The 876,302-nt window shown below is 40.1% G+C and overlaps 4 protein-coding genes and 2 long non-coding RNA genes across 25 annotated transcripts; 3 read left to right on the top strand and 3 right to left on the bottom strand.

The window, feature by feature from the left end:
- Nucleotides 1–28,536: 28,536 nt before the first annotated feature.
- RTKN2 (rhotekin 2) lies at nt 28,537–242,154 on the bottom strand. Of its 12 annotated transcripts, none has more exons than XR_013824351.1 (17): nt 191,792–192,065; nt 185,120–185,316; nt 169,064–169,122; nt 159,133–159,186; nt 157,763–157,880; nt 155,221–155,415; nt 144,612–144,706; nt 135,239–135,345; nt 134,141–134,272; nt 120,849–121,014; nt 116,617–116,724; nt 114,704–115,126; nt 112,980–113,135; nt 111,600–111,676; nt 77,923–78,004; nt 64,813–65,008; nt 28,537–28,589 (listed from the first exon to the last, which is right to left on the bottom strand). XR_013824351.1 is itself a non-coding variant. In XM_079900723.1 (17 exons), exons 6-17 carry the CDS (start codon nt 200,214–200,216, stop codon nt 114,591–114,593), a joined length of 1,770 nt encoding a protein of 589 aa, XP_079756849.1. In that variant the 5' UTR covers nt 200,217–200,295; nt 200,585–200,764; nt 230,424–230,560; nt 232,327–232,407; nt 235,128–235,160; nt 242,128–242,154; the 3' UTR covers nt 112,150–114,590. The 12 variants fall into 12 exon arrangements, 6 of the variants coding, with proteins under 6 accessions (XP_079756849.1, XP_079756847.1, XP_079756848.1 ...); XM_079900723.1 differs by lacking the exons at nt 28,537–28,589; nt 64,813–65,008; nt 77,923–78,004; nt 111,600–111,676; nt 191,792–192,065 and adding exons at nt 200,214–200,295; nt 200,585–200,764; nt 230,424–230,560; ... (1 more) ...; nt 235,128–235,160; nt 242,128–242,154 and having other exon boundaries at nt 112,150–115,126; XR_013824352.1 differs by lacking the exon at nt 77,923–78,004.
- On the top strand, nt 239,264–265,240 carry ZNF365 (zinc finger protein 365). Its single transcript, XM_079900725.1, has 5 exons — nt 239,264–239,874; nt 241,564–242,319; nt 255,112–255,292; nt 261,543–261,580; nt 262,310–265,240. Exons 2-5 carry the CDS (start codon nt 241,577–241,579, stop codon nt 262,572–262,574), a joined length of 1,227 nt encoding a protein of 408 aa, XP_079756851.1. The 5' UTR covers nt 239,264–239,874; nt 241,564–241,576; the 3' UTR covers nt 262,575–265,240.
- LOC307175547 lies at nt 242,199–650,015 on the bottom strand. Of its 9 annotated transcripts, none has more exons than XR_013824357.1 (15): nt 649,733–650,015; nt 647,424–647,563; nt 643,925–644,054; nt 637,921–638,093; nt 597,387–597,493; nt 493,782–493,904; nt 432,743–432,815; nt 398,120–398,220; nt 361,423–361,586; nt 359,852–360,006; nt 359,378–359,505; nt 304,339–304,479; nt 260,608–260,867; nt 252,769–252,880; nt 242,199–242,302 (listed from the first exon to the last, which is right to left on the bottom strand). It is a non-coding gene; the product is annotated as an uncharacterized lncRNA (long non-coding RNA). The 9 variants fall into 9 exon arrangements; XR_013824358.1 differs by lacking the exon at nt 637,921–638,093 and adding an exon at nt 599,787–599,877; XR_013824359.1 differs by lacking the exons at nt 493,782–493,904; nt 637,921–638,093 and adding an exon at nt 599,787–599,877.
- Nucleotides 650,016–650,268: 253 nt separating this feature from the next.
- On the top strand, nt 650,269–654,771 carry ADO (2-aminoethanethiol dioxygenase). The gene has a single exon (XM_079900727.1). The coding sequence runs from the start codon at nt 650,564–650,566 to the stop codon at nt 651,374–651,376; it is 813 nt and encodes a 270-aa protein (XP_079756853.1). The 5' UTR covers nt 650,269–650,563; the 3' UTR covers nt 651,377–654,771.
- Nucleotides 654,772–656,965: 2,194 nt separating this feature from the next.
- Nucleotides 656,966–663,734, bottom strand: EGR2 (early growth response 2; the record flags this gene model as incomplete). Its single annotated transcript, XM_079900147.1, has 3 exons — nt 656,966–659,632; nt 660,978–661,086; nt 663,636–663,734. 3 exons carry the CDS (start codon nt 663,732–663,734, stop codon nt 658,383–658,385), a joined length of 1,458 nt encoding a protein of 485 aa, XP_079756273.1. The 3' UTR covers nt 656,966–658,382.
- A 75,937-nt stretch (nt 663,735–739,671) lies between these two features.
- LOC307175542 lies at nt 739,672–836,247 on the top strand. Its single transcript, XR_013824350.1, has 4 exons — nt 739,672–739,830; nt 822,727–822,869; nt 832,961–833,052; nt 835,901–836,247. It is a non-coding gene; the product is annotated as an uncharacterized lncRNA (long non-coding RNA).
- The last annotated feature ends 40,055 nt before the right edge of the window (nt 836,248–876,302 follow it).

Here is an 876,302-nt window from a genome sequence, read left to right as displayed (position 1 = left end):
CTGCTGAATAACAGCAGAGTCTAGAGGACATATCTGTGGGCTGCACACATATTTTAGGAATTTCAGAAATTAGAATAGAAGCCAAAATGATTTACATTCGTGTTGGCACTGATCCCTTTAAACAGTCTGGGAAGGGGGGCTGGGAAGAAGATAGAGCTTGACTATCCAGGAGAAAGTGCACAGCGGGAGGCCCAGGCACCAGATACCTGCCCAGGGCCGTGGTCTTTCGAGTGTAGTCACATTGCCTTCATCGAGTTGGTTTCTCGCTGTTCCCAGGAAGAACCTCACAGGCCACATCTTTGGAGGTGGCCGGCAAACTGATTACCCAGTTCAAAAGAAAGCCATCCTCTTTGGGTTTATGGGGCATGACTTCTGTGTGTATGCACACACATAGGGTGATTTGTGTCATGTTTTTAACCACCTGGCAATACGGCCCACTTAACAATTTCTTTCACTGTTGGGAAGAAATGGTCAAGCTGTTCAAGCAGTCGAAAGATGCAGAGAATGTATACTGTCATTCTTGCCACTTCATTCGTTTGCTGCCGAGATGTAACATCAAGGTGGATGCATTTTCTAAGTGTGTTAAAAGTCGATCGACACAGAGAGTGGATTTTCCTTCCAGGTCCCATCCCTGCTGATAAGACTGCTTTGATGAACTCCCCAGTCAACCCTCCCCTGCCCCCACCACTACCGGTAGACATTAGGACCATAGTTAACCAAGTCTTTTACCTGTGAGATATTTAATTCTATGAAAATGGATAACCATTTTCAACTTCTAAATAGGTAACCTGACTGCAAAATGATCAAAACTGGTAAACAATGAAACCGTGGCTCTTAAACCAAGCCATGCATGCCATGCATTTGTACTGAAATGTCTCTATGATACGAAGCCAAATATTCAGTGTAGCATACTTAATATCCAAAGGTGGAAACAAGAGAATGTAGAGATCTAGTGTTAAGAGTTCCATTTGCTTCAATTAATTATTTACCTTCCTGTGGAATAATATATATATATATATATATTTAATAGAACCATAGATAGACTAGTAGAATTTAGATTATAAATGTGTGAATGCAGATTATCCTGCTATTGCACAAGATAGAGGGCGGAAACAAATCTCAATTCCAGCTGGCAGAATGCTGGCCAGGACACACAGAAGGAAGCTGCACTAGACTGAATAAGTCACAGAATCAGAGGACATGGAAGAAGGAGGAAACGCCGGTGTTTCTGCAGCTGACATGGGCTAGATCCTACATGGTTTCTCTGAGCTTGTTTCTCAAAGAAAATGGGGGCATCTGTCCCTGGTGGAGCTCACCTATCCATTTTGAATATGGGGCGTTTGTTTTCCCCACTGCAATGATTTCAGTCTGGTTTCATCATGTTGGAATTCGATCACACCATTTTCAAACAATGTTAACATAGTCCAGCTTTTGTTTTTCTCATCTCTTCCGAGGAGGAGATTCACTGTTTCTGTCTGAGGAAGCTCATACCCTTGGCAAAACAGCAGGACAAATAAAGAGAAATGGGGGTATACATTCCCAACAGAAGCAGTGTGTTGTTTTAAAACTCCGAACAGAGATCTTGGAAATCCTTCAAAAAGACCATTGAATTCTTCATTGGCTGAGAACTACATTTTAAAAAGTCTTAAATAGGGCTTTGTTTGCATTGTTTGAGTTCAAGGGGCCTTATTATTGAATGGAATTGCACAAGCCTTTCTTTGTGCAATCAAACCATTGTTATTGGTAGTTCTGTAAAGGAAACTGTGGAATCTAATTGGCAGTGGAGTCATAAATCTATTTACGAAGTGTGGCTTCCAAGAAATGTTGCAATTCAAAATGCACTAAGTCCGTGATTTACTGGAGATTTGGAGATTCTAAATAATATTTCTGAAAAACTTCTGGCTTAACTTTTGGCAACTCAACATTAAAGGAAAAAAAAAAACCCCACAAAACCCAGCCCAACCAAGTTTCAGAATTAAGTATTCTAGTAAGTGATTGGAACTTGTAATCTTTGCCACAGGACTGACTTATTTATTTACTAGCTAGAAGCTCTTAAGTTCACTTGTTTATCAGGGCATATACAGAAGGGTTTGTTAAAACTCAGCATTGACTTTACAACTTTCTGACCTGGTGCATGAATTCTCAAGTACTGTATTTCACTGTGTTGGTGTGTCTGATGGAAATTTCGAGGTGATCCCACAAAAATATTTTATGTAGTGTGCCTTCAAAGAGAACCATTTATTTCTCTTCACTTGTTGTCCCACAAGTCACATTTGGTCGTGGTCAGCCAAGTCCCATCTGGTCTAGTTTTACTCTTGTCCCAATTTTAAAGAAAAATGGGAACAAGTCTGCCCTGGTGAGACCCACACCATTGCAATGAGTATCTTGAGCACTTAAATTCCAGTGTTGGCTGTTGATGTATTTGATATTCTGCTTGTCTCCTCATGGTTGAAATATGTCTGAAGAATAGCAGCATAATCTCTTGGCTGTTTATACTTTTTTAAACCTTCCTGTGTTGTAAATATTGTATACTTTTGGTGACTCCAGCTCTGTAACCTCTATGCTCTTCTGTAAGGTGATTATTTGTATATAGCAACATGGCCCAGTGATACTATATAGTTTCCCAATGGAGAGGTTATTGAGTAACCTTTGCATTAGTTTAAACACTACCAGAAGAATGCTGAGCCAACTATAAACACTCAATTTTGTATGTTTTCCAAATTGTACTTATTACTGCTTTTGATACTGTATTACGTGCCAATAGTTTCCCAATCACATAGCAGGCAAGAGATATTTTGTACTTTTTGATCCACTGTAATATTTAATAAAAAATGTTACTATCTGTTTCCTTTTGGGTGTCATCTGTCACTTCCTCCTGAGGAGCCCTGTGACCTCACCAGAGTACTTTCTACCCCACTGTCCCCAAATAGGATACTAACGATAACAGTGATGATGATGATGTGTATGTTTGTTGAGAACCTACTGGGTGCCCATTGGGCATTACTCTTCACAGCCCCATGTAAATGTGGTTATGCCCATTTTACTGATGAGAAGACTGAAGCTTAGGTAAATCAACTTGCCCAAGATCACCTGGCTAACAAGTTGGCAGAGTTAGGATTTGAACCCAGGGCTCTTAAGTCTACAACTTCCTTTGTATACCATGCTCCTCTCCTGGCAGGTAACAGAAGTCACCATTTACCTATTTGCTTATTTGGTCCACAAAGATTTTTTCATGTCTCAACTGCCAGGCATAGTGTTAGGAGCTGGGATTACAATGGTGAGTAAAAGATAAAAAATACTGTCTCTGGAGTTTATAAATCTTATGGGAAAGAGAGTTAATCAAATAGTCACCCACATAAATAACAAAAGTTCAACCTGACCTAGTTCCAGGGGAGAAAAAGTGATACATGAAGAGGAGGTGGTGACTAAACCTATAACGTGAAGGATGAGTGTGAGTTGACCAGGTGAGAAGGAATTGGGAGAAGAGTTATCCAAGCACAAGCTAACACATATGCAAAGGCCGGGAGGCAGGAACAAGCTTAACTTATTACAGGAATCGAATAAGCCTATGTGACAGAAGCATAATTAATAAGGTCCAGGGAATGAGGTTGAGTTGAGGTTCAGAGTATAGCAGGGGTCAGCCAGATAGGTCCTAAGAGACCAGGTTGAGCATTTGGTCTTTATCCTAAGCAAGAAGAGGTTTAAGTGGGGAGGTGATATGTTCAGATTTGTCTTTTTCAGTATCACCCTCTGGCTGCTGTGTGAAGGCATATTGAGAGCAATCTAATGCAAAGATGGTGGTCATTTCAGTTGCGGTGGTGGAATGGAGGAGAGGATACATTTCAGAAGTACTTGGAAGGAAGGATGAACAGACTTAGTGATGGGTTAAATGGAACAACTGATGTATATTCAGGATTGAAAAGCTAGGAAAACAGCACATTCTGATGTCTGGTGATCATGGACAAAGATTTCTGGTCTTTCATCCCCTTGGTCCACTGCCTCCAAGCTTCCTCCTGGTTTTGCTCAGCTTAATATTAGTTGAAGTGAGGCATTCACAAAGTAGCACCCTGTGTGCTCCCTTCTTAATGGGTCCCAGAGACTGGGGCAGGGGAGAGGGTGGACAGACTCTGCTGAGTGTCTTAGTTTATCTGGTCAGGGTGGACTTTGAATAGACAGGTGAGAGTAAACTGCTAACCAGCATGTCACCACAACTCTGGGGGAAGAAAGCCACAAATATCAGTATGTTTTGATAAAAGACCTAAGACCCTTTTTCTTATCATGGTTGACTCCCTGAAGGACCTGCCCACCCCTCTCAGGCCAGCAGGAGTTACAGCAACATGTTAGAGCTCTCCCCCTCTCCCCCCTCCGACTCTCATCCCTTTGTTAATCCAAACACACCAAACACAGAAAGAACACCTAGCCCCGTGGTCTCCTTGCCCTCATGCTGATTCATGTGTATTTCACCATATCACGTGAATTGTTATGAGTACATCAAAAGAATGTTCTTCCATCTACGACACATTCAGCATTTATAGATCTGATACTTGAATCATACACAACAGGAAGCATCACGATAAGTTATCTATTTTTACCAGGCCTGGCTGGCTAATACTTTTGGGAAGGAGGGTGCTTTTGCTAAAGATGTCACTCATGGTGCAAAAGCAATAAAACTGCCCAATGATTTATTCTAGGAAAGTGGCCAAAGTTGACAAATGTTTGAGGGCTGATAGTGACCAGGAAATGGGTGATCATTTACATCAACAAGTAGGTAAGTGGAGGAGGTGGGCGTGGGGTAGGGGGTGGGGTGACCTCTGGCCAGGAATAATGTAAAAGAAAAAGCATAGCCTTCAGGGTTGACCTTGACAGTAGAGTAAATGACACTAATTTGGGTCCACTGATAGAGAATTCCTAATTTTGGAATCTCCAGGATACCTCCTGGGATAAACAACATTGCAAAGCATTTGTTCAACCTGCTTAAAAGAACAAACTGTTTTAATCATGCTAGCTCTAACCACAGGCGTTCAGCCAACCTAGTAAGGACAAGGTGATCTGCTCCCTGAGGCATCCATACAAGAACTACTACTGCTTTAATATTGTTGAAACTCTCTCTAGAACAGACCCGTCCAATGGTACTTCCTAGAACGGTGGAAATGTCTTACAATTCAGAGTTTTCCAATACCGTAGCTACTAGTCAAAGTGGCTACTTAGCTCTTGAAACACGCCTAGTATGATGGAGGAACTGATTCTGTAATTCTGTTTAATTTTTATTCACTTAAATTTAAATAGCCACATGTGGCTAATGGGTACTATATTCAACAGCACAGCCCTAGAATGTGAAATTGGCCAGTGAGCACATACGTACAGACACAAGTACAGATGGGACAAAATCTGCAAATGAATTTTAACATAGACACTAAAGCAGGCAACACTGTATCTCTTCTGGGCAAAACTTCATTAATCCATTGGGGGTAACTACAGATTTAACGCTATTTTTCACTCAGGATTTACACATCATAAACATCTAAATACTTACTAATGAACAAACCATTGGGAGGCCATATGCCAATAAAATGAACAACCTAGAAGAAATGGACATATTCTTAGAAAGGTACAACTTTCCAGGATTGAACCAGGAAGAAAGAGAAAATATAAACAGACCAATCACAAGTAATGAAACTGTGATTACAGAGGGGATCAAGATGGCGGAGGAGTAGGACATGGAGGTCGCCTTCTCCCACAGAAACATTAAAAATATATCTACAGGGCTTCCCTGGTGGCGCAGTGGTTGAGAGTCCGCCTGCCGATGCAGGGGACACGGGTTCGTGCACCAGTCCGGGAGGATCCCACATGCCACGGAGCGGCTGGGCCCGTGAGCCATGGCCACTGAGCCTGCGCGTCCGGAGCCTGTGCTCCGCAACGGGAGAGGCCACAACAGTAAAAGGCCCGCGTACCGCAAAACAAAACAAAACAAAACAAAAAACAAACATCTACAACTGGAACGATTCACACAGAACACCTACTAAACGCTGGCAGGTAGGAGAAGGACTTCAGACTTCCGAAAGGACAAGAAAACCTCCACCGTAACCGGGCAGAACAAAAGGGAAAAGAGAAAGAAGGAATCGGGACAGGACCTGTGCCCCAGCGAGGGAGCTGTGAAAGAGGAAAGGTTCCCTCATGCTGGGAAGTCCCCTCTCCGGCAGGGAGATCAGCCTGGACGGAGGGGTTGCTTCAGAGCCTCAGAGGAGAACGCAGCAACTGGTTTGCAGAAGTCAAAACAGCACCGCCGCCCTGTGCTCCCCAGCCTGAGACACTAGTCGGTCGGTGCAGGTGGGGGCTGGGTGCTGAAGCTCAGGCTTCAGAGGTCAGACCCAGGGAGAAGACGGGGGTTGGGTGCACAGACACAGCCTGAGGAGGCTGGACTGTGGCAACTGAGGGTGTACCCGGAAGAAGCCTGGGCTCACCGGAGAGGCAAGGTGCCACTGTTCAGGGGCTTGCACCAGGAGAGTGGCACAACCACCAGAAGATCTTCTTTTCCTGTGTGTGCTCCCAGGCAACAGGACACCACCTACAGGAGATCCAGGGGCGGTACAAGTCACCACCACCATAGTGGGCTCCAGAGGCAGGCACGGGCTGCTGCTATGAGACCCGAGAGCAGGCACCAGGCCCTGCCCCAACTGTCCCGGGAGGGCGTGGAAAGAGAAACCCACACGAAACCTGTGAGCAAGCGCCAGGCCCTGCCCCGGCTGTCCAGGGAGGGCACTGCGAGCAGTCACCCATACAAGACCCACCACCAGGTGCCGAGCACTACCTCTGCTGACCCGGGAGCACACAAGGGCCACTGTACCTGCACAACCCATAGCAAGGGAATAATAGCCCGTACACACTGAGGAAAGGCGCAGCAAGCGTCCAAATTAAAAGCAGTCCCTTGACTGCAAAAAAGGGACAGAGTGGAAGGACTTCAGCTTACCAGCTCTCGCACAAGCACCAAAACCACAACTAACTGCTGAACAACCATTGATGAAAAAGACTGGAAACTATGAAAAAGGATATTTTACATTCAAAGACAAAGAAGCCACAAAAAGACAGCAGGAGGGGTGCTTTCGTGACATAATCAAATCCCATACCTGTTGGGTGGGTGACCCACAGACTGGAAAATAATCATATTGCAGAGGTTTTCCCACAAGAGTGAGAGTCCTGAGCCCCATGTCAGGATCCCCAGCCTGAGGGTCTGGCATCCGGAGGAGGAATCCCCAAAGCATTTGGCTTTGAAGGCTAGCAGGGCTTGAATGCAGGACCTCCGCACGACTGGAGGCAACAGAGACTCTACTCTTGGACGGCACACACAAGGTTTCATGTACACTGAGACCCAGCACAAAGCAGTAACTCCACAGGAGCCTAGGATAGGCGTACCTACAAATCTCGGAGAGCCTCCTAGGGAGTCGGGGGTTGGCTGTGGCTCACTGGGTGGGGGGATGCGGGGGTGGGCAAGGACACTGGTGGAAGAGGCCCCAGAGTACACTGATTGGCATGAGCTCTCCCAGAGGTTACCATTTTGGCATCAAGACTTGGCCCTACCAAACAGCATACAGACTCCAGTGCTGGAACACCTCAGGCCAAGAAAACAGCAGGATAGGAACACAGCTCCACACATCAACAAACAGGGTGCCTAAAGCTATGTTAAGCTCACAGCCACCTAAAAACACAACCCTTGACATGGCCCTGCCCACCAGAGGGACAAGACCAGCTCCATCCACCAGTGGGCAGGCACCAATGTCACTTACCAGGAAGTCTACACAAGCCTTAGGACCAACCTGACCCAGCAGAGGGCAGATACCAGAAGCAAGAGGAGTTACGATCCTCCAGCCAGCAGAAAGGAGACCACAAACACAAAAAGTCAGGCAAAATTAGACGGCAGAGAAATATGTTCCAGGTGAAGGAATAAGACAAAAACCCACAAGAAAAACTAAATGAAGTGGATATAGGCAATCTACCTGAAAAATAATTTAGAGTAATGATAGTAAAGATGACCCAAGATCGCAGAAAAAGAATGGAGGTACAGACTAAGAAGATAAAAGAGATGTTTAACAAAGAGCTAGAAGACTTAAAGAACAGAGATGAAAAATACCATAACTGGAATGAAAAAATACACTAGAAGGAATCAATAGCAGAATAACTGAGGCAGAAGAACGGATAAGTGAGCTGAAAGAATGGTAGAAATCACTGCTGTGGAACAAAATAAAGAAAAAAAGAATAAAAAGAAACGAGGACAGTCTCAGAGACCTCTGGGATGACGTTAAATGCACCAACATTCGAATTATAGGGTTCCCAGAAGGAGAAGAGAGAGAGAAAGGGCCTGAGAGAATATTTGAAGATATTATAGCTGAAAACTTCCCTAACATGAGAAAGGAAACAATCACTCAAGTCCAAGATGTACAGCGAGTCCCATACAAGATAAATCCAAGGAGGAACATACCGAGACACATGTTAATCAAACTGGCAAAAATTAAATACAAAGAAAACATATTAAAAGCAACAAGGGAAAACAAATAACATAAAAAGGAATCCCCTTAAGGTTATCAGCTGATTTTTCAGCAGAAACTACAGGCCAGAAGGGAGTGGCACAATATATTTAAAGTAATGAAAGGCACAAACCTATACTCAAGAATACTCTACCCAGCAAGGCTCTCATTCAGATTCGATGGAGAAATCAAAAGTTTTACAGACAAGCAAAAACTAAGAGAATTCAGCATCACCAAAACAGCATTACAACAAGTCTTAAAGGAACTTCCCTAGGTAAAAAAGAAAAGGCCACAACTAGAATCAAGAAAATTACGAATGGGGAAGCTCACTGGTAAAGGCAAACATACAGTAAAGGTAGAAAATCATCCACACACAAATATGATATCAAAACGAGCAATCGTGAGAAGAGGAGAGTACAAATGCAGGATAGTGCAATGAAACTGAAATTAAGAGATCAGCAACTTAAAACAATCTTGTACATATATAGACTGCTATATCAAAACCTCATGGGAGGGCTTCCCTGATGGCACAGTGGTTAAGAATCTGCCTGCCAATGCAGGGGACATGGGTTCGAGCCCTGGTCTAGGAAGATCCCACATGGCACAGAACAACTAAGCCCATGTGCCACAACTACTGAGCCCATGTGTTGCAACTACTGAAGCCCATGCGCCTAGAGCCCATGCTCCACAACAAGAGAAGCCACTGCAGTGAGAAGCCCATGCAACGCAACGAAGAGTAGCCCCCGCTCGCTGCAACTAAAAGAAAAGCCCACGCACAGCAATGAGGACCCAATGCAACCAAAAATAAAATAAATAAATTTATAGCAAAACAAAACAGAACAAAGCAAAACCTCATGGGAATCACAAACGAAAAATCTACAATAGATACACACACAGAAAAGAAAAAGCAATCCAAACACATCACTGAAGACAGACATCAAATGGCAAGAGAAGAAAACAAAAAAGGAAGGGAAGAAAAAATACCTTCAAATACAAACCCAAAGCAATTAACAAAATGGCAATGAGAACATTCATATCAATAATTACCTTAAATGTAAATGGATTACATGCTCCAACCAAAAGATATACACTGGCTGAATGGATACAAAAACAAGACCCATATATATGCTGTCCACAAGAAGCCCACTTCAGATCTGTGGACACATACAGACTGAAAGTGAGGGGATGGAAAAAGTTATTCCATGTTAATAGAAAAAAAAAAAAAGCTGGAGTAGCAATACTTATATCAGATAAAATAGACTTTAAAATAAAGTCTGTTTAAAAGACAAAGAAGGACACTACATAATGATCGAAGGATCAATCCAAAAAGAAGATATAACAATTGTAAGAATATATGCATCCAACATAGGAGCACTGCAATATATAAGGCAAATGCTAACAGCCATAAAAAAAAGAAATCGACAGTAACACAATAAAAGTGGGGGAATTTAACGTCCCACTTTCATCAATGGACAGATCATCCAGACAGAAAATCAATAAAGGAAACACAGGCCTTAAATGACACATTAGACCAGATGGATTTAATTGATATTAATAGAACATTCCATTTGAAAGCAGTAGAATACACTTTCTTCTCAAGTGCACATGGAATATTCTCCAGGATCAATCACATCTCGGGTCACAGATAAAGTCTTGGTAAATTTAAGAAAACTGAATCATATCAAGCATCTTTTCCAACCACAATGCTATGAGATTAGAAATCAATTACAGAAAAAAAAAAAACTGTAAAAAACACATACACCTGGAGGCCATATAATATGTTACCCAACAACCAATGGATCACTGAAGAATCAAAGAAGAAATTTAAAAATACCTAGAGACAAATGACAATGAAAACACAATGGTCCAAAAACTATGGGGGACTTCCCTGGCAGTCCAGTGGTTAACACTTTGCCTTCCAGTGCAGGGGGTGTGGGTTTGACCACTGGACGGGGAGCTAAGATCCCACTTGCCTCACAGCCAAAAAACCAAAACATAAAACAGAAGCAATATTGTAACTAATTCAATAAAGACTTTAAAAATGGTCCACATAAAAAAAAATCGAGAAAAAAAGCTATGGGACACAGTAAAAGCTGTTCTAAGAGGGAATTTAATAGTAATACAATCTTACCTCAGGAAATAAGAAAAATCTCAAATAAACAACCTAATCTTACACCTGAAGCAACTAGAGAAAGAGGCACAAACAAAACCCAAAGTTAGTGGAAGGAAAGTAATCATAAATATCAGAGCAGAAGTAGATGAAATAGAGATGAAGAAAACAATACCAAAGATCAAAGAAACTAAAAGCTGGTTCTCTGAGAAGATAAACAAAACTGATAAAAGTTTACCCAGATTTATCAAGAGAAAAAGGGAGAGGACTCAACTCAATAATATTAGAAATGAAAAAGGAGAAGTTACAATGGACACCACAGAAATACAAAGGATAATAAGAGACTACTACAAGCAATTATACGCCAATAAAATGAACAAGCTAGAAGAAATGAATAAATTCTTAGAAACATACAACCTTCCAACACTGAACCAGGAAGAAATAGGAAATATGAACAGACCAATCACAAGTACATAAATTGACACTGTGATTAAAAAACTTCCAACAAACAAAAGCCCAGGACCAGATGGCTTCACAGGCAAGTTCTATTGACCATTTAGAGAAGAGCTAACACCTATCCTTCTGAAACTCTTCCAAAAAAGTTCCAAGGAAGGAACACTCCCAAGCCCATTCTATGAGGTCACCATCACCCTGATATCACAAAAAAAGAAAACTGCAGGCCAATAACACCAATGAACATAGATGCAAAAATCCTCAACAAAATACTAGCAAACCAAATCCAACAATACATTAAAAGAATCATACACCATGATCAAGTGGGATTAATCCCAGAGATGCAAGGATTCTTCAATACCTGCAAATCAATCAGTGTGATACACCACATCAACAAATTCAATAATAAAAACCATATGATCATCTCAACAGATAGAGAAAGAGCTTTTGACAAAATTAAACACCCATTTATGATAAAAACTCTCCAGGTAGTGGCACAGAGGGAACCTACCTCAACACAATAAAGACCATATATGACAGCCCCACAGCTAACATCATTCTCAATGGTGAAAAGCTGAAAGCATTCCCACTAAGATCAGGAACAAGACAAGGATGTACACTCTCCCCATTTTTATTCAACATAGTTTTGGGAGTCCTGGCCAGGGCAATAAGAGAAGAAAAAGAAATAAAAGCAATCCAAATTGGAAAAGAAGAATTAAAACTGTCACTGTGTGCAGATGACACTCTACATAGAGAATCCTCAAGATGCTACCAGAAAACTACTAGAGCTCATCGATGAATTCAGTAAAGTTGCAGGATACAAAGTTAATACACAGAAATCTGTTGCATTTCTATACACTAACAATAAAAGATCAGAAAGAGAAATTAAGGAAACAATCCCATTTACCATTGCATCAAAAAGAATAAAATACCTAGGAATAAACCTACCTAAGGAGGCAAAAGACCTGTACTCTGAAAAGTATGTGATGCTGATGAAGGAAACCAAAGATGACACAGACAGATGGAAAGATATACCATGTTCTTGGATTGGAAGAATCAATATTGTCAAAATGACTATACTACCCAAGGCAATCTAGAGATTTAATGCAACCCCTATCAAATTACCAATGGCATTTTTCATAAATCTAGAACAAAAAATTTCACAACTTGTATGGAAACGCAAAAGATCCTGAATAGCCAAAGCTATCCTGAGAAAGAAAAACGGAGATGGAGGAATCAGGCTCCCTGACTTTAGACTATACTACAAAGCTACTGTAATCAAAACAGTATGGTATAGCGCAAAAACAAATATAGATCAATGGAACAGGATAGAAAGCCCAGAGATAAACCCACGCACATATGGTCACCTTATCTTTGATTAAGGAGGCAAGAATAGATAATGGAGAAAGGACAGTCTCTTCAATAAGTGGTGCTGGGAAAACTGGACAGCTACATGTAAAAGAATGAAATTAGAACACTTCCTAACACCATACACAAAAATAAACTCAAAATGGATTAAAGACCTAAATGGAAGGCCAGACACTATGAAACTGTTAGAGGAAAACACAGGCAGAACACTCATTGACATAAATCACAGCAACATGTTTTTTTCATCCACCTCCTAGAGTAATGAAAATAAAACCAAAAATAAACAAATGGGACCTAATTAAACTTAAAAGCTTTTGCACAGCAAAGGAAACCATAAACAAAATGAAAAGACAACCCACAGAATGGGAGAAAATATTTGCAAATGAAGCGACTGACAAGCAATTAATCTCCAAAGTATAAAAACAATTTATGAAAAAAAATTTATGCAACTCTCTATAAAACAAACAACCCAATCAAAAAATGGGCAGAAGATCTAAACAAACATTTCTCCAAAGACATACAGATGGCTAAAAACCACATGAAAAGATGCTCAATATCACTAATTATTAGAGAAGTGCAAATCAAAAGTACAATGAGGTATCACCTCACACTGGTCAGAATGGCCATGATCATAAAGTCTACAGAGGATCAGATCAAGATGGCAGAGGAATAGGACATGGAGCTCACCTTCTCCCACAAGTACATCAAAAATACATCTATATGTGGAATGATTCTCACAGAACATCTACTGAACACTGGCAGAAGACCTCAGACTTCCAAAAGGTCATGAAAATCTCCACATAACTGGGAAGGACAAAAGAAAAAAAGAAAAAAAGAGAGAAAGGAATCAGAATGTGACCTGTGCCGCTGGGAGGGAGCTGTGAAAGAGGACAGGTTTCTGCACACTGGGAAATCCCCTCACTGGCGGGGAGATCAGCTGGGACAAAGGGGGAGCTCTGGAGCCTTGGAGGAGGGTGCAGCAACTGGTTTGCAGAGGGCAAAGCTGAGAGAGACCTGCACAGAAGGTCGGTGCTGCCCAGCACTCCCCAGCCTGAGATGATTGTCCGCTGGGGCAGGTGGGGGCTGGGTGCTGAGGCTCAGGCTTGAGGACAGACCCTGGGGAGAAGACTGTGGTTGGCTGCATGGAGACTGTCTTCAGGGGCTAGGGTGTGGTGGACCATGACCAAGGGAGTACAGAAAGAAGCCAGGGCCTGCCAGAGAGGCAAGCCTCCATTGTTGGGGGGCACACAAGGCAAGGGGCAGTCCCACTATAGGAGTTTCTTTCTCTGCACATGCTCTTAGGTGGCAGGGCACCACCTACATGAGCTCCGGGGATGAGCACAAGCCACCACTGCCATCTTGGACTCCAGAGGTGGGCATGGACTGCTACCACTGCCAAGCATCCTGTGAGCGAGCACTAGTCACTGCCCCCACCTTCCTGGGAACTGTGTGGCCAGCCACCAAGGGTGCTGCAACCAGGCACCAACAACTGCCCCCACCTCCCCGGGAGTGTGCATGGGCCAGGCACCTGCACACCCCCTATCAAGGGGATGACAGCCAGCACACGCTGAGGAAAGAGACAGCAAGTATCCAAACCAAAACCAGCTCTCACGCCAAAACAATATTAAACTCACACAAGCTATGCAGGGACACTCCTGCATATAAATAGCACTCCAAGACTACAGTAGATAATTGTTTCTCCTAAACTCAGAGCAAGAGAAATACAAGCAAAATGAAGCAGAGGAACCATTCCCAGTTAAAAGACCAAGAGAATTACCCTGAAGGAACAAACAGTGAAATAGTCCTCTTCAGTCTAATGGATACCAAGTTCAAAAAGGAGGTAATAACACTGCTGAAGGAATTAAGAAAGGCTATTGACAGAAATGCAGAATACTGTGAAAAGGAACTAGAAACTATAAGGAGGAGCCAAGAAAAATTAGCAAATTCATTTGCTGAGACAAAAGCTGAGCTCAAGGCAATGTATAGCAGAATGAATAATGCAGAAGAAAGAATAAGTGATCTGGAAGACAGAATAATGGAAATTACCCAATTAAAACAGGAGACGGAAAGCCAAATGAAAAAAAAATGAAAGCAACATAAGAGACCTATGGGATAATATAAAGTGTGCCAATCTATGCATAATAGGAATTATGCATAGATTGTAGAAGAAAGAGAAAAGGGGATTGAAAATGTTTTTGAAGAAATTATGGTTGAAAACTTCCCAAAGCTAAAGAAGGAAACAGATATCCAGATACAGGAAGCACAGAGAGTCCCAAACAAGATGAACCCAAACAGACCTACATCAAGACATATTATTGGGTTGGCCAAAAACTGCCTTCAATTTTTAAGTAAAAATAAAAGACACATTTTTCATTTTCACCAAGAACTTTATTGAACAATGTATTCACCCTTTTGTTCCACTACCTTCTGCCACTTTTCAGGCAACTTCATAACTCCATCTTCTCAAAACTTTTTATCTTTTTGAGTAAAGAACTGTTCCAAGTGCTTTTAACAGTCTTCCAGGGAATTAAAATTTTTCTATTAAGAGAATTTTGTAAGGACCAAAATAAATGGAAACCCAAAGGTGCAATGTCTGATGAATATGGCAGATGAATCAGAACTTCCCAGCCAAGCTGTAACAGTTTTTCCCTCGTCATCAAAGAAACATGCAGTCTTGCGTTATCCTGATGGAAGATTATGCATTTTCTGTTGACTAATTCTGGACACTTTTAGTTGAGTGCTGCTTTCAGTTGGTCTAACTGGGAGCAGTACTTGTTGGAATTAATTGTTTGGTTTTCTGGAAGGAGCTCATAATAGAGGACTCCCTTCCAATCCCACCATATACACAACATCACCTTCTTTAGATGATAACTGGCCTTTGGTGTGGTTGGTGGTGGTTCATTCCACTTGCCCCATCATCTCTTCTGTTCCACATTGTTGTACAGTATCCACTTTTCATCACCTGTCACAATTTTTTAAAAAAATGGAACGTTTTCATTACGTTTAAGTAGAGAATCACATGCGGAAATACGGCCAACAAGGTTTTTTTCGCTTAACTTATGTAGAACCCAAACATCAAATTGAGGAACATAACCAAGCTGGTGCAAATGATTTTCAGCACTTGACTTGGATATTTTGATTATGTCGGCTATCTCCCATGTGGTATAACGTGGATTGTTGTCAATTAATGTCTTGGTTTGATCGCTATCAACTTCAACTGGACTACCTGACCCTGGAACATCGTCCAGTGAGAAATCTCCAGCATGAAACTTCACAAACCACTTTTGATAAGTTTGATCAGTCGCGGCACCTTTTCCATACACTGCACAAATCAATTTTTTGTATTTCAGTTGCGTTTCTACCTTTCTTGAAATAATAAAGCAAAATATGCCAAAAATGTTGCTTTTTTTCTTCCATCATCAATATTAAAATGGCTACACAAAAATTCACCAATTTTGATGTCTTTTTTTAAATGCACATTGATATGACAGCTGTCACATACAATCTAACAAAATTGTTTTGACTGAAGTTAAGGACAACTAAGTGCTACTAGAACCATCTTACAGAGAAAAAGAATGAACTTTTTGACCGACCCAATATAATAAAAATGGCAAAAGTTAAAGATAAAGAGAGGATTCTAAAGGCAGCAAGAGAAAAACAAAGACTTCATTACAAGGGACCCACCATAAGGCTATCAGCTGATTTCCCTACAGAAATACTGCAGGCCAGAAAGGAATGGCAAAATATATTCTAGGGCTTGAAAAGAAAAAATATGCAACCTACACTACTCTACCCAGCAAGATTATCATTTAGAATAGGAGAATTAAAGGATTTCTCAGACAAGCAAAAACTAAAAGAATACAACAACCCTAAACCTATCCTAAAAGAAATACTGAAAGTCTTCTCTAAATAGAAAAGAAGCAAAAAGATATAGGAAGAAGGAAATCACAAACTGGAAAGTAAATCACTTAAATTAGCCCATATACAGATTAAAAACAAACAAACAAACAAACCCTATCTGTGAAAGTGATGATAAACACAAGGAACAGCAAAAGGATAAACATGAAGATGTAAAAAAAAGTACATCAAAATCGTAAAACGTGGGGAAGGAGAGTAATAAAATGCACATTCTCCTTCTTCCTTTTTTTTCTTTTAAGAACGTGTTTGAGCCTATATGACTACCAGTCTAAAGCAGGCAGATATAGGAGGAGGTTAACATACTTGAAAAACAGGGCAACCACAATTCAAAACATATTTACAATAGATTCACAAAAACCATAAAGAAGAGAACACAAGCATAAAATAAAAGGAAATCATCAAACCAAAAAGAAAAACAAAAAGAAAAAGGAAGAAACAAAGAATCAACTGGAAAACAAGGTTTAAAATGGCAATAAATACACATGTATCAATGTTACCTTCAATGTCAATGGACTGAATGCTCCAATCAAAAGACACAGAGTGGCAGACTGGATAAAAAAAGAAGAACCTACAATATGCTGCCTACAAGAGACCCATCTTAGGGCAAAGTACATACACAGATTCAAAGTGAGGGGATGGGAAAAGATATTTCATGCTGATGGAAATGACAAGAAAGTGGGAGCTGCAATACTCATAACAGACAAAATAGATTTTAAAGAAAAGGCTATAAAAAAGATAAAAAGGAACACTATACAATGATAAAAGGATCAATACAAGAAGAGGATTTTGCATTCATCAACATATATGCACCTAATACAGGAGCACCTAGATACATAAAACAAATACTAACAGACATAAAGGGAGAAATTGATGGGAATACAATAATAGTAGGAGACTTTAACACCACATTCACATCAATGGGCAGATCTTCTAGGCAGAAAATAAGGCAAAAGAGATCCTAAATGATACAACAGAACAGTTAGACTTAATTCATATTTTCAGGACATTACAGCCAAAAAAAAAAAAAAAAAAACAGAATACACATTCTTTTCAAGTGCACATGGAACATTCTCTATGATTGACTGTGCACATACTAGGGCACAAAATTAACCTCAAAAAATTTAAGAGTATAGAAATTATTTCAAGCATCTTCTCTGACCACAATGGTATGAAACCAGAAATCAACCACAGGAAAAGAAATGAGGGAAAAAATGATTACATGGAGACTAAATAACATACTACTAAAAAACCAATGGGTCAATGAGGAAATTAAAAAATACTTTGAGACAAATGAAAATGAAAACACAAATACAAAATATATGGGAGGACTTCCCTGGTGGTCCAGTGGTTAAGACTCCATGCTCCCAATGCAGGGAGCCCAGGTTCAATCCCTGGTCAGGAAACTAGATCCCACATGCTGCAGCTGAAGATCCTGCATGTCACAACGAAGTTCCTGCATTCCTCAACTAAGACCCAGTGCAGCCAAATAAATCAATAAATAAATATTAAAAAAAAACAAAAACAAAAAACCCATATATATGGGATACAGCAAAAGCAGTTCCTAGAGGGAAGTTCATAGTGATACAGGCCTTCCTCAAAAAAACAAGAAAAATCTCAAATAAACAACCTAACCTACCACCTAAAAGAATTAGAAAAAGAGGGCTTCCCTGGTGGCACAGTGGTTGAGAGTCCGCCTGCCGATGCAGGGGACACGGGTTCATGCCCTGGTCTGGGAAGATCCCACATGCCGCAGAGCGGCTGGGCCCATGAGCCATGGCCGCTGAGCCTGCGTGTCCAGAGCCTGTGCTGCGCAACGGGAGAGGCCACAACAGTGAGAGGCCCGCGAACCACAAAAAAAAAAAAAAAAAAAATTAGAAAAAGAACAAACAAAACCTAAAGTCAGCAGAAGGAAGGAAATAATAAAGATCAGGGAGGAAATAAATAAGATAGAGATTTAACAAACAATAGAAAAAATCAATAAAACCCAGAGCTGGTTTTTGAAACTGTAAACAAAATTTTCGAAACTTTGGCCAAGCTCACCAAGAAGAAAAGAGAGAAAACCCAAATAAACAAAATATTGATAAGAAATGAAAAAGGAGAAATCTCAACTGATACTGCAGAAATACAAAAAAAAAAAAAAGAATACTATGAACAAGTATATGCCAACAAATGTAACAACACAGAAGAAATGGACAACTTTCTAGAAACATACAGCCCACCAAAACTGGATCAAGAAGAAATAGATAATTTGAACAGACCAATCACTAGAAGTGAAATAGAATCTGTAATAAAAACTCCCTACAAACAATAGTCCAGGACCAGATGGCTTCACAGGCGAATTCAACCAAACATACAAAGAAGAACTTACACAGATTCTTCTCAAACTCTTTCAAAAGATTGCAGAGGCGGGAACACTCCCTAAGACATCCTACAAAGCCAACATCACCCTGATACAAAATCCAGACAAAGATAACACCAAAAAAGAAAAGTACAGGCCAGTGTCTTTGATGAATATATATGCAAAAATTCTCAACAAAATATTAGCAAACCAAATCCAACAACACATAAAAACGATCATACACCATGACCAAGTGGGATTCATCCCAAGTTCACAAAGATGATTCAACATATGCAAATCAATCAATGTAATACACCACATTAACAAAAGAAAAGACAAAAACCACATGATCATCTCAATAGATGCAGAAAAAGCATTTGACAAAACTCATCCATACATGATAAAACATCCATCCATCCATCCAAACATCTGTACATGATAAAAATTCTTACCAAAGTGGGTATAGAGGGAACATCTCAACATAATAAAAGACATTTATGACAAACCCACAGCCAATATAATACTCAAAGGTGAAAAGCTGAAAGCCTTCCCAATAAAATCTGGAACAAGACAAGGATGTCCACTCTCACCAGTTCTATTCAACATAGTATTGGAAGCCCTAGCCACAGCAATCAGACAAGAAAAGGAAATATCAATAAAAGGTATCCAAATTGGAAGAGCAGAAGTAAAATTGCCATTATATGCAGATGATATGATACTATATATAGAAAACTCCAAGGACTACACACAAAAACTACTAGATCTAATAAATGAATTCAGCAAAGTAGCAGGATACAAGATTAACATTCAGAAATTGGTTGCATTTTGTTATATTAACAATGAAATATCAGAAAGGGAATGTAAAAAAAAAACAGTACCTTTTAAAATCGCACCAAAAAAAAAACCCCTAGAAATAAACCCCACCAAGGAGGTGAAAAAGTTGTACGCAGAGAACTATAAAACATAATAAAGGAAGTTAAATAGGATTCAAAGAAATGGAAAGATATGCCATGTTCTTGGATTGGAAGAATTAATATTGTTAAAATGGCAATACTGGGCTTCCCTGGTGGCGCAGTGGTTGAGAGTCGGCCTGCCGATGCAGGGGATGCGGGTTCATGCCCCGGTCCGGGAAGATCCCACATGCCGCGGAGCGGCTGGGCCCGTGAGCCATGGCCGCTGAGCCTGTGCTCCGCAGCGGGAGAGGCCACAACAGTGAGAGGCCCACGTACCACAAAATTAAATTAAATTTAAAAAAAATGGCAATAGTGATTTTTCCCTGGCAAAGGTGCTCAAGATGGCGGCAGAGGAGGAGGACGTGGAGCTCCTCTCCCCCCACAAACGCATGAAGAATAAATCTATAAATGGTACAATTCTCATCGAGCACCTGCTGAGCACTAGCAGAGGACCTCGGACACCTAAAAGGACAAGAAAGGTCCCCACGTAACTGGTTAGGACAAAAGAAACAAGAAGGGAAAAGGAAGAGGAGAGGAAGCAGGACGGGACCTGCACCCCTGGTGGGGAGCTGAAGGTGAAGAGATGTTCCCGCATGTGGCGATGCCCTCACTGGTGCGGAGATCAGCTGGGACAGAAGGGGAGCTTCAAGGGCTCGGAGGAAAGAGCAGCAACTGGTCTGTGGCAGGCAGGACAGTGTGAGATGTACACAGATAGTCCGTGCCACAGCCCTGCACACCCCAGCCTGAGACGGGTGTCCACCGGTGTGCACGGAGTCTGGGTGCTGGAATGTGGGGTTTGAAGAGTAGACCTGGGGAGGGAACCACTGCTGGCTGTGGGGACTCCCCACGGAGTGAGGAGCTCCGCAACCGGGAATTCTTGTGGAGGAAACCTGGATCGCCACAGAAGTGAAGCACCACTGTTGAGTGATGCACAAAGGGCAGGGCCGCCATTGCAGCCTCTCTCATCACATGTCAGCCCCTGCCTCCACAGGCACTAACTAGGGAGGGCTCCTCCTGGGGCCGGCTCACGCGGCCCTGCCGTCGCCTCCTTCTCCCCCACCTCCCCTCCCTGGCCTGGGCGGCCTGCTTACCCCAACCACTGCCTGATGGGCTCATGCATTCAAACTGCTACCCCAGCGCCCTCCCACCTGGGTGGCCCACTTGCCCCAGTCGCCACCTTGGCTCCTCCCTGCCTGATGGGCTCATGTGCTCCGGCAACCTCTGGAGAAGACTCCAGTGGGAGGACCATATATAGAGGTGGGGCTGAAACCACAGCTGAGCCCCAGTGGCTGTGTGACTACGGAAGGAGAGCTGAAATCTCTCCTCACGGCTGCATGAACTGCGGAGTTACACCTCCATTGACGGCTTCCTAAATTCAGTGCCTGGGAAACATCTGGAAGGACAACAACTGCTCCTGCAGCTGGGACAGGACTAGCTTTAGCAGCCGTGGGCTTTGTGGGCAAGTACACGTGGGGGTTGGGCCAGGCCAGAGTCTGAGCTGCCTCCACAGCTCCCACAGTGGGTCCAGGTGCACAACTACTGCAGTCCTGGGAACTGACCTCAGTGGATCTGCACTGGTGGTCTGGTGAAAACAATGCCTGAGAGTCACCAGGGCCAACTGCTGGTATACCCACAGTTCAGGTGGGACTGAGAGCAGTGCCAACAACAGTATACATTGTGAGCCTGCACAATGGGTGAAAGGGGACAACAGAGCACATTCACAGGTGAACAGCTACAAAGCAGGAATACTCAGTGGCTTCTCTCCCAGTGGGAGTGCTCCAATCCCACCTACCTTGCAATGCAGATCTGAAACACAGCGAAGAAATAGATCTGGGAACCTCTACTCCAACAACCAGGGAGCAGGCCCCATCCCTGACAGGGCAGTGACAACCACAGAGCAAAGGGAAGGCCCTGCTCAATATCCGGGGCAAGCTCTTGTGACCACACCACCAGTCAAACCCCCTATCAAGGGGATAACGGCATAAGCCTCTGGACCAACCTCACCCACCAGGGGGCAGACACCAGAAGACATACTATGATCCTGCAGCCTGCAGAAAGGAGACCACAAACACATTAAGTTAGACAAAATGAGACAACAAAGAAATACATTGCAGGTGAAGGAGCAAGATAAAAACCTACCAGAACAACTAAATGAAGGGAAGACAGGCAATCTACCCGAAAAAGAATTCAAAGTAATGCTAGTAAAGATGATCCAGGATCTCGGAAAAAGAATGAAGGCATGGATCAAGAAGATACAAGACATGCTTAACAAAGACCTAGAAGAACTAAAGAACAAATAAACAGAGATGAACAATACAATAACTGAAATGAAAAATATACTAGAAGGAATCAGCAGCAGAATCAACTGAGGCAGAAGAAAAGATAAGTGACCTGGAAGACAGAATGGTGGAAATCACTGCTGCAGAACAATAAAGAAAAAAGAATGAAAAGAAATGAGGACAGTCTCAGTGACCTCTGAGTGACAACATTAAATACACCAACATTCGAATTACAGGGATCCCAGAAGAAGAAGAAAAAGAGAAAGGGCCTGAGAAAATATTTGAAGAGATTATAGTTGAACACTTCCCTAACATGGGAAAGGAAATAGTCACCTAAGTCTGGGAAGTACAGAGAGTCCCATACAGGATAAATCCAAGGAGGAACATACCAAAACACACATTAGTCAAACTAACAAAAATTAAATGCAAAGAAAAAATATTAAAAACAACAAGGGAAAAGCAACAAATAACATAAAAGGGAATCCCCTTAAGGTTATCAGCTGATTTTTCAGCAGAAACTCTACAGGTCAGAATGGAGTGGCATGATGTATTTAAAGTAATGAAAGGGAAAAAATGAACACACAAAAATATTCTACCCAGCAAGGCTCTCATTCAGATTCGAGGAAGAAATCAAAAGTTTTACAGACAAGCAGAAGCTAAGAGAATTCAGCACCACCAAACCAACAAATGCTAAAGGAACTTCTCTAGGCAGAGGGAAAAAAAAAAGAGGCCATTACTAGAAACAAGAAAATCATAAATGGGAAAGCTCACTGGTAAAAGCAAACATACAGTAAAAGCAAGAAATCATCCATACACAAATATGATATCAAAACCAACAACCATGAGAAGAGGAGAGTACAAATTCAGGAAAAGGGAATTTCATTTGAAATTAAGAGACCACGACTTAAAACAACCTTGTATATATATATATAGACTGCTTTATCAAAACCTCATGAGAAATGCAAACCAAATCTATCTACAACAGATACACACACAAAAAGGAAAAAACAATCCAAACATATACACATCACTAAAGACAGACATCAAATAGCAAGACAAGACAACAAAAAAGGAAGGGAAGAAAAAAGACCTACAAAAACAAACACAAAACAATTAAGAACACGGTAATAGGAATATACATATTGATGATTACCTTAAATGTAAATGGATTAAATGCTCCAACCAAAAGACACAGACTGGTTGAATGGATACAAAAACAAGACCCATATATACGCTGTCTACAAGAGACTCACTTCAGACCTAGGGACACATACAGACAGAAGGTGAGGGGATGGAAAAAGATATTTCATGCAAATAGAAGTCAAAAGAAAACTGGAATAGCAATACTCATATCAGACAAAATAGACTTTAAAATAAAGAATGTTTCAAGAGACAAGGAAGGACACTACTTAATGATCCAGGGATGAATCCAAGTAGAAGATATAACAATTGTAAATATGCATGCACCCAACATAGGAGCACCTCAATATATAAGGCAAATGTTAACAGACATAAAAGTGGAAATCCACAGTAACACAGTAATAGTGGGGGACCTTAACACTCCACTTACACCAAGTGACAGACCATCCAGACAGAAGATTAATAAGGAAACACAAGCTTTAAATGACACATTAGACTAGATAGACTTAGTTGATATTTATAGGACATTCCATCCAAAAACAGCAGAATACATTTTCTTCTCAAGTGCACATGGAATATCCTCCAGGTCAGATCACATCTTGGGCCACAAATCAAGCCTCGGTAAATTTAAGAAAATTGAAATCATATCAAGCATCTTTTCTGACCACAATGTTATGAGATTAGAAATCAATTACAGGAAAGAAATTGGTAAAAAACACAAACACATCGAGGCTAAACAATATGTTACTAAACAATGGATCAGAAATAAATCAAACAGGAAATAAAAAAATATCTAGAGATGAATGACAATGAAAACACAATGATCCAAAACTTATGGGACATAGCAAAAGCAGTTTTAAGAGGGAAGTTTATAGCAATACAATCTTACCTCAAGAAACAAGAAAAATCTCAAATAAACCTCACACCAGTTAGAATGGGCATCATCAGAAAATCTACAAACAAATGCTGGAGTGGGTGTGGAGGAAAGGGAACCCTCTTGCACTGTTGGTGGGAATGTAAATTGATACAGCCACTATGGAGAACAGTATGGAGGTTCCTTAAAAAACTAAAATAGAATTACCATATGATCCAGCAATCCCACTACTGGGCATATACCCAGAGAAAACTATAATTCAAAAAGACACATGGGGCTTCCCTGGTGGCGCAGTGGTTGAGAGTCCTCCTGCCAATGCAGGGGACACAGGTTTGTGCCCTGGTCCGGGAGGATCCCACATGCTGTGGAGCGGCTGGGCCCGTGAGCCGTGGCCGCTGAGCCTGCATGTCCGGAGCCTGTGCTCCGCAACGGGAGAGGCCACAACAGTGAGAGGCTTGCATACTGCAAAAAAAAAAAAAAAAAAAGACACATGCACCCCAATGTTCATTGCAGCACTACTTACAATAGCCAGGTCATGGAAGCAACCTAAATGCCCGTCGACAGATGAATGGATAAAGAAGATGTGGTACATATATACAATGGAATACTACTCAGCCATAAAAAGGAACGAAATTGGGTCATTTGTTGAGACGTGGATGGATCTAGAGACTGTCATACAGAGTTAAGTAAGTCAGAAAGAGAAAACAAATATCGTATATTAATGCATATATGTGGAACCTAGAAAAATGGTACAGATGAACCGGTTTGCAGGGCAGAAATTGAGACACAGATGTAGAGAACAAATGTATGGACACCAAGGGGGGAAAGTGGCGGGGTGGTGGGGGTGGTGGTGTGATGAATTGGGCAATTGGGATTGACATGTATACACTGATGTGTATAAAATGGATGACTAATAAGAACCTGCTGTATAAAAAAATAAAATAAAATTCAAAAATTAAAAAAAAAAACAAGAAAAATCTCAAATAAACAACCTAATCTTACACCTAAAGCAACTAGAGAAAGAAGGACAAACGAAACCCAAAGTTAGTAGAAGGAAAGAAATCGTAAAGATCAGAACAGAAATAGATGAAATAGAGATGAAGAAAACAATAGCAAAGATCAATGAAACTAAAAGATGTTTCTCTGAGAAGGTAAACAAAATTGATAAACCTTGAGCTGACTCAACAAGAAAAAAGGGAGAGGACTCAAATTAATAAAATTAGAAATGGAAAAGGAGAAGTTACAATGGACACCACAGAAATACAAAGGATCATAAGAGACTACTACAAGCAACTATATGCCAATCAAATGGAGAATTTAGAAGAAATGGACAAATTATTAGAAAGATGCAAGCTCCAGCACTGAATCAGGAAGAAAAAAAAATATGAACAGACCAATCAAAAATACTGAAATGGAAACTGTGATTAAAAATCTTCCAACAAACAAAAGTCCAGGACCAGTTGGCTTCAAAGGCGAATTCTATCAAACATTTAGAGAAGAGTTAACACCTCTTTCGGAAACTCTTCCAAAAAACTGCAGAGGAAAGAACACTCTGAAGCTTATTCTACAAGGCCACCCTGACCACGAAAACCAGACAAAGATATCAGAAAAAAAGAAAATTATAGGGACTTCCCTGGTGGTGTAGTGGTTAAGAATCCACCTGCCAGTGCAGGGGACACAGGTTCGATCCCTGGCCTGGGAAGATCCCAAATGCCACGGAGCAACGAAGCCCCTGTGCCACAACTACTGAGCCTGCGTTCTAGAGCCTGCAAGCCACAACTACTGAGCCTGCATGCCACAATTGCTGAAGCCCATGCACCTAGAGCCCATGCTCAACAAGAGAAGCCACCACAATGAGAAGCCTGCGCACTGCAATGAAGAGTAGCCTCCACCCACCGCAACTAGAGAAAGCCCACATGCATCAATGAAGACCCAATGTAGCCAAAAATAAATAAATAAATAAATAAATTTTAAAAATAAAAGAAAAGTACAGGCCAATATCATTGATGAACATAGACATGAAAATCCTCAACAAAATACTAGCAAACTGGAGCTTCCCTGGTGGCACAGTGGTTAAGAATCTGCCTGCCAATGCAGGGGACACAGGTTTGAGCCCAGGTCTGGGAAGATCCCACATGCTGCGGAGCAACTAAGCCCATGCACCACAACTACCGAGCCTTCACTCTAGAGCCTGTGAGCGACAACTACTGAGCCCACATGCTGCAACTACTGAAGCCCACGTGCCTAGAGCCCATGCTCTGCAACAAGAGAAGCCATCGCAAGGAGAAGCCCACACACTGAAATGAAGAATAGTCCCCGCTTGCCACAACTAGAGAAAGCCCATGCACAGCAACGAAGACCCAATGCAGCCAAAAACAAAAACAAATTGAAGAATAAAAACCATATGATCATCTCAATAGATGTGGAAAAAGCTTTTGACAAAATTCAACACCCATTCATGATAAAAACTCTTCAGAAAGTTGGCACAGAGGGAAACTACCTCAACATAATAAAGACCATATGTGACCCACTCACAGCAAACATCATTCGGAATGGTGAAAAAGTGAAAGCATTTCCTCTAAGATCAGGAACAACACAAGGATATCCACTCTCGTCACTATTATTCAACATAGTTTTGGAAATCCTAGCCTTGGCAATCAGAAAAGAAAAAGAAATAAAAGGAATCCAAATTGGAAAAGAAGAGTAAAAACTTTCACTGTTTGCAGATGACAAGGTACTCTACATAGAAAATCCTAAAGATGCTATCAGAAAACTAATAGAGCTCATCAAAGAATCTGGTAAAGTTGCAGGATGCGAAATTAAAACAGCAATCTCTTGCATTCACATACACTAACAACAAAAGATCAGAAAGGGAAATCAAGGAAACAATCCCATTTACCAATGCATCAAAAAGAATAAAATACATAGGAATAAACCTACCTGCGGAGGCAAAAGACCTGTACTCCGAAAACTATAAAACGCTGAAGAAATAAAAGAGGACACAAACAGATGGAGAGATGTACCATGTTCTTGGATTACAAGAATCAATATTGTGAAAATGGCTATACTACCCAAAGGAGCCTACAGATTCAATGCAATCCCCGTCAAATTACCAATGGTGTTTTTCAAAGAATTAGAACAAAAAAATTTACAATAGGTATGGAAACACAGAAGACCACGAATAGCCAAAGCAATTCTGAGAAAGAAAAATGGAGCTGGAGGAATCATGCTCCCTGACTTCAGACTGTACTACAAAGCTACAGTCATCAAAACAGTATGGTACTGGCACAAAAACATAGATCAATGGAACAGGATAGAAAGCCCAGAGATAAACCCACGTACCTATGGTCACCTTATCTTTGAATATTTGACAAAGGAAGCAAGAATATACAATGGAGAAAAGATAGGCTCTTCAATAAGTGGTGCTGGGAAAACTGGACAGCTACATGTAGAAGAATGAAATTAGAACACTCCCTAACACCATATACAAAAATAAACATAAAATGGTTTAAAGACCTAAATGTAAGGCCGGATACTATAAAACTCTTGGAGGAAAACATAGGAAGAACACTCTTTGATGTAAATTGCAGCAAGATCATTTCGATCCACCTCCTAGAGTAATGAAAATAAAAACAAAAATAAACAAATGGGACTTATTTAAACTTAAAAGCTTTTGCACAGCAAAGGAAAACATAAACAAAATGAAAAGACAACCCTCAGAATGGGAGAAAATATTTGCAAATGAAGCAACCACCAAGGGATTAATATCCAAAATATACAAATCTCTCATGCAACTCTATATCAAAAAAACAAACAACTCAATCAAAAAGTGGGCAGAAGATATAAATAGACATTTCTCCAAAGAAGACATACAGATAGCCAAAAGCATATGAAAAGATGCTCAAACTTACTGATTATTAGAGAAATGCAAATCAAAACTACAATGAGGTATCCCCTCACACCAGTGTGAATGGCCATCATCAAAAAATCTACAAACAATAAATGCTGGAGAGGGTGTGGAGAAAAGGGGACCCTCCTACACTGTTGGTTGGAATGTAAATTGGTACAGCCATTATGAAGAACAGTATGGAGGTTCCTTAAAAAACTAAAAAAAGAACTACCATATGATCCAGCAATCACATTCCTGGGCATATAACCAGCGAAGACCATAATTCGAAAAGATACATGTACCCCAATGTTCATTGCAGCACTATTGACTATTTAATAGCCAGGACATGGAAGCAACCTAATGTCTATCAACAGAGAAATGGATGAAGAAGATGTCGTACATATATACAATGGAATATTACTCAGCCTTAAGAAAGAGTGAAATAATGCCATTTGCAGCAAAATGAATGGACCTAGAGATTATCATACGGAGTGAAGTAAATCAGAGAAAGAGAAAAATATATGATATCACTTACTTGTGGAATCAAAAAAAGGGTACAGAGGCTTCCCTGGTGGTGCAGTGGTTGAGAGTCCGCCTGCTGATGCAGGGGACACGGGTTCGTGCCCCGGTCCGGGAAGATCCCACATGCCACGGAGCGGCTAGGCCTGTAAGCCATGGCCGCTGAGCCTGCGTGTCCGGAGCCTGTGCTCCACAACGGGAGAGGCCACAACAGTGAGAGGCCCATGTACTGCAAAAAAAAAAAGGGGGTACAAATGAACTTATCTACAAAACAGAAACAGACTCATGGACTTAGAGAACTAAATTATGGCTACCAGGGGGTAAGTGGGTGGAGGGATAAATTGGGAGATTGGGATTGACATATACACGCTACTATATATAAAACAGATAACTAATAAGGACCTACTGTATAGCATAGGGAACTGTACTCAATACTCTGTAATGACCTGGGAAAAGAATCTTAAAAAAGAGCAGATATATGTATATGTATAACTGATTCACTTTGCTGTACCCCTGAAACTAACACAACATTGTAAATCAACTATACTCCAATAAAAAAATTTTTTTAAATGGCAATACTACCCAAGGCAATCTACAGATTTAATGTGATCCCTAAAGATATGCAAAGATATCCCATGCTCTTGGAGTAGAAGAATTAATATTGTTAAAATGGCCATACTAACCAAAGCAATCTACAGATTTAATGTGATCCTTATCAAAACACCAGTGAAATTTTTCAAAGAACTAGAACAAATAATCAAAAAATGTATATGGAACCATAAACGATCCAGAATTGCCAAAGCAGTACTGAGGAAAAGAAACAAAGCAGGAGGCATAACTCTCCCAGACTTCAGACAATACTACAAAGCTACAGCAATCAAAACAATGTGGCATTGGTACAAAAACAGACATACAGATCAATGGAACAGAATAGAGAGCCCAAAAATAAAACCACACACCTACAGTCAATTACCTCCTTCTTACAGGAAGTAAGAATATAAAACGGGAAACAGACAGTCTCTTTAGCAAGCGGTGCTGGGAAAATTGGACAGCTGCATGTAAATCAATACAGTTAGAACACACCCTCACACCATGCACAAAAATAAACTCAAAATGGCTTAAACACTTAACCGTAAGACATGACACCATAAACCTCCTAGAAGAGAGCATAGGCAAAAACTTTCTGACATAAATTGTACCAATGTTCTCTTAGGTCAGTCTCCCAAGGCAATATAGAAATGAAACCAAAAGTAAACAAATGGGGGTTTCCCTGGCAGCCCAGTGGTTGAGAATCTGCCTGCCAATGCAGGGGACACAGGTTCGAGCCCTGGTCTGGGAAGATCCCACATGCCGCAGAGCAACTGGGCCCGTGAGCCACAACTACTGAGCCTGCGCATCTGGAGCCTGTGCTCCGCAACAAGAGAGGCCACGACAGTGAGAGGCCCACGCACCGCGATGAAGAGTAGCCCCCCCTTGCCACAACTAGAGAAAGCCCTCGCACAGAAATGAAGACCCAACACAGCCAAAAATAAATAAATAAATTTATTTAAAAAAAAAACAAATGGGACCTAATCAAGCTTTGCACAGCAAAGGAAACCATAAAAAAAAATGAAAAGACAACCTACAGACTGGGAGAAAATATTTGCAAATGATGCAACAGATAAGGGCTTAATCTCCAAAATATACAAACAGCTCATACATCTCAACAACAAAAAAACAAACAACCCAATGGAAAAATGGGCAGAAGACCTTAATAGACATTTCTCCAAAGAAGACATACAGATGGCCAACAGGCACATGAAAAGATGCTCAACATCAGTAATTATCAGAGAAATGCAAATCAAAACTACAATGAAGTACCACCTCACACCAGTCAGAATGGCCATCATTAAAAAGTCTATAAATAACAAATGCTGGAGAGGGTGTGGAGAAAAGGGAACCCTCCTGCACTGTTGGTGGGAATATAAGTTGGTGCAGCCACTATGGAAAACAGTATGGAGTCTCCTCAGAAAACTAAAAATAGCACTACTGTATGATCCAGCAATCCCACTCCTGGGCATACACCCAGACAAAACTATAATTCAAAAAGATACCTGCACCCCAATGTTCATAGCAGCACTATTCACAATAGCTAAAACATGAAAACAACCTAAATGTCCATTGACAGAAGAATGGATAAAGAAGATGTAGTACATATATACAATGGAATACTACTCAGCCATAAAAAGAATTAAATACTGCCATTTGCAGCAACTAGAGATAATCATACTAAGTGAAATAAGTCAGAAAGAGAAAGACACATACCATATGATATCACTTATATCTGAACTCTAAAATATAGCACAAATGAACCTATCTACCAAACAGAAACAGATTCACAGACACAGAGATCACACTTGTGATTGCCAAGGGGGAGGGGTTGAGGGAGAGGAATGGACTGGGGAATTTGGGGTTGGTATATGCAAACCATTACATTTAGAATGGATAAAGAACAAGGTCCTGCTGTATAGCACAGGGAACCATATCCAATCTCCTGGGATAAACCATAATGGAAAAGAATATAAAAAATAAAAGAATGTATATATCTGTACAACTGAGTCACTTTGCTGTACAGCAGAGACTGGCACAACATTGTAAGTCAACTATAATTCAAATTTCAAAAAATCTATAAACAATAAATGCTGGAGAGAGTGTGGAGAAAACGGAACCCTCCTACTCTGTTGGTGGCAATGTAAATTGGTTCAACCTCTATGGAGAACAGTATGGTGGTTCCTTAAAAAACTAAAAATAGAACTACCGAATGATCCAGCGATCCCACTCCTAAGCATATATCTAGAGAAAATCATAACTCAAAAAGATACACGCACCCAGTGTTCACTGCAGCACTATTTACAATAGCCAAAACATGTATACTCCAATATACAGTGGAATATTACTCAGCCATAAAAAAGAATGAAATAATGCCATTTGCGGCAACATGGATGGACCTAGAGATTATCATACTAAGTGAAGTAAGTCAGAGAAAGACAAATATCATAGAATATCACTCATATGTGGAATCTAATTTTTTAAAAATGATACAAATGAACTTATTTACAGAACAGAAACAGACTCACAGATTTTGAAAACAAATTTATGGTTACCAGGGGGGAATTGTGGGGGAGAGATTAATTAGGAGTTTGGGATGAACACCACACACTACTATCTATAAAATAGATAACCAACAAGGATCCACTGTATAGCACAGGGAACTCTACTCAGTAGTCTATAGTAACCCATATGGGAATAGAATCTGCAAAAGAATGAATATATGTATGTGTATAACTGAATCTGTAACTAACACAACATTGTACATCTGTAACATCTGTAACTAACACAACATTGTAAATCAACTATACTCCAATTAAAAAAAAAGGAGTCTACAGACAATTGCGGCATTTTGCAATCCAGTCCTGCCTTTCATGTTAAATCTGACTGTGTGAGGCTTGAATGCAACTTCCAGAAAGTTTATGCAATGCTAATGTGGCCATGTTCAAGCCACATTGTTTTATTTCATGGTAATTCAGTATTTATCTCTGGAGACTAGGAAAGTATTTAGCAGGAAGGAGATGACCAGGTAGGGAAAGGACCCAGTCACCAAGTGTGGAAGAATCCATAACAAACGTATTTTCAGCGGTCCTTATACTTCAAACCTGGGTATGTCACTTTATTTCTCCTTTACACAACAACAACAAACACTAAGGATACAGACTGACAACTCCACATATGCCAGACACTGCTTCAAATGGTTTTTTGGTATTAATTCATTTGATCCTCACAGTATCCCATAATGTAGATACTCTATTTATTCCTACCTTACAGTTGAAGGAAAAAAGGCATAATTGAGCTTATGATGACCAAACAAAAGGAGCAGTGCCTGCGCTGTAGTATCAGAAGATTCTTTCCTTAAATTTTTTTTTTTTTTTTTTGCGGTACGCGGGCCTCTCACTGCTGTGGCCTCCCGTTGCAGAGCACAGGCTCCGGACGCGCAGGCTCAGCGGCCATGGCTCACGGGCCCACCCGCTCCGCGGCATGTGGGATCTTCCCGGACCGGAGCACAAACCCGCGTCCCCTGCATCGGCAGGCGGACTCTCAACCACTGCGCCACCAGGGAAGCCCAAATTTGTTTTCATTGTGTTCCTCTTCTCTCCTTTATTCTGCCAACCTGACCCAGAAATTCAAGTGATCAGCCAAAAATGTCGGCAGAGCACCCTAAGATTGTCTGTACATCAATGAAGCAAAAAAAAAAGTAAAGACACGAAGAGTATTAGGAAAGAAAAACAGATGCAGTAGAGACTTTTTAAATGATTAGAGAATAGCATTAACTTTAAGCCTGTAAATTGGAAAACTTAGATAAAAGAAAGTATTTTCTACAAAATAATACTTAACAAAATTTTCCCAAGAAGAAATATAAAACAAATAAAAATTTAAAATTTGACCAGGAGTCAAATCTCCACCAAAGAGCGTCAGGCCCAGATGGTTTTAAGAACTGTGTCAGAGAAATGAAAAAGAGGAAAAGCTACTGAATTCATTTTATGAGTTTATTTTGACCTCATTACCAAAACTCAAAAAGCACTGTGAAAGAAAGAAAAAAAATATATAGCCCAATTTCACTTACAAACCAGATGCAGAAGTCTGTGGTAAAATATCAGAAAATTATTAAGTTTATGTTTATATAAACTTGTTTATAAACTTATGTGTGTACATTCATATACACACATAAATGTGTATGTGTACATATACATGCATAGATAAAATACTAAAGTGACATAGCACAGGGAACCATATCCAATCTCCTGGGACAAACCATTTAATACAGGAAATGTATTAAAAATATTATAGCATAACCAAGAATAATTTATCCTAGAAATATAAAGATGGTGAAACATTAGAAATTCTATTAATGTAATAACGTGTGAAAGCCATTTGAAAAAAATTAAGTTGGATCCACACCTCAAACAAAACAGATATGAATTCCAACGAAGAAAACATTGGAGAATGGTAGGGAAAGCCTTTCTAACTACGATTCAAAATTTAGAAACTGTAAAAACTTATTTACTTACATAAAAATTTAATGCCTATGCAAACAATAAGTAAATTCAAAAGGCAAATTTTACTTTGGTAACAAATATTGCATTTCAAGTCACCAAGGGCTAATCTCTTTAGAGAGCTCCTAGAAATCAAGAAGAAAATGGGCAAATGACAGTAAAATGCACAAACCTTAAGCGTACAGTTCAAGGAACTTTGACCAATGTGTACAGCCATGTGACCATGACCGAGGACAAAATATAGTCCACCTCCATTTTGCCATGTTTCCTCACGCCACTTTCTTATCGATTCACCTACTCTGACCATGTAGGCAATCGCTATCCTGATTTCTATGATCAGACTTGTTTACCTTGTTTTTAGCACTCTTTTAAAAATTGGGAGCACAAAGATATTTACCATCATGTCACTGCTTCTATTTAACATAGCACTGTAGGTCCTTTGCAGTGTAATATGACAGGGAAAGGAAATTAAAGGCAAAAAGTTTGGAAAGGAAGAAATGAAACTGAAAATTTTCATAAACAATATGATTATCCAAAAAATCCAAGAGAATTTATAATTATTATAACGAATGAGAGAGCTCAACACATTTGTTGGACATAAGATGAAAATACCCAAGCCCATAACATTTTATCTACCAGCAACAACTGAAATGGTACTGTAAAAATTTTTCCATTCACAGTAGCAATAAAACCAAAAGGTACCTAAGAATAAATCTAAGAAAATAATTTGAAAAGCAATTTGGCATACTCCAGTAAAGTTGTAGATGTGCTTACTATAAACTCGGAAAGAACACTTCTAGATATATCCTGAGAACCCTGACGCTTGTGTTAGAAGGAGTAGGTAGGGGGTAGAAGGAGTAGGTAGGGGGTAGAAGGAGTAGGTAGGGGAATTCTTTTTGCAGCCATGATTCTCATCACACTGAGAAACAAACAGAGAAACAAAACAACAGAAAAGTCCATCAATAAAGAAAGGACACATAAATGGAATAATATGAAGTAGTTAAAAATGAATATTTAAAATCTCTATGTATCAAGGTAAAGAAGCAATCAAATACTTAATGTTGAGTGGAAAAGAAAAACATTGCAAAAAGTTTCAGACAGTATGATAAGAATTAAACACAAGTATGGACCTAGAGATTATTATAATAAGTGAAGTAAGTCAGAAAGAGAAAGACAAATATCATATGATATCACTTATATGTGGAATCTAAACTATGATACAAATGAACTTATTTATAAAACAGAAACAGACTCACAGACATAGAAAACAAACTTATGGTTACCAAAGGGGAAACGGGGGTGGTGGGGATAAATTAGGAGTTTGGGGTTAGCAGATACAAACTACTATATATAAAATAAATAAGCAACAAGATCCTGCTGTGTAGCACAGGGAACTATATTCGATATCATGTAACAAACTATAATGGGAAAGAATATGAAAAAGAATATATAGAGACATACACACACACACACACACACACACACACACATAACTGAATCACTTCCCTGTACTCCAGAAACTAACACAGCACTGTAAATCAACTATACTGCAATAAAATATTTAAATAAATAAATGGACACTGGTACAGACGCAAAAAAAAAAAAAAAAAAGAATTAAAAACACACACTGGGGCTTCCCTGGTGGCGCAGTGGTTGAGAGTCCTCCTGCCAATGCAGGGGACACGGGCTCGTGCCTCGGTCCGGGAAGATCCCACATGCCGCGGAGCGGCTGGGCCCGTGAGCCATGGCCGCTGAGCCTGCGCGTCCGGAGCCTGTGCTCCGCAACGGGAGAGGCCACAACAGTAAAAGGCCCGCGTACCGCAAAAAAACCCCACACACCGGGCTTCCCTGGTGGCGCAGTGGTTGAGAGCCCGCCTGCCAATGCAGGGGACACGGGTTTGTGCCCCGGTCCGGGAGGATCCCACATGCCGCGGAGCGGCTGGTCCCCGTGAGCCATGGCCGCTGAGCCTGCGCGTCCGGAGCCTGTGCTCCGCAACGGGAGAGGCCACAACAGTGAGAGGCCCGCGTACCGCAAAAACAAACAAACAATAAAAACACACACTAACAAGGTAATACTGTTTATGAATATATTGCATTTAACGAATAGGAGATAGGTAAGGACATAGACAGCAACACATCAACATTAGGTTATTTACAGGAGAGGGAAAAGGAGAATCAGATGAGGGAGGAAACCCTTTAACTGCCTGTAAAATTTGTTTCTTTTGAAATCTGGAGCAAGATGGCAAATGTTAATATTTACTGAATTTGAGTGGAAAGAATGTGGTGATATACTATGACATATTGTTGTATATATGAAATTCTACTTTATAAACTAACTGACATATAACGCCGCATACTGAGTAAAGACACACGGGTTTGCAGCCTCCAAGACTCAGTTAACTCACCTGTAAACTGGAGATGAATAGCACCTGCTTGGGCTCCTCTCGGCGTTGTTGTCAGGATACGAAGACGTTTAATAAGCAGTGAAGTTCCACGCAGCTAAAATTATTATTACTGTTGATGTTTACGACTGCATCGCACACTCTGCTCTTGATAACTGGACGTCTATTTCCCAGCCCAGACTTGTCAGCGTTCACGCAAAGACACCTCGCAACACTCGCCTCTGCTACCGAGACTCCCACCCACCTCCGAGTGGCCGACCCACGCCTCATCAACTCCCATCTACCCCCGCGCTTCCACCCACCCCCCACCAAGCTTCCCCCGCCCATCTTCAGGACAGGTGGGTCTTATTCCCGGTTGCTCTAATGCAGAGAAACACGAAAGCCTGGGATCTCATTAGAAGGGCTCAAATCCCCCACAGAGCACATCAATCTGTTTCTTAGCTCAGCCCCTCATTCCTTCCCAACGCAGGGCCTCAACAGCCTGGCCCTTTGCCTCAAAACCAAGTGGGGCTGGGAAGCAGTCATTACAGTGGTGCCCGTGGATTAAAGAAGAGGACCTTTCTGCTTTTCTGAACGGTTTGTTTTTGATTTTTTTTTGGATGCACCGTGTGGCTTGCAGGATCCTAGTTCCTGACCAGGGATTGAACCCCGGGACACAGCAGTGAAAGCACCAAGTCCTAACCACTGGACCACCAGGGAACTATCTTCTGCTTTTCTTTTGGAGCAAATTTTCCACCTTTCAAGAACATGATGAGAATGCTCTCCAGTCTAGGCTTCTACTCCATGTGGGAGGAGGCTGGGGATAGTGGTACATCTCTGTGCATGGAGCAGCAAACAGACCTGCCCAGGGGGGGGAAGATTAGGACAGGAGAGGTGTGGATCTCCAAACTTTCTCCTGAGAAACTGAGGGTGCAAAATAATGGGACTAGTTTCCATGAGCCAGGAAGATTCACTTACAATTCCTCCTCTGTGAGTGTCGAGTGTCTGTGTGTGTGTGTGTGTGTGTGTGTGTGTGTGTGTGTGTGTGTATAACACAGATACTGTGCTTAGTGCTTCCACATATATACTCTCCTTATAACAATCCTCTGAGGTTAGGTCATTCATAATTCAAGGCCAGACCTTCCTACTCTAAGAGGATGTCTTAATCCATCATCTCTTCTATTTCATGGAGGCCCTAATAGGGACGAGGTTTTGCTGTGTACTAGAAAGATGTGCTGTTGACTCATTTAATCCTTGAGCACGGGGGTCCTGCCCATGTTCCCTCACTTTTAGTATCACGTCTGATTCCTGAAAGGTGCTCCATCCATGTATGCAAACCAAGTCATATTCAGACAGTAAGTCAAGCTTCCTTTAATTTGGGAAATTCTGCAAAAGAACCAAAGAGCAATGGTCTTCACCAGAGCTGGTGCTTCTTAAATTAGTAAGCAGCTCAGATCTGGGGATATGTTGGTGGGAAAAAATGGACTTTTTTGCAAGCTTAAATTTTGTGACCTCATAATGTAGTGTTTGGTGATTCTTTGTTACAATACAAGCTAAGGCACATTCTTTCATGTTTTTCCATTAAAACCTTATAGATGAGGAAACTGGGGGTTATAAAGAGTAAATAACTTGCCCATATTCACCCAGCTGGTAAGTGTCAGTGCTGTGACTGTGAACATGTGATGGCCTCTGGCGCCAGCGTCCCAGAGCCCAGCCTCTACCCTGAACTGAAGCAGCAGGAATTCACCCCTTAGGGTTTGCATCTTTGCTGCCAGGCTCTTGGCGTGGGTGAGTGTGAGGCTGGCACACAGCTACCTTCGGCCCTCTCCATCTGGCCTCTTGGTGACTGCTCTTTTTCAGCTGCTCTGGGTCTACCACCCAAACTTTGGGAGGTGCAGCTCTGGGAAAATTCATTTTTTATTCATCATATATTCTTGCCCTATCATTACACATGTGCCATTTCTTCTGCCTCACTCTTCATCAGAACCTGAGCCCCTGTATCCTGCCTCATGTGGCTGGCATGGAGGAGCTCACAGAAAAGTGTAAACGATAAGTTTCCTCCACCCATCTCAAACTAACATGTGATGATCCCCCAAGCAAATATTTTGGAAAAAAATATCCTCATTCAGAAAATAACTTCAGTGGAAAGCTAAATCATCATTACTATTTTAAGCTGAAGATGGAGAGTTTAAATGTCTTGCAGTTTACAAAGGCATGGAAAAACCAAGGCCACCTCCTGTTGTGCTAATTTACTGTGTCATTAAAAAACAACATTATTTTTATATTGAAAATAACACAGACATATTATGTAATTGAAGGCAAAATTCTTCTGAGTTTTAAGATAAAACCAAAGACATCAAAAAAATGTCAAATATGCAGCAGGCTGCTTTAGGCTGCAATCCAGCAAATGCTCATTGGGAGCCTCCTATGTGCCAGGCACAGTGCAGAGCTCCCAATTCGAGCACTGAGTAGGGCAGTGCCTTTCTGTTTCTTCCAGAACCTGAAGTCTAGTGAGAAAAACAGTTATGAAAGCAGTATGTCTAAGTGTGTTGAGTATTATAAAAGAGAGCAAAGAGCTGTGGGAGCATAGAGCTAGGAGAGTGGTAACTTCAACTAGGATTTGGGGAAGACTCTTTGGAGGAAGTGACTGTTAAGCAGTGATCTGGGAAGTGATGAATGGGGAAATAAGATACATAAAATTTCAAAAAACAAGACAGAGCATGGGTGTCCTAGGAACTGAGAAAGCAGTGGGGTCAGTGGCTGGGGTGGCGGGGGAAGTACCTAAATAAGAAAGTAGGAAAAGCACTGACTTATTGCATACAACTGTGGCACAACTTCCCATAAAACTTGAAGAGTCAAATATTAGGCAAATAAATGATTTAACAAAATTACCCCTAATGGAATAATTTACATTCTAAAAGAAAATTCCAGGCCCATAAAACCTGAGAGAACCAACTGAAAAACAACATGAAACAGTAAGAGAATTCAGAGATGAGTTGCAAAGTAAATATATAAAACCAATGGATTTTCCTAAGCCATAACTTGTTAGAAATTGTGGTAAAAGAAAAGATCTCATTAAAAATATCAACCACAAAGAATCCTAGGGATAGATGTAACAAATAATTTGCAAGATCTTTATTAAAAACACTTTAATAATCTATTGACAGACCTAAAGATGACTTAAGAAATTGAAAGACAAACTATGGTCTTTGATGGAAAGATATCAATTTTTCCTAAATTAATTTATACAGGTAATTAAATCTCAGTTAAAATACCACTTTTTAAACTTAAAATAATATTAAAGTTTGTAAAACAACTTAAGAAGATTAATTAATTTCTTGAAAATGAAAAACAATAAGAAGAACTAGCCAAGTCTGATACCAAAAGTATTTTAAAGCTATAATAATTTTAAAAGTTTGTTATTAGGGAAAAGATATATTACTGAATAAGAATAAAGACAATACATTAAAAGGATCATACACCACAATCAAGTAGGATTTATTCCAGAGATGCAGGGATGGTTCAACATCCACAAATCAATGTGACACACGACATTAACAAAATTAAGGATAAAAATAATATGAGCATTTCAGTAGATGCAGAAAAAGTGTTTGACAAAATTCCATATCCCTTTATGATAAAAACTCTCAACAAAGAAGGTGTAGAGGGAATGTACTTTAACATTAAAGGCCATATATGTCAAGTCCACAGCTAACATCATACTCAATCGTGAAAAGCTGAAAGCTTTTCCTCTAAGATCAGGAATGAGACAAGGACATCCACTTTTGCTACTTTTATTCAACATAGTATTTTAAGTCTTGGCCAGAGAAATTAGGCAAGAAAAAGAAATAAAAGGCATCCAAATCAGAAAGGAAAAAGTAAAACTGTCACTATGTGCAGATGGCATGATATTATATATAGGAAACCATAAAGACTCCATCAACAAACTGTTAGAACTAAGAAATGAATCCAGGAGACAAAGTTGCCAGATACAAAATCAATACACGAAAAATTGTTGCATTTCTCTACACTAATAGTAAACTATCAGAAAGAGGAATTAAGAAAACAATCTCATTTATAATTACATCAAAAAGAATAAAATTCCTAGGAATAAATTTAATCAAGGCAATGAAAGACCTCTATATTGAAAACTATAAGCTGTTAATGAAAGAAATTGAAGAAGACACAAATAAATGGAAAGATATTCCGTAACCATGGACTGGAAGAATTAATATTGTTAAAATGTCCATATTGCCCAAAGCAATCTACAGATTCATTGAAATCTCTACCAAAATTTCAATGGTATCTTTCACAGAAAGAGAACAGACAATATTAAAACTTGGATGGAACCACAAAAGGCTCCAAATAGCCAAAGCAGTGTTGAGAAAGAAAAACAAAGCTGGAGGCATCATGCTCTCTGATTTCAAACTATATTACAAAGTTATTGTGATTAAAACAGTACGGCAGGACTTCCCTGGTGGCACGCAGTGGTTAAGAATCCGCCTGCCAATGCAGGGGACACGGGTTCAATCCCTGGTCTGGGAAGATCCCACAGGCCACGGAACAACTAAGCCCATGCTCCACAACCACTGAGCGTGTTCTCTAGAGCCCACAAGCCACAACTACTGAGCCCATGTGCCATAACTACTGAAGCCTGTTCACTAGAGCCTGTGCTCCGCAATGAGAAGCCACCACAATGAGAAGCCCAGGCACCACAACGAGAGTAGCCCCCACTCGCCACAACTGGAGAAAGCCCGCACACAGCAATGAAGACCCAATGCAGCCAAAAATAAATAAATAAATAAATTAAAAAACCAGTATGGCACTGGCATAAAAACAGACACAGAGATCAATGAAACAATATTGAGAGACCAGAAATAAATCCACACTACAAGGAGCCAAGAATATACAGTGGGGAAAGGACAGTTCCTTCAGTAAATGGTGTTGGGGAAATTAGACAGACACATGCAAAAGAATGAAACTGGACCATTATCTTACATAATACACAAAAATTAACTCAAAATGGATTAAAGACTTACTTACTTGAAAGTAAGCCCTGAATCCATAAAACTCCTAGAAGAAAACATAGGCAGTAAGCTCCCTGACACAGGTCTTGGTGATGACTTTTTGAATCTGACACCAAAAGCAAAAGCAACGAAAGCAAAAATAAACAAGTGGGACAATATCAAACTTAAAAGCTTCTACACATCAAAGGAAACCACCAACAAAATGAAAATGCAACCTACTAAATGGGAGAAAATATGTGCAAATAATATATCTGATAAGGGGCTAATACTCAAAATATATAAAGAGCTCATATGACTCAATGGCAAAAAAAAAAGTCCAATTAAAAACTAGAAGATATGAATAGACATTTTTCAAAAGGAGACAGACAGCCAACAGGTACATGAAAAGATGCTCAACATCATTAATTATTAGGGAGATGCAAATCAGAACCACAATGAGATATCACCTCACACCTGTTAGAATGGCTATTAACAAAAAACAAGAAATAAGAAGTTTTGGCAAGGATGTAGACTTTGTCCGTTATTGATGGGAATGTGAATTGGTACAGTCACTATGGACAATAGTATGGAGGTTCCTCAAAAAATTAAAAAAGAGAACTTGAACCATATGGTCCAGCAATTCTACTTCTGGGTATTTATCTGAAGAAAACAAAAACACTAATTAGAAAAGATATATGCAACCCTATGTTCATTGCAAACAACATGTATGAAACTTGAGGACATTATGATAAGTGAAATAAGTCAGACAAAGAAAGACAAGTACCATGTAATCTCTCTTACATATGGAATATTAAAGAAAAACAACAAGCAAACCAAAAAACAAGCTCACAGATACAGAGAACAGATTGGTGGTCGCAAGAGTCGGAGGGTAGAGGGATGGAAGGAATAGGCAAACTGTGTTGTGTGTGTGTGTATATACATATTAGTTTAAATAAATTAAATTTTAAAAGAATCCATAAACAGAACCAAATTCATAAAGGAACTTAATATATGAAATAGTAACACTTCAAAACAGTAGGGAAAAGGTGATTTGCGAATAAATGGTGTTGCAGCTGATTGGAGAAAAAAAATAAAGGTAGATCTCTACCTCACTTATTACACCAGCATCAGTTCCAGATGGATCAAGAATTTAAATGTAAAAAAGAAACTATAAAACTTCTGGAAGAATAAATGACTATATTAAAAATTATGATTATTTAAAATAAAAATACACTATAAGTCAAGAGAAATGACAAGTTGGGAAAATTTTAACTTATGTGACAGGAAAGGGGCTAATTTCTTTCATTCTTAAAAAGCTCATGCAAATAAAATAGAGAAATGATGAACAATGCAGATCAGTGGTCAATTACTAAAAAGTGAAATAAAAAAGTAGTCAGTAGATATGAAAATATGCTCAACATTACTCATAAGTAAAGACATGCAAATTACACAGCAACAAGAGACTAGTTTTAACTCAGATCGTGGGAAGCTAACGTGAGGAGGTCCTATTCTGAGAAGGCTATGGAGAGGCAAACAGGCAAGAGCTAAAGCAAGGGCTGGTGAACTGGTTCATTTCCGGGAAAAAAAAACTTGGCAAAATCCATCCAATTTTAAAGGGACTGTTATAGACTGAATATTTGCATCCTTCCAAAATTCATATGCTAAATCCTAACCCCCCTAGTGTGATAGTATTAGGAGGTGATTAGGAGGTATTTAAGAGGGAGGTGATTAGACCACGCAGGTGGAACCCTCATGAATGGTATTAGTACCCTTATAAAAAGAGACCCCAGAGAGTTCCCTCACCCCTTCCACCATGTGAGGACACAGGAAAATGAAGGCCATCTATGAACCAGGAAGGGTCCTCACCAGACACTGTTATTTCCTGACACCTTGATCTTGGACTTTCCAGCCTCTGGAACTGTGAGAAATAAATTTCTAAGCCACCCAGCCTATGGTGTTCTGTTACAGCAGCCTGAGTGGACTAAAACAGATATCATTTAACTTAACAATTACTTTGCCAGGAATTTACCTATATGTAAATGTACCTAAATATGTTGGTCAAGAAACGCATAAAAGTGTGTTCGTTGTGGCATTATTTGATTACAAAAAAGAGGAAAGAAACCCACCAATTAGGGGTTATATAAAGTACAGGGCTACCGTATGATGATTCTTACGCAGATATGAAAAAGAATGAAGTAGTTTTGTGCGTACAGGGATAGGGGAAAAAAGAGGTGCAGAACTGTGTATAATATCATCCTTTTTCTGTCAAAAAGGAAACATAATAGATAAATGATGACGATAGGTAGACAGAGGGAGAGAGGGCAGAAAGGAGCAAGGGAGATGCACACTGGTATAGGCGTAAACACGTTTTCTGAAAGCAATCAAAAGTATTTTATCTGTGGCTACCTTTGGGTAGAGGCATGGCACTGAGGGGTGCAGACTTTTACATTTCATTTTACAGTTTTAAAATATACAGATTATCCACTTTCATTTATTAAAATATGAACATGGGTTACCTGAGTAGTGGGATAATGAGCTTTTTTCTTTTCTTGAAATGACTGTAGTTAAAAAAAAAAAACAGTTTGGTGGAGGAATAAAGAAAAAGATAACAGGTAAAGTCTTGACCCAAAGGAATAAATCTCAGTGGTGACCTGTCTGATACTGTTAGAGCCCCAGGAGGAGGTCTTTCTAGAGGGGACTTTCCAGCATCTCATAGATTTCCCCACTTGCCTGGCATAACGATGGTCTTCCCATACATGCCCATCAGTGAACTTGGCTTCAGCATCGCCAGGGTTAAAGTAAACCAAAGGAAATTAGGCTTAGGAAACACTGTCATTATGATCTGCGCAAGCATTTCCTCTCTATCGATAAACCTCAGTGAGATGACAAGAACAGATACAGGCTCACCTCATACCTCTTCCCCCTCACCCCCGTAGTTGGGCAGACTAACTGCCTAACTGTGGGCCCGGCACGCCCCAGTGGTCTAACCTTGCAGGGCTTCAGCTGGATACCTCAGGAACATGTGCTGTGATCCTGGTGGGTCTCCCCTGCATCACCAGTTTCTGAGGCTCTTCCTTGCCCATGCCCTTCTTGGAAGACAATTCTGCCCAATCGATCTGTACTGAAGCAGCTCTCTGAGGCCAGCTGTGTGCGTGGCATCCCATGGGTGCAAGAGATGGTAAACTCAGAGCCTACACTCAAAGAACTACTGGATGCTTCCGAGGTGCCTCGGAAAACAATTAGGCAGCCATGTGAAAATAGGGATCTAAAGAAAGAATTTCAGCAGGAGTTTGAGACGCAGCAAACCTTGTGGGTTGACTGACCCAACCAGCTAACCTCCTCTTCATCTATACAGCAAGGGGTGGCCCTGTAACACCGTTTGGGCAAAGAGGTAAAAACAGAAATCTTTGCGCTAAAAGAAAAAAAACATTTGCAAAAAGGACAGACCCAGTCACCGTGTTCCTTTGGCCTTTGCCCCTGCCCGCTTTTTCTTAATTTGGGGACGTGGCCCTGAGGCTGAAGGGGAAGTAGCCACCTTACAACCAGTGGCGACATGCATGCGCGTAAAGCCAAAATGCTTCGAAGGGCAGAGTGCAAGATATAAAGAACCTGAGTCTCCACAGACACTGTTGGGCCACTGCACCAGCTCCGATTACCCACATCCAGATTTTTTGTTACGTGAGGAACAATAAGCTTCCCGTTTGTTTAAGCTGCTGCTAATCAGATGTTCTATTATTTGCAGCCAAATCCATTGTTAACTGATACACCTGGTCTTAAGAGGCAGGAGCTCCCATACAGTGGAAAGTGCCTGGAATTGAAAGATTTGGCTTCAGATTCCAGTACTGTGGTTTACCAGGATAAATTATTACTTACCTTTTTTGGGTCTCTGTCTCCCTTGGTATAAAATGGGGCTAATAAAGCTATGCCGATGATGGGGCCTTGTTTTTCAACCTTCTAACCTATTGAACCCACAGAGAAGACTTCTGCATTCTTCCATTTCCTCCCAGTGGGACAAAGTACGATGGTGTGGCCACTGTGTGTCAAATAAAGAATGGGTTGTTGTCAAACAAATAAAGTCCTGCCCTGTGTGTGTTCATGGATGTTCTCCTAACCTCTTCAATTTCCTCATCTGTAAAATGGAAGTGTGTGGAAAGGGGTGAGGGATGGAGTTGCTTAGTCAAGCTCTGGAGTTCATTCTCCTATTTATTGATGCCTTACAGTCCTTGGGACATAGAAAGGAAAATCTGATCGCTCATTTATCCCATAAATGTCTACTGAGCACCTCCTCTGTACCAGGCACTGGCTTAACCAGCAGAAATACCGCTGTGAATAAAACAGACAACGTCTTATATCCTGATGAGGAAGACAGGCAGTAAATGAGCAAAAATATAAAGAAACGGGATAATTTCAGAAAGTGATAGGAGCTGTGAAGAAGCAAATGGGACTAGGTAATGGAAGAGAGTATACGTGGGGTGAGGGAGCTACTTGCAAAGAGATGGGTCAGGATAAGCCCCTCTGAGGTGTAACCTTAGCCGAAATGAGGGGCCAGCCCACATCCCAGCTCTGTGACTGGGTATGCAGACTGGTCCTCACTGCAAATATGTTTCCACGATGGTGAGCTCCAAGTCCATGATGGCATCCTAATGGGCCCAGGCTGTGGGCCTTCATGGCCCATTGGAATCATCAAGGTGGGTACATGTAAGCCTAGTGGTATCCAAAGGAGAGGATGAGGGAGCTGATGCCTGTGCAAGCCAACCCACGGCAGGCAAAAGATACTGCACTTCTCTTTTATCTTCTAGCTGATCTCATTGTTCTTCATTTTTTAGGGGGGGTGTTCTTTATAATAAATATAATACATTACTGGGATAACAGTAATAGCAAACACCTAATAGTGCTTGCTATGTACTTTGACATTGTTCAAAGTACTCACATATACTGACTCTAATCTTCACAACTCCAAGAGGTACATACTAATATTCTCTCCATCTTACAGAGGAAGAAACAGAGGCACAGAAAGTTAAGTGACTTTCCCAGCTCAGGAGTGTCAGAGTGGGACTTGGAGCCGGGCAGTCTAGTATCATAGTCAGTTCTCTTAACTATTGCACTGTGTAACCTTCATGTAAAACATTTGTTTTTAAGCATATTACGGTTTTATTGGAGGTTCAGCTTCAAATTTTTTAGAAATCTTCTGTCAAGGAGGTTGGAGACTGTAGCATTTGCTATAAAGTCAGAGACAGCTGGGTTTAAATACTTGTCAAAGAAAAATAGTATTCGTGACCCTTGTTAAAAACGGTAAGGCAGACTATTCAAGGTGGGCTACTGCAATGGAGTTTAGCTGTAGGGGAGGAAGATGAGGTTCAACTCTGAACACAGGAAGGCAAGTAGAAATTTATAGTCAAGGAGCAGAGTACGGGTTACTGGATGGGAAACTACTAAGAAGAAACATGGGGGTAAGGGAAATTCTGGCTAAACCAATTTTGATAGGATTTTTGCTAAAAGCAGGCCAGGGTGTGGGATGAGAAATTTGATCAGATATCAAGGGCAGGGGATATTCACTAAAATGACCCAGCAGGATTTGAGCTAAAACTGGACTAAGTGGGCCAAGGACAGAGCCTAAGAGTGAAGCCTAGTCACAAAGAGGCCTCAGAGGAACCTGACTCAAGTTTGGTAAAGGAAAGTCTTTGTCATTCCCAGCAGTGTTACTTCCTGGTTGGGTTAACCTGGGTAAGTTAACTAACCTCTCTTAGCTTCTGATTTTTCATCTGGAAAAAGATAATAATATCTTCCTTAAACATTATATGAATCAAATGAAATAATGCTCAATAAATACTTGCACACTGCCATGTCTAGTAAGTGCTATTAAGATCATTGTTATTAGAAAGCTCTTGCTGGAGAACTAAGCCATTCCTGATGAAACCAGGCTCTCAGGAATCTTAAATGCCACTGGTAAGAGTGTTACTTGGCAAGCCATTATTGCAAGGCAGGTTTGCCATATCTATCAAAATATAAAATATGGGGGCTTCCCTGGTGGCGCAGTGGTTGGGAGTCCGCCTGCCGATGCAGGGGACGCGGGTTCGTGCCCCGGTCCGGGAAGATCCCACATGCCGCAGAGCGGCTGGGCCCGTGAGCCATGGCCGCTGAGCCTGCGTGTCCGGAGCCTGTGCTCCGCAATGGGAGAGGCCACAACAGTGAGAGGCCCGTGTAATGCAAAAAAATATATGTATATTTATATAAATATATATATATTTTATAATATATATATAATTTATATATTTTTTATAAAAAATATATATTTTATATATATTATATATATATTTGTTTTATATACATATATATATAAAACATGGCATATCTTTGGAGACTAATTTCATTTCTGGAAATATATTCTAAGGAAATAATAGTATAAGAGTACAAAGACATTTCTGTGGATGTCCATTGCAGCATTATTTAACATAGTAAAACTTGCACAATAACCTAGATGTCCAACAGTAGGAGACTGGTTACATACATAATGGTCTTCATGTAGTAGAATGCTAGGCAGCCATTAGATGTGTTCAGTGATAAGTAAAAACAACCGTAATCCGTTAAGTGCCAAAAGCAGGTTGCAAGATAATACATACAACATGATTCCATTTTTGTAAAAACAAAACAAACAAAAAAATCAATACAAAATATCTGTTTTTATGTGTGGATGACTAGCTAGGCCTATGTGCATTTAAAAAAAAAACAAAACTCTGGAGGATAAACACCAAAATGTTAGCGCTATAGCTCTACTTGGTCCTGGTATAATAGTCATTTGTGCTCCTGACCTAACATTTCTGGCTCCCAACCATGAAGACACACAGCAGGAGCGTACTCCCTTGCTCCATTGTAGTGGGGCGGGACCATGCGAGCGTCCTAGCCATTGAGTTGTAAACCGAAGTACATGTGTCATTGCTGGGTCAAGTGTGTGACTGGTGGAGTGAGACTTTCCATTGCTCCCTTCTTTCCCCTCAGCCACAGCAACTGGCAATGTTCCAAATGTTAAGCGGCAGCTCTACCTATCTGGGGCCCAGAAGGAGGAAGATGACACTGGAGTAGATGCCCCAGGCAACCTTCTGACACGATGATCATGTAGCTTGCAGAGAAAAAAGACCAATGGTTTTAAACCACTGACACTGCTAATTATTTGTTACCTTAACAAAACCCAACCTGTACTCCTGATGATAGGGAGTATGGCTGATTTTTATTTTCATCTTTGGTTATTATAGCTTCTGACTTTCCCCCTCTGGCTAAAGCCAAAACACGGGCAGGATTTGTGGGTCGGTCCAAAAGCCTTATTACAGGAGCATCTAGACTAGAAAGGCCAATTTCCCTCCTCTTCCAGGCTGGCCATGGAGCGGACCCTGCCTTGGTGAGGGGTCTGCTGGCGCAGGAAAGGAGGAGAAACCAGAGTGAAGAGAAAGCAGGGCAGGCCGCACACGGCTGCGCTGGCTCATCAGGGGACAGGCCTGGGCTGGCTGGATGCTGGAGGCCTAAGGGCACCAGGTATTGGGACAGAAAGTAAATAAAGCGTTGTGTTTATGGGAATCCCTTAGTGTTACTTACTGCCAGCCTCGTCTGAAGTTCAGAGCCTCCCGTCACAGAATACAAGGGCCCTCCTATCCGCTCTCTCCACTTTCTATCTGATCCACAACCTGTTACTAGAACAATCCTTGTAAGCAGCAGTTCGATGGTATCACTCCTCCGCTCAGAAACCTCCCCCTTGGAGAAAAGCTAACGTCGAAGATCCTCTTAGTGACTTTTCGGCACCCTAAAATGAGGCTATGGATGTCTCGGATGTATTTTCTCCTCCCTTTCCTCAGCCTCTTCCTCCTCCCAGGAGTGTCCCTCACTCCCTCTCACGCCACATCCCCTGAGACCTATCCAGCCCCGAGGTGTCCCATCACCTGCCGGTAGCCATCCTAGATGACCACAGCCCCGAGGAGAGCCTTCAGAGCCCCGAAGTGTTTACTTTCTCTCCAGCAACTGGGACTACACCGTCCACCTATGACTTCTGATCCAATCCAACAGGCAGCTGTCCATCAGGGCAGAGACCACGTCTTATGCATCTTTGTCCAAAAGCCAGTACTTTGGACAAGGAGCTGCTCCATGAACACTTGGGTCATGATCAAACCAGGGTCCCTGCTCTGGCGGAGAGGGAGGTCAATACCCACTGCCTATGAACCACCACCCACAGTTCTGCCTTCAGAAAACCACCCCAAAGGCACCCATTTCCTCCAGGGCTTTGAAGGGAGACACATGCAATTATTTCAAAGTCATTCTTTATGTCTGTTCTCAAAAGCTGGTAGAATTGTCTGATCAGACAGCACTAATAAGAAAAAGAATTTTTCAGGACATATTTTTTTAAATGTGGTCTACTCCACCTAGTGTTTTACCTAAAGAATGATGATACCTTGAAAATTAAGGGGAAGGAAAATCCTCTACAAAGAGATTCTTTCTACTGCATTGAACTTGCCACATCCTTTGGGACCAGCTAGCATAATCTTTAAAACCCAAAAAGACCCATTAGGATGGCTATTGTTTTTAAAAATAGAAAATAACAAGTATTGGTGAGAAATTGGAAACTTGAGCACTGCTGGTGGGAACGTAAAACGGTACAGTCACTGGGGACAACAACAGTATGGTAGTTCCTCAAAAAAATTACAACAGAATTACCAAATGATCCAGCAATTCTACTTCTGGGTGTATACCCAGAAGGGCTGAAAGCAAGAATTTGAATAGATGTTTGTACACCCATTATTCATAACAGCTAAAAAGTGGAAGCAATCCAAATGCCCATCGACAGATAATGAACAAGCAAAATGTGGTACGTATGTACAGTGGACTTATTCAGCCTTAAAAAGGAAGGACGTTCTGACACGTGCTACAACATGGATGAACCCTAAAGACATGCTGAATGAAATAAGTCAGTCACGAAAGGCCAAATTCCATTTCTATGAGGTACCTAGAGTAGCCAAGTTCATAGAAACAGAAAGTAAAACAGAGGTCGCCGGTGGCTGGTCGGAGAGGAAACAGGCGGTTACCATTTAATGCGTATGGATTTCAGTTGAGTAAGACGGAAAACGTTCTGGAGATAGAGGGTGATGATGGTTCACAACGCTGTGAATGTACTGAATACCACCGAACTGTACACTGAAAAATGGTTAAAATGGTAAATTTTACGTTATGTATATTTTATCACAATAAAAAAAAAAAGAAGGTGATAGACTTTTCAAAATTCAAAAAATTACAGAGAAACAACTTGTATTTTCACTAAACATGTTTAGAAATGAAATAGAAGATGAGAGGGATGTTCTTCCAGGTCAGAGAGAACATGGCCCTGTGACCTCTCGCCCCAAAGTCCTTCTCCCAGGAATTGGTTGGGTTCACTCTGAGCACCTGTTGCTTGGAACCCGAGGATTAAATGAGTCTAAAGCTTTGTGTCTCTCCTCTTCTAAATGGCACAAAAGGCATGTACATTTATTGATTCTGTAAGCATTCTTCTTGCAGTCCAAGGCTGGCCAACCATGACCTAAATTTGTAACTCCTTACTACTATGCCTAAAGCCAATATTGCAAATCAATCACAGATTGTTCCCGCTGAGACCCGATGCAGATTCAGAATCCTTCTCAACACATCTCTGTAACTGCAATACTGGTAAATGGGTGTCAGCATGAGGCAAATGTAATTTGCCATCACTAGGTACAGGGGACCTCCCTCAGGGCTTGCAGGCACTCGCATCAAATCCAAGGCGGGGTTTGGTATTAAGAGCTGTGGCCTGCTAGAGCAGGAGGGGGGAGTACTACTATGTTCCGTGAGTACACGGTGGTATGCGGCCTCGCAGGAATCCAGAGCCAGGCTCAGCCATGAGCCAGCTCCTTCAGCAAGCCTCCAGCGCCAGGCAAGTGCCTGCGGATAAATGAAGATATAAGTCAAAATCAACATTAACTTGGTTTTCCCCCTGCAGTGTGCATAAAATTATGTAATGTAGGAATTAAGGAAGAAAAACAGAGAGCCTGCTGTGTGTTGATGTGGGCCTTCTTTGCTAATATTTTTCTTGGTTTAGAAGAACTCAGAAGGCGGAAGACTCCTTACGGAACTTCCATCTTCAGAAGAGCTACTAGCTTCTCTTTTTCCTCCCATCTGGTTCTGAAGGCCACAGCACCTTTGCCCTTCTCTGCATTCCTCTTGACTGTTTCGAAAGAAGCTCTCCTCCTTTTCTTTTGCCCACCTCTGCCTCCGGCTCTGCCTACAGTTTCCCTGGCTCTAGACAGGCCCTGGGGTGGGTGGGCTCCTAGTACACTCCTGGGTCCCACCAGGAGCCTGAAGATCTGCGACAGGGGAGTAGGTCTAAAAAAGACAATTCAAGGTCTCCCTTCTCCTACTCTGCTGAGCGTTTTAAATATGGGATCCTATTCATCATCTTAATAATTCTGTGAAGGAGGTATTATTATTATCTCCATTTTACAGACGAAGAAACTGAACTTCAAAGAAGTTAAGTATCTAACCCAAAGTCACACAACGGCATGGGACAGAACTGGGACTCAGGCTCAGCTGTGTCCTCAGCTGAAGGCTGTGCCTATAATGAGGCTGCCTCCTAACCGTTCAGCAGGGTTCTTGCCTGGACTCCCTCCGTGCCCCGGCCTGACGTGCTCCTGCCGTCTTTTAGGAGTCTCTGATTTAAACAAATAAAACTCTAACAATGGAGTTTTCGGCAGTGGAGCCACCTAATTACAAGGCCTGCTCCTAGAAGATGTGCAGACTCGGGCTTTCCTGGATAGGACGGTATATGCCGCAGAGTCCTGCAGGAGAAACTGAGGCACTCCAGCTGTACCCTGGCCCTGTCTCTGACTCACAGGTGGGAAAGCCTCGGAGTCACTCTGACTTCAGTATGCTGGATAACGTGAGGGTATTAAAGTTAGGAGAAGCTTTCAAGGATTTCTAATCCACATTCTGAAAATCCTAAATACCATCTGAAGTTTGTTAATTCGTTCGTTCACAAATGTTTACTGAATGCTTACTAGGTATCAATATTTCCACCGGAGTCACAGGAAACTTAAATCCCTGAAGCATTGCTTTGGTAATCTTTCTCACTCTTTAAATGAACTAGATATAGTCACTGAGTGAAAAACTGAAGTCCAGGCAAGTGAAACAGCTATGATGTCCATGTTAGCTTAGAAATAGCCAACTCACTTCCTGCTGAAGTCTGCTGGAAGAGCAGAGAGGCCATAACATGTTTCCCTGGGCCTTCTGGACATGAAAATCCTAAGAAATGTGTCTTCTAGCCAATGTTTTTACCTTGATAGTCATTTTCCCCTATTTAGAAAAGTAGAGATCGTTTTTCCCCCCAAAAGGTCATTTGTTAGAAGTAGAAGGGAACTGCCTCAACGTGATATGGGGATATCTACAGAAACCCACGGCTTATATCACATTTAATGGTAAGAGACTAAAAGTTTCCTTCTTAAGATCAGGAAAGACACAAGGAGGCCTGCTCTTACAACTTCTATTCAACATTGTACTGGAAGTTCTAGCAAGTGAAATTAGGCAAGAGAAAGAAGTAAGAGGCATCCAGTTGGAAAAAAGGAATAAAACTACCTCTATTTGCATATGACATGATACTACATAGCAAAAGCTTAAAGAATCCAGACAAAAAAAATATTAGAGCTAATAAATGAGTTCAGCAAGGTTGCAGGATAAAAGATCAATATAAAAAATCTATTGTATTTCTGTGCACAAGCAATGAAAAAATCTTAAAATGGGATTCAGAAAACAATTCCATTTATGATAGCAAAAAATAAAACAGTAGTAATAAATTTAATCAAAGAAGTGCAAGATGTACACTGAGAACTATAAAACATTACTGAAAGAAATTAAAGAAGACCTAAATACGTAGGAAGACACCTTGTACTTACGTACTGGAAGACTTAATATTGTTAAGACGGCAATATTCCCCAAATTGATTTATAGGTACAATGCAATCCCTGTCAAAATTCCAACTATCTTTTTGCAGAAATGAACAAATTGATCCTAAAATTCAAATGGAAATGCAAGTGACTTGGTCAAAACAATCCTGAAAAAGAACAAAGTTGGAGGATTCACACTTGTTGACTTTAAAACTTCCTACAAAGCTACAGTAATTAAGAGGTTATGGTATTGGCATGAAGACAGACATATAGATGAAGGGAATAGAATTGAAAGTTCAGAAATAAACCCATATATCTATGTGGTCAATTGATTTTTGACAGGGTACCAAAACTATTTAACAGGGAAAAAGTAGTTTTTTCAACTAATAATAGTAGGACAACTGAACATCCACATGCAGAAGAATGAACTTGGACTCCTACCTCATACTATATACAAAAATTAATTCAAAATGGATCACAGATCTAAATGTAAGAATAAAACGATAAAACTCATAACACTATCAAAAAAGTGAATGGACAGGACTTCCCTGGTGGCTCAGTGGTTGAGAATCTGCCTGCCAATGCAGGGGACACGGGTTCAATCCCTGGGCTGGGAAGATCCCACATGCCGCATAGCAACTAAACCCCTGCGCCACAACTACTGAGCCTGCGCTCTAGAGTCCATGAGCCACAACTACTGAGCCCGCGAGCCACAACTACTGAGCCCACAAGCCACAACTACTGAAGCTCACATGCCCTAGAGCCCGTGCACCACAACTACTGTGCCCACACGCCGCAGCTACTGAAGCCCGCGCGCTCTAGGGCCCACATGTTGCAACCACTGAGCCCGCGTGCTGCAACTACTGAAGCCCACGCACCTAGAGCCTGTGCTCTGCAACAAGAGAAGCCACCGCAATGAGAAGCCTGTGCACTGCAACGAAGAGTAGCCCCTGCTTGCCATAACTAGAGAAGGCCCGTGCGCAACAATGAAGACCCAAAGCAGCCAAAAATAATAAAATAAATTAATTAATTAAATAAAATAAAAAAATTTTTAAAAGTGAAAGGACAACTCATATGATGGAAGAAAATATTTGCAAATCAAAATATCTGATAAGGGTCTAGTATCCAGAATACATAAAGAACTCTTATAACTCAGCAATAAAGAGATAAATAACCCAATTAAAAAATGACAAAGAGGGCTTCCCTGGTGGCACAGTGGTTAAGAATCCGCCTGCCAATGCAGGGGACACGGGTTCAATCCCTGGTCCGGGAAGATCCCACAGGCCACAGAGCAACTAAGCCTGGGCACTACAACTACTGAGCCTGTGCTCTACAGCCCACGAGCCACAACTACTGAGCCCGAGTCCCACAACTACTGAAGCCCGCATGCCTAGAGCCCATGCTCTGCAACAAGAGAAGCCACCGCAATGAGAAGCCTGCGCACTGCAACAAAGAGGAGCCCCCGCTCACCGCAACTAGAGAAAGCCCGCGTGCAGCAATGAAGACCCAACGCAGCCAAAAATAAATAAGTAAAATAAATAAATATTTTTAAAAATGACAAAGAAATTGAATAAACATTTCTTCAAAGAAGATATACAAATGGACAATAAGCACTTGAAAAAAATGCTTAACATCATTAATTATTCGGGAAAATGTAAATCAAAACCACAATGAGATACCTTTTTTAAAAAGAAAAAAGGAAAATAAGTATTGGCAAGGATGTGAAAAAATTGGAATCCTCATACACTACTGGTGACAATGTCTACTGGTGTAGCCAGTTTGGAAAACAGCCTGACAAGTCCTCAAAATGTTAAACAGAGTTTTACCATATAACCCAGCAATTCCATGCCTAGATATATACCCAAGGAAATTGAAAACAAATTTTCAAACAAAAACTTGTACATGACTGTTCACAGCAGCACTATTCACAATTGCCAAGAAATGGAAACAACCCAAATGTGCATTGACTGATAAACAGATAAATGTGTGGTACGTATATACAATAGAATATTATTCAGCCATGAAAGGAGTGAAGTACTGATTTGTGCTACAATATTCAAGAACCTTGAAAACAGTATGCTAAGTGAAAGAAGCCTGATACAAAAGGTCACATATTGGATGATTTCATTTATATGAAATGTCAGGGGCAGGAAAATCCATTGAGACAAAAATTAGGTCAGTGGTTGCTAAGGGTCAGGGGAAATGGGGAGTGATTGCTAACAGCTATGGTTTTTCTTTATTGTGTGAAAATGCTCTGGGATTACATAGTGGTGATGGTTACATAACTCTCTGAATATACTAAAGGTCACTGAATCATACGTTTTATATTGGTGAATTTTACAGCTATCTGAATCATATCTCAATAAAAAAGGTCAGTTGTAAAAATAATTCCTATGCAACATTAATAAAAACTAAAAGAGCAAAAAATTGTCTATTTTTTAAAAAATTTATGTTTTTGTCAGGGAAAGGGATTTTGTTCTCATTTCTACCACGGATCAGGAAGACCACTATTAAGATCATGCCCAATGACTAAACCAGCCGTGGTAATGAGGGCCAGGAAATTTTTAAAATATTGTTTCTGAGAAACTCAATTGTCTAAGTTTGAGTTTCCCCAGAAACGGATCCTAAAACAAAGATTTATGTGCAAATAGTCTATTTGGGAGGTGAAGGAAATACCAGCAGGGGAGCAGGAAAGTGAGTCAGGAAAGGGAAGGCAGCCAGTGAAGTGCGCATTATCAAACAAATCACCAGGGGTGGCTGGAGCTTGATCCTACTGGGGAACCCTGTGAGTCAGTGTAAACTGTGTTTCAGTTACCCTCACCCCCAGAGGCAAGGAGTTGGGATATTTATACAACCCATCATTGGTTGAGGGTTAGCTCCTCCAGCAGCAAGTGAAAGCCCTCAAGCAAAGAGAGGCAGATGCTGGTAGCTGGAAGCTGGGCAGACTTGCACTGAAGTGGGAAGCCCTGACAGTTTATGGTATATCTGTTAATCAGAACTCTCAACAGATGATCATGGGTTCTGAAATAAAAACCTGGATTAGAGTTTTAGCTTCAGCACTTAGGGCAAGCTACCCAGCTTACTGAGACTCATTTTCTCATATGCAAAACGTGGGAGGGAGGGAGTAAGAACATACATCTCACAGGAGTGTTGTGAGGATGAGACAAGATGATATATATGAATGTTCCTTCAGTTTAGTTAGGGGGGTCTTTTAATTTTTACATTTTTATTAAAAAAATCTGTGGATGACAATAATACATCAAGGATTTCCCTGGTGGCACAGTGGTTGAGAATCCACCTGCCAAGGAAGGGGACACGGGTTCAATCTCTGGGCCAGGAAGATCCCACAGGCCGCGGAACAACTAAGCCCATGAGCCACGACTACTGAGCCTGCGCGCCCTAGAGCCTGTGTGCCACAACTACTGAGCCCACGTACCACAACTACTGAGGCCCATGCGCTCTAGGGCCCACATGCTGCAACTACTGAGCCCACATGCTGCAACTACTGAAGCCCGCACACCTAGAGCCCGTGCTCTGCAACAAGAGAAGCCACCGTAATGACAAGCTCGCGCACCACAATGAAGTGTAGCCCCTGCTTGCCCCAACTAGAGAGAAGCCCACACGCGGCACCGAAGACCCAACGCAGCCAAAATAAATAAATAAAATAAAATACATCGAATAAAGATATAACTTGTGGGGGCTTCCCTGGTGGCGCAGTGGTTGAGAGTCCGCCTGCCGATGCAGGGGACACGGGTTCGTGCCCCGGTCCGGGAAGATCCCACATGCCGTGGAGCGGCTGGGCCTGTGAGCCATGGCCGCTGAGCCTGCGCGTCCGGAGCCTGTGCTCCGCAACGGGAAGAGGCCACAACAGTGAGGGGCCCGCATACCGCAAAAAAAAAAAAAAAAAAAAAAAAAAAAAGATATAACTTGTAAAATTGGAATGACATCTTGCTCATCTTTGTTCACTTAGCTCTTGAAATGATGGGCATAACCGAGGAGCCCTGCCAGACTTTCTTTTTTCTTTTTTTAAAAATAAATAAATTTATTTATTTATTTATTTTTGGCTGCGTTGGGTCTTAGTTGCTGTGCGTGGCCTTTCTCTACTTGGCGGCGAGCAGGAGCTACTCTTCGTTGCAGTGCACGGGCTTCTCATCGTAGTGGCTTCTCTTGTTGCAGAGCACGGGCTCTAGGCACGCGCACTTCAGTAGTTGTGACTTGCAGGTTCTAGAGCACAGGCTCAGTAGTTGTGGCGCACGGGCTTAGTTGCTCCACAGCATGTGGGATCTTCCCGGACCAGAGCTCGAACCCGTGTCCCCCTGCACTGGCAGGCGGATTCTTAACCATTGCGCCACCAGGGAAGCCCCTGACATGTGACTTTATAACTGGCGTGAACAGCTTCACTAGCCTGAGTTACAAATACTCAGGTCTAACTTTTTTCTTCTTCGTAAAAACTGAAGTATAACTTACATATAGCACAGTGAACAAATTTTACGTGTACAGATTGATGAATTTTTGCATGTGTCTATATACTCGAAACACAGCACAAATATAGATATAGAACATTGTTATCACCTGGAATTTCTCTTGAAGTCCTGTCCAAGTCTCCTTCCCTCACCCAGAGGTAATTACTATTCTGACTTCTATCTTCATTGAGTAGTTTCGCCTGTTGTTGAATTTCATATAAGAAATCAAAGCATATGTATTACTTTGTGTCTTTCTTCTTTCATTCACATAATTCTTTGATATTCATCCATGTTGTTGCATGTATCCATAGTTTGTTCTTTTCTTATTGCTGAGATATTCCATTGAGTGAATATACCATGATAGATTTATTCATCAGCACAGCTGAGGGACATTTGGTGCTTTTCATGTTTGAGCTATGATGGATAAAGGTGCTACAAACATTCTTGTATATGACTATTTGTGGACCTATTTACTTGGTCCTTTTGGAACCGAATTCCACCTAGAAATGGAATTTCTGGGTCACAGAGTAGGTGTATATGTACCTTTAGTGGTTACTACTCAACTGTTTTACAAAGTATTTAAATTAATTTACATTCCCATAAGCAATGTATAAAAGTTCCAGTTGCTCCATATCCTCAAAAATACTTGGTATTTCCAGTTTTTACAATTTTAGTCATTCTAATGAGTATAGACTACTATTTTACTGTTGTTTTCATTTCTCTGATGAATAATACTGCTTAGTCCTATTTCCACATGCTTATTAATCATTCGGATATGCTCCTTTATGAATTGCTTGTTGAAGTCTTTTGCTAGTTTTTAACTGTAAATTTTTTGTCTTTTTAAAATTTATTTGTAGGAGTTCCTTATATATTCTAGATTCAAATCCTTGCCTATTTGCTTTCTTTTTTTTTTTTTTTTGCGCTACGTGGGCCTCTCACCGCTGTGGCCCCTCCCGTTGCGGAGCACAGGCTCCGGACGCGCAGGCTCAGTGGCCATGGCTCACGGGCCCAGCCGCTCCACGGCATGTGGGATCTTCCCAGACTGGGGCACGAATCCGTGTCCCCTGCATTGGCAGGTGGACTCTCAACCACTGCACCACCAGGGAAGCCCGCCTATTTGCTTTCTTAATGAAGTCTTTTGATGAACAGAAGTTGTTAATCTTGATCAATTCCAATTTATTAACTTATGATTAGTGCTTTTTGCATCCTGTTTAAAAAATCTTTACCTATCCCAAGATCATTAGCATGGACAAACATTTTTTCTTCTAGAAAATTTCAGCTTTAAGTCTATATCCATTTTGCATTAATTTTTGTAGCTGGTGTGAATAATGATTAAGGTTCTTTTTTAAAAGATACAGATATGTATTCCAGTATTTATTGAAAGAGCTAACTGTTCTCCACTGAAGTAAAGAAGGGCCTTTTCCATGAATCAAATGACTGTATATGCATAGGTCTACTTATGGCCCCAATCAGTTACATCAATTCATTTGTCTATGCTTGTGCCACCAACACATTGTCTTAATTACTGTAACTTTATATAATATTCCAGGAAGTGAGGGGGGCTAGAGACTGAATTCAGCCTTGTGACTAATGATTCAATCATTCATGCCTACATAATGAAACCCTGATAAAGACTCTGGACACCGAGGCTTGGGTGAACCTCCTTGGCTGGCAATCATACTTCCCTATTTTGTGTGATGTGCCCTAAGGATAAGAAAGCTTCACGTTTGGGACCCTCCTAGACCTCACCATAGGTCTCTTCATTTGGCTGGTCCTTATTTGTATCCTTCACAATAAAACTGTAATAAAAAGTAAAGCACTTTCCTGAGTGATGTTTGTCATTCTATCAAATTATGAAACCTAGGAGGATAGTGGGAACCCCTAAATTTGTATCCAGTTGATAAGCAGTGTGGGTGGCCTGGAAACCCTGGAGCTTGCAGCTGGTGTCTGAAGTGAGGGGAGTTTTGTGGAGAATGGAGCCCTTAATCTGTGAAGTCTGCACTAACTCTGGGTAGTCAACGTCAGAACTGCATTGCAGGCACATGCACGTTAAGGATCGTTTTGTCTTTTTAGAGAATCGAGCCCTTTATCATTACACAGTACCTCTTTATCACTGATAATTTCCCTTGTTATGAAGTCAGCTTTGTCTGAAATCAATATGGCCACTCCAGATTTCTTTTGATTAGTGTTAGCATGCTCTGTCTTTCTCGATTCCTTTACTTCTAATCTTTGTCTGGGTTTCTTGTTGACAGCATATAGTTGGGTGTTGTTTTTCTGTTAAATCCTCTCTGAAATCTCTGTCTCTTAATTGGTATATTTAGACCATTGACAGTTAGAATGATTACTTACAGGTAGTGTAAGTACCCTGAAACAGCATATTCCCAGTTCTTCCCTCCTGTTCCTTTTAATATTGGTGTCATTCATTCCACTTATCCCTAAGATATAATCACCCAATACATTGTTGCTATTATTATTATTTTGAACAAACTGTTATCTGTTAGATGAATTAAGGATAAGAAAGATTAAAGATTTTATTTTACCTTCATTTATTCCTCTTCTAATGCTCTTTTCTTTTTTAAAGTAGATCTGAGTTTCTGACCTATGTCATTTTCCTTCTCTCTGAAGAACTTTTAATAGTTCTTTCAGGACAGGACTACTGGCAATAAACGCCCTTAACTTTTGTTTGTCTGAGAAAGTTTTTATTCCTCCTTCACTTTTGAAGGATGATTTCACTGGATACAGAATTCTAGGTTTGTAGGCTTCCCCCCACCCCCAAGTTTAAAACATTTCACTCCACTATAATCTTGCTTGTATGGTTTCTGAAAAGAAGTCTGATGTAATTTTTATCTTTATTCCTCTGTTTTTGCTTCTCACTTCTTTCAAGATTTTCTCTTTGTCTTTGATTTTCTATAGTTTGAATATGATATGCTTAGGTACATTTTTTTTGGTATTTATCATGCTTGGCGTTCTCTGATCTTCCTGGATCTGTGGCTTTGTGTCTGCCATTAATTTGGAAAATTCCCAGTCATCACTACTTCAAATGTTTCTTCTGTCCTTTTCTCTTGTGTTTCTCCATCTGGTATTCCCATTGAATTGTACGTTATTATACCTTTTGCAAACGTTCCATAGTCCTTAGATTCTGTTCCATCTTTTTTCTTTTTTCTCCTTGCATTTCAGTTTTTAAAGTTTTATTGACAGTTTTATTGATAAGCTCACTGATATTTTCCATGACCATGTCTAGTCTGCTAATAAGCCCAACAAAGGCATTCTCCATTTATTTTAGAGTCTTTGACTACCTGTATTCCCTTTTGATTCTTAGGGTGTCAATACCTCTGCTTATATAACCCACCTGTTCTTGTGCAATGTCCACTTTTCTACTAAAGCCCTTCACATATTAATCATAGTTATTTTAATTCCAAAATCTCTGCCATGTCTGTGTCTGGTTCTGATATTTGCTTTATCTCTTCAGACTGTCAGGTTTTGTTTTTTGGGTTTTTTTTTTCCCTTAGCTTTCCTTCTAACTTTTTAAAATTGAAAGCAGAGATGATGTACTGGGTAAAAGAAACTGATTTAGATAGGCCCTTAGTGTGAAGTTTTATGTCTATCTGACTAGGAGTTAGGTGGTGTTTACAGTTGGCTGTAACTGTGGTGTCAGAGACTAAAATTTTTGCTAGTATCCTTATTTTTGTCTCCCCCATTGTTTGGGGTTTTCCTAGAGACTTCTTAAACAGGGTCTGAGGGCTGCAGTTCTTTTAGCTGTAATCATCTACTATTACACAGAAGGTGGATTGACGTGGTAGTATGGTGTGTATGTGGGGGAAAGTTGTCTATAGTCCTGTAATCAGATTTCAGCCTTTTAGTGAACATGAGTTGGGTATTTCCCTTTCCCCAGGGTGGTTAGGCTTTGGTAAAGCCTCAGTAGATTAGACATTTGTAAATTAGTTTGCCTTAAGGGTAGGCCTTGCTGAGAATAGACAGCTCTGGATATATTTCAAAATGGTTACTTTTCCCCTCTCCCTGTTGGAAGCGTGAGGGCATTTTTCTCCAGTCTTCACAGTGACAAACTTATAGAACTCCTGGGGATAAAACTTACAAATGTGTGGAGGCCTCCCTAAAACTGGGCTTCCTCAGAGTTTTTAACTGTCACGCTTGTCTGTACTGAGCCTGGAGCAATTCATCAATTACAGTTTAAAATATTCCTACCAATATTGGCTGCAGTGAAGGATTTCGGCTCTATGAGCTGTGGCTCTCTGTATCCACTTGTCTGTTGCTCCAGCTTTCAGGACAGCAATTTCTCCTGTGACCGCAATTCTCTGATGGATCTAGAAAGAGTTGTTGATTTTCACTTGGTTCAGCTTTTATATTGTCATAAGGACAGGAGTGACAACTTCCAGAAGTTTTAGACCAGAAAACAGAAGAAGTCCACCAGGTCTGCTTTTGAAACTTAAATTAAGATATTGAGCCACTGGGCTTCCCTGGAGGTGCAGTGGTTAAGAATCTGCCTACCAGTGCAGGGGACACGGGTTCGAGCCCTGGTCTGGGAAGATCCCACATGCTGCAGAGCACCTAAGCCCGTGCGCCACGACTACTGAGCCTGCGCTCTAGAGCCCGCGAGCCACAACTACTGAAGCCTGTGCGCCTAGAGCCCGTGCTCCGCAATGAGAAGCCACTGCAGTGAGAAGCCCGCGCGCTGCAATGAAGAGTAGCCCCGCTCGCAGCAACCAGAGAAAGCCTGCACACAGCAACAAAGACCCAATGCAGCCAAAAATAAATAAATAAATTTATTATTATTATTTTTTAAAAAGGTATTGAGCCACTATATGTCCATATTAGCAGGAAGTAGTATGTCTTTATCTTGGAACCCCTGGCTGTAATATCCTAGAATCTCAGCATATAGTCTAGCTAGTTGAGCTTTCAAATATCCCACAAGGAGGAACTATAAAATCTAATCAATCCACTAACAGATTTCCCTTTTTATTCCTTGTTTCTAAGATTACTACAATGACTATTGTAGACTGTGTCACCACTGAAAAGACCTGGCTCTCCGAGGCCAACGTATCACTGCCTTCTACTACCGTAACACTGTGATGGTCCTATTACCTCACTGGCACGTTTGTCTATGTGTGCTCCACCCTTGGGTCCCTGAGGTTATAACTGCCCTTCCCATACATTCAGCCAAAGCCCCAAAATGAAACAGCCATGCTAGCATAGATCATTTTATAGGGGCATCTACAAACCCACATCCCCCTGTCTTCATGGTGAATTCCCTCTCACTTGAGCTTCCTTTCCTATAAGTAAGCTCACTCAGGACCACTTCAGTTCATCACATCTTCAAAAGGGAAGGGATCAGGTCTGGATCCATTTGATTTGCTCACTTGCTGTCCAGAGACTAGTTCTGCATTCCAAGAAGTATAAAGAGAGGCGGCATCCTTAAGGCACCTGTGCCTCTTCAGAGGCCTGCCCTGATGCTGGCTTGCATTTGCACAGAGCTAGAAGTGTCCGGGGATTTGCACACAGCACGCCCCACAAAAAGTGGCCGTTTACCAACAGAGAAAACCCAGTTCTCTTGCCTCCGACTGGACAACTGTGACGTGTAATTAACGCTCCCAGGTTCCCCTGTGGGATCAGGGTGGAGCTACCTCATATCCTTGCTTGGTTTCCTTCCTTTCCTTGTGCTGCTTCCTCCACGTCCTCACCTGTCTACCCTGGAGGCACTTCCCTCATCAACCATTTCCTCGTGGCTTTCATCTCAGAGTCTGCGCCTGGGGAACTCAACTGAAGACACCAACCAAAAGTTTCAAGGTGCTGAATGCCTTCTGGTCTTACATTTTCCCCTTAATCGACTCCAAAGCGATTTGCTTCCTCCAAGTGAAGTGGCTGACATTTAAATGCCAGCTGCTCATACAAATAAACAAATTTTTCTGTTCCCGCCCACCCACATTCTTTGCTATTGGTGATTTCCAATCTTTTTACTTAACATGTCTTCTTGTGCCCTTAGAGGTCTGAAAAGGTCAGGGCCCACAGTAGCCAAATAATTCATTGGATCAACCACCACTGTATTCACGGAAGCTTGCTTGAATATTTACTCTAAAATCAGTTAAGACTTCCTCTTTTAAGGATGTTCAACAGCTTCATTGAGGCATAACTGACATACAATAAGCTGCACATATTTAAAGTATACAATTTGATAAGTTTTGACGTATGCATAAACCCGTGAATCCACTACTACAGTCAAGACTGTGAACATATGCTTCACCTCCAAAAGTTTCCCCACATCCCTTTACGGTGTCTCCCTTCCACTCCTTTCGCCCCTCTCCCAAGCAGCCATTAACCTGCTTTCTGTCCTGATAGATTAGTTTGCATTTTCTAAAACTTTATATAAATAGAATTGTATACTATGTATTCTTTTTTTGTAGCTGTTGGAGTTTTACACTCAGCGTAATTATTTTGGGTTTCATCCGTGTTGGTGCATGGATTGAAGTTCATTCCATTTAATTGTTAAGCAGCATTCCATTGCATGGATATACCGCAATGTTGATAGGTTCACCTGTCAGGATACTTGGGTTGTTTCCAGTCTGGGGCTATTACAGATAAAGTTGCTATGAACATTCATTCACACGTCTTTGTATGAACACGTACTTTCTTTGTTCTCTTGCGTGAATGATTACACATGAAATACTTGGATCATATTGTTGGTATATGTCTAATTTCTTAAGAAACTGCAAAAACGCTTTCCAAAGTGGTTATATCGTTTTATACTCTCAGCAGCAACATATGAAAGTTTCAGTTCCTCTGCATTTTCACCAAATCTTGGTACGGTCAGTCTTTATGATTTCAATTTAATTGTAATTTAATTTAATAGTTGTGTAATGGTATCTCATCATGGTTTTAATGTGCATTTTTTAATTTAAGTTTAGTTGATTTACAACATCATATTAGTTTCGGGTGTACAGCGTAATGATTCAATCTTTTTTGCGGATTATACTCCGTTTAAAGTTATTATAAAATAATGGCTATATTTCCCTGTGCTGTACAATACACCCTTGTTGCGGACTTAGTTTATACATAGTAGTTTGTATCTCTTAATCCCCCACCCCAATCTCGGTCCCCCACTGCCCTCTCCCCACTGGTGACCACTACAGTTAAGACTTTGACTCCTTTCCTGTCCTCTCTTTTTCTCTCCCAGTGCCCTCATTCAGGCAAAAACGCCCCTATATCTTTTCCAACTTGCCCAGTCAAAATCTGTTCATGAGAAATGATTAAACCAGTCAGTGGCTGAAATGCAGTTTCTACTTTTCTTCTCTCAGTGATGGATGGGGTGGAGAGCGTTCGGGTATTTAAAATATACCCTTTTCCTACATAATAAAAAGCTCTGGATGTTGTTCAAGGTATTTCAGAGATCAGACAATTGATATGAGGAGAATTTTGGAGCACAGGGGCCCTTAAAGATAGCCCCTGGCATCTGTCCCTGGTAAGCAAAAGTCAGTTGTAGGCAATTCCTTATTTACAGAGTTGATAGATTAATCACAGTTGAAAGGGGAGTAGCTCTCTCTAGATGGACCTCCCTCTGCCCCCCATCTCTGTACCTCACCTGGTGCTGCTGAGAGCTCAGGAACAGGTAACTTCAGCTTCAGCTCAGCAACAGAGGTGGCCAGGGGAAGTCTACATGGTGTGGTGGCCGAGGCATCGAGTTCCGCAGAAAACAGCCCTGGTTAAAAATCCTGGCTTTGCACGTGCCCCTGTGTGACCTCAAAAAAGTCACTTAATCTCTCTGTGGCTCCAATTCCCTGGATATAAAATGAAGACAATGATACTACACTCCAAGAACTGTTATAAAGCATAGAAATGAGATCAAACATGTACCAAAATGGCTAGTACCAAATATACACCTGAAGAATATGAATCCCTCTTCCCCATCACCCCCCATACGGCAGTGTTCAGTAAATGATGCTGTGTTTATGAGTCATCATTCTGCTTCCGTGGTTCAGAAACTGACCCCCAGTTAACTCCCAAAATTAACCTTTCAGAACATCAAAATTAGAAGGTACTTTTCTATCATCTTGTTCAAACCATCCATTTTACGGATGATGAAATTGAGGCCTAGAGGGTTCAGGGGCCTTGTTCAAAGCCTACTGTTTCTCCTCTATTGCTCTTTGCCCTGTACCTTGTTAATTATCACCTTTTTGAAGTCTGTGTTTACAAGTCCTGGCTAATGTTTAGCTCTTTGCATCTCCAGTACTATTTTGTGAGGTGCTGCCCCACAGAGTTATTTCAGGTCTTCTGCACAGGTCTCCCAAAAGGACAATGCTGTGAATTCTTCACAGCTCTCCAGAGGTGCCAAGCTGGTGCATGGTCACTGGCCCTGGGTCCCAGATACTTCCTTCCTGAGAGAGGGCTGTTCTCTGGACATATTTGTCTTCTGGCAGAAAAGCATTTTTCCATGCCCACGGTGGTGAAGCTGGAGGAGAGAGTCTCACAGAGGCTGGAACAGTTCTGTTGGCTTCCTGGCCTTTAGTGGGTGACTTGCCAGACACTCGTGCTCTGGGGAGACAGCTCTCGCTCTGTCTCAGTCCCTGGGTCTGCGGGGGACCCAGTGATCCAGAGGAGAATCTTCAAGGTCAGAGACCTCAAGTAACCTCGAGAGCTCCCTCTTTCCTGCAAAGCAGCTCCACCACTGTCCAGGGCCCACTCGTTCCTCCTTGAGGACTAGAATTATGTAAACAGCCCAATCACAACACAGTCGGGAGGGTCCAGACACTGTGAAGAGTCGTCCTCACAGTGTGGAATTCAGTGAGTTCCACCAGGGAGAACAGGAGAGACGTGACTGAAACCCCCTTGCAGGCTTGTCAAACCACAGCACCCCACTGCAACGCTGCCCTCACCGCCTCACTGCAGGGGTAACCTTGGGAGATTTCAAACTCTGAATGTTGGCGGGTAAGGTTAGGTAGGCACATCAGAATCTGGTTGGGGGTGGGAGCCAGAGGACAGGTTTGAAAAAGCTCCCCACATGGTTCTGATGAGTTGCCCTCACCCGCTAGGGTTGCTAGAGTTAGCAAATAAAAACCAGGACACCCAGTTTCATGGGACTTTCAGATAAACAGTGAATACTTTCTACTATAAGTATGTCCTATGTGATACTAAAGACACACTTATACTAAAAAAAATTGTTGTTTGTCTGAGAGTCAAATCCGACTGGGCATTATGTATTTTATCTGGCAACTCTCCCACCCTCTCCACCCTCAAACAGGAAAGTGACATTTTCAAATACCATTCTAAAAAAAAACATACATTCACTGTCAAAAGTGCAGAAAAATATGAAACATTAAATTAAAACCAGTAATAATTTTACCACCCAGAGTTGTTATTATTTTGGTCTATTCCTTGTCTACACACACACACACACACACACACCTGTGTGTGTGTGATTTATTGTCACGTATATATTTATAAAATTTGGATTACACCAAACATCCAAATATTCAGTTTTATATTATGTTTTTCCCTATAACATTATATGTATGTATAACGTGCTTTATTTCATATATCATTGTATATATTTACTGCTATATATTTTCCTATGTCTTCAAATATCTTTCATCACCAGGTCTTTTAATGGCTGACAAATGCTGACTCTAATTCCCAGCTCGGGCATGTAGGGGAATGCCCTCCATTTTGGCAGACAGCAGTTAGCCATCAGATGCTTAATGTGGCAAACACCCTGCACCATGCCGGACCCACAGGAGGGATCCCAGAAATGCTTTTGATTAAATGAGTAAGTAAGTGAATGAACGCCTGTAGACCCTGGGAGCACACTAGCCCAAACACAATACCCACATTTCCATTGTACGGGTCCTTCAGCAGGGAGTTGGTAATTTAGAGCACAGCCTTGTGGCCCCTGGTGTTGAACATACGTAAAGTCCTGATTTGGCTTTAAATTTCACAAATAGTATCAGTGCCAGGCCCCGTAGTAAGTGCTATGGACACAGAAACAAACAGGCTAGAGCAATCACATTCGTGTGAAATTGTGTGTGTGTGTGTGTGTGTGTGTGTGTGTGTGTGTGTGGTGGGGAGACAGATAATAAGAGAGTAAATAAATATAATTTCATACATTAGTAATAAATGAGGCCCGAAACCACTGCAGCCACAAGGCTTACTGTCCATGCTAACATGATTCAACTATTTGACACTCAGCGTTAACATGACAGCAACATTCTAGAAAATTCTAGTCCAAAAAGATGGAGTTGCAAACAGTGGTACTGTTTGTTTTAGGAACTTCCTGAAAACCCATTTATCTGAACAACAAACTCTTCAACTAATGGGGATCAGGGTGGTTGCCCCTTTCTCAGAACAACCCAACTTGTCTATGTACTCTTCAAGGTCCCCTGCAAAGCCCTCACCTTGCTGTGTTCATCCGTCCTAAACTATTATATCACAAACTGCACAATTCCAACCAGGACTCCACAGCGAAAGACCCACGTTAAACTAGAACCTCAAAATCTTAATATTCCACCCTGACCTCCCCCTTCTAAAAAGCTTCTATGATTCCATCAAAGTAATGATATCCCTTACTGCACTAAGCAATACATTTGGCTTTGTGCAATCAGCAGGCCATTTCAGGAGTCTGTGTAGGAATCAGCAGTCAACATGAGTGGTGTGAAGTACAAGAAGCAGGGCCACTCAATCCATAGTGCTGGAGATGGGGCTGGCAGTGGGGGTTGAGATGAAAGCCTCTCAAAAGTGGTAACATTTGAGCTGAGACCTGAATGAGGAGAAGGATCTGGCCTTGCCGTATCCTGGGGCAAAACCTTCCAGGCACCAGCAATAATGAAAGGAAGGTTGACAGTAGAGCAAAGGAGTTCAGAGAGGTGGAAGGTATCAATAGATGGATGCCAGATGATGTAGCTCATTGCAGGCCAATGTAAGGAGTTTTAATTTTACGCTAAGTGTGACTCAAAAAAAAAAAAAAAACCTGGAAGATTTAAGCAGAAAAACGACATTCTTTCAACCATCCTTCCGGTCAATGAACGTTACTTGAGACGCTTCTCTTGCCTGGTGTTCGTGGGCATGAACTGCGCTGGAGATTCAGCTTTCTAGAGAAAAGACAGACACAAGTAGCCAGCGTGCGGAAGACCAACGTCTGTACGTTGCAGGAGGTGTGAGAAGGAGACGGTGACCAGAAAGCGAGTGGCCCTTCCTTGTCATGGCTCTGCCTCCCATCCCTCCAGGGTCCGATGTAAGTGCAGTTTGCTTGATGGTAACTAACTTCCAGGCTCTAAGGTCCACAGGAGGTTACAGCAAACTCGGGCTGTGGACTCCCCAGGAGCAGCCAGCTCGTTATTTTTACCTACATGCCTCAGGAGCAAGCTTAGTACCTGGGAGAGAGTAGGAGCTCAATAAAGTTGCTCAACAAATGTTGGAATAGATGGTCTGCTTTTTGGGTATTTATCCTCCATCCAGTTACAAAAAGTTATGAAATTGTATGCAGAGCTACATATATTATTAAAACACAAAATAAATGAGAAAATTAGAGGAAGGAAATGTGAAGGTAGGGAAATACATTACGGTTGAAAATCCTTAGCAAGTAGCTTTGAACAGAGGTGAATTATAAAGTCTTGTTAGCAGCCAGAGAAAAGAGACCAAGGTCAGTTGCTAGATTCACAGATACAAAATTAAGAACAAGAACAAGAAGGCAGTGGCTCAGGAAAAGTCCAGTTCTTTTCTTGTACTGAGTCAAAGAAAAATTTTTATGGGTCTTCATAAAGTGATTTTCTGTGAAGTAGTATATAACAACATCCCTAAAACAATACAGTTGTGAGTTTCAAATGGCCGTTTCTGGAAAATCCCGGGAGCATTATCCAGGCATAGCTGGGCCCAATTCGATCAAGGTGACTGGGAAGAGGCAGAGCAGGCACCTTTCTGGTGACCAAGGTTGGGTACCAGAGGGACAGATGCGGGCTGGGAAGCCGAGGATCGAGGTGGCTGGGACCCAAGCACGCTGGAGCTTGATGGAGCCAGGCACATGCATACATCTTGCACGCCTCTGGAACGGAGTAACTCAGAATACAGGAGATACCTCCCCACTTACACCCTGCGTGGAGTAGCTTTCTGCCCTCCTGGAACAAAGTGAAGGAGAGGGAGGCCTACGCAGAGGGAGAGACTTGCGGAGGGGGGAATCACTTCATGAAGTGCTACAGTAAACACCTCATATTTCAACTCTGTGAAGAAAACATCTCCTGGCAGACAAGCTCACAGAACGTGCGCAGTTAGTGGACGGGTCGTCCAAGGCCTGCATGCAGCTCCATCAGGGTCCCCCACTTCCTGGGCCGTAAAAACGTGGTCCTGACTGATGGCTGACATATGAGGTGACAGGCAAGGAAATGGTTTCCTTTGGCTGCGTGTGTGTGCCGCACTTTACAGCTCCCCTGGAATCAGTAAGGGCAGATACTGCTATTGCATAAGCATAGACTCTCAGTGGCTTCTTCGTGGAAGAGAACATTTGGTTTCGAAAAGAAAATCATGGTGAATTCAAAATAGAAAAACGTCTCCTTGAAAAATATTGTTCTTTTTGAATGACTGTAAGCATGGTTTAAACTCACTGGATTTTCCACCAGATCTGTGTGTGCAGACATAACCTATGTTATGCTCTGATGATGTCGGGCACTTGAAAGGAAAGCTTTACCTCTTGCAAAGTTCTTTGTCACCGCTTGTAGATGGGAAAGTGGGGCCTCCACAAAGGTTAAGTGCCATTTCCAAGGCCACACAGGTGGCTCCTAAATTCCCAGCTTCTAAACTCAGCTGAGAGCTCTTTACATGAGAGGACGTCGATGGGGCAACAGGAGCCCAGCAATTCTTCATTTCCCCACCCCTTACCTTTTTCTCCACTTTTCTACTAAAGGGATACTCTTAGGTTGAGGGCTATGAGTGCAGCTGCTTCCATGGTCTTATCTGCTAGTCCCACTTTGCACAGATATCTGCTTTTCCATGAGTCCCAAGTGGAAATGCTCTAAACATAAAGACCTCAGAAACCAACAAAGGCTGTGGAAGTTCGCCGAGCCTCAGATCACAAGGTTGGCATTAGAATCCCCTCCTAGCCTTCTGACCCAGGCTTGTCTGGAACCCTAGTCCTGTCATCGTGTCTCTCTTTTCCACACAACATGACCAATACCAAGAGGTTTTCTGAGTGCTCACATCTGAACCAAGGGACCAGGGAGATTTCAGTGCCACGGGCTGTACATTCTGGTGAGGAATATGAAGCAGGAAAGACATTCATAAATTCTCAGACAATAAGGTCAGGAAAATAAATTCTTTGCACGACAATAAGGGGAATTCACTGGCATGACTGCAGTGCTGGATTTGTACTGTTTGCAGCTTAGGATGGAGAGTCAACAACCACACACTGTTTAGGGTACTCGCTATGTGATCAGGCTCCTCCCATCAGGCATATAATTCAATAATTATTTCAGGTTTAGGAATACATTCTGACTTCATATTACGTGAAGATTTGTTTTAGGTGCTATTGCGAGGGAAGGGGAGGAGGGGATAGAGGGTGGGGGGAGGGCAAAGATAGTGTCAACCGATGCTGACCCTAAAGAGATTATTCCCTAAGCAAATATCAACTGAAGGTCCACCTGCTGAATGAACATACCTTACTCAGGGGGGGCTGCCTGGTGCTACACAGGGCTACCGAAAAAATATATTTATAGCCATTTTTTAATGGGAGATCTGTAGGAGACTCAAGAAGAATAAGAAGGACATAAACGCAAATCGATCAGTGCCCAAAGTATAGGAAAAGAGATGAAGGTCCTTTCAAAGGATTTCAGCATCAAGGGTTGGAACAAAGAAGGTTTCGCCTTTTAGTAACCAGAACACTCTGTTAACCAGATGGGGCCATTCCCTGGCATTTGCCTATTGTAGCTTCTGATCCCTAAATCTCCAGCCAGCCAGCAAATTCCCCAGCTATGATTTCCTCCAATATATGAGCTCATTTCTCTGCACTAACTCCCAAATGGTTGACATCGATTTGCAATGTTAATGAAGTAAGTACCCAACTATCCTTGTTCATGAGCTATTACCTCGGTATTGATTGTAGCCTTAATTGACAATTACTTGAATGGGCTGGGCTACACTGAACCTTTATTAATTTTCCATTGTGATGCCCATTACTAAACTTCACTGCAGTTGTATAATAATATAAACTCCCCACTGTGGCTAACTGAACTGGAAAATTCCACTGGCCATTTCTCAAACCTGTTTATCCTGGAAAACAAAGAATTTGATACTGTTAAATTTGATAACAGGATTCTAGACCTTGGCTCTCTGGGAAGAGAATTGTGACTTTGGCTGTGAAAATAAATAGAATTTGCTGAATTATTTTTCTTTCACTGTTATTTCAGAGGACATGTGGTATCCAGAGACGTGATTCTTCCCCTCGCTGCCTAGAGAAACAGTGAAATCCACGCTACTGTAAAATTATATTCATTCTTCCATCTTCCTTTCTTTTTTTTAATGGGGAAGAGACAGCGAGGTAGAAGAGATTATGTAGTTTTAGGAATTTTCATTTTCCTCAGCTAAGCCTTGGAAATAGATTTTTTTTCTTGCCCCTCTCTCAAACACACAAGCAAAATCTCTGATTTCAGACCTTCTTAAAATAATAAACGAAATATATTAGAAATATCAAGACCCTGTTGGAAACGAAAGTCAGAGCTTTATCATGGAGGAGGTAAGAAGAGGAAGAGCTTGCTCACCAGCACCCATTTAGATATCACTTCCCTCTCTCAGCTAGACCTCAGAAATCAGAAATGACTCTGGCTTTGGCCTCTTAGAAAGCCTCACACTGGCCTCCCTTTATCACCTAAGGTGCCCTTGACCAGCTCTAACCATGTTGGGATTACAAATGTGCACGTTAGGGTGAATGATAACCGTACTTGGAAAATGGGAAAACATCATCATAGAGGCCATTCTTCCTCATCCTATGGCTGGGACCAGCTGAAGTGGGGTCATTTAATGGAGAAGATGTAGGGGAGGAAAAACACCTTTCCTTCATCCTCTTACGTTCAGTCACAGGGGCCTGTGAATTAAACTAACAAAAAATCAGATTAACAAGAGAAAATTTTACATGCGTGGAATCTTCACAGAAAAGAAGTGAATTCCTGAAGAAGTGATTAGACTTGGGAGCTTATGTACTATTTTAACAAAGGGCAATAGATAGTGGAGAAGTGACTAAACAAAGGAAAGAGGGGTTTGGGCTTCTAAGGGCAAGTACATTTTTGGGAAGGTAAACATATGAGGGAAACTAATGGTAGATAAGGGTTACTTAGTAAGGTTTACTTATGCAGACTCATGACAGTGTCATCTCTGTTTCCAGTGACAAGGCCTGTTCTCCCCTTCCTGGTATGGGATATGGGAGGGGTACACCTTCACAAAGGAAAATTTATGCCCCACTCTTAGGCAGACTTGGGGAGGGCAGAGAGCTCTTAATGTGTCTGCCATTTTCCTCAATGCCTTCAGCTCAAAATAACCTTTATACCAAATTGGTGTATTTTTGTGGGGTGGAATTCTTATCCCCCTCAAAGGTGATTCAGAAATATAACTTATGATCTAAGCCAGAGAAATGACTGTAATGCGATATAAAATTGATTAGAGTTAAATTTATTTTGTTATGAGCTAATAAAACGGAGCCAGTCCTATGGGGTTTTGGGAGAATAACTGGTACAAGCAGAAAAGGTGGGGGTTATTATCCGTAAAAGATTATCCATAAGGGAACTGCTGAATTCTTGGTCTTGCAGTTCTACAAATATAGTCAATATCCACAAAAATTTCAGGAAAAATATTGACTGGCATCCAACCAATACAACTTTTAAATTAATCAGACTGGTACCGTCTTTGTTTTGTTTTGTTGACCATTACACACTCACGGGAAGTCAATGACAAGCAAACTAGCTTCTATTAGAGAGGATGTTTTGAAAGAAAAACTTAACAGAGACGAGTTTAAGTACAATCATCTCCGCCTAGTGTGAAAGGCTATGCAGTGTGGTATAAAATGCCTTTCACTAGGAATCAAAATCCTCATTTTGTACTGAGGCTATAAGCATAATGTCTATAGACCTCATTATAAAATGAGAGGTGTGTACCATATAACCTCTGAGGGACTTTCTGTCCATCTGAAATGCCATGATTTTGGCCTTGCGACATTGAGGCACATAAAGGTAAAACAGTGGTAAGAGCACTGTGCTCAGAGGTCAGAGCGTTGCTTTGAGTTTGCATTCCCAGGCCAGCTGTGTGATCCTGGACAAGTCGCTTCATCTTCCGGCGCCTCATTTTCCTCCTCTGTACTATGAGGTGCCACTGAACCAGGTGACCTGTATGATCCCTTCTACATCTCGGGTTCAATTCAACACAGTAAGTAATGGCTCTTATAATTTACTTCTATGAGTAGACTTGGCAAAGCTATAGTACCCACTTATTTAATTAAACATTAACCCAGGTGTTGCTGTGACGGTGATTTTCCAGATACGGCTAACATCTAAAATCAGTTGACTTTATCTTCTCTTGACTGCCCTGGCAGGACTTCCAAAACTATGTTGAATAAAAATGGCGAGAGTGGACATCCTGTCTTGGTCCTCATCTTAGAGGAAATGCTTTCAGCTTTTCACTGTTGAGTATGATATGAGCTGTAGGTTTGTCATATATGGCCTTTATTATATTGAGGTATGTTCCCTCTATGCCCACTTTCTGGAGAGTTTTTTTTTTTTTTTAATCATAGATCGGTACTGAATTTTGTCAAAAGCTTTTTCTGCATCTGTTGAGAAGATCCTATGATTTTTATTATTCAATTGGTTCATGTGGTGTATCAGAGTGATTAATTTGTGGATATTGAAAAATCCTTGCATCCCTAGGATAAATCCCACTTGTTCAAGGTGTATGATCCTTTTAATGTACTGCTGGATTCAGTTTGCTAGTATTTTGTTGAGGATTTTTGCATCTACAAACAATAAATGCTGGAGAGGGTGTGGAGAAAAGGGAACCCTCCTACACTGTTGGTGGGAATGTACACTGGTATAGCCACTATAGAGAACAGCATGGAGGTTCCTTAAGAAACTAAAAATAAAGCTACCATATGATCCAGCAATCCCCCTCCTGGGCATATATCCAGAGAAAAACATGGTTCAAAAGGATATATGCAACCCAATGTTCATTGCAGTGCTGTTTACAATAGCCAAGACATGAAAGCAACCTAAATGTCCATTGACAGATGAATGGATAAAGACGATGTGGTACATATATACAGTGGAATATTACTCAGCCATAAAAAAGAATGAAATAATGCCATTTGCAGCAACATGGATGGACCTGGAGATTATCATACTACTAAGTGAAGTAAGTCAGAGAGAGGAAGAAAAATACCATATGATATCATTTATATGTGGAATCTTAAAAAAAAAAAGGATACAAATGAACTTATTTACAAAACAGAAACAGACTCGTAGACTTAGAGAATGAATTTATGGTTACCAGGAGGGAAGGGTTGGGGGGAGGGATAGATTAGGAGTTTGGGATTGACTCGTACACACTGCTATATTTAAAATAGACAACCAACAAGGACCTACTGTATAGCACAGGGAACTCTGCTCAATACTCTGTAATAAGTTAAATGGGAAAAGAATTTGAAAAAGAATAGATTCATGTATAACTGATTTGCTTTGCTGTACACCTGAAACTAACACAGCATTGTTAATCAACTATACTCTAATATAAAATAAAAATTAAAAAAATAAATAAAATAAAATAAAACCAGTGGACTTTAAGTGAATGAGATTACCCTCAGTAATGTGAGCGGGCCTCATCCAATTAACCAGAAGTTCTTAACAGCAAAAACTGAGCTTTCCTGGAGAAGAAAACAATTCTGTCTCAAGACTGCAGCACTAATTCCTGCCTGAGTTTCCAGCTTGCCAAACTGCCCTATGGATTCCAGGCTTGCCAGCCCCCGCAATCGTATGAGCCAATTTCTTAAAATAAATAAATAAATAAATACATACATACATACATACATACACACGCACACATACATACACACATATTTGATTGGTTCTCTTTCTCTGGAGAACCCTGACTGACACAGCTCTCCAGGTGAGACGGTAAATTGGTGGCCATCAAAGAAGATGCACTGATATTTCTTTTACTTACTATGGGAGGAGTAGGGATAGAAACATAGAGCACAGGTTATCTCAGTGGCTATGTATTCAGCTCACAACATTTTTTTCCTTGGGTCTCTACAGGTTTTATTTGCTTGTTTGTTTTGAATTAGTTGACAACATTTAAAAATAAGGAGATACCACTTAAAGTGTGAATTTCTCATTCTCTTAAATAACTGGAGACCTAGGAACCTGAGGCCTGTATTCCTGCAAGGAAACAGTCAGCTGGAACTAAATCCTCAAATTGGGTTACTTGTCACCCTGGGGTACACAAAGGCTTTCCAAGGAGTATCAATTTCTAGACACTCAGCTTCCATATGCTCTCATTTCTAAGGCCGATCTGATTGGCAAACTGCTTGCCTTCTGAGCCTCAGAGTTGCCCTCTTTTTCTCAGTTCCCCTTTACAATCACCTTTTTCTCACGTTGCAAAATGTGGGAGATACCAAGATACACTGCTCAACTCCCCCTTCAACAAAGCACTAGCTGCCTGTAGTGGGTCAAATGGTGACCTCCAAAAGATACAGCCATCTGGAGCCTCAGATTGTTGCCTTACACGGAATAAAGGTCTTTGTAGATATAATTAAGGTAAGGGTCTTGAGATCATCCTACATTATGGGGGGAGGGCCCTAAATCCAATGAGGAGTGTTGTTTTAGAAGGAACTGAAAAGTAGGGAACCACAGAAACACAGAGGGGAAGGCCACGTGAAGACAGAGGCAGAGATCTGAGCCAGGGAATGCCCAGGAGCGCCAGGAGCCTGCAGAAGCTGGGAGAGAAGCACGGAGCAGCCTCCTTCAAAGCCTCCAGAAGGAACTGCCCATCAACACCTTGCCTTTGGACTTCTGGCCTCCAGAACTGAGAGGATAAAGTTGTCACTTTTAAGCCACCCAGTTTGTGGCAACTGGTTATGGCAACCCCAGGAAATGACTACACTGGCCCCCTGGGCAAGCTCCTTCAGGGTTGGCCTCATCCACTAAAGGCCCACCCTACCTGGGCCCGCCACCTCAGCCTGTCACCAGCACAACTTTAATGGGCAATAATTGCTTCAGAGCTGCCTCCTGGGTTGGCCACGTGCTCACCAAGTTCTCTCCAGTCCAGAACGCTTGCCCTCACCTTCTGTCTCAGCATCTGCCTCCGGAGAACCCAACCCGTCAGGCAGAACAAACGCACACATTCTACCCATCTCAAACCCTACCGTGGTGCATTGCCTCGGGGTGTTACAACTCCCTGGGTGACAATAAGACAATTCAAAATATTGATCTTGACGTTGCTGTAACAAAATGGTTCCTGTTCCCGTTTACTTGTTTTTATAAACGAGGTTTCTCAGCCCCTTACATCTATAAACACCAAACACAGGAACAGATTTGGTGCTGAACCCAATCTCATTCTAGCATTAAGTAATGTTCACCTACGCATATATGAACTAATTGGAAAAAATAAAACCCACCTATCTCATACAGGTATGCATTTCAAATAAAATTTTATGTTTAACAGTTATTCATAACAACTTTATAAGTATATTCAGGCTGTTTTAATCAATTTTTCCAGAAGAAAAGATTTTAACACATATGCTCTTACGGTCACAGGAAATAAACTCTCAATTTGTATTTTAATTTATGTGGCAGAGAAGTCTGAAAGTGTGATGAATAAAACACTTTAAATCAAACATTATATTCAAATAAAATTTTGTGGGAGAAGAGAAATTAAAAAATAAGTTCAAGGAGAAAAAGGAAGTAAAATTTGTTTGTCAAATAAAATTTGTTGGTATACCTTTTTATGGTTGGTGGTGGTTATCAAATTGCAATGGGGTTTAACTTCTATCAGAGTGATATAAGGCTTTTATTTTAAAATGTCACCGTTTACAGTGCACCACTAATTACCTTGTAAAACTAACTATTAAGCTCACTATTAAGAATTTTAGATGTTAACCTAAAATCTGATAAGGGTACATGGTTTTCCGAAAATTTTTCAGGAGGTTCATGAGAGAATAGTTTGACTACCTTTGATTTGCATTGGCTGCTGGCACCTGTAGGCATTTCAGTATGATTTCTGCTTTAGCTAAACAACTGAGTATCTCTCTGCTAAAGCCTATGTTAATCCCCAAGTGCAGTTTCTGGGAGTTTTTATCTCCCCCGGATCTCTGAGGATCCAACATGCTTGCTGGGGAGGAAGGGGATGAAATACAGCCCTTTCTGATTTCCACAAAAGTTCTTTAAAGGCAAGGGCCACAGAAGAATGCTGAGGGGGCAAGAAAGAGACCTACTTACAAATTCCTGCAAAGGAATTTAAGAGAAGCTGCTCCTTTGGCACCCTCCCTCCATCCCCCACTCCCCAGCTTTCTCTCCCTTCTCTACATAGATTCTGTTACAAGCAGGTGGAGGAAAATGACACATCTGAGGAAAATGTATTCACTTTCGCACTATTGCTGTTCCTTCCAAAATAATAACTTTAACAATGAAGTTATTGCCACTTATTACGTGCTTATTATGTGCCAAGGGGAAAATGAAATTACCTTAACAGGTGGCATCAGAGTTCCTCGTAAGAAGGGAATGGTCTTTTGAGAATCTCTTGATAAGCCCTCTTAGGGATTGATTCTAAAAATCATCCAGAAGATGCAGAATACAAGCAAGAAAATTCTGGTGAAAAATTATGACAAATAATAACAGTCAACACCTTTACAAATACTTACTACATGCCAGGCACTGTTTTAAGTACTTTATATATAGAAACTCATAAAATCCTCATGACCACCCTATTATCCTTGTTTCAAAGATAGGGAACTGAGGAACAGAGAGACTGAGCAACTTGTCTCAGTGCCAGAGTCTGTGCTCTTCTCTACTAGGCTCCTAACCACTGTGCTATACTGTAACAGGACATTTTAATAAAATGATAGTAATTAAACCAATATGGTGTCATTTCATCATAGAGTAAGGAAATAGAACAGAAATCTGAAACAGACCCATGTATAGAAAATTAACATATGATAATTAGACATTTCAAATCAGTAGCAAAAATGAAAATAAATTTCTACTTCACACCTAAACCAAATTATATTCCAGATGGATCAAATGTATCAAATGTGTAGAAATGTAAATGTATCAAAAAATTTAAGTTCTAGGAGAAAATACTGGAATATTTTTTATAATGTTGGCATTTCCTTCTAGGCATATGAAGCCTAGTATCTGTATTTAAAAGATTTTTACCTTTAGCTACATAAATAGTAATGTATATGGAAAAAATATACTATAATCCAAGTTGGAAGAAAAACAATACCCTGAGACAATACTGAACATATATGATAAACAAAGAGACAGAAAACATAATATATAAAGAGTTTCCACAAATCAACAAGAAAAAAACCTACCCACTAGGATAAGAAAAGAAATACAAACATGAATTCACAGAAAAATAAATGTAAATGGCCAGTTACTGTAAATTAACTTTATATATAAATAGGTGCACAATCACATCAAAAGCCAAAGATGTGCAAAACAAAAAATATGGGATATCACTTTTAAAGAAAAAATTAGCAAATATTAAAGTGTTTGAAAATATGGCAGATGGAAAACTCTAAAATCCTGTTGGCATATCGGTGGTAGAGTAATTGGCAAGCCTTTCAGAGAGAACATTGGCAGTAGCTACTTCAACAGAAAATCCATACAGGTTCCCCCCACTATCTGAAAGTAGAGTGCTCCTGTGAAACCTTTCATAAGCAGAAATGGTGTAGAGTGGAGAAGCAATTACCTTAGGACACATTCTGCTAACAAATGCACAAAATAAATCAAGATAAAGCACAGATGCTCATGGACTCAGTTCAAGTTATGCCAGCTTCATGCTGAGATGCTGAGTGTAGTCCCCGGGAAGGAGCTTGGCGGTGCTGTTCTCACTGCTATTCTGCTTGGGGTGCACTGTGAGCTGCCTCTATAATGGCTCACTGCAAAACACATACTGAATGCTATCTGCACTTTCCCCCTTTTTTTTGTAAAAGTGAAAATACTCTTTGGATTTCTTTTGGCTTTCAGAAACAGGTGTTAGTGTAGGTGTTTTGCTAAAGCAAAGTGGTGTAAAGTGAACTTTTGAGAAGCGGGGCATAACTGTATTCCCTTTATCCTAGTAATTACAGGGGGGAATGATCATGTCTCCAATGTTTAAGAACATGGAACGAGTCCACATGTCTCTCCTGGGTCAAATGTCTGCATTAGAGTCTGGTTTGCAAGGCCCTCCGTAATTGGGGCCACCGACCCATTCAGTGCCACCTCTCACACCAACCTGTCACCCCAAGCCTGACAGATGCCAAATAGCACCCCCTCCCCCACGCTGTTTCATCCTCTCAAAGGACCTGGCTTCTATCTTTGCCCACCCGTTTTGAGGCCAAGCCCAAGCTCCATCTCCTTAATGATGTCAGGTCTTTAGCACAGTCCCTGACACCAAGTAAGGCTCAATAAAAGCAAGCTTTTGTTACTTTAATATTATTAATCCTTAAACAACTACTCTCTTAGGCGAGTCCCTAAATCTTTTGGGTGTGTTTTCTTTACAATGAGCTTGAAAGTTTCTGGAAGACAAGAGATACTTTGGGCTTCCCATGTAAAGGCAGTACAGTTTACAAGGTTTTAATATCAGACAGACCTGGGTTGGACCTTGATCAGCCATTCTCTACCTATTTTTTAAGTTATTTCACCTGTATGCACTGGCCCATAATACATGCTAAATCAATTGTTACTATAATGATTATGGTTGCATAGCTGCATCATATCTGCCCCATCGCAGCAATGTCAAAATAGAATCAAATCCATAGAAAGTAATCAGTAAACTCTTCTTGCAAGTTGATTAGCTTAGCAATCCAACTTCTCATGTGTTCTATCAAATATACTCCAAGTGACACTTTGTGTGTGTTTTCAATCATTCATTCATCTAAGAATAACCTCTCTTAGTTTGCTTTTAAGCCAGCTAGTAACTATTCTCAGCTTAGAACTATTCAAAGAATCAGTCTTCACCCTGTTGCTAGGAAACTCTGTCTTTGGTGCAGAAGTTAAGAATCAATTTCCCCATGCCTTAAAGAACATATAGTTAAGTAAATGACTTCCTCAGAAATACTGATTCATTCTAATAGCATTCAAATAATATGGAAAATAAGAGGTTTTTATGTGGAAGCTGCATCTTTACAGTGAAGTAGACACGCACTTAAGAAAAACATATTTACGCATATAATCTACATCTTGTTCAGAGAGAAAATAGCCTTTAATGTAGTAATGGGACTATTTATGTAATGAAACTCTCATGGGCTCTTGCATAAATAATGATTCCTGAACTGTATGAGTTTTTATGTGAAATCTGCCTTTGTGAACTTTCATAAGAATTTGGTTTTGTGATTACATCAAAGGCTGAATTTATATCAGCAAATGTAGCTTTGTGAAGACATGAAGAAATTTTCTAATAGAAACATCATAATTAGAAGCACATTTTCTCATAAGATTTGTTTTGAAAATGCTTGTGCCTCTTCATGGCCTAAATGTCTTGCAAAGGATTCTCTTGGTCAGCAACCAGCTTCACAAGCATTCTCGGACATCAGCAAGCCCTGCTCCAGGGAGGGATGCCAGCCAGCCTGTGAAATGTTTCTGTAAGAACTTTTGGCTGCCTCAACTGCCTAAAGCAAATGTTTGTTTGCTGCAGTACGTGAATCAAATGCTTTTGTGTGAAAACACTCGCTAGAGAAACAAATGTTTGTTTTGGTAATCGACATTTGGACTGTTGGAACATTACCACTTAAGATATTGGTTTGAGAAATATACATTTAATTTGGAAAGCACCAGTTAGGATCAAGCATGTGACACAAATCTAGGCTGTAAGGAAATGAGGTTGAAATTGGACCCAAATTTTTCACTTTCCCTTGTCAAATCTGACTAGGAAAATGGTGCCTTGTTTTACATGTTGCTGTATAATGTTACTGAGTAACAGCATAAAAGAAAAAAGTGACCTACTTCCTTCTAGAAGTGTATGACTTATAAATTATCAAAGATAGCAGCAAGAATGTATTTATCTAGTATTAATATTTAAATGCCATTTTCCTGTTGAATGTACCACATGCTCCATATTAATCTTTTAGATTAGACTTAGTACAAATTGATGTGTTCTAAATGGAAGATTTCTCCTTACCGTTCGCTTCTGATTATCCATGCTAACTGGCAGGAAGGAGGAAAGGTACAGATACTCCAAAACAGCAGGTGATATAGAAATAAGCTTTGGCTTCAGAAAGCGTTAAATTTTTTAGCAGCAGAAAGAAACTAATTACATTTTAAGGGAGAGAGGTGTTCAGAGGGAGCTTGGATGGCAAGAGGGTCATTTATATATTAAATATTGTATTTGGTCATAGATAATCCATAAATAGAAAATCAAACTCTAGTATACTATGGCCAAGGCTGCACACTACAGCAAAAGTTTTTAAAATTAAAACACTTTATTTCCTGTACATCTTAAAGCATATTTTTAGCCCTGGTGAAAGCCAGAAGTATATGTAGATGCATTTGATTTTTCACCATTACGTTTGAGTTTTCCTTTTTCATGAAAATAAACTGCAGGATTCAGGTTCATCAGAAAATTTATGAGCCGATACCCATAATCAAATCACTATGTACTTAACAATAAAATAAAATTATAGCCCAAACTCTTTGCTGCTGGCCTTAGTCCTATTTGATCATTAGCTGAAAAAAATCATATTTTGAAGTGGAAAAAGAAGCCAGTATCCATTCAGAATAGCCCAAGAGAAGAAATACTCATTTGAACATTGAGAAACATGACTTTGTAGCCTGAATCCACCCATTGCTGTTTCCATTTGTAAATTTCATTCTACTGTTGAGAAAGATAAATGATATAATTCATGTGAATTTGAAGTACTTTGAGCTCCTCAGAACTTAATAATTCAAAGTATTGCAGTAAATTCCCATTTATTCTGAATCCAAACTACCAGAAAGCTGAAATAATGAGAATTTTTTGTGCAATTTATAAAATGGTAATGTCCCTGGAGCATTAAAAGATTCTAAATTCTTTTGAATCACAGAAAGACTAAATTTTGTTCAGCGTAATTTTGTGGTAAGAATGTTTGATAGAGTCCTAATTCTTTGAAGGTAGGAATTAATCCATATGTAGCCTATGCTAATTATTCCTTTTAATTCCAATATAAAAATAGTACATTTGCATTTCCAGGAAACTGGCTTTGTGTTTCTAGCCTAATATACTCTGAAATGTATACCAGATCATAAACTTTATAAAGTTTGATAACGGATCACGAGTCCTACTTTATTAGCTATAAATGATTCATGTGGTTTCAAGTAAGAGAAACCCACTCAAGCCGGCTAAAGGAAAAGATATTATTTATTACTATGATACTGGGCTCTTTCATAGAACCCAAGCCAGTACTCAGCCATAAACTGGAACCAAGCTGGAGGTCTGTGGGAAACCCTAGGAATTTATGTTTTTGCTCTGCCTCTCATCTCGACTTCTCTTTGTCTATCTGCTTCATTCACTTCTCGGTCTGCAAACCAATTTCTGCTCTTATTTCCTCCACTAGGTGGAAAGTTGGGCCCTGTGTGGTAACTGACATCATGTATTATGGAATCAGGCACTGGAGAGACACCAGCACTCTTTTAGCCCCACCTGAACTGTAAGAGAACAAGACAGGTCTTGCTGGAGTCAGGTATCCATTCAGTCTCCCCATTTCCTCCTGGCCCCCAGTACACTAGAGAGGAGGGGGGAGGAGGGGAAGAATTGTAGCTTAGGTAAATAAACAACTGCTGTGGATAGAGGGAGGGTCAGTTGTCAGAGAGGCAGGCTCAGTGTGAGCTGGAAGATCTATACTGTCAGTTCTCAAATGCTTTGGTCTCAGAATCCCTTTAGAGTCGTAAAAATTATTCCAAGACCCCAACAGTGTTTATGTGCACTGTAGCTATAAATATTTACTATTAGAAATTAAAACTGAGAAATATAAAAATATTTAATTTCTAATTCATTTAAAAAACCCATTATATGTTAACATCATTAAAATTTTTATGAAAAATAACTATATTTAAAAAAATAAAAAATTAGTGAGGAAAGTAGCATTATTTTACATTTTTACAAGTCTCTTTAATGTCTGGCTTGATAAGAAACAGCCTGATTCTCATACCTGCTTTTGCATTTAATCTATGTTATTTCGGCTAAAGTGTATGTAGAAAACTGGCCTCACATAGATATGTACATAGTTAAAAAAAAAAAAAAGGAGTATTTTAGCCTTTTAATATAATCGTAGATCTTTTTTGATACTATGCTAAAATCTGACAAGAGACAGATGCAATCTAGAATCTGAAATTATATCAATGGAAATTTTGTACTCTATTACAATAGTATCCATTGGTTTATCTTGCAATTTTACCTGTGCAGGATTTTGTAACATCATGCATGGGTCATTTGGAAAATATTGGCTGACAGAGTTATGTAGATATTCCAAATGTTGATGAATTTCATTATACAATATACAAAAATCACAGCTTCTAATATCACTACCAATCTCTTCAGAAAAGTTTTTAAGTATTGGGAAACTGTCACATTCATGGTAACAGATACTAGTTTTCCAAAATTCTAATTTTCACTTGAAAGCTTAAATTTCAGCATTGGAAAAAAATACTGTCAATTGCATGTCCTGTAGAAACAGACTGACTTCATCCGTTTTTGAGAAAATGTCTGCCAAATAACCAAGTCTAAATAACCATAATTTGCCTGTCACTTGTTCTTTTAAGTAAAAACGTTCCATGAAAAAAGTCTAGTTGAGCTCACAACCCAAGCAACCATGTAAGTGCTTTTCCTCGAGACAACTGTCATACTTTGGTACAGAGAAGTGCTTTATTCATATTCCTAATTATGAAATATAGGAATATTCATAATTCCTATTTCATCAGACAGAACACTAAAAACACATGTAACCAAGCATCAGTGTTTAATAAAATTAATAATTTTTAACTGATCCATCAAGGACATTTAACAAAACTGTCTTTTTTCTCCCACATGGTGGTGAAGAAAACAGGACTACTAAGTATAGTCTGTTATTCCCTCTAAGGTGCCAGCAGTTTTATCCATTAGTGCTTTTTTCTTTTTTTTTTTTACCATCAGTGTAAATGTCAACAAAGTCAACAAGGCAAATTATCTTTTTAGTGTTATTATGAAAATTGTTTTGTTTTCTCATATTGCTGAAGGGGTCTCAGAGATACCCCTATTACCACTACTGCCAAGGATTTGTGGACCTTGGCACATACTTAGAAAATCAGTTATATACCAACCTGCTAAACATACATTCATATTGGCTGAAATCATTCAGTAATGGAATCTTATTCTTTTGGTACAACATCTTCTTGGCAACAAGAAAATGTACATCCATATTAAATGGGAAAACACCAAATTTAAAAAATTATAAACAAGTTATGATTTTTAAGTAATTAGTTCTTGGGAGAATTTTTAAATGCAGACTGGTAAAGTTGGTAAACAACCTCAGAAATTATGGAGTTCAGTATAACCTCCAGTGGAAGAATACTTACAACAATAAATGCTCTGGTTTCTGTTTGATGGATTACTTTGCAGGAACTGAGAAGGCCATGGCTGGAGCCACGTGGTATGGCAATTTCCCAAATCACAAAAAATTAAAAATGCAAGGAAACCCTTAATTGTTAAGCTACCACAAATAGATTTGTGAGTTAAAATAATAAAAAATAAAAATAATCATATAAAACTAAATTTTCAAAGGAAGCAGTGGTGATCTCAAATCAGACAGTATTGATTTGAGATCACCACTGTGAATTTACTAAGACTCAGAGATACAGGGCTAAGGAGAGGGTAGGTTAATCCAGACTCAACAATTTACTCGCTGTGTAACCTTGAGCAAGTGAACCTCTCAGGCCTGTTTTGTAAAATGAAAGCAACAGTCCATACCTCACAGTCTTCTTGTATTACATGAGCTAATTACAAGATATTACAAGTGCTGAACAGTACCTGGCACATAGTAGATACTCAAAAATGTTATTTCTGTTTTAAAAGTTAGGCAGTAATATAACAGAGAAATTCAACTGCTAATCTAACAAGTCGGTCTTTATTATAGTATAAAAGAACCATTAAAACGGCAAGAGTTACTAAGAGTTAGTAAGCCAACACAGGTGACAAAAATGTAATAAAAATAAGCCAACAAAGGTGATAAAATGTAATAATAATAATAATACTCTGTTAATCTAAAAGAAGGCAAAAAAAAAAAAAAGAAGAAGAGAAGAACAATGAACTGATGTATGGCTTAAACAGAAAACAATAGCAGGGACTTCCTGATGGTCCAGTGGTTAAGAACCCACCTCCCAATGCAGGGGACATGGGTTTGATCCCTGGTCGGGGAACTAAGATCCCACATGCCGCAGGACAACTGTGCCTGCATGCTGCAACTACCGAGCCCGCGTGCCGCAACAACTGAGCCCGTGCACCACAACTCCTGCATGCCACACTGAAAGATCCTGCGTGCTGCAACGAAGATCCCACATGCCGCAATGAAAACCCAACGCAGCCAAGTAAATATTTAAAAAAAGAAAACAATAGCAAAATGAAAAATTTATACTTTATCATATAAATAATCACCTTAAATGTAAATGATCTAAATAAACATCCTAATTAAAAAGCAGAGATTGTCAGATTGGATTAAAAAGCAAGCGCTTAACTGTCTAATCCTATAAGAAACTCACTTAAAACATAAAGAACAAATGGGGTTAAATGTAAAATGATGTAAAAGGCTGAAATGAGAGGTACCAAGCTAACATTAATCAAAAGGAAGTAAGAGTGGTTATGTTAAGATCAGATGAAGTAATTACAGAGCAAAGATAGTAATAAGAAGAAAAAAGGTCATTTCTCAAAGATAAAGGGATCAGTTAGTTCATCAGGAGGACATGAAAATCCTAAACTTTTATGAAACCAATAACAGATTTTTAAAATACATGAGTAAAAACTGATAAAACTGCAAGGAGAAATAAATACATCCACAATTATAGTTAGGGATTTCAATATCCCTCTCTCAATAACTGACTAAACAGGTAGACAAAAGGTGGATAACAGGTACATAGAAGAGTTAAACAACACAACTGGACTTAACTGACATTTATAGAACACTCCACCCAAGGACGGTAGAATATACATTCTTTTTAAGTGTATGTACATGGAACACTCATCCAGAGACACCACATTCTGGGCCATAAAACAAAACTCAACATGTTTAAAAGAATTCAGGCTATACAAAGCATGTTCTCTGACACAGTGCTATTAAACTAGAAATCAATACCAGAAAGATCTGCAGAAAATCTTAAAATGTTTAGAAACTAAATAATACTCTTCTAAATAACCTATGATCAAAAAAGAAATAAAAAAGGAAAATTAAAAGTATTTTGAACTGAATGAAATGAAAACACAGCATTATCAACATTTGTAAGATGCTGGTAAAGCTGTACTTAGAGGGGAATTCATGCACTAAGTGCCTGTAGTAAAAAAAAAAAGAAAAAAAAGAAAAGTAGTCTCAAATTAGTGACCTTAGCTTCCACCTTAAGAAAGTAGAAAATGAAGAGCAAATGAAATCCAAAGGAGAAGAAGAAAAATAATACAGAATTAAGTGGAAATTGATGACCTTGAAAACAAAGAAGCAATTAAAAAAATCAATAAAGGCTGATTTTAAATTTTTTTATAAATTTATTTATTTTTGGCTGCATTGGGTCTTTGTTGCTGTGTGCAGGCTTCCTCTGGTTGCTGCGTGCGGGGCTATTCTTCGTTGCGGTGCGCGGGCTTCTCACTGCGGTGGCTTCTCTTGTTGTGGAGCATGGGCTCTAGGTGCACAGGCTTCAGTAGTTGTGGCACACAGGCTCTAGAGCGCAGGTTCAGTAGCTGTGGCACATGGGCTTAGTTGCTCCACAGCATGTGGGATCTTCCTGGACCAGGGCTTAAACCCATGTCCCCTGCACTGGCAGGCGGATTCCTAACCACTGTGCCACCAGGGAAGCCTGGAGCTGATTTTTTTAGATCAATAAAATTAATAGGGCTTCCCTGGTGGTGCAGTGGTTGAGAATCTGCCTGCTAATGCAGGGGACACCAGTTTGAGCCCTGGTCTGGGAGGATCCCACATGCCGCGGAGCAACTAGGCCCGTGAGCCACAACTACTGAGCCTGTGCATCTGGAGCCTGTGCTCCACAACAAGAGAAGCCATGATAGTGAGAGCCCCACGCACTGCGATGAAGAGTGGTCCCCGCTTGCCACAACTAGAGAAAGTCGTCGCACAGAAATGAAGACCCAACACAGGAAAAATAAATAAATTAATTAATAAACTCCTACCCCCAATATTTTCTTAAAAAAAATTAATAAATCTCTAGCCATACTGATCAGAAAAAATAAGAAATTATCAGTGTTATGGCAATAAATTTGACCACTTAGATGAAATGCACAAATTCTTTGAAAAACACATACATATGTTAGTATATACACATACATTTTCTTATTCTGTCAGCAGAGAGAGCTAGAAGCAAGGATACGTCAGTAACAATGAGCACAGTGAGCAATCAGATCTTGGTTTCTAAAACCATTCCCCAGTAAAAGGAACCAGGGCTCCTTGGAGAAATCGGTGATTCTAGGATTGGGGCTGGAAATACACAGATGAGCCTGGAGAATTCTGTAGTACCAGAAAACGAGGAAGTACTCAAACAAAAATGCAATGTATGAGGTATGTCAAAGGAATACTGGGCCAAGTGAAAGAGCTCACCTAGATGAGGTAGTGTTTATCACATCTCACCACACTTTTCTTCCTTCTTTCCATACTGTGCTCTTTGGAAGGAGGTCACTATGTGTAGCCCCAGTTCATGGAGTGGGGAGTTATGCCCCACTTCCTTGAGAAAGGGGTATCTATGTAAATTATAAATGTATAAATATAACATATATAAAGGTATATTGGAATTCTTCTCCCTTGTTATTTACTCATTCTTTTATTTTTGTCAGTATGAATTCATGAATAGTTATTTTATACTGTGTGTTATAATCCAAGACTACTTTATTTGGTTGCTCAAATGGTTCCAGCTTGACTACTGGGAGCACTTTCTTACTTTCTGGTGCGTTAAAATGTTCCAGACTTATCTTGTGCTGTCCCTGTGCCAGCAACAGACTCATTCATTTCTCCAAGGAACTCTGGTTCCTTTTAGTGGAGAATAGTATTTAGAAGCAAGATCTGAGCACATTCATTGCTACTGGTATGTCTTTATATCTAGGCCTTCTCAGTGGACAGAGCTAAGATATAGATATGTAATAAAAATGAGTTCATAGTGATACTTCCAATTCCAAACTAACATGAAGGGGTATATTCTACTCTTTCCCTTTCCATACTTATAACTCCCTTCCCCAATAGTGGGAAACCTGGCTCCCGTTACCTTCAATCTATTTAGTCATTTGCTCGAGCCTAAAATGCCCAAAAGATTGTGTCAATGGAATATAACAATGCAGAACTCGATGAGTTCCATCTCTGCAACACGGGCGGTAGAGGAAGGAAGTTAAGCGTAGCTCTGGAGTTAGACCTTGAATCTATCATTTCCAAAGTGTTTAACTTTGGACAAGTTATGTCACTTATTCAAGCCTCAATTCCTCCATCTATAAAATGATATTATCTACCTTACTGGGTTGTTGTGAGGATTAAATGGGCCATTGGATGGTGGCTATAGTAGGTATTCGGTAAATGGGGGCTAAATGCCATTTAGGGAACCTTCTTTAATATACTGTGTAGAGTGAAAAAAGCAAGGAACAGAATGGGATAATCTTTAGGCCTCACTTGTGCCTAGACATTTTCTAGACTATTACCAAAGGAAATGTTAACACGGGGAGAAAAATGAAACTCACTTTTCATGGCACAAACTTCCTGTGATGTTTAAAATTTTTGCCATGTATCTGTGTTCCTTTTATATTTAGAAAGACAAACTTCATCTTAAAAGTTTATTTGGTTAATTAAAAGTTTGATTTAATATCTCAAATAAAAAGTTTGAAGACAATGTCTGTGAACCTGGTTTTCCTGAGATGCAGTGCTGAGCACCCTCTGTGTCCTGGCCAGCCTGGGAAGTTGGCCCTGTGGGCAGCATCATGGCCATAGTTAGGACCCATATCCTACTGTTTTATGGCATTAGAAAGAAATACTGATCTGCTAGTAATGTTCCCTTCATGATGTTCTCTCTCTCTTTGATTTACTTATTCGTTCACTCAACAGATGTTTACTGAGCACCTAACTTGTTCCAAGTACTACTGGATACACTGGGGATACAGCAGTCAACAAAACCAGTAAATATCCTTGTCCTCATGGAGCTTACATTCTAGTATGGGAATGTTTCACATATCTATTGTTGCTTAATAAACTACCCCAAAACATAGTGTCTTCAAGCAAACTTTTTATTTCCTCACAATTCTATGATTTAGGAATTTAGGGCCTGGCTTGACAGTTCTGTTCATATCGTGTCGGATGATGGGTCATTCACTTGACTCCGTTCAGCTGATGGCTATGATGGGCTAGAAAGTTCAAGAAGCCTTTGCTCAGTCTGGAGTAAGACTTTACCCACGTCTGGAGCCTTGGGGTACTCATCCATAGGTGGCTTCTCTCCACTAGCTTGGTCTTCCTTAAAGCTGGGTGGTCTCAGGGTAGTTGGTTTTCTTATGTGGCCACTGGCCTCCAATGGAAGCATTCCAAACATGGAAGACGGAAGCCCAGAATCAAGTGGAGGGGAAACAGACTCCATTTCTTGAAGGTGGGGGGGAGCAGCAATGTCACATCAGAAAAGAGTATGTGGGATGGAAGTTAATGTGGTTACATTTGGAAGCCATCTATCTCAGAGGGATTGATAACTAGTAAGACAAATAAGTAAAGATGAATTCTAAGGAGAAAACTGAAGCAAGGAAGGGTGTAGAAAGTATGAGCTTGGGAATAGAGTAACAATTATAATAGGATGGCTAGGGAAGGACTCATTAAGAAAGTTACATTTAAATTAAGACTTGAAGGAAGGGAGGATAAGTCGGGCAAGAACATTCCAGGCAAAAGAAACAGCAAGTGCAAAAGGCTCTGAGGCAGGAACATGCTTGGACTGTTCAAGACAGCAAAAAGGCCAGTATGTCTAAAGCAAAGAGAGTGAGGCGTCTCAAGAAGAGCAGGAGATAAAGTAAGAGAGGTAAGGGGTCAAGATACCATGTAGAGTCTTACAGGTCATTTGGCTTTTACTCTGAATTGAATGGGGAGCCTTTGGATGTTTTTTTTTTTTTAATAAACTTATTTATTTATTTATATTTATTTTTGGCTGCGCTGGGTCTTTGTTGCTGCAGGAGGGCTTTCTCTAGTTGCGACAAGCAAGGGCTACTCTTCGTTGCGGTGCATGGGCTTCTCATTGCGGTGGCTTCTCTTGCTACAGAGCAGGGGTTCTAGGCACGCGGGCTTCAGTAGTTGTGGCACATGGGATCTTCCCGGACCAGGGCTCAAACCCATGTCCCCTGCATTGGCAGGCGGATTCTTAACCACTGCGCCACCAGGGAAAGTCCATGGATGGTTTTTGAATATGGAAGAGATATAACTGAATTGTGTTTTCACAGGATGCCCGCCTGCTATACTGAGTATAGACAACAGGAAGCTAAAGAGAAGTGGGGAGAACAGTTAGAAGACTATTGCAACAACTCAGGCAACAGATGATGGTGGTTTGAACTAGGGTGGAAGCAACAGGGATGGCGATAACTGGTTGGATTCTGGATATATTTTTCAAATATGCTCAATAAGATTTGTTGATGGACTGGACATAGAGTAGGGAGGAAAGAGAGAAGCTGAAGATGATTTCATGATTTTTGACCTGGGCAACTGGAAAGATGAAGTTGATATTCACCAGATGGAGAAAACTGGGAACATCAGGTTGGGAGAGAACAGCAGAAGGTCATGTTAAGTTTGGAATGACTATTACATTTCCAAGGATAGCTATTTAATAGAAAGTGGAACATACAGTTGCACGTGTGTGTGTGTACATGTATACACGCACATACTTTAAAATGCTTAGAAAAATTTTTTGAAATATATATTAAAAACTGTTAATAGCTACATCTGGGTAATGAGAATCTTCAAAAGTGGCACTGAGATGTGAGAGTAATACATATCTTTTGTTTGTTTTTAAAATTTAATACCCTTCTATACCATGTATTTATATACATATATACACACACACACACATAAAACTATGTTCTATATTATTTTTATGATTTAAAAATTACACAAAATTTGTGTGGTTGGTGAAATGAATCAAGTCACCACAAGTAAGTATCATCAGGAAAGCCCATGTTGGGCCAGGTTATCAACAATGTCCTTTCAAGCTCTGATATTGATTTCTACGACTGGGAATTAACTGCTAATTCTTACCCTCACTTCCTCCTTAAGTTTCTGTGAAATTTGGAGTGTGTAAACAGTCTCTCTAATTCACTTGCCTCATCTTGAAAACAGTACCAAGAGCCCTCAGTGCTTACCTACCTCACAGGAAATTTGAGGTTGGATTAGATAAGGTGTTCAAATACTCTGAATTACCACAAAGACAGGTGCTCATGCAGGCAGGATATTATGAGTCCTGGAATATTAAGAGACATAGTAAAAAGAAGCTGTTTCTGCCTTTTGATCACATAGGCATTTTGATACTCTTGAACTATTACTCTTCATTTAGTCTGCTGTAGAATGAGGATTTCTTCCTAAACAGTATTCATTTTAGCATTTTTGTTCATGACTTCTGTCAAACAAGATTTCCTCAGCCTTTGATTTTTATCAAGATTTACTTGAGTTTATTCTTCAAAGTATTTAATTCAGTTCACTCTATCAGTGGGTGGATTAGTTGAGTAACTGAAATACCAGTATTGAATGCCGTAATAATTTGTTATAATATTTCTCTTCACAGGAGATACGCTTACCAGAGTCATGTACTAATGAACAATGAAGTGGCTATGTAAATAGCAGACGTCTTTAAAAGAAAGGTACCTGTAAATGCTGAATGGAAAATAATAAACAGCGACAGCTCTACAAAACGTTCATTCAATGCCTCTTAAGAATTGTTCTAAAGCCATTATTATGTGTCAGGTACTGTATTAGGTGCTACGAATACAAGAAGAAAACACATGTCCTTTCCCTTATGAAGCTTATATTCTGCCAGAGAAATGCCATGTTGTATTTTAAATTTTGTGCAGCTGTTTGAATATAGTATTTGAGATACTATGTGAAGAGGAATTTGAAGACTGCTGGCAGTATCTGTTTCTGGAGATTATGTAGTTGATTATTAATATTTTGAAAAAAATCACCTTTACTCCCATAAAGGTGAGAAGAAAACTAGAAAGTCACTGCCAGCCAGAATCACAAAGGGGAGTCAGAGGAAAGCTGCAAGTTTCAAGAAAAATGAGCCATCAAAATATGTAAGACCACCTTTCTTAGAACTGGAACTTACAAGAAATCAGTCTGAATATTCTAAACACAAACAATCTAAAAAGTAAAAAACAAAAAAAATCATGTCAACTAGAAGCTGGCACACATGGATATTATGGGTTAGGGGAGTGCTTCTGCCTTGGGAAGGAAGTTGGAGTAGATTGCCTTTGAGGTTCCTTTCCAGCCTAAAGAACTTAAAATAAGTACAGCGATTGTGAAGTTATATATTCTCTAGAGAAAGATTTCTCAAAAACCAAAGACACCCAAGATGCTAGCACTCTGTTTATATTTTATAATTATTTAATGATGATCTCAAACCAGAGATGAGTAAAGAAAACAAACAGGCCTTGTTAATTACTGAAGAGAGAATAAAAGTGTAGGTTTTACCAGATATTCTCTTGCCTCATAATGAATATTACCATTCACTGGCCAAACGCCTGTCAGATTTAATAGGTAAACCACTGGTCAATGGTCAGTCCAGGCTCCCTCACCATCACCATCCCCAACTCCCCAGAAATCTTGCTAAAATCTTTCCCATTGCTTTTGCCCCCATGTTCTAATTAATTTTGCCACCGACATATCTGATTTAAGTGTCAACTTCAGATGACTCTTGTTTTGTCTTATGATAATTTAACTTGCCATTTCTTGCTTCTAGAAGTTATCATAAATATGACCTCCACAGTAAAAATAAAAACTCACATTTTTGAGTGGCAGCCTCTCCAAGTTGACTTAGGCACTGAGTCCTAAGCTAATAAGCATTTGATTCCATCAGTTCCTCCACCTCTGATTCCAACACTGCTTTTGGAGCAAAAATAAACTAATGGGACCTAATCAAACTTACAAGCTTTTGTACAGCAAAGGAAACATAACATAAACAAAACAAAAAGACAACCTACGGACTGGGAGAAAATATTTGCAAATGATGCGACCAACGAGGGCTTAATTTCCAAAATATACAAACAGCTTATACAACTCAACAATAACAAAAGACAACCCAATCAAAAAATGGGCAGAAGACATAAACAGACATTTCTCCAAAGAAGACATACAGATGGCCAACAGGCACATGAAAAGATGCTTCAAATTGCTGTTAGAGAAATGCAAATCAAAACAACAATGAGGTATCACCTCACATTCATCAGAATGGCCATTATTAAAAAGTGTACAAATAACAAATGCTGGAGAGGGTGTGGAGAAAAGGGAACCCTCCTACACTGTTGGTGGAAATGTAAATTGGTGCAGCCACTATGGAAAACAGTATGGCAGGTCCCCAAAAACCTAAAAATAGAGTTGCCATGTGACCCAGCAATCCCACTCCTGGGCATATATCCAAACAAAACTGTAACTCAATAAGATACATGCACCCCTACGTTCATAGAAGCACTATTCACAACAGCCAAGACATGGAAACAACCTAAATGTCCATCAATGGATGAATGGATAAAGAAGAGGTGGTACATATATACAATGGAATACTACTCAGCCATAAAAAATAATGAAATACTGCCATTTGCAGCAACATGGATGGACCCAGAGGTGATCATACTAAGTGAAATAAGTCAGAAAGAGAAAGACAAATGCCATATGATATCACTTATATGTGGAATCTAAAACATGACACAAATGAAACTATCTACGAAACAGGAACAGACTCACAGACACAGAGAACAGACTTGTGGTTGCCATGGGGGAGAGAGGGTGGAGGAGGGATGAATTGGGAGTTTGGGATTAGCAGATACAAACTATTATATATAGAATAGATAAACAACAAGGTCTTACAGTAGAGCACAGGGAACTATATTCAATATCCCAGGATAAACCATAATGGAAAAGAAAATAACAACGAATTTATATGTTTATAAATGAATCACTTTGCTATATAGCAGAAATTAATACAACATTGTAAATCAACTATACTTCAATTAAAAAAAATGCTTTTGGTAAAGACTTGCCTCACTTTCAAACTGTAGTGAGACTTCAAAGGACGAGCTCTTGGGCTGGTTTTCAAGGAGGAGTCCAGGTGAACCTAACAAGAGAAGCCATGGTACCTGACCAGTGGCTCCTCACCTTGCAGCCACCCCAAGCTGTGTTGTTTCCTAAACAGTGTATCAGGTATTGTTCGCGCTCAGCACCACCTCAGTGGCTGCCATACTAATAGCCTTAGTAGCTAACATTTATTGGACACTTACTATTTTCCTGGAACTTTACAGATAGCTTTACAATTTCTCATTGAATGCTTGCAACGACACTCTGAGGAAGGTTCTATTATTACCATTTTACACGGTCTGAGGCTTAGCAGAGTTAGGTATTGACCTAAAGCGGGTCGGTGAAGGCAGCACCTTTGGGACTGGAACCCAGGGTGGTGCGCTTTTAGCACTGCAATGGAAGGAGAATGTAAAACGTGACTAACCACAGGAGGGAGCTGGACCATCACACCTTTGCTTTTCTCCCCTCCATGCCTGACTGCCCTGCCTAGGGGATCTCACTCTCACCTATTCTTAACATATAAACTTTTATTTTGTGCTTGTTTTATTTTACATTGGGGAAATATTTTATAATTCAGTGAAAGTTTCTACTTAATGCATCTAAATATTGAGAAGTTCCCCAAAAGGTTCCTCTCTACAAATCCATGTAAAGTTTTGCTTAAAGGACAAGTTAAGTGAGTGATTTACGAGAAACAGAATTGATGAGGGAAACTGTTCTTGACTTGAAGGGGACAAATATGGAGACTTTGCAACCATGGAGGCAGACAGGGCACAGTGAACATCTTTGCATTCCTCTGTCTGCTAACTGGAATGGGCATTGGTACAACAGGGAATGTGGCTACCAGCCCCGACAGAGAAGGACCTGTGTGGTTTAAGGAGCTATGTTCTCTCCTTGATTCATGGCCCCAGGAATCAGTTGACGGCTACTGAGTGGGGAAGGAAGCCTTTGGAAGACTTCAAGCACTGAAAATTTTGGTGCCCTCTTCCCTCCACCCTATATAATTAAAAAACAATACTATACCAACCCATAAAATATAAATATTATACTTGTGATGGAATTAATATAGTTTCTTTTTTTCTTATTAAAAAGTCTGGTCTCTTTCTTCTGTGTGTGTGTGTGTGTGTGTGTGTGTGTGTGTGTTTTGTTGGATTGAGCATTGCTTATTTTTGCCTACTGAGTAATCCAGTACTGAGCAGTCAAAATGTAAGGTTCTAAAAGGCCAATTAACTGCAAAAAGAAAGAAGAGTTAATCTATAGCTCATCAGCTTCTAAACTGAATGTCCAGCAATACTTCACCAAGACTCAAGCAATGCACTAGATCAGCAGTTTTCAAACTGTTCTGGGAAACCCCAAGGTCCTACAGAGAAGATTCTGGGACTGCTAGGAGGTGAAATGGGTGACGAGGTAGGATAGGAAGCCAAGGGCTCCTCACTCCCTTCCCACTCCAGACTAGTTCCACTTTGACCTGTTTTACGTATTAAAAGGCCTACATAAAATTTTATTTGGAAACAGGGCTCTGCTGCTGAAACAAAAGTAAACCATTGTACTGTTGTCATTTCAATGCTGGTTACTGATCAGAAGAATACTTGTTTTTTTTCTGACACTGGAACTAAACCGCATGAATCAATCCAACTAATCAATACACTCTGTGAGGACAGACTAGCCTTCATCCTCGTCTTCACACGCCCAGGCAATGAGCAGAGGTCTACCTATGACGGCGATTAGCAAAGTGTTGGCTGAATACATGTTGTTTTCGTCCCCAAAATAATATATAAACAGAACAAGTTATCAACTGCTTCCCAGGAAGTTCACGGCAGAAAATTAAACAGACTATTTACACTGGAGTTGATAAGACTTGTGGTACATTTAGTCCTATACTTTCTGAGTTCTCCAGTCTCAGTTTTTTATTTTAGCAATTGATTTGGGTTGAAATCCATCTCAAGTGTAATCATATCTCCAAATTTTTACTGAATTTAATTTCTTGGGATGTTTGCTACATGACATAGTAAAGGTGTTGAAGTATACCGGGCATGGTATTCTAATTTCCCTGAGAAACCCTGAGTGATTGATTTTGGGATGATAACAGCTCGGCTCTCATAATTGACTATTTAAAAAACACTTTTGGTATTACAAATGATAAAAACAAGCCAACAAAACCCCACCCAAACCAAACCAAATACACAGTTGAATTTCCCCCAGCAGGGAGGAGGAATCATGGAATCCACTCAAACCCCTTGGTGTGGATGCATGCCAATGAGGTTTGCTCTGGGCCCCTGAATGTTTCCTCCCTTCAATCTGTTCACCCCTCTGTGTCACTCTTCACAGCCCTTCAGGCCTCTCCTTCCTTCTTGCCTACTGAAAAGAGAACTTGATAAACCCAGTCATGCTAAGATGCTGCAGGTGGAAGCAATTTAATGTGTCACCCTACCCTTGCAAAAAGGCTGGCAGGTAAGAAAAATCAACTCAATGGTGTCACATTAGTGACCTGGACACCTGTGAGAGGTTTCTCTCTTCTTCAAAAAATTTTTTATAAAGTCAGGGGAGACTTGATCTTCTCAGTACCTTTATACTGACAAAGCATGACAGATAAAATGGACATGTAGTGCTGACATTTATAGGTTGTTTTTCTTCTAGAGACAATTTAATGATGTGCATGAACCCCAATACTAACTGTAGTTACTTCTTCCCTTGCTACTCTAACAGAGAATAAGCCAGATGTGATCTGGATATACCACGCCCATATGGCAGACTTCTTCAGCTACCAAACAAAAGGTAAATTCTTCAGCCTGACATTCAAGGCCTTCCATGACCTGAGTTCACCTGCCTAGTCAACCTTATTTCTCACTAATTCCCAACCATACACAATTAAACCATTTCAAGCCCTTGGCATACCCTATATTTTTATGCTTTTTAAAAATATATACTGCCATGGAAACCAGTAGCCCAAAATCTACTGGTTAAAATAATAAACATTTGAGAGACTTTAAAGATGGCGGAAGAGTAACACACGGAGATCACCTTCCTCCCCACAAATACATCAGAAATACATCTACACGTGGAACAACTCCTACAGAACACCTACTGAAGGCTGTCAGAAGACCTCAGACTTCCCAAAAGGCAAGAAACTTCCCCACGTACCTGGGTAGGGCAAAAGAAAACAGAATAAACAGAGACAAAAGAATAGGGACGGGACCTGCACCAGTGGGAGGGAGCTGTGAAGGAGGAAAGGTTTCCACACACTAGGAAGCCCCTTCACTGGCGGAGACGGGGAGAGGGGGTGGTGGTGGGAGTGGGGGTAAGCTTCGGAGCTGCGGAGGAGAGCGCAGCAACAGAGGTGCGGAGGGAACAGCGGAGAGATTGCCGCAAAGAGGATTGGCGCTTACCAGCACTCACCAGCCCGAGAGGGTTGTCTGCTCACCCACCGGGGCAGGCGGGGCTGGGAGCTGAGGCTCGGGCTTCGGTCGGAGCGCAGGGAGAGGACTGGGGTTGGCGGCGTGAACACAGCCTGCAGGGGTTAGTGCGCCACGCCTAGCCGGGAGGGAGTCCGGGAAAACGTCTGGATCTGCCGAAGAGGCAAGAGACTTTTTCTTCCCTCTTTGTTTCCTGGTGCGCGAGGAGAGGGGATTAAGAGCGCTGCTTAAAGGAGCTCCAGAGACGGGCACGAGCCGTGGCTGTGAGCGCGGACACCAGACACTGGCATGAAACGCTAAGGTGGCTGCTGCTACAGCCACCAGGAAGCCTGTGTGCGAGCACAGGTCACTATCCATACCCCGCTTCCGGGGAGCCTGTGCAGCCCACCACTGCCAGGGTCCCGGGATCTAGGGACAACTTCCCCAGGAGAACACATGGCGCGCCACAGGCTGTTGCAACATCATGCTGGCCTCTGCTGCCGCAGGCTCACCCCACATTCTTCTGTACCCCTCCCTCCCCCCGGCCTGAGTGAGCCAGAGCTCCCGAATCAGCTGCTCCTTTAACCCCGTCCTGTCTGAGCGGGAACAGATGCCCTCAGGCGACCTACACGCAGAGGCGGGGCCAATCCAAAGCCGAACCCCTGGAGCTGTGCAAACAAAGAAGAGAAACAGAAATCTCTCCCAGTGGCCTCAAGAGCAGTGGATTAAATCTCCACAATCAACTTGATGTACCCTGCATCTGTGGAATACATGAATAGACAATGAATCATCCCAAATTGAGGCGATGGACTTTCTTGTGATTTTGTCTGTATAGCTTTGCTTTTACCATTTCTCCTAGGGTTCCGCCTGTTTTTTTGGTATAGTTTTTTAGCGCTTGTTATCACTGGTGGATTTGTTTCTTTGGTTTGGTTGATCTCTTCTTTCTTTTCTTTAAATTACTTTTCAATTTTTTTTAATTTTTAATAATTTATTTTATTTTTTTTTAATTTTTTTTTTTTTTTTTTTTTGTGGTACGTGGTCCTCTCACTGTTGTGGCCTCTCCCATTGCGGAGCACAGGCTCCGGACGCGCAGGCTCAGCGGCCATGGCTCACGGGCCCAGCCGCTCCGTGGCATGTGGGATCCTCCCGGACCGGGGCACGAACCCGTGTCCCCTGCATCGGCAGGCGGACTCTCAACCACTGTGCCACCAGGGAAGCCCTTTTTTATTTTATTAATTTTTCCTTCCTTCCTTCCTTGCTTCCTTCCTCCCTCCTTCCTCCCTTTTCTGCTGAGCCGTGTGGCTGACAGGGTCTTGGTGCCCCACTTCGGTGTCAGGCCTGTGCCTCTGAGGTGGGAGAGCTGAGTTCAGGACACTGGTCCACCAGAGACCTCCCGGCTCCACGTAATATCAAACGGCGAAAGCTCTCTCAGAGATCTCCATCTCAACGCTAAACCCAGCTCAACTCAACAACCAGCAAGCTACAATGCTGGACACCCTATGCCAAACAATGAGCAAGACAGGAACACAACCCCACCCACTAGCAGAGAGGCTGCCTCAATTCATAATAAGGTCACAGACACCCCCAAAACACCAAGGGACATGGTCCTGCTCACGAGAAAGACAAGATCCAGCCTCATCCACCAGAACACAGGCACCAGTGCCCTCCACCAGGAAGCTGACACAACCCACTGAACCCACCTTACCCACTGGGGGCAGACACCAAAAACAACGGGAACTATGAACTTAGAGCCTGTGAAAAGGAGACCCCAAACACAGTAAGTTAAGAAAGTGAGAAGACAGAGAAACACACAGCAGATGAAGAAGCAAGGTAATAACCCACCAGACCTAACAAATGAAGAGGAAATAGGCAGTCTACCTGAAAACGAATTCAGAGTAATGATAGTAAATGTAATCCAAAATCTTGGAAATAGAATGGAGAAAATACAAGAAACGTTTAACAAGGACCTAGAAGAACTAAAGAGCAAACAAACAATGATGAACAACACAATAAATGAAATTAAAAATTCTCTAGAAGGAATCAATAGCAGAATAACTGAGGCAGAAGAACAGATGAGTGACCTGGAAGATTAAATAGTGGAAATAACTACCACAGAGCAGAATAAAGAAAAAAGAATGAAAAGAATTGAGGACAGTCTCAGAGACCTCTGGGACAACATTAAATGCACCAACATTAGAATTGTAGGGGTCCCAGAAGAGAAAAAGAAAGAGTCTGAGAAAATATTTGAAGAGATTATAGTAGAAAACTTCCCTAACACAGGAAAGGAAACAGTCAATCAAGTCCAGGAAGTGCACAGAGTCCCATACAGGATAAATCCAAGGAGAAACATGCCAAGACACATATTAATCAAACTATCAAAAATTAAATACAAAGGAAAAACATTAAAAGCAGCAAGGGAAAAGCAGCAAATATCATACAAGGGAATCCCCATAAGGTTAACAGCTGATCTCTCAGCAGAAACTCTGCAAGCCAGAAGGGAGTGGCAGGACATACTTAAAGTGATGAAAGGGAAAAACCTACAACCAAGATTACTCTACCCAGAAAGGATCTCAGTCAGATTCGACAGAGAAATCAAAACCTTTACAGACAAGCAAAAGCTAAGAGAATTCAGCACCACCAAACCAGCTTTACAACAAATGCTAAAGGAACTTCTCTAGGCAGGAAACACAAGAGAAGGAAAAGGCCTATAATAACAAACCCAAAACAATTAAGAAAATGGTAATAGAAACATACATATCAATAACTACCTTAAATGTAAATGGATTAAATGCTCCAACCAAAAGACATAGACTGGCTGAATGGATACAAAAACAAGACCCATATATATGCTGTCCACAGGAGACCCACTTCAGACATAGGGACGCATACAGATTGAAAGTGAGGGGATGGAAAAAGATATTCCATGCAACTGGAAATCAAAAGAAAGCTGGAGTAGTAATTCTCATAGCAGACGAAATAGACTTTAAAATAAAGACTATTACAAGAGACAAAGAAGGACACCACATAATGATCAAGGGATCAATCCAAGAAGAAGATATAACAATTGTAAATATTTATGCACCCAACATAGGAGCACCTCAATACATAAGGCAAATGCTAACAGTCATAAAAGGGGAAATCAATAGTAACACAATCATAGTAGGGGACTTTAACACCCCACTTTCACCAATGGACAGATCATCCAAAATGAAAATAAATAAGGAAACACAAGCTTTAAATGATACATTAAACAAGATGGACTTAATTGATATTTATAGGACATTACATCCAAAAATAACAGAATACACTTCTCAAGTGCTCATGGAACATTCTCCAGAATAGATCATATCTTGGGTCACAAATAAAGCCTTGGTAAATTTAAGAAAATTGAAATCATATCAAGTATCTGTTCTGACCACAATGCTATGAGACTAGATATCAATTACAGGAAAAAATCTGTAAAACATACAAACATATGGAGGCTAAACAATATGCTACTAAATAACCAAGAGATCACTGAAAAAATCAAAGAGGAAATCAAAAAATGCCTAGAAACAAATGACAATGAAAACACGATGACCCAAAACCTATGGGACTCACCAAAAGCAGTTCTCAGAGGGAAGTTTATAGCAATACAATCCTACCTCAAGAAACAAGAAACATCTCAAATAAACAACCTAACCTTACACCTAAAGCAATTAGAGAAAGAAGAACAAAAGAACCCCAAAGTTAGCAGAAGGAAAGAAATCATAAAGATCAAATCAGAAATAAATGAAAAAGAAATGAAGAAAACAATAGCAAAGATCAATAAAACTAAAAGCTGGTTCTTTGAGAAGATAAACAAAATTGATAAACCATTAGCCAGATCATGAGAGATTACTACAAGCAACTATATGCCAATAAAATGGACAACCTGGAAGAAATGAACAAATTCTTAGAAAAGCACAACCTTCCACAACTGAACCAGGAAGAAATAGAAAATATAAACAGACCAATCACAAGCACTGAAATTACAACTGTGATTCAAAATCTTACAACAAACAAAAGCTCAGGACCAGATGGCTTCACAGGCGAATTCTATCAAACATTTAGAGAAGAGCTAACACCATCCTTCTCAAACTCTTCCAAAATATAGCAGAGGGAGGAACACTCCCAAACTCATTCTACGAGGCCACCATCACCCTGATACCAAAACCAAACAAAGACGTCACAAAGAAAGAAAACTACAGGCCAGTATCACTGATGAACATAGATGCAAAAATCCTCAACAAAATACTAGCAAACAGAATCCAACAGCACCAGGATCAAGTGGGGTTTATCCCAGGAATGCAAGGATTCTTCAATATATGCAAATCAATCACTGTGATACAACATATTAACCAACTGAAGGAGAAAAAACATATGATCATCTCAGTAGATGAAGAAAACGCTTTTCACAAAGTTCAACACCCATTTATGATTAAAAACCCTCCAGAAAGTAGGCATAGAGGGAACTTACCACAGCATAATAAAGGCCATATATGACAAACCCACAGCCCACATCGTTCTCAATTGTGAAAAACTGAAACCATTTCCTCTAAGATCAGGAACAAGACAAGGTTGCCAACTCTCACAACTATTATTCAACATAGTTTTGGAAGTTTTAGCAACAGCAATCAGAGAAGAAAAAGAAATAAAAGGAATCCTAATCAGAAAAGAAGAAGTAAAGCTGTCTCTGTCTGCAAATGACATGATACTATACGTAGAGAATCCTAAAGATGCTACCAGAAAACTACTAGAGCTGATCAATGAATTTGGTAAAGTAGCAGGATACAAAATTAATGCACAGAAATCTCTTGCATTCCTATATACTAATGATGGAAAATCTAAGAGAAATTAAGGAAACACTCTCATTTACCATTGCAACAAAAAGAATCAAATACCTAGGAATAAACCTACCTAAGGAGACAAAAGACCTGTATGTAGAAAACTGTAAGAAAGTGATGAAAGAAATTACAGATGATACAAACAGATGGAGAGATATACCATGTTCTTGGATTGGAAGAATCAACATTGTGAAAATGACTATACTACCCAAAGAAATCTACAGATTCAATGCAATCCCTATCAAACAATGGCATTTTTCACAGAACTAGAACAAAAAATTTCACAATTTCTATGGAAACACAAAAGACCCCAAATAGCCAAAGCAATCTTGAGAAAGAAAAACGGAGATGGAGGAATCAGGCTCCCAGACTTCAGACTATACTACAAAGCTACAGTAAACCAGACTGCATGGTACTGGCACAAAAACAGAAATAGAGATCAATGGAACAGGATAGAAAGCCCAGAGATAAACCCACGCACCTATGGTCATGTTATTTTTGATAAAGAAGGCGAGAATTCACAATGGAGAAAAGACACCCTCTTCAATAAGTGGTGCTGGGAAAACTGGACAGCTACATGTAAAAGAATGAAATTAGAACACTCCCTAACACCATACACAAAAATAAACTCAAAATGGATGAAAGACCTAAATGTAAAGCCAGACACTATAAAACTCTTAGAGGAAAACATAGGCAGAACACATAAATCACAGCAAGATCCTTTTTGATCCACCTCCTAGAGAAATGGAAATAAAAGCAAAAATAAACAAATGGGACCTAATGAAACTTCAAAGCTTTTGCACAGCAAAGGAAAACATAAACAAGACGAAAAGACAACCCTCAGAATGGGAGAACATATTTGCAAATGAAGCACCTGACAAAGGATTAATCTCCTAAATTTACAAGCAGCTCATGAAGCTCAGTATCAAAAAAACAAACCCAATCCGAAAATGGGCAGAAGACCTAAATAGACATTTCTCCAAAGAAGATATACAGATTGCCAACAAACACATGAAAGGATGCTCAACATCACTAATCATTAGAGAAATGCAAATCAAAACTACAATTAGGTATCACCTCACACCCGTCAGAATGGCCATCATCAAAAATCTACAAACAATAAATGCTGGAGAGGGTGTGGAGAAAAGGGAACCCTCTTGCACTGTTGGTGGGAATGTAAATTGATACAGCCACTATGGAGGTTCCTTAAAAATTTAAAAATAGAACTACCATACGACCCAGCAATCCCACTACCGGGCTTATACCCTGAGAAAACCATAATTCAAAAAGAGTCATGTACCACAGTGTTCATTGCAGTTCTATTTACAATAGCCAAGACACGGAAGCAACCTAAGTATCCATCATCGGATGAATGGATAAAGAAAATGTGGCACATATATACAATGGACTATTTTTACTCAGCCATAAAAAGAAACGAAATTGAGTTATTTGTAGTGAGGTGGATGGACCTAGAGTCTGTTATACAGAGTGAAGTAAGTCAGAAAGAGAAAAACAAATACCATATGCTAACACATATATATATGGAATCTAAAAAAAAAAAAAAAGGTTCCAGAGAACGTAAGGGCAGGACAGGAATAAAGACGCAGATGTAGAGAATGGACTTGAGGACACGGGGAAGGGGAAGGGGAAGCTGGGATGAAGTGAGAGAGTGGCTTGGACATATACACACTACCAAATGTAAAACAGATAGCTAGTGGGAAGCAGCCGCATAGCACAGGGAGATCAGCTCGCTGCTTTGTGACCACCTAGAGGGGTGGGATAGGGAGGGTGGGAGGGAGATGCAAGAGGGAGGAGACATTGGGATGTATGCATATGTATAGCTGATTCACTTTGTTATAAAGCAGAAACTAACACACCATTGTAAAGCAATTATACTCCAATAAAGATGTTAAAAAATAATAATAATAAATATTTATTATCTTATTATCAATTTCTGCAGGTCAAGAATTTAGGAGGTGTTTAGCTTGGTGGTTCTGGCTTGGAATTTCTCCAGAGGCTGCCATCATGCCTAGGTTTGTGGATCCGCTTCTGAGTGCTCATTCGAAAGTTGGTGCTGGTTGTGGGGCAGAGGTCTCAGTTTCTCTCCACATGGGTCTCTTCCAGGACTGATGGGAGTGTAGTTGCTGGCTTCCCTCAAAGTCAGTGATCCAAGACAGAGTGCTTAGGTATAAACTCTCCTTCATATCTTAGCCTCACAAGTCACACGGCATCATTTCCACCATACTCTATTCATTAGAAGTGAATCCCTAAGTCCCAATTCAACGGGAGGAGAATTACGTTCTACGTTTGAAGAAGTGTGAAAGAATCTGTGGACATATTTTAAACCACGGTGATCCTCCTGCTCCACTGTTCTTTCTGTTCCCTGTTCGGAATGCCCTTTCCCATATCTGCAGAGCCCAATCCTACAAGACTTAGCAGCATCCCTGGTCTCTTCCTACCAGATTCGAGCAGCACTCTGAACCTCCGTCGGGGCAATCAAAAATGTCTCCAGACACTGCCAAATAGTCCATGGTGAACACAAATTACTCCTGATTTAGAACCACAGTTCTAGATGTTAAGTTCTGTGATTCATGTTTTCACCCCAATATTAAAAAGTTTTAATATGTTGATGTAGTCACTACTCTAGGAGAATAAAACTTTATTCTTTCAATCTTTATGTTGCTGAGGACCCTGACTTGTCCTGTCCAACCTTCCTTAGGCCCCCTTCATTCCTCTGGATGATTCTAATAGCCTTTCAATAAAGTCCCCCACCAGTTTTGCTATTGTTGCTTTTGCTTAAGTTATCACCTGTTGCTTTTTTACCAAAAAGAAATGTAATTAATAAAAACCAACTCATACTTCAAGCCTGGCTCAAATACCCATCCTCCCAGATGTTCCTGGATGGAATTTATCTTTTCCTCCCTTTCATATTTCTATTATAATGCTCTCCACGGCCTGCTAGTAGAGTCAGGTTTACATATACCCAAACCTCCCCTCCCAAATACCTTCCAGGGCCAGACATGATGCCCAGAATAGTACAGGCTGGATGTAACTGTGAATGAAACCGATTTTCATGGGGGGCTTTAATACAAAGGGATACTCCAAGTGATCACATCACTAGGGAAAAACAGTTTTCAGGCTAGGCTGGCAAAACTTGCTTTCAATGTTTTTTTGTTATTTCACGTTTATTAGAGGTTGTAGTACAATGAGGAGGTTGATCACTCACTTTGGATGATGACTGATTACTTTCAAATCCTGTCTCATTCGCCATGAGACCTTGGGCAAGTTACTTAACTGTTCTGTGCCTCAAACTGCTCATCTGTAAAACGGTGGCTATTATAATACTACCTCATGGGGTTTAAAATTAAACAGATCAACTTGGAGCTGCTCTAGCTGATTCAGGAGGTTTAGGAGAGGGAGCCCCAGAGACTCACTCACTTGGCATCACCCCCACTGGTTGCAGACTCTAAGGTCATCAACTCAGGAACCTAGGGCTCTCTAGATGAGCTCAAGACAAACACCAACAGCCATTTCAGTGGCTCTACTGATAATGAAGTTGAACTGGTAAATAATAGCTTACCCAAGGCAAGATGGCTAGTTAATTGTAAACCAGGGACTAGAATCCAATTCTCCCAATTCATAAGCTGCGTGCTCTTTCCACTAACTCTGCCAACTCTAGTCCTGTTGTCCTACTTAGTTTAACTTATTTTTTTGAACTGGCATTAAGGTCCTGCATGTGGTCCAATATACCCTACCTTTCCCCTACTGCCACTTTTACTTCAGCCATGCTAATCTTCTTGTTGATTCTTAACAATAGGCTAACTGCCTATCCAATCCATTCCTTTCCACAGACTTCCATGACAACTAATCTCCCTTAAATTTGAATGGTATAAAATTAAACTCCTCCAGGAGCCTGTTGGATAAATTGACTTCTATTTCACTTATTTCCCCTAGATTTGAAAAATCTTCCTATTATGACTTGTTCTCACAGCAAAGATATTCATAGTATATAATTTTGCACTGCTTAATTCATCATTTTAGTAGTAAAAAAATACAAGGCCTTTTGCTCTTGTCGAAAAATTGCTGTGTAAAAGTTCTCATACCCCTCACAGATCTCTCACAGCACTTAAAATCAGATGCTTAATTGTGTTACACTGACTGTTTTTTTCATATTGCCCACTGTTATTTTATGTATTATTTAACCTTTTCAACTAATTTTTTAAGTTCACTGATGGTAGGTAGGGATTGTTTTAAATGTCTGTATACAGATATATCTATGTTATATATACAGGAGTCAAGTTTAAGCAGTAATCCATATCAATATTCTCTAATACAGTTGATCCCAACAACTACAATGTGAACTTCTCCGGAATAAGTATTCTTCTTCTTCTTCTTTTTTTTTTTTTTTTTGCGGTACGCGGGCCTCTCACTGTTGTGGCCTCTCCCGCTGCGGAGCACAGGCTCCGGACGCGCAGGCTCAGCGGCCTTGGCTCACGGGCCCAGCCGCTCCGCGGCACGTGGGATCCTCCCGGACCGGGGCACGAACCTGTGTCCCCTGCATCGTCAGGCGGACTCTCAACCAGTGCGCCACCAGGGAAGCCCAAGTATTCTTCTTAATCTTATAAACCCCAGGAGTGCATAACATAGGGTTCTTATATTAGGACAGTGAGTATATGGACATATCTTAAGTATCTCTTAAATTCTTATGTACTGTAATTCCAGTATGTTCTCATCAAGCAAAAAATAAAAATGGGACAAGGGTTATAATTTCTTTTAAGGATATATATGTATGTATATACACATACCACACATTTGTTTCATGCTACATGTCAGGTCATAAAAACAATTGAAGGCCCTGGGCTATGTGTTACATGCGTTATCTTTTTGAGTAATCACAACTATCCTGTGAGGTAAGTACTATTTCTAGCTTAAAGATGTAAAAAAAAAAAACACCAAAAAAACCCCCAAACTTAGATGAGGTTAAAAAAAAACCCAGCACCATCGCACAGCTAGGTCATGGCAGAGCTAGAATTTAATCAAGGTCTAATTCCAGAAATCACACTCTTAACTACCACGCAGTGTGACCCAGGGCAAGTCTCCTACATTACATCTGTTTAGTGGGGTTACTAGGAGGACTATTTTAAGGATTAAATGAGTTAATTCATGTGTTTAGCACAATACCTTACACATAATAAATACACAATAATCCTCCCTCATTACTATTATGACAGGGTTAAAAGTCAAATAACACACGCTCCCTGCCCTTGAAAAATCTAACTTGCGGTAGGTGGCAGAATTTTTAAATGGCCCCCAAGATCTCCTGTCCTATGAATATGATATCATGCCTATGACTATGTTACATTATAGTCAAAAGAGATTTTTCCAGATGTAATTAAGGTTACTAATCAGTGGACCTTGAATTAATCAAAAGGGAGATTATCCTTGTGGGCTACATCTAATCACATGAGCCCTTAAAAGGCAGTTTTCTCCAGTTGATTGTGGATAGAAAAGTCAGACAGATTCAAATCCTCCTTAAGGAGAATTTGGATGTGTCAGGTTTAATGAGCTATTACTGGCTTTGAAGATTGAGGGGGCCACATACAAGGACTGGAGGGTGGTCTCTAGGAGAGTGACCCTTGGCCAATCAACAAGCATGAGAAACTGAATTTTGCTGACAACCTAAAAAAGACTGGAAGCGGATTTTCCCAGAGCCTCCAGATTAGAGCCTAGCCTGGCTGACACGGTGATATAAGCCTTGTGGGATCCTAAGCAGAGAACCCATTGAAGCCCATCCAGACTTCTATTCCAAAGAAATGTGAGATAATGAAAGGGTGTTGTTCTAAGTTGATGGTAATTTGTTACGCAGGAGCAACAAATTCATAAAATTAATACATAGGGGAATACAAAAATACAAACAAGGACTTCAGGCTATAAATAGAGGTACATATAAAGCACGAGGAAGGAGTATAACTTCACCTCGATGGAGAGGTTGAGGAGGGTACAAAGTCTTTGTGAATTTAGTGGTGCTACCATTTTGAAGAATGAATAAAATTTGTTGACTGTGGGTTGAGAGGAGAATGCATGAAGAAGAGGAGCAGAAAAGATATTCTAGGCAAAGAGAGGACAGCATAAGAAATGAAGAGCAAGTAGAAACAGCACAGATTGTTGAGGCAACGTCCAAAAGATGAGAGCCATAAGAGGAAAGCGCCTAGAAGGGTATGGCAGTTGAAGCTGGGTTGTGATGTTTCCTGCGAACTGTGGAAAGAGGTTTGGACTTTGACTCTGCTAGCACTGGCAGCACATTTTAAAGGAATCTTTTAAAATTAATTGAAAATATCTGGATTGAAGATTTGACAGGGTACATGTATGTATATGTATGTATACACTTCTACTTTTATATGTAATAAATATAAAACATATGTTTTAATACTTAAGGTGAATAGATGGATAACTCTTGATACTTTTTCTCCCCTTTAAGGTAAAATTAAAATTGCTGCAACTAATTAAGTTGAAAATATGTTTCTCAGTTGGCTAAATTCAACAAAAATATATCCATTCACACACACAAAAAATTGTCTTCTTTTGAGTAAACAAAAATAAAATATATCTTGATACAACACTCAGAAAAGTATTCATTTTCAGCAAAATGATCTATTTGGATATCTTGCAACATGTTTATGATACAGCATAATTATGTATATATAAGATCTTTTCAATCTATCTCTCCTTTAGTAGTTACATTAAGAGATTACCACATCTCTCAAAGCAAATTGCTGCAATTTAAAACACAATTTTACCAAGATTTGGAATGACTTTGCCTATCAAACATGCCAGGATTGGTATTTTTTCCTATCTTGAGATAAATAAAAATGTTAATATTTCTTTAATAGTTAAATTTATGTTATTGGAAACTTAAGGTATTTTGCTTCTGTGAGCACATTGATTAGCAGTCCTCTCTCCTTAGAGAAAGGGATGTTTCTTCTAAAAAGGAATGTTAAATATTTCTGGTCACATTACAGATTTAGAAGTAAAATGCTGAAATAATATATTTGAGCCAGGATTGCTCATTTCTCTCCCTCTTCCCTGAGGTGCTCCATGGGAATAAATTAAGTACTGAGGGAGGTGCATTAAAATGAGTCTCCTTGTGGCTAACAGCAACTGAGTATCCTAGGTCCCTAATTTATTATCAGAGTAACTTAAGCTCTGGGGAAATTATGCACCACTAACCTAAAAACTAAGGATACTTCAATGGATTTTCAGAAGAATACAGTGTAAGAGGATTATGTACAACATTGTAATAAATGTAAGTTATACCAAGGCCTGTGAATATTAGTTTTACAATAATTAGCACCAGCTGCTGGGTAGTATGTCTTTCTCTGTTTAACCTGATTTCACAACACTGTTTACTTCTACCAGTCTATAGCCCAGAGGGGGTACCTAAAGGAAAAATCTAGAAAATGCTTTCATGAATCACTTCTTCTAAAATATAGAAGTTTTCATCACATGACCTTGGCTTCCTTATCAATCTCTAATACTTAAACAAATATATATATGTATCCATGATATAATACTTTCTAATCCAGAAGCTTGACCCGCATTTAATTAAAAATAAAAATTATAAACAATGCCAATGATATAAGTATGTCATAGAAAATAACATATCTGACCATATTTTCAACTGAAGTCTCGTCTCTTAAAAATTCAAAGGGGCTTCCCTGGTGGCGCAGTGGTTGAGAGTCCGCCTGCCGATGCAGGGGACACGGGTTTGTGCCCCGGTCTGGGAAGATCCCACATGCCGCGGAGCGGCTGGGCCCGTGAGCCATGGCCGCTGAGCCTGTGCGTCCGGAGCCTGTGCTCCGCAACGGGAAAGGCCACAGCAGTGAGGGGCCCGCGTATCGCAAAAAAAAAAAAAAAAAAAAAAAAAAAAAAAAAATCAAAGGTAACACTTTTCTAGTATTAACTTAGAATATGCATGATACAGAATAAACCATTTTAATTATAACTATTATTAGCAATGAAGCAGTTACACATAAACATGTAAACATTTACAAATAGTAATGTCTTTGAAATGTAAATGCAAAAAGTCAACTCTATCTACATTATAGTTTACGACTAATAGAACACCAAAGACAACTATGAGAATATAAATGGTCATCAGTTAAAGTTTAATTACTGCTCAATAATTCACTCTTTAAAAAGACAATGAGTTTTGATAAATTCTAACCACAGGGCCCGATATTTTTCCTGCCAAAGCACTTCTCTTGCTCATGGTGCAGCATTCTATCTCTATCTAGTATGGTTGTTCCTCGTTCAAGGTAACACAGGTGATTACATTCAAATGGCATTTAACATAAACTGCACCAAACTGCCCTATAATTTCATTTTGTACTGAATTAATTAACTTCTCAGTAGGTGGCTGAGGAGCTGAACATAAGCCTAAAGAAATACTTGACTGCTTACCTACCTTACATGAACTGTCTCTAAATCAAGGAAGCTTCCATTTTAATAAACAGTACCCGGTAAAATACATTTAGTAGGAACCTAAAGGGTAAAGATAAGGCATTTATAATAAATGGATTTAGTTTTCCACATACATGCACGTCCATTTAAAAGAAGTCAGGGGGGCACTGCAGACAATTAGGGAGGATTTAACAAAACTAACCACGAGTTGGCATGTCTGATATTTTTAAAGACTGTTTACCTTAGGAGGTGTGCATTTATAGTAACAAAATGCTTTCTTTGTCCTTGCAAGATGTTTAAATAAAAAGCTCATTACTTTGTAGCAATTAAAATACTATCTTAATGATGTTTTAAGTAATTTATATCCCAGAGCTTGAAATGTAATTTTCTAAGCTATTATTATCAGATCATCTGAATTATAATAAAATACCTATTCTTTCTATTATGTATCTCCAATTATAACATTATTATCAAGATCTGACAGCTAACTCCTTGTTTCAAGTTTATTAGTCTTCATATATCAAGAAACAAATGAAAAGGACAAACAAGGAATGTAAAAAGCCAGCTCATAAAAAGCTGAAATGTTTTTATTACATGGTATATTTTTCTCTGTCATAAACTTCCGGTTTAGGAAATGAGAAAACAAATAGTTCTTTTGACAAACTCCTTGACAAAGTGTTTAACTCAGTATTTTTAGATTTTTGTTTAACTGTGGAAGGAAGGGAGAGGGAGGGAAGGAAGGAGGGAAGGATCCTTAACTTTTTATTATACCTTTCGAGGGGAGTGGAGAGTGGGGAGAACTAACATCTAGTGAGTACCATGTCAAAAGAAGTACAGCTGAAGACTACAGTCGGATTTTAAAGGCTTTGTAACATACAGTTAAGATGGGACCCCAGAAACAGCCTAAATAATTCTGGGGGGAGGTGGTCCTTGGTCAGGCTTCGCCTAAATGTTTCTAGGAAGATGGGCTTCAGGCTTGTTTCAAAGTGCCCCCTAAGGGCACAACTGCTAGGTAATTTCTCTAAGAACAAATTCTGTTTCCTGTACAACTTAAATCCTTCTTGATATAATATGCATAAGGAGAAATGACAAGCATATAATTTAGAAGTTTTAACACTGGTTTGTTCTAAGGAAGGCTTTAACTAAAAAAAACCAAAAATACAAGAATGCTTAGATGCCAGTTTCAGAAACAATTTTTCCTGCAGCATCTTCTAGCTCAATAATTTAGTGGCAACGACGGTTAAAATGCTGTCAAAAACATTAGTGAGGTTTAAAAAATAAACAAAAATAATATCCATTAGATTTTTAATGTCATTTACTGAATCGGCAATCACAACTGAGATTTACGAGAGCCTTCTAGTTAGAAAAAACAAATTAATCCTACCTTTTTAGGTTTTCATACACTTGATTGTCTCTAAATTCTATCAGGCAAGCATATAGGATTTCCTTCTCATCAAATGCTATGTCTATCCTGGTGTCGCCAGTCACAAGAGACCTTTTGTATCATTACTCCCTTGAGTCCCAATTCTTACTAGGAGTCCTGGGTAAACACAAAAGTAACCTGGCAGTTACATCATTCTACATAAATGAAAAAAGACTCTGCTATCTAAAAATAATGAAAGGCTCCATTTAAATTAATGTTATTTTTTGTCAAGTGTTCATTTTACTTTAAAATAATGTAGTTCTGATCCAAATAGAGTTCTTACAAGCTTTAAAAAGATCTCTAGAGATTATACACAGGGCAGTAATTTAATTCTTATATTTTCATTTGTTGCAATGACATTTAGGGTTCAGTGTGAATTGAGATTTTTAGTGCTGTTGCTGACACCTTAAGGAAACTGTTTTATTTTACTTGGAAATTCTGATTAGATTTTTTAAGATTGTCTAGCTGTTGTTTATAAGAAGCATAATTATTAAGAAAATGGATTTTTTTGTTCCTTTGAGGTATTCATTCTGTTGCTATTTATTCATCACTTGATTTCATAATCTTGTTTGTGTCACTATGATTAGTTGCTATGGAAATTACCTCCTATGGAAATGATTCCAATGTCATTATTGAAAGAGTATGACTTTTAATGACAAATATCAGTAGCAGACATGAACCCTTACTAGAAAAAGGAAATCTAATTAAAATTTTTTAGATGGATTAATTCTGAAAATTATTATCATGGCCAACTTTTCTGATATTTTGAATCGGCCATCTGCTTTTTAAATAAGTACTGAATGAATCTTAAGGTGTTAATCAGCTACTCACTTCCCCAAATGCCAATGTCACAATAGAAATTAGTACCATGCATAGAAAAGTGGAAGTAAAGTATATTTCATCTACCTGTTTCTTAAACTAAAAAATGTTTTGCTTTACTTATGAGAGTTAATGTCAACAGGATTTCAGGGCTCATCAAGGAAACAACTTTGAACAGCACATTACATATTCCCTTTAAAAATGAAGAATTTAATATTCAAAAATGTATCTCAGGAATCTGAAAGGTCACTGAGTTAAGTAGTGAGTTAAACAATAGATGAGAGCCAGTGGACCATTAGATGAGAATTCCAGAATGCTAAGAAGAAATTTTCTTGGGTGGATTCTATAATTTGTGGTTTGAATAAAACTTTTGAAACATTCCATTAGTATTAAAATCCTCACAGTGAGAATATGGCTCTTATTTAACACATTTTAAATTACTAGACAATCCCTCCCCGAAGAAATTTTAATGCTTTCTTCTGCCTAGTGCTTGTTCACTGCCTGGTACTAACTTAGGAATAAATTAACCCTTCCAATAATTGGGATATTGTCTAGAAACTGCCTCCTGCACTCTGCTAGAGAAATCCATTTCTTCATTATAAAACATTTTTTTACAACTAATAGCTTATTAATTATTGATGTAAATCACTGTCATATTTACCTACATAATTACATATTACTACATCTATAGTGCTTCTGAATTAAGCCTCACAGTTACAGATTTTGTTAAATGTCTTAGACATCAAGGGTTTTCTACACGTGTGCCTGCAACCATGATCTAGGGTCCAAAATGTCTTTGATAGATTTCTGCCGTGGAGCTGGCACTGGCTTGGCTTCAAAATTGGTTTTAGTGTCTGTGTGCTCACCATCAGTTAAACTAGTTTTCCTGGCAGGAAGAAGTTTTCGAGGAGCAGCCATTGGTTTCTGTAAGTGATGCATTAGGGTCGATAATTTGGTATCCAAAGGTGAGGTCTGAGATACACTTGTCTTTTCCCAGTTGTCCTTAACCAATTGATCTGTGTTGCTCTGTGTTTTTAAGCTGAATGCAGCTTTACCAGAAGGAGGAAGGGGAGCTCGTCTCTTTTTCCCTTTCCCATCATGTAACTGCTTGCTTGCAGGAGATAATACCTTTTTCTTGATGACAACTTGGTGATTACCATCAAAGAGTGTGGCCCAAGGAGGTGGTGAGGATTCTTCATGCTGACCAATAAGGAACTCTCCATTTGTCTGTTCAATTTTTTTTTGTATTATATCAGTTAAACTTTCAAGTTTTATAGGTGAATCAATGCCTGTAATAATTTTAAGAAAAAATACATGGAAAAAAATTCAAAAGCAGTATATGCTTTGCCCAAGAAAGTTATTACAATGTTATCTAAAAATAGTTATCAAAAACAGACTAGGATAAGCAAGTGTTTTTTTTTTTTTTTTTTAATGTGTTTACTTGTAAAAATAACCAAACTAATGGAACCAAAAAATAAGGAGATCGGGCTTCCCTGGTGGCACAGTGGTTGAGAGTCCGCCTGCCGATGCAGGGGATGCGGGTTTGTGCCCTGGTCCGGGAAGATCCCACATGCCGCGGAGCGGCTGGGTCCGTGAGCCATGGCCGCTGAGCCTGCGCGTCCGGAGCCTGTGCTCCGCAATGGGAGAGGCCACAACAGTGAGAGGCCCGCGTACCGCAAAAAAATAAATAAATAAAAAAATAAAAAATAAGGAGATCATGTACTGTGCACTGCACACGCACACACACACACACACACACACACACACACACACACTTAAAGATATTCCTAAACAAATGTGTAAAATCCAGCTTTCAAAGGAGTGGAGCTACATCAGAATTTTTTTGAATTCTACAGGTTAAGTATCTATAAAATATCTTTTCTTGGATTTAAAATCTATTCTGACTTCTAGGTAAGAGTGGATTCCCTTTTATAAAACCCTGATATGTAAACTGGGAAAATGTAACTGGATTAGTATTCTTTCCTGTAGACCAGCGGTCTCTGTAATAGGGGAAAAATCCAAAACAAAAAACCCATGGAAACAGAGTGAAGCCTTAATACCACTTTGGTTATGATCCTTGGGAAAAATAGAACACAGATAAACGTCTATTACATGATATATTCAAATGTGTAAACTCAAATGTTTCATTTTAAATCCAACATTTTAAGGTATATGTAAGTGCAGGGACACTGGTGGAAAAATACACCAGAATTTAGCTCTGACTTGTGCTTATTCACAACACTATTCACTGAGGCAATCCCACAAAGACAAATAACCTTCAAAGTGTGGGAAAATGGAATATTAATGAGTCTAGAAATTTTAAATTTTCCAAAGTATTAAACTTAACCAATTTTTTGGCCTGAGATGAAAGGGTCCATTTATTAATATTCATTTATCAATGCTACTTTAAAACAAATTTAATAAAATATGGAAAAAAATTACTGAACATAATTATATTTTAGAATCTCAAGTTTACATTTCAGAATTTTCATCAGCTACTTAGCTAATATTTATTTTCAGTGCACCCTTATTCATTTTGAAGCCTTAACATTTTTGTTTGATCTTAAGCATTCAAACTATGAAAAATGTGTATTCATTAATTTTGTATTAATTCATCTATTAAACATGAGTTCCTTAGACTATAATCATAGTCTTTTTTCATTCATTTTGACTGTGCCCTGAAAATTTTAGCATTTTAATGTCAACAGAATAAGCTGCTTGAGTAAGGACAATGTTGTTTTTGTTACCCTGCAGCTTAGAAAAGACAAACCCCACTTACTCATATCATGGTAGACTGAGGTTGCCTCTTTTGTCAAGAACAAAGGTGGTTTCCGTGGTGACATACTCTCAATTTTCATAAGTTCTTCACAACAATGCTTCCATTGGCCTAAGAAAGACGGAAAAAGGCACGCTAGTTTAAAACATAAATGTGAAGATGTATATTTAATTTTCAACAGATATTAACACATTTTTTGATTTGAAAAGTAAGTGAATTTATAAAGCATTATCTTAAAGAAGCTATAAAATCCTAGAACTTCCCATGATTTCAAAGTCTAAGTCTAGGCATAAAAGTACTCTATTTTAAATATAAATCTCTATGAACAGATATTAAGCTAAGATCTATAGGCTATTAAATACTATACTACTTCACTAGATGGTCAATAACTGAAATCTCTATTTACAGCAAAGGTTTGTATAAATTCTCTCATTTTAAATATTAAATAAAAACATCCAGTATTTAATACAGTTGAAAGGTAAAAATTAACTGAAATATAATTACCTAGCAGGAAGTAGAAAAAAACATAAGGAGTAGTGGTTCTCAAAAATGATTTTAACTTTGAAAATTTTAATTAAGAAATAAGAGTTGCTTATATAAAAATGATCTCTTAAGATGATTATCATGCCCTTTCAAAAATCAGGAAACTAGAAAAATGCTGTATTTTCATTTTAGTTAGGATATATAAAAACCTGTTAGCATAAAGACAGATCACTCAAAATTCTAACTGGATCTAATCTGTTTTAGGAAGGACAGGTTAAATAAAGCCATTAGGCATTCAGAATAATAATAAAAATACTCTTGAATAAGTTGTTTCAATTAAGTTAAGATTCAAAAGTGTGGACAACATTAATTTTTCTTGTAATTATGTTTTACTATGTTCATCTCAAAATAAAATTCTCAGATTTATTTCTCCTGAGTGGGTGTAAAAGAAATGTAACCTTTCCGTCTTTATTGTGGACCTGCACGCTGGGTAACAGCTGTGCTAGAAACTATGTGTCTATATATTCATTATAAAAGTAAGTTATGGAGGTTTACCATTCTTATATTCTACCTTACATTAGCAGAAAAGTAAATGTAATATACATGTGCCTTTTTATAATGATTTATGATCTATATTTCTCTCTTATTAATTCTCAACCTCCATATTCAATATCCAACGTATTTTCCATGGCTTAAAAATTAAAGACACTTCATGTTTAGTCAAATTATCTATTTTTGTTGATTTAAGTCTAATTTACTGTCATGTTAATAAGGTAATATATGCATAAACTTAAAATCCACCACCTAATAGTTAAGAAACATAAAAAAACCTTTCAGTATGCTTAGAAACATAAAAAATAGTTAAGAAGCATGAAAAAAACCTTTCAGTATGTTTTATTACAATGCTAAGTATAGAATATGGTAAAAATTTCAAAATAACTCACACAGCAATTTATAAAGGGAATAAAATCTTGAGTTTGAGGCTTCAGAGGTTGCCCTGTAGAATTTAAATCTAGTAGGATCTGAGATCCGATAACTTATTCCACCTTTCTACTTTTTTAGATGAATATGTAAAAGCCAGCCTTTCCTTCTTGGGGGCAGGAAAAAAAGGCCTTATCTACTGGGAAGGTAATGAAACACTTTAAACCAGCAAACAATTCTCTGTCAAACCTTAGACAAGTTATGTAGTGCAGTATTTTTTTCTATATTGATAGATGAAAGCTCTTCATTGTTAAACTGATAGCAGAATACTAATCATGTTGAAAACTGGAATATAAAGCCACATTATCCCATGTATTACAGAGTCATAGGTATAAATGTGGTATGTTCACTGGTCAAGATGTTACAATTAAACATTTACTTTACCACTAAATAAATTTTACCATGCACAGTTAAATGTAATACTAATATGCTAACATAAAAATAACGGCCCAATATGAAATATTAAATGGATACATTTTGTTCACATAAAATCTGTATATTGAAGATGTTTCCCACCATATTTATTGTTACAATGTTCCCAGTCAAGTTAAGCTGCTTATTTAACTCAGTATTTATATTATTAAATATTTGAAAAAATTTATCTTTGACTCACCATTCCTACCTCTACCCTATTTGATCATCCAAAGCAAGTGTCATTCCTCTTTTACATGTTTGTTAGCTCTCCAATGTTAAAAATTAGCTATTACCTCCCCCTTGCCTCCTAACCTTCACTCCTTAGGCTGTTCTTCCACAGGCTAAACACACCGAGTTCCATTAGTGTTTTCTCATGATTTACAGTTATCTCACCCTCACGATTTTATACTCTTAAGCTAAGTCAAGTAATTGAAATTTGTTCTAAGTACTAAATTACTGTTACTTTATTCTGCCCTGGATATCTATCCTCTACTTTGTTCTACACATCATATTTCACCTAAGATCACAAGAGGCTACACTTATCACTAGGAGGGTAAAAATTTTAAAGTACAAGTCAATCTTCAGGATAGTATAAACCCTTCCATCTTTGCTTCATACCTTCATATCTTACACAATGAATTCTAAACAGCAAATGTAATAGAATTTATACTTTAAAAATTAGACAGATTGGCAGATTTTATCCCCAAAGCATTAAATACTAAAAAAGTAGCCAGACCTGAGAACCTAGTCGTCATCACTTTCTTATTACTTTGACACTATAAAAATGTCATGAGATTCTTATCCCTCTAAGTCCCTCTTTTAGCATGATAAATTATTTTACATAATTTGGGGAATGAAAACATGAGATCATCTAATAGTAGTTGATATCCAGACTATAATATTCTGGCATTTTTACTTTCCTTTACTCCTCCTTCCTGTTTTTGTCTACATAAAAATTATAAAATGCCAGAATCATTTCTAAAAGTAACACAGTCTTTTTTATAAGACAGACTCTCTAAATCAGAGCATTTAGGAAAGCGGTTAAAATTTTAGCTGTGATCAGCAAATGAAAGGAAGTTGCTGTCTTTTAAGTTACACACCTAAGATCAGCTGAAATTTTAAAATAAAGAAATGTAGCGCATGCTAATAAGCCTGGAAGAAATATTTAAATATCTACTGAGTGTCAAAGGACAGTATTTAAGGAAAACAAATTATAAAGAATCCAAGAAAGCCATGCAGAGAGTCCTCTGGTTCCCTGCAATAAACCTGTAACCTTTTCAGGCCTCAATTTTCTCATCTTTAGAGCAGTGGGAAAAAATTTCTACCTCACTGGGTTGTTATGAAAAATAAATGAAGCCATATGGTATGTGGAAGGTAATCAATAAATTTAGATCCCTTTTCTTCCCCCTCCTCAACCATCAGTGTAATAACTGACCAGGCCATGGATCAGAGAAGGCTTATAAAAATTAATCTGAGGACTGCAGATATTAACTGTTTTTAGAGTTCTCGGTAACAGCTCCTAAAATGTCCTAAAATATCTCCAGGATTATTTCTAGGAGTTGCAGAAATAACTTTCTATTGTTTGGAAATGGCTCTACTTTTCAGTTCTGTAGAAAAGTATTCTAAAGACATAAAATTCTGATTGAATCTACAGTAGGCTTAGTTTGCTTAGAAACAGCCATTATCAATAGTCTACATCTTCAATATACAATTTTAGTATTTTCCTGTTGATAAAATTCCTCCTTAAATTGAGAATATTAGAACTTCACATATTTTACATACTAGGACTCTATTACATTACTATCACATTGTTTTTATAATCCATGCCATTGAACTGTATTATTGAAACTGAAAAACCATATGTGCAGTTAAAAAAAAAAAATCTCTTTGGATGATGTCCAAAATGATATAATAATGAATTGAGAGTTAACAGAAGCCTACATAAAAATGAATCTCCTTTTGAACATTTCAATATTTTATGATCATCACTACCCTAGAGAAGTTTTTTACTCCTCATGTAGTTTATTATTCCTTTGATCAAACACACTGCCTTAAGTAGTTTGACCGAATATTTTGAAAAAATGTGGCCTAGTTGTTTTAGAGACCAGAACTTAAAAGTAACAGGTAAGTATACTAGGAATTCAAAGGTATACTATACTATAATCAGTCAGGCACTGGGGAAAGATGGAGAGAAAAAAGCATCAATGCACTGATGATATACTACCATTTTATTCAAGAGCATAACAAATTCTTGATACAAGCTATACAATTATAATATAATCTTAATATTTAGATTGCTATGTACAGCCCTTCATGCGACATGAATATACTACTAGAAAATCCAAATGTCAACTTACTAAGATCAAAGAGATGCTGCCAGAAGGCTTCCATCCACTTCTGAAGATCTTCTCTGTTGTCAGCTGCAAAAATATGAGTTGTAGCCTGTCCAGCAACAGGGTTGATGACAGAGAAATTATGGATTCTTTTCTTTTTATCCTTATCCATTGCCCGAATTCTGGTTTCCTAAATATTAAGACAAAACTGTTGTTTTACAAGAGACTATTTCTGTAATGATCGAATAAATGTTTTATTGCTTAGCTACCATATTTATACCAGATGCAATTACAATCTTATTGCTGATCGTCTGAAATTTAAAATATGTAATTTTGAGAATTTTCAATATTCAAGCTCATATCTAGAAGGTTATTTTAAAAATGCTTGATATTAAAAATACTGAGTAATATTTCAAAGTATACTACATATAGCACTTATGTTAAATTACATGAGATTAAAACATAATCTCTGTGTCTATCTCTTAGTTTAAGTAGGAGTTTGCTGTCTTTTATATACGTCTTAAAATTTGCAATAAAACAAGTACAGTATGTTATAACTCTGAGTTATGTTAACTGTGTTTTCAACAGTAATAAAATAGAAGAATCAGTAAAGTATGTTTCTTATTCTAATACTCATGCATAGTATACAGTGTTATCAGTTAAAGCAGTAAAACCGTAACTTAATGTTTACTACAGTAAACAATCAGGCTTTCATCATTAACACTTATTTCATATGTAACATTCATTTACAAAGCTCATAGGTAAAGATCCATGAAGTAATATAACCTTTATAATGGTAAAAATTATTTTTTTAAATGATGGATGCAACATTTTACAACAAAGGCAATGGTTTCATACACGTTGATAGTCTAAACCTTTTTTCTGATTGGTACTAGGTATGACATTGTGTGATCCTTCTTGTGTCTATGTGTAGAAGAGACTATTCCCAAGTCACACACAGGCACTGCTAAGTCACATGATAAGCGAGCAACTACATGTAGTTTCCAAGGAATCGTGGAAAAGAAAGTCTGGAATAGACCTATCTATTAAGCAAAGATAGTGATAATGATTGACATGACATTTTCTACAGCAATGCTGTTCGTTAGAAATATAATGTGAGCCATGTAAGTAACTTAAGATTTTCTAGTAACCACATTAAAAAGGGTAAAATGAAACTGGTGAAAATAATTATGTAATAATTAATTAATATATTATTTTAAAATAATGTATTTTTTGTAACCCATATATTCAAAGTATTATTTTAACATGTAATTGATAAGAAAAATTTGAGATACTTTACATTCTTTTTTCACACTACGCCGCCAAAATCCAGTCTGTATTTTATACTTACAACATATCTCAACTTGGACTGGCCACATCCTAAGTGCCTAACAGCCACTGGTGGCTAGCGGCTACTGTATCGGCTAGAGCAGCTCTACAGCAGTATGGTTAAGCTTACTGTAATGCGTGTAGAAGAATACTTGGCTAGCAGTTACAAAAGCTGATTCAGAGTGGGAAGAAATTCTTCACTTCATTGAGTTTAGAGTGAAGAAAGTCTGGGTGCAGAGTCACACACCAAAATACACATTTCATGATGTCTATGCGGACATTACAGAAGTTGGAAAGAGTTTGGAAGAAAAGCTGTTCACTCCCTGAAAAACAGGTAAATATGGGCAGGTGAACACCATACAGGCTACATAAGAAGTTCTTTTCTGAAGGAAGGAACTCCTATTCAAAAATCACTTGAGAAAAAGTATGCTATATAAAGTAGCAACATAACTTTGAAATTTTCAAGTATCCCCAAATATAAGGATTGATAACTTAGAGACAGTCTATCCTGTCATTTTTTAAAAAGCAGGAATGCGAGTGTCTTCAGAGGATTGTTAACACTTATGGCCGACACTGTAATTTTATCATAATAGGGTCTTTTTATACTCCTTTATACTTTATACTCCTTGGTAATAAACTTTGTGAATTAACTTTTTAAAGTAATTACTTACACAGTATTTAAAAATGCTGCCTAAATGGCATCTTTGGAGCCTGATAACATGTAATCAGCCTCTTTAAATATAAAGTTTATTATCACTACAGAGAATGACTTAAGCTCTCAGAAGAATCTTTGATATGCTTCTTTCAGACTAAATGAAAGCTGACTCAGATGGAGGGCTGGGGGGACAACCCTCTATTGCTGTATTAAAAAAAAAAACCTGAATGATAAAATATGAAGTATTCTTGTTGCTGAAATTGTGATTCCCTCCACCCAAATCCATTTTAATACAAATTTCTGACTACCTTTTGTATATAGAATTAAAATGGATTCAACTTTTAAATAAGTTGAAATTTTTACAGATGAATAGGTACAATTATTAATAATACCAGGATACCATTTCAAACAAAAATAGCTATGTAGAAAATCTGACAAGCTGGGTCATTTATATCCTTCTAATAGAAAATAATACAATAGTATATAAATACTGTACACTCCGTTAACACTGGTAACCATAAATACCGCTAAATTTTTACAACACGAGAGGTTTTTAAAAGGTGCAAATGAAACACAGATCATCTGAATTAACCTCTATATTTTATCATCCAAAATAATTTAACTAATGGGAAATTTTTTCAACCAAAAAAACTGTATGTCAAAGAAAAAGTGAGTAAACAAAGTTTCTGATAATGTCAGAAAGTTCGTGCAATTTTTTTTTTTCACTATGGCTAAAGTATCAATAATAGTGCTCAGGACTTCACTTCCCAAACAAGGAATGGATTAGAAAACACAAGATGAATTTTAGGACTGTTATCATTATGGGCTCACACAATGTATAGATAAGTATCTCCTCTCAGCAGGGTATGAAAGCAAGCAACTTGGTATTCTTGCCCCCATTATTTACATCAACTAAAATACTGCCTGGTACCCACTAAGTGATTGAAAAATATTTGATGAATAAATGAATAACAAAAGAATAACTCAGATAATGCTAAAAAGTTGTACATTGATAGACTCAGATCCTAGAGATAATCTGCTCTTTAATTTATAGATGAGGAAACATGTTCTGAGATAAGCGTTCTCTGCAAGGTCAGTTTCTTGTTTTGTTTTTGCTAATTCCAAACCTTTTTATTTGATTTGGGAGGCTTTAAAACCAACTCCTATTGATACGTAGATAGATTTGAGATTATTCACGATGAAATTTTCATCCTTGGCTGGCTCTACTTTTGTCAATCGGCACATATTGAACTACAACTTTCCACTGCATGAGACGATGGTTACCCCGAGGAAGGCCAAGTGAAGTCAAGAAAGGTACAATCTGAGAAGTCAATTTTGTAACCAAATATAATTAACTCTGAAGTCAAAGGAAAGTTTCTTTTAGGTTTTTCATTATTTTTGAATTAAAACTGTACTTCAACCTCTCCATTTCTGTAGTAATGGAAAATTACCAGATCAGAACTAGATTTATAAATTGTTTCCTACTTTACTTTTGACTATATGACTTTAAAAATGTCTACTACATACCCAGATTATAGTGTCTAAATACTCTTTCCTAATAAAAGGAATCAGAACTCTTTAGAGAAATGGCTTATCCCCAGCCTGGGCCAGGAAATATATAGGATGGGCCTGGAACATCTTGTCCTACCAGAAATCAAAGATTACTAGGGTTGTACCAAAAGGACTCAAAAGTAAACTTGAAGAGGCTTCCAGTAGCCAAGGATGGGACAATGTGAGCATCAATTAGAATTACAATGGTAATGGACTGATGCATGAAAAGTCTTTAAATCCACAAATTCATAATGATATTTAAAAACTAACTCATTGGTCACCTCTGAAGGATGCTAGGGAACCGCCTCATAGATTCGGTAACTAGTATATAAACGCAAAAAATCAAACCTTTATCTTGGGTATCTTGTAAAAACTGTCCTTCAACCTAACAGCTGATGAAGTAGAGGTGTCCCAGCTAATAAATGAAGAAAGAATGTTAAAATAGCAGCAGTTTGCAATCCCTAATGAAATAAAGAATCTAAGCAACGTTCATCAGTGGATGTTAACGTGAGTGGAAGACCCAGACGTTATTATATGCCTCCTGATAAAAGTACTAAGACATATCCTTACTAATCAACCAACAAACCAACCTAAATCTGATTCAGAAATAGAAGAAAAAAGACAACTTGAAGATGCAATCAGCAAATTCTAGACTCTGAAAAACTCTGTAGGATAAATGACCAAATTTCTTCAACAAACAAATTGTGTGTGTATATGTGTAGGGGAAAGAGAGAGCGAGATAAAGAGGGGGGTAGAATAGAAGCCAACAGACTAAGAGATTTAAGAGAACTAATCAATCAATGCAATGTATGGTCCTTATTTGGATCCTGATTCAAAAAGTTGTTTAAAAAATTACAAGACTGAGACATTTGAACACTGTCTGGATTTTTGATGATATATTGACTTCATGTACGGCTATAAATTTTCAGTACGGCAGTTGTAATATTTACAAGTAAAATGATATGATTGCTAGGATCTGCTTCAAAATAATCCAACGGTGGAGGAAATGTGTGAGGGTACAGACGGGTTCATTTATACTATTCTTTCTATAGATTATCTTGAAATTTTTCAAAAAAACAATTAAAAAATAAAATACAAGTACAAAAAACTAAGAGCCTGCTTTCTTATCTATAATGCAGAGATAATATTTCACTCACACCTTCCTCACAAACATGTTGTAAAGATAAATGAGTTCTTTGAAAGGTGTCTGGTCTAAAGTCTTGTTAACCAGGGATGAAGACAAAATTGTTGATGGCTAAAAACAAGCTTTAGACCTTATATGTATTCTAATGACAAAGAAAGCATACCTTCTACCATATATGACAAGGAATGTTTGAAGTATATAAAGCATAACCATAAATTAAACCAAGCATTAGGTCTGATTAGTATTAGTGATATAGTTATTTTCAATTTATGTCAATGAAATCAGATGTAAACTCTTAAAGGAAAAGACTGCTTAAAAAATTCTTCTTGCTGTATTTAATAAGGGACAATCTGAATAGGTGATACATGCATTAAGAGGACTAACATAATATGAAGAAAATCCCATGTGCTTCATGGTAATTTTACTTGCTAGGGTCCATGATAAATGTAATGGTTAAAAACAATTTCAAGACAATTTAACAAAGGACTATCACACCAACTAGTGTTATTGACTTGTTTGGTACAGATTTTATGATTCATTAAAATGAAGTGATGCATACTATTTAGATCAAGAAAAGACTATTGATCTCAAAGACTCACATTTCTTTTCCATTCCAATCCCCACCCCACTGGCAATGGATAAAACTTTGGCTAATAAAATGCTTTCTACAACGTACAGGACATTCAGTGGCTCCAGTTAAGTACCCCTTATTGAGAATGTCTAGCTCAACAACATTCATAGGGAAGTTTTTTGAAGTTGAAGCAATCACTTTGAAGTAAATCATCCTTTCAAATTTGGATTGAAAAGAGGAGGGGGACAGCTTTTAGGCTTTTCTTTCCTTAATGTGACTATTTCCACAGATGGCTCCCTCTGAAAATTAATGAACTGACTTAGCCTTACAGGAAATGCCATTTAGAAGGACAAGAATTATAGTCAGAGAACAGATCCTGTGATCAAAATAGCAGAACTATTATTTATATACCTTAGCAACTGTAAAATTCATGTTTTCACATAATTTTTAAAGCAGCATTAAGCAAAATTATTATTTTCTAAATCATGAGAGGAGAAAGACAACCAAAAGAAAGAAACTTTGTATTTAATATTTAACATTATTAAGCATAAAAAGATCTTAGAGACCCAGCACTGGAAATACACTAAAAACTGAAACAAAAACACTATCCAACCAAGTTGGCATTTATCAATGATCCCCTTTATTTAAGAATACTGTAATAGTACATGTCCCTTAGAAATTTACAAAGTAAGCAAAATAATTAAAACATCTACCTTATATTTAAAACCCAAGTAATTTAAAACACTGAATAGACTGAATAGTTTAAAATCTATGAGTTTATCATAATATTGGAGGTGGTGTGGGACAACAGAAACGACACTCATGTGCTACTTCTGCAGGGGGTAACTCCACTCCAATACATATTGCCAATAACAATACAATGTCAACATGTAATAACACAACTCCTTACTCTGAAAATTGGTCATTAACATTAAACATTTACCCAGCCTTTTCAGGAAAGACTGTAATTCATTCCTAGTTGATAAGAAAAAGTCCTTTACAAAAGAATGCCAGCTAACACATACAGAAGGAAGGACAGTAGTAGAAGAACGTGTGCAATCTCCAATGTAATGACCGATTCAGGTAAGGGCAATCAGTTCACTAAAACCATTATGTGAAAGATTGCTGAACAATAAAGACAGTCACACTGTGTCTAAGCATCACTTCATTGACTACTTGCTAATTGTAAAGACAAAAATTTACCTTTATAGTGGAGAGAGCTAGTGGTAACCACCTTAACCAAGTCATTAAACCTGGCATTGCCAATAGTAAGACACTTGACATCATATGCCTCTGAACAGAATTCTTCATAAAGTATTTGTTATTATCCATGAAATATTCTCATAATAATGTTTAAAATGAATTTAATCAAGCCCCTAGACCTAATTTACAGTTTAGAAGAAGTACAAAGGATGCACAAGCTTCGAATAGTCCTAGATTGAAAACAAGAGCTAAAAGGACATTTTGGAGACAACGGGGAAACTTGACTATGGACTGGATATTAGATGATATAAGAGAATTACTGTTAATTTGCTTAGCTGTGATAATGGTATTGTAATTATATATATATACGCATATACATAATTTTATATATATATATAAATTTATATAATTTGAGAGGCTCCTATTTCTAAAAGGAAGATGTTGAAGTATTCAGGGATGAATTATCAATGTTGGAGACTTATGTTCAAATGGCTCAGCAAGAAATATAGATAAGAGACTTTATAAACTTGCAGCTAAACAAAACAAAACTTTCAGCTATAAGATAAATAAGGTCCAAAGATCTAACGTAAAACATGGTGACTATAGTTGATAACACTATTGAATAAGTGACATTTTCTAAGAGAGTAGACTTAATGTTCTCATAAAAAAGATTTAGGGCTTCCCTGGTGGTGCAGTGGTTGAGAGTCCGCCTGCCGATGCAGGCGACACGGGTTTGTGCCCCGGTCCGGGAAGATCCCACATGCCGCGGAGCGGCTGGGCCCGTGAGCCATGGCCGCTGAGCCTGCGCGTCCGGAGCCTGTGCTCCACAACGGGAGAGGCCACAAGAGTGAGAGGCCTGCGTACCGCAAAAAAACAAAACAAAACAAAACAAAAAAAAGATTTAAAAAACTATAATCCAATAATGATTATAGTAATGATTACACAACTGTATATTATTTGTCAAAGTTATCAAACTGTACCCTTAAAACTGGTGAATTTTATTTTATGTAAACCATACCACCATAACAGCTGATTAAAAAATTAAATAAAATATAAAGTGCTTAAACTCCTCCCAAAAAAAAGAAAAATAGATAAAGCAAATATGACAAAATGTTAACGGTTAAATCTGGGTGGTATACAAGTGTTCACTGTAGTATTTTTTTCAACTTTTCTATAAATTTGAATAATCTTATAAGCTGAGAAAAATAAGTAAAAATTACTTTAATATAAGATATAATTAGATAACAGTCATGTTTTTAGAAGTAACAAATAGATTTCTTGACTGAGATGGTGTTTGACATAGTTAAATAACGAGACCAGTGGCATTTACTATTAAGAGTGAAGTTTTCAGGTGAATGGAAGGGCTCAAAGGAAACCTGAGATAAAAGTAGGAAATGCTCCAACAACACATTAAAAGGATCATACACTATGATTAAGTGGGATTTATCTGAGGGATGCAAGGATTCTTCAATATACACAAATCAATCAATGTGATACACCACATTAACAAATTGAAGAATACCATATGATCATCTCAGTAGATGTGGAAAAAGATTTTGACAAAATTCAGCACCCATTTATGATTAAAAAAAGCTCTCCAGAAAGTGGGCATAGAGGGAACCTACCTCAACATAATAAGGGCCATATATGACAAACCCACAGCAAACATCACCCTCAACAGTGAAAAACTGAAAGCATTTCCTCTAAGATCACGAACAAGACAAGGATGTCCACGCTCGCCACTTTTATCCAACACAGTTTTGGAAGTTCTAACCATGGCAATAAGAGAAGAAAAGAAATAAAAGGAATCCAAGTTGGAAAAGAAGAGTTAAAACTGTCACAGTTTGCAGACGACATGATACTCTACATAGAAAATCCTAAAGATGCTACCAGAAAACTACTAGAGCTCGTCAATGAATGTGGTAAAGTTGCAGGATAAAAAATCAACACACAGAAATCTCTTGCATTCCTATACACTAACAACAAAAGATCAGAAAGAGAAATAAGGCAACAATCCCAATGACCACTGCATCAAAAAGAATAAAATACCGGAATAAACCTACCTAAGGAGGCAAAAGACCCGTACTCAGAAAACTATAAGATACTGATGAAAGAAATCAAAGATGACACACAAACAGATGGATGATATACCATGTTCTTGGATTGGAAGAATCAACATTATCAAAATGACTACACTACCCAAAGCAATCTACAGATTCAGTGTAATCCCTACCAAATTACCAATGGCATTTTTCACAGAATTAGAACAAAAAAATTGTACAATTTGTATGGAAACACAAAAGGCCTGACTAGCCAAAGAAATCTTGAGAAATAAAAATGGAGCTGGAGGAATCAGGTTCCCTGACTTCAGACTATACTACAAAGCTACAGTCATCAAAAGAGCACGGTACTGGCCCCAAACCAGAAATATACAGCAATGGAACAGGATAGAAAGTCCAGAGATAAACCCACACACCTATGGTCAACTAATCTATGACAAAACAGGCAAGGATATACAATGGTGAAAGGAAAGTCTCTTCAATAAGTGGTGCTGGGAAAACTGGACAGCTACATGTAAAAGAATGAAATTAGAACACTCCCTAAACCATATACAAAACCAAACTCAAAACGGATTAAAGACCTAAATGTAAGGCTAGATACTATAAAACTGTTAGAGGAAAACATAGAACACTCTCTGACATGAATCAAAGCAAGATCTTTTTTGAACAACCTCCTAGAGTAATGAAAATAAAAATAAACGAATGGGACCTAATGAAACTTAAAAGCTTTTGCATAGCAAAGGAAACCGTAAACAAAAAGACAACCTACAGAATGGGAGAAAATATTTGCAAACAACATGACTGACCAAGTATTAAACTCCAAAATATACAAATAGCTCATGCGGCTCAATAACAACAACAACAAAAAATCCAATCAAAAAATGGGCAGAAGATCTAAATAGACATTTCTCCAAAGACAAAGTTGGCCAAAAAAGATGAAAAGATGCTCAACATCACTATTAGAGAAATGTACATCAAAACTACAATGAGGTATCATCTCACAATGGTCAGAATGGCCAACATCAAAAACATTTACTAACAGTAAATGCTGGAGAGGGTGTGGAGAAAAGGGAACCCTTCTACACTGTTGGTGGGAATATAAATTGGTACAACCACTATGCAGAATGGTATGGAGGTTCCCTAAAAAAACTAAAAACAGAGCTACCATATGATCCAGCAATCCCACTCCTGGGCATATACCCAGAGAAAACCATAATTCAAAAAGATACAAGCACCCCAATGTTCACTGCAGCACTATTTACAATAACCAGGACACAGAAGCAACATAAATGTCTATTGACATTTGAATGGATAAAGAAGATGTGGTACATATATACAATGGAATATTACTCAGCCATAAAAAAGAATGAAATAATGCTATTTGCAGCAACATGGATGGACCCAGAGGTTATCATACTAAGTGAAGTAAGTCAGACAGAGAAAGACAAATATCATGATACTGCTTATATGTGGAATCTTAAAAAATGGTACAAATGAACTTATTTACAAAACAGAAATAGAGTCACAGAGGTAGAAAACAATCTTATGGTTACCAGGGACGAAAGAGGGGGAGGAATAAATTGAGAGATTGGGATTGACATATACACACTACTATATATAAAACAGATAACTAATAAGGACGTACTGTATAGCACAGGTGACTCTACTCAATACTCTGTAATGACCTATATGGGAAAAGAATCTAAAAAGAGTAGATATATGTATATGTATAACTGACTCACTTTGCTGTACAGCAGAAACTAACACAACATTGTGAATCAACTATACTCCAATAAAAATTAAAAAAAAAAAAAAAGAAGTAGGAAATGCAAAGGGAAAAGTTTCTAAAGAGAAAGGGCAGGAATCAGTGCTGGAACCGGCACTGGAGAAAATTAAGACGGAAATATCGCAAAGCTACAGAATGTAACACTTTGTCATCAGTTTAATCTTTGAGATAAGCAACTAAATTATATTATTCTTCCCAACCTTAACCTTACCTCATGGTTTAATATTAAAATTCTTTTTGGTAGTTTAGACAAAAGTCATATTTGATGGAAGAGATATTTATGTCATCAGTCCTCAGGGTCAAATACAGCCCACGCTGTCCCGCCAAGTCTAAGGTCGAGTCTATACAAATTACTAGACAAACCATTTTCCTGTGAATTTGTAAAGCTCAATAGTGGAGCCACCACTGGGATTTCTAGGTACGCTGATTTCAGTCATCTTAATAATGGAGTCGATTGACTACAGAATCCCATCGTTTGCGAGGCCATCACCTTTATTACCACAAGGAAAAATGAGTCAATTGAAAAAGGTCAATTTAGTCAGGCCATGTAGATCCTGTTAACTACTTTTCTGGAATTAGACTCTTGTCATCAAATAAGAAAATACAGATGCACTGACTACAATAACAGAGGAGTTCTATTATAATTGTCCTCTTAAATTTAAATGGTAAAGATTCAATACATGCCTAAGTCATTGCCTACAGGTAACTTGGCTTTGGACTCAGAACTTCATTTCAGAGTTACTTTTTACTTTCAAAACTGATACAAAGTGGATATGGAGATAGGGAAAAGTCTAATTTTGCCTTCCAAATCTTGTCTTGCAGTATGTCTATGAAGAAACAGATAAACAATCCATGAATTTTTATCTATTTTTTTCTACCCATTAGGAAAGAGTAAGCCATATAATTCTACTTACTAGCTAAACAAGTTCTATCTGATCTCTGAGTATGTTTTGTCACTTGTAAAACAGAAATAAGATACCTGTAAATCAGGGCTGACCTACATGCTCTGCCTCCCTTAAAGGGCTGAGATAGGTAAAATGAATACTTTGAAGACTATTTTCAGATCAAACTTTTAAAATCTCATTTGCTTAGATTACATTTTAATTTGGTTTATAGCTATCCATATTCCGTTGTGCATCATGTAAGAAAAAAATTGGTAGGATTCCATTTTTACTACCTAGTGAAAATAAGGTTAGACAAAATCATCTATGTAGAACTCCAGCCAAAAATACTTAACATGAATCTAGCGAAACAATTAGTCAAAAACAGATTTGGGGACTTGCCTGGACTTTTCAAAAATGTTAGTGTCATAAAAACCAAAAAAAAAAAAAGGCAAGAGAAGGGCACAATTTAGGTAAAAGGGAAACAAAAGACATAGTGATCAGATGCAATCTGTGACCCTTGATGAGGTCTTGGATAAAACAAAAAATAAAAATAAGAAAGAATATTTTGGGAATAACTGGGGCAATTTGCTCTGTATCTTAGATAATATTATTTTATCAACAATAAATTTATTGAGTGTGATAATAATATTATGGTTATGAAAGAAATGTCCTTGTTTTCAGGAGAAATATGCTGACATATTCTAGGAAAGAAATGTTATGCTGTATGCTGCTTACTTTCAAGTGGTTCGGAAAAAAATTTTTTTTAACTATCTAGAGAGAAAGCAAATGTGGCAAAATGTTAATAGCTGAAGAATCTAGGTGATGGGTATCAGGTTTTACTTTTCTCTTCTTTCAACTTTTCTGTACATTTGAAATTTTCAAAAGACTATGAGGGGGAATGAACACTGCATAAACAAAACAAAACAATGAAAAAATTGTATCAATTTTCCAATAATAAAATTATACTTTCATTAACCTAATTTTCTAAATGAAAATAAATTCACTATGTTATAATACTGAGGTATATTATTTAAGAGCAACATTAATCTTTCTTATACACAAAACTGACAAATTAACTGGACTTAATTACATAGTAAAAAGGTCTCACTGAAGGATTTCCTTTGAGCAAAAGGTAGTGTCATTTCTAAAAGCAGGATAGAAACAGATCAAATGTTACTATTGCAAAGATCACAGAAATTAACTAAATCCTTATACACTAGCAGACCAGTATCTACATGTTTTTTCAGGACATATAACTTTACATTTTTCCTCAAAAGATAACTTAAAGGCAAGTAGAACATGTATCTTACAGTTAACAGATGTGATGGCTCATATTTTATCATATACTTCACTTTAACCACTCTGCAGGTAAACAAAGTAAAAAAACTAAGACAATTAATTGCAGTCCATAGGCAGAAAACATGACATTCTACTCTAGAAATGCCATTTTAACTCTAGAGTAGGAATGCTATAAAAAAACCTCTAATAAACACTAGACTTGGATGATAGATGAAAACAAATTAAGATTGTGAGATAAAGAAAATAAGCCTGCCTTAGACTGAAAACTTTTCCTACAGATTTTTGAGTGAAAACTTTCTAACTAAAATTTTATAATTTCCTTTGTATCAAACCAGTATATTTATGTGTATGTGGTATTCTCAACAGAATGTGAGGCTTTCTTGTCCTGGCAGAAGGTTGAACAACTGCCCATTAGCCCCATAAGAAATCAGAAAGTATACTCAGGAATTTCTTTTTAATGGGTTCATTTAAGTATTAACTAGAAAGAGCATCATCATTAACATGAGCTAACAATTTATGTTTTTATAATCTCTTAATTAAATAAATTCCTAAAAAATTTAAATACCCTGTTAATGTGGAGTTACATTCTCTGCTTTAAAATCTATTTGCTAGTATAGATTCCAATTACTATGTTTTCGTAGGAAATATATAGTATTTCCTTTACCAGATAAGCTCTATAAATGGAAAGAAAAATAAGAATATCTTTACGAACTAACCTAGTTTTAGCAGTCCTTCCCTTTTTGTAAATAAGATGACAACAGTGTGAATTGTAATAGAAAAGAACAAACTTCATAAAATGTTATACCTTTATTTTCAAAATAGCATTTTATTTACCTTGTTAATGGACACTACCAAAGCTGGTTCCACTTTACCTTCGATTTCTTCTGGAGTGTAAAAACAATAGAGTTTACCCCCTCTTAAAACACAATACAACGTTCTCCAACTAATCAGACCTTCTACCATTTGCTGAAAAAGAAAAATCAAGAAACTCTCAACTTTAAATCATTATTTATCATCTTACCTCTAAATTCAACAAAATACTTGAATTAGCAAAGTTAGTTTTTTGAAATGTTTTAATGTGATAGAGTTACCCATTAATTTACGATACAATAAGTCAATAGCCCAAAGTAAAAAAGTAAGTTTGTATCAGAGAAGAAAGGTGTGGAATTCTCAAAAGCATTAAGCAAAATAGAGGTAATAATTATCACATAACTTTTATATACATAAAATCATAAATCAATGCAGTTTTAGAGAAGCTAGTCTATTAAAAATTAGTGATTGGAATTCCACAGCAATTCACGTACTGACTCAGGAAAAGTATAAAAATAACTGAATATTCAAAATAATTGAATATTCAAAATATTCCCTTACTGTTCTAAGAACACTGGAAAATGTTGACTTCCCTGTAAGAATGCAAATTTTCTTTCCTCTTAATGGAATCTTTTTTAAAAAGCTATTGATTCATTGAGGCCCATAATTAATTATTTACTGAATACAAATAACTATGGTTATAAATAAATTAGGAGTAGGTGGCACAGAGGCAGCTTTGGAAGCCCAGAGGCCTAAACTGTGCCAAGAGCTGTCTGCCAGAAAGGCCTTCATGTGAAAGGTGTTGAGCAGTCCTCATCAGTTTCCACAAGGAGTCCTCTGGTACTGATTATCCTGTTACTGCTATTAATGAAGCAGAGGAACCTGGAAGAGGTAGCCCCTTAGCCATCAAAACTGCATCAGACCCCTCCCCTTCCCTACCTTCTCACTCCCAGCTGCACCCTCCCCCCACATTTGATGTCTAACAAGGAGAAAACTGTCATTTAAGAGAAGACTTTATTAAAAAAAAAAATACTTCACAATATCAGAATGCCAAACAACTGCCAGGATATTAAGATCAAAATTAGAGCTATAATTGTTGCAGGATATTTAAAGTTCTCTAACCTGCTGATTAAGAAATCCTGCAAATGCATCCTCAGCCATACAAGCTGGTTGGGCGACTAATCGGCAGCACATGTTACCATATAAGGGAAGCCAAAACGAGGACTCTTCTATTTAAATGAGAAAAAAATCAAGTTATAAATATATGTTTATTTCAGGTCATTATTATACATTTTGATTATTTTTACAATTTTTTTTTGCTTTATATAAGAACATATGTAAAGGTTCATCCTGCTCAAATGACTGTATTCAATGACAAAATCAAATAAAAGAAAGCAGTCAGGACAGGATGGTATTAAACTGATAGTTTACAGCATGCTATCACCTGGAGTAGACATGGAATGTTTAGTCTCTTGATCTCTTGTTTGATCTTAAAGTAATTAATCAATGGAGGTAGTTCAGGGCATATAAGTAAACTCATGTATTTTAAAAAACATCCTAATAAAGTGATTTTTGTTTGTCAAATTCTACTTTTTGCTCTGATTTTCATTATAATAATTAGCAAAGTGATGCTCTGAATAAAACACTTCAGGGCACAACTTTATGATAAGAATTTAATAATAACCCTTTTGACCTTTCCCCTTGTCCCTTCCCTTACTGAACAACTCAGGTGTAAGCCATTATGTGGAGTCCACCACAATGGGTATCTGTGCCAGGAGTTGGGCAGGGGGCGGGCGGGAAGCAGTAGTGTGCCAGAGCTGGGTGCTGGGGCCAGTCAGGGTAAGGAAGGTGAGTGGGAGAGCTGCCTGGCATGAGGAATCAGAGCCTGAAGGGGCTGAGGAGGACGGATCACATGGGGAATATAGAACCCAAAAGGGGTCTCTGCTCAGTGGCTGGCCTGGCGTGGGGAGGAGGGGCCCAGGTAGAGTAAGGAGGGTATCTGTGTGCGGTGCTGCCCAAGTGAGGTGTCCGAATCCAGGGAAATTAAGAAGAGTGCGGGGGGCGGTCCAGCCACGGGAGTCAGTTTGAGAGTAACGAGGGGACCATTCACACATTTGGTGACCCAGACCAGTGTGTCAGAGCCTGGGGAGATGGAAATGCAAGCAGAGAGACAGCCGGGTATGGGGTGTCAGAGCACAGCAGGCTGAGGACGGTGTTCACATGGGCTGAGGAGGGCAGCCCTGGTGGGGCTGTGTGAGCCTGAGCAAGGTAAGGAGTATCCCTGTGGGGCCAGGGGCAGCCCAGAAGGGGAATCAGAGCCCCGGCAGGAGAGAGAAGCAGTTATGTGAGAAAGATGGAAAATGGTTGCTTTTAAGGAGACTGACCAAAGAATAAAAAGCATTAAAGATAATAGAAGACAGGTTTCTCACTGTCAGAGGAAGGAATTACAAATGTGCAGAATGAACTCTTTGGTATTGGATTAGAACTAGACATACTGGTGTGAACTCATGGTTTTCAACATACAGAGATTAAGAAATGCATGACATACAGAGTGAAGTGAGTCAGAAAGAGAAAAACAAATACCGTATGCTAACATACATATATGGAATCTGAAAAAAAAAAAGATGGTTCTGAAGAACCTAGGGTCAGGACAGGAATAAAGATGCAGACATAGAGAATGGACTTGAGGACACGGGGAGGGGGAAGGGTAAGCTGGGACGAAGTGAGAGAGTGGCATGGACTTATATACACTACCAAATGTAAACTAGATAGCTAGTGGGAAGCAGACACATAGCACAGGGAGATCAGCTCGGTGCTTTGTGACCACCTAGAGGGGTGGGATAGGGAGGGTGGGAGGGAGACGCAAGAAGGAGGGGATATGGGGATATATGTGTATGTATAGCTGATTCACTTTGTTATAAAGCAGAAACTAACACACCACTGTAAAGCAATTATACTCCAATAAAGATGTTAAAAAAAAAAAACAAATGCATGACAGGACTTCCCTGGTGGTGCAGTGGTTAAGAATCCGCCTGCCGATGCAGGGGACATGGATTCGAGCCCTGGTCCGGGAAGATCCCACATGCTGTGGAGCAACTAAGCCCGTGCACCACAACTACTGAGCCTGAGCTCTGGAGCCTATAAGCCACAACTACTGAGCCTACATGCCACAGCTACTGAAGCCCGTGCACCTAGAGCCCGTGCTCTGCAACAAGAGAAGCCACCACAATGAAAAACCTGCGCACTGCAATGAAGACCCAACACAGCCAAAAATAAATAAATAAATTTTAAAAAAGAAATGCATGACAAAATATATATACATGTACGTCCACTGAGAGGGCCTAGGAAAAGTGACACCTAATAGTGACAGTCTAATAGCAATGAATATACCTATAGCTCAGATCATGTCTTCTAAATATTATTTCTATTAAAAAGAACCAGTCTTCCTTGGAGAAACGGATGACTCCAGGACTGAGGCAGGGAAAGTACATGATGAGCCTGAAATATCTTGTTATGCCTTACGTAAGGAAGTACTCAATGAATGAGGAGGACATGTAAAAAGACACAGAAGCCATCTTGAATGTGCTCCCATTGGCCAAAATGGAGACAATCTGAATCTTAAACAAGATATTAGCAGATTATAAGGCACTGAATAAAACTGTAAAACATGAGTCCATGTTGATATAAATAAATCAATGAATAAGTTGAAAGTCTAATAAATATACTTAGTTTCAAAGTATCCCCCTCCCACACATAAAATATGTATTAATTACAAAGAGGAAAACAAAAAGAGTAACTTAACAGTAGAGAAGCTTAACAGACACCACCCTAATCAAGTGAACATCATCAGTAATGGGATGAATCAAAAGATGCCACCTGACAGAATGCAATGAGAACGCAGCATCACCTCTGCGATATTTCTGCCAAAGACACATATCCTGAGTCTCAGTCCAAGAAAACATCAGACGAACCCAAACTGAGGGAACTTCTACAAAATAACTATGATGTTTAAAAATGTCAAGGTTATGAAAGCCAAGGAATGACTGGAGAACTGATCTAAATTGAAAGAAACTAAAGAAGCATGATGATTAAATGCAATGCGTGAATCTGCACTGGATCCTTTTGTCATAAGGGACATTATTGGAGTAACATTTGAATGGTGTCTGTATTAGTAGAAATAATAGTAATGTATTAATGCTGACTTGAATAGCTGTAGTGATGTAGCCAGATGTCTTTTAGTAGGAACAGGTATTAACATATTTGGGAGTAATGAAGCATCAGGTAAGCAACTTGTTCTCATATATTTTGGGGGGAAAAAATCTTGATATTCAACTTTTAACTGTTCTGTAAGTCTGCAATTGTTTAAAAAAGTTCTTTCAAAAAACATTAAGATAGTCCTTTAATGTAGTGTGCAGGCAGGTATACAACCTTTATAACTGTATGGAAGGAAAGCACTGCATAATTTATTCTGTGTATTGGGGTATAAATAAAAATGCAACATACGGTCCTATGTTCACACTGGACCACATAAAAAATATCTGTAAAGTTTTCACTGCACCCATGTTGGTAACTGCCTATTAAATGACTAACCATTGGCTGTTACTATCATTGACCAAAAGGTCTTAGTAAGTCCGGAAAATAAAACATTTTTTGTAAAAATACAATTATTTAATATATAGAGGCAGTGTAGCCAAGGCTTGACACATCAGTTAAATGAAAAAGACCAGCATAAATGAAGAGCACAAAGTTAACACAAAAACAGTTTTTTAACAATTTACCTGCTCAACATTCTACTAAAGAATAGCATACCACAAATTGTCTGGGACTATTCAACTCTTTGTTAAAGCTGCTGTCTTTTAGAAACAAAGGGTTTGATCTGAGAGAAATAAGTGTATAAATACAATAAAGTCAATGATTTAAAAATGCAGACATAAATACATAAATTAGAATCTCCTTTTGTAAAATAGGCAGGAAATGAAATAAAAATTCTATAAAAGCATGCATCTACGTAATACAATTGAAATCACCCTTGTGATTTATGAGTTTAAAGTTTGAAAGGGAATTTATTTATTTATTTATTTATTTATTTTTGCGGTACGCAGGCCTCTCACTGTTGTGGCCTCTCCCGTTGTGGAGCACAGGCTCCAGACACACAGGCTCAGCAGCCATGGCTCACGGGCCCAGCCGCTCCACGGGATGTGGGATCCTCCTGGACCGGGGCACAAACCCACGTCCCCCGCATCGGCAGGCAGACTCTCAACCACTGCGCCACGAGGGAAGCCCCAAAAGCGAATTTCTTTACATAGCAAACCCAGATTTATGAATGGCTTGTTTTTAAGTTAGGATCCACCTCCTAAAGAAACAGAATCATAAATGATTAGTTTTTCAGACCAGTCACAATCAATAATGTATCTGGAACCTAAATACCACATGTAACAGTGTGCTTCTCTAGTAAAATAAGTTCAGATTTCATGGCACACCAAGAAAAATAATTCCTTCCTCACTGCAGACCTTGAAAAGATATACTGGATGTAAAATTCTTTGCTCTACAGATCACGTGCCACATACACTGCAATCACCTCTTACTTCCTACATAGGTTTCTCTACAGCTCATGACCACTGTGGAATAAAGCACAGTCACAGCTTTTTCTCCCTACTTCTGACAAGAAATACAGCATCTAGGCTATTCACTTAACTTGCCCGAGTATCAATTTCTCATTCTTAAAATACTACCTATTAAGTACTAGGGTTGCTGTGAAATCACATAAGATAATGTGTGCATGACATTTATCACTGTGTCTGGCATGTAAAAGATGCTTCTCATAATTTCATATCCAGGGCACTCTCACTCCCCAAACCATATCCTTTCCATTTCTCAATGCTGTCTTTCTGCCCTTGTGCAACACATTAATCAAAATACTTAATTCTTCTTTTCTAACCAAAGGTGGTATTAGGACAAGATGAAATGAAACAGGAAGTGAAAGAGCAGTTTGACTTTTCATTACTTAAAGATTTTATCTAATTCATCTGTAGTTTCAGATGGGGAGCAAAATGGAGTTTAAAAACAACAGCAACAACAAAAACAAAACACAGGCAAGAGAAAGAATCGATAACATCTCAGTTCCATGTGAGTCAATCTTTACAATGTGGTTTCATTGTTTTGTAAAAAGTATAAAAATTTCTTGATGACAAATATAAGCCTTAGGATATCATTTTGGCTTTTTCCTTAAACTAGCACAAGTAATAAAGTTGAGTTATAAATTTCAAAAATCTTGTATTTCCTCTTTATTTTATAGTATTTGGTAGACACTGACATAAATTTATTTAGGAAACCCTATTAAACATAGATTTATTAATGAATAAATCCGAGGGTGGCTTTTTTCTGTATAAAATTTTGTTTCTTTTTAATTACAAGCTTTCTTTTTTTTTCAAAATATAATTGATTTACAAGATTTTAATTTACACACATTTCTAGAGATATACCTATCACATCAAAAGGGTTAGGCATATAGGTTAGTGTTCTTGAAATTTTTTTCTGTGGAATCTACAAGTTCCAATGTCAACAGGGGTTGGGTATTATTGCTGTAAGCACAGGTCTTTTCACAGTCTTTAACGCTAGTCTTTATTGTGTTTCTCAAAGAAAGAAGTATACCACATAGTTCCCATGCTTATTTGCTCAGGAGCATTTTTTTAAAGGAGAATCTAGTAATATCTTATAGAACACTGAAGACGTGACACTGCTAAAATCGATGATTTCTTTGTGAATTTTATTCCCTTCCACAACCTTTCAGGTGACTTGGTTGAAAGAATGGGACCTTTCATCACCAATTCCATTATTCACACATCAATAGTATTTTGAGTCTTTAGGTGCTTTATCAGTAATCATGCCTAACCGGAATGCATAGCAGAAAGAGCACAGCCTTTCCTAGATTACTTGAAGTCTGGCTCGACCACTGGCTAGCTACATAATCTGGCATGTTACATTCTCTAAGCTGTATTTTACTCATTTGTAAAATATAAATGATAACAAAATGAGGAACTTGTGAAAGCACACAGCTAGCCAGTGCTAGAACTAGAATACGAATCTAAGGCTGATGGCTCCAGTCTCCACTATTAATCACTTCACTGTGATGCTCCCTTATAACTACGTCTCACAGAGACTAAGAATAAAAACTGTTTTAACAGTGTTCATTTATTTATTTATATTTTATTGTGGTATGAACATGTAATAGGAGATGTACTCTCTTAACAGATTTTTAGTGTACAATACAGTAGAGTTAACAAATGTTATAATGTTGTACAGCAGATCTCTAGAACTTATGCATCTTGTATAACTGAAGCTTTAGATCTGTTTATTAGCAGCTCCTCCTTTCTCCTTCTCCTAGCCCCTAGGAACTGCCATTCGACTCTCTGCTTCTAATAGTTTGTCTATTTTAGATACCTCATATAAGTGGAATCAGGTAGTATTTGTCCTTCTGTGACTGGTTGTTTCAGTTAGCATAGTGTCCTCAAGGATCATTCATGTTGTCACATATTGCAGAATTTCCTTTTTCAAGGCTGAATAATATTTCAATGAACAATGTCTGGCACATAATAGGCACTCAACATATGGTGATAATATTGGTAATTCTAGAGAACTAACACAAATGGAATTAAACAAACTTAATTTGCCAAGTTTTCTGATAAAATTGACAATGCTAATACTATTGCAAACTTCAAGTTTTGGGTGATAGAAGGCTTGATTAGATTGTTCAGACCAATCTTCCCACTGAAAACTACTAAAAATGCTGAACCAAATATATTTTAAAACTTTTCTCCAGAGCAAGAAAGAGGTAACAGAACTATAATAAACTTCCAGTACAAATCTGATAAATGAGAACCAGTGAGTTAAATGAGCACAGAAGCTGTGTTTGTCCTGAGAGCATTTGCCAATCCCAGAAAATCCAATTTATGACTTAATGATCCTGCAAGACGAGGGAAGCAGAACAGAAATCACAGTCTAGGACCTGAACAATGTAGGCAGATTAATGGGACGATTCTCCTCATATTAAACTGATATCCCACAGGAATCACCAACAGGGTAGTGGTGAACCATGAGTAAACCAACCTAACTGCCCAGGATTCCCACTGCCCGGAGGTAGGGATGAAGGGATGCAGAGAAACTCAGACATGGTCTTTGGATAAAGTGAGGCCAGAATGATAGTCTCACCAGGTGCCTGTGAGATGCAAAAAGAGACACCAAGCATTAATTTATTCCTCTATGTAGACTTTCAATTACAATGACAAGCACATGAAGATAACTAGACGTGCAAGGAATTGAGACATCATGACTGAGAACCAGTTAAAAAAAAAAAAAAGAGAGAAACTGATCAAGAAAGACTTTATATATCTGAATCATTAGCCATAGACTATAAAACAGCTATGCCTACTCTTTTAATAAAAACCTAAAAGATAATATTAACAATATATGCAGAGAATAAAAAGTGAAAAGTGGCATAGCAGATTTGAAAAAGTCAAACAGAACTTCTAGAAATAAGAAGTACAATAAGTGAAATGAAGAACTTGGTATACAGATTTATCAGCAGATCAGACAGAGCTGCAAAGAGAATAAAGGAAACAGAAGATAGTGCATTAAAAATCCAGAAAAGCAGCAAAGACAGACAAAAAGATGAGGAATACATCATAAAGGGTACTAAACATAGAGGATACAGTCAGAAAGACTAACATAGGTTTACTAGGAATGCTACATGGAGAAAGGCAATAGAATGGATCAGAGGCTGCCTGAATAGACAAGTAAGATTTTGTCCAGAAATAATGAAAGACATCCATCAATTTAAAGAAGTTCAAGGATGTCCAAAAGCAGAATAAATAAAATTAAATTCTACACCTATAGCACGGTGAAGCTTCAGAAAACCAAAGACAAAGAGAAAATTAAAAGTTAACTTCACAGAAGCAACACACTGACAAATGATTTTCGACAGCCAGTATGAGATGCCAGAAGGTACTGGAATTATATCTTTAATATTCACAAAGTAAAATATTAAAGTTTCTACATCATGTAAAAAATATCTTTCAAGAATGAAGCTAAACAAAGTCATCTTCAGACATACACAAAGAACTAAGAAGTATGGTATTAGCAGAACAAACTAAAATAAATTCTAAGGATTACACTTCAGGCAGCAGGAAAATAATACCAGATGTAAGGTATAAGACACAAGCAGTACATGGAAACATGCAGGCAAATCTAACTAAATATTAAGTGTATAAAACATCTTGTGAAATTTAAAAACCAAACAGAATTATAATGTATAACAACAGCACATAGGTCAAAGAAATGGAGTTTATTCTAAAGTCCTTGCAGGATCTGAGAAAAAGGTAAAATTATCTTTTAATTTTAGACTTAAGTATGATTAATAAAATTTCTAGAGGTAATGTCTAAAAGATGAGAAAAAGAATTATAACTTTAATTAGAACAAGGAAAAACTGAAATGATAAAACTATCAATCCTTAAAGACGCAAGAAAGAGAAAACCACCATGGAATAAGTAAGACAAACAGAAAACACAGAATATGATGGTAGATTTAAACTCAAATACTTAATATCATATAATATGGGTTATAAACCATTTGATACTGAATGTAAAATACTGGTTTGATTTATCTCGGTTTTTAATATACAACCATCATAGACCAGAGATCTCTCTCACTAGCCAATGCTTTTGTCAGTGTTTACACATATATTGACATAACATATACTGACATAATGAGTGATCCGCAGAACCACTCATGCCTACCTTCTGTTGGTAGCAAGCAGAGGATATATGGGAAGGTAGGGCTAAATTAATCTTAAACCTTTTTCTCTAGATGATAATTTGTAGTTATAGTTTATTAAAAAGAAATATATAGCAAGGTGAAGAAGGGAGGTAAGTGATTAGAAGATTTGTAAAACAGCAGGAGCACTGTCCACGCTCCAAGATTATTTTTACCTGTGATGAAAAATATAGAGTAGTGTTGGTAAAGTAGTTTGGAAATATGATTTGGGTTACTTATTCTTTTTCATTTTTTGAAGTATAATATATAAAATTATATACTACCTTCCTTATACCTTTTGTTGTAAAGATAGATGGCTCTTCATGCTTTTACTGGCTTCCTCAATTTCAAATTTAAAAATAAGATACATCTTTGACAACTAGAAGAGTGGTAAAGTCACCAATTTCAAGTCAAAGACAAGGATTCAGAATATGCAAAACCTTTCTGTTCTCACCAAGCAAGCCTCACAAACAAATCTCTAGCAAACAGTAGAAAGAGAAAAATAAACTTTCTGCTTTTGGGGAAAAGGGACAGACATATTTTCAAGAATCCACAGAGTTACTCGTGACTACATTATTTAAGCCAATAATCACTTCAGGGGAACATATTAAAATTAAAAATTATTACTGTCACCACACATATATTGACATAACGTGTATAATAAGTAAAATATAGACTGTACTTACCATCCCCATTAATAGACAGATTATGGGTCTTGAAGCTATTCTCAGCACTTTCCAAGCTCAGGGTAGTATGAGCTAGCAAACTGTACTTTGCACCACTAATAGTGAGAAAAAAGACATGTTATAAGTATTTTAGTATATTTTCCACTACATAAAATATTTAGATGTTCAACAACAACAAAATAAACAACCCGATTAAAAAACGGGCAAAGGTCTTAAACAGACATTTCTCCAAAGAAAATATACAAATGGCCAATAAAAACATGACGAGATACTCAAGATCATTAATCCTTAGGAAAACACAAATCAAAACCATAATGAGAAACCACTTCACACCCATTAGAATGGCCATTATTAAAATAAATAAATAAATAAAAAGAAACAAAGCAACGAGTGTTGGCCAGGATGTGGTCAAACTGGAACCATTGTGCACTGCTGATGGAAACATAAACTGGTACAACCACTATGGAAAACAGTGTGGTCATTCTTCAAAAAATTAAAAATAGAATTACCATATAAAGTCTGATGAGAATTTTTATTAATTGGGCCAGGTGATATGTTTCATAAACCTTCTTTGTCTCTTACTAAATATGTAATAAAATCTCTATCACAAAAATATATATATACATGTAGCAAGAATGCAATGCATGCACGCACTTCTTTAATAAACAATGGCATACCGCACGGAATGTTGTTCCCTGGGAGAATGCCTCTTGGTTTTGGGTATTTTTTTCAGTTTTATTGAGAAATAATTGCCATACTTTACTGTATAAGTTTAAGGCTTAAAGCATTTGATTTATTCGTTTGATATATCTTGGTTTTTAATATACAACCAATATAGACCAGAGGTATCTCTCACCAGCCAATGTTTTTTGTCAGTGTTTACACAGGAAAATTTATGTTTCTTTCTCCAAAACTCAACAAAAAAATTTTAACAAAACAATGCACGAGTAGAATTTTAAGTTACATTCTGAATACGATTGGTATAATTCAGACTCCTGTGTAGATTACTGGGAAAGTCCACTAAGTATCAACAAATCTCCACTGTTTCTAGAGCTAAGAGGCACTAGCCTCATTCTCAGTGTGGGCCATTCTCTGCTATTTTCACTTATCCTGAACACGTTTCTGTAGTGCCTTCCATAATTAGCTCTTATTTTTCCCTACTGTTACATAAAAAGTGCCCCCCCAAAGTGGAGGAAGTATTTTAAAAAACTGTGGAGAAAGAATAGGAGCAATTGAGAACAGCAATTAGAATGAAGAGTAAATATTACTACACACAAAACTGCCTATTAACAATCATATGAGTTGTTTGGTGATCAGGGCACAATGTGTTAAACATGATCTCAACATGATAATCTGTCAACTGATAACATAGGTTTTATGCAACTACATTACAATTGTTCCTACTTAAAATAACGGTAAATAGACTCCCTATCAGCATTTTAGTGCAAAACATGTTATTTTCAGGAACAGATTACTGACAGTAAGTGGATAAGTGATGCTGCGTGTATCTGACAAACAACAAGACGGCCGTGTGGCTGGAGTACAGTGAGGGAGAGTGAGACAAGATGTCTAAAAGGTAAGAAGGGGCAGACACTCTGCACTGCAGTAGGGCATGCCCTGTAGAGCATGATAAGGACCCTGGATTTTATTCTGAGTGAGATGGGAAGCAAGTGGTAGATTTGGAGCAGAGGCATATGCTATGATATGACTTGTATTTTTAAATGATCTCTCTGGCTGCCATGTTGAGAACAGACCACAGAGGCCAAGATTGAAAATGGTAATGCCAACTAGAAAGTTACTGCACCTCACCACCAGTCCAGAGCTGATGCAGGCCTGGAACAGGGTGGTAGTTGATGGGGTAGTGAGAAGTGCTAAGATTCCTGATATAGTCTTAAAGTTGACCCAATGTGGTCATGGGATGTAAAAGAAAGGACAGAGTCAAGGACAACTCCAAGGCTTTTGGCCTGAGCAACCAGAAAAAGCGAATTGTCATTAACTGCAAGGAGGCTGACTGAGAGAATGGATATGGGAAGTAAGAATTTAGTTTTGAACAGATTAAGTTTGAGAATGGGTTGTAGGGTAGGCAGGTGGATATATGAATCTGCAGTTAGGAGAGGAAAAACTATTCAAGAAATTAAATTTGGGAGTTAACAGTATATAGATGAAATTCAATGAAAGTTAATTAAATAAAATGTGCAAACTGAATATTGGGACACAAGTACTCCATCATTTCAGATTAAGTTGAAGAGCAATGAACAAAGGAGACAGGCAAGGGACTGTCACTGAGGCAGAAGAGACACCCCGAAAGTGGTATCCTGGAAGCCAAGTTCAAAAAGTGTTTCAGGACAGTGATCAGTTGTGTTGAATAGTGCTGAAAGGTCCAGGAGAAGGAATAATGATAAATGACCATGGTATTTGGCAACATGTAGATCACTGCTGACCTTGACAAGAGCAGTTTCTGAACGATGGATGAAACTTGACTGAAATGGTTCAAGAGAGAATGGGAGGACAAAAAGTGGAGATAGAGAATATAAAAAACTTTTCTGTAAAGGATAGCTGTTAAATGGGGCAGAGGAAATGTGAGGTATTTCAGCATGTTTGTATGTTTTTGGAAATGATGCAGGAAAAGAAACACTGAAGATGTAGTAGAAGTGGGGGACATGTGCAGGAGCCTACTTCTGTGTACTTGAGAAGATGGGATCTAGTGTACAGGTAGGTGGCCTCAGATGGAGCAAAGGCAGTTACAAGGAAGGAAAGCAGCAAATAAATATACAGATGCAGGTAGGCTGATAGATTTGGTTGATGGAGGATATGCAAGTTCTCTTCTGATTACTTCAGCAGCATCAATGATATAGGAAATGAAGTCATCAGCTTTGAATAAGGAGTGGAGAGGAGTGGGTATTGGAGGTTTCATAAGAGAGAGTGACACAATGTGAAATACTCTGACGAGAGGTAAAGTGGAGGGCTACGGACACTTAGTAGGACTGCACATACTGGAACTCACTTAAGGTTAGTGATCCTTCTAAAGTGAGACCAGTCAGTATGACTGTTTTCTCCAGGTTCCTCATCTATTCCTCACGAGTGCAGGTGCAGAAGAGCTAAAGGCAGGATTTAACCAAGGTTGAATTTTTTCCAAGGTAAGTATGACAAAAGGAGAGAAATGCTAGGAAAGAACAAAATGGTAAATCATAGAACTTGAGCTAAGTTGGAGTCAGAGTACTGAAAGGAGAAAGCTGGAAACGTGGCAGGTGGTAGATAGTGTGGGACACTACTACAGAGACCAGATAAGACCTAGGGTACAATTGTGGGGTGGATGGCTAAAATAGGCATGAGAACAAGATCACTGGAGGCAAAGAGGTCATCAAACTTAGAGGTCGAAGTATTAGATGGACAGTCTATATGTATTTTTAAATCCAACAAGAAAAATACCTGAAATAGTGAGAGGCAGAGACTGGGAGAGAAAGAGAATGAAGATACTTTGTGTTTTACTTTTAGGAGTGATGTAATTTATTCTCGCTGACCACTAAAAACATTAGAGTATGCGTCACTTCAGGAATAGCATCATTTCCATACACAGTGCAGTACGAAATACTGCTTTTAGTGCGCACAGGAAGTAGCTAATATAACTTTTAATAAAGCTCATTTGCACTGAGTGCGCTGGAGAGGTGACAACCTGTGTGACAAAAGAGGCTAAAATTATGTGATGACCCAAGTATATGTTTAATTTTTTTCTCAGGCCTTAAAAAGTAATTGTAACTAAGACACCTTTTCCTCAACTACTTTAAGGTAAACATGTAATACATTTGCCTCTATTTCCAATGAATTACACATCTTAAAATAACAATACAAAAAACATTATTGATAACCTCCCCTAAGAATAAGCTATGAGAGAGACAGTTGATAGTGGTCATTAAAATGATCATGTGAAGAGTCTGTAATAACTCAAGGAGAAAATGTGTGTGTGTATATACATGCATGTATATGAATGTGTAGTATAATTATGAATATCTATCCCCAAGGCTAGGAATTTTAAAACCTGGAGGAAAAATATCAGTTCAAAATTATAAAAAGTATTTGATTTAGGGTGAACTATGAATACATTTTTTTCTCTTCTAGATTCTATTTCTCAAGTTTATATTACTTTTGTAATGAAATAATAAATGCCATAGGATTTGTGAAGTGGTGGTAGGATGAAAACCTCCCCCAAAAATCAGAGACATGCAAAGCTTTGTAATACTACATCTACCTATGTGCAGGTTAAGGCACTTTAACATGCAATATCTTTAAGAGTTCACAATAGCTACTTAAGGTAGGCAGGGCAGATATTTCGGTCCATATTTTCAAATGATGAAACTGAAGTTCAGAGAATGTAATTGACTTGCCTATAACTAGCAAGTGGTACACTGGAAACAGAATCCCACTATACTTTACTTACTACCTTCATACTTCCTTAAGAATTTTGAGTGCAGGAAACATGACTTACTAACGTTTAGATCCAAAGTACCATGTGACATAACTGCTGAATTATAATTTCTAAGATGATTAAATTAATGAATAAACAAAATTATACCCAACAGGTGAGTAATTCCTCAGTTATTTTTGAACACTGCATTATCTTTCACACTACCAAACCATTAACACCACTGTTCCTCAAAACATAAATAATCCACTTATTCTGCCCAAGGATATTTGTTTTGTAACTTCAATCCAATTTAAAATGTAGTATTGGGGCTTATTTTTTTTAATACACATTTTTGTCCAGTAAATAATCACTCTCAATTTTACTAGTTTTCACAATTCTTTAAAATTACAATTTATACAATGAAGAATAATGTACTAAATGGTTCTCAAGGAGCATAAAATAGTTAATTCAGCTATTAGAAACACTGGGAAAATCTAGCTACAGGAATTTCAGTAAGCTAAATTCCACAAATAAAATGAGTAAATGAATCACACCAGGGAGCATGCTAAAAATTACCAAAAATGTTCACTGTCTTCTTTCAGATCAAACAATACTTTATGATGATATTTCAAGTTACTTCATTTTTAAACCATGACTAATTACAATGCCAATGCTTCCAAAATCAACAATGATCTCAGTTTTAAAACATTCTTGTCAGGATAACGTTTTCTTACTAAAACATTACTCTCATTCTTTTTAGCCAACCCTAATATTGAGTTCCCAAAAGTTTAATCAGCTACATTTTTTTAAAAAAGCAAATAGGCCAATTGTTGTAACATTTGATGGAGCGGGGTTTCCAAAAATGTTGTGAAAAAATAAATGACTACCTTAAACGGTAGTCTGAAAAAAATGCACTCTTTTGTTAGGAAGAACAGCTATATTTGGGCACATGCCATATAATTAGAGAAGATATAGTTTGCCCATTTTGGTTAAAAATTAAAAGCTATATTAGGAATCTTCTCATTGAACTAGATCACTATTAAAGAAATAAAAATTGATCCTCTTATGCATTCTGATTACTAATGCTATTCTCAAACTCCTATCAGGGTGCTGAAGTGGTCACTTAAGGAAGTATCAGGTAAGAGTAGTTCTGGGCTATGAGTTTAACCTAGTATACTTGGCATTCACACCAGAAGCTCAAAAGAATGCTGGTATTAGAAGAATATAATTTGGTGAAATGTTATAAAAGGCTTTACCCTATCTTTTGATCAGCTTTAATGGTATAAATAAGCAAATGGCATGCAAGTTTCATGGGAAATGTTGATAAGGAAAATTGGTGTTTGGATTCACGAAATAAACCAAATAGAATGACAAATCTGAAGAGGAGAATGAACACTTCAAGACAAATATGGCAGTCCCTATTACAAAGAGCTTAATAGCAATAATGTTACTCTCAAATACACCTCTAGGCTTTGAAGAGGAGTATAGGTTAAACACAAGTTCCAACATCACTTAGAGTATCTTCTATGAAATGATAAACATTGGTTTTTCAATTTTAAAATATCTGTCTACATTTTATAATCCTATGAAGGTTTCTAAACTGAAGTGCTTCAGCATGAATTTGAAAAAAAATTTCAGAAAAAGCACTGGTCTCAGAACAGTAAAAATAGTAACAATAATAGTAACAGCTACATTTATTAAATGCTTACTACATACCAAGCTCATGAATTACCTTTTTGAGTCTCATAATAATCCAATGGCGTTCGATATTATTACATTTTTATTATTCCCATTTTACAGAGGGAAAAATAAAAACCCAGAGTAAATTAATCCGTCTTGGGTCACACAAATAATAAATGACAGGATAGAAAAATCAAGTATTCCCTGCCAAACAATGAAATTTTAAACTGTTTGAGAAGCCCAGTCATTGTTTTTACATGCTTGAAAGGTATATGAAGCCCTAAAATGTCTCTAAGGAGCCTTCTAAAAATAGATGATTATGTCTAAGCATCCTTACCTTTCATGAGAAAACTGAGGCCCAGGAAATAATGTAACTTGTTCAGGACACTACTGGTCCTGTTTTTTTTTTTTTTAACATCTTTATTGGTGTATAATTGCTTTACAATGGTGTGTTAGTTTCTGCTTTATAACAAAGTGAATCAGCTATACATATACATATATCCCCATATCACCTCCCTCTTGTGTCTCCCTCCCACCCTCCCTATCCCACCCCTCTAGGTGGTCACAAAGCACCGAGCTGATCTCCCTGTGCTATGTGGCTGCTTCCCACTAGCTATTTTACATTTGGTAGTGTATAAATGTCGATGCCACTCTCTCACTTCGTCCCAGCTTACCCTTCCCCCTCCCCGTGTCCTCAAGTCCATTCTCTACATCTGCATCTTTATTCCTGTTCTGCCCCTAGGTTCTTCAGAACCATTTTTTTTTTTTTTTTTAGATTCCATATATATGTGTTAGCATACGGTATTTGTTTTTCTCTTTCTGACTTACTTCACTCTGTATGACAGACTGTAGGTCCATCCACCTCACTACAAATAACTCAATTTCATTTCTTTTTATGGCTGAGCAATATTCCCTTGTATATATGTGCCACATCTTCTTCATCCATTCACCTGTCGATGGACACTTAGGTTGCTTCCACGTACTGGCTATTGTAAATAGAGCTGCAATGAACATTGTGGTACATGACTCTTTCTTAGGGTATATGCCCAATAGTGGGATTGCTGGGTCGTATGGTAGTTCTATTTTTAGTTTTTTAAGGAACCTCCATACTGTTCTCCATAGTGGCTGTTATCAATTTACATTCCCACCAACAGTGCAAGAGGGTTCCCTCTTCTCCACACCCTCTCCAGCATTTATTGTTTGCAGATATTTCGATGATCAGTGTGAAGTGATACCTCATTGTAGTTTTGACTTGTATTTCTCTAATGATTAGTGATGTTGAGCATCCTTTCATGTGTTTGTTGGCAGTCTGTATATCTTCTTTGGAGAAATGTCTATTTAGGTCTTCTGCCCATTTTTGGATTGGGTTGTTTGTTTTTTGATATTGAGCTGCATGAGCTGCTTGTAAATTCTGGAGATTAATCCTTTGTCAGTTGCTTCATTTGCAAATATTTTCTCCCATTCTGAGGGTTATCTTTTCATCTTGTTTATGTTTTCCTTTGCTGTGCAAAAGCTTTGAAGTTTCATTAGGTCCCATTTGTTTATTGTTGTTTTTGTTTCCATTTCTCTAGGAGGTGGGTCAAAAAGGATCTTGCTGTGATTTATGTCATAGAGTGTTCTGCCTATGTTGGTCCTGTTTTTTTTTTTTTAAATAAAGAATTTTGCTGCTTAAAAACGTTTTAAAACTACTAACTTGGTGATTATCTCTTTCAGTTCTAAAATCTATGCTTCAAACTAGAAATACAATTGTTCATTCAATCATCAAAAAGACAGAGTTCCATTACCTTATAGTTGAATTAAAGCATTTTCCAGCAAATACTTGATTATCACCTTAATCTACAAAAGTTTTAAGACGGCCTTAATTCTAAAGGAAGAAAATGAAAGGGTATCCCTCCCTCCTTTTTAATGACATTTATATTAGCAAAGATTTACATCTTCTATGCCTTCTTTTTTTCAGTGGATGGGACCCATTCAACAATCATGAAATCAATTTAATGATTCATAAACGGAATTAAAAGAAACTGAAAATAACTAGAATAAAAAAAGTCAAGTGACTATACTATAAATAGCAAGGGCTAAGTATTGCTTCACGAAATCTGTCTGCTTATGTTACTGTGCATTCAGTAATAATGTAAAATGTATTTCTTACTGTGGCTCTCAATCAAAATAAACTGAAAGCCACAATGCTAGGGTCCCAAGTCACTTTCACATGTAATATATCTGATATGAAAAGAGTTATTTAGTTACATTTTGATGATTGATATTTCCAGGATCTACACCTAAAATATTTTGCTTTTTGTAATTACAGTAAAATTACTTACATGCTGAAGAGCCAATCCTACCAAGACATGCAAAGAAATTCTAGGAATGCAGCCTGTACAACAGTTTTCCCAAGAAACATAAAAGATAAAAATACTTGTAAAGAAGCAAACACAATGTTTAAAGAAAGTATCTGAAAGAAACCAGGGCTTCTTGAAGAGATGGTGATTCCAACTGTGGGCAGAAAAACAGAAGATGAACATGGAACGTGTTCCCTGGCCAGAGAGCAAAGAAGCTAATCAGAGATTAGGTTGTGTCAAAAGGACGCAGAGTCAGCTTAAAGGTTCCCCACTGATCAAAGATGGGACAAATTGGCTTCAAAGAGAATAACTGTAATAGACTGAAACACAAATATATAAAAATACAAGAGTTCAAATAAAACAAAACATTGATCACCTCCATGGTAGAACATCAACTTATTATTCTAAAATGAAGGAACCGAGTATTTTTTTCCTCCTTCTCCTCTACCAATTTTTTTGCATTTATATCCAGAGAGTTAACAAAAGAAAGTTCTTCTTTGAGAGAATTCTAGGTTTAAAAATAAATGCAGAACTTCCCTGGTGGCGCAGTGGTTAAGAATCCGCCTGCCAATGCAGGAGACATGGGTTAGAGCCCTGGTCCGGGAAGATTCCACATGCCATGGAGCAACTAAGCCCACGCGCCACAACTACTGAGTCTGTGCTCTAGAGCCCACAAGCCACAACTACTGAAGCGCGTGCGCGCACCTAGAACCCGTGCTCTGCAACAAGAGAAGCCACCGCAATGAGAAGCCTGTGCACCGCAACGAAGAGTAGCCCCTGCTCTCTGCAACTAGAGAAAGCCCGCATGCAGCAACAAAGACGCAGCGCAGCCAATAATAAATAAATAATTTTTTTAAAAAAGAGAGAAAAGAATCAAGATAAAATATAAATAAATAAAGGACAAATTTAGAAAGTCACCAAATTATAACCCCTAATGAAATAATGAATGACCTGCAATAGCTGCTAACACCATTAGATAAAAGATTGATAGGGAACTTTATAATGGATGGATCAGGCTGACAACACCTGAACCCACTGGTCAGGTTTAACGTGAGTAAAAGTGAGACAAGACCTCCAAATGGGATACAGTAGAAAGTACATTGTCCTAAAAGAGAACCTGAAACTAATCAGTCCTCTAGATCTGACTACAAGTTGTAGGAAACACAGGGGATAGAAAAAGATGTTTAAAAAGACCACAAAGATGGAATCAGATAAATTCAAAATATGGGAAATCTATAAGATCTGGCTTCTTCGATAAATAATGGCAAGGAAAAAAGTAGATGGGAAATTGTTAAAGATTAAAAGACTCACCTAAATGCAATGTTGTAGACCTTGTTTGCATCTTGACTTGCACAGATCAGAAGAGAACTTCCTCAGAATTGGGGCAATTTGAACACAGACTGGACATCAGATGATATTCAGAACTTATTTTTTATTTTGTTAGATGTGATAATGGTAATGTGGTTTTGTTATAAAGAAATAAAATATTTTTTAAAATCTTTAAGACTAATGCATGACATATGCAGAAATCCAATTAGTAGACTGATATGTAGCAAACAACTTAACATGTAGATAGTCCCTTTTCAAGAAAAATAATTCATCTTTCTGCTAGATACTGGAATTCAAAATCACTGAAAGCACACTGTCACCCAACTTTCTACTTTCTTTTTTTAATTAATTAATTTATTTATTTTTGGCTGCGTTGGGTCTTCGTTGCTGCACGCGGGCTTTCTCTAGTTGCGGCGAGCAGGGGCTACTCTTTGTTGCGGTGCGCGGGCTTCTCATTGCGGTGGCTTCTCTTGCTTCAGAGCACAGGTTCTAGGTGCGCGGGCTTCAGAAGTTTTGGCTTGTGGGCTCTAAAGCGCAGGCTCAGTAGTTATGGCACACGGGCTTAGTTGCTCCGCGGCATGTGGGATCTTCCCGGGACCAGAGCTCGAACCCGTGTCTCCTGCATTGGCAGGCAGATTCTTAACCACTGTGCCACCAGGGAAGCCCCAACTTTCTACTTTCAAAGGAAGGTATTAAGGATAACTCAGCTGGGTAAATGTCAGACAACCAAGTTATATTCCTGCCTCAGGATGTTTTTTCCCATTTAAAATGTAAAGATATTCTCCATTTACAATACTTTAAAATGTCACAAATACATAATTATACTGTATCGCTGTAAATATTGTATTAGAAAACTTACTAAATAGCAGAACTGAAGGACAAGCACATTTCATGATCTTCTTGAAGCACTGAACTTATTTTCTTCCCTGTAGCTTTGCTTATAGATGTCTTCAGTTTCTTAGCTAATTTTTTTGGTGTGTTGGTTATAGAAGAGTCTTCTGTACAGCAACTATATACTTCCACCTTTATCTGAAAGTCTGGCCCTGCTTCATTACTAAAAACAAGGACAATCATAATGTTAGAAATTTAACTCAGTAGAAAATAAAATAACATCCTGTGATGTTTTCATAACATTTAAAAGCAGCATTTGGAACAGGTTTATGTTAATATATGTTAATGAGATAGAATATCCCAGTGTTTATTTAGTATCTAAATGACCTGAGAGAGTCACTACAACTTCGAGAGCTACCAGCTTCTAAAGTAGGGCAATCTTAACTCAATTTAACCAATATTTACAGGCAAATTATTTAAAGGAAAAGAATAAAATGCCCTGGTCATTTCGTTGCCAATGCTATTTCTCCTTTTCATTCCTATAATATAGCTGTTTTTAAGGTATTTACATTATATGTATGATTTCCTGAAATCACGATTCCTCCAAAGGAAAAAGATTTGAAAACAAAGAACACAAAGAAAATTAAAAGAAACAAAAGCTTTCTTCTGCTGAAACCTTTAGTTTTCACGCCTTTTTCATAAAGAGTCATACAGTCCACTCAACACCGCGCCCCTCCTCCCCGCTCCACCTTTGTACCTAATAACTCTGAAATAACATTTCACTATTTAGTTGTACAGGAGAAAACAAACAAAAAAATGAATATAAAGAGATATATTTCAAGGCATGAACTCCTTGAGGGGGAGTGATGTCTTGGTAATCTTTGTATTCTTAATCTAGCATAAAAGATATTCAGTATGTATTTATTAAACCAATATGCAGAAAATCTGCAATGCCAAGATTGGCTTTGCTCTTTCTCAGACACAGTGAACTATCTTTACTATAAACGATTGTGGTGATGTTAGTAACAGTAAAATATACTTCAAATCGCAAAGGAGGTCCATCAGCAGTAGATGTTGTCTGTAGAGGACAATCCATCAGCCTCAGAGATTTTAAAAACACAGCATAGACTTTTTAAGATTTAAATAGCCAAACTATAGTTTGAATAAATCCAAGGAATAACTTCCAAATATTTTTATAGTTTATTATTTGGCAACTCTGAAACATACAGTATTCCTGGTAATGACTAACAAATGTCAATATTTAGAGAAAAACCAGAGATTCATAAATATTGAATATTTATTAAAACAATCATAACAAAAAGCACATTTTAAAATAACATTTAGAACATCTGTGAGCAGTTATTTTTAGAACAATTTAAAATATTTACAGAATTAAAAAAAAATTATAAATCATGAGTTGTCTTCCCAAGTAACTTGCATTGTTCTTTCTGTGAAAAAAATTATGATTTTTGTCTTTGTGGTAAAAACAAACAATAGCAAAGTGATGTGAAGAAAAGAGTCCATTAACAGGATGATTTTGGCAGGAAAAGATGCACTAGTAATAGTTGATAATGGAAATTAGTATATTTAGGTAAATAATAAATATTTATTTTTAAGTCTTAGTTATGTAAACATTTGGCAATATTTGGGGCATCCTAAGTAAATTTCTTTGGTTCAACAGAGCTTATAAGATGGCCTGCACTACTGCTGATAACTCAGAAAAATGTATTATATTTTTCTGTGCTGTACAATTCCTTATGGGACACTGAACCAAAGCCACAAAACATGGTTTGCAATCATTTTTTTAATGCTACATGAGTGGCAAAACTAGTACTTTCAATCTCAACTGTATATAGCTCCATAGCTAAAGATGGAAAAAACATGTATATTGATTTTAATAGTTAAGTAGTTATTAATATTTGGATGCAAAGATACTGTCTTTGAAACCCTGTAAGAAATAAAAATCATACTGATTTAGGCCAATAGAAAAAAAGGCCAGGAAAAACTTATGTTAGTTAAAAATGATTTCTATGGCTACCTGAGGAGTTCTTTCTGGTTCTATATTATGACCACAATAAAATGAGCCTGTAAAAGAGCAGGGGCAATAAAAACAGCCCTGAGGATCACCCAACTTTTTATTGTTTTGGAGTGAAAACATGAAAGTGCACCATAAGAAAAAAAATATCTCAAAATTTTACCAAAGTACTTTGCCTATGGTACATATTTCAGAACTATCTCATAAAGTTGTTATACTATTTTGGTATTTCTGTAACCAAATCTCCTATATGAGATGTAAGAACCTCTTTTATGCCCAAATTCACTCTACATAAAATAATGTTATAATGAGATTCCATTGCATTCATAGTGTTACTACTAATATTACATGATTTCCACTTTATTTTACACTGGAAAAATCTCAAATGCAGAGATGGGCTTATTTTGAATAATGCAAGGTTCAAAATCAATTTAAAGATTTTAATGCTTCAAAAATAATCCAATAAATTTGCCTTCCTTTGAAAAAGGTAGAATTTTAGATTCTTTTCATTCAATGAAGATTAAAAAATACTTACAATATGGTCACATTTTCAAAACATATATCTGTGATTGTTTTATCCACAATCACCATGTCAGTATCAAAAACTTCAGCTCCCATTTTGAATAAACAAAAAATGGCATAGCGCTGTGATCCTGGAGAAGAAAAACAACATAACACAATGATTCATGTGATGAATCATGCCTATATTATGTTAAAATCTGCTTGAAAATGAAAATAATTAGCCTAAATATTTGCTAATAGATTCTTATTTTCATACATTGTACACTGTAATCCTTTAACTTTTTATAGAGACTGTTTTGCCAATATATATTAATAGCTTGCCCAACTAAGGCACAACAATGAAAGTAGGGAGTATCAAAAAATAAAGTTAAAAATAGAGGCCTCTCAGCAGCCTAAAAGTACCCACCAAACTCACAAATTTTATTCCTAGAAAACTCTTTAAGCTTTAATTAATAGCAAATTTATTATTTTATATACATACTATTACCCCTGTCATTTGGTTTCCAAGTATATTTTAAGAAAAATAAGTTTTCTATTATGAGAGGTTAGGAGCAAGCACATTAACAGCAAAACATTTTCCACCAAACTGAAAGGGAGGAAACCACAAAAACAATAAAAAGTAGACATGTGAATACAAAAACCATAGCTGCTGGGCCTTCTAATTTGATGATGTTTTTAAGCAGTATTAGGTGATTAAAGGACTGAAACCTCATTACTGAGAAAATGTACCTCTTCAGAAAAACTTAACTCTCTACTGCAATCAGAAAGATGTACTTAATACCTGCATGTATTCCTTTGTAAAGTAATTTATATTTCCTAATTGAATAACAAATGTACTAATCTGATTTTGGATTTTTCATATAAAACTAATTGTGCTCAATGTGATTCAGATTTTAAAGTATGAGGAACAAAGCTATCACAATAGACAAGAAAGATAAAGGATTATCATATCTTTTCTGCTTTGCCTCTAACAGCTAAAAATCATTTGAGGTTCATTTCCATGACCCACAATGCATGGATTTGTTAAGACTATATGAAGCCATAAAATGCTGAAGGGGAAAACAATCAGATCAAGCTAAAAATCTTTTCCTCTTACATCCTGTTAAATAATCTGAAGTAAGAAAACAAGGCAGAAAGATCTCCAAGATCTTGGTCAAATAATGTTGCCTTTACCATGACTCAAACATTTCCTTCCATTGCACAATTCCCTTCTCTATTACCTGTTACTCACCATCCTTGCACAGGTTCCTATCAACAAGATTCTGCTTATTCTGTCAAATGATATCCATTTATTTCACTGGAGAAGCAGTTTTTTCTCCTAATAATCTCAAATTTACTACATATTACAGAAGATATTTCAATTACAATTAAAATCATACATACGTTCTTTACTGCTGAAGTGATCAGAGTCTTTCCACATTAGTGGTATACGAATATCTATAGAGGAGGGGGAAAAGAAATGACAAGTAATAATTTTGGTAAATTTCATTTCTTAGAGTGAAATAAACCTCTGAATTCCACAATGGATTCTGACCATTAAAGCCAATATTTATTTATTACTTAAATATTCAAACACAATAATGTTTTCTCTTAAAAACAGCTTAGACTAGGAATATAAAATCTGTTATATTTATTTTACTAAAAAAACCCACCAACTACTACTCAAGAAATTAATTGATTAAGAAAGGTCTGTAATAAGCTTATGCCATAAAATTTTCTTTTCATGATTTATGTTTTTGAAATAGGTGAAATTTGGGTAACCTAGTGTTCAATTTCTATTTTGGGTAAGCAGTAGCAGCAAATGTAGTTAAATATATTTCAAAATCATAGAATAGTAAGAGGTAGAAATGACTTTAGAACTTTTGTCCACTATGCAAACTTTAAAGATGAAGAAAATTAAGTTGTCTAAGATTGACTTGTCTAAGATCATCGGTTTCTGGGAGAGACCCAGCTCTTAACAAACAAATCCAAGATCTCTCCATTAAGAAGATTTAACTTGTCTACAAAAGAATTTGCAGATCTTTGTATATTCATGTTACAAACTGTAGCATTTTCCTTAAGAAAACTAAAAAGAGGAATGTATTACTTCTTTCAGGCCAAGAAAAGGGCGTACGTTCTAAAAGTGAGCTAAACATATTTCTCTCATTCACACGTTCTTCAAACTCCAAAGTGACTGTGTTAACAATCTTTATTCCGGAAATTAATCTAGAGCTTTGACACAGTCAAAATTTTGCCTTCCTAGTTTTCTCCATTCTTCCCTTTACTTTTAATACTAGGTTAACATTATGTAGTAACAATTTTCCTCTGACATTCTTATGCTATCTGCATAGTTTCAAAGTTAGAGAATTAAGGTATTACCAAATAGATTAAGATGTGTGATTACAGCAATACACAGCACAGTAGAAATCTCAATGATAAAGTGAAGTTAGTTTTAATTTTTAATTTTGTACTCAGTACAAAAACGATATCGAACCTTTCTGGAAAATTTCTGTTTAAGACATTTCCTTATTACACTTAGGAAGTTTATTTGCATATTTTTCATACCTATTAATTATGCCACTTTCAAATAATTATAAATCTTTCTGAACATAAGCTATTTGGCTACCTTTATGATGTGCTTCACTTTTAGATCCCATGATCTTTTGTCTACATTTTTATTTGTTTAGAATTCTAAGGTTCTTAGTGCCTATTTCCAATTTCCTTTCTAGAACATCTTTGTATTACTCCATCCCTATTCTGCCAACCAGGTAGAAAGCTTGGCTAAACACTTTACATACATTTCATCCAACAATAATTTTTAAAATATATTTACTAATTTATGGTTGTGTTTTCATTGTCATTTGTCTCAAAGTATTTTTTAATTCCCTCTTCGATTTCAACACTGACCCACTGGTTTTTTAGTACCATGTTGTTTAGTCTCCATGTAATTGTTTTTTCTTGTTTCTCTTTGTGTGGTTTATTTTCAGTTTCATGCCGTTGTACATGGAAAAGATGCTTGAAAAACTTTCTATCCTCTTAAATTTGCTGAGGCTTGTTTTGTGTCCTAGTATGTGGGTCTATCCTAGAGAGTGTTCCACGTGCACTTGAAAAGAATGTATATTCTGGATTTTTTTGGATATAATGTCCTGAAAATATCAATTAAGTTTAAATGACTGTAAAAACACAACCATTCAAAATCTGTGGCATGCAGCAAAGGCAGTCCTGAGACGGAAGTTCATAGCAATACAGGCCTTCCTCAAAAAACAAGAAAAATCTCAAATAAATAACCTAACCTACCACCTGAAAGAATTAGAAAAAAAAGAACAAACTAAACCTAAAGTCAGCAGAAGGAAGAAAACAATAAAGATCAAAGAGGAAATAAATAAAATAGAGATTTAAAAACTATAAAAAAAAAACAATAAAAACAAGAGCTGTTTTTTTGAAAGGGTAAACAAAATGGACAAACCTCTAGTCAGGCTCACCAAGAAGAGAGAGGAGCCAAATAAACAAATAAGAAATGAAAGAGGAGAAGTAAGAATGGATATTTCAGAAATACAAAAAACCATAAGAGAACACTATGAACAATTATATGCCAACAAACTGAACAACCTAGAAGAAATGGACAAGTTTCTAAAAACATAGAGCCCACCAAAATTGAATCAAGAATCAAGAAGAAACGGATAATTTGAACAGACCAATCACTAGAAGTGAAATAGAATCTCCAAAAAAAACCAAAACCAAAAACTCCAGGGGCTTCCCTCGTGGTGCAGTGGTTGAGAATCCGCCTGCCAACGCAGGGGACATGGGTTCAAGTCCTGGTCCGGGAAGATCCAACATGCTGCGGAGCAACTAAGCCCATGCGCCACAACTACTGAACCTGTGCTCTAGAGCCCACAAGCCACAACTACTGAGCCCATGTGCCACAACTACTGAAGCCCACACACCTAGAGCCCATGTTCTGTGACAAGAGAAGCCACCACAATGAGAAGCCCGTGCACCGCAATGAAGAATAGCTCCTGCTCGCCTCAACTAGAGAAAGCCCACGCCCAGCAACGAAGACCCAACACAGCCAAAAATTTAACAAAAAAATAATTAATTAAACAAACAAAAAACAAAAACAAAAACTCCCTGCAAAACAAAGTCCAGGACTGGATGGCTTCACTGTGGAATTCTACCAAACATACAAAGAACTCAGACCAATCCTTCTCAAACTATACCAAAACACTGAAGAGGAGGGAACACTCCCAAAGTCATTCTATGAAGCCACCGTCACCCTAATACCAAAATCAGACAAAAGCACTATCAAAAAAGAAAATTATAGGCCAATATCTTTGATGAATACAGATGCAGAAATTCTCAACAAAATATTAGCAAATCAAATCCAACAACACATAAAAAAGACCATATGCCATGATCAAGTTGGATTTATCCCAGGGTCACAAGGATGGTTCAACATATGCAAATCAATCAATGTGATACACCACATCAACAAAAGAAAGGACAAAAACCACATGATTATCTCAATAGATGCAAAAACAGCACTTGATAAAATTCAACATCCATTCATGATAAAAACTCTTACCAAAGTGAGTATAGAGGAAACATATCTCAACATAATAAAAGCTATTTATGGCAAACCTACAGCTGACATAATACTCAATGGTGAGAAGTTGAAAGCCTTCTCACTAAATTCTGGAACAAGACAAGGATGCCCAATCTAACCACTTTTTTTTTTTTTTCTTTTTTTTGGTCCCACCTCATAGTTTGTGGGATCTTAGTTCCCAACCAGGGACTGAACCCGGGCCCACAGCAGTGAAAGCACAAAGTCTTAACCACTGGACCACCAGGGAATTCCTTCACCACTTCTATTCAACATAGCATTGGAAGTCTAGCCACAGCAATCAGACAAGAAAAAAATAAATAAAATATATCCAAATTGGAAGGCAATAGGTTACATTGTCATTATATGCAGATGACATGATAGTACATAGAAAGAACCCTAAAGACTCCATACAAAAACTATTAGAACTGACAAACAAATTCAGCAAGGTAGCAGGATACAAGATTAACATACAGAAATCTGTTGCATTTATTTACGATAACAATGAAATACCAGAAAGGGAAAGTTAAAAAAAAAAATCACTTTTAAAATCACATCAAAAAAATAAAATATTTAGGAATAAACCTGACCAAGGAGGTGACATATGCTGAGAACTATAAAAACACTGATAAGGGAAATTAAAGATGATTTAAAGAAATGGAAAGATATACCATGCTCTTGGATTGGAAGAATTAATATTGTTAAAATGGCCATACTACCCAAAGCAATCTACAGAATTAATGCAATCCCTGTCACATTAACCCCTGTCACTTTATACCAAACTTGAATAATCGTAAAATTTATACAGAACAATAAAAGACCCAGAATTGTCAAAGCAATCTTGAGGAAAAAGAACAAAGCTAGAGGCATAATTCTCCCAGACTTCAGACAATACCTCAAAGCTACAGTAATCAAAACAGCATGGACTGGCACAAAAACAGACATATGGATCAACAGAACAGAAAAGAGAGTCCAGAAATAAACCCACACACCAATAGTCAATTAATTTTCAAGAAAGGAGGCAAGAATATACAATGGAAAAAAGACAATCTCTTTGGCAAGTGATGTTGGGAAAGCTGGACAGCTACATGTAAATCAATGAAGTTAGAACACTCCCTCAACACCATACACAAAAACTCAAAATGGCTTAAAGACTTAAATATAAAACAGGATACCATAAAACTCCTAGAAGAGACCATAAGCAAAACATTCTCTGACATAAATCATACCAATGTTTTCTTAGGTCAGTCTCCCAAGGCAATAGAAATAAAAGCAAAAACAAAATGGGACCTAATCAAACTTAAAAGCTTTTGCACAGCAAAAGAAATCATAAACGAAGCGAAAAGACAATCTACGGACTGGGAGAAAGTATTGATATTTGTAAATGATGCAATCCATGAGGCCTTAATTTCCAAAACATATAAACAACTCATACAACTCAGTAACAAAAAAAAACAAACAAGTCAATCAAAAAATGGGCAGAAATCCTAAATAGACATTTCTCCAAAGAAGACCTACAGATGGCCAACAGGCACATAAAGATGCTCAACATCACTATTTTTTAGAGAAATGCAAATCAAAACTACAAAAATTACCTGACCAGTGAGGTACCATCTCATGCTGGTCAGGATGGCCATCATGAAAAAGTCTACAAGTAACAAATGCTGGAGCGGGTATGGAAAAAAGGGAACCCTCCTACACTGTTCGTGGGAATGTAAATTGGTGCAGCCACGATGGAGAACAGAATGGAAGTTCCTCAAAAAACTAAAAATAGAGTTGCCATGTGATCCAGCAATCCCAGTCCGGGCATATATCCAGACAAAACTATAATTTGAAAAAATACATGCACACCAATGTTCATAGCAGCACTATTTACAACAGCCAAGACATGGAAGCAACTCAAATGTCCATTGAGAGATGAATGAATAAAAAAGATGTGGTACATAAATACAATGGAATACTACTCAGCCATAAAAAAGAATGAAATAATGCCATTTGTAGCAATATGAATGGACCTAGATATTATCATACTGTGAGGCAAGTCAAAAAGAGAAAGACAAACACCATATGGTATCATTTATATTTTGGATCTAAAATACAACACGAACTTATTTACAAAACAGAAATAGACTCACAGACACAGAGAACAAACTTACAGTTACCAAAGGGGAAAGGGGGTGGGCGAGGGATAAATTAGGAGTTTGGGATTAGCAGATACAAACTACTATATATAAAATAAACAACAGGTCCTACTGTTTAGCACAGGGAACTATATTCATATCTTGTAATAACCTATAATAGAGAAGAATATGAAATAGAATATATATATATACACACACATATATGTATAACGGAATCACTTTGCTGTATGCCAGAAAGTAACACAACATTGTAAACTCACTGTACTTCAATTAAATATACATATATTTACTAATTTAATAGTCAAGTGACAGGATTTAATTGTTTACGTTTTCTTTTCTTTTTAAAAATATTTATTTATTTATTTGGTTGCACCGGATCTTAGTTGCAGCACGCGGGATCTTCATTGCTGCATGTGGGACCTCTAGTTGTGGCATATGGGATCTAGTTCCTTGACAAGGGATCGAAGGCAGGTATTGGGAACATGGAGTCTTAGCCACTGGACATTTGCATTTTCTTGACTAAGAAAAATGTTAATAAACTTACTGGCCAGTTCAGTGAATATGTTTGTATCCATGGCCCATTTTTCTTTTTCTTTTTAAAAATATATTTATGGTTTGTACTTTTAAAAATTAATTATTTAGGGACTTCCCTGGTGGTGCAGTGATTCAGAATCTGCCTGCCGAGGCAGGGGACACGGGTTCGAGCCCTGGTCTAGGAAGATCCCACATGCCGCAGAGCAACTAAGCCCAGGCGCCACAACTACTGAGCCTGCGCTCTAGAGCCTGCAAGCCACAACTACTGAGCCCATGCTCTAGAGCCTGTGAGCCACAACTACTGAGCCTGTGTGCCACAACTACTGAAGCCCGTGAGCCTAGAGCCCGTGCTCCACAACAAGAGAAGCCATCACAATGAGAAGCCCATGCACGGCAACAACAAATAACCCCCCCTCGCCGCAACTAAAGAAAGCCCACGTGGCAATGAAGACCCAATTCAAATGAATGAATGAATAAATGAATGAATGAATGAATGAATGAATCTTAATAAATAAATGAATGAATGAATCTTAAAAAATTATTTAATATTTGTAAGATTTTTGAGTATGTGAGGTAAACATATAAATATTCTTCTTATAAAAACAGTTCTAGCTCCATTTATATATTTAATAGGCCTTCTCTTCTTCACTGATTGAATGATGCCATCTTTATCATATATGCCATTCTGAGTAAGTGTTCTTTCCTTGGCTATATGCTTTATAGATCTAATTGAATCGTTATCTATCCTGATACCAATACCATACCATCATAACCATTGAAACATTATAATATACTTTACCATCTGTCAGAAATATGTCCTTCCAAAAACATTTTATTCTCTCTTGCTAATTTCTTTAAGTAAATCTTAGAAATAATGTGTCAAAATTCCCCCTCCAATGTTTTATTAGAATTCTAGTATCCAAAGTAACTTGGGAACTGTTAACTTTACAATATGCTATTTACATAGAGTAGCATAATACAGTTACCCTCATATTTTTATTACGGTTATTCATGCGGTATTTAATGTTTTTGTTTTTTGCTGCTTTTACTGTAACTCGTTCTTGCTGGTGTTGAGAGCAGCTACAACTTTTTATGTATATATCTTGAATCTAGCCACTTTTACTGAATTCTTTATTAATTCAAACAATGTTTCAGTAAATTTCCTTATATTTTCTAGGTCTGCAATCTATTATCTTCAAATAGTACTCAATTTATCTATTTATTTTCAGTAGTTTCATCTTTCATTCTTACTATTTTAGCTAAAATTTCTAAAACTCTTTTGTAATATTAATATAATAGACATTGCTATTTTGTTCTTGATTTTAATGGGCTCACCTTTACTGTTTTATAATTATGACTTGGCTGATGTCCTGTCAAAGGGCCTGCTTCTTTCTTGACCAGAATTGCTGCCTCGCTGCAGTTCACAACTGTTCTTTTTCACAGCTATTCTTTTTCTAGTAGGGTGGTATTAACTATTTACACTATCTTGGAAGGAACATGGACCCTTACTTACTTTGCTGTACAACCATGGCCTATTGGTCAGTCTTGCCCTTTCCCATGCCTAGCTATGTCAGATCCTCAAGAGGAGAAGGTGGACATTTCTTATCTATTTCCCAGGTGGTCACGTACCGTTCAGATGGCAAAAGATGTGTAACTCATTAGCTACATTTTAAAATTCAGTCTCGACGAGCAGAAATTCCTTCCAGCTTCTTGCAAATGGTTGACTCAGTTTTAATTTACAGTACTCTTACTTTTGTCTTTTTTTTAATGTCTTAATTGACACTTTAATGGTAAAGTAAAGAGCCATAATAGGATCGCTAACTTGATGCTATCAGGTCCTAGAAGTCTATCGTTTTCAAAAGTGAAAACCGAGGTACTTTGTGAACTGACTTGGCTTTAGTCATCGAATTAGTAGTTAGTGAATAGGCTGAGACAATTACCATATGCAATTATTTGGTGTTGAGCAGAAACAATCGGGATAAACCTCAATTATTCTTTTTACTTTTATAAAGATCTGGCCAGTGAGTGGTGAAGCTAGAAATAGAAATCCCAGGTATCTCCTGGAAATCAATGTAATCTCAGAAACATTATGAAAACTTTGTTGCAAATATTCATTTTGATCAAAACAAAAGTCACATTTTCATTCCCATGTCAAAAGAAAATGGATTTATAAAGGTGAATTAGTTTTTAATGTTCTTTGTTTTTATCTTTCACAAATATACAGACAAGATATAATTAAGCCTAAGGAAAGATGTAAACAAATTACATATGTATCCCATTTTCTGAGACTTTTGGCTCCTTAATTTAATTTAAAATGATCTTTTAAAAAGAAGAAACACATGCAGAAATAAGTTTAATTTCTATACTCGAGTATTCATGGTCAAGAAAATAGTTTTTTCTCTACTTTAAATGTTTTTATTTAAACACTCTTCTAAATGGAGAGTTAATGCTAATTTCATGATTGCTACAGTCAATAAACTATTATGAAATGACAGTAGAGGCTAACTTTATCATGGCATTCAGTCTTCAACAGCAATTTAACACATCTCATTTGTGTACTGAGTGGCACTACATCAGAAGCAAGGAATGGAGGATTATGTTTAAGTATTTTTAGAAAACCTCCTTTAAAGATCTATAATATTTTGTTTTTTCACATTAAAATGTATTGAACATAGTGAACAACTAATATGTAAAAGTGCTATGCTTGGCATCAAAAGGATAAATAAGATATAAAACATGTTTTATTCCATTCATAATTGGAAAGATGAAAACATAAATATAAATAACTATAAAACAAGCAATGGATTTTTATATATAGCTCAGATATTCTTCTGAAGAATTTTTGCTGAGGGTAATTCCTCTGATTTAGGACAGTTATTTCATATGTAAAATTCAGGTATATCCTTCCTGTAGGAGAATTTTTAACATGAAGACATTTTTAAAAACAGTTCCTTGGGAAAAAAAAAAAACAACCACCAAACAATTCCTTGGGTAAGAGGGCCTGAAATACAGCAGCAGCCTCCCTGAGGCTTTTAGCCAATGAAACAAACTAGTTATTATTTAAGGACCGCTGGAGGTCTGTTGTTTCCAAAACGTACCAATGAGATAATATTTATAAAAGGTACATTATCTAACTAGTATACACATGAGTCAGCCATGTATTTATTCACTTCAATCTGTGGCATCTCCAAGCCATTGTCTTTAGCTTCCTTAACACTTTGGAGAAACTGAGACAACACAGCATAAGTGCCATCTAGTGGTAAAGTGTCTCCTAACTGCATTAAGAATTACAGAAGGGAAAAACATTTCTAGCAGGGAACAGGGAAGGCTTTATAGATGAGCAAATAGATCCTGAAGATAATATAGTTATTTCAAGAGCTAACTGGGTATTAGGAACATGGGGTGTGTTGACAGAACAGGGAGAGAAATGTCTTGCTAAAGCAGACAGCTTATGTATAGGAGTAGTGGAAGATAGGACTAGAAAAATATTTGGGAATAGAAAACTCTAGGGGGAAGTCTAGTCTCTATCCTATGGGCAATGGAGTGTAGTCATCCATCCAATCAATATTCACTGAGTGATAACTACGTACAAGCACTGTGTTAGCTCCTGGGTATATAGTGATGAACAAAACAAACAAGGTTCCAACCCTCATGGAAATTCTGGAGTAGACAAACGTTAAACACAGTATTGAAACTTCTGAGCAAAAACAGAATGGGGAGTCAAAAGACTTGAGTTTGCAGCCCAGCTCAACCAAAGTCATTTAACCTCTGAGTCTACAGAAAAAGGGAACTACCCTACCTATTACACAGTGTTGCAGTGAGGAGAAAACTTCATAATATATGTAATATACATGAAACAGTTTTCTCAAATTGTAAAAATTCTACACAAATGTAGAGCATAATGATGAAAACAGTGTTTTAGAACAAATATTCTGATAGAGGTATGCAAAATAAAATGAAAAAAGAAAAGGGACATAGGGAATTAAAAAGCCCCACTAACTCTAGGAAGTTACTTTATAGAATTTATTCAGCAATAGAAAAATGATCCAATATAGCATACCTGATATGGCAATCCTTCCCTTACATGCTGTTCGTGCTTTACTTTCAAAATTCACATCACTGTCAAAAGAAAAAAAACCCTAATGAAAAAAAGGATCTTCTCTAATAAGCAATTGTTTTAACGAACTTTCACAAATGCCTAAATATTAAAAAAAACCACATCCTTGAATAATAATGACTTCCAGTTAACAAACTATTTGATTTAAACTTTATGATGTTTAGTCAACAGTAGCTGGCTTTAAAAGAAATATATAGAACCATTATCTTTGATTTTTTTCATACAAGCTTTACATTCCCTGATGATTATATAATGGCTTACTCTACAATGAAAGGCTTTTGTGACCTCTTACATTTAAAAACAAGATGTGCAATATTTGTACAGGTCCTAGGAAGTATAATACATTGCATCACCATTTCATAAATTATATTTCTAGCTTACCAGATTATAGTTGCCTGAAAAAGTTAATGAACTTCCCAACCATGAACATGCTGCCCAAGAGTATCTTATCCTTATAAAATCTAACAAATATTTAAAAAATTACTCTCTGCTACATATTCATGTGTGGTAATATCATATTTCATTTCCTTGAAGTTCTAAAAAGCTAAGCATACACTGAAACAATAAATGAACTAAGTTGGCAAAGGAAGGGAGTAGCCCTCTAGAGAGAATAAAATGTGGAGAGGAAAACATTATCATGACAATAGAAAAGGTCTCAAAGGAAATTCTTGGGATATAAGACACTTCCAGTTCTGACTGTAGACTATACTATTATCATAAAAATTTTTTTCAGGGACTTCCCTGGTGGTGCAGTGGTTAACACTCCATGCTCCCAATGCAGGGGGCCTGGGTTCAATCCCTGGTATGGGAACTGGATCCCACGTGCATGCCACAACTAAGAGTTTGCATGCCACAACTAAGGAGCCCACGTACCACAACTAAGAAGCTGGTGAGCCGCAACAAAGGAGCCCATGAACTGCAACTAAGGAGCCCACGAGCTGCAACTAAGACCCGACACAACCAAATAAATAAATACTTAAATATTAAAAAAAATTTTTTTTCAAAATAGTTATCTTCTATTAGACCAAATCAATCCCATCTCTGAATAGTTATCCAATATCCTATTTCCTAATAACCTGCATTTAGAGATTAGCATTCCATTTCTAGAGCAATGTATCCAGGAGTATTCTTCTTTGCACTCTTTTTTGGCCTCTATTTAATTTGGTTAGCCAATTAACTGCCAGTTAATTTAACTAGGTACTTCAAATACGTGGTAAGATAGAAACTTTTCATTTGAATACTGTTTTGATTCTAAAAGGGCTTTTGGAGAAAGATTGGGTGGGAGTTTGAAGTGTATCTAACTAAGTTTCAGGAGAGTGACACACCTTAACACATTTCAGTAGCCTTGTTAAAAAGATTGCATATATATTCATTATCATGCATCCAAATTTGAAAACAAAATACATCATCCCACCTTTTTTTACTCTCTTAGTGGATTAAGCACATAAGTATTACAGGTGAAATATATTCCAAAGGAGCAAAAAGAATTTACTGATGTATTGAAGTCGATAAGCTTATATGGGACATTTATACGGTATTTACAGAATCAAGCACTAGGTGTAACTAAAGTAATGTTGTAGACTTACAGCCATAAATTTTCAGGATCCTATCTAATTACCTTATGGTCACACTGGTATTTAAGTTAAAAGGAAATTCACTCAGTGAAAAATAAAAGTACTCATTATTTCAAAATAATGTTTTGTTGAATCATAAATTTTAAAAAGAGTCAAGTTCGGTATTTTATACTCAAGTTCAGTTTGTCACGTTGGAGAATTTTAGCTGGCTTATTAATTCATCAGAGTGAAAAATTCAATTGAATAGTCTACTATGTTGTGGTGAAAATAATATACTGAAAGGCCCACTAGAAACCAAACACAAATCTCAATTTCCTCAAATTGGTACAAGAAATACAATATAAATACAGTTGGTTGGCATTTGTAATACTTCTAAAAACACGTTCTATATGAGCAATGCATAATATAAATTCTTAAAATATTTATTTCAGTGAAAAAATACAAGGAAGCTCTAATACAGTGAGTAACTTGAGTATTATGGAATAGGTCATAAATTATGTTAAAATTGAAATCCATTAGGCATTATTAAATTGGATTAAACTTGAGGCTTTGGCAGACAAGTGAAATTCTAAAATACTAGAATCACCAAAAGCAAACTTGCTGAACATTTACCAAAAAAATTTTTCCCCTCCAAACTATTCAACCACCTGGCAGAGTATAGCTTTCTCCCCTATAAGTATAAAATTACTTGCATAGGCATTTTCAGGACCTGTCAACAAACTTATTATATACAAATATTATCAAATTATAATATAAATCCAATTAACCATATAATCTTACAGAATGATTCTTTCTTTAAAAAATTGAGAGATGAACTAAAGTAATCCAGACTCATGTTTCAGAAGCTTGAATTATTTTCATTTCAAATAACTCAACTGCTATTTAGGGTGCTAAAATGTGATGTTTTTCTAATTAATCCAAATTGACAATAAATTGTTAAACATTATCTGTTTAATAATGTGCTACTGTAGCTAACAGTTTGCTACAGTTAAATCAATAGTTGTTTTAAAATCTGCAATGTTAATGTCAATTCTAAATGCTACAGTTAGAGAGCCAGTCTGAGGAAAAAGCAAATAACCACAAAATCATTCAAACAAAAGCACAGCTAAACAATAGTGTACCTTATTCTTTTTTTTTTGTACCTTATTCTTATGAACCCAGTTTAGAGCATTATTTTGGTAAGACTTGTAATTTAAAAGATAGAGATAAAAATATATAAGACAAACTTTTAACTTTGTTTTATTAACTTATATTTCTGCCTGTAGGTAAATAAAATGACCAACAGAGGGTGCCAATCAGCCACTTTGTTGCTCAAAAATCTGTATTAAAATTGGCCAAGTAAATACATATTATCCTATTTTATATTGTTCCATATGGGAATTTAAAATAGCATTTCTTTTCCAGAATTAACAAGATACAATGAGAAATAACACAATGATGAAAGAATTTTATATTAACAAAGCATTTAGAAGAATTCTAAATACTATTCTATTATTTCAAAGCAGGTTATAAAATTCTTCACCTCTTGTGCAAATAAGTGAAAACTAAAACACACAGAAATGCTTAATGTGGACTTTTAAACCATCCTAAAACTATGTGGTATAAAATTAATACCTTCATAACTATGTTAAGCTGGGAAGATGAGTTTTCTACTTCAAACCTTGAGACAACAACCTCTTTTCAACAGATACCAAACAATATAAAGTTTTAAAAAATAAAATAATTAATGTCTTAACTATACCATGTTTTATTGTAGAAATACCAGGAGTACATAATTTTCACTGGCAACCCACATTTTTATTTTTGTTTATATTGTAGTATATAAGCAATTAAACTAGGCAATTGGAGTATGAGAAACTAGTTTTTGTGGCATTATTAAAATCAGAATTATGGTGAATGATACCTAAAATTAGGTACTATAAATGTCTTTGACTAGTATTATTTTCACAAAGCCAAATACAGTTTTAAGAAGTTAAGGCAAGAGACAGACTAGTGGGTTGGGGCAGAGGAGAATATTATTGCTAAAATGTAAGCTCTGCAAGAATAGGGATTTTTTTGTCTATTCTGTTCACTGCTCAATCACCAGTGCCTGGTATACAGCTCAGTACATTCTAAGGCATTCAGTAAAGACTTAGTGAATACTAAATGAAGTAAAATAGGATATGTCTTTTTGGTAGAGCAAGCAGTAGATTTAGACTAAAGTCTTAGGTGTGACTCTTATCCATCAATAACTGGTTAATGAGTTGCTGTTAATCTCTTAGCCTCAGCAACCTCATCTGTAAAATGCAGGAAGTATCTACTTACCTCACAGCTACTGAATGCAATATTTTTAATGTATTCTGAATCATTCTTAGAAATGCTACACAAATACTAGGATTACTTTGTGAGTGTTTGTATTTTTGGCTTCAGTATTAACTTGGAGCTTATGTGGAAGAGGCACTAAATCATTTGTTAAAGTGATCAGAGTATGACTTTCCAGTTTGTGTAAAATAATGGTAGCCACCTAAACTGGAATCTCTCCAGGAAATCCTACAAAAGGTTTCACGTCAACAAGGAAAGCAAAATCATCTACAGCCCACACCGACAGCATAACTAGAAAAGAGACTATCACAAACTTCAATTTACATGTAAGAGAGGAAACTGACAACTGAAAACATCAAAACCAGTTCCTGGAGGCCTTACACAAGTAGAGTCTGGTATTGCAAAACGCAAATAAGATCAACTTATGATCTCCTCTAGAAGATTATAAGAAAAGAGAATGGATATAAAACCAGTGCTACCACAGCACTGGTAGGGGCTCCAAAATAATTCTGGTTCAGAAGTTGTTAGTCTTGTGGAGAAGACAGATATGCAATAGGGGAGGTATCCTTTGAAGACTGGGCCATGAAAAAAAAAAGGGAGGAGGAGGAGGGGAGAGGGACAGGGAGGGGGAGGAGGAAGAGGAGAAGAAGGAGAAAGCAGCTTAAGTTAAAAACCCTAAGAAACAAACCAGTATCAAAGTATCAGAAAACCAACCAACCAACATCCCAAAAGGAACCATTTATTAAAGAAACTACTTTTCATAGTTCCAATAATAGAAAACACTCTTGAACTAAGAAACCAAGTAAGCCTTTTTACCCAACCCCCTCCCCACCACCATCACTTGGCCCAGGAAAATGCTATATCCTACGTATTTCATTTTGTTTCATTAGGAACAACAACAAAAAAGGATCCAAACACCCATAGAAAGCTATTATAAAGTGAAAGTAGAAAGAATCAGAATGCTTCAGCTGATAAAAATACCCCACCAAAAACTTTCCAAAAAATATAGAATAACAAACAAGGTAACACGATACTCCAAAATAAATTAAGTGTAGCTAAGTAAGCTATTGCAAATATGAGAGAAACCATGAATCTGAAATCTAACACCTCACATTAGTAAAGGATAAAGAGCAGGTAAATAATGCAAAAAGAAGAAAAAAAATAAGAGAACAAGGAAAGAAGCTGGAAAAAATTAAATCATCTCTAAAATGAAGAGTAAATACAAGGTGCCCAAGGACAAAAATATAAAACTGAAAGTACACTAAGGGACACAGTGGATGAGAACCCAAAGAACCAAAAGAACAAAAATAAAATAAAGAGTTTAAAAACATCAAAGAAAAAGTGAAAGACATAGAAGACAGGCAAAGAAGATCCAACTTGTGTGCAACTGGAGTCCTTACATAAGAAAAATAAAATAATGAGATAGGACAGAATTAATGTTTTCTGGAGGCTTTAATTCCAGGAAAACCTGAAAATAAAAGAACTGAATCTACATATTTAAAAGGCACTAAATGAGCTAAAATGCTCAGCCGTAGTCACATTCCAGTAAAATTACCAGCCTTTAAGATAAAGAAAACATCTTTCAGCTTCCAGATAAAAAGACCAAGTCATTTACAGGGAAAAAAATCAGTCCACAAAGGAAAAAAAAATTAGACATTAGATTTGTTGATAACACGACAACAATGGAGCAAGGTATTCAAGAAGCTCAAGGAAAGAAAGTGTTGGCCAAGGATTTTGTATCCAGCCAAGCTGCACTTTAGGTACCAACACTAAAGAAAAGCACTTTAAACATGCAAGAATGTGAAGAAAACTGCACTCAGGTTGTGGAATCTACTAGCTCATGAGTTTCCTCTAAACAAGAGATAATTTTGGAAAGTACAACAAAAGGACAGGTAGTGAACATTATATATATTTAATTGCAGATCAAAGACTAAAACAAAGGTGAAGTTACAAGTACAAGATTAGTATGTAAACACTATCCACCTACCAAAGGAGAAATACAACCCTAAAAAAAAAAAGGTAGAGAAGAAAGACATGGGAAAATAGAGTAAGTTCATTGATTTCTACACAGAAAATATTAAGTGGAAACAAAATGATATCGTTTAAAGCAGAAAAACAAAATAGGAAAAGCCTAAGAAAAAAAGAACTAAGGTCATTATAAAGTTATCAGTATATAGTTTATAAATATAAAGTTCTAGTAACTTCTATGACCAATAAAACTCTTCTTAAATTAAATAAAGAAAACAGACCAGGCTTCCCTGGTTGCACAGTGGTTAAGAATCCGTCTGCCAATGCAGGGGACACAGGTTCAAGCCCTGGTCCGCGAAGACCCCACATGCCGCGGAGCAACTAAGCCCATGTATCACAGCTACTGAGCCTGTGCCCTAGAGCCTGCGAGCCACACGTACTGAAGCCCACGTGCCTAGATAGGGCCCATGCTCCGCAACAAGAGAAGCCACTGCAATGAGGAGCCCATGCACCGCAACAAAGAGTACCCCCGCTTGCCGCAACTACAGAAAGCCCACGCACAGCAACGAAGACCCAACGCAGCCAAAAATAAATAAATTAATATTTAAAAAAAGAAAACAGACCACAGGGTAAAAGACAAGCTATAATTATAATACACGTAAGTTAACATAACATAAAAGAACATATGACAAAGCTGAAACCAAATATATCAGTAATATATATGTAAGTATGCTTAACTCCTCTAGTAAAAGGATTTTCAGATAGGCTCATAATGTAAAACCAAACTCTGGGATGAATACAAGAAACACACCTTCAACCAAACAATTCATAAAGGCTAATAAACTAAAGAGATGGGCAAAGATACACCAAACAAATGCAAACAATAAGAAATCAGGGTATATGATCTTGTTATCAGGAAACTGTAGAACTCAGATCCAAAAGCATTATAGGACAACAACAACAAAAGGACACTTTTATAATGCTAAAGGCTGCAATTGGCAATAAATATATAACAAGTACTAAAGTACCAAATGTTTCATAAAACATCAAGTACAGGATATACAAGGGTAAGACAGCAAAACCTTAATAACAAAAATCTTAACCTATCTCTTTCAGTCCAAGATAGTTCAAGTGGTCAAAAGATAAAAACATAATCAATAACATAAATCTTTTGCATATATATAAATATATATATACATATCGAACTTCGTACTCTGAAAAATGAAATATAACTTCAAAAGCCCATGACAGTCATGAAAGCTGACCATATTAAGTCAGAAAGAAAATTTCAAAATATTTCATAAAGTAGAAAAAACTAAAAATTTATTTGCTCAAGATGCAACAAAATGAATTTATCTTCTGGTAATGTTGGAATAGCTCATATCAGAGAAATTCTCCCATAGAAAACAATATAAAATATGGAAAAACTATTAAAAAACAACTACCTGAAGGGACTGGCAAGCAACCAAAACCAGGAAGAAATTAGAGAAAAGTCAACCCCAGAGGAAAGAAGTGGCACCATGGTATATTCATACAGTGAAATATTACTTACCAATAAAGAGGAACAAATCACTGATACATGCTAGCTACCTGAAGAATCTCAAAAGTATCATGCTGATGAAAAGGATAGGGCACGCACTGGACAATTCCATTTGTATTAAGTTCTAGAACAGGCAAAACATATGGTGGGGAAAAAAAAAGCAGAACAGTGGCTGCCTCTTGAAGTGGGGACAGAGGCAGGTACGACTAATCCAGCTTTGGGGAAAAAGAAATACAACATATCCAGAAAGCATGATTTATTCAAAGAGGGAAAAAAAGGCAACCCCAAACTGACACAAGTAACAAATGACTGTTTATGAAACTGATAACATAACCATACAGAGAGAAAAAGATCATTTTAAGTAACTTTTACACATAGTCTCCTAACCCTTTATCCACGAGAATGTATGTATATTTGTATGTATACACACATACACACTCACAAAAAGGAACTTTCTTTGAACCGCATCATAAAAAATAAGATGAATTGACAGATAAATAAAAGGATATAGGATAAAGTAAATATAGTAAAATATTAACTGCAGACTCTAGGTGATGGATATATCAGTCTTCACTGTACAATTCTTTCAACTTTTCTGTATATTGGAAAGTTTCCATAATTTCTGTACGTTGGAAAAGAACTATAAGGACATCTTGAACTTGCCCAGGTGGGTTTATGTCAGCAATCATATTGGTACTATAATTATGAAACTATTTTATATAATCATAGTATAAAACAAATAAGAAACATATAAAACAAATAAGGAAATATATTACTGTTGGTTAGCAATTAAGATTTTCAGCATAAGAAAAAGAGATACAAATATAAAGTAATTCAAGAAAACAAAGCCTATAAATATCAATATAAACTCATGATTTTTAAAAAAGTCTTTCCCATAGCTATGTCCTTTTCAAGGCCTAAAAGAAGTGATCCCCAATAACAATGAGCACACCTAGTGCCCACATCTTGGTTTCAAAGTACTCTTCACCATTAAAGGGAATCAGGAGTCATTAGAGAAATGGCCGACTCTAGGTCTAAGGCACAGAAAATACAAGGCAAGCCTGGGTCACCTTTTGGGCCAGAAAGTAAGAAAGTTCTTAAAGACTTATATAGAAGCAGGTCAAAAAAAAAAAGAAGCCAGGGACTTCCCTGGTGGCGCAGTGGTTGAGAGTCTGCCTGCCGATGCAGGGGACGCGGGTTCGTGTCCCGGTCCGGGAGGATCCCGCATGCCGCGGAGCAGCTGGGCCTGTGAGCCATGGCCGCTGGGCCTGCGCGTCCAGAGCCTGTGCTCCGCAACGGGAGAGGCCACAACAGTGAGAGGCCCGCGTACCGCAAAAAAAAAAAAAAAAAAAAAAAGAAAAAGAAAAAAGAAGCCAGTTTGACGGAACTTCCATTGAACAAAATTAGGAAAATTTAATCTATCAAAATGATTAATGACTATAAATGATAAAACATTGAATAAATAAAAATCCACAAATCTATGGAGAGAGAAAGAAGAGGAATGGCCTTCCTTACAGAAGAATATTAGCTAAAAAGTATAGAAAAAATAATAGAATTAGATAATCACTGTCTTGTAAAGCCCTAATAATTTAGGCAAGGATCATAAATGGATACAGTCATTAAGTGAAAGCTTGTTGGATAACAGAATATTCTCCCAGCCCCAATATAAGAGCCCAAAGGTTACTTATGAATTGCAAAGGGAAAACCATTATATCACAGAGGAGAAATGTGGCAACTGCCATCTAAACCAAGGGATCAAACTCAGCATCATTTAGAGCGGTAAAAACAAACATCACATCGTACCACACTGGCAGCATATACAGTACCCAACCTAACCAAGAAAAATTCTTACAAAAAAAATGTTTAACCTGAGTCTGATTAAGTCTGGTCCAACTTCCAGTTACAGCAAAAACAGGGAATGTGAGAAAAGGTTCAATAATACCAAAAGAAACAATTAGATGATGGGGTTTGTGGGAGGCCACCCCAAAATATGCCAAAGTGGAATGTTGACTATTTTGAATTAAAGTCACTTGAGAGGACTTTCCTGGTGGTGCAGTGGTAAAGAATCCTCCTGCCAATGTAGGGGACACGGGCTCGAGCCCTGGTCCGGGAAGATCCCACATGCCGCGGTGCAACTAAGCCTGTGAGCCACAACTACTGAGCCCGCGTGCCACAACTACTGAAGCCCACGTGCCTGCAGCCTGTGCTCCGCAACAAGAGAAGCCACCGCAGTGAGAAGCCTGTGCACCACAATGAAGAACAGCCCCTGCTTGCCGCAACTAGAGAAAGCCCGCGTGCAGCAACAAAGACCCAATGCAGCCAAAAATAAATAAATAAATAAATTTATTAAAAATAAAATGAAATCAAGTCACTTGAGAAACAGCCCATGCAAGAAGAACACCCTAACCCTCCTTTGTTCCCCTGAAAGCAGGAAACAAAGCTCCCATGGGAAGATATCCTCCCTATGCTGGAGGATGGAGGGCATCCTTATTACCAGAGATACAGAGTTTGGGGCAGAGGAAGCTGTATAAACAAACTTTATTACTTCTTCATTAATATGCTACTCCAAGCCCAAACCCTTTTGTTTTGTCAAATCTTCACAAATAATTTACTCTTTGTCTAAAAAGGTGTATAAACAACATGCTTTGGTCACCTCTTGAGTCTTATACCTATGGGACCACCATATGTACGAAATTAAATTTGTTTTTCTCCTATTAATCTGTCTTGTACCTATTTAATTATTAGACCAGTCAAAAGAACCAAGAGGGGTAGAGCAGAAATTCTTCCCTCCCCTAAATAGACAAATATACAGTGCAGAATATTTTTAAAGGATATTTTTTAAAGTCTAGACTCTTCAAAGCATCAATGGCAAGGAGTTTTTAGATAAAGGTAAAATGATTAAAGAAACATAACCAAATGAATCTTGACTGAATTCTGGTTTTGGAAAAGGAACTATAAAGAATTTTCTTTTGACAACTAGGTAAAATTGAATATGGACTGAATATTAGTGGATGATTATGCAATTACTGTCAATATTTTATATATGATAATCATATTTTGGTTATATAGGAGAATGTTGTTTTTAGAAGATATACGCTGAACTACTGAGATATACATGCCATGTTGTCTGCAACTTATTTTCAAATGGTTCAACACAGAAAAAGAAAAATGTGTATGTGTGTACATGCATGCATGCACATGTGTGTGAGTATGTGTCTGTGTGTATGAGTACCAAGATAGAGAAGGAGAGTGGATGAACATATGTGGCAAACTATTAACTGGTCCTTCCAGGTGGAGAATATACATGACGTCTATACTATTCTTAAACTTTTTACATATGAAATTTCATAATAAAAAGTTGGTTTTAAAAAAGTGAACGAAGTAGAAAATAGTAAATGATAATCTGGAACATGTCAAGCACAGAGACCAACAAAAACAGGAAGAACCTAAGAACATGGAAGAAAGTAAAAAGAAGAAAAATGAGTAACTGCCATATAATTAACTGTTATTAAATTATAAGCCCTATTTGCTCATCATACACATGGAAGGGAGGAGGAGGCAAAACGTTATGAAGCACAAATTAAATTGTTCTTAAATAGTTACATAGCACTGTTAGGTGTTCTGGGGATACAAAGAAGAAAGAGAAAAGAATCAACATTAGTTGAGTTGCCTCCAAGCTCCAGCCACTAAATCCTCAAAAATGACCATATGAAATGAGTGGTGATATCATCTCTACTTCTTCATCTAATAAGTAAGAACCAACATTGTCCCTGCCCCTAAAAGTTTATAATTTAATTGATAATACATGCTCATAAATGGAATATAGAATATTAGAATATAGTATACTACAGTGAGATATTCATGGTTCAGATGCTACTAGAACTAAAAGGAGGAAAATAATCATTTTTTGAGTCCTTACTATGAGCATAAAGGAAGAAATGATCTTTTTCTGAATACAATTTCAAAGGAAACTTTGATGATGCAAGTAGGGTACTGCAGAGCAAAAGAGGTCTTATGAAATGGGAATGGAAGATAGGGCACTTCGGTATAAGCAAAAGCACTGGAGACAGAAAAATCAAGAACTGTTTTGGGGATACAGATCAAGCATTTGGCTGAAATAAATCTGTTAAGTAGAAAGTTAAGAACTAATTTGTAAACTACTATGAAAGTAGTTTGAGATCAGACCACGAAGATCCTGGAATGCGATGCCTACCTAAGGAATTTTAGTAAATGGAAACCATTAGCTGTTTTTTAAGAAGTGGACCAATATAAGCAAGTCTTTTAAGTAGGTATATATGGCTATAACATGCAGGCAAAAGGCAGGGAGATAGTCTCATTTACCACTTAAAAGACTAGCATACTGACAGACTGCTGTAACCAAGTAATCCTACCCTTTGAACTAATAAGGCAGTCAGCTGTCCGTGCTCCACTCCATACCCTCACTAGCTACTGTCTACTCAACCTAGAACACTTTCCATATTCTACTTTTTTTTTGAGTCACCCTGACTCTATTATGAATTTTACACAAACCTGGGTATCTTTCGCATATTTAGATGTAAAAAATAGTATACCAGAAGGTGTTTCATAATTATGAATTTTACACAACTCTATTATGAATTTTACACAAACCTGGGTATCGTTCGCATATTTAGATGTAAAAAATAGATAGTATACCAGAAGGTGTTTCATAATTACATACATTTAAGGAGAACAAAGCTTCTGTTACATTATTAGAACATTTAACCAATTACCAATATTCTCAGATAGGTGGTTAAAAAAAGAATAAATGATATGACTATATCACTGATTTCCCAAGTGGGGTTCCTCAACTAAACCAGAGAATGACTATTTTCTCAATTCTCCCAAGAATGGTACCAAACTAGTAGTATTCTAAATACACGGAAGTTAAGTCATTGTATACAATGCATGTCTTGGGGCATTAGGGCTTAACTCTTTCCTGGAACCCCAGTTTAAACAGGCTGTAAAATGAAGTAAGACTATTTGCTTACTTTAATAAACTCATAATAAATTGAGAAATAAGTGAAACTGTTTGCAGAATGGTTGTTACTGTATCAAGAGGACCTTGAGTAAATATCTATTAAAATAACCCAAAACTCATGCACTAGTTTTTATCTCATTTATCTCATCAAAGGTTACTTATTTGATCACTTCTCTATCTGCCTGTTCTTAAATATTTTCCCTAAAAATTTATTATTTCAATTATTTTGTCTCACCATCCTTTTCAATACTCTACTGCCAGATAACCTTCTTAAACACCCATTTTATCATGCCTCTCTCTTACTGAAAATAAAATGGTAAAAGATAAACAATGAAATAAATGTAAAGTCCTATAACAACTGAACAGGGCAACTTGGGGTAGTACAAAATACATGGGCTTCTCTGGGGAAGGTTAAGCGAGGCTCAGGCTTTTAAGTCATTTGGGTTCACATCCTAGTCACAGAGTCACTGTGTGCCCTTTGAAACAGTTATCTAATATTTTCCAAGTTCCTGTTCCCAAATCTTTAATAAAGAGGTTTATACCTCTCTCAGTTTGTGATGTGGTATTTGTGAAACCCTAGCACAGTATCTGGCACCTGGAAAGGCTGTCAGTTAATACCAGTTAACCTGATGTCATTGTAAACTTTCTTGAATTTTGCTACCCACCTCCTTTTCAACTTTGGCTTGATCTTCCGCCTCAACCAAACACATCTCTTCAATGTTCTTGAATTCATGCTCATTTTTCACCCTAAGCTTTTGTTTTGCTATTTTTCTTACTTTTAATCTGCTTTCTTTCTACTCAACAAACCAAACTCTACCCATCCTTTATGATCTGGAAGATTCAGACCCAATTCTTCCATTAGACCTTCCTCGATTCTACCATTTCATACTGATGTGATTCTTCTTTGAAAGAGTCTAGATGTATTGTCTGTATTAATTTTTTTTACATTTTATCATAAAATTTTAGAGAAGGTAGACTAGTGGTAGGCAGGAGGCTCGTTAAAATGCTATTTTAATTCTGGTAGCAAAGTAAAAGTGGAGCACTTTTCTATCTTAAAGACCCTCAAAACCAAGCTAAGGAACAGACCACTGAGTCTCTAAAGATAAGGTATTTGACTGCTGAATATACAAACATACTCACATTTCGACAAATTCTGTTCTTTGAATTTGGATACAGTGGCACAATACTAAATAAGTGTTCTACAAGTAGTAGATATTCAATAAATATTGGATTGACTAATCAAATGGCATAATTTACATAACTTTCTTCAAGGAACTAAAAAAACTATCACGGGATTCTCTTTTATCTTTAGATCATTTTTATGTAGTAAGAAGGAAAGTACTATAATTTCCAGTTACGTTTGATCAGTAACCTCAGGTTATATCTGCACATAACAAAATGAAGTTGTAAACAAAATAATTCATATAGAATATTCAGATTTTTTAAAGAAATAATTCAATAATTAACGGAGGCAAGGAGTGATGAACAAATATAAATGTTCAAATATAAAACAAATATAGCATCAAAGCTATTTTCATCTATCAAAGATAATCAGTAAAGAAACTGAAAATTGTACACATCTTCAGTTGAGAGTCCCAGGTATTTTTTCTTATCTTTGTTATATAAATCCAACAGGAATTAAGCTTATTTAACATTTTTCCAAATCAGCAACTTCAGGAAAGTTGCAGGAAAGTTGTTAAAGAAAATGGCCAGTTCACAATTCGTTATACTTGAAGAACATGAATATGAAGGGTAGACATGATTCCCGGAGGAACATTCCATATAACTGTGAGAAATGATATAATATTGAGTGTTTAGTCCCACACTGTACTTAAACCAGTGCTTCTAAAATTCTTCCACTTAAACAGTCCCGCCCCTTGACAACACATTGTTATAAAGGCTGGGGAGAAGGAACATGTATCCCGATGAGCAGCATAATCCAAAACCATGCCACAATCCTAAATTCCTAATGCTTTATCTTAAAAATTCATGCTATAAAAAGATACGCCATATTTATTCGTTGGCTTTGCATATCTTGTGATACAAAATCATCTACTCTAAGTAATATATTTGACACAGCTGGTGAAGCACTGCCTTAGTCCAGTGTATGTGTATCTGAAAAGTATTTTCCTGGATTATGATACTGGAATAATTTCATTTTATAATGCCAGGGATAAATAATAGTGAAAATTGTTTGACATACGTTGAGTACTAATTACATAAAAGGTATTATTAGGTTTTTAATATATATCATCTTAATTTTCAAAATGTAAATATTATTATGTCAACTGTAATGAAGGAAATAAGGCACAAAGAGATTAAACAGCTATCCCAAGGGAATAAAGCTAATAAATATTAGCCACTTCGTACATAAGTGTTTATTATACGATTTCATCAATATTCTATTTTTACAAAAATCTCTTTCTCTGACCTGTGTTTTTACCTTACTTTTCAAGAATTTCATGGAGGTGTACCATGAACAGCCCAATCAATGGCCACTAATGTCTAAAAAGAAACTTTTAATTAGTGTTACAGCTTTAAGACTCATCAACAATGAATAATGTGAAACCATTTATATTAAAAAGGAAACCAATATCTAGCCACTAAATCGAGTCAATCCTAAGGTCCAAATAAGACTTGGCATTGTAAGTAGGATAGGATGTAAATTTCATACACAAAATCTAGACCTGATCCAAAAAGGCAGCATGTAGTGACAGAGAGAACAAGGACCAGAAGTTACTTAGCAAATGGTAAGTAACCTCTCATTAGCTTCTGTCACTAGTTAGAACACTCACTAGTGTTCTAGCGTCACTAGTGTCACTCAAGTGTCCTTGAGTAAGTCACTTGCCTCTCTGGAACTTACACTCAACATATGAAAGGAATGTGTTACCAGATTTTTAAGTTCCCTTCCATTCATATCTTTAAGTCTATTCATAGCTTTAATCCCATTCATAGCTTTAATTCCATTTATATCTTTAATTTTGCTGCCCACTCATTTCAATTTCTAAGTTTCCATTACTCTCAGCTAGTATCTTTTTATCAGTTTATTTTTAAGCAATTAGTTTTTTTTTTTTAATTTACATTTCTATACACTCAGATATCAGTCTTAGTCCTTCTTCTTAAAATATTTCCTCACTCCTTGCTTCTTAACCACTTCATTTTACAATCTGGAAGTACTGAACACAACAAAACTGGCCAGTAAAAACTGCTGCCTTAATAGTAAGTTTACTCTGAGCCCTACTTAAAAATGTTTATGATATCAGAGGCTACTTCAGCGTAATTTTTAAAAGCTTTGATGATTTGACATTTCAGGTTAAATTATATGGTGGTGTTTTTTTCGTTTTCTGGGGGGGTTTTTTTGCGATATGCGGGCCTCTCACTATTGTGGCCTCTCCCCTTGCGGAACACAGGCTCCGGACGCGCAGGCTCAGCAGCCATGGCTCATGGGCCCAGCTGCTCCGCGGCATGTGGGATCTTCCCGGACCGGGGCACGAACCCATGTCCCCTGCATCGGCAGGCGGACTCTCTACCACTGCGCCACCAGGCAAGCCCTATATGATGTTTTTAATGTAAATATTTAAGTACATTAAAAGCCATAGGTAAACAATGTCACTAACCATCTTCCAATTGGATTTGCAATCTGCTCTTCTAATTTCTGCAGCTCCAATGTGTAAGCCATTATTCGAGCATTGCACACCATGAGATTCTTAACTGCATGCAAAATCTGGTCTTTCTGAGTGCTCAGAGAAAGGAGTTTCCATACCCCTTCTCGTATTCGCATCTCTAAATGTATTTTTTCTTGAATGCTGCAGTCCTTAAAAAAAGAGAGAGAAAAAGCATTTTTAAAAGGTAGCAAAACCCAAAATTATAACATTTCTTTTTACCCCTAATAGATGGAAAATGTACTATCTAGTATTATAATTTTATACTACATTGGGAAAGTAACAAAGTTTTAGTGTATGATAGTACAAAATCTTTTAAAGGCTCTGTGCAAAATCTTAACTTCTTGCTTTATTAGGAAGTCTTTACAATCTACTGGATAAACAGAACAGAAACAAAGGTGAGAAATAATATATATTCTTACTGTAACTGTACAAGGTTGAATAGTGTCCCCCACATATTCCTGTCCTCCCAGAACCTTAGAATGTAACCTTATTTGGACATACTTTTGCAGATGTAATTAGTTAAGATGAGGTCATACTGGATTAGTGTGGGCCCTAAATCCAATGACTGTTGGCCTCATAGGAAAGCCAAGTGAAGACACAGAGGGATACATACAGAACTCCATGTGAAGATGAAGGCAGAGACTGGAGTAATGAGTCTACAAGCCACGGAACACCAAGTATTGCCAGCAACCACCAGAAGCTGGAAAAGGCAAGGACAGATTCTTCTCTAGTCCCTTCAGCAGGAACATGGCCCTGCAGGTACCCTGATTTCAGACTTCTGGACTCCAAAACTCTGAGAGAACAAATTTCTGTTGTTTTAAGCCACTCAGTTTTGGTAATTTGTTATGGCAGCCTCAGGAAACTAATACAAGAATATGATAACCAATGTGAACAATACAGCACATGCATGTATTATGTAAGTTGCACTGTGAGATGGCAAGATGTAACTGATGACACTAAATTAACCAAGGAAACACTTTCTAAAAGAACAGATGCTGAATAAAGAAACTAAGGTTAAACAGCAGAGAGGTGACAGGCTATTTGTTAGGGTAAGCAATGTAAATAAAATCTCAGAAGCAAGAGAGTGAAAGAATTGTGCTAAGAAAATGTCAGAAGCTTTAGCTACCTGGAACAGAGATTTAGAACACAGTTTTTGGATATATTTATTTTAGCTTTAAGAGTCACCATGAAACTACTAAATCATTTTAGTTCTGAAAGTCTTTCATTCTGTACAATGATCTTAAAATGGCCTGGCTCTATAAACAAGTTTCATATGTAACATCAAAATTCTATAAACTGAAATGTATTGTTCTGATTTAAATTCAGTGACTTTTTAAAAACTATAAATCACTAGATACTCTTTAATATACTACAAACATGTAATAATGCTTCAGTATGTCTATTTCTAAAAATGAAGAGATCATCCTAGCTTCTGCAGTTAAAAAAAACAAAAAATGAACGCCATAGTTTACCTTTTAACTGGAATAAAATTTATATCAAAAATCTGAATGAATCTAATAACAAAATTTCCAGATATTGAAAGGACAATCTTTTCAAAAAGAAAAGCTGAAAGTTAGAGCAATAGTCTATGATTACCCAAAAAGAAAAACTGCAGATGATTTAACTTGATTATCCAAATCAATCAAATGTGCTATTCACACGCAGAAAACAGATCTGTTTAATTACCTCCTGTAATTACATGATGTAATCGCCACATAAAAACCTTCTTTTGTAGTATAACTCAAAACTGATGTACTATATAAATGTAGTCATTTGCTGCTTTTCCTTCTTTACACATGACTGAATTTCAACAACTCCATCTCATCTTTTTATGACTTGTCAGTCCCAAAGTAAATTCTTCTTTAATGTAATTAGTAATCAATTATAAGAATTATCTATGTGACCCATATGTCTATAGAAATAAACTCTGGCAGGCGGGTTAGCATTAGAGAGTCTACTTAGGGAGAAACTTGAAAGTGGGATGAATAACTTTACCCCACAACTCAAATATAAACGAATACCATCTGGTGCCATTAAATTCAAGTTTGCTTTTTAAATACTACAGTCAGGCAGCCAGTTTAAATACTACAGTCAGGCAGCCAGTTTAAATACTACAGTCAGGCAGCCAGTTGAAGGACTAGCACAGTCCTTCTTAAAGCTGGCTGCACATTAGAATCACCTCAGGCAGAGAGGAAGGGCCTTACAAAAGTACCTAAGCTTATGACCTACCCCCAAACAATTAGGATCTCTGGAGGTGGAACCTGCTCTTTTATTTAAAGCTCCTCTGGTGATTCAGTGCACAGCCACGGCAGAGAACCAGGGCTGCACTACTTGAAATTCCCCAGCCATCTGGAAAGTTGCAACAACCTTTAGAAACCAGTAGGTGGCCGGAGACAACACTAAGGAATCAGTTCGGACTTCTAAAGGTTTCCATCTGGTAAATGAAGATTGTCTTTCTTCACTTATTGATAAAGACTTCATAAAAGTAGAGAGGCATGGGATATAGTGGAGAAAGGAAATGTAAAGTCAGGGTTTAAAAAAAATTACAGTATTTTTAAGATTAAATATTCAGTAAGGAAATGAGATATAGCTAGCAGATATTATATTAGAATTCTGTCCTTTAGAGCAGTGGGCAGCAAACTATAGCCTGGCCAGTACCTGTTTTTGTAAATAAAGTTGTACTGGAGCACAGTCATGCCCGTTTGTGTTGTCTATGGCTACTTTCAAGCTACAAAGGCAGAGCTGAATAATTTCAAAAGAGACTGTGTGGCCCACAAAGCTGAAAATATTTACTATTTGTCCTTTTACAGAAGTGGTTTGCTGATCCCTAACCCAGCCAAATGAACATACTTAGTAAACTATGACCTTACCTCCCCTGCTCTACAGTGAGTGGATGTGGATCTGGGAGGGCTGACAGAGACGGATAAATTAAGTGTATGCATTTTTTTTATTGGAGCATAGTTGATTTAAAATGTTGTGCTAGTTTCTTTTTTTAACACATTCAGGGTGAAAAAAAGGACCATTGTATTAGCCAGTTTTGTGTTCTCCATACAAGTTCTTTTAGCATAATATATACTATAATACATAGTACACATCTATACTTTACATGCAGAGAAAAAACATCTCTGGTCAAGCAAACTACTCTAGCCAAGAAAAACATAATGGAGTCAAAGGATTTGTTTTAAGTTAAAAAGGGGTACAAAGTGCTCCTAGGCTAGGAGTGATGTCTAGTGCGAACCACAGAGAGAACAATGATCAGGTAATGAGGGTGGCATTCAATGATGATGCTTACTGACCTCAAAGAGGAAGAGTAGGGAGCGAAAATCATCACTGCCTCAACCATAATGGCAGAGTCAAGACTGACTAGGGCCCATGACAAAAGCATGTTTCCCTGTATGCATCCCTCTTAGAAGTGTGTGAATTCAAGCCTCCAAGAAGAGCGGAGAATGGGGAGAGAGCCTTCCTTTTGTTATTTCTTCTTCAATTTTCTAAATAAGCGCTTGCTGTCAGGTCAAAGAGAAGCCTTATCTCGTAGGTATTTAAAGTCAGGCAGGTAAAAATAAATGGATAGGGCAAGGCTAAGAATGAAACAGATGATTTAAATGTGCAAACTTAGATAATGTAGAAAATGGAAATACACTAGATTTTAAGAGCTAGAAGGGCACAAAGGAAGTACAAAGAAAATGACTTTAGTGTTGGAATTAGGCACTGACTAAAAAAAAGTAAAAAAACAAACGAAGTTGGGCTGCTGGTAAGAAAACTGTAGTAATCCAGATAGAAACTATCACCCACCTAATGGGTATAGTTAAACCATGTTAGCTAAGAGAGCAAGATGAAAAAGATTGCAGAAGAGTATATACAGTATACATTCTTTCCAAAAGAAATTTTGTGTATTTTAAGAGTTGTTTACATACAGAGAAAAGTCTAGAAGTTGTTAACAGTGCTCATTCTGGGGAATGGAATTGGAGAAAGAATTCTTAAATTCACGTTTCTGTCTATGTTTACTTTTCTGCAATGAGAAAATATTATTTCTCAAATTTTATTTTTATAAAAATTTCAAAAGCTTAAACATTTGTAAGAAAAGGTAGGTGGCTATGCCAACTATTCAGGTGAATGGGACAAAAGATAATAACAAAAATAAGTCATCTCTCAAGCATGTATGAGTGCTAGGTACTGTGGCAAGTACTTTAAAGAGGTTCTCAAATTCCAACAAATTTCTGTGATAAGCAGTTTACCATCCTACAACTGCAGAAACTGCAACTTAGAAAAGACAGGTAACTTATTCAAGGCTGCACAACAAACAGAGTTGGATTTTACCTTAATCTGACTCCAAAGCCAATATTCTATGCTGTGAGTAGTCACAGATGACTCCAAGGTTTGAGTAGAGGTGTTACACTAGTGAGTGACCATCTCAAAATCTTTGGTGCTATCCCTATCTGACGGCAGGTTCATTAGGATCAAAGGAAACACAGAGACAGTGTTAGTCAAGTATAAAATTCTCTTACTGACCCTCAATATTCCTGTTAGGTTAAAACCTATTACTATTTTGCAATTTTTCTCCAAGATCCAAACAGAAGGAATTCCACAACTCAATTATTTTAATTTGTTGCTGCCTAAGAATCTTTAAGTAATGTACTTTCCTACATGTAAATAATCCAGCCGTTACGTATATTTAAATATTTCTTTTCATTCCATGTAGCTAAACTTCTTTTATGACCTTATCCTCTTATCTCTTTTGTACCATACAAAAACATTTACTGGTGCACACAGCTCAAGAAATATACTTGATCGGCCTCACCAACACCTACATGGTAAGTGCAAGAACCTCAAGATCACCGATTCACTAGAAATCAAATTTAAAAAAATAATTAGTACAATCAAAGGGAAACGGAGCAGGACCCCGTGGTCCTTGCCCCCCATGTCCTCAGCCTGCCTTTTTGCCCGTGGAAAAACTTGAGTCAAACGATAAGTTTAATCAGAGAAGTGAGAATATGCAGAAGCAAAGAAAAGCAGTCAAATGGGACAAAACAATAATAATTTAGTCAGTAAGCCACGTCGAGGGCCTTCAGTTCCTTCTCAAGGGCTATAGGTAATATTCTGAGCCACATCCTGGGAGCTGTCTGATAGGTATTGAAACCCCCAGCAGGTGGACGTTAACTACATGGCGACCAGACTGCGCCGAGACATAAGCTGCCAAAATCCGAGAACTAGCCTCAAAGAAATGGGAACAAACCAACCCTGGAACTGAAGGTTAACTGTGCTTAAAATAATCACGACGACGCTGGTCAGACCACTGCAAGACCAATTTCAAGACGGCTGTCAGAGCTGGCTGTGCCGTTTCCACATGTGGCCCCTCCCTCTGTCTACAGAAGCTCATGTCCAGAGGTTGTCAGCGGGGCAGAGTCAGCCTTTGGACAGGCGTCCAACACTGCACCCCACCACCCGACCCCGGCCTTTGCCGGCATCCAAAACAAAGCAAACTCCTTTCCACCAATCTTGCCTCTTTATTGGCTTTTGAGCAGCCAGCAGCCGGGCCCCAATTTCGGTAACAAAAGTACATAACAGGATAGAACAGAAAAGAAACACTCTGCATCGAAATGTTTGAAATTTTTGGAAATGCTGGCATAACACAGCATAAATTACTGATAAAGTTACTGCCCTCTTTGCATAACGACTCAAGGTCTTGCTTTCCTTTTCACAGCATTATGGAGACTTCCTAACAATTTTCTATCTGCTGAGGGTTCTAAGGTTTACAGAAAAGAAAATGCGTTGCTAAGCAAAGGTAATAGGTGGGACCATACAAAATTGTTAATATTCTACCAATTTTGACCTACAAAACTCGGAATTTCATATGGTTTAATCTACTTTAAAAATAGGGAAAACACGGTGGAGAGTAAACTGGAAGTGGAGATCCAGCTCAAAGACATCAGAGTTCTAAGTCCCATCTTTTAAGTTCTCTTTAAAGGTTAAGAGTGGAAAGTATAAACTTTTAATAACTGCCAAGAAATAATGTTGGACTATATTAAGTAGAAAGGTTCCTAACACACATTTTACATGGATAAATACCGAACACCAAACTTCTCTCCTATCCAATTCAAAAAGAATCCACTATCAGACCAACTTTTTCTCGAGTTCAGCGGTTGCAGTTTACTTCTCCACCCTCTCCACCAAGTTTATACTGTGTGTAGACAAAGCTCCTGCAGTGATTGTGCTTTGCGTCAAATCTAGTAATAAGCCAAGTGTCCTCCACGGGCCTCGGGTGGGCTTCCGGGATATCCCGGGGCTCCCATTCCCCCTGCGTCACCCACCCTTGCAAAAAGACAAGCGTCCCAATCCTGGGAGGAGGGGCGGCGGACAGGTGCGCCCCAAAACGCGCTTCAAGACTCCGGCGTCGCTTCCCCATTCCGGGCCTGTTTCCTCCCTAAGAAAATTGGGGGAGAGGGTGGGGAGACGGGAACGGGGAGATTTCCAAGCTCCATTAAGGCCTCAAAAGTGCAGTCGCCTAGTTCTTTGTTCCTGGCCACGGCGGAATACGAGACGCGAAGGGGCGGGGGGGGGGGATTTCCCGTCGTCCAGGCAAAACGACCGCTTGAGGACCTGAAGCCGGCTCCCTTCCTCACTCACCTGCTGAGGGGGAAGCCCCGCCGGGCGGAGCTCGGGTCCCCTCAGGATCTGCCCCTCCATCACCAGCGCCACAGCCTGGGCCGCCGCCACTCTTCCAAAGGTAAGATTTGAAAAGCCCGCCCCTGACTGGAGCAGCGGAGGACGCCAACCGCCGGGACGTCCCGGCCGTACCAAGTCCCGGCGTAGAGGGGGCGAGGGGGCCTGCGAGCCGGCGCGCGCACGCGCAGTGGGCGCGCCCCGCGCCGCCCACGCCTGAACGTTGCGGAGACCCGAGTTCTCAGTGCCCGCTGGACAATAGGGAGCGGTGGGCCGACTTAAGGCAATGCTTGGCGTGTGGGCGGGCCTGAGACAGGAGTAGGCGGGATCGTGGGGAAAGCACTGGTCACTGAGAGCACCTGCCCTGGTGCACGATTTCGGCTGCTGGTTTTCAAGGCCAGCCTTTTGCGCAGGGAGCTTTCGACCTGCATAGGCCCTCCAAAGCGCTCGGGGTGGGCTGACCCAAGGCTGCAGTCCCTGGACTCCCACAGACAACCCGTGGTCTCACTCCCAGAGAACCAAATGACACGGCCCTCAGCGATCACTCACACACAGCGCAGATTGTCACCCGGGGTCACTTAGAGATCATGGCCTTATTAATCAGGCTGGTGAGACACCGTGTCAGGCATTTAACAAGCCCTTTTCTTGTGTCCACAGTGTTTCTTTGTAATTCCAGATGCCCCTCCCCCCCAGCCGAGTAGTCTGTTATTTCTTGCAAAAAACCTCTTTCATTACTCTTTCCCCATCAACATCCAAAGTGACAGCTGAATGAGGTATCATTTCCCCAGAGTCCCATTTCTTGCTGTCACTAAAGACCAATATAAAGACCCTTTTAATCATATTGGGAAACTAATTATTGGGAATTAAATATAATGGCAAAGCATGGAATCTTTAAAAATCAAAATTGAAGTGCCAAAGATTTCAGGCCTTTGTAAACTCTTTAAAAATCCACAGTCCTGGACTTCCTTGGTGGCGCAGTGGTTAAGAATCTGCCTGCCAATGCAGGGGACATGGGCTCGAGCCCTGGTTGGGGAAGATCCCACATGCTGCAGAGGAACTACACCCGTGCGCCACAACTGCTGAGCCTGTGTTCTAGAGCCCATGAGCCACAACTACTGAGCCCATGTGCCACAACTACTGAAGCCCACACGCCTGGAGCCTGTGCTCCGCAAGACAAGCCACTGCAATGAGAAGACTGCGCACCACACCAAATAGTAGCCCCCACTCGCCACAACTAGAAAAAGCCTGTGCACAGCAACAAAGACCCACACAGCCAAAAATAAATAAATAAACAAATTTATTAAAAACAACAACAAAAAATATCCACAGTCCTTCCCTTGAAAAGGCAACAGAAGTCTCTGGCTTCTGACAATTTTTTCTCCTGAGGGTAGAATCTATCAAATCAACCATCCCAGCTCACCTCCTAAAGGCCTAGGTCACTTTTCATTCCATATATAAAGTGACTGTTTATTTGCCTGAGACAGTCCTTGTTTGGGTCTGTCGTCCCAATGTCCCACAAATCTTGTCTTGTCCTAGGCAAAGTGGATATTAAGTTATGTGGTCACATTATCCACAAGACTTTTTTAAACCAGTTAGTTTGGAGATGAATTTGTGAAAATGTAAAGAATGCCCTTTCTCTCAAAAGGGTAGTTTGCCTCTTCAAGGCCCTGGACCAAGTGACACTAGAAGCTGCCCATCTAAGAATGGCTCTCCCCTTACATTAGCAATGTATGGGTCATTAGGGATGACCCAGATCCTTACACACAACTATGAAATATGTAGAGTTCAAAACTACCAATACAGAGTTCAACTCATTCTCTCCAAACACAGATCTGAATTCTAGAGTCATTAGGTACCCTTCTCCCCTTATGCACACCTCTCTCTCATGCTTACCACTTTGTGGTATAATTATCCCCTATTCAAAGTGAGCCTTATGAGCCTAGTATAGTACCTGACTCAGAAATACACACAGGGTACTCGTTATCAGCCATATATTATTTCTCATATACACAGCTCTCAGACTCAGAACAAAATACTGAGAGAAACCATCACTTCATGGAAACAGGACCAAGCCAACCATTTTTTTGTTTGTTTGTTTTTAAAGAATTGTTTATATACTGAACCTGGAGCAGATTAGATACACAACCAATTTTAAATTTACATCTTTTAACTCAGTTTTAACTGTTTAAACACACACACACACACACACGCGTGTGCGCAGGCGCAAATTGGCATGCAACAGTTGTCCTAAGGTAAAACACAGTCACCTTAAACTGATGCAAGTTTTTTCACCCAAGGTTGAAAAATCGTTTATCCTGAACATGAAAATCTGTAACAAATTTAATTATATAAAACTCATTACTTGTAGTTTTCCCCTTGTGAAATTCCAAAAAAAAAAAAAAAAAGAATGTACAAGTAACTAATATAGATCAGTCACAACGTAATCGTGGATCATCCCCACACCAAAACCAGATGCTCCTTTAATTTTAAAGGAGACCATCATCAGAGACCACGAGAAAGTCATTTTGTTTTATACGAAACAAAATTCCACGTGCCAAAAAAGCAAGACCCAAGAAAAACAAAAACAAAAACCTTAGTACTGACAGTGATGTTCAGTACCCTAATTAAAGTAGCAAAATGCCACTAATCAAAAATAAAATAGCAAGCCAACAAATTTTAAATTGGACACTGATGTAGGAATATTTGATGAGTAAATACTAGGTATATAATTGGAGATGCATTTATACTAGAAAAAAGAGACCTAGGAAAGGTCATATTTAGTAATTATCTGTAGAACAGACAGTTGCTATTAAAACTTTTCTCTTTGGAGAAGAAGATACAATGAGGTTCTATCTCTTTATTACTCATCAAGGGATGTACCCAGGAAGTGCTTAAGACACAACTATTATGGTGATTAAAATACCTCAGAGTAGGAATGCTATTTCTTTATTTATACTCAGGTCCTTTCTTATTACTGCTAATTTCATCAAACATAGTTTTCTCTGGTGTATGTGATGTACATAAAAATTGAATAATCTATGAAAACTATCAAATGATTAAAGGTTTCACATGCAGTGGTTTGATCAGCTTGAGGGTGAATGAATGAGCGAATTTAACAACTCCCAGAAAGTAAGAAGTACTACATTTCACCGTCTCAAATACTTGACAGGTGACACTTGGGCATCTCTCATTTGAGAGCTAACAGCCCACCCACTTGGGCTCGCACAGTAGGTGGTTTCTCACTCAACTGCCCAGGTGTAGGAGCTTCAGCCAGAGGTTGAGTGATGGAATTACTGTCCTATCAATATCACTTCCCATTATAAGTTCAACATTTAATACTAATTATAAGTATTAATTATAGCTAATACAACAAATAAATAATATTTAGTAATTAATAAATAAATAGAAAATCAGTATTTGACATAAATAGAACAGCCAATTTAGATAATACTAATAAATATTAAAGTAAATTTTTCTTCTCTTTATTCACCGTATTCCTCTTTTTAACTCTCTAAAAGGCCAAAAGAAAGAAAAATACTGAATTTGAAATCAGCTTTCTTACATAATAGACCCATTACTTTCAAAAATGTGATTTGCCCCAGAACAGGTAACTGTTGTGGTTTCTGGTATCCTCCTGGACATTCTTTTTTTTTCTCTTTTTTTTTTTTTTTTGCGGTACGCGGGCCTCTCACTGTTGTGGCCTCTCCCGTTTGCGGAGCACAGGCTCCGGACGCGCAGGCTCAGTGGCCATGGCTCACAGGCCCAGCCGCTCTGCGGCATGTGGGATCTTCCCGGACTGGGGCACGAACCCGTGTCCGCTGTATCGGCAGGTGGACTCTCAACCACTGCGCCACCAGGGAAGCCCTGGACATTCTTTTTTTAAAAACCCTATTAAATAATCATATTGGAGCTTCCTTTACTCATCTGGATACTTACATTATCTTGTAGGTAATGAATTTAGAATGAACTTCATAGACTAGAGCTGTATCTTGAATTATAAACATAAAAAAGAAGGAACTGAAGTAAAGATGCTAAGCAGAAGTGCAGCATTTGCTTAAATGAATAAGCCATCATCTATAAACAGCCGAAGCGTCATATAATCATAAGGGGGATATGGAATACGGAGTCTGAGGACTTATTAGCCCTGTGGCCTTGGGCAAGCCACTCAGTGTCCTTATCTATAAAACAATTATAATAATACCCAACTTCTCTTTTAGAAGTTGTTGAGAGACTCAAATGAGATAAGATTTGTGAGAGTGCTTTGTAAACTGGCTATCCCACATAAACATGAGGCATTGCTACTGCAGGAAGAAAACACCAGCGCCTATGAGCTAACGTACAGGACCTGAGGAACACTGAGAACTGAATGAGAAAAGCTTATGTGAATAGGGTTGGATATATTCAAGATATATTACCCACCACTGAAAAATAATACCTAGATTATATAGGGAGAATTCCTACAAATCAAAAAAAGTCCCAGTTGAAAATGATCAAAAGTTATGGTAGGCACATATTACAGGACAGTAAATCCAAATGGCAAATAAAATGTGAAAAGTTGCTCAAATTTATCATTAGCTTTAACCTGTAAAATTGAGATAATATTTTATAGTCACTAGATTGGTAACAATAAGTTTGATAATACTAAGGATTGGTGAAAGTGAAAATCAAGAAAATATTATACACTGGTAGAGGGGATGTAACTTTGTTCAATCACTTTGGAAAAAAAATCAGAACTATCTTAACAGAGTTGAAAATGGGAATACCCAGCAATTCCACTCTTAGATCTATATATCCTTAGATAAACTCTTGCAAATGTGCACCAGCAACACTGCTTGTAATAACAAAAATATTAAGACAATCCGAATGTTCATTTCAGGAGAATGGGCAAAAAAATTGTGGTGATTTACCCAATGGAATATTATATATCAACAAAAATGAATGAACCATAGATACATGTAACATCATGCCTGAGTCTTAGAAATACTGAATGAAGAAAGCAAGTTGAAGAAGAGTACATAAAATATATAATTTTTATAAAGATGAATAAGAGAATCTAAACAATACATTGCTTAGGAATACATACATATACTTATATATGTATTTACAAGTTTATATTTAAAAAGGAAGAGAGTGCTAAAAACAAAACTCAGGATAGTGACTCTCTGGGAGAAAAGCAGTGGGATGGGATGGAAACGGCATGCTTTAGTAATGGTAATGCTTTAATTCTTATGTTGGGTGATGGGTTCACATGTATTCATTTTAATGTTTACCTGGTAACTTACCTAAATATTACATATATTCTTTTGTGTGTCTTAAACATTTCATAATAAGAAATATTTCTAAAACATTTAAAATATTCTTGTACAAGTTAAACAATGGTAATAATGTATGGTATTTTAACAGATACTTACCTGACAAAATAATAATACATTTTTTGGCTTACAAAATTTAATTTACATTTAATTCATTTCCAGTACATTTTATACTATGTGAAAGTTAAATGCATTGGTGCCCATGCCCAGTGAGAGACAAGAACTGGCCATGTGGATTTATCTGTGAACACTTAAGAGCCGCTGTTTAGGAGCTTGGGTGGGGGGTTGGGTGGGTGGAATTTGCAAAGGATGAGCGGTTCTGTCAGCAGGTGGGGACGAAATTAAGTTCAATTTGAGTTATTACTGTTAACGTGAGGTGCATATTACACACAGGCCTAAGGACATTCGAATGGCGTTAAAATCAGAGGGCTCCATACTGAGCAAGCAAATCAGCCAGAGGAATTGGTTTTAGGACTTGAATCAATGAGCCACAAACTATAGCACACAAAGACCTTGTCAGGGTTTATATAGGCTTGGGCAGTTTTAAAGGAATCATCATCATGATCTTCAACTTATATTCCCCATCCTATGACCTGCCTGCTCTCTAGGCTTCACATAAGGCCCCTTTTCACAGCCACCTGTTCCCACTTGACAAAAGAAAGGCATCACTTTTACCCATTCCTACTGCATGCCCCAGGGTATAGAAGCCATGGGAGCCAAAGGGACAATTAAATTTATTGGTATTGATGTTGCTATAAGCAATGAACCACAAGCTTAGGGCTTACATTTATAAAAATGAAAACCAGATGTGGACTTGATGTTGAAAGCTGGCTCATTCTAGCATTATTTAATATTCACCCATGGATACATAAACTAATTGGAGGGAAGAAGGGGCTCATCCATCTCATTATGAGGTTCATTGCCAGGAAAATTTCACTTTTGATGTTTAATATTGATCCATTATAATTTGTAATATACTTATTTTGTTTTTATCAATTGTGTACTACTAATGATTTTAATAATGCAACCCAAAAGAAAACTCTTGACAGTTAAATATAAAATTCCAATTAACATGCATCTGTTTGCTGCAGAGAAACATGATAGGATGAGCAATAAAGACCTCTCAAGCATAAAAATATTTTATATGAGCATAAAATTCTGTGGAGGAAGTGGAATAAAAATACAAGTTCAAGTAGGAAAAGGAACACTAAAATTTCCAACTTATAGATTAAGTTGTTCATATATTTAAATGGTGGCTGGGTCTTTGACATTTTGGATTCCATTGGATACACTAAATAAATATGTTTTAAATTTTAAATTATATTTTTTTAATACATCAGCAATTACATCCTTTGTAACTATTTAGATGTATGCTAAAACATAACAGATGCCGCCTTAAAAATATGTAAGGGGTAAAAAGTTTTAAAAAATTCTTTTAGGTGTTTTGCACGAAAATGTTTGAAAACCGCTGACTTACATATCTAATAGCATCACGCTACAATACTCAGACCCATCTATGTTTAACAGAGGGCATACCTGCAGACTCACCTCCTCAAATTTTTCTAATTCTGCTTCTTCCACTCCCCATCTTCCCTCACAGCCTCTCATATGCGCCCCTCGTTTCCAAGATAAACCCAGCTCCTTCTCTAGGTAACTTTTTTCTTTAGGCGCATTAATGCCATCAGTTAGGCTAAAGACAAACCCTTCTCTTCCTGCTTTGGTTCTTTTAAGGTTCTCTTTATGGATATGCACCATTGTTTTCTCCGTCTCAAGAGTACCCAGCCAACATACTAGGCCTGTGCACTCTCACATAACATTTTGAATCAGCTTTTCAAGTTCCAAAGAAATAAAAAAGAAGCCTACTGGAATTTTTATTAGAATTGCACTGAATTTAGAAGGAAATGATATATTTAGGTTATTGGCCGTTCCTATCCGTGAACATCACATATGTTGCAAATTTAGATTCTTTAATGTCTTTAAAGTTTTACAGTTTTTTCCACATAGGCCTCGCATATCTTTTGTTCCATTTTTGGATTCCATGTATCTCTTCTTGCTATTGGAAATAATGCTTTAAAAATATGTCTTCGATTTGTGGTTAGTATATAGAAATAAAACCGATTTTCATCTGCTGGTTTTATATCCAGATGCCTTGCTAAATTCTCTTCTTATTTCCAATAAATTGTCTGTAGGTTTTGGGGGGGAGTATTCTATGTAAATGACTCAGTGTGAATAATAACAATTTTGTTTCTTTCTTTTCTAATTTTCCTTATTCTTTTTATCTCACTTAGTGCAGTGGCTGAGACAGGCAGCCATTATAGTGTTAAATGATGTGGTGATAGTGGGTATATTTGTTTTCTTCATGATTTTAAAGGAAATGTTCCTAATGTTTAACTCTTTATCTCACTAAGTATACATTGTTCACCTTGTAACTTTGGATTTATTTTCTCCATTCTTAAGCATTAACTCTTCAAAAATTGCCTTTCCTCTGTTCTCTCTATTCTGTTATTCAGGGACTACAATTAGACAGAGGTTAAACCTTATTCTATCGTCTTATTTATTGTGTTCAAATTCAGCTAATCTCGACTTTTTTCCAGAGAGGATTTGCCTATGCTTCTGCTTGGAGCCAAAAGGCTCTAGGTACCTAAGACCAGTCAGGCCAGATTCTTAAGTTTAATATAAGGTTCTCAGGTACAGATCCTTCTACTTGCCAGTGACAAAGCAAAATGCTTTGTGTGTGAGTGCATATGCATGTGTGCACATATAGCTTACAGCTCTGGTTTCAACTCAAGGTTTTTTTGTTTGGTTGGTTATTTTTGTTGTTATTCTAATTTTAGTCCCTTAGAGATTTTTCTTCTTTCTGGAGATCTCAGCAATGCTACAAAAGTTATATTTTATGCAAAATTTATGCTTCATGCAAAATTACTCAATAGTGAGAGGAACCATTATTCATGAAGTCCACCATGCTGCTGATATAAAAGTCCACAAGAAAGGGTATTTGAACACCACAAATATAAGAATAATTACAGAATAAAAAGCAGTCAAATTGCACATATTTGATTTTAAGGAAAACTCACCATATTATCTTTGCTTTTCTCCTTCTGCACATGTAGCCACTGAAGAAGCTGCTCTGTGTCCTAACAAGGTCATATTCTGATGCTCACTTTGAATGTGTCCAAAAAGGAAAATGGAAAAGACAGCATTTTTCAAAGGTTAGAACAGAGACCCATGGAGAATAACTGGACTGGGAAGCCCCTTCCGGGTCTAATCAAGGAACATTTCTCTCGTCTCGGGATAAAGGATCCTTACAATATCTGCCTACTGGGATTTCACACCTGCTACACACCAGCAACTGCTGTGTCTCCTATTTTTCTCCAGGGAATAGTTATTGAGGTTACCCTGAACACAAGTTTACCAGTGTATACTGGATGTTTAGGGAACTGATGACTTGCCTTTTTAGTTCAGAAGTTTTTTGGATCAAGCAGAGCCACACTCAGACATGAAGCATGTTTCTTCCTGATGTAGGGACTACACTGTATCACCCATAGATTCTGCTCTTTGAACTTGATGTTCTCATTGAAAGACACTTCTCGGTTTTCTCCTTCAGGGACAGGTGAGTACATATTGCCTATAGGAAGAAGAGTGAATTGAATGTTTAGTGCCTAATAGGACTGACTGTTGTAATCAGTGACATTCACAAAATAGTTTTGGTTTGGTTCCCTTGCTCCTAAGTTTGCCTGTTTGCAGTTGACTGTGCCTATGAGCCATGCGTTGGCTGATGAACCGTGAGCAGAAGTGTCTGTGCAGCAGCTTTAAGAGCAAGTATGTGATTTGCTATAATTTTCTTTCCCCCTGTCCCAGTGACAGGCAACCTTACAGATAGTGGATGGTGCAAAATCCTGGGTTTCAGAGTGAGAGAACTGGAGAACCCACAGACATCTATTGATGGACATATATTAGGAGCAAGAAATATATCTTTGTTGTTTTGAGCCTCTGGATCTGGGGATTGTTTGTCACTACAGCATTACCTAGCCCATCCTGATTGATACAAGTACCAAACTAAGAGATGGTATTTAAACTATAGTCTTAGCCCTGCCACCAAATATCTATGCACCAAGTCACTTGACATCTGTAAATGTAAGTTTCATCACTTGTGATATAGGATTAATCATTCTTCCCTTGTCACTGGATTTTTTTTTTTTTTGGTATCCAGTATTTGTGAAAGTGTTTGAAAAATGTAAAGCATGTGCAAATATATGCCAGTAGTATCATTAACAACACTGAATTGGTTTATTCGCCCCTATATAATCCTAATCCCAAGAAGAAAACATTAGGGAAGTTATGAAAACTCTAGATTTAAATCAGATAACAGTGGAATGAATGACTTGATAATTTCAGCATGAAGTAGTAATATTTCCATCTAAAGTAGCTAAATAACTATGCACACCTTCTTTTACAACCATAAACTTCTTTAAAGAGTCTTTAATGCTTTTGAAATTTTATTGTAAGTTAAAAAGTTGTGACTAACAAAAGTAAAACCAAAGGTAATTTTAGAAGAAAAAAGTTTATTTTGACCTTAGAAAATATTACATTTTTGTTTTGTGTGATGTCAAGGTGAGCACTGAGTTGGCTTGTTTACCACAAATTGCAGAGTCAAGCTTATTAAACTGTTTTGTTTTCAAACTCCATCTGCCTTTCCTTCACCCCCGCATTCTGAGTTCCAAGGGCTTGACCCCTGCCTTCCATTGAGATCCTCACATTGGAAAGAATGAATCACAGAGTCTTGAAAAAATGCTGTTTCTATTATTTTCTGAAAACCTAAAGGCAGGAGAATCCTTTGACCACTTTGCAAAGTGTGTGAGCCTGTTGAGCTCTTCTTCACTGGTTAACAACGACCGTAAACTGTTCACTAGAGCTGTCCGTGAGAGAGAATTCTGGGTCTTATGGGAATGTTATTTTTGGCTTGCCATTTGCTGTGTTATGAATGGCCAGGCAGGTAGGGTGGGGCTCCATGCTAATTCTATAAAGTGCTTGGTTGTCTGGTGCTATCACAGTAATGATGATGATGTGTGATGAATAATTATACATGAAATGCTGAGTTACTTCTTCAAATCATTTCTCTGCTACTTACAGAAAAATATTCATTTTGTAAAACATGCACTAAACTCTTTAGTTGAAATAAGTAAAATATAGAATAGTATATAGTATAGCATCAACAAGAAACTTGTCACTTGTAACTCAAATAATGTGGCTCTGAGTTCTTGAAAGGACATTTGTGCATGCCAAAGTATATAGTCATTAGATGTACATCTGTATTTTTTATGTCCTAACAATATCTTCATCTTTTGGAGTTTCATTTTGTTGCTTTGTAGATGTTAGTATAACAATGTCACTCTTTCTCCCTAGCATAGTATTAATAAAACCCGAGATTTTACATGCAGGTTTAATGTGTAGCTCTAAATACTTTGAAGAATTCTATGTACTAATCATACACTTGATTTTTACTTGAAAAGTATCTAACCAAAATATTCTTTTAAATGTTGCTGTACTGAGAAAGGCTATTTATACTAAATAGAAAAGATGAGGTAGTTTCCCTGTTGAAAGAATTTTCTTCCCAATGCCTAATACCTTATTTTTCTGCATAGTTTTTATTTAATTGAGTTCTACTTCGCATCTTTGCTTAATAGTTTCTTATGTTCAAGCTAATTATAGAAATTACATACAAAATGATATGTATTTTATTACCTAATGTGAAATTAGTTTCCCCTTTTGAACATTATATTTATTTACTGAAACTAAATTTGCCTCTGTTAACTGTGTTTCAAATTCATAAAATTAAAAAAATTAAAATAATGGTTAACAAAATCGGGATTACTATAAGTTACTTTTTAACATACTGCAGTTTTAACAAATATAAGTTTTATAAGTTGAAGATGTCTAGAATTTTCAAAATTCTTGGTGCTTCCCTGGTGGCGCAGTGGTTGAGAGTCCGCCTGCCGATGCAGGGGACACAGTTTCGTGCCCCGGTCCGGGAAGATCCCACATGCCGCGGAGCGGCTGGGCCTGTGAGCCATGGCCGCTGAGCCTGCGCGTCCGGAGCCTGTGCTCCGCAACAGGAGTGGCCACAACAGTGAGAGGCCCCGCGTACCGCAAAAAAAAAAAAAAAAAAGAATTCTTAAAAGCCCTTAGTGTATCTTTTTTTTCTATGCCTTAATTCATTAATAGGGGAAACAAACTAATTGTTGACTAAGCATGTTAATCACCTTTTTAATTCAAACTGATAATGTCAATCACCTTTTATTATTCAAACAAAATATTTCCCCCTGAAAAAATGTAGGTTGTCCCAGAAAATTCATCTTAATAGAATAACAGATTAAATTTATTAAATAAATAGAAGATCTTACAATACATATTTTGAATATGAGAATGGGTTATTAATTATCACCAGATGAACAAGATAGGTGCTATACTATGTTTTTCTAAGGTATAGAATAAAATGTATTGTGTGACAATGTTAGCAAAAAAAGATCTGGGTTGATGTCAATTCTTTATGGCTTATCAGGTCAGAATTTTTGTGACTATTACTAAAATGTACTATAGGACTTTCAGAGCAAAAAAGATTCAATCACAGAATTTTAGAAATTAGAACAAGCCTTAGAGATTATCTATCTAGTTCTATTCCACAATTTTATAAAAGAGGATAGAAACAATGTAATGATTGTAAAATGTTATAAAAATAACAAAGAATTTACTTCTTATTAAATACCTTTAATATGCTACTGAGGCATACTGGCAATCTCTTCCTAAAGATCTTTAGTAATATGATAAATTGCTAGCTTTCATTTATTATGTATTTGTATAAACACTGATATATACTATAAGGCATCTTAAGGTGCAGTTCCTATATCTGACAAAAGAACATTTCATAAAGTGGTTTTCTGATGTGGCCTTTTTGATGATAACATTTACTGAAGGACATGAATTGGTTGTTAATGGTTGGCTACCACAATATTTTTCCATCACTTTAAAATGACTGCTTACAGTATTGGTAAAGGTTTCACCCAGGTAGCAATTTATGATTTCCCCAATGGCCATCTCCTCATGTTCATCAACATCAACAGAAATATATGAAAGGCTCCTGCTATGGTTTCTCTTTCAGGCTGTGAGCCTAAAAGTTTACATGTCCTATTGGACATGTAAACAGTTAAATGGAAAGAAAAGAGTGAGAAGGAAAAGATGCCTAGTATTGAAGATCCTGCTGTGCCACTTGTTTTCCAGTCTTCCATATCCAATTGTCATAGTTTATGTAAGATTCATTAATCACCAGGAGCTCAGGGGTCGTGACAGCTGTAATGTCTTTTAAATAAAACGCTTCCTTGACTGCACTATGGTACAGCTGCACTAACCAAAAAACAAATATATTCATTTGTCCACTGAGAAAGTAATTTTTTTCTTCCTAGCAGTAGCAGCAATTTTTCTTTTGAAAAATAAAGCATAATCTAGCTTTTAAGATAGAGCTCTTGATCAGTAGTCACATCTCTCTCTCTCTAAAGTCAAGAGTCAGCCTTAGTGTTGTTGAATTCATTTTCAGGTTTTATTAGAGAAAGGTTTCTGTTGGAAGTATAACCAACATAGGATTTTACCTGCTTAATTTTATGTTGATTTTTCAGATGAAAAGTATAAGAAAAAGCCTTGCCACCTACACCCTCAGTCTCAATTCTCCCATATACTTTATAAAATTCTGTATGTGGAATTAAATAATTCCTCGGGATCATTATTATTTATTTCTGTGGCTATAAACCCCAAATTAACAAGGTTCATATCAAAAGCTTATACAAAACTAGATAAAATGTCGGTCTGATGCCATGGTAATCAATTTAAAAAATGAGACTACAAATCTGAATCTATTATTATGATCATCATATTTATGATTGTATGAATAACATTATTCACTCCAGAATGTTAACAAGATGTCTTTCATGTATCATTAAAATAACTTGTGTCAAATACTTGGCTAAATTATTGAAGTACTTTCAATGTTAATAATTTCATACAAATGTCTAGCAAGAACAACCAGTCAAAATTAATTAATGATCAATTAGGATAGATTATTTCTCTTGGCTCTCATTTGCTTTCCTAATAATCAACTTGCTTTTTTTCTAAAATAGGTCAACATGAAATGAGTGCTAGTCATTTCACACTTTTAGTTTTTAATAAACCAAAGCTGTTTAAAGAAATGAGTGATTCTCTTGTAAGTTATTAATCCTTATGGATATTATAAATCATGTTTTGATCCTTTAAATTTGATATGCTCATTTTCTCTTTAATTATCATATACTAATATGATAATACCACAGTAATTTTATTAGTTCTACTTCTAATAAATTTTGTAAAATTGATTTACTCTAAAATTAATCATATTTGACTTCAGAGTACAAACATCATTCTCATTATTACACTATTGATTAGGGGAAACTTATTTTCAAGATGTTTAGCTAAAAGTATAAAAGGGGACATTAACATCCTTAATTTTTAAATTATTTTGTACTCTGGTTTGGATTTTTATGACTTCATGTTTGGTACACAAATCTGTCATTAATTTAGGCTAGAGTCCAAGAGATTAAGGATCAAACTCTTTGAATTTTCTTTTAGCAGAGGATATAATACTAGCAAGAGTCATATTATCTAACAAGCTATAGTAAATAATATAGACCTGAAATGTTGAATAAGAATTAAACCTGTGAATCTTAGGCATGTTGAAGAGATGCTGGGTTTTTGACAGAGGCTTAAGCTCTTCCATAGTTTCTATATTTGAGAAAGTTCATTCCCTTTATGTACTTATAGAATTTACCACTTCATTTAGCAATTGCTAAGTTACAGATGAATAATAAAATGGAAAAAATTGTGAAAATAATTGCAGGATAAAGATAAGCAGAATCATTAACCTGAAAACACAATTCTTTTTTGAAAATTCTACTAACCAATTATTCTTTTTTTTTTAAATTAATTAATTTATTTTTGGCTGCATTGGGTCTTCATTGCCGGCATGGGGTTTCTCTAGCTGCGGCAAGCGGGGGCTACTCTTGGTTGTAGTGCACGGGCTTCTCACTGCAGTGGCTTCTCTTGTTGCGGAGCACAGGCTCTAGAGCACAGGCTCAGTAGTTGTGGAGCTCGGGCTTAGTTGCTCCGAGGCATGTGGGATATTCCAGGACCAGGGCTTGAATGGAGTTCCCTGCATTGGCAGGCAGATTCTTAACCACTGTGCCACCAGGAAAGTCCCCCAACCAATTATTCTTAATGTTAAGTTTATCATTTAAGTTAATTGGGGCCAATTCCTTTCTCACCTACATTACCTAAAAGTAGCACATATTTTCCTAATGGCTTTGATTTCATGGCTTATTTTTCTACTCTTAAATTGTATCTATGGACCTTAGTATGCTGAATAAATGGTATGCTTAGGAAAGCATGCCATTTTTCTAAGTGTTTTCTACATTTTCTAAATATTTACCACATTTAAAAATGGAATTGGAGTCTGTTTGCTTAGATAATAACTTAATCATTTCGAGAAACTTATATAAACTATGAATTAGAGACTTTGCAAATAATTAATTTGGAATTTAGCGTGTCTTGGTGGGAACTAATGGAGATTCAGGTGGGAAATAAAGCTCTCACAAGCCATTTGTTGGTAATGGCTTGGGCATACAGTTGTGAATAACCCAGCTGTGATTCCTGACCTTATGGGGCTTCTAACTGGAATGAAATTTCTAACATGTAAGGCCTCATTTCTTGAAATGTGGTTCTGCCTCAGATGCATCTGGTATGTTTGCTCAAACCTGATGTCCAGGCCTCACTAGGTCTCCTGATTTTCTTTCCACATGGACATTGATATTCAAACTTCTTGCTCTAGCATTATTTTTTCAAATGTATAAAGTAAATGATACAGCATTTGATTGGCACACAATGATTTTAGTATAATTGAAAACATTTCTATAGTATTATACAATGATCAAGGATAACAAAAAATTAATATTTGGATATTAGTATTGCAAGTTGCAGTCATAAGGTACTTTAAATATTTGTATTTGGGGAGGGTTACAAAACGCTGAGAAATTTTGAATTCACACAGACTAGTCATGGAAATTGTACTACTTTTCAACCACTCACCTTGCAATTGCAGTATGTTCTTTACTCAATTAAACAGTGATGGCAGACGTAACTTCACTCTTCAGTGTCAGGAAAATCAAGTTAACTTTACTTACATGCTAACAGATAGGTAAATCTCCAAGTTGGATTATTTTAAATGACAGTTTAAAAAAAATAATTGGAAAAAGTGTTTAAAAAGTGAAATTTGAATCAAATATTTCTGAAAGTACTTCTGTGGGGCCCCAGGGTTGAGGGGGGCATTACCTGAAAACTACTATACTGAGCATTGTGTCAGATTTTGTTCTGTCTACCTAATATAAGACAGTGATTTACCAATAATTTTAAGTTGATCAATAGAGCCAACCAATATAGATTAAAGCAAATGCACTGTGTTTTTCTGTGGCCAATTAACTTATTAATTAATAACTCAGTACAAAAATTAAGCTGTTACTATAGGGACAGTGTATGAGGCTAAAACTATTCGAAAACACATGTCTAAATATTTTTAAATTATTTATTATAGCAAATATTAAACATAATCCGAAGTAAAAGAAACTAATTAAGTGAATTCTCATGAACCCATCACCTGACTTCAACACTATCAACTCATAATCAGTCTTGTTTTATTTAAGTTGCTCCCTCCTCCCAACCCCAGCCCTCCTGGATCAACCTTGAAGCAAATCCCAAATTCCATATCATGTCTTCTGAAAGTATTTCAGTAGGCTCTCTAAAAGATAAAATCTTTTTTTAGGGACATAGCCACAATCTCACAATTACAGTAATTCCGTACTATTATCAAATATCCATTCAGTGTGTTCCTACTTCTCTTATTGTTGCACAATATTTTTATACTTTGTAGGAATCAGGGTAAAAATACGTTCCATACATTGCAATTGGCTGATGCCTCTTAAGTCTCTTTTAACCTCTTTTTCTTTCTTTCTTGCAATTTATTTGTAGAAAAAACAAGGTCATTTGATCTGCAGAATTTCCCACAGAGTAAATTTTGTTGATTCCATCTCCTGTTCCTCTGTCCTCTGAACTTCTTGTAAATTGGTAGTTGGATCCACAGTAGTGGTTCTCAGTCGGGGGTAGGGGGGACAATTTTGCCCCCAGGGGACATTTGTCAATGCCTGGAGACATTTTTGTTGTCACACTGGAAGTGAGTGCTATTGGCACCTAGTGGGAAGAGACCTGGGATACTACTAACTATCCTACAATACATGGGAAAGGCCCCCTGCCCCAATAAGAATTATCTAGCTCAAAGTGCCAATAGTGCCAAGGTTGCGAAACTCTAGAGGCCCAGTCAAGTTCAAGCTTGATTTTTTTCCCCCAACTTTTTCCAGTTTGTCTAAATATTTTTATCGTCTTCACATTTTAGGCAGTAATTGTTGGCATTAATTACATCAATTTTAATGATTTTTTTTTTTTTTTTTTTTTTTTTTTTTTTTGCTGTACGCGGGCCTCTCACTGTTGTGGCCTCTCCCGTTGCGGAGCACAGGCTCTGGACGCGCAGGCTCTGTGGCCATGGCTCACGGGCCCAGCCGCTCCGCGGCATGTGGGATCCTCCCAGACCGGGGCACGAACCCGTGTCCCCTGCATCGGCAGGCGGACTCTCAACCACTGCGCCACCAGGGAAGCCCAATTTTAATGATTTTTAACATGATTTGAGATATACCATAGATTTTTAAAAATTCTGAATGACTTTAAAGAGAGTTCAAAACTGCAATTATTTGCATGCCATGGTCTCCTGAAGGTTCATGGAAGCTGGTAAAAAAAGCTCAGATTTTTCCCATGAAGTGTCATTCTGCTTCAAGTTATATTAAGTCTATGTGTATAGACTTTTAGATGTCTCTTTTTCTTCCATTTCTCAGAGCTCCTCGGTAAAAATGATCACCCACTCTTTTTGTTGTCAGGGTGTGCCTCAAACCAAATGAACATGTTTTGAAGCTAAACAAATAGGCCATCCATTAAATTAAGTTTCTTGGAAAAAAAAAACTGCAATTAGGATTAGCATTCACCTTGCTTCCCTGATCAGATTATATTTTTATTCACTAAAATATAATTATACTCATAAGAGTTCGATATCTCAATATAATTGTGATTGGGGTACAAGGCACATTTTTTAATACTACTCATTCCAAATTTGTCCAGCTGTCCTGCTGATATCTATTTTCTGAACCCATTATGAAACCTGAGAAAATTTAGTATGTATAAAATTGTCTGCAAAATTTTGAGAAAATTCATGCAAAAGGCAGTGACAAGTTTGCTTCTCATATGTACAGCTATAATTAAATTTGAAAATAAAAAAGCCATCTGTCCTGGCTTTTGAAAAAAATAAAGCAACATCATTAACAAAAAATTGGAAAGAATATCTAATTTACAAATGGTTCAAGTCTTTAAAAGTTAGTCACTGAAAAATACACTAAAGAAATATATTTTTTACTGGAAGTAGCCAAGTTTTTTTTTTTTTCTTGTGAAGTACAGAAAACTTCTGAGTCCCAATTCTGCCAGTCAACTGAGTACAGCTTTTATGTCTTTACACTCTATGTTCTTCTTCTGTGAATTTAAACAGTGAGCAATGGAATGACATGCATTTGCAGAATGTGTGGTGGATAAAAGAGCACACTAATCTTAAATTCTAATCTCAGAGATCGAAAACAAGATAACAGTGAGTAATCCTATAAAATATTAACTGATTTTATGTTGAAATTGTACCAAAACCCTATTTGTGAGATAATAGCTCAGTTATCTTCTCAGTAAGTGCATGAATGCTCTACTTAACATACATGAATGTTTGGGTCTCCTGAAAATATGGACAGCAAAAAAAAAATAGCCTTTATAATCTTCATAATTTTTTATTTCTTTGGAAATGGTATATAATTTATAAGAAATTTATCTTAAATATTAAGAAATTTATACTAAAAAGATAAATGTGTAAAATGAAATATTTTGTTATACATGATTTGTTGTAAGGGACAGAAACTGACTCAAAGAGTCTTAAATAAATTAAATATTTTTCCTCATGTACCTGAAAAACCCGTGGAGAATCAGTGTTGTAGACTCTGCTAGTGGTCTACCTCCCCCTACTACCATTTTTTTTGCTTGCTGGAAGAGCCTGTCTCTCACTGTGGAGGTGAAAAATGACAGATCTGCCCTTACCCAGCCTCCCTTGACCTAGATATGAGCATGTGACCCAATCCTGGCCAGTGAGACATAAGGAGAAGCCAACTTAGGGCCCTTAAAAAACTTTCCTTCTTTATAAAAAAGAGAAAGTCCTTAAGGAGAATCCACTTTTCCTTCTTGTCTTTGGACATGGTTGTGTGAAGATGTGATGCTGCAGTGATTGGACAAGATGTGTGGGCCAAGAGCCCTAGTTTGATCTATTGAGTCACTGCTAGAACAAACTACACCTGAACTCTTTGTTATATGAGGAAAAGAAATGCTCATTGTAATGGAATGCTTTATTTATAGCCAAAAGCATCCTAGTTGATACTGCTGATTTCAAGCATCGCAGTGTTCAGAAGCTTGAGGGATATTAACAAATATTTATCTGTTCTTTTCACGACTCTTGTTTTCCTCAGTGTTGGCTTCATTATCAGGCTCCAGGTAGTGGCCCCAGGCAGGTTCAGACTAACATCATATTTGCTGCTATGGTTTCAGCCTAAGGATAACTTCCTTCAAAAGAGTTCTGAAAGCAGTCCTAGGATTTAGTCAGATGAATCTGACTTGAGTTCTATATCCTTTCCTAGAACAATCCAGGATATTACATAGGTGCTGAGGATACAGAATTTCAGAACACAATACCTGTCATCCCAGTCTAGTGAGGGAGATGGATAAAGGGAAATCCGTGATTACAACATAGAAGATAAATGCCATGTGCACTGCGTGTCATGGTTTTACAAGAGAACGGCAAAGGAGAGGCATCAGTTTCTGCCAAAAAACTTTCCAAGAGTGGGTGAGATGAAAACCAAGTTTTAAAAAATTGAGATGATGAGAACACCATGAGCTAAGTCAGAGGGGCAGTTAAACTCTTGATGCATTTGGCTAATTCTAGGCTACTTCCAACTCTGCCAGTGGCCTTGGACAAGTGTTCTAGCCTCTCTGTATTCACATCAGGAAATTAACAGGGGGTGGGCTGCGAAGTAGGGAAAGGGTGGATAGGACTTTTCCAAGGTTCTTTACAGATTCAGAATCTGATTATTCTATTATAACTTCTTGTTACAAATATCTCCAATTGATACAATAAAGACCTAAAAACAAAGAATTACTGATTTTGATCAATCATGAAATGAAATGACAACTTACCCAGTTTTCTAATTATTGCTAGAAAAAAAGACTTAAACACTGAATAACATAATTAAAATGATCACATTTGGAAAATGTTCCCCTAAAATTAACTGCCTGATAGTTAACAACTAATTTCCCAGGGATACATTTTACTGTTTTTCTCTCAAGTGAGTTCTCCAAGAAGCTATGTTGTTAAAGTCAAAAGTTCATTTGGTGCTTTCCTGAGTTGTTTTATTTTGATAGTACATATTCTGAAAGCTAAAATTCTCTTGGCCTTCCTTTGAGGCTTCAAGGATCCATTCACACTCATTTACCTACATGCTGGAACCTGTTTACTATACTTACTGTGAAAAGCTGAATTACTAAGCCCCTATTGTACCATCACTGCGCAGTACAGTAAAGTTCAGAAAGTGAAGAGGAGAAAGTAAGGAAGCAGAAATAACGTAAGGAGGTTAAAGTTGAGGAAAGAAAAGTTCTTCTGGGACAGATCCTATGGTGACAGGTTAAGAATACCTCAGTCAGATTACTGATCATCCTGAATTTATCACCTATTTATTCTTTAAAAAGAAAGAGAGAAAAAAGAGAGAGAGCATTTCATCTCTTAATACCTTTTGTTTAATAAATATGGATTTAGGAACTTCCCTGGTGGCGCAGTGGTTAGGAATTCTCCTGCCAATAGAGGGGACACGGGTTCAATCCCTAGTCCGGAAGATCCCACATGCCGCGGAGCAACTAAGCCCGTGCGCCACAACTACTGAGCCTGGGCTCTAGAGCCCGTGAGCCACAACTACTGAAGCCCGTGCGCCTGGAGCCCGTGCTCTGCGACAAGAGAAGCCACCGCAATGAGAAGCCCGCGCACTGCCAACGAAGAGTAGCCCCCGCTCACCACAACTAGAGAAAGCCCGCGTGCAGCAACGAAGACCCAATGCAATCAAAAAATAAATTAAAATTTTTTTTAAATCATTAAAAAATAAATACGGATTTATTCTTCATCTTGACTATTGACTTTGACCATGTTATCAAAGAAGGACTTTTGCAAAATAACCCCCCCCCGCCCCGTTTTTTTTTTTGGCTACACCACACAGCATGAGGGATCTTTGAACCTGTGCCCCCTGCAGTGGAAGCGCAGAGTCTTAACCACTGGAACTCCAGGGAAGTCCCAAGCCCCCCTTTTAAACTTACGTTATTCTAAAATGTGTCTTAATGTTAATATTAACTTGGAATAGACCTATATTTATATACAATCTAAATTCATCATAGAAAACATCTTCCTCTATAGAAATAAAGAAGATTCTCATCTCTTTCCCACCTTCTTTTCACTACTCTAAAACATCAACAGCAATGGAAAATCCCACTGTCTATTACATGGGACAAAAGCTAATGTTTGTTGGACAAATATTGAAAGATTTCAGTTTTGAGCCTTAACATTTTTAGTGTCCTATATTTCTCATTAGCTTCGAAAAATTATGTTCAAGAAAGGAGGAATTTATTATGCTTCTGTTATTCTTTCAGAAATTAGAATGGTAGGAATAGAAATAAGCTTTGAAACTATTCGAAACTGTATAGATCTATTCTGCTGCCATGGGCCTGTTTATTCCAAAGTTTGATAGCAAATTTATAAGAAAACAATAATTCCATACTTATTAACTGTGTGATACATTAATTTGAAAATATTCATTATGACAAATCATGAGAGGAATGGAATGCTCTATTTGTTTAAGTGATCAAAAAACTCATCTGGAGGAATAATGGACTTTCTCTGGGAATCTGACAGGAAACTACGAGAGGGCACACACAGCTTGTTTAAAGCACATCTTTGTGTTTACTTTTATTGGAAAGTTTCAGCCTTTTGTAGATGAACCCAAGGTAATTATTTTGGAAGACAGAGTGTTCTTCGGTTGTGCTAAGCTAATGGGATAGTCAACTTGCTGCAGCTGGTGAAGTGGAACACCCAGGACAGGAAAAGGAGAAATTACTACCATTTAATATGTGTTGGGATCAAAGAACTCATTTTAATTTACCACTCTGCACAAAAGGGACCTCCCCCTCCTCTGAATTCCATTAAGGGAAGTCTGTTAAGATGTCACTCAGTAAACCCCAGACAGTATTGTTCTAATCTGTTCTTCTCTCACCACCTTGGCTGCTACTACCTGCTATTCACATGCTTGGGCTGCACCTGGAGGGCAAGACCGTGATGGTGACCACTTAAGGTCACACAGGCCTTCCTTTTCTGACCCCTACAACCACCATCACAGACACCCCGGGCACCACATCGCCCTGAGGCCATCAAGGAATTTTTACCACAACTATTGCTTCAGTCATCTTTGGCGCACCACCAGCATAAAAGTTCTCTCTCAAATTAAAAACTTTTGCTCTGTGAAGGATACAGTTAAGAGGATGAAAAGACAAGTTACAGATGAGCGTGACATACTTTCAAATCACATATCCTACAAAAAAGACTTGTATCCAATATATAGGGAGAATTTCTTAAACTCAACAATAAGAAAATAAACTCTGTGAATCAAAAAAAAAATAAAGCAGAAGACTTGAATAGACACTTCACCAAAGAGAAGAAGGTAAATATATACAGAAAAAGATGTTCAACATCATTAGTCACTTGGAAATGCCAATTAAAACCACAATGACACATCACTTCAAACTATTAGAGTGGCTTAAAAGAAAAGACAATGTCAAGTGTTCTGCCACTGGAACCACCAAGCATTGCTAATGGGAATACCAAATGGTAGGAGCACCCTGGCAAACAGTTTCGTAGTTTCTTACAAAGGTTAACATAGAGTTCTTATCCCTCAGTCGCACTCCTACATATTTACCCTAATGAAATGAACATCTATGTTCACACAAAAACCCATACACAAATGTTTATAGCAGCTTTCTTCATAATCAGTAAAAATTGGAAACAACCAAAATGTCCTCCAAAGGGCGAATATTTAAACAAACTTTGGCACATCCAAACAATGGAATACTGCTCAGCAATAAAAAGGAACATGCAACAACTTGGATAAATATCAAAGACATTGTCCTGAGTGAAAGAAGGCAGTTTCAAAAGGTTACATACTGTATGATTCCATTTAGACGAATTTCTCGAAAAAGAAAAACGCTACCAATAGAGAAGAGGTCGGTGATCGCCAGGGGCTGGGGTGGGAAAGAAGGTGGCTGCCAAGGAACAGCATTAGAGAGTTCTGGGGTCATGAAGCCATCTATATCCAGACTTGGGTGGTAATAAAATGAATCTATAGTTGTGTTAACATTCATAAAACTGTATCCCTCAAAAAATTCAATGTTATTTTATGTTCATTTAAAAAATAAAATTAAAAACAAAACAGGAAATCCTTCAGCACCTCTCCTCTTCCTAAAAATAAAAGAATAGCCAAAAAAAAAAAAAAAAAGAATAGCCAAGACAATTTAGAAGAAGAAGAGGTACAAGGACTTACTGTACTAGATATCAAGACTTATTATGAAGTCATGTTAATTCAAACAATATAGTATTATTGACACAAGAATAAATAAACCAATGGAACAGACTAAAGCCTAGAAATAAACCTATGTATATATGGACATATAACTTATGAAAACGGTGCCCCTGCAGATCCAAGGGAGAAAGGATGGTCACTCAAATCAATGGTGTTGGGACAGCTTGGGTGTCCTGAAAGAAAATTCCACTATAGTTATATTGTAGATTTAAATATGAGGCAAAACAATAAAGCTTTAGATGATAATATAGGAGAATATTTTAATAACCTCAGAGTAGGGAAAGAGCTTTTTATTTTTTTTTAATTAATTAATTAATTAATTTTTGGCTGCGTTGGGTCTTCATTGCTGCATGCAGGCTTTCTCTAGTTGTGGTGAGCGGGGGCTACTCTTTGTTGCGGTGCACGGGCTTCTTACTGTGGTGGCTTCTCTTGTTGTGGAGCACAGGCTCTAGGCATGCGGGCTTTAGTAGTTGTGGCATGTGGGCTCAGTAGTTGTGGCTCGTGGGCTCTAGAGCGCAGGCTCAGTAGTTGTGGTGCACGGGCTTAGTTGCTCTGAGGCATGTGGGATCTTCCTGGACCCATGTTCCCTGCATTGGCAGGCGGATTCTTAACCACGGCACCATCAGGGAAGCCCAGGAAAGAGCTTTTTAATCAGAAAGGTAGGAATACTGATATTTTTCATCATATCATGATAGCAAGAAATTGGAAATAATTTAAGTGTTCAATAATTACTGAATGATTAAATCACAAATGGAAAAATATTACTATGCAAGTAATATTTTCAAATAACAGTTAATAATATGGGAAAATATTAAGAGACAGGAGAATGATCCAAACTATGCGTTAGTTATTGGAAATATATTGGAATAAATACAGAAAATATTATCTCTGGTCTATCAGTCAGGTTCCTGACAGTTACGATTGGCACACTCAGAGCAGGTATTTTGAGGAGAATTTAATAAAGGGACTATTTACAAAGATGTAGAAAGGATTTAAAGAGAATAGTTGTTAGAACCCAGAAAGTGGCTATGTGGAGAGGGCCGTCTAACAGAAGCTGAGGCCTTTTATAGAAAGATACACCCAATCCATGGAGATCTAGCAGGAAGTGAACAAGGAGAATAAATGCCTCCATTTCTCTGTTTTCCATCCTTCCATTCTCTGGCTGGTGCTTCCCATTAGCCAAGTCTAATAGGAGTCCAGAAGCCGAAGGGGGCTGGTTAATGCAGCCTATGCAGATCAGGCTTCCAGAGCTCAAAGTAGGGTGGAAAATGGATTTTCAGAGACAAAGGGAGGGTATCTAGGACATCAGGTGATAGGATACTAGAAATGATGATTTTCTTTTTTTGTTTCTTCCTCCACATTTCCTTTCATAGTTATGTTATTTCATATATTACTTTTAAAATGTAAAAACGTGCTATTAAGTCCTAGATATACTTTCTTATTATCTAAACAAAGAGTGTGTTAGGTGTTAGCAGGGTACGGGTTTCCAAAGGAGATAGGAAGGTGTAGATATACCCTTTCATTATAAAATCCTTTATCATAGCATCAGAAACACCTCAATGCCTATGAACAATCAAATGGATAAATAAAATGAATCCTGTATGGCAAGGAGTAGAATAAAGCCTAGATACCTTACCTCAGCTTACAAGGTCCTGGCCCTGCCCACCTCACCAACTTCATCCCCCTCTTGCTTTTTGCTTTAGCCATTGACCTTCCTGTTCTTCAAGTGTGTCACTTATTCTCCCTTAGAGCCTTTGGCCTAGGTGTTCTCTCTTCCTGGAATGAAGATCTCCTGACCTTTCTGTGGCTGGCTGCTTCTTAGATTTCATCTTAAATGACACCTCTTTAGAGATGGCTTCTTACCACCCAATCTAAAGTAGCTCTCAAATCTGCTTTAATTAGATATATAATATATATATTTTAATATGTATATAGTTTTCATTTCATCCATCATGCTTTCATATATAATACAGTACACAGCATTCATATATAGGTATATACCTATATATACATATATAGCTTATTCATTTATTGTATGATGGTTATTTATAGTCACATCCCACCAGAATGTAACCTCCCTGAAAGCAGGCATTTTGTTGGTCTTGAACACTATCATCTCTACCTACAGTGTCCAGCCCATAATAGATGGTCAATTTCTATCTGTTTAATGAATGTATGTACACCACACATGTCCCTACGTGCAGGGAGGTGGAGAGGAGAGGACCACCAATCTGTTTATCATTGTAAGACCAAATGAAATAAGACAGAACACTTTTAGGTTTGTTTTGAAATCCACTGTTGAAATGGTGATAAGAGATTATTTAATGTTATACAAAATTTCAATAGTAATTTCCCACTTGCCAAGAGAAAATTGTTTGTTTTTACAGAGCCTACTATTTCTTTTGAATGTTAACTACCCAATTATGCCTCAGAAGTTGGTTTATAGAGCTGTGGTGAGTCTGATTCTCCATTTAATATACAGGAACAGATGTTCCATGCACGCCAGGGACAGGGGAATCTGTCCTGCTTTCTCTCGTCTCCCTCCTACAGCCCCACTGACTGCTCCCCACACTGTGGCCACATCCACTCTCCAAACTGCGCAACACAGAATCAGGCAGCACGCTACCAATTTCCTGACATTTGATCGTCATTTTGCTAAAAAACAAGTTTAGGCTAATAATAGAGGTGAAATCCTGATACAAGTCTGGAACAATCCAGGGAGAAGTAGAGGCTGAGGGGTAAAGCTGAGGGGCAGAAAACAATTTGCGAGAGTTAAGAGACCAATTTAGAATGTGTTATTTTGAATCTAATTACATGTGCAGTGGTGACTGCTGACCAAGGACTGAAATCTTGATTAATGTCAGTAGAGTCAGAATTTATCTTTCAGGAATTCTACTTAAATAATTCTGAAATTATTTCACTATTAAATTGTGCCTTCTAATATACTTTGTTTCAATTGATCTAATATATTTTGTTTCAGTTTTGACTGATATAGTCATTAGGACTTACTGATGATTTTTTTCTTAGGAATTCACATTTAAGACACATAGAAGAGTGTTTAATTTGTTTAGGTCCTATTTTCCACAGTAGGGGGGCCTGGAGTGTGAAAAAGGAGCTGCCCATAGGGCGGCCCTGAGAATTGGAAGCTGTCAGGGGTCAATGCAGAGAAGATGGACAGCTAAGAATTGATGGTGCACCCAGAAGGGCTGTCCAACTCAGAAGGGGAGAGGACTGAAGGCATTAGCCCTGTGGAAGGGATGGGACAAAGATGAAAAGGTAGGAACGTAATAATACCGGTGGCCAGGAAGGGTTCTAGATACTTTTTTTTTTTTTTTAACTGGGTGGAAGCAACAGAAGGCTTTCAATTTCCTATGTAAGAACATTGTGGCAGATACTCCCTGTTACCTACTCAGCAGCCTTTTCCACCTTGCTAGGGGACAGACTTGCTCAGTTAAAGAGGGGAGATCCCTGGTCTTAGGAAGGATAGGTTTCTACTTCGGGCCTAAGGGTGAATCATGAGACTCTAGACCAGTGTGTCATTCAGGATTTGGTCAGAAAAATCCAGTCCTGGGCCCACTACATAATAATACTATAGCTGTAATAGTGACAAATATTCTAAGCCTCATTTTTGTAGTCAACCTTTTTCAGTCATAAGATTGTTGTAAAACAAAACAAAACAAAATTAATCGATGTAAGTGAAATGTGATAAAATATTATTTATTTTCTGTTCTCTTAACAAACATTCATTGAGTACCATCTTTGGGTTGTGCTTCTGTGCTAGGAGCTAGATATATAAAGCTTCAAGATACAGGCTGTAATCACAGGTTTCATCTCTAATGTGGGGAGATAGATAAACATATGTAACTATATGTGTGTATTTGTGTGTGTGTGTGAAGTTCATTTTTTTTCTTTTTAAGAATGCTTTCTAGACAAATGGAAGTAAAAGCTCATATAAAAGTTTCATTTTAAAAGACTTCAAAGTTTTGTTCTCATATTAGTGGAGGCCCAGCCCAATATTTGTCGTCATTTATACTATTATTGTAGTCAGTGGGACTAAATGTTTAAGATGTGATGCTGAGGCTCAGTCTTTGTTGTGCCATTTGAACCACCAAAAGTTAAATCATCAGTACACAGTTGGGTGTGATATTCTGGTTTGTTTTTATAGATGTGAAAATTAGTCATTCATATGTAGTAAAAATGGTCACTCTCTGGAATTTTAGCTTGCCATAACACACTACTACTTCATGATGACAGTGCCAGATAAATGAGCTCTGTCTATTAACAAAGAAAAAGGTTTTTGGCTTGAAATTACGGACTGTGCAAAGTAAAGGATTTGTGGATGAATTGAAAATGATTGTGCCAAAACTGAAGTCTTTTAAAGAAGAGAATGAGTTCGAAAGATTGTTCCTACAGCTAACCTTTCTCAACAGTTCAAGCAGAGCCTTATCTATCTAATTTTAAATTAAAATAGAAAGTGTAAACTATTCCTTTTGAATCTTCAAAAATAAAGAGTCCGGGGTGTTAACTCAGTCATTAAGAGTTATTTGGTTCGCAGGTTCTACAACTGGTTGACCTGAAGAGATTGAATTTTAAGACTGGACTGATGAGGTACTTTATTTGTTAGCTCTACACCCACGTCCTCAGAAGGAGGCTCAGAAATCGCCCACGTCCACATTCTCTCCTAAGTAGCCTACTTCTTTTTGAAAACCATCTCACATTCCTACCTGTGTTTAGTTTAATCTTTATAAAATATGCTATATAAATGCTACCTGAAACATGGAGCACTTAAAACCTTCCTGGAATAATTGAGATGTTCTCAACAAAACTGAATAAACAACACAAAGAAGTGGATAAGACTTCTTGAAAATTCATTCTGGCAACTTTATAGGAATTTAAAAACTCTAGATTGCCTTGTTTTTTATATAATGGCCCTACTCTGCTTAATTGGAACCTAATTATTCCTGTTTTAGATCATTATAGTTCCCTGCTTCCTTCCTTTTCCCCTTTTGTCCTCAGCAAGAAACTAAATGATACGACTTTTAACGTTTTCTTTATAGATAGTTCTCGTTATGAATAAGATGGAGACAGAAGACAAAGCCATTTATGGAAACGAAGCTCACGGATGACTGGTTGATAATGGTTTCCTGTTGAGTGGTAACCCTGATAAGAGCGATGACCTTGCCCATCATGTTCAACACCACATCTCCAGGACCTGGTATGGGAGCTGGTACCTGATAGATGTTCAGTAGATACTAATTGGATAAATAAACTAATTGGATAAATAAACTCAGCTCTGTCTTGGGTGTTGCTAATATGCATGACACAGGCTAATTGCATAATCATGATAAAATCACTGTAATAGGAATCAGGGAACTTGATTGACCAATAACTAGATATAACTCTGGGCAAGAAACAATGCTTTGTTTGTCAGGACATGGATTTTTAATTTTAAAATGAGGATTTTGGACGACATCACTCCTCTGAAAACTTTTTTGTTAGTTTTGTTTTAGTAATGAAACATATTTTTAAAAACATATTGTAAGTGGAATATCAACACACTTTATACAGCTACTAAAGGCAGAACAAATTTGGTTTGAAACAGGGCCAGAACCTCCCCTGCTTGGCCATTCTACCCCTATTGCTTCCTCTCCCAGGATGAGCCTTGGGTCATCTTTTTTGGAACCCTAAGGCTCCAGAGAATACAGTTTGATCAATGAATTTCAATAACCAATAGCCAATGACTTAGTTATTTTTAATATTCTAGTTTGAAAATGTTACGACCAGCATGAAAAGATGTCATAGTGAACAAAGAACACACAGTTCTCAATAATAGCTGAAATCAAGCTCTAGCCCTGCATTACTGTGTAACTTTGTGGTTCATTTTCGTATCTATCAAGCAGACTGTGCTGCTCAATAGTGGTGTGCTGATCAATGACCCGTTAACCTAGGAGGTAATTGTTCTGGTTACCTATTGCTACAAAACAAACTTCCCCAAATTTTGTTTGTTTGATGGTATTCCGCTGGAAAATTTGGGCTGGTCCGGAGGGTCCAAGTCAGTTTCATTCACATTTCTATTTCCTTGACAGGAATGGATTGCTGGGAGCCTGGACTCAGCTGGGACTGTCAAGGAGAGTGCCTACTCCAGGCCTTTCCAGCATGGCAGATTCAAGGCAGGCAGACTTTTACATGCTCAAGGCTCTAAGACGAATGTGCCAGCAAACAAGGCATAAGCTAGGTGGCCTTCTATGACCCAGCTTTGGAGATCACAGAGCATCCCTGCGCCAGTACTGTACGTCTGAAAGCTGTCACAAGCTTGTCAGATTCTAGGGGAGGGGCTAAGACCCCACCTCTCAGTGGGAGGAGTGTCAAAGAGTTTGCAGCCGTGTTTTAAAACTACCAGTGTTATTCTACTCTTCAGTCTCTGTCTTATTACTGCAGAAGTAAAGGAAAATTGGTAGGTGTGAGTCATATATTTCTCTCCACAGTCTTAGGAGAAGAATATTACAAGGGATTCCACACTTTCTCGAAAATTCCATGTTGGAATTAAAATGTACCATGCCAAGCCAAATGACTACTGGGTTTCTTGAGTTCCATGCTTCAGACAAGCCTCAGACCTGTGCAACAGAATGTTTTGGCAGAATTCTTTGCCATTGGTATCATTCACTATAAACAAGGCTTCTCTAGTTAGGACATACTAAACCACTCAACCATTGTTTGGATAATGGAAACAGCACATGCACATTTGGAGGGCTGCTTCTAGAATTGCGATTCTAAGAGTTCCTGGCATGTAGGTTTTGTTATGCAACTAGAACCATTTGGATATTTTTTTCCTGCCTCCCAGTAATATTAGAAACAAATAAGTTGAAGCCATAGAATGTATGTTGTCTGGGGAAACATACTGAATGCACTTTTGGACACAATTCTTTTCTTAAAAATGTCTCATAGAGTGGAAAGGGAATGTGAAAGTGTTTAGGAGGCTAAATTTCTTATTTTCCTTTGTACTGATAAAAGGACTTGGCTGGACTTTTTCTACACAAATGAAAGGTAACAGGGAGTACTGTTTCACTATCAAAAATGATCTTTTTTTTTTAACCTCTGTTAACTCTACACGTTGCCTGGAGAATTCTTCTCCTAACGTGGAATATATAACTCAAAATTTTTAAAGACACATAATGGAAAATAATTTCAGGAATCAAATTACATTGGTGGAAAATTGCCACAGAATTGTTTCACAAAACTAATGTGAGAGTTAGTTTTAAGAACCAAGAAATATGAGAGATTTTCTTAGTGTCTTGCACAAGACCGCTTTATACCAAGTGGATCTGCAGTCGATAAGGACATAAATACCAAAATGTCTCTCCTAATCATCACAGTTGTCTCTAAAATTAACAGTACAGGTCAAGCCCTTTGTTTAAATGAAGGTAATGGGTCAACTAGAGTTCTTGCTATCCCTCAGAAAGGTAATAATAATCATTGACAGGTGCTGCAGTATTATTATTTAGATAACTTGCCATTACTGAAGGGAAGGGAGGGCAGTGTTCTGAAAGCTTGAGGCACAGAGAAAGTAACTGTGGCTAGAGCCAGGAGAACTGCTGGGATGGCTGACCAGAAAGAGGCATCAGGAAGGGAACCCCACACCTCAGGAGGCAGCACTGAGATGCTGTGAGCCAGACGCACAGAAAGGAAAGCTGGGGTGGGAAGCAAGGTGGAGGGGTACACCCATGAAAAATGCTGATCGTGCTGTTTTGTATAAGGGTGTGCCTATCTCTGTAAGTTTCCTGGTTAGGAATATAAAATAACCCAGTTAACAACTTGGTTATGGTTAACTTAATCTCTATTCTTCAGCCTTACTGGGTAAAGTGTTAACAAGATTGTAAAGATTCAATGAAATGACACACCTGGCAACGTCTTAACACAAAAGGAGTTCTTGATAAAATGATAGTTGTGTCATTAGAAACAAATAACCCATCCAGCTGACTAACTTGAGGAGGATTTTGTAAAGGAACTCTTTATAAAGGCCTGGGAAGGATGTGGTGAAACCCCAAGCTTAGTACAACTGTACTATTCACCCGAGGCCTTAATAAATAAGAAAAGGGGGTATTTACCAGAACCTGGAGACAGAGAATAGTTGGAAAGGGATGCCCAAGAGGAGCTGGGACTTTCAGTAGACGGATGAAGCCAGTGTGTAGCAATCCCACAGGAGGGAGCCGGGGGAATAAATAATCCAACTGGAGCCAAAGAGTAAGGGAGCTCACTGATGACATCCATAAGGGTCAGCCTCCCAGGGGTACAAAGCAGGGTGCATGGAGAGTGGACTTGGAGGGGCAAATGGAAAAGGGACTCAGCATAACCATAATTATAACTATTTTTTTCCCATTATTCCAATATCTAGTACCAGAATCCTCAACACTTAGCACAGTGCCTGGGACCTGGATTTTCAATAATAATCTGTTGAATGAATGAATAAATTCGCCACCCATGATTACATCAGTTAGGAATTAAGTCAGGTTGATATTAAAAGAAACCCAACTACAGTAGCTTAAAAACACAAGAGTTATTTTTTACATAAGAGATTTCCAAAGAGGTAGTATTTTTCTGAGTACATTTTTACCTTGAATAAAATCTGCTATAACTAAGGAAGAAGGTCAGCATTCTCTTGATCAAATAGGATGGACATCAAAGACCAAATTTTCTCACTTGAGAAAAGAGAGTTATGGGAGAACCATATAAGTTATCTCCCTTTACCTGTTTCTTAGTCTGAGTCTGAACTAGCCAAATAAACTAGTCATCTGCAACAACTATCTGGATAGTGGAAGAGAAATAAACATTGACTGGGGTATTGTGTGTTTGTATATGTGTGTGGAGGGGTATCTTCCATTTTTAATTTTCTAAACCCCTCCCCACCTCACTTTTTGTGCAGCTCACAAACCAATCATGATACTGAATCAAATCCCAGCTTGTTCCCCCAAAATAGTTCTAAAAATGGCCCTATCAAAAATGGCTTGATTGAATTTTTGTCTTTAAATTAAAAAAAATAATAATTGAGAAAAAAATCAGAAAAGTACAAAGGAGAATACATCAAACTCTCATGTCCTCACCAGTTACAACAGAAAATTAACATTTAAAAAATATTTGCTCCTTTTAAAAGTAAAACTTATAAAACAAAATCCCCCTCTAGACCAAAGCCAAGCGTGTAAGAAAAGTGGACAGGATGCTAAGGGCAGGGGCCTTTGCCCAGGATCTCTTCCTAGGTCTCTTGGGAAGATAGCCTTGTAAGTTTCCCACATACCAACATGGAAGTTGGCCATATCAGTGTGAACTGGGAAGTTCTCTCTCTGGGAGATATATGCAGGAAGAAGGTTTAGCTTTCCAGTGCTCTTCTAATTTGTGTATGCCACTGATTGGGTCCAGGGTTTCCTGATAGAGGAGGTGGGGAATGGGGTGGGGGGCTGGGGGTCAAATCAGAAGATTACCCTGTGGAAGTCAGCAGGCCTGGGAAGGATGATCTTATAGTAGAGGCTGTGGGATCAGACTCAAAGCAGAGCCAGCTGGGGGCTACGGGAGAGACCCGGGAGGTCCTGAGCACCATCAAGTGCTAAGATAAGACCAAGTCAGCCTGGTAGCACCACTGGGCCAGACCACATTAAGATCAGACGGTAAAGGACACCAGTTGCCAACTTCAGCTGCAGTGCCAGAGGGAAGGCATGACCAGGCAAAAAAGAGAGATGGCCAGCAAGGGTCCCAGTCCCTCCTACCGCATTCTACCACCATTAGATGGCTTAATCTACCCTAATCAGATGCTATTCGTAGAGCATTAGGGTAAGTCTGAGGGATGGATCACTTTACTCAGTCACACAAAAGATACTATTTGAAACTATGGATTGAATGTTATTGCTTTAAAAATATGCTTCATTTTTATAGTAAAATATTGACATGGTCCATAGATTTATACAATGTACAGAAGAAACTCTTGCTTTCCCATCCACCCCATTCCTAATCCCCCAATAGCATTCCTCTCAAAGAACACAATTTTAATTGGCTTCTTGTGTATCTTTCCAGAGTTTCTTTATGCTATTACTAGAAATGTTAATACATATTTCTAATCTTATTTTTTCATTTTCTTAAAGAAAAGGTAGCATAACTATTTTTGGCCCTTTTTCCCATTTAAAATGTATCACTGGGATTTCTGTATCAGGACAGTATATAGTGTACCCATTCTTTTGTTTGCTTTTTGGAGAGTAGTGTAAGGATACTTCATAATTTATTCAACTCTTTCCTTATTGATGAACATAGATAAAATTTTGCTATTATAAGCAATGCTGCAATGAATAGCCTTACAAATATGTTATTTTGTCTACATGCAGGTATATCTTTAACAAAAACCGAGCGAGTTGAAATTTAAATAAATGTGTTAAGTGGATGGAAACATTTATGCCACAGAAGATTGGAACATTGCCAAGTCTGATTGTCCCAGGCACCCAGTGAGAAGTATCTTTTAGGGGATCAGATCAGTTAATGGAGAAATAAAGAAGCAACGTAATCTCGGTACATTTAAGCATTTTGTTAGCAAGTTGGCGACTCTACCTCATATCCATAGATACATGTAAGCGAACATTAAAAATAAAATTGGGCTGTCTACACACCCTTGTAACAGTTGCAAGACAGAGATCCACTGAGACCAGTCCTGAAAGGATTTACAAAGAATGACAAGGAAATTGTCTTGGAAATCTAAGAACAGGGGCCAGGTTAGGGCAGGTTCCTGTGCAAAGGGCTGGAGTCTGGATCTGGAGCCCAGGCATCTGCCAAGAACCCCACAGCAGGAGCTGGAGTCCCTGCTGCAGAGCTGCGTTGACAGCATGGTTGGCTGCCCTCCATCTGCCTGTTTGCCCTGCCTTCAATTGCTCTGTCTACTATTCTTAATTTTTGTTCCCTCATAGTTTCAGTTTACTACTTCTTACAGCAGTTTCTCAATCTTTAATCTACCTTATTGCCTTTTAACTGAGCTCTCACTCTTATTGTCTCATGATTTCTGGGTTTTTAGTACAAATTTCAAACTTTGCCCTGCTGTGTTTCATCCAGCACATACAGACAATAGGTTGCTGGCAAGTCAACTAATTGGCTACCCTTGGATCTGTTACTCTCCTGAGCCAATCAACAATAGTGGAAGGAGGAAACATGGTAAAGCAAGGCCCCCCTGCCTGGCTACAAGAGGAATGGGTGGGGCTGTTTCCCTCACAATGGGGTGTGGTCAGGGCAGGTGTGTTAACATTTCCAATATACAGAATCATGGTAACATTTTTCCATGTTGTTTAATATTCCCACATGATTATAAATAACTTCATAGTTGTCTATCATATGGAAATTCTGTAATTTATATTATGAATTCCTATTACTGGACATTTAGATTGCCTTAAGCTATTTTGATAATTCTTTTAAAATAAAATGAAATGAAGCCAGGTTTAAAAATCCCTCAAGCTGACAAAAACCATTTAAGCCACTTAGGCAAAACTAAGTGGTTCATTTCAGGAAGGTAAGTGAAATGTAATTTAGGTTATTTCTTGTCAATGTCTTTGATAATCATAAAACTTAAGTCATCTTCCCCAAATGGTATAAGATAATCACTTTTCACCAACCTCCTGCAGTCTGGAAACCCCCAATGTAATAACTAATCATTGTAAAGGCTAAACAACATCCTCCTTTTCACTTTAGAAGCTATCCTGTAATGCCATGCCTCTGAACTTTACACCAGTTTTGGGTTTGAAATCTCCCTGTTCTTGTTTCTCATTCAATAAATTATTCATATCAAGTAAAGTTCTCTGACTTTTCTTTCGACAATACAAACAACACTCCACTAAAAATCAAAGAAAGAGGTGCTTTGAGGGTTAGAAACAGGGCTGGCTTCATGGGTGTGACCCAGGCCATTGAGTTCAAAAGGGCCCTGTGCTTGGTTTAATGTTCTGCTATAGCTGTCTTGAAATTAGCGGTAATTTCTGAACAAGGGGCCTTGCATTTTTATTTTGTGCTGGGCTCCTCAAATTATGTAGATGGTTCTGGTTAGAGAATATATATAACAAGGAGAAAGGGATGAAACAGTGATGAGCATTGAAGAGATGTCAAGAAATTGATCAGAACCTGATCGGTATTTCCCCTTATGCTTGTGTAGAAAGATATGATACTGATGTATTAACTGATGCATTTTCCCCCCTGTCCATCTTTGTCTCTTATCAATTTCCTTACCTCCACTGGGGTGGCTTCTGGGAAGATAAATAGGCAATTCTCTGAGTATTAAAATAGGCCTTTGGAATGATAGCAGAAACAACTGTCTTGAGATAAAAGGTGTTCTGAGTTGCAAGAGCCTGGATTCTGAAGGCTTTAGAACAGAATAATGGTTTTTGAAGAAAATATTCTCAGTTCAAGACAGTTTCCCCATCCTCTCAACTATGATATCCATAAGAGAGAAGAATCAGAGCACACTCAGATACTGTTTTCTGGAGAGGGTCCTCTGCCTTGGTGCCCATTGCTGGGGCATGCCCTTGAAAAGTTTTGGGGCTCCAGTGACAAAGAAGAGCTGTGCCTCACTTCCTGAGTGGAACTGGGAGAGACAGCAAGCTTTTTGGGCCTCCCCTCAGCAGCATGGTGGGGAAGCAATAGATATGGTGGAGGACTGTCTGCCCAGGGGAGCCTGAGACACCCTCACATGGTCCCCCAAACCCAGGTGGGCTGGAAGCAGCTGAATGCTTTCCTGAGAGACCAAGCGATGGGCGCAAGCCTCCAATAGAGAGGACTTAAGAGACTTTGTGGTCAGGAGTAAACAGGATCCATATGTACCCATGACCTGAGGCCAGGTGGGAAAGAGGGTATTTCAGAGGATGCCACTGAGGGCAGACAGGATTAGGGAGCAGAGACCCACCCTGATGCCTTGCAATAACCTACATACCCTGAGTCAAAGTACATCAGATATCAGGGTAATAGAACATAAAAATAGAAATTAAGTCAGTTGAAGAAAAATGAAATACATTTTAAAAGCTTGCACTTGTGGCCTGAGATTCTTACTTGCTACACATACTTTTCATAGGTGCAAATATTTGAGCTTAGATAGTCCCTTGGAGCTCATCAAACACCTGGAAAAAAAACATGTGATTTAAGAATAAACACTCCTCTGTTCTTTTAAATGTTTTTACATTTCATGAATAGTTGAACCAGTGTCTGGCTCCTGAGATACTTTGATAAACATCTCAGAAATCGACTCGTGATGTTCACCTTGTTATTCTTCAGACTTGGCATACTTTTAGCAGTGGAACCCTCTCTTCAAATGAAATATGAAGTACCTCGAAATACAAATAGCTAGGTGGGGTGTTCTGATGGGAGATTAGCGTCTCTCCCTTCCTCACTGTCCCCTTTCACCCTGAGGTGGTCCTAGAGACACCCCCCTCCACACACACACACACACACACACACACACACACACACACACACACAGTTGTAATCCTAGTGACTGTGTACGAGCTGGAAAACCACCACTTGTTCAGACTGTTCTAGTTTTGATGGCCTCATAAATAAGAAGGAAAATGGTGACGCACTTAGCCGGCTGATCCTCAGTCTACACGTCTGTAAAGTGAGCAGGATGGACTGGCTCAAAGGCGTAACTGGCATTAGAGTCTCCAAAGTGGCTTTAAGGATGTCTGTGCCTGCTTCCCGTTCCCCTGCTGAGATAGTCTGGAGTGGGGCCCAGGGACCTGCATTATTAAAAGCACCCCCACCTCATCCTAATATGCAGCCAACACGAGAAGGTGGAGGAAGATGACCTTTGAGGATTGCTATCAACCATAAAATTCCATGAAGAGGAATTTGGGGAGAAGAGATATTTTCTCACATTTTAACCAGATCTTTAAGCGACTGGAATAATTTGCTTGTTTACCTTAATTTGACAAACCGGTTGGAACAAACTCTGCAGGGTAGGAGAGTCTTTTGAGGACTCACAGGCAGTAGGAATAATATATTTTCAATTTCACTGGGGTTAAATCCAACAATGAAGCAGAACGAATTACATTCTCCTAAGAAAGTAAGAATGTCTTTCCAGCAAAAAAAGAGTCCTTGGAATAATTATTTGTCCTTGGCTCTTTGGAAAATGATGGTTTACTGCCAGATGGGTATAGAAGAGGAATGATTTTATTCATGTGAATGTCAATATTGCCTTTAGGAGGTAGGAATGTTAAAAATAGTGTTTGAAAATTTTGGAGTCTAGTTACCATATAATGAAATCTCAGCTATAATCTTGCCCTCTCTGAGAAAAGTATTATTCTGTTTTTGTTAAATATTTAAAAATTAACCCATAAGGAAATGAAAATCATCATTTTAATCTTGCCTCATGTTTGTTTAATAATCTCAAATGATTAATTTTCTAATTAAGGAAATGGAATTGATTTTGGAAAGTTACCATGTAGTATTCATGGTTGAAGTGTTCAATATTTCATTATGACATTTAACCCAGTTTAATAAAAATTCTGCAGTTTTGTAGGAGAGCATTCCCCAAATGTGTCCTATTGCTGCTGTAAGAGATCAATAGAGGTCACACACAAAATATTTCTATATTGAAGGAAGTTTGGGAAACACCACATACCTATATATGTTTGGGTTTGCATTCAATACCCTAATTAAAGCTCTTAACAATTTCCTTTATAACAAGTGCTTTTACTTCAAGACTATTTATAGACATAGAATAAAAGGTAAAGACAGATTTTTTTAAAAAAAGTTATTCTCAGCCCCTATTTATTCTCTATTTACTCAGAGACCATAACAAGGGGGAGCTCACTTCTAACTCTTGGTTCTCCAAATGCAGAAGTTGACAGATGATATGGTTATTCTCAGCTGAGACTCTAAAGCAGATGAAGGTCTGAGTATAATGAAGTTCCTCTCAGAATTCTAAGGAGGAGTACAGGTGAAAAGACACAATTTGGGGTTGAGTTGTTGATTTTTATCCCTTCATCAGGATGAAGTGTGACATGTGATATAGTGGCTACACTGTCCAATATGGTGGTCACTAGCCACATGGAGCTATTTAAATTTAAATGTAATTGATTAAAATTCAATAAAAATTAAAACTCAGCTCCACACATGCACTAGTCACATTTCAAGTTCTCAATAGTCACAGGTGAATATTTCCATCATCAAAAAAAGTTATACTGGAAACACAGGTCTAGAATACTTGTCCCAGCCATTGAACCCTAACTCAAGATAAGAATTTTGTACTCTCCTGTTTGTCTGGGGCCTTCTCTATCCATCTACACTGATCTCCTTTGTCTTGACAACTGGTTTTTATTCTATATTTCACAAGATTTTCTCCCTAGGTACTATTTTAGTACCTACCTTAGTGTTTCAGTTATTTACTTTCATGATTCTGAGAGTTAGCCAGGCTCAGTTGGTGGTTCTTCCTCTTCACATGGTTCTTCCTCTTCACTAGAATCTCTTGCGTGACTGCAGTCAGCTGGACACTTCACATGAACCTGGAATGTCAAAGATGATTTCATCTACATGCCGGGCATCTCTGCAAGGGTGATGGAATGGCTGGGAGCTGGCTGGTCTCTCATTCTCTCTCTTACAATCATGGTTCAACTCTTGTTTTACTCTATAAACAGGTGAAAGCAGAAGCTGCCAGACCTCTGAAGGGCAGGGCCTAAAACTTGCCCAACAATGCTTCTATCACATTCTATAGGTCATAGCAAGACACAAGACCAACTGGAGTCAAGGGGAGGGAAAACAGTTTTCACTGCTTGATGGGAGGCACAGTTATCATTGCAGACGATCTATTATACTATCTAACCCCTTTTTTGATCGTTACATAAGACATTCTTGAAAATAAGTATATGACAGAACTGAATAATGAATAACAACAAATAAACTTTTACTTTACAGTTTTTACATGCAGAAATATATACTCGTACATAAAATTTCCACAGCATTTAGGAGCCAGAGGTGGCGTCATCAGAACTGCTGTGGCAAGAAAGGCTGGGGGTGGGGAGGAGTGTGCAATGATTCTCCTTCAAACCCCTCTTCCACCCTTTCTCTTAGAGAATCACAGTGGCCATGACTGTACTAAAGAATCTCAGCAAGCCTGCAGAAGACAAGCAGTTTTCCCAAGGGAATCTGGACGTGTCTCCCTTCATATTTACCCATCATGAGATGATTTCCCCACTTTTCTTTGAGATGCTTAAAATAAATTCTAGCTGGGCAGTTCAGTCATAAGTAAAAGAAATATGTGATGCTAAAATGCATTCATAATTTAAAGATGCAATTGAAAAACAAGATAACATGTTTTACAAATAATATTTTCCATGATTAGAACATTAGCAATTTCCAAGATGAAAATGTGTGTGTGGAGATGGGTAGGGGTTCAGAGTACTGTAAGCTTGTGAGAATATACATTTAAACAATTTTGAATGGCATTTTAACAATATTTATCAAAATTTAAAAACCATGCCATTTAAGTCAGTATTTCTACTTATAGGAATTTATCCTCATTCCAATAAATCCTTAGTCAAATCCCTCTCTTAACACATTCCATATATTTAATGACCTTTTTGTCTTTTGAAGAAAAAGAAATATCAAATTGAGAGATAACAATTGTTCACAAGTAAGATGTATCAGGATGGGAATGCTCTTTTCTTAGTAAAACCAGCTTCACATTATTGCCACAAATTGGATGTGTAAAGATTGCAGAGTTTATGGAAAATGTCTGTTCAATAAACTGATCCAGAATGCTGTGTAATATTACTTTAACAATTAGGAAGAGAGGCTTGGCACGTCCCAGTGGATTTCTACCTCAAGGAAGGTAACTGAAAGAATCAAAACTTATTTGCCCTTTGAAGATGTCATTCACCTGTAGGCAGAACCTTCCATGATCATCCTGGTAAAACACAGAGAGTGCAGACAGCTCAGATATTTGAAAGAATTCTGCTCACCAGCAGCAGAAGGAAGCCAATGTGGCAATATCTGAATATTGAATAAAGTTGCTTTGAGTAGAGAATAAAGGTGCTATATAATAACTCTTTTTAGCTGGCTTCTGGGTCTCTTGGGTCCCTTGAAATTTATGCCCCATTACTTATTAGAACCAAAATTAGAACTTGCTTAGAAGGTAATCCTTGGTTTTCAAGCACCTAATTCAATCTGACAGATACTCACATAAGTATGCAAAGATATCCATATAGGACTGATCATTGCAGTACGGTTTGCAATTAAAAAAAGGGAAGTAATCCTAATAGGAACTGCTTACCTGGATGATGTACATCCATACAATGGAATGCCAGTATACATAGCCATTAAAATGAAAATGTAGAGCTCTCTCTATATATTTCTGTGGAAAGATGTGCAAGATATGTTAAGTGAAAAAAGAAAGGTACAGAACAATATGCAAAATAAAATATACATTCATCTAAGTAAAAAAATGTGTGTGTATGTGTTTGAATAGACAGAAAATTTCTGAAAAGGACTATGTAAGAAATTTAACAGTGGTCATCTATAGGAAGGGCATGGGATGTAAACAGGGGAATTAACTATACCTTCTCATTATTTGATCTTTAAAAAAAAACACAAGCGAGCATACTTTCATAACTTTTAAAAACGAATTAAATGGTGAAGAAATAAAATAACTGGCAAGGAAAAGGAAAAAGAAAAATTTTAAGTAATGTGTTCTAAAACAATCCCATATAATGTAGTTAAATGATCATTTTAATCTGAAGCACATGGCGGTCAATAGTTTTATGATACACAAGAAAGAATACAGGGTTTGGAGCCAGACAAATCCAGGATTAAATTCCAGCTACCCAGTACTTAGAGTAGAGCTTTGGGAAGGTCACTTTCACTTTTAGAAACTCAGTTTTCACATTCATCAAATGAATATAATCATACCTTCCTGACAAGGGAAATTATGTTGGTAAAATACATGGCATACTGCCTGTGCCACAGTATTTGCTCGGTAAGCGTTGCTGCTGTTGTTACACTATATGCAAGCTGTCTGGAACTAAGTCTCAACTTTAGTTTCTACATCTGAAAACAAGAAAAATTAGTACCCATTATATGGGCTACAGAGAGATGAGCTCAGGCAATCAGCAAATTGTATTTTTAATATCTGCACAAATTTCCTAAGAGCTACTTACAGGTGATTTCCAACTCATAAAGGAAAAAAATACTAGTTTCCATTAAATCCACTTCATAATCAGCCTACAAAAGACCATTCTAGTTGAATACCTTCCCAATGGTATTCCCTTATTTTGTTGCTCACAGCCTTGTGAGTCGATTCCTGTGTTGAAGACTACTGGCTCACATATCTGGGTACTAATGACAGTGTACATCTTAGCGAACTTATCTTAGTTCAAAATCTCCCCTTAGACCATGTTTAAGAAATATTTTTTTAAATACAATTTTTTCTTATGGGTTTTATTAGTCAGGATCCTCTAGAGAAACAGCCAATAGGATACATATGCACATATATGAGGAAATTTGTAATAGGAATTGGCATATGCAGTTATGGAGGCCAAGACATCCCACAATCTGCCACCTGCAAGCTGGAGAACCAGAAAAGTTGCAGGTATAATTCAGTCCAGGTCAGAAAACCTGAGAACAAGGGGAGCCCATGGTGTAACTCCCAGTCCAAAGCTGAAGGCCTGAAAACCAGAGGGCCACTGGTGTAAGTCCCAGACTCCAAAGGCCAGAGAACCAGGAGCTCTGATGTCCAAGAGCAGGATATATGGATGTCCAAGCTCAAGAAGAGAAAGAGGGAATTCACTTATCCTCCTCCATTTTGTTCTAGTCATGCCCTCAATGGATTGGATGATGGTCATCCACAATTGGTGAGGGTAGATCTTCTGTACTCAGTCTACTGAATCGAATGCTAATCTCTTCCAGAAACACCTTCACAGACACACTCAGGGATAATGTTTTACCAGCTATGTGGGCATCTCAACCCAGTCAGGTTGACACATAAAATTAACAATCACATGAGTTTTCTGATTTCACTCTGAAAGTATTCCCAGCCATCCACAACTGCATATACTATATTATTTTTTTCCCAAAATATTTTTTGCTCACATTTAGAAAAAGAAAGGAGAATCATCTATTAGTGGTTTAAAAAAATGGAGTATTTGTCTATGTTTGACCAAGGCCTCTCACAAAATTCCAAGCCAGCTTTCCATGGGAAATGAGGCAGCTTTATTTATTTAGCATGTGATAAATCATATCTTTATCAATCATTTCTCTATAATATCTCTGTGTGTAGGAAGAGGCATTTGGTATAAAAATATTAAAGGAAATATATTTCTTAATCTTTTCAATTTACTCTGTGAGCAAGTTCTATAAAATGTTGTGAAATTTAACCCATAAACCTTTTAGTCTCTATCTCTAGTAGATATCACCACATCTAACAAATTTAGCAATGATTCCTAAATATCATCCAATGTACAGCCTATGTTCAAATGTCCCTGGTGTCTTAAAATACATTTTTCAATCACATTACAAACAAGTTCTGCATATTATATTTGGCTATAAGTCTCTTAAATATATAAAGCAAAACTTAAGACCTAAAAATAGGAATATCCAAGTCTACAAGAATAGTGGGAGAATTTACATACTTTTTCACTAGGTGATAAAACAAGCAGTCAAAAATTCATCCTTGATAATGTTGGTGGGAATATAAATTGCTACAGCCATGATGGAAAATAGTTCCTCAAAGAATTAATAATAGAACTACCAAATGATCCAGCAATTCCACTCTTGAGTATATATTCAAAAGAAATGAAATCACAAGAGATACCTGCACTTCCATGTTCACTGCAGCATTACTCACAATAGCCAAGATATGAAAACAACCTAAGTGTCCATCAATGAATGAATGGATAAAGAAGATGTATATATATACAACAGAATATTATTCATCCATGAGAAAGGAGGAAATCCTACCATTTGTGATAACCTGGATGAGTCTGGACAGCATTTTGCTAAGTGAAATAAGCCAGACAGAGGAAGACAAATAATATATGGTATCACTTTATATGTGGAATCTAAAAAAATCAAACTTACAGAGACAGAGAGTAGAATGGTGGTCGCCAGGAGCTGGGGGTGGGGGAAATGAGGAGATGTTAATCAAAGGGTACAAATGTTCAGTTATAAGATAAATTCTGAGGATCTAATACACAGCATAGTGACTATAGTTAACAACACTGTATTATATACTTGAAATTTGCTAAGATCTTCAGCAGTAGATCTTCAGCATTCTCACCAAAAAAAAAATTTTTTCTTAAGGTGAAAATATCATTAAAGGTAAAGAAGATTTGAATAAGAGGATTAACAGACTTGACATAAATGACATATGCAGAACACTCTACCCAACAGTGAAAGAATTCACACTCTTCCAGGTGTACATGGAACAAACCTTAATTAATCACATGCTGGGCAATAAAGCAAGCCTCTACGAATTTGACAAGACTCAAAACATACAGAATATGCTCTTTGATCATGTTGGGATTAAACTAGAAGTCAATAATAAAAAGAAAAGTAGAAAATAACCCCAACGGCTGGAGATCAATCACATACAGTTGCATAACTTCTGAGCCAAAGATGTCACAGTGGAAGCATCTGGAGTATAACAAGGGAGAATACTTTAATAAACTTAGGAAGGAGATTTCTTAAACTGGAAACAAAAAGCACTAATTATAAGGGAAACATTGTAAAACTGAACTACATTAAAATGACAAATTAAATGAGTAGTTTCTTTTGGGAAGAGGGTAGAGGTAGTGACGTAGAAGGAATACAAAGGAAATTTCTTAAGGGATGGGCCTGGTAATGTTCTATTCTTGATTTGGTTAGTATTTACATGAGTATATTCACTTTGTGTAAATTCATCAAGCCACAAATTTATGACATACCCTTTCTGTACATGTATGAAAATTTACCAAAAAAGTTATTCTAAAATATAAGGTTCCTAGGCATAAAACTACCCCCCCCCAAAAGCAACTCCTTTAAGGAGAAAAAACTAAAACTAAATAAAAGGTGTAAAGACAAATTAGAGATTTACACTATATTAAAAGATTGGAAGATCCAATAATGTGGAGATGTCAAAGATATTGATAGGATATTCTCCATTTAAAACTTTATATGAAGAAACCATGACCTAAAATGGACCCAGACACTATTTTTTGTTTTTGTTTTGTTTTGCGGTACGCGGGCCTCTCACTGTTGTGGCCTCTCCCGTTGCGGAGCAAGGCTCTGGACGCGCAGGCTCAGCAACCGTGGCTCACGGGCCCAGCCGCTCCGCGGCGTATGGGATCCTCCCGGACCGGAGCGCGAACCCGTGTCCCCTGCACCGGCAGGCGGACTCTCAACCACTGTGCCACCAGGGAAGCCCTAATAGGATTTCATTGACATGAAGCATAGACAGGCAGGCGTGTGCCGTGCTGTTAGAGGTCGGGATGATGGTTGCCCTCGTGGAGGAGGGCACAGGTGCTTGCTAGGAACACCAAGGAGTATTCTGAGGCAGGGAACTGCTGTCTCTTGATCTAGATGCTGCTCACACGAATGCTTCCAGTTGTGAAAATTCATTAGGGCTTTTCCTTACGATATGAAAAACTAGTATAGGTATATTCGTCTCCAATAAAAAGTTTAAAGTACACTAACAACTCATTTTTAGCGAGACGTTAGACTAGAAGGTAGAGACTGAAGAACACTACTAATTTTCACCTTATAATACTACTGTTCCAAAGAAGTTATCTTTTCAACTCATCTTATGGTCTTAGCAGAACCTAGGACCTGCTGTGGGAGGCTGAGACAGGGGAGGTGGTGGGAATCCTTCTTCCCAATCAGATTTATTTCTATAGCCTATATGTTATTCGCAAGTTCAGTTCTCGCTTGCCCATAGTCCTAAGTGCCCTCTTTTTCCTCTCTGCTTCTAAAAACAAATATAACTTTTGCCTAAAATAGTAGGAGAAAATTGCCTATGTATTCTAGGTCCTAGAAAACAGGCCCTATTTTGACAGAGCATCAGTTCCACAATTCATTTTTCACATAATTACATAATTCAGACTCATTACCTACCAATACTCATATTTTAACTGTATCTTTTTCTGTATATTTTATTCCAGAGTAACGAGTTTTCTACCTCCCCTACAACCATTTAGCTTAGGGCGGATGTCTCAAAGGTTTCTCTTCACGTTATAAACTACTAAGAAAGGAAAGGCTTTGAAGCTTTGTGAATAATATGCACTGAGAACCTTCTAGCATAGTGGTCATTCACTGCACATTCAACAATTAGTTTTTGAGGGCCCTTAGGGGAGCAGACAATGATCTGGGCACTGGAGATACAATGGAATAATGGTCAAGCATACAGGTTCTGAATTTAGGTAGCCTGGGTTCAAATTTCAGCTATATAATTTACTACCTATGTAAAAACGATCTATTAATTCTACTATTTTTATGACTCAGTTTACTCATTTATGAAATAGGGATACTAGTAATCTCTCTCTCGGCCTTGTTAGGAAAGTTAAATGGCATATTATGTGAAAATCACTTAGCACCGTCCTTGGCATGTGATAAGCACTCTGTACGTCAGCTATAATTACCAGCGATCACACCTAATGATTTTTGCCAAATCACGTGTTGACAAACGACAAACTTCACCAGCACCACGCCTGCCTGCCATGTCCTCTCTGCGAGCCACCCCATCCACACTAGCAGGGACATGACAAACACATTAACTGAACTAGCAGCTAGGACTGTGGCACTGGAAAATCCTTAGTCCATTCCAGCTCCTGCCGTTTACAAATGATGGCACTGAAGCCCAGAGATGTTGCCCCTCTTGCATTGAATCTCACACAGCTAATTAGGGAGTGAAGCTGGTATTAGACCTTGGGTCTCCACATTCCTAGTCCAGGCACTGGGGTGGAGAAATCTGTAAACTGGAAGATTAGCCCCTTCTCTCAACTGGCTCATGTTTGACCCCACCAAAGGGAGCAAGTAAGTCACACTCCTCCTAGTGGGGGAGGGGAAACCGCGCTGTAAAAGTGTCTATTTTTAGCCTCTGTATACGGCCTGCTCTCTGCAGACTCACTCTGGCTAACAGACTGCTGTGGGATTTAAGGCATGGTGTTGCGTGGTGGTTGCCATGCCAACGAAATTTAACAGAAATAGAGTTTTCTAGTAGATTATTCTGGTGGAGCTTGAAAGCCAGATTACAGCTCTGACTCTGAAGCTTAAATGATGCAAGTGATTAGTACTGGTAGATGGTAGGTACACAATTACACTGGTTGAAAAACAGAAAACATGAACGCAATTAGTTGCATTAGGGAGATGAAGATGTAGCAGCAGATGCTACTTAATCCTTACAGTCAGTCTGGAGCAAGTTCATTCATAACCTCTTTGGATTTTCATAATTACCTGACACTCGGTGTGTGAAATGATTTGTCTGATTCCAAAGGACTGCCTCTGATCTTCAGGCCACTTATGGGCTCTGCAACGCAGGGGACTCTGCACACACATGAGTGTTGCAGACATGGAGAAGGTATAGGAACTGATCTGGGTTCCCTTCTCAGGAGCGTATTCACATCTGAGAAGGTTCCTGTTCAGTTCTTCTAAGGTCAATTTTTGGTTAATGTAATTACCATATTTAATATATTGTAAAATACATTTCAATTCTAGAACTAGGATTTGAATCAAGCCTAACTCCAGAGTTTGGACTCTTAATTACACTGATGTGATGATTCATTTGCAAAACAAAAAAACCCAAAAAACAAACAAACAAAGTAAGACAATTACTGAGATATTTACAGTTAAAATAAAATCAAGGTTGAAATGAGTAAGTTCTGAGAAGAGAGACACCCTATGGAGTTAAGAAGATTCATTAGAGCAAGTGTCCGCAGATGAACAAAACCTCTCCTTTTGACAAGAAAACCCAATGGTAACTGTTATTCTGGTTTCATATTTCAACAGTTAGACTAGGAATATTCCAAGAGGTTTAAAAAAAAAAAAAGCTGAGTCATCAGTGTCCTTTAGAAGGAAAGAAACCTCCCTTTGGGGTGATAAATCTTCACTTTTGCTGGGGGGGAGGGTGCCCCTCAGAGATGGGGGTGCGAATGGTGCGGGTCTCGTTTCTTTATTCACAACCCTGTACTTTTCTAGATTTAGTTCTGCCAGTTAACTTAGCAGGAGGACACTCGCCAGGAAGGTTAGGGTAGACTCTCTAGGTTAGTTATTTGGGGATGTTAGGATGAAGAGGTCCTAACATATACACCCGGATCTTCCTGCTGGCAGATTTTCAAAGAAGATGCCCAGCCGTGCTTCATCCTGATGCACACTCTTCCGCTCCCCAATAACTGTAAAGTGCGAAAAAACCCTGCCAGGGCCTGCGGAAAGCGCAGCGCTTCCGAGGCTGGCACGCTTTCCTCCTTCCTCTCCAGGGGAGCGATCCCAGCACCGCTCCCGGTGATGTCAGTGGAATCCTGAGCCGGATCCCGCTCCACGGCTGGGGGAGGGCGGACGGTGCTCTCGGCAGCTGAGCACAGCAGGGGTGTCCCCTGCGAGACCACGGCAGTCCGGGACCCCCAGGGCATAAGCTCTCTCAGCGCGCGGGTCCCCGGCGACCGCGCACGCCGCCCCCGCTGGCCCGCGCCACGCTCCGCCCTGGACGCCGCTCGTCCCGGAGCGGGGGTGCGCGGGGGGTGGGAGCGGACCAGCTCAGCCTGATTTACGGCTCTGCTGAAAACCGCTTCGCACCCGCAGCAGTAGAAGCGTCGCGGCGGCAGCGGCAGCAGCAGCTGCAGGGGCAGCAACAAGTCGGGTAAGTGGGCATCTGCGCCCGCGGCCCGGCCCAGGGGGCGCGGCAGAGGGGGCCGTCCGGGCTAGGCAGTAGGTCCCGTCCCCGTACCACGGCGGGGAGTTGGGCTTCTCGGCCCCCGCCTGCGGGAACTCGTGTGCGCATGTATCCACTCTGGCACCGACGGGCTGGCACGCTGCGGGGCAGGGGCGGGGAGAGCCGGGACCCCCGAGGCACAGTCATTTCCAGCTTGCCCTGCGTAGGCAGAGGAAATTAGGGCTTGTCCGCCCACCCTGTGAACTGGAGCTTCCTCTGGGTCATTGAAACCTTGCGTACTCCCGGAGTGCGTGATTACCCATTTCCCCATGCAGGGATTCCACCCCTTCCCCTTGCTCCCTAGAATCCCGAGTTCCCCTTCTTCACCTCTGGCCTGAGTTTCCGGCCAGCGTTGGCATCCTATCTCCAGAAAACCCGTGGTCCAACAGCCCGGTGTAGCACAGGAAGAGGGTCCCCTCTTTGGGGGCCAGAGGCTTATTAACCTGGAAGCTTTGCCTAGCTGTGTGGGGACCGTTGGCGCCTCTACTTCTGAAGAGGCTGAGGGGCCTAGGAACAACACTTCTCAGTCTAGACCTCTGTTTGGGGCCCAGCGCTTGTTACATTTAAGAAGAAACCCTTCCTGGAGGGAATAGATAGGCGCTGCTTGTGGAATCGGGTTGCTAGCAGTCATCTGTTGCTAGGGCTAAGATAATAAATGTCTGCAAGGAAATAAGAACTTCCCGTTATTAAAAGAGTTATGCTGATACCCACCTGGTTCAAACTTTTGCCATCCTAGAGGTTTTCGTGTTAAAACAGACAGGACAAATCCAACCAGGACACTCTGTTTTAATAAAATCTTGTCTGTGGCCCCACTTAACGTCCAACAGTATTTGACATATCGGGTTTCCAGATTTCAGTAAATCTGGAGTATTGGGGGGGCATCATTATTATGATAACACTTTGAGTTAAATCATCATGGCAATAATTTAAAAACAAAATTAAGGGCAAAAATCTCAGGTTGAAAAGTTTGCAGCTGATTGTGTGCTTAATGCCGCTGCACCTAGTTTGAGTGATAACCTTTCCTATACTTGAGGAAAGACTGCTGAGCTTGCTGTCTTAGGACCTGTTTTGGCAATTCATGTGAGTTTTTCTCATTTTTTTTTTGTATTCATGCTTATCAGTGTCATCAGTAAAATAGGACACTTTTTTGCAGTTACTGTACTAAATTCAGGAGGGCAGGAAACTTGAATTCCACGGCGGAATCTGACACTGTCCATTTGACCTTGGATTAATTACTTTACCTCCTTGCTCCAGTCTTCTCATCTGTGGAAAGGGAATGTTACCCACCTTTTTTATCCTAAGCAGAGTTTGGCAAAATTTGTCTATAAAGGCCAAGTAGTAAGTAGTTTTGACTTAGCCTGCTGTAGAGCCTCTGTCTCAACTACTCACCTCTATCGTTTAGTGGAAAAGCAGCAGTAGACAATATGCAAATGAGTGGAATGTGGCTGGATTTGGCCCATGGATTGTAGGTTTTTAATTTTAGTAATAAGATATTAAATGCAAAAGTAATTTGGAATTTAAAAGCCTCTGTCCTCATGGAGATGATCAGCAACAATCATTTCAGTAGCATTTTTTAAACAGACGTGCCAATTACCTGTTTTATTCTCCCCTGCCCAGGACCTTGAGAGTAATGCAACAGAAGGCTTTTGAGGAAAGCAGATACCCCTGGCAGGAGTCCTTTGAGAATGTCGCTGTGTGCCTGCCATTCCGCTGCCCGAGGTGTGGGGACCATACCAGATTTAGAAGCCTGTCCTCATTGAGGGCCCATCTGGAATTCAGTCACAGCTACCAGGAAAGAACCCTCTTGACAAAATGCAGCCTCTTTCCGTCCCTCAAAGACACAGACCTAGTCAGTTCCTCAGAACCCCTGAAACAGGGAAAATTGCAGAGCTGTGGCAACATAGTGAAGCAGAAACCGAGCTATGTTAACTTGTGTAGCATTTCGCATGAACACGGCAAGGACAGGAAGCCATTTGAGGTGGTGGCAGAGAGGCCTGTGTCCTATGTGCAGACCTACACTACGGTAGACCTACGTGCAGACTCGCTGGATGGCCCGAGGTCGAGTCCTGGCCTTCCCACCTCAGACACCAAAGCAGCTTTCGAGGCACATGTCAGAGAAAAATTCAATCGGATGGTCGAGGCTGTGGACAGGACCATTGAGAAGAGAATCGATAAACTCACCAAAGAGCTGGCCCAGAAAACGGCTGAACTGTTGGAAGTTCGGGCAGCTTTTGTGCAGCTGACTCAGAAAAAGCAGGAAGTGCAGAGACGAGAGCGGGCCCTGAATAGACAGGTGGATGTGGCCGTGGAGATGATCGCAGCGCTGAGGCAACGCCTGATGGAATCCGAAGAGGAGCTTCTCAGGAAAGAAGAGTAAGTGGCGTTGAAACAGGATGCTAACCCCGTTGCTTTAGGCCCTTCCCACCCCCTCACAAGTTACACTCGAATGTTAAGCAAGGTTTGGTTTTAATCACTTGCAGGTACCTTGGCTACATCTCCCATTGATATAGTTGAATGTAGGAGGCATAAGGCTTTTAATACTATTTACCTTCTCCACTGTGGTCTCCAGCTCAGCAACATGAAAGTCGAAATATCGAATTCCTTCTCACTTTGGAAACTGTAAACCACTACAAATAATTTTTTTAGAGAGAGGAGTAGTGCAGTCTGTTCATGGGACCCTTTCCTGGCCGTGGTCGTGGGTGGGGTGGGGAGGGGGGGTGGGAGGGAGCTGAGAGGGAAGGCAGAAAGGGAGTACTAGGGGACCCTTTCCGTCTCACTGACCGTCTCCAGGCAATAAAATCAAGAACATGAGAGGCTGTCTTGTTCAAGTATACTCTAAATATAAATAATTTTGGCTTCTTTGCCATGTTGGATTACCTGTCCATATTAATTACATGTCAATAGCAGAGAATCTGTTAATTATAATTTTTATTTTGAAGAAGCAGACATTAGGATACCCAGAGGAAGCTTCTGAGATTTCCATACTCTTCTGATTTAAGTTTGAGAATTTTCTTTTTGTAAAATACTAGACTAAGTCATGCCTGCTTGCAAAGAGTTCACACGGGTTTTTACAAGTTATAGGTGATCAGAGAAGCTATTACTTTAAAAATTATCACACTTGGAAAAGCATTTCCTTATCAGAGTATGGATTCAACCCAAACTAGAAAAGTATATGTAACAATGCAGTGTTATTTCCCAAATGCTTAATGTTGGATTTAATTTTCTTTTTTCTTTTTTTTTTTTTTTGGCGGTACGCGGGCCTCTCACTGTTGTAGCCCCTCCCGTTGGGAGCACAGGCTCCGGACGCGCAGGCTCAGCGGCCATGGCTCACGGGCCCAGCCGCTCCGCGGCATGTGGGATCTTCCCCGGGCCGGGGCACGAACCCGTGTCCCCTGCATCGGCAGGCGGACTCTCAACCACTGCGCCACCAGGGAAGCCCTGGATTTAATTTTAAATGGAGGCTCAGAATTCACAGAACCAAAGGATGTAAAAATTGATTGACTGAAACAGCCTAAAAGGCAGGTTTTCAAATAAGTTGAGTTCTATTATACAGATTGTCTTAATTTCATGCTTTCTTTGCCCTGTGGCACTCTTCTATTTTGTGTTCTCTCTTAAAATGTAGTAAATTAAAGCTTCTCTACTTGGTAAGAGGCTGAGAAACTCTATATATTAAAGAGATCATCACTTGCTATTACTAAATGCTTACTGCCTACCTAGAGGGAAAGCCTGCTCTGCTCAACTAGATGATTTTAAAATCATGTAGTGAGGACGGATTTGAATCAGCCATTGATTTATTGATACTCTGCTCCTAGGGAGATGATCTCCATTGAAAAATGTTTCTCTCTTGGTTCTTGATGTTCCCTGGTGGGAAGCTAGTGCCTTGACCTGCTGTAGCACCCAGGGTGACTAACACTGCACCACTGAAAAAATGGCACATGGGGTTGCTCTATGTGCAGAGAAAAGCCTAGAATTAAATTAGTGATATTTCTGTGTGATTGACGAGCACTGAATTTAAAAGGCAACCAAATTAATTGTGTGCATTTACTTGTTTGTCATGTTTTATTTATTAAGTACACAGGTAATAATGGACATGGGATTTGGGGTGGTGGCGGCTGCCTGGAGTATGGGAGAACAATGTGACGGTAGGGAGGAGCATATGGTTAGATGTAGGTTATTGTCAAGGATCTACCTTTTATTTTGGGTGGTGTGTTCAAGGGTGCTTTGTTATTATTATTATTTTTTTTTTTTTGCGGTACGCGGGCCTCTCACTGTTGTGGCCTCTCCCGTTGCGGAGCACAGGCTCCGGATGCGCAGGCCCAGCGGCCATGGCTCATGGGCCCAGCCGCTCCATGGCGTGTGGGATCTTCCCGGACCGGGGCACGAACCCGTGTCCCCTGCTTTGGCAGGCGGACTCTCAACCACTGCACCACGAGGTAAGCCCAAAGGGTGCTTTATTATTAAAAATAACTGGTTAACTAACTTTAGTAAAAGTGGGCCATGCATGAATCCATAGTGATAATATGTTATATATGGTTAATCCAGTGCTGTTACCTGAGGACCAGTTAAAAAATTAAATATACTTGTAAAAAAAAAAAATTTAATGGGGTAAAATTGTATGTGTTACAAGTCCTCCCTCCTCACCAAACATCCCGCACCCCATCCTCTGGAGACAGCCACTGTTTAGTTCAGTGACTGTCCTTCTAGACCTTTCCTGTGTCCATACAATCATACGTACTTTTTATGCACATACAGAGTTACTGTGTTTTCCCAAGTGGAATCATGACACATACTATTCTAATCAGTTTGTTACTGATGAATACATGGTTTTGTTCCATTTTTCCTGATGTTAAAAATAATGTCTCAGTTAACGTCCTTGTACATATATCTTCATTCATGTTTTTAGGTGTATACCTGAGGGTACATTATGAGTTGATTTTTAGTATGACATTTTTGAACTACCAGGGGAAAAAAAGCAATGACATTTAAAAAAACACCTTAAATGAAAATTCAGTGAAACTGCCTTAAACTTTTAAACATAAAATAAACAAAGTCTTCATTTTGTTAAGACTTCATTTGGCCTGTGCCATTAATTTCTGTATTCAAGCCTCAAATAATCACTCTTTCTGTACATAAAATAGAACTGAAAGAGTCTTCTTTCCAGGAAGGACAGTGGAGCTCTTGGTCTGAGAGAGCAACTGTGGCCAACAGCCTCAGTGGCTACAGTGTCTAAATCCCCCACCCCAAAATGGGGAGCAGAGCAAGCCAGCTGCCCATCTGTCACACTACTGAAACCAGGGTGATTTGACTACATCTGCCTGGCTGGGCCACGCTCCTTCCTTCCACCACTCCCTCACAGTGCTAAGCCTTCCACCAAAGAGATGGCCTTTCATATACAGAAGACCTGCTTGGCCAACGAACATACCAGGAGTTGTGCTCTCCTGTTAAACCCCTCCAAACGAGCTCTCAAGGCCCATTTGTGAGAAGAAGTAGGTTGTTACAGTCCCATTTGAAATTGACTTAAACTCTGGGGACCCTTTAAGACACAGATAGTAGCTTTGGTTTAAAAAAAAGCAAACACCTAGTATTTGACATTCACATGAGGCTCTCTTGCTTATGGATTTCCCCCATAACTTTAAAATTCTTTCTTTCATACTGAAAAAAAAAAAAAAGACTTGAGGGCTGATTCTGCCTTGAGGCCATCTATAGGCTGAATCAACTCGGATTACAGAAGTCATATATATGCTCTGTAACAGAGGAGGCTGTTTGAACTGGCAGTGTTTTGTACTTTTGTCCTGAGTCTCATTGTACCTCCACAGAGAGGTATCTGTATGTTTTTGGAGTGCAAATCCAAGAAAGAAACTGCTCATTGTCTTCACAAAGTTTGTGCAACTTTAAAAGTCCTATGGAAACAGGTACTTGTATTTACTTGTTCAGGAGTATTCAGAGCTTGCAGGGTAGCACTGCCCATGATCAGGTAAATCAGTCCTAGCCAACCTTGCAGTAAGGTGTCCCTTAACAAGAAAGGACAGATTGTAGCTGATTCCTGGCTGAGCTGGTGACCTGGGCTTTGGAGAACATCAGTGTAATAGCAGTAATCCTAAATTTACTTGCACACTCATCTGTTGGTAAGGTTGGAAGGCCCTGACTGAGCACCTGTGATGTGCCCAGCACTGTGCTAGGTGTGTTTGGGGGACATGAAATTCTTGGTCTTTTTCCCTAAGGAACTTACATGCTACATAGGAAGAATAAAACATACCCATGTTCAAACTCAGGGTAGTTTGAAAAAGTGCTTACATACAAGCCACAGTTTCAAGTTGGTGAACATTAGAGAACGCATTTTCCCCACGTGGTGAGGCCAAACTGAAGGAGTGAGGAGGAAAGGTGGGATTTGCATTGGTAGCTGGAGGACAGTGACATTGAAGGACATCAGAGAGGTGACTGTTGTAAACGAACCCTGAGGGGACGTGTAATTTTAGTTCTGGAAGGTACCCACCTTCATTTTACAGATTTGGAAAATAAAGCCCAGAACAGTAGAATGACAAGGACAAAAATTTAGTAGCAAAGCTGAAACAGGAACCCAAGTTCCCTATCTCTCTGCTGAGTGCTTTTTCCATTAATTCACTGTGCTTCAGCCAGACTTTTGAAAATACGCCATCTGCCCAGAGCATCAAGACTTAGGTAATACCAAATCTGGCCCATTTTGGAATGGCTTGCTTCTCTGCTGTGTTGAGAGGGCTGCCATGGTGACATCATTTATTTTTCTGATGAGATTAAAGAAAATGTCAGGTGGCATCAAAGGTGTTGGGAAATGGGGAAATGGTGGCGTCATCAGTATAGTTGATATTAAGCTTCTGGAACACCAACCCAGGACTTATAACTTCCAACAACGGCTTTTAACTTGATCCTCTGGATGTCTGTTCCCTGTCAGGGTAGAGTACGTGCCACTACCAGCCTTTGATGGCAGTGAGGGACCTCTTTGTAATTCCATCTCTAATTTCCATCCTGCTCCCTTGCGAGCTATGACAGATAGAATCTCTCCCTTCTTCCTTCATCATTTGACTTGTTCCCAGCCTGGTGTCAGCCAGAAGACAAATCTTTACTGAGTGCTTGCTGAGTGCCAGGTACTATTCTAGGTTCTGGTCATACAGTGATAACCAAATGAGTCCAGTTCCTGCTTTCATGACAGGAGTAGACAAGCAGATAAATTAGACATTAAACATCATTAGGGGTATGTTAAAAGAGACATCGAGGGGTGGCTTGAACCAGGAATGTCCATTTAGGTTTCTATCCAAAGCTGGCCGTAGAATGCTGTCCTTTGAAGGACAAGTTTGACTTGGTAACTTGCTTTGCACAACTAAACCCTCTTGCCACTTAATTACGTCTTTCCCAGTTTTGATCAGCTAAAGCAGTGCGTGGACAGCGTGGTCTCCAGACAGTCAATCCATAGCTAGGAAGCAGGCCGAGAAAAATCATGTCAGATGTAGAGTTCAGTGGGACAGGGAGGTATCTGTTTGCTCCACATTTTACTGCATTTATGTAAATGGGGCCTCTCTATCCAGGCTGTGTTCCATGCAGACTTACGAACCAATGTAGGAAAAACTGGATGTCAAATATTCCCTCTTAGAGATGGCATCTGGTAAAATTTGGAGACCCCCCCCCAAAAAATTTCTATTTGTCTCTCTCATGTCTGTCCCTCCCTCCCCAAACTACCCTTTCTGTCTGGACTGAGGGGCTTAGAATGTGGTTTTGATCTATTTATAAGAATAATTTGACTTTCATCCTTAGAGTTATTTTTTAAGTTCTTAATTAGAACCATATATTACACTTTTTGGTGTGTTCCAGGAACTTAAAAAGGAGAGATGAGGCAAAGGGCTGACAAGAGTAGAAATGTGACATGGCTCCCGATGTGGGGCAGGTGTGGGTTCCACCCTGTGGGCCCCGCCAGGGATACAGGAGCTGACCCCGAGCTCTGAGTGTGCAGCCTGGCTTCCAGTGCTCGGAGGTGATTGGCTCCAGCTTTATGATTTGCCTTGTGGCTGACATTACAGTCGGTCTGAGGTGTTCTGTGATCAGTAGCTAGGCTATTTTTAGCCAGGGGTATTTTTACTGTTTCATATACCTCTGAAGAGGTTCATAAATCAGTAATGCAAAATGAAATTTAAATAACTTGGTAGAACTTTGCCCTTGGGATAAGAAGCTGTTAAAGGTGTTGTTTAAGAACAGGAGAGAGAGGGCTTCCCTGGTGGCGCAGTGGTTGAGAATCTGCCTGCCTAATGCAGGGGACATGGGTTCGAGCCCTGGTCTGGGAAGATCCCATATGCCGCGGAGCAACTAGACCCGTGAGCCACAACTACTGAGCGTGCGCGCCTGGAGCTTGTGCTCTGCAACAAGAGAGGCTGCGATAGTGAGAGGCCCGTGTGCCGCGATGAAGAGTGGCCCCTGCTTGCCACAACTAGAGAAAGCCCTCGCACTGAAACGAAGACCCAACACAGCAAAAATAAATAAATTACTAAGACTCCTACTCCCAACATCTAAAAAAAAAAAAAAAAAGCGCTGGATGTTTAAAAAAAAAAAAAGAACAGAAGAGAGGCATCAATTTTAGATCCCACCTTCATTTCTGAAGCAGGTACCTGTGTTGTAGGTTACTTACTGGTTTTATGCCCCAATACTTGTCTGGAAAAAGAGACAAGGAAACCTAAGTATCTTTTAGTCAGCTAAAGATTTTTGTCTAGAGATGTAGTTAGACATCTCATGCATTCAGCAGAAATTTGTGGAGTCTCTGTTGTGTGCTGGGCTCAACATTAGGTGCTGTGGGAATCACAGTGTAGGAGCAGGCCAGGGCCCTGAACTCGCTGATTTTGTGATTGACGGCGTCAGTGGCACGACGAGTCCCTGCAGTGTGTGCTGTGATAGGCTGCATGGTCTGCGGGAGAATACAGCAGGTCACCCAGCCCACATTTAGGCGAGTGGAGCCCTCAGGTTAGAGGGATCATTAGAGTGGGGGCTTGGGAAGGGACCCTGGGGGAGGGAACAGCATCTGCAGAAGAAAGCATCTGGCTTGTAGGCTGAGTGGAGTTCACTGATGCTGGAGCAGAAAGGAGGTGATGTGCAGTGATGAGACCCAAGGGGATTGTAAGGCTAAAGGATGTCCATGAAAGGTGGAAACGTAGGGAGATAGACATGATAAATGGTTTGTGGATAGTAGATTACAGTGAGTGATATGATCAGTGTGTCGTCCCTCATTAACAATGCATAGTTTGGGACTTCCCTGGTGTAGTGGTCCAGTGGGTAGGACTCCGTGCTGCCAATGCAGGGGGCCCGGGTTCCATCCCTGGTCGGGGAACTAGATCCTACATGCCGCAACTGGGAGTCTGCATGCCACAACTAAGAAGTCCACATGACGCAACTAAAGATCCCACATGCTGCAACGAAGATCCAGCATGCCGCAAATAAAACCCTTCGCAGCCAAAATAAATAAGTAAATATTTAAAACAAACAAATAAACAAAAGCAATGCATAGTTCAATGCCAATGTAAAATCGCAATGAACACCACGGTGCGTTAACGTGCATTTCCCTCTATCTCTACACCTGCTTCTAGAGTGTGTTGTTCACATGATAGTATATCTTCGATTTTTTTTTGAAATTAACCCATCTTTAACCCACTTCAGAAGAAGGAATTGAAGGGGTTCAATCTGTAAAAAATAAAATATTATCTATGTTTTAGACCTTTATAACCATCCTGTAAATAAATGAGTGCATGAGTGAACAAATATTTTTTTCTCAATAAAACTTTGATTGTACTGAAGGGGCTTTTTCACTCAGTGCTTCCTTCTACTGTGTTTGTTTCTGAATGCCTGTGAATCTCAGGATACTGAAAGATTTCTAGGTCTGCAAATCATTCAGCATGATAACGAACTTCAGGCCAGTTTCTTATACTATAGTGGTATTCTGGTATCTTTTTCTTTAGTATCAGATATTGCTTTAAATAAGCATATTTTCCATCGAAGCTTAAAACCTGAATTTCAGTCATTTTTAACCTTTTTAAAAAAAATAAATAAGAAGTCAAAGATAGGGCTGGAAGCAGCCTAGAATCAGTTAATTTCCCCAGAGCTGGTCTGCACCCATACCTGGACTGAATTTCACGTTTGCCCTTATCTTCTCATCTGGCCTTCCAGCTTTACACTGTATTCTGAGTTAGGGTTGAGAACTTAAAATAAAACCACACAGGTCTTTTACTCTGCTGTCTGATAGCATGTGTTATTCTTTTTCTTAGTCACATTCAGCCCAGCTTTGTAATTTTGTATTTATTTCAGTATTTGTTTCTTTTAATGTCTGCTTCCCCCACTATGTGAGGGGTCTGTGCAAGACAGCCGGATCCAGCCTGCCACCTGTTTTTGTGGAGCCCCGCGCTAAGAATAGTTTTTATATTTCTAAATGCTTGAAAAAAATTCAAAAGAGAAATAATAATTCATGATATATGAAAATTATATGAAATTCAAATTTCAGTGTCCATAAGTTAAGTTTTATTGTTACACAGCCTCTGTGGCTCTTTTGTGCTAGGCAGACTTGAGTAGTTGCAACAGAGACCGTATGGACTGCAGAGCCTAAACTATTTACTCTCTGGCCCTTTACAGAAAAAGTTGGCTGACCCCTGGTTAGACAGTAAGCTTCATGAGGACAGCCACCGGTTCGTGAATGCCCTCGCACTAAGCCCAGTACCTTGTAGCATTCAGTAGATGTTTGTTGAGTTCCTGAATAATGGAGTAAATAAATGTATGGATTGTGGCTGCATCGTACTAGAGTTCTAGCCCACGTCGTCCACCCTTACCAGAGCTCTGAGGTTTAGGATCACCCTGTACACGGCATGGCAGCAGTTCTCAAACTTTTTGGCCTCGCTTCCCCTTACGCTCTTAAAAAAATCTGAGGACCCCAAGAAGCTTTTCTCTGTGTGGGTTTTATCTATCAATATTTACTGTATTAAAAATTAAAATTTAGAAAGTAAAAACACTAATGCATATAAAAATAATGATATTCAATCCATTACTTGTTAACATATTTTTGTGAAAAAGAATAATTTTCCCAAAAACAATTTAGTGAAAAGAGTGGTATTGTTTTCAAAGTTTTGCGAATACTTTTAATGCCTGGCTTATTTAATAGGAGGCAGCTGAAACTTAGTTCTGCCTTCAATGTGTTGCAAATTTGTTGTTTTGGTTGAAGTAGATGAAGGAAATCCAGTCTCACACAGATATGTAGTAGGAAAATGGAGAGGTATGTTAACAGCCTTTTGAGAGAATAGTGGATATTCTGCTTTGATATTATGCCAGAGCTTGACAGTTGGTAGCTTCTCAAAGGTTAACTGCAATGTGGAATCTGAAACCACATCAGTGAACGAACACTCCCTTCTCCCCTCCATTGAAATCCATTGGTCTGTCTTGCACTTTGAATGGATATTTTACTGTTTGGAGTATAATGATTAAAGAAAGTACAAATATAAAGTAGTTAAATCTCTGTCTTTTTCATTCAGGAAATTCACAAGATTCCTTGGGAAAATAAGACGTGTTTCTGGATATTGTTAATCCAGACTGAACAGGATGTGAGAGGGGGATTTGAAGTTGTGTACATGTGCTATTCCACAATTAATCACTAGTTTCTGTTCCTGTTTTTACCTAATACGGATACCCAAACACAATCTCAGTATGAACTTCTCCAGCCCTTGTCTCGTGTAACTTCTCTTTTAAAATGAAATCATCACTGTTTTAAATGTCTTTTTTTTTTTTTTTTTCTTAGTTGATGTGAAACATCCATAAGCTGAACCTAGGTTAGCATTGGTGCCAGGTTGTTTGGAAAAAAGGGTATTAACTTCTTAGCTTTAGGGGACAAGATAATTGAATGAGGGAGGTTAGAAAAAGATGCTTCATTTTTACAACATAACACTCCACAATCAACTAGTGGCATTAATGTTTTAAAAATTTTTATATGGAACCGGTAATAAAACATCCCATGATTTAAAAATGTAGCCACAATCATAAGCTGTATTGCATTCAGATTTTGTTTTCTTGCTTTTGAGATGTTAATTCTGTGGGATTAAGCTGTCAAATATTGCTGTCTTATATTCTAAACTGTAACAGCCTGAGAGCTCAAGAAGAGTAAATATGCACAGAGAAAAAAAAAGACTGGAAAAAATACACCAGAATGTTCACAGTAGTTACCTCTGGGTGGTAGGATTATGGGTCATTTTTTGTTTCTTCCTTGTCCTTTTTAAACATTGACTACAACAAATATTTATTGAATATTATGTGTCATGTATTGTACTGAGTGATGGTCTTACAGCAAAGAACAAAAAGCTGATTCAGTCCCTGCTCAGTTAGATCTTCCATAGGTCACTTTTTGTATTTCCTATAATAAACATGAAATATTTCTGTAATGAGATAAATATAGTAAATATTATAAACCAAAATGAATTGAAAAAATATAGTGGCTCTTTTTGCTATGTTTTTGGTTTTGGTGGGCGAGAGGGTTGTGGGTTTTTGGTTGTTTCCCCTGTAAGTACCAATTTGGAGACTGGTTTATGAGTCAGTTATCCTAAACGTCACCAAACATCACCAGTAAACATCACTTGACTCCAAATGAACTGAAGCCTTGATATTGGAAAGAGGAAGGAGCAGCCATTTCCTGGGCTTTGTTTTCGGTGGTGCTTTTGAGCTGTGTGAAGATATCCCATCCAAGCGTTCTCAGTTGTAACTAAGAACCATGACAGGGCTGGATGTGGCACCTGGATGGACCCTCCACTGTTTTGCTGCTGGTTGGGGTTTGTGACTTACCTAGGAGGCAGGTCAGAGCCAAATGACGGCAGAGCTTGAAAACTGGCTTGTGTCCGTGGCTTGAACAGCTTGGAAAGTGCACATCTTCTATGCAGGGCTCATACGGAAACATCTGGAAATAAACTTGAAACTTAATGATGAAAGATAACTTTCCAAAAGGACTCTTATTTGCTATATGTGACTACTTCTTAGCTCCTGAAAGATAATGGAATTATTATGGGCTCTGGGTTTATGTTTGATCTGGATAGGAAACTAGAAAAAAGGGGACTGGTATGATGAGCAATTTTTGGAGTGAATCATTGTTAGAACCAGTCTCTTTTCTGTTTTTATAAACATAGAATTTTATAAATATATAATATAACATTTTACAGAGACGTTTGACTCTGTAGGAAGTGTCAGAAAAGTTTCAGTATGGCCAAGTGTGAGGTAATATATTTATGAGAGAAAAGTCATGACTAATTGTAAAAGTGGCTCCTTGACCAGTTGTACAGAATAAAGGATCTGGAAGCCACCACCAACTGTTTTGCAAAGACCTTCTTTGAAACTATGACTTCCTGAGCTGAACATCCCTGAAGTTCTACTCTCAAGAAATTATGGAGCTTAGCAGAAAATAAAAATCAAGTGGAGGTTGAGAAGATTCAGAGAAGGCAGTGAATTTAATGAACTCTCTAGAACAACTGCATGAGGTTAGATTTAAGAAAGCATTTAGATTTTTTAATCTAAAATGAATGAAGTTTAGGGGAACAATGATCAGAGTCCTTAGAATCTTGGTTCTGCGTGAGTAGAACATGGCCAGAAACATGAGGGACCGCTCTCTGACGGTTGCGAGTTCAAAGACACATAAAGGAAATACTATATCCAACAGGCAGTGAAATTATGGAAATCAGTAGCTCCAGTGAGTGTGACAAAACAGACAAAGGGGATGGCCAAAAAGATCTTCATGATTTCTTATTAAGTGAGGCAAAGCAAATGAGAGAATTGTGATACTGTATACCTGGTAGTACTGATGTGTGTGTGTGTGTGTGTGTGTGTATTTGTAGAGATGTTTGTGAGGATGGTTACCAAAATGTAAACAGTGGTGGTCTTAGGATAATGGGGTTTCAGGTGATATTTTCTTCATTATATTTTAATGTGTTTGAATTTTTTATAAAGAACTTATTTAGTTATAATTCAGTAAAGTATTATTTTCATACTTGCATTAGAAATAAAAAGATATAAAATAGTAATATAGTTATTAAAATTTTTCTGGATCTCTGAATCGCAATGAATTATGTAGGTAAAGGTATTTTGCTCAACTTTTTAGGGAAGGGCAACCTGAACATTGCTTCTCCTATGTCAGCTAAAGTAGCTTCCCCAACAGACCTTGGATCTACCTCAAGATGGCAGTTCTTGGACTGTTTCATTCTTAGCTCAGAAATATACTATTGGGGCTTCCCTGGTGGCGCAGTGGTTGAGAGTCCGCCTGCCAATGCAGGGGACGCAGGTTTGTGCCCCGGTCCAGGAAGATCCCACATGCCGCGGAGCGGCTGGGCCCGTGAGCCATGGCTGCTGAGCCTGCGCGTCCGGAGCCTGTGCTCTGCAACGGGAGAGGCCACAACAGTGAGAGGCCCGCATAATGCAAAAAAAAAAAAAAAATATATATATATATATATACTATTGGACATGGTGACTCCTTTTATATGCTTTGGTGCTCAGTGTGGCCTCTTGCTTCCATACTTCCTTCCCTGTAGTCTTTTCTTCCCCAATAGCCAGACTTTTCAAATGTAAGTCAGAACTTTTCTCGAAAGTGGCCAGTGGTTTCCCATCTCATAATAACATCTGGCACACTGACCTGTGAGGCCCCGCCTGGCTCCCTGCTCTGGCTGTCCTCCCCTCCCCACTCTGCTTTGTCCTTGCAGGCCTCCTTGCTGTACCTCAGGCCATTCTGCACATTCCCACCAAGCACCTGGCTTGCTCTTCCCAGCTATCTGCATGGCTGTTCCTTGCTTCCTGGTGTCTGTTCAAATGCTGCCCCATCCAAAAGGTTGTCCTGACTTTGCTTTCTATAGTTTCACTTACTCCTTCCCTTCCTCCATCATTTGCTGTCCCCGTGCCCTGTTTCTCCTTAGCCCTTATCACCATATGACATATATGTTTATTTGTATATTTTATAGTGACTGTCTTCTACTAAAATGTAGTGTCTAAATGTGTCAATTAAAATGTAATTTTATCTCTTTTATCATGCTGTGGCCATACTGCCTAGGGCAGTACCTGACACATAGTAGGCACTCAGTAAATATGTATTGAATGAATGAATTCCTGTCTCGCTTCTGCATTTTGTGTTCTGATGTTTTTGCCTTGCAGAGAAGTGGTTACATTCAACCATTTCCTGGAAGCAGCCGCTGAGAAGGAGGTTCAAGGGAAAGCTCGGCTCCAGGACTTTATTGAGAACCTGCTGCACCGGGTAGAACTGGCGGAAAAGCAGTTGGAGTACTATCACAGCCAGCAGGCCGCTGGCCTCTGCCGGGACACCAGTGAGCACGTGGTGAGTCACGCAGGCCCCACACCAGGTGTGAGGGCTGTGATATATCAGGTGGGGTCAAGGACGCAAGAAACGGGAACTGGAGAATGATTTGCAGGAGTTTTCTAGACATCATTTGAAAGCACTGCCCTGGCCATGCCTGTGTCAGGGAAGTGATACAGGTGAGTTCAAGACACTTGGAAGTAAACAACATCCTGGATGCACGGTCTCCATTTCTTCACTCTCCAGCTCCACACCAAGCTGAGTTGGTAGAAATATTTTTATATTGTAGAATGACAGTTTGAAGTATACAAAGAAATCATCTGTCCCTACCTTGGTGTCAAGTATATTGGAAGTTATTATCCTGTTTTGGAGCTCTTCAAGGAATCTTCTGAAAACTTCCATGCTTCTTAGTTAGCAAAATTTAACCACATTTTTTCTTTAATAGGAAGGAAAACACTATTTGGTAGTCTCTATTGGTGAAACATTCTTTAAGTAGATTTTCAAAAAGGCTAAGAAAAATTCACAGGTGATATGCTATGATACATTTTTGCATACAATTTTACATATGGTTTCAGGGACTTAAAAAACGCCTAGAGCCCAAATGAGAACCCTGAATATGGATGAAGGTCCAGACTCTCATAAGTGGCTTTTTTTTTTGGCTGCATTGGGTCTTCGGTGCTGCGCGAGGGCTTTCTCTAGCTGTGGCGAGCGGGGGCTACTCTTTGTTGTGGTGCACGGGCTTATCGTTGCGGTGGCTTCTCTTGTTGCAGAGCATGGGCTCTAGGTGCGCGGGCTTCACTAGTTGTAGCACGTGGGCTCAGCAGTTGTGGCACACACAGGCTTAGTTGCTCCACGGCACGTGGGATCTTCCTGGACGTGGATTGAACCCATGTCCCCTGCATTGGCAGGTGGATTCTTAACCATTGCGCCACCAGGGAAGGCCCTCATAAGTGGCTTTATCAAGATTACCTGGTCTCTTCAGAGGGTGGGGTGTTTACAAATAACCATGCTGTAGGTGTCAGAGGTGGACGGCCATATTTGCCCTCTATACAATCTCCTTGGTGGTATAAACAACAAAGCCAAAGAATGGATTTTTGAAAACCTAAAGTGGTTTATTTATAACATTTTCATTATCCATTGAATTTTATTTATGCTTACCACCTTCCCAGAAGATTTAAAGATGATTCTTTTACTAACCCCCAAATGGACTATATATATGAGGAAAAGAAAAATAGGGAACATTTATGCTAACCAAAAGGTTAGGAAGGTTGCTACTGGTTGATTGAAAAGTTTAGGTTGAGCAGTCTGGAAGCCAAGATTAACAGAATACATGATTAAATAATCGAAGAAGGAATGAAATGAAAGGCATGTGGATAAAGAAGGAAGACGGGAGGGAGAGAGACAGCAGGAAAGAACAGAGACATGGAGGAAGGAAAGAAATGAAGAATCTTACACAGTGCCTACTGTAGTAACGTTCCCTCAGCCTTCGAGCCGTACAGCTGGGCAAGCGCCAGAACTTCCCAGTCAGGAACAAAGTAGACTGGAAGGAAGTAAATGTGTCATGCTTGTGAGGTTTCAGTAACTGTCATCAAAGCAGTTTCAGCTACGTGACGTATTTATTATTTTCCAGGTGGGTGTCTGTGGTCTCCTGAGAAGGAACGTTTATTCCCCTCCTCGATTCCCCTGTCACCTCCTTGGGAAATGCAAGAGTGCAGTCTCGGCTGGAGGGACACTCTGAGCCCTTTCCTGCCTCCTTCTTCCACCTTGCCATCTCTCAGGGGAGGGTTGTGGCATGAGGTCACCGAGCCCAGATGTGAGGTGAGAGGGCCTGGCTTCTAGATCATTCCCACCCTGCTTCTGACTGGATGAGACAGTTTGTCTTCCTGGGCCTATCATTCTTCTATAAAATGAAGCAGTTGGACTAGATGCTGTATAAGGGCTTTTGGCCTCTTAAATTCTGTGATCATCACCTGACTTTGGTGATTAGGAATTCTAAAATTAAAATGTAGCCATGATATTTTCAGTATTTAGTCTTATTAGTAACCCAGAACTAAGAAATGTATAAATTATTAGTAACCCAGAGCTAAGAAGGTCTCAGAAAATAATGGAAGGCAATGAGAAAGAAAGGAAGCCCATTAGTTCTCGCCTTTATTTATATTTCTGTGCTCACTTCTTCTGCTGACTTTACTTTTCCAGCTTGGAAACTGAACACCTTTTAAAAGACATGGCCAGTCCTTACTTCTCATCCTGCTGTATCATGTAATCAAAAGTTGAACAGCATCTCAGCTCTTCTAGTCAGATGTATAGATATAAAATTATGTGTGTGTATGTGTACACGTAACATATATATACACACACGCACACATAAGTATGTGTATACACACACACACACACACACACACACACACACACATACATGTACATACAAATACGGTAGGACATTTAATTAATAAATATTTGTTTCTGTTCTCTATGTCCCAAAACCTGACATCATCTGCCTTCTTCAGATTTGATCTACATAAGGAAGAGTTGACTAATTCAGATCAAATAAAGTGCAGTTAAGATTGTAGCAGGGAATTTAGAAGTGAGAGCTGTCTGTGAGTAGGGCATGATCAGGCTGTAGTGAGGTCAGCTGACTTTTGGAGGGAGAACACATTGCCCTGAGAAGACCAAGAATGAGATGTTTGATTTCTGAAAGTATGGGCAGATGTGGTTTCCCCTGTTTCCATGTATAGTCCTCTAAACTCTACTTTGGACCATAGCGTACCACGTTATGAGACAGTCTACAAACCCTAAGACCATTTTACCTTTTTACTTAGTCTGTTTCATCATAATAAAATACATTCACCACGTCTTTGATGTAATTAAACTACTCAGTCTGGCCTCTCTGGTATCTGTGGCTATGGATACATGGAAGAACTTGGATTCTTTTAGCAGGAAAACCTTTGAATCGTATCTTTAGTAACCAGTTTGGCCCAGCTGAATGAAGGTGCAGGGCACCAAGAAGCCTAGGCTTCTGGAGCCTCAGCCCCGCCCAGGAGAGCTCCTTGCCACAGTGCACCCCAGGATGGAGTAGAACTTTCTGACTGACTCCCCCCACCTCCGCTCCCTCCTCCAGAACAGTGGGGAATGCTGTCAGGAGCCTGGCTGGCTCTTGCCATCTCCAACAAGGCTGCTGTACAGAAACAGTGCGGCCTTGTCATCTCCCTTCTTTTCCAGCCCCCAGTTCCCTCCCTCTCTCCTCTTCCCTCTTTTTCTCATTACCACCTCCAGAGAGTAGTGACATTTCTAGATTGACGTGTTAAATTGCTTCTTTCTAAGATGTCTTCTAGCTTTAAGATTCTTTTGTGCTCTAGAAGAATTTCCTTCCCCCTCATGTTTAGTGCCTTTTCTGAAATAATGTTTCGGCATATGTATCTTTCCCTTAATCCTCTTGAGCATTTATGTTCTTTTTCACCTGGCTGATTTCTAAAAATGTAATATGCTTACTCAGGTAATTTGTCTGTATGCTCAGAAACATGCTGTCGAATTAGACACAAAGTGACCTAATATCTCATCTGCCAAAATCACTCACAGAACTGCTCAAATGGAAGGTCATGAAATAGCTTGGATAATCTTATTTTAAGCATTGCATTTATTTCCTGCAGGTTGCTAAATTAGGACTAGCAGTAATTCATTTAACATATTTACTGGGGATGCAGTGCTTACTGGGTGCTGAGGAAACTGCTGTGAACGAGATCGATGAGGTCCCTGGTCTCAGGGAGGAGGGGCACACAATAAGCAAACAGATAATGAAGATAATTTCGTATAGTGAAGATCCTACTATAAAGAAAAAAGTAAGATGATATGTTTGAGATGGCCACTTTAGCTTTAGCAAAAAGCTTTCAAAAAAAGCCTTGCTGAAGAGGCAACATTTGCACTGTGACCTGAATAACAAGGACGCAGCTCTGTGAGAATTTGGAAGTGGAATATTCTAGGCGAAGGAATAGGAAATGCAGCTGCTTCAGGAGGGAACAAGCTTGGCATGTTTGAGTGGTGGGTGATAAGTCAGAGAGGTAGGAGGGATCCAGATCAGGCAGCGGCTTCTTGGTCATATAAGGAGTTTGCATATGTTCCACTGCACACGGGGAAGCCATTGGAAGGTTTTAAGTAGGAGGTGATCTGTGTTTTAGCAAAATCACTCTGCTGCTCTGTGGGGAATTGACTGGAGGGGTGCAAAAATGAGCGACAAGTTAGAAAGCTCTTCTCTTGTGGCAGATGAGGGGGGATGGCAGCTTGGGTAGAACCGAGTTGAGAGAGGTGAAGGGTATCGGATATGTTCTTGGAGGAAAATTGACAAGACCAGCTGGCCTTGCTGAAGGATTAGATTTAGCTGGCGAGGGAAAGTGAGCAGTCAAAAATGAGTCCAAGGTTTTGGCCTCAAAAATTAAGTATATACAGAGGGGAAGTTGGAGGAGGGCTAGGTGTCCAGTTTCCCAAAACCTGTCATAACCTGAGACACCATATTTGTCTTTTAAGTACTTAAATTGGCTCTCAGTGCAAGGTTATTTATATTTTTTCAACCTGAAACCTTGACCAAGGACTCTCTTGATCCCCATCTTCATACCCTCCTCTCCCTAAATAAAAAGAAGACAAAGTAGCTGGACCAGGAGAAAAGGGAGGTAGGTAGTTGGGCTAAGTGGGAAGAGCATCTCCATCTGCCTGAGGCTGTGGAGGCCTCTTGTGTTCACAGGGAGGAGAGCACATGAAATTCTTTGGTGCCTGTGATATCGGCCCCACCTCCACCCCAAGACTCATAATCTAGCAGATCACTGTTGGCCTTTTCCCTGTGAGAGAAGCACACACACACACACAACTTCTGCATAAAATTCCAAAGGGAATTATGTACCCATATGCAATACATCATCACACTATATGCTTGCATACATACATAAAGTTGAACATATTTTGTCATGCCTGAATAATAATAATTTTTTTTTAAGTGGGAAAGTATTTAAAAGGAAGGAAAACCCTGTAAGTTTTTAGAGTTTATATACACACTAAAACCCATTCAAGGAGCCCAGCTGATGGGGAGCGGGGGCAGGCGGACTGGGAGAAAGAGGGTAGAAATGCTGATGCCTTTGGGGTTCCCGGAAACTACCAGTCTGGTGTTTGCTGGAGCCATCTGTTCCCCCTTCTTTGTATATTGCAAGACCTCATGACCCTCACGCAGGGAATGTGCCTTTTTCTGTTCACGTTTACTACTCTCATGCCAAACCCAGCCAGCGTGGACAGGGTCAGCAATAACGCGGACTTTCAGTTGTGTCCCAAGGCAGAAGGCAGGAGTCTCATCTTACCTTCCTAGGCACGTGACCCTCAGAAGTCTGCTGAAGAAAGCTGCTTTCTGATTTGCTCCTGACTAAAGTTCAAGCTTCACACAGAAGACCTGGAGGAAGATCCTGTTATGCTGAGCTTGGTTTCTCCGGTGATTTGAGTATAGCAGGGATGCATGTCTTGGCCACGCTGCGCCAGGATGGCCCTTTCTCCACATTCTCTTTGTTGTCCTCTTCTTCCGTCAGTCTGCTTGCGGATGTGACACCACTTCTTTCAGTAAAGGCTGCATGAGGGAGGTTGGGAATATGCTATAAATACACTTGCCTATAAAGTGTCTGGTGACACGTGGAACACAAAATGATAATTATCATTTATTCTGCAAATGATATTCTGAGCCCAGCCACAAAAGTGCATGCAGATATTTTATTGAGAGTGGAAAATAACCTCAAAGATAGATGGCCTCAGGACATTTGTGGAGTTGGTCTTCGTATGCTCTCATTTTAGAAATGATGTATTTTAGGCAATAAACATTTGATGCCAATTTTCCCCGTAGTTGATACACTGTGACCAGACATAGCTGTAGTAAATTAGCTGCAAATACAGCCTGAATCAATCAAGAAATAATGGCACATCATTCCAGTTTTTAAAAACATGTTTCTTCAAGTGTTGTTCTCTTGAGGGGCTGTTTAACTTTTTGAAATTTTTGAGATCTGCTGATACTGGCTTCTTGGAAATCTCAGAGCAGGGAGCCACAGAGGCTTCCTGAGTAAGCAGAGCTGAGCATGAAACGTTCTTGTTCTCCGCGGTGATGGATGGTGCCATGGGCAGTGATCCCGATACCAGTTACCGGCTTCTTTAATGGGAATACAGTTTCTTAAAAATATAAGCAACGAGGATTTTAAAAGCCGAATCCAGCCTTTAAGTGAAGTAATGTTTTGTCTTATTTGTTTTCCTTCAGCTTACAGATATCTCCTCAAATAGGAAATCCAAATGCCTGTATGTATATCTTTTTATACTTAGGCTATTTGATATTGTTTGCATAATATGTGTTCCTGTTGCACTTTATATGATATCTATAATATAAGTGGCTTTGAGAGTTTCAGGAGAAAATTTACCTCCTTGTGTACCTAACTTTCTAAAATGTGGATGTGACTTTTAACTCTGCTAATAGTCTGTGAGTATACGGCAGTATGATAGTAATGCAGGAGTCTTTTTAAAATATTGTATAATATAACTTTCTCTTATTGTGCTATAGTGTAGTCGTAATATCTCTATAGCACTATTAATGTAGTGTGCACACTAATTTATATATATATACATTTATACTGTGAATCATATACTTTATGATAGCTGTACTACAGATGTTTGAATCCCCGAGAAGTCACTTAAAGAGTCAAGAGATAAGGGTTCTCGTCCCATCTTCTCCATAGACCACTGTATGTATTACCCTGGATAGTCATTTAAGTTTTCTCTACCTCAGTTTTTATCACTGGTAAATAAGACTAGTAATATCTCCCTGGGAATTTAGTATCATGAGATCACTTCATGAAGGCCATAGAAATTTTTGGAAGAAAAATATCAATATATATTATTTGTTTTACTGGCAGCATTATTGCCACCTTAGCATGCAGGAGTGATTGTTCCATGAGTAGTTTTTATTCTTTTAAGGATTTAAAGAAATCTTTCTTTCTGCTCATCTCCCTCCCCGCCCCCAACCATTTGTAGAAGCCGAGGGCACCCACATTCTGTGTGTAACCACCCTGATCTCAAGACCCATTTCCATCCAAAGGGAAGGAGCTACCTGAAAAAAGCCAAGGATGACAGAGCCAGCATGCAGCCTGCTAATAAGTCCATGCACGAACAGGCCGAGTCCGCAAGAGAACTCTGCAGACCAGCAAAGAAAGGGGAGCCTCTAGGATTTACCCGGAAAGGCAACATAAGGCCCAAAATGGCCAAAAAAAAGCCAACAGCGATTGTGAACATCATCTGAAAGGGTGGATGGCTCTGGACAACCACCACTGGGCTTTGGGAATGTTGTTCTAGGGGTCAGTAATGTTCTTTTAGACACAAGCCATCATAAAACACATTTCATGTCCATACAGGCACCTGGATTAACCAGAATTTAACAAACGGAAATCTCGGTGAACCAGAATTTTTTACAAGTCCCTTTTGGAAGCAAGAGGCAAATTACAGAAAGAATTTTTTAAAAATGCAAGCAGTCTTATTCCAAACTTTTAGTAAAATGAAGCTCCAACTTCTAAGATGGTTAGCCCGTCTCCAGCCGTTTCCACATCTGGAGTTCTGTGCAGTGGTTAATTCTCAGGCCCAAGGCCAAAAAAGATGTCAGGCACTGGAAAAAAACTCAACCTGTGCCCCCTGCTCTGTGAGTTGTGAGGCAAGGAATGGGAATGTAAAGTCCTGTTAATAGTAGTGAAATAAACATATTTTTGTTTGTTTTTAACCTTACCCTCAATTACTTTGGGAGCTTCCAAAATAAGGCTGTTTCCCTGAGTATTCTGATTAATCAAGATTTCAGTGTTTGGGCTGCTTCAAGGACTCGTTCTGTCAGACTTCAGTTGTCATTTCGACAGACTGTTTTCTAGTTTGTTTCATTCAGGTTTTTGTTTCCCTGGATGCATGTTTATTCTTACTTTGATGCACCTCTGTTCTCTTCTTTGGCTGAGTATTCTGCACCCTAAGACCAAGCTGCCAGCCTCTATCTTAATAGCTGCTTCTACTGCTATGGTTGGGGAGGATAGTAAAACACTTTTGATCGGCACCCATCACCAGTTCAGGGTCTGAATGGTTGGATGCCAGTGGATTGCACATTTAGTGCATTGTGAGCCATCCCGGAGACACCACAGATGTTACTCAGCCCTTTCCTAAGACCTGCTTCCCGGGGGGTGTCAGCATCCTCTCTGTTAGCTGTAGGCATGACTTTCTCCTTGCTGGCCTAACTTTTTCCACCTCCTGCTGCTTCTGTGCCCTTTTATGACTAAAATACATGTTCTTACCTTTCAACCAAGTATCTGATGTATTTGCTGTATACGGCCTTCTAAAGTAATTTCTGAAATAAACATTGCATGTGGGATCCAGGATCTGAGATTGTCCTCCCTGCCCTGCCTCCCTAAAATGGCCTTGGTTTCCATAAAGAACCATCTGTTACGAACCTCCTGCTTTACAATTTTCTTCAAGAATGAATTTCCGTGTTACTTTTTTTTTTTTTAATTAGCAATATCATCAGGTCTCCTGCAGAGTTTACAAGTGCTGACATTCTTCTGGAAATAAGAACAATTATGTCCACAAATATATACATTTATTTGTATAAATGTACAGCACATAACACATACAAAATATATATGTCAAGTATATTAATAATTTATTTTTAAATACTCATGAAAAAGGTGTGTGTTTGTGGTGGGTGGTTTTTAAACTATGTATTTTCATGTAAATTGAATTCTCTTATTTTAAAAATTAAAGCTGTAACCTAATTAACATTAGTAGAATTATGATTGTTATTGCAATAAACATCAGATTAGCAATGCATTAAAAATAGGTAACAAAGCAATTACTTAAAATGCCAGTAAATTGAAAAGTGTAACTTATACAAATGCTTTGAACCTATCGTAGTGAAAATGTTAATTTTTGAATCTTCACCTTGACTTTTGGCTCACGGGGGTGGGCTTTTCACGTGGCGTATAGGCAACTATTAAGTGGGAAAATACATTGCTGTGAATATCACTGTTTAGGCTAACACTAAAAACTGTAACGTTATAATAATTATTTATTTGGAGAATTAATCTCCTTCAAGGTTATTTATTATTGATGTTTATACCATGATTGCACTTTAGCCTTTTACATACTAAAAACTTGACTTGTTTGTTGTATTGCATGCTCTTTGTCCCATAATGTGTATGTGCAATGACAACAGTTTGCTTTTAAAGGTGATAGAAGCCAGATTTTTTCCCCATTTTATTTAATGTAACTTACATTTTCACTTTTCATTTAATATGCCTAGAGGGCATGACAGCTCTCTTTGACAGTGGTACCCAGTGACCTTAAGAAAGCACCATAATGTCATATCTACTCTATGTACATTACACAAGAGAAATGATTTTAAGGTTTATTATATTAAAAAAATTTTTTAAGTTCTAACTAAATTCTGACTCTTACATAAGGTGATGCATTATGTATACTGTGCTTCCTTAGAGGCATAAATTTGCTTTTGAGACATGGGAGCCACCTCATGCTAAGGGATATCCCATTTACATGCCTTGGCCTGAGTCTTGTGCCATGTCCAACTTGGGTCTTATTTTTAAATATTTTCTGTGTCTTAATAGGCAGTCAACCTTAGAATTGCTTTTTTGAAGAAATCACCAAAGTTTCTGGGAAAACATGTTCAAGTTTAAACTGAAGAATGGATCTAATTTTATCATTTGCTTTGTAAGGAAGAAATCTTTATTTCAAACCTTCTTTCATTCTCTTTTCCCAAACTAGGTTACAGATTCTTAAATGCAAAGTTCAGATAACTTAGACACTGTTTTCCGGTATTCTTCAGGGTCATTTTGTTGTATGGAAGTAGGAATATTCTGTTCCCAGATTTAAAAAGAAAGTTTTTAGATTATGAAATAATAATAAAGCTATATTTATGACTAACATGTTGGTATGTTTTGTCTAGTTGAAGTGTTTCCAGGGAACCAAGTGTGCTTGTCTATTAACAGTGAACAAAATAGTTCTTCATGAATAAGTTGTTCATTGTACATATAAACACTATGATCTTGTACCTATAAATTTTCTTGAGATCTTTTTTGTTTATCATAATACTTCTATCTAAAGGTTCTTTTTACATATGTTCACACTCAGAAGTCCTCATTAAAAGCTCATTTGGCACTTTTCTCCCATCTTCCTCCACAACCATAAGTAATTTTCCTACACTGTATTTTTAAACTTATCAACTTTTAGCAGAAACCATGAACAGATTTCACAGTGTATATCCCAGACTATATGTGCTATACATTCTAGTCATTACAAGGCTCAGGAAGTGATCAGGATAGTTAACAGAATTATATCATTGGTACAATTACTCAGCCATTGGTCTTCTAAGAACCACGGAATTAGGAAAATTTATGGGATTCCATTTGTTCAGAAGCTGTTAGAGTTGTTAGGGAGGTGACCTCAGTCTGTTCTTATGCCTACTCTTGTTAAAGTTAATGGGGTGCTCGCTTCGGCAGCACATATACTAAAATTGGAACGATACAGAGAAGATTAGCATGGCCCCTGTGCAAGGATGACACGCAAATTTGTGAAGCGTTCCATATTTAAAAAAAAAAAAAAAAAGGTTAATGGGTTCACCAGGTCATATTGTTCTTGAGAAATAACTGTGGCATTCTTGATTATCTCTGGGCATTAGAAAACATAAATAAATCCCCATATCTCAATTCTGTTCAACCTGGGTCCTTGAAAAATGAATTCCAGAGATGGCATGCATGCATGACCTAAACACAATCCCTGGAAACATTTCAAATATTTAAAAGATGGCGGACTTCAGAAATTGGATTCCTTTTGGTGAATTAAGGTGGTGAATTTTTTTCTTTTTTTCTTCTTTTTCTTTTTTTGTCCATGTTTGGTATCAGTAAAATGCACAAATCTGAAATTTTCATTTAAGAAAGGGATCTTCAACCTGCCCTATGATACATTTACTCTGGGTTTGCAGCCATTATTCCAAACCAGAAATGAGTTTTTTCCACTCAAGGAACCTCACACATAGGCAGGCCCGGCTCTCCTGTCTGCCCTGTAATAGGGACGTTGGTAAATAAATTTTGTATATATCTGGGATGGTGAATGAAAGCTTTGGTACTCATGTCCTGTGAGAAGAGGAGACACAGCTGCTTTCCTTGAAAATCTGAAGTGCTGTCACAGGCAAGAATACTTATTTTTTATGGCTGCAAAAGACATTACTAAGACAGTGAGTGAAATTTCTAAAGCAGCAGATGGTAAGTTATTAAAGGAAAAATGTCTAAGTGCAACACAGAGTAGGTCACCTTGTTGAAAAGTGAGGATCCTTCGAAGAACACTTGTAGCCCTGGGATTCTGTCATGTGTGATACTGCATTATTGTAAATGTTGGCTGCATAAAACAGCGCTGACGTGACAAACTGATTTTGGAGATTTTTCCCATTGACTTGGACTTTATACACGTATCCACAGTTATCCTCATAAAATGCATTTGAGGTAGGTAGGGACAAGGAGGTATCACTTTCTTCTCTTAACAGATGCAGAAACAGCAGCTGGGGAGATGAGAGAGATACATGTGGGCAGTGTTACCTCAGTCAGAACCAGGTGCTTCCCAGGAAGCATCACACCTCACTGAAATGTAGCTTTAGTGTTTAAAGAGAAGGTACATTTTTTGTTACAACATGGCTCCTCAATGCAAGCCAACCACTTCATCTGGTGTTCAGTTGAGTCAACAGCAATTGTTTCCAACACTGGGGGAGAAATAGGCAATGCTGGACTTACTAAGAGGTGGTGGGGTGTGTCAGGTTGCAGGATTGCGCCTTCCTCAGGCACTTTCTTCCTCACACATTTTTCAGATAATTTTGATGATACTTAACGTTTGCCATTCTTGTAACAATACTTATGACTTCACCGTATTTTACAATGAAGGTGGGGCTTATGGTGGTTTGAAAGAGTTGTCCAGGGGCCACGAGCTCCTTCATGACAGAGCCAGAGCAAGAATCAGAATATTGTCTTCATGAATCTTGGCCAGGGCTCTTTCAAAACATTGTGCCTCTTCCTTGACAAGAGTCCCAGATAATGGTCCTAAATGCATGCATTTGTTGATTATACAGTGGCTCTCAATGTCCTAAAATTCAGCTTAGTGTTTATTATCAATTATTGCACCTACTTAATGCAAGCCACCGTGGAGGATATAAATATCACCACTCCGTAATTTCTACACAGCCCCTGCTTTATAACAGAGCCACCCCAAATTGCCAAAGAATTCCAGAGTTTCAGATCTAAGTGTGTTAGAGTTTAGTGCACACATTTTTGGATACTTCAAATTGGTAGTCTGCTGACTGATGAGAGGGGCACTGCATTTACCTTGGTCAGATATATCATAGAGAAAGAGCTGATTATATGTCTCAATCCCTCCTCTTTGTTCAAGGGGGAGCATCCACTTCCCTTATTCTCAAGAATGTACCACTTTATTTTTATCCCTACTTAAGTCCGCCTGTAACTTGACACCACAGCTGAAATTTCTTATACTAATATAATCCTAAACACAGGGCTGGTAGAAGGAACTGGGTTTCTTATTAGGTGAGGGACACCCTAGCATAAACACAAAGGAGCTTACAGGGGGGTAAAGGCAAATGAGTGGACACACAGTTAGTTACTGGGACTCAGAACAAAGTCCTGAGCTTGCCTGCAGGCTCTGGCTCTGGCCTACCTCTCCCACCTCCTCTAGCCCCACACCTCTCCTCACCCCTCTCCAGACCAGCTTCCTTCCGGAGCCTCACCAGTATCCTGCTCTCCCGCTGCACCACAGTTATGCTGGGTTATGCTTTCTGCCTGAAAAGCCTTTTTCTTTCTTCTCCTCCTGGTTAATTTCTACTCAGCCTTCAGATTTCAAGTCGTCACTTCCCCAAGGCAGCCTCATAACTCTTAGAACACCACATATGTTCAGGGTCAGGTATAGCATATCTCACCATTGCCTTATCATTTAGAAGGGAGCTGTTCAAAGTGAATGCCCAGTTTGGCCCAATAGCTTCAGCAAGTCCTGCTTTAAGTTCTCACCAAAGAGATCTTGTCAAAATCACTGGAACTAACTACACATCCAACAATCCACTTATCCATCCATCCATCCATCCAGCCAGCCAGCCATTCACCAGTATTCACTGGGGGCCCTTTATGAGCCAGTCACTGTAGTAGGTACAAGGGATATAGGCTGCCTCCTAACCAGATATATTTGGGGTAGCTGGTGAAGTTTTCTGAACCATTAAGGCCAATCCCAGTCACTGTTGGCCTTTCTGGAATGGGATCTACATTACCCGGACTGGCCCTAGGACTTTTGCAGTCTTACAGGACTACAGTATCTAAATGGAATCCCTGACTCAGTCATTCTCCGTCCCATGATATGTGGCTGAACCACACTGGCACCATCTTGTCAGCTCCATCTTAGGCCCACAGTCCTACCCCATCTCTTTTTCTGAGTGACTGAGCTTTAGCCTAACTCACAAGGAATGCACCAAACCAGAGGAGTTCCCTATCAACTTTTACCCTTACCTTCAACTGATATGAAAACTTGAAGACTGCTTTTTGCTGACGCAGATGGTTAATGGTCAAGAGACACCTGCCCCCGCCCAGGGGGAAGGAAAAGCCCCCAGTTCCAGTTGGTGTGGACATGCTTCTTACTTGGTAGTCAGATTCTATTTTTATCCTTAGCCCCTTTATATCCCCCTGTGCCCCTTGGCAGTGCGGAGTGCAGCTGCGAGTGCCTCTGAATCATCTCTCTGCCTGATCCTGCCTGCCTGAATGTTAAGTTACCCACAATAAACTTCATAATTGCACTTCATGGAGTTGCCTGCTTCATTTTTCAGTCACAGAGTTCCATCTTAGTTCAGATGATATTATTCAATATCTCCGCTTCCCAACATGTGACATTATTTTCTTCACAGCATTGATTACTATCTGAAATTATTCATTTACTTGTTTATTGTCTGTTCCCTACGCTGCCTCGTGGGAGTGCCTGTCCATCTTATTCATTGAATACTGCCAAAATTCTGACTGATGAAAATTTGTTCAGTGAATCAGTGAATTGGTTCTAGAGAGAAAGTCCTTCTCCTGAGCTCTGATTTGGAGCAAGGCTAATGGATAGCCACTGATGACTGGGAGGTTACAGTGAAAAGACTTGGAGGAACCCCTGCAGTATGTACAACAGAACATAGAGAGGAATCTTTGGGGTGCCCCACCTGGTCTAAATGTTCTTCTTCCTTAGATGAAGGCAGTTTGCAGCCAATGCTGGTCCTCCCAGGGATAACATAGGCTCCTGCAAAAGGGAAGCTGGGCTAACAGGCAACCCTACCTCTCCAGCTGGTAACAGAAACTCCTCTGAGATGACTATAGCAGTCATTCTAAAACTTTAGTGGGACTAATAATCACTTGGGGAATTTGGTGAAAATACAAAGGTCTAGGATGTATCCAACTTCACCAAGCAATGAAATTGAGCAGGACCCTGTGGGGCCTGTGTCCCCCATTTCTTGTTTGTAGAAAAAGGCTTTGTTTCCTAGGCCTTCCCTGAGTTCCAAAGAGCCAGACACAAGCAGTTACTAATTAGGGAAGTGAGGGAATGCAGAAACAAAGGAAAAGCAATTAAGCAAGATAAGTAATGATAATAGTTCAATGATAAGACAGAATCCTAGTTCCTCCTCAAGGAATATACATAACAATCTAATATATATCTTTGAGTTGTTCGGCAGAAACTAAGACCCCCGCCCTGGTAGAGGAGGGTGACTGCAAGCACTCAGACCCCAGACTGGTTGGAACCAGAAGGCTGATGATTAAGACTCTTAAAACACCACCCCGTTACCTCACTACCAACCAATCAGAAGACAGTCATGCACCCTGCAGCCCTCACCCCAAATGTTGCCTTTAAAAACCCTTCCCTGAAGGCCATCAGGGAGTTTGGGTCTTTTGAACATGAGCTGCCTGTTCTCCTTGCTTCGTGCCTGCAATAAATACTGTACTTTACCACAACCCAGTGTCAGTAAATTGGCTTTGCTGCTTGATGGGTGAGTGGACCCAAGTTTGGTTCAGTAACAGCATCTGTGTTCTCTATTAGCTCTCTAGCTAATTCCGATACACACCAAAGTTTGACAGCTACTGCTCTGTATGGCTGCATATCCCAAAATTTATTCCATGGAACACTAGTTCTCAGAGTGTTAATGGTTAATTAAATAAATTATCAGATTAAATGTTTCCCTACTGCAGATGGTTCAGAATCATTAAAATGCAAATATGCATCGTGAATCTCTCAGAGGGGGAAAAGTGTACTATGCTTCCTAAACTTATTTGGCCATGGAACTATTTCCTCTCAGGAACATGTATTAACATCTTCTGCAACTACTGTAGTTAGTGTTCAGAATATACTTTGGTAAACATTTCAAAATTGCAATCACTGACTGCTGGCCTCCCCGCTGCCACCCCCAGCCACCTTCTTGGGAGAACTTCAGATCTATCTTAAGGCAGTACACATTTAACAGCCAGAGTGGCCAATTTTAGATGATTTGGGGGTCACCTAAAACCTTGCTTTTCAAAGTAGTCTGTGAAGCAATCTCCTGCATCACTTGGGAGCTTGTTAGAAATGCAGAATCCCAGATCCCCTCCCCCCACACCAGAGCTACTGAGTTGGAATCTGCATTTTAATAGGATCTCTGGGGGATTCATTGGAACCAATATAGAGAAGTGGTTCTTAATGAGGGCAAGGGTGGGGAGGAGGCAGACAGAAATACATGGGGAGCCATTCAATATGCAATTACTGGCCCTTTCCTCATCATCCCCTATTAGAATTTCTGATTCACTCTTGGAAAAGGAGAGAAGGGGGAAAAGTCCCCCTTGGTACTGATATACTCTCTTGGGTCTTCCTTTCTTTGGCTCCGTTTTTCCAAGCCTGGGCTCCTGACTGAGAGAGTCGGGGACAGCAGTCCTCACAGATTCAGGAAACCCAGCAAGAAGCAAACCCTTCCTGAAATTTAAAGTGTTTAGAAAACAATAAATTATATAAATGAACTTATTTGGATATAATAGAGAGAGAAAAAACTTGGTTGTGACTCAAATTAATTAGTGTAAAAACTGCGTGGGATTTCATTATTGTTCTTAGGCTTCTTAGCACAAGTGAACTAAAAGTAAAACTCAAAGTTAGTCTGTCTCTTTATTCTTGAGAGCTTTCACCTCTATCTCTGAAATACTTTGTCAACTGTACCACTCTGTGGATCATCCAAGTAATTCAGCTTCTTTTTTTCTGTTTCTCTGGCCTTTCTCCAATTTCTGGCCTTTTGCTGTAAACCTAGATTCTCTCCTTTGCCTTGCCTTTTGATTTGCAGCCAGTATTATCATGACGTGCCTCAGTGTGGTTTTCTTTGTATCTATTTTGCTGATGGTTGCTTCTTGAATCTGTGGCAGAGTTTCATAAATTTTTGTGTTGCTGTCGTTCTTCATTTGGAAAATTCTTGGCCATTATATCTTCAAATATTCCTTTTGCATCATCCTCTCCTGTCCTTCTGGGGCTCATGTGTATTACACATTTTCAGTGTGTCCTACATATCTTTTGTGCTTTATCCTATGTTTTCCATTCCTATTTTCTTTGTGCTTCAATTTAGGCATTTTCTATTGATCATTTTTGCTGTTCATTAATCCTGTCTTCTGTTTCTTTTTTTTTTTCCATATTTATTTATTTGACTGTGTCGGATCTTAGTTGAGGCATGTGGGATCTTTTAGTTGTGGCATGTGAACTCTTAGTTACGGCATGGGGGATCTAGTTCCCTGACAGGGATCGAACCTGGGCCCCTGTATTGGGAGCGCAGAGTCTTCGCCACTGGACCACCAGGGAAGTCCCCTGTCTTCCGTTCCTAAGCTCTATTAAACCCATAATATCATATATTATATTTTTAAATTCTAAAATCTCCATTTGATTCTATTTAGAGATTATAATTCTCTGAAAAATTCTCCATTTTAAAATTGATTTTCTCAATTTTCTTGAACATATTAGACATAGACATTTTAAAGTTCTATTTTCTTGAACATATTAATCATAGTTAAAGTCCTTATCTGCTAACTCCAATGTGTATGTCACCTGTGGTTCTATTCCTATTGAATGTTTTTTCTTGTGGTTTTTAGTAATATGGTCCTGAATCACAGTATGTCTAGAATTTTTTTTATTGAATGCTGGTCATTGTGTGTAAAAATTATATAGTTCCAAATGACTTTTTATTTCTTCATGGTGGGTTTATCCTTTCCTCTGCTAGGCAGATGAAATTGAAATTGATCATCTTAAACCAATCAGGGAATGAACTGCATTGAGGCTGACTTTTAGTTTTGGTAAGGTTCAGTCTGCCTCTGACTTGTTTGTGTTACTAAGATGTTGTCCTTCAGGATTTTCTCAACTATCAGTAAATGTCTGGTGTGTTCACTGGTCTCCCTTCTCCTGGCAGGTCTAGTTTGTGTCTCTTTAGCATTATGAAACAGCAGAAAATTTCTTTCTGATTTTCAGAAGTTTTTGACATAGCTTGCAAGTCCTGAAGTCTAATCTTTGTTTCTCCAGTACCATAAGTCTATGAAAAACATGTTAGTGTTTCAGAAGTTTTCTGCTTAGCTTTTTAATCACCTGCCCTCACAACTTCAGAAATTTGCAAATGTCAGGTGTATTGAGGGTTTTGTGTTTGAGGTCCCTTAAGCCTTTAATTATACCTCTGTAGCTCCAAAAGACCATTCAAATCTCTGCTGGTTTTTCTTCCTCACAGCAGTCTGGAAAAATCTCAGATTGACAATCTCTTATAATGCCAGAGAACTGAAGTTCTCTCCTCTTGAGAAATTTAGCCATTTAAAAAAAAATGAAATTTATTTATTTTATTTTTGGCTGTGTTGGGTCTTCACTTCTGTGCGCTGGCTTTCTCTAGTTGTGGCGAGCGGGAGCTATGCTTCGTTGCGGTGTGCGGGCTTCTCATTGCGGTGGCTTCTCTTGTTGTGGAGCACGGGCTCTAGGCACACAGGCTTCAGTAGTTGTGGCGTGGGCTCAGTAGTTGTGGCTCGCAGGCTCTAGAGCGCAGGCTCAGTAGTTGTGGCTTGCGGGCTCTAGAGCGCAGGCTCAGTAGTTGTGGTATATGGGCTTAGATGCTCCGTGGCATGTGGGATCTTCCCGGACCAGGGATTGAACCCATGTCCCCTACATTGTCAGGTGGATTCTTAACTGCTGTGCCACCAGGAAAGTCCCTCAGAACTGAATATTCTTATCTTGCCTTTTGGGTTGACACTTTGATCACATAATTTCTCTGGCTTTTCATTTTGGTTTCACTCTGGATGCTATTTCTTGGATCACCCTCAGCTCTGAGCCATGCTTATCTCTCAATCCCTCCCCCAGCAGAGGTTCCCAACACAGATCAAGTGTTTTAGGCTACCACCTGATCAGATGGAAGATTACCAGGAAAACACTATTATGAAATTAAAACAGTATAAGCTGAACACAGAGTGAGCCAAATGTAAGAAATCATTTTTGGTAGAAGAATGATTTTTGTATCCATAAGTAATGTTCACCTAACAAAAGAAAAGGAAGTATTTCCTCTAGATATTCATTATTTAAAGAATGCTTTTCATCTGAAATATTACCATGTTTTCCTAATACTGAATCCAAAAAGCAAACGTCTGATATCTTGAAAATAGAGCCTATTACTTCCAATCCTTTGATGACAGAAAATAGGAAATATAATGGATTAAAGATTTTTGCGAGGCCTCGGATCCTGAAATATTAGATGGCAACTTACAGCTCAAAATAAACTTTTCCTATTCACATTGAAATCTTATAAGAGAGAGAAGGGGAGAGAGAGAAAAGGAAGTTGAACAGACATGTGCAGTAATCACACAGTATGAGGTTATCACTGGTCTGATGTGCTTCTTCAAACCAGTTATATGAACCCTTGAAGGCAAGGTCCCTCTGTAGCTCAGTAATCCAGAGAATTTCAGATGATCTGAGATCTAATAGACCTATTTTATTAGCACAATAGTTATTAGAAATAATACTAAAATGTGTATTTCTTTTTTATTTTTTTTTCTGGCTGAGTTGGGTCTTCATTGCTGCACGCAGGCTTTCTCTAGTTGCGGCCAGAGGGGGCTACTCTTCGTTGTGGTGCGCAGGCTTCTCATTGTGGTAGCTTCTCTTGTTGCGGAGCACGGGCTCTAGGCGCGGGCTTCAGTAGTTGTGGCTCAGTGGGCTCTAGAGTGCAGGCTCAGTAGTTGTGGTGCACAGGCTTAGTTGCTCCATGGCATGAGGGATCTTCCTGGACCAGGGCTTGAACCTGTGTCCCCTGCATTGGCAGGCAGATTCTTAACAACTGCGCCACCAGGGAAGCCCTAAAATATGTATTTCTACTCAAGAGAATCAACCTCAATAAATGTACTTACTTTGTTTACCAAATGACCACTTAAATTGTTCCTCAAAATTTCCAACATTGGGGGGCTTCCCTGGTGGCGCAGTGGTTGAGGGTCCGCCTGCCGATGCAGGGGACACGAGTTCGTGCCCCGGTCCGGGAGGATCCCGCATGCCGTGGAGCGGCTGGGCCCATGAGCCATGGCCACTGAGCCTGCGCGTCCGGAGCCTGTGCTCCGCAGCGGGAGAGGCCGCGGCGGTGAGAGGCCCGCGTACCGCAAAAAAAAAAAAAAAAAAATTTCCAACATTGGTCATCAACTCCTTGAATCTACTTGAGGTAAACATACTATTCTTTCTCCTCATTTTGCGTCATTATAATGTTTATTCATACATCAGCCTAATGCTGATTATTACTGTGCATCCTGTCTGAAGAGCTTGGAGTAGATTGTTTTAGTACTTTGTGCCATAGCAGTCATTTAAAAATTACTAGTAATGATTCCAGTGGATAAAACATTCATTAGTCTTTCATAAATAGAAACTGCTCTAAACATGAACAAAATGTCCATCTCATTTCTTTGCTAATGCCATGTTTCATTCAACTAAAGATATTTCCTGCAGCCTTTACCTTAAAGGGTTGGCATAGAAAGTGAGAGAAAATTAAAATCATCTCATATCAATCAAAACCTTGGGACATTTGCTAATATGCTTCAGAGCTATTGCAGGGGAGGAAAATAATTTTCCCTCTACCCTTCTAGGTTCTTGGCTGAGACTCCCCTGTAATAAAAGACAGATTAACAAGAGAAAAACAATTTTAAATACATATACAGCTACGTATAGATATGAGAGCCCACAAAGATAGTGACCAAAGCACACAAAGAAACAATAAATTTGTGGAGAATGACAAGACAATGGGTTTTGGGCTAGGGGTAGTAAAATGATGAAGAAGTAACAAGGTTTGTTTAATACAGCCTTGTTGGCCGTTAATTCCCTGACTCTGGTGACAATGATGCCTCTTACCCTCCTGGTACAGGGAGTGTAACTTACTTTCTTTTTTTTTTGCGGTACGCGGGCCTCTCACTGTTGTGGCCTCTCCCGCTTTGGAGCACAGGCTCCGGATGCGCAGGCTCAGCAGCCATGGCTCACGGGCCCAGCCGCTCCGCGGCATGTGGGATCTTCCTGGACCAGGGCGTGAACCCGTGTCCCCTGCATCGGACTCTCAACCACTGCGCCACCAGGGAAGCCCAGGGAGTGTAACTTTGATGTGGAAGATTTATCTTTAAGGGGGACAAAAGGGTAGGAGAATCCTTTTTGCACCAGCTGTTTCTCAAGTACTTTTACTCAAAATAATCAATATGTCAAAGTGGCATATAGATTGGGGTGACATATTCTGAACCCCTACACTATTTACCTAACTTAAGCTAGATGTGCTTCATCATCCACAACTCAGACATTGTTGCGGCATTTTTGCCTTAAAGATGGACAGGACTTTAGAGATCTTTAGTCTCCTTCCTATTTTATACTTGGGGAAACTGAGATATGGATTGATATCATGACTTTCTGAGAATCACCTAGAGAGTAGCAGGGAAAGAAGGACAATCTGAGTCTCTTAATTTTCTTAAACTTGAAGCTCCTTGAGAGCAAGTAAAAAATTTACTTTTCTTCAGAAACTTACTTTTCTCTTACACTGCATCTCTCTATAAAAAAATACCTAAATCAGATTCAGGATTTATATTGTGTGTTGTATGCTACCTTTGTGCAAATAGAAAAAGGACATAATAGGAAATACATATTTGTAAAAGGAAACAATGGAAAGATAAACTAAAAACTAAAAAATTAGTTCCCTTTCTTAGGGGAGGGAGAGAACAGGAAGGAGGGGAGAGGGATACAATGAAGACTTCTCTGAATTACTTTGTTTTATGATTTTGATTTTGGAATCATGTAAATGTTTTGCATAATAAAAAACCAATTTAAACGTGTAAAACTGAAAGTAATGACAAAAATTCACAAATAACTAAAGGAATGAAAAGTAGAAACCAACATAATTACAGTTAGGAATGATTTTTAGTGGTCTACTTTCCAGTGGTGATATTCAAACATAACGATGAAAGACTCAACGCTGATGAATATTTCTAATGAAAGGAAAGCCAGCAGCAAATGTATGTATTCTGCTTTGATGCAGTCTATTTATCCTCAAAAATTGTGTAATATATGTTTCATGGCCAATCTCAGACTGTGTCATTCTTAAAGATGGTATGTACTAGTTCTGATTTGGGCTGTATAGGCAGATTAAATTCAGATCCACTATCTACTACTCATGTCACCTTGGGCAAATTAGTTAATTTCTCTATGCTTTCATTTGCATATATATAAAGTGCAAATAGTGATGGTTCCTACCTTAAGGACTTGCTGTGAAGATTAATGTAGATAATCCACGTAAAGAATTTAGCACAATCTCAGGTATATGGTGAGAGCTCAATAAATTTTAGCAATTATTTAAAGAAACACTGCTTCAACAAGTAAAAATAACTAAAAAATAAATAACTAAAAAATAAATAGATTTTATATTAAAAATGTTAACTACATTATACATACAAAAGAGTATATATAATATATGGGAATAATTTTTTTAAATAATAAAATGAACACTCAGGTACTCCTACCCAGCTCAAGATACAGAACATTTATAAGGGATTTTCAAGTCCCTGCAAATAATACTTTCTTTAGTTTTGTTTTAGAAATTTTTAAAAAATGAGGTTTTACTGTATCTTTTGTGATCAATCTTTTCTCAACATTTCTTTATTTAGGATTCATACGTGCTGCATTTCACTCAGTTTCATGGTTGTAAGATGCTCTATTACATGAATGCACCACAACTATTTTAAAAATTCACTCTACTATTGATGAGCATTTGGACTGATTTCAGTTTTTTGCTATTACTAGTGTCAAATGACAAAAATAATACAATTTAGTAATGAGTGTGATGACTTAACTTCCAGAGACAAAGTATATGTGGTTACTGTAATCAGAATGGTTTTACCCACAGACACCTTTGGTAGCACCTTATTGATGTCCCTTGGACTGAAATAGATGGGCAGCCATTTTGTTTGGTACCAGAGATCTAAGTCATTGACAATCATGTTCTCATCCCAATTTCCAACCTGAGCCAGCTCACAGGGCCCTGTGAATGGAGGGGAATCTAGTCAACTTGATCAAGGATCCTGCAACACTGGCACAATTATGTACTGTAAATCTGTTATTAGCCTTTCCCACAGGAATCTGTGGCTGTTTACCAAAGTTAATCCACAGTAGGCAAAGTAAAATACCCAGATTCTTCAGGACTGACTTCTCTGAATAAGTCTCTTTTACTTCTCAGAGCTCTGAGCTGATACACAACCCCAAGGACCCAAAAGGCCCTTGAGTTTTGTCAGTAAAAGTAGGGGCTTTGGAGTTGAGGTGAAAAATGGAATTTTAACCTAAATCCACATGGCAGTTGGCCTAGGAGGTCTGCAAAGCCATACTGTGCTAATCTTTGAAAATATGATTGAAATAGATTTAATCAGCTACTGGAAACATCCCCACGTTGGCATCCTCACCTTTGCAGTAAAGCTTTTGTGATAGGAGAGGCCCAGTAGAAGTCCATAGATTTGCTTCCCCCAAATAGTATACAATAATTAATACTACATCCCTGAGGTAATTGCAAAGATCACTGCCACTATCAAATCTCGAAAGCTGTAGGGCCATTGATTCATTTCACATCAACATTAACTCATCTGTTTGGTCCATGCAGAATACAGATGAATCTGGAATAATGACAGTGGATTATTGCAATTACTACTGCAGATGTTACAGGTGTGGAGTCCTTGCTGGAACAATAGCTGGTATTAGCTATTGATCTGGATAATGATTTTCCCCCTCTATTCTGAATAGCAAAAAACACCAGAAGCAGTTTGCTTTCATCTGTCAGTGGTAGCACTACACTTCCATCATCTTCATTTGGAGCTATGTCAACATTCTGGGTTTTTGCAATAAACTAGTCCACAGAAACCAAAGGTGTCTCACCATTCTATAGTACAGTGTGTTAGTTCATTACATGGATGACTTATGCTGATTGGGCCAGGTAAGTAGGAAGTAACAGGTACTTTAGGTGCCTTGGTAAAATACTTGCAAGCTAGAGGTGGGAGAAACACCCCATGAAAATTCAAGGTATGCCATCTTGGTGAAACTTCTAGTTGAGTGGCTTGGGAAATGTGGTTATCTCCTAAAAAAAGGAAGACAAATTGCTATACCTTATACTCTTATCACTAGGAAGGCTTGATGGGTTTCTTTGGATTTTAAAGGCAACATACACCACATTTGAATGTGCTGTTCTGACACCACATTTGAATGTGCTGTTCTGACACAGTACAGGTGATGACCTGTAAGTTTGCCCGCTTTGAACGCGCTTAGAATAAAAGAAGCTCTGCAGCTGATCTAGACTGCTGTGCAAGCTGCTGTGCGCTTCGAGTGTTATGACCCAGCAGAGCCAGCAGCTGGACATGCTGTAGGGAGCTTGGAGATATGCTCTAGGAGAATCAGAGTGCATATCCTTAGGATTTGAGAGCCAAGCCATGCCCTCTTCTGAATATAATCATTCTGCATTTATGAAATAATTCTTAGCTTTCTACTGGGACCTAGAAGAGGCTGAATGCTGAAACAAATCACCATATGAACATGCAACTTAAGTAGTCCATCATGACTTAGGTACTACCTCATCCATCGAACCATAAAACCAGATGTTCGTAGAGCACTCCGTGATCACAGGGAAGAGAAAGAGCTATCTCTGAGACTGACGGTCAGCAGATGTTGAAGACTAAACTAAGTTGTGTGAGCAGCAGGCTCAAGCTCCCAGGGCACCTGTTCCTGTCGTTGCCATCTCTGGCTCAACTCATACCTCTGGTCTTTTAAAGAGTTCCCTATGACTGACTGAAGAAGGAGTTCCCTATGACTAGTTATCTGGGCCTTGCTCATGGATGGTCTCACACAACATGTTAGCTAGGAAGAGACTTATGACAATGTTAAATGAACTTGTGAGAACTAACATATATAGTAGATGTTCCATAAATGTTAGTCTAGCTCAGCAATTTCCAAGCTATATTCTGTAGGACGTCACTAAATAAGATACTCAAAAAGAATTTCTGGTCTAATAATTTTGAAGATTTTTGAATAGAAACTTAAAAAAAAAACTGCAGGAATTCTCAAGGAGATAAGATACCGAGATACATTTTGAATTTCAGCATTTCCTAAACTTATTTGACCTTAAGAACCCTTCTTTGCAGAGCATTTCACAGGAATAGTGCTTTACAAAATCTACTGTGGGGCTTGTGATTTTTAATAATTTAGACTTTGACAGAATGTTAGTTTTGCTAGCCAGGAATGAAAGTGTTAAATTTTTATACTAATCACTAGAATGTAAGATATGCTCTTCCTGCTTATTCTAAAGGACTAGACTTCGTAGTTCAGAAAGAAATTTTAATAGAAAACCCTTGCCATGAGGGTAATGTAGGTGACATTACCTAAAAGGAGGTAAATCAAGTTTAGTGATGATTTTTCCATTTTGTAATAGGGATTAGGGTTATAAGGAGATCACAGCTCTGTGAATCCAATTAGGATATAATGAAATGCAGTCTTTGAGCTTCCAAACTATTGATTTAGAAAGAGAAAAAATATGATAATAAGCATGATATTTGCACTATGATTACACATTAGGCTATTCAGATTATTAAAATCATTCTTACTGTCAAAACTGAATGTACCTAATTTTGCATTGAAGTTCAGGGAGTCGGCAGTATATTACACTTTCTTTTGAGACACTGGTGGAAGGCATTATAAACAAGATAAGGACATGTTAGGATAAAGAAAAAAATGAGATCTATTTACAAATGACTTTTTGTTATTAATGAGCTTTCATAATAGACCATATCAACATTATTATGTGTAGAAAGAACAACAAAAAAAATGATCGATCAAGCCAAATTTCTGAGAACTCTATTAATTTGAGAAGCCCAGGAGTGAGTCTGCCTATATCCAAGTTTAATTTTGATCCCATCCTTACTATCAAATTCAACATTTAATGTTCTGTTTGTAAGGGAAACGAGATGAAGAGGTAGTAAAGTATAAGGGGGTAGGGTTTGTTTGTTTGTTTTGCAAGCACCATATCTAGCTCTATTGCACCTATTACATAATATTGTAGACCAGCTCCTCTCAACCTGGATTTTGGGAGAGAATTAAACTGTGATGCCCTCAGAAATCCATTGTGCACAATGAATTAACTTCCCTCCTATGCATCAAGAGCATCAAGAACACAGCTAGCTATGTCCCATCCTTGGAATCACTGAGGAAATTGTCATTCAAATAATACTCTTTAGGGCTAATTCTCTAGTGGAACCTAGTTTGATAGGGGCTGCTCTGGACTACTGATTCTAAAATACCAGTCAATGAAAGCTTAAAAAATTCCTACATATTCTGATTCAGTTGATCAGGAATAGATTCAATAGCAGGTTATAAATATTCCTGTAGGTATTTCTGATGTAACCAAGTCTAGGAACCACTGCTGCAGATATAAACATTGGTTACCAAGATGCCTTATGAAACAAGGGTTCTGTGGCCCAAAGTGCTCCTGTTCATAGTTAAAAAATAATTATCCCAAGTTTATAAAACTTATTTTAACATGGAAAACTTTTTTGCTGGATACCTGTAGTCATCTTGTGGTACTAGAGTGCCACAGAAGCACTTTGGGAAGTGAGATGCTAGAGAATAGCTGGTGGCGTCTGTGAAGGTTGACTTTAGTAGAATCTTTTCCAACTAATTTCAACCCAACCTTCTTGCTATATTACATTTAGAAATCCATGCTTTTGGGTCTTGGAAGTTTCTCAATTTCAAGAGTCCTTTGTTTTTTAAACTTACCCTACCTCACTTATTACAAAATAAATTTCAGATGGATCAAAGTTCTAAATGTTTATTTTTTAATCCTTAAAATTAAATGAAGAAAAAAAAGAATAATTAAAAAAATTTTTGGAGTGGAGATGGCCTTCCTACATAAGACAAAAAACCTATAAGCAATAAAGAAAGGGTTGATAAATTTATTACATAAAATTTAATACTTCTGTGCAGCAATTGTGTCTAAATATGACACACGCTCATACAGGTACATATGGCTATATACTCACCATATAAAAGAGGAAAATATTTGTAATATGTATGTTAGGCAAGGGATAATTTCTTTAACAGGCAAAAAACTCTTAGAATTCAGTAAGAAAATGACAGGCAACCTAAGAGAAACTATACATATGAACAGACAGTTCAGAGTACTAACTACAAATTCTCAATTTATATTTTAAAAGAGGGAGCTAAATATGGTCCCGCCAAAGGTCTTTATGCTTACTGTTTCATCTGCCTAAATCACTCTTTCCCCAGATATCTATCCTTTACATTCACACCTTCACCTATGAAGCTTTTGCTTATATGTCACTTTCTTATGAGGCATCCCCTATTCAAAATTGCTCCCCTGACTGCCAGCATTTCCTATTCCCCTTCCCCACTTTACTTTTCTTCTGGTACTTACAACTATTGGCTATACTATTTTTTTTCTTATTTATTTGGTTATTGTTCATTTCTCCCCATTAGAAGGCAACGTTCATAAGCTCAGGGAACTTTGTCTCTTGTGCTTACTGCTATATCCCTCACACCAGACTGGTACCTGGAACAAAGTAGGAGTTAATTATTTGTTGAATTAATGAATGAATAAAGATATGCTCAAGTCTGTTACAATAAAAGAAGTGCAGGTCAAAACAACCAGGTTTTCATTTTGACTCTGTAATGGTAACCTGTCAAAATCAAAATATATGAATCCCTCCCTTGATGCTAAAGCCTATACAGGGGTTTTATTCTTGTAATTCAAGAACCAGACTCTTCATCTTTGTCTCCAATCCTGATTATGTAGTTCACTTCCTTTATTAATGATGTCACTGATGTCTAGTTCTTGACCCCGCCTTCTCTCTCTCAGTGTCTCCATGCATGCTTATCTGGATGACTCCAGCTGTTTTTGGTTTCCCATCTCCAGCCTTGTCCAGTGCCCCACTAACCAGAAATATAGCTCTGCACCTGCCTCTTCCACGTTCAGATGCCTCTGTGGTCTGTTCGTCGCCATAGCAGTCCAGGTCCTCCATGATCTAGTCAACTGCCCTTCAGTCTCCCCTCCTAAACATGCACAGGCCAAGTTCCAGTCTCCTGAACATACCCAGAACTTTCTTCCTTTATAGTAGTTCGTTGTTCTTTTATGAGGTGGTCAGTCAGGTATGGCCACAAGAGGGGCACAGGAGAAGCTCAGGAAAAGCAAGTGTGTTATAATGACTGATCCTAGAGACAGAGGCACGCCACACCAGGCAGGGCCATGGGAGGAACACCAGGTTTTGATCAGCTGGCAGATGACAGGAGCCAGAGGAAAGCCAGAACTAGAGCCTTTAAGGGGTTTCCCTGGGAAAGGCCAGGCCGGCCAGGGGAGATAGTTTAGGATTGGCTAGTTTGAATAACTTTGGCAGGCTCTATGCCTTCGTGGTGGTCCCTGGTTGCCTGGCACTTGGCCCTGAGATGATTAAAGCAGAAGAATGTTGCCTCCACGGGTGTAGGGGCCAGAAGAGGAGGTAGGGCTCTGGAATGGTAAATTTGCATGTCAAAGGCCTGCTCGCAGCTGGGTCTTTTGCTATCTCTACTGGTTAGCCCCAGGAGAGGCAGTCTCTACTCAGCCAGAAAGGTTTGTAAGATGTCCAAACATCATAGTATATAGAAAATGAACAATATAAACAATATAGTAGTACTCTGTCTATGCTGTTTTCACAACCTACAATACATTTTGCCAAACATTCCCTTTTTTCCATATCTATTATTGAAATTGTATTTAGCCTTTAAGTCCCAGTTCAAATATTAGTTCCCCCTGGGAAGTTTTCTGATTTCTCCCAGCAGGAAACACTATTTCCCCACTGTGCTCCCATAACACTTTGTAATTTTCCTTTTACATCCTGCCTTGGTAATTTGTGTACTGCGCTATTTCACTTCACAGTGTTACCCCAGAGGAATGCTGACCCCCACTAATCACCCTGCATTTGCTCCTGTTCAGTCTATGAAACGAGGAGGGAAATGGCTCCCGTCCCTCTCTGCTAACACTCTACAGATGCTAGGAGGCAGCTCCTTGGCTCTGTTGCTGTGGTAGGTACCAGTGCTATAGATCAGAGCCTCCCTCTTGCGGAACAGTCTTCAGAGTTGCTGAAAAATCAGCCATGGAAGACCTAAACTTATGAAAAATTTCTGCATTCACTTTATTTGAACATCACAGAGGTCAGTGTGATGGAAAATCAAGGGTGGTACAGGAACTCTGTAGCTTCCACCACAGGTTAAGGCAGAGAACCAGTTTTTACACTATCCCTCACCAGGCTTGCTCTGTGATTGATCCTATGTGATTAATTCCCTTGGTCTTTCCAGAGACAGGACCTAGCAGGAAACATGCTGAGACATGGATACTATGATATTCACCTTATGTGGCCTCTTCTACCCCAGCTCTTTAGTGAGAACACTGATAGTACTATTGACAGACTGGAAATATTAGATTTTTAGAAGACCCATGGGATGTAGACATGTACTCAAAGATGCTGGGTCTCATGCCCTTTCCTTCCAACCCAACATTAGAGGGGCCCATAGAGGGGCCCTCCCAGAGCACACAGTGGTCTCCAGGATTGGTGGGGCTGAAACTCATTCGAGTAATGCTGAATGTGGCTTGTCACTCCAGAATCTCCTTCCCTAGATGTGCTCTCTTTCAGAGGCTCTCCCAGTGGTGTGCTAGTAGATGTTTTATAACTGGCTTGGGGGGTAGGGGTGAGGAAGGCCCCAATTTATAGCACTTGCCATTTTCCTTGGTGTAAATGCTCACACCATGGCCAATTTCATGACTACCAACGCACAGTCACCGAATGGGGAGCTGGGAAGAGAGGCCCACACTGGGCTCTCTTTAACTGATAGGAACTGGCTCTAGCACGTTTCTGCATTCTCTGTCTCTCTGTGCAATTGGTTCTGTCTCCAACCAGAAATGCCTCTGTGTGTCAGCTCTAGTTATGGACACTGAGTTCTCCCAGGAATCTCCCCAGCCTCCATGTAAACCTGTGGATGCACAGAGTGAGAAGTGGGAGTGCTTGTCATCATGTTGCCTATTGTGCATGTCCAATAGTGTATGCCCCAATCTCAGCCTTGGCCCACTTGAGAAATACTGTTTCACACATTGCTAGTGTTGACTAAATAAATACTGATTGCTATTAAATACTGATCCTCAAGCACCTAGCCTTGAGGATCTCAAAGTGGCTTGTGTTAAAAACCAAATTATTGGGTTGGGCAAAAAATTTGTTCGGGTCTTTCCGTAACACCTTATAAGCATATCTGCCATTTAAATAAATTGTTTAAGATAAACTTCCTTAGGGATTTCTGAGTCCTTCTGATGTCCTTTTACAAAATGCTTAAATGAGGATCTACTCTAAACAACAAATAGAACTAGCTTTTGACCTTTTTAATAAACTAGAAGATGAACAAATTTATCTAACTGTTGGTTAGATAAATGACAAGTTGGGAGTCAATTTATTACTCTTCAACTGTGTGTGTGTGTGTGTGTGTGTGTGTGTGTGTGTGTTTATGTGTGTGTGACTCCCTGGTTATCCATATCTTAGCTTTCCACAGTTCAATTTATTGGGGACATTGTAACATCAAATGTGCCATTCTTCTAACCTTTCTGAAAGTTTCAATACCTGGCTTATAACGTCGGGGGAGAAATGAACTTCTTCTCTATCGATGGGTTTGGGGCTGTTGTCTCTCTTTTGCCTATCAGAAACTAAGAGAGTTTGAAGCTGGATGTTTTGCCTACTACTAGGAGTCATAATTGGAACTGGGGAAAAGGTAAAGTGCTGGTGTTTTTGCACTAGCACTGCTTACCACTGAGGCTTACTCAGGTTCCAGCTCAGTTCTGCCGGCATGCTTAGAATGAGGTGATGCTAAGGTTATGGTGAGTGTGGGCCAAATCCTAGGTGAGGGCTGACTGGAGCCAATCACCAGTTCTCAAAGGGCAGGTGGTAAAAACTGAGCAAACTCTTATGAGGATCAGTGACATTTTTACATTTGTTTTTCTGGTAATGAAAGAAATAGTCATTGAAGGAAACTTACAAAGTACAGGAAAGCATAAAATCATGCCAAATCTCAGAAAGAGCAACAGTTAACATTATAAATAAAAAAATTAGACTGATATTGTGTGTGCATAGTTTATATGAATCTTGTCATTAATATTCTTAATGACACTATATTATTCTATCCTATGAATTACTGTAGCTGATTTAACTCTTACTATTCAACAAAAGAATGATTTCACTGTGATAATAAAAAGTTAAAGAACATCCTTGTACCTAAATCTTGTCTATCTCTTGGATGATTTGATAGAGATGGAATTATAGACGTAAAACTGTTAGATAAAAAAGTAAAGACAGTTTTAAGGTTCTTGTTTTACAGACCTGAAATTGCTTTTGAAAAAGGGTTTCAAAGATTGTATTTCCATGAGCTTCTCCCAAGAAAACAAGGGTGAAAGCCCTTCTTATTTTAAGATATATAATATAGTATAACTAATATAATAGAAATAGAATGGAATGGACCCTTGCGAAGTTCCTATCTTTTAAGCTTTATGTGCCATAAAGCTAATGCTCTGGAGAGAACAGGAAGTGTTCTTGCATCACAATCCTGCATCACTCACCACCGAAGTGCAAGCTGCCAAATGGGAAGGAAGAAGAGGCGCCAGCAAAGTTTCTGGGGCTATGCAGATACTCAGCTCAGCTGGAGAGCTTGCTGGGTGGAATTTCTCTGGTTATGTTCCTTTGCGCTGGAACACCAAGCATAAGGTATCTGACAAACAAGATGTAATATGACAAATAAGGTGTGGCCTCAGGTGTATTCCCGAATGAGTGGCTGTCGCACCCGTCTTCTAAGTAGGTGGTAATAAGGATTAAGAGTCTAATCCTATCATTTTGCTGCTGTTTTTATTTATCATGTAGGGTGTAATTATAGTGTTTCCTTTTTAAATGGCTCTTAATGTGTTTGGCCAAGGGGGAAAACCAAAGCTGTTGGTAAAAGTCAGGTGTTTCACTGTCTGTCTCTATTATGTTCCCTGGTTGCAGTTTCAGCAGCCCTGCCCGGGAGGACTAACTTTTTACAAATAGGTCAACAAATCTATTGATTTTGACCAACATCCCCAGATTTTGAAAAACACAATGGCCTTCCCCCTGCCTGCTCTTTCTTATTACTTGTGAAATTATTATCAAGTAATGATGCTAATAGCATTACTAATAGAAAACACTACTGCTCTTAGGTATCCTTCCTGAATATTCTACGCAGAAACAAAGATATATGTATATGAACACTTAAAAACAAACCCACATGGACCCAGACTACATACATGCATACTGTTCTTAGTTCACTTTACAATATGTCCTGAACCTCTCTTTTCTTTCCTTTCCTTTCCTTTTTTAACAGCAACATAGTCTATGTATATCTCTAATGTAATTTTAAAAATTGGTCCCCTACTGATGGATATATCCTGTTTTTGATGGTTTCAATCATTGCCCCACTGTAGATCCCAGGATACTTTCTGGAGTGTATGTTTACGATGAATTTATAGGTCTAAGCGTATGTGTCACAAAATAATCTTTCAATGATAAGGACAAAGCATAACAGAGAAAGAGCTTCTGGATATAAGAATAAAGAATGGGTAATATTTTAAAGAGGGTTTCACAAAAAGAACCATCTGATAAATTTTCCATTCTGCCATTTTAACTGGAGAGGCTTAAGTGCATTTGTTATTTTTTTGTTGTTGCTTCTTTTTTTTCTTAGTACCCTGTGCAAACAGAGACTCCAATAATGATATTGAGATCCAAAAATGACACTTAAAAAAAAGAAGATTTGATGTAGAGGAAAGAACAGGAGACCCAAGGTCATGTTACAGTTGGTCACAAACGACATTGTGATCTTGGACAAATCACCTTTTGAGATCTCAGCTTTCCTGTCTGTAAAGTGTTGGAAGATCTTTTAGAAAACTATCTTTTAGAATGGTTATATGTGATTTGCTGTCAATTAGGCTTCTAGTAGTATTGTTCATGAGCAGATGCTGGTCAAGTCTGGAAGTCATGGCCCTTTGAACATGGGCTCTGTTGACGAGGAGGTAAGCCTTTGCCCAGATTAGCATTGCTGGATGCTGAGAGGCAAATAGAAGATATTTTAGGAGAACAGTTTTCATGTTTTCCACATTGCCTTTGTGATTTGGCCCAAGACATATGTTCATCAGCTCCAGGAGGAATTTGAGCCAATACTCTCCTTGACTTAGCCCTCAGAATCTTCCATAGTAAAAAACAATCTTAGGGATGATAGAATGTCAGTGTTGCTCCTATATTTTGAACAACTTTGGTCTTTTTCACCTTGGAGTCTGATACTCAGAAAGTATTTCACTGAATGGGTGCCTTGGTATTTACAAACCTAGCATAGAAAGACTGACCATTGACATTTTCTGGATTCTCTTTCTAAATCCCTCACTTACACAAATAATTAATATTTTAAAATTCCTTAAAGACCACTGTCTTTTTAGACCACTGTGAGTAAATTAGTCCTTCCATATTTTCAACTTAGTGCAATGCTAGGTAAAAAGTGAATGCTCAAGAAACAATAGTAACTATTACTATTATAGTGACAGAAGCTGAGCAACTTTGCAATAGTGAATCAATATAAGGTTCAAGGCCTGAAGGACTTTCCAATATATCAGTAAGAGTGAAGAGAATCTAATTAGAAAACATAACTTCTTTATCTCAAATAGTATTAAAAAAAATCAGTTCCCAGAAGATTTTATTATTAGCTCTAAAGTTTACATCGAGCCCTCTCGCAGTACCCCTAAACTAGGCATTTATTTCTACTTACTTTTCATTCATCATGAGGTTTAGCAAATCTAAGGATCTGTCCCCAGCAAAACCATTCCACACTTTGGGCTTCCCCTGAAAGCCCAGGTCACCAGGGAAATTAAACCAGAAGAAAGTACAAGTTCACCCTAGATGTGGGATGTTCCTTGTAGGACCTACTGTTTGATATTGCTAAGTTCAGCTTGGATTTCTCGGAGGAGGGATAAAAACAGGGTGAAGGAAAAGGCTACGATAGTTCAAACAGAACCAATGAGTTACTAATGAGCTTAATGAGCTTTTGGAGTTTGCTGGAATTCGGATTCCTAAAATGAATTCCCTCAGACAGTAGACAGATGACTCACCAACTTTGGCTATCAAGGCGGGCTGAGTCATCTAAAGTCAGCTGAATCATCTGCTTTCAACTCTGTTTTTTAAGAATTGGGTCTGGTTGGATATTTCTGTCTCTTTGATTGCGAATATTAAGCATTTAAATATATGGAGAATATGATGTCCTTATTAGGAAAAACCACATAAATTTCTCATGCACAGATGGACTGCATTAGTAAAAGCAGATTAGTAATTGTTTTTAAGTTCCTGATGATAAAAAAAAAAAGAATAAAAAACCCCAAAAAACCTGCTCTGAACACCTACCTTGCTACATTCTTTACTCACCAGATAAACCAAGTGATAGGTGATGAGAAACCAGATAAGGATTTAAGAGACTGATGGCTGACTCCAAAGAGCCATAAAACTGGTTCAGAGAACATCTTGAGATGTCATTTGCAGGGTTTGCTTTTAAAGTCTGAATGTTAATGTGGACCACACACACATTATAAGTAGAGAGCTTTTGGAAAAAAAGATGTTTCACAATGAGGGAATGTTTAAAGAAGTCAGCTAACATTTTCATCGGAAACACTGAGGACATTTTTGGGTGCTCAGTTCTCCTGTTGCATGTGTTTTAAGAGTTTTTTGTTTGCTTGTTTTGTGTTTTTTTAGGAGGATGTGATTTAGTGGAGGCAGCTTGGCATAAGACAAAGAATCCAGGTCAAGGAACATGAAGATTCTTGAGCCATGTGACCCAAATGAACAGCCAGGCCTTTCTAAGCCTCAGTTTCTTCATCTGATAAGTGCAAGGGTATGTTAGATTTGTGTTTCCCAAACTTGCTTGAACATGAGGATCACCTGGGGCACTTTTTAAAACTACGGATATTCCCTTGCCTCACCCAAGCCTATTGAATCTGAATCAGCAGGGTGAGGCCTGAGAATTAACATTTTAACCAGCTCCTTGGTGATACTTAGTTCGGACAAGTTTGGCAAACACTGTATTAGTTGATCAGTAAGATATCTTTCAGCTCCAAGATTGCTCAAAGGATCTTTCAAAACACCAAACTTTTTTTTTCCTCCCTCAAAACTGGGGAAGTAAGAATCAAATGTAAAACAAATCAAGGTACGTTGTAGGTAGAGAGGTATTGGTGAGGCTGGTCTGCCACTAAACTATAACGCATAGGAAGATGTTTTGGGTACAGTCAGCATTAGATACTCATCAACTGCATGTTGTTCCTCTCTAAATTAATGCCTCCTCTCAGGAAGAGCCTGATCGATTCATTCACCCTGGAGTTTAAATAGCTCAAGAGCCTCCTTGAATTTTCTGTCTGATATATTAATAAGATCTGAAGCCAATGGAATGGAAGCATCAAGAATCTCAGCAAGCAGGGCAAGCACTGAAATCAGGCACTGACCTTACCTACTCAGAAAACTGTACTGAACTGTTTCCACACGAAGCAGGAGAGTCTGCATCAGTTCAAGCATGGTGGAATAAGACATTACTCACCCACAAGGAAGTATAACTAGAAATCAGAACAAAATTTGTGTCTCCATTGCAGAACACAAACTCTGGACAGCCTCCTTGAGCAACTTTAATCTCTTCAGGAACCCATCAGCTAACAAGAGACGCTGGAACAAACTTGTTTAGAAGAGCAAAAGTTCATAAGTCATACATTCATTCCTTCATGTACTCAACGTTATTTATTGAGAAAATTCATTTATTCATGTATTCCACATTACTTATTGAGTTCTCCCATGCACCAGGCACTGTTCTATGTCCTCCCAATACAGCAGCGAACAAGATGGGTTCCTGAGTGTATTCTAGATGTTCCAGAGCTTGTATTCTAGAAGGTGAAGGGGATCAGAATACGCTACCCCAAAATATGCCACTTTGGCATAAAGATTATTTTGTGCTGAATTAAGAAACAGCAGATGCTGGTAAAAGCTCTCTATCCCTCCCCATCTGTCTAAAGGCAGAGTATAAAATTCCCTTTGTGAAGATGTCCCCTCCCCCCTCTCCCATACCAGGAGGAGAAAAACAGCCTTAATCACCTGAGATGGAGACAGCGCCAAGACGAACCTGCACAAACGAACCTTTCTGAAATAATTCTTATCTTCCATTAGTTTCCCCCATATATCTCACAATTTACTGCTCCTAAACACCTAACCCCCTTTTCCTTTGTTTTGTCATTTTCCCACAAATTTATTGTTTTGTTAAAATGGTATATAAGCCCCTGGATCTAACTGCTTCTTTGGGATTTTTACTTCATTTCTTGAGGCCCCCCATATACATATGAAATAAACCTCCTTCTCTTGTTAATCTGTCTTTTGTCAGTTTAATTTCCAGGGCCCCAGGGACAATCTAAGAGGGTAGAGGAAGAGTTTCTTTTCCCCCTCTTACAAAGAGGACATAGACAATAAATAAGTGAACAAATAAATAAGACCATTTTACAGGATGATAAGTGTTACGATGGAAACACAACAGATAAGTGGTCTTAAAGAGTGATTGTAGGGGTGAAGTATGGAGCCTGCTCTGTAGGCCTTGCTAAGGAGATTTGGGAAGGACTATTAGACATGACTTTTACCCACCCCCAGACGAGTATATGTCTCTGTTTCTGGTGGGTGAAATAACAGAGGTCCAGAGAGAACAAAGGACTAAGGGAATGGTGAGACTAGAGCCCAGGTTCCTAGTGTTTGGAGGTAACTTTCTTCTAATAAACTTGTTTTTCTCAATGATACCCCCAATGAAGAGGTTTTATTTTTGCCTCACAGATACCTTAGATATATTTCTCTGAGTCCTTTTATATTTATTGCTTGCTGGGGTTTAAGTGCTGAAATAGGTTTAGAGATCTGGAGCAGTGTGAAGATCTCCATCCTAAGTGCTGAGGAATCTTAGCCCATTTTCAAAAGATTAAGGGACAACAGGAAGCCAATAATACTGAGGTATAGAATTTTAACCTCCCTCACCTGACAAAGACTCTGAGAAAATGGTTTGTTTCCAATCAAGGAAGATCTGGAATAGTTTAATCACCAGAAATGAAAGCAGTCCCAATTCTCATCCATTTGGTTAACTAGTATGGAAGTTATTTTTTTTACCATGGACCTTTACAGTCACATTTCCATCCAGACGCCTGGCAATGCTTGAATCCTTCCACAACAAGAAAACGAAGAAACTCATTTCTTTTCAAACATAGTGACTCAGTCTACTCTGTCCTGTTTCCCATAAACCAAGTGGATGAATGCTATGCTCAAATATGATGCTGTTTTTGAAATATTTAGCAAAAAGATTAGTTGTATCAAAAGTGATTTTTCAGCATTAGACAAGACAAGCTACCCATTCTAACAGTCCTATATCATCTTGTACTTCTTTTTCCTTGATACTTAGAATGTAAGATTTTATATCTGAGGCTCATGGAAATTATTACTTCTTTTTTTATTTTTATTTTTTTGCGGTACACGGGCCTCTCACTGTTGTGGCCTCTCCCGTTGTGGAGCACAGGCTCCGGACGCGCAGGCTCACGGGCCCAGCCGCTCCACGGCATGTGGTATCTTCCCGGACCGGGGCACGTTCCCATGTCCCCTGCATCGGCAGGCGGACTCTCAACCACTGCGCCACCAGGGAAGCCCAATTATTACTTCTTTGGTGGTTGAGTTCGTATAGTGTAATACTTTAAGACTGTAACTTTTCTTTCTTTACCAGCCTAATTGACACACTAGTCTGAACATCTTTGAGGTTCACTTGTATACATATAAAGGAGCCATCGCCATCTGGTGTATCACAGAAGATACTACAATTAGCATGTTCTTGTCAATTCTACCAGGCCAGCAGCCAATTTTCCAGATCTTGGGAATTTTCTTCTAGATAGATGGGAAAGTTCCAATGGCCATACAAATTTAGTAGAACAAAATCTTAGTTAACTGATACTAAAGTAACTAAAATCCTTAATTAAATTATTATTATTTTGGTGATTCGAAAAGAAACCACAGGGTGGTTTGTATTTAGGGGGAAAAAAGTAACTGGCAACAAAATAACTAATAATTGAGATTTGGTTAAATGAGAAAATTCTAGAATATGTTCAGGTTATCAATAATGGCACTTAAAATGTAACATTAAGAAGAATAATTTTGATGCCCTACAAGACTTTAGCCATTAATTAGTTTCACTGCTTCTTAAGACAGAATGATTTTCATCAATCAGTTTTTAGTCATTAGGAGATAAATATTTCCTGAAGCCTTTTGAATTCTGCCTAGCACCCTTGATGACCAACACCATTGTACTTACTCAGTTCCCACCTGCTAAGTAGTACCAATCATTGCTGAAAAAATAGCTAATTGGAATCCAGTAAGATCTAATCCCACAGTTGGTCATCTTCTGCCAGGAATTTAGTATATCTGAGTAGGCTGATTTGTGAAATGGTGATAATAGTAGTGTCTATTTCATAGGTTAGTTAGGAAGGTTACGTGCTGAGTTCAATGAATGCTATATAATGGATGCTCAAAAAAAATGTTGCTAGTACACACACACACACACACACACACGTCCCAAGCATTTCAAACAAGACCTACAAGCAGATGATCTTCTCACTTCAAACTCTCTTATAAACTCTCTCTAGCTAAGTGAGAGAATCAAATGCCAAACTGAATTGTACGGATGAAAAGCGTGTTCTCTGCTCTCTTAGTGCTTTCAGAATTAGAGATCATTTTGGATGCTTTATTTTGTAAAAGCCTTCCTCAAGTCTATACCCATGGATACAAATATAGGTGTCTGTGGGTGTTTTGGGGGCTAGGATTGAATGGAGGCAGGGAAATGCTGAATTCACTTAAGCAACTTGCTGTTTTGCAACTAATGATTTGTAAGTACCGGTTTGGCTTGAATTTAACCGTTTTTTAAAAAAAAATGTAGTTTGCTGAAATTCATCCAAAAAAGTTGATCTATATCAAGCTTTAGGGTAACTCTGTCATGGTTTTCTTGCTTTCTGGAAGACCTATTAATGTCATAGAGTAAATGTCAAATTTTAAACAGGAAAACAAGATTTCACTTGAAGAGGCTTTGTGAATAAATAGCTATTTTAAGTCTTTCTTGGGAACGGGTTCCATAAGCAAGTGAAATTATAGAAGCAGACAAGGTTCAAAGGGAATTTTAAGCAAGTTATTTTCATCTCTAGCTATGTTTCCCAATAAGTTAACGAACAGCCAGATTATTAAGGCAAGGTGTAACTCATAAACCTTTTTCATTCTAAATTTACATATATGTATGTGTGTGTACGTATTATATATATTTCATAGGTTGTGAGATTGATAGCAAAAGCCCTGTTCTGCAAAAGGCCTCTGGCTTCTTTCCTTTCTTTTGAAATTAACCAGAAATGTGGAGCCCTGACAAGTACATTCTTTACCACTAGGGGGTGACAGCTGATAATGAATCAGCTTTTCTTAATGTGAGACAAGCTATTGGCTTTGTTCTATAGGTGTTCCAATAATGTTTCTTCTTTACTGATTGCCTGGTGATGTTTGGTTTGATGCATTCTTTGCTGAACATGCTCCACACCCAGTATCACACCTTTTGTCGTACACATCATGGGTCTGATGGAAGGACAGCTAGTGCTGGACAGCTTTGTAGATTTCAAATAAATGTCTGCAAAATTAGTTAACAAATAGGAATATTTATTTATTCATGCATTCATATGATAAATATTGAGAGTTCACAAGCCCTGTGACAGGCACTGGGGATACGATGGTGAACGAGAATATAACATCTGTCCTCATGGAGGTTTTATTGTAGGGGGAAAGATGACAAAAACCAGGTAAACAAACACATCCATAAGATAACTGTGAGCCTTAACAAGACCTATAAAGGAAAGCAACGTGAGGGTGAGATACAGACTAACTGGAGTTAGAGAAGAGATACCACATTAGATCAAGTATTACTTTATCTAAGGCTTTGCTATTCTCACACAACCAGCAGATTTCAGAGACACATCATGCCCTACTTTGGTTGTTTTCCACTTGCATATATTCTGGCAAAATTCTCATAACTCAGCATTTTGGTGCCTTGGAAGCTTGAAGTATCACTGATGGTTGATCTCTAGCACTATCAGTACATCTTTCCCAGATACTTAGAAAGCTTCCTTAGGAGAGTCATCAAATGGAAACAATATGCCTGTCTCCTTTCTATTCTGCATTACAGAATGGAAACTTCTGTAACTGACTAGCTTGCATCCATTCTGTCTAAATAGTTGGAACACTTCTTAAGAACTATCACACACACACACACACACACACACACACAGATATACACGCTTCACACAAAAGATATTGTTAATGTAAAGTTAAAGTCATGTAGCATGGAAAGTGAGAAAATTGTCCTAATGTTGATATAAATATTGGTTAAGAATATCACCTTACTGCTATTGATATTTTTGCACATGTTTTCTAGTCATTACAGACCATCTAGTGTCACTTCCTATTTTGAAATTTCTTTTCTTACTTGAAAGGCCTTCCCCCTTTATTCTCTATCAATTTAAGTCTACCTCATCTTCCACCTTCTAATGAGTCTGTATCTGTCTCTCTCTTTAAATATCCCTGCATACCACGTGTATTCCTTCCTTTTGTTTATTCCAGAAGCACTAATGTAATTGAGCAATTGATTAAATAATGTATTCTTAGGATTATTATAATGATTATAATAATAATTATTATATTATTATAATAATTATTATAATGATTATTATAATCATTATTTTCAATCATTCTATGTTGAAAAAAAAATGTTGATCCCTTCCTTTGCCAGCCTCCTTTGCAGCTAGGAATGAGACATGTGACCCAGCTCTAGCCAATGAGATGTAAGGGGAAATATACTGGTACCCTACGAGAAAGATATATTCTCCATGTCAAAAGGGAAAAGATATATGTGGAGGCTCTCTTGTGGCCTTGGCTCTTCTATTGCCCTTCCTTTGGATGAGGTTATGAAGGATGTAATATCTGGATTTGCAGAACCATCTTGTGAACAAAGTGGGAAGCCCAAGAGACTCTTGGAGTTGCCAACCCAGTGCTCTTAACAATGTGGAGCTGCTGAACTAGGTCTGGAATGACCATCCTCCAGCTTCTTATTATATAATTTAATTTAATGCCTTTATTATTTACATCATTATTAATTTGGTATACTGTTCCTGGGAGCCAAAGGGACTCTAAACACAGTATGAATATTAAAATCCCTCAGAAACATCATCTCACTTTTAATTTTGATACTCCTGAGAACTTGGTCCAGTGCGTAATACAAAGAAGTAGCTAAATAAATACATGCAATCTACATGTTTTTTTCTTTGTTTTCTCACCACTTCCTCCCCCACCAAAGAACTTCTTGAAAATTAATTGCAGATTCTTATTTAAAAGACTGCTGAATTGGAATAAGGAACTTTCCCTACATGGGTCTGTTACAGAAGATGCATATATGTCATGATGTAGCTTATGTTCACTTTGCCATGGCAAATTTCAATGATTGTGAACTTCATAAATGCATGCTTTTAGAGGGCAGAGGTCTTTCTTTTTCATCTTTATATATACCAATGCCAGCCCTGTGCCTTGCAGAGAGTATATGGACAATGGGTGAGTAAGTTGGGGAAGAGAGGAGGGAAGAAAATTAGAAGCAGGAAAATGCATTTGGCTACTTGAAGAGTATGAGATAGATAACTGTAAATTCATTGAACCAGAAATATTGCCTTATTCATCTTTGCATCTTCTACACTAGTATCTCTGAAAGTATAGTCTGATTATTCAGAACCGACTGGAGCTTTGCTAGAATTCACATTCCTGGGCCCCACTCCAGAACTCGAGAGAGAAAAATCTCTGAAGGTAGATCCAGGAATCCGTGATTTTGCTCACTTGCAAATCATTGCTCTAGTGCCTAGAAAGGTATTTTGTATATGCTAGACATTCAGTAAATAACAGAATGAATAAATGAATAATGTAAAGATAGAACAATCTCTCAAACTCAGATATAGTCTCTAAAGTCATTCTTTTAAAACCTAATATTTATTTGATGAGACAGAATATTTCATTTAAAAAGTAGAAAAGTCCCTTTTGCAAGTGGGCAAAATATTTTTACAACCAACATGACAAACTATTAAATGATACACTTGGTCTCAAATATAAATAACTTCAAAGCAAGAATAAGATTTCTTTTAAAATACTTGGGGAACTTCCCTGGTGGTGCAGTGGTTAAGAATCTGCCTGCCAGTGCAGGGGACACGGGTTCAAGCCCTGGTCCAGGAAGATCCCACATGCCACGGAGCAACTAAGCCCGTGCACCACAACTACTGAGCCTGCACTCTAGAGCCCGCAAGCCACCACTACTGAGCCTGCGAGCCACAACTACTGAGCCCATGCGCCACAGCTACTGAAGCCCGCATGCCTAGAGCCCGTGCTCCGCAGCAAGAGAAGCCACCTCAGTGAGAAGCCTGCGCACTGCAGCGATGAGTAACCCCCATTCACCACAACTAGATAAAGCCCACACGCAGCAATGAAGACCCAATGCAGACAAAAATAAATAAAATTTAAAAAATAAAATACTTGGGCACTTAGAAATGAAGTCAAAACATTCTAGGTCCCCAACCCCTTAAATATTCCTGTCTACTTCTCTGACACTTTCCCCAATGTACTCCTCCTCAGAACCTGGGCGTAACTTGATTTGGCACTGGTTCGTTGAAGAATGAGCTCATTTTCTAGACAGGGGTAGAATATGTCTATAGAGAACAAAATGGTAAGCACAGATTCCTCTTCGAAGTGTAATCTGGCTGTTCCCTCCTCTTCAACCCAAGTGGGAAGCTGAATCATCTCCATGACAGACACAGCCCCAATTCTTTCAAAGCTATGGTTACAGGGATTTGTGCTTTCCTGCTTTGCTGAGATAGAGAAATAGGGTTATGCTACATACGATCTATCCTGGGATAACCAGATCAACTGTATAAAGAGGCACCATCTGGATTCTTTCTATGCAGGAAGTGAGAAAGCTCTTGCTTGAATAGCTGATGTTGGGGAATCTGTTTTAACAGTGTGTGGTTTCAAAGAAGTGAGGAAGCATCTGTTTGGAGGGAGTGAAGAGATCTTCTTTAGCCAAGTAGTTTGCACAACAAATTGGATGATCTAACCCCACCCTAGCTATCCAAACTTATCTCTCTCCTCTTAACAGAGTCAAGCCAGTTTTTTCTTCTTGGCGCAACATCCCATGTTCCTTACAATCTCCATGGTCTTGCCCAAGATCTTTTGCCCCAGCTGGAATACCTTACTTTCTTACACTCGTCTTCCCAATAATAAGGAGGCTAAAGCTCCTAATAATCTAGTGGTAACTATATGGTAACTATGTGGTAACTACATACATTGTTTCCTTTAATCCTCACAACAACTCCAAGAAATAGGTCGTATAATTATCTTCATTTTATAGGTAAGTAATGGATAATCAAAGAGATTAAATTACTTGGCTAAGGTCATCCAGACAGTATGTTTGCAGAACTGAGATTCATATCCAAGGATGTCTGATTCTAAAGTCCATGCTTGGAGCCATTATGCACTCATTGGAATTGTTTTTGCACCTCCAAGTCCACGGTCCATGAAGCCCTCTATCTATCTATTTATTTATTTATTTGCCACACTGTGTGGCATGTGGGAACTTAGTTCCCCAAGCAGGGATTGAACCTGCGCCCCCTGCAGTGGAAGCGTGGAGTCTTAACCACTGGACCACCAGGGAAGTCCTGAAGCCCTCTTTTTAAAACTGATTATTATTTAAACCATACATATTGGTACTTTAAATAACAAAATCATAGAGTGTCAGAGAAATGACTTCACAGGCCATCTTTATCACCTCTCTTCTTTTATAGACAAGAAAATTGAGGCTCAGAAAGAGGCTGTTCCTGTCAGAGGTCTCACAGAACTCAGTCATGCACATAGGGCAGAACTTTGATGATTCTGGGGCCCCTTCCTAGAGTTTCTGATTCAGTAGGTCAAGTGCAAGGGCCTGGGAATATGTGTTTTAAAAATAGCTCCATGGGGCTTCCCTGGTGGCGCAGTGGTTAAGAATCCGCCTGCCAGTGCAGGGGACACGGGTTCGAGCCTTGGTGCGGGAAGATCCCACATGCCATGAAGCAACTAAGCCCGTGCGCCACAACTACTGAGCCTGTGCTCTAGAACCCGCAAGCCACAACTACTGAGCCTGCGTGCCACAACTACTGAAGCCCGCGTGCCTAGAGCCCGTGCTCCGCAACAAGAGATGCCACGGCAATGAGAAGCCTGTGCACCACAACAAAGAGTAGCCCCTGCTCGCCGCAACTAGAGAAAGCCCGCATGCAGCAACGAAAACCCAATGCAACCAAAAATAAACAAACAAATAAATAAATTTATTAAAAAAATAGCTCCATGATTGGGTCCAATCATCAGGCAAAGTTGGGAATCACGAATATTCTATATCACTTGGTGTTTCATCTGTGTTTAATGTTTCATCTATTTCATCTGTTTGTCTTATCTCTCAAATATTACTCTTTGGAGACCTTGTTATATACTTCAGTATTCCTTACAGTGTCTAGCTAGGAAGGAGCTAGACATATTTTAAGTGCCTAGCAAATGCTTGTGAAGCAAAATGAAGAAAGTTTTAGATACTGAATATTTGATTAGGAGGTGGCAGGGAAATGAATTATGGCAATTAGGTTCAAGGCCATGTAGAGCAAACATTCCAGGTGGGAGGCAAAATAGGTGATAATTATAAAATGTGGCTTGTTTCATTTGCTTCAGCTCATAATGACTTGGAAGCCTAGTTGCCCAAAGATTTCGGATAGCAGAGTCCTGACTTTCTTTTGTCTTCCTAAGCTGGGTAGACATGCTGAGTAAATGTGATCCCCGGATGCTCAGGACATGTCTTGTTCTGCTCTGAACACATGGAACCAAGCCCTGGTGACACTCTTGCCTTGGAGTGGCAGAGCCTTATATGGAAGCAGAGTGCACTTTTCACTTTACTGGGGGATCTTTAAATAGCAGGGAACAGCAACTCAAAGCTTTTCAAAGAGCTACTTAAAGTTATTTTTCTCCATGACAACAGCCTGCCAATAAGGATAGAATTTAAAGAGCTAGTACCCCAAGAAGAAAGAGAAAAGGAAAATTTCCCTGCCAAAATGAATGCTCAGAGATGAACCACAGCCGGAGTGTAAATTCTATACATTGACTCACAACTATAGAACAGATGAGATGAGCAATCAAATTGCATTCTTTAATTATCTGTGTGCAAAATCAGAAGGATATTTAAAGGTGTTCACTTGGTGGTAGATGGGGTGGAGGGAGATACTGGCGTATGCTATGATTTCTGGTGATGAAATGATGGATTCTTTCTTTTATTTATTTATTTTTTATTACCCTTAAAGATTCAGAGGATTGATTTTGTTTTGGGCTCCTAAAGATCAACTTCTAAATAATCCTCCTAGCCTTCTTGTGCCTTAACCTTGCAAAAACACCTTTTTCTCTGCCTCACGTAATATGACTCCCAGGACAGGCTGTAGTGGACTCAACTCCTGATTCCCTATTTTCTATCAAATGAAAATATTCAGATGCTTTCTCAGGGAACGCCCACAGTGTTGTTGTTGTTGTTGTTTATAATTAAGATTTTACATTTTTAGAGCAGATTTAAGTTCACAAAGTGAGGAAAAGGTACAAAAATTTCCCATATACCCCCTGCCCCTACACATGCCTCCTCATTATTAAAATCTTCCACCAGTGTGGTATATTTATTATAATTGATGAGCCTTCACTGACACATCACAATCACCCAAGGTCCATAGTTTACGCTATGGTTCACTCTTGGTGTTGTTCATGCTATGGGGTTGGACAAATGTATAATGACATGTATCCATCATTACGGTATCATACACAGTATTTTCACTGCTCCAAAAATCCTCTGTGATCCACCTATTCATCCCTTCCCCAATCTCTCAACCCCTGGAAACCAGTGATCTTTTTACTGTCTCCATGGTTTTGCCTTTTCCAGAAAGTCACATAGTTGAAAATCACACAGCATGTGATTGGTTCCTATCACTTAGTAATATGCAGTTAAGGTGCCTCCATGTCTTTTCATGGCTTGATAGCTTTTATTTCCTTTTTGGTGTTGAATAATATTCCATTGTCTAGATGTACCAGTTTATTTATCCATTCACCTACTGAAGGACATCTTGATTGCTTCCAGGTTTTGGCAACTATAAATAAAGCTGCTATAAACATTCATGTGTGGACATAAGTTTTCAACTCCTTTGGGTAAATACCAAGGAGCATGATTGCTGGATCTGCTGGATCATATGGAAAGGTATGTTCAGTTTGGTAAGAAACTTTCCAAATGTCTCTCAAAGTGACTGCATTATCCTGCACTGCCATCAGCAATGAATGAGGGCTCCTGTTGTCCACATCCTCACCAGCATTTGGCGTGGTCAGTGTTTTGGATTTCCGGCCATTGTAATAGGTGTGTAGTGGTATCTCATCGTTGTTTTAATTTTCATTTTCCTGATGACATACGATGTGGAGCATCTTTTCATATGCTTATTTGCATCTGTATAGCTTTTTTGGTGAGGTGTCTGTTAAGGTCTTTGGTCCATTTTTTAATTGGGTTATTAGTTTTCTTACTGTTGAGTCACATTGAGTTTTTATTTCTCTGTTCTCAATCCCCCAGGTTGGGGGGATTTATAAGATTTATCTTCTACTCCTAACTGTCCCCGAGAATAGGGTACACTTTCCCCGATAACCTTCTTAGCCTCCACCCTCAACCAAGTCCTAGACCAACTCAATGCATTAGCCTTAGAAATGATCAGTCCCAGAGTAGTACAGACTCATTTTCTATCTGATATAGGGATACCCTCTCCAGTGTTCCCTACAAGTGCTCATCTGGACCTTAATCAGTTATAGGACTCCCTCTAGCTTGACAGTGGCAAGTTTCACCACTGACCAGTGCCAGGGATTACCATTCGTTTAACAGATATTATTGGATGCACTTTATGTGTCAAGCTCTGAGCTGGGCACTGGAACAGTGAATCAATCAGACAATTATCAACTTCTTCCTTAAGGGTTAAAAGTGGTTCTCCTATAATGACCAGCTCTAATTCTGCCCACTGAAACTATATAATCAGCTATTGTATTCCTTTGGAAACTTAAAGACAATCAGATCCCTCAAAGCACATTGGCATTCTGGTCACCCCTTCCTTTTTATGTGCTCCCATTGGTCAATGACCCATTCAAAGGAGACTGCTCACATTTCACCTTACTTCCTGGGCTCTTCTGCCTGTGTTGGATGGTCAGGGCTTCTTACAGTTGCCTACATCTGTGGAGTTACATTGCTTGACATGTTTCTAGACTCTGGAGGTGCAGACTTGCATATGTATATGTCCCTTGGGGAGAAGGAGCTAAAAACATTAGCTTCAACCTGGGGAGTTGTTTTTCTTCTCCTGCTTTTTAACCAGAAAAATAAATGCGATTGTTGCTTTGAAAACTGAAATGCTAGCTTTTAAACAACTTGCAAATAACAGAGTTCAAGATTTCAAGGGGAAAACAGGCTCCATAAAAATTCTGTGACAGGAACCCCTACATTGTCCTTTTAGTTGGTAAACTGAGAATAAATGGTAACCAGAAAGTAATCGCCTCTAACTGCATTTCACTGAGAACTAATGTCCTTCTGACCAGTAAATGTGAACTTAGCCCCCAGGTACAGCTTGACTTTGAGGGAAGGGGCACATGAACTTGGGGCCAGGCTGTTACCCCAAAGCACACTCACTGCCAGCCCTGACAAGGGCTTGCAGCTGGTATCACCAAGGATCAGGCAATTCTTCTGCTCTTAGACTTGGCTTCTTTTAGGGCTGAAAGCATCAGACTAACTCCAGGAAGAGCTGACCATTTCTCTTACTTCAGATTCAGAAGGATTCAGAAGGAATGATTTGTTCTCCTGACTGATTGTTCTCTGCTCCCACTTTCCACCTTGTTCTGCTCCCAGGATGTGCTCCCTGACTTCATCTGCCCTGCTCCCGGTCCAGGAGGCTGGCCTCTGCAGGTGCATCTCCTGGCTTGCCAGCTGGCTTCCAGTTCCATTTAGCCAATGAGAGGCCCAGGTGAGAGGGTGGGAAGGGAGAGAGGTCAGTGTATATCTTCCAAGCCCTGTGCTTCTGCAGCATGTCTCTAGAACCCAATTAATTCAAGCTCCTGCCAAGCAGCCCCTAATCTAGGGTTCCAGTTCTTGTTTGGCTCTAGGAACTCTACCTTCTGCCCTGGGCCTTGTTGGTAATGGCCTCCTATCATTAAACCTCTGGGTGCCTCAACCAAACTAACTTTTCCTTAATACTGCCTTCATCTCTGTCCTATCATTATACCCTCTTCATTAAAATCATCTGGAATAAATTCTTTCCTGCCTGGGCCCTGACAGATAAACCTCTGGATGTTCAGTTCTCCTCTGTAGGGCATGGAGCATCATGCCATCAGCACCAGGGAAGCCTTCTTATCTCCTTTAGGCAGGTACAGTCTCCAGTCCCAGGACCAGAGGTTAGGCAATCTCAACCTGGCAGCTCAGGAGATTTCTGAACCCCACCTATTAAATGAAACTCTTCTGGGGGTGAGGCCCTATAATTTCTCCTTTTAAAAAAGACCCATGGAACAAGAATGGCAAAATAGTGATAATTGTTCAAGTTGGGTGACAGGGACCTGGGGTTCATTATGCCATTTTCTCTACTTCTGTGCAAAATAGTGGTAATTGTTCAAGTTGGGTGATGGGCACCTGGGGTTCATTATGCCATTTTCTCTACTTCTGTGTATTTTCATAAAAAAGAATTAGGTATGTAAGGTTCTATGTTGAGAACCAGTGATTCAAAGTAGAGATCTGAAATTTGTTTTGCTAATCTCATTATTCCATCTGTGTAAACAACTGAGATGAGACAAAGAGATCCAGCATCTTCCATTTACTGTAGTCCTAGGTACCAGAGACCCAGGACCTCCAGTCCCTACCACACAGATTCCTTTATAGATTGGGGTTGACCAGATCTGGCCAAATTCCTTGGTGATTCCCAAACAGTTCCCACTCACACAGACATAGTTTGTGACCTTTAGCCAAATTCTGTAAGTATGGAATTAGAGAGTCCAAGTCACTACACTCTGGTGTGGCTCTCTCCTCGGTCCCTTCTTCTGAGAAATTCCTCAGAAGCCCCACAGTTCTATTTGACCCGTACCAGAAAAGGACCCAGACTTTTGAGGAAAAAATTCAGGTTTTTAGACTCTGTTCCTGTGTATCTTGGGCAAGACACCTACCTTTTCAATTTCTTTGATTTCTCTGATTTTATAGCATAGTAGTTAAAAGCACATCTCTGGGTTTGAATCATAGTTCTGCCACTTCCTGGCCATGTTACTCAGGGCAAGTTGCTTTACTTCTGTATGCCTCAAGTTTTTCACCTGTAGAATGGAAATATCAATGGAAACCACATCATTGGGTTGTTGGGGAGATAAAATGAGCTATCTGACTATCACATATAAAGGGAGTAAGTAGCACGGTGCCTGGTGTACAGTAAGTTCTAACTAAGTGCTAGCTGATGCTGTATCATTAGTGCTAATTACATTTATATTTGTAACTTTGGAGGACTAGGCAGAAGGAAACATAGCAACAGTTTCAGAGAGAGTTTCCAGGGGTTTTAAAAAATCACAATAAAATTTGAGAGCTACTGTTGTAGATCTTGTAAATATTAATGGCTATAAAATCTGGAGTTAAAAAAGATCCATTCAAACAAGCCAGTGTGGCTGACTCCCTAGTTCCTAGTCATTTTGTATAGTTCTGGGCTTCAGCACCTGCCTGGGTAGAAGGCCTGGCTGGATCTGGAACTGAGCTTCCCCTGCTCTGGACTGGACTGACACAACAGCCCAAGTTACAGGGTTTGATGGGTGGGAGGTGGTAGTGAAGGGAAGAGCAGAGAAGCATTGAGAATACTCCTAAATCAAACAGAAAAGCCCAAATGCCTAGATGGCCTTGGCTCCTGTATGTCCATTCGCAGCCAACTTGAGGACACACAGCTTCATTTAGTAAATCTGACCTCATGTTCATGTCAATTAAAAACTATGCAAATGTGTTTTGAATTTTCTAGGCAAGCGTGTATTACCTCCTAATGCTGACCATTAAAATTCCTGATAAAATCCAATCTCCAAAAGTTGGACAGCAAGAGAGAGAGAGAGAAAAAAATCTAGCCCTTTTAATAATTAAGCACAAAAAATATAGTAGTGCATAATTATACCCTAAAGAACAACTCCTTAAGTCCTCCCTTAACTGGGAGGAAAAGGCTAGCCAGCCCCTTTTCCTCACCGAATCCTCACCTTTTCCTAATCTAACCTAACCTAACCCAGACAACACCTGTAGTCTCCAGCTTAAGGACGCTTGTTTCAATGTTTGTTTGTTTGTTTGTTTTTCCAGTGTAGATCTGGGCTTTATAGAAGCCAGATATTGAATGACATAAACTGATTCATTCTGAAATCAATGTCTAACAAAAGGTTGAAAGCTAGCCTTTCCTTAGACAAGTATGTCTTTACTGTGAAATACCAGTCACATACACTCTCTGGCATATTCTGCTAATTTTTCCCACTTCTTGTGGCATGTGTTTAAAAGTCACCAGCTAAGAAAAGCCAGATATTCTACGGCTAGTTTTGATTTGTGAATAGCAAGGAAACATACAGTTATAGTGCAAGGACTCAATTATAACACATCACCACCTCCGTTGTCCTGACTGGGGAGTTCCATCGGGGTGACTGCCTGCCTTTTGATACGTTCTGATAGCCATGTCTGTGCCATCCCCTTTCTTTGGGGGGAATGACTTTTCTTTCCAAGTTCTCATCTTTCCACTCCCTGCTCTATCATGTATCCTGGACAGAAGCTGTGTAACAAAGCCTTGCTGGCCACAGTGGATGGTTTAATGGTAGGCAGCTGCGCTAAACTAAGTAGCCAGTGCCTCACACCTCACTTTGGGTCAGGGACCCAAGCTGGTCTCACCAGAGTCCTTCCTCAGGATTTATTCCCCCTGCTCCTAACACATTATTATGAAAATTCTCAAACATACAACAAAGCTAAAAGAATTTTACAGTGAATACCCACCACCTAAACTCTACCATTAACATTTTACTACATCTGAATTATCACCTATCTATCCACCTATCCAGCTATTAATTCAAATTATTTTTGGTGCATTTCAAAGTAGGTTGTAGCTCTTAGCATACTTCTAAGTATTTCAGAAAGTATTAAGTAGGGTTCAATATTGATTTATGGGTTTTTTTTGATATAACAATCATATACAATAAAATGTTCATATGTTGTACATTTGCAGCGCTTTGACAAATGTATACACTCAGGATTTATTTTCATCAGAAGTGGAGAGAAAGCTTCTTTCCTCTTTGGAAAGTGAGGCTCAAAGATGTGAGCCTAGAGTGGGGCAGTTATTACTCCGGCTTCAGATTCCTAAAGCCAGCTAGGGGAAGCTGACATACCAATATGGAGGCAGAGCTAAGAGATAAAAACAACTGTGAAAGTATTGTAGTCATTTCTGCCTTTTTTTTTTTTTTGCAGTTTGGTTACATGAGCTGATAAATTCTTGTATTTGCCTAAACTATTTTGAGTTGTTTTTCTTTTACTTGCATCTAGTCCTGACAATATATGTAAACTGTCCCCTTTAATTTTAAACAAGGTTTTATGTGTCTACTGCAGGTATCAGGACCAAGTTGGGAGAGATTAAGAAAGTATAAGGTTTCTAAAAAAATCTAAGAGACTGTGGTTCTAGTAAATTGAAAGTGTTGGCCTTAGCTAGGTTCTAGTTGTTGATCCCTTGTTTGTGGTATCAAGGGATAGTTTTGCACAGGCGCTAGCAACTTTATTCAAAGCAGAATCATTAACAAATGAAAAAAAGCAAAAGCATGACATGATAACCTTGATATCAAAAATATAGTTATCGATATTAGAAGCAGGGCCCTAGTGAACTAGCTAATTATTCTTTCTAACTTTGAACATTACCCAGTTTTTGTGGATTTAGCTAAATAATCACAGAAACAGAAACTGTGTGTTTTCACTGTTAGAGGTGGAATAGGTTGCAAAATGCCAAAATGGGTCCAATCTGGAAAATGTTGAGTCCATGTGCGAGAGAAGGGAAAAGAGAGGAAGACTCTCAATCATCCGAGGGGGAGTAAAGGAAGTATTTTATTGCCCAAGAGAAATTTCTTTTTTGGGTGTTTTGTTGTTGTTGTTCTAACATATGATACTATTTATCAGTTGTGTTATTTTGGTATTTTATGGCCAGAATTGATTTCTTTTTCTCTATTTGTCTCAAACTAAGTACAAAGTTTTTCCTTGGTGATTTCTATAAAAGTTAGAAGAGTGGTTACTTTTGGGGAAGGGAAGGGCTTGTGAAAAGAAAGGGACTCATGGAGGGTTTTCAGACTATGTATCCAAGTTCTGTTCTCTTGACCTGAATGATGGTTACAAGTGTGCTCACCCTACATTAAGCTATGCATTTGTTCTGTGGGGTTTCTGGTTTTGTGTTTCATATTTTACAATAAATGTCTTAAAATCTGAAGTGAATACGTGAAGATGTGATAAAGCTCTAAGGTGGGTATACTATTAGTGCTTATTTCATTATATTCATTGTTATTCTGTATCATCAGAATATTTCATAATTTAAAAAATTTACTCCTTAACCTCCAACACCACTTTGAAAGGACACAATTCTTACATTTCTGAGGCCTGTTGAAAGTGACAGTGACAGTCATCCCCAAACTGTCACTAGCACCTTCTTCCTTTGCACTGTCCCCTCAAATTAGCTCTTCAAGTTCCTCAGCTCTTTTGTGTGAATCTTAGCCTGATTCATTTTATGTAGAACATCTGACCTTTCCTATATATTTTTACAAGTGCATATTAGATTTTATCTGACCAGATCTACACATTGCCAAAGTGAATGAGAACAGTTAAAGCAATTATTTGGGAAATTTATGTTAAAGCTTTCTTATTCAGATAATTCAAAGAGAAGCAGAGAAAATAGCGTAGTGGTGATTGTCCTGCTTCATGTAATTATTTCCGCAGTTCCTCATTTTGTTCGGTTATTGAGGTTCTTTTCTCTTTTTAAAGACAATTTTTTTTTTAGAGCAGTTTTAGGCTCATAGCAATATTGAGGGGAAGGAAGAGAGATTTCCTGTATATTTCTTGTTCCCACACATGCATAGCCTTCCCCATTACCAACATCACTCACTAGCGTAGTACATTTGTTGCCACGGATGAACCTACATTGACACATGAGAATCACCCCAAATCCATAGTTTACATTATGGTTCACTTCTGGTGAGGTACATGCTGTGGGGTTGGACAGATGTATAATGACATGTGTCCATCATTATGGTATCATACACGGTACTTTCACTGCCCCCCAAATCCTCTGTGCTCCATCTATTCATCCCTCCCTCCACCTCCCTCAACCCCTGGCAATCACTGATCTTTTTACTGTCTCCATAGCTTTGCCTTTTCCAGAATGTCACATAGTTGGAATCACACCGTAGGCAGCCTTTGCAGATTGGTTTCTATCACTTAGTAATATGCATTTAAGGTTCCTCCATGTCTTTTCACAGCTTTATAGCTTATTTCTTTTTTAGTGTTGAATAATGTTCTATTGTCTGGGTGTACCACAGTTTATTTATCATTCACCTACTGAAGGACATCCTGGTTGCTTCCAAGTTTTGGCAGCTATGAATAAAGCTGCTATAAACATCTGTGTGCAAATTTTTGTGCAGCTTTCAGGGTGAAGACAAGATGATGATGATGATGATTCAACTCCTTTGGGTAGGGAGTTGCAGTTGCTGAATCTGCTGGATCATATAGTAAGAGTATGTTCAGTTTTGTAAGAAACTGCCAAACTGTCTTCCAAAGTGACTGTACTATTCTGCACTGCCATGAACAATGAATAAGAGTTCCTGTTGCTCCACATCTTTTCAACATTTGGTGTTGTCGGTGTTCTGGATTTTGGCCATTATAGTAGGTGTATAGTGGTATCGTATTTTGTTTTTTTTCTTTTCTATTGCGGTTTATTACAGGATATTGAATATAGTTCCCTGTGCTATACTTTGGACTTTGTTGTTTATCTTTATTGTTGTTTTAATTGAGGTTCATAAGAGCATTCTGATATAAGCAGGTAATTGGTGATAGCAACAGTTAATAATGTTTAAGCACTTGATATGTGCCAGACATGTGCAAAGCACTTTACAGTATCAGCTGATTTAATAATTCCACAACTCTGTGAAATAAGTACTATTATTGTTTCTAATTAAAGAAAAAGGAAGACGGAGGCTTGTGACGGCTCAGTTAGTATGAAACAGCAGGGCCGACTTCATGGACACGAGACCTGGGCAGTCAGTCGCACAGGGCCCTGTGATCAGCTTTGTATTTGGTTTAATGCTCTGAGGTCACTGTCTTGAAATTCTTAATAATTTTACACAAGGGGACCTGCATTTTCATTTTATACTGGGCCTGGCAAATTATGCCCTGTGGGGTAGAGTTGGACATTTGACCCCAGAGGCTGTGCTGTTAAGCACTATTCTATTCTGCTGCTTATCCCCCTCTAAATGAAGCTAGGAGAAGGAAAAACAAAGAAACAAAACAAACAAACAAAAAACCAAAAACACCCCAAATGAAGAAAGAAATGAACAAATAAAAAAACTAGTAACTGACATGGCATATGCATATAACTAAAGATAGTAAGAAACTAATCTGGGAAGAATAATTTTAAAATGTGTGACTTGTACTTAAATTAACATTTCCTGGATATTATTCTTGGTAAATGAAATTAATATTTGAGACTTGTTCTACCTTAGGAAATGCATACACTCCCATGACGTTAAGTTCATTTTTCTATGTTCATCATATGTCTAAAGGCAAGAAATTTTTTCTGAAACAAACCGTTAATTTGGGGGAATAAGAGGGGTGAACTCAGCAAATCTGAGAAAAATCTGTGAATTTGCTCACTGTTTTTCCCAACTGAGGACAGCTTCTCATTGCCCAGCTTTCAGGCTTATAATCTTAAGCCTGTGCCAAATGAAGCTTAGGTACAGAAAGCACCTGGAAAATAAGGGCTACACATTGGGGAAAGCTACACTGTGAGTGTCTTCCATCCATGTAAGATAATGGGGAGGGGTTTGGTCACTTCTTTTTCCTGTGATCACTTTATTTCCTGCTTGTTCTGATTTGGGTCTTGAAACTCCCTTTTCCCTCTGATTGCTGTGACGGCTGTGTTTGCCATCTTATTGTGATTTTTGTCCTTGTTTTGCTTGTGATCTCCGTCTGTGCTTGTCTCTTCACTGGAGTTGCTCAATTTGAGTTGCTAGTTAATAGCTTGTCTAATTTAGCCTCAAGGGTCCTCATCGCTTGGCAGTGAGATGAAGCTTGGCTCCTACTTCTCCCTGGTACGACTTGTTCAGTGGAGGACAAGGGTGAGGACTGGTGGCAGCAAAGAGGTGGAAGCTGGTCCAGAGGCTCCAGTCTTCATTCTCTGTGACCTGCTGAGGCATTTACTGCCTGTCCCTGGAGAGCTTTGAGGCTTAGATGCCTCAGGAGTTCTAAATCTTACAGCTTAGTGTTACTTCTTAATCAGAAAATGGAATCACAGGAGAAAGAGCTTTTCTCACTGCACAGGGGCCTGGCTAGGGTTCATGTATTGTTACTGACATTCCCCTTCTTGCCCCATCCAGTTCAACAATGCGCATCATTGTTTCCAAAAGGGTTTCCTCCTGTGTCAGGTGAGCACTTGTACAGGCAGGTCTGAAACAATATCCAGCTAAGGGTTCAGCCTTCTCACAGCTGGAATACAGTTCCCAACAACCAACATTCCAAACTGAAGGACTGTCATGATAACTAATGTTTTGTTCATTCTGGATTAAGGATGGATTCCTAAATAATAAAAATAATACCTACTCCCAGCCCCAAGGTTTGCTTATATGTTCCTCACCATACACCTGTTAGGTAGGGAGGGTAAGAACCACTATTATTCCTATTTTGCTAGTGCAGAAACTGAGTTTCAGGAAAGCTGTGATTTGCCCAAGATCTAATAAATCAGCTTAGATCTTTCTATGCCAAGAACAGAATTTCTCCATTACTGCATCACATCACTTCTATCATTAAACAAATTCAGAGTAGACAGAAGGAAGCTGCATGTAGCTTTCAGGGTGAAGGTAGGATGATGATGATGATGATCTGTGATTTTAGCATGTGGACCTAAATTGTCATCCTATTTGGTGATGGTCAGGTATAGTCTGGGCTGACTGGAGGGTCATCTCTGCATCAGGGACCAAAGAACTTGACGGGAAGGAAAAATGCTGACCCTCCTGCCTACACCCCCAGGAAAATTAATCACCCTCAGAATAATGACCTCAAATTTTATGGTTAACTAAAGAGCAAATCGTGTTCTCTAGACTCTTACACTGACCAAGATTGAAAAAATCTTGGAAAGAATTTCTTGTTTCTCAAAGTGGAATACATGGCAGTGTGTCAGGGTCCCTGAAGATACATATTAAATTATGGTACATCTTCCCAGAGCACCAACTCTATTTGAGAAAAAACAGCAAACAAAAAGAGCAAACAAAACATGTTTATCGATTAAAAATACCAGCATTTTAAGGGAAAGAAGGCAGTTTTGGCCTGAATTTTAACAAAGAGAAAAGCTGCACACCTGCAATGGGTCTCTTTGGGTTAATACATCCCAGGTACTAACCTTAGGAATAAATTTTCATTCTCTTGTATCTTTGGATGGTTTCTGTGAAAAGTCTGAGAAGCACTGGCCATTTTGGTAGACAAGTTGAAACTAAGAGAATTTAAATGATTCTCCTATGGTCACAGCAGGCCTGCACTCAAAGTCGCCTGAATCCTTGTCTACCATTTTCTCCATTATTCCACAAATCCATTCTTTGTAATGAAAGTGTTTCTAAAACGAGAGTATATTTTCCTGCCTTAGGAAAACTAGGAGGCAGAAATGATGGCATACTGAGAATGGAGACTGTGTTATAATGAGCATCATTCTCATCGCCAAAGCAACATGGGACACGGGCTGTTGAGTAGCTTGAGTTGAGTGTGAATGCAACCTAGGAAGGTCCAGCAAGGGGCTCTTCCAATCATGTTTCAGCTGTCATCTTGCTTCTAAGGCTTTGCCTCTTTCTTCTAAAGTAAAAAATAAATTCTGGTTATTAAGATAACTATGCTCAACCTTATCAAATATCAAGCAGTGCAAATTAACAGGGCAATAAGCTACAATCTTTATTCCTTAATTTATTGGTAATGATTTTTTTAACTAATGAAAATATTCAGTATTAGTGAGGATGAGAAAAAACAGTGAGATAGAAATTTACCCAACTTATCTGGTAGAATAACTTGAAAATATGTCCCAAAACCCTTAGATTTTGCACGTATTACCCTTTGACAAAATAATTCTACCTCTACAAAATTTTCCCCAAGGAAATATACAGGAAAGCATGCAGGGATTGATTTAGTTACAAAGATGTTCAATTCGAGGTTCTTGAGAACAGTGAAAAATTGGAAACAATTTAAATGTCTAATATTTGGGATTTGGTGAAATAAATTATATCTTTACAATAGAATACCACTGTATCTTGACTCCCCCATAGAAATAATGCTGTGAATGTTAAAAGGCATTAGAGTGAAGTAGTTAAAAGTAGGGATTCTAGAATCTGATTTCCAGGGTTTACAATCAGGTTGTGCCATTAACTAGCTGTGGGACTTTGAACAAGTTTGTTAAATTCTCAGTGCCTCAGTTTCATGAGAATAATGATATAGTATTATACTTTCCTTACAAGGAACATATTAAGTACTCATCAAATATTAGGTATTGTTAGATAAGCAGTTACCAAGAAGGGAAGTTGTTTTTTTTTACTTATTATTAACTAGAAATTACAGGTTAACAAAATAGTTCGTATAATATAATGGTATACTTTTTTTTTTTTTTTTTTGCAGTACGCGGGCCTCTCACTGTTGTGGCCTCTCCCGTTGCGGAGAACAGGCTCCGGACGCGCAGGCTCAGTGGCCATGGCTCACGGACCCAGCCGCTCCGTGGCATGTGGGATCTTCCTGGACCGGGGCACGAACCCGTGTCCCCTGCATCGGCAGGCGCACTCTCAACCACTGCGCCATCAGGGAAGCCCATATTTTCTTTTAAAAGGCTCTTTTAGAGACTTTGGGATTGACAGAAAAAATTGTAAATCACTATATTATACACCTGTAACATATAATATTGTACATCAACTATACATCAATAAAAAAGAAAGTGAAAAAAAAAAAAAGGTTCTTTTAGATAGTTTAGACTAGTGGTTCCCAAACTGTGTGCCAAGGCATCCTGGGGCACTGCAGTGAACTCACAGGAGGCCCCCCGGATATTTTAAAATTTCAAGAGAAACACAGCAACACCCCTGGACACTGTGTGAACTACTACTATTAAGTGGTTTGGACCTAACTACATAATAAACGTAATTTATATTGGTTTAAAGTACCAGAAAAAATTACTGAAACATTGAGGGTTCCATGAATGAAGAAAGTGTGAAACTTTTAAAGTAGCCTATGGAATTTACCCAGATGTTAAATGTTACTGAGAAGTGGGATTTGTGTGCTTTACATTTTCTGCTTTTGATTTATCTGAACTTTTTAATTCTACTGTGAACCTTATTGTTTTAGTAAGACAATAAAAGTTATTTTAAAAATAATTTCTTCCTGAATTTGTGCAATAACCATTTATTGAACATTACATGGGGTCAATTTCTGGGCTTGATACAGGAAGGCAAAGATGCCACACCCTCAAGGAGCACATAGTTGAGGGTGAGTGGAGAATGTAAACAAATGATTGCTGTGTGGTAGAAAAGGCTCTGAGTCAGAGGCTGGATTGGGAGCTCTGAACTCTGCTTTGGAGATAAGAAACCCTTCACAGAAGGCAGATGTTAGGTGAGTCTTGCAGAATAAACGGGACTTCCCTAGATGGAAAAGGTGTAGAAGAATGTTCCTCCTTTCAGCCTGTGTGTAGAGGCTTGGATGGCTATGGGGGTTGCGGGGAGGGCAGTGGTAGGAGACTGGAAAGGTAGGCCAGATTAGAATGGGAAGGCTTTGATGGGTCATGCCCTCGACTGGACACTCAACTTGTAAAGGATGGGAAAACATTGACAGGTTTTAAGTAGGGGAGTGTTGTAAGTGTTGTGCTGTGGAAAGATCACTCTGGCAGCACTGTGGAGACTAGACTTGGAGGCTGGAGCAGAGCTGCACAGGGCAGGGGACAAGCCAGGAGGATTTTGTAATAGTGTAAGAAGAGGTCACGAAGCCCCAAATAACTAATGACAAAGATTATATAATGGGCCTCTGTGGACCAAATCAGCAAAAGCAAAAGATCCAGATGTAGCACATCATTCATTTCAAATATGTTGGTGTCTTTAAAAATAAAAACTTTGTTTTTTCTGATCATAAAGACAATATACAATTGGTATAGAAATTTAGAAGATGTAGAAATGTATAAAGAAGAAAATGAAGTATTTATATCCTATGAACTGGAGCTGAGGTACATGTGTGTTTATATATCACATATAAAATATTAAATATGACATATTATATATAAATACTGATATATGTCTCAAATATATACATATAATTTAAAACATGTGTACATGGTAAAGTCTGACTTACAGAAGGATAGAAAATTAAAATAATAATAATTACTGAGTGTTTACCAAATGCTAGACATTCTTAGAAGCACAAAATATATAACAACATATATATTAGCTTATTCAATCCTCAAAACAACCCTGTGAGATAGGTCTGTGTGTATTTTGCCATTTCTAGGTAAGAGAGTTGAAGGACAGAAAGATCAGTAAATTGCTCAATGTTCTATAATGTGTAAGTGTCAGAGCTGCGATTTGAACCCAAGCAGTTTATCTCCAGGGCCTGTACCCTTAAACCCCTAAAGTACAATTTTGAGTGGTATATTTAACTTCTGTTTTTAATTAATTGACTTTACACAGTGACTCTTTGACATTCTGCTACTACAGTGTTGTCCAACTGAACTTCCTGCAGTGATGGACATATTCTGTATCTGCACTATCCAGTATGGTAGCTACTAGCTATAGAGCACTAGAAATGCTGCTACTGTGAGTGAGGAACTGCATTTGAAATTTTATTTAATTTTAACTAATTTAAATTTGAATAGCCACCTGTGGCTAATGGCTGTGCATTGGACAGCACAGACCTACAGAAGATTAAAAAAAACGAGTACCTCATTGCTTTGTCATACTCCCTCTCCAGTAATCATATGTAACCATGTTTGTTTATTTCTGACTTCAATCCTTTCCCATATTTATCTCTATTAGGTCCAGAAAATATGCCTATAATTTAATCTCTTGATTTACCTACTTTAAACACTGGATTGACTCTGCCATACAAAAGCGGTCCCCAACCTTTCCGACACCAGGGACCAGTTTCATGGAAGATAAGTTTTCCATGGATGGGGGTGGGGCGGGGGATGGTTCAGGTGGTGATGCGAGCAATGGGGAGCCCCAGATGAAGCTTTGCTCCCTCGCCCGCCCTTCACCTCCTGCTGTGCGGCCTGGTTCCTAACAGGCCACAGACCCATAGTGGTCTGTGGCCTGGGGCTTGGGGACCCCTGCCATACAAGATGAGGAATTAATTTTTGTATCACTTAAGATTCTTCTGATTGCAAGTGGAAGAAAAGCCAAATCAATCTGATTTGAGCAATAAAAAGGGAATTTATTGGCTCATATAAACAAGAACATCAGAGGCATTAGGAAGGCTGAATTCAGAGTTCAAACAATGTGAGCAGAACTCGATTTCAGCTCAGCTCTCTGCAGTCTGTAAGCTTCATCCTTAAATTCTATGTGGTGGGCAAAGCTGCAGGAGCCATAGGGTCATACTGTCTTAGATTCCAGACTAGCATGTGTCTTTATTGTGTGCTATTTAACTGTGGCCACAATAATGTTGAGTTAAAACATACACACACAATCTCAGTGGTGTACAATGGTAAGTATTTAACTCATATATGTGTGGGTTGGTTGAAGTCAGCTGATCTATGTTGGACATGGCTGGGTAGCTTTGCTGATCTTGGTTGGGACTGCTTACAACTCTGGGCTAGGATAGCTCAATGGTGTTCCTTGTGTCTCTCATCTTCCTCCTGGGACAAATGACCTACCCCAAGCATGTTCTCATGGTGATGATGAAGGTGCAAGAGCACAAGACCAGATGCACAAGCATATACCATTAGCCAAAGAAAGTCAAATGACTGTACCCCAAATCAATAAAATGTAGACGTATGCTCCTCCCATGGAATTGAGAAGGAGGAAAGGAGTATTTCCAAGCAGATGAGCTTGGCTTGCTCAATTCAAAACCAGTGATTGTGGCCAAGGGCATGGATCTCACACTCTGGCCTTGGCCTAGGTCCTATATTCCATCCTGGGAACAGAGGTTACATTCAGATTCACCCAAACCATGGAGACTAAGAGTGGAAGAGGAACAGTTACCCCAAACTAAGATAAGAGTTCTGTTGGCCACATGAAGAGGAAATGGATATGAGATGGCAAACCACAATGACAATTATAACTTTAAACAATATACAAGGTTCCCCCACTATTTGAAAGCAGAGCATTCCTAAGAAATCTTTTGCAAGCTGAAATGGTGTAAAGTGGAGAAAGGTTAGGATGCATCTTGCTAACGGATACACAAAATAAACTGAGATAAAGCACAGACACAGTTCAAAGCTCTGGTGGCTTGACGCTGAGATGCTGAGTGTAGTTCCAGGAAAGGAGTTTGACAATGCCACTCTCACTGCTCAGGGTGCACTGCCTCTACCACGGCTCACTGCAAAACAAACACTGAATGCTATTCTACTTTCGCTTTTCACCTTTTTTTGTACAAGCAAAAATTCTCTTCAGATTTCTTTCGGTTAGTGAAAACAGGTATTAATGTAGGTGTTTCGTAAAAGTGAAGGGGTGTAAAGCAAACTTCTGAAAAGCAGGGGATACCTGTACTTAAATTTCTGTTTCTTGAGACTTTGGTTTCAGATAGTATCCTCTGACATCATATTCATGAATTCCCTTTCACCCCCACATTTCCCACTTCTGTCAGCTTGATCATTCAAGCTGTTTGTTTATATTTATGAAGGAAGGACTGGGTACTTAACAAAGGTGGCTGGGTGTGTCTGGTGCAGTCTCTTCTCTGCCACTGGAGAGGTAGGTTTCCTTGGTAGGAATTTCCCTCTGAAGATGGGTACTGGCTGCATATATGGGTGGGACATGTCAACTGACAAACTTCCCTTTAGGGTGCAAGCATATGGGATCATGCAAATGGTATTCTTTTCCCCACAAAACACCCAGAACGGAGGGCTTCACTGTGGAATGCCAAATCCCATACAAGGAGCCTTAGTTCTGTCCAGGCAGCAATCTTATCTTCTTAAAAGAGCAGATCTGGGGAGGAGGTGAGGGTTTCCAAATCTGCACTTCATCTGCATGTATGAGAAAGGTGCGGAAGGATGAGAAAGACCACATGATACAGCCCTTCTCTGGATAACCTTGCTTTTGGCTCCTCTTCCAGTCCTGAGTTCTGAGCATGCTAATGCCCAATGTGGAGATTCTCCAAGGCTTCTTTGGAAAGAACATTTCCACCCTTTCCACAGCCTTCTCCTGAGAAAATCTGGGATGCTGCTTCCTTTGCTCTGTTTTATCCACCAGTACTGTTCACTTCCTTTCTATCTTCCAGAAAATTGTCAAAACCTCTGCTGATAGTTCTTTTTTTAATCTTCAGCATGGTTATCAATTTATTCCCTTTACTGACTCTTCAGCAGAATTTTGAATGGGAGCATACGTAAAGTCATGTGTTCAGTCCTGAACAGATATATTTATATTTAAACAAGTTTAGATGTTGCCAATTACATTTTTTTTAACCACTGGCTTAACTGAATACCATTCTTGAAGAGTTTTAAAAGTTATTTCTCAAAGTTACTCTGGGAATGACCCATGAAGGAAATGACTATCTTATGTTGGATCTAAAACCTAACAAATATTTATTTGTTATTGCTAGTACTACGTATATATTTACTGTATGCCAATAGCATTCAGAATATATCAGTCTACTGAGGACGGCTAAAACACACATAGATTGAGGGAGGGTTTCTCTCTACTGGGCTTCAAATTGAAGAGAGGCACAGCATTGAGATAGACACTTTCCAGGAGAAAATGATGACTCACACAGGGATGACTTCAAGGCATCTGGTTTCCATCTTCTTTGTTTCTTCTCTTGGACTCCATTCAGAGGCACTTCCTTCCAGCTGGAGCTTTTAATGGCATAATGTGAAGGCAAGATCCACAGAAGTGGGTTTAGAGGCGGGACTTGAAGGAGAAAATGCAGATCATCAGGGGAGACTATGGAAAATTACACCCAGATGGGAGGTAACAGAGAATGTACACACATCCAGACTAAAATGTACCAATTAAAATACTTAGGGAAATGCAGAGAAGTATATGATTTTTAATATGGGGTAACAAAAATTTGAACTGAATAAAAAGTCAAAGTGATATAGTCCTGCTTGCAATTAACAGCACATTAATGCAATTTCTGTTTCTTGCCTGGGAAAGTATGGTGGCTCTCTTTATTTAAATGAATGTAGCATAGCACTGCTTGTGGTTTTGTTTTGATCTATTCATTCTCCTAGCTCCATTCATGACAGTGATACACTTATTCCTATTTCATAGCTGAAAAGGCACTAATGAACCTTGCCTAGTGTTCCAAAGTGATCTGGGATGGTGAGAGAGCCATCACCTGGTTGGGTGGCTTGAGCTTTGTTGTTAAAATAACCGGCAACCAATCAGAACCCTAAGAGACTGAAAGGAATGGAACAAGCAATTGGTTTTTGTATGTAAACACTCATTGCTCACGGTCCCCTACTCCCAATCCATCAGCAGCAAGGAGGAAGCCTATTTCCCTTTTAAAAATAAGAGTCCATTACATTCTATACTTTTCTTTTCTCACATGATGTTTCACTTAATCAAATATCACTTGATCTGAGTGATCTGACCCTGGTCTTGTTCTCCCCAGGCGGGGAGGGGGCTGGTTTATATAAATGGAGGTAGGCAGTAGTGGTGTTGGAAGCTGTGACAATGGTTATGTTCTTCTGGACACCACAGGGGGCAGAGCCAATCCAAGCTGAGAACAAGTCAAAGAATAATTATTTGGCACTTCATGAAGACATGGCATTGTCCAAGTCTCTGCAGAGATATGGTTTAACAAGTAATAGGTATATATATATACAAAATGGTAATATGAGGCAGACCGTATTATGCTGTAAGAGAGGTACAAATACTGCTGACAGGGATAATAGAGATTAATTCTGAAGCTGGGGGTGGCAGAAAGGAGTACAAATCAGAGAAGACTGAATGGTCAAAGGAGAAGACGGAATGTGTGGGGAGGATTCTCTGCCTCATTGATTTGGATAAATCCAGAGACAGTGCTGGCTTTACATGTAGGCCAAGGGTCCGTGAACTCAAATGCTAAGGAGGCCAGGCAGTCATCATAAATGCGTGAATCCAGCCAAGTACAAAGTAATCGGGAGTGGTGGAACTTGTCACAAACTGAGGGCCATGCCCCACTGAAAGGCTTTCAATTTCATATTAAAAAATTCAAAGTCAGGTAATTCAAGTCATTGTCTACACATCTTTTCTGTCATCCAAAGGCCCCCCTATGCCTCTAAGTTCAGACTCAACTATCTTCTTCACACCAGAGAGAGACCCACACTTTCCTTCACAGACACAATCATGTCTGCATAACTAACAGAATCTTTTAGAGCTGACTCTCCCAGAACTGTGACATAGAGTAGGCTTCAAAAGCAAATACACTTTTCTACTGGGATGATGGGATTCTTTAAAAGTCAGTTTAATTAGCTTCTGCAGGGCATTCTAACACCTGTGGGCCACAAACCCAGCAGTGGAAGAACTGGTAGAGCTGGCTGAGTCTCTCAGCGTTCCTGGGTGCTCCTGGAATTCCAGGGCTATCCCCAGACAGAGGGAAAAGAGGAGCACTGCTTCAGCCAGGCAGCTGTTTCAAAGATCCTGAGTAAGATCTTTTCTGAAGAGAGAGTGACTTCTGAACATTGTTATGATGGCAGGTGAGGAAACTCCATTGTACTTCTTTAAAGAAGGACTTGGGTGTGATGCCCTGCCTCTGCTTTCCTTACAATCATCCTTCTAGGAAAAACTCTTCTGTTTCTCCTTTATTCACTACACTCACACTCAGAACACTTCATTTCTGGTCACCAAATATGTGGGTGTTTTTCCCACACTAAACAGTTCTACAATTCTTAGCAGAGACTGACTGCGTGTCCACAAGTTTAACTCAACTCTGACACTATCTTCCTGGAGAGAGCGTCAGATCCCACAGGTTAACAGCTCAGTCCCACAAGACTGCCCCTACTTTACATGCCAACCGCAAGTACAGGTTGTCACCTGTACTTCTGACCGAACGGTTATAAGTCAGGGCTCCTATGACCCCCTCCTCTGGTTTGATCACTTGCTAGAATGGGTCACAGAACTCAGGGGAACATTTACTGATTTAAGAACACAAGTCAGGAACAACAGGATAGGAGACATGCATGGGACAAGGTATGGGAAAAGGAGCGTGGAGCTTCTATGCTCTCTCCAGGTGTGCAACCCCTTCCAGCACCTCCACATATTCACCAACCTGGAAGCTCATCAAATCTCCTTGTTCAAGAGTTTTTATAAAGTTCAATCTCCAGCCCTCTAATCCCTTGGTCTTTCTGTGACCAGCTCCATCCCGAGGCTGTCAAGGGGCCCCACCCTAAGTCACCTCATTTGCATAAACTCAGGTGTGCTGAAAGGGCTTGTATGAATAACCAAAGACACTCCCATCACTTAGGAAATTCCGAGGGTCTTAGGAACTCTGCACCAGGAACCAGAGACAAAAACCAGATATATTTCTTATCATGCCACAGTTCTACTCCGAGCTTTTCCCCTTGGCATGCTAGGATTTAGTCACCCCCACCCCACTCCATTCCATTCCAGTAAATACACTGCCTCACATGTAACTGCTCCTTAAGAATAACTTATTGAAACACAGTAAAATCACATTAGTTCTGATTAAATTAGCAGCTGAATTTTCCAGAAATGAAGAAAGACAATCCTAGGATTGAATGTGCTCTACAAGTACCAAATAGGATTAAAGAGAAAATAATAAATCCATACATAGCAAAACTATAGAACAGAAAAGGGGAAAAAAAACTTAACAAAAAAATTAAATTAGAATCTAATCCCTGTGAAAAATAGCTAAATTCTCTCCTTTAATCCTTTCAATAATAAGCAAACCCATCAATGTATTTCATAAATTTATTTATTTATTTAGGGCTGCATTGTGTCTTCTTTGCTGTGCACAGTCTTTCTTTAGTTGCAGTAAGTGGGGGCTACTTGTCGTTATGGTGCACGGGCTTCTCATTGTGGTGGCTTCTCCCATTGAGGAGCGCAAGCTCTAGGTGCGCGGGCCTCAGTAGTTGTAGCTCGCGGGCTCTAGAGCGCAGGCTCAGTAGTTGTGGCGCACAGGCTTAGTTGCTCCGCGGCATGTGGGATAATTCAGGACTTCCCTGGTGGCGCAGTGGTTAAGAAACCGCCTGCCAAGGCAGGGGACGCGGGTTCCACCCCTGGTCCGGGAAGATCCCACATGCCACAGAGCAACTAAGCCCGTGCGCCACAACTACTGAGCCTGCGCTCTAAAGCCCGCGAGCCACTACTACTGAGGCCGCGTGCCACAACTACTGAGGCCCGTGTGCCCTAGAGCCCATGTACTGCAACTACTGAAGCCTGCGCGCCTAGAGCCTGTGCTCTGCAACAAGAGAAGCTACCGCAATGAGAAGCCCACATGCCGCAACGAAGAGTAGCCCCCGCTTACCTCAACTAGAGAAAGCCCGAGTGCAGCAACGAAGACCCAACGAGGCCAAAATGCAGGCAAACAGGAGTACTGGACTATTTTCGTATTCTCCACCCATTTTCTTTTTACTAGTAAGGATTTTAGACATTTGTAAATAGACTTTCTTCTTGTTCCTTCCTTTGATTTAACTCAGTGATTCTCAAACTCCAGTGTGCAGGGGAATATTTTGTACAGGGTTGGATCCAACCACCAACCAATATACAAAGGGGATTGAGTAAATGAGATCCTCAACTGATAGCCAGTTAGATATAGCCCCCACTTCCCCTCCTGTGTGTGCACGTGTGCACACACACACACACACACACACACACACACACGGCTAGAAGCTTACTCTGGGGAACTCAATTGTATTTGCTTTCTATATGTTTTACACTTTTCATTTCACACAGGTAGTTAGGCTTGTTATTTCTTGCTTAAGGCAAGGAAGGAGACAGCCTGCTTTTGAAAGGATGAGGAAAGAAAAAAGCTGCTATCCTTGGCTGAGACAGGAACACAGCTTGTGGCTCCTGCGAGTAGGGTGTTTCTCCCTGTAACTGTGCCCTGTGGAGGAGAAAGCTATGTGTGCACCAAGGTAGGCTAGACCCCAGCTGCAGGTCTGCTCACTTTGCCAGAGATTCGCACCCCATACTTGGCCTGGGAGCAGCAGAGGTGGAACCTGAGTGGGCCACAGAGAGAGTGCTAACCAGTGTAGACAGATGACAAAATACTGGAGGAGTCTTCCCAATACCTCTACACCATACAAAACCCTGCACTCTGTTAGACCCACACTTCTGTAGAAACCTTGTGTGTGAAGCCTGGGAGCAGCCCAAGCATGGCTGCATTAAAATTCCTGCTAGCCTGGTGGGCTGGTTACTCAGAATGTAAGGAAATCATGTTTCTTGAACACATGAATTTATAGATGGAGATTTACACCTATTTTGAATATCTGTTGAATACCTTGCTGATGGGAAGGATTCCCTGACAGCTGCTAGGGATCCATCTCTGCCAGCTTGGGATGGCTATGCACCATGGGCTGAGCTATGGAGGGAGGAAAGGTGCAGGAAAGTCAGCAGGAGGAGATGAACTACACCAGTTTCTCAGTCTTTCTGAGGCCTTGTTGTGGATCAATTAGCCAGTGCCCTAATCAAACTCTGGCAATATTTTGGGAGGAAAAAATAAAAATGCACATATTCAAAAACAAACCAACAAACAACTTCACTCTAGCAAATCATTTTACTAGGCTCAAGATAAGTTCCTGCCTGCAAAGCTCTCAAATGCCAGAAACTGTGGGCTGGGCTGCCGCCTACTTCCCATCCCAATCATGCTGCTTGGGGTTCAACTTGAATGGCTAATAACTGGTCACCTCACCTTCTTGTCAAAGCCAAAAGATTATACTTAATGCACAACTTAAGCCGTCCCCTGGACTTCACTTGTTTGGACTGGCAATCATGTTTTCTGTTCCCTTCCCCACTTACCTTAAGTTTTAGTAATTACCCTCTGGGCTCAAAAGAGCGTCCCACTAGGCCATTGAAATGTTGAAAAGACTCCTGACAAGAGGAAATGTTTATCTGCGCTTAGAGAGAAAGAACTGGGACAAATATGTGCGGCTTTGGTATATGACAGGATGCTGGTTTCTTGTGAGCAATTTCTTAACTTTCAGTTTAATAATAACTATAATCAACTTGGTACGTTAACAGTTGGTTAGAAGTGTTGTTAGTCAGTAACTAGAAACTTTAAATATGGTAGATAAGTCATAATGGTGATCTTTTGCTCAATGTAAACATAATGCCCAGTGTTCCTTTAGGTTTTGCAAAATGCAAGAAGACTTTCTCAGTCTATCTTTGGGGAACAAGGAAGATAAAGGCCTTTCACTACCTCTTCACCAATCCTCCCTGCTGTGGATTCTCAGCAGATGAACTTGCTCAGCTCTGCACAAACCTTTCAAGGATGCGTCTGGATGATCTACTACCAACAGGTCTTCTTCCAGCAGATGGGAGGCTCAACTGTGTGCATTTGGGGGCCAACTCAAAACCCTGATTCCAATAAGATGTAGATGGAGTCATCAAGTCATCAAAGAGGAACCAGAAATGCTTTATCAGGAAAAATAAAAGTCTCTGAACTCAAATAGACCGAATATTAAACCTCACCCTCCAGCTGCTAAATACCAAAGAGATAATCAGGTGACTTAAAAGACAAATATACATCTAAGCCCAGTCTGTAGGGTAAAGATTACAATACCTTTGGGACCTATCAAGTTCTTTTCTGCTTTGGGTCTAATGTCCCTGTCTAGCCAATTTTTATTAATGCATAATATCTCATTGTAAATATGATTTTCTTTTTCAAAAAAGCTTTCCTGACATGATCTCCATATTATTTAAGGCCCCAGTTACATGGTCACCAACTTTAAGCACCCTGTCCTACTTCTTCACAACACATAAGACGAACAAAATGAAATCACTTTCTGTATAATCTGTCTCCACTGCTGGAATATAAGCTCCATGGAGGTTAAGGGATGTTGATCCTGTTTACTGTGGCATTCCAAACTCCTGGTACATAGCCTAACTCATAGCAGATGTTCAGTGAATAGCTGTTGAGTGAATGGATGGTTGATCTGTCTCCCGAGGTTGGTGGGAGGACTGAGGTAATGCTTTTAACCAAGTCTGCACACAGAACCAGTCAAATAATTGATTGTAGCTTTATTCCTCCCTTCTTCTCTATTTCACTGGCATTTGACAGATGTATTCATTTTCCTGCTTTCTTATACAAACTCTGGATTGTTCATGTCCTAGTGAAATGTCATGATTTTAGAGCTGGGGTGTAGGAGGATCATGATGTCAGAGATAACATAGCTGCAATCAGAAGAGCAGTCATTAATTGTCAGGGTCACATAATTAATTTGGTGGCACGTTCAGCACATGGTCTAGATCTTCTGCTTCTTGGTTGTAGCCCAGCCTGCTCATTGCACTCAGTGTATCCTGTATTTTTACTTTCTTTCTTAATCTTCAACCTTTTCTCAAAGGTTACTTGAGTGGCTAACCTGACAGGGGTCTGGCCTGGCTGAGACTTTTCACGAGAAAAAAGATCTTCCTACCATTGAGCATACAATTTACTGCAAGTAAAATAATCTAAAAACTTTGCTCTAAACCTGAAAAAAAAAAGTGGAATTAATTTGCCATATATAGGGCACTTGTAGTGAAAAAAGAAATATGTTTTTATGGGATTTTTCCTAAATCCAAAGAGGAGTTTGGTGTTTTCTTCTTTTGTTGTATGATTCATCAGAATTCAAACCATAACACTTTCAAATTAATTCACTGCGTGATTCAATGCTGTAAGTGATCAAAATTGTGGATTTTCTTTGTTCTAATGCCCTTAACATTTGGCAATTTATGGGTTATTATGAAGATGCAGAAGTTGACTGTGAAGATTAGATTATTTTAACCAGTTAGATGACTGAGTAGCAGAAAGTTGTTGAGGGTATTTACCAAATTTAGATCAAGGACTTCTAGGAATTAATGAGTATCCTGAAGAAACCAGTCTTTAGTCCCCAAAGAGAAGCTGGGCTTATTTTCCACTGTGACCTGGCCTGAATTTAATGGAATCAGTAATTCTAAAGCAGTACAGAACTGAGAAAAGGAAATCACACTTTCAGAAGCAATTCATTCATTTTGATGCTATGAATCACGCTTTAAGCTTCTTTGCTTGCTTTTGATGCTTAAACATGGAAGGCTTCTGAATAATCAAGTATCTGTCATATCAGTGTCTCTCAGTTTCTAAAGCTACTTATGCTCAACTTTTGGGCTATGTTTGCATTTGCATGGCTCTGTGACAATACATTCTACTTCACTGACACTGAGACCCATCACCAACAATATAAACCTAGTGTCAGAATTGCAATGGTCAATGACTGAATGTACCCACAGTTCTCAAGAAGATTGAACTGGCTGAAAAATAGTATTTTACCAATCAAGGATTGACTAGCCCTAGGCCAAAAACTGTATGTTTTTATGTGAAGACATTTGGCTAAGTATTCTTTTTGAGTCACTTTAAAATTATTCATAAAATTCACTAAAAGTAACTTTTATCATATGAATATAAAATAATCATAAAAATTAGGAAAATATAGAAAAGCACATGGAAAAATATACACCATCTTAGCACACAGACAGGTACAGTTAATTTTTTTGCAAATATTCCCTATTTTTCCTATGCTTCTATAAATATATATGTGAGAATTTTTTATATTCTTATAAACTGTATTTTTTTTTTTTTTTTTTTTTTTGCGGTACGCGGGCCTCTCACTGCTGTGGCCTCTCCCTTTGCGGAGCACAGGCTCCGGATGCACAGGCTCAGCGGCCGTGGCTCACGGGCCCAGCCGCTCCGCGGCATGCGGGATCCCCCCGGATGGGGGCACGAACCTGCGTCCCCTGCATCGGCAGGCGGACTCTCAACCACTGCGCCACCAGGGAAGCCCTAAACTTGTATTTTAAACTTCATATTTTAACACTAACAATGATAGTGATGATTGTTGTTACTATGTGCCAGGCACCAGGCTAATCACTTCATGGGAACTATCTCATTTAATCTTCACAGTAACCCTCTCATTTACATGTGAGGAAACAGACACTTAATGAGGTTTGGTAACTGCCTAAAGTCACAGAGCTAGTAATTGGTGGAGCTAGAACTTGAAATGATGTTTCATTCCAGAACCTGTTATCTTACATTACACTATACTGCTTTCCTTCTCAAGACATTAAATATTCTTCTATCATATTTTTTTAGGACTATTTTTTAGAGCAGTTTAAGGTTCAGAGAAGAACTGAGGGAAAAGTACAGATATTTCCCATACACCTCCTGCAGCCACACATGCATAGCCTCCCCAGTTATCATCATCCCCCACCAAGACTGTTACACTTGATGAACCTACACTGACACATCACAATCACTCATAGCCCATAGTTTACCTTAGAGTTCACTCTTATACATTCTATAGGTTTGGACAAGTGTATAATGACATATCCATCATTATGATATGCAGAGAATTTTCACTGCCCTCTGTCCTCTGCCTATTTATCCCTCCCCACTCTCCTTTCTATCACATTTCAATGGGTAATACTGTATCATATTATGATGAACCTATTATCATCATTAATTTATGATATTTCCAGTTTTCCAGTAGTATAAATGACACTGTGGTAAGGATCTTTTTTGATAAATGTTTGATAAATCTTTGGTTAGGCTCCCCAAGATGCTGATCTGGAAATAAGGAACTGAGCATCAGTAGCTTATTTGGGAGTGATCCAGGAAACATCAGTAAGGGAAGTGAGAAAGGGAAGGGAAGAAAGTCAATAGAGAGTGTGTTAATGAGCAACTATTCATGGGCAACCGAGCGCTCAATTCCACTGTGACCTTTGGGAGTCTGTATTGAACTCATCTCATAGTTGTCCCCACTGAAGTGAGGAATCCTTAACTTCTGTCCGTCATTGGCTGAGGACTGCTCCCAGAGGTGTTAACTCCTTGGAACTTCCAGACAGTCTCATGTGTGACCTGGCATGCTTCCTTACCCAGAAAAGATCCCAGGCAGAGAGTTGCCAGTGTTGGTGGTTGGAAACCAGGTTGCACGCACAGAGGGATATGGATGGGCACTGGCAACATTTGCTAGCATATATCCATGATGATTTCCTTCTGGATAAACATAGGATAAATAAAATTCTATGATATGATAAATTTTGATTGCCAGATTGGCCTACAGAAGTGTTGTACCAATTTATACACACCTTCTGTGCTGCAACCAACATTGCAGTCAAGTTGTTAGTATAGAAGTTACCCTATTTGCACGTTCTTGATCAGTGTTGCAGTTAAAGTTTTTTTTTTCATTTATTTATTGGTATAATTAGTATTTCTTTTCGTGTGTGTGCATCGCCCTTCATTTACTTTGACCATCCTTCTGTTGCAGTGCTCAAGTTTTAAAATTCACTATTTTCTTATGTGTTGCTGATTTTATCTGGTTTCTTCTTTGCCTTTTAAGTTTTATAATTCATTAATATAGAAAAGTTTTAAATTTTTATATACTTTTATCTGTAGGTTGATTTTCTTAATGGACTCAGATTTTTCATGCAGAAATACATGTTTTACTTTAAAAACTTTTCTATTTATATCTGGTATTGATTTTGACTTATAGTTTGAGGTAGGGATCAGATAGATAATGTATTTTTCCCATGATGATTTGAAATGCCAGATTTAGTCAATTTTCATGTAACATCAATTTACTAAAAACAAAGATTAATGGATTTCTAGATTGATTGATTTGTATTTTCTAATTTTGACTGGTGTCCATGTTTATAAAACTTATTAAATTAACATATACATAAATTTAAATAATTAAGTTTAATTTACTTATTAATGGTAATGATAATCACAATACTAATTTTACAAATTCAGATTGCCTATATTCATATTAATTTCTGATCACAGGCTTACTTTTGCAGTATCTTGCCTACCCACTGTATACTCCCATTGTCTATGGACATACAGTAATGCTCATGATTCGTCTCTAGCTTCTTGCATTCTTTGGCATTCCAACCTACAAGTCACACTCTTAACATCAACCAGAGAGAAACATTACTTTATCTTGAATTTTTATTGTAAACATAACTTGAACATGATTTTTAAATTACCTTGTCTCTGCACGAAGCAACACTCTCTTCAGCGGGATACATTATTTGGTTATAAAGTAAAATTCTAGAAATTGGTACATGTTGAATCAGCCTCCAGGGACTCCTTATGTTTCCACAAATGCAATATCAGTAGCATAAGAACAGAAATTGCCTGTAAGTGTTCAAGCTTCAACAATATGTCTTTTCTGATTTTATAGTTACATGGGGGAAGTGAGCCAGAGCTGGGGCGCACAGCATTACAAATGGCCTGTTACTTAAATACTAGGTTTCCTGATTCAACTTGTGCCTGTCATATATTACATTTACCATTTTCCAAGTTGTGCCCCTCCAAACTGAGTCCATACGGCCTTATCTCACTGTATTAAAATGTTAAGGGGTTGTTTTATTATGAGAACTTGAGAAAAGTTATTAGTCTAAGAGAAGAAACTTCAAAATGTCTCCTGTCATTTCTACGTGAAAAGAACAGACCTTCTCCAGAAAGCATTCCTATACCTTTCTGTTGTATGTTGAATTGTGCCCCCAACCCCCAAATTTATATGCTGAAATCCTAACACCCAGTACCTCAGAATGTGACCTTATTTGGAGATAGGGTAAATAAGGTAATTATATTATAGGGTAATTATAATATATTTAATATAATTAAATATATTATATTATAGAGGTAATCATGTTAAAATGAAGTCATAAGAATGGGTCCTAATCCAATATGACGGGTATCCTTATAAAGAGGGGAAATTCAGACACAGAGACAGACATGCATAGACTAGGAAGATGATATGAAGAGACACAGAGAGAAGATGGCCATCTATAAGGCCAAAGAATGCCTGAGGCCACCACAGTCTAGGAGAGATGCCTGAAATGGATCCTACCCTAGCGTTTTCAGAGAGAACATGCCCCTGCTAACTCCTTGATCTTAGACCTTTGACCTCTAGAACTGTGAGACAATAAATTTCTGTTGTTTAAGCCACCAAGTTTGTGGTACTTTGTTACAGCAGCCCTAGGAAACTAATGCATTTTCCCTTCCTTTTTCACTTCTTTGTACTCTTAAAGTATTCTTCCTATACTCTTCTCTAGAAGAGATTTATCACATTTTATGGGGTTTTAAACTTTTCTGATTGGTTTTGAATAGGTAGTACATGCATATGGGAAAAGAATTCTTAGCGTATAGAACAGCATAAAACAGACTTAGAATGGACACTGCATGCTCCTCAGCTGGTTCCCTACAGCGCCCCACCTCCCATTCCCTCCAAGTGCCCTTCCAAGAGGCATCTACCATTATGTGTAGTTTATATTCTAAGTTTCATGATCATCCCTCGTTCAGTTCCCCATTTCCTCTCATTGACCACAGGCCCCTTGGGGGAAGGAATATTGCTTCCTTCTGTGTAATCTCAGCTCTAAATAAATCTGAGTTTAATGAACTAGTTCACTGGTTAAGTTCAGGCAGGCTGATGCATGAAATTCAAGTTGGTTCAAGGCTCTGATTGCTGTTAATATCCAAACAGTCCTGTTATTTAGCCATTTACACTTTTAGGGTGAAGCAGGATCTGAGTGAAGATTTTGCTTGGGAGGCAGAGTTGGGAGATAGTAAGAAACCTGGGTGATGCTGGGGAGAGTGAAAATAGAAAGAATTTCACTAAAGAAGAAGTGAAAAGTCTGTTGGTCTGACTTCTCTTTTACTATTCTTAATGGTTCCCAGTAATTGACTTTGAATAGGAGTAACCTAGCTCCTATTTGTTAATCTGAGAGGTAGTCTAACATCCTGGTTAAGAGCTTGAATTTGGGGGCTAGACTGCCTATCTGTAGTACTAGTTCTGCCACTTGTTAATCGTGTGACACTGAACAAGTGATTTAATCTCTCTGTAACCAAGTTCCTCATTCAGAAAATGAAGAAAACAATAGTATCTCTTTTTTATAGTTGTTACAAAGATTAAACGGGCTAAAGCTCTTAGAACCATGCCAGGCAAATAGTAAGGGCTGTGTTAATTTATTAAGTCACCCATAAGTTGTCCCACTGTGGCTTTGTTAGTGTTTCAGTTAGGATGCTTTCAAAATGCAATAGCAGAGGGCTTCCCTGGTGGCACAGTGGTTAAGAAACCGCCTGCCAATGCAGGAGACACGGGTTCGAGTCCTGGTCCAGGAAGATCCCACACGCTGCGGAGCAACTAAGCCTGTGCGCCACAACTACTGAGCCTGTGCTCTAGAGCCTGCAAGCCACAACTACTGAAGCCCGTGTGCCTAGAGCCCGTGCTCCACAACAAGAGAAGCCACTGCAATGAGAAGCCTGCACACAACAACGAATAGTAGCCCCCGCTCGCCGCAACTAGAGAAAGCCCTCGCACAGCAACGAAGACCCAATGCAGCCAAAAATAAATAAATAAAAATTTAAAAATTCAATAGCAGAAACCAAACAAAAAGGAACTTAAACAATACAGACATTTATCATCTCCCGTAACAGGAAGTTCTGAAGGAGGTTTTTAAGGTTGGTAGTTCAACGGCTTGTTGATAGCACCAAGAGTCAAGTTTCTTCCTATCTTTGGAACGCCAGTGCTTAAGGGATAGGCATCCTTAGCATGTTGGCTTTTGTCCTCAGCCTTGTATCCTCAGGCTCTATCACTGTTCCAGGAATCACACACTGACATGACAATATTGAGAGACAGAGTCAGAAAAGGGAGCTCCCCTCCCCCACTACATGTCCCTTTTCAAGAACAAGCAAAGAGCTTTCCCAGAAGTTGCCAGAAGTCTTCTCATGTCTCATTGGCCAGAATTATGTCACATGTCCATGCTTAACCAATCATTAGGGTGTGGAATGAGAATCCCATGATCATGGGCTGGAGGCTACTTTCCTTGAAGGATATGACTACTCGGACACAAAAATCAGGGTATTCTTGCCTGGAAAAAAGGCATTCGGTTGACAACAAATGTCTCCATCACAGTTAGTTTGCCTTTCAATATCTGGATGGAATTGCTCAAATGTCAGTTTGTTTATTTATTTATTCCCCTAAACTATTTTGTTTTGCCTTAATGTGTTTCTACAGCCTTAGTTAATTTGGCATGAAAAGTCATGCTATTTGCCATTTTCTCTCTCTCTCTCTCTGTGTGTGTGTGTGTGTGTGTGTGTGTGTGTGTGTGTGTGTGTGTGTGTGTGTGTGTGTGTGTGTGTGTCTGTGTCTGTGTGGTGTAACAGAGAGGGATTTTGAGGGAGAGAGGGAGGGAGGGAGGGAGAGACAGAGACAGGGAGAGAGGGAGAGAGAATTCAACTTCTTGATGGCAGCCTTTTTTTGAGAAAAATATTTATTTATTCATTTTGGCTGCGCTGGGTCTTAGTTGTGGCAAGCGGGATCTTTAGCTGCGGCATGTGGATTTCTTAGTTGCAGCATGCATGCAGGATCTATTTCCCCAACTAGGGATAGAACCCCGGGCCCCCTGCATTGGGAGCACAGAGTCTTAGCCACTGGACCACCAGGGAAGTCCCGTTGGTGGCAGTCTTTATTTGGCTATCCTACAGGAATCTCAGACAATTTCAAAACTGAACATATTTCCCCTAAATTGACATAACCATCAAGGAAGAGGAGGAATCAGCCCTGCCCCATGGAGATCACAGTGCAATAGCACCAGTTTACCCATTAACTATTTCCATTCCAACCCTCCTTATCTGCTTTCTCAACCTCAAGTAATCAGTGTCCCTTTGGACAATGCATGTCAGTCTACATCCTGGTAAGAACACACTTCAGCATAGTCAGAGCTCCACGGCTGGCCCTCTGCCCTTCATAGAGCCCTCACGGCCCCTCTGGCAAGATGTGGCCTTGCTCTGGACCATGATCAGCTCCATTCTCCTCTCTCAGCCATGAAGGCAAAAAGTTTGTCACATCTCTTAACTCTTCAAAATGGACAAGTGGTCAATCAAAGGGGCCAGAGGCTTTGCTATTGGGATGACTCAAATCCAATAAAAAGAAATTTTAAAATGCCTATAATTGTCATTTTTCACTAATTCAGACTGCCCTACAATGAACTGATAATAAAGAAAACCACCCCTACCTCATACAACCTTAAAAAGCAAATTATACAAAACTAGAGAGAGATGAGAAGACTCAGAGTAGAAGGGAGGGAACTTGCACTCTCCTCTCAAGCCCACCAAGCTTAGGCCAGATTCCTGGCATGGGGCCCCATCTAGGAAATGCCCCAAGTTGTTCACTTGCACACGTGGGAGTCACATTTCCTCCCAGTGAGTTCACTGGCCCCGAGGGCACCATGGCAGGATGAAACCTTGCATCTAGAAGGAGCTGGCCTTCCTGTGACAGGCCCAGTTAAGCCACCAGCTGTGATCAATTATCCAAAAGGCCAGTCAGGTGCAGGCAGCTAGGTAGTGTGGGGGCTGGACTGGAATCTTCCAGAAAGCTAGCAGACTCTTAGCTGCCTAAAACTTCAATTCAATTTGTATTTATGGAGCCTCTCTTAAAACTCAGATGGGTCTTATAGAAGCTTCTGCGTCTGAGGGATATTAGCACAGTATAAGGAGGTAGCCAAGATCAGGGACTGCCCTCTGAGAAGTTGTGCAGAGGCACATTGAAGAACCTTTAGTTTACCTGTCCCACACCTATTTTCTGTGGGGTAGGGGGTAGAAAGAGTCTCTATGCCCTACAGATCAGTGTCTATTGTGTGTTTTCACTCAGGAGAAAAATCTTCTCTTAGGAAAGAACTTCAAATTCCTCTGCCTTGACGAGTCACTGACTGGTAACATATTTTAATTATTTTTATACAAATATCTCTAGGGAGGTATAACCTTGAGTTATTCAGTGGTTTTCAAACTCTGTTCCTCAGAACCATCTAAGTTCCATAGAGTTTCCACAAAGCCTGATTTAAGAGGAGGGTATGCCACAACTGGCTTCTGTATAGTATTACCTTCAATGTATTACAAAAAAGTTTGTTTTTTAAAATTCTAAGCTAAAGAATTGAAAGCTTAATTTGGGGTATGGCCAAAAATTGGAGAGATATTTTGGAGTGATGAGAAACTTTCTCAAAGCTCTGCAAGTTTCTTTGAGAAACTTTCTTGAAGCTCTCAAAGCACTGGTCGCTCAGTGCATAAGGCCCCAACTAAGGTCATAGTTCTGGTTAGATCTAGAGAAACATATTGTTCTGACACCTGAGGTCAAAGAAGCCATTAAGATCAACTAAGATCTTGTGCTAGGGAGCCTAAATACACACTTCTCTAGTTCCTCCTCCACCTAAGCTCTGGAGAAAAGCTAGAATGCAGAAGTCAGATAGTCAAGGAAGTAAAATTAGATGTCAAACTGTGCTAAGAGCTTGATGGGAATTATTCCTATAATTGAATCACCCTTGTTTTAGGTCATGAATGCTGTCTCTTAGCCCAGTCTGGATTTCAGGAAGCAGAGAAATACCATGCACTTCTTCCTTCTGTTAGGGCATCTGTACATTGGAACACATTCACCTTTCCTGTCCTGCCTTGAAGATATTAGTGGACAATGTCCATCATTCATTACTGAAAAGTGAAGATAGTTGTCTATTAAAATCCAATTTAACATATTATGATTACTTTTGTCACCAGGAAGCATATAGGCAGTGAAAAATTCACCATCTTGCTATTAAGTTTATTCGCTGCCCTGGTTACCACGCTCCATGAGGGGCAGAAAGAGGAGCAAGACTCAGTCCTTGTACCCAAGTGGCTCACAGTCTAGTGGAAGAGAAAACACCTAATGTAATTCTAAGAAAACTGCAACTGGGTACATAGGCGGTAAGAGCTAAATAATAAATGAAAGCCTGAGATAGGTTTTTAAGATGAGGCAGTAGAGAAAAGGGGACTGTATTAAGAAAAAAGAACATTAAGCAAAATAAATGAAAAGAGACTCACGTCTTATAAATATTCTGGTGAAATTTCAGAGTTCCAAGGCTAAAACAAAGATCCCCAAATTTTCCAGAGCAAAAATAGAAAGGCAACTAGAAAGTCCAGGAAAAAAATAAATGCTATAAGAAAGTAAGAGTAGCAAGATTTTGTGCCACTCTATGATGGAAGCTTTCTCCTTTAGGTATGTGAAATTTTATCTTTTTTCTGTATAGGCCCAGTCACATTCTTGGGACTATGGTGAATAATTTTTATACAATCATGATATTGTTAGGATATTTTATTGCTGCAGCAGTCAGAATGAGCTAGGTTATACTGCAAATGACCTCAAGTCTCAGATGCTTCCAACAATAAAATAAAGAAAGAAAATTACTTCTTGCTAACATTAAATGTCTGTCATAGATCAGCTGAGGCTCAGATGTATGTTATCTTCATTTTGGAACCCGGACTTTGTTTGGAACATTATCAATTTCATGGCAGACAAAAAAGAGACATGTGATCCATGTCTCTTAACACTATGCTTAGGAATGACATTCATCACTTTCACCCACATTTAACTGGCCAAAGCCACTCTTGAGTTCAACACAAGGGGTGTGTATAATCTTCCCACAGGGAGAAGCACCACAGGATGGAAACCAAAATACTTGGTAACCACAAACTCTCACAGGCCACATTACTGGTATTCCACTATTAAGTACAGTATCCTCCTTTTCCCATATGCTGAACACACTCACCCCTTCTCTAAGAGAGACAACTAGAAGTCCCAAACAGTAACTCAGTCTTCACCTTTACTTCTAAGGTAAAGGCCAGTATCTCCTGATACAGACAGTCTCTGTATCAGGTCTGGATATAGCTCCTTTTGATCCAAGGCTGTAGGAACAAAGGAGAACCTATCTGCCCCTCACATACCCAATATGCAGTGATGGAACAGGGAAAGGGAAACCATAATAAACACTCTTATTTGGAAAAGTGAAAAATGGGAGACATACAGATGTCACCAGTTTCTACGTATTCTAAAATCCCCTTGGACGGCTGTTGTCTGGGAGAAGGATGTATTTCTTGATTAGTCCTTGAATCGACTCCCTGGGAATAGCTCCTAGACATTTTCCTCCCTAATCCTTGTACCTATTTTGGGGGAAGACTTTCTTTTCCACTATTCTCTTTGACTGCATTTCAAGAAAGAACTGCAGAACATGATCTTCTGGAGGCTGAAAACTTTCTCCCCCTTCTTCCAGCTCAAGCAGGAAGGATGAGGGAAAGGCAAGGGTTGTTTTAAGTCTTGAAGAATATCTTTCAATGTAGGCTAGTGGTTCTCTTGGTGGTACAATGCTTTCAACTTTTAGCTTCTTATCTATTTCCTATCCTGTTTTGAAATACGCCTCTATAGACATATTTAATTGCTAGTACCTTGTATCTATCAGATTTCCCTAGGAGACCCAGGCCTTAATCTCTTCCCCTTGAGCCTTTTGGTCTGTTTCAAAGGATTTACTGGATGCCATCTTAATAGGTTAAAAAGTTTCAGTAAATGACATGCAACAACCCCTTGATTTGGTCCTTGACACAAAGCTAAGTTTTAGTAGGACTTTGTTGTTCAAAGATATTCTTTGTCAGTGTTTTACTTAGTGGAAATGAGAATCAGTTGTGTTTTCCAAACCATAAAAATTCCCCAAGTTTCTGGATGCTATCTTTTTTCTCTGTTTCCAAAATGACCAATTATTTTTATTTTTATTTATTTATTTATTTTTGCGGTACGCGGGCCTCTCACTGCTGTGGCCTCTCCCATTGCGGAGCACAGGCTCTGGACGTGCAGGCTCAGCGGCCATGGCTCACGGGCCCAGCCGCTCCATGGCATGTGGGATCTTCCCGGACCGGGGCACGAACCCGTGTCCCCTGCATCGGCAGGCGGACTCTCAACCACTGCGCCACCAGGGAAGCCCGACCAATTCTTTTTGAGCTCATTTCTTTCCTGTCAGATGCATACAAAAGCAGCCAACTGAAGCTGCTAACATGCTGGTTGCCCATGTCTTCTCCTAAAACTACAAATTTATTAAGGAGATGGACCATTATCGTTCCACCTCCAATAACAATATCCTTGCTTTCCACTAATGAGCCCTGGAGTCAGTGAAACTTACTTTTGCTGTTGTTACAACAGCACCTAGTGTCCATTAAGAATAGTCAGGATGGGCTAACTTATGCCAAGGTAACAAATGGCTCCAAAATTCACGGCTTCCAACAACAAAAGTCTATTTCTTACTTTCATTACATGTCTATTGTGGGGGTGACCACAGCTCTACTTTATGTCACTTTCATTCTAGGCCCAATGTTGATGGGGCAGCTGCTAGTTGAACATTTATGATTTCATGGGAGAGGGAAAAGAGGCAGTGATCCATGTGTTAGCACTTAAAACTTTTGTCTGGAAATGGCACATATCATTTCTACCCACACTGGTCAAAGCAAGTAATATGACTGCTTTTGACTTCAACAGGCAGGGATATATATTCATCTCACAGGAAGGAAAATCAGAATATTTAATAATCAGTAATATAACTTACCACAATTACTCTTAATTTTAGAGTCAACAAGTAGACAAAGCTCAGAAGATAAATAAAGTTAAACGCTATAAAATGGAAGCGCCAAGATGAATGGATAAAGAGGATGTGTATATATATACAATGGAATATTACTCAGCCATTAAAAAGAATGACATAATGCCATTTGCAGCAACATGGATGGACCTAGAGATTATCATACTAAGCGAAGTAAGTCAGAGAGAGAAAGAAATACCATATGATATCACTTATATGTGGAATCTAAAGTACAACACAAATGAACATACCTACAAAACAAAAACAGACTCACAAATATAGAGAACAGACTTGTGGTTGCCAAGGGGTAAGAGGCGTGGGGGAGGGAAGGATTGGGAGTTTGGGATTAGCAGATGCAAACTAGTATATATAGGGTAGATAAACAACAAGGTCTTATTGTACAGCACAGGGAACTAATATATTCAATATCCTGTGATAACCCATAATGGAAAAGAATATACACATGTATAACTGTCGCTTTGCTGTACAGCTGAAATTAAACACAACACTGTAAATCAACTATACTCTAATAAAATTTCTAAAAAATGGAAGTGCTGAAAACCTTAACCACATGAAAAGAACACAGTTGGCAAAAGTGAGGTCAAAGTGTGTGTAATCTACCTCTTAACCAGAAGTCCTGCCGCATATCCCTGGCTCAGCAGACTTTATTTATCCTGCACTCATGGTGATTATATAATTTATCATCTGAATTGGCACACCCTTGAGAGTGAAAGTTGGTACTATTAATAATCACATCAAAAAAACAGGTTAAAAACAGACACTGTCCTGTGCAAACCAGGATGTGATTCCCTACCTGAGCCACCTGCTCAGCTTAAGGTCCCAATTACAGACTTTGCTGGAACAGTATGAATTCTCAGTTGTAGAAAAACAAGCTCTATGTGTCAGTTGTAGGTTTGCAGCACACAAGTGAGGAGTTGCCAGTACAATGTTTTGCCAAGATACAGGGTTGAATATGCTTTTTTGACTATTGTTGCTGGCACCTAGATACCATTGCCAGCTATTCTACTTTTCTTTTGGTTTTTATGACTAGGAATTAGCAACTGTGGAAGAATAAACTTCAAATGGTGTGCTTTTGGATGAGGACTTGTATCAAGAGAATCACATGTCTATTTTGTTATAGAAGCTTTCACTTGCTCAACAAATATTTATTAAGAATGTTTTACATGACACTTGGGCTATGATGGGGACCTTACTTATAAGCAGTGTGTTCAGACCCCGGATGCATGAGCTCCAGGTAAATTTTACGTGTCAGTGACTTTTCTCCCTGACTATATTTTAGACTTGGGGGCACAGCCCATCCCTCATTCTTTATATTTCTCACAGAACCTGGCACAGTGAGTGGAAGAAACTTAAGAATATTTGTTCCTATGAGGTAGGATCATATTCGATTTCGTTTGGGACTTTGCAGGTACTTGATCATTGTTAAATGAGTGGATATTTATTGTGTAATTGATTTCTTCAGTTCTTTTTTCTTGGTAAAACAATATCCAGTTCCCCACCCAAAGAGAAATACTCAAATGCTTGAGGAAGTCCAGTTTAGTTTGTTTCAGAAGTACTTTTATCTGAAAAGTTGGAGCTAAACTGAATTCCTCTCATGGAGCAACACTATCTTGCTCTTCTCAAAATCAGTGACCTTATAATGGAGGCCAAGGGGAAAGTGTTTTTTTCTCTATGACATATTTAGTACAGCCTTATTAGAAATGAAGTACATTATGGAATTTTCTTTCAGTCTTCTGAGATGCTGGTCAGGAACCCATCATGACTGAGTTGTGCAGTATTTATGAAATTGTCAACTCAAGGATCACATCTGCTCATTTTTTTTTTTCACTCTGAAATTACTTCACTTAACAGAGGGGGTGAATTTGGCTGTTCTGTCATGGATTCAAATGGGCTGCACCTCATTAGTGTTGCCAGCATTTATTTAATAAAATCAAATCAGAATAGCATTTAATTTAGTTTTAATAGGATAGTTAATGTATGTTAACTAAATATCAATTGATTATTAAAGTGAAGACTGCTGAGGTGTAACAAATATGTGAGCTATAAATCTTGTTGCTATGCCATTAACTCAGAATTACATAAGCAATAAGTGTCTAATTACAGTCAGTAGTGATGAGTTTTAAGTATTTATCGAGATTCAGTAAGATCAATGTTATAGACTTGTGGTAAAGGCCACAGCTGAATTAACTCCTTCATTCCTATTTTCATCAGTCTCTGCCATCTTTTATTTTATCGAGTGCTGAACTGGAGGAGTGGTGGTGAAGGGAGGGAGGTGATCCAAGCACAGAACATTAGATCATTCCAGACTGGTCAATAACAAGAATACAAGGATGACCATTTTCTGATGGGCTGGGATTCCAGAACTTTGAGTAATGGAATCATTGATTTCTAAGGTTCTTTTTTTTTTAAATTAATTAATTTTTAGCTGTGTTGGGTCTTCGTTGCTGCATGCGGGCTTTCTCTAGTTGCGGCGAGCGGGGGCTACTCTTTGTTGCAGTGTGCGGGCTTCTCATTGTGGTGGCTTCTCTTGTTGCGGAGCACGGGCTCTAGGCATGCATGCTTCAGTAGTTGTGGCTCGCAGGCTCTAGAGCACAGGCTCAGTAGCTGTGGCACACAGCTTAGTTGCTCCGTGGCATGTGGGATCCTCCCAGACCAGGGCTCTAACCCGTGTCCCCTGCATTGGCAGGCGGATTCTTAACCACTGTGTCACCAGAGAAGTCCTAAGGTTCTCTTCTTGAAGATAAGTTTGGAGATTCAGCACGATATGGCAATATAGTCAGACCACTGGAGTAACATAAGGTGAAAAATGAGCCCAGAATCAATCCCATCTTAGGGGAAGAACAGAAGATCACTCACACATTGTGAGTCTAGGAGTCATTACTATTGCAAAAATATCTATCCTACTTCTCCTTCACATTGAAAATCATTATGCAGTTATTCCTTTGGGTTCAAGGTAGTATTACTTATTTGACTCCTAGATTATACAGGATGGCCAAAAAGTCTGGAAATATAGGTAATGACACAAGATAAATGATAAATGGATAATTGTTATAAAAAGACAGAATATGTTCAATGACATTACATAATGTGCTCACTGTGTTGTCCCTTGTTAAAGAGCCGTATCTCAATGCATTGTGCAAAACTGCAAGAAACACAATTTATTAATTCAGCATTTCTATCTCTGTACATGCATATGTGTGATATATTGCCTTATTTGTGTCTCTGATTTGCACTGAAAAAACCTGTTTCCTTATTGTGCCCCAGAAGAAGTAACCAACTGGGTTCAATCTGTAAAAAAGTACTTTATCTGTGTCACTAGATTTTATGGTCACTCTGCATTTTAAGCTAGTAATATACAGCTTTCCAACACTGTGTGGAAAACTAATCAAATGATTTACTTGGCCATAATGTCATGGAGAGACATTGGCTTTAGAATGAGACACACCTGAATTTAAGGTCTGTGTTATGTTCCTAGTCATATAAGCTTCTGCAAATTACTTAACCTCTCTGGTATAATAATATTGACCCCCTAGTGTTATTGGCGGGACTGAATGCAATGTATAAAAAGTGCTCAGCATAAAGTTTCCTACATTGTCTAAGATAGATGTTACTCTCCTTTATTCTTCTTTTCTCTCTCCTACCCCTTTCCCTACTTCCCATCCTATTTCACTGCTTTTAATGCACTAACATTATCTCCACTTCTTTCTTTTAGAGGGGAGTACAGAATGTTAATTTTCACATGGGTGTAGGCCTTAGTGCTATAGAAGCCAGAGGCGGGAAGTGGAGGAAAGGCACAGAATCATAGAATGAAGGGGACAGAATACTGGGAACATAATTGCTGCTTACATTTCTACCCTGGGCCAATCTTGGCCTAGCTCAGCCTCCCAAGGGACTCCAGCTTTGGAGGTTGCAGGCAACAGGTTGCTCTGTTGACAGAGGTTAAGTATATCTCAGAGCAGCTGCTTTCTCTACTGGACTCCCCGGGGGGCAAAGCCACTGCCTGCAATTGTGCATTCCTGGGCTAGGCAGCATTGAGAAGGAGACATCAGAACCTGCAATGGGGGGTAAGCATTGGTCTCTGGGCTTATAGAGTTGTTCGTGCATCATTAATTTATTCATTCATTCAGTTATCAATCTGCAACATTCCCTTGAAGCTTCCCTTGTTTCGGGACCTCTGCTAATCTCTGTGGGTAGAGAGGTGATACAGAGAGGCTCTCTTTGTACTTAGGAAACCTGTGCCTGTAACAATATTTTCCAAAGGAAAGAAATCATTCAAATTCTCACCTGCAAAGTCGAACTTGGTGAATAAGAAATTTGACTTTCTCCTAGAAAATTTAGTATCAGAAACTATGGGCATATATTTGACCCCCTCCCCTTTTGTTTATTTCTCTCCTTGTTAGTGAGACTTGGGTATAGGAATCCAATGATGGAAGAAGGTCTAATTATCCAGGCTCTTTTCTTTTGCCTAGTTTCGTGGTCTCCTCTGCTAGTTATAATCTCCACCAAAAGTTGAGCAAGAGAAGAATAATTAATTAGGTAAATTTCAATTTATTCCTTCTGTCAACAAGCAACTATTTTCTAAGTCTGCTACTATGGACTCAGTGTTCTTCTAAGTTCTATAGGGAATATAAAGAGACAGGAAATATTCCCTGCCTTCATGCGGTTTTCTCAGTCTAGAATGAATTTCTCAGAAAGAAACAAAATTCACTTGTATGAAAAGATAGAAACCAATTGTGTACTAAGCTTTGTGGTTCTAACTAATATGAGACCAGAGATTTTTTTTTTTCAGAGTTCAAGGCAAATGTTTAATGAATCATGTTCAAACACAAGCTAGTAAAGAAGCACAGTGCACTAGGTTCTTCAGGTAAAATACTGAAGGAAGGAAAAGAAGGAAGAAATAACTAAGTTCAAGGACTATCACGTTCTTTTTTTTTTCCAAATTAACCATCGAAACAAATCTCTGAGACAGGCATTATCCCCATTTAATCTATGTAAAAACAAAGACACAGAAAGGAGGTAGTCATATTTCTCAATCGCTCTGTAATCACATAACAACTGAATACTGAAGCGTGAATCTGACTCTGAGACCAATTGGTTTCAGAGCTTTCTCCCATACAGCATAAAGGGACACCAAATGGGGCCTGTACCAGGTCTTGACAGATGGTAGTGTCTGCCTCAGTGTGCAGGAGGAGGGCAAACATTTCAAGAAGCACTAGCCATTTGGAAGACAGTGAGGAGGCTGATGAGACCAACATGGACTGGGGATAACGGAAGAAAATATTTTATTTAAAATTAGCTGTATTCCCTGGCACTTTTTCAGGAGAATCATTGATCTTCTTTATATAGTATACTTTTGTATGGGATACATAAATACATTTCTTTTTTTAAAAAAATTTTTTAATTTAATTTTATTTTTTATACAGCAGGTTCTTATTAGTCATCCATTTTATACACATCAGTGTATACATGTCAATCCCAATCACCCAATTCATCACACCCCCACCCCCACCCCCCACCGCTTTCCCCCCTTGGTGTCCATACGTTTGTTCTTTACATCTGTGTCTCAATTTCTGCCCTGCAAACAGGTTCATCTGTACCATTTTTCTAGGTTCCACATATATGCGTTAATATACGACATCTGTTTTTCTCTTTCTAACTTACTTCATTCTGTATGATGGTCTCTAGAGCCATCCACATCTCAACAAATGACTCAATTTCGTTCCTTTTCATGGCTGAGTAATATTGCATTGTATATATGTACCACATCTTCTTTATCCATTCGTCTGTCTATGTGCATTTAGGTTGCTTCCATGTCCTGGCTATTGTAAATAGTGCTGCAATGAACATTGGGGTGCATGTGTCTTTTTGAATTATGGTTTTCTCTGGGTATATGCCCAGTAGTGGGATTGCTGGGTTGTACGGTAGTTCTAGTTTTAGTTTTTTAAGGAACCTCTATACTGTTCTCCATAGTGGCTGTATCAATTTACATTGCCACCAACAGTACAAGAGGGTTCCCTTTTCTCCACACCCTCTCCAGCATTTGTAGTTTGTAGATTTTCTGATGATGCCCATTCTAACTGGTGTGAGGTGATACCTCATTGTAGTTTTGATTTGCATTTCTCTAATAATTAGTGATGTTGAGCACCTTTTCATGTGCTTCTTGGCCATCTGTATGGCTTCTTTGGAGAAATGTCTATTTAGGTCTTCTGCCCATTTTTGGATTGGGTTGTTTTTTTTTTTGATTTGTTTTTTGCGGTATGCGGGCCTCTCACTGTTGTGGCCTCTCCCATTGCGGAGCACAGGCTCCGGACGTGCAGGCTCAGCGGCCATGGCTCATGGGCCCAGCCGCTCCGTGGCATGTGGGATCTTCCCAGACCAGGGCACGAACCCGTGTCCCCTGCATCAGCAGGCGGACTCCCAACCACTGCGCCACCAGGAAAGCCCAGGTTGTTTGTTTTTTTAATATTGAACTGCATGAGCTGTTTATATATTTTGGAGATTAATCCTTTGTCTGTTGATTCGTTTGCAAATATTTTCTCCCATTCTGAGGGTTGTCTTTTCGTCTTGTTTATGGTTTCCTTTGCCGTGCAAAAGCTTTTCAGTTTCATTAGGTCCCATTTGTTTATTTTTGTTTTTACTTCCATTACTCTAGGAGGTGGATCAAAAGAGATCTTGCTGTGATTTATGTCAAAGAGTGTTCTTCCTATGTTTTCCTCTAAGAGTTTTGTAGTGTCCAGTCTTACATTTAGGTCTCTAATCCATTTTGAGTTTATTTTTGTGTATGGTGTTACAGAGTGTTCTAATTTCATTCTCTTACATGTAGCTGTCCAGTTTTCCCAGCACCACTTACTGAAGAGACTGTCTTTTCTCCATTGTATATCCTTGCCTCCTTTGTCATAGATTAGTTGCTCATAGGTGCGTGGGTTTATCTCTGGGCTTTCTATCTTGTTCCATTGATCTATATTTCTGTTTTTGTGCCAGTACCATGTCTTGATTACTGTAGTATATACTGTAGTATATAGTGTAGTATATACTGTAGTATAGTCTGAAGTCAGGAAGTCTGATTCCTCCAGCTCCGCTTTTTTCCCTCAAGACTGCTTTGGCTATTCGGGGTCTTTTGTGTCTCCATGCAAAGTTTAAGATTTTCTGTTCTAGTTCTGTAAAAATGCCATTGGTATTTTGGTACGGATTGCATTGAATCTGTACATTGATTTGGGTAGTATAGTCATTTTCACAATATTGATTCTTCCAATCCAAAAACATGGTATATCTCTCCATCTGTTGGTGTCATCTTTAATTTCTTTCATCGGTGTCTTATACTTTTCTGCATACAGGTCTTTTGTCTCCCTAGGTAGGTTTATTCCTAGGTATTTTATTCTTTTTGTTGCAATGGTAAATGGGAGTGTTTCCTTAATTTCTCTTTCAGATTTTTCATCATTAGTATATAGGAATGCAAGAAATTTCTGTGCATTAATTTTGTATCCTGCAACTTTACCAAATTCATTGATTAGCTCTAGTAGTTTTCTGGTGAAATCTTTAGGATTTTCTATATATAATATCATGTCATCCGCAAACAGTGACAGTTCTACTTCTTCTTTTCCAATTTGTATTCCTTTTATTTCTTGTTCTTCTCTGATTACCACGGTAGGACTTCCAAAACTATGTTGAATAATAGTGGTGAGAGTGGACATCCTTGTCTTGTTCCTGATCTTAGAGGAAATGCTTTCAGTTTTTCACCACTGAGAATGATGTTTGCTGTGGGTATGTCATATATGGTCTTTATTATGTTGAGATAGGTTCCCTCTATGCCCACTTTCTGGAGAGTTTTATCATAAATGGGTGTGGAATTTTGTCAAAAGCTTTTTCTGCATCTATTGAGATGATCATGTGGTTTTTCTTCTTCAATTTGTTAATATGGTATATCACATTGATTGATTTGCATATATTGAAGAATCTTTGCACCCCTGGGATAAATCTCACTTGATCATGGTGTATGATCCTTTTAATGTGTTGTTGGATTCTGTTAGGTAGTATTTTGTTGAGGATTTTTGCATCTATATTCATAGGTAATATTGGTCTGTAATTATCTTTTTTTGTAGTATCTTTGTCTGGTTTTGGTATCAGGGTGATGGTGGCCTCATATAATGAGTTTGGGAGTGTTCCTTCCTCTGCAATTTTTTGGAAGAGTTTGAGAAGGATGGGTGTTAGCTCTTCTCTAAATGTTTGATAGTATTCACCTGTGAAGCCATGTGGTCCTGGACTTGTGTTTGTTGGAAGATTTTTAATCACAGTTTCGATTTCTTTCCTTGTGATCGGTCTGTTCATATTTTCTATTTCTTCCTGGTTCAGTCTTGGAAGGTTATACCTTTCTAAGAATTTGTCCATTTCTTCCAGGTTGGCCATTTTATTGGCATACAGTTGCTCGCAGTAGCCTCTTAGGATGCTTTGCATTTCTGTGGTGTCTGTTGTAACTTCTCCGTTTTCATTTCTAATTTTATTGATTTGAGCCCTCTCCCTCTTTTTCTTGATGAGTCTGGCTAATGGTTTATCAATTTTGTTTATCTTCTCAAAGAACCAGTTTTTAGTTTTATTGATCTTTGCTATTGTTTTTTTTGTTTGCTTCTATTTCATTTATTTCTGCTCTGATCTTTATGATTTCTTTCCTTCTGCTAACTTTGGGTTTTGTTCATTCTTATTTCTCTAGTTCCTTTAGGTGTAAGGTTAGATTGTTTATTTGATATTTTTCTTGTTTCTTGAGGTAGGCTTGTATAGCTATAAACTTCCCGCTTAGAATTGCTTTTGCTGCATCCCATAGGTTTTGGATCATCGTATTTTCATTGTTATTTGTTTCTAGGTATTTCTTGATTTCCTCTTTGATTTCTTCAGTGAACTCTTGGTTATTTAGTAACGTATTGTTTAGCCTCCAGGAGTTTGTGTTTTTTACGTTTTTTTTCCCTGTAATTGATTTGTAATCTCATAGCGTTGTGGTCAGAAAAGATGCTTGATATGATTTCAATTTTCTTAAATGTACTGAGTCTTGATTTGTGACCCAAGATGTGATCTATCCTGGAGAATGTTCCATGCACACTTGAGAAGTGTAATCTGCTGTTTTTGGATGGAATATCAAATATTCAGTTAAATCTATCTGGCCTGTTGTGTCATTTAAAGCTCGTGTTTCCTTATTAATTTTGTTTGGATGATCTGTCCATTGGTGTAAGTGAGGTGTTCAAGTCCCCCACTATTATTGTGTTACTGTCGATTTCCTCTTTTATAGCTGTTAGCCATTGCCTTACATATTGAGGTGCTCCTATGTTGGGTGCATATATATTTATAATTGTTATATCTTCTTCTTGGATTGATCCCTTGATCATTATGTAGTATCCTTCCTTGTCTCTTGTAACATTCCTTATTTTAAAGTCTATTTTATCTGATATGAGGATTGCTACTCCAGCTTCCTTTTGATTTCCATTTGCATGGAATATCTTTTTCCATCCCCTCACTTTCAGTCTGTATGTGTCCCTAGGTCTGAAGTGGGTCTCTTGTAGACAGCATATATATGGGTCTTGTTTTTGTATCCATTCAGCAAGTCTGTGTCTTTTGGTTGGAGCATTTAATCCATTCACGTTTAAGGTAATTATCGATATGTATGTTCCTATTACCATTTTCTTAATCGCTTTGGGTTTGTTTTTGTAGGTCCTTTTCTTGTCTTGTGTTTCCCACTTAGAGAAGTTCCTTTAGCATTTGTTGTAGAGCTGATTTGGTGGTGCTGAATTCTCTTAGCTTTTGCTTGTCTGTAAAGCTTTTGATTTCTCCATCGAATCTGAATGAGATCCTTGCTCGGTAGAGTAATCTTGGTTGTAGGTTCTTCCCTTTCATCACTTTAAATATATCATGCCACTCCCTTCTGGCTTGTAGAGTTTCTGCTGAGAAATCAGCTGTTAACCTTATGGGAGTTCCCTTGTATGTTATTTGCCATTTTTCCCTTGCTGCTTTCAATAATTTTTCTTTGTCTTTAATTTTTGCCAGTTTGATTACTATGTGTCTCAGCATGTTTCTCCTTGGGTTTATCCTGTATGGGACTCTCTGCGCTTCCTGCACTTGGGTGGCTATTTCCTTTCCCATGTTCGGGAAGTTTTCGACTATAATCTCTTCATATATTTTCTCGGGTCCTTTCTCTCTCTCTTCTCCTTCTGGGGCCCCTATAATGCAAATGTTGTTGTGTTTAATGTTGTCCCAGAGGTCTCTTAGGCTGTCTTCATTTCTTTTCATTCTTTTTTCTTTATTCTGTTCCACAGCAGTGAATTCCACCATTGTGTCTTCCAGGTCACTTATCCGTTCTTCTGCCTCAGTTATTCTCCTATTGATTCCTTCTAGTGTAGTTTCTATTTCAGTTATTGTATTGTTCATCTCTGTTTGTTTGTTCTTTAATTCTTCTAGGTCTTTGTTAATCATTTCTTGCATGTTCTCGATCTTTGCCTCCATTGTTTTTGTGAGGTCCTATATCATCTTCACTATCATTATTCTGAATTCTTTTTCTGGAAGGTTGCCTATCTCCACTTCATTTAGTTGTTTTTCTGGGGTTTTATCTTGTTCCTTCATCTGGTACACAGCCCTCTGCCTTTTAATCTTGTTTATCTCTCTATGAATGTGGTTTCTGTTCCACAGCCTGCAGAAATGTAGTTCTTCTTGCTTCTGCTGTCTGCCCTCTGGTGGATGAGGCTAGTGCAAGTTTCCTGATGGGAGGGACTGGTGGTGGGTAGAGCTGGCTGTTGCTCTGGTGGGCAGAGCTCAATAAAACTTTAATCTGCTTGACTGCTGATGGGTGGGGCTGGGTTCCCTCCCTATTGGTTGTTTGGCCTGAGGTGACCCAACACTGGAGCCTACCCAGGCTCTTTGGTGGGGCTAACGGTGGACTCTGGGAGGGCTCACGCCAAGGAGTACTTCCCAGAACTTCTGCTGCCAGTGTCCTTGTCCTCACGTGAGACGGAGCCACCACCCGCCTCTGCAGGAGACCCTCCAACACTAGCAGGTAGGTCTGGTTCAGTCTCCCCTGGGGTCACTGCTCCTTCCCCTGGGTCCCGAAGCGCATACTACTTTGTGTGTGTCCTCCAAGAGTGGAGTCTCTGTTTCCCCCAGTCCTTTCGAAGTCCTGCAATCACATCCCGCTAGGCTTCAAAGTCTGATTCTCTAGGAATTCCTCCTCCCCTTGCCGGACCCCCAGGTTTGGAAGCCTGATGTGGGGCTCAGAACCTTCACTTCAGTGGGTGGACTTCTGTGGTATAAGTGTGCTCCAGTTTGTGAGTCACCCACCCAGCAGTTATGGGATTTGATTTTATTGTGATTGCACCCCTCCTACCATCTCATTGTGGCTTCTCCTTTGTCTTTGGATGTGGGGTATCTTTTTTGGTGAGTTCCAGTGTCTTCCTGTCGATGACTGTTCAGCAGTTAGTTGTGATTCCGGTGTTCTCACAGGAGGGAGTGAGAGCACGTCCTTCTACTCTGCCATCTTGAACCAATACACAAATACATTTCTATTGCTACTCCACTTGGTGATTGCTACACAGAGTGACCCAAGTGAGAAGTAGCTCAATGGTATACTGACACCTTCAGTTTGGAATATTTTGTGATGTATGTGACTCAGGAACAAATAAATGCTGTCTGGGAACTGTGGACCTTTGAAAGTGAAGGGGTAGGGATTTTCCTGGTGGTCCAGTGGCTAAGACTCCACACTCCCAATGCAGGGGGCCCAGGTCTGATCCCTGGTCAGGGAACTAGATTCCACATGCCACAACTAAGAGTTCGCCTGCTGCAACTAAAGATCCTGCATGCTACAACTAAAGATCCTGCATGCTGCAACTGAAAGATCCCGCATGCCATAAGTGAAAGATCCTGCATATCACAACTAAAGATCCTGCACGCCACAACGAAGATCCCGCGTGCCGCAACTAAGACCCGGTGCAGTCAAATAAATAAATATTTTTTTTTAAAAAGTGAAGGGGTAGTTTAACAATCGACCAAGAAGTTATATAAATCATGAGCCTACTACTCCTAATGACCCTAGCCTCAAAATAGATAAAACAAACTTTGAGAGAATTACAAAGAGAGACTAATCCAAAATCATAGTGGGAGATTCTAATATATTTCTCTCATAAACTGATATATCAAGAAGATAAAAGAAAATTAGTAAAAATGTAGAAGATTTGCAAGACATAACTTAAAATCTTGATCTAATGGTAGATATGGAATCTTGTTCCCAACAGACCAAGAATGCACTGTTTTAAATCACACATTTAACATTTATAAAAATTGATAACATGCTAGGTCATGAGAAGAATCTCAACAAGTTCCAGAGAATCTATTCATATGGTCCATATTATCTTATCACAGCTAAATAATTAAATTAGAAAACAACAATAAAAAGACACTTGAAAACAACAACAGCTGTCATACCTTTAGGGGAGAAATATACTTCTGAAAAACTCAAGTGTGAAGGAGGACAAATATAAAAATTAAAATCTATTTAATACTGAATTAAAAAAATAGAACTGCATTTCAAAATGTAGCTAAAAGCAGTACACTGTAGAAAATTTGTTATCTGTAAATTCACTTCTGTGTCAATAAAAAGTGAATTGGATTTTTCATGAAACTTGAAAAATTCTATTTTTCATGAGAAAGTCAGAAAATAATCAAGAATAGTCAATAGCTAAAACTGTTCTCACATAAGAACAAAGAGTACAGACTTATGCTACCTAATATCCAGGTTAGTTATAAAGTGATAGTAATTAATGTAAGGTATGGTGGTATTTGTGCATGGGCAAATAGATCATCAGAACAGAACAGAGAGCTGAGGAATGAAACAAGCATATATGGGCCCTAGGTATATAATGGAGGAGGAAAAAATCAGATAAATCAGAGAGATGGGATAATAAATAACTGTTGCATTGGAAAAACTGGTTTCATATAAAAAAAGTAAAATTAGATCACTACCTCACGTCGTACATAAAAACAATCTCTCAATGGATTAATAACTATAATCTGAAAAAAACTTTAAAAAATTAGAAGAAAATGTTAGGGAATATTTTATGATCTCAGGGTAGGGAATGATTTCTCAAACAAGATAGAAAAAACTTAAGTTGAAACAAAAAGAGTATTAAACTTGACTACACAAATTTTTAGAAAGTCACAGTAAAATTAAAACATGAGTGACAAAGTAGAAGGAACAAATGTACTGTATTTTAACACATATGACAGATAAAAGATTATCATCCAGAATTACCTATATTACCTATAAATACAAAACAATTTAAAAGAAAATCATCAAAGGATATAAGCAGTCAATTTTCTGAGAGGAAATCTGAATTACCAAAATAAAAAAGAAAATGGCACACACACAAATAAGTACAAGTAAATCTGGGAAAATCTGATTATGACGGATGTATGTATCAATGTCAGTATCCTGGATGTGACATTATACTATTGTTTTGCAGACTATGACCACAGGGAAAACTGGGCAAAATGTACAAGGGATCCCTTCATAATATTTCTTACAACTGCAAATTAATCTACAATTTTCTCAATAAAAATTTTCAATTAAAAATATGAAAAGATACTTATTCTCACTGGTAATCAAAGAAATTCAATTTTTAAGCAAGATGCTGTTTTACACACAGAAAATTGGTAAAAATTAAGAATAGTGACCACAACCAGTATTGGCAAGGAAGTGATTATTTAGAGAAAAGGGAATTCTAGTATTTTGTTTGTGGGAGTGTATTTGGAGAGCAATTTTGCAATAGCTCTTAAAATTGAAAGTGTGCATACTCAACAAATTCACTGTAGGTGTATATCCTGGATGTATTATTTTATATGTGCCCAAGGGAACATGTACAAGGATGTTATTGCAGGTGGTAATAATAAAAAATTGAAAACAACTCAAATGTCCATGAATAGAAGAATAGACAAACAAACTGTGGTATACAGTGGAATACTAGACAACAACTAAAATGAATGAACTAGATCTTTATGTATCAACATGGATAGCTCTTCAAGGCATAATGCTGACTGAGAAAATCAAACTGCAGAGTGTTACATACACTATGAAACCATTCACTGTAAGTTTAAAACACACAAAACAATATTCTATATTTTTATCAAATCATATGTAACAAGATATTAAAGTAAGACTCTGTTTCCCAGTTTAGACTGGGACCCCATGTGCTCTCACATTTTAAAGAGGCACTGGGCTTCCCTGATGGCACAGTGGTTAAGAATCTGTCTGCCAATGCAGGGAACACGGGTTCGAGCCCTGGTCCAGGAAGATCCCACAAGCTGTGAAGCAACTAAGCCCATAAGTCACAACTACTCAGCCTGCCCTCAAGAGCCCACGAGCTACAACTACTGAGCCACAACTACTGAGCCCGCGTGCCACAACTACTGAAGCTCACGCGCCTAGAACCCATGCCCTGCAACAAGAGAAGCCACCGCAATGAAAAGCCCAGGCACCGCAATGAAGAGTGACCCCCACTCGCCACAACTAGAGAAAGCCCACTTGCAGCAATAAAGACCCAACGCAGCCCAAAATAAAGAAATAAAAAATAAATAAATTAAAAAATAATAATAAACTTATGAAATGATTCTCAACCCAGTCTAAAATTTTTTTTAATTGTAAAACTATAATGTGATACAATTTTTCATTTATCATATAGGCAAAGATCAAAAAAGTTTGGTAACATGCTATTGGGCAAAGTCTAGGAAAAAGACATGCTTATACACTGCTAATGGAAGTGTAAACTGTTACTACCTCTTTGAAGAGTTATTTGAAAATGTCTAGTGACAATTAAAGTGCCTCTAATGTCCTCTGATCTAGAAATCCAACTTCAGGACTTATTCTTCATTAGATTGAAGTAAGAGGTACAAGAGTACTCATTGCAGTATTGTTTTGAATATCGAGAAATTAAAGACTGGTTATATAATGTACACTATAGTATGCAAGAGAACATTATATACCAAAAAAATGTAAAACAAATCAGTGTGTAAAACACACTAAAGTTTGTTAAAGGTATACAGGTGTGCTGTACGCTTCTGGAACAAGGTAAATAGCAGTTACCTCTCAGAACAGGAACTGGGCATCTGGAGAAGAGAGACTTATTGTACTTTCACCATGTGCACCTTTTGAATTTTCTACCATGTGCCTGATTTACTGATCCAAAAATATGTGATTTTTAAATAGTCAAAGTAGATACGAGAAAAGCACAGGCAAACTGATTAGAAAAGATCAAGAAAATTAAGGCTTTAGAGGTGTCATCATGATTCTCTGAGGTGAACTCGAAAACTAAACAAGTCAACACTTACGTGGAACTGTTTTGAACTCTTGTGTAAAATCACTTGAAATCCACCAGATGGCATAAGAAAATACAGTGTGAACAAGACTGGAGAGGTTGGTGAAGGTAATAAACTGGGGGTGGTGAGAAACGGACTAACCAGAACAGAGGTTTGCTCCAGATTGAGTCTTGATGCATTAAATTCCAGCCTAGCCATGGTCCTTGGGGGCATGATATTGTCACTTGCCAGATAGGTGATGCTAGGGAATCACCAAGCAGTGTTGTCGATTAGAAACATGGAATCATCTATTTATCATAGTCTCTGCATGAATGGCTTATTAAACATTCACTTCTTCAGTGTAGAATTCTTTTCTTTCTTTTTTTCTTCCTCCTTATTCCATACTTAATGCCTTATGAAAAGAGGTATTTGTTTCTTGGTAAGCCATGTTTCTTTAATTAAAGGAGGAGGGTTGGGAGAGGTCTGTTGGAAAAGGAGAAACCTCTGGTTTCACAATATGCACTATTTATGAGGGTGCTTTGCTATTGAAACCTATTAGAGGCCAGCCCGGCCCGATTTGCCTCTTGCCCTCCCAGGAGACAATTACTGTCCTGCATAACAATTTGAAGCAAATATCGGATGTGGTCGAAAGAACAGTTGTGGCCCTCTCTCCGGCAACCGTTTCTGCTTAGATTTCTTAATTGTTTCCACCACTTCCTTTCCTCGCCTTGTGGCCTTCTGGGTTCTGCAGGATCCTAAGTTTTAACAAAAGCCTCCCATCCCCTCTGGAATTCACATGTGCTAGCAGACACTTCCGGGACCCTGGAGACACATGTGGCACCTTAGAGCGCTGCTTTCAGCCGCCACGTTCTTCCACTGTGCACGCACCTGGAAGTCTTTGCCATGCCACGTCTTCTTCTTGACCAGTGCGAAGAAGGTACAGCTGGTCCAGGCCGGCCTTGCCTCCCCGTCAGCACAGCTTTCCCTCCTTCCATGCCCGGAGACAGGATGATATTTTAAGGTGCAGTTTTCACATTGAAGTACCCAGGTAGGGAGATGTTTGGGGGACACCTAGGGTTACCACACTGGATAATCCACTATTTTATTTCCACTAAAGTGAGAGACCAGCCCTGCTAGCCATACTGCTTCTGACCTGCCAGCAAGATGCTGGAATTGAAGGTGGTGGGGCAGCCTGGACCAGGTATTAGTGTGCAGGTCTAGGAATCACAGGAGTCTAACCTCAGCACTGTGACCTCCGTTTAGGAATAGATTTACTACCCTGGGCCTTAGTGTCCTCACCACTGCAATGATAGTGTCAGTCAAGCCCACCTCAAAGAACTTGTGAAGAGGAATAAAATTAAGTAATTTATTTAAAGAATCTCAAGGTTTTAAATGTTATGCATATATGAGATATCAAAACAGCAACTACAACCACAGTGGACTAAATAGGTTATGTTTGAGAGATATGTTGGTAAAAAGTTATGGCTGTGATGGGAGCTATGAAATATTTAGATGGTGAATTTGGCTGGATGTGAGGCCAACAGAGCCTGAATAGCTTGACACAGTTAAGGCCATCTGCTGGACAATAGGAAGTCACTATTGTTCCCTCCGAACTGGGCTCAATGCATGGAAAGCTCCTTCTGCCAGAGGTAAAGAACTGGTTGCCTTTTAGGCCATTGAGACCTTTTAGTTAAAATATCATGCCAAATGTTGATAGAGGCATTGCATCAGTGTTCCTTGCCAAAGAATGACAAACCAAAATCAAATACTTGTATCTCTCTAATTGTGTCTTAAACAATTCTGAGCATCTGCCAGTTCTGTATCCTGATTCTTTTTCTTCCAATGGATTTACAAAGGTAGTTATTAACAAGTCTGGAATTGCACACACAGTTCTCTCCAAACCGCTTCTTCTGCCAGAATCACCATCTATGCAAACCACCTCCCTATGCTCTTCCACAGTCTGTGGCAGAATTTTATTTGTTCTTTTCAAGAGCACCCTCACCTTTAGTGCTATAGTCATATGCCACCTTATATATTTAAGCAATGGCCTGTAGAGTATAAAGAACTTTCGTAGAGAGTTTCCACTAACCCATACAAAGCACTCTGCAATATACATATTACCTCTCTTTTACAGATGAAAAAACAAGCTCAAAGGGATTTGCTGATTTGCCCAAAATTGTAGGTTGTAAATTCAAACCAAAGTTAGGACTTAGCCCTACATTCCATTCCTCCTTTAGCAACACCACAGAGTAAGTCCCAACAGTCCCAGAAACATAGGCATTTCATCATGTTGAATGGGAGAGATGACACTTTGCATCTGTCATTTAGCATTTAGTCATGATGCATTTGCTGCTCTATATAAGCTCTTCCAAAAATGTATTGGAATGGGTAGCCCCAAAGACTCTGCAAAACAAAAGTCTTCCCTGTCCAAATATGTTTGAAAAATGCTGCATATTATATCCACTGTTATCCCACTATGTGCACATTAGTGTTGTAAAGGCCTTGGGAAGTCTCTTTTACCTTGTTTGACCCCATATTTCTTAAAGCTATTATTTACGTGTAGACTTCTTTATATAATGTCTATTAAAATCCTGCAGAATTATTGTGCTATGCATGGAATACACTTTTGGAGATGTATAAAAATGATTTGAGGGAAGTTGAGAGAGGCAGAGAAGGTAGTAAGATGGGATATAAGTAGTCAAGAAAAACTATGAGAGAAAAGGGATAGCCTGGTTGAAGGATTCAAGTAGGAGACTGTGGGCTTGGTGCTGCATGCCTGTGTGCCCTGCCTCTTATAGCTGCTCATACAGGTAGTTACCCTGTACCTCTCGGCCTCAATTTCCCCATCTTTGAATTGAAGGGTTTGCCTGGGAGATCTCTAAAGTTGTTTCTTGCCGTAATGATTAGCTGCTTTTTTCCCCAAGAGATACTGAAACTAACTCCATGAACATTTTTATTTCTAACTTTTTACTTTGAGGTTCCTTGAAACCTACAGAAAAGTTGTAAAAATGGTACACAAGGAATTTCCATATAATCTTTCCCCAGATTCATCCATTTTCCCCCATTTGCTTTATTGTTCTTTCTCTCTCACTCTTTCTCTCATATTCTTCTTTCTGAACCATTTGAGAGTAAGTTGGAGACATCATGCCCTTTTACCCTTAAATACTCCAGGTTACATTCTTTTATATATGTACAATACAGTTATCAAAATCAGGTATTTAACATTGATAAATACAATTATCTACTTCAGAGCCAATAATCAAATTTTGTCAATTCTCCCAATGTCTTTATACCTATTCTTTTGTCCCTGGACTCTACTACCTTATTATAGTGGGCAAGGTTAAGTTTACATTGAAATCATTTATCCACCTAAAATGAAATAAATGGATTGTCTTATTTCCCCTTTTCTCTTGTTCCAGAACTAGATAAAGGGTGGAAGAGCCAGAGAGAAGAGTGGAAACTGAAAAGTGTGAAGAAATAAACTTTGCAAGGCAAAAAAAAAAAAAACAACAAACAAAAAACCCCACAAAAATAGACATATGGTACCTAATCAAACTTAAAAGCTTTTGCAGAGCAAAGAATACCATCAACAAAATGAAATGACAACCTACAGAAATGGGAGAAAATATCTGCAAATGATGGAACCAACAAGGGGTTAATATCCAAAATATACAAACAGCTCGTACAATTTAATATTGAAAAAACAACCCAATTAAAAAATGGGCAGAAAACCTAATGGGCATTTTTCCAAAGAAGACATACAGATGGCCAACAGGCAAACAAAAAGATGCTCAACATCGCTGATTATTAGAGAAATGTAAATCAAAACCACAATGATCGTCTCACACTGTCAGAATGGCCATCATCAAAAAGTCTACAGATAATAAATGCTGGAGAGGGTGTGGAGAAAAGGGAACCTCCTACACTGTTGGTGGGAATCTAAATTGGTGTAGCCACTATGGAGAACAGTATGGAGGTTTCTTAAAAAACTAAGAATAGAGCTATCATATGATCCTGCAATCCCACTCCTGGGTATATATCCAGAAAAAAAGAAAACTCTAATTCAAAAAGGTACATGCACTTCAATGTTCACAGCAGCATTATTTACAAGAGCCAAGACACGGAAACAACCCAAATGCCCATCAACAGACGATTGGCTTAAGAAGACGTCACACACACACACACACACACACACACACACACACACACACACACACAGGAATATTACTTAGCTATAAAAAAGAATGAAATACTGCCATTTGCAGCAACATAGATGGACCTAGAGAATATTATACTAAGTGAAGTAAGTCAAACAGAGAAAGACAAATACTATATGAAATCACTTATATGTGGAATCTAAAAAACAATACAAATGAATCTATATACAAAACAGAAAAAGACTTGCAGACAAACTTACGGTTACAAAAGGTGAGAGGGAGGGGGAAGGGACATATTAGGAGTATGGGATAAACAGATACAAACTACTATACATAAAATAGATAAGCACCAAGGATTTACTGTACAGCACAGGGAATTATTTGATATCTTATAATAACCTATAATGGAATATAATCAGAAAAAAAATGACTGAATCACTATGCTGTACACCTGAAAGTAACACGATATTCTAAATCAACTGTACTTCAATTAAAAAAAAACAAAAACAAAAAAAACACCAAGAACAACTGACTCCATGCTGATTCTGTCTTAGAAGACTGAAAGACTGACATTTACAGTGATAAAAAAAACTGTTTGGTTCACGGTGAAAATCAGCACTTTCTGAAAAAATTTTAGTCATGCATTCCTTTATTCATTTTCCTTAACTAGATTGTAAATTCTTTTGAATTACATCTAGCAGTTTCAAGGCATGCTGAGAGACCTGATTGGCTAGAGAAGGTTTATGCAAGAAAAGAGCGAGAGTTATGCTGAGAAAGGCAGGTTTGGTGTATGCTTTGAATACTTAAATATTTTACTTAGCATTTTATTTTTCCCTAGAGAGAAAGATTACATCATAATCTTGCAGCACTGTAGGGTAGCTGAAAGAGCACAGACTTTGAAGTCCTAGGGATCAAATTGCAGTTCAACTACTTATTAGCTGAATATGTCCTTTAACCCCTCTGGACCCGATTTACAAAATGCAGATGTTAATAATGCAGACTCAGAGGTGGGATTCAATGAGCTGACATATACAGTGTTGGTCCTCTCTCTCACCACCTCTGCATCTTTCATATCCTCAATTCCTCTCTATAATGAATGCTAAAAGTCTAATATCAGCTCACAATGGTTTACTGGTCACCTGAGACCTGCAACTTGGGGAGAAGAAGTTATAGGAACAGGAATATCATGATGCTATAGAACACCTCAATAATGGCAGTTTTGATACTTCAGCCTGGAGTTTTCTTGGGATTTATTTCCTTCTTATGTGTATTTGGTTGCCACTCTCTTTACTCTTTTTCCAGATTTCTTCAGTCTGATTGGAAACCTTAAACACAATAATCTGAGTTTCACAATAAAGGGTTTGACTGCAGGTGCCAAGAGTCTCTGGAGAGAAAGGGTGGGTTAGCTGCTAGGAGGAAGTTGGTTGGAAAACCCATCTGTGTGCGCACACGCAGTTTGGAAACCTTCCTTTTCTTGGAGAAAAATTTACTCTCCTCAGAGGCCAACTGAGGAATTTTGGCTAAGTCAGGTGTCTGTGGGAGACCATTCTTATCGGGAGTCAGAGCTGAGACTGGAGGCCAAAGGGGAGCACCATTTCAGGAATCATCAAATGTACTGTGCCTTTGACTTTGGAAAATTAATTCTAAAAGGCCTGAGTAGCCACCATTCTCAACCCTCTTTTATTTTATTTTTTTAATTAAAAAATTTTTTTTGGCCGTGCAGCTTGCAGGATCTTACTTCCCCTACCAGGGATCGAACCCGTGCCCCCTGCAATGGAAGCGAGGAGTCCTAACCACTGGACTGCCAGGGAATTCCCCTCATCCTTCTTTTAAAAAGTAGACTGTGGACACATAGTCAGCAATAGCCAACAAATGCCAACTAGGCACAAGTTAGTTGATGAGAGAAGCCAGCAGCCCTTGAACCATTCTCTTGGCTACGGTGGGTGGCAAAATAGTAAGGGGATGAGGGTAGGAACAAGATGAAACAAAAATGATGAATGGGAACCATTTTCTTCTAAGGGGAGTTCAAAGGAAGCAGTGGTTCCCCCACACCACTCCCCTCCGCTGACCAGTATAGACTTGCTTGACACAATGACCGGCATTTCCGTTCTCAGGTAGGAATACTCCAAGTAAGAAACTTGCTTGTGCAACTGTGTTCTTATGGACTTGTGTGATATGTCCAATGAATTAATTCATTCTTTAACTTAACTGGCAAGATTTAATAGTTCACATTGAAAGCATGAATAACCATTTTGTTCCTTGAATGACTCCAGTTTAATGCTCCTGATGTCAGTGTATTTTGCCCAGGGTAAAAGTTGCTATATGAATTATTCACTGCTTGATGTAATGAATGGGGCCATGTTTGCCTACAGAATGTTAGCTGTGGTTATCTGACATGATGGGGCACAGCGAATGCCTACAAAGAACAATGGATACTTTAGAATGTGGTTCCAGGGCTCAGCCATTGCAGTTAAGATCTTTACAGAAAGCAGAGCACCTTTTGTTGTCTTGTGCCACACATCATGAGGGCCTCAGTGAGCCAAGGAACTCTTGGCCTTTAAAAAAAAGAGAGAGCTAAGTATGGTAAGGGACAGAAATGCATTTAAGAAGAATTTTAAATAAGTAAATTGGTAATTTTCATTATAGTGATTTCATCAGCGTGAAATAAAATATTTTTGGTGAAGGAGAAACAATGCATGACTGATAATAAGGAATCTTACCTTTGATTTTAGGGTGAAGGTGATCCAGACCCCTCTGCCTTAAGAGCATTTAGGGTGAGTTATCTCCCTGGCTAGAGTGCCCAACTTTCCACTGAAATGCCTCTGGTTTAATAAGAATGATTTATAATCTGGAAAGACAGTTAATGCAACTTAGTGGGAGCTGATAAATGAACCACTGAGTTTACTTATACATATAAGTGGGGCATTAATCTTGACTTTGAATTTCCCCACTGGGTTCTCTTTATAACCATTTGTGACATTGTGAGTGAAGGAAAGAAATGACTGACAAGTTTTAATGGTTGGCAAAATTTTCTAAATGTCTTTAAAGTTTATAAACAAGATAAATAAGGTTTGAGATTGAAATGCAGATTAAATTGGTTTCCATCCTTTCACTGTTTGCAGCTTAATAGTAGGCAACTTGTTAAATTAGCACATGCATTCAAAAGTCACCCTGAGACAAAGCTAAAATCCCACCTGGGCTTCGGGTCTCTCTGCAGCTGAGTTGGGTAACTCCAGCAGGGTCTTGCTGGCCTCTGTCTCCTAATTATAAATCCACTGGAGAGAGTGTTCATTCATAGTTCAAATAGCTCTGGCCAAGAGGTATAGTACACGGCTGCAGGGTTCCATCCCTGTTGTGGATGAAGAGGTAATTCTCAGAGGAGGGAAATCTGGGACTGGAAATACACCCATGGTAGGATGAATAATGGCCCCACAAAGCCACCTGCAACTAATTCTCAGAACCTGTGTATACTGTGTGGTGAAAGAGACTTACAAATATGACTGGGTTAAGGACCTTGAGATGAGGAGATTATCTTGCATGATCTGGATGGGCCCTAAATGTGATCACAAGGGTCCTTGTATGCGGGAGCCAAGAAGGTCAAAGGAGGAAGTAGGAGAAGTAATAATGAAAGCAAGAGACTGTAGTGACGAGGGGAAGAAGTCATGAGCCGAGGCGTGCAGGCATCCTCCAGAAGCTGGAAAAGGCAAGGAAGTAGATTTTCCCCCAGAGCCTCCAGAAGGAGCCATCCCTGCCCACACTCTGAGTTTAGCTCAGTGAAATGATTTTGGACTCGTAGTCTCCAGAACTGTGAGAGAATAAATTCGTGTCCTTTCATGACGAGAAGTTTGTGGTAATTTGTAGTGACAGGAAACGAATCCAACACCCGAAGGGGCCTCACGGTTATCCTGCTGCTCCTCAGCCCCCACATGGGTTTAAAGCCCAATTTCATGGTGTCATCCCACAAAGTCTTGTTAGTTCACTGTAAAAGAACTGTTGAAATATAGACCATCGTGTCACTTCCTCTGAATCAGAAGACTCTTTGTGTTTTTGGAAATACTGTACTCAATACGGAGGTCTGTTTCCAAAGGGAAGTGAAGCCTTTCACTTTACATATGGTAAGGCTCAAGTAATTGTTGATGCAAGGATAAATAAATGAACACAGAAAAAAAAGCCATTGAAAATTGACAAGTAACTCAACTGTTTCTGTTCAGCGTTAAATGACTTTCTGTGCTAAATCCCATTGTAAGAAATAACAAATGGTAAAATCAACCCCTGGATTCTAAATTAGTCTTTGTTTTCATTGGAGCCTAAAAAAAATTCTCAAGGTAAACCTAATTTTGTCCTCCAAAAATAACTCTTTGAGCTTTTGGGGGATATGTCTGCAAAAGATACACTCTCTTTTTTATTTATTTCCCCTGCATTAGTATCAGCTAGAACACACATCACTACAAAAACTCACTTTGTAGGGGGAAGCATGTCAGGTTCATTATGATTTGATCCTCTTGGTCCTGTAGTGAGATGTAGTGTTGGGTTTTTGATTCTCAGCGATTCTACCCATTTCTTAATGTGGGGAGGGAGAGTTAGACAATTATTTAAAAATTTAAAGTCTCTTGAACTTATATTGACAAATTCCAGGCCTTTTCTGATCTTCATTCCCCTTCAATAATATCGCTAGCATCTGACACAACTGATCACTGTGCCCATCTTGAAACTGTCTCCTCTTTTTCATTCCTGTACCTTTGCTCTTCCCTGATTTCCCTCCTACCTGTCCAATTGTTCACACAGCGGCTCCTCTTCCCAGCTTTCTCTGTAGTTGTGGGCATTTCTCCAGTCGCAGTTCTTACTTCCTGCTCTCTTTCTTCTCAGTGGTTACTTCTGTTTTGATGACATCTCAAGATTCTTCTTTAATCCTGATCTCTAATCCAGTATCTAAAACCAACCACCAGACAATGCTATTTGGTTAGTTCCTTACCTGTAATATATCCACAACTTTCAACATGTACCAGGATCTCTTCTGTTCCAGGATCCAATCACATGCTTTTCTCTCTGATGGACATTTTTTCCTTCTTTTTTCTCTGCCTATCAAACTCCTACAGATCACAATTTAAATTTCACTTCCTTATGGAAGCATTCCATGACCACCCAGACTAGATCAGATCCCCACTTAGGCTCTTAGACCTGGCAGAAAAAAGAAATTTAAATATCTCTTTGAGAAAGAAAAATATGAAAAAAAAAAACCAAAACTGGTTTCCCTTTGAGAAGGAAATCAGTTTCAGTTAAAGGAAAGTTATGAAGCACGACAATTGGGACTAAAAATTTTTGTTTTTCAGAAACCGTGTTGTAAAATGGTTATAGGGAATCTGAATTTACAGCTTAGCTAAATTAAGAAGTTTGGTTAGATAACTCAATGACTAAGCAAATGTCCTAAGTATGACCAAATGTGATATGCTCTGTTCTCTAGCATCCAAAGTTGTTATATAGTTTTAGGTCAGAGCTTGTCTTTGCCCATCTGACATTTAAACCTCAATATTTAGATAATTGTAGAAAATCATAAATCATGGCTAGTGTAGAAAAATGACTGTTCCTGAACTGTACCTATTTTTAACCACTTTACATATAACTGAACTCAAAATGAACTCCTGGGTTTTTAATAAACATTTTCTCTCCTATTGCTGACCTCTTTATTCTACCATACAAGGTGATTAAAAAAACAGTTCTATTGTGATATAACCTATATACCATACAATTCATCCATTTGAAGTATAAAATTAAATGGTTTTGAGTCTATTCAGAGTTGTGCAGCCATCTCCATAATCAATTTTAGTACAGTTTCATCACCCTGACAAGAAATCCTATATCTTCTGGCTGTCACTCCTCAATCTTCCCAAGCCCCAGCCCTAGGCAACCAAAAATCGGCTTTCGTCTTGATGGATTTGCCTATTCTGGACATTTCATATAAATGGAATTATACACTCTGTGATGCTTTGTGACTGACTTCTTTCACTTAGCATAATTTTTCAAAGTTCATCCATGTTATAACATGACTAAGAACCTCATACCTCTTTATAATTGAATAATATTCCATTGTATGGATGTTCTACGTTTTATTTACGTACTCATTAGTTGATAGACACCTGTGTTGCTCCCACTTTTCGGCTATTGTGAATAATGCTGCTATGAATACAGGCTGATTTCTGAGCGCTGACTGCTGCCTGCTCCTTTTTCTCCTCTCTGTAGTCATTCAAAAATAAAAAGTGTCTTGAACATTTCTAAATCTGAAACTACCACACAAAATGTAGGTTATTCTTTCTACAGAATTTATTACCCCTATTATGTTACATATAAACTATATTAATCATTTATGTAATGTTGGTCTTTCCCCATCTGTGAGCTCTGTGAGTTCAAAGATCATGTCAGCTCTGCTTGCTCCTGTGTCCCTGGCACCTTGCCCAGTGATTGGCATGTAGTAAATATTTCTTGACTGACTAATTTTGACTAATCCCAACCTCAGATTGGCCTCTCATCTCAAGTTCCCCATTTCTATAAATGCCATTACTGTTACCTCAGTAACGTGAGATCCAAATCAGAGTTGTATTTGACTCTTCCCTTTTTCACTTCTTCCTCTAATTCTGATCAGTCAGCAATTTTTAGGAAACGTTTTCAAAGCAATTCTCAGCATTTGTGTATCCATTCCTTTCTCTCACACTACCTATCTAGACCCTCATACTTGGCCTCCCTGCCTTCTTTCTCTGCTACTTCTAAGCTAGAGAGAGAGTTTGTAGAGAGTTTTCAAAGTAGTCTTCACAAAAACCAGTTATATCACTTCACTTCCCTCTTCATGAACTAACAGTGGTTTCCCATTGGCCACAGACTAGAAGCCCTCAACCCAAAGTAGGAAGACTTCCATAACATGATTCCTTATATTACAAGGCAAGTAGCTGCTCCAGTTTTCTTTTTTAGGCCTTCCTGCTCCTATTCATCAGAACATAGACTCTGCCTACCTAGCCTATTGGTTATTGGACCTAGGTTGTTGGATCAACTGCTTAACATTGTCTAGGAATGCAAATACTAGTAATTTGGGACATTTTTATGGCCAGGTCTCATTGACCAACACAAAAATCTATTTGATTCACTAATGTCAAATCAGTACATTCCAAACCAAAACATATTTACCTTGATTTTTCCATATTCCTTCCCAAAGCTGAGTAACTTACAACAACATTTTGTAGGAAATTCCCTATATACAGGAACTCCCTGCTTTCCTGTCACAGAGAGGATCATAAATGGATCATTAGTAAATCTCCCACATACTATGTCTTATACAAGTTTATATGTTCCACGGCACTTGCTATGGTGACTTGCATATTGTAAAAGCAAAGACATGGAGAAAATTCTTTTTTTTTTTCCTTAGCAGAGAATTTCTCTCCCCATCCCCTAAGCCAGCAATGTTTGTTTCTGTTAGGTGAATAATTAGATAAGCCATGTGTGTTGGGGATGACATCCTCACCCCAAGGGGCACGTTGGGATATAGTTGCTTAGCTGACTTCCACCGAGCTTTGGCCTGGTTAATTTTACCAGCTTTTGCTTTGTCTTGGAGTGCACACCACTTTAGGATTAGAGCTGAATTGTTTAGGACAATAATGGAGATTTGGGGAATGGGTTCTGATGGGAAATGGAGGCTCAGTAACTGGTACCTAAAAAAATCTATGGGAGAAAATTTTAAAAAGGTTCAAAAAGGAGCTCCTTGAGGTTGTTTTCTATGTGGTATACAGTTAAAACCCTGTTTCCTGTGTGCTCACAAAAGTTTCAGTAAATCTACATTGTTTGCTAATGCTTAGTGAGGTGGATTTACTATTTGGGGCTAAGCCTATGCTGAGTTAGACCTCAAAAGTTTGTATATGACAATAACAGCGTCTTCCCATGGGAGGACAGCCATGTAGGGTTTGCATATATATTAAGAAAATATGTATTAAATTAATATGTTTGTCTTGTCTTCCCATGTAGATAATACTCCCCATTACCTCTAGATGATTCATAGAGAAGGTATTGAATGATAACTTGCTGATTAAATAGGAATATGCTATCATTCTAATTTGTTTTTAAAGGAGGAAGGATGTCCTTAGTGACATCCAGTCCAGTAAAAATGCCATTTTCAAAAGCCAGTTACCACCAAAGCAGTGGTAGATTTTGTGGTTGGTTTATTCGGAAATTGTTCTTGGGTATCTTGAGAAAAGAATCTAAATTCTTCAGTAATTAGTGTATTACTACTGATTTAAGCCAGATTTAGTTTTCTTTTGAATGTACAGTGTACTGGAATATGTATGAATACCTGTGTTGGCTGAAAGAAAAATTACCTCCCAGCATAAATCGGTTAGGAAAAGCATGCCAAGTCACTATGTGCAGATCTGATTTGTCTCAGTGAAGATCCTTGTTTTACTGATTTTGACTGCCCCATTCTTGCTTAGTTACTGTTTAACTGTTCCTGTGTGGGCCTACACGTGAGCACATACTCATCTCTAGAATTGTGCCAAACTCCCTTAGCTTTGCTCAACTGGTTTTTGAATTTTATTTAATAGGTACCTATGATATGGTGAGCACTGCTTGGGTAAAATTTGAATGCACTATAGTTTTAGGAATGTAAGGTTCAGAGAGACTTTCTTCGTAGCTGAGAATGAAAGGCCTTCTCTTTTCAGCCACACCCACGTGCAGACTTCTGAATCAGTCTTTAAGTGGGCAGGGGTTCTCATTAGATCTCTGCATTCCAGAAGTCAGCTAGAGCCCCTCCAACCACAGGCCTCTCCAGATTTATGCGCCTTCCCCAGGGCTCCAATTCTATCCTCATTTCTGGCTTCAGGTTCCTCTTTCAGTGCATCTCTGAACCCCACTCTAGTCTCTTCCATATTTCCGTTCTCTCAGCTAAGCCAGGCTCTAAACCGTCCAGAAGTAAAATGTAGCCTCCTCTTTCCTTGATTTCCTCAAAAAAACAACCCACTTACTCAAGGCATATGAGCATTAACTATTCACTACAGTTACTAGATAAGTTGTAATTGATTGCCTGAGATACGGAGAATAAAAGTAGCACATTCTAATAAGTAATTCCAAGCTATGTAAAGATCTTTGAACTTCATCTTATATTTTAAGTAGTTTGTGACAAAGAGCTTCCATAATTCTGTAGTGACTTCATTAGCCAGACTATAAATTTCATACAGAGTTTAACTACATGGTATGTCATAGAGGCACTCACATTTTTCTCAGTTGACAAATGAAATCTTAATGGGGGAATTGTATGGCAAAGTAAAAAATTTCTCAGTATAAGTTTGACTTCTAGATCATGTATGATCAAGGCTATTGACACACTATTCTAATAAATAGTATGTAATGGAAAAATACAACTAATGAAGTTGTGGGTACCTTTTCATCCACTTTAAAAAGAATTTTATACCTTTCTGTTTTTTGTACATTCCAAAAAGAGCCATTTTGATCTAATTGAAAGCAACTGTGAAAATCAAGTCAATTTAATATCAGTTATAAACTTGACCTTGACTGGGTGATTTAAGGAATATGCAGTTTATTTCCTTTTTAAAAAAAATTTAGATCGCTAAAACAAAGTCATTGAAATCTGCATAGATTAAATTATAACTGAAGATTTAGCAGTGAATTGAGATAACTAGTGGTCAAAGGACTTTTTTCCAGAACTGTTTAGCTGAAATGTTGTATACATAAAGGCCTAATGCATTTTGGCAACTCTAACCCTGAGATTTACATTTTTTGCTATTTTACTTTAAAATTAAAATAATCAAAAATGCCTTTTATCTGTCTTTTCAGCCATTTAGTTCCATTCTCTACAATATGGTGAACTTGATTGCTTGCAGAATGAATTAATGAAACTTTTATGTCAATGGGAGTATATTAACAACATTCGTGACATTTTCAAATCAATCCTTCTATGTTCTCCAATTACGGCCTCACTGTGGTTAGGCACCATCCCAGGAGAAAAACAAAGGGAGAGAGGGGAATCAACATATTTACAACTGACTTCAGAAAAGCAAATTAATAGGGGGAAGTGTGTCTAAATTATGTTTTCTCTTGTTGTTTGTTACATTAAATGCAGAATGAAAATGCATGTTCTTTAAGTGTTTTGGCTGTTGTTCAAAAATGTGAATTATTCTACCAGAAGGCAAAAGCACTTTCCTTCAAGCCCTATGTCCATAGTTAATTTAGTTTTTTTTTTTTTTCAACATAGGGGCATTTCTAAACTCTAAAGCAAATACTATTTACACAGAAAACATAATAACAATGAATAGTCTTAAAACATCTTGGTGATGAAAATATAAAACAGTTTCGGATGAAGGTTATTTAAATCACCCTGCACTCTGCCTTCATACTTTTAAAATAAGCCTAAAATGTGTATAATTATACACACATCACATATATTATACATTTATATAGTTTCCTGGTCCTTTAACTCTCCTGATCTAAATTAAACCCTCAATGTTCTATTAGACATTAAGTCCTGGCACTAGCTTCTTGCTGACCTTGAACCAGACACTAACTTTTCTGGGTCTCTATTTCTATTAAATGAAGGAGGCTGAACCAGATGCCCCAAAGTGCTTTAGGTTGACAATTTATTATTGAAGACATCAAAGAGACATTCTGATAATTTGAGGTTGAATCTTTTTTTAGAAACATTTTGTTTCCTCCTCAACCCCTCCTTCTCTCACTATACCAGTGGTTCCTAATAGGTATGTCAGGACACACTGACATACTATGACTGTTTAATAGGAGTGCCACGAAATTTTCATTGTTCTGTAAAATTTATTTTTGCTTCACCTGAAGATATGTATGATGTTCTGTGATAGGTTAGATGAAACACTGTCAGCAGTTCTTGCAATAAGGTTAAGGTACAGTTTTCAAAAAATAATAGGTTAAAGGAAAATCATTATGTCAAACTGGTGACAGTTTAGATCTGTGCTAGACAGTTTAGATGTGGCAGTCACTAGTCACATGTGGCTACTGAGCTCTTGACATGTGGCTAGTCCAAACTGAGATGTGCTGTAAGTGAATAATACTCACCAAATTTTGAAGGCTTAGTGCAAAAAAAAGAGTAAATATTTAATTTTTTTATGTTGATTACATGTTGAAATGTTAATATTTTGGATATATCATGTTAAATACAATACATTGCCTTTTTTTTTTACCTTTTGAAAAATGTGGCTACTAGAAAAGTTTAAATTCCATATGTGACTCCCATTATATCTCTCTTGGACAGTGCTAGTCTGGAGTCACATGTTTATTGGAACATGAAAGATCTGCCTTAGTAACTATATAAGAAAACATGGTCAGGTCAATTAAGTTTTCCCACAGCTGCATGGTGCTAAAGGATGCTTGAATAGAAATATTGTTATACTGTAGCCATGACTGTCTTAAAATCATTCACAACCCATACTGTGTTCATGGATTGGAATAATTACTATTGCCAAAATGAGCATATGATGCAAGGCTATCTACAGATTCAGTGCAATCCCTATCAAAATACCAATGGCATTTTTCACAGAACTAGAACAAATAATTCTAAAATTTGTATGGAAAAACAAAAGACCCTGAATAGTTAAAACAATCTTGGGAAAGAAGAACAAAGCTGGAAGTATCATGCTCCCTGATTTCAAACTGTACTACAAAGCTGCAGTAATCAAAACAGCATGGTACTGGTACAAAGACACATAGATCAATGGAACAGAATAGAGACCCCAGAAATGAACCCACACTTACATGGGCAATTAATCTATCATAAAGGAAGCAAGAATATGCAATGGGGGAAAAACAGCCTCTTCAATAAAGGGTGTTGGGAAAACTGGAAAACTACATGCAAAAGAATTAAACTGGATTACTCTCTCACACCATGCACAAAAATAAATTCAAAATGGATTAAACACTTAAATGAAGACCTGAAACCATAAAACTTCTAGAAGAAAACATAGCCAGTAAGCTCTTTGACATCCGTCTTAGTGACATTTTTTTGGATATGTCTCCTCAGGCAAGGGAAACAAAAGCAAAGAAAAAAACAAATGGGCCTGCCTCAAACTAAAAAGCTTTTGCACAGTGAGAGATGCTATCAACAAAACTAAAAGGCTACCTACTGGATGGGAGAAGATATTTGCAAATCATATATCAATAATGGGTTAATATCCAAAATATACAAAGAACTCATATAACGCAACATACAAAAACTCATACAACCCAATTTTTAAAAAATGGGCAGAGGATCTGAATGGCCATTTTTCCAAAGAAGACATACAGATGGCTGACAGGCACATGAAAAGATACTCAACATCACTAATCATCAAGGAAATGCAAATCATAATCACAATGAGGTATCACCTCACACCTGTCAGAATGGCTATTATTAAAAAGGCAACAAGTAAGTGTTGGCAAGGAGGTGGAGAAAAGGGAACCCTAATACACTTTTGATGGGAATGTAAATTAGTGTAGCCACTATGGAAAACAGTATGGAGATTCTTCAAGAAATTTAAAATAGAAACTACCATATTATCCAGCAATACCACTCCTGGGCATTTATCCAAAGAAAACAAAGACACTAATTCAAAAATATATATGCACCCATATGTTCACTGCAGCATTATTTACAATAGCCAAGATATGGAAGCAACCTAAATGTCATATATACACAATGGAATATTACTCAGCCATAAAAAAATAATGAAATCTTGCCATTTGCAACAACATGGATGGACCTAGAGGGTATTATGCCTAGTGAAATAAGTCAAACAGAGAAAGATAAATATTGTATGATTTCACTTACGTGTGGAATCTAAAAAACAAAACAAACGAACAAACATAACAAAACAGAAACAGAGATATAGATACAGAGAATAAACAGGTGCTTGCCAGAGGGGATGGGGATGGGGGTGGAGGAGGAAAGAAATAGGTGAGGGAGATTAAGAGGTACAAAATTCTGGTTGCAAAATAAATGTCACAGGTATGAAATGTACAATGTGGGGAATATAGTCAGTAACTATGTAAAAACTTTGTATGGTGATATATTGTAACTAGACTTATAATGGTAATCATTTTAAAATGTATAGAAGTATTAAACCACTATGTTGTATAACAGGAACTAACATAGTGTTGAAGGTCAATTATACTTTGAAAACAAACAAGCAAACAAACTCACAGAGAAAGAGATCAGATTTGTGGTTACCACGGGCAGAGGAGTGGGGGGAGAGGGAATTGGATGAAGGCACTCAAAAGGTACAAATTCCCAGTTATAAGATAAATAAGTACTAGAGATGTAATGTACGACATAATAAATATAATTAATTCTGCTGTACGTTATATATTAAAGTTGTTAAGAGAGTATATCCTAAGAGTTCTTACAAGGAAAAACTTTTTTCTATTTCTTTAATTTTGTATCTATCAATATACGAGATGATGGATGTTCACTAAACTTACTGTGATAATCATTTCATGATGTAAGTCAAATCATTATTGCTGTACATTTTAAACATGTATACAGTGCTGTATGTTAATTATATTTCAATAAAACTGGAAGGAAAAAGATCATTTATGACTTGTTTAGTCCTGTTCTGAGCTTTCAAAACCCTTCACTGTGAATACTCCTATACAGCACACAGTGCCTCCTTTGGCTGTAGGTTAACGTTGCAGCTCTGCATGTTGTTCCTTATCTTATCTTCAGTGACACTTTGGTCTGTGACTTTCACAACTTTTACTCCAGTGCACATGCTTAACTCCCAGGTTAGATAATAGAAAGGAGCAGGGAACTTCAACCACTTTTCCTGCTTTTGGATGTCCAACTTGGTTCCTGAGTTGGGTTTGTAACTTGGTTATTCCAGGGGGCGCCACCAGTTCTATTTAGCTCTTCCCTCCTTCCCCAATCCGGAATCATTTTCTTATCAAAGGAGACTTGCCTTTGGCTTGTTGTTTTCCATAGGTGTGCCTTTTTTTTTCTGGAGTTGGCTACTAAGCACACCTCTCCCTGCACCTGGGGATGTGGCATGGACAAATAAGGGAGTTTTGAAGGGATAGAATTTGGAAGTGAAAAATGAAGGACCTGTGCATGTTCAAAATGCACATTAACTCTTGGAGGGCCAGTGTCTGTGCGCCAGTTCTTGGTCTTGCTTCTCCTCTCTCATTTATTCCATTCTGGAAAATTTCAAGCAAAACATCTGTTTTGAAGTGCTATGCTCCTTTCTAGACAACAGTTTTTTTTTTTAAAAATTCCTGAGTTAGCTTATCATCCCCAGATGTTTTGTCCCCCCCACCCGCCCTTTGTTTTTTCATCTTAATAACTGTGCAAGCCCTGGAAAACTGCTGGCAGATTTTTTTTTTTCACCTTTTGGATCACCCTGCACAACTCCCACCAAGAATTCCACCTTTACTCTTTGCCCATTCTTCAATGGACTCAGGCCAAAGTCCATGAAGGATTTTGGGTGGGGAGAAAGTAGGTAGTACTTTCTATTTTTAAACAGATATGAGTCTCCTTGGAACCATAATGTCTACACACTGGTGGAGCTATGGAGGGAGGAAACAGCCTTCAAAACCCGAGAGGAAAGTTTTTTGTTGTTATTTTGTCTGATACCAAAAAATGATTAAATTTTGTCATTTCTATTTTTAAGGAAGATAAGAGCATATAAATCAGCCATACTATTATAGGACAAGAACTCTCAACAATCTTTCTATGGATTATAAATAATAATAACAATAATAGTAATATATCAAACCCAGCACATTATCATTTCCCCAGTGTTTTCACCTACAGCATGGAGCTGTGGAAGCAGCTGGGAGTCTGGGGCCCTCAGCTCAGTTGAAGCTGGGAGTTTAGGTTGGGTGGGACTCTGAAAAAAGCTGTAGAAGTTTGTACAAATCGTTTTCCTTTTATAACCTCTGTTGCTTCATTTAAACCAGGCTCTGATTTTGTGTCATTTTGGTTTTCACAGTAATTCTATGTCTTAGTGGGAAAATTATATTTGTGCTCATTTCACAGAAGAAGAAACAGACCCAGGGTCTGTTTATCCAGGATCACACTGCTGGTTGGTGATAGATCAGGGGTCAGACTTCGGGTTCTCTGCTGAGGTCTAGTAGGAGCCTTGACCAGAGGTCAGACATGGGGGCTGCTGACCCCCAAGGATGACCCCCAGGAAGTGTCTGTTCTTTACTCTGCAACTTCATGCCAGTAGGTCTTGGGAAACTCTGTCTAGAATTGTTAACTATTCCTCTTGCCTATTTCTTGTGACCTTCTGCTGTGCTCCAGGCTGTGATATATTGAGGAAAACAGGCCATGTATCTGTGAATAAGCCAGTAGAGTCAGGCTTCTGGAGGTGAGAACTCAGACTACCAAATTGACTTGACCTCCTCTTAGAAAGACAGACATACCCCGGGCTTCCAGAGGATGGGCACAGCTGTTTCCTGGAAGCAATTCTGGAAGACAGAGTCTAGGAAAGGGCCTGTCATCTTCCAGTATGAGTTTCCTGAATGCTGAATTTGGTCAGCTCAGGGGCTGGGGGAGGGAGAAATGAAAAAGCAGAAAATCTCTATTATGTTTACAGAGATTTAGAACCCAAGCCCTCCCTGTGAAAAGTTGGCCAACCATGGGATTGATCTGACGCTTGCTGAGAAAGTAAGCAGCAAGAGTATAGACATAACTGATGGTATGATTAGGGTAGTCATTCTTTCTTTCATTCATGAAATGTTTGTTAAACGCCCACTATGGGCAAGGCATTTGTAGAGTGGGCAATCTTGCTTAGAGGATAATCTATAGGAAGTGAGAAGAGACTACCGTTAACGAGGAGAAAAACAGAGTTAAATGCATATAAAGAGAAAGAGGGAGAAAAAGGTGAGATAACAGGCAAACCTATATGACGATTTGCACTTTTAACCACAGAAGTGAGGGTGCCCAAGAACTTAGTCGAACACTGACCAAATGAGATAAAGATCCCAGTCAAGATGCTGTGCAAACTCCGTTACTGGTTTCCCTGGCAAAGATTCCATCTTATGGCAAGAGCAGTATAATCAGAAAAGCCAGATGCAAATTAGGTAAAAGCAGTAATGAGAGGCAGGGCTCCACATGGTCTAGTTTTCTCCACTGTGGAGGAAGGCCTGGGGACAGGGTTGTGAGGGTTTGTGTCACAAACAGTGATGCCGTGAAGGGAAATATTAAAAGGTTAATTAGAGCCTGCCCACTTGAGAGAGTCTTCATTTACTGACCAGGTTCCCCATCCACTTGTTTGTTAACCTCTTCAGTGTCCCTATCATCCCAGTGCCCCTCAGGATAATGTTTGATAATCTGAATTATTCCTGAGCCGCTTCCTTTGGCCCTTCCTGCCCGGCTCCTCTTGTATTGTGCTTGCTCTCTCACTCAGAGTTAATGGACTCACTGCGTGCCAGGACTTATGATTCATCCTGCCCTCAGGATGGTTTGTTCCCTGGTCTATGTTGCAGGGGTCAACAGAACATGCAGAGCTTCCTCAGAACATGCCCACAAAAACATCATCAATCTTTGCTTAATCAGGGAGCGGATAAGCGGGCCAGCTTGGCTCAATTTTCTGAAACAGATCCCTTGGACAGGAGACCAAAACACATTTAAATATTTCTGCAGGCAATTTATGCCTCTTACTCTTAGTTCTGAGAGTCTGTAACAATTGTCTAATTGCAGGGATGAGTTACCAAGGAAGGACATGTGTCCATTCTTGGAAATCTTAACAAAGAGGTTAATCTACTGTCTGTTTTGGATGAGTTTCGTTTGCCTTAAGATCTTTTTCCAATTGTATTCTATGGCTTTCTGTTGTGCCAAAAGAGATGATTCTTTTTTTTTTTTTTTTAATAAACTTATTTCTCTTTGGCTGCGTTGGGTCTTCATTGCTGCGTGCGGGCTTTCTCCAGTTGCGGTGAGCAGGGGCTACTCTTCATTGTGGTGTGTGGGCTTCTCATTGCGGTGGCTTCTCTTGTTGCGGAGCACAGGCTCTAGGTGTGCAGGTTTCAGTAGTTGTGGCACGTGGGCTCAGTAGTTGTGGCTCACGGGCTCAAGAGCGCAGGCTCAGTAGTTGTGGCGCATGGGCTTAGTTGCTCCGCGGCATGTGGGATCTTCCCACACCAGGGCTCGAACCCGTGTCCCCTGCATTGACAGGCGGATTCTTAACCACTGTGCCACCAGGGAAACCCCAAAAGAGATGATTCTTAACAGTTTCCAGTTTCTTCTAGTTTGATGCTAAGCTGTAGTGTTGCTGGAGTCAAGGTTCTGATCCATCATACATGATCTTAATCAAAGGAGAGAAAACAGTCTCAAATGTGCTGTTTGAAAGGGAGGAGCCCCTAAACTTTCCTCTGAAGAATCCTGGGGACAATCTAAGAATCTGTGGAATTTACAGAATAGGGTAAAATATGATGGCTCTTTTGAAACCATGGACAGGGAAAGGAATGAATACATCAACAGTACATGAAAGTGTGTCCTGGTTAGTCAGAATACGGCCGATATAAAATATGAACTGTTCTTTCTTTCTCCATCTGATTCATATTTATACTTCATGTTCCCTATTAATTTTATTTTACATTAATAGGGAGCTATTAGCAATGAGTCACCATTTTAACTGATAGTTCTTATAGGCAGAATTAAAACTGCATTGATCCTAGAGGTATTCAATTGATAGTGAGGCCCTACCAGGTGGAAGGAGAGTTCTGGGGGATACTTTGCAACATATTGAGCCTCCAGATGGAGTTGGAAATGCAGATGTAGATGTCAGAGGGAGCTGGAACTAGAAATAGAGATGCAAAGGGAGGTAATCATTTAAGTTGTGGATGTGGACAAGATCATCAAGGGAAGAAGAGGCAGCAAACAGGAGGGGAGAGCAGAGGAAGGCTCCTGGAGAACACCCACTCGTGGGCAAGCGGGCCAGGAGTGCTAGGTAAGCACAGGAGGCGAGAGAGAATTGGGAGGAGAGAGCATCAGCAAGAGGTCACAGTGTCGTAACCCTCAAGGGAGCAGGGGATTTGCAAGAAGAGCATGGACCACAGAGTCAAACCAGCAGAGATGTTTGGCAAAAGAGCTGCAAAGAAGCCACCAGATGGTGGCAATTATGGGGCCTTAGGTGGCTTCTGAGAAAATGTTTGCAGTAGAGCCTCAAAATAGAAACCTGACTGCAAGGTGTTCAGGTGTCTATGAGGAATAATTCAGACGAATGGTCCAAGAAGTTTGGCGGTGAAGAAAGGGAAGAGAGAGCGCCTTAGTAATTTTGCTTTCTAAGAATGGAGGTCAACTGAGCATATATGTGGGGAAGGAGCCTCTGAGAAGAGGGACTGAAGCAGCTGGAAAGAACTGGATTAATATCAAATGAGGAGAGTCTAGCCTCGAAAGGATATGGCTATGGGTGAAGATAAGGAGATCCCCAAATACATACACATTCTCATTGTATAAAATTCAAGCTGTAGGACAGCATGGTGGCCAGGGCCATGGTCCTTGGAATTGAACCACCAACATTTGAATGACGACTTCGACCCTAACTAGTCTGTGTTACCTTGGACATGTTACTTGATCCTCTGTGCCTCAGTTTCCCAATTTTAAAATGTGGAAATAATAGTACATACCCTGTATGATTATACATGTAGACAAAATGCTTACAACAGTGTCTGGCACAGAGTGAATACTACAATAATTAACATAAAATGAAGACAGAGAATGGGAAGAAATCTGGAGTTGTAGAAGTCCCTGAAGTTTGAGGGAAGTATCAAGTACTTATTTGAGCCAGTCTCTAACAGGGCACACCTCATTTAAGTTATCTTCTTGGGGCCAGTCTACATTGTGCTTTTTGTGTTTTGGTTTTTTTCCCTATCAACCCTTTGTCCAGTGTAGGAATCTAAACCACAGTATCTGGTGCCCTTGCAGTGGCACTAAATGTCTCTCATCCCATTCAGTGGTGAACCCCAGCTGAGATCCTGTCAGACATCATCTGGTGCTTGCATTTGGGCCAGGAAAAAATGTGCTTGACAAGCTTGGGTGTAAAAAGCTCTCCAACCCCTAAGAAAATTTAGTTTTAATACAGAAAACTCAGAGATTTCAAATATGAGTAATATGAACTCTTTGAGACAGTAAGAATACAGTTTTATTTATAGAAGTAATAAAAGGAATATATCACGCAAGTATTTTACACACGAAACACCTCAGACACAAAGATACGGAAGTGAATTTCTACAGTTTATTCACATTGAGTCTAGAATACTAGGTGACCCATTGTCACCTTTAAAAAACAGAATCTTGTCACATCTCCTGAATACAAATTAAACAGCTCAGACTGAGTTGATCGAGGTCACATAGAATCTGGAACTCACTCTGGTCTGTGCCTTTACCCTAACTCTTGAAGCTGCTACACTCATGACAGAATAATTCAGTGGGTGGTGAACCAGACAAAACAAACACCAGACTCTCCTTCACAGCATGGCAGGTGTGAGGGAAAGATAAACTTTAAACAAAGCTGTATTTATCTCACAACAATGCCCCAACTGGAGCACTTTTTTCTTTTTCTATAGACAGATACTCCTAACACACGATTTTTCTGCTGCTCAAGAACCTTCAATGGCTCCCCAGTGCCTATAAACTCACAATGGCAGCATGTTAAGGCTGGACTTTTCTTGCTTGTGACTAGCCCCAATGGCTTAGCTGAAATTGTCTAAGATTTGATTGGAATTCAGTATTAATTATGAAGTGGGAGAGAGAGACTGAAGGCTTCATAATGGTTCTGGAATGTGCTTAATTTGGGCACTGAAAATCCAAATATTTTAGCATTCAACTCCCCTCCATTACTTGGCATCAATTTAGTACTCCAAGCTTCTCTCCCACTCTGCCTTTACTCAAATGGTCTGTCTTCATGGTCTCCTAAACTCATTTGGGCAGTCCCAGCCCTTGGCCATTGCTCCTTCTGTGATCCCAGCCAGTAATTCCCGTGGCACTGGCTAAAGGGACTTCTCTTTTCTTTATGTTGCTACATTTACTACTAGTTATTGTTTCTTTTTCCTGGCTCTCTCATTCTATTTAATTTTTAATCCATTCTCATTCTGTAAAATTTAGACAGTACAATAAACTCTCCTAATCCCAAAATCCACTCCTAAATAATTACTATTACCAGTTTGATGTGTCTTTCCATGCATTGTTTTATGCATTCATGTATTTCCAAATATATAAATATTGTTTTGTTTATTATTTTTTAAAGTTCTATATCTTATATCTTAATAGATTTTAAATTCCTTGAGGGCAGGAATGGGGGTTCCTGCATCTTTTATCCCTCACAGTTCATAATACAGTCACTGAAAAGTCGCAGTTTCTTAAAAACTGCATTAGGGCAGCAGAGGTCTAATAAATGCAGAAATGGCAGTAAGAAGGTAGGCTCCTTGGACTCAAATGTTGGCACTAAAGATGATTTTATTTGAGTTCAGACATTACTGGTAATAGCTCCAAATACTGAGCACTCATTTTGTACAACAACCATGAGAAGCAGATTTCCTCATTTTACAGATGGGAATATTGAGACTTAAAGTGATTAATTAATTTTTCCAAGGCCATACAGCTAATATGTAGCCTAACCAAAATTTGAACCCAGATCTTGCTGGCTCTAGAGTCCTTATTCTTCCCGTTAGATGATGCTACGTGGGAGACTGAAAAGCATGAGCATAATCAAAGTGAGAAGGACACTGAAGATGCTGAATTCATTTATTCATCCAACTCTGTGACGGCTAGAAAAAAATGGGGATCCTTTTCAACCTCCCAGTTCCTGAACAGGACCCAGATTAAAAGACCTTATCTTTAGGCTTACAAACCATGAATCTTGCCACCTGTCTCATATATATTTTTTAAGATTTATTTATTTATTTATTTATTTTATTTATTTCTGGCTGCATCGGGTCTTAGTTGCGGCACATGGGATCTTTGTTGTGGCATGTGGGATCTTTAGTTGCAGCACGTGGGCTTCTTTCTAGCTGTGGTGTGCAGGCTCCAGGGCATGTGGGCTCCGTAGTTGTGGTGTGTGGGGTCCACAGCGCGTGGGGCTCTGTAGTTTACGGCACACAGGTTCTCTGGTTGAGGCATGCGAGCTCAGTAGTTGTGGCTCACGGGCTTCGTTGCCCCACTGCATGTGGGATCTTAGTTCCCCGAACAGGGATCGAACCTGTGTCCCCTGCATTGTAAGGTGATTCTTTACCACTGGACCACCAGGGAAGTCCCCATTTAGCCTGCTCTTGACCTCTGAATTTTACTGCCCATGTGACCCTCTTACATTGCCATTAAGGCTTCCTTTTGTTTTTCCATTTTCCTCTGTTTTTTAACCCTATCCTATTCCTAAAGCTGTAGAACAGAGTCAGTAATTTATGAACTAGAAGACCGAAAGCAAGATCAAGCTGATAAAAGTAAAGAGGGGTCTTCCCTGGTGGCGCAGTGGTTAAGAATCTGCCTGCCAATGCAGGGGACACGGGTTCGAGCCCTGGTCTGGGAAGATCCCACATGCCACGGAGCAACTAGGCCCGTGCGCCACAACTACTGAGCCTGCGCGTCTGGAGCCTGTGCTCCGCAACAAGAGAGGCCGCGACAGTGAGAGGCCCACGCACCGCGATGAAGAGTGGCCCCCTCTCGCTTCAACTAGAGAAAGCCCTCGCACGGAAATGAAGACCCAACACAGCCAAAAAAAAAAAAAAAAAGTAAACAGGGAGATGTCTGGGGTCATTTCCCAGAAATGGTGTTGTTTACAGATTTTATAGATTTTTATGCAAAATACAGCATTGGGAGGGGAATGGGTAAACTACCTTCTATCTGCTTCTTTAGTGTTGGATTTTGCCTACTTTCATCATCAGCCCTTCCTTCTTTCATTCAATGCATCCAATTCTCTTCTTGGACAAGCTCAACCATGCCCATGGCTGCTGCTAAAATTCATAGTGTATTCAGTGACCCTCAAAACTGTAGCATCTGTATTGATTTTCTTCTAATTTCACGCCCACATTCTAACGCCAACTTTGTATCTCCATCTGTGTATTTTACACAGGCACCACAACTCCAATATGCTTCCTCTTCTTCTTCTTGGACACATTCCTCATTTTCTATGGCCCATCTTGATGACCAATACCTCCATCCTTCAAGCTCCCCAGATCAGAAACCCAGGAGTCATCCTAAATACCTTACTCCCATGCTCTCCATTCAGTATGTCACAGATCTTTATTGATTTGACCTTCAGAATAGCTTTTAAACTTATCTTCTCTCTTTATTGCCATTGCTGCATCTTCAGATCAGGCCACTTAATTCTTGTCAGGACAGTATATGTCATTAGCCTTCTAAATGTCCTTCTGCCTCAGGAGTGGTCTGATGCACAGATACTTAAAACCCTTCAAAGGAACCCCAGCTCCTAGAGGACAAAGAGCAAAGTCCTTCTAGATATGAGCCCTGCTGCGTTTCTGATCTCCTCCTCTTTACCATGCCTCTATGTGCTCAAGCTAAAAATGAACAACTGTACTTCACCAAATGTAACGCACCATTGGTTGTAAGCTACACCATTATTGTATGTTCCACTAAGAAAGGGGAGTAAAAATACCGTCAACTAAACTATGACTTGTCATCAATTGTAAGATAATCCCAACTTCTGAGATATTAAAATGTGAAAAACTATGTGGTCTAGAAGCCATGAAATCCAGTGCTTGCCGTTTCCCTCCAGCCCCGTTGCTCGCTTGCACAGGTTGTTCCCTTTGCCTGAATGCTCTTACTTCACTCGAACCTCTTGAGCACCAGGCAGACTCCTGCCCATCCTTAAGGATCCTACTTAATTATCTCTTTTTTTCAGGAAGGCTTCCCTGGTCTATTTTGGCAGTTCTGAGCTCCCCCACTGAGTTCCCTCTATTATGGTAGTGAGCACAGGGCCATCATTATTTGTTCCCAGCCTCCCCAGCTTTGGAAAGCAGAGACTGTATTGTATTCGTCTTTGTTCCCCTCATGCTTAGCATGGTGTTGGGAGATAGTAGGTACTTAATTAATGTCTTAGCTTGGACTGCCATGACATAATGTCATAGACTGAATGGTTTAAACAACAGAAATGTATTTCTCACGGTTCTGCAAGCTGGAAAGTTCAATATCAAGATGGGTTTCATTCTGAGGCCTCTTTTCTTGGCTTGCAAGCGGCCGCCATCTCACTATGGGCTCACAGGACTCTTCCTTGTGTGGTCACAGACACAGAGAAACAGCAAGCTCTCTGATCTCTTTTTAAATCGCATTGTGAAGGCCCCGTTCTCATGACCTCATTTAAATCTAATTGCCTCTCAAAGGATCCATCTCCAGATAGCATCACATCAGAGTTCAGGCCTTCAACATATGGATTTGGGGTGGGACACAATTCAGTACAGAAATGAGTGTTTGGTAAATAAAGTAATGAATGTTACTCTGACTCATACTCCCAGTTTACCCTGACCTTGCTTCCTGGATGACCCTTGGCTTAGATTGACCTGTTGGTTGACCCTTGACCTATATTTGGTCCATGATTTTATTTTGTCCCTGTACTCACCTATGAGTGGGTACAGATGAGATATGAAGGTTCATCACTGATCCAGCCAACTAGATCTTCCTAACCTCCTGAATTATAAATTTCTTGGATTCCCTACAGCATTTAGCACAGGGCCCCTCACATATTGGAGGCTCAATTACTCCTTTTTGACTGTTCTCCCAGCCCTTTAGAATTGGGGCAGAATGTGCAAGATGCTGAGAAGCAACCTCAGTCTTAGATTTAGGATTTTAGTTGTCATGGGATCTATTTCGCACAGAAATGCTGTTGGCATCATTGGAGCATTATTTGTTCAAATTATAGAACTGATTACTCTTAAATCTCTGTCTCTAGTGATTAATATTTATTCTTTGTCCTGGTATAAACTCAGTGATTAGAACATCCAGCTTAGCGAGCAAGAGCATCACGTGAAGCAAACTGTCAGGTTCATTTTAATAATGGTTAACTTTTTTAGCCAAAAATCTTGAAAATCTTTCACTCTCAGGCCTCAGATGACTTTTTCCTACCACAAGTAAACCCTATTAACCCTATTTCAGTCAAATTTAGTCTGTTCATTTTATTTCATTGTGGATGTTCTTATGGAGGTAATTTATGATATTCTTAGATTAGTGGATTGTTGTAAGAATAATGGGTATTTTAAAAATAATTTTCATCATGGCTGTTGATTTAGCTAATCACAAATTATTACTACCGTCTGTAAAAAGGATGAGGAATAAAAATGAACAAAAAGGTGGTTAGGTATTTTTCTCTTCACCTGATTTGAAGGAAGGGAAAGTTTGATCAAGAATGATCTATAGGTGCTAGTCATTTTATGATTACCTATTAACTTCTTTTTTTTTTTTTCCTATTAACTTCTTGATGTAAGCTCATTAGTTAGAATCTGAGGTCCTTCAATGGATATGATTGTGTAGTATTCATAATCAAAAGTAAACCCAACTTATGACTTTATCTAAAAGATCTGATTCACTGGACATTGTCAAGTGGTCATATTAAATGTGGTAGAAGCCAGTATTTCATGATTAATAATATCTATTAGGAAGATTAAAGAATATTTGAGATGGTCAGGTACTGTCTCAAGTATGATTAGAGTATGACTGGAGTCAATGACTATGTTCAAGTGCATATTGAGTTCTAGTGGGAAAATGGAAGAATTCTTGGTTATCAAAAGAAGAGGTGGCCAGACCAATCAGACCAATATGTTACAGGTGGTTCAAGCTGTGACCCAAGTTTTTTAAAATTGATTTTAGACAAGTGAAAATCTATGAAAACAGAGGTTCCCATTGCAAGGTTCAATCTCTCCTCTTTATTGCCAGCAACAGTTTTGTTGCTTTGATACCTCCAGTTGAAATGCTCATATTGGCTAAAGTCATATGCCAAGGACAAAACTGTGAAGCAAGTGAAATTTGTCTTTGAATCCTTACCACTTAACTCATTCTGTATCTTCTTGACCATCTGGATCTTCTTCTTTACTAATCCTTCCTGATCCAAATCACGACTGCCTTCCTCTTGCCTTCAAGTCCCAAGTCCCCTAAGTCCCCTCTACTATAGTCTGTACAGTCCTATTCTGTTATTCAATAGCCTCTATTCTACTCACTTCATTATAACTAGTCTTATTCTAACTGGGTATTAGGAAAGCAAAAGACAATCAAGTTATTTCACACTGAGGTCTGGACTCAGTTTTCTGTATCACAACTTGAGGTATATTGTCAAACTGGAGCAAATTTAAAGGAAAGGAGGGTGCAGTACTTGACACAATTTTGTGTCATGGTCATTTGAAGGCATTGGGATTTAGGAAGGGGAATTTATCTTGGTGATTAAAAGACTCTGTAAAAGATGAGAGAGCTGTCTTCAGATTTGTGAAACTGTGTCATAGTTGTTGTCATCATGTTCATCACTATCATCATCCCCATTTATGAAGCTCCTTGGAACGCTGAATATTTTATGGACATTATCTCCAGTCCTCACAGCAAACCTACAAGACTGGTATTAATGTCTTGGGTAGGAGCCAGACTTGAATCTTAAGAGTTAAAAAGGATTTTAGAGGTCATGCAGTTTAATGACATTCCTCCCAGTTCAGAATCAATGAAAACTAATTCCATGTGCCTTCAAATAACAGGACTATAACAGTAATGGCAGTTACAAGGAAGACAATTTTTGGTCAACCTAAAGTAGAAATTCCTAACAATTAGAGTTGCTTTAAAATGGCATGACTTTCTATAGGAGATGTCCAATTCCAGTCACTGGAGGTGTGCAAATAGGGCTGGATGACCACTTGACAAGAATACTGTGGAGGGAATTCAAGCCTCAGAAATACAGATGAGATGAAATACCTCTGGTAATCCCACTAAACTTCTAACTCTGAATCTAAGAGATGAATGCCCCCCTCCTCCTGCTCATAGCCTCCATGATTATGAAATTTCCAGAAAAAAATGCCATGTGTAATAAGTAGGCAATGAACTGGCTCAGATCTGTTTGTGTGTACAGAACACCAAAATCCAAGTCAGCATAAAAGCAAAAGCCTTGTGATGCATAAACTCTGGAGCTCAAATCTTCAACTTAGTTCAAATCCTGGTTCTACCCTTCTTAGTTATATTAGTTTCCTATTGCTGTTGTTACAAATTACCACATTGTAGTGGCCTTAAACAACATAAATTTAGTATCTTACAGTTCTGGAGGTGGAAAGTCCAAAATGGGTCTTAATGGGCTGCAATTAGGTGTTGGCAGGGTTGCATTCCTTCTGGACATTTAAGAAAGTATCTATTTTCTTGCCTTTTCCAACTTCTAGAGACCTGTTTATTACTTGGACCACAGCCTCTTCTTTCATCTTCAAAGCTAGCAATACAGCATCTTTAAATCTCTCTCTGACTCTGCTTCTGCAATTACATCTTCTTCTCTGGCTCTGACCTTCCTGTCTTCGTGTTACAAGGGCCCAGGTGATTACATTGGACCTATCTGGATAATCTAGGGTAATACTTCCATCTCAAGATCTTTAACTTAATTACACCTGCAAAGTCCCTTTGCTGTGTAAGGTAACATATTCACAGCTTGCAGAGATCAGAACATGGACAAGTTTGAGGGACCATTATTCTGCCTACTATACTAGTTATGTAAACTCATGCAAGTTAGTATATCTTCAAGCCTTGTTTTCTTGTTTGCAAAATGATAATAGGTTTCTCAAAAGACTGTTGTGAAAATTTAATGAGATAATGCATCTAGAGTACTTAGCCCAGGGCCTCATACTTTTGTAAGTACTTAACAAATTATACTTTAAGAAACTTCAGGATGGAAGGACAGAGTAGAATCAATTCTCAGGCAAAATGGCTGTCACTGACTTAGGCTGCTTCCACAAATCTGTTTGAACAAACAAAAAATGAAGAAGACAAACCTAGTATAAAGGGGTAGAAATACCAAAATTTATCTATTACCAAAAGCATCGGGCTTCCCTGGTGGCACAGTGGTTGAGAGTCCACCTGCCGATGTAGGGGACACGGGTTTGTGCCCCGGTCCGGGAAGATCCCACATGCCGCGGAGCGGCTCGGCCCGTGAGCCATGGCCGCTGAGCCTGCGGGTCCGGAGCCTGTGCTCCGCAACGGGAGAGGCCACAACAGTGAGAGGCCCGCGTACCGGAAAAAAAAAAAAAAAAGCATAATCTTTCACAAGTTTCTTGTCTTTGTTCCCCCTAACACTGAACCTTGAGCATAATAAGTACCCATACCCATTAAATGGAGAGCTGATGACAATTCTTAAGCCTGGAAGAAATGTGAAAAGTCATCTGATTAGACATCTCCAGCAACTAACACTCTGCCATGCTTGAAACTGCCCATTCCATGTTTAGACAGCTTTAATAATTATAAAGTTCCATCCTGGTATTAAGCTAAACTGACTCCTCCTAATGGGTCTCCTTTAGTTCTATTTGTGCTTGCTGTTTGCTTATCATGCATTTAGTGTTTCTTCTCTGAGACAGCGTTTCTCTAGCTATTTGAAGACAACTCTACTGTCCCTAGCCCCCTTCTGCCCCACCCTTAAGCTTTTTCTTCTCTAGAGTAAACAAACCCAGCTCCTCATACTAAAATTTAACATAGAGCAAGGTTGGTTTCGAGGCAGCAGGAAAAAAAAAAACTGAAAGAGTAGTTCTTTTTTTTTGTTTGTTTTGACCACATCTTCTTGTTCATCTTGAACATCAAGATGGATAGATTATAAGTATGGGATGGAGGAAAGCCAAAGAGGCTTTTCATATTAACATTACTACTACTCTGGTCTGAGCCACCATTACTTCTTTCCAGGACTACTACAATAGCTTTCTAACTAATTATTACTTGCTACCTCTGACCTAACTTACAGATAAGAGCACTGATACAGAGAGCCTAAATAAGTAACTTACCCAAGGTCATACCATAAGTGGAAGAACCGATACCAAGACTATTTTCATTCACAGCCTATGAGAAAATGAAGGCCAGCCACTGAAATCAACAATTGGGTCATGAAATCACTCCAGATGAAATAAGAATAACAGCACATTTGAAAACTAATTTAAAGACTTAGGGGGCTTCCCTGGTGGCGCAGTGGTTGAGAGCCCGCCTGCTGATGCAGGGGACACGGGTTCGTGCCCCGGTCCAGGAGGATCCCACATGCTGCGGAGCAGCTGGGCCCGTGAGCCATGGCCGCTGAGCCTGCGCGTCCAGAGCCTGTGCTCCGCGGCGGAAGAGGCCACAGCGGTGAGAGGCCCGTGTGCCGCAAAAAAAAAAAAAAAAAAAAAAAAGACTTAGGGTTCTGGTTCTAAGAAAAATGGAATAAGCACACTCTACCCCATCTCTTCTAATGAATGCAACTGTAAATTCTGCACTGATTGCATGAAACAGCTATGTGAAGTCTCTAAAAAATAAATGGCAGCATGCAGATTGAAGTATAAGACCTTGAATTTGAAGTTGAACCAAAATGGTGATTAATTTACCAGTTTTTTCCTCCAGTATCACCCAGCCTGGACTCAAAAGGCAGCCCCAAATCTGAAATGTGTACTGTCTGCTGTCTTAAAGAGATCCAAAAGAAGCTCTAGATTTCTGCTTCAAGAGGCAGGGAAAGGGAGACACTATGGGTCAGAGACAGTGGGGGAACACTCTGGTTTCTGCTCCCACTTTCTCCTACCCCAAACCTCAGGCAATAAAGGAGCAGCAGTGTTTTTTTCCTCGCTGTCCCTCTACTGCTTGGCGCTAGTCACAAGAAGTGTCCTGCAGAGTGGAAAACATAAAGATTCAAGTTTCTGGCTGGAATCCCCAGGGAGTTGAAACATGTGGGTGGGATCATGGAGAAGTGGGAAATCAAATGAGTAATCCCATAACACAGTTTGTGAATGCTGGGCCTACCTTTGATGTGCACATACATAGATCTGAGCATACATAGGATTAGAGAGTTGGGCGACAGGATAGAATGCCTCCCAGATCCCAGATTGACCACTGAGTAGTACATCTGTGGGGCTAATCTGAATAACACTGAAAACACCTTGAAACTGAACTGATATTGGAGAAGCTGATACTGAACTTGTCCATAGAAGGCTAGTCAGAACCTGTGGCTTGAATGTAATTACCTGCTAGAACAAAAAAGAAAGTCATTTTCCTCAGAATTTAAACAAGACTCAGGATCTCACAACATAATATTCTAAATGTCTAGGATTCAATCCAGGGTAAATTTAGTATACAAACAAAAAACAAAAACAAAGGGACAATCACAAAACCCAGGGAAATTTTAACTATCAAGGAAGACACAATAAACAGAAGCCAAAACTGAGATGACACAGATATTGGAATAATCTGCAAGAAGGGTAAAAAAAAAAAAGGGCTTCCCTGGTGGCGCAGTGGTTGAGAGTCTGCCTGCCGATGCAGGGGACGTGGGTTCGTGCCCCGGTCCGGGAAGATCCCACATGCCGCAGAGCAGCTGGGCCTGTGAGCCATGGCCGCTGAGCCTGCGCGTCCGGAGCCTGTGCTCCGCAACGGGAGAGGCCACAACAGTGAAAGGCCCGCGTACCGCAAAAAAAAAAAAAAAAATGGTAAATGCTCTTGAAACAAATGGAAAGGTAGAATATCTCAGCAAAGCAATGGAAAATATAAAAAGAGAACCAAATGGGTATTTTATTTATTCTGGTATAACTGACATATTATATTAGTTTCAGGTGTACAGCATAATGCGATGACAAATTTTCTCTCCTGGCAATTATCAAATATGCACTACCATATTATTGAATATAGTCAGCATGCTGTACATTGCATCACCATGACTTATTTATTTTATAACTGGAAGTTTGCACCTTTTAGCCCCCTTCATCCATTTTGCTCATCCCTCTACCCGCTTCCCTCTGGCAACAACCATTCTGTTCTCTGTATCTATGAGTTTTGTTTTGCTTGTTCTTTTGTTTTTGTTTTTAGACTCCACATATAAATGAAATAATATTGTATTTGTCTTTCTCTGTCTGACTTATTTCACTTAGTATACAAGCCTCTGAGTCCATCCATGTTGTCACAAATGGCTAGATTTCATTCTTTTTATGACTGAGTAGTATTCCATTGTGCATGTATGTGTGTGTGTGTGTGTGTGTGTATATACACACACACACACACACACACACACATATATACACATACATATATTCTTCTTTATTCATTCATCCATCAATGGATACTTAGGTTATTTGAAAAATAAAATGTCCAAACTAAAAAACTGACTAAGTGGGCTCAATAGCAGAACAGAAGTGACAGAGGAAAAATAGATCAATGTAAATTATGCAGTATCAACAACAGATAGGAAAAAGACTTTAAAAAAACGAACAGAACTTCAATGAACTGTGGGAAATACCAAAACCTCTAATATCAATGTTGTATCATCAGAGTCTGAGAAATAGAGAAAAAAGAGCATGGAGCAGAAAAATTATTTGAAGGAATAAAACATTCATTATTAGAAGGCCGAAAACATTCTAAATCTGGTAAAAGTCATACTTACAAAGAATTCAGTAAGGTTGCAAGATAGAAAGTCAACATATAAAAAATCAGTTGTATTTCTATATACTAACTGAAATATCTGAAAAAGAAATTAAGAAATCAACCTCATTTATAATAGCATCAAAAACAATAGACTACTTAGGAATAAATTTATCCAAGGACATGAAGGATCTGTACACTTAACACTGTAAGACACTGATGAAAGAAACTGAAGAATGCACAAATAAATGGAAGGATACCTTGTGTTCATGGATTGGAAAAATTAATATTGTTAAAATGTCCATATTACCCAAAGCATTCTACAGATTCAAAGCAATCCCTATCAAAATTCCAACGGCATTTTTCACAAAAATGGAAAAAACAATCCTAAAATTCATATGGAATCACAAAAGACCCAAAATAGCCAGAGAAATCTTAGTACGAAGAACAGAGCTAAAAGAATCACACTCCCTGATTTTAAACTGCATTACAAAGCTATAGTAAGCAAGGCAGTGTGGTACTGGCATAAAAACAGAAACATGGGCCAATGGAACAGAACTGAGATCCCAGAAATGTACTCACACAAAAATGGTTAACAAATACTTGATAAGGGAGCCAAGAATACTCAGTGGAAAAAGGATAGTCTCTTCCACAAACAGTGTTTGGAAATTGGATATTCAATTTCCTGCAAAAGAATGAAATTGGACTCTGATCTTACATCACTCACAAAAATTAACTCAAACTAGATTAAAGACTTAAATATAAGACCTGAAACCAAAAAACTCTCAGAAGAGAACACAGGGGAAAATATTCTTGACATAGGTTTTGGCAATGATTTTCTGGGTATGACACCAAAAATACAAGCATCGAAAGCAAAAATAAGTAAGTGGGACTACATCAAACTAAAAAACTTCTGAAAAGCAAAAGAAAAGTATCAACAAAATGAAAAGGCAACCTACAGAATGGGAGAAAATATTTGCAAACCATATATCTGATAAGTGATTAGTATCCAAAATATATAACTCATACAACTCAAAAGCATGCACACATACACACACAATTATAATAATTTGATCTGAAAATGGGTAAGTGACCTGAATACACATGAAAAAATGCTCAACATCATTAATCATTAGAGAAGTGCTAATTAAAACCACAATGATATCACCTCACATCTGTTAGAATGGTTAACGTCAAAAAACAAAAATAAAAACCAAGAGATAACAAATGGTAGTGAGGATGTGGAGAAAAGGGAAGCCTTGCACACTGTTGCTGGGAATGTAAATTGGTACAGACACTATGGAAAACAGTTTGGAAGTTCCTCAAAAAAAATTTTTTAAACACCTACCATATGATCTTAGCAATCTCATTACTGCGTATTTATACAAAGGAAACAAAATCAGTATCTCATAAGAGATATCTGTACATCCATGTTCATTGCACTATTCACAAAGGACAAGATATGGAAACAACCTAAGTGTCCACTGATGGATTAATGCATAAAGAAATTGTGGCATACATATATACTACAGACTATTATTCAGCTGTAAAAAAAAAGAAGGAAATCCTGCCATCTGTGACAACATGGATGAACCTGGAGGGCTTTATGACAAGTGAAATAAGTCAGACAGAGAAAGACAAATACTGTATGGTATCATTTACATGTGGAACCTAAAAATGTTGAACTCATAGAAACAGAGAGTAGAATGGTGGTTGCCAGGGGCAGTGGGGAGCAGGGGTGGTGTGGGGAAAATGAGGATATGTTGGTTACAGAGCACAGACTTTCACCTAGGAGCATTCTGGGGATTTAACGTATAACATGGTGACTATAGTTAACAATGCTGTATTGTATACTTGAAATTTGCTAAGAGAGTAGATTCACATACACAAAAATGCCAACTATGTGAGGTGATGGATGTAGTAAATTGATTGTAGCAATCATTTCACAAAGTATACATATATCAAATCATTACATTGTACATCTTACCACTTTTCTTTGTTACATCTTACCAATTTTCTTTGTTACACCTCAGTAAAGCTGGGAAAAAAAAGTTCTCTCCTACACCGATTCTGGCCATTTGGCTTGCTTTGGTTAATGGGATATTAGAAATGTGAAACAAATAGAGGCTTGAAAAGCATTTAAGCATTGGGGCTTGACCTCTCAGTACTCTTAGGATCCTGCCATCATCAATATATGAATAAGCTTTGAGTATCCTACTGGTAGAATGAAAATCACTAGACCCAATCACTCTTGTCATATCTGCCATCTACCTAGCCTACTGCTAGACATGTGAATGAGGCCATCAAAGACCAGCCAAACCCCAATAAACTGATCAATTGACTGCAAACTCAGGACCGAGCCTAGCTTATATCATCTGAGTCCAGATCTAGACCAGAAGAATCACCTACCAGAATTGTGAGCTCAAAAAATGGCTTGTTACATAGCAATAGATAATTGATACAAAGTGGGTGATGGAGGATGAGAAAGGGTAAAGGGATTGAAGCTCTGGGAGACAGGAAGCGTTGGTAAAGTGGGAGTATAAAACTAAATGTGTTGCAAAGATGAAAAAAATTCTTGAGGTTGATGGTGGTGTTGGTTGCACAACAATGTGACTATACCTAATGACACTGAACGGCACACTTAAAAATGGTTAAGATGTTAAGTTTTGTGTTATGTATATTTTACCACAATGAAAAAACTAAATTTAAATAAAATAAATCACTGTAATAGATCAAAGAAGATAAAAGACACATAATCATATCAGTTGATGAAGAAAAAAACACTTCGCAAAACGTAACATCAGTTTATGATAAAAACATTCAGCAAGCTACAAACAGAAGGAAACTTCCTTGGCATCATTAAGGGCATCTACAAAACTCCTAAGACAACATACTCAATGGTGAGAAAATAAATCCTATCCCTCCAAACTGGAAACAAAGCAAGGATTTTACTCTCACCAATCTTATTCATCATTATACTGGAAGATCCAGATAATGCAAAACAAAAAAGAAAAATAAATACAGGACATATGGTTTGAACAGGAAGAAGTAAAACAACCTTCCCTAAAACATCCCTATTCACAGATGACATTGTCTATATAGAAAATTACCTATATAGAAAATCCCATAGAATCTATATGAAAGTTTCTACAGCTGAGTTTATCAAGATTGCAAGATAGAAAGTCAACATCAATAATATTTATATATGCCAACAATGAACAAATTGAAACAGAAATAAACAAAACAATAGCAATTTATATAGCTCAAAAAACAGAAATACTTAGGTATAAATCTAAAAATCATGTGCAGGGGAATTCTCTGGCTGTCCAGCAGTTAGGACTAGACACTTTCACTGCCAGGGCCCCGGCTTTGATCCCTGGTCAGGGAACTAAGATCCCAAAAGCCACATGGTGCAGCCAAATAAGTAAATAAAATTAAACAATAAAAATAAAAATCATGTGCAGGCTTAAATCAACAAAATGCTGATGAAAGAAATCAAAGAAGACCTAAATAAAGGAGACATACTGTGTTCTCTTGAATCTCCTGGATTGTTCTCAATGGATTGGAAGACTCCAGTAGAGTTAAGATGTTAATTCTTCCCAAATTGATCTATAGATTTAATGCAATCCCAGCTGGATTTTTTTTTTCTTGGTAAATTCAGAAAAGATGATTCTAATATTTATATGGAAAAGGAAAGGAACTAAATTAGCCCAAACAATTTTGAAAAAGAAGAACAAAGTTGGAGGACTGATACTTCCTGTTTTTAAGACTTACTATGAAGCTACAGTAATTAAAATGAGTGGTATTGGTGAAAGGATATACACATAAATCAGTGGAACAGAACAGAGAGTTCAGAAAAAGATGCACAGAATGACAGTCAATTGATATTTGACCAAAGTGAAAATGCAACAGACAGTTTTCTCAACAAACGATGATGGAACAATTGGATACCCATAAGCAAAAACAAAAACAAAAAACAAACAAAAAAATGAACCCTGACATAAACCTCATGGCACAATACAAATAAAAATATCCAAAATGGATGATAGATAAGCTTAAGTGTAAAATATAAAACTATAAAACTTTTAAAAGAAAACATAGAAGATCTTAATGATCTGGAGTTAGGCAAAACATTCTTAGATATGACACAAAAAGCATGACCCATAAAAAGAAAAAAAAAAGGATAAGACAAACTTCATCAACATTAAAAACTTCTGCTCTGTAAAACACACTGTTAAGAGAAGGAAAAGCCAAGCTATATGCTGGGAGAAATATTTGCAAGTCACATACATGACAAAGGACTTGTATACCCAGAATATATAAACAACTCTCAAAACTCAACAGTAATACCCAATTAAAAAATATGTGAAGGACTTGAACTATATTTCACCAAAGATGATATACAGATGGCATATAAAACAGGAAAAGATGCCCAACACCACTAACTGTTATGGACATGGAAGTGAAAACCATGATGAGATACCACCACACCTGTTAGATTAACTAAAATTAAAAAAAAAATTGACAATACCAAGTGCTGATAAGATTGCAGAACAACCAGAACTGTCGTATATTGCAGGTCGGAGTGAAAAAAAATGGTACAACTGCTATGAAAAACAGCTTGGTCGTTTTTTATAATGTTAAACATATACTTAACTTATGACCCAGCAGTTGCACTCCTAGAGAAATGAAAATTATGTTCAAATAAAAATTTGTACATGAACATTTATAGCAGCTCTATTCATTATTGCCAAAAACTGGAAACAACCCAAATGTCCTTTAACATGTCAATGGATAAACAAATTGTGGTATAATGAAATACTGCCCAGTAATAAAAAGGAATGAATTAGTGATACATGCAACAACATGGGTGAATATTAAAGACATTATGCTAAGTGAAAGAAACTAGTCTCAAACTAGTCATACTTACTGTATGACTCCTATTATATGACATTCTAGAAAAGAAAAAACAAAGATGATGGAGAAAAGATCGATGCTGGCCAGCGGATAGGGTTAGGAGGAGGCTGTGACTAAAAGGAGGCTGTGACTAAAAAGGTGGCAGCATAGGGAATTTTGATGGTGATGGACCTATTCTGTAACTGTTTGTCATGAAGGTTACAGGAATCAATATGTGTGTTAAAATGCATAGAATACATACATCAAAAAAGTCAATTTTACTGGATGCTAACGTAAAAAATAAAGAAAACAGAACAAAAATGTACACTTGGCATTTCAGATATAAATGAAGAAACACTACTCATAAAAAGAAAAATTATGAAACACAAGGCAGACAGAACTGAAACAATATCACACGAGTGTAAAAAATTTTTTTGGAAGAGAGTGATTAAGTAACTTGACAAAAGGTCACACATTTAATAAAAGACAACAATGGGGTTTGAAGATAGGTCAGTTGGCTTGAACTGCAGAAGAGCTTTATAACTGCCCTACAAAGTACCTAGGTTTAGTGGGTAAGAGCATTTGGATGTGGACTCAACATTGCATGCATTTGAATCCTGGCTCCACCCTTCTAGTTTGGAACCTGTTTCCTCACCTATAAAATGAGATTAATAGCAGGACTTACTCATACATCACCTGGCACCTAGTAGGTGCTGAAGAAACGACAGCTATTAACCACTTAAGACTTGATTTCTCCACTGGTAATAGAAATAACATTGGCACTGTGAAGAGTTTAAATCAGTACACAACAAGTATGTTCTCTGGCCAGTATGTTAGTTTTTCCACAAAACACAAATCCTTAGGGTTCATATTTGGTTCATTCATTAGAAATGTAGAAAATTGAATTTAGGTCTGTTTGATACAAAACACAGTCTTCCTTCTACTCGAAACCCCACTGTCCTCTTCTCATTTGTGCTGCATACTGATCACTTCCTGAATAAATGTACATGAATATTTTAAATTTCGATTGAGATGATCTTTATCAATATTTTATATATATAATCAAAGACAAGAAATAGTAGTCAAGGGACTCCCCTGGTGGTCCAATGGTTAAGAATCTGCCTTCCAATGCAGGGGATGTGGGTTCGATCCCTGGTCAGGGAACTAAGATCCCACACGCCGCGGGGCAACTAAGTCCGTGCGCCACAACTACTGAGCCCGTGCACCACAACTACTGAGCCCCTGTGCCACAACTAAGACCTGACGCAGCCAAAGAAAAAGAACACAATTAAAAAATTAAAAAAAAAGAAATAGTAGCCAAGATTAGAAACAACATTAGAGAGGGAGAGGAGCAGAGAAAAATTCTCCTGTAATAATTTTTCTGAGCATAGCAACTCTGGTTAGCTCACTGCATTCATGCACTTGTGAAGCAGGAACAGAAATTACAAGCACTCTGGCTATTATTATACATATAGATCACCTCAATTACTTTAAGTGATGTTGCTTAATACAATGGACAGCAGCTTTCTAAAACAGGCAGAGCTCTTTTCCAAGTATTGACGTCAGCAGGTCCTTGTAATTGTTCCTCTCAATGGCTCAACTGCCACTAGTCACAGATGTCCCCTGCATGACGGGACTGCTGCTTTCCACACTGCAGCATAGACACACGGAAGCCGCCCTCTACTTGGGGTTGGCGGGAGTTTGGCAGTAACCTTTGCCTCTAGCTTTTTAGCTGTGTGCATCATTTCCAGTTGGAGGTGTAGGATGGTTGGGGGATGTGGTTCAGGGTGTGCTTAGGTAGGGAATCTTTTATCTCTTTCTTCATTTGTGTTTAAGAAATTCAGTGCTAGAAAGGGACAGCTTGGAAGACCTCAATGAACCTCAATTCAGCATTGGTACTGTCCCTATTCATAGTCAGAGGGCTGTCTGCCTAAATAATTTAGTTTTCAGGTGAGAATCAGAAAGCCCTTTCCCCCTACTCCAATTCATTTCCCCACAAGCCCTAACATGTTGCTAGAAATATCAAGGTTATTAAATCTGGATCAATATTTTGGCTAGACTTAATTTATTGGTCCTTTAGAAAAGTGTAAGACCTAAAGGGAAGGGACCCAGGGAAGATAAATTTTGATGAGAACTTTAATGGAGAGATAGAAAAAGAGATTAGAGGCAGCAAAGAATCCATGGGCTGGGGGTTGGGGGGTTGGGCAGCAGTGCAGGACAGAGGTGGGGGAACACAGAGAAAGGAATAGAGCACAAATAAAAACAGAAGTTACTAAAAACAATTTTGCCCACTCCATCGGAAGAAATTTACCTGGTCCTTCTAAAATTCAGTAATAAGAGAATGATTCAATAATTAGATATTCTCCGCGAATTATCTCATTATCACACTTTGAGTAATCTTTGTTGAACAGAGGGAAATCCTAAAGATGTTGGGTTTTAGTGATAAAGTGAGATCTATCACTTTCAAGTTGGTTGTCTTAATTTTGCCTTTATTTGCCACAGCAAGACTTGGAAAACTGTAAAACTCTGTGTTATTTTCCCTCTACTGGCTGTGTTCCCATATCCATAAGGATGCTTCCGGAAAGACCAAACTTGAGTCGTGTCCCGGATGTGACCAAGTCTGGACTATTATCTAGCATCTGTATAAAATTCTCATTTTCTAAGAGAACACTTCCTAAAATAGGTCTTGCAACTCCAGGAAGTCTGATTGGTTTACCCGCTGTGTTTGAAGACTCTTTTGCCCTGACTGAGATCTGTACATGCTCCGCCTTTGTGATAACTGGCCATGCCCTGGGGTCGGGTAGGGTGGAGGATGACTGTACATGCAGAACAGAGAAAACAGAGAAATGACATCTTAATTTCCTGTAAAAATCTTTTTGTATAAACTGTGTGAACTTTGTTGAGTTTAAATAAATACTTTGAAGTCTGAGATGACTGGATTTCTCTCTGCACTGTCTAGAGTAACAATAAACTTCCAGCAAACATCAACTTCTCAGGATGGAGCCAGAGCCACCAGCTTCCTTAAGAAAAGGAGGGGGAGAATTCCTTCTCTACTTCACAGAAGGCTCTAATATGGATGCAGATAATAAACCATGTTATAAAGTCCCCAGTTGTACCTCAGGTTCTGTTCATGATGTGGTTAACAATATGGGCCCTGCAGTCAAAGACAAGCCGGTTTAAATCCCATGAGTCTCCACAAGTTATTCACTTACTCTGTCTCAGTTCTCTCCTCTGTAAGATGGAGCTAATAATACTATGTAAAGCATTGCAACCAGTTCCTGGAGCATAGTAACGGCTAAGTAAATGGTAGACGTTAGTATTACCATTATTGTTGCACTTGATATTTGTTATCACTGACATAATTATTATTCCTTAAATGGACATCTCTTTTTTTGTTGTTTTTTTGTTTTTTTTCTTGCGGTACACGGGCCTCTCACTGTTGTGGCCTCTCCCATTGCGGAGCACAGGCTCCGGATGCGCAGGCTCAGCGGCCATGGCTCATGGGCCTAGCCGCTCCGCGGCATGTGGGATCCTCCCGGACCGGGGCACGAACCCGTGTCCCCTGCATCGGCAGGCGGACTCTCAACCACTGCGCCACCAAGGAAGCCCTGGACATCTCTTTTTGATGTGCTCCACAGAGTTGGAGCCACTCCACCAACAGGCTGGGTGGAGAACTAAAATATCACTCTAAACCACCTAGGGCCAAGACAGCAGTTGGGTTTTCAGCTCAGTGTACTGACTAGTTGATAGTGGCTTCCTGGAAGGCTGTGTGGACAAGAATTCTAAGGCTGCTGATGAGATCAGCAGAGTGCCATGATTGATTATCAGTGACTTCCATGAGCATGAGAGGGAGAAAGGCAATACTTTGTTTATTTGCCACCTCTGGCCTAGGCACTGTGGGTCATGGCTCAGATTCTTTCAGTTCCTCTGAAATACTGCAGAAAAATACAAATATTCTCCTTCCTGGTTACTACAGTTCTAGCACTCTTGATGTTGAAAAGAGATTCTTTTTTTAAAATTAATTATTTATTTATTTTGGGCTGTGTTGGGTCTTCGTTGCTGCGTGTGGGCTTTCTCTAGTTGTGGCAAGTGGGGGCTACTCTTCGTTGTGGTGTGTGGGCTTCTCACTGTGGTGGCTTCCCTTGTTGCAGAGCATGGGCTCTAGGTGCGCAGCCTTCAGTAGTTGCAGCACGTGGGCTCAGTAGTTGTGGCTCATGGGCTGTAGAACGCAGGCTCAGTAGTTGTGGCACACAGGCTTAGTTGCTCTGCAGTATGTGGGATCTTCCCGGACCAGGGCTCGAACCTGTGTTCCCTGCATTGGCAGGCGGATTCTTAACCACTGCACCACCAGGGAAGCCCGTGAAAAGAGATTCTTATTGGTAACAAGCTATAACCCAGTTCAAGACCAAACAGTGAAAAAAATTTTTTTTAAATTTTGTTTAGAGTTTCATTGCTTCCTTCTGGGAAAACTATCTGGCTATTAGACATCATAATCCGAGTAACATGGTGGTCTCCTCTTCCCCAATAATGACGTTAATGGCTTATATTTTCAGAGCATTTAATTTGTAAAATGCTCTTACATCCATTAGGACACTTTATATTCAACAATTTGGCATGTGGTAAACACAAAAGGAAGTGAAGGCAAACTGGTGTGGGTATTTCTTAAGACTCATTTTAAGTTCATTGATGATTCCAGCACATATGTTTTGTTTCCAAAGTGCTGGTGTTTCACTTCCAGGGTAATGGTATCTGCCTCTTGCTGTAAGCCTCCTTCTGGTTTCTTGACTCCTTAATTTATTTTCCTTTCATTTATGATTTTTCCCCATGTAATACATGTTTGTGTATTGTTAAAATATTGCCCTCATGTTGTGCGGCATGCCCAAGTATTTCCTCAATGAGTCACTTATGGATCGCAGGACCAATTCTGTTCTCAAGACAAAGTGCCAAGGCTAAGATTAGTTCCAGTTTTATATTAATGACTGTTGATTCTTAAGGCTCAGAAACCTCTAATTGCTGCACAGATACCAAAATGGTCAAATGGTGGCCTGTGTGGAAGGCAGGCTCTCACTCATTTCCTGTACTAAAGGGTTGTTTTCCTGTCCTAGATAGCTTCTACTTCAGAAGCATAATCCATTCTCTCCCACTCATCCAGTCTCAAGAGATTTGAAACTATTCTGCAATAAAAGATGTGTAAGGTTGACCCTCCCTGCCCACGCTGCTCTCTTCTCAAATGGGTTGAGTCAGTATTTCCTTTTTCTCTAATTCAGCAATGGGCCAGCTGGTTTTGTCTGATAGATTAATACCCAATTAAATGACCTTCTCCGAACTTCATCTAACCAAGAAAAAGACAGAGTTAAGCAATGATTTAATTAATGGAATCGAAGAAGACTGGTAAAGTAGATAAATTCAGACCCTAAAACCTCTTTCCGTCAGAAATATTTTGGGAAGTTTCCATAGTACAGTGATTTGTTTCTATTATGAAACTTTAAATTATATAATAGGGGAACTATGTTTTGTCCTCCATTAATTGTATGGCAAACTAGATGGGTCAAAATTCCTTAGAAGAAGAAATAAAAAATATTATTTATTGTTTATATGACTTCAAAGCTCAACAACAACAACAAAAAACTATTAAGACCCCATGGCCCTATATCTGTTATATAATTGTTTTCACTGAATTAGGGTTTGGTATTATATCCTAGGTATACATTAATAGGTGCTACAAGAAACAACCATATGAAATCTAATTTTGCATTTAATGTGGGGATATAATTTGAATATATTTTTCACCATAACTCAGTGTGTGTCTTAGGAAGCTCTCAGAAAGATGCGTGTATCAACTTCAGTATGAAACAGTAATACATAGTCCAAGTTAAAAAATGGCCTAAACAATACAGACGTGTAATATCTCATTAACAAGAAGACTGGAGAGAGGTGACTGCTGGTACTGATGTAGCTGTTCACTGATGTCATCAAAGACAGTATTTTTCTTTCTATTTTTCTGCCCTACCATTTTTGGCTGTTGTCTTTCCAATCTAATGTTTTGTACCTCATGTCACATGGTGGCAGCCACAGGACCAGGCCATATATCCACATCAGGTCAGGAAGAAGGAGAGGGATGGGTCAGCAAGTTCTTTTCTCCCTATCCATCTGAAGAGAGAACAAAAGCTTTTTCAGAACTAATCTACTTATATCTCATTGGCATTTCTGGATCACATGACCCCCCAACAAAATCAGAGTCATGTTAACCAATTATCATAGCTATAACAATATATTTTCCCTGGCCCATTTTTTAGAACAATCCTTATGGGCAACCTTAAGTCTAAGGAATTGAGAAAAGTTTAAGTCATGGCCCCTGCTTTCTTTCTATAAGTTTAGCCTCTAGTTGAGAGGCAATTCATATATGAAAAATTAAATAATTGTGAGACAATAATAATAATAATAGGTACACAGGCATTCATCATGAAATACAAGTGAATGGCCTAGATAGTAAATGTTGAAGGATCCCACTATGGTTTGGGATGAACAGGATAGGTTTCATTTTTATTTTATTTACTTATTTATTTATTATTTTATTATTTTATTATTTTTTTTTGCAGTACACGGGCCTCTCACTGTTGTGGCCTCTCCTGTTGCAGAGCACAGGCTCCGACGCGCAGGCTCAGCGGCCATGGCTCACGAGCCCAGCTGCTCCGTGGCATGCGGGATCTTCCCGGACCGGAGCACAAACCTGTGTCCCCTGCATCAGCAGGCGGACTCTCAACCACTGCGCCACCAGGGAAGCCCTATTTATTTATTTTTTAAAAATGTTTATTTATTTGGCTATGCTGGGTCTTAGTTGCGGCATGCGGGATCTTCGTTGCAGCATGAGGAATCTTTAGTTGCAGTATGCGGGATCTTTAGTTGCGGCATGTGGGATCTTCAGTTGCGGCATGCAAACTCTTCGTTGCGGCGTGCAAACTCTTCGTTGCGGCGTGCAAACTCTTCGTTGCGGCATGTGGGATCTAGTTCCCTGACCAGGGATCGAACGTGGACCCCCTGCATTGGGAGCATGGATTCTTATCCACTGGACCACCAGGGAAGTCCACCAAGATAGGTTTTAAAGAGTAGGAAGGGTTTAATGTAAACCTTACAAAGGAGTTTAAGATATAATTAAATGTCTTCTTTTGCTATTAAGCCCCAGAACTACATGTATTCTGACTTAATTTTTATTTCTACAAATCTTCTTCCCATCTTCTTCAAAAGAGTCAATTTTGGACTTTAGTAATTTTTTGAGGACCCACGGCCCATCAGCTACTTGAAAATCAGGAGTCTAGTAATAAGGTAAAATAGCATGAACAGAAAAAGTAGGTAGCTGATGTAATGAACTAATGAATAAGTATATCTATAGGGCAAAGGAATTGGAAGACCTTAGTGGAGGGAGGAGAGCAGGGAATTTGAATCCTGAGGACAGGGAGTCCAGTTCCAGCTGACATTTCCTAGCTGTGTATTCTTGAGCAAACTGCTTAACCTCTTAAGCTTTGTACTTTCTCATTTATAATATAATGATGGTAATTTACTCCCCATTGACTTGCAGAGATTATATAAGCTAATATCCTAGAAAGTGCTGTGTAAACTTTAAAAATGAGGTACAAAGTATTTAAAAGTGATACTCATTTCAGTGATAGACTTCTTCATATAGATTTTATTACTATCACTCTATCAAAATGCCCATCTGATAACTAGGTTCAGCGTTCCCACTGACTTCACACTTGGTTTTGGCAGATCAAAGCTGACAAGTCCACTTGGTTGGGGCCAGTAAGCATAAAAGGGCCTCTGAAATAGGAAGCAAATATCAGGCATTCTGGTTGGCTGACTCCTTTCTAAAGCTTGTCAGCTTAGAGAAAATTCTCAGATGTCAGGATCAGTGGGATTCATTCCACATATGTACATAATACTAGCTCAAGTAGAGTTCACCCCCATGTTAAAAGTGGGGTTATAATGGGGCAAGATCTTACCTTTCCATTTTGAGAAAGCCTGACATCACATCTGTGAAAATACTATGAACCTCTGGAGAAAGGTTTTAGGATATGGATAACATGGTGATGATGTTCAACAGTGGTTCAATCTTGATTTGCTAGATTGTTCATGGAAAACTTGAAATAATTTTGGAAAAAGTAAGGAGCACCCTGTAGCTCTCACACCCCTAGCCTCCTGAAATAACTAACAGAAATTAGAAAATAGTCCAGTCATATATAATAAAGAAACCACAACATGGAGCACTAAATACTAGATAGGATACAGGAATTTTCTTCTAATCCTAATGCTATAAATGTGCAATAAAGGGAAGAATAACACACAGTGAGTTCAAAATAGAACTGAGAAGGTCCCATTCATTCTACTTTAGTAAAATTCAATGAAGCACACACTGGGTTTCCAAAATTGTTGTAATGAATGTTACATGGAAACTCATGGGTATCCATCTCATTGGACCCACCCCATTGGACAGGGCAAATGTTAATACTGCAGACCATGACAGGCTGTACCCAAGTGCATGCCTAGCATGCTTGACTGGCTGTTACAGTCTTAGGGCTCAATGTCAAATTCCAGACATGGTACTCATTCTCATTACTGTCTGTTGACCTGATATTTGGCTGGAATAAAAGACTTTAACCAAGTAGTCCAGATGGGAGATTGACACCGATAATGTTGTAGAATAATCATTTCAATAAATCTTAAGTGCATTTAAACCACTGGTTTCTTGGACATCCTAAAATGTACAATGCTGTTTCTGGGAAATAAAATAAAATTCTACGTTTATTGCATTGCTCTGTGACGCCCTTCATGGAATAATAATTGTCTAGGGACCTTGCGGGAATAAGATTAACATATTCTTAGGGACTTCCTAGGTGCCCAGATCTTACATATAGCAACTGATTGAATCCTCATAGCCAGTCCAAAGAGTAGTCATTATTATCATTTTTCCATAGATAAAGTGAAACCTGGGTAGGTTAACCAATTGGCTCAAAACCACTAAGAGATGGAGCTGGGATTCTAAGTAGAACTCACCAATCACACAGTCCCATCTCTTCTATGATTCTGAAAATTGTTCTTTTTCCACCATAGCATATGTCTCTGGAGAGATTACTAATAATGCTTAAATGTATATATTGTTGCCATCCATATGACTGCAATGCCTAGGAAACAGGGTTAGGAGGAATTCTGGCCAACTGGATTTTCTAATTAACTGAAAGTTTAATGTTTTCTTTAAAAATGTTGTTGACACAATTCCTGAAATGGCCCATCCCTCTTCCTTGGCTTAGCAAAATACAGTGTTTAAAAGTAACCTTTTCTCTGATCATGTCATAGTCTTGACCAGATCTCTGCTCAAATGTCACCTAATCAGACAGCCTGCCTATGACCACCCTTGATTAAAAAAAAATCACTCCACATTCTCCCCTCACTCTATCACCTTTGTACTGCTTTACTTTTTTCCTCATAGCACTTATCACTAATTGGTATGTTACATATTTGTTTGCTTTTAGAATGTATTTTTTACTTTTACTTTTACAAATGTATTGTTTACTTTTTAAATGTACAATGTTTACCTTAGAATGTAAGCTTCATGAAAAAGCTTCCATTTATTATAGCCAGAGTTGTTTCTCCGTGGCCTAGAACAGTGCCTGAAATGTAGCAGGTACTCAATGTTTACTGAATAAATGAATGAGTGAATAAATTAACTCAATTATATATCAGTTCTAACCATTCAGTCTTGTTGCCACAAGTAGATTGGGCTGAATTTGTGTGTGTGTGAGACACTCTGTCACCCTTTATATGGCACCAAGGAATGGGGTTATTTATGATAAAGCTGTTGCCACATTATCTGACTCTTCCTCATACAAATAGACACAGGGCAGCAATTTAAGTAATTTAAGGCTCTGGTCACTTGGAACTGATCCATTAAAGTTGTCCTATAATTTGAAGAAAAGGATTCGTATCTTATGTGCTCTGTGTTTTACACTCTGCAATCTTTTATGCTGAGTGTGCACCATGTAAACACATTCAGTTCTTAGCAAAGGACATAAATGTTGAAAACTACTCAATTTTAAAGAAACCAGGTTCCAACTTTCTTAATGTTCTCTACAGAGAAGATCGCTGAAAGTGGAGTATCCTTAGAGAAGGCAACCATTTGCAGATTATTTTCTCGTATCCTTTCTGAAATGCTGTTGCCAGCACAATCACTACCTTGCTACACATGACCCTGGTCAAGTGTCTTTTTACTCCCTCTTGCTTAAAAAAGGTAATCTGCATGCTGTTTGTGGAAGACAGTGAAGATGACTGAATAGTAGGGGATGGAGAAAGACTTATTCTGAATAGTACTACAGATATTTGGCAGCTGAAACAAGGATATTCCTTTCAGTAGTGAATTAAGTGAATGGAGTTGTCATAGCAAACATGTATGTGTCTTTTGGGTATAAAAAAGGCCCCAACTGCTATGTTTTCTATCCCTGTCTTCAGGGTGTAAGTCCAATGTATTTGGAAGCATTGATGAACCTTCAGGCTGTCTGAAAACTTTCGTGAAAACCTTACTATGAGAGCCAACATCATGAGAGGGAGTCAAGTGGTGGTTAAGAGCTTGGGATCTGGAGCCAGATTGCCTTGTGCTTCAATCCTCGGTCTGTCACTTACTGACTGGGTGACATTGGCCAACCATCACTGTACATAGAACTTGGGTCATGGCACTCTCTCACTCAAACCACTTTAATGGCTCTCCGAGTCTATATGGCTGTGCCCTGCTTCTCTCTCAGACCTCTTTGTGAGCTACTTTGGGGGCCACTCCTCCTCTTGTTTGTTGTGCTTCAGCCTCAGGGATCTTCTTACTGGGCCCATCTCAGGGCATCTGTACTTGCTGGTCCTTAACTTAGAATGCTCTTCCCCCACATATTCTGAAGGCCTGCTCTCTCACTTCCTTAGGGCCTCTGCTCAACTCTTACCTCTTCAGAGATGCTTTGTTAGAACAGCTTTCAAAACACCACTTGCCTTTCATTCTCTACTTCCTACCCATATTTGTTCTTCTTCATAACACTTATCATCCCTGAGCTTCTATCTTAAAATTCACTCTTCATTGTCTGTGCTGCACTCCACCTCATCCCAACCCTAAATGTAAGCACATGAGGTTATGAATGTTGTCTTGTCCACTGTGGAACTCCAAGGTCTTGAATAGTGCCTAGCACACACTAGGTGCTCAATAAATATTTGCTGAATGCAAGAATCTATACCTGATGTAAATTGTGTCCATGAGAGTCTCTTTCTCATTGATTTGGAATTGGGCCCAAAGAGACTATGTCAGCAGCAGGTGCTACAACTATAAAGTCTTATAGTATCAAAAGCTGAGACTCAAATATCAGGAAAACAATTACAGGTCACTCTGTAAAGAAAAAAGTAGGCTCAGGAAGAGAGAGAGATGTTGATCCTCCCATTTCCAAGACTCTAATCCTACTAATTCTCTTTGCTTAGGAGACGAGTGCATTTCTGTTTCTTGCAACCAAATGATCCCTGACTAATTCAAGAGTGAAATAAGTTGACTTTTCTTAAGAGCTTCTGGGGTCCTAGAGGGCAGAGGAAGTGCTGGTGTGCCTTTTTATACCTGAATCTCTAGAACCTATTACAATTATTTCTAGTACATATATGATAAATAATTAACAAATAAAAAATTTTCAATTTGGAACTTAATTCCAATAACGCAGAAGCCAATGATCCCTAGTTTACCCTCCTAAGACTGTATTTCTCTTTTCTCCTTCCTTTGGATGCCTTTCCATTACCCAGCTCCTCTCAGGCCCTCACTGAACATTCTGCTCAGCATCCTTGTATGGGACACATAAAAAGTTATTCAAAAACAAAATCCTCTCCACACCAGGCACATAGTAAATTCTGGTGAAGTTTCTGGATGTTCTATGTCAAAACATCAATGTCTGTTGCCTCCAAGGGGCCAGTTCCATCATCTTTAATAGTGTGGTAGGTTTTGTGAATTTACATCTTCAAAGAGTTGACTTTATTTTGTGGTTGCTGATCTTTTTATCTTGAACCAGAAATATGGTTTTAGCACCAACCAGTGAATTGAAAATTCTGCTCTAAAGTAGCAGAAAACAGTTATTTTACAGGAGAAAATTGGGGCTTGCAGTGGAACGTTTAATTGTAACCATCACAAGTATTGTCCTATTCAGTAGTCTAATCCATACTTGAATCCATGATTCCACCCCTTCATCTTATCTACCTTTATCAGAGTCCTTCCCAAGACTGAGTTTTATTTTGATGAGTTTTTGGTTTCATCAGGCATCCTGTGATGCAACCTGTCCTGTTTCCCATCTAAGACCCCTTCTGCTGATAATCCTCCTGGTTTTCCTTTAGTTATTTTCATCATCCTATTGGCTTAATGGTATTATCTTTTCTACCAAAGATGGAATCTCTTTAATCTTTGCATTAGTACTTTTTCAATTCTTGCATAAGCTGCCATTTAAATATCATAGTTTATTATTTTTTTGATAAAGTAACTATTCACAATGATTGTGAAGTTAGTTACCCATATTTTGGTCTTTTATGTATCATTCCTTAATTGATGCCCTCTCCTCTCATCATCACCCCTTCTTCTGGGTTCACTGCAATTACTGACTGAGAAATCTTTCTCTGAGTAGGATAAAAAGGAGAAAATTGATATTACTCTAGAGTTTTTTATACCCTGACAAATCATAGTCACAATTTAGAATGCTATCTTATATTAAATTGATTTTCAGGGCCAGTTACCCACACTAGATGAAAACTAGGACAAGAACACACTAATTCAACCATTTGAAGATTGAATCCATTGTTTCTACTTGTCACTTTCAAGAGCTATTTGACCCAAGTTGGACTTAATTCAATTACAAAAGTGACAAGACTTACAGTGTGAGGGGAAAGGGGTTTCTACTTCCCAGGCAATGGGAACAAAAGCTCAAATTAGAGTTGTGCTATGTGTAGGCTATGATTTTGAAACCCTGAGACATGACTAAGGGATGCAGCGCCACTTTCCTTGGTGCTCCCCTGGTGGAAGAAGCCCAGGTTGAAACACTTCTGCCTTCTCAGCCCAATGGATCAACATTCTTATGTTTAGAATTATCTTGCTATCCCATATGAATATGGGTGTGGACCTTCAGCAGCCGACCTGTAGGCATAGAGGCAATTTTGTTTTCCCCTGGTAAGGTGACCCATCCCTGTTGAATTCGAGGAGGTTAGGAATCTGTAGGACGTTTAGAAGAGAATCCCAAAATGAAGTAGGATTCCCGGTTTGAGGAATTGGCTGCTGTGAGGTCTCACGGGAGTTGAAGTGGTGATTCAAAAATGTCATAATTTATAGGGGCATCTGAAGCATTATCAGCACAGCACCTATAGTCATGTGACTTCAGCAAGGCCAGTCAGTCTGTCTGCGAAATTTTAAAAAAGCAGAGCTGAGGAAAGGAGGCCAGTCTCTCTCAGGTGGCAGAAGCTATAAGCAAGGAGATTTGGATGATTATCAATAGTCATGCTTCCCACTACAAAGGAAAAGCTGGTTCACTGTCAGAAAAATCTAAACTGACCCAGAGAGAGACCAGAGATAAGGATGATGCATTCCAGCCCCTGGTTCCACTGTCCCTGAGGTCCAGGGGCACCTCTCCTACTTCCAGTTTGTTGTTCAACTATTTCTTTGATTATATATAATATCCCCAGAAACCTTCCAATAAACTCCTTTCTGGACTAAGTTAGTTCCAGTTGGGGTTTTGCTCATTTGCACTCGAGTCCTAATTATACATATACGCTTGGGAATTCAAAATCAGGCCATTCTAATGGCATCTGCAAAAAGGGGTGGTTTGCAGTTAGTCCAGTTATAAATTTTTCTCAATTTACTAACCATAATTAAGGGTGCTATAGGCAGGAATCAAAGTTTTTCTGGTTCTGTGTTAAGGGCTGGAGTGCAGTTTTCAACAGGAAGTTTCCAGATTAGCTCCTGTATACTTTGATCACCTGTTCATCAAGAGATTCTCATGGCCTCCCTTCTACTGACTGAATACAAATGGCCACTGGAGGGAGGAGAATGGGTAGAGCCAAACCTTCAGTGGTCCTCTAAATGCTTCAACCTTTTCTCCCTTCTTCCCCATGAGACTACATTTTAAATATGGCTTTAACTTTCAAATGTAAGAAATACTCTCCTTGGACCCTTTAGAATATATGCCTCCTAATTTTATAAATTTAAATCCCATTGATGGCTAGTGATGTTAAACCATTTCAGTTCCCACTACACATATTTCTGGAGCATTCCATAGGCCAGAATGTTTTCAGCTCTTGGCATACCCATTTCTATTCCTTCTAACTTTCCAACTTGTCCCGCACAGTGCTTGATGCAGTCAGCTCTTACAAGTGGATTGCTGAGTGAATAAGCAACCCTGCAAGCGTGTTGAAGAAAAATTGTGAGTTGATTAATCCTTCTCTTCCACTAGGTGGTGCTGGTTAATATGTCGTATGCCTTGAAATGTTTTTTTGTTTTGTTTTTTTTCACATCTTTATTGGAGTATAATTGCTTTACAATGGTGCGTTAGTTTCTGCTTTATAACAAAGTGAATCAGTTATACATATACATATGTTCCCATATCTCTTCCCTCTTGCGTCTCCCTCCCACCCTCCCTATCCCACCCCTCTAGGTGGTCACAAAGCAGCAAGCTGATCTCCCTGTGCTATGCGGCTGCTTCCCACTAGCTAGCTATTTTACATTTGGTAGTGTATATATGTCCATGCCACTCTCTCACTTTGTCACAGCTTATCCTTTCCCCTCCCCATATCCTCAAGTCCATGCTCTAGTAGGTCTGTGTCTTTATTCCCGTCTTACCCTTAGGTTCTTCATTACCTTTTTTTTTTTTTCCTTAGATTCCACATATATGTGTTAGCATACGGTATTTGTTTTTCTCTTTCTGACTTACTTCCCTCTGTATGATAGACTCTAGGTCCATCCACCTCACTACAAATAACTCAATTTCGTTTCTTTTTATGGCTGAGTAATATTCCACTGTATATATGTGCCACATCTTCGTCATACATTCATTTGTTGATGGACACTTAGGTTGCTTCCATGTCCTGGCTATTGTAAATAGAGCTGCAATGAACATTTTGGTACATGACTCTTTTTGAATTACAAAAAAACAAACAACCCAATCCAAAAATGGGCAGAAGACCTAAATAGACATTTCTCCAAAGAAGATATACAGATTGCCAACAAACACATGAAAGAATGCTCAACATCATTAATCATTAGAGAAATGCAAATCAAAACTACAATGAGATATCATCTCACACCGGTCAGAATGGCCATCATCAAAAAATCTAGAAACAATAAATGCTGGACAGGGTGTGGAGAAAAGGGAACCCTCTTGCACTGTTGGTGGGAATGTTAATTGTTACAGCCACTATGGAGAACAGTATGGAGGTTCCTTAAAAAACTACAAATAGAACTACCATATGACCCAGCAATCCCACTACTGGGCATATACCCTGAGAAAACCTTGAAATGTTTTAAAGGCCTCAATCTGTCACCATTTGGTTGGCAGTAGGGCTTAAAGGGAGGCAGCGAGTTTATTTGTCCAAGCCAGGAATTTCTGAGTCTTCACTGGGCCTTTTCCTCTAACTAGATGTGTGGGCTTCTTAATTTCCTATTCTTAAATAGGGTGAATGGCCCTTTAACTAGCTGTGTCAGAGGATGTGGTGAGATGTTCTGCTCTCTCTTGACACTTCTCAGAGGCCCATTTTCCTGGAGTCTGGGGACAGCTTTAGAAGACCTAAATGGGAAAGGGGTTGTTTGGCTAAGAGAGTAAAGACATAGGCTTTTAGTGACTAGTACTGGACAACTCACTATTACCTTGACCACTGGCCATTAGCATTTGGTCGAAGCACTATTGGTGACCCCAAGGATCTCCGTTTTTGCCCATGATATTGCAATTTAGATGTGATTTTTACTTTCAAAATGTAAAAAATACTCTCCTAGTATTGTTTAGAATATACTTACAAAGGGAGCTTTTAAAGAACTCATGTTCGGGCAGGACAACATCTAATGTAGTAGTGTTCTGCTTATCAGGCATCATCAGGAAAAGAGGTGTTGCATATAAGCAAATTTTCCAGATATCCAAACCTTATTCCTCTCCATGCTAGATCTTTTGAAAATTTTGCAGCGTTGCAATAGATAAAAATAGTCCTAAAATATATTGTGCATGCTGTGCTTTCTTAAGCATAATATGCTAAATTTAATTTATTTAATAACTCAAGCATCTCATTGAGTTATGTATATATTTTCTAAGAGCTCTTTTATAGTCTAGTATTTCTGCCCTGAAGAATTAGCTAAATGCTTCTATCATTCTTCCTTCCTTCCTAAGCATACTCTACTCTTCCATTTTTCAAATTTTCAATCAATGGCATATCCTAAGCTGGATATCAGATTGGCAGGCTGCTCAGTGTGGGTTAACACCAGTGATATCCTCCTCAACTGAAGTTCTGCATACTATTATGTTTAGACAGAGGACCCCACTCCCTTCCTGCCTTCCATGGGGTCCTCTGGACTCCTGAACATCTCAAACTCCAGGAACAGTTTCCTAGCCAATTCTCTAATAGGAGACCTCACTCTGGGCACAGTCACTCTCTGAATACCTCCTTCCTATCCATAATCCGTAACGGAAAACAGTTTTGTTAAAGACACCAAGGATATAACACTAACATAATAAAATAGGGAAGGGAGGGTGGAAATCTACAGAAGTCAGAGCCACAGTGGTAGGCTCTTACCAAAAAATGAGACTCAAGATAAGAGAAATAGCACACAGGACATCTTTATTCAGAAGAACAGAAATCCAGTTCAAACTCTCTTAAGCTCAAATGTTCACCAACAGAAAAGGGTCTGGAAAACTTCAGGAGAAGATGGCTACAAGGGTTCAAACAGCTTCTAAGACATGATTGCTCACATCTCTGCCGTGCTTGCCTTTGCCTTGGCTCCATGCCCAAACCTGTCTTCTCCATTCATGGTCCCCAGCAGATCCAGGCTTATACCCACCTGGCTTCCAGGCAAATGGAAAGAGAGTTTTCTCTTTCCAATAATTCCTACAAGCATCCCAGAATTGACTCTCACTGGCTGGGCTTAGGTCGCATGGCTCCTGAAAGTCAATTATTATGACTGAAAGCCTGCAATATACTGATTGGCCAGATCTATCTCCAGAGATTAGAGGAACGTGTCAGACAACCATAACCACATGGACCTAGAATTTAGAGTTTGAGTGTAGTTATTCCCCAAAGGAAAAACCATTGTATTGCTACCAGTATAGGTGTGAGTGGATGCTGGGAAGATAAAACCAACAGATTTGTGCTAAAGAAGCTAATGGAGATGAACAAGTAAAGCCGGGAGGCCAATTACCAACTCCTATTATGATTCAAAGAAATCCTGCCACATACCAGCCATGTCCTCCCACTGGGTGCCTACCTACTATACAACCTTCATCTTTAAGGTTCTCATCTCACCCCCATCTGCTTCCAGGCAGAATTAGGAAAGGGAGAAGGTTACTGCTGAAATCTCCTTTAGCCAAACATCGCTGAATTCTCCAAGATCTTTTATCCTGTCAGGTCTTCAATTACTTCAACTAATTTTTCTTTCTTTTGACAAGTCTTAAACAGGCTCAAAATCACAACTATTTTTCCAAGGACATGAATATTGTAGAAAACAATCAAATATAGATCAATGGCTAGCCCCATGTTACTCTGATGGTTGACCATACTATCACACAAGAGGACCACCTGTGATGTAAATCTAGATCATCCTTCTTATCTAGTTTCCCACTATTTAATTGGAAATTTTGAAAAGTTCTAGAAGACCCCATGGATATCTTCCTCATCTTCTCCTTCCTTCCTTCACTACACAAAAACGAACTGAGATCCTACTATGTACCAATCACTGAGGATACAACCATGAAGACACCAGTCAAAGTCTGCCCCTGCCCTCACTAAGCGTGGCATAGACAAGGAAATGGACGACTATAATACAGAGTGGTCAGCACTAGCATAGAAGTAGACATACGGTGGCATGAACATAAAGTTAAGGGCCCTTAATTCCTACTGGCAGGGTCAGAGAATTGATTGGATGTATTCCCATTATTGTAATGCCCTCAGGACGCACTTGCCTTCTTCTGATCTCCACAAAGTACCCGAGATGATATATGGGGCAGGAAGGAAAACACCCCAACATATACCTTAGACATTAAAGAGCAGAGATTCCTAACTTGGGTCCATGAGCACTGGTTTTAGGGGGTTAGGTTGTATACAAAATTCCCCATGCTTGTGCATTCTTCATGGGAGAGGATTTATAACTTTCACCAGAGCCTCAAAGAGACCACGATCAAAAGGGTTTAAAAGTCACTGCCCCAGAGAGAAAGAGAGAGAGAAACAGAAAGACAGAGAGACAGAGATGCAATCCTTGATGAAAGATTTCTATTGTTTGATGGGGAGCCAAGGAATGAGGGTGATTCCAGCTGAGCTGGACTTGCATCATCTCACTTCCCTTGAAACAATTTCCACTAAGATTGAGATTCTTGAAAGTATACTAATGGATGTTTTTTCTTCTTCTTTCTTTTTCCTTTCATGGTGAAGGAGCCTATTGCAAGTTGATTAGATTAAATTAGCCCCTGCCTGTGCCCCACCCCCATCCCTTCCGCAGGGGACATTGAGCAATATCCTGATCAGGCCATGTGTGGATCTGGGCTGTGTCTGGCCTTCCTGTGAAGTAGGCGAGGCTTGGCTCCAGTGCCCCCCTCTTCAGTAGTCCCTCCTGAACCCCCATCCTTTAAATATGTGTCTTTCCCCTCAGGGCCTATCCTGTACCCCATTCTTCTTGTTCATCTTCATTGTTACCAAAGGTAAGGTGCTGGTTGATAAAGGAAGGAATTCATGATTGCATTTCAAGAGAAGATTATCCAATAGATTTGGAAAGCTCTTCAGGATTCAAAGGGATGAAGCTTTGATGGCTGAATGACTGTCAGAGGAATTGATATTTCAAGCCACTGGAGATTCCCAAATCACACTACAAAGGTGGCTGCTGAATCAGAAGGCAGCTGTGTACTCAGAGGCTAGGTCACAACAATGGGCCATACTTTATGAGAGTCACTGGGCCTCCCTGCTTATTAACTTCTTTTTTGTCAAGTAAGAGGATTGGACTAGATTTTCTCCAATGTGCCTCTAGCTTCAAAATATCAGAAAACTGAACAAGAATTAAAAAGATACTGAGCATCAGACTGGGGCTCAATGTACAAACAAACTCCCAATAAGCAGAAATGTCTAAACATAGAATGGTAGGTAGTAAACTCCCTCTCATGGAGATGTTGATGCAGAGGCTGGGCAACCCCTTGCAAAAGATATTATAGAAAGGAGTTTTTGTTGTTGCTGTGTCTCTCTCTCTCTCTGTGTGTGTGTGTGTGTGTGTGTGTGTGTACTCATTCGTTCATTCAACAAATACTGAGAAAGCCCCATCTATCTGCTAGGCACAGATGAGTCAGCATTGAAACATAACACTGACAACCTCTGCCTTAGTAAGTCGGCATTCTAGACTCAAGACCAGGTAGGTAACACACATCTACAGTGGTTAGGTATGATATAATAGGGAGGAGTGGGGCCTGAGGCAAACTAGAGAGAATATGCCCTAACTAAAGGCATTCGGGTGTTAAAATTATACTCATTTTGTAGGCCAGATAAAATAGGTCTGCAAGCTGAATTTTGACATTGATCACGAAGTGGTGATCTGTGGTCCAGATAATAATAAATGCTTACTGAGTGCTTACCACGCACCAACACTGTACTAGGTGCTTTATACATATTAAGTTACTTATTCCTACAATTATGGCACTCTTATCAGGGACAATTATTACCTCCATCTTACAGATGAGAAAGCCAAGGCCCAGAATAATTAAGATGGGAGCCCAAGTCACCTGGCAAGCCAGGAAGTCCGACTTCAGACCCATTTTTGAAACTCTATGCTGCCTCCAGATGATTTCTCTGATTCTGAACTTTTTGATTATGTGGAATTGGTCTTATCTGATCAAACTAAAGAAAGTGATTTAGTGAGTTTTACTTACTTGTCTTTCACATAACCTGCTTCATACAGGTTACAGTGAAGAGAGTCAGAATCCATTTTTGACTTCAACCAGAATAACTTCTGACATTTCATCTCATTTTAAAAATTGTCTTCTCAGAAATAGGTAAACGCCAGAAGATGCTATTGTCAGACTGTATCCTTCCCTGCTAAACAACCAAAGGCTGGGGTGGATCAGTGAACAAATAAGTTTCTATTTTACATGTCAAAGGAGCAAAGCAAATTATTCATTCTTTTAACTAACAAACTTGTCTCTTGACCACAAAGTGCAGAATTTAAGTAGAAGAGATCTGATCAGCTAGTGTAACAGTTAGTCCTACGGATGCTAATAAGATTTACAAGAAAACAGTAGCTTCATGGTCAAATAACTGGGAATATCTGAGTTGAAAAGAGTTAATCTAGGTTTGTTATTTCAAGACTTGTCAGATCCTTTACTGTGCTATGCCCTGGGAATCCTTTTTGCATGGAGCATCTCTTGAGCTAGGAATATTCTGCAGAACAGATTTGGAAACCCTGGCTTAACCTTCCTAATTTTCACACATGTGGAACTGAGAAGCTTGGAAAAGATAAATGAGCTACCCAAGGTCTCACAGTTGATAAATAATAGCCTGATATAATAATAGTACTTAAAAAAAGGCCATTTGATTTTTATAATCATGATAGCCTAGAACTGAAAGTAATCTTAAAGAGTATCTAATTTAAGCTATTCATTTTGCTTGAAGAGGAAATACCGTTCCAAAGAGGATAAGTTACTTGCCCAAAGCTGTACAGGCAGAGTCTGGACCACAATCCAGGCTTTCTGCCTTCTCCTTATAAGGGAACAAAGTGAAAATGATTTTAATTATACTAACCAGAAATGACTGTTAACCAAGATTTTCCATGTACTGTGTAAGAGCTTCTGCTAAATGTTATAGGACCTTTACAAGACAGACAACGAGATGCTGCTGTAGCCTCAGGAACAAAGCAATTGAGAGGTGGTTGGTGAATTCACATTAGAATCACATGAAGAGCTTTAAAAATAATTCTGATGACCCTTGTGTGGCTATACTCTAGAAGCTTTAGATGATCTAAATCTAGAATTTGGAGGTGGGATGGGGTCTTGGTATACATACTTTATGAAGCATCCCAGATGATTTTACTGCAGCCTGGGTGGAGAACCACTAACCTAGAGAAAAATGAAATCTGGATTGGGGAGAAGAAAGAGGGGAGATTGTAAGAGAGCCCTCAGGCCAGAGGGTGTCCAGGTCATCAGCAGAGAGGAAATTGTGGTGCTTTTCTTATTATACAAACACACACACATATACACACAATCCTTAATTGTCTAGAAGAGGAGAAACAGCTTAGTGGGAATAAGACAGCAACAGGAAGAGATAAATAAAAGGATCACTACCCAGCCTTGGGCCCACCTGGGTCTTGATGGCATGGATTTGTAGGAGATCCTATCAGCATGGCCCTATGTCTTTCTTCTGAAACACTCCATACTCTGTGCACAGAAGCAGAAAGAGCAGGCCTAGGGGCTACTTAGACCTCTGGGTAGACAAGATGGACAAAGAGGCTTCTCACTAGCCACAGAGCTAAGGGGTGACAGCAGGCAGTTGACAGATTCCATGAAGCTTGTCCTGTGTCACAAATACAATGAACCAGTGATGACTCCAATGAGTAGACCTCACTGCAAGTGGGTACACGTCATCCTACTGCCCAGGAAATGCCACTTGGAGTGAGCTCCCTGCCCAGAATAGTGGTGGCCCACTATGCTCATATCTATGTTCTTTAGATTCCTTTCAAGACTTTCTTGCCATCTTTTGGAGATTATTTTTTAATTTCAGACAAATTTTAGACCTATAACCGTCACTCCAATTATTTCTGTAATAATGACCTTCTTGCACCTTGTGGGACTGCCAAACACAATCACTTCATAGCTGATTATGAACTTGTGACTCAGTGGCCGACATTTTAAGACAACATTTAGCCAGTTCCAATAAGGAGTCAGCAGCCAGCATCTTTCATCAATTACTGTAATTTATGTATTAAGAAACAAAATAGCAATGCTCAGATTTCCTTAATAGATTCTTCACTAACCAACCACATGAGGATGGAGTCTGATTTGTAGGGGAACTGGCTTCTTGTCCTTCACCTCTGATCACAGCAAGTCTCAGAATGAAGTGCGATCTGAGATTACACTGTGGCTTTCTTTTCTTATCCTTCCTTCCCTTTTATTTAACTACCCTCTGCTCCAGCCAGAACCCAAGAGGAGCATGTACAGTGTGTCTTCCAAATGAACTGCCTAATCGTTTATGACTCAGCTGTCCAGAGAGCCACAGCTGGCTTGGTGTTGATTTTAAAAGACTTTCTCTCTCTCTCTCTCTCTCTCTCTCCCCGGTTACACACTGTGAATTGATAGCCAGTTCCTTCCATTTGGCCATGAGTCCTGAGGAGTACAGAGGGAAACTCCTAGTTCTCTGGCTTCCCGAGGCTTGGGCTCGAGAAGCAGCTTATAAGGTCAGTGTCCCAAACCAAAGCAGACAGCAGTACAAATAAACAGCCATGTGGAGACAGACACGGAGTCAGGAAAATCCCCTACATGACTAGACTATCAGTTTCAGTATGGCTGTGGCTGGGAATGTCAGGTTCAAGCCCATGACACTGAGGCCAAAGAGTCTGCCTTGGAATAAGTGGCGTTCTCAAGACCATTTCTCCTTAGTCAGTGACCATATTTTGACCATATTTTGTTAAAGAAAAAAAAAATCATGTGTGGGAAGGGTGGGAGTCAGTTCAGATAATTATAAAAATGATGCATTTCCAGGATTTTCCAGGATTTGAATTAACTGAGGTGGAAGGACAATCTAAATGAATAAAAAGCCTGAACTACAGAAGTTCTCAAAAGACAAGTGCCAGTGGGAAGGGGTCCTCCTGGGTGGTGTTCTAGAAAAACAATGGTTGTTTGACACACTAGATGTCCATTTAAATCCTGGTTACAACTGCAGTTTGCTGTGATAAATGTTATCAAAGGTGGTTTTGCCATGAAGCTAATAAGACTTATATTTCAGAATCCCTCTCTCAGAGGGACACAACTAGGAGGCACTAACAATGTGTTTACATGGTCATATGTTGTAAAATTTGCAAAAGTAAATGGTTTTGGTATTCTTTTTCTTAAAGAGGGATTCTCAACTTTTATATAAACTTCAGACCCCTTAACACCTGAATTTACCCCTGCTGGGAAAGGTGTTTGGGTACAGGGGTGGTGGAGAAGGTGATTGCCTTTGGAGTTCACTCTCGTTCCTGTTGATTCAGGATGAGAGGAGGAGGTACCCTGCTGGGGGCGGGGGCCCAGCTTTTCATTTTCATTGGTGACATAAGGCTCCCCTTTCTTCTTCCAGGCCAGGCTCCCTTGTGTCCCTCAGAACAATTCAGTGTGTCCCTACAGACACCTCCTGTAATCATGATCCTTATCTTAAAGGTAAATGAGAAAGTTCATGTGCCTGGCACAAAGAAGGCATTCAATAAATGCTAGCAGTGGTGGACAGATTCTGTGTGCTCAGAAAGGTACCTCCTTTCTTAGTAGCCTCACATCCCTGGGAGGCATGTGGCTCAAGTCAGGCCTTTCAGAGTCCTTCTCTGGGTTATTTCAATGGGAGCAGAGTGAAGAGGACCTCTTTTCTCCCTTCCCAAGGCTGTAAAGGATATGAACCCATGGCTGGTGGCAGACAGGACTCCTGCCTTATGGAAAAGCTGGTCTGACAATGAATGGGGAGAGGAAGCCAGTAGTCCTCCAGCAAGTCCCATCCCATCTTCCTGTGGATTTATGAGCCAATACATTTCCCCTTTCTTCTCCAGTAGGTTGCTATCTCTTGCAACCCAAATCACCTTGACTAGCACATCTTTTATCTAGAATCACACTATCATGGAAGAAAGTTCATTCAGCTCTCTATTTCTCTTTTCTTAGATCAAGGCTTCCTCTTGGGCATATTCTCTGCAGAATCATACCCTAAAATGAAAGTTTAATCACTTTTATCAACACACCTAACATGAGTGAATTACTACACATCTTTGACATTTTCAATTCAACTATCATGTAATGAACACCTATTAGGTCCATGGCAACTGGATCCCATCTGGACTAGGTGAACTACCTGGAACTAACTGTGCTTATACTGCAAAATAAACAAGCCATAACCTTCCAATGCTCTACTGCTGCAAAGGAAGAGGAATCACTGATGGCTGACTAAGGAGCCATGGCTGCTACTTCTGGAATAACTTGAGTACCATGTTCATGCTGGATTTAAGATTATCTGAGAGGCTGAAGGACATTTTGACCATCACAAAAGTTAAAACACAGAACTAGATGTGTTGGGTGTAATGGCTTTGGTCTTACTGAAATTATTCAGCAGGAGACAACTGTTCCTATTAAGGACATCTTGGGGTGGTGATTCCCTGTATTGTAGGGCTGTGTGACTAGATGGCCTCAGTTTTTACTAAGTATACGTAAGTGTATACCACAATTCAAATTGATTTAGTCAATACTCAAATTAGTGTTGCCAAGAATGGGACTTTTCAATTAAACAGTTAAGAATGTCTTATAATGAGTTTATGAATAATGCTTATGGTTGATTTTTTAAATTGATACTATCGAAGAGCTTGAAAATAGTCCTTTTCATAAGTAGGTTATATATATTCAACTTGAAACCCAATTTTCACAGCAAGTGGGAAAAAAAAATATTTCAGCCCAGTTCACTATCCAAGTTTTCACAAATTATATACTAGAAAGATCCAAATTATAAAGTGAGTAATGTATAGTAACTCACCCTGAATAGAGTGTTGGATTAGAATTCAGAAATTCTAAGTTCTTGTCTTAGCTCTGTCCCTAAATTACTGCAATTACTCTGAGTCTCAGTTTCTTCATCTGTAAAATGACACGGTTGGACTACATACCAACTGCCATTTATGGAGCTATTACTATCTGCTAGACATTATACTAGGAGCTTCATGTACATTATTAGACCACCATTTATTTCTCCCACTAATTCTTTCAATAGGTAATACTTTTTAATCTCTTATCCTGTAAAGATGAGGAAACTGAGGCTCAAAGAGATGAAGAAAATTTCCCAAGATCACACAGACAGTAAGTGGCAGAGTAAAGATTCAAAGTGGATTAGACAAGGTCCAGAGCCTACACAATAACCACTATTTGATACTGTTAGTCTTGAAGGATCTCAAAGATTCTTCCATCTTTAAAGTGCTTTTCTTTTATTTCTATGTAATAATCTATTTCAGTATTAACAGGGTTGTCTTATCTTAATACATTTGGACAAGATTGTGGCAGTTAATTTCCAGTTAATTCAACTGTAATCAAAATGTGGTCTCAGACCTATCTATTCAATTATAACTGGATTAGAACTAATTTTCAGCAAAATCAAGATATACTAGTCAAGAAAACACCGATGGCCATTTGATTCCATAACTTATTCACCAGCTCATCCTGACCACATGACATTTTTTAGACATAAACGCCATTTAGAAGATGAATTTTGTCCTGAAAGGAGAAATTAAGCACTCTTGGCTCTTTCTCAGTCAGTAAAATCCTAAAGCAAACACTAGTTTTTTTCCTGGTCTCCAATTGCTTTACTCCACCCCAGCCACCACAAACACTGTCTGACCATGTGGTCTGCCTGGTTGTTGGTGGTGGTGGCAATTTTAATTCTGCTCCGCCACCTCCAAAAGGGAGTTTGGGATTCCAAGTGAATCTATTAACAAGTTCATGTTTAGCTCATAGAGTGTTTCTAACTCTGTTTGAGGAACTGAGGGATGGAGTTGCAAAGAAACATAACACACAGCCTATAGCCTTGTAGGTGCTCCAAATAGTGACGACACAAATGAAGCAGATAGAAATATAGAACAGTGTAAAATAAAGGGTAAATGATGTTAGGAACTCATAACTGTCATGGTAGAAATGAAGGGGGAAAATGGTAATCAAGGGCTGGGGTGGGGAAGAGAAAGACACTGGGCCAAGGTATATGCAACTGATTCGATCCACTGGAGAGAAGGGGCTTTCCACATAAGACAACTTTGATTAAGGTGACAAATGTTAACGAAACTTACTGTGGTAATCATTTTGCAATATACATGCATGCCAAGTCATTATGCTATACACCTTTAACATATACAGTGTTGTATGTCAATTATATCTCATTAAAACTGGAAGGAAAAACAAATAAAATTAAGAAAAGAACCATGATGAGGCACAAGAAGGGGAATGAACATGACAGGCTATAGCACTGTGAAGAGACTTTCTGTGCTGAGAAGACTTCTAATCAAAACCTCTAGTTAAAAACTGGAAAATTCCATCAGAAAGGGTCATCGAGGGCAGAAACCACATTTTTTTTCACTCATTACCATGTCCTTGTGCCTATAACAATGCTCGACAGTATAAGTATTCAAGTAAGTATTCAACAGTACTTATTAAATGAATAAATAAATTATTAATCTGCTTTCATTACCTGAATGTTGTATTTCACATAGACCTGCTGCTCTCGAAGTGTGGTCCCTGGACCAGCATAACTGACATCTTTGTATTTTAAAGAATCCAACTGTCTAAATCCAAATAAAGAAAACTTAGATTTATCCATTTATTCTGACTGCTACTTTACTGTATGGGAGTGTCTCTGACAAGAAGAGGAAGTAGGACCTTAGACCTTGGTAAGGCAATGCTACTCAAAAATCAAATGATGAGGTACCAGCTTAAGATGGCTGCCTGAGCCAAACATTTTCCCTGCCTTAAAAAAGCCCAATAAAATGATGGCAAAAGGGTAACTGATAAGAGCTAAGAGAATGGGAGGAACACCAAGACAATACCAAAGATTTCAAGTAGTGTCTAAAAAACTGAACAGGACAGAAAACTATGGGACCTTCTCAAACCATCTCGAGGGTACTTGTGCTGAGGCAGATTCCTGAGGAGCTGGGCCCAAAAGATTAGCAAGGCTTCTTCTCTTCCAGAAGTAAATCAGCATCATTCACAATATTTCACAGAATTTGAGAAATGGAAGAGACCTTAGAAAATGCAATCCTATGGCTATTATCAAAAAACCAACAAATTACAAGTATTGGTGAGGGTGTGGAGAGAAGGGAACCCTCTTGCACTGTTGGTGGGAATGTAAATTGATACAGCCACTGTGCAGAACGGTATGGAGGTTCCTCAAAAAACTAAAAATAGAACTACCATACAATCCAGCAATTCCATTTCTGGATATTTTTCCAAAGAAAACAAAAACACTAATTCGAAAAGATCTATGCACCTTTATGTTCATTGAAGCATTATTTATAATAGGCAGGATATGGAAGCAACCTAAGTATCCATCAGTAGACGAATGGATAGAGAAGATGTGAGATATATATATATATATATATATATATATATATATATATATTCACACACACACACACACACACACACACACACACACACTGGAATATTACTCAGCCATAAAAAAGAATGAAATCTTGCCACTTGTGACAACATGGATGGACCTAGAGTGTATTATGCTAAGTGAAATAAGTCACACAAAGAAATACAAATGCCATGTGATTTCACTTATATGTGGAATCTAAAAACCAAAACAAAACAGAAACAGACTCATAGATATAGAGAACAAACAGGTGGTTGCCAGAGGGGAGTGGGTTGAGGGGGGTGGGCAAAATAGGTGAAGGGGATTAATAGGTACAAACTTCCAGTTACACAATAAATGAGTCATGGGGATGAAATGTACAGTATAGGGAATATAGTCAATAATACTGTAATAAATTTGTATGGTGACAGATGGTAACTAGACTCATTGTGGTGACTGTTTGGTAATGTACAGAAATATCAAATCACCATGTTGTGCACCTAAAACAAACATAGTGTTGTAGGTCAATCATACGTCAAATAAATAAAAATAAACATAAATAAAAAGCAAATGCAATTCTAACCTCTGCATTGAACAGGTGAAGAAACTGAGGCATAAGGAAGTTAAGAGATTGCCCCCAGACACACATGAGTAACTAGCAGACCTAAGACAATAAACCACATCTATTTCCCACTATGCTTTCCACCATATCCCACTGCCTAGGTCAGATAATCAGGATTGTCAAGGCCTTCCATGACTAAATCCACTTCACCTTTCCAGTCACAGGCATCTCTCTAGAAAGTTCCCAGGTGATTGCTAACGCAAATACTTCTAAACATTTGGTTAAAACCACAATTCTACCATAATAAATTATCTTTAGCATTTAAACACTTAAGAAGAAGACAGTTATACTATCAATAAGGTAAAAAGCTGATCTGTAACCTGAAACAAAAACTAGTTTCCCAAATGTTAATACCTTAGACTTAAATAACATTATGTTATTTGCATTTCTTCCCAGGTTTGCCTTCCTAAAGTTTCAGTAATTTTAGTTTGGTTTTTGGTTTTTTTTTTGCGGTACGCGGGCCTCTCAATTTTAGTATTTTTATATCTCATCTTACCAAAGCATAAGGACCAGCCTCAGAACCAGTCCTGATTATGGTACTGGGTAATCAAAGAATTGATATTTGACCTGTTGCAGTATCTAAGGTAGCTCTCATTCTCTGATTATTCAACCAAATTCCTTTTTATAACCACATTTTACTTGTTACATCATTGGAGTTTTAATTTTCTGTCTTTCATCCAGATTTAAGATTTTCAAACCTAGTGCCTTTCTGAAAATGATTTATTCTTTAATTGGGCATGGCTGGTAGTACCTAACACATTGTCTTTGGACTATTAGAATTACTGAAAACTAATATAAACCCTATTGGTATTTGATTTAATATAAGCCTAAGTGGTATTTTCTTATACATGTGAGAGCCATCTAGAGCAGAAGTTTGCAACCAGTACACTGTGCCATTCCCTATTGCTACACATGAATCCCAGAGGTGCTGAGACAGAGACCACCTGTCGCTCAAGCCACTGGGAGCCTGCATGTTCAGGAGCCCCAGGGGGAGGGGAGGGGAGGGGAGGGGAGGGCAAGAAAGGGACACCAAACACAGCTTTTAGTGTGCTATGAGTTAATGTGTCATTAGGTAAATGTTATCACTTTCTACATGTGCCATGAAATGAAACGTTTGGGAAGCACTGGTCCAGACAATTCATCTCCATGGAGGGGAGGGGTTGAGTCTGTGGTCAACACTCTTTTCTAGGACAGGAAGCTAATTTATCCTTTTGTAACACACTGTGACACGCCTTTTCCACTTGGTTATTTTGTGTGACCACCGGTGCTGATGAACCGTGGGACCCTGTTTTGCTAGTCCTGATTGGTCTTATTCTGTTTACAGCACCTGTTTTCCTTGGAATTACCCTCAGTTCCCATTGTCTATTCTTTCCTGCTAATACAGAAAATAAAGGGTACTTAACTATAAAGTATAGAGTGATTTTTTTCAGAGAAGAAACAAAATGTTCATTTATAATTATACTCCCTTAATTTACAAAATCAATAGGAAAGGAAATATGGCTTATTATATTAATCCTCTTTGTATTATAATTATGTTTTCATACTTTATATCAACTTTCCTTTTTTTGAATCATTAGGAAGAGTAATTTTTCCTCGACAGTTGCAACCTATTTTGATCAAACACTGTTATTTATTTTATCTATTTTGTGGTGGTCAGCTTGGCTAAGGGAAGCCCCTTTAGGTGGTTCTTTTGTCCTTTGAACATTGCCTCTGGCATTTTATAAAAGTATGCATGCTGTCTGGCAGCACAGGCTGTCCCAGACCCATCCTGACTTTCCCTTGACTCCAAGACCTGGAATCAGCTATCTCCCAAAGGATCTTGGTGTCCTTTAGTAGAGAAAAGTAAGACAGCCCCAAATCTGAGCGTTAGTAATGCACAATGAGAACAGCTGGTGGGAGTACTGACTAACAGAACTGGAAAATACATGTGCATTTTTAAAGGCGGCCATGAGTTTACACAGAATTTTGCACTTTGGTGTAGTATGTTTCCATATGCTTCTTTTCGTACAGTACGTGGTTTTATCAGCCACTAATACTCCCTATAATAGCGGCAACAATAGTGGCAACAACATTCTATGATCCCATTATCATTCCCCCCCACCAAAAATTAATATCTTGTTGTAGGTCCTGTGGGCTTTTTTTTTTTTAACAAGTCATTTAGTATTTTCATCTTTAAAATAGGATTGATTCTCTTATTCTCCTACTAGTTGAAACGATTAAGCGAAATGTTGCAAAAGGCCATGAAAATGAAAACTATTTGTCCTACCTACTCCTACGTATTCTAGTACACATACACGATCTTCCCTGGGCTCCTAGAACACACCTATGTTTTCCCATTTCCTTATCTTTGCTCACAATGTGCCCTCTTGCTAAAATGCCCTTTCTCCACTTCTCTGGGCTCAGTTTAAATGGTGCCTCATCTGGGAGCATTCCAAGGCTTCGAGGCAGGATGAATTCTTGCTCTTCTGTGCTTCAGGAGTACCTCAATAATTCTGTTTTTGAAAAGCATTGGATTTTGTGATTTGTGTACACATTCATCTCCTCTAAAAAGATGAGTTTGTGGAGGGCAGAGATCATATTTTATATACCCAGAGCCTGTGTGAAGTAAAGAGATGTTTGCTGAATTGAATATTGGTTGGGTTAAATCACTCACTGATTCTTCTATTCTTGTGCAATTAAACAAACCCAAAGGGCTTCCCTGGTGGCACAGTGGTTGAGAGTCCGCCTGCCGATGCAGGGGACGCGGGTTCGTGCCCCGGTCCGGGAAGATCCCACATGCCGCGGAGCAGCTGGGCCCGTGAGCCATGGCCACTGAGCCTGCATGTCCAGAGCCTGTGCTCTGCAACGGAAGAGGCCACAAGAGTGAGAGGCCCACGTACTGCAAAAAAACCACAAAAAAACAAACAAACAAAAAAAACCCCAAAGAGTTACTGATGAGGAGAACGAATAATTATTTAAAACACTACTTACTCTGATAACATTACAGGCTCTTAGGATTGAAGTGTGGGCCTCTTAAACTGTGGAACAGAACCACCTAAGAGACCTGTTAAAAATGCAGATACTCAGGCTCTACCCAAGATCTAGCGAATGAATCTGATGATGGAGCCAGGCAATCTGCATTTCTGGCATATGCTCAGATGGTTATTATCCACATCAATGTTTGAGAACCACTGTCTTGAAGAAATTCAGGTCCTCATTTCATCCAAGGCAAGAATCCTACCCAGAGACTCTTGACAACTATCTTGTCCTCATTCACATATCTTTTAGTAGCTGTTTGCAAGGGCCTTGAAACAAGGTCCTTCTGATGCTACAAAAGATTCATCTCCCAGGAAGGGAATCAAGGTGTGTGTGATAAAGCGAGGAAGAAGATCCTTCTGAATCTGTAATATTATCTCATATCGACTAGTGAGATTTTAGAATAAGCCCCCAGTGGAGCAGCAGTTCTCTCCATGTGACTGAGGTGTACTGAAATGTATGTGGGATTCTGCACCAGAATAGGTAGATATAAAAAAAAGTTTTTATTGGAGTATAGTTGATTTACAATGTTGTGTTAGTTTCTGCTGTACAGCAAAGTGAGTCAGTTACACATATACATATATCCACTCTTTTTTAGATTCTTTTCCCATATAGATCATTACAGAGTATTGAGAAGAGTTCCCTGTGCTATACAGTAGATCCTTATTAGTTATCTCTTTTATACAGAATAGGCAGATTTGATTCCTAGCATTATTGCTTGCTGGCTGTGTGAGCAACGGCAGGTTAGTAAGTCTCTCTGAGTTTTTATTTTGTTTTCCATAAAATGGAGATGTGATAGCCTCCTTCGCTCTCAAGATTGTAAAGAGGACTTTGTGAGAGGCAATGACATATGTAAAACTGCTTTATTAAATCTCAAAGTGGTCTTTGTTTATTGTTATGTTCAATGCATATGTCAATTTTAAAAGCATTCAGAGCATTTCTTTGACTTCTCCCAAGCTCTCCGGGCTGGTAAAGTGGACCCTGGGTGCAGCCTCACTGAAGACACAAATGTAATCCATGGTGCACATGGTGACCTACCCCAATACTACTCACAGTGCACATTAGGAGTAACGGCTTGGACCCTCTGGTTTTCAGCCATAAACGGGAGTTAAGTTACCCATTTACACACATGAAAATGCTTTATACAAACCATGCCATGGATTGTGTTCCTGTTGTTTGCTAACATTGCCCTGCTTTGAAGGGTGTTGAGCTCTGCTTTTTTCAAATGTCTGACCTAATGCTCAGTTTGATTTAGAAGTGAAATGGGGCTGGGCCATACAGCTCAAAACAAACACTTTAGAAATTAGAGTAAAGGAGGCCATGTCATCTGTGGAATTAGAACCAGCCCTTTGTGATGGCTTAGCTCCTCTCTCTCCTGCAGGAGGCAGTTTTATCCCACTTAGTCACCTTAGTTACTGCCTTCTGTAAGCCCAGAGCCCCCAAGTGCCTTGCACAGATAGTCACTCAATATTTCTTGAATTGTATATATACTTTTTTTTTTTTTTGCGGTACGCGGGCCTCTCACTGTTGTGGCCTCTCCCATTGCAGAGCACAGGCTCCGGACGCGCAGGCTCAGCGGCCATGGCTCACGGGCCCAGCCGCTCCGTGGCACGTGGGATCTTCCCGGACCGGGGCACGAACCCGTGTCCCCTGAACCGGCAGGCGGACTCCCAACCACTGCGCCACCAGGGAAGCCCCTATATATACTTTTTATTCAAGGCAGATCTTGTTGTAAGACATGTTGCATTGGTGAATATGGTGGTGATCACTTAATACTTCTCTGTAGAGCTCAAAGTTCCATATACAGCTTAGATAGTATCTCTTATTTGGAAGGGTCCTTGACAATCCAGCCTTTTCCAAAATGTGCTCCATGGAGCACTAATTCTGTGAGACACTCCTTGAAGAAGTTGGAGCGGGATTCCATTGTTAACTAACTTTAGGAAACACTGCCCATCCCCTCTTGGGAGGTCTGACTGCACACGGCATACTGAACGCTGAGAAGTCCTGCAGCAGTCTCCCCTTTTGTTTTGTTCTTTGATAATATGTAACACGATTTGGGAAATTTTGCCCTCTTCTTACCTCAGCTTCCTACACCCTTAGTGGTGTGACATAGGCTGTATATACAGTAAGGGGAACCATCTCTTTTTAGGCTTTTAACTGCCACTCACTGCCTGTGAAAATTTGTCTCTAGACTAACCCAACTCCTAACTGAATGATCTTGTGATGATGCTGCAGCATCTGATTACCTTCGAGGTAAAAGTTAAGAGCATTTGTTTTCTTCAACATTATTTTTAAGTAGTCAGCAAGTTCTCATATTTCAAACACCAGAAAGGAAGAAAAGGTGCTGAGAGAGAGTCCTCCTTCCCACCTCAACCCCCATCTGCTCAGCTCCCATTCTCCATCACCACCACCACCAGAAGTAACTGCTGCTTTTAACTTCTGATTTAACCTTCCGGACAATCAATGCTTAAGCATATCAGTGCCAATTCATATATATATATATATATATATGAATATCATATATTATATCATATATCATATCATATCATATATCAGTGCCAATTCATATATATATATATATATATATATATATATATATGAACCTCTTTTTTAGAAATACTAGCTTATTTTACACATTTTTCAAAGAGCAAAAATTGTTCACCATCATCCTAAGGGCATAAAAATCACAAAACTGGATTCTGCTTTGAAGCCTTAACTTGCTCACATGAAGAAGAGATAAGAAATATGCTTGCGGAGGGCCTAGAAATCTTACAGTTGGCAAACCAGAGATTTCTACATGGCAGGAGGCCCCATTAGGATTTGCAGTGTGTGTCAAGTTCACAAGCAAACCAAAATGCAAAGGCTCCCCCAACTTTGCCATGCAGAGATCTCTCCTGGATATTTCATTGCTGATATGAAATATGCATTATTCAAATCAAAGAAAAAGAGGTAAAATACAAAAGGAAGATTTGGGAAATGAAAAATTTAAGTACCATTTGAAGACTAGCAATTAGAAGGCCAGAAGGAGGAAAAGGGTAGCCACAGATGACACCCTGAGTGAAATATTCAGTAGTAACTGCTACTTTTTTTTCAGTTTAAAAAAAAAAATTATTTATTTATTTTTATTTTTGGCTGCGTTGGGTCTCCGTTGCTGCGTGTGGGCTTTCTCTAGTTGCGGTGAGCGGGGGCTACTCTTCATTGCAGTGTGCGGGCTTCAGTAGTTGTGGCACGCAGGCTCAGTAGTTGTGGCTCATGGGCTCTAGAGTGCAGGCTCAGTAGCTGTGGCACACGGGCTTAGTTGCTCTGCAACAGGGATCTTCCCAGACCAGGGCTTGAACCCGTGTCCCATGCATTGGCAGGCAGATTTTTTTTTTTTTTTTAAAATATGGAACGCTTCATGAAGTTGCATGTCATCCTTGCGCAGGGGCCATGCTAATCTTCTCTGTATCGTTCCAATTTTAGTATATGTGCTGCCGAAGCGAGCGGCAGGCAGATTCTTAACCACTGCGCCACTAGAGAAGTCCCTCTTTTTCAGTTTTAAACCACTGAGACAGGGTGTTTGTCCAATCATCAAGGCAGTGTAACAGAATGGCTAAGAGGATTTAAAGTCAATCAGGACTCTTTTCATGTCCAGCTCTGACACTTACTTTCTGTGTGATGGTGGGCAAGTTACCTAACTTCTCTGTGCCTTCATCTCATCATCTGTAAAATGGGCCAGTAAGAGTATCTACCTATCAGGACTATTGTGAAGGTTATCGGAGATGGTGCCTATAAAGAACTTAAGCAAGAGCTTGACTCAGCTGTATTAGTATTTGCTGAACAGAGGTGATTTTTAAGGGAACTTTATTAGTAGATGAACTATTCAGGTTGTATCCTTCCCCATCCAAGTAGTGATCCATTCACTAAAAAGTTCAGACCAAGAGCAGGTCGTTGCTACATAGACTGGTTAGTTTGTACTTGAGTACTCTGATTTTTTGTCATTAGTGATGCTTGTGATTTCCTTTTGCTATTGCCTTAGAAAGTTCTAATTTATCCAAGAGATTTGGAGCTAACTGAGTGTATTAACCACTGAAAGACAATTTCAGTTCCAATGAATGACAGAGTCAGATTCTTAGACTTTATCTTAGTCCCTGGAAATGGGTTAGTGGACCAGAGACATTTCACTAATTTGTAGGAATGGCCGAAAGATTCATTTCAAATCTTATCCATTAACTCAACAGAAACTGCGTTAAATCCACGTTCTTTATATAGAGTAGAGATGATACTTGAAAAGGATCACAGTCTGAAACCCAGCTGTATAATAAGAACCACATTGCTGATGTCAGCAGCTAGGAAGCTGTAGCTTGTTGAAACTCTTTGGGACTCTAGCATCCACTCATATTTATAACATTTTTGCTTTTTTACCCTTGAAATGACACATCATCTTAGAGTTTCAAAGAGAGTTCCAAGTCAGAGAGGGCTGAGCCTATTTTAGAGCTGATAGGAGAGTCATGACATGAAAGTAGCTGTCAACGCAACAAATGAGGAATAGAGCTACTTCAGAAACTACAAATTCACAAATTTCTTTAGAACTAAGATTTCCAGACAGCTCTCAGACACTGGAGGAAGACTAAGTCTTTGGAACCCACCACAATATAAGTGAAGCAGGGTAATTAACATATGGCCAGTGAAATAATGGCTAGCTGCACTTGACAAAATATCCAAGCATTTCCAGGGAATATGCAAGTTATGGATCACGGGTTATTAAATGTAGGTGCACATGTCTCATTGGGGCCCTCAAGATAAATAGTAAGAAAAATAGTACTTAATATCGCTTGGTGATTCTGCTCTAGAATCAGCTAAATGACAGGAAAATTGTCATCTGTTATGGATGAGAATAATAAACTCACAAAGTAATTTTTATCCTGAACTCAGATAACTGTCTGTTTCTCCCTCCCCTCCCTTTCCACATGCTGTATTGGGATAAATGATGTTTTCAATCAGGGAGGGATGGGAGAAATTAAGAGGCTTTAGGAAAAGTATATCCTAAATTTCCAAAAAGCTGTCTAGGTCAGTCCAGAGTCTAGTCAGAAAGTGTATTCATCCTGCCTGGATATTTCCATTGACAGTGGAAGCAAGGCAGGGACAGCTGAAAAGGATTACATTTGTGACCCTTCCCAGGGAGATCCTAAAGTTGAAGATACTTAGAGGCTCACAACTTGTTACCATTTTCCCTTAATTTCTCTGGGTAAGCAGTCAGGCTGAATGAATTTGTGATTCACTTAATAAACGCTTGGGGGAATGATTTCTTGCTTCCCTGAGCCATGTTTTTTAATCTGGTCTACACCACCCTTCAAAATATGAAAGGAAAAAAAAAGCCTTAGAAAACCAAATGACTGGCTTTTCTCAACATGGGTGAAGAATGTTTCCATTCTGTTTGTGTTATTATGGAAAGGAGTGGGATGGGCACTAAATTAGGTGTCAGCCCTACCGGCCAGTGGGGTGGCTGAGAGAATTACTACCAGTGGCTTGGAAAGTACAATCACGTCTAGAACTATAAAGTCATATTATTCTTTTCTGTTTGGTGAGTCTATCAGACTTCAAAGTGCTACTTGACTAGCTTCCCCAGAACATTACTGTATAGTTAAGAAAATACTCAACAAGCCTATCTAAAGTGTTCACCTTAGATATGTGGTTTTCTTCTCATTCAAAAATTATTACACAAAACCATGTGGTCTAACCATTGCACAGTCTCTTTAAAAACCAAAACAAACAGAAAACATATATTCCACTTACACTGAACTGAAGGATTTGCTTGGCCCAATCAGCTGACTTCTTATACTCAGATGGACCTCAGCCTACTTGGTCTGGCTGCTCTTCAGGTGAAACATCCAAATGGCCCAAATAACCAGCTTCTCCTGAAGTTGTTCAACTGTTCTGCATGGACAGGCTTAGCTTTAAGCAAATCCTATAGCATATTAGTTTTAACATTTTATTAATGTTCAACAGGAAAATGAATTTCTGAGAACATAGTTTTAGTTTACAAAGAGGGGCAATGTGCAAAGTCTTTCCAATGCTTTGTGGAGCACAACTTTAAATAGAGATCATTCTGTTGACAGAGCATACGTTGGTATGTAAAACATAGGTTCAAGTTCAAGTGCAGGGTTGCCATTTCCTGGGTCTCATTCTCTGTATATTTATATACTGGTATACATCACTAATCCTGGAGTAAACCGGTTGTTCAAGGATACTATAGCATTGCCAAATAGCCAAACAATGTTTCATTTTAAGTTATAGCCCCTGAACTTTCTGCCAGAAATTCCTTATACATATCTCATACCTATTTCACTTAAGACAGTAGGAAAGAAAAATTAGAATGTTCCCATGTCACAAGGTTCCTATGTGAAAAATGTATCTCTGTATCTGCAATAAGGTGTTGTGGACATGGCATTCCTGTACAGGGAATGTTGTTGGCCTGCTTCATAGATACCTGTGTCAGTTCTGCAACTACAGACGTATGGTGCTGAGAGCATACAACATGCTTTGTACAGCCATTAAAGCATTACTAAAACAACCACAGTGAGGTAGTTTCAGTTTGGCAACTACAAAATGTATTACACATTGCTACTTAGATCACTTTAAAAATTTTTTTTTAATTAATTTATTTTTTAAACATCTTTATTGGAGTATAATTGCTTTACAGTGGCTGTGTTAGTTTCTGCTGTATAACAAAGTGAAACAGCTATACATACACATATATCCCCATTATCTCCTCCCTCTTGCGTCTCCCTCCCACCCTCCCTATCCCACCCTTCTAGGTGGTCACAAAGCACTGAGCTGATCTCCCTGTGACATGCGGCTGCTTCCCACTAGCTATTTTACATTTGGTAGTGTGTGTATGTCCATGCCACTCTCTCACTTCGTCCCAGCTTCCCCTTCCCACTCCCCGTGTCCTCAAGTCCATTCTCTACATCTGTGTCTTTATTCCTGTCCTGCCCTTAGGTTCTTCAGAACCTTTTTTTTTTAGATTCCATATAAATGTGTTAGCATACGGTATTTGTTTTTCTCTTTCTGACTTACTTCACTCTGTATGACAGACTATAGGTCCATCCAGCTCACTACAAATAACTCAATTTCATTTCTTTTTATGGCTGAGTAATATTCCACTGTATATATGTGCCACATCTTCTTTATCCATTCATCGATTGATGGACACTTAGGTTGCTTCCATGTCCTGACTATTGTAAATAGAGCTGCAATGAACATTGTGGTACGTGACTCTTTTTGAATTATGGTTTTCTCAGGGTATATGCCCAGTAGTGGGATTGCTGGGTCGTATGGTAGTTCTATTTTTAGTTTTTTAAGGAACCTCCATACTGTTCTCCATAGTGGCTGTATCAATTTACATTCCCACCAACAGTGCAAGAGGGTTCCTCTTCTCCACACCCTCTCCAGCATTTATTGTTTCTAGGTTTTTTGATGATGGCCATTCTGACCAGTGTGAGGTGATACCTCACGGTAGTTTGCATTTCTCTAATGATTAGTGATGTTGAGCATCCTTTCATGTGTTTGTTGGCAATCTGTGTATCTTCTTTGGAGAAATGTCTATTTAGGTCTTCCGCCCTGTTTTTTGATTGGGTTGTTTGTTTTTTTGATGTTGAGCTGCATGAGCTGCTTGTAAATTTTGGAGATTAATCCTTTGTCAGTTGCTTCATTTGCAAATATTTTCTCCCATTCTGAGGGTTGTCTTTTCATCTTGTTTATGGTTTCCTTTGCTGTGCAAAAGCTTTGAAGTTTCATTAGGTCCCATTTGTTTATTTTTGTTTTTATTTCCATTTCTCTAGGAGGTGGGTCAAAAAGGATCTTGCTGTGATTTATGTCATAGAGTGTTCTGCCTACGTTTTCCTCTAAGTGTTTTAGAGTGTCTGGCCTTACATTTAGGTCTTTAATCCATTTTGAGTTTATTTTTGTGTATGGTGTTAGGGAGTGTTCTCATTTCATTCTTTTACCTGTAGCTGTCCAGTTTTCCCAGCACCACTTATTGAAGAGGCTGTCTTCTCTCCATTGGATATTCTTGCCTCCTTTATCAAAAATAAGGTGACCGGGCTTCCCTGGTGGCGCAGTGGTTGAGAGTCCGCCTGCCGATGCGGGGGACATGGGTTCGTGCCCTGGTCCAGGAAGATCCCACATGCCGCGGAGCGGCTGGGCCCGTGAGCCATGGCCGCTGAGCCTGCGCGTCCGGAGCCTGTGCTCCGTAACGGGAGAGGCCACAACAGTGAGAGGCCCACGTACCGCAAAAAAAAAAAAAGAAAAAGAGGTGACCATATGTGCGTGGGTTTATCTCTGGGCTTTCTATCCTGTTCCATTGATCTATATTTCTGTTTTTGTAGATCACTTTTGTTTTTGAAAGATGCTTACACGATCCCCTAGAACTCACCATTTCAGGCTTTGCTTTAACTTCACCTTTCATCTACTGATAAAAGCTCTTTCATTTTGTTTCCTTCTATTCAGGACACTTTTTCTCCCATAATAGCTTTCTATGATTTTCCCTTTTCCCTGGCTGTTAACCAAGTTGTTCACTGAATATTCCTCCAAGTTTTTTTAGTAGCTGTACAGTGTAGTAGTAGTGGGGATAGTGGAAGTGCTAGTAGTAAATAATAAATAGTAAATTGTAATAATAATAGAACAATAGCTGCTGTAGTGGAAATAGTTTGTTTTTGCCTTCTTAACATCCATTCCTCCTGAAAACAGCTCTGCCGTTTCCTTTTGGAGAACTGACTTCTCTTACTCTCAGCCTACATGGGCACATGACCTAGGCTTGGCCGACTGGAGCTGTCTATCCACCCTTTGGCCCCAGTGACTAACTCACTGCTGGACATCCAAACAGGCCAATGAAACCCCATTCCAGGGACTTCAGGAGACTCTTGGAATCCCTTTTTCCTGTGGTTGCTCAGGAAGGAGGATGTCTCAGCATCCACCCTGCCATCTCACGGGGGACTGTCTGCCTGAGGGTGAAATCAATCAGAGGAATATAGAGAAAACCCAGAGTGAGGACCTTGGATAAACTCCTAGATCCAGACTGGGCTTCTATCACTTAACCTAGAAGAACCCTGACCAATACAGGATATAGTATTTATTGAGCACTGCTTGTGTATCAGGCACAGAGATAAATGCTTTTACTAGCTGTTCTCTCATTTAAGCCACACAACAGGCCTGTGTTTGCTCTTATTGTACAGATGAGGAAACAGAGATTTAAACAGGCTAAGTAACTTGTCTGAAGTCATACAGCTGGTTAGGAACACCAAAACCTCTGAACTGATAATATTGATAAAGCTGATTTTAGCAAGATAGGCCTGTGATATCAACTCAGAGAAACACCCAGATTGGAGGGCTGCTGTTACCTAGGCACTGAGGCACTAAATTGAAAGCATCAATTTAGGCACATTGGGGCTTAGAGTCTTTATCAAGCTGATCTTGTCAGAACTGACCACAGATGAAATGAAAGCCAGACAAAATTCTACTCACTTGACCATGGGGCTGGTCAGATCCTGGGATTCTCCACAGGGAACAGGAGTGAGGACAGTCAGTTCCAAGGCCTCTGTGAAGAGACAGTATGTATGTCAGGCTGTGTGTGTTATAGTTACTTATAGTTACTTAAGAATTAAGGAGCCTCCTGAAAAGGGTCTTGGGATAGCCCCAAATGGGGTTAAGTAGCTGGTGAGAGGATGAGGTAGTGGTTGACCCCAGAGCCCATTCCAGCCAGCACTTGTGTTTGCAACTGATTTGTCATGGTCTGGCCCAGGACGAGGTGAAGTCATTGTGGTTGAAGGTACAAAATGATCCAAGCATGCTCCAGGCGGAGGCTTGTTTGCCCCCCAGTCCATTCCTTGCCCTTCCCCTGCCCTTCTATGCTTCTCAGGGGGACTGACCCCTGCAGGTTATCTTTCCCAGGCCCGTATGTTAGTTGGCTCCTGCCTGGGTTCAGTCAATGGTAGGCACTGGTGAGGTATTGGCAGGGGGAACAAGGGTAAGTTAGGGTGTTTCTCTCCCTCATTCTCTGCCTCAGACTCATTCTCTGGCAACAGCTGCGTCTCCTCCACAGCTCCAGCCCCAAGACAGACCCACCTTGGTTCCACTTGTGCCTCCTAACCCTTGCCCATGGACCTCTGCAAAGGCTGCCTTACTCCCTCCAGCCTGGGGGCTGGTAGAGGCTTCCTGCTAGCACTATCCTCTGCTAGTGTCTCAGCTCCTCCATCACCTGTAACCAATTCCCTGTTGTAAATGCCTGTAGTGTTTCCTGTTTTCCTGGTTAGCCAAATGTCCAAAATACAACTACTTCCTGAGGACAGTGACCCTGCATTTGTGTACCCTCATGTAAATAGTATGTGCTTAAAAATAAGTTGGTTGCTTAGTTGGTTGGTTTGGACTCTCTTGCCAGCCTAACCCACCATTTGTACCTTCTGCTTTCACAGGACTGCTGTGCAGAATCAAAGATCCCATTTCTAGGCCTCATTTTAACGGGCTGGCTGGTCCCTTCGACTTCCTACTTACTCCTTTACAGGCTGCTAGGAGCTGAGCAACAGGAGTCTTTCCTGAAAACCTTTTCCATCTTCTCAGTAATCATATTAAATATCTGATTTTGTGTGGGCTGGTCAGAGAAAACATACTTCCCTTTTCACTAAAGACAAGGCATCTCAGCACGACTCGCTGCAATTTGTTCTTTTTTTTTAATTTAAGAGACAAGTCTGATTTCCTTTGAAAACAGTGGTTAATGGACTTAGCATACTAATTCCCATCTAACGCAGCAAACTTCAAGAGTAGGCTTTCATCTGAGCGCAGGTAAATCACAGAATTCTTATACCATGGTATTGAAAAACTCCCATAATTAAATTAAAACCATTTCTTTTAAGCCATTCTACAAAGTAAAGTCAACCTGAATTCCTAGCTTGTACCTGAAAGAGTCTGGAAATTTATCTTCAGCTGCAGCTGATAAATGCCTACCCTTGCTTCCAGAATGCCACATTTCTGATACAAATCTTTCTTGTTGGTTTGTTTGACCATCCCCTGCCTCAGGAAGAAACCTGGAAGGTCCTGCATGGGCAAGTACGGTCAATGGTGCAGCTGACTGGAGCCAACTGAGCCAATAGTGCCGTTTTGGTACAGTGTTTTGTTGGCTATATCATCTGCAATGCGGTTGGCCAGAGTGGGAGGACTTGGGAGTATCCACAGGAAGTGGATATTTCCTGACCAGCTCATCCCTTGCTGACTCTCCAGCATTTTCTTGTCTACAACTAAAACGTTTTGCCTTGTATGTTCCTAAGGCCTCTTGAGACAGTGGGCACTTTTTTCCTTCATTTTTCAACTTGTGCCAAATGTGTCAGGAGTTAAGTCCATAATGCATAGATCTTGGCCCCAGATGTTTTAAGGATGTGGCCTCTTTGTCTCTGGCTTCATAGTAATCAAATGTATCTGCAAATCTGACCCTTTAAGAAATTTTGGCTTGGTGCCTTCTGTAGAAATGAGAACGCTATTAAGAGGAGACTGAGAAGATAGGCCTGACAAACTCTCCCCTTCCAATGACCCCAAAAAGAATAAAAGAGAGTGCAAGCCATCTGGATTGGCTGTCCAAGAAGAGGACTAAGATGAAGCACCCTCAGTCTCTTCCTTAGTACCCAGCACCAGCTTTCACTTCACCTCAGGCTAGGTCCTAGACTAAGCAGGGCCACCACATCTGGCCAAAGAGGTCAACTCCTCATAAACTCTGAAGTTATGCAGTATGCAATCTGCCCAACTGTTCATGGTGGCCCTATTGTGGGAGTGAGGCTTCCCTGGTTTCTCTTGCTACACCTAGACCTAGACCTAGAAGGTCTGCTTTTAGCCCCAACTCTCTCTCTGTATAAACTATTCCTGTGAGGCCTCAGTTTCTTTGCCTTAAAAAAGACGGGAGATCCCTACCTCAGAAAGCTTTTATGAGACTGAATGAGCTGGCAATAAGAGACTTAACATTACTTGGGAAAAGTCTTTCCCAAAGACAGTATAGCATTATTTTCAAGTTGGCACTAACAAAATAACTCTTTGGGAATGAAAAATTTACCCATATGAGCTAAACTAACTTATTCCATGTGCTGGGACAACCACGGATATTAGCAAGTGCTAATGTGCTCAGGGTCCCCAAGAAGTGAGGTTGACTTCAGATCAACCATGCTTTTGGAAAATTATGGATCATAGGTGGCCTTGAATTATTATTACCCCTTTGTACTGATAGGATTCTTGAGTTGACTGAAACTTTCATTATTGTTAGAGTCAGCCTCATTAGGAAACGCTGTAGGCTATAAGAGAAGGTTGTCTTCAAGTACCAGATGGGTTCAGAGAGCAGGGATGGAGAAGCAATGCAAAGAAAAGGAAGTTCACAGGACCAATGATAGTTTCTTGGGGAGGAGTAACTGGATTGGCTTTGAAGGGAAGATTCTGAGAGCTCAGAAGCAGATAAGACAAACATGAGAGATTGCACGGCAGAATAAAAGTTTGGTCTGTTAGTGGAATAAACAGTTGATTGGAATGGAGACCATGCATTTGGGGAGTGAGAGATTCTGGTTAGTGGGGTGGAGTCATCACAGACCACAGAGGGCTAGGAAAGAACGATGGGGCCTGCTTGGCGCTCAGACACCACTGAATGTGTACTTTCCACAGTCATCAAACCAAGTATGCAGGGGAGAGCCTGTTCCTTCACCTAGAGAATCTTAAAACTTTCTTTTTCTGCATGGTCTGGTGCTTCTCTCTCTCTCTAATTTCCCATGTGGGGACACACACTGCTTTGTCAAATAAACAGTCCCTTCCTCAAGGGGTGTTCAGACTGGAACTTGTTTTCAAAAATGTGTCTGTCTCCCAGCAAAAAAAAAAAAAAAAAAAAAAAATTGACCATCCTAAAACTGCCATCCTTCAAATTAGAAACCAAAGCAAGTTGCTGCAAAGTATCTGTCATTGATAATTCACACTGACACCAAAGTTTGGTTTCTTTAAAAGTTCAAGTTCTTAAACTCTCTTTTCGAGTGGCGTTGAACATTTAGTTAGAACACAGACCTCCCTGGGGGGGTGTGTTTTTGTGATGCAGCACCTGTGTCAGGAACACACCAGCGCAACCTCAGCAGCATGGACTTCATAGCGGCCGTGGACCAGCCCTCAAAGGGCGAGACCACTACATCTTTCCACAGTTGCCTCCTCAGGATAGGTAATGTATGGAGTATGAGTTTCAGCCAAAACTTTGTTGGTTGCAAGGAGAGGAAACTCAACCAAGCTTATATAAAAGTTGTAAAGATACTGAGATGCCACTGAATAAATTTCAGCCAGTCCTCAATGGAACTGAGCTTGAAACTGGGAGCCACCAGGGAGCAGGTAGCTTCTCTGTCTCTCTGGAGCAGCACAATCCCTCACCTGCTTTCCTCTGTGTTTGCTTCATTCTTTACCCCTCAACATACTCGACTCTCATTGCTCACAGCAGTTACGTTCTCTAAAATTGACACAAACATCGAATTAGCAAATAGAGAACCATTACTCCTAGGGGAAATACAGGATTAGGTTCCTGCAAGCCTCTGGTCACAACACTTGCCAACCGATCAATCCATAACCTGGCTTTATGTGTATTTCTGTTTTCAGGCACCTTACTGTTGATTCATTAACACTGAACTCACAACCAACAGCACTACAACCTGAAGGAAGCTTATCTAATACATGTATTTTCTCTGGAAGGAGCGTCACAGCCTTCTTGAGCTTAGAAACGCTAGACAGCTCTTTAGGACTACACTACACTTGGGGGTCATTTTAAACAGTGAAGTCACCAACAAAAAGTATAAAAATGTGAAAAACGTGGTACTAAAGAAACCGTGGAAAGGACACTTGTTTATAGCACGAGAGCTGAAACAAGAAGGCAGAGTACCTCCTTGTTCGACCTCAGCTGGGAATGCGGCGCTGGATGACCCAAATTTTTCACCATTTTGCTCATGTCTGCAAATGACTGCAAAAGCACCGCAAGTACTGATTTGGGGGTTACAAATAAATTTTAGCAAGTAAACAAATGCACAAATAGAGAACAAGCAGATGATAAGGATCGATGGACTGCAGCCTCTTCTCTTGGCTCAGGGTTTCTGCTTCCCCATACCTTCAGCTTTCTCTGTGGCTTTCATGCCCCAACCTCCAGCTTCAACCCTGACCTACATGGTCTTTCCACTGTTCCCACGGCTAAATGTCTCAGTCGCTTCACGTCTCCTTGCCAAATCCCCTCAGAAAGAATCTGTGTGCCCTAGCCTTGCTTTTGAATTAGTTTCATTTGGCTTCATTAGTTTCATCTGTGGTCCAATCATCTAGTGTACCGGCAGGGGTAGTGGATGTGTTTTCAGGAACTCAAGTGGTACACAGACTCCTTCAGGCCCGCGCGTGGGGCATATTAACCTGTCACTGGCAAAGCCCACTGGGGTGCCCGGAGCGGGGTGAGGGCGTGAGGGGTGGAAGGGTGCGGAGTGGGGAATAAGATGGAATCTAGGTGGTAAGAGAAGGTCTAACCTCTTTTGTGCCTTGTCTGGTTTCACTTGCCTGTAGGGTGCTGCGTTGCCGAAGCCTTGCCCCTGGCGCTTCAGACCGGAGTTCCTAGCACGGCCAGAAAAAGGCTGTGCTGACACCTCAGCTCCGTGGCCAGGCGTGTGGAGAAGCGCTGCGCCAGGGACTCAATTCAAGATGGCGGCGGCGGTGGGCCGTGTGCAGAGACCGCTGTGCCCCGCGCTTAAGGCTGCAGGGCCGTGAGCAGCTCGCCTGTGCCCACTGCAAGAACTCCGCCCCCTCCCTGCTGACGAGACCCCTATAAAGCAGCCCCGCCCACAGCCTGTGGGGAGGGCGTGGACTCTAGAACACCTGCTCGCGTCTCTCCATCTTTGCTCAAAGAACAAAACTTTCCTTTGCTTCTGAACAGAACTTGGTCTCCTTCTATTGGCATGAGTGACACGGGGCAGGAGGACCCTTGCTGGGGCCTGACTCGAAAGGGTAAGTGACAAAACCAAAAAGAGAAGGTGGCGATAAAGTGACTACTTTCCCCGGATATTTAAACCTCAAGAGTACCAGGAAACATCCCTTTTCCCTTTCTTTCTGAATTTTCCCCAAATTCTTACTGATGTCTAAAATTTCCTTCATAAGGACAAGGACTGTCCTTTCGTGGTTGGAGAGATAGGTCTTAAACTGCAAAAATACAGTGGAAGTGTTAAGGGAAGATAACGTTGATTCTCACAAAGGTGTAAATGGCTAATAAGTCATCTTTCTGAAATCAGGAATTGCAGAAGATAGGAGAGGAAGATGCACTTTGGAGCAGAAAGCAGCACAGAAAGGGTAAGCAGAGAGCTCTCAGGGGAAATGGCATCCGGATCCCAGTTTTACCTGGGCCAGAATTTGCTTGCTTGTTTGTCTTGTTTTTGTCTTCTTGCCCCAACCCCCCAAGAGTGTCTCAGTGAGGGGGAAACCCCTGCAGCATCTAGTGGTCCATTACTATGCCTGTAGGAAGCTTTGAATGAAACCCCAGAGCAGTCAGGTCTGAACTTTTCCAAACTTTACCAACTATCTCAGCAAAAACTTCAAACTCACATGGAGCTAGACAGAAATTCAGTTAACAGGACTCTGCCTCTTTAAATGCAGTTTAGCAACTATCTTTCTCCTTTCATTTGAGCTTTCTCTTATAATCTTATTCCAACTCCAGTGTATCAAAGTACTTCTTCTAAACAAACACAAATAAACCTAATAACAGATCTCTTTCAAAGATGCCAAAAGACTAAAAATTTTCTATATCTCATGACTCCAGAAAAGGAGGAAGGGAGAACAGCAACATAGAGAAATCACCCTCATGGAGGCAAGGAGATAGTAAGTTAAAGCTACACAAGTGAAAATGGCACATGGATGGTCCTTCCTGGCTGGAAGAGAGGGCAAGCCATGGGGAGGTGAGGTGACTGGAGTTCAGGGAGGTGGGTCGGAGTCAAAGGGATGGAGGCAGGGGAGTCTGGTGAACGATTCCTATTCTACCGGGTAGTTGTTTAACTGTAGCCTTTGATAAGAAGAATGATATAGGAGAACCAATGTCGAAGAAAATTTATTCCTAGAGAAGTGGGGAAGTTCAGGCTATGACTTCAAGAACTGGAGAGATTTGGAAGCCACTACAACTGGGAATTAACCGAGGTTTAAAATCCAGTGCCTGACAACAGGCCAGGCTGAGAAGGGCTCATAACATTATAAAAAGGTCTCATAGACTTTAGGGCTAGAACGATAATGGAAAAATCTGTTTCCCGGTATCAGTCCGTATTTGGGATTGCTTTACCCAATGTAAGTGACGGGACATTAATGTCAGAAAAGCATATGCCTTCTTCCTGCAACACATCATGTGTCCCCACCAAAAACTTTTCTTCCCTATTGTCCTGGTGTCATATCCTGGCATCCTAAAAGGGTGGGAGGGGGTGAGATTATATAACTGTCTGAAGTATTACAGAACATAAAACAATAAATAAGCTATGTAAATTGTGAAACATGAGTCCGGACTCTCTTTGTTCTGCATCTTTATAACTGCATTTAAAAAAATTACATTTTTTCCTTTCATGATAAAAATCTAAAACAAAACAAAATTTTAAAAAAACCTCTAAGTGCCCTCTCACAGGGAAACCTATTTTATCACATCAGATTATGCCTTGGCAACTGCTTTGAAATAATAGGCAACATTTTTGAGAGTCTGTTGTGTGTCAGGCACTCAAAACCACCTACTTCTACACCTACTTTAAAGATGAGGAAAACGAAAATAGAGAGGTTAAGTGACTTATCCATGGTCACCCAATTACTAATTGTCAGAGCCAAGACTCAAACTTAGGGCTACTTCTGTCCAAAGTCCATGCTCTTACCTATTACTTGATACCATCTCCCCAGTCTTCCCTAAGAGCAGGATTCTCAAGAGACCAACAAAAGCAAGGCTGAGGTTGGCTACGTGCCCTACAACCAGCTGCCACTCATGTTACAAATGGAAACTTCCTGCTACAAATCTCCAGGCATTACCAGTATCTTTCTTCTGCTCACATCCTGATGACTGAAGAACAGACTTTGAAGCTCCTAGGCGCAACCTACAACCTACTCTTGATAAGGAAAGAGAGATATTAAAATATAAAACAGCAGCAGGTCTTAGGGGAGAGTATTTGTACTCACATTGACTATTAAAAAATCTATCTCTAAGAATAGGTTTGGAGCAAAAAGAATGAAGCCAAAACTTTGATAGAGATACAGATGACTAAACAGGCTAAAACTAATCTTGAAACTAAGGATTTAAAAATATTAGGGGAGGGCTTCCCTGGTGGCACAGTGGTTGAGAGTCCGCCTGCCGATCAGGGGACGTGGGTTCGTGCCCCGGTCCGGCAGGATCCCACATGACGCAGAGCGACTGGGCCCGTGGGCCATGGCCACTGAGCCTGCGCATCCGGAGCCTGTGCTCCGCAGCGGGAGAGGCCACAGCAGTGAGAGGCCGGCGTACCGCAAAAAAAAAATTAGGGGAGAAGAGATCTTTCGAGCCTTCAGATAAGAGTTAAGTTTTAGGGATAAATATTTTGTTTAAATCAGACCTGGGATAAGTGATGGAGATACAGTGACAAAAAGACAAAGTCTGTGCCCCTTAGGAGATTACAGATTGATTAGAGAAGGAACACAAGAATATAAAAGGTCAGCTCTGAAGTTTGATTGAAAATAAATATTTTTGGTTAAAAGATAAAATGATATAATGATTTCAATAGATTCAGAAAAAACCATTCAGCCAAAAAAAAAAATCTGCTATTCATTATTAACAAAAAAGAAATAACTCTTGGGAAATAGGAATAAAAAGAAACTTCCTTTAGGACTTCCCTGGTGGTGCAGTGGTTAAGAATCCACCTGCCAATGCAGGGGACACAGGTTTGAGCCCTGGTCCGGGAAGATCCCACATACCGCGGAGCAACGAAGCCTGTGCGCCACAACTACTGAGCCTGCGCTCTAGAACCTGCGAGCCACAACTACTGAGCCCATGTGCTACAACTACTGAAGCCTGTGCGTCTAGAGCCCGTGCTCCACAACAAGAGAAGCCAACGCAATGAGAAGCTCACACACTGCAACGAAGAGTAGCCCCTGCTCTAGAAAAAGCCCGCGTGCAGGAACAAAGACCCAACGCAGCCATAAATAAATAAATAAATGTGACATTAAGCCTGCTACTTAAAAAAAAAATAAGAAACTTCCTTCATTTGAGAAAGGATAGCTACTAAATCCATCCAAAATCATATTTAATTCTGAAATTTTATATACATCCTTATTTAGTTTAGGAATAAAACAAGAATGTCTACTACCACAATATAAGAAAATAAGAAAAGAAGCTATGAAATAAGATATAAGACTGCAAAGGAAGAGATTGTCATTATTTATATTGATAGTTTATTGCAAAAAGCTGAAAGAATCAATGTACAAACTTTCATAAATAACAAAAGAGTTTAGCAGGGTAGCTGAATACAAAAGCAAAACAGAAAAATCTAGTAATAATATTTGGCAACTGTATAGCACTTCATGCATTTCAAAGCACTCAGACATGTTCTCATTTACAAAAGATTTCCAAAACCCTGTGTTTGATGTATCATCATCATTATCAGCAGAAGAAGCTGCATCATTCCATTTGACAAATGTGTAACTGAGGCAGAGAGATTGCATTTTTCCCTTTTTTAAAACTGAGAAGTAATTTATATATGATAATATTCACACATTTTGATGTTATAGTTCTATGAGTTTTGATGAACATATAGTTACATAAGAACTACCACAGTCAAGTTACAGACTAGATCCATTACCCAATTCTGATGCTCATTTGTAGTCAAGCCCTCTCCTCATGCCTGGCCCCTGATACTCATTGATCTCTTTTCAATCCCATAGTCTTTCCTCCCTTCCTTCCTCCCTTCCTTCCTCCCTTCCTTCCTCCCTTCCTCCTTCCCTCCCTCCCTCCCTCCCTCCCTCCCTTCCTTCCTTTCCTTCCTTCCTTCCTTTTTAACTTTAACCTTTATATAAATGAAATCATACAATATGTAGCCTTTTACATCTGATTTCTATCACTTAGCATAGTACATTTGAGATTCACCTTTGTGGTTGCATGTAACAATAGTTCCCTTTTATTACTGAGTAGTAAGTATTTCACTGAGTAGGTAACCCCAGAGCTTGTTTATCTGTTCACCCACTGAAGGATATTTGATTGTTTCCAATTTGGGGTGATTATGAACAAAGTCACTTAAACATTTGTATCCAGGTTTTTATGTGAACATAACTTTCCATTTCTCTTAAGTAAATGCCTAGGAGGGGGATAATTGGGTCAAATAGTAAGAGTATGTTTATCTTTATAAAAAACTGCCAAACTGTTTTCCAAATTGGCTGTATCATTCTGCATTTCCACCAACAATGTGTGAGAGTTCCAGTTGCTCTGCATCTTTGTCAACACTTGGTATTGTCAGATATTTTTAACTTTAGCCATTCTAATAGGTGTGTAGTATTATCTCATTATGGTTTTAATTTCCACTTTTCTAATGGCTAAGGATGTTGAGCACCTTTTCGTGTGCTTACTTGCCATATGTATATCTTGTTTAGTAAAGAAACGAGATGGTGGGAAAATATCTGTTCAATTTTTTTGCCCATTTTTAAAAAGTGGGTTGTTTTCTTAATGAGTCATAAGAGTTCTTTCTATATTCTGTATACAAGGCCTTTATCAGATATGTGCTTTACAAATATTTCTCCCAGTCTGTGGCTTGTGTTTTCATTTGGTTAAGTGTCTTTTGTAGAGCAGAAGCTTTTGATTTTGACGAAGTTCAATTTGTGATTTTTTTCTTTTATGAACTGTGCCTTTGATGCTGCATTTAAGAACTCAGTGTCTAATGTCACGAAGATTTTCTCCTAAGAACTTATAGCTGGTTCCTGATGAAACCAGTCCTAAAAATTAGATTCTCAGTGCCTTCACTCATTATTCTATTTTACCACATCATGATCATATAAGGAAAGTTTCGTAGATTAAGAAATAAAAGAATAATTACAATGTGGCTTTTGAACATATAGACAGGGCTATGTCATTTAGCAATTAATTTTTCTCTAAATTTCTCATATATGTTGCTTTGCCTCAACTACTCAAGTGAATGTCTTGAGAGTAAGGACCAGGGTCTGTAATGACTACCATGCCCAGCACTTTGGGCCCAACGGGAGACACACAAACATATTATGTACCCAGTGATGCAGCAGACTTCATTCACTGACTGAAGGTAACATTCTGGACTCTTCTCACTCTGCTAACCCAGAGGTCAAATCAGTCCTTCAGCTGGATCAGGCACTAGACCAGAGTCACCCTATTCCCTGGATGGGGCCACCCTCTGAGTGACTGCATAGAGGAGTTAGCACCCCTTAGATGACACTAAGCACACAGTAGTCACAGGCCCTCAAATTAACTTATTCGTTGTAGCAAAAGACAAACAAAAACTAATCTAATAACTTGAAGAATTTGAGACACTGGAAAGGAAAACAACAAAAATTGTGAGGAATCTGATAAATAGGCCAAGCCTGCTAGAAACAAAAGTAGGTAAACAGGAGTTTCCATGTAAGTATTATGGGAATAAATGGCCGAATTGAAAGTTCAATAAATTGTCCTAAAAGTATTCCTGGAGTCACTGTCATAACTTGGATTAGAACTCAAAACTCCACATTCTGAGCCTGATGACAAATCACCAGAGCCAGGAACATCTGCTCTGGGGCTAACAAATCCTTCCATGATGTAATTTCTCAGAAAGTGAGCTCCAACATTACACTCCTTTGGTGCTGTTGGATTGTTATCTCACTCAGCAAAGAAAAGGTGAGTTAATGTTATCTTCATTTTCAGTTTGAGAGTGGAAACAAAAGGCAAATAGAGTCATAATGGTATGTGTGACTAGGGAGAGGGAGTGGGTGGAATGAAGGCCCATATTCCTCTTGAGAAGCATAATATATCACAAAAATCAACTAGATAAAACAGAATAAAGCAAACTCCTCCATTAAAAAAATTAAATCCTGGGAGAAGGCAGAATTGAGAAGCTTATTAAAAATGGCTTTTTCTATTTAAAACGGCCTTGTATTTCATCAATGAGAAAGTATGGTTTCAAAAATGTTTTGAAGAGCAGGGTTTACTGAGACAGGATTTCTAAATAAACATACACTTGTAAGAGTACAGACTTTCTAAAAAGATAGACACCTTGTAAGGTAAAATCGAAGGTACTTCGTAATTGACATTCTATTATTACTAAAATTGTTACGGTTTGCCGTGTGAAAATAAAATTTCAAACCAAGTGGAATTAGAACCATCGTGTTGACACATCCAGGAAGGAAATGAGAACTCGGCAGTCAACCTTCTGGGTGTTACTATTAGGATGAAATTGTTTTGTAGTTTAAAAATGACTAAAGATCATCAATTTTATGTGGTTCAACCTAATTCTGAACCACAGTTCAACTCCAATGATCCGTTTTCTAGCTATGGTATATTTCTAGTTGATATTCATTTTCCTGGTTGAAGCCTTTTCTGATGGGCCCAATCATAGACCATGATTCATGGATAACTTGAGGGTTCCTTCCTTCCAGTCCAGCTGAGGGACGACACTGACACCTTCCCCTGTCAACCACCATCATCATCTATTTAAAATAATGACAGCAAAAATATAGCCATGATGGCATATGGCGTCAGCACCTCATTTAAGCTGAGATTTTTGGAAATGTTCAATTATATTACTTCCTTTACTCTGAAGAGACCAAGGTGTCATGTTTGAGCTGCCGAATGTTTTCAGTTTGTTAAGTAAGATATCTCCTATGGGGGCAGCCAAAGAATAGAAACCTCAAAATGCATATGTCACCTTTTGTAGGTCACATATGCAGAGGTCTATCCATTGCCTTTAATTGACTCATTTAATAGAGACTTGAGTAACTATGGCATGCCCAGCACTGTCAGGTGCACCCTGGGGATTCCAAAGCTGCTGAATTCCCATGTAGGTAAACAGACAAGATATATATCTACATGGGCTAAATCACATGAGTTGAAAGTTTTTTTTTTTTGGCTACACTGTGCAGCTTGCAGGATCTTAGTTCCCCAACCAGGGATAGAACCCGCGCCCTCGGCAGTGAAAGTGCAAAGTCCTAACCACTGGACCACCAGGGAATTCCTTTTTTTTTTTTTTTTTTTTTTAACATGAGTTGAAACTTAAGTAGCAAAGCAATGCTTTGGGAAGTCATGGTGTAATAAACACACACATGCCAAGAGATTTGTGTAGATAGTGTTTTGAATTTAGGAGAAGGAGGATAGCTCTGTGGCTAGAGAAGTCTAGAGGTAGAATTTTAGCAGAGTTTGAAGAAAGGGTAGCATTGAGAGAGGAGGAGACCAGAAAAAAGACAGTCTACATCGAAGCTACAAGATTAAAAAAAAAAAAAAAAAAAAAAAAAAGCATGGTACCAGGATAGTTTATGGGGATGATGAATAACTGTATCCATTATTTATTATGTGGGCAGCCAGGTGTCATCCACCATGGAGCAGTCAGGTATAAATGATGGGCACCCTTATCATTTATTAGTGGAAAAATCCACAATTTCAGAAAAAAAGCAAAGCTTCCTTTGTTCTTTTTCCACCACCCCTGCTCACATCTCCTGACTCTCCCTTGGAGCCTGAGTCTGGGTAATTAGTACTGATCCAAGTTGGGAACTCCTCAATATTTCTGGCAGTGATTCCAGGTTGAAAAGCAGAAGCCACAACTAACTTTGCTGCCTTTATTATCTTTTTAAAGTACTAGATTTTAAGCATTAAAAATGTTGCATTCATGATTGATAACTTCTTTGGTGAATTAAACTGTTAAAATAAATGCAAGCTATTAAATAGTTTCAGAGATGGTCATCGCTTCCCTGTTCAACTCAGAAGCCGTACCCACAGGTGGTTAGCGACCTCACAGGGGACTCCTACCCACCCCTCCAGGGTATTTTTATTTTAAGAGAGTCATAGAGGAGAGGACAATGCTTACTCAAACGAATGAATTTCTCATGGCAGAATTTTAGACACTGGGGCACCTAACTGGGAGAGACAGTTTAGGACAGGAAATCTTTCAAATACCACCATATTCCAAATAACTACTTGAACGGAGGTTAGCCTTCTTCTGCCTTCTCACATGTAAAGGACTAGTGCCAGAACCTCCATTTGACCCTGGACAAGTTTGGGGGCCTATTAAGATATAATTCTGAGACCCAGATTCCTCCAAGAGAAAAAATAATTTTGGCAGGTAAGCAAATGATAGTCACAGTGTAAGCACGGCTTCACAATGGCCAGTATCCATGAGAAGATGCTGCGACCCTTGGAGACGCAAGGTGGCCCAAGCCTGACTTCAGTGAGCTGCTGCCCCAGCCTCCCTCACACCAATGCAGATTCACCGGGACCTGGAACATGGTTATTTGTGCCAGGCCAGGAGTGGCTGGGCTGCCATCATCAGACAACAGGACACTGAACAGGACTTTTCCTGTTGTCCCAGAATTGTTCCAAACAGCAGGCATTCAATACCCTTCCTTCTAGAGACAGTGGACAAAAATGGGAGTTAGACATTCCCCCACCAACTTACTAAGCGTCTGTAGAACCAGCCCTATCATCATCAATGCCAGTCATTCCCCCCACCCCCCACCCCCACCCTGCAGTCCACTCCTCACAGGCAGAGTCCTTGCAAGGGTGAGGGAATCAACAAGGGCCTCCATCAGCCTTGGGAGAATCCGAGGGGCTTGCTACACAGCCTTGCAGGGACAGCACCCGTGTGAGAGGCTATTCCCGGCACCCCTTGGGATTCACCTAAGGTATTATTAAAGGTCAGGAAATGGAATTGAAGGGAGTGCAGTTAATTGCAGCGATTGGGGAAAATATATACTATTGTTCCATGTTAATACATTGTTAAGATTTAGATGGTTCAATAAACTGGTTATAGTCATAAATCCATCACTGCACACTTTATTACATCCATATCACATTCCATCTAAATAACATGCCTGAAACAACTCAAATGCAATGTCTGCTCAGGGCACTATGCAGAAACCTCTTTAACAATAATCATTTAGGGTTCTCCTGATCTCTTTACCCTTAACAAACCTACCTTGGGTTCCTTCATTTATGCTAAAGTATAAAAGACTTTAAAAGTTAATATTAATGCTTTAAGCAATCAGGGGAGGATTACTAGAGCCTTCTAGTTGTCTGTGAATCCCTAATTATAGGCTCTCACTGACAACCCTGTGGTCATTCCCAACCTTGAGGGCTCTCAGCAAGTCTGAGTAATGTCTGTCAGAGCCACTGGGTGGCACTGGCAGGCCTGAGATGTGGGCAAGAGAAAGGACGAAAGAAAGGAAAACAGGCAAGGAGAGAGTCAAGGTGAAAGGGTGGGGATAGAGGGGGGAACAAGAGAGGGAGAGAGATGAAAGAGAGAAAAGAGAAGGACAGTGAGAAATGAAACACTAGGCCACAGGCAGCAACTGCCTTGTGTAGCTTCTCCCTGACACAGAACAATGAGTTGAGCACCTTCTATTCATCTTTATGTTCCCAGGACCTAGCTTGGTGCCTGGCACTCAGCTGATGCTCTGGGTCTGTCGACTGGTGGAATGAATGGTTCTGCACCCCGAGGAAGAGGTCCTCAAATGGGGAGGTTGAGGCAGTGTGTGTCTGAACGCTCCACTTATCGTTCCAGGATACTCAGTTGAAAATTCAAGGAGTAGTACCTCAGTGGGTTCTCAACCAATGGTAAATCTTTGCCTTGTAAAGAGACAAAGCAGGGATATTGGCACACACAGAGGTAAGATTATCTAGGAGTTGACAAACTTACTCTGTAAAGGGCTGGAAGTAAATATTTCAGTCCTTGCAAGCCATGCAGTCTCTGTCATAGCTACTCAACTCTGTCACTGTAGCATAAAAGCAGCCACTCACAAAATATAAATGAATGGGTGTGGCTGTGTGCCAATAAAACTTTATTCATAAATACAGGCAGCAGGTCAGATTTGGCCCATGTTTTCCCAACCCTTCAGTGCTTTGGGTTCTAAGATAATCTTTCTGATTTCTCCAACCTTGCTCTTACATCCTATTTGATCCAATACAACTCTTGGTACGTGACTGTTCACTGGTTTCTCTCTGAATCTCTGTTTTGCTGTGTGATTTTAGATGATAAACACCTTGGGGAAAACTAAGACCCCATACTTTGATGCACCATAAGTATTCCTGTCTTCCTGTCTGATCACACTCAAGGGCTGTCTCAGGGGGTATTCATAGAGAAGACTGTTAGCTTTGAAATTCTCATGGCATGTAGCTTCTGAAGATTCCGCAGAGGCCTAGGTGAATCAATGTGATTAAAAGTTGCAGAACATGAAGTCTTGAGGAATTATACTGCTTGGGCTACAGTGAATCAGACTCAAACCAGTCTGAGAAAGGTCAGTCCCAGCTCAAACTGTGAAGTAACTAGAGTTTGTCTTTAGAAACTTCTAGCCACATATTCTCTACCCCTCCTTTACCAGTATGCAGTGCCCTCATTCATTCCCTTCCCCTCACTCCCATCAAGAACTTGATTCTTCACTTTACTAAAGCGAAAATAACTAATGACAGATTAACTTGCTTCCCATTGAGGGATATTCACATTTTCATGAGGTTGAGAGCACTACAATTAAGGGATGCAGTACTAATCCTGGGACGTCTTACCCCCTGGTGGTGATGTTTTATTTGAACGTGGATTCTACTTTGACCATGGTCAGTGGGAAAATCCAGGAGAAATATTAAGGCCACTGCATATAGCCTTGTGGCTCTGAAGAATTCCATGGAATAGGATGTGAGTGGCATCTTTTGAAATTGTGCAACAGAGTGATGGCCCAGATGATGGGTTATTTGGTGTGTGTGGTGGGGCGGGGCAGTTCCTAAGAGAGAGACCAAGTTCCCTAAGGAACAGATAGCTGAAGTATGGCTTGTACTTTTGAGTTTTCTTCCTGAAGAAATGAAGGAAATTGATACAGGTGAGAGTTTTTGCATGCCAAATGGAATTAAACACTCTGGATCAGATAAAAACGTACTTTCCCAAGAGACAGATCGCTCATACAGTCGATCGTGACTAGATGTGTTGGAGGTCTCTCATGTATTTCAGAATCTCTGTGGCCCCACCTCTTACTCCAGGCACTAAAGCAGAAACCAGTTCCCTGAAGGCTTGGGCCAGCACCCTGCAGGTGCAAGCAAAGAGCACTGTGGTTATACTTCTCACCGCCCCTCTGACCTGCAGGTAGAAGCAGCTCTGCACTCACGCATGGGTTACATGAAACTGTGGAGCCCCCTTGACCAATAGGGGATGAGATCCAGTGGATAAATGCTCCTCCTTCACTCCCCTCATGCAGATGGTTCTGAGACCACATTCTACAAGGTTCCTCAAAAGACCCTGGAGAGATCAAGCACCAGTCACTCCTAGCAGGGGCCAACTTCCGAAAGAATCTTGGTATTGACTCTCTTCTTTCCATGTTCACTCTCCTCGTCCCTCACCTGGTCCTTAGGATGTGACAAATAAATCACTTGCATCAAAGCCTTTGTCTGAGGCTCTGCTTTGGGGGAAACCCAGGCTAAGACACTGTGTTTGTTCATTTGTCATAAGAAAGACTATTGTCTGACACAAGCTGCTATGGGTTATCCAGAGGCAAAATTGCATACTAGTAAAAACACCTTACTCTTGAACTGTAGTCTTCGGAGCACTGTGATGCAAAGCCCTTTTATATACAGGTCTCAAAGACGGGGTTTATCTGTGCTGCCCTTCCCTGTCCTTCCCAACTGCTTACTCTCCCTGGGTGTCAGCATCTTCTCCTGTCTACCTGATCTCTCCAGTGCCAGTTCTGGACACAGGGCCCACCTGCTCAATATCTACTTCCAGCTACAACTGGCCCACTGGCAGCCCCTACAAGGGAAGCAGCTCTGGGCCAGAAGTGGCCACGGGCTGGCTACTGATCAGTCCAAAGCAACATCTGGCCCAAGAACAGCCCATGTGTGGGTTGGTTATGGCCCATCATGTGGCCCATTTTGTGGCCAGGTAAGAAAGGCTCTAACCAACTAGACTGATGTAATTAGCTAGGAAAGGCACTCTGGCTCATTCAGAATTTGGACTTGAAAATATATTAAAGATTAGCTAGTCTACCTTGAGAGTGGAATGGAGCAGATGTGCAGAGAAAAGCAGACTCAACATGGGAAGGAGGCCACACAGGCAAGGAGAGTGGTCCTGAGGTGTTCACAGAGCAATATTAGGCTCTGAACAGCTTTGAAATTCCTGGTTAAGTTCAGATATCCTTAGAATAACTGCCCCTCAGTAGCCTCTCTTTCTTTTTAAGTTGGTCTAAGCCTGTTTCAGCTTTCCTTTTTTTTTTTTTTTAATAAATTTATTTATTTATTTATTCATTTTTGGCTGCATTGGGTCTTCGTTGCTCTGCACAGGGCTTTCTCTAGTTGTGGTGAGCGGGGGCTACTCTGCGTTGTGGTGCATGGGCTTATCATTGTGGGGGCTTCTCTTGTTGTGGAGCACAGGCTCGAGGCACGTGGGCTTCAGTAGTTGTGGCACGCAGGCTCAGTAGTTGTGGCTCGCAAGCTCTAGAGCACAGGCTCAATAGTTGTGGCACAGGGGCTTAGGTGCTCTGCGGCATGTGGGATCTTCCCAGACCATGGCTTGAACTGCCGTGCAATGGCAGGCGGATTCTTAACCACTGCGCCACCAGGGAAGTCCTGTCTCAGCTTTCTTATAAGCAGAAAAACTTAGAGGACCTGGTGCCCCAAACCCTTACCTTTTCCCCTCAAGATCCTGTTTCCTCCCAGGCCAGTAATAAATAATATGTAATAGGTATCATCCCTCCATAGACACAGACTCTCTGCAGGTAGGGCCTCACCTCAAAGCGATGACACTAAGGCACTGGGGGCAGGCTAGCAAGTGAAAGATTAGGGGGGCGTGAGGACAGTTTCGATGCCCCTTGGCTGACCCTGCGGAAGCAGCTGCTCAGATTGCCTCTGTGCAGCTCAAGCCCCATGGTAGGAATTCAGTCCTGGAGAAAATGACAGGGATCTATGCACATCTGGCAATTCTTCCACTTTGGAATGTACATTCCATAGAGGGCTGAGCTTGCGGCTTCTCAGCAGTCTCACCAGTGACTAATGTCCATGGTATAGGGAGTCTACATCCTGAATTTTCTGGGATTGTCCAGATTCAAATATGCCATCCTAGGGTTGCTGTAAATCACTGATCTATCCCAGAAGTTCCAATGTTTGGTAAATAGTTTCAAAATAATTCAAATCAGTGGGCATTCCAATAAGTATGTACATGGATTCAAAAGATGAGATTCACACTGGCTGAAGAAATGTTAATTATTCATGGATACACAGATACACTATGTGTCTAAAGCTATCTAATGCAAACTCCCACTTCAATATCATTTGAAATACATTCAAAATCACTGAAATCATTATAGAATTTTATTTTACTGTCAAAGTGTATACAAAGAAAAGGAGGGAAAATATACTTTTAAAGCGATCCTGCTATAGGAATATCCCTTTTGGAAAAAATGTGACAATTCAAAAGTAACATTTTGTCCCAATACACTGTATTTCATCAGTTTTAAGATGCACGTTTATTTAGAATTTTACATCTGTGTAACTAGTGTGCATCTTTTTCAGTTGTTGCTATTGTATATTTTAACTGAAAGCATGTTTTTCTTTCTTAGTGTACATAAAATGGTGCATTTTATAATTAATGGCATCTTAGATTCAATAATATACAGTGTTGGTGGTGTAAATGTCATTCAAAGTGGAAAATTTGATAATACTTTTTTTTTTTTTTTTGCGGTACGCGGGCCTCTCACTGCTGTGGCCTCTCCCGTCGCGGAGCACAGGCTCCGGACGCGCAGGCTCAGCGGCCATGGCTCACGGGCCCAGTCGCTCCGCGGCATGTGGGATCCTCCCGGACCGGGGCACGAACCCGTGTCCCCTGCATCGGCAGGCGGAGTCTCAACCACTGCGCCACCAGGGAAGCCCCGATAATACTATTTAAAAAAATTTTTTATTGGGGTATAATTGCTTTACAATGGTGTGTTAGTTTCTGCTGTATAACAGAGTGAATCAGCTATTCACATATATCCCCATATCCCCATATATTCACATATATCCCCATATATTCACATATATCCCCATATCCCCATATATTCACATATATCCCCATATCTCCTCCCTCTTGCGTCTCCCTCCCACCCTCCATATCCCACCCTTCTAAGGTAGTCACAAAACACCGAGCTGATCTCCCTGTGATATGCGGCTGCTTCCCACTAGCTATCTGTTTTACATTTGATAGTGTGTATATGTCCATGCCACTCTCTGATTTCGTCCCAGTTTACCCCTCCCCCTCCCCATGTCCTCAAGTAGATAATACTTCTTATATTAGATAAACACAAGCTAGCTATCAGCCCTATAGCTTTCAGTGTTATACTGAAGACATTTATTATAAACATATCTTTAAAAATGCAGTTTGTTGCAAATCACATGTCATTCTGTAAGACACAGTTATGGCTCCAGATATTTAGACTGCACCTCTTAAGTTCCACCTTGCTGAAACCTAATTTTTTATCATATTAATGATAAAAAAAGACACTATGGTTCCAGGAGCTTGAGATATTGAGCAAAACATTGTGCCTCACAATTATGATAGATATAGCTTACCCTTAGCATTAAAAAGTTGCCTTTATCATAGTAAGTTACATCTTAGAAGTTAATACTAGAATACTGGCAGAAGGATAGGCATATAGATCAATGGAACAGAACTGAGAGTTCAGAAACAGTTCCTTATATTTATGTTGAATTGATTTTAAACAAAGGTACTAAGGCAATTAAATGAGGAAAGAACAGTCTTTTCAACAAATGGTGCTGGGACAACTGAATATCCTCATCTACAAAGATGAATTTGAGCCCTAATTTAATGCCATATAAAAAAAATAACTCAAAATGGATACTATACCTAAATGATAAGTTTTAGGAGAAAATATAGGAGAAAATCTTTGTAATCTTGAGTTAGGCAGAGTTTTTAGATACGAACCGAAAGCATGATCCACAAAAGAAAAAACTGGTAAACTGGACTTCATCAAAATTAATTTTTTGTGTGCTTTAAAAGGCACCATTAAGAAAATGGAAGAGACAGTCCACAGACTGGGAAAAAAAAAGTCTGCAAATTATATGTCTGATAAGGAAATTGTACCCAGAATATATAAATATCTCTTACAACTCAATAAGAAGAAGACAAACAACCCAAATAAAAAATAGACAGAAGATTTGAGTAGACATTTCACCGAAGAAAATACACATATAATAAACAAGTAAATGAAAAGATGCTCACATATTTAGTTATTAGGGAAATGAAAATTTAAACCACAATGAGATACTATCACACACCTATTAAGCTAGTTTTTTAAAAAGCCCTGAAAATATGAAGTGCTGATAAGGATGCAAAACAACTGGAACTTATACATTTCTGGTACAGCCAATTTGGAAAACATCTTGGCCGTTTTTATATAAAGTTAAACATACGCTTATCATTTGACCCAACAATCCTACTCCTAAGTGTTTACCCAAAAGAAATGAAAACTTATGTTCACACAAAACCTGTACACAAATGTTTATAGTGGCTTTGTTCATAATAACCCAAAACAGGAAAAACCAAAAGCTCTTCAACTCATGAGTGAATAAACAAACTCATCACACAATGGAATACTACTCAGTAATAAAAAGGAACTAACTACTATTACATACTACAAAATGGATGAATCCCCCAAACATTATGCTAACAAATTTATGAATACAGAAAGTCGATTGGTGGCTGCCTGGGGCTGGGGGAAAGAATGGAGGTTGATGGCAAACAAAAATTAAGAATCATTTTTGGGTGATAGAAATGATCTAAAACTGGATAATGGAGATGGTTGAACAACTCTGCAAATTTACTAAAAATCATTTAACTGTACACTTATAATGGATGAATTTGTGGATATTTCATATAAGTGGAATTATACAATTATATTAAATGAAGCTTTTTTTTTTAAAAGTTAACACTGGAGTTAACATGAAAGTTTTTGACCTTGACATCCTGACTAGTTAGACAAGTAACTAATGTTTTGTTTTTGTTTTTGTCTTCTATTATGAGTCGTACTACACTTCTTGATAAGATTATTGCTACTGTCATATACCAGTACTAATACTCATTTTGGAGGTGCAAAACCATATAAGTCTTACCTAAGGGTATTTTTTGGAAATTATCAAACAACTGTAGCATAACATTGGTGAGAATAGATGCCAATGGCACAAGCTTGAAACAATTATATGTATAACACATCTGAAGTTCTTCCAGTTGATGTGGAAGTTGATATTATAAAATATTGAAATGTCTTCATATTTATACACTACAATTAGATACACTGAAACATTTTTTATTTTATGTAACTGCTTTGCAGACCAATTTGATTATGTTTGAATATAAGATCTTCAAGATTTATGGGTATCCTTGAAGGATAGCAATAATATTTCAACTTCTTTAAGGTTAACTTTATCAGTTAAAAATGATGCATGGCTATTAAGAAAATTTTCAGAGATTCTGAGTCATAATTTTCAGACTTGTTGTATTGATTAGGTCAAGATAAGTGTTGTAACAAACAACTTCCAAATCTCGGTGGCTAAAGACAATAAAAGTTTATTTCTCATTCATGTCATGGTTCAGTGGAAGCCACTTTTTTGAGATAAAATTAACATACCATGAAATTCATCCTTTTAGAGTGTACTATTCAGTGTTTTTTTAGTATACTCACAAAGCTGTACAATCATCATCACTATCAAATTTCAAACCCCAAAAAGAAATCCCATATCCATTAACAGTCACTCTCTATTACTCCCTACCCCCAGCCCCAGGCAAGCACTAATATACTCTCTGTTTCTATGGATTTGACTCTTCTCAATGTTTCATATAAATGGAATTGTACAATATATGGTTTTTTATAACTGACTTCTTTCACTTATTACAATGTTTTTGAGGTTCATCCATGTTGTGCCTATAATAGGTAGTTGTAATGTATCATTTCTTTATTATTTTTATTGCCAAATAATATTCTATTATATGGATATACCACATTTTGTTTATCCATTCCTCAGTTTATGGACATTTAGATTGTTTCTACTTTTCGGCCATCATTAATTACACCGCTATGGAAGTTCTTGTACGGGCTTTTGCGTGGACATTTGTTTTCAAGTCTCTTGGGTATATACCAAGGGGTGGAATTGCTGGGTCATATGGTAACTCTATTTTCACAGTTGGAGAAGAAACTGCAAACTGTTTTCCAAAGTGGTTGTACCATTTTACATCCCACCAGCAATGTATGAGGATTCTAAAATTTCCATATCCATACCAACATCCATTATCTGTCTTTTTTATTTTAGCTATCCTAGTGAGTGTGAGTGATGCCTCATTGTGGCACTGATTTGCATTTCACTGATGCTAATGATGTCAAGCATCCTTTCATGTACTAACTGTTCATTTGTTTATCTTCTTTGGAAAAACTTCTCTTCAAATCTTTTGCTCACTTTTGAATTGGGTTATTTTTCTTTTTATTGTTGAGTTGTAAGACTTTTTTACATATTCCTGAAATAAGTTACTTATCAACTTCCTTGATTTGTAGATATTTTCTTCCATTCTGTGATGGTCTTTTCACTTTCTTGATGGTGTCTTTGAAGGACAAAAGTTTTAATTTTAATGCAGTGTAATTTATTTATTTTTGTCCTTTTAGAAACCATTACCTAAATCCAAGGTCACAAAGATTTACTCTTATGTTTTCTTCTAGGAATTTCATAGTTTTAGCTCTTACACTTAGATGTATGACCCATTTTGAGTTAATTTTTATATAAGTGTGAGGTATGAGTCCAACTTCATTATTTTGCATGTCGTTATCCCAGCGTCATTTGCTGAAAAGACTATTCTTTCTCCATTGACTTTTCATGGCATTCTTGTCAAAAATCATGTGACCATAACTGTAAGGGTTTTTTTCTGGACTCCCAATTGCACTCCATTGATCTCTGTGTCTATACCTATGCCAGTACCACACTGTCTTGATTACTATAGTTTTATAGTAGGTTTTGAAATTGGGGAATGTGAGTCCTCCAAGTCTGTACTTTTTCAACATTGTTTTGACTATTCTACATCTTTACCATTTGTTTTTACAATCCAATTTACAAAATTAGAGAGGGAAAAGGGCAGGGTGGGGCAATGTTCAGATGGAAAACAGAAATTGTTGGCATTAGAAGCCAAATATGAGTATGTATGCTGGTATAAGAATTTTAAAGAGAAGCCTATTTTTGCTTTACAAAGTAAAAATTCTCTAAGAAAATTGTTATGGATAATAATTACCATGATCTGGAATTTTACAGCTCTTTTCAAGGAAATTATATATGAAGTTTTAATTATGAAGACCTTGAGGACAGAAAACTTACTAGTCTTCATCAATTATCCTTGGTTTATTTGGATGCAAAAAGCCCTAAAAGGAAAAAAAAATTCTTTTTGCAAACCTTTAACTGCTTCGTTATAAAAATCCTACGGTTAAAGGATGTTGTGTCCTTGATATAAAGGCAAACTTGGTAGCCAATTCACACAACGTGAAATTATCTACAAATCAGAAGATATTGGTGCCTAGACTATTGGCATTCCAATATTCCTGAATGCTAAATCAGGAAATGTACACACTTGTCGCTTCACTTCTGAATAGAGGGGTAGACAACTCATTGGTGACCTTTGAAATGGTAAAATATAACTTTAGTTTTCCTAATGATTACTCAGAGATGTACCCAAAGGTGACTATAAAGAACTGTAAACAAATAATATTGAGCAAGTGGAGAGGCTGCACCAAGTGGTAGGAAAAATACAGATGGGCTTTAGGATTAGACAGCTGTGTATTTCAAATGTGGACTTCTTACTGGCTTTGTGAACTTCGGAACGATATTAAGCTTCAGTTTTGTTATCTTTAAAAACTGGTAAATAGCTCTTGCAGGATTGCTCTGAAGATTAAGTGATTAAGTGAGGCAAGAGATGAATATGAACGTGCCCAGAAAAATACCTGTCACAGAGCAGGCCCTCGATCTTAGTTTCTTTTTTTCAAATACATACAAGTAGATGAATGATGAAAAATGCCATACAAATAATACGTTAACTGAATGATTACGATAAATTTTTAATTTCTTCCCATGAAGTATTATTCTTTTAAATTAAAATAAAGAATCTGTCAAGTAAGATTCACAAAACATGATACTATTTTTATATCTTTCAGAATTTTCCTATAAATAAATCATTTTTAAAAAGCTTCTTTTGTCAGCTCAATTGCCCTAACTCTTGGTTAGGAAAATTATGTTCCTTTAAAACTTTGGGAGTCTGTGGACACCATATATTCAACAATCAAGCTTCAAGTTCTCTCGAGGAAGTGAGACTACCAGAAAACAGGAAGTTAAATGTGTGTAAAAGTATACATCCTGGTTGCTCATCTGAAGATGAGGATGAGGTCTCTGTGTCTGAGATCAAGTCTATGGTAGAAGGCCAAATGCCCCTGATTTTAAACGATAGCTTATATTGCACAAGGAAATCTGTTTTTGTTTGTTTGTTTTTGTTTTGTTTTGTTTTTCGGCTGTGCCATGTGGCTTGTGGGATCTTAGTTCCCTGATCAGGGATGGAACCCAGGGCACGGCAGTGAGAGCACCAAGTCGTAACAACTGGACCGCCAGGGAATTCCCAGGAAATCTGTTTTGTTTTTTTCTGGTGCACCATTGTTTCCTTGACAACAGTACCTGGCACACATCAAGCGGTCAATAAATATTGTTGAATGAGTGAAATACTGTTGATGATACAGCCGGTATCATCTGGTCCAGTAGTTTTCAAACATGTTTTTAGCTGTGGGCTCTTTATTCAAACAAAATATTTAGTGGACATCCAATATGATAACACAGATGTAAGAGAAGCCTCTCTGTCCATGAGACAGACTGAGGGGACCTCACCCCAATATCCTCTAGATTCTGCAGGGCATTCCTGGGAACCCCCAATCTTGTCAAACTCCTCATTTCAGAAATGGAAAGAGTAAGGCTAGAGAGGAGCAAGATTTTTCCAGAGCTACACAGTGGAGCCTAAAAATTCACTCTCGAAAATTCACTTTGGGAATCCCTGTGCCTGTGGGGAAAAGGGCTCATTGCACTGAGTGTTAGACTTACGGGAAGGGCATGTGGACACCCTAGGGCCATCCAGGTGGCCTCAAGAGAGGAGCTGGTATCGGTTGCTTATCCAATTTTTGGAAGTACAACTCCTTGTATGGTACAATCAAGGGCTTCAAGCTGTCTCTCTGAGGGCTCTCTGACAGTAAGACTCTGTTTTTCGGCCATAACTGTGTGACCTCCCAGCTCTTCACACAGGAAGGAAAGTGGTCCCCAATACATACATCCTAAAGTTATCCCTAAAAGAAAGAGAATATGAATTATTTGGGGACTGCTTGTGTCAGATAAGTGGATGAGAATTTAGCAGCTGAATTAGGAGCTGGATTTGGTAACTCTAGACTCCCTCCAAATAAGAGATTTTATGAGCATCCAGCCAATGATATTAATTAGTTAAGTGTGGAAGAGACATCTCAACCTTCTTCCTTGGGTCTTGTATTTCCTCAGGTCATGCCATATCTGCTCCTTCACCCTCTCACCTTTCCTATTCCTTTCCTATTCCTATTCTGCTCCTTAGATGCAGCATAGGGTCTGCACCATGAGGGCCCACACCCAGCCACTTCTTTTCCTTCTCCATCTTGTCAGCAATGGGTCAACCCACCCAGGGGACGCAGCTAAGGATCTGCCCCTTCCCTTTACCCTGGCACTGACTGCCTCCCTCTGCAGTCTCTGCTGCCACCTCTGGCTCCTTCTCCTCCATTATGATGGAGAAAGAGAAAAAGAGAGGCAATCGGATTCCCTCACAGGTGGGCACTACAAAGTCACAGGGCTGAGATTCACGTGTGATTCAATCCTAGTCACCAAAGCCATTTTTCAATTGCACAGTCCTGAATAATATACGGCCTCTTAACGGACACACAACAACACCCTAAGTATAGCTGTTTGAAGATATCCACGAGATACCTGGGAGAGTTCTACCACCCTGGCAGGTTCTCAGTGTAGTTTGGGGGCAGTGTGCCTGGAGTCCCTGATGTTTCTCCAGTTGGCCTAAAGAGGGAGCTGTTTCCTTAGAATGCCTGAGGGAGAGGGCCTCCCAGCCAGCCTGGGGGTTTGCAGGACCAAAGCAGCTGGGGCTATTCTTAACCTTCCTATGTCACCAAACAAACTCCATCTGCAGTTTTCTCATCTTTTAAAAAAAATTAGTGTCCACTAATTTGATAAGAGTTCTAGTAGATCTAGTAGATTGCTAAGTGTCAGGAGAGCTGGATTAGGAGATTTGGAATCCTGTCCCAATGGTACTAACCAGGTGTCTTTGGGCAAGTTATGTTACCACTCAGGTCACTGTCCGCACCTGTAAAGTGGGAACAGGGGCACAAGCCCAGCCTATTTCACTGGGCGATTAAGAGGACTGATTGTGCTTAGAAAGGGTGTCATGTCATAACTAAGAGGGTGAGCACTAGAGGCTGAAAGATCAGTTTTGAAGCAATCACTAGCCACATGGCTTTGGCCAGGTTTCTAACCTCTTCACCTCTTAGGTTTTACATTTATAAATTTGTAAATCTCATTCGCACTAAACTCTTAGGATTGCTGTAAGAAATAGATGAAAAAAATGCATGTGACAGGTTAATAGGGCTGGTACATGGTAAGCTCTTAATAAATGGTAACTTTAAGAAAATACAACTATTGAAGCAAAAATGTTTTCAAACCCTGTCATATTATGCACAGGTGAGGTGCATTATCTACTCCCTGATTTGCTTTTCCCACAAAAATAAAACAATATCTCAGAAGGAAAGAGGTATTTCCTATCCAAATGGAAACATACTACTTGGACATATCTCTTCAGGGTGTTTCACTGAAGGGGCAACACCTGGGCTACGTGTGTGTGAAAGCGGGAAGCTGATATTCTAGTCTCTACATCTTGAAGAGAGTCACTATCAACGTGTTTTCTCTACCAGCGCTGATCCTTCCTCCAATCCATAACCAAGTATTCATTTATTCATTCAATAAACATCCATGGAGCAATGACCAAACATGCACTATTAGAGTCTGTAGAAATAGAAAGTTGAATAAGGCTCAATCTCTGCCCTCAGAAATGTAGTCTACCTGAGGAAGATGAAAAAACAAATGAAACAATAGTCACAATACAGAGAGATAACAAGCACGGGGTGCTGTGAGGATGCACAGAAGAAGCCCCTAGCCTGGGCTTTAGAGAGGGGGTGTCCCAAGCCTTGCTAGAAGAGATGATGAGCTGACTTTTTTTTTTTTTGAATTGAATTGAATTTTTTTATACAGCAGGTTCTTATTAGTTGCCTATTTTATACACACTAGTGTATATATGTCAATCCCAATCTCCCAATTCATCCCACCACCACCCCCTCCCCCGCTTTCCCCTCTTGGTGTCCATACGTTTGTTCTCTACAGATGACGAGCTGACTTTTCACAGGGAATGTAAATTTGCTATTTGAAGTGGGAAGGGAAGGTGTTTAAGGTGTGAGTTCTCCAATTTCCTCATCTATAAAATGAAGGAGTCCAACTAGGTGGTTTCTAAGATGGTTCTCTGGAGAAAGGGGAGTGGGAAATAGTGAACAAGGAGCCTCCTTGTAATAAATCCTGCTTATGGAATCCTCATTGTGCGTGAGGACATGAGGCAACATAGCACTTTAGGGAGCTGCTGGCTTATAAGAACAGGTTTAAAAACAAGGATGAAGCTGGACTGTGGTGTGGCATAGGTATTTAGAAAAATCAATCTGAGGCTGTGTGGAGAATGGGTTGAGGGGTAGAAGCAAAGAAATGGGTGGCAAAGCGGTCAATTGAGGGAAATGATGAGGACATGACTAAGACAGGGTCAGAGGCAGATGAAAAGGTGATTTAGAAGAGGAGGCTGAATGCAAAGGTGTTTAGAAGGTCAAACTGACAGGACTCGGTGACCTGATGGAGAACAGTAGAGAGACGTCAAGAAAAATCCCCAGGATCCTAGCTAGGACCACAGAACCATCTCAGAGCTCCCCCATCAAGCACTTAATGAATGCTTCCTTTATGCACACAGAATCTGTGTTTCTTGTTCTTTCCAGAGTGACACTTATAATCAAGTAGGGGAACTGAGACACATTAACATCAGGTGGCCTCCATCTTTGTTTCCAGTTGGGAGTTGTTCTGGATGGGAGGACAGAACAGACCCTTGGAATGACTGCCTCACAACTGAAACCTTCAGGAGGAGAGAGCAACCACCACTGGAAAGATGGGAGGCTTTTCCATTTGTGACTGATGGAAGCATAGAGCAACAAGCCTTTCTGGCAGTTAGACAACACTCATTGGAAACCTTAAGAATGAGCATAGCCTTTCACCCAGCATTTCTACTTTTCGGAATTTAGACTAAGGAAATAATAATTAAGATGCACAAGGATGAACCCAAAGATTTATTTCAAGGATGGTCATTGCAGAGTTGTTCATAATTGTGAAAAGCGTGACAGCACGAGCATGACATACAGAAATAGTGCCTGGCCTTAGAGGAAGGAAGACTGAGTCTAGCTCTGTAGCTGAGGACTTCTCAACTGCAAAAACTGGAAAATGGGATGGAGATGTCCCATGAACCTGGTGACGCTTTTGAAGTCATGTAGTGACTAACATGTTTTTTTGAATTGCGAACGGGGGTCCCATGGACAACATGGCAGCCATACATCCCAAGAAGGACCTTTCTTTCCCTTTCTCCTAGCTCCCAGGCATTGCTAAGCTGAGTGTTCCCAGCTGAGCACTAAGCATCTGTCTGAGACTCCCTCCAGTCATCTCTCCCTTCATGGTCTCCCCACGCCCAGAAAGCTTTGCTTCATGTCTGAAAGCTCAAAGGTGTGCTAAGTCATACTGGGAAAATAGCATTGGTCTAGGGGTCAGAAAACTTCCTTTCTTTCTTGGACTTTTATTTATTGACTGCCTACTATGTGCCATACCCTACGCTAAGCCCCAGAGAGAATAAGTGAAACATAATCCCTGCATATGGTAGACACTAATACTTGCCTACCCAATCTTAATTCTTCCCCTTCTGCCTTACTAACCAAACCCCGATTGTATTATGCATTTCAATATGCCCAATTAAACAAATATATCTCCCACCCTTTTTGCCATTACGGGGTGTCTATAAAATACCATTCTGACCAAGGAGATACAAGAAAGAGTCACTAAGTGGGGCTTCTAGAAATGCTCTGTAAAAGGAGCAGACTTGATTAGTGAATACGTCATTATCCACTACCCCTACTTTTTTTTCCAGTCTGGAATGTAGATATAGTAAAGTAGCAGCCATTTTGTGACCACTGGGTGACAAGCATGAGGGAAAAAGCCACAATAAAGGGCTTCCCTGGTGGCGCAGTGAATCTGCCTGCCAATATAGGGAACATGGGTTTGAGCCCTAGTCCGGGAAGATCCCATGCTGCAGAGCAACTAAGCCCATGCGCCACAACTACTGAGCCTGCGCTCTAGAGCCTGCGAGCCACAACTACTGAGTCTGCGTGCCTAGAGTCCATGCTCTACAACAAGAGAAGGCACCACAATGAGAAGCCTGTGCACCACAACAAAGAGTAGCCCCCGCTCGCCACCACTAGAGAAAGCCTGTGCGCAGCAACGAAGACCCAACGCAGCCAAAAATAAATAAATGAAATAAATAAATTTATTTTTTTAAAAAAAAAACCACAATAAAGATAGGAAACTGGGTCCCTAATGGTATCATGGAGTAATCACGGCAACTTTAGCTACCTAAAAAAAAAATAACTCCCTAATTTGTCTAAACTATGAGTTAACTGGGCTTTTTGTAACTTGCAACTGAACACAATCCTTACTGACACTTGACTCCATGGCCTAGGAAAGCAAGTAGATTTCTAATAAATGATGTAATCCAGGGCACTGGCAGTGATGTGAACATAGCACAGGTAGCACAGAGAACAAAGCAAAGAGCTCTGCTTTGACGAGGAATGAGGAGTGCTGAGGAGTGGTCAAGAAGGCTTTCTGAAAGGACAGAATGCTTGAGTTGGGCCTTGGAGAATGAGTTGTTCACTACCCTGGAGGAGCAGAAATAGCATTCCATGGCAAGGGGACACACATGCAAAGACAAGAGAAGTGAAATAATGCGGCACACTCAAGGAGCTAACATGACTTTGACTGGGGAACAGGATATATGTGGGATGAGGTGGGGATAACGTGGGAGAGGGTAGGAGCTAGGTCATGAAAAGACTTGTGAGACCTTGGGCAAGTCACTGAACCAGTTCACCCTCGATTTCCTCGGCTTTGAAGAGAGAGGTTTACATAGGAGAGGGGGTAGCTGTGACTAGGAGGCTGCCTGTTAGCCATCATTTGCAGAACCCCGGCTGGAGGCTCTGGCTTCCTTGCAGGACATGGAAGTTTCCACGGGAAGTGCCGTCCCACCCAGCCCCACCTCCTTTGGTTTCACACTCCATGGTGTATTCCAAGGACTGCGCTGGCATTTCAGTTTGAACACTAAGTGGTGACTCAGAATGAACAGAAGTGTGGACAACAGTTTACTAAGAAGGCAGCCTTCGGTGTGACAAATCAGAGTGGGCTGCTGGATTGTGCAGTTCTCACGAGCTAGGCGGCTTAGAAATAGCACATACCATTGCACTGGGCAATTGATTCATTTCTTGTCCTGTCTTGCTAGGCAGGGTGTCACATGCCAAGCCAGTCAGACCCACAGTCCATCCAGGCCAGGGAAAGTGTTTGTCCCAAATACCCTGGGAAGTACCCCCAGCATCCCTTGAATCTTATTACTCTATCATGCAGGAATACAACACTTCCTTGAGATTATTCATACTTTTAGTTTACTTAACCTCTCACAGCCAAGAGACTGCAGTCTGTAGAGAGTTTAGAGTCAGCAAATGAGCTTCCAGATCATCAATCCCAATACTGTTTTTTAACAGAATGTTAAAAACCAACAAATATATTGATATCTGTTGGGTACGAAGAAGCAAGGGGTTAGATACTGTTGGAGACATAATTAAGACGTCATTCCTATCTAAGATAATCGAATTCATGGAAACAGAGAGTAGAATGGTGGTTGCCAGGGGCTGGGGGGAGGGGGAAATGTTAATCAAGGGTACAAAGTTTCAGTTATGCAAGATGAATAAGTTCTGGAGATCTAACGGCATGGTGACTACAGATAACAATACTGTATTGTATACTTGAAATTTGCTTAGAGGGTAGATCTTAAGTGTTCTTACCACAAAAAAAAAGAAAGAAAAAAGGAAACGGTAACTATGTGAAGTGATGGATATATTAACTAGCTTGATTGTGGTGACCATTTCCCCATGTACACATATACCAAACCATCAAGTTGCATACCTTAAATATATACAATTTCTATTTGTCAATACACCCCCAGTAAAGGTGAAAATAAAACAAATAAAACATAGCAAAACCTTCAAAAAAAAAAAAGGTGTCTCTCCTGGACTTAGGTTGAGCATAACCTTCAGTAAGAGTACAGCCTAAGCTTATGCCAGAGGCTAGGAGGCCAGCAAAGCTGCTTGGCAGACAAATTAGGATTCAGTTTGTCTTTGACAAAAGAGACGTCAAATGGCAGGGCGAGATAATTGCTGTATTCGTGATTTAAAGTAGGGACTTCCATGCCTACCTGCTGTTCCTGTGGTCCTCAATACAAATAGGACCACAGGAAAAGCATGTAGGCTTGTGAGAAACATCCCCATCTGCAGATGAGAAAACTGAGAGTGGAAAGAATTTGAGTGGCTTGGAAACACTTGATAAAAGGCAGAGCCAGGATTTCATTCTGTGTGCTTTCCACACTGCAAAAGCTTCCTGCCAGGTGACTGAGGGCTTCAGTTCAGAGGAGGGAGAAATCGTGAAGCTGAGCTGGGCTGGAAGGCTCAAAGGGGCAAGCCCATCATTTGGTCCACCAATAATTATTAAGCACCTACTCTTTGAGAAGCATTATTCTGAGCAAGACAGAGAAGATCCCTGTCTAGGTGGGGCCTGTGGAGGAGGACTTAAAGAGATAGGGGGAGAGAGGAACAGGGGAAAGGACACTGCAGGTGTACGACTCATTCTCTTAAGTGATCCTGGCTCACCCTCACATACTTGCCTAAAACGCCACCACCTCTCTGTCTCCAGTATGGTCTGGGACCACTTCCCATTTGCTGTTCCACCAACCCTTGCTTTGCTGTCCTGATTTCTGGACTCCCACTTTGCACCTTGCCCCCATGGCACTCTCTTCCCCTCAACCCCTCAGATGGTCAACTCACCTGGGTCTGCTGTGCGCCTCCAGATCATATTCTACGTACCGCATCTGCAAGTAAGAGGCCCTGGGACAGCACACTCCCTAAAACCCCTGTGGGAATCACCCTAGCTGAGCTGGCCCCACTCACTCACCATCTCACAGGGGAAGAGCAGCTAGACACAGAAAATGCCACAAGAATTTTTTGAGAATGACTGAACCCACATGCTGGAGTGAGAATGACAGATTTGCCCATTAACTTACACACACACACATACACACACGCAAATCAATTGCCAAATATGTGTCTGCGTGTGTGTGTATCAGATAAAACTTTATTTTCCCTTATTAGAATGGAAGCTCTAAGAGCAGAGATTTTTAACTGTTTTTTTCTCCAGAAGAGGGTCCTAGCCCCCATGAGCACATTCTGAATGAAGGAATCTGTGCAGCGTGAGGAAGCCTTTCACAGGGAGACATGTCTGCGCTGAGATGTGCTTGGATGAACCTGCTCTGGGGCAGAAGTGAGCCTCCTGGCCTGGGTGCCAGGCTGATGCCCCAGCTCCATGAAGTAGTGGGAAACCACTCTTCAAAATAAGGGGATGGGAGGATTTGGATGTTACAGGAGATAAAAAAACATCCAGGAGAGAACGGAGAAGGTGGGAGTTGGGCTCAGAACTGCTCTGGGGAAGAATCATGGGAAAAGAAGGCCCCATTGAGGGCCCTGCAGGAAAGGGGTGAGGAGGAGAAGAAATTTGTCTAACAAATTTTATGAACCATATTTTGAGCCATATTTTGAGTATTTTGAACCATATTTTGAGTATTATGTGGTGTAAACCTCCTCATGTGACTCCCCTGGACTCCTTCTCTTGTGGAGTTGTAATCAGTGGAGAACGTAGAAGAGCTCAGAGCAGAAGGCAGTGACAGCTGACAGCAGGCTTCCATCTATAGCTTGTGGGCTCTGATATAAACTCACAGGTGCCCCCCCAGGGCCTGGCAGGGACCACAAGTCAGCGTTTACAGAGCAGACGCTGCCATGGCCCAGCTTGACCCTCTTCTTCCACACTCTTCTCTGTGTTCCACACTGTTCTTGTCCAGTGCTGTTGGACTGGGATGGGCATTGTTCTTGTTTTAGGACCCTTATTAATATTTAAATCCATTAATTCGGTCTCTGCTAATGTGGTTACTCTCAGGTACCAAGTGTTCACCAACTGGGTTTGAAGTTTAGATGGTTCTCCAAATGTATTCTGAAAGATCTCTAAGATGACTACATGTGTCTTTCTGCCATCTGTATTACCTGCTACCTTGCAATGGTTAGAGACTTCTACCTTCTTTTTTGACAGAAAGAGCCCCTTCCTGATCGGAGTCCAATGGGAACCTGCATCTCCATAATATAGCACCATAACTCTTCCCGCTTAAGCTTGGAAATGTATGTTCCCACAGCAGAAGCCTTGGGGAGTTATCATAACCATTCCAGGCCCAATAAGGAGTACAGCCTTCAGAACTCGCTTCAAAGAATACTTGAAGATTCACCACTTTACTCTGGTGCATTTCTGGGACTGAACACCAAATGATTACTGGATAGATCAGCTCAAGTTATAAACTTAAGTTTGATTAAAAGAGGAGTAAATGTTGAATTAACAGGTAACTTGGACTAGAAGTTCTGCTGTTCTTGCATGGGCTTTCATTTTTCCTGTGAGCGTGGGGTGTCATGGTCCGAGATGCTGTTGAAGAGGTGTCCCAGACCACGAGTCTCTGGATCTAGACCCGAGCCAGCATGCCTAACTGCCATGCAGAGCCTTCTGAGAACCCATGTTCCAGACTTCAACATGATAAAACCCTGCAGTTAAGAAGAATGAAACCCCAGTGGCAGCCACTCAGCCATCCAAGTGTGGCTAAGCAAGTTCCGTGCTGGAAAAAAATGGAGTGTCTTCCACAGAAAGACAACAGATGAGATATCTGCATTTATCCTTCCTGTGTTCAAACTTGTAGAAATTCTTTTTTTTCTTCCTTCTAGGATTTACTTAAATGGACTTCATTTTCCAAGTAGGTAGAGTCCGCCGCCTCTTTTATTGGGCCAGATTACTGCATTGCCAGGACTCAATAGCTAGCGCAAAAGGTTAGCTTTCGCCGTCAAAGTCTGAGTAACGTGTTGGCAGCTGGTAGAGACGCTTCCCAGGCGTGGGGATCTCAGAGCGTCATCTTGCAATGAATTCAGGCAGTGGGTTAGTCTTCATTCCCGAGCTGCTGGAGCCTCCTTGCCTTGCAGCCAGCACAAAGCTTGAGGTGCATTGTCCATTACAGCTAGTGGCCATCAGCTGACGTTCATCTAATCCCCAGGGAGTCTGTGTGTGTGAGGAGCATCTACAAAACCCCCTCTAAGCTCTCTTAACTGCTATGGAAACCTGGACACTCATTAAACTGGCTTCTGACAATTCTGCCTGAAGAAATCAATCAGACCAACTCTTCTCTGCTATTGGGAAACAGCTCCTGGTTTTGGGTTCCCTAGGTCCATCCTTTTCCACCCTCCCTTAAGTTAGGCAACATTTTCCATTTCTGAGGACTTGAGAACCACAGTTTACTATGACAATACCGAATCATTACAAGACAACCACTATCTTGGGTAGACAGCCCTTACAAAGAACGCAGGGAACTCTTTCACAATAATAATCAGTAACATGCATTGATCACTTACTATATGTCAGGTATAAATGTTCTATTTGAGTTATCTCACTTAATTCTCACAATTTAAGTCTCACAAGCCATATAAGTTGAGTTGTTGCCTGAGACTAAGAAAGGTTGAGTAGCTTTCCCACAGTCACATGGGTAGTAACTGGGGCTCCAACACCTGATTTCTCTTATTCTAGCTCCTGCGCTCTTGCTCTCGTTTCTGGGAGGTGGGCTGCTGCCACTATGAAATCCCTTTTACTGGTAGGGCAACTCAAGGTAAATGACCTGCCCAATAGATAAGGTCAACCAGGTGGTAGTTCCCAACCCTGATTGCTCGTTAGGATCAATTGGAGAGTTAAAAACACAACAACAAAATGCCCAGGCTGCATCCTTAACAAATCTGATTTAATTGATCTGGGAAGGGGCCCCAACATTAGTATTTTTAGAAAGCTTCCCAGGGGGTTCTAAAAAATGCAGTCAGGTTTGAGAATCTCTGACAAATCTACCAACTCCCAGTGCAGAGTTTAACCAACCAAAAAGCTTCACTGATCTCATATCCCCACCGGTCCAGCTGGAGAGTGCCTAGCGGGTACAGTTAGGTCACCCTGACATACCTGAGAGAGCTGAGAACGCTTGCTCAGTTTGCTCATCTGTAAAATAAGGAGAATGAAAGCTTGCAGAACTACTGATTACATCTGAGCTTGTAAAATGCTCATCCTAACACAGGGTAAGTGCTCAGTGAATGGCAGTGGGGTGGAGACAGTTGTCACCATCTTAAGGGCAGTTGTTTCTGAACCTAGTCCAGATCTCACAGCCCAAGGGCAGAACCTCATCAGCCATAGGCACTTGGAACAAGTGCCATCACTTTTGTCAAACTCTAACTCCTTCGAGTCAGTCCTGGACACACACACACACACGCACACACGCACACACACACTCACACCCCAGCATCTTCACACCTACGTATGTGTCCAGGAAGTGGCCCCTTCAGCAACGTTCTGTGTGGATAAGCCATGATGACAGATAAGTGAGGCATCCTGGGGTTATCAGTGGAATCATTGCAGTTTGCACTGTAGCTCTGAGTATGCAGAGGTCCACGGCAGGACCTCCCAACATGGAGGAAACACAGAGAGGAATCTCTTATTACTCACTTGCCTAATCATTTCCACTTAACACACAGTGAAAGCAGAACTTTGTGACACGCTCTGTCTGGGCAAAAAAGTTCTGCTTTTTCTGGGAGATCTTGGAAAAAGAAAAAGTCCCAAAAACTTGGCCATGAGGGAGGGAGAGCTTCTCAACATTTCATCCACTCAACTAGTGTCCGTGGTCAGTTTCCTCACCTGAGAGCCATTCGTCTGTGTGCCTGGCACTGTCCTTGGGACCAAGACCTGAGCACAAGTTAGAGATGTCACTGCCCTGGAGTTGGCAATGGTCCTGGGGAGAAAACAGTTAAAGAGGCACCACCAGGGCTACCAATTAGGGCCCCTTTTCTGGGATACCTAAAAACCTTTCTATTCTGTCAGTGAGCACCCTGTTTCAGAAATCTCATGGCAATGTTGATATTCAGCCAGTATGCACCAGTATAGCCAGAATGGATACTGAACTGTATTTGAAACACTTCTGAATCAGTTGGCAAACTGCTGTTGCCCTGACCATCCCCGCTGCCTGCCCCCCACCACCACCTCGAAAATGCAGCACTGAAAGGGTTAACGCCTGACACACAAGAGGTCCCCAGAACAATGCTCTAGCACCACCCCAGCCTTCTGATTGGTTAGTGCCTGTGGTGAACATGTTGTCCAATGTTCAGAACTTGACCTCTGCCTCTTGGTAAGTGGCAGCTCTAGAGTTCTTAGAGAGAGGTCTTAGGGTAATCTACTTGCAAGTTAGAGATTAGGGACCTATCTTGAAGCTGCACATGTACAGCAAGTTCAAGGATGTTACTTAGATTGTATGTCTATTTCGGATAGCTTAGGGTTGCTGATGGCTATTTTAAGGGCCTAAAGTCCTTACCTATACAAACCACTTCTGAGGAATGCTCCTACTCTAAATTTAAAATTAGGATGCCTACATTTCCAGGAAGACCCCACACACACAAAGAAAAAGAAAACTAACTCAATATATGGAATTCCAAATGAATACATTAAGAAAATAGTTGCCATTTAGAAAGATTAATAATAGGTTTCTATTATATGTGAGCCGTCCCCTGACCGGGAAACGTATCAGGAATTAGCAAAATATGACACAGCCCCCACAGTTTGCACATGAGAGCCAGCTCTGATGGCTGCCTCCAAAAGTTACTATGTCCTACTAGGACAGTAGCATTGCCCAGGGAGTGCCCAAGAAATGATGATTTAATGATGGACAATGTGGTCCCCATGCCTGAACCCTCAGACTCACTCCTTGCTCTTTCCCTGCTCTGCTCTGTGTCACGTCCCCTAACCCCACATTGTCTCTTGGCTTCCTAATGGGCCTAACCAATGGAAGCCAATTGAAAGGTAACTGGAGAGCAGAGTAAGGGGGAAGCCAGAGTATTTCTCCTCCTTCCTCTCTGCCTCAGGCAATACCCAGGGCTACAATCTATAACTGCGAAGGTACCAGCTCCCATAGGACAAAGCTGCCAGCTTCTACCAGGAAAATGGTCCCAAGGCTCTTGCAATTCTATGTCTTCTGGCTTTTTCTCTCTGGCTTTCAGCTCTTGGTGGTAATCTTGGGTTGCCTCACTGGCTGGCTCCTGTTGGCTTGTCTGCATACCCATCATTTGGCCAATTCCCTGAATAAAATTCCCTCTGTTCCATTCTGCATGGTTTCTCTTTTCCCAGTTGGACTCTGACTGATACACTGACTAACTGGGCTCTTCAGAGCATTCCTTCCCCTCTCCAGTCCTCAGTTTCCTTGTTTGTAACTGAGACTGGAGGAGGCACTTAGCAAGCTCCCTGGTATCTAGCAATGTGGGGCCCTGAACACTGGGGGACCTCCAAGGATTGAAATGCCTTTTGCACTTCAGGATGGTCTAGAAACAAGTACCTCATTTTGTTTTTCCTGAAGTCATTTTCATTTTGAACTGCAGCTTCAAATTCTTTCTTTGGAAACAGGCAGGGTAAAAATATTAAAGAATGTATTTTGAACTATGCCATTTTAAAAGCAATAGGTTCACTGTCTCTTTCTTATGCATTTCACAGTTTGGCATTTCCTTATGTTTTCTTTAACTATGTGCTGGAGGTTTAAATGGTTTTTCTCTCATCTTAATACTCTGTCATTTGGTGATATGACGTGTTGTGGTTGTATTCCCAATTTTTCTTTTTGCTTTAAAAAATTTTTTTTTTAATTTTAGATTTTGGCCATATAAATCATCATCTTTATGGATTGAGAGATTCTCATCATTTAGTTTTTCCTCAAGCCCCCATCTGTGCCCTGGATCATTTTAACTGCCTTTCTCTACATCCTTGGAAATACTTAGATGTTTCCTATGGCTGCTATAGGTGAACACTCAGAAGATATGCATGGCCTTGAGATTTAGGTGGAAAATGCTTCTGTTGGTTTCCCATTTTCCTTCTCTAAACACTATGTTGTATGCAGCCCCTCACCTCTACATTGACCCCATTCCCCAGGCAAGGTCCCACTAAGCCTGGCATGGAACAGCCCCTGTGGTCCTTGCTGGGCCCTCTGGAGCAATTTTGGCGGCAAGGCCTGTGGACTTCCTCAGCTGCCTCCCAAGCTTCTGGAGAGGCAAGACTCAGGCAACCAGAGAGCTAGAAGCATGTGTCATTCATAGCCAGATCCTTGGCAGGAGTGATTCAGCAGGCAGTGACGCATCAGCTTCTTAGAACTGGATTCTGAGAGGAAGGAAGGATGGCTGCACATGTGGCCTCATAGAAGCCACCCAAAGGGTTTGGAATCAGATATGGTTCCATTGAATACTCAATGTGAAAACTTCTGTAATAATAATGATCAACAATATTTGTTAAGCTCTAACTATGTGACATGCACTGTGCAGAGTTTTCCTGCATGCATTATCTTATTTAATTCAAATAGTCATATGGTATAGATTTTACAGATGAGGAAACAGGCTGAGAGCAATTAAGCAACTTGACCAATATCATATAACTAGAAAGTGACAGAGCCAGGAAATCCCCCAGGTCTATCTGCTTTTGCAGTCTCTCTGCCACACTGCAAGTGATTTAAATTTTCTAAGCATCAGTTACCTTGTCTTTCTCATTAAGATATTAATATGACTATCTTACAGTATTATTTCACATTTTCTCCCTCTGTCTCTCTTTCTCATCTAACATTTGCTGAGTTTAACATTTGTTGAGTTTCTATTTTATCTATGCACCGAGTTACATCTGGGTAACAACAGGATTTGCTAGCTAAAAAACAAACAAAAAATCAAGTAGTTTCAAATAATTCAATAAGTGTGCAAAATTTACTGGCTGAGTGGAAAGTATTTTGGAAGTCTCTCTTAGGTGGTACATGGGCCTGGACTCAAATGGGTCCTCAAAACACACGTAAAGAATTCAAAACACTGTAAAACAATGGAGGCATGTTCTCCCCTGCCCCTCACACACCCTGTTCGCAAGTGTGGAGTACTGGAGTAGCAGAGCAGCTGCAGGAAAGGGCCCCAGTCTGAGCAGAGAGCAACTCAAAGGGCACAAGTGAAGGCATCAGATCTTGCCTGTGTGTTATTCGATCCAAGGCTCTGATGGAGAACTGCAGGTCCTGAGGCAGTGGGCTGGCACCAGAAAGTTATTTGGAGGTGGCTGGAACCAGACCAGCAGTAGCAAGACAGCAATCCCTTTCCATTTGAGAATTTAACACTCAAGATCTCAAGAGTTGAGGAGTATACTGAGGGGTCTTGAGGGAGAGAGGGATGGGAGGTTGGGTAGAGTACGTGAGCAATATTTTACAGGGCCACCATTTTACTCGCTCTCTCCTGAAAATAAGTGCATCTCCTGGTTGCCTATGCGGAGGAACACTTTAGATGCATGAAACCAAACTTGTTTATTAGTGGGGGGACAAGCCGTCAAGGAAAGAGATACCTGAATGAGGGAACTTGAAGCAGAAGTTGGTAACAGCTCTTACTTTAATGGAGAGATGAGCCTGACAATGACTGGGGCTAGAGCAGGAGCCAATAAAACATTTCTGTACTCAACTCTCTAGGCTTTGCTGCCTTATCTGATTATCTGGGTGATACTCCCAGTGTTCTGCAGGAGGGTGAGGGGACACCTGGTTGCCTTCACGATAGATGTGTCTCAGCAGGAGGTCACAGGTATGGACCATAGATTGTACATTCCTCTAGAGTCCAAATCAGAGAAAAGCATATTAAAAGTTTGTCTTCTCTGATCTCTGGAGGTGGAAGCCTTCAAAGGGAAAGAGCAATCAATTCAGAGCTTTGGAAGCACAATCAATTATATACTAATCTGTGATAAATTTATGTTCCTCTGAAGTAGACGGTATCACCACCTGGCTTTCTTAAGCATTTTGTCAACATTATCTGTGTCTTTGCCTTACTTACAGCTCACAGCAGACAGAAACTGGAAGGAGAAGGCTTTCAAAAACAACCACCATCACCCACAGCAAGAACTTAATGGGCCTCTAGAAAGAGTAGAAGCCAGGGAAAGCAGCATTTTAGGCAGGCCTTCACAATGTTTAGACTATTTTCCACTAGTCTTCGAAGTAAAGCCATCTTTCCCCAACAGAGAATAGGGAGTCTTGGGAAAACGGGTGGGGAGGAGAGACAAATGGGGAATGATAGAGGAGAGAGAGAACAGGAAGAGAAGCATTATTTAGGGAAATATTCCTAGCATAGCAAACACGCCCATGTTCAAACTAGCTCGCCTGAACGCCCCCTTCTCTGAGGAGACTTCCTGGAGTCTCTGGGGTCACTACTGCCTTCTTTAGAGGGCCGTAGCCCTCTCCTTGCCCTCTATTCTTTACTGAATTGAAACAATTAATTTCAACATCTGTCCTCACCTTTAGATTCTGAACTTCCCAAGAACAGGGAAACATGCCTTCCATGTGTTGATACTGCCTGTGCCCATCACTGTGCCTGCACAAAGCAGGGCTCCTGCCTTGACTGCTGACTGTGCTCTTGCCGCGTGTGAATGACCCCCTGGCGGGTCTGTAATCTGTCCGACGGTAGGACCACCGTCTAGGTAAGTGAACTCTCTCACCAAGTTAGATCTTTTATTTTCCCTGAAGTTCTTATCTTTGTGGCTTTAACTTCTACATTAACACAAGCTACAAGTATCCCACATCATTGTTACATTTTAAGGATCAGTAAAAAGGTATTAGAAAGTGTGCTCAAAGCATGAGGGTTGTTTTCATCCTAATACTTAGTGAAACACAAAGGCAGACACCCACTTTGTATCTACAGAAGCATGGTGTGTACACACTCACACCTGCTGAAAACTCCCAAAATCAAACTGGTTGATGAGTTAGGATGGTAAGATTGCAGCTGTAGTTTTTCTCTTTAGGAAAAATTGCCTTTATGATGTTTATTTTGTTTGTACAAAGATAAATGAATAAATATACAAAGAAATACAAAATAGATCAGGAGAGAGGGGTAAACAAAAATCTCACTTAAATGTCCAAACTTCTGTTACTGAAAGAGCAAGCAATGTTTTCCTAGTTGCACAGAAAAGAGCAGATTGTTTAGAATAGCACAGTGCTTGGGTGTGAGAGGTCTTAAGAGATAGCATCTGAAATTCACTTTACCCCTCCCTCTGGGGTTATGAACTAGGGTTTGTTCTTGCCCTTCTAGTGGTCTGACTACACTGGTCAACTCAGTATCAAGAAAAGGGCAAGAATTTTCTGTCCATTTCTGGTTGATGACATGCCCATTAGTCATCTCCTCTCTCTATCTACTCAGAAACAGCAAATATGCTGGGTGGCACAGGGTCCCTGGGAACCTCGGCAGGGCAACAGTTTACTGTTAGCTGGCCTGGTTCAGGGTGTGAATCCTGAACAAATTCCATGAAACTCCATGGTTGCTAAGAGACATAGTATCTTTAAATGTCAATTATAATTTCCCTCAAAATAGCTCAAAAATCATCTATTGTTTGAGCTTTAAAAGTTGCATTATCTGCTAGATTTAACATGATGTGGATGAAAATCTTGACTTCATCATTTACTAGCTGGGTAACAATGCTAAGTTACTTCTCTGAGCTTCATTTTTCCTTCTCCGTTAACAAAGAGTGGTGATAGGGAACAATTTCATGAACTGCAAAACACTCCGCCCGTGTTAGTTTGAACTACTTAATTCACACCATATGTGAGAATGTATGTGAAAAAGACCGAAAACAAAAAAGACATCAGAATATAAATGATTATCACAGGAGTTCCTGTGCCTCTTTGCTTGTATATTATTTTTGCTATGTTTGAAGTAGATACTAAAATCTGTGTGAAGTGAACATGAGGTGATCTGAAAATCAAAATTAATATTTAGCTCTTAAAAAGGAATTTGGGGATGACTTCTCAGTAATTATTTACTTTACAAAATAATTAACAATGGTTTATTATTATTATGTAATAGTATATATTATTATAAGTAATATTATTAAGGACCCAGATATCCGAGATCATTTTAAGTGTGATTTAATTCACAAAATGTTGTTTTGAGCCCAATTTGTAAAGGTATTGCAGCACACCAGGCATATGCTAAACTTTCTGGAGGACACTGGCAATTGAGACTTTAAGTACCAGATAAGAAGGAATTGCAATTGACCCCTCCATGGTCTGTAAATGGATACCTCCAGTGTGCATATGCTGACATTAACAGCGGGGCCCAGCCATGGGTGTATGTGACTCTGTGCTCTGAACACACAGAAAAACCCCTTCCTTTAGGATCCCTTCCTCACTGACCCCTCTCTGGATTCATCCTCTGGGCTGTGCCCCTTACACCTGTGTCGGGGATCCTCCGGTGGTCCCAGACTCTGGCCCTGGGTACCTTTCTCTTAGTTCCAGCTGGGCATGGTAATGACACACTCTTTGAATCCATGGTTTAATGAATCCTTGTAGTATTCCTGCTCTTCCTGTCTGTGCCATTCTAACTTTAAATAACCAAACAGCAGCTGCTTGGAATCCAGTTGCCTGGACTTAGGGATTAGACAATCATGGCTCAGATCCTGACACTGACAGTGGCCAATTACTCACCCTGGGACCCTGGGCAAGATTACTTCAACATTCGAAGACCTGATCTTCCTCATCTGTAAATGGGGATAATAACATCTAACATGTAATTTTTTTTGTATTAAAAAGATAGGGTTTTTAGCATGGTGCCTAAGAAGTAGCAAACTCTCAGAAAGTTATGTCATTGCTGCTGTTATTATTATTATTATCATCATATCTAGAATCATCTTAGAAGTAAAAAGTGAATATCAATTTGGTCCTGGTGCAATGATTGTAGTATAGGACTTCGTGGCTATAGGTTTTATACATGTTCACATACAAATGTATATGATGCTCTCAAGAGCACATGGATAATCATCTGTATTCACTTAGAAAACCCTAAGCTGGATAATTAAAAGTTAATTTCTTTTTGACTTTGGAACGCCCTACATGATTTTTTTCCTGGAGATTTACCTCCAAACCACTTTTAGCTTGGATTAATATGAAAGCAAAATGAGATCTATATTCCGTAACATGCAAGAACAAACTTAGGGAAATGGAGTGGTTCAAAGTAGTTGAGGAACAGAGAGGAAAACGCAGTTGCATGTAGTTTATACACTTGCATCAGTTCACATATAGAGAATCAAAAGCAGCTTGAAAGAGAAGGAAAGGAGTGACTATAATGCTCAAAAAATAAAAAAATAAATAAACCCACCAAAAAGGAATTTAACTGAGCAAGAGATCAGGAGTTTTCCTGTGGCTATGTGAGAGAGCCAAGAATGTTTGCCTGGAGAGGAAAAGACTTGGAGAGCCCTGGTCTCATTCGTCTGAAGTTTTTTTTTTTTTTTTTTTTTAGCGGTACGTGGGCCTCTCACCACTGTGGCCTCTCCCGTTGCGGAGCACAGGCTCCAGATGCACAGGCCCAGCGGCCATGGCTCACAGGCCCAGCAGCTCTGCGGCATGTGGGATCCTCCCGGACCGGGGCACGAACCCACGTCCCCTGCATCGGCAGGCGGACTCCCAACCACTGCGCCACCAGGGAAGCCCCATTCGTCTGAAGTTTGATGGGCCATCATGTAGAGGAAAGAGTTTGTTCTGTTTTGTTCCCAAGGGATAAACTGGACCAATAAATGAGAATAACAGAGAGATCTAGTTGGGTTCAACAGAAGGAAGAAATTCTTAACCATTCCAGTGGTTGTGGAAGTGGGGGGCAGGCAGCAGGAGCTGAGTGCCCACATCTTAGGGATGTTGTAGATAATATTTTGGTGGTGGGTTGGTGGTGGGGGGAGATTGGTTGCAGTGAGCTCTCTGATTCTCTGTAGATTTAATAAAATTTTACCAAGATATAGAATTTCTATGTTTTGTTTTCCTGAATATTAAAAGACATAATATCATTTACTAATCTCATCAAATGGATTGCTCCTTATTAAAGTGTGCAAAGAGATGGAATTTGCAACTATGCTATATAAATAAATATTATCTTTGAATGTTGAATATACATAAATATAGAGCAAACATTATTTTCAACATTCTGAAATAGCTTTGTAGGAGTTATGTAGGAGAAGAACTTCTAAAAATATCCTTCAGTTCTTTAAAGTTTCTTTTTTTTTTTAATAATATGGACCATCTCAAAAACATGAGAGAATTACCAACTGTGAGTTATATGGGACAAATCTTTAAGAAATCCCGATTTATAATAATGCATTATGAATAATTATGTTCATAAAAAACTCCAATTTTGAGGATCTATATGCCATATGTGATGCTAACAGCCCCCTATGAGGTAGATATTTTTAGTAGTCCCATTTTATAGAGGAGAAAACTGAGGTTCAGAGAAATCTAGAAATTTGTTCAAGGCCACCCAGCTAAATGTGGAACTGACTCCCAGCCCCTGCTTTTTCCACTGTGTCACACTTCTTCTTGACCACTTCCTATCTTGCCTGAACAAACACAATTCAGGTCAAATGTCCAAACAACGATGACGTGCCCTGTCACGCCTTCCAATTAAACCCTGTAATTTCCAAGTCTGAGATGGAAATCCTTTGGCTGTATGTTCTTGTCTGGCCTGCCCAGGAAAATGTTTATTTTGAGATATGCCTCTCTCAGAATTGTTGGATGTTTTTGACAGTCATTCATACATGGACCATGTTGAACTGGAGGTACAGAGTTACTACTTCATCTCACAACAGAGACCTCCCCTTTGCCCCCTGCTCCCAATTTGGGTTCTGTTTCAAGGATGGTATTAAGGCTATTAGCAGGTCTGAAGAGACTATAAATAGAGTCCTGGGCTTTAGCCAATTCATCATGTTTATGTTTTTGGGTTGCATTGCAACCGTTGTTGGTAATTATAGACGCGTGGGTGAGGATGGGTACTGATGAACAGTTCCTCCTCCCAGTTTCCTCTTTGCACAAGCCCAACACTGGGGGTGTCTGAACTCACAATCTCATCATAAGGTCCCTCATGTCTAGTCACTGCTGTGTTTCCTGGCTAACTGATATAACCAGGGAGGATGAAATATCTGAAGGTATTCCACATCACCATCCAGGCTACAACCTGTGTAGTCAATGCCTTCTTTAAAAGAAATAATGTGACATCAAAGGAAAATTGTTCCTCATCCTACCTGCAGATAGTAAACGCAAGAAAGATTTCCTCCTCTTTGTGATAACAAAGCATTTTCCACAGTCCCTGCAGATAAATATGTAAAGAGGATTCATGGATCTAATTGAAATGATGATCCCCAAGGGAACTCAGTGAAATAAGAGGTGCACTGTTTTCAGTAAATTGTTGTAATCTGTAAAATAATCTCTTTCGGTGCTCCAAAGGTAAAAGAAGGGAGGCGAAGGGAGGTGGGGAGGGGTCACCTTTTCCAGCTTTTCTCTTAATTCTCTGGTGTGCCAAGGGAAAGGGTTGGTCACAGACCAAGGATGCTCCCTGAGCTGCCCATGCAGCTACCAGAACAGTCAGGCACATCTGATTATAACCAGTCAACTGAACTTGGACTGTGAGAAAGAATGGAGTAGAAATAGCTGAGAGAAATAAAAGAAAAAATGCTGTCACCTTCAAGGTACACATTTTGGAGGACATTCTTCCCCACTCACCATTCTCACTGCATGCCTTCAGGCAACAGCAGCAGAAAGTCAACTAGAGGGAAAGAGAAATTGGGGCCAACTTGTGTGTGTGGGGAACTTGTCCAATGCCCTGTTACATGCCCCTGCCATGTCCTATCTTTGCCCCAACTTGTCTAGTTCATATACTCTGATGACAGGCTAAGCAGGTAGCTGTTCAAGCTGCTCAGAGCATCTAGCCAGGGTTGGGATAATATGGTGCATGAAGCCAAGAGGAAAATACCCATTTAGTATCCAGGGACAAGATTTTGAGGTCAAATAAGTACGTGACAGTTAATTTAAGCAATGAAAGAAGCCATTCACAGAGGACCACATATTGTGTAATTCCATTTATACGAAATTTCTAAAATAGGAAAATCCATAGAGACAGAAAGTAAATTAGCAAGTGGTACCTAGGGCTGAGGGGCACGGGAGGTTGGACAGTGATAGCTAAAGAGTACGGGATTTCTTTTTCAGGTGGTGAAAATGTTCTAAAATTGATTGTGGTGATAGATGTACAACTCTATAAATACATCAGAGGAATGTTGGGTAAATTGTATGATATGAGAATTATATCTCAATGAACCTGTTAAAAAATACATTTGGGGAGCTGAGCTGTGGAATACCACAAATACTGAGTAAGGAACAGTGAGATGGAGAATGCTAACAAGAGGTGGTCTGCTGGGCAGTCCTAGGAGGGAGGTCAGAGGTGTTATACAGTTCCAGCTACAGCTCAAGTATTTTGAAAAGGGCTGAGATAGATACTCCCCTCATGTAAAAGACCACTGGAGATCATGATTACTCTAATCATGGATATGATTACCATAATCTACTTCTCCCATTGCAGTGGGATGAATCTGTCTAAAGTTGACCCCGGTGAATCTTGGTCTAATGATAGGATTATAGCTATGGAAAAATTGACTTCTTTTCATTTCTTGAAGCCTCATTAGAAACTTAGTTTGTGTGTTATGATCCTTGGAGAATAACTGCTCTTCCAGGTGGCAGTATTTTTCTATGTTTGCATTTTTTTTCAGGGTTCACTCAAAGAGTTCCAAACTTAGCTAATCATGGAAGTAGGAAGGTGGTTTTAGTTATATTTGAGGAAAAACCAAAAATTACTCCAGTATGTCTATAACAAATAATGAACGAGGAGCCATTTGTATTATACATAATCCACTCCTCAATGCAGTGACATGAGACATTTCATCTAGTATTTAGCATGACCTGGTCCTTCTACAATTCTCCAACCTCATCTCCTACTCTCTGTCTCATAGAGATTCAGAACTGTGACCCTAAATGCATGTCTGCATTTTTGTTCATGCTATTCCTTCTATCTACAACATCCTTTCTCCTTCCCCACACTTGGCTAGTTCCTACCTGGTCTTCAGGACTCTTCCAGGAAGACTTCCTTAAATTCTCAGGATGATCTGGGAGTCCTTCCTATGGTCCCATAGCACCCTGTTTATACTCGATCAACACATTTACTACATTGTAATGGGCTTATCTATTTATCTGTTTCCCTACTGGTCTGAAGGCTCCTTAGGGATCATCACCATATCTCTGTCCTCAGCTGGGCTAGTTCCCAGCACCTAGTACATTCTTAATAAATGTGTGTTGAACCCCTTTATTTCAAAAAGACTATGCAGCAGTCACCTAGAAAGTTTGGCTAAAGAAATTTGGTACCATTCCTCTTAACCCCAAATATCACCCTAATAATCAGGTCCATTAAAAAGGATCATGGAGTGGCAGGCCATTCTTAGTGTTCCCAAAGCCTTGCACATGGCCAAGCACACATACTAAGCCCTCCTTAAACCGATCTATCTACAGTCCTTCGACTGTCGTATGTTAACTATCTTACAGACAACACTTTTAATACCATAGAGAGTCCTACCCCTAAATTATTTTTCACACACTGAGTTCATATGTTCATTCATTATTTGACAAAAGAACACTAGGGATTTCCCCAAAACAGAGATGAACAACTGTTCAGTTTTGACAACAGCACCATCTTGGTAATGGAAGATTCGTGCAATTGTCTGCATATTCAAATATTAATTTACAAAAATGAGGGGGAAACAGAAAAAGAAAGTGCTGGTGTTAGTGAAAATAAGCAGAGAGATCTCATTAATTTAATAAAATTAAGACAAAAATAGAAATCATTAGGTGTGCTAAAAGTGGCCAGTCTTTAGCTGTGATTGGATACTCAAGGGAGGAGAGGTTGATTGTATGTTCAATTATGAATAAAAAGAACAAATTAAAGAGCATGGGTGGGACTTCTCTGGTGGCGCAGTGGTTAAGAATCTGCCTGTCAATGCAGGGGACACGGGTTTGAGCCCTGGTCCGGGAAGATCCTACATGCCGCTGAGCAACTAAGCCCGTGTGCCGCAACTACTGAGCCTGCGCTCTACAGCCCACGAGCCACAACTACTGAGCCCTCGTGCCACAACTACCGAAGCCTGCGTGCCTAGAGCCCATGTTCTCAACAAGAGAAGCCACCACAATGAGAAGCCCACTCACTGCAAGGAAGAGTAGCCTCCGCTCGCTGCAACTAGAGAAAGCCCACGTGCAGCAATGCAGACCCAACACAGCCATAAATAAATAAGTAAGTAAGTAAATAAATAAATAAATAAAATAAAGAGCATGGGTAAAATTCTGGGACTGTAGTGCCAAATATAGTGTCCAGAAGGCAAAGCATAGTTAGCATTCTTATAATTATATTAAAAATAATTAAAAGTCCTCCTCTGGAAGTCCTCCTCCATCTTAGCCAAACCAGATAGCATCTATGTCTCTTGCTTGATATCTACACCCTTGATTTTCACTTTTTCATGAATGCATTATATATCAAAGCAGGAAGTGACTTGTGTCACATTAGAGATTCTTAAAGCCTTTTCCAGTCCCAAGAAACTTTGCAAGGAGTAACACTTTAAAAGGAAATAATAGCCAACTGAGGGCAAAACTCAAAGATTATATCTTGGCTGTAGCTTTACTGCTAAGTGATTAAAAACACAGACATAAGAGTCAGACACATCTAAATCACCTAGCAATGTGTCTTGATCAAGTTACTTAATCCTCCAAACCTCAGCTTCTTTATCTGTAGAATGAGGATAATAATAGTATCCATCCTGTAGGGTAGCTGCAAGATGCAAATGAATGAATATGTTCAGTGCCTGGTACTTACTCTGAGCTTGTAATATAAAAGTCATTGTCTAGGAGGGAAGAAGGATGCTAGAAGAGATGGGAAGGGCTCAACTTGGACTACTTCACAAACTGTCAGGGGCCCCACTGAATCCTGAGTCCTACTGAAACCTCAATGCAGAAACATTACAACTTCTATTACGACTCCTGATCTACCCACTGGGTCATTCTGGCTTCTGCTGGAGTGAGTGGCAGTGTGCTATTTATTTACCTAATGACTCCTTCCAAATCAGAGAAGTTGGAAACCCTGACAGTTGTTCCACCCATTACTTTTTTTGTTTCACCACCTCTGCACTCGGGAAGGTGTGTCTCTGGTATTGTTGTCACATCTGCACTTTGATTTTTCAGTTGTCTGAGGCTCCCAGCTCTTTGAAATAGGTGATTACAACTCTACAATTATAAAATTAGAAGCGGCTGGGTTTAGGATATGCTGTTAAAAACAACACAGGGGCAGGCTAACACTGTGTGATGGATGCCAGGCACCACAACCTCCTAAAACACACATTTGCCACCCTGGGCTTCTGTGTTTGCTCCCCTGACATGGTCGGGACTGTACCCCGACTTCCATTCTGACAGCTTTCTTACCTACATTCTTTTTTAACAGTTTACTAGGGTTTAATGACATTATTTATTGCTGTTTAACATTTATTATTTATTACTTTTAGCCTTGCTTATTCAAATATTTTGAGAAAGTCTTGTACTTCTAATATTGCACCAAGACCTGAAACACCCTCAAGGAGCAAGCCCAGTTACAACAGAGCGAGAATCAGGAAGAGGGGTGGGGGGACAGCAACAAACATGGAGGAAAAGGAAAGAATGAGATAAAAGAAAAATACTCAAGACTATGATACAAAAGTACCCAGCCCAGGGCCTTGAACACAGTGGGAAGTGCTCCGTAGTTGAAAAGTCTGCAACCTTTCCTGTCTCATCAGGCTGCCCTAGCATTTCTGCTTGTAAAATAAGTTCCAGACAAAATCAGTAGTCATATCAAAATTAGTAGTCCTAAATATTTTGCTGATGTTCTCTCCTTTCATAGGCAAACCTTCTGAATGTACTGTCAACACTCACAGTCTCCATTTCCTTACACCTGAATGCTCCCCACCTACTCTAATCTGACCTCACACCTACTGCCCCTCTGTAGCCCCACTGTAGCTGCTCTCCTTCAAGATCACTGGATGCCTTACCCAGTGGGTGAGTCTCCACCTCCCTGGCCTCCCTGAAGGATATGACACTGTCAACCAGTCTCTTCATCTCAAAACCCTCTTCCCTACCTTCCTTGCCACAGTTTTCCCTTCTTCAGTTTCCCTTTCTGGCCCCTCTTTCTTTGCTCACTGCTTTCAGTTGATGAGTTGAAGGATCTATCTTTGATTTTCTGTCCTTCTCACAGGATATAGCCATCCTCTGCCATGATTTTAACTACCACCAACATCCAAACAACTTTCATATTTTTCTGGTCCTCTCTGACCTACTTTTTGAAACTCAAACCCACATAACCAACTGCATGCTGTGCCTCTCCTCTTGGATATCCCACAGGCATCTCAAATGCAACATGCACAAAACTGAATTAATTCTCTCTTACACCCTCTTCTCTCCACATCATCTGTAGTCACTCAAACCAGAACTCTGGGTGTCATCTTAGATTTCTCATTTTCCTTTAACTTCCACTCCCGCCCCTGCTATATGTCCACTGGGTCTTCGGATTTATATCTTTCAAAACTTTCTCTAATCCGCACACCCACTGCCTTAGTTGCAATTCTTATGTCTTTCTTGAATTCCTTTAATAGCCTCTCAACTAGTTTTCCTGCCTCCTGTCTTGCCATCTTCTGACCCATTCTCTCCACAGATACCCAAGTGATCTTTCCAAAATGAAACTCTGGTAAGTCACTACCTTACTTAAAGCCTAGCCATCGGCTCCCCATTGCTTACACGGTGGAATAAAAACCCATTTTCAGAGCCTGCCAGGAGCTCTTTGATTTGACTGCTGTATTTCATTACTACTATTCTCCCTTCCCTCTCTACAACTTATATCCTGGGCATCAAGCTTCTAGATGTTCCCCCAAAGCATCATGCTGCTCCATGCTTTTCCATGCTGTTCCATATATTTGCAAATGCAAACAAATTTTTTTTTCCATTTGCCTTTCCATCTCATTCCCACATAGACAAGTGCCTATTATTAACAAAGGCCCCGTCCCTCTCCCCCTCCTCAGAGAGCTGACGACTTTCTCTGGTCTACCACAGTATATCTCTGTCAGGTATCTACCACACTTATTTACATGTCTGTCTCTCTGCTAGACTGAAAAACTTAAGGGTGGGGAATGATGTCTTATTTGTCTTTACCCTCACTCCAGTGTGCAGGGCCTGCCATGAAACAGGCGTTTATTCCGTGTTTGATCAGTAAGAGAAGACAGCGCCTCATTATCCTTCAAATCAACCGGAATTGAAAATCCAAGAAGCCACCTTTGATAGCACCAAGTTGCAGTCTCAGTTGCTCAGTCTGAGCAGCTCAGCACAGCTTCCTGAGCCCTCCACCAGTTCAGAAAGCATCCAACCTGCCATGAAGTGTGCACTGCATTTGCTGAACAGGAGTCAACGTCAATCCCGCTGATAGGGTGGTCTTTGCCTCCTTTCGCCCAATCTCATACCCCGCAAATTGTGCATCTTAAAGGTCACGGTCATAGGTGGTCTTTATCAATCAAAGCATCAGTAGAGAAAAAAATCCCACTCTGGGATATCGTGAGACATGTTGGTTTCAAAACATTGCAGATCGTTAAATGAGTAATGTTAATGTGATCTCAGAATAGTAAACACACCCCCACATGGATAATGATATTACTTGCATTATATGGAAAGGAAAAAAAAGCAACATTTGGCTGAAAGGACTATGGAAGAGATGTCTGGATGGGTCATTCAAGTTCTATTAAGACAGGTAAATTGCATTTTTCTAACTGTCTCCCCCGAGTGTGGGCACACACACTCCCAAATTAAATCTTTCCTCTGGGGTAGGGTGTGTGATTTGGGGGAAGTTCAGGGAAGTGGGGAGCACACACATAGAGGAAGAAAACAAAGGCCTTCATTTTCTAAAACTCACTCACTCTGATTGAGAAAGAGTTTCTCAAGAATTGTGAATGTCCTGTACAGGAAGTAACACTTCATCACACGGCTAATAATCAGCCCTGTGCTTGTCAGGGATTGGTTTTTCCCTTCTGTGGTGAGAGGATGGCCCCAGGCAAGCTTGGACACCTTCAGCATCCATCTTCCAGCATGTCTGAGTGCACTGGTCCCATTACTTTAATTCACATGGAAGACTCACGACAGTGGGGTGGAGTGGGAGAAGGGTTCTTCTGCAGTTTCAAAAGGTTTATATGGAGCCAGGCTAAAGTCCTGCCCCAAATTGCCTTTTCTACACCAAAGTAGCTTGCAGGGGGCCTGCGCATGTATCAAGCCAAACAAAATGTACTTTCTTTTCCCCCTCCAGCTCACTTGCCTTTGCTTCTTCTCTCTCGGAGAAGTTCTCCCCCAGAATTCAGCATCTTGAGGGCCTCTTATCCTTAAAGAAAACAACCCAATCAGTTAATTCACTCCAAGATACTGGCAATTCAATAAGACCAGTGTTTACATTTAGAGGAGATATGAATACTTTACCCAAGGGAATAACTCTCTAGCGGTGAAGTTTCTGGTCCTATCATGGGACTTTCCAGTGCCTCTCAATTCCTACGATATTGGTGACTACCGATGATGAGGGCATGTAAGCATGATCCTCATGCTTGGGTCATATTTCATTCCCTGACAAGAGGCTGGTAGCTTTCCTCATGTTATCAAGTTGCTTTTATGCAGTGCCTGTTTTAGTTTTTTTTCAGAAACACTGTGCAGAATAAGTTAAATCCCAAAGGTCCTTGTCTCACACCCAGCGAACCTTAGCATATTGGCACTCTATCCCAGACTTCTTCGACAGAGAAGACACAGGCCAAGGAGGGACACGGAAGTTGTCATCACATGAGCCCTTAGGTTGTGTCAGTTTTTAAGACCCAAGTCATTAGGTAATCTTACAACAGATACATGAAGGTACTCATTCATTCATTTATTCAACAATCATTTATTAAGCTCCCAGTGCATGCCAGGAATTGTTCCAGAGAGGCACCAAAGAACAAAATTGACAAAGTCCCTGCCCTGGTAGAGCTTAAAGTTGGAAATTGGTTTAAACTATTTCTATCTGTCTCCAGAAAGCAGAACTGGAACAAATGGGTATGAGTCTCAGGGAAGAAGATTTCTGTTTCACATAGCATACGACCAAATATGGAATAATAATGAGCTCCCTGTTACTGGAGGGGTCTGAAAAGAAGATGCATGACTGCTTGCTGCAGAGAATCATGCATGCAGCTGGACTAGATCCACTGTCTTCAATTGTTTCTTTTAGCAGCTGGTGACTTTTCTCAAAATTTTAACCTGCATCGCCAATATATTAAAAAGCAGAGTTGCTGTGGTTGAAGTGTTAAATATGGATCTAGAGGCCTCCCCTAAACGTCACTCTGTCCAATATACCCTAGATATCCACAAGCCACTGGATGAGATGGTCATGAAGCTCCCTGTTTACCCTAGAGTTATGGGAAGATCTGTGAATCTAGGTAGGATGTCAACCTACTTAGTCACCAGAGTCTTCCCCTCCCTCTTTCCCATTTCCACCTCTTCCTAGGAGAGAGTCTGGTGAAGCCAGAGAAAAGAGGCAGAGGCTCCAGGAGTATAACAGGACACTTAAAGAATGCTATCTGAGAATCCACCTGTATTCTTTATCTTTTAACACAAGGTTTACTTTCTAGAAGTGGACTCTCTCATCACACCCTCTCAGATGTAACAGGTGTGTTAAGGGATTGCACATTATTCTGCAGTCTGGAGCAGGAAGTTGGACATGCAGTCTCCCTTCAGATTCGGTGCCTGGAAAGTCCCGCTCCATCAGGCACACTGTGTTTGGAAAGGAAAACCTCCAGCAGGTCAAAGGACTCTGGGCAAGCAGCTATTCACTGGCTTGGGGCTGGTGATGCAATGTAGGACAGGGGAACCTGGCAACTTGAAAGAGCTTCAAGTCTTCCCAAGCATACAGCTACCACACAGAGCCTCAAGTTTGCCGAATCATAACCTTATCCTCCTCCCACCTAGAATTTTCCTGACAGTCCCTGAAAAGTTCACCCAAACTGGACTCACATCATCTAGCTTCATAGTCTACAAAGTTGTGAGCTAAAATATGTGAGTCAGTTGATCTTTTCCAAAGTGTGTAACATACAGGAAACATGATTTGTGGGAAGATGTTAATAGGTGTTACTCAAGAGAATTCTGAAAAGTACTACTTTGAGAAACTCTGCTTTAAACAAAACTAAGCAGGTTTCATTACTGCAGGACTTTTCAGAGCCTTGAAAATGCTAATGTGAACTGTGACTCTCTGAGAAGGGAATACAGTATACAGTATTTTCTAACTGTATTTGAACTCCAAATACTTTTTCTCACAGGACAACTTAAAATACTCCATTTTCCTAAAACACACTTGGAAAATGCTGTCATAAGCCAAACACTTAACCAAATTATATGAAGTTAATCTTTTACTCAAGTAGGCCAGTATTTCCAAAGTATACCAATGTCTTATCCACCATTTGGGGAGAAAAGATATCATATAGATGAATTGTCTACATAACTGAAGCTTCAGACCCCAAAACAATTAAGCCATTTTATCTGAAAACCTTTCTAAAGTGTATATACATCTTTACTTTTGATTATGAAAAACAAAACAATTCTGAGTATAAAAGTAAACATATGCTTATTTTTAAAAGCTTGAAAATTTGGAAAAGAAAAAATAAGGCAAAGTTACTCACAAACCTATAGCTCTGTTAGCATTTGATGTAAATTCTCTAACCTTATTCTGCATGAAATATCTGCCTTAATATAGAATAACTGACACAATTCACTTAATATTTTCTATGTCATTAAACATTCTTTGAAAATATGTTGGGGCTTCCCTGGTGGCACAGTGGTTAAGAATCTGCCTGCCAATGCAGGGGACACGGGTTTGAGCCCTGGCCAGGGAAGATCCCACATGCCGTGGAGCAACTAAGCCCGTGCACCACAACTACTGAGCCTGAGTTCTACAGCCCGCAAGCCACAACTACTGAGCCCACGTGCCACAACTACTAAAGTGTGCGCGCCTAGAGCCCAGGCTCTGCAACAAGAGAAGCCACCACAATGAGAAGCCCGCGCACCGCAGTGAAGAGTAGCCCCCGCTCACCGCAACTAGAGAAAGCCCCTGCACAGCGACGAAGACCCAACACAGCCATAAATAAATAAATAAATAAATTTTTTTTTAAAAAGAAAGAAAATATATTTTAATGGCTCTGTAAGAGTCTGTAAAATAAATGTATCATACTTCATTTAACCATTACCTTCATGGGATAAATCAGTTGTTTTATTATAAATAAGAATGAATATCTTTTTTTGTAAAGAGTTGTCTCTATTTCTATTTCTTTTGAATAAATACCTAAAAGTAGAATTAATATGTCAAAATATATAAGTATCTACAGGCTCTTGATACATAGTGTTGTGTTAAATTGCCTTCCAGAGGATTTGTACTATTTATATACTCCCAGCAAGTTATGAGAGTGATATTTTACCACGCCCCCACCAACATTAAATGTTATCAATTTTTTTAAAAAGTGTTAATTTGATAAGTTAAAACTGCCATAACTGTTTTCACTTTTCATGACCAGTGAATTTAAACATTTACATATACTAATTTACCACCAATATTTTGTCCTCCTATGAACTGTCTACATATAATATACCATTTTTCTCTTGTGGCCTTAATATTTTTCTCGTTGATTTGTGTGAACTCTGTTAAGGTTACTGACGTAATTTTTGTGACAAATAATTCTCGCAGCTTGCTGTTTACCTTTTAATTTGGCTTATTATTTTTAATAGGTAAACATTAATATCTATTTATATTAAAATATGGCACCCTTTCTGTTTTCATTCGTTCCTTTGTTTTCATGCTTAGAAAATCTTTCTCACTGAGAAATCAGATGAATGTTCACTAGATTGCCTCTAGATGTTTTATGGTTTCATTTTTTTAAATCCTGTTTTAAAAAATATGGTGCACTGCTTGTTTCTAAAACTGAATAAAACATTTTCTTTCTTTTTTTTAAAAAAAACGTTTTCTTAATGACTCAGGCAGGGTTACAGTTTTGAACAGTATTTAAAGCTCTGTGTCATAGAACAGAACACCCCCAGGCACTATGGTAGAGAGAATTTTCCCCATTCTCTGTGACCTCAGTCTCTGTGATTTGCTAGTTCTGTGGCTGATTTTCAGTTCTGATCTCTTCTTTTGACATTGGGCTTTCAGCTCTCATTTCCTATTGTAGACGCTATTGTGCCTATTGTCTGCCACTCAGTGCTCCCTGCTTTTAAAAGCTCATACATCAAATAACCATAGCTGTATTACCATGAACTAAGGATATGTATAGTTGAGCTTGGGTGTGGAAGGCAGAATAACGGCCTCCCAAAGATGTTCATGTCCCAATTCCTAGAGTCTCTGAATATACTGTGCTATATGGCAAGGGAAAATTAAGGTTGCTGATCAGCTGAGATGTGGAGATTATTCTGAATTACCGGTTGGGCTCACTGTAATCAAAGGGTACTTAGAAGTGAAAGACAGAGGCAGGAGAGTCAGTGTCAGAATGATCTGATAAGAGAAAGACTCGACCAGCCATTGCTGGCTTTGATGATTGGAAGCGGGCCACAAACAAAAGAATTCAGGCAGCTGGAAGCTAGAAGCTAAAAAAGGTAAGCAAAGGAGGTTCTCCCTGAGAACCTCCAGAAAGGAATGCAGTGTTTTTGACAGCTTGATTCTAGCCCAGAGAGACCCATCTCAAACTTCTGACCTCCAAAAATTGTAAGACAATAAATTTGTGTTGTTTTAAGCTACTAAATTTGGGGTGATTTGTTACAGCGGCAATAGGAAAACAACACATGAGGCCTAGAAGTCTGTTAACAGAAAAAATTGCATGGGCTTTAGTGCATGACCTTGATGTCTGCCAGTTTGGCTGCTCTGAGGTTTTATTTCCACCACTCTCCCTCCTAATTATTTCCATGGTTGCTGGAAATCCAACCTACATCTTAGATCAGAGCCTAAGTAGGACATTTTTATTTTACAAGAACTGGTCCCTACAAATTAAGTTGCAAACATTGGGTCAAAGGGTGAAGTAGAAGGAAGCTTCAGAGACACAGTATTTTTAAAGTTTTTCAGAGAAATCACAAGGCTGGACCATCTGCTCAGTTTGGAAGAAAGACCATCCAAGAGAGGGTCGCGACCCCTGGCCTGGGTGAGAGCATCACTGTTAAATTAACATCTGCACTAAGTCAGATAACCAACACTTCTTTAGGTAAAATCCCCTCTGTCTCTAAAATACTGGGTACTTCGTGGGCATGAGATGTAAAGAATCCACTTAGCAGAGTCTTCTGGGAGTAAGGCTGGGAGGTTAAATGGATTCTGTGCCACCAAGAGCCTTGGATCCAGACTGAATGATAGAGCATGAACTAAGTCAATAAAAACGCAGGTTAAAAAAAAAAAAAACCCTCAGGTACTCCTCAAGAATAGTACACAGATAAGAATAAGGGAGGATCAGGGAAGAAGGCGCCAGCATTGGGCAGAGGGAACTTGCCTCTAAAATGCAACAAGATGTTTGCCCAGTGGCCTAAGTGGAGACTGCACTTGGATAATTTGTTGTGATGGATGTTGAATAACAATCTGAAGAGTGTGTGTTATTTATCTCTGTATTCCTAATGTCCGCCGCAGTGTCCTGCATGTAGTAAGTGCTCAATAAATTCTTGTCATGAGAATGAACAAATGAATGAATGAATTTAGTAACCCTCTGCCATCTTTAAATCCCACCCTGGGGCTAATAACAAAGATCTCATATCACTCCTTAATAAATTTTTCAACCTTAACATAAAAGACTAATACATGCAGCTCTACTCAAGTTAAACTTAGGATGCAAAAAATGCAATGAGGAAGTATTTTATTAATATATTAGAATTCTTTTTATTACAAGGGAGAGTTATAAGATTTGGGGTGATGAGAAAGAAAAGCAAAATGCTTAAAGGTAGAAAATAATAATTATATCATAATGTAATATGTAGTTTTAATAACTTAATGCATGTATGGCATTTAGAGAGCAGTGCCTGATGTAAATGCACTCAAAAGATGGTGACTATCATTTTACTCTTCAACATTTTTACATGTTCTCCAGTGATTAAAATGTAGTGCTCAGAAAAAATAATAATTCAAAACCATTATTACAATAAGACCAAAGAATGTATAGGTTTGTTAATTTATGAGAAAGAAAAGTAACTAATGGATGATGACAAGACTATCCTTACATGCATACACTGGCATACAGGATATGCACAGTTATAAAAATGAGGGCATGGATTTAAATATATTTTCTTGGCTGTGTTCATTACTTAAAGGATGACATAGTGAATCCATTACTAAAGTAAAGAATACTTCTTCAAGGTGGTATTAATACTATAAGTTTTGAATGTGTTGATCTTTACATATAAATAGGACACTTCAGGATAAATAAACCAAATAAGTTTAACTCAGTGTCTAGAAACATGAGCACCAAGATGAAAGGTAACATACAGATCCGATATATAGGACAGTGTTGATTAAGCCATATCCTTAAGGTAATAAAATTCACTTTCAAAGTACTTACTGGGGCATTTGAAGACTCACAGGGAATTACTAGACCCAAAAGTAAGAAAAGATCAACTCTTCTAAAAAATAAAATAAAAAACACAAACTAATTTAAAAAAAAAACCCCTCCCAGTTAGGAACTTTGACTCCATGTTTGCTGTGATGGAGGAGGAGAGAGGTCAGATCCATTCGTCGTCATCAAGAAAGCAATAGGATGGGTGTGGGTCTGAGGTTGCCAGTGTAGACTAACTAAATGATCTACATTTAATATAAATGACTACATAGCTTTCTCCTTTCTTGATTACCAACGAAAGGTGGCAAATGTACAATTTTAACACCACTGGGTTAGAGTTATTCCAGCACTTCCTTCTCTCCAAAGTCCCTAGACATGTCGATAGCCCTTGTTCTGGAGATAAATGCATCAAGACCTAAGTGATGCCATTTGAGGCCCAAACTGGTTTTACAATTGACTGATGTGAGCACCATTTTCCAGCTCACATTTGTGGAAACCTACAAAGAAGAGAGTAGGTTCTTCTGTTTCTCAAAAGAAGACTTCTGAGCCCTTGGAAAAGAAGCTGCTGATACTGGCAGCTAGTATGGGTTCATTGATAAACAGTTATGTTAACCAACTGCACTTTGTTTTTGTTGGGGCTTCTAGAGCACTTAGTGAAAGGAGCAGCAAAGACATTGTGTGCCTTGATTTCAGCAAAGCATTTGACAAGGTCTCTCATAATGTCCTTGTGGAAGCTGTGGTCTGGAGGGTAGAACAGCTGATGGACTGTTCTTTCAATGGCCAAAGACTGATGGGCTGACCAGGAGGGAGTCTCTCCATTTAGATGCTTCAAGGCAATACTGTCCCAAAACTTTCATCAAAGATTCAGATGAAGCCTGGATTAGATTACCCAACACGCATGCTACCATTGGGAAGAGTTATAATTCATGATCCTGGTGGCAACCAAGCAGAGGGAACAGAAGAGTCGCAAGGTGCGTTATTAGTTTGGGCCATAGGGAGGTGTCCAAATCTGGCTGCAAATCAGAAACACCTGGGACGATGTTGAAAAATATGGACACTCAAGGCCTTACCCCAGACCTACCTAACTAGAATTTCAAGAGATAAAGTCCTAGCATATGTATTTAAAAAAAAAAAAAAAAAGGTGATTCACAGGCAATCAGCCCAGTTCCCCACTTTCAGAACCACTAAATTAATGGTATTTAGTAAAGACGTTTTTCCAGGGTCATAAATGGTCCTTACCTGGTAGTCTAGAGATCTTCATGGGCTTTCAGATTATGAGAAAATCCTTCCCTACACTCTGGCTCCAACCAGCCTTGACTCTTCCTCATGAGGGCAGGGCAGGGGAGAGGAAGAGCACAGCATCTGGTAAAGAGAGCACAGGTTGATGTCAGCCAGACCTGGAGTCAAGCCTTGCTTCTGTGACCTACCAGCTGTGCAAGAGGGTCTATGCCTCCATTGCCTCATCTTAAATTGCAAGGATTTAATGAGACACACATGTAAAAGTTCTGCCTGGCACATAGGTGGTCAATTAATGCCAGCTACTATTATTAATAGATTGTTTGGCAAACTCCTCAATTCTGTGGATTCCAAGTCTTCAGTTTTACCAAAACATGCCTTTTCGGCAGCTCTGTCCAGAGAAGGAAAGAAGCCACCATATATTGACCATCAACTGTGTACTGGGCATGAGGTCCCTCTCAGATCTAATCTTATTTCCTTCCTTGTCACCAAAACCCTCATTTTCGCACATGTGGAACCTGAGGCTCAGAGAGGTTAAATGACTTCCCCCGAGTCACCCAGCTAGAAAGGGTCAGACACCAAGAATTTGGCTAATAAACTTGCACTGAGGATTCCCCACAGCACTTTTTTAATGGTTAATACAAGGAGTGGAGAAAGCTTTGCCCTTTAAAAAAATCTAAAGAGAGACATTTTGAAACTGCGAGGGAGGGGGGAAGTTATACCACCTACACTCTCCATTATCTGAACACTCAGCAAGTAGCCAGAGGAAAAGCCCTACAGACAGGCAGTCATTGCTGGCTTGCTCGCTCTCTCTTTCACACACACACACACACACACACACACACACACACACACACACACCCCACAAGGATCCCTGGCCACCTTATTTAAAATTATAAAACCTCCCCCATAACACTCTTATTTCTTCCCTTGCTTTATTTTTCTTCTTACCACTTAATCACTACATCACATATTGTCATTTTGGTTATTTATGTTGTTTATTGGGACTCTTCCCCAGTAGAGTGTTAGCTCCTTGAGTGAAGGAATTTTTGTCTATTTTGTTTATTCCAATATACACATGCCTAGAACAGGGAGGCACACATTGACATTCAATAAATATTTGTGGCATGAATAAATGGATAGGTGAATAAATGGATAGGTGAATGGTTGAATAAAAAGTCTAGAAAAGTACCAATCATAATTTTGACAAAATTCAACACCCATTTATGACAAAAACTCTCCAGAAAATGGGCATAGAGGGAACCTAGCTCAACATAATAAAGGCCATATATGACAAACCCATAGCAAACATCATTCTTGATGGTGAAAAACTGAAAGCATTTCCTCTAAGATCAGGAATGAGACAAGGATGTCCACTCTCGCCACTATTATTCAACATAGTTTTGGAAGTCCTAGCCATGGCAATCGGAGAAGAAAAAGAAATAAAAGGAATACAAATTGGAGAAGAAGGAAAACTGTCACTGTTTGCAAATGACATGACACTATACATAGAAAATCCTAAAGATGCCACCAGAAAACTACTAGAGCTAATCAACGAATTTGGTAAAGTAGCAGGATACAAAATTAATGCACAGAAGTCTCTTGCATTCCTACACACTAACAATAAAATATCAGAAAGAGAAATTACAGAAACAATCCCATTTACCATTGCAACAAAAAGAATAAAGAACCTAGGAATAAACCTACCTAAGGAGGGATAAGACCTGTACTTAGAAAACTATACGATACTGATGAAAAAAATCAAAAATGACACAAATAGATGGAGAGATATACCATGTTCTTGGACTGGAAGAATCAATATTGTGAAAATGACTATACTACCCAAAGCAATCTACAGATTCAATGCAATCCCTATCAAATCACCAATGGCATTTTCCACAGAATTAGAACAAAAATTTCACAATTTGTATGGAAACACAAAAGACCCCGAATAGCCAAAGCAATCTTGAGAAAAAAAAATGGAGCTGGAGGAATCAGGCTCCCTGACTTCAGACTATACTACCAAGCTACAGTAATCAAGACAGTATGGTACTGGCACAAAAACAGAAATATTGATCAATGGAATAAGATAGAAAGTCCAGAGATAAATCCATGCACCTATGGTCACCTAATCTATGACAAAGGAGGCACGAATATACAATGGAGAAGACAGTCTCTTTAATAAGTGGTGCTGGGAAAACTGGACAGCTACATGTAAAAGAACAAAATTAGAACACACCCTAACACCATACATAAAAATAAACTCAAAATGGATTAAAGCCTAAATGTAAGACCAGACACTATATAACTCTTGGAAGAAAACAGGAAGAACACGCTTTGACACAAATCATAGCAAGACCTTTTTTGACCCACCACCTAGAGTAATGAAAATAAAAACAAAAATAAACAAATGGGACCTAATGAAACTTAAAAGCTTTTGCACAGCAAAGGAAAACATAAACAAACAAAAAGACAACCCTCAGAATGGAGAAAATACTTGCAAACGAAGAAACTGACAAGGGATTAATCTCCAAAATATACAAGCAGCTCATGCAGCTCAATATCAAAAAAAAAAACAAAACCCAATCAAAAAATGGGCAGAAGATCTAAATAAACATTTCTCCAAAGAAGACATACAGATGGCCAAGATGCACATGAAAAGATACTCAACATCACTAATTATTAGAGAAATGCAAATCAGAACTACAATGAGGTATCACCTCACACCAGTCAGAATGGCCATCATCAGAAAAAATCTACAAACAATAAATGCTAGAGAGGGTGTGTAGAAAAGGAAATCCTCTTACATTGTTGGTGGGGTGGGAAGGTAAATTGATACGGCCACTATGGAGAACAGCATGGAGGTTCCTTAAAAAACTAAAAATATAGCTACCATATGACCCAGCAATCCTACTACTGGGCATATACCCTGAGAAAACCATAATTCAAAAAGACACATGCACCCCAGTGTTCATTGCAGCACCTATTTACAATAGCCAGGTCATGGAAGCAACCTAAATGTCCATCGAAAGATGAATGGATAAAGAAGATGTGGTACATATATACAATGGAATATTACTCAGACATAAAAAGGAATGAAATTGGGTCATTTGTAAAGATGTGGATGGACCTAGAGACTGTCATACAGAGTGAAGTAAGCCAGAAAGAGAAAAACAAATATCGTATATTAATGCATATACGTGGAATCTAGAAAAATGGTACAGATGAACCTATTTGCAAAGCAGAAATAGAGACACAGATGTAGAGAACAAATGAGTGGACACCAGAGTGGGGAAAGGAGGGGTGGGATGAATTGGGAGATTGGGATTGACATATATACATCACTAGGTATAAAATAGATAACTAATGAGGACCTGCCATATAGCACGGGCAACTCTGTTCAGTGCTCTGTGGTGACTTAAATGGGAAGGAAATCCAAAAAGGAGGGGATATGCGTATGCATATGGCTGGTTCACTTCACTGTGCAGCAGGAGCTAGCACAACACTGTAAAGCAACTATACCCCAATTAAACAAAAAAAGAGTTGAAAGTAATTACAATCTCTTTAAGTAGCTGTATTGTTCTCGTTTTTCTATTATAAATATGTATTATAAATATGTATAATATGTATAATAATAGTTTTAAAAATGTAACCTCAATTGTCCAGGTTATTAACAATTTGAAGCTGAAGTGAGAGCAGATAGGATGCGGTTTATCTTCTATAGCTCAAATGTGATAGACATTTTCCACAGGCCCCTGGAATCCACCCTCCATCTTTCCTCACTGCTCTATGCCCTGGGATGTCGACCTTTTTTAACTGAGTCAACAAGCTTGCTTTGGCTTCTAGCTGGGAAAAGAATAAGGCTGGGCTATTTGTCACACAGCTCTCAGGCCCTCAGGTTGCTGCAGATGCACTGTGTCCCTCTACTCGAGGCCCCAGTATATCGGGCACCTTCTCGATACCCCTAATCTCTCCAGGTTCTATAACTGCTCCCACTCTTGCCTCCCTCAGGCCTAGGAATGTAACAGCTCTCCATTTTGCATGACCTGGAATGCTTCACTTCCTTTGCCGGTCATCTTAACTCTGCCCAAACCTTTTAAATAATCCCTTTATCCTTTATTAAATTTTCCTCAATTACCCAGTTAGGTATGCCATCAGTTCCTTGCTGGATTTCTGACTGATAGAGTGAAATGGGGAAATGTGCTTACAGTTGGAAGAGTTGAGTCCTACTACCAGTTTCACCATTGGCTTGCTCAAGGCTAAGCAACCACTGGTCTACATTCAGTTTCTTCACCTGAAAACTAAGGAAACTGGGCAAGACAACCTCCAACATTCTGTGATTTTAAGCCCTCTGCTTAGAGAACAAAGTAGTTACTTCCCCACTGGTTAGGAAGTGTTAACTTGATCCAGATTCTGAAAAGGGCTAGTCTTCCAGGAACTTATCCACAAGTGTTGTAGCTATACTACTCACAATAAAGCTGAGCTCGGCAATAATAAAGCCAGAAAAATCCAGGCCTATCTTTGCCCTCACTACAGCTTAAAATCAGTAATTTCCTGGAAAACTGAGGCTACATTTTTTTTTTTAACATCTTTACTGGAGTATAATTGCTTTACAATGATGTGTTAGTTTCTGCTTTATAACAAAGTGAATCAGCTATCAGCTATATACATATATTACATATATCCCCATATCTCCTCCCTCTTGTGTCTCCCTCCCACCCTCCCTATCCCACCCCTCTAGGCTACATTTTTAAAGAACTATTATTATACAAATAACACATACTTATAATAGAAAAACCAGAATTTGAAGCTATTTAAAGAGACGAAAACTACTTTCAACATTTACAATTGATACCTTTCTAGATTTTTTTCTATTCACTCATTTATTCCACAAATATTTACTGAATGCCAGTATATGCCTGGCTGTTCTAGGCATGTGAATAGTGTTGCATTATTGTGAAGTACTTGTGCTGCCAAACCAGAATTCTGGATGCTACTTCAATTCTCCACTTTGCCTAAGTATAATATTGGAAGAATTATGTAATCCCTGCTCTTCTTTGGGCAGTGTGTACACAGGACACTTAAATTCCTGGAAAGGTGAATTTTTTTTTTGGCTGGTAGGACCAAATCGAAACTTTCTGCCATTTGACTTAGCTTCCTTGTCTTAGACACAGCCTCAAGCTTCTAGCCAGAAAGCCTTCTCTATCACCAACCCAAAAGTGTCAACAGTAAAAACAAATGACGAATAAAGGGACCCTTCCAGGGAGTGGGAATTGTTTATCCAAATAACATTGGAGGTTTTGGAGTAGTATCTTTGAAAGTCAGAGTAGGTTCATCGGGTGTGACTGGAAAAATAGACCTGCCCAAGCAGACACAGTGATTGTTGGAGTAGCTGCACATGCAGCTGTGGTAGGACAGGGCTGTCTGACTCCCACCTTCGTTTCATCTCTCTCCATCCTCACACCAGTGAAGGAAAGTTTTGTTTTATTTTGAAAAACACTGCCCCAACGTTATGCTCCGAGAATTATTAATATCAGCAAAAAACGGACTTGTCTATCTTCCTGACACTCTATTTTGAGGCCTATCAAAGACCTAGGCTTACTTCCGTAAGAGCAGAAAACAACCAACATGGCCCCTCAAGGATGAAATCAGGAATGATCATCACCTCGTTTTTGACCATTCAAGGCTTCCTGATACTTACTGTTGAAAAAGTGTCTGTCACGTAATAATGGTTCATGAAATTTTGTTAATAAATTAATGAGTGAATAAATTACTCTTAATTAAACCATATTTTAATATCTAATGTTTAGCAATATTTAACATTTATCAAGAATGTTTTGAATTTATGAGGTATAAACAGAATGGGAAGGAAAAAGGAGAAGGAAAAGGGGGTTCCGGAGTCCAACAAGTCAGACTGCACGGACCACAGGACAACCTGCTCTGTTTTGCATCAGACTCCCCTGTAAAACGGGATAATGGTAACTTCCCCATATGGCTGTTGTGGGTTTTAAATGACTTAATTATGTAAAATGCTTATAACAGGGCCTGGCACATGGCAAACTGTCAGTAAACGTCAGCTACTACCCTCCCTTCCTCCTCCTCCACTTCCTTCTCTCCATATACTCAAGATTTTCTGATCTGGAATTCCATCCTCCTGCTGGTAATCAACTGTACCTGTGGACCCTTCCATATACTATGGGATACGCTGATGGTGCTTCACAGTGCCTACATTAGAAATATTTGAAAATTTTAAATAAACTTGACACTGAAATTAGCTTCACTCGGCAATGATACCACCTCAGACATTCCTCCTGGGTCAAATACTGTCACTGTGCGGAGAGAACAATGAAGCAACATGGCCACAGTCAATCTGGTGACTGAAAAGGCAATTTAGGTTCTTGTTCTCATTCATCCAACAAATATTTGTTAAATGGCAGGAACACCAGGCAGAAATCAGACACTGATCTCATCTTAATATAAATTTCCATCAGAGGGTGGGGAAAAATGAGACAGATTGTTAATATAGGTAGAAAGTGATGTAAACCACAGAGAAACACAGCTAGAGTGCTATGGACTTCTAGTGTCGGGAGAGACTGGTTTCTGCTGGGGACTCAAGAAAAGAGAGCACAGTTCACACAGATGCAGGTCACCAACGCGTGCCATGGGTAGTGACTCATCTCATCTTAAGACAGATGCATGAGGATTTGGTCTTTGCCCAGGTGGTTTTCCTCTAGAATTGTAATGCAGGCCAAGTTTGTCATGCCTTATACTTTTATACCAGCAGCCCCCCCCACCACCACCATAACTCTCCCAGCCACTGCAGCAATGCATCCAGACCTGGATCTTGACCCACACTCCTCCACATCATCACCCTGATGGAAATGTCCCCGTTGTATCTCCCTTGCTCTTCAGGGTCCATGGGTGGCAGTGGGCCAATCCTTAGAGGAGAGTTCACCAGCACCACGGGCATCACACATTTGACACAAGGGACCTCTGAAGTCACAAACACATTCTGCCTGTGTTTAAAGCTGTGGCCCATGGTATTGTGTATACCTAGTCAATGGTAATAACCAATCAATGGGTCTGACCAGCTCAATTAAAACAAAACCTGAATAACTGGCTGGGCAACTGCAAAGGTTAATGCAGCTTCAGTTTGGTTAACACACTGAAATCTCTATTAATGGCATCAGCTAGAATTGTGCTGACTGTAATCTGTTCACCAAAACTTGGAGGTCCTAAGAAAGCCATAGGGCTTTAACAGCTTGACTTATCAGGCAAAAGAATAAACATTTTTAGATAAAACATATCACAAAGAAATAATGAAATTTGTTTCATGTTTTAAGCACGCTAATTGCAAAGATGTATGCATGTGGTTTTGCAGATGTCTTTCCAAGTTGCATCTTTGCCTTTGTCAATATAATATCATCTCATCTTGGTATACGATTGTGTGATTTGGGTAACACATTAGTCTCTTACAAGATAGTATTCTGGAAAGGTCAGCACTGTGCCAACCCACCCACAGCCTCTTCTGAGGGGATCTACCCTGCCCACACTTCCTGCCACAGGGGCAGGCCCAGGAAGCCATGTTTAGTACTCGGAGCCCCACATCCTCTGTCCATAAATGATTGGCTGTGGCCCAGGCACCTGAACCAACGGTACACAATCCATAGGCTGGTCAGGGAGTTACAGTCTGCCCTGGAAGAAGGACTGGACCAATCAGATTCTCTCTTAGGGCCCTGAGCATGAAGAAAAATAGCCATCAGTTAGCACTAGGACGGGATGAAGTAGACATATAGCATGTCACTTCAATCACAGAAGTCAAAGATTCCTGCTGCTGAAGGGCTGGGAGGCTTCTTGAATCTAGAGTCACCTTTGAGCTCTGGGCTCTTTGAGGCCAAGATTTAATATGGCTCCCGTTCTTGGATTTCCACAAACATTCCTTTACCATTTAAAAATAAAGTGACATAATACAATATGCTAAAAGCCCTTTGTCTTGAGCTAGCTTAAGTGACTTTCTGTTCCTTGCAAGTAAGAGAGCCAGACTAAAACCAATGGGAGATTGAAACTGTGTCCCAACTGAATGCCTGGGCCACAAGGCCTTCTAGAGAAATTACAAGAAGAAAGACAAACTGACAACGTCTTAGCCATTACTGGGAAGGCAACAGAAACCAAAAAAAGAAAAAAAGGAACTGAAAGGCTTTAAAGACGATTTGGAAAGTTTGTGTGTATATGCCTCCCTGTTGGGTATGCAGTGACTTGTAGAACCAGCACCATGAATGGAGAAGACATAGTCTCACTGAGCTCTCTCTCATGAGTGAAACCAAGTATTTTAACAACCAAACTTAAAATAGACTATGAATGACGGCTGGTTATGAGATATGCTAAATGTACAGGAATCACAGTGATTGAAGCCAATTCACGAGAAAAACAGGATAATAATGTTAGAGGCGGCCTCAAAAGCAGGTGCTCGTTTAGGGTGTGTCTATATGGCCCTGGTTTTTGTTTCCACTGAACTTTGGAAACTAAATGACACTGCTCTCTATTTTAAAATGGAAATGTATTGGTTCATACAGACTGTGTCTAAATAAAACACAGTTTCCAAATATCTCCTCAATGGTAGCATTTCTTGGCCAAAGGTATTTCATGGCTTGGGGTTAAATATAATTTGGCCACTATCTAAATATTCCAGTTGATTTAGAAAGTGAATTATTATCATGTTTGATCTATGAAGACATTCCACCAGTTTAAAAAATAAACTATTTGTAGATAGAAGTTTTCACTACTTGAATCTGTTTTTCTATACCTGTATTATATAAATTATGTGTTCTTGCCTGGGGGAAGCAGTGTGGGGAAGTGGTTAAGTGATGGACTTTGGAAACAGATAGCCCTGAGTTCAAATCCAGACTCAGTGATTTTTTTCTAGTCATATGGCCTTGGGCAAGTTAGTCCTGCAGTTTCTTTATTTCTCAGACAAGGATGATGAAATAATAGTACATACCTTACAGGATGTACGAATTAAATGAATAAAGGTATATAAAGTGGCTACAGCAGTGCCTGGTAGGTTATTTCCTATAAATAATCTAAAAATGTTTACTACTATTACGTGTATTACTTTCATCGAACTCACAAACTAAATCACTGAGTGCATGCAAATATTGTCCTTGATGTGTACTTCTGTAATCTTGTTTAAAACTCACAGTAGGAGGGTAGGAATTATCATCCCAATTTTACTGTAGTAGAAATGAGGTATAGAACACAAATTAACTAATTTGCTAAAGGTTGCCTAGTTACTAAATAGCAAAGCCAGGATTCACTGATTTACTCATTAATCTATTTAACATGTTTTTCATTGAGTACTGGCTGCACACTAGCCTGGATGCTGGAATATAGACAGGAATCAAGCAGACATAAATCCTTGCTCTCATGGAGCTAAGCTTCAGCTAGAGGAGATAAACAATGGGAAGGGGAGAGGGAGCAGGCCTGTGTGTTGGGTGGGTGGGTGGAGTTCAGAATGCAACTGTGGTTATAACAGGTAACTAGGGAAGGTCTCACTGAAAATAGGATGTTTGAGGAAAGGCCTGAGAGAGGAAAGGAAGCAGGCCATAGGGGTAGCTAGGGGGAAAGCTTCTGGGCAGAATAAAGAGCATGTGCAAAGGCTCTGAGGCAGGAGTGTGCCTGGTGTGTTCCAGGAACAGCAAAAGGTGGCCGAACAGAGAAAATAGGAAGAACAACAGGAGATGAGATAGAAGAGGGGAGAACTTGGCTGATACTGGTATTTGCTTTAGAGGCGCCCCCCATCTCACCATGTTTATGTTAACTAGGGCTTTGCCTCCACAAAGGCAAACCATTTTAAGAAGCCGCTGATGGAAGAGTCTCCCCTTTGGAAAGGCCATCTCCCCTCCCATCATCTCCATCCCGTAGAGAGGAAAACCCAGGCTTGGTGTTGGCAGTCAGGCAGTTCATCAGAACTGAAACCACCTAACCAGCATCCACCGCCCCCCCCCCCCCGCCCGCCACCACCCCTCTCCCGCCCCCCTTGCCGACTGGAAGCAACCATGACGATGGTGCTCAGAGCCCTTGCAGAGGTGTGCTGTGGTCTCTCTGAGCTCATCACGGCACCTTCCTATGCAGGAGTTTCAATTCAAGGTCATTTTTGGTTCCTTTTAAGTAGCAGACTCAGAACCAGATCTATTCAAGTGTAGGAACAGTGCAAACACATTAATAGCCAGACCCTAGTGGGAGTTTTATTTTCCATTTCCTCTTCCCCCATATTTATTTGTTTCTTTGTCTCCTCTGTGCAGTAAGGGTGACCCTGCATGACATTTTCAGATGAAACTTAAAAAGGTAGGGGGGAGAATGGGAAGCTGTCACCCTGTGTTGGAGCCAGCTCTTCTCCAGACCCTGTCAGGCTCTGGAGTTGGGCTGCCTGGGTTCATATCTCTGCTTCACCTCTTAGAAGCTATGCAAGCTTAGACAAAACACTCAGCCTCGAAGAGCCTCCGTTTTCCTGTATTTAAATTGGGGATGATGACAGTACCTGCTTAGTTAGGCTCATAGTGGGAATTAAATATAATCATTTAATGATGTTTTAGAATTTAGTCAAAATAGGGAGCTGCCTCCCATTCCTGGAATGCTTTTCATTGCAATGAGAAGGATGTCTCAGGACATTAAGAGGCAGGTGTCCAAATGGATGTGGTTGTCTCTGCATTTTTACTCAAAGCATGATTCAGATATTTCCCACATGCTTCCATCTCTCTGGTAAAAGTTCTATTTTTCCCCAGCTGGGTGGTCCCAGCCCCCCAAGCTGATAAGCCTATTGAGTTCTCAGAAGCAGACAAAGGGAGGTCATAGCCCTCTCTGTGGTCCAGTAGAGTAACTGGCCCACTGCCTCCAATGGGGAACATGGTCTAACTGCACTTATTACATCCCCTGGGGCAGACTCTGAACTTCTCTTACTTCATACAGGACACTAAGGAAAATGTTTGCAAATTCTCCTGTAGAAAATAAAACAACAAGCAAAGGTCCTTAAAGACAAGAAGGTTTTTTGGCAAGAGAATCTTCAGGGATTGCATTTTTCTGCCTTCAGTGTAATTTATCTTTTGGGAAAAGGGCACACAGAATTTGGTGGATGTTGTGTAATGGTCACAGCCTACTAACCCTATGTGTTCCGGTAGAAAGGAAAAAAATCAGTACACAGTTATGTCAGAAAATCTTCCACAACTGGGTTATAGCAAATGGTCAATATTCTATCGGCATTAGTGTAAATCAGAGAGTAAATGACATATTAGGAATAGCTAAAGCATTTTATAGGAACAGTCAAAGCAACTGTCTCAGGACCATTGTAATTGAAAACATGTGGCCTGGAAATGCTTCTGTTGCTCAATGATTTAAACATATAGAATAACATTTTTTTATTGTCTCAGATGACCATTTTTGAGATGACTTATTACGGTTCCTTAGTAAGCTTCAATAGGCAGAGTCACGTTAAGAGTATAATTTTAAGTTGCTTGGACCTATCATCCCACAGGCTCAGTATCAAATTGTTAAATGACATTGACACAAACCCCTGAATGCCATTACTAAAAAGCCATAGGAAGGATTCCCCACGAATAAGAAGCTTAATGCTATGTGGATAATCACCCCTGACTTACCTCAGCTGTAAATTCAGATTGAGATGTGCCAGAATTTTTTGAAAGATGCACCACAGATCAAAAGATCCTGGTTTAAAGATAGAAACCCACCAGTTCCACTCCTCATTCTATCCCCAAAGACGTGTCCACCAAAACACATGTGCATGAAAGTTCACAGCAGCTTTATTCATAACAGTCTAAAGTTGAAAACAACTGAATGTCGGACAATAGTAGAATGGATAAACTGTAATATATACATGTACGTATATATACATATATATATATACATACATATATTCAGTGAAATAATACTCAACAATTAAACAAATAACTTTTTTAAAAAAAACATACTGCTATACACAGTAACATGATCGGATCCCAAAACATGTTGAAAAAAAGAAGGCAGACAAAAACATACCAGTTGTATGATTCCATTTACATAAAATTTTGAAGCAGACAAAACTAATCTATGGTGATGGAGGTCAGAAGAGTGATTAACCTGCCCAGGGCAGGGGTGGGAGAGGAGGTCATGGAATCAGAAGGGTACAAAGGAGCCTATGAGATGCTGGGATATTCTGAATCTTCATTGGGGTGGTGGTTCCACGGGTGTATACAATGAAAAATTCACCATCTGCGCCCTTAACATTTGTGCAGTTTACTCTGTTATGCCTCAATTTAAAAAGAAAAGGGAAACAAACAAAAAATTAAATACAGAGGCAAACAGGATCTGTGTTATCTGGGTGGCTTTTGTAAGACTCTGGGATCACAAACTCAAGAACTATGACCCTGTGGGAGAGAAAATGTGAATCCCATCCAGTTAGATTTATCCCAGGATTGCTCTGTATTCATTCATCATTAAGCGGCACTGAGACCTATGTGTGCGGGGCAGTGGGCAGGCTGCTGGTGACAGAGTAGAGGGAACAAGACTGTCATATTCCCACTCTGTAAGAGGAGACAACACTCGGAAAGGAACTACACACGATTCCATAATTTTGAAATGTGACATAGACTGTAAGAAGAAAAGCATAGAAGAGCTCTCCTATGAGAAAGATAAGAAGTGGGCCTGATTTTGTTCCATCAGGAAACAAGGAAAGTTTCCTTGAGGAAATTACATATGAACAAAGATGTGAAGCTTGGGTAGGAGTCAGACAGAAGATTGGGGCCAGGGGGAGGGAGGGAGAGACAGGGTGGAGAGAGAAGTGGTAGGGCGGGAGGAGAGAGGAGAGAAGCATGGGCAAAGGCCTCGAGTTCACGGATCCAAAATTCTCAGAGAGTTCTAGCATAGCTAAAGTGTAATGAGTTGTGGGGAGAAGAGGGAAATTAAGTTGAGGGAGGAGGGATAGACTGGAGCCAGGATGTGGAGTGCTTTCCAGGCCAAGATTAGGGTTTAGATCAAATGCCAAGTAGAATTTGAAGAATCAATGGGTTTAAATAAAATCTGATTTGCACTTTGAAAAGATCACTGGTTTCTAAGAAGAGTATATACTAAAAAGAAATAAGAATACAGTCAAAAGAACCAGGTAAAACTATTGAAATAATCCATGAAAGAGAGGACAACTTGAATTGGAATGGTGGCAGTGGAAGTGGAGAAAGGTAGATGGAAATGAGCCAGTCTTTCCAAACTTACTTATCTCATCTTCTGGTCTTCTGGTGACCTTTCTCTTTTCTAAAACACACACACACACACACACACACACACACACACACACACACACACACACATATTCATAGCAGATACTTAACACTCACCCACTAGATCCTAACTGTGATAGGAGTGCAATAATGGTGACACAGACACAGTAACCCACTAGTACTTAAGAATTCCAATGCATAACTCACTTTGAGAAAAGGAAATCAGGAGTAAATGCTAACATTTACTCAGTTTCACCGATGTGCCAGGTATTGTGCTAGGTACTTTCACATTTGTTTGCTTGTATACTGCTATGGATGGAATATTTGCGTTCCCCCAAAATTCATAATCTCCAATGTGATGGTATTAGGAGGTGGGCCTCTGGGAGGTGATTAGGTCATGAAAGTGGAGTCATAAATGGGAATAGTTCCCTTATAAAAAGAGACCTTCCACCATGTGAGGACACAGCAAGAAGATGGCTGTCTATGAACCAGGAAGCAGATTCTCACCAGCCTACAGGACTGTGAGAATAAATTCCCATTATTTATAAGCTGCTCACTCAGTCTATGATACTTTTGTTATAGCAGCCTGAACAGACTAAGACATAGCCTGAACTGGATATTATGATTATTCCATTTTAAGAGGCAGGGAAACTATAGCTTGAAGAGGTTAAATAATTATTTTATTGCAGTCTCACAGGTATTCTAAATGGCAGAGATAGGATTTGAGTTCAGAGATATACGATTCCAGAAGCCATGTTCTTTCTATTACACTCTGCTGATGATCCCTTTATCAAAGGTGAATGTCACTTTAATAACAAACATCAGGAAAAATAATCCAAAGGAATGTCGTTCTAATGGTGAAATTTCAGACATTAAAACACCTGGATGAAGACATCAGTCTTCAGAGCCTGTGGGATCATAGCACTTACTATAGGCAACCCCTTCCTCCAGTCTGACTGTGACTAATCACAAGCCCATCTCCATGCACAGGAGCCGGAGACCAGTGATGTTTGAGAGCAACCACAAAGGGGTGGAGGTAGCCCACAGCCTCCAAAAGCAGTGACAGCAAAGCTGAGTTCAGCTCAGGTTTGCATGGGCAGGTACACCCTTTAATAACTCTGAGGCATCTTACACTGGGTTTCATTACAAGTCAGATCTGATTTAGCTCCTGCCTCCAGAAACAACACCAGTCTTGTGGGGAGGGAAGGAGAAAGGGTATGAGAGGCTCACCAATCCTGCTTTGAGGGTGACTTTGCCCAATCACCAGGAACAAATTTCTTTGGGGTGGCCATGTGATCAAAGATACTGTATTCTGAGGGCCTGGGGAAGAGAGAGGTATCAGCTAGGGTTTGATCAGAAAAGCAGAGCCGCTGCTTGATTCAGAAATAAAGATTTGTTATAAAGATTACACCCTGAAAAGCTGCGGAAGCTGGTGGACTCGATGGCAGGCTGTTGCCTCTGCGTCCGGTGGGGACCTGAAGTCCAGCGGCTCTGATAATCAGGAAGGAACCCAGGAAAGTGGGGGAAGGAGCGCAAACTGGAAGTGTGGGAAACACTGGAACCAATGAGCACAGGCCAGAACCCATGGCTGTCTCTCATTACCTCCAAACTGGGCAACGCAGGGGACCTGCAAAAGCTGGCACCTTCTCCATGGAACTGCACACACAGCAAGCTTGCAGCTCAGAGAATCTGAAGGAGGAGACTGGGTGGGAGTTGAAGGAACTGGAGGCCCAGGTGCTGCTCCATGCCAACAGGATAAGCCATTAGATCAGCATGAGGTAAGGGGGCCCGCCTGGCACCCCACAACAACCTGCAGAGAGTTGTGGCTGCATCCCTTCTGCCTTCCCCATCTCAAGAAAATTTCTCCTGTGCCAGCCCTAACCTGGAACCATACAAGGAAGAGGATTCTGCGAAACACTGCCAGTTTAGCTAAGTCAACAACAGTACAAAGGTCCATCAAGGGGAAAGCTCTAGAGACAAGTAATTAGATAAACTAAAGGTTTTATGATATGAGTGGAATGGAAAAACAATTCCTATGCGAACCCATAGTGCAATCCTGGCCAGGTCCTTCCACAAGACACACTTGAAATTCAGGCATGCAGTGGGTTAGAATCAATGAAAAAACTATTGAGTGCTGTTGATGTGCAAGGCTCGGTCCTCAGCATCACTGGAGGGGTACAGAGATCTTCACGAGAAGCCTCTGCCCTCACTGGAAGGAAGCTAGGATGGACATGGTACCACATATGCATTTCCACACAATGCATCCTTGGATGCCTTCAGTAGACTTCCACAGGTTGCTTGATGTTTGATTGGTAGAACAAACTAGCATCACCAGACCGGGTTCAAATTCAGCCTTGCTCCCCACCAGACATATGATTTTGGGCAATTTACTTAATTGCTCTGAGCCTCCATTTCCTAATATATAGAGGTAGTAATAATACTTCATATGTTGATTATAAGCATAAAAAGAGATCAAGTATGTTAAGCACTGGAACAGAGTAGGTACTCAATAAATGGAAATGGCAGTCATTTCAGTTTTTAATCATCCTTATCATCATTGTATCATCATCCTCATCACCAGCATCACTATTCCTTTTTAGACCCAAAGCCTATCTGAATGAGCATGTGGCATACAGACCCACTAATACACAAAATACACGTGAGTGCCCAACCCCTTAATGAATCAGCAGTTTGAATAAGCCAGCGTACTTCAGGTATTTGTTTGTTCATTCAATAAATGGTAAACCCTAACCCTACTGTGCAAGACACATGTGGCCCAAACATGATATATAAGTCTCAAATGACAAGTGTAAACAATGTCCTTAGGAGTTACAATTTCAGTTCAACAAACATGTCCTGGGACTTCGTCGAGTTGACAGGAGGGAAATACCACTGTGGCTTATAGTGGTCAAGGTTTCAGAGAGCAAGTAGCATTGGGGTTCATCGTGACAAATGGGTGGTGTTTTACACCGTGAGGCAGGAGGGGTCACTCCTGGAGCTGCGTACGAGGTGAGCATTGGGCTGGAGACTGGAAAGCCCTTGCATATCCAGAAGGGAGTGAGGAGAGCAGAGAGGGTTTGTCAGGGAATAAATAGGTCAAGAAGCAGATTGTGCATTGCTTTGAATGCCAAGGTCAGGAGTTCAGATTCTGTCTTGTGGGCAGCAGAGTTATCAAAGGTCACAAAGAGAAGGGGTGCAACAAAAGCCAAGATTCAGGAAAACTAACATGGTGAAAGTCTATGGGCTATACTGAACTGGGGAGAGACTGTAGAAAGGAAGGCCAATTGGAAATCCTGTGACAAATTCACAAAGTACCGAGAGGTCTGAACTGAGACAATGAGAGTGCAAAGAGGAACGACAGAATTATTTTGAAGGGAAGAAGCACTAGTTCACGGTGCCTGCTTGCACATAAGGAGATGTTAAAGATGAGCCAAGACTCCAGCCTGGGCAGCATGAAGAGAAATAGGGAAGTTGGGGGCAGGGAGTGAAAAAGAGAAAAGAGGCTATGATCCATGTGGAGATTCAGTGAGTACCACTAAAGACACAGGGTCAGGAGGTGAGGCTAGAGGTTAAGATCTGGGATAAGCTCCCTGTGGGCTGGCTGACAGCAAAGTAGATGACATGAGAGAAGGACTGACTGAACTTGGGGAGTGCCTAAATGCAGGGAGTTGCAGGAGGTACCAGAGAAAGAACAGGCAGAGACCTAGCCTCCCGTAAACCTAAAGAAAGTATCCATTTGCTGATGGGAAAGAGCAAAGACCTCCAAATCCCTGTAATTCTTCAAGATGCAATGATGGTCATTTCTATAAGAGAAGAATCATTTTGCAGATCCAATGGCTAAAGAGACAACACAGTCCAACTGAAAGAAAAGAGACAATCGTTCACTCAGAAGAAGTTGAGTTAGTGCCCACATTTTGGTCAGGATGGCTATAGTCAGCATCCGCAGGAAACACATGGCACACACAAAGGACCGAGTAGGGATGAAGAGACTGTTTACAGGCATTAGGTTCAGCCACAGTGGTGACTGTTATCCTCCCCAATCTGAAGAGGAGAAGAGGTACTGATATTACCTGAAGTGCAGTGAGGGCTAAAGGAGTAGAAGAGGCTGTCCAATCAGAGCTGTGGCTGTAGGAGAACATAGCTGCTGCCAAACCTCTAATGGCCAAAGAGAGAGCAAGAGGTATAAACCCTTCTCTCCTCCCACCTTTTCATTTCTGATCAGCACACCTCATGGGTCAAACTCAACCAGAAGCCACAAGATGAGGAAGGTCTAGTTAATGCAGTCTGTAGTATTCAGCCTCCTAGAGCAAAAAGCAGGGCAGAAAAGGGTGGAAGACAGATCTTGGGGAGAAAATGGAGAATCATCAGAACATTGACCTATTATAGTTCCTTAGTTCAACATTATCCTCTGAGTGGAAGTAGAAATAATTAATTTTTATCATTAATTATACACATTTGTACAACATTTTCTGCTTTATAAAGTGTTTGCACATAGATTATCCCTTTTGAGCTACACAGTATCCCTGTGAAGTAGATAAGACCATGCTATTCAGGTCTACTTAACTCTGAAGCCCAGAGAAGTTAAATGATTTATTCAAAGTTACAATCAAATGGCAAGTGAACTGTGAAGTTCCTATTAGAAATAAGGCCCTCTGACTCCTAAGCCAGTGCCCCTCCCCAGGTGTTAAAATTAATTTACCTGGGAAGATGCTCCTGCTGTGAAAGGCATTAGGACATAGCTGTCCCAAGGGTGGCATGCCGTGTAGCCCGAGCCTGTTGGGTTACAGGGCCTTCTGGAGTTGTTTTCAATAAGCAAATATTCCTGACACTTCAATTATCCCAAGCCAAACAATGAGCACACTGTACAAGAAGTTTCATAAATTTCATTCAGTTGGATGCAATGAGAATAATATAAGTCAAAGCTTTGTGTGTATCCCCTGAAGAAAAAAAAATCACCCAACAAAACAGAGATTGTTGTAATGGAAACATCTAGGCCAGAAAAAAAGGCAACACAGGCTCTGTGTTTCAGGAACCTGGCTCTGATTCTTTCATCTCATCACCGGTCTCAGCAAAGAAACGTGTCTCTGTCAGGAACCCTGTACTTTCCATTCTCCTACAAATTAAAGCAAGGCATTCTTACATATGGACAACTCCAAAATTGTGTTTGATAAAGTGTTTTTGTTAACTTTCCTATGTTTGGTGTCTTGTCATTTCCATATATACCCTCTCAAGCCAATCCCTCTATCCCACTGTTATGGGATGACTTGTGTCCCCTAATAAAGATATGTTGAAGTCCTAACCCCCAGTACTTCAGAATGTGACCTCACTTAGAAATCAGGTCCATAAAGAGGTAATCGAGTTAGAATGAGGTCATTAGAATGCGCCCTAATCCAATATGACTGGTATCCTTTTAAAATGGGAAATCTGGACATAGACACCCAGAGAGGGAAAATGATATGAAGAGACAGGGAGAAGATGGCCATCCACAAACCAAGGAATTTCTGAGGCCACCAGAAGCTAGGAGAAAGGCTGGGGACAGCTCCTTCCTTACTAATGTCAGAATGTGTACACACTTATACCCAAGATGTAGCCAGGAACATGGTAGCTATTTTCTTGGCAAAACTCAAGGTTTTATAGAAATATGTCCGAAGAGAGTCTTAGGAAATTTTATATAGATTAAATATTGTTCCTCTCTTCCACCTATAGAGAACAGCTCTAGTGACATTAGTCACTAGACTAATGGATTAATTCTAGTGACAATGTCTGATATGTCGATACCTGAATTAATTAGGACACTTTTGGTTATAAGTAAGAGAAAATCCATACCAAAGTGGTTTATGCAATAAAGGCAACTTCCTGGCTCCCATACCTGAAAATGCAGATGTAGTCTGGGCTTTAGGCATGGCTTGATCAAGGCTCTAGACTATGTGCTTCTTTCCATCTTCCTCTTTTGTGTGTTGATTCCATCCTCAGGCTGGTTTCCCTCATGGTACCAAAATGACTGCAATGGTTCCAGCTTGCAGTCTAAACCCAATACTTCCCAGAAGAAGAAGGCTTCTATGTCCCAGAATCCCCAGCAAAAGTCCTGAATGTGGCGCTGATTATACCATCCCTAACCAATCCTAGGGGAAAGCCAAGTGTTGACTGGCTTGTGCCTGACTTGTGTGGTCCAATCATTGGCAAGAGGTCTGGGATTCCCTGATGGCTTAGATCATTCATAGCCTACTTCTGGAGCTGGAGGTGAGCGATCAAACCACCAAGCTGCTACTGATGGAAGACAAGCAAAATGGGTACTGAGGAATCACCAAAATGTCCAATCCAGGACTAAACCTAACCTTTGCACATTAACCTTAACATATCAACTTTAACATAAAACCTTACCATATCGACATTGTGAAAATCTGACTTTTAGAAAAACATGAGCTTGGGCTAAAACCATCTGCTAGAATGTGAAATCCAGAATATGAAGGTTTCCTTTCATATCTCAGGAGGGGTTGTGAGTAGAGGAGGTGAGATTGTATTTATTTTATTTATCAAGCACTGTTTCAGTTACTATGGCTACATAGAATTTATCTCAAAACTTAGTGTCTTAAAATAACAATGATTACTTATTATCTCTCCTGGTTTCTGTGGATCAGGGATTGAGGTCCAGCCTAACTGGGCATATCTGGCTCAGGGTCTCTCCTGCGGTTGTGGCTATAAGGCAACTGTGGCTGAGATCATCTCAAAGGCTTCTTTGCTCACCCAGCAGGCACCCGATCTGGGACAACTCCAACAGCTGAGGCTCCTTGGCGATCTCTCTCTGTTCCTACGTTGTCTCTTAGTGTGATCTCTCCAGAGTAGTAGCTTCAGGGTAGGGCTCCCAAGGTATGTGTGTGTGTGTGCGTGCACATACATATTCATGTACAGAGAAAGACAGACCGAGAGAGACAGAGTGACAGGCAGACCCATATGACCTAGCCTTGGAAGCCAGAGCTTCACTTCTGCAGCGTTGTGTTCATCAAGGCAGTCACAAAGTCCCACTGGGTTCAAGGAGAGGGGAAGTAGACTCCACTCCATAATAGGGAATGTCAAGGTTCTTGAAGAGCATATGGGACCAGAAAATTTCTGTCTGTGTACGGAAAATACAATCTGCCACACTCAGAGCATTTGTATACCATACATTGTTCTAAGTACATTGCAAATATCAGCTCATCTAATGAATAGGGTACTAGTCTTTCTTTTCCAGATGGCAGATGCTTTCTGTGTCCCACCCATGTCTCCTTGGTCCTCACTATTTCAGCATCTATCAGTTCAACTTCTAAACGCCAAAACTTGGCCTGAGAGCTTCTGCTGGCCAGAAGTTCTCAGGAGCCTTCTGTGTTCCGGCATGACAGATGTGTTGGGGAATAAATATCCTCCAGGAGCAGCCATCAGCTAGTAATTGACAGGAGTTGGTGTATAAATTCCCTGGCTCCCTCGCCCCTTAGTGGCAGGGTGGGGATTTAATTCTGAGGCATGTGTTCTACCCTGATCCCCAGAGTTCCCCAGGGGGATTAAGCTCCAGTGGCTCACAGCGGTGACCTGCTTGATAACACAAATTGAATGGCTGCCTTCCTTTCCCTGTCATCTTCCCACCACCATACAGGTGTCTCCTGTACCTCCCTAATAAACTACTTGGATTTGAAGTTTTCTTGGGGAACCCAAACTAAAACTTTAACCAGCCCAAGATTACTCAGCTAGGATTCTGAACCCAAATTACAACTTCAGGTAGCTTTGAGAAGCCCTTTCTTAGTACCTTAAACTATGTGACATTAGGGAAAAGGCAGTGTTGAGAATAATGAGCTCTGGGAGAGAAGTCAGATACTCCATTGCATGGGATGCTCCAAGGTTACATCCACCAAACATTTTTTGAGCTTCTACTATGAGCTGGGCATTGGGCTAAATCCCAGGGAACCTCAGTTCTCTAATTCTGGAATGCGCATAAAAATTCCTGGTCAAATTCCCCTTCAAGGCTGTGATAGAAATCGTAGTGAGACTTTCAGATGAGAAAGCCCTCTTCCAGTGGAAGACTCATTTTGGTAGCACTGCTTCTGGGACTTCAGCATGAACCATTAGGGAAGGGACTAGAGTGATTGTATTAGTCAGCTTGGTCTGCCACAACAAAATGCCACAAATTGGGTGGCTTAAACAACGGAAACTGCTTTTTCTCATGGTTCTGGAGGCTGGAAAATCCAGTATCATGGTGCCAGCCAATTCAGTTTCTGGTGAGGGATCTCTTCCTGGCCTGTAGGTAGCTGGCTTCTTGCTATGTCCACACTGTTGGGGGTGAAGGAAGCAGGAGGGGAGAGAGACAGAGATAGAGGGGGAGAAAGAGGCAGAGACACAGAAAGAGACAGACAGACAGACAGAAAGAGCACTGGCTGTGGTCTCTTCTTTTAAGGACACTAATCTATCAGATCAGGGCCCTTCCCTTATGGCCTCATTTAACCTTAGTTACTTCCTTATAGGCCCTATCTCTAAATATAATCACATTAGGGTTTAGGGCTTCAGCATATGAATTTTGTGGGGGCATAATTCAGTTCATAGCAGTGAGATTCTGATACAGATTACTGCAGGGATGTACACCTTTTAAAGCATTTTTATTTTGTTTGGTTAGCACTCATTATCCAAGAAAGTTGAAGGAAGAGGTGCTTTTGACTTCAAAGGATAGTTTTAAAATGTAAAAGGCATCATATTTTTGTGACTGGATGACCCATTACCCCATCTTAAGGAAGCCCTTTCAGAGGCCTCGCAGGGCAATTCACCCTGCTCCATTCGTAGGAGGGGGCAGTCTCTGAGTCCAAGTGCTTTCATTAAATCATCCTCCACTTTTTCTTAGAACCCAGAGTTGTTTTCTTGGGAGCAGGCTGTCTCTCTTGTTCTCTGGACTTCTAAGCGATGCCTGTGTGATGAAAATGGTCTAGATTAGAAGCACGCTGCTTTGGCCAAATAGCTGGATTTTATAGCAGGTAATTCAATCAGCACAATCTTGGGCTTTAAACAAGAAACTCCAAATGATGAATCTAATCGTTCTCCCTTTTCTCTCTCTTCATAGGTTAATCAACAATCATTGACTACATATTGACTGAACACCTTTTAGGTGTTAGGCATTGTGCATATGCTTTTCATGGGGCTCTGCCTTCAAGCAGCTAACAGAAATAAGAAGAAAAGCACTGAAAAAGCAGCGTGACCAAGCCATTGTAGCAGACCTGTGGATGCCCAGTCTATCTTCACCTGGCTTCAACTGAGAGAGACCCTTTATCACATTCTGGCAACTTTTCACTCAGGTGTTCATACCGCTCTTGTTCTCTGCCTGAGGGTTTGCTCTGGCACCACTGGGGGCAACCGTCAGTCAACAGGGGATGAGAGTGGGTGGATCAATGCCCAGCCTCCCATATTCCAGTGGAGGGTCCTGAGGAGACAACACAGTTTCCCAGAGAGTCCTCAGAAGGAGTGTGGGAAACTCCCAACCTCATCCATTCATCACCCTGTATCCAGTGGTAACCCACATTTTACTTTTCTCCCTCTTTGTCTCATCTTCTGCATTGCGTCATTTGTGGTTCCCAGATAAACTACCTGCACCTTCACCTTTGTCTTGGCATCTTCTTTTGGGGAACTCAAACTAAGATAGCCATTATGGCTGGAAAATACCCAGGACATGGGCTACCCTCTCCACACCAGAGCTCCTGACAGACATGCATATCAACCATGGCTTCTTCCCATTGAATCTGGAAAATGTCTTAGACTTCCTCTCTGAGCAGCTACTGGGAGTTGACCAGTATTGGCATGTGGGATGAAATTCACTTTCCATCCCAGGCATGAAGAATAAATGCTAAAAAAGCAGTAGTCAAGAAATGCTTTAGGAATTTAGAGGCAGGAGAGTTAGACTGGGGTCAGCTGGAGAGTGGAGAAAGTATTCACAGAAGTAAGACCTGTACTGGACCTAGAAGGGTTGTCACCATCTTGGTAGAGCTTCCTGGATGGTGGGTAACAGTGCAGAGAGGGGAATGTGACAGATATGTTCAGAGAGAACAGAGCTTACATTGGCTCTGGCAGGTGGATTATGTTGAAGGATCTCAAGAATTTTTTTCCCTTGTGACAAAAACAAGTGTATGTTTTAGTTTCTTGACTTTCTTACTTCTGGTGACTTTGAACTTCTCCCAACCTCATCCATTCATCACCCTGTATCAAACTTTGAAACTGTTCCCTCCACAATCTTGAACTCAGAACATTGTTTTTCTTTTTTTCCTCTCTGTGCTCTCCCTTTCACAGCTCTCATCTCCTCCTATCTACACCTATAAATATGGACATAAACTATGAAAATGGTTCAGAAATTTCTGCTATCCCTAATTTTAGTTATCGGATGGACATTTCCAACTAGCTATCTTAACAGCATCTCAAAGTCAACATGCCCGAAGTCACACTCATCTTCACCAACAAAACAAGGTGGCTTTCTGCTTCCTAGTTTTCTGAAGGATACCACCATTCCTCCATCAACCCCACTCTCAGAACCCTGGAGAGGAGAAAAGAAAACTAATCTAAATAGGATGCCAGGCACCACGCTGGGTATTTTCATACCTTGCCTCATTTAATCCTCACAACAGGCAAGGAGGTAGACAATATTATCTCCATCTTTAAATAAGGAAACAAAGGCTTAGAGGGGTTAAAGAATTTGCCTGAGGTTAGAAAACAGAGATAAAAGTAGTTTAAAAAAATAGAACTGGGATTCAAACTCAGGTCTGTTTGACTCCAAAGTTTGTGTTCTCTTCATCCTTCACCAAGATCTTTTACTTTCCTTTGAAATATCTCTTGCATCTGTCTATCCCTTCCATTCCTCCGCACCACCACTACCACACCTATTCAACGTCACACCCAATGGGGGAAATCTCCAATAGGGCACCCTGCTTACAACAGACAAGGGGGGGGGGGCAGCTGTACACAACACAGCAGTAGGTGCTGGCTATGGGGAGCTGATGTACAACCTGTCCCAAGGCCTCAGGGAATTTACAGTCAGCATAGACAATAGGAAGGAGGTGGTGGGAAGAAAGTGAGAGGAAAGGGTAGGAGGTAGAGAGAGAGGAGGAGAGGAATTGGGGGTGGGCTGTGGAGAGAATCTGCCAGTCATGTGGTTTGCCATGGAAACCTTTGGTCGGCTCCACCCAGCCTATTTCTGGGCACTCTCCCTCACCCCTCCCTGCTATCCAAGCAGGTACAATATGAGCAATCACGATTGTAGATTGTGACCCTCTTCCCCTGACACTGTCCTAAATGCAAAAGCAAGCAGCCTAAAGAAACTCTTATGGGTGTGAATGTTTGTAGATGTTGGTTGTATTTCTTTTCAATATTATTAGCTAACATTGCTGAGCTTTTACTAATGGGCCAGACTCTGTACTAAGCACTTTGTAGGCCTTACGTTATTTAATCTTCACAAGAATCACAACGCACTTTGCAGAGTGGCAAGTTAGGCTCATGGAAATGTTCCTGGGGTCCCAACGTTGAGATGGGTGGAGGCAAAGCCAAGTCTGACACCTCTGGAGGTGCCTACACTTCACCACTGTATTAAACTGCCAACCTAGTATAACCTTCAAAAAAAAAAGGTTTCCTGTTACAAAAGTAACATAGTCATACTGTGTGTGTGTGTGTGTGTGTGTCTGTGTGTGTGTGGTCACTGTAAAGTATGGATAAACAAAAGAGAAGAAAATGAAAAATCCTATTATACCACCATCCAGAGATAACTACTGTTAACATGTTGGCATATGGGCTCCCACATTTCTCTGTGCCTATGCATACTAAAAATAGGATTACAGTGTTTACAGTTTTGTAAATTTTGTTCATGAAGCAATATATCATGCATTTCTTCTATGCTACAAGGGGCTATGTAGGGCTACTTTATTGCTTTGACTGGATGTACCATAATTTATTTAACCAATTCTTTATTGTTAGACATTTAGGGTTTTGTTTTTGTTCTTTTAGCTTTTCATTCTTGTAAATAATTATGTGATGGACATCTGTGTGGTTGAAGCTTTGCAACCAGGCTCCTCATAGCCCCCTCCAAATCCTTTGCCACATGGCAGCTGGGAGGATCATGGCCTTGGCATACGATTCTTCATCTGCTTGGAGTGCTCCTTCAAGCATGCTGTGTCTCAGGACTTAGCCAAAATGCATCTTCCTCCAAGAGGCCTTCCTATACTGCCCAGGCTAGATCAAACCTCTTGGTTGTTTGTGGGCATAGTCCCTACACAGCTCCTTCATTGCTTTTAACATAGGTATGATTACTTAATTGGCCACGTAATTCTTTGTCTAATGGTGATCTTCCCTTCTAGATTATTAGTTTCATGAGAGCAGTGCTGTGACTCCATTTTTCTCTGTGCTATCTCCGGAGCCTAGTAAGGGCACATAGTAGGTACTTAATAAGTATTTTTTGAATAAATAAATGAGTGAGCCTTTGTGGACATCCTTGACTGTTAAGTAAAGCTAAAGAATGGATCAAAGAGCATACACATTTTTAAGACTTTTTATATATTATTCAACTGTCCTCTAGAAAAGTAGTAATAATTCTCATTTCTATCACTAGTGTGTAGAGGGCAGGTCCCCCTTTTGTGTGTCTTCAGCCAAATCATGACTTATTTTTCGAAAGCCAACTTGTTAAATGGTTGGCCAAACTGCATCAATCAGTATTAGAGCTTCCCCGCAAAATCAAGCTGTGTATAGACAGGACAGTAAATTTCTATTTTAAAAATGTACTCTGAATCCATAGAGCTGATCTTTCTGCTTTTGTATTTATTGTTACTTTATGATATAAGTTCCACTCTCAGATCCTAGGTTTTTTAATTATTACAATGACGATCATTTGCTGGGAATCTACTGTGTCAATATGCCATGCTCATCCTTTTCCTGCATTGCCTCATGTAATCCATGCACAGCCCTAATGAGATAAATATCATGATTACTCTCAATCACAGATGAGTGATTGAGACACAGAGAGATTAGGTGACTTGCCTGAGGTCACACTGTTATCCAGTGACAAAGCTGATATTTGAATGCTCACAGTCTTTCTTTTTTAACTTTTTATTTTATATTAAAGTAGAGCTGATTAACAATGTTGTGATAGTTTCAGGTGTACTGCAAAGTGATTCAGTTATACATATACATGTATCTATTCTTTTTCAAATTCTTTTCCCATTTAGGTTGTAACATAATATTGAGCAGAGTTCCCTGTACTATACAGTAGGTCTTTGTTGGTTATCCATTTTAAATATAGCAGTGTATACATGTCAATCCCAAACTCCCTAACTATCCCTTCCCCCTGGTAACCATAAGTTCATTCTCTAAGTCTATGAGTCTGTTTCTGTTTCATACATAAGTTCATTTGTATCATTTATTTTTAGGTTCCACATATAAGTGATATCATATGATATTTCTCTTTGTCTGACTTACTTTACTCAGTATGACAATCTCTAGGTCTATCCATGTTGCTGCAAATGGCATTATTTCATTCGTTTTAGTGTCTGAGTAATATTCCATTGTATATATGTACCACGCCTTCTTTATCCATTCCCCTGTCGATGGACATTTAGGTTGCTTCCATCTCTTGGCTATTGTTAGCAGTGCTGCAATGAACACTGGGGTGCATGTATCCTTTTGGACCATGTTTTTCTCCAGATATATGCCAGGAGTGGATTGCTAGATCATATGGTAGCTCTACTTTTAGTTTTTAAGGAATCTCCATACTGTTCTCCACAGTAGATGCACCAAGTTACATTCCCACCAACAGTGCAAGAGGGTTCCCTTCCTTCCACACCCTCTCCAGCATTTCTTGTTTGTGGATTTTTTGATGATAGCCATTTTGACTGGTGTGTGAATGCACACAGTCTTGATTCTAGAGCCTGTGCTCTTAACTAAGCTTCCAGTTTCAACAAACAGCCCTGCCTTTTCAGATCTCACTTTCAAGCTAACCTGAGTTTGAAAAAAAGTCTTGTATCCAACACTATTTCAAAATCGTTCTTCTAGGGACGGATAACTTAACTACCTAGTACATACTATATGGCTTACATCAACTCATTTTCAGTATTTTTATTTCGGTATTATTATTACTGCCATTTTACAGATGATAAACTGAGGCTTGTGTAACTTGCCCACACAGCTAGGAAGTGGCAGAACCAAAATCTGAATCCACAACCTATAACCCCTTTCTACCTTCCCCAGCTGACTCCCAACTACTACACGTTGCTTATTCACCTAGCAATGTTTTAGCTAAGATTTTCATGAGACAAACTCATCTGCTAGAAAAAGTAATACTTGTCTAGGAGATAGAAGATATTAGTTCTAATGTCGCCAATAACTAACTTCGTGATCTTGGGCACAGAGAAATTCCGAACTCTAAAGTCCCTTCCAATTCTAAATTCTGCAACTACATGCATGGGGCAGTGGAAAGAACACAAACTTTGATAACATCAAAAAGATGTTTTCAAAATGTGACTTGCCACTTTCTGGCTGAAGAATCTTGGTCACGACAGTTAAACTTTCTGAACTTTGATTTCCTCATCATTGAAACTGGTATAATATCTTCCTTGCTCTATGACTATGAGAATGAGAGCTGACACGTCAGGCAATTCCTGGCATGTAGTGGCATCAATAAAGAAAGTGATGCAGGTGCTGGTGCTGGCTATGCTGGATGGAGACGGTGACTTCCTGGCATTGCCCATGTAAGCCTCAGTCTCACTGTAGGACGCTATACATACATTCATCTCCAAGCAACACCTAAAACATGCTTACACACTTGAACTTTCCTGTGACCTTGATATAAGAATTTCAATTTATCTTAAGGTGACCTTCACTTGTACCGAAAGTCAGAAAACGTACAGTCAGAGTTGCGTAATAGTGTGGCTGGCCTACAAAGGAAGCAGCTCTTCTCTTCCTGTTTCAAAAAATTTTTTTTCAGCAACTTGAGGCATTCCCCTTGTGGGCGTGTGATCTCCCCAACGGCAGCAATAGCTCAGGCAGCCACAACCACAGCCCTCAGCCGCTGCTGCAAGTGAGGGCACAGAGCACCTGGCCTCCCACAGGCCCAGAGCTCAGAGCAGTTCCATCTGGCGGCTGCCTGAGAAAAGGCTGGCCAAGCTCGAAAGGCCTCCAGGCTTGCCCAGAGTAGTGAATGCACCAGAGCTGGCTGTCCCTCCCTGGGGCAAAATGGACTCTGGGAGAACCTCTGGTCAAATTCTGACAGCTCAGGACCCCAAAGACGCCTGAACAAATGCGCTCAGATGAACCTTCCGCCCCGCTCTAAACATGCGGTTGTCTGTGATCCAGGTAGGAAGTAAAGTGTTACCATGTCACTGCAGGGTCATGTTACAGGGACAGCAGACCATTTCAGAAATAAGATAGGAGCTGCAGAAATGGGCTCCCTTCTGCCTGTTGGTCCTCAGCCTTGGTCATACTTCAATAACATTGGGAGAGGAAAATGGACAAACAATGTAGGCAAGTATGATAGCTAATCCTTACATCAAGGTCACTATATGTTAGGCATGTCTAAGTACTTACCAGTCTCCAAAACCCCAAAGGGTAGATAGCCTCATTTCTCCAATTCACAGATGAGGAATGGGGGAAAAATAACTTGCCTAAGGTCACACAGCAAATAAGTGGCAAAGACAGGGTCTGAATTCACAAAGCAGTCTTGGCTTCAAACACCAAGCACTAAACCACTATGTTTCACAAAAGAAAAATGACAAAGGACTGATCAACATATGAAAAGATGCTTAAGCTCACTGGTGACCAGGGAGAAAGATGCTGTGGTGAAATAGACAAGCTCAAATACTTTAGAGCCTTTTTGGAGTATACAAGAAAGCAAACTGTCAAAAGGTGAACTGTGAACTTATCAAAAGGTGAACTGTGAATCCCCCTTGGCACGGGATTCCACTTCCAGTAATCTATGATACTGGAATATGCAGAAAGCTTTCTGCACAAAAATGCTCACATATGGCTCTGTCTGTGCAGGATCCTCTCCAGTGGTCCCCAAACCTTTTTTGGCACCAGGGACCAGTTTCATGGAAGACAATTTTTCCACGGATGGGGGATGTGGGGACGGGGGGATGGTTCAGGCGGTGATGCGCACGATGAGGGGGGACGGTTCAGGCTGCACAGAGAGCGATGTGGAGCGGCAGATGAAGCTTCACTTGATTGTCCACCACTCACTTGCTGTGCGGCCAGGTTCCTAACAGGCGAAGACCAGTAGTGGTTCGCAGCCCGGGGGCTGGGGACCCCTGTTCTAGCCATCTTTGTCCGTGACTCACAGTAAAGCACCTGGCACTTGTTAGGAGTGTCAGAGCTACTTGCAGGAATATACAACCAGTGAATATTTATTTAGCTAAATAATGATACGTCTATCCAAGTACTTCAATACTGCTGCTAATAATTCAATACTGCAAGTGTGATGAGACCCAAGTTCTGCAAAACTAAAAGAAATCAAAAAGAGGCTCTTCTTCCCAGCTCTGTGTGCTGGGAGGATGGCCACTACCCCCGGTGTTGTCCTGGCTCCCCTGCTCTGAGGCCTCTGATGAGGGTCAGCCAACAGAGACACAAGCAGATCAGAGAGTAGGAGTCTTTACTCTCCCACTTTCCCCTTCTGCCCCCTCTCCCTCCATACTAGGTTGTAGGTTCCTTAGTGGCTGAAATTCCTTAGAGCCTCAGCTCAGCCCCTGCTCTTTCATGGATATGACTCACACTGGGCTTAGTGACATCTTTCCCTCCCCTCCAGGTCGAGAAAAGGGCACGGTTTCCACTGTTGCTAGTCTCTGGTTGTGTCACCATGCCCAATGCTTCTACTCACTTGCCCTCACCGTTGTAAATAGCCCCTCCACTAAACAGACTGGATGGAAGCCCTTGATGTACTATCTATTTTTGCCAGGACCCTAAGTGATTCAATCTCAGATTTTCATCCAATGCACATTTGTTGAGCACCTACTATGGTCAGGGGAGCCAATCTGTTACTGAGTTTACCAGCATGAGGGAGTCAGTCCCTTCTACCTGCTGGCTCAGGGAAGTAGCTGTAGCATAGGTTTTCCATGGGCCCATGGGGGACCTTTTCTTCCAAACTATGTAGGACTTGGCTCTTTTCTAGATGAAAATGAATGAGGATGGTGTACACTCTACAAAATTAGTTCTTGTTCAGGTATCAGTATTAGATAAAGCTGAATCCAGTCAAAACATCTATGTCTTTAGAAAGCACCTAACAATGTTATGTAACAGAGCAAATGTAGTGAGTTCAAGGAGGCCAGGGAGGAGCTAAGTGGAAGTAAGCCTCCTTCTCCTGGAGTGTCCTCATTTCAGAGAAGGGCACCACGAACAACTGTCCCAAACCTGGAGCCCTGACTCTCCAGCTCCATCTCTCTAAACCTCTCCTATCCATCCTCGTTTCTACTGCCTTGGTCCAGATCCTTACCTTTTCTTGTCTGATTCGCGAGGGTCATGAAGAGGGTTGTGTATTCATCTCTGAGCTTCCAGCCTAGCAGAGTGTCTAGCATACAGTGGGCCCTCAATAAAGGTTAATTGCATGAATAAAGTCTATCACAGTAGGTCCCCATCTTTCTTCCCCAACAACTCTATCCTCCCTCCTACCCCATGAGATCTTTCTTAATCAGAGATATGTTTACATTATTATTTAAAGCCCTTCAGTATTTCCACCATGGCTTTTAGCCAGGCATCGCCAAACTTTCCGTGAAAAGAAAGAGCAGGTATTTTAGGTTTTGTAGGCCATATATAGTCTATGTTGTAACTACTCAACTCTGCTGTTGTAGTGTGAAAGCATGAATAAGTTTGGTTGTATTCCAATAATACTTGATTTTTCAAAACCAAATAGCAGAATGGATTTAGCCCATATGGGCTGCAGTTTGCCGGGCCTGCCCTAAGCAGATATGTCCAAGCCGGCTAGCATGGCCTACAGGGCTGTTCCTGACCTGCCTTCCATTTAGCTTCCACCTCCTGACACTGCTGCTTCACACTCTACTTTCCATCAGTGCCACACTTCTTAACAATCCCTGCAACGTGCTGTGTACCTTCAATTACCTGTGACTTCACAGCTGCAGTTCTCCCCTTCTAGAGCCCCCGTCCCTATCTATATGTCTATGAAACATTGGTCTTTCAAATCTCCTTGACTGAAACCTTCCCTATCCACCCTCCCTGTCACTGCCCCAGATGGTGACCTTGCCCTCCTTTTGTGGCCTTTGCACTTGTTCCATCATTGCATTTAACACTCTGTCATGTTATTTATTTGTGGACATGTCTGTGCCCTACTATGGAAGGGAACAATGTCTGGTGCAGAGGTACTTAGGAAATGTTAAATTTAATTAAGACCAAGGTAGCTTTCAGTATAGTGATCCCAGGTTTGTCAGACAACGCTAGTTTTTGCCTGTGACCCCAACATATTTATAATTTACTGTCCCTTTTTACTCTCCAAAGTGACCCCACGTGGATAATAAATTAAACAGTTGCCCTATCTTTCAGCATTCTTTGAACCGTAGCGCATAAATGGCTGCCTGCTCAGCCTATCCATGGGGCCAACAAGAGAAGGACTCAGGATCTCCCTACCCAGTGTTGGCCAGCAGATCGACGTCACTGGCTTCCCCGGGCCCAGGCCTGAACAGCTGGGGGCCAGGGTGGTGAGGTTGCCAATGCAGGCTGAGTTGTCTGTGTCCATGCAGCCCAGTGAGCTACGCCCAGTCAAGGCACTGAGCACAGTAATGCTGTGAGGAGAGTACAATCCCATGGTGACCCGTTATCTCTGCCATATCTATGACCCAGAATGACTCTGACCAAAGCCAGGGCAGTGCGGAGAGAGCAACAGGACTTCATGCCCAGTGTAGAAAATCCTTCAAACCCAGGCCCCCTTAGGAATAGGGCATTTGTTGTCCCTTTATGCAGAAAGGGGAGGACTTCATTATAGTGACCATCCTTCATCAAGGGTCATAGGAATGGCTCCTGGACAAGGTACTCAGGAAAAAGAAAGATAAATGCTGAATGGCTGTTCCCACCCACCCACCCCCCGCCGCCCCGACTCCTCCACTCGTTTGACAAGCAGTCTCGTTGCCCTAGACTCTTTCCTGAACTTCCTCCCTCCTCCCCCGCATCTTAGACACTTCCATCTCTGTTCCCTGGGCCCCTCACAGGAATACGAAATGGCCACCCGGAAGTGGGGCTGCATAAGGAGCCCTTGGTTCTTTGAAAGCCATCTCAAATTCTCAAATCCGGGAGCAGCGGTTCCCACAGCTCTCGCAGCTCTGAAGTCAGAGCAAAGGCAACTGAATGCATTTACCAAAAAATGTGTCCCTCTGCACTGAATCCTGAGGTGTTATCTATACAGCCATCTTCACAAAGCTGCCCTCCTAAAAGGTCAGCCTTATTTTTTCCAATGGAACCAAGCTCCTTCTGACCTCAAGGCTCTAGCTCATGACCTTGAATCTATGCTACCGAATTTTTGTTTAATAAGTCATTTGAGTAGCTTTTTGAATAATTCCTACCCCAACCCCGGCTGCATTAAATTTTTCCAAAGAGACAGGCCTCCCTCATTGTGTATCAGCCAATGCCCTACTTTAAAAAAGAATATGCCGGGCTTCCCTGGTGGCGCAGTGGTTGAGAGTCCGTCTGCCGACGCAGGGGATATGGGTTCGTGCCCCAGTCCGGGAAGATCCCACATGCCGCGGAGCGGCTAGGCCCGTGAGCCATGGCTGCTGAGCCTGCATGTCCGGAGCCTGTGCTGCGCAACGGGAGAGGCCACAACAGTGAGAGGCCTGCGTACAGCAAAAAAAAAAAAAAAAAAAAAGAATATGCCAATGAACAAAAATTCAAACTTAGAAAACAAAGTGATCATTAGCAGACAATCAGAAGGATTCTCAGCATGATGAGCACTCACTGTGGAGTTTCTTTACAAATTGAAAGTGCTCTTGAATTCAAGTGTTTATTTGTGACTCCTTAAAGCAAAGACTTTAGGAACCACTGTCAAATAAAGATCATCTCTCAAACAATAACAGAAGGAATACAGGAGTCAACTTATGCCAATCTTTTCAGAAATACTCCTCCCTCCCTGCCCACCCCCCATGCTTACATTACATAGAACACAGGTGTATGCTTGATATATAAACAGACAAATAAAATCCACCAAAGAACAAGGCAAAACAATCTGGTGGCAAAATTGTGAATTCTGAGATTTTTCAGTAAATCGGTGATTTATTGCCCACCATGCACAAGGTACAGCATAAGCCTAGAACAGGTGGTCATACCCGAACAAGGAATGCTCCCTCTTCTCAGTGAGATATCTATTTAGAGGAAAGAAAAGCGGGTATACAAGTAATTTATATAAGACAGAAAATAAGCTATGTGATATTGAACAATTTATGTAACCTCACAAAGTTGGCTTTCTCATCTGTAAAACAGAAAGTTCATATCTCATATGAACTTAAATGAGGATTAAATGAGATGATGTGAGTAAAGAGCACAGTATACAGTGCCAGAAAACAGAATAGGCCATTATCAGTGCCAGCTATACTGCTCTCGTAGTTTTCATCTTCACTTATATGTGCCTTACACTGTCATTTCAGAAAGCAGAATGTAGAGAGTATTCAATTTGGAGAAACAAGAAAGGGTGGATGGAGGAGGTGGAATTTCAGCTGGATCTTAGAGGCTGGGTGGGATTTCAGGGAGAGAAGATGGGGCTGGGGAGGAGGAGTTCATGATAAGGAGGTATGTGCCAGCTTTAGCAGGAGGAAGGGCAAATTCAGCAGGAGTACAGGCTTGGCTGGCACGACAGATACCTATCAGGGAGAAATGGGAGGTAAGGCTGGGAACATAGTTGAGATCAAATTTTGAAGGAAGTTTTAATCTTCCCAGCTGAGACATTTGAATGTTACCCTATAGGCAATAGGGAGCCACTGAAAGTTCTTGAGGGGAGGAGTAATATTCTCTGAGTTATATTTGAGATACATTTTTCTGGGAGCAGAGTACCAAATGGACAACAACAGAGAGGCCAATCAGAAGGCTACTTTAATAGCCTGGTCAAGAAATAGTGAGGGCCTAAACAAAACTCAGACTGTAGAAAACAAATGAAGGGGACAGATGGGAGAAACATTTTGGAGGAAGATCAGCAGGCCTAATTTAAGGGAGAAGGAGATGGTGGAGTCATATTTCAGTGAGTCAAAGATTTTGAACTTGGGTACAGATGCCATTAAAAAAGTTAGGAAATGAAGAGAAACTAGTTCAGGGCCTAGGTGATGATAAGATGTCTCTAACTAGAGTGCCTGATTCGAAGGCTTCTACCGGCAAGAAGGCCTTGGATGGAAATTAATCTTTCAGTTTCCTCATCTGTGAAATAGGGATATCTGGGTATAGCCCATAACTTCACACAAATAGCTTTACTGATTTCTAAGTTCGGGCTTCTTAGGGGCTGGAGTCTCTCTAGTCATGATTCACTGTAATTTTGTGAGTAAATGAATGAATCACCCCCTGTGAGCTTATTTATGTCTATTACTACTTAGCCAGGAAGCCTTAAATACACTGGCAAAGTCAACTATGGACCCAACATTCTAAAAGCATCAACCTGGAAACCAGAAGATGGATTTCATCTGCTTGCCAAATGTCAGTTGCTTTGGTGTATAAAATTCCAATAGTAGTTATTGAGACCCTACAATTTCTTGGCAACTTAGATGAAAATTGAAGTACTATATCAGTCAGGGTGAGTGAGGAATATAAACCATATTGGGTATTTTAACAGAGAAAGTATAATGCAGGGATTTTGTTAAGTAGGTGTTAGAAGACTGAAAAAGCAAAATGAAAATACTAAGCTAACACCAATTAATAACTGCAGGCATTTGACACTAACACTAAGGAGATCAAAGAGAAGAGAATGGGGTTATCAGAACCTACAAGCTTGGAGGAGGGTCCCACAGAGCTGGAGCTCAGACCTCCGTGGAGAGAGTACTGCCCACCTAGCGGTGCTCTCTGATGCGTACACTGAGGCTGGCTCTGGAAGTGCTGGGAGAAGCTGAACCAGAACCATCTGCCACTGCTAGGGTGACGCTGACACGAAGATCCAGACAGGAAGCAGCAAGTGCCCTCTCCTGTCTTCCTGCCCTCCTGCCCCCCCGCCCCCTAATCTAACATGAAGCCACCGTGGACTGGAGCTGAGAACCAATAGCTGAATAACCAACATGAGGACTTTTACATAGCACAGGACTTGAGAAATATCAGATTGCTATATTTATTTTCTGAACAAGCAACCACAAAATATAAAAACTAATTTAGATAATCAAGCACAGGCTAGAAATAAGCTACTCTCCTGCAAGCCTCAAAAAAGGATTTTGTGGAGTGAAAGTGCTTATGTTAGTGGAATGGGTTATGTAGCTAGAGACTGAGGCAGACCCACCTAACCCAAAGGTTACTCCCATTGGCTTATGCCCTTGTATAATCCCATCCCTCTGAGTGTGGGCAAGACATGGGAATTGCTTTTAACAAATGGAATATAATGCAGGTGACGGGGTGTCACTCCCTTGATTACATCATGTTATCTAAAGTCTGTGTCAGCCAAGTAGAGTGAGAGAGAGCCTCCTGACAGCCTTGAAGAAGCAAATATCCATTGTGCAAGTTACTACTGGCCTCCAGACCTGAGGGTGGCTTCCAGCGCATAGTCAGCAAGAAGCAAGGGCCACCCCCCCACCCCCACCCCGCACAACCATAAGGAAACAAATTCTTTCAGCAACCTCAATGACCTTGGAAACAAAACATCCCCCAGAGTCCCCCGGTGAGACTGCAGCTCAAGTCAACACCTGACTGCAGCCTACTGAGACCCTGAGCATAGGACCCCACTAGGCCATGCCCAGACTCCTGACCCACGGAAACTGTGAGATAATAAATGTGAGTTGTTTTAAGCCACTAAATTTGTGGTAATTTATTACAAAGCAATACAAAACTGATACAGGGATGATCCTTATTTCTCTATTTGCCATCTACATTCAACACTGACCTAATGTTTATGGAGCATCTAACATAGGCCAGGTGTTTTCAGTCTTCAAGAAGCCAGTTTAATAGAAAGACAAGTAACCAGGCCATTCCAGCTAAGTGTGATGTGTTCAAGACGTAAGTGTGCCTGCGGGGCTGCAGAGCCTGGAAGAGGGCAGCCTGGCCAGAGCAGGGACACAGGAAGCCTTCAATGGAGGAAGTCCTAGTTAAAGGAAGATTAACTAGTTAACTAGGAAGGGGCGCTTTGGGCAGAAGTCCAAAAAAATTAAATTGTTCTTGATTACTAATCAATTTTCTTCAACTTCATACATGTAGCAGACATCAGAAATGGTTCTTCCTTAAATTGTTTTTCTTCCATCGAATTTATACTCATATTACAGCATTCAATTGAAAATCCAAAATCCAGAAGAGTCAAAAAAAAAAAGTGTGCTTGAACTTAAATACGTCTCCTGATAGAGATTAGATTAGCAATTGTTTGTCTTAATAACCAGCACTTCCTCTTGAAACTGTGCCCAAAACAACCTTAAAAAGCTCCGATTTCATAAAACGTGTCACTTCCTCTCCACTCACAGCCCCCTTTTTCCTTCCTTCCCTTGGTCTCACTTTTTTTTTTTTTTAAATGCAAGACTTTAGCTTTGAAATAATACCCCTCTTTGGCAGGCTGATATAACTCCCATTTTTCTGCGGAGAGTTTAGAGCTCGGCCAAGGTCACCGAGAGGGTTAGAAACAACAGCGCCGAGATTAAATTCCTCGCCTCAGGAACCTCTAGGTGAGCCCCATAGCAGTTTTCTTGTCATTGTCTGAACTTGGAGCGGCCTCCCACCCACGCCCAGTCTTCTCAGGCGCCTCCTTCCCTTCTCATAACCTCACAGAGACAGTTCTTCAGGATGCACATGCACGACCAGCTCAGCCATGCCACTCATTTTCATGCTACTCAGGGGAACTCTGGGGCAGAACCATGATGATGGGGACAAGTTCTCTCAGCTCAATTTGGACCTGATTGCACTGAACAGAGGAGTAGAGGACAGAGCAAATGAAAGAAGAAAAGGAAAAAGGTGACCACAGCTGGCTTTCAGCAACACAAGTGACCATTTGAGGGATTTCTTGAGTGTTGGGGCAAGGACATATGTCCCCATCCCTATTCCCATCTATTTCACAGCAGACTCCCAATCATCTGCTGATCCACCGTATCTGTTTCAAGTCATCACGGAAGCTGTTTTGGGAGGAACCCTCCCTTTTGTGGGTTCTCTAAAGCTCCATGGACTCCTCCCACAGTGCAATACAATTAGTAACATAAAAAGACTACAGGACTACCATCTCCTTTAAGGTGGACTATTAACTTTTCAGAGGGTGTGGAAGAGCTACCACTTTATTTTAAATAAAGCTAATGCCAAGGAACCCACATTTAAAGTTCTAAAACAGCAGCTACTCACCCACCACCACCCACAGATCTAACAATTGAGATTTTTTTTTCAGCTTGCCCTATTATTTATTTAGAATCAGAACTGATTTCTATCTTGATGATGCAGTCATTCAAGCTGACATCTCAAAAGCATCTAATAGTCTCTCTCCCTTAAAAACATACCAGTGAGGTTCTGTAACAGTGACCTCCGTAAGTGTGGGTACACCTGTCCCAAATACAAGAGGGCTCACGGACCGACCTGAATCACCTGCTTCTCCCTACCTTGCTGAGACCCTGCTCAGACCAGAAACATCTCAACTGGAGGTTTCACAATGGGAGCAGAAGCAACAATTCTTTCCCAAGCAGTGAGGACTTGTTTCTGTTGAAGCCCTGACCTTGGACACGTTGATAGCCACTGGCAGTGCCTTTGAAGCCAAAAGGATGACTTAACACTTGGTTCAGTTTTCCTCCTAATTTCTTAAGTAGAAATATTAGGGAGGGAGGTTGAGGGGAGGAAGATGAATGGGTGGAGGGAAAAAAAGAGTTTCTCCTTAAAAAAATACAAACAACTTAAAAATTAAAATTTAAAAAAGTAGGCACTAAAAGTTTCCTTAAAGAACATCTTTGCTGTATGTCAATTAGGGAGCCTGTTCTTGCTGTAGATTTTTTCTGCCGCCTCAGAGCCAAATCTTCAGCCTCCCACACAGATCTGTGAAATCAATTGTCTTCCCCAAACATGTGGTAACCACAGAGAAGTGAAATTAATAAAACTGCTCCAAAAGATGATTTCTAAAGATGACATTCCTACTCTAGTTTTAGGCTTTCTATCCTGCAGCCAAGCAGGGGCCTGAAGGGGGAGTGGGAGTGGTTGGGTAAGGATCTGGGGGGTTGGGTTTTTTTTTAACTTTAGAGTTTTTAGTTTAACTTAGTAGTTTTTTATTGGGGGGGGGCACAAGGAAGAGTTATGGGTGGAGGCCAAAAACCCCAGAAGCCAGCAATTATGAATAGATCGAGTGAGGCCTGTCATTCCTGACAAACAGGCAGGTCACAGCCAGGGGGGGTGAGGCCTGCACTCAGCGGCCCCAGAAACCCCCTCTGTTTGTTTCTCCCACCACCCCCACCCTGGGTGAAGGCTACCACAGAGGGCAGCGTGGATGCCACATCCAACCTGCTGCCAAACGAAGAAGGCCTGGCTCAGCCCCAGCCCTGACAATGCCAGGAAGACAAGCAGAGGCCATCAGTCTCCATTACAAAGACAGTATTTTCCTCCCATATTATCCTGTCTGTCATGTCCTCCTTGGCCTCCAAAGGCACTGCTGTCTCATACATCATCATCATCATTTCCTCCCCACAAAGATGGAGAGCCCCGGGGAGAGGTCCTTTTTGCCAAACATCTCTCCTGATGGCCAAGGGCCTTCCCCTGATGATAGAAGCTACCGGGGGAGACATTTGCATCCCAATTAGGCCTAGGGCTTTGAAGAGTCTACGAGGAGGGCACTGACAGTCAGTTTGTCAGTTTAAATAAACTTCCACAATCTCCAGAGGCCTGGATTGAGAGGAGAGGGAGAGGAAAAACCCTCAAATCTAGGGCTCAGGAATATGGATACACTTAGTCTTGACAGAGCAAAGGCACGTTGCCACTGAAAACTGGAATGTTATTAATAGTAGTTCTGTTTAATTAAGCGTTGGGTATACTATTTTACTGAATTCTCACAACAGTCTCATTCCACATTTACAGGACATTTTCCTGGGGACAAAACTGAGGATTAGAGGGTCGGCCAAAATTAGAAGACAAATTGGTCAACCTATTTGTCTGATTCTAGATCTTGACACTGACTACTACAGTGTATTAATTGGTCATCTATGGATCACTCTAGAACTTTTGCATATTTCCTAAATAATAATGTTGATAGTTTCTATTCATTGAGGTCTACCATGTGTCAGGCCCTGTTCTCAACACTTTACGTATATATTTTCATTTAAGCCGCATAGGTAATACCACTCTGAGAGACAGATATTGCTATTATTGTTATCCACATTTTATAGCTGGGGAGACTAGAGTTTAGAGGAATTAAGTAACTCTTCAAGTCCCCCACTAGCAGTTAGTTGCTGGTGTCAGGATTCAGACTCAGTCTCCAGTGTGTATTATAGATGATATGAACACTGACTTGCAGTCCAGAAGTCTAGACAATTGTAGTAGAAGGAACCAACCATGGAGCGTAGGAGTGGGGCATTGCATCACTGGGTTCCTCACCAATGGTAATCTGGATGAAAGCTGACAATGAACCTCATGGCCAAGCCTCAAAGTAGAAAACATGTCACCAAAGCAGGGGTGAGGAAGACCCAGCTCCTTTCTTGGTTTTGAGAGGGAAAGCTTATCAGCTGATGGTAGGTATGAGCTCAGTTCTTTCTCAGCATCAGCTTGTGGGGCCACTGCTTGCTTTCCAGCAGGCACTGCCACTGGGCAGAGCAAGGAGCACGGGGGACTGCCTGCCAACAACCAGCATACAGGGCTCCAGCTCCTGGGCTTGCCAGTATGGTGGGGTAACCCACCCTCTCAGCCCTGCCTCAGCTTGAAGGAGGCACTAACTCATCTTGAGCCCCCAGAAATCCAACTGAGTAATCCTGCAGCATGCAATCTGACCCATTTGCTTAGGGAAGGGCTTCTATCATGCTGAGTGGTAAGGCAGCAGCAACAGAAACTCAGCACATCTCAAAATAGTTTTAAGAGACCCTGCTGGTTTCCTAACTACCTGTCAGTCATCCCCCCTTCTTTCTGTTAATAGAACCCTGATTTTGTTCAGCTAACCCTCCTCCTCACAGACCAATGTTTCACTATGCCCATAACGGTAACCCCATTTCTCTTGCCAATGAGTGCCTAAGGAATAAACAAGTGACATAATTCTGGCCAATCTGTTGTAAGGGAATGTATGCAGAGGGGCTCTGGAAAGGTTTCTACACTGGATTTAAAAAAAAAAAAAAGACACACAGAGAAAGTAATGATCTTTTTTCTTTCACTGGAATTTGTCATAACAGGATGTGATTGCAGGAACTGCAACAGCCATGTTGGTAGCTACCTCAGGCTATCTCCCCAGAGGACCAATCCAACCACCCTGAGAAGGGCAGCTTGGAATGATGGAAAGAACTTGAATCACTGAAGACACTGTTTACACACCAAATTAACTAACGCTTAGAGATTGGAATTTTGGTTACGTAAGATATATATATATATTTTATATATATATATATTTTCTAAATATATATATATTTTCCAAAATTTTGGTTACATAAGATATATATTTTTCTTATGTAGCAACAGTGTTCAGTACAGGAAATACTGGTTAAATGAAAATAAAGATAATCCACATTAAGACTTTCAGCAGTACCTGCCATATAGAAAACTTTAGCTATTATTACATTCATCATATGTGTATAAAGCTCCCAGTTCTGTGTCTTCTTCCCTGCTCCCCAAATAAAAAGGCTAATCATGAAGGCAGTTAGTCTGTGTAACCCATTTCACGTCTTGAAGAAGTCTCAGAAATGTTCAACCTCAAAACACATTAGCTGAATTCTGGCAATAGTCTGAATGGAATCTATACAAAGCAAAGAAGTTCAGAGATTTGAGCTAAGACTACCACCTGAGCTCACCTGACTACAGAATCATAAAAACCCACAGTAAAGGACATGGTTTAGAGGTTTGTTATGAATTTGCTGGCCTTGTTTATTAATTGAATCAAAACCAAAAGTAGTATCTCTCCTCTTCCTTGTAAACTGTACACTTTAGGAAGAAAGAGCGATAATATTCCTGGCCATTGTGTGCATGTTATATAATAAATACATGTTATAGATTCTTTGAAAAGTGTGCAATTTACGGTTGGATCCTGGCAACTGCTTTGAAGCACACAATTTTTTACCTAAGTCTAATTAGAGGATTCTCAATTAGCAAATCTTCCCAGGTGACAGATTAGACAATGAAGATGTTTCACAACCACTGTAATATTTAGTTCACTTTTCCTCATTTTAACAAAACAAAGTAGAAGGACATCATTTATAAAAATCTCTGTTCAAGGCTCACAGAGCTTATAACCAGGAGAGGGTCAGGGAGAACTGAAATATGTGCCCTGTCCCCCAACCCTTGACTCTGACTTGCTTTGGGATCTGGAGCAAGTCATGTCCTTTCTGATCTCAATTTTCCCATCTATGAAGTGGGGAGGTTACATGAGATTGGGGCTTCTCAACCTCACCACTACTGACATTTTGGATCAAGCAATTCTTTAGATGTTTAGCAGCATCCCTGCCATTTACCCACTAGATGCCAGTAACACCCCTACCCACACCCTAGTTGTGACCATCAAATATAACTCCAGACATTGCCAAATGTCCCCTGGTGGAGGGGGGGCAAAATCACCTCAGCTGAGAGCCACAGAATTAGACCTGGAGTCATAAATGCCAACAATAATCAGCTGTTATACAAATGAGAGAAGATCAGATGAAAGAAAGGCAAATTCAAGAGCATGTGTCCTATCAAAAAAGGAAGATACTCCTCATCTCCAGTGGACCCTCACCATATGTTACAATTATTCAAGAGAAGGCATGAATCCCATGATTCTGTAAAGTCTCTTGACTTTCTCCTTTTTTTAATGTTGGTAACTCATTCTTTGTAGCACATAGGAAGGTGGGCTCTGGAGCTACATTGCCTGAACTTGAATCCCAGGTTTACCTCCCAACTAACTTAAATATTGGGCAAGTTCTTTAACATATCTAAGTCTTGGTTTTCTCACCTAAAATAAAAACAATAATCATACCCACCTTATAAGGTCAAGATCATCAGGATTAAAATGACACAACACATGTAAAGGTCCTAGGATAATGCATATAGTAAGTGCTCGATAAATGTTAGCAATTATCCCTAGATACAAAAACACATATATTAAGCCAAACTAAATATATCTATAGGGCAAATTCAGCCTAGAGGCTACAGGTTTACAATGCTGAACTACAGGATTTCAAGTGCATCTTCAAGTTCTCTGAAGTTTTAAAATTCCATTCTGTGGAAGCAAGAACACCAATTAGCCTCTGATTAACTCTATAGAATCTAGTTGAGAAGACAGAGATCTGACATGGGCAAAGATCAGGTTGTCAGAACAGAATTCTAATCAAATACCAAAGTACGTGTTCTCAGAGGTCAGAAGGGATGAAGAGCATTCTATTCTTTCCATTCAAGAAAAGACTGTTTTTTGTTTCTCTTTTTTAAAAAAGTACATGAAGGAGAAGAACATAAAATTTGGAACGTACCATCCTCAATTGTATCCTCTTAGCAGTTGCCATAACAATACAATGAATTACTGTTTACTTTCTAGCTAAAATAAATCAACAATTATAAGTTGTATCATTAGCCCAATTACTTTTCAGTGAGATAGCTGATAGAGGCAATAATAGATTGGTTTCTCCATTCTTATCCTCCCACTGGAAAACAACATATACACTCCTGATCAATAACTTAACCTGTGTTACTTATAACATTGTCAGACATGAGTGTCTGCTTCACTCCAGGGTGGAGAAATGAGATAGTTTGGGAAAATTCAGGTCAGACATTAAATTGTCTTGGGTGAGCTGTTATTCTAGTCTAGATCCACATAACCAAATCAGCACCATAGAGGACTACCTGAAACTAAAGGACTTACTTGAAAAAGTCCTGCTGCCTTTATTAAAACTATGTCATGGAGGCATGGAGTAGAATGAGGCCCTAGAAGCCTACATCTGTGGATTACATTTCAGGGAAATGACTTGGGAACATGCCTTGAATGCTTTAAAATAAAACTTCACACCATTTGACCCATAATTCCCTCCTGGGAATCTACCATAATGAAATATTCAGAAGCTGGAATCAAAATGTACACATGAGATGTTCTATGCAATGTTATTTAATTAAATAGAAAAAGTGGATACCAACTCCAATGAAGCCTGTAAATAAATTAAGAAACAGTCTTACCAAAAAAAAAAAGAAAAGAAACAGTCTTACGATGGATATTATGCAGCCAATTATAAATGGCATTTCAAAGAGTATTTCACTACCTGGGAACATAATATATAATGCTATGCAAAAAAGGTGATAAAAAATTGGATATGCAATGTGATACCAATTGTGTGTGTATGTATGTGTGTATATATGTATGTAAATATATATATGAAAATATTGTACATCAAAACATGAACTCTGGTTATTTTGGGATGGGATTATGAGTAATCTTCATTTCCTTTTATAAACCTCTCTGCATTTTCTAAATCCTTACATGGACCTCAGGGTTGCCACATGTAGTTATATGGGATGCACCCTGCAGAAGGGGGCCAATCCATGGGGCACTCCAAGTCATGTGCCCACACACTACATCTGTTCAGAGGAGATGCCATTTTAAATTCATACAAAGACACCATGTAGGATACTGGTGCCCCATTATAATTTACAGTTTTTCAATTTAGCAAGGGCAGTCAATAAATGCTCAATAATATGTTTATTAAAACTGGGGACATTTTCTGCTTTATCCAGGGATACAGCCACCGTCTGTTTATTATCGATTTGATATTTTTAAGTTTTATAATAAAAAAAGTTAATTTCAAGAACCCTCTGCCACACCTAGAGTTCTCCACTGGGTCAGAAAATTTATGAAAACCTTCCTCAGGAGTCCAGGCCAGCTTCTTAGGGCAGGGAAATGGCCTAGGATTCAGAGCAGAGCTGTCCCTAGTGAGCCACTGGGGATACTGAACTAGGTTCCTATCACAGAGGGGTAGCAGCAGAAGAGTACTCCTTCAATTAAAACAAAATAAGGGCTTCCCTGGTGGCACAGTGGTTGAGAGTCTGCCTGCCAATGCAAGGGACACAGGTTCATGCCCTGGTCCGGGAGGGTCCCACATGCCGCAGAGCGGCTGGGCCCATGAGCCATGGCCACTGAGCCTGCGCGTCTGGAGCCTGTGCTCCGCAGCGGGAGAGGCCACAGCAGTGAGAGGCCCGCGTACCGCAAAACAAACAAACAAACAAACAAAATAAAACAGAAGTCCAAACAACAATCAAAACAGACTTTCATATAAATACTACCAGTCAGAACCCAACCCCCAAAGTATCTAGACCAATGATTTTTCAACAATTTTAGAAAGAGATTTTTTTTTTTTTGGAACAAAGTCTTACAATGAGCTCCAAGAAATAAATGAATAAGTATATTCAGTGTTACCCAAAATGTAAAAGATACCCAGAATTAAAACTAACTTCAATATGTCACCACAACATGGCATGTTATGTGTTTATATCTCAACTGACTATATTAAACTATTTTAAAGTTGACAATGGCATATGTATGCTACCCAATTTTACATGTTAGACATACATAAGTCTGAAATTTCTTTTAAAAGTCCTATATAGAGTTAATATTCTTATTCAGTGACATCTATATAAGACATTCAAATCTGTGCACAGAATGGAAAATGACACCATGAATAAGATCAAAATACAAATGATATAATCTGGAGGGAAATATTCACAACACATACAAGACACACACACACACACACACACACACACACACACACAATTGGGATTCCAGAAGGAGAAGAGAGAAAGCAATAGAAGAAATTTTTAAAAAGATAATGGCGGGTGGGGAAAGTGTTGCAGGCTGAGGAACATCAAATGCAAAGACCCTGAGGCAGGAACAGGCTTTGCCTGTGTGAGAAACAGAGAGAAGATATCAGAGTTGAAGCAGAGTGAGTGGGGTGTGTAAGGGGTGGGGAGAGTGGAATGAAGGGACCAAGTTCTATAGGACCTTCTTGGCCATGATTCCCTGAGACGATTCCAAATTTGTCAAAATAATAAGAGAAAACCTGCTTGATACCACAGACAAAGAAGACACTTTGAGGGAGACCTTCAAGATGGCAGAGAAGTAAGACGTAGAGATCACCTTCCTCCCCACAAATACATCAGAAATACATCTACATGTGGAACAACTCCTACAGAACACCTACTGAATGCTGGCAGAAAACCTGAGACTTCCCAAAAGGAACAGACACCCTCAGGCAACCTACATGCAGAGGTGGGGCCAAATCCAAAGCTGAACCCCAGGAGCTGTGTGAACAAAAAAGGGAAAGGGAAATTTCTCCCAGCAGCCTCAGGAGCAGCAGATTAAATCCCCAAAATCAACTTGATGTACCCTGCATCTCTGGAATACCTGAACAGAGAATGAAATCATCCCAAAATTGAGGCACTGGACTGTGGGAGCAACTGTAGACTTGGGGTTTGCTTTCTGCATCGAATTTGTTTCTGGTTTTATGTTTATCTTAGTTTAGTATTTAGAGTTTATTATCATTGGTAGGTTTGTTTATTGATTTGGTTGCTCTCTTCCTCTATTTTATATATATATATATATATTTTTTCCTTTTTCTCTTTTTGTATGTATGTATATGCTTCTTTGTGTGATTTTGCCTGTATAGCTTTGCTTTTACTATTTGTCCTAGGGTTCTGTCTGTCCATTTTTCTGTTGTTTTTTTTTTTTGTTTTCTTAGTATAGTTTTTAGTGCTTGTTATAATTGGTGGATTTGTTTATTGGTTTGGTTGTGCTCTTCTTTTTTTTTTTTGCAGTACACGGGCCTCTCACTGTTGTGGCCTCTCCCATTGCAGAGCACAGGCTCCGGACGCACAGGCTCAGCGGCCATGGCTCACTAGCCCAGCCGCTCCGCGGCACATGGGATCTTCCTGGACCGGGGCACACACCCGCATGCCCTGCATCGGCAGGCAGACTCTCAACCACTGTGCCACCAGGGAAGCCCTTCTTTCTTTTTTTTATGACTTTTTAATTTTTTTATTTTAATAACTTTATTTATTTTATTATTATTTTTTTCTTTCTTTTTCTCCCTTTTCTTCTGAGCTGTGTGGCTGACAGGGTCTAGGGGCACTGGCTGGGTGTCAGGCCTGTGCCTCTGAGGTGGGAGACCAAGTTCAGGACATTGGTCCACCAGAGACCTCCTGGCTACATGTATTATCAAATGACAAAAGCTCTCCCAGAGATCTCCAACTCACTAACACACAGGTCCACTCAACGACCAGCAAGCTACAGTGCTGGACACCCCATGCCAAACAACCAGCAAGACAGGAACAAGACCCCACCCATTAACACAGAGGCTGCCTAAAATCACAATAAGGTCACAGACACCCCAAAACACACCACCAGACATGGTCCTGCCCACCAGAAGACAAGATCTAGCTTCATCCAAGAGACACAGGCACCAGTTCCCTCCAGCAGGAAGCTTACACAACCCACTGAACCAACCTTACCCACTGGGGGCAAACACCAAAAACAATGGGAACTACGAACCTGCAGCCTGCGAAAAGGAGACCCCAAACACAGTAAGTTACGCAAAATGAGAAGACAGAGAAACACACAGCAGATGAAGGAGCAAGGTAAAAACCCACCAGACTAAATAAATGAAGAGGAAATAGGCAGTCCACCTGAAAAAGAATTCAGAGTAATGATACCAAAGATGATCCAAAATCTTGGAAACAGAATGGAGAAAATACAAGAAACGCTTAACAAGGACCTAGAAGAACTAAAGAGCAAACAAACAGTGATGAACAACAAAATAAATGAAATTAAAAATTCTCTAGAAGGAATCAATAGCAGAATAACTGAGGCAGAAGAACGGATAAGTGACCTAAAGATAAAATAGTGGAAGTAACTACTGCTGAGAAGAATAAAGAAAAAAGAATGAAAAGGACAGTCTCAGAGACCTCTAGGACAACATTAAACATACCAACATTCAAATTATAAGGGCCCCAGAAGAAGAAGAGAAAAAGAAAGGGACTGAAAAAATATTTGAAGCGATTACAGTTGAAAACTTCCCTAATATGGGAAAGGAAATAGTCAAATCTAGGAAGCGCAGAGTCTCATACAGGATAAATCCAAGGAGAAACATGCAAAGACACATATTAATCAAACTATCAAAAATTAAATACAAAGAAAAAATATTAAAAGCAGCAAGGGAAAAACAACAAATAACATACAATGGAATCCCCATAAGGTTAACAGCGGATCTTTCAGCAGAAACTCTGCTAGCCAGGAGGGAGTGGCAGGACATATTTAAAGTGATAAAAGGGAAAAACCTACAACCAAGATTACTCTACCCAGCAAGGATCTCATTCAGATTCGACAGAGAAATTAAAACCTTTACAGACAAGCAAAGGCTAAGAGAATTCAACACCACCAAACCAGCTTTACAACAAATGCTAGAGGAACTTCCCTAGGCAGGAAACACAAGAGAAGGAAAAGACCTACAATAACAAACCCAAAACAATTAAGAAAATGGTAATAGAAACATACATATCAATAACTACCTTAAATGTAAATGGATTAAATGTTCCAACGAAAAGACACAGACTGGCTGAATGGATATAAAAACAAGACCCATATATATGCTGTCACAAGAGACCCACTTCAGAACTAGGGACACATACAGACTGAAAGTGAGGGGATGGAAAAAGATATTCCATGCAAATGGAAATCAAAAGAAAGCTGGAGTAGCAATTCTCATATCAGACAAAATAGACTTTAAAATAAAAGACTATTACAAGAGACAAAGAAGGACACTATATAATGATCAAGGGATCAACCAAGAAGAAGACATAACAATTGTAAATATTTATGCACCCAACATAGGAGCACCTCAATACATAAGGCAAATGGTAACAGCCATAAAAGGGGAAATCGACAGTAACACAAAAAAGCTGGGGGACTTTAACACCCCACTTTCACCAATGGACAGATCAACCAAAATGAAAATAAATAAGGAAACACAAGCTTTAAATGATACATTAAACAAGATGGACTTGATATATATAGGACATTCCATCCAAAAACAAGAGAATACACTTTCTTCTTAAGTGCTCAGGGAACATTCTCCAGGATAGATCATATGTTGGGTCACAAATCAAGCCTTGGTAAATTTAAGAAAACTGAAATCGTACCAAGTATCTTTTCTGACCACAACGCTATGAGACTAGATATCAATTACAGGAAAAAAATCTGTAAAATATACAAACACATGGAGGTTAAACAATACACTACTAAATAACCATGAGATCACTGAAGAAATCAAAGAGCAAATCAAAAAATACCTAGAAACAAATGATAAGGAAAACACGATGACCCAAAACCTATGGGATGCAGCAAAAGCAGTTCTAAGAGGGAAGTTTATAGCAATACAATCCCACCTCAAGAAACAAGAAAAATCTCAAATAAACAATCTAACCTTACACCGAAAGCAAATAGAGAAAGACGAACCAAAAAACCCCAAAGTTAGCAGAAGGAAAGGAATCATAAAGATCAGATCAGAAATAAATAAAAAAGGAATGAAGGAAACGAGAGCAAAGATCAATAAAACTAAAAGTTGGTTCTCTGAGAAAATAAACAAAATTGATAAACCATTAGCCAGACTCATCAAGAAAAAAAAGGGAGAAGACTCAAATCAATAGAATTAGAAATGAAAAAGGAGAAGTAACAATTGACACTTCAGAAATACAAAGGATCGTAAGAGATTACTACAAGCAACTCTATACCAATAAAATGGACAACCTGGAAGAAAGAGACAAATTCTTAGAAAAGCACAACCTTCCGAGACTGAACCAAGAACAAATAGAAAATAGAAAATATTAAGAGACCAATCACAAGCACTGAAATTGAGACTGTGATTAAAAATCTTCCAACAAACAAAACTCCAGGACCAGATGGCTTCACAGGCGAATTCTACCAAACATTTAGAGAAGAGCTAACACCTATCCTCCTCAAACTCTTCCAAAATATAACAGAGGGAGGAACACTCCCAAACTCATTCTACGAGGCCACCATCACCCCGATACCAAAAACCAGACAGAGATATCACAGAAAATAAAACCTACAGGCCAATATCACTGATGAACATAGATGCAAAAATCCTCAACTACTAGTCAAAATACTAGCAAACAGAATCCAACAGCATATTAAAAGGATCATACACCATGATCAAGTGAGGTTTGATCAAGGAATGCAAGGTTTCTCCAATATATGCAAATCAATCAATGTGATAAACCATATTAACAAATTGAAGGAGAAAAACCATATGATCATCTCAATAGATGCAGAAAAAGCTTTCAACAAAATTCAACACCCATTTATGATAAAAACCCTCTAGAAAGTAGGCATAGAGGGAACTTACCTCAACATAATAAAGGCCATAAATGACAAACCCACAGCCAAAATTGTTCTCAGTGGTGAAAAACTGAAACCATTTCCTCTAAGATCAGGAACAAGACAAGGTTGTGCACTCTCACCACTATTATTTAACATAGTTTTGGAAGTTTTAGCCACAGCAATCAGAGAAGAAAAAGAAATAAAACGAATAGAAGTTGGAAAAGAAGATGTAAAGCTGTCACTGTTTACAGACAACAGGATACTATACATAGAGAATCCTAAAGATGCTACCAGAAAACTACTAATCAATGAATTCGGTAAAGTAGCAGGATACAAAATTAATGCACAGAAATCTGTTGCATTCCTATACACTAATTATAAAAACCTGAAAGAGAAATTAAGGAAACATTCCCATTTACCATTGCAACAAAAAGAATAAAATACCTAGGAATAAACCTATCTAAGGAGACAAAGGACCTGTATGCAGAAAACTATAAGACACTGATGAAAGAAATTAAAGATGATACAGACAGATGGAGAGATATACCATGTTCTTGGATTGGAAGAATCAATATTGTGAAAATGACTATACTACCCAAACCAATCTACAGATTCAATGCAATCCCTATCAAACTACCAATGACATTTTTCACAAAACTAGAACAAAAAATTTCACAATTTGTATAGAAACATAAAAGACCCCGAATAGCCAAAGCAATCCTGGGAAAGAAAAACGGAGCTGGAAGAAAGAAAACGGAAAGAAAAACGGAAGAAAACGGAAAGAAAAACGGAAAGAAAAACGGAAGTCCAGGCTCCTGGACTTCAGACTATACTACCAAGCTACAGTCATCAAGACAGTATGGTACTGGCACAGAAATATAGATCAGTGGAACAGGATAGAAAGCCCAGAGATAAACCCACGCACATATGGTCACCTTATTATTATTTTTTTTTTTGAGGTACGTGGGCCTCTCACTGCTGTGGCCTCTCCTGTTGTGGAGCACAGGCTCCAGACGCACAGGCTCAGCGGCCATGGTTCACAGGCCTAGCTGCTCCGTGGCATGTGGGATCTTCCTGGACCGGGGCACGAACCCGTGTCCCCTGCATTGGCAGGCGGACTCTCAACCACTGCGCCAGCAGGGAAGCCCACTTTTACTCTTCTAAAGTAAAATAATAACAACGCATTGTGGGGTGTATAGAATAGGTGAAAGTACTATAAATGACAACAAGAACATATAGGGTTAGGGATAGTAACTGGAAGTTTAGTATTCTGAAAAGAGAGAATGGAAGGAAGGCAATGTTTGCAGAAATTATCAGCAAGAGCCAAAGAAACATAAGCATCCTCAGATTGAATATGTGCCACCACCACAACCACAAAACGCCCAAGTACTCAAAAGGATATTTTAAAAACTCAATCTATAGACATCATAGTGAAATTTTAGAACCTCAAGAACACAAAGAAGATACAACAAAAACCCTACTTTTTAGGAGCAAAAAATTTTTTTTTAAATCTTCAGAAATTCAAGCCTCAGAAAATTTAGCACTCACAGATGATCTTCTAAAGAAACACTACAGAATGTACTCCAAACAAGGGACAAATGAACACAGCCAAAGGACTGGGATTTAAGAAAAATTTGTAAGTAAAGAATACAGTAAATGAATTAATTCTAAAATAAGTATTTATTCCAAAAACAAAAAAACTTTGTCAGAGCATTTTAGAAGTAACCTTCTGGATTATATGAACATTGAAAGTGGAAAAAGCTCAAAGAGAAGTAAAGGTTCTTGTCTTCGTCCAGAGGAATATAGATTAACTGATTAACTCTCGTCTTTATTATAAAAACATATGTTCACGTGTATGTAATAAAAACTAAAATGTAAAAAACAACAGAATTGGAGTATATAACTTTAAACCAATAGAAGAAAAAATGGAACAAAGAGCACAGACTAGTTTGTTTTTAAAAGCATAGAAAATTATATAGAAGTATAATATCAGTGTCTATGTGTATGTTTCTGCATAAACAGTATGTGTGTCTGTGTGTGTGTGTCTGGTATGTGTCTATGTGTACACATCTGGTCTGTATCTGGGTACAAATACTGTTACATACTTTTTTTCCTTCACAAAAATAGAATCATACTGTATTATTTTGCCTTTTCTATGCCATAAATGTTGCAGTCAACCTAATTGTCAAACAACCTTGAGGGGCACAAAGCCAGGAGGCCTGATCATCCTGGGACCGCCAGCTCACTACCAATGGTCCTGGAAGAAATAGTGCAAGTGGGAAAGTTGCCTGATTTTCCCCCGAGGAACAACACTGGAGATAGGCTGCTAATATTGGGCATAGATCCTGAGCTGAAATATCACTAGTTCCAGCCCTTTCATGGGGAGGAGAGGTCCTGGTGAAGGAAAAGAAGGTGGGTCAGGTTCCCACATCTTGATCAGCTGGGCAGTACAGTCCCGTGATTCAGAGCAGTCTCCCCAGAGACAGACTGACCTGTCTGTTGGGTTCAAGTACCAACTCTATCCCTTCCAAACCTGTGACTTTTAGGCAGGTCACTTAATCTTTCTGTGCCTCTGTTTCCTCATCTGTAAAATGGTGATAATATTGGAGCCTCCCTAATAGGGGCATGGTGAGGATTAAATATGTAAATCACTCAAAGAATGCCTCATGTTCAGTGCCTCACCGAACACTCATAAACTATTCACTGAACTTGGTGTCTAGGACTCAGGGGAAGTACACAGAGGTGTGAATGAGGCAGGATGAGACATGGGCTGATGTTTGTTGGGGCTGAGTGATGGGCACACAGAGCTCTACTTGTAGGGTTTGTTGAAATTCTCTATAATAAAAGTGCTTTGTAAAAAAAAAGTCTATAAATATTAACTGTTATAATAGGCAGTGCCAAGGAAACAGCACGGCTTCACTGAGGTCACAATTTTGTTATAACAAGAAAGATAAGGTGTCAGTACACAAAGCAGTTGTTAGACAATGATACAAATGTCATCTATTCTTGCTATGGTGTGATCTTAGAGGCTTTGTCAAAGTGTTGACCCTCCTGCCCCTCCCTCACACCCTAAAACTCTCTGAGGCAGCCTCATGGATGCCTGAAATATTTTTATTAAAACCTTAGCTTAAGTTTTTATAACCCAGTCAAAAAGCAGGGGTGGGGTGGTGGGAGAGCAGTAGGAGGGAAAACTAAATAGCTAAAGCAAAGCTGCTGTGCATTGTCCTTCTAAAACACGCTTAAATGTTGATTCTGTTCAGAGGCTAGATTTTGATGGGAAGGAAACTGACACAGAGTGAGGAGGCAAACGGGAGGTGGGGCTGCAGGAAGGGACTGGGACCCAGGTAGGGAAGCAGACCTTTTTGTCCAAATGCGCTTTATGTCAGCCCTAAAAGAAGCACAAGAAATTGCTGCAGGAAAGAGGAAAAGGGCTTTCTTAGTCTTGGTACACAACATGCGGTGCCTGAACCAGCAGTCCCCATATCCACTGGGAGCTTGTAGGACATACAGAAACTCAGCCCCACCACAGACCTGGTGAGCCAGACCATGTATTTTAACAAAGTCCCAGGTAATTCTCAAGCACATTAAAGTGTGAGAATTTCACTGCCTAACCCAGGACCTAGACATGATTGGCCCTTAGTAAATGTCTGAATAGGTAGCTGTTGAACAGATAGAGAAAAACAGTGCTAGCTATGCTTTTATTCAGTGATCCTGCATTCATTCTGCATCCACAGAGTGTACAGAATTGTGTAAGACTGTGGTTCTTTGGTTCTCAGCCTTGGTTGTAAGTTAGAATCACCCAGGGTGCTATTAACAACAGCTGTGCAGGTCCCATCTCCAGAGATTCTGATTCTATTGCTCTGGAAGGGACTTAGTCTAAGATGACTTCTTTTTTTGCAAGACACTGTACCAAGTAATAGGACTCCCTGGTGAAGAACCAGGGATGAGCCATTAAGGTCACTCTTGCTGAAGACAAAGGCAACAAAGATGGCAAGAGTCAATACCTAGAGGAGGGGAATATTTATCCCCAACAAGTATTGTCTTTTTTCCTGCAGATGTCCCAGAATATACGAAAATATAGCTTGTTAGTGTGGGTGGTTGGAGGGGAAGGAGGCTGATGTGTCTGTGATGGGTTTTATACTGTTTGACAATTTTCCAAATAGATTAACCTGTTGCCTGAGTCATGACCCCCTTAGGGATATGTTTCCTCTAGGCTTTTCTCTCTCCCCTACCCCTTGACCCCAACACACACATATATGGGGGTCAAAAATTGTCACACAGAACCTGGGTAGCCTCAACGTTTAGTAAGCCTCCTTTCTTTGGCTTCCTTGAGCTCAGGGACGTTAAGCAGAGCAAAACTGTCAATCAGCCTTGAAGCTGTGCCGTATGTGGCTGCCTCTGAAGCAATCTCCAATGTGTGGATTTGAGTCAATCCCTTTCTGGTAGGGAACTACTTACTTCTGAACCACCCCACCAGTAAAAAGGTGACCTTTAGCATAACTGGTCCAATTACACCCCTTAGCATCCACCACCAGAAAATTTAATAATTGTGTCGTCCCTCTCTCTCTCTCTAACTTGACTTAATTAAAATTACACCCATTTCAAGATAAAGACAACAGGTAGGTGACGCTTGGGTCATGGCCTGACTGTGCACTGTCTTCTCATTAAAAACTTTTAGTGAAAAGCTCAAATGTCTTCACAATAATTCAGAATTCATCGAGGCGATTCAGACAACTCAATCCTTTGTCCTTATGGGTCTCATTCAGGGAGAAGAAAAATGGGAAAATGAATGATGAGTGAACAGTCAAAACTAAGTCCAAGTTAAAAAGAAGTAAATTAATACACAAAAGGTACAACTGGTGTTGAAGGCACATCTGTAGGTGAAATTAGCTCTGATTTCCAAATGCTCTGATCAGTTTGAGCATTTGAAAACTTCTAAGGGCATGAAATGCCTGCGCTGAGGTGGCATCACGGAAGGAAGAGATGTGATTAAATTCCAGGCTGCCTGTCAGAGATGTTCCAATCTCTCCTCACTTGAGATACTTCTATGAAGTTTTCGCATGAGAGCAGGCTGTCACGTTTGGGAAGAGACAGCACCCTCGTGCTAACTCCTCCTCCCTTTGATGTTTGTAGAACTTGGCCATTAAAATATGCTTTGGGCTAAAACTCAGCAGGCAAGTTTCCAGTCCAGGAACAGCTTTGACAAAATTTTAATAAAATTAGAACCAGATTGTCATGAGGGATTTGAGTTAGAGAAAAGTTTATCTGTATATGTAGATAGACATGTGAGGAAGGCCAAACTCACATTGTGGAATGAGTGCTACATAGCAGTAACTCTTGGCCTGCTGGCATTTTGCACACAACTACTAGTGTCCTTGATCCATGAATAAGGTAAGAGATTATGAGTTTTCATAGGCATTGTTAAGGCATTTGAAACATCCTATGTTTCAGTGAATTTTGCTAACTTCAGTATTGTTTTGTACCAGCTGTCTAAAGTGCGTTAAAATCTTTAAAAAGAAAAAAAGGTATTTTAAATCTTTTTTTTTAATAAGTGCAGCATTTGAGGGCTTCCCTGGTGGCGCAGTGGTTGAGAGTCTGCCTGCCGATGCAGGGGACACAGGTTCGTGCCCTGGTCCAGGAAGATCCCACATGCTGCAGAGCGGCTAGGCCCGTGAGCCACGGCCGCAGAGCCTGTGCGTCCAGAGCCTGTGTTCCGCAACGGGAGGGGCCACAACAGTGAGAGGCCCGCATACTGCAAAAAAAAAAAACAACAAAAACAAAACAAAAAAAAAGGGCTTGCCTGGTGGCGCAGAGGTTGAGAGTCCGGCTGCCAATGCAGGGGACACGGGTTCGTGCCCCGGTCCGGGAAGATCCCACATGCCGCGGAGCAGCTGGGCCCATGAGCCATGGCCGCTAGGCCTGCGCGTCCGGAGCCTGTGCTCCACAACGGGGGAGGCCACAGCAGTAAGAGGCCTGCGTACCGCAAAACGAAAAACGAAAAACAGAAAACAAACAAACAAAAAAGTGGGGCATTTGATTGTTTTGTTTTAAATTAATAGAGTAATTACATTGTTTGAAAACACAAACGTGTTTTCTTGTGAAACCTTAATTTTGTAATATTTAGCCTTTCTACATGATTCTTGGAACTTTAAGCAAAGATTGGCTTACTTCTGAATATGGGCACCACACATACATCTGTGTCTACTGTAAGAAATGTGGAGCAGAAGCAAGAAGAACTACAATCCTGCAGCCTGTGGAACAAACACCACATTCACAGAAAGGCAGACAAGATGAAAAGGCAGAGGGCTATGTACCAGATGAAGGAACAAGATAAAACCCCAGAAAAACAACTAAATGAAGTGGAGATAGGCAACCTTCCAGAAAAAGAATTCAGAATAATGATAGTGAAGATGATCCAGGACCTCGGAAAAAGAATGCAGGCAAAGATTGAGAAGATGCAAGAAAGGTTTAACAAAGACCTAGAAGAATTAAAGAATAAACAGAGATGAACAATACAATAACTGAAATGAAAACTACACTAGAAGGAATCAATAGGAGAATAACTGAGGCAAAAGAACGGATAAGTGACCTGGAAGACAGAAGAGTGGAATTCACTGCTGCGGAACAGACTAAAGAAAAAAGAATGAAAAGAAATGAAGACAGCCTAAGAGACCTCTGGGACAATATTAAACGCAACAACATTCGCATTATAGGGGTCCCAGAAGGAGAAGAGAGAGAGAAAGGACCCAAGGAAATATTTGAAGATATTATAGTCGAAAACTTCCCTAACATGGGAAAGGAAATAGCCACCCAAGTGCAGGAAGCGCCGAGAGTCCCATACAGGATAAACCCAAGGAGAAACATGCCGAGACACAAAGTAATCAAACTGGCAAAAATTAAAGGCAAAGAAAAATTATTGAAAGCAGCCAGGGAAAACGACAAATAACATACAAGGGAACTCCCATAAGGTTAACAGCTGATTTCTCAGTAGAAACTCTACAAGCCAGAAGGGAGTGGCATGATATCCTTAAAGTGATGAAAGGGAAGAACCTACAACCAAGATTACTCTACCCAGCAAATCTGATCTCATTCAGATTTGATGGAGAAATCAAAAGCTTTACAGACAAGCAAAAGCTAAGAGAATTCAGCACCACCAAATCAGCTCTACAACAAATGCTAAAGGAACTTCTCTAAGTGGGAAACACAAGAGAAGAAAAGGACCTACAAAAACAAACACATAACAATGAAGAAAATGGTAATAGGAACATACATATCGATAATTACCTTAAACATGAATGGACTAAATGCTCCAACCGAAAGACACAGGCTTACTGAATGGATACAAAAATAAGACCCATCTATATGCTGTCTACAAGAGACCCACTTCAGACCCAGGGACACATACAGACTGAAAGTGAGGGGATGGAAAAAGATATTCCATGCAAATGAAAATCAAAAGAAAGCTGGAGTAGTTATACTCATATCAGATAAAATAGACTTTAAAATAAAAAATGTTACAAGAGACAAGGAAGGACACTATATTATGATTAAGGGATCAACCCAAGAAGCAGATATAACAATTATAAATATATATGCACCCAACATAGGAGCACCTCACTACATAAGGCAACTGCTAACAGCTATAAAAGAGGAAATCGACAGTAACACAATAATAGTGGGGGATTTTAACACTTCACTTACACCAATGGACAGATCATCCAAGATGAAAATAAATAAGCAAACAGAAGCTTTAAATGACACAATAGACCAGATAGACTTAAATGATATTTATAGGACATTCCATCCAAAAACAGCAGATTACACTTTCTTCTCAAGTGTGCACAGAACATTCTCCAGGATAGATCACATCTTGGGTCACAAATCAAGCCTCAGTATATTTAAGAAAATTGAAAACATATCAAGCATCTTATCTGACCACAATGCTATGAGATTAGAAATGTACAGGGAAAAAAACGTAAAAACACAAACACATGAAGGCTAAACAATACGTTACTAAATAACCAAGAGATCACTTAAGAAATCAAAGAGGAAATAAAAAAATACCTAGAGACAAATGACAATGAAAACATGACAATCCAAAACCTATGGGATGCAGCAAAAGCAGTTCTAAGAGGGAAGTTTATAGCTATACAAGCCTACCTCAAGAGACAAGAAAAATCTCAAGTAAACAATCTAACCTTACACCTAAAGGAATGAGAGAAAGAAGAACAAACAAAACCCAAAGTTAGTAGAAGGAAAGAAATCATAAAGATCAGAGCAGAAATAAATGAAATAGAAACAAAGAAACAATAGCAAAGATCAATAAAACTAAAAGCTGGTTCTTTGAGAAGATAAACAAAATTGATAAACCATTAGCCAGAATCATCAAGAAAAAGAGGGAGAGGACTCAAATCAATAAAATTAGAAATGAAAAAGGAGCAGTTACAACAGACACCGCAGAAATACAAAGCATCCTAAGAGACTACTACAAGCAACTCTATGCCAATAAAATGGACAACCTGGAAGAAATGGACAAGTTCTTAGAAAGGTGTAACCTTCCAAGACTGAACCAGGAAGAAACAGAAAATATGAACAGAGCAGTCACAAGCAATGAAATTAAAAGTGTGATTAAAAATCTTCCAACAAACAAAAGTCCAGGACCAGATGGCTTCACAGGTGAATTCTATCAAACATTTAGAGAAGAGCTAACATCCATCCTTCTCAAACTCTTCCAAAAAATTGCAGAGGAAGGAACAGTCCCAAACTCATTCTATGAGGCCACCATCACCCTGATACCAAAACCAGACAAAGATACTACAAAAAAAGAAAATTACAGACCAGTATCACTGATGAATATAGATGTAGAAATCCTCAACAAAATACTAGCAAACAGAATCCAACAACACATTAAAAGGATCATACATCATTATCAAGTGGGATTTATTTTATCCTAGGGATGCAAGGATTCTTCAGTATACACAAATCAATCAATGTGATACACCATATTAATAAACTGAAGAAGAAAAACCATATGATCATCTCAATAGATGCAGAAAAAACTTTTGACAAAATTCAACACCCATTTATGATAAAAACTCTCCAGAAAGTGGGCATAGAGGGAACCTACCTCAACATAATAAAGGCCATATATGACAAACCCACAGCAAACATCATTCTCAATGGTGAAAAACTGAAAGCATTTCCTCTAAGATCAGGAACGAGACAAGGATGTCCACTCTCACCACTATTATTCAACATAGTTTTGGAAGTCCTAGCCATGGCAATCAGAGAAGAAAAAGAAATAAAAGAAGAAAAAAGAAGTAAAACTGTCACTGTTTGCAGATGACATGATACTATACATAGGGAATCCTAAAAATGCCACCAGAAAACTAGTAGAGCTAATCAATGAATTTGGTAAAGTTGCAGGATACAAAATTAATGCGCAGAAATCTCTTGCATTCGTATATACTAGTGATGAAAAATCTGAAAGAGAAATTAAGGAAACACTCTCATTTACCATTGCAACAAAAAGAATAAAATACCTAGGAATAAACCTACCTAGGGAAACAAAAGACCTGTATGCAGAAAACTATAAGACACTGATGAAAGAAATTAAAGATGATACCAACAGATGGAGAGATATACGATGTTCTTGGATTGGAAGAATCAATATTGTGAAAAGGACTATACTACCCAAAGCAATCTACAGATTCAATGCAATCCCTATCAAATGGCATTTTTTATGGAACTAGAACAAATCATCTTAAAATTTGTATGGAGACACAAAAGACCCTGAATAGCCAAAGGCATCTTGAGGGAAAAAAACGGCACTGGAGGAATCAGACTCCCTGTCCTCAAATTACACTACAAAGCTACAGTAATCAAGACAATATGGTACTGGCACAAAAACAGAAACATAGATCAACGGAACAAGATAGAAAGCCCAGAGATAAACTCACGCACCTATGGTCAACTAATCTATGACAAAGGAGGCAAATATATACAATGGAGAAAAGACAGTCTCTTCAATAAGTGGCGCTGGGAAAACTGGACAGCTACATGTAAAAGAATGAAATGAGAACACTCTCTAACACCATACACAAAAATAAACTCAAAATGGCTTAGAGACCTAAATGTAAGATCGGACACTAAAACTCTTAGAGGAAAACATAGGAAGAACACTCTTAGACATAAGTCACAGCAAGATCTTTTTTGATCCACCTCCTAGAGTAATGGAAATAAAAACAAAAGAAACAAATGGGACCTAATGAAACTGAAAAGCTTTTGCACAGCAAAGGAAACCATAAACAAGATGAAAAGGCAACCCTCAGAATGGGAGAAAATATTTGCAACTGAATCAACAGACAAAGGGTTATTAATCTCCAAAATATATGAACAGCTCATGCAGCTCAATATTACAGAAACAAACAACCCAATCCAAAAATGGGCAGAAGACCTAAATAGACATTTCTCCAAAGAAGACATACAGTAGGCCAGGAAGCACATGAAAAACTGCTCAATATCATTAATTATTAGAAAAATGCAAATCAACCTACAGTGAGGTATCACCTCACACCAGTTACAATGGGCATCATCAGAAAATCTACAAACAACAAATGCTGGAGAGGGTGTGGAGAAAAGGGAACCCTCTTGTACTGCTGGTGGCAATGTAAATTGATACAGCCACTATGGAGAACAGTATGGAGTTTCCTTAAAAAACTAAAAATAGAATTACCATATGATCCAACAATCCCACTACTGGGCATATAGCCAGAGAAAACTGTAATTCAAAAAGACACATGCACCACAATGTTCACTGCAGCACTATTTACAATAGCCAGGTCATGGAAGCAACCTAAATGCCCATCGACAAACGAACGGATAAAGAAGTTGTGGTATATATATACAGTGAAATATTACTCAGCCATAAAAAAGAACGAAATTGAGTCATTTGTTGAGACGTGGATGGATCTAGAGACTGTCATACAGAGTGAAGTAAGTCAGAAAGAGAAAAACAAATATCGTATATTAACACGTGTATGTGGAACCTAGAAAAATGGTACAGATGAACCAGTTTGCAGGGCAGAAGTTGAGACACAGATGTGTAGAACAAACATATGGACACCAAGGGGGGAGAACCGCGGTGGGGTGGGGATGGTGTGTGCTGAATTAGGCGATTGGGATTGACATGTATACACTGACGTGTATAAAATTGATGACTAATAAGAACCTGCAGTATTAAAAAAAAAAAAGAAATGTGGTGGCAGGTGCTGCACTGCATTCAAGAACATAGGAACAAAGATCAGAAAACCTCATAATATTTAATCCATCCACTGAGCTCCTTTTGCCACTGTCCTTCCACATGCCTGCACCACACTGGGGAAATGCGGGCTGTAGTCCTGTCCCCTATAATTTATTAGGAATCTTTCAGTCACTTTGAGCCCTGTCTCACATACTCAATACGTTACCAACACCTTACAGAGAAGCACTGGAAGCTTCATCTCTAACTTAGTCTTAACTAAAAGGTTATTAAACAGAGAAGCAACCATTTGACATATACAATAAAGACCCTCCAATGACTTTTTCAAGTATGCCTTATAGATGTATTAGGCCAACAAAGACTGAAAGAGGCTCATAAAAATGCCTCATTTATGTCCTGTTCTCTTTGGCCCAGTTGTTCATTTCATGAAGGTCAAAGAGAAATCATGTTCTAAGAATGCTATGCAAATTATCTAAAATTAGTGTGAGCCTATTTTTACCTTGCCAACCCCTACTCTACTGATGCTAAAAAAAAAAAAAAAAATCAGAGACTATAAGCAGTCTGGCTCCCATGGACGCCTGTAGCCTAGTACCAATGAAGAAATATATTTGCTAAATACTTTTCTTTTCAAAACTAGACCCACGCAATTACTATTTGATCCTTTTGGGGTTCAAACTGGAATAATAACATTAAAGTGGTTTTTGTTTTGCACAAAGGAGCCAACTCTACTGTCTTGGTTTAATACATATTTTCCTCCTGCACTAGCAGATTTATTTTGTGTTTTTATGTATTTTTATTCCATTTTTCCTGATATGATAGATACAGGGAGTATGCTTAATCTCTGACATGCATTGCAATGCCAGAGCTAAATAGCTGTGAAAGCCTTCCAAGATAAGCTCTCCTAAAAGCACATGCTCACTTTTTAGGTCAGCTCTTCTCCGTAAAGTGTGTACTGACTCCTAAAAGAAAATTTTTGTTTAACGTTTCCTGGTTTTTGTCTCCAGGAGATCATTTTGCATAAATGCTGTAACTACTTTGGGTCAAGGTCAGGAAAATCCTCATTGTGAGTCTTTTGGGTGTGTTTCATTTCCTGGGTGTATTTTGAGAGCTGACTGGTTGTCCTGACTTGACAAAAGTCTATCGGTTGATTGTTTTCTTCCCATTGCATTTTGGACCAGAACCCTCAAGACCTCATGTGCCCATTAGTCCCTGCCCAGGGCCTAAGGTCAGATGACTTCCCACAGAACCAAAGAGGGAGAAAACAGAACAAAACAAAACACAACTCACTGAGCCCTACGGCAGAGGAAAAAGAGGGATGTTCCACTTTCAGAGCAGTTTAAACTGGACTGTGTTCCCACAGTGCAGTAAGAATCCTTCCTACATCAAGCACATGTTCAGAAGAACTATGGCAGGTGGTCTTTTGGCATCAGTATGCTTACCTTGTGGCCTATAGTAGATGAGATGTGATCCCTGATCTTAGATTGCCGTCAATCTAGTTGAGGAAATAAGCTACAGACACATAAAATGATCAGCAAATTGCTGGCAAACAGGAGCTAAGATGTCTGTCTGAGGGCTAGCTAATAAAACACACCAAATCTATTTTTCAAAAACTCCTCAGTTCCTAATGGTTCATCATGAAGTTATCTACCATAAACACAGCATCCCTAATAATAGCCTTTGCCTCCAATTTTAATTCAACAAGCCTAGTCATCACTAATTTCTCATAACCTCCTAGTCAATAAGATTCTGTTATAGATTTATTGAATGATTTTATTAAAGATAGAATGGTGGTATCCCCAAAAGATATTATAGTGTATCAGTATAATCTGTTCTGCCGTCAGCATACTGTCTTCTGGCTATTTTGACCTAGAGATGACTATTATGACTCAATAAATCTATTATTGGAGTCAAAATTTTTTTTTAAAAAGTCATTTACTGTTGCAACTGAGCAAAACCCACAAATCCAAAAAGTCATGTGGCCAGGGTATCACATGAGGTGGTGAAATGTCAGCCATAGACATCCACCAAAAAACTCTGTAATGTTCACTTGCCCAATCAAAACAAACTTTTATTAAGCACTTATACTATGACAAGACCAAAGTATACAAAGATAAATGAAAATAAATGATTAAGAAAATACAAAGGAACAAATCAATAAAATACAGTGTGATAATTACTATTAGCAAAAGAATATGGAAAGTATTATGGGAGCACTTACAGGAAAGAAAAACATTTTTGGAAGGAATCAGGAAAGGCACTACAGAGAAGGTAACTTCTGAAGGATGAACAGGAGTCACGAGTGTAAGTAGCAGGCATAGCACATATACTAAACAACTATATTGACCATTTTGAACAAAATGAAGTCTAGAAGTATAAAAATACAACATTTCCAAGTGAGTGGCTTGGCAGAGCTGGAAAGGAGGGCATGGGGGACGCCCAGAGGCCAAGTTTTGGAAAAGATAATTGCAAGAACTATCCCACTTCCCCTAAGTTGTGAAGGGCCTTATATATCATGCTAAAAAGCAAGGAAGAGAACTATGAAATGTTTTTAAGGAGAATGACATGATTAGTAAGTAAAGGATATATAGGAAGAGGGATATGAGGTAGATGGCCAAGGATGGCCAATATTATAGCCAGGGAAATAGGTAATGAGAACCTGAACTATTTTTTGAACTATTTTTATGTTTGTTTCCCACCTTGTTACAGAGAAAACTGCAAGTAGCATTCAAGGATATATAAGACATAAAGTGGCATAAAATAAATGTGGAACCAAAGAAGAATGAAAAACAAGGTCAAAAGACTCCATTTGAGATGGAGCCACAAATCAAGAGTTAAAAATAAATGCTCTATATATTTGTCACTGATTGCCCAAGACAAGTACAACTCACTCTTCTTGGTTACTGACATTTGACAGGAACGTCTCCTGGGTGAAGGAGGACTCTGTGAATTCATCAATAGTACCCTTGATGATCTAGCTCTCTGCAGATCTGGTTTCATTTAGATTTGATCTGGAGGAGCCCTCAAGTCATTCTCCCTTGATATTGCTTTTCTGGGTCAAGCTCTTGATAAAAACTGGATGGTCCAAAGCTAGAAAGGGCCCCAAATAACAAGAGCCTCAAGCTACTCTGTGCTGCCCTTGATCACAGGTCTTTTTGCCTTTAGCAGATGACCAAGTTGGAAAAAGGACCGGTATGTCTTATAAAAGTTGAGGAGGCCTCTTCATAAAGATAGGGGAACCTGAAGAGAAAAACTTTCTCCTCTGGAAGTAAGCCAAGGAAGAGTATACAGATAGGGAATGTCCTGAACAGAGGCAGAGGTGATGAGGATGAAGAAGAGAGGAGATGTTGGAGAAATATTTCCAAGGCACAGTTAATAGGACTGTTCACTAATCAGATGTGAAAACATGAGAGAAAGAGAAAGTAGGGTTGAAGCTGTTTTCAAAGCTCCTTCCTTGGGTACTTGGATGAATGGTGATGATAAAAAACAAAGTAGGAAAGAACAGGTAGGATTTCTGGAAAAGATGATTAAATCCAGATTTGGTTAAGTAATGTTTGAAGTAAGGTGTTCTGCACCTTGCTCTACTGCAGTTAGAAATAGCAATCTAAAGCTCTAATGAGAGGTGTGGAATGAAATTATAAATTTATAAATTATTGAACTCTTGAAAGCAGGTAGAGACCTAGTAGTATACGAAATCATCCTGGGAAAACCTAGAGTGAAAGAAGAATGGGAAGGGGTTGGGAGGATAGAGGGAGAGGACTAAGGGGAGTACACTGGAGAAGAAACAGTGAGATGCAGATGACAAGGAGCTATTGAAAGGATCAAGAAAATAAATGCAGAAGCTGAGAACTTCTACTAGAAAAGAATGGTATTGCAGAAGCCCATGAAGGAAGAGAGGAGGAAATGGCCAATTGAGACATCCCTATAAAGGTTTAAAGAGGAATAAGGACCAAAAAAGATGCTATGGGGTCATCAATAATCTTAGTTATGACAGTTGCTGTGGAAGTTATCTAGAGATCAACTCTAGTGGCCTGGTGCATGGTGAAAGGTGAAGGAGTAGAGAAGGCATGAGTGGGATACTCAAACAAGATATCTGACAGCAAACTAAGGTGGTAACTTAAAGAAGAGGTAGAGTCAAACAAACATTTTTGTTAACAGTTGTATCAAAATAGTTACTCATGTAAGTCTGTGAAATTCCTTCTTAAATCCAACTGACCAGCATTTCTATCTTCATAAGAAAGTAGCTTTATGAGTTACAGAAGCGATAAGTTACAAATAACAGAAATCCAAATTAATGTGCTGGCCTCAAGGAAGAGGAATTTGTCTCACATGACAAGAACATGTGACAAGGACAACTTCCAGAGGTAGAAGCTGAGGGCTGGGCAGTAGCTCAACAATGGCAATGGGGACCCAGACTCTTACTTTCTGTTCTCCCACCTTCTGTGTGTAGGCATACTTGGTGCTTCATACTTGTCATGATTACAGGATGATTCCTGCACCTTGAGACTGATCATCTGCTTTGCTAAAAGGAAAAGAGGCAGGAAGGGCAAGGGGTAAAAGGGAAATGATTGCTGAGTCTGTCTCTTTTTCTCAGCAAAGGAAACACTTTCTCAGAAACCTCACTCAGTTACTTCTGCTTGTATTTCATTGGCCAGAATGGTGTCACAATGAAATGAACAATGAAAAAAGTAGATGAACCACCAAAATTAAGATGAAAAAATATAAAATCTACCTGAAACAAAAAGACGAAGGTAATTTTACTCTTCCTCTATCTACCCACTTGATGAAGAAATATCCCAGAGACACAGTTGAGGAGAGTTAGTGTTAAGAAGACCATTGCCATTGCCTTGACCCTGGCAGACAGACAATCACTGTCCCAGCCCCCAGCTGTAAAACTTACACCCTTAGACTGTACCTTATACTCTTCTACTTGCTGCAGACATCTAAAGACCCATGGTCACCAGCACTCCTATTCTGTGAAGATTTGATTTCCAGGCTTAATTATTATCATTGTCAACATTACTCCTGACCTAACTCTAACTCTCAGTGATTTCAGTATCCAAGTAGATGATCCTTCCAAGAGGCTCCCCTCCTTCCCTCTGATGATCTTACTCTCCACCCTAACTCAGCTCCTGTTTCTCATGGCTACAATTTAACCTAATCCTCACCAATAGCCACATCCCTTCCATAATCTCTACTTAACTATCCTATTCTTTGTCCCCCATCTCCTATCTTTCTAGCTCTCTCGCTCCAGTGCTTTGACTCTGAAAAATTTCCCTCTATACCAAAACCTATAGTCCACTGGCTTCTACCACCTTTTTTACTGTCTACACCACCTTCACGGCCTCATTCCTTTATTTTATTTAAATTCCATAGTTAATCAATTATTCCCTTGCGTCTACCCCCAGTTCTCTTGCTTGGTCCTCTCTTCATCTTACCTACATGGCGAAACCCAACCCTGATTGAATCTAACTCTTCACCTACTTCAGGTCTACACCCAAAGACTTGAATATGACTGGATAAAAATATAACATTATGAATAGATTCATTTTAAATGTTTGAAACTAATCCCAAGAGGGCCCTGAATGCTATCTGGCAATTCTACAGCATTTTGAATTCCATTCAGTCTACCAATGCTAGACAACCATTCAACACCTTTTCCTCTCTTCTCATACCTCCAACCTCTTCTCCCCATCCATTCTTACTCTTAGTTGACTACCATGTCTCTTATTTCTCTTGAGAAAATAGTGGCAATCAGAAGAGAAATTCCATGGTTCACTACCACCTCTACCCACAATACTCTGCCCATATACTCTACCTTCCCACCTGTTACTATGGGTAAAGTCTTCAGGTGCTGTTTAAGGTCAACCCCTCTGCTCTTCCACGCGTTGTCACCCATCTCTTATCACCTAAGACACTGCTTTAACAATGGTCTCTATCTCACTTGAATCATCTGTGTGATCTCTTTTTAAAATTATTTCTATCATCATCTAAATATGCTGAAATTTCTCCCATCTTAAAAAAAAATCATTTGAGCCTCATATTCTTGTCCAGCTATCACATAAACTTCCTGTTTCCCTTTGAGGGAAACTTCTGAAATGCATTTTCTATTCCCGTTGTCTCCAATTCCTCTGTCCTTATTCCTCCTTGAACCTATTCCAGTAGGACTTTGGTCCTGGTCCTTGGCCAAAACTCTGTTCTAGGTCACCAATGACTTCCAAGTTGCTAAATCCACGGTCAACTCTCAGGCCTCATCTTACTTGACCTATTAGCAGCATATAGCAGGTAATCACTTCTCTGTGAAACACTTTCTTCCCTAGGGTTCAGGGACATCAAACCCTCCTAACTTCCCCCTAAATCACTGGCTACTCTCCTTGGCTGATTCCTTCTCCTCCTCACAAATCCTAAACATTTAGGTTGTCCCAGGTCACAGCCATCAAAACTCATCTCTTCTCCATGTGTACCATTTTCCAGGATGATGATCTCATCCAGTCACACAGCTTTAACACCAGGTATAAATTGATGATTCTCAGCTTTGAATTTCCAGCCTGGACTGCTCCTAGTAATTCCAGTCTTATATCTCCAGCTGCCTATATGACATTTCACTTGGATATATAATAGTCATTTCAAACATAAGATGTCCAAAAACTAAATCTGATTTTCTTCATCTCTCCTCCCTGACCCTCCTGCATAGTTCCCTACCTCAAAGGAAAGCAACTTCATCCTTCCAGTTGCTCAAGCCAAAAATCTCATGGTCATCCTTGATTCCTATTCTCTCTCAGCTCAAATCCAATCCATCAGAAAATCCTGTTTGCTTTACCTTTAAAATCTCTCCTGAATTATTGTCATAGCTTCCTAACTGATGTTCCTGTTCCCACCCTTGTCCCTCTTTAGTCTATACTCAACATAGCAGCCAGAGTAACTATTTATTATCTCACTCAGAGTAAAAGCTGAAGTCCTGCAATGGCTTAAAGACCTTACATCAGTAATTCTTAACCTTCTTTGTGATGTGAATCTTTTTGGCAGACTGTCTCCAGATCCCTTCTTAAAATAACATTTTAAAATGCATAAAATAAAATATATAGGATTAAAAAAGAAACCAACTATGAAATACAGTGAACAAAAATTAAATAAGTCCAAATTTGTGATTGATAAGAATTCCTTTATTATATTAAATAACAATATCTAGTAGACCCCAAGTAAGAGATTTTGCTCTGGACAATCTGGTCCCCACTACCTCTGACCTCAGCTCTTACCATGTTCTCCTCTAATCATCTGGCTTGGGTCACCCTGACTTCTTTGCTGGTCCACCAAGCTTGCTTCTACCCTAGGAACTTGGCATTTGCTGTCCCTGAAAATATCTGCATGGGTTATCCCTGCACTTTCTTTAGGTCTCTGATCAAATGTCACCTTGACAGTGATGCCTTCTCTGGCCTCTCTCTTTAAAAAGGCAACTCTCCTCCCATACACATACCCTGGCACAACCTTTCCTGCTTTATTTTTAAATGGTGATAATATTTATCACCATTTAATAGATAGATAGATAGATAATGTCCTGGTTAATTTTTTTGTTTGTCTACACACACACACACACACACACACACACACACACACACACACATATAATTTCCCTGAGAGCACAGATTTTTATTGATTTTGTTCAATGCTGTGTTTATAGCATCTGGCCTATTACTGGCACTTAACAAATATTTATTGAAAGGACAAACAAATAAAGTGAATTCCTCCTTCCCAGAAGAGAGTCTCCAAGGGCTATCTTCTTCAGAGTTAGGCATCAGGCAGTGACCATGTTCAGGGATGTGACTGCCAACTTTGCCCAAGATTTTGTAAGATCAAAATACTCACTATCATATAGTCCCCCAGTTGAGACTGATTACTTTGAAAGCCACACCCTAGAGGGGCAGGCACTAGACTGGGTCCTTGACTTGGGTGTTTGACTACTTGACCACTTTCCTTCATGCCCAAGAAAAATGGCCTGGCCATGGTCACTCTTTCTCATATCAGGGCCTTTTAAACAAAGTTCCACTTCAGAGATCAAATATGAAAGGAGAGGAAAGAAAACTTGGTGGTAGATAAGATACTACAAGAGACTGTCAGAATCTTCGCAACAGAATAAAATAATGCTCAGGGTACTGCTGATGAACACAATCAGGAGAGAGCATACCATTTTCTTAACTGGGGAGCCATCCAATCTATGAACAGAGGCACAACACATTTCTCCTCCAAAGATGCCGATCTCTAAATATGACTACTGATCTCTATCTAACCATGAAAATTAATGGTCCCAAAGAGAAAAAGTGACACTGAATCGTTGGAGAACTTCAGACAATAAGAACAACACTAAAGGGGTTGCTGCAAGGTCTGGACTTGATAACTGTGGGTGTCACAGTATTAATCCATTGCGTCTAGCACAACATACAGGATTAGAACCAATGGGATTTGTTTGTTTTAGTTTCGTGGTTTTGTTTTTGTTTTACCCAAATCACTTCCATTTTAAGGTTCCATGGAGCCAGGCTGCTTTTCAATGTACCTTTTAGTGATTAAGCCATGGGAAGAGATTGGGGGTGGGCAAGAAATGAAAAAGAAAAATGAATGAATCTCTATAGAGTACAGTTTACTCTCGGGGAAGCATATGTTAGCATCATGGTGGTGTAGGTCACTGGGAAAGGAGGTGACTTCTACCAGATGATATTAGAAGTATCCAGGAATACAGTATCATTAAGGAAAAGATCTTTCTTCTCTTCTCTCTGGAAGCCCATGTTCCTGCAAGGCTGCAAGTTTTCTTCCTGTGATGTCTTTCTACCCCTATAAGGTTTCCTTTGGTATTCATTTAACTTGATCCAACACATCAGCATGATAGGATTTACCCCAGATCCTACAGTTTTCTAGGAATGCCTTGAATACTTTAGGCTCTGAGCAGGTCTTACATAGGTACATATGTAACATAAGGCATGAAATATTCTTTGAGGCTCCTTCTTGCTTCCCCGGGTTACCTGACTAGCCTCATCCACTGGTCAAGCAGAAGTTACAGGAGTTACTGAAGACAGAGGTTCCAGAGTCAGATCCACCTAATCCCATCAAGGTGTGACCAAGGCAGAACTGGTTTGGCAGCTGTTCCACCTGGAAAATAAAAGCACCTGGGAAAGAAAAGTGAGGTGAGGGAGGACATTTGTGGAGCTTCCTACATCTTGACCTTCTTCCCAGCAAACCTTGTAGTGGAATGGGAAATTGCAATTCCTGGACATTTCTCCCCTGATTTTAGGTGGTTTTCTAAGTATTAGAACTGGAGCCAGTTACTCATCTGAGGTTTCCTGGGTGACAGGATCTGCCAACCTGCCCTGGCACAGCAGCATAGTGAGTGTGGGCAAAGATCACCCCTGCATTTTCCATAGAGCCAAGGTGAGTGTGGAGGGGTTCCTAATGTTCCCATTGATCTAGGCCAGACTTGGGCCTATACATAAAGAAAAACATAAGGCACTTAAGTATTCATTACAAACGAAATTAGGCAGGGAATTGGTTATACAGGTGGTGAAGGAACCAAGAGTCAAACAGACAAACTAGAAATTAGCAGCATAGAAATGAAAACTAGCTCTATGATGGAGAGACAAAGGATAGAGGTGGTGTTCTTGGTGTGCAGGGTCCAGGGACTATGGAGCACCCTTCCAGTGGTTTTGGAGCCACAGAGGACATCCCACGGTTGCCAGCGATGCCACTTGCAACCTTCAATCTCCTGTCAACCCTCCCATTTGCTGAATCTGGACAAATTCCAGCTGACCTAGGAGCCTGGGCAATATAGCCTATAGGATTAGCCCCCTGTGATAGCAGAGGGTAGCAGGAGAAGGATGAGAAACGAGCCCAGAGTAAAATGCCTGAGACTGGCACAGGATGACAGAGCAGCAGAGGCCAGCTAGCTACACCCCAGAGATTTCCACTGTTGGAAGGAGACGCATAGTGGGACCCCTGGAGACTGCTCTCCAAGGCTGAGAGAAAAGAAGCAGCACTACTCAATGGTGCCCTGACACTCTCAGGCTAGAGTGTACCAGTCAAGCAACTGATGTCCATCCAACATGCTCCATGAGAAAGCACCAGCAGGTATCATCTAGGCTAAGAGAGCCACCTGTCAGGACAGCTGGCATCACCAGCATCTGAGAGCAGACCAGCAGGAAACCAATGGCTGGGCCCTGTTGAAAAATTTGACTCTACCCCAGCTGATCAATTTCCTTTCCACTCATGTACCCTTACCTGCAGGAGCACTTCTTTCTGCCCACTTCCTGCAATGGAGGTGTACAGGCAGGCCCAAGGTCCCAGAGGGGATAAAGGAAAAATTCAAGAAATGGACAGAAACCATGAAATTGGTGTTTTAAACTGGACAGTGGCTAACTAAAACACTTGATTTGGATTGAATATTTATTTGAAAGAGACTATTCTAAACCATAAGTGACTCAAAATGTTTAGGATCAGACCTAATTTCACAGTTTGGATGAAATTTAGTGAAACATTAGTGCTTTCATAAAGAAAATTAAGCAGTTTGCACATAGTTGAGAGGTGACTACAGGCATATCTTGGAGATATTTTGAATTCCATTCCAGACCACCGCAATAAAGTCAATATCACAATATCACAATAAATAAAGCGAGCCACACAATTTTGGGGGGGGGTTTCCTAGTACATATAAAGTCATATTTACATTATCCTGTAGTCCATTAAGTGTGCAATAGCATTATGTCTAAAAAACAATGTACATGCCTATATTAAAAAATACTTTATTGCAAAAAAAATTCTAGCCGGGCTTCCCTGGTGGCGCAGTGGTTGGGAGTCCGCCTGCCGATGCAGGGGACGCAGGTTCGTGCCCTGGTCTGGGAGGATCCCACATGCTGCGGAGCAGCTGGTCCCGTGAGCCATGGCCGCTGAGCCTGCGTGTCCAGAGCCTGTGCTCCGCAACGGGAGAGGCCACAACAGTGAGAGGACCACGTACCACAAAAAAAAAAAAAAAAAAAAAAAAAAAAAAATTCTAGCCATCATCTGACCCTTTAGTGAGTTGTAATCTTGTTGCTGGCGGAGGGTCTTGCCTCAATATTAATGGCTGCTGACTGAACAGGGTAGTGGTTGCTGAAGGGTGGGCGGGGCTGTGGCAATTTCTTAAAATAAGACAGCAGTGAAGTTTGCTGCACTGATGAACTCTTCCTTTCATGAACGACTTCTCTGCAGTATGCAATGCTGTTTGATAGTATTTAACCCACAGTAGGACATCTTTCAAAATTGGAGTCAATCCTCTCAAACCCTGCCACTGCTTTATCAACTAAGTTTATGTAATATTCTAAATATTTTGTTGTCATTTCAACAATCTTCACAGCATCTTCACCAGGAATAGATTCCATCTCAAGAAACCACTTTCTTTGCTCATGCATAAGAAGCAACTCTTCATCCATTAAAGTATTATCACAAAATTGTAGAAATCCAATCACATCATCAGGCTCCACTTGTAATTCTAGTTCTCTTGCTATTTTCACTACATCTGCAGTTACTTCCTCCACCAAAGTCTTGAGCCCTTCAAAGTCATCAATGAGGGCTCGAATCAACCTCTTACAAACTCCTGTTAATGTTGATATTTTGACCTCCACCCCCGCCCCATGAATCACAAAATCACGTGTTTTTTTTTTCACATCTTTATTGGAGTATAATTGCTTTACATTGTTGAGTTAGTTTCTGCTGTACAACAAAGTGAATCAGCTATACATATACATATATCCCCATATCTCCTTCCTCTTGCGTCTCCCTCCCACCCTCCCTATCCCATCCCTCTAGGGGGTCACAAAGCATCGAGCTGATCTCCCTGTGCTATGTAGCAGCTTCCCACTAGCTATCTATTTCACATTTGGCAGTGTATATATGTCAATGTTACTATCTCACTTCGTCCCAGCTTCCCCTTCCCCCCATCCTCAAGTCTGTTCTCTATGTCTGTGTCTTTATTCCTGCCCTGCCACTAGGTTCATCAGTACCATATTTTTAGATTCCATATATATGCATTAGCATACGGTATTTGTTTTTACCTTTCTGACTTACTTCATTCTGTATGACAGACTCTAGGTTCATCCACCTCACTACAAATAACTCAATTTTGTTCCTTTTTATGGTTGAGTAATATTCCATTGTATATATGTGCCACATCTTCTTTTAGCCATTCATCTGTCAATGGACATTAAAGTTGCTTCCATGTCCTGGCTATTGTAAATAGTGCTGCAATGAACATTGTGGTACATGTATCCTTTTTTTTTTAAATTTATTTTTGGCTGCATTGGGTCTTCATTGATGCATGCGGGCTTTCTCTAGTTATGGCAAGCAGGGGCTACTCTTTGTTGTGGTGTGTGGGCTTCTCATTGAGGTGGCTTCTCTTATTGCGGAGCACAGGCTCTAGGCACAGGGGCTTCAGTAGTTTTGGCACTTGGGCTCTAGAGCGCAGGCTCAGTAGTTGTGGCACACAGGCTTAGTTGCTCCGCAGCATGTGGAATATTCCCGGACTAGGGATTGAACCCATGTCCCCTGCACTGGCAGGCAGATTCTTAATCACTGTGCCACCTGGGAAGTCCAACATGTAACTTTTTGAATTATGGTTTTCTCAGGGTATATGCCCAGTAGTGGAATTGCTGCATCATATGGTAGTTCTATTTTTAGTTTTTAAGGAACCTCCATACTGTTCTCCATAGTGGCTGTTATCAATTTACATTCCCACCAGCAGTGCAGGAGGGTTCCCTTTTCTCCACACCTCTCCAGCATTTATTGTTTGTAGATTTTTTGATGATGGCCATTCTGACTGGTGTGAGGTGATACCTCATTGTAGTTTTGATTTGCATTTCTCTAATGATTAGTGACGTTGAGCATCCTTTCATGTGTTTGTTGGCAATCTGTATGTCTTCTTTGGAGAAATGTCTATTTAGATCTTCCACCCATTTTTGGATTGGGTTGTTTGTTTTTTTGATATTGAGCTGCATGAGCTGCTTGTATATTTTGGAAACTAATCCTTTGTCAGTTGCTTCGTTTGCAAATATTTTCTCCCATTCTGAGGGTTGTCTTTTTGTCTTGTTTATGGTTTCCTTTGCTGTGCAAAAGCTTTTAAGTTTCATTAGGTCCCATTTGTTTATTTTTGTTTTTCTTTCCATTTCTCTAGGAGGGGGGTCAAAAGGGATCTTGCTGTGATTTATGTCAGAGAGTGTTCTGCCTATGTTTTCCTCTAAGACTTTTTTTTTTGCGGTACGCGGGCCTCTCACTGTTGTGGCCTCTCCCGTTGCGGAGCACAGGCTCCGGACATGCAGGCTCAGCAGCCACAGCTCACGGGCCCAGCCGCTCCGCGGCATGTGGGATTTTCCCAGACCGGGGCACGAACCCATGTCCCCTGCATCGGCAGGTGGACTCTCAACCACTGCGCCACCACGGAAGCCCTCCTCTAAGACTTTTATAGTGTCTGGACTTACATTTAGGTCTTTAATCCATTTTGAGTTATTTCTGTATAGGTGTTAGGGAGTGTTCTAATTTCATTCTTTTACATGTAGCTGTCCAGTTTTCCCAGCACCACTTATTGAAGAGGCTGTCTTTTCTCCATTGTATATTCTTGCCTCCTTTATCAAAGATAAGGTGACTATATGTGCATGGGTTTATCTCTGGGCTTTCTATCCTGTTCCATTGATCTATATTTCTGTTTTTGTGCCAGTACTGTCTTGATTACTGTAGCTTTATAGTATAGTCTGAAGTCAGGAAACCTGATTCCTCCAGCTCCGTTTTTCTTTCTAAAGATTGCTTTGGCTATTCAGGGTCTATTGTGCTTCCATACAAATTGTAAAATTTCTTGTTCTAGTTCTGTGAAAAATGCCATTGGTAATTTGATATGGATTGCCTTGAATCTGTAGATTGCTTTGGGTAGTATAGTCATTTTCACAACGTTGATTCTTTCAATCCAAGGACATGGTATATCTCTCCATCTGTTTGTACCATCTTTGATTTCTTTCATCAGTGTCTTATAGTTTTCTGCATACAGGTTTCTTGCCTCCTTATGTAGGTTTATTCCTTAGGTATTTTATTCTTTATGCTGCAATGGTAAATGGGAGTGTTTCCTTAATTTCTCTTTCTGATTTTTTGTTGTTGGTATATAGGAATGTAAGAGATTTCTGGGCATTAATTTTGTATCCTGCTACTTTACCAAATTCATTGATTAGCTCTAGTAGTTTTCTGGTGGCATCTTTAGGATTTTCTATGTATAATATCACAGAAGTGTTCTTTTTTTAAAAAAATATATTTATTTTATTTTTGGCTGTGTTGGGTCTTCGCTGTTGCGTGCAGGCTCTCTCTAGTCGTGGTGAGCGGGGGCTACTCTTCGTTGCGGTGCCTGGGCTTCTCACTGCGGTGGCTTCTCTTGTTGCGGAGCACAGGCTCTAGGCGCAAGCTTCAGTAGTTGCGGCACGCAGGCTCAGTAGTTGTGGCTCACGGGTTCTAGAGCGCAGGCTCAGTAGTTGTGGTGCACAGGCTTAGTTGTTCTGCAGCATGTGGGATCTTCCCAGACCAGGGCTCGAACCCGTGTCCCCTGCATTGGCAGGGGGATTCTCAACCACTGCGCCACCAGGGAAGCCCCCACATAAGTGTTCTTAATGGCATCTAGAATGGTGAATCCCTTACAGAAGGTTTTTGATTTCCATCAGAGGAATCACTATCTATGGCAGGTATAGCCTTATGAAAAGTATTTCTTCAATAATAAGACTTGAAAGTTGAAATTACTCCTTGATCCATGGACTGCAAAATGGATATTGTCTTAGCAGGCATGAAAACAACATAAATCTCACTGTACATCAGAGTTTTTGGATGCCCAGATGCATTATCAATGAGCAGTAATATTTTGAAAGAAATTTTCTTTCTGAGCAATAGGTCTCAATAAAGGGCTTTAAATATTCAGTAAAACATGTTGTAAACAGATGTGCTGTCATCCAGGCTTTATTGTTTCATTTATAGAGCACAGGAAGAGTCAATTCAGCATATTTCTTAAGGGCCCTAGGATTTTTGGAATGGTAAATGAACACTGGCTTCAACTTAAAGTCACCAGCTGCATTAGTTCCTAACAAGAGAGTCAGCCTGTTCTTTGAAGCTCTGAAGCTAGGAATTGACTTCTCCTCTCTAGCTATGAAAGTCCTAAATGGCATCTTCTTTCAATATAAGACTGTTTCATCTACACTGAAAATCTGTTGTTTAGTATAGCCACCTTCATTATCTTAGCTAGATCTTCTAGGTAACTTGCTGCAGCTTCTACATCAGCACTTGCCGCTTCACTTTGCACTTTTATGTTATGGAGATGATTCTTTCCTTAAACATCATGAACCAACCTCTGCTAGCTTCAAACTTTTCTTCTGCAGCTTTTCACCTCTCTCAGCCTTCACATAATTGGAGAAAGTTAGGTCTTGCTCTGGGTTAGGCTTTGGCTGAAGTGAATGTTGTGACTGGTTTTACCTTCTATCCAGATCATTAAAACTTTCTTCATAGCAGCAATAAGGCTGTTTCACTTTGTTATCATTCATGTATTCACTGCAGTAGCACTTTTTATTTCCTCCAAGAATTTTTCCTTCGCATTCACAACTTGCCTAACTTGTACAAGAGGCCTAGCTTTCAGCCAATCTCAGCTTTCGACATGCCTTCTTCACTAAGCTTAATAATCATTTCTATCTTTTGATTTAAAGAGCAACTCTTCCTTTCCTAAACAGAGACGTGTAACTCTTGCTTTCACTTGAACACTTAGAGGCCATTACAGAGTTATTAATTGGCCTAATTTCAATATTGTTGTGTCTCAGAGAATAAGGAGGCCTCAAGAGAGGGAGAGAGACAGGGAAGAGCAGTTCAGTGGAGTACTCAGAACACACACAACGTTTATTCATTAAGTTTGCCATCTTATATGGGCACAGTTCGTGCTGCCCCAAAATAATTACAGTAGTGACATCAGAAATCACTGATCCCAGGTCATCATAACAAATATAATAATAATGAAAAAGTTTGAAATATTGTGAGAATCACCAAAATGTGACACAGAGACACAAAGTGAGCAAATGCTGTTGGAAAACGGCACCAATAAATTTGATAAACTTGCTTGATGCAGGCTTGCCAAAAATCTTCAGTTTGGTAAAAACAAAACAAAACAAAAACAAGAAAAAAATCCAATGAAAACAAAACAAAACCCCCACAATTGCTGTGAAGCATGATAAAGCAAAGCGCAATATAACGAGGTACCCCTATACTCAGTCATTCCTCCAACGACAAATATACAGACACCCTTCAACCACAAAGGAAACACAGCTGTAAAGTAAGGATTTCATCACTGTAAACGCTGGCAGATAATGCTGAAGGGCAGTGTATGGAAGACAATGCGCAAGGACAACCTTCCTTTTTCCTCTGGTCAAGAAAGATCTCATGAAAGAAATGGATATTTAGGACTTTTTATGACTAGGAATAATGACTTGGCAGGCTTGGGGAATGAAAATTCTGAGCAAATGATGCTTCTTAAAGAAAAGTTCAAAGACTGTAGTGAGAGGGAATGGGTGAAGGGGCTGTCAGAGGTGTGTGTTTATTAAGCTCTTATCTCTTGGCTGCAGTCGACTCTCCTGTGCTCTGCTTTGCGATGCCAGGGCTCAAATCTGTCAAACCATATTTCACCTTTGCCAGCTGAAGTCTTCAAGGTGTGACTCATGGGGGCAGAAGAAGGAGACTAGAGGGGATGGGAGAAGGGAGATTTCTTTCCTGTTTTGCTTTTCATTTCTGTTTCTAGTCTGTGGCATTTATCCTAGCAACAGCTGTTGGTTCTGTTTCCAGAGTTTCTTCTACCCTCTCAGAACTCCCTCATAGGTACCTGCATCAGCTGGCCACGGCCCCTCCTCAGTGGCCTTGGTCTTCACTCCCCTTTACTAAGCTTCTAGGTTCCCAATCATTCCTACCTCTCTCCTCTGTTCTCTTAGCTGCTTCCTGTGGCCAAGACTTCTGTGATACTTCAGTATTCCCCTTTGTGTATTTTCAGTCCTCCAATACCTGTTTAACTAATTCTTTATTAAATTCTCTCTATTTAAAGAATTGGTATAATTTCTGTTTTCCTGAGTGATGCTGATACAGTCATGTGGAAGACAGGAGAAGGGAGCAAACCAAGATTTAACTAAGATTTTAAGTCAAGGCAAAAGAAGTGAGTACCAGAGTACCAAGGTGATTCAATGTATAACCAAGATAAACATGGTCATTTCATCACAACCAAAAAGCTGTGACAATGGTAGATTCTTAGAGCAAAAGTGAGGGAAGATGTACTGTGCGTACCTCAAATTGATGGCAAAAATCTGTATATCAAAGTTCAAAATATAAACATAGTTCTACAGCAGGTTTACAATGGGGCAAAGGGTTATAAATAGCTATGTGTGTCAAGCACTCTTTTTGGACAACCTTTATGCAGAAGTCAGGCCATTTATATAATTCTTAAGATTTCCTGTTGAACCTATCTGATGGAATTCCTGCATACTGAACACACAGGGACAAGTGGAACTGCTCAGGTCCTGTTTTGTCATTAACACAGTCATCAACCTCAGATGGAACACTTAGGAACTCCTACGAATTATGAGAAATGCCTTAGAAATGTCCGGAAAGAGAAGACAGCCCAGCAGCGATGCTATTGCTTGCTGGAAAGGATACTGAGCTTCAAGAAGTGGTCCATCAGATCAAGCACCATAGAGACCAGAAAGAGGCACAGAGAAGAATTTCCGAGTAGGTTTAGGAGTGAGAGGATCTTCAGTGATCTTAGTAAATGTGGTCTCTGTGGAGCGGGGGTGGCAGAGGCTGTTGTGGACAGCCTCCAGGAGTGAGTCAGGGCAGCTTTTTGGCATCATTTCATTAGTGCTTGGGAGTCACTGCTAGGCAGGTGGAGAGCCAGGTGGTGTCTGCCAATGCTGACCTCCAACACTCTCACTGGCACTGACTGCTGTTATGTACAACTCAGTGCATAAACTAGATCTAGTAAGAGGCCTTGGAAATCACTCAAAACTCATTTTCAAATAGGCTACGGTGCATTTTTCCCTTTACTTTCAGTGGTTCAAATCCAGTTGATGCTCCAGAAATGTTAGTACTATCCCTTTCCTATGGCAAAAGGTATAAAAATGCATCCTAACACTACAGAGGAAAAATTTTCTCATCTTTGCTGCTCTCTTATGAAAGGAAGTTGGATTTTCTCAGAATGTGTAATCTCACAGAGAATGTAGCTTGGCAGTTAATGCCTGGAGCTCCGAGGTTAAACAGGGTGGGGCTTGAATCCTTGCTGGCCCCAGAAAATTACTTAACCTCCCTGACCTGCAGTTTCTTCATCTGGATTGTAAAGGAGATGACAGTATCTTCCCGAGTGGGCTGGGTTGTTGTAGGAAATAATTAACCAAGCATCTATTACCAAGCCTGGCATAGAGTAGGTTTTTGGTCAATGGGAGTCCTTGTTAGTTATTTTCAGAAGCCTGTCTAAAAACTATTAGATCGTATAATTCTATATCCCAAAATTCCTTCAGAAAAAATAATTATTAAACTCTTTTTAATATGCTCTGCGAAGATTTGCAAGCAACTGGAAGATCTCTTTTTTCAGAACAAACCTGCTTATTACATGTTAGTTTATCCCTCCTCACACCCTCACAACAGGGTTATGGCTGTGACTGCCTCTCCATGGATATCTGGGTTTAAAAGAATCTAAGAATCTCTGTGGTTTGCTGGAAGAGATTAAGGCAATACCTCAGGGCAAAGACCCCACTGCCTCTGTTATCCTTGGGGTCTTCAGATTACAGTTAGAGGTGCCTCAGACTGTAAAGAGGTGCAATGGGCATTTGTAAATTTCCTCTCCAGCAACTATTTCCCTTTCTTCCTACAACAGCACCGATTTCTTAGGACTGTTTGTTCACTGATTTGTTTGTGGTGAGCCATCCTCCCTTTCAGCCCCACAGGGTGTAAGATTCCACCCTTACTTTGTGCACAAGCCAATGAGATCAGGGCCCTTCCTGGTCATGGTTGTTTCTTGCAAGGGTGGGCATCTGACCTAAATTGATCCAATATGGTGAATTTTACAGAGCCAGCAGGAAATTCTGGGTCAAAATGTTTGCTCTCCTCTGATGGGTTTACCCTTGTGATGGGATAAACCTGGAGCTTCTGGGGGTATGAGGTGGAAATGAATCCAACAAAGGAGACGGCAAAGTCACTAGGAGAGAAACTTGAACTCCAAATCAAGTCAAAGCAAAATCAGAATCTTGAGTTTTCAATAACCAGTAAATTCTCCATTATGCTTAAGCCAGTTCACGCCTGGAAACTGTCATTGGCAAGAGTTGTGACTGATACTAGAAATAACTCAAGAGTATTTGAGCCAGTATTCACCATAAGAGAGAAAATTCTGATTCTCCCAAAACTACTACAGAATTTGTGATCGATTGCTTTCTTTCAGACACTACTTTCTATAAATCTGTCACAGGAAGTCCTCCATTGGTTGTCTCCAACAGGGAAATGGAAAAGAAAGCAGAAATTTAATTTAAGTGAAAAGAATTCACATAAATTCATAAGGCACTTCCCTGCAGGCTAAACTACCAAGGTCATTTTGCAGGGAAATTCTGATAATAGCAATATACACAATAATGAAAATAACAATAAAGCTTTGTAACTACCAATAACATCCCAGAAGAACCAAGTATTTTCAATGAGATGCCACATCTATGAAGAGGGGAACCCTCCCCACATTCCTACATTGGGCAAAGCCTCTTCCTTCATGAACTGGAGTCTCCAGCTTTCTGAGGGCACCATGTGATACCACTCTCAGCCTAGAAAGGGTTTGCTTGGTGGTGGTCCAGATACTAATTACCTTGAAGAGTAAATGAGTCATAATTTGTATCAGAGATGTTGCTGTAATTACAAAACAATGAAAAGGCCAGAGCTTTTAATTGTTTCCACTTCAATAATAGACCTTGGGCTTATGGGCTAGAAGCTAAGAAGCTCAGCCAGCTGCAGACTCAAAATCTGACATCCTTGTCATCCACATTTCTGCCCTGAGGGCCAGCTGGGTAAATTGTCAATGCAGAGTGGTCTCTGGTGGATTCCTGATGGGTTCTGTGTGAAGCAGCATCAAACAGTTTCTTTTCTCCTGAATGCTGTATGCAATAGCTATTCTGTGGAAGAGGAGACAGAGGCCGGCCAGTGGCAGAGATTTAAATGATACCAATGGGTTTCTCCCTGCAAACCCAGCCATTCTCAGGAATGTACTTCCTATCATGCATCTATCTGGGAAGATGCCTGGTCACAGCATGATTGATAAATTAATCTATCTTTCTTTCCCTCCCTCCCTCTCTCCCTCCCTTCCTTCCTTCTCTCTCTTTCTTACCTCTTACCTCTGAAGAGTTTAGAAAATTTTCTGAAGGAGCTGTGGAAGATAAAGAGTAGACTTCCTAAACTTCTATTTATAGCTTCCACCATTGATTTTTTTTTTTTTTCTTTTGTCAGTTAGGGTTTTGTAGCTGCAAGCTACAGCTACTGATTCTGGATAATGAGCAAAAAAGATTTTATTGGAAGGATGTGAGACAGTTCACAGAATTGAAGGGAAAACTACAGAATCAGACATGGAAAAGTTGAGAACCAGAACACGTCTGGGATCCATGTAGTAGAAGCTATGAACAATCTTTTTGGGGCTCTGCAACAACCATTTTCCTTCTTTGCAATAACTGGGCTGAAGAATCAAATTCCTGAGCAAGAGAGTTCCACAGACCTAGGTTAGCTCAGCTGCCTCAAGCTTAGATTTCAGAGCACCAGCAGTTCCACCAAGACGGCGCCATATAGAGGAGGGGTAATTCCCCAAAGGGTTATCCAGGAAAAGAAAAATGGCATCTGGGTGGACAAAAAACCAACAGATTCCATTTATAGTACCTTTGATCAGGCTGCTTCCTCTTCCTGAAATGTCCTTCCTTACAGCAGACCCTACTCAGCCTTTTGAATCTAGCTTAGACATCACCTCCTCCAAGAGGTCCTCCCTGACTCACACACATACCCTCACTAGCTGCTGAGTTAGGCTTCTCACAGTCTCCTGGGTTCCTTTCTCTTACTGCCCTTAAAACATTGGAGTGTAATTTATCTGAGCATCTGACTTGCTTGAGAGAAGAAACAATTTATTATTCAATCTTCTATCCCTAGCACCTAACACACAGTAGGCATTCAACCGATGTTTCTTGGATGACTGGTTGGAAGGAAAAATGGACCACTGAATGAATCTGATGGTTACAGAATCTGGACTGTATTAACTTTAAGTTGCAGCTGTACCTTTATACTAAGAGACTGAATCAATTATAATGTGTTGATCCAATAAGTATCATCTTCAAGGTAGTATCAGTACAAATTTCTTAAAAGATTTTTTGCAGCTTTGGGGGCACAGAATATGAATACCTGTTTATTTTGCACTTAAGAGCTCACTGTTCATCTCCTATCTCCTGCTGTTCCAGAGATACATATGAAGAGTGAGGGTTATCACTGTCATTCTCCCAAGCCAGTGAATGGATATGCAGATGTGCTGTGTCCCTAAGTACCATTAATTTATTAGCTTTGTGAAGATTATTTTATGGTCTGGCTTACATAATACCTAATCCAAAGCAGAGGCTAAGTAGACACACCAGGTGAAATCAATTCAGTCATAACAATTCACCTCAAATAGCTGCTATCCAGCACCTATGTCTGCCTTCCCAGCCAAGGACTAATTCATCATTCATCAACCATGCTTTCCCACTCAAGGTCATCAGAAAATGCCCACAAATTTATTTAAAAATTTGCAGGTGGTTTTCACACGAGTGCTTCTTGGTTAGGAGGGGGACGGTTAATAGGACCTGGTTTGCTCCCATGTGCTGCAGACTTAAGGAATGCTGAGGAATGTTAACTGCAGTAGAGACTAGGAAACAAGTTGGATCCTCCTCCACCCTCTGTCTGGCTGTCTTAGGCAGTGTAAGCATGTTTTCGACCTTACTCTCAACAACTTAGTTAATACCTACCCCAACACGGGTGGGAAACCCTAGGTGCGGCCTTAATATCCTAGGTCAGGTCTGCTTTTAGTCTAGAATGCTTTTGTACAAATAGAAAAAGGCACCACCTGCTACATAATCAAATTAGAAACAAGGCTTCTCCCCAGGCATCTGAGTTAGCAAAAGATGCCCACTCTGGTTGGATGCAGCCAGACAAGGGATGCAGCCCTGTGCCAGGGGTCATAGCCTGGGAAGCAGAGCACAGACTGCACTTCAGGCTCTTTCACCGCTCAGCCAGCAGCACCTTTGTGAAGGGAAGGAACACCCACACATGGCATCCCTTACATAGATAAACCTGGTCTCCAGCAAAGAAGAGAACATGACAAAGAGTCAAACTACGTATTGCAAATCCACAAGGTACTGTCGGGAATAAATCGACCCCCACGCTTATAATCTAATTGGAACGCTAACTGGAAAAGCTATAAGGAAGGTCAACCTCAGCATCAAGAAAGAGAACCAGTTCTTTTTCATTTGTTTTTAAATTTTAAAACATCAAACATAAGGAAATGTATAAACATTTGTGTATATACTATCAACCACCTAGATTTAGCAATAACATTTTATCATATTTGGTTCAAATCTTTTTTAAGCCTTCCCACACCAAACCACCGCCATCCCCTTTTCTTTCCTCCATCTCCAAACTGTCCTCCAGTTGATATTTGTCCTGCCCATGCCTGTTTTTGATATTTTTCCTATGTATTTTTACATAAACAACATACATGTGCTTTCTTAAGTATATGATTTAGATGTACATATGTAATAAATACATAACATAAGCAACATATATCACATATAAACATATAATAAAGATATAATGTAACATAAAATAAATATATAATGTAAATGATATAAAGTTTGGTTTTTAAAATTTTACCTAAATGGTATATATAATTCAGATCCTTCTATAGATTGATATTTCTACCCTAATATTACCTTTCAGAGACTGATCCATATTAGTACATGTAGCTCTATCTCATTCATTTTAACTGCTGTACAGGATTGCATTATATGACTAATTCACAACTTATTTGTCCATCCTTTTATTGATGGGCATTTAAAGTTTTCAATTTTTTGCCTTTACAAAAATGATGCAATGAACATTCTTGTGCCTGGCACTTTGTATATATGTGCAAGAGATTTTCTAGGTTATATACCTAGAAGTAGAATAGGTGGGTCTTAGGATATAGACACTTGCAACTTTGATAGATATTGCCAATGTGCTCTCTAGAGTAGTCTTACCCATTTACATTCTCACCAGCAAGGTGTGAGAATGCTTGTTTCCCTATATCCTTGGCAAATTGGTTTTATCAGATATTATCCTTTTGGTCGACCTCGGGAGTGCAAAATGGTATCACAATATGGTTTTAATTTGAATTTCCCTTGTTATTAATGAGACTGAGTCTCTTCTTTTTTTTCTGCACTGTCCAGTTTCATATTATTTGTCCGTTTTTCTTGGATTATCTTTTTTACTGATTTGTAGGAATCAAAAATACAAATTTTCATTAAGAATGTTGCTTACAAGTATCTTCTTTCAGTCTGCAGCTTGTATTTTACCTTTGCTTATTGTGTCTTTGTTGGTATAGAAGTGCAATATTTTAATATAATCATATTTTAAAACCTCTTCCCTTTGGCGTATACCTTTTGAGACATAGCTCCCTATGTTTAAAAGTTCTCTATGTTTTCCCCTCAAAGTTTTAAACTTTCCTTTTAATATGTAGGTCTTAATTCCATCTGGAATTTGCTTGTGTATATAGCATGAGGTAGGGATAATTTTTTTTTCCCACAGCCAATTATTCCAGCACTTGAATAGTTCTTTCTCTGCAGATTTGTATTGCCATCTCCGTTATGAACCAAGTTTCCATGTATTCATGAGTCTGTTTCTGGGACCAGTCCATCAATCTATCTGTCTCTCCTTACACAGATACCTAACTCTTTCACTACTTCCAGAAAAGGCAGTTTTTACTGATACCTGAAATGACACCATTCTTTGGGTGAGATGTGAAAATCTCCAGGAAGGGCAATGATCTAAATCAATGATAATGTGACATGCATATCTTGCTTGGATTCCTTCCAATCTGTCAATCTACTGAGAGAAGCGCTGACAGAGAAAATCAGAGGAAGATCCAGAGCACACAGGGCTTCCAGGAAAGGCGGAAGGAGATAGAGTTGGATAGAGGGGCTCTCGGGCAGATAGTAAAAAAATGATATCTCCAATTACTCTAATTTTTTCTAGGCGTGGCCCTGAACATAAATATATTTGCCTAGAAATATGATATTTCAATATATAAATGTGCCACAGCATTCCCCACACTTATCATAAAATAATAACCAGAATCATAACTTACATTTATTGACCATGAGCTAAACACTTAACATGCATTACTTTATTAAATCCCATAATATGGGTAATTTCCTTGAAATATAGATGAGAAAACTGAAACTCAGAGAAGGCAAGTGACTTGTCCAAGGTCATACAGATAGTAGAAAAACTCAGCTTACGTTCCTTGCTAGATTACATTGCCCTCCATGCTGTAGAATGTACCACACTACAGTGGGTTTAAGTACTTTTGAGGGGAGAGAGTGAATCTTATTTTACTGTTACGTCCTCAACCCAAGCACTGTGTTAGTCACACACAATAGAGTCTCAATCAATATTTGTAGACAAGAATGAATAGATGCATGTTGGCTGTGGAGTCTGTGGTTTCTGAGTCATGAAAGGCCTAAGTGGTTTACTTAGGAGCCTGGTGGGAGAGAAGAACCTTACTTCCTCTAAAAGCCATGCCAAGTCTCTTTTCTACTTACCCTCAGATGATGAGCTGAGTTATGAACACACAACAATGTACTTCTTTCTACACAGATATCAGGAATGGGCAAACAGAATTGGAGATGGGGACACACAAAGGCCAGTGCCTGCTACACTTCCAGCTTGAGCATTTGCTTCCAACCTCTAGAAATAATCTTCCCATTTCCTAGATATTTCAGCATCACTGGCTTTGGTTCTCATCAGAAACGACACAACTTTGCCTCCTCATGAAGTTGTGTGCTAAATCTGAAAAGCAGTTTGCAGCTCAACACCACAGTGACTGCTGCTGCAGTGGGGATTCCCAGCCTGCACAGAGGCCCCTGCTGCTGAGTGGAGTTCCCCGAAATGAGAAGTGAGTGGGCCACAGAATCCATTGGTCTCTGGGGGACTATCAGCACCATGACATCTCCCCTAAAGGACTGTGTTTTGCGGGGGGTATCTGCAAGGTGGGGGTTATAGTATGTGGAGATGGTTTTGGAAGGCTTGAGTCTCTCCCCATACTTCACAGAATTAAATGGATTGATCAATGATGGTTTCCTGGCAGGTAAGCCTCTATCACCTACCTCTTTGGATTAATCAGTTTACCATCTCTGAATTCAGCTCGACCTCAGAACCTACTCAAGCCCTACACTGTGGCCCCTGATTCAACCAGAAGCATTTAGGAAGCTTTCCATCTGAGATAGAAAGTGCCTCAGTGTGAACTTCTTTGTGCAAGGAACTCACAGCTGCTGTAATGATCATTCACTTGGATTCTGGGATCGATTCACAATTCCCTGGAAGCTCTGTGCTTTCGGATGGCTCTGCTGCCTTATGGCTCCTGCATCAGCCCTCACCATCAGCTGTCTGGACCTAGCCTCACGTGCCACACTCCTTGCTGAGGATTCCTGCCTCATCGCCCCAAGCACCACTGTCTTGAGCTTCCACATGACTTGATGTGCAATCCTGCGGCCTAAAGAAGACCCCTTACTTTCAACAATCCATTCATCCTTTTGACAAATATTTCCTGTATATGTACTATGTTCTAGACATCCTTCTAGGCATTGGTATACAACAATAAACAGATAAAAGTCGCTGTCCTCAAAGACTTATATTCCAGAGGAAAGAGAGAAAATCTACACATAAACAAAAAAATATTTAACATAATATCCAGTAGTAATGAACAACACCATAAAAAAATAAAGTTAGAAAATGGGGAGTAACATGGGGAAGGGGTGTCACTTCAGATAAAGGGGCCAAGTAAGAAGGTAACATTCAAAGGAGACCTGGATGAATGAAAGAGAAAGCCACGTGAAGATCTATGGGGAGAACATACCTGGCAAAGGGGCCAAGGTGGAAATGAGCTTGGCAAGACAGAGGAACAGAAAGTAGGCCAGGGTGGCTGGAAGAGCAGGACAGAGGAAGAGAGTGGCAGGAAATGAGCCCAAAGAGACAGGAAGGGGCCAGATCACAGATTGTGTGGATATTTGAGGCCATGGTAAAGCATTCTGAACTTACTACAAGTCTGTTGGAAAGCCATTGGAGGGTTTTAAGCAGGTGAATGACATTTTTTTATGTTTCTAAAATTGGCATGGAGGACAGACTGAAGGGAGAAAGAGTGAGAACAAGAAGCCAGATGGGAATCTATGATAGCAGGCAAGATAAGACATGGCAGAGGATGGACTGGAGTGGTGACAGTGGAGGTGATAAAAAGTGGTCATATCAGCATATATTCTGTCAGGTCTTACTGACAGGTTGGACGGGGAATGAGGGAAAGAGAGGAGTCAAGGATGACTCCTAGGGCTTCTCTCAGACCTGACCTAGTTCAGGAGTATGAAATGAGGAAACAAGCATATGAAGATATGCTCCTCATCAGCCACTCCTTTTGGAGACCAAGCCTCTTGGGCCATCAGACCTCAGCCTAAATCCTCAAACCATCCACTGGCATCTAACCCAAATTACAGACATAATCATAGGAAGAAATGAAAAGTTTCCTGCATATACACCTTCCATGCATATACTGATCCAGTGACAGTAAACTCCCAGGATGGAAATACTAGGGATTCTGAAACTGGTCTAAGGCCCTTGAACACCCCAAAATTACATTTTGATTACGGATTAAAGGGGCAAAAGGCCCTTGCTAGGCTTGGCAAATGTGCAGCACATGCATCACCTCCCCCTATTCAGCCCATGAGCCTATTGCTAATCAACAACGTCATTCTTTTTTTCTTTTTAAAGAAGATGTTGGGGGTAGGAGTTTATTAATTAATTTATTTATTTTTTCTGTGTTCATTTCTGTGCGAGGGCTTTCTCTAGATGTGGCAAGCGGGGGCCACTCTTCATCGTGGTGCGCGGGCCTCTCACTATGGCGGCCTCTCTTGTTGCGGAGCACGGGCTCCAGACGCGCAGGCTCAGTAGTTGTGGCTCACGGGCCTAGTTGCTCCGCGGCATGTGGGATCTTCCCAGACCAGGGCTCGAACCCATGTCCCCTGCATTAGCAGGCAGATTCTCAACCACTGTGCCACCAGGGAAGCCCCAACGTCATTCTTTTTTTTTTTTTTTTTTTTTTTTTTGCGGTACACAGGCCTCTCACTGTTGTGGCCTCTCCCGTTGTGGAGCACAGGCTCCAGACGCGCAGGCTCAGCGGCCATGGCTCACAGGCCCAGCCGCTCCGCGGCATGTGGGATCTTCCCGGACCGGGGCACGAACCCGTGTCCCCTGCATCGGCAGGCGGACTCTCAACCACTGCGCCACCAGGGATGCCCCCCAACGTCATTCTTATTCGTTGAGACTGGATGCTACCTCACACTCCTTATCAACACAACACTTCACACAACCACTACCAATTAATCAGTGAGCTGACAGAAGATTGCCACTCTGGCTTCTGATTTATCATAACAGTTTAGTTCTTCAAGATCAGGCACATCCTTAGGTATCCTTTGACAATCTCCTATCTGGGACAGTTTTCAGCCACATTATGAATGAAGCAGGAAAGGAAATATATTTATTAAGTTTTGACCTGAACACTTTACATAAGACTGTGTTGTCATGTTTCAGTAGAGTTCATCTTTGATGACAATGTTAATCACACCCAGGCACACTCAGGCATCCAGTGCTTTCTAGTCACCTAACTTCCCACTGTGCTGTCCCTAAGGGTTCTGCCATTGCTGAGTGATTCTGTATGCCTCACACCTTTGCTTACCGCCTTCCCAACCAGGACTCCCATTTCTCCATTCTCCCTGCATGTGATACTAGTTGGTAATAGGTTAAACCATATACATTTAATCCTGATGTCATCTGGCTGACATGTAATGCCCCCTTTCCCACAAAATAGTGCCTTAACCCAGCAAAATGGACCACTCTGTAATACCTTTAAGGTTATCATGCTAATAATGGGGATTTCTGGAAATGTGACAGAACTTCTGCACAGAAAGGTATTTCAGGGCGTGAGGGACATCTGGGACAGAAGAGGTTTTAGCACTTTTACGAGCATGACACTGGAAAGCCAAGAGTTCAGGAGGGTTCCCCATCTAACATTTCATGCCATAGAAAGCCAGCCCAAGATAAAGGAAGGGAGCCCTGCTAAGAACCACTTTTAACAATCTTTGGGGCAGAAGAAAATTAATACACTATCCTGATTCTTCCAAAACTCTTCTACTAATTCTGCACTCAACTTCTAGGTATTACTTGGAATCAATTTCATCCACACCAAACTACAGGATAAAGAAGCTCAGAAGGGAAATTTCTTAACCGTGTATAGTACGCTGACCACATCCTGCCCAGAAAGGAGGGGCTGAGCTGTGGGTCACTGCCCAAGGCATCTAAATGCACAGGCCTTCTTGGTTGTTTATTTTGTTTGGGGCCTATGCACTTCGACTTTTGAGAAAATTCTGTCACCATTATCAAGATAATCTTTCTTACACTTTGGGGAGTTTAACCCTACCCACACAGATAGAATGACTCACCCTGGAGGGGTCTGAGTTGGTGTCTGGTAAAGCAGTGAGATTAAACAACTGCTTTAAAGAGCAGTGTCCTAAATTATCCCTGTAGCAATTGTCTCTACGAAGAAAGGCCCAGAGAGAGCATCCAGATATTATTTCACAGATACCTGAGACCAAGTCCCAGCAGAAAATAATGGCATACTCAAATTGTGTAATATGAAGAGAGTTTATGATAAAGAGACTCTTTTCAGAGAAGTGGTCTGGGTATGGGGAAACAAGAAATAGAGTAGCACTAGGGGCTAGCAATGGCTGTACTCCCCTTACTGTCCATAGGCCTGAAGAGGCAATGGGAAGGAGCCGTTTCCAAGGAGAGAGAGAATTATGAAGAGAGGGTCCCTAACAGGAGGTAGGGGCTATGACTCACAGTATGGGGACCCAGATAGTCCACACTGTCCCCACAGGAAGGGAGTCAGAGGAATAAATACTCCAATTTCACTCTTATCTGATTGCCAGATCTCCTGCTGGTGCCTCCAACTGGCCAATTCCAACAGGAAGCCCAGGGCAAGGAAGCAGTCCACAGGTCAGCCTCCCAGGGCACAGAGCTAGGAGGAGAAGGGTGACCACTGGATCTAGAAGGGGTAATCAGAAGACATGCAGCAGATATGGTACATGTGTAACTCAAATTCAAGAAACTCAAATCCAAGAAAAGGAAGACATCTCTTTAAGCCTTCTCTAGCTCTAAAATTCTTTAGCTCTAAATATATTTATCATTTTATTACATAACCTGGTATTTTTTCTTTCCAGATTACCCAAGTACTCCTTTAAAAGAATGTATCCAAATCCAGGGTGGAAAATGGGCTTTATCTCACATGTCACGTGTTTATCTCACATACGTCACATGTCAGTATGGGTCATACCTGCCTTCACTGTCTAGTTGAGGATTAGAAGGTCCCACTGGGCTCAGCAGGAAGATGTGCTGTGTTGATGAGTAACGTCTGCCATGAACTCCAGAAGGGCAAGGTGCAGAGAACTTCTCATATTAATATGAACCAAAGCAAAAGAAGAAATTGAGATAATTATCCAGATAATCTGGTTTAAAATAAATTTATCCAAAATATTCCCTTTAAGTGTATGTTTATGTGTTTGTGTATAAATTCAATCTCTCTGCTTTATCCAGTACAAAAAACCTTTTTTATGAGTATTGCATGTACTATATCATGTCAGTTTCTAGAAGCATGAACAGTTGAAACGTTTGACTTTATCCTATTTTTATGGCTTTTGTGTGTTCACATGTTCAAACAGCATTGATGATCTTACAAAATGACTTGTTCCTTTTATGTTTACTCTCTAGATTTACACAGTCCAATATGGTAGCCATGAACCATGTATAGCCACTTAAATTTAATTAGAATTAAAAAAAATTCAGCTCCTCAGCCACACTAGCCACATTTCAAGTACTCAGTAGGCACATATTGGACAGCACAAATACAGGCTGGTTCCGTCACTGCAGAAAGTTCTATTGGAAGATGCTGCTCTAGATCCCAAGGCTAATTGTTGGACACAATGAAAATGATGGGTCTCTGAGTATCACTTAGGCATTTCAATAATCCCATTACACCAGGCAACCAGCTAAGCACTTTATAAACATTATCTCATTTAATTGTTTTTTTGTTTGTCTTTTGTGGTGAGACCACTTAAGATCTGCTCTCAGGAAATTTCAAGTATACAATATGGTATTATTAACTATAGACACCATTCTGTACATTAGATGTACATTAGATCCTTAGAACTTCATCTTATAACTGAAAGTTCACACGCTTTGACCTAACATCTCCCTACTTCCCACTCTAATAGCCCCTGGCAGCCACCATTCTACTCTCTGTTTCTATGAGATGGGCTTCTTTTTTTTTAGATTCCACATATAAGTGATACCATACAATATTTGTCTTTATCTGGCTTATTTCACTTAACAGAATGCTCTCCAGATTCATCCGCATTGTCGTAAATGGCAGTATTTCCTTCTTTTTTTATGGCTGAGTAATATTCCATCGTGTATATATATATATATACACACCACATCTTCCTTATCCATTCATCTGTTGACGGACACATAGGTTGTAGCCATATCTTGGCTACTGTGAATAATGATGCAATGATCATGGAAGCACATTCCTTCCAGATCATTATTTCACGTCATTCAGATATATATACTCAAGAGTGGGATTTCTGGATCATATAGTAGTTGTATTTTTAATTTCTTGAGGACCCTCCATACTGTTTTTCAAAATGGCTGCAATAATTTACTTTCCCACCAACAGTGCACAAGGTTTCCCTTCTCTCCATGTCCTCACCAACATTTGCTATTTCTTGTCTTTTTGATAACAGTCATCCTAACAAGTATGAGGGGATATCTCATCGGGGTTTTGATTTTTGCATTTCCCTAATGATTAGTGATGTTAAGCACCTTTTCATGTACCTATCGGTCATTTGCATGTCTTCTCTGGAAAAAAGTCTATTCAGGTCCTTTACCCAATATCTCACTTAATCCTCACAACCATCCTGTGACAGAGGAATTCTCACTCTCACATTGTAGACAAGGCCAAGAGAGGTAAAGTAACTTATCCCATAACCACAGGTAGTAATTAAAACAGCTCAGATTCAAAACTAGATCTTCCTGACATCAGAGCTCATGCTCTTTACCATTATACCTGCACCTGCAAAAGAAATAGCAATTCTATTGAGTAATTCACTTGGTTTTCTGTTTAACACCTGACACTCCCTAGAAATATTAACTAAGTTAATATACAATTTGTTTTCAAAACCAGCTTACTTCCTTACATAATATATTGTCACCTGTTGTTCATAATATATGATAAAGAAAAATATGAGATGTTCTTGAATTAACTTTTTCTCCATTTGTCGTATTGTGAATATGAACTAGTAAGTAAATAAATGATTGTCTTAATACTTGTTCCATCAGTATCAGTCAGGGTCCCATCAAGAAACAAATGGCATATTCAAACTGATTAACTGAGGAAAGTTTAACAAAGTGATGACCATTTATCAAGGTGCAGCGTTTAGGAGAGCGAACAAGGACAAGTACATACCCCATGGTAAACAAGAGTGGGAAGCCATTACTACCTAAAGCCTACGGTGGGGGAGGAGCAAGGAAGGGAGCACTTTCTGGAGCCAGAGAAGGCAGCCGTGTGGAGAAGGCAACTGATGGAAGCTGTGGCCTTTTGTAGAGGGACACAATGAACTTAGAGTGACTCAGCAGACAGAGCCACCTCACTCACCAACTAGCCTCCACAGTGAGGGCAAGGTTGTCCACTGAGACAGTGTATACAGTGCAGCTTTCTGGGCTACCCAGAAAGATGGACAAGAGTGGAGAAAGGGCACATACAGAAGATACTGTACATATTATCTGTTAGTGTTGTTTGGAAAAAGGCTAAGAACTGTGATGTGTGAGGCTAATGTCAATGGGAATAAGTTGACTAACAACAGACTTCCTTATCTCCTAGAGAGTCACTTATGGACAATTAGATCCTTAAGGTAGAAGAAATGCCCAACCTCAGGCCCAGGAAGGCCATGGGTCTCTTCCCATCACCAGTTCAAGTACAGTAACTGCATACTGTACTTCACTAAGGGATTTCTTTCACGCCATGGCAAAGGACAGGGTAACTATATCATGGGGCTAATCTGAAGCAAACAGGGACTTACCAAGAACATTTGCCTGACTGTAAAGGCTGTTACATTAGTGACTCAAGAATTGGCAATAAGAGTCACAATACTGAGAATGAGGACCATGGGTGGTCTTAATTCTAGGGCCATTTCTATGAGCTGCCAAATTTAGCTTTGGGGACTAATCTTTAACTCACTATTTTATTAAGTGCCTACTAAGTCGCAGATACCGGCAATCAGTCACCCAGTTCATCTCATTATTCCTGGGCATACCATTCCCTTTTCTTTAGTTATGACTTGGTACATGCTTCTCCCTTTCTCTGATACCCCCTCCTGGACCTGGTCCAGTAAGCTCCTACCCTTACTTCAAAACCCACCTTGGGGACCACATCCACTGGGAAACCTTTCCAATTTCTACCCTGAAGGCTGAGGGGCTCCTTCCCTGGGACCCCTACAGCTCTTGGCTCATCCTGCTATTACAGTGGGTGTCAGAATCTTTTTACATGTCTGTCTCCTCAGCTTGATGGAAGCCAGTGTTTAGCTTGGGAAAGGTTGGTTTTAATTAAATTTTAGTATATAAGTATCTTTCAACGGCACTGTGTTAGGCATTGTGGGACTAGGTGTGGGAGTAATGGCAATATGGGAGGAAAGAAGTAGATAAATAAAGAGTAAAGAGGGATGGGCTTCCCTGGTGGCGCAGTGGTTGAGAGTCCGCCTGCCGATGCAGGGGACACGGGTTCGTGCCCCGGTCCAGGAAGATCCCACATGCCGCGGAGCGGCTGGGCCCATGAGCCATGGCCGCTGAGTCTGCGCGTCCGGAGCCTGTGCTCCGCAACGGGAGAGGCCGCAACAGTGAGAGGCCCGCGTACCGCAAAAAAAAAAAAAAAAAAAATAGAGTAAATAGGGGACTTTCCTGGTGGTCCAGTGGTAAAGAATCCACCTTCCAATGCAGGGGGCACGGGTTTGATCCCTGGTCAGGGAACTAAGATGCCACAGGGCAACTAAGCCCACGCGCCACAACTACTGAGCTCGCGCGCCTCAACTAGAGAGCCTGTGTGCCGCAAACTACAGAGCCCACGCACCCTGGAGCCCACGTGCCACAACTAGAGAAGAGAAAATCCACATGCCACAACTAGAGAGAAACCCCCGCTGCCACAAAAGATCCCACATGCCTCAATGAAGATCCCACGTGCCGCAACTAAGACCCAACACAGCCAAAAATAAATATTTAAAAAAAAAGAGTAAATAAAGTCCCTGACCCCTGCCCTCAAAAGAAAGATAATCAGATAAAATACAGGCTGTCCAGATAAATTTGAATTTCAGATAAGCAACAGAATTTTTAATATAACTTTCAAAATATATCTCATGCAAAATGGAACATCATATACTAAAAAAGTATTTGTTTATCTAAAATTCAAATATAAGTGGGTATTCTGTATTTAATTTGTTAAATCTGAAAACCCTGTGTTGAAAGGACTCATCCTCTAGTTGACGATATAAGATGTGACTACATGGGCCATTAGTACTATCAGGCAGAGCATACTAAGAACACAAGAGTGTTGTGGTTTAGGGAGTGCTAGGAGAGACCCTGGTGGCACAGGCCTGGATCAAGCCCTCCCTTTTTTTCACTACAAAGAGTTCCTGCCAATAAACTTGGCTTCTCTCTGGCTACCCCAGCTTACAGAAGCATGGTGTGATTGAAAGCACCCTGGATTTGAAATAGAAGATCTGGACTTAAGTCACAGACAAAACACCGACCAGCTGTGTGACTTTCAGGAAGTCACTAAACTTCTCTGAGTACCATTTTCCTTTCCCATAACTGAAAAACTCAGAACCAACTTAAAAAAAAAAAAGGAGAGGGGAGTCCTTATGTACTTGGGGATATCTCATATGGGACATACTCGGAGAAAAATTAGAATTTTCCTGTAGAAGATTCATCCATTGCCCCACCTTTCTTTGCCTCCCATTACTGACAGACACTGGCCTCTACGCATGAGCCAAAAATTAATACTTATTCTATGCCTCATCCCTCAGAATCTTCTATATCAGAGGTCAGCAAGCTTTTTCTGTAAAGGGCCCTAAAATAAATATTTTAGGCCTGGCAGGCCATCTAATTTACAAATTATAAACTATTTTAGGCTTTTCAAGTTTCTGTTGTATCCACTCAACTCTTCTATTATAGCGTGAAAGCAGCCAAGGATCATACGTAAACAAACGGGTGTGGCTGTGTTCCAACACTACGGTATTATGGACACAAAAGTAGAATTTCATATACTTTTCATGTGTTGTGAAATATTATTCTGCTTCTCCTGATTTTGAAAAATCTTATAAAATGCAAATAACCATTTTTAGCTCCCAGGTCAGGCTGCAAGAAAACAGACAGTGGGCCAGATTTGACCCTGGGGGTGGGTGGAGGGGGGTATGCCCAGCCCTGTTCTATGTAACTGAATTGTTAACCCATGATAAACATTTCACCCTGGAGGGATGTTTCATCTTCTACAATTTGTGCCCTAGAGCAGAGCTGGGAAAAGAGCTGGTCTGAGTTCTTAACCAGCCCTGGCCTCTGCTGTAAACTTGCAGTGTGAATCCGGAGAAATTATGTCACTACTTCCTGTCTCATCCTTCATCTGTTTAAAAAAAAAAAAAAACCAAAACAGGGTGAGGGGGCATTATATTTAGCAAGCTATTAAATAAAGTGGTTGGGAAATACAAATGAGGTAAGTAAGGACAGACACTTAGCAGGGACGGTCCAAGTGTTGAGTAATACTGAAAATATATGGCAAGAGAAATAGAGAAATCAAATTGCTTTCCTTGTAAATTTTCCACCACGATGTTTTTACTTCATGGAAAGCAGAGTAAGGTGTGAGGTCATTTTTCCTTCACACACAATTCACTTTCATGGAGTTTGTAAAAAAGGAGAAGTTTCTCTCAACAGAGAAGTCTCGACGCCTGACTGAGCCAGAAGGGAGCATTTTCTCACAAAGGCCATTTCTGTCCCTCCCCTGCTCCTCCCCTCTCTTCCCACACTTCTCCCCACCCCCATCTCAGCTACTCTGAGCATATCCCACCTTTCCTAGTTATAAAGAGACCCCGTCTTGAGTCTTTTCTTCTGCAGGATTGTGGTGCTAATAAATACCAGGTATATCGTGAAGCCAGGAACCCAACACAAACACAATGCTTAGAAATCACTGCTGTTTTGATGAGGTGATATCAAAAAGATAGAAAAAAAATGTTTTTAATTCTTAATTTTTTTCAATTCTTTTTTTAATTCTTAATTTAAAAATTCTTTAAAAAATTTTTTAAATTCTTTAAGTTTTAACTCTTAAAACTTAGAGTACAAAGTGCCAGGTAAACAATGATACAGAAAACCCAATATAGAGAAGAAGGTGCTTGTTTCAGTAACCTGGGAATCTTTTGCTGGTGAGACATGGCAATCAACTTTAAATGACAATCCTAGGCAGTTTAGGAAAAAGGGCCCTTCAGGTGACATGAGGGGAAAAGATCAGGTTTTTATAGAAGTAGAAAGCAACCACCAGAATGGAATGATAATTAGAGATAATTGTAGTCAAGTATAACGGTGCCAGAATCCTGGTGTCTACCCAGCAAGCACAGTCGAACCTCTCTTTTAATCACTTCAGACATGCCATTTTCATTTCTTAGCTGGTGAATCTTTCACAATCTCAGTGTATCTATAGAGCATTTTGGTTCAACCAAGGTCAAAGAAAGTAGGAGGTGCATCTGCCATAGAACCTCCCATTCCCTCTCAGATGCTTAAGTAAGTGGCTTAAGAGAAGCAGTGTGGAGCACAAAATGGATCGCCAGGATTCAAGACCTGGTCTTGCCCCTTTTAAGCCAAGTGAATGTCAGCATTTGAACTCCTTTGAGCCTCAGTTCCTTTATGCGTAGAATGGGGATCATGCTCTGTTTTACCTAACACACAGCTCTGTTGTGAAGCTCAAACAGCATGACACATAAAAAGGGCTTTGCAAATTATAAAAACAGAAGTGCTTTCTATGATTATTATTGTTATTGAAGAAGGAATAGTTTGGATCAACTGCTAAGTTATTGAACAGCTGCTTCAGTTAGTTGAACAGATGGTTTTAAGGGTTAATAAGCACATGTCTTGGTCATCGCTTAGGCCTAATGAGTCAGCGCCCAAGAGCACGAGGCCCAGATCATGGGCTGCATGGGACCAGCTCATCTGACTTGAAGAGCAGGAGCTTCCAAGTTAAAGAAATCTGGAGTTGAATTCCATATCTACCCCTTAATTCACTAGGGAAGTCCCTTATCCTATCCAAGCCTCACTTTCCCCAACCCTAAAATTGGGACATTAATACTATCTTTTTTTTTTTTTTGAATACTTTAAAATTTATTGAAATTTTTAATGGTATATTTATGTAAACACCTCATATGCAATTAAAAACAATGTGTATTCTGCTTTCATTGGGTGGAGTGTTGTATAAATGTCAAATAGATAATATTGGTTTATATATTTATTCAGGTCTTTTTATCCTTACTAATTTTTGATGTGCTTGTTCTATTACTGGGAGAGGAATGTTGAAGTCTGATTAAAAAGGTGGATTTGTCTATTTTGCCTTTTAGTTTGAGCAGTTTTTGTTTTATACATTTTGAAGCTCTGTTATTAGGCATATCGTATTTAAGATTTCTCTCCTTTTGATGATTTAACTCTTATAAAATTAGGTTATGAAATATTTCTTTTGCTCTGATACTTTGTGCTCTAAAAATCTTCTTTGTGTTATATTAATATAGTCAGTCTAAATTTCTTTGAAATATCATTTACTTGGTATCTTTTTCCTATCCTTTTTTTTTTTTAAACATCTTTATTGGGTATAATTGCTTTACAATGGTGTGTTAGTTTCTGCTTTATAGCAAAGTGAATCAGTCATACATAAACCTATGTTCCCATATGTCTTCCCTCTTGCGTCTCCCTCCCTCCCACCCTCCCTACATTAATACTATCTTGAAGGGTTGTTGTGAGACTCAGAGATAACATAAATAATCTCTGGTACGTAGTATGTTTTTCATAAATAGGAACAAGTACTGTAAAGGGAAGAGGCAATAGCTTTAACCCTTACCAGCTATTTTATAAATGCATGTGGAGTTTGCATATGTGGACAATCTGCTCAATTCTATTTCTATTTCTTGAAAAAAAATCCAAAGGCATGGTCCACTGATGATGGTATTTGTACCTAAAAATGACAGCACATTATAAACTGACTTCTTTCAGTTACATTTCTTATTATAATATAGTCTGTGAGATACACCAAAGAAAAACTTGATAATTTGATCTAAACTTGCCATAAGGCTGCCCCATGATCAAAACTGCCGATCCTCCCCATGCCCCAACGCTGCCCCTTGTCTACCATAGTGAATCCTTTCCAAACTTCTGCTTCACTTTGCCCATATATGCAACCCAACACCCTAGCCAAACTGGACATCTCACTATTTCCCAAAGTAACCCTCTGCCTGGAAAGCCTAACACTGTACTAAATCACTTATCCCAGAAACAATGAGACACTGGATTTGTGTGCAAGAGGCATACTGGGGAGTTCTCAGGAAGACCTATGAGGAAGCAAGGGGTGCAGGATTGGGCAAAGGGAGACATTAAACCACGGTGAGGTTCCACAAATGAGGTCTTTAAATGATCCCACGTGAAGCTCTAGAGCTGGTATGGCCCTTCAGGGATGTCATGATTGTGTCCACGGGCTGGTGCTCTACCCCACATTGACCAGTCACTGCAGGTGCGATTCCCTCAGGGAGGGGACATAACATTTGGCAAAGGGCAGTTCTCAGAGAGGGAGGCTGAGATCTGTCAGCGGCCAACCTTCCCTGCAGCTGGGCAATGTGTGTGCCCTGCTGAAGGGGCTTCTGCACAGCACCCCACCACATCCACTACTCCAATTTCCAAACTACTGTCCAGTCCTCAAGGCCCATATTCACCACTGCCTCACCATGAAGTCCCTCTGACCCTGTATTCTCTCTTTTCATACCTGAGATACAGCCACCATACCTACAAGACACTTCCAGGTGCCTCTGCCGTTACCACTGAGTTCAGAGGTCACAAAGCTCAAAACATATACTTGGTATTACTTCTCAAAATTCCAGTGAATGTAGAGAATGAGAAAGCTATACCCCTTAAACACATGCAGTGATGTGTGTTCTTCTTATAGTTAAAATTTCCAAGACCTCAGCACATTTAAGCATACTTAATTCTTCCTAGTCTGTCTGGTTCCTCATTTTGTTTATAGGAAAAAGTATTTCATTGGTAATGATACACTTCTATTCTTACACAATATCCATTGGGGTTTTCATTTCCTTTATTTGCTGAATAATTTTTCTTTGTAAGTATTCTCTTGAAAATATAGCACGAAGTACTATATACTAAAAGGAAGAAGTAAGACTAGATGAGCAGGGTCAAGTTAATAAGAAATCCTCCAAATTACACAAAATTACACAAAAGTATCGGCCATGAAGAAAATATGATTGTAAAGAGAACTCAGTATTCACTGTAAGTCTGCCTATCCAGCTCCCATTAGAAGTGAAGAAATGAAGATTAGTGTCATATTAATGCCATTATTTCACAAATCAAAATGACTTATTGGATGAAAAACATGAAAATGGTTGCTTTGCAATAAGTAGGTTATGTGAATGAATAAAATTGAGTAAAATGAATGAATGAAGCCAAATCCTTCTACCAAATGGAAGAGATATATGTGTGAAAGATGTAAGTATATTTATGTTTGTATGCATTTTTATACATAATAAAATATATAAAATATGTGCTTATATTATTTTGTATGTATTTATATATGTGTATGTGTATACATATGCATTAAGGGAATACACACATACACATGCTTCCCTAAAAAATTATATATAGCTCTTGTCTTTTGGGTAATTACACCACTTCACTCTGACAGCCCATTGCAGAGTGAAGGGCTGAAGTATCTCCAGCTCTAAGTCAACAGTATGGCTGTCTGCATATGATCCCTCCAATGCTTCCAAATCTACAACACCCTATACAGCATCACTGTTAGACCCAGGCAAGTGGCCCACCCCCATAAGACTGGGCTGCCAGGATGGTGTTGGCCTACTGATTTTTGTATGATTTGCTCACATTGGACATAGGATCATTCGGGTTGTGGAGTAACTGTCCACTTTTGGGCTTGAGCCTGGCATTTGTGGGTCTGCCAGTGTCCCCACTGCAGTGCTGCCTCCAGTCTACAGAACCCCAGGTTTGGGGAGGCAGCAGTAGGCATCCTTTATCCTGTGTGAGCCACCCTTCCATCCTCGCTGCTGGCGCAAGGGTGACTACCCCACTCCCACATGCTCCTTGCCACATGTCTGCAAGTCCTCAGGAGTGGCCTCATTCATCTTCTCCAAGGTTTTTGGAGACTGTTACTCCACAAATGGAGTAAAATGGCCACAGACCCTTGTAATAGATCATACTGCATTGTATTTTCCAAGGTTGGCCATTTTGTGGGAATGGGACCACTCTTCTCACTGGGCCCAGAGGACCCTCTCCTATCATCAACACTGAAAGAGATCACTAGGAATGCAGTAATTGCATCCTAAAATAATCAAGAGAAGACATGGATGAAAAATCTGTTATTCTATATTTACACTATAAAATTACAAATGGTAAATTTAACATGACCCAAAAAATGAATTATTGTTCCCATTTTTCTGTATACTCTGGGTAAAACTTACATTTGTGGTCATCAGCAAAAAAAGCATGGTAATGATCCTTTAGAGTCATTGGAGGCCAATATTTATAGGCAGCACAATGGAGGATGAAGTGCCATGAGTAATGATATGACCAGCACTAAATAAATGGTTATTAGAGACCTACCCACATTGCTTCAATACAAACAGACTCCAAAGAGCTATGGCTTTGTGAATAATAACATACTCCTCACCTTTTTCCTATTGTGGGAGATATGAAGTTAGACAGGAATGGTGTATTTGACAAAAAAGAAAACAGAGAGGTGGTTCCTAAACCTTAACAGGAAGACATGGTCCCTAGACACCATGAAGAATCTTCACATGCACTGAATGGACAGCAAACAAATATGTAAGTACCACTTCTTTACACATTATTCTAAATTTTCATTGATAAATCACTATGCCTCAAATGGGCACATTAATTTTATGTTGTTTAGTCAAATTGTTTAAATAGACAGGGCCTTGCAAAAAAATATTTTCCCATGTACAGCCTCAAGATGACCCTAATCCCGTACGAATTTTTAAAAATCACCCTGAAACCTAGAGATACTGAATGAACAATAACTTTCACAAGCCCTTTTTTTAGGGCAGCAAATTCTCTTAACACTCCAGATTGTGATGAATATCATTATTAGTGTCAGATGATATTCTGTATCAAAACAATGAAATGTCTTCCAATGGAATTTTTGAAAAATATATTGACTCTTAAAATCAAATGTTGAGACCAGTGAGACCATTTCCCTTGCACCATATGTCAGTCATATTCCCCCAGGCTCTCCGTTCTTACCTATTTTTGTTATCCACTACTTAAAGCAAAAAATCTATAATTATTTTAAATTTCAAATATAGGTAATTCATATTTAAAGACAACCGAGAATAGCACTGACCCAAAATGCTCATTACATCTGACTCGGCTGCCTCATTTCTTCTTTTGTCCCTCCCACCTTCAAGTAATCTAAATAGACCAATGAAAATGTTTCCTCGTTTTCATAACTTCCTGAAAAAAGGCTCCATCACTCTGTCCAGTCACTCATTCCAAAGTCTAACAATGATCACACTGCTTCCATATGAGGCACTCATCCTTGATCTGATGAACATATCTCTGGATTGATTGTTCAGGTCTCTGAAGCCCTAACCAGAGACATGCAATGACTCCATCCTAGTCTATATAGGCAAATAAAACATTTTTTAAGGAGTGAGTATCTTTTCCAAAAGATCATCCCTTAAATTCCTCTGAATTTATCTGCTACTTTCAAGCATAGACTCAAAATACATAAAGTACTTCTTAATACTCTTAAAAATTCATTCCTAGACATGCTGATAAATATCTTCCCCAGAAGATTATTTAAGCCCTTTTGATTAACTCTGTGGTAAGCTATGAACATCAGTCTATTTCCTCTCTATTATTTTTGTTTTGGTTTTTATTCTTCTTCCACTTGCTGTTTTTCCTATTTGAAACTGAGGTCTCCCAATTTTAAGCCATGTGAAAGAAACATATTATTCAGCCTCTTATCTGCTGTGGGGTTTGCTTGACAGATTTTCTCAATCTCTACAAAGTAGGAAGGTGAAATTCCACTATGCCAGCTTGTAAGTCCAACTCCACTGTGGTAATATCACCACTGAGTCCTTCTTCCTAAGTCCCAGTCCTTAAAATTACAGAAGGACAGTTTCCCCTCAGAACTCCCCAAGATAATGCCTGATGGCTTTAGAGACTTTGGGGCACAGTCAACATCTAGATATGAGAAGTGAAAGCCAGAATGCAGTGATTCACATTTGCAGCAGTTATGAAGTTTACATGGTAAAAAATCAAGCTCTCTTTTACTCATTGTAAATGAACTTAAATCAATTCACTGATAACAGAAAACTTATGCCTAACAATCAAGGTAAATGTAGTCACTGGTTTATTCTAGAGTCCTGGAGAGGGAATCATCAGTCATTTCAGGATGCTCCCTTCCCTTTTTTTTTCCTTATCCCTAAGGGGTGATCCAAATTGGGGGAGGGGATTTTTTAAACTTCCCGCCATCAGGCCAAGGTCACCAGTAGGTGTGATACTCAAAATGTTTAACAAGCAATAAGATACAGGCACCAACCAGTCAAAACAGATAATAACTGTCACAACTGATAGGGCCTTGCTAGTGAGTACCAGGGGATGTCAACCCTGGCCATGAGCATCCATCCACACTGACTTCTAATGGAGCTTGTTCTTTGATCCTTGGAACCTACCACTATGGCATCCACAGTAGAAACACCTCCATCCTGTTCTGGTTTCAGGTTGATGGGTCCTCGAAGGTCACACAGAGGACTCCAGAGACTTTTGGATCACTTGACATCTAAATACGAGAAAGAAAAATTAGACTGTAATGATTCAAATTTGTAGCAATTATGAATTTTACACATTAAAAAATAGTAAATGCGAAAGACCATTCTTACAAACTACCTCAGGGGGATGAAAAATTTTTTTACTATCTGGCATTTCCTGGGGTTGCAGGCATTTTGGCATGCTGCTTTAGACTTTCTCTGCCTAGACCTTCCTGCTGCCTTTTATTATACTTTGCTGCTATAGCGCCATGATGGACTGGGAGACAACCTACAAGAATTGCTTTCTTTCTCTTGAGCTTCATTAGGAAGCAAGCTACATGGCCCCAAATTCATCCCGCCCTAACCTATCCTATCCTATCCTTAGATCCTCCAAAGTCTCAGTAGGAGAAGAACAGGGCACTAAACACTTGCTGCAGCTCCTCACCAGCCTCTCACCTCTATTTTCCTCCTGGATGACTCCTGCTCAAACCTGCTCTCCCTTGAGCAGGAAAACACTCATGAGCCATTCCTTCCCACTCTGTGGTTTGGCATAAACTCTATGCATTGAAACTTCCAGACTCTTAAGCTTTTGAATCTCAGGTTCTTGTAGTAAAAGTCTCAGCTTTCAAGAGTATTGTTACTGAGGACTTTAAAAAGTAAGCTCAGGGCTTCCCTGGTGGCGCAGTGGTTGGGAGTCCGCCTGCCAATGCAGGGGACACAGGTTCGTGCCCCGGTCCGGGAAGATCCCACATGCCACGGAGTGGCTGGGCCCGTGAGCCATGGCCGCTGGGCCTGTGCGTCCAGAGCCTGTGCTCCTCAGCGGGAGAGGCCGCAACAGTGAGAGGCCCATATACCGCAAAAAAAAAAAAAAAAAAAAAAAACAACAAAAAAGTAAGCTCAGAAACTCAACTGACTTTTAGGGATCAGCTATGTTAGCCTTCTCCTAAAGTAATGAATTCCACTGATACAGTGGGGTAGAGGGCTGCAAAGAAGGAAATTGTGAAAAACAACACACACACACACACACACACACACACACAAATTCCTCATTATCTCCAAACTGTATCCTTTGCACACATCTTGGGAGAAGTTCTTTCAATAACCAAGACAGAGACCTAGAGGCCTATAAAATAATTTACACTGGTAAAAACCAATTAATCCTTTTTGGCTTGTTGGAATTAAGATATACATATTGATACCTAATCAATAATTTGTGATAAAGATATTTAAAATACAAAATATCTTCATTAAGAAAATTCTACTCCATTTAATATACTACTTGTTCAGTGATCTCAACTCAAGGAAAATTCAAGACAGTACATCTATCCTCTACCGTTTTGTTTTTCCCCCAAGAAAATATTTCAAGAGACCACACTCCACATTTGTATCACCCTGTTCTAAAACCCTTCCTTCTGTAGAAGGAAGGAGGTGGCTTTAAGAACAGTTAAGATTTTTCACACTGAATTTTAGAAGCTGATGACATAAGTCAACACCTAAGGATGCTGACAATTTGCTTCTTTGTTTTTAACACTGGTTTAAAAGGAATACATTCCATCTTAGTCCCCCCCACCAATCCAGGAACTAAAATACATTTTTTATATATAATATAAATACTCAGTGTCTGAGGGAAGACTGAAAACAATGTTTAGTCTCCCAGTAATGTAGGCATTATCATCTTTCTCTGTCTTCCTTATAGCCAGGAGACGCAACATATCTTCGTGGCAGTAAAAGTGGAAAATGGACCAAAGAGGAGGAGGAGGAAAGGAGGGGCACTTAATTTTGAACAGCACTTCACAAAAAACAATAACTCTTCCTCTGACCTCGGTTGACCCTGAAAACAACCTATGCCATAGGTGAAACCAGTATTACCATCACCATTTTACAGGTAATGAAACTGATGCGCATGAAGAGTGTGTCTCATACAAAGCCATGGAGTTTAAGTGATAAGCTATGAAAAACATAAATCCACTTATTCTGATTTCAAATCCCATACTCTTTTCACCAAAATACAACAGCATCCCCAATTAAATTCACATAGATTTGGAGGCTGTGACAATTCCTCTGAGAGACCATTCTCATCTATTAAAAAAAATTGTTTTTTTATGTATCTATTGAAGCTTACGGTCGAGAACACTTCTCCTCACCTATATGCATGTTTCTCCTCTTCCTTTAGAAAAGGAGACATGTTCGAAATTTCTCAGCTTCTTTAGGTGAAGGGATATGACTGAGTTATGGTAAATGGATTGTGGAGAAAAATGATGCATACCACTTTTAAGCCTAGCCTCTTATGATCACTCTCACAATTAGCCATGTTCTTTTTCTTACCCCATTGGTTACCCAGATGCAAAGGAACCAGTGGAGAAAACTAGATGGAAGAAGTGAGGGTCACTGAACGGCTGCATGGAACAGTAATGGCCTGTGACACAAATGAAAAATAAGCCTTTAATGTGAAAGCCACTGACATGCTGGGGCTCTTTGTTAGACCACTAGTGATTTATCCTGACCAGTACAAAGAGCAAAGAAAATATCATATTTTAATGTCTAGGATACAGTGACACTGCATATTTTAAATGATAAAGAGCAGATGGGGGAAACTGTCTTTGATTTTTAGTGTTCTCGTATTTGACAATGAAAAATCCTAATGACTAACTAGTCCAGGACTGGTGAGTTTTATACACACACACACATTTTGCTTTATATTACACCAAATCATTCTTGGATAGAGTAAATTCAGGCTTTGAAAGGACAGAAACTAATATAAGTGGGGGAGGGGTCTTCTTGAAGAACATAAATTACAAATAAAATTAGGTACAAAAGTAAATATTATTGAGAATTAGAAAATAAATGACAACTGAAAATTTTTTAAGTGGACAAATATCATAAGCATCACAAAATCCAAAAAACATAATATTTTTATTAATTAACTGCCTGATAAACCTATACAATATTTACATTTTTAGGCTGCATACTCTTTTATCACCCCCTTCCTATGACAATGACTTTCTACTTTTTTAATAGAGAGAACAGAAAGATAAATGTCTTTCTTCTAAAATAGTTGGTTGAAATTTGTTTTCATTATTGATGGTAGCATCATATGCATATTTAGGATTATTGTGAACTTTGGGAAAATCTCTATAATATTTCTGCTGTACACAAGTGTAAGGTTTAAAAGAATTATCCACTGACTGGCTTCCAACTCTGTAGATTTCAGACCTTGTTTCTCCTCTTCAGTCCACATGCTTCCAGTGCTGAGGACCATCACACACAATATCAAGACAGAACCTCTGCCCTGAATCTCTGTATCATGATGTTAGGTGAGCTGGCACAATGGGCAATAGAAATTTTCCTGGAAGATGAGCATATACCAGGATAACTAGCTATAATATGGAAGTGACTGAAAATATAAATATATCCCACTAAACCCACTCTAAGTGTATCCTCAATTGTCTTTTTCTAAGCCAGATTTTAAAAATACACAAAAACCATGACTTCCCCTATAACATTTGACATAAGGAAAAGTGTAACATGAGAAATGAGAAAGTTGGAGAGCAAAGAGTGAGCTTAATTGATTGCAATTAAAATATCTAGAAATTTTTCTTAGAAAAATTTCTAAGGGGTTAATGTTCAATAAACCTCAGGCTGATGTCTAAAGCTAGCATGATCCATGGCTTTGGGTGTTAAATGCTCCACTCCCAAATTGCAAATGTGATTCTGGAAATCCTAAGTCAGCTTCATGATCATATTTGTTGAAAACTAAACTTTTTTTTAATGATTTCATCAGTAAAATAAAATAAACTCTCTTTTTAAAGTTAGTCCAGTCATGTCCCAGGTATCTCTCTCTCTCTTTGTAACATAGATAGTCCAGCAGTTACACTGAATTTTGTGACCACTCATAGGAGGCAAGACCATACACCAAGGTGCCTAAGGTACGTTATAAAGATAGGCATTGCTTATGGGCACATAAAGGTTTTAAGGAAGTCACATTACCTAAAATATGACCCTTTGAATTTTTTAATTACTTAAATGAATTGAAATGGAAGATGAGTTGAGATTATCCATGTGAGTTAGAAGTTGAGTGGAATTAATCTAGGAAAGCTCCTAGGGGAAGATGTGTAACTTGGGGCAGTATTAGGATAGTGCTTAAGTTCCATGAGGGCATGGACTTTGTCTGCTGTGTTCACTGCCATCTCCAGTGCCCATAATACTGGGCAGCACATACTAAGTGCTCAATTAACATTTTTTACTTGAAGGAAGGGAGGGAGGGAGGGATGGAGGGAGGGAGAGGGGGAGTGAGAGAGAGAGAGGGAGGGAGGGAGGGAGGAGAGAGAGGGAGAGATAGAAAGAAAGAAAGAAAGAAAGAAAGAAAGAAAGAAAGAAAGAAAGAAAGAAAGAAAGAAAGAAAGAAAGAAAAAGAAAGAAAGGAAGGAAGAAAGAAAGAAAGGAAGGAAGAAAGAAAGAAAGAAAGAAAGAGAAAGGAAGGAAGGAAGGATGGAAGGAAGCCTATCAGTGTGTCTCAGGTGAAGATAAAAATAGTCCCTCCCTCATCAAGTTGTTGTGAGGATTAAATGAGCTAATACACATAAAACACTTATAAGAGGACCTTCATTACTACAATGAATACTTGAACTTCACTTAGTTCCTTGGAGCTATTATAATATTCAAGGTATTCAACAAGAGAAGAAAGTGTTATTGATTGGCACAGAGAGAAGGGAGCTGAATTAGAAGAATAATTAATGTCAAGGGGTATGAAATCTCTATTCTGAAAATTCACAATTTCATGGGAGAGTCCAAAAGATCTGGGACTTGATTCTCAGGCAGGAATGAAAAGAAGAGCATGTCCTGTGATGTGGCAGGAAGACTCATCTTAAGCCCCAAATGGGTAAATGCAATCAACAACATCCTGTCAGGAACTTTTTGTGGTCTCATGTAAATATAGGCTACCTGAATAAAAGATAAAAACTGTCATTTCCTCTCTCGTGTTGTAGCATGATGATTTATCTATTCTTTTGAAAGAACCAAACCAAACCTAACAATTGCTTTAACTTTTCTGGTGTATATATATCCATTGCGAAATATAAGAAAAAATGGTCCAAGATGATAGGACATTTTTAGGACATTTGCAGAGTGGAACACTAGAAAGAATGAGGAATAATTAACTCAATCCAATGGGCAAGTCATTATAATTACTCCTAAGACAAACTATGAGGGAAAAAAGTGTCATGGGCTGTTTAATCAACCCTAAACTGCGGGGGTGACTAGTTATAACTTAGGTGTTTTCCAATTAGCTAATACAAAACAGTAATAAATTGCCAGCTGCATTCTTAACCTAATGCTTCCATATACTTAATAAGAGTTATTGCAGAGTTCTTTTAAAACTTTGAATTTGACTTGGGATGGTCATTAAAAATTTTATTTATCAAACCCATGATCTTAAATGAAATTTAGGTTCACAAAGGCAATATGAAATATCACTGAAGCAGGAAGCAGGATTTTAACATACAGGCAAGCCACTGTGAATAAGGAATCCTTTAAATTGGGGAGAAGGTTGAGGTCCAGGCATAAAAGAGCAATGCACAACTGGTCTCCCACCATTTACAATCTGCTCTTGCTCTGAAGGGCAGGAAGCGTCACAGTCAGCACTATCCATGTTAAAAGCCGCATAAGATGTATGGCAGGGAGCTTGCTGTTTCAGATAATTCCATGCAGAAGACAGTCTGGTCAGGCAACTTATGAGCAGTGATGGCTCCCCAATTTGCGCTCAGCCCAAAGGCTCATCTCACCCCAATTGGCAAGGTGAAAACAAAGGTTGACACTGTCTAGCACAGACCTTCAGCTCTAAGTACTCCAGAATACATACATAATCTTACTGTGATCAAGTATAAGGGTGGGATTAATACTGTCTTCCCTATGCCTCAACCTAATTTCTGAAAAATCTACCCTTCAGCTCATTTGTGTAAACACTAACAATCATTTTCAAAGACATCTTTCTGAAGTATCTGGATACTATTTTAGAATAATCTTCACTTGTTTTTCCCATGGGCCAATATTCATTAAAGTAAAATCATATCCACTCAAATCCCAATAACTAATGAGGAAAAAGCATAGAGAAAAGAGCTTGACCCTTAAAGTCAGAGAAACCTAGAGTAAGCTCTCAACTCATTAGAAATAGGACCTGGAATAAGTTACTTGACCTGAAGAAGCCTGAGTTTCCTCAACTTTAAGTGGAATTGAGAAGCTTCACCTTATAAGGTAGCTATAAGAAACAGTAGGGGCTCAATAAATACTCTCATTATTATTATGAGCAACATGAAGATTTTGTGGTAATGCAACAGAGAGAGAGCATTAGTAGATCTAAGTTCCACTCCTCAAGGCCCCAAATTTAGCTGTATATGAGGCAAATCGACCAAGTTCAGTTTCCTCATCCTTAAATGAAAATAACAGTTGCAATCTTTGTAGAGTATATAATTTTAATGACGAAAAATTAAAATGTATAAATCTTTAAAAATTAAAAGCACTGGGCTTCCCTGGTGGCGCAGTGGTTGACAGTCTGCCTGCTAATGCAGGGGACACAGGTTCGTGCCCTGGTCTGGGAAGATCCCACGTGCCGTGGAGCAACTGGGCCCGTGAGCCACAGCTACTGAGCCTGCGCGTCTGGAGCCTGTGCTCTGCAACAAGAGAGGCCGCGATAGTGAGAGGCCCACGCACCGCGATGAAGAGTGGCCCCCGCTTGCCACAACTAGAGAAAGCCCTCGCACAGAAACCAAGACCCAACACAGCAAAATAAATAAATTAATTAATAAACTCCTACCCCCAACATCTTCTTTAAAAAAAAAAAAATTAAAAGCACTATACAAAGTAATATTAATGTAATTGCTGGTACTGTTAGAAAGGCCAAACACCCTTTGTGTTTTTGTTTTTGCTGTTTTCCCTGTCCTGCTTCCAGTTGAACGCATAAGAGTTCTACGCTCGTCTAGTTCAATTCTGCCAGTGTGTTAGGGGCAGCACCAAACCACCTTTGCTCCCTATCTGGTTAAAATATGACATTTTTCCAAACTGAAATTTGGCAATTCTAGACAGGATGTGGTAGGTGCTGCTGAGTAAAAAGTCTGAAGCAATTTCTCTTCCTAGGAATGTCCAGGAGGAATCCTCACCTACTGAATGAGGTTTTAATTGTCTGGGACACCTTCCTCATTATCCTGCTAGTTTCCCTTCCCAGCTGCCCTCTGAGCTTGTCCACTGGCCTTTTGACTGTCTCTGACCCTTTCTGAATGTGTCTTGTCTCCCTAACAATGAAGTACTCTTCTTGAGGCCAGGATCTGTATTTTAATTATCTTTGAATCTTCCATGTCACTTCTCACTCTCCTTTTCACATGCTATTGATTAATTCTAATCTTGGATAAATCCTTCTTTTTAACTACTTATTACCTCTCTTGAGTTTAGCAAAACGACTGTCCAACAGAATTATGGAGAAGTCTGAGTTTTTCCATCTGATGAACAGCATAACAACACTTCATGATATGATAATAATAGTAATTATGATAACTAACACATATCAGAAATTTATAATATCCCAGGCATTATACTAAGTGCTTTACAAACATGACTTCATTTCATCCTCCCAGTAACCTGATGAGGTAGCTATGATTATGTCTCATTTATAGAGATGGAATCAAGGCACAGAAGAATAAAGTAACTTGCTCAAGGAGTATAATAGTTTGCCCAAGTTTGTGGGTAGCAGAACCAAGATCTTGACCCAAGGGCATACCACCTAAATATTTGTAACACTTCTGGCTTTTGTCCCTAAACCAAAGTTTCAAAATTTACTTGGAATGCAAAGTAGCCTATTGCTAATTGTGAGACCTTGATTTACAGAGTTGTATACACACTTAGTTTCTCTCTCCCATTTTTATGAACCAAACCCATTTACAGCTTGCATTGTCATTTAAAGTAATGAAACTGCCCTAATTCATAAAGATTCAGTTTCTTCAAATTGTACCAAGGAAGAGTTTGCTTCCTGTTGGCAGGGCTGATTTATACGTTAGATACAGCAGGCACAGTGCCTACACCCCACAAAACTTGTAGGGTCCCACAAAAATCCTTTAATTTCCTTTAAAATAATAAGAAAAAAATTGAACTTTTGGGTCAAAGGAAATGTTGTGATATATAACATTAGTATATTTGTCTTCATAACAACATAATCATGAAATATAGTTATTTATGTATTTCATTTTTATGGAGGAAAGGGCCCACTATAGCAAAAATGTCTAGGGCTCCCTGAAAGTCCTCCTATGGCCCTGCCTGTTGACTGAGCAGGGTTTATGGGCACTTTCTGTCTTACTGTTTCTCACTGCGCCCTCCCACATTACCCCCAAGGTCACACTGCTGCTGCTTTGTGGTTTCTGGCTCTTCCCTGTGGATATCAAGTGTGACAGAGAGGTCTGGTTTGTAAAAAGAATGACAGCTGATCTTTAGCATAAATAGCACATACTGAAGTGTTAGGTGGTTTCCTTCTCCCTTTCAGTGTGATGAGGAAACGTGGCTATGTTGGGGTATCTACATCACCCATCAGATGAGGGTTTCCTGGCCACAAATTGTCTAGCCATAAGAAAATGGTTCACAGCAAAAGGATATTACAGAGAGGAAATTTAAAATGTCAGGAAAAAACATCCTAACTGCTTACTGGGGAGCATTCTTAAATCTGGGGTTCTAAGAAATGTACCTGTAACAACTGATAATAACAATGACAGTTCTAGGTCACCTGGGGGCCAAGGCCCTAGAAGGGAAGACTTTCCCCAACTTAAGCTTGCTTTGCGTCAACTCCTCCCCCGCCTCATGCTCATATTCTTGAGTTCTTTTTGGAAGCACAGATTCCAAATGTCTGAAATAATCACAAGCTTAAGGCAAGCCTCAGGTTAAGACAAGGACCCTAGTGAGAGGACGAATGCCATTTTGGCCCCAGCTAGGCTAGAGACCCATTGAGACCTGTGGATTTTAACTTTTGTTCCATTTGAACTGTACGTAATGGCCTTTATTCTCAAGTCTGGCTTGTGAGTAATGAATATGAAGTCCTCCTTTCAGCCTCTTAGTTTAAAGAAAGAGGAAGGAAACAGTCCATTGTTTTTCTAACCTTGCAGTTTCCTAGAGTAAGATGGAAAACTGAGGACGGCAAGTGAAAGCAGCAGGCATCTCTATGGAAGGACATCCGGTGAGGCCAGCCCGCTCTTGAGGGGGGTATATGTTGACTATGGGGCAGTGGCGGACAGGCATAAAAACAAATTGAAATAGTGTGTGTGTGTATATATATATATATATATATATATATATATATATATATGTATGTATGTGTGTGTGTATGAACAACAATTTTCTCCAATTCTGAGAGAGATTTTGTTGTACCCAGAAGAACTGAAAGAGTGACCAAAAAAAAAAAAGGCGTGTGTGTGTGTGTGTGTGTATGTATTTAATATTCTGTTCTGTTCATCCACTAATCTGGTCAAAAATAGCTCTCAAGTTTGTTCAGCACAATTTGACCTTCATAATTATGCAGGTGATTATGGGGTCCCATTAGAGTTTTCAAAGCACTTTGTACACAAGGGGCCTTTAGACATTCTACTATAATAAAAACAAGCTCATAAAAATCCCACACGTTTCACACAGGCCTTTGATAACCCATCACACAATAATGACCTTGAGTAACTAACAGTCTGTACTACATTCAAACCAGTAGCTTAGAGGTAAGTTTTTGTATCTTACTATGTCTGGCTACAGTTACACAGGGCCTCAAAAGAAAAAACCCACACACACACTTGCTTTTGCCCTTAGATGAGCATATCCATGAGTGATCAGAAATAACCCCCCCTTTCTTCTCCGGCCACCTTCTCCCAGGTAGCTTTGTCAGAGTAGACAGTCTGGGTCAGCACGCAGGTGATGGGGGCTCCAAGCCCAGTCCTGCCTATCTGTGGGATCCTCAGTTCCCTCCTCTCTCTGGGCCTCAGCTTCTCTTCTGTAAGACAGGAGGGTTGATCTAGAATCAATGGAATTCTCTGCATGTGCTCTAGGGCTTTTAGGCTGGGGAAAGCTGAGCATGGAGGTGCTGCCCACCTCTTCTCAATCAGAGCAGATCCCTTTATGTTTTATAGGTAGGGTTCTGAATTATCTTTCAGTTGAAGAAAAAGTTTGAAAACCATAAAGCCAGATGATCTCTAAGGCACCTTAGAGATGCCTTAGAAAGAAAATACATTTCACTTGCCAGAAAAGTGGGGAAAAGATCAGAGGAGACTGAGTGCATGGTAAGGCCTTGCTTGAGGACAGGCTTCAGTGGGGCAGCTCAGCAGACAATGATGGACACCCAAGGGCCTCAGAGAGGGGCCCCACTGGGAAACAGTCAGGGCCATAAGACTTTATTGACCAGCATCTTTCACACATGCCATCTGATTCAATCTTTACAAGGGAGTAATAATATCCCCATTTTCCAACTGTAGAAACTGAGGTTTAGAGTGGCTACATGATTGTTCAGGATCATCCAGATAATCAATTCCAGAGACAGGATCCCAACTCAAGGGGAGGAGAGATGTGCCAACTAGGGTGGGGAAGAGAAGACCAAGTTTTCTGGCCTCTTTCCCATTTTGTTCCCATCACATGCTAAGCTCTACAGTCTACCTAACATTTATCACCTTTCTACTGCGATAGAACATCACTGTTTTTACATTCAAGAAATTTATGACTAGGAAGACATGTGTAAATGCAGTATTGTTAGTGTGGTTCACCCAACATTTCTGTTCTCCAGCCAAAACCAGAGTAGGACTGTACTTTTACAGTTTCCGCTTCCTTACAGTTGAGTGTGTCCATGCTTCTGCCAGTGACACTCGAGCTGAAGGGACAGGTGCTACTTCCAGGTGGAAGCTTTAAGAGCCTGGGCTGCTTCCCTGGGCCATGATAACTGGCAACATCTCCCGTGGTGGCTGCTCCATCAGCCAAGGTCCCCAGGGAGGCTAATTTGGAGCAGGGCCCCAGACAAACTGATATCATGTCTCATAAGGAAGATATAAATCTTCTTGTTTAAATCACTGAGTTTTGGAGTTGCTTGTTACCTCAGCATTACCTGGCCTATGCTGACTAATGCAGTAAATATTCACCATGGCAGAAGTATTATGAAGCCAGAGGTTTATGTCAGTCATTACTCACGTTAGTTAACCTATAGCAGCAATTCTTTTAAAGGGAGTTAGTTGTTAGTAGTACATTTCACTTGCCTACTATACCGTGGCCAGCAGGCTTCCATATAATTGAAGAGTATCAATGTTAATAAACTCCATTGATGTAATTTATTGTTAATTAAAACTTCTTTAAAGTTCCTACATTGTAGGCTTATAAACTTAGAAACTTCTAGAATATTTATTTTTATATCAATTTCTTAAATAGTCATAATAAACTCTGAGGGAGATGTGGGCATGTGGCGGAAGGGGAGGGCCTCGGACAGCAGGAATATGTACAAGGCACTTCCAATTTGCAGAGCTATTGCCAGTTTCTTTGACTTGTCCCATAAGGCCATACCATATTTTCAACCAGTTCTCAATTTCAGCTTTACCTTTCTATGATATTCAAAATACTACAGCATTATGCATTACAAATTACAATTCTCTGTTCTCATTTTAATCCCTTCCATCAAGAAATTCTCTGTATACTAATTCCTCTCTAAATTCATGAAGCATCATTAAAAGTTAGCAATAAGCCACCATTTGTAGAGTATGGGAGAGGCCCTTTGCTTTGTGTAAATTTACTCACTGACCCTCACCACAACCCTGCGAGGTAGGCATTCTTGTTACAGATCTTACAAATGAGAAAACTGAGGATTTTCTTATGGGCAAGTATCCTATCCAAGTCTCACAGCCTGGTGAACCCGACAGTCTGCCTTCAGAACCCACACGTTTTGCCCCCACACTTCCCAGGCCTCCTGGTTATCTCGCTACTGAGGAACACACCCCTCAAAATGGCTCAGGCATCTTCGGCCTCAGTCCCCCATTCATACCACCACATAGCTTAAAAGCAGCGAGGGGGCCAGAGAGCAGGGCCCTACCGGGCACAGACAGAGGACCGGCCAGAGCGCAGAGGCCATACGTCCCTGAGAACAGACTGTGCGGCTTAAGGCAGCCAGCCAGAGCTTATTGTCCTGGGGCCCTTCTGAAAGAAGGTCTTAAAACAGTATTTGATGATGTGGAAACACACAAGTATCTCATGTAACTGATCTCTGGAACTCCACAGATATTACAGAAAATGCAGGGAGTTGGGAGGTGCAGGTCTAGGCCTGGCTCTGTCATTAACTAGCTCTGTGACTTCAGCTAATAACAGTAAACAGCACCCTGGCAAAGAGTGCTAACACTGGTGCCAAATGCTGTGCTTGGCACTTCATGTGCATGCTCTTTTTTCATTTACTCTTCCCCCAAACTACAAAAAGTAGACACTGTAATTATTCCACATTTCAGAGATGACAAGTAAGTGCCCTGTACAAGGATACCCAGATAGGAAGCAGCAGAGCCAGGATTTATTCCAGCCATTTCCTCTCTCTGGGCCTCAGTTTATCCATCTATACAATAAAAAAGTTGGTTTCGATTAACTCAAAAACCTATTTTAGCTCTCATATCTGGGCTCTTTCACAAATATCCAGGGAAAGCAATCTAATCAATCTATACCACATTGAATTTGCAGAAAATCATTTGTACCACTTTCCCCTTGGCCCAACTTTGTTAGAACTTGCAAGAATGGACCAAATTCTGATCAACACAGCTCCTCTTTTCTTCAGTTCCTAAATATTATTAGAGAGCACTTAGCAAATCCACTACAAAATTAATCCCAATGACAGAGGTTATAATGAGAAAAAGATTGATGCTTAAACATATTCCCTTTTCTTGTAATAAAATGATGCAACCCTTTATTCTCATGGGTGGGCTTATAACATGGGGAAGCAGTTTGGAATTAAGACTAAATTCATCTTCTTTCCACAGTGCTGACAGAGGTTAACACTGCCCCTGGGGTTAGTCCACTGGTCCAAGTTCTAAATGTATTTGTCATTTTAAATAACAAACCAACTAATAACAAACCCCAAATAATGAATTTTCTCTAGGGCCTTAGTGCTTGATTCTAAGCATCTAATCCCAGATGTCCTCAAACTTTAGGGTGCAGCAGAATTACCTGGGGAACTTGCTAAATATGCCAAGTCCTGGGCCCATCCTCTGAGGAAGATTTTGAGGTCTGGCGAAGAGACCCTGACGCTGAATTCTTAACTTCCCCCACCACCCCCAGGCAAGTCTGATGCCCATAGTTTGTGGACTACACTTTGAGAAATGTAGTCTAGTCCTTGTACTAGATTCATTTACTTCATTTTCCTCAAGAGAGATAGGGACTGACCTTGCCATTCTGGCCAGACACAAACCAATGAGGTCAATTCAGAAGACCAATTCAATTGTGGTTTGTTTGGTTTGTTGAGGAGGTTTTATTATTTGTTTTTGTCAATTCAGATTTTTAATTGTGGCACACAATTGATGCCCAATAAACATTTGTTTATGTTGAACAAAATCACTATTTGATTTTTTTTTTTGCTGTACAATGAATGGACAAGTTTTTCATTGAATTACCACACTTTACTACTTGTTTTGGGACATTAGTCACTGCCTTCACGCCATTTCACATGGTTACTCAATAGTGTTTCACCCTATTCCCTTGAAACTCAATCTGAAAGTACCACCTTAAGGTGACCATGTAATTTATCATCCAAAATGAGGCTCTGTTAATAATTTCCCCAGGACAACAGGCATAAGCCAAGACTGTCTGGGAGAACTGGGAGACATGATGCCCCCCACTTTCACTAGTTAGAAAAGAGATCACTGGAAGGCTACCTACTTGCCCAAAACTCCAAAGTGACCCCTTCCCTCTATGAAGGGCCACAGTACTGGATCAGACACTGCCTTGTGTTGCTTTTATCTTTCCATGGGACTTACAGCTGCCTAGCCACCAAAATGCTTGCCACTGCTGTAAAGGCAGAAGCCATGTCTCTCTTCATCTCCCTCACAGCACCTGGCCCACGTATACTTAGCAAGTGTGTCATCTGATGGAGAGGTGACCTAGGTAGCAGAATTCACTGTTCATATGATACTGTGGGAGCGCTCATCCAGACTAGGGAGGCCTCACATGTAGAGGAAATCCTTTGAACCACAGAACCAGAAAAACTGGGTTTGCTTTCTAGCTGTGTAACCTTATACAAATCACTAACCTCTCTGAGCCTTATTTCTCCATACATTAGGGTTGATAATATTAATCTCCTAACATTGTTAGGTAGATCAAATGAGATAATATATGTGAATTACCTAACAGGGCCTTCTAAACAATGATAATTCCCTCCATCTGCTCCCTGCAACACTGAACCTACTAAACAGAGAGAGATGAACTAGAAAAGGCCATCACTGCTTACGGTTCTAGTTACTAACACAGCATAATAAGCTACCCCAAACCTAGCTACATAAAATAACCATTTTATTATCCTGAGTCTGTGTGCCAGGAATTTGGAAAGGACACAGTGGAGGCGATTTGCTCTGCTCTGTAACATCTGGATCTCAGCAGGAAGGACCTCAATATTCAACTTTTCTGACCAAGAATCATCTGGGACATTTTTCATTCACATTTCTGGTGGTTGACACTAGCTGTCACCCAGAAGGCCTACAATGTGGCCTGGGCTTCCTCACAGAATGGAGGCCCCTGAATTCCTACATAGGGGTTCAGAGCTCCAAAGGCCAACATTCCAAAAAAACTAGGAGGAAGCTGCATGGCCTTTTTTGAGTTAGCCTCAGAAGTCATATGCTGTCAATTCCACCATAATCTCAAGCCAGCCTAAGGAGGAGAGCAAAGATCCCAACTCTTGACAGGAGGAAAGTCAAGGTCACTGTGTAATAAGATTATGTGGGATGGAAGAACTTGATTTGGTCATTTATGGAAAATGTAATCTGCCACATTTACCCTGTAAGTGATCACATGATAAAGATGGATAAATTTAAAAAAAGAAAAAATAAACCACCACACACATCTTAGAATCCCAAAGTGTTTAAGGATCTCCTGAACCTCATAGATAATCTAGGCTTTGGTTAAGCTAGCCAAGCCCCTGCCTTTAAGACACTAAGAGATGGGTTTGTGCCTTAAAGATGCCCCTACTTTTAGAAAAAGTTTGTTGGTAAAAAAATCAATCTTTAGGGCTTCCCTGGTGGTGCAGTGGTTGAGAGTCCGCCTGCCGATGCAGGGGACACGGGTTCGTGCCCCGGTCTGGGAGGATCCCACATGCCGCGAAGCGGCTGGGCCTGTGAGCCATGGTCGCTGGGCCTGCGCATCCGGAGCCTGTGCTCCGCAACGGGAGGGGCCGCAGCAGTGAGAGGCCCGCGTACAGCAAAAAAAAAAAAGAAAAGAAAAGAAAAAAAAATCAATCTTTATCAAGCAGAAGTTTTAGGAGATGGACATTCATATTTGGTGGGTTGTGTGAGGAGTTTACTTGCATACCAAATAAAATCTTAACCTGGCATTCATGGTCTCTTATAACCTGGCCTGTACCTACTGTACCCATTTTATCTCTAGCTACACTGAATCACAAGTCATTTCTGGAACAATAGGGTTGTATTTTTTTTTTTGGTCATGACATCTTTGTTTGGGTTATTTTCTTCTCCTTGGAATGTTCTTCACCCATGCCTATCAAAATCCTACCCATCCTTCCATGCCCAGTTTCAATGTCACCTCCTCTCTGAAGCCTTTCCTGGTTGCCCATGAAGGTAATCTCTCCCTCAGAACTTCTAGAGATCTTTATTTATATCCTTCTTTTATTTATAACATATTCCACCTCACATAAACTTTGCCATTTCCCAAGGCCCACATCAAAATTTCACCTCATTCTTTCCCTCTGTCCTGATCCTTACCCTTAACTGATGCTAAGAAGAAAGCAAGATTAAAATGTCTCCCCCATTTTGGAAGTAACTGGGTTCTCACCTGGGCAGAAAGTGTTGGCATTGAGAGGTGGTAAGGAGTCAAGGTACTAATGGGGAAGACGAGATAAGTCAGGTATGACTGCCTCTACCCAAATGATCTCCATCCTCTCTCTCATGATTTCTTCTTATCTGACTACTCTGCGTTCTGTCACACACACACACACACACACACACACACACACACACACACACACTCACTTCAGCCACTGAAAAGCATTATGAATCTCTATGGGGAGTGCCATACTTTTTTCAGACACTTAAATTATCATTTATCTCAGAAATGTGGAGATCCATATATTAATGAGGAAATCTGTCTACTTATTGATTCTTTCCTGTTTAACAAGAATCTCTCAATCCTTGGATTCCTATTCTTTCTTCAGAACCACATTCATCTAACTTGCCATGGACACTCCCATACTCACAGAATTATATTTTAAATTACATGGTTTTACTGTATGTGGAATCTAGAAAAATGTTATAAATGATCTTATTTGCAAAGCATAAATAGAGACACAGACATAGAGAACAAACCTATGGATACTAAGGGGGAAAGGGGGGTGGAATGAATTGGGAGATTGGGATTGTCATATACATAGTGTATATGACATATATACACTATGTATAAAATAGATAACTAATGAGAACATACTATATAGCACAGGGAACTCTACTCAATGCTCTGTGGTGACCTAAATGGGAAGGAAATCCAAAAAAGAGGGGTATATATTTATGTATAGTTAATTCACTTTGCTGTACAACAGAAACTAACACAACATTGTAAAGCAATTATACTCCAATAAAAATTAATATAAATAAATAAATTACATTGACCTACACTTCAAGTTACATTGTGTTTCTTTCTACTGGGCCAAATAGTATATTTGAGCAACTATTCTCCTGTTAAATATGACCATCAAAAAGGAGAAAATCCTCCTTTTTATAACTTTAATCTGAGGGAGAAAACGCTCATGAATTCAAGCACAAAAGCTCTGTTGCACTATTTGGCCTGACCTTCATGCCAGAATTATGACTCTCCTTCATATCCCATTATTTGTTTCCTCTAATCTTCATTGTATCATGACTTCAAATTTCACATCTTAAATTTCAGCTAGTGCTTACTTAAGCTCCTAAAGCAGGTTAATTAATTGCTGTTAAATATTCATGATTTAGGCCACAGATTCACTCTATGAAACAGCACCCTCCAGAGTGAGGAAGAACCGGGAGTTTCCCCTGTCCCAATTTACCCCATCAGCTAAATGGTCTCTTCCTTTATGCGTGTTCTCTTTTAAAATTCCAGCAACTAATAACAACTTAAAACAAGCATCACTTTACCAAAGACAACAGCACTATTTTAATACACTAAATGCCATCAAAGAAAGTGCCACCACTTAATCAGACAGACTATCTACTCTACTCTGTTGAATAGTCAAGAGTGGCCCAATCCACTAACTTACCACACATATGTGGACCTCAGCCTATCTTAGCATTACTCTTTCAAGAGATATCAAAGTGAGGTAAGCAAATAGAGGACAATTCAACCCTTAGCTTTATGTGATACAATTCATGTCTCATTTAATCATTCATTCAATATAACTATAAATACTCCTTGAGTACCTACTTTACCCAGTCAAAGATACTGTAATCCAATAGTTCCCAGTATTTAGATTCTACAGACTAGTAAAATTCCCAATATATCTGATGGACTAACAAATGCTTCCAACTTTTTATTCTGCTGAAGAATGTCAAATTATGAAAATCAGTGAGTCTCCCAGTGAGAGACTAGAACAGAATTCGCTGATGGCACAGGAGGGGCAGGTTAAAGGTAACTGAAAATAAATGGACAAATCCACAAAATGAGAAAAGGTAAAGAACATTCTCTGGTCTCAAAGTTAATGTGTTAAGAAGATCTGAAAATGTTAATTCACGCCCATCCTTAGCCAATGACTAAAGTTTTGAAGACGGATAACACCAGAGTTGCAATACCTATGCAGATTCTTTGCTCAGCTCACTCCTTCCTACCAGATTCCCAGAGACAGGCCCACATTGCCCTGCCTAAGGGCTTAGCCCCTGCTAGAGTCTGAAGCCAACTATCTCACAGACAGGAAAATCTTGCTGAGTAATCCTGAGCCCAACCAAATCAGCTCTAAGCCTAGTTCTAGTTATCGGGCTTTCTTTGTGACCTAGCCTTTACCTTCTAGCCCAGTTTCAGTTACTCTTCTCTTCTATGATTCCTGATGCTTTCTCTTGGCTCATTTTCATAGTTCAAGAGTCTCCAGATGGGCATTATACCTCTAAATCTCAGTCCCCATGCAGAGGCTCTGATACCTACAGCTAGTTATTCCTAGCACCAGCTCCCACCTCAATGAAACATGATTTGTTACTTGCTCCCGTTGTTACAGCTGGGAAACCCCTGCTAGGCTCTCTCTGAACTTCCTGCCAGCCATCCTCTCTGCCTGGACCTAAAGATATTACCTATTACCAGACTTTACTGATGCCACATTCCACCCACATAAGACGACTGGCTCCAAGAAAGCTGGGTGTTTTCCTTGAGAGAGAGCCCTTAATACTTAGCTTCTAAGAGTTCCATGATTTTGAGAAGATAAACAAAACCACTGCTATAGGGCCATTTTGTTGACTGATTAACCTGAATTATATATTCCAGGCTGGTACTTATGCTTATTTTATAACAAAAACAGGCTTTAATGAGGGGAAAGTATACCAAGGACCCTCAGTGTCTGGAGAAACCTGAATTTAAGTCTAGTTCTCCTATTTCTTTTCTAGTTCACTTCTGGCCTATGCACCATCTTCCATCAAACTACTTTTACATTTCACTCTGCTGGTCATGCTACCAACTGACATCTCTGTTTTTAAATAAGATAATACAATGCTTGGCACATCATAAGTACTCAACAAAGATGTCAGCTGTTGAGCTTATTTCTCAATCAGGTAGGGCCACTTAGTACAGAAAAGTGAAAATTCAATGTTTTCATGGCTGTTCTCCCTGGAAAATACTGCCAACTTAATTCCTAGGCAAGTCACTTTTCCCAGGAAAAGGTAAACTCCTCCAGATATGTCCTTAGTTCCCATAAGCCTAAGAGAGTCATAGGCCAACAGCAAGGTGCAGACTGGTCTCAGAGATGATGCTTGTGAAGCTATGTCACTAGTATGAAGAAGTGAGAGGATGATGTCCAATGTCTGTCTGGGTAAAACTGTGAGGTGGTGTGGAAAGTTTGTGGGGGGCACTCCAATCATTCTGGGAGTCTTCCTTCATGCCCTCCTGTTTTATCCCTCTGTCCTTATCACCCTGATGGCTAACTGCTGAAGCATTAGCTGGTAAATGAGGAGCTGACAAAGTGAGGTATGAGAATTCATTAGCACTTTCAAAGGGAGCCTCTCAAGGTCTATGCTGAGTTTTCCTCAGATCATCAGGCTGATCCAACAGCCTACATGGCCTATGAAGCAGCAGCCCACTGTCACAGTGTCCAGAATGCTGGGTGTCCTGGGTCTGGGATTTGATCCCTGGAGTATCTCAACTTCACCTCTGGAAACGGACTCCACTAGGTGGGTTTTCCCCTGTGTAATGCCACATGGGTAGCTCTGACTTCTCGTTCCCAAGGTAAGCCTTGGCATACTACATCAGAAAGATCTAAGACCTTAGATCTTAATCCTTCGGCAAAGACCTTTGATCCATGGTCATTCAAAATGTGTGTAACTTGATGTTATAGCTCAACAGAAGGAGGTCCCCTCACAATTTGATTTTTTTCCGATTTTTGTTCAATTTCTTCCTTTATTTATATATATTCTCCAAGATATCTCTCACACTCCTACCTTGAATTAAGTCTGTCAATTAATTCTTTAAAGAGACAATAAAACTGACAGGGTACAGAAGTGATCCAGACAGTTCTTCTTGTATGCTAAACCTCAATCTCAACTAGGAAATCTTTAAAAAATTATTAAGCAAATTACTGTCATGAGAATTCTAGTCATGAAGCAATTCCTACCATTTCTGGAAATTTTTTTAACCCGATGATGCAGTAACACATCTAACTTATTAAGCTTTTTGTATTTGATAACAGCTGTGGTATCTAATCTTTTTCATCATTCAAAATGGAAACTGTCCTTATTTCAATACAGTCAAGTGAACCTAATTTAAATAGCAGAGCCTTTTGGAAAACAGAGACTCACCTCTCAATGCAAAGAACAAATATTTGCATTACCTATTTATATTAAAATATGCAGAAATTTCCCAAGCATTCAGCCAACTTATAAATTTTTATAACTTCTCTGAATTGTTAACATTTTTTTAACACACTGCATTATTTCAGCTTTGTGAAGGGCTCAATAACAATCCCTCTGGTCAGGAAAAAGGAAAGGACATTAGAATAAAGAATGCAGAATAAATAAAAACAAAACAGTACAGCCCGTACATCCACTCATACAAAGACAACCTTTATGGTGAGCTATAAGCAATTATAATAACACAATGTGCTTCATGTTGATTTCAGCAGTGAAAAGAATTTCTCTAGTTATTGAAGACTTTCCTGGCCAAGTTTCAGAAAAAAAAAAAAATCTGATTCTATCCCAATCTGACTTCTGTGCAATGCAAGTCATGCACATTTTAAACGCTGGTATATAATGCTGCCATTCTTCTACGAACTGTTAACAGCTGTAGAAACTATTATAGCCGGCTTCAAAACGCGTCTGTGTAGTCACTGCTCTCCAGACACTTAGCAATCCCAAAGCTATTCCTGGACTCACTCAGATTGCAGTGCGAACACAAAGTTTTGATTTATGTTGGTAATGAAACAACAAACTTCTGATCTTTCCTCTAAATGGCCATTCAGATTACATGAACAGCATGTGCTTCAGGGGAAAGTGGAGGGCAGAATTTACAGAAACAAAAAGGAAGCAAGAAAATAAATGGAGGGGCCACCCACAGTTACCTTAAGGAAAACCCACAGTCATCAGTATAAAGCACTGTATTGGAGTTACATCTTGTGGCCACAAAAGGCACTTGTGCTTGGACAGAAAGAAACAGCAGCAGAAGCTTTAGATGAGGAGAATAACCCAGTGAGAGCATGTGCCCTAAGCAGGGACATGTGCAAAGCTGGTGATGGACATTAACACACCCAAGGTGCTACCCTGGCTATGAGCAAATATGCAAAAAGGCCATGAAATTCTCATTTTAACTGAAAGTTCCACTTCCCTGAATCATGACCAAAATCCCCTGAAACTGACAAACTCATGCAAGGGAATTTTTTAGCTGTAGCAATCCAACCTCCCCCCCAAACACAATGTCCATTGGAGATCTTCCTTAAGTTATGAAGTTCCCTTATTCCACATTTGCCAGCGATAACTCAAATATATGGGGGTGCTTCCCTAAAACTGCTTTGTCTCAAGCTAATCATTAAAGGATACCAACCAATTCTGTATCTAAGTTGTTTATAAAGAATGTAAATATTGATATGTAACCAAAATTCAAATAATGTCCACTTGTGATGATAGTGATGTAACATGAAAGAAATCTCCATAGGATATTCCATATCTTCTGTTTTCCAATTTAGAGACCAAGAAGGTGGTAACTTTGTCCCTTCTTAAGATAAGTCATTTACTTAATTCCCTCCCTGCTGGCTGAGATAAAGAATTGAAGCCATAGTATTTCATTAACTTCCCCATCACTGAGAACCCTCTCTATGCTGAGTACAGGAATGCACACCAGAAGAGTAAGAGGCTCAACAAACACATGAAAGGATGCTCAACATCACTAATCATTAGAGAAATGCAAATCAAAACTACAATGAGGTATCACCTCACACCGGTCAGAATGGCCATCATCAAAAAATCTACAAACAATAAATGCTGGAGAGGGTGTGGAGAAAAGGGAACCCTCTTGCACTGTTGGTGAGAATGTAAATTGATAGAGGCACTATGGAGAACAGTATGGAGGTTCCTTAAAAAACTAAAAATAGAAATATCATGTGACCCAGCAATCCCACTACTGGGCATATACCCTGAGAAAATCATAATTCAAAAAAAGTCATGTACCACAATGTTCACTGCAGCTCTATTCACAATAGCCAGGACATGGAAGCAACCTAAGTGTCCATCAACAGATGAATGGATAAATTAGATGTGGCACATATATACAATGGAATATTACTCAGCCATAAAAAGAAACGAAATAGAGTTATTTGCAGTGAGGGGGATGGATCTAGAGTCTGTCATACAGAGTGAAGTAAATCAGAAAGAGAAAAACAAATACCATATGCTAACAAATATATATGGAATCTAGAAAAAAAAAGGTTCTGAAGAACATAGAGGCAGGACAGGAATAAAGATGCAGATGTAGAGAATGGACTTGAGGACACGGGGAGTGGGAAGGGTAAGCTGGGGTGAAGTGAGAGAGTGGCATGGACATATATACACCACCAAATGTGAAATAGATAGCTAGTGGGAAGCAGCCGCATAGCACAGGGAGATTAGCTTGGTGCTTTGTGACCACCTGGAGGGGTGGGCTAGGGAGGGTGGGAGGGAGACACAAGAGGGAGGAGATATGGGGATATATGTATATGTATAACTCATTCACTTTGTTATAAAGCAGAAACTAACACACCATTGTAAAGCAATTATACTCCAATAAAGATGTTAAAAAAAAAGAGTAAGAGGCTCAGCCTCTGTCCTGAAGACGATTCAAATATAGTTGGTAAAGAAAACATGAATAGGTATAAAAATAAGTAGAAAATCAAGTAGCTCCAAAAGTGTTGAGGGTGTATAAGTATGGCATCATCTGAACAAGATGGAGTTGAAGGGCTATATAGCTATGGGCAAGTTATTCATGCTCTCTGAACCCAGAGTCAAAGTATAGCTAAAATGCTGCAGGAAGAGTGGTGACAGGATAGCTGTGGTATCTACATGAGATATTGTTCATTGTTCTTGTACCAGTTAGTATGTATTAAGTATGTATTAAGTAATGGAATACCCAACTCCAGTCATTAAATAACAAGGCCATTAAGTCATCTCACACAACCAGAAATATGAAAGTAGGTAGTTCAAGATTTGGTCTTGTGACTCAGGGTCTTTTTATCTTTCTCTTCTACCATTTGCTAACATGAATGCTTTGTCCCCATGACTGCTATCCCATGTTACAAAGAAAGCTGCTGTAGCACCACCTGACACCACATTTACATTCATGGTAGAAAGAATAGGGAAGGGGAGGTCTCAGTGAACTCTTCTCTAACACTTGCCCCTTTAAACAAGGAAACGAAAGCTTTTGCAGAAACCTCATTCCCAGAGGATTTCTACTTGTTGACCAGAATTGTATCATATGGCTACCACTAACAGCAAGGAAAGCTGGAAATGCGTGTATCTGGTAATGAGACTACTATAATAAGCTTGGATAATCATGATTCAGCCCCAGAAGTCAGTACAGTGCTGCCAAAAGAAATCAAGTTTCATTAGCAAGGAAGAAAGAGCAAAGAGGGTGAAAATGGCAGCTGAGTACTCAATGAATAGTGTCTTCAGTGTTCCCTTGTTTTTGTTTTCTATCTTGATGAAAAACTTAAGATTTTCTTTTTTGCTGTTACAGAAAAGCAGAAATATGACTTCTATTTTTTATGCAGAGTACTTGTTTCCAATGATGGTATGATATAAAACAAATTGCCTTTTCTCTTTCAGTGCCATAAAACCATTTTATGAAATGAGGTAGGAGGTGTGCTATTCAAGCATAAAGGACTTGTAACAGACCGTACTGGCTGTCCACCCTACAAATATTTGCCCTAGTTCTTTGTTAATTGAACCCTGATCTTTATCATCCTCCACATGGCCATATGCTCAGTGAAGGTGTCCCTTTAAGTATCTAGGGGGTGATTCTTAAACTAATCTAATCATAATAATTTTATTTCTCAAGTCAGTAATTGGTTTAAGAACGAGTATGCAACATAACTCTTTCTGTCCAATGATTTGTGAGGGGATGTCTGCTAAGGATCTGCTAGGAAAAGCTTTCCTCTTTTGAAAGAGACGAATTGAGAAACTGTCCTTTTCTTCATCTCAAAGAAAACAGGTGAGGATATGATACTTAGAGCATCAGCAGCCATTTTGCAACCATGAGAGGATAAACCTAGGAAAAGATCAACATGTTGAGTATAGTAAAGCAGAAACTGGGGTCTTGATGTCATTGTTGAACCACTGAATTAACCAACCCTGAAACTGTCCTACCTCTAGGTTTTTTATTATGTGAGATAATAAATCCTTCCTTATTTAAAAGACTTACAGTTTGTTTCCTGTGAACCCAAAGCATCCTCAATGACATGGTGCTATCCCTATCAGCATATATCCCAGGTTCTAAATTTTCAATAATAAGCTTATTTCACCAGCAGCAGCATCAAGCTCTTATCAGTTCCCAGTTATCTGTAGGAACACTGTGCAGCTCTTTGATAAGCTCAAGCTGATTTATCATCATACTCCATGCTGCCACATCAGCCTTAGCAGAACTAGATATATGAAGTTTACGTGGTCAGAAAATCCAACCTCAGTCGTGGTGAAAGAAGGCTTTGAGGCTGTTCAGATTCAGCACTTAAAGATTCTCTATTTCCCCTCAGCCACCCACAACATGCCTACAGTGAAGTGCCTCACTAATTTTAAGAGAAGCCCCATACAGTGCTCCTAAAGTCACAGGCAAAGGGGCATCAGAAGCTTAAAAGAGTAGAGCTACGGAAATCATGAAATAGCTTGACAGAAAAAAAAAAAGAGCTTTGTCTATTAAAAAAAAAATGGCTATAATTTTGGACTTTTAATCTTATAAACTAAGATATGTCTTGTACTTAAATTATATGGCAAAATAAAAAAGCTACAAAAGATACAAAAATACATCCAGATAGAAATGTATATAAATTGGAAAAATAGTATTTGGTCCTATTATGGTTTATCATAATAAATGGTTTATTTATGATGGTTCATCATAAATTCTCATCTAAAATCTTTTTATAGAAAAGATTTTAAACGATTAAATGTCTAAAATGTCAACTAACACACACTTTCCAGAAGTTGCCATGCACAGCTGCATGCTTGTTATATAAAATCTTCCAAAAGAAAATCTTGTATCATTCTTATTACCCAGGACTCTCAGAGGTAATATATCTCTCCTGATGATCAGTGAGTGTGCCTTCTCTGAACCCCATTTCAGACTTGCTTTAAAAATGCCCTTTCACTTACTCCTTCTTGTATGACAGTACCTTAAAAGAGCTCTAAATAAACTTTCTACCTTGGCAGGGGAAAAGTACACGGCAAGTTTTTGTCCCAAGTTTGATATGCCTTAGCAGGACTTAGCATAAGAAGGACATAGGACCAGATTCCCAACTAGATGGGGCAAACCACTTTGTTTATACCTTTACAACATAGTTTTCCATGTACTTCTAAAACCTGAGCTTGAGGATACCTTTTTTTTTTTTTTTTTTTGCGGTACACGGGCCTCTCACTGTTGTGGCCTCTCCTGTTGCGGAGCACAGGCTCTGGATGCGCAGGCTCAGTGGCCATGGCTCATGGGCCCAGCCGCCCCACGGCATGTGGGATCTTCCCAGACTGGGCACGAACCCGTGTCCCCTGCATCAGCAGGCGGACTCTCAACCACTGCGCCACCAGGGAAGCCCTGAGAATATCTTAATAGAAATCTCCAAAACTGGGGCTTCCCTAGTGGCGCAGTGGTTAAAAATCTGCCTGCCAATGCAGGGGACATGGGTTTGAGCCCTGGTCTGGGAAGATCCCACATGCCGCGGAGCAACTAAGCCCATGCGCCACAAATACTGAGCCCACGTGCCATAACTACTGAAGCCCACGCACCTAAAGCCTGTGCTCTGCAACAAGAGAAGCCACCACAATGAGAAGCCCACGCACCCCAACAAAGAGTAGCCCCCACTCGCTGCAACTAGAGAAAGCCTGTGCACAGCACAAAGACCCAGCAGCCAAAAATAAATAATTAATTAATTGATTAATTTTAAAGAAAAAAGAAATCTCCAAAACTGAAAAGCAAAAAGAACAAAGACTGAAAACAAATAGAAGAGAATATCCAAGGACTGTGGGACAACTAAAAAGGTATAACATATGTGTGATGGGAATACCAGAAGGAGAAGAAAGAGAAAAGAAGCAGTATATGAAACAATGATAGAATTTCCCCAAATTAATGTCAGAAACAATGATAGAATTTCCCCAAATTAATGTCAGACACAGATTCAGGAAGCTCAGGGGACTCCAAGAAGGATAAATATCAACAAAAAAACAAAAACTCCACATAGGCATTTCATTTTCAAACTACAGAAAATCAAAGATAAAGAAAAAAATCCTGAAAGAAGCCAGAGAGAAAAGACACCTTACCTATAGAGGAAAAAAGATAAGAATTACACCCAACTTCTTCTCAAAAACCATGCAAGCAACAAAGAGGGGAATGAAATATTTAAAGTGTTGAGAGAAAATACAGACAACCTAGCAACCTGTATCCTAAGAAATTATCCCTCAAAAATGAAAGAGAAACAAAGACTTTTTCAGACAAACAAAAATTGGGGGGAATTTGTTGCCACAGACCTGCCTTTCAAGAAACATTATATGAAGTTCTTCAGAGAGAATGAAAATATATAGGTCAGAAACTTGGATCTACATAAAGAAAGGAAGAGCATAAAAGAAGAAGTAAGTAAAGGTGATATAAGAACTTTTATTTTCCTTAATTAATCCAACAAATAAGTCTGTTCAGAATAATAATAGCAACAATGTATTTGACTATGTATGCTTATGTATATCATATATATATGCTTGTGTATGCTTATATAAAAGTGAAATGAATGACAGCAATAATACGAGGGATGAGAGGGAGAAAATAGGATTATTTTGTTATTATAAGGTACTCACACTACCCATGAAGTGTTATAGTGTTATTTGAAAGTGGACTTGGATTAGCTGTGAATGTATACTGCAAACTCTACGGGAATCACTAAAAAAAGAAGTATCACTGATATGCTAAGAAAGGAGATAAAATGGAGTCATATAAAAATGCTCAATTAAAACCACAAAAGGCAGAAAAAGAGTAGAAAATAAAAATAGGAACAAAGGGCTTTCCTGCTGGCGCAATGGTTGAGAGTCCACCTGCCGATGCAAGGGACGCAGGTTCGTGCCCTGGTCCAGGAGGATTCCACATGCCGCGGAGCGGCTGGGCCCATGAGCCATGGCCACTGAGCCTGCGCGCCCAAAGCCTGTGCTCCGCAACAGGAGAGGCCACAACAGTGAGAGGCCTGCGTACCGCAAAAAAAAAAAAAAAAATAGGAACAAAGAACAAGAGCAATAAATTTTTAAAAAGTAACAAACATGGTAGATATTAATCCAACTATATCAATAATCACTTTGAACGTTAATGGTCTAAATGCACCAATTAGAAGACAGAGATTGTCAGAATGGTTCAAAAACAAGACCAACTAAATGTTGTCAAAAAAAAACCCACCTTAAATATAAAGACATATACAAATTAAAAGTAAATGGATGGGGCTTCCCTGGTGGCGCAGTGGTTGAGAGTCTGCCTGCTGACACAGACGACGCGGGTTCGTGCCCCGGTCCGGGAAGATCCCACATGCCACGGAGCGGCTGGGCCCGTGAGCCATGGCCGCGGAGCCTATGCGTCCAGAGCCTGTGCTCCACAACGGGAGAGGCCACAACAGTAAGAGGCCTGTGTACCGCAAAAAAAAAAAAAAAAAAAAAGTAAATGGATGGAGAAAAATATACCATGCTAACACTAATCAAAAGAAAGCAGAATAAACAAATGGGACCTAATGAAACTTAAAAGTTTTTGCACAGCAAAGGAAACCATAAACAAGATGAAAAGACAACCCTCAGAATGGGAGAAAATATTTGCAAATGAAGCAACTGACAAAGGATTAATCTCCAAAATTTACAAGCAGCTCATGCAACTCAATATCAAAAAAACAAACAACCCAATCCAAAAATGGGCAGAACACCTAAACAGACATTTCTCCAAAGAAGATATACAGATTGCCAACAAACACATAAAAGAATGCTCAACACCATTAATCATTAGAGAAACGCAAATCAAAACTACAATGAGATATCATCTCACACCAGTCAGAATGGCCATCATCAAAAAATCTACAAACAATAAATGCTGGAGAGGGTGTGGAGAAAAGGGAACCCTCTTGCACTGTTGGTGGGAATGTATATTGATAGAGGCACTATGGAGAACAGTATGGAGGTTCCTTAAAAAACTACAAATAGAACTACCATACGACCCAGCAATCCCACTACTGGGCATATACCCTGAGAAAACCATAATTCAAAAAGAGTCATGTACCAAAATGTTCATTGCAGCTCTATTTACAATAGCCAGGACATGGAAGCAACCTAAGTTTCCATTAACAGATGAATGGATAAATTAGATGTGGCACATATATACAATGGAATATTACTCAGCCATAAAAAGAAACAAAATTGAGTTATTTGTAGTGAGGGGGATGGACCTAGAGTCTGTCATACAGAGTGAAGTAAGTCAGAAAGAGTAAGACAAATACCGTATGCTAACACATATATATGGAATCTAAGAAAAAAAAAAAAAAGGTCATGAAGAACCTCGGGGCAAGATGGGAATAAAGACACAGACCTACTAGAGAATGGACTTGAGGATATGGGGAGGGGGAAGGGTAAGCTGTGACAAAGTGAGAGAGTGGCATGGACATATAAACACTACCAAACGTAAAATAGATAGCTAGTGGGAAGCAGCTGCACAGCACAGGGAGACCAGCTCGGTGTTTTGTGACCACCTAGAGGGCTGGTATAGGGAGGGTGGGAGGGAGGGAGATGCAAGAGGGAAGAGATATGGGAACATATGTATATGTATAACTGATTCACTTTGTTATAAAGCAGAAACTAACACACCATTGTAAAGCAATTATACTCCAATAAAGACGTTAAAAAATAAATAGATAAATAAATAAATGAATGAATGAATGAATGAATGAATGGTTAAAAAAAAGGAAGAAAGCAGGAATAGCTATATTAATTTCAGGCAGAGCAGACTTCAAAGCAACGAAAGTAAGCAGAGATAAAGTAGAGCATTACATTTAATAAAGGGGTCAATTCTCCAAGAAGACATAACAATCTTTAACATGTATATTCGTAACAACAGAATATCAAGCTACATGAAGCAAGAACTGAGCAAGGAGAAACAGATAAACCCACTATCACTATTGGAAACTTCAACACCCCTCTATCAGAAATGGACAGATCCAGCAGGCAGAAAAACATAGTTGAACTCCATAACACCATCAATCACCTGGATGTAACAGACATCTATAGATTATTTCATCCAATAACAGCAAAATACACATTCTTCTTAATCTCACATAGATTATTCACCAAGACAGATCACATTATGTGCCATAAAAAGGCAAACAGTCTTAATCTGGAGTGAGTGACCCCATCCAGAGGATTATGTTCCATTCCCAGCCCTGCGTTTCATGAAGGACCTCCATAAACTAAGTCAGTCCAGAAAAAGACTGACAGTGACTAGAACACTGAGAGAAACATAAGGAGAAATGAAGTATCTGATATGCTTAGTATGCAGAAGAGAAAACTTAGAAGTTATAGGATGGTTAATTGTCTTCAAATATTTTTGGAATGGGTCGACAGAAAACATGTTGTATGTCAAAGGAAGAACTCTGGCTGCCAACGAGAGGAATGAAGTTTCATCTTGACATGGAGAAGTTTCTTACAAACTTTACTTTCCAGCAAGGGATGATGGCCTCACCCACATATGGCCAACAGCGGGCACTCCAGCACCACAAGGGCTCGATGGAAGTCGAGTGACCATCAGTCAGCAAGCCCTTGAGAGACATTTCTGCAGCTGGGGCCAGAAAAAAACCAGATGATTTTCAAGAGCTCCTTCCACAGTTAGACTTGGGTTTTGTTCCCAAGTGATGTGACCATGAATTCTGAGACTGATTTTACCTCACAGATCATATACCATCTCTTTGGGTCATTTAAAATAAATGACCTGAGCAGAAGTAAGAAGAACTACAATTCTGCAGCCTGTGGAACAAAAACCACATTCACAGAAAGACAGACAAGATGAAAAGGCAGAGGGCTATATACCAGATGAAGGAACAAGATAAAACCCCAGAAAAACAACTAAATGAAGTGACATAGGCAACCTTCCAGAAAAAGAATTCAGAATAATGATAGTGAAGATGATCCAGGACCTCGGAAAAACAATGGAGGCAAAGATTGAGAAGATGCAAGAAAGGTTTAACAAAGACCTAGAAGAATTAAAGAACAAACAAACAGAGATGAACAATACAATAACTGAAATGAAAACTACACTAGAAGGAATCAATAGGAGAATAACTGAGGCAAAAGAACGGATAAGTGACCTGGAAGACAGAAGAGTGGAATTCACTGCTGCGGAACAGACTAAAGAAAAAAGAATGAAAAGAAATGAAGACAGCCTAAGAGACCTCTGGGACAACATTAAACGCAACAACATTCGCATTATAGGAGTCCCAGAAGGAGAAGAGAGAAAGGACCCAAGAAAATATTTGAAGAGATTATAGTCGAAAACTTCCCTAACATGGGAAAGGAAATAGCCACCCAAGTCCAGGAAGTGCAGAGAGTCCCATACAGGATAAACCCAAGGAGAAACACGCCGAGACACAAAGTAATCAAACTGGCAAAAATTAAAGGCAAAGAAAAATTATTGAAAGCAGCAAGGGAAAAACAACAAATAACATATAAGGGAACTCCCATAAGGTTAACGGCTGATTTCCCAGCAGAAACTCTACAAGCCAGAAGGGAGTGGCATGCTATACTTAAAGTGATGAAAGAGAAGAACCTACAACCAAGATTACTCTACCCAGCAAGGATCTCATTCAGATTTGATGGAGAAATCAAAAGTTTTACAGACAAGCAAAAGCTAAGAGAATTCAGCACTACCAAAGCAGCTCTACAACAAACGCTAAAGGAACTTCTCTAAGTGGGAAACACAAGACAAGAAAAGGACCTACAAAAACAAACCCAAAACAATGAAGAAAATGGTCATAGGAACATACATATCGATAATTACCTTAAACATGAATGGATTAAATGCTCCAACCAAAAGACACAGGCTTACTGAATGGATACAAAAACAAGACCCATATTTCTGCTGTCTACAAGAGACCCACTTCAGACCTAGGGGCACATACAGACTGAAAGTGAGGGGATGGAAAAAGATATTCCATGCAAATGGAAATCAAAAGGAAGCTGGAGTAGCAATCTTCATATCAGATAAAAAAGACTTTAAAATAAAGAATGTTACAAGAGACAAGGAAGGACACTACATAATGATCAAGGGATCAATCCAAGAAGAAGATATAACAATTATAAATATATATGCACCCAACATAGGAGCACCTCAATATATAAGGCAATGGCTAACAGCTATAAAAGAGGAAATCGACAGTAACATAGTAATAGTGAGGGACTTTAACACCTCACTTACACCAATGGACAGATCATCCAAACAGAAAATTAATAAGGAAACACTAGCTTTAAATGACACAATAGACCAGATAGATTTAATTGATACTTATAGGACATTCCATCTAAAAATAGCAGATTACACTTTCTTCTCAAGTGCGCATGGAACATTCTCCAGGATAGATCACATCTTGGGTCACAAATCAAGCCTCAGTAAATTTAAGAAAATTGAAATCATATCAAGCATCTTTTCTGACCACAACACTATGAGACGAGAAATCAACTACAGGGAAAAAAACGTAAAAAACACAAAACACATGGAGCCTAAACAATGCGTTACTAAATAACCAAGAGATCACTGAATAAATCAAAGAGGAAATCAAAAAATACCTAGAGACAAATTACAAGAAAACATGACGGGGTTTCCCTGGTGGCGCAGTGGTTGGGAGTCCGCCGGCCGATGCAGGGGACGTGGGTTTGGGCCCTGGTCGGGGAGGTTACTACATGCAGCGGAGCAGCTGAGCCCATGCGCTACAACTACTAGGGATGCGCTCTGGAGGCCACGAGCCACAACTAATGAAGCCTGCACACATAGAGCCCGTGCTCCGTGGCGGGGGAGGCCACCACAGTGGGAAGCATGCGCACCACAGCGGAGAGTGCCCCCCCCCCCACTCGTTGCAGCTAGGGAAGGCCCATGTGCAGTAACGGGGGCACAACTCAGCGAAAAATAAATAACAGAAAATAAATAAATTTAGTTAAAAAAAAAAAGAAAACACAACAATCCAAAACCTATGGGATGTAGCAAAAGCAGTTCTAACAGGGAAGTTTATAGCTATACAACCCTACCTCAAGAAACAAGAAAAATCTCATATAAACGATCTAACCTTACATCTAAAGGAACTAGAGAAAGAACAAACATAACCCAAAGTTAGCAGAAGGAAAGAAATCATAAAGATCAGAACAGAAATAAATGAAATAGAAACAAAGAAACAATAGCAAAGATCAATAAAACTAAAAGCTGGTTCTTTGAGAAGATAAACAAAATTGATAAACCATTAGCCAGACTCATCAAGAAAAAGACGGAGAGGACTCAAATCAATAAAATTAGAAATGAAAAAGGAGCAGTTACAACAGACACCGCAGAAATACAAAGCATCCTAAGAGACTACTACAAGCAACTCTATGCCAATAAAATGGACAACCTGGAAGAAATGGACAAGTTCTTAGAAAGGTATAACCTTCCAAGACTGAACCAGGAGGAAATAGAAAATATGAACAGACCAATCACAAGGAATGAAACTGAAACTGTGATTAAAAATCTTCCAACAAACAAAACTTCAGGACCAGATGGCTTCACATGTGAATTCTATCAAACGTTTAGAGAAGAGCTAACACCCATCCTTCTCAAACTCTTCCAAAATATTGCAGAGCAAGGAACACTCCCAAACTCATTCTATGAGGTCACCATCACCCTGATACCAAAACCAGACAAAGATACTACAACAAAAGAAAATTACAGACCAATATCACTGATGAATATAGATGGAAAATCCTCAACAAAATACTAGCAAACAGAATCCAACAACATATTAAAAGGATCATACACTATGCTCAAGTGGGATTTATCCCAGGGATGCAAGGCTTCTTCAATATACGCAAATCAATCAATGTGATACACCATATGAACAAATTGAAGAAAAACCATATGATCATCTCAATAGATGCAGAAAAGGCTTTTGACAAAATTCAACACCCATTTATAATAAAAACTCTCCAGAAAGTGGGAATAGAGGGAATCTACCTCAACATAATAAAGGCCATATACGACAAACCCACAGGAAACATCATTCTCAATGGTAAAAAACTGAAAGCATTTCCTCTAAGATCAGGAACAAGATAAGGATGTCCACTCTCACCATTATTATTCAACATAGTTTTGGAAGCCCTAGCCATGACAATCAGAGAAGAAAAACAAACAAAAGGAATACAAATTGGAAAAGAAAAAGTAAAACTGTCACTGTTTGCAGACGACATGATGCTATACACAGAGAATCCTAAAGATGCCACCAGAAAACTACTAGAACCAATCAATGAATCTGGTAAAGTTGCAGGATACAAAATTAATGCACAGAAATCTCTTGCATTCGTATATACTAATGATGAAAAATCTGAAAGAGAAATTAAGGAAACACTCTCATTTACCATTGCAACAAAAAGAATAAAATACCTAGGGAGACAAAAGACTTGTATGCAGAAAACTATAAGATACTGATGAAAGAAATTAAAGATGATACCAACAGATGGAGACATATATCATGTTCTTGGATTGGAAGAATCAATATTGTGAAAATAACTATACTACCCAAAGCAATCTACAGATTCAATGCAATTCCTATCAAATTACGAATGCCATTTTTTACAGAGCTAGAACAAAAAATCTTAAAATTTGTATGGAGACACAAAAGACCCCGAATAGCCAAAGCAGTCTTGAAGGAAAAAAACGGCACTGGAGGAATCAGACTCCCTGACTTCAGACTATATTACAAAGCTACAGTAATCAGGACAATATGGTACTGGCACAAAAACAGAAATATAGATCAATGGAACAAGATAGAAAGCTCAAAGATAAACCCACACACCTATGGTCAACTAATCTATGACAAAGGAGGCAAGGATATACAATGGAGAAAAGACAGTCTCTTCAGTAAGTGGTGCTGGGAAAACTGGACAGCTACATGTAAAAGAATGAAATAAGAACACTCCCTAACACCATACACAAAAATAAACTTAAAATGGATTCGAGACCTAAATGTAAGACCAGACACTATAAAACTCTTAGAGGAAAACAAAGGAAGAACACTCTTTGACATAAATCACAGCAAGATCTTTTTTGATCCACCTCCTAGAGTAATGTAAATAAAAACAAAAATAAACAAATGGGACCTAATGAAACTGAAAAGCTTTTGCACAGCAAAGGAAACCATAAACAAGACGAAAAGACAACCCTCAGAATGGGAGAAAATATTTGCAAATGAAGCAACTGACAAAGGATTAATATCCAAAATAGATAAACAGCTCATGCAGCTCAATATTAAAAAAACAAACAACCCAATCCCAAAATAGGCAGAAGACCAAATAGACATTTCTCCAAAGAAGACATACAGATGGCCAAGAAGCACGTGAAAAGCTGCTCAACATCACCAATTATTAGAGAAATGCAAATCAAAACTACAATGAGGTATCACCTCACACCAGTTACAATGGGCATCATCCGAAAATCTACAAACAACAAATGCTGGAGAGGGTGTTGAGAAAAGGGAACCCTCTTGTACTGTTGGTGGCAATGTAAATTGATACAGCCACTATGGAGAACAGTATGGAGGTTCCTTAAAAAACTAAAAATAGAATTACCATATGATCCAGCAATCCCACTACTAGGCATATACCCAAAGAAAACCATATTTCAAAAAGATACAGGCACCACAATGTTCAGTGCAGCACTATTTACAATAGCCAGGTCATGGAAGCAACCTAAATGCCCATCGACAGACGAATGGATAAAGAAGTCGTGGTACATATATACAATGGAATATTACTCAGCCATAAAAAGGAACAAAATTGGGTCATTTGTTGAGACGTGGATGGATCTAGAGACTGTCATACAGAGTGAAGTGAGTCAGAAAGAGAAAAACAAATATCGTATATTAACGCATACATGTGGAGCCTAGAAAAATGGTACAGATGAACAAGTTTGCAGGGCAGAAACTGAGACACAGATGTAGAGCACAAATACATGGACACCAAGGGGTAAAGTGGCGGGGGCGGGGGTGATGAATTGGGAGATTGGGATTGACATGTATACACTGATGTGTATAAAATTGATGACTAATAAGAACCTGCTGTATAAAAAAATAAATATAATAAAATTCAAAAAAAGAAAGATGAGTAAGTTCTAAATACCTAACATACATCATGATGACTACACTTAAAAGTTATGTATTATATAAAAAAATAAAATAAATGACCTTATCTTCTCCGCAAAATTGTTACTCATACAATTCCCTTCCACATATGTGAACTAACATCTTTATCCAATTTCCATACTGCCTCATTCACTGATCCCCCTTCCTCTAAGATATTTTGTTTGTTTGGTTGATTGGTTGGTTGGTTTTGTTCTCTTTTTTTCAGTTATACATATACATGTATATTCTCGTTTTCAAATTATTTTCCCATTTAGGTTGTAACATAATATTGAACAGAGTTCCCTGTTGGTTATCCATTTTAAATATAGCAGTGTGTACATGTCAATCCCAAACTTCCTAACTATCCCTCTCCCCAACCCTTCCCCCTGGTAACCATAAGTTTGTTCTCTCAGTCTGTAAGTCTGTTTTTTTTCTAAGATATTGAGATGATTGTTAACTTGGTCAGACTGCCAGCTTTAGGTAGTATTTCCCTATATATGTCTCCTTCCTATAATTGTCACTCTGTGGTTCCTTAGATTCTGAATCTTCTTAATGAGCTGCTGGGTCTAAAATTGGCTCTTTGCCCAGTGTGGGGTTTCCCCAGCCTAGATGTGTGAAAAGACACATCACAACCTGTGGCACTGGGGAAGTCCCAGGGCCCCCAGAGAGCTGAACTATTTTATGTTGAATATTAAATAGAAGAGAAGCTTGACTAGTGGGTGTGAAAGAGAGGGAGACTCAGTTGTGAAACAGTGACTAGATACTATTTTCACAATAAAAGATCATTTATCTTCACTGACTCACTCATACACACTTCCTTGACTGATCTGTTCTTTTATCAACTAATATTCTGGCAGCACCATCAAAAAAAGTCAGGGGCTTCCCTGGTGGCGCAGTGGTTGAGACTCCGCCTGCTGATGCAGGGGACACGGGTTCGTGCCGCGGTCCGGGAAGATCCCACATGTCGCGGAGCGGCTGGGCCCCTGAGCCATGGCCGCTAAGCCTGCGCGTCTGGAGCCTGTGCTCTGCAATGGGAGAGGCCACAATGGTGAGAGGCCCGCGTACCGCAAAAAAAAATAAAAATAAAAAGAGTCAGGTCCAGGGTATGAACATTACAACTGAATTACACATTAGCATCTGAACCAAGCAGAAAAACTGATTGCTTTTCTAAAATACTGAAGAAATCTTAGCTGTGGGCAATGCCTAAATGTTCACCACATACCAAAGATCTTGGACAAAGTTTTGAATACCTTTGATCCACTAACCTTCACTGGAAAATGCCAGTGAATTTTGGAATAAATTTGCTCACTTTCCATGGATTAAAATGTGATACTCCTCAAGTCATCCAGGTTCTTTTAAAATGTTTTCATAGTAACAGCCACCTTTAATAAACCAGAGGAAAATAAAAATCTAGGAGAGAGTCTATATCTAGTCAAGGCTATATCTACTCATAGTCTAAGTGCATGATATAATGAAACAAACAGTTTGCATGGGTCTACTCATCTTAACTGTTAACAACTTGGGACAAATAACCAGAATGAGTTCACTTTGGCATGTGGAGATGGAGGAGAGAGGAGGTGGAAGATGTTAATCCCAAGCATCTGGATCCACATCTGGGTGCTGAACTTTAAAATCCAGGCAAGGAGGAAGAAGTGGGGTCCATACAGGTTAGCACCCTATGAGCCCACAGCCTCCTCTTTGCTGCCCCATCCCTATTTGTAATGTGTGTGTAAGTGGAGTCTACTGATAACAACAAATTTGCCTATCTGCTTTGGTTCTTCCTAGGCTATACCATCACCAAAGGGATGGAGGGTTCTCTGGGGATGACCCACTATTCTGAGATAGTCAACAGAAAAAAGAATAACACCAGGAAAAGAGAGGATCTAAAGGATAGGAGGTATGAATTATCTCCTATTATTAAGATAATTAAAAAATTATCTTTAGTATACCCTAAAAATTAGCATGCCCCCAAAACTAGTTTATTCAAGCTACCAAGCTTATTCCTGCCTTAAAACCTCTTCCTGGAATGTTTACCCAGATCTTAACTGGATCTGGATCCTTCTTGTCTTTTAGGTCCAGCTCAAATGCTACATTCAGCAAGTAGATTTGTTCCCAGACTAAAGTAGTCATCCAGTCACATTCACTACGTTATTTTTATCCCAGTACTTGGGGCATTTTGAAATTATCTTGTTCCTTTGTTTTCTTTCTATTGTTTATTCCCCTCTTTTAGAGTAAGTTCCTTGCAAACAGGAATCTTGCCTGTCTTGTCACTATTATATCACTCACCCATAGACATGTACCTAATGCATGGAGAGGGTGTTTAATACACATTCACTGAATGAATGAACGACCAAGTCAATGGTGGAAAGTTCTGAGTTTCCAGTAACTCAGAACTAATAGGTTTTTTGTTTTTAGCGGATTTTCTAGCAAATTTTCTTGTGAGAACTCCATTCCCCGATAATACCAGGTAAATGAAGCATGTAAATGAGAAAGCCTGTTGTCGTTGAGATTATCTAAGCAATTTAAAGAACAAAATTTCTAAGTATAAGCTATTATTAGAAAGCATGAACTACCAGACTATGAATCAGAATCATAAAACAAAATTCTCTATTACTGTTTCTGACAAATACACCATTACTTCATCTTTCTTCTGACCTCCAGGGAGCTGCTATATACAAGGACTGCCTCTTTATTTCAAAAGCAACTTGGTAAGAGTAAAATCAGTAACTTTTAAAAGTCTACAAGGCCCTTTTCTTTGCTCCCTGAGCATCTCTTTCACCACCTTCATTGTGTGAAATGATTCCTCTTTAACCTCTCCCCTCACCCCTGCTGAAATCTAAGCAGAGTTCCAAATCCTACATCCAGAAGTACCAAGAAGACTGGTGCTACAAAAATCTATTATCTCCACCAACAGCATTTCTTGCTGTACCAATGCAATTTTAACATACTACAACAGTCACGTGCTAAAATGTGAAAATTCCACAACCAGTAAGAAATACCAAAAAGATTTTTCTTCTCAGACAAAATAAACATTTCAGTATGAAGTGTACTTTGTGAATTAAATAATGAGAAGCCAGATGCCAAAGGGCCAAAATAGTTGCATCCACCAGGCTTCCTACATTCTTCACCATAGACTAAGTCGTACAGTGGGATTATGGCTAAATGGAAAATTTATTTTCACTAATACTGTTCATTTAGGAATTAAATTCTCTTTGTTTTAGCTTTAGAGCAAAAATCTGCACCATTACCTAAAGTCCGTTTTGCACGTTTAAAAATAAAACGTGTCGACTAGGGACTTGCAGCCTGTCCCTGGCTTTCAGCTGCAGCGCGTAGCTGTGGGCTTTCCCGAGCAGGAGAACAAATGTCTGAGAGGGAGAGAACACAGACTGTTGACTGTATCAGGGGAGAGGCCATAAAAGAGGACACGCTCTGGTGGGAAAGTTTAGGCAGGATTACCAGGATATTGCAGAGAATGCCATTAAGTAACCCAGACTGTGCCTCTATGGGCTACACAATGCACACAAGGCCAACAGAAAAATGTGTGACTCTTCCGTAGAAGCACAAGTGGGAGAATACGGGCTAAGCCTTTGCATCATGTTTTTCCACTGGAGTCCTCTGCTCTCTCCTTTCTATCAAGTTGCTCCCAATTCTTTAGTGGAGGTTAAGCTGCACAGCCTCAGAAAAGCTTCTTCTAACACATCTTGCTTAGGGTTGACTTCCATGTATTTTGTGAGCCTCTACTTGTCTTTATTAATATGTAATGATGCTACACAAATCCCCATAGCCTGTTTCTGTTCTCATTCTAGCCCCTCTGTGTCCTGTTTCAAGGTAGATTATAATCTCCCCACCAGCAGAAATGTATGCCCCCTACTCTCTCTCCACATAGTACAGTACTTTCACAAAACTGTTTTTTAATGAAAGCTGGAGGAATGACTTAGCACTTATATTCTTATAGGGATTCATTTCAAAAATCAGGGGGGGTCCATGCATAGGAATTGGAGTTTACGGAACACTGAAATGTGATGGGAGGAAAAAAGATTAACCACATTAGGTTAAGGAGGAAGAGGTAAAGAACAGGAGAGGACAAGAAAGGCCCTCCGGACCAAACAGCAGCATTTAAGGACTGAGCAGAGGAGAGGAAGCGTGAAGGGGATCCAGAAGCAGCAAAGACTCAAGGTCAGGAGAGAATACTGGCACCAAAACCAAAACAAGAAGAGGGTTTCCAGAAGAAATGTGCCAAATACATAAGAAATGGGAGATAAGAAATGTGAGATAAAGTGAGCATTTCTGGGTGTGTGTAAAGGGAGCACTAAGTAGAGGGAAGGTGGAAAGGGTGGCACAGACCACAGTAACAGCACAACCAAGTTCATTTGCAGAACATTGAAGGAGAATTGTTAGGCAGTTTGTCCCCAAACTGCTTTCTCGTACCAAAAGCAATCCCAGGGTGCTTATCTTCCCAAATCACACCCAGCTCTGAAGATGTGTGATAACTGAAACCTGAGAGCTTCTGAGGTCTCCACGGTGATTAATGTGCTTATTTCCATGGTAATACTTTTTGGCACTTCACCTAACTCTTTTTTTTTTTTTTTTTTTTTTTTTTTTTTGTGGTATGCGGGCCTCTCACCGTTGTGGCCTCTCCCGTTGCAGAGCACAGGCTCCGGACACGCAGGCTCAGCGGCCATGGCTCACGGGCCCAGCCGTTCCGCGGCATGTGGGATCTTCCCGGACCGGGGCACGAACCCGTGTCCCCTGCATTGGCAGGCGGACTCTCAACGACTGCGCCACCAGGGAAGCCCCACCTAACTCTCTTTTAAAGGTAGAATAAGAACTAAGTAGATAATTCCCTCTAGTTCAAAATCTCTCACGGAATCAAAGTTGTCATGACTGGGCTCAATTCCCTCAGCATCCACTGCTGGCCATTCCACAGCAGCCTTCCCAGACCACCTGACTAACCAGTAGAGGGGCCCAGGAAAGCGCCCGGCTTACCTGTGGAACCCAAAGGACCAGCAGAAGATGTGAGGCAGAGGCAATCTCTTCCTAGGACCCTTTCCAGGCCTCGGGTAAAGCTCATCCCGTAGGCAGTAACACACATGGGGCAAGATGCTCTCTTCTTAGTCAGTGTCTACATCCAGGGTCAGATGTGCTTCCTAAGACAGACCCTTACCAGGGAAAGGAGAGGAGGGGAGTGATAGTGCCATCAGATTATTTATCTTCCCCCCACCCTTTTTTAATAGAAAGAGGAAAGCCATTCAGAATCCATCCTTCCATCACTTGGGCATATTATACATTAAATCAGTATCTCTGCACCAGATTTTCTTTCCTGCTGCAGTGCTGTCCTCATTTCCCCAGAACATTCCCCAATTACCATCTCTTCCAGGAGTATATTCCAGAATGTGCCTGCTTGAAAGAGTGCAAAAGGAATAAGCCTCTCAGTCACTAACACATGTTAAGATATTCATGGCATTATCCTGGATTCTGCTAAAAATATGTTAATTAGATGTAGTCTTTGTCCTCAAGAAATGTGTAATCCAATACATGAATTCCCTCTCCCATCCCTGCCCACAATAGTGAGGAAATGGCCCAGGGAGCACCATCTTGGATCCCCACAGTCTGCCTGAGCTGAGGGGAGGGGGGTGGCGGAGTGGGCTTCTGTCACTTTACCTCTTATAAGTTTGGTGACCATATTCATCAACCCCAGTAAGACGCACAGCCCAAAGCAGGAGTTTTTCAAGGAACTAAATAGTGCAGGTTCATTTCTGCAAAATTTTAAAACAAATATATCCGTCCAGAGATGTCTTCTAAAACGTTTGTAGGAAGTTTTTTTGGTCAACAATTTATTAAGTAAAGTACTTTTTATCAGTAATATCGTTTAGGGAATTGCTGCAAAATCTATGGAGTTTCAAGATAGTAAGAGACCACTTGTTCCGGTTTATGGTATTTCATGACTGTTCTGTTGATGCCACCAGATAATTCCTGTAATACACACTGTGTATGTTTAGAGAAATATAATCTAAGAACAGTATAGCATGATTCTGACTGTCCTGGACATGGCTAAAATGGATTTACTTAGTTTAGATCAGCAGTTTTCATATTCAGTACATGATTTCTATTCACCTTTTTTTATTGGTGGTTGGTTACAAACGTCTGTCTGAATAAATAAGGGCCAGGGTAGCTAACAATAAAGAAAAAAAGGTAATTTAAGTAAACATAATGTGAATTCAAAAATCATTAAAGATTTTTTTCCTAGTTACTATTTCTTTGGAACAATTTAAACTTCTATTCAGTGTTTCTACCTTATCTGTAAGTACCACTCTGTGAAGTAATGTGTATCTATTAGAATTGGAAACGCATATGTCTGTCTGATATTGTTAAAACAACAACAACCTTAAGGGGAACAAGAAAACTCAATATTTGAAAGCAGGATTGAGATCATTTTCATAGATTCCTACATTTTTAAGAAGACAAAAGGCTAAAGCAAATTATTAAAAGGTGAACATATATGGCCATCAGTATTAGGGTACTACTGTTACTATTATCAATAATAAAACACTATCTTCATGTGAAAGCTTGTGGGAGAATCTGAGTTGAGAGAATAAAGGTAAAAACATAATACTAAATTGGAAAAATTATGCTGAAAGGGATAAATGTGAAATTTATCAGTCAGGTATAATATTAAGACAACTGCTTATATAATATGTGTAAGTCAAAACTAAAAAAGAGGAGCCATTTAGTCCAGTTTGAGGCAAAGAATCTAAAAAAAATAGTAAGGTCAAATGCAGAATGTTAAACTATAGCAAGAACTGGTGAAACAAACAAGAAAAAATATTTTATTTTACTTTGATGTTCAACTGGACTTTTGAATACAAGTTGGGTTAACCACTAGAAGGTATAAGATCAGTAATTAGTCAAGGAGTCCATAACTTTACATGGTGAGCAGTGAAATGGTCATAAATAAATCAGACTCTGCGAAGGTCCCTGTGAAGGAGATGCCTGTTGTCTAAATCTAGCTGTGATCTATTTTGGCTCCCTCATCTTAGGAAGAAATCAGGAAATGAAAAGGCAACTGACACTGGATAGAAAAAAGAAAAATAAACAGAACCTATACTTAAAGGTTTGGTCTTAGTCTGAGTGCCATGAAACAGTAATTCCATTAAAAAAAAAAAAGTCAACCAGACAAAAACCCACTCTGAGTAACTGAAATCCTGTAACTACATGGAAACTCAGTGTGGAAGCTACTAAGGCATTTATGAAAATATCCTGGAACAGTCTTCAGCATGCTTGTCATCAGATCTCCATGTCTCCTATGTTTTAGACAGTTCCTTTTAATGGACCATTATTTTAATCTTCAGAAACTTTTTTAAATTGAATATAGCCTGAGCATCTACTTATGAGGGGTTGTGAGTTCCACAAGCAGTGCCATCCCTTATGGTACCCACTGAGTGATGCTAGAAGGTCCAGGAAGCCCTCTTATAGGCCTGAAACTGCCAGTCACTGACTGGCAACAATGCCAGACAACAATGGAGGAAAAGCAGGCTCGATATCATTCACACCTCTTCCATCAGCGTGGATGATAGGTTTAAATGTCAGGTAATCTAGTCAATGTTTCTCTAGACTTTCAGATTTACTCATAACTTTAAAAAATTAACCTGGGATACCCAACACAGAGAGGCAAAGAAAGTACACAAAAAAACAACTATTGGATTGGCCAAAAAGTTTGTTCATATTTTTCCATAACATCTTACGAAAAACCCAAATGAACATTTTGGCCAACACAATACTTTACAATACTTTACAATAGAGTCTTTGCTGCTTAAAAAAAAAAAAAAAGAATGGAATTTAAAGATACAGGGAGTAGTAGGAAAAAAACAAACACTGAAACATGGCAAGAGCAACTCAGGCTGACCCACTAAAAATGTGATCTAGAAGATCTTTTTTTAGTGTTTTCCACGTCCCTCTAATCATTCCTTTTCCCACACATGATGTTTGCTTCCCATTCACCCACTAACTCTCAATTCCCCAGGTAATTTTCTTCTGGGTCCTTTTCCTGAAGGACCTTGTCATAAGTAAAAAAGTAGATATATGTTAATAACATACTAGTATTTAGCTAAAAACTAAACTTTCAGTTTTAGTGTAAAGGGATGCTCCTCTCAGGAATATTTGCATTTTGACAGAAAGAACAAATTTCTAAGAATGCAAACTACCAACCCTATAGCAAGCCATTAGGGAAAGTCAAGAGGAATTTGGGAGCAGGAGTGTTCTTCCAGTGCCCCCCAAAACCACTCCAAACTGGAGGTCAGCAAAGCTCTGATTCATTTGTTCTATCTCTATTAAGACTTCACTGACTAAAGACTACCTAGACATCCAAATTCAACACACTTATTTTTTTTTAATATTGAAATACCTTTAAAGAAAGAAGTTGCCAAGGTCTTATTCTATATTATTGATTATCAACCAGGGGTAATTTTGCCCCCCCCAGCCAATATCTGGAGATATATATGGTTATCACAATGGGGGTGAAGTGGGGGGCAATTGGTGCTACTGTCATCTAGAAGGTAGAGGCCAGGGATGTTTCTAAGCATCCTACAATGCACAGGACAGCTCCAACAACGAAGAATTAGTCAATCCAAAATGTCAATGATGTCGAAGTTGAGAAACCCTGCTTTTACATGATTTAACTCCTATAAAGTTGATATTTAAATGATTAAAAACATTAATGCCAGTGAAATTACTGCGCCCATGGTAAGACTAAAAATGACCATAATTGGAAGGATTTGCACTATTTTCTAAGCATTTCTGGAACATCTTAATTCTGGCTCTGAATTATTTAAATTACTTTTTCAAAACAGTCAATTGAATAAAACGAAGAGTCTTTATATAGTTCACAAAAGTTTTTCTATTTTGGAAATGAGAGTTTTGATTAAAATTGGCATTTCTGAAACTCTAATTGCTAGTTATTGCCGGGGGAAAAATATTTCTAAGACCAGCCAGATGGGACGCTTCAAGATAAGAAATTATAAGCCAATGTTCATATTCCAATCAGAAGAAAAATTCTGTTTATACATTTTTAATTCTACTTAAATAGTAAGCAATATATTTCTTCAATTAATTCCTAAACTGCTATTAACTGGCTAGCTAATTTTCTAACATTGGGTTTAACTCCCCCAAATCTTTTTAGATTATTAATAAGCAGAACAGCATCTTTATAAGAACACTCTGTATATTAGGGACTCTATAAATTCTAACAGAATCAGATTGGTTTCTAATTATGACAAATCATATCTCTTTGTAGACGTACAATGTGCCCATAGAAACTTAAAATGTCCGTTTTTCAAAACCCATTTCTGACTGAAATATAATGAAGTATTTCAGTTTACATGCCTAGAACCAGAACAACAGAAATGTCTTCTTGACATTAACACTTAGTAAGTCTTCGGAACATGACCTCCACCTCTTTGGTAACTTCTGCTCTCCCACATCAGAAAGCTCCCTCTCATCCCTTTGTCACTCCCCTCTCTTCTTCCTTTTCCTTTCTGCCATTTTGGATGGGAAAGACTTACAGTGGAGGAATGTGAGGAAAACCATAATGATTCCTTCTGCCATCCATGAGACTAAAATCTGTCCCCAAACAGGAAAAGATGGCCAAGTGAAGGCTTTCATTTACTGAATTCTATCTCAAGCCCTTCCAAACATAAGACTCTTCAAGCCATATACACACATACAAAACAAGTTGTTTTTTGAGGGTTTTGCTTTTGGTAGATTTATGGAACTGTTTCCTTTTATTCAAGTTTGCTGAAAGCCAACGAGAAAGAACTCTAAATTAAGGTACATCTCTTACTAGTTGCTTGGGTTTGACAAATAAAGCAATCATCAAAATCAAGTAGTGTGCACTTCTTTTAAAAGCTCTATTTGTCTGACATAATATAACAGCAGGATGGCTAGGCAAATAAATGGCATTACTTAACATAATCACTTAATGTTGTGCAACCAACTTCAGGTCTCATTGCTTTATCGCTTGCAAAGAGTTTGATGATAATAAAGTTGATTGTTAGTGTGAAGAGATAAATTGTTCAGTAGTTAGAGTTGTTAATGAAAGCAAAAGAACACAGAAGAGGAAAAATAGGTTTTAGCAGCCCAAATTCATTGCTAATTGCTTGTGCGTTCATTATAGGCTGAACACAGCTAATTACCTAATTAAACTAAAGCTCTGCTACCTTAGGGGAATTTCTAGAGCTATGATGTTGGTTGTCAATTACCTCAGCAGGTCTGGTTTAAATGAGTAGTTAACTCAAGGCATGTTTTGCTTTTCCTGGTAGCAATACAGGGCACTCTTGTTGCACAATATATGCTTAGAATGAAAAAAAAAAGTTTTCCTTAAAAAATACTATGGAGGGCTTCCCTGGTGGCGCAGTGGTTGAGAGTCTGCCTGTCGATGCAGGGGACACAGGTTCGTGCCCCAGTCCGGGAAGATCCCACATGCTGCGGAGCGGCTGGGTCCGTGAGCCATGGCCGCTGGGCCTGCGCGTCCTGAGCCTGTGCTCCGCAACGGGAGAGGCCACAACAGTGAGAGGCCCGCATACCGCAAAAAAAAAAAAAAAAAAAAAAAAAAAAAATACTATGGAAACTTAACAACGGTAAACCTTATATTAAACAAGAGCTCTTGCTCATTTTATTCAATAATTTATATTCAGGAAATGTCAAGATAATCTACTTTAGGCAGACAACACAGACACAAAGGAGAAATCAGGTATCACTGTATGCATGTTACTGAGTGTTCTCGTCGCATGCTGTTTTTAAAAATACATTTTAAAAAGTGTCTTTTGTGATGCTCTTCAGTATTTCACAGGATAAAATTATACTACTTAATTTTACATAATATTTTAGATTCATAAGTTTTTTTTTTTAAGCTGGAAGAAAAGTAGTAAATCATCTAGACTAAATTATTCATTTTATAAATAAGAGAACCAAGGTTCCAAGAAGTGAAATGACTTACCCAAAGTCATACACTGGGTTGCTAGAACCAGGAGTAGAACTGGTATCCTGTCAGTCTGTTGTTCTTTCTTCCTTGATTCCTGCTTTCCATATTCAAATTGTACCGTCATTTCTCAGGCTTCCTCTAAATGCTGTAACAGAGCATCTAGTTGGACAAGGTTTTTAGTTTGTTTGCTTATTTTCAAAAGGCTTTGATTAGTAGCATTTTACTCCTCCAAAAAAACACATGTAATACTGTCCCTATTTATTTCAAGTCAGTCAAATGTCTCAGGACGTATTCTAAGGTGAACACTCAAGGGAGCAGATTTTTTAAAAAAGTTATTGTTCGCCTTGCCCAACTGAAAAGGAGAAGATGATAAACTTATGGTGGATTTTATTAATCAGATTGTTCAAGCAATTGAATTGCACCCTGATATTTTGTTCCTAGGGAATTTGATCCTAAATCAATGGACCACAAATCATCAAGCAATATTTACTAAGCATCCCTTGAGAAAGGTATTTCCCAAGAAAGTATGATTTCATTCTCAAGAGTTTTCCCACTTCCCTTGATTCTGGGCTATGGTGCCTATTCCTTGCAAGGACAGAGAATTCTGGAACCCTCCTCTGCCCCTTTCACAGCCATTTTTCAGGTAGGCACCAGCAATGAACATCCAGTTCTTTTCTGCTAAGTTAAAGAGGATGATTTTCCCTTTCACTGCCTCTTGAAGATGAACATCAACTGTTTCACTACTTGCGATTCAAATCCATTAATTAAAATAAATATAAAGTAAAAAACATCTCTCTTTCAGCCAAGAGGAAAAGGACAGATGGGGAAGCGGAGGAGGTGGAGATACCTCATGTCTTCTTAAAGGGAAAAAAAAAAGGGAAAGAAAAACAAGAAGCATGAAATTGGGGGGAAAAGTTAATTAAGAGAGGTAAAGAGTGTTTAGATTTAATTTACAGTTCAGAACTATTCTGGGTCTTACAATAATTGCACTACTTAAAGGAGAAGAGGAAAACCTCTCTAATATCAAATTGGTAAGGGGAGTGTTAAATCACCTCCAAAAATGGTGACTCCTGGCCTTTGGCTATGCTTCACACTGAGCATCACAAAAACCTTTCTACATTATTGACTTGCAAAAGCCACACCTTATTTTGCTTCCTCCTCAACCTCTCTCTGCATGCTCCCAATTTTTAATTTCTTTCTCCCTTGCCTCCCATTGCCTGAAAAAAGACACTGGCAAGGAAGAGAAAAAGGAGTTAGTTTAAGTCCTTCTCCATCCCAACCCTACATTCATCAGTATGTAGAACCACACAGAAAACAAAGCTATATCACACAAAACAAGCTCTGCAATTTTTTTGTGCAACGTGAACACCTAAAGTCTGACCTGAACACTACAAACTACTGGGCCTGGCATACTTAACGGAACAGCCCATATACCAAAGTGATCTGATTTCAGATAACCACGCAAAGTTAAATCAGAGTAGAGTAGAGCAGAGTTACTTTATAAGACCTTAGTGGAGATGGACAGAGCTAAGAAGAGTTACGCTGTAATAATTTTAGATAAATGAGACGAAAGAAAATACGGATGTTTGCCATGCCTAGAACTAGTTCTTCTGCCTTCACAACTATTTATTTTTTCTTACAACTTGACATTCATTCATGATAATGGATGAAAACATATGCTAAATTTCTTAAAAACTGAAAGGAAAGCTACAATAGAAACCCAAAATATTTCAAATATAAATAAGTACAACTGAGTCCAAAAGTAGAAAAAAATTTTATCAATTTTTATCATGTTCTATAGCAAATTAAAAGGCAGATATAGTAGTAAGTTGGCAAGAGGTACTGGGAAACAAGAAACCTTCCTGCCCACTTTAAAAAAACTACCAGCCTACTGTAGGCTAGCAACACTGAGCATTTGAGAATGTCAGTACTTTTGTACTCTTTTGACTGGGTCCAAGCATGATCAAAAGAGATGGACAAAACGAATTCTGAAAAATGATTTGAGGGCTTCCCTGGTGGTGTAGCGGTTAAGAATCCGCCCGCCAGTGCAGCGGACACGGGTTCGAGCCCTGGTCCGGGAAGATCCCACATGCCACAGAGCAACTAAACCTGTGTGCCACAACTACTAAGCCTGTGCTCCAGAGCCTGCGAGCCACAACTACTGAAGCCCATGCATCTAGAGCCCGTGCTCCGCAATAAGAGAAGCCACCGCAGCGAGAAGCCTGCGCACCACAACGAACAGTAGCCCCCGCTCACCGCGCGCAGCAACGAAGACCCAACGCAGCCAAAAAATTTAAATTTTTTTAAAAAAGAAAGAAAAATGATTTGAGAAAAAGTCAGAAGATGATCTATCCCATGAATTAAGGAAAAGTCCTCATAAAGAAGAGGGCCAGGGGAAGAAAAATGAAAGATAAAATATAAGCCAAGTTCCCAAAGAATGAATAGATCATATAAATAAGCAGGTAGAATTAAGAAAAGATATGTGTGTGTGTGTGTGTGCGTGTGTGTGTGTGTGCATGCGTGCTGGGGGCTCTTCCAATTCTTCTTGCTTCCTGATTAATTAAGCAACTGTTAAAAAAAAATCTCAGCTTTACTCATGCTTCTGTGTGCTTCCCTCATTCCTAAATTTAATAGTTAGATGTGGGCAGGAGGTGAGATTTAAGCTTTATCAGTCTTACCTATCACCACATAGCTGTCAACTCATGAAAAAGAATATGCGAAAAAAATATACTTTAAGAAATAGATTGCCAAAGCAACAGCTCATCAGCAAGCCCTGCAGCTCCACCTACAAAGTAGATTGCTAATCTTTACACTAGTTTTCTTTTCTCTAGATTTCTGCCTTCAACTGGGCTTCTACGCTGTTACATCGCCCGCCCACCAATCTCTGAAAAGTGTAAAACAGATCAAGTCATTCTCCTGCCCAGTACTCTCTGAAAGCTTCTTACAACACTTATAATCCAACTCCCTACCATGGCCCTCAACTCCCTGTAACACCCCAATCAGGGCCTATAAGGCCTGTGGAATATGTCCCTTGCCTACCTCCCCAACTTCATCTCCCTCCAGGAACTCTGAAGGTCACTACATAGCCTATCCCCACCAGCCTTTGTTCTTGTTCCCAATTATACCAAGTTCCTTTACATCTGGTCAAAGTCATGGTCTCCAATACTCTGTTTGACATCCTTAGGGCTATTTTCCTAGTCTTGGAATGCCGACCCCAGATTTTTCCACAGCTGACTCCTTAATATTCAGAACCAAATATTATCTTCTGGTCACACCTGACAACTCAATAACACACACACACACACACACACACATCACACCGCCATCCTGTTTGTCTTTATAAACTCATCTCTGAAATTATGTTGCTCATTTATTTGTATTGTGTAACAACCTCCAACCCCAAAGTACACACACACAGAGAGAGACACACACACACGTAAATTCCTTGAATTCCAATATTCTTTGCCAAATCCTCAAAGCCTAGAACAATGCCTGGTACCTAATAAATACTCACTATTTATTGAATGATAGATTGCATCTGTCCCAAACTTTTCCCAAATCTTGTTTCTGTCTTGTATTTCTAGCACTTGTTCACTATCACTTCTCTTTTGTCTGTTCTCCTTTCTGAATGTCTTTTGGTATTCATTCTGCTTACTGCAACACAAAGGAAAACAGAACAAGGAGCATAAAAAGAAGGACGTTATTGGTAATAGAAACCCAGTCGGCCTATGCTACTGGCAGTGGGGCAGAAGGCCAAATATTGTAAAATGCTTCTTCAGGGCAAAAGCCATTAGGATGGATCTCATCCATTAGAACAGCTCTTAAGGACAGTTTCAAAAAGGAATTATGGGGCTTCCCTGGTGGCGCAGTGGTTGAGAGTCCGCAGAGCTGCTGGGCCCGTGAGCCATGGCCGCTGAGCCTGCGCGTCCAGAGCCTGTGCTCCACAACGGGAGAGGCCAGAACAGCGAGAGGTCCGTGTACCGCAAAAAAAAAAAAAAAAAAAAAAAAAAGGAATTATGGAGGTAGCCTGTCTGTGGCCTAAAAAAAGTACCATATGCCTTATGGACACTCAGCAGTTCTTAAAAACTTTAATGTGCAAAAGATACAGATGAAGATTTTGAGATGATCTGAGAAGCTGCACTTTCAACAAATACTCCCAGGTGATTCTGATAAAGGCAGTCTTAGGAAACTTTGCACTCTCAGGCCAAACAATGAACAGCAAGGACCTGAGGGATGGTATTACCAGGTGAATAATTAACCAGTAAAAATAATCTTTTTTTAAAAAATCTCTACCTTGAACCTAATTCTCAAGACAAGCAAATCCCATTTCAATATTTGCTCAATATTATTTAAATTCATTGGTCCTTACAGCTTTTAACAATTTTGAAAGTATAATAATAACTACTATTATGAGACAGCTACTATGGTATCATCAGTGTTTTAAACATGTATCTTAATATCTCATTTTATAGATGAGCTTCAGTTAAATAAGTACGGACAACTATTAAGAAGTAACAGATGTGTTAATAAAGTCTGTGATCTATGGAGTCTACACCTCCCACTAATTATAGCTTAATAGAAATAAAATCAATAAATAAAAATCCAGATTTTTAAATGAAGAGAGGGTATTTTTTTCTCTTAAATATTCCTCACTTTAGAAAAAGATTGCATGGGATTTCATTACGTGAACTTTGACAGTACATTTAAGTACTTTAACAATGGCATGGCAACCTCTGAAAATGAGTAAAACTTAAGAGTCCTTTTCTAAAACAATCACCCTCTCAATTGAAATCACCAAATATTAAGAACTGGTTCATTATTTACAGATCTAGCAGTGGTTTTCAAACTGGGCTGATAATTAAGAATCACTTAAGGAGCATCTTAAAAATAAAAATTCTGGGCTTCACATCAGTTCTTCTGAATCAGAATCTCTTGGGTTTGACCCCCAAATCTTTATTTTTATAATGCTCCCCAGGGTCTTCTGATGAGTAAGGAGAGTTCAGAATAACTGTTACCCTAACTCCAGATTCTACAAGTAAATAAACTGAGGATATAAAAGGGTAGAGTCTGCTAAAGACAGACAACTTTAAGTAGCAGTAAGTAGCACAGTAGGCTGGAAAAACAATATCCTAACTCCACATTTAGTGCTTTTAACACCAATTCAAGCTGCCGGTTTTGGTAAAACTGTACTTATTTCTGCTCTGCTTAAGCCCTGTCAATTATTCGCTATCCTCTTGCAACTTATTTCCTCATCTGCAAACTGGGAATAATAATAATGCCTACCTCTTAAGAGATGCTGTGAGGATTAGTATAATATTCATCAGGTAATGTACTTAACACAATACCTGACCAATACTGAGTGCTCCTTAGATAGGTTACATAGCCCACTAAAAAAGCATGCCTTTTTTTAACTGGAGAGCATTTACTGCACCACTCCAATTACAAAATTGAGTAAGAAACCCTTGTTTAGCTTTGGAAATCCAAAAGGACTCTAAACTCAGGGTAAGGTTAAGGTCAAGAGTTTGCCTTTTTCTCCCACAACAAGGTTTCTCACAGGATGCTTCAGAATCATCTAATGAACCAATCTCTGGATGAAGACCAGGCATCTGTATTTTTAAAAAGCTCCCCTCCTCCCCTAACCAAGTGCTTCTTGGGCAATCTAAGGTTTGATAACCATTAGTATACAGAATCGGTGACCACAGCAAATAGCCTCTCAAGTTCCACCAAAAAACTATCGTACTCTGTAACGAGAAAAGCAGCGTCATCAGACCCTGATGCAGACAACAGCTGGGGAAGGCTGGGTACAGTATCTGTGGCGCTCACCCCGGACAGTCTCGACCCTCTCATCTCCTCAGAAACTTAGGAAATTACGAAAGCGCGGTCCCGTAACTCCTGTGGCAGACAGTGCCGCCTGGACGGCCACAAGGAGCTCAAGTTAACTCAACAGCCTCATTCCCAAGGCTAAGGCCACAGGAAAAAGACCTTGTAACGCTGACCGGGCCCAAGCGGCGTCAGAAGGTTAACGACCCTCTTGCCTTGGTTCCTTGAGACTGCCAAGAGCCTCCACCACACCACAGGCCAGACGCCGGAAGTGCGTCACCCCAACCTGCTGAGGAATGCCGGGAGTTGTAGTTAACTGGCTACTTCTCTGGTGCCCCAGTTCGCTTTTCTTCAAACAAGCAAACACCCTGAGACCGTACTAAAGGTCGCTTTATGACACACATATCTAATCCTTCCCTTTTCCAGCTGACAAAGGGAACTCTCTGAGCGCGCATGCGGAATACCGGACTACAAGTCCCAGCATGCTCTGAAAGGCGCCGGGAACGCCTGACCGCCGCCGTAGGTGCGGGCCGCATGAATGGAGCTTCGGGCGTAAGGCAAAGCCTACCGCCGTCCGCGCGGCCGGTACCTGCTCCCGGAGCGTGAGTGCGGGGTGTGGGCCGTGCGCGTGCGCGCTCAAAGGGAGCGCGAGGCGGGCGCGTGGCCGTTGAGGTGGGCGGCTGTAGTGCCGCGCGCCCGACTGGCCGGTAGTTGCGGGGCCTCCTGCCTCGCCGGGGGCTGCGGGCAGCCGTGGCGGCCGCCGGGGACCGCAAGGGGCGGAGGAAAGCTGGGGGCGGAGGGGGCCGGCCTCGGCACGCAGAGGAACAGCAGGGCATGCCCCGAGACAACATGGCCTCCCTGATCCAACGGATCGCCCGCCAGGCGTGCCTCACCTTCCGGGGCAGCGGGAGCAGCCGCAGCTCTTCCGACCGCGGCGAGGCGCCAGGCCCCGAGGCGCCGATGTCGCAGGGCTTCCCGGAGAACCTGAGCAAGCTGAAGAGCCTGCTGACCCAGGTCCGCGCGGAGGACCTGAACATCTCCCCGCGCAAGGCCACGCTGCAGCCGCTGAGGCCCAACCTGCCGCCAGTCACCTATATGCACATCTGCGAGACAGACGGCTTCAGCCTCGGCGTGTTCCTGCTGAAGAGCGGCACCTCCATCCCGCTGCACGACCACCCGGGCATGCACGGCATCCTCAAGGTGCTCTACGGCACCGTGCGCATCAGCTGCATGGACAAGCTGGAGGTGGGCAGCGGGCAACGGCCGCGGGCCCCGCCACCAGAGCAGCAGTTTGAGCCGCCTCTGCAGCCGAGGGAGCGGGAAGCGCTAAGGCCGGGTGTGCTGCGCTCGCGCGCGGAGTACACGGCGGCCAGCGGCCCCTGCGTCCTCACGCCACACCGGGACAACCTGCACCAGATCGACGCTGTGGAGGGGCCCGCCGCCTTCCTAGACATCCTGGCCCCGCCCTACGACCCCGACGACGGCCGGGACTGTCACTACTACCGGGTGCTGGAGCCTGTCAGGGCCAGGGAGGCCTCCGGCTCGGCCTGTGACCTGCCCCGAGAGGTGTGGCTCCTGGAGACCCCGCAGGCCGATGACTTCTGGTGCGAGGGGGAGCCCTATCCAGGTCCCAAGGTCTTCCCTTGAAGCCGCCGGCGCCCGGGATTGGTGGGCCAAAGACATGCCCTACTCGTATCTGGGCTTGGCTGACCGCGACCCATCGCAAGGGCTCTCTTCCTTCCCCCAGGCCTGGGCGTTGGATCTACTGGAATGGGCTGTAGCCGCTTCCTCGGGAGCCTTGCGAAGCGCGGCGACTGGACTGCAGCCACCGGGCACCGTTTGGGGGGCGGAGCAGGCGGGGAAGCTAGGTTGTGTCCTGGCTCTGTCACTGCCACTGAGGTTTTGATTTGTGGGGAGGGGGCAGGGGTCTTATATGAAGCGCTTCCATCCTCAAGCCATAATGAAAATTTCCTTTCCTCTGTTCCCCGTCCTATACAAAATACACTAAGTGGTTTTCTCCGCCCCCCTCTTTGGGTAAATAGGATTTGTTTTCCACTTACGTCCTTATGCCCTTTTACTCCTCATTATTATAGTTCTAACTTACTGACTTTGCATGACCTAGTGGTTTGAATTGTTTTTAGTTCAAGGCATTGATAAAAACTAGGTTTAAAGAGATGAGCTGTTATTTAAAGTGAGCTGTCCGGCCTAATGAAGTCGTTGTGAAAATTAAATCCATTTTTCCAGAGTTGGGGGATTACCCCCAAACGTAACTATGCATGTAGAGGGCAAGATTTATTTTCTTTCCTCCCCTTGCCCAGTAACCACATCTGGGTTACTCTGGCAGCATCTAATAAGAAATACAAGCACCTGCATATCTCAGTGACAAATGGACACTTAGAGCTTCCCGATGAGTCTCCAGATCTCTGAGTTGAGCAGATTTCTTGTTGCAGATTCACCTTTAATGCAAAAACTATATTATCCTCAAGTGACTTTTTTTGTCTTAGCGTACTTTAAGAAGTAATAGGGTAATTCTGTATTTTCTAACCATAAGATTCAGAGGAGCTGAATCGGTATGCTTCCAAACAACGGAATGTAAAACACCCTTAGCCAGCTGTTGAATTCTGTGCCCATATTTACTTCCAGTATTTTCCTGCAAAAGTAGAGGAAAATGTTCATGACTGTTTCAAATTCTCTCAGGAGTTCTAACGTTCCAGGGGGCTTGATGATTCCAGCTGTGTTGTTGGTGTCAGTGTTCTCAGAACCTTGTCCCTCAAATAGGAGAGAGCCAGTGCTTGCTTCATCTAGGGTGAGTTTTCTGCAGGAAGAGAGAGAGGCACAGATGATCAAGGCTAGAAAATTGAGAATTAACTATACTGCTGGCCACTTTAGGGCACCAAAACTTGGGACAAAACACTTCCCATTCCCAACCGCTTGAAATGAACAGCTGTGTTGTGACTAGTTTTATTTTTGTCCTTTTAATTGGCTGAGCTTTACCTTGTTTACAAATGTATTGACACCATTTGCTTCAGGCCAAGGAACACTCCTGTTTCCCCCTTTTTACTATTTATAGGACTCTTTTTTTCACAAAACTTTTAATAAAAAAACTGTAGAAATAAACACATTAAAATTTGTCCAGCTGTTGTCTAAGCCCTCTTGATTGACTTGCCCATGTGGCAGTTGAGTTCTAATATCTGTAATAAAGGGAGATTTGCTATTGGTGGGAAGTGATGACCCTGTAGGGAAGCAGTATGTGCCTTTGCCTCTTTTTGCACACTGGGTTACAGAGGCCCAGAGTGAAGGAATATTTGTTCCCAAATTTAAAAATAGAATGAAAAAGCAAATTCTTAATGACTTTTCTTAAAAAACAAATTACAAAAAAGATGCTACTAAACATGATATGCCACTGTGTTGTAAAACCTGACACAAGCATAATGCATTTCTTCCAAGTTTGCTAAAATTGTTTTATGGTAGTGTCACATTCTGGTGTGGTTTAGTATACCTTAGGGGCAGTTTGAAGCAGTTCTTCAGGCCATTCAGTTTGAAATTAAATTCTGGATATGCAAATGATGATTTTCTTTAAAATTGTTCACAAAATGGGTTTTTTTCATAGCACAATGATGAATGTGTATGGTTATCACATACCTACCTGTTTTGAATTATATTGTAGCAAAAAGTTGATCAACTTACAATGATTGTTGATAATGATATATAGGTTATAATACAATCTGGAGTACATTAAACTAACCTACAAAAACTCATTCTGGCAACAGGACAGTAATAAAAGAGAAATTGTTTTTTCAAACTTCATTATGAAAAATTTTTAAGTTCTCAAGTACAAGCAAGTTAAATGAAGAAGACTAAGGTGCTTTTCAAAAGAGTAACTGAAATTATCACAGGCCAAAACAGCATTATATCTCTCTAGTTCAATAAGAACAGTGAAACTTTCGTTTCACTAATAATTCTGAGTAAATTAATGGTGAAAACAAAATTAACTTGTTTTAATGAGCCACTAAGGAAAGAATATTCTTAATACAGAGACAAAATGTGGTGCAGAAAAGCCTTGCACCTTTCTGCATAAACTGTTAGAGGTGACTTAATGTGCTGCTGTTGTGTTTCCATATATTCCTGCAATATGGGTAACAACTGTGGGAAAAAAGTTGTCTTCTACAAAGACTAATGAGCACAATGATACTAATCACTTAACTTTCTGTTGAATAACAAATGCAATAATTGCCTCTCATGGGTGAGAAGTTGTCTAATACTTCTAAAGCTTTTTAATTCTCTGGTTATATCAATTCAGAGTGTTGTATGTCTACCTACTACTTTATGAGAATTGATTTTTTTATTAAGCCTAATTTGCATGGATTGAGTTTAGACCAACTGCTGTTTATCAGTGAAAATGGTGAACCTTTTTTCAAAGTAATGTGTGTTTGTCAACAGGAGTGGGTTACCTGATCTTTTAATGCTAACAGCCCTTAACTTCTCCGAAAACTCACAATTTATGTTCCTTCTTTTGCATTGTTCCCTTGTAGGTGCCTTAGTCTAGGCATCTCAGGAGGACTCTCATCACTCATTTATTCCAAATGACTTGGAGTCTTGTGCTCTAGCTCTACTGTTAAACGAAAAAGCAATATATCTTTAATTCAGGGCTCTGCCCATTGCTATTCAACTCTAACCTGAGGGCAGTGCCACTCCTGTAACTCTCCTGTTCTGAATTCAGAACTTCACATCACAAACAGAAGCTGACCATTCATTATTCGCGTTCAATGAGTGGCAAAGAAGGAAATCATTTGTTAAGCCCTATATAGATACTGAATCTTCTGATCCAGCGATGTTTACATTTCTAGATTAAAATCAGTGTACTTGTGGAAAATAAAGTCATTTTTGAAATTGTTGAGAGGTAAATCTTATTTGATTATTGCAAAAGGGAGAAGGAAAATATTACTTGCTATGATGCCTACATTTGAATTGCTGTTAAACATTCACAGTCTGTATGGTAAGATTATGTTGTACTAAAAACTGGGGGCCTTCTGCAGATTCTAAAGTCCAAGTAATAATATAAACTTAAAATTAATAGTTTATTTCCCTGAGTGTGATGTTTGAAACAGCCTGATTGATAAAACATCTGAAATTATTTAACATGCAATCATAACTCTTTTGCTGCAACGAAAACACTCCTTTTATATTTAACCTGAGGAAAATAAGCTAGTGTAAGAAAACAAAAATACTTACGTTCACGGAGGAAAGAACCTTTGGACTTAAATATTTTCTTGTCTTTCTTTTTTCTGTAAAGTTTATTTAATTGTAGTTTGGATGGGCAGCATTTTAGGCACTTGTGATGATAGTGACCATTCTTTCCCACCACCACCACCCCTCAAAGTAGTATCGAACTGTTAAAGCATCACCACAGCCATTTCTAATATATGCCAAACAATTTGCCTTCATTAGCAGTTAGGATATTGAAATTAAATAGCCTGGTTTATGAATAATTGGAAACCTTATTTAGGTTTAACAGACCTATTTTTAATGTGTACTGAACCATCTCAACTGCATTATGATCTTTAAGGAATTACTCTCCAGAAGTTTATTTTTAATAATTCCCAGTAACAGCTGAAACATCAATAATATTATTTAATAAAGCATATTGAACAAAAGAAAGCAGACAGCTTTATATGCTCTATTTCTTGAGCAAAGTAAAAAATGAGACACCTGTGAACAGTACCCTGAATGTTTCAAGCAGATAAAATCTGATTAAAGATTGACCTAACCTATTGAAATCAAGGAGTAAAATCCACAAGGTTGGCTCTGAAAAAACACCAAGGTGTGTTCCTTATGGTATGTATGTTATGCCACTTCACCAAGCCCACATCAAGGCAAATCACCGATATGTATTTCATCTTATTGAAAAGAGATTTTTAGTCTGTTGCTTTGTTAACAATTGTTTACATTGTCTTAATTGAAGGTGCTCTGAAATTAAAATTTGGCAAGACAATTATAAATAACATAAAACTTAGGTGTATTATATTTTAATATAATGACATTTTGGTAGGAGAGTAGTATCATTAAAAACACAATTATCAAAATGTGGCATTGTTTTATACATACTTCTTTAAGAAAATTGGCCAAGCAAGGATGATAGTATGCTGACAAGCTAGGAAATATGAATCTAATGGAATGACACCAGTCACTAGAACAATCTGACACTGAAGTTTAGAAACTTCCATTTAGTAGTTATTAGAGGTATTGTGCATCTTTGAAATAAGGACAGGAAGGAAATAAGGGTTAGTTACCTTCACAAATTAGATTTCGAATTCTAGTGCTGGTAAGGGCAAAAAGTAGTTTCCAGGAGAAGCTGCCACTGCTGTTCTAAAATACAGGCCATCTGTTATCAACCACGCCTGAGAGAGTCTAACAGTGCCAAAGGACAAACAGATGACAGGGTTTTCAGATGATGTAGCTAAACACTGGGCACTCCAGTGTGTTACATTTGTGTAAGGATCCAGAGGCAGCAAGTTATGTTAAATGATATTTAGGTCCAATTTTAGAGTAAAGAAAGATAACTTCACAAATACAATCTGCATTGTATGATACATAGATAACTATTGGGGGGGGTGAATTTATATTTTAAAATCACTACAAAAGGCTTGCAGTAAAATGACCCCTATAGTGTATTGTTTTGCAAACCGTTATCCAGTGCCATGGAGGACCACTTTTGCCTATTTGATTCAGATTGTCTTTGAGGTTTTCTTAAGGCTGGTATACACTTATCTAAAAAGGTGAACGTTTTAATAGTCTCCAGACCCACCAAACCTATGGCAGTGTAATGATCCTTCTGAATAGGTGTAATTGGGGAGACAAGGCTGGAAAGAAATGAGTCCTGGGGTAATTCCTTTGGCAGCCTATTAATGCTGTCATCAGCAGTGTCTGAGTGCATTTTTGATCTGAAGAGGTGATAGCGCTTTTCAAAAAGTTTTCTGCGGTCATGAGAGTAATCCTGGAACCTGAAAGTCATTTCCAGCTTGACCACGCCACCACACTTTCCACAAAGCCACATCTCGTCTGAGTTCCTGGCCCTGGTCAGGGTTCTGAAAACAGCCGCAAATGTGTAGTCTCCGAGTGGGCACTTGTTTGTAAGTATTTATTTTCCGGAGCCCACTCAGGAGCAGAGAGAAGTTATAGGCTGTTATAGAGGACGGAACAATGAGTCAAAACAACGCCTCCCCACTTTTACACTAATGCATGGGGGAAATCCCCAGAACACTAGCGTTTGATTGTGAATGGAGATTGCTTTGGGGTGAGAGGGCTGGCGTCAGAAAGGCTAGCAAAGAAGACTTGGAGATCCTGGCTTGGTCAAAGTACTAAAACCCACTGAGTACTGTTGAAGTCCCACCCAATAAATCTTTCATAAGTAATTTCTGCAGCAAAAATATTGTTGAAAAGTATTTATTTACACCATAGTCATAAACCATTCCTTATCTGAACTTTAGTTAGTGGTTTTGTGTTAGAATAAATCATTTATATTTCCACAACTATTAAGAGCTAATAACCAAACAAGTCAGCTCCAGTAGCATTATTTACATTCCCATCTGCAATTTGACTACAAAGGTAACACTTTTAAGTCACAAAACAGAGCATACAAAAATAGACTTTCTAAAAAAAATTCCAAATATTAATAGGCAGAAATATACAGCCATACTAAACCCAGGGAATGATGGTTTTTTTTTCCATAGTAAGGCAATCCATTTACATGCAGACCCTGTAACATTGTCTACATCACACAAGGCACCAAGGACACTTCCAACACAATTGCATGCATCCTAGTTTCAGAGAATATATGTACATCCCCCTTTAAATAAGTTAACCTCTGACTCATTTTGAGATCATAAATGCTTTACTTTTTTTCCCAAAGGTTCAGAACTTGGAGAACAGTGCACATCAAAAATACACAAAATCTGAATGGATATACACTGAAAAAATAGTCTTTACATTTCTCAAGCCACTCAAAAAGGAGCAGATATTGCTATGTCCCTCCCATCACATTGCACTTCTGTTCTCGGAGTTTATAATACATATTGCTTAAAGGGTTGAGATGACTAGATAAGCTTTGATTCACTGTTCTAGGGCCACAGAATGCAGCTTTATAAAGGCCATGCTTCACCCACTGTACAGCATCCCCCAAATCAGTCCCAAGCCATAAAGTGCACATCAGTTTTGCTTCTGCCTTTTTTTGCTATCCCCACCTGAAGGGATGAGCATCTCCCAACCTACTGTAGAAAAAGTCTCAGATCATTTCTGACATCCAGAGTCAAAAACCTGTAACCAGTCAAAGTAAGAGAGCGGAAAAAAACCTAGCCAAACAACCCTTTAAAGTAGGGTCATGCCTCAGCCCTCTAGGCCAGGGACCCCCACCCAACCCCCTTCTGAGCCTCCCCATTACCTTGGGGTGACAGTCAACTCACCTAAGAGAGACTAAGGTGGGCTAACTTTTAGGAAGGACCTGCTTCTAAGTGGAAAGGGGAGGGGGCAGTGCTAGGCTCCTAAGGCCCTTTGCCCAAGGAAATGAGGGAAGGGCAGGAATGGGTGGTAGTGTTTGTCGTGCAGCTCCAGTGGATGAAGGGCCTCAAGGAGCTGGTGTGTCAACCTGAGTCTCATCTCAAGGTGTCCGGGTCCGAGATGAGCAAGGGCCGAGGGACCCTCCACCAATAGTGCTGCTGTTGCTGCCGCACAGGGTGCCCCCAGCCTGCGCGCCCCCAGTGCAAGAGGTGGTAGAGGCGGCCGGCACCGACGAGGAGGGGCCACCGCTCTTGCGTTCCTTCTGCCTCAGGTGGATCTTGGTGTGGCGCTTCCTCTCATCACTCCGGGCAAACTTGCGGCCACAGTAATCACAGGCAAAGGGCTTCTCGCCAGTGTGGGTGCGGATGTGGGTAGTGAGGTGATCACTGCGGCTGAAGTTGCGCATGCAGATCCGACACTGGAAGGGCTTGTGCCCCGTGTGGATTCGGATGTGCCGTGTTAGCTCGTCGGAGCGGGAGAAGCGCCGGTCACAGCCTTCTGCTGGGCACGGGTAGGGCCTCTCATGCACTGGGGTCTTGCTAGGCCTGTTGGGGTACTTTCGAGGCCTCAAAATAGGCCGCAGCGGCAGATGGTGTGGGTTATAGGCGGCAGCAGCAGCAGCTGCGGAGCCGCTGCCAGGTAGCCGGGGTCCCTCGCTGCCTCCACTGGCCCCTGGCCCTGTGGCCCCAGCACTGGGCCCTCCCAGGGTAAAGTTGCGGATGGTGGAAAGTGGAGTGAGTGGAGGGGGGACTCGCAGGGAGTCCAGGGGGCAGGGAAAGGGCTTGCGGTCTGGGCCAGCTGCACCATGTAGGTCTCTCTGGCACTGTGATGGGAAAAATCCAGGATAGTCTGGGATCATGGGGAAGAGACCTGGGTCCGTGGCTGGCTTGGGGGACGGGTAGGAAGGAGGTGGTGGGTAGGCCAGAGAGGAGGAGGTGGAGGTTGTGGCTGCCGACAGGAACGCCGAGGGGTCCTGGTAGAGGTCTCCTGCACAGCCAGAATAAGGAGGAGGCGGCGGTGGAGAGTAGAGGTGGTCCAGGTCAGGCTGGGTCTGGGACATGGCGCACACACCCAAGGGTCCAGTGGCCAGTGGGTTGGGGGAGGCAGAGGTGACGCTGGATGAGGCTGTGGTGGAAGCTGGGGAGGTGACCCCTTGCAGGATGCCTGCACTCACAATGTTGATGATGCCTTCTGGGTAGCAGCTAGCACCAGGGTACTGGGGGTCGATGGAGAACTTGCCCATGTAAGTGAAGGTCTGGTTTCGGGGTGCAGAGACAGGAGCAAAGCTGCTGGGATATGGGAGATCCAAGGACCTCTTCTCTCCAGTCATGTCAATGTTGATCATGCCATCTGGGGAGGGGAAAGGAAGAATGGAGGTGGAGTAATGAGAATGCAGCCAAGAATCCCTTCTCACCCCCGTCTCACATGAGTCCAACCCCAAGGCCCAGGATCTTACACTGTAGAGCTGAGGCGGAGTTCAACAGGTGACGAAATTGTGGCTCAAAGACAGAAGAGGCTAGCCCAATATCCTACTGTGGCAGCCAGTGACAGTCTAGGACGCAAACTACCTCCAGGAAAGCAGATGAGCTACTCCCAACCCCCATATACAGCCATCTGTGGCTCTAGTCCCCAATAAAAATACCCAAAAATAGCAACAAGAGTATTAAAAATTCCCCATCTGCCTGGAACTTCTCTCCCTCTCCTTTGCCTGGGGGGGTCCCACGGCTGGGGCAGACACCACCCAGAAGACTGATCCCAGCCACTGCCGCGAAGGTGTCAGCCTGAGAGGTGAGCCAAAGAAGGGGGTCAATGATTTCCCAGCTGCTCCCCACCCCAGGTGCCTTCCTTTCCTCCCTCTCCCACTGCTGGAGGGAATCGGGCTCTGCGATGGAAGGAGTCTATAGGTTCCCTTCCCCTCCCAACCTTTTCAGCCTTGCCCGACACCCGCGCGTCCTCGCCCCAGCCCAAAGACAGTGGCAGGGCTTCGGGGGAGGCGCGGGGGTTGCGGGAGACCACTTTCCACCGCATCGCCAAGGAGACTCGCGGCACCGGTGCCCGATGGGCTTCCCTCGGCAGCCAGGGGGCCGCTTCCCGCCGTTGCCCGTCCTCCACCTCCTCCTCCCCGAGTGGTCAACCCCCTCAATTTCGCGGGCGGCGCGCAGGTGGGGGCGCTCCTGCAGGCCGCAGGGGGAGCGCGCTCCGAGATTTTCCCCGGGTCTCCTCTGCCGAGGAGGGAGCGGCGGACGCTTTCCTCTGGGGCTTCTCCGCCGCTCGGCTCTCCAGACGCGCAGCTTTCCTCCAGAGCCCCGAACTTTCCCGTCACTTTGCCCCTACCCCGGGAGAGGGGAGACTGGGGTGCGGCCAGCGGAAAGGCCCGCACAAGCCCAGAAGCCTGGTGGGGCACCTCTCCTACTCTCACCCCTCGCCCGCCGGGGGCTGGGCGCGCCGCGGCGCACGCACGCTCGCTCGCTGGCAACCTGGTGCATCTGCCCGCGCGTCCAGCTCCAACGCCCGGATCCCCGCTCACGCGGGCTCCTCCTGCACCCCCCTCCATTCTTCAAAGCCAGTTCAGTCAACGCCGTCCACCTCGCGCCCCGACCCTCTCCTCCAAGTCCTGCACATGCACCGAACCCCCCCCCCCCCACCATCTCCGAGCTGCGTGGGTCCCGGTCCGCGAAGGGGGCAAGCGGCTTACCTCCGGCCACTCCGTTCATCTGGTCAAAGGGGCCTCCCAGTTCGGCATTGGGGAAGATGGTCACCGACGTCGCGGCGAGGTCCTCCACCGGGTAGATGTTGTCAGACAGCTGGTGCACAAAACCACTGAGAGTTACTGGGATTTTGTCTACGGCCTTGGCGGTCATCATTTGCTCCTCGCACAACCTGGAGACCCAACTCCCTCGCTACCTGGAGTGTCAGAGAAGCCGTTTTGGAGAGGGATTGGACTGAGCCTAGGCAGGTATCTCCTTTTGCCCTCCACACTTAAAGGCAACTACCCACCTCAAAAAAAAAAATCTAACAAATAAAACTAGCAAACAAGTTGCTTTTTTTTTTAAGAAGAAAAATGGCTATTTGCCACTGACTCTCTCCTGTGTTCCGGCTGGGAAGCCAGGAGTTGCTGGTGTAGTGTTATTATAACAGTCAGTGTGTCCCCTCGCCGAGCTATTAATCAATTGCTGCTCTCCGGGTTAGACGGAAAGTGTTGCTCTAAGTATTTATGGGCAGGTCCTCAATGCCCGTGACGTCACTGCCCATATATGGACTGAGGAACAGGGCTGGGCCAGGCGGCTTTTGCCGTCACATGGCCGATTTGCATAGGGGCTCGGCTGCGCGGGCTCCTCCGGGCTCGCGACTCGCGGCTGGCAGCCCGCGAGGATCCATGGGGGTCTGGGGCGCGGGGCCCGAGCCGCAGGCCGGATCCAGAGCGCAGGGCCGGACGCGGATAGGGCGCGCCACGGGTCCGGCTTAGACCACTGTGGGAGAGCGATCGGTCCGGGCTGCGGCGCGGCCTCCCGGGCGGGGAGGAATTCCGGTTCTCCGGGACTTTCCAAAAAAGGCGAAGATCCGGTGCCGGCAGCTCCGCCTCCCCAGCCCTTGTTTGGGAGCCATTCCGGAAAATTAAACTTCGGAAAGAAACCGAGCGGAGCCGAGACACTACAGTCAAACCCCTACTCACTTTCTTGGCAGCTCAAAACCGCAAGCAAAAGGAGGCAGAGAAGAAAAAAAAAAAAAAAGCTGCATGCATTCACGGAAGCTGACTGCTTTTTTCTGAATTACTTGGTGGAAAGAAGTAGCTGGTGATAAGAGTGAATGCGGTATTGCTTTTTTGGAAAGTCTGTTCTATTTATACAGGAGCGAAAACGGAACAGGTTTGGGGTTGTTTGTTTGTTTAAGTATTTTGGGCACCTTGGGGCGGGGGGGAGCTCCCTAGGAGGAGCAGATAACTGCGGGGAGCTTCGAGAGAAATCCTCAGCCGGAGACACCCCCCCCTTCCTCTGCCCGCGCGCTCCCCGCCCCCCTTCAGCTGCTGCACGGAGCGGGCGCCCTTCCCGGCGCGTCTGGGCGGTCGGCAGTGTGGGGGCGTCCAGATGGAGGCTTGGACACTCACCCTGCCCCGCCACACACGCGCACACACTCTTACACTCACACACGCTCCACTTCCGCTGCACACACTCCTGCCCCCGCCACCTTCTTCACACACCCACTCGCACACCTTACGCTACACACCTCCCTGTTGACAGCGCGCTCGTGCGCTCGCCTCGCCAACAGAATGCCTGGTCGGCAGAGTGGGCGCCTGGGTTTGCTGAACAGGCTGCTCTGCGAAGACACCCATCCTCACCTTCACTGCCTGTACCTGCCGCCACCGCAGTCATCCACCCCCGAAAGCCTACCCTCCGGAGGTGCGCTCTGCCCGCACCCGAGCGCTACTCCAGAACACACACATGAGGAGGAATATTCTTCCTATCCCTGGCCAAGAGCCACCTCGGGGAGCCGAGCGAGGTCCAGAGTGATAGCAAACGGTGACGCTAACGCCAGTTTCGAGTAGCCATCACCGTACGCGCTTTTCCCTTTGCGTGTAAAAAAAACAAAACAAAACTGGCCCCGATGGGAACCTTTCTGCTTAGTTCCCAAAGCAATTTTTAAAAACTTTTCAGAGGTCCAGATAGCGGTGGGTTCTGACTGGCTGCACAGACCGCTTCTATCTCCCGGCGCGCCCTGGCCCACCCCCCCCCCCTCCCGGAGTGCTCCTGGCCTGGCCGGGGCTCCGTAGGAGGTTGGTCTCAATTGCTCAAACCTGGCGAGTGGACGCCTGCCAGACCCTTTCCCGCCCCCAAAGCAGCCAAGGCCTGGCGTAGGGCGCGGGACAGCCTCTAGGGCCCAGCCCTGCCCTTTCCCGCGGCGGGCCAGGACGGCCCCAGCCTCGTGGGGGCCCGGGCGGCCGAGAGCCACGGCGCCACGCCGTGGAAGAAGCGCGGCGCTGCAGGCGGCTTCCCGGCCGCTCACCTGCCACGGCCCCAGCCGCTGCGAGTCCGCTCCCGCCCGGCCCCGCGCGCGGCAGTCAGGACCCCGGGGCAGCGGTGAGCTGCCTCTGCTTCTCCTCCGGCGCTCTGGTTCTCCCCCTGCCCGCCGCGAAATTGGTTCTCCCGCGGACGGCCATCTTCCTGACTTCAAACGCCCAGAGAAAATTTGGGAAAGTTTCTCGCTTGCGCTGCGCGCTCTTTTCCAATTGGAGATAAAAATTAAAGGGGAAAGGAAGGAAATCGCAGCAAAATTAGCACCCTTGTAGGTACCCCACCCTCGGCAAAAACGTGGAAAGTCCCGTTTCTGAAAAAAGAAAAGAAAGCTGCACTCTTACCACGTGCGCCGGCCCGCTCCGCCTGCGCTCCGGCCCGTCCTGAGGCCCCCGCGCTGACCACCGGCAAGACGACGCCTCGGAGGGGAGCCCGCCTCGCATCTCCAGCCCTGAGTCTGAAAGAAGGGGGGGGGGGGACCGAATTATGCAAATATGGGTCGTGGCAGCGGGGCTCGGGTTACGGCCCCCGGCGGCCTCCGAGGTAAGGCACCCACCGGTGGCAAGCGCAGGCGCCGCGACTGGTTGCGCTTCGCTCCTCTCCACGCACGTGGGCGGGCGGGTGAGTCGCCCGGGCCGCCGGGCGGTGGGCGCCGCTGCCAACCCCGCCGGCGGCCACAGCGCGCTTCCCGGAGGGGGAGCTCCTGGACGCCCGAGTACGGGGCGAGCTGGGCGCAGAGGGCAGGGCGCAGGCTGGGGGCGGCCCGGGAGAGGGTGAGCCGCGCGCTCTTCGCCTTCTGCTCTTCCCGAAGGAGGAGGCTGAGTGGGGGTCAGATTGGGACCCCAACGAGGAGAGGCGGGATTACCCGGCCGGTCAGAGAAGCACGTTAGAGTAAATGGGAGTGACTGACCCTGGAATAATTCGCAGTTTTCCAACAACTCACACCTACTTAAGAGCTGCGCTACGTCAAGCCAGCCGTGAGCCGGGGGTGGGTTGGGGGCAGGGGCAAGCAACAGTTGCAGGGAGGCTATGCAGGCTACCGGGAAGGTGCCTGGGGCCAGTCCTGGGAGGGCTTCCCTGAATCTCCGCTGGAAACGGGTCAGTAGATTCCCTCTCTCTCCCTCTTAAGAGTGATAATGGAACAAAGTCTAGGCATACTCATTTCAAGCCAGCCATCCGGAGGATGGGTAATAAGTTCAGAAAGCTGAAGTAACTTGCCTAAGTCACGCAGCTGATAAGGGGTGGTGTCCAAAATTGGAACCGGGTCTTCTGACTCCAGGTACAATGCGCTGGATGCTACATCATTCATATGGGAAAACCCAGTTCCGGAAACTGAATGGCTCTTTGAGGACTGGGAGCGTGGCTTAGCCACTAGGAAAGAAACAGGTCACCTTAGACAACCTCATTTCTTTTCTCTGGCATTTCGGAAAGGAGGAAAGCTGAGATCAGGGGTTTCAAAAGGAAGGAACAAGGGACTGTCATGGACATACCCCCCTCCCCAAATGAGGAAGAATTTGAGTTCTTGGCCTTTCGCAGCCTGTGCTATGGATGGAGTGACCAGGTTCGCACAAAACCACCATACGAATAGTCTCTGTAATAAAATAAGCCAATCCCACGGTATCCTTCCTGGAGTGAAGAAGTGAGAAAAAAAAAGAGGTAGAGACAAATAAAAAATCACAAAGGTGTTTACAGAGGAAGATGCTGTGCTGGGGAGGGGAGGAAGGGGGGAAGGGGGAAGGTGGCAGTTGAATACAGAGATGTACCATGGTCTCTACTTTTAGGCACTTGAGCTTATTCTGATCAAAAGCTGAACAAATAAATGCTTTTCTTTAAAATAGATTGGTCAAAATGCTCAAGTAAATGGAGTGCTCCAAGATGTATTAGGGTTATTAAAAGAGTAACAAATCGATGCCAGATGCTGATCTGCTTTGTCCTGATTCCAGACCCAGAAAGTAAAAGAGGAAGGAAGCAGAGGTGCCCCTAAGTGGGCTTGCCCTGTGGTGGGGGTGAGGAGGAGGGAAGGCAGCCTGCGGCTCCTGGCTGGCTCTCAGGGTCCACTCTCTGAGTGCTTTTCAGCTTTTTTTCCACAGTGTGGACTTGAGAATCACAATCAGCCATGAGGCATGTCACAAATAATTTGGTAACATTTGCGTTTTGATTTATTAAGAAACATTTTTGAACATCATTATAGACTATTGCTATTAACATGTCATTTTCACTCACTTCCATTCTAATACTGCCACTGGAGTGAGAAAGAAGGGTCAGAATTGCTCTTAACCGTGGACACACACAAGGGTGTGGATCCTGAACTCAAATGGCATAGGACATGTGAACCTCAGTGATAAACAGGCTAATTTCCAACTCTGCCACATGGCGAAGCCTTCCTTAAAGGTGCCCCGTGTGCTGAGAAAACTGATAAATGCCTCCCTACATTCAGCATCTCACTACAAATCTGGTAATCCCAGAGGCTATAAACCAAACCGAGATTATGCCAGTCAAAGTTGTTGGGAAGCCTGAGAGAATGATTACTTCACACCAGTGCAACCAAAGTCTTGTTTTGTCGGCACAAATAATCTGGACGGGAGAAGTAAGACCCCTGTGATCTTATTTTGTAGCGGCGGCAGCACTGGCCTAAACAGAAGGTGCTCAGGTTCCCTTTAGGGTGAACTATTGTAGGTCAACAGATATTTCTTGAGCATCTACTATGTGTCAAGACTGTGCCAAACCCTGGGCTACAGTGGTGCCTAAAACCAGGCCTGGTTCCCACCGTCCACGGAGCTTGCAGTCAATCACACAAATATACAGTTGTAAAGAATGACAATGTTTGACCCCAATGAAGAAAAAGAACAAAGGATCCAACTGAATCGAGGAGGTTGAGGAAGGCTTCTCTAATCTAAGCAGAGATCTGAAGAATGTGCAAGGATTAGGGGAAGGTCAGTGGATAGAGCATTCCAGGGAGAAAAAGCCCATGCGGAAAGGCCCCGAGGTGGGGGGAAGCAAAGTACATTTGTGGAATAGAGAAAGTTCAGTGTGGGTGGAAACCTCCAGTCAGTCTTCCGTGCCTAGTGTACTGGAGCTGAGGGTAGCCAATACAGTCAGGCTCCTTGAAAGCCCCTTCCCTTTTCCCACCCCTAAGAGATTTTAACCTCTACGACTCTCCTTTTTCTCTGCCATTATCTTTTCTGGATAATGACAATGGCATTATAAGTTTTACATTTGAGATTTTTTTTTTTTAACCACTCAGCTTCTGCAACATGCCAACAAGATTTCAGCAAGAAAAGAACATATACAGAAATGCTTATTGGCATCAGCATTCTGCTTCAGTGACAGTCTTAATGAAATAACATTCCTTAGTTGTCTATTTCTCAATACGGAAATGACAGACAATGCGAATTTTGTCCCATTTAAAATGAATAGAGGGGAGAAGTGCAGTCTTTCTAGTAGAAACACATCATGTCAAATCTACAGATCACTTTAGCATTGCTGGCAAATAATAAAAGGTAAATTAATGCATTACTTATCACCATTAAGACAAGGTGCATATCAACTTAGGGTCCAGGTTAATAAGTGGTAGTCTGTCAGTCCAGTCATTAAGGCTCAAAGCAAAATCTCCATTCCAAATCACACCTTTTTATGCCCTTAAATTTAAAATCTTTCAGCTTATATATTTAATTGTACAAAAAATGAAGTTCACTACAACTAGGGTATTCCTGGATTTTTTAAAAGCACATATCACTAGCCTGCTTACATTACCAGATTACAGGAAGCAATTTTTCTTTTTCCAAATAATGCCAGACATCCTATAGAAGCTTTGTTTTTATATTGAGAAAAGGACGGAGCAAATCGGTGCACCTAGTTGTCAGAGCAGTTCTTTTTCAGCATTTAAACCAAAAAAGAAAAAAAAACCCAAACATTTCATTTTTCAACTGAATAATCTTGATAAGAATGGTCACTATTTCTTGTGGTTATTAAATGAGCTCTGGAGGCCCATCTGGTCTGGGTTCAGATCCTAGGTCCTGCGTTCAAATCCTAGATCCTGGGTTCAAATCCCAACTGACAGTACCTGGCTGTGTGTTCTTAACTAAGTCATATAACTTTTCTGTGCCTCAGTTTCCTCAACTATAAAGTGGACAAAATGATTATACGTATCTCATGGGTGTACTGAGGATTAAATACAGTGATATACATAAAGCACAGAGCATACTGTTTAGTACATACTACGTATTCACTGATCGTTAGCTATTAAATTATTACTATTATGGAACACCCACTTGGCAAACAGACACTGAACTCTGTTCTTCTCAGTTCACTGTCTTATTCTTCACACCCACCTCAAAAAATAAGGCCGTTTATTCCTATTTTACAGATGAGGGAACTAAGGCTCAAAGGAGATACCCAAGTTCGCACAGATAGGAAGTGGCAGAGCCAGAATATGAACTCAGTTCTCTCACTTGCCAGAGCCCACGTCTCTCAAGTACATCATGTGATGCAGAGCAGCCTATAGTAGACAAAGATAAAGCAGGTAAAGCATAAGAGTAGCTATACTTCAAATATTGACATATGAAGTATTCATAATATTTATGCTTGAATTCTGAGTTTCCTCTTCCAAGAATAATGATTCTAGGGTTACTGAGGAGGTCCAGGTTTAGGTTGTAAGGAGAAAAGCTAACCCAGAAATCAGCACTTATTTGCATGTAACTTATAATAAGCTGTACCCTTGTGGAAAATGTCATGTAAACTTGGAAAGCCAAGTTCCACGTTAATAATTATCGAATTGACATAACACCCTTTTTTTCCAGGGAGATCAAAATGACTAACGATAACACTGTCACTTTTCCAAGGAGGTTTGGAAATGTGGAATCGAAATTTTAGATTTAGGAAGAGTGGGTTAGTGAGTGACCTGCAAAATCTGGAGATGGTGTTAGAAGGGAGACATTCTTAGCCTTGGTGTCACCCACGTAGAGGACTTGCCTTGTGCTGGTGTCTCACATATTCTCTATGCTGTTACTTTTTCAACTCCCTTATAAATCCCCTGAAGGCAGGGGCCTTGAAGGGTGTTCTCCCTGTCTGTACTCCAGTAAGCAGAGTTCTGCATAGAAACCCAAGATACACCTTCCCAGCAGTGAGAGGGGATGAAGCCTGGCCATCTGCGATTTTCATATGCTATCTTGCCAGAGAACTCCTAATTAACTAATTCTACCCAGTCCACAGCATGTTATGTCTGATGGTTTCTCCAGGAGATGCTGGATTTCAGAGCAAGGACATGGACCCCAGAAAACATCCTCTGGGGCTGTTAAGGGTTTGTCCTCAGATATTCCCTTTATTGGAGATTTAAATCATGAAGTTCTGAGCGCCGCCCTCTGATGTCAGCATAGGGAGTGCCACTGATGGGGTGGCGGCCAGCAGTGAAAACCACTTCACAGATGTCTACCCAGAGCCCTGTTCAAGCCCTCCCACCCTCCTTCCTGACTCCTCCCTTCCCTGTGTACAACTCGTCACAGATGCAGGGCGATGCAAGGAGCTGGTGAATGGAAAGGACTCAGGGCAAGGAAGCCCACGACTCCCTTAGCAGTTCTGCCTGTGGCATTTGACTGATGGTATTCCCCTGGGTTGGTGGTTGATGCTGGGAGGAACCAGCTATGCTTGCTCCACTCACACCACTCAAGCCTTTGGTGGCAGCCTTTCCCCGTGTCTGATGATAACGTCTTAACTATGTGCCACAAAGATATAGAAACATCACATCCCCTCATGCCTGCCCAGAATTTTTTTTTTTTTTTTTTTTTTTTGCTGTACGCGGGCCTCTCACTGTTGTGGCCTCTCCCGTTGCGGAGCACAGGCTCCGGACGCACAGGCTCAGCGGCCATGGCTCACAGGCCCAGCCACTCTGCAGCATGTGGGATCTTCCCGGACCGGGACACGAACCCGTCTCCCCTGCATTGGCAGGCGGACTCTCAACCACTGCGCCACCAGGGAAGCCTGCTCAGCCACATCTTAAACAGCTCAAGCTGCCTCCCATCTCAGAACCTGTGTGCTCACTCCTCCCTTTGTCTAGGACGATTTCTGCCCCGACCCTTTGATCATCCCATGTCTAGTCCTTCTGCTATAGAAGAAATGTTTGTGTCCCCCCACCCAAATTCCTATGTTGAAACCCAATGCCCAATGTGATGGTATTAGGAGGTAGGGGCTTTGGGTGGGGCTTAGGTCATGAAGGTAGAGTCCTCATGAATGGGATTAGCGCTCTTATAAAAGAAACCCCAGAGAGCTCCCTTGCCCCTTCCGCCATGTAAGGACACAGTGAAAAGACAGCCATCTGTGAACCAGAAAGTGGTCTCTCACCAGACAATCTGTTGGTGCCTTGATCGTGGACTTCCCAGCCTCTAGTACTGTGAGAAAAAAAATTTCCTGTTGTGTATCAACTACCCAGTTTACGGTATTTTGTTAAGGCAGCCCAAAAAGACATCTTCTTGTTTAGATCTCAGCATAAGCCTTCCCTTCCTGACCCTCTCCACTCTTCCCCAGTCACCCTGTCCATTACGTGCACTGTTCTTGGTGCTGAGCATACAAGAGGGTAAGGACCATAGCCTTCTTGACCATCACTGTGTGCCCAGAACCAAGAACAGTGCTAGCAGAGAGGAGTGTGAAGTAAGCACTTGCTGAATGAATGAGCGATGATCAGCCAGGTTTGGGATCCAGTGACTTAGTATGGTCCCTTTCCCTCCCTGCATGCCAGTTGCCTCGTTTGTAGAAAGGGGGTATTAGCCTATGTGACGTCTGAAGCGCCATGCAGCTTCGGCTGTATGGGCAGCACGAGGGCTGTAGCCTCAGCATCACCCCACACCGGACTGTGCTTTCCTAGGTAAGGCAGCATCTCAAATCATGATAAAGCAAAGCAGATTAGGCCCATAGAAGAGACCTCCCTCTTTCTACAAAGAAAAAAAAAATCAGTCTCTGCTTTTCCTAGGAATTCTGACAGGAATTGTTCTCCATGAAATCTTTTTGATTGAATCCTGTTGCCTTGCTCATGCCAAGGCATTTGCAAATGGATGGAACAAATCCATTTTCAGATATATACATGAGCTATGCTAGAAGGTAGACTTAACTGAGTTGCAACTGCTGGGATCTTTTTTTACTTTTATAAATAATGGTGATTTATCTTTTTTTGATCTTCAGGTAAGACCCTAGGATTCCATTAACTCTTTTAAGTGGTTGTTCTGTTTAAAATGATATAGAATATAATGGAAAGGGGGCAGTTAATAAGGGGAAACGAAATTATTTTCTGCCTAATTAGAGCACAGAAACTTAAAGCGACTTGTATTCTTTGGTCTAAGGCACTTAGGACTGCATGTTGTTTTTGAATGAATACTCCTAAATTTCAGTAAGTAAATACCATTATTATCAACATTTGGCTTTGAATACACTAATGGAACTCCTGTAGGATTACTTTAATTTCAATGATGTATTTGAATTTGGGCTATAGAAATGAAACTACAGCTTATATAATTTTTTAAGAATCAAGAAAAAGTTGATCAAGAATAGGTTGGCTTAATTAGGGCCTGGTTACTTAAAAACACACACACAAATGAAAAAACGGATGTGCAAAGAAAGAAGTCAATGTTTGTATCGTCATGTTCCAAAAGAATCAGAAGTGTCAGGTGTGAATTATATTGTAACTGACAGTTTTACAAATGTCATCTGTTAGAATTGGGGGGCCAGTGCTGGCAAAATAATCCACTAAATATTTTTGAGACCTAGTGGGTGCTAGGCCCTGTGCCAGAAGTTAGGGAATGGGAGATGAATTAGACGGTATCCCTGTCTCTTGGAACAAATGGTCCAGGGAAGAAGTAAGGCAAGTGCACAAAGAAAAAGAATGCAAGAAGTTCATGGTAGGTATTATCAGACAAACATTCAAAATGTTCAAAAATTTTGCTATGGGGTCCCAGGAAGGGTAAGAACAGTCACGCGTGTGGTAGTGGGGATCAGATAAGGCAAAACACTTGAAGGTCACTCATTTTCCAGACTTAGCCATGTCCTTCAAAGCTCAGTACACCTTTCTACCCTACACCTACTACTGTGGCATGGCTGTGAGAGATGACCAATAAACACTGACAGATCGATTGATCGATCGATTGATACTCAATAAAAGGTAAAGAAACATACTCCAAACATATGCTGTAGCAGCCAGTTGGTAGAATTAGTGGATCCTGGAGACTTAAAGAGGGATAAAAAGTTTGGCTACTGTAGTTGCAGACCCATAAATGCAAGTTCTGTACGTATTTATCATCTTTAGTTTTCTGGCCAAAGATTATTGAACCCAATCAAGAAAGGAGAAATATGCATTTGTGCAGCCTACTCAGAAATGAAGGAGGTTGCATTTAGCAGCAGCTAAACTTTCTTTTCCGTCAGAATATGCTGAGAATTACTTCACAGATACCTCACCAAAAAATGTTTATGTGGTCTGTGAGGGGAGAAGATGGGCCCTGAATTGTGCTGGCTTGGTTTTATAAAGTAGATAGATAGCAATAAAAGTTTAGCCTGGGCTTCCCTGGTGGCGCAGTGGTTGAGAGTCTGCCTGCCGATGCAGGGGACACGGGTTCGTGCCCCGGTCCGGGAGGATCCCACATGCCGCGGAGCGGCTGGGCCTGTGAGCCATGGCCGCTGAGCCTGTGCGTCTGAAGCCTGTGCTCCACAACGGGAGAGGCCACAACAGTGAGAGGCCCGTGTACCGGAAAAAAAAAAAAAAAAAAAGTTTAGCCTTATGCGCAGGGCTGGCAGTCCAGAAGACCCCCCAGGATGCGCCAGGCCCTTAAGGACAGGGTTTTCTCACCCACCCCAAACACTGGCCCCGGACTCTCCACAGTTGCTCCCCCATCAGCTGATCAGCTTTGACCTGCACACACTGTGCAGACAGCTCTCCCCTGGGATCCAGAGCCCCTGTTAGAAATGAGGCATGAGGAACTTTCAACCTGCACATTTTACTTTATCACCTCTGCTTGCACATCCACAGGGCTCCTGGATGGAATGGGAACCCAGAACTCACTTGAGCTGCAGCTGGGGGAGGGGGGAAAGCCCATTCTATGGTGGCTGGTCTTTGGCATTAGGCTGCGGGACCAGAAATCAGAAACTTGGGGGACACAGTGACTTAACCCTTACCCTACCACTGCCTTTTACTCTGCCTCAATGAGAACCAGGGGAAGTTTACCAATGAGAGTCTCATGATACGGCAGTTGACAGGAAAGAAAAAAACCTGTCTCTGACCCTGGATCTCAAAGTTTCCATTTGGAGTAAATTTTCAGAATGGAAAATTGATTATTTAAACTTCAATGAATTTTTAAAAAAAGAATGGACTTTTGTTGGTTCTGTCTCAGTGATTTTAATTAACTTTCTTTTTTAACTTAACTTTTTAATTAACTTTAATTAACTACAATAATAACTGTTACCCATGATGCTATTATAGATAAAATGTGATGGGCATAGATAAAATTAAATGTTAATTGGCATAATTACCCAGCTAATATTTTAAGATTTGTTATCTATATGTCTCTTCTTTTACCTTATTGTACATTCTAGTTCAATATGAAGATTAAGAAAAAGAACTTTCTCTTCATCTGCACTGAGTTATTTTTCACTTTGAGTTTGCTAGTTATTAGTCAGAGATGATAATAATAATTTTTCTTAAAGTTCAGGCTGCAGCTGAGAATTTCCAAATTTCTGTGAGTCACCTCTGGAGCAGACAAGTCATTTATCCCCAAACCTCAGATTCAGACACTGTGCCAGGAAGGGGATCCAGGATTCCCCACCTTTAACACCAAACACCGGTACCATGACCTCCTCACCATGTGAGATGGCTATCCTTGGCTAGTCAGTGTGAGCTCCTGGGTCCCTTTAAGCAGGGCTCTGAGAGGGTTCTAATTTTCATGTTCCTCAAATGAGTAGCTTCCATGTTCCTACCTCAGCATCACTGGACACCTGATGCCCCCAATCTATGTCCTACTGCCCAACAGTGACAGACATTCATCAGCTGCACAGGAAAATATGTACAGGTTACTGTGCAGAAAATGCCCAGTGTAAGAGCTTGGACCATTAGGAGATCCAGCTTCTAGTCCCTATTCCTCCAATAGCATTTGAATCATGGAATCTCAGTGTGGCTTAGTGCTAGGTCATTCAAATGTCAGTCATTTTTATTTTATTCTGCCCTATTATTAACTTTGTACTTTTCTTTAAATGATTTATTTTAATAAATAAATATACTTTTAAAAGAAAGCTTTATGTTCTACTGCAAAACAGAAATTTGTCTTCTTTGGTGTAAATTTTTAAAACGTCATAAGAATAAATATATTGGAGTTTCCAGCCAACACAGTAAAATGGCTATTGAAGTTCAGCCTCTGGGAGTAAAAAGGATTAAATATGGTGAACAGGAACTGACTCACTACTTAAAACCCAGGTGCTGAGGTAGGTTCTTCACTACCATTTTATATAATGTATATCTTTTAAAAAGTTGCTGACTTACTGTCTGAGGTTTTGACTTAAAGAAACGTGTAAAGATAGATACAACCTAAAGACTAGGACTTTAACCAAGCCACCAGCTGACTAGTGGATCTGATTAGTGAATGAAATAGCAATAGAAAGAGAGAAAAAAATAACTGATTAAAAATCTTGGAAATGAAAAATATGCTAGTGGAAGTTATAAAACAACTTAACATAAAAGTCAGGGCCAGAGACCATCAGAGAGAGTATTATTAAAGGGAAACATACTAATGAGGAATTCAGCAGAACACAGCACAGACAAAAAAGATGAAGAAGAGGTAGAAAAGGAGGAAACAAAACAAAAGAAGAAAGGAAGCTCACATGAAGGATAGATTGAGACCCTTCAACAAACTTTTTATAAGTTCCAGTAGAAAAGAATGGAAAGAATAATGGAGAAGCACTATATGAAGAGTTAATACTTACAAATTTTAGCAAGACAACCTAAGATCAAAAGTATATTGTAGAGCACCCCAGATCTTGGTTTCTAATACCATCCTCCAATAAAAGGACCCAGGGGTCCTCAGAGAAATTGCTGATTCTAAGACTGGAGCAGGAAAGATACAAGATGAGCATGGAGTATCTTGTAGTTCAAGAAAGTAAGAAAATAATCAAACAACAACAAAAACAAAACCACGTTGGTGGAGGTATGTCAAAGGGATACACAGGGCACCAACTGAAAGAGCTGCTCCCAAGGACCAAAGTTGGAACAGCTCAAACAACAAAATAAAAAGTATTGGTTTATAACCCAAAGTATAAAAATACCTGTGAGTCCATATTAATATGAACAAATTATTGAATAAATAAACCAATGGGAGAGAATAGACAAATCTCCCATGCAGAAGAATTCCAAATAATTCATGTAGATACTTTGCCCCGAGGAGGTGGAGCATAACTCATTACTTAAGTGTGGGTGGCACATAGTGACTTCCTTCCAAACAGAACAGTGTGGAAGGGAAGGGGGAAGAAAGGGTAACTTTACAGTGGAGAAACCTGCAAACACTTTCTCAAGTCAGGTGGTCAAGGTTAATATCAACAGTGATGAGTCATGTTGATAGTATGTACCTTTGATATGATATAATGAGAATGGCACTTTATCTGTGTGATCTTCTTCCAAAAAACACATTACTCCAGGCTAATTATGAGGAAAACATCAGACAAATCCCTTTTGAGGTCCATTCTTTAAAACTGTCAAAGTTATAAAAAATGAGATGAGCCTGAGAGATTGTCACAACCAAAAGAAACCTAAGGAGACATTTGACTAAACATAATGTGGTATCCTGGAAGAGAGAGAAAAGGACAACGGGGGAAATTTGAGAAAATCTGAATAAAGTATGGATTTTAGTTAATGCTAATAATATATCAATATTGGTTCATTGTTGGGGACAAATGAACCATAACAATGTAAGAATTCATGATAGGGAAGACTTGGTATGGGATATATGGGAACTCTCTATATCATGTTCTCAATAGCTCTGTAAATAAAACGCTGTTCTAAAATTTTAAGTTTTTTTTTTTAAGTGTTAGTGACCAAGTGCAAGGATAAATAAGGGAATAAAACTTGTAGAACATCAAGGATAATGAGACCATCGTAACAGCAACCAGAGTAAAAAGACAGATTATCTATGACTATAAGTGAGTTACAGTGAAACTTACTTTAATCAGCAGTACTAATAGAAGCCACACAACTATGGAGATAAATCTTAAAAGTGCTGGTGGAAAACAAAATAACAGTCAACTTAAAATTTTATACCCACATAAACTATTATCAGATAAATGATAAAATTAAGCCGTTTTCAACATAATGTTTACTATTTACATAACTTAAAGAACAACTAAAAGGTGCATTTCATAAAAGACAATTTTGAAGACAAATTTAGTTGGAGGACTGCACTCCCAGATATCAAGACTTATAAAACTGCACTATGTTAAAAAAGAAAAAAACAGTAGTATTAGTAGAAAGATAGGCAAACAGACCAGTGGAACAGAATGGGATCTAAAAACAGATTCACATACATATGGTCACCTGAATTATGAAAAAGACATCACTGCAATATAATGGGAAAATGATAGTCTTCAATCAGTGGTACTAGATCAATTAGTTATCATATGTCAAAAAGGAAACTTGACCCTGCTTCACACCATATACAAAGATCAATTCAAAATGGATCATAGAACTAAACGTGAAAGGTAAGACAATAAAGATAACAAGCAATTTTTTAATGAACTTGGGGTAGGCACAGAATTCTTAGATAACCCATAAAAACACTAACCACAAAGGAAAATATTGATTATTTAAACCCTGTTAAAATGGAAAACTTGGGAATTCCCTGGTGGTCCAGTGGTTAGGACTCCGAGCTTCCACTGCAGGGAGCGTGGGTTTGATCCCTGATCAAGGAACTAAGATCCTGCATGTCAGGTGGCAATTTAAAAAATTAAAAACAAAATTTAGAAAAGGAAAACTTGCATTTATCAAGGACACTTTAAGAGAATGAAAAGATGGGCCACAAAGTGGGAGAAGATATTTGTCATATATATATCTAACAAAACACTTGTAACTAATATATGTTACTTTCTAGTGGAAAATCACTCCACTAGAGTGATTTTCCACTAGAAAACCACTCATTACAATAAAGTTTAATGAGCACTAAACAAGGGAAGTTCCAGGGTACTTTGGGAATCAGTAGTCTAATTAATTCCTGGCATGACAAATCCCTTCTAAATCCTATTATGTTTATATGTTAGACAGAGTAGGGCACAGTTTGGGTGATCAATGAGCATTCCACATATCCACCTCATGAGAGAAGCAATCTCTAGTTGTTTCTTATTCAGTGGAAGTCACAGCCAGCTACCTCGGCCAAAGATTGGACGAGGACCTGCCAAACGTAGCTATCTTATGCAGTGGTTGTCATGCCCCTGGTACCCTGAGGGAGAGAAAAAGAGGGAGATGGGGCTGAGGATTCAAGTAGGAATAATCTAGAAAAAGAGAATTAAAGGAAATCCACCAAAATGCCACTTCAAGATAATTTGATTGGTTAAATAAACTCCTTCCAGATAGAAGGAGTTAGGTAATGTTATTTTCTTTTTGTATTTTTATATTTTCCACATTTTCTACAGTGGATAATGTGCTGCATTTGTATTTTACAAATTTTCTGTAGTTGATAATGTTTTGCATATGTAGGTTTCAAAATTGCAGACCACTTGTACAATGACAGCAACTTGTAGAAAAGATAAACTAACCAGTTAAACAGATTTAGGATCTTTCTAACTAGAGGAACCAAAATACTATATCCTGCTTTTTTTTTTTTAACTGTGGTAAATCCGCATAGTATAAAATGTACCATCTTAACCATCTTCGTACAGTTCAGTGGCATTACATATACATATTCACATTGTTGTGCAACCATCACCACTTTCCAAGTCCAGAACATTTTTCATCTCCTAAAACTGAAACCCCCATTCCCCTTCCCCTAGCCCCTGACATCCATCATTCTATTTTCTGTCTCTGAATTTTACTAATCTATACCTCATGTAAGTGGTACCTCATACAAAATTCATCCTTTTGTGACTGGCTTATTTCATTTAGCATAATGCCTTTAATGTTTATCCACATTGTAGCATGTGTCTGAATTTCCTTCCTTTTTAAAGCTGAATAATATTCGATCGTATACGTATACTATATTGTGTTTACCCACTCATCCTTCAATGAACACTTGGGTTGCTTCTACCTCTTGTTTATTGTGAATAATGCTTCTATGAACATGGGGGTACAAATACCTCTTTGAGTTTCTGCTTTCAGGTCTTTTGGATATATACCCAGAAGTGGAATTGCTGGACCATAACATAATTCTATACTTAATTTTTCGAGAAACTGCCATACCATTTTCCACATTCTCACCAACACCTGTTATTTTTGTTTTGCTTGATAATAGCCACCATAATGGGTGTGAGACAATATCTCCTTGTAGTTTTGATTTGCATTTCCCTGATGATTAGTGATGTTGAGCATCCCTTCATGTGCTTATTGGCCATTTGTATACCTGCTTTGGAGAAACGTCTGTTCAAGTTCTTTACCCATTATTTTTTTATGTGTGTGTTGAGCTATATGGTTTTTTTTAAATATATTCTGGATATAAACCTATTATCAGATATATTATTTGCAAATATTTTCTCCCATTTCGTGGGTTGTCTTTTCATTCTGTTGATTGTGTTACATCCCATTTTTTTTTTTTTGTTTGTTTGTTTTTTAGTTTTTTTTGCGGTACGCGGGCCTCTCACTGTTGTGGCCTCTCCCGTTGTGGAGCACAGGCTCCGGACACACAGGCTCAGCGGCCACGGCTCACGGGCCCAGCCGCTCCGTGGCATGTGGGATCCTCCCAGACCAGGGCACGAACCTGTGTCCCCTGCATTGGCAGGCGGACTCTCAACCACTGTGCCACCAGGGAAGCCCTACATCCCATTTTTAATTAAATATTTTCATGATGGGTTGGGGTATGAAGGGAACTGTAATTTTTTGTTCCAGGCCAGCAATCTATGCTGGGCCCACTGAAACAGGGATGGCCTCAGTGTGTGTGACCAAGCATTCAGAGGGCTAGATCTGATACTTATGATTTTTGGTATGAAGGAATATAGCAGAAGTAAGTAAATCTCAGACTAGTCTTTGGCATCTCTCTCTGTCTGACCCCACAACCAAACAGCATGCCAAGCCCTCCCTATTCTTCCTTCTCCAGTATGGTTGCATCTATCCTTCCTTTCCATTGTTCTACTGCCACCCTCATTCAGACTTCCACAATTCTGCTGTAGATTTCCAAAGAGCTTGCTGTTGTTTAGAATGCCATTGTGAAAAACATAGACTTTAAACAAAATGTTCCATGTTCCAACAAATTTGAGAAATGCTGGGTTAATAAAACTTAAACACATTTTTCTTGCAGGACTTCTCAGAGCATATACTATGCAAGGAGTATTGCAAATCTTCAAGAAGAGATTTAGTGTGCAGGTATTCCTAGATTATTTAGCTGCTGAACACATTTAGGGAGGTGGGTAGGGAAAGCACTATAAGCTTTGAATAGGACCTAGAAAAATGCTAATATATGGCAATCGCTTCCTAAATGGTCTCTCTGCCTCCAGCCTCATTGTCCCTCAACCTTCTGATCCCATCACAGTTGAATTAATCTACATAAGGTGTCACCCAGAGGTATTTCCTCTGGGCTACCAAAAGAAGGACATCAGAGCTTTAGGCCCAACTTATCTTTCTAGACTTTTGCTGACTGTGCCTCACACAGACCTTACACTTCCAACAAACTAGACTGAATGTTCACCCCAGAGTAGGTGCAGCCTTTCCCACCTTTTTATAAAACCCCCCTCATGCCATCCCCTGTCAAAACCTTGCTATCCACTGGGTCTCCTTTTTGACCTTCTCTCCTCTCTCCAGGCAGAGGGAGTCTTTCCTTCATGCATATTCCCCAACACTTTCCATGGTATCAGACCATCATTATCTGTATGTTGCATTATTCCTCCTATTGGATTTTACTTTATTTTGAGGGAAGGAGACTGTGCCTTCTCCATCTTTGAATTCTTTGTCTTTCCTAATATTTACTTAGGGTTTATTTCCTCTGTCTTCTAGAAAACTTTTCAAAATCACACAAGCAAAAAAAAAAAAATGAGTACATGCTTGTAAAAATTCAAATACCGCCAATATATGTGGAAGAAAAACATAAAAACCATCCTCTACTCTTACCCTCTCTTTCTAGCTCTTCTAATGGGAAACTTCCATTAATAGTTGATGGTGTATGTTTCAAACCCATATTTACATTTAAATATATATTTAAATATAAATACTTTTTAATTTTATTTTATTCATTTATTTTTTTTTTATTTTTTATTTTTTTGCGGTACGCGGGTCTCTCACTGTTGTGGCCTCTCCCTTTGCGGAGCACAGGCTCCGGACGCGCAGGCGCAGCAGCCATGGCTCACGGGCCCAGCCGCTCCGCGGCATGTGGGATCTTCCCGGACCGGGGCACAAACCCGTGTCTCTTGCATCGGCAGGCGGACTCTCAACCACTGCACCACCAGGGAAGCCCAATACAAATACTTTTTGAATGTAATTTAGTCTATTAGAACACAGATGAGATTATAGTATTCCCACTCTGCTATGACTTGCATTTTTCACTTTACAGTAGGTCTTGGAGATCTTCCTGTGTCATCACATATAGAACTAGCTCATAGTTTTAATGGCTTCACAACATTCCATTTATGGAGGTACTGTACTAAATTTAACCATTCCCTTTGGAAATTCAGTTTGCTTATTTTTCATAATTAAAATTAATGCTGTAATCAACATCCTTGTGCATATATCTATATAATATATCTATTATATGAGTGATCTGATCTGTAAAATAAGAGTAGAAAGTTGGACAAATGCTAAGAACATATGAAATTTTGATGCTGACAAATTGTCCACTAAAAAACCAGTACTCATGATAAGCATGTGTTGAATAAATACATTTCACATTATAATTCTCTAAAGGAATGATCTCTCTGGTCCAGTGCCCAGCACAAGACCACATACAAATAGATAGTCAACATACATTCCTGTTTAGCCACAGTGGTAACCAGTTTTACAAATTCTTATCAGTTGAATACAGGATGGGTAGTAGCTAATGTGAAAGGAATCTAAGGGTCTTAGTTGATTACAAGCTTAACACAAGGCAAGATAAAGCAGCATCTTAAAAACAACAACTCTGGTTACATAAACAGAAGGGTAATTAATTTCCAGATCACAGGATCAAATCATTAATTTAATTCCACAAGCATCCATCCCCTAGACTTGTACAAGTCAGACTACATGTATTTCAATTTGGAGCACTGGTCATAACACAGTCACTGGCAACCCGGGGTTTACTCAGGATCATAAAAGCTCTAGTGCCAGTCACATGAGGCAGAGGCAAAAAACTGAGACCTTTAGCCTAGAGAAGAGAAGACTTGGGAGGCCCATGATAGGCATCTTAAACAACTTGAAAGGCTGACATGAGGGAAGAGGAAGCAGACATGCTCTATGAACCAGCACTGATGGGTGGACTTGTCAAGCAGAGAGATTTCAACTCAGTGTGAGCTGACCACTTTCTAACCACTGAGGTCATTCAACAATGAAACGAGGTGCCTCATGAGGTAATGAGGTTCCCATCACCGAAGAGCTTACAGAAGAGGGGTGTGGACTTTTCAGGATCTTGCAAAGACTATCCTGAAGAGTGAGGCATCTCCAGGTGTCCTGTAAGCATAGACAGAAACCAGCTTCCTCGGGGCAAAGGTATGAGCTCTTGCTCTGCTTTCCAATTATTCCAGCACCTCAATCTGTAGTACCCTGAAAAATTCTCTCCTAACATTCTGACTCCTGGTGGGAAAAGACTCAGAATGACAGAATTCAAGGACGAAGGAAGCTCTGAGAAACTGAAGGGAGAGTTACAAAGAAGATAAAACAAATAATACTGATAACAGGCATTGTCTTTGCAAGATTCTCTTATCTCCCTGTTCTCTGCCTCTTCACAGCTTTCATGATCCCCCATAACTCCCTCTTCCACCTTCTCCCAGGACTTTCCTGTCCAAAAGGAAAAGGTCTGATAGTTCACCTTAAGTTAGGGGTGACAAACAGGGTCCATCTCAAGGGCTAATTCCAATCAATTGGTAGTGCCTGCCTAAAGCCCTGAAGTGAGAGAGATTCTGGTGATGCATCTGGATTCAACAGGAAAGAGCACAGCAATTGATTAGTAGTGTCTGCCCTGAACTTAGTGGGGTGAGTAATGGAGCACATGCCATAGAGATGATAAGCTTGCACTAAGATATCAGTAGTTGCAAATCCCTGGGAAGGAATGAGATATTATTTTTACAAAAGATCTGTGGGAAGAGGGCAATGCTTAAAAAAAAAAAAGAGAGGACTTAAATCAGAGGAGATTACAAGCACAGTAACATTTTAGTGAGGCCACATCTGAGGGCAAAGAAGTAATTCCTGGTACCCCTATAATCCTATCACAGAGGTAGCCTCCAGTTCTGTTCCCTGTTGGGCAGACTCTAAAGGCCAGAGAGAGAAGGTGGACATCAACATCTGCTGCATCAAGTGTTTACAATGTAAGGTCCAGGAGTAAGGGCGAATGGATTTTTGCCTAGAGATGACCATGCTCGTTCTTCCCTTCCATCTTCTATTCCAAGACCCAAATCGAGGAACAGAGTGGAGAAATGATTTCCCAAATTCTACACATTTTCCTCCTGCCTTCAGGTCCATGGCTGCTTATCCCTGATCCTATGAGTGTCCTTTCAAGTGTCCCTGCTGCTCCCGGGCCAGACTCAGGTAACTCTGCCCACTCCCTGAGCCTCCCACCCACCTCTCAGAGGTCTATTCCAAGTCTTACGGTGATTTCAGTAGTTGCTCGCTCCCTGCCTGCAGCCCACACTTACCTCCACAACGAAAATGCTTTCATTCTTCTGCCCCCATCACCTTTCAAGTTGTCGGTCCCCAGAGGGCCACAAAGGGCTCTGTTCTCCTCCTGGTGTCTCCTCAGCGTGGACTCAAGACTGCCCCAGGGCATGGGTTGGGGTTGGTGGAGGGTGGGTGATGAGACACTCAGGGCCTCTACATACACCTTTCACTGCATGCTGAGGAAACTGAGGCCCAGAGAGGAAAGGAGGCTCCCTCAAGGTGACACGGAGTCAGTGGTGGAGGTGGGACTGGAACCCAAGTTTCTTTGCATGGTGTCCAGTCTCTTCAGCCCATGAGCCTCTGTGTGGCAGCTCAGGCTGGGTTACTTGAGTTGGTTTACACTTTATACCTTTAAAAACAAAGCTTGGGCTTCCCTGGTGGCGCGGTGGTTGAGAGTCCACCTGCCGATGCAGGGGACACGGGTTCGTGCCCCGGTCCGGGAAGATCCCACATGCCGCGGAGCGGCTGGGCCTGTGAGCCATGGCTGCTGAGCCTGTGCGTCCAGAGCCTGTGCTCCGCAACGGGAGAGGCCACAACAGTGAGAGACCCGCACACCACAAAACAAAACAAAACAAAACAAAAAACAAAAAAACCCAAAGTTCCCTCTCCTCTTCCTCTCTCTGCTTCCCTCCTTCTTGTCCCTCTTTCTGGCTCTCCCCCACTTTTCCCTGTCTCTCATCTCCATCTCTCTTCCTGTTCTCTCTGCCTCAGTCTCCTCCCCTCTTCTCTTCTCCTCACCCCTTCCCTACCCTTCCTTCCTTCTCTCCCTCCTTCCCTCCATTCTCTCTCTCTCTCCCCCCTGCCTCCCTCCCTCTGAAAGGATGGAGGAGGACTGCTTTCTGGTACAAGCTGTGTGTCCTCCATAGGCTGGGGAGGGAGCGCTGAGGAGGGCCAGAGGAAGAAGACTGAGGTACCTGCCCCCACCTCGGTTAACGGGGTCACATTCCTCCAAACTCCATTCTCCAGCCCCGCAATCTGGGTAGTCTGCCTATTTTCTTTTGAAGGGGTGCAATTTTATTTTCCTTCATTTTTCTTCCTTGACTGGATAGAGGAGCAGTCATATCAAGTAAAGGAGGGGTGATTTGCTGCTAATTGAAGTGTTTCCCCTCTTGGATTTCTGGGGGAGTGAGGAGAGGGGTCACCAAGAGAGAGGGTGGAAGTCACCTGGAAAGGGCGCACCTGCTGAAATGCCGATGCTATCTGATGAAGCAGATCGGTGTGTTCTGCTTCAAACGTGGTTAACAATGAGAGAAGAGTAGGAGTGCGGGTTTTGCAACCAGATACCTGGATAATGTGTAATAAATAAGGAACACAGATAAGATGGCCTTTTATTATTTTTCTAATCTATGCTGTCAGGTTTCACTTATGAAATGGAGGAGAGACAAAGCAGACCTATTTCTCTATGGGGTCCCCAGCATGTCCTCTCAGGTGGGCCTGGGGTACTCCTCCCCCTGAAGATTCACATTTTAGACTAGGCTGGGTCACTGGGGAGTTGAGAGAGAAACTTCCCCAAACCCACAAGTGTTGGTCTCCTGGAAAGAACACCCGAGGGCGAGTTAGGAGATGGCAGTTCCTCTCCCTAGCACAGCTCACCTATTCTGTGTGATCCTGAATAAGCCATTTTACTTTCCAATGTCTGGATTTTCTCATATCTGAACTGAAGGAATTGAACTAGATAAGTGGTTTTCAAGTAATATGCCACACATCCCCAGGACTCACTACAAATGTGTTTCAGAGCTTCTCCACACAGAAAAGTAGTGCAAACGACAAAGATTGAGACTTCCAGAGAAATCTGCCCATTGCTTTTATTTGTTTAATGCATTAGGGTTTCAGGTAAGAGTTAGTTTGAAAAAAAGAGTTCTCCTAAAGTATGAAAATCACTAAAATAGGGAATTCCCTGGCTGTCCAGTGGTTAGGACCCAGCACTTTCACTGCCGCAGGTCTGGTTCGATCCCTGGTCAGGGAACTAGGATCCACAATCTGTGCGAAGCGGCCAAAAAAAAAAAAAAAAAACCAAATCACTAAAATGAATTATTCTGCTCCTTAGACAAAGGCTGCAGGGAGGGGTCTAGATCTGGTGTATAAGATTGTCCTCTGAGAGTGAAAAGATAAGCCAGCCCCAAATGGTTGAGAGCAGAATTACACAGTCATGTCAAATACACCAGCCTGCTCTCTGACCCACAACACTTAACTCTCACCTGACTGAACATATCCACAGACAGGATGCGCTGGTCAGAAGAAAGATCTATCACATATGTAAGACCTGAAAAAGGATGCTGGTGGTTGCCAACGAAGCACTGCCCAGGGTGCCTGAGCCCCCAGTTCTAATGATGTGTGTACGTGTGTGTGCATGCGTGCATGCATGTCTGCGTGTCTAAGAATTCATAAGGCTATCTTTGTCTGATGTTTTTACACTAGGGATGGCTCAAGTATAGCACACGTGTCACTTCCTTCTGATCCTGTGCCCATGGCAGACATGACTAATCAACTGTTGCTTTCCCACCAAGTCTAAATGTGGCCTTATACTCCTTCTCAACACCCCAGACAGTCCTTAACAATCAGTAAGAGTTTCATGAAACGAAATCTATCTTTCATCCCTGCATTTAAACATTTGAATCATGTAAGTAACTCCTTTTGTTTAGATCTCTGACTCACCAAGCAACCTTCTGATTATAACATAGTTTCCCATGGAAGTAACAGATACCAAATGGGCTTTTCAGAAGACAGGAGTGCTAGTCCTCTTGAAAGTTATATTCTTCACTAGATTTATAATAAGCCTTATTAATTCAGTCATTGACAATCTTTTCTCTAAAGCAAATTATCTTTCTTTCAGTATGATGACAAAGGTGTCTTGATACCTTAAGGTCTGAAGACCAGACCGTGGACTCTGGCAGATCCACCAAGATAATGTACTTCAGTGGAGCACTATCTGGACCACCAACCTTCTCCAGATAACTTACTCATCAACTCGGTACAATATAATAACGTGTCATTTTTCCTTTCAAATCTATGTGATGAGTCCTACAGTAACTTCAAACTGAGGATTCTATGACTTAGATATTTGCCATTGCAGAGTGAGTTGAGGTCAGAGAACAGCAGAGTGGTTGCTTAGTATTCATTAGAATATGTCTGGCCAGCTTGATGGAAAACGGGTGAGAGTGTGGAATTCTAGAAACAAACCCATTCCCCTCCTGCAGCTCTTGTCTGTCAGACCATGTTCAAACTCTAAATCAAAATTCCTACACACCAGCAGCCACAGGGCATCTGGCCATGAATGTCTTCTTTCCTTGCCTGGTTTCTGAGATCATCTCAGAGTCATCATTAGAAAATAAGAACTAAATGCTTACCAAGTGAGGCCCTTTCAGAATATACCATAGATTGCCAGATGACCACTTGTCCTTCAATCACAGTTTTCCCACTTGGCTTTGTTTCTTGAGTCAGTTAGTCAGAGAACCACACTAAGGCCAAGGTTGGCTCAGTCTCCAGTGCAAATGAGTTCTGTAGCCATAGCCTGCACCCAAGAGGCTTAAACGAAAGGGTACACAATGCCATTCCTTCTCTTGGAAAACTAACTCAGACTTGGGTCTTGCCTACAGCAGGTCTCATATTTTTGCACAGAAAATCAGCTCCAAAGCATATAAGCTTCCTTTGTGGAAATGCCTAAATGTTCCTGAGATTTATACTCGAACAATGAAACTATCCCATCTACTATGGGCTGAATTTCTGCCGCCAGCCCCCCACCCCCTGTCAATTCATATATATTGAAGTCCTCACCCACAGCACCTCAGAATGTGACCGTATTTGCAGAAAAGTGTGATTAAGTTAAAAAGAGGCCGTAGGGGTGGGGTCTACTCCAATCTGACTGGGGTCTTTATGAGAAGACAGAATATGGCCATACAGAGAGACATCAGGATACATGTGCATAGAGGAAAGACCATGCGAGGGTTCAGGGGGAAGATACCATATGCAAACCAAGAAGAGAAGCCCAGGAGAAATCAAGCCTGCCAACAACTTCATTTTGGACTTCTAGCCTCCAGAACTGTGTGAAAATGAATTTCTTTTGTTTAAACTATCTGCTATGTGGTTATAGCAGGCATTAGAAAACTAATATACTATCTGATTCTCTTTCTTTTTGAGGTGGGTTATACCAAACCTACAAAAAGTCTTGGCTCTCCAGATCCCCAGGAATGCCTTTTGATGCTCTGAGCAACACAGAGCATGCTCAGGTTTGACTTTGCTTTTTAGGTGTAGACATAATGGATTGAAAACCTTAAATTTTCTGTTCAGCTACCACCATCTTCCATCCTCTCCCCTACCTACATCCCTCTCGGAGGATGATAAGTTGAGAACCCAGCACTTTATAGAAATGACAATTTAGAGTTCATCTGCTCATCACACAGTGACCAGAACAAACTGAACTCTGCTCCAAGCAAGGGTCATGCTACCGCCAATGTAGCTTCGTTTGAGTTCTTACAAAGATTTCATCCCTAAAAAAATGGAATATCTTGAGAAAAGAAGCGAGCATCTGACATACATCAAGGAGGTCTATCATCTTGAGATGAAGGATCTAAATTTTGGAGGGAGGACTAGAGGAGAGGTTAGAGACCACATCTTTCCCCCCTTTGTATCCTTGACTCTCATGCTCTGTGACTAGCATAAGACTTGGCATGAGAAGACAACTTTTTATTTTAGTGCAGCGGGTGAAGGAGAACAACAACTCCAAGGGATTCTGGAGGAACGGTGATGTCTGTTACAAGTGTGGATAGAATGGTTATTTCAATCAAGCTGCATGGTAGCACACCCACAGTGACGTTCTGGAAGTAGAATCCAACTTTACCCTTGAAAATATCTCAGGGAGACACCCCCTGGGGGCCAGCAGACTCCCTCTCAGTAAGTCCAACCCAGCCAGTTTTTCCATCTAATGTTGGAAAGATGTGCTACTTTTTCAGCTGAGCACAGATAAATTATTTAGCTTATGTCTAGGGGCTGTGCTGGATGAAAAATACCTATCTCGTAAAATCAAACCCAGGCAGGGAGGACTGTAGCTACTGCAGGACCAAGAGCTGCAACCCCAGTTCTCCTAACCACACAGGAACCACGTTGCCTTCCTTCTTCTCAAGGCAGTTCCATTCTTTGCCTCAGTCACATTTCACCTTTGCAAGATTTCCTGCAGAACCTCTGTAGACTCAGCCTTTCCCCTTTCTGTGGTCCCCATTACTCATACTTTTAGATTCTGTTTCTGGTACATCTTCATCAAAGTATTTAAAAATATTTCCACATAATCTGAGCACGTAGAGTCATATGTATTACCAAAGCAGTGTATGAATTTGGAAGTATAAAGGAAAGAGAACTAGACAGGAGTCAGAACACCTGGATTCCAACATGTGTGCCCAGAGTCCAGGTAAGAAACCCGTGATATATTCATTGACTTAAAGAAAAAGAGACTATGTGCAAAGACATTGGCAGGGTTAAGGGGAGCCAGCAAAATCTGAGGAAGCACTCTGATGTGAGCAACAACTGGAAGCCTTATCATCCCTGGGTCTGAAAAGACAAGGGGAGGAAATGGTTACTAGAATTGGAGAGAAGGCAGCCAACAAGAGCCTTCCATGGAAGAATGTAGCCCTAACCAGTAGCCCAATACGGAGGTTGTTGAGGGAATAAATGCCCCAGCCTTGCCTCCCCTCCCCCTCTCACCTCTTGCCCCTGCTTCCCACCCCAGAACCACAGGGGAAAGCCAGAGGCAAGAGGGAGTTCACAGAGCAGGGTGGAGAAGCGGGAGAAGCAAATCTTGGGGGAAAAGGAAATATCCAGCCCGGGACGTGAGTTCAGCCCCGTTAGATGAGTCTCCTTACTCTCGGATCCTCATAATATTTAATAGTAAAAATTAATGGGTTGATTATTAGACAGTCTCTGTGTTCCCTCTCTGTATAACACCCAATGATGCTATGAGTCTAGATAAAATAATGATCACATATTTATATTTTACAGTTCCAAAGGCGGATGGTCTCAATAGACCAGGGTACAGCGGCTGCTATAAAATACTTCTTGAAGTAGTATGTGGAATTAGAAATCCATGGCTTTGTGACATAATTCAATGCTAAATAAATTTCTAAGAAAAACAAGCTATTACTATTCATCATTTCTTAGTTTTAAGAAATGTTACCTTAGGCAGCCCTGTTTATGCAACATACTAAGGTATGTCCTGGGAAATTACTCAGTTCTCTTTTATGGTGAGGCCTCTGCTTGGCCCTTGGTCTCTAAAAGATCTCAGTTACCTTAACTGACCTCTGTGGGGCTTCTTTTAATCAGCTGTAAAAAAGATATAATTTACCTGAAGCCATCTATTTTGCTGTGGGAGTCAGGAGGCAACCCTTTCCAAAAAGTGTTAGCACCCAGAGATGGTGGAACTTTAAGAGAGATCCTAAGACACCTCGGCATCTCCCAAGCAAGGGTCCTTCGTGGATGGCCTAATGCTGGAGATGGGGAATGACCATCACAGCTTGTCAGGTTTATTTCTTTCTTTCAACCAATCTGTACTGAGTTGGTGCCGGCCCTGTTCTAGGCATCCAGGAACAGCTGTGAACAAAACAAAGCCCCTGTTTCTGAAGTGAGAAGAATCATGTAAAAACACATACATACAAAACACATAGATATGTAAGATGCATTTATATAATGATAAGTGTAATGAAGAACATACTACAGGAGAATGGGATACAATGACGGGGGTAGGGGGTGGGGTGGACTGGGGGTGGCACTTGAGACTGTATACACAGCCTTGGGAGGAGGTTGACTTTTTTTTTTTTTTTTTGGCTGCGTTGGGTCTTCATTGCTGCGTGCAGGCTTTCTCTAGTTGTGGCGAGCGGGGGTTACTCTTTGTTGTAGCACACGGGCTTAGTTGCTCTGCGGCATGTGGGATCTTCCCGGACCAGGGATCGAACTCATGTCCCCTGCATTGGCAGGTGGATTCTTAACCACTGTGCCACCACTGCGCCACTCAAGCCCCAGGAGGTTGAGTTTTGATAAAAACTTTTATTTCAACTATTTTTTTCCTTTTTTTGCATAAATATAAAATGTTCCAAAACTTTCAAGATCTTAGAAGAATCAATCTGAAAGAATTCATTAATTCTTCTAAGAATCAATGACTGAAAGAAACAATCAGTGACATTCATTTTAAAGGATTAAGAAAAAGTCCAAGAACTACAAAAGATGAAGCAGCCTAAGCTGAATAATTTATTGCAACAACTTGTAAGTGTTCGTGTAAAATGTCTTATAAAGGTTTCATTGCTGGGTCTCTGGGCACCCAGGGGTGAGGGCAGGGAAGCAAGGGGCCAGACATCTCTCAGGAAAAGAAAAACAGCGTGAGGATGTTGAGGGAGAAAGAGGAAGAAAGGGGGAGAAGCTGTCTCCGGTGGGCACTGAGGCAGGTATTGGTCCATGTTATGTAAATCTGAAGCTATGCACATATTTCTAAGTGTGGAGTAGTTATCAGGCAAAACAGATTCTTGTCATATGGGATGATGATTACAGTGGCTGTATCTGCTGTTGCCTGTAGTTCAGAGATATCTGAGGCATGCTTAATATTATTTTATCTGCTTGATTTTAGCATCAAAATGATTGTAAAGGTGGGGTCAACAAGGAAAAAGAAACATTTAATGAGGTTTGCAAAAGGAAAGCTCTTGTATAAAATAAAGTATCAATCCACACAAAATATTTTGCTTCTTATGTGGTAGTGAGATAAATGTTGAGGCCAAATCGGCTATCTTTTTGCACTTTCAATTTAAGGAAATGGCCCTTGTCTGTCAGATCTGGAGCTACCATGACTCAATGATAAATAGCTCAGAAAAGAAGCAGTAATTCCATATAATACTACAGAACAGAGTCATGGCTGCAGATCTTTAAACTGCATCTCCTTTTTTTTTTTTTTGAATTTTTGAATTTTATTTTATTTATTTTTTTATACAGCAGGTTCTGATTAGTTATCTATTTTATACATATTGGTGTATAGATGTCAATCCTAATCTCCCAATTCATCCCACCACCACCACACCCCTGCCGCCACTTTCCCTCCTTGGTGTCCATGCATTTGTTCTCTACATCTGTGTCTCTATATCTGCCCTGAAAACCAGTTCATCTGTACTATTTTTCTAGGTTCCACATATATGCGTTAATATACAATATTTGTTTTCTCTTTCTGACTTACTTCACTCTGTACGACAGTCTCTAGATCCATTCATGTCTCTACAAATGACCCAATTTTGTTCCTTTTTATGGCTGAGTAATATTCCATTGTATATATGTAACCACATCTTCTTTATCCATTCGTCTGTCGATGGGCATTTAGGTTGCTTCCATGAGCTGGGTATAGTAAATAGTGCTGCAATGAACATTGGGGTGCATGTGTCTTTTTGAATTATGGTTTTCTCTGGGTATATGCCCAGTAGTGGGATTGCTGGGTCCTATGGTAACTCTATTTTTAGTTTTTTAGGGAACCTACATACTGTTCTCCATAGTGGCTATATCAATTTACATTGCCACCAACAGTACAAGAGGGTTCCTTTATCTCCACACCCTCTCCAGCATTTGTTGTTTGTAGATTTTCTGATGATGCCCATTCTAACTGGTGTGAGGTGATACCTCACAAAATTACAATTTTTTTTTTTTGCGGTACGCGGGCCTCTCACTGTTGTGGCCTCTCCCGCTGCGGAGCACAGGCTCCGGACACGCAGGTTCAGTGGCCATGGCTCATGGGCCCAGCCGCTCCGTGGCATGTGGGATCTTCCCGGACCGGGGCATGAACCCGCGTCCCCTGCATCGGCAGGTGGACTCTCAACCACTGCCACCAGGGAAGCCCAAAATTACAATATTTTGATTTGCATTTCTCTAATAATTAGTGATGTTGAGCAGCTTTTCATATGCTTCTTGGCCTACTGTATGTCTTCTTTGGAGAAATGTCTATTTAGATCTTCTGCCCATTTTGGGATTGGGTTGTTTGTTTTTTTAATATTGAGCTGCATGAGCTGTTTATATATTTTGGACATTAATCCTTTGTCCATTGATTCATTTGCAAATATTTTCTCCCATTCTGAGGATTGTCTTTTCGTCTTGTTTGTAGTTTCCTTTGCTTTGCAAAAGCTTTTCAGTTTCATTAGGTCCCATTTGTTTATTTTTGTTTTTATTTCCATTTCTCTAGGAGGTGGGTCAAAAAGGATCTTGCTGTGATTTATGTCATAGAGTGTTCTGCCTTTGTTTTCCTCTAAGAGTTTTATAGTGTCCGGTCTTACATTTCAGTCTCTAATCCATTTTGAGTTTATTTTTGTGTATGGTGTTAGGGAGTGTTCTAATTTCATTCTTTTACATGTAGCTGTCCAGTTTTCCCAGCGCCACTTATTGAAGAGACTGTCTTTTCTCCGCTGTATATCCTTGCCTCCTTTGTCATAGATTAGTTGACCATAGGTGCGTGGGTTTATCTCTGGGCTTTCTATCCTGTTCCATTGATCTATATTTCTGCTTTTGTGCCAGTACCATATTGTCTGGATTACTGTAGCATTGTAGTATATTCTGAAGTCAGGGAGTCTGATTCCTCCAGCTTGTTTTTTTCCCTCCAGATGGCTTCGGCTATTCGGGGTCTTTTGTGTCTCCATACATATTTTAAGAATTTTTGTTCTGGTTCTGTAAAAATGCCACTAGTAATTTGATAGGGATTGCATTGAATCCATAGATTACTTTGTGTAGTATAGTCATTTTCACAATATCGATTCTTCCAATCCAAGAACATGGTATATCTCTCCATCTGTTTGTGTCACCTTTGATTTCTTTCATCAGTGTTTTATAGCTTTCTGAGTACAGGTCTTTTACCTCCTTAGGTAGGTTTATTCCTAAACCTACCTTAGGAGGTAAACCTACCTAAAGTTTATTCCAGCTTTTAGTTTTATTGATCTTTCCTATTGTTTTCTTTGTTTCTATTTCATTTATTTCTGCTCTAATCTTTATGATTTCTTTCCTTCTACTAACTTTGGATTTTGTTTGTTCTTATTTCTCTAGTTCCTTTAGGTGTAAGGTTAGATTGTTTATTTGAGATTTTTCTTGTTTCTTGAGGTAGGTTTGTATAGCTATAAACTTCCCTCTTAGAACTGCTTTTGCTGCATCCCATAGGTTTTGGATCATTGTGTTTTCATTGTCATTTGTCTCTAGGTATTTTTTGACTTCCTCTTTGATTTATTCAGTGATCTCTTGGTTATTTAGTAACATATCGTTTAGCCTCTATGTGTTCGTGTTTTTTACATTTTTTTCCTCGTAATTAATTTCTAATCTCATAGCGTTGTGCTCAGAAAAGATGCTTGATATGATTTCAATTTTCTTAAATTTACTGAGGCTTGGTTTGTGACCCAAGATGTGATCTATCCTGGAGAATGTTCCATGTGCCCTTGAGAAGAAAGTGTAATCTGCTGTTTTTGGATGGAATGTCCTATAAATATCAGTTAAATCTATCTGGTCTATTGTGTCATTTAAAGCTTGTGTTTCCATATTAATTTTCTGTCTGGATGATCTATCCAGTGGTGTAAGTGAGGTGTTAAAGTCCCCCACTATTATTGTGTTACTGTCGATTTCCACTTTTATAGCTGTTAGCAGTTGCCTTATGTATTGACGTGCTTCTATGTTGGGTGCATATATATTTATAATTGTTATATCTTCTTCTTGGATTGATCCCTTGATCATTATGTAGTGTCCTTCCTTGTCTCTTGTAACATTCTTTATTTTAAAGTCTATTTTATCTGATATGAAGATTGCTACTCCAGCCTCCTTTTGATTTCCATTTGCATGGAATATCTTTTTTCATCCCCTCACTTTCAGTCGGTATGTGTCCCTAGGTCTGAAGTGGGTCTCTCATAGACAGCATATAGATGGGTCTTGTTTTTGTATCCATTCAGCAAGCCTGCGTCTTTTGGTTGGAGCATTTAATCCATTCATGTTTAAGGTAATTATCAATATGTATGTTCCTATGACCATTTTCTTCATTGTTTTGGGTTGTTTTTGTAGATTCTTTTCTTCTCTTGTGTTTCCCACTTAGAGAAGTTCCTTTAGCATTTGTTGTAGAGCTGGTTTGGTGGTGCTGAATTCTCTTAGCTTTTGCTTGTCTGTAAAGCTTTTGATTTCTCCATCAAATCTGAATGAGATCCTTGCCGGGTTGAGTAATCTTGATTGTAGGTTCTTCCCTTTCATCACTTTAAATATATTGTGCCACTCCCTTCTGGCTTGTAGAGTTTCTTCTGAGAAATCAGCTGTTAACCTTATGGGAGTTCCCTTGTATGTTTTTTGTCATTTTTCCCTTGTTGCTTTCAATAATTTTTCTTTGTCTTTAATTTTTTTTTTTGTCTTTAATATTTGTCAGTTTGATTGCTATATGTCTCGGCATGTTTCTCATTGGGTTTATCCTACCTGGGACTCTCTGAGCTTCCTGGACTTGGATGGCTATTTCCTTTCCCATGTTAGGGAAGTTTTCGACTATAATCTCTTTAAATATTTTCTCAGGTTCTTTCTCTCTCTCTTCTCCTTCTGGAACCCCTATAATGCGAATGTTGTTGTGTTTAATGTTGTGCCAGAGGTCTCTTAGGCTGTCTTCATTTCCTTTCATTCTTTTTTCTTTATTCTGTTCCACAGCAGTGAATTCCACCATTGTGTCTTCCAGGTCACTTATCCGTTCTTCTGCCTCAGTTATTCTGCTGTTGATTCCTTCTAGTGTATTTTTCATTTCAGTTATTGTACTGTTTATCTTTGTTTGTTTGTTCTTTAATTCTTCTAGGTGTGTGTTCTTTAATTCTTCTGGGTCTTTGTTAAACATTTCTTGCATCTTCTCGATCTTTGCCTCCATTCTTTTCCGAGGTCCTGGACCATCTTCACTATCATTATTCTGAATTCTTTTTCTGGAAGGTTACCTATCTCCACTTCATTTAGTTGCTTTTCTGGGGTTTTATCCTGTTCCTTCATCTGGTACAAAGTCCTCTGTCTTTTCATTTTGTCTCTCTGTGAATGTGGTTTTCCTTCCACAGACTGCAGAATTGTAGTTCTTTCTTCTGCTGTCTGCCCTCTGGTGGATGAAGCTATCTAAGCGGCTTGTGCAAGCTTCCTGATGGGAGGGACTGGTGGTGGGTAGAGCTGTGTGGTGCTCTGGTGGGCAGAGCTCAGTAAAACTTTAATCCACTTGTCCGCTGATGGGTGGGGCTGGGTTCCCTCCCTGTTGGTTGTTAGGCCTGAGGTGACCCAGCACTGGAGCCTACCTGGCTCTTTGGTGGGGCTAACTGTGGACTCTGGGAGGGCTCACGCCAAGGAGTACTTCCCAGAACTTCTGCTGCCAGTGTCCTTGTCCCCAAGGTGAGCCACAGCCATACACACACCCCCCACCCCCCCGCACTGCCTCTGCAGGAGACCCTCCAACACTAGCAGGTGGGTCTGGTTCAGTCTCCTATGGGGTCACTGCTCCTTCCCCTGGGTCCCAATGCACACACTACTTTGTGTGTGTCCTCCAAGAGTGGAGTCTCTGTTTCTCGCAGTCCTTTCGAAGTCCTGCAATCACATCCCGCTAGCCTTCAAAGTCTGATTCTCTAGGAATTCCTCCTCCCATTGCCGGATCCCCAGGTTGGGAAGCCTGACATGGGGCTTCACTCCAGTGGGTAGACTTCTGTGGTATAAGTGTTCTCCAGTTTGTGAGTCACCCACCCAGCAGTTATGGGATTTGATTTTATTGTGATTGCGCCCCTCCTACCGTCGCATTGCAGCTTCTCCTTTGTCTTTGGATGTGGGGTGTCTTTTTTGGTGAGTTCCAGTGTCTTCCTGTTGATGATTGTTCAGCAGTTAGTTGTGATTCTCGTGCTTTTGCAAGAGGGAGTGAGAGCATGTCCTTCTACTCCGCCATCTTGAACCAATCTAAAGTATACCTCTGGGCTAAGTTCCATGGCATTTGAACTTAAATTTCTATCAGCACAAACCAAAGGTATAGTGTAAAAGAAAAAAAAGATTGTTTTTTGCTCCAGTACCTCAAAAGATTTAACAACAAGAACTGGGTAAAACCTTTATGTCTCAGCAATATGACAGCTTCAGCTAACCACAAAAATCAAAAAGTTGTCCCTATATTAGTAAGTTATTTCAATTAAATTCCTGGAGATAATGTAAAAGTTCTTGAACTTGATGTCCTGCCAGGTGCAGGACAAGTGACCAATTAAATGATTATACCTTCTCTGCTCTGAGTGCAGTACACTGGTTGATAAGATGATTAGCATGTCAACTGATAACATTAACTTCAGAGATGGAAAATCCTACCAGTTCAAAGCCTTTTCTTCTAGAAACTGATGACTAACTTCATCAAAACATTAATGAGGATTGATTCTACTAGTACACTCATATCAACTCTATGAATAATAACATATCTGATGATTTTCCAGTTTTTGAGGAAAGTTGTTCTTGCGAAAATACTTTTGTATTCATATGATATGAATAGTCACTACAATAATTTGATGATTAAGTCAAAGTGCAGAGCTAATAGCGTTATATTAAACCCAAGATTTCTGAGATGGATGCCTTCTCCTGAAGAAGACTAAAAGTGTTCCAAATAGTTCATGAGTCTGAGAAAAGCAAAAAAATTAAAGATTCTAATTCAAAACATTGGTTCTGGTTTTAAGTAAACTGTTTCTACTATTTTATGTGATGCTCTTTCTTAAAAAAGAGAGGCAAAATATATCATTACTGAAGACTGTGCTTTTCTAGCAGTATGCAAAAGTCATAAATAATTCTATGTTTTCACTTTCACTTCAAACTAAGAGAACTGTGAAAGAACATCACTAGCAGTGGCTTTCACTCTGGTTTACTGCTGCTCACAGATGAGTTACATATAAACTGTTTAAATCACAAAACTTTGGGAAAGGGAAGTCTAAATAGGGTCTATCATTAATACTAGATTCAGCTGGGGGAAGTTAGAAATAAAATCATCCAGAGGAACCATAAATCCCTTTCAAAGTGCTGTTCCTTCTTTATCATGCAATGATCTTTTTAATGAACACCAGGTCCTTAAATCATAGTTTAATGAGAACTTACTAGCCTAATGGGCAAAGAGAAATTATCTACAAATGAGAAACAACCAAATACGCTGGGAGGTTTTTTTTTTTTGTCCTGTGTATATTAGCATTTCAGCCTTATTTTATTTATTTTTTTTTCAGCCTTATTTTAAAAGGGCAAATTCATCCTCTCTACTGGGTACACCACGATGGAAGGACAAATTTCAGCAAATAACAATTTTGGAGGTCATGAAACATCTTCAGTGAGCATCAAACCTGCACTCTCTCTTAGTAATTCTAATTAGAACCCAGAGACAGAAATATTTGAGAAAATTAGGCAAAGTACACAATTATTGAACAGGCTGAGTTCAAAAAAAACAAGGAAAATAATTTGCTATTAGCATCATTACTAGATAAATGATAAAACTGAGAAAGCAAATATTGTATTAAATTATAAAATATATGTTTTAACTTTCCAAACAAATTATGATTCATTGAAAAAATGTTCTCTATGCTTTTTCTTTCAACACAGCAATCAAGTTTGTTTTCTTTTTTAAATTAATAGCCTTTATTTTTTAGAATAGTTTTAGGTTTACAGAAAATTGAACAGATAGTATAGAGTCCCCATATTGGCCTTTTCCCCCTATTTATAGTTTTCTCTGTTATTAATATCTTATACGCGTGCAGTACATTTGTTATAATTGATGAGTCAATATCGATTATTATTATTGGGTTGTTAATTATGGATTATTATTATTAACTAAAATTTATGCTTTAGGGTTTATATCTTGTGTTGTACAGTTCTATGGGTTTTATCATAGATATTTTTTACCAAATCTTGTATTTATCTAATTTTATTCTTTCATATAAAGAACAAAGATTGATAAATATAAATAGTGAAATACAATGCAATGTCTGTACGTTGTTAACACTTTTCAAATAAACAAATTCCAGGGGAGAAAAGTTCTTGGCTCCTAGTTCTGGATTAGAGCAGGAGGACAGTACAGATAGAGGGCATAGGAAAGAGCCTGAGTAGTTTTGTGAAAAGAGCCTCCAGAACGTGAAGGCAGAAACTACTTTGATCACCATAGTGATCACCATAGTGTAACACATTCTTAAGTCTTAGCAGTTAGGTGCATGCCTGGCCCTTTAAATGCACCTCTGACACCAGGCAGCCTGGCCATAGGAAACTCTGACTGGCAGACTCGGCCACCCACAGCCAGTCAGCCTTGCCAGCTCCCAGCCCAAAGCAGAGACTCTGCTGCCTCTCCCACTTTGCTCCAGGGACTGCCCTCAGCTTTGCCATGTGCCTCACTCTCTGCCTATTGTCTTTATGGTCGATGCTCCAGCGTCATCCCAAACACTTGGCTTTTGCCCAGTGGAGATGAAGAAGACACATTTCCTTTGCTCATGGAGTGCACAGTGGAGTTAGCAGCAGGGGTACAAAGTGGTGGCCCAGGAGCTGCCTCTAGCCTCGGGATGTGGTCAGTTTTGCAGCACAATGTTGTCTCACATGCTGCTTTAAATTTGAATTGGGTTCTCAACCATTAAAAATTAGAAAATTTCACACACGCACAAATCGTGATCTCTAGCTTCTCTTGAAAGCTCAGAAGCAGCCCCACACTCATGTTGCTGACAATCAGCTAGAGATGAATGGCAGCTGCCCTCCTTTGGACAAGGCATTTGCTCCCTAGTGTGACATAGCCCCCACCTCTCTCTTCTGTGTTATCCTTACTGCATGTACATTATCTACTTGGCCTCTGTAGACAGTTGAATTTGTAACCCTTGGAACTGTTGGCTATTTTTGTGTCTCCAGTGGCCAAAGAAGCCAGGGAGAATCTAAGATATAACCCTACACAATGTCCTGCCCCTCACCATCCACTGATGGGAGAAATAAATGTTCAGGTATGTCCACCCAAGTCTTTTTGTGCCGAGAAAATCCCAAGGCCACATTTTTCTTCCTCATTGTACCTCTTTTTTTTTTTTTTTTTGCGGTCCGCGGGCCTCTCACTGTTGTGGCCCCTCCCGTTGCGGAGCACAGGCTCCGGACGCGCAGGCTCCGGACGCGCAGGCTCAGCGGCCATGGCTCACAGGCCCAGCCGCTCCGCGGCATGTGGGATATTCCCGGACCGGGGCACGAACCCGTGTCCCCTGCATCGGCAGGCGGACTCTCAACAACTGCGCCACCAGGGAAGCCCCATTGTACCTCTTTCTTAAAAATTCCAGCCAGTTCAATAAAATGCCCTTTGTTGGAAAGGAGCTCCTGACAACCAAGCCAAATCTGTGGTCTGGAAGCATTTTCAAAAGTGTCTCAAACCTGGAGACGATCAAGATGAGCCCACCATGCTTGGCCTTGGAGTACCTTAGCCCCCTTAGGGGGCTCTTTGTTTCAGGGATTTCAGAAGCTCTCAACTCACTGACCTTGTGAATCCTGATTTGTACCTTGAGAGAGTCTTCATCATTGAAGGTACCTATAAGGGGGGTCATGTCGTTTCCTTGCCTCTCAGATTTACTGAAACATAGGGGAAAGTAGCGAAGATTCTTCTCCATGCCTGCCCTCCTCATCCTAGGGCTCCCTGCCACTGGCTGTCAGCCTCATGGAAGCACGTGCTTCATGCCCAGCTGAATCCATGTTAGCCGAGCCCAGGATTATCCAACCGTTTCCTGTTCTGCCTTCACTGTAATAATCAAAGCATCAAAAAGACGTTCCAAACCATAGAGTTGTTTGTCTCTTTTGCCTGGTCATTGCAAGTTAGACTTGCAAGCAGCTGCTCATTTGCACCCTGCAGAACCTAGACCTTATCCAGTGTGAAGGGAAAGGCTAGCTAAGCGGGACAGGAGGTGCATTAGAAGCACCTTTAAGGTAGAGCACCAAGTGAGCATGCCTCCGGAGCAGCCGTTAACAGACATGCCTTTGTTCACCTCTGTATCCCCAACGCCTGGAATGATGCCTGGCATATTATAGACATTCAGTAAGGACTTGTGGAGTAAGTGAACAATCCTTGCCTTCTGTAGCCTTACCTGACCCTGATCCTTGGCTTCTAGATTTTTCCTCACACTCTGCCTTTGGCATCTTTCACTTACAGACTGATTCAAGACTGACTTCCCCACGTTTTGATCTGACATTCACTTTTTCCTTTGCCATAATGGTTCACGAATACCTCTGTTTTCAGTTTTTTATGCTCTGTATTTTTCTAGGCAAATGAAAAGATCTGGAGAGGTCAAGTTATTTGGCTTCTGATTCTAGTTCTGACCGTAGGTAAATCTTGTAACCTCCCTGGGCTTCCCATGAAAATGGGTTGGGTGACCCAAGCATGGGAAATGGATACAATATCTCTTACTTGCTCTTGAGGAATATTACAAGTTCTAGGGAGTCTTGCAGTAAATAAAACTGGTTCAATATTGTTTAAATGCAGCATTTTCAACATTCTTTTGATTAAGGAGCCTCTGCCTTTTTTCTCTACATGAGGTCTATTGACACATATGGAATTAGGATTCCAGGGGGTAGACACACTTTGGGAATTGCTGGAGTAGAGACTCTGGAATCTGTTTGAGGACTAATATTATCTGATTAACTTCATTTACATTAAGGTGAAGGGCAAGGACATCTTATCACCAAGCAAATGGTATACAATGAAGAGAATGAAAGGAGGTCTGAGAGCAGTCTCCAAAAGGAAATTATAGTGTCCCCCTTTGCCAACTTCCTTTTGTCTGTCCTGTTTTATGGGTCTGCCATTTATCAGCAATTAATGAGCCCAAGTGGAGTCAAAGCCTCCACCTTCTGTGTAGTGGGGATCTAAGCTGTACTGGGGGTGGGGTAGAGGAGCCAGCTGCAGCTTTTTATCTTTGGTGACAACAAGCAGTTCTGTTCCTTCTTGGGCAGTCACCGGGTTCATGAATAGTGCCACAGTCTTTTAAAGCTAGGACTGCTCTTTTGATGTACAAGTTCATATGACTCCACCATGGGCAAGGCCTTCTGTCCTATTCTACCCCTCCCCCTTCCTGTGTTTGTCTTTGCCCTTGCAAGGGTTTTGGCTCCCAGCCAAAATGAAACCAGTGAGTTGCCCAATTCAGAGAAATAAAGGAAAACAACCCCCTCCTCAATTTGATGGTCAATAGCTCTGGGGGAGATATAATAAACCTCTTCATTAAGTAAATGCAGCTTTTAGATAAGTGAAGAATTATATCTCCAAAGCTATTCTTTAGAACTTGTGACGGTTGCACATAGTCAGAGGCTGCCAGCTGCCATGGAGATGGAATTTAAGTATAGAATTTGAGGGACTATGGCTTGCGTGGTTTTCTTCTTCCCAGCCCCACCTTGCAGTTTGGTATATTTTTTAAAAATCTGAACTATAAACTAAACACAACTTCTAATGCAAAGAGTCAAACAAAAAGATACTTTTTTAGAATAATTTATTCTTATCTTTTTAGAATCTATCCATTTTGCGTAATACTGATGTGTATCAACTTTGCCAAGACTGCTAAGAAGAGCCCAGGCCTCCTGCCACCCATAATGGTACAAGGAAGGGGGGCAGGGGGAACTCCATCACTGGCGTCACCTCTACCAAATGGAACAAAAGCTTTGGTGTTTTCGGACCAAAAACCTCTTTCTTCCTTCCTGTGCCCAGACATTGACTTGGTTCTTTGCAGAGCAAGCTCCACCCACATGTAAAAGTTGGCCAAGTACATCTCCTTCCCAGTGACTAAATTTCCCATTTTTAGGGCCACTCTATATGATTCAGGCATCATCTGCAGAAGATCCCAGCTAAGATGTAGTGATCAAGGGTGGGCTGTCCTTTCAAACATGGCTGTTCACTACTTTCCACGTCTCCCTCATTCTGCTCCATCCCTGCTGGCCTCCTTACAATCGTTCAAACACTTCAGGCATGCTTCTAACTCAGGGGTTTTGTATTTGCTGTTCCCTCCAACTAGAATGTTCTTCTCTGAGTATACCATGGCTCACCCTCTCCTCTCCTACAAGTCTTTACTCAAATGTCATTTTGTCAGTGAGGCTGGCCTAACCACCTTGTTTGAAACAGCAGTTTTCCCACCCAACAATTCCTAGCCTCCTTTCTTACTTTATCTTTCTCCATAGCACTTACCACTGTCTAACACATCTTTTGCTTATTTGTTTTACTCATGATCTGCTTCCCCCACTAAAATGCTGGTCCATGAGGGCAAGGATTTTGTCTGTTTTGTTTGCTGCTACAATCTTAGCAATGACATGTCTAGAACAGTGCCTGGCCATGGAAGACGCTCACTATTTTTTGAATGAATGAATGAATTCCTAGATGACTACCACCTAACAGAGATCAGGGCCCTGAGACAAGGGGCACTAGGACCGGTCAGTTTTGACTGTGGCCTTGGTGAACAGCTCCAAGAGGAGAATCTGAAATCACAGGGCTCTGGGCACAGAGTTAGCAAGCACAGGGGTAAAAGTGTTGAAGATGCTCATTTCTCAGGTCACAAGAACGATACCTAGCAGTGTTTTAAGCACTTCCAAGTCCTCCTTCCTACTGTCTATGAGTTTCTTCTCATCATCAGAAAATTGCAGTTTGTCTACTGTTAACCATTAGCACCCCTGTTCCTCCAGGCACAGCCAGTGATGAATGGTTCCATCAAAAACAGGCCCTGTTTTGCTTAAACCCATGCATAGATGAAGGAGACTCCCAAACATTCCTCAGAAACCAGCAATTCTACCTCAATTAGTGGCACTTCTACTCTCCTCCAGCCTCCACATTAAAGGCATCTTCCAATTCTCTCTTTGACCCTCTAGATCCAACCAGTTGCCAGGACATGGTAATTTTATTTCCAAAATGCCTCTTGCATCCTTTGCCTCTCTCTCATTCTCATCACCACAGCCCTCATCTGGCCCTCATTAGCTCTTAACTGGCTATGGCAATAGCTGCCCAACTGGTTTCCTATCTCTAGTTTCTTCCTCTCCCAACCCTGCTCTGAACAGCTGTCACTATAATGTTCCCAAAGAACAAATGTAATATCACTCTCCCAGGTCCTACAAAAAGCCAATGGCTCCCCATCACCCTTGAGATGGGTCCTTTTATCTACCTTCCAGGCTTTCCACCCACAAGTGCCCTAAGTAAACTTCCACCATAGCCTGGTCTGCTCATGTACCCAAGTACTTCTTGTCTCCCAAATAAATCATGCGCTTTCCACTCTTCACATCTTGGTTTATTCCTTCCCCACTCTTTCTGCCCACTTCTAATCATATGCCCTCATTTTCTCTCTGTGTCTATTGAAATCTCATCCAAAGATTCCCCCAAGGCCCATTTGTTGATTTGTTCAGTCAATCAGAATAGAGATTCGAAAAAGCTCAAACCTCTGTTCTCCCCAGATCTCCCATATCAGAAATGATCTTTCTTCTGTATATGTCCTGTGTATTTATCACATGCTCCCTTAATTAGTGCTATTATTCGTATATATATAATTATTTCTCCAGCCAGCCTCTTTGTATGGTCCTTGAGGGCAGAGACTTCTGTGCCTCTATTTCATTCCCAGAATACTTTACATGGCAGCTTGCTCATAGCAGGTGCCCACACCTATTCAGGGATGCTGCTAACAACACATCTCACTGGTCCTCTCAAGGTCACTATAATCCTTTCAAGGTCATGTTATCGATTATAACTGGTGAACCATCACCCAGGGATATTTCCCCTTCCCCCATCCCCACAGCCAGCAGGACTCACAGCCCTCAAGGTGGCCAGCGGTTACGCAAAGCTGAGTGGAAAATAATGTTACACAACTTCCTCCAAGATGAATTTTAAAAAGGAAATCATCAGGGTGAGAAGAACAGACTTGATTTACCAGTTGAGGCTGTTGTACCAGGTGCATACACATAATTTATCTCTCGAATGCCCTGTGGCACACCCCTGGATATCCTGGGTGCCTCATTTATTGAGCAAGCAATTTGGTGGCATGTAAAACAAACCTGGAACTAGAGGGGTAGTCTGAGAAAATGAGGATAAGAAGAAAAAAAAATGGAAGGAGAGAAAGAAGGGAGGAAGGAAAATTTTGGTTTCATCTTGCCAGGCAAGAACATTGTGAAAGGAAACAAGCAGAAAGATATTTGCAATATGCCAATGTAGCCTCTGCTGTTGGTCTCATTCTAACTCACCACTGTTGTCTATCATTTTCTGGCTGTTTTGTGTATACCCTGCCTTCCCAACAGTACAGACTTCCCACATTTACCAGTTTACACGTCTTCTCTTGCCTTGACTGTGAACTCTTAGAAGAAGAAGCACATTCCTTTATCTCTGTATCCTTGGCCCCAAGCACAGCATCTGATATATAATGGACACTCAGTATGTGTATCAGTGATGGTGATGTAAAGCTGTGTTTCCACAACTTTAATTACCAGGATGCCAACCTTTTGTTCTAACCAAGTGTCATCACCTGTACAATTATTTGCTTCTTTCAATTGATTCATGCTTTTTTTTTTTTTAAACTTTGTGCCATTCTTTGCAATCATATCTGTGAAACCACACAGATTGATGAGCAGGTTATATTTTTCCTAATACATGTTAAAACAAGTAGATAACTGTTAAACAGTATTCATTCAGGTACCACCTAAATCAGCACACCTGTGGTAGGCAGATCACTTTGGGGAAATACTGGTTAGGCTTTGTTCTCTAAAACTGAGGAATAATTAAGTGTATCAGTTCTATACTTTAGGCCTTTCAGTGGGAATCCTGCACACACTCATCAACGTTGTCTTTCTTTAGAAGAAAGTTAACACTCTGAGTTTAACTTTGTCTATGTACCAATTGTTTAATTGGTGCAGCACAATTTGTATCTAAGGAAAGAGGGGTTATTTTTTCATCTTCCCAGTTATTGATAGTTAGGTTGATTCTGATCTTGAGAAGGTGTTTGGCCATTTTAGCAATCAGTGATGAAGATTTTCTCAAATCCTGTCTTTCCACTCTCCCTCATCCTCTCACCCCAATATCTTCCCCAAATCTGGATAGTCTACCTGGGAAATGGCTCTTAAAAATTCTCCAGAAGGTAAACAGGTGAAATGCACAGCAGATAATTCTCAAAAGAGGAAATGTGATTCATCATGGATATGGGAAAATAGGCAACCCTACTAGTAATCAAACGAATGCAGATTACACATAATATATCGTTTTAAACATTTTAAATAAGAGGGATTTTTTTAAAGTGATGCTTAATGCAAAGAAGGTGGGCTGAAATTGATAATCTCATACTCTGCATGGGGCCGTATGAGGCACAGTGACTACAGGAACTGGTAAAACATTTCCAACTCGATGTTTGGCAAAATGTGAATCAAGCGCTCATAGTTGCAATGAGGCCTTCGATCCGGTGGCAATTCTGTTTCTAGAAATCTAGTCTATGGGAATAACTCTATATATGGAAAAGAGTATATGCATGAACATGTTTGTTGCTATATTATGTTTTCACTAGTAAGTGAAAACGGAGGAAAGACCACAATACCAACAATGAAGAGAGTGAGTAAAATTGGTAATCTGTTTCCATTCAGTGGATGATCAGACACCCATTAAAAACCAGACTGATGAAAACACTTTATAACATGGCAGAACGCTTTGGGTATAATAGGATATAAAATTTTATACATAATGATGATAACTATGTAAAATATATGCACATAAGAAGACACCATGAGGAAATGCCCTTGTGCCTGGCAGGGCAGTGCGCCTAATGGTTAAGTGCACGAACTCTGGCATCAGATTGTCTGTGTTTGCGACTCGGCTCTGCTGCTTATTAGCTTTGTGACCTTGGGTGAGTTGCTTAAGTTCTCTAAGACTAAGTTTTTCTCATCTGTACAATGTAATAGGGATCTCACCATATTGTCTTGAGGATTAAGTAAGGTAATTTATGTAAAACGTTCAGCACAGGGCTGGCACACGATGGCACTGACTAAATCGTTAGTTATTCATCCTGCAAATATTATCAATCACTGACTATGTGCAAGACACCTAATACGCTGGTAAATCATGGGATAATTTCATCTCCCTTCTGTTTTCTGCAACATTCTTATATTATCTTTAAAAGGAAACACTCCACTGGGCCTGCTTTGGCTGGTCACCTTATCAGCAGGCTATCTTAAGAGTGTGCTAATCATGCTTCCTAGCTTTTCTCCTCTCACCCATTCCAAATCCAGGATTTGACCATGTCATACCCTTGCTTCAGCATCTTCCCTGGGGCCCCATTGCTTGCAAGGTGAAGTCCAACATCCTTACTTAACAATTTTCAAAATCTGGCCTCAATCTACCCTTTTCTAAAAAAAATTTGTTTATTTATTTATGTCTGCATTGGGTCTTCGCCACTGCGCGCTGGCTTTCTCTAGCTGCAGCGAGCGAGGGCTACTCTTGGTTGCGGTGCGCGGGCTTCTCATTGCGGTGGCCTCTCCTCCTGCGGAGCGCGGGCTCTAGGCACACAGGATTCAGCAGTTGTGGCTCACGGGCTCCAGAGCGCAGGCTCAGTAGTTGTGGCGCATGGGCTTTGCTGCTCTGCGGCATGTGGGATCTTCCCGGACCAGGGCTTGAACCCTGTCCCCTGCATTGACAGGCGGATTCTTAACCACTGCGCCACCAGGGAAGCCCTCAATTCACCTTTAATGTGTCATTTCTTGCCATTTTCTCTGTACTCTCTGTTCAAAACACTCTCCTTCCCAATCCCAAACCTGCAGAGAACAGCCACTGTCAGAACCCTCGATTTCATGCAGCATGACACTGCAGATAGCAAATTTTAGCCTCCTTTAAAATGGTGATTCTTGGACCACAACCCCAAGGATTTGGATTCAAAAGTCTGGAGTGGGACCTGGGAATCTGCTTCTTTAATAAGCATCTTGGATGATTCTGAGACAAGGTTCAGGGATACCAACTGAGAAGCACACCATTCTCTTCTCTGCCTGGTAGACACATCTGCACTGTGGCAGGCACAGCTGAAAAGTTCGTTTGTTTTCTTGCCTTCCTCTCCAACCTCTGTACTTCTGTGGTATTTTATCCCAACTTTTAAGGCCATCATTTCCTTGTGCTTTCCTTGCTGACTTACTTCTCTAGCTGCCTCTCCCATGAACCATGAGTGCCTAGATTTCAGAAATTATGTCTTGTTTACCCGTATAGCCCCCTACCCGGCACGATAACTGACACTCAGTAGACACAGATGTCTATGGGATATTCTCGTGTACTCGTTCATTGGCATTCATTGTGGATGACTGGGTGATTCCATTGGCTACACTGAGCTCTAGTTCATTGTAACTACCAAGTCTGACCTTACTGATGCTGATCATTGACTCTGCTCATTTACCTCCCGGGCCATGGAAAGCCAGCACACTTTCTCACAGGGATAATTTAACGTGTAACCAGCAGCCACACAGCTAGCATGCTCTGAAAGAGAGAAGGATCCTGAGCCAAACTCCATGAAGTTCAGCATGGATGGCATGTAAACTTCTGTCTAGAAGAGGTTAACTAACACTGAGGAATCACACTGCAGACAGGTGAGCAAGGAACACACCCAGCTTGGGTGCCCAGATCCCAACAGACTCACCATGAGCTTTCCTGCTTAAATGCTAGAATAGCATAGTAGCTATTCACATGGGCCCTAAAGTCAGACTGCCTTCAATTACAACTCCACCAGCTGTGTGACCCTGGACATGTTCTATAACCTCCCTCTGCTCCAGTTTCCCGATCTGTAAAATGCAGCTAATAACACTACCTAATTCATGGAGTTGCTGTAAAAAGTAAATGAACTAAAATATATACAATCTTTAGAATTACCTTTGGTACATAGTAACTGCTCAATAAATGGCAGCTGTTATAATTAGATTTCTAAACTATATCATGGATTCAGTGTGCACTTCAGATTGAAAATTTTGCTCTGGCCTTTTTTTTTTTTCCAAACACACGCTGAAATTTTCTGTAGTAGTAATTTTTGTCCTTGCTTAACTCCAACCTTGGGGACCTGACTTATTGCCTATCAGATTGGCTTCAGTTCTATAGGACCTGCAGAAACCACAGTAATATCAAGCTAATAGACTTTCTAATTCATGTGTTAGAGATAAGTTTGAAGTTGGAAGAATATGGCAAAAGAAAATGTAAGAGTGTTACATATGTAGATGGGGGGAAGAAATTAAGCATCCCCAAAATGATAGGATGAAGAGAGATTTTGAAAAGAAAAAACCTGTTAAGAAACAAAGTCCCATCTATTCAAAATTGCTAGCAATGTCTTGCATGAAAATATGCCCCCTACCTTTTAACCCTCTGAGAAAACTGAGGCATCAGTCTGCTCTCAGTGATGAGAGCCTTGTACGGGCCAACGTGGAGCTCAGCACTTTACATAAATTGCCTCTTTTAATACCCGTTTGCAGTCACTGCTCTTCTTATTTTACAGAGGGGAAACTAATTACATTACCAGTAATGGCAAAACTGGATTCATACCCAGCTCTAGAGTTTCAAGATTTACCAGCTTCCCTGTTGCTCTTAACTATGTCCCTCATAAACTTTTGAGTGGTATTTCATGGCCTAGAGATAAACAGCAAATATTTATCCAAGGCCATTTTCCAGTTCTAGCTCTGCAGCCCCCAAAGCCTGTGAGGAGAAATGCCTCCAATGATCCCCCAGCTGAAGTCCTAACTTCCAGTACCTCGGGATGTGACCTTCTTGGAAATAGGGTCATTGCAGATGCAACTAGTCAAGTTACGATAAGGTCATACTGGAGGAAGGTGGTCCGCTAGTTCAATATGACTGGTGTCCTTAGAAGAAGAGAAGAGATACTGAACACAAGGGGAGAAAGCCATGTGAGGCACTGATGTGCTACAGAGCAAGCCAAGGAACCGAGGAACACAAGGATTGACAGCTGAGGGGAGAGGAAGGATTCTCCGCAACAGGTTTCAGAGGAGCATGGACCTGATGACACCTTGATTTCGGACTTCTAGCCTCCAGAAAACTGTGAGACAACAAGTTTCTGTTGTCTGAAGCCACCCGGCTTCTGTACTTTGTTATAGCAGCCCTAAGAATCTCATACATTCCCTCTGGAGTTGCGGGGGGACAGCGTTCTTTCCCGCCCATGAAAATAAACAGAGAACACCCTTTTGTGGGTTTTTACCACTTCAGCCCCCAAGAGCTGGGCTGTCTGCTGTCACTGTGATTATGTAATGGCAATCCTGACGATGACATCATGGCAGACGCTGTGGTTTTCTCCCCAGTAGCCATCGTTCCCTGCTTTGGCTAACAGATCCCTATTTTACTCAGCTATTAGCCCTGCATCCTTCATGGGGCCTTTTAGTTCTGTAATCACATGGACATTATGCATTTGAAAGAATGCTCTGATTGGACCCATCAAACGGAATTAACTACTTTTAAAAAAATTTTTATTGGAGTATAGTTGATTTACAATGTTGTGTTAGTTTCAGGTGTACAATAAAGTGAATCAGTTATACATATACATAAAGCCACTCTTTTTTAGATTCTTTTCCCATATAAGTCATTACAGAGTATTGAGTATAATTCCCTGTGCTATACAGTAGGTCCTTATTAGTTATCTATTTTAATAGTGTGTATATGTCAATCCCAATCTCCCACTTTATCCCTCCCCCTCCTTCCCCCCTGCCTAATTAGCTTCTTACAGCCCATTTTGTGAGTGACGCTAGCTCAGAGCTCAGGAATCTGCCAGGTTTTACCATCCACATGCTAAGACCAAATGGGCTTCTGCAGGCTGCCTTTTCAGATTGAATGGATGAAGCGAATGATTCATCCACCAGCTTGAAAAGTTTAATTCGTTTGGCGGCTTGTGTGGCATAATTATCAGCACTTACAGATCCCAACAACAGCATCACCGGCAAATCCATGAGGATGTAAGTGGTCATCTCTCGCGCTTCTCGTCTCTACCCTCCCTTAAACCAAACTGGTGGATGGGCATATTTTAAAATGCTTCTTCTTATTCATATTGAACTTGATAATTTTATTTTTTAACATCTTTTTTTTTACATACTGAGTGATTCCACTGATAAAGTTCAAAAGTAGGCAAGCGAGTATATTCCGTTAGAAGTGAGGAGAGAGGGGTTACAGTTACATCAGGGGGCCTCAGGAGTGCTGGTACTGTTGTCTTTCTTGAGATGGGTGCTGGTCATACAGGTGTGTTCATCTTATAACAGTTGCGACTTGTGCATTTTTCTGTATCTATGTTGTGTTTTTTTGTTTCAATTATTTTCTTAAAGATCTTATTTTGGGTGCTCGCTTCGGCAGCACATATACTAAAATTGGAACAATACAGAGAAGATTAGCATGGCCCCTGCGCAAGGATGACACACACATTCGTGAAGCATTCCATATTTTTGATGGATACTAGCTATGAATGTTTCTTACAAACTGCATCTGTGTTAAAGCTAGTTATTACAGTTCATAATAAGTTTAATTGTATAATGAAAATTATTTTAAAAATCTATAGAAAGCACTAAAATGTTAAAATATATTTTCAAAACTGCAATAAGTGTTTAATGCACAAAGCAAAATCTAAGACTAAATTTTTGTTGTTAGTGCTGTTATTTTGTTCTTCTACTAAGTAAAATATTTAATAAATGAGCCATTTATGTCTGTTTTCCAAAAACAAAACAAAACAAAACAAAAAGATCTTATTTTGGGGAATTCCCTGGCGATCCAGTGGTTAGGACTCCAGGGTTTAGGGCTTTCACTGCAGTGGGCCCGGGTTCAACCCCTGGTCAGGGAACTAAGGTCCTGCAAGCCGTGTGGCGCGGCCCCCAAAACCATCTTATTTTGGCTCTCACTAATTCTAATATCCTTTATTTCCATAGTACTGTCTGCATTCATGTTCATCTCAAAACAACACCTCCTGAAAGGTTGACTTAATAGAGGATCCCAGGACATATATATACTACCAAATGTAAACTAGATGGCTAGTGGGAAGCAGCCGCATAGCACAGGGAGATTAGCTCAGTGCTTTGTGACCACCTGGAGGGGTGGGACGGGGAGGGTGGGCGGGAGACGCAAAAGGGAGGAGATATGGGGATATATGTATATGTATAACTGATTCACTTTGTTATAAAGCAGAAACTAACACACCATTGTAAAGCAATTATACTCCAATAAAGATGTTAAAAAAATTTTTTTTAACAAAAAATAAAGGATCCCAGACTGAGTAATATCAGGGTGGTAACCTGGACCCCAACTACTACATATTATTCCTGATCAAGTCTGCCTCCCCTGCTCCCACTAAGTCACCACTTTCTAGGAGTTAATGGCTACTTCCTGACTCACTTTAAAACAAATTTTTTTTTCTAATTGTATTTTTAGAAAACACTCTGCTAAGGAGGTCTTCCTGTTTCACAGGAGATGATTTAAGGCCTGTTCCACTGCGTTCTTTGAATATGCAGTTTATATCTTATGTAATACTCCCCCTACCCACCCAAATCACACTTTTATTGCCTTTAGTTGAATTTATTAAACTGACCGTTTACGAGAGCAAGGGCATCATTTTCAAAACCAAGCAGTAAGCAAATGACTAACTGCTTTCCCATCTGCTCACGTTCTACATTGGCTTTCAGGTGTGTTTACCTGATACATCTAAAGCGGTTGTGAATAAACAAAGTGCAGTTTTCAGAGGAACTGCTCATTACACATTGCATCATATGAGACTTAAATCTTAGTTCACAAAAAAACAAAACAAAACAAAATCTCTTAAGAAATGCATCTGCAGACAAATTCTGCTTATTCTGAATGTCATTTTGCTCACCATGGTGGCCAGGATATATAAAACATTGACAGAAATTTGCAAAATTTCATCGAATGCTTTCAATTTCTTTTTTTATAAATCAAATATAATTGATTTACAATATTGTATTAGTTTCAGGTGTACAGTTTCAGATTCTTTTCCATTGTACATTATTACAAGATATTGAATATAGTTCCATGTGCTATACAGTAAGTCCTTGTTGTTTATCTATTATATATATGGTGGTGTGTACCTATTAATCCCATGCTCCTAATGTATCCCTCCCCCTCCCCTTTCCCCTTTGGTAACCGTAAGTTTGTCTTCTATGTCTGTGGGTCTGTTTCTGTTTCGTAAATAAGTTGATTTGTATTTTTTTTTTTAGATTCCACATATAAGTGATATCATATAATATTTGTCTTTCTCTGCCTGACTTACTTCACTTTGTATGATAATCTCTAGGTCCATCCATGTTGCTGCAAATGGCACTATTTCATTCTTTCTTATGGCTGAGTAATATTCCATTGTATATATGTATATACCACATCTTCTTTATCCATTCATCTGTTAATGGACATTTAGTGCTTTCAATTTCTTTTGAGATTTTTGGGAAGATCAAAATAGACCAAAGTTTTCTCAGTTTTCCCATTGAGGACCTCTTTTGTGAAGAATGCTTCATTCATTTGATAAACATTTACTTATTACCTACTACAGGCTAAACTCTGTGGCTGATTGTAAATATATATATAGAGAGAGAGAGCATTCAGAGGGTTTAAAATTTTTCAAAAAAGACAGAAATGTGAAAAAATCCCAACAAAGCCTATGGTGAAGAGTACTGAAATAGAGGAACTGAGGTTACAACCCTGAAGGAGGTAATATTGACTCTTGAAGAATAGATGGGATTTTAAAGTGGAGATGGGGAGGAATGAAGGTCATTCCAGGTAAAGGGAGCAACTTTAGGAAATGCCAAAAAGTGAAGGAGGACAGAGCAGGGAAATATTGGAACACAGCAACTAACAATGTGGCCAGAGCTTCAGGTGGGAGAGGGAATTAGGAGTTAATACAGTCCTGGGAGGGAGGGTGGCAGCCAAATTTTGAAGTTTGAATTGAATTGAAGGTTTAAAGAATTTCTCAGGCAAATGGAAGTGAAGGAATGTTGTTACCAGGCTGTGTGTGTGTGTGTGTGTGTGTGTGTGTTAAAATATACATAGCATGAAATTTACAATTGTAACCATGTTTAAGTGTGTAATTCAGTGACGTTAAGTATATTCACACTGTTGCAAAACCATCACCACCAGCCACATTCAGAACTTCCTCATCTTCCACAACTGAAACTCTACTCATTAAACACTAACTCCCTACTCCACCCTCTCCCTAGCTCCTGGTAACCACCATTCTACTTTCCGTCTCTGTGATTTTCACTATTCTAGGTACCTCATATAAGTGGAATTACATAGTATTTATCCTTTTGTGGTTTATTTTACTTAACATAATGTTTTCCAGGTTTATCCACGTTGTAGCTTGTGTCAGAATTTCCTTCCTTTTCAAGGCTGAATAATATTCCATTGTATGTATATATCACATTTTGTTTATCCATTGACACTTGGTTGCTTCCACTTCTTGGCTATTGTGAAGAATGCTGCTATGAACACGGGTGTCCAAAAATCTCTTCAAGACCCCGCTTTCAACTCTTTGGGGTTTACACCCAGAGGTGGAATTGCTGGATCATATGGTAATTCTTTTTAAGTTTTTGAGACATCTCCACACAGTTTTCCTTAGAAGTTACACCACTTTACATCCCCACCAGCAATGTACAGGAGTTCCAATGTCTCCACCTCCTCACCAACACTTGTTATTTTGTATCATTTTGTGGGTTTTTTCTTTTTCTTTTCTTTTCTTTTTTTTGCTGTACGTGGGCCTCTCACTGTTGTGGCCTCTCCCATTGCGGAGCACAGGCTCCGGATGCGCAGGCTCAGTGACCATGGCTCACGGGCCCAGCCGCTCCACGACATGTGGGATCTTCCCGGACTGGGGCACAAACCCGTGTCCCCTGCATCGGCAGGCGGACTCTCAACCACTGTGCCACCAGGGAAGCCCTGGGTTTTTTCTTTTTTTAAATAAGAGCATCCCAGCAGGTGTGAAATAATATATTATTAATTTGTTTTGTATTTTCCTAATGATAAGTGATATTGAGCATCCTATTTTGTGCTTATTGGCCATTTGTATATCGTTTTTGGAGAAATGTCTACTTGAGTCCTTTGCCCATTTTTGAATTGGGTTGTGTCTTTTAATATTGTTGAGGTGTAAGAGTTATTTATGTATTCTTGATATTAATCCCCTATCCTCTATAGGAATTGTAAATATTTTCTCTCATTCTCTGGGTCGCCTTCCACTCTGTTGATAGTGTCCTTTGATGCACAAAAGTTTATAATTTTGATGATATCAGACTTATTTTTCTTTTGTTGCCTTGCTTTTGGTGTCATATCTAAGAAGTCACTGACAAATCCAGTGTCACAAAGTTTTTCTTATGTTTTCTTCTTTTTCTTTTTTTTAATTGGGGTATTGTTGTTTTACAATGTTGTGCTAGTTTCTACTGTACAGGGAGGTGGAGTTCCCTGTGCTATACAGCAGGTTCTAATTAGTTATCTGTTTTATACATATTAGTGTATATATGTCAATCCCAATCTCCCAATTTATGTTTTCTTCTAAGAGTATTATATTTTTAGCTCTTACATTGAGGTCTTTGATCCATTTTGAGTCAATTTTTAAATACGGTGTCAGATAAGGGTCCGACTTCATTTTTTTGCATGTGGATACCTAGTTTTTTTGTTGAAAAGACTGTCATTTCCCTATTCCGTGGTTTTGGCACCCTTACTGAAAATCATTTGACCATATATGAGAGCTTATTTCTGGGTTCTCTATTCTATTCATTGGCCTATATGTCTGTCTTTATGCCAGTGCCACACTATTTTAATTGCCATAGCTTTGTAGTAAGTTTTGAAATCAGAAAGTGTGAGACCTTCAACTTTGTTCCTCTTTTACAAGATTGTTTTGGCTCTTCAGGTTTCCTCGAGATTCTATACAAATTTTAGGAGAGATTTTTCTATTCCTGCAAAAAGCATTGTTGCAATTTTCATAGAGGTTGTATTGAATCTCTGGATAGCTTAGTATTGACAGCTTAACAATATTAAATCTTCCAATGTATGAACAGGGATATCTTTCCATTTATTTGTGATTAGGCTTTTATATATTTTAAGTGACATTTTATTTTTAATTAATACTTTCATTCTGTTCTTGTAACTTGAGACAAAAGGGGCTGTAGAATGTCACACAGCAGGTGCATAATAAAAGTATGTTACTGAATTGAAAACAAAAAAAAAAAACCAAACGGAACAACAAAGCAGAACAATGGTTGCAGTTTCATAAACTATACCCACCAATACTAAGATTTATCATAAACACCTAGGTTTACCTAAATAAGACTGTGATGTTGGTTGTTAATTTCTTCTCCCCTTCCCTCTTTCCTTCTTTCCACAATTTCTCCTTTGCTGTATCCATCTCAAGCTTCCACTCAGGGATCTGCTGTCTTAGACAAGGAGGTTATGATTTTAAAGTCTAGCCTAATTTACTTAGAGTGAAATTCACCATTTTAAAGTGCACAGTTCAGTGAGTTCTGACAATGTTTACAGTCATTTAATCTTCAGGGCCAGGCTTTGGACAGTAGACTTGATGGCAGCTTTCCATCAAGAGGGAAAGAGGGAAGCTTCTCTCCTTCCCTCTTTCCATCACACATGGAAAAAGTGGGTTTGCTGTTTGGTATTTTCTCAAAAATCAAACATAAAATTACCATATGACCCAGCAATTCCACTTCTAAGTATAGATCCCAAAAATTAGAAACAGGGACTCAAACAGATACTTGTACATCAATGTTCACAGCAGTATTCAGCATTAGTCACAATAGCCAAAATGAGGAAATAACTCAAATGTCCATAAATAGATGAATGAATAAACAGAATGTGGTATATACATACAATGGAATATTTTTCAGCCATAAAAGAGAATGAAGTTCTGACACATGCTACAACATGGATGAACCTTGATAACATTATGCTAAGTGAAATAAGCCAGATACAAAGGGAAAAAAATCATTGTATGATTCTATTTATAGGAGGTCCCTAGAATAGCCAAATTCATAGAAACAGAAAATAGAATAGAAGGTACCAGAGAAAGACAAACACTGTATGGTCTCAATTATATGTAGAATCTAAAAAAAAAAATTTGAACTCATAGAAACAGAGCAGACTGGTGTTTGCCAGGGCTGGTAGGTGGGTTGGGGAGAGAAGAAGGTGGTCAAAAGTTACAAATTTTCAGTTATAAGATAAATGAGTCCTAGGGATATAGTATACAGTGGTGACTACAGTTAACAATACTGTATTGTATATTTGATATTTGCTAAGAGAGTAGATCTTGAAAGTTCTCACCAGAAAAAAATAAAAGGTAACTATGTGAGGTGATGGATCTTAACTAAACTTATTATGGTTAACATTTCACAATATATACATAAATCATTACATTGTACCCTTTAAACTTACACAGTGTTATTTGTCAATTATATTTCAAACTAAGCTGGGGGAAAAAAGGAAGGTACCAGGGGCTGGGAGGAGGGGATAATGGGGAATTATTGCTTAATGATCATAGTTTCTCTTTCCAATGATGAAAACTTTCTAGAAATAGATAGTGGTGAGAGTTCCACAACACCGAATGTACTTAATGCCACTGAATTGTACACTTAAAAATGGTAAACTTCACGTCATGTATATTTTACCAATTTTAACATTTTATTTTTTTAAAAAGTGGGTTTGCCTTACCTCCAAGGGACACAGGTGACCCCAAACCCTCTGGCTAAACACATAACGCACATAAAACCACGAGAATAAATAAAAATATAAAATAAATAAAAAACCAATCAAAGAGCACTGCAAGTTGGGAGAAGGTTGGGAAAAGAGAGAGAAAACTGAAGGCAGGGCCACCAGATAGGAGGCTGCTGCGATGGCCCTGGACTGGCCTCAGTTAGAACATGGGCAGAGGAAGAGGGAAGATGGTACCCACACAAGAGGCAGAGAGAACACCGGGACTAAATAAACACAGCACAAGGCAGGTGGAAAGCTGGGAAATGCCAGGCCAGGGCCACACTGTGACTTTTGTGAGCCCTAGGCGTTTTTCTTAGAGGACCCCTTCCTCCACAAAAAAATAAAAATAAATAAATTAGATAATATTTTACTGTTGCATTGGTATAAGGATGAATACATCAGTATTATAGATTATAAACATTTTTTTGTCCTGAAAGTACATTTTTTTCCTTCTGATATTAAAAGAAATCAAAACATTTTCGTGGGCCCCTAAATATTCACATCTGGGCCCTTGGTGCTGCCTCTTCTGAATGTCTTGGAGGAGGGGGTCCTGGGGCAGCCTGTGCAAGGCGCTGATGGTCTCCTACCTAAGACTCCGCCCTCCTTCCCCTTCTCTGTGGCCTCCCTACCTGATGGCCTGCTCCAGGTATTGAGGACTGTGTTACTGCAGATATGGGATACTGGGGGCAAAGTTGTAGGCTTCGTGTGGGGTTAAGACTGTGGACTCCAGAATCAGAACAAGTTGGGTCCGGGACTTCCCTGGTGGTCCAGTGGTTAAGGCTCTGTGCTCCCGATACAGGGGGCCCAGATTCAATCCCTGGTCAGGGAACTAGATCCCGCATGCTGCAATGAAGAATCCCGCATGATGCAACTAAGACCCAGCACAGCCAAATAAATAAATATTTTTTAAAAAAAGAAAGAAAAAGATTAAGGTGGGTCTGAATCACAGCTCTTCCTGCTTGACTGTGTAAACTGGAGCAAGTTCCTTAACCTTTCTAAGCCATGGTTTCGATCTGTAAAATGCACATAAGAGTTCCTAACATCATAGAGGTTTTTTGAGACCTAAATGTGGTGTGAAACAACCAGCTTAGCACTATGTCTGGTCCACGGTTGGCAAGCGCTGGCATCCCTTGGCTATCCTTAAATCCGGCACTTACCCAGCACCACTTATGACTTGGTTTTAAACAGGCACAGAGATTTGGGGTTTGTTATGAGGGGGAGGAGGAAAGGTATGAAGACACCTAGAGAGGGGAACACAGAGGGGCAAAGGAGAAGGAACACAAACTATTTCATGCTTTTGCCCAGGACAAGCCCAGTGCACCTTTATATATGTTAAGGCTTAATAAGAAAGTAAAAAACTAAAGTATGGGCTTCCCTGGCGGCACAGTGGTTGGGAGTCCGCCTGCTGATTCAGGGGACATGGGTTCATGCCCCGGTCCGGGAAGATCCCACATGCTGTGGAGCGGCTGGGCCCGTGAGCCATGGCCGCTGAGCCTGCGCGTCCGGAGCCTGTGCTGCGCAACGGGAGAGGCCACAACAGTGAGAGGCCCGCGTACCGCAAAAAAAAAACCAAAAAACAAAAAACTAAAGTAGACTAAGTCTGCCTTTATTTAGCAAATATTATTTGAGTGCCCACAATGTGGCAGGGTTTCAGGGGTGGAACAGACAAGCCCTGCTACCCACTCTTCCCCCTGCTTGCCTTCCAGACTTCTCTCCTATTCTTCTGAACAAACACAACTAGACTATTAGCTGACGTGTCAAACACATCCCTTAACCATCACAGCTTCCTCCGTAAACTCATGCAGGCCTGGCTCCCATCACCACCTCCTTTTTCCTCCCAGTCCCACTTGCTAAAATCCTTCTGCAAGAGGCTCAAAAACAAAATCAGCTCCTGAATGGAGCCTTCTCAACTGGGGAGACCATGCTCCACGCTGCAACCCTGTGTGTACTGCTTGGGGCCTCCTTTTTTTGGGAGTTCTGTTTCTCCTGCCTGACCTTTCCTCATGAACACAAGCTCCTGAAGGTGAAAGACTCAGCTCTGATTCACCTCTGCTCCAGGAACACCTGCTGAATCGCAAGGTCAGAGAAAGGAGAGGGGAAAACACCTTATACAACTTCCCAGGCCTCCCAGCTTGGTTTCTGCCTGCTTCATTGTTGAGGAGCTCACATGGGAAGAAAAAGCCCCATTACCATCACACCACGAGCATCCCTGCTCTGAGATCTCTGCCCTGGTTTGCGTGAAGGATTTGGCTGCAAAGGTTTGTTGAGGTGTTCAGTGCTCCAAACACAATCTTCACAACAGAGAAAACAAAAAGGAATGGTGGGGGAGGAGGGAGAAGGACAGGGAAGTGAGCAAATACCCCCGCTGGCAGGTGATCCCTCTTGGGATCTCATCTGTTTCCTTCTCCCTAAGGTCTCTGTGGAGGTCACCTCTGTATACAGAGGACAGGCCCTTACTTCTTCTGTCTCAGAGGCAAGACCAGACCCAATTTCTGGGCATCGAATGGACTGGACCCTGGTACCCCAAAAGCTGTCAGCTCTGGGTTTGCACTTCCATTACAGAGCACCACTTCAAAACATGACTTTAAGTATTAGCTTACATGTACGTATGTCACACAAAGTATGTATGAATAAATATATTGATTATCTACCATAGGCAGGGCCTTGTGCTAAGGTGAACAGAAGATTCCAAAGCTAGAGTTCACTAGAGTTTAAAAGTAGTTTGTCGTACATATGGGATGTTCGCTGAAGCACTGTTCACAACAAGAAAAAAAATTAGAAACAATCTAAATATCCCTCATGAGGAGAAGGGCCAATAAAATGTAGCACACTGGTTTCCTAGAATACAATAAAGTGCTTTAATGGAAGTAACCAGGGATCATATGTCAACGCTAATAGATCTTGAAAATATGGAGAGTGAAAAAGACAGACTGTAGAATGAGGAATAACATAAAATATCATTTATGCAAGTAAATGAGGAAAATAATACATAAGGAAAATAATACTCTACATATTCTATGAATGCATTAGAATCTGCATGTAAAATGTGGGTTTTTTTTGGTTTTTTTTTTTTGCGGTATGCGGGCCTCTCACTGTTGCGGCCTCTTCCATTGCGGAGCACAGGCTCCGGACGCGCAGGCTCAGCGGCCATGGCTCACGGGCCCAGCCGCTCCGCGGCATGTGGGATCTTCCCGGACCGGGGCACGAACCCGTGTCCCCTGCATCGGCAGGCGGACTCTCAACCACTGCGCCACCAGGGAAGCCCAAAAGTGTTTTTTAAATGGTACAGAGGGTCACATACTTTCAGGGAAAGGGGAAGAAACAGAGAAAGGCTGTGATGAAAGGGGGCTTTTGCTTTTTCTATAATTACTCTCATTTTTTTAAGTAATTAGGAAGGTACTGCCTAAATACATGAGAAGCTAGGTAATGAGTTCATTGATAACCACGACAACAACTTAAGCGACATCACAGGGCAGAATGGATTTACTATTCCAGGATTAGCATCTGCAATAACGGCTGGGAGTTTAGAAGAGGAAGAGCTGGGCACTGGGGAGCTCTGAGGAGGGGCTAAGGAATTAGTATTTACTTCCCTGGAAGTCTTTTGGAAAGGGAATGCTGTGACGAAAGTAGAGTGATGTGAAGATTCATCTGGCCACAGGTGTGCAGTATAAAACTTTGCATTATGAGTGTATATGGGATTTGTTTTTCCTCATACTTTTCAGGCTCTGGAATTGTAGGGCCCTGTTTTTTTTAACTTGTCAGGCTCTGGAAATTGAAGAACACGGTATTGCACAAGCTAAGCTCTGAGAGGAAATCACATTAGGAGAATGAGGGATGTTTTGGTGTAATCCCTGAGCCAAACTAGGGATCGGGGCCTCCTGGGGGATCTGGGGGTCAGTGTGTTCACTAAGTTTCCTTCACTGGACTGTCAGCTCCTCGGGCTGGGGCTGTGACATCTTCTTACCTGGAGCCCCAACGTAGAGAACAGTGCATGATGTCACATCATTCAGTGAACACTTGTCGGATGAATGAGTGGATGAATGAATGGATGGATGAATGAATATTGCAGAAAGGTCAAAGAGAATAAGGACTACAGAGAGGCTTGCGGCTTGAATGGCTAACTCCCTAGCTCTGAGGAACTTCTGCCCCATTATCCGTTCTCCCAGATGGTGCCTGTCCCTCGGAGTATGGCTTTTATTTGCCTCCCGCTGCCACTTGCCCTCCTCGACTCCATCCGTAAACCCTGGGGTCCTTCTTGGGATGGGGGGAGGAGTGGCTGTCAATTCATGGGGAGACCCAGGATACCGAGGTGGGAAGAAGATAAAATAAAAAATCATTTGGAGAACTGAGTTGGGAAGATCCTCATAGGAGGTGGGTCAGGGTGGAGCAATGTATTGTATGTTGGAGCGGGGGTGGGATTCTAATCCAAGGTGGAGGGGAAATGAGCCTATTGGAAGAGAGGATCAGGCAGGTGGAAGGACTGGGGCCAGATATCAGAAAATTGGTTGAGGAACTGGTTCATGTAGAGGTTTTTCAAACGTGGAGCTCAGAATCCCAGGATTTCACAGACAACCTCCAGGGGTTTCCCAAACAATGAGGCTGCTTCTGCCAAGGAGAGAAGATTAAAACTGCCAGAGGGATCTGTTCATCCATTATCTGCCCTACATCCTGGGGTTCTGAGTAAGACTTCATTTGAAGGAAGAGACAGGGGTGTGTGTGTGTCTGTCTGTGTGTATCTGTGTGTGTGTGTGTGTGTGTGTGTGTGTGTGTGTGTGTGGAGAGAGAGAGAGGAGAGAGGAGGGGAGGGGAGGGGAGACAAGGGGAGGGGAAAGAAGGTCATTCAGCTAAAACATTTGAAAGAACACTGAGAACACAGTCTCTCTCTCTCTTGAAATGAGGTCATACATAAAAAGTATTCTGGGTGGAAAAGGCTCTCAATGAGTGTTTGTATTGGACTAGATGCAGGAAAAGAACTCAATCAAAAGACAAATTCACATGAAATTACCAAAAATTGCCTAGCCCATCCTATGTTCAGTGTTGGGATTATCCCCAAAAGATCAAAATTAGGAGACTCAAAGCCCAGAGTAAGGGAAGTAGGGAGGTGTAGCTGACTGGTGTTTAGTACTTGTTGATAATCATTAACACTCTGTTGAGCACTTTTCAGGAGCAGTGCCCAACCTTCACATGCATAATCTCATGAATTCTCACAATAGGCTAGGAAGTAGGCCCTATTCCCATCTCTACCAAGGCTCAGAGAGGTTGGGGAACTTTTCCAGCATCACACCAGATCACAAGCAGCAGAGCTGGACTTTGAATCCAGGCAGCCTAACTTCAAAGTCCCTGAGCATAAGATGCAGTCATATCTCCCAAAGACCATGCCCTGAGTAGGTGTGGTTGAAGCAAGGTGCTGGCACCTGCAGCACCTGCACCTTCCTCTTCTGAGGAAGAAAGAACAACACTTTCATTTTTGACAGGGTCCCATGTGACACAGTCCCTCATAGAAAATTCCAGAAACCCTGTCTCTGTTGGGGCAGTTGCCTCCCTGGACCCTTGGGTGGACTGACCACACCTGGAAGGTTCATTCCCTTCTTGGTGCCACATATCTGAGAACTTAAAGGTATCTCACCTTCAATCAGTGAACAAGAGGATGAAGGGTCTGGCTAACTATAAAGGAAAATGAGGACATTTAATTTAAAGAAGAGAAGATTAGAAGGGGAGAGCTATTTCAAACACTCAGAAAGCTTTCTCAGGAAAGAGTGACCAAGTTTATTTTGTGCAGCTCTGGGTCACAGAACTAGGGTCAGTGGGAAAGTAAGAGGGAGACACATTTCGAATCAATATTACAAGTGATTTTCCTTTGATCTGTTTGAAAATGAAGTTGGCCACACTTAAGATAGTGAGCACCCTGTCAGAGGAAGCAATCAAGCAAAAACAGTTAGGAATCATGAGTGCTAAGAGGGAACTCATCTGTTGGGTAGAAGATTAAAATGACTACTAAAGCCTCTTCTGAGTTGAAGATTCCACAAGTTTATAATTATGATGTTTCTTCTCCTTTTCAAAATTTCTCACTGAGCCAAAGACTTAAGAATGAACCCAATGGTCATTCCAGCCACTGAAAACATATTGCCTTATAAATTCTTATATTCTGCATATCTGTGCGAAGGGAGCCCCACCTATGACACAAGCCTATACGTCTGTCAGCAGGGGCAACATTTTTCACACTAATAGTACAAGTCAGAATAAATACCATCTCCATTTGGGAGACAGTCTTTGACAGAAGAGAATTGGCCTGCTTGATTAGGAGTATATGTCAGGCACTGATAATAGGGAAATCCTTTTCAGCTGAACCCTAGAACCTGAACAGTCATAATGAGACCAATTTAATGAACCTCCTGTTCTACACCAGTATTAATTATAACCCTGTCACAGAAGGCAGGCAGCTCGAGATAAAATAGGTAAAATGCCCAGGAATTGGACTGGATTCAGAATCTTTTCCCCAGATACAAATAAGCTTGCAGTCATGTACATAAGTCTCTAGCAAGCAAGTGGATTTAACTCCTTCTTTAAGCTGTTTGGAAGAAGTACTTATGGAGTTGGTCTGAACAGCAGAAATGCTTCTGAACTTTGGGTTTGTCCTCAGAATGCGTCTACCCCAAATCCGTCTGATTGACTGAGCCTGATCAGTACCAACTTGTTGCCCCCTTGGAAAGAGAAGAAAAAGGAGCAGCAACTTCTTGTTGAGTAGGTAGGCACACCTCCAACCCTTCATTTTGGTCAGGTCTCACAAACCTCTCCCCTTAAAGAAATGGAATTTCTTTCAGGTAAAATTTAAACTGGGAATTGTCATCAATCCAGTTGAATAAATCATCACCAGGGGCCTATTTACTGCTAATACGGATTGAGCTCTACCAGGCACTCTTGTAACACAAATTACCTTGTGGTCAGTACTGACAGTGTGCTCTTTACAGGAAGCCCAGAGATGTTAAGCACTTTGTCCAAGGGCACACAGCCAGTGTGAGTCAGGATTCAAACCCAGGCTGACTGATTCCAGAACCAGGGTGCTTAACCACAGGCCATGCTGGGCATGGTGTTTGCAGGCAGCTTATTCATTCAGCAAGTGTTAACAGAGCACTTCCTATGTGCCAGACACTGTGCTGAGCAGAAATGAATAAGACACAGGCCCTGTCCAGAGTAGTTGGGCAATTCCAGCAGATTGTAACAAACTGTCCCATTCCCTGGATGTCACAAGGGCTCCGGGAAATGAAGTGTAACCAGAGACCTTAAAGATAAGTAAGAATTAAGCAGTGAGTGGAGAGGGGAGCCTGACGAGGAGGTTACCAAAGGAATCCCTGGGATCAGGATGGCAGGGGCACAGCATTGTGAGATATCGAGGAATTACACAACAGAAAGAGGAGAGAGCTTTCTGACAGAAAGGACTTGGGAGGAGGCAAACCTTGAACTAGGTCCTCAAAAATAGACACAGTAAAAGAAGATGAGGAGTGTATATGACATATACTTGAAATCTGCTGAAACTTTTTCATATTTACATAACTCTCTCACTCCAACTCAGACCCAGGGAACTTTGCCACATGGATAAAGGATTGACTCCAAGGGGTTAATCGCCTGCCAATCAAAAGAGGCCACAATGGTTCTCTTCTCTTTTCTTACCACATCCACATTGGTGAGATTTTGATGGTCCAAAGATGGTGGGCAGCTGGTGAAGGAGGCATGGGAGAGGACAGACATGGAATCCTGAGCCTTGACTCAGGCAGGCTGCGGTTACTCAGAATCTGACACAGAGCGGCAGGAAGAGTTAGAAGCAAAGCAAAGGTCCATAGGCCTGAAAACTCACACCAATCCCCGGCTCTGATCCCAGAACCCACTGACTTGTGAACCCATGAAATGGTCCACGTCCACCCACAGCTTCCCAGCACCAGCGTGCAGGCGGCCTTGCCTGGACCGCCTGCCTCTGCAGTGGTTCTCCAACTTTAGTGCAGGCTGGAATTGCCTGCAAGGCTGACTGAACCACAGATGGCAGACCCCACCTTCAAAGTTTCTGATTCAGTAGGTCTGGGATAGTGCCAAGAATTTGCATTTCTAACAGGTTACCAGGAAATGCTGACAGTGGTCCCACACTTTGAGAACTGCTGCTCTATGGCACAAGGCAAGTTGTACCTCTCCAGGAAGATTTCCCCAGCACTCCAGCCCCTCGGGCTTCTTTTCCCAGTCTTACTGCACATTTAAGTTAATACATACTGCAAAGACAAACCCAATGCCTTGAGAAGAAGCCAGACAGGCAATGGAAAATGAGGGAATTGGGTGAGATCAGATGTATATACATTCATTGTGTGAGAGATGGGAATGATGGTGACCTGGAAAACTCAGGCCCCAATAAAAGGGGGCAACTCATTCAGCACAAGTCAATTTTTGCTGGGTGTCCTTGCAAGTTCAAGATTGCCAGGTCTTCTTGCTTTCCAGAGAAGGTAGAAATCTTGATTGTTTTGTAAAATATCCCAATTTCTCAAAGTTCATTCAAGATTTTTTTTTTTTTTTTTTTTTTGTGGTACGCGGGCCTCTCACTGTTGTGGCCTCTCCCGTTGCGGAGCACAGGTTCCGGACGCGCAGGCTCAGCGGCCATGGCTCACGGGCCCAGCCACTCTGCGGCACGTGGGATCTTCCTGGACCGGGGCAAGAACCCGTGTCTCCTGCATCAGCAGGCGGACTCTCAACCACTGCGCCACCAGGGAAGCCCTCGTTCAAGATTTTTAAAGACAATATCAGGATCGGTCAGGTGACCTCTTTAGCCTCCTGAAGCTTTAATACTTGATGGTTTGGGCTTGTGGTAAAGTATTTGGATGATGTATCCTGGCCTATCTCAGGGAGGAAGATTAGAAACACCTCCACTCTATGAGGGCCACTCACCCTTGTCATATTCTTTCCCAAAACCCCTTACCCAAGTCTAATCATGAGAAAAACACCACAAACCCAGATGGAGGGACATTCTACAGGAGACCTGATTGGCACTCCTCAAGACTGTCAAGGTCATGAAAAGCAAGGAAAGACTGAGAGACTGTCACAGACCAGAGGAGACTGGGGTGCCGTTACAACTAAATGCAATGTGGTACCCTGGATTGGATCCTGAAACAAAAAGAGGACATTGATGGAAAAACTGATAAAAATCCAAGCAAAGTCTGGAGTTTAATTAATAGTAACGTACCAGTATTCATTTCTTAGTTTTGACAACTGTTCTAAGGTAATGTAAGGTGGGGGAAACTGGATGCGGGATATGTGAGAACTCTCTGTTCTAGCTTTGCAACTTCTTGTAAATCTAAAATTATCCTAAGATTTACATTTTACTTAAAAAATAATGAAGTCAGTAAAACATAATTTTTCTTAAAAAATAGAAATCTACAGGCAAATCTGGTCCATGGGTGACCAGTTTTCAGCCTTTGATTTAAAAACAAAAAAAAACACCTCTTGTATTTCATAGAATCCTAACTCTAGATGTGTTATTTGGTTTCCCTGTCTTTGAATCTTTTTCAGGAAAAGCTGGAGCTCCAAAAAGTTTAAATCACTTCTCCAAGGAAATCACCTCCCCGTCTGCTGCCTGACTCTTTTATCACCACACCTCACTTCCTCCTGTCCTTCGTTTACTTTGGATACAAACACCTTACTTCCTCTGCCAGACGATAAGCAATTTGAGGGCATGCTTCATGCATTACTAATATCTGTAACTCAGCATCTCTCACACAAAAGGTATCTAATAAGAAGTCCTATTTTTAGTTTTACATTGAAGAGGAATGCTTTTTAACTCTTTTGTATCTCCCTAACTGTATTCAGGAAAAGGCTGTCAAATGATTAGCTGTGTTAAGTCTCTTAACCTGAGGAGGACCTTGGGTTCCTCATCTGTAAAATGAAAGGGTTGGAGCTGATCCTTCCACCACAAGTGTGTTCCATGGACCAGCAGCATTGGCAGCACCTGGAAGCCTGTTAGGAATGCAAACTCTCAGGCCGACTGAATCAGAGTCTGCATTTTAACAAGATTCCCTGAGGTGATTCGTATGCTTGTTCAAGTAGAAGTACTGGACTAGTTCTCAAAATTTAGTGTGCATCAAAGTCACCTGGGGGGCTTCCCTGGTGGCGCGGTGGTTGGGAGTCCGCCTGCCGATGCGGGGGACATGGGTTCGTGCCCCGGTCCGCGAAGATCCCACATGCCGCGGAGCGGCTGGGCCTGTGAGCCATGGCCGCTGAGCCTGCGCGTCCGGAGCCTGTGCTCCGCAACGGGAGAGGCCACAGCAGTGGGAGGCCCGCGTACCGCAAAAAAAAAAAAAGTCACCTGGGATGCTTAAAAATGCAGATATCCGCTTATATGTGGAATCTAAAAAAAAAAAAAAAAGATACAAATGAACTAATTTACAGAACAGAAACAGGCTCACAGAGAATGAACGTATCGTTACGGGGGGAAGGGTGCAAGGGAGGGATAGATTGGGAGTTTGGGACTGACGTATACACACTGCTGTATTTAAAATAGATAAGCAACAAGGACCTACTGTAAAATAAGAAAAAAATTTTTTTTTAATTTTTTAAATGTAAAAATTTTTTTTAAATGCAGATATCAAAGCCCCATCACAGATCAACTGACAGGAAACTCTGGGCAGGGAGACTGGGACTCAGTATTTTTCATGAGCTCCCCAGGGCCTCACTTTGAGAAACACTGCATGGCTGTGCCCTCTCACCCCAAACCCCACTGAACATCCTGTTTTCGCCTCACCTTACAGCCTCTCCCTGGCCCCAGAGGCCCTGGCTGCTTGTCTCTTTCAGATCAGGAGTCCCAGGCTGGTGTTTCAGGCAAATTCACCCTCAGGGAGGGGAAGGGGGAGCTGTGATTTGCAGCATTTGCACTGTGGAAATACTCCCACCACAGTGGATTTCAAGCACCCAGTGTGATGTCCCTGAACACGGAATTGGGGAAAGATGGGCACACTCAGTCCTTTAGTAGGCGTGGCTGCAGCACACCAGAGTTCACGGCCCTTGTTTTACTTGCAGAAATTCTCAGGGAGCCAAGCCTACCTTTGGTTCTTATTGAAATGCCAGTCATGCACTCAACACTCTACTAAAGGTTGTAGAGGACAGCAAAGAGGCATGAAAGATTAGGCAATAGGGTAGAGTGATTAAGTGCTCAGGCTTTAAGACAGGACTGGATTCAAATCCAGATCTGCCTCTTATAACTGTGTAACCTTGGACAAAATAAATTGCTTAACCTCTTTAAGCAATTTACTTTGTAGAAATAAATACGTATTTACACATATGCACACATGCAATATATATATACATATATGATAGTGCCAAATACTAAGAAAAAATATATATAATTACATGTGTGTGTACAGATATATACACACAACCTCAAGGAGCTTTTGGTCTAGCCCTTATAAGGAAATATTAATGTGTTCTAATTTAAAAGTTGGGTGGGCGATACATGTTATTCATTTTATTATTTGTCTTTTAATTACACATATATGGCATATAATCTTTTGAATGTATTACTTACTTCAGAATAAAAGTGGCAATACAAACCCAAATGAAGTTAATCACTAAAATGTGTCACCTCATTAGGACAGCTCGTCCATGTCACTGTCTTGAAAAGTGAGGTCATGACCCACTGGGAACTTGGCTAAGAACTTGGCTCTGTTGGGATGTCAGCTGGATGCTTGATGAAGTTAAGGGCATCTGATTCTCTTTGCAGCTTGTGGGTGCACACTTGAAGAAAGACGAGGGAACCCCATTCAACTAAGAGGGACTTTGTTTATGCTTCGTGGGGACCTGAGTCAGACATTCTATCATTGCCATCACCAGACACAAATGAACTCCTGTGAACCAGAAAGCAGGCTCAGAAATGGGGCCAGAGGGGAAGTACAGTGTGACTCAGGAAAGACACAGGCCTTTTCCCCCTTCCATTTAACCACTCTTCAGCTGAAAGCCTTTCTAACAACTGAAATAAGTCATTCATATTCCTTTCTAGGATCCACTAAGTGTCCCAACCACTGCCCCCTTTTCCAGGTGAAGTCTTGTTTTAAGGTGCTGAGTGATGAGAGTGGCCGTGGCTGGGCTGCTGGTGGACAGCAGACACTTGGCCCTGACCGTTAATATTGTAGGTCCTTCTCTGGGCCTCAGGCTCTTTCCTAAACCAGCAAGATGGGTGAGGTGTCCTCTCAAGCCTCTTGTAGCTTTAATACTCCCTGGTTTGGGCCATAGTAGAATCTTCTGGTGATGTGTTCAGACCAATTAGGGGGAGCACTTTCAAATCACATCACCCCCTTGATTTCTTACGCTTTTCCTGCTTTGTTTCTTGTAAGATATTTCTATGTAGGAAATAGGGGAGACAGTACATTGCATTTACCCAAGTAAATAATAAACATAGCTAATGCTTAAATAACGTGCCAGGCACAACTCTAAGTGCTTTACAATATATCAGTTCAACTGAGGAATATACTATTGTTATCATTATCCCCAGTTTACACATGGGTAAACTGAGGCATGGAGTAATTACGTGGTTTGTCCAAGATCATACAACCTGTACGTGTCAAAGCCAGGATTATGAACCCAAGTAGTTTGACTCTGGAATCCATGCTGTAATCACTGTGCTGCAATGCCTTTAGACTGTATGTTATCCAGATTGTTCCTGATGGAGCAGCCTTTCTTTTAGGGGGTAAAGCTAGGAGATCCCATTTTATCAAGCTTGGAAACTACTTAGAATCCAGAAATTTGAAGGCTCAGTTTAGAAGCATTGTTGTCCCAGATTCTAGAAATGATTCTCTGCTTTTGCCTGAAAAGGTATCCAAAGGTTTGCCTTAACATTTCCTTTTCCGTCACTTCTTAACGGATCAGCAGCAATGGGATGGTTTTAATCACAGGGCAAATCCAGGTGGTGGAGAAGCCAGGTAAGAGAGGCAGGAAAGCAGGATTCTAGTCTTCCAGCCTCTGGCCCAAGAAGCGGTGCACATTGGGGGAGGTGCTTCACCTCTCTGGACCTCACATTTCTCACTTAAAAAAGTGAAGATAGATGACTTTAAAGGTCCCTTGCCTCTCTAAAAGAGACTGTGAGCCTCTATTCTCCCCCCAACTATACCAGTTGCTGACGATGGAGTGATAAGGCAAATGACAAGCAAGTTTTGATGGTGCTCTGAAAGCAGACACCAGACGTGTAAATTCAGATCCTAGGAATGTGAGAGAAAATGCTGGCATGGCCTTCCTATTTCAACAAACAACGAATCAATGCAGAAACAGCCAGGTAATTAAGAGCCTTTTAATTTTCATTTTCAGACTTTGTTCATCATAGACCCATCCTCCAAACTACCTATTTTTACCAAAGTTCATCCCAAGCCCAGAAAACAGAGATAAGGAAGGACCTTTCCCCCTCCACAATCCTTCACAATCCTTTTTCACATTTGATGATAAACACAAAACCTTTAAAACATTCAACACAAAATGTTTGAGACTTCTAGAGTTTGTGAATCATAACATATCATCAATCTGTCCAAAACATGGCAAATAGACCATAAGTTCCTTCATTATACCTCAGTATCTGACGACGAGGCACTCAACAAATATTTGTTGATTAGTGACAAATGTGTTGATGGAAAGTTCTAATCATTACCTGCGAAGAATCAGGCTCATGTATGTGCTGATTAAACCTCAGATTGCTTCTCCTGGGTTCATCACAAACTCCATTCATTGTCCAACCAGGCAGTGAGAGCCCCTCAACTTTTACCCTCAAACAGTAAGATTTTACACCAGAACATCCGATGCTCAGAGTGCCCTCCGACACATTGCACTGAGGAACAGTGAGAGGGATCCAGCACACAAGACACCAATGCCTAAAGTCACTGTTGCCTGGGAAACCCTGTGCTTAGAACTTGATAAGGGTTTGGTGGATTATTCCCCAGCCCTCTTATGCATTTAATTTTGTAACCTCAGGGGGTCAGTACCAAAGCAGTTGATAAGTAATGAAAGTGCTTGGGGGAGGGGAGGAAGGACAGGACTGTTAGCGAATTTAGGAAGTCAAAGTACAGCAGCCAAAGCTAACTTCTCTGAAGAACCCAGTGTTCTTGCTTTGAGGGACACTGGATCTCAATGGCATTGCCACCTGGCCTGGGAAAAGCCTGCCTCTTTGCAAGCCAGGAGACTTGAATCAGTTATCTCAGTCTATGTCCTTGCAATCATGACACTGGGGCAGAGTAGCCCAAGGGTCTTTTCTGTGTGACTGGCAAACCTCCAAATCAGGCTTGAACCATGAGTTAACTTGAGAACGAGGTCAGGTGGGATCTATGCTCAATTAAAGAGGAAGATTATTCGTTTGGCTAAAGAAGATCTATGCTTTAATTATCAGTTTCACTATCTGAAGGTGACAGGTGATTCTGGTCCCCTGCTAGGATGTGGGGAAGATGACCTTCAACCCTTTGGGAAAGTAAGCGCATCTCACTTACTCAAAGCAGCTGTACGCCTTACAAAGAAGGCAGGGCTCCTCACCTGCAAAATTCTAGTGGGAAATGAGACCTAGCCAAGGCTCAGAGGGTCGAGCCCTGAATACTAATTCTGATGAGTAGAGAATGCACACAGCCATTGGCTAAGTTTTCACCCTCAGTGGAGCATTCTTCTTCTCTTGGAAGCAATTACAATAACCATCATAATTCCCCCTGTTACTGTATAGTTGTTTTCAACTTCTCAGACACCTTCCCAAACAGTCTCTCCTTTGGATCAACCCAATTCCAAGTCTGTTTATTTTAATGTGGCATTCTGTTTTCTTTCTTTCCTTTCTTTGCTTTCAGCCAGTTCTGGAATCCTTCTAAACTTACTATTGTCAAGCACTCGATGGCCTTCTCCAAGCTGCCTGGCCTACAAGAACAAAGGACCAGAAGCAGTTCTGTCCAGGGGAACTTTCTGCAATGATGGAAGTGTTCTATACTGACACAGTCCAATAGAGCAATTGCTACCTCCACAGGGATAGTGAACACTTCAAATGTGGCTAATGTGAGTGAGGAATTGAATATTAAATTTTATCTCATTTGAATTAATTTAAATGAAAATAGCCACACAGGACTAGTGGTGCCAGATGGGACAGTGCCATTCTGGGGACTTTTCACAATAGAGGGTAGAGAAGGTTAAACTGTCAGTCATCGTTACTTAACCTCCTTTCATTTCCAAATGGTACTGATTTCCACACGTGGAAATTTAAAGATTTTCCAGACTTTACATCACACTTCCATATAGTCCACATGCCTTAATGCTGGGGTTGTATGCTTTTTCCTCAAATGCAAATATGGCTCAACATAATGTGCAGCAGTAGCAACTTTATTCTTCTGCAGGGTCTGGGGACCTTCACATCCCTGCTGGGAGGGCTCCGTGCTCTCAGGCTTGTGAATTCCCCACCCTGCACCCACACAGCTCCAGGCTTCTAAAGAGTGCCCTTTGTCTCCTTGGCTTGTGTGTCAAGGAGGCAAAGGGTTCTGTTGCGGGGCAATTAATCAAATGGCCCACTTCTACCTTTGATCTGGGAGAAAAGAGTCAAGATAACATTGAGGAGGAGAAAGTGAGAGACAGTGACAGAGAAATGGACAGGGGAGGGAGAGGAGAAACTGTGCTAGAGAAAGAAGGGGGAAAGGTGAGGTGGAAGGGGAGAGATGGCGGGAAGGAAGGGCATGGGTGTTTTAGAGCCCAGCTGTCATTCTCCAGTCTGTATTCTTTAGAAAACCAGGATGTCTCACACCACCGTGGCAAGTTCCTTTCCTACTACTGACCAAATTCAAGCCACCAGATATCTTAACTCAGAAGAAAGGCCTCATAAAGGTTTATTGGAAATAATAGGTTTGGACCATGCCTATTAACTTCCTACTCCAATACCCCTACGTCTACTTTTCACTCAGGTCAACAATGGGTATGCTTAAAGGTGGCACTCAGAAAGGTCCTGCCTAAGAGAGAGTGCTCCCAGGAAAATATGGTAAGCCTGCTTGTCTCTGAGAGCTCCTGTAGACATTTAAAGTTTCTTTATCCTGATTGAAAAACCAGAAATCCATGATTAACTGCAGAGAAGGCAGGAACTAGTAATCATTTGTGATTAACTACAATAGCATAGTAGCAAAACTTTTCTCAAGGCCTTGCAGGGTTTACCTTTAAATGAAGCTCTTTAGACAATGGCTGGGTGGAGGGTAGCCCTGGAAGAGAGAATGGAAAAAGAAATGGCATTATTTTGTTCAACTAAAGAGAAATGAAGTATTCAGAAACAAGGATTATGTTGGCATTTGTTTTGCTTTCCTTGAAAAAAAAAAAAGAGCTATAATATGTGTTCCTTTTGTACATCTTAAAAACATGTTAGGGACACACTGAGCTGATAGATATGAAAAAATATGAATAGCCCACTCAGTAATTAAGCATGTCTTCTTTTCTTGGCCCTCTTATTTATTTATTTATTTATTCTTGGCCCTTTTAATGACAGCATTTCCTGCACAATCCATTTTAATCCAATTCTTTGATATTTAAAAAAATGGAGATTCCTCTAATTGATTAATAGAGAAAGTTGATTTATCCAAAGGAACTGAGAAAAGTTAGTCTTGGAGACAATTGTTGTCGATTTTTTTATGAGGTTACAATTGGGCAGTTACAGGGGAAATTATCTAGAGATGCAAAGAGTTGATCTGCAGTTTTTCTAGAGAACAAACTTGATTTCACTCGATTGCATAAATACACAGACCCAAACACACTTACCGGCTTCACAGTTGTGAGGTCAGCTGGATTTGGGGCCAGACTAATGTTATAAATGTTCTAAATGAGGATCCCAACCCTCTTGGGTTCTGTAAAACATGTTTTCCCTGACCAGACGTTGGAGTCTGGTTATATCTGTCACAGATGAATGAGTTTGTTCTTGGCCTATGCAACTCAAACCTTCTAGGAACCTCTTTGAAAACCACAGAACATCACTCCATGCTTGATTTTGCACTAAGATCTTTCAGTGGGTTGAAACATACAGCACGTAAGAGCAGGTGTTCCCATCTTGCGGCCCAGCTCCACGCCTGAGGAGGCTGCAGAGGGCACGCCATTCTCATTAACAACGCACCATCTCCACGTTCTCTTCCTGAAACAGGCTCACCTTGTTTCAGACAGGAGAATGGGGACAGAGGCGGACAATATCTTGACCACTCCGTCTCCCAGGAGAACGCTTACAAACAGAGGAAAGGTACAAATGAAGGTTAATACATGGCCGGTTGCTAGAAACCTTCAGAAAGCTCATAAAATGTCTTGAAGGCAAATCTTGGCCTTAGCTCCCATCTGAGCTAATGATCCAAACATGCAGGAAAATCCAATGGGTATCTCCAGTTACCCTGGATTACCAATCGGAATTTTAGATATCATGGTATACGATGAATGGCTGGAATGGTACGGAAGATTTCGAAATTCCGAGGGCTCAGAGACTCATTCTACTTTTCTAATTTACAAATGAAGTGCAAATTTTGGTTCATTGGTGACTTACACAAGCTGACAAAATAGCATCTCTTTCTGAACAGCTGCCCCATCAGCTCTGGACGGTTGTTAATCTAAAGTGCTAAGTAACAATGCAACGTTGCAAAATCACAAAGACTCACGCTGCCCGTTTGACGGGGATGTCACGTACAGCACTGAGAAAGAATACCTCCTGTCAGAGGCCCACCCACGGCCTTCACTGCAGACTTGGGGGTGGGGGTGGGGTGACTTTGCAGGCACGGAGCCCTGTACCCTCCACACCCAACTCACCACACCACAAGTATCTCTTCACATCAGCCTGGCTAGCTGGCTCCAGGCCCCCCAAAAATGGGAGGAAAAAGAAGTATCACTTGAATCAAAAGAATTCATAATGCTGCTTCCAGATACTTTATTCCTTTTGCACTTCATAGTTGCTGTAACAGAAAAAAAGAGGGGGAGCTGCTCCACTAAGTATGAGAGAAAATGACAAGACCACACGAGGGCAAGAAATTAGAAGGCACAAGAGTCTTTGTGATGAATACTATTTGTTCTAGAAAAATAATCAGTAACACTTATCAAATGCTTACTATGTACCAGGCACTGGGCATGCATTATTTCATTTACTGCAAGTACATATTGCCCTGTGAGGTAGGCATTTGGTATCCCTTTAGCAGTTGAGGAAAGTCAAGCTTTTGCCCAAAGTTGCACAGATGGTAACAGAAAGGCAGGGTTTGCACCCAGGTAATCTGACTCCCAGGCCTGGCTCTTAGCCACTCTGCTGGAACAGCCAGACAGTGCCTCATGAGGGCTCCTTTTAACCCAGCTGACATCTCCCAAGCAAGAGAAAATCTTTTCTGTGTCACATTTCACAATTACTGAACATTACGTTTTAGGATGTCAATCTTCCAAGAGGCTTTTCCCTGATTCCTTCCCTAGGGACCATCTCAGGCAGAGTCGTGTGGACAAGAAATCAGTCACAGGTAGTTGGCACAGGTTCACAAGGGCCAAGTTAGGCCAGACGAAGGCCAACCACATTTTCTTTTTTAATAAGGTTATTAGTCTGCTCAATCAGGGAACATGGTGTGTCTGATTTTCAACAAGATATTTGGCCACTATCTCTCAGGATATTTTGGTGGACAGGGTGGAAAATGTGGTGACTGGAGGTGTAGGAAACTATCTTCTCCAAAACTGGCCCATTCATGGATTGGTGTCCGTCTCAGACACCGCTGACCAACATTTTTACCAACAACCCACACATTCTAAAATCCCACAGGCACTCCCATTACCCTTCTCCCGGTACCTGCCTCTGCCAGTCTTATCCACAAGTACGCACCACCCACACCCCAAGCCTTGCTTTCTTTTGTCTCTGGTCCTTGACTCATGTGATTTCCCAGGCTGGAACACTCTTTTTTCTTAAGTTTAAAAAAAAATTTTATTGGAGTATAGTTGATTTACAATGTTGGGTTAGTTTCAGGTACACAACAAAATGTATCAGTTATACATATACATATATTCACCCTTTTTTAGATTCTTTTCCCATATAGGCCATTACAGAGTATTAAGTAGAGTTCCCTGTGCTATACAGTTGGTTCTTATTAGTTATCTATTTTATATATAGTAATGTGTATACATCAATCCCAATCTCCCAGTTTATCCCTCCCTCCCCCTCCCTCCTGGTAAGCATAAGCAGGCTGGAACACTCTTATTTCTCTAATGCCATGTCTTTCACTGCTCAGCTTCAAGGTCACTTCCACAAGGAAGCTTCCCCTAAACATTGCCCACCAAGACTGGACTACATGTTCACCCTTGACCTCTCTCCACCTGCACGTGTGCCCCCAGAGTGCTGTAACACCCTCAACCCGGCACTTAAGGCACATGTTTTTGGTGACCAGTTTACATACTTAATTAAATTATAAACTCCATGAAGGAAGGGATATGTCTATTTTGGTCATAACATCCAGCATCATGATTGGCATAGAGTAGGTTTTCAATAAATATTTGTGGAATGAATGATTGAACAAAATCAAATAGTCTTGGATTAATGACAAAATCAGGACCCAATAAAGGTGGCAATAATCTAAGACAATGAGGTGAGTCCAATAAAATTAATTTCAACTGGGATAAATATAAAGTAAAACACATGGGTGTAAAAAAAAATCACCCATACAAACTATGTGAGGACATATGATTCTAGCAGCACATGTGAAAAAAACTTGGGATTTTTAATTGACTGTGAGTTGAATGTAACTGGGCCATCCCAAAAGATCAGTTTTCAGTCTTTATAGTTAGGAGCAAAGTATCTAAAAGTAATGAGTTCTGAGCTGGTCAAACTACACCGAGTACTGTGACTATTCCAGGTATTATATTTTAATACAAAAGATGACCAAACAGATTGCATTGCATTTAGAAGAAAAGAATCAGAATGAAGAGTATTGAAAGCCAAGTTATACAAAGAATGGCAAAGGGGCTTCCCTGGTGGTGCAGTGGTTGAGAGTCCGCCTGCTGATGCAGGGGACGCGGGTGCGTGGCCTGGTCCAGGAGGATCCCACATGCCGTGGAGCGGCTGGGCCCGTGAGCATCCGGAGCCTCCGCTCCGCAACGGGAGAGGCCCTCGGGCTGTTTAGCCTAAACAAGAAAGGTTTAGGTAGAGGGCATGATTGTTGTCATGGGGAAGTCAAATTAGACTTGTTCTGAATCTCTCTTGAAAGTAGGACCAGCCTCAGCAGTAGAAGCTAAAGGTGGGGAGGAGAGATTTCCAGTTCAATATAAAAGTAATTGTAATGGGATCTGAGCTGTTAGAAAATGGATGAGCAGAGGGGCTCAGGATGGTTGCAAGCATACCCATCCCAAGAAGTCTTCAATCAAGCAAGTCTTCAACCAAATGGATGCCCACTTGGTAGGGAGATCATAGTGAGTATTTTAAGAACTGAATGCATGTTTAGACTTGATAACCTCCACAAAGACCCTTCCAGATAATTCAGGAAAGAATCTATAGGCCTCATATTGCTGCATTTCAGTAACATCCTCAAATTTACATGTTAGAGGCAGCCACATTGCTCAATCCCACAAACTCTGAGCTGTTTTACTTCTATGTTATGTCTCACCTTATGACTTGTAGCCTCACAAACTAAAAGTTAGGAGACCTAGTTTCTAGTCTCAGATATGTTGTCACCGATTAGCTGCAGGCTGATCATCCTATTTAACCTCAATTTCTTCATTTGTAAAATAAGGAAGTTTGGACTCAGTAACTCACTGAGTTCTTTCCACATTAAAGTTCTAAAGCATTAATGTCTCTCAGACTTTGTCCTCAGACCATAAGCATCAGAATCACCAAAGAAGGCTGTTTAACATGTAGGTACTTTGGGCCCCATCACAGAATCTGAGTGGAGCCCAAGAGTATGAATTCTTAGTAAAGCGCCGTAAGTTATTAACATGCGCACTGGATCCAGAAACAATTCAAAGGAGGCTGTGTGCCCTTGAGATGAGAACAACAGATAAGCAGAATTCAGGCACAGAAAGATTAACTCAGTTGCCCAACATCTCAAAGTAAAACCAGAGTTGTTCCCAGAAGAAAATAATCAGGTTATTTTCTGTTCTCTTTAAAGACCTAAAGACTTAAAGTGAAGAGGTAGGTGGAGAACTACAATAGTCTCCAAGGTGTGTCTAGTAGGGCTGAAGAAGCCCTAAACCCTGTCTGGTGAGGAAGGAATCAGAGCTTTGTAACAAGAGGCAGTCATGCATCCTGCAAGCCTCCAAAGCAGGTAAACACAACAGCAGATGCAGCCTCCAGACCGCAGGAAAAAGCGGAAAGTGCAGGGTGAGTCTGGCCACCAAGCTCTCCCTGCATATACTGACCCCCTGGGAGTGACGTGAGTCAGGGTTTGAAAAGCTGGGAAAATGGAAAAGCAAGAGGTACTCTTAGTTAACTGAAAACCATCCTCGGCCAGGCCCAGATAAGCAAGGCTTTCACATGGTGCAATGACTCTATCATGGCAATGTTCATTATCCAGAAGTAGCCCTGCAAAATATTTTTATTTTCCTCCCCAGTTCCAAGGTCCCAGAGAGCTGTTTTCCCAAACTTGCCATGACCCATTCTTGGTTTGAAGACCTACTGGAATTAGTAGAGTTCTTTATTTGAATTGGTCAAGAGGAGCTTGTTTTTGAAAGCCCTTTTGGCTGCAGACCCCAAAGAGATGTCTATCATCACTAACAAGCCCACTTTTTTCCTTTTTTTTTTAACTCTTTATTGAATTTGTTACAATATTGCTTCTGTTTTATGTTTTGCTTCTTTAGCCTGAGGCATGTGGGATCTTAGCTCTCCAGGAGGGATCAAACCCACATCTCCTGCATTGGAAGGCGAAGTCTTAACCACTGGACCGCCAGGGAAGTCCCCCACTTTCTTACATATATTTTCAATGAGGTTTTCTCAACACTGAGACTCATCAGCGTAAATTTTTCTTAATCTCTATTTAAAACCCACATGACATCACTGATTTTGAAAATCCTGTCTCTGTCCTGTAGCTTATTATCCAGGCAAGCACCCTAAATTAACAAATAGTTTCACTAAGTCGGTTGCTTGCATAAGGCTCACTGTCTGATATTTAAGCCGAAAAAGCCCAGATGCCGGCACATTCAATGTTTATACATTTAGCAACCATCTCAAACCCCTCCCCCACCCTTTCCCCAAAAGCAAATCCATGAATGCTCATCGTAAATGTAAATATTGCCTAATATAGGCTTTCCAGGTGTTCAGATGAGGCAAACTAAAACAGTCAAGACCGCAGACGTGCTCATGAATATGTCACATATTTGGGTCTTGTACAAACCAAAGCAACTTCTGATGCTCTTCTCCCCATAAAATTATAGAAAGGCTTTACTTATAAGTCATGGGCACAAGTCAGTCACTAAGTCATTATCACATTGAAATCTCTGGCAGCATTTCCTTAAATGACACCATCCACCTCTCAGCACTAAAAGTCACTTAAGTGTCTCAACCAAATCATCTATAAAGCAAATAAACTCTAGGAAGATACCTCAACCTAACACAAATACTCCTAATGCTGAGAAAAATAAAGAAAACAGCTTGCTTATAAAGAAAGCTAATTTCATATTCCTATCAGAGAGCCATCAAGTAATACTGCTGGAAAAATAAAAAGTACCTTACCCAGAAACAGTTGAATTAAGCAGATGAATTTTGACAGGACCTGAATAATTAAAGTTTCCACTGCAGCTTTAGAAACTCCTGTTCTGAAACCCATTTCGTCAGCCAATGCTGAAGACTGTTTTTTTGGCTCAAGAACATAAAATCCAAATAGTCCCAGAGGATAAACTGCCTCTTAGCCTCAACACCTTCAGATACCGCCTTTCAAAGAACAACCCTTTTCCCTGGAAAAGGATCTGTCATCGACATTGTCATGTTAATTGGCCAAATTCAAACACAAGTCATCTCTAGAAGCAGCAATAGGAAGACCTTTGGGTAGACTGTTCTAAAACTTTTTCCTAAAGGAAAAGAGACACGTTAATAAAAAGTCGACCTTGTCTTATTCGACCCTAACAATTAAGAATCCAAAACCAAAATGCTTTTTGTTAGCTACTGCCGGCCAAGGAGCCTTATTCTCTGCACTCTTTCTTGGACAGCAAGAAATGGCATCCCGACCTCAAAACTCTATATGATAATAAATGGTTGGAAGTGATATGGATAAATTTCCATCCACATATAATGCAAAATTTTGTATCAACCAACAGTTTTGCTTTTCTTCTGGAGCAAATTTCATTCCAGATCTGTTCACAAGCAGCAGAAATCTATGTTTAAAGGTGAGGCACTCAGGGTCCCATGGAGCCTGGCTCCTGTGTCATGGCTTCTATACAAGGCAACCAATGGTGGGGACCTAGGAACAAATGCAGAGGACAAAGCCCTCTTTGATGGTGTATGGTCAGGCCACTCAAGATGACTCTTCTCTTGCTCTCTGTACATCCTCTGCTCCACCAGTGCCTGCTTCACCTACACCTGCTCCCATGACTGACCTTCCTATGTACTTGCCCCACCCCCAGCTAGAGACTGTTCTCATCTAGAGAGCAAAACATCTCCACCTGTAACTTATCAAAGGGGTGACGAGGGGCGTGCACGCCCACCCCGCCAGTTTCCCTGGTAACCAATGAGCCAATCGGATGTCAGTTCCCCCTGTAACCGGTGTTCCTCCCTCCCACCCCGCACCGGGAGCAAAGATGGCGGCCACGTCTTGCCTGCCCTCTGCCCCACACGGGTGTCGTCGCTCCAGACGACACCTTGCTTCAGACGGGTGAGCTCCCCCCACGCACCCATGAAACCAAGACTGTCTCTGTCGCTGACTCCGGACTCTCTCTTCGGTCTCAAGGCTGGGTAAGTACAGGGCTTGCAGGCCTGCGGGGTGCAGCCCAGCAATTGGCGGAGCCGCCCGGAGACGGAGGAAACTCCCGCGAGCGCCGAGATGCCGGGAAGTGAGGGCGGGAGTGGGAAGGTGCAGGGCCTCCGCTAACACGTGGGGCCTGAAAGTTGCAGGGCAGATCCTGGGGTGGCCGCCCCTAGTATGTGGTGCCCCGTGGTGTCTGTCCTTGAGGAGTGGGGACCACCAGGAGAGTGCGGAGAACTCACGGACGGCCCTGAGGCTGTGGTGGAGATGTTGGCCGCCATTACAGTGGGAAAATGAGGTGAGACCTTGAGGCGGTGGCCGCAGCTGTGGGCTGGCCGTTGCTTTTCGTATTAAGAAAGGCCACAGACGCTGAGCTAACAGCTGAGGCGGAGGTTAGGTGCCCAGGCATCAGGGAAGACATGATGTTAACTGGCCAGGAAGTGTCAAAGGTGGCCTCTGTGGCCACCCATCCCCCTGGCAGCGCTTCTGTGGGACCATCTATGAGAGTGAGGCGCTTTCCTGGCTCTCTTGGTTAATGGCCACTTGCCTGCCAATGAAGGGGCTGCGATTAGTCCTTGTGAGCAAACCATGGACGATGTGTAAGAGAACAGTGGCTCCTAATGGTTCTGCTATTGCATCAAAGTGAGCCTTTTGGAATAGGTTTGGGTTTTATCTTGGGTGTGCGTCTGAGTGTCTCAGTACCTGAGTCCAAATTCTGTTCTCTGTTCCTGGTGCCAACCCTCATTAGGGGGTCCCAGTAACTTGAACGGTGATTCATGTTCTTCAGAAAGTGAGGCATGTGAATGGAAGTGAACGATATGTATTGTCTGTTACTGTTATTCGTTTAAACAGTATTGGCTGTTTAGAAAGTGAAAAAAATTCCTGGAAATGTCCAAGATGGGACTCTTGACATTCTAAAACTGGTTTTAGCATATACCCTTAGAGGAAGCTAGCTTTCTAGAAGGAATTGGTATTTCTCTTCCTGTGCCTTTGAGATGTAAATGAACTACCTGGGCTCTTGGGAACTTGAATCACCTGTGATCCCTGAGAGTGAAGAAAAAAAGAAAAAGAGGCCTTTTTAAACCCTCGTAGGAAAACTTTGAGATCTCTGCGTCAAGATATATGTATGTCTATGTGTACCTTATGAATATGAGGTGTCTCTGCCTCAAAATGGCATTTCCAAGATTGGTTTGTGGATGAGTTCTGTTTAATTGGCTTAATAGAAATTAAGCACTCAGATATAAAAGAAAGGGGCTTCCCTGGTGGCACAGTGGTTAAGAATCTGCCTGCCAATACAGGGGACATGGGTTCGAGCCCTGGTCCAGGAAGATCCCACATACCGTAGAGCAACTAAGCCCGTGCACCACAACTACTGAGCCTTCGCTCTAGAGCCCGCGAGCCACAACTACTGAAGCCCGCGCGCTCTAGAGCCTGTGCTCCGCAAGAGAAGCCACTGCAATGAGAAACCCACGCACTGCAACAGAGTAGCCCCGGCTTGCCTCAACTAGAGGAAGCCCGCGCACAGCAATGAAGACCCAACGCAGCCAAAAATAAATAAATTTAAAAAAATATATATAAAAGAAACTCAGGGCTTCCCTGGTGGCGCAGTGGTTGGGAGTCCTGCCATGCAGGGGACACAGGTTCGTGCCCCGGTCTGGGAGGATCCCACATGCCGCGGAGCGGCTGGGCCCGTGAGCCATGGCCGCTGAGCCTGCGCGTCCGGAGCCTGTGGTCCGCAACGGGAGAGGCCACAACAGTGAGAGGCCCGCGTACCGCAAAAAAAAAAGAAACTCCAGAATGAATTTCAGGTTCACGTGATCTGGAAAATAGGACTAAATCGATATCTGGTATTGAAGCTTATTGCTTTGATTAATATAGACACGTCTTTAGAGTTATCAATGTTAAGTATAATACTTCTGTTGCACCTAGGTTTACTAGAGACTAAATAAGACCTTATTATATCTGTTGCAAATTTGTCAGCAAGGAAAATAACTTGATATGATGAAACTTTAAATAAGTGTAAATGAGATAAGAGCCTTTAGGTAAACTCTATAGGAATAATTATATTTTGGGAATGTCTATCTAAAATAGTCTCTCCAGATTTTGGTAACCATGTCCTGCCCACTGCCTGCCACACATGGTGGGGTGTCTCTCTAGGATCTTGCTTCAGATGTGTATGATCCCCCTAGGCATTAAACTACTGATGTCTCTGTTGCTGACTCTGGGCTCTTTCCTTGGTCTTGAGATTGGGCAAGTACAGGGCTTGTAGGCCTGTGGGGTGCAGCCTAACAGATGGTAAAAGGTGCCATTCCCCTAACCCTACTCTCCCTGCCTACAAAAACAAAACAAAGTGAACAACATTATTGAGATGAGATTTAGCTTTCTGAGCCTGAAGGTAAGATGTATGCTACCGAAACCAGCACATTTCTGAGTCATTCCTTTCCTGGCTCGGGAAATGACCCTGGCAGCGCCCAGAGAAGGATGACGTGGTTTCTGGGACTCTGTAGTTGGGAACGTCTATAGCTTAAACCCTATCTCATCATTTACTGGACAGTAAGTTATTTTTGATAGACCTTTTCTGCCTGGTTCAGATCTACTACTGAGGATGTAGCTTTTAAAATGGTTAAAAGAAATAACTGGTATAACTGGAAAGATCTGCTCTATTTGGAAAGAGCAGATTTTAAATACCTGAAAACAGGTAAACGTTGGCTGCGATACAGTTTCTGTAGAACTCCTCCCATTGATTTGAAACCCCCAAGCATTTGTTCAGAGGAGTCACTAAGAGAGACTCTTACTCAACTGGCCGTAAGGATCTGGTCTTGGCAAGTGTGCAGTATGTCTCTTTTGTCTCTTTTGACCTTTTTAGAAGTCATACTGTGCTGGGCCACTAGTGTTGTGAAATAGTCTTGTGTCTTAGGAACAGAACTGAAGACTCAATATGTCTGTGCCTGAAAACTGTAAAAGCCCAGGAAATTGACTCCCTCCCTCAGAAATGAGCAAAGAGTAAAATCAAGGTCTGATTAAGTGACCTCAAAGCCTGTGATGTCTTACATTGGAGAAGCTGATGGGGCTCTCTGTACCATGTCCAGGAGGATGGGAGATTTGGACATTCCTTAGAGGACAGCCACTTAGGCCTCTTGGGGGATTGAGCACATTGTGGCATTGCCTCCCAGGTAGAATTGGGGATCAGGAAGGAAGGAGCAGAGAAAGGTCTTTAGGGTTTGGGAAGACCATAGAAGCTGTTTGACCCAGAACTATATACAATGGAGAAAGTACATTTTATTCTGGGTTGGGTGCCATATAACTGATGGAGAAACAGAAATATGAATATAGAACTCTACCTTAGCACTGGTTTTAAGCATAGCTGGAAGAAACCAGTAGTTCCCAAAGCCTGGTTCAATTTTAAAAACCACGGTCCCCTATCCTACCACCCTGTGCTCCTACACACACACACACACACACACACACACACACACACACACACACACACACACACACTTTATACACGTAAAATCAGGTTGAAGAATGATAGGTACGGTCTTACTCTGAAGCCCTCAAAGAACACCTAATCTTACTGCGTAAGTGACCAAAGAGAAAATTGAGGTTACAGACGTCTATGAGTTCACCCAAGATCTAGGCTAGACTACAGCCCAGCCACCCAGTCTCCTAACCCAGTCCTCTTTCTACTGCAGTAACTAAAATGTCAGACAAAGACCTTAACCACAGTAATAGGCATCACAATAGCCTTTCTCCCACCCTCTTCACTTAACAGCCCCTGTGGTCACAGCCGGGCATTTCAGTGGCCTGATCCCTCCCTCAGAATGGCTCCCACCCTCACCCCTGACACTTCATCCTCTCCACACCCTCACTTCCAGTCTAAGATCTGTCAACTGAGAAAACAAGGGTCTCTCAGCTCATTTCAGCAAAGCCACAGAAACATAAACATGAGCAGGCCAGGAATGGTGGTCAGAGTTGAGTGGGGCTGGAGTACAGTGTGTGGGAGGAGGGGATGGGACTGTTGGAGATGGAAGATATTTTGAGGTTATATTGCAGTGGGTCTTTTATTCTCTACCTCACCTTCTGAGAGGTAGAGCATAAAAAAGGCAAGGAACTTTTCTAATAAATGGGTCCAGCCTGCTTAAAAGAAAACGACTGATCCATCATGACAGTTCTTACTAGTTTCTTTCCCTGTTTAATGTGTGTGATCTCATTAGAGTAGATGCCCCGTGAAGGCAGGGACAGTGCCTATTATTCAACACCATAGCCTGAGTGACTAGCGGAGTGCCTGGCTTACACAGGTCCTGCAAAGATACCAGTTACTGAGGGATGCAAACACAACTACAGATGTGCAGCTCCCCTTACACTTGTCACATGTGAACAGTCTGGGTCACTGGCCAACATTTATATTTTGGGAAGTAAAAATAGCCCACCTGGCATTCCCCTCTTCCCCTGCCCCCATAGTTTTCCCCCACCAGTTACAAGAATGGCAGGTAGAGTTCCGTATTCATATTTCTGTTTCTACATCAGTTATATGGCACCTAACCCAGAATACAATGTATCGGATTGGCCAAAAAGTTCATTTGGGTCTTCTGGAAAGACCCGAACGAACTTTTTGGCCAGCCCTATATTCTCCCCATTGTAAACATTTCTGGATCAAGCAACTTCTGTAGCCTTCAGAAACTCCAAAGACAGCATCAGGAGGATAGAACAATGGCCTAGGAATGAAGACGCTTTTCCTGGTGGCTCAGTCTCTGACTCACACCTGACCAAGGACAAATCATTTACCTCAGCTTGCCTTGTTTTTACTGTATGCAAAATAGAGCCTTTAACAATACAAGCCTCCTCCTTCCCTCTGAGGGATATTCTGAACTTTGAGGAGATGCTATCTTTGAAGTGATTAGAGCTCCTTAAAACTGGGCTCTTGATAACAGAAGCGGTGGTGTTCTCAGGTTGTGCTACAGCTGCTGTTTTTCAGCATGAAAGATAGATATTGTGATGCCTTGTTGTCAAGGAGAGGAATTGCTGTGTGTTGACACAATGATGCAACAAGCAGGAGGGCAGGCACCTCAGGTTTAATGGTTCTGGTTTCATTCATTGAATTCCTTCCTCATCTCAAACCTCAGTTTCCATTATTCTTTATGGATAGGTATTATTTTTTATTTTCCAACTTCCCCAGCTGCCAGGACATCTGGAGGAAAACAAAGCTGGTCCAAGACATAAATATAGTTTTCCTAATTGAATCAGAGAACCCCAGGGGGTGGAGGGGGGGTGACACTGCTTCTTAAGGCGTCATGTGGTTCTTTCAATTTAACAATCAAACAATTTCTGAGTGTTTTCTATAACAGGGATATATAAAGAGGAGTAAAAGCTGGGACTGTGTTTTCTGAACAGATGTATGGTCAGATAGCCATGAATATACTTAGGGGAACTAAGTGCAGATACCTCCGTAAGCACCATCACAATCTCTCTAATCTGAAATTGCCAATGATGTGAGTTTTTACACCAACATTTGAATGTCTTAGTAATAAATTTGTTCATTCACTCATTCATTTATTCATTCTGCACATGGTTTGACTGCTTGTCATGATTGTAAGTTCCTCAAATGAATTAATTCATTCAACCTTCAACTAAGTTTGTTATGCACCTACTTGGTATGTGTACTAAGCCCTGGGCTAGGCTTTAGAGAAACTGAGGTGAACAAAACTAACATAATCACTGATTTCATGAAGCTTACAATCATACAGGGAATATATACATTAAAGAAATATTTTAACATTTAAACATTTTAATTACAATTGTGCTATGAAGGAATAGAATAGTCACTATAAAAGCAATCAGACTTAGTCTCATAAATCTCATAAGTCCCATAGACTTGGAGGATTGGAGGAGTTTGCCAAGCAAAAATTGGAGGGAAGAGTATTCCAGGCAGAGCCAATAGCTACATAAAGGCCTGAGATGGGCCTTCTGGCATGAAAGAGATCAGAAAGGACAATGTGGCCGGAACCTAGTGAGCAAGGCAGAGAATAGCAGGAGGTGAGTATGGAGCCTCACAGAGATGAGCCTTCTCCATTTCCGATAATTACTGCCCTAGCACCTAGCAGAGCAAGGCTCTGGAACAGATGAACAAATGCATCTTGGAGCACTAGAGGTATCCTGGCCTATTGGCAACAAGATGTTCCCCAGTGTGAGATCCATCTTTACCTAATGGTATGAGGTTAGACAGAATGGCTTCCATAGATTTGCTTATGCTGCAAACAGCCTTGTAGAATCAGAAAACTGCAAGAATGAAGATATGATCTCTCTTACCCACTTTATTATTCATCTATCTTATGATAGATAGATAAAACCAGAGTTGGGATTGCTATTGAGGTGAAGACATGCAAAATCTCCATAAAGTCCAAGTATAGGTTAGAAATTTGGTTTCAAGGTATCGAGTTGCAATAATACAGCATCTCTTAAGCAACTTAATTCTATTGAACAGTAGAAGAAATAAGATCAAACTCTGAATAACAGCTCAACTTTCTTCAAAGCATAATTGCCCAGTAAGTTTATACATAGAAAAAGAAAAGGGTATCTGGACACTCTGGACTTTCCCACTCCATTTTGCCATTAATTTTTTTAAACAAACAGTTCACCCCACGATAATTCACATGAAGAGACTTGCATGACAGAAATATATACAGAGTTGAGGGCAGGGTTAAGGGAAAGAATACACGAGGGATGTTGAGGCTACCAGGGAGTAGAAAGAATGGAGGCAGTTCTGCTGGGACTAGGGCTGAGGGGTGGGGAGAGGGGGCAGCGCTGCTGGTGTTCAGGACAGAAGCGGGAGCTGTGGAGGAAAGAAGTTGCCAAGGAGCAGGAAAGACACATCCTGAGACCTCTTTCTCCAGCTCTCCAGGGTCCCTGCAGTGCCTTCTATTGCTGAGCCCAATGTAAGCCAGTCAGCAAAGGGGCATGGATAACGCGGTCCACAGGGAGGGGAAATGGATCCTAAGGGAAAACAGAGCACATACAGATAATCAGCACTAATGATAATAATGCTCTAAGTATGGTGAGGAAAATATGGTGTAGCCGTAACAGGAAAGGGACGGAAAACTGCTGGTTATATAACATGTGTGTGTGTGTGCGTGTATACATATATATATATATGTATACACGCACACACACACTCTAAACAGTAATGCACGATACATAATGTAAATATAATGTACTATAATATGTGATAAATTCACAAATATACCTACTTTTATGTCTCTATGTCAGCTATTTTATAATATATATTTGTGTGTTTGTGTACATTTTGCGAATGTATAATGTGTATATATTTTCATCTGTAGTTAGACTGAAGATAGGTTTGCATAGGCAGGATGTTCTGGCCACTTGGATGGCTGATACTGAAAATGAGAGGGGAACTACCTGGTATTTCCACGTGTCTGGCACAGTCACATGTCTGTTTCCAGATGAAAGAGTTGTGAAATGACTCTGAAGTCAGTTCTGTATGAGGTAAACACAGTAAATACTTTCTGAGGTTCACAGGTTCCCCTTTCTCTGGAAAAAAAATAAACCCTGACTTGCAGGAAGTGGTTCTCTAAAGTCATGTTGACAGACACGTTTCTTTTAGGGCAGATGCCCTTCTCCACCATGCCTATGCATCACACTCTTTCCTTTGCTTCAGAACCCAGTTCAAACGTCATCTTTCCAGCTCTCCACAGTCGTGTTCTTTCTGTCTTTCTCATGCTCTTTATGTTATATCTTATAATGATCTGTCTCCTCTGGGAGCAAAGACATGTCTTGGATTCATTTGTTTTCTCTTTTTATTTGACATAAATGAAAACAAATAAATGAGGTGAACTTGTTTAAAGTGTACATGAATGGATGAAGGCTAGTTCTATGAAAGAATGATTGTGAATACCAAAATGCTACAGCTTGACCCACAGGGGCATTGTTAACCATTTGGAGCCTCTCCCCGATGCTTTAGAGTCAGAATCCATATCAGGTTTATAGTCTTGTTTCCCTTTCTAGGGAGAGAATGGTAGGACAGGATAAGGGGGTGAAAAAGAACTCTGAGCACTTAGAGCAACTCTGGTGTCTAGATCCAAATGAAACCAAGATTTTGATGAAAGACACAGATGAATCCAGACAAGCACAGAAGTGTGGAAGAACATAATGCCATTCTCTCCGCCAACCAGTGACTTGGCAACTAGCTCAGGACTGAAACCAGAGCAGAGAACTTCTCAGCCATGGATACACTTCCTTACCTGGTAGCTAGAGAAGGAAATGCCAGATGCTCTAATGTCATTTGAGGCCAGCAATCCATAGGGAGGTCACTGATCTATAGAGGGGCCATAACAAAATGTGATCCTAGCAAGCTGATGTCAAAAAGTACTCTTAATCTCTTTTTTTCCCATGCATAAGTAACTATACACTGCACGTCAATGAGCTTTCCCTACGCAGCCAGGCCATTGAAAACCATTTATGTGGTGCCAGGTATGTATTTTAATGGCATTAGTCTAAAGGTCAAGCAATGCAAAGAAAAGCAGCCAGGAAGCAGGCCAACAGCTCAGGCAGGTAATTGAGCGTGCAAAAGCACTCCGCCATTGTAGCGACTAGTCACCTTTTTGTTTATTTCTCTACTGCGTGGTGTGGAAATGGTGTTCTTTTATTTTCTCTTCTCTGTTAGAAATCAGCCATCAAGATAAGGATTATCCATCCAGAAATAATATTGCTATTGGCAATAGTCTTTTCTATCAGCAAAAGTTGGGCTTTCACTCTAGAAAAGAGAGTCAGGGAGAGTCAAGTATCAGCTCTTAAACTAAACCTCAAGTATCCCAGTGAAGATTGGAACAAAACTGAGAGTGGAGGTAGAGCTTTAAAAATGTGGAAATCCCCAGCTTCCAGTTCCAGTTTGGAGACCTGGCTGACCAGATCCTTGGGGAAATACTTTTGTAATTCATAGCAATGTCTGCTTGCTGAAGCCACAGAGAACGATGCCCCCTCCATTTATCCATCTGTCTGTCCATCCACCCCAAAAGCATATATTTAGCACATAAATAATAGTGATCATAATAAGTAGCTACAATTTCATTTATTCCTCATTGTATCCCAGAAACTGGACCCATTGACTTATACATATTAGCTCATTCAGAATACCCCCAGGAGGTCACAGTAAAGTCCATCCAAAACCAGCATCTTATGGGCCCCACCTTGAAGGGCTCTAAATATGGTCAGAAAAGAGAGAAGCCATGTGATAATCGGCCAAGACAAGGAAAACATGATACTGAAGGACTGTTGTATGTGAATGATTCCTCTCCTCAGACTCAGGTTAAAATGAACTTGTCATCATCAGATGGTCTCAGAGCACATTGAAGAAGTGTCAGCCCAGCTGGAAAAGGCCTAACTATTGAATGGTACAGGGAGAAAACCAGAGAGGTACTCTTTCTGCAGATCCATATTTTGGAAGAAGCTCTGCTGGGGAGATTCCCTTTCTCTCTGCCTTGTTCCCTCCCTTCATGGCAGGGTGGCGGCCAGGGCCCAGGCTGCATTTCATTCCAGTCGCTGAAGCTTCATCATTAGGCCTCCTCCACGGGCATGCACAATGACTGGATATGTGGTACCCAGAAATCAGCGAGGATATTTCTATAAGTGCCCCTCTTCCCACTACTCTGCTCTGGGTGCTGCCAGAACCCGCCTCAAAAGATGAGAAAGATATAAGAAGGAAGCATCTGCCTAACTAGCCAGGACATCTTGCCTCTTCTGCTACCCCCTCCCCTACACGTTCACTCCCTTTTGCAGGGTGCAGGCCTCTGGCAGGCTGACTGTTCTGCTGGGACTATTTACTCTACTTCCTTCGTTCACTCTGCTACAGAATCACAATACAAAACAAAGCAAAAATGCTTGTCATCTCAGGACAGATGAGAAAACTATGTCCTGATCCCATCAGACTTCCATGTGCGAGTAGGAGAGGCACAGGGTGACACACCAGAGCCAGAGAAACGCCCCTGGGTAAGACCTGAGCCCCAATAATAGTTTGGTGCCTAAACTCTTGGTACCTCTCTGAGATAAAAGTGAATGCCATTAAGAAATGGAGGTTCCCAAAGACTGAGAAAGAAGTGTAGGCTTTTATTAGTTACTGCTGAATATTTACGTCCCATTTATCACTGATTGTTGGCTATGAAAAACGCAGATAAAGAAATTTGGCCACCTGAGTGCCTGGGGTTTTCAATCAATAACAAGCTAGCCTATCAGAGGGCCCCATTTCTGACTGCTCTGAGACAAAGGTCCTTTGTAGACTCAAATGCCCCAGAGCGGGGCTTAGAGCTGTGTTGATGCTAGCAGAAGGAAGAGGGAGAGGGAAAAGGAAAAGAAAATCGTCTGCTTTTCTCAGCAGACACTTAGTATTGAGAGCGACTTTTGAAAGGAAAAGGCTGTTGGTGCATGATGAGGACCAGGATATGCTAAAACCTCTTTTACAGATTTCCTCCCTGGACTGACAATACAGCTCTAACCTGGCTTTATTTTGGAAGTCTCCAAAATACAGGTGCAGAGCTGGACATGAATTTCCAAGTATGCCTTTGCTGTTGTCTTTTCACGGATCTGGAGAGGTTAACAACCTTTCTTTTTCCTTTTTTGGAGGGGAGTTGAGTAGAGGGGAAGAAAGAAACTGGAGGAGGATATGTTCAAAATAAACCCAGAACTCTAAAGATCATTTTTTAGTCTGGAGAGAGAAGAATCATTCTTTTGTAGAACTAGCCTTCACTTAAATAAGTTGCCCTGATTTGGGGGAGTCCCCCAAAATGCAAACCATCTGCTGTGACACTTAATTGTGCCATTCAGGGTCTTCTTTTTTCTCTGACTGAATGGACTGTCCAGAATAAAAATGGAGTGATCAAGTTTAGGCCAGAGAATTAGGAGCAGACACAAGAATTGGGAACCATAGGCTCTACCCATGAGTGTAAGAACTCTCTAAGTTGCAGCTTCATTTTCTCACATTTATCATTTTTGCTGTTTCCTGGCAATAATTTGCAGTGCAATGAAAGGGAGGTTTTAGAGCTGCTTTCCTCAGCGTCATCAGTGGAGCTGGAAACACTGCTTCCATATGACCCTGAACCAGGTGGAGGGAAGAATCCCAAATGAAAGGCTCAGGTAGCGTTAACCAGGAAAGGATCACAGGTAGGCTGATTGGGGGGCAGTAGGAAGGTGGAAAAGGAGCCTACCTGGTAAGGCACCCTGAGATCTCCAACAAAGACAGCAAAATGGATCCAAGTCTTCCTGTATTTTACTTAGTCACTCAAATTATCACCCACTGGACTGTTCCCCAGAATGAGTACCAGACATTTCTTTTTCTCAAAAACGGTAACACTGTAATTGTATAGTTTTAAATTTTGCGTAGTATAATTAAAATTAGCCATCCTCTGCCCCACTTCAACCCCAGAAGGCTTCTTGCTCCCAGAGGCAACCACGCCCCACCCACTCAGCTCCTGCCTCTCCCAGACACCCTATATTTGTAAACTGTATGCTTACCATGCTATTTCTTGGTTTATTAATTTTAAGGATTATTTACTGGATTCCTGGAAAGAAGATGGGAACTTTGCTACTTTACATACATGTGTCCAACTTTCCTTCTCCCATCACCCCGAAATAGCAATATTGTAACATTGTTCATTAATAGTCAGTGGTCAGTGTTCCCTTTTGACTGTGCAAATATGGCTCACCATTGATCCAAGTAGTGCACTGAGCTAATGCCTCTTTTCTTGTGCACCCTTCGTATCTCCCAGATGACTGCCTTTGGGAACTTTGCTAAATTCCCGGAGAAGAAACATGCAGTTTAGTCTCTTCATTCCCTCATAAACATGACTGTCCACTCCTAGCACACTGCCTTCGTTTGCATTGCTCTTCTGCCTCTCTCCATCCTTTCAAATCCCAACCATAACGAAACCTCATGTACTATTTTCTCCAAGACGCTTGAGACCCCCCCCCACCCCGCCCGCCGCCAAAGCCCCATTGCTTTCCTTTGCTTCTAAATGTCTATAGAATTCACAATCTGGACTACACGATTGAGCTGTTAATTAAATTCATTCTTGTAGTGTTTGGTGTTATTTTTTGTGTTATTCTTGTCCCCCCAACTGTAAGTCCTCTGAAGGCAGGTCGTCTTCTGCCTTGTACCTCCTCTGTATTCATCCCCCTCAGGAAAGCCCCTTCACAGTATAGTCCTCAATACTTTCTCTGAGGCTACTTCTCAGACATTACTGAATTCTTTCTTTGGGGATCATTATTTTTGCCAGGGATGGGCTCTTGACACATTCTTCACAGCAATTTCTCTTAAGCCCTCCTCCCTAAATAGAAATGGTTTGATCATAACCCAGGGGGAATTACAACCAAGCTACAAATCCCCAAAGCCTTCTTTGACAGTGTCTTCTGCCTTACCTACCCCATGTCTAATCAGTTACCATTTTAGTGCCACAGTGTTTCCTGTATCTGCCTTCTCATTTTGCTCCTACTGCCTCTCTCTCTCCCTCTCCCACCCTTACCCCCCAATTCCGGCTTTTATTTTCTGTGGTCTGCACTGTTGTAACAGCTTCCTGAATCACCTCCTCCTTCCTGTCTTTCACCTCTAAACCCATCTGCCAGATAAATTCTTCTACAGCGTGGTTCATCTCTGCATGGTTCTTCGTTGCTCTCCTGTCCTACAGTCCAGACTCCCTGCCTGGCATTTAAAACCTTCCATTCAGCCTTAGCTCCTGTTCCTCTCATCTCATTCTCTACATTGCCTCCAGCTAGGAGACTCACTCTTCTGCAAACATATCTCCGTGCTTTTTGGCCTTTGCATATGCTGTTCACCACCTGAATTACTTATCTTCACCATTCTTGCTGTCACCTCTACCGTGAAGCCTTCTCTGCTCTCCTCAGCTCAGCAAAATCCTTCTCAACTCTAGATTCCTATAACTTTTTATTCCTGTCTTTCTAAAGGAGCGTGTTACATTCCACTTTTTAAAATTGAAGTATATGGGGCTCCCCTGGCGGCGCAGTGGTTGACAGTCCGCCTGCCGATGCAGGGGACACAGGTTTGTGCCCTGGTCCGGGAAGATCCCACATGCCGCGGAGCGGCTGGCCCCGTGAGCCATGGCCGCTGAGCCTGCGTGTCCGGAGCCTGTGCTCCATGATGGGAGAGGCCACAACACTGAGAGGCCCACGTACAGAAAAAACAAAAACAAAACAAAACAAAAAAACATAAAATTGAAGTATAGTTGATTTACAATGTTGTGTTAATTACTGCTATACAGCAGTGATTCAGTTATATATACATATATATATATATATATATATATATATACACACACACATTCTTTTTTTTTAAATATTCTTTTCCATTATGGTTTATCATAGGATATTGAATATAGTTCTCTGTGCTATACAGTAGGACCTTGTTGTTTATCCATTCTATATATAAAAGCTTAACATCTACTAACCCCAACCTCCCACTCCGTCTCTCCTCCATCCCCCTCCTTCTTGGCAACCACCAGTCTATTCTCTATGTCCGAGATTCTGCTTCTGTTTCATGAATAGGTTCATTTGTGTCATATTTTAGATTCCACATATAAGTGATATCCTATGGTACTCGTCTTTCTCTTTCTGACTTTCAACTAGAGATTATCATACTAAGTGAAGTAACATTCCACTTTTTATCATCATTATTTGTGGGTCTGTTTTTATCTCCCTGACAAGTGTAAAAGATCATGGAAGGCCTAAACTTGGTCATTTAATGTTCCATTCTCCACAAAGATGGCAAGTTGCACAGATTAGGAGATGCAGGGGTTGAATAAGTGTTTCTTAAGTAAGTGAATAAATGAAGTAAAGCCACATTCTTCTGTCTTGAACCTACAGATCCTTCAAAAGACCATTCTAACACTCTTTACTCTCTCTCTGGTGAGTGGCAGAGGTGAGTTGCAATATCCAACTTCCGGTGAGTGGAAGAGTCTAGATAAATACAGTGCTTGCCAAAAAATAATGTCCTAGTGTTAAGTCGAGTGCCTCCTACTCTTATGCATAGCCCAGGAGGTCTTGCTATTTCCCGACCCAAAGACCCTCTTGGGGATGGGGTTTAAATTCAGGGATACAGTAATTCAGAGCTGTCAACACTCACCCCGCTTGCCTCAGCCTCACAACTCAGCTCTAACTACAAAGCAGCACTCTCCCCATCCGTAAGTGGAAAAGGAAGTCTCTGTCTATTTTTACAGGATTGAGGGGGAGGCAAGAGGAAGCATTTCATTTAATTTCTATTTCTTCTCTTGGCCTCTAACTCTCTGGCCAGGGTTTTCTATTTCCAAAGCTTTGTATTATGTAAACATAGGAGGGCCCTTCTCAAAAACAGAAGCAAGCTCTGCTAATTTCCAGTCTCCCTTCTGGAATTCTCAGGAGTTCTGCTAAGCATCTTAATCTCAGGCGAATATGTCTTTGGCAACAAGTCACTTGTAATGGCCAACCCCGTGTCAATAGATTCAACTGACTCTATGTACCCATGGTATTTGCAGTACTCTCTGGTTGAAAACTTTCCTAGAGAAAAATGGTATTGTCTATGACTTTTCTCTTACGCCATTTCACATGAAGCCAAACATGCTTCCATTTGTTCCATTGAGCAAAGTTCAACAGAGCCAAGAATAATTCTTAAGCTTCTTGTAAGCCATTCCAAAATTACAAAAATAATTTAGGCAAAAAGTGACTTGAGAAATACATTATCCATGTCTTGATGCTGTATAGAATATGTAGACCGGACTCATTCTATCCCTGCCCGCCTCCCCTTTTAAGGAGATGTGGCAGAGGGTAGATAAACACACAGGTACAAGCTCTTATGAGGACTACATCATTTTTAAAATGGTCCAACACAAACATGCCTTTGAGATTGCTACCAAAGCTGGACAGTCTTCATAGCTCTGTATCAAGCACAGAGCACTGAGCCCATGCCCTAAATATCTGAGATCCAAGATTAGAAATCTCACCTTGATGCAGCAACGAATCAGATGAAATTATAAGAAAACAAGAATTACTTTTATTTTCCCTACCTTTATCCCACATCACTCTACCCTCAGAGAATTTCTGGAACCAGGATACTAATAATGCTGATGAAGTACATTTAGATGTCTTGGAAATATTCTAGACTCTTAGTCTTCCAGTCTACAAAGGGCGGTAGCAGATGGCACAGGACCCAATCTGTTTTCAAATGTTGCATTTGTGAGTAGAAACAGGCACTTTGGACAGATTCCAGTTGGTAGATTGAATGAAGAATAACATAAGCCTCAGATTCCCCAGTGGTAAAACAAAGGACGTTGGGTGAGATATTCTCTCAAGTCCTTTTCAGCTCTAATATTTTATGATTCTCAGTGGTAAAAATGCAAGCATTTGGAATGACCAGTCTCATTTCTCCCATTAAGCTCCGGGTGAACTGAGGGCCAGTATTACATTGCATCATCTCATGTACAGTAATATGTGAATAACATTACACAATGCCCGCTTTTATTAATGGGAACACTCTTCCAGCAATAATGCAATACCCTTGAGCTCATTCTGGCCTTCTTTGTTAATAACCAATCCAGTTGCATTGTCAGGAGCTATAAGAACATGACATAGACGTTGGAAGCAGGAGCAGTTGAAGAGGGCAGGCACATCAGGGAATGACACAGACTAACAGCCCATAGTCTTGTTCATGCTCACAGTGGATGCTCAGTGGATGCCTGGTGACTAAGAGTGAGTAATGTAGAAACACTAGTGGATTTGTTAAGTGCCCAGAGTCAACACCTTTGCACCTTGCTATTTTCCTGGGGCTGAGTCTTGGCGGGGTGTGGAAGGGAGGGAATTCACGTTTGGGAGTACTTTTAGAGTTCCCATATGTTGGGGACTCTCATTTATTGGTGTTCCAACTCCTAATTATATGGGATGGGTTCTCTCTCTCATTAGATAGATATCCCATTCCTAAAAGGCTTGGGACAGGCATATTTTGAGTCCAAGCTACACACTTGATTCCTGATTTGGGCTACTGTCCTAAGTCTCTGTCAGCTCTCTAACACAGGGTACACTAGAATGAAAAACAGAGATCCTCAAGTATCTCACCGTGTCCCTTTCTTGGGATGGGTCTAAGCAGCTCTCCTTGCTTTCTTCCCTCAGCAGCCCCCTGGTCCCATAAAGCTCTCTGTGGACAACACCCCTGGCAAAGGGCACCAACTTTCAGCTCTGAAATCAAAGAAGGAGCAGTCAACAGGCTTACACAGTATAACCCTCTTTCTGCTCTTTACAAATGTCTCACCTGCCTGACCCTGACCTTGATACGGGGTTGAGCTCAGCACTGTCCTTCAATAGCCCCGTTATGACATCTGTCTTTGGAAAACACGGGTAGCCAACACCTGTCCTATGAATGATACTTTCCTCAAAGAAAGATGAATCCTCCATAGACCCATTATCACACGACCTTTCTTTGAGCTATTTTACTGGAATTGACTATTATTTCCTGGAACCATCCATTCTCTCTCCTTTGGTCCCTGAGTGCCAGAGAACAGGATAAAGTTAAGAACTAGGCCGGAGGCTATGGGGCAAAATAAAACAATTGGCCATATAGAAATCATGTTTGAAGAGAGCTACACTTTGATAATAAGTTTATTTGCTATACAGAATAAGGAGAATGTTAGGCTAGACTAAGTTTTCACTCCATTTTGCCCTACTATCTCTCCGAATCGTATCACATTCATAATGTCAGAGAAAGAGCTAGTTAACATTTATAAAGTGTGACACTCAGCACAGCTCCTTCCTTTGAGGTTCTGATTGATTTCTCTCTGTGCTTGATCCCCCTTTGTGGATGTTCTTCTCCTCTTGTCAACTTATATTTCACTGTTTTCCCTTTAAGCATGTTGAACAGGTTGATATCCCTCATACTGCAAAGGTGTGGGGTACATTTGGCCTTGGGCAAGCTTTGAAGACTTTTCCTTTTTAGGGAACTTAAAGTTGACACCTTCCATCGAGCCAGCCATTTGTTCGGGAAACCTTTCACATCACTTGCAACTGAAAAGCAGTTAACACTGAAGTCTCTGCTTACAAGTCCTTATAGATTGCCTCATTAAGAGAGATTTGAATTTCTACATGGCTAGATATTTAAATAATTTCCAAGAAGTAGAAACCAAAACCTAGAATGGCCACTTTAGTGATGAGGCAGAGGTGAAGACACCCAAATGAGAATTTTAATAATTTTACAAGTTGCAAAAATTCTTAGAAATTCCGCAGGAGTATGTGAAGAAATGGACCTCAGTATATCCTGTAATTAATATCTAAGGCATATGTTATGATTGTCTTTTGGACAGCCGGGTCATGAGGAGAGAGCTGGGTTTGTGCTACTGGTACTCTCTAGAAGATTTGGGGCCTTGTTACCATCTTCGGACATTTGGTCTGTTTTGCCCCCAAATAGTTTTTAGAATCATCTCTAGGAAATGTCAAGCGTGTGTAATCATCCAGGCTCCAAGATGTGACTTTGAGGTCAGGTGACAGGACCTGACCATGTTATGGAGAAGGTGGTCCAGCCAGCTTGTGCTTTTAAAGTCATGTGACATATCTGATAGAGCGGTTTTTAGATGAAAGGATTCTTCATTTTAACATGACTACAAAAACAAACTGTTAAACTTTCTGGTGTTTCTTCTTCCAGGGAAGAGGAACTACACACCTCCGTACCGCATCCCTCAGGTTCACCCCTTCTCTGAGCCTTACCCCATCATTGTACTTCACATCCTTCCTGTATCTCTAGGTGAGTCTTGAGTGTGATGAGACTCATGAGGACAGAGAGATGCTGCTTTATCTTGCTTGGTAACAAAATATAGAGATGTCTCTTGCAAAAATAACTTGCTAATAGAAAGCAACATTTTTATATTTTTGCTACAGCCAAATGGGCAGCATTAAGATGCTCTGCTTCTTGCTAAACAACCTGAGGTTAAATAAAAGCAGTGTTGAGAATCAGCATTTTTGAGACAAAAGCCAGTGTCCAGGCAACATTCCCTTCCCCTCACCACCTGCCTGCAAGAGAGTTAGCAGGGCAATCAAAAACACCTCCCTCTTTTCTCAAATTTTGAATGGATGGAAAGAGACCCTGAAATCTGTTCTGTTATGGATGAAAGCTAGTCTGGGGGTGAATTAATGTACAGCCCCAGTGGTTTTTTAATTTATGCCCGAGTGAATCAGACTTACCCACCCAGGCTCTGGTGGAGCCAGACAACCTCAGGCCTATCTCCAGGCAGACACAGGTGGCTCACCTCACGTCAGAGTAGGAAACAAGCTTGACCTGAGGACAGGCTGCTCTGAGAATGTGAGAGAAAAGATATACCACCCTCACACTACTCAAAAGAAAGCTGAAGTGGCTATATTCATATCAGACAAAGCTGGTATCAGGTTAAAGAATATTACCAGGGATAAAGAAGATCTTTCATAATTATAAAGTGGTCACTTCATGAAGAGGATATAACAATCCTAAACATTTATGCACCTAATAGAGTTTCAAATTTACATGAAGCAAAAACTGACAGAACTGAAAGGAGAAATAGACAAATCTACGATTATAGTTGGGGATTACAACACTCATCTCTCAATAATTGATAGAACATGTAGACTGAAAATCAGTAAGGATATAAAGTAGGAGTCAACACACTATGGCCTTTGGTCCAAATCCAGCACATGGTGCGTCAAATACAGCCATATCCATCTAAATACTGTCTTGGTAGAGCTTCAAATTTGAGTAATTGTGACAGGGAACGTATGGCCCACAAAACTGGAAATAGTTACTATCTGGCTCTTTACAGAAAAGTTTATGAACCTCTAGACCCTTGATATACAAGACAACATTATCAACCAAATTGTCATAATTGACTTTTGTAGAACACTCCGTGGTATAGAAGAACATACATTCTTTTCAAGTGCACATGGGACATCAAACAAGATACACAATATTTGGGCCGTAAAACAAGTCTCAATAATTTTTAAAGGATTCAAGTATCCACAGTATATCCTCTGACCATAATGGAAGTAAATTAGAAATCAGTAACAGAAAGAGGGCATCCCTGGTGGCGCAGTGATTGAGAGTCCACCTGCCGATGCAGGGGACACAGGTTCGTGCCCCGGTCCAGGAAGATCCCACATGCCGCAGAGCGGCTGGGCCCGTGAGCCATGGCTGCTGAGCCTGCGCGTCCGGAGCCTGTGCTCTGCAATGGGAGAGGCCACAACAGTGAGAGGCCTGTGTACCGCAAAAAACAAAACAAAACAAAAAACAAAGATCTCTGGGAAATCCCGAAATATTTGATTTGAAAACTAAAGAACTTCAAATATTTCATGAGTCAAAGAAGAAATACGAAGGAAAATTAGAACACATTTTGAATTAAATATGCAAATTAAATGTATGCAAAAAAATCACAAAAATATTGTAGGCTACTGCTAACACAGTACTTAGGAGAATATATATTGCACAAAATACCTATCTTAATAGAAATTGAAATTAAAATTTAGTAGAAATTTTAAAATTACCTCAGCCTTCACATTAAAGAGCTAGAAAAGAAAAAAAGAATAACAAACTGAATCTAAGTGGAAAGAAAGATCAGGGCAGAAAGAAAGTAGAAAATCAAAAGACCAATGAAAGCTTGTTCTCTGAGAAAATCAACAAAATTGATATATTTCTAGCCCAACTTATAAGGAAACAAGACATAAACTACCAATTTTAAGAATGAGAGGAGTGACATCACTACAGATTTTATAGATATTAAGAAGATAGTAAGGGAGCATCATGAACAACTTTATACCTATAAACTCAGTAACTTAGATAAAATGAACAAATCCCTTGAAAGATACAGACTTCCACAACTTAAGAAAAATAATCTGAATATCCCTAAATCTATTAAAAAATTAAATATGTAATTTAAAACTTTACCACAAAGAAAACTCCGGGCTCAGGTGGCTTCACTAGTGAATTCTGTCAAACATTTAAGGAAGAAATAATACCAGTTCTACATAAGCTCTTCCAGAAAACTGAAGAAGAGGGAATACTTCTTAACTCATTCTACAAGACTAGTCTTACCCTGATACCAAAACCAAACAAAGATATTACAAGGAAAAACCAAAAAAACTACAGACCAACATCCTTCATGAACATAAGCCCAAAAATTCTAAACAAAAGTTTAACAGCTTTAATACAGTGGTACATAAAAAGGACAATACATTTGACCAAGTGAAGTTTGTCCCAGAAATGCAAGATTGTTTTAACATTTAAAAATTAATCCATAGTTCGCCATATTGATGAACTAAAAAAGTAAAACAATATCATCTCAATAGATGCAGAAAAAGCATTTGACAGAATTCAATATAAATTTCTATTTAGAAATTCTTAGAAAACTAAGAATAGAAGGAATTTCTCCAATCTTATAAAGGGAATTTATGACAATCTACAGCTAACATCATACTGAAAGGTGGGAAGACTGAATGCTTCCCTGCTGAAATCAGCAACAAGTAAAGGATATCCACTTCATTTCTTCACAACATTGTATTGGAGGTGTTAGCCAGATCATCAGTAAGGCAAGAGAAAGAAAAAAAAGTATCTCGATTGGAAAAGAAGTTGTATTAATTCACAGATGACAATCATGTGTGTAGAAAATTAGATGGAATCTGTGAAAGAACTCCTGGAACTAATAAGTTTTGCAAGGTTGTGGGATACAAGATGAATATACAAAAATCAATTGTATTTCTATAAACTGTCAACGAACAATCGGATATTGTATTTAACAAAATAATATGATTTACAGCATTATCAAAAATATGAAATACTTTCGGTTAAGTTTGATAAAAGATGTCTAAGACCTGTATATTAAAAACTAATACATCACTGAGAGAAATTAAAGACAAATAAATGGAGCAATATACCTTGTTCATAGGTCACAAGTCCTAATGTTGAAATAAATGTTTCTACAATTGATCTATAAATTAAATGCAAACACAATAAAAACCCTAGCAGGCTTCTTTTTTTCTTTTTCTTTTTTTTTAGAAATTGACCAGCTGATTCTTTTTTTCTCCTAAATTAATTTTTTTATTGGAGTATAGTTGATTTACAATGTTGTGTTAGTTTCTGCTGTGAGCAAAGTGAGTCAGTTATACATAGACATATATCCACTCTTTTTTAGATTCTGTTCCCATATAGGTCATTACAGAGTACTGAATATAGTTCCCTGTGCTATTCAGTAGGTTCTTATTAGTTATCTATTCTATGTATGGTATGTCAATCCCAACCTCCCAATTTATCCCTGCCCTCCCTTTTCCCCCTTGGTAACAAACAAATTCCACATATATGAGGTATAATATGATATTTGCCTTTCTCTGACTTACTTCACTCAGTATGAAAATCTCTAGGTCCATCCATGTCCCTGCAAATGGCATTATTTTGTTCTTTTTTTATGGCTGAGTAATATTCCATGTATACATGTACCACATCTTCTTTATCCATTCCTCTGTCAGTGGACATTTAAGTTGCTTCCATGTCGTGGCTATTGTAAATAGTGCTGCTGTGAACATTGGGGTGCATGTATCCTTTCAAACCATGGTTTCCTCCAGATATATGCCCAGGAGTGGGATTGCTAGATCATATGGTAGCTCTATTTTTAGATTTTAAAGGAGCCTCCATACTATTCTCCATAGTGGCTATACCAATTTACATTACCACCAACAGTGTAGGAGGGTTCCCTTTACTCCACACCCTCTCCAGCATTTATTGTTTGTAGACTTTTTGATGATGGCCATTCTGACTGGTGTGAGGTGATATCTCATTGTAGCTTTGATTTGCATTTCTCTAATAATTAGTGATGTTGAGCATCTTTTCACGTGCCTGTTGGCCATCTGTATTTCTTCTTTGGGGAAATATCTATTTAGATCTTCCACCCATTTTTTGATTGGGTTGTTTGTTTTTTTTGATACTGAGCTGCATGAGCTGTTTGTATATTTTGGAGATTAATCCCTTGTCAGTCGCTTTGTTTGCAAGTATTTTCTCCCATTCTGTAGGTTTTCTTTTCATTTTGTTGATGGTTTCCTTTGCTGTGCAAAATGACCAACTGATTCTAAAATCTATATGGAATGCAAAGAATTTAGAATAGCCAAAATGATTTTGAAGGACAAAGTTGGACAACTAACATTGCCTGATGACAAGACTTATAAACATCTTATAATCAAGACAGAGTGGTATTGACATAAAGATAGGCATCTAGGTCAGTGGAATAGGACTGAAAGTGTAGAAACAGATCCCTGCGTATATGTACAACTAATTTTTGACAAAGGTGAAAAGACAATTCAATGGAGAAAGGATAGTGTTTTCAACAAATAGTATTTTTTTCCAACAAATAGTATTATCTATCACATTTAATCCTCCTAAGAAGTCTATGAGGTAGTTGTTATTATTCCCATTTTCAGATGAGGAAACTGAGGTCAAGCTAACTTGCCCAGTATTTCAAACAAGTAAGTGGTGAACTTACTTGTTCTGTTTGACTGAACTCTGTTTGACTCCACAATCCATGCTCTTAATCACTCCACCATATGTCATAATATGCTCTCCAGGAACACAAAACACCAGATGCCCACAATTCTGAAAAAAGCCCAGGAAACCATTTTTAAGACATATGATTATGTAGTAAGTAAATTGACATTTTTTAAATTATAGAGATGAATTCATTTAACCTTAACTTTCAAAAACTCTACTCCATATATCTACAGAGTAATATACAATAGAAGATTTTTTAACCAACCTCTACTTTAACCATCTCACCAGATTAACTAATGATCTCTACAAAACACACTGATCGATGACCCAAGCAGACTGCATACTTGCAACTATAGACAACTCTGCAGTATGCACTTCTAATTAAGGTGTTTGTACCGAGAGTCAATTGTATTTTTCCCCAAATCTATTTATGTTGGTACTTGTTGCTTGCTATGTAATTTAATCAAGTATTATAGAAAGCCATATGAGTACAAAAAGAATTGTTTTTATAAAAATTTAGTTGAATGTTTGAATTGCCTTTGAGTCAAGTGGGTAAGCTAAGTGGAAAAATTTAGAAGTTTTTCATAAAAGTATAGATTGTAAAAGAATTCTGTACACATCAGACAGCTTTGAAAATGTCTAAATTCCTTAAAGAACCCACTTTAAGGTTAATGAAACTTGAAAAGTAGATGAAGTATTGTAAGTGTAGTTTATGCAAAAAAGTTGATGGGAAACTCCATAGGCAAAGGTGTATAGGCCAAGATGAGGCCATGACTGCATAAAAGATTGACTACAGAGTGTATATTTATACATCTTAAGTTTAAATAAAATAGTGAAAGTTTCTGCATGTATTTTTATTATTCTTCACTCTAACTTACTTTTAAATTTCACCCACAATATGCCAGCTTTAAGAGCATAGAATAAGAGCACTTCTACTTAATGGATGCTCCCTGGGCCAATTCTAGATCAAATTGTAGATTAGGAGAATTTTTCCTTTCCCCTTAGAATCATACTTCATCTGACCTACCTGCTTCTCTCCCCAACCCTGCCCCCCATAGGCAAGCAGTACCTTTTGGGTTTAATTTAGTGGTATTAAAACTGGATTGAGAATCAGAATTATCTGGGGTGCTTTAGAAATACAGTTTTCTCCAGAAGCCAGTCTCCAGAGGTATGCTTGTAGATGGAAGGGAGGGCCCAGAGATCTGCTGTTTATAAAGCTTTCTAGATGATTCTCATTACCAGCCAGGTTTGGGAGCTGCTGCCCAATTGCACTGAAGAATAAATGACAAAGAGTAGCTTTAAAAGTTACCTGGTGGGACAAAATGACAAAAGAGTTGCGGATGTATGCGATTGACATTTTATCATAAAATGTTAGTGGTTTTTAAAAAAAATGCATAGAGGGGGAAAAAAAGATCCTGGAAGGAAAAAATAAGCCTCTCAGTCTCACATTTTAAGATGATGCTCAACAAAAGTTATAGTGAATTTTCTTTAATGCAAAAGGCAAACCCTTTTGTCATTATTTTTGTTGTTTTTAATTCCTAATTGTTTAAAAAAATTTTATTTTATATTGGACTATAGCTGATTTACAGTGTTGTGTTCGTTGCAGGTGTACAGCAAAGTGATTCACTTATACATATACATATGTCTATTCTTTTTCAAATTCTTTTGCCTTTAGGTTATTACAGATTATTGAGCAGAGTTCCCTGTGCTATACAGTAGCTCCTTGCTGGTTATCTGTTTTAAATATAGTAGTGTGTATATGTCAGTCCCAACCTCCTAAGTTATCCCTCCCCACCACCTTTCCCCTCTGGTAACCATAAATTTGTTTTCAATGTCTGTGAGTCTGTTTCTGTTTTGTAAATAAGATCATTTGTATCCTTTTTTTTAGATTCCGCATATAAGCAATATCATATGATATTTATCTTTGTCTGACTTAGTTCACTTAGTATGATAATCTCCAGGTCCATCCATGTTGCTGCAAATGGCATTATTTCATTATTTTTAATGGCTGGGTAATATTCCACTGTATATATGTACCACATCGTCTTTATCCATTCCTCTGTCGATGGACATTTAGGTTGCTTCTATGTCTTGGCTACTGTAAACAGCACTGTAATGAGCATTGGGGTGCATGTATCCTTTCAAACCATGGTTTTCTCCAAATATAGCCCAGGAGTGGGATTGCTGTATCATATGGTAGCTCTATTTTTTGTTTTTTAAGGAACCTCCATACTGTTTTCCATAGTGGCTATACCTATTTACATTCCCAGCAATAGTGTAGGAGGGTTCCCTTTTCTCCACACCCTCTCCAGCATTTATTGTTTGTAGACTTTTCGATGATGGCCATTCTGACTGGTGTGAGGTGATATCTCATTGTAGTTTTGATTTGTATTTTTCTGATAATTAGCAACATAACATATTTCCATGTGCCTGTTGGCCATCTGTATGTCTTCTTTGGAAAAATGGTGAATCCTTGAAAGGACAACTTTTAACCACAATAGAACCCTTCCTTTCCATGAAATCTCATGTGAAAAAAAATATGCAAAACAGAACAAAGAGCACTGCTGTGGCTCTTGCTGGGTCAGTGAGGTCCTATCCATTTGATATCCCCCTCTTCCTTGATGGAGGCCCCTAAACAACTTCTTGGAACTCCTGGAGAATCCCAGGCAACATTTTGAAAACCACTGGCATAACCAAACCCTACAGGGAACTGGAAATTCCCTCAGGATGAAAGGGTAGATCTTGACATACAATAGGAACAGTGTTGACCCAACAGCAGCTCTCAGAGTGGTGTTGTCAGGACAGCCACACTGCCCCTACTCGTGGTTTAGTGTAAAGATTTGCTTCCCCAGCTTGCTACTGACTCCCCCGCTCCATAACCAGATCATGGCTTCTGTTTACTGAGAACTTCTTCTCATGGATTCTGTGCACTGCTTTTTCTCTGTACCACCTCTCCTGTATCTCTGGGTGTCTCTCACATTCAGATGCCCTGAGAATCTGATTGCGTTGCCCAGTTAATATTCAGTATAGTGTCTTTTGGGGCGAATTCTTGTGTCAAGCTATCTTATGGGTCACAGACCAAGTATAGGTTATAGATAACTGAGTATCTTTGAATCATTTGCCACTCCCTAGAATATTTTGTTAATGGTACCAGGGTAATGAGGTTATATGATATAAAGTATAGTGACATATTCATAGGGAACCACTGTAAATTGCTTTTTTTCAGAACTGGATTGTGAGTGGCAGTTTCTCAGATTATCATGACAGCACACTGGGGTATCAGAATCAATCAATAAATACAAATTTAAGCCATAATATATAATAAATAATTATAATAAAGTTGCAAGTCTAAACTTATCTGAGCTTATATTAATAAAATGACCAAATTTTGAGTGAAAGGATAAAAGTAGGAGGAAAAGCATAGACGTATAATTGTAAGTTTTTGAATGGATAGAGATTTCCCCCTTTAAGTCACCATTGCAATATGAATAGCTTCTTAAATATGTATTCACTTAAAAAGAGTCCCTCTCTAGGGGGCTTCCTTGGTGGCGCAGTGGTTGAGGGTCCGCCTGCCGATGCAGGGGACGTGGGTTCGTACCCCTGTCCGGGAGGATCCCACATGCCGCGGAGCTGAGCCTGCGCATCCGGAGCCTGTGTGCTCCAGCGGGAGAAGCCACAGCTGTGAGAGGCCCGCGTACCGCAAAAAAAAAAGAAAAAAAAGAGTCCCTCTCCATTTATTTCTACTCCTTCTTATATTAGTAAAATCCAGCTATTTTTGAAATGAAACAAAAAATCTGCAAACACACATTATGAAATATGAGGAATCTTGGGACTAACTGACCACTTCAGTGATTATGAAGACTGTAAAGTATTTTAAAAAGCAGATTTTTCACTGTTGTTCATTAAGGTCTGATTACCTCGCCCATTAGCATTTGGCTCTGTTATTATTATGACTGTGAAATACTGTAGATGTTGCCACTAATGGATCAAGAAAGTTGACATGGTTATCTTGATTAACTCATCAGTAATCATTTGGAATAATTTTTCTTCATTCAGTAAATGGATCATTCGCATGCCCTATAATAATTGTGTACATTGAGGTGCAGGAAATTAGCATAAAAATTATCCCTGGAGAGCTAGTTTCCACTTCTAATACCACTAAAAGTTAGCTCAGACTAACATTTGAAGGCTTTATCAAATGAGTGAGATAAAGAAATGATTCCTTGGCCATTTTTTCCTGTAATGCTGTTATTAATACAGCCTTTCATTTTTAGGGTTCCACACTTATCAAGAGCAAGATTAGAAATGTAACAGCACTCCTAAGTCTTCTTTCTTGCTACTTTGTTTTTGATAAGGGGAAAATATCAAGCAGCTGTTATAAAACAATATAATAGGGACTCTCTATAAATAGAAAATCACACAAGGAAATTATTCCACTCTCTTTTTCCACTGATGAAGAAGAGAGAAAATGGTGGCTTTTCATTTCCAATTCTTAGAATGGAATTGAGATTTTAAGTAAGTTTTACACAGTTTAGGCTTCACGTCTCAGCTACTGCCAGAACAACTTAGAAATGCAAACTTGGTTCTAGAAGTTTCTTATCATCTGATCTAGTCCAGAACAGAAAACTGAGAGACTGTGATTTACCCAAAGTCATTTATTCAGTAAACAGCAAGATGGAATGTCTCACCCAGATCTTCTGACTGAAATCCAATAATTGCTTTTTTAAACCACAAGACATCATTACCACAAATACCTTGAATCTGGCATGAACCCAGACATGAAGATAGTATGGAAAATGTGGCCAGGGGACATAGCGAGAGGCTTCCAGATTATTTTTCCCTCCGTAGTAATCTCTCCTTAATTAGCTCAGGAATGTATTGATTCTGGCTGGTCTCCATTTCTTTTTTCAGGAACTTAGACAATGAATGACTTCAGCTGTTGTCTTACCTCATAAAGGCCTTGGCACTATAAGTCCATTTGTTTTCAGGTACAGGTGAGCATATCGATTCTGACTGACATAATCTATAGGATTTGATTTCTGGTTACCCTTCCATTCAGGGTTTACCTCCGTTGATTGAAGCAAATGATAACCAGTCTGAGGTCACTGGTGCAGTTCCTCCATCACAGGCAAAATTTTGTTTCATGACCACAAACTGGACTTTGAACTCTCACCTGGCATCTCACAAAGAGATGCCCTAGTTTACAATGGGGGGAGGATGTGAGTGGATCAGTGACTTACAAACAACTTGGCATTCATTACATGACAACTTGGCATTCATTACATGACAAGATGATGCTATGTATAACTAGATACTGATACCTTTGGGGTTTTGGCAAAATCCATATTGCTAGGACTTTGGGGCAAGTGATAGGCAACAGAAATATAATGCAAGCAACACGTAATTTTAAATTTGGGGAATTCCCTGGTGGTCCAGTGGTTAGGACTCTGCGCTTCCCCTGCAGGGGGCCTGGGTTCGATCCCTGGTCGGGGAACTAAGATTCCATAAGCAGCGCAGAGCGGCATGCGTAAATGAATGAATGAATGAATAAATAAATTTGTTATTTCCCACATGAAAAAAAGTAAAAGAGAAACAGATGATATTAATTTGAACAATAAATCGTATTTAACCCAGTATGTCCAAAATATTATAATTTAAACATGTAATCAACATAGAATTATTATTTTATATTCTTGTATTCATACTGTCTTCAAAATCCAGTATAGATTTTATATTTACAGAACATCTCAGTGTATACATAAAATTTACAGTTAAAAAACAGATTCCTGTACCCAAGTTGTTCCAGATGTACTTAAAAGTTTTCCAACAATCTAATCAATTATCCAAAACTAATTTCCTTTAATATTTGCAACCACATTGACAAAACTTTTTTTTTTAAGAAGATTTGATTTGACTTTGAAGCAAAAGCATATCAGTTTCAAAACTATATCTGTCCAGGTTAAATAAATTCACTCTCTCCTTTGTCCACTCAGGATTTTTTTTTAAATTAATTAATTATTTTTGGCTGCATTGGATCTTCGTTGCTGCATGCAGGCTTTCTCTAGTTGCAGCGAGCAGGGACTACTCTTCATTGTGGTGTGCGGGTTTCTCGTTGTGGTGGCTTCTCTTGTTGCGGAGCATGGGCTTCAGTAGTTGTGGCATGTGGGCTCAGTTGTTGTGGTTCGTGGGCTCTAGAGCACAGGCTCATTAGTTGTGGCGCACGGGCTTAGTTGCTCCGCGGCATGTGGGATCCTCCCAGACCAGGGCTCGAACCCGTGTCCCCTGCATTGGCAGGCGGATTCTTAACCACTGTGCCACCATGGAAGTCCCCCACTCAGGATTATTAACATCAAATTCAAAAAGTATTGAAATACAACTTGATATTTATCAATATCAACAAAGTGTTCAAATTTGTCCTTTTGGCAGCCAATTTTCATGAAAATACTCTGCATATTGATTCATGTTACTAAAAATCATGTGTAAAATCATTATTATTAATTTGTATTATGAAAAGTTTTCATTTCAACATAAACTGTTCTGTCTAGCCAGAGTTTTCCCTTTTCTTGGTGCTTTAAATTTAGCTCATTCACATGCACTGTAATACCAGGGAGAAAATGTAAATCCCACTGCATTTTTATCTTTGGTTATTGAATACTTGGCAAGCATCCTTTTTTTCAAGACAATCAGAGTTAACAGTAAATCTGTAAAGCGCTTCCACAGCTCAGCCAATGAGCATTGGCAAAGAACACAAGATCATTAGCCCCATTGTCTTCTATTTCTTTCAACAGTTTCATAAATCTCTGATGATTCATAGCATTTGCACATATATATTAAAAGATTTTAACAACTATATCCATAACACTGTCATAGAGTCTGCCTCAGCAAACTGAGTACATGAATTTTCAATAGATATCATATATGTCATATAAGGAAAACATTAGTCACTTGTTTGAAAATTCCAATAAATTTGAATTTTTTACCTAATGCAGTTGGAGCACCATCCACTATGATAAAACGTAATTTTTTTCCAAATCTAGCTGAAACTCCTCTTTGACAGATGTAAAAGACTCAAATATGCACATCATGAGTTTGATTTTAGGTCACAAATTGACAACATTTCTTTGAGAGATACATAACTGAATAATTAATTGGGCGATATCTCTTGTGTAGCATGGTATTTAAAGCTAAAGAAAAATATTTGCATTTTTCAAATTTTGAATCAAATGATCTTATTGTTAGAAAGGTCATGTTTGGGCAGCTGTTTGGTGCCTTAATTAAAGATCTTTCACTTTTTGTAAAATATCTTTCGTAGTCTTTTCCTTATAATTTTCTATCTCAACTCCCATAACTGGAATAATTTCTATTACCATTCTCCTATCGTGTGTGTGTGTGTGTGTGTGTGTGTGTGTGTGTGTGTGTGTGTGTGTGTGTGTGAAAATGTGTTCAAGAATCCAAGCAGTTTTACAGCTGGCCAAAATTAAAGCTCAGTCCCTCTTTTTTTTTTTGCCTGTGCCCTGCCACTTGCAGGATCTTTGTTCCCCGACCAAGGATCGAACCTGTGCCCCTTGCAGTGGCAGAGTTCTAACCACTGGACTACCAGGGAATTCCCAAAGCTCAGGTCCTCCTAAAACTCATTAAAAAAATTTTATTGGGCATTAAATTCTTTATTTTTAATTAATTAATTTATTTTTGGCTGCACTGGGTCTTCATTGCTGCACACGGGCTTTCTCTAGTTGCAGTGAGCGGGGGCTACTCTTCGTTGCAGTGCGTGGGCTTCTCACTGCAGTGGCTTCTCTTGTTGCAGACCACGGGCTCTAGGTGCGCAGGCTTCAGTAGTTGTGGCACACGGGCTCAGTAGTTATGGCTCACGGGCTCTAGAGCACAGGCTCAGTAGTTGTGGTGCACAGGCTTAGCAGCTCCACGGCATGTGGGAATCTTCCCGGACCGGGGCTTGAACCCGTGCCCCCTGCATTGGCAGGCGGATTCTTAACCACTGCACCACCAGGAAAGTCGTGGACGTTAAATTCTGATATCAGGCAACTCCTCTCATCAAGTTTTTTGACTCTTAAGGGGAAACTTTTTATCAATTTCACTACATTTTGCTAAAAATCTCTTAATATTGTCCATTTTATTGTCTTAAAAAATAATTTTTTACACAAACACAGCTTTTTCACTTTGCTCTGCCACAGAAGATTGCAAATACCTTTTCCTGTGAAGTATGCAATATACCTTCTTCCAGTCTCTTTTTTCCTTCACTGTTGTACTACTTCTGCATCTCCTCTCAATTCCCCACCAGTAGTATGTCTTCATTTTAAATTTAAAGTTCATTCACACTTATCTTTACCTAGAAAATTAATTCAGTTATTACAATTAAAAGAGTAAGCATTTCAATTTGTATCACTGTAACTTGCGCTAATCTGAATACAGTATTCAAAGAAACGTTATTGTGTTACATCGATGCATAGAAGAAAATAATTTGAACTGAATTAATCCTTCGATTTTGTGTTCATGTAAAATTAGAAAGGATACATGTGCCCAAAACACCCACTATAACATAGTGTCTGACACGATACAACAGTTAAAGTGCAGTACAGACTTACCAAAACAATAAAGTTATACTTTAGGAAAAGTATTTTACACAGCTTCATTTTAAAAATTAAAACTAATTAAAATTAAACAGACTTAAGCATTCACTTCCTCAGTCATCCTAACCACATGTGGTTAGTGGCTACCATATTGGACAGCATAACTGTAGAGTTTTGTGGACTATATCCAGTTTGAGAATTTACTGATGTTTGTTTTTGTTTTGTCTTTCTCAGTCACTTCAAATTTCAGGTTAAGTTTTAGAGGCTCTAAACTTTTTCCCACAGACCTTGCTTGTTCTCTGGAAGCTGCCACTTGTTGAGGATTAGGAAGTAATTGAAGTAATAGACATAGCATTTAGGCTTTCACAACAGAAATGGAAAGGAATGAGAAAACATTTATACTCTCACCTGTGCTTTCAATTTTTAGAACATTCGGAATTGGTTATATTTTCTTTAAAACCTGTGGGGATAAAAAGCAGAAAAAAAAGATTTTTTTAACGTTAAGATACTTTTTTTGTTAAATTAGTAAAAATCTTTTTATTTTTCAATAACTGCCATTCCTAGCTATTTCTAATTCATTCATAGTCCTACCTTGTAAGTAAATAATTTAACCATTTTTATACCTGGGTCCATTTAAGGAGTCAAACCTTCACCATTTCTGGCATTTTGAAATAACCAGACAAACAAAACACAGGTCAAAATATATTTGGGTGGATTTATCCACAGTGTCATAACAACTCTGTTCTGTGTATATAATGAGAAATTGAGAATTAGAAGTATTAACACGTCACTTCCTAATACTTTACCCTGCTTATGAGCCTAGCTTGGACAGTCAAAGCAAAGAAGAATCTTTTAAAATGACCAAGTCCCCAGAGTTCCATGTGGGTTCCTGACCTCCCAGAAACACAACAAGATCTCCATACTGAAGATCTCTGCTAGAGATCAACTCTTGCCAAGCACCTCAGTTCTTGGCGTCTGTGGTCTGTCTCCTTCTTCTATTCCAGGATAGGTTCTCTTCTTTTCTCTCGGCTCTCTTCATACAGAAGAATAGACTGGTATCTTCCTTTCCTATATGAGCTTCATCTCATGACTGGCACAAGTTTCTTAGCCAAAGGACCCTGCTACCACTTTAGTCAAGGCCTCAGAAATTAGTTAATGAGGACATAAGTAGATAATAAAGGATAATAAAGATTTCACGTCATTTGACAACAGGATGCCAACTCTGTTGGTCATGGACCAATTAAAGACAAAGGACACACTTGTGACCTGTCTTAGGAAAACTTACCTATCAGTAAGCACAAAGTAGTGTGTAGAATGGACTGAATTTTCCGAATGCTGAGGGAGATAAAGGTGGTACAGGATCAATACCATAAAACCTTAATTGGGGACATTGAAGCATGGCTTATGCACAAATGTTTCTTCCATAGAACAATTTCAGGGAAATAGGAGATGTTTACCCTACATCCCTCTCCTCTGGATTTTTTTAAATACAAATTTTAAAGGTTACACTCCATTTATGGTTATTACAAAATATTGGCTATATTCATCGTGTTGTACAATACATCCTTGAGCCTATCTTACACCCAATAGTTTGTACCTCTCATTCCTTCACCCCTCTATTGTCCCTCCCCGCATTGTAACCACTAGTTCATTCTCTATGTCTGTGAGTCTGCTTCCTTTTTTTGTTATATTCACTAGTTTGTTGTATTTGTTTTAAATTCCACATATAAGTGATATCATACAGTATTTGTGTTTCTCTGACTTATTTCACTTAACATGGTTGCTGACTGCCCAACTTTCCCAGATAAATAATTCCTCTGAGTTGGAGTGCTGAAGGCTACTATTTAATTAGAAATGTTAATAGACAAGATTAACATATTAAGTTGTTTTCAGCCTTTTGTTACCACCAATTTTATGATTGGATTATTAGATTAGTTGGCCTGTCACTCAGATGGTTCTGAGGGAATGGAACCCGAAGGGAAGTATTTTGATGGGGAGGAAAGTGAGGTGAGAACATGGGACTCTGGTCTTCAGTTGCTCAGGATAGAAGAGCAAAGAGGCAGAAAGACAGCTCAGGACCTAGAGGAGAGGGAGAAGCCAAAAGACCTACAATGCTACAAGGCAAGGCCATCAACAAGTGTGCAAAGAAGGGAGGAACAGAAAGCATGCCCCAGCCTGCTGGAGGCATCTGGGGTTCACAGGGCCGCTCATTCGCCACCCCAATTAAAGACTCTCTGCTCCCTGCCTGGCCTTGCTGTGGTTTTCCCAGACAGAAGTGGCTTTGTTATTGGGCAAGCACCGGGGCCTGGATGCAGCTGTGAGTGTGTAGACTTCCTGGTTGCAGCCTTTCTCCTCTGAATGCCTCTCTGGGACCTCTTGGTCCCAAGCCTTTTATCTCCCGTGTTTCATCTGATTCTCATTGAGTATATTCTGTAATTTGCTTTGTCAACTGCCGCTCCCAAGGAATCATTCCCTCTTGATCTTTTGCTCTTCAATCCCTTTTTTTGTTCTGTCCAAAATGTAGTTTTTAATTAATTTTTTAGCTTAAACATTTATCAAAGATCAAAAGTCAAAGAATCTAAAATGTTTGTCACTAAAAAGAGCAGTTCCTTGCCTTTCCCACTTCACCCACATGTTACTACATCTCTTTTAGTGTTTTTTTCCTCTAATTTATCCCAGATTTTACATAACATAAATATACTGTTACCTGTTAATTAATCAATTATGGACACTGTCTAATGCCTCTTATGGTAGAGGAAGACTTAGTTAGCTCTCATATCCTTCTCCTCCCTCATCCTCCCCATTAGTTACATCATAATGTTTGGGTTAATCCACTTTGAGTATTTTTAGCTATTATGATTAAGCAAATACTGCTTGCTGCTAAGCCACATAGTATACTATGATTAATTACATTCTTGATGTAATTCTTTATCTTTCCAGGAGTTAATAATTACTTCAATTCTTTCATTTGCTTACTTTAAAAATATGACCTGTTCCATGAATTTGCATGTCCCTTTGGGAAAGGACCATGTTGAGCTGCTTTTTCTCTTTTCAGTTGTGGTACACATGCTTCCAAAGGAAGTGCTTTCTTTCTGCTTTGAGTCTTGATGGCTGTTTCCCTTTTATTCAAAACCCCATAAAGCTTCCTTCTTGATGACAAAAATTACCCCAGATCACAGGACCAACACCAAGCCCTACACATAACTGGTGCTCCATAAATATTCCCAGTTTGGTTTGTTGTCTGTGATTTTGTGCTATATTCAGCTCCTGCCAGCACCTGTGCATATTCTGTAGTAAACCAAGTTTTATTCACCAAGGTTGCACACAATGAGGTAAGATTCACACACATCATGTGAAGTGGAACCAGCCCTTTACACTGACTCTCAAGATGCACTTTTATAACTCTAGCAACTTGAGATAAGACCTGTGGAAACCCCATCCTTCTGGAAGATAATCTTAAATTTAGGAATAAACAGATGGTGTCTTAGAAGCTTCAGAGGAAAACAGCTTGTCACAAAGCCTGGGCTCTCACTCAGAGCTTATTGGATCTTATTTGACACACAATGCTAGGAAACATGATTATTTCACAGTCTTAAGCAAGTAGGAAGTAGCAGCAAACTAAAAAGGGGTGTTAATAGAAGTAGACACAAGAACAGCAGGAGAAGGAAAGTTAGCTTGACCTTAAGGAAAGAATAACAAGTCAAAATCAGAACTACATTTATCTGGTATCAAAACAGATGTTTATAATTATGATTTTTCATCATTCAAAAGGCATTTTAGACATGCTTCTTTCTCAAACTTGAAGTCCCGGTACTTGATAGACTCAATTTGTATTATCTAGAAAATATGTGTAATATTTTATCCTTGATGCCAGATAAACGAGGTAGATTAAGTTCCATTTGGCCTTAACTCAGTGGCAATGGCAATGGCAAAATTCTCTGGCCTGGAAAAGCCCTTATTTCTTATAGAATGTAGTTCTTGGGAACTTTACCTAAAGGCTCATAAGAAATAAATTTGAGTAAAACCAAAGGGATTTGTTTTACTCTATGTCAACAAAACCTGCAATAAAAATTTCTTTCAATAGTTTTATTTTCTCCTGGGGTTTCATGTAATAAATAAGGATGTCTAAAATGTTAGCAGTTTGTGAAGTAATCAGAACAGACCTCCAGTTAGGGAAAGCTGATGATTATATTTTATATCCCTCTTCCCAACCAAAAAACCAGAATCTGGTAGCAGAGAAGGAAGTGGATCCATTGTAACCAGGTTGGAATTGGAAAGTCACAGCCTCGTGGTCATGCCTGGCCACCAAAATTGGGTTGGAAATGCTCCACATGAGAAATTTTATCTAGAGTGAAGTACATAGAAAAGCTTTGCTTTCCCTAAGGAACATACATTTTTTTTCTTGCTGTCCGAATTGAAAAACGTGCATGATTATTTAATTCATGTCTTTTTCTCCCTCTTGACTGTGAGCTCCATGGTACAGAGAATGTACCTGCTTTTCTTTACCTTTTTTTTTTTTTTTTGATCACATTGTGCTCCTTGCAGTGGAAGCGTGGATGCTTAACCACTGGACTGCCAGGGAAGTCCCGTGTACCTGCTTTTCTGTCCATTATATTCTTAGAACCTAGTAGAGTGCCTGGCACCTAATAGACTTTTAATAAACATCTATTGAATTAATGCTATTGAATCATACTCCTTTTTCATGTAGTCACCAGGAACCTCTGGGCTAGGTTTATAACTTAGCCACTACTGTGTTACTAGGTTGAATGGTGTTCAGATCTGTACTCTATGTTTTTCACCCTCCTTAATTCCTATTTTAATATTAATTTCTCCTGACATATATATCTACATATATATATATATTTTTTTTTTTGGTACGCGGGCCTCTCACTGCTGTGGCCTCTCCCGCTGCAGAGCACAGGCTTCGGACGCGCAGGCTCAGTGGCCATGGCTCACGGGCCCAGCCGCTCCGCGGCATGTGGGATCTTCCCGGACCGGGGCACGAACCCGTATCCCCTGCATCGGCAGGCGGACTCTCAACCACCGCGCCACCAAGGAAGCCCTATTTTTTATTTTTATTTGATTATTTTATTGCATGTTTTTCTGCTGTGGGCCACCTTAAATCAAGTGTTGAACAGAGTATAAAATAATTAAGTTATAATTAAAAATGGGTTATCTGCTACTACCAGCAGTAACATTCTAATAAATCTAATATTCACTTCACCTAATTTCTCCTAGATTGAAATACTGAGAAGCAATTGAGATTTTTCTTGGAACTTGTACCCACTTACTCTAATGGTAGCCAACATTTACTGAATATCAGTCTCTATTCCAGACACCTCACTTGTACTAACTCATTTAATCCTCACAACTCCTCTCAGACACTGAGAATGTGTCTCAAAGGAGGAAAGATCACAGGGATAAAGTGTTACTAAAATTGGATCCTTCCCTGATTTATCAATGAGGAATTTATCGGTCCATAACACAATATAACAAAAGTCTATAACAATAGCAGATTGAATAAGTAAAGGTTTATCTTTCTCATGCAAAAAAAATTCCACTGGAAGGCATATCAGAGTTGGCATAGAAACCCTACAGTGCTCTCAGACTCCTATCTTTCCATTCAGCATCCTTTGTATGTCTTCATGCTTGTTGCTTCATGGTCCAGCACGGCAGCACTATCTCTGTCATCACATCTGCAGTCTGGGTAGGAAGAAAAGGAAAGGCAAAAAGCAAAAATGTTTGCTAGCTGAGTGTGTCTCCTTTAACAAGAAAACAATAGCTTTTCCTAGATGGCTCACCAGGTGACTTTCACTTATATTTCATTGGCCAGAATGAGGTCACATGGCTACTCCTTTCACTTATAAGGGAGGCTGGGAAGTGTGGTGTTTTTAGGCAAGGCACACTACTATCCCAAATAGAATCAGTCGTAATTCAATTCAAGTCCTATCAATAGTGTCTCTAATGTTCTCAAATATGAGTAAGCAATACTAATATATCATGGAAATTAGAAGAACGTCAGACTTTATAGAGGTAATAGAATTGGGCCTATTTTTATTGCAGTGTTACTTTAGCATAAGAAAAATTTTAGGCTTTCATTGTACTACAGGTCTACATACAATTTCTTGCATATAATCATATATGTTATAATATCTTTGTGCACTGAGATATCGCCAGATATTCTGTGCTAGGAGAATTTATGACAGTGGTCTTGCAAATATCCTCATCCAAAAAGGTTTAAAACTCATCAGTGTATTTAAACTTTCACATACACACAAAGACAAAAAAAACAAGTGTTAAGCAGTCAGGAATCAAGTAAGTGAAGAATTAGTGATAATCAGGATTAATTTTGAGGAAGATGATTCTGTTGGGGTTTTAGAAAGAATAAACAACAGACATAATGAAATATTTGCAGTATTTTTTCCAATTTATGTGAAGGGAGTTGTTTCCCCAACAAGATGTGATATCTGTTACATGAGTATTAAATATAATTCTTATAATTACAATGGGGAAGAAATCTTCAAACAGTCTATGGTTTAAATTAAGTTTATCTCCTTTATCCAAACCCCTCTTTAGCTAGATAGGGGAGCTATAATTCCTACAACTTCTAAAAGATTGGAATCTACGAATGGGTTGAAGAAGTTGTTTGTGATGCAATATAATTGCCCAATAGTATTCTCTACAGAAAACAACTTACTAAAAATATACAAATACTAACAAATAGCTTTAAAATCATCAGAACTGGGCAGCTGAAATTAAGGCAGTGGGTCTCTTAGAGGATGTTAATTGCGTTCTGCTGTTCATTTTAACTTCTTTACGTTTGTTTGGTTTTTACAGGAATTGTGGTTTGAGGGAGAATTCAAGGTATCTGTTTTCTGTGAGGGAAGCCGTTCTGTGCTTTTATCATCCCCTGGTCAGGGTGCCTTCCCTTTCTTCTCTGCCCTGTTGGAAACCTCTCTTCAAGGCTGCACCTTCAAAATCTTCCCTGATACCCTCTGTCCACCTCTCTCTTCTTCCCTATAATCTGATTGAATTCATTGTAGTAGTATTTGTGTGTATCATGACCTTATAATTTATCATACAAACTAGGACGATTTTGAAAGAGAAAGAAGACACTATTAAATATTATGGCAGCTTAATAGAAGTTAATCAGGAATATCCCAGGCAAACCAGGTGCATGGTCGCCCCACGTATTTGGTCCAGAGGCCTCTGACATCCACGAGGGAAACATTACCGTAACTGTCAAGAGGTCAAAATCATGAAAATATGTTCGGGTTCCTTGCTGTCTCCTAAATCCTATATGCATTTAGACACATAACCTGTCTGGACATCACCTATACACTGTAAGAAAACTACCTTTTTGAGTTTTGTCTCTCATTTGATGGTGATTTCTTCACAAAGAAACAACACCTTTAAAGACTTCACGTGTTGGGGGATGGGGGAGGATGCTGGGCTGTCTGCTGGGTTCACAAACCAGCTAAGTGATGGACCCCCTCTCAGCAGCTTCACCAGGCACACAGTTAAAATTCCTACCTCAGCAAAGTGCCAAATTGATAGGTCGTGATCCTCCTTGTCATTTCTTACAAGTTAAGGCACAAGTGTTGGATGTACAGTAGTTATATATCGCCTGGACCTTCTTTAAGATTCAGGACTCCATGGTTTCAAGGAAGTCCTTGTTCAAGCATTTGAGCTGCTATGATGCTGTTCTTTGAGAAAAGCTGTAGACTAGTCCACAGGAGTCCCAGTGGCCCATTTCCTCAGAGAGATAGAGTGGCTTTTTGCTATCTATGTGTTAAGATTTAAGATTTTTTATGCTCAAAACCCCAACCTTCTCCTCACCACCAAATTTCTGGAAGACTTGTCTAACCCTGTTCTCTTCCTCTACATTTCTCACTCTACCACCTTCAGGCTCCAGCACCCTCTGTACCATGGAAACTGTTTTGACAAAGGCCAGCAATAAACTCCTGCTTGGGAAAGTCACTGGAAACTTTTTCGTGCTTTATTATATATGAACTCTTCCCACTGACCATTTCCTATTTGATGGATGTTTTCTTTCTTTGACTTCTAGCATGTCACTCTCTTCTGGTTCTCAGTCTTCTCTGCTGACCCCTCTACCTTCAACTGCCTCTTGAATATCAGTGTTGTCCAGGTTTTGTTCTTGGCTATCTTTCCTCCCTACCCTCACATTGTTCCTTTGCAAACACATTGATTCCTATGGCTTCAACCACTACTACAAAACCAGCAATCATGAGTTCCAGATTTTCTCATCAGTACCATATTAATTCACTTTGTTTTTATTGTAAAAATTGCTTTCATTATTCAATTAAATGTGTTTGATTTTTAGAATTTCTCCCATAAATATTCAAATCTACCCATCTTTGTAACCTGTCACACTACCCTTTGTGTATGAATTTTTGGTTAAGTAATTTAGCTGAGTTCAAAACTCTACCGTGTGAGCTTGGGCAATGAATTATATAACCTCTTTGTGCCTCAACTTCCGTGTCCTATAAAATGAGCTTAATAATAGGAAATCCTACCTCATGTAGTTAAAAGGAAGATTACAGGAACTAAACTATATGCAAAGCACTTGGAACATGCCTAGCACTCAAAGTCCTGTTAGCTGTTATTGTTTTATGTGGTCACCTCACCTATACAGTGAAGACTCCTATATCTTTCTGCAAGATCTGTCCTCTTTTGTGAGCATTAAACTGCCTCTTCACATGGAGATCCCATAGGTACCTCATATGCAACAATGAATTTGTCATTTTTTCCAACAGGCCCCCTCTTCTATTCCCTGTTCGCATGAATGGTATCACTTATCATTCTCTACCCAGCCATGAAATATCATTGTTACTCTTCACTACTTGGTTTCATCCATCTAATTGGTCATGTTGCTGCTACCTTCCAAGTGTCATAGATTGGACCCATTTTTCCATTAGCACTGTCTCTCATTTTCTCTTAACTTGACCCTCACTTCCTTTTCAGTTCAGTCTATTTCTAAGTCACCAGTCTGGTCACTTTACTCCACTGTTTAACAGTCTTTCAAGGCACTCCATTTTCTACAACAGTGCTATGCAATAGAATTTTCTGCAGCGATGGAAATTGCTATAACTGTGCTCTCCAGTACGGTTGCCACTTGCCACATGTGGCTACTGAGCACTTGAAATGAGGCTTGCACAACTGAGGAAGTGAATTTTTAATTATGTTTAATTCTAATTAGTTTGAACACAAATAGCCCCATATGACTTGTGGCGATCAGATTGGACAGCACAGATCTAGAGGCCAGAGTCCACCCCACCTGGCCTGGCAAGCCCTGTGTTCCCCACCCCCACACCCTATATACCCTGACCCCAGTAGTCTGCTTATTCTGAACTTTTATACATCTGTGTTTTCGTGTACGTTCTGCCCTTTGCGTACCAGGCCTTTATCACCTTCTTGATCTGATGAACTCTTATTCAGCTTTGCATCCTGGATCAAATGTCACTTTCTCTCAGAAGCCTTTTCTGACATCAAATACAGAGACACATAGATTTACTTTTTCCTTCTTTGCCCTCTTGCACTTTGCATTTATTGCTATTGTAAGAGTTATACCACATTACATTTTAGCTATTTGTCTCCTCCTAAAAAATTATGATCCCCTGTAGAGTAATCCCTAGCTCAGTATCTCAGACTTATTAAACATGAGTTTTAAATATGACTAGAGAAATCGTTAGGCACTGTGGGCTGTGTGCGGTAGGAACTGCCTTCTGACAGGTACTTCCGTCTAGAGTCAGCAAACTGTGACATGTTTCTTTCTAACATTCGTATCATGTAGCACCATGTCTTACACTCCCTTCAAAATATGAGTGAATGAAGGAACCAATGTTAAATCCAAGACTGTAAGAATGGTTTAAAATAGGTGGTGCCCTGTACAAATCAACAAGAAAATGCATGCTGGAAGTATTTATTTTGATGCTTTATCCCATTCACTCTGTTTAAGAAAATGGTTAACCTCCTATATTTGTATTTCATCCATGTTTATAAATTTACAATTTGGGCATAATGAAAATAAACAAAGTAAACATGTTGAATGAATAAATGAAACACAGAGAAATAGTTTTGATCAATCTGGATACCTAAACTTTGGGTTGTTGGGCATTAACAATCTCATGTTTTTCTCATCTTTAATCACCTTCAGTCACTGGTACACTGCCTGTCAAGGTACCAATTGAAACAACTGACTTTGAAGTAGATTGGCCAGCACCCCAGTGTTCATAGCAGCACTATTTGCAATAGCCAAGACATGGAAGCAACCTAAGTGTCCATTCACAGATAAATGGATAAGGAAGAGATGGTATATATATACAACAGAATATCACTCAGCCATAAAAAAAGAATGAAGTAATGCCATTTGCAGGAACATGGATGGACCTAGAGATTATCATTCTAAGCGAAATAAGTCAGAGCAAGACAAATATCATATGATATAACTTGTATGTGGAATCTAAAAAAATAATACAAATGAACTTATTTACAAAACAGAAATAGACTCACAGACATAGAAAAGAAACTTACCAAAGGGGAAAGGGGAGAGGAGGGATAAATTAGGAGTTTGGGATTAAAATATACATGCTACTATATATAAAATAGATAACCAACAAGGACCTACTGCATAGCACAGGAAACTATACTCACTATCTTGTAATAACCTATATGGGAGAAGAATCTGAAAAAGAATATATATATCAACGGAATACTTTATTGTACAATTAAAACACATTGTAAATCAACTATATTTTAATAAAAATTTTTAAAAAATGGAGTGGCCAAAGATTTGGGGTAGTCATTCCAGGTCTAGAGTCTCGAGGCTGTACTCCTGTACTAAATCAGATTATCAGAAAGGCATACATCGAACTTCCCTCAGAAATACTGAGGACTACAATGTAATACTATGGCTACATTTTTGTTGCTGTTACTGTAAGAAATGGTCATGCGGTTGCAAACGGCTATACATAAAATAGATAAACAATGAGGTCTTACTGTATAGCACAGGGAACTGTATTCAATGTCCTGCAATAAACCATAATGGAAAAGGATATGAAAAAGAATATGTATAACTGAATCACTTTACTGTACACTGGAAACTAATGCAACTTTGTAAATCAACTATACTCCAATTTAAAAAAAGAAGAAGAAATGGTTATGCAGAGACTGGATTTTCAAGAAAATTCCGTATTGAAGACTGTTCATTATGGGGTTCAGTGCTTCTTATAGAAAGATCCATGTGAGAATTCTTCTGTTAGTATAGTACTAGAAAGATTTTATCCTTTATAACATACTTGTGCACATCCTTTCATTAGTTAATGACAGCTGCATGACCCTTGACATTTCCCTCTGGCTGCCAAGAAGTTCAGAGTTAAGTTTTTACATCGTAATTAGTAATTTCCTTTTTTTGTTTTTTTTAAGCTCAAGGTAAATTCCATTCTTTAATCTCTGTCTTAGTGGTTTTATTGGATCTATGCTATTTATTGTTAGTAGTCTCAGATCCTCCTATACTATCAAATATTCTTTTAGATATTATAAATATTAAAACATGCAGAACTTCCCATTTAAAATTATATGTTTGTACATTATGTATCTGTATTTCCTCTCCAGCAGGACAGTTTCTTAGAGACAGGAACTCACCTTTTCTCATCTGCTGCATCCTCTCTGTGGCTGTCACAGAGTCCTGCAGGCAGTCAGGGCTCAATAAATAGTTCTTGATTAATGGTATCAAAGCTAATTAATTCAGCCAAAACAGAAGTTTTGCGATCTAATTCCAATTAAAAAAAATTGCTTGTAAAGCTGAGCTACTATGTTAATAAATCTTAAGACTGAAAACAGACACATGAAATTATGTTCAACCTCATTAATATCAAAGAAATACAAGTCAAAACACTAAACTACTGTTCTTGGACAGTCTCATTAGCAAAGTTTTTTTTTTTTTTTAATGATAAGTTGCTGGCAAGCATCCTGAGAAATAAGTGGAATTCTGATCACCAGAGGTGAGAATGAACAACCTTTCTAGAAGAAAATTTGGCAATATGGGTGAAATCTTCAAATGTGCTTATATCTTTGATACTGCAGTTTATCCTATAAAAACAATAGATGTGGAAAAAATAGTCTACAATGAACAAGTAGCACTTTTTTAAAATCAAAAAATCTAGCCAAGACAAGTATGCATTTATGATTTAAAGTCTCAGTATGGAAGCAGCTAACAATAAAATGGCAGACCCTTCTGAAGAAAGTTGTTTTCTAGGTGTGGGTCAGGCACTTTACAGTGTCTGGACTTAGGCATATAATAGAAGCTCTATTAGGTCTTTATGAAGTACACTGCTTAATCATCTGAACCACGCCCGGAAGCTGGGGTTACTGAGGCAGAAGGCTTCTGACACCCCAGGGCCCACACACAGACGGGAACCTGCTTTCCTAATCACCATGGAGTCCAGCATACTATTTATGGTTTCTCCATTGGAGAAGCTCATAGCTAACAAAGCCTCTCTCCAAAAAAGAGCCCAACCTCTAGGACTAAGGCAGGAGGATGCAAGAGAAAGTGGCCTCATTACAGTTTCTCTTTGGTTGCTGCACCCCAGTAAGTGAGCCTCCACCGTACAAAAAAAGGTGTAAAACATAGTGTTTTGCTTTCTAGCCTAGTTTGCAAATTAGTATTTTGATACACAGAGTAGTACTAAGAGGTCTGAAAAGAGTTAATATTGCCAGCAAAGCAATCTAATCCCTTATTCATTTTAATTCAATTTGGAAAATGTTACTGAGCACCTTAACAGTGCAGGGATCTATACTAAATGATGTAGAGTATACAAAAGGCAAACTAACATTCAGTAAGCATCTACTAGAAGGCAGGGGCCAAGCTTGAACTTCACATTCTTGATCTCTTGCATCCTCCCAAGCATGCTGGGGGTCATTAATTTGATCCTCATTTAACAGATGACACAGAGGCACAGAGCAGGAACAGACTTCGCCTAAACCCAGATACTAGCCAGTGGAGCTAACATCTGAACTCAGGTCAGCGTGATTCCAAATTCCACATTTTCCCCACTATTTATCAACGTATCAATATCTACTTTAGAGGTTTACAAGTCATGTATCCAAATATCTTTAAAAAGGGAGAAAAAAAGGAAATGTCCTATAAGCTCAGTTCAAACATCTAACGGAAGGCAAAGGAAAGAGAGCACCTCTTCCAGGGACACAGGATGAACATCTTCACAAAAGGGAACAGAAGCACGTAAACCAGGCCGTGGAGTTTCCGTAAGATTCCAGCAGGATGGCAGCAAAGGTGTTTCAGCAGCTCACAACAGCAAGAGCAAAGGCACAGAGGTGGGACCCAGGGGATGTAGTATGTAGATTTCCTTAGCTAAAGATTTCCTTTCCTTGTTACATTCTTAACAATGTAAATCTGACCATTTAAGAACTCACTCTCTGAACCTCACATATTAGTCTTTCATTATACACCAATGTTATTTTCCCATTCACCAAATTACTTCAATATAGTGAATGTGGATTGGTTGCTAAGACTGAAATATAATCAGCTCAGCTTGGTTAATGAAGAATATGAATGTTGATGAATGAGTGAGTTCATCTTTAGGGGCTGTGTCATTGTAACCTTACCACTCATTGAACTCAGCTCAAGTAGGTCCATGTTTTAGGATGGGAAGCCAGGCTAACTGGCCAAAACCAATAGAGACTTAATTCGGAAGCAGAAAAAACAATTGTACGTGAACATAAAGAGCTAGAGATGAATGCGGTCTTCTTTCTTTTTTGTTGTAACTCTTCAGTGCTACCTGACAATCAATTCAATTTAATATAACCCCCTGGGAAGCCCACTTTCTTCCTAAGCAGGAAACCATAAAATGTCAGAAATACATAAAAGGCAGCATACATCTGGAAAAGGAAAGACAAGTACGCTTCTAAAAGGAACAGCTATGAGTTGAACCCTGAGAATTAAGCAGTTGACACTGCTCATCTATTAACTTTTCTTTATTCCCAGCACAAGGAATATGTTGAAAACTCCTCACTCAGTATTCCAAAGGAGATTATGAGCACCAGTGCTAGAAATGAAAGTCAAGGAGCATAAAAGGTATAATGATCAGTTTTGATAAAAACATGGGAAGCAGGACAAGTGACTGTTTACTTTCTGTTCCCTCTATCTCCGCCTTTCCCACTCCCAGGCTGAGATGCACCACCTGACACCTGAATTCCTTCACAATGGCTGCTCACCCACCATTGCTGACTGTGACAGCTCCCTACTTTCCAGTGCCCTGGATTTTCAAGCAGCTTCCCAGGGAGCACCTAAGTACTGTGGACAAGCCTCAGGGGTAGGGCAGGGGGCAGGGCCTTTGAGAGGTGGGTCCCAGACCCATTCCTCCACTTCACCCAGAACTCATTGTTTTCATCTATTTTGTTCACTGAACTTCCACCTAAGATTTCTTAATAAGAAAAATCTTTCATCACCAAAAGAAGTTTGAGAACGATTGTTGTACATCTCTGCAAGCCTGGGTTCACACTTTTCATCATCTGGCCCACTGGCTTCACCAGCCTCATTTCAAAACCACTCTCCTGCCCATCGTTTCTCAGTACATTCATTCTCTTCCAGACTCCCTCCAAGTTGTAAATAACTCTTAGGACATTTCTTTGACTCCTGGCCATGTCTTGCCTTGCACCCATCTCTGATGCATTTTCATCTCTGTATGTCTTGTCTGCCCAATGGACCAGAAGCTTGGGGCGAGGTGGGGGCCCCACCTGCAGGCACATTCAGCACTCACTCACACATGGGATCCTCACTCTTGGCTCCTTACCTCCCTGCACTTGCTGACACCCAGAGACTGAGCCCCCCTTTCTCGAAGCTCACCTCCTACCTCTCTCAGTCATTTCTGAGGCTCCAGTGTATTCTGACCTCCCCTCCTCAGACCAAATGCACATCTAGTCAACACCCCATGATTTAGCTTATAGTCATTACTTGCCTTGAATCATTCTCTGGTTGTTTCAGGTGTTATATTTGTCTCCCCTGACTGAGCTGTAGCCTCACTGAGGCAATGGATTCGCACTTAACACATCTCTATGTAGGCAGATGTCATGGTTTCCTTTTGGCAAACTACATTCAAAGGCCATTGGATGAGTCAACTCCTCCTTAATTCCAATAGAAGGGAATTTCCTCTGTTTTGAAAGGCCAACCCCATCTTCATATTCAGTGCTGCAAATAACTGCTATAAAAGTCATGATTGTGTATAAGACAATATGGGGTTTTTTGGGGGGTTTTAAAATATTTATTTATTTAGGCTGCGCTGGGTCTTAGTTGTGGCATGCAGGATCTTCGTTGCAGCATGTTTAGTTGCGGCATGCGGGATCCTTAGTTGCGGCATGCACGTGGGATCTAGTTCCCCGACCAGGTATTGAACCTGGGCCTCCTGCATTGGGAGTGTGGAGTCTTACCCACTGGACCCCCAGGGAAGTCCCTAAAACAATATGTTTTAAAAGGAGAGCCACAGCGCTTTTAACCCAATTTCCATCCTGATCAGGCTTTTGTAGTTGCAAGTAACAGAAGCATAGTCACACCAGGCAAACGCATAGCAGCGGTGTTTGTAAGGATTCAGGGGAGCACACGGAATTCACGAATGGCAGGTGAAGTGACACCTTTCCTCCCCAGAACCAGAATTGTGACGTAGAAATTGATTCCGCCCACTGCCTCCCCACATCCTCCCAGACATTGCAAAGTTGACTTTTCAAGCCAGGGCAGTTCTAGTCCCTGGGGTCTCTCTTTGCCCACCTTTCTCTGTTTCCTCACAGCTTCTCAGCTCCTCTATGGCTTCACAACATTATATAGAAACATACCTCTTCCCACAGCCCCAAATGCTGAGAAACCTTTCAGTTCAGCACCGGCAACTCCCCTTCCCAGGTCCCTCTGTTCAAATCTTAAGACAGAAGATCTGATTGGCTCAGCCCAGTCCTGGGTTGGGATTCCCCTTCTGTCAGGTGTCCAGTAGGGGAGAAGGTGGCATGTTGTACAAATATGGACAAGCTGCAGAATCTGGGGGAAAGAATTAATATTAAGAAGGAATGACTGAAAGACAAGGACTGATCTCTAGAGACATGAATTATTACTTGCAACACATTAAAATGTGCCATTGGCTCCCTCTGATTTTACCTTTTGTTTTCCAAATGTGCTAGTTCCTCAAAAAATGCTCTTAATTTCAAAGTGCATGGACAGAAGGAAATCAGCAACCTGGAACCCACCTGGGTTAGCCTGAGTGTGTCTGATCAGTCAAAACAAAACCCAGCAGGGTCTGTCTCAAAGAAGCCTCTTGTGTCAACCCTCTTAAAAATCCCCAAAGTTTAAATAGACTTAAACTTTGCATCCAAATTGGGACACTCTCTTGAGCTAAGAGCTTGTGTTCTATTATTTGTATCTGAGACAATTAAAAATGAAATTTCCTCTGGTTCTCTCCAAAAAATTTCATGTGTATGTGTTCCACGAGCTTTCCCCAGTGAATATCATATCATGGGATTTTTGAGTGCTGGACAGCACAGTGTTTGTTGTTCAACAAAGAATACTTTAAGATACGAGCTTAGTGTGTGAAAATCAGAACTTCTTTTTTTCAGATGAAAACTTTCAGGACGGAGATTTTTTAAAAATTCTGTCAAGTTTTGAGGTTGCCAATCTTATTTCCATTTTTAAAAATGAGATAGAAAACTTGTTGTCATATTACAGTATTATCGGTCTATGTTTCTCCACTCTGCAATTTTTAACATAGAAAAATTTCCCATAAGACCAAAAATAAATGAGCATTCCCACCAGACCTCTAACAAAAATATAGTCAAGTTGTAAACTTCAGAAACAAGAAACTTAATTCTCCAGGAGAGAATTATGGAGACACAACTAGCATTTTATGGACTAAAGTTATATAACACCAAAACCAAACTAAACATTTTTGAGACTACTTTACCTTCAGTGATAAAAAATTATTGAATTTTCTGCCAAAGGAAAGACTTATAGCACCTGCAAGACTCAGATTTAACAGAAAACAAATCAGTATTATTGGACATTAATGATTTTTGAGTCTTTGAGATGGATTTTATAGTCAACAACAACGATTCTGTCTTATGTTGCATCATTTAGAAAGGAGGAATTTTGAAATTGGCATTTCCCAGACAATTTATTGCCTACAATTAAAGGGAAACACTGGTTTCCCCTGCTCTCAGCTTCACCTTCACTATTTCTGCATAAGAGCAGAGCTCCCTTAACAAGGTTTGTGTGTGAAATCAGAACTCTGCTGTAGGGAAGAAGCTCTTCAGATCCTTCCCGCTACAACTTTCTTTCTTATCCTGTAGATATGCTTTGATATATACAGTATTGTCTTTATTTATATTCTCCGTAATAATCTACTTGATGCAATATACACATGAAAGTATTGTTATTTTTAGCAGACAGGCAGATCCTTTTTTCTAATTCTGAATATAGAGATAACACATTATCCAAGAATTAATTGCTCCCTTCTCTGTGCTCCCATGGCCAAGGGTATTTCTGTTCTAACGCAAGTAATGTAAGTTGCCTTATATACGAATAGCTCATCATACCACAGATGGCTCCCTAGGTTGTATTCCTTGAGGACAGAGAGTGTCTCCACCATCACTGTATCTCCCAAAGTCCTTGGTGGTGCCAAGGGACAGCTTGTGGATGTTCAGTATCCCATTCTTGGCCATCCCAAATAAACACATACTCCAAGGGAAACAGCACTGAGCAAACATAGTCTTAAGACAATTTCTCTAGCCCACTCCTCTTCACCCTCCAACCTGACTGCATAACCTAAACATCCTTCCTAAATAGAAACTGAGCTGGCTGTCCCTTAGGAGAAAGGAAAGGGAGGAGGGGAGGAGGCTCAGGAGAGAAAGAGCGAGAGGAGAAGGGAGAAGAGAGATGGTTAACGTTTTTTGAGTTCCATCTGCCTGGAATCAAGTTAAATATTAATACTTTACATGCCTTATCTCATTTAATCCTATCAACAGCCCTGGAAGGGAAATATTATTATTATGCTGTTTTTCAACCTAGAAGATGGAAAAGGTTAAGCAGCTGCCCAGAGTCACCAGTAAGAAGCAAGGCCAAATACTCAGAAATTGTGAGAGGATTGAAGAAATGGTCTTATCACTAAACATCAGCTTTCCCCTGGCACTTCAACGGGAGGAGACGAGAACTAGAGTCAGATAAAAGCAGTCCGTCATTTCACTCCATCGCATTTCAGGAACACACACGTTCACCTGCCTGTCAGATTGAATGACGTGTTCAGTGTCCTTAGGCAAGACTAAGGCCACAGAGACAAGGGCAGATCCAGCATAGCTCCGGTATACCTTCTCATGGTTCTTGGAACTGCTAACAGGGACACAGCCAGTTGTTGGAGAGAGCGTCTATGGAAAGTAAGATCTAGTAGAACCTGTAAAAGCCCAGTTATTGCTACACCACAGCCTTCCATACTCAGGATTCCAGACAAATTTCCACTAACAAGCTGTGTGTCCTGCATTCAGGGAATGTTTAAAAATACTGAGTTCCTCTGGTTCTTGAATCAAATTCAGCATTAGGGAGGCCACATGTTCCTCCAGAAAGAGAAACCAGTTAAAGAAACCGGAGAGAAGCACCATGCTTCGGTGCCCCAAACAATCTCTTCGCCTCCAACTTCCCCAGCTGGGGCAGCCAGCTCCCTGCACACTCAATAAAACTCAAAAAAAATTTTTGTTTTACTCTTGTATTTCCAGAAGTGTGACCCCGTGTTAAAATTTCCTGGTACATTTGTTGGAAAAGCTCATGCCTCACCCATCTTGGACCTGCTGAATCAGAATATCTAGGATTGGAAAAGAAATCATCATTGTTAACAAGCGCCAGTGCTGCCCCTGTTCACTAACATCTCATCTTGGCTGTGTAAGGTGAGATGCTACCCACTTTCAAGGAAGGTCTCATTTATGTGAGAATAACCTTCCATTTAAAACATTCAAAACCCATTAGTGTGGCAAACTTTTCATTCCAGTGCCTGGCTTTGTAGAAGAAGCTGGGGACCGAAATTTTCAAGCTTTCTTGAAATTATACTCGTTAAACATGTTAATCATAGATCAGGGATTGTACATTATACAACCCATTAAGCTTTTGCATGTTCCTGGAAGACTGTATTGTATAAAAATACAAATGATTCATTGGTTAAAATAATTGGTTATAAGAAAAAGCAAAAATAACTATGAATGACCACATTGCTTACCCAGTTGACCTAAGTCATTAGCAAATGTAATGGATTGCGTAAAAAATAAGATGTATTTTGGCTTCTACAAAGTGCTCCATGAGCATCCACTGTAGTCCAGGATCTCGTTGCCAGCTCAGAGGATATTTACAGGACACAGTGTATATGAAGCCAATGGTGGTCCTCTAGAGAAAATTCACTATGAATTCATGATAAGAACATAATCTATTATGATAACCTGGATTTATCATGGAGAAGGAAGAAAACTGTTCACTTTTTCCACTTAAATTAACTCTTCTGTACCAAGACCACCAAGATGTCTTCTGATTTAGCTAAGCAATGACCTACTAAATGAGCATTTCCACCAGTGTGTTCCATGGAACACCAACCCTAAGAGATGTTGGCGGGAAGATGGAAAGGGGTACAGAGACAGAGCTTCTGGAGCCAACACTTTTGGAAAATGCCACATTCTTCGGCACCTTTTGGAGAATCACAATGCAAATTAGAATTTTAAGGTTCTGAGAGTCCAGCAGTAAAGAACTTCAGTTCTGCATTAGTCAGTGACCTTGGCTGCAGGCAGCAGGATGAGCTATACCTATCCTAAGTAGAAAAGGGAGTCATAGAGAAGATATGAAGTAGCCTTCAGAATAGACAGAAGGCTGGAAAACCAAGGATGTTAGGCACAGGAAAACATTGAAACAGTCTGGCTCGGGCACTGCCATGGCCACTGTGAGTCATCTCATTTATTCCTTCGACTTTGTGTCATTCCCCAAATGAACCATCTCAGGAGGAAGCATTTGGACAGACAAGCCCAGGTGTGAAGGCAGAGAAAATTATTATCTACCCTGTCAGATTCCTTGCAGCGGGTAATGAAGACCCTCACTTCAGGACATACACATAGAGTTCCCTCCCTAGACTCACATACCCAGTACTAATTGTGTAGCTCAACTTTGCTTAACCCAGCATTGCCCAAAATTATTCTACCACCATTTCTTCACATAACACCTTTTAATAGTAGAACACCCTTTTGGAAATGGGGTAAATAATAGTAAATGGCGTAAGTGATTAGCATGTATGTGGGATACATGATTAATATGTGTCATACATAATTAGTGTATCTCGTTATTAGCATGGTTAAGTTTGAAGGTATACTGATCTGTCATTTATGTTTGCAATAGTATGCTGAACAGGTCACCCCTGGAAAGGAGCAGGTTCTGAGACAAGTCATTCTAAATGTTCCTATTCCCCCCATTTTTTTAATCTACATGAACTTGGGTTAAAATAAATCCCAAGGGCAGCCTTGATGGGGAGAAATTAACAAGAGGGCAACCTGCATCTCTGGGCATGTTGAAGGGGGTCAGTACCTCATGATCTCAGTAACACTGGGGAAGAGGGTGGTGGTTTTTCTCTCCATTAATACAATTACTATAATCTGTAGGGCACTTTATATTTCACTGCATGCTTCCACCCACCTGCCTCTTCGATAATAAAAGCTCTGGGCTGATAGTTCTCATATGAGCCCAGGATCCTCTGAAATCGAACACATAGACCTCCTTGCTCAGCAGCAGGCTGCCTCTCTGAGTCAGTGCCTGTAAGTGTCTCTGACTATGAAATGTCACTGCAACAAAACCGCATTCCAGGTCTTACATGATGCTAACTGAGGGAAAGACCCTGCTCTCTGCCCCTGTACCACTGAGGCTTCAATTGTTTGTGTCTCCAGTTTTCCCACACTTTGGAGTCCAGAGTATTCACAGTCACATTAATCCCCAGGGAGTAAATGAGCTCAAGGCAGGGGAAATGAGGACCAGTATGGATGCAGCTGGCCCACAGATGACACAGAGAGAGGAGCAAAGGCGGGTCTCATAAGCCTGCATGTTAGAGAGAGTCATCCAGCTGCTTTCAACCCTGAGAGGAGAGAGAGGTCCAGCATATTCATTCTGCCTTAATCATGTCTAAAAGAGGCATGGGTTAGGTCAGCCCCTGCCTGCTTCTGCCTGTGCCCAGCCTATGTCAGGCACTAAAGGCATGACCCTTGCAGGCCCAGCTGTGCCACCCAGCTGTGCTGGCACAGTGAGTACCTGCTCTGGCAGCATGCTAGCTGCCCCTACCCACCAATGATCAGGCCCCAGACAGTCCACACTCATACATTGACCTTGAGCTCCAACATTGAACCTGACAAGTTAGCCAGGTGGTTGCCAGGAAGCTGCCACTTCCACTCCAGGTTCCCAGCCAGATGAGACACAAGCCCCATGTCCCAGGTCTCTGGGGTTGACCTATGTTTCCTGTACCTTCTCATTAATGAACCACCCTATCAGATAGGATTAGATTTGGCTGTACCTAATAGAAAACCCAGAATAAAGTGACTTAAAGCCAGAAGATTTGTTTCTTTGGGTAAAAGAAATCCAAGTGTAAGTGGTCCAGTACTGGTAAGTTGGCTTCACAAAGTCATTGAGGAACCTTGGAAAAAACAGGGGAACTCTCATCTTTCTGCTCCTCAAAGACTCATGATCTAGAAGAGCTCCTAGAACTCCATCCACTGCATCCACATTTCAGACAGTGGGAAGGGAGAAGGAAGGAAGACACAAGGGCCTTCCCCCAGCTGTCTATACTTCTTTCAATGAAACTTTCCAGAATTCTTTCATAATCTTGACTTTATTTCAGTGGATGGAACTTAGACATATTGCCATATACAGCTTCAAGGGAGGCTGGAAACACAGTTTTATTTTTAAATACATTGCCACCCCCAATAATATAGGGCTTTTATTAGTGTATTAGTGTATAAAGTTTACATTAATATAGGCAGTCCAAGCCTGGTTTGGTGGCTCCACAATTATCAGGATCTTAGGTTCCTTTAACCTTTTGGTTCTACCATCCTCATCATGGGACTTCTATGTTGTCTTAATCAGTTTGGGCTGCTATAACAGAACACCATGGACTGGGTGGCTTAAACAACAGACATTTATTTCTCAAAGTTCTGGAGGCTGGGAAGTCCAAGATCAATGTGCTAGCAGATTTGGTTCTTGGTGACTGCCCTCTTCCTGACTTGCAGGTGGTCACCATCTTGCTGTATACTCATGTAAACTGTATGTATACTCACATGATCTTCTGTGTACAGAAAGAGAGAATGAGCTCTCGTCTCTCTTCCTCTTCTTACAAAGACACTAATCCCATGATGGGAGCTCCACCCTCCTGACCTTATCTAAAACTTCCCAAGGTCATCTCCTCCTAATCCCATCACAGAGGGAGTTAGGGCTTCAACATAGGAATTTTAGGGGACACAAACATCCAGTCCATAATACACTTGAGAGTCTATTATGACTGCTCCCGTTCCAGTGTTCACATCTATAGTCCAACTAGCTAGGAGAAAGAGAGGCTGGAGACTTTAAAGACACTTCCTAAAAGTTCCATATGTCACTCTTCTTGCATCCCATTAGCTAGAGCCTAGTCACATGGCCATGCCTTGCTGAAAAGGAGGCTGAGAAATACATCGTGGGTGGCCGGGTACCAGCTAATTTGGGGAATTCTTATTCTTGAAGATAGGAAAATACATATTAGAGACAATTATCCATTTCTATCACCATTTGCAAGTAAGAAAGACATAACGGATGTTGGATAAGCAAATAATAATACCTATATAACTTCCCTAATTCCACTGGGACATCTGCTAGAAGCTGAGACTTGCCTTGGTTGAGAAGCTCTGTCACAGCCCTGACCCCTGGATTGGATCCCTTAGGTCTAACCCTTGTTGGATTGGACTAGATTTTGCCTGTTTCTCTTGGGTTTGAAATGATGGTGTTACCTTAGAGCTGGCCAATCGTTCAGTCCTAACTACCCCCTACCCTCCTCCTTAACCCTGCCTAAGAGTCCCCAGCATGTTTATATTACAGATTTAGCCAGCTTTAAGCAAAAAACAAAGAATTGTTGGTTACTTTAAAAAATACGTTTTCCACCCATTTCTGATCATAAAGTAGGTTTAGTATCATGGGAGTGCCTCTTTTTAAATTGACCTTTTGACAGAACCAGATGGATTTGTATTTGTAAATAGAAGCAAGTGGATGAATGAAAGAATGACTGAGGTGAGGTTTTGGCTTCAACTCAACCATTGAGCACTTCATACTTGTCCTCTGCATGATAATATATGAAGAAACTCACCAATTTTGACCAATAAAATTTTGAGTTCAGCCCCACCATCTTGAAATAAAAAATTAGCCATTTTCAAATAGGCATACCAAGAGTAATAGGTATTTTTGTCAAGTTCAGGGAATTGTAGAATTTTAGAGCTTATAGGCATGTCTGCTGGTCCTGCATGAGTCAACAGATCTTAGCACATTAGACTCAGGAAAGTTTATGATACTACCATAACGGTACCCAAGTTCACAGCATCCTGAATACATGTACTTATGAGAATATTGACTTCACAATAAGGATATCTGGGTTTGTAACCCACGTTTAGCACTTTTTAAACTTTGTAACTGCAGATAAGTTTCTTCACCTTGGAGAGCTTCAGATTCTTCTCTCTAATGAAGATGCCAGCAATCAGTTGTTTGAAGATTAAGTGACCACATATGATGAAGAATCTAGCACTATGTTTGGCCCACAAAGAACGGTCAGTAAATGTGTTCTGAATCTGAATTTATATAGAGAAAAAGTTCAGTGCTATTAATTAAATACAGTACACATCCCTTTTTTAATGGACTTAATCTCATTCTGAATTTCCCATTTTAGAAAAACAAGCTAAATATTTTCAAAGCTCTGTAACTAGTGTAGTATTTAGTACAATGAGCTAGTCAGTTATTTTTCATTAAAAAATATAAAAGCTTGTATTGGAAATTATACCCATAAAATCCATTTAGTTTTACAGCTTAATTACAGGTAGTAAAACTTTACTGCCACATTTAACAGGTATTAACCTAATTCTTTTTAAGCAAAAGCAATATTTGACTGGAAGTGAACCTTAAGGTGAGGGGGGATAGGGAAAGGAACTCCCTTAAATATTTCCTTAATATTTATTTTTCAGGAAAGGTCAACTCAGCTAATGCATGAGTTTGCTTAATGTCTTATTTGTGTTATCTCAATATTTTTAGTAAAACAAATTTGTTACTATGGTGTTCGATTTTAATATCACCACAAAATAGGCCAATATCAGGAAGGCGAAACCAACCATGAGTTTTGCAATAGCAAATTTAGTCAATTGAGTTTATAATGTGGTTCAAACAATTTTTAAAACTCAAGGAATATCTGGGAAAGATGAGCCTTTTCAGATTAATCTCTTACTGTATTTTGGAGGATTTGTCTTTTTCTTTTATAACAAAAACAAAAAAGAAAATGAATCTAGCCAAGTGCTGAAAACACATTACTTTTAATCTTAATATACTTCAGAGTGAGATCTTACCAGAATTTCCACCTTATTTTTTTCACCTTATTTAATGTGTCCTGTATAAAATAAAATATTCTTTAACGTACTCTATAAAAATCCATAGGACACCATTAGGTTCTTAAAATATGTTTCATATAGAATATTTATATCTCATAGCTTCAGAAGGTGCCAGCATATGTATTCATGAGCAGTAATACTTCTTGGGTGATTATCTGAAAGTCAATTTGACTCTACAACTATTTATTGACTAGTGTATAATCAGAGATAACAAGTTCATGTAATGAGTGAGATCCACACTTCATATCAGCATCATTTGTGGAGCTCCTTACTAGATATTCAGCCATGCGGTTGGTTCTAGAGATACAAAGATATGTAAAACTCAGCCCCAAGAAGTTTGTAGTAGTATTCTTAATGTTGACAATGCCAGCATATTACATTTGTATAGTACTTTTAAAATTACAAAATATAGTTATAACCATCATTTCACTTAACACCCTCAATATCCTTGTAAGGTAGCTGTAGAGCCGGTAAAACCATTTCCATTTTATAGATTAAGTGAGCCTCAGCAATTAGGCAACCTGCCCAGGGTCACAAAACTAGACTGATGACAGAAGTAAGATTAGAACCACATTTATACCTAAGGATTTTTCCACTTAATTAACTTCTTCCAAACATTTATTTAGGAAGTCCAGACATATTTATAAGATTTCTGAAACACCAAGGCAGTATGGTAGATGCCAAGGCCAAATGGCCAATGTAAGAGGCATTAAGGAAGCTGTGGGGAGAGAACTTTACATTGGGACCCTCTCTGCACAGGCTTCAAGAGGAAGGTGAATCTGAACTGGTTATGAAGGATTGGTTAAGATGCAGAAAAACAGGAAAGAACCAGGAAGGCATTGCAGGCAGAGTAAGCTTGATCCAAAATGCGTTGCTTGAAATACTATTCTTCCTGGAGCACCATAAGCTAAGGGTAATTCATATTTTTGCCAACCTTAACCTTATGATGCCTAGCACTGACCCCCTGAACATTGCAGTTTGTTTAGCAGCGCTCCTGACTTCTTTCCATGACAGGCTCTCGATAAATGTTTGGTGAATGGAGAGATGATTGAAGGGAGGAATCAGAATAAATGAATGGACAGACAAATATTGATTCAAGGATTGAAAAATTCCAAGGATTTGGAAATCCCATCACATCTCTGAATGACTCTGTTAATTAATTCATGCATCCTTTATACACTAATTACATATATCAGTTGTTCTTGACTAGGGATGGTTTTGCCTCCCAGGGATATCTGGAGACATTTTTTGGCTGTCATGACCAGGAAGGTACTACTGGCATCTAGTGAGATGAAGCCCGGGATGCTGCTGAACATCCTGCACAGGATTGCACAGAAGAGCCCCCAATAATAAGGAATTATCCCTTCCAGAATTTCAGTAGTGCTCAGGTTGAGAAATCTTGCTTTATAATAAGTGCTGGTAAACATTTTGGCTTAGTGATGGGGACAGATGTTTCAAATTATAAACATTATTATAGATGATAATAAATAATTATAAACTGGTAGGTACTATGGGAAAAATTGGGAAATACCATAACAAAATTATTAGGAAATTCTAGATACCTTATTGCTTCTGAGCAGGAAAAGATAACTGGTCATTTCCAGAGGACAGCATTCTGGAAAATCTCAGGCAAACTAATTAGAAACCCAAACACACCTGAAACCCAAAGATAACTTGGGTACCTTTCTGGGGAAAAAAAATGTCAGCGCCTAAGGCAATTGTTCTGCTTTCTGTTTTCCCTCTGAAGTGTGGCATCACCCCCAACAACACAGTCAGCATAAAGAAATTAAAAATAAATAGGATAGTGTTTGAGACTCATCGAGAATCCCATTTTCTTTAAAATGCAAAGACAAATTTAAAAAAATGGAGAACTATTTGGCTTTAAAAAGAGGTCTGGGGACTTCCCTCGTGGTCCAGTGATTAAGACTCTGTGCCCCCAATGCAGGGGGACTGGGTTTGATCTCTGGCCAGGGAGCTAGATCCCGCATGCCGCCACTAAGAGCCCACATGCCACATCTAAAAGGTGCAGCAACGAAGATCCCGCATGCCGCAAGGAAGACCTGGCACAGCCAAATAATAAATCAGTAGATCAATATTTTTAAGAAAAGAGGTCTGTATCTGTTCAGGCTCCCTTTCTTGGGGGAATCAGCCCTTCTCCACTCCTTCTGATTCTGGGAGACTGATAATTGTGGGCCCTCTCATCTCCTCCCCTGGAGTAGCCACTTGACACAAGCTGGGCCAATCAGATTCTCTTGGGCACTCAGAAGGAGGTCAATGAAGCAAATTCATTTGACGTCTCACCCTGGAGAAGTTGTCTATGCGTTTCTGCCACCATGATTCCCAGGGTTACTGTGATACTTGCCTTCCGTAGACCTTGTTATTCATCTGGCCTTGGTTCCTTGGAGGAACTGCAGCATTCTCCAGATAACTCGCTTTCTCTTTCTTCAGACGTTCTGGGTTAAAACCCTGGCTTTGACACTCACATGGTGAGTAATCTTACAAAATCACTTAATATCTCTGTGCCTTAGTTTTCTCATTTGAAAAACAGGGATAATAGAAGAACCTAGCTCTCAAAGTTGAGGTGGGGGGGGGATAAATGAAACAGTATAGGTAGAACTCTTAAAACAGTCACTGGAACAGAGTAAATTGTCATCTTTGCTTGAACCAGCGAACCCCAGCTGATATAGTTGGGTATTTTGTTTTAGTAGTGATAGTGGCTCAGAGAGAAGGAGAAAGAACAAGAGCCTTCTTTTTTCTAATTGCTCATCCATCCTGCCACCATGATTCCCAGGGCTACTGTGATACTTGCCTTCCATAGACCTTGTTATTCATCTGTCCTTGGCTCCTTGGAGGAATTCCAGCATGGTCACTCTTGATAGTGTTGCCTGAAATGACCACCATTTATTTAATATGCATTGTCTTTGACTACTAGTGTCTTTTCCTAGACTGTATGGCCCTATAAAGGCAGAACCACACTTGGTATTTCTTCCTATCTTTCACACTGACAAGTAAATACTCAGTTAGGAATTGTTAAATAAATAACTATGGAAACCAATCTCCAAGATGCCCCCGATGCTCACCCCGTGGTGTTCATCCCCTTGTATATAGTCCTCTCCCACACTGAATAGGGCTGACTTCTATATCTAATAGGATATTGTGTAAATGAAAGTTTATGATTTTTTTTATTGAAGTGTAGTTGATTTACAATGTTATGCCAGTCTCTGCTGTACAGCAAAGTGACTCAGTTGTACAGATATATACATTCTTTTTTTAATATTCTTTTCCATTATGGTTTATCCCAGGAGATTGGATATAGTTCCCTGTGCTATACAGTAGGACCTTGTTTATCCATTCTAAATGTAATGGTTTGCATCTACCAACCCCAGATTCCCAGTCCATCCCTCTGCCTGCCCACCCTCCCCCTTGGCAACCACAAGTCTGATCTCTATGTCTGTGAGTCTGTTTCTGTTTTGTAGATATGTCATTTGGGCCATATTTTCCACATATAAGTGATATCATATGGTATTTGTCTTAAATCTCTTTCTGACTTACTTCACTTAGTATCATAATCTCTAGTTGCATCCATGTTGCTGCAAATGGCATTATTTTGTTCTTTTTTATGGCTGAGTAGTATTCCATTGTATATATGTACCACATCTTTTTTATCCATTCATCTCTCGATGGACGTTAGGTTGTTTCCATTGTCTTGACTATTGTAAATAGTGCTGCAGTGAACATTGGAGTGCATGTATCTTTTTGAATTATAGTTTTGTCTGGGTATATGCCCAGGAGTGGGATTGCTGGATCATATGGTAGCTCTATTTTTAGTTTTCTGAGGAACTGAAGGTTTATGACTTCTAAGGCTAGATCCATAAAAGATGTTTGTGTTCCTGCCGTACTCTCTCTTAGATCACTCTCTCTGGGAGAAACCAGCAACAGTGTCATGAGAACACTCTAGCAGCCTTACAGAGAGGTCCACATGGTAAGGAGTTAAGTCTTTTGCCTACAGCCAGCACTTACTTGCCACTTTGAACCATCTCAGAATTGAATCCTCCATCCAAGTCAAGGCTTCAGTTGACTGGTACTCTAGGCAACATTCTGACTCTAACCTCATGAGAAACCTTGAGCCAGAGCCATCTAGATGAGCCACTTCTAAATTTCTGACCCACAGAAACGGCGAGATACTAAATATCTGCTGTTATTTTAAGCCACTAAGTTTTGGGGTAATTTAATACAGAGCAAAAGATAACTAAAACAATAATTGATTCCATCCTAGGAGAAACACGATCTCCATGTTTATTTGAACTATAAAAATAAAAGAAGGGGTGACAATTTATTTGTTTCCTTGATGAAACAGTTCCTATAAACAAAGTTACTTTAATGTACGATGACTCAGTTCCATTTAGAGCCTGAAGGCAAAAACAAAAACAACTTGCATATTGTACCAACTGTGATTCTTAGCATGTCAAATACTTAATAGTACTACCTTTTTAGGTACTTAGCTACTAAGAGATGAACAGGGTGGATTTCTCATAGAGAAAAGTCCTCTTTGAAAGAAGTTGGAGAAAAAGATTAAAAGTATGGTCACCAGGTTTTCTGAACCCCAAATTAGAAAATATGGTTGACTTATATGAAAAGAAGGAACTAGTGAAACCATGATAGTCCTAGAAAATTCAAGAGATATGGTCTCATTACTAAGCCTGAACTGATTGCTTAAATTGTGCTAAAGACTGAACTTAAAACTATAGAATTAGATAGCTACTATTTGAAGATTTATTCACAATGTTTTGATTTGTCTATGAGAAGAACAGCAGCTTTAAAAAGACCTTGTACCATCCTGAGAAGGCTAATTGCGATTTTAAAAAGTAGTACTGACTAGGAAAAAGCCTGCTAGGTAATGAAAAAAATATGTGAGTCGTAGGCACTTAGAAAATCAAGGTACAGCATTTCCTCTAGAGTGATGATTTTAATAAACAAAGAAGACCTGAATGTTAAGTTTAAATGTGTTTTCTTGTTTCTTTTTGTCTGATAGTAGAATATACTACTACCTAGCAAATCCCCCACAAATTAATCTTTATGTAGCGATATTACAGGTTTTTAGCACATACATGCATATATGTATATACACACACATATATATGTGTGGTGTGTGTGTTTCCATAACTGGAATGTTTCCATATACATTGCATGTAGAATAAGATTCCAAGCTCTGGGCATGCCACGGTGCCTACCACTCACGATTGTCTTTTACAAGCCTGCCTCTCTCACTTACTTTATCTACCTCAACCCTGTAGGCATTTGAGTTTGAGACTCCTAGTCTAACCAATCACTAAGATCCCTTTTTTCTTTAAATTAGGTGAATCTGTATTCCTTCAGTGCTAAAATCCCATGAGTTAAGTTACCAAAGAGACTATCAAGGAGTCAGAATAACAACAGTTTCTCTTAAGGTCCACTAAAACCATTGGAACAGTGAACATATATGATGTACACAGCACTTGAGAAGAGGTAGATTGGGGCTTCCAAAGCAATGTGACAGCCTTTACTCCAGATCTTTGTTCCTTATCACTGTGAGGTCCAGGGCTAGCACACGTGTCCATGGGATTTAAAACAAAATGATGGAGTGGCACATCATTAGACCACGATGTTCAAGGCTAATTCTGTGAGCCTCTGCGTTAATGGGGTGATATTGTGTTTGGCTTTATTCTATTAATATTTATAGAGTACTCATTACCATAGTGACTAAGCACTTTCCACAGAGAACTGATCAAATTATTAAGGAGAGGTGAACGGGAGAGGGGAGGCCCTCTGCAGGAGTTGAAAGGCAGCTTCTGATCTCCCTCTGAATAACCCTTTCCTTGACCTTCCTGACAAAGCTGGTTCTCATAGAACATTTGTTTCATGTATTCCCTGCCAGAATCCTAGCAATATCCAATCTTGGTTCCCTGGAACACAGCTACACGATGTGTTGGGCTCATCTTTGGCAAAAACAGCAAAATAGAAGTAGGTCGTCTTCAACCCTATCTTGCCTCTCTGTGTCCCTTTTCCTCTTACAGGGAGGCAGTAGAGCACACTCTTTCAGAGCCAGGCTTTGAAATCAAATCATCTAAGTTTGAATTCTAGCCCTTCCACATATGAGCTAGGTCTCCTTTGGCAAGTTATTTAACCTTTCTGCACTTCGGTTTTCTTGTCTACAAAATGGGAATAGTAAGAGTAACTTCATAGGGTTATAATGAGAATCAAATAAGCTGATAAATATTAAGTGCACTAAAGAATTCCTGGTACATAATAAATGCTCAATAAATGTTAGCTTCATTTCAGTGTATCCTCATCTTTTATTCCCAGTCACCAGAACACCCACACTGCCCTGCTCTTCCTGGTTTTCACTGAATGGACAAAGCTTTTTTCTAAGATGAGGCCGCTCCTAGACACTACACAGAAGAGTGAGGGAGGAAAGTGGCCCCCATCTGGCCAGATCAATTGGCCAGATCATAAAGACTGAAACTTCTACCATTGGAAACTAATGTCTGTGGGTCAAGCAGTTCCTTTCTAGATTTAACTTTCATGAAGGCAAGGAGCCTGCTTCAATCATTTGTCTCCAAATGTATAGCCAAATCTTCCCTCACATCCTATTCATACTCAGGTACAAATGAATAATTTGTTATCCTTCTCTGAAAATATGCACAAAGAGTCATAGCAAATCTATTAGTTCAGACTCTACAACAGGTGGTAGGGGCCAACAAAACATGATTGAGGCATGCTCCTTGCCTTCATGAAAGTTAAATCCAGCAGGAGAAAATACTTGTAAAGGAAGTGTTTTACCCAAAGAAATGAGTTTCCATGGTGGAACTTTAGGCACTGATTCAGGAGGAATGTAGTGAGTTCCTGAACCACACTGTGGGGAAGTCCACCAGCTCTAGTAGAGGTAAGCCCAGTCCCAACATGGAGTCAGATGGCATTCCTCTCCTTGGAGGGATTCCTGGTGTGGCATGGCAGTGCTGGTCAGTGCTACTGACTCATCTTTACACAATCAGAAAGAGACATTATCTCAGACAAAGTCAGAAGCATCAACACCCAAACCCAAGAGTTAAGATTTCAGATAAGCACCCTTGAAACTTGGAAGAGGTTGTTTTAGGATAAATAAAGGGACACATCCCTTTACGCTGTGGGTAGTAAATTTGTTACCTCATCTGGAACTTGTTAGTGCAAGAGCCTATATAAACCGTAAAACTAGTTTCAAGAAGGTTGAGAGAAATGTATAAATGAAGAGTTACAAACAGGCTCTTGAGATGAAGTTAAGGAGGTTTCAGTTCCATAAGCATCTACCAAGGATATACTGCTATGTACTAACCAGTACTTTGGACACACTTCTAACTTTCTGAAGGTCCCACTCTCTTTCATCAAATGCTCCTTGGTGCCACTCCTGAAGCAGGGGGCTGGAGTGGAAACAGTGCTTGCTAACTATGGGAAATTTCCTGTATCCTAATGCTCTTTATAGCACAATTTGCTTGCCAGATCTTAGTCAATACAAATCCCCTCTCTCCCTAACCCAGACCTTGGAGAATTGTTCACAAAGGGCAAGTGGTTCAGCTCCAGAAGAATAATTGGAAAGCCTAACCTGAGCACTAGGAAAAACAAAGGGAAGCCACATCTGCTCAAGTTTTTCAACAGTTTACTTGTCCGAAGTTGAAATACTCTGGCTACTTAAATGCTAAAGTCTCTTTTCACTCTCTTGCATTTAGCAGTTTGCAACCCATGGGTGGGATTACTTTAGTTACAGGTAAAGTAGGTCGTCTCCTGGGAGGAATGGTAAGAGGGGCTCCTGAGGCTCTGTTCTCCTTAGTACTCTTTTGCCTCAACTCATTGACAAATGCCCCCAAATACCACTGGGTCATAGCTTGGTCACTTTAGGTTAGTGATTCTTGCACTTTATCGTACATCAGAAACACCTGGAGGGCTTGCTAAACTGGATTGCTGCGTCCCACCCCTCAGCGTTTCGGCTTCAGTAGGTTTGTGTTAAGGCCGTAAAATTTGCATTTCTAATGATCTCCAAGTGATGCTAACTCTGCTGGTCCAGGTACCACTCTGGGAATCATTGATCCAGGACATGATGTCCACTCAAAAGCAATCTCCACCTGGGACAGGTTATACTCAAACTGTCATTAGCCTTATACAGCCAAGGGTGGAGAAAGGCTCCAAGAGCAGAGGTAGATTGGGGAAGAGGGACTAGAGGGTCAGGAGGGGACACTGAGGCTTGTGTTCGGTGCTTTGCTCTTTGCCCAGGAGAGAACTTTGGGCTGCTCCTTGAACCCACCCCCACCCCACACACATTCACTTGGCTACTCTTGACCCATTCTCTGCAGAAGCCGTCCTCCACCACAGGACTCCCAGCCACCACCTCCCGGGCTGGCAGCTCAGCGTGACTGTCACTCTTGCCCATTTCGCTGTCAGGCCACAGCCGCTCCCACTCCTCAGAACCAGCCTGCCAAGAAGTGAGTGACGGAGGCTGTGAGTTACAAACCACCCCAGTATAAGCCCAAGGTCCCTGCCCAAGAGGCAGCTGTCCTGGGAGAGGGACCCCTTTCCCACTTCACACAGACACACACACACACACACAGACACACACACACACACACAGACACACACACACACACACAGACACACACACACACACACACACACACACACACACACACACACACACACACACACACACACACACACCAGCCAGGCACGCCAGCAGGCCACAATTTCCTCCACCTACACGGGGATCCTTCAGAGACTGCTCCTGGGCTCTAAATGCCAAGCTCAGCCTCAGACGAGGAGATCGTTTGCTACTCAAAGTAAGTACCAGTCACCAGTATTTGGTTCTGGAATCTTGACATGTTTAGTCTCTTTTATCCACACATGTCAGTTGAGAGAAACTCCACATGAGGAGAGGATGAAAAAAATAAATCCACAGAGCAGAATCTGGGATCTCTGAATAATTTGCCCACGGGAGTAAGACTGAAATGAGTAATTCTCTCTGAGCCCACTCATCCTTCTTCTCACAGTGATCAGCTGAGAAGTGAAAAACAGCTTCATGTACACTCACACTCATACTCCTTCTCACTCTCCACAGAAGGACTTTTCCTTGTTCTGGAAACCCTGCCTGCTTACTGAGAAATCCCATGCATAATAATTGGTGGAGAGACTGGTGGGGCCGGAAGCAGGCTGAATGACATTCCATGCGCCTCCCCACCCTCCCTGGCTCTCTTCCCTCCACCACCCAAACACGGCTTTACTTCCTTGCTGGTTGCACTTCAGCACCACAAACAAGGCACCTTTCTACAGAGCCGGAGCCTCTTTAGAAAAATCTTCCAGCATGCCCACCCTTCTCAACACTTCTTTAAAAAATGGAAGCAGTCATCTTTAAACCATATAACTGAAACCTTTGTTGTCAGAGATATTTTTCTCAAATAAGTAATACAGAAGTGTAATACTGCACCAAGTTAAATACCAACATTATCCGTCTTTGTGGCTGTCAAAGGGAAAAGTATTAAATATATTACTTCAGTGAGAAGTGATTGCTGATAAACCATTAAATAGCTCATCTTCCACAGAGTTAATTTTAGGCACTTATTGGCATGAACGTGCATCTTAATGCCTTAAATTAAAAATAATGGTAAGAGTGTAAGCAAGTTGTGATTCTAAAGGTGCTTTAACTGAAAACAGTGTCTCAGGGGGGACATTTTTAAAAGACCAATTCTAATGTTCTTTGTGCAATTAAGTTCATTTCCCAGGTTTATAAAATTCCATTGTATTTCCACAAAAGAAAAAGAATTCACTGTCTTCCCTCCTTATGACAAAGCCCCAGCAGCAAGTCATTATCACTTTTGACTAATCAGAGAGAAACCACCTGCAGGAATACTCCCCTTTCTGTTGGCTCCCAGCAGAACCTTCCAAACGATGATTAATCACTGAATAAACGGTGGAATTGACAACAGCAGAATGACAAAGAGAAAGCAGAGAGGGGGCCTGAACAGTGGGTGCATGTGGTCCAGCCCCAGTGGGTGGAAGGGCCGAAGAAGATGGATGACCCTGTAAGCGCTTGACACTTGAGTATCTTGTCTTTTACAAGGGGATCACTTCTGCCAAATTCAACAAATAAGGCAGCACGCATCAAGTGGACATGCTTCCTATGGCTGTCAGAAGCAAGGAGGAACTTCTTAAAAATTAAACTAATGAGCTTAAATTGACGTCCTAAGCTCAGATGATAACAGAAATAAGAGATACTACAAATGACAGCCTAATCCATTATTGTGGCAGGCATTCGGAAGGTTTTACTTATTACAGATTCAGATTACCCTAACCTTGTCCCTACTAATTTGAAAAATGATGAATCACTAGGTTCAGACAGGGCTCAGAAGAGACAATTATACTAAGCAGTGATATCAAAAGCTCATATTTTCTACACTAAGGAATAAAACATGTTATGCCTAATAACAAACAGAAATGAAGTCTATTACCCACTCTCGGATGACCAAGTCATTAGCAGTAAGAATGTTTCTCTAATTTTTCAATATTCTTTTCAGGATATATACTCCCTGCCTCCAAGGAATCCTACTAGCCAAAGTTTATTAACGTGAAAAAAATTTGTAGTAAATGAAATATTGGTTTGCAGCCGCCTTAATGTTCTTCAGATACCATCAGTTTTCAGGCCTTCCGTACTCAAAAGAAAAGAACAGTTACTGGCCAGACTCCTTATTTCCCAGCCATCATCAATATCATCAGCCAGTTCATCAGGATTATCTTCACCTTAGTTTTTTTTTCTGTAAAACGTAGAGAATTTAAGTTCACGAAAGAGTATCATGCACATCTTTCCATCGGTTCTATCTTAAACAGATACCCCTAGTCAGTGCCTTCTTCCACCTACATGACACTCTGACACTTATCAATTCTGTCCTATCTCATGGACCACTTTCCATATTAATTCATAGCAACAGAAAGTATCTCATTGTATGGCTATGATATCATGTATCAAGATCTCCCTGTATTGCTACGTATACTTTTTTCTGCATTATGTCTTGTTCCTAACCATGTCTAGAACAAAGCTTTGTACATTGTATTATAGATGCTCAGCAAATATCTGTCAAATGACTGTTTTCTGGTTCCTTTTTCCAGACTCAACCAACATGAGATCCTATATGTGAGATCTTTGAAATCCTTTACAAGGGAGTTCTCAAGCATTTGTAAGTCACATTCAGACCTGAGTAAACCAGTCACATTGAAATAGAGAAATCTAGGAATAGATTTTTATAGATGGACTTTTTTTTTTATACAGCAGGTTTTTATTAGTTATCTATTTTATACATATTAGTGTATACTTGTCAATCCCAATCTCCCAATTCATCCCACCACCTCCCCCCCCCCCCGCGCCACTTTCCCTCCTTGGTGTCCATACGTTCTCTACATCTGTGTCTCTGTTTCTGCCTTGCAAACCAGTTCATCTGTACATTTTTCTAGATTCCACATATATACATTAATACACAATATTTGTTTTTCTCTTTCTGGCTTACTTCACTCTGTATGACAGTCTTTAGGTCCATCCACGTCTCTACAGATGACCCAGTTTTGTTCCTTTTTATGGCTGAGTAATATTCCATTGTATATATGTACCACATCTTCTTTATCCATTCGTCTGCCAATGGGCATTTAGGTTGCTTCCATGACCTGGCTATTGTAAGTAGTGCTGCAATGAACACTGGGGTGCATGTGTCTTTTTGAATTATGGTTTTCTCTGGGTATATGCCAAGTAGTGGGATTGCTGGGTCATATGGTAACTCTACTTTTAGTTTTTTAAGGAACCTCCATACTGTTCTCCATAGTGGCTGTATCAATTTACATTCCCACCAACAGCGCAAGAGGGTTCTCTTTTCTCCATACCCTCTCCAGCACTTGTTGTTTGTAGATTTTCTAACGATGCCCATTCTAACCAGTGTGAGGTTTCTCTAATAATTAGTGATGTTGAGAAGCTTTTCATGTGCTTCTTGGCCATCTGTATGTCTTCTTTGGAGAGATGTCTATTTAGGTCTTCTGCCCATTTTTTGATTGGATTGTTTGTTTTTTTAATATTGAGCTGCAGGAGCTGTTTATATATTTTGGAGATTAATCCTTTGTCCATTGATTTGTTTGCAAATTTTTTCTCCCATTCTGAGGGTTGTCTTTTCATCTTGTTTATAGTTTCCTTTGCTGGGCAAAAGCTTTTAAGTTTCATTAGGTCCCATTTGTTTATTTTTGTTTTTCTTTCCATTACTCTAGGAGGTGGGTCAAAAAAGATCTTGCTGTGATTTATGTCAAAGAGTGTTCTTCCTATGTTTTCCTCTAAGAATTTTATAGTATCCAGTCTTACGTTTAGGTCTTTAATCCATTTTGAGTGTATTTTTGTGTATGGTGTTAGGGAGTGTTCTAATTTCATTCTTTTACATGTAGCTGTCCAGTTTTCCCAGCACCACTTATTGAAGAGGCTGTCTTTTCTCCATTGTATATCCTTGCCTCATTTGTCATAAATTAGTTGACCATAGGTGCATTGGTTTATCTCTGGGCTTTCTGTCCTGTTCCATTGATCTAAGTTTCTGTTTTTGTGCCAGTACCATATTGTCTTGATTATTGTAGCTTTGTAGTATAGTCTGAAGTCAGGGAGTCTGATTCCTCTAGCTCCGTTTTTTCCCCTCAAGATTGCTTTGGCTATTTGGGGTCTTTTGTGTCTCCATACAAATTTTAAGATTTTTTTGTTCTAGCTCTGTAAAAAATACCATTGGTAATTTGATAGGGATTGCACTGAATCTGTAGATTGCTTTGGGTAATATAGTCATTTTCACAAAATTGATTCTTCCAGTCCAAAAATACGGTATACCTCTCCAACTGTTTGTGTCGTCTTTGATTTCTTTCATCAGTGCCTTATAGTTTTCTGAGTACAGGTCTTTTACCTCCTTAGGTAGGTTTATTCCTAGGTATTTTATTCTTTTGTTGCAATGGTGAATGGGATTGTTTCCTTAATTTCTCTTTCTGATCTTTCATTGTTAGTGTATAGGAATGCAAGTGATTTCTGTGCATTAATTTTGTGTCCTGCAACTTTACTAAATACATTGATTAGCTCTAGTAGTTTTCTGGTGGCATCTTTAGGATTCTATAGATGGACTTCGAAATAGTCAGTGAACAACCCCATTTCTCACGACTTATAATATGGTTGCATTGAGAATTGATTTTTTCCCTACAAAAATTCAATCCTACCATCCTCCAACAGCTGGAGAGTTTAATCTCGTATTCAGAATTTGGTTTCAGATTCAAACTCTTTGGTTTGGCTTTCAAGTCTTTACCTGAGCTCACCACACTGCCTGCTTTGCCAACTTCCCTCACCACCTCCAGCCCGACCTGCCACACCACACACACACACACACACACACACACACACACACACACACACACACGACTCACGACTCACGACTCACGACTCACGACTCACCATGTTCAGTTCTGCCTTTGCCTTCCCCCTTCAGCAGGCCTGCTCTCCCTTTCTTCTCTTCAGACTTTCCCATCCTTCTTGCACCACACCACCCTTCTCTGGACTGCTTCTAAAATCTTACAATCTTGGGACTTCCCTGGTGGTCCAGTGGTTAGTTCTCTGTGCTTTCACTGCAGGGGGCCCGGGTTTGATCCCTGGTAGGGGAACTAAGATTCCGCATGCTGCACGGTGTGGCCAAAAAATAAATTAAAATAAAATAAAATCTTACAGCCTTGCCTTAGATGCTTCGGGAGGCTATAACCAGCACAGCCAGCATAAGAGAGCATAGGCTTTGGAGTCATCAAGCCATTCCAAGTTCTCCAATTACTCACTACATGACCTTGGGCAAGTTGCTTAAACTTTCAAAGACCATTCTTACATCTCTGAAATAGGGATGAAGACACATACCTTAGAGCGTTATTGAAAAAAATTAAACAGTATGTGAAAAATGCCTGGCCCAGATACTGCAAAGATTGTGTTATTCATTTCTGAATCCTCAGTATAAAACCTTGAGCCAGACATATTATAGTAAATTTTACTCAATATCGAATGAAAAGCGAGCAGACACAGAGGGATAAAATACATGCACACATGATTCAAAGTCTTTAATAAATGTTACAGCTTTGCTTTTCTCATTTTATTTTTGATATTTAAATTATTTTATCTTGCATTGTTTTTAAAAAAGTCCCTTTTTCCCATATCTACCCAACAGACAAGTCAGATATTAGACATCATTCATTAATGAGCAGCAGAAACCAAACGTTTAAATTCTTATCCTAGTGTGGAGTTCCAGTTTCTCTTCTCCTCTCCTCCCACATGGATCCCCAGCCCCAAAGGGAAATGGTTGGAGGGGGCGGGGACATGGGAACCAGACAGATGTGAATTTGCTGAATCTGATCTGGAAGCATAAGGCTCTCCCCACTGAGTTCCTTTCTGTTGGGGAAGTGGGAGGCTTAAAATCAACCAAGGATGCAGAGGTCCCCCCGAAGGCAACTAAAGGCAATAGGTACTTAAGATCAAATGGAAACTAACTTATTAGGGAAAAATAGCATAGAAATTACTAAGTCATTAGATAAGAAATACTTAAGTAGAAGAAAACTGAATATGAAATGAAGGAAAATAAAAGAATAACATAAGGTAGCTTTAATTCGATAGATTTAAGGAATTCTTAGGGTTTTTTTGGTTTGTTTTATGGGTGTATGTGTGTTTGTTGGGATTTTTTTCCCTAACAATTACATTTTTTTACCCACAGCAATCTTTGTTACCGTTAATGAGTAACTACAAAAAGGAATTAAATATATTTATAAATTAAATACTTAGAGTAAAACAGCAAAATAAAAGATACTTATTTCTAAAGACTTTCCTGGGAGAGGCTCTTTGTCCCATATCTTTCTAGATTTTCCACTTTTGGATTTCATATCCAGGAACATACAAAACATGACCATTTTATAAACAAACCAAGTTACACAAAAGCGCCTTTTGTTCCTACACCAAGTGAGTTCGAATTTATAATTGGTGCTTTTAGCAAGTGTAACATCAATAACTATTTTCCACAACTCTTTATCTTCTCTCGTCTTCGAAAAAAATAATTTTTTTCCCCTTTATGATGTACTGTTTTGTATAAAGTTCGTATCTTGGGAGAAGGAGAAGGTTCGGCATGGAAAGTTTTACAACACTTGTTAGATATTTGAATTCGGTCCTGCACATAGTATGTGCTCAATAAAATTTCATTATATTCGAGTGTCCACTGAAAGAGAAGAATGTTCCTCTTGACTCCTCACTGTGGCATTTGACTGTCCAGTGCTCTCCAGGCAAAGCAAAGCCAAGCCCTAACTCCAGGCTGCCTGCACGCAATCTAGGAGCTGTCTAGGAGTGGACTAGGCCTTCTCCCAGAGGGCCCACACCTCCGGAATGTTCTTCCCTTCCGGACCGGACACAGGCTGAAATCGGTGAAGCTGTCTGCTCAGTCAGGCATTTTCCCGAAGGCTGTGGGTGGACTAGATCAGGGGTTAAAGTGGTGCGAGTCTTTATTTATTATGACTGCAGAGTAGTCTATCCACGCCATCCATTTATAGGGACATGAGATGCTCTTGTAACGCAAAGAACATCATTAGTGTTTTATTTCCTCTCCCAACTACCTGTCCATGGTGGTTGTGCTCACTTTGACCCAATCAGGGTCCAGAAACAGTTTCCTGGCCTAGGGGATGAAATATGAGGTAGCTCACCTCCCAGGCAAGGATGGATACACTGAGACAGCATGGTCCAGTGGCCTAAGCAATGGGCTGGAAATTCCAGACTAATTATGCCCTTTCTAGCATCAAACTTGCTGTGTGGTGCCAGGTGAAGCACCTGCCTTCTTTGGACCTCTACCTGGGCTTGTTTGCTACATCATGGGAGTGGCTGCTATGAGATAACATGCAACTAACAGCCTTTCTGAGCCTCGGCTTCCTCATCGGTAAAACAGGAATGACTAGCTGGGTGCCTTCGTTACCTCATAGGGTCAGTGTAAGGCAAAAATATGTATTAAAAATTCCAGTAATTTGTACAGTGCTGAACAAACTGGTTCTTCCTAGTGCCATTATTTAGTAACAGGGCAAATCTCAGACTCAAATCCAGGGTTGCTCACTCCCATTCCAGGACCCAGCAAAATCTACACAGACTAAATCCTCTTTTCTTTCCATGAACATCCAACAAATATTAGACTCAATGGACAGTGGTTTCATGATACGGACGTTCCTGGGTTTGAACAGATCCTAGTATTGGCTAAGTTCAGAGACATTCTGAAGCCAGCACCTCTCAGCAGCGTTACAGCAGTTCTTAGGTTGAAACGAAGAAAATGCAGTGCAACATTTTCATTTAAAGCAAATGTGGAAGTGAGCCACACATCTAAATTCTCAAATGTATAGAAAGTTTTCACTTGAGGATTAGATACAGAATGGCAAGGCTGCTTCCCTCCACGCTGAATCACACTTTGCCCTCCTTCATTATATCCCTAGTTAATTCTTCAGTAATTGGGGAGCTATGGTCTTTGCAAAACGTCACAATTTTACCACAGTGTATTTACTTCTGGGCGGATTAGCATGAATGTGTCGATTGTCTTGGATTGCCCATTTTGTGGGAGTGATTTGAAAGCCTGCAGAATAAACTGTTATTTAACTTGGGGAAATGGGAAGGGAAAAATGGCAGCATTTTATGTTTTGCTTTCTTTGGTTCACATTTGCAAGAAATCCTCATAACCAAAGGCAGCTGGAATCCCAAGTATAAAGATAACATTGGTGGTGAGAGGTTTGGACCTGGCTGGAAGTGGGGCTTGTTTAGGAGGCAGTTTTTCTACGCAGATGTCAAGCATAAGAAGTCTTTATTTGTGAAGATTACATACGGGGATCAGAAAAAATGGGCTTGTTTTTGAGGAACCTTGTTCACAGTATAAGCCAAAAGTATTCAGCTAGCTTGGTCTTTTTGTAAAGACAGTCCCCATCGGATTCACCTGCAAACATTCTTCATTCTGTAGGACATTTGCTTGTAATTGATTATCCAGAAGAAACTCTCGATCGGAGTAACAGTGCAATTAGATTATTTATAAAAATCAGTTTACTCCAAGCTGACAGAAATAAGTCTCTCTTTTTTTCTGAAATTACCAGAATTAAGGGTGGGACAATTAATAAAGCTGGTATAAGGAGAGTGTTGTTTTCACACATAGGACCTGCTAACTACAAACGGGCATCCTGTGTGCTTATGTCCCTGGAGTAACAAGCTGAGGGCGTTCCTCTTCTCCTCCTTGGCTCCCACGTATCGTTTCAGCTTTGCTCCTCTGCCCTGTTTAGTCTCTTAACATATCACTAATGATCTGTATTATGATCACAAGGGTATTTTATGTTAAAGATAATGACCTAGTGTGCACTGCCAAGCAGAGACATACAAACACCAAAACAGTGGCCGCCGCTGCTATACCGCACAGCAGATGAATTTTGGCCACAGTCTATTGGTGAAGCCTGGGTTCCAATAGATAACCCCCAAAGAGCAGGACATCACTGCTGGCTAAGCCACAGGGTTATTTAGATTCTGCTTAATCAAAATAGCAAGAAGACCAATTATTATTGTTGTTTGTCTCCTTTTTTGTTTTTCAAGGAGAAAATAGAAAACATGATGAAAATGTGCTGTAGTAAAAGAAGTACTTTTGGGCCAAGAAACTGGAACTTGGTCAGTAGTTCCAAGACTGCTTCTAAGAAGTTCAGAGTTTGAGCAAAGTCACTTAGCTCTCTGGTCCTCGGTTTTCCAATCTGATAATGAATGGGTTGAACTAGACATATAAACTTTTTCAGCTTTTAACCTCAGTGATTCTGTTTCCCAGTGTTCACTTTTTATTAACAATTTTTCTTATTACATAAGTAATGTATGTCCATTGTATAGTTATAAGAAACAATAAATAGCAAAATTAAAATCATCTGCTATCTTACTACTCTGAGATAACTGGATTTGCAAATATATTAAGTATATATTTATTTGCAAATATATCAAAATGAACCTCTACCAAATATAGTGAAATATATTAAACATTGAAAAAAAAGCTGATACCAAACTTTTTTTTTTTTTTTTGCGGTACACGGGCCTCTCACTGTTGTGGCCTCTCCCGTTGCGGAGCACAGGCTCCAGACGTGCAGGCTCAGTGGCCATGGCTTACGGGCCCAGCCGCTCCGCGGCATGTGGGATCCTCCAGGACCAGGGCACAAACCTGTGTCCCCTGCATCAGCAGGCGGACTCTCAACCACTGCGCCACCAGGGAAGCCCTGATACCAAACTTTTTCCCCAAAAGGTAGCACTAGTTTCTTTCTTATTCCTGGAGCGCACTGGACCCATTCTCTTTCACTTTTTCTATACTGGATATGAGCTCATGTTGGGATGATGATGTCCCTGGTCATCAGAGAGAAAGCGTAGAACTTCAAAAGAGCACTCATAGGAACCATAAAAATTATTTGGAACTACCTTTCCTTTTACAGATAAGATAGTTGAGGCCAAAAGAGCCTAAGTTATGTCAAACTTCATAACATCACTGGATGGCAGAAGCAGGGCTAGAACAAAGGTCTCCTACCCCCTGTTCTAAAATTGTTTACAATCCTTTTTCTTATTTCAGGTTTTTTTTTTTTTTTAATTTAAACAGTAGGGTTGAAAACTTTGCGGGTGTTTTTTTTTTTTTGTCTGATTGAACTTTGGTTAATAACAAAGCTGATTTAACCAACTTTCCTGGTTAATGGAGGTCTCACCTTACCATACTCCATCCTCACAGCTGGTCACTGGCAGACTGCAGGAAGAGCTGCCTTGAAGGGCCGGAATGTGTTATGATGATAATTATTCTTAGAAGAAAAAGTACGTGAGTCCATGTCCCTGCTACCCCTCCCAGTGACACAAGACAAGAAATAGACCTTAATGTTCCTTGGACCAAATGAAGGGAATCCCTACACATACCTTTAAAAAAGAAAAACAAAAGAATGCTAGGAAACCATGTCAGATACTTAATAAATATTTGTTGATTAATGGAGCTTGCTCCAATCAAAGGCACTGGCTTCCCTGGTGTTCTTGTTCTAACAATGAGATGGGGAAATAGCACCCACCCACGCCTATCTCGGGGGAAGCCAAGTGAGTGGAGATCAGATGGAGATCAGATCCTTGGAAGAAAAGTACTGTGTTTATTCAGATCTTGTTCATATTAACCATCCAGCCAAAGCACTTGGTCCCTGAGAAGCTACCTCTCCCTCAGTGAGTCTACAGGGCTTATTCTCAGTCTATAAATGGCCTCATTCCCCAGATCATCCCACCTAACCTTTAAAACTCTTCATCCACAATTCTCCACCCAATTTGCTTTCCTAGATTCCTGGTCAAAGTCACTTCAAAGGCTTCTAGTCCAGTTGTCTTTTGTTTTCTTTTTCTTTCTCGCTCTCTCTCTTTTTCTTTCTTATTATTTTTTGTTGTTGTTTTCCCTACCCCTGCTCATGGGAAGGATACAAGACTTTCCCAAAGACAAATGGGGAGAGACGTTTCCTTGTTTTGAATAAAACCTTCTGGATGATTTTGATATGCCTACCACCTCCTAATTCCTGGGTGAGAATCTCTGGTTCTGGTTCAGCCTAAGAAACTGTGAGCCAGAGATTGTAGACAGTGTGTTCAGGGTTTCATCACTGGCTGGAGGAAGCGGAGGGGGAATCCCTTTCCAATTTTAACTTTTGACGATCCCTCTTTTCATTAGGCTCCTGTGTTGTCAATCATGACATTGTTTCATTTTATTTCAGAGTATATCTTGGTATCTCCCTACAGAATCAAGCAAAGTGATTTTTATATAGTAAATTCTTAATAAATACATGAGTGAATTAATTAATCCCAAACATTTTTCTCTTGCTACTCTTCACTCAGTTTTTACGGCTTGTCTGGACCAGAGTCTGTGCAGTGGGTATCAAACGTAAGCATGCCTCAGGATCACGTGGCGTGTTTGTTGAACAAATGGCTGGGCCCCATGCTCAAGAGTTTTTTATTTAATAGGATTGGCGTGTGGCCTGACAGTTTACATTTCTGACAGGCTCCAGGTGACGCTGATGCTGCTGGCCCAAGAACTGCACTTTGAGGACCACTGTTCTGTCTTACTCAAGGACATCCTGGGCTCTTGCCTTTTCTAAGAAGACTGGTTTTCAGCCATTTAAGTGTTCTATGCATACTTTCCACTATGCTTGAGCATATTCTTAATCATTGGTCTGATTTGCTTATCAGGGACTTCCGTGGCAGTCAAGTGGTTAAGGCCCCATGCTTCCACTGCAGGGGGTGCGGGTTCAATCCCTGGTCGGGTAACTAAGATCCCATATGCTGCACAGCATGGCCAAAAAAAAAAATTTTTTTAAGTTGATTTGCATATCAGTTTTCTTAAGTAACACTATCCATGGTAATCTGGAACAATATTATATGTGTGTGTATACACACAAACACACACACACATACACATACATATTAATCTTTCTGTCAAGAATTAAGTCTAGGGACTTCCCTGGTGGTGCAGTGGTTAAGAATCCACCTGCCAATGCCAGGGGACACGGGTGCGATCCCTGGTCCGGGAAGATCCCACATGCTGCAGAGCCACTAAGCCCGTGCGCCACAACAACTGAGCCTGCGCTCTAGAGCCCGCGAGCCACAACTACCGAGCCCGCGTGCCACAACTACTGAAGCCCATGCGCCTAGAGCCCGTGCTCCACAACAAGAGAAGGCACCGCAATGAGAAGCCCGCACACTGCAACGAAGAGTAGCCCCTGCTCGCCACAACTAGAGAAAGCCCGCACGCACAGTGACGAAGACCCAGTGCAGCCAAAAATAAATAAATAAAATAAATGAATTTATTTAAAAAAAAGTCTAGTCTAGAATACCTTTTTCTCATTTCAACTATTATTCTCTCCTATACATAACATGTTTATTAGCATAGGCCCATGTCTTAGTCCTTACCTAAAAGAAATTAGTACTAGCACAGTATTTTGACTACTTTTAATAACATTTATCAAAAAGGATCATCAGATTTAGAAATGGAATAGACTACAAATACAAGTACCAATCCATTTAATAGATGAAGAAACTGAAGCCCATAAATTTGTGAGTTTTACCAGATTTCACAGTTAAGTTGTAGCACAGCCAAGACTACACTGCAGCTCTCCTTTCTTCTATTTCTTTTTGTTTTTTTGAAACCTACCATGGGGCTTCCGTGGTGGCGCAGTGGTTGGGAGTCCGCCTGCCGATGCAGGGGACGTGGGTTCGTGCCCCGGTCCGGGAGGATCCCGCGTGCTGCGGAGCGGCTGGGCCCGTGAGCCGTGGACGCTGAGCCTGCGCTTCCGGAGCCTGTGCTCCGCAACGGGAGAGACCATAGCGGTGAGAGGCCCGCGTACCGCAAAAAAAAAAAGTAAATAAGAATAAATAAAACCTACCATGGTGCCTCTTTGGCATTGTGTGTGAAGCTATAATTGGGTGCAAGGCTATTGAAATGCCTAATTTTTTTTTTCCAAACCTACCTCTATGGAAGTCTTCCAACAGTTAATAATAATTCCTCCAGTGATTAATTATACAAAGACCTAGATTTTTTATAAATACATTTGAAAAAAATATATTCTCTACTACCAGAAATATCTCACTGTTCTCAGGTACTGTGCTAAGTACTTTATATGAAATACTCCAGTTCAATCCTAGAATGAACTCTAAGGGTATGTATGATCCCAATTTTCAGATGTAAAAATTCACATTCAGATGTAAAAAGACACAAGAGCTTACTTGCCCACACCACTGGGATTAGAGTTTACTACTGCCATTTTCTTTTCTGTATCCTCACTAGACAATGAGCTTCATAAGGGCAAGGACTATACGTGTTTAATTATGATTTCCAACCCAGGGCATAGATCATAGAAAGAGCTCAATAAATTTATGTTGAGTGAATGAATAAATGAAAACCTCTTTTACTGTTTTTGATCTGTCTTACTGCTTTCTGCAATCCTTGTTCTACCATGGGGTACCTTTAAAATAAAAGCTTACAGTTATCCTGGAATTATGGAAGAATCTGTTTCCTTGTGCAGCAGAATCTATAGTTTATTATTACTGCCTTGAAATTTGTACACTACCCATTTTTCCAGCTATTTTAGCAAAATTTGACCCCTGTGGAAGCCCCTGCTTGCAAAGGGCTTTTTTTAAAAAAAATTATTTTATTTTTGGCTGCATTAGGGCTTTGTTGCTGCATGCAGGCTCTCTCTAGTTGCGGCAAGCTGGGGCTACTCTTCGTTGCAGTGCACGGGCTTCTCATTGTGGTGGTTTCTCCTGTTGCAGAGCACAGGCTCTAGGTGCACGGGCTTCAGTAGTTATGGCTCGTGGGCTCTAGAGCACAGGCTCAGTAGTTGTGGCACACGGGCTTAGTTGCTCCGAAGCATGCGGGATCTTCCTGGACCAGGGCTTGAACCCTTGTCCCCTGCATTGGCAGGCAGATTCTTAACCACTGCGCCACCAGGGAAGCCCCGCAAAGGGCTTTTTAGTTATTCACAGTTAATGGTCACAATGGTAAATGTGACTCTTCATCTCATCCTTCCCATTGAACAGAGGGAAACACATAACCAAGTCACATCCACTGTCAAAGTCAAATGAGTGGAGGAATCAGGATGAAACCAGTGACCCTGGCCCTGAATCTAGTTAGTTATGCCTCTGGCTTCTAGTTTCTTCCAATATTTCTACATAGTTCCAAAATCTCCTCACTTTGCCAGATGTTTACCCCATCTTTCAAGTGGAAGCAAGTCCTTTCAATTAGGCTCACCAGGGGAAACTTCTCTGAAAGAAGAATGGCAGGACCAGTTAGTCTAAAATAAGAACTGATGTGATTCTTTGTGTGAATTCTGAAGCTGTTTGGACAGCATTTTCTTGTTGGCTAAGGTCCCACCAGCAATGAACTGGAATATAAAAACAAAGGCTGTTCTCATGTCGTTTCCAACCAAAGAGGGCTAAGCACTGGGTGAACACTGTAATGCCGACATGTTTAGCTGAGTCTTGAGCTTGACTTTTTCCTACCTAAATACTCCATCAAATTCCCACCAGGACACACGCTAAAACTGTGTTTCCATGTCGCTAAAAGAGTCCCAGAAAACAAGCCAATTTCTACAGTCATTTAACAGTTTCACCCCTGATATCTCCAGATTTTGTTTTCTCTTGAGCTAATAAGGGAGAAGCTGAAAATAAAATTGATAAAAATTGCACTTAGACTTTAAGTGCTATGAGTTGTCTTTATTCCCAATTTCATAATCCAATTGCACGCCTATACTAGCATTTTAAGGGTGCCACATGTGTGTAGTTCCTTTGAAATTTTCGTAATCTCATTAATTAAAGAATTGAGGAACGTAAAAGGTGACAGAGAGAAGGTCACACAAGAACAGGAGCATAGCTCAAGGCTTGGATATTTAGTTAGATTTACCATTAAGGTATTCCTTCTGGAGTGAAAATCACTCTAGATCAGCTACTGTGGATCTAAACTAAGAAGTAACTAATAAAGTTCATTGCAACAGTCTTTCCACGTTTTCCCAATGCCTTCAGAATTTGAGACGGCAAACCTCAAACCCCAAAGTATTTCTCTGGAGAAATTTCCAGGTTAAACTTGGAACCACAATAATTCGAGCAAGCTGACTTGTAGACAGTAGGTGCTCTGGCACATTCACCACAAGGGCCTTCCTTGGCATCCTTGGTGAGCTGGTTTCCAGGCAAGAGCCAGAGGAAGACTCTCCACGCCCACATCAGTGTCTCCCTGTACTTTATCCCCGAACCCTCACCTACAAAATTCTAGCCTTGACTGCTTCAAACTGGTTAAGGAATCACAATCCAATCGAACATGTAATTGAGTGGGGAGAGGATTCAGGCTAATATTTTACACTTTGTGCTTCTCTAGTTTAGCTGAATTTTTATTTATTTATGTATTTATTTATTACTGCTTAAGTCAGGGACAGAGCTTAAGGTAGAACAAGGCTTGAAAACTCAGTTATTTGCAGGAGAGAGGCATATAATATAACGTATAAAGCAGACAGCCTATAAGAAGCACGTATCCTGCTCAGTCTAGATTTATATTCCCACTTTAATTGAAAACATGGTTATAAGAAATAGATTGTTTTTGCCTTAACTCTACTACATGAAGACAACATCCCAAGGAAAATGGTAAATGGCAACTGACACTAGGCCTCAGTGTTGTCAGTAGAGAATGGTGGAGACAGCTGAAAACAGGAACACAATAAGCCCATATGAAAGTGGTAGAGGGGGAATTCCCTGGCAGTCCGGTGGTTATGACTCCGAGCTTCCACTGCAGGGGGCGAGGGTTTGATCCCTGGTGGGGGAACTAGGATACTACATGCTGCAGGGCAAGGCCAAAAAAAAAAATGAAAGTGGTAGACATTGCACACCTCCAGCACCTTGCTGATGTGCTGCAATTCAGGACCCAGGGTTACCAAACTGATGTTTCAAGAGAAACCAGATATCTGGAATTTTCCCAAGTTGGCAACTTCATCTGGGTTTTTTGTTGTTGTTGTTTGTTTTTCTTTTCTTAAGAAGCACTGTTCCAGGTAACACTGGTCCAAAAAACCAAAACCAAAACAAAACAAAAAACCTGTGTGCACCTTGTGCTTTCAGGTCCTGAGATCACAGTGAGGTTGGTTCCATAGTTTTTACGTTCCAAGTCTCTCCACGTCACCCACTCAGCCCTCGTCCTTCACACCCAGCCCTCCATACCCAGCCCTCACTTTTGGGTAAATCTAAATTCAGTATACAACCTTAGGATCAGCAAAGATAGCATTTGTTTACCTCTGCTTCCTAAATGAGGTTAACAGTTAGTAGGACATGCATTTTGAGACTTTTTTTTTCCTCAATTGTAGCAATTGGTGTGCCCTTACCTATGTGTAATCTATGCCATGAATAGCACTTTGTATTAAAAAAAAAAATCTGTTTTTGTGAGGAGCTGTATCCATGGACATGAAATGAAGGAGGCCAATTGGCCCACATTGAGTTGAACCCCACATACCCAGGAACAAGTCAAACAATGAGAGAAAAAACTATTTCATAGCAGTAATACTGAAACTGTTAAAATCAGAGGATCATTCAGACTTGGAAATACCCTTAACTACAAGCTCACTTCAATCCACTCATTTTCCATTTGTAGGAACTGAGGCCCAAAGAGATTCAATATTTAAGGATAGGCAGAAACCTAGATACTGGGTCAGGAGACTGGATCTAGGACCCAAGTCTCCAGTTTCCACATTCAAAGTGTTTTTTGTTACTAGTATTAGCAATTCTAACAATAATATCATGTGATTGGAAATTTTATTCATCAAGTTGAAAATGAGCAAAAGGAAGCCTACCCTTTGTCAGTCACACTCATAGATTTTGGGATCTACTTTTGGATGGCATGTCACATAGCTCTGTCGCTCCAGAGAAAACAATCATATTATTTTATTTTTAATTTCTATTCAGTTAGCGGTAAATCAGGGCTTCCTATTCAACCACTTTGCTCCTCTCTCTGTGATTAGCAGGGCGCACTGCCCTACCCAGAAGAGAAGTGTGTAACTCAGCACATGATGACTCAACTCCAAACATATTTTTTCCCTGAAATTAATCAGAAGACAACAGTACCTCACTCTCATAAATACACAATTAACTTTTTCTCTAGGCAGATTATAAGCGGAAGGCTGGAGTGGGTCTCTTGAAGTCATTGTTTCTAGGCCTCAAGATTCTGGGGTGGATTTGGCCCCAAGTATCTCAGCTTATAAAAAGAGGTTCTACCCCCAAATTCCTATAGCATGACAGCATGGTGTTGTAGAAAAAGCAGTGGGGCCGTAGCAGTAGAGGGTGGTGGCAATGGGTATGTCCACTCTGAGTTTTCTCATCTGTGAAGTGACAGGATTGAACAAGATGATTCCATGAGTCTCCTTGAAGTTTCAACATCTTTTGCTTCTTCTCCCATATCTAGTAGAGACTGATTTGAGGTTTTCTGATGAAAACAGACACACACACACACACACACACAAATTGGCATCTTTAGAGCTGGCACATTGCATAGGCTTAATTGCTGAAGTGATCAAGCATATATCCCAAACTGATAAAAAATATTTGACTTATTGTTGCTGCTACTGCTGCATGTTTAAGTATTTTTGATATTGTCTTTGTATTCTAGATATTTATTTATAAACTTTCTAGAGTATCTGCCTTTATAATTTGGCAATTTGTTAAACACACACACACACACACACACACACACACACACACACTCCCCTAAGATTTTTGTTTAAACCTTAATCTTTTAAGAGACGCAGAAGCAAAAAGAAAGGAAACAACTTGTTGGCTTTCGTCTCAAGAGGGAAGCCTTTTTCATTTTTTTAAAGTCTTGATATTTTTCAAAGCAAACATCACAGGAAAAGAGAGGAAATCGTAGCAGAGACACTAAAAAGTCCATACACTGCATTTTCACCCATCCTTTCAACATTTCTACATCTTGTGGTGCTTCTTTAACAATTAGTTGAAGATTGATGCTTTTCAAGATAATGAAGCATGGAACTACCTTAAAGACATACAGTTCCTTTTCAGCTTCTTCTCTGCATGGGCCAGGATATTGGAGAAAATCAGCAGATTTCTGAGTGTTAATGTTCAACCAGGTACAGTAATGGGTATAAAGCACAGAGGGCAAGACAGATTCGTTTGACAGGTCCACCACTCCAGTCTATTGAAGTTGGCGTGTACTAGCCTTGTATGTTGCCTTGTCTAATTAGCTGCTGAGCTGTGCCCTGGCTCCTGGCTCCTGATGGAAACTTAGCGGTAAAACTCCTGTCCCCAGGCATGATGAAGTGGTGCTTGATTGTGCTACAAGATGTCCTGTGGCTGCAGTCCAGACTATTTTGACTAATCATCAACTTTGCAGATTCCAACACCAGGGCTTGTCTGCCAGGGCAGGGGCTTTGCAAAGTCAGCCTGAATGTTCTGTAGCTGCGGAAAGAACATAAGGAATTGCTTTGTTTATGTATTTTTAAAGGACTGACTACAATAGGCAGCACGATGAGTGTGCCTGAGAAACAGGGGACCACTTTCAAGTCAAGACTCCTCAGAGCGTCATGAGAAGGCAGCAGCACCAAGCACTTGCCATCTGCATATGGCCAGATCTATCTCCACCTTCAGGTTAAATTTCTAGTCATTTTATAACTACGTAACTATTCAGTTAACCCCTCACTTTCTTCCCTTGAATAGGAGTTTGCATGCCATTTGCATCATATAGTTGCAACTCTGTGCCTTTGGACAAATTACTTATTCTTTCATGAGTCTCACTTTCCCCATCTGTAAACTATTTTATAGAGTTTTGAGTGACTTTTAAAGTGCTTAGAACAGTGCCTGACACATAGTGAGAGGTCATTAATGTTAGCTGCTTGTATTATTATTTTTATGATGTCTGAACCCATCATTCTAAAAGTAAATGTGATAAAAGAACATCTGTTGATAAGCATCATCTGTACAGTATTGATTCTAAAATTAACTACAGGTTTCAAATGCTAGTTAAGGGTATAACTAGAATCATCTTTAGAGGATTGCAATAACAAGTTGTAATAACAAGTAAGTCTTCCAATGTAGCTTTCCTAGCTGGCTACAAAAGGAGCAGGGTGTCTGTTTCTCTCCCTGTTGGTTAGCATTATCATACCTTGGTGATGAAAAAGGTCATCCCAAGAGGCGTTTTCAAGGACAGAAGCATATGCCCACTATGCTTTCAGGTCTAAAAATAGACCTGAATGTTCATACTTAACATTTTGAATGTCTGTCACTAGCACACAATTATAACTAATCCCAGAAGAATTACCCCCTGTCAAAATGCAGCTTTTAGCTCAGGAAACAGAAATAGAGGATGTAAGATTTGGACAGGGACAGGACCAAATCTGACCCAATCCACCCTAGCTCCCATTTTCAAATGGGAAACCTGAAGCCCAGAGAGGTGACTTGCTTTTTTATGTCAGAGCTAGATTTCCACCTGCATCTACACCGAATCAGGCGCTCACGTTCCCTCTAACCATGGGATGAGTTCTCTCTTTGGATGTGGTCAGAAGTGTCAACCCAAGTCAGCCATTTAACTAGCTGAGGCTCAAATTGGGGTTTTCTTCCAATTTATCTGTGTCTGAAGGAGACTTCCTAAAATAGAAGCTAGTATGAAAGAGCAAACATTATTTCACAGAGTGATATAATAATTAAAATAGGCATGACCAATTTTTTAAAGTCATATACACATATGTAAAAAAGTACTCAAAACATATTTTTAGGTGAAAAAAAAAGTTGCAAAACATTCTATAGAATATCCATAACACGGTCCATTGAGGGGTGTGTGTGTATGTGTGTGTACACAGACTTGTACATAAATGCATGGAAAAAAGCCTGGAAAGATATGCACCATCTGAGGAAGGGATGGGATTGAGGAAACCAAAATAAGTAGAAAGTAGAAGGACTCTTTACTTTTTATTCTACCTACTTCAGCATTGTTCAAATGTTATTACAGCAGTAATTTTTTACAACAAGTGTAGCTTGTGTAAATGTAAACCTGTTTAATGTATTCAATATATTAGCCATGGTCTGTCATCATCTAAAGCATCCACAAAGCTTTTGCAGAACCTGTTATAAGAAAGGGAAACATTTGGCATGTGAAGTTATTTAATTTGCTTCTGTTCTCAAACCAAGACACACAGTAGTGAAAGTGCATCTCTGCTATGGTCAGTAATAATATACAAATCTTGATTTGGTTATTAGTGGTGCCAATAATATGAATGCTATCTTAGAGTATTGATTAAGTTTCTCTAGCATTTTAGAAACGACATAAAAATAGAAATCCATCAGTATACTGTTTTTTTTTTAAGGTTTGCACATAAACACACATAAAACAAAACCTCCTCTCCTACTTGTGCAGATAAATTTTGTTATTTTAAGAATTAAAGAATTCCCTGGCAGTCTAGTAGTTAGGACTCCATGCTTTCACTGCAGGCGGCATGGGTTCTATCCCTGGTCAGATCTTGCAAGCTGCATGGCATGGCCAAAATAAACAAACTACAAGGATATATTCTTTTTTAAAAAAAGGATTAACCATAGAACCATGCTTTTCACTTAGGCAATTCCATCAGAAATGAATTTTAACTCATGGCAACTTTATTCCCCAAACTCCATAGTTAGTACAATCACCAGCAGCAAAATAAAAATCAAGCTACATTAACCCTTAGAAGCAAAATTATCTTCTAATTGTACTTTTACTTTTCTCTAGGGAATAGTAGTTTATTTCACATTAAGAAAATTTTATTGGATAGCCCTTATATTTGACTGTCAATTGAAATTTTAAAGTTCCTAAATTTTAAATTTTTTCCCGTAAAGGAGTAATAAAAGATCCAAACTGTTTTGTTGCTTATGTAGGGCACTCATCAGAGAACACGACTGAACTTCTGCTTGCACTAATAATGACTAGGTAGCGTCATTTTTAAAAACAGTGTCACAAAAGCTATTTCGATGCTGTCATGCTTCAGAATAATTAGTTTCCATCAAAGCAACAGATTATCTGTTCATGTTGTCCACTGGGTCATTACAATGAACAACCAATACAGATAAATGATATCTAATCTTTTCTGCTCTTCTACTGAGCTGATGGATGGTTATGACATCTCCAATATTATAAGGCAGAAAAATTATGCTGACATTTAGAAGCAAAAGCATGGAAAGATAAAACTAAGTACAAAGCATGCCCAACACTACTGGGGAAAAAAAGAAATATCTAAAGACAGAACTGAAAACAGAATGGCAGTTAGGCCAAAGGAGAATTATGGGAGGGAATGACTATACCTTGTGGGTGGCAGGCAGCTCAATTAATTATATAACAAGAAGGGGGAACCCGGGCATTTCTGAAAGACACATTATTAAAAGGAATATTGACTTAAGCATCTTTTAAACTTTATGACCTAACAGAAGACAAAAGAGTTTCCCTAGTATTGATCTGCTCCTGAATCAGGTTGACTTTAGGGGATCATATAATGAGAAATGGTTGAACAGCAAATGAGACGAAGAAGCAACTGCGATTACTTACAACTCACATTTACCAGGTTCAGTAGATTACAGCTTTTCCATGTCACTTTGTGTTCATGTTGTATTTGTCAAGTAGAATTGGAAAAGAACGATTCAGCTTGTCCTAAATATGAAACAGCAATTTGGGACTGTACCTTTGGTTCACTTCATTAGCATTTATCATTTATAGAAAAACTGTGAAATGAGGCCGGTTTAGACTAAGAGTCAAGACAGAAGTCATCTTTAGGCTTTTTTCTTTTTTTTCAGAGATTTAGAAACTAGGTACCATTAGAGCTGTTTTTTCCTTGGAGAGTGTCAATTCCACTTTCTATTTTAAGCAGAAATTAGGGAACTTTTCAGCTCAGTGAGTGCTAAACTCCCCATGGAGTTTGGGGATAACTCCCCCCACTTAGAAAATTGTGCTCACTATCTGTCATCTGAGAATCAGCAGTCTTCCAGGAATGCATTGTATTCTTTCCATTAAAAACAAACCAAAAAAACAAGCTACACTCTCTCTAAATGCAGTGAGTGATCCTGGATTGGACCCTGGAGCAGAAAAAAAGAGGTTTATGGGAAAACTGAGAAAATCTAAATAAAATCTACAATTTAGTTAATAGTATTGTATCAATCAATGTTAAGATATTAGTTTTCATAAATGTACCACGATTATGTAAGATGTCAACATTAGAGGAAGTTGGGAGGACTCTATACAGGAACATTCTGTACCATCTTTGCGACTCCTCTATAAATCTAAAGGTATTTCAAAAGAAAAAGAAAATGCTTCTCAGGGACCGATCCCCTACCCCCATCACACTTCAGAATTAATAGTAAACGGGCAAGTGAGCAGATGCTTGTTAGACTTACACACAACGGCATCATTGTGGTCCACTGGCAAGACTTCATAGCAAGATAGAAGAGTTGTTTAAAAAAAATATCCTGGGCTTCCCTGGTGGCGCAGTGGTTGAGAGTCCGCCTGCCGATGCAGGGGACACGGGTTCGTGCCCCGGTCCGGGAAGATCCCACATGCCGCAGAGCGGCTAGACCCGTGAGCCATGGCCGCTGAGCCTGCGCGTCCGGAGCCTGCGCGTCCAGAGCCTGTGCTCCGCAACGGGAGAGGCCACAACAGTGAGAGGCCCGCGTACCGCAAAACAAAACAAAACAAAGCAAAAATCCTAAAGTTTGTGAATGTTCTTCCTTAACATACACACACACACACACACACACACACACACACACACACACACACACACACACAAATAAAATAATAAAATGGCAGGTATGATCTTTTCAAGCCAGTGGTTCTTAACTGTGGGTGATTTTGCTCCCCCCGGGGACGTTTGGCAATTTTTGGTTGTCACAACTGGGAGGTGCTGCTAGCATCTGGCGGGTAGAGGCCAGGGATGATGCTGAATATCCCACAATGCCCAGCAAAGCCTCCACAACAAAGAAGTATCCTGCCCCAAATGTCAGTAGTGCTCAGGCTGAGAAACTCTGCTTTAAGCAATTAAATTCCAAAGCAAAATGGATGAGGAGAAATCAGACTAAAGAAAAGCTGTACCAGATCCTCCCTTTAAAGGAATACAGTAAAGGTGTGGGAGGTCCCAGTAAGGAATGAGTAGCCAGAGCAGCCACACAGGTAACTGTACCATAACACAATTTCTCCAAGCAGGACATCGCACTGGCAGCATCTCTCTTCCTGGAATCTCTACGCCTTTTCTTGGGGCTTATCCAAATTGACTGTCCTTATTTAGCAAGTTAGCTTAAGTCTGACCTTAAGAGTCCTTTATAACCTCACTGCCTTAAGATTCATTGATTTCTCCAGTGGTTTTTCCATTTTACAAATTCATAGAATTTCTAAGGATTATGTTTGATAATGCTTATAATCCGTTTCACCCTTTACCTGGTTCATGGTAAATATTGTTTTAAAGGTTGCATATCACTGCTTACTACCATATTTCGTTGAATCTGAGACACAGTTAAGAGATGCACCATTATTTTATATACCACTAAAAATGAAAAGATGTTGCCAATTATTAAATAAGTCACTACCAATTATTAGATATATCCCAATAGACATAAAATGTGAAAACTTCTGTCTTAGGAGCAATGATACATAGTTTTATTATCCCTTTAGTATTTACTTTCTATGTATTTTCACTATTGCATGGAAACATATCTGCTTAAGCAGTTGGAAATCCTCTTAAAGCCCCATTTTTCTTATATTTCTTTGTTCATCCTCAGCACCAAGATCAATAGCTATAGCACCAGAATCAGTACTGGAAAAATAGTAATGATAATAGCACGTTATGTCCTATACACTCTACGCTACACATTCCAAAAGCATTTCCTCATGCAAAGAACACCATTAAGCAGTACTATCGTTATCCCCACTTAGTAGATGACGAGAGCAAGGTGATGAATGTGCCCAAGGTCACCCAGCTGGTATGTATCAGAACCTCAGAATATCCAGTTTTTTCCATTGCAAAGCCCAGGTTCCCAACTCTTGTGCTGCTCTGCCCTCATGAACCTTATAAATAGCTCTGAGCTACAAAGGCTAGGTTTAGGTTGGGCGGGACTGACCATAATATGCTTTTTGGTCACACTCCACATGAACAGCAATTTAAAAATAAATATTGTCATCTTCAAAAACAGGGACATTAGCAGCAGTAACCAAAAATTAAACCAAAATTTTCTGTTTCCAACTTTAAGCCACTAGAGGGCAAGTATTAGTAATCCTCAGTCACAAACCAAGAACATCTAACAAACATGCTTTGAATGTGATGATGGTTTGTTGGTCCCATGAGAAATATCAATAGTTTCTTTTCAAATTTGCCTTAGTGTGAAATTTTGTGGCACTCTTTGGATTAAAGACCTATAAGTCTCTAATTTTAATGTCATCGAGAAGATATCACATCAGTATTAAGAAATATTTCAGTAAAAGAATAGCACAATAAATTCCATCTCCCTAACCTGCTCCAAATTCTAATGTCATAGTTTCATTCCTATAGGCTTATTTTATGTTTTTCTACATGGATCAATTCATATTCTGCTTTTTTACATGATATACTATAAGCAACTTTCTATACCAGCCTTCCCAACTAGCATATCAATTTGGCATAATATTTCTGCATATATTTGGTTATTAAAACATTTCCTCAATGTTAGATATTTAGAACGTTTCCACTTTCTTTGCTTGTTTTAATTGAGTTTCCTCCATCTAACCTATAGAAAACAATACCATAATAACTGAGGGGAGGAAGGGCAGGGAGATTTGCTTCTGCAGAATTGTTTACTTAGGATTTATCTCTGAGTTTGGGACTGTTGAGTCAAAGGATTGAATATCTTTACGACATGATTTATTGATAGTTCAATAGTGTAAAACAGAGATCCCCACATTGAGCTGTTTCATTGTTCTGACAAAAGGGGGGGGTAAAAAAATAGAATAATGATAGCTAGGATTAACATAACACCATATACTTTTCAAAGTGCTTTCACAAGTGAAATGCTCTCAAGCGCTGAGGACCTGACTCTGTCAAGGACGCCATTACTGATGAAGCTCACCAATGCTTGAAGTGTGTTTGAGAGAGAATATTACAAAATCAACCAATGTTTGTTGCATTAAGAGATGAAATAAAGTCTTCCAGGGAGAAAAAGAGGTGCCTTTAGATTCTTCAAGTGAAATATTGATCTGATTGATCACAGACATGCTAAAGGCATAATTGCATCTGTCATGTAAACCTCACTTAGTTCATAAGTATTGAACAGGAGCAATAATTGTTTTCCTGTTAACGAGGCTGTAGACTGTGCTTTCAGAGTGACTCGTTTATTATTTAGTTCATTTCTAAATAAAGGGTGGCTCATCAGAATTCAGCTAAATTGGACAGATTACCACCACCATCACCAACCTCTGAAGTCGGGCACCTGTCCAAAATATGCAATGCACACTCACCAAAACCCAAAACCACACAGTTCCTTGAGTCATAAGAAGGCCAAACTGTATGCAAACCCACAAGTTACTATTTCCCTTGACTTGATTTTCATAACATAACCCATAACTTAAAGTCATCCTAATAGACTTTTAAGTAAGATTATAAAATTAACTGAATAAACTCGTGAATCATACATATATAGGACATTACTATATCTATTTCCAGGCAAGATCTATGAGGTGACACATTATAATAATGGGAGTGCCACCAGACTAATAGGATCCACACTGTGGTTTTGGAATGAGCCTCCAGATGAAGGATGAGTCTTCTCTGTCAGCATCCATGCAGCACTCTATACGCCACTTAGAGGTTTCCAGAAGGGATCTGCTTTCATCGCCTTGTGGCTTTACAAGTTCTACTCTATCTAATTAAAATACCTATCACTGCCAAAACTCAGAAACAACCAAGATGTTCCGTAGGTGAATGAATAAATAAACTGTGGCATATTCAGATAATGAAATATTATTGAGTGCTAAAAAGAAGTGAGTTATCAGGCCGTGAAAAGACACAGAGGAACCTTAAATGCATGTTACTAGGTGAAGGAAGCCAATCTGAAAAGACTACTGTATGATTCCAACTCTATATGACATCCTGGAAAAGGCAAAACTATGGCGACAGTAAAAGGATCACTGGTTGCCAGGGGCTGAGGTGCGGGGGCAGAGGGAAGGGATGAATAGGTAGAGCACAGGGTATTTTAGGACAGTGAAAATACTTTGTATGATACTATAATGATGGATACATGTCATTATACAGTTGTCTAACCCCATAGAATGTATAACAGCAAGCATGAACCCTAATGTAAACAATGGACTTTGGGTGATAATGATGTGTCAGCGTAGGTTCATGGATTGTAACAAATGCACCACTCTGGTGGGGATGTTGATAATGGGGAAGGTTTATGTACCTGGGGGCAAGGGGCATATGGGAAATCTCTGTACCTTATGCTCATTTTGCTGTGAACCTAAAACTACTCTTAAAAATAAAGTCTATTAATACAAACAAACAAAAAAAACAAAACCTCTACCCACTCTTCTTTACCTAATACTACCTGTCCTTCAAGATGCAGCAGGCCACCTGGGAGCCCTATTGCATTTGTCCACTTTCTCACGCCTCCCCTTGACTTCCAGCTGCTGGAGAACAAAGACCTTATTTGTCTTTGCACAGCACACAGTAGAGGCGCAATAAACGTGTAAGAGGAGAAGCCTTTTCTAACCAGCTCCAGTTTTATGAAGAAGATATCTCGGTTGCCTTTTATAAGTAGCCAACATATAGAGGTGCATTAGAAAAGAACAGAAAATCTGCCTAAGCTAAAAGACCACCCAGAATTCTACCATTTTCCAGAAGTGCTGTGGGATTGTTTCAGCCATAATTTTGAGTGTTAAAATCCAAGCATCCTGTAACAGTTTTGTTGTTTTTTTCTTAAACAGCTCTATGAATCCTGCCTTCACTTCAAGCTCTATAATAATTAAGAGCAAGGGGAAATCAAAGCTCTTGTTTAAACCAGGTGAAAAGCGTATTCAAGAGCTCCCTCCGCCTTGTTTTCTGCCCACACAGCGCTGAAGTGTATCACGCGCTGGATTGCGGAGAATGTCTCACCGTGGTTCCAGTCACAGAGAAAAAAGAAACTCCCTTGGCTCCGACTGACATAGTCACAAACAAAGACCGACTTTACAGGCATAAAGGGCATATACATGGAGGAGAATAAGAGCCTGAGAGCCCAGTTGGCAAAGCTTCATCCGCCTGTCGCGGGGTTTGAAGTGGTAATCTGTAGCGAGGAGGTGGCTCTCTCGTGGAAGGCACCAGCGATAGCTTTCCTCCTGGTCTTCCAGATAATAAGTTTTAAAATGCCTCCAATTTGAGGCAGTCTAGCATACACACAGGCAAACAGTTCCTGAAAAAGAGCTTTCTAGGTGAGTCTGGATGCCACACGGGGGAGAAGGATTGCTTAGTTGTATGTAGACAAGCAGCAGGGGATTCATTTCTCGTCACTCCTTTCCTCTGTTATTTATTATCCTTTTCTGTCCAAAACGCCCATCACCCCACCCCTCAAAGGACGTTACAGCTGAGAGGAGTTTGGGGTAGAATTAGCAGTCACCCTTTCACTCTCTAACAATGGCACCTCTTCTGCAGGTTGTTGTAAGCATTCAAAGTAACGTTGTAAAGTATAAGGCAGAGTGCCTGGCACATAGAAGGTACAGGTTGCAGATGTATAAGAAAGATGAAAGGAAAGACAACCAACCACTGGGAGTGGAGCGTGGTGGTGGCCGGTAGACCATTGGGCTCAGACCTCATATTCGCAAAGGACCTCCAGTTTAGACTTCTGATGTCATCTCCAAATAAGATCATACATACAATTTACAAAAGCAAATCAAGAGATGGGAAGAAGTTCCTTTACTAACTTTCAAATTGTCCTCTATAACTGGACCACATCACCTTTATTGCTCTCTTTTTTATAAATCTTAAATTATGGCTGGTACAGTACGTTACATTGTGATGCACTTTTTATATTAAAAGTGTTGCTGTGTTAAATATAAAATTTTGCAATATGAAAATATAAAACCATTTGTGGAACTCTACTTTTGGCGTTTCCCTTTTTTTTTTTTTTTTTTTTTTTTTGGCTGTACGCAGGGCTCTCACTGTTGTGGCCTCTCCCGTTGCGGAGCACAGGCTCCGGATGCGCAGGCTCAGCGGCCATGGCTCACGGGCCCAGCCGCTCCGCGGCATCTTCCCGGACTGGGGCATGAACCCGTGTCCCCTGCATCGGCAGGTGGACTCTCAACCACTGCACCACCAGGGAAGCCTACGTTTCCCATTTTTTAACTTACTAAGAGCTTCCAAAACATGGAATTGGCGTGGGTCTCTTGTGATCGCTGAGATCCAGACTGGAGAAGTGTGTATCTGGGGTCCTTCTTGGGAAAATGCACAGTCAGCAATCTGTCTAATCAGTGCTGTCCCATAGAAATATAATACAAGCCATAAATAAGACCTACACGTGATTTTAAATTGCCTCATAGTCACACCTTACAAGGCAGAAATTAGTTTTAATAACATACTTTGTTAACACAATAACATTAAGATATCATTTCAATTAATATAAAAATTGTTAAGGAGTTATTTTTACATTCTTTTTTTTACTGAGTCTACTAAATCTGGTGTGTACTTTGTACTTAAAGCACATCTTAATTTGGACTTGCTACATTTCAGGTCTTCAGTGGTAGCCTGGTATGGCTGATGACCGACCACCACATTGGACAGCACGGGTCTAGAAGCCACATCTTCAGGAGTCTTCCTTTCAGGTTTGTTTGGATAGAGCGATATCTGAACACTTGCCATTTTAGTGGTTAACAGTGGTATTTATAAGAAGCAGGTTTAAAAAGATGTGAGAGATGGCAACTGACACCTAGTGGACCTGAACTGAACATTTTTAGCAAGAAAATCAACTAAATAAGTAAGAATCCATAATTTAATTTAAGGGCTAGAAATCTTTTAGCATTTCTGATAGTTTTCCCAGGCCATGTCTTCCTCCAATGCCCTGTGAACATTTCTGCAACGAGAAACCTACTTTGAAAAAGCACAGAGGTTCTGAACTGATTGTAACTGTGAGATACACGGGATAAATAAAATTCCATGAGTAAATTACAATGTCCTTCAGCAGAAAGAGCCTTGGACTTGGGCTCCTTACCCTGATATCATGAAAGCAATATCCACTTCTGTCTGTCTCAAATATTAAGTTTCTGCATAAAAGTTTCTTTGGGGAAAAAATGTTGCTAGTGGAGGGGGAAAGGGATTCAAATCCACTGAACAAAATGATCTCTTTGCTAAATGAAAGAAGTCAGATTTAAAAGCTATATACTATATATTTGTACTTATAGAACATTCTGGAAAAGGGAAAACTGTAGGGACAGAAATCAAATCAGTGGTTGCCAGGGGTTGGGGTTGGGGCTAGGGATGAGGGAAGGGACACACGGGAAATTTGGGGGATGAAGGGAATATTTCATATCCTTTTTCCCCCATTTTTTGTATTTTTGGGGGGTCTGGAAATATTCCATATATTGATTACAGTGCTCTACATCTAAAAAAAGGTGAGTTTACTGTATGTAAATTATACTACAATATACCTGATCCCATAAAATACCTCAGGTCTCCTCTGTCTAACTGTTAGAATTCATGGGGATGTTGGCTCTCAAGCAGAATGTATGAAAAGTAATTTGGATATTCAAAATATCGTTCTTTATTTTTTATTGATTAATTTATTTTTGCTGTGTTGGGTCTTCGTTTCTGTGCGAGGGCTTTCTCTAGTTGTGGCAAGCGGGGGCCACTCTTCATCGTGGTGCGAGGGCCTCTCACTATCGTGGCCTTTCTTGTTGCGGAGCACAGGCTCCAGACACGCAGGCTCACTAGTTGTGGCTCACGGACCTAGTTGTGGGATCCTCCCAGACCAGGGCTCGAACCCATGTCCCCTGCATTAGCAGGCAGATTCTCAACCACTGTGCCACCAGGGAAGCCCTCATTCCTTATTTTTTAAACTCTGGGCACTTGTGGATTTTTACTTCAAAGTGCATATCTCTTCATCTTGGCAATAGCATCCCATTTCCTTTTGGGGAAGTACTTCATTGCATGCTACTTTGGTGAGACAGTCAATCCAGTCCTCTCCTATCCAAGAAATGGACAGATGACTGGATCTTTGCCAACTAGACACTCTTCCAAGACTTCAAATCTTTATCCTAAAAAGGAAGAGCAATATCCTTACAAGAAATATGAGTTGGCTTCTGTCATCTAGACCTCCAAAGCAGCCCTGGCTTGTGTTTTTTTGTTTGTTTTTGGGTTTTTTGTTTTTCTTTTTGCTGTACGCGGGCCTCTCACTGTTGTGGCCTCTCCCGTTGCGGAGCACAGGCTCCGGACGCGCAGGCTCAGTGGCCATGGCTCACGAGCCCAGCCACTCCGCCGCGTGTGGGATCCTCCCTGACCGGGGCACGAACCCGTGTCCCCTGCATCGGCAGGCGGACTCTCAACCACTGTGACACCAGGGAAGCCCAGGCTTGTGTTTTTTACTCTGTTTCCTAGCCCACTCTCTAATTTCTGTATCAGAATCTGCCTAATGGCTCATCCAATATCATCTCTAAGCCCTCTGGCATAACTTCTTGTACTATGGATGCTGGAAATTGAGACATTTCCCAGATTCCTTTGCAGCTAGAGTTCTATGTGCTGTGACCCAACATGTCCTCTTTCTATATATATGTCCCTAAGAGAAATGAGAGCATACATCTACCCAAAGACATGGATAAAAATGTCTTTTTCATAATAGCAAAAACAGCTTTTTTCATAATAGCAAAAACTTATAAAGAGCCAAAATATCCATTTTCAGTAGAATAGATAAATAAATGTCATATATTTGAGATATTCATATAATGGAATACTATACAACAATAACAAGAATAAATTATTGTTATTCACAATAACAATAACAGTTCACATGGATGAACTCAAAGGTATAATGTTGAGAGAAAAAAGTCAGGCACAAAAGAGTATATTTTTTTTTAAGGAAGAAAAATTAATTTTATTGTCACATTAATTATTTCCCAGGCTTTTATAGTATGCATTGCCCTTCTATGAATAACTTAAACCATCTTACATTCAAGTTACCACTGAAAAAAAAGAAAATTTTAATTAAAAAAATAAAAAAACAACTACACAGGACACCTTTGGGATCTCTCAGGTATATGACGCTTAAACTAGTTTTGCTATTGGTTTTCCAAATTTAAGTTTTCCTTAAAGCAAACTGAAAGGCTGAGAACCAAAAGAAAATAAGGACTTTATTTACCATTACTGGAAATCTCTCAGCCTTCCTACTCAACTCTTAAGTGGGTATTATGTAATCCCCAAACTCAGCTGAATGACAGGTGGATCTGGACATTGACCTTTTAAAAGGTTACAGTAGGGAATTCCCTGGCGGTCCAGTGGTTAGGACTCGGCGTGCTCACTGCCTGGGCCTGGGTTCGATCCCTGGTTAGGGAACTAAGCTCCCACAAGTCACATGGTGCAGGCAATAAATAAATAAAACTATCAACTGTTTTAAATCTGTTTAAACAAGATGGGATATAAGTAAATAAGTAGATTTTCATGGTGCTGTCTATCCATTCACAGAAAAACCTACAGCATTTTGATGGCATGTGTTTATCCAAGTTGCCTCACATCCTGGGAGTAATGGAAGGGATGCTTACCAACCTGATTCTGCAGAAATGAAAGACTGTTGCAAAACTCAGTGAGGTAGTTAACAATATTGTATTGTGTCCTTGAAAATTGCTAACAGAGTACATCTTAAATGTTGTCAGCACACCCACACACACACACACAAAGGTAACTATGTGAGATGATGGATGTGTTAACTAACCTTATTTTGGTAATCATTTCATAATATATGTGTGTATCAGACCACCACATTGTACACCTTAAGTTTACACAATGTTATTTGTCAATTATATCTCAATAAAGCTGGGGGGAAAAACCAATACAGAAGGCTTCTCTGCAACATAAACAAACAAACGTGTAGGGTGTTTATAGAAGGGGTGGGGCTGGGAGGAAAAAGAAAATATAATTTTGCAACAAAGTCTTTAAAAAATTATCAAAATTGCAAACAGCCTACATTTATACCACAACTATAGGTTTCTAAATTGCATCTTATTTTGGCATTTCTTTCTACTGTAGAATTGTGACATACAGATCAAATTCCATTTCAACAAATATAATTATAATAAATAGCAAACTTCAGTTATGCTTCACAGAGACAACAATAAGACATCCTGCAAAAGGAAATAATTAAACAGCCCTTTGGAGTTTATTCAGTCATTCAACTCTTCATTCAGTGAATATCCATTATGTAATTATTATGCCAAACATTGCACTAGGAACTGAGGAAACAACAAATAGAATACAGTGCTTCCTCTTGAGGATTATACAGACCAGTAAGGGAGAGGGACAGTTGAATGATTATGGCCATGAGTAAATAGTACCTTAGAGGCACGCACAGTGTATAGAAGTGCAGTGGGGACTGAGGTTACTTGTGCTAGGGCATCATCAGAGGAAGTGATACTCAAGTTTACTCTTTAAAGATGGAGAGGAGTTTGAGGCAGGAGGGGAGGTATGGGTAAAGAGTGACAAGAGATGAAGTTGGAAAACTAAGCTGGAACCAGATCCTGAAGGGCTGCCTATGCCTTGCTGAGGACTGTGGAGTTAGTTCTGTAGGCAGTAGGGAGCCAATGCAGACTATTCAGCTAGGGAGTTGTCAGACTGGTATTTCCCTAAGGATAACCTGTGCACTGGCATGTATGATGAGTGGTGTGGGGTGAGAGTAGAGGCAGGGAAACCGAGTAGGAAGTTGTAATGATTGTGCAGACAAGAATCGTGAGGACAATAGCAGAAAGAATGGAGTAATGGGGACCGTTTTGTTTGTTTGTTTGTTTGTTTTTGTGTTACGCGGGCCTTTCACCATTGTGGCCTCTCCCGTTGTGGAGCACAGGCTCCAGACGCCCAGGCTCAGCGGCCATGGCTCACGGGCCCAGCCGCTCCGCGGCATGTGGGATCTTCCCGGACCGGGGCACGAACCCGTGTCCCCTGCATCGGCAGGCGGACCCTCAACCACTGCGCCACCAGGGAAGCCCATGGGGACAGTTTTGAGAACTATTTGGAATTTATGGGAGTTGAGACATTATGGTAGGTTGACTGTTTTGGAAAGAGGGAGGTCTCCAAATGTCTTGTAAACTTTCCGCTTGAGACTGAATGGATGGTGGTATAATTAATGGAAATAAAAAAGTAGGAAGAGCAGTTATTTTGAAGAAAAGAAGGTACGTTTGGTTTTAGAATCAAATGTTGAGCATAAATTGACTGTGGGATACTCACAGTTCAAGTAGGCAGTTGAAAATATAGAACTGGACTCAGATTGGCCTAATTATTTTGGTTCCCATTCTTGCAAAGAAAACAAGAGACCCTGGAAATACAGTCCTTGGTGTCTTTTAGAATAACTTCTTGATAAACTAATGTTCCCTTCTTCTTGGGACTTTGTTATCAAAGTATGTAATTTGTTTAAAAGGGTGGAGATATTCAGTGCTTCTCAGAGCTGTCAGCTCAAGGCCAAGTGTTCATAATTCCATACGAAATTATTCATATTTTTTCTAAAGGAAAGGCGATGAGAAATGAGATAATATATTAAAGGAAATCAAATAAATTTACAATAAAAGATCATTAGGAAATGAAATCTTGTCAGCCTAGATAAATGGGCTCGATTATTACATTTAAGTCAAACTAAATTACTGTCCATGTATCTATTAAAGCATTTATAAGTGTCGAAAATCGAGATGTTAGGATCTGACCGTAGGTGTAAAATCAAAGTGATTTTGATAAGTTTAAACAATCTTTTATTGTGAAGGAAAAGAGATTTAAAAATCAGAAAATAATATAAGTATCACAGAAAGGTTTATAGAATTCCTTTTCTTAAACACTGCCAATGATTTGGGAGGTTAAAAATAAAGAGAGACACTATCTGCACAATGAAGCATGACCATCAAACAACTTTAGCTCCAAATAAGTGCTTAGGAGATTTTTTTAAGTTGGCAAAATTTGTATTTCCTTCTTGAAGAACTAAAAGGAAGCTGCTGAGATAAATTCAACTTGTATTGATAAAAGCAATTTGCTTGCTCGCTGGCACTCTCTCTTTGTAGCAGAAAACGTTAAGTCATTGTTGCTCTGACTTAAATGAAATATCCCTTTGTCTAACCAGATCCTTTAATTAAGCAATTAATCTGATATTGTTTACTCTCTCCTTTGTAGAAGAAAGAGGAAAAAGATAAGAAAAACCGTGTGTGTGTGTGGGTGTGGGTGTGGGTGTGGGGGTGTGGGTGTGTGGGTGTGTGGGTGTGTGGGTGTGGGTGTGGGGGTGTGGGTGTGTGGGTGTGTGGGTGTGTGTGTGGTGGTGGTCTTCAGTTGAATCCATTATGGAGCTTTCCAAGGATGACCGTGACACCAGAGAAAGCTTACACCTGGAAAGATGGGGAAAGCACTCCTGTCACTTGAACCTCTCATGTTTTCAGTTTCTCTCATGTGCGAAAAAGGTGACTGGACTAGATAAAAATCCAAAGGAGTAGTTGCCAAACCTTGAGAAGTGTTTTTAAGACAGATTCCTAGAATCTTAAATTTATAGATCTTAAATCAGATCTATAAATCAGGACCTTTGGGAGGAAGGGAGTTTGCTCAGTTTTGTATTTTGTTGGGTTCACGTGAGTGAGCAGCCATGTTTGGGAACCACAGCACTTAGCTACCAGTTTTAAAGACCTATGAAATTATGAATCAGACATGTTAAGATTCTTAAAAGCAAGAATTCAACAGAACAATATGTATGACTATCCATTCAGTTAAATACAAATGTGGTGGCCATTGTAGTCAATTCTCCAGCACCACTGCACTCATAATCATCCTGTTCCTGGCCAGTGAGACATGGGGGCCTTTAAGAAAGGTTTCCTTGTTAGAGCTATTCAAACATTCTGTGCATCTTCTTATTGCCCACCAAGCCCGTGGTTTGATTACCAGCTGTGCTTAATTCAGGCTGGGAACCTAGTAAGGCAGGCTCTTTCCATGTAGTCTCTGCTGTGCCACACAGCTCACCAGCACTGGTGTGAGGTCCTGTATCACTTAGGATGACTGTTGCTGCAAATATCAGGAAATCCCAACTCAGTTTGGTTTAAACAGTAAGGAAAACTGTTACCTTGTATAGCAAGACATCTAGGCTAAACGGATCCGGGGCTCCACAATGTCATAAAGGACCCAGGTTTCTTCACTTTATCTACAGCTCCATCTTTGGTGTATTGTCTTTGTTCTCAACACTGGGTCATGAAGATTGAATGCTAGGACACCATGCTGTAGGATGACTGAAGGCTAATGGAGAAGGGACACCTCAATAAAAGTAGTATTTAAAGATCAGCATGTCAGTAGCATTTAGGACAAATAAGGACTGTAGGAAAGTGGGGGACGGGGAGGGAAGGCAACGAGGAAACGACAGTCATAGTTATTTAAGCCAAGCTTGCAAAAAACAGGTGCTTGAGTTAGATTAGTGGCACCAGAAATGGAAACGGGAGAAAGATAAAGAATATTCCAGAATGGTTCCCTAAGACATGGAATTTGACTGGATACAGACATAAAATAGAAAGAGGAGTCAAAGATGCATGAAAACATACTGAAGTTATGAGAAGATATTATTTAAACATAAAAGAAGCAAAATTTACTCATTGAATACTTGCTTTCTTTTTTAAAAAATACAGTAATATTCATTATGATGGTAATTTTCTTTTTAGAAGCTCTTTTAAAAGATAAAGGGTGTATTATACCCTATTAACAAAATTTCAATCATATAGGAAAAGCCAGTATTTGTATTAAGAAATTTTTATTTGACAAATAATTTGACCATCAAAATTGAATGCATTCCAGTGATGAGCTGTGTTGTGTTCCTGAATGGGTTAGGGAAGACTCATTATTGTAAGGATGTTCATTTTCTCCAAATTATGTTACATATTGAATGTAGTTGTGAGAAATATTCCCAAAGAGCTCTTTAAACCCTAATTAAATAGTTCTAAAATTTAAAAATTCACATGGAAAAAATGCAAGAAGACAAGAGGATCTTTTTTTTTTTTTTTTTTTTTTGCGGTACGCGGGCCTCTCACTGTTGTGGCCTCTCCCGTTGCGGAGCACAGGCTCCGGACGCGCAGGCTCAGCGGCCATGGCTCACGGGCCCAGCCACTCCGCGGCATGTGGGATCCTCCCGGACCGGGGCATGAACCTGTGTCCCCTGCATCGGCAGGCGGACTCTCAACCACTGCGCCACCAGGGGAGCCCCAAGAGGATCTTTTTTTAATATTTAAAGAAAAGTAATCGGGTGGTGTCCAGATGACAGAATTTGTATTAATCCTGATGAGGTGGAGCAGGTTACATGGCAGGAGGCGGACATGGAAGTTGGGATAGGAATTAGAACTTTTGTTTGGGACAGATTAATTTGAGATGGCTGTTAAACATCCAAGTGGACATCCTGGGCAGCAGTTGGTTATATAAATCCAGAACCTAGGGGAGGGGTCCAACCCAAGATAGGAAGTAAACCAGAATACAACTGTATCCTGAAAGCCAAGTGAAGAAAATGTTACAAGGAGGAGAGACAGATCCTCTGTGCCAAGTGAAAGCTATAGGTCAATAAGATAGAATTAACTATTGAATTTAGCAGCATGTTGATATGGGTGACAGTGAAGAGCTATTTGGATCATACGGTGGGAGCAAAAAACCAATGGGAGAGGGTTCAAGAGAGAATGGGGATGAAGAAGGAAACAACCATCTGAGGACTTTTTCTCTAAAGTAGAGCAGAGAAAGAGGCCAGTAGGTAAAAACACATTCAGACTCAAGAGAAGATTTTAGTTGGCCAAACTGGGATCCTCTGCCTTCCCTTTGCCTGGAGTAGGGCAGGCAACAGACCCACCAAGACAGCAAGCAATCAAACAAAATTGAAGTCTTATTGGAATAAAGAGAAATCACTTCAAGGCAAGAAAAACACCTCTATTCGACAGATAATTTACAGATTCAAGACTTTTAAAGATTGAATTCCTTGCACAGGTGTCAGGCTGGACAAGGGAAAAACCAGGTCTACAGTGTCAGTCTTCTGACTTCCGATCCTGGGTTCTTTTCTCCACAACGTGACCTTCTCTGGTATAATCATAAACACTGTACCGTGCATTACTTGGGGACTTGCTGTTCTTGGACAGTAGCTTTAAGGGCACCATGTTGGCATCATTGCTTTGAACACCACAGGTGCTCGGTACATTAGCATGCAATAGAAATAAATACCCTTATTTAATCATTTTCTTTTTAAATGATGGTAACAGACACTGATGGTTGCCTACTATAGCCATTACCAACCTACATCTTCCTTAGGCAGCGCCCACTTTCTAAAATAAATTTTAAAACACTGGATACTTTCCCAGCCTTCCTTGTAGCTAGGACAAAAAAATGTGACTCCATCATGGCCAGCGGGCTCTGGTAGTAAATTTGTTGGGGATGTCTGTGGATGGTTGTCTTCTCTAATAAGACACAAGAAAGGAAAAATTCTTCCTCTCTCTTCCTGTGGATATTGCCATGTGAGGATGTGATGCCTGGATCTGCTAGAGCCATCTTGTAAACATGAGGGGCAAAGATAAGGGAAGTCAAAACACTGACATTGGCACAATGAAAAGACTGAAAGAGGGCTTCCCTGGTGGCGCAGTGGTTGGGAGTCCACCTGCCGATGCAGGGGACACAGGTTCGCGCCCCGGTCCGGGAGGATCCCACATGCCGCGGAGTGGCTGGGCCCATGAGCCATGGCCGCTGAGCCTGCGCGTCTGGAGCCTGTGCTCCTCCGCAACAGGAGAGGCCGCAGCCGTGAGAGGCCCGCGTACCGCAAAAAAAAAAAAAAAAAAAAAAAGACTGAAAGAGCCTGGGTCTTTGATGACGTTCAGAACCACTGAATTAGGCCTGTAGCTACTCTGCCTCTGGACTTCTTGAAATGCAAGATAACCAATGTATTTGTTTGTTTGTTTGTTTAAACCAGTTTTAGGATACTGAAAAAAAATCCTAACTGATAAAGTGACTTTCCAGGGATCTGGAGAAAATTGAACAACTTTCAAAAACTACTGTGTACTCAGGGAATTCCCTGGTGATGCAGTGGTTAGGACTCAGCACTTTCATGGCCATGGCTTGGGTTCAGACCCTGGTCAGGGAACAAAGATCCCGTAAGTTGCTCGCCTCGGGCAAAAACAAAAACAAACAAACAAAAACTACTGTGTACTCTATGCAATGCCTTACCAAATGCATACACTGATAACACATAACACTGATAACGCGTACATACACTGATAACTCAAATGCATCTGACAAAATGAACAAAAACACATCTTTCTCAAGTAAAGTGTTAGTACTGGGTGAGATTAAGGGACATTGGAATTACTTCTTGGGAAAAGTCTTCTAGAGGTAGTAGATGTCCCGCACGAAAGTTATTGAGATGTGAAGGAGCTGACTCCACCACTACTCCTAGAACCTCATGATAGCCTCCCAATCTCCTATTTTGCAACTGCAACCCAGAAGAGCCTTCCCTGTTTTTGCTCCCCGTCCTTTATCCTTATGAACTCAATTTTTCCTTAGATATTTTTTTAATGGCTCAGTGGTTTTTGAAACTGAGTGATGGGTAACCAAGATCTCATTGCTGTTTCTGAATGTGTTTCAAACTTTCTTTGATTTTTTAGTTTTTTTAAAATTTTGTATCATGATGACTTCATGGATATACATATGTTTTGATTTGATGAATATTATTCTACTGCAGCAGTTATGAATCTTAGGAATTTTCAATCTCTTTCTTTTTTTTTAACCAGTAGGAGCCTATTCAGTCTGACTCCTGAGTCCTTTGGATAGAATCCTAGTAGTCTTTGAATCCCTCTTGGCTGTCTGTTCTGGGGTCTACAGTTCCTGCCCTAGAGCTGGAACGAGCCATTTCTTCAAAGACCCTTATCTCCCCTTAATGCAAAATGTATTTAGAGATCACAGTCTGGGTACTAGGGGTGCTCATTGCTATTGGCCTAGTCACGGTTTATAACTTTTCAGTGGACAGAGCTGGCAATACTTTTTTTTTTTTTTTTTTTTTTTGCGGTACGCAAGCCTCTCACTGTTGTGGCCTCTCCCGTTGCAGAGCACAGGCTCCGGACGCGCAGGCTCAGCGGCCATGGCTCATGGGCCCAGCCACTCCGCGGCATGTGGGATCCTCCCAGACCGGGGCACGAACCTGTGTCCCCTGCATCGGCAGGTGGACTCTCAACCACTGCGCCACCAGGGAAGCCCCAATACTTTTAAAGATAAATTTCAAGTGAGTTCATACATTATCCTGTAATACCCATATCCCATTTATCCCACAGTATACAAATTCAGAATAAGAGCAGATTCAGAGTCACAATATCCACACTATCACAGATATTGTACAATAATTACTGTAAACAGTTTAAGATTTTTTTGCAATTCTTTAATGAAAAAAATTTAAGTGCCCCAACCCTTCAGTCCAACACGATGGAAAGACTAGTGTCTTTTGCAAGACTCACCTCTCATGGTCAACTCTCATTCTAATTTCCTGCTCCCACTTGGTCTGTTTCCTGTGTTTAACATCATCCCAAACATTGCGCAAGACCTTTTTTGCTTTAACTTCCCGAAGACACCTCTAACACAAGCTTACTATCTATAGCCTACTCTTAATAAAGGCTTGGGGCAAAACACTTCAACAGTTAATGTTAGGCATCCTTGTTTTAAAATTTCCTTGACCATCCCTGTCATTAATCATCCTTTCTCCTTAGGCCATGACCTCCCAATAGGCTACTAGGCCCTCTCTCTTACCAGACTACTTCACAGCTCCCCACTGAGATCCTTTTCCAGGCCCCTTTTGCCCATCTTTCCTGGGAAACTCAAGGATCCCTCTCACCTATTGAGCACAACACATCAGCACTCTCTTTGTTTCACCTTCTTACTGAACTGCCAGAATCACCTTTTCAAATGAAAGATATCCTTCAGATTATTTTCCTAAATAAGTAAAAAAAAATCCATCTTCCCTGAGATGATCTATGACATTCCCCTGGTAAGATAAAAAGAAGTAGCAGATGCAGTTAGTTTTTATAAATTGCAGTATTTTCCTTCTCACTGTGCCAGGATGCAAACACTGTGTAGTCAATGCAATAGGGTGTTAATATGGCGCAATTTGTGCCTCAAGTTTGGATAAGGCCCAATGGCCAATAAGAGCTAAAGCTCATGGCACTTCTAGTTAAAGCTAGACCATCTAGGAAGGATTTACCAAAGCAGTAAGTAAAAACAGTTTGTGGACCCCTAACCCATCACCCCACCTAAGGATATAAAAGGACTGAAGTTGTAAAGGAAGAAACAGGATTTATTTGGAGAGTTTTTGGTGTTCTGTCCCTCTCTCAATGAGGGAAGGGATGCCCCAGTTAAGCCAAGTGAGAAAGGGAGTTTCTATACCACTGAAAAAGCCCAGTGTGTCTCTGGAGATGTGGACGCAAAGGACTGTGTGGTCGCATTGAAAGAAAACTGTACCCCTGTTACCGGCCCTCCCCAGCAAGGGTCCTTCTGGCCCGTGTTGTTACAGCCAATAGAACGAGACTGAGTTTGGTTCAGAAGCAAAGGAAAGCTTTATTTTTTGATCAAAGAATGGAGAGGTGGGAGCTCCTGCTCTAGAGAATAGGCTGTCCCCACAGGCTGTGGACACAGCTACTTCATAGGGTTCTCGGCAGCAGCAGGGGGCGGAGTTCTCGCAGGTCGCGCACAGCTGTGCTGCTCACGTTCCAGATCTCGGTGCCGCGCAGCGTCTCTGCACTTGGCCCTGCCGCCGCCGCCGCCATCTTGAACTGGGTGCCCGGAGCAGCAGGTCTCCACGCGCCCACGGAGCTGAGGTGCGGCGTAGCCTTTTCGCACTGGGAGCTCTGGTCTGCAGCGCCCAGGGCAAGGCCTCTGCACAACGCACTCAACGAGCAAGTGAAACTACACAAAGCACAAAGGAAAAGCGAAAAAAGGTTAGACTTAATTTTATTACCCAGATTCTATTTTTATTCCCCGGGAATTATAAATGAATTTTGCCAGTGACTAATCCCTCCTTTGTCTCGTGTCCTGCTCTTCATCCTTGAGGGGCGCTGAGGGGCGCAGGTCCGTGTTTTGTAACTGCTTTCTGCTGATTTGGGGCATCATCATAGCCGCAGGTAGAGGATTGGAACTTGTCCCAGCTGCCTTTAGATGTGTTTGATTATCATCAGGTCTCAGCCCTGACTGTATTGCAAGTGACCACCATTTCTCTAACCTTTTGCAGACAAGGACACCAGACAATTTAAGATTCATGGACCAAATATTCACAAGAGAATAATGCTCACATGTCAAGTTTTTCCTAAAAATTTAGGTTTCTAGGTCTTTTGTCTGTAGGTGAAATTGTGCCCCGAGGTGGAGGCTCACTGCCATGGCCTGAATCTCCCTGGTCACACTTCTGTTGATTTTGGGAAGAGAAGCTTCAGGTCAGAGAGAGTAGTCAAGGGGATCCATTGCCCCAGGTTGTCTCTCCGAAGGTTGGGATGCTCTTCACTGGAGTGTGAAACACCCACAGAGTGACCCCCTGCAGTTTCGGGGCAAAGTGGGTGGTTAGGATCGCCAAGTGGAGTCTGCGCCACTCAAGAGTGAGCTGGGGGCTTCCCTGGTGGCGCAGTGGTTGAGAGTCCGCCTGCCGATGCAGGGGACGCGGGTTCATGACCCGGTCTGGGAAGATCCCACATGCCGCGGAGCGGCTGAGCCCGTGAGCCATGGCCACTGGGCCTGCGCGTCCGGAGCCTGTGCTCCGCAATGGGAGAGGCCACGGCAGTGAGAGGCCCGCGTACCGCAAAAAAAAAAAAAAAAAAAAGAGTGAGCTGGTCTTGCAGGCCACTGGTTTTCCACGTTTTTAACTTCAGCCAGTCTCTTGGCTGGAAGGGATGTAAGGCCAAGTTAGGGCTGCTCTAACCCAGTTACCATATTCCGTGAGGACTTTCATGGTTTCTTCTACCTGGAGGGCATACTGAGTTGTTACGTTTCAAGGGGGTTAAGGTGTCCCTTCTCTTGGGCTTGGGGAATGGGTCTACCATACATGAGTTTGAATGCACTTAATTTTTTTTTAATAGATCTTTACTGGAGTATAATTGCTTCACAATACCATGTTAGTTTCTGTTGCACAACAAAGTGAATCAGCCATATGCATACACATGTCCCCATATCCCCTCCCTCCTGAGCCTCCCTCCCACCCTCCCTATCCCACCCCTCTAAGTCATCGCAAAGCACCGAGCCTATCTCCCTGTGCTATGCTGCTGCTTCCCACCAGCCAAGTATTTTACATTCGGTAGTGTATATATGTTGATGCTACTTGCACTTCGCCCCAGCTTCGCCCTCCCATCCCGAGTCATCAAGTCCATTCTATATGTCTACCTCTTTATTCCTACCTTTCAACTACATTCATCAGTACCATTTTTTTTTTTTAGATTCCACATATGTGCATTAGCATATGGTATTTGTTTTTCTCTTTCTGATTTACTTCACTCTGTATGACAGACTCTAGGTCCATCCACCTCACTATAAATAACTCGGTTTCGTTTCTTTTTATGGCTGAGTAATATTCCATTGTATATGTGTGCTACATCTTCTTTATCCATTCATCTGTCGATGGACATTTAGGTTGCTTCCATGTCCTGGCTATTGTAAATAGTGTTGCAGTGAACACTGTGGTGCATGTCTTTTTTTGAATTATGGTTTTCTCAGGGTATATGCCCAGTAGTGGGATTGCTGGGTCACATGATATTTCTATTTTTAGTTTTTTAAGGAACCTCCATACTGTTTTCCATAGTGGTTGTATCAATTTACATTCCCACCAACAGTGGGGGAGGGTTCCCTTTTCACCACACCCTTCCCAGCATTTGTTGTTTCTAGCTTTTCTGACAATGGCCATTCTGACTGGTGTGAGGTGATATGTCATTGTAGTTTGGATTTGTATTTCTCTATTGATTAGTGATGTTGAGCATCTTTTCATGTGCCTCTTGGCCATCTGTATGTCTTCCTTGGTGAAATACCTGTTTAGGTCTTCCACCCATTTTTTAACTGGATTGTTTGTTTTTTTGATATTGAGCTGCATGAGCTGTTTGTATATTTTGGAGATTAATCCTTTGTTGTTTCATTTGCAAATATTTTCTCCCATTCTGAGGGTTGTCTTTTTGTCTTGTTTATGGTTTCCTTTGCTGTGGAAAAGCTTTTAAGTTTAATTAAGTCCCATTTGTTTATTTTTGTTTTTATTTCTGTTACTCTTGGAGGTGGGTCAAAAAAGATCTTGCCATGGTTTATGTCAGAGTGTTTTTCCTGTTTTCCTCTAAAAGTTTTATAGTGTCTGGTCTTACATTTAAGTCTTTAATCCATTTGGAGTTTATTTTGGTGTATGGTATTAGGTAGTGTTCCAATTTCATTCTTTTACATGTAGCTGTCCAGTTTTCCCAGCACCACTTATTGAAGAGGCTGTCTTTTCGGGACTTCTCTGGTGGCGCAATGGTTGAGAGTCCACCTGCCAATGCAGGGGACATGGGTTCGTGCCCCAGTCCGGGAGGATCCCACATGCTGCGGAGCGGCTGGGCCAGTGAGCCATGGCCGCTGAGCCTGCGCGTCCGGAGCCTGTGCTCCACAACGGGAGAGGCCACAACAGTGAGAGCCCTGCGTACCGCAAAAAAAAAAAAAAAAAAAAAAAAAAAAAAGAGGCTGTCTTTTCTCCATTGTATGTTCTTGCCTCCTTTGTCATAAATTAGGTGCCCATATGTGCGTGGATTTATCTCTGGGCATTCTATCCTGTACCATTGATCTATATTTCTGTTTTTGCGCCAATACCATGCTGTCTTGATTACTGTAGCTTTGTGGTATAGTTTGAAGTTGGGGAGCCTGATTCCTCCAACTCCATTTTTATTTCTCAAGATTGCTTTGGCTATTCCGGGTCTTTTGTGTTTCCATACGAATTGTAAGATTTTTTGTTCTAATTCTGTGAAGAATGCCATTGGTAGTTTGACAGTGATTGCATTGAATCTGTAGATTGCTTTGGGTAGTATAGTCATTTTCACAATATTGTTTCTTCCAATCCAAGAACATGGTATATCTCTCTATCTGTTTACGACATCTTTGATTTCTTTCATCAGTGTTTTATAGTTTTCTGAGTACAGGTCTTTCGCCTCATTAGGCGGGTTTATTCCTAGGTATTTTATTCTTTTTGTTGCAGTGGTACATGGGAGTGTTTCCCTAATTTCTCTTTCTGATTTTTCATTGTTGGTGTATAGGAATGCCAGAGATTTCTGGAATGCACTCAATTTTAACTTACCCCTGTGAGCTAACTGCATGTGGAGCTGGGTAATCAAAAGCAACTTAATCCAATATTCTTGAGTTTCCTGACGTAACTTGGGTAAGGCCTATTTCAAGATCTGACTGGATCTCTCTACTTTCTCTGATGATTGGGGTCTCCAGGCTGAATGCAAAGTCCATTTTATATCCAGGGCTCTCATTATCCCCTTAGTCACTTGAGACACAAATGCTGGACCATTATCTCTTTCTAGAGATCCAGGGAACCCAAACATGGGGATTATTTCTTTTAGTAACGCTTTAGCCACTTCAGCTGCTGTTTCAGTTCTAGTGGGGAATGCTTCTGTCTACCCAGAAAATGTGACTGCTAGCACCAACAGATACCTGAAATTGCCCGATGTTCTCGGTGTGACAGTGAAATCAATCTGCCAGTCCTCTCAGGATATGTCCTTCTGGTGTGAATAGGCCTTATCTGGGGGCCTCTCATGTTGGGGTTGTTACTTTTCATGCCAGGAGTTACCATGACCTCAACTAACCAGTTATATAGGTCTTCCCTCCTGTAGTGAGTTCCTTGATGAGCCTCCCTGATGGCTTGACAAGCTGCAGTTGGGGAAAAGAAGTATTGTCCATGTTCATTAACTAGCCATCCATGACCTCCTAGATCTCTCCTGAAGCCCCATTTTCGGGTTTTGTCTAATTCTTCCTTTGTGTAGATTGAGGAATAATTGAATGGATCTGGCCTTCAAGATATGAGGGATAGTTGCCAAGTTACTGGTTCTAGGGCCACCCTTTTGGCAGTTGTGTCCACTTTGTTGTTTCTCTTTATTATCTCTGCATCCCCCTTTCGGTGACCCCCTACAATGAATCACTGCCACCTTTTTTAGAAGCTGTGCTGCTTGTAAGAGCTTCAGTATGCTTAAGCCATGTTTTACCTGTTTATTCTCCACAGTAAGCATAACATTTAAGATCTTTCCTGGTCCAAGCTCTAAGGCTCAGGTGAGGGCTGTCAGCTCCATCTTTTGGGCAGAAGTCCCTGGGGGTAGGCGTCTTGCTTCTATGACTTGAGTCTGGGAGGTTTCTGCATATCCCACCAGGCTTTTTCACTCACATAAAATTGCTCCCATCTGAACCATTCCTCTTTGGTGATTGGGAGAGGCTCACTTCTTAGGTTGGGGTGACTGGAATGGATCATGTCTATGGTTTCTATACAATCATGCTCCAGGGGCCTGTTTCTGTGGGTAGCAGGGTGGCAGGATTTAGCTTGTGACAGGTTTTTATGGTAGCCACTGGGTTGTCTAAAAGCATAGCCTGAACTTGAATCAACCTTCTGGGGGATAGCGTTTCTGTTTCCTTAGAACTTGCTAAAGCCTGAACCCAGCATGGAGTCCATAAGGGATTGGCTGACCAAATGTTAACCTTTAGCAGAGTTGCAGCAGCTGCAATGCCCGTAGGCAAGGAGGCCATCCCTTAGCAGTTTGATCAAATTGTTTAGAGAAATAAGCACCCATCCAAGTAAGGGGTCCCCGGTTTTTGAGCTAATACACTAAGGGCAATTCCCTTTCTCTCATGAATGTAAAGGTCAAAGGGTTTAGCTAAATCGGGGAGGGCCAGGGCAGGGGCCTGAGGTAATTGCTTTGTCAATCCTTGAAAGACCCCTCTGCTTTCTGAATTCCGTTCAGAAGGATCATCATCCTTTCTTTTCAATAGTTCATATAAAGGCCTAGCTATTAGATCATAGTTAGGGATCCAGATGTGGCAAAACCTGGCCATCCCCAGGAAACCCCTAAATTGTCTTCTAGTTTTAGGAGCGATGAGGCTGCAAATGGCTTCTTTCCTTTCATGGGGTAGGCTTCTCTGACTTTCCATGATAATGAAGTCTAGGTAGGTCACTCTAGTTTGTGACCCATTGATGGGACAACTTTCCCCATCTCCCAGCCAGTTTTGGGGCCAGACTATATTGCATAGGAAGATTAAATGCTTCTGCATGATGCACCCTAATGGGATATCCTTCAGTATGGTGGATGTTTGGTTCCCCATACTATAGACGTTCTGTCTGGGATTTGTTTCCAACTACCAAGGGTGCCAGTTGGAGTGATGTGTTGGCATGCAAATGCTACAAGATTTGACCCAATTAAGATTGCAGGTCAGGAACTTTTGAACCAGCTTCAAACTTAATGGATTCCTTAAAAGACCATAATAGGAGGCGTCCAGATGGCGTGGACTCTGATATAACTGGGGGTCCCCCTTGAATTCGTAACAGCCCGTGCTTGAGACAGCCCCTCCTCAGTCAGAACATCCCACAGATGGTGAGATGAGACCACCTCCAGGCCAGAGCAGATTAGCCATATTAGTTCCTAACCAACTTGGTCCGTTAGGCAGTGACACAGCTGTCTGGGCGGGGTGGTGGTGGTGGTGGTGATGGTCTTTTTTTTCCTCCTTTTGCTTGAAAAGGAGGAGTTATCAGACTTCCCATTGGGTGAGACCTAAAAGCACAAGGGATTCCCAGTGGGTATTCACCAGATCGCTGGGGACAGCTGGTATTCTATGCTGATACTGGAAGGACAGCCCATGGAATCTCAGTGATGAAAAATCACCCATGTTTTGCCCCACGAGCAGAGTGGGGAAGGAGCTAGGAAGATTAGAAGGATGGGCCAGAGTGATAGTATTAGAAAAGAGATCAGAAGAGAGGTAGGTCAGTGGGTGTTTCCTGTTCTTGACAGCAGCTCAGGGCTTCCCGATAATGGGGCTCCTGGTCACGTGAGGGGCTCAAAGGGCTCCCCAGCCCACTTCAGAGAAATTAGTTCTGACCAGAAGAGGTCAAGTCACCAGTCACATACCTACCTTGGGATCCTTTCACACTTGGGCATCTCAGGTGCCTTTTCCCAAACTTGGATCAAGCATCCAGGGTCCTCATTACCTGAGCCTTTTCCCAGTCTTGCCTCTTGGCTCATGAGGCTGGCCACTTTCCTTTACCAAACTGAACGTGACCATGGAGGATGCAACTGTTGACCCCTGGAGGTTGGCAAGGAGGGCAGAAGTCCTGGTGAGACTGATACTGCCTTGGAAAGGGGTCAGGCAGACAGCCCTACTGGCAAGACAGTGGGCACAACTGCTCCGGCTTCTTCTCATCCACAGGTCCCCACCATCCCTTGGGCATCTGGTACTGTGGGAAGGGCAGCCAAAGGCAGGGGGCATACATGAGTGAGCTTCAGTCTTTAGTCCCCAAAGCTTCAGTCTTTAGCCACAGTATGATCTGCTCAAGGGGGCACATTCCAGATTACTTGGGGGCTACACTGTGTGTGCACCACACCCAGGTATCAGGTTCCTGGGCAGAGATGTTATGAATTTGGCCGAAGCCTGCTGCCCTTCTACCATCAGAGTATACTCAAAGACCAGAGTCAGTCATCCTCATGCAAACCTCCCGAAGCCTCTGCTGCCCTCTGGCTTGAGCTGGGCAGAGCCCAGAGCCTAGTAGATAGGTGCAGGCAAAAAGGTCACCAAAATTTTATTACTGACCCTCCCGAGTCAGGCCCCCAACAGAGGTCCTCCTGCCAGTTGTCATTCGGGACTGAGTTTGGTTCAGAAGCAAAGGAAAGCTTTATTCTTTGATCAAAGAATGCAGAAGTATGAGCTCACTCTCTAGAGAACACACTCTCCCTGACAGGCCACCGGTGGGGCTTCGTTTTAGGGTTCTTGTTGGCAGGGAAGCGGGGTGGAGTTCTTGCGGGTGGTGTGCAACTGGAGCTCACAGCGCTCCAGGTGGAAGTCCCAGGTGCACCCCAGGTGCACCATCTCTGCACATGGCACACCATTGCCATCTTGAATTGCAGTGTCATGCGCAGGGTTTCTGCACACGGTCAGCGGAGTTGAAGTGTCAGGTGCAGCCATTTTAGACTAGGAACTCTGGTCTGAAGTGCAGTGTCCAAGACCTCTGCATGTGGCACCCTATGAGCAAGTGAAACTAAACTAAGCAAAAAAAAAAAACACGTTAGACTTAATTTTGTTACCCAGATTCTCTTTTTATTTCCTGGGAATTGTTAATGGACTTTGTTGATGACATCTCTACCAATGGCAGAGCAAAAATGTATGAATGTTTCTTGTGGATCAGATGGGAGAGATCCATCCCTGTGGCTGGGTTGGATCCTGCCCAAGAGAACTTCCTCAGGTAATGAAGTGACCAAGTGAGGGGGTGGACCATGGGAAGTCCAGGGGCTGGGGAAGGAATTCTGAGGGACCAGCTGGAAAAGTGGACTTTCTCATGCCATGGAAACTGTGCACAGGGATTCTCAGCATGGATGTCTTGAGAGGAACCCATGAAAGCATCAAGTGAGAGGGAAAAATATTCTACATTACATACCCAGCAGGCACCATCACTGAATTATGTGTATGCCAGGTATTAGATATGTTTCATGAGCCTCACCTCTCTTCCTGCTCCCTGTTCAACCCTGGAGTAGCCAGAAATAATCATGTGAGAGGGAGAGCAGGAGGAGAAGAACAAGGTAGAGCCAAGTGGAAGAATCCAGCCCCATTCCACCTCTCCACCTGCAGGCTTGCCAACCTAAAGGAGGCCCATACTGCAGGGAAGAGAGAGCACTTAACTAGGTTATCTAGCAACTAGATTGAGGCTCTAGGTGTTGATTATTACCCTGGCTGGACAAATCGATTACTGAAATGAGCCTGTTCTTATGGCTTAATATTATTAGAAGATTTATTCTCTAAGATTGATGATAAAAGTTATGAGATCTAAAAGTTATGAATTCTACTTAATGGTTCATCCAAGGCTGGAAGAAAAAAGTAGTTCACAGAGAGTGTTGGACGCACTTGTGCATAGTAATCTATGCATATCTAATATCAGGAAGGAGTTTGTAAGCTATGACAAACACACAAAGAAAAACAATGCTCAGCAAATTAGGAAGAATGATAGGATCACTGAATTTGGCCTAAAGAAAAGTTCTATTTTGCAAATATTCTTGGGTTTATTTTGTTTATTGGTTGTTTATGTTGGTTTTTGTTGTGGTTGTTACTCTGTTTTATTCACTGCTGTAGGTCTGTTGTTCAGAGCACTGCCTGGCACACAGTAGTTGCTTATTAAGTATATTGTGGGTTTGATTTCATATTTAATATCTTTAAAGTAAAATTTAGCTTTTCTTGTAAAATGCGTACTATTTAGCTAGTGAATAGGGTGATCACACATTTGTAAATAAAAGTCTATTTACACCATGTTTCTGGGCGGTGATCTCGGAAGCCAAGAGGGACAAAGTGAGTGGGCGGTGGAAAAAAGGAAGAAGCTTCCCAAAGGGGAGGACCTTCAACATGGTGGAGGAGTAAGACGTGGAGATCACCTTCCTCCCCACAAATACATCAAAAATACATCTACATGTGGAACAACTCCTGCAGAACACCTACTGAACGCTGGCAGAAGACCTCAGACTTCCCAAAAGTCAAGAAACTCCCCCATGTACCTGGGTAGGGCAAAAGAAAACAGAATAAACAGAGACAAAAGAATAGGGACGGGACCTGCCCCTCTGGGAGGGAGCTGTGAAGGAGGAAAAGTTTCTACGCACTAGGAAACCCCTTCACTGGCAGAGATGGGGGTTGGGGGGCGGGGAGCTTCAGAGCCATGGAGGAGAGCACGGCAACAGGGGTGCGGAGGGCAAAGCAGAGAGATTCCCGCACAGAGGATCGGTGCCAACCAGCACTCACCAGCCCAAGAGGCTTGTCTGCTCACCCACCAGAGTGGGTGGGGGCTGGGAGCTGAGGTTCAGGCTTCGGAGGTCAGATCCCAGGGAGAGGACTGGGGTTAGCTGCGTGAACACAGCCTGAAGGGGGCTAGTGTCCCACAGCTAGCCGGGAGGGAGTCTGGGAAAAATCTGGAACTGCCGAAGAGGCAAGAGACCATTGTTTCAGGGTGCACGAGGAGAGGGGATTCAGAGCACTGCCTAAACGACCTCCAGAGACGGGCACGAGCCGCGGCTATCAGCATGGACCCCAGAGGTGGGCATGAAATGCTAAGGCTGCTGCTGCAGCCACCAAGAAACCTGTGTGCAAGCACAGGTCACTATCCACACCTCCCGTCCCGGGAACCTGTGCAGCCCGCCACTGCCAGGTTCCCGAGATCCAGGGACAACTTCCCCAGGAGAACACACAGCATGCCGCAGGGTGTTGCAATGTCATGCCAGCCTCTGCCGCCGCAGGCTCGCCCCGCATTCCGTACCCTTCCCTCCCCCCAGCCTGAGTGAGCCAGAGCCCCCTAATCAGCTGCTCCTTTAACCCCCTCCTCTCTGGGCAAAGAACAGACGCCAGAGGGCGACCTACATGCAAATGCGGGGCTAAATCCAAAGCTGAACCCCAGGAGCTGTGTGAACAAAGAAGAGAAAGGGAAATTTCTTCCATCGGCCTCAGGAGCAGCGGATTAAATCTCCACAGTCAACTTGATGTACCTGCATCTGTGGAATACCTGAATAGACAACAAACCATCCCAAAATGAGGTAGTGGACTTTGGGAGCAACTGTAGACTTGGGGTGTGCTGTATGTGACTGACTAGTTTCTGATTTATATTGTTATCTTAGTTTAGTTTTTAACGTTTGTTATCATTGGTGGATTTTTAAAATTGGTTTGGTTGCTCTCTTCTTCTTTTTAATACTTAAAAAAAATTATTTTAATATTTTTAAATTTTTTTATTTTAATAACTTTAATTTATTATATTTTTCTTTTTTCATTTTGTTCTCCCATTTCTTCTGAGCCATGTGGCTGACAGGGCCTTGGTGCTCCAGCCAGATGTCAGGCCTGAGCCTCTGAGGTGGGAGAGCTGAGTTCAGGACACCAGACAACCAGAGTCCTCATGGCCCCACTTAATATCAGTTGGCGAGAGCTCTCCCAGAGGTCTGTATCTGAACGCTAAAACCCAGCTCCACTCAACGACCAGCAAGCTCCAGTTCTGGACACCGCATGCCAAATAACTAGCAGGACAGGAACACAACCCCACCTATTAGCAGAGAGGCTGCCTAAAATCATACTAAGTTCACAGACACCCCAGAACACACACTGGACGTGGTCCTGTCCCCAGAAAGACAAGATCCAGCCTCATCCACCAGAATACAGGCACCAGTCCCCTCCACCAGGAAGCTTACACAACCCACTGAACCAGCCTTACCCACTGGGGGCAGACACCAAAAACAGCGGGAACTACGAACCTGCGGCCTGCAAAAAGGAGACCCCAAACACAGTAAGTTAAGCAAAATGAGAAGACAGAGAAACACACAGCAGATGAGGAGCAAGGTAAAAGCCCACCAGACCAAACAAATGAAGAGGAAGTAGGCAGTCTACCTGAAAAAGAATTCAGAGTAATGACAGTAAAGGTGATCCAAAATCTTGGAAATAGAATGGAGAAAGTACAAGAAACGTTTAACAAGGACCTAGAAGAACTAAAGAGCAAACAAACAATGATGGAAAACACAATAAATGAAATTTAAAATTCTTTAGAAGGAATCAATGGCAGAATAACTGAGGCAGAAGAACGGGTAAGTGATAAAATAGTGGAAGATAAAGATAGTGGAAATAACTACCGCAGAGCAGAATAAAGAAAAAAGAATGAAAAGAATTGAGGACACTCTCAGAGACCGCTGGGACAACATTAAACACACCAACATTCAAATTAAAGGGGTCGCAGAAGAAGAAGAGAAAAAGAACGGAACTTAAAAAATATTTGAAGAAATTATAGCTGAAAACTTCCCTAACATGGGAAAGGAAATAGTCAATTAAGTCCAGGAACTGCAGAGAGTCCCATACAGGATAAATCCAAGGAGAAACATGCCAAGACACATATTAATCAAACTATCAAAAATTAAATACAAAGGAAAAATATTGAAAGCAGCAAGGGAAAAGCAACAAAAAGCATACAAGGGAATTCCCATAAGGTTAACAGCTGATCTTTCAGCAGAAACTCTGCAAGCCAGAAGGGAGTGGCAGGACATATTTAAAGTGATGAGAGGGAAAAACCTACAACCAAGATTACTCTACCCAGCAAGGATCTCATTCAGATTCAACGGAGAAATTAAAACCTTTACAGACAATCAAAAGCTAAGACAATTCAGCACCACCAAACCAGCTTTACAACAAATGCTAAAGGAACTTCTCTAGGCAGGAAACACAAGAGAAGGAAAAGACCTACAATAACAAACCCAAAACAATTAAGAAAATGGTAATAGGAACATACATATCAATAACTGCCTTAAATGTAAATGGATTAAACGCTCCAACGAAAAGACATAGACGGGCTGAGTGGATACAAAAACAAGACCCGTATATATGCTGTCTACAAGAGACCCACTTCAGACTTAGGGACACATACAGACTGAAACTGAGAGGATGGAAAAAGATATTCCATGCAAATGGAAATGAAAAGAAAGCTGGAGTAATAATTCTCATATCGGACAAAATAGACTTTAAAATAAAGACTATTACAAGAGACAAAGAAGGACACTACATAATGATCAAGGGATCAATCCAAGAAGAAGACATAACAATTGTAAATATTTATGCACCCATCATAGGAGTACCTCAATACATAAGGCAAATGGTAACAGCCATAAAAGGGGAAATCGACAGTAACACAATAATAGTGGGGGACTTTAACACCCCACTTTCACCACTGGACAGATCATCCAAAGTGAAAAAGGAAACACAAGCTTTAAATGATACATTAAACAAGATGGACTTAATTGATATTTATAGAACATTCCATCCCAAAACAACAGAATACACTTTCTTCTCACGTGCTCATGGAACATTCTCCAGGATAGATCATATCTTGGGTCACAAATCAAGCCTTGGTAAATTTAAGAAAATTGAAATCATATCAAGTATGTTTTCCAACCACAACGCTATGAGACTAGATACTAATTACAGGAAAAAAAACTGTAAAAAAATACAGGCACATGGAGGCTAAACAATATGCTACTAAATAACCAAGAGATCACGAAGAAATCAAAGAGGAAATCAAAAAATATCTAGAAATAAATGACAGTGAAAACATGATGGCCAAAAACCGATGGGATGCAGCAACAGCAGTTCTAAGAGGGAAGTTTATAGCAATCCAAACCTACCTCAAGAAACAAGAAAAATCTCTAATAAACAACCTAACCTTGCTGACACATATATACGGAATGTAAGAAGAAAAAAAAAGTCATGAAGAACCTAGGGGTAAGACGGGAATAAAGACACAGACCTACTAGAGCATGGACTTGAGGATATGGGGAGGGAGAAGGGTAAGCTGTGACAAAGTGAGAGATTGGCATGGACATATATACACTACCAAACATAAAATAGATAGCTAGTGGGAAGTAGCCGCATAGCACAGGGAGATCAGCTAGGTGGTTTGTGACCACCTAGAGGGGTGGGATAGGGAGGGTGGGAGGGAGGGAGATGCAAGAGGGAAGAGGTATGGGAACATATGTATATGTATAACTGATTCACTTTGTTATAAAGCAGAAACTAACACACCATTGTAAAGCAATTATACTCCAATAAGAATGTTAAAAAGAAAAAGAAACAAGAAAACTCTCTAATAAACAACCTAACCTTACACCTAAAACAATTAGAGAAAGAAGAACAAAAAAAAAAACCCCAAAATTAGCAGAAGGAAAGAAATCATAAAGATCAGATCAGAAATAAATGAAAAAGAAATGAAGGAAACAATAGCAAAGATCAATAAAACTAAAAGCTGGTTCTTTGAGAAGACAAACAAAATTGATAAATCATTAGCCAGACTCATCAGAAAAAAAGGGAGAAGATTCAAATCAACAGAATTAGAAATGAAAGAGAAGTAACAACTGACGCTGCAGAAATACAAAGGATCATGAGAGATTACTATCAGCAACTATATGCCAATAAAATGGACAACTTGGAAGAAATGGACAAATTCTTAGAAAAGTACAACCTTCCAAGACTGAACCAGGAAGAAACAGAAAACATAAACAAACCAGTCACAAGCACTGAAATTGAAACTGTGATTTAAAATCTTCCAACAAACTAAAGTCTAGGACCAGATGGCTTCACTGGTGAATTCTATCAAACATTTAGAGAAGAGCTAACACCCATCCTTCTCAAACAATTCCAAAATATAGCAGAAAGAGGAATACTCCCAAACTCATTCTGTGAGGCCACCATCATCCTGATACCAAAACCAGGGAAAGATGTTACAGAAAAAGAAAACTACAGGCCAGTATCACTGATGAACATAGATGCAAAAATCCTCAACAAAATAATAGCAAACAGTATCCAGCAGCACATTAAAAGGTCCATACACCATGATCAAGTGGGGTTTATACCAGGAATGCAAGGATTCTTCAATATATGCAAATCAATCAATGTGATACACATATTAACAAATTGAAGGATAAAAACCATATGATAATCTCCATAGATGCAGAAAAAGCTTTTGACAAAATTCAACACCCATTTATGATAAAAACTCACCAGAAATTAGGTATAGAGGGAACCTACCTCAACATAATAAAGGCCATATATGACAAACCCACAGCCAACATCATTTTCAATGGTGAAAAACTGAAACCATTTCCACTAAGATCATGAACAAGACAAGGGTGCCCGTTCTCACCACTATTATTCAACATAGATTTGGAAGTTTTAGCCACAGCAATCAAAGAACAAGAAAAAAAAGGAATCCAAATCAGAAAAGAAGAAGTAAAACTGTCACTGTTTGCAGATGACATGATACTATACATAGAGAATCCTAAAGATGCCACCAGAAAACTACTAGAGCTAATCAATGAATTTGGTAAAGTAACAGGATACAAAATTAATGCACATAAATATCTTGCATTCCTATACACTAATGATAAAAAATCTGAAAGAGAAATTAAGGAAACACTCCTATTTACCACTGCAACAAAAAGAATCAAATACCTAGGAATAAACCTACCTAAGGAGACAAAAAACCTGTATGGAGGAAACTATAAGACACTGATGAAAGAAATTAAAGATGATACCAACGATGGAGAGATATACCATGTTCTTGGATAGGAAGAATCAACATTGTGAAAATGACTATACTACCCAAAGCAATCTACAGATTCAGTGCAATCCCTATCATACTACCAATGGCATATTTCACAGAACTAGAACAAAATATTTTGCAATTTGTATGGAAACACAAAAGACCCCAAATAGCCAAAGCAATCTTGAGAAAGAAAAATGGAGTTGGAGGAATCAGACTCCCTAACTTCAGACTATACTACAAAGCTACAGTAATCAAGACAGTATGGTACTGGCACAAAATCAGAAATATAGATCAATGGAACAGGATAGAAAGCCCAGAGATAAACCCACGCACATATGGTCACTTTATCTTTGATAAAGGAGACAGGAATGTACAGTGGAGAAAGAACAGCCTCTTCAGTAAGTGGTGCTGGGAAAACTGGACACCTACATGTAAAAGAATGAAATGAGAACACTTCCTAACACCATACACAAAAATAAACTCAAAATGGATTAAAGACCTAAATGTAAGGCCAGACACTATAAAACTCTTAAAGGAAAACATAAGCAGAACACTCTATGACATAAATCACAGCAAGATCCTTTTTGACCCACCTCCTAGAGAAATGGAAATAAAACCAAAAATAAACAAATGGGACTTAATGAAACTTAAAAGCTTTTACACAGCAAAGGAAACCATAAACAAGACCAAAAGACAACCCTCAGAGTGGGAGAAAATATTTGCAAACAAAGCAACTGACAAAGGATTAATCTCCAAAATTTACAAGCAGCTCATGCAGCTCAATATTAAAAAAACAAACAACCCAATCCAAAAATGGGCGGAAGACCTAAATAGACATTTCTCCAAAGAAGATATACAGATTGCCAACAAACACATGAAAGGATGCTCAACATCACTAATCATTAGAGAAATGCAAATCAAAACTACAATGAGGTATCACCTCACACCTGTCAGAATGGCCATTATCAAAAAAACCTACAAACAATAAATGCTGGAGAGGGTGTGGAGAAAAGGGAACCCTCTTGCACTGTTGGTGGGAATGAAAATTGATAACAGCCACTATGGAGAGCAGTATGGAGGTTCCTTAAAAAACTAAAAATAGAACTGCCTTACGACCCGGCATTCCCACTACTGGGCATATACCCTGAGAAATCCATAATTCAAAAAATGTCATGTACCACAATGTTCATTGCAGCACTATTTCCAATAGCCAGGACATGGAAGCAACCTAAGTGTCCATCGACAGATGAATGGATAAAGAAGATGTGGCACATATATACAGTGGACTATTACTCAGCCATAAAAAGAAACGAAATTGAATTATTTGTAGTCAGGTGTCTGGGCATAGAGACTGTCATACAGAGTGAAGTAAGTCAGAAAGAAAAACAATTACCATATGCTAACACGTATATATGGAATCTAAAAAAAAAAAAGAAGAAGAAAATGCTTCTGGTGAACCTAGGGGCAGGACAGGAATAAAGACACAGCTGTAGAGAATGGACTTGAGGTCACGGGGAGTGGGAAGTGTAAGCTGGGACGAAGTGAGAGAGTAGCATTGACACATGTACACTACCAAATGTAAAATAGCTAGTGGGAAGCAGCTGCATAGCACAGGGAGATCAGCTCAGTGCTTTGTGTCTACCTAGAGGGGTGGGATAGGGAGGTTGGGAGGGAGACGCAAGAGGGAGGGGAGATGGGGATATATGTATACATATAACTGGTTCACTTTGTTATACAGCAGAAACGAACACACCATTGTAAAGCAATTATACTGCAATAAAGATGTTAAAAAAAAAGACAAGAAATAACAAGTATTGACAAGGTTGCAGAGAAAAGGGAACTGTTGTGTTCTTTTACTGGGAATGTAAATTGGTTGCATCCACTATGGAAAACAGTATGGAGGGTCCTCAAAATATTAACAGTAGGACTACTGTGTGATCCAGCAATTTCATTTCTGGGTATTTATCCGAAGAAAACAAAAACAGTAATTTGAAAAGATATATACACCCCTGTATTCATTGCTGCCTTATTTACAATAGCCAAGACATGGAATCAACCTTAGTGTCCACTGATGGATGAATGAATAAACACATTGTGTGTGTGTGTGTATATATATACACAATGAAATATTATTCAACCATAAAAAAAGAAGGAAATCTTCCTATTTGTGACAACATGGGTAGACCTTGAGGGCTATCCCTCAAGGAAATATGCAAAGTGAAAGAAGCCAGTTGAAGACAAATTCCATATGGTATCACTTATATGTGGAATGTTAAAAAAAAAAAAAAGAAAAGAGAGAGAAAGGAAAATCAAGTTCATAGATACAGAGCAGATTGATGGTTGCCAGAGGCAGGGGTAGGGGAGGGTCAAAAGGTCCAAACTTCCACTTATAAAGTAAATGTCATGGAGGTGTAATGTACAGCATCTTGCATCATACCATATAGTTAATAACATTGTGTTATATATTTGAAAGCTGCTAAGAGAGTAGATCTTAGAAGTTCTCATCACAAGAAAAAAATTAGAACTGTGTGGTGATGGATATTAACTAGACATTGTGGTGATCATTTAGCAAAATATACAAATACTGAGTCATTATCATTGTTCACCTGAAACTAATATAATGTTGTATGTCAATTATATCTCAATTTTTAAATGTCAAAAGGTGATAATCCATACCATGGAATACTACTCAGTAATTTGAAAGAATAAACTATTGATACACACAACATTCTGAATGAATCTCCAGAGAATTATACTTTGTGAAAAAAGAGCCAACCCTGAAAGCTTACATCCTGTATGATTCCAGTTATACAACATTCTTGAAATGAGAAAATTATAGTGATGGAGAAAAAAATTAGTGGTTTCCAGAGGTTAAGGATGGGGGAGGGGCAGAAGGGAGGTGGATGTGTCTATAAAAAGACAACATGAGAGATTCCTGTGGTGAAAGAAATGTTTTGCATCTTGGTTAGATCAATGCCAATATCCTTGTTGTGATATTATACTATAGTTTACGTTATCATTGAGGGAAACAGCGTGAAGTTTATACAAGATCACTTTGTATTATTTCTTAGAACTGCCTGTGAATCTAAAGTTATCCTAAAATAAAATGCTTAATTTTTAAAATGTATATAATTATGATTCCACTTATGTGAATTTTTAGAATAGATAAAATTAACCTCTGGTGATATAAATCAGAGCAGTGATTGCTTCTGGGTGGAAGGAGGAGAGGAATTGACTGGGAAGAGGCATGGGGGAACTTTCTGATTTTCAAGAAAAACAACTGACTCTTGGCAATCACAGTGAGCTTGATGGTATTTTAACTTACCCTAAATTCATACCCCACTCCCTAACTAAGCAGTAGCCTTGAAAATAATAGCACACATTCCCATTAACTTAAGGAGCAAACAGTCCTCACGTACAAAGAATTGTCCTTATTTGATCTGTCTGGTGACTCCTTGGGAGACCCACTCAAAAGGCTTATCTTCATTTTGCCTGATTGGGAACCCAATTCTAAAGCAGCTACTCAGGGGCATTTGTCCAAAACATTTATAGATAAATGTTTTAGTTACTGCTGCTTGAGGCAATGGATAACAGTTAGGGCAAACAATAGGTTATCCAAAAATCTAAGGAGGAAAGGCTGAGGAATGAGATTTTCATATGAGTTTTGAAAAGGTCCAACATACTCCTGGAAATCTAGCAGGTTATGTGTGCAGCCAGGGCTATGCACATGCTCAGGAAAGACCAGAGAAGGCCCCAAGCTCTTACCTCTGGCTGAGCTTAAGTCTCTGAGCAAACAGGAAGTAAAGGTAAGGCAGAGTTCTAAATTACCTGGCTGAGTGTTGAAGGCATGCCATAGCACATACACTGAGCCCTTCTCCAAAGACTAGGAGATTTTTCAATTCCAGACATTAAAGAAAAACTGTCTAATTCTTAACTGACCACTAAGCTACTGGAACAGAGACTACTATGGTTACACATGACAAAGAATACAGACTTTACAGAATTAGTTTGGTAAAGTCACTAAACAAACAACTATAAGCAGCAGCAACAACAAATCTTGGGAGGGAGGTGGAAGACGATTTCCAGAGTTGCCACGTTGTATTATTCAAAATTTCTAGTTTTCAATTAAAATATGAAGGCATTCAAAGAAACAAAGAAATATGGCCCTAGACAGAAAAAAAAAAAAAGCCATCAAATTATCTGTGAGGAAACCCAAACACTGGATGTACTAAACAAAGACTTTAAATCAGCTATTTTAAATAATATTTGAAGCACTAAGGAACCCATGTCTAAAGAACTAAAGGAAAGTAGTTCTTTGGAATGAGAATGGTATCTAATATAATACAGAATATTAATAAAGAGAAATTATTTAAAAGGAACCAAATAGAAATTCTGGAGTTGAAAATTACACTAATTGAAATGAAAATTATACTGAGTTGAAAATTACACTAATTCATTAGAAGGAATGCTCAAACATTGCAGTGAGAATATAAAATGGTTCAGCTACTGTGAAAAACAGTTTGACAGTTTCTCAAAAAGTTAAACATAGAATTACCAAATAACCCAGCAATTCCACCTCTAGGTGTATACCTGAGAGAATTGAAACATGTTCATAGAAAAGTATATATAACAATGTTCAGAGCAGAATTATTTATAATAGCCAAAAAGGGTATGAATCCAAATCTCGATCTGCTGCTGGATATACCACATTTATCTATACAATGGAATACTATTCAGCCATAAAAGGAATGAAGTACTGATATATGCTACAACATGGATGAACCTTGAAAACATTATGCTACACGAAAGAATCCAGGTACAAGAGGACAAATACTGTATGATTCCATTGATATGAAATGTGCAGAATAAGCGAATCCATAGAGACAGAAAGGAAATTAGTGTTTACCAGGGATTGGAGGTGAGAAGGATTGGGAAGGACTGCTAACAGGCAAGGGGTTTCTTTTGGGGATGATGGAAATGATCTGGAATTAGATAGTGAGGAGACTACAAAACCTCGTGAATATACTAAAAACCACTGAATTTAGCTTTCAAATGTTGAATTTTATGTGAATTCTGTCTTAGTAAAAAATTGTAAAGAAAAAAAGACAAACTAGATAGGCATTTATTTTTCTCACGCTGAAAAATCTTGAAGTATGAAGAGATGCTCTGTAATTGTCCTCAACGGCCCTCCACTCTTGGCATCCCTAGGCAGGGGCTCATCCTCCTAGTTCAAATTGGCATTCTTATTTTAGGTAACAGAATGGACAAAGTTTCAAAGAAGGGCCATAGAACAAATACAAATTGTTTCTTAAGCAAAGTTCCCGGAATCTATTACATAGGACTTCCATTGGACAGAATGTGGCCATATGACCCCACCTAGAATAGGGAGGCTAGAAAATCCAGGGTTCATTGCTAATATCAGCAGTCATGTCACCAGCTAAAAACTCTACCAATTTTGCTATTGTGAAAGAGGGGAAGAATGGACAATTAAAAGCAGCTAGTGCTAGGTTCTTAGAAAATTAAATATATATTTTAAAGGCCGTTATACATTTCAGGGATAGTAAAATAAAATTGTATTTAAAAGGAAATGCAACACTACATGTATTATTTACATTGTTATAAAAATCAAACACCAAATATGGATTTAACAAAAACTGTTTCATATATTAGGAGAAGGAGTGTAGAAAGGGGGATGAGAAAGAGTACAAATTCCTCATCTTGCATAATTCAAAGTCAACAGGCAATTTCTAACTCTGAAAATCAAGAAATAACACTATAAGACTAATATTTAGAAATATGGAGGAAAATGGTAAAAGAAATAGCTAACCAATTGAAAGTCATTATTTTAAATGGGGAGGGATAGGCAGCAGGTGTTTTGTTTTATAAGCTTTTGACTTTTAAATATATATAAATGTATATTTTAAGTGTATAAATGTATGTAAACATACAATGTATATCAACATTATTAGATAATTTCAAAAAATTTTTTAAAGGATGAATAGCAGTTTTCATTCATAAATCTTTCAATTCCCCAGTCAACACTTTATAAGCTTTAATGTAAATAATAATAGTAATGATGCTACATGGCTTATATACCAAACTGGATTTCCTTTCAGAATTTTTCCTCTTCCAACTCTTAAAATCGTTCAACATCTCAAGTAATAACCTTAGGTACAGAAGAAACTTTATTTAAGCCTTGCATTTCTTTGACTGCCTTAAAGTTACTACTCTATTTTTTCAGAATGTCTTTCTTAACTATTGTTTCAACTTGAAATTTTCCATTGAATCAAACTCTATGAATAATTCATAGTGGCTAAATAAATGGAATTAGTGCTTTAGCTTTCAGAGTCTACAAATTTTATGGTCAGGGAAGATGTAGTTTTCCAATGCTGATCCCCCAGGAATAACAATCCAACTTGCAGCCAGCAGGTTTTCGGGTTCCTTGATCCAGTAGTTTTAATACATGAAGGTCACGTCATCAAACAGGATGTCACCTCTCTCATCATGCCGCTAGCTTCTTTTTCCACATCCCAGTGCTCACCCTGTCATCTCCTAACCTGCAACTTTATTTTCAGCTGCCACAGCCCTAGAGTCTCAGATGCTTTGTTGAAACAGCTCATTATCAGTAGTGTTGTAACAGCAGTTAGAAACTGAATGACATTCAATTAAAATGATATTAGCAGCTCAGGAGTGATTTTGTTTAATTTACTCCTACTCAGATGTAGAAACATTAGCGACTTTTTTAATTGGACCTCATAATGTCTAACTCCTACTCGAATGCAATGAAATTAAAGACTTTGGTGCCTAAATACCGCTTAATTTACTCCTACCCATCTATAATGACATTAAAGATGCTTTAGGGTAGATATTGTTTCCAATCAGTTTTATTCAAAAGAAATCTGAGCTCACAGGTACTATTATTAAGCATATAATAAAATCACACAAGAAATATATCTTTACAATTGGGGATAGGGTGTTTTCCAATAATATTAAAAAGTAATCATGTTCATTTTAATGCAAGGATATTAAAAAGTAATATCTTAAATACAAGATTTTGTAAAGTTTTCAGTTCTTTAAACAAATATATGATTCACAGCCTGTTAAAGAAATGTACACTGTTACATATAAATTTGAAGTGAATTTTGTTCAATTATGGCATGCAATTGGCTTATGCCTGAAAGTTTGATTTCTTATGAGAGAAATTTGATTTCTTATGAAAAATTTTATCTTAAACGTGGCTTAGGGAAGAGCATTTTTTCAATCTAATGCTAATGATTTAAAAAATCCTGTCCCTACCATCAGTTTTAAAAGTGATTATTTTGAACCTTTATTTTACTGAAAAGGCTGTTTTTAAGCACAGCAGGATTTTGAGTCCAAAATCCTGTGGTTGGGACAGAGTAGATATTTAAAAAATAGTTGTGGAGAGTTGGAATAAAAATGATTATCAATAATAGTAGCTAATATTTATAAAGTTCCTACTATGTGCCAGACATTGTTCTAAGCATATTAAATATATTAACTCATTAAAAATTAAGTAATATTAAGTAATATTCTTAGTTTACAGATAAAAACAATAAAATGATGGGTGTCTCCGATAAAATTCTTTGGGTTGCCTTTAGTTTGGGAAGCTTTGTAAGCACTTATACATTCTTAGCCTATAATGTGAAATTCTCCCCCATAAAACTAATCAAGAAAATTTGATGGTATAAATTAGAATTGAGCAACAAGCACATAAACACCCATACATATATACACACATATGTGGAATATTTCAGCCTGGCAATATGGCATTCTTTACTTAGATATCTAGGACTAATTTCTCAATATGTTTTCTTTGAAAAAATAAAAGTTGATGATGTTTTAAAAGATCTAACACTAATAATATTGGCATACCTAAATGTGTGCTGGGCATAGCTTCTAATTGTGCTCACAGATGCTCACAGTGTTAGAGGGTAGACATTTTAGTCTCTCCAGTAGTAATGCATTGGCTGAAATGCATGGCAGGAAGGCAAGGCCTAAGATTAAGAAATGTTTTAATAATAGATGTCAGGACAGTTGTGCAGCTGCCTAGGTTTGAATCCTAGCTCTAACACTTTTTGGTCGTTTGATCTTAGGCATGATATTTAATTCTGTAAGCCTCACTTTTCTTATCTGTCAGTGGGAATAATAAGCTCCATTGTTTTTCTCCAAAATACTACTCACCTCATATTTTTTATTTAGGTGATAGGCAATGCATTTATAATTGTTTAATCCACACACTTGGAGTCATCCTAGATCAATTGATCTCTCTCTTTCTCTCTCTTTTTCTTCCCACATCAATGAATCACCAAATCTACTTTTTAAAAATTTTTATTGGGGTATAGTTGATTTAAAATGTTGTGTTAGTTTCAGGTGTACAGCAAAGTGAATCTGTTATACACATATCCACTCTTTTTTTAGATTCTTTTCCCATACAGGCCATTACAGAGTACGGAGTAGATTTTCCCGGGCTATACAATAGGTCCTTGTTAGTTATCTATTTTATATATAGTAGTGTGTATATGTCAATCTCAATCTTTCAGTTTATCCCTCCCCACCCTTACCCCCTGGTAACCATAAGTTTATTTTCTATATTTGTTTCTGTTTTGTAGAGAAGTTCGTTTGTAGCCTTTTTTTAGATTCCACATGTAAGTGATATCATATGATATTTATCTTTCTCTGTCTGACTTCACTCAGTATGACAATCTCTAGGTCCATCCATGTTGCTGCAAATGGCATTATTTTGTCATTTTTATGGCTGAGTAATATTCCATTGTATATATATATATATATATATATATATATATGTACCATGACTTCTTTATCCATTCCTCTGTTGATGGACATTTAGGTTGCTTCCATGTCCTGGCTATTGTAAATAGTGCTGCAATGAACATTGGGATGCATGTATCTTTTTAAAAAACATTTATTTATTTATTTATTTATTTATTTATTTATTTATTTATTTATTTATTTATTTGATTGCACCGGGTCTCAGTTGTGGCATGCAAACTCTTAGTTGTAGCATGCATGTGGGATCTAGTTCCCTGACCAGGAATCGAACCCAGGCCCCCTGCATTGGGAACATGGAGTCTTAACCACTGCACCACCAGGGAAGTCCCTGGTGCATGTATCTTTTTGAATTGTGGTTTTCTCTGGATATATGCCCAGGAGTGGGACTGCTGGATCATATAATAGCTCTATTTTTAGATTTTTATGGAACCTCCTTACTGTTCTCCATAGTGTCTGTACCAGTTTACATTCCCACTAACAGTGTAGGAGTGTTCCCTTTTCTCCACACCCTCTCCAGCATTTATTGTTTATAGATTTTTTGATGATGGCCATTCTGATTGGTGTGAGGTGATACCACGTTGTAGTTCTGATTTGCATTTCTCTGATAATTAGTGATGTTGAGCCTCTTTTCATGTGTTTTTTGGTCATCTGTATGTCTTCTTTGGAGAAATGTCTGTTTAGACTTCTGCCCATTTTTTGATTGAGTTGTTTGTTATTTTGATATTGAGCTGCATGAGCTGTTTGTATATCTTGGAGATTAATCCCTTGTTGGTTGCTTCATTTGCAAATTTTTTCTCCCATTCTGAGGGTTGTCTTTTCTGTTTCTTTTGGCTGTGTTGGGTCTTTGTTGCTGCACATGGGCTTTCTCTAGTTGTGGTGTGTAGAGGCTACTCTTCATTGTGCTGCACGGGCTTTCTTATTGTGGTGGCTTCTCTTTGTGGAGCATGGGCTCTAGGTGCACAGGCTTCAGTAGTTGCAGCATGCGGGCCCTAGAGCACAGGCTTCAGTAGTTGCGGTACGTGGGCTCAGTAGCTGCGGTATGCAGGCTCTAGAGCACAGGCTCAGTAGTTGTGGCACACGGGCTTTGTTGCTCCACGACATGTGGGATCTTCCCAGACCAGGGATCAAACCTGTGTCCCCTGCATTAGCAGGCAGGTTCTCAGCCACTGCGCCACCAGGGAAGTCCTGTCTTCATTTTATTTATGGTTTCCTTTGCTGTGCAGAAGCTTTTAATTAGGTCCCATTTATTTTTGTTTTTATTTTCATTACTCTAGGAGGTGATGGAAAAAGATCTTGCTGCTATTTATGTCAGAGAGTGTTCTGTGTTTTCCTCTAAGAGTTTTATAATATCTGGTCTTATATTTAGGTCTTTAATCCATTTGGAGTCTATTTTTGTGTATGGTGTTAGGGTGTGTTCTAATTTCATTCTTTTACTTGTAACTGTCCAGTTTTCCCAGCACCACTTATTGAAGAGGCTTTCTTTTCTCCACTGTATATTCTTGCCTCCTTTGGCATAGATTAGGTGACCATAGGTGCGTGGGTTTATGTCTGTCCTGTTCCATTGACCTATATTTCTGTTTTTTGTGCCAGTACCATACTGTTTGGATGACTGTAGCTTTGTCTGAACTCTGGGAACCTGATTCCTCCAGCTCCATTTTTCTTTCTCAAGATTGCTTTGGCTATTCAAGGTCTTTTGTGTTTTCATACACATTGTAAAATTTTTTGTTCTAATTCCGTGAAAAATGCCATTGGTAATTTGATAGGGATTGCATTGAACCTGTAGACTGCTTTGGGAAGTATAGTCATTTTGTTAATGTTGATTCTTCCAATCCAAGAATATGGTATATCTCTCCATCCGTTTGTGTCATCTTTGATTTCTTTCATCAGTATCTTATAGTTTTCTAAGTACAGGTGTTTTGCCTCCTTAAGTGGGTTTATTCCTAGGTATTTTATTCTTTTTGATGCAATGGTAAATGGAATTGTTTCCTTAATTTCTATTTCTGATCTTTCGTTGTTAGTGTATAGGAATGCAAGAGATTTCTGTGTATTAATTTTGTATCCTGTAACTTTACCAGATTCATCAATGAGCTCTAGTAGTTTTCTGGTTGCATCTTTAGGATTTTCTATGTAGTGTCACGTCATCTGGAAACAGTGAATGTTTTACCTCTTTTCCAATTTGGATTCCTTTTCTTTTTCTTCTCTGATTGATGTGGCTAGAACTTCCAAAACTGTGTTGAGTAATAGTGGTGAGAGTGGACATCCTTGTCTTGTTCCTGATCTTAGAGGAAATGCTTTCAGTTTTTCACCATTGAGAATGATTACTGTTGGTTTGTTATATATGGCGTTTATTACGTTGAGGTAGCTTCCCTCCATGCCCACTTTCTGGAGAGTTTTTATCATAAATTGGTGTTGAACTTTGTCACAAACTTTTTCTGCATCTACTGAGATGCTCATATGGTTTTTATTCTTCAATTTGTTGATGTCTATCACAATGATTGATTTGCGGATATTGAAAAATCCTTGCAGCCCTGGGATAAATCCCACTTGATCATGGTGTATGATCCTTTTAATGTGTTGTTGGATTCGGTTTGCTAGTGTGTTTTTTTTTTTTTTTTTGCATCTATGTTCATCAGCGATATTGGCCTGTAATTTTCTTTTTGTGTGATATTTTTGTCTGGTTTTGGTATCAGGGTGATGGTGGCCTTGTAGAATGAGCTTGGGAATGTTCCTTCCTCTGCAGTTTTTTGGAAGAGTTTCAGAAAGGTAGGTGTTAACTCTTCTCTAAATGTTTGATAGAATTTGCCAGTGAAGCCATCTGGTCCTGGACTCCTGTTTATTGGAAGATTTTTAATCACAGTTTCAATTTCAGTATGTGTGATTGGTCTGTTCATATTTTCTATTTCCTCCTGGTTCAGTCTTGGAAAGTTGTATCTTTCTAAGAATTTGTCCATTTCTTCTAAGTTGTCCATTTTATTGGCATATAGTTGCTTGTAGTAATCTCTTATGATCCTTTGGATTTCTGTGGTGTCTGTTGTAACTTCTCCTTTTCCATTTCTAATTTTATTGGTGTGAGTCCTCTCCCTTTTTTTCTTGACGGGTCTGGCTAAAGGTTTATCAGTTTTGTTTATCTTCTCAAAGAACCAGCTTTTAGTTTCATTGATCTTTGCTGTTTTCTTCATCTCTATTTCATTTACTTCTGCCCTGATCTTTATGATTTCTTTCTTCTACTACTTTTGGGTTTTATTTGTTGTTCTTCCTCTAGTTGCTTTAGGTGTAAGGATAGGTCGTTTATTTGAGATTTTTCTTGTTTCTTGAGGTAAGATCGTATTGCTATAAACTTTTCTTAGAACTGCTGCATCCCATAGATTTTGGATCGTCATTTTTTCATTGTCATTTGTCTCTAGGTATTTTTTTATTTCCTCTTTGATTTCTTCAGTGATCCATTTATATTTAGTAACATACTGTTTAGCCTCAATGTGTTTGTCTTTTTTACAGTTTTTTCCTGTAATTTATTTCTAATCTCATAGTGTTGTGGTTGGAAAAGATACTTGATATGATTTCAATTTTCTTAAATTTAGCAAGGCTTGACACCAAATATATTTTATCTCCTAAATATTTCTCATTCAGAGCACCTTAATTGCAATGAGACAGAATAGAATATATGTCATAATGGAATATATAAGTGAAATTTGTTCACCCAACATTTATTTAACTCCACCTTTTTGCCAGGAGGTGCTAGGATGCCAGGGGTGCAGTGGTGATAATCTTCAGATTCAAGGAGCTTCCTGTCCAACAGGAAAGATAAGCAGTAAAATCCCTGGTTCCAATGTGGTATGATAAGGGCCTTAACAACACTACAGGAATATGGTCATGCCTTAGTGCAGGCAGTATCAATTAGAAGTACATCTGGTGGGCTTCCCTGGTGGTGCAGTGGTTAAGAATCTGCCTGCCACTACAGGGGACATGGGTTCAAGCCCTGGTCCAGGAAGATCCCACATGCCATGGAGCAGCTAAGCCAGTGTGCCACAACTATTGAGCCTGTGCTCTAGAGTCCGTGAGCCACAACTACTGAGCCCACATGCCACAACTACTGAAGCCCATGCGCCTAGATCCCGTGCTCCACAATGAGAGAAGCCACTGAAATGAGAAGCCCGTGCACCGCAACAAAGAGTAGCTCCTGCTTGCTGCAACTAGAGAAAGCCCGCACGCAGCAACGAAGATCCAACACAGCCAAAAATAAATAAATAAATAAATAAAGTAAATAATTTTTTTTAAAAAAGAAGTATATCTGGCTACATGTAACCTAATTACAGTAATTTCACCAATTATGTGTTTGTGGAAACTGCAGTCACTTAAAATTAAAGAGGCAGTTTTCAGGGAATCACTGTGATTTTGGAATCTGGATTGTGAATACTGATTTTCCTTTTTTAAAAATGTCTGAATTCCAAGCATCAGTCTGTTAATAAAAATCTCCACACTTCTGGATGGTTATCTTTGTCTCTCATAGGACTTTAACTCTGAAAAGCATATCTCTTTCTCCATCTGCAGAGGCATGAGTTCTAATTACTCCTTAAACCACACCCACTGAGAGGATTTCAGGGCCAGATCATATCAGTGATATTCTCCAAATTTTATGGAAGTCCAACCAGCCATTTACACACAAACCAAAAAATAGGCTGAAACAATGTTCTTTACATAGGTGAAAATGTGTGTTGTGGTAAAGATACAACACACACACACAAAAGGATAATTAGGAAAAGTCAAAGATTAGTTTTAGCTCTTTGAAGAGTAATGGTTTATTATTTTTGAAAAGAGTATCAAAAATTACTCTTGATTACCATGATTAAGAGTATCAACCATGAAAGTACTAACTGAGCTTGATATATCATTTCCAGCTGTATATCTGATAGAATTCTGAAGTCAATTTCTTACACATTAGTTTGATTTTTGTGTCTCTTATTTTTCACAGCTGTGGTTCTCTGCTGCAGAGGATGAATTTCCCTGTGCCAAAAGAGAAAAAAAAATAACAATAATAATTGTGGTAGCAGTACTAATGGCAGTAGTAATAGTAGTAGCAGCAGTAGCAGTTGTAACAGTAGCAGTAGCAGAGGTACTAACATTAGTAGTAGTAGTTAGCCACTATAACAGCAGGAACGGTATTTCTCCAGCTTTTAGCTCATTCATCATTTTGGTACCACTAGCACTCCCTGGAAAGTTCACGCACAATGATTTCTGGAAATTTCCAAGAGTATCTCACAAGCTCTTACCTCTGAGCATCACTTACCATTTCCTTCCTATTATGGACTAAATGTTTATGTCCTCCCAAAATTCTTAAGTTGAAGCTCTTATCCCCAATGTGATGGTGTTTGCAGATGGGGCCTTTGGGAGGTAATTAGGTTTAGGTGAAGTCATGAGGGTGGGACCCCCACAATGGGAGTGGTACTCTTATAAGAAGAGGAAGAGAGACCGGAGCTCTCCCTGTCTCACCCTCGCAAGTGAGCACACAGTGAGAAGTGATCTGAGAGCCAGGAAGAGGGTCTGTGTGAGGAACCAAATCTGCCACACCTTGATCTTGGGACTTTCAGAGTCCAGAACTGTGAGAGATAAATGTCTGTTGTTTCAAGCCCACCAGTCTACAGTGTTTGTTGCAGCAGCCCAAACTAAGACAACTCTCTCTTGCTTCAGTTCCTGTGGCCATGGGTGAAGCTCCTGAAAGTCCCAGAGGCCCAGCTGAGAGCTGCTATCTCTACTATTGGTGGGGCACTAATGCCCCTGAAGTTGGGGTCATATTCTGTCACATGAATCCTATAGTAAGGCTCCCATTGACCATGGGGATACTTTTAAGACAATCATAGTTACTTTTTTTTTTAAATAGACTATTTCTAGGGTATGATTGATTGATTTTTGGCTGCTTTGGGTCTTTGCTGCGCACGTGCTTTTCTCTAGTTGTGGCGAGCGGGGGCTACTCTTTGTTGTGGTGCATGGGCTTCTTGTTGCGGTGGCTTCTCTTGTTGTGGAGCATGGGCTCTAGGGGCATGGGCTTCAGTAGCTGTGGCACGTGGGCCCAGTAATTGTGGCTCGCAGGCTGTAGAGCGCAGGCTCAGTAGTTGTGGCACACAGGCTTAGTTGCTCCGAGGCAGGTGGGATCTTCCCGGACCAGGGCTCGAACCCATGTGCCCTGCATTGGGTGGTGGATTCTTAACCACGGCACCACCAGGGAAGCCCCATAGTTACTTTTAAATCACAGCCCCTTTCCCTAGGAATCAGGCACAGGTCCATACAGGCCAAAGGACATTCTACCTTATCTCTGCTTTGCTCAGAGAGAGTCTACTGTATCTTCTCACTGTTATGTCCCCAGAACTGTCCAAGCACCTCCCGTATAGAAGGCCCTCAATACAGTAGTTTTTTGTGGAATGAATGAACACACAAGCATTCATTTTGGAAGGGCCCTCCTTTCTTTCCTAGGAGATCCCTTGGTCCCTAGCAGGAAATTATTTGTGAGGTAGAAGGGCATGTGTCATTATTATTTTTTATTTATTTATTTGTCTGTACCGGGTCTTAGTTGCGGCATGCGGGATATAGTCCCCTGACCAGAGATTGAACCCGGGTCCCCTGCATTGGGAGCACAGAGTTTTAACCACTGGACCACCAGGGAAGTCCCAGGACGTGTACTATTATCCCCATTTCATGGATGGAGAAACGGAGATGCAGAAAAAGGGTTAGTAACTCGCCTAGGAGCCCCACAACCTCTCTATGTTTACTAGTACCTCAGTAAATTTTTTTTCCCCTTTTATGAGTGGAGCACCTCCCTTTAAACAGCTTTTTAGCTCAGCATTTATTCAGGGAAACAGGGGAAGGCATGTATTTACAGACTGGAAGAGGATTAACAAATGAGTTCATGGTGAAAAAGCCCTATTTTTGAAAGTCTGGGACCACACTCCTCCCAAAGAATGCCCAAGGGCACTCAAGCCATTTACTTCTCCTTAGAATAAGAAGAGAGTGTGAGTCTTGTAAAATTTCCCACACTGCCTGACCCAGCAAGCTTTTGCAAGTAGAAAGGAACTCTCTATTAGCTCCAGTCTGGTTTCTATGCTTCTGCTCTGAATGTTCAATTGTCAGGCAAGATTCTGAAGTGTATAAATATGTAATTATACTGCATAGCCAAAAACAAATAGGTTGAGTTTTTGGTGACATCTGTTTTATTTTGATCCTCAATTTCTAGTTAAACGGTTTAGACTTTGGATTTCTCATGCTTTGTGGAAATATAAATTTTACATTCCCAAATCTGTTTTCATTTAACGTGTTTAAAAATGGAATAATTTAGGTATTTTATTTTACAGTTTTGTAAATGTATTTTCCTGTGTCATGTAAACAACTACATTTTAGGATTAGCCTCAACAAGTATTTTAATGGGTCTGTTTCTCTATGAATAATAAAAACAAGATGCTTGTATAAATACCAGTCATTCAAGAATTCCATGATAAACTGGAAGCAGCCTCACTGGTGAGTTCTGCTTCCCTTCTATTATCAGATTTTCATATTTCACTGTCAAACATAGTCCTATATTGCATTGGGTTTAAGGAGACTGCTTTGGCCAGAGGGTTAAAAAACCTTCTAGATATATTATCCTCAGGAGTCATCACTTGCATGTAAAAGATATAAACAAGAGGAGTGGACAGGGAAGTTAATGTCGGCCAGGCAGTGGTACATATGAAGCCTGAGGTCAGGTTTCCTGATTCCTTGATACATGCTAGAGGGACCAAACTTCTGGGGAGC

The sequence above is a fragment of the Stenella coeruleoalba genome (assembly GCF_951394435.1).
Source record: "Stenella coeruleoalba genome assembly, chromosome: 16".
In the NCBI taxonomy this organism is placed as follows: Eukaryota; Metazoa; Chordata; class Mammalia; order Artiodactyla; family Delphinidae; genus Stenella; species Stenella coeruleoalba.
The sequence above is the reverse complement of the archived record's forward strand: the minus strand, read 5'-3'. Positions and strand labels throughout refer to the sequence as shown.

Bases quoted from the DNA above. Each gene is read 5' to 3' on its own strand.
- RTKN2 (XM_079900719.1), bottom strand. From the start codon at position 191,851: ATGGAGGGGCAGATCCTGAGGGGACCCGAGCTCCGCCCGGCGGGGCTT. The intron at 157,881-159,132 runs GTATGTATGATT...TTTCTTCTCCAG, and splicing joins TCACTTCAGCAGTAAAGAAC to GATCACAGCGCTATGCCATT. The intron at 155,416-157,762 runs GTAAGTATTTTT...CCTTGTTTTTAG, and splicing joins TTTGAAAATGTGACCATATT to TAATGAAGCAGGGCCAGACT.
- ZNF365 (XM_079900725.1), top strand. From the start codon at position 241,577: ATGCAACAGAAGGCTTTTGAGGAAAGCAGATACCCCTGGCAGGAGTCC. The intron at 255,293-261,542 runs GTGAGTCACGCA...GTTTTCCTTCAG, and splicing joins GGGACACCAGTGAGCACGTG to CTTACAGATATCTCCTCAAA. The intron at 261,581-262,309 runs GTATGTATATCT...AACCATTTGTAG, and splicing joins AATAGGAAATCCAAATGCCT to AAGCCGAGGGCACCCACATT.
- ADO (XM_079900727.1), top strand. From the start codon at position 650,564: ATGCCCCGAGACAACATGGCCTCCCTGATCCAACGGATCGCCCGCCAG.